General features: G+C 41.6%; 8 protein-coding genes, 3 long non-coding RNA genes and 1 other non-coding gene across 27 annotated transcripts; 5 read left to right on the forward strand and 7 right to left on the reverse strand.

The window, feature by feature from the left end:
• The first annotated feature begins 15,423 nt into the window (after positions 1 to 15,423).
• RDH12 (retinol dehydrogenase 12) lies at positions 15,424 to 26,818 on the forward strand. Of its 2 annotated transcripts, XM_012438005.2 has the most exons (8): positions 15,424 to 15,478; positions 17,071 to 17,350; positions 19,062 to 19,180; positions 19,680 to 19,835; positions 20,632 to 20,736; positions 21,544 to 21,753; positions 23,728 to 23,917; positions 26,115 to 26,818. In XM_012438005.2, the coding sequence occupies exons 2-8, from the start codon at positions 17,283 to 17,285 to the stop codon at positions 26,215 to 26,217; spliced, it is 951 nt and encodes a 316-aa protein (XP_012293428.1). In that variant the 5' UTR covers positions 15,424 to 15,478; positions 17,071 to 17,282; the 3' UTR covers positions 26,218 to 26,818. The 2 variants fall into 2 exon arrangements, with proteins under 2 accessions (XP_012293428.1, XP_012293429.1); XM_012438006.2 differs by lacking the exon at positions 15,424 to 15,478 and having other exon boundaries at positions 17,152 to 17,326.
• Positions 26,819 to 40,263: 13,445 nt separating this feature from the next.
• On the reverse strand, positions 40,264 to 107,576 carry ZFYVE26 (zinc finger FYVE-type containing 26). Of its 3 annotated transcripts, XM_064374977.1 has the most exons (42): positions 107,507 to 107,576; positions 106,744 to 107,020; positions 105,009 to 105,087; positions 100,536 to 100,625; positions 98,738 to 99,263; positions 97,920 to 98,050; positions 96,544 to 96,708; positions 96,308 to 96,396; positions 95,231 to 95,394; positions 93,237 to 93,440; positions 91,291 to 91,899; positions 90,950 to 91,033; positions 87,185 to 87,253; positions 86,623 to 86,774; positions 83,670 to 83,871; positions 82,431 to 82,694; positions 80,106 to 80,225; positions 79,853 to 80,017; positions 79,060 to 79,278; positions 78,035 to 78,137; positions 76,472 to 77,217; positions 74,941 to 75,137; positions 73,860 to 73,964; positions 71,532 to 71,654; positions 70,969 to 71,145; positions 69,326 to 69,572; positions 68,183 to 68,278; positions 65,149 to 65,312; positions 62,689 to 62,825; positions 61,648 to 61,679; positions 60,835 to 60,971; positions 59,356 to 59,576; positions 55,222 to 55,369; positions 54,759 to 54,968; positions 54,050 to 54,268; positions 49,677 to 49,874; positions 48,763 to 48,962; positions 47,773 to 47,914; positions 47,410 to 47,469; positions 46,023 to 46,205; positions 45,097 to 45,141; positions 40,264 to 42,698 (listed from the first exon to the last, which is right to left on the reverse strand). In XM_064374977.1, exons 2-42 carry the CDS (start codon positions 106,935 to 106,937, stop codon positions 42,495 to 42,497), a joined length of 7,620 nt encoding a protein of 2,539 aa, XP_064231047.1. In that variant the 5' UTR covers positions 106,938 to 107,020; positions 107,507 to 107,576; the 3' UTR covers positions 40,264 to 42,494. The 3 variants fall into 3 exon arrangements, with proteins under 3 accessions (XP_064231047.1, XP_064231049.1, XP_064231048.1); XM_064374979.1 differs by lacking the exons at positions 98,738 to 99,263; positions 100,536 to 100,625; positions 107,507 to 107,576 and having other exon boundaries at positions 106,744 to 106,837; XM_064374978.1 differs by lacking the exons at positions 98,738 to 99,263; positions 105,009 to 105,087; positions 106,744 to 107,020; positions 107,507 to 107,576 and having other exon boundaries at positions 100,536 to 100,623.
• A 2,637-nt stretch (positions 107,577 to 110,213) lies between these two features.
• Positions 110,214 to 879,374, forward strand: RAD51B (RAD51 paralog B). Of its 11 annotated transcripts, none has more exons than XR_001105026.2 (12): positions 110,214 to 110,288; positions 114,274 to 114,359; positions 115,862 to 115,975; positions 120,787 to 120,903; positions 149,064 to 149,200; positions 166,032 to 166,151; positions 167,818 to 168,001; positions 555,782 to 555,878; positions 675,204 to 675,307; positions 727,617 to 727,695; positions 756,754 to 757,107; positions 777,512 to 777,592. XR_001105026.2 is itself a non-coding variant. In XM_021675056.2 (12 exons), the coding sequence occupies exons 2-12, from the start codon at positions 114,276 to 114,278 to the stop codon at positions 879,304 to 879,306; spliced, it is 1,116 nt and encodes a 371-aa protein (XP_021530731.1). In that variant the 5' UTR covers positions 110,214 to 110,288; positions 114,274 to 114,275; the 3' UTR covers positions 879,307 to 879,374. The 11 variants fall into 11 exon arrangements, 9 of the variants coding, with proteins under 9 accessions (XP_021530731.1, XP_012293575.1, XP_064231050.1 ...); XR_010342068.1 differs by lacking the exon at positions 777,512 to 777,592 and adding an exon at positions 775,459 to 775,542; XM_021675056.2 differs by lacking the exons at positions 756,754 to 757,107; positions 777,512 to 777,592 and adding exons at positions 871,141 to 871,181; positions 879,268 to 879,374.
• On the reverse strand, positions 129,303 to 129,662 carry LOC105707250 (ATP synthase subunit f, mitochondrial-like). The gene has a single exon (XM_064374483.1). The coding sequence runs from the start codon at positions 129,648 to 129,650 to the stop codon at positions 129,384 to 129,386; it is 267 nt and encodes an 88-aa protein (XP_064230553.1). The 5' UTR covers positions 129,651 to 129,662; the 3' UTR covers positions 129,303 to 129,383.
• LOC135274175 (protein FAM136A-like) lies at positions 212,970 to 213,756 on the reverse strand. The gene has a single exon (XM_064374484.1). It carries the CDS (start codon positions 213,751 to 213,753, stop codon positions 213,337 to 213,339), a length of 417 nt encoding a protein of 138 aa, XP_064230554.1. The 5' UTR covers positions 213,754 to 213,756; the 3' UTR covers positions 212,970 to 213,336.
• Positions 252,839 to 253,706, forward strand: LOC105707249 (small ribosomal subunit protein uS4-like). The gene has a single exon (XM_012438158.2). It carries the CDS (start codon positions 252,839 to 252,841, stop codon positions 253,409 to 253,411), a length of 573 nt encoding a protein of 190 aa, XP_012293581.2. The 3' UTR covers positions 253,412 to 253,706.
• On the forward strand, positions 604,721 to 605,473 carry LOC135274176 (ubiquitin-conjugating enzyme E2 variant 1-like). The gene has a single exon (XM_064374485.1). The coding sequence runs from the start codon at positions 604,733 to 604,735 to the stop codon at positions 605,174 to 605,176; it is 444 nt and encodes a 147-aa protein (XP_064230555.1). The 5' UTR covers positions 604,721 to 604,732; the 3' UTR covers positions 605,177 to 605,473.
• A 15,766-nt stretch (positions 879,375 to 895,140) lies between the features above and the next one.
• Positions 895,141 to 896,365, reverse strand: LOC105707207 (uncharacterized). Its single transcript, XR_001105010.2, has 2 exons — positions 896,316 to 896,365; positions 895,141 to 895,325 (listed from the first exon to the last, which is right to left on the reverse strand). It is a non-coding gene; the product is annotated as an uncharacterized LOC105707207 (long non-coding RNA).
• A 31,166-nt stretch (positions 896,366 to 927,531) lies between these two features.
• Positions 927,532 to 929,813, reverse strand: LOC105707320 (uncharacterized). The gene is made up of 3 exons (XR_001105042.2): positions 929,491 to 929,813; positions 929,227 to 929,364; positions 927,532 to 928,136 (listed from the first exon to the last, which is right to left on the reverse strand). It is a non-coding gene; the product is annotated as an uncharacterized LOC105707320 (long non-coding RNA).
• A 21,308-nt stretch (positions 929,814 to 951,121) lies between these two features.
• On the forward strand, positions 951,122 to 998,271 carry LOC105707319 (uncharacterized). 2 transcript variants are annotated; one of them, XR_001105040.2, is made up of 4 exons: positions 951,122 to 952,527; positions 955,284 to 955,526; positions 995,576 to 995,644; positions 997,582 to 998,271. It is a non-coding gene; the product is annotated as an uncharacterized LOC105707319 (long non-coding RNA). The 2 variants fall into 2 exon arrangements; XR_001105041.2 differs by lacking the exon at positions 995,576 to 995,644.
• Positions 998,272 to 1,001,683: 3,412 nt separating this feature from the next.
• LOC135274359 (U6 spliceosomal RNA) lies at positions 1,001,684 to 1,001,788 on the reverse strand. Its single transcript, XR_010342202.1, has one exon. It is a non-coding gene; the product is annotated as a U6 spliceosomal RNA (small nuclear RNA).
• Positions 1,001,789 to 1,049,909: 48,121 nt separating this feature from the next.
• On the reverse strand, positions 1,049,910 to 1,055,576 carry ZFP36L1 (ZFP36 ring finger protein like 1). Of its 2 annotated transcripts, none has more exons than XM_012438235.3 (2): positions 1,055,048 to 1,055,576; positions 1,049,910 to 1,052,708 (listed from the first exon to the last, which is right to left on the reverse strand). In XM_012438235.3, exons 1-2 carry the CDS (start codon positions 1,055,102 to 1,055,104, stop codon positions 1,051,749 to 1,051,751), a joined length of 1,017 nt encoding a protein of 338 aa, XP_012293658.1. In that variant the 5' UTR covers positions 1,055,105 to 1,055,576; the 3' UTR covers positions 1,049,910 to 1,051,748. The 2 variants fall into 2 exon arrangements, with proteins under 2 accessions (XP_012293658.1, XP_012293659.1); XM_012438236.2 differs by lacking the exon at positions 1,055,048 to 1,055,576 and adding an exon at positions 1,052,867 to 1,055,041.
• Between the last annotated feature and the right edge of the window lie 26,205 nt (positions 1,055,577 to 1,081,781).

The following is a 1,081,781-nucleotide window of genomic DNA, read 5'->3' on the forward strand; positions in this document are numbered from 1 at the left end:
AACACCAAACTGGGAAGGAAGGGGTGATTTATTCAGCTGGGAGCAGTGGTGGCATAGTTGCCTAATAGTCGAGCTCACCTAACAAAGAAAGTCCCTGCCCTTTTATAGGCTTACAGCTCTAGAAATTACATGTGAAAGGGTCTTGGACCTACAACTCTAGAAATTACATGTGAAAGGGTCTTGATACATGAAGTAGGCATGGGGTATGTGACTTAGGTGGGGGTTTGATCCTGTTCAAGTAAAAACAATGCCTTTGGAAAGATTCCTCCATATCATATCCATGATCTATAGATGGGATTGTGGTTGGTTAGCAGTTGGGGTCTTATTCTTAACCAGGCTGGCGGCACCAATCAGTCCCTCCTCTGGCTAACTTCTAACTTCTCCTTTTGAGATGCAATGTAGAAGGCTGAAGGTGTTAAGGGTCTCCTTCCTCAAAACAAGTTAAAGGCAAGATTCTTGCTGAAGAGAATTAATGTGTATATTGAGCATATGAAGCAGTCTAAGAGCCAAGATAGCTTCCTGAAACATGTAAAGGAAAAGGATCAGAAAAAGAAGAAAGCAAAAGAGAAAAGTACCTGCAGTGTCAACCTTCTCTACCCAGAGAAGCACAATTTGTGAGACCCCATGGAAGGAAGCCTAAGTTGCTGGAACCTATTCCCTATGAGTTCATAGTGTAACTGGGGGAGCATCCCCGGCTCCCAATTGCAAAGACGGTCTTGGCCTCTCTTACCCTGAAGAATGAGGAAAGGGGACCCTGAGGCATGGTGAGTTAGAGTGAGAGTGAGAGTGAGAGAGAGAGTGAGAGCAAGAGAGAGAGAGAGAGAGCACGCATGCACATGCACACTCCCATGCTGTTGTGGGAGGGCAATACGTTCAGGTAAGGAGCAGCTGAATTTTAACCCTTGAATTATTCCCTCCCCATTCATGTTCTCGTCCAATGAGAGGAGTTCTTTCAAATTTCCTCTGGAGTGATTGATCTCTGACTCTGATTGACTACTTGGTCCACAGCCCTGAGTTACAGAGCCCCCTCCTACCAGAGCTTTCTGCGGGATTTTTGGAACAAAGGAGCCCCATCCGGCTTTCCCTACCTAGCCCACATGGGAAACCCAGACAAAGAACTTTACATTTGAAACCCCTCTGGTTCCTGGATAGAGGCATGGAACCAGGAAACTCCTGACTTTGAAACCATGCCCCTTGCAGACCCAGGAAGAGAAGTCCCTCAGTCCCCACTCTGAACAGGAAAGTCCAACTGCTGTTGGGACATGGGTGTCCATCGCTCTTTAATTACTTACTGCTGAATTGAGGCATAGAAAAGACCCTGCAGTTGAGGTTTCCTCTAGAGGGGAGTCTTCCAGGGATGCAGGTTGATCCAGAAGTCCATGATAGAACTCATGAGCCAAGGACATCCAGAGTTCCATTTGCAGGACCATTTGTAGCCTCGTGGCCTCAATTCTAGAAGAAACGAATTTGACAAGAAGGTTAAAGATGAGAGGCCCAAAGGCCAGCAATAATAGAATGGTTATAAATGGGCCTAGAAGAGGATAGAGCAAGGATGCCCAGTTGTTAAACAAAATCCACAATCCTGTTTCTTGAAGGTCTTTAGCCCTGCATTCAATTGGTCCCCGAGTTCCTTAACTTTGTTTAAGACAATACCTGACTGGTTTACAAAGTAGCAGCATTCTTCTCCCAAAAAGAGACAGGTTCCTCCTCTCTCTGCTGTTAGCAGATCCGGGACCCTTTTATTTTGAAAAGTCATAGCAGCTAAAGAGTGAAACTGCTTCTGTAGAGTTATGAGAGAATTAGCAACCTTTTCCATGTCATCATTTAACTCCTGAGATAGCTTATAGTAAAACTGAGTAGAGGTTGTAATTCCTCCAATGCCAGTACCAAATCCTCCTATTATTTTGGCCCCCACCATGAAAGGAATAATTGGAGTTTGCTTACAGCATGGCCTTGGCAAGAGAATTCTCTACACCTGAGAGTTGGTGTAAATCATCGTGGGGGGGCACTAGGAAGGAGAGGAGGCATGTTTCCTCAGGAGTATTGTTCATGGAGCAGTAAGCTGAGTGCCACAAACAAAGAATAAGCCTGGTGCTAGGCAGTTGAGGCCTGGGGGTAAGTCAACCCAGTTTTGGCATAGGGAAGCATTGGAGTTCTTAGTAGAATTCACACAAGTGAATTTTGAGGTAGATGGAATTTGTAGATTGGTGACCAAGGGATCTATAAGCCCCGTATGATTTGAGGGAGAGTTTATAAGACGTAGGCCAATCCGCAGGGATAACTGAATAGAGTCTGGTCGCAAATAGTAAAGACAAAATTGATGGTCCTGTTAATGCCAGGATGTAAGTTAGACTCATGAGTAGTTACTTTCCTGGGGATTTCACTGGAAAAGCAAACGTAGATCCTCTAATGGCTCACAGGTGTACAAAGGGTCTCCTGGAACTTCAGGCTGTGGAGTAGAGGGTCTATGATTTTCTTCAGGAGGTGTCCAAGGATTCAGCTGAGTGTGATGAATCTACGAGTCAATTCCCACCACCTTAACTGCCGTTGGTGTAGACAGAATAACTGAAAATGGTCCTTCCCATGATGGGCCTAGAGAAGGAGAGTCTGAGGGGAGAGACTTAACAAGCACTAAGTCTCCAGGGCAGAACAACTCTTTCTCTTTTTCCCTAGGGTGTCCTTCAGGTAAGTCCTAAGAGCCTGTTGGTACTTAGCCAAGGAGGTTATATCTTTTATTAGATCTGCTGTTTCCTTGTCTAATACGAGATCATTAGTAAGAAAGGGTTATCCATAAAGCATCTCATAGGGGCTGAGTCCTATTTTCTGAGGAGAGTTTTGAGCCCTTAAAAGTGCTATTGGAAATAGAGAAGGCCACAGAGGCGGGTTTCCTGTGCCAGTTTCTTTAAGTGTCTCTTAAGAATTCATTCATTTTTTTCCATTTTCCCTGAGGACTGAGGCCTCCAAGCACAGAGGAGATGATATTGTATTTCTAATGCTTTGGAAATTCCTTGGGTCACTGCAGCTTTGAAGGCAAGGCCATTGTCACTTTGAAGACAGTGAGGGAGTCTGAATCTAGGGATTATTTCATTAATCAGGACTTTTATCACCTCTTGGGCTTTTTCTGTCATACAGGGGAAGGCCTCAACCCAGTCTGCATAGGTATCTACACAAACTAACAGATATTGATATCGCTGAGACTTAGGCATATGGGTGAAGTCCATTTGCCAGTCCTCATGTGGGTAATGACCAGTTCGCTGTTTCCCAGGAGGAGCTTTGCATTAAAGATTATTTTTCTGGCATATTTCACATCCATTGACTATTTGTTGGACAGCCTTGAAGAGGCCTTTTTCTGTAAACATAGATTTGGCCATTCTATATGTATTCTCTATACCCATATGGAAGGTTTGATGTAGGGTTTTAAGTGTTTTCCACCAGCTGGCAGCAGGTAGGAGTACTTTGCCCTCCTCAGTAGCTAGCCATCCTTAAGGAAGAAGATTATGTCCCTGGGAGATTGCCCACTCTACCTCTTCTGATGAGTATTGAGGTCTAGCTCCCTGGAGAGGGTTTTCCCATATTAAAGGTCCTTCTATAAATTCTTGTCTGGCTGCCCTTTTCGCCTCTAGGTCAGCTCGGCAATTGCCCTCTGCTTCCTTCTCATCTCCTTTCTGGTGACCTTGGCAGTGTAAGACTGCTACTTCTTTGGGTTCTTGGACAGCTTGTAATAAGTTTAAATTTTCCTTATGATATTTAATGGGAGTTCCTGCCAACGTTAGGAACTCTCTTTCCTTACGTATGGCAGCATGAGCATGCAGAACCAGGTAAGCATATTCGGAATCTGTGTACATGTTTATTCTCTTTCCTGTTCCCAATTTTAGAGCTTGAGTGAGGGCTGCTAGTTCTGCCAGTTGGGCACTAGTTCCAGGAGGAAGGGAATAACTTTCAAGCACTGTTTGATCACTGACTTCTGTATATCCTTCCTTCCAAACTCCATTTTCCATAAATGAACTTCCATCAGTGTATAGGTTAAGGTCAGGATTGGCTAGAGGAGTTTCTAAGAGATCCGCTCAAGCTGCATAGTTCTGGCTATAACCTGCTGACAATCATGTTCTTTGTCTGCCCCTTCCTCAGGAAGAAAGTAGCCAGATTGAGGGCTGCACATGTGTGCGGCTGAAGTACAGGCTCTTCAAGCATTAAGGCCTGATATTTGAGTAAGCAGTTGCCAGACAGCCATAAGCCTCATTTAGAGGCCAGAATTCCAGTTATATCATGTGAAGTCCATACAGTTAGATCTTTCCCTTGACCTATTTTAACAGCTTCTGAGACCAATATAGCCACCGTGGCTATGACCCACAAGCAGTGTGGCCAGCCTTTTGCTACTGCATCAATTTCCTTACTTAGCTATGCCACTGGTTGTGGTGTGGTCCCCTGAGTCTGGGTGAGAACCCCCAGTGCCACTCCTGACTTTTCCGTAACATATAGGGAGAAGTTGTTCCCTGTAGGAAGGCTTAGAGCTGGAGCCTGCAGTAGTGCCTGCCTCAGCCATAGGGTCCCATTGAATTAGGTGGGTGTTAGCCTTTTGGGTTTCCTTAATCAGAGTGTATAGGGGTTTGGCTATTTCACCATATCTGAGAATCTACAATCAGCAGAAGTCAGTTATTCCTAAGATCTCCTGTAAGTATTTTAAGGTTTTTGGATGGGGGAAGGCCAGTATGGATGAAGACACTCTCCATCAAGAGCCCAAGTGACCTTAGACAAGACAAGTCCCAGGTATTTTACCTGCTGCCTACAAAGTTGGGCTTTTGATTTGGAAACTTTATATCCACAGGAGGCTAGAAAGTTTAGAAGGTCCTGAGTGGCCTGCTGACACTGGGTTTCTGAGTTAGCAGTTAAAAGTAAGAAGAACTAAAAGTAAGAAGAACTTCATCCATATATTGAAGAACCAGGGTACCTGGACATGAAAAATGACTAAGGTCCTGGGCTAGAGCCTGGCCAAACAGGTGGGGGCTATCTTGAAAGTCCTAGGATAACACTGTCCAGGTGAGCTGGGAATTCTGGTCTAAAGGGTCTTCAAAGGCGAACAGAAACTGGGAGTCAGGATGTAAGGGAACACAGAAAAAGGCATCCTTAAGATCCAGGACTGTAAACCTGGACCTTAAGGATGTACCTCTCCCGGTATTTGAGAGAACAAGGTGTATGGCTTGGATTCAGCTGGGTATAAAGGGATCACAGCTTCATTAATAAGCCTCAGATCTTACACTAGCCTCATTTGTCCATTAGGTTTTTGTACTCCTAAAATTGGAGTATTACAAGGGCTGTTACAGGACCTCACTAGACCCTGAGATTTTAAGTTCCTTACAATATCCTGTAGCCCCTTTTTGGCTTCCGGTCTTAGGGGGGTACTGTCTTTGGTAAGGAAAAGAGGTGGGATCCTTTAGCCTTATTTGAATTGGGCAGGCATTCTTTGCCCACCCAAATTGTCCCTCCATTGCCCACATATTGGTATTAATTCCTTCTTTAAATAATGGGCAGCACAGAGGGATTTCCTCCTTGACAATGTTCATATAGATAATGGTTCCTGCTCTGGCTAACAGGTCCCGCCCTAGTAAGGAAGTGGGACTTTCTGGCATGATGAGGAAGGCATGAGAGAAGAGCATATCTCCCCAGCTATAGCTTAGGGGCTGGGAGAAATATTGGGAGGCTGCTTGTCCTAGGACTCCTCGGACAGTTTCAGACTTGGAGGACAACTGTCCAGGACAGGAAAGCAAAACTAAGATGGCTGTGCCAGTGTCCAGAAGATCAACCTCCTGGCCCTTTATGGTTAGCTTTATCTGGGGTTCGGTGAGGGTTATGGCTTATGCTGGCACTTGCCCCGGGCACCCTCAGTCCTGCTGTTGGGTCATCTGGTTAGCCACCTCAGACCCTGGGAACCTTCATCCCCTGGGACAGTGTGCCTTCCAGTGATGCCCTTGGCACAGTGGGCAAGGAGGAGGAGGTAATCCGTTCCTCTGAGGACAATCTTTCTTAAAGTGTCCCAGTAGGCTGCAGTGGTAGCAAGCTCTGCCAGACTGGTGGCTAACCTAAGCATTTCCCTCTTTCGATCCCCTTGGGTCTGCTTGCCTGAAGGCCATGACTAGGGCTGTGGCCTTTCTCTTGTCCCTCCTGTCCCTTTCAGCCTGTTCCTCCTGGTCTCTATTATAGAACACCAAGGTTGCCAGATTTAGTAATGATTCTAGACTCTGTTCTGGCCCCAGGGCTAGCTTCTGGAGCTTCCTCCTAATGTCTGCTGCTGATTACATAATACATTTGTCTTTTAGTATTAGCTGACCCTTGATGGAATCTGGTGACAGGGAAGTATACTTTCTTTAAGCCTCCTGTAACCCCTCAAGGAAGGCTGTTGGGTTTTCTTCCTTTCCCTGAGTTATAGTGGATAACATTGCCTAATTCATGGGCTTTTTCCTAGTTTGCCTTAATCCCTCAAGTATGCAGGTTATTAGGTGCCTATGGCTCCAGTCCCCATGTCCTGAGTCAGGATCCTAGACAGGGTCCGTGCTAGGGACTGCCTGTCTACCTGCAGGGAATCTAGCCTTCTCCTTTGACATAATTTGGTCATGTTCTTGACTACAGTACCAGGTGTCACCAAACTCTTGAGTCACTGCTAGAGCAGCCTCTCTCTCATTGCTGGTTAAGGTCTGACTAAGCAATAACATGATATCTTTCCAATCCAATTCAAAGGACTGACCCAGGCCCTGCAAAACATCTGTGTACTTGTCCCAGTCATCTGAAAATTTTCCTAAGTCCACCTTGATTTGCTTTAAGTCAGAAAGTGAAAAGGGAGTATGTACTTTGGTTGGGCCAAATTCTCCTACTGCCTGTAGGGGACAGAGTTGGGGCATCCTAGTAGCCTGAGGTGCCTTGGCCATTTTGGTCTTTCCTGACTCCTCTTGGGTTATAGGAGCTGAGGAGACCTGGTCAGCATCAATGGAGAGAGGAGCCACAGGGAGTCCTAAATGCAGGGGTAGTCCTGAGGAGGGGCCAGTAGGGCATAGGTTACAAGCCTTACATAGCTGAGGATTATCCCTTAGAGAGAAAAGTAAACTTGCACATAGGAGACCTCAATCCATTTAGCTTCTCTCTTACAGAACAGGTCTAATTGTAGAAGGGTGTTATGATTTATACTTCCCTCAGGAGGCCAGGTTTCTCCACTCAGCAGAGGGTATTGCAGCCACACTGTTTGGCAGAAAAAAATGAGCTGCTTCTTCTTTAAAGATTGTGGGTCAATTGGTCCCAGTTATCCAGGATACACTTTAAGGGTTATTTTGCCTTGGGAAGAGTAGCACCCTTCTGAAATGGAACACAAGGATGCCCGCATCCCTGGTTATTCCTTGCAACTGCTAGCCCTGGGGCATCTCCCAGTTATAGCACCTTGCTGTTTCCTTGTACCCTAGATGTGTGATCATCTTCTGGGACTCCCATATGCTGGGTTTAACCACACTTACTGGCATCATGGGCACACCCTCACTGTCTAATGTCCTCTTTGGCCACCATAAGGACATGGAGACTGCTGGGCTTAAGTGGCCTTGTACTCCCACAGGGGGTACTTGAAGAACTAAGCCAGTGAGGCTTGGGCAATGGGTGCCAATATTCCCTAGCAAGAGTTCAATTAACATAGGCCTGACCACAAAACTGCCCTAGGAGGATAAACTTCTCAAGAAAGGCCTCTAAGCACAACAATCTTAAAGAAGGTAATGGCTGGCTGCATGGCTGAGGCCAGAACAATGCCCTCGAGACCCGGCCTTCTCCCTCACCCCACTTTTCATTATAGGAATATACCCTAGGATTGTGGGGCCTGTAATTAGCTACTTGAGCCTCAGACCAGGTCTGACTATGGTATTCTAGATGGAGAAGTTCTGCCATATGGACAGCCAATCCTAGGCAAGATAAATTGTACATTATCAGATTTTGGCACCACTCAGTTGAATTGGGAAATTGTGGGTGACAAAAAAAAGCCCAATGTCCTAAAGCTTCCGGTACCCTCTGATAGACTCTGGCTCCATTAGGACATAAACTAGCATTGTGGACTAAGGGAACTGGCCCTGTGTATTTATCCTGTAGGAGGTCCCCATAGGCATAAGCCTGAGGGCACCACAGGCAAGGGGCCCTGGACTGCCACCCCAGGAGCCTTAAAGTCCTAGCAAGAAGGGTAATAGCCTCATGTGTAGGAAATATCTTAGAGGAAAGAGCCGGGAAGAAGTTTGCCTCACGGAAATCTGGACCCAGGAGGTTGGGGCCTGAAAGGCTGGCCATGGTTTGCCACTCCTGTCAGCTGGGCCCAGCTCCTGCCGCTCTTAGATGGCCAGCAGGCTCCCGGTTTTTACCTCCTTAACAAATTTAAAAGAAGGTAAAGGACGGATTAGCAAGCGAAAGGGGTCTAATATCACTCACCGCTCTGTAAGTCCGATGTTTCCTGGCTGGCTTGCCCAAAGATGTAACTGGCGGAGTGCCCCCAGTGCCCAGTTCCAAAGAGGTTCTTGGCCTCTCTTACCCAGAAGAATGGAGAAAGGGGCCCTGGAGGCGTGGTGAGCTTTTCGTTCAAATAAATATCATGGACCCAAAGAGTTTTGTGCGAGAGTGATTTATTAGAGAGAAAGAGAGAACGAGCTTCTACATTTTTGTGGGAGGGGAACCTGAAAAGGGCAATCTGTTCAGGTAAGAAGCAGCTGAATTAACCTTTGAATTATTCCCGCCCCATTCATTTCTCATCCAATGAGAGGAGTTCTTTCAAACTTCCTCTGGAGTGATTGATCTTTGACTCTGATACTGGATTGGCTACTTGGTCCACAGCCCTGAGTAACAGAGCCCCCTCCTCCCAGAGCTTTCAGTGGGATTTTTGGAAGAAAGGAGCCCCACCTGGCTTTTGTACCTCTCCCACCTGTGGGAAACCCAGACAAAGAACTTTACATTTGAAACCCCTCTGATTACTGGATAGAGGTGGGGAGCCAGAAAACTCCTGCCTTTGAAACCACATCCCTCACAGACCCAGGAAGATAAGTCCCTCAATAGCATAATGTAATAGCTGTATAAAAAAACAAAAAAGCCCCCACAATTGAATAGACTTCAGGCCCTACAACATCCAGATCTACTTTAGATGATGTTTTATTTCATCAGCTGGACAGTAAGTCATGGTGAGTGTTCTTTAAATAATTCTCTATATTAGTTTACTCCAAACAGATAATAGTAAAACATTTTGTCTAAGAGGCATTTGTTTTCTTTATCTGTCCTTGTCTTGATGTTGGTTGCCTACAACTTCACCGATTGCTATAAGCCCTTGAGCTGGCAGAAATTTTGCACAGTTTTGCCCCTTCCATCCTGAGCACCTCACCACAGTGCAGGAGTAAGGACTGGGTTTATTGGCCCTCTTTTATTTAAAAAAAAATCCCCAACATTTAATTGCAAAAATCCCTTAGCTTCTTTTCTTCTTTACATCCCATTTCAGTCCCCAATGCCAAGTTTGTTCTAAGTATCTTCTAAAGGAGTGACTCACAATTCACTTCTATTGGAATCCAAATCTTACAATACTCACAAAGTTGCAAATAAATTAGGATATCATAGAATCTCATAACCAGGGAGAGATTACTGTAAACTCAACCATATTCACCACTATTTATTGCATGTCTGCTTCATGCAAACCTTGGTTCTATGTGCTGGGGGAACACAAATGCAGACCTTGTTTCTGCCCCTGAGCTGGAGAAATAAGTTGCCTAACTAAGCTATAAGTCAAGCAACTGTGACTGCTTTACAGAAAAGGCAAATAATAGTGTATGGGAGGAAAAGAAGTGGATGATTTATTAGGATAGGTGAAAGCTGCTGAGAGGAGACATATTTAAGTTGGACATTAAACACAATAATAGATTTCTTTGGCTGGGTGTGGTGGCTCATGCCTGTAATCCCAGCACTTTGGGAGGATGAGGAGGGTGGATCACCTGAGGTCGAGAGTTCGAGACCAGCCTGACCAACATGGTGAAACCCCATCTCTACTAAGAAAAAAAAAAGATTTCTTCAGCTGAAAAAAATTCCATTGATGTTAGAAAGTTTTTTAACAATGAATATGGCAATTTATGACAAATATTCGTTTTGAAATGATATGTGCCGAGGCAGACCCCAGCTGCATGACAGATGAATAAATTCACTCAGACACAGAATACAGTGAATGAGCAGTCTAGGGGTATCTGTGGCCACTCACCCAAAGGAGTTAATGGCCACCAGCCCCAACACCCTGGCCTTCCCCGTCTTTATTCAGCACACATTAAATGACAAAGGCTTTGAGTCTATACCACTAGAGGGTAAAGATTAAAGGCTAAGTTCTGAGGCCTAAGACAAATGCCATTTCCAGGTGATAAATCTGGTCCCCCCCACCAGAAAGCCATCTGGTTCATGAAACATTAAAGGTTAGTAATGAGTAAACAAGTAAGCAAGTTATTCAGATAAACTCCTTTGCATTCCCCTGCTAACTGCCCTATGCTTCAAGCCTCAGGATAGAAGAACTAGCTGCCTTTGGCCCACTCTTGCATCTGAAGCTGTGTAAACTGCCTGGCCTTCCCAGAGGGTTTTGGGACTACTTCCTATAACTATCCCTAATATTTTTCCTTTAATATTTTTGCCACCACCCTGACTGAAATACCACAGATATGCTTCTCGATTTTCCATGACAGAAAGTGTGTTCACACACATGTTTGTGTGTGTGTCTGCATGTGTACTTCCATTACATTTTAATCTGAACATTGTTCAAACATTTGTAATAGTTTAAAGAATTTCACAGCCTGAGCACAGCGGCTCACACTTGTAATCCCAGCATTTTGGGAGGCCAAGGCCAGTGTGTCACGTGAGGCCAGGAATTCAAGACCAGCCTGGTTAACATGGTGAAACCCCATGTCTACTGAAAATACAAAAATTAGCCTGGTGTGATGGTGCATGCCTGTGGACCCAGCTGGTCAGAAGGCTGAGGCAGGAGAATTGCTTAAGCCTGGGAGGTGGAGGTTGCAGTGAGCTGAGATCATGCCACTGCACTCAGCCTGGGTGACAGAGTGAGACTCTGTCTCAAAAAATAAAAACAAAAATTTACAGTAAACATCCATATATCCATCACCTAGATTATACATTAATATTTTACTATACTGGTTTTATCATATATATAAAACAAATATAGTAAAATGCTTGTTTTATTTCCTTCTATTAATCCATTTTATTTTATTAATGTACTTCAAGGTAAATTACAGACATCAGTACCCTTCCCCTCTAAAAATTTCAGCATATATATATATATATAATTCATTAACTAGAGTTCAATATTCATTTACAATTTTTTTTTCTTTTGGGTGTAAAATTTATATGCAGTTAAATCACAAGTCTTTTTTTTTTTTTTTTTTTTTTGAGATGGAGTCTCACTCTGTCACCCAGGCTGGCATGCAGTGGCGGAATCTTGGCTCACTGCAACCTCAGCCTCCTGGGTTCAAGTGATTCTCCCACCTCAGCCTCCTGAGTAGCTGGGATTACAGGTGCCCACCACCATGCTCACTAATTTTTTGTATTTTTAGTAGAGATGGGGTTTCACCATGTTGGTCACACCAGTCTTGAATTCCTGACCTTTTGATCTGCCCACCTTGGCCTCCCAAAGTGCTGGGATTACAGGCATAAGCCACCATGCCCAGCCCCACAAGTCTCCAGGCATTGCCAACTGTCTGCTATATATATATGTATATATAAGTATATATTTGCTGTTTTGACACAGGCTAGACTCATGTAACCCAAACTCCTGTTGGGAGAGAGAACATTTCTATCACCTCAGAAAGCCACTCAATAGAGGTGTGTTTTCGAAGTATGTGTGTACATAGATCCCAACCATTGTAGACTAATGGATTGATTAGAGGTGAACAGAATTAAGCTGGGAGAAGGTAATGTTTTGAAGGACAAAGGGATTAGTAGATGGCCAGCATCCCAGGCCCTGAGAGGCTATTAATAACTTGCTGTGGACATTAAGCAGGTTACCTTGGCTATAGCTGAACCAAAGGCATCGGATACTGAGTAAAACCTTACTGTGCTCCAATCCTTTTCAATACGACACACACCAGGGTTATCCTGTAGGCCTACATTCTGGAGTGCAGTGGTTCCCAAATGGGAGTGATTTTGCCCCATAGTGGACAGTTGGCAATGCCTGGAGACATTTTTGGTTGTCACAAGGGGACAGTAGTGCTCCCAGCATCTTAGTGGGTAGCGGCCAGGGATGCTGCTAAACATCCTCCTTTGCACAGAACAGTCCCTCACAGGAAAGAATTATCAGGCTCAAAATGTCAGTAGGCTGGTGTGGTGGCTCATGCTTGTAATCCCAGCATTTTGGTAGACCAAGGTGGAAGGGTCACCTTGAGCCCAGGAGTTCAAGACCAGCCTGGGAAACATAGTGAGACCCTGTCTCTGGTTTTTTTTTTTTTAATGTCAATAGTGCCTGCTGTGAGTTAAGGATAAGGGCTGTTGATCCATAAAGGGGAAAAAATCAATGGAAGTTACATAGTAGCAGCAAAATTTTTTTTTCTTTGAGAAAGTATGTTTATTTTAGCTTTTAAAATCAAGAAAAAGGAACAATAAGTCATTATTATTGGTTAAAACAAATACAAAAACATGTACTTCTGTTTTGGTTTGTTGTTTAGGGTACGGGCATGGGAAGAGGCAGCAAGTTCCTCGTGGCTGGAAATGGAAATAACGCTGTGGTGCTGTATAGGCTCCTTAGGGAAGTAGAGCAGGGATTGCAGTAGAAAGATGGAATCCATGATCTTCTTCCACTTGTCTCATCTGGCTTCCAAAACTTGTCTCATCTGGTGATTTGAAGAATAGCAGAGGGGAGTAAGAGGAAGGGAAGAAGAGAAAGAGAGTTTACAGTTCGCCCTCTGGCTCTAGTTTGTAAGAGGCTCCATTCTTAGTAGGGTATCCAGGACAGGGATAACCAGGAGACCAGTACAGTATGAGCTGCTAGACTAATTATGATCAAAGGTCAAATCAGCAAGCAGCTTTCCAGCTCTGCTTCATAGCATGTGATCTCCACACATCCCTGCCTCAGTGTCAGCTCTGGGAGGATGGCTGACCTGGGAACCTGACCTGTGATTCACTCAAGTAAGGCTAGAAGAGAATCTTTCTCAAAGGTGTTGCAAGTGATGAGTGCTTTGTCATTGCTGAATTTCGGGCCCATTTCTGCGCTGGTTCCTCTAGTGTTTTCATCTCTTTCTCTCTGTGACTTATATCTATGTCTGTCTCAGATTTAAAATCCCTAAAAAGCAGGTATCAGATCGGTTCCTGGGTTTTTTGATGTTGATTACAATGGGGGTGAAGTGTGTGATGATTATGGCTTTGCTTATGTGACAAAGCATGTTTAAGAATGTCTCAATACTAGTTTGAGAAATAGCTTTATTGGTGATACTGCAATGAATAAACATGTGAGTTGTTGCAAAGTGATAGGGTTTTTGACAGAAATTAAGGCCATTGGGGCAGAGACAAATTGATAAAGGTTTATTGGAAGCCAAATATGAGAATTTATCCAGTAAGACACACCAACAAAGTTGGGCATGTTCCAACGTCTGTTACAAGTTGGAATGCTTTTATAAGACAGTTTAGGAGAAGGAAGGGGGACTCCTCACACCAGAGTTATCCTTTTCCATTGGAGGGTACAACACAGAGGTTGCAATCATTGCCTATGGATGACAGCATGTAGGCTAAAATGTTTTCTGCACAAGACAGTTAGTAAAAACAAATCAGCAGAACTTTGCGATTTAGAAACAAAAGTGTCCTTTTCAATGTCAGTTTTAATCAGTAAAGTGATAATTAATCAATACATAGTTTGAGGAACTCAAGATAAATATTGAGTGGCTCATGATAAGATTCTTTACTCAGAGACAGGATTAAGCCATCAATCTTAAGACCTTCTCCAGGCAGTTCATTTGGAAGCCTGTGAATTGTGACCTGTAGATTATCGGGATCTTTTTGCTGAAAACTTTATTTATTTTTTCTTTTCTTTTTTTTTTAGAGACAGGGTCTTGCCCTGTTGCCCAGGCTGGAGTGTAGTAGCATGATCATGGCCCACTGCAGCCTCACCCTCCTGGGCTCAAGTGATCCTCCTGTCTCAGCCTCCCAAGTAGCTGGGACCACAGGTGTGTGCCACCAGGTCAGCTAATTTTTAGTTTTCTTTTTTGTAGAGATGGGGGTCTCACTATGTTGCTTGGGCTGGTCTTGAACTTCTGGTCTCAGGTGATCCTCCTACGTCCGTCTCCCAAAGTGCAGGGATTACAGATGTAAGCCACAGTGCCCAACCAAATTTAATGTTTATTTGCTTAATTATTTATTTATTCTCTTTCTTATTTATTCTTTTTATACAGCTGTATACTATCTATTACGTGGCTTTACTATTGATGGACATTTAGAAGGTTTCCAAACTTTTGTTATTATATACAAAACTACAATGGTAACCTTATAAATGCACAGAAGTGGAATGTTTGGGTGAATGAGTGCATGTAAACATCTTTATTAGATATTACCATACTTCTCTCTACAGAGGCCGGAACAATGGACTCTCCCACTAGAAATGCGTCAGCGTTATTTCTTCACATCCTTGCCAGTGGATCATACTATAATCTTTTTGACCTTTGGCAATCTGTTAAGTGAAAAGTGGCTCCCAGTGTCACTTTAATTTGCATCTCTCCATAAGTGATGGTGAAGAGCCACTCGTATTTACTTTTTTGTAAACCACTATTTCAATTGGGTTGTTATTCTTTTTCTTATTGATTTGTAAGAGTTCTTTATCTACTAAATCAATTAGTTTCTTGTCTTCAAATCCTGTTGTGAATATTTCCCCCAGTTTCTCATTTATCTTGCTTTGTATACGATGGTTTTTGTCATGCTCATTTTTTAACTTTTAGTTTTCAGCTTCCTGTCTTACTAGAAAGGTCTTACCACTCTAAAATGATTTTAAAATTTGTCCAGTGGTTCTTCTGAATACTTTAGTGGTTTCATTTTTCATGTTTATATCTTTGAGCTATTAGAATTTTAGAAGGATCAAGTTTGCTTTTTCCCAACTGGATACCTAGGTGCTACAATACTTTGTTAATTAATTCATCTGTTCTTCCACTGATTTGAAATGGCATTTTTATCATATGTAAATCCCCATGTGTATTTGGGTCTATTTCTTGCCTTTCCATTCTGTTCTATTGATTTGTCTCTCTATTCACCTACCTGTATTTAGTAGTATGGTTTAACATTTCGGAACAACTTATCAATGACATGATAGTAGTCTTTGGATTATAATATTTAACATTTGATTTTAGCAAAGTGTTTGTGTATTTTCATAATTCTAGATGCCTTATAGTCCTTCTAATATCTTCTCTCCAGAGGACTACATGCTGTTCTTAAGGACTCTTTGCTTCCTGGACAAGCTTAAGATAAGGTGAGTACCATCTTCATAAATGCAAAGATGTTAGATTTGAGTCAAGAACTGTCGGCTGGGAAGAATCTGATCACTCCTTGTTCTGTTGGTCAGGTTCATGGGTTTCCCCAAGTACTAGTCTTCCTAGTACTTGGCACAATTCCTAGTGCAGAGAAACACTCAATGTGTGTTGAGAGGATGGATAAATTGGCGAATAAGGACATGAACACCTGCCTGCCACAGGAGTCTTCTTTCATGCATGGGTATTCCTGAAGGCTCCTCTGTCTTCACGGGAAGGAACAGAACTGGGAAATTATTCCTGGGGTCCTGCCCAGCTCCTTGCCTGTTCTCCTGTCCAAGAGAGGAACACAGAACAAGGAAGGGCAATAGACCCCACTTACGCTCCTCCCAAATCACACACATCCAGGCACGATCCTAGCTCACTTCAACCTTGATCTCTGAGCTCAAGTAATGCCCCTACTCAGACTCCCAAGTAGCTAGGATTACAGGCGCATACCACCACACTCAGCTAATTTTTTGTAGAGACAGGGTCTTACTATGTTGCCTAGGCTGGGTCTTGAACTCCTGGCCTCAAGTGATACCCCACCTTGGGCTCTCTACCAGCATTTTCTTGTATTTCCCCTCATTTTCAATAGCATTCAATGGAAAAATCAAAACAGCTAATCATAACAGCTAGGAATCAAAACAGCTAATCATAATAGCTGATTCTTATACACTGTTTAGCATATGCTAGTTTCTGTTTTCCACCAATGTAATAATTAAATACTTAAAACAAGTGGGGAGAGAGAGATATATAATCATATATATTATATAGATGTAAAATATATGATTATATATATTTGTATATACACAAATATATATGATTATATATATGATTTTATTTTATATATGATTATGTTATATATTATACATAATATCATAGTATATCATATATAATATATGATTATATTTATATATGATTTTATATATATATAATCATGCCCATTGTACAAGTGAGAAAACTGAGTTAACAGAGCAGTTTAGGAACTTGCCCAGGGCCATGAAGCTTTTAAATAGATTCGGCGCTAGAGTCCATGCACTTAAACACTATACCCTTTACTTGTAATATACATGTGTGTGTGTTAACTTCATTAAAGTATAAAATAAAATGCAGAAAAGTGAACAAATAGAAAGCATATGACTCAGCAGATTTTCACAAAGTGAACACACCTGTGTACGGGCCCCTGGATGAAAGAGCAGAACACTCTCAACCCTCCAGGGGCTTTAGTCATCTCCCTCCCAGTCACCGCCCCCTCCTCCCTAAGGCTAACCAGTCTTCTGACTTCTGTCTCCATTCTTCTGGGAGTTTACTTCCCATCCTATTTTAATCCACTCGTATTTTAAGCATTATGGGTTTTGTGGCTAAAGTTAGAAATATTCTATATATTCCATCTTGCAGTAGAGATGGCAGTGATTGGGAGAACACATTTCCTAGAGAGGAGGAATAATTGAGAATGGGGGATTTAGGGAGCACTTGCTTTAGTTTCCCCACATTCTCTTTGCCAGTAAGCCTAAGCAAGCTTCTAACCTTGCCTCTGTCCCCTCCCCGCCAGGACTACATCTCCCAGCAGGCCGTGCTCTGACAGCTCTCGGATTTAAATAGGGCTCTGCTCAGAGTCAGGCTGTTGCTGAGCACCCAGGACGGAGAGGAGCAGAGAAGCAGCAGAAGCAGCCAAGAGCTGGAGCCAGACCAGGATCCTGAGCCAGAGCTGGGGTTGAAGCTGGAGCAGCAGCAAAAGCAACAGCAGCTACAGAAGTTGGAAAGATGCTGGTCGCCTTGGGACTCCTCACCTCTTTCTTCTCGTTCCTGTACGTGGTAGCTCCATCCATCAGGTTTGTTTTATTTCAGCAACTCAAACAATCGTTTACAAGGATCTGCACTGGAAGCCGGTTGTCTGTTGCTGAAATAAGGGAAAGGGAAGGAGGCTGACGGAGAGAAAGTCCGGGCAGGAAAAGCAGGAAGGAAGGGGGTGTTGTGAATACCATGGTGGAAAACCAGAAGGGAGCATCTGCGGCCGAGTAGAGGGGGCTGAGTTCTGGCCCCACCTGAGCTCTGGGGAGAGGTCTGTTGCTTGAAGAAGGTTGCATAGATGACTCTGTCAAGTAGTTCAACAGACACCTTAGGTGGGAGTCCTTTCTTTTTCATGTTATTCCTTTGAGTGTCTCTGAAGAACTCAGAGACTCTGTCCCTATTCAAGGTGGCCCTGCTGGCTTGTCATGCTGTTAAGTATCAGGTAGTTTGGGAAAGAAACAAAGTCTCTTCCCTCTGAGACTACCCTCAATTAATGTCTTGGAATGGCTCTTTCACTGTGAGATTTCTAGGGTGTCAAATAAATGTGTGTTCTGAGTGGAGACTTTTAAAATTTCTTCTTTTTTTATTTTTGCTCTGTCACCCTAGGCTGGAGTGCATTAGTGTGGTCATAGCTCAGTGCAGCCTTGAACTCTTGGGCTCAAGCAACCCTCCTGCCTCAACCTCCTGAGTAGCTGGGAATATAGGTGTGTGCCACCACACCCAGCTAATTTTTAAATTTTTTTGTGGAGATGGGGGTCTCACTGTGTTGCCCAGGCTGGCTCAAACTCCTGGGCTTAAGCGATCCTCCCACGTTGGCCTCCCAAGATGTTGGGATTACAGGTATGAGCCAGTGGGCTCAGCCTAAAAAATTCCTGATAATAAAGGAGGTTAAATGGACCTACCAAGGACAGTGTTATTCTAGGTTCTCCATAGAGACCTGGGTTAAGAGACCCACTTCTGCCACTACTATGTGACTTGAACCTCCTTGAGCCTCAGTTATCTCTACTGTAATGTGGAAACAATACCGGGGAAGTTGAGAGGATTAAAATAAATTACATATGGAAAGTGCCTAGCCTAGTAACTAGCAGTCAGATGATGTGCATGAAGTATTAGCTCTGACCCTCTGTGTTCTGTTTTGGTCGCTGTGAAGTCAACTTCATGTAAAAGAGTGCTTCTGCATAGAGGACTGGAAAAGGGAGGTTTTCTCTCTGTCTGGCCAGAATGAAATCTCTAATACGATGGCAGAAAGTCTCTGAAATGCCCCACGCCCTAAAACTGGAGAGGCAGCCTAAGATCAGTACCTGTGTATGCCAACCCCCAGAGTGCTGTTCATCTGTTACTCATGATGATGGTTACGGAATATTGACTCCAGCAATGTTTATCATGCCTATGTTTTGAATGTAGGTTAGAAGGGAAAGCTTTTCTTTGAAACCTCTAAAGATAAGAGCTAGATGTATTTATTATCTAACAAGGAAAGTCTCCATTGGCCCTGACTCAAGACCATTTACTCTGTTTGCCAATATGATTATTTGTGGCTTCTGGGCATGTGACCTTCCCAGCTGCACAGGTGAGCAGGTGACTACCTTGCCCCATGGAAAAATGTTGTCCCATGAAGATTAGCTTTTACGAGTCTCCTGACTGCAACTTAAAGATATCCCTCTTTGAGGCTGGATATCTTTTTTTTTTTAAAATATATCTTAGTGTGAGCTTGTGAAGGATGGTGGGTGATGCTCTTGTTTCCCTTGCCGATAGGAAGTTCTTTGCTGGTGGAGTGTGTAGAACAAATGTGCAGCTTCCTGGGAAGGTAGTGGTGATCACTGGTGCCAACACGGGCATTGGCAAGGAGACGGCCAGAGAGCTCGCTCGCAGAGGTAAGTGCTTCCCCTTTAGTCTCCAAAGGGCCATGCCTCCCACCCTTCTTTCCACTGCGCCTCTGTCCTTATTGCTTTGTGTTTCCTCCTCTGCTTGGGGGCTCTGACTAGAAATTCAAGGAACCTGGGATTCAAGTCCAACTGTGACACCAGCTTACACTGTGGCCTTCAATAAACTGCTTCTTCCCTACTCTCTCTCTATTGAATAAAATGAGGAAAACAATGATGTCTGTGTGTAGCCAACTCAATTATTCTAAAGGGAGATACTAAGCGACATTAGATATCGGAATGTAAAACCAGGGTTCCAGCCTGGAGTTAAACTGACAGCAAGAAGACCGCAGAGTACTACTGTGAAAAGCCCAAAGTGGCAACAGGCCACTCCACCGCTTAGGGATGGCTGAGAGAATGAATGCTTTGTCCACCAGTCCCAAGCTCACTTACTGTACCTCTTTTGTACCTAGGATCTGAACATACTGCTCTCTTTTTGTCTTGGACCCAGGAGCCCGAGTCTATATTGCCTGCAGAGATGTACTGAAGGGGGAGTCTGCTGCCAGTGAAATCCGAGCAGATACAAAGAACTCCCAGGTGCTGGTGCGGAAATTGGATCTATCCGACACCAAATCTATCCGAGCCTTTGCTGAGGGCTTTCTGGCAGGTGAGGTCCTGATGGGTAGTTAGAAAAGCAGGAAACCAGGTATGGGAGTGGCTGCTCCGCCCTGGACCATCTACGGCCCTTACATCAGAACCATCATTTATCCCACTAGACAGGTTCTGCCACAGGAACCAGCAGAACAGGGAATTGGCAAGAGGATGGTGAGTAGACAGACTGGGCAGGATCCTTATCTTCTTTTTGCATCAGCAGTGAGAATGTTGGAGGTGTCAGCTCCCTGTCTGGGCTTGCACCTTGGCATCAAGATGTGGCCACAATGCCACTCTCTTCTTTCATCCTGAGAATCCACCTTCTGTGGCCATAGGCATGAGATGAAGTTGTACTGCTGGCATGTTCTTCTGGATCTTGGAAAATGACCAGCTTCTTCCAAGAACTGTAAAATCCATGAGGGACATCCTGGAACCATGTCTGGCTTGTGTTACCGCTGGTTTCCTAGTGCCCAGCAGAGTGCACCTGGCCCAGAGTCGGTAGTTAGTACACATTTGCTGAATTAATGAAGGAACAATGGCCAGGAAGATATGAGTAACTAAAATTACTCATTAGAAACCCAATGGCAATGCTTATTGGATGTCACTGAGATAGGTCCAAATGGAGGATAGTTATTGGCTGCTGAGGCAACACCTTGTCTTAGAAGGAAGGGGCAGAGCAAGTGACTCCTATGAAAATTTTACCCCAATAAAGACAACTAATGAACCAAGTCAAGGGGCAATTATGCAGGAGTGTGCCAGGCAGCCCAGGGACTCCTCACTAACCACAGGATCTCATTGGTTGTGCCCTATAGAGGAAAAGCAGCTCCATGTTCTGATCAACAATGCAGGAGTGATGATGTGTCCATATTCCAAGACAGCTGATGGCTTTGAAACCCACCTGGGAGTCAACCACCTGGGTAAGTATCTTTGGGTGACTAAACAATGAGGCACATCTGCTTTCTTTTCTTTAGGAAGATGACCCTGTGCAAATGTGAAGAATGTCCCAGTGCCCTCATAGAGCCTAGGAGTTCCAATAGACTAGACACATTGACATGTTGTTCACTGTCCTTTTCCTGATCAGTCTATAAAAGTGAGATCTTCCTACCCATACCATTAAAAGACCCCAAATTTCAGGAAATACCAGGTAGAGGAATGTCATTCTTGGATGGGAAGTGGCAGTACAAGGCTTGCCAGGCCTGGGGATATGCAGGGATCTGGGCTTGACTGAAGGGGTCACATCTACCTGAGGGCCATTGGCTGTTCCATGGAGGTAGGCCGTCCTTGAGAACTTGAGGTATGAGGCAGGCTGGGGTGCAGAGTTCAAGGTGAAGACTTTAGGGAGGAGAGCATGAAACATGTTTTCTGATCCTAAGCTAATGTTATTTTCCCTGACTGTTCCATCCTTCTGTCTATACACAAGTGTACCTGGGTCCCTAGTTATGCTATCATGGCCAGAGGGGGAGTTAAAAGCCAGCAGGTGGGTCAAGGGCAGAGGTACAAAGTAATATTGATTAAGTATGATTGCCTTACTTGTAGTCTAGCTCTGGCTCTTGCTTTGAGGAATCCACAAACTCAGACCAAACTGACCATTAGAGTTACTCATGGCATCAAAATTGGTTCACACCCAGAAGAAAGTGAGCTGACACCAAAGTCTTCTCGACTCCCACATGCTGAGCCTGGGCTGCCATTCCACCTTCAATCTCCCCTGCTCACTCTCCTCACAGGCCACTTCCTCCTCACCTACCTGCTCCTGGAGCGGCTAAAGGTGTCTGCCCCTGCACGGGTGGTGAACGTGTCCTCGGTGGTTCATCACGTTGGCAAGATTCGCTTCCATGACCTCCAGAGTGAGAAGCGCTACAGCAGGGGTTTTGCCTATTGCCACAGCAAGCTGGCCAATGTGCTTTTTACTCGTGAGCTGGCCAAGAGACTCCAAGGTAAGTCTGGGGAAAGGGTCAGGATTAAAATAGCGAAAACGGTCCTCAGACCAGATTAGAGGTCCACAGAAACTTGTGAAGTCAGGCTGTCAAACATACATGTGTCAATAATAGCTCTGTGCATTAAGGAGAATTATAAATGGAATAAAAACAGAGTCCTTGCCCACAGAAAGCTTAAAATCAAATAGGGGTTAAGAACCTCATGAAGTTACCTTATGTTTATGTCACGTCTTATCTCTTATCTCATTTGATTTTCACAATAGCTTTTTGCAACAGGCAGAGGCTTTTTGTTTGTTTGTTTTGTTTTGTTTTGTTTTGTTTGAGACTGAGTTTCACTCTTGTCACCCAGGCTGGAATGCAGTAGTGCAATCTTGGCTCACTGCAACCTCTGCCTCTTGGGTTCAAGCGATTCTCCTGCCTCAGCCTCCTGAGTAGCTGGGATTACAGGCACATGACACCACACCTGGCGAATTTTAGTAGAGATGGGCTTTCATTGTGTTGTCCAGGTTGGTCTCAAACTCCTGACCTCAGGTGATCTGGTGGCAAAGGCCTTTTGTAACAGGTATTATTACTACTAATTTATAGAGAAGAACTGAGGTCCAAGGAAATGGCCTGCTGAAGAGAATATGGCAGGTGAGGGCGTCAGAACTGGAATGTGGGTGCTTGGCTTTAAAGCCTAGGGTGCTTCCATCTGGGTGTCATTTGCTGAGGTCCACACTGTGATCTGAGCTACAGAGCTGCCACTGCCTGGACTCAGGGAGTTAGAGCTGGATTTCAGACCCCTGGGTCCAAGTTCTTGCTCTACCACATGCTAGCCCCATGTGGATGTGGACGAGTCCCTTTAACCTCCCCTGACTTAATCTTCTCAGCTGTAAAGTCAGGTCAGGCCAGTGCTTATTCCTTAATGATTCTGTGCTCCCTTGGAGCACTGGGTGGGCTGGTGGCTCTGACATCTGTGGATCGAGAGGACCGTTTGTTACAGTGGATAAATCAGAGTTTGGGAACATTGCCAAGGTAGTAGAAGACGGTAATCATAAAAAAAAAAAAAATTATGACAATAATTGAGAGGTTTATGTGTGCCACGCACTACACATCTTAACTCATTTAATACTTGCAACATTCCTGTGAGGTGGGTGCTATCATTTTCCCCCACTCTACAGATGAAAAGACAGGCACTGGTAGATTAAGAAATTTGCCCAGGGAAGGTTCTTGCTGAGCCAGGATTTAAATGCAGACAGTCCAGGTCTAGATTCCATGTTCTTAACTTTACATTAGAGTTCAGACCTTGGGCCTGCAGCTTGCCAGGTATAACCTTAGGCAATTTACTTAACCTTCTGTGACTTAGTTTCCTTAGCTGTTAATGGGCATCATAATATTCTACTTCACAAGCTTCTTTAAGAATTAAATGAGATAATACATTTAAAACATGTTACACAGCCCTTGCACATAGTAGGTACTGAAAAATGGTGATGGCACCAGGGATGTCTTAGGGGGTGTGTTAATCCCCCATAATCTGCATCACTATCCCTCAATCTATACCTCATAAAATGTGCTTGCCAGGCAAATGCAGCTCAAAATAAGGTCCTACCCACCACCTTCCAATCAGATTGCTATCCTTAAACTCCTCCTGTAGAAATGGTAAAGATACCACTGTCAATAATTGATACTACTCACTACATGTTGCCATTTTGATTAGCAGTACTAAAGCCACAGTATAACAATGACATTGAAATATAAGGACCTTGAACCAGGCATTCCTTTTGGAACATAGAAGGCTGAGAAGGCTATAGATCTTTCTGAAATAGATCAATTCATTCCTGTTCAAATTCTGCCTGGCCAGGAGTGGTACCTGCTGAATCCTGGGGTTACGTTTCCTGAGTCCCTCCTTCTCACTTGTGTATCTTGCTGCAAGAGATAAGCATTTTCCTGGGCTCAGAGTATGTCCCTGGTCTCACTGTGCCCTCTTTGTCCTAGGCACAGGGGTCACCACCTATGCAGTGCACCCAGGCATCGTCCGCTCCGAGCTGGTCCGGCACTCCTCTCTGCTTTGCCTGCTCTGGCGGCTCTTCTCCCCCTTTGTTAAGACGGCGCGAGAAGGGGCACAGACCAGCCTGCACTGCGCCCTGGCTGAGGGCCTGGAGCCCCTGAGTGGCAAGTACTTCAGGTGTGTGAAGGCAGAGCGGGTTCTCTCCACCACCTGGTCGTGTGTGCATGGGAGGAGCAGGACTCGCTGGGCTGTGCATCTGAGCAGCTGAGTTTGTGCCTGATGATGCAGTCCAGGTTTGGGGTGGGCCTGCCAACAGCATGCTGTCGCCTTGTTAAGGAAGCTTATGGCACAAACTTATGTGTTGGAAAGAGTTGCTTTTCTTGCTCTATTTTATACCCATGTGCCACTTTTCCATGTAAATTTTGCAGCTTTCTGAAAGCTTTTAAAGAAGACTGTTGCTGTTGGTTATGCCATGAAGAGAATGTTAATAGGCCCTCTGGATCCTTTTTCTCCTTCTTTAAGCTTTTGGCTCACTTGATTCATGAATTCTTTAATACTAATTAGCACAAAATGCACTCTTGTCACACTGCACTCCAGCCTGGGCCTGGGCAACAGAGCAAGACTCTATCTCAAAAAAAAAAAAAAATTAAGGCTGGGTGTGGTGACTCATGCCTGTTGTCTCAGCACTTTGGGAGGCCAAGGCAGGAGGATGACTTGAGCTCAGGAATTCTAGACCAGCCTGGGCAACAAAGTGAAACCTCCATCTCTACAACCATCTCTACTAAAACAAAAAAATTAGCCCAGCATTGTGGTGCATGCCTGTAGTCCCAGCTACTCGGCAGGCTGAGGTGGGAGGATGGCTTAAACCTGGGAGGTCAAGGCTCCAGTATGCCTTGATAATGCCACTGCACTCCAGCCTGGGTGACAAAGTGAGATCCTATCTAAAAAAAAAAAATCATATTCTCCTCAAACTAGATACAGTATGATCCCAGTTTTATATAAGAGAAAGAGATTATATCTCTATTTATATAGAAACAAAGCAAAAAAGACTGTACAGAAAGCAACTGAATGATAGGCTTTTCTTTTCTTTTTTTGAAATGGAATTTTGCTCTTGTTGCCCAGGCTGGAGTACAGTGGCACAATCTCCGTTCACTGCAACCTCTGCCTCCTGGGTTCAAGCCATATGTCCTGCCTCAGCCTCCCAAGTAGCTGGGATTACAGCCGCCTGCCACCATGCCTGGCTATTTGTTTGTTTGTTTGTTTGTTTGTTTGTTTTTTGAGACGGAGTTTCACTCTTGTTACCCAGGCTGGAGTGCAATGGCGCGATCTCGGCTCACTGCAACCTCCACCTCCTGGGTTCAGGCAATTCTCCTGCCTCAGCCTCCTGAGTAGCTGGGATTACAGGCACGCGCCACCACGCCCAGCTAATTTTTTGTATTTTTAGTAGAGACGGGGTTTCACCATGTTGACCAGGATGGTCTCAATCTCTTGACCTCGTGATCCACCCGCCTCGGCCTCCCAAAGTGCTAGGATTACAGGTGTGAGCCACCGCGCCCGGCGCTGTTTGTATTTTTAGTAGAGATGGGTTTTTGCCATGTTGGCCAGTCTGGTTTTGAACTCCTGACCTCAGGTGATTCCCCCTGCCTCAGCCTCCCAAAGTGCTGGGATCACAGGCATGAGCCACTGTGCCCAGCCACGATAAGGTTTTCTTCTTTTATCAGTATTGCATTTTCCAAATGTCATACAGGACTTTTTTAATTAGAAAAAAGGAACATTAAGAAGAAAACCATGATGAGAACTGTGTTCTGCTCCCACTCCCTATCCCTCTAGTCCTAAGGCTTCCTGCTCATTCCAAAGCAAATATGGAGGGTGTGGTCTGGGGTTCATGGTATGCAAGTGGGTCTACCAATAGAAATCAAGGGGTCTGTGAACTTGGATGGGAAAAATAACTTCATCTTTAATTTAATCTCCAACTTAGATTTGGCATTTTATGAATGTAGGCACTGAACTGCAGTAGAAGTAGTGAAACCTGTGACTTTGTCACCAATAGGATTATAAATATTTTCATATCACAGTGCAGTTGTTGCAGATATCCTAGAATGTCAGTACACTCACCACTAACTTCAAATTCCTTTGATTATTAGACCTTGTACTAGATCTTGTTATAGAATACATTAATAAACAAGCCTGTATATTACTATATCACAAATTTGTTTTAAAAATATTTTTAGAATGCATTTTATATAATTAGCTTCTTTGAGTCTGGCATATATTGGATTTTATACATTTAGAAACATTCTGAGAAAGGGACCATAAAGATTTCCAGACTGCTAATTCTCATTCCTGGAATTTACCCCCTTTCTCTGCCCTCCAGTGACTGCAAGAGGACCTGGATGTCTCCAAGGGCCCGAAATAACAAGACAGCTGAGCGCCTATGGAATGTCAGCTGTGAGCTTCTAGGAATCCAGTGGGAGTAGCTGGTGGAAGAGCTGCAGCTTTATCAGGCCCAATCCACTCCATAATGAACAGGGATCAAGGAGAAGGTCAACCCTAAAGGATTGTCCTCTTGGCTGGCTGGTGTTGCGACTCCTGCCTGCTCTGATCCTCTTCACCTTTCTGGGAATGTTTGCCCACCCCACACTCTTGTGAGGTTGGCTCATGGCATGAGATGTGCACACCTACAGAGCATTCTTCTTTAAGAGCGGGAGAGTTAGCTACCCTCTGTGGGCAGCAGGACTGGGCAGATCCCAGGCTAGGCATGGGGGTGGCAGAGGAGCTTGAGAAATGGTGTCAATTGCCTCATCAGCACCAGCTGCTCAGCTGAGGCAAGAAGACCATCATCACTGCATATTTCCAGGGGCTGTACACTCCAACTCTTGACTGACCTCTTTCCTTTTAAAAATATTTGCTACCACCCTGGAGTCTGGACCAACACACAAAGATCCTGGCTAATCCTGGCCAAGTTAATTTCTTTTCTCTCACCTGAACCTTCCTATTTCAATCACGCAGATGGTTTGTTTTTGTAGAGTTCATTTTACCTTTCAATTTTTAGAGAAAATAAAGACTGTATTCATCTTATTGTCTTATTTATTTTCTCAGGGCATCAAGGGAAAGAAATGGAGCCAAGCAGGGAAACCAGCCTGCTAGTTTAGAGAGTAGCATTTCACCCTACCCAGCCAGCCATACCTTCTTAGAATATCGCATCTAGGGGCGAAATAAGGTGGTCCAGTTGAGTAGTTTGCCAATTTTCTTTCAGCGCTAACATTTTATTATCTAAAATAGAAGAGTAGCTTCAATTACAGAGATGCTGAGCTCCACCACAGATTAGGCCAGATGTAGGACTTCATCTGGAAAACCAAGCCATGATAATCCCTTGTCCTAAATTCATAGCTTCTCCCCCTTCCAGCCTCTCTGCTCTCCTTTGCTGTGGCCCAGGTGACCTGCTTCTTGCCTCAAGGGCTGACGGTCACCATGAAGAGGTGGAGAGATGTGCCTAATCTTTCAAATGATTGACCAAAGAAGTCATGCTTATTGGCTCCATTTTTAAGGCATCCAAAGGGCATCTGGTGACAAAAATGTTCTTTTCTTCAATAGCAAGTGGACTTTTAAAAGGCCTTTATTATGGAAATTCTCAAATAGACAAATGTAGAGCAAATAGTATAAGGAATCCTCATGTACTCATCATCCAGCGTCAACATTAACATTTTATCAATCTTGTTTCTCCATGACTTTTTTTGGGGGGGAGTGGGCATGGGATATTTTAAAGCACATTGCAGGCATCATATTATTCACTCTTAAATACTTTAGTATGTGTTTCTAATAAGAACCTTTGCTTTTTACAAAACTACAATACCATTATCACTCCTAACAACATTAATAATTCCTGAATATCATTTAATACTTGGAGTTCATGTTTCCCCATTTGTCTAACAAATCAGGGAAAGAGAATGGTCCTTCTGAAAGGAGAGGAAGCTTTTCCTTTCATAAGCCATAGCAAATCTCCTCATGGCTCATTAGCATGAACTGAATCCTGGGCTCCCTCCTGAACCAATTACTGAGGCTGGGGATGGGCTATGGTAATTGGCTTAAGTACCTCACTACCCCTACCTAGAGCTGGGATCCATCCCTCTCATCTCATCCAGTGGGGAAGAATATAGCTAATCTAAAGCACTTTTAGTAATTAGGATTAGAATTCCTGACAAGAATCCTCTGGGATAGGTTTTGTTAACTCTATTTTACAGATGGGGACAATGAGGCACAGAGAAATTAAATAGCTTCCCAAAGTTCACACACCTGCTAAGTCGGCTCACTAGGTAGCCTGACTCCAGAACCTGCACTCTTAACAGCCATTCCCTACTGCTACCCATGGTGGAGGAAGTGGCAAGTCCCCACAAGGAAAAATCCAAGACCATGAATAGGCCAAGGAAGGGAATAATACTAGGGAAGCAACCGTATATGTTCACTACTGGGACCTATGACCTGTGCCTTATACATCGTTGGGTCCACTGGAAAGCTTGGCAAAGAATAAAGGTAAGATGGAGGTGGGGAAAGCAAGGAAAAGGTGATGCAAGGGTGGGAGACAGAGCACGCAGGATATTGATGACACTGATCCTGGATATCTTCTTTGGGCTGAACAAACAGAAAACTAGAAGCACGGAATATGAAAGGCAAGTGTGCCAGGCTGCTCTCTGTATAGCAAACAAACCTTGGGTGTGAGAGCAAGGATTCACACCTGTGGGCCAGACACTTAAGCCAGATGTAAGAGATTATGGTTGTAAGCAGTGATGCAAGGGGGCAGGCCTGGGGTGGGGGCCTTTATGCATATCAGAGGGTGTTGGCTGTAGGCAGAAGAAACCAAGCCATGTATGGGCTGCAAGGAGTTGGCTCTAGCTGCCACATGTGGGGCATCACGCTGGTATTGGTATCGGTGGCATAGGGATCTTGAGCAAACCTGCTAACAAGGCTAAGTTCCTCCACTTCCATACATTCAAATATAGCCATTTTTATTTCACTGGAATCTTCTTTCTATAAGACATCTTTTTTTCTTAGATAACAGAATAACACATTCAAAAGAGTGTTCCTTAATATAGATGGAATCCTCATATTATTTGTGTTTGGAATCTTTTGAGCTATTCTATTTTGTAAACTTTTCAAGTTTGCCACACTGTGATTGGCTTAATGAAGGCCATCCTATTCCTGATTGATTGTGTCAAATATTTGAAACCTGAACATTTGAAAAACCTCTTTGGGCCAGGTGTGGTGGCTCACGCCTGTAATTCCAGCACTTTGGGAGGCTGAGGTGGGTGGATCACAAGGTCAGGAGTTTGAGACCAGTCTGGCCAACATAGTGAAACCCCATCTCTACTAAAAATACAAAAAATTAGCTGGGCATGGTGGCATGCACCTGTAATCCCAGCTACTCGGGAAGCTGAGGCAGGAGAATTGCTTGAACCCAGGAGGCAGAGGTTGCAGTGAGCCAAGATCGCACCACTGCACTCCAGCCCGGGCAACAGTGCAAGACATCGTCCTAAAAAAAAAAAATAAAATAAAAACCTCTTTGGGTATTTTCTAAGATATTCAGTGACCTCGGGGCCAATTGCTGAGGGTGGGTACTGGTAGCCTAAATCTGGGCTACAGGAACTAGGGAATAGCAAGGGAACAGGCCTAGGCCTAGAACTCAGGGCAAAGACAGCAGCTGGAATGTAGGATCCTCAGGGTGTGTAGCTGCTGGGAGGAATCCACCTGAGTTAGGCAGACAGACAAAAGCAGTTTCAGTGAGAATCTGGCACCCAAGAGGAAAGGATTTTGCTCCCCCGTGACCTAATGGCCTTAGAAAATTTGAGTGCTGACAGAGAAACTCTTCCCCTGAGTTTTAGGAAAGGGGTGCTATTCTCTGTGTTATCCCCATCTTCTTCCTTCCTGAAGGAGGGAGGAAGCTCTACTTGCAGCACGCATCATGTCCTGCCATCCTCAGCAAGGGTCACATCTCGGCCAGCTCACAGTGATCCAGGGCTGGGGTGGATACTTCCAACCACAATGCTGTACTGCGTCTCATTTAAAGACATATTGTTAAATATTTGGCTAGAGAAAATACTTTAAATCTGAAAGTTTCCATCATATCCCAAATCAGTAGATGCACTTACACCCAATAGCAAGTGACACCAAATATCGGGAAGCTGAGCAGCAAAGAATGCAAAAGAAAACAACCGTAGGTATGGGTATTGATTAGACATGTTGTTGACATTTTCAGAATGTTAAACCATAGTTGTTCCCCTTGTTCAGATTCCAGACTCCATCATTTCTCGTGGTGTTCAGGTGCTCCCACGAGACACAGCCTCCCTCAGCACTACTCCTTCAGAATCGCCTCGTGCTCAGGCGACATCTCACCTCTCTGTAGTGTCTCACCTAACACTAAAAGGACTGTCTAGTCTGCTCAGCCTGGGCAAGGAACATGTGCCAGCCTTAGCCTCTCGTCATGTTTCCAGAAAAGACTTGCCCCAGACTTTGCTTAACATATGAGCAAGTGAAAGGCCTTGGCTCTGCACAAACAATACTGGGGGATTGGTGGCTGAGACACGGTTCGACCTTCCCCCTGCAACCATCGGGGCTGTTTTTCTGCTTTTGACTTGTGCTTGCATATGGATATGGCTTCCTGCCTTGGCAGAGTGCCCATTAAGATATAGGAAACAAGATCCTGAATGAGAAGAGCTCAGGGATTTCAGTTGTCCCAGACTTCCCTCCTCAGTGCTTCTCTAACTGCCCCAGTTCCACTCTGCCTTCACTTAACCTCTGACACCCTTAGCTAATCTAGCCCGGGGTGGAAAATCTTTTTCCTTTGGCTTGATTGAGACTGTTCTGAATTTCCTAAAAATAACACTTCAATGGGAAACTATAGGAAAAGGAAATCAAAGAGACATATGAAACTCAAGAAGCAAACAGTTTCAGAGCACAAATTTCTTAGGTGGTGACTAGCTGTCACAAATTACCTTGGTTGGCACTTGGCCCTTATCCAACTCAACTCTGTATACAATGTCGCCATGCAGTCCAAGCCCAGCAGGATATACTTTGTGTATTTGGCCTCTTTTAGTTATAAAATGGATGCTCACATTGAGCAAGCTTACATCCCAAACCATGGAATATTTTTGCTCATAAACTCAAGGAAGGATAGAAACTGTAAAGTGGGAATGGGCAGAGATGTATCTCAGAAATAACTAGAATTCAAGCACCAAGCAACACTAGACTTCTCTCCCTCTACCATTGAAGAGTTCCTGCGGCTATTTCCTATTTGTAGAATTTTAAAAATTCCAGGTTTGGCTTGAGTCAAATGTTCACCGTGAAGCATTCAACTGTAGTTGGGTATTGGGTATTGAAATGCCTCTTCTACAACTATCATTTCTATTAATTACATATATGAAAATATGATATTTAATGATATTAATGACTGTATAATATTTTATAATATATTTAAGGCAGCAATGTTAAACACTCAGACTCTGTCCAATAGAAATACAATGGGAAGGCTGGGTGTGGTGGCTCATGCTTGTAATCCTGGCACTTTGGGAGGCCAAGGTGGGTGGATCACCTAAGGTCAGGTAGAAGAGGCATTTCAAATCAGTCAGAAAAACATGGACATTATAAGTGGTGCTGGACAAATAGCTATCCAAATGAAACATAAAGTTAAATTCTTTGCCTCACACCATTCTTACAAATGAGTACCATGTGGATTAAAAGGCAAAAAAAAAAAAAATTGTGAAAGTATTAGAAAAAAATATAGAAGAATATCTTTATGCCTTTGGAAGAGGAATAGCATTTTTAAGACATGAAAAGCAAAAAGCATATGGGAAAAGAGGAATACATTTAAAAAACATACCACAAATAAAGTTCAAAGTCCAGTGATATTGGTGAACATATTTGAAATGGTTTTAGGTTAGGTATCCTAGAAAATGGACTTTGAGATACAGACATTTGCACACAGCAAATTTATTAGGAGGACTTTTAGGATTGTTATCTATAGGGGAGTGAGAGAAGTGGAACAGGGCAGAGGGTGAAGTTGAACTGCAATGCAGTCACAACAAATGATTAGGTGATCCTGTCCCTCAGGGAGCTCTGGAGCTGAGCTGTCTTGAATTGAGCAAAGGATGTTGGTCTTTAAACACCTACAGTGACCAGTCACTGGGTGTGGGCAGCTTCCAGGGAGGGGGCATGACCTGGGTGAGGGAAAAATCTAGAGAAAAACTCAGCTGAGAGTTGGCAGCTGTGTACCTTTCCAGCATCTGAGAGAAAGAGTGCTTTATTTTATTTCTTTTTCTTTTTCTTCTTTCTTTCTTACCTTCTTTTTTTTTTTTTTTTTTTGGTAGAGACAGGGTCTCTCTTGCCCAGACTGGCCTTGAATTCCCGGGCTCAAGCAATCTTGTTTTGGCCTCTCAAAGTGCTGGGATTATAAGCATGAGCCACTATGCCTGGCTGTGTGCTTCATTTATAGCAGTGTGAGAATGGACTAATACACTCCCTTTAAAAATGGAAGTAGGTCAGGAAGACATCTGCTTTGGACTAGCAGTGATGGTAAATTTAAAAAAGTTAAAAAAATTTAAAAGTAGGTTAAAAATGATCGTATATCAGCAACTTTATATGGTTCAACATAATATGATTGTATCAATAGGAAATGGACTTAATGAGGACAATTTATTATGTCGTGTCTTCCTGACCTACTTTCATCACCCTCAATTTCCTCATCTGCCAAGTGAATATTTGACATGTTTCATTACATTTTGCTCCCCCAAGATCTGTCATCTTCCACTGATTTCTGAATATGACAGATATCCATGGGGATAACTGACCTAATATCCTAGCACAGAGAATCCTAATAGTCCTGGTACACCCTCACAGATGTTTATCCAAGTTTTTATCTGTATGTACAGTCTATTGTTTCTACATATGGATATATAATCTATATTAGCCAAAACAATCAGCTGAGAGAATCACAGGACATGAGGTACAACTTGCTCTGCTAGAAGGAGATTAATTGCTGTAACAAACAATGCTGATATACAGTGGCACAATATAACAAAAGTTTATTGCTTGCTCATGTCACATTTCAATTCAGGGATGGGGGTAGGAGGGTGGTTTTCTTCCCCATAACCAAGAAAAATAATCGATGGTTCCACCATCCCCCAGGGCCTCAGTGTTCTCTATTGGAGTCCCTGTATCCAGCTGTCAGATGATGCAAAAGAGAGCACCCAGCTATATCCAGCTATTCCATTTCTGGGCCAAAGATATTCAGATGAGAAATACCCATAAAATTTGTTTTTCCTGTTTTCATTGTGATAAAATCTCTATGTTATTATATCATCTAATAATTTATGTTCCAATGACAGCAGTTACTTAAAGGATTAAATTAATATAATTGTATTGAAAGTATATACAATTTAATATATTCTCATAAAAATGGAAATCAAATAAATGCAAAAATAAAAATTATTTTTAAAATGTTTTAGGCTATTTTTCTTTTAAAATATTTAAATTATCTATTAAAATTAAAAGACATTATAATTTTGAGTCTCAACATTTTAAATCCAAATTATTTAAATAAAGCTAAATATTTTTATTTTTAAAAATTTAATTAATTCTATGGCTTGTAAAATAAAACAACTCACAATTCTGAAGTTAATTGTCCATTTAGTTGCTAATGTAAACAATGAATATCATACTTCACGCCTGTTTCCTTTATACCTACGTGCTTACCAATTTAAAAGTAATATGGGCTGGGTGTGACTCATGCCTGTAATCCCAGCACTTTAGGAGGCCAAGGTGGTGGATCACAAGGTTACAAGGCGAAGATGTTAAAATCCTGTCTCTACTAAAAATACAAAAATTGGCCAGGTGTGGTGGCAGGTGCCTGTAATTCCAGCTACTCGGGAGGCTGAAACAGGAGTATCTCTTGAACCCGGAGGGGTAGAGGTTGCAGTTAACCAAGATCCCACCACTGCCCTCCAGCCTGGACGACAGAGTGAGACTCCGTATCCAAAAGAAAAAAAAAGCAATATGAATTGTTTCATATTGCAAATTTTTTTAGACTCCATAGACAAGTGTTGCAAACACACATTGGAATATGAAGGGCAAGAATATAGACCCGCCGGGCGCGGTGGCTCACGCCTGTAATCCCAGCACTTTGGGAGGCCGAGGCGGGTGGATCACGAGGTCAAGAGATCGAGACCATCCTGGTCAACATGGTGAAACCCTGTCTCTACTAAAAATACAAAAAATTAGCTGAGCATGGTGGCGCATGCCTGTAATCCCAGCTACTCAGGAGGCTGAGGCAGGAGAATTGCCTGAATCCAGGAGGCGGAGGTTGCGGTGAGCCGAGATCGCGCCATTGCACTCCAGCCTGGGTAACAAGAGCGAAACTTCCGTCTCAAAAAAAAAAAAAAAAAAAAAGAATATAAACCCTCCGACTACTGAAAATGATACCCCTTTTAATGCAAGTATTTATTATACTAATGCTGGGGAAGAATTTGACAAATTAATGAATTTGTCTTTTCTCTTCCCTAACTGCTTCCTTTATTCAAATCCTCCCTAAACTCAGAAACAGAAGCACAATCTGCACACCTTCAAAGCCTTTGGATGCAGTTAATAAGGGCTTCACTCGGGCCTAAACAGTGTTAATCATGACAGCAAATGTCTAGGGTATCAGGTTGTGTTATATCAGCATTGAATACCAGAGCCTCATGTATTTGTAAATACATTTATTATTTTCTTGTGCATTCTGGCGAAATACAAGGCTTTTAAAGTGGCTGGCCAAGGGAAGGAGCCCTTCTTACCTGGGTCTAAGGGCAATACTATTCATGTAGTTCATATTCATGTAGTCTGATATATCCACTGGGGGCCCAAACCTGGGAATTCCCAGAGACGTGGGCCCTCTGATGTGCCAGATAGAAATATGGTAGATACCAGACCCTAACTAGCATCTACCATAGAGTTTCAATGTCAATCTGGCATAAAAGATTGAGTATTTATTGAGCATAAGAGAATTCTGCCATATAAAGTATCTAAGAAAGTATGATTAAACAGTAAATAACTCACATCAAATAACAAGGTACTGAAGGAAGACCAAGTGAACAGTGTGATAACTGTGATATGCATGGGTTGCCCAGAGCACTACTATTTGAAAATGTGATGCATATTCACTCAGACTCAGTTCTCTGCCCTTCTCCTCATCACTGACCTTCTCTTCTACACTTCTTCAGTCCTCAATTCCCATAATAAAGACTACACCTGGACATCTTGTCGTCACATGAACTTCCTGCTCTCCAGATAACTTTTCACATCCCACTCTAGCCACAACCTCCTACTCCTCCAACTTTCTTCCTTGCTGATTCTCTTGCCCCATTATCACCTCTGTCTAGTGAAGGCCAAGCACACATAGAGCAGTTCATCTCTCTGATTTCTACATGCCAAGAGTACCGCTGGAGAAAATCACTCAGTCTCACAGATTGGAGCTACCATGAATCACTGATCACTAACATCAACTGAAGTTTCCATTAGGCTAAATGAAATAAGCCAGACACAAAAGGACAAATATGGTACAATTCCACTTGCTGGTGGTACCTAGAGTAGTCAAATTCACAGACAAGTATAGTAGAGGTTACCAGGGGCTGTGAGGAAGGGTACATGGGGGAATTATTGTTCAGTGTGTGCAGTTTCAGCTGGAGGATGAAAAAGTTCTGGAGATGGATGGTGGTGATGGTTGCACAACAATGCAAATGTACTTAATGCCACAGAAGTGTACACTAAACAATGGTTAAAATGGTACATTTTATATTATGTATATTTTAGCACAATAAAAAATATCAAGTCTTTCAAGGATCCTAGGCTCTGTATGTGCTTAGACTCTCCATACCTCAGTATTATAGAGAAGTCTTTTGATTCATCTAGAATTATTATTTGTTCATAGGGAGTTGGTGGAAGGTGCAACTCAAGGATGAATGTTTGAGATGAAAAGGCTTCTATGACCGTCAGAGGAGGAGGTGACAAGGACCTGAACTACAGTGATAAAGTAGAAGGGGCAGGTTCTTCTGGCTGGGAAGGTAGGATGATAGGATTTGACTTTCTACTGGACATAGCTTGAGGCATGGCAGGTACTTGAATGTTTTCCAATGAGGAGGTGGGGGAAGAAACAGTCCAGCATGGAGGTCCCTTTCTTTCTTCCTTTCTTTTCTCTTTCTTTCTTCCTCTATCATTTTCTTTTCTCTTTGTCTTTCTCTTTCTCTTTTTCTCTCTTTCCTTCCTTCCTTTTTTCTTTCCCTCTCTCCCTCCCTTTCTTTCCTTTTTTCCTTCTCTTTCCCTCCCTCCCTTCCTTCCTCTTGCCTTTTTCTTTCTTTCTGTATTTCTTTTTTCTTTCTCTCTCTCTTTTCCTTCCTTTCTCTTTTTTCTTTCTTTTCCTTCCTTTCTTTCTCTTTCTTTTTCTTTCTTCCTCTTTTCTTTTCTTTCTGACAGGGACTCACTCTGTCTCCCAAGCTGGAATGCAGTGCCACAATATTGGATCACAGCAGCCTCCAACTCTGGGGATCAAGTGATCCTCCCACCTCAGCCTCCTGAGTAGCTGGTAGTACAGGTGCCCACCACTATGCCTGGCTAATTTTCTTATTTTTTTGTAGTGAGGGTCTCGTTATGTTGCCCAGGCTGGTCTCAAACTCCTGGGGTCAAGTGATCCTTCCACTTCAGCCTTCCAAAGTGTTGGGTTACAGGGATGAGCCACCATGCCTGGCCAGCACAGAGGTTTCTAGCCAGGCAGCATGCATGACAGTAATAATAACATTCTTTAATTCTACATATTCACTGCTGGGTGCGGTGGCTCACACCTATAATCCTAGCACTTTGGGAGGCCAAGGTGGGCTGACTGCTTGAGCTCAGGAGTTTGAGACCAGCCTGAGCAACATGACAAACAAACCCCATCTCTACAAAAAATACAAAAATTAGCCAGGTGTGGTGGCGCACACTGTAGCCTCAGCTACTCAGGAGGCTGGGGTGGGAGGATGCCTTGAACCCAGGAGACAGAGGATGCAGTGAGCTGTGATCACACCACTGCACTCCAGCCTGAGTGTCAGAGCCAGACCCTGTCTCAGTAAAATAAAATAAAACTATATATTCACTGAAGAAGAAAGTTCAGGTTTGTGAGTAGAATCGAATGCATTCCATTTTGGATATGCTAATATTTTTAAGTGCAGGTCAGTTTTGTGGTGAGTTCCAGGAGGTAGTCAAAAGGCAGATCTGACGTGGGAAAGAGTTAATGGGGCAAAGTTAAGTGTCAGGGGGGCAGTCAAGATGACTGCTGAAGCTATGGGATTGTATGGGATAGTATGAGTGTCAAGAGGGAATGGCTAGAGCCTTGAGGAATTTGTCTTGAAGTGAGATGAAGAGAAAGCGTAGGCAGAGAAGTGAGTAATCTGTACAGGAGATGGCACTCAGTGCGGGACTGAAGGAAAAGGTTTGACAATGGTAGACTGGAGGGTAGGGTACAGGAGGTGCTGAGGAAAGGGCTCCAAGCAGAAATAACAACATGCAGAATTAGCGAGCAGGAAAGCATTTCACCAAAGAAGCCATTCAGTAACCAGATATTGAATAAACATGTTGTGGAAGAACTGGAAATTTCAGGGATAGGTCAGTCAACAGTGTCACTGTGGAAGAAGAGATGAAGACCAGGAAAAGGCCATTTCCTCTGGCGGTTAGCGTGACTATTGATATTTGGTTGCTTGGGTATTAAAAGAATCTAATAGCCTTTGATCTACTTTGCTTAAGCTCCAACCAAAGATATCTGGTAACCTTGGAGTGTCTCAGGTTTCTAAACATAGAGGTCATCTATCCTAGGTTTAGATTAGGTGTTCCAGTTTCCTCTGTTGTGACATATTTTTGTGCTATGTCCACTACCAGGTGGTTTTCAGGTCTACTTTAATCATTACTGTTGTTTGTTTTTAGAGCTGTTTTTTAAAGTTTATTTATTTTACGTTAAGTTCTGGGATACACGTGCAGAACGTGCAGGTTTGTTACATAGGTATACATGTGCCATGGTGGTTTACTGCATCTATCAACCTGTCATCTAGGTTTGAAGCCCTGCATGCATTAGGTATTTGTCCTAATGCTCTCTCTTCCCTTTCCCACCATCCCACAACAGGCGCCAGTGTGTGGTATTTCCCTCCCTGTCTGCATGTGTTCTCATTATTCAATTCCCTCTTATGAGTGAGAACATGCGGTGTTTGGTTTCCTGTTCCTGTGTTAGTTTGCTGAGAATGATGGCTTCTAGCTTCATCCATGTCCTTGCAAAGGAAATGAACTCATTCTTTTTTATGGCTGCTTGGTATTCCATGGTGTATATATGTGCCACATTCTCTTTATACAGTCTATCATTGATGGGCATTTGGGTTGGTTCCAAGTCTTTGCTATTATTGTAAATAGTGCTGCAATAAATATACGTGTGCATGTGTCTTTACAGTAGAATGATTTATAATCTTTTGGGTATATACCCAGTAATGAGATTGCTGGGTCAAATGGTAGTTCTGGTTCTAGGTCCCTGAGGAATTGCCACACTGTCATCCACAATGGTTGAACTAATTTACACTCCCACCAACAGTGTAAAAGCATTCCTAATTATCTACAGCCTCACCAGCATCTGTTGTTTCCCAACTTTTTAATAATTGCCATTCTAACTGGCATGAGAGGACATCTCATTGTGGTTTTGATTTACATTTCTCTAATGACCAGTGATGATGAGCTTTTTGTCATGTTTGTTGGTTGCATAAATGTCTTTTTTTTTGAGACGGAGTTTCGCTCTTGTTACCCAGGCTGGAGTGCAATGGCGCGATCTCGGCTCACCGCAACCTCCGCCTCCTGGGTTCAGGCAATTCTCCTGCCTCAGCCTCCTGAGTAGCTGGGATTACAGGCGCACGCCACCATGCCCAGCTAATTTTTTGTATTTTTAGTAGAGACGGGGTTTCACCATGTTGACCGGGATGGTCTCGATCTCTTGACCTCGTGATCCACCCGCCTCGGCCTCCCAAAGTGCTGGGATTACAGGCGTGAGCCACCGCGCCCGGCCCATAAATGTCTTCTTTTGAGAAGTGTCTGTTCATATCCTTTGCCCACTTTCTGATGGGGTTTTTTCTTGTAAATTTGTTTAAGCTCCTTGTAGATTTTGGATATTAGATCTTTGTCAGATGGATAGATTGAAAAAATTTTCTCCCATTGTGTAGGTTGCCTGTTCACCCTGATAGTTTCTTTCACTGTGCAAAAGCTCTTTAGTTGGTACTCTACATGTTCAGAGAAACTTCTCTTCTTCTCTAGTAATGAACTATAGAAATGATCCCTGAACATATATATGTATATAAAACATGAGAAATTGGATGAGATCATGTTTCTGGGAAAAGGAGATTATAAGCAGTGATGCCTCTGTCCATGGCTCAAGTATTGTACTGCAAACGTAGGCCTGGAGTGGGTGGCAAGAAAACAGTTTAAGCTAAGTTTGAGTTCTGCTTTCCCCAAAGATCTTACACCTAGTTTCAAAGATTGACAATTTGGTTGACATTGAAAACATACATAGGGTTTTTAAAATGACAAACAGCTTTTCAAAGAGTTTTAGAGGGCTGGGGCAGTGGCCCTGTAATTCTAGCACTTTAGGAGGATGAAGCAGAAGGATTGCTTAAGCCCAGAAGTTCAAGACCAACCTGGGCAACATAGTGAGACACTGTCTCTACAAAAAAATAAAAATGTTAGCTGGGCCACAGCACTCCAGCCTGGGTGACAGAGCTCGACCCTGTCTCAGGAAAAAAAAAAATTCACTAAAGAAGAAATCTTTCACCCATTAGACTGGCAGAGATCTAGAAAGTTTGGTAACTGTTGGGGCAAGGGTATGAGAGAGCAAGTACTCTCTACAGTGCTGGTAGGAGAGTTAATTGCTACAACCTCTTTGTAGAGTAACTGGCAATATTTGTTAAATGCATTTATTCTCTGACCCACCAATTCTGGACAAGATAATTCAATGCAGCATAATCTGTAGTGACGAAAGATGGCAACAACATAAAAGGTCCATCATTAGAAACGGGTTAAATAATTATAGTACATATTCATGATGGAACACTTTAGTAATTAATACCTGTTTATGCATAGTAGCTCTGGAACTATACGCCAGACACTGATAACAATGGTGGACTCTGAGAGGGGACTGGGCTGGGGGCACAGGGTGGAAGGGAGTTTTCACCTTATAAATGTATTACCTATCTCTACCCATCCCCCAAATGAAGCAAAAAAAAAAAAAAAAGTTTTCTGGTGGTAGAGGGTGCACTAATGGTTTTAAACACGTAGGAAACTTGAGATAAATCCTAAGCAGAATCATTAGTCAGTCATTATGGGGAATGTTTAGAGTAAGTCTGAATTGAAAGCCATCTGATCTTCCCCACCTACCTTTTCTCTCCACAAGGAAAAAGGATGAGAAGGGTAGGAGCAAGACAGCACAAAGCAGTTATGAAGCTGAGAAACTCGTTGGATAGACACTTTATTGTGGCTTGTTTGTAGTAAAACGTTCAACCCCTCAACATGGATATCTGTTTTGGTGGCATTTCTCTGATGGAGACTACAGCATGGTGTTCAAAGCTTTTAGCTTCATTTTATGTCAGTTTAGTCAGTGGTTGCCTATAATTTGATAGTTTGATGAGTTATAGGAAAAAGGAAATTTTGGTCTTATCCCAAATTAAGGGCTGCAAGATTCGTGACTCATTAGTATAAAGTGCTTATGTTCAGTGCAAAAAGGCAGACTCAGAAGGGCAAGCAGATGCCAGACAAGGATATTTCCTGGGAGATGGATATGTTCTGTGACTCAAGAAAGGAAAAGCCAAACTTTAGCCCAAATGGATCTAGTAATTTCCTTATAGTCTTTCTCCTCTGTTTTTTTTTGTTTTTTTTTTTGAGATGGAGTTTCACTCTGGTTGCCCAGGCTGGAGTGCAATGGCGTGATCTCGGCTCACTGCATCCCAGGTTCAAGCAATTCTCTTGTCTCAGCTTCCCAAGTAGGTAGGATTATAGGTGCCTGCCACCATGCCCAGCTAATTTGTGTAGTTTTAGTAGAGACGGGGTTTCATCATATTGGTCAGGCTAGTCTCAAACTCCTGACCTTAGGTGATCTGCCTGCCTCAGCCTCCCAAAGTACCAGGATTACAGGTGTTAGCACCACACCTGGCCATTCTTTCTCCTCTTTAACAGGACCAAAACTTCTCATCTGACAGATGTCCATGAGTTGTTTACTACTAAAAATCTTGGTTCAGAGGGAAATCCACAGGGTTTCTAAGCACCAGAGACACTGACTTCAGCTTCCAGTTTCTGTTTGTCTCAGCATCATGAGTGGGACCAATAGGCTGAGCTCTGTCCAGTGGGAGGTTCAGAGCTGCAGAGCTTTCTTTAGGCCCCTCATTTGCAAACTGAAGTCACTGAGTATGATACACCTTTTCTCAAAGTGTCACATCTTAGGTGGGAAGACAAGCCAGTGCATATTAAAGAAGCACTTCACCTAGTTTTCCACCAACCGGATGTGACCTATTCATTATCCCCTTGTTCTGCTGTCCAGGGGCCCAATTCCAAAGCCAACCCTTGATTCCCCTTCTAAGACAAAGCTAACCCTTGAGTCCCTCTTTTAAGATAGAGAAAAGAAGCACACTCCCTTCTCAATGACCCCACATGTCTGCATATCCATCCTGTGGTCCTGAAGAGATTGAATGGAAGCAGGAGGAAAGAGGAAGCAGCTTCCTAACCAATCCAAGGAGCATGAACAGGATTGCAGATCAAATAGGTAAAATCGAGCCACTCAGTCCTAGGATCCTGGCCACCATTTCTCTCCCCAGACTCTCAAAGAGGAAGTTACATTTTCTCACCTGCCAACTTTGCAGCAAGGGATTCATAAGAGGCAGCTCTGTGCTTGTGAGCAGCACCCTGTATCCCTGTTTGGATGGTTTGCTTTTCTTTCCCCACTGGATGAATGTGATGGAAACCCTCTTGCCCGTGTTAGCCTCGCAGACCTGATCATTTATACACGCACCCACAGCTTTCAAATGCCTGGACCTGAAAACCCTTCTATTCAGACTGCCATCCACAGACTCCAGGACTTCTAGTGCTTGGGAGAAGAGACACCTGGAAAACAGGTTTATTCTGCAGGTAGCACTTGCCCCAAAGCCATCTCTGAATTCTGGAAAGTGAAGGAAGGAAAAGAGGGAATCCTTTGGGTGTTGCTCTAATTCTCTGTAAAAGCCCTCTAGGTAAGAGGAGCTACTAAAGCAGGTCCACAGGGAGGGGACTGTACAAACAGGACAACCCGGGTCAAGAACCAAAACGCAGGGAAGGTTTTCAGAGTGGCAAGTCTAAAGTAAAGTGCCTCTTTTCAATGGAGAAGAGTTTCATTTGTTCAGAAATGCTTGGGCGTAAACATGAGTGCACAGGAACATGCACATGTGTGTGCACACACACTCACTCACTCTGAGGTAGAAAGAACTGGCCCTCTCCAGACAAACACACATAGATTCCACAAATTTAGAGAAACATGGCACTTGCGTGAAAGGTCCTATCCTTGCCTGGGAAGGCAAGTAGGGTCCAATCCAGCTCTTTCCAACCTAGGGCAGAGCCATAGAAGTCCCACTCCACAGGAGGAAAGAGGTGGAGGGCATCGCCGTCACTGCTGTTGCCCAGCTCTCAGGCCACGCGTTCCTAGCCCCGCTGCCCAAGGTCATTTCCTGGAGCCTGAGCCATGGGCACCCCGGGGGTGGCTTGTCAGAAGCCACTGGGCACAGATGTCTTGTACGACTGCGTCCCCGCTGCTCTTGGCAGCCTGCTGAACCTGCTGGACGAGGGCTGTGGCCCGTGAGTGTTCTTGCTTCACAGCAATCAAGTAGGCAGAACGTAGTTTGCAACACAGCAGGTAGGCCCGAACCTGGCAGTCAGTTATAAAAGAGACAGCAGAAAGGCATCCATCACTGACAAATCAAGTACACAGAGCTGCAGCAGAAAGCTCGGGCAGACAGATATCACATGTCACCGGCCACATTCGTGATGGGATTCGTGCATTTTATGGTACTATAATAACTTTTAAAATATTCCGGAAATAAGCTATAACACTATGTTATTTTATAGTGTAAAAAGTTATTACACATAAGCTAGAATTTAAAAAAGAAGGCAGGTCAGCAGGCAGTCTGGTCTCTGTCCACCCCCTCTGACACCCTCCTCCTCCTCACTCTCCCAGGCTCTCTGGCTTCTTCTGAGCTTCAGGGCCATTGCTCTCGCCCAGAGTTGTGATTTTACAGTTACTTGGGTGATTATGTGATTGATGCCTGTCTCCTTGATCAGACTTTAAGCTTCATGAGGGCAAGAGTAGTGTCTGTTTTTTCTATTCCTTGTCTTCCTGGTGTCTAGCACAGGGCCTGGCATATAGTAGGTGTTCAGTGAGTATGTATTATAGGAATGACTAAAACATCCATCCTAGAATGGACGCAGAGATCCTCCTCTACTTTTCTGCTTTCAGTCTGCTGAATCTAAAGTTATTTTTTATAATTACTGGAAATTTGGGGAGGAAGACACATACACACAATTGGAAAAAGTTGACTCAAGGTCTAACCCCACTTAGACCTGATTTGACTCTGCCTGTTTGGACAGAGGCAGCCATTTCAGGATGTGCATATGTGTGTATGTATCTCCCAGCATCGCTATCTCAAGAATCCCCAGCTCGGTGGAGACAAGAGTCCCTTCCTTCCTGGCCCTGGTCTCCCCAGCACCCCCTGGATAGCCAGTGCTCTAGGCTAGTGAGCAGAGAGGCCTTCATGAGCTGCCACAGAGCTTCTGCCAGCAGCTGCCTTTCTGCTGCAATAATCCCTGTTGGTTAGTGGAAGGGACTCTCCTTGCTTCCTGTGTCAATGCTCCATTATTTGTTTTGGTCACTAAAGTCTTTCTTTCCTCTCTAAGCTGAATCACAGATAATCTCCTACAGCTAGATGATGTCTGGCACGTTCTGAGGTCACTAAAGTGATCCAGTCCTGTGCTTCTTGGGATCCACTTGCTGCCCTAGGATGTCAGCTCTCCCCAGGCCTTCAGCTCCCCTTAGCACCTACATATGCTAAGCTAAATACATATCACAAGTTGGCAGGCAAAATACCAAGAGAAGAAGGACATTTTGCCAGAGACTCTGGAATGGAGCTGAATGAAGCTGTTTTTTGGCAAGACCCCGTGGCCTAAGATCATTTAACTGCATGAGACAGCTGCTGAGAGAAAAATACCTGAAAAAGTAATAAGGACTGTCTCTATTTCAGTGTATGTCTTTCCCAGGAATAAGGTCTCTGTCCTGTTGAATGGGAGGCTCAATGAAGGCTTAAGAAAGAACCGCAGTCTGGGAATCAGAGGACCTGGGCATCTATCCTGGCTGTGGGGGTCTCAATCTGACTCTAGAAAAGTAATTCTCTACATTTCAGGATGTCAGAATTTCATCCTTTCCAAGGAGCTCATTATGTTACAGAAATAAATGAAGAAAGGTTTAGAACTTGTTCTCCTTAACTCTGGAGACTGAAAAATGCCCAGTAAATTCAGTCCAGGGATTAGCAATACTGCCATGGGAAGCATGTAAGAAGTTCTTTGCCTCACATTAGTTTTCATCACAGGGGACTCAGCTGTCAGATAACTTTTCTGCCACTGGCCAGGGCAGCTCAGACTGGCTTGACTTTCTCGTGGCCCTCCTGGCCCGGGGCCCTTCCTGCAGATGGCCAGAGGATCAGTCCAGTGGTCAGCCACAAATGGGGGCATCTGGGAAGATTTTTATTCTGCCTGGCACTCTTCCCAAAGGCAACAGGAAACAAAGGTTCATCAATTTCCCAAACAGGGACAAGCTCTTTGGCCCCTGAGGAGAGGTTCATTCTGGAGATCGAGACACTGGTGGACATTGTTGGTCAAAGCGTGGGGTGGGGTTTTTTCTTACTGTACCTTTTTCCCTCTAGGATAAAGAGATACCTGCTTACTCTGGGAACCTCATTCCATCAGTCCACCCAAAGATGGAGGTGAGGTGAGGGATTTCCTGGGGCTCTCTGAGAGCATGAGTATAAAACAGAGATTCAAGAGCAGTCTGGGACATGTTTGTCCTGGGGACTCATGCGGTCTGTGTTCACCTGCTTCCCATCTATTCCCTCCATTCTATACCCCTATCCAAGCCCCAGCTCCACTTCTGATAATAAAGAAGCTGAGATATGGGTTGTATGTAGCTATTGTGGGGAGCAAGGGATAAAGGTGACAAGGCAAGCCTGAGACACTATTCATTAGCATCACTGGGGTTTGGAGACAATTTCGCTCACCTTGTTGTCATCATTGTGTATTGCCTGGATCAGGCCCTCCAGCTCCTATACAGAACAGAAACAGCAGTTGTGAGAGGGAGAAGAGTCCCACAATCTGGGAGCCAGGGCCCAACCCAGCCTGAGCCCAGCCATTCTGACTCCAGAATGAAAATGCCTGCCTGGCTTTTTTTTTTTTTTTTTTGAAGAGATGGGATCTCACTATGTTGCCAAGGCTAGAGTGCAGTGGCTTTTCACAGGCAGGATCCCACTATTGATAGCACAGGAATTTTAACCTGCTTCATTGCCAACCTGGGCCGGTTCACCCCTCCTTAGGCAACCTGGTGGTATGTATCGGCATAATACACCACAGTCCAGAACTCCTGAGCTCAAGTGATCCTCCGCACTCAGCCTCCAGAACAGCTGGGATTATAGACATCACACCGAGCTGACTCTTCTTTTTAAACTCAAGTCCTGCTTTAAGAGCAAGAAAGAAAATCTAATTATAACACTAAGCTTCAGAATTTGGGGAGAAGGAACAGTTTCCAAGAGGCCTGTCCTCAGCCTTCCCAAATGGATATGGCTCTGTTCACTCCAAAAAGCCACCATGGGAGGACAATTCTGCAGGTAACAGGCTTCAGAGGTCATCTGCTGGCCCACCCTGATCTCCTCTAGAATTGCAGGAAGAAGCTCAACTCCATAGACACTTCCAGGTGCAAACAAAATTACACAATGGGATGTTGAGGGCCACATTCTGGGTATAGACATCATCTCCATTAATTTTCTTTACAGGGAAGGGTCAGTTAGGGTGAGGCCATTATTGCAGAGTGGTTCAGAATGATAAAAGGATCTTGTAGAATTTCAGGCACATTCTGGGAAACAGAATAAAGACGGGGATGTGAAGACACTGAAACTGATGGAGGAGCTGAGAGGTACAGGAGGGAGCACACCTGGGGTGGAATTCTCTTGAACGCTTCCAGGCAGTTGAGGAGGATGGTGTCCCCGTCACTTTTGGCTGCCATGCCTGACTCACTGACACACTTGAGCAGTTGCCGGATCTCACTGTACTTCTCCTTCTCCACCAACTGGCGGGCAGCTCTGCAGTAGGTCATGGCAGCATCCAGCTGGAAGTCCTAGAACAGAACATGGGGTGATGAGCTTAGATGCAGGGGACATTAACAGTGGGGAGGGAGGCAGCATTTAACAGCTCTCACTATGCTTGGTGTAGATAAGCCATACTGATTCACAGTAGAAAACATAAATATAACAAACAAAAAGCAAGCTTAAATTCCTCTTTGGAATTAGGTAGATATTTAGGAAGCATTCACAAAAACTGCAGCCATAGTATCTAAAATGGTACATTTCACTTGCTGCGGTGGCACTTACTGAAAATATTCTTATCCAGATCCTAAGACTAGTTCATTTTCTCTCTAATAAGTCTGCTTTTTCTTGAGAAATGAGCTTTGGGGGCTGGTATTTGCTGCCCTGGACACCTGGTGCTCTGTTAAGAGGTAGGTGACTTAGTGTTCAGAAACAGACCCATTAACAGGCCCATTCACTGAAAGACTCATTTGCTGAAATTGCCAGATAAACACCTTAAACCTGGTCTAGGAGAACCCTTATGCCACAGGGCCTGGACAGAGCTGCCCCTCTGCCTGCCTACCAGGGTATCTGTGTGTGGTTAGCTCTGTCCAACACTGAAAATAGTTGGTAAGAAAAACACCTGACTAATCATGCATGAAGCCATTGATCGCTGATACATGCACAATGTATAAATGCCCTGCCTGTCCTAAGCTGCCTGCTGTCAGCTCCTGGGGTTTCTGTATGGAGCTGTGGTGGTGGGCGGGTCTGCAGAGACTCTACCCCTCATGGTTTCAGTGCCCTGCTTCCAGCCCCTGTTCCAGTGCCACAAACGCACCTGTGTCCTTTTATGACAAGCAACAGAAAACATTTCTCCAGCCAGCTCCTGTACAGACCAAGGATGGGGAACAGCCCTTGTGGCCAGTGGAAAGCCCTGACCACCCCTCCAGCCATGCTCCCTGTGAGAATGAACAGTGTTTCTCAGGGAAACAGCTGTGGGGAACTGTCTGAGACCTGGCTCCTGGTGTTTATTTGGTAGCTTTTGATGAATTTGTCATGGGTTACTTGTCTTCTGGCAAAGTGGCCTAGAGTCTTGAATTTGACCCAGTTCTGTAATAGTCACCTCCTTGATTTCATCCCTAATGTGCATGTAAATCTGCTTTTCTTGGGATAAGAATTTCCTAAAGAATAATCTCTCACGGAACTGTGGTCAAGTGCTGATTGTCCTCAGTGTGATTTCAGTAATCCAAGTCATACCTGCAGAACACGGAATGCAATGCCAAAACCATCTTCTACATTTTTCCCTCCCAGCATGACCTGAAAAGGAAAGGGAATCATGCTTAAAAAAGTAATAATTACTAGTGTATCCTCTTAACCAAGAATGAAGGCCCCTATTTATTCCATTATTCAACAAATTATTTGTTGAGACCCTGCTAAGTGCCAGGCACTAGTGATACAAGAACGATCAAAATGGACTTGATCGCCAGTCTTCTGTGGCTCATATTCTAGTGGGGAGGCAGACATCACACAAACAATGAAATAATCACTAAACAACGGCAATTATGATAGGAGTTCTAGAAGATGACAGTAGTCTTCCAGAGGTCCAAACGCTGCACATACCTTGCAGGCAACATCCATTTTCATGTGGTTATTTCCAAACAGGGTTGGCAGAGGCAAAGTGGTGATCTCAGAGGTCCCAGCACTTTCGCACCGATGCAAGAACCTGGTCACTTCCATCTGCAGCTGAAGTGTGTTCATGTGCCTATAATGACAGGAAATGCATAGTCCAGCCTCACGAGGTGCCCCAGGAGTGAGAGGACTGAGGCCAGGAGACTGAGAAGCCAAATAACATGGTGATGGAAAAGGCAAAAGAAATGATGAAGAGGGAAAAGAGACCCCAAATGCCTTGTGAGCAGTTATGAAAAGAAAAAAAAATGGTGGTCTTGTGTCCTGCATAGACTCACAATATTACGGTGCACTGTGGAACCAGATAAGGTCCAGTCATTGAATCAATAAGTATTTATTGAGCACCTATGTGCCAGGTACAATAATAGAGGTCAAGAGAGACATGAGCTCTGCCCTCAGAGTTTATAGGCTAGAAGAGAAATGAATAGTAAACAAACACATAAAATGGTTAGCAATTAAGCCTATGGAGGTAATAAATGGTAGTGGTAGAGCGTTTACTCCAGATGCTGTGTTCTATGTAGAGGGCCTGGCAAGTATAAAAGCTGAGAGGAATTCAGGACTTTGTGTGCCGAGGAGCCCTGAGGAGGCCAGGGATCGACGCTTAGAAAGAAAAGAGTAGCAGGAGATAAAGATGGTGACATCGGCAGGGGCCAGAATGTGCAGGACCCTTTTTGCCTACTGTAAGGAGTTTGGAGTGTAGTCTGATTGTAGCTTGTGATGCTAATCCTCCCTCCACTCCCCACTCCCCCTACCAGCTCCTCTGTACGCTTTCCCAGCCTTGTACTAGACACGGTCATCCAGGGATGATTCCTTTTAGATTTTTTTTAATGGTTTGGGGAATAGACAATAGTAGCTTCATCACCAACAGAAACCTGGTCCCAGCCTTTCTGCCTCACACCAATGGTCCCCTGAACCTCCAGCTACCTTGACACGTCAGCTGCAGTCATCTTCTTTCTGAAGAAGGCGGTTTTCTTCCTTCCAGAGCTGCGGGATGTTTCTTGGAGGTAGATCTTCAGGTGGTCCTTGGCCTTAAGTAGCCATGAGAGCTTCTCTCCCAGTTCTGTATATGACTTTGCTTTGTGACTGAAGAACCGAATACAGGTCATGGCGGCCCGAACTTGGTCCTAGAAGAGAAAAATGAATGTTCAGGTCAAAGTAGATCAGGGGTTTGGAGGGTGGGGTGTAATGAGAATTCTCATCTGATTTCCACCTATGAGACCTCATTTCCAGCACCCACTCCCACCACCAGCTGAACTGGTATTTTGAGCTCGTCACCCCAAGGTCCAAGAGATCCTGAAGTGCACTGACTGGTGGAGTCATTGGGTAGGACATTATTCTACCACTGAAGAGATGCCACAAGAAGATATTTCTGATTCTCCACTCAAATTGGCTTTACTTGTACTTTGGCATTAAATAATTCAATTTCTCTGTCATTTAGTACTGACAATCCTCAGACAGATTGGGAGGAACGTGCTCCTTCTCCCTTCATGCATTTTCTCTAAAAACACTAACTTTTCCATCATTCCTTGTGAATTCTACATTCATGCCTCATGTTTATCTTGAAACTACCATATATTTCTTTTTTTTTTTTTTAATTTATCTATTCCTTGCATTCCGAAGAATGCCATGACTGACAGGATTAAAGTCTGCCTCCAAACTTAGGATGGAAATCCTAATATTATTTAACAATACTGGAGAGCAGCATGGATTTGCTCTAGGGTCAGCCAAATAGCAAGGCCAGGGACCAATGACAGTCTCGTTTCCTCATTGGGTACTGCCTCCGCTGCAGGGTGGGACATCAGTGACAGAGGGAGAAGGCCCGGAGGGGCTGCCATTACCTTCATAAACTGCTGCAGCTCGTACAGAATGTGGTAGTAGTTCTTCTTCTGTAAATGTTGGCAGGCAGCAATCAGGTACTTTCCCCAGCTCTCCAAGGTTGGATCAATGGATTCTAGCAAGTTTTCCAAAGTGTGTAGCTTCCCACTTTTATAGCTTGGCTGGAAAATGCCTTCTATAAAAACTTCTGGAGGACTCTCCTGGAGCAGGGCAGGGCGAGAAGTCAGAAGTCTTGAGCCCGGTTCTGGCACTGTCTGGGATCCAGACAGTGATGGACCTTCTTTCTATTGATGGACCTTCAGCATCCTCCCATAGCAGTGCTTCTTAATCTTTTATGTGTCACAGACACCTTTGAGAATCTCACTCTAGCGACTGCTTCATTTCTCTCCTTCCTTTTACAGAGAAGCCCCTTGACAGAGTTATCTATCCTCACTGTCTCCAATTCCCTCCTGTGATTTTTCTCTTGAACCCACTCTAATCTAGCTTCTGCACCCGTAACTTCTGTTGAAACTGCCCCTTACGTCACCAGTGACCACTAAAGTGCAAATATAACAGTTAATTCTTGATCCTCATTTTCAACCTGATTGTTCAGCAGATTTTGACACAGATGGCTTCTTCCGCCTTAAAAAGCCTTTTTAAAAAATAAATTTGTATTTTAATTGAGAAAAACTTTCCTCACTTGGCCTCCAGCACACTGTCCTCTCCAGATTTTCTGTCTAAGTCTCTGGCTGCTCCTTCTCAATTTCCTTAGCTGATCCCTCCCAATCTCCCCAGGGCTTAGGAGGAACCTACACTCTTTTCTATTTATACTCACTTTTTTGGTGATTTCATCCAAGCTCATTACTTAAAATACTGTTGATTTGCTGATGATGTCTAAATCCCCATCTCCAGTTTGTTCATCCCCCAAACTCCAGAACTTTACATCCAACTTATGTTCAACTGTCTACTCAACATGTCCACTTGGAGATCTAAGTGGACATGTTGAGTACAGACAATTGGATATAGTCATCTTAGTCATCTTTTCCCTCATACTCCTTCATCAAATTCATCAGCAAATCCTGTTGGCTCCACCATCATGATTACAGCACATGGAATTTGGCCACTTCCCACCACCTCCCTTGGACCACAGTGGATCCCACCATCAGTTTGCCTGGATTATTAAAACAGACTCCTCCCTGGTCTATCAGCTTCCACTCTTACCTCTTGTCGGTCTAATGCCCACAAAGCCCAAGTGACTCTTTTGAAACCTAAGCCAGATCACGTTACTCCTCTTGCTCACAGTCTTCCAGGGGTTTCCCTTCTCATCCCTCACAATGTCCACAAGGTCATGCGTGATTTGGCCTGTGATCTTTCTGACCTTATCTGATAGTATCCTGTCCCAGCAGACTCTGCTCTAGCCACCCTGGCCTCTGCCCTCGTCACTGCCTCTGCCTGGACTGTGCCTTCCCCATAGATCTATGTGATTCGCTCCTTATGTCCTTTGGCACTTTATTCAGATGTCACCTTCCCTGGGCACCCAGTCTAAAATTGTACAAGCCACGCCTTCCTCCTCCCCATTTTATTTTTCTTCTTATTCATCATCTACCACTATCTATTTTATTTCTCATGTTTACTATCTCTCTTCCTACTATGGGGGGTAGATGTTTTTGTCTTTTTTTTTTTTAAAGACAGAATCTCCCTCCGTCACTCAGGTTGGAGTGCAGTGGTTCAATCTCAGCTCACTGCAACCTCCACCTCCTGGGTTCAAGTGATTCTCCTGCCTCAGCCTCCTGAGTAGCTGGGACTACAGGTGTGCACCACCATGCCCGGCTAGTTTTTGTATTTTTAGTAGAGACGGGGTGTCACAATATTGGCCAGGCTGGTCTCAAACTCCTGACCTCAAGCAATCCATCTGCCTCAGCCTCCCAAAGTGTTGGGATTACAGGCATGAGCCACCATGCCTGGCCTTTTGTCTGTTTTTTTTTTTTTTTTTTTTTTTTTTTTACTGCTGTATCCTTAGTGCCCAGAATAATAGTCCTCGGCTATTTAATAATCATCTTGGCATTTAGACTTGAGGTTAGGAGTAATTAGTGGAGAGTCAAGGATGGTCACAGTGGTATACCATGCCAGCACAGTGGCACTGGGCACAAGCTGTTTGGAAGCAAAGCAGATCTGAGCTTTGAGAACATTCATAGTGGGTGAGGGTTAGGGGTGTCTTTCCTGATTCAGGTTGTTCCTAACAGAGAAAAACAGACCTAATCTAAAAGTTGTAGGCCACATTTTAAGAAGCAGGGGCATTAGCTCTGCAGGAAAGATGGAATACCTCAGAAGAGCAACACCTCAAGAACTTCCATGCCATCTATTCATCCACTCACTTATTCATAATTGGTACTACGTCAGGTACCTGAATACACAGATAAGTAAAATATAGGCCTTCTTGGTCCAGATAGAAAGACTCAATTGTAAACAAACAGTTGCAATCCAGTAGGATAATCTCACGCAGTACCAGGGGCAATGGTGGTTAATGCTGCTTGAGTGTTCTGTGAATGCTCAACAGAGAGGGCCTGAAAGGATACTAAAAGGATAAACAGGAATTTTTAAAAGAAAACAAGGAGGGGCAGGGCATTCTAGGTAGCGGAAATAGCACAAAAAGACTGGTGGAACTAAGACAGTGCATGGTAAATCAGGAAAATTTAAGTAATTTGATGAGTCTGGAATTTAAGGTATAGATAGGATTAGTGGTGAAAATAAATTAGAGAAATAAGGAGGCCTGATCCTGGTGAGTTCTGTAGAATGCTAACGAATTTGGAGTTCATCCTGTGGCCATGGAGATCCTCTGAAGGCCTTTTAGGGAGGGGAATAAGATGAGTCTATTTATGTTTTAGCAAGCTCATTCTGGGGGCAGCATGGGCAAAGGGACGAAACACACAGGGAAAAGGCTAGAAACAGAATGCCTTCCATGCTCCAGGCATTCAGGTGCAATTTTCACAGTGTCTTTTCCTGTTCTCCCTACCTGCTTGAAAATAAAGGTAAGATATATCAGTTCAAGGGTAACTATGATTACAGGAGATAAAAAGAAGGCTTCTTTCCTAGCTCTGACACATATAAAGCAAGGGCACTGCTGTCGTCAGCTTATACGAAGCTAATGAAGTAAGCAGCTTAGCTCTGGATTACAGCTGTCAGAGGGAACGGAACTAGGTGATTTCCATTCTCAATTTGTGCCTGGGAGAAGCATCTTTACTGCTAAACTAATTTGGAAACTGAAGAAAAGGAAAAAAGTTAGCAATTCAACTCCACGTAACATGACTTCCACATTATTCTTGAGACCTGGTTAGTAGCTAAGAACAGTCAGTAGTAAAGCACTGGTGAAAACATCCTCCCCTTCACTGTCCTGTGGGGTATAGTCACAATAATTTTGTGAACTGCTGATTTCACTTGGATCAATAGAAAACATGTCTATCTGAACATCTGCATTGGCTGCTGTTTTGAATTAGGGTGGCAGAATGAAATTAAAGTCTGCCTTGAGCTCCTTAAATTTTCTATAAAATTTGGTACATCTCATCCAATTTCTCCAAAAGTTATTATGGAACATTCAGATAAAACAAGGAATGCAGCTGGGTGCAGTGGCATGCACCTGTAGCTCCAGCTACTCAGGAGGATGAAGTTGGAGGATTTCTTGAGCCTAGGAGGTCAAGGGTGCAGTGAGCTGTGATCATGCCACTGCATTCTAGCCTGGGCAACATAGTGAGTCCTCATCTCAAAAAAAACAAAAACAAAAAAATGGGTCATGGTAAAATGAGGTCCTGATTGCTTATCAGGGGGCTCCAAAGACATAATGTGCTTCAGTGGTGGCTTTACTTCCAGTGGGAGGTGGGCAGAGGATGGGAGAGGAAAAAAAGTAGAGCATATTCTCCTTTAATCATCTATTCGGGGCTCAACTATAGAATTGGTGCCATGGGTGCTTCCTGGTCCTTGTGATAACAACAATGAATGGACCAGCATCTGGGTCAGAAGCTGGACGCCATCCCAGGCCAGGTAGAGAGGCATGTGAAAGTCTAAGCAATATGCCCCAGGCCACGCAAGACTCACACTAAGCATCTCATTCCGGAGACCACGCTCTTAACCACTATCCGATTCTGCTGCAAGTTTTGGAAGATGGACTGAAACGTGCCATTGCTGGTGAGGACAGTGATCTGGGATCCAGGCTAAGACTTCTGCACACTCACTGGATAACGATTGTGAAGAGTCCTCCATTTTGACCTGACTCTGCTAGAGATGGCCCCACAGCTCAACACAGGGTTAAGTGTCAGGGGTTTATTGTTCCCCTTAAGGCTGAGTGGTCGGAGCCGGAGGAGCAAGGCAGGCACTGCCTTGTTGAGCTGTGTCCGTGTCCCACCTTGTTGAGGAGGTGCAGAAGGGCTTCCCGCAGGCAGCTGTGCCTCACGTAGAAGCTGATGATGGCCAGGTTGGTGCTATAGTTGTGCAGGTAGAAGAGGCATTCTTGGTAGTAGGTGTTGTTCATGATCTTCCCTTCAGGAATCACTGCCAGAGAAAGGCTCTGCGTCCGAAGGGTAGCTTCCAGTTCCCTCAGGGTGGCAAAGTAATCGTCATCTTGCTGACAGCACAGGAGAATGACAGAGAAACGTCAAACTCAAAAAGTTCTCAGCCGGCACTGAAAATATTGCTTGCAAAGAATATTTAACAATGTGGAAAAATGTTCATAATGCAGTGTCAATGGTAGAAAAACGGACAGGATATACAATTCTATATATTATGACATGGGTCAACTCCAATTTCATTAAAAAACATAGAAAATTCACCAGAATCTTAACACTAATGAGTCTGTGTATGGGATTATATGTCATTTTTATCTTTTAAAAATCATTTTTCTACAGTTTATTTAAAAAAAAATTGCATCTAACTATATATAGTTACTTATCTAGCTATATGTAATAGACAAAAACAAACAAACAAAAAATACATAAACCTGGCTGCTGAGCCAGGACTGACACTGTCAGCTGAATTTCCGCTGATTCTTTTCCGAGGTCATTGTTATTCCTGGGCCTCCCTCTCTGAGCCAGGCACTCTTCCTGCTTTTCTCTTACCAAGGATACGAGGGGCCTCACTGTGGACTCCAGGTACTCAACCACATCCTGCACCAGCCTTGAGCCGTGACTCAGCTGATTGAGGTCAAACGGGGGCTTCAGACAGCGACTGAACTTCTCCCGTGCAGCAGTGAGGTTCCCAGCTTTGAGGCAGGCCATGCCCCAAGCATGCCATGCCCCAGTGGTATCAAGTCCAGTCTTTGTGGACACCTGGGAGAAAAATTGCTCCTTTTAGTGAATGGTAGCTACATCCAGGCCTAAAAGTCCCAAAGATCTACTCTATTCCCAAGTTGCCAACCACCTCATCCCCACTATCTGCCATTACTCCTCAGCTGACAAACTAGTCATGCCCCTGATTCTTCCCCATGGCCAGGGCAACTGAGAGAAGGCAATACCTGTCTGCAAGGCTAAGCAAAGGCAACTCATTACAGTAGGGTGGAAGTAAGCTTTGTCTTCGTCTCACCTCAACGCCCAGTTGGTAGTACTCGGCTTCCAAAAGCTGGTTCCTTAGCCTAGTTACGGCAGCTGGCTGCAAGATCTGATCCAAAGACGGCACGTGGCGATAGGCAGCAGCAACTAAAATATTCAGCACGTCTACCTTGCTGATGTAGCTATAAGGAGGAAAAAGGCAAGGCGATGAGGCTCCCCACAGTCTTACTAAGAGTAGCTGCTTAAAGGTTTCCTACTCCATTTTCTTTCTTTTTTTTTTTTTTTTTGAGGTGGAGTCTCGCTCTATTACCAGGCTGGAATGCAGTGGTCCGATCTTGGCTCACTGCAACCACCACCTCCTGGGTTCAAATGATTCTTCTGTCTCAGCCTCTCAAGTAGCTGGGATTATAGGCGCCTGCTACCTCGCCCAGCTAATTTTTGTATTTTTAAAATAGAGACGGGGTTTCACCATCTTGGTCAGGCTGGTCTTGAACTTTTGACCTCAGGTGATCCGCCTACCTTGGCCTCCCAAAGTACTGGGATTACAGGCCTACGTCATTTTCATTGTGAAAATGATCATGAGAATTGAGAGGTGCATAGCATAGACGCCATGAGTGAAAGCTCTGGAGTCACACCGAATCCTGGCTCCATCACTTAGTAGCTCTACGACCTGGAGCTAGTTAGTTAACCTCTCACTGCCTTAATTTACTCATCTGTAAAATGGATATATAGTCATGTGCCATATAATGATGTTTCAGTTAGCAATAAACTGCACATACAATGGTGGTCACATAGGATTATAATACCATATCTTTTTTTTTTTTTTTGAGACGGAGTTTCGCTGGTTACTCAGGCTGGAGTGCAATGGCACAATCTTGGCTCACCACAACCTCCGCCTCCTGGGTTCAGGCAATTCTCTTGCCTCAGCCTCCTGAGTAGCTGGGATTACAGGCACGCACCACCATGCCCAGCTAATTTTTTTGTATTTTTAGTAGAGACGGGGTTTCACCATGCTGACCAGGATGGTCTCGATCTCTTGACCTTGTGATCCACCTGCCTCGGCCTCCCAAAGTGCTGGGATTACAGGAGTGAGCCACCGTGCCCGGCCATAATACCATATCTTTACTGTACCTTTTCTATATTAGATACACAAATATCATAGTGTTACAATTGCCTACAGTATTCAGTACAGTAACAAGTTGTACAGGTTTGTAGCCTAGAACAATAGGTCATAACCTAGGTGTGTAGAAGGCTATTCTCTCTGGGTTTGTGCAAGTGCACTCTATGGTGTTTGTACAATGACGAAATCACCTATAATGCATTTTTCTCAGAACATATTCCTGTCATTAAGCCATGCATGACTGTAACAGTGGAGTTTTAAGGATAAAATAAAATAACCCAAGTAAATGGGCTTAGCATAGTGTCTGGAACTTTTCTGGCACTCAATGTTAGATATTCATGTTTGGAGTAGGGATGCTCAGGGTTATTTGAGGCAAAGCCTTTACATTGAATGTTGGGGGCTTACAAGTAACCCATTTGCTTTTTGGTCCTTCTGAACCTCCTTTGTGTGTGAGAGAGGCATAGATTCAGTATTAATGGCCTATACTCCTGGTTAGTGCACAGGTCATATCACTACCATTCCCTAGAGGTGCTTCTGGGTGGGGGCATCCTGGCCCTTCACTCATATTCTACACTTGACATCCTCACCCTGGGCTAAGGATGGGCTCTCATTATAGCCTACTAGGGCTGCCTTCTGTGATCTCACCCGATGCTTGTAAAAACCTTATAAAGACAGAAAGCCTGGAGGACTAGACTATACTCTCTAGTGCTACTCAGATAAGTTTACACTCAAGGTTCCTGAATCTTGTCTTATAACTGCAGCAAAAAAACTCTGTGGATCCTGACTTATCCACCAATTTCCTAGAAAGGGATTATGTACCCCAGTCATTCTTAACAATGTAGGGACGGGGAGAGGAAAGTATATAAAAGCATCAGTACCCATAATATATTTGTATATTTGGAAAATGAAAACATTTGAAGTAGGTGATGACTTAATTTCTATTTTGATGTCTTTAGAGACTGGGTCTCACTACATTGCCCACGCTGGTCTCGAACTCCTGGTCTGGCCTCGGGATCCTCTTCCCTCAGCCTCCTGAGTAGCTGGAATTAAACACAAGAGTCACTGCACCCAGCTGAGGTTTTTTTTTTTTTTTGAGACAGAGTTTCACTCTTGTTGCCCAGGCTGGAGTGCAATGGCGCGATCTAGGCTCACCACAACCTCTGCCTCCCAGGTTCAAGTGATTCTCCTGCCTCAGCCTCTGGAGTAGCTGGGATTACAGGCATGTGCCACCACACCTGGCTAATTTTGTATTTTTAGTAGAGACAGGGTTTCTCCATGTTGGTCAGGCTGGTCTCTAACTCTCACCTCAGGTGATCCGCCTGCCTCAGTCTCCCAAAGTGCTGGGATTACAGGTGTGAACCACCACGCCTGACCTGAGTTTTGTTTTTAAACCTATATTTATTTTTTGGTTTGTTTAGCAGAAGTGGGTATGAGTTAAAAACATTAGAAAAATACTCTGAAAACCAAGAGTTTGTAATTGATTTGCACGGCAACACATGTAAGCAATGAATCCACTCCCATCAGCAAACTGGTGCAAAGGCAAGGATTCTTAGAGTGCGCATATCTGAATGCAGGGTCGGAGTAAAGGCTGTGTAAATGTAAACCAGTGCAGTAAACAGTCAAAGAAGCGCATGGCACCTTGGCGTGGGTGAGAATCCTACTCAAGTGAGGACTTCCTTATTTTCTGCTGCCCTCAGCCTAAAAATGGATATTTCTTCCATCTATATTACATTTTAAAGGAAATACAGGTCTTGATGGGAAGTTTGTTTCCCCCCTAATCTAAGTATCTTTTTCTTTTCTCATCTACATTAGTGATATTTGAGATATATTTGAATGTATTTTTATTTTTGCCTTAAGTCTTTTTTTCATGTTTCCTTTGTTTTCCACCTTCTGGTACGTGGAAAGGTTTCTGTTTTTTTCCTCCTCCTATCCTTTTCTCATAATTTGATAGATTATTGATTCTTTTCATGGTTATTTAGAAAATTTAACACAATCTATTACCTCTTGATATAAAGCAATCAAATTAGTTCCTTTTCTCTTCCTTCTACTTTCTGTTTACCTCCTCTTGCTTTTCTCAACCTTCTAGTTTTTGTTACTAAAAATAATAACAATTACTAACTTTTTGGCATACACAGTATATACCAGGCTTAGTTCTTCACACTTACATGGATGAACTCATTTTATCCTTGTAAGAGCCCCATGAGATCGGTATTACCACCTCATTTTATGGAGGGGGAAACTGAGGCCTAAAGGGGTTAACAGAACTAGGAAGTCGTGAATCTGGGATTTGCTGGGCTCCATGCTAGCTGCTGAGTTCTTAGGCAAGTATTCTGAGCATATGTCTGAGGGAGGCAATGATACTGCAAAGAAAATTATGCTCCCTGCTCCCAAATGTGGTTAGGACTGAGTGCTGGGAATACACAATATGAGTCACACATCTGGGTGGATAAGCAGGGAATTAGGAGTTTTCATTGTGAGGTTGATGGATGGAGTCAAAGCAGGTTGTACAGGAACCTGAAGGAGGTCTAATCATGCCTTTTCCATACACACTTCTACTTTATGACTCAGGTTCCTACTTGTGACACAGGAATAGACCATTTCCCAGCGTGCTTTTTAAAATCTATTATCCAGAACTCACTGAAGTCACAGTTTGAATTTGGTCAGGATTGGTGTAGAGTTTTGTTCAAGGAGGATACATTTTCTTTAAGAGCCAGAAGGTCCCACAGAGACTAACGGTGCTTCCCTACATTAATTTTAATGACAAATTAACCAGTGAAAGTCTTTACTTTCTTTCTGACTGGGTATAGCTAGAGTAAACTCTACTTTGAGGAGCTGCTCCGAAAAAGAAAAGGACACAGCGTGTCAGGTAGGATGAGGAAGAACACTTGTGATCCAGCAACACCATTTTATCAACATCAAAGAGATGAAAAATCTTTCAGCATGTTTTGTCAGAGAGGATGGTGAGATAAAAAATCATAGTGGGGTCAGAAAAAGAAGCTGGCTAGAAATTGCTCCCGTGTGAAAGAATAGAGACACACTGCCCTCTACCTGTCACAAAGAGCCAAGTCTTGGTTCTGGCCGGCTTTGACGAACATCATCTTGGCGCTGAAGAGCAGCTGCTTCATGATGTCTGTGAGCAGCCCGGCATCCACCTCCGGGTTGGTGAGGCCCTTGGAGAGCCGGCAGCAGTGCTCAATCAGTTGGTGACCACAGGCAATGCTGTCCCGGTGCAGATTCAGGATGGCAATGCACAAGGAGGCGCTGGGGGCCTGCCCGGGGTGGAAAAAGGAGAACACATGGTGAGTCCAGGGGCCAGAGCATTCTCCAAAGGCAGCTGGGTGGCAGAAATTATCTTTCCCCTTTCAAAAGGCTGAAAGACACTGGAGGAAGGAACCAGATTCCACAAGAAAGCAGAAGTGGAACTAAACAAATTTTCAGATGCTCTAAGTAGCACTGCCAAAGCTCTGGCTGTTAGGTTTTGTCATTTCACTGAAGAAGGGCACTGTGTCCACCTGTTACTTACTTCCTTATTTTTTTGAAACAAGATCTTACTCTGTTGCCCAGGCTGGAGTGCAGTGGTGCAATCTCAGCTCACTGCAACCTCCGCCTCCCAGGCTCAAGCAATCCTCCCACCTCAGCCTCCCAAGTAGTGGGGACCACAGGCGTGCACCACCACGTCTGGCCAATCTTTGTATTTTTTGTAGAGACAAGGATTTCACCATGTTGCCCAGGCTGGTCTCAAACTCCTGGCCTCAAGAGATCCACCCACCTCAGACTCTCAAAGTGCTGGGATTACAGGTGGGCCCCACTGCGCCTGGCCTTGTCACTTACTTCTAGACAATGTCCATAGGTCCCCTCCTTTTTCTGGTTTACTAGTGCAAGTTCTTATTGCTGGCTTGGACAACAATAGTCAGCTTGCTTGTCTGACCGCCTAGAGGAGTTTCTACTCTAAGCCATGGACACGCTGCTGCTAAATTAATATTCCTGAAGTACACTTGGGAACCTTTCATAGGTCTCTGATATCTATCAAGTAGATAGTCCTTACTGCAGAATGCAAGGCCCTTTACATAAATAATCCTTTTTTAATCCTACCTTTATGAGCTCTCTATTAACTCTATTGACTCTATGTTCCCTTCAAATTAAACAACTTCCACTTCTCCAGTCATGCCCTGCAATTTTGGACATGGTGTCTTTGCTAAGATGTTTTAATTTTGTATTCTTTGTCCTTCCCCATCCCCAGTCTCCTCACGACTCCCAACTTTCTGCTTGTCACACTCCTATCATTCTTCCAAAGCTCATCTTAAATCTTAAGTGCTACCTCTTCGACGAAGCCTTTCCTGGTCTCCCTTTGTGCAATTCCCAAGAGGCTCATTATTTTCTACCTTAATGGATTTACTGGTTTAGCTCCCACATTGTTGCACTATAAACAAGTAAAGGCCAGGTGTGTTCACCTTCCTCTGTATTTCTCGTCATACTACTACACATCATAAAGAAACTTAGGTGACCATTGCATTTTATTGCTGTTACCTGCTCATAGTAAAATTCACTCCGCACCAGCTCATTTTCCTCCTCTTTGAGATCCAAAATCCATTCCACCTCATCTGCTTTGGGAATTCTCACCACAAACGAGTATGGAGGGTTTTCACTCTTGGAGCTGTCTAGCGCTGAGAAGAGAATTGCCATTCATGTGTCATTCACTGGCTGGCAGTTCAGTCTAACCCAGTCCAGTGAGCTGGCATGAGTTGCAGGTAGACACTTGCCTGCTATCTCAGGGCTCCTTTCTCTCTCCTTGGTTCCTTTTGTTTGCTTTAGGACACCCCACTAAGCAACTCAAACCTTCTTCCCCAGGCATAGACCTGCGGTGAGTGCTACAGCATTCATCACACACCCTTCTCGCTTTACACAAGAAACCTTAAAAGGAGCATGTTTCTCAAATAGATAGCTGAGCCATTGGATACTCTAAAAACTAACCTGCTGTGAACAGATACAGGCCAGACTGTTAACAGGGATTACTTAGGGGTAAGGAGGGAGCACGGGGAGGTAGGATGGTAAAGGGAAACCTAGGAAAAACTAAAATAAAATCACCTACTAAAAGTTAAGAACCAAATTCTTTGGTTGCTGGCCTTCTCAACGCTGGAAGCTAATGGGTCAGTGTAATAGGTTAACATGATGAACTTCAGAGGAAACAGGCTCATTGAAATGCCAAGAATTTGCTTTGGCAAACAAGTTAAATGGAGTGCATAAGTTGGACAAGTATATCAGTTGCAAGTGATATGCTGAAGACACGAGTCAACTTAAGTACACAAATGAAGAGTCACAGAGAATGGGATTTGGCCTTACCTTCTGGTTTTCCTGAAGTTTCCTCTGGTACACTGAAAACAGAGAAGGAAAATTGTTAAACAAATGCCTGAGTCACTTCTTTGTTTTGAGCTTAGTAGACAGCATCAGCTTATAGAGTCTCCCTGTTACAGTGGAGGGCTCTTTGAGGGTAGAAATGTTGAACGAAAGAGCCCCCCGTCAATATTAATGGTCCATTTCAAATCTCAGCAGTATGGTGTGTGGGTAATTCCTTCCCAAAGGAGGGAGGCAGTGGTATGCTAGGGTTACAGAAACTGTAGAATAAGCATGGTATGTCTTCCTTCCTATGAGAGCAGTAATCATTATGGTAAATAATGACCAAAAATGTTCTTATCAGGACAAACATAATAATGCTATGGAGGAGAATATAAACTCTACTTAAGTTTGTAAATAAAGCATGCAGAATTCAAAGTAACTGGTTTTGGATGGTTGCTTTGGCCCATATTTCCAGATGCTCTAGGAGTCTTAGGTTCATGTTCCTTTGCTACCAGAAGCAGTGGAAACAATTGAACAACACTGAACAAACCAAGTCTTAATCTGTCTTGCCAGCGGTATTAGCAGTGTCTGAAATTTGTTAGCAGGTGAACTCTGTGTAGGCAAGTATGGAGTTGACTTAAGCAATGCCCAAGCACTCAGCAGGTGTGAATATGTCCGTCTGAGCCCAGTGGAGACCAGCTGAAGCAAGAGAGGCTGGAAAATAGGTGAGTTGGTGAACTAAGCTCAGTGGCCTTGGTCTGGGGAAGGGCTAAGGAACTAATGTCCTGATTTCAGAGAGAACATCATGTAAGAGCCTTGAACACCTCTTCCTCTCAACCCTACTTTCTCTCTTAGTAGTTTCTCTGAGCAAGGTCAGTGTACAAACACTTCACTGTAGAGTTAATGGCATTTCAATGTGAATGTTATATATTTTTATAAGTGTTCTGGATTTGAAATGCTCTCTATAATGAGACTCCTAGGAGTGTAGGGCCCTGGGGGAGGGTGGGGCAGTCAATAATAGCAACAGCCCTGCTGGAGGACACTCACTCTTTGTTGCAGTAACTATAGCACTGATCACACACACGAGCAGGGTTCTCTCTGCAGCCTTCCACCGCCATTTTCTTAGTGGAGCAGGAACTGCACACTAGCCGGCCACAGCGGCGACAATGATGACGCCTGTTAAACTGAGGAATGCCATCAGGAAGAGAAAGAAGAGGGAGGAGAGAAAGGGAGATTGCCATCAGTCCATTTATACATGGTATTAGCTACCAGTGGCTTACTTATTAAGAACACCAAGTGCTTGGGTATCTATTGAAAAAGGACACAACAGTTCTTGCCCTAAAATATCAAACATTTAAAAATATTTGTCAGCTGATGGGCAAAGATGCCAAATCATAGAGCTTTGCAGTAGCTCCTGACAAGTTCTACTTGGGTATGGTGGCAATATATGGAGAAACAGTAAAAAGTACTGGGGAAGAAGTCACTTTCTGAGCCAGTGAGTATCACATTTCTACACAGTATTGATGACAATGACTAAGAAGTATCTCTTTTCAGAATGCCTTTCTTTCTTTATTTTCCCCAAGGCTATTTTACCAGATACCATTTGTAACACATGATAAACATCAAGTAAGACTTTTAGGCCAGATGTAGTGGCTCATGCCTATAATCCCAGCACTTTGGGAGGCCAAGATGGGCAGATCACCTGAGGTTAGGAGTTTGAAAGCAGCCTGGCCAACAGGTGAAACCCCATCTCCACTAAAAATACAAAAATTAGTCGGGTATGGTGGCGGGAGCCTGTACTCCCAGTTACTCGGGAGGCTGAGGCAGAAGAATCGCTTGAACCCGGGAGATGAAGGTTGCAATAAGCTGAGACAGCGCCACTGTACTCCAGCCTGGGCGACAGAGCAAGACTCTGTCTCAAAAAAAATAAAAAAAGAAAAGACTTTTAAAAATATAAACACTTAGGTATAATTTAATTTTACATACAAATTCTTAATTTGTATCAGTCAATTCAGAATTTCTCATCAGTCTTCTCCAAATTATATACCTTCTCTATACATCCAGATTCTGATATGTATAACACAATAATATTATTATCAAGTTCATCAGGTTATTGTAAAATTTAAGAGACATAACTTAAGCCAAGCACTTTTAGTATCATGCCTGGAACATATATAGTAGGCAGTCAATAAAGGCCAACCGTTGTCATTATTAGAACTTAAAGATTAGAAACTCTTTCTATAATCTACCCTATATGTAAGTAAACCTTCTATATGGTGGCTCCAAAGCTAGAGAGCAGCTTGTCACGTATAACTCCTTTTGGTGGCTTGTCATATGTTTCAACAAGCCACAACCAATTGTCCTCCTTGAAGATTTTTAAGTTTAAATGAGGAAATCTGACTTTGGTTTCCTAATACCTTTTTTAAAAAATCTTAATTTTTATTTTAGCTTCAGGGGTACATATGCAGGTTTATTGTATAGGTAAACTCATGACTCAGGGGTTTAGTGTACAGATTATTTTGTCACCTGGGTACTAAGCATAGTACTTAGCTGTTTTTTTCCCTTGAACCTCTCCCTCCTTCAACCCTCCTCTCAAGTAGTCCCAGTATCTGTTGTTCCCCTTTTTCTGTCCATGTGTTGTCATTATTTAGCTCCCGCTTATAATTGAGAACATGTGGTATTTGGTTTTCTCTTCCTGTGTTAGTTTGCTAAGGATAATGACCTCTAGTTCCATCCATGTTCCTGCAAAGGACATGATCTTGTTCTTTTTTATGGCTGTATAGTATTCCATGGTGTATATGTACCACTTTTCTTTATCCAGTCTACCGTGGATGGGCATCGAAGTACCTTTAAAGTACTGCTTCATTTCATTCTAATAGGGATATAGAAATATTACACCTCTTTTATAGATGAGGAGGAAATAGACACAAAGCAATTATATCACCATCACTTTCATCAGCATTGAGCTGATGTGGCATACTGGATAGGTACTACATTAAGTATGGTGACATGTATTACCATATTTAATCCTAATAGCTCCATGAGCCTAAGAATATATCATCCTTAATTTACAAGTGGGTACATGAGACCAAAATAGTGTATAGTCACACTGTCATAAAGAGGCAGAGCCAGGATTAGAACCAAGGTCCTCTGTCTCCTGAGTCAGTGCATAAAACCACTGCTAGGTCACCAGTCTTACTGTTAAAGACATGGGAGCTGGAAACAAGATTCACTGACATCTGGTGACTCGTCCTACCTCTTTTTTATTATCTCATGACAATGGCAAAGATTTTAGAATTTAAGGATATTTGAGGATGTCTACTACCTGTCTGGATCCAGAAAATACATTCTGATAAGGTCAACTATAAACCCAACATCTTAGATTTGGCAGTTCTGAAAATATCAATATTCTCTTGGGTACAGGTGGTAACTATAAACTCAGGTTCAGGAACTAAAATTCTCCTTTACCTTGTCCTGAGGGTGTTAGTGGAGACCGATGCTGCTTACCATGGTGAAGTGCTCCCTGCAGCAGACCATGCAGATACTCTCAGTCTCATCTGGTACCCACTGATGCCTGGCAGGGGGTGTTGCTGGGGGCACAAATTCCAGTGGGGTCTGGGTTGGTGGGAAACTCCTTTCCTTTAGACTGGGGGAATGTACAATGGAGATACCTGGGAGGCAGAGCCAGAGGTCAGAGTAAAAGGTAATCAATATACCAGCTTATAGATGAAGAGGGAATGATAGAATTTCACCATTTTACAAAGCCTTATTGAAAGAATAGATCCAGTTAATGATCATCAGTGGCTGGCTATGTCATAAAAGAGAGACAACTGAACATTGTATGTGCCTCCTGATGGACATGTACACCACCTGCTATCAAGTAAACTTACTAAAAAATGTTATGCCTGAATCAAGTCCAATTTCTAGATCTAACTACCAGTGTCCTGGAAATTCCGAGGACAAAGATGCAGATTGCCACAGGAAGGCAGTCAACAAAATCCAGCATGTGGGAAGTTCCAGGGGAAAAATGGCTAGTCTCCACAAATTAAAGAGAGGTAGGGTGGATAAACAAGAAAAGAGGCAGGGAACCTATTGATTAAAGGTGTTAAGAGGCCAGCCAGTACAATGGCTCATGCTAGTAATCGCAGCACTTTGGGAGGCTGAGGCAGGAGAATCACTGGAGGCCAAGAGTTCAAAACCAGCCTGGGCAACATAGCAAGACTCCATCTATACAAAAGAAAAAAATTCAATGGTTAGCCAGGCATGCTGGTGTGTGCTTGTAGTCCCAGCTACCAGTGAGGTTGAGGTGGGAGGATTGTTCTAGCTCAGGAGTTCATGATCATACTACTATACTCTGGCCTGGGTGACAGAGGGAGACTATCTCTAAAAAGAAAAAAAAAGAGATTTAAGAGAAATTTCACCAAATGCCAAGCCAGGTATGGATATTATTTAGATCTTGAGTCTAGAACAACCAACTATAAAAAAATCTTTATGAGACAGCTGGAGTAATCTGAATACTGACTTGATATTTGAGAATAAGGAATTATTATTGTTTCTAGATGTGATAATGATATTATGGCTTTGTTTTATGAAAATCCTTACCTTTCAGAGATTTATCCTGAAATATTTATAAATGAAATGATACGATATCTGGGATTTGTTTCAAAATACTCTTGTAGAATGATGTGGGGGTATAGAAGAGACAAGAATGGTCATGATGAGATGATAATTATTTTAACTGGCTAACAAGAATTGAGGCATTCTTTGTACTAATCTCTCTTTTGTGATTGCAAATTTTCCATAATAAGAAAGCTCATATAGGCTCGGTGCAGATTATGCCTGTAATCCCAACACTTTGGCAGGCCAAGGTCGGAGGATCACTTGAGTTCGGGAGCTCGACCAACCTAGGTAACAAAGCAAAATCCTGTCTCTACAAAAAATAAAATAATTAACCAGACAACGGTGGTGTGTGCCTATAGTCATAGCTACTTGAGAAGCTGAGGCTGGAGGAACTGACCTGCAGTCAGCTCTGATGGCACCACTGCACTCTAGCCTGGGCAACAGAGTGAGATCCTGTCTCCAAACAAAACAAAACAAAACAAAACAAAACAAAACAAAAAGCTCTCTCACACACACACCAAAGTTGCTCAGGCTGCCTTATGCAGATGCATGTAGCTGCTCATATACTTGCAAGGCTGAGCCCTCCCCTCAGCTCAGCTGGTTATCATGAAGCATGGCTAATTCTCAAAGTATGTCCAAAAAATGCCACAGTCTGCTTTATGATATGTAAAGAGACTTCTTATCACTTAGCAGAGCAATGTTGGCTGGTCACAGAAAAAGAGAGCTGTTAAACATAGTGACTCTTAGTAGCATTCAGAAGAGATCTTAGAATCCTGCTCCTTCGACCATTTGGCAAAACAAAACACTTGGCTGAGCTTCTTTTGAGAGTAGGCCACTGTGTAGGGGCTGGAGACCAGGGGACTGGAGTGGTGATGAAAAAGGTGACCAAGACATGGCTGAGGCCTTCAAGGAGCTTGTGCTTTGTGTGTGACAGTATGAACTTAAGGGCTAAGTACAGTCAATCCTCATTAATAGCAGGTTGCATATTTGTGAACTTGCTTATTCGTTAATATTTGTAACCTCAAAAACAATATTCATCTTCCTTTCGTGGTCATTTGGAAACACATGCAGTAGTGAAAATTTTGTCACCCAACACTCAACTCTCAGATTCCCGGCTGAGGTTGTTTCGACCTTTATACAACAGTGACCTGGCCGGGCATGGTGGCTCATGCCTATAATCCCAGCACTTTGGGAAGCCAAGGCAGGTGGATCACCTAAGGCCAGAAGTTTGAGACCAGTCCGGCTAACATAGTGAAACCCCATCTCTACTGAAAACACAAAAATTAGCTGGGTGTGGTAGTACACGCCTTTAATCCCAGCTACTCAGAGGCTGAGGCAGGAGAATTGCTTGAACCCAGGAGGTGGAGGTTGCAGTGAGCTGAGATTGCGCCACTGCACTCCACCCTGAGTGACAGGCGAGACTCCATCACAAAAACAAAAACAAAAACAGAAAACAACAGTTACCAGAAGATAGAGATGGTAGGGACAGTGCGGGGTAGTGCAAGAAGCTCAGTGCTGGGGCTAGTTGGATGAATCCCAATTCTGGGACCTGTTAGTGGGGGTGGCCTCAGGCAAGTCACTTACCACTTCTGAACCTCTTTTGTAGAAAAAGAGAAATAGAATTGCCTAGGATGAGTTATTTTTAGGATTTAAGATTACCATTTATGTGAGATATGTGTATACACGTACATATTTCCCCTAGGAGCAAGAGTTCTGGATTTGTTACTTCAGTGTGGAGACTTTTATAGATATACTGCCATAAATAACAAGAATTTACTGTATGTTGAATTTTTTTGGGATATATAAAGCTGAAATGAACTAAGATAAAAAATTAATAATGTTGTAACTGAACTTTCTGAAAGACAGAATAAGGCAAGACTGAGCTGAAAAATGTTAGTGAATAATCAGAGCCAGTTCTTACCAGGAGAAGCAGGAGGGAACTCTGCTGATGGTGATCTAGGGAGGGTCTCGGGATCTGAAGCCTGGTGGACAATTTCCTGGAGATGAATCACAGAATCTGTAGAGAGAGAAAATGCTGACAAAATATGGTTCCACCATAAGCACTTGATTCACCACCCTAGGCATTTAGAACAAAGGTCTGTTGGCTTTTCTGCTTGTCATTTCATGACTCTACTAGGTATTAAGAGAATGGAGGAGGGCTGGGCGCGGTGGCTCACGCCTGTAATCCCAGCACTTTGGGAGGCCGAGGCGGGTGGATCATGAGGTCAAGAGATCAAGACCATCCTGGTCAACATGGTGAAACCCCGTCTCTACTAAAAATACAAAAATTAGCTGGGCATGGTGGCGCGTGCCTGTAATCCCAGCTACTCAGGAGGCTGAGGCAGGAGAATTGCCTGAACCCAGGAGGCGGAGGTTGCGGTGAACCGAGATTGCGCCATTGCACCCCAGCCTGGGTAACAAGAGCGAAACTCCGTCTCAAAAAAAAAAAAAAAAAAGAGAGAATGGAAGAAGTACCTCTAAGCCCATAGCATGCATGTTTCTTAAACTCCTCAAAATACACACCATGTTTAGGCATATAATGAAATGGACACTAGGATTTTACAAAATAAATATAAAAATGCCCAGGAGGAAGTGGAAGACGTTGAAATGATGCCCCTGGAGAGTAGGGAGTAAGAAAAAAGAGCTGGCTGCCAACATCAGTCCGTACTTCAGTTTCTTCATTGTAGAAGAGGCTGAGTCAGCTCACATATAAGTGATATCTGATGTGATCCTGGGAATAAGGCATACTCTCAATACCAAATGATGGCACTGAAGAGCCCACTACATCAAGGCCAGACAGAGACCATTTCCAGCCTATTTTGTTTTTCAAACCTTTATGTTATTATGCATGCAGTGGTCATCTACAACTTTTTAATTCTGGCCATTATTCTACTTCCTCCAAGACCAAGATCTCTTCTGTATAATAAAGAGCTCTCTGTCCTGAAATGTATTCGTTCACTCTAGATTAACCCAAAATATTAAAAAGGGATAAAATTAAAACTAAGAATGTAGCATGGCATTTCTTTCTCCATGCAGAATCTCCTTCCAGGATGCTAGCAGTTACCTGATCGTTTCTCCCTCTGAGGGTATGGGAAGTCCAGAGCTTTCTCTGCATATCTGGAAAGCAGCGAGTCAACCTCATCCATTGTGAAGCCAATCTCCTGCCCAACCAGCAGCTGCTGCAGAGTCTGCACAGCCACAGTGGCCCAATCCACCTTCATGTTCATAAGCAGCTGCTCCAGCATGAGCAGGGGGTTAGAGGACAAGTGGGAGTAGCTAGCCCGGTGCTGCTCAGGCAGGGTCAGCAGAATCTGTTTGTGGGATAGATCCACAGAGTAAAAAACAGTACACAAATTTCAAACTCAAGATTCTCAGTGGAAAGGGGAAGGGTGCATGAGAACAAAGGCGCATAGCCAGCTACTGAAATGGACTTGTGGTCTTTTAGGAAGCAAGGCTGAGCTCCCCACTAAATTTTGCAGATGGTGATTGAGAAGTACTCCAAGTACCTTCACCAGATGAGGGGTTAGTAAACTTTTTCTATAAAGGATCAGAGAGTACTCAACCATCCAGCTCTGCATGTACCTTGAAAGCAGCCACAGGTAAACATGTAAATGATAGTTGCACCTGTGTTCCAATAACACGTGCTTTACACAAACAGGCTGGGAACTAGATTTGGCCCATAGGTGGTAGCCTGCTGATCCTTGGCCTAGACTCCTCCAGGTATGGTTGAACTCTCCCTGACCCTTAATGCCACCATTCTGTTTATCTGAGGCTTTACTCAGAATGAGAAATACAAGGTGGTGTTAGTGTCTGACGAAACCTGGCACCTCCTATGTCCTACAGGTAAATGATGACTCTAAATTCACCTTAGAGGTCGCAGTCACTAGGTTTGAAATACATTCACTGACTCTGCTCACTGCCAATTTTCAAGGGTTCCCCTACTTAACTACAGCACATTGAGTGCATCTTGTTAAGGAACATGTTATGTAGCTTAACTCTTAGTAAGTGGGTAAGTGGTTATATTTATGGCTCTCCTAGTACTCATTTTATTTGTTGGGGAGTATATAGGACTGCCAGACAGAATAATTAGATGAATGCCAGAGGGTCCTAGCTCTCCTCAAACTCTGCTTCACTGGATTACCTTTTTCTAGCTGGCAGTTTCTTCTACTAAAGTCTCCAAGGTTATACATCAATGGTAAGAACTTATTATGTCATCTAATTACACACACAACTAACCCTCTTCCACTAGCACAGACAAATTTATCAAGCAGTTGTTTTAAATCCTCACATCAGAAGCCCTTTGGAAGATATCCAGTCCCTATCCCAAGACCAGTCTTAATTGATCTGGGGTAGAGGTGAATAACCTGTTTTTTTTTTTTTTTTTTTTTTTTAAAGTCCAGGTAATTCTAATATATTGTTAGAATTGAGAAGCACTGGTATAGCAGATGCCACGGAAACCATAAAGGCAACTTAAGAGGACCAGGTAGAATTCACAATGGAGGCAGGACAGGAAGACAATGACAAGTCCTGAGAGACTCAACTAAGAGAGAATACAGCGGGCTGCTAGGGTAAAGATTTCATACAGCACCAGCTGGGGATGGCAGGTGCCTGGCCAAAGAGCCATTGAAAAGGCAAGTTCTAAAGAGGAGCTATGCTTGCAGTCTCTCCCTCAGGCATGCCTTCCCAACACCCCCTTTTCCTCCTTACCTTGGATCCCACATACAGCGCCTGGATTTCACGGTGTCGGACAATAGTCAATTGTCCATAGAAGTGGGTGGTGAGGTAGTTGGCCAAGAAGTGAGAAGTGGCCAAGCTAGTGTGCTGGTCGAGGGATTGCTCTGTGACTTCAAGGCACATGGTGGGGTCAGGGATTCTTTGCAGGAGCTATTGTTGAAGGGTAGAGGAGGAAGGTGAGGCCTGCAGAAGAGCTCTTAGACCAGCCTTGTTTTGTTTGAGAAAGGAATATTTAGGTTTACTCATTTTGGACTAACCCTTTCTCTACGTTCATTTTTTTTTTAACCACCTCTGTAGTTTCCCAAATGCCATGGCTTTGACAGGACCAGAATTCAGCAGAATTCTGGACCTAGCTGCCCCATCTGGCACTTAGTGCAAGGCTAGGCCCCTTCTGCTCAAGATGACTATAAGCAGCTCCTGAAAAACCCAAAGGAGCAGATCTGAGATTGCAAGGGATTCAACATGAAAATAAAGCCACCTGATTTGACTAACCTTGTCCCACCCTAGAAGAAAAATGGAAAGAACTGGGGGCTTACTTGCAGAGCCTTTTCATGATCTCTTCTTTCTAGAAGGTGGAGAAGATGCTTTTGATGTAGGCTGATTAAATGTTCTCTTGGAATAGGGTACAGGCAGCCCCACTCCTCACACAGCTCATACTCCTGGAAGGAAACACACATGCTTCCAATCTCTTTAAATGACTGCCTGATTCTTCTCAGCAGTCTTGAGTCTACAAAACCCCAGGAATGTTTATAAGTGCTGATGGGAACCTCACTATGATGAGAATCATTGAAGCAGGCTTATTGTTCATATCACTTTCCTCTTAGCTCTACTTTAAAAAAAAAAGCAGATAACATGTGGCAACAGACACTTGGTGTCATCCCTGGGGAGATTCTAAGGAAGTGGGAAAGACTGAAAAGACTGTTCAAAGGACATAGCACCTGCTCGGCTCTGACTGTTGCTAATAAGAATGGGCAGACCCAATATTGTCAGACTTTTAAGTTACAAAAATTTTTTTAAATCATAAAATTTCTGCATTTTAAAATTTTGGCAATAAAGTCAGTATAAAAAAAATAAAAATTCTGCAGACCAATACTATAAAGACCAAATAAACATGTTGGTGGTTGGATTCCGCCCATGTTCCTCTTCACACCACCTCCCAACCCCAATTTGTGAACTGTAGATGAAGCTTCAGAGAATAGAATTCCTGGGGCTTTGTTCAAATATTCCCACATGGTGGTGCCTGGAATGTACTCCCCACAACCCTGCCTAGGACTGCCTTCTTCAGGATGCTTCCTTGTTTCTCAGGCTATGTTAGGTGCCCTGTGTGTGCTCCCAGAATCTGGGCTTACTTCTGTCATTTGTATATTATGTTGCAGTCACCAAGGCATGCATCATATATCACCCCCTCCCCAAAATGTGAGCCACTCCAGAGCAAGGACAGCTTAACTATTTTTGTTTCAACACCATCTAGCACAGTGATTGGCAAATAATAGGCATGCAATAAGTATTTCCTCAATGAACATTTGAATAAGCATCCACAGTCAGCTTCTCAAAAGGCAGACAAAAATCCTACTTAGCACTTGAAAGTCCAATAAACACATGAACAGATATTCAAATTTATTAGTAATCAGTAAATTAAAACAACAATGAGATGCCATCTTATTACAAACAGTGAAAAAAGTTGGACAATATAAAAAGGTAACAAGGGTCCAGGCACAGTGGCTCATGCCTGTAATCCTAGCACTTTGGGAGGCCAAGGTGGGTGGATCACTTGAGGTCAGGAGGTTGAAACCAGCCTGACCAACATGGTGAAACCCTGTCGCTATTAAAAATACAAAAAAATTGTCTCTCGGCCTTAGCGCCATTTTTTTTGGAAACCTCTGTGCCATGAGAGCCAAGTGGAGGAAGAAACAAATGTGTAGCTGAAGCGCAAAAGAAGAAAGATGAGGCAGAGGTCCAAGTAAACCACTAGCTTGTTGCACCATGGAGGCCACAGGAGCAGAAACATGGGATGCCAGACGCTGGGGATGCTGGTACAAGTTGTGGGACTGCATGCTACTGTCTAGAGCTTGTCTCAATGGATCTAGAACTTCATTGCCATCTGATCGCCGATCACCTGTAAGACCCAGCTTGCTCATAACCAAAACTGCCCATGTTGGTCCTTTGCCCTGGACCTGTGACATTCTGGACTATTTCTGTGTTTACTCGTGGCCGAGTGTAACAACCATAAAATAAATCACCTCTTCTGCTGTCTTAGCTGAAGAATTAAAAAAAAAAAAAAAAAAAAAAAAAAATTAGCCAGGCGTGGTGGTGGGTGCCTGTAATCCCAGCTAGTTGGGTGGCTAAGTCAGGAGAATCACTTGAACCTGGGAGGCGGAGGTTGCAGTGAGCCAAGATCGCACCACTGTATTCCAGCCTGGGTGACAGAGCAAGACTCTGTCAAAAAAAAAAAAAAAATAATAATAATAATAGTAATAAAAATAATAAAAACGTGACAAGGTTATGGAATGACAGGAACTGCAAGTGGAAGTGTAACTGGAGTGAGTGTTTTGAAGAGCAAGTTGGTAATATCCTAGCAAATGAATGATGACCCAGCAATTCCACTTTGAGGAGTACATTCTATACCTAATGCATACAGTGTAGAAAATCTCAGGTATGAACATAGGGTGATAATACAAAAGAGTCAATTGTATTATTTTCTATACTTATCTAGATTTTGGCAAATTTCACAATAAAAAACAATGTAGTACAGTTATTTTTTTAAAAAGTGAACACTGACATGCAGAAAGGGGTCTATACCGCCAGCTAAGGGGTTGTAACTCTGAAAGGAGCATGAACAGGAACACCTCCCAGGAAAATGGTACCTGTGCTTCTAGAATCATGTTCATGACAGTTGATGGGTCCTCAATACAACAGCTCCTCAAAGTCTGCCAGTCACACCATGCTGGAGGAGACTGCAAACCCAGAATCTAAGGAAAGACAGGAATATCCGTCAAACCACACTACAGCTTCTCCTTCCATGAACAAGTCACTGGCATGCCCACAGATGGGCCATCCCTAGATCTCTGCCCCAAAGGCAGGCTGTCAGAACTTGCCAGAAAAGAGAGCAAATTGAGCAAAGTTTAGACAGCAGAATGAACCTATCCAGGAAGAACAAGCAGGGAGTGAAGGCTGAATATGGAGGTCAGGACTGGGCCTTTCACTAGTGAAGACAGTGCTCCCATGCTTCACAAATTGTTCTGGGGTCACCTGTCCCATGCTCCTCCATCTCAAAACTCCACTCAGCATATTCTTCTGGCTTGAATACTCTGTGAGATCACCTTTCATACAGCATTTTAGTTCTGCATAAAAACTGCCAAGGAAGAATGAAAAGAAACCTTTTTTCACCTGCCATTTTCACGAGGTAGGGCTCGTGGATTCTGTCTGCTCCAAGTATATGAGGGAAAATTAGCATCTATTTTATACTTTTTATATAGCTGTGCTTCCTAAATTTGTCCCTATAAGCTTCTTGAGCTTGAACATAACAAATATCCCAGAAGAATCTTTCACTTTTGAAATTGTCACCTTCATGCATCTTTTCAAAATAGCTCTTGGAATTCTGCTGAAATTTAAAACAACCTTTATAGAAGATATAATATACAAAAACGTACATGAAGCTCAAATAGATGTGAAAAAGCTTTTCTGGACTGTAATACACAATTCCAATGTGAATTTTGTTATTCTTACCCTCACTTGATGCAAATATATTTAAAATCATGGGAATAAGTAACATAGGAACCAGCTTGGAGGCCTCCCTGCTGTTTACCTAAGAACTGAAGCCAGATGCAAAGCAAAACTCAGGCCTATATTTTTTGTTTCTTAAAGTCTCCCATCACATGAGAATAGGTTGGGGTTGATCACAGAGTGAGAAGCCCGTTTCCTTTCTCTTGATGCTAGGGCCCATACCTTCTGATACACCTGCAGCTCCGCCAGCTTCCTCTGCAGCTCACACTTTAGTCCTTCTTGGACAGCTGTGTCTGATATGCAATAGGCCAGAATCTCCAGACATGACTCCAGAGGCCACCTGTCCACAAACTGTAGGGCCAGCTGACTTCTCAGAGATGCATCCTTCACAGGAAACAGGTATTGCCAACCTTCTTTGTCTATAAGACAAAAAAGAAACTCAGAGGCAGTAAGCATGGCACCTGAAGAGCTCAAGAGTCCAGGTTACTTCTTGAGAAAGGGCTTTCTTCAATTTCATAAAACAGGAGCTTGGATGATCCTTAAGATGCATGTGATCTAACTAGTTTTTATACTTGGAACCATTATATGACAAGGAAAATGCTGTATCTCTACCCTTTATTTCTCTTTCTGTAAACCTGATAATAGTCACAAGACTTTCAGAGGGAAGAGAAGGAAATAGGAAGGAAGGAAGGAAGGAAGAAAGGAAGGAAGGACGGACGGACGGACGGACAGACGGATAGACGAGATGAAGCTCTCCATGTTTTGTCATGCTGAACATATTGGACTGTTTCAGACTCACCTTGTCAGGGAAAATTTCCTTTTCCCTATACTTTCCAACCTGTGCCATACATAACCACTTGAAAGTTATTCCAGGTAGACTAGTTTCACTCCCTGGATATTCTCTGTCATCATGACTTAGATCTCTCTCTTCCACACCCATCTCACAGATCTGATCTTGGAGATACAAAGAACAGACTCCAAGCAATTAAGACCACATGGCCAGTCAGTGGATTTCTCCACTTTTTCAGGGATAGATTTTCTCCTTTCCAAAGGAGCCAAGCCTCCTACCCAAAAGTCATTCCCTACATTACACCCAACTCTTGGGACAACACTACTAGAAATCCTAGTAGTAGAAATCCTAGAAGAAATCCTAGTAGAAATCCTAGTAGTGTTGTAGCTCATTGGCTTTCCACTCTGGTCACACGTCAAAATCTTCTGGGGAGCTTTCAAAGCAGTGGTCATCAAACAGACCCACAATCTGCTTTTATAATAAAGTTTTATTAGAATACAGCCATGCTCATTTCTTTATATATTGACTCTGGCTGCTTTCATACTATACTGGAGGAGCTGGGTAGTTATAAGCAAGACTGTGGCTTACAAAGTCCTTTATAGAAAAAATTTGCTGATCCCTATTTCAAAGTAAACACTTGCCTGAGCTCCATCCTGGGCCTCCAGGGGTGGGGCCCAAACATTTGTAGTCTATAGAATTTCACTAGACTTGTGATATACAGTATTGAGGAAATTGATTATGAGGGCGGTAAAGTCAGATAGACTTGGGTTCTAAGCTCTACTCCACCACTTACCAGCCTGGATAAGTTTCCTAACACCTCTGAACCTTGGTCTCCTCTTAATAACATGAGATTATGGTAGGACTTTTCTCTGGAGTTACCGTGAGGATTAAATGTGATGATTACACCCAGTGAATGCCAAATATTACCACTAGGGGAAAAGGGAGGCATAGCATTTTGCTCACCACATGCCACAGCACAGCTCAGGATTGCATCCTTTATGCTGCTCAAATCGTCCACATCTCGCCCATACACTTCAGTGAGCTGAAGGGCCCGGGACCAGTCTCTGGCCACCAAGGATTCCTCGAAAGCATCAGTCAGTACATCTAGGGCAATGGGAGAATGTAGACCCAGGAGAACGGTAGAAAGACCAGCCCAACCACAGAGATTCATAGCCAGACTCTGATCCTGCTGAGAGGACCCTTGCAGGGGCCCCCAGGTGGCCAGGAGAAAGGCCTCAAGCAGAGGGAATTGTTCAAGAAGGCGCTCACACTCCTGGGCTACCTGCTCTGCAGCTAGAGGCACCTCCCTGCGGCCACGAAGTTCCTTCCAGGATAAGCTGGGCTTGCTGACCTTTAACCTCGGGGAAGCCCCCAGGCAAGCCACCAATGCCAGGAGCTTTGAGCGAGACTTAAGAAAGGCCAAGGTGGAGGAGGTGAGCGCTGGGAATGATGAGTCCCTTGGGGAAGAGTAGGGCTTTCTTTCTGATGTGGGGTTCTCGGTTGGCCTCGGGGAGCTCTGCGTAGAAAGTGGGAGGTCATCCAGGCAGTGGGAGGCGTGCAGCTGGGCCAGAGTACCGAGGCAAGTCAGGAGGGAGGAGGTCTGCTGGCTTTGCCGGTATGAGCAAAGAGCAAGGGGCTCACAGCAGCAGCCAACGATGACCTGCGGCACACTTAGGCTGAGATTCTCTTGGGCCAGAAGGGCTGCCAGTCTGGAAGGGGAGAAGCAGAAGGCATACGACGCCTGAATACATAGGCATTATTATACAATCTTACAATTTCTTTATGCTTACATGAGCAAATGTAAATAAAAGTTTCTAATTATTATACTCTTTTTTAAAAACACAAAAAGTAGCCTATTAGACATACTCCTTTGCCCTTTGTGTTTTCACTGAACACATCTGGAAGATCTATCCACATCCCTCTACAGAGAGGACCCTCTTTAGTTTTTTAGTTGCATAGTATTCCATTATATAGATGAACCACAATTTAACTATGCTTCTATTAGTGGACAATGAGTTTTCTGATCTGTTGTTACTATATGCAAGGCTGCAATGAAATGATTTTGCACAAAAATCACTTATCATATGTATAATAAAGCTGTAGGATAAATTCCCCAATGTGGATTGCTAAATCAAAGGGCATATGAATTTGCAATTTTAATAAATATTGACAAACTGCCTTCCTGCAGAGGCTGTACAAATTTATGTCCCACTGGCAATCTCTGAGAATGCTGTTTTCCTACAGTCTAACCAAGTATCATGTTATCGAAGTTTTGCATTTTTGCCTATTCATAAAGTACAGATTCACCCATTTCATACTTAACAATATAACTGCTAGAAGTATCAATAGAAAAAGAAGAAAACAAGACACATTACATTTTCACAGAGTTGTTAAGATAAAAGATTAAGTCTGGAAGAAATCCTCACTCTCTGTACTAACCCCAAGCACAACTGCACTGAGCCCCTGGCTATCTTGATGAAATAATCAGGAAGGCCCATGGCTGACTTGCATGGAGGTGGCTCCTACCTCTCTGGGGGAACTTGTCTCTCAAACAGGAGATGTGACACCAGCTGGGAAGAGCTCTGTTGCAGCAGAACAAAGGGATTTCCTACCTTGACCTCCACATGATCTGCAAAGGTAAAGAATATGATCATTGTTTGCACCACTGATTGCAAGAGTTCAGAGCCCTGTTTCCCAGAATCAAGAAAAAAGTACAGTGTCAAAATGAAGACAATATTGACAGCCTTCTGTTAATTCATTCTAGGTAAAAGGTATTCTCAGCATGAACCTGACCATAAGTTTATCTATATCTTACCACTGTTCTAAAGACTTCCAACCCCAGATGAACTTCAGTGGGCAGGTCTAACCATGGACAGATAACTCCTGCTCTCTTCAACCTGACTGAAGTGCATGCAGTACTCACTCTGCGGGCTTAGGAAAGAATCTGGTACTCAGAGACTTGATTCCTCTGCTGGGCCCTCAAATCCAGAGTGGACCACAGGTCTGACAGAGATCTATTTTTGAGTCACTAATTCCATGAAAATTGAGTACTCCTATGTGCTATACAATTAAACTAGCACAAGATGAATAAAATAGACAGAGATGGGGCCAGGCACAGTGGCTCACGCCTGTAATCTTAGCACTTTGGAGGCTGAGGTGGGCGGATCACGACGTCAGGAGTTTGAGACCAGCCTGGCTAATATGGTGAAACCTTGTTTCTACTAAAAATACAAAAATTAGCCGGGCGTGGTGGCGCACACCTGTAGTCCTAGCTACTCAGGAGGCTGAGGCAGAAGAATCACTTGAACCTGGGAGGCGGAGGTTGCAGTGAGCTGAGATCATGCCACTGCACTCCAGCCTGGGCAACAGAGTGAGACTCTGTGGCAAAAAAAAAAAAAAGTCAGAGATGAATAAGAGAGGAGGACCTTACAAATCTAGTGTTCTTGGCTGCTGCTGTTATCTAGAGCCTTTTAATCGTGCATCTTTTCTCTTCCTTGCCCTGAACACTAGAAAGCCTGCCATGAATCTATTGCCTCTTTCTTGCTACCTACCAGGCTCAGAGCTCAAACTTCGAAGGAGAACTGCAGCAAGCGTGCTACAGTAACTGAAGAAGGTGCCCAAGTAGTCCGTCTGCCTGCTGCCTGCTGGGGTCTGTTTGCCCAGGTTCTTCTGGAGAAGCTGAGTCTGGATCTGCACAGGGTGGGCCTCTGCTTCTGAAGGTTTCTGAGCTGCCTGTTCCACCAGGGAAGAGAGTGGAGGAGTCCTGGGCTCTGAGAGGAGGATGGCAGGAGAAAGGACACAGGCTTCAGTCTGTGCGTCCAGCTCTGGGTCAATTTCTAACTGGATATGTGAACTGGGCCTACTATACACTGCCTGGGGCATCTGACAGCCGCCTGGACACTATACTTACAAGGCAAATATAAATTTGTAAGTCAGTCACTTAGGTGATTCTCAGCCAGGAAGAGCTTTGAGTCTGGAGTATATAAAATTACTCTGGGGTGTATAGTTCTATTTTTACCCTTGTTTCTAGGGTGGAACAGCTTTATGAAGAACACAGCCATCTTTTGGGGAAGGGTTCATCAATATTTACTGAGCACCTGCTGGCTGTATTTCTCATTCATTGTGAGAAAAATGTATCAGCTAATGGAGTGTTCACCATACACGAGAGGTGGGAAAACAGGTGAAGTGAAGTTATGAGACACTGAGACATGACCTGGCTAACTAAAGGGCTGATAGAGCCCAGGTCTGGGGTCCCAAGCTTCTGTGCCAAAGTGCTTTGTCACTCTCAGCTGTTTCCTCTCCCCAGTTCAGCTCTTATCTGTTCCTGAGCAGAGAGCCTTGTACCTGGCAGCTCTAGTGCCTCTCTCAGTGACCGAAGGACCTGATCTAGCTGCTGGGAGAGGGCAGTGTGGCTGGCAACACAGTCCTCGGTTAGGCTAGGCCAGCACATCTGAAGTAGTTCAGTGATGCTGCACCGTAGAGGGCCTCCTCCCTTTTCTTCCACACTCTCTATGGAAAGCAAATAAGAAAGAAAAAGTGAAGTCTGCTGCTGACTTAATGTTCCAAATCCAGAAGAAAAGAGAAAAAAGAAACTCACCTGATTTAGTTTGACCGGCTGACATAAGCAAGTAATTGAGAATCTTACTGATTTGCTGAAGAACAACTGGAAAACCTCGAATGCCATCGGCAATTAGGAGTACGTGGTCTATCCGTCGACCTGGAAATAGATGAAAAAAGAGGGAATGCAAAAAAAAAAAAAAAAGACATTGAGGTATTTTCGGAGATTGACACTCAGTCCTGTATGTACCTGTGGAATTTTATCCTCTTCAATATTAAGGAGGAAATATATGCTGTGCCATTTGGGGTGACAACCAATATACTTCCCTAGTTTCATGTCTGAGATTCTAGGACTGCCTCTGGCAAGATGCCTCAGCTGTCAATAACATCAGCAGATTCAGAATCTCTAGCACTCCTATGGAATTGTTGTCCCAAGCCAAATGGATTTGCCATGGTACTGCCCTAAGCTGTGACCTTGGTGGGGATCATATCTGTCTTCTTTAATTGCTTTAAGTGGTATCTTGACATTCCAACTAGACTATAAACAACTTATGAACACAGATTATGCTTTATATCTCTCCTATACTCCCATATACTTGGGATAATCTGGAAATATAGTGGTCACTAAATTCCTAAATCAGTATATTGAAGAGATATTTGCATTCCCATGTTTGTTGTAGTACTATTCATAATAGCCAAGATTTTGAAGCAACCTAAGCGTTCATCAACAGACGAATGGATAAAGAAAATGTGGTACCTATACACAATGGAGTACTATTCAGCCATAAAAAAGAATGAGATACAACCATTAGCAACAACATGGATAGAACTGAATATCATTGTGCTAAGCGAAATAAGCCAGGCACAGAAGGACAAACATCACATGTTCTCACTTATGTGTGGGATCCAAAACTCAAAACAACTGAATTCATGGGGATAGAGAATAGAAGGATGGTTACCAGAGGTTAGGAAGGTAGTAAAGGGTGGGGGAAGATGGAGATGGTTAATGGGTATAAAAAATAGTTAGAGGCCAGGTGTGGTGGCTCACACCTGTAATCCCAGCACTTTGGGAGGCCATGGTGGGTGGGTGGTGAAACCCATCTCTACTAAAAATATAAAAATTAGCTGGGAGTGGTGGCACGTGCCTGTCGTTCTAGCTACTAGGGAGGCTGAAACAGGAGAATTGCTTGAACCCAGGAGGCAGAGGCTGCAGTGAGCTGAGATTGTGCCACTGCACTCCAGCCTGGGTGACAGAGCGAGACTCTGTCTCAAAAAAAAAAAAAAAGTTAGAAACAATGAATAACACCTAGTATTTAATATGACAACATGGGGACTATAGTGAATAATTCAATTGCACATTTAAAAATAGCTGAAAGAGTATAACTAGCTTTTTTGTAACACAAAGGATAAATGCTTGAGTGAATGGATACCCAATTTTCCATGAAGTGACTGTTACTCATCGCATGTATGTACCAAAAAAATCTCAAATACCACACAAATATATACACCAAATACGTACTCACACAAATTAAAAATAATTCCTTATGAATTGACACGAAATTGTTTCAGTGATTGAGATCTCGAAAAATATTTTATTTTAGGATATAAGTATTAGATGAGGGGAAGGGCAGATCATTGGACAAAAACAGCATTGTATAAGCCACTGTATACTTTCTTTGAAGGACTATGTAAACATTAAAGGACATTTTAACTGACAGCTCAGAGGTGATTTGGAAGGGTGCACAGAAGAGTTAAATAGCGGGCTTGATGCTGCTATCCTTAGAACATCTGCTTTCAAGGTTGGCCCTTGGCTGGCACTGTGGACTTGACTGGTTTCCTATGCTGATATAAAACTTTCCCTAAGTGACAGTAGCTCAATGGGCCTAAAAACTTTGTACAATGTGGTTTATGCTGAGCACCTGCTTTCCTTTTGGGAATCTGGAATTTGCTATATGCTAAGCAGAGGGTGTTTTTGTCACCAGTCCTCAAAAAAAAAATACCTCGGGCCTTGGGTCTCTAATGAGCTTCCCTATAGACAACACCTTGCAACTGCTGGCACAACTCATTGCTGGAGGAATAAGCATGTCCTGTGTGACTCCACAGGGAGAGGACTCTCGGAAGCTTGGACCTGGTTTCCTTCAGATTTTATCCTATGAGCCTTTTACTTTGCTGACTTCTCTTTGTATCCATTTGCTGAGATAAATCTTAGCTCTATGACTATATCTGATTGAATGTGACGAAATTTCATAATCCATTGCCATGTGCTTCCTCCAATAACTGCTTTCTTCTTGGACAATTTATCAAGACTCTCAGAAACCCATCTCATTTGAGAATGAAGGGATACAGTTAAACACAGCACACTCACCCTGCCTTTCAAGGCTACTATTCAAACGCCGTTCGGCCGTCTCCAAAAGCTGCTTGCAGGTTTTCGAGAGCTGGCACTGACAGCAAGCTAGGTCAAATGCAGCCATGGCAGGGGGACTGAGGTCTTCCAGAACGTCTCTCAGGGGAGCAGTGGGCTCCATCAGAGCTGTGTTTATCCAAAAGTCCTCCTGGAGTGTGGGGATGGGCTCTCCAGAGGTGCTGAGCAGCTTGTCGGTCACATCAGAGATAGAGTAAAACACCATTCCTGGCCATCCAGCAGTGAAATAAAAAGCAAGGGGTTATAAGGATTCTCACTACAACTTTTATTAGGCAAAGTAGTTATTTAAAAAATGTCTGAGGTTCATCTGCACAGGGTACCTTCTATATATATTAGTACTATTATTACGGCCCACGCTTGTAGCTTCAAAACAGTAGCATGAAAGGAAGACCAAGAGAAACTCAGAGTGGTCCAGATGAGGGAGGGCTTCTTCCAAATGAGGTCTCAAAGTAGGTTCAGAAAGAATGAGGTAGATCTGTGTGTGCTAATCAGAACAGATCTCTAGAACACATCACTAAAAAGCAAGGTAGACTATAGTATTGTCCTAAGAGCCTATTTATATTAAAAACAGAAAGGATGTGTATATGTTCTTGTGAATAGGCAAAGAAAATTTCTGGGATAATATATAGGGAGCAATATGTGATGGTACCTTGGTATGTAGAGCCTAGGTCAGTAAGAGTTGTGAAAATGTGAAAGATGATTCCAGTTTCAAGAAATAATGAAAGGATGGGCTCTTTTGCAGTGCATCCAAGGTTGGGAGATTGAGACCTGTGAATTCTAGGGCTTACATTTTAATATCCAACTTCACTTTATAGAACAGTAAAATAATATGCTTTATCCCTGAATAATTACGTGGGAAGGAAATAAACTCGTAACCATTTTCTGAAGCCAGAGACAGTGGCCATCAAAACACAGGTTAAAAATAGCATTCATAGGCTTCAGTTTATGTCACATAGGATAAGCTTCATGCAGTAGGTTGACTGGTGGTGTGTGAACAGCCTGGCAGGGAAGTTGGGTGCAGCTGGAAAACTGGATGTATCGAGTTTGCTGTTTTTCAAGGCAGGTGTCCTGTATTGAATTTCTGCTCATGTTCATGAGCAGCTTAGGATTCTGGTGGTTTCTCCCCTTTTCCCCCCTTTCCCAGCCACCTCATCATTTATGGTGTTAGCAGGGAAGCCTGACCTGCTGCTGCAGCGCTGCCAATGGCCTGTAGAGTTGAGCGGCCACTGCCAGTTCTCCGAATGGTGTTGCTACCTCCATCTGAGTTCTGATTTTCAATCTTGTGCTCTACTTGGGCCAGCTCTTGGATCACTTCCTGGTAGCGCTCCATGAACATCAGCTCCCCTGAACTGGGTGAGGACTTCAGGTTGAATGTGAACAGCACCTGTCATGGGAGAGGGAGAGTGTGTGCCTTGGTGCTCCTACTGATTTAGGGAATGTCCACAGATAGGAGATCTTGCCAACCATTAGACTGTGGCCCTAAGATGTCTTTGTGCTTTGTAGGGTCAGAAGAGCACTGAATGTTAGAAGAGCAGGTCAACTATAAAAAATAATTCATAAAAGAAAACCACCAAAGCCTCAGTAGAAAATAGGCAAAAGCTGTGGACAATTTCAGAGAAAATATATATGGCTAACATATAAATGAGAAAATATTTTTCCCTTTATCAGCAATCTAGGAATTTAAGTAACAATACCATTTGGCATGTATCACAATAACAAAGTGCAAAAATAAATCCTTAGGAGCTGGTGTAACATTAAGTGTCATAACTTTTTTGAAAAGCAGTTTAGCAATCGATAAAGCTTTCAAAGTGTTTCTATCTTTTGACTCAGTAATTTTTATGAGGAACTTTCTTAAGAAAATAATTCAAAAGGCTTAATGCCTAAACGTAATCACCTTGGCACTATATATTACAACTATTAGGTTAAAAACTATCTAAATCTTGAGCAACAGGGAAATGATTAAATGCATCTACTTGATTAGACTATTGTAAGGTCACTAAAATCAAGGTTAAAAGACAAATGCTCATATCATAATATAAAAATGCATGATATAAAGTTTTAGATTTGAAATAATCTCAGCTATCTAAAAGTCATATATATTTTGGAGAAATATTGGCCAAAAAAATTAAATTTTTAATATAGGGTTAAAAATAATTTTATTTTCTTGTTAATACTTTCTGTTATTTTCTTATATGTACAACTTATTCTGTCTGTATTCAGGTCAAAAAATAAAGTTTTCATTAAAAAAAAAAAAGACCATGGCCCAAGGAAGAAAGAAGTAGAGGACATTTAGGGGTAAAATATCATGGGACTCCTAGTTAAATTCCTCCGGATTTGAGCATTAGAAAGGCTGGGGAGGGGGCGGCCATGGTGGCTCATGCCTGTATTCCTAGCACTTTGGGAGGCCGAGGTGGGCAGATTACTTGAGGCCAGGAAGTCAAAACCAGCCTGGCCAACATGGTGAAAACTCGTCTCTACTAAAAGTATAAAATTTAGCCAGGCATGGTGGTGTGCATCTATAATCCCAGCTACTCAGGAGGCTGAGACAGGAGAATTGCTTGATCTCAGGAGGCCAAGGTTGCAGTGAGCTGAGATAGAGCCACTGCACCCCAGCCTGGGTGACGAGTAAGACTCTGCTTCAAAAAAAAAAAAAAAAGAAAGGCTGGGGCTGGGGAGGGTCCTGTCCTCCTTCAAGGATCATAATTATCATTATCATTAAAGTATAAGATCTAAAATGATCACAGAAGGTTAAGTAAAAATTGTCCTATCACCTAGAGTTCCCTAGATTTATTCCTCAACAACTGAACTCAGGAGAAAGAACTATTCTGACCTACATATTAAGTAGCTAAATTACCAATTACTTTACTAACAGTAAAAGTATCAATATACCAAGAGAGTTTTAAAAATTAGAAGAGTAGTGTTTTATGCTATTAAGTTTAATCAACAGTAGAGGATTTTTTATATTCCTCACAGTTAGAACATAATTCTCTTAACATCCCTATGAGGTAGAACAAGTAGTTAGTACATTTAACGCCAATTTTCAAATGAGGATATCAAAGCTTAGAGAGGTTCAGAGTCTTTCTGACTACCACTCCTGTGCTATTTTCTCTCTACAATACAAATATTCTAGTCTGTTAATTGAACTGGCATTTTATTTATTATTGAGGCTGGGCGCAGTGGTTCATGCCTGTAATCCCAGCACTTTGGGAGTCTGAGGTGGGTGGATTACCTGAGGTCAGGAGTTTGAGACCAGCCTGACCAAAATAGCGAAACCTCATCCCTACTAAAAATACAAAAATTAGCTGGACATGGTAGCGAATGCCTGTAATCCCAGCTACTAGGGAGACTGAGGCAGGAGAATCAGTTGAACCTGGGAGAGGGAGGTTGCAGTGAGCTGAGATCACGCTATTGCACTCCAGCAGCCTCGGTGACAAGAGCAAAACTCAGTCCCACCTCCACCGCCAAAAAAGAAAAGGAAATTGTCTGTATTATAATTTTTAACTAGATAAAAACATGGGCTGGGCGTGGTGGCTCATGCCTGTAATCCTAGCACTTTGGGAAGCTGAGGCAGGTGGATCACTTGAGGTCAGGAGTTCAAGACCAGCCTGGCCAACATGGTAAAACCCCGTCTCTACTAAAAATATAAAAATTAGCCTAGTGCTGTGGTGGGTGCCTGTAATCACAGCTACTCGGAGGGCTTAAGGAGGAGAATCATTTGAACCTGGGAGGTGGAGTTTGCAGTGAGTAGAAATCATGTCACTGCACTTCAGCCTGGGCAACAGAGCAAGACTCCATCTCAAACAACTCCAAAAAAAAAAAAAACCCCTGTATATGTTCAAAAAAGGAGTCAAGCAGATAAACAAAAGTTTCTATGTTTTTAAGTATTGGGAGTGTGGCTAAACATTTTCTTTTACCTTTTAAAAACACTGCTTATCTTAAGAACAACAAACAATTCAGTATCTTTCAATCCGCCCTGCTGAAGCCTGGGCCTGGGCATATGGAAACCCCCTCCTGCTTCTTCTGCTCGATGTGGACCCCTGAGTGCCCCCAGGTGGCCCTGGTTGCACATGCTCCAAGCCTTACCTGATACTAAGTCAGTTAAGGTTTGGCAAGGTATGACCTAGGCTCCCCTTACCTGACGGGCTTCTGTGAAGTTCCCTCGAAGGATGCAGGATGCCAGCAGTGACTCAGGTGGGGAGAACATCATGGGGATGAGTGAACTCTGAGGATGGGGGTGCAATCTGCTGTCCAGCTCATTCTGCCCAAACACGGCGCTCAGACTTCCCTCTGTAGGGACACATGAATGTGTGGGGCCAGAGAAGCAAGAGGAATTAAGGAAATGCTATATTGCTGCCACCTCCCACCAAACTTTTATCTCCTCAATGTCCTTCTGTAAAAGGTCTGTAAATAGGTCTTAATTTTTCCTCAAATGAAGGGCAAACGTATGCTATTATCTTTGAATATAAGATGTAAATGCCAATTACCTTCCTTGGGTATTTACCTCTATTTATCTCCGCTGCTGGATAACTAAATTGAGAATGAAACAATCCTTTCCCTTCTCCCAGCTAAAATCTGGCCATCTGCCAACCTTGAACAATAAGTTTGACTGCTTAATCCTGGCTTTACCCCACAGTATATGGTAACTCACTATCAGGGCAAAGCTGCTCGAAATTGGCAGCTGGTGGAAATCTGCATACCTGATGTACTTGTGCTCAGCTCACTACTTGTGCTTTCCAGAGATGGGCTGGAACCTTTGTCTCGGCCATCTACAGGTATTGGGAAGAAAAGAGAAAGTCAATCATCAGCTCCTTATAGAGTGGGAAGTGTGAAGTTGGCTTGAAAGCCAAGATCTGGGTAGTTAGAAGCAGATGACAATGATTACTATGAACCTGCTGCTTTTTCTACAGCAAAACACCAACTCCTACAGACCAAAGGCAAAGGGTAGGCTTAACATGGCAACAGGGTTCACTTGGGTAGTAGCCTATACCAGTGGTTCCCAACTTGTGGGTCTCAAAGCCACAGGAACTTTCAAGTTATTTTTACGAGTCAGTGATCGGCACCTGCTCAGTAAGCACTGGCAGTATTCTGAAAAAATAAAAGCGCAACTGTTATAACCAGGAAGTAGTAGGGACACAATATTTCCTGACATAGAAAAAGGTGTCCTCATACTTGAAAAAGTAGACAATTAGCTGGGTGCGGTGGCTTACACCCACCTGTAATCCCAGCACTTTGGGAGGCCATTGCAGCAAGATAGCTTAAGCCCAGGGGTTTGAGACCAACCTGGGCAACATAGCAAGACCTTGTCTACACAAAAAATTAAAAACAAACCAGTTGGGCAAGGTGGCATGCACCTGTAGCGCCAGCTGCTCAGGAGGTTGCGGCAGGAAGGATTGTTTGAGCCCAGAGTTCAAGGTTACAGTGAGCTATGATCATGCCATTGCACCTCAGCCTGAGCGACAGAGCAAGACCCTATCTCTATTTAAAAAAATATAGGAAACCAAAGTCTAAGACCTGGCTGGCTGAAGGCCATAATATTCAAAGTCTCAGAGAAAAAGCTTTTTCTCTTCTCAACACCATGTTTTCTAACGTGCTAGAGCTTTCTAACAGAGGCTCACTATTCCTTAGCATGGTCATTTGAGGGGTTGTCTCAGCCTAACACAAGGGATTCCCCTCAGTTCACTGTTGGGGCTGCCCTTTAGAAGGAACAGCTGTAGGAAAGAGATGGTGGGTTGTGCATTCTTGGGCTGAAGGGGTCGAGTGGATGCAAATTCTGCCTTCTGACCCAAACCGATTAATGTAGCAGCTTAAGGGACTTAGCAACTCAATCTTGAAGGTTTCTCTCATGGCATCCTCCACCCTACCCAGTATGCTCACCTTTCACGTTGCCACTTAGCTAGAGCCCACTCATTCCATGGAGCTTGGTTCAAGAGTCAACTCCTTCATGAAACCTGTTGCCCTGACATCTGCAGGTCATGTTGATGTCCCCTTTTAAGACATGTCTTCTGTTTTCAGGCAGAGCCTCAGGTCACTTTAAACTTTTCATGTTTATTGTCTAAGCAGGTACATTACAAATTGTTTGAAGTTAAAGGCCCAGTTTTTGCCTCATTTACCTCCCTCAAGATACCTAGTATTGTTTAGCCCACAGGAAATCCTCATGAATTTCTTTTAATTTTTAAAAGATCAACACTAAAAACCATAACAAAACTTGATTCTCTAAAAATTTAGTACTCCTGCATAATGTGCCTATATTAAACTTCTCAAAGAAAAGCCCATAAGCAGAATAAAAAGACAAAATAGAGAAAAATATCATAGCACATGATGACAAAGTATTTTCCTTAATGTATAAAGAGCTTTCTACAATTCAACAAGAAAGAAATTCCTAAAAGAAAAATGGACCTTAGACACTAGCCAGTTTACAGAAAAATACAAATAACCAATAAATATATGAAAAGACATTCAATCTCAAACTAAAAAAAAAAATACTACTAAAGCAAGGAAACATCATTATTTTATCACCCATATTGGTGAAGGTTTTAAAAAATCTAATACAACTGACTGATGAGAGTATGTGCAAATAGGTAATCACATATAGCTTGCAGAACTGTAAATCATAGGAGGGAGAGGATGGAGAGAGGGTGGTTAATGAATACAAAATCAGAGCTAGATAGGGATCAGTTCTGCTGTTCTGTAGCACTGTAGGATGAATATGGTTAACTATAATCTATTATATATTCTCAAAAAGCTGGAAAAAGGATTTTTTTTTGAGATGGAGTCTCACTCTGTTACCCAGACTGGAGTACAGTGGCACGATCTCAGCTCACTGCAACCTCTGCCTCATAGGTTCAAGAGATTCTCCTGCCTCAGCCTCCTGAGCTCGGCATCCGCCACCACACCCAGCTAACGTTTGTATTTTTAGTTGAGACAGGGATTCACTATGTTGGCCAGGATGGTCTTGAACTCCTTACCCAAGTGATCCATCTGTCTTGGCCTCCCAGAATGCTGGGATTACAGGTATGAGCCACAGTGCCCAGCCAAAGAAAGGATTTTGAATGTTCACAACACAAGGAAATGACAAATGTTTGAGGCGATGGATATGATATTACTCCAATTTGGTCATTACACATTTTATAAACATATTGAAATATCACTGTGTATCCCATAAATATGTACAATTATTATACACCAACTAAAAATAAAAGGGCAGCAGCACACAGTGGCCCATGCCTGTAATTCTAACACTTTGGGAAGCCGAGACGAGTGGATCACTTGAAGTCAGGAGTTCAAGATCAGCTTGGCCAACATGGCAAAACCCCATCTCTACTAAAAATACAAACATAAGCTGGGCATGGTGGTGCGCACCTGTAATCTCAGCTACTCAGGAGGCTGAGGCATGAGAATTGCTTGAACCCAGGAGGCAGAGGTTGTAGTAAGCTGAGATCATGCCACTGTACTCCAGCCTGGGCAACAGAGCGAGACGCCATCTTTTAAAAAAGAAAAGAAAAAGAAAAAGTAAAAGGGAAAAAATAGTAAGACCTACTTGACAGTATTGTGAGGATTAAATAAGTTAGCAATTATAAGGAATGTAGAGCAGCATCTAGCATATGACTACTTAATATTAACTCTTTTTTTTTTTTGAGACGGAGTTTCACTCTTGTTACCCAGGCTGGAGTGCAATGGCGCGATCTCAGCTCACCGCAACCTCCGCCTCCTGGGTTCAGGCAATTCTCCTGCCTCAGCCTCCTGAGTAGCTGGGATTACAGGCACGCACCACCATGCCCAGCTAATTTTTTGTATTTTTAGTAGAGACGAGTTTCACCATGTTGACCAGGATGGTCTCGATCTCTTGACCTCGTGATCCACCCACCTCGGCCTCCCAAAGTGCTGGGATTACAGGCGTGAGCCACCGCGCCCGGCAATATTAACTTTTATAGAAAAAAAGAAATATATATTGGTCTACCTTATTTTTAAGGCAACTGGGTAATATCTATCTGTATTTTATATCCATATACCTCTGACCTAGTAATTTTGCTGCTAGGAGCTTATGCACAGACATGTACAAGGTTGTTTACTACAGCACTGTTTATAATAGTAAAACACTTAAATGTCCATGAACAGGGTGTTTTTGACAATGGAACACTAAGGAGTATTTAAAATGGTAAGTGAAAAAATTTCTCAATTTACAGTATATTGGTATATATAGAAAGATATAATTGAAAAAATCAAGCTGCAGTTCTCAATATATAATGCATGTGTATATATAAAAGAATATACATGTTTGTATTGCATGGAAAATTTCTGGAAGGATACATAGGAAACTATTAATAAGGGTTACCTTGGGGGAGTGGGAATAGGATAATTTTACAACACTTGTTGTCTTTGACCATGTGCTGTTTCTTAAAGAGTATTATACAAGTAACATTACACCACTTGCCTAGTGAATGGGAATGAGCTCTTGAGATTACCTGCCTGGCTCCTTCTTGTCCGACGACCCCGGTGCAGACTGGGGTGCCGTGGGGCAGGCCGGTATCTTCGGGAAGGTTGCTCCTCTGAAAGAGCAAACCCAATGGGACATACAGGAGAATGATCAACTTTGATTTGGACCCCTCTTGGCATAACAGGTAGGGGAAGGTTTACACTGGGCTCTGAGACATGGTGCATACGCCAGTGTTCTGATGCTGGTTGCCATGGTGATGATGTGCCCTGAGTTATGGGGTGACTCCCATGTACTCCTAGCTCTCTCCCACATTCCTGGGATCTTTCTCCCTCCCCACCTTCTGGTCCCACCAGTTCATCTTTCTCTCACCTGAACGATGGTTGCTTGTCACCACCTTGTATCTCCATTGGGCCTCAGAGAGAACCTTGGAAAGTCGATGCAGGCGGCTCTGCAGTCCATCTCTGCTTCCTGAGCAGCTCTGACCTTCTTGCTTTGGCTTCTCAGGGAGGTTGTGGCTGCTGATCTCATCCAGTTGTTCTTGGAGAAGCCTGAGGAAGGCCCCTATTGCAAATTCATCAGCCAGAAATCCACTGATACCACTAGTAAAGTGCTTTAAGTCCAAAAAGCTGTGCCTATGAGGCCCTGGGTGACTGTCTTTTGGCTGTGCCTTCAAACGGCTTGGCATTGTATAAGCAAGGCTCTTTGGGACTCCCAGGGAACCCCATTCTGACTTCCTTTCGGGATATGCTATGTGCTGAGGGCTCTCTAATGGGGACCTCAAACCTGCGGGGCTCGTCCCCTCAATGTCATCATCCTCAGCATAGTCCTCAGGCAAGTGAGGCTCTGGGTGAAGATCAGCAGAGGTGATGAAAAGCAATGAGAAGATGTTTTCTAGAAGCTCCAGGCACAAAGAGTCAGGAATACTGCACAGATACTGTTGACACTTGGCCAGGTAAGTTGAGAAGAGATTTGCAGCACCTACAAAAACATGTACAAGGGAAGAGGCCAGAGAAAGAGAAGACAGAGAATGCAAACATTAGAAACATTACCTCCCAGAGTCAAAGATTCTCACAACTTTAGCTCATTTATTTATTTAATTCTAAAGGAACTGAGGTAACAGTGAGAAGAATAAGAGAGACTTCTTAGGCTGTCTCTTCATGATTTGCAGAAAGATTTTGCTATTCTAAAAGTACAGCTGTCCAGGCATGGTAGCTAATGCCTATAATCCCAGCAAGTAGGGAGGGCGAGGCAGGCGGATCACTTGAGCTCAGGAGTTTGAGACCAGGCCTGGCCAACATGGTGAAACCATGTCTCTACTAAAATACAAAAATTAACCGGGCATGGTGGCAGGTGCCTGTAATCCCAGCTACTTGGGAGGCCGAGGCAGAAGAATCGCTTGAACCCAGGAGGCAGAGGTTGCAGTGAGCTGAGATCACGTCACTGTACTCTAGCCTGGGCGACAGAGTGAGACTCTGTCTCAAAGTAAAAAAAAGAAAGTACAGTTTACGGAAAACTCATTATTTTGTATCTGCTTTGTAAATATTACATTGTTTCTCATCCCTGATAAGGACTCCATATTTCACTTCCAGGAATGAAGGTAGCAGGCAGACCCTTTACTCTTCAATTCTATTTCCACTTATTTTTACACTAAAGATGATCATGGCTACGTAGCTCTCTTAAGAAATCCTCAGTAGGCAAAAATGACGATGCTAAGAGGTAAAGGTCTATTCCAAAGCTAGAAGAGAGGGAAAACTGATCACTAGTCACAGAAGGCAAGTTAAGGAATTGTCAATTATTAAGAAAAATGAGAGAAGATAAGATGATTAGGTTGGTACTTTTCACATTGTAGGCTGTGACCTCTGAAATCACCTTAGAAGGCTACATTTAAAAAGATCAAATAGGAAAGAAAAATAATCCGGAGTGTGCTCTATGAAGTAAGCATTGTTTTTAAAACTTTGTTTCAGTTTATAGATCATATATACACACATACATATGCAAACACACAAAGTTTTTACCTTGGTGCAAACTGGAGGAGGATGTAAAATGCCATTTCTACCATGAAATTAGTTTTTTAAAAAAGCAATTGAAAACACCCCACTAGGTGATCAGATTCTGTTAAAACTTAGGCAATCACTTGCTTTTCCCATGTCCCTTTGATTTACAGAGGCAGATAGATGGATGAGACTATTCCTGGGTGAAATAAAATTAAGACCATCACCCCACTCCCAATATTGGTGGAAGAGAGTAAACACACAAAGCCCCTACTGGCATAGATTGTTACCAGCTTATGTCAGGGATGGAGGGAAGTGCTGTACCTGGGGAGGAAAGAGAGTCATTCACTGGCTCTGCAGCTGAAGCCAGGTCCTCGCAGAGGCTGTCTTTGCAGTCCTGGCACTGAGAGTGCTGATGTGAGTTCACGCAGAGGGCATAGATGGCATACTTCATGGCACAGAAGCCCTGGTAGAGTGTCAGGTTCTGAGACTGGCTCAGGTGCTCAGGGACTGCAGCATCAACTGCATCTGAATTACAGAGAGAAACAGGCTGAACTTGAGAGTTAATCCCTTCACGCTACAAGTATGGGTGAAGCAAAGAGACACTGTGCTGCACTTAGAGGTCCACCTGTAGGTTCTTACCCTCTCTCCTTTATGTTGGTCTGACTAGAGCTTTCCCTCTAGTCAGTATCAACTTTCAGTTCCTTGCACTTCCTTTCCCCCATCACCTCCCTTCTACATATCTCATGACTTCTACATGGCATTATTGCCCAGGGCCAGGACTTGCACCTAAGAGTCAGTGCCTCCTTAAATTTTGTACCTTAAATATCTCTCCTGCCTCACCTTAGTTACAGCCTTACTATTGCCTCATTCTGCCTTTTCCAAGTTCAAGTTCCAAGTATGCCCCAGTGGGTCCAGGGAACAGATTTAAAATACTGTATTCCTTTGGAGGGCCTGTATATTTGCATGTAGGAGCTCTGCTAAACAAGCTGCCTCTCTTTCCAGAAAAAACATGGAATCTAATAACACTGGCTATCCAATTAGTAGCAGGTCCTTTTGAAAAGTAAAGCAACATCCAGGCTGGGAAACCTCGACTGCCATATAAGAAAGTTTGTGTCTCCCAAAGGTAAGTGTCTCTGACCTGTGTGGCAGGTTGTGACTATACAATGATACGTTTCTCAAGAACAAAAAGAAACGTATACATTCCACAATGTATACATGCATCAACACATCACGTTGTATTCCCAAAATAGATACAATTATTATTAGTCAATTAAAAATAAGGTAACACTATGTGGGGTGTAGTGATAAGTGCCTGTAGTCCTACCTATTAGGAAGGTCGAGACAAGAGGATCATTTGACCCCAGGAGATCGAGACTAGCTTGGGCAACATAGCAAGACTCCTTCTCAAAAACAAACAAACGAACAAAAAAACCATGGTGAGAATTCATTTGAGAGAGAGAAGTAAGACAAAACTTAAAAAGAAAGAGCTTTTTAATGGGGTCTTGAATGTAAGCAAAGATCTTAGGTTAAAAAAAAAGGCTTTGTTCCTGTTTCAGACAAGTCTTTCTTCTTTTTTTTTTTTTTTTTTAAGACAGAGTCTCATTCTGTCCCCCAGGCTGGAGTGCAGTGGCGCGATCTCAACTCACTGCAACCTCCACCTCCTGGGTTCAAGTGATTCTCCTGCCTCAGCCTCCCGAGTAGCTGGGATTACAGGCGCACATCACCACACTGGCTTATTTTTTATATTTTTAGTAGAGATGGGATTTCATCATGTTGGCCAGGCTGGTCTTGAACTCCTGACCTCAAGTGGTCCACCCACCTCAGCCTCCCAAGTGCTGGGATTATAGGTGTGAGTCACCACGCTGGGCCCAGGCAAGTCTTTCTTCTAAACTTCCTATCTGTCACATGTATATGAATCGGACATGAGAGAAAAGGCACAAAACATGCTATCAGAAAGCTTATAAAACATGAAGTCACTCCCTGAGAATTTGTGTAAACACTGACTGACAATGCTGTGTCCTCAGAGGGCAGTTCCTCATTCTATTTCACTGGAATGAGGCTGTAGTAGTGGTTCCTGTGATGGTTCCACAAGGACAAAGAATGCGGGACCATGCTCATGGGATTCTCTACACCTCACCAAGAAAGAGGGATGCCCTATACCCCATAGTCTGATTAGGACAAACATTTAGAGGAGATCTGCTCACCACCTTCTTGTAAGATCTCAGCAATCACATGTAAATAAATCTCATGCTGGAAGAAACATGCAAAACTGTCCTAAGAGGAAATCCTGGCCAGGTCATTCCATCCCAACTCACCAGGTTCTTGCTGGGGGTCCTTGGCTGGCACCTTCTGTAAGAGCTTGAGAACATCTTCCTCCCTGAGGGCTGGAAGGTTTGTAAGGTGATGGAGAGTGTAGAGCACTGAGTGGCTGTCTCCACCATGTAAATGACACAAGAGATCTCTCTTTGGTATGGGGTTGCTGAAGGGAAAAGTCGGGAGGATGGAAGAGAAGCAGTTTATATTATTGCCTGAAGAAAGATCAATCTCCATTCCCTCTTGTTCTTCCTCTCTGGACCATAACGCCACAAGTTTCACTTCCCCACAAACCAAATTTTAGTTGGTTTGGGTCCAAGCATAGCATTTATTTATCCTCAGGGAATACATCTATCGAACCAGCTCTAGTTGTCTAGAAAGGACCTTTCTGGTTAGTAGGGTTTAGAAAGGGCCTATGGATTGAATTCTCTAATTTCTACAGCCTTTCTAGCTTCAAACAAACACAATTTTCTCTGGCTTTACCTTGAGTAAGGGTCCCTTGCTACTTCCCCCTCTGCCCACTGTACTTCACCAAGTGCTGGTGAAATGGCTGAAGAACAAGAAAGAAACCTAGGTCTAGGTTACGTTGCCAGAGAAACGCAGGGCCTCACACACAGTTCAGTAAGCATTTGTTGAGTATGGGTGATCCAAGGTAACAGAAGGCTAAGAATGTGGGTGATATTATGAGCTGTGTGACTTTGGACAAGTTATTTTCTACCTCTGGGCTTCGGTTGCCCAATTTTTACAATGAGGGTAATTTTGGTATCTACTCATAGGATTTTTGTGAGGCGTAATTAAAATCATCCACGTAGAGGGCTTAGAGCAATGCCTGGCTTGTGGTAAGTGCACTGGAAATGTGCTTTTTGTTACTGTCATCTTAAAATTATCCTCTAGTTATGACCTGACAGCTACAGTGAAGGTAATAATTACTTGTGTTTCTTGGTTTAATAGCTGGAACAATTATTAGTGGCTGGTCAACATTGCCAGCTCAAAACATTTATGTGGAAGATGCCTTGAAATGGTCACACAGGTGGAACACAGGGTCAGCTGTGCCCCATGGTGGGCAGGTGGGGCCATACCTGCTCTGCTGTATACACCACTCCAGGACCTCCAGGTGAGCCCACAACCCATCACAGGCATCCCTGAGGAGCTCATCACAGCCTGCATCCTATGTCAATATGGGAAAAGAAAGAGATGCTGACTCAGGCACCTGGGGTTACAGATTATGACTGACTTTAGGGCTCTGCATTCTGCCTAAGCCCAAAGCCCCACAGCTCTCACTTGCAGAGCAGCCTGAGTGCTGAGTGAGAGTTACCTGGGTCCTGTGCAGGGTCTGGAGCAGCATCTTGGCTGACTCTAGGCTCTGGCAGTGTGTCCAGCCCAGGAGCACAAGCAGGCAACTCAGGGGCCTGAATTCTCTATCAAGTAGGCAGTCAAGATTTGGGAAGTCTTCTTCTTTCAACAATGTTAGTGCTGTTACCTGTAAGTCAAAGAAAGCTGTTAAAGGCAGCTCTGTAGATGAGACAGAATGGGTTCTAGCTTACTGCTCATTAGAGAAAGAAGTGTTTTAGTACAGCACGGAGGTTTCTGACAACAGGAGTGGTTGGCCTGGTGTGGTGGCTCACACTTGTAATCCCACCACCGAGGCAGATGGATCACCTGAGGGCAGGCGTTCAAGACCAGCCTGGCCAACATAGTGACACCCCATCTCTACTGAAAATACAAAATTAGCCTGTAATCCCAGCACTTTGGGAGGCCGAGGCGGGTGGATCACTAGGTCACGAGATCAAGACCATCCCGGTCAACATGGTGAAACCCCGTCTCTACTAAAAATACAAAAAATTAGCTGAGCATGGTGGCGTGTACCTATAATCCCAGCTACTCAGGAGGCTGAGGCAGGAGAATTGCCTGAACCCAGGAGGCGGAGGTTGCGGTGTGCCAAGATCGTGCCATTGCACTCCAGCCTGGGAAACAAGAGCGAAACTCTGTCTCAAAAAAAAAGAAAAAAAAAAAAAAGAAAAAAAAAAATTAGCTGGCATGGTGGCACACATCTGTAATCCCACCTAAGCGGGAGGCTGAGGCAGGAGAATCGCTTGAATCCAAGAGGCGGAGGCTGCAATGAGCCAAGATTTTGCCACTCCAGCCTGGGTGACAAGAGCGAAACTCTGTCTCAAAAACAAAAAAACAGAAGTGGTGAACTGAGTAAGATAAATGTTTATGAAAACACTAGAATGTGAGCTCCTTGAAGGCAGGGACTGACTTCTGTCGTAACTTCAGCTCCTATTACAGTATATGGCACATGGGAAGAGATTAATAAATATCTGCTGAATTAAATTGGAGTTCAGTTGCAATCTGGAAGGAAAAGGTTAAAGTAATTAAATTCTGCTGTCAGCTAGGCAACATATTGTTGCCACTGTCTTTTTTTTCTTGCATTCTCCAGAAAGCACACACATATTCAGCATTTTAGTTTCTGCCAAAGGACTGATGTAAAATGACTGCAACTGTAAATATGAATGATACTGATTCTCAGAGCCTCCTTTCCCATGGGACTGTGGGAGGGACAAAACCAAATGACTCAACACTAATTAGACTGTTTTATGTTGGCTAAATGAGTGGGAGAGAAATAATGAATGAAAAAGTCTGGGGAGAAGCCCTAGGTACTTCTATAATGAACAATTAAACTTGACTTACCAGGACCTGCTCGAGGAAGTGTTTGCTGTTGTTCAGGCAGTAGAAATAAGCCACTTTCCAAGCCTGGGCTGGGTCGGGATTGGAGAACAGGGCTAGCATTGCCCGTTCAGGGTCTAGATGATCCGATGAGACTGAACATCAAACAAGACGGTTATCAGGAAACCAAGACCTCTTCTTTTCTAATCTAGAGCCCATTTGAACAACCAAGTGATGTGAGAGTTTGTTCTTTTAAAACCTTAGACTGGGTTTTCCATACTTTATCTTAAAGAGTCTTTACTTCTCTTAGGAGCTTCTGAAAAGCTTTTTCCTGCTATTGCTATTACTTTTTTTCTTCCCATCACCTCCATCTTACATTAGAGAACCTGTACTTTTTTTTTTTTTTTGAGATAGGGTCTCACTCTGTCACGCAGGCTGGAATACAGTGGTGCAAACATGGCTCACTGCCTTGACCTCCTGAACTCAGTGATCTTCCTGCCTCAGCCTTCTGAGTAATTTGTGTGTGTGTGTGTGTGCCACCAAGACTGGCTAATTTAAAATTTTTTTTTGTAGACATGAGAACTCACTACGTTGCAGAGGCTGGTCTCCAACTCCTGGCTTCACATAATCCTCCTTGCCTTGGCCTCCCAAAGTGCTAGGATTATAGGCCTGAGCCACTATGCCAGGCCTGTACTTTTACAAAAGAGCATCATACCCATTTTTGCTTAGTCTCCCCTATTAGATGTCTTAAGCAACCTGGAAGGCACCAGTCTAGAGACTCCAGTGAGGCTGGGCATACTGGGATTACTGAAACTAAAGGAGCAGCAGCAAAGGGAACACACCTCTTCCAGAGGTTGTAGCCCTCGGTAACTTTTCTGTGACCTTCTCTGCATAGGTATGGCCGTACAGGGACACCAGGCCAAGGCTGGTCTTGCGCAGCAGGCAGCTGAGCACCCGCTCCTCCCGCAGGGGACTCCCCTCAGTCCTGCAGGCCTCTAGTAGTTCCTCACACAGAAGACGCAACTCAGCCCCAAATGGTTCTGCAGGGCAACGCAGAGTCTGCAGGGCTGCATAGATGGCATCAACTACCCCAGGGGGTGCTGCTGAATCAGGGCCCTGCAAAGCCCGCAATGCCTTTCGAATGAGGTCCACCAGTGCATTCTGCAGAGGCCAGTGACAGAGACTAGTGCCGTCATTCTCCCCAAGCAGGAGCTCCAGCAGGGCCTGTGCTGGCTGGGGAGACTGCCTCAGAAGATCCCAGAGCACAGAGACAGCTTCGGAGCTGAGACGAGGAGTCCAGCTCTCCCTCCTTGGATTTCCGTCAGGCACGGGGCCTATTGCACCTTGTGTTAAGGTCTCATACAGCTCCTAAATAAAGGAGGAAGAGAGGGATGGGTGGTGGGGATGTTATCACTTGTGTGCCTTCATGCTTTCCTCTTTTTTGGCTTATTTATGTAATAGTAGCAGTAGCAAATATTTCTGTAGTAGTTACTGTGTGTCAGACACTGTTCTAAGGCCCTTTACACAGAAAAATCAAATTAATCCTTACAATAGTCTTCAGAGGAAGATACTACTATTACTCCTATTTTATAGATGAGGACATGGAGGCTGGGAGAGATGGACTCAATTGCCCAGGGCCTCCATGCTCAAGCTAGTCCCACCTCAGTGCCTCCAAAATGTGTACTGTGATGTGAATCAAGGTCTGCCAACTCACAGAACAGGTAAGACATTATGCCCATCTAAAGGCATTTACATTCAATTTTTAAAAGAACATTGGTTTTTAATCCTTGAACTAAATCCTAGCCATGTTTTCAGTCCATTCGTTAACCTTCCATAAAACCTTCTTCAATACCTCTAACCCATACAACTTCAATGTCCTTAAAATTAGTATCATATGATTTAACACATAATTGTGCATGTTTTAGTCCTTCTTCCTCAGTCACCGAAAAGCAAGAACCTCTAGAGCCTGTCCTCTGTTTGCAGGGTGAGGGTACAGGGAGAGAAGGGGGTGAGAACTAGGTTATGTCCCACACTTGAGCACCATGCCTGTAGATGGTATTCAATGATGCCTCTTCATTAACTGCCTCAGAGAAGGACTGCAAGACCATGAGTGCTTTACCTAATACAAGTGAAAGTTCCTCTCTTAAATCCTACTGTAAATATATATTTAACTAACTGGTGGCAGGGTCATTAAGAATATAAGTACTGGGCCTCAGAATATACATATCAGGCACTAAAGTAGCAACTGATACATGCTATAAAGATATAATTAAGACTTAGTTTGAATCTGCCCCTAGAAGGTTGTTATGAGAATTAACTCTAACACATTCAGTGAACCTGTTATAGAAAAGATAGTCCACAAATATTAGTTCCTTGTTCCCTTCATATTCCCTATTATCTACTAATAAATCTTTAATTCCCAGATATACTTAGCATTTCTGGACAACCACCTCAAGAATTCTAAAATTACGTCCAAGTTTACCCTAACTCTAAACTCTCCTCAAAGGAGCTTCTGTGTTGCCTTGCCTGAGAACAAAGTATAGCCAACATCTTGGACACCTCTCTCTGCTGGGTCCCTGGAAGCTGAGCTGCTTGAGTGACTATCAACCCTGGGCAAATAGCACCAGAGCCCTCTCTCACCTTGAGGATATTCTCTGGAATGTCAACTTGGAGGTCTTCTGACAATAAAAGAAACTCAAGCTTTCTCCGGAAAACAACTGGGAGTAACTTCTAGAAGAATCATAAGAAGGAAGCATAGAAATTAGATATATATGTTTTAGTTAACAAATTATAATTAAATATTTCTGTATAGTTATCCAGTTAGTCTTATTTCTGCTATTTCTCTAAGATAAAGTACTCTTTTTTTTTTTTTTGAGACAGAGTCTTACTCTGTTGCCCAGGCTGGAGAGCAGTGGCATGATTTTAGCTCACTGCAACTTCCACTTCCTAGGTTCAAGTGATTCTCGTGCCTCAGCCTCCTGAGTAGCTGGGATTACAGGTGTGCACCACCACGCCCAGCTAATTTTTGTATTTTTAGTAGAGACAGGGTTATTACCATGTTGGCCAGGCTGGTCTGGAACTCCTGACCTCAAGTGATCCACTCACCTCGGCCTCCCAAAGTGCTAGGATTACAGATGTGAGCCACCATGCCTGGCCTCTCTAAGATAAAGTACTTTTAAACATGACATTCCTGGATATGTTTTCAGATACTATTCTTTATAAATAAAAATAGCTAAAATTGGACATACACCTCTCTTAAAAACTAATACTTAAAGCCCACAGTGATAAGCCTTAAGTACCAAGATTTGTTCATTTCATTGACTTTGTCACTTGAGGTCTTTCTCCAAGAATCTCCCTTGCTGTATTCAAAATACCCAGCTGTGGGTAAGCCTGGGAGGGTATGGCCCACATGATTCTCTTTTGGTCCAAACCCGTTTTTGTGATTCACTATATTTTGAGTTTCAGTGAAAGAAGAGCAACAGTAAAGGGGGAGAAATCCAATGTTTATTAAACACTTACTATATGCTGGTACCTTGCAGGTACTGTGTGCCATATTTTATTATTATCACATTTAATTTCCAAATCAAAACTGTGGCACATAGTTATATATTTTTTACAAACAATCTTTACTAGAGGCAAAATGGTTAGGAAGTATTTTTCCAATTTTTACAAGGTGATCCCAGTGTTTGTTAATGAGGTATGCCATCAGAGAGGTCTAACGCATAGAGAAAAAGACTCTGACTCCTCCTGCTCCTGCTTGTTTGGCAGTAACTTATCTTCACCTGGTCCCTAACACTCAAATTGCAGTCTCCCTTTCTCCAGACACAAATAAAAATAAGAAGAGCCTGAGACTAATCCTGACAAACACTACATTATATATGAGACATCTGTCAATCCTGCTTCTGTTTAAAGCTTCCCAAATATGAGTTTTATTGGAAGGCAAGGAACACCTGCAGTTCTATGTGTGTGGGTGCACGTGTGTGAGGAGAGTTTGGAGCACAGACCTATCTCCATTCATGTACTGTTCATCACATTGGAGGCTAACATGACCTCATATGTTCTTGGTCTTATTTCTTCTAACCATGTGCTTCTCTAATATGTGCACCAAGGCCATGTGAATGTTTGTATAATGCCTATGATTGGAAGTTGGTGGATAAAATTCACGCTGGGAAGCTGAGGAATAGTGCTTCCATTGAGGACTAACAGAAAAGAACAGATAAGATGTCTAGGACAGCAGGTCCTTAATAGTCTGGCTAAGACTTTATCCAGAATCCAAAAGACTGAGTAGATTATACTTATTTTACTGCTGAAACTACTTTAAACATATTCAGGATCATGAATGACTAACATTTATCTTCCTAAAATGGGCAATAATTTGCTCAGCGTTTCTAAGTATGGATTTTCTTACTATAAGAGCAAGGCATGTTCAATGCAGAAAAATTAAATATACACATAAGTAAACTAAAATATGTTATATATATATAAAATAGATATATGTCCAGTTAGTCTTATTTCTGCTATTTCTCTAAGATAAAGTGCTTTAAAGAGATATATATAGCATATATATTTTTCAGAGTGCAATATAATATATATAACATACATTAGTTTGCTTATTTATATAGTTTTATAATTTTACAAATTTAATGTATATAGTTATATATGAAATACATGATATATATCACATGAAATTTATTATATATAACATGAAATATATGATACATAACATGTATTATATATGAAATATATAATATATAGCACATATAGGAAATATATGATATATAACACATATATATGAAATATATATTTTATATATATTCTTACTGAAGAACAGTTATTAAAATTGTAGTTTAAGGCCATTCAGACCATTTTCTATGCACATCTCTATGCATGTATACCAAATGTACTTTTTTCTAAACTGCCTTTTTTCCTATACAGCAGACCATGAGCACTCTATGTTACTGAAAACTCATTTGCCAAATACTTTTGAATACTGGCATAGCATTTTACGTATAGATATACTTCCATTTAGTAACCTGTCCTATATTGTGGACATGGAATTTGTTTCCAGTTTTCCTCTAATAGAATTGGCATAGAAGTGAACATTTTTGCAGTGAAATCTTTGTATACATGCTTAAACATGTAGAGATAAATCCCTGCAAGATTAAAAGGCAGAAGGCAAAAACGAATGGAGGAAAGGGAAAATAGAATGACTATTTCATCTAACAATTAAAAGGGAAGCTTTTGGCAAAAGGTGGGAGCCTGGAAAAGGACAGGCAGCCAGTAAATTCCTAGATGATGAAGGCACCTTCAGGATAACGACTGGACTTGGAAAACTACCCCAAGAATTCAATGGATGCCATGGTCCCTATATAGTTTTAAAATTCTATGAGGAACTAAAATAGTCCTGCAGCTGTTTAAATAAGCAAGTCATTGAAGCTTTAAAGACCAAACTATCTGTGAAGTTGGAAAAAAACAAGAACAGGAAGTGGAATCCATCTCCTGACATAGTTGAGCAACTGTCTAGAAAATAAGCAACCAAGCAGACATAAAGTAAACAGTCTCTACTGAGGGGAAAGTTAATTTGATTTGACAAATTCCATGTTTGTACTAGAGAGATCCTTAATCAGTAACAATCGTTCTTTTTCTCTTTGAAGATACTATTGTAACTCTAGTGTTACTATTTTAGCTCAAGTTTTCTCTTTTAAATCTGAAACTATAGCCAACTCTTAATTATCCTGGGTTTCCTTATTTTTCAATCTTGCTTTTCTTTCTTCCCCCTCCTACTAGTCTTTCTGTCTCTTTTCTTTCATAGACAGCTGGATGAAGCCTGGATAAGAGATATATTCAGATTAGCAATTTCTGTTACTTTTGGACATCTATGTAAAGGATAAATATCATGCAAAAATGAAATTAAAGACAAAATTCATTCTGGCGACTGAGAGGAACAAAATTTTAAAAAATAGGCTAAATTATAGACATTTTAAAAGTAGAATTTGTGAGGCTGGGTGCAGTAGCTCACGTCTGCAATCCTACCACTTTGGGAGGCCAAGGCAGGCGGATCACCTAAGGTCGGGAGTTCAAGACCAACCTCATCAACATGGAGAAACCCCATCTCAACTAAAAATACAACATTAGCCAGGCTTGGTGGTGCATGCCTGTAATCCCAGTTACTCGGGAGGCCGAGGCAGGAAAATCACTTGAACCAGGGAGGAAGAGGTAGCAGTGGGCCGAGCTTGTGCCACTGCACTCCAGCCTGGGCAACAAAAGCAAAAATCTGACTCAAAAAAAAAAAAAAGAAAAAAAAAAGTAGAATTTGTGGTTTCTTAGTTTTAAGTCCATCTGGGCTAAAGAAAAAAAAAAAAGTAATGTTAAAGTGGAAAAAGTAGAGGATTGAGGTCAGATTTGGTTTCAGCACCAGTTCTGCCAACTAACTTTATGGTGTGTCCTTGGGCTAGCATTTCTAAGTTAGAGGTTCTCACTTAAATCTCAAAGTCTGAGGTTCAATATGAAATTATCTCTGATAAATTCTTTTATAGATATCAATTTCTGAGAATTAACACACACTTCTAACAGGGGTTTTAATAGAAACTTATCTTTAAAAACAAGTAATTCCTTACCAGTTTTTTTCACTATTAATTTGCTTACTTGTTTTTATATTTGATAATTTTCAGTTCAATTCATGTGAATTATTACACTACAAATTAATGGAACTTAAATCTATGAGACTTCATGGAATTCAACTAGTTAAAATAAGATGTTTGGGAAAAAAAAAAACAAGTTTCAGCTCAGCCCATTCTCTATTACTTAAATGTTGAATAGATCCAAATGTTACATGTTCATATTTCATTTGCTATTTTGTGTCTTTCACTGAGTTCCCAAGAGTTCTCTTGAGGCACAAGACTCATGGTGGTATTTAACAAATGGTATTATATGCCAGTGTATATTAGCACATTAATGAATGAATTTAGGTAAGGAGACAGCAAGAAAAATTTAAGCCATTCTGAGAATAAGTATGATGAATTTAACAATAGAGAACGTAACCGACAGAAGGGAAATCTCACAACTACTTTGAAGTCCTGGCCTCAGGGGAAAATTTAATATAAACCTACTTACCTTTTCCTGGGCCAACCATTTCTCCAGCACAAGAAGCCAGACCCAGGCTAATCTTTGAGGGTTGATGTCCTGCCCACATCTGAAAAAGGTGAAAAGAAAGAATTGTAAAAAAGAGTTTCTACTGATCTTTCATCTTTTGTTATCCAAGACAGATTTCATAGCTCATTCTGTTTTAAACCTGAACAGGCAAGACACTGCCCTAATGAGATATTTTTAAATGTATATGACAGTTCCATAAAACACTGGAACCAGGTCAGGTGTGGTGGCTCACACCAGTAATCCCAGCACTTTGGGAGGCCAAGGTGGGCATGTCACCTGTGGTCCAGAGTTCGAGACCAGCCTGGCCAACATGATAAAACCCCATCTCTATGAAAAATATACAAATTAGCCAGGTGTGGTGACAGGCACCTGTAGTCCCAGCTACTCCGGAGGCTGAACCCAGGAGGCAGAGGTTGCAGTGAGCCTAGATCACCCCACTGTACTCCAGCCTGGGAAACAGAGCAAGACTCTGTCTTCAAAACAAAAAAATGTTAGAACCAGAACAGAGCTAGCAGCTTTCATAAAAAGCCTCAATCTCACCTCTACCTCCCTATCTTAGTTTAAGACGAAATAATATTATAGAGAAAACCATAATAGCTAATAGTATCTAAGGCATATTCTTGAATACAGAAACTGAATCAGATGCTCTTAAAAAAGGAACTTCATACAGATTTATTTTTAACTATATGCTTAAAACAGGACTTCAGGAATTCATAAGCCTTTCTTTGAAGTTAGGAATTTAGATGATAACTGGCTAGCTCTCAAATTAAAGGAGAAAAAGAAAAGGAAGAGATCACTTACTTTTCTCCATTGTATATGTGCTAATAAAATATGTAAAGAGTACAGCATAACAGTTAAAGGAAGGAAAAGCCAAGGAAAGAGTTAAAACAGTACATTTGACTCCTATATCACTAGTGGTTACTGGCATCACCAGGAGGAACTTCACTGAAAATCTAGGATAGAGAACTGTAGTTGCCAGGGAATAAGGAGGGGTTTTTGTATAAATACAAAGAGGTAGCTAGCACCAAGGAGTGAGGGAGTTCTGTGGTGATCGAACAGTTCTGATCCTTATTACAGTGGTATTACATGAATCTACATATGGATAAAACTGCATAAAACAACAAATGAGAAAATGAAGGCAGATTAAGAAAATGCTGAAAACCAAACAAAGTCTGTAGTGTCATTAACAGTAATGTACCAATGTCAGTGTCTTGGTTTTGATATTGTACTACAGCTGTATGAGACGTCACCATTGGGGGAAACTGGGAAAAGAATACACTGGACTTTATATTTTTGTAACTTCTTGTGAGACTATAATTATTTCAAAATAAAAAGTTTTAAGTAAAGCTACAACAATATCTTCAATCTCATAAGCAAGAAGAGAGCAGGGTTTGCTTTTTTGGAGGTAAAGAAAATAGTTTTCAATGCAATTCCACCATCTATATTAACGAGGATAAACAAGAAATGGCAGTTTCAGGCACATGTTGGTGGCCAGGCAGTTGCAGATGATAATCTAAAGTCAGTATTTACTAAGTAATGGGTGTATACTATAGAGGTAAAATTTCAGAGCATGTGCAATACACTCTGCCTCTGCTTATTCTTCAGAGGGTAGTTGAGTGGTGGCAGAGCGACCAATGCCCAAATATTGAACCACGTGTCTCTCACCCTGTGACTGGTAGGCAAAGAGATCCCTTACCTCAGCAGATTTGGACACACCACCAATGCCTGAAGTATGTCTTCCACCCTCTTTGGGATGTCCCCTTGTCCCTCGTGTAGCTGAGGTACACATGCCTGTGCCAGCTCCCATTCTCCCCTCCGCAGGCATTCACAGAAAAATCCAAAAAGCTGCTTCTGGGAAGCAGCTTCCTCTTTTCCAAATGGATGATTCATTTTCCCAGCACAGAGTGCAGGGAGATACAAAGAGATGAGTTACGCCGAACACATTCTCAATGTTCTCATTTGTGGAATACTTCCTAGAAACAACACACACACCAGTGAGAAGAAACAGAAGGCACTGCATTAAGACAGAGCAGCAACTACTGGCCCGTCTGGGAAAGGCGGGACTTACTTGCCTAAGTATCGTTTTAAGTTTAATTTGCCACGTTACTTTTTGAAAACACTTTCTCTAAGGGGCGGATCCCATCTCTTTACGCGATTCCTGTATTTCACAGTATTAAAAGTCATATTTGCCCCGGACGCAGACCCATAACTCTACGTCCTTATTCCCTGCTGAACTTTACGCCCAGTCCTGACTCCAAATCCCCAGGTGGTCGCCTCCTCAAGGATGAGAAATTCAGCAGGAACCTCTCTATTTTGAGCCCTCTGTTAAGGCAGAGATTGGCGATCAGGAGACGAATCTGTGTCATAAGTCGAAAGCAGTGCAGGGGTGGGACGCAAGGACGCTTCTTGCAGGGGTCGTGGAGAGGGGCCCCTCCCTCTCAGGGGTGTCTCACACTCACCTGCTCCCGGCGCCCAAAGCAATAGAGCTCTCAGCGCAGCCATGTTTGAGCCGAGTCAGGTGACAGATCCCACTCCGAAAGGCGGTGGTGAGAACTACTGAAAGCCCCACTCCTATTGGCTCAAGGCAGGGAAGATGGAAATTTAGTGCCATATTGGTTTGAGTCACGTGACGCCACCCCTCCGGGAGGAGGGAAAGCTAGAAAGCTCGGAAAGAGGAAATCAGCTACCTGGCTGCGGACCATCTCTCTCAATTGTAACAGTTCCTGTACTCAATACTTTCAGTTCTCCATTCCGCCAAGCAGGTGGCGGGAAGAGCTGTGCCCCTGGATTTTTTTTTTTCTTCCACTCTCTTTTCTCCTTAATATTTCAGGTCAACATTTAGTGAACGCCAACCAGTGATGATGTTTTGCCAGGACCAGGGGATACCCGGAGCCAGGAGAACTGGGTTCTCCTTCATTGTTATTCTTTCTACTGGGCTCTTTTGTTCCGGAACTCTTAGGTCTGAATTTCCATATTCTTCTGCTTCACTGCATTCATTTATTTGCACATTTACCTGACAACTGTTAATTGAACGGTGTGCAAGGCTTTGTTTTATTTTTTTAGAGACAGGGTCTCTGTCGCTGGAGTGCGGTGGAGTGATCTCGGCTCACTGCAACCTCGAATTTCCTGGATCAAGTAATCCTCAGCCTCGGCCTTTCTGTAAGGCGTGCGCCACTACACTGGGCTTAGTCCTTATTTTCTAAGTTGAGTAAATTGAGGTTCCTCTCCTTAAGGGAGGTGTAGGCCAAAAACTAGGATACAGTGGGCTAAATTATAAGATGGAAGTAGCATAAGAGATCAGAGAGCAAAGAATGAGCAAAGGTTTTTCGCAAACATAATAATCTGAAACCAAGTCTTTTTTTTTTTTTTTTTTTTTTTTTTTTTGAGACGGAGGCTCGCTCTGTCGCCCAGGTTGGAGTGCGATGGCGTGATCTCGGCTCATTACAACCTCTGCCTCCTAGGTTCAGGCCTCAGCCTCCTGAGAGCTGGGACTACAGGCGTGCGCCACCATGCCCGGCAAATTTTTGTATTTTCAGTAGAGACGGGGGTTTCACTGTGTTGGTCAGGCTGGTCTCGAATTGCTGACTTCGTGGTCCACCTGCCTCAGTCTCCTGCTGGGATTACAGGTGTGAGCAACCGTGCCCGGCCTGAAACCAAGTCTTAAAGTATCAGTTTATTAGGTTTCCTTACCACAGCTGCTTTACACCAATACTTCTGTTTGGTTTCTCTGGCATTTTTAAATCACAGACTCTCAGGTTTCCTCAATATGTATTTCAGGTTTACTAATTTCATTCAGCATTTCCCAAACTATTTCACCATCAAAGGGTGGTGAAAAGAGCAAATTAAAACAAACAGAGAGTTCTCGTCCAAAAACTCTTCTGGGATTGGTGGATTGTCCTCGATTCTTAAGAAAACTAATATGCCTCTCTAGCTCATTAATTTATTTTTTATTTTTTTATTTTAATTTTTTTGAGGCAAAGTCTGACTCCTCACCTCAGCCTCTCAAGTACCTGGTATCACAGGTGCCCGCCACCACGCCAGGTTAATTTTGTGTTTTCAGTAGAGACGAGGTTTCGCCATGTTGGCCAGGCTGGTTTCAAACTCCTGAGCTCAAGTGATCCGCCCGCCTCGGCATCCCAAAGTGAAACTGCCTTTGCAAAATTATAACTGAGGAAATTATGACAGTGAAGGAAATCAAACCTAACCGATTCTATCTTGCTTCTAACCGTTAAGCTGTCCTTGTTCAATCCTGGGCGTGGGCTGAACTAATTTTGGGAAGGAATTCAGTTCATGGTTTGATTGTGAAACAAAATTGATATCAGCTCTTTCCGAAAAGACCCCTTTCTTGCCTGGGCACCAGTCTGCCTTTGCAGGACTACCAGATTAACTGTAAGATTAGAAATTACAGTTTAGGGGTCATGCAGTGTCTGGTTCCAAGGGTCTGAATCTCTCCAAATTGCTCCTGGGGGTAATATCACTATTGTAAGCACTAAGATCAATGCTTGAGATATTTTGTAGACCCTGCACTCAGTTAATCAGCTGACACCACCCAGACCAGTAATCTGGCCCCACCAGTTCTTCCATCACACCCAGGAACAGAAGACATTAAGAAAACCTCACTTCGACCTCTTATGATTCCATCTCCAACCTGACCAATCAACACTCCTTACCTCCCAGGCCCCTACCAGCCAAATTATCGGTAAAAACTCTGATCCCCAAATGCTCATGGCAACTGATTTGAGTAATAATAAAACTCTGGTCTTCCGCACAGCTGGCTCTGCGTGAATTACTCTTTCTCCATTGCAATTCCCGTGTCCTGATAAATTGGTTTTGTCTAGGCAGCTGGCAAGGTGAACCCATTGGTTACAAAAGCGCTGGGATTCCAGGCGTGAGCCACCGCGCCCGGCCCCATTAAGCCAATTTTAAAAGTGGTGATACAAAAAAGTATTTCTAAACAGGGTGTTCCCTTGCTTCATAGTCTCTTTGGTGATGGTCCTCCAACAGATTTTGATAATCATTATATTGAGAAACTGCTTCAGATTCGACCTCTTAGACTGATTACAGTGTTAACTACAATTCCCAGCAAGCCGCGGGGCTAACCTGAGCCTCTGCCGGCCTCTTATTGGATACAATAGCCAGGATGACGACCCAATCAGTGCTTCGGTTGTTGCCTTGCGGCGCTTTCCGCGGGGAAACTGTGTATTGAGTGGGGAAACTTAAAAGTTGGAAGCTGCAGACCTGGTATTGGAAAGTTTCATGTGGGGTGCCATTGTGGGGAAGTGGGGTTCGCTCATTATTTCCTGCTCCTACCCTAGGCCCGTGGGTGTCGATATTAGTGATATTCTTCTTTGGGTGCTGGGCATGCTCCCTTAAGACGGTCGGTATCTTCACTAAGAACACCGCCGCGAATCGGGGGAACTTCGGGCAGTCTTTTGGTGGGGAATGCTTGGAAGCTGCTCATTGTTGGGAAAACCTCTTTTTAGGGGATTCTGGGTTATTTTTCCGCCTGTCGATGCCCGTCTTCCTCCCTAGCCCCCTTCCCGCTTCAGGTAGTTTGGGGTCTAAGCAAGGGAGCCTGTCATTAGGGGAAGTTGAGGGACTGTCGCACTTCGGGTGGTGTTGGAGAGCGTGGAATCTGGAGTCCGGTCCCAGGATTCGAATGCGAGCTTCACACCAATTATTTAGCTATTTGACTTTGCACAAGTTTCTCAACTTGGTGCCTCAGTATCCTTATCTGTAAAGTGAAGTAAAACACCCGAAGCCTTTGGAACAGTGTGGCACGTATTAAGGGCTTAATAAATATTAGCTATTATTGTTCCTAAACAGTTATAGTTGAACATCTAACATGAAGAATTTTCTTTTCTTGGTGGTGAGGAGGAGAGGGTCCATTCTCCAGGGTTGACTGTGTCCCCTCATGTGCAATACACATAGGTGCATTCTTGCACACATACACAGCAGGAATTTACGTGCTCCGGTGGAGAAAATAAACTTGCAAGCTATAATAATACTTTGATAAGATTATCGAACAGATATGTACAAAATTGATGAGAACACTGGAGAGGAAAATACTCTGGGGAAGGCTTTGTGGAGGGAAGTCAGGGAGACAGGATGACAGTTGCGTAACCTGCCAATACACATATCATGTGGCTGGAGGGCAGGTCATGTGAGAGTCAGTAAATGATTGTTGCTGAATGAATTGATAATCATGATTGCTGACCTTAAGTGCCAGGCACTACCTGACTCCTTTAACCTCCACTACAGTTATATGAAGTAGTAAATTCATATGACTGTAATTTACTACTTTGTATGACTGTAAAACAAGGGTTTTAAGGAAATTAAGACATTGACAGTTGAGGTAACTGCCAGGAAGCCCAGGATCTGAACCTTGCAATGTGATGTATGAGTGAGAAGGAAGCGAGGGACCAATTTTTGATGTTTTTTTATGTGACCCTAAGAAGTTAGGAATTTATCCTGTGGTCTACTAGTCCCATAGGAAGTGTTAAAGGATAAGCATGACTTTTTAGGAAGTTACTCAGGGCAGGATTGTGACACTGATCTGACTTTTGCAGGTGAATTCGGGGCTTCTTCCTGTCTGCTCCTATAGCACTTTTAAATAGCAGCTGCAATACTTACTGCATGGCTGTAGTTATTTGTGTGTACATCTCTTTTCATCTCTTAACTATGGGTATTCAAAGGGAAGGGGAAATGCTTAAGTAATTCTTGTACCCCAGAGTTCAGCAGGGTGTGTACTTAAATGTCTATGGAAGGAGCAAATTAAGGAACAAATGAATGGAGTGACCAGAAACAATATACAATTGTCCAGGCAAGTGATGGGAGTGGCCCTAATAAGGCAGAGGTAGCAGAATTGGTTGTTTTAAAAGTCCCTATAGTTTAGAATTTATAGTTTTGTTTTTTTGTTTTTGACAGGGTCTCTGTCTCTTCCTTAGGCTAGAGTCCAGTGGCATGATCATAGCTCACTGCAGCCTCGACCTCCTGGGCTCAGGCGATTCTCTCATCTGGGCCTCCTGAGTAGCTAGGGCTACTACAGGTGTGCATCACAATGCCCAGCTAATTTTTGTATTTTTTTTGTAGAGACAGGTTCTCTCTATGTTGCCCAGGCTGGTCTTGAACTCCTGGGCTAAAGCAGTTTGCCTGCCTTGGCCTCCCAAAGTGCTAAAATTACAGGCATGTGCCATCTCTTGTGGCCTATAGTTCTTTTCTTTTTTTTTTTTAATTGGATTGAATTTTTCAGTCTAAATGGTGTCATTACCTGAAACTACCTGATCTGAAAAGACACTAGGCAGTGTTATAGCAGATATCACTTGGTTTTCTATTGGGGGAAACAAATCTCTAACAAATTATCATAGAGAGAAATGAAGAGGATGTATGTTGTGTTTTTGAAAGGTGTGTATGTATATATTGTGTGTGTGTAAGAGAGAGAGATTGATTCAATCTGATTCAGAGAATTTAGGTGTTAGATAGAAATGTGGGCCATGGTATTGGAAATAAACAAATATGTATATCCTCAGTGTACATATATTTTCATTTCAAAATGTTAATTCTTTTCTGATAACTATATTGCTTTATTCCTTGGATCTACGAAGAGTTCTTGTTTCAGTTCTTTCCAGAAGGTATTTCTTTACCATCTCAATGACATATATGACTTCTTCTTTGTGTGCATTAAGAGACACACAGTAATTATTATTATTACTATTATTATTTTTGAGTCAGAGTCTTGCTCTGTCACCCAGGCTAGAGTGCAGTGACACAATCTCGGCTCACTGCAACCTCCGCTTCCCAGGTTCAAGTGATCCTCTTGCCTGAGCCTCCCGAGTAGCTGGGACTACAGACAAGTGCTACCACACCTGGGTAATTTTTTATATTTTTAGTAGAGACAGGGTTTCACTGTGTTAGCCAGGATGGTCTCTATCTCCTGATCTCGTGATCTGCCTGCCTCTTCCCAAAGTGCTGGGATTACAGATGTGAGCCATCATGCCTGGCCACAGTAACTCTTTTGTAGCTCTCTAAAGATAAATATTTCATGAGCCTCATTTACTTCTAGCAAGGTACAAGAGTGAAATTTAACTGCATGTGAGAATATAAGCAGCTCATGCCTGTAATCTCAGCACTTTAGGAGGTCAAGGTGAGAGAATCACTTGAGCCCAGGAGTTTGAGACAGGCTTGGGTAACCTGGCAAAACCTTGTCTCTACAAAGAATACAAAAATTGGGTGAGCATGGTCACCACCGTGTCTCTACAGAAAATATAAAAATTAGCCAGGTTTGGTGGTGCACGCTGTGGTCCCAGCTACTTGGGAGGCTGATGTAGGAGGATTGCTTGAGCCCAGGAGGTGGAGGTTGAGGTGAGCTGAGATCACACCACTGCACTCTAGCTGGGGTGACAGAGCCAGACCCTGTCTCAAAAAAAAAAAAGTGTATATATATATATATGAACATTTTAATACTGTAATGATAAAATTTCATTTGATTCAGAAGGTGTGTTCTGACTCCTAGAAAAGAAAAAAGTTAAATATGATTATGGACTTGCAGTAGAGTGTAATGATTAAGAAGATAGGTTTCAGAGTCAGACTGCCTGGGTTCAAATTCTGAATCAGTCGTTTATGTTTTCTGGTGACAATGGACTAGCTAACTTTTCCAGGCTTTAGTTTTCTCATATGTAAAAAAAGGGGCCAATAATCTACTTTCCTTCTAGGGTTGTTGAGAAGATTAAATGTAATAATTTAGATAAGTTTTGGAACAGTGCCTGGTATGTGGTAGGTACTCAATAAATACAGCTATTACTGTTACAGTGGAGTGTAAATTGTTACAGTGCAACAGACTTTCTAGTGGTTCTGTTTGTAAATATGCCTTGAAAGTTAATTACATATCCAAATAAAATTTATACATACATTGAACATTTTGAGATGCTCTACAAATGTGAAGTGGTAATTCATGTAGTAAGTATCAAATAATTGTGTGAAATTATATTTGAGGTTGCCTTGTTTCTCTGTGTGCCTGTTTGACAAACAATTGTCTTTCCTAGTTAAAACATTTAAAAAGATTCTATAGCATTCCTTTATCAGTAATATTTTTAACACAGTATGTTTCATTTTGCATATGGAAAAACTTGAGGAATTTTAAATTTTGTTTTGGATAGCCTATTCACTATCACTTATGTTATATTCTGATGTTTTTTCATGGTTCTTCTTTTCTTTGCTGGATCTGGAGGCATGGGCAGCAAGAAACTAAAACGAGTGGGTTTATCACAAGAGCTGTGTGACCGTCTGAGTAGACATCAGATTCTTACCTGTCAGGTAAATTCTATTTAAAATTTCCATTGAGAAGTTTTATGCACAAATTAACTTTATACCTTAATACCTCTTAAACTTGAAATGTGAGAATGTAGGCTTACGAAAACAACATAAATGATGGTGCTTTTCCATAGGCTAATTGTAAATATCAAGTCTCCTTGGGTACATTTCCAATTGTGACTTCATTTACCCAAATTTAGTATTTTTGCATTTTGAGGGGAGAGTGGTCATGGCATAAGGTGAAGTACACCTTTGCTGTTTATTTGTAGTTATATGAGAAATAGAACTCAAATGAGGAGATACTATTTAAAATGTATCCTTTCTTTTATAAAAGCAATATAAATTAATAGTTAGATCATTTTCTTATTGATGAAGCATGAGAAATGTATAGAGAAGACCTTGCAAGGTAGTGAAGCAAATCCTCCTTAGCAGGGTAAATAAGATTTAAGGGTTTTGGTTGTTTGTATTTTTTTGAGACTAGGTTCTCATGTTGCCCAGGCTGATCTCAAACTCCTGGACTTAAGCAATCCTCTGGCCTCAACTCCCAAGTAGCTAGGATTATAGGCATACACCACTGTACCTGGCTAGATTTAAGGTTTTATCTTAGGATCTTATCCTTTTGTTTGTTGGTTGGTTGGTTTTTGAGTCAGTGTCTTGCTCTGTTGTCCAGGCTAGAGTCCAGTGGTGCCGTCTTGGCTCACTGCAACCTCTGCCTCCCAGATTCAAGTGATTCTCCTGCTTCAACCTCCTGAGTAGCTGGGATTATAGGCGTGTGCCACCACATCCAGCTAATTTTCATATTTTTAGTAGAAATAGGGTTTCACCATATTGGCCAGGCTGATCTCAAATTCCTGATCTCAAGTGATCTGCCTGCCTTAGTCTCCCAAAGTGCTAGGGTTACGGACATGAGCCACTGTACCCAGCCTGATTTTATCCTTAATAAGACATTTTCACAGAGCATTCTGCAACTTTTTTTTTTGAATTACTTTCTGTGTTAAAGATATCTTTGGTTCCTTTGTTACACATTTAATTATTTGCATGTTTATATTCAGAAATATTCTTAAAAAGTATGAAATTTGATATTTCATCCTATAGTCAGTTTCATTCTTTTTCACTTACGAAACATTATCTCTGAGTGAACTTCTAGCTTAGAAAGAAACTCTTTCAACCTGACACTTTCTGGGCGTATATTTGTACCCAAATTCTTTTTGGCATAGTGTAGTGCTCATATACACCTGGATTGGATACTACTGCTATGTGATGTTATTTGGTGTATCCTCTGGTGTATACCAACTAAACAGGATAATTAGAAAATAAGTCTGTGTCATTATAACTTTTAGTTAAGGCATATTTTTGGGGAAAATACTATAATGAATGCATAAATCTTTGATCTGCAATAAATTACACTTTTGTCTACATGAGCAGTATCAATTGAAGTTTTCCTTTTAACTCTAATATCTTTGTTACACATATATGTTTAAAATATTCTCTTTATGTTTCTTTAGGACTTTTTATGTCTTTCCCCACTGGAGCTTATGAAGGTGACTGGTCTGAGTTATAGAGGTGTCCATGAACTTCTGTGTATGGTCAGCAGGGCCTGTGCCCCAAAGATGCAAACGGTATAGTATATTTTATTATGATTTTATTATGAATGATTTCTCATCTCATTAAACTTTTTTTTTAGGAATGAGGCACATGCAGAAATAGAGATGAGTACCTAAAAAATATTTCCTACCTTAGAAGTTAGTTCTCTAAGGAAAATACATGTGAAAATTTTTTTCTTTTTTGATATGGGGTCTCACTCTGTTGCCCAGGCTGGAGTGCAGTTGCATGATCTTGGCTCATTGCAGCCTTTGCCTCCCGGGTTCACGCGATTCTCCTGCCTCAGGCTCCCAAGTAGCTGGGATTACAGGCATGGTGCTACCACACCCAGCAAATTTTTTCATTTTTAGTAGAGATGAGGTTTCTACCTTGTTGGCTAGGTTGGTCTCAAACTTCTGACCTCAAGTAATCTGCTTGCCTTGCCCTCCCAAAGTGCTGGGATTACAGGTTGAACCACCACACCTAGCCTATATGTGGAAAAATTTATGTAATTTATAAGCTCGTGGAAGACAATTCCTAAATTTTGGAATTAGGGAGCAACAGAAAGTTTTTATTTTTTTTGCAGCCAATAGCAGTAGTTCAAAAGGACACTTTTATCTAATTGATTAGGTAGTATTTGAGGGCCTCATAGTTAAATTGTAATATATTCTTTTTTTTTTTTTTTTTTTTTGAGACAGAGTTTTGCTCTTGTTACCCAGGCTGGAGTGCAATGGCATGATCTCGGCTCACCACAACCTCCGCCTCCTGGGTTCAGGCAATTCTCCTGCCTCAGCCTCCTGTGTAATATATTCTTAATTTTAGAATGCCCCTTTCTTTGATATAGTGACCTTTACCATCATCACTTGCTGTAGATTATAAAGTACACATAATTGTACTTATACTTGCTAGTTGATTGAATAAAAGATAATTAAATATTTACTCTTTATTCTTAAGAAATTTGAAGTCTTTTACAAAAGCCCTCATCGAATCATACATTTTTTCAGACTTTCTGTGTCATGACTGTAGCTTTTCAAAATGTAGACTTGGAGCATGATAGAAAATACCTTGTTTTCCCACAGTAAGATATTCCTAAAATTATGTTCAGTGCTTTGCAAATGTATTTATTTATGTGGACTGTAAATTACTTACCTTACTACCTTATATTGAAATTTACTGAACACCAAACAATGAAGTACAATTCTCTGAAGAAGGGGAGAAGGAAGTAATGTTAGTGTCATTTGAAACTTCTGAAAACGATAAACATATATTTGAACAACAAATAGTTTCTTTTTTTTTTTTTCGAGATGAGGTCTGGCTCTATTGCTCTGACTGAAGTGTAGTGGTGTGATCTTGGCTTACTGTAACCTCCACCTCCTGGGCTGAAGCCATCCTCCCACGTCAGCCTCCCGAGTAGTGGGGTCTACAGGTGCACACCACCGTGCCCAACTAAGTTTTGGGTTTTTTTGTAGAGATGGGGTTTCACCATGTATCCTAGACTGTTCTTGAACTGATGAGCTCAAGTGATCCTCCTGCCTCGGCCTCCCCAACTGCTGGGATTACAGGCATGAGCCACTGTGCCAAGCTGATCAACAGATATTTTCTTTTGTTCAGATTTAACTTGTAATCTGAGGAAACTATCTGAAAGACAGGGTAGTCAGAAGGAGAATCAGAATTGGAGATAGAAATTGGCACTAGTCTTAGCTTTATCATTGATTTCATTGCTTTGAATAGTTTTCTTTGTTTTATGGGAGAAAACAGAAGTTAAAATACTATGCAACAATTCTGTGACTAGATTCAAATTAACTTGTTACTATTTTGAAGGTTGTAAAGCACCAGAAAAACCTTTAATTTGTCATCTGTCATTGTAATTGGTCAATATGCGTGGCATATTTCCAGTTAAGTAATTAAATAAGAGATCATGGTCCCAAAATTCAACTTTAATTTCTACTTCCATCACTACCTTCAGCTGCCATCTTAATACAATTTCAAATACAATTCAAGAAGCCATCTTTCTCATATGGTTTACGTTCATTCTTGTAGCATTCCTTATATTTCATCCCTGCCTTAAACATTGGCTTCGGTGTTTTTTTTTTTCTTAAACATGTATTGTAAGTTCCAGGGTATATGTGCAGGATGTGCGGGTTTGTTACATAGGTAAATGTGTGCCATGGTGGTTTGCTGTGCAGATCATCCTATTACCTAGGTATTAAGCCCAGTATCCGTTAGCTATTCTTCCTAATGCTCTCCTTACCCCCTGCAACCTTTGACAGGCCCCAGTGTGTGTTCCCTTCCATGTGTCCATGTGTTTTCATTGTTCAGCTCCTACTTATAAGTGAGAACACACAGTGTTTTGTTTTCTGCTCCTGTATTAGTATGCTGAGGATAATGGCTTCCAGCTCCATCTATGTCCCTGCAAAGGACATAATCTCATTCCTTTTTATGGCCTCATAGTAGTCCATTGTGTATATGTATCACATTTTATTTTATTTATTCAGTCTATCATTGATGGGCATTTGGGTTGATTTCATGTCTTTGCTCTTGTGAATAATGCTGCAATGAATATATGTGTGCATGTATCTTTATAATAGAATGATTCATATTCCTTTGGGTATATATAAATATATATATATATATATATCCCAGAAGATTAACAAAATAATTTAAAAAACAACTTTCCTTATAGAGTATTAAATTTTGTAGTTCTAAATACATCAGAACAATCAAATAATTTAAAAAACAACTTTCCTTATAGAGTATTAAATTTTGTAGTTCTAAATACATCAGAACAATCAAAACCAACAAATAAAATCACCAAAGTCCTTTGTATCATGTCTTATGTACAAACAGAAAGGATAAGAAAGGAGAATTTCAGGCCAGGTGCAGTGGCTCACACCTGTAGTCCCAGCACTTTGGGAGGCCAAGGTGGGCAGATCACTTGAGGCCAGGAGTTTGAGATAAGCCTGGCCAATGTGGCGAAACCTCGTCTCTACTACAAATACAAAAATTAGCAGGGCGTGGTGGCAGGTGCCTCTAATCCCAGCTACTTGAGAGGCTGAAGCAGGAGAATTGCTTGAACCTGGGAAGTGGAGGTTGAAGTGAGCTGAGATCACACCACTGCACTCTAGCCTGGGTGACAGAGTAAGACTCTGTCCTGAACAAACAAAAGGAGAATTTCAGAATTTTATTATATTGGAAAAACTTCAGATATGTAGTGTTTCTCCCCTTGTTTGCAGGGAATATGTTTCAAGACCCTCAGTGGATGTCTGAAATTTTGGATAGTACCAAACTATATATATACCATGTTTTTTGGATCTGATAACTGAGATGGCTACTAACTAAGGGACAGGGAGTGTCTGCAGTGTGTATATACTTGGCAAAGGGATGATTCACATCCAGGTGGGATAATGTGAGATTTCACCGTGCTACTCAGAACAGTGTGCAATTTAAAACTTATGAATTGTTTATTTCTGGAATTATCCATTTAATATTTTCAGATCATGGTTGACCATGGGTAACTGAAACATGGGAAGTGAAACCGTGGCTAAGCGGGGACTGTTGTACTGTGTACCTGGCTTTAGATATAGTCGCTAGTACCAAAAGTTTTTATCCCCACTACTATTACCTTCTTCTGGCTACTATTATTTTTCTTTGGAATGATTGTAATGTCTTCCTGACAGATCTCCCAGCTTTAAGCTGTTCTTCACAAATGAATCTGAGTATCTCTTTGAAATTATAATTTCAAAATTATAGTTTCCTGTGGCAGTTCTAACATAAACCATCATACACTAGTTGGCTTCAGACAACACAAATTTATTCTCTTACAGTTTTGGAGTTCAGAGGTTCAAAATTAAGGTGTAGGCAGAGCTGCATTCTCTCCAGAGGTTCTAGGGGATTATCAGTTCCTTACCTCTTCCAGCTTTTAGTGGCCATTAGCATTCCTTGGCTTGTAGCTGTTTCTCTCTCTATTCCATCTTCACGTAACCTTTTCCTGTGTGTATTGAATTCCCTCTGCGTCTCTCTTATAAGTAAGGGTATTTAGGGTCCACCTGGATAATCCAGGATTATTCCTTCATCTTAAAGTGTTTAACTTAATCACATCTGCAAACACCCATTTTGCAAATAAGGTAATATTCACAGGCAGGGTCTAGAGATTTGATTTGGATATTCTGGGGTGGGGGTGGGGTGTCATTTTCCAACCTACCACACCTTCCTTCACACTATTCTTCATAAACAAACCCGAGTTTGAATGATAATTTGATCATGTCACTCCTTTTTGCATCTTCAGCAGAGCTGTTCATGGTTAGGCCCGTGCTTCTCTAGCCTCATTGCTTGCTGTGCTACACCCACACTCCATCTTTCAATCATTCTAAATGAACTGTATGTTTTGTAGTTTTTGTTAGTCTCTGTATCCTTTCTTGCTTCTTGACCTTTCTTTGTATATTCTGTCCTCTTTGGCAGGAATAGTCACATTTCCTTTGCTTACCGAACAGCTGTTTCAGATTTTAGCACAGGCACCCAGAAATTCCATTAAGTTTCCAAAATCCATATCAGTTATACTTTCCCTATTACAATATCTCTTTTTAATGCTGGTGTAATTGCCTGGTTTCTAATCCTAATTTCATAGTCCCCACAGACTTCATAAGACTGTGAGGGCAAGGTCGCTTTCTGTTATGTCATATCCCCATAATCTAGCACAGTCCTTGGCACAGAGTAAATATTTGTTGAACAAATAATAGAAGGGAAAAGGATGAATTAGGGTTAAAGTTGCTAAAATTTAGAGAATTAGAGTTGGTTTATGTTTTTGAATGTGTATAGAAGTTGAATAAAACTTAATCATTTTCTTGTTCAGGCTTATGGGTTAAAAGCACAAAGGTCTGCTGATTTCTCACCAGCATTCTTATCTACCACGCTTTCTGCTTTGGATGAAGCCCTGCATGGTGGTGTGGCTTGTGGATCCCTCACAGAGGTAAAGGAAAAATTTTTCATACCTTCTTTCATTGACCTATGATCTTCAGAGCCAGGGAAAAAGTTTAGTTAAAAAACATAAATTATTTCTTGAACAGTAATCTGAATTAAATTATAAGCACTTCAAGGATATGGTTCTTCACTCAGTACTTAGTGTGGTTGCTCTGCAAACAGAGATGTTAAAAAAAAAATCCTTCCTGACTGATTAAAATCTACTTAGGTTGCTGTTTCTTTGAATTAACTTAGAAAGTGATAAATATTGCTGTGTGTGTTTATATATATGTTTATATATAATTCGTATATATGTTATATATACATATATACATGCATGCATATATTTATGTTGTATGTACACATATTCACATGCCACATATATGTAATACATATACATGTCATATATGTAATATGCACACATAAATAACATTATATATTATATGATTATATCATGCCTATAATCCCAGCACTTTGAGCAACAAGGCAAGATCCTGCGTTTACCAAAAAAAAAACCAAAAAACAAACAAAACCCATTTAGTCACATGTGGTGGTACATGCTTATGGTCCTAGCTATTCAGGAGGCTGAACTTGAGCCAGGGAGGTCGAGGCTGGAGTGAGCCATGGTCACACCACTGCACTCCAGCCTGGGTGACAGAGGAAGACCCTGTCACAAAAAAAAGGAAGTGGTAAATATTATGAAATAATATTATGAAACAATTGGGGGAATTAAAAAAGGATAACTCCTTATAAATTAGGAAGGACAATTTGAAATTTTAGTAACATATAGAAAAATTACAGTATTAAACTAAAGTGAGCTAGTTTTACTTTCTGTTATAGATTAAATTTCTTTTAGGAAGTGATAGGTTATTGGATTGGTTGATACTGTTGCATAACAAATTATGCCAAAACTAAGTGGCTTAAAATAATAAATATTGTGCCAAGGACTAACTCTGTGCCAAGGACTGTGCTTGATTATTTCTTAGTGTCTTTGGGAGTGGCTTAGCTCAAGCAGTGTTGGTGAGGGATGCAGTCATCTGAAGCTTGGCTGGGGCTGTAGGATCTGTTTCTGAGGGGGCTCACTTATGTGACTGGCAGATGGGTACTGGTGGTTGGCAGGAGGGCTCAGTGCCTCCCCAGGTAGGCTCTGCACAGGCTGCTTGAGCGTTATGACATGATGGCTGACTTCCCCCAGGGGAGTGGTCTCAAAGAAGGCAAGATGGAAGTGGTGATATCTTCGGCAACCTAGCTTTGGAAGTTACACACCACTGCTTCTGCCACTTTGCATCATTAGAAGTGAGTCATCAAGTCAAGCCTACATTTAGGGAAAGGGAAATTAGCCTCTACTTTTTTTGTTGTTGAGAGAAAGTCTCCCTCTGTTACCCAGATTGGAGTGCAGTGGCACAACCCTGGCTCACTGCAACCTCTGCCTCCTGGGTTCAAGTGAGTAGCTGGTATTGCAGGCATGCATCACCACACCTGGCTAATTTTTGTATTTTTACTAGAGATGGGGTTTCACCCTATTGTCCAGGCTGGGCTTAAACTCCTGACCTCAGGTAATCCACCCATCTGGGCCTCCCAAAGTGCTGGGATTACAGGCATGAGCCACTACGCCTGGCCAACCTTTTGAAGAAGTGTCAAGAATTTGAGGACATTTTAAAACCACTGCAGTTATTTTCCTTGAAAACTGCTTACAATGTGGTGACTTGATAGAATATGTTTATCAGTACACTCTTGAGGACTTCTTGCTTGAAAGTTCTAGGGGCATAAATACTTTCAGGAAACTTCAAAATAAGAACAGATTCTTTTCTTGCATTCTGATAGTCATACTTTAACTGTAGATTTTTTTTCCTTGGAGATAGGGACCCTACTATACCTTATAGTATCTAAAACAGGGTATTTTAAAATAAGGTATTTTATCTAAAAATAAAATACCTTATTTTATTTCCTGTCTTCCAAGAGAGATTTAAAGGTTTATATGAGCTATGCCTAGTGGATGCCTATTAAATAGTTGGTAAATAAATGAGTGAATTTGTTATTAATAAAAATACACACACACACACACACACACACACACACACTCTCTCTCTCTCTCTCTCTCTCTCTCTCTCTCTCTCTCTCTCTCTGCTTTTGGAATATACTGCCACCAGGTGGTGCCAGAATCATACTATTTTACACAAACTTTTTGGGCCGAAGTTCCACTTGCTTAAATAAAGTTTATTACAATAGTGATCTACAGTTATAAACTTACTTATTTAAATAGCAAAACCATTGAACTTAGGGAAGATTAACTCTGAAATTCTTTTTAAGCATTTTTTTTAAGTTTTAGAATAGTTTCAATACTTTTTCACTTAGCTTTTATTAATTATTTTTAAAAATCCAAACAAGTTACAAGCCTTTTAGGTGTTTCGTTGTTATCTAATTGGCTGATTTGGAATAGGAATATAAATACTCTGACTCCTTAGTAGGGGCAAGTTCTCTCCTTTCTGTTCTAGCTACAAGTAGCCTCTTCAGTCTTTTTTGTTTTTGTTTTTCAACTGAGTATAGGGAGTATATCAGTTTATCTTCAAACAAAGGTTTTTTTTTTTTTTTTTTTGCTTTTATTACAATTTTTAATTGACATGATAATTGTATAGATTTATGGGGTACAGTGTGATATTTTGATACATGTATACAATGTATAATGATCGAGTCAGGGTAATTGGCATATCCATCACCTCAGATACTTACCTTTTTTATTTTGAGACAGAGTCTTGCTCTGTTGCCAGGTGCCAGACTGGAGTGCAGTGGCGCGATCTCGGCTCACGGCAACCTCTGCCTCCCAGGTTCAAGCAATTCTGCCTCAGCCTCCCGAGTATCTGGGACAATAGGTACACACCACCATGCCCAGCTAATTTTTGTATTTTAGTAGAGATGGGGTTTCATCATGTTGGCCAGGATGATGTTGATCTCTTGACCTTGTTATCTGCCCACCTCAGCCTCCCAAAGTGCTAGGATTACAGGCGTGAGCCACCCTGCCCGGCCAATACTTACTATTTTTTTTGTGTGTGTGTATTGGGAACATTCAAAAGCCCTTCTTCTAGCTATTTAAAAATATGCAATAAATTGTTGTAAATTATAGTTCCCCTATAGTGCTATAGAAAACTAAGACTTACTCCTCCTATCTTGCTATAATTTTGTATCTGCTAACCAACCTTTGGCTATCTTCCTCTAACATCTACCATCTCAGCTTCCAGTAACCACTATTCTACTCTCCACTTCTATGAGATCAACTTTTTTAGCTTCTGCATATGAGTGAGAACATACAGTGTTTGTCTTTCTGTGTCTGACATTTTACTCAAAATAATGACTTTCTGTTCTATCCATGTTGTCGCAGATGACAGAATCTCATTCTTTTTTATGGCTGAATAGTACTCCATTGTGTGTATATACTACATATTCTTTGTCCATTTGTCTGTTGATGGACCCTTAGGTTAATTCCATGTCTTGGCTACTGTGAATAGTGCTTCAATAAAAATTGAAGTGTAGATTGACATGCTGATTTCATACTGCGTTTCATACATGCACATGCACATACACACATGTAGAAGTAAGAGAAAGCAAGCAAATGATAAAGCAAATGGGGCAAAGTATTAACAGTGGGTGAATGTGGGAAAAGAAAACATATATTCTGTATTCTGTTTTTATTTTTATTTTTGAATTTAAAAAGATACACGGTTTAGCTGTGTCACCTAGGCTGGAGTGCAGTGGCACAACCATAGCTTACTGCAGCTTCAAACTCCTGGGCTCAAGTGATCCTCCTTCCTCAACCTCCAAAGTAGCTAAGACTACAGGTGTGCACTACGATGCCTGGCTAATTTTTAAAATCTTTTGTAGAGATGAGGGCTTGCTATGTTGCCGAGACTGGTCTTGAACTCCTGGCCCTAAATGATCCCCTCTGCCCTGGCCTCCCAAAATGTTGGGATTACAGGTGTGAGCAACTGTGCCTGGCCTTCTGTTTTTATTAATACCATTTTCCTGTAAGTTAAAAATTATTTCTAGATAAAAACAAAACAAAACCAAAAAAACCTATGATGTTTGCTGTAAGTATTTGGTAGATATCCTTGATCAGAAATAAAGAACTTTCCTTCATTTCCTAGCCAAAATACTAATTTGGTGTTAAATTTTATCAAAAGCTTTTTTTCTGCATTGATTGAAATGATTATGTTATTTTTCTTCTTTGGTCTAATAATGTGGTGAGTAACATTTAATAGATTTTTCTGATGTTGAACTACTATTGCATTTTTGGGACAAATTCAACTTGGTCATGATATATTATCTTTTTTTAAATAAACTGTTTTGGATTCAGTTTGCTAATATTTAAGATTTTTCAATATTTAGGATGGATATTGAGCTGTAATTTTCCTTTTAGTAGTGTCTTTGTCTGAATTAGAATCTGTCTTATACTAGTTCGGTAGAGTGGATTATGGAATATCTCTTTTTTTTTAATATTCTGCAACAGTTTGCATATGATGGGAATTATTTGTTCCTTGAAGATTTGGTAGACCTTGACTGAAAAATTGTCTGATCTTGGTATTTTTCCTTCTGAGAAGAGTTTAAAAAATTCAATTCCTTTAATGATTATAGGGCCACTCAGGTTTTCTATTTCTTCTTGGGTAGTTTCAGTGAATGAGACTTTTAAGAATTTATCTATTTTCTTTATGTTTTTAAATTTATTATAATAAAATTATTCATTATATTCTCACAGCTCTTAAATCTGGTTTTACATGTGGTTTTTGTTTTATTTCTTCCTCTCTTTTAAAAAAATCTTGTCAGAGATTTGACATCTTTTTAAACAACTCTGCATTTTGCTGTTGTTCTTTGTTGGTCCTCTCAATTACTTCTTTGTCTTCTTCCTTTATTTCTGCTATTCTTTTATTAATCTCCTTTTATTTAACTTTTCGTGGGATTATTATTTTTTCTAACTTCTTAAATTGGACATTTAATCTATTAATTTTCAGTTTTTCTACTTTTTGCTCTGACCTTTTAAGATTGTGAATTTTTCTTGAAGCATTCTTTTTTGATATCTAGTATTTCCATTTTCATTCTGTACCCAAAAGTATTTAAACATTTCCATCACAACTGCTTCTTTGACCCATGAGTTATTTGGAATTTTAAAATATCTAAATTATTTAATTTTAAAAAATTTCTTTTAATTTTAATTACATCATAACCTAATTGCATTTTTGTCAGATAACTTTGCATGGTATTGATTCTTTGAAGTTTCCTGAGACATCTTTTAAGGTTGAATATGTGATCAACTTTGATAAATGTTGCACGTGTGCTTGAAAAGAATGATTATTCTCTAATAATTGGGTGCTCTATTTTAGGTTCAGAGGGTATATGTACAGGTTTGTTACATTGGTGTATTGCGTGATGCTGAGGTTTTGGGTACGATTTATGCCATCCCTCAGGTACTGAACATAGTCCCCAATAGGTAGTTTTTTTAGCCTTTTCCCCCTTCTTCCTCCTTCTAATACCCCACTGTTGATTGTTCCCATCTTTGTGTTCATATATACCCAGTGTTTAGCTCCCACTTAAAAGTGAGAACATGCAGTCTTTGGTTTTCTGTTCCTGTGTTAATTCACTTAGGATAATGACCAAGAGCTGCATTCATGTTGCTGCAAAGGACATGATTTTGTTTTTATGGCTGTATAGTATTCCATGGTATATATTTACCACATTTCCTTTATTCACTCTACCATGAGTGGGCACTTAGGGTGATTCCATGTCTTTGCTATCGTGAATAGCGTGGCAGTGAACATAGAAGTGCGTATGTCGGGGCCGGGCGAGGTGGCTCACGCCTGTAATCCCAGCACTTTGGGAGGCCGAGGCGGGTGGATCATGAGGTCAAGAGATTGAGACCATCCTGGTCAACATGGTGAAACCCCATCTCTACTAAAAATACAAAAATTAGCTGGGCATGGTGGCGCGTGCCTGTAATCCCAGCTACTCAGGAGGCTGAGGCAGGAGAATTGCCTGAACCCAGGAGGCGGAGGTTGAGGTGAGCCAAGATCGCACCATTGCACTCCAGCCTGGGTAACAGGAGCGAAATTCCATCTCAAAAAAAAAAGAAAAAAGTGCGTATGTCTTTTTGGTAGAGTGATTTATTTTCCTCTGGATATATACCCAGCAATCAGATTGCTGGGTCAAATGGTAGATCTGTTTTAAGTTCTTTGAGAGATCTCCAAACTCCTTTGCACAGTGGTTGAAGTAATTTACATTCACACCTACAGTGTATACACATTCCCTTTTCTCTGCAGCCTTGTCAACATCTTTTTTTTTTTTTTACTTTTTTTTTTGAGACAGTCTCACTCTGTTGCCCAGGCTGGAGGGCAGTGGCACTCTTAACTCACTGCAGCCTCCACCTCCTAGGTTCAAGTGATTCTTTTGCTTCAGCTTCCTGAGTAGCTGGGATTACAGGTGTGCACCACTATGCCTGGCTAATTGTTTTGTATTTTTTAGTAGAGATGGGGTTTCACCATGTTGACCAGGCTGATCTTGAACTCCTCGCCTCAGGTGATCTACCTGCCTCAGCCTCCAAAATTGCTGAGATTATAGGTATGAATCACTGTTCCTGGATATTTTGACTTTTTATTTTTTTATTTTATTTTATTTATTAAAAAAAATTTTTTTTTTTGAGACAGAATTTCACTCTTGTTACCCAGGCTGGAGTGCAATGGCGTGATCTCGGCTCACCACAACCTCTGCCTCCTGGGTTCAAGCAATTCTCCTGCCTCAGCCTCCTGAGTAGCTGGGACTACAGGTGTGTGCCACCATGCCCAGCTAATTTTTGTATTTTTTAGTAGAGATGGGGTTTCACCTTGTTGACCAGGATGGTCTCGATCTCTTGACCTCGTGATCCACCTGTCTCGGCCTCCCAAAGTGCTGGGATTATAGGCGTGAGCCACCACACCCGGCCCTGACTTTTTAATAATAGCCATTCTGGCTCGTGTGAGATGGTATCTCATTGTGGTTTTGATTTGCATTTCTCTAATGATTAGGGATGTTGAACATTTTTTCATATATTCGATGGCCACATGTCTATCTTTTTTTGAGAAGTATCTGTTCATGTCCTTTTCTTTTTTTCTTATTTCTTGTCTGTTCATGTCCTTTGCCCACTTTTAATGGGGTTGTTTTTGCTTGTTGATTTGTTTAAGTTCCGTATAGATTCTGGATATTAGACCTTTGTCACATTCTTAATTTGTGAATGTTAAGCGCTCATCTGATTGAAGAGGCCACCCAAACAGGCTTTGTGTGAGTAACAAGGCTGTTTATTCACCCTGGCTGAGTCTGAAAAGGGAGTTAGTGTGGAGGTGGGGGGCAGAGCAGGCTTTATAGGCCGGGGCAATGAGTGGAAAGTTACAGCTCAAGGTTGGTTGGTGTTTACTCAGTGGGTTGATCAGTCAGCTGGAACTGGAACCCGTTGTCCTTCTTTGTGGTATTATTGTTTCAGACTTTCAGGTGCCAGGAAGCCATCTGGAGGCGTATGTGTGGGTTACAGAGTTCATAATGGCTTGACAACAGTGCTGCCATCTTTGGGGGACCTAACAGTGAATATTTTCTACTATTCTGTAGGGTATCTGTTTACTCTGTTGATATTTTCTTTTGCTGTGCAGAAGCTCTTTAATTAGGTCCCACTTGTTAATTTTTGTTTTTTTTACAGTTGTTTTGGAGGTCTTAGCCATTAATTATTTGCCAAGGCTGATATCTAGAATCGATTTTCCTTGTTTTCTTCTAGAATTTTTATAGTTTGGGCCTTACGTTTAAATTGTTGATCCATCTTGAGTTAATTTTTGTGTATGGTGAAAGGTAGGGGTCCAGTTTAATTCTTCTGCATATGGCTAGCTGGTAATCCCAGCAGCATTTATTGAATAGGGAGTCCTTTCCCCATTTCTTATTTTTGTTGACTTTGTCAAAGATCAGATGGTTGTTAAGTGTGTGGTTTCATTTCTGAGTTCTCTATTCTGTTCCATTAAGCAATGTGTCTGTTTTTATACCAGTACCATGCTGTTTTGGTTACTGTAGTTTGAAGTCAGGTAATGTGATGCCTCTGGCTTTGTTCTCTTTGCTGAGGATTGCTTTTACTTTTCATTCTCTAACTTTCCATGTGAATGTTAGAATAGTTTTTTCTAATTCTGTGAAAAATGACATTGGTAGTTTGAATCTGTAGATTGCTTTGGGCAGTATGGCCATTTTAATGGTGTTGATTCGTCAAATCCATGAGTATGGAATGGTTTTTCATTTGTTTGTATCATCTATGATTTCTTTTTTTTTTAATTTTTAATTTTTATTATTTTATTTTATTTTATTTTTTACACCTACCAGTCATCTTTTATTTGGAGGTTAATTCCATTAGGATATGAAAGGATTCAGCAATAATCAAGACTGTTCCTTATGGAGGGGCTCAAGCCAAGAAGGTCATGGAGGGGAGTGCAGAGCTTGTCTTCTTCAGTGGTACTTGCATCGCTGTTCGTGCTTGAGCTCCTTGTAGGAAAAGGTGTAGTTGAAGACTATGTAGCATGCCAGCACCATGGTAATCCCTGCGATGCTCCCCTTCTTCACGTTAATATATTTGTTATAGTACCAGTAGTAACCTCTTTGAAATGCTCCGACAATGCCACTAGGGCTGAAGTCCCGCATCAAGATCCAGCTTGGCAGCTCTCCTAGTCTGACCTCCAGAAGTTTCTTGTCCTTCAATGGTACGACTGACGCCATCTTGGAGCACTGGTGTCCGCTGTCCATCTATGATTTCTTGCAGCAGTGTTTTGTAGTCCAGAGATCTTTCACCTCCTTGGTTAGATGTATTCCTAGATATTTTATTTTTGTGTGTGGCTATTGTAAATGAGATATATTCTTGACTTGGCTCTCAGCTTGAATGTTATTGGTGTAGGAAAGCTATTGATTTTTGTGGATTGATTTTATAGCCTGAAACTTTACTAAAGTCATTTTATCAGTTCTGGGAGCCTTTTGGAGCAGTCTTTAGGGTTTTCTAGGTATAGAATCATATTATCAGTGAAGAGAGATGATTTTACTTTTTCTATTTTGATGCTGGTTCACTGCAACCTTCACCTCTTGGGTTCAAGTGATTCCCTTGCCTCAGCCTCCCAAGTAGCTGGGACTATAAGCGTGCACCACCACTCCCAGCTAATTTTTATATTTTTAATAGAGATGGCATGTCACTATTTTGGCCAAGCTGGTCTTGAACTTCTAACCTCAAGTGATCTGCCTGTCTAGGCCATCCAAAATTCCAGGATTATAGGCACGTGCTACCACGCTCAGCCTTATTTCTTTCTCTTGCCTGATTGCTCTGGCTAGGACTTTCCATTCTATGTTGAATAGGAGTGGTGAGACTGGGCATCCTTGTCTTGTTCTAGTTCTTCCAACTTTTGTCTGTTTAGAATGATGTTGGCTGTGCGTTTGTCATACATGAGTCTTATTATTTGGAGGTATGTTCATTTTGATGTCTAGTCTGTTGAGGGTTTTTATCAGGAAGGGATGTTGGATTATGTTGAAAGCTTTTTCTGTGTCTGTGGAGGTGATCGTATGGTTTTTGCTTTAAATCTGTTTATGGTGTGAGTAACATTTATTGATTTGCATGTGTTGAACTTGCCCTGTATCCCAAGAATAAAGCTTACTTAATCAAAATGTATGAACTTTTTGATGTGTTGCCGGATTCAGTTTGCTAACATTTTCTTACAAATTTTTGCATCCATGTTCATCAGAGATATTGGCCTGATGCTTTCTTTTACATTGTATCTCTGCCAGGTTTTGGTGTCAGGCTGATACTGGTCTTATAGAATGAGTTATGGAGGAGACCCTCTTCCTCAGTTTTTTGGAACATTGTCAGTAGGAATGGTATAAGCTCTTCGTTATACATCTGGTAGAATTAGGCTGTGAATGTGTCTGGTCCTGGGATTTTTCTGGTTGGTAGACTTTTTGTTACTCATTCAGTTTTGGACCACATTATTGGTCTGTTCATTAGTTTAATTTCTTTCTTGTTAAATCTTGGGAGGTTGTATGTTTCCGGGACTTTATCCATTTCTTCCAGGTTTTCTAGTTTGTGTACATAGTGCTGTTTGTAGTAGTTTTTTGAGGGTTTTTTGTATTTCTGTGGGGTCGGTAGAATGTCACCTTTGTCATTTCTGATTGTGTTTATTTGGATCTTTTCTCTCTCTCTTTTTTTCTTATTAATCTAGCTAGCAGTCTGATTTATTCTTTCAAGGGAAAACTCCTTGGTTCTTTGATCTTTTTAATTTTTTTTTTTTTTTTTTGCATCTCAGTTTTGTTTAGTTCAGCTTTGATTTTGGTTATTTCTTGTCTTCTGCTACCTTTGGGGTTGGTTTGCTCTTGCTTCTCTTTTTCTCTAGGCAAGATGTTAGGTTATTCACTTGAGAACTTTCGAACTTTTTGATCTGGGCATTTAACACTATAAACTTCCCTTTTAACACTGTTGCTGTGTCCCAGAGATTCTGGTATGTTGTATCTTTGTTCTCATTAGTTTCAAAGAATTTCTTGATTTCTGCCTTAATTCCATTGTTTACCCAAAAGTCATTCAGGAGCAGGTTGTTTATTTTCCATGTAATCGTATGGTTTTAAGTGTTGATTTCTATTGATTTCTTAGTATTGTTTTCTATTTTTACTGTGCTGTGGTCCAAGACTGTGATTGGTGTGATTGCAGTTTTTTTTTTTTAATTGCTGAGGATTGTTTTATGGTTGATCAGTTTTAGAGCATGTGCCCTGTACAGATGAGAAAAATGTATATTCCGTTGTTTTTGGGTGGAGAGTTCTGTAGATGTCTATTAGGTCCTTTGGTCAGTTGTTGAGTTCAGGTCTTTAATTTCTTTATTAGTTTTATGTCTTAATGATCTGTCTTAAAATGTCAGTGGGGTGTTGAAGTCACACACTATTATTATGCGGTTATTTAAGTCCCTTCATAAGTCTCAAAGAACTTGCTTTATGAACCTGGGTGCTTCTATGTTGGCTGCATATATAGGATAATTAGGTCTTTTTGTTGAATTGAACGCTTTACCATTATGTAATTCCCTTCTTCGTCTTATTTAATCTTTATTGATTTAAAGTCTCCTTTGTCTGTTATAACAGCAATCCCTACTTTTTTTCTGTTTTCTGTTTGCTTGGTAGATTTTTCTCTATCCCTTTATTTTGAGCCTGTGGGTGTCACTGCAAACACAAGATGGGTCTCTTGAAGATAGCACACCACTGGGTTTTGCCTTTTTGTCCAGCTTGCCACTCTGTGCCTTTTCTTTTTTTTGAGATGGAGTTTCGCTCTTGTTACCCAGGCTGGAGTGCAATGGCGTGATCTTGGCTCACCGCAACCTCTGCCTCCTCGGTTCAGGCAATTCTCCTGCCTCAGCCTCCTGAGTAGCTGGGATTACAGGCACGCGCCACCATGCCCAACTAATTTTTTGTATTTTTAGTTGAGATGGGGTTTCACCATGTTGACCAGGATGGTCTCGATCTCTTGACCTCGTGATCCACCCGCCTCAGCTTCCCAAAGTGCTGGGATTGCAGACGTGAGCCACCGCGCCCGGCCCCACTCTGTGCCTTTTAATTGGGCATTTAGTCCATTTACATTCAATGTTAATATTGACGTGTGTGGATTTGATTATTGTCATGTTGTTAGCTGGTTATTATGCAGAGTTGTTTGTGTCGTTGCTTTATAGTGTCAATGGTCTATGTACTTAAGTGTGCTTTTGTAGTGTGTGGTGATGACCTTTCCTTTTTATATTTAACACTCCCTTCAGGACCTCTTGTAAGGCACGTCTAATGGTAATAAATTCCCTTAGCATTTGTTTGTCTGAAAAGGATCTTATTTCTTCTTTGCTTAGTTTGGCTGCATACGAAATTCTTGATTGGGGCTGGGTATGGTGGCTCACACCTGTAATCCTAGCACTTCGGGAGGCTGAGGCAGGTGGATTGCTTGTACCCAGGAGTTTGAGGCCAGCCTGGGCAACATGGTAAAACCTTGTGTCTACAAAAAATACAAAAATTAGCTAGGCATGGTGCCATGTGCCTGTAGTCCCAGCTACTTGGGAGGCTGAGGTGGGAGGACTACTTGGGCCCAGGAGGTCATTGCAAGCCATGATCATATCACTGCACTTCAGCCTGGATGATAGTGAAACCCTGACACACACACACACACACACACACACACACACACACACACACTCTTCTTGATTGGAATTTCTTTTCCTTAGTAATGCTGAATATAGTCCTCCAATCTCTTCTGGCTTATAGAGTTTCTGCTGAAAGGTTCACTGTTAGCCTGATGGAGTTCCCTTTGTAGGTGACTTTCCTCTTTTCTCTAGCTGCTTTTAACATTTTTTTCCTTCATTTTGACTTTGATGAATCTGATGACTGTGTCTCAGGGATGACATCTTGGGTAGTATCTCACAGAGATTCTCTGCATTTCTTGAATTTGATTTCAGGCCCCCAGCTTTGTTCTCTGGCACCTTGAGGTTAGGAACCTTTTGTACTGGAGGGGCCCAGGTGTTCTTGAATCGCTGGCTACAACACTCTGATGGCTAGTGCCAGCCAAAATGCTTTGTTGGGGCGTGGCAGTGGGATCTGTGCTTAGCAGCTGCATTGTGGTGGGATGCCTGCTTCTTGGCTTGGACAGCGTGCTGGTGGATGTGGGGCTGCCAGCCTCTGTGTACGTATTCCCACTGGTGGTGGTGTTGACACAGGGGTGGGGGATTGCAGTGCTGGCAGGTACAGGGCTGCCAGTCTCCGTGTGTTCGTGTACATGCTGGTGGTGGTGTAGGGTGGTGTATGGGTCGCTGGCCTCTGTATGTGCGTTCGCACTGGCAATGGCCATGCAGCAGTGGGGTTACACTCACGCTGCAGCTGTGGCACAGTGGGATGCATGTGCACATTGGTGCCAGCGGTGGAGGAGAGGTGTGCACCAGCAAAATGGTAGGGCGGGGGTGGCTGTGTGTGAGTTCCTGCCAGCAAAGCAGCACAGAGGAGGCTGCAGTTGGTGGAGGGTGTGGGTGGTCTGGTGCACCTCATCGGAGTCTGCTCTGCTGGAGCTCTCGACAGTCAGGCACCATCTGCCAGTAAAGGAGCTATGATGGGCGCCCTGGAGGCACCTCGGTTGGGCATCCGAGGGTGCACTGCAAGTGTACTCCACCAGTTTGGGGCCCTGGGAGAGGCCAGCAGACAAGGGGTGCTTAGATTGGGCTAGCCCCATTTCACATGCAAGACCACCATGATCTGTTCAGATTTGACACTCCCCCTAAGGCTAAAGTCTCCTAGGAGAGCATGGTAAACCTTGGGGGATGGACAACTGTGGTCGTATTCCACTGTAGACATTACTGCACCAAACCCTCTGGGTTCTGCACAGGCTGCAGTCCTACCCCTACCACCTCTCTAAGCACCTCTCCCAGCCAGCTCAACTTTCCATGCCCTGGAGTCATGGTGTCTCCTGTTGGTAGGATTCTAGAGGTCTGTGTTGAGAGGGGTTTGCTTTTCACCTCTTCAACTCACCCCTTCCTCAGGAGTCCTTGGGGGCCAGAAATAAGTCTTGGTGTGTGGTAGCCCCATACAGGGTTCCCAGTTTTCTCTTTCTTCAGCCCAGCATCTGTATCGACCCTCCATCCATTCTCATTGCCTTCCCTCTGAAGATCTCAGAATGTGCCAGTCTTCTCAAAGTCCCAGTCACTTGGTGGCATGTGTTCCTCCTGGCTGTATCTAGTTGGTCATCTTGCCTCAGAGTCTTCTCTCTAATTTTAGGCATTTGTTTTCATCTGGTAGTTTTGGGTTGGTTTATTCTTCTATTTTTTTCTTTCTAATTACATTAGGTGCAAAGTTAAATTGTTAATTTGGAATATTTCTAACTTCTTGGTGAAAAAATTTAGTGTTAAAAACTTTCCTCTTAATACTGCTTTGGCTGCCTCCCAGAGATTTTGGGAACTTATGTTCCTATTTTCATTAATATCAAAGAATTTTTTGATTTCTGCCTTAATTTCATGTTCACCCAGGAGTTATTCAGGAGCAAGTTGTGTCCTTTCCATATTTGTATAGTTTTGAGAGATCTTCTTGATGTTCATTTTTATTTTTATGGCACTGTAGTCTGATAGTATGCTTGGTATGATTTCAATTAAAAAAAATTATTGACACTTATTTTATGACCAAACATGTAGTTGCTCTTAGAATATGTTCCTTGTACAGATGAGAAGAATGTGTACTCTTTGGTTAGTATGTTGATTGTTCTATAGATATCGTTAGGTTTAATTGTCCAGAGTTTCTTTGTTATTTTTCTGCCTTGATGATCTTTCTGTTGCTGTCAGTGGGGTGTTGAAGTCTCCCCCTATTTTTGTGTGGCTGTCTGAGTCTATTTATCAGTCAAGAAGAACTTATTTTATGAATCTGGGTGATCTAATGTTGGATAGGTATATATTTAGGATAGTTAAGTCTTCTTGTTGGATTGTACACTTTATGATTATGTAATGCCCTTCTGTGTCTTAGTTGTTATGATTTAAAGTCTGTTTTATCTGGTATAAAAATAGTGACTTCTGCTTGTTTCTCCATTTGCCTGCTAGGTCTTTCTTCATCCCTTTTTGCCTTGAGCCTATGGGATCACATGTTAGGTGGGTCTCTTGAAGACAGCAGATGATTGAGTCTTGTCTTTTTTTCAAGCTTGCCCTTTTGTGTCTTTGAAGTGGGGTGTTTGGCCCATTTACATTCAAGTTTAGTAATGATATGTGAGACTTTGATCCTGTCACTGTGTTGTTGGCTGGTTGTTAGGTAGACTTGACTGCGTAGTTACTTTATAGTGTCTGTGGGCTATGTGCTTAAGTGTGTTTTTGTGGTAACAGGTGGTGTTCTTACCATTCCATGTTTAACACTTCCTTAAGTACCTCTTATAAGGCTGTTCTAGTTGAAACAAATTTCCTCAGCATTTTCTTGTCTGAGAAGGGATTTATTTATTTTTCATTTATGAAGCTTAATTTGTGGGATATGAAATTCTTTGTTGGTATTTCTTTTCTTTAAAGACACTGAAAATAGGTCCCCACTCTCTTCTGGCTTGTAAGGTTTCTGCTGAGATGTCTGGTGCTAGCCTGATGGGATTCCTTCTATACGTGACGTTACCATTCTCTTTTGCTGCCTTTAAGACTTTTTTCTTTGCATTGACCTTGGTGAATGTCTATGTGCCTTTGGGATGGTCTTCATGTTGACCTGGATATCTACATCTCTAGCAAGATTAGGGAAATTTTCTTGAATTATTCCATCAAGTATGTTTTCCAGGTTGTCAACTTTTTATCCTTCTCTCTCAGGAATGCCAATAATTCATAGATTTGGTTGTTTTACATAATCCCACACTTCTCAAAAACTTTGTTCATTTTATGAAGTTCTTCTTTCTTTCTTTTTTTTTTTTTTTTTGAGACAGAGTTTCACTTTTGTTGTCCCATCTGGAGTGCAATGGCACAAACTTGGCTCACTGCAACCTCCGCCTCCCGGGTTCAAGTGATTCTCCTGCCTCAGCCTCCTAAGTAGCTGGGATAACAGGCATGCGCCACCACACCTAGATAATTTTGTATTTTTTTTTAGTGGAGATGGGTTTTCACCATGCTGATCAGGCTGATCTCAAACTCCTGACCTCAGGTGATCTGCCCTCCTCTGCCTCCCAAAGTATTGGGATTACAGGTGTGAGCCACTGCACCTGGCCTAAAATTCTTTTTTCTTTACTTTTGTCTGTATGGGTTAGTTTAAAATACCAGTTGTAATTCTTTTTTCTGCTTGGTCTGGTCTATTGATAAAGCAAGCTTTCAATAGCTTGACAATCCTAAAGTGAACTTTTCAGTTCCAGAAGCTCTAATTGATTCCTTTTTAAAATGTTTATCTCTTTTTTTCATTTCCTGGATTGTTTTAGTAGTTTCTTTGTGTTGATTTTCAGTCTTTTCTTTTATGTCTTTGAGTTTCTTGCAATCATGCTTTGAATTACTTCTCTGACATTTTTGAGTTTCCATTTTGATTGGAGACCATTGCTAGAGAGCTACTGTGGCTAGGAAAAGCTCCTAGTGAATTGTGCTATAGTCTCTGTGGGTTTGGGGTGCTACATGAGCCCCGTCTAGATAGGCTGGAACGTAGATTGTTGCCCAATCACACCCTTGTTCCAGAGCTCTTGACTCCTAGATCAGACACATACTGCAGCCTATCTCCAGACCACCATATGATTGAGAGCTTCAGGAAATGTCTAATTTTTGACTCTCCAGGGGAGTGGTTTTTGGGGCAGAACTTTATCACTTAGCTTAATATAGGTAGCTATGTGGCTCCTCTGCTCTCCAGTGTGATGGCTCTTCTTCATTTAAGAGTGGGACTTGGGTACTCCTTCTTTGGGCCTCTGCAGGAGCATGTTGGTTGCGGTGGTGTTGGCTTGTTGTATTGGTCCAACCTCAGGCAATGGGAGATGTGGTCAAGTACTAGCAAAATTAGAGTGGGGTAGGGAGATCTGTAACTTCCTAGCCCCTAGATGGCCAGCTGGACTTCCTGTATGAGTCTTGATGGGGCTGGATTGTTGGCGAGCTTCAGGTCCTGGCTGTGATGGGAAGAAGTGAGGGCTGATATCTGGGTGAGGAGCTAAACTCTCAGGCAGGGACAGGCAGGGCACTTAGGTGGTGGGAGCCCCAAGGAAGATCACAGGCATGTGGAGGTAAGGCTTTTGATAGGGCTGTGGGCCACGACTAAAATGCTCATGTCGGGGTGGGCTAGGTGCAGTGGAAGTCAGAAGATAGATGCTATCATGAATAGGTAAAATTAAAGTTGCATTTAAAGATATAGGCCATGCGCAGTGACTCACGCCTGTAATCCTAGCACTTTGGGAGGCGAGATGGGCAGATCACTTGAATCCAGGAGTTTGAGACCAGCCTGTCCAACATGGTGAAACCACATCTTTACCAAAAATACAAAAATTAGCTGGGCATGGTGGCATATGCCTGTAGTCCCAGCTACTTGAGAGACAAAGGCAGGAGAATCACTTGAACCCAGGAGGCGGAGGTTGCAGTGAGCTGAGATTGTGCCACTGCTCTCCAACCTGGGCAACAGAGCAAGGCTCCATCTCCAAAAAAAATGTATTCAAAGATATCATCAAAAAAGATATTTTCAGCCAGGTGTGGTGGCTCATGCCTGTAATCCCAGCACTTTGGGAGGCTGAAGGAGGAGGTTCGCTTGAGGCCAGGAGTTTGAGAGCAGCCTGAGTAACGTAGTAAGATCCTAGCTCTACAAAAAGTAAAAAAAAAAAAAGGCCGGGCGCGGTGGCTCAAGCCTGTAATCCCAGCACTTTGGGAGGCCGAGGCGGGTGGATCACGAGGTCAAGAGATCGAGACCATCCTGGTCAACATGGTGAAACCCCGTCTCTACTAAAAATACAAAAAATTAGCTGGGCATGGTGGTGCGTGCCTGTAATCCCAGCTACTCAGGAGGCTGAGGCAGGAGAATTGCCTGAACCCAGGAGGCGGAGGTTGCGGTGAGCCGAGATCGCGCCATTGCACTCCAGCCTGGGTAACAAGAGCGAAACTCCGTCTCAAAAGAAAAAAAAAAAAAGTAAAAAAAAAAATTAACTAGGTGTGGTCATGTATGTCTGTAGTCCTCGCTACTTGGGAGACTGAGGCAGGAGGATCACTTGAGCCCAGGAGTTAAAACCTGCAGTGTACTCTTACTGCACCACTGCACTTCAGCCTGAGGTAAGATCCTGTATCTTAAACAAATGGTGTTTTCATATTGTAGTGTAATCTAGAGTATAGGACTAGAGAACTCAGTTCAACACAGAAAGATGTAATATCTGCATAGTATATCTCATGAGCACCTCTAGGATAGTAAAACTCAGGCACTGCCAAATCTGTGCAACACTGAGAGTGATGATTCTATCTGAATCCTTGCTCTAAGTAATGAGAAGTAACATAGCACATTTCTACATTATTTGTGTTTCTGGAGTCATTTCTATGCTTTGTTCATGATTTTTGGGAGGTGAGGTATCTGCTTTGAGTGGAGCATTTTGGCTTTGGAAGTGACTCCCCTACTATTCCCAAATGTTAGAAGCAGGATGCCAGAATTCTATTTTAGCATCCTTGTTTTTCCTTGGAACAATTAGCATTATAGTTCTTTTTATAATTGGCAGGATTAGCTGTGGCCTACATGACCACAGGAAATAATAAGGCAGGGGTTGTAAACTCTAATGCCTTTAAGCACTCGGCATGTAATAGAAGTACAAGAAACTGTTAAGTGTAAGACATAGGTACTTTATTAGTTGATTTTGGCTGCTGACAACAGCAGCAGACATTTATTTTTTTGTTCATGGATCTCTAGGTCTGCAAAGGTGGATCTGGTTTTCTTCAGGCTGTAGTCAGGTTCAGATGTGCCCCACAAGCTGTAACAGCAGCAGGAAAACTACAGAGAGATTTCAAATGGATGTTCCTTGAGTATAGTCTGCTGACATTTGTTTATCCTGACCAATGGTTTTGAAAGGCAGATAAGTAGGCCTCTTTTCTAATACAGGCATTTAGCATATGTGGTTGATTGGGCCATTGTTCCCAATTCTTCACTTATTCTCTAATTTAATAAACATTCTGCTCTGTAATAGTTTACTAGGCTCTTTTATGTGGCACGTGTTCAATGACTGCTGTTAAATGAATGATTATATCCCTTGATACGGTTGATTTTTGTTAATGGTGCAACTTGGGGTACTTGTCATTTCCATTCCCTCCTGCTTTTTCTGCTCTTTTCTCATCCCTACTCTTCCTCCCTCCCTTCCCATTTACTTCCAAAACAGCAGCTATCAATATGAAAAAGGAGGGAGTGGTAGAGAGAATCCAAGACATAAACTCTTCCATATGTTGGTGTAAAGTAATTTAAGACCAAAGTTTCTTTCACAAGGCAAAATGCAACCTGGCCTTTCTGAGATTCTTTTCTTTTTCTTTTTCTGGTTTTGGCTTTAGGATTTAGATTATTAGTTATTTTAAAAATGAATTCAGTAGGTCCAAAGACCTACTCATATTTCTACATAATTGTTGAGCACATGGAGACAAGTCGTTAGATGCTGGAGGTCATTAAAAAAAATTTTTTTTTTTTTTTTTGAGACGGAGTTTCACTCTTGTTACCCAGGCTGGAGTGCAATGGCGCGATCTCAGCTCACTGCAACCTCCGCCTCCTGGGTTCAGGCAATTCTCCTGCCTCAGCCTCCTGAGTAGCTGGGATTACAGGCACGCACCACCAAGCCCAGCTAATTTTTTGTATTTTTAGTAGAGACGGGGTTTCACCATGTTGACCAGGATGGTCTCGATCTCTTGACCTCGTGATCCACCTGCCTCGGCCTCCCAAAGTGCTGGGATTACAAGCGTGAGCCACCGTGCCCGGCCAAAAAATATTTTTTTAAATGAAGCTTTTTAAAAATGAAGTTTCCCCATGCTTACTGGTTTTAGATCAGAGCCAGGTGTCCTTAAATTGTCTTCTGCCAGATATTGGCTTGGTAGATTACCCTGTCCTGTTGCCCTCATCCTGAATGTGGGGAGAGTTAACTTGATAAGATTTTAGGTCCTAACTGGTCCAGGTTTTACATTCCTCTCAGTCATGTAATAACTTTAAGATGGGGAGGCTTCATTTTCACTTTGGTGCAATTAGAACTTTTCTTGGGAATAATTCTCTTTGCTCTTGAAACCAATTATATTGACTTAATTGCTGATACTTGAATGATGTTCATTACTAACTTTTTTTCGGTTCCTTTACATTTCTCAAGCAGATTATTGAAACTTTGCCTCTAACTATATGAAGCGAATTGTTTTTTCACTGGTGTTTTTGGTGTGTAAATGTTGTATTTAGTCTGAGTTTCCAAGAAGCAAATAACTTAGCCTATTCTGGTTTGGCATGTCTTCTCTTTCTAACCACCACTGGGGCTGAAGCTAGGAACTGAACACAACTTGAAGTTTTGTGGTTTGGGTGCTAGAATTCAGAGCTAAACTATCTGAAGCTAAAAATTATTAATGTTGAAATGTTTTCACCCACTAAATAAACGTGAAAAAACAATGAAATTCAACTCCAGGCAGCCCGTAAAATTGAGTCTAGGAGAAAGGAAAAAAATTATGAAGAGGATCTGAGATTGCTAAAAAAAATTAGAAATTGTTTATTATAGTTTAAAGTAAATGCTACTATCCAAACTCTAATCCAAACTCAACAAACCAACCAACCCAGAAATCACTTACTGTTATTCACATGATATTCTGTTTTCTCCAAGACTATACTGAATCAGTACATAAAAATAATGAAGTAGGGAAAATGCCAGTTGCACTTGTTTCAGATTTTTTTTTTTTTTTTTTTTTTTTTTTTTTTTTTTTTGAGACAGAGTTTCGCTCTTGTTACCCAGGCTGGAGTGCAATGGCGCGATCTCGGCTCACCACAACCTCCGCCTCCTGGGTTCAGGCAATTCTCCTGCCTCAGCCTCCTGAGTAGCTGGGATTACAGGCAAGCGCCACCATGCCCAGCTAATTTTTTGTATTTTTAGTAGAGACGGGGTTTCACCATGTTGACCAGGATGGTCTCGATCTCTTGACCTCGTGATCCACCCGCCTCGGCCTCCCAAAGTGCTGGGATTACAGGCGTGAGCCACCGCGCCCGGCCCTGTTTCAGATATTTTTTACATGCTTTTTAAAGATAGAATAGTAATTACATTTTCAAGGGACTTGATACTTTACTGAATGTTTCCATATATATATTCTTAAAATAATGACTTGTTTCACCCTTTTAAAAATCACAAAGCATTTAACAGTTTTAAGCTCATAAAATCTGAGAACATATCTAAAACCTGGCATATGGATAGTACATATAGAAAGGCTTGTCCTTTGTTCCTCTGCTAGTTAGCACTCTAATGATATTAATGATGCAAGATTTTTCTCAGCCTCTTTGCTGGACTTATGACAGGGGCACCCCATTTAGTCAGCCCATCATGCTGAACCCCTTGCGAGAGAGAGCACATGAGTGAGCGACTGCGGAATCTGACTGGCTGTTCCAGGCGCCGGCAGGAGCAAGCTTCATGCCTATGTGTGAGTGAGTGAGTGCAGGATCTGGTCGGCATGGCTCCAAATGCCAGCAGGAGCAAGCTCTGTGTGGGGCCTGTGGCCAGACCAGGCATGACTAGCGAGTGTAGCATTCGGCCAGCCCCTCTGGGAGCCAGCAGGAGCAAGCTCCATGCAGGGCCCGTGGAGGCACCCAGGTGGGGGTGCCCATGACCCTGAATCCCTAGAGTGGGTGTTAGAGTACTCTCTTAGTTCTGCGCTCTGCAGATGGTGGTGTGTTAGCAGCTCAGTTGGCCCCTTACCTCGTTATCTGGGGCAGCTGCCTTCTGCTGGTGAGGGCAAAGGACCAGTGTGACAGCCTTCTGGGTACCCACACTTGGTGGGTCCCAAGCTCTTGCTGGTGTCTAACAAGAATGAGGGCACTTGGGCAATTGAAGGATAGTGAAGGCAGATAATTTTATTGAGTGATTAAAATGGCTCTCAGTGGAGAGGGTAACTGTAGAGGGGATGGGAAGAGCAGATTATTTTTTCCCCTAGTTGGGGCATCTCTTCCCTGAAGTCTGGCCACCTTCCCCAAGGTCTGTCCATCTCCCTTAAAGTCCAGCTGTCTCTTCCTCTAATTACTGAGTTTGGGGTCTTTATAGTCACAGAATGGGGAGTCCATGCTGATTGGTTTGTAATTATGCGAAAAAGTTTAAGCAAAGACAGCAGTGTAGAAAACCAATTAGTAAAGGGTAGGTATATGTAAAATAGGTGAAGGGTGAGGATCAATCCAGAGGAAAGCACGCCAAACAGGAAGACAAGTTCTCACTCTGGTTCAGGGATTTAACTTGTAGCTTGGCTTTCAGGCTTTGAACTGTATCCAGCTTGGAGGTGGGGTTTCACCCAGTACCTGGCTGCCTCCTGTCGCTATCATTAATAAGCATAAGCATTTTTTTATTTCAAGATACACTTTAAACTTTTAGTGACAGAAGTTTTCCTTGCTCTGATATCTGGTGATTAATTTGATGCTTTTTTTAGAGATGGAGTCTTGCTCTGTTGCTCAGGATGGCGTGCAGTGGCATGATCTTGGCTCACTGCAACCTCTGCCTCCCGGGTTCTAGCAATTCTCTTGCCTCAGCCTCTCGAGTAGCTGGGACTACAGGCACATACCACCATGCCTGGCTAATTTTTTTGTATTTTAGTAGAGATAGGGTTTCACCATGTTGTCCAGACTGGTCTCAAACTCCTGAGTTCAGGCAATCCACTCACCTTGGCATCCCAAAGTGCTAGGATTACAGATGTGAGCCACCATACCTGGCCCATGTTGTTTTTGATAATGAAGAAAGCTCCATAAAAAATGTTTAGAGCTCTGAATTTACACTAGCATTTCCAAAGCAGGATATGTATGATGTTTCATTAGGTTGTGGAAAGAAAATATTAGAACTTTCATTGTTTTAATCTAATAAATGAAATTTACCTTAATTAACATTTAATAAATGGATCAACAGTGGCATCCTCACTTGGTCTGTGTGTCAGACTGTTAGGTATCAGTTATAGTGCATGAGGAAAGTATGCAGGAATTGACAGAGGCCCCTTGCTTTTACCTTTATCTTCAACATACTGGGATGAATTACAAGTTTGCATGTGTCTAGTTCAGTGGATTTATGAATTTAATGAAATCAAAGTTCACAAAACAGATAGATGGCAAGAAAGATACCTGCAGAGAAACTGTAAATTGTATGCAATACTAATAATGGGAGTAGAAGTGAGCCCCACACACGTATAGGTCAGAGCGGATGCTTCTCTTATGAGACTAATGAAGTAAAAATCAACAACAATCTAATCTCAGCTGAGAAGATGTCCAGAAGTAGTGAAATTATAAGCAAGACAAATTGATAGATGGAATTATATCCATTATTGTTAACAAAGAAACACTTTTTGTTATTTTATTTCCTTGAAACATTGGCTAACGATAGTAGGAAGCCATCATAATTAACAAACATGTGGGACAGGAAGATAAAAAAAAAGTTTTCCATGACATTTAAAGTTATGTGATACATTATTCAGTATCTAGAAAAATGTCACTAAAATTAATGATAGATATTTAAAAGCCTCTTTTGTGTTTTCTTAACAGCAAAAGACCAAATATAGTACATTATTAGTAACATTAGGGACACACTTGTTCATAAAATGGATGAAATAAAACATAGGAAACAATATGGCAACAACAGATGAATTCTTTTGTGAACAAATACTTCCAGAAGTGTGTAGAAATCTTTGAAGATGATTTGAAACATCAAGAACTTAAATTATTTAATGTCAGAGGATGCTATATATTTGAAGTACAGCTGTTTCTAACAAGGCCCAGATTATCATAGTAGCTATATTTTGTTTCAATAATAAAATACATGAATAACTAATTTCTTTTTGTGCCATTAAAATAAAGATGTATCAGGGAAAATAAATTCTTGAAAATAAGTGACTTCGTGTATGCAAAACAATGTATATGAGATAATTTCCTGTGATAATGACGATAGTGTTCTGACTTTATGAGAGTTTAGGTTGCATACATATATGCACTTGCTAGAATTTATGAAATGGTAGACTTATAATTTGCACATTTCATTGCATGTAAAATTTACTGCAAAAGGAAAAAAGGAATAATACATATAAAATTCTAGTTAATGATATGCATGCTGGACTGTTGGGGGAAACTATATTAATATGTTTGACTTACTTTGAAATACATTAAACTCTTAGATGGATTGGTAAATGGATTAATCATACAGAAAGCATATGGTGTAGTCATAGTATAGTATAACAAATACAGTTAAAATTATAAATGCAGAGTCTAAGTAGTGGGTACATGGATGGTCCCTGTAAAAGTCTTTCAGCTTTTCTGTTGCATCATACTTAGGTAATCCATAGCAACACATAGGTTGATGTCAGATGAGCAAAGAGTATTTCAGTATGATATCAATGTTGTTAATTTTTCTTAAAATCTGACTGTTAGTCTGGGCATGTTGGCTCAAGACTGTAATCCTAGTACTTTGGGAGGCCAAGATGAGATTACTTGAGCTCAGGAGTTCAAGATCATACTGGGAAACACAGTGAGACCTTACCACTACAAAAACTTTAAAAATTAGCTGGGTATGATAGTGTGTGCCTGTAGTTCCAGCTACTTGAGTAGTAGAGGTGAAAGGATTGCTTGAGCCCTGAAGGCAGAGGCTGCAGTTAGACGTGATTGTGTTACTACACTCCAGCCTGGGTGACAGAATGAGACCCTATCTCAAAACAAAACAAAACAAAACAAAACAAACAACCAAAAAAATCCCAACTGTTGTATAGAATCCCTGTTGTACTCTGTAATGAGATGAGTAGTGACCATGAGAATCATTTGAATCACAAGAGCATCTCTGATTATCTTAAAGCAAAGATTATAAAAGAATTATTGAATTTAAAAGATGAGTTGGCCAAGCATGGTGCCTCATACCTGTAAACTCAGCACTTTGGGAGGCTGAGGTGGGTGGATGGCTTTAGTCATGGAGTTTGAGACCAGTCTGGGCAACATGGCAAAACCCAGTCTCTACAAAAAAATTTTAAAAATTGAAAAAAGCTAGGCATGTGTGAAGTTGAGGCTGCAGTGAGTTATGTTCATGTTACTATATTCCAGCCTGGGCAGCAGAGTGAGACCCTGTCTTAAAAAAAAAAAAAAAAAGATGGGTGAAGCTTGTGTTTTTTAAATGACAAGACAAGAGATGTCAAATTTGTTGACCCTTTTTGTGTGACAAGTGACTATGTAATCTGCATTGTAGATTAAATACCAAGCAACCAACCAATCAATGGACACTCTTACTTCATTCCTTCAAGGTAAAGGTAATGTTTTAACAAGGAGTGAAAATATAACTGCCTTTTGTAAAGGCTGTGATGAAAACACAGAGAGAATGTTTTTAAAATCACTGGAAATATTTCTTTTATCATATGATTTTTGTTGTCAAAGATGTGTGTCTTATGGAAACTTATCTGCACTCTTAAAAAATACTTGGAAAAATATTTTGTATACTCTTCAAAAAATGTTCCAAATGAAGAGTTTAGTCAGTAGGGGGAAGGGAGAATAGAGGAAGGAGAGTTGTTGATAAAAGGATCTCAAGTTCGTTAGACAATAGGAATAAATTTTGGTGATTTATTGTACAGCATGGTAACTATAGTTAGTAATAATGTATATTTTAGATAGCTAAAAGAATAGATTTTAAATGTTCTTACCAAAAAAAAGATAAGTATATGAAGTGATAGATATGTTAGCTTGATTAAACCATTCTACAATGTACTGTAAACATATTTCAAAATATATTGAACTCCATAAATATATATTGTTATTTATCAATTAAAAATATTAAAACAAGCAAAACCCATGATACAGGTCTGGTAGCAAATGAGTATTGTGGTAGAAATTCATCAGACTGGTCATATGTAATTTGTGTATTTTTCTAGCTGATTGTCATACTTCCATAAAAATAAATAAATGTAAGCAAAAAAAAAAAGTTTCAGTGGGTTTTTAAGCCAGTTACTGAAAACGTTAAAATGTGACATGTTTTGATTAGTCTGCAAAAATGATCAATTGACATAAGAGAAGATGGAAATATCTTAAAGATCAACAAAAACTTTTGCATGATTGATAGAAGGTATTGAAAAGTGCAAATAGTAATTTATTTAAGTCCAACAAATGATGTATTTTGTTAACTTTAATTCTTATATCTTTGTAATTATCCCCTTCTCAGCTATGGGAAGGAAATTACAATTAAGTACTGAAATAAATGGAACTTAGGACCTCACATTTCGATCACCGAATCACAAAATATTTATATTATTATTTTTAAAAAATACAATTTGGTTTCTTATTTTCATTATTATCATTGCTCTATTAAAAATGTTAAGCTTTTATGAGAGCAAAAAGATCTTTTATATAAGTAATAAATATTATCAAATGATTGTTAATGTTTGCAATTTTTAATTCATTTTTTGGGGTTTTATACTTTATAAGACTTATTAGTAAAATAGTAGGTATGTAATAAATATGCATATATTGGAGGGCTGTACTAAATTTCATTTTGATTGCTTTTTTTTGGCTGTTTTGTTGGAGTATGTGGTCAATGAAGTTTGGAGAACTCTCTTTACTGATCACTCATAATCTGGCAAGCTATTATTTACAGGATTAATTATTTGTTCGTAAAGTCTAAATGATCATTGTAAAAGATTATAAACCAGCACATAGTTTGTAATGTGGGAATTTTCTTTTCTTTTTTTTTTTGGAGACATGGTCTTGCTATGTTGCTCTGGCTGGTCTTGAACTCCTGGGCTCAAGTGATCCTCCTGCTTCAGCCTCCAGAGTAGCTGGGATTACAGGCGTGTGCTGAACATTTGTGTTTAAAGATTGAACTTTGATAAATGAAGTTCACCTTTAGACTAAATTCTGAAACAGTGGTTCTTAAAGTGTATAAATAGCATCAGCATTACCTGGGAACTTACTAGCAATGTAAATTCTCAGGCCATAATCCAGACCTACTGAACCAGAAATGCTGATTAACAAGCTTTCCAGGTGATTCTAATGCTCACTCAAATCTGAGAACTACAAATTTAGTTGATTCAGACTCATGGATCATTTGTATTTGTTTCTTTCTACTTCATAATATATCTGAGACAGTTTCCTTATTGTATGTCTCAGTTTTAGCCCAGAGTTTTTTCATTTCTATCTTAGATTTTTTTTTCTTTTCCCCTCCTCTTCTCTCCCCTTCTTATTGTGAAAAAAATGTTATTTAGTGTTATTTTCACAAATAAATAATGCATTGGTTCTAAAAACTTGGGTGCACCAGCTAATGGGAAAAATAGCTTATGTTTAAAGGATATATTTTTAAACATTTTCAAACTAATTTTGTTAACTACTGTATTAGTTCGTCCTCACATTGCTATAAAGAACTACCTGAGACTGGGTAGTTTATAAAAAAGAGAAGTGTCATTGACTCACAGTTCTGCAGGCTTAACAGGAAGCATGTTTGGGAGGCCTCAGGAAACTTACAATTATAGCAGAAGGTGGACAGGAAGCAAGCACATCTTACCATGGCAGAACAGGAGGGAGGGAGGGAGGGAGGGAGGGAGAGAGAGATAGAGAGATAGAGAGAAAAGGGAAGTGCCACTTCCCTTTTAAACCATCAGATCTTGTGAGAACTCACTCACTATCACAAGAACAGCAAGAGGGAAACTACCACCATGATCTAATCACCTCCCACCAGGCCCCTCCTTCAATACTGGGGATTATAATTCAACATGAGATTTGGGTGGGGACACAGAGCCAAACTACTTCTAGTTACACTTGAATATGCATATAATTAATTTCCTGTCTATACTCTTTTGATTTCAACTTTCATAATCTCAAAATAGTTTTCTGCCAATGAAGATTTCAAAACAGACATTTCAAAGTATGCATCACCTAAACTCAACAATTGTTTACAAAGCAATAAATTTGCTTTATTTCTCTTTCTACACACATATGTGTGCACATGCACACATTTTTATTTGTTGAACTCTTTGAAAGTAAACTGTATACATCAGACCCTTCACCTCTAAATACTCTTAAAAATATGGATTAAAGTAGCCCTTAATGGGACTAATACAGTATTGTTTTGAAATGACAATTTGTAACAAATGTTCAACCATTGATTAAAGACTCTTAAATATTTTCAAAGTTCTATTATAAATATCTTCGTGAGGAAAAGTTATAGAACACCAAGTTACGATGGTATAAACGTGTGAATGTTTCAGCCTTTCTTAAACTAAAAGTTTCTCATCTGAACTACAAAATATAGTGGATGATTTGAGTGACTATTTTCTCAATTTTTCTAGGAATAGTACGTAACTAGTGCCAATTCAGACGAGAGAAGTTAATTCATTATATACAATGGAAGTCTTGGGGTGTTAGGGCTTAATTCTCTCTGGGGAGCCCAGAGAGATATATGCATATATCTTTTAAGACCTTGCATATATAGCAATGTCTTAAAAGGATTTTCCTTTGACTGGCTTGTGATGTTTATCCAAACAACATTTTTTTTTTCTTTTTTTTTTTTTTTAGATTACAGGTCCACCAGGTTGTGGAAAAACTCAGTTTTGTATAATGATGAGCATTTTAGCTACATTACCCACCAACATGGGAGGATTAGAAGGAGCTGTGGTGTACATTGACACAGAGTCAGCATTTAGTGCTGAAAGGTATGAGATTTTATTTTCCATTATAATGTTTTACTTTTATATACAGCATGAAACATTTACACATAGGTTAACATTTCCCCCCACTTTTTTAAGAACAGAGAATGCTGTTTTAAATAAAATTTTCTTTTAAAATTGACACAGGAAAGTTTCTTTTTGTCTTTTGTATTCCTTTCTTATTAATATAAGTTGGGATCTTGGATAAATTGTGTTTTGCAGAAAGTTGGTAAGAAATAAGTTGAAAAAATAGGGAGGAATTTAAGTAGAAAATGAGAGAAAGGGTACACTGAAAAGAAAAACAGTGGGTTAGCTGCTTTGTAAGGACGGATGTTTCTCAATTTACGATGGGACGCCAATCATGAAATCCAGATACCATTTCTTAATAAAAGGAGTGGCCTGTAATCCCAGCACTTTGGGAGGCCGAGGCGGGTGGATCACGAGGTCAAGAGATCGAGACCATCCTGGTCAACATGGTGAAACCCCGTCTCTACTAATACAAAAAATTAGCTGGGCACGGTGGCGCGTGCCTGTAATCCCAGCTACTCAGGAGGCTGAGGCAGGAGAATTGCCTGAACACAGGAGGCGGAGATTGCGGTGAGCCGAGATCGCGCCATTGCGCTCCAGCCTGGGTATCAAGAGCGAAACTCCGTCTCAAAAAAAAAAAAAATAAATAAGGGTTCTTCCTTGGGAGAAATGGCTAACTCAATTCTGGAGTAGGGAATTTTAAAGTTGAGTGTGAAACATAATAGTAGATAGCAAGGAAGCTACAAAGACTATTCGGGAGGTGTCCAACAGACTCAGAAGAGGCTCCCACTGGCCAAAGATGGAACAAGTTGTGCATCAATATGAATAATAATATCAGTGGATTAAAGCATGAAATAATTAAATAAGTCCATAATGACATTAAGAGATGAAAAGGAACCAAATACCACAAAGATATTTATAATAGGACTTTGATTATCATTGGAGGGTCCTGAAGAAGTACCTCATTATTGTGAAAATGGGCAAAAAAAGAAGTCAAGTATCTATTTTTCTGTTTCTATATGAAATATATTACTGAGTAATAACTTTTTTTTTTTTTGAGATGGAGTTTTGCTTTTGTTGCCCAGGTTGGAGTGCAGTGGTGTGATCTTGGCTCACTGCAACCTCTGATTCCTGGATTCAAGTGATTCTCGTGCCTCAGCCTCCGAGTGACTTCCAAGCATGTGCCACCATGCCTGGCGAATTTTTGTAGTTTTAGTAGAGGCAGGGTTTCACCATGTTGGCCAGGCTGTCTCGAACTCCTGACCTCAGATGATCCACCTGCCTTGACCTCCCAAAGTGCTGTGTTTACAGGTGGGAGCCACTGCGCCTGGCCTAAATTGGTCTTTTTATAAATGTACCTCAGTAGTAAATGAAGAAGGAATGATAGAATATCACCAAATTACAAACTCTAACAATCTAATGGATCTAGGCATTGAACATCACAAAAAGACGATGAGTCATTGGGGTACCTTCTGATGGAAGAATAATCAAATTTGAACATGATCAAGACTTCAGATCCAGCCACCATTTTACAACATAGTTAGAGAAGAGAGGAACACATCAAACTACTCTAGAAAATGAAATTAGCAGCCGGGCACAGTGGCTCACGCCTGTAATCCCAGCACTTTGGGAGGCCGAGGCAGGTGGATCACGAGGTCAAGAGATTGAGACCATCCTGGTCAACATGGTGAAACCCCATCTCTACTAAAAATACAAAAAATTAGCTGGGCATGGTGGTGCGTGCCTGTAATCCCAGCTACTCAGGAGGCTGAGGCAGGAGAATTGCTTGAACCCAGGAGGAGGAGGTTGCGGTGAGCCGAGATTGCGCCATTACACTCCAGCCTGGATAACTTAAAGAGCGAAACTCTGTCTCAAAAAAAAAAAGAAAATGAAATTAGCAAAATCCAAACTGGGAAATAAGAGAACAAACAACTTGGTTTCTCTAACAAATAAACTGTAAGATTAAAAAAGATTGAAAGGGGAACCTTTGGATTAAAACAGATTTAAAAACCTTATTGATCAATTGCAAAGTGATGAACTTATTTGGATCTTGACTTAAATAAATGGTTAAAAAAAAAAACAGAAGGATAAACATTGAGACCACTGGAAATTTGAACATGAAAATATATTTGAGATTAAAGCCGGTAAAGACAGTGGTTCACTCAAGTTGTACAAGTACTCTTTAAAAAGCCAATGATTAGCCTTCAAATAATAAGCCAAGTAGGTATTAAATAGCCAGTTATGTCATAAATAGTGTAAATAGCTCTTACAAAAGTCCTGGGGAATTTGGGTAAAGAATTCAAAGATTAAGATTATTTTTATAACAGCAGTCAGTGCACTGTAATGGATTTCTGCTTTCTTTGCACCACATAGAAAACTAAGTTTAGGATGTCTTCTTAAGGAGTAAACCACTGCATGATTTTTTGTTATCAGCATTACAATTCAGAGCAGCGTAAAAACCATATCAATGATTTGGGTAATATCAGTATACATACAGTAGCAGAAGACTAGCAGGTGACTTGTCTGCATTTTTCAAATGAATTTGTGGAGAATCTTGTGTTTTTTTTGTCTTTTTATAGGGCCTTAATTATTTACTTTTTGAATTCTCCGTATTTATTTATTTCTCCTTCATAACTTTTTCTGCCTATGTGCATGTTGGTATTTACATCAGAGGCAGGTTGGAAAATTAAGAGGTAAGATTTTAGCTCCTTTGTTGGAATTATGTTGCATAATTCACAAGGAGCTCTTATGAAGGTCATTTAAGAATAGGGATTGAACTTTATATTGTATTTGGTTTTTTATTCCATTCTCCACAAGGCTTAAAATGAGTGATCATCTGGCTCCCACATGGAATAGATTTTGAGGTCTGGTGATAGGGCCAGGTAGAATAAAAAGTATGAGTGCTCTTTGGTATATATTGCCAGACTCGGCATTCTTACACTACCTTCTAGTTTGTCATGGTGGGTCATGAATGGAGTGGCCCTGTAGTGTCTGATCACATTTCATCCATTCTGTTACAGGGCAGCTAATCCCTATTTGGAATTGTCAGAGAAGATTGGTCAATTGGTTAGGAAAGCTTACTGCTGCAGATAACTGACTATCCAAAGAACAATAACTTAAACAAAAAGAAGTTTATTTCTCTCATATAACATGACCTGAGTAGGTGGTTGCTGGCACTGGTTCACCTGCTTAGTGATGACAGAGAGACCTAGGGCTGGTACATTTTCAGACATTGGATCCGTTCTGTGCTCAAGTCAGTGGGAAGGAGAAGGGTTAACTATATCTTTTATTAGGAAAGTGTACTTTTATTCAGACTATCTTCCCCCTCTCATCTGTGGATTTCCTTTTTCTTGCCTGTAATCCTCCTGCAGATTTCTCACTGAGCCACCCCTACATGTAAAAAGAGGCTGGGAAACTGAGGGGAGAAGATCATCATAGCAATCATTATGAGTTGTTTGGGCCTGGTTAATATTGCTGCCTGAATAAAACTGGGGCTCTCATAGCAAGGAAGAAGTGGAAATAGATATTGGATTGGTAATTAACAGTTTCTGTTTCAGCCCCAGCTGTTTCTGGACTTAGTGAAGAAGTAAGGCAGGGTAATATGAGACTCAAAAAGGACTATGTTGTAGGTCTGCATGTTTTAGCAAGGTCTCCACTTTGTGCTTACAAAGCCAGCCGTCTAGTCAGCACAAAGAGAGAGCATTTAAAGGATTAATATGAGGAAGGATTAAAGGACTCACATATAGAGAATTTAGGGTAAGTGAGAAAAAGTAGAAAATAATTTCTTCCTGTAAATATGTAGGTATCTTTTTACTAAGAAGGAGAGAGAAAACAAGGAAGGAATAAATAGAAACTACTTAAGTTTAAAATGTATTAAAGAAAACAAGAAAATCCTGCAGATGATATACTTAAAAGCACTTTGGAAAGGTTAGTTCTGTTTTTAGAAGCAATGCACTAACTAGTTTCATGTCTTTTAGACAATAGTAATCTAAAATAGTTGTTAATCATGCTTGGTCATCATAGACTGCAGTGTATCTCCAGACTGTTTAACAATTAGAATGGGTTTGTCCAACCCACAACCCATGGGCCTCATGCAGCCCAGGATGGCTTTGAATGTGGCCCAACAAATTCGTAAACTTTCTTAAAACATTATGAGATTTTTGCAATTTTTTAAAAGATCATCAGCTATCGTTAGTTTTAGTGTATTTTATATGTGGCCCTAGAAAATTCTTCTGCTGCTGCTGTGGCCCAAGGAAGTCAAAAGTCTCCTGAATTAGGTGATTGTATAGTCTGGCACTAACCAGACTGAGTTAGAGGGACTGCTCTGGGGAGAGGGGAATGCTATTCAGGCAGGGATCTGGATCCTCTTCTGATTGATCCAGAAAAGGTCTGCTGTTTTGTTTGTTTGTTTTGTTTTACCTTCTTAAGATCTGATATAACCTTAGGCACCATATGCTTGTATATACTTTGAGAATATAGATGAATAGATTAAGTCAGTGACCCACTCCCATATTCTAGTCTACGAAAATTTTGGCAATCATGAGAATTCCAGTATACATGAACTGAATTAATTTATTGTCCATATTAGAGACAGTTACCAAAAGATGGAACTGTGCATTAAAAATAAAAAATGAAGGTAATATGGATGGCAAATAGTAATAGAGATATTAAAATAAGGTGTTTTTTTAGACATAAAATGGATAAAGGAAAATAAATTTGAGTCTTAGAACTGCAAATTGAAGGGGATCAATAAGTATGTGAGAAAGACTGAGGGATCTAGGGAAGTAAGAGAGAGAGCCAGGACTCTGGAAGGTGGAGACCTGAGTAGATAGGATATAGGACTGGAATTTTAGGAGAGAGAAGTGGGTATTCCTGAGTTGTAATGAAATCAGAAAAGCTTTGAAAATTGGGAAGACAATTAGTCCAGCAAGGGAGGAAGACATTGATCAAATAATCACTGAAATGTGAAATTGTAAATATTATAGCAAAGTATACAAAGGAGAAGTACCTGTATTGGTACTGTGTGGGAGCAGTGGCTAAGCTTAGATCTGAAGGAGCTGCTGTATTTGGTATGCATATCACCTCTCAGGGTGCCAGGTTCCCCACAGATAGTTCTGTTTAATACCTAACAAACTACAGTCATGCGCCACATAACAACATTTCAGTCAAGGATGGACTGCATATAAGATGGTGGTTGCATAAGATGATACCATAATTTTTCTGTATCTTTTTAAAGTTTAGATATAAAGATATTTATCACTGTGTTACAATTGGTATACCATAGAGGCTAATTTGTAGGCAATTGTTAACACTTAGGCTATATGGTATAGCCTATTGCTCCTAGGCTACAAATCTGTACAGAGTGTTAATATACAGATTTGTAGCCTATGTGTGTAGTAGGCTATACTATCTAGGTTTGTAGAAGTAAACTTTATGATGTTCACACAACAGTGAAATTGCCTAATGACACATTTCTCAGTACATATCCCTGTTATTATGCACCATACAGCTGTGTTTAGAGTGTCATTCTTTCTGCATTTGTATATAAAACTGGAGGCATTGCAGGCGGTGGTAGTGGCCAGCCATGACTCAGGCTGATTCTGAAGGTAATACCAGTGTGGTCTTAAGGCCATTGACATAATTGCTTGTTGGTATAAATTTGGAATCTTTGACCCAGAAAGAAACAGTAGGGGAGATAAATTCCTTCTAAATCATTTTTTTGAGATGGTTTCGTGGCACTGGGTAGGTTTTCCTCAGTTCAGTTCCAGCAGCCTTACCATTTGTGAATCTAGGTGAATTAGTGGGGAGGGAAATCCTGAAAAGTTTCTAGGATAGAAAGTAGAATTAGTCATAAGTACTTATTACTATAACAAAGCTTTGGAATATTCTGGAATCTGTAAGGGGAATTAATAGATTCATATCATTATATTTAGTAATACATATTGAATGAATAAACAGGGAAAGAGTACATATGTACAAGAAGCTTTGAGAAGCCATAAGCCTACATTTTAGCACATTTATGAGGCTATATTTTAACTAGGATTTTGGAAAACTTTTTACATTAAGCACATGTTTTATTTCAAGTTGACATGTGGTCACTAATGAAATGCTTTTATTTTTCCTTTTATATAAGAGCTGTGAAGTCACAGAGGGAACTAATGATTTTGAACAGGGTTTTTGCTTCTTAATTGACATATGCCTTTTGATTCTGGAACTGATCAGGAAAGAAGTCCATCTGTATTCATAAGCAGTTAACTCTTTCCAGAATTGGAATCTTTAAAGTGCATTGTAGCTATCAAGTCCAAATTAAGGCATAGATAGTCACTTGCAAGGTGAGACTTGATGGCAAAACTAAAGTGTGCTCTGGAACTTCTTTTTCTTTTAAAAAAGGAGCACTTCTTACCATTTTCTAAGGGGTTCTACCACAGTAAATCCTTTGATTGTAGGATTGATTGCATTATTTGTCTATCAGAAATGAGTGGTTCTGGGTAGTGGGACACTGAGAGTGGATGTACAGTTATTGATTATAGTAGGCTAAGTTAGATAATATAGAAGGGGAAATTGGGAAGTCATGGTGTTTGACCTCAGACATCTACACTAGCAATTGATATGCAAATGATTTATCCAGGGAGGAAGGACATTTTAGAAATAAAGCTCTTAATAGGCTTTCAGGTATATTGTTTTGGGGTTTGATGGACTAAGAGTATAAAGGTAGCTTTTTTTTGACAGCATAGCCCTTTACAATGGTACTACCTCCATTTTATAAATTAATAGTTCTCAGTTGTGGGAGGATGGCAGGCAGTTTCCCCTTTAGTAGGTACTTTGGGAATTTGTAGGGGGGGGTGCAAGAATAAATTTTTTTTTAACAGTAATAAATAGATATGGTCTAGGGATGCTAGCCATTCTGTAATGTAAGGGTCATTAAGACTGACAGTGCTATAAATAATATTTTATTAATTAGAACATATTGCAGCATGATATAATTGACATTCATCTCAGTTGATACATGCAGCAGCATTGCCAGGTGAGAGATGGGGTATTATGATCTTCATTTTAGAAATAAGGAAAATGGGACTCAGAAACCATGTGATTTGCCCACAATCATATGGCTAGTAAGATAGCTGAGAGATAAACTCACATCCTCTTCCCACTGAACTGTGGTTGAAAAAAATGATTTGACTCCAAGAAAAGATCCAAGTTGTGTTTTCAATAATACCTGTTTGACGTTAGGGCTTTCTATCTATGAGTCTGTCTTTACCCCATTTCCCATTGGGCTTCTAGTCTTTTTGTTCTCGATTTGCAGATGTTTTTTATGTGTCTTCTAGATATTAATTGTTTATCAGTTTTATGCATTGAAAATACCTCCTCCCGCTCTGTTATCTGTCATCTTTATAGTGTCCTTTGTTGAACAGAAATTTGTAATTGTAATTAAAACAATTTTTATTAGTGACGGTGTCTCACTCAGGCTGGAGTGAAGTGGCACAATCATAGCTCACTGCTACCTTAACTTACTGGGCTCAAGGGATCCTCTTGCCTCAGCCTCCCAAATAGCTGGGTCTATAGGCATGTGCCACCACACCTGGCTAATTTTTAAGCTTTTTTTTGTAGAGCCAGGGTCTTACCGTCTTGCCCAAGCTAGTCTCGAACTCCTGGGCTCAAGCAGCACTCCTACTTCCACCTCCCAAAGTGCTTGGATTCCAAGCATAAGCCACCGTGCCTGGTCAGAAATTTGTAAATTTGAACTTGTTGCCTTATGGTATTGGTTTTCAGATCTTAATTAACTAGTTTTCCCCTCACATTTGTTATCAAAGATATTGTCTTACAGTTTTTTCCTAATATAGTTACAGTTTTATCTTTTATATCAGTATCTTTATCAGAAACCCATTAAAGATATGTTTTAAATTTTTGTATAAACTGTCACATTCACCTCTAGAAATATTGTACGTAATTGTATCCCAACTAACAGTACTTTGAGAGCGTTCATCAACACTGTTTTTAGTTTCTTTAATTTTTGTCACACTTATGGGAAAAAGTGACATCTCATTGTTTTAACTGTTGTAGGCCAACATCTTTTCATGTATTCATTGTCCATTGATATTTCTTTGGCAAATTACCTAGACATACACTTTGCCCACTTTTTCATATTGATATGTATACTCTGTGCATTATGGACATTAATGCTTATATGATTTTTTTCCTAGGCTATAATTTATCTTTTAACTTTGGTTATGCTATCTTTTGTTATCTATGATTTTTTTGGTAGCTGACCTTTTGGATTTTCCTTTATGGCTATAGTTCTTAGAGTTTTAATTTTTAGGGCCCTTAAACTCTAGTTTAGGTGGATTATATCAATTGATATTTATCATATTAGAAATTTAAACTGGAAAATTTAAAGAATATTTAGCTATTATCTATTATACAGTAAATTCATTATATGGTGTGTGGTTTTTTTTTTTTTTTTACTTTTTAAAAAATTATTCTTTAAGTTCTGGGGTACATGTGCAGAATGTGCAGGTTTGTTACATAGGTATATACTTGCTATGGTGGTTTGCTGCATCCATCACCCCATTATCTACATTAGGTATTTCTCCTAATGCTATCTCTCCCTTTGCTTCCCACCCCTCAGCAGGTCCTGGAGTGTGATGTTCCCTTCCCTGTGTCCATGTGTTCTCATTGTTCAACACCCACTTATGAGTGAGAACATGTGGTGTTTGGTTTTCTGTTCTTGTGTCAGCTTGCTGAGAATGATGGTTTCCAGATTCATCCATGTCCCTGAAAAGAACATGAACTCATTCTTTTTTATGGCTGCATAGTATTCCATAGTGTATATATGCCACATTTCTTTATCCAATCTATCATTGATGGGCATTTGGGTTGGTTCCAAGTCTTTGCTATTGTGAACAGTGCCACGATAAACATACCTGTGCATGTGTCTTTATAATAGAATGATTTATAATCCTTTGGGTATATACACAATAATGAGATTGCTGGGTCAAATGGTATTTCTATTTCTAGATCCTTGAGGAATTGCCACACTGTCTTCCACAATGGTTGAACTAATTTACACTTCCACCAACAATGTAAAAGCATTCCTATTTATCCACATCCTCCGTACCCATCTGTTGTCTCCTGATTTTTTAATGATCGCCATTCTAACTGGCCTGAAGTGGTATCACAACGTGGTTTTGAATTGCATTTCTCGAATGACCAGTGATAATGAGCATTTTTTCATATGTTTGTTGGTTGCATAAATGTCTTCTTTTGAGAAGTGTCTGTTCATATCCTTTGCCTCATTTTTGGTGGGTTTTTTTTTTTTTTCATGTAAATTTAAGTTCTTTGTAGATTCTGGATATTAACCCTTTGTCAGATGAGTAGATTACAAAAATTTTTTCCCATTCTGTTGGTTGCCAGTTCACTCTAATGATAGTTTCTTTTCCTGTGCAGAAGCTCTTCAGTTTAATTAGATCCCATTTGTGAATTTTGGCTTTCATTGCCATTGCTTTTGGTGTTTTAGTCATGAAGTCCTTGCCCATGCCTATGTCCTAAATGGTATTGCCTAGGTTTTCTTCTAGGGTTTTATGGTGTTAGGTCTTACATTTAAATCTTTAATCCATCTGGAGTTAATTTTTGTGTAAAGTGTAAGGAAAGGATCCAGTTTCAGCTTTCTGCATATGGCTAGCTGGTTTTACCAACACCATTTATTAAATAGGGAATCCTTTCCCCATTGCTTGTTTTTGTCAGGTTTGTCAAAGACCAGATGGTTGTAGATGTGCGGGGTTATTTCTGAGGCCTCTGTTCTGTTCCATGGTCTGTATCTCTGTTTTGGTACCAGTACCATGCTCTTTTGATTACTATAGCCTTGTAGTATAGTTTGAAGTCAGGTAACATGATGCTTCCAGCCTTGTTTTTTTTGCTTAGGATTGTCTTGGCTGCGTGGGCTCTTTTTTGGTTCCATATGAAGTTTAAAGTGGTTTTTTCCAATTCTGTGAAGAAAGTCAATGGTAGCTTGATGGGGATAGCATTGTATCTATAAATTACTTTGGGCAGTATGGCCATTTTCACAATATTGATTGATTGTACTGAATAGGCAATTACAACACAATAATATTTGTGTATCTAAACAAAGGAAAGGTATAGTAAAAATATACTATATAAGTTTTTGAGACCAACGTTGTGTAAGTGATGCATCATTGACTGAAATTTGTTATGCAGTGCATGACTGTGCTCTTTATTCTGAAACTTATTTAGCTCCACTACTAAAGTAAAATCCTTCTGAGAATTCTTTCCAATGCCCAGTGTAGTATGAGTTTTCTTTATTCTTCACTCTTGTGTAAACCCGAACTATTCCCACCCTTGTGTGAACACTAGGAATTGTTTAGTCTAATACTTTCTGGTGGTTCTTTCCTCAACCTCAGATAGTTTCCCTTCACACATTTTTGTGTGTTCAGATTAGTTCTCAAGCAGACCTCTCTGCAGATCTCTGCAGTCCTCACTCTGCACACCTGCTTCCTCTCTGGTTCTCTGCCCTGTAAGTTCTAGCCACCTTAGCTTTCCCAAACTCTGATCCTCATCTCCTCAACTCAGGTTGTCTACCAGCCTCTATTTGCTTTCCCTTTCTCGTGCTGCAGCCTGGAAACTGCCTCTTGAGTAAGCTGAGGTGATTGTAGGTTCACTGTGTTTGTTTCCTTTCTCTCAAGGATCACAATCTCGAGCTTTCTATCATTCAGTATCTGAAAACTGTTATTTCTTGTATTCTATCTGATTTTCTATTTATTGTTTCAGTGCAATTCCTGTACCAGTTAATCCTTTGTGGGCAGAATTGGAAATCCCTTCTTTCATTCTTTCTTGAGTTCACTTTATCCAGGCTTTAATTCCCAGCTCTATAATGCAACTGATTTAAAAAATTTTATCCAACCCAATAGTAGCATTTGAAAGAGTTGATCACTCCCTTTTTCTTGAAAAGCTTTCTTCACTTGACTTCTTTTTTTTGTTTTTTAGACGGAGTCTCTCCTAACTCTGTCACCCAGGCTAGAGTACAGTGGTGCTATCATGGCTTACTAAAGATTTGACCTTGCAGGCTCAAGCAATCCTCCCACCTCAGCCTCTCGAGTAGCCGGGACCACAGGCACATGCCACCATGCCCAGCTAATTTTTTAATTTTTACTACAGACAAGGTCTTGGTATGTTGCTCTGGTTGGTCTCAAACTTCTGGGCTCAAGCAGTCCTCCTGCCTTGGCCTCCCAAAGTGTTGGGGTTACAGGTATGAGCCACCATGCCTAGTCCACTTGGCTTCTTGGAACCATTCTCTCTTGATTTTACACCTACTTCTTGGTCACCTCCTCCTCTCAGTCCCGTTTGCTGGATCCTCCTCATCAATTTAACTTCTAGGCTTTGGGGAATCCCAGAACTCAGTCCTAGGCCCTTTTTTCTTACATATCTGTACTCAATCCCTGATATCTTCTAGTCTTATGATCTTTAAAATCTTCTGTAGGCTGTAACTCTTGGATTGATATCTGAATTCTGAGCTTTCCCATGAACTTCAGATTCATATTCATTTGTGTAAAGATGTGGAACTTGGATAGGCTTACATACATGAATTTCCTGATACATCCAAAACTGCATTCTTGATTCCCCTATGAAGGAAATAAAACATGCAAATAGCACCAATAACCAAAACTTTTATCTGAATCTTGTCTTTTCGGCTTCAATAAAATTGTCATTCCATTCTTCTAGATGCTCATCCAATTAGTCAAGAAATTCTTTTTTTTTATTTGAGATGGAGCCTTACTCTGTTACTCAGGCGGGAATGCAGTGGCATGATCTTGGCTCACTGCAACCTTTGTCTCCCAGATTCAAATGATTCTCTTGCCTCAGACTCCTGAGTAGCTGGGATTACAGTCACATGCCACCACACCCTGCTAATTTTTGTATTTTTAGTGGAGACAGGGTTTCGCCATGTTGGCCAGACTGGTCTCCAACTCCTCACCTCAGGTGATCCACCCACTTTGGCCTCTCAGAGTGCTGGGATTATGGGAGTGAGCCATCCTGCCTGGCCAAGAAATTATTTTAGCTTCTCTTTTGAACTATATCTTGAGTCCAGTTACTTCTTATCACTTGAGCTGTTACTTCCCTGGGTCACGTCACTGCCAGCTCTTATCTGGTCTATTGTGCTAGCTGATCTCCTTGCTTTCACTCTTGCCCATCTATAGCCTCTTCTCCATTTGACAGTTAGAGCAGTCCTTTAAAAAAAGAAGTCAGATCATGTTGTTCCTGCTTCTACGCTTCTTGTTTTACTAAATAAAAGCTAAACAAAATACCATAGACCTAAAGGTCTTAATGTGATCTTGGCCTTGGCTAGTTCTTTGTTTTCTATTATTCTCCCTCTTGCTCCCTGTGTTCCAGATACATTAGTCTGTTTGTTATTCTTCAAACACACTAGGCATCTTTCCACATATAAACTTTTGCACTTGCTGTAATTCTCTATTCTTGTGTGCTGTTTCACTGGATATCCACATGGTTCATTTTCTCATCTCTTTTAAGCTTTTGCTCAAATGTCACCTTATTAATGAGACTTTGTCAGTTCACTTTACATAAAACATAAAATAGCACTTGCCCCACCTGTCATATTCTATTCCCTCATCCTGCTTCATTTTCCTCTAGAGCCTTATTACCTGATATACAATATATATTTATTTGTTTGTCTTCCTCAGTAGACTGTAAACCCCATGAGGGAAGGGTTTTTTTTTTCTTTTGGTGGTAGTGGTTGTTCATTGCCATTTTATCAGCACCTAGAACAGTACCTGTCATATAGTAGGTCCTTAATAAATATTCATCAAATGAATGAATCTTAAGTGCTCATTTTGAAAAAAATACTTCTTATAAAAAGGTTTCCACAAGATGGCATTATTTTCAAACTTTATGTAACTAATGTTGGGAGCAAATGATAGGTTCTTTTCTGTTTTTTGCCTTAAACAAAAAAGATCTTTGTGATGAAGATTGTCACGAGAAGTTAGTAGGGTGAATATGGGGCATGTCAAATACTGCATTTATATTTGTTTTTTGATTTATATTTTTTCAGATATTTATTATAAAATAAAAAACATCTGGAGAAACTTATAGAAAATTATAGCATATTGGCTGGGCACGGTGGCTCACACTTGTAATCTCAGCACTTAGGGAGGCCGAGGCGGGAGAATCACGAGGTCTGGAGATTGAGACGATCCTGACCAACGTGGTGAAACCCCGACTCTACTAAAATACAAAAATTAGCTGGGCATGGTGGCGTGCACTTATAGTCCCAGCTACTTGGGAGACTGAGGTAGGAGAATCACTTGAACCCGGGAGGTGGAGGTTGCAGTGAGCCAAGATTACGCCACTGCACTCCAGCCTGGTGACAGAGAGAGACTCTGTTTCAAAAAAATAAAAATAAAAATAAAACCAAACCACAAGGTCAGGAGTTCAAGACCAGCCTGGCCAGGATGGTGAAACCCCATCTCTACTAAAAATACAAAAAAATTGGCCGGGCATGGTAGTGGGCGCCTGTAATCCCAGCTACTCAGGACGCTGGGGCAGAGAATTGCTTAAACCTGGGAGGCGGAGATTGCAGTGAGCCGAGATCATGCCACTGCACTCCAGCCTCGGCGACAGAGCGAGACTCAGTCTTAAAAAAAATTACAGCATATTGGGGTGTAAATAACCATTTAGTACAGTTATTTGCATGGTAACTGTGAATAAAGGTTGTTCATGTGTATCCATTGACCACCATTCCTTCTGAGAGGCCTTCAGCAATGAGAAAGCAGCAATAAGTTCCAGAGCCTTTCACTACTCAAGCCACTAGTGGAAATCCAGCCTAGTGCTAGAGGGCAGAAAATTGTCAGCTGTTCAATGCTTGTTACTCATAAGTTAGGTACTCTCAGTCTGGTTCCTCATCAACTGGGCATTCAAAGTTTGAAAAACTTCCATGTTTCTAGAAGATGTTGCCAGACCTATCTTGTTAAAAACTGGTAGGTTCTAAATGCCAGCGATTTTTTAGCTACTTCTCTGACCAGCACTAAACTCAGCAAATAGTTTCCCTAATCAGAAAATTTACGCTTGTCCCCAAAACCCTCAGGATTTGGCTCCTCTGTCTGTGTCAATGCCATCTAATTTCTTGATTTCCTCACTTACCTCATTTCCTTCTTCCATTTTAATCCCTGTGCCTCTCTTAAGCTCTTTTCCTGGATGGTTATTTGATCCATTTTATTCTCACTCTTCACACCTCTTTTGGTACTATTCCTTACTCATGAAGTATTTTTTCCTCTTCCTGTTCAACTTAACTATGTTTATTTTTCTTTTCAAATTGTTCAAAAATATACTTTTAAAAAGTTGTTGAAGTTCTCTCTTTTCCTGTTTTAGGGTTTTCTCTTTTATTTCTGATCATAGCAAATGTAAGGACTTACTTTGTTTATCTTTTTAAAGTTCTCAGCAGAGACCCAGAACTCTAACTATTTAGAAATGAAAACACTGTTCTTTTGTATTTTTGAGTCTCTAAATGGAACATAAAATATAGGATGGTTTTCAGGTTTACAACCTCTCCTCCCAGTTCCCCTGGGATGGCTAAGTAAGTACTAGGGCTGATAAAATGACATTTTATTTAAAATCAAATGCGATGTTTAAACTCAAAACATTTAAAATGGGCCAGGCGTGGTGGCTCACACCTGTAATCCCAGCACCTTGGGAGGCTGAGATGGGCGAATCAGGAGGTCAAGAGATCAAGACCATTCTGGCCAACATAGTGAAACCCCGTCTCTACTAAAAATACAAAAAATTAGCTGGGTGTGGTGGTGTGTGCCTGTAGTCCCAGCTACTCGGGAGGCTGAGGTAGGAGAGTCACTTGAACCCGGGAGGCAGAAATTGCAGTGAGCCGAGATTGTGCCACTGCACTCCAGTCTGGCGACAGAGTGAGACTCTGTCTGAAAACAAAACAAAACAAAACAAACACATTTAAAATGAAATGAGATGGTTAAACTCAAAGACTTGTAGTTTTAACATTTTTAACCATATATGAGAAATTTCTAGTAATGCTTTCCATATCTTATAATATGAATGATGGTGTTTTAACTTGTCACTCTCTTGTGTTTGGCATACTGCATATATTAAACTGGCTTTGACAAAACAGACAAATGGGATCTAATTAAGAGCTTCTGCACAGCAAAAGAAACTATCATTAGAGTGAACTGGCAACCAACAGAATGGGAAAAATTTTTTGCAATCTACCCATCTGACAAAGGGCTAATATCCAGAATCTACAGAGAATTTAAACAAATTTACAAGAAAAAAAACAAACGACCCCATCAAAAAGGGGGCAAAGGATATGAACAGACACTTCTCAAAAGAAGACATTTATGCAGCCAACAAACATACGAAAAAAAGCTCATCAACACTGGTCATTAGAGAAATGCAATTCAAAACCACGTTGTGATACCACCTCAGGCCAGTTAGAATGGCAATCATTAAAAAATCAGGAGACACCAGATGGGTAGTGAGGATGCGGAGAAACAGGAACACTTTTACATTGTTGGTGGGAGTGTAAATTAGTTCAGCCACTGTGGAAGACAGTGTGGTGATTCCTCAAGGATCTAGAAATAGAAATACCATTTGACCCAGCAATCCCATTACTGGGTATATACCCAAAGGATTATAAATCATTCTATTATAAAGACATATGCACATGTATGTTTATTGCAGCACTGTTCACAATAGCAAAGACTTGGAACCAACCCAAATGCCCATCAATAGTAGACTGGATAAAGGAAATGTGGCACATAAACACCATGGAATACTATGCAGCCATAAAAAAGAATGAGTTCATGTTCTTTTCAGGGCCATGGATGAAGCTAGAAACCATCATTCTCAGCAAACTGACACAAGAACAGAAAACCAAACACCACATGTTCTCACTCGTAAGTGGGTGTTGAACAATGAGAACACATGGACATAGAGAGGGGAACATCACACACCAGGGCCTGGAGGTTGGGGGACTAGGGGAGGAATAGCAGGTGGTGGGGGATTGGGGAGGGATAGAATTAGGAGAAATACCTAATGTAGATGATGGGGCAATGGATGCAGCAGACCACCACCATGGCACGTGTATACCTATGTAACAAACTGGCACGATCTGCACGTGTACCCCAGAACTTAAAGTAAAAACAAACAAACAAACAAAAAACTGGCTTTGAGGCTAAAATTCAGTGTTTAGAAAATCATTTTTTGTTTGACTAAGAAATTATTGGATAACATTAATTTGTTTGGGCCATAATTTTCTGTTTACCAAGGAATTATTGCATGGCATTAATTTGCATGAATTCGTTCATTTGAGAAAGTGTATTTTTCTGGACTGAGACATGAAGACTTACTAATACCTGGTTATTAGAATATAATATACCATATTTGTTCAAATATACTTATTTTATTCAAGAAAATGAAAGCATTCTTATTTAGTATACATATCTTATAGCTGCTTCTTTAAATATCATTTACAAAAACCGTATTTAATCCCAGAAAGATAAATCTCAGAGACATTGTTGTTTGCTCAAGGTTAGATGAGATCCAAAAGCCCTTGCTGGTTTCATGCTCTGACTGCTAACCTCTGTTAGTGCTTACAAAAGTGAGCTTACATTCTAAACCTGTATATTAAGCCATTTTGCTTATACCTGCTCTATTGATAAGGCTTATAAGTTTCTCAAATAAAATTAATTAGAGATTCAGCAATGTGGCTTTAAATAGAATTGGTTATTTTTGTTTGTGCCTTTTTTTTTTTTTTCACCCACAGACTGGTTGAGATGGCAGAATCCCGTTTTCCCAGATATTTTAACACTGAAGAAAAATTACTTTTGACAAGCAGTAAAGTTCATCTTTATCAGGAGCTCACCTGTGATGAAGTTCTACAAAGGTATGCAGCTTTAGATTTTGATTTTTTAGTAATGCCTTGAAGGTTTATGTTTTCTCTTTTATGTTTTCAGCTTCTGAGTGAGAAAAGTCTTTACAGGTTAGAATTATTAGAATAACTTTTTCAGTGTTTTTCTTTGTTATAGCCTTTTGGTTGAAGTCTTTCTTTAAAAATGAAAAAATTAAGGCCGGGCGCGGTGGCACAAGCCTGTAATCCCAGCACTTTGGGAGGCCGAGGCGGGTGGATCACGAGGTCAAGAGATCGAGACCATCCTGGTCAACATGGTGAAACCCCGTCTCTACTAATACAAAAAAATAGCTGGGCATGGTGGCGCGTGCCTGTAATCCCAGCTACTCAGGAGGCTGAGGCAGGAGAATTGCCTGAACCCAGGAGGCGGAGGTTGTGGTGAGCCGAGATCGCGCCATTGCACTCCAGCCTGGGTAACGAGCGAAACTCCGTCTCAAAAAAAAAAAAGAAAAGAAAAAATTAAATGAATAAAATATTTTAGATTTAATTATTTAAGTGGTATGTTACTTATCTATTGTATGATTAACAAATTGTCTCACAGTTTAGTAGCTTAAAACAGCAAATATATATTATTTCACATAGTTTCTGAGGGTTAAATGTCTGGGAGTGGCTTAGCTGGGTGTTTCTCGCTCAGTGTTGCTCAAGAGGTTATACACAAGCTGTTAGCCAGGGCTGCAGTTATCTCAAGGCTTGACTGGAGCTGGAGTATCTGCTTCCAAGCTCCCTAATGTAGTCGTTGGAAGATCTCTGTTCCTTGCTGGCAGTGGGCAAGAGGCCTTTGTTCCTTACCATCTGGGCCTCTCCACAAATCACAACATGGCAACTTGCTTCCCCCAGAATAAGTGACCTGAGAGACTGGGCAAGTGAAGCAGTACCCAAGATGGAAGCTGTAGTCTTTTATAACCTACACTCAGAAATAAAGTACCATCATTTTGTCATATGCTTGTGGTCATACAGATCAAGTCTGGTATACTGTGGGAGGGGCCTACACAAGGATGTGAAATACCAAGACAAGGGAGTAAGCATGGGCCATTTTGCAGACTGGCTGCCACAAGTAGTTTTACCCCAGAATTGGAGCATTAGCATTATCTTAGGAGAACCAAGGAATTCTGAAACTGCACAGAAACAGTTTCCTCTGTTCCCAGAAAAGTATGATATGTCTAGAAGAGCTGCAAATAAGTTAGGTTTACTGAATTCTTGCAAATCATTACTGTAACTTAGGGAAGAATAGGTTGTTATTGTTTTTTTTTTTTTTTTTTTTTTTGAGACGGAGTTTCGCTCTTGATACCCAGTCTGGAGTGCAATGGCGCGATCTCGGCTCACCGCAACCTCCGCCTCCTGGGTTCAGGCAATTCTCCTGCCTCAGCCTCCTGAGTAGCTGGGATTACAGGCACGCGCCACCATGCCCAGCTAATTTTTTGTATTAGTAGAGACGGGGTTTCACTATGTTGACCAGGATGGTCTCGATCTCTTGACCTCGTGATCCACCCACCTCGGCCTCCCAAAGTGCTGGGATTACAGGCTTGAGCCACCGCGCCCGGCCAGGTTGTTATTGTTTTTAAGTTACTTAGCCATTGCAACACCCTTATTTATTTATTATACCTTAAATTTATTGACCATTTTATAAATTCTTCTTTTATAGGATTGAATCTTTGGAAGAAGAAATTATCTCAAAAGGAATTAAACTTGTGATTATTGACTCTGTTGCTTCTGTGGTCAGAAAGGAGTTTGATACACAACTTCCAGGCAATCTCAAAGAAAGAAACAAGTTCTTGGCCAGAGAAGCATCTTCCTTGAAGTATTTGGCTGAGGAGTTTTCAATCCCAGTAAGTTTTTCCCCTGCCTTTTTTCTTTTCCTTTCTTTTATATTACATTCACTGACTTATAGTATCAAGTAATAAAATTAGAGGAAAATGTAAAACAGATGACTTTTTAAAGGTGGTACAGTCTAATTGCTATAGCAAACATCACCATCATCTTAAATTAGTTCATCTGCTGAGATTATTTTATTCTTTTAATAATTTGAGCCTGGAGAAGATTTGAATGATGTTTTTAAAAGTTCATGTAGTTCCTCCTTTTCTTACTTCTCATTGTTTACTCTTTGTGTATGCTTTATATCACATTTGTCATATTGCAGTAAATATAAAGTAGTAAAACTTCATGAAATTGCCTAGGTCCATTTCTTTGTTGCAGTCATTAGTTTTGTTGTAAGTATTTTAGGTTTAGATACTATATTATTGTGTTCTGTGCTATTTTGTGTGAGGTAGGATTTGGTTTGCTTCAAATGGTCAAAGGTCACTATTTAGGGGTGTTGGAATGATAGTAATGAAAGTGCCAGTAAGAAAATCTTGAAAGATTACTGGTGGCTTGGTTTTTAGTAGTAGGCATTGTGATCAGAAATCTGAAGATGACGGGATATTGTAAGGGGTTGTGATGTGTAAGCTGCAACATTCCCATCTGTCAGAGGTTTCAGTTGTTCCACAGCCTCATCATCATTCAGGCTTCTCAATTTTAGTCATGCTTCATCTGAAGAAAAGACAGTTCCTTAAACTGTGATAAAATTTGGTTACGATTTTGTTATTTTTAGATTTGTTTTTGGAAAATTAAAGCTTTGGATCTTTGCAACATGAAGAATATCTATAAGTGATATAAACTATCACACAGCCTTTGAGATTTATAAAACCAAGGAAGAAGTCAAGGGAGAAAATGTAACATTCAAAAAATTGTACATACTTTAATGGCTTTTTAGTTTATTTTGAATTAAAGTCAAGTGATATTGTTTATCTTGGGTGATGATCATCTTTTATAGTTTATTGTAGTTGGTTAAAATGATAAATTGAAATTTATATTTTTTCTGGTCAAGGAGAATAAGGGAACTTTGAAATAGTTTATAAAGATACTTGATTGAATAGGAATTTATGTATATAGTTGGCCCTCTGTATCTGTGGGTTCTGCATCCATGTATTCAACCAACTAAGGAGAGGAGATATTTGAAAAAACACTGAGTGTGGTTGTATGCTCCTGCATTCTCAGCTACTCAAGAGGCTGAGGCAGGAGGATCACTTGGATCCAGGAGTTAAGGTTGCAGTGAGCCATGATCATGCCACTGTACTCCAGCTTGGGAGACAGAGCGAGACTCTGTCTCTAAAAATATGTATATATTTGGAAAAAAAGAAAAGGATTGTTGTCTTTGTACTGAACATGTACAGACTTTCTTTCCCTCTTTCCCTAAACAATACAGTTTAGCAGTGATTTACATAGCATGTAAATCGTATTGGGTATTATAGGTAATCTAAAGTTGATTTAAAGTATACAAGAGAATGTACATAGGTTATATACAAACACTGTACCATTTTATATGAGGGACTTGAGCACCCATGGATTATGGTATCTGCAGAGGAATCATGGAACCATTCCCCCATGGATACAGCAGGATGACTATATATTCTTATTTTATTATTAATTCATACTGTTGCTTGACTTAATCCTGTGCAAAATAAAATTCACTTTTTTTTTTTTTTTTTTTTTTTTTTTTTGAGGCGGAGTTTCGCTCTTGTTACCCAGGCTGGAGTGCAATGGCGCGATCTCGGCTCACCGCAACCTCCGCCTCCTGGGTTCAGGCAATTCTCCTGCCTCAGCCTCCTGAGTAGCTGGGATTACAGGCACGTGCCACCATGCCCAGCTAATTTTTTGTATTAGTAGAGACGGGGTTTCACCATGTTGACCAGGATGGTCTCGATCTCTTGACCTTGTGATCCACCTGCCTCGGCCTCCCAAAGTGCTGGGATTACAGGCTTGAGCCACCGTGCCCGGCCCTTAAAATTCACTTTTTAAAAGTTGTATTTGTTTGCTTTTAAGTAGTAACTGTAGGCTAATGCTTTTTGGTTTTTTCTAAGGCGATTTATTTTCCCAAGTGAGAAAGGGGCTCTACTTTTCTTTGTTTCTAATAGAACCCTCTGAAAAAAAATAGGTACTAAATATCCCATTTCTCTGTCTTTGTCTTTGTTTCTATATTTAGAGATAAATGCAGATTATACTGTGTACTTACCTGTGATAACTGTTTTTTGTGACAAATAAGATTGTAAGATTGATTTTAAAAGAATTTTGAAAAATACTTCCTTTAGAAAATGTCAGAATTTTCCTAGCTAACTTGATGCATTTAAATGAAAACTCTCTCACATAGGTCTGAGATTTAATTAAAAAAAAAAAAAAAGAAATCATGAACTTTTTTTTTTTAATTGCATTTTAGGTTTTGGGGTACATGTGAAGAACATGCAAGATTGTTGCATAGGTACACACATGGCAGTGTGATTTGCTGCCTTCCTCCCCATCACCTATATCTGGCATTTCTCCCCATGCTATCTCTCCCCAACTCCCCACTCCCCGCTGTCCCTCCCCTATTTCCCCCCCACAGACCCCAGTGTGTGATGCTCCCCTCCCTGTGTCCATGTGTTCTCATTGTTCAACACCCACCTATAAGTGAGAACATGCGATGTCTGATTTTCTGTTCTTGTGTCAGTTTGCTGAGAATGATGGTTTTCAGGTTCATCCATGTCCCTACAAAGGACACAAACTCATTGTTTTTTATGGCTGCGTAGTATTCCGTGGTGTATATGTGCCACATTTTCCCTGTCCAGTCTATCATCGATGGGCATTTGGGTTGGTTCCAGGTCTTTGCTATTGTAAACAGTGTTGCAGTGAACATACATGTGCATGTGTCCTTATAGTAGAACGGAAATTATGAACTTTTATACATTTTTACTATACTTTGAATAGGTGGTTTTATTAAGTTGGTGCAAAAGTAATTGCAGTTTTTGCCATTAAAAGTAATTGCAAAAACCACAATATATATGGAACTAAATGTCTTAAGATAGTATTTTGTTGTCTGGTTCATTTGCTTTGCAAATTAGTAAACCTGTGCCTCTTTGTAATTCCTTTCACATGCCCATAGATACTCCCGTTAGAGGAGTATTTCATGTTCTTCAACCTGGAACCTTCCTTCTCTAAATATCCACATGGCTTATTCTATCCTGTCACCTTATCAGTGAGGACTTTCCAAACCATATAAGTATTAACCATATCCCGGCTGCCCTCTTACTGTGCTTTGTTTCTTCTCCATCACAGCTTTCACCCCGTAGCATGTTATATATCTAATGTTTGTGTGTTCCTTCTACTGTCTCATCCTCTGTCTCTCTCTCTCTCTCTCTCTCTCTCTATTTATTTATTGAGACAGGGTCTCACTCTGTCACCTAGGCTGGAGTGCAGGCACAGTCATGGCTCACTGTAGCATCAACCTCCCAGGCTCAAGTGATCCTCCCACCTCATCCTCCAAAGTAGCTGGGACTACAGGCAGGAACCACCACCACACCTGGCTCATTTTTTATTTTTTGTAGAGATACGATCTCACTATGTTGAACAGTTTGGTCTCAGACTCCTGTGCTCAAACAGTTCTCCCATCTTGACCTCCCAAAGTGCTGGAATTACAGGCATGAGCCACTGCACCTGGACTGCCTTATTCTCAGTACCAACAATAGTGCCTAACATACAGTAGACACTCAACAAATATTTTTGAATGTATGAACTGTAGATATTACTTCTCATCTTGGTCTTTAATTAATCTTATCTCTGTTGGTACTGGACTTAAGTTTTAATATTTGCTTTTAACCTTATTTTTAATATATCTTTGGTTTTAACTGTAATACAATTTTCAGTGGCAGAATGTCTTATATTGGAGATATACTCAAATTACACTGGCATCTTATAGGAAGAAAAATTCTTAAGATCCTTAAATTTGAAAAAGGCTTTAGAGATTTAGATAGTATCAGAGAGCCAGGCAGTAGGAGAAGAGATGTTTATCTCAGTCTAATAGAACTATGACAGGTGAATGTCTGATGGCCTCTGAGCATTGGGTGGTAAGCCATGCATTCTAGATATATAGATGGCAGATAAACGAATGAAAAGATAGTCAGAATCCTGTCATTAGGGACATGCAAATTAAAATCACGATGAAATACCCTACCCATCTATTAGGATGGCTCAGAAAACCCTGATCTGAACCATTCTCACTCCTCCCTAGGCTCAGGACCCAGGGCTGGTACCACCACAAACCCAGTAGCTTAAGGAATTAGGAAGAAGGGTAAGAGAGCAATCTGCTTATAAGAGCAGTGTTTTCTCAAACTAGGTTAAGGCACTGACCCCTTTTAAATGCAGATAATATTCTCACAAAACCCCATTGCTGACTTCATTTGTATTATAATATCACAGAAATTACAGAATTATAAGACTAGTTAATAATTCTTAACATTAAATTGTGCTTATAAAACCATAAAGGTGGATTGCATCTACAGGCACCATGGTACTGTTCTAATTATGCCAATTTAATATGTTATAGATGATAATTTGCTAAATTAAATTATTGCTTGTAATATATATATATATAAACTTATCTTACAGATTGTTTTGAAATATGTATATATATATATATAAATATGTATATAAAACGTGATGACTCAGCTCTTCCACCTCTTTCTCTATTTGAACCAGCATTAAAAAACCTTCATCTGTTTGGAAAGGGTGACATCATTTGGCCCTCATGTGGGCTTGAATGCATTTAAGTTTTAAGTTTGCTGTTGCTCTTTTCTACATTAGTCCCTGAGAATTAAAGAGGAACTAATCGATATCACTTGATTGAAAATAGATGTATTAATATCTTTTGGAAGTTTTCAATTATAAGATGGTTTTACTAATATTTTGAAGCTGTCACTGAAATGAAAACAAAATTTTTAAATTCTCACAGAGAATTTCATAGACGTTTGAATATGTTCAGACTGCGATTTTGAGAAACAGCTGTAGAAGTCTGGTAGAATCTTTTTTCCTGAAGTTTATGGAGGAGATGTAAGTGATACTCTGCTATGGGGTTGGAAGATGCAGAATCTTTGTCTTTTTGAAGTGTGTTCACATTAGTATTGAAAAAACAGTAGGCTCTGAGACTTTAGAGATACTTGATAAAAATAACAGAAAATAATTTAAATATTGCCTTATAAAATAAATTGTGGTTATGGCTATTTATGTTGACAGCTTATCATTGACTTCTAATTACCACATACAGAATAGTTATTATACATCTTATAAATTGTGTATCAGATTAAAATAATAGGATTTTTTTGCCAGAAAGGACCTTGAAGAAAATTTAGATTAGCCCTTTCATTTTACAGTGAGGCCAAAAAGTGACCTGACTTGCTCCAGTACATTCAGCATAGGAAAGGACAAGCAGCAGGTAGAATGAGAGATCTTTTAGATGCCAGTTTGGGGATTTTTTTTTTCCATGGCAGAATTTTCTTTTTTTCTGAGACATACAGAATTATGGTAGACTTCTTAATGGCATGATTGTATCTTCTATTTCTCTGATTTCCAGGACCTAGCACTATGGATAACTAATATTTAGGAGGTAACAGCTAATGAAAGTATAATTCAGGTTTAAAAATAGTCTTATCATAATATGTATGTCATATTTACATTCATTATAATATTTTTCTTTATCTTTTAATACATAATTTGAATTCTTTTACTCTTGCTGTTGAAATTCTAAGTTTTTTTTTTTTTTTTTTGAGACAGTCTCGCTCTGTTGCCCAGGGTGAAGTGCAATGGCACCATCTCAGCTCACTGCAATCTCTGCTCTTGGGTTCAAGTGATTCTCCTGCCTCAGCCTCCAGAGTAGCTGGGATTACAGGCACGTGCCGCCACACCTGGCTAATTTTTGTGTTTTTAGTAGAAACGGGGGTTTCACCATGTTGGTCAGGCTGATCTCAAACCCCTGATTTTGTGATCCACCAGCCTCGCCTCCCAAAGTGATGGGATTACATGCGTGAGCCACCACACCTGGCCAAGTTTTTAAGTTGACTTTTGTAGCATGCCATGTTAGTTGTAATCTCTTTATTTTCCATTCCAGAGTTTTATAAGTTGTTGGAATAAAAGAGAATGGAAATACGTTACTTAGATAACAGGACTTTCACCTTTTGAAAAGTCTTTGGAAATGCTTTTTACTCCTATTTCCAAGATCTACATTTTTACTTTTTCAGAGAATTCAACGAATCAATTTCAGTTATTATATGAATAATATTAAACTTTTTTTGGTCTCCTCTGATTCTTCTACTTCCTTCATTTCTTGATATTGTACAAATGCTTTCTGGTGTAAGGGGACTAGTACCAGTTAACACTATTTACAAAAGAGGTATATGGAAAAAAATTTGGATATATTATTAAATATTCTAAGAGGGAAATGCCTTATTTCCATTGAAAGTTGTTGTTAAAATCCAAATTATTTTGCTAAGATGTGCTTATAATTAGTTTTTCTGTTGCCATCTGTGTTCTTGATTACATGCCTTTTGAGAATATCCATTGCTCTAACTTATTGCTTATCAAGGTTTCTGGAATATTACTGATTATTTTTATGTTTAAAGCTGCTTGGAAAAATGAATCAAAATACGTACATTTTTTATTTTGCTATTTTAAAGACAGAGTTTTGAATCATTAACAAATGGAAAGAATTTTTTTCTTGTTTTAAGGTGGACATGTTACAAGGTTTGACTTTTTATTATTTCACAAAAGTATAAATTTTTGTTTTCTTTATAGTGATAAACTTCATGTATGCCAAGATTTATTTATTATTATTGTTTTTTACACCATGAGCTGTCCCATTATGCCAACTGGGTTTAATTTTTGTAGGATTATACCTTGTCTTAGATACTAATAAATATTGAAAATTAAAAATAAGAAACTAGGCCACTTCACATAAAATAATTAAGGTTTTATTAATTATAAATTGGGAATATTGTGTTTATAACCTGTGAGATAAGAGGAAAAAGAATGTATGTACACAAATTTGACATTTACTTTTATCTTAAACATAAATATTCAAAACTGTCACTTTTGTGAAGGCCTGATGAAGTTACTCTGATCGTAAAGTAGGAATCCTAGACCCTAGATGTAGACATAGATATGCCATTAAAACTCTGCAGTCCTATTTTGCTGTGTGCAGTGTTGTATGACTTTTCTAGAAATCATGTAATTTTTGGCTTACTCTTATTACTTTCATATTTATTACTGAAAACAAGCACCATAGGACTTCTGAAGTAAGAAAAGTCCTTTACAGTGTTTTTCCTTTCCATAAATGCCTACTGTTGGCTCACTCTCATTTGAAATCAGATTGTTCTTAAAACTATCTTATGTTCATTCAGATCCCTGAAACTCACAGTCTAGACTAAACCTTTATCGGTTAGTGAAAATAATTCTAGAAAAAGTACATTTTTCTTTTGTGTAGCTCTTTATGCTTTCTGAAACTGTTTTTATTGTTTCTAGCAAAAAGCTAGAAACAAGTTAAAGGTTAATGAGTAGGTGATTGGCTAAATTAGTGTTGATATATCCATACAGTATTATATTGTGCCATTGTTAAAATGAATGAGTTAGCTCAGAAATGGTTTTGCAGGCAAGGGTTAATTCAGCTGGCATGGGTTACTCACACCTAGCCATTTCCAAAAGGCCTCTTTTCAGGACTGCCCTTGACTGGCTCCTGGGAGATGAGAGCTGAGCCCTGGCAATATTCTGCTTAGTAAGAGTGTCATGTGCCTGAGGACTTGAGCCACAGGTACTGGTTTGATCAGATAGTTTATACAAACAGTGTGATTTATGGTGAAGCCTATTTTTCTCTGGGGATCTGGGGACTACAATCTAAATAGCTGAGGTCATTCACATGCAGGCATTACATGCCTAGTGACTGAACCCTCAATAAAAATGCTGGACATGTAGGCTTGGGTGAACTTTCTTGGTTGATGTTACTTTGCACGTGTGGTCACACATTGTTGCTAGGACAACTAAGCACATGCATGCAACTCCACTGGGAGAGGACACCTGGAATCTTGCACCTGGTTTCTCCTGGACTTTGCTCGTGCTCCTTTTCTCTTTGCTCATTTTGATCTGTATCCTTTTGCTGTAATAAACCATAACTGTGAATATAACAGCTTTTCTGAGTCCTGTGAGTCATTCTAGTAAATCATCAAGCCAGAAGGAAATCATGGGGACCCTTGACATCCAGGGGCACTAATACATGTGTACAAGAGTATCTATGACAACTTAATTTGTAATTGCTCAAAACTGGCAACATGTAGTTAATAGTATTGCATCAATCTTAATACATTGGTTTTGATAATTGTACTGTGGTATGTAAGATGGTGATATTAGGAGAAGCTGGGTAAAGGGCATTTGGGAACTCTGTACCCTTTCTACAACTTTCTGGTAAATCTAAAATTGTTTCAAAATAAAAAATTAAAAAAACAAAAGGAGGTCAGGTGTGGTGGATCACACCTGAAATCCTATCATTTGGGAAGCTAAGGTGGGAGGATCACTTGGCCAGGAGCTGGAGACCAGCCTGTGCAACATAGCAAGAACTTGTCTTCACACACCGTCCCCCCTCCAACACACAATTAGCTGGGTGTGGTGGTGCACACCTGTAGTCATAGCTACTTGGGAGACTGGGGCAGGAGGATAGCTTGAGTTCAGGAGTTCAAGGCTGCAGTGAGCTATGAACATGCCACTGCATTCCAGCCTGGGTAACAGAGCAAGACTCTGTCTCAAAAATAAATAAATAGGAGAGTAGGGCAGGTTTTATGATTAGAAGTTGGCTCTGGGTACTCATAAGGAAACAGCACTGGTTGTATTTGGAGAAGGGGACTTGATTTTGATGCATTGGCTCTCTTCCATTTAGTTATCTGGTCCCATAGATATTATCTAATACCTCTTCAATTTAAACCCTGCTCTTCATCTTTCAGGAAATCCTCTTGGCTCCACTTTCTAAATACATTCAGTACCTGATTACATTCTACCACCTTCGTTATTATCATCTGGTTCCTGGAGGTTAAAAGTACTGGTTTTGGAGTTAGACATTGGTTTGAATCTTAGCTCCATTATTTGCTAATTTTATGACCTTGAATAAGTATTTATGCCAGCTTTAACTTTTAGTTTCCACGTTTGAAAAATGAGGATAATCATATCTGACTCATAGGGCTGTGAGTATTAAATGAGATCATGTCTGTAATGTTCTTCACAATGTTTGGCACATTCAGTAAAAAGTAGCTTTTAATTATTAATTTTGCTAGTTACCTCATTCTAAATGCCTGGTGTATGCTATCTCTCTCCTCCTAATATATATTTTTTAACAAGGCTGCAAGTGCCTCAGAAGGAAAAATCATGTCTTATTTACTGTTAGTATCCCCTCTGTCTGTCTTATTGATGGAGGCTGTTACTGCCTGAACCCTCCTTTATCTAGTTAACTCATATTTATTTTTGGATCTTAGACTCTTTTTGTCTTTCCTTTTTAATTCCACCTTTAGCACTTGCATCCAAAGCTCTATGCTAGGTACAATGGGATAATAAAGATGAATAAAACATAGTCTTTGCCCTAAAGGCTTCTACAAATAAGGTAATTGTAGAGACAAATCACTCTCTGTGGTATAATGGAGAATAAAATAAGTATCTTGTCTACTGTTCCTTTTCTGTTTCTTACAAATTTGTAAGTAACTTGGTACTTCCCCGTCTGTCCTTTATTTGGGACTATAGATTACACAGAGGGAATTAAAGGGAGGTAGCACAGACCTTCATAGTCTCTTGGTAAACCCTTTATCATGTCTAGCTTTGACCCTTAAATGTCCCATTCTTTTTTTATTTTTATTTTTTGAGACAAGGTCTCTCTCTGTTGCCCAGGCAGGAGTGCAGTGGCATGATCATAGCTTACTGCAGCCTTCATCTGCCGAGCTCAAGTGATCCTCCTGCCTCAACCTCCCAAGGAACTGGGACTACAGGCATGTACCACTACACCTAGCTACTTTTTTTGATTTTTAGTAGAGACAGGGTCTTGCTATGTTGCCCAGGCTGGTCTTGAACTCCTGGGCTGAAGCAGTCTGCCCACCATGGCCTCCCAAAGTGCTGGGATTACAGGCATGAGCCACCATGCCTGGCCAGTGTCCCATTCTTATTTAGAAAGTGATTGCTCTTTTGGAGACTGATAGGTAGTGGTTAAATTGATAAAGCACATGCATAATTCTAAAGTTGTATTGCTAAGAAAAGGTTGGAAATGAAGGCCAGCTGTAGCTCCTAGTCTTTAGTGTTACTTTACGTATGTTACACAGTGCCTTGATTTGTTGTAAAATTTTCTAATTGAAGATCTTAAGGTTGTAGCTGAGTGACAATCTTGTTTTCCATTGAGTAGAGATGCAGAGAATGAGGTGATAGCTAAGATTACTTAAGGAGCCATTTGGATAATTGAATAATATCACTTGCCACTTCTATCCTGGGTTGTTATTGTAGTATCTTAATGGGTCTGCTCCTCTCTTTTCTGTATCAGTATGAGGGAATGTGTTCTCTTTCCGGATCTATAAGGGGGCATAGATATAAGGGCAAGACTTCCCAGCGCCATGCCCCTCTCCCATCTCGCTCCATCTGGGAGATTTGTTTACGTTTGAATTTCGAGGGCAAGAGAAAGGGTCAAAAGTCAATCACTCCAGCAGAAGTTCTAAGGAACTCCTTTCATTGGCCCAGGGTCTTAGAGAAGGTGGGGGTTCCTCCCAGGTTAAAAGTCCCCTTCTTCCACACCCCTTTGGACTCCATGTTTGGGTTCCACGAACACTCTCTCATGGAAGCCTGTCTTCCCCGCCTAAACTCCATCTGTCTCTATTCCCTTCCACTCAGTGTGGAAGCTGCTTTCCTCTCTTGTAATCCATCTTTCTGGATTCTCTCACTCAGTATGAGAGGAGTTTTCCTTCTCTGGTTTTCTCCCTCTGGAAACCCTTCCCACCCAGTGTGAGAGTGGCTTTTCTTTCTCTCTCAGTGTGAGAGTTAGCTGTTTCTCTCTCCTTCTCCTTTTTCTCTCTCTAAATAAATCACTTTCTACAAACACTTTTGAGTTCGGCATTTACTGTGCACTGCACCATGGTCCCCTCTCTCATTCTTGAGAGGGCAGGAGACCAAGAACCTGGAGAAACGTCCTCTCAGGGGAGCTGAGGGTACCCTGAACCCCTGAACCCCAATATTACAAGTAATAGTTCATATGGGTACATACCATTGCTACATCATTTTCCCAAAGTGTATCTCTGATCACATCCCTCCTATGTTCAGAAGCATTGTATGGTACCATGATGCTTATAGAATTAAAACTACTAGACTGTAAGCCCTATGGGAGCAGATAAACTATTTGTTTTGTCCACAGTTGAATCCTTTGCAGCTAGAACAGTGTATGGCACATAATATATGCTCTAATTAATATTTATTGAATGATTAAGTCTCAGTTTAATATATGATATGATATTTAAAGTTTTCTTCCTTTTGGCTCCAACCTACTCCTCCCATGTTTTCATTTCTCTTCTGTGCAGACTGCTGGTCTACCCCTGGACCTTTCTATGTCTTTTTAGCTGTGGATGTCCTCCTCTTTCATCTCTTCTTTTCTAATTTTTTTTCTTTCCTGTCTGAGCTCTCAAGTTCTGTCTCTCCCTGAGATTTTTGTATCACTGTTTTAGCCCCAGTTAATTCTACCTTCTTTTATAGTACACATGGTCTAACTTCTAATTGGAACTTTAATCATGTATTTGCCTTGCAATGTCATTTAAATATTTGCATGTGTATATCTGAGCTCCTCAGTTATACTATAAAGCTCCCTGAAAACAGAATTATGTTCTTATACATCTCCATAGCTGCCTATATTGAATAGTGTTGTATATTGAGTAGGTGTCCAGTACGTATTTGTAGAATGATGTATCACACTTTTTTTATTTAGGCAATGTTTGAAATGTGTATCTAATTAGATGCCTTCTTCAATTCTTACACTACTTAAAGGGAAAGCATTCTAACATTCATCTAAAAATTGAAAAGATACTTGGAAACTAAAACTTAAGTGTCTCCCCTACCCCTTTAAAACTGAATGTAGAAGATTCATTGATAATTTGACAGCTCTGTACCTTTAATTTAGTATGATGCAGGAACTTCTGTGAGACATCAACCAAGATTTTATACAAAGAGTGATGATTATCAAGGTGGGAATGTAACATCAGTGCTCTGTACATAGTATTATTATAATACCTTCTTTAGAAGTTTAACTATGTCAGATGATATTCTATGTTATGAATTTTAACTTATGAAAGGAAAACACTGTAGAGAAGTTAGATAATCTGTTGAATAGAATCTAATAACAGCTCACTGTTTAATTGAGTTCAAATACACAGTTTGAAATAGAAAACTGGCTGTATGAGAGTTTGGTCGAAAGATACTTTCTTGTGTTTTTCAAAGATGAAATTTGTTTTTTTGGTTGATACTGTTATATATCCTTTGCATTTATTGAATGTGTCCACTCAGTTAATATACTACAGTTAAGACAATTACCTTCCAAGTAAAGCTGGAGGCAAAATACTTTCTGATATCAAAATATATTTCAAAATAATAAAACAGTATGATACTAGCATAAAAACAGGTATACAGACCAATGGAACAGAATAGAGAGCAGTAGAAGGTACCCAGAATCACAATACAGTTCACAATATTAAAGATATGGAATCAACCTAAGTGGATGATTGGATGAAGAAAATGTAGTATGTATACACAATAAAATACTCTTCAGCTATAACAAAGGATGAAATGATGTCTTTTGCAGCAACATGGATCAAATCGGAGGCCATTATCTTATATGAAATAAGCCAGACACAAAAAGACAAATACCACATATAAATGGGAGTGAAATAGTGTGTACTCATGGATGTAGAGTGTGGAATGATAAACAGTGGAGCCTGGGAAGGGTGGGAGGGGATTGGATGATGAGAAATTACTTAATTAGTACAATGTATGTTACTCCGGTGATGGATACACGGAAAGTCCTGACTTAATCACTATTCAATGTATGATGTAACAAAATTACACTGTATCTCATATATTTATATAAATGAAATGAAAAATGAAAGAAAATAGAAGTTTAAGTACCAGATGTATTACAACTAGCTATGCAGTCCTGGACCAGTCAGTTCTCATTTCTGAGCCTCAGTGTCATTATCTGTAGAAAGTGGCTAAAAGTTGCTATCTCATAAGGCTTAATATTATTGTTACTAATAATATTGATAAATGAATAGTAATAGTATATTTCTGATTACTAGACTTTATAGAGGTTTTTATAATTTACAAGCACTTTCATATGTAATAATCTTATAGGGATAATATATGTTTATATTTCTGAAAGGACTTTGTAAATTCTGAAGTACCATGTGACTATTAGTTGATAGTTTCATAACCAGCTAAATCTGATTTACTGACTGTTTTTACCTTTACTTTAACAATGAATCAGAGTTTTCTAAACTCAAATAATGCACTTAATTTGTTTAGCTAAAATAAAAGTTTCTGAATGTTTTTTGACTAGTGTTAAGTTTGTTTTAAAATTAGATTGTAAAGACATCTGGCTTTTATATTATTCTTTTTATTTAAAGATGTAGAGATGGTGATGCAGTAAAATTCATGAGTGGTTAGTAGTTGGGGGCTAGTGTCATTTTTTGGAGTTATAGTGATGTACTCTGTCCACTAACAGTAAGATTATCATTTAGTGATAAATCAGTGTAGTTATTTTAAAATAAATACTTAGTATTTTATGTTTACAGAGGACCCTTCAATTATTAGTTAGCTTATACCAATATTTATGCTATATAAAGGGCTGGGCAAGTGCCTGTAATGGCTAGCTTTGGGGAGGATTTATAGGCACCTTTGAGGAAACTTCTTTTTTTCAAGATTGAGTCTTGCTGTGTCACCCAGGCTGGAGTGCAGTTGTGCAAACTCCGCCTCCGAGGTTCAGGCGATTCTCCTGCCTAAGCTTCCTGAATAGCTGGGATTACAAGTGCCCACCAACACGCCTAGCTAATTTTTGTATTTTTAGTAGAGACGGGGTTTCACCATGTTGGCTAGGCCGGTTTCAAACTCCTGACCTCAAATTATGTACCTGCCTCGGCCTCCCAAAGTGCTGGGATTACAGGCATGAGCCACTGAGCCCGGCCTGAGAAAACTTCTAACTCTGGATTTAGTTGGTTTGTCTGTATGCTGTCAGGATTCTGCAAAGCTTATTTGATTGTTTATTTGTACCAGCATTTACCCAGAGAAGTTATTCTGAAAAATGCTCTCAAAATGATAAAAACCTTTTCTGTGCATTTGTTTCAGAATCTCACCGCTTCTAGGATCTAGAATTTCTTTCTAAAGTGTAACCTAAGTATTTCCCTTCAGAAGTTAAATAACTAATATTTTTAGTGTAACAACCATTTAAGGCATTTTTAAAAAATGAAATAGTCTGCTTTAAAGACTCGTGTTTCTATTATGAATGTAAAACATATTTTTAAAAAGATTAACATTATATAGTAGTAGATAATAAGTACTAATTAGATATTTGTGGGAGATACTGTTAGTTGCCTACCCAAAACTTACTTCCATCTTCACCTTGTTAATAGAACCCTAATCAAGTTTTGGTAGTCGTGTGCCCAGCCTTGGTTCATGACAGTCGTTGTGTTTCCTGATTTCTCAACTTCTTTTACAACTGAAGATAGCCATGTGACCGAGTTCTGGACACTAATGTCCATTTTAGCTCTCCTTTTTTTTTTCCTTTCCATCTTTTATTTTAGTTCAGGGCGTACCTGGAACAGGTTTGTTATTTGGGTAAATTGCATGTTGTGAGGGTTTGGTGTTCAGATTATTTCATTACCCAGGTAATAAGCATAGTACCCAGTAGGTAGTTTTTCAGTGCACACCCTCCTCCCACCCGCCACCCTCAAATAGGCCCCAGTGTCTATTGTTTCCATCTTTGTGTTCATGAGGACTCAGTGTGGACATGTGGTATTTGGTTTTCTGTTCCTGCATTAGTTAGTCTAGGATAATGGCCTCCAGCTCTATCCATATTGCTGCAAAGGACATGATTTAGTATTTTTAATGGCTGCATATTTTTCTACAGTATATATGTACCACAGTTTCTTTATCCAGTCAACTGGTAATGGGCCTTTAGATTGATTCCATGTCTTTGCTATTGTGAATAGTGCTGTGATGGACGTACGCATGCTATGTGTTTTTATGGTAGAATTATTTATATTCCTTTGGGTGTATACCTAATAATGGGATTGCTAGGTTGAATGACAGTTCTAAGTTCTTTGAAAAATTGCCAGACTGCTTTCCACAATAGCTAAACTTACTAACATTCCTACCAACAGTGTATAGGTGTTCCCTTTTCTCTGCAACCTCACCAGCATCTGTTATTCTTTGAGTTTTCAATAATAGCTATTCTGACTGGTGTGAGATGGTATCTCATTGTGGTTTTAGTATATATTACTCTAATGATTAGGGATTTTGACCATTTTTTCATTTGCTTTTTGGCTGTGTGTTTGTCTTTTTTTGAGAAGTGTCTTTTCATGTCCTTTGCCCCTTTTTAATGGATCTCTTTGTTTTTACTTGTTCTCAAATTCCTTATAGATTCTGGATATTAGACCTCTGTCAGATACATAGTTTGCAAATATTTTCTCCCTTTCTGTAGGTTATTTGTTTATTCTGTTCATAGTTTTTGTTGTTTGTTGTTGTTGTTGTACAGATCTCTTTTGTTTAACTAGATCCCATTTGTCAGTTTTTTTTTTTTTTTTTCCAGTTGCTTTTGGAGTCTTTGTCATGAAATCTTTGTCATGGCCTGTGTCCAGAATAGTATTTTCTAGGTTTTCTTCTAGGGTTTTTATAGTCTTAAGTTTTATACATTTAAGTCTTTAATCCTTCTTGAGTTGGTTTCTGTACATGGTGAAGGGAAGCAGTCCAACTGGAACATTCACATGTGGTTTTAATATTGTCACTGGGTTTTGTTTTTTTTTTATGACTCTGCCTCAGGAGTTATTTAGCATCATCTCTGCTATACTCTATTAGACAAGACTTTTAGAAATCTCCTCCTAGACTTATGGGGAGAGAGTATGTTCCCTTCTGTCAGTTGGAGGAGCATCTGTCATGTTATAAAAAGAACATATTAAACAGAATAAATATATTGAGGTGGCCATCTTTAGAAAATACAGCTTACTACAGCATTTAAGGGAAGGTTTATTGTTGGGGTGTTGTGGGTCAGTGATGTTTTAGGTATGATCCTTTGTTGCTTATTCCTTCTTCATGCCTCAAAGGAGCAGCAACCATCTTGTGCCCACAAGGTGATAAACCAACCTGCTAAGGATTTTGACATCATTGGAAGTCAGTCCTGGATGATCCATTTCCAGGCTTCTTTTTTTCCTATGTGGAAATACCTATTTGTTTAAATTACTGTATTAAGGGGTTTTTTTTTTTTTTTTTTTTGAGATGTCACCCAGGCTGGAGTGCAGTGGTGCGATCTCGGCTCACTGCAACCTTTGCTTCCTGGATTCCTGAGATTCTCCTGCCTCAGCCTCATGAGTAGCTGAGACTATGGTCATGTGCCACCACACCTGACTAATTTTTTTTTTCCATATTTTTAGTAGAGACAGGGTTTTGCCATGTTAGCCGAGATGGTCTCTATCTCTTCACTTTGTGATCTGCCCGCCTTGGCCTCCCAAAGTGCTGGGATTATAGGCATGAGCCACCGCACCTAGCTGGTTTTTGTTTTTTATAACCAATTATAATCCCCAAATCTCATGGTTGTCAACTTTGAGCATACATAGGAATCATTGTAGAGCTTGTTAAAATATCAACTGGTTGGCCCCATCTTAGAGTTGCTGATTTCATTAAGTCTGGCATATGGGTCAAGAAGTTGGATTTGTAACAAGCTCTCTGGTATTTTTGATGCTATGGTCTTGGGACTGAGGTATGGGCTTTGGGACTTCAAAGAAGAGTGGGTGGTTAGGGCTGACCTAAAGGGAAAGATGGAATTTGGGATAAATAGGTGAGATTTAGAGAGGATTGGGAAGCAATTGGTATCAACAAATAATATGAAAGCAGAAAAAGTGTAATTTTTTTTTTTTTTTTTTTTTTTTTAAGATTTCTGTGAGTAAATTAGGTTACTTGGAGCAGGAGGTTTTTTGTTTTGTTTTTTTTTAAAACTGAGGATGGGAGATTAGGTTAAAAGGGAAATAAGGACTGGATTAAGGAGGTCCTTGGAGGCCAGAGAGACATTTGTTTTTTATTTTGTAGGTACTTAGGAACTGTTAGAAGTTGTCATAGAGAGTAACATGGCCAGAGCAGTATGTCAGGAGGATAATTTGGTGGTGGTAGTGGAGTACATTTAGTTATTAAACAAATGGTTCTTGAGCACTTGTGATGTCTTGGACTCAGTTCTATGTACTGGGAATACAAAGGTGAATAAGACATGGAGCCTGCCATCGAAGAGCACGGTCTAGTGCAGAAAATCTCAGAGTGTGGGTAGAGGACCCTGGAGGTCCCTGAGACCTTTTTAAGGAGAAAAGGTTAAAAATATTTTCATAATAATACTTTTAATAATTCTAAGAATTCCAAGATGCTGTTTACTTTTTTGACATTCTCTTAGTGTACAAGTTTTTCAGAGGCTTTGTAACATGGGTTGTCATCCTTGCTCATATAGCTAATGGAATACATGCTTGTGTCTTAAAAATTTTGTTTTAATTTCTTAGTTACAACTTGGCATAACTCCCTAAACAAAAGCTCTTCGGAATCCTCAGTAATTTTTTTAGGAGGTAGAGTGCTGAAGCCAAAAAGTTTGAAAACTGCCCTTCCAGAAGATAGATTGGAGAAGAAAACACATGAAAAATAAAAGAGTAGCAAGGCAAGGTAATAAGAACTTAAACTAGAGTTATAACAAATGAAAAGGGGAGGAAGAGATGTTTGGTAGACACTGAAGAGTGGAAAAATTGGTAATACCTAGTGTGAATTATGGTGTGGGCAAATGGATACTGCTAGTGAACATGTAAATTAGTACCAGCCTTTTGGAGGAACAATTTGACAAAACTTATTACAGACTCTAAAAATGAATCTTTCCCATGACTTATTCCATACTTATCATAAGGAAATAAGAATATATCTTTGAAGTTTTATTTGTAGTGTCAGTAAAAATTCATAAGAAGCCTAAGTATTACAGGAGTTTGATTAAATAAATTATTACATTCATTCAATAAAGATAATGATGTGGGTGAATATTTAATTTAAAAAATTATATACTTTTGGCTGGGGATGATGGCTCATGCCCATAATCCCAACACTTTGGGAGGCTGAGGTGGGTGGATCACGAAGTCAGGAGTTTCAGACCAGCCTAACCAACATGGTGAAACCCTGTCTCTACTAAAAATACAAAAATTAGCCGGGCATGCCTGTAATCCCAGCTACTCAGGAGGCTGAGGCAGGAGAATCACTTGAACCCAGGAGGCAGAGGTGGCATCGAGCCGACATCACGCCACTGCACTCCAGCCTGGATGACAGAGCAAGACTCCGTCTCAAAAAAGAAAATTATATACTTTTTTGTTGTTGTTTTGTTTTGGATTTTTTGAGAGAAGGTCTCACTCTGTTGCCCAGGCTGGAGTAGCATAGCACGAACATGGTTTACTAACCTCTTGAGCTTAAGCCAGGGACTATATGCACATGCTACCACACCTGGATAACTTAAAAAAAATTTTTTTTGTGGAGATAAGGTCTCACCATGTTGCCCAGGCTGGTCTCAAACTCCTGGGCTCAAATGATCCTCCCATCTTGGCCTTCCAAAGTGTTGAGATTACAGGCATGAGCCACTGTGCCTGGCCAAAAAAGACTTTTTATAAAAACCTCAGTTGCATAATGTTTTCTCCATTATCAACTTGACAGGCATTGGTTTAAGGTTTATGGTTATAAGTACTTTTTTCTTATTGCTTATTTAAGATCAATCAGTATGTTTAATTTTTCAGAATTTTTTATTTAAACATTTTAGTCTTTGACCCATTTTCAAATTGTATGTAGGCCTAGGCATACACTGTGCACATTGTGCAGCTGTGTATACAAATATAGCTAACATTAAGAGGTACCTGGCAATAATGGTGTTCAGAAAGGATATTTACTATTCTTATGGACATAGTTTTTTTTTTTTGTTTCTGTTTTAATTTATAAATATTTAAATAAAAATAATGTTTCACTGAAGGAATTGTAAAAGTGAACTATATGTTAAATATAATCCAGGAAACTAAATTACTGCCATTCTGCTTTGCAGTTTGATATTGCTTGTTTTTCAACTCCTAAAGTCAGTGTTGATACCTTTTAACATTTTACTGGATTTGTATTGTGCCATATTTGTGCAAAGACTTTGATTAGGTAGCAATTGAATTCAGGTTGAAAAGCATAAACCTATATCTGAAAGATAGCCTAGTTTAATTTATATTGTACATCTTTCTGATTTTGAACAATTCTTCCTTTACAACATTAGTGCTGAATAAAAGATAGAATCCTTATGAAATAGTGAACCCAGTATCTTTTTTTTTTTTTTTGAGTCAGAGTCTCTGTTGCCCAGGCTATAGTGCAGTGGAACAATCTTGGCTCACTTCAACCTCTACCTCCCAAGTTCAAGCATTTCTCTTGCCTCAGCCTCCTGAGTTGCTGGGACTACAGGCATGCTCCACCATACCTGGCTAATTTATATATATATATATATATATATATATATATATATATATATATATATATATATACACACACACACACACACATTTTTAGTAGAGACAGATTGTCACCATTTTGGTCAGGCTGGTCTCGAACTCCTGGCCTCAAGTGATCCACCCTCCTGGGACTCCCAAAGTCCTGGGATTACAGACATGAGCCACTGCGCCCGGCCCCAGTCTCATTTGGACATAAAGCAGAGACAGATGGAAAACTTTTGGCACTGGGTGACATTATTGAGCATTGTTATCTGTGGGTTTCCAGATGTGTTAATCTATGTATTTTCTTAGTAAGTCCTTTGCATTGAAATGGTGGTGCATGCACTGGCAGCATTAGTATTACTTGTGAGTTTGTTGGAAATGAGGAATTTTAGACTGTATTCAATTGAATCAGAATCCATTTTAATAGGATCCCCAGATAAGTCATATGCACACAAAAGCTGGAGAAGTGTTATTTTAAGCCACTTTGAATTGGATTTTTATTTACTTGCAACTGGATGCATTCTGACATGACATTCTATAGAGTTTTTTTTTTTCTTGTTTGTTTGTTTTTCCTGAAGAGGTACAACGTTCTCCAGGCATGCTGTTGTGAATAGTGGAGGGGCACCATTTCTGATTATGATAGAAACAGCATTTGTTTAGTCATGATACAGTTTAAATAGTTCTCGTTATACTTTGATTTTTTTTTCATTTTTTTAAATAGTTATTTTTAGATGAAACCTAAAACTACACTCTTTACTACTTGTGGTAAAAAAAAGACCCTACTGTTATTTTTGGCAAGTCAGGAACTGTAACCTTAGCTGTGCTGGTTAAAAGCCAGCTTTGAGAGTTGCATTTTACCTCCCTTAGGATTACTCCTTCCCATTCTTTCCTCAGCTCTGTTCCTATTTCAGCTAGACAGAGTTTTGTTCTGCACCTCTATTCCAGAACCATTACTCTCTGGGGAGTGACTCATAAACTGCTGCCTTTTAGACCAGATGTGTGTTTCAGTTACATGAATAAAGAAAAGAATGTCATCCCCCTGCCGTATCTGTGTGTATGAGAGCATGAATAAATTAAATCCACCAGGAATCTAGGAATTTTGGGAAATTTTTTTTCTTCTACTCTTTGCACAAAGCCAAATGCCACATTCCATAAAAGAAAAACATATTTTAAATTGTACTTCTTGTATGTCCATTTCCTTAGAGGGCTTGATGAGTCTGCAGCTAGATATTTTGAATGGTTCAATTCACAAGTTAGATTATCATTCTGTAATTAATCGAGAATGATCTCTCTGTGGTATGCTTTATAGTGAGAATTACCAAAGATCTGTATTCACTCAGAAAGGTCTTAGCTTTAAAAGCAGTCCTTTTAAAGGAAATGTAACTATGCTGATTGATTTTTTTTTATTGTTATCCTTTGAGTTTTTACTGTGCACTAGGCATTATGCTAGATACTGTGAAAATATATCTCTAATCCTTATTTTAGACGTGATAACATTGAAGCTGGAGAGATTATGTAACATGCAGAAAATTTTATAATTATAGGAACCCATGGTTGGTGTTCACAAAGCTTATTCATCCCCTTGAGGACTTCAGATTCTACTGATTAGGAGAGAAACAGCTCACTGTAATAGAGTGCAAAATGTATTAAAAATTTTAAATGAATTAAAATGTAAAAGTAGAGATGCAAACAATTTAGTGTGAACACAGAGGAAGAAGGGATTAATTCTGACTAGGAGGATCAGGAAAAAATAATTTATCTTTTCTCCTACTTCTTTAGGTTTTTCAGCTCTTACTGACTTCTTAACCTTTTAATGGTGTCATAAGTTTTTCAGTAATCAAGATTCACATTTTTGACTATTTAATTTTCTTCATATTCTTACATTTTATCAATCTGCAATGCCTTTTAGTTCTTACTGAAAACAGTTTCTTGGTAATTATCCCCTGCTGTCAGCCTAGTTTTACCTATCACTGTATCATCTAGGCCAGTGATTATCAACCTTTGGTGGACCTATGATTCATCTAATGGTGCTTTGTCAAAGTATAAAGAGATTTTGACTTACTAGTTTAAGGTCATGGGTGATTCATCAAAACTGAGAAATCTAGGGCAGTGATCTTCAAAATGTGATCTTGGGACTGCTGGGTATCTCTGGGACTCTATCAGGGATCTGCAAAGTCAAAACTATTTTCATAGTTAGATTAAGATGTAATTTACCTTTTTCATTGTGTTGACATTTATACTGAATGTGAAGAAAATAGTGATGGATAAAACTTGTAGTGCCTTAGCTCAAATTAAGAGTGGTACCATACCAAATTAGTAATCAATGCATTCTTCACTGCCACATACCAGTTTTGCTTAATAATGTCTTCAATTAATCAGTTAAAATTAGTATTTAAATTTTATTTTTAATTTTTGTAGATACATAGTAGATGTGTATATTTATGAGGTATATGGGATATTTTGGTACAGGCATACAGTATGTAATAATCACATTCAGTTATACTCTTTTAGTTATTTTTAAAGTACTTAAAATTTTTGTAGATACATAGTAGATGTGTATATTTATGAGGTATATGGGATATTTTGGTACAGGCATACAGTATGTAATAATCACATTCAGTTATACTCTTTTAGTTATTTTTAAAGTACTTAAAATTATTTTTAAAGTATTTTAAAATTATTATTGACTATGGTCACCTGTTGTGCTGTAAAATTCATGAATTCTTTCTATTTTTTTACACCCATTAACTATCCCCACTTCTCTGTCCTACTCTCCACTACTCTTCTGAGCCTCTGGTAACCATCATTCTACTCTCTCTCTCCATGGGTTCAATTTTTTTTTCTTTCTTTTTGAGATGGGGTCTCGCTCTTTTGCTCAGGCGGGAGTGCAGTGGCACAATCTTGGCTCACAGCAACCTCCACCTCCCAGGTTCAAGTGACTCTCTTACCTCAGCCTCCAAAGTAGCTGGGATTATAGGTGTGTACCACCATGCTCAGCTAATTTTTGTATTTTTAGTAAAGATGGGCTTTCACCATGTTGGCCAGGCTGGTCTCAAACTCCTCACCTCAAGTGATCCACCCACCTCGCCCTCCCAAAGTGTTAAGATTACAGGCATGAGCCACTGTGCCCAGCCAAGTGTTTTTATTTTTAGCTCCCATAAATAAGTGAGAACATGTGAAGTTTGTCTTTCTGTGTCTGACTTATTTTACACAACACAGTGACCTTCAGTTCCATCCATGTTGTTGCAAATGACAAGTTCTCATTTTTTTTTATGGATGAATATATTCCATTGAGTATACGTACCACATTTCTTTATCCATTTTCTGTTGATGGATACTTAGGTTGCTTCCAAATCTTGGCTATTGTGAATAGTGCTGCAGTAAACATGAGAGTGCAAATATCTCTTCAATATACAGATTTTCTTTCTTTTGGGTATATACCTAGCAGTGGAATTGCTAAGTCATATGGTAGCTCTATTTTTAGTGTTTTGAGGAAACTCCAAACTATTCTTCATAGTCATGCTGATTTAAATATGGATATTTGGTTTCCCCAGCACTGTTTATTGGAGAGACTGCCATTTCAACAATGTATGTTCTTGTCACCTTTATCAAAAATGAGCTCACTGTAGAAGTATGAATTTGTCTCTGAGTTATCTATTTTATTCCATTGGTCTTTGTGTCTGTTTATATGCCAGTACCCTGTCACTTTGGTTATGATAGCTCTGTAGTAGAATTTGAAGTCCGATAATGTGATTCTTCCAGTTTTGTTCTTTTTGCTCAGGATAGCTTTGGCTATTCTGGGTCTTTTATGGTTCTGTGTAACTTTTAGGATTGTTTTTTCTATTGCTGTGAAGAATGTTATTGGTATTTTAATAGAGATTGCATTGACTCTGTAGATTGCTTTGAGTAGTATGGACATTTTAACAGTATTGATTCTTTGAATTCATGAACATGGAATATCTTTCTATTTTTGTGTGTGTCCTCTTCAGTTTCTTTCACCAATGTCTTATAGTTTTCATTGTAGAGATCTTTCAATTCTCTGATTAAATTAATTTCTAGGTATTTAATTTTATTTGTAACTTTCGTAAATGGAATTACCTTCTTGATTTCTTTTTCACATTGTTTGCTGTTGATGTATAGAAATATTACTGATTTTGTATGTTGATTTTGTATCCTGCAACTTTACTAAATTTGTTTATCAGTTCTAATAAGTTTTTGGTGGAGTCTTTAGGATTTTGCAAATATAAGATCATATCATTTGCAAACAAGGATAATTTGACTTAATCCTTTCCCATTTGGATGCCTTTTATTTCTTTCTCCTTTCTAATTGCACTAGCTTGTACTTCCAGTACTATTTGAATAACAATGATGAAAGTGGGCATCCTTGCTGTATTTCTGGCCTTGGAGGAAAGGCCTTCAGTTTTTCCTCATTCAGTATGGTACTAGCTATGGTTCTGTCATACAGGACTTCTATTATGTTGAGGTATGTTCCTTCTACACCCGGTTTTTTGAGAGGTTTTATCAGGAAGGGATGTTGGATTTTGTCAAACGTTTTTTCAGCATCATTTGAATTGATCATATGGTTTTTGTCCTTCTGTTGATATGATGTATCACATTCAGTGACTTGTATATATTGATCCATGCTTGCATCCCAGGTATAAGTCCCACTTTGTCCTGATGAATGATCTTTTTAAAATATTGTTTAATTCTGTCTATTTCTTCTAGGTTTTATTTATTGCCAGGTAGTTGCTTATAGTGGCCTCTAATGAGTCTTTGCATTTCTGTGTTATTAGTTGTAATTCTTCTTTTTCATTTCTGATTTTACTTCTTTGGGTTCTCTGTCTTTTTTTCTTGGTCTGGCTTAAAGTTTGTCAATTTTTTTATCTTTTCAGAAAGTCAACTTTTCATTTCATTGATCTTTTTTATTTTTATTTCAATTTTATTTATTTCTGCTCTGATAGTTCCTATTTCTGTTCTACTAACTTTAGGTTTGGTTTGCTCTAGCTTTTCTAGTTTTTAAGGTGCAATACTAGGTTGTTTATGTGAATTTTTTCTTTTGATGTAAGCACTTAATTGCTTTAAACTTCCCTCTTAGTACTACATTCTCTGTATCTGATAGACTTTGGTATGTTGTGTGTCCATTATCATTTGTTTCAAGAAAATTTTCTATTTCTTTTGTAATCACTTCATTGACCTACTGATCGTTCATGAGCATGTTGTTTAATTTCTGTGTGTTTGTATAGTTTCCAAAATTTCTCTTGTTTTTCATTTCTAGTTTTATCCCATTGTGGTCAGAGAAGATACTTGATATTATTTTAATTTTTTGGTATGTTTTAAGACTTGTTTGTGGTCTATGATATGGTCTGTCCTTGAGAATGATCCATGTGCTGAGGAAAAGAATATGTATTCTTCAGCTGTTGGATGAAATGTTATGTAAATATTAGGTTCATTTGGTCTGTTGTACAAATTAAATCTGATATTTCTTTGTTGATTTTCTGTCTGGATGATCTGTGTAATGTTGAAAGTGGAGTGTTGAAGTCTCCAGCCATTATTGTATTGTGGTCTATTTCTTTTGCTCTAATGATATTTGCTTTATATATCTGAATGCTCCAGTGTTGAGTACATATATATTTATAATTGTTATAGCCTCCTACTGAATTGACACTTTTATATGATGACCTTCTTTGTCTCTTCTTATAGTTTTTCTCTTAAAATCGTTTTTTTTTTTTTTTACTGACACAAGTATAATGACTCCTGCTCTGTTTTGCTTTTCATTTGCATGAAATATCTTTTCCATCCTTTTATTTTTAGTCTATATATGTTTTTATTGGTGAAGTATATTTCTTGTAGGCAACAGGTGATTGGGTTTCCTTTTTTTAAAATCTATTCAGCCAATTTATGTCGAATAGATTCATTGGGGAGTTTAGTTCACTTGCATTCAATATTATTGACAAGTAAGGACTTAGTTTTGCCATTTTGTTATTTGTCTTCTGGTGTTCTCCTTTCTTTCTTTTAGTGAAGGTGAGGTATGTTATAATTTCATGCTTTTTACTTTTTGTCTATGTTTTAAGATTTGAGATTACCATAAGACTTGCAAATAGTATTTATAACTCATTATTTTAAATGGATAACTTAATACTGAGTGTATAAACAAATAAGCAAAAATAAAACTAATACAGCTCTATACTTTTTCATCTCCCTGCTTTTTAAACTCTTTGTTGTGTTTATCTTATTATACTAAACTCTATGTTGAAAATTTGTTGTAGTTATTATTTCTGATCAGTTCATGTTTTCATCTTTCTGCATAAGATATGAGTAGTTTATATACCACAATTACAGTGATACAATATTCTGTGTACTTACTATTACAAGTGAATTTTGTACTTTCAGATTATTTTCTATTGCTCACTACTGTACTTTTCTTTCAGGTTAAATAATTCCCTTTAGCATTTTATATAGGACAGGTCTGGTATCGATGAAATATCTCAGCTTTTATTTGTCTGAGAAAGTGTTTATTTCTCCTTCATATTTGAAGGATATTTTCACCAGATAGTCTTTCTATGGTAAAAGTGTTTTTTCCATGAGCACTTTAAATATGTGATGACAATCTTTCCTGGCCTTTAAGATTTCCACTGAGAAGTCTACCGCCAGAGATATTGGAGCTTTATTTTTTATGTTATTTGTTTCTTTTTTCTTGTTGCTTTTAAGATCTTTTCTTTATCCTTGACCTTTGGGAATTTGATTATTAAATCCCTTAAGGTATTTTTTGGGTTAAATCTGCTTGGTGTTCTATAAATTTCTTATTTGAATATTGACGTCTTTCTTTAGGTTTGTTCTCTGTTATTTCTTTTTTCTTTCTTTTTCTTTGTTTTTTTGAGATGCAGTTTCACTCTTGTTGCCTGGGCTGGAGTGCAGTGGCACAATCTTGACTCACTGCAGTCTCCACCTCCCAGGTTTAAGTGATTCTTCTGCCTCAGCCTCCCTAATAGCTAGGATTACAGGCACCTACCACCACGCCTAGCTAATTTTTGTATTATTTAGTAGAGATGGGGGTTTCACTATGTTGACCAGGCTGGTCTCAAACTCCTGACCTCAGGTGATCTGCCTACCTTGGCCTTCCAAACTACTGGGATTACAGGTGTGAGCCACTGCACCCGGCATGTTATTATCCCTTTGAATAAACTTTCTATCCCTCTTTCTATACCTCCTCTTTAAGGCCAATAACTCTTAGATTTACCCTTTTGAGGCTTTTTTTTTTTTTTTTTTAGAACTTGTAGGTATGCTTCATTCTTTTTTTTTTAGTTTTTAGACATAGTCTTGCTCTGTCGCCAGGCTAGAGTGCAGTGGCCCGATCCTGGCTCACTGCAACCTCCGCCTCCCAGGTTCAAGCAATTCTCCTGCCTCAGCCTCCCAAGTAGCTGGGACTACAGGCGTGTGCCACCACACCCAGCTAATTTTTGTATTTTTAGTAGAGACGGGATTTCACCATGTTGGCCAGGATGGTCGCAATCTCTTGATCTCGTGGTCCGCCGGCCTCGGCCTGCCAAAGTGCTGGGATTATAGGCATGAGCCACCATGCCTGGCTGATATGCTTCATTCTTTTCCATTCTTTTTTCTTTTGTCTCCTCTCACAATAGAAAGAGTTTTATTGGATTTACACTTTCATGTGACTGGGGAGACCTCACAATCATGGCAGAAGGTGAAAGGCATGGTTCACGTGGTGGCAGACAAGAGAAGAGAGCTTTTTTGTGGAAACTCCTGTTTTTAAAACCAACAGATATCTTGAGACTCATTCACTATCACAGGAACAGTGCAGTAAAGACCCACTCCCATAATTCAATCACCTCCCACTGGGTTTCTCCCATGACACTTGGGAATTGTGAAAGTTATAATTCAAGATGAGATTTAGATGGGGACACAGCCAAACCGTATCAGTAGGGAAGCTGACAGCCTTCAGTCTGTGGCTGAAGGCCTGAGAACCCCTGGAAAATAACTGGTGTGAGTCCAAGAATCCAAAAGCTGAACTTGGAGTCTGATATTCGAGGGCAGGAAGCATCCAGCATGGGAGAAAGATGAAGACTGGAAGACTCAGCAAGTCTGTACATTCTACTTGCTTCTGCCTGCTTTACAGCTGATTAAATAGTACCCACCCAGATTGAGGGTGGGTCTTTCTCTTCCAGTCCACTGACTCCAATTTTTTTTTTTTTTGAGATGGAGTCTGGCTCTGTTGCCCAGGCTGGAGTGCAGTGGTGCAATCTCGGCTCACTGCAACCTCTGCCTCCCAGGTTCAAGCGATTCTCCTGCCTCAGCCTCCCAAGTAGCTGGGATTACAGGCGCCCACCACCATGCTTAGCTAATTTTTGTATTTTTAGTAGAGATGGGGTTTCACTATGTTGGCCAGGCTGGTCTTGAATGCCTGACCTCAGGTGATCTGCCCTCCTCGGCCTCCCAAAGTGTTGGGATTACAGGCATGAGCCACCATGCCTGGCTAACTCAAATATTAATCTCCTTTGGCAACACCCTCAAAGACACACCCAGGAAGAATACTTTGCATCCTTCAATCCAATCAAGTTGACATTATTAACCATCACAGCCCTAATTCCAATGACTTGTGTCTTAATAAGAGAGAGAAGGAGATTTGGATATAGAGACCCAGAAGAGACACATAGGGAAGAACACCTCACTGGAAACCATTGAAGAAACTATGGCACTAATTTCTTAGTCTGAAATTGGCAATTTAAAGGAAAGAAGCATTTATCCCATCTTCTGTGTTAACTGTATTTCAGGAAAGTCAAGTGTAACTCTTTACAGAAAAATTCTAACTAATAAATTTGGAAGCAATGATAGAAGACCATCATTTTGCAACTTCTAAAAATATTTATTTAGGTAATAATCATCAAGGAATGTTTTAACATTTTATTAGTGATATTGACCCTTTACCTGTAATATATTTTGCAAATATTTTCTTTTAGTTTTCTTTTGACTTTTTGGACTTTTTTGCTATGCGTAAATTTTCGTGTAGTAAAATATATTTATATTTTCTTTTATTATGTCTAGATTTTGAGTCATAGTTGAAAAGCCTTTCACTGCACTGAGGTTAGAGAGGAAGACTCTCATGTATTCTGCAGTTATGCATGTACAGTTGATCCTCATTTCTTGTAGACTTGGTGTTTGTATATTTGCCTCCTTGTCAGGGTTTATTTGTAACACCCAAATTAATGATCTTGGTGCTTTCATGGTTGTTTGCAGACATGTGCAGAGCAGGAAAAAATTGAGTCACCAATGTGCATGTTCCCATCTGAGGCTGAATAAGGTGATATCCTACCTTCTTGCTTCAGCTGTCAGATTGTAAACAAGTGTTCTTTTTGTCAGGAATGCCACCCCTCCCAAAACACATGGTCTGAGAGTGTGCAAGAATAGTTCTCCAAAAGAAATAGGATATATCAAATACTACATCAAATTCTCACTTCCAAGTGAGAGCTAAACATTCGGTATTCATGGACATAAAGATGGTAACAGTAGACACTGGGGACCACTAAAGAGGGAAGTTAGAGAGTGGGCAAGGGTTGCAAAACTGACTACTGGGTGCCATGCTCACTATCTGCATGAGGGGATCCTTCATATTCTAAACCTCATCATCATGCAATGTACCCTTGTGACAAACCTGTGTGTATGCACCCCCAAATCTAGAACAAAAGTTGAAATTATGTTTTAAAAAAGAAATTGGGTATGTTTATCAGAAGAAGGGGGAGGGAATTAGGTGTCAGTCAGTCAGAAACAACTCTTTACTGTAATACCTGAGTAAGCTTTTTTGGATAGATTTGAATTAGTGAATGAATAAATTGGATCTTCAAGAAAGGAAAGGGCTTGAATGAGTTCTTTCAGAATAGTCCTTTTCTTTTCTCAAAAGTACCAGCAATAGCTGACCATTTTTTCAGAATGGATTCCTCTAGCCTTATTGGCTTTTATCATCTTTGCTGGAGGGAAATGACGTTGGGTTAAGTGTTGAGTGTGAAGGAAGATAGCAAGAGGATCTTGTTTGCCTGCAGCTTTAGTCCTGCCTTTTAGACCTACTGCCCTTTAAAGACACTTAAAAGGCCTTACCCCAGCTTTCCTCTTGACTTTGGGGGCAAAAATATGTCATTCGTATATAAGAGTTGGATTTATAAGACTGTATATCAAATTGCATACACAAGAGTTGGATTTTCTTGGTTAGTATTGTCTAAAGTTACAACATGTAAATAGTCTCTGTCCTTACTTTCTAAGCCTGCCAGTACAAAAAAACTAATATTTCTTTTTAGAGCTTAAAGCGTTTTTCCTCCCTAGCTCTTATTTAGGGAGAATATGTAATCTAAATGTTTAAATAGGAGTAGAGGAAGTAGCCAAAAACTTTTCAATAGTTCAGTTAAAATATACAAATAGCATGTGTTTAAAGTAAATCTTCAGAAGAAAGATTGGAAGATCCTGAATAAGATAATATATCATGTACCACAAAGGCATGTCTTGCTAAGTAAAAGTGGGAGGAAGCAGTACATACTCTATTAGGGGGTCAGAGATCTTTAAATAGAAGTTTTTCTGGCCATCTGGTTCCCATATGGGTAGTTGAAGGCTTAAAGAAATTTCCAAGCTTGCTAGAAATTTCCATCTGCTGACTTTTGTGTTGAGTTAAATGCCATCATATTTTACTGCCTCATACATTTACATTAACACTTTCCCTTTAAATTTACACAATTGATTTTTTTTTGTTGAGACTGGTCTCACTTTGTCGCCCAGGTTGGAGTGCAGTGGTGCTCATGGTTCACTGTAGCCTCAGTCTCCTGGGCTTAAGTGATCCTCCCACTTCAACCTCCTGAGTAGCTGGGACTACAGGTGCATGCTACTGCGCCTGGCTAACTTTTGTATTTTTTATAGAGATAGGGTTTCACCATCTTGCCCAGGCTGGTCTTGAACTCGTGGACTCAAGTGATCCTCCTTGCCTTGGCCTTCGAAAGTGCTGGGATTGCAGATGTGAGCCACAGTGCCTGGCAGGAATGCATTTTTTATTAGAAACTTAAGAACCCACCTCAAAGCTTGGACTTGGAAGTCTATGGAGGCTTTATTCATTTTAGCCACAGACATGGATAAGAGGCACACTAAGTTAAATGTGTGCATTTTGGTACCAGGCCAACCTGGGTTCTACCCAAAATTGTCATGTTTTAGATGTGTGACCTTAGACAAGTTAATCTCTTTAGGCCTTACTTGCCTCAAATCTGAAGTAGTTATTAATTCATTCAACGAATATTATTAGCCACTCTTCTATGTGTTGGGGTATTCCAGTGAATAAAATAATGACAACTTCTTTCTTTGTGCAGTTTCCATTCTAATGGTAGGGAAGGGAGGAGGCAATAAAAAGTAATTGCATGTTAAAAATAATAAGTGCTATAAGCAGAGAAAAAGTAGAGCAGGGTAAGGGAGATACTGAATAGGGAAGAAAGCAGGTGCAGAATTAGGGTACTCAGGGTTGGCATCATTGAGCCAGTGACATTTGAGCAAAGACTTGAATCAGGTTTAAAAAGGCTTGCTCTGGTATTGCTGAATTGAGAATAGACTGTAGGGGCGTTAAGTATAAGAGAAGGGAGAATCATTAGGAGGTTTTCCTAGTAACCTAGGTAACAGATTTTATTAGGCTGTTCTTGCTTTGCTGTAAAGGAATACCTGAAACTGGGTAATTTATAAAGAAAAGAGATTTAATTGGCTCATGATTCTGCAGGCTATATAGGAAACATGGCACCAGCATCTGCTCAACATCTGCAGAGGCCTCAGGGGAGCTTTTACTTACGGTGGACAGGGAAGCAGGAGCAGGCCCATCACATGACAAGAGCAAGAGAGAGTAGAAGGTGAAGTCCCCAACACATTTGAACCACCAGATCTCTTGAGAATTCACTCAGTAGCATGAACACAGCACCAAGCCATGAGGGATCTGCCCCTGTGACCCAAATACCTTGCACTAGGCCCCATTTCCCACATTGGGGATTAATATTCAACAGGAGATTTGGGTGGGAGAATATTCAAACCATATCAAAGGTGATGATAATGAGTAGTATCAATGAAAATGGTGAGGAATGATTGAATTTTGTATATATTTTTGAGATTGAGACAACAGGGTTTCCTGATGATTTGAATGTGTTATGTGAAACAAAAAGGAGCCTATGTTTTTGGCTCAGGAACTGAATGGATGGGACTGTTATCAACTGATAAGATGAACACTGTGGACAGAGCAGATTTTAGGGGGAAGATCAGGAGTTCAGTCCTATGTATATTGAGTTTGAGATGTCCGTTAGGCATTCTTGCAGGGATAATGACATCTACCCACAGGTTGGTTGTGATGATTAAATATGGTGAATGCAAATCACTGAACACAGTATCTGACATAATTATCTCTGTGAGATCAGAGAATATATTGCCATATGAAACAAGAATAAGAGCTTGCAAAAGGGAGATATTTAGGGGAAAAGAGCTCACAGAATATGATAGAAGAAAATTTTAAAATGATGGATGGGAAGATAAGGTTGAAGAAATCTCCCAGAATATAAAAGCCAAAGAGATGTAAAAATATTACAGAAATATTAAAAACAATAGAAAATCTAGTCAGGAGGCCCACCTCCTTTCTACAAAGACTTTCAGAGAGACAGACCAAAGAAAATGGAAGGGAAATAATTATCAGTGAAACAATGTAAGAAAGATTTCGAGAACCGAAGGACATTTGTTTCTAAATTGAAATGCTCAGCACCATTAATGAGGGAGAAAAAAGACCTATTATGAGGACATTTCAGAGTGCCAGAGAGTAAAAACAAGTCGCAAGGAAAGGAATAGGGATTAGTGGAGTATCAGTCTTAACTTAAAAGTAACACTGGAAGCCAGTAGACAAGGAAGCAATACCTTCAAATTTCTAAGGGAAAATTATGACAAACATAGATTTCTAATTCCAACCAAATAGTCAATCAATTATGAGGATAGCCTAAAAATATTTTTTTAACATGTCAGTTACCAAAAAATGTATCTCCTACATACCTCCCCACAGAAAGCTATTGAAGTATGTGAAAGAAGGCATGAAATCTAGGAAAATGGGGAATGTAACACTGGAGAGAAAGGGGAAATTTGCAAGATGGTGGTGAACAAAAGTCCAGGATGACAGCTGAGTAGCAGGCCTAGAGATTACTCGTACAGAATGGAGCAGGAAAGTGGAAACTCCAGGGAAGATGTCTCTCTAAACCAAATTAAACTGATGCATGTGTTTGATTATTCTCAAAGCGTTTGATAGTTCGTTCAGAGTTAGGGAATAAACTATTCCTAACTTAAGGGAGCTTACACTGTAATAAGGAACATGCAAGTAGGCAGGCAATTATATAGTATTCTGTGAAGGTTTATAAAGTTTATTACTGTAGGAAACCAGAATATGCCTCCCCAAAATAGGAAGGATTCTTGAGCTGAAGACAGTTAAGATGCAGTAGATCTCTCTGCCTAAAAGCAGGACACAGATTTACAGAGAAAAAAGATCTTGCTGTCCTCCCTCCTCCCTTTTTCCCCTATAGACAGGATGTAAATTCTCCTTTACTGGAAAAAGCCTTTATCATCTCAGAGATGGCGCCAGAGGAATCTTCAAGCTGACTTTACTCCATTAGAGCCTTCTATATATTTACCTTTCCACAGTTTCCCACCTCTGGAAGTCTGGGTGCTTTCCTTTGCCTTGTCACTTCTCAAAATTTATTATTCTTTGTTGGTATACTGTATAAGCCAGACTCATAAACCACTGCCTTGAGTTACTTTTCACTGAGAGCTTTTCCTGTGTGATATACACTGCACACATTAATAAACCTATCTGTTTTTCTCTTGTTAATCTGCCTTCTCTTATAGAAGTCTGTGTTAAGTACATACTTATGAGGGTTGAGGAAAAAATGTTTTTTCTCTCCTTCAGTTCTCTGCTGTTAGATCAGAAACCTAGTATTTAGCTCCTTCAAGCATCTGTAATTGAACTGGCAAACCAAGAGCTTGGGGCTGACTGTTGGGTTAGCTGAAGAATAGTTTCTGCCACATTCTAGAAAACAAAGGTTTTTTTTTTTTTTCCTTTTTCTTTTTCTCCAGGGGATGAGTTGGGGGAAACCATTTATTTTAGTTTAAAGAATTTAAAGTTCATCTATGTATTTATAAGCATTTATCAGTTTTCATTTTGGTATATATGGTGGTATCATGTTTATAAGAAAATTTTGTTTTTAAAATGACTAGAGTAGTGCAAAGGAAAAAACTTCAGTTGTTAATTTTAGATACGAAAAGCAACTGAATTTCTTATGTAATATTTTTCCCTCACAAGATATGTTTTCTATACTCCATTGACTTATGCCAATAAAGTAATGTTCTTCCAATTTAATAATGGATTTTTTTTGTGGAATATTTTTCAACTTTAAAGTTATTTTGTTGTTGGAGATTGATTAAAAAATACAAAGTTTACTGTTTAAAGAATGTTGCCTAGTTACAAATCTATTTCATCTTTGCATTTTTTTCTTTTATATACTCATATAAAATGTAACAGTTTGTATCACATCAGTATTTCTCTCATGTAAATATGGTTTATGTTTATGTCTAATCTCATTTCTTATTTGTCCAGTTAATATATATGCACAGATAAATGGTCCATAAAGGAAAACTTCAAGAGGAGAAAAAGGTAATCTAATTGCATATTATTATTTTAAAGTTCTAATACTCTGTAAGATTTTATGGCAGTTAAGTTTCTATAATACGTGGTCATCCAGGGGTCTGAGAACATTAGTTAATCCAGTCAACAAACATTAGTAGGGTATGTGCTATATGACAGGCTCTGTGCTTGGTCTTAGGAATATGTGTGATAATATGAATCCCTGAGAAAGTCTGTAAACAAACAAAAACAGAGAAACCCAACAGATTCCTGAATTTCATCCCAGACCTAGAAAATCAGAATCCATAGAGGAGGGCTAGGAATCTGTATTTTGTTATGTCATGTCATGTCATGTCAGACAGGGTCTCTCTGTTGTCCAGGCTGGAGTTCAGTGGTACAGTCATAGCTCACTGCAGCCCCGAACTCCTGGGCTCAAGCAATCCTCATGCCTCAGCCTCCAGAGTAGCTGATTTTAGTAGCTGAGATTACAGGCATGAGCCACTGTGCCTAGTGGAATCTATATTTTTAACAAGGGCTCTGGTAATAATTATTGTAACCAATTCATTGAACAAGCCCAACCTATTAGGGTATAAAGCGAGTATTTTTTCCACAAACGTTCTAGTTGATGTGAGACTTTCCTTTCACATCTATTAATGACAGCAAGGATATAACCCACAACTTTCCAATGTGAATGTGCATATATGTGTGTGTGCACATGCACATACACACACATATATTTTGTTATTAAACAGTCTAGGCCAGGATAAAATTTAGGGAATTACAACAGGTCCTCGAATAATGTTGTTTTATTATAACATTGATGACCAAAAAAAAAAACCCAAAAACCCCAGTTCCCAACTGGTGCCACTATCTCTGTGGAATTTGCACATTCTCCCCATGTCTGCATGAGTTTTCTCCTGGTACTTCAGTTTCTTCCCCTATCCCAAAGATGTGTACACTGGGTGAATTAGTGTGTCAACATGGTCCCCGTCTTGAGTGTTTATGGGTGTGTGTGTATGTTTTAGTGTGCTCTGCAATGGGATGACATCCTATCCATGGTCAGTTCCTGCCGTGTGCTCTGACTTCTAGGATAGGCTTTGCTTTCAGAAATCTCCAGATAATTAGCTTTGTGTATTTCTGTGTTCAGGTGCTTTCAGTTTCTGCAGCTCAGCAAGCAGCCAACTTTGGACCAAGTTGCCAGTGTGGCCTTCTTGCAAATATCTTCACCTCTCAATCTGTATGACCAAGTCTCTTGAAGTGCCAGCTTAATGAATGACCCTTCATAGTACCAGACTCCCAAGCTCTCCCTTGCTTCTCTTAGTTCTCTCTTTGGGAGAGTTGGTTGAATGCACCAGTGAGTTTGTTACTTCTCAGCAAACCTTGGGGGAGGTTATCTGAATATCTGAACCTAATTGTTGGTGTTCTCCCTCAGATTTAGGCTTTTTGCCTCTTGCTGTCAGCTGTGGGCCCTAGTTACTGATTCTGGAAAAAGTGCAAAAATGCCCCTAAACATCTTGTTAGATTATGAATAGATATGTTTAGAAAATATTATTGCAGGTAGAAGAAAACCTAACAGGTTTTCATCTTCTAACTTTTACATTTAAGTAAAAGATCTCAATGGAATTATGCCTTTTTTTTTCAGATAGTATGTACTTAAAATTTTTTTAAAATTTTAATAGGTTTTTCAGGAAGAGGTGGTGTTTGGTTACATGGATGAATGAGTTCCTTAGCTGTGATTTCTGAGATTTTGGTGCACCCATCATCCAACCAATATACACTGTACACAATATGTAGTCTTTTACCTTTCACCTGCCTTCTGCCCTTCCCCTTAAGTCGCCACAATCCATTGTATCATTCTTATGCCTCTGAGTCCTCATACCTTAGCTCCTGCTTATAAGTAAGAACATACAGTGTTTGGTTTTCCATTCCTGAGTTACTTTGCTTAGAGTAATGGTCTCCAATTCCATCTAGGTTGCTGTGAATGCCATTATTTCATTGGTTTTTATGGCTGATGAAATAATGGTGGTGTGTGTGTGTGTGTGTGTGTGTGTGTGTGTTTGTGTATCACATTTTCTTTATCCACTTATTATTGTTGGGCATTTGGGCTGGTTCCATATTTTTGCAATTGCAAATTGTGCTGCTGTAATCGTGTGTGCAAGTGTGTTTTTCATGTAATGACTTCTTTTCCTCTGGGTAGATAGCCAGTAGTGGGATTGCTGGATCAAATGGTAGATCTACTTTTAGTTATTTAAGGAATCTCCACATTGTTTTCCACAGTGGGTTGTACTAGCTTACGTTCCCACCAGCAGTGTAAAAGTGTTCCCTTTTCACCACATCCATGCTAATATCTATTATTTTTTGATTTTTAAATTATGACCATTCTCACAGGAGTAAGGTGGTATCACATTGTGGTTTTGATTTGCATTTCCCTGATAATTAGTGATGTTGAGCATTTTTTCATATGCTTGTTGGCCATTTATATATCTTCTTTTGACAATTACTTATTCATGTCCTTAGCCCATTTTTTGATGGAATTATTTTTTTATTGCTGATTTGATTTCCTTGTAGATTCTGGATATTAGTCCTTTGTCAGATGTATAGTGTGCTAATATTTTCTCCCATTTTGTGGGTTGTCTGTTTACTCTGCTGATTATTTCTTTTGCTTGCAGAAGGTTTTTAGTTTAATTAAGTCCCATCTGTTTATCTTTGTTTTTGTTGCATTTAATTTTGGGTTCTTGGTCATGAAGACTTTGCTTAAGCCAATGTCTAGAAGGGGTTTTCCAATGTTATCTTATAGAATTTTTATGTTCAGGTCTTAGATTTAAGTCTTTGATCTATCTTGATCTGATTTTTGTATAAAGTGCATATTAATCCATTTTTATGCTCCTGATAAAGGCATACCTGAGACTGGGCAATTTATAAAAGAAAGAGGTTTAATTGGACTTACAGTTCCACATGGCAGGGGAAGATCTCATAATCATGGCGGAAGGCAAGGAGGAGCAAGTCATGTCTTACATGGATGGCAGCAAGCAAAGAGAGTTTGTGCAGGGAATCTTTCATTCTTACAGCCATCAGATCTTGTGAGACTCATTCACTATCACAAGAACAGCACAGGACAGATCCACCCCCATAATTCAGTCACCTCCCACTGGGTAACTCTCACAACATGTGGAAATTCAAGATGAGATTTGGGTGGGGACACAGTGAAACCATATTATTCCACCCCTGGCCCCTCCCAAATCTCATGTCCTCACATTTCAAAACCAATCATGCCTTCCCAACAGTCCCCCAAAGTCTCAGCTCATTTCAGCATTAATTCAAAAGTTCACAGCCCAACATCTCATCCAAGACAAGGCAAGTCTCTTCCATCTGTGAGCTTGTAAAATCAAAAGCAAGTTGGTTACTTCCTAGATACAATGGGGGTACACACATTGGGTAAATAGAGCCATTCCAAATGGGAGAAATTGGCCAGAACAAAAGGGCTACAGGCCACATGCAAGTCCAAAATTCAGGGGGGCAGTCAAATCTTAAAGCTCTGACTCCATGTCTCATTTCCAAGTCATGCTGATGCAAGAGGTAGGTTCCCATGGTCTTGGGCAGCTCCACTCCTGTGGTTTTGTAGGGTACAGCACCCCTTCTGGCTGCCGTCATGGGCTAGCATCGAGTGTCTGCAGCTTTTCTAGGTGAACAGTGCAAACTGTCAGTGGACCTACCATTCTGGGGCCTGGAGGATGGTGTCCATTTTTTCACAACTACACTAGGCTGTGCCCCTTAGTAGGTACTCTGTGTGGGGGCTCCAAACCCACATTTCCCTTCTGCAGAGGTTCTCCATGAGAGTTCCACCCCTGCAGCAAACTTCTGCCTGGGCGTCCAGGTGTTTCCAAACATCTTCTGAAATCTAGGCAGAGGTTCCCAAACCCCAGTTCTTGACTTCTGTGCACTGGCAGGCTTAACACCACATGGAAGCTACCAAGTCTTGCAGCTCTCTGGAGCCATGGCCCAAACTCTACATTGGCCCCTTTCAGCCATGGCTGGAGTGGCTGGAATGTAGGACACTAAGTCCCTAGGCTGCACATAGCACAGGGACCCCAGGCCTGGCCCCTGGAACCACTTTTTCCTCCTAGGCTTTCAGGCCTGTGGTAGGAGGGGCTGCTGTGAAGACAGCTGACATTCCTTAGAGACATTTTTTCCATTGTCTTGGAGATTAACATTTGGCCCCTTGTTACTTATGCAAATTTCTGCAGCCGGCTTGGATTTCTCCTCAGAAAATGGAATTTTCTTTTTTATCACATTGTCAGGCTGCACATTTTCTGAAATTTTATGTTTGCTTCCCTTACGAAACTGAATGCCTTTAACAGCACCCAAGTCACCTCTTGAATGCATTGGTGCTTAGAAATTTCTTCCACCAGATACCCTAAATCATCTCTCTCAAGTTCAAAGTTCCACAAATCTCTAGGGCAGGGGCAACATGCTGCCAGTCTGTTTGCTAAAACAGCAACAGACACCTTTACTCCAGTTCCCAACAAGTTCCTCATCTCTATCTGAGACCACCTCACCGTGGACCTTATTGTTCATGTCATTTTCAGCACTTTTGTCAAAGCCATTCAAGAAGTCCTTTCTTCTCTTTTAAAATAGACAGATCATACCATTGTTGAAGGGATATGTTTTCTTTCTTTCTTTCTTTTTGAGATGGAGTCTTGCTCTTTCGCCAGGCTGAAGTGCAGTGGAATGATCTCGGCTCACTGCAACCTCCGCCTCCTGGGTTCAAGCGATTCTCCTGCTTCAGCTTCCCGAGTAGCTGGGACTACAGACATGTGCCACCACACCCAGCTAATTTTTGTATTTTTATTAGAGACGGGATTTCACCATGTTGGCCAGGATGGTCTCGATCTCTTGACCTCATGATCTGTCTGCCTTGGCCTCCCAGAGTGCTAGGATTACAGGCATGAGCCACCATGCCTGACCGGGATATGTTTTCTTAACACTGAGCAAAGAATCTCAGTTCATATAGCTCACTGGACAATTTACAGATCCTGAGATCAGGGATAATAGTAAGTACCGATTGTGAAAAACTTCAGTAACTCATGGATTTTAGCCAATGACATGTTACAAAGTATTTTGTACTGTAATACTTTCCTATGAGACATCCTATTCTTGTTATTTAAACTGTGCTGAAGATCAGTATTTATTGTTCATACCCATGACTGTATTTCAGGGTAGAATAATTCTTGAATTTTATTTATAAGATATATTATTGACTTTAAATGAAAGCTACTCATTTAAATAGGACACTTTATATACCTTGGACATGGATATTTGTTTTTTTCTCTTTAACTGTTACATTTTGTATATTCATCTGAGACTGCTGTATGCATAGCATGTGTAATGACTGAGTCTCTATCATCTTGAGTGCTTACTTTTATGTGGTATCATTTCAAGTCCTTTCTTCTAGTTCTTCTAGTTACTCTGAAATATACATAATATTGTTACTAAGCATAGTCACTCTGGTCTGCTATCAAATATTAGACCTTGTTTATTCTATCTAATTACATGTTTGTACACATAACCAACCTCTCCTGTCCTTTCCCCTTGAACCACCCTTCTGAGTCTCTTGTTGTCTGTTGATCTATTCTCTATGTCCATGAGATCAAATTTGTTTGTTTGTTTGTTTCTGAGACAGAGTCTCACTGTCACCCAGGCTGGAGTGCAGTGGGTAGATCTTAGCTCACTGCAACCTCTGCTGCCCTGGTTCAAGCAATTCTTCTGCCTCAGTCCCCTGAGTAGCTGGGATTACAGGCTCCTGCCACTGTGCCCGGCTAATTTATATATTTTTAGTAGAGACAGGGTTTCACCATTTTGGACAGGCTGGTCTTGAACTCCTCACCTGGTGATCCACCTGCGTCGGCCTCCCAAAGTGCTAGGATTACAGGCATGAGCCACTGTGCCCAGCTCAGATCAAGTTTTTTAGCTCCCACATGTGAATGAGAACATGTGGTATTTGTCTTTCTGTGCTGGGCTTATTTTGCTTCACATAATGACCTCCAGTTCCATCCATGTTACTTCAAATGACATGATTTCATTCTTTTTTATGGCTGAATATTATTGTGTGTATATATTATATATATATATATATATATATATCACATTTTCTTTATCCACTCATCCGTTAGTGAGCACTTAGGTTGATTCCGTATCTTGGCTGTTATGAACAGTGTTGTGATAAACATGTGAATTCAGGTATCCCTTTGATATACTGATTTCTTTTCTTTTGGATAGATTCCCAGTATTCATATGGTTGGGTTGTATGCTAGTTTTAGTTTACTGAGAAATCTTCGTACTATTTTTCCATAGCAGTTACTAATTTGGATTTCCACCAACAGTGTATAAGAGTTCCCTTTTCTTTGAATCCTCACCAGCATCTGTTGTTTTTTATGTTTTCAATAATACCCATTCTAACTGGGGTACTTTGATATCTCATTGTGGTTTGATTGACATTTCCCTGATGGTTAGTGATGTTGAGTATTTTTTCATATCCCTGTTGGCCATTTGTATGTATTCATACATTTTTGAGAAGTGTATATTCATATCCTCCCCCTGCCCCTTTTTAAGACAAGGTCCTGCTCTGTCAACCAGGCTGGAGTGCTGTGGCATGTTTATAGCTCATTACAACCTCGAACTTCTGGACTCAAGTGATCCCTCCTACTTAAGCCTCCTGAGCAGCTGGGACTACAGGTGCATGCCACCATGCCCACCTAATTTTTTTATTTTTCTTTTTGTACAGACAGATTCTTTCTGTGTTGCGTAGCTGGTCTCAAACTCCTGACCTCAAATGATCCTCCTTGGCTTCCCAAAGCACTGGAATTATAGGCGTAAGCCACTGAGCCCAGTCCCTTTGCTCATTTTTAAGTGGCATTATTGTATTTTTAGTGTTGAGTTGTTTGAGTTCCTTACATATTCTGGGTATTAGTCCCCTGACAGATGAGTAATTTGCAAATATATTCACCCACTCATGAGTTTGTCTCTTTGTTCTGTCTATTCTTTTGTTATGCAGAAGCTTCTTAGTTTGATATAGTATCATTTGTCTATTTTTGTTTTGTTGGCTGTGCTTTTGAGATCTTAGTTATAAAATCTTTGCTTAGACTTCTATGCTTTCTTCTAGTAGCTTTGTATTTTTGGATCTTATGTTTAAGTCTTTAATTAATCTTGAGTTAGCTTTTGTGTACGGTGATTGATAGGGGTCTAGTTTCATTCTTCTGCATAAATATATATAATACATGCAGTTTTCCTAGCATCATTTATTGAAGAGGGTGTCCTTTCCCCAGTGTATGTTCTTGGGGGCTTTGTCAGAGATCAATTGACTGTGTATATGTGGATTTATTTCTGGGTTCTCTATTCTGTTTCATTGATCTATGTGTCTGTTTTTACACTAATTCTATGGTATTTTGGTTGCTATAGCCTTGTAATATGTTTTGAAGTCAGGCGTTGTGATACCTCTGGCTTTGTTCTTTTGGCTCAGGATTGCTTTGGCTATTCAGGGTTTTGTGGTTCCATACAGATTTTAGGATTTTTTTCTGTTTCTGTGAAAAATGACATTAGCATTTTGATAGAGGTTGCATTGGCTCTTTAAATTGCTTTGGGCAGTATGGTCATTTTAACGATATTCTTCTGATCCATGAGCGTGGGTTGTCTTTCCATTTGTTTGTGTCCTCTTCAGTTTCTTTTTTTTTTTTTTTGAGACGGTCTTGCACTATCGCCTGGGCTGGAGTGCAGTAGCGTGATCTCGGGTCACTGCAACCTCCGCCTCCTGGGTTCAAGTGTTTCTCCTGCCTCAGCCTCCCAAGTAGCTGGGATTACAGGTGACTGCCACTATGCCCAGCTAATTTTTTGTATTTTTAGTAGAGACGGGGTTTCACTGTGTTGGCCAGGCTGGTCTCAAACTTCTGATCTCATGATCTGCCCACCTTGGCCTCCCAAAGTGCTGGGATTACAGGCATGAGCCACCTTGCCCAGCTGTCTTCAGTTTCTTTCATCAGTGTTTAGTAGTTTGACTATTTTTGAAATCTTTCACCTCTATGGTTAAATTTATTTGTAGGTATTATATGTATTTTTGTACTTTTCGTAAATGGGATTGGCTTCTGGCTTTCTTTTTTGACCATTTCATCATTGGTGTCTAGAAATGCTACTGATTTTTGTATGTTTATTGTGTATCCTGTAACTTTATGGAATTTATCCATTCTAAGAGTTTTTGGTGGAGTCTTCTAGTTTTCCTAATATATAAGATCATGTTATCTGCAAAAAGGGACAGTTTGATTTCCTCTTTTCCAATTTGGATGTCTTTTATTTTTTTTACTTGCCTGATTCCTCTGCCTAGGACTTTCAGTACTATGCTGAAAATAGGAGTGGTTAAAGTGGGTATCCTTATGTTGTTCTGTTTCATAAAGGAAAAACTTCCAACTTTTCCCCATTCAGTATGATGTTAACTGTGGAGTTGTCATATATATAGCCTTCACTATTTTGAGGTATGGTTCTTTTATGCTTAGTTTGTTGAGAGCTTTTATCATGAAGAGGTATTGAATATTGTCAAATGCTTTTTCTGCATTTATTGAGATTATTATATGATTTTTGTCCTTTATTCTGTTGATGTGATGTATCTTGTTTATTGATTTGCATATATATAGCCTTTTTTTTTTTTTTGAAGTAGCTGGTACCACAGGTGTGTTGCCACCATGCCCAGCTAATTTTAAAATTTTTCTGTAAAGACAGAGTGTCCCTGTGTTACTCAGGCTGGTCTTGAACTCCTGGGCCTAAGCAGTCCTCTGGCCTTGACCTCCTAAAATGCTGGGATTATAGGTGTGAGCCACTGTGGTTGGCATATTTGCGTATATTGAACCACCTTTCATCCTTTGGATGAATCCTGCTTGATCATGGTGTGTTATCTTTTTGATATGCTGTTGCATCTAGTTTGGTAGTATTTTGTTGAATATTTTTCCATTTATCTTCATCAGGGATACTGTTCTGTAATTTTTTTAGTTATAGCTTTGTCTGGTTTTGGTATCAGGGTAATGCTGGCCTCATAGAATGAGTTAGGGAGAATTCCCTTCCTTTAACTTTCTGGAATAGCTTCAGGAGGATTGGTATGAGTTCTTCTTCTTTTTTTTTTTTTGAGAAAATTAAACCTTATTTATTTTAAAAATCAAACCACTAGGAAAATATATCACAGCCTGGAAACAGCAAGTGGACAGGCTATGTTATCATTTCAAGTAATAAGTTGGTGAAAATACAGTGAGGTTGCTATCAAAACAATAAGGTGTCATGCCGGGGCAGGAACACTGCAAGTTGAAAAAGCTGGAGGCAAAAGTGGTATTTGGTAATGGGGGCTGCCTCTCTTTTGCTCTAAGGGAGTCAGCTCATCCTAGCCCAAGGTGGTTACTTTTTCTCCCTCGAATTTCCTGTTGCCAGGGGTTTGTCTCAATTGGGCTCTGTTAACTCAGGGGGCTAAGTAGGCAATGCTAGGTTCCATCTGTTCTGTAAAAACCAGGCTTTTCCAAATCCAGTACTTTATAATTCTGTTTTAATCAAGTAGTCAACTGGTCTTCTTTTATTCCTCTAGTATTCCTAGATACTAGTATATATCAAAATCAAAATCCCTTTCTCTTCAAGGGGAAAGTGTTACTGCAAGACTGTCCTGTCATGCTGGGGGCAGTGGCTCACGCCTGTAATCCCAGCACTTTGGGAGGCCAAGGTGGGTGGATCACCTGGGGTTGGGAGTTTGAGACCAGCTTGACCAACATGGAGAAACACCGTCTCTACTAAAAATACAAAATTAGCCAGGCGTGGTGGCGCACGCCTGTAATCCCAGCTACTCGGGAGGCTGAGGCAGGAGATTCGCTTGACCAACATTGAGAAACACCGTCTCTACTAAAAATACAAAATTAGCCAGGCGTGGTGGCGCACGCCTGTAATCCCAGCTACTCGGGAGGCTGAGGCAGGAGATTCGCTTGAATCCGGGAGACAGAGTTTGCAGTGAGCCGAGATCATGCCATTGCACTCCAGCCTGGGCAATAAGAGCGAAACTCCGTCTCAAAAAAAAAAAAAATTTTTCCTGTCATTGTAATTTTGCTACAGTCTCAGGACCCATCAGCTAGTAATTATGCTTTTCATAATTAGTGTGTCATCACCTCTCATGTTTTTGCATGGTCCCCAGGCTGAAAGATGCAGCATGTAATAATTTTAAGAAATGTACATCCATATCTTGATGACCAGAAATGGGGATCCACAAGGAGCCTTTCAAAGTTTTCTCCAAACTAGTCTCCCTCCCAGTTCCACATCTTAAAATCAACTTGAATGCCTTTGTATAAATTACACAAAGTCAAGAACACAAAGACTCAGAAAACTTTTTGCCTTCTAAGTTAGTGACCTCATGGACTTTGTTTCACAGCTTATGGAAAATGGTGTGATGACACTTGCAGTAAACAGGATGTTGGCAACAAAGAGAAAATATCTCTCCTCAAACTCCACCAACTCTAACCTGCCAGGCTGTTGGTACCTGTGTAGTAAGAAGAGTCTGGTACCTTGGAGGGCTCTGGCTTGTTACAGGGGAGATCTTTACTGCCAGGACAGGCACTGGCCACAGGAAATACAAGCTCCAAAATTCTCCTGTAATGTCCCTGACCCAATTTAGCACCACTTTTTTTCATTTCATTTTTTAGGACTGAAACATAAAAGAACCAGTGTCCAGAGGCAAGTGACATATGCCTTACACTTGCGGCCGTCCTTAATTTCTTCATTCATAAACTTTGCTTAAAAGACTAAAATTCCCAATTCCTTATAAAAATATATCCTTGCCCTCAGCCCTGATGGGCATTGGCAAAGACTTTTATTTCCCCATGGATAAGAGAGCCTCCTGCATCTTCTTGGTCATAGTTGGGATAAGGTGCATGTGGTCATCCACACACTTGGTCACACAACTGTTCAGCTGCTGCTTCACCTGAAGTTCCTTACTCCCAGCATCTATTGAATCTTTGGCTTTGTCATTGCAATGCATGGTGCACCGAGCCAGGCAGTCCTGGAACTTCTCCAATTCACTGGTGACTAAAGCCTGGGCTTGAGCCAGAGGCGCATGGCAGCGCTTGATGCACTGGTGCACCTGCTGCATGGAGGCCTGGCTGTCCTCACAACAGCTGGCGCTGCACTGGAACATGAGACCCTGCATCTTCCGGATGTTCTCTTTCTCCAGACTCTTCACCATGGAGTCCACCGCCTCCTGCACCCGCAGCTGCTGCAGCTCCGCCATGGCGACCCCGCGCTGCCCCGCGCCGCGCCATGCTGGCGCCCACGTATGAGTTCTTCTTTATAAATTTGGTAGAATTCAGCAGTTACTTTATTCAGTACTGGGCTTTTTTTCTTGGAGACTTTTTGTTCCTAGTTCAATCTTGGTACTCATTATGTTCAGGTTTTTTTTTGTTTTTCCTCATTCAATCTTATTGGGTTGTATTGATGTAGCTCTGAAATGGAGGAACACCAAGATCCTTGGTCTCATGCTGATTTAGATAAAATGACATGGACACATGTGGAGTGGTGTTAAGGAGCAGAGAGTTTTAATAGGCAAGAAAGAAGGAAGAAGCTCCCCCATACAGAGACAGAGGGAGGCGGGCTATGATAGAGAAACCATGTGTGCAGCAGCTAAGTAGTTGGTTGTATATTGGGAGGCTGGAGAAGGCTGTGTCTTTTTTGCACATGGCCCAGGGATTGGTTTCAGCAGGTGTGTCATTCTTGTAGCCTGTGAAAAACCTGGCCCTCCCACCTTAGCCCTTTAATGTGCAAATGTGGGTCACCTTGATGTCCTGAACACTTGTGAGTTATCTAGAGGTGGCCAGTGACCGGAATCACCATGTTGGCCATGTTGGGTGGACCTAGTTTCTAATCACCTGAATTTGCATATCAAAACTTGCCTGGCTGGCTCTTTAAGCTGCCTTTTCTGTTAGAAAAGAAATGTTTTGGCCTGGCGTGGTGGCTCAGGCCTGTAATCCAAGCACTTTGGAGGCCAAGGTGGGCGAATCACCTGAGGTCGGGAGTTCAAGACCAGCCTGACCAACATGGTGAAACCCCGTCTTTAAAAAAAAAAAAGAAATGTTTCGGAGACTGCTTCTTCTTATAGGAAAATTTCCACTGAGAACCTTTACCCTTTCTTCCTGCCTAAAAATTATTTTCTTACTAACTATGTTTCCAGGAATTACTCCATTTTCCCTAAGATTTTCACTTTACTAGCATTTAGTTCATAATAGTCTCTGATAATACTTTGTACTTCTCTGGTATCAGTTGCAGTGTCTCCTTTTTCATTTTTGATATTGTTTATCTGGGATGTCTCTCTTCTTTTTTTGGTTAGTCAAGTTAGTGGTTTATCAATTTTGTTTATCTTTTTCAATGACCGACGTTTTGTATTGTATTTTTAGTCTCTATTTCTTTTAGTTTTGCTCTGACATTTATTATTTCTTTTCTTCCGCTAATTTTGGGTTTGCTTTGTTCTTGCTTTCTAGTTTTTTAAGGTACGTGGTTAGATTGCTCATTTGAAATCTTTCTGTTTTTCTGATTTAGATGTTTATTGCTATAAACTGCCCTCTTGGCATGCATTTGCTGTGTCTGACAGGTTTTGGTGTGTTGCGTTTCCATTGTCTTTGTTTCAAGAAATTTTAAAATTTTTTATCTTTATTCTTTCATTGACCCAGTGGTCACTCAGGAGCATGTTGTTTAATTACTGTCAGGCCTCCATGTGCAAGCTTGGAACCAGAAAGTTTGACGTCCTGCCTGCCTCGGCTGATTGGGTGATAAAATGCATATTAAGCGTTTTACAGGGGTGAGAGTAGAAGTAAGGATGACATTTAAGTCACTCCAGGTGAGATTACAGGACTGGGTTAAGTATTGGAGGATCTGATGAAAAGGAGCCTAACTGTTGGCCAATTTGGGAAAGGTTGGATAAAGAGAAAGGAACGTGCACTCTAACTGTGCCTTAGGCTCCAGCCACCTCTTGAAGGGGGAATTGTTGGGCAGGGGCAGAGGAGGTAGCTGCGGGACTACACTGTAAGCTGGGCCGTGTATGAGGTGGGGAGGTGAAATGGTGGGGGACGGCATAAGGAGGTGGGTTGTGGGCAGAGGAAGAGGAGGAAGTCTCTGGGGCATGGGATTAGGTACTGGATTAGGGTCTGGTTCGGACAGGTTGGGAGGAGAAAGTTCAGAAGGGTCGATAGACAAGGAGGATTCTGGGTCACTGGCAGAGGAAGGAGGGGCAGACGGAAGGAAAGAGAAGAAGTAGAGATTAGGGAGGGATTGGTGTGTTAAAAAATGCCTGGACATGGGGAATTTCAGACCATTTGCCCATTTTATGACAAAAGTCTAGATCCTGCAGGATAGAAAAATCGAAGGTACCGTTTTCTGGCCATGTAGAGCCATTGTCCAATTTATATTGTAGCTTAGTGATACTGCAAAAGAAAATAAGACGCTTAGATTTTAGGTTAGGTGATAGCTGGAGAGATTTGAGATTTTTCAGAACGCAGGCTAAAGGAGAGGAGGGAGGAATGGAGGACAGACAATTGCCCGTGAGACAAGGAAAATGGGCACACAACCCAGCCACTCAATAGGCGTCCCTAGTTCAGCCTGGGTTGAACCTCCTCATTGGTGAGCAGCCAGAGATCGTCCTCTACGTTGACCTGTCACTAATATTGGCCATGAGCCTGGTGGGCGAGTGACTAGGGTGAACATCTCCACGATAATCAAACCCCTGGGGAAAACTGGGTCCCTGGATCCGTGACCCACATAGGATTTTTTCCGGTCCTGAACCACACAGAAAAACCTTGTATACCTGATTTTCCTTGTCTTTGTGGTGGAAAAAGGATGAAACTGAAAAGGGTAGGAAGTGGAAAGGAAAAGACAAAAGAATGGGAAAGCAAAAAGAGAGACTGCTTACCAAAAGAGCTGGTGGTGTGCATCTGTGGGCTGGTCTGATAACCCCAGGTCGGTAAGTAGATCTCTATGAAAGTTGGAACAGGGGACTAATCTCCCATGGGAGTTCCCCTGTCCTGGGTTTCGGCACCAAATGTTATTCGTGTCCAGTAGTCTGAATATTAAACGCATTTAATAAAGAAATCTTCCAAACAGGCTTTGTGTAGGCAACAAGGCCGTTTTATTTTGCTCTTGGGTGCAAGCAAAAGCAGAGGAAATTCATCATCACTAGACTAGCCCTTCAAGAAATTCTCAAGGGAGTGGAAAAAAAAAGTACACATATAAAATATACACGCAAAATTATGAAACTCACTGATAAAGCAATACACAAATGAAAAAGACAAAAAACTCAAATGGCACCACCATAGAAAACCAGAAAACAATTAACAATATGAAGGAACAAAACCTCAATAATAACCTTGAATACAAATGGATTAAATGCTCCACTTAAAAGATATGGACTCTCTGAATTGATTTTTGTAAAAAATGACCTAACTATGTGCTGCCTACAGTCAATGCACTTTACCTGTAAAGACACAGATAGACTGAAAATAAATAAATGAAAAAAGATATTCCACACAAACAGAAACCAAAAGTAAACAGAAATACCTATACTATGATAAAACAGACATTAAGTCAAAAACAATAATAAAAGACAAAGAAGCTGAGCATGATGGCTTCTGCCTATAACCCCAGCTACTCAGGAGGCAGAAATGGGAGGATCACTTGAGGCCAGGAGCTCGAGACTAGCTTAGAAGACACACTGAGACCCTATCTTTAAAAAAAAAAAGACACAGAAAGAAAAACAAGGTCATTATATAATGATAAAGGGATCAATCCAGCAAGAAGATATGCATAAAGCAAATATTACTAGATCTAAAGAAAAAGATAGGCTCTAATACAACAATAGTGGGGGACTTCAATATCCCAACCTTAGTGTTAAAGAGATCATCTAGACAGAAAATAAGCATTGGACTTAAACAGTACTGTAGACCAAATGGACCTACCAGACATGTACAGAAAATGTTATCCAACGTATTCCTACCTCCCTCCTACCTCATGTATTTTCCAGTGTCTGTTGTTCCCATTTTTATGTCCATGTGTACCCAATGTTTAGCTCCCACTTTTGGATTTCTTTTGCAGGAGATGCATCAGTGGTGCTACTTGGGTAGGGCTCTTTGGCTTTGATTCTGGATGCATTCAGTTGTGTAGTCTCTGTATGATTTCTTTAGATATAAACCATATCTGTAGTATCTGTGATTTCCTCCATGGTTTATGGTGTGGTTATTAGTGGAGCTTATAGTGAAGTTTGGTGGGACAGGGATGCTAGGTAGGCCACTTTTTGGGCCCCATTGGTGGCCGCAGTAGGCTGAGCATACCTGTTCTTAGGCCCCAGGAGTGTGCAGTGTCACTAGTTTTAGTGGGACCAAGAGGTTCAATTCTTGGGTCTCCAGGTGGCTTGCTCAGATGCTGAGGTGGTGGTGGCAGAGGTAGGCTGGGCAGGTGAGCAAGTTCTCGGGTACCTGGGAATTTGGTATGGTGTGGGCAGTGGCAGCAGCAGTGATGAGAAGACCTTCTGGGTCTTGAGCAATATTTGCTAATGTTGATGGTGGCTGTGATGCAGGATCACCATCCACAGTCCCAGACACACAGCTCTTAGACTTGTCGACTCTTGGTGGCAACAGTAGTGTACTGCTATGCTGAGGAGGGTAGGGACCCCATGTTCACATATGAGTCTAAGCATGGAAGCCACACCATCAGTGGGGACACAGTTACTACTTACAGCTACAGACAGTCAGCCCTCTGGCTTGTCTACCCCAGCCCCTGGCAACAGCAGCAGTGGCTGAGGCTATAGGAGTATGCAGAGGAGGAGAGAGGCTCCTGCTGTATATGTGCAAACCTGAGCACAGAGGCCAGTCCACTGGTGCAGGCAGGGTCACTGCTTCCAGCTCCAGACAGCTATCATGCTTATCCACCTGGGTTCCTATTGACAGCTAGTGTGATGGCAGTGTGCAGAGAGCGGGAGGAGATCTCTCCACTTGTGAGCTTGAGCACAGAATTTGTGCTGCCTTTCTGGTACAATGCACCTTTGGTACACTGTAACTTTTTGGTACACTGCACCATTCCCTGAGGTGTAGTGTTCCCTATGGACTAGAATACTGGGGACCCTACAACACCTTTGAACCCAGCCGATGCTGTGCTGCTGTAGCCATTTGGGTCAACACTGGGGTTGTTAGTGGGAGATCCCAGAATGTGGAGATATGGGAGCTTGGATTTCCAGGTCAGGATGTAGTCCTATGACAGCTGTGCTCTCACAGTGGTGCTCTGCAGTAGCAGCTTAGACCTTGGGGGTGTGACTGACCCAGCACGAGTTCTTTGTCTAGTGCAATGCCCTTGCAGGTCTCCAGATCACCACCCTTGCTAGTGTCAGTGTTTGTGTGGGTAGAGGAACTCTCCCATGGTTTGGATTGCAGCAGTCCACAGTGGGGACATAGATTGTTAAGGTTCTCTCACTTACGCTTTCTCTGTGATAGTGGGTCTGTTGGGGCTCATAGCTGATCTTGGCTGAGTTGGTCACTTGCTTTTTTCTCCTTCTTTGCCTCAGGTGTTTCCTGTGGCTAGAGCTTGTTGGACTCTAGTGTTCTCTTCTAGATGTTCTATTCAAGGTGTGATTATTTTGATTATCTATTAGTAATTTTGGTTCTTCTTTCTGGAGAGGGTGAATGTCCAATCTCTCTAGTCAGCCACCTTGAATACACCTCTGCTGAGGAGTTCAGGAAGAGCAGAAGCTGCCTCTGCACTCCTGCCGAGTCAGGCAATGCCTATACCTTTAATTCTACCAGAATTGAAGTAACATAATTTGTCAACTTTAGGGTATAATGAAGTCAATATACACCTGACTACAAAGCTTTGTAGGCTGTCAACATCAGTTACTTCTGACAGCTTGGTTGTAGATGTGAAAGGAAAAGGGTTCACTACATCTGATGCTGCCATAAAACCAAGCTGGCACCATGGAAAACCTGGAATTTGTTAATACTGCTTAACTTTCAGGTTTCCTGGTACCATCGGGATGAAGGGAACTGTAACCACTAGGTGGCGCTTTTTAATTAGGAAACTATGAGCACTCCGTTGCTCACTAGGATCCTTGTGGCCTGCTTAGCAAAGCAGTTGCCGGTGAGAACAGTTGGTGGCAGTCTTTAAGATGCAGATTTCAAATAGGAGAGAAAGGAAGAAGTAAAGATAAAAAGAGAGGAAAGAAGTGGGAGGGCAAGAAAAGAGAAAAGGAGAAAGTAAACAGGCGTGAAGGAAGTAGTAAAATGCCATGAATAATTACCCCAGGGAAGTGATATTTATGGCATTTGTTGCTTACCATTGTTTCATTTATTTGTTTATTCATTTGACATATATTTAATGGGAATTAGGAATTCTGGCTGAGGATACAAGATGCTGTTTCTACCATGAGAGAGTTGGTAGGTAAAGGGAGTTTAAAATATCTGAACTAAAATCTTGACCCCCTTCCTGTAGAGTATGTTAAATAATATGTGGAAGAATGCCTTTTATTTTTAGTTTTATTTGTTTCATATTCTCTATTTCACCCCCTCATCAGAGAAAGGAGTTTCTGGAGTGGAAAAAAAACAAAAAAAAAGCTCTAGTTGACATACTTTGAAAATAGCCACTTGAGGGCAGGGAGTGTATATTATTGAGGAATCTGGAGCATGTTGTTCAATCCCTGGCTCTTATTGATGGGGGGAATGTCCATATGTTGAATGAATGGTAGGATCAGACGGGAAACCTCAGTAAGGCATCTCCTGGTTATAGTCCACATACTTCCTGGTTCGTTGTAGAATTTAGACTTCTGACTTTGAATGCTTTCCTGACGGCACCATGCTCTCTCCTCTGCTATATAGCGCACCATCATATTGCCTGTTTACAAGGCATTTGTGTTTCTCCACAGTGATGAATTTTTTTTATGATAGAGTCTGTTTCTAATTTAATTTATTTAGTTTCAGTGTTTAGCAGGTGAGTGCTCAGTAAATTTTGGTTAAATTAATGAATAAATCTGACTAAAGTGTACTTGGTATAAGATAGATTTGTATAGGAATCCTTTCAGAGACAGTTAATTTTTAGATATACCAGAAAGACCATCTTTAACTTTTTTTTTTTTTTACAAATATAGGGATGATTAGGCAATTACTCTGAGTGTAAGATATGGTGCACTTTCAAAGATAACAAGAAGGTATACCAGTTGTATGCTAGAAATGGATTTGTACTGCCGATTCTGCAAGTATAGCTCTTAAAATTTTTTGTTTTTTCAGAGACAGAGTCTTGCTCTCTTGCCCAAATGGGAATGCAATAGCTTGATTATAGCTCACTGCAGCCTTAAACCCCTGGGCTGGGTGATCTTTCTGCCTCAGTGTCCCATGTAGCTAGGACATACCACCATGCCATGCTAATTTTAACAATTTTTTTGTAGAGATGGGAGTCTTGCTATGTTGCCCAGGCTGGTCATAAATCCTTGGCCTCAAGGTATCCTTCTGCTTTGGTCTCCCAAAGTGTTGGGTGGGATTATAAGTGTGAGCCACTGCCCTTGGCCAACTCTTTTAAATTTTGAAGTAGATTCTCTTGCATTGTCTTAGATAAATAGCCCAGCTGAAGTCTTCTTATTTCTTATTTCTAAAATAATAACTGACCACATCCATTATTTGCTCCTTTAGGATCTAGGGTATGCCGAGGACTTCATCTTATAAAAATGAATATGAGAACTAAACAAGGTCAAGTAGAGTAGTAAAAGATGGGCAGAGAGGGATTTCACTATGGCAGAATTCTACTACACCAGAGGATAATGTCAGTAGGCCAACGTCTATTTGTTGAATGCCAGAACTTTCATATTCAAGAATACATATTAGAAAATAGATCTTATTTTATTAATAGACCTTTTTTTACAAATGTTTATTTTATAAAGGACACATTACAAAAAGCCTTCAAAAAAACAGAAAAATTTTAACAGCTTTTTGAGACATAATTTATATACCATATAATTCACCCTTTCAAAGTATACAATTTAGGGCTCTTTTTTTAGCATATTCACAGATTGTGCAACTATCACCACAGTCTAATTCCAAAACATTCCACCACCCCAAGAAGAAACCCTGAACCTGGCAGCAGCCACTCTCTCACTCTGCATTTCCGCCTTCCCCCAGCCCTTTGAAATCACTGTTTTTCTATCTCTATAGATTTGCCTATTCTGGAAATTTTATAAAAGTGAAGTCATATAATATGTGTTCTTTTGTGACTGGCTTCTTTCATATAGCGTAATGTTTTCAAAATTTGTGTTGTAGCATGTTATCCAGTATTCTTCATTCCTTTTCATTGCCAATAATATACTGTTGTATAAATATAACTCATTTTGTTTATCCATTTATTAGTTGATAGACATTTGGTTTATTTTTGCATTATGGGTATTATGAATAATGCAGTAATGAGCATCCACGTACAAGCTTTTGTTTGGACATACGTTTTTATTTCCCTTGGTTACATCCTCAGGAGTAGAATTACTGGATCATATGGGAACTCTGTGTTTAATATTTTGAGGAACTGTGAAGCCACTTTTCCAAAGTCCTGCCAGAAATGAGTTAGGGTTCCAGTTTCTGCACATCCTCACTAATACTTGTCATCATTTTCTTAAAAATTACAATCATCTTAGTGATTGTAGGGTGTGAAGTGGTTATATCATTGTGGTTTTTATTTGCATTTTCTAATGGCTAATGATGTTGAGAATTTTCAAGTGCTTACTGACCATTTATATATCTCTTTTGGAAAAATGTCTATTTAAGTCTCTTGCCCAATTTTAATGAATTGTTCATCTTATTATTATTATTTGTTTGTTTGTTTTTGAGATGGAATCTTGCTCTGTCACCCAGGCTGGAGTGCAGTGGCGTGATATCGGCTCACTGCAAACTCCGCCTCCCGGGTTGAAGCGATTCTCCTGCCTCAACCTCCTGAGTAGCTGGGACTACAGGCGCACACCACCATACTCGGCTAATTTTTGTATTTTTAGTAGAGATGGGGTTTCACCATGTTGGCTAGGATGGTCTCGATCTCCTGCCCTTGTGATCCACTTGCCTCAGCCTCTCAAAGTGCTGGGATTACAGGTGTGAGCCACCGTCCCTGGCCTATTACTATGTTTTAAAGAGCTCATTTTATATGTTGGATTCAAGACCCTTAATAGATATTTGATTTTCACATTTTTTTCCCATTCTGTTCTGTTACTTTCTTGATGGTCTTCTTTGAAGCAGAATTATGTTATCTTCTTCTGAGAAATATTCCACCTTCTCAAGATTTTTTTGTAGAATGACTTATCAATATGGATTCTTGACCAATGCTTTTCAGCTGGATTATGTAAAAAGGTGTGAGTTTTGTAACGAAGTCTGGCATGTGCTCCAGTGAGTTTCAATTTTTAAAATTTTCATTGATTACAATGTGAGAATGAATTCCAGACTAATAACATTTATGTAAATAGTTCTCTAAGCTTTGCTTCCTAAAGTGTAACTGTTAAGCCTTCTGGAATAACAATGCAGTTGTCCCTTAAGAAAGATTCTTTATATTGATGTCTTGCAACTGGCTTTAAATTCTTCAGGCACTTTCTTTCCTGGTTCCTCTCCACACCCAGAGAGAGATTTTAGATAATCTTGTGCATTGAGTAGAATCAAGAGATGAGTCAGGAAAATTTTCTAACAAATAATACTTTTGATGGAGTCCACACAACTTAATTTCGATTCTGAAGTGACAGTAGCTGTCAGTTTTGCTCCTTCAAGTTGATGGACAAATTTGTAATCATGAGCATATTGCATAATGGTGACTTAACTGAGGGCGTAGGCCTATCCTTTAGAACATAGCACCCAAGAGAATTGTGTTCAGTACATAACGTAAAGATAATGTTAAGGTGGTTGTGAAACTCCTTGCTGTCAAATAGCAGGAACTTCTCAGTCATTTTGTGTATAGTTTGCTTTGTAGATGATGCTGTTCTTCAGTAGAAAACAGTTGATGTCTCCATGTCATATTGGCATCTGTGGTTGAGAATAGCTCAAATACTATTAAATTAAACTTGTGTGTGTGATAGTGTGCTTGCCCAGATGGACTCCTTAGCACTGTATGACTCTTGAGAAAATCGTCTCACTTGACAATTTCATTGCCACCTAAGATTTTTATTTGGTGGGTGAGGAAGTGATTTTAGTGACTTATACGATTTGCCATCTAGGGAGATAATTGGTAAACTTGGACCTGAGAAATGAAGAGATCTGTTATGTAAGAAAAACACTGATCAAAAGAACAGTATTTGTTGTTGTTGTTGACCAGCTCTGACTGTGTGCATCTGGGCTCTAATTTGAGAGATTAATTGAAAAATAATTATTTGACATTTAGCACTCTGCTAGGTACTAGGAAATTAGAGCAAGTAAGAGATAATTTCATATCTTGAGATACTTAAAATGGGAGGAAGACAGACAGACAGGTAGATACTTTTTTCTGATATATTAGATAAAGGCTTTACTGTTTTCCCCCCTCTAATGTGGAAACACACACAAACAGGAGAAAAAAAGGGAATACAATACATACATGTATGTACCCAATATGTAATATATGTCATCTTACTCTATGATATTAGCCTTAAAAAGGCGGAAGCCAAATTGTGCATGCTTTTGTATAGAATCTTGCAAAGCTAGATAGTGTATATAAAATTGACAGTAGTAAGTGAAATACTTAATTCCGTTAAAGAAAGAAAACTCCAACAGTTATGGTAAGAACTTTATTAAAAAAAAAAAAAGACAAGAATGAAAAAAATGCACAATTCAGAATAGTGATGATCATTGCAGGGAGGCAGGAAGATGGTTTTTGGTAGAGGCCCATGTTTAGCTTCACTGGGATTGTGTTTTAGTTAGCTTGGGCTGCTGTAGCAAATTACCATATAGATTAGGTAGCTCAAATAACCATTTATATCTCACAGTTCTGAAGGCTGGAAGTCTGAGATCAGGGTGGAAGCATGGTTGGGTGGCCTCTTCCTGATTATGTCCTCCCAGGGCTGTACCCATCATAGGGACTCCAACTTCAAGACTTAATCTAACCTCCCTAAAGGCCCTATGTCTAAATACCATTACACTGGGGATTAGGGTTTTAATACATTAATTTTGGGAGGACACAAACATTTAGTCCATAGCAGATTGGAAATATTCTAATTCATAAATTCAGTGCTGGGTTCATTAGGTGTATATTCTTTAATTATGCTTCATAACCTACATTATATATATATGAAACAAAAGTTGTATACCTAAAACTATGTAACTATATATATAAAACAAAAGTTATATATATAAAACTATGTAACATTTGACAAAGCTTTTCTCTCTTTAAATGTAGTAAAATATATATGTGTAAAATATATATATGCATCTGTCAAGTTACATCTGTCAAATGTTACATATATTTTACATATATGTGCATCTGTCAAATGTTACGTATTTTTTTTTTTTTTTTTTTTAAGATATTTCAGTAACTAAACATTTCCCAGTCTGAATTTCTTGAAAGCTTTTGCTTAGGTTAAGTTGTGGGAGAAAAACTGAACTCACCCAGTTAGCCATACTATCTCTCTGCCGTCTTTCTACTTTATCCATCTATTTTTTCCTTTTTTTGAAACACAGTAACAATAGTGGGAGAGGTCTTTTCACATTGCCTGACTCTCCTGGTCTGTCCCATAAGGTTCCATGTACTCTGTCCAGAACTCAGCTTCTATGTCAGAAGATTCTGTCTGGTCTGCTCAGTCAGAGATATAAGTTTTCATTACCTCAGTGTGTGTGTGTTTGTATCTGTATTTAATGATGTTTGTGCTTGGCTTTGGCTGGGAATTTTGAAATCTTTGCAGAGTTTCCCAATTTGGTGGGCAGTTTTAGAAATGAGGGTGTCAGTAGGGAAAAAAAAGCACAGAAAAATACAGTTTCCTCTTTCATCTGTGTCCCATTTTATACAAATGTTCACTGAAAACACCACCAATTTTCTGGGAAAGGTTTTGACTAAGACTTTTTTCACCCTTTACCCCTACTCTTCAATTCATGGTTCCTTCTTACAACGTGGTCATGTGCTTGCCCGAGCCTGGCTTATGAACCGTGCAGAATATTTGTGGGGTTTTGTTTTTCAAGCCCTAAACTGTGCACATGATGCAGTATTTAATTTGGAATGAGCTCTAAGTTTAGTCACATGTGCTTCTTGTGGTGTTTATCTTGGAATCTACAAGTAGGAGGGAAGTAGTTTTGCATTTTATACATCTGGACATTGTTCATGGTCCTTCTGTAACTTGGGAATTCTGTGTGGAGCAAATCCAAAGAACAGTATTAAAAATAACATGGAGTTATAATGACATCTGATTCAAAACCCTTGAGAATACCCTTCTGATGCCAGCAGAGTTTGTTTTTGAGGTGGTGAACTTTTTCAGTTGTGTATGGTTCACTGCTGGCCTGAGGAGAATGCTGGGATTATAAGGTTACCTGACACCCTTGCATGTAGGCTAATGGGTTTCTAGACATTCTGAAAGTCTATTGCAGATTTGGCATGGGGGAAGATTTTGCCTTTTGGCTTAGGGGGAGGATTTTGCTTTAATTTTGCATGGGGTAAGATAGGTAGTGAATTCTGCTCCCTGCTGCTATGCCTCTGTCACAAGCATTGTAAGAGACCTGTGAGACTCTCCCTATTGCTCTCTTAAACTTGCCTAATTCCAGCCAGCTTAGAGCTAAAAGATGACCCTAAGAATGCCTCAGGCTCTCTGTCAGGACTGGGGGTTTAGTAACCGTATCCTTCCCCTGATTTCTTATAAGAAGTTGTTTTAAACAGGATTAGACATATAGATATAGCACAGTACCTCCTCCTTTTGGCTAGGGGTCTGCTAAAATGGAAGCAGTGGGAAGGGAAGTACAGAAACTCCTGCTCTTTGAGTGAGTTTGCATATGGACAGTATTGCTTTTTGGCCCTAGCCTAGTTTTCTTTTATTCCCATGTCTCATCTTTTATGCAGCTGCAGAGAGCAGGCTGGGAAAGCAGAATGAAAGCTTCAAACAGATTTGCACTTCAATAAAAGAAAGAGTGATTTCTCTTGTTCAGAGTACAGACCAGTTTGGGTAGAAAACTGTTTGCTTTTTTACTTTCTGGGTAAGGACTGTTTGCTTTTCTCTCTTTAAATGTAGTAAAGAGAAGAAAAGCTAATAAAGTAGTTGGACCTGCTGGTTGTAATTCACAGAGAATTTTCAAATGTGTTTAATACAGTCCCTCATATAATTATAACAGAAATAAGTAATTGGAGGGGAAAGGTTAAAATCCTGTTGAGGTTTAAGAATCAGTTAAATATGAGGCAGTATGCTTGGATGAGACAACTCAACTAGGAGCTGCTTCTCTTTGCTGACTTCTCTGGCCTTTGGGATTTTTTCCCCTTTTACTTTCATAATGCATTTTGCAACTTTCATTTAAAAAATCCATCAGTGCATACACTTCTAGCAAATAAACACATCCTGGTCCTATTTTGGAAATCACAATGTAGCAGAGAATAGCTTGACTTCAGCTGGAGAGAAGTTAATGATAGGAAACCCAAGGATTGATACCAAGATCATGCTTGTTTAGTGTTTTAATGACTCCAGAAGGAAATGGTGAAATCTGCTGATGACACCAAATTGTTTTTGCTGATCCAAACAAGGATTTCTGGGAAGCTGCTTCAGAGCATTTGGAATAGTAGAAGAATTGAGCAATATGGTGGCAGACACACTGAACTTAAAGTGAGGGTTTACGTAAAGTAGCAGGAGTAACGTCAATGCGTTGAAGTTTCAAAGCCTGCCAAGTCTTCCAAGAAGACTACAGAGTCTTTACAGTTTTATGAAAGGAAGACTTAAGACAGAGAACATTTATATGTATAACAAATGAACGCTATTATGGGAATAGTTGCAGTTATAAAATTCAGTGACTTAAAAATATGATGCCTGAGTTTCTTTCTTTTTAAATGTCAGCAGTAGTGTATCCAAATGGATGTTGTTTCTCTCAAAATGGTCATAGAAGATATATACCCATTTTATGCATACTCCTTTCTTGGTAAGTTCTTTTGTCAGTTTTCAGTGGTGGCAGGTCTTTCTTTTGTAGGCTGTTTTGAAGTTTGAAACAGTCAACTGTCATTTAGAGCCGAGCATGATGAATAAGATGGGTGGTCAAACTAAGTAATAGATTAAAGCATATTAAATATAATAAATAAAATATAAAGTAAAACATATTTTCTTTTATTGCTTTCAAAACAGATTCTAAAGGAAATTACCAATGAGAAATTGCAAAAAATGTTTGTGTACTAGTAGTATTAGATTAAGTTCTTGGTTGATACATTTCACAAACATCACTTACTTAGATACGTAAGTTATGAGGCTTGTACTAATACACATTTTCTTATACTGGAGACAAACCATGTTTATAAATGACCTTTTAAAAATTTTTTTCTTTGTGCTCGCTAAATATACACTTAGGGAGGAAGAAGGAGGTTTTGAATTAACTGGAGATTTCCTTAATGTGTTGAATTTTCTGGCTAAAGGCTACATCTTTGTAATGAAAAAGACCCTGTGGGTTAAAAAATATGATAGGCACTGTCACAGGAGCTGTGGGCTGGCCATCTATATCCATCCGTCTGTCTATTATTCTACCCATCCCTCCATCCATCCATCAATCAATTAAATCATTTTTTACTATTGGTTGTGGAGTTGACATCCATTTATTTTAAAAGAACAGTGAATCACAGCTCTTTTCCTCAAGATGCTTGGTTTTATTTGCATGGTGGTATATTCATGTAAAACAAATAAACAGCAGTCATTTTCACTGATGTGAGTGGAGTAAATGGTTTTCAAGCTTTATCTATGGAATCTTTATTTTGCTTAAGCGCTTAGAATACTATTTGACATACAGTAAGCCCTCAACAAAGGTTTTTTAGTATTACTGTACCTCTTTCCTCTAATGTATAGAGGTAAACATTTTGGTTCCTATTATGATACTTGGGTTATAATGAATTCGGGCCGACTTAAGAAGAAAGTGGAAAGACAGCAGGTAAATTGTTGCTCAGATACTAACATATGGGTGGAGATACAGATACAGGTATAGTTATAGATAGTGTGTGTAGGTTGGTATTTACATCTAAGTATATCGTATAAAGTGACAGATTCTAAATTTGCTACATTTCTCGTTTCTTTTGCTGGATAAAACCAGCAAAAGTGATGTGATCTGAGCAGACACAGTAGATGGCACTATAGGACTTAGTTTTTAAAGAAAACAGTGCAGGCAGGGGGAGTAGGGGGTGTGGAGAGGGAGGAAAACTAAAGCACATTTTAATAGGCGCTTTTGTACAACCAAGACAATTTCGTTTTAGAGTACGTGCCTTTAAGAAGTAAAGATTTTTTTTTTTTTTTGACAGAGCTGGAGAATAATTTTAGGGAAACTAAATCTCCCAATTGCTATGTTTGTGCCAGCTTTGTCACTTGGAAAATATTAGTTGTGTTTTAAGCCACAAATATATAAGGAAGTTATTTTCTTTCAAAACATTGCCTTATTTATGAGGTTTTTTTGGTTTCTGTTTTTTTAGCTGTCTTTGTCTCTGTATTTTAATATTTTTGCTCCTAGCTTTTTTGGCCCTTTATTGTTTTTGTTTTTGTTTTTTTGTAAGAATGTGGTTGTAAAGTTAATTTGAACCATGTCAATATGACTATAGTGTCATATTTTAAAATTCAGCTATATTTTAACAGGCCTTAAAAATAGAGGTTTACATTAAAGAATAATATAGTGTTTTTGATACTACAGTAGTGTGCTTTATGTACTTGATCTTATTTAATCTTAGTACTAATTGTATGAATATCATTATTCACTTTTTTAGGTAAATAAACGATCTCAGAGATACTTAGTAACTTGCCAAGCTCATATACCTAGTGGTTGAACTGGTAGTTGCTGCAAGAGTTTGATCAGCATATTAAAGTTGTATTTTTTGAGCACTTACTGTGTGCCAGGCAGTTAATCACTGGGCATACCATAGTGATCAAAGGTGACTTGGACCTTGCCCTTAGGAACTTTATAGTTATTAGATACCCAATAGAAATTTTTTGAAATCTGCTGGATTAAGAGTGAGTCAAGAAGATGCAAAGATGGCCGGGCGCGGTGGCTCACGCCTATAATCCCAGCACTTTGGGAGGCCGAGGCGGGTGGATCACGAGGTCAAGAGATCGAGACTATCCTGGTCAACATGGTGAAACCCTGTCTCTACTAAAAATACAAAAAATTAGCTGGGCATGGTGGCGCGTGCCTGTAATCCCAGCTACTCAGGAGGCTGAGGCAGGAGAATTGCCTGAACCCAAGAGGCGGAGGTTGCGGTGAGCTGAGATCGCGCCATTGCACTCCAGCCTGGGTAACAAGTGTGAAACTCCGTCTCAAAAAAAAAAAAAAAGAAGATGCAAAGATGAATTTGAGGCATTGTGATTGTTGGATAAGCCAGGGAGCCCTTTCACCAAAAAGAAAGAAAAAATCATACCTACCTTGAATGTATTAAAATATTTTTTTAGTTGTACTCTTTGTAGCCAAGGAAAAAGCAAGACCTCCCTTGGCTACAATGAGTGGCTAAACTGTCTTCTAGATAAGAATCAGTAATAGTAAGGAAAATCTGGCTATACTATTATGTCAAAATTTTCCACTGATTAAATGTTATTAAAATATCTCAAGCAAGAAGGTGTTAGTCAGCAGTGGAAGTCTGAGATATTAATGTGGTTTGTGCACAGTCTAAGACCATATTAACTTCTAGATGGCTTTTCTAGTGTTGTCTGGTGAGACCTTTTAGAGTACAGCCAGCTTAGTGATACCCCAAATTGCCAACTACCCCTTTCATCTTGGGACATTAAACATTTTCCTTTCAATTGGTTTTTCTTCAAAAAGCTTCACTTTATTATTTTCACACATGATACCAAGCTCCTGAGATATTGAAGGGTATGTGATTGGTGAATAAACAGACCAAGAGTTGTTTTTTGTTTGTTTAGTTTTTGCAACAGAGTCTCGCTTTGTCACCCAGGCTGGAGTGCAGTGGCACGATCTCAGCTTCTGGGTTCAAGCAATGCTCGCGCCTCAGCCTCTTGAGTAGTTGGGATTATAGGCATGTGCCACCATGCCCAGCCAATTTTTGTATTTTTAGTAGAGATGGCGTTTCACCATGTTCGCCAGGCTGCTCTCGAACTCCCGACCTCAGGTGATCCACCCGCCTCAGCCTCCCAAAGTGCTGGGATTATAGGCGTGAGCCACCACCTCCAGCCCAGACCAAGAGTTTTAAATTGAGGTCCATGATTGGGCTTCAGTAAGTGTATGGAACGCCTAAAATTATATAAAATTTTATGTGTATGTACTTATAATTATTCTGGGAAGAAAGTCCATAGCCTTCACAAGTTTCTCAGTGAGTTTCATAACCCTTAAATGGTTAAAAATTGTTATAATTAAGACTTTATCAAAAGGGGTGTTCAACATTCACTCCAGTTCAGGATTGTGGAATGATAAATCTCTTCTCAAACAGGCATCTTAGAGGAAGGGCTGTTTCAGTTCCTTTTAATAACTGTAATCTTGAGATTTGGAGTGAATTTGGGATTTGAAAATCCCAAAATAGAGTTTCGGAACTCTCAGCAATTAGTGCTATATCCTGTTTTGAATTGAGGGATAACTTTTGGGGAATTTGAAAATACTTTTCTCTAATTCAACCTTTAATCAGATAAATTATTATTTTTGAAAAATGAAATAGAAAGGAGTAGGAAAGGGGGGAAAGTTGTTACATTTCTCTCTCTTGCTTTTTTTTTTTTTTTTTTTGAGATAGAGTTTCGCTCTTGTTGCCCAGGCTGGAGTGCAATGGCATGATCTTGACTCACTGCAACCTCTGCCTCCTGGGTTCAAGTGATTCTTGTGCTTCAGCCTCCCGAGTAGCTGGGGTTACAGGCGTGTGCCACGATGCCCGGCTAATTTTGTATCTTTAGTAGAGACGGTGTTTCACCATGCTGGTCAGACTGGTCTCGAACTTCTGACTTTGGGTGATCCGCCCGCCTCTGCCTCCTAAAGTTCTGAGATTACAGGTGTGAGCCACCACGCCCAGCCTAGAAATTAATTTATAAATTTTATTTCATCCCTGGTTAAAAGACTTTTAGATAAAACAAAAGTCTTTGGTGTAAGCAATATGATCCTACAAATGGATATTGTGCTTTTTAAAAAAACAAAATAAAACACATGTTTAAGGAGAGAAGGGATGGATATACTACTTCTGTCTTTCCTATCTTCTGCCATATTCTAAGCTTTGTGTATATTCCCCTGAGGAGCAGGATAGTGATAACTTAAACTTGCAGTTATATATTTCTGATTAAGTTGTTACTTATGGTTCTAGATAGAAGAATAAAGAAGTAAAATTAGATTTCTTAATTTGATATATTTAAGTTCCTTATTTTGATCTATTATATTTGATAAAACAGTAATCTTTCAGTACTAGCCCTGTTACACATAATAATAATATCTATCAAATAGGGTTGTGGTGAGGATCAGACCAAATAATAAATGTAAAGTGTTTAGTGCCATGCCCTGAACTTAACACATGCTTATTAAATATTAACTATTGCTGTTACCATTATCACCATCATTAATAAACATCTATATTATATATCCCCATGACCGAATGTACAGTATAAAGCATAAATAGTAAAATTATCCAAAGACAAAGAGGAATGGGAAGGTCCAGTTGATTAGCCTCTTGTTTAGAGGAGCAGATTATTCCAGGGGTTAGGAAATACTTTCCTGTAAGGCATGTTTAGCTTTCATTTATGGATTGATGGCAATATAAATACCTCTTTTGACATGAGAAAAATATAATAATGGCATTACATCAATTATAAATTTCATGAGGGCAGGGACTGTGTTTGATTTACCTTGTGTCCTTAGCTCCCATTTTAATGTCTGGCACATGGAAGGCGTTCCATTAAGTATTTGTTGTCATCTGTCTATGTTTTCTTCTTTGTCTTTCTTTAGCTTCCAAAAAGAGTTACTGTTTTTATATTCATAATTTCTTATTTCATCAGTAATGTGACTCCCCTAGAATTATTAGTTAAAATACAGATCTTTCTTGGAAAGAGACTGTTTTGTTTGAAGCAAATGACTTGGGAGAAAACTTAACATTCAGGCTTAAGGTGTTTCTGTACAAAGACTCATATTTGATCCTAAAAAAACAAAATAACTATCTTCATTTGTATATATGTTAGAAAATTCCTAATGTTTAACACTTAAGTTGCTTTGTGTTCTGGTGTATATATTATAATGGAAAAATCGGTAGCCTAAAAGGCACTGTTTTCAATTAGATATTTAAGAAACACTTTTTACTCTCCTATTTTAAAGGAAAACTTTACATAGCCCATTTATCTTCATGTCTTTTTGAGCCAGCAAAACATTTACAACTATTGAAAATAAGGTGTTTTTCAGAAATCAATACTGATCAAAAAGAAGTATAGCTACTGTGACAAACTTAGGTAAATAGTTTTCTTTGTTAAGGAAACAAGTCTGTCTTATGGAGTTGTATATGAAGTACTAAATTGAATATATAGTTATGTGTTCGTGTTCCTATTGCATACTAGAGTCTGGATGTACATAGACTCAGCATAATTTGTTATGGTCCAGAGGAATATATATTTTAAGATGGACTCTCCTAAGAGTGAGAGGTGATCCTACAACCAGTGGCTTGCTTGGTTGTAGGATCAGATGCGATTAAGTTCAGATAGGAGACATTTTGAACTTCTCTGGTTGTAGAGATGCTGCCTCCCTATTTCCTACAAATATACAGTGTACTCTGGATGTCTTCTGAGACAGAGTAGAAATAGAGCGACCTCTTGCAACAGGAATTGGGGTCTGGAGATATATCCTACCCAGCAGCACTATTATAAACATTTTGGTTTTGGTAGCAAATTTCCTTACAGTACACCTTGAAGATATCATGGGTTTGGTATCAGATCACCACAATGAAGTAACTATTGCAATAATGTGAGTCATACATTTTTTAAATTTCCCAGTGCATATAAAGGTTATGTTTATACTATACAGTAGTCTATTAAGCGTGCAATAATATTATGCCTAAAAAAGCAATGTACATACCTTAATTTAAATTTTTTTATTGCTAAAAATGCTAATGATCATCTGAGCCTTCAGTGAGTCATAAGCTTTTTGTTGGTGGAGGGTCCTCTCTCAGTGTTAATAGCTGCTGACTGCTCAGGGTGGTGGTTGCTAAAAGTTGGAGTGGCTGTATCAATGTCTTAAAATAAGACAACAATAAAGTTCATTGATTGATGCTTGAATCAATTTACTCTTCCTTTCATGAAAGATTTCTCTGTAGCATATCATGCTACTTAATAGCATTTTACTCACAGTAGAACTTCTTTTAAAATTGGGATCAGTCCTCTGAAACCCTGCTACTGCTTTATCAACTAAGTTTATGACATATTCTAAATCCTTTATTGTCACTTCAACAATGTTCTTAGCATCATCAACAGGAGTAGTTTCCATCTCAAGAAAATAACTCCTTTGCTCATTCATCATTACTTTGCTCATACCTTATCCCTCATCTGTTCAAGTTTGGTCATGAGATTGTAACAATTCAGTCACATCTTTAGAAAATAACTCCTTTGCTCATTCATCATTACTTTGTTCATACCTTATCCCTCATCTGTTCAAGTTTGGTCATGAGATTGTAACAATTCAGTCACATCTTTAGGTTCCACTTCTAACTCTAGTTTTCTTGCTATTTGTATCATATCTACAGTTACTTCCTCCACTGAAGTCTTAAAACCTTCAAAGTAATCTATGAGGGTTAGAATCTTCTTCACTCCTGTCAGTGTTGATGTTTGGACCTCCTACCATGAATCAGAAATATTCTCAATGGCATCTAGAATGGTAAATTATTTCCAGAAGGATTTCAGTTTTCTTTATCCAGATCCATCTATGGCAGAAATAGCCTTACGAAATGTATTTCTTAAATAGTGAGACTTGAAAGTTGAAATTATTCCTTGATCCGTGGGCTGCAGACTGGATGCTGTATTAATAGGCATGAAAACAACATTGATCTCGTTGTACATCTTCACCGGAGCTCTTGGGCGGCCAGGGGCTTTGTCAATGAACAGTAATATTTTGAAAGGAATCTTTTCTTCTGAGCAGTAGTTCTTAACAGAGAATTTAAAATATTCAGTAAACCATGCTATAAACAGATGTGCTATCATCCAGACCTGTTGTTCCATTTCTAGAGCACAGGCAGAGTAGATTAAGCATAACTTTTGAGGGTCCTAGGATTTTCAGAATGGCCAGTGAGCACTGGCTTCAACTTAGAAAGTTGCCAACTGCATTAGCCCCTACCAAGAGACTCAGCCTGTCCTTTGAAGCTTTGAAACCAAGCACTGACTTCTGCTCTTTAGCTATGAAAGTCTAATGTGCCATTTCCCCCACACCCAGTATGAAGCTGTTTTGTCTACATGGAAAATCTGTTGTTCAGAGTAGCCACCTTCATCAGTGATCTTAGGTAGATCTTCTGAATAACTTGCTGTAGCATCTTGCTGTACTTGCTGCTTCGCTTGCACTTTTATGGAATAGCTTCTTTCCTTATACCTCATGAAGCCACCTTTGTGAGCTTCCAACTTTTCTTATACAGCTTTCTCTCCTCTCTCTGCCTTCACAGAATTGAAGAGAGTTGGGGCCTTGCTCTGGATTAGGGTGTGACTTTAAGGTAATGTTGTGGCTGGTTTGGTCTTCTGTCCAGACATTTGGTCTCCTTATCAGCAATAAGGCTGTTCTGCTTTGTTAGCATTCGTGTGTTCACTGGGGTGGCACATTTAATTTCCTTCAAGAATTTTTCTTTGTATTCACAGCTTGGCTGTTTGGTGCAAGAGGCCTAGTTTTCGGCCTGATTCAGCTTTTGATATGCCTTCCACATTAAGCTTAATAATTTGTAGCTTTTGATTTAAAGTGAAAGATGTGTGACTGTTCTTCTTTCTTGAATATTTAGAAGCCATTGTAGGGTTATTTCTTTTTTTTCCATTTTTTTCTCTAACCTGATTCAGGAAATCTGGAGTTATTAAATGGCCTAACTTTCATATTTTTATGTATCAGGGAATAAGGAGTCCAAAGACAGGCAGAAAGACAGGGGAATGGCTGTCATGGTGGTACAGTCAGAATACATAGATTTATCTATTAGGTTTGACATCTTATAGGACTGCAGTTTGTGGGTGCCTTCATAGTAATGTCAAAGATTGCTGATCATAGATCACCATAGCAGGTATGATAATAATGAAAAAGTTTGAAATATTGTGAGAATGACCAAAATGTGACACAGACACAAAATGAGCACATGCTGTTGGAAAAATGGCACTGATAGTCTTGCTCAATGCATGGTTGCCACAAACCCTCAATGTGTAAAAGACCACAATATATGTGAAGTACAAGCAGGTATGCCTATACGTAGTTGGTGCCTGTGGTTTTGTATCCATTGAAATATACTGTCACTCATTGGGTCTGCAACTGGGTGTAATAATAGTATCATCTGATTGTCAGTGGACTTTGAGTCATCTTCTTTCTTCTGTGATAGTTTGCTATTGTCTAGTTAAATTTTTATGAGCTTTTTTCAGAGCAGAAATTGAACATTAAATGGTTTATTAACCAAAATAAGGCAACTGCCTTTAGACTTAATGCAGTCCCTTTTTTTTTTTCCTGTAGCTTATTATCTTCCTGGTTTAAAATGCTTAAACAGAGAAGAGTAACAGTATGGTTAAAAGTTTTGAAGTTAGAAAGTTGGAACTTGCCTTTTTTTTGATTATACGATCCTAAGAGTCACAAGAGAGTAGGCAGAAAAATTACTATTTTATCAATAGGTGAAAGCTCAGGTTTATCTGAATTTAGAATATTAAATTGTATTTTAACCATGCTGCATGTTTTTATAACATATAAATCATAATTTACTTTATACTATTCTGTTGTTTTATGAGGTGATCTGATGTGGCTGCAAAGTTGTTAAAGTTAACCTTGAAGGAACCTCCTGTAGCTTGGTGTTCATTTGTAAAATCAATCACAGTTTTTCTTCTGCCCTGTTAAACTGATGGAATCATTTTCTAGCATATGGAAACATTTCTGGACCTCATGCTCTTTTGTGTAAATAACCCCATGTGACTCACAAATGTTGAAAAAGCAATAGATATTTCCAAATGCTATTAGAACCATCAAACTAATATATCCTACAGGTATTGAACAAAAAGTTCTTCATTGGGATAAATGAAATCCAGAATGAAGTCTAAGTCACCGTTGCCAGTGAAGATTAGTCACTCTTTCCACTCTAATTCCAGAATTTCTTTAATTTTTGTTGCTTACGTTAGCAATAGTATTGTCACAAAAGATTCAAGAGTCATCTCCTCAGGTAACCTATTGTTACATAAACCATTTGTGGAAAATGCTCCCTGGCTTCATTTATAGAAAAAATGATAGCTGGAAAGTTAAAAACGGTTGTCCAAAGTTTTGAACTATAATAAGCTTATAATAAGCTATTTTGAAGTATCATTGTCAATACAAAGTACATACCAGTGTGAGATTTTAAGCAGTAATAAAAATCTATGCATGGAAGAGTAAATGAAGTGTTTCTGCAATGTTTATGAATGGATAGATATATGGGAAGAAGTGATATTAAACCTTGTCATACATTCTGACAATGTACATGGACAGAGCTAGAGTGCTTATAAAGATTATTAACATATCATTGCAATAAATTGTGCATCCCGTGGTCTAAACTTATTCCTAAATGACATCTTGAAGTTTAGCTTGTCCAAAAACATCTTTTGAGGAAGGACAGATGCTGTAGCTACTTTAAGGAGAAAAAAAAAAAAAAAAAAAAAGTGACATCACCTTGTATTAAACTTAATGAGGTAAAGTAAGGATGTCTTCTGAAAAATTGGCCAGAAATAGGAGTAGTAGGAGGGGGAAGAAAAGGAGAAGAAAGAGGGAAAGAAGCTCTTTAAGAAATAGAAATAGTTGAAAATATTCATATCTAATATTGTTAGGAACACAACATGTAAAAGATTATTGGCAGAGTTGACTTCAGGACTACCAGAGGATTCTAAAGGCAAAGGGAAAAAAAGTGTTTTTTTGTTTGTTTGTTTTTGTTTTTTTCTTTTAAAATGCTTACTACTTCTGAATCAGATGTTCTTTGGCATCTTAAACCAAATGCCTGTAATTACATCAGCTATTTTGTGAGGCTTACATATATTCTAGTCCTGTTTAGTATAGAACACTATGCTAAGCATTGCAGAAAGAGTAAGATGGATAAGACATTACTTCTGTCCTCAGAGAATTTATCTAGGAAGAGGTAGAATATAAAGTCCCTCTTAAGGTGTGTGACCCTGTTTTACTGCTGCGGTTTTCATTGTCCTGCGGACTCTTCTGTACTCTATGGTTAGAGTAGCGCTCTAACTCAAGTTAATTCTATTGTTCTTTCTGTTGAATCATCACAGAAGCTGTTAGGACTGATAATCCACAGAATGATATGAGGGATCAGAGGCTTACATTTTCAATGTTAAGATTAGATATACTATTCCTGACCTTACCTGATAGGTAAGTTTCTTTTTCTTCTTCTTTTTTTTATTTTTTTGAGATGGAGTCTTGCTCTGTTGCCCAGGCTGGAGTGCAGTGGTACAATCTCAGCTCACTGCAGCCTCTACTTCCCAGTTTCATGCAATTCTCCTGCCTCAGCCTCCAGAGTAGCTGAGATTACCGGCATGTGCTACCATGCCCAGCTAATTTTTTGTATTTTTAGTAGATACGGGGTTTCTCCATGTTGGCTAGGCTGAGATCTGCTTGCCTCTGCTTCCCAAAGAGCTGGGGTTACAGGCATGAGCCACCGACCTGGCCTGTAAGATTATTTGTGCTTAATTCCCCACTCAGGACAGACTCAGTGAGTCTGTTGCTTATTTTCCTGTATCTTATGAGTGAGGGAAATAATATTAGCCATTTTGTAGGTTTAGATGCTAGCTCTCATGTTTGCTTTCTAAATCAGCACGTGACATGGAAACCAAGAGATGAAAGAATTTTTGTGAGAGGCTAGTCAGTGGTATCATATGCTCAACTCTCCAGAGGAGAAGATAGATGGGGATGAAGAAGACTCCACTAGGTTTGGTGGCTTTGAGGTCACTGATGGCCTTTAAGAAGATAGTTTTAATACTATGATGTGGGTGAATCAATCTCGGAAGTTAAAGAATAGGTGCATGTTAAAGAATAACCTTTCCAATGTAGACTACTCTTTCACGGATTTTGGAGATGAATGGGAGGATAGAGATGAAATGTTAGCTATAGGATCACTAGGGTCAAGGGAAGACTTCTTTAAATTGAAAAAAATAAGTGTATTTGTAGGCAGAGGTAAAGGAGTATTTGAAGAAGAAGAGAAAGAAGGTACTGGGGAGTAGGCGGTTAATTGTTGGCTGATAGATCATGGAAGAATCTGGAAAGAATGATATGAAGTTTTTAGGTTGAGTTATTGACCTTGGGAAGGAATATTTAGAGATCAGAGGAGTAAGAGGATAGGAGATGGGTGGACGTATAGAGGGAGGACAGATCCTGAGGGAGGATATACCAGACCTCAGGCATCTCATTAAAGAAGATAAGTCCATTGGCCAAGAATGAGGAAAAATGAGATAGGAGAAAAGGTGTAGAATAGTTGCAGTGGGAAATAGTTAAAATGAGATAAGCTGCTGAGTGTCAATGAGGACTCAGTTGCGGATAGATGATTTAATTTCTTGCCTTTCTCTAGTAAAATTCAGTTTTACTAGAATTTGTTTTTGCTTAAAAATACAGCAGATAGTTCCGTGGAAGGCTGTGTTCAGAAATATGAAGAATTTTGTTGTCAGCTAATTCATGCTGATACACATATCCTAGATCCAGAAATATAAATGATGATAGTGCTATTACTCCTTATGGCTGGATCACAGAAAGCCAATATGCACTTAGGATTTGAAGGTACTTTCAAATGTTATAAGGAACCAATTTCATCAGGGAGTAGTTCCAGGAATGTAGTTTGGGATTTTGTCAAGCATATCTTTTCTGTCAGTCAAAGACATCATTTTGTATGACACAGTGTCTGACTCTTGCTTCTGATTTATTCTGTTTATATGAAAGATATTTCTCTAGGTTTGGAAATATACTGAATTATATGCCTAATTTGTAAAAGATGTTTGACTTAATTCAAGAAGATCTTAATTTTCAGAATTGGTGATGATAAAAATGAAATACTATATATATCAATTGCTGATAGTTCAGAAAATTAAAAGATATTAGATTCTATGTAGCTAAAATTAATTATATTTAATGAACTTGACAAACACTATAGAACAAAACAGAATTAACCAACTTAGAGGACTGTGTAGACAAGACGGATCCAATACTTTTGTTAACATGAATGCTTCATTAAGAAGCAACATGTGGCCGGGCGCGGTGGCTCACGCCTATAATCCCAGCATTTTGGGAGGCTGAGGCGGGTGGATCACGAGGTCAAGAGATCGAGACCATCCTGGCCAACAAGGTGAAACCCCGTCTCTACTAAAAAATACAAAAATTAGCTGGGCATGGTGGCGCACACCTGTAGTCCCAGCTACTCAGGAGGCTGAGGCAGGAGAATTGCTTGAACCCAGGAGACGGAGGTTGCGGTGAGCCGAGATCGCGCCATTGCACTCCAGCCTGGGTAACAAGAGCGAAACTTCGTCTCAAAAAAAAAAAAAAGAGTCAGTATTCCCATTCAGTTTAACTGAATGTTAAATGTTTTAAAATGTTGAGTGTCTGGCCGGGCATGGTGGCTCACGCCTGTAATCCCAGCACTTTTGGAGGCTGAGGTGAGTGGATGGATCACTTGAGGTCAGGAGTTTGAGACCAGCCTGACCAACATGGTGAAACCCGTCTCTACTAAAAATTTAAAAATTAGCTGGGCGTGGTGGGGGGCGCCTATAATCCCAGCTGCTTCAGAGGCTGAGGCAGGAGAATCACTTAAACCTGGGAGGTGGAGGTTATAGTGAGCCAAAATTGTGCCACTGCACTCCAGCCTGGGTGACAGAGCAAAACTCTGTCTCAAAATAAAATAAAATAAAAATAAATAAAATGTCAAGTATCTACTATATATAAGATGATGATGAGCAAGATAAAATTCCTGTCCTCAAATAGTATGTAATCTGTTAAGAGACATTTCATGTAGGAAATCTGAATTATTTCAGTAAACCTTATTTTAAAATGTGATCTATATATTAAACAATACAATCAAACCAAATCATGCATAATATATTTCTATTGTAACTCTAGAGCTGCAGTGTCCAGTATGCTAACCACTAACTGTATGTGGCTATTAAAATGAATGAAAATTAAATAAAAGTGAAAATTTGTTTATTCAACTAGTTTCACTAGTTACATTTCAAGCATTCAGTAGCCACATGTGACTAGTATAGTGGACAGCATAGATATTGAGCATTTCTGTTATTGTAGAAACCTATGTTGGGTAGTGCAGCTCCAGAGCTATAGAACGTATTTTAATTGTTTTGATCAGGCTTGTTCTTCATCTCTTCAACAAACCATCGTTAAATGCCAGGTGTTGTGATAGAGTGAGATGATAAAGTCTTAGTTCCTCCTCACACAAAGCTTTCAATCTTCTGGGGCATCAAGTCAATGAATGGGTAAACAAGCTATGAAAATACATAAGGAAAAGTACAGAAGCAAAACTTAAGGTTTCCTTTTGTAGAAAGGTGAGTAGGTGTTGGGGTGGTTAAATTGGAGATAAAGCATAATCCAACTATAGGAAATACTTGGATATAAAAGAATATGGCACATTTGAGGGACTGAAAGATGTTCACTGTGTTTGGAGCCCAGATAATCTTTAAGGTCTCTTAATTCACAATCATTATTATGATATGTCTAAACTATCTAAAAAACAGACTTCTTCCTTTTTCTAAACCAAAGGGAGAAGGGTCCCCATGTTCCTTCCATCTATTTGGGGAGCTTTTTATTTTTATATTTGTGGATCCTACAGTCAGAGGAGGGCAAAAGAAAGTGAAAAGAAGAAATTTGAAAAAGAAGGACCAAAGAGATGAAGATGGCCAGAAGAAGTTTTAGAGAAATAAAACAGGTAATATTTGATGGAGAATGATAGTGCCATCTATAACACTCAGAATCCCTGTCTCTGATCAAAAGTTAACACCAACCATTCCACAAGTTAGTGCCCCCAAATAGTTTACTTGGTGTGTGGAGTATGTTATGTGAGAATATTTTTTGATAAGACATTTAAAAATTGAATTTCTGCCCTGGTTCATTTCATCAGAAATCATAGTAGAATTTGCTATATTGTATTTTCATGAGTCTATACCTTGGTAGTGTATACAATATGGAATAAATTTAAATGCTATTATTTTGTTTTTGTAGAATACAAAATAGTCACTGTCAGGTTAAAACTTACATGAGAAGTCAAAGAGAGAGTAGGATTAGGGAACAAAAGAATTGTACCTTCATTCAGTCCTCACCAATTACAGAGACTATTATCTGGATTATACAAAATACATTGCACATAATAAATCTCTCACATTTTGTAAATATTTAGCTGTTGTTGATTTATTTCTGCACTAGTGGCAGCCATCATGTCTCTGGTCTGTGTTCAGAATGTCTGTTTATATGTCTGTGTCACATCATCTGCTCTAGCATGGAGGCTTCATGGAAAACAGGAATCATGTCTGTTTATTTTATGTGATAGTAACATAGAGCTCTATATATGAAGCTTTATTTTTATTTGATGATGATGATGCTGGTGATGATTTTCTTTATGAATTTCTTTCCTGGCTTCAGATTGATTGAGTCTTCTGATCACTATTAATCCAGTTGAACTCAGAAGTGGAATTTACTTTTGAGTGTTTAGCCTGGCTGGACAGCAGTATTTCTCACACAGCAATATGAGATCTTATGCCACCACAAAGAGGCACCCTCTTGAAAAAAGATGAAAAATACAGAGAGCCACCCACATTGGTTTTCATCAAGGAAAAGTTTAGTGTCTAGTCTTACCACCAAGTGCTTGTCAAATAAACTTGGTTTGAAGTCAAGACTGAATACAGTAAACAAAAAACTCACATAAAAGTTATAGTAAAAAAAAATATATTTCTCTTTATTTTCATTCCTATTCTTACTTGGGATAACCTTTTGAATAGTGTTGGATGGTTGAATGTAAATTTGATGAGGTGAAACTGTAGCCAAAGTGAATAAGGTCTCAGTGCTTTTTAAAGATGCTCTAGCTCTAAACAAATTTTACTATTGTATCCTCCCTTTAAGACATTTGTCTTTGTAAACTTGCAACACTAAATTATAAAACTGGGCATCCAAAGTCATTCATGTGGTCACAACTATTAAGTTTTGTTTTATTTGTTAGGATGTTCCAGATACAAGACTGATAAGGGGCCAGGCACGGTGGCTCATGCCTGTAATCCCAGCACTTTGGGAGGCCGAAGTGGGTGGATCACGAGGTCAAGAGATCAAGACCATCCTGGTCAACATGGTGAAACCCTGTCTCTGCTAAAATACAAAAATTAACTGGGCATGATGGCGCACGCTTATAACCCCAGCTACTCGGGAGGCTGAGGCAGGAGAATTGCTTGAACCCAGGAGGCAGAGGTTGCAGTGAGCTGAGATCGCACCACTGCACTCTAGCCTGACACCTGGCAACAGAGCAAGACACTGTCTCCAAAAAAAAAAAAAAAAAAAAAAAAAAAAAGCCTGATAAGGAAGCTTTTAAATATTTCCTTGAAAATCTTTCCCCTTTCCCCTTTCCCCTTACCTCTATTGCCCTTTCTCTAGATTGATCATGAATTTTTCTATTATATTTCAATGAATCTTTAGTTTACTTGCCACATCTTTTATTGTAGTCAGTTTTTCATATCACATTTTTTTGTATTAACCCATCTTAAGTGATACAACTTTTTGTATTACTTGATTTTCTATATTCTTCATTTTTATGTTTTATTCTGTAACCTATTAAGGTTTATACATGTAAAATAATAATCACCTGCTAGTGTTACCAATCCTGAAATTTAGATCATGACTTTTGAATTTTTAGAATGTTTGTGTTTGGTTCTCCTGAATTCCTTTGGTCAATATTTTCTTTTGAAATTTATGTTAGCCTTGAAAAATAATGATAAGCCAGGTATAAACATGCTGATGTATCTCTAAGTGTTATTAGGTGACATAATTAAAGTTGAAAAAACAGTCAAAATTTACCATGCTGTCTTATTTCTAGCATATCTATATTTTGACAATTTTTTATTTTTGTAGAGGCAGAGTCTTGCTATGTTGCCCAGGCTGGTCTCAAACTTCTGGGCTCAAGCAATACTACTACCTTTGCTTCCCAGTGTTGAGATTACAGACATAAGCTACCATGCCCAGTTGGAATTTCCTTCTTTAGATACAGTTTTGATAAAGAAATTTTCTGAGGCCTCTACTTGCTCAATCTCAAAACAGAAGAACAAAATTGGTCACTAAGAAAGCAGGAGAGGTTTTCATTCACATCCACTGTGTATCTGTTTCTCAGACACAGATTATATGCTGGCTATCAGAATGCAAATACAGCTTACTTTCCTATTTTTCAAAAACAATAATGTGCACATAGCTTGAGGAAGGATATTATTCTTGGAAAGTTATCCATTTTACATGACTGACATAAAGATGTTTAGTCCTTGGCTGGATATTTCAGTTCTCCGAAAATGTGTAGCTATCCTGTGAGAAGGAAACATCTTGGAAATAGCATAGTTAGTTGAAGGAAACAATCCTACCAACTGACTTGCTTAGACAAATCATTTCACAATATTTTCTGTGAAAATATTTTTTTTTGTTCTCAATTTTTTTTTTCTGGAAATCCACTCTTTTTCTAGAAATATATATACAACATTTACATTTGCATATGTGTGTCTATAAACATTAGTGTGTAAGCATATTTTATTCATTATGAAAAAATTTAGGAAATTCAGATAGGCGAAAAGGAAAAGAAATCATTGACTATAGCATAAAACTATTAACATTTTGGTAAAGTAGATAAAAGCCTTTTGGACTTTTATAGTACATGTATATGTACACATACACATAGACACACACATGTACATACAAATAACATCTTAAAATGGATTCATATTGTTGAAAAGTGAGTTTTTAGAGCTAAGGAAGCACATTTAAGGACAAGAACACCTCTAGTGCAAAACTAATAAATGATATAGAACAAGTATGGAATAGAATAGAGGTTACTAAAAATTTAATGGTTTGGAGTGAAAGCTTAAAATACAGTAAACACAGGAATAAGACACAAAAATGAAAACAATTTGGTTAACAATGATCTGATATGAAGTTGAAAGGATTACTGGTGTCTATGAGGAAGAGGACCCAACAAATCAAACTAAAAAAGTATTTGGAGAAGTGATATAGCAAAACTTCACTGAAAGAAGAACTAAACCTGCAGATCAAAAGATAAATTGAATCCTGAAAATTGGTAGAGAAGGTTCAACATCAAGTCATATCCTGATTGTTGTCAAACAAAAGAAAGATTTCTTCAGTCATGTAAGGAAAAGCAAAAGTTATCCATAAGAAAGAAGTTCAGACTGGTCTCAGACTTCATAACAATATAGAATACTACAGGAGTTATGTCAACACAGTTCTGGTAAAAGAAATGATGGCCCAAGAACAGTGTACCCAGCCAAGACGTTGTTGAGGTATAAAGTCCACAGGCATATGTTCTCAAATGTGAAAGAACCCAGAGAATATAGCATCTGTGAGACCTTTCTAAAAAAGAACTACTTGTTAAAATTTAGCCAACCAAGAGAAGAATCAAACCAAAAACTGGTTGTGATATTAAATACCTTCATATATAAATGTAAGATTTAGACACTGTAGGAACTGTGGCAGTAGAACAGACTGTAAACACTCTACATCATGGCAAAGTAAAACAAATAGATACAACAACAATTGGAAAGTAGGTAGAAAGGAAATGGGAATAAGAGATTATTAATCTTATCATTCGTGGCAACAGTTCAATCAGAACTGTCGAAAATTTAAAGTAGCTTAAAAGTAAGTTAATCTATTCTTTGTGGTTTTTATCATTTTTCTTAGAGGGATTTTTTTCACAATGTTTCTTGAGTAAAGAAACATTTGTCTAAGATTTAAAATTTCTTCAGTTTCATTTTGGCTTCTGTTAATTGCAGGTAACATTAGAATTGTTATTTTTTATTTTTAATAGTGACTATAATCTCATCCCAGATAGAATACATTTATTTCTGTCATTTATTTCCATTTTCTATCTGTATATGTGAAGAGTTGTCTGGAATAATGGTCACTAAATGCTAATACAGACTACTTCTCAATGGTGAGATTTTGGATGATTTATTGCATTTTTTCTTTGCATTTTTTGTATTATTTGAATTTATATAATGAGAATGTTTTAAAGAAAGTGATACAATGAGTTTATTACTCTGAAAAATGAATATATACTTAAACAGTTTTATATCCTCATTTCTTTTTTATCTTATCTTGACCCCTTTTCTCTTACCATCATTTTAAATAGTTGTACAGCATTTTATGGATGTGTTATATTTCTTCTTTCATTCCTGATCTCAGTTTCTTCATCTGTAATGACAGAGCTGAACTAGATTAGCCGGTTGCAATCTTTCTCTTTAAACTATGGAATCCTTCCAAGAAATAAATAGTTTATAACTCTCAGCTTAGGCATTTCCCATAGAATGTAGTTTCAGAGCTCTACAGATTAGATAATTTCTTAGGCTTATTCCATTTTACCACCAAAATTTAGGAGTTTTTTAAGGAATTTTTTTGAGTGACTTTTTTATGTGTTTTTAAAAAATTGGTAATAGACATCTTATGAATCAGAATTTAAAAGTGAAAGGGACTTTGAAAACCATCTAGTATATTTACCTAACTTTTATGCATAGGGAAACCAAATTTAAGTTTTTAAACCAATGTCATACAGCCAACTGAAATGAATGAGACTCGGGCTCAGATCTTCTGATTTTCTATGCTGTTCTTTTCCCTACAGTACACACACACACACACACACACACACACACACACACACATTTTAAATGATGGGCAGAGAAGATGACACTTTTATTGTACCCATTTCACACTTAAACTAACATGTAAATGTCAAGAAATATGCCTAATTTATAATGTATTTATTTTCTTGTTTATGAAAAGAGATCAGTAGTGCAGCCATTATTGAACTCCTAAGCTCTAGGAGTTAGAAAGGAAAGTGAGTGGGATTTTGGCGAGGAAGAAAGCATTTACTTGTCAAAGATTTGGAATTTACTGTGGTTACTAAGATTAAAATAAAACTAAAACTTGACTTGGCAGAGGATTAAAAACAAAGCAGCTCCAAAGTGTGTGCACCTCATGGAGAAGATCCCATTATTCCTTCAGGCAGCCAAAGGGGAAGGGAATCTTGTTTCTTTGTGTTGCCGGAGCTGATTTATTTAGTTATGATTTCAACATGCCTACAAGGCAAACCCCAGAAAACATTGCACAACAACATTAACCAGAACAAATGGTGCTTTTTTTTTTCCTGTACCTCCCTAAAGTGTTTTTTAACAGCAGCACGATTTGTTTCTTTTTTTCCCATAGTGTTACAATGGCTCTGATTATGTTTGACTGTTGGGTGCGGCAGGTTTTAGAATGTTAAGTGGTAGTACAGGTTCCTGAACAAGAAGGAGAATTAGAGGTGATGTGACTTGATTATTGGAATGTGTAGAATGTAAAGTTGTGAGACCTACGATGGTCTACCGCAGGTTGCTCTTAGTAATGGACCTTCTTGTTAAAAGCCCTGTTATTATTGGGAATTTATTTTGGAAATGACTAAAGAAGAAATTTGACAGAAAAGTAAAACAAATCACCTTGTCTCATATTTCCTTTCTACACAGGCATTTTGCAGAGATATCTTAAATATTGTCAAGTCCTAATTATCCTGGCATACGTTAGCATTATCACCATTTTCATAAACTTGAATTAAATGCACATGGCATTGTAATAGGTGCAACACAGAGAAAATTAGCAAACAAAGATCCTTATCCTTTGGAAGCGCAGTAAGAGTTGCTATCCTAGTAAGTAGTTCAGTCAATCCCAAACCCATTTTTCCGGACACACTCCAAACACCCTACCTCCTTTCCTATACTCTCTATCGTCATTAATGGCCTCTCCATCCTCTCAGCTGGAAACGTCACATTCATCTTGAGTATTTATGTTCCCTCTGTCTTCACAACCAATCTATCAACAAGTCCTGTCTCTTCTATCACTCAAATTGCTTTTTGACTTTGTTCGTACTCTTCTTTCCATTCTCCTAGCCATTGCCCTGTTTAGACCCTTTTCATCTTCCATTTTTGGAGAACTACTTATCTACTTTTAACCTTTACATTTTCTAATCCATCCACCATACTCCTCTCAAATATCTTTCGTTAAAGACAGCTCTAATCATATCACTCTCTGGTTTAAAAACCTTTGATGGGTCCCCATTAACACGCAAGGGATAAAGTCTAAATTCCTTAGCTTGTCATACCAGGGTTTCAGAGTCTGGCTCTGATCTACTTATTCTCATCTCATTATCTGCCATAATTTCCCTTTCCCCCACTCCCCGTTGCCAGACATACATATACATTTATTCTAGTCCCACCAGCTTCCTCATAATTCCCTGAGCTTGCTATATACTTGTGCTTTTGATCATGCCTTTCCTTGCCCCATACATGCAGAACACTCTTCTCTGACAAACTCCTGTTTGTATGGAGGAACTGAGGAAGCCAAGATTTTACAAAGAGTTCTCTTGACAAAAGAAATAAACCATATGCATAGACCAAGCAGTAGGACCACCATTAGGGCAGATTTCAGATTAGTGGCTGCAGACTAATTTCTCTTGGGCAAACCAGGAAGAAGGACTTGATTCCGAAAGTTACTGGTGTTATAGCAGTGATAAAACGGGTTTGTAACAGTGTTAAATGAATACCTCCCTCCTACTTATACAGCCAAAAGCTAGCACTTACTTTTATAGCTAAAGAATAGAGAAAAGTAACCACAGCAGATTTCTGGTATAGTAGTTAATTTCAAGAATTAAAAGAAAACTCATTACCCTCATCTGCCTACTACCACCTTATCTCATGTTTCAAAGAAGTAAAGAATGGTTAGAAACTCATAGGACCATGAGCCTTCACATTCACATTGGTGCTTTTTAAAAATCACCAGGATAGAGCCAGAGATGATGGGTTTAAGGAGTAAATTGAATGAAGGAAAATAGCAGCTCTTTACCTTAAGTTACTGATGAAGAAGAGGCTTCTCATGCTGTGCCTAGTCATGCTTCTCCCTAACCATTGCATATTCCTGCTTAACCTTTCTCCTTTTTTATCCACATCTGATTCTTTTTAAAAATTAGTTCTTATTAAATAAGTAATATATTAACATATTATTTTCAAAACATTTGGAATGTTTGGAAAGGCTACTCTGACATTCCCTCACCACCGTCATCCCCAATGCCAGCTGCCTACCTACCAATGCCAGAAAATGACAAGTATTTTCAGTTTTCTGTTCCTTCAGACCTTTTTCTATGCACTGAGTTAGAGATACATGTTATGGATAGGTAAATGGGCTTATGACATGTAGTATTACTCTGTGTGTGTGTGTGTGTGTGTGTGTGTGTGTGTGTGTGTGTGTATGTGTCTGTTTGCTTTCCTCACAGAATCAGTATCATACTTACTCTGCCTCTCAGTCTACAAACTTGCTTTTTTGACTCTGCAGTAGATCTTGGATATCTTTACCTATTAGTATGTAGACATAATTTATCACAGTTTTTTCAGCTTCTCACATATAGTATTATCTTTAGGGCTAGCTTAACCCTTTCCTCTTCTCATAGCAATCTGATATGGACAATTAGAAGAGAAAAAAATTTTAGTAACTGTATTAGTCTGTTTTCATGCAGCTGATGGAGACATACCTGAGACTGGGAAGAAAAAGAGGTTTAATTGGACTTACAGTTCCATGGGGCTGAGGAGGCCTCAGAATCATGGTGGAAGGCAAAAGATACTTCTTACATGGTGGCAGCAAGAGGAAAAAGGAGGAGAATGCAAAAGTGGAAACTCCTGATAAAACCATCAGATCTTGTGAGACTTATTCACTACCACGAAAACAGCATTGGGGATACTGCCCCCATGATTCAAACTGTCTTCCTCCGGGTCCCTCCAACAACATGTAAGAATTATGGGAGTACAATTCAAGATGAGATTTGGGTGGGGACACAGACCCAAACCTTATCATTCTGCCCCAGCCCCTCCCAAAGCTCATGTCCTCACATTTCAAAACCAATCATGCCTTCCCAACAGTCCCCCAAAGTCTTAAGTCATTTTAGCATTAACTCAGAAGTCCACAGTCCAAAGTCTCATATGAGACAAGGCAAGTCCCTTTCATCTGTGAGACTGTAAAATCAAAAGCAAGCTAGTTACTTCCTAGATGCAATGAGGGTACAGGCATTGGGTAAATACAGCCATTCCAGATGGGAGAAATTGGCCAAAACAAAGGGGTTACAGGACACATGCAAGTCTGAAATCCAGTGGGGCAGTTTAAAGCTCCAAAATGATCTCCTTTGACTCCATTTCTTATATCCAGGTCACGCAGATAAAGAGATAGGTTCCCATAGGCTTGGGCAGCTCCACCCCTGTGGCTTTGCAGGGTATAGCTTCTTCCTGGCTGCTTTCACAGGCTGGTGTTGAGTGTCTGAGGCTTTTCCAGGTGCACAGTGAAAGCTGTCAGTGGATCTACCATTCTGGGGTCTGGAGGATGGTGACTCTCTTCTCACAGCTCCACTAGACAGTGTCCCAGTAGGGACTCTGTGTGGGGACTCCAACCCCACATTTCCTTTCCACACTGCCCTAGCAGAGATTCTCCATGAGGGCCTTGTCCCTGCAGCAAACTTCTGCCTGGACATCCAGGCGTTTCCATACTTCTTCTGAAATCTAGGTGGAGGTTCCTAAACCTCAGTTCTTAACTTCTGTGCACCTGCAGGCTCAATACCATGTGGAAGCTGGCGAGGTTTGGGGCTTGCACCCTCTGAAACCATGGGCCAAGCTATACCTTGACCCCTTTTAGCAATTGCTGGAGCAGTGGGGATGCAGGGCACCAAGTCCCTAGGCTGCACATAGCATGGGGACCCTTGGCCCAGCCCACGAAACCATTTTCTCCTCTTAGGCTTCTGGGTCTTTGATGGGAGGGGCTGCCATGAAGACCTATGACCTGCCCTGGGGACATTTTCCTCATTGTCTTGAGGATTAGCATTCAGCTCCTTCTTGTGCAAATTTCTGCAGCCAGCTTGAATTTCTCCCCCAAAAATGGGTTTTTCTTTTCTACTGCATCATCAGGCTGCAAATTTTCTGAACTTTTATGCTCTGTTTCCTTTTTAAAATGGAATCTTTTTAACAGTGCCCAAGTCACCTTTTGAATGCTTTGCTGCTTAGAAATTTCTTCCACCAAATACCCTAAATCATCTCTCTCAAGTTCAAAGTTCCACAGATCTCTAGGGCAGGGACAAAATGCTGCCGTCTTTTTGCTAAAACGTAACAAGAGTTACTTTTGCTCCATTTCCAACAATCTTCTTCATCTTCATCTGAGACCACCTCAGCCTGTACCTTATTGTTTATATCACTATCAGCAGTTTGTCAAAGCCATTCAACAAGTCTCTAGGAAGTTCCAAACCTCCTCATATTTTCTTGTCTTCCTGTCTTCTTCTGAGCCCCTCAAACTATTCTAACCTCTGTCTGTTACCAAGATCCAAAGTCACTTCCACATTTTCAGCTACACTGTACTCTACTGGTACCAATTTACTGTATTAGTTCATTTTCACACAGCTGATAAAGACATACCTGACACTGGGAAGAAAAAGAGGGTTAATTGAACTTACAGTTCCATGTGGCTGGGGAGCCTCAGAATCCTGGTGGGAGGTGAAAGGCACTTCTTACATGGCAGTGCCAAGAGAAAAAATGAGGAGGATGCAAAAGCCAAAACCCCTGATAAAGCCATAAGCGCTCGTGAGATTTATTCACTATCACAAGAACAGTGTGGGGAAAACCGCCGCTGTGATTGAAACTATCTCCCACTGGGACCCTCCCACAACACGTGGGAATTATGGGAGTACAATTCAAGATGAGATTTGGGTGGGAGACACAGAGCCAAACCATATCAGTAATTATTGGTTCTGATCAAATGTAAAGAAAGTTGCAATTGTTGGTTTCGGGAGGAGTGTTATCCTTAAAAATTAGACTGTCTTAGAAATACTTGTTGGACTCAGTTCAGAGGACTTCACTAGCATTAACACTGTCTCCCCTTTCTTTCTCCTTAACTCACTTCCACCCAATTACTACACTGATGGGAATTAAATGGAACCAGGACTCTTTGCTGTATATATATATGATTTTCTCTGTTCCATATGCCTAAGTCCTCCCTCCATTGCTTCTGTTTAACACTTAATTTAAATTTCCAAATTAAAGAAGCAAATTTGAAATACATAAAATGAAGGCATTAGGTGACTTTGAGGGCTTTTACAGCTCTAGGATTCTATTAGGTAATTAATTTATTTTCAGAAGATACATTCTGATAAACTAAGAACCTTTCTGGGCTTGATTTAGGTTATACTTAATTAGGACTGTAAATAAATAATATTTAAATAGATAAAACTTATGCTGCTACTTATCACTTTTCCTTGAAGGATATTTATAATGATCATTTAATGTTCAAAGTAAACCTCCAAAAGTATTTGATAACTGCCAAATATTATAACCACAAAACTATAGACAATCAATTTAGACCACTAGTATTTGAAATTTTTTTTTACTGTATAAAACTAAGAAACGTAGGACTGAGTCAAAGTGAATGAGAGCTTTGGATAAAATACTTGTAAGATGTTTGCACTTTATGTTTTTGAATTTTCAGATATTTACGAGGTACCGTCGTATACCAGGAACAAAAGGTTGGCAGTCAGGAATTGGGGAATTAGTCCCAGCTCATAACCGTCTCACTTTGTGATTGCAGGTCATGCTTTGCTCTTAAATTTTCCCATCTTTAACATGTGGTAGATTATTTCTGACTCTTTACCCAGGGATGTTTTGTGAAATAATAAAGATAACCACTGCCAGTTATTTTGTGCTGCTCAATAAAGATTCTACACAAATTGCTGTTTCTCAATGACCGGATCCTGTACTTAGGTACAGACAAGTAAGCGGAGCCAGAATGCCAGTGGCCCAGAGCTGGGTTTGTTGCAAAACTTATGTGACCCCGTGGAGACTCTTCGAGAAATCTCATTTGGACCAAGAGCTGAAGCTGATCAGCGAGTATGGGCTCTGGAACAAACGTGAGGTCTGGAGGGTCAGATTTACCCTGGCCAAGATCCGCAAGGCCGCGCAGGAGCTGCTGACGCTTGACGAGAAGGACCCACGGCGTCTGTTGGAAGGCAACGCCCTGCTGCGGCGGCTGGTCCTCATTGGGGTGCTGGATGAGGGCAAGATGAAGCTGCATTACATCCTGGACCTGAAGATTGAGGATTTCTTAGAGAGACGCCTGCAGACCCAGGTCTTCAAGCTGGGCTTGGCTAAGTCCATCCACCACACTCGCCTGCTGCTCCGCCAGTGCCATATCAGGGTCCGCAAGGAGGTGGTGAACATCCCGTCCTTCATTGTCCGCCTGGATTCCCAGAAGCACATGGACTTCTCCCTCTGCGGGGGTGGCCTCCCGGGCCACGTGAAGAAGAATGCCAAGAAGGGTCAGGGCCGGGCTGGAGCTAGAGATGATGAGGAGGAGGATTAAGCCCACCTGTCCCTCCTGGGCTGGTGGAGTTTTCCTGCCGAATAAACAGGATCAGCAATTTAAAAAAAGAAAAAAAAGGATGTTATACAAATTAATGGTAGCAGTAGGGTGGTTATTTCATATTTAAGGAAGTTCTTCAAAGTGAGAGAAGTACCCAGAGTAGGTCATTTAGAATTTGTTTATTATTTCTTTTAGACCAGCAAAAAGTGTTCCATGTTAGGTAGAACAGTGCTAAAAACTTACATAAAAGCAAAGGTTTGTAATTTGTAGGAGCCCCTCCATGGTGAATCTAACTCTGATTCTAATGTTTTTAGTCATATGCCTTTATAGAAGTGAGTGGCCTACCTTTTAGTTTTTTTTCCCTAAGGTATATTTTTATTTTTATGTTTATTCAAATATTCTCTATGAGTTCTGTCATCTTCATAAACCTTGGAATGGAAAGTCATATGTAAAATTTGCCACTTTACTTGAATTCTAACACTTTTTGTGATGTTATCCTGTTAGATTCTCATTCTAAATTCCACTCTCACCTTCTTGTGATTGGTTGCTGTTTGTTAGGAAAACATGTAACAGATTTTAGCCTCTGTGAAAAGTCACTGTTGTTCTTTTTGTTGATGCAGAACAGCAGTAATTTTTTCTCTTTAAAGGAAAAACAATTTAGACAAAGGAGATACTTGAGAGAAGAGTTTAAAGAAATTTACTGTTTTCTCAGCATACTTTTCAAAATGATGTCACCCCAAGTATGATAATTCTTTCAAAGCTTAGTATCCAACTGGTGAACAAAACTAACACTTGATTGCCGCAAGTTCAGCAGTGTTTGCTGTATATTTTCTGCATCTGTGGACTACTCTGTTATGATGTTAAAACTATTAAAGATTATAATTTTAAAACTATATATTCCATAAAGTATTTATAAACACATATGAAACTTGTTCTAAGTATAACCTGTACTGAAATGAACTGTTCATGTTTTATAGCTCAGTAGGTAAATTGCTCTGGAGGGCTTCAGATGAGGCTCAGCTGAGGCAAAGCATTTTGAATTGCTATTGTAAGGAAAGGTCTGTTTCCTTATTCAGCAGTTTCATATGAATTTAAAAAGATTACTTGTGTTTGGCTAGTTCTAAATTTAAATTTGTTACACTTCTTGTACTAGTAGACTATGTTTTCTATCTGCAGATTTGAGAGTTGGTCTTGGAATATGGCTTTGCGGATTAAAAAAAGTTTACTTTTAAAATTTCTCTTTAACTTTATAATTCAAATCAGTCAAGTAACCAAGAAGAGAAATTAGAGAGGATACCACTGACTTGCTTTGTATCTGTTATTTTTCATTTCCTTGTCTGCAAAAGTAAACTGAATTGCAGCTTTGTACTTAGAAGTAAATTACTATTAAAATAAAGACAGTTTAATAGTATTTTAGAAAATCTGGAAAATGAAAAGATGGGAATGAACTATGAAAGATAGCATTTGAGCTCAGTCTTGAAGAATACATAGTTCTTGATGTATTCCAGACTTCCTCTTGGACATTTTTTATTCTTTGTGACAGTTGTGTGTTATATGACTGCTTAGTTCATCCTCCCTCGGGCAATAGTTGGACGTTTATTCTGCAACTAGTATGTAAGCACAATCTTAATATTTGCCCTTTGATGAGTCACACCACTCTGCTATGCCTTAATTTTCCCATCTGTAAAATGATGATGGCTATATAATTTTAGATTTATTGAGGCAAACCTTTAAAGTATAGATAACGGCTTTCACTGTGAATGAATTTAAGATAGAAGCTAGCATTGCCACTATAGTACATTTTTCTACCTGTAACACAAATGTTACCACATTTTTGGGGAGAAACAAAAACGAGAATTTGGCATCCAAGATCATTTGAGTGCCTTGTGCGTGTTCTGACTGGCAATAATCTTAACCATCTTGTACTCAGCATCTGGTTTATTCAGGAGACTCCTGTAATTAATCAGTAGTACTTCTCTGTCTTGTCTCTTTGGAAGATTTATGGCATACCTCAGGTCGTGTCAGATAACAGGGAGAAGACAGATGAGTAGCTAGTTCTCTTAGTTTAGAAAAAAAATTCTGTCTCCTTGACATCAATATTGTTAAATAAGATATGATTTCTAAAAAGCCATTTCCCGCTTTGACATGATTGACAGCTATACTATGTGAACAACCTAAGAAGCTTAAGTTTCTTGGGTGTGGTTTTAAAGTCTTAGGAAAGTTGGGAAGGGCCTAGACTTTAGAGGGGATAGGCTTATGGTATGTCCTGGAATGTTATACAAGGAAGAATTATTAGGCCAGGTGCCATTCATGTCGGTATCTGCCAAAGTAAAAAATGCAGAGGCAAGAGTTTGCCTCAATAATAGTTTCATACGTTATCTACACAGAGAAAAGTGACTTTTACATACTGGCAAGAATTCAAATACTTTCTACATAATCAATATTAAAAGAGAGTAAGTTTGATTTTTGATTGGTTATCAGGTTGTTACACAGTCCTATTGCTGTGGTCTACTTAACCTGTAATTATCAGAGAAATCTTGTCAAAAAGATTTTCTGAAATGAAGCCTGTTAATTACATCAGATCCTTTGGGTTTATGTGGAACTATTATCGTGTCATGCATTGAGAAATGCTTGAATAAAATACTCATTTGGAAAACTCGTTATCTCAAATTTTGCTTCAAACCCATGACTTGTAATGGAAAGGGCATGGTGAGAAGCAACGCTAAATTTCTAAGCTGAACTCTTTTCCTAAACGTCCTTCAGTGATCATTCTCTTATATGAGTAGATCCCAACAAGGGTAGGGATTGGTTAGTTTCAGGACATCTTATCTAAACATTCTTCTAGGGGCAGGTCTATGCTGGTTAGACATATAGAAATCAAAATTAACACAGTGATGACAATGTAATCAGCCATATCTATCAGCAACTTATAATCAACCATATCTAAGGCTGCTGAAAGGTACATTCTAGTCAAAATTCTGGCTCTACCCTTGACTTTCATTAATCAAAGGATTTTGGACTAAAGTCTATTAAATGAACTTGAATTCAAGCTGGATTCTGCTTTGTACTTCTAGGTAAATAGTGTGCAAAGTTAGGAAATTAGATCAAAATAAAATTTACTTTACAGCTAGGATAAATTGTGATAAAATGAGAAATTGGCAGCAAAAAGTTTTAGTGAATAGGACCCTCAAAGGAAATTCAAACAAGTGTTTGCTGCCATCACACTTACACACAGACATACAAACTTGGTCTAAACTGTTAAAGTGGATTTTATGTAAATTGTTCATGATAAACATTTGCATTATATATTCCTATTCCTTTGTTCTTCCTATTTGATGAAGTTTTCAAACTGTGGTTTGCTGGAGGGGAAAAAGAAAACCCAAATCCAAACCACATAGGACAAATTGAATTACAAACCTGGTGTGGTCCTTTAACTCAATTACATCTAATTTGTGTTATTTTAGTCATCCTGGGTGGCAGCTGTTCTGAGTAAATGCCCACAAACATTTTCAATATAAGAATTTGTCCTGATTACAGCTCTTTAAGATCAGTAGTAGCCTATTTATATTTTAAGTGGCAAAGTTTTAGATTAATTTGGTGTATCAGGACCATTTTAAAAATTGAATATTTAGTTGTTTCACAAATGGACATTTAAAAAGTAAGCATCCAATGTTTATTTTAAATGTTAAGTTTTATAACTTCACCTCATTTTCTTATTTCTTATGTTTCTACTTAAGTTTCTTCTAAGTATAGCCACTTAATGACTTCATTCAGGAATTATCAACTTGTGTACACAAGGGAATATGGAATTTTAGATTCAAATAAATATTTTGACATTCCAAGTCAAAATTTGAAATGATCTGGGAAGAAAAACATGAAAGAATATGGATTCAGGACTGTTCAGTTCAATATAATTGAAATGAAGGTTTGTATTATAACTAAGTTAGGATTGAATATTAAATACAGCAAAAGTGAAGACCTTGAAACTCATGAAAGTCTTGCAGAAGGACCTTGACTAGTGTTCTAAGGTAGACAAATGGGACAAGGCTAAATTTTAGGGAATTACAATGAAGAGATACTATTCAGCAGAGACAGAAATTGTAGAAAACTCCTAATACCTAAAAAATGATAGCTGGTATGTGAATATGTTTAGAAATCCCTTGTTTTTCTACTAAATACAGTAACTTTCAATTAGCAACTGAGTATCTTTTATGGGCTAGATATTGGTCTATGTACTCAGATTTCAAATATGAATAAACTAAAGGTTCCTACTTTGGAGGAACTTATAATGTAGTTAGGATAGGGAATATGTAAATCATTTATAGCACCATATGGCAGGTGATATGATAAAGGTTTGAATAAATTCAAAGCTGCTTCTTTTGTTGTAAGGAGCGTATAGGCCTAAAGTTAGGGAATTAGATCAAAACAGAAGTGAAGTTTTTGTTTAAACTCACTACCATACATGAGACTTATACTTCACTAGATATTTCATCAGTTAATGGTTGACCCATAGACATAGGAATATGAATTGTTTACGTTTGAGGTGCTTATCAGCTGTGTATACTTTTTCCCTACTCGTTCTCTTTTTAAGGAAAAAAACAATTTGATCATCAGTTGTGGTAAGTACTTGTATATCTCTTGTTAATTTTTAGTTGTGAACTGTATCAACTTTAATAACATTTTCAAAAATGTTCATCCTATATACATCTTTTTTTTCTTTTTTTTTAATTGTACTTTAAGTTCTGGGATACATGTGCAGAACGTGCACGTTTGTTACATAGGTATACACGTGCCATGGTGGTTTTCCTCTTTTATATCTGATACTGACTACCAGTCTACTATACGTTGAAACTTTTAATTTTTGGTCTTCAATGGTAGTATGCTTTTTTGGTTTCTCTCCTGCTTTTCTGGCCTTATGTGGTATTTCCTTTACTGTTTTCACATCTGTATTAGTTATCTATTGCCATAACAAATTACCTTAAAACTTAGCAACTTAAAACAATGAACATTTGTTACCTAATCGTTTCTGTGGGCTAGTAATATCATATCTGTCTTGTTCACATGTGAATGATGAACATTCAGACGTTCAATAAATATTATTGAATGGTGCACAAATGAATGCTGTTATTCAAGTTTAGGTTCTTATCACTTTGTACTTAACAGACTCCATCATCTTTTTTGCTGGCTTCCAATCCTTACCTGCATGCTGTTTGTAAAACCACCCTTTCAAAAGAAATTTCTGCTTCTGCTTCCCTTATTAATAACGAATTGTGATTCTCATTGGCCTAATCAAGTTTCTATTGGTCTCTTTGGCATTCAAAGCCTTACATAAACCAGCCTCACCATATTTATTCAACCATAAACCTTAACAAACATACCTATTTTACTTAAACTGGTTGTTTACACCTTAGATCTGTTAAAAGAAAATCCTTAACCAAATTAAATTTAACAGAGTTTAATTGAACAAATTGGGCAGCTTCTTGAACCAGAGTAGGCTCAGAGAGGCTCCAGTGCAGCCAGGTACTGAAAGATTGATGGACAGATAAAGGAAAGTGACATACAGAAGTACAGAAGTGAGGTACAAGAAACAGCTGGATTTGTTACAGCTGCACATTTGCCTTATCTGAACATGATTTGAACAGTTGGCACCCTTTGGCCCAAACTCAGTGATTGTTACAAGAGCAGGTTACATTCTGTTTATACATCCTTTTAGATTATAGTTCACATTGTATAGAGAAACCTTTAGGCTGAACTGAAAATATGTAAGAAGGCAGCTTTAGGGTAAACTTAATTTAATAGACCAAACCTTATCCCTATCCCTAATACCATGTTCAATTTTACTTTCTTACCTTTATTAATGCTTTATTCCCTCACCTGTAATGCTTATATTACTTGCTTTTTCAAATCTTATTAATTCTTGTTCTTTACTGAAATGTCTTTATGTTCCCTCCACTTCTTTCATAAACACAATTTGGACTTCTGTGGCCCACTCCAGTTGTTATTTTTGTTGTTGTTGTTTGTTTTTTGAGACAAGCTCTCACTCTGTTGCCCAGGCTGGAGTGCAGTGGCATGATTATAGCTCACTGCAGCCTGGACCTCCTAGGCTCAAGCAGTCCTCCTGCCTCAGCTTCCCGAGTAGCTGGGACCACAGGTGCATGTCACCTTGCCCAGATGATTTTTAAAAATTTTTTGTAGTAGTGGGGTCTCCCTGTGTTGCCCAGGCTGATCTTGAACTCCTGGGCTCAAGTGATCCTCCCATGTTGGCCTCCCAACGTGCTGGGATTATAGGTGTGAGCCACTCCACTTGGCTCAACTCTAGTTTTTAATCTTTGAATTCTCATTGTATTAACACTCAGTACCAAACAGTACCTTTCTTTATTTTTAATTAGTTTAAGTGGGCGAATATGTCTTTCCAACTAGAATTCCAATTTTCTGAGAGCAAAATCCTTTTACTTCTCGTATCTTTATTGTAATGTACTATGAATGTATGTTGGTTGATTGAAAACTAGAAATCTTGACTCAGCTGTAAAAAATCCTTTTTGAATGTTCTTTAACTGCCAGAGACATTCATGAGGATGAACTGGGACTGCAGGACAGTTGGGAACTACATTTTGTTATTTTCCTGAAGAAACATTGCTGTATGAAGAGATTAATTTTAAAAAGTTCCCTCTGGCCAACCATCAGAATTGGCTTTTAGCCTTGAACTATCAAAGCAAAACTTTCAGAGTTGCCTAGAGCAGAACAGGTATTAAGTAGCAAGCAATTCAAGGTCTCTGATCCTTAGCCTGCTTCAGCTATGGGCCTGGCCAAGCCCTTTGGCAAAGATAAGTTGAATAAGGAATTTACTTTTATCTTCTCCCTCTTGAAAGTTTTATGGATTTGATTCACAAAGAAAGGGCAATAATTGAAATTTTGTGTTAGCTTCTTCTTGTTATTCACCAAGAAAAGTTAAAATCAGGTGATGATATCAATCAAAATATAAGTACACATAGTGCCTAAAAATAACGTTATGGTTAATTGTGTTCCATAATATTCTTGGCATACTTTGTACAAGCCCTAGAGAACAAAGCCTGAGAGCCCATGGGAATTAAAGCTCCAATTCTTTCGATCAGTTTAAATTTAGTTCTGTGATCTTGATAAGATAGAATTATATTTACATTATTAGTTTCTATCAATATTCCCTTGTATTTTCTTTTACGGCTTTTTCTATTTCTGTGCCTTTTTGTACCTCTTCCTTATTTTCCCCCTAAAGTCATAAGTAGAATGTTTGGTCATAGAGTTTAATAAGAAGAGCATTTGACTTTTCCTTATAGCCATCTCAAATTCCATTAAGTTTGTGTTTTAGGATGATTTATAATATCAGTCTATGATTTGGGCTATAATTTTCACATGTTTTGTTTTCTTGTGCTAATGTACAGGTGTTATACAAAAAAGAGTTTTTCTTTTTATTTGTGTATGTAGGGGTTTCAGCCAAGATTCCTGTCTTTAGTACTGAAATATTTGAATTAGAGAAATTAAGAAAGTGAAAAAGGCTAAAGCTCTTGATTCTTAAACTTTTATCTTTATAGGTAATGACATATAAATATATTTCTTTGGGAAAATTAAGAATGTCAATTGAATAACACCTCAGTTAATCCCTCAGCCTGTGTGTTTCTTCCTCTAGATGACTTGTAAGAGCCTGCTCATAAAGCCAATGTGGTGATGTTAGCTCTGTTGTGTCTTTTAGTTTTCTTCTTTACTCATCCCATATTTCCCATACATATCCTACTTTTCTTCCCTGGTGAGTTTAAAGGTAAAAGAAGTAAAGAAGTGGGAGGAGAGACAGTGCAAAGGAGGTGCAGAGGCAGACATGAAAAAGTGTCAGGAAGAAATCTGAGTGTAGCCCTCAAAAGGCTTGCTTTCTCTAGCCACTGCCCTATTCTACTTTGTTCCTGTTGCCATTACTTTAATATTTTTAAAAGGAGTTTAAAATAAAAATTAAATCTATTGGAATTTCAGTCCTGAACACTCAAATAAAAGTGCTTTTCTGAAAATCTACAGTGTTTTTAAGGCACCTTCCTTGATCACCCTGCTGTATTTTATGCAAATCTGAGCATTTCCTTCTTGAAAAAAGGAAGAGACTTATTGAATACAACTTTTGCCACATGAAACTGTCTAATCAGCCTCATTTGAAAGTGCACATTTCATTTGATGGCATTTGCAAATTGTTCCTTTCCCCCACCATCAGAACTTGCAATGTGAAAATGCTTCCATATGCTAAAAGCTAGTCTACTAATTTTGCTGAAGGAGAAAAAAAGAAAGTATGGCTAGCCATTTTATAAACATGAAGCTATAATGTGGGCAGATTTGGCAATGGGAGTCCTTCAGAGTTCACTGTAAACAACTCTGCAACCCCCAGGCCTCACTACTGTTCAAGATGAGTATAGAAAGTTGTTTTTGCCCTACAAAAGTAAATTTTTAAAAATGCAATTGTAATTTGTATATGGTTTAAAAATACCCAAATGCAGTTAAAATGTAGTATTAAACTAGATTTCTAATAGATCTGAACATTTAAGTGAAGGAATACTTTTGCTTTCAGATTCTTTGTGTATCACAAGACATTTTAATAGCCACTACTCTGGGTGGTGGGCCCCCAACCCCTAATGCGTGGATTATAGCAATAGTTTTCTCCCTAATTTCTCTAAATTAGTCATTCTCCCTTTTAAGACTGTGCTACTGCTGCTACTAATACAATATTTCTTAAATAACATTATGCCTTTTCCTACCAACTGATCTCATTTACCCTAATCTCACCAATATTTCTCCCAAATCTGATTTATAATTTTCTTTAAGGAGTCTTTGTGGTAATCCCATCCCATCAGGCCCCATTTTTCCACAGTACTTTTGAACCAAGCTTCTACTATTATTATTTTCATGTTGATTTATTAAAGTTTTTAAAAAATTGTATTATGTCTGTCCTCTTTTTCCCGAGTAGATATCAGTGTGATAGAAACATTATCTTCTATTTCTTTTTACTGGAGTCTGTTATACTTCTGAGTACATCATAGATGTTAAATATATACTCTGTAAATACATATTATCAAGTTTAAAATGGTGGCTGTTTGTTTAAACCACAAATTATTAAACAAAAGAGCTGAGTGATGGTACCTGCACAATGCTTAATATATAGTAGAGATGATAAATTCTACTGAAGTCTGCACTTTGTCTTTTTAGGATTTATTGCTTAGCTTTTAAAATTAATGGTTTTATCTTTGAAATAGAGAAATAGGTCTAGGGTTCATGCAGTTATAAATAAAAAATTCCTTAATTTTATTTCTATTACTGTAGCATCTTATGTCAAAAGAAAATATTGTAAAGAGGAAGAAGTGGTGGGCGCCGTGGCTCGTGCCTGTAATCCTAGCACTTTGGGAGGCCAAGGTGGGTGGATCACCTGAGGTCATGAGTTTGAGACCAGCCTGGCCAACATAGTGAAACCCTGTCTCTACTAAAAGTACAAAAATTAGCCAGGCATGGTGATGGGCGCCTGTAATCCCAGCTACTGGGGAGGCTGAGGCAGGAGAATTGCTTGAACTCGGGAGGCAGAGGTTGCAGTGAGCCAAGATCGCACCATTGCCCTCCAGCCTTGGCAACAAGAGCCAAACTTGGCCTCAAAAAAAAAAAAAAAAAAGGAAAAAGAGGACTAACATTACCTGATTTTAAGACTTAAAAAGCTAGAGCAATCAAGGCAGGGTATTGGCATAAAGGTAGAGAAACAGATCAGTGGGAAAGAACAGAGTCCAGAAACAGTTTCATACGTACGTGGGCAACTGAGTTTTCACAAAGATATAAAGGCAATTCACGGGTGAAAGGCCAACAGATGGTGCTAAAACAATTGGATATTCATGTGAAAAATTTTATTTATATCACATATCTTATAAAAACTAACTCAAAACAGATCATAGACTAAAATGTAAAACCTAAAACTATAAAACTCCTTAAAGAATACATAGGGAGAAAATCTTTGTTATCTTGACATGGAAAAGATTTCTTATATATGCCTCCGAAAGCACAACCCATAAAAGAACAAATTGATAAGTTGAACATCATCAAAATTTAAAATTTCTGCTCTTGAAAAGAGAATGAGAAGGCAAGCCACAGATTTGTGGAGATGATATTTGCAAAATATATCATGATAAAGGACTTATATTCAAAATATAAGGAACTCTCAGAATTCAGTAAGGATTCAAACAACCCAACAACAACAGAAAATAGAAATTGGGCAGAGCATGGTGGATTACACCTGTAGTCCCAGCACTTTGGGAAGCTGAGGTGAGAGGATTGCCTAAGCTCAGAAGTTGGAGACCATACGCACATGAAAAGCTCAGTGTTATTGTTAGGGAAATGAAAAGTGCACTGCGATACCACACCAAATATTACTTCTTATTCTATAAATATGTACAATTATTAGGTGTCAACTAAAAATAAAAGGAAAAAATTAAGAAGACTGACCATATGAAATGTTGGTGACTATGTGGAGGAACTAACTCTTAAACTCTGCAGGTGGGAATGTAAAATGGTACAACTGCTTTAAGAAATAGCTTGGCAGTTTCTTGGCCAGATGCAGTGGCTCATGCCTGTTATCCCACCACTCTGGGAGGCTGAGGCGGGCGGATCACAAGGTCAGGAGATCAAGACCATCCTGGCCAACATGATGAAACCCGTCTCTACTAAAAATACAAAACTTAGCCGAGTGTGGTGGCGCGTGCCTGTAATCCTGGCTACTCAGGAGGCTGAGGCAGGAGAATCGCTTGAACCAGGGAGTCGGAGGTTGCAGGGAGCCAAGATGGTGCCACTGCACTCCAGCCTGGTGACAGAGTGAGACTCTGTCTCAAAAAAAAAAGAAAAGAAGAAATAGTTTGGGTGTTTCTTAAAATGTTAACCATATACTCATCATATTCTTCAGCCATTTCATTTAGCTTTTTTACCCAAAATAATTGAAAGCATATGTCCATGCAGGGGCTTGTACATAAATATCATAGCAGCTTTATTTATAATAGCCAAAAGTGAAGTCACCCACATGTCCATGAACAATTGAATGGATAAAGAAACTATAGTATATTGGTATAGTGGAATACTATTCACAATAAAATGAATTAATTATTAGTACATGTATCAACATGGATGGCACTTAAAATAATCATGCCGAGAGAAATAAGTTAGTCAAAAAAGAATACACACTGTGTGATTTCACTTATATAACATTCTGGAAAATGAAAAAACAATTCATAATGATAGCATATGAGTGGTTACCTAGAGATGAGGAGTAGAGGAGGAGAAAGGAATTACAAAGAGACACAAGGAAACTTTAGGAGGTTAAGGATGTTTTTACTATCTGTGATGATAGTTTTGCAGGTATATACATAATCCAAAGGTTATCCAATTGTACATTTTATTGTATTTATTTATTTTGAGATGGAGTCTCACTCTGTCACCCAAGCTGGAGTGCAGTGGCACAATCTTGGCTCACTGCAGCCTCTGCCTCCCGGGTTCAAGCAGTTCTCCTGCCTCAGCCTCCCAAGTAGCTGAGATTACAGATACACACCACCATGCCTAGCTAATTTTTGTATTTTTAGTAGAGATGGGGTTTCACCATGTTGACTAGACTCGTCTTGAACTCCTGACCATAGGTGATCCACCCGCCTTGGCCTCTCAAAGTGCTGGGATTGCAGACATGAACCACCACGCCTGGCCCCAATTGTACACTTTAAATATTTGCAGCTTTTTATAGCTCAAGAAAATTATACCTCAATTTAAAAAAAGAAAAAATTGTAAAGAGGTGTTAAACACCCAGTTCACCATCAAAAGCAATATTATTTAACATGCACTAGCATATTATAATAAATGTAAATATAATTTATATATTTACAAACATAAATATAACAATGAACATACACATTATTGAAGAGCCCCATATGTCACCTTTTATCTTGGGTTTTATAGAGTTACTAGGATGTTATCAAAGGAGAAGACCATTTCATAAAGGAAATTATTACACCTTGACCATCCAGTACTTCAGTTTTTCATAGAGGTTCTGTATCTGCTACAATAGTCATTTTAAAAGAAGAACAGCAATCTTGGTTTATATTAAAATTATCGTAGACCATCTCAATCTTTATCAATATTTCCTTCTTTCACTTTCTTGATAAAGCCCCATATTTTGCTTCTGCTTCTGTGTTTTTTTAAAACCAAATGATTACTAAACAGGGAGTGGAGGGCCAGGTGTGGTGGCTTATGCCGTTAATCCCAGCTCTTTGGGAGGCTGAGGCAGGAGGATCACTTGAACCCAGGAATTTGAAACCAGTCCGGGCAACATAGTGAGACCCCATATCTACAAAAATTTTAAAAATTAGCCAGGTGTGGTGGCACGAGCCTATAGTCTCAGCTCCTATAAAGTGGTTAAAATAAGGGTCTCAGCCAACTCAAGGGTTAGAATTTTCTTGGTATTTAATGTATTGTGCTTAATTTATCCATTATGTAAGTAAGCTCAAATCTCATTGGTCTCTTTATATAAAAAGGAAAAAGAGAAAAAAAGATAAAGCCCCATATTTTACTGTTTCTGTTTTGCTGATAGAGACATCTTATGTCAATGTTAATGTAGTCCTATGTAGGCCTTCTTATGTCAGTATCAGTCTGAGTAAGAGCAAATAATGAATTTATGCTGAGGTACAAAGATACCATTTGGACAGCTTTATATTAACATGTTACAATGTACAAAAGTTATACAAATTTGTTAGCGTTTTTTCACTGCAAAATATTATCAAATTAGGAAATAGCAGACACTAGGGATTGGTTTTTACTACATATAATGATGTTTAAGAGATACTTAAACTTGATTTAAAAGCTCAGCAATGATTTGTCTAAGATGAACCTACAGAGCTAATAGTCTTTAGTTTTTGTTTGTTTTTTTTAATTCTCATTTATAGCAACAAGCACATCAACCATTTGATTTTCTTATATTTTGGGAGAAAGTTGTGACCAGCTGGCAGTTTGGATTTGAAATAACAATGGCAAATAAGTGACCTGTGCTGAAAATTGTTAGGTATATCTCTTTATGGAAAACTACCTTGGTGATGTAAAACCACCCAGGTCTGTAGTTATATAATACAGGCAAGTAGAAAAATCAGGTAGGGCTGGGTTTTTATTAAATATTTAGTTTGGTTCTTAGAAGTTATGGCAGTTTCTGATGAGTAATCTAGTAATATTTATCTTTCTGAATTAATTCTGCAAAACACTGCCACATATTGATTATTGTAAACATTGTTGGTTTCAAGACACGTTCTTATTTTAACCCTCCTAACCCTTCAAATATTCCTCGTTACCTATGGTTTAAGCAATTCCGCAGTTCATCACTGAGCTATCCTTTAATCCTCTGTGTCACTGCTTTTCAGTATGAATTGTCAAAGTTTCTATGATTTTTCTGTTTCTTTGCCTTTTGTCAATCTTTGTTTAGTCTGGATTCTCTGCCTTTCTCTCATCTCTATCTACTCTTCTAAGCCCTAGAATGCTTCAGGTACCACATAAATCACATCAGCATAAAATCTTCCATTATATTCTATTCATACATGTTATAAATGCCTCTTTTGTGCTGAGCTATCAGTGATCACCAAGGTAAGGGCAGGAGGAAAGGATGCTCCATGGTACTCCACTCTGATGCAAGAAGAAAAATTAGAAATTTACAAATATTTTTGTCTCATCCTGTATACATTTTACTTTTTGTGTATGTCTTATAACATACACAATAAATTGGTACCCAAATATAAAACATAAATAATTAAAATACATATGTTGAGGGAGTGCATGCCCAAAATGTTTTACTGATGGGGTAAAGAACAAAAAGCTAAGAAAGCACTGATCTAATTGTCAAATCTGTTTCCGCAATTGTAAAGTTAGGTCGAGAATTGGACTAGATAGATTTCCAAGGTGTTTTTTTAAGCTTAAATGTTCATGGAGTTAAAAAATTTATTGAAAAATTTTAAGCATACAGAAAAGTTGCCAGTATAGTACAGCCAGCTCCCATCAGCCATTCATATGGTTTTATCCACTGTTAACATTTTACCATATTTCCTCCTTGTCTTCTAATACACATGTATACATATTACTATACTTTTGTTCTGAACTGTTTGTTAGTAAATTGCAGATGTTGCAACCCTTTAAGCTCAATACTATAGTATGTGTCTCTTACGAACAAAGACATTCTCTTATGTAAATAAGAGGCATATATAACGTGTATGAAGAGAATAACAGTAACTGATGAAGTTCAGTATATCATAGTTTAACGTAGAATCCACATTCAAATTTGCCTATTATCCCTGTAGGACCTTTATAGTTGTTTTTTCATAATCTAAGGATTGGGGGAATAGCAATTTTCTTGCCATGTCTATTTAGTTTCCTTGAATGTAGCAGCTTTTTAACTTTTCCTTGGCTTTTGTGACACAGACAGCTTTGAAAAGTAAAGCCCCAACCAGAAACAGGGGCCCATGCCTGTCATCCTAACACATTAGGAAACCAAGGTTGGCTGGATTGTTTGAGTTCCAGACCAGCCTGGGCTACCTGGTGAAACCCTGTCTCTACAAAAAAAAAAAAAAAAAAAATTAGCTGGGTGTGGTGGTGTGTCCCTATAGTCCCAGCTATTCGGGAGGCTGAGGCAGGAGGATGGCTTGAGCCCAGGAGGCAGAGGTTGCAGTGAGCTGAGGTCATGCCGCTGCACTCCAGCCTGGGCAATAGAGCCAGACCTTGTCTCAAAAAAAGAAAAGAAAAGAAAAAGCCCTTAATTTTGGATAATGGCTCTATTGGGTTTGCATAACTGTTTCTTCCATACCTTGATTTTTTTTTGTAGTTTAATTCTGTGTGTGTATGTGCATTTGGGTGAAGACAGTGTGCACCTACGTGCTATGGTGCTGTGTGCGAATGTTGAGTCCTCTTTTCCAAACTAGATTGTAAATTCCTTATAGACAGAGATGATTTATCTTGGTAATTTTTATTCCCCACACTCCTAAGCACATAATACTTAGCCTGTGATACAAATTAAAAATATTCATAAGTAAAAGTTCTTACATATCCCATGGGTTAAGGAGACGATTTAAAACAGAGAAGGACATATCAGATTAATTAACTCTCAGTAATTAAGGATGTCAAAAAATACCATAGTAACAATAGAAGCATTATGTTTTATTTTATTGAATCTTGAAGGAAATTGGATACTCCAAAGCATAATATAATATGGAGCATACACTGTGAATCCTGTACTAATTGACATGTGTAATTTCATCATTTCTCTGAGGAAACCCTTTGCAATAATGTTCGATCTCTTTTCCATGTACAGAGTCCCAAATAGTTTTTTCATCTGACATGGTATTTTAGTGGGCAGTTAGCATAAAAGATCTTTGTCTTTTAAAAACATGTTTCTCAAGATTGGAAATATCTTAGGTTGTCAAGAAAAGGTCTCTTATTATCCTTTTATTATCAAATAAGCATAGTTGTTAGAAAGTGACTAATCCAGAGATTTGCTATGGCTCCTTCTATTATTATTATTATTTTTTGAGATGGAGTTTCGCTCTATTGCCCAGGCTGGAATGCCGTGGCAAGATCTTGGCTCACTGCCTGCGACCTTTGCCTCCTGGGTTCAAGTGATTCTCCTGCCTCAGCCTCCCAAGTAGCTGTGACTGCAGGCACATACCACCATGCCTGGCTAATGTTTGTAGCCACCACGCCCAGCCCCCTTCTATCTATTTTTTATTTTTGTGGGTACATAGTCAGTGTATATACTTATGAGGTACATGATATGTTTTGATACAGACATACAATGTGTAATAATCACATCTTGGAGAATGGGATATCTATCCACTCAAGCATTTATCCTTTGTATTACAAACAATGCAATTACACTCTTAGTTATTTTGAAGTGTACAATTAAGTTATTATTGACTGTAGTTACCCTGTTTTGCTATCAAGTAGTAGGTCTTACTCATTTCTAACTATTTTGTTTTTTGTATCCATTAACCATTTCCATCTCCTGCTAAGTCCCCAGTACCCTTCCCAGCCTCTAGTAACCATCCTTCTACTCTCTATGTCCCTAAGTTCAATTGTTTTGTTTTTAATAGTTAATACAAGTAAGAAGCTTTTCCTTTTAAAGTCAGCATGTGAAAAGATACATTATAGCCTTTTAGAGGCTCTGATTTCCTTGAAGTCTGCTATTTATTTGTAAAGGTTCATGGTAAGATTGAACTTATTATTTAGAATTTTAAATTGGTAGCTTCAAGAATGCTTAGAAGATTGTTTGTTTCCTATTTTAATGAAGAACATTTAATATACAGGTTTTCTTAGTATTGACTTTCATAAGTATTATCTGGGAGCAATTCCTGTCTCAGTTGATTATTTATCTCTAAAGGCCTATTTTAACTCTACATGTATCTGAACTTAACTGAGTAACTCCTCATTAGTCAGCACATATTTTAGTGAAGAGGTTCTTAGGAGTAATGGCTGACATTCACCATATTGTGGTTTGTCTGTGTGTATGTGCCTGTGGATAACTTGGCAATCGCTTCCTCAGCGAAATAACAGCCAGTGTGGTTCAGCCAAAGTTTAGAGGAATAAAATAACTGAAGTGGGAGGTTTTTATGTAATGCCAAGTGATATTATTCTTGGTTATTTCTTATTGAATCGCTCAGTTAGCGTTTGTCATGGTGGATGTTAAAATCAAACCAAGCAAACAAACAGTAAAAACCCAATAATAACCAACAAACAGGAAATACCAGGTAAGTCAGATTATCTAGTTACTTGCCGTATTTGAAGCCAAGAACTCTTCCTGTAACTCAAAAATAAATGTATGCTTAGGTCAGAATCTGATTTAGAAATGAAAAAAAGGCCGAGCACAGTGGCTCACCCTTGTAATTCCAGCACTTTGGGAGGCCCAGACGGGTGGATCACGAGGTCAGGAGTTTAAGACCAGCCTGGCCAACATAGTGGAAGCCCATTTCTACTAAAAATATAAAACTTAGCTGGGCGTGGTGGCGGGCACCTATAGTCCCAGCTATTCGGGAGGCTGGCGCAGGAGAATCGCTTGAACCCGGGAAGCCGGAGTTGCAGTGAGCCGAGATTGCACCACTGCACTCCAGCCTAGGTGACAGAGCGAGACTCTGTCTCAAAAAAAGAAAAAGAAAAAAGAAAGAAATGAAAACAACATCTTGTCTATTTTTTCCAGGATCAGATTTAATAGAAAACTGGTGATGCATTAAGTTTTTCACAGACTTGGCTTGAGAATATTTTATATTTTATATGCTTGCTATTTTTTAAAAAATAGGATTCATTGGGAGCTTATTTCCACTGCAGCAGGAAGAGGCACTGTGATTCACTGAATTGTGTGAATTAAAGGCATGATCAAGGAACAGGCCCATTGAAAATGATGGCCCTGCTGTATTAAAAGTGCTTTGATCTTCTGTTTTGACACATTGAATTTATCTTTAATTATATGTGATGACATTTGATTACTCTACACTTAGACTATTATAATGTGGTTTGTAAAATATAGTTTGTAGTGTATAACAACTTCAGCACCGATTTTTCTGTAGATATGAATTTACAGAGTGATGTTTTAGTTTTGTTTAAGAGGAAACTATTAGACTTCTAAATTAACAGACATTTAAAATGTAAATATTTAATAGTCAGACAAAGTATAATTTTTATACAATAAGTATTAGGACTGTACCCTGTGGGACTCAGTGCCTTATTTTAATAGATGTAATATAATTGTATGTGGTGGTTTCCTGATCTATCTACTACTGGCTGCTTTACTACAGGTAAATCACTTAAGTTCTCTGGAACTGTGAAAATGAAAGCCTTAGAATACTTAATATTTAGGATTTCAATTATGAAATTCTTTGAATCTACTATTCTATGATGTCTTTGATGGACCTATGCAGAATTCCATATTAACTCTTGACACATTTTCTAAAAGAAAGATATTTTTAAAATATTGTGTGAATTAATGGTTTTTGACCTTGCATTTAAATATGAAAATGAAGTACTTTAAAAATGCACTATGACTTTTTCATCTTGTGGGAGGGGCAGAGTGAGTTGGGGGGCAACCCCCCTATAGGCCACAATTGTAGAGAGAACTTTCATTTGGAATTTCCTGTATTATGCCAGCACCTTAGCCTTGAGGATATGAGTGTTTCTTTGAAATTATCTGCTTTGCTTGCATTTACATGCTCAACCTTGGATTTTTCCCAATTTAGGCAGTTATAAGAGGTCCTTAAGAGTTTGAACCTGATACTAATTCCCTAGGGGAAATTACTAATTATTCTTTCTTTTAAAATGGTAGCCATATACAGTGATTTTACTTTTAACATCATTTAATCAATTTTGTCAATGTCCCTAATGGAATAGCCAGGCACAAACAAAAGCAAAAACAAACTAACAATATTCTACAAGAAAAGTGGCTAATTATAGATTATCATTGGGAAGCATAATATTCCATGTGTTTTTATCCTGAATTTTGCTTCTTTTTGCCATACAACCAGTTCCTTACTTTTTAGGGAGGGCTTTTATTGTAAAAAAGATCTGCCCCATGCAATTATTGGTTATGACCATTTATTGCCTAAGAACTAAACAGTGGAGCTTTCATTTGAGTTTGTTTATTGGAGAGGCAGAGTATGTTTTATCTGTAAGTACTTTGGGATTTTTTTTTTTGAACTAAAAACATACAAATACAATTATTGGTTATGACTATTTATTGCCTAAGAACTAAACAGTGGTGCTTGATTTGAGTTTGTTTACTAGAGAGGCATAGTATGTTTTATCTGTAAGTACTTTGGGATTTTTTTTTAATTAAAAATATACAAATATGTATAGTTTGTGTTAAGTAGGTGACAGCATGAAAAGCAAAACTGGAAAGGTATGATCCTACAGCTGCATATCAAGCTACTGTTTTTTTCTCACAGACTATTAGTGTGTTAAGATTTTATCATAGCATTTGTTTCTTTTGAGAGAGAGTAGAAGGGTGAAGCCTTACTAGAAACCATTTCAGAGTAGTTACCTCTAGACTATATATGAATGGAAAAGAAGAGTAATACAGATAAGTTAAACATTAGATAATGATTGTTTTTTATTGCATTAAAAAACATGGGGAAAGCAGTTGGAAATAGGAGCCAGGCACTTAAATCTGGGAAACTCATTTTTGGTCTTTTTTTTTTTCCCACTGCTTCAGCAGCTTGGGAGGGATCTCTAGAGACAGAGCCTTCAGGCAGAAAGATGGAGGAGAGAAAGCAGATCATAGACCCTAAGCATCTGTAGGTTATCTCTCTTTCTTGTTCCAGATGGCTGGTGAATCTGAATTGAATTCTTAGTAAAGTTTCATATTAGGTGATTTAGTAGATAGTAGTTAAGGAAAAATGATGATCTCCAAGAATTAGCCTGATTTTATAAAAATCTTTCACGGAGATTAACCTAATTTCTTTCTTCTTTGGAAGGCTTATTAGACTGTTGATCACAGCAGACAGGGGTCTGAATTTCAGGAAGCTTTTTCACATGGTCCATCATGATATCACTGTGGGCAGGATGGATAAGAGTGATATGATATAATAATATGGTTATGTTGTTATGCAGTTGGGTGAACAGCCATCTGAAAGAGTGATATTTAATGATCTGTGTTAACCTGGAAGGAGAACTCTGGGATACCATAGGAATCTGTCTTCAGCTTCATTATGTATATCAACAAAGAGTTAAAAGAAAATATAGCTGGCATACTGATTAAATTTGTAGATAATACACAGTTGAGGAAGAATGGCTAAATTATTAGGTGATATAGAGAGGAGTCAAAAAAGCTCTAAAAATACCAGGATGATGGGCTTAACCAGCGAGATAAAATTTACTGAGGACACATTTATTATATAATATATAATACTATGTATTACAGAATAAAGGAGAAATGACTTAGATGTAGGGGTAGAAAAAAAAAGCTTAACATTCCTAAGTTAACTGAACACTTAATATGATCAGCTTTGTCATGTTCCTTTCAAAAAATCCATTGTGATATTAGGAATGTCTAGATCATTAATAGGATGTCTAGAATAAGATTAGTAGTAGTCCTGCTTTATTCTTTGCATCCAACTATTTTGTTCTGATTATCATACCCTAAGAGTGATAAACTTCAAGCACATCCAGGAGAAAATGGCTAAAATTTTTCACATAACAAAGCTAAAAAAAGAAGCCTATAAGGAGTCATAATAGCTATCTCCTAGTATTTGATGGGCAACCCTTTGGAAGGAAGGTTAGAAGAATGAGACTGTGAAGCTCCAAAAGGCAAAGTGACCACCAATTGTGACATGAAGATGAATTTTGACTCTATGTAAAGAATAGTTGTCTGGTGCTTAAAGTTGTCCAAAAAATGAAATCGGCTATGCTGGGAGTTAAATAGTGAATTTTCCAGGGTGTTGCCAGACTACCTTCCGGGCATGTGGTAATAGAAGAAATTTATTCATCAGAAAGCGGGTAAAACTAGTTGATGTTTAGATTAAGTCTGACTCTTTTTGGTGGTGTGTTTCCTACTTGTTTATACCAATTTACTCTCTGTCATTTGGCTAAGAGGCAGAGAATGTCTTTGACCATAACTTGATAAACAGGATTCATATGTGTATGTTATTATCAAAACATGTCTGTGACTTTTGCAAGAAGCTTTATTCTTATCTACTCCTAAAATATCTTTCTGAAGTTAAAAGGACTTAAGTGTTTAGAAGAAAAATTTTTTTTTTCTAGGAAGCATTATTTATATTTGACACTTTTTAAATTGACTTCAAAAACAAGGTGATCACACTGCAGCTATCAGAAGATAGTGCTATGAAATGAATATGTGCAGATACATCAGAGTAACCAAGTTAATTGATTTGTTCACACATTTGTTCTTTTACTCATTCATTAATTTATAAATATTTTTTCAGATACCCGGTAAGTACTGGTTGCTCTGCTAGGTACTAGGAAATTGATATATACTACAATTTATCTGGCCATTTATTTACCTAAAAATCTGTTAATAGGCATCTAATCCTCCAAGAAACATATTTTAAAAAATTTTAATTTTCGTGGGTACATAGTAGGTATATATTTTGTGGGTACATAGTAGGCGTATTATTATACATTGTGTATCTGTATCAAAATATCTCGTGTACTCCGTAAATATATATTCCTACTATATAGCAGCTATAAGAAGAAATATATACACCCAGGTGTATATATGTTTATTGGAGTACATGAGATATTTTGATACAGATACACAGTATATAATAATCACATCAGGGCAATCATGCTTCAGGGGATGGATGCCCCATCTTTTAGTTATTTTAAAATGTACAAAAAATTATTGTGAACTGTAGTCATCCTGTTATGCTATTCAACACTAGATTTTATTAGTTCTATCTAATTATATTTTTGTAGCCACTAACTATCCCACCTTCCCTCCAGCCTGCTACCCTTTCCAGTCTGTGGTCCCCATCATTCTACTCTCTATTTCCATGAGTTCAATTGTTTTAATTTTTAGCTCCCTCAAACAAGCGATAACATGCAAAGTTTGTCTTTCGGTGTCTGGCTTATTTCACTTGACCTAATGACCACCAGTTCCATTTATGTTCTCACAAATGACAGGATCTCATTCTTTTTTATGGCTGAATAGTACTCCATTTTGTATATGTACCACATTTTCTTTATCCATTCATCTGTTGATGGATACTTAGGTTGCTTCCAAATCTTGGCTATTGTGACTAGGGCTCCAATAAAAGTGGGAGTGCAGATATCTCTTGATATACTGATTTCCTTTTTGTGGATGTATACCTAGCAGTGGGATTGCTAGATCATACTGTAACTCTATTTTTGGTATTTTGAAGACCCTCCAATCTGTTCTCCATAGTGGTGGTAATCATTTACATTCCTGTCAATAGTGTATGAGGATTCTCTAGTGAACAATTATTACTTTATTTTTTATGATGTAACCTCTAAAGACAAATATAAAAGAAACCCTGGAAAATTCTGATTTTTAACACTGTATTCTAACAGTGTTAAATATTAAACAGTGCTAACTATTCTAACAACTATATGTTAATAACTATTGGTATACATAGTAACAAGTATATTATAACTATTAGGTATCCATAAAAAAATCACACCTTTATGTACTTCAATATTAACATTGCTTTGAAACTGAATACTGAGGTAGATTTTTTTTCAGGTTTTTGTTCTTTCTTTTCCTTTTTTGGACTGTCAATTTCCATATTGCTTTTTTGAAAGGAGAAATATGATATCGTGTAAGGGGTTCAAAAGTACACACTAACCAATTTTTTTTTCAAGAAGAAAAGCCATTTTTGTTCTCCTGGATAAATATATTTTTAACTGATTTTAAATTTGATGTGCATCATTGCTACGTAGGCAAGACTGATCTTGAAAAAGAAAGCTTTTGTAATATTAAGCCAACAAAGACATTGCCTACAGGACAAGTGAATAGTTGAACATATTCACTGGTTACATGGTCAGGTTTTATATTTAACTTATTTTAATATAAGATGGTTAATGTGTTTCATATTAAGAGTATACCCTTTTAACAGTACCTTATAAATAATTATTAAGCCCAGGTACGGTAAGTTAGAATTATCTAGTTTTATAGTTGGAAATATGAAATGAGAAGTCAGTGCTCCTTTGTATGACTAAGCTAAAGCAGGATTTAAGGCAGGGAGGGGTCCCCACTGGTTGATCTTCAGATCTTAATCATGTCTAAGACTGTTGCTACTGCCATTTGTCTTTCTCTGGTTTTCTAGGATTCTTTGGCAAAATGTTAGCTCCTTTTCATCAGTCTTCCCATCTGCAACTCATGATTTTCTCTAACATTTCCCATAGTCATCTCAAGATTGCAGAGAAATAGAAGAGATATTTGTATACTCATGTTTATAGCAGTGTTATACACAATAACCAAAAGGTGGAATCAACCCAAATGTCATCAATGGGTGAATGGATAAACAAAATGTGGTATGTAAATATAATTGAATATTCAGCTTGTAAAAGGAAAAACATTCTGACATATATACAACATGATGACCTTGAGGACATTATGCTAAGTGAAATAAGCCAGTCACAAAAAGACAAATAATGTATGATTCCATTTATATGTGATACCTAGGCTGCTTAGCAGATTAAGGGATCTTCAGGATTTGTAGCTCACAATAGGATGTAACTAATTCATCTACTCCACATGTCCCAAACTGTGAACTTAGTATCTTTTTCTCACAAATTTATCTTTGCTCCTTCCATCCCAAGTTAGAAATATGGATGTCAACCCATACTTCTTTTTTCTCCCTCTGAATACTATTGGAGACCAAGTCCTGCTGATTTTATATTCTTCATTTAAAAAAAAATCTGCCTTCTCTACATTGCCTGTAAAATTTATTCATTCAAGGAGTACTTAATTATATAGTATTCCAGATGGTGTCAGTGCTGTGAAAAAAGAAAAAGTAGGGTGGGATGGGGGTTTGAGAGTGTGGGAGGTGGGGAGAGGGTTGCAATTTTTAAAATGGTGGTAATGATGGTCCAGGCCTGGTGCTGTGGTTCATGCCTGTAATCCCAGCACTTTGGGAGGCCGAGGTGGGAGAATCACTTGAGTCCAGGAGCTCAAGACCAGCCTGGGCAACAAAGTGAGACCCGGCCTCTACACAAAATTTAAAAATTAGCTGCGTGTGGTGGTGTGTGCCTGTGGTCCCAGCTACATGGGATGCTGAGGTAGGAACATTGTTTGAGACCAGGAGGTCGAGGCTGCAGTGAGCCAAGATTGTGACATTGCACTCCAGCCTGTGTTGACAGAGTGAGATTCTGTCTCCAAAAAAAAAAAAAAAAAAAAAAAAAGATGGTCCATATCGATGAAATCTCAGCAAAAACCTGAAGGAAGTAAGCCATGAGAATATTTGGAAAAAAGACTTTCCAAATAGGGAGAACAGTCAGTGCAAAGACTTTAAGATGAGAGCATGCTTGGTGAGTTCAAGGAACTCCAAGGAAGTCAGTAGATCTGAAGTGGAGAAAGGTCTTAGAGGTAACAGTGGTCCACTCCTGTAGGGCTTTTGTGAGGTACTGAATGGATAGGTACATTGAGCAGAGGAGAGACACCTAATTTATGTTTTTAAAAGACCACTGGCTACTGGTTGAGACTAGATTATATGAGCAAGGCATAAATTAGACAAGCTGGGAGGTTGTTGGAATATTTCAATCAGGAGGTGAAGGCAGCTTAGACAGAGTGGTCAGTGACAGTGGAGGCAGTGAGCTGTGGATTCTAGAATTTGGAAGATAGAGCCAACATGAGTTTCCAATAGATTAGATGCAGGATATAAGAGAAAGAGTTGAGATAAATCTATGTGTTTTTTTCCTCCCTCTACCCCCTAAGTAAGTACATTTTCCATCAACTTAGATGGGAGGAAAGGCTGTGGGTAGAGCAGGTTTAGAAGGGAAGAACAGGACTTGTTAACTTTGATACGTCTATTAGGTATCTAAGTGGAGGTATTGAGTAGGCAGTCAGATATATGAGTTCAGAATTTCATTGGAAGTAAATTTGGGAGTCATATAAAAATATATAGTATTTGAAACAAAAACCTGAATAAATCCCCCAAGAGAATGAATAGATGGAGAAAAGGAACAAGAACTTATCCCAGGGCATTTCAATATTAAGAATCTGGATTCGGGCAGAGTAGAGGAAGAGAGGGAATCAACAGAGGAGACTGAGAAGAAGCAACCAATGAGATAAGGGAGAAATCAAGAGTATAGTGTTCTGCAAGCCAAGTGAATGAAGAGTATCGAGGAGGAGAGAGTGATTCATTACTGCCTTAGTTTAGGTCCTAGTCACAGTCACTTCCTAAACTGTGACAGTTAACTTTGGTCTTTGTGCCTCTAGCTCTATCTCCAACCCCTTCTCTGTACCTCATCTTTTTCCTATTGTCTGTTATCAACACGTTCTTTAAAACAAAAAAAAAAACACACTGTGTAATTCTGCAGTTAAAAATTTGTCAGGTACTTCCAGTTGTCTGTGAAATCCATATTCTTTTTTATGATGTGGATCTTCATGATTTACCATGTCTGTTTTTCCACTCTCTTTCTATCATCTGCTTCTACCTTATTGAATTATTTATTGACTTTCATACTATCTCATGTCTCTTCTCTCCTTCTGGAATTGTGTTTGCTATTATTTACTTGTCTGTATCCCTCGTAAGTTTTTTGAAGACAAGTATTATTTCTAGTTCATTTCTATATCTCTGCACAATATGTGAAACATAGGTGTACAAGTTGTACATCCTTAATCTGGAAATCTAAAATCTAAAATATTCCAAAATTGAAAACTTTTGAGCATTGGCATGAGGCCACTAGTGGAAAATTCCACACCTAACCTTATGTGACAGGTTATCATCAAAACACAGGTGTACAGCACTTTTTTTTTTTTTTGAGATGGAGTCTCACTCTGTCATCTAGGCTGAAGTACAGAGGCTCACTACAACTTCTGCCTCCTAGGTTCAAGCAATTCTTCTGGCTTAGCCTCCCGAGTAGCTGGGACTACAGGCACCCGCCACCAAGCTCAGCTGATTTTTGTATTTTAAGTAGAGACAGGGTTTCACCATGTTGGCCAGGCTTGTCTCGAACTCCTGACCTCGTGATCTGCCTGCCTCAGCCTCGCAAAGTGCTGGGTTTACAGGCGTGAGCCAACGTACCTGGCCCTTATTCAGCGTTTTTAAGGGAAAAAAGACCTTTTTAGCCTACCTTGAGCTGTGGTATATCTTCCCTGTGCACATCCCTGTGCACAACCCTGTGCACACTCAGATTCCCCTTCAACAAGCATGCCCACAAAGGGTAATAAAACGGCACATGTGCAGGTTGGAACAATGGCAGGTTCCTCACGATGCCTCACATGAGGCTAAGGTCTGTGAGCATTACTTACTGTGTTTTTTTGCTTGTTTATTGCTCTGTGGTGTAAAGATACTGTTGCAAATGTTAAAAAAAAAATGCCTACAGATACCCCCATGGTAACAGTGATAAGAAAAAGAGGAAGCATTTGTTTATCTATAGACAGAAAGCCGAGCTGTTAGAGAAAATGGACAGCAGTATGAGCGTGAAATGCCTTACAGAAGACTATGGTACTGGAATGACCTAAAGAAACAGAAGGATAAACTGTTGACATTCTATGCTGAAAGTGATGAAGTTAGTGCAAAATAGATAAACAGTGCATGAATTTAAAAATGAAGATCTTGATCACATACTGAAAAGAATGGACCCATCAGTATTGCAGTGAACACACATCACTTAATTTTATGCTGATCATGAAATAAAGATTAATTACAGTGAATTGAAAATTGAAGAGAACTGTGAATATTCAACAGGCAAGTTGCAGAAATTTAAAAAAAGACAAAGCATTACATTTTTGAAGATTTGTACAAATTATCCACTGATCATGAAACAGCAGAGAAATGTATTGATAAATTTGCCAGGGTCATTGCTGATGAAAATATTATGCCAGAACAAATCTTTAATGCTGATGAAACATCACTGTTTTGTGCCCCAGAAAGATACTGACTACAATTCATGAGACAGCCCTTATGGAATTAAGGATGCAAAGGACAAAATAACACTGTTGATACGTGTTAATGTAGTAGGCACACATAAGTATAAACTTGCTGTGATAGGCAAAAGCTTGGCTATTTTCAAGGAATGAATTTTTAACCAGTCCACTATTATGCTAACAAAAAGGCATGGATCACCAGGGACATCTTTTCTGATTGGTTTTGTAAACAGCACTTACCAGTGGCTTGTGCTCACTGCTGGAATGCTGGATCAGATGACAACTGCCAGATTTTATTGTTCCATTAAAACTGTTCTGCTCATCCTCCAGCTGAAATTCTCATAAAAAATCATGTTTATGTCATGTACTTTTCCCTAAATATGACTTCATTAATTCAGCCATGTGAACAGGGTTTCCTTTAGATCAATGAAGAGTAAATATGAAAACACTTTCTTGAATAGCATGCTGACAGCTGTAAACAGAGGTGTGTGTGAAATGTTTTCAAAAGGTGTTTAGCATGAAGGATGGTGCATATGCTGTTGCCAATGCTTGGAATACAGTGACTAAAGACACAGTGCATGTCTGGCACAGCCTCTGGCCTGCCTCTGTTGGCAATGATGATGAACAAGGTGATGACTTTGAAGGTTTCTGTATGTCAAGTGAGAAAAAACAATGTCTGACCCCACATATGCAAAAAATATGCCTTCAGAGTCCATCAGTAAGCTAGAAGAAGTAGATGTCAAAGGGGCTTTTAATATTGATAATGATGCTTTGGTTGTTCTTTCATTGACCAATGGTGAAATAGCCGAAATAGTTCTGAATCAAGGCGATAGTGACAATGAAGATGATGGTCTTAACATTGCAGAAAAAGAGCCCATAGACATAGTGAAAATGTGTGATTGGGCACATTAAAGGACTAGAGCAGTGTACGTTCATCAGAGAACAAGAAATTATGTCAGTTTATAAAATCAAAGAGAAACTTTTAAGACAAAAACCATTGTTAATGAGGCAGATGACTTTGGAGGAAATATTTTAAAAAGCCATCCTCCCTGTGAGGAACACTCCCTGGTCCCTTGACTGCTTCTGATGTTTATTCTCACTGAAAAAAATAAAATAGCATGTACAGTAGTAACCTTTTAATCAGAACACAATATTCTAGGTGGAGACCAAAATCCTACCATTGTTTGTTGTTGCTGTTGCTCAGTAGCTGACATAAGTATTCTGGTGATGCTACTGTGCTGCTTAGTTGCTCTGAACACATTATTTTCAATTTATATAATATTTTTACTCTTAAGTATTTATGTGTGGATGAGTGTAAGAAGATGATTCCTTATTGGTTGCATATAGATTCAATCAGGAGTGAGGACGATGGCAAATAACCACAGATTGTCCACATGGTGGCTGAGATTGAATGTACACACACCTTGTTTTATGCACAAAATTATTTAAACTGTTGTATATAACTACCTTTATGCTGTGTATATAAAGTATATATGAAACATAAATGAATTTTGTGTTTAGACTTGGATCTCATCCCAGAGAGATCTCATTGTGTATATGAAAATTTTTCACAATCAAAAGTTCAAAAGCCAAAATACTGCTAATTCCAAGCATTTCAGATAAGGACTACCCACGTTTTATCAAACAAATGCTTGTTAAAATATTATTTTTTGTTGCTCAGGCTGAACTCAGCTTCCTGGGCTCAAGCTATCTTCTTCCTGAGGATCTGAGTTGCTGGGACTACACACATGTTCAACCACACTCAGCTAAACTTTGTTATCTTTAAAGGAATTAAGTAAATGAGGAAAAAAGTTTTTTATATTTAATTTAATACCAAGTATTAATATTTCAATTTAAATTAAATTTATTAAATTAAAATTCATTTCAAAATATTTACTATAATATTAAATATAAATGAAATAATTTATAAATAATATCCATAGGTAAATATTAAAACTAAATATCAATGTTAAATGCCACATATTTACCGTTCTGGTATTCTTCATTACTTTATGTAGATGCAGGCTTTCATCTGGGATCATTTAACTTCATCCTGAAGAATGTTCTTTATATTTCTTATATTGCAGATGTGCTTCCAATGAATTCTTTCAGCCTTTGGTTTTCTGAAAGTTTTTATTTGTCCTTTAATTTTGAAGGACATATTTGCTAGAAATAGAATTCTAGGTTGACAATGTTTTGTGTTTTTTCCTTTTTGTACTTTAAGATTCTCATTCCATTGTATTCTGGCTTGTGTTATTTCTGATGAGAAGTCATGCTGTTCTTAGCTATGTTCTGTTCCATATAATGCCTTTTTTTTTTTTTACTGCTTTTAAACTTTTTTTTTTTCTTTATAACTGTTTGTTTTTAGCATTTTGATTATGATGTGTCTTTGTGTGGTTTTCTTTGTATTTATCCTGTTTGTCATTTGTTGAGATGCTTTTATCTGTTTTTTCATATTTTGTCAAATATCGTAAATTTTGGCCATTCATTTATCAGATACTGTCCTGCCCCTCTCATCCCACCCATGGTACTCTATTTGCATGTAAGTTAAACCAGTGAAACCAGTAAGTTAATACCGTTCCACAGATCAGTGAATCTTTGCTAATTTTGTCTTTTTTCTTTCTGTGCCTCAGTGTGGATATTATTGTTGTGCTTCAAGTTTATTCTCTTCCTCATGCCAAATCTGCTATTAATCCCATTTTTAATATTAGTATGGAAATTGTGAATGTGATGTTGATGAATGCAGAACTCTATTATCTTTCTATAAAGAATGTTGGACTTTGTTCTAGGATGTAGTTTGAATGAATTGTGGATCAGTACAACCCTTTTTTTTTTTTTTACTTTAAATTCTGGGGTGCATATGTAGATCATGCAGGATTGTTATGTAGGTATACACATGCCGTGGTGGTTTGCTGCATCCATACCCCTGTCACCTATGTTAGGTATTTTTGCTGTTATCCCTCCCCAATCCCCCTACCCCCTGCTATCTCTCACCTAGCCCTCCCATCTCCCAACAGGCCCCAGTGTGGCATGTTCCCCTCGCTGTGTCCATGTGTTCTTATTCTTCAAAACCCACTTATGAGTGAGAACATGTGGTGTTTGGTTTTCTGTTCTTGTGTCAGTTTGCTGAGAATGATGGTTTCCAGCTTCATCCATGTTCCTGCAAAGGACATGAACTCATCCTTTCTTATGGCTGAATAGTATTCCATGGTGTATATGTGCCACATTTTCTTTATCCAATCTATCATTGATGGGCATTTGGGTTGGTTCCAACTCTTTTCTATTGTAAACAGTGCTGCAATGAACGTATGTGTTAATGTATCTTTATAATAGAATGATTTATAATCCTTTGGGTATATACCCAGTTATGGGATTACTGGATCAAATGAAATTTCTATTTCTAGATCCTTGAGGAATCGTCACACTGTCTTCCACAATGGCTGAACTAATTTACACTCCTGCCAACAGTGTAAAAGTGTTCCTATTTCTCCACATCCTCTCTAACGTCTGTTGTCTCCAGATTTTTTAATGATCGCCATTCTAACTGGCATGAGATGGTATCTCAGTGTGGTTTTGATTTGCATTTCTCTAATGACCAGTGGTAATGAGCATTTTTTCATATGTTTGTTGGCTGCATAAATGTCTTCTTTTGAAATTGTCTGTTTATATCTTTTGCCCACTTTTTGATGGGGTTGTTTTCTTCGTGTAAATTTGTTCAAGTTCTTTGTAGATTCTATATATTAGCTTTTGTCAGATGGGTAGATTGCAAAAATGTTTTCCCATTGTGTTGGTTGGCCATTCACTCTAATTATAGTTTCTTTTGCTGTACAGAAACTCTTAGTTTAATTAGATCCCTAATTTGGCTTTTGTTGCCATCGCTTTTGGTGTTTTAGTCATGAAATCCTTGCCTATGCTTTTGTCCTGAATGTTATTGCCTAGGTTTTCTTCTAGGGTTTTTATAGTGTTAGATCTTATGTTTAAATCTTTAATCCATCTGGAGTTAATTTTTGTATAGGTGTAAGGAAGGGGTCCAGTTTCAGCTTTCTGCACATGGCTAGCCAGTTTTCCCAACACCATTTATTAAACAGGGAATCCTTTCCCCCATTGCTTGTTTTTGTCAGGTTTGTCAAAGTTCAGATGGTTATAGATGTGTGGTATTGCCTCCGAGGCCTCTGTTCTGTTCCATTGGTCTATATTTCTGTTTTGGTACCAGTACCATGCTGTTTTGATTACTGTAGCCTTGTAGTATAATTTGAAATCAGGTAGTGTGATACCTCCAGACATTTTTTTTTTTTTTGCTTAGGATTATCTTGGCTATGCAAGCTCTTTTTTGGTTCCGTATGAAGTTTAAGGTGTTTTTTCCAGTTCTGTGAAGAAGGTCAATGGTAGCTTAATGGGGATAGCATTGACTCTATAAATTACTTTGTGCAGTATGGCCATTTTCATGATATTGATTCTACCTAACCAGGAGCATGGAATGTTTTTCCATTTGTTTGTGTCCTCTTTTATTTCCTTGAGCAGTGGTTTGTACTCCTTGAAGAGGTCCTTCACATCCCTTGTTAGCTGTATTCCTAGGTATTTTATTCTCTTTGTAGCAATTGTGAATGGGAGTTTGATCATGATTTGGCTGTCTGTTATCGATGTATAGGAATGCTTGTGATTTTTGCACATTGAAGGTGATTATCAGCTTAAGATTTTGGGCTGAGACAATGGGATCTTCTAAATATACAATCATGTCGTCTGCAAATAGAGACAATTTGAATTCCTCTTTTCCTAATTGAATACCTTTATTTCTTTTTCTTGCCTGATTTCTCTGGCAAGAACTTCCAATACTATGTTGAATGGAGTGGTGAGAGAGGGCACCCTTGTCTAGTGCCAGTTTTCAAAGGGAATGCTTCCAGTTTTTGCCCATTGAGCAGGATATTGGCTGTGGGTTTGTTATAAATAGCTTTTATTATTTTGAGGTACATTCCATCGATACCTAGTTTATTGAGAATTTTTAGCATAAAGTGCTGTTGAATTTTGTCGAAAGCCTTCTCTGCATCTATTTTGATAATCATGTGGTTTTGGTCTTTGGTTCTGTTTATGTGATGGATTACGTTTATAGCTTTGCGTATGTTAAACCAGCCTTGCATCCCTGGGATGAAGCTGATTTGATCGTGATGGATAAACTTTTTGATGTGCTGTTGGATTTGGTTTGCCAGTATTTTATTGAAGATTTTCGCATCAATGTTCATCATGGATATTAGCCTGAAATTTTCTTTTTTCATTGTGTCTCTTCCAGGTTTTGGTATCAGAATGATGTTGGTCTCATAAAATGAGTTAGGGAGAATTCCCTCTTTTTGTATTGTTTGGAATAGTTTCAGAAGGAATGGTACCAGCTCCTCTTTGTACGTTTGGTAGAATTTGGCTGTGAACCTGTCCGGTCCTGGACTTTTTTTGGTTGGTAGGCTATTAATTGCTGTCTCAACTTCAGACCTTGTTATTGGTCTATTCAGGGATTCTACTTCTTCCTGGTTTAGTCTTGGGAGGGTGTAAGTGTCCATTTCTTCTAGATTTATCGGTTTATGTGCATAGAGATGTTTGTAGTAATCTCTGATGATAGTTTGTATTTCTGTGGAATCGGTGGTGATATCTCCTTCAACATTTTTTTAATTGCATCTATTCGATTCTTCTCTCTTTTCTTTTTTATTAGTCTGGCTAGTGGTCTATCTATTTTGTTGATCTTTTCAAAAAACCAGCTCTTGGATTTATTGATTTTTTGAAGGGTTTTTTTGTTTCTCTATCTCCTTCAGTTCTGCTCTGATCTTAGTTATTTCTTGGCTTCTGCTAGCTTTTGAATTTGTTTGATGTTGCTCCTCTAGTTCTTTTAATTTTGATGATAGGGTGTCAATTTTAGATCTTTCCTTGCTTCTCATGTGGGCATTTATGGCTATAAATTTTCCTTTAGATACTGCTTTAAATATATTCCAGAGATTCTGGTACGTTGTGTCTTCATTCTCATTGGTTTTGAAGAACATCTTTATTTCTGCCTTCATTTCATTATTTATACAGTAGTCATTCAGGAGCAGATTGTTCAGTTTCCATGTAGTTGTACGGTTTTGGGTGAGTTTCTTAATCCTGAGTTCTAATTTGATTGCACTGTGGTCTGAGAGACTGTTATGATTTCTGTTCTTTTGCATTTGCTGAGGAGTGATTTACTTCCAATTATGTGGTCAATTTTAGAGTAAGTGTGATGTGGTGCTGAGAAGAATGTATATTCTGTGGATTTGTGGTGGAGAGTTCTGTAGATGTTTATTAGGTCTGCTTGGTCCAGATCTGAGTTCAAGTCCTGGATATCCTTGTTTATTTTCTGTCTCATTGATATGTCTAATATTGACAGTGGAGTGTTAACATCTCCCACTAATATTGTGTGGGAGTCTAAGTCTCTGTAGGTCATTAAGAACTTACTCTATGTATCTAGGTGTTCCTGTATTGGGTGCATATATATTTAGGAAAGTTAGCTCTTCTTGTTGCATTGATCCCTTTACCATTATGTAATGTCCTTCTTTGTCTCTTTATCTTTGTTGGTTTAAAGTCTGTTTTATAAGAGACTAGAATCACAATCCCTGCTTTTTTTTTTTTTTTTTTTTTTTTTTTTCTCTCTACATTTGCTTGGTAAATCTTCCTCCATCTCTTTATTTTGAGCCTATGTGTGTCTTTGCATGTGAGATGGATTTCCTGAATATAGCACACCAATGGATCTTGACTCTTAATCCAATTTGCCAGTCTGTGTCTTTTGATTGGGGCATTTAGCCCATTTACATTTAAGGTTAATATTGTTGTGTGTGAATTTGATCCTGCCATTTTGTTACTGGCTGGTTGTTTTGCCCGTTGACGCAGTTTCTTCAGTGTGTCAATGGTTCTTACCATTTGGTATGTTTTTGGAGTGACTGGTACTGGTTGTACCTTTCCATGTTTACTGCTTCCTTCACGAGCTCTTGTAAGGCAGGTCTGGTGGTGACAAAATCTCTCAGCAATTGCTTGTCTATAAAGGATTTTATTTCTCCTTCACTTATGAAACTTAGTTTGGCTGGATATGAAATTTTGGGTTGAAAGTTGTTTTCTTTAAGGATGTTGAATATCGGCCCCCACTCTCTTCTGGTTTGTAGGGTTTCTGCCAAGAGATCTGCTGTGAGTCTGATGGGCTTCCCTTTGTGGGTAACCTGACCTTTCTCTCTGGCTGCCCTTAGCATTTTTTCCTTCATTTCAACCCTGGTGAATCTGACAATTATGTACCTTGGGGTTGCTCTTCTTGAGTAATATCTTTGTGGTGTTCTCTGTATTTCCTGGATTTGAATGTTGGCCTGCCTTGCTAGATTGCAAAAGTTCTCCTGGATAATATCCTGAAGAGTGTTTTCTAGTTTGGATTCATTCTCCCCATCACTTTCAGGTACACTGATCAAATGTAGATTAGGTCTTTTCACATAATCCCATATTTCTTGGAGGATTTGTTCACTTCTTTTCACTCTTTTTTTCTCTAATATTGCCTTCTCATTTTATTTCATTGAGTTGATCTTCAATCTCTGATATCCTTTCTTCTGCTTGATTGATTCGGCTATTGAACTGTGTATGCTTTGTGAAGTTCTGGTGCTGTGTTTTTCAGCTCCATCAAGTCATTTATGTTCTTCTCTAAGCTCGTTATTCTAGTTAGCATTTTGTCTAATCTTTTTTCAAGGTTCTTATTTTCTTTGCATTGGGTTAGAACATGCTCCTTTAGTTCAGAGAAGTTTGTTGTTACCCACCTTCTGAAGCCTGCTTCTGTCAATTTGTTGAAACAATTCTCCATCCAGTTTTTTTCCCTTACTAGTGAGGAGTTGTGACCCCTTGGGGGAGAAGAGGCATTCTGGTTTTTGGTGTTATCATCTTTTTTGTGCTGGTTTCTTCCCATCTTCGTGGATTTATCTACCTTTGGTCTTTGAAGTTGGTGACTTTCGAATGGGTCTCTGAGTGGACGTTCTTTCTGTTGATGTTGAAGCTATTTCTTTCTGTTTTTTAGTTTTCCTTCTAACAGTCAGGCCCCTCTGCTGCAGGACTGCTGGAGGTCCACTCCAGGCCCTGCTTGCCTGGGAATCACCCATGGGAGCTGCAGAACAGCAATGATTACTGCCTGGTAGCTTCATCCCAGATGGATACCTCCCAGATGTCAGCCAGAGCTCTCCTGTATGAGGTATCTCTCAGGATACATGGGGCTCAGGGAGCCACTTGAGGAGGCAGTCTGACCCTTATCAGAGCTCAAGTGCTGTTCTGGGAGCTCCGTTGCTCCCTTCAGAACTGCTGGGCAGGGACGTTTAAGTCTACTGAAGTAGAACTCACAACCGCCCCTTTTCCCAAGTGCTCTGACCCAGGAAAGTAGGGCTTTATTTATAAGTCCCTGATGGGCTGCTGCCTTTTTTCAGACATGCCCCACCCAGCAAGAAAGGAGTCTAGTCACAATCTCCCTGCAGAGGCCTTGCTGAGCTGCCATGGGCTCTGCCCAGCTACTATGTAAACTTCCTTGCAATTTTGTTCACACAAGTAAGGTTAGAACTGCATCAGTAATGGTGGATGCCCATCTTCACACCGAGTTCGACCCTCCAGGTGGAGCTCAAACTGCTCTGCTGGCTGCAAAAATCACAAGCCAGTGGGTCTCAGTTTGCTGGTCTTTGTGGGGGTGGGACCTGCCCAGCCAGATCACTTGGCTCCATGCCTTCAGTCCCCTTTTTTTCAGGTGAATGGGCGTTCTGTCTCATAGGTGTTCCAGGTGCCAGCTTAAACAGCCACCCAGTTTTGTACTGGAAACCCGCAGTGTCAGCTAAAACAGCCATCCAGTTTTGTGCTGGAAACCTGCGACTCTGGTGTTGTTGGCACAGGCAGGAATCTCTTGGTGACTGGACTGTAAAGACCGTGGGAAAAGCGCAGTATGTGAGCGAGAGTGCTGGAGCGTCCATAAAAGTCCCTGATGGCCTCCCTTGGGTAGGAGAGGGTGTTCTTTGGTCCCTTGCACTTCCCGGGTGAGGCAACACCCCACCCTGCTTCAGTTTGCCCTCCTTGCACTACACCCACTATCCAACCAGTCCCATTGAGATGAACCTGGTACCTCGATTGGAGATGTGGAGATCACTTGCCTTCTGCATCTCTCTCACTGGGAATTGCACACTCCGGAGCTGTTCCTATTCAACCATCTTGGCAGAAGTCCCAGTATAACCCTTTTGATGCTTGTTAGAGTTTGTCTAGAATTGTTTTTACTCTAGGGCAGTGGCTTTCAAAGTGTACTACCTGGACCAACAGTATCAGTGTCACCTTGGAGTGATGCTTAGCAATCTGTGTTTTAATACATCTCTAAGTTATTGTGGTGTACTCTTAACTTTTAACCTTTTTCCTTGTTAGAAAAAAAAAGTGCAGCTTACTGCCATGCTTATTTAACTTTACATAAACATGGTCTTTGAGGCTGAAGCAGATCTGACTGATTTTCAATGTGAAAACAAAATTTAAAAACTGTTCTTGGAGTTATTTTTAAACTGAACTAACATCATAATTATCTGAATCATCAGAATCGTCTACTTTGGAAAAATTAGATTCATCAAATCTTCAGCCAACAACTGCTTGAGAACAGTGTTAACATCAAGTGTAGGAATGCTGTGTTTTCTAGGATTTGACATTTTTTAGCGATTGAGAATTACTATATTTTGTAAATGGATATATCACTACTAAAAACAGAATGGTATAAATAGAATGATGTCTTTTGTTTCCAAAGTTGATATATTAGAGCAATGTGAAAATAATAATTAAAATGAGATATTACATGGGAAAGTTATCTTCAGGTAGATGCTGCAGTTGCAAGTGCCACTGGTGAGTGGCAAATTGGGAAAGGATCAAGAACCACTCCTCTAGAGCTAGTTCATCTTTACTACTAGGATGTGACCCTTCTGGAGTCTCTGTTCAGTTCTCTAGATATTCAATGAGTTCTCTCTCCTTTACCTTGTCAGAATGTCTCACAGTCTTATATGAGTTCTGCAAATTATTTAGATTAACATTGATGGTACTTTGCTTGCTTACTCTATGTATGTGCAGCTTAATTTTCAGTCATAGTCTCAAGGGGAACCCTGTGTAGATTTCTTGAGCTTTTCTCTTATAGCTCCTTCTCTTTAGCACTCTGTCCTGAAGATTCCATCTCTTTCCTCCTCTTTAAACTCTGAATCTGTCACCCTAACTTAGTAAGACTGCTGTACTTTTTCTTGGGGTTATCATTCTGTGTGGTGCATTTCAGAGAGTGCTTCCAGACAGACATCAGGACGACCTTGTTCATTTTCCTTTTCTTAGGGATCACAGTCCTACACTAATTTTTGTCTGGTGTGTGACAATAACTTTTTTGTATATTTTTCCAGTTTTTTCAGTGTTTACATTAGGATAGATCTGGTACCAGTTACTCTGTTGTAGCTGGAAGTCCAGGTACTTATTTTTTTTATGGTCATGAGGCTACATAGAAGCTAGTTATGAGAAAAATGAATGCTGTACTAATTTCTTCACATGATTTCAGGCAGCATTAGAGTGCTATATGATACATATTAGGCATTGTGCTGGGATAGGAGGATTAAAACCTAAATGGGATAATGCCTTTGTCTTTAAAGATCTCATAACTTATAAGAGTAGACTGGTATATAAACAACACATTCCAAGTCAGTTTGTGATAAAGGCAGCATGAAATTATGTAAAGGCCATGGACTTTGAAATCAGATAGGCTTTTGTTAAATCCCAACTCCATGACTTATTATTGTATTATGCAACCTCTCACATCTTTAGTTTTCCATCTGCAGAATGAAGATAATAGTATGTTATAGGACTTTTGAGAAGATTATATTAAAATTCTTTTATAAAGCCCTTGGCATATCATAGAGGTTCATTAAGTATTGAGTTTATTTTCCCTTAGAATAAACATAGGATGATGGAGCAGTTAATTTTTATTACTACTATAGAATTCTTCAGGGAGGAAATGATACTTAAATTGTGCCTTAAAAGTTGAGTAGGGTTTTGATATGTGTTAGATGGGTTCCAAGGACATTCTACTTTAAAGAAACTAAATGCACAAGGGCTCAAAGGTGTAAAACATGGGGAATCCGTAAATGCACTTATGAATGTCAGCATAGTCCAGAACCTTAGGAAAAGCAGTTTATATCTTAAAAACAACAACAAAAAAACCTAGTAGTAGGAATGTAAAAATGAAGAAAAAAACAACAAACAGAAAGTCTAACCTCATAGTAAAAGTATACTTCCTTAGGCCATTCCTATTTATTGCCATGACTAATAAATTTGGGAAAGCCTGTGGAAAATTCCTGTGGGCTGATCTTTTCTTAACCACTATTCAAGACTGCTTTACGTTGATAGTCTAAGCTGATCATTTCATTAATATTAAACTCCAGAGCTCATTCCCAAGTTTCCAAGAATTTGCTGAATTGCTTTTCTCTGTTATCTGTTTCTTTGGGTAACTCCTATCTTTTTTTTTTTCTTGCCCTGTAAAAATTGATTTCCTAGGTTTTCCAAATGATTGATAATGTGACAGTACTATAAAGACTTTTCTTAGACTCTGGTATGTTCACATTTAGTACAAATACTGTCAAGGGCTTTGTAAAGTGTATAACTAATATAGTTTCTACATATATTTTAGTAGGGAATTCTAAACTTAAATATTTTATTTCATTTAGGTTAAAATATGTACTGTTTTTTATTAAATATGTATTTTATTGCACTTTAGGTTCTGGGGTGCATGTGCAGATCATGCAGGATTGTTGCATAGGTACATACATGGCAATGTGGTTTGCTGCCTCCATCCCTCCATCACCTATATCTGTCATTTTTCCCCCATGTTATCCCTCCCCAACCTCCCTACCCTCCCCTGTCCCTCCCCTATTCCCCCGCAACAGACCCCAGTGTGTGATGCTCCCCTCCCTGTGTTCATGTGTTCTCATTGTTCAACACCCGCCTACAAGTGAGAACATGCGGTGTTTGATTTTCTGTTCTTGCGTCAGTTTGCTGAGAATGATAGTTTCCAGATTCATCCATGTCCCTACAAAGGACACATACTCATCATTTTTTATGGCTGCATAGCATTCCATGGTGTATATGTGCCACATTTTACTTGTCCAGTCTATCATCAGTGGGCATTTGGGTTGGTTCAGGTCTTTGCTATTGTAAGCAGTGCCGCAATGAACATACGTGTGCATGTGTCTTTATAATAGAACGATTTATAATCCTTTGGGTATATACCCAGTAATGGGATTGCTGGGTCAAATGGAATTTCTATTTCTAGGTCCTTGAGGAATTGCCACACTGTCTTCCACAATGGTTGAACTAATTTACACTCCCACCAACAGTGTAAAAGTGTTCCTGTTTCTCCACATCCTCTCCAGTGTCTGTTGTCTCCAGATTTTTTAATGATCGCCATTCTAACTGGCATGAGATGGTATCTCAATGTGGTTTTGATTTGCATTTCTCTAATGACCAGTGATGATGAGCATTTTTTTATATGTTTGTTGGCCTCATGTATGTCTTCTTTTGAAAAGATATGGACTGTTAAGATATTTTCTCTTTTAAATTTTTGCGTCATTCAAAATCAGTTGTTTTGCATCATTAAAAATCAGTTGGCTTTTTGGATTGAGTTTACTTCACTTTTCTGGTGGGTAACTTTTATCTGACTTTTAGGTCTAATATTTTTTGGTTTGTTTTCTGAAGCTATGGAATGTTTGGGAAAAAATAAGCCTCATGAAGAAGGGCTATTATCCCTGAAAATGATGAGACCAGAAATGAGAAAAACAAAAATCAAGTATCACCCTTGAATTGTGGATTTCAGTTTTTAAAAGTTCTTTATCCTCTGTTCTGAGACCCATAATTTAGAAGTCTGTTCCTCTGCTTCTCTGTGATAAGTTCTCACAAAAAATCCTTTTGTGTTTTCATTAGAATCGTATCGAATTCATAAATTGGTGAGAATTTACATATTTATAATATTGAGTCTTTTCATTTATGAAAATGGTTTATTTCTCTACTTAGGTATTCTTCTATAATGTTAGAGTTTTGTCCTCAAAGATCTTGCAAATTTTACTTTGGTTAGATTTATTCATGGGTTTTTTTAAGTTTTTAAAAAATGGAATCTATTTTTTTTATATAATCAAATCAGTTGTTGGATTAGAAAATTGATTTTTATATTCCAAGTCCAGCAAACCTACTTTGCGTGCTTATTAAAATGGATTGCAAAGTATCTTATATTTTCTATGGAATCATATATGTGGTAGCAGTTTTTCTTCTATTCCACACCTCAAACTTCTTGATTTTTGAATAGAAGTGTTCTTATAAGTAAGAACGTATGTGTTTGGTTTTCTGTTCCTACATTAGTTTGCTGAGGATAATGGCCTTCAACTCCATCCATGTCCCTGCAAAGGACATAGTCTCAATTATGGCAGCATAGTATTCCATGGTGTATATATACCATATTTTCTTTTTCCAGCCTATCATTGATGGACATTTAGGTTGATTACACGTCTTTGCTATTGTGAATAGTGCTGCAGTGAACATATGTGTGTATGTATCTTTATAATAGAATGATTTTTATTCCTTTGGGCATATACCCAGTAATGGGATTGCTGGATCAAATGGTATTTCTGCCTCTATGTCTTTGAGGAATTGCCACACTGTCTTCCACTATGGCTGAACTAATTTACACTCTCACCAACAGTGTGAAGCGTTCCTTTTTCTCTGCAACCTTTCCAGCATCTGTTGTTTTTTGACTTTTTAATAATAGCCATTCTGACTCATGTGAGCCATTGTGGTTTTGATTTGCATTTCTCTAATGGTCAATGATGTGGAGCTTTTTTTCATGTATTTGTTGGCTGCATGTATGTCTTCTTTTGAGAAGTGTCTGTTCATGTCCCTTGCCTGTTTTTTTTTTTCTTGTAAATTTAATTTCCTTGCAGATGCTGACTGTTACACATTTGTCAGATGGATATATTGCAAAAATTTTCTGTCATTCGTGCAGAAGCTCTGTAGTTTAATTAGATCCCATTTGTCAAGTTTTGCTTTTGTTGCAATTGCTTTTGACGTGTTCATCATGAAATCTTTGTCTGTGCCTACCTCCTGAATGGTATTGCCAAGATTTTCTTCTTGGATTTTTATAGTTTGAGGCTTTACTTTTAAGTATTTAATTAATCTTGAGTTGATTTTTGTATATGGTGTAAGGAAGGAGTCCAGTTTCAGTTTTTTGCATGTGGCTAGCTATTTCTCCTAGCACCACTTACTAAGTAGGGACTCTTTTTCCCATTGCTTGTTTTTGTCAGGTTTCTTGAAGATCAGATGGTTATAGGTGTGCAGTCTTATTTCTGGGTTCTCTATTCTTTTCCATTGGTCCATGTGACTGTTCTTGTACCAGTACCATGCTGTTTTGGTTACTGTTGCCTTGTAATATAGTCTGAAGTTAGGTAGTGTGATGTTTCCAGCTTTGTTCTTTTTGCTTAGGATTGTCTTGGCTATTTGGGCTCTTTTTTGGTTCTGTATGAATTTTTAAATAGCATTTCTAATTGTGTGAAGAATGTCAAAGGTAGTTTAATGGGAACAGCATTGAATCTATAAATTGCTTTGGGCAGTATGTTCATTTTCATGATACTGATTCTTCCTATCCATGAGCATGGGATGTGTTTCCATTTGTTTGTGTCATCTGTGATTTCTTTGACCAGTGGTTTATAGTTCTCCTTGAAGAAGTCTTTCACTTCCCTTGTTAGCCTAAGTATTTTATTCTCTTTGTAGCAATTGTGAATGGGAGTTTATTCATGATTTGGCTCTTGGTTTGCCTGTTGTTGGTGTATAGGAATGCTAGCGATTTTTGCACATTGATTTTGTATCCTGAGACTTTGCTGAAGTTGCTTATCAGCTTAAGAAGCTTTTCGGTTGAGAGGATGGGGTTTTCTAGATATAGGATCATGTTATCTGCACACAAAGATAATTTGACTTTCTCTCTTCCTATTTGAATATCCTTTATTTCTTTCTCTTCCCTGATTGCCCTGGCCAGAATTTCTTGTACTGTGTTGAATAGGAAAGGTGCGAGAGGACATCCTTGTCTTGTGCCAGTTTTCCAGGGGAATGTTTCCAGCTTTTGCCCATTCAGTATGATATTGGCTGTGAGTTTGTCATATATGGCTTTTATTATTTTGAGGTATGTTTCCTCAATACCTAGTTTGTTGAGAGTTTTAACATGAAAAAGTGTTGAATTTTATTGAAGGCCTTTTTTGCATCTGTCTATGAAATGATCATTTGGTTTTTGTCTAGTTCTATTTATTATGATGAATTACATTTATTGATTTGCATATGTTGAAACAACTTTGCATCCCAGGGATGAAGGCTACTTGACTGTGGAGGATACGCTTTTTGATGTGCTGCTGGATTCAGTTTGCCAGCAAAATTTTATAATTTTTTATATTTACTGAGATAAATCTTACGGCTTTTTTCTTTTATCCCATTAATGTGGTAAATTATGTTAATGGCTTTTATAGTGTTAAGTAATCCTTGCATTGCCAAATAAACTATACTTAGTTATTTAAAAATAATATATTGGTGGATTTTTTGTTAATATTTTGTTTAAGAATTCTCTGTAATTTTTGTTTGTGGTATCAATTTTTCTTTCTAGATTATAGAATAAGCTCAGTAGCTTTTCTTCATTTTCAATTCTCTGGAAAAATTCGTATAATATAGGATTTTCTCTTCATGAAGATATGGTAAAGCTTATTTCCACATCCTCTGTACTTGGTGGAGTTTCTAGGTAGAAGGGCTTTTAAAAATAATTTATAAATTTAAATATAACATATATATGGGAAAATTACACAAGTCATAAATGTACAGCTCAATGAATTTTCACAAATTGAACAATCTCATGTTACCAGAATCTAGATCAAGAAACTAAAAATTACCATTGTCCCAGAAGTCCCACTGTGTGCCCTTTCATCTACTGCCTTCTCTGAGGCTGACCACTACTCCAGTTTTTAAGCCATATATTAGGGGGTTTTTGTTTGTTTTTGAACTGTATACAGATGAAATCATACAGAATGATTTTTTTTTTTATATGGCCTTTTTCACTCAGTTGTATATTTGTAAGATTCATCATGTTGTATTATGTAGTTGTGGTTCATTCCGTTTGCTGTGTAGTATTCTATTTTGTTATTATTTCTACAATGGAATATATTACATATTTATGTATCCATTCTACTGTTAATGAAGTTTTGGGTGCTTTCTAGTTTTGGCCTAGTATAAATAGGGCTGCTATGGAAATTTCGGTGGACTTATTTACACATTTTTTCAACCTTGGAGTTGAATTATTGGATTCTAGATTATGCGTGTATTTAGCTTTAGTGATGTTGCTAAACAGTTAAGTTGTTGAACTAATTTATATTTTTACCAACAGTGTTCGAGTACTGGTTGCTCCACATTCTTGTTGGGCTTGGTATTTAACTACTTCATTTTAGCTATTCTAGTGGGTATGTTGAATAACATAACATAGTATGCTGTTAACTTGCCTTTCTTTGATGATTACGAACGTTAAACACCTTTTTCATATACTTACTGGTCATTTGTATAATTTTTTTGGTGAATTTTCTTGATATGCTATAAAGAAATTTTCTTGATATGCTATAAAGAAATACCTAATACTATGTAATTTATAAAGAAAAGAAGTTTAATTGGCTCATGGTTCCATTAGCTGTACAAGAAGCGTAACGGCTTCTGGGGAGGCCTCAGAAAACTGAATCATGGCAAAAGGCAAAGGGGAAGCAGGCGCATCTTACATGGCAGGAAGAAAAGAGATGGGGGCATGTGCTATACATTTTTAGAAAGAGGAAGAAAGAGAGGAAGGAGGTACTCCACACTTTTAAACAACCAGATCTTATGAGAACTCTATGAGGAGAAGAGCACCAAAGTGATGGTGCTAAACTGTTTATGAAGGATCCACCTCCATGATCTGATCATCTCCCACTAGTCCCATCTCCAACACTGGGGATTACACCTGAACATGAGATTTGGGTGAGGACACAGATCCAAACCATACCAAGTGCCTATTCAAGTTTTTATTCATTTGGGTTGTCTGCCTTTTTCTTAATAATATGCAGAAGTTCTTTATATATTATAAATACCAGTTCTTTGTTGATTTTATGTACTATAAATAGCTTCTCTATGGGTTTATTTTTTAATAGTTATTCAGTTTTTAAATAGTTATTCAAACTTTTATATTTTCTTGAGACGTTTTACATAAGATTTTTCTAGAAAGTTGTTGATTTATCTAAATTTTTAAACCTACTGATAAAAAGTTGTTTAATCTATTTTTGGTATCCTTTCAATTATTCTAGAAAATTGTTAGTCACTATCTCTTTCAGTATTGTATATAGAAGTACATACAAGTGTGTATGTGTATTTTTACTATAACTGGTAGCATGCTTTACATGATGTTTTGTACCTTATTTTCTTAATATTTCTTGGAAATCCTTGCATTTCATTATATGAGGAGCTCATCCTTTAAAAATACTTTCATAATATTTAATAATATTATGTGATAATATATTTACCCAATCTTGTGTTGATGGGAATTTAAATTACTTCTAGTCTTTTGCTGTACCAAGCAAAGCTGCATATTAGGATAAATATATAAAATGGAATTTCTGGTCTCATAAACTCTTGGGCTGATGATAGAGCATGAACTTTTATGTTTATATTCCATTTTTAGTGCTTTAAATCTTTTATAAATTGAGATATAAATGACATGCTATAAAATTCACCATTTTAAAATGTACAATTCAGTGGTTTTTACTTTATTCATGGAGTTCTGCAACCACTACCAGTATGTAACTCCAGAACATTTTTATCATCCCAGAAAAGAATTCTTAGCAGTCACTCCATATTCCTGCCTTCCCCCAGCTCCTGGCAACCATGAATCTATTCCTTTTCCGTCACTATGTATTCATCTATTCTGGACATTTCATATAAATGTAGTCATACAAATGTGATCTTTTGTGTCTGGTTTCTTTTACTTAGTATAATGTTTTCAAGGCTCGTGTATATTACAACATGTATTTGTACTTAATTTCTTTTATGAATGGTCAAATAATATTCCATTGTATGGATATGCCACATTTTATTTGATGTATATTTGACTCATTTTTATTTTTGTCTATTATAAGTAATGCTGCTATGAATACTTCTACCAACGTTTTGTTTGGACATGTGCTTTTCATTCTCTTGACTCTGTATCTGGGATTAGAATTGCTGGGTTCTATAGTAACTCTATGTTTAACTATTTGAGGAACTGCCAAACTGTTTTTCTCAGTAGCTACACCATTAGCGCTGTGTGAGGTTCCAATTTCTTTATATTTTTATCAACTCTCTTTATTTTCCTTACAAATTTTTTTACATTACACCTGCTATTCTAATAAGTATGAAGTGGTATCTCATGATTTTGATTTTGATTTTCCTAATGTCTAATGATTTTGAGCAGATTTTCGTGTGCTAATTGGATATTTACATCTCTTCTCTAGCAAACTTGTCTTTTCAGATCCTTTGCCCCTTGTTTAATTGGGTAATTTGTCTTTTTATTGTTGAGTTGTAAGAGTTCTTTATAGAGATACTTGTTAATGTTAATGAGAGAAAAAAATGCTAACTTCCGAATAGAAAAATGGCCAAATAATATAAAAAAGAATTCACAGAAGAAGAAAAACAATAGAGGATGGTTAATTACATATAGTAGAATATTTTACCATTATTAAAATTTATATTTTAAAAATAGACAAATTGATCTTTATATAATGTTAATGTTAAGTGAAAAGTAGCAAGATACAAAGCTGTGTAAAATGTATGAATTCATAAAAAGCAACATTCACTCACACAATTCATAATTCATCAAAAGCAATATTCACTCACACAAAAACCACAGACACATACACACACACATTCATCAAAAGCAACATTCATTCACACAAAAACCACCATACACACACGCGCACGCGCGCGCACACACACACACAAATTAGAGTGGAAAGAAGCGTTTCATCGTATTGACAGTGATTATTCTTGGGTGGTGTAATTAAGGTTGATGTTTATTTTTTCCTTTATATAGTTCTGAATTTTCCAGATTTTCAAGATTAAATTAGAGACCAAGTATTGATCTCTAGGAAAAAAGCAAAATAATTATGAATAAGATAGATTAAATGGATTATTATGGCATGGTGAGACCTTTTCCCATTGGCCCTGGGATTTTCTTCCTTTGATTTATGAGTTTAAAGTGTTGACAGTTGTGAACTAGTTTGTTAAGTGATAGGAAGCAGCATTGAAATGAAGTACTTTAAATCCTGATGATTTATGATGAAGAAAATACTTGGGCAAATAGTATTAATGAGTCCTGATACGTATTGCTAACTTGTCACTGTTCACTTTACATCTGTGTAGTGATAACTTTGTTTTTTCCTCCCTCATTGATTATATATCCCACCATTTGCCAAGCCCATGTAAATAGTTTGCTGTTGTAGAGATAAGCACCCCCAGGCCCATTTGAGTAGTTCTCTCTCACTCTGATCTCATTAGAAACCTGTCACTTTTACCTTTAAATGATACCTTTTTAAAAACGATTGTTGTCATTGAATGAGATTTCCCTAAATAAGAAGAGCCATCTCCCTAGTTTCAGGATCATGGCTTTTTAAATTGTAATGGAGTTTTAATATTATATCTAGGGTGGAAATCAGAGTCAATTCAATCTTATTTTGCATCCACTGTATGCTATCATACTGATTAGGGATATAACAAAGAATAGACTGTGATCTTTGCCATTTTGTGGTTCTTAGTGGAGATTTTATAGTACAGAAGGAGAAAATGGCATAGTAAAAAAAGAATGAGCTTGGAAGTGAGACTTTATGGGTTTAAATACCTGCTCTCTGATTTATCAGTTTGCATTTAACTTCTCAATCCTTATCTGTAAAGTAGAAATAGCAGCACTATCATCCATTACTTTCTATTTCCTTATCTTTTTGCCTTTTCTTCATTGAAGTTTTCACTTCCAAGACATTATGTTTTTGTTTATTTATTTGCAATAATGTAAAATCCTGGGAGACATGTACCTTTTTGGTTACTCATGTATTTTTAGCATCTAGTGTAGGGTTTGCTACATAGTAGCTACTAATAGTTTCTTCCTTCTTCCGGAAACTTCTTCCAACATAAATATCCGTGTAGCTTATACCAGTTCCCTGCTCAAGCATCACCTCATAGAGAGATCTTGTTAGACAGCTTGTTCTGTAGAATAGCATCCTTTCAGTTTTCTCTAAATTTTTTTTATCTTTTTTTCTTCATAATACTTAACACTACTGACTGTTAAGTAGTAATATTGATTTATTTTTATTTTTTTGAGTGCCTTGCAAAAATTAGGGTCTTCATAAGTGTTTAACTGAAATTAATTATTTTAGACTATTTTACTTTATTCTCATATGTAATAAATTACCAGCTTGTGACTGTTTATGTCTAGGCTCCTTCAATATATTCATGTGTTTCTGTGCTTATTTCCACTTTTTTCACTACCCTAATTCAGTTAACTACCACCTGTTTTGTGAACAATTGAGTAGTTTCTTAATTTTGTTTTGTTTTCCCCTAGTTCCTCAACCCTCTAATCCAACCTGCATAAAACATCTAGCTTACTGCTCTTCAAATATGCTATTATCATTTCATTCTTTTTCAGTGGCTTGCCATGGTCCACTGAATTAAATGATATTCAAATCTCTTTATATAATTGGAACCTACCTTTCCTTAGTACTAAGGAGAGTTGTAAGGAGGTTTGTACTTGCTGTAAAAATTGCTTATAGATGTAGTGAGCTTGCTATGAGATTAAAAAGTTTTTTTAAACATAAAGAAAAATAAGAAATGACTTGTAAATAATGTAAATCAATACATAATCAACTGATTATATGTGATTTAGTCTGCAGATTCTATAGAAATTCAGATCAAAAAATCATTGAAACCTTGGCTTATCAGGGAGAGCTTCATTAGAAAAACTGATAGCTGTTTGGGGTCCTGTATCATTTATTCATTTTATTTATTCAGATCCAATCTCTCCTGTTTTTCTAATACAAATATATAAGATTTTAGAGTAATGGGTTCTGTTTTGTTAATATAAAAATATTTCTTGTGTCAGAAAAATTCAGACACTTATAAATAGATGTTCTTGTGAACATACTATTTTTAATGTTATTGGACCTTATTCCAGTACTTTCAAAATGGATACACCTGAACTGTTTCTTCTGATCAGCCTATACTATGGGCACTTAGTTTGAAGTCATATTGGAATAATTTGGAGAAAGGTAGAATTTAGCAGATATTATAGAATTTCAGTATCTGTTGTAAAATTTAGGTTTTATACAGGGCATGGCATTTTTAAAGCCAATTTATAATAAATAGAGCTTGTCAATTATATAGTAATGTAGGTTCCAAAGTGCTATTTTGTGGGCTTTCTATGTGTTCAGTGGTTTTGTCTGTAATTATATTTGTATTTGTACAAAGAATATAAGTTTCTTTGTAGTTTGGATAATCTTTTGGATGAAACAAAGGTAGTGAGTCACACAAATAGTGAAAAAATCAGATATTTTGAAATAATACTTCTAATTTTCCAAGGATTTACCGAAATGGAGGATGTAAATTTTTCGTATGAGTTTTTAATGATTGGATTGGTTCTCTGATAACTGTTTTAACTAATTAATTCTGGAGGGCAACCCATTTCTATCAACAAGGTGTGTCCAACACCTTACTTACCAGTAATCAACTCGTATCTATCCTCAGTCTGTAGAGAGGGGTGTATATGAACCTTTACTTATTATTTTGTACTTACTTAAATTTATTTACTTTTACATTCCTGACCAAGGTGAATAAACAGTTTTTATACACATGAGTTCATTTCCTCACTCCCATATCCATTCCAGTTTCTAAGAGCCTTCTGATTTATACGCTCCCAAAAATCTTTTCCCTTCCAATTTGAATTTAAGTAATTAGCTTCTTCCTAATTTGGAACCTCTGTTTGAAAACACATGTGTTTGATTTGGCATTAGTTTGGGCATCTTACTTCAAATGAGGTCATGTAGTTTTGATTTTAGATGATCACAGAAGTGTTCACTGAGCAGCATCTTTGTAGCTTTGAGGAAACAGAAAAACAACTTTTTTCTACTTTGATTATGATTCTTTTTGACAGTCCCTTTAACTACAGTTAGGTACTGGCTATACCAATTCTAGTTTAAATAGGACTCTGAACCTGTTTTTGTTCTGATTAAGAAGTTTATTTATATGTTCAGGAATACAGAGGCACAACCTGTTAACAGCTGTAAATTTGCTTGATTAAGCTGTATGTAGACAAATTTACTAGACGGAACTGTTCCCTAAAAATTCCAGTTCACTTACATATGAAGTTAGTCTGGCTGTTTCTCACCAGTTTCCATCATTTCCTGCCAAGAATAATAAACATTTTCTTGCAAAGCATCGACGCTAAAGGTTAGAAGTGTTCAGTGTTTTATCAATCACACTAGGCTGTCGTGAATCGCAGTAAACAAACATAGACATATCTGTGGATGCCTGGAGAAGCAGTTAGACTCTAGAAAAATCATTTCTTTCTGACAGTATTCTAGACCTTTTCAAAGTAGATAAATGTCAATTATGCAGAGACACTTATTGTAATGGAAATTATTGATGCTTGGATCTATGTTTTCATTCACTGACACAGTTCAAGGAAGCTCACACTTTTAGTGGATAATAATAAGCTGGAGCAAGAAAGTATGTCTTCTTAATTTTGTATAACTGTAGATGCTATTATGAGTATTATAATAAAGATGGGTTTATTAATTTAAACTTACAGTATTAACATTTCCCTACCATGGTCTGTCAGGCAAATTATGACTCATGACTGGTCCACAGCATGTTACTGGAGCACTCACAAGTTAAGAATGGTTTTACAGTTTTAAGTGATCGTAACAAACATAAAACAAAGATTTATATGTATCATATATAGTATATATATATTACGTATATAATATATACATCTAGAGAGAGAAAGAGCGAGAGGAGAGAGAGTCTTCAAAGACTAAAATATTTATCTAGCCCTTTAAGATAAAGTTTTCCAAACCTTGGTCTATATGAGTAATAATAGTTTACTACAAGGATACAAAATGTGCCAGCAACAAAACAGGATGAAATTATAGTCTTAGTGTTAGGGTATTTTATTTCTTATTTAGTGTCAGGATATTTTATTTCTTATTTAGTGTTAGGATGTAACAGTATCCTTATAGGGTTATTGGGAGCATTAAATCATGACTTTTGGTGGTGCTTCCTACGCATGTGGGATACTAATTGTTTTGCTGCTGTTGCTGTTGTTACAATTATATGTTGGATGCCTGACAGTTGTTTCAAATTTGTTTTATGTGTGTATTTTCTGTTTATTCTCTGCCCTATTTGTATTAAATTTTGTAAATCTTTAAAAAATATTCTTTATTTTAGTTGCAATGCAAATTTTAAAAGTATAGCAGTTTCATTGTTCCCATTCCTGTGACTGTGTAGCAAATTACACCAGAACCCAGTGGCAGAAAACAATCAGTTATTATGCTCACAGATTCTGTGGGTCAGGAATTCGGACAGGGCACAGCAGGGATGGCTTCTCTTAGTTCTCTGGAAAACTCAAAGGCTCGGAGCTATAATCATTCATTCGTTTATATGTCTGGCAGATGTCACTGGCTATTGGCCTCAGTTCCTCTCCACATGGGTCTTTCTGTGTGATCTCTCCAATGAACTAGTTTGGGCTTCCTTAAGTAGAGCATCTGGGTTCCTCAGAGCAAACATTTCAAAAAGAGAAAGATAGGCAGAAGCTATATCCTTTTTACGACATGGCCTTGGAAGTCACAGAATGTTATTTCTATTTTGCTCTATTGGTCAGAATAATTAGGAATCCCCCTAGGTTCAAGAGGAGAAAAACAGACTCTACCATATGATGGGTGGGGCTGGCAAGATTTTGGAAGAGCATGCCGGACCAGAAATATGGCTGAAGCCATTTTTGGAAAAATGATCTACCACAATATTATTTTATTTAATTATTATTTATGTAGCATTTAATCTATATGCTAGGGACTACTGTGAATACTAAACAAATATTAATTCATTTAATCCGTAAGTCTTATTTTACAGATGAGGAAACTAAATCAGAATATTGTATTAATTAGAATACAACTTTATCTGATCTTGATGGACAACAAATAACTTACTACAATTTTAAAAACTTGTCTAGTATTATTTAAACATTAAAAAATATTTCAGATGCAAATTTTTATTTCCTGTATGCATCATATTAGAATAGATTTGAGAGGTGCAGTTTTTATTAAGTAATGTCTTGAATGAGTGCAAAGGTCAGGAATTCAAGATTTCATCCTTCCATATTCTTAGAAATGGGATGTGGTAAATAAATCAGAATTTTTTAATGAAGCAGTGCCCAGATGAGTACATAAGTTATCAAATATTTTATTTGATGGTAGCCTAGGACTGACTGATAAAACTTGATTGATAGATTAATTTCATGTCCTTTTGTAAGAATAAATAGAGTATCTTGGTCTTGGTGTGATAATATTACCTAATGGCTATGCCTTCCTTCATTGGTATGGAAATCAGAACTTATTTTTGGTAAGGTTAGTAATTTGGATTATTTTAAAATCTCCATTATTATTAAGATATTTTATCAGGGATAAAGATTGCTTTTTCTCTCCCCCTCTCCTTTTCCTCTCCTTTTCTTTCTTTTTTTTCCCATTAACAGTTGATAGAGAAATGTAACTTTGTATAAGTGATTGTTGGACATATTTCTAGCCCTGTTTTTTTACATTTGTTGATTCTGCTTTGGAGATTTATCAGTCTCAAGTTGCTTTGAGGCATTTCAGTGTTCTTTGTCTCTCAGAACCCAGTAGTGCTATCTTTAGGATGTGCCAGAGTGACTGTTACCTTGGTACATTTGTGACACAGTTACACCATATTTCCTAGTCTCTACACATCATGGTATAGCAAGTACAAGTTACCAGATAAAAGCATAGTCTTGTTGGATTATCAAAACTCAGGTGGAGTGTTTCACATCCTTTTTGAATATTTAAATAGTGTTTTTCTTTCTAATTGGCAAATTTGGGGTATTTAAAAACAATATTTGATTAGGAGAACATGGAGAAATTTGTATGGTCAAAACTTGCCAAATTTGAGACTCACTTACTTTATTTCTTTAAATTTAGGGATCAGTAAAAAAAAATAAATAAATATAGGAATCTAAGAGAGAGACCTGTACTATTCTGAATGTGAATCAACTGAGTACACTGATTGGAATACAAAATCTAGAAGCATTCATTATTTCTTTTTGACTTGGAAACGATATAAGAATGAATGCAAAAAAAAAAAAAAGGAGCATGTGGATTCACTGCTATCTTGTCTCCTGCTCAATCATTTATTTGAGAGCACCAAACCCTACTCACTAAGACCACCTGGGATGCTTCGTTTATTTGAGAGGGGATGTGGAAGCATGGTGAAGAGCAAGAGCTGCAGAGTTAGACTGACTGGGTTTTAAATCCAGCCCTCCTGCCATCTGTGTAATCTTGGTCCAGTTACTTAAACACTCTGTGACTCAGTCTGCTTTTCTGTGAAATGGCTGAGTTTTCGCATTGGTAGAAATGGCATCTATCTCATGGTGTAAACATTAAATGATTAAATATATGTAAAGTGCTTAGGACAGTGCTTAGCACATTATAAGCTCATAAATGTGAGCTTCTATTCATTGAATCATTCTTTTATGCACTTATTAAAAGCACAACGTTTATGATGAGGCTACAAAGGTAAATACTCAGGAGATATGAATAGTATAATGGGGAACGCAGAGGTATATTATAGTCATTGCAACATAAGATGGTGTAGTAGTCTGTTCTCATGCTGCTAATAAAGACATACCCAAAACTGGGTAATTTATAAAGGAAAGAGGTTTAATGGACTCACAGTTCCACATGGTTGGAAGTCCTCATAATCATGATGTAAGGCAAAGGAGGAGCAAAGGCACATCCTACATGGCTGCAGAGAAGAGGGTGTGTACAGGAGAACTGCCCTTTATAAAACCATCAGATCTCATGAGACTTATTCACTATAATGAGAACAGTATAAGAAAAAAACCTGCCCCCATGATTCAGTTACCTCCCACTGGGTCCTTCCCATGGCACATGGGGATTATGGGAGCTAAAATTCAAGATGAGATTTGGGTGGGGACACAGCCAAACTGTATCAGATGGGGAGTGATATATATTATAAAACAAATATGTCACAGTGCCATGGAAAGAAGAGAACAAAATTTTTGGTAATCTTAAATAATCATTTCACTTTTCTCTGACACCATTTATTCATTTATGAATACTTTATCTTTTATGGAACTTTTACAGTTCTTCAGCAGGAAATGATCTTTCCTTTCTTGGCATCTCTATATCATCTTACCTTATGGCAATTATTATTTTGTATCTTTCTTTTGGCAGCTGTTGATAGTAATCCTTTTCTAGCTTGTTAAATCATTATTTGGTCCTATCTTTTCCATTTTACTTGAAGACATTTCACAGTCACTCAACACAGGACTTATCAAAAATGCTTCAAAAATATTTAGTGAGTGAGTCAGGTAACAAAACTGATTAAAATGCTTAGCCATCAGCCTGTGCCTCTGTCTTTTTAAGTACTTTTCATAAGCAAATATGGGAAGAAAAACATTAGCAGTTTGATGGTAAAATAAACAACATACATGTATAACTCACCAACTGACTGATCAGGATAATTCTCCGGTAGCCTTTAGAGGGGGTAAAAAGCCCCAATTTGTTCCATTTTATAACTCCCACCATGGCCTCAGTCAGGCCACTAACATAATACTACTAAGTGTGGAGTTAGGAAGAGGTGTGCACTGGAATACCATCATACAGTAATCCTGCCAACTGGATGACAATAGATATAAGCAACTCTAGAGCACAGATGATAGTAAAATGTCCAATATATTTAACAAAGGAAGTGTTTTGAGTACTTACTGTCTTTGTTTTAATAAAATTTTTATTTATTTGTACATTAAATGATGGCTGTGTTTAACAACTGGCTTAGAAAATTCTTGAAAATTTAACAGTCACCTCTCATGAAACAGTACAAGCCAACTCACATATGCTTTTTACCCAGGCCCTATTGACTGTGTAACTTTTGCTAGTAATTTCACTCCTAGAATCTATGCTAAGGAAATTATCTGTAAATTTGAAAAAGCACAAAAATATTTATCATAGCATTAATAAGAGTAGCAAAAAGTTGGTAGCAACCTAATTGTTTAAAGTGAACTGTGGTTGAGTAAATTCATTGGAATGTTTTCTGGAATCAAGTGACTGCTTTGAAGACTTTATAGAAACAAGGGGAAATGCCATAAAGTTCAATGAAAAGAAAAAAAGAAAGAATGCTAAATATCTAATTTATATAAAGTGATCAAAATAAAAAAATATGAATGTACTAATGGAAGAAGGAAGTGTCAGTGTTTGGAGCTGAAAAGAACATGGCTTTTTTCTTTAACCTTTTCTTCATTTTCCAAATTTTTAATAATAAGTGTATTTTATAATTATAATGAAGACATAATATTTTTGTCACAAAACCAAATTCTAATTTATAGCTCCAGTTTTTTGTTGAATTATAAGGCATTATTAAAATGTCTTTTTTATTTTATTTTTATTTTTAATTTTTTTTCTTTTGAGACGGAGTCTCTCGCTCTGTTACCCAGGCTGGAATACAGTAGGGTGATCTCAGCTCACTGCAGCCTCCCCTCCTGGGTTCAAGCAATTCTCCTGCCTCAGCCTCCTGACTAGCTGGGACTACAGGTGAGTGCCACCACACCCAGCTAAATTTTTGTGTTTTAGTAGAGACAGGATTTCACCATGTTGCAGGGTGGTCTTGAACTCCTGAGCTCAGGCAATCTGCCCACCTCTACCTCCCAAATGCATGAGCCACCACACCCGGCCTATGTTTTTTTATTTTAGAAATTAAATAGTTCCTCTAAAAACCAATAGAACATATACTAATTGAATTTGTTTTTTAGAGATCAATGCTGAATTCATTTTGCCCCTAGATATTAGATACAGTCTATCATAGAAAATTTCATGGAGGATTTTGAATTTTTAAAAAGTATCCTACATTAAAAAATAAATTTTAACTCCAGAATTATCTATTTAAAACACTGCTTAGTAGTTAAGTAGCTAATTGTCCCTTTAAAAAAAATTGCTAGTTACATTGTTCTAAAATTGAGTCTGGATCTGTGTGGCCCACATTCCTGTCTAACCTATGCATTGTTAAAATTTTATTTGACCATTTATAGCTCATCTCACTTAGTGAAGGAATTTTTCAAACCTTTTCAAAATATATTCAAATATTAACAGATAATCTAATTTTATACACTTTCAGAAAAATAGTTAAAACTGTTTTTCCTGTCTCTTTTTAATCAGCAATTGGTTAACTTTAATAGACAATTTAGAGAAGCTAAGCTTCTGTGTAATTTTTCTCCCTAAAAATTAAAATGTGATGAAACAAGTAATCTGTAGCATACCTTGTAGAAGGAAAATGCTTTGCTAATCACTTTTTAAAGGTACTAATTTAAATGTCAAAGCAAGTTCTGTTAAGATTTTACCTTTATTCTAAGATTGTAATATCTGTTACCACTCTATCTAATTGGTATGGATGAGTTTCAACAAGGATTAGGTTTTTAAAATTAATTCTCTGTGTTTTTATAGGGGATAAATTGAAGTATTACATTATCTTTTGAACTCAGTGATCTTTCCATTGTAGGAATTCCCAGAATTTCTTAGTATTCCTTTTCTACCTTGTTAAATCATTAATTTGTTCCTATCTTATTCATTTTACTTGCAGACTTACACATTTCTGTATCACTGACAGCCACTCAACACAGTACTCATAAAAAATGCATCATAAATATGTACTGAGTCAAGTAGCAAAACCTTTTAAATTATTCAGCTTTTTATGGGTCTGGATTTTGAGTCATAGACTTGTGTGTCCCATGGGATATTAATGAATGGGTAATGGACTTTGGAGTAAATAAGCCTGAGTTCAAAGTCTGATTCTTCTGTTTGCTAGCTATGAAAACTTAGGTAATTATTCTTTGGGCCTCAGACCCATCTCTGAAATGAATATAATAATCCCTAGCTTGTGGAATTGCTGAGAGGATTAGAAATAAAATATGTAATGTTCCTTGCATATAGTAAGCATTCAATAAATGGTTAGTTATTAGGCATTCAGTAATAATTGAGTGTATGACTGCTTCAGGGAGAATTTGAGCGGCTGATTTACTCAAACTTCCATTAAACACGTATTAAAAAAAACACACCAAAACTAACTTTTGGTCAGAACAGTTTAGAGAAACTGACAGTTTATAAAGAAGCCTTGAAAGGAGACTGAAAAGGTTAAATAAAGAGATGGGATCAAAACCTACAGAGTACTGCTTCAGTGAAGAAAAGTTTCAGAATGCTGGAATGATGGCAGTGGCAAATTCTATAGAGAATTTAAATAAGAAGGTCGAGAATTGGTCAGCTTTGGATTTGGTCACCTTTGTTATTTACCAATTTCTGTAGTGTTCTTTTTATGCTCATAGTTGACAAAAGTATAGCATTGCACATAAGGCATGCTAGGAAGGAAAATGATTTAGAAGGTACAGTTGACTCTTGAAAATCATGGGTTTAACTGCATGGGTCCAATTATACGTGGATTTTTTTTTCAAGCAAATTTCCATTGAAAACACAGTATTTATGAGATGCAAAATCTGCATGTATGGAGGGCTGACTTTTCATATATGTGGATCCCAGAGAGTGGACTGTGGAACTTCAGTATGTGTGGATTTTGGTATACGTGGTGCAGGAGCGGCCCTGGATCCAATTCCCACTGTATGTCAAGGGATGACTGTAATTTTATCAGTTAATATTAGGATGACTGCATGTAACAAAAAAAGATACATCTATCTTGTTTCTTCTTCAGTCTTTTTTTTTTTTTTAGACGGAGTCTCACTCTTTTGCTAGGCTAGAGTGCAGTGGCGTGATCTTGGCTCACTGCAACTTCTGCCTCCTGGGTTCAGGCGATTCTCCTGCCTCAGCATCCCAAATAGCTGGGACTACTGGCGTGCACCACGATGCCCAGCTAATTTTTGTATATTTAGTAGAGACGGAGTTTCACCATATTGGTCAGGATGGTCTTGATCTCTTGACCTAGTGATCCGACCACCTCGGCCTCCCAAAGTGCTGGGATTACAGGCGTCAGCCACCATGCCCAGCCGTCTTCTTCAGTCTTAACCATATTGGCACATTGTCCAATATGGCTGCTCAAGATTCAGCCATTGTATCAGTATTACAGCTAGCAGGAGGAGAAAAAAAACAAGAAGAATGTGCCCCTTCCCTTTAAGGACACTTCTGGGAAGTTACACATAGTTCTCTTTAGCTAAAATTTAGTTACATGGCCATGACTAACTGCAAGAATGACAGCCAGCAGCAATGTACCCAGCTAAGCTTCGGTGTTCTTATTTTTAGGAAGCAGGGGAAAGTTATCAGATCATACAAGGTGATGAGCATGGCCTCTAATCCTGCTTTTCTTTTCTTTCTTTTTCTTGAAATGGGGTATCACTATCTCATCTAGACTGGAGTACAGTGGAGCAATCTCAGCTCACTGCAACCTCTGTCTCCTGGGCACAAGCAATCCTCCCAGCTTAGCCTCTTGAGTAGCTGGGAACACAGGCACGTGCCACCATGTCCGGCTAATTTTTTATATTTTTTTGTAGAGATGGGGTTTCACTATTTGCCCAGGCTGGTCTCAAACTCCTGAGCTCAAGCAGTCTGCCCACCTCAGCCTCACAAAATGCTAAGATTACAGGTGTGAGCCATTGCACCAGCCTCTTTGCTTTTTTAATGTTTTAACTATCAGTGTCTTTTTAAAAACATCACTTAAAGTTACTTTAAAATTACACTAGAAATACACTTCCTTTTAGAAAAAAATGGGAAATAGAGAAGACTAAAAAGTAGGAAAAAACTACCTAAAACTGTCTGCTATTAACATTTTTGGTATACATCTGTTCAGACTTTTTCTGTTAATATGTGCAAATTTATATTACATATGAGTACAGAGTTTCAGTTTGGGACGATGAAAAGGTTCTGGAGAATGTTGATGGTTGCACAAGACTGTGAATATAGGTAATGCTACTGAACTGTATAGTTGAAAATGGTTTAAATGGTAAATTTTATGTATACTTAACTGCAATTTAAAAAACATTGATTGTTTGCAAAAAGGAGATTATACTCACCATATTATTTTCTGATCTGCTTTTTAGAGGTAAGAGAATACCTTTCCATGTAAATATATATTTTTTTGCAGCATGATTTTTGTGGCTGAATATTTATTTTATCTTTTGGATGTACCACCTTTTATTGATGGGAGTTGAAGCAAATAAACAGGAATGTTAGCTCTTTCCTTGTTAAGTGGATTTACAGAGGGCTTTGTGATGCATGGCAGAGGTCTTGGGGAAATAACCAGATGATGGAAACTGAAAACCCCCGGGGACCTTACACTGTGTCTGCCTTGTTCAAGTGACTCTCTGAATAAACAGCTTTACTGCTTTGAGGTCAGTATAGTAGCTTTCCTTTTTTTTCATGTTTAATTATTTTTTAATTTGTCTAAAAGAATGTCCCAACTAAGCTAATGTTCTATTAGAGGAGTCAGGGCAAAAGAGAGGCATAGAGGGAGGACATTGCCCCCTGAGAAGTGGTGGCTTCACACGAGGATCAGATGCCAGTGATGGCAGCAGTGTCTGAAATTTCAGTATTGCTAAGCCACTGTCAGGAAGGTTTTTCCTGATTGAAAGTCTGGTTCTCTCCTGAGGTGCTGTTTCTCTTACAGCCAGGATATTTGTCATTTTCCCATATCTTCACTCTCATAGGGTCATTGTTCTTTTAAGTCTTCCCTGCCACTTTTAGACCATCATTTTTTCACCTGCTATAAAATAATCTGCCTCTTTGTTAACATGGGTAAACAAATTGCTAACTAGCTAAACTAAGCGTTATTTCTTTTCTGTACTGTTATTGACATTTGTCCCTCAACTCTCCTCTGCTTCACTCTTCATCTTCTTTACAGGCATACCTTGGAGATGTTGTGGGTTCAGTTCCAGATTGCTGCAATAAAGCAGTTATACCAATAAAGCGGGCAGCACACATTTTTTTGTTTCCTAATGCCTATAAAGCTTATGTTTGCACTGTACTGTAGTCTACTAAGTGTGTCATAGCAATATGTCTAAAAAATGTACAAGCCTTATTTTAAAAATATGGTTTAAAGGCCAGGTGCTGTGGCTCATACCTGTAATCCCAGCACTTTGGGAGGCCGAGGCAGCTGGATCATGAGTTCAGGAGATCCAGACCATCCTGGCCATCATGGTGAAACCCCGTCTCTAGTAAAATACAAAAAATTAGCTGGGCGTGGTGGCATGTGCTTGTAGTCCCAGCTACTCAGGAGGCTGAGGCAGGGGAATCGCTTGAACCAGGAGGCAAAGGTTGCGGTGAGCCAAGATTGCACCACTGCACTCCAGCCTGGAGACAGAGCAAGACTCTGTGTCAAAAAAAAAAAAAAAAGTTAAAAACTGCTAACGATATCTCAGCCTGCAATGAGTTGTAATCTTTTTGCTGGTGGAGGGGGTTGCCTTGATGTTGATAGGTTCTGACTAAACAGGCTGGTGGTTGCTAAGGGTTGGGTAGCTGTAGCAATTTCTTAAAACAAGACAAGAATGAAGTTTGTTGATTGACTCTTGAATCAATGTACTGGCTTGGTAGTAAGCATAGTACCTAATAGGTAGTTTTTCAACCTATACTCCTCTTCATTCATCCTGCCTCTAGTAGTCCACAGTGTCTATTGTTCCCATGTTTATGGGAACCTAAAATAAGAAGTGGAAGGGGAAAAAAAGAAGACAAACAAGCAGCCAACAAACATGAAAAAATGCTCATCACTAAAAATCAGACAAATGTAAATCAAAACCACAATGAGATACCATCTCATACCAGTCAGAATGGCTGTTATTAAAAGTCAAAAAACAACAGATGGATATTTCTTAAGGATCTTAAAATAGAACTGTCATTTGATCCACCAATCCCATTACTGGGGATATACCCAAAAGAACTTAAGTCATTCCACCAAAAAGACACAGGCACTCATATGTTCATTACCATGCTATTCACAATAGCAAAGACATATAGTATCAACCTAGGTGCCCATCAATAATGGATCAGATAAAGAAAATGTAGTACATATATATCATGGAATACTACACAGCCATGAAAAAGAACAAAATCATATCCTTTGCAGGAACATGGAGACAGCTGGAGGCCATAATCCTAAGCAAATTAGTGCAGAAACCAGAAAACCAAATAATACGTATTCTTACTTATAAATGGGAGCTTTATATAAACATTTCCTTTTCTCCACAGTCTCACCAATATCTATTATTTTTTGATATGTCTTCTTCTTCTTCTTGTAATTTTTTTTTTTTTTTTTTTTTGAGACGAAGTCTCTCTCTGTTGCCCAGGCTGAAGTGCAGTCTTGGCTTACTGCAACCTCCCCCTTCCAGGTTCAAGTGATTCTCCTGCCTCAGCCTTCTGAGTAGCTGGGATTACAGGCATGCACCATCATTCCTGGCTAATTTTTGTATTTTTAGTAGAGATGAGATTTCACCATGTTGGCCAGGCTGGTCCCAAACTCCTAACCTCAAGTGATTCACCTACCTCTGCCTCCCAATGTGCTGGGATTACTGGTGTGAGCCACCGTGCCCGGCCTATTTTTTGGTATGTCTTCTTTTTAGAAGTGTTTGTTCATGTCCTTTGCCCATTTTTAAATGGGGTTGTTTTTTGCTTGTTGAATTGTTTAAGTTCCTTATAGATTATACCTTTGTTGTATGCATAGTTTGTGAATACTTGCTCCCATTCTTTGGGTTGTCTTTTTACCCTGTTGATAGTTTTTTTGCTGTGCAGAAGTTGTTTAATTAGTTCCCACTTGTGAATTTTTGTTGTTGTTGGAGTTCCTTTTGGTGACTTAGCTAAAACTTCTTTGCCAAGGCTGATATCAAGAAAGTTATTTTCTGGGTTTTCCTCCAAGACCTGAGTGTGGGATCTTCCACTGCTCCAGGGCTAGCCACATAACTCGACTTGGCACTCCCAAGCTGTCCACCACAGCCCTGGGGTGTTGGGACTAACTTGTGGCTCATCTATCGGACCCTCAGGGTTTGGTTTTGGGTATTTTGGGGGATCTGAAGTGCTCCCAGGCTGCTGGAAATGTATTTAAGATGAGCAAAGCATCCAGGCTAGATAGGAGAGGCTGCACTGCACACATGCTCTTGCAGTATGGGTCCAGGGAGGGGCCCTGGAAGGAGATGGCAGGCAGGTGGTCCTGTATCACAGATATGCCCCCATGTTGTAGGAAATATGTGTTAGTTGAAGATAATAATACCTAGGTCATAGAGTTGTTATGAAGATCAAAATGATATCTTTAAATTGCTAAGCATAGCAGGTACACAGTAAGCATGCAAAATAAAGGTCCTTGTATTATTTTTACCTGCCTTTCTACTGGTTCCTAAACTTATTAAGAGTGACTTAAGAAATTGTTCTACTACTTCAATATTTAGCACTCTCTTTCTCTCTCTTCACCATTACAGCTATTCCCCACTTTTAATCTTCTATTTATTTTGGAACTCACATCAGCCTGGCTTCCCAAGCATTTCAAATTTTATTTTTCATCTCATTTCTTTCCCACTCATTTCTCTTCAAATTTGGTCTGATTCCAGTGAATTCGTCTCCCATGGTTCAAATCGAAAACTGGGAGATACCTGGTTCTTTTGCCCGCCCTACATTCCATTGTCAAACAGAGTTCTGATAATTCTGCGTAAATAGTTCCTAAATTTTTCTACATCTCTTCTTTGGGTGCTACCATTCCAATCCAAGGCACCATCATCTTTCACACTATTGTGACAATAGCGTTCTACTATTCACCGCTTTGCCACACTATTCCATACTCCACAGTGTAGATAGAGTAATAACAAGATAATGTTATTTCCCTTTATAAACATTCTAGTGAGTTTTTCATGCTCTTAGGGCAGAGCCCTTCTTGATATGGTCTTATTTATCTCTTCTTTCAACTCTGTCTTACACCAGTATTACCCTGTGCATGCCTTAGCTCTAGTGAGTCTCTTTCAGTTTCATTCACGTCTCTCTTATTTCAGCTTTTCGACACAGTGTTCCTCTGCTGCCTTCCTGATCCTTCTTGAGGATCATTACTACTTGGCCTCTGGTTTCAACCTAAACTTTACTTCCTCAAGTGACCTTCGCTTAGACTAGATACTTCTGTGGTCTGTTCTTTATTACTCTATCATCATGATGCTTGTTATACTTTACAGTTCCTTATCTCCTCCCGAGATTCCAGAAGGCAGGAGCCATGTCTTTTACATTCTCTACCGCAATGCCTGGCCTATAGTAGACACCCATTAAAATTTTGTTAAATGTTAAATAGTTAAAGCAAGAGAAAAATCATCCTATATAACATGTTAGGGTTTAGAGCTACATATGGAATTTCTGTATTTAACTTTGAATATTTCTTTAAAGGTGGAAAATAATAATGCTGTTTTTAAACACATGCTCTTATTTTTCTATCTTCACACATTCCCTAATTTTAAAACCTCTTAATGTTTGTTTTTATTCCAGACTACAAACAACAAATCTTTTTTTTTTCTATTTGGATGCTTTTAAGTATAAAGTGACACTTACTATCAGCACTTCTGCCAACTGTCATTCATTTTACCAGCTATATTTGGATGACACTTACATGGATAATTTTGTGAAATTTTCAACTAGAAGTTGAGATAAATCATGCAGTTTCAATTCAGTGCATCCTAAAAGATAACGAAACTCACTGAGCTGCCTGGTTCTCCAACAAGCTACACAGAAAGCACTAGGACGGCAGAAGGCTATGGCTTCCACAGTTTTGACCACTTCACAGCTCTTCCCACAGATGGATTGGAGACTGCTCAAGTGGAACTTGTTGAGAAATTAATGATCCTCTTTTTCCCAGTCACCATTGAGCTGGAGTAGGCAATGGGCCTGAATCATCCCCGATGGGGATGAATGAATGTTCTGAAAAGACCTCGATGAGCATAAACTGTCAGTTAAGATGCATTTTCTTCAAGTTTATTTGTGAAAGATGATGGAAGGTAGCTGATATTGACTGAGTTTGATTGTTTCTTAGGAACAATCATAGTCGTTTGATTGTTGTTCCTAAGAAAGAAGTCTTTTTAAAAATCAAAATCTGAGATAGAAACAGATCACTGTATGTTAGTTTTTCTTGCTCTTGTTAGGTGACCGCTGACTCTACTTTACTATTTGTTAATGTGGCTTTGCAGGGGGGATTTTGTTCACTTTTTGGGGCTCCTTGGTTAAAAAATAATTGGAAATATTTCTCATTTTGCAGTTACTGAATTTTCATACCACTAAAATATAGCATTTGTCAGAGTTCTTATCTGACCCAGAATAGATTAGGCATGTTTTAAGATTTATGTTTTTTGAGACATGATCTTGCTTTGTTATCCAGGCTGGAGTGTGGTGGTACAGTCACAGCTCACTGCAGCCTCTACCTCCCGGGCTCAAACAATCCTACTACTTCAGCCTCCTGAATAGCTGAGACTACAGATACTTGCCACCATGAGCAGTTAATTTTGTATTTTTTGTAGAGTCAGAGTCTCACTATGTTTTCAAGGTTGGTCTCAAACTCTTGGGCTCAAACAATCCTCCTGCGTTGGCCTCCCAAAGTGCAAGGATTGCAAGTGTGAGCCATTGCGCCCAGCCTATTTGCCTTCATAAGCCTACGATAAGATTTATGTTGAAAAGATAGTTTATTTATATAACCCCATTTGATAAAATATTCACATCAAATAGAGTTAATTAAATAATGGATGTCCTTTGTTAATTTCAGGCAGATACAGATACCACTTTTAGGAAAAAAAGATAAATCTCTTGTTTTAAGTTCCCCAGACAAAGGTTATATAGACAATTAGGATAATGATGTTCCCAAAGCAAAAGTTCTCTAGGGAGAAATAGTAAGCCATTCCAGTTTCTCAATTTCTGGAGGGCTCATCTGAAGGGATTGGGATGTCTAACATTGCAAATGAGGACATTGTGCACATTTATCACCATGCGCCTTGGATTTCAAGCATAAGTAAGAGGAGGATATGACTGAAGGGAATTAACCTTGGTCTTCCAAACTTAAATATATACCAGATATATACTGTGGAAAGATCTTCTTCCTGGTTACAATATAATCTCTGGTTCTTTTGGACTCTGTCTTACTTAATTTACCCCATTCTTTTCCCTGACAGAATTAAACTGTGAAGATCTATACTCATGGATTTTATTGTTTTATCTTATTCGCAGAGTCTGACTTTTTTCTTTTCTTTCTCTTTTTAAAAATAAGATGTACCTTTGGAAGATTGGCAGGATGTTTATTTTTCAGCATTCAGGAATGAGTTGTGTTTTATGTATATGCCCAAATACTCTGTGAAAACATCAACTGATAAAAGGAAAATTAATTCCAATCTTTATAAAGTGAAGAATTTTTTTTACAAATTAACATATCCTGCATTACATGCTTCAGTGAGATATGAAAATTTAAAAATATAGCATTAATCCCCCCAGTTTTGAGTACTAATATGCAAGGAAAGGCTTTCCTCATTACTATTTTACTACTTCAGTGTTCCAGAAGGTTGATTCTCACTGCTAGTTCTCTTTCAGAAGGAAGAATCATAGGAAACACTGTGTACTAGTCCTCAGTAACTTAAATGCAAATACTGGTGTATATCCAGAAACTAAGGTTCAATTACATGTAGTTGTTTCATCTTACAAAATTATTTTCCCACCAAGAAATCTTGGCAGTTGTTTCAATGACCTCTTAGGAAAGAGGCAAATGGGAGTATAAAGAGGCCTGAAGTCTGTTTTTTAATACTAGTTTTCTAATTCCTTATTTTTTTTTAATGTCAGAAGTTAGGCCTTAGAAATCAAGCACCTGATTTTTCTTTTGATTTTCTAATCATTACTGTGGTTATTCTAGTTGTCTCTTACCTGTTCAGAAGTTACAATGTGTAGTGATGGCATAAGTGAATGTTATAGAAGTGGAAATTGGATATAATCTAGATGGCAGTTTATTGGTTTAGTTTCAAAGGCAATTTTTACTGAGAGAATAAATAAGAAAGGTTATCAGGCCTTTCCCTGTGATCTGTGGCTTCTCTTGACAGATCCTCGTGTTTCATCTTGACCACCATTGGTCTTTCAGAAATCGCTAAAATCTTTCCTGTATATGTCAATTTTTTTTTCTTTACAAGATCAGAGCTTTTATGGGCATTATTTATTGTAGCCTTACAAGACTCTAGAGAGCTAAGAAAAGGTTATGTGCCTCCATCTTTATTTTTAAAGCCAAGTGAAGAACAGATAAATCTCTTTGCTAATGTTACAAAATGAAGCAGTGGTAGAGGCAGAAATAAACTCCTTAGTCAGAAACATCTCCTAATTCTGGCCCTTACGTCTAAGATGCAGTAGACTGTTTGGCCTTTCTCTAAACAGGCCTTTGACATTTAGGGTGTGTGGAAAGTATGTGCTCCCGTCAGAGTTTCGCTGTTTAGTTATTCTTTGCCTGTTAAAGTAATGACTAGAAGACTGGAGAAAGTAAAAAGAACATCCAAGTCTTATTTCAGCCTCTGCATTTAGTACATGTGAGTTTTGGACAGAGAGTGCTTTTATTTCCTGGGAATTATTTTTCTGTCTTTATACTTAGAAGGAATTTTTCTTTGGGGTACTGCTGATATTGAGAATTTAGGGGAAATTATTATTTTTTCATTCAAGTTTTATGTGTGAAAACATATATTTCAATACTAGACCACATTGAGAGGATTTGGGGAGATGACTGCAAAATTTTACATTTTAAAATGTAGGTTTAGTGCCTTTTTTAAAACCTGAAAGCCATTGTAAAAATCGATTAAATTTTAAAATTGACTTAATTCATCAATCTATATCGCTATGCAGTTTAAAAAAAAAACTAACAACTTATTTGCCCTATGACAAATAATTTTAAAAATAATTTTCAACCATATTTTTATTTCAATATTTATCACCCAGTGGTTATTTCATTTTATCATTTTAGCTGTTTCACTTGTTTTTCTTTAGTATCCATAATCCTTATTTAGAATTTTTAACAGAAGACAGGAATTGTTTTTCTTCTTTCTTTGTTTTTCTTTTCTTTTTGAGACAGAGTCTCCGTCTGTTGCCAGGTTGGAGTGTAGTAGTGTGATCTCAGCTCACTGCAACCTCCGCCTCAGGGGTTCAAGCGATTCTCTTGCCTCAGCCTCCCAAGTAGCTGGATTACAGGCACATGCCACCATACCCAGCTAATTTTTGTATTTTTCGTAGAGGTTGAGTTTCACCATGTTGGCCAGGATGGTCTTGATCTCCTGACCTCGTCATCTGCCCGCCTCGGCCTCCCAAAGTGCTGGGATTACAGGCATAAGCCACCGTGCCTGGCTGCCTCTTTCTTTTTTTAAAGGACTGCTTTTCATATTGACTTACATGCCTAAACCTGTGTTATAATTCAGAAGGAACAGCTGAACTATTGTGTGCAATCTTGTCATAAAGTGCAGGTTAGCACAACTGTCCTGCCAATGTCTTAAACGTTGCAATTTTTGTAAAATCTTCCATGTGCCTCCAGCATCTCCAGTTGGTGAACAAATCTTACCGTATTTATTCCTGTTGTGTTCTTCCACGTTTGTTTTGCAGCATAATAACACTTGACAGTTGTAAATTTTTCCATATGTTCCATTTTGTAGAGGTAAACAGTGTATGTGCTGTGTATTTCCCTGAGCTTTGAAGACTTAACTTTTAAAATAAACAATTCCATAGGATTTTATAGGAGGCTTTGGAATGTTACTCACACAAGCTCTTCTCCATGAAGGGGAAGGTAGTTGAATGTTCATCCTTTTAATATAAACTGGTTAATTGAACTTTTCCAAGGGATCAAGCACAACTTAACTGCTTTTAGCTTTTTAGTGCAATGCAGACCAGTGTTTAAAAGTCTTTAAAAGTACTAGTTGACATCATAAATGACCATTTTGTGGAATAAGCTCTCTAATTCTCTGAGTGGTTTATATCAGTTAGAGGGATTAGTGAAATAGCTTTGGATTTGCTTGTAATTTCCTCTTTTATCTTTTACAAATTAAAAAGTTGGTATTGGCATATAATGATAGCATCTAAAATATTTCTGTTGTGATGGTTGTCTCATAGAAAACAATCTTTAGAATTCAATTATAAGCAGCCTGGTTCCTTTAGCAAATCAAGTTTTTCTGACCAGTTTTATTTGTGAAAATCAGTACAGATATTTTTATTCATAGCTTGATGTCCTTTTTTTCCTCTTACCCAAACGAATATCTGTTGCCTACTTTTCTCCCCCAAGATGCAATGGTGCTTTTATTATTTGATTTTGTAAAGCTGAAGATTTTATGAAATATTTCTTAATTTTTCCTTGTTGACTATAAACCTGGCTATATAAAATATACAAATCATAATATCTGTATGGTTATTTTTATTGTCATTTCTTTAACACACAAAATTTGCCACATTTATCCAAGAAATTTTTAACTTAGAACACTCAAAATTGATTTGTAAATCGGGTGGTAGCGACAATGAGTGGGATGTGGTATGTGGCCAGTGATGTGTTGGAGGCAGCCCTCATCAGCTCCCAAGATATAATGATTACATTTTCAGAAATTTTGTGAGCCAGTTATCAGTAAAAATTAAACTATAAACTTACAATTAAACAAATTATTTTAAAACAAAGATAATACTCAAAACTCAATCCTTAATTATGTTTTACTACATGTTATTATCTATGCTATTGAGGTTATTTGTGTCTATTGTATCTGTATTGGAAATACTATATAATAGTGTATACTATTGTACATCTTTTCACAACTTCGTGTTCACTGACATCATGTGGATAGCTTCAAATCACCATGTAGAAGTATTAACACCATGAAAATCAACAAAAACAACCAGTCAGGGCCTGATTTATTGTTTTGCTGATTATCTAGACTTAAGAAAGTAATGGAAAAATTGTTTATAACACATATTAAACTTAAAAGTGTGTTATATCTGGCCAGGCTCTGTGGCTCACACCTGTAATCCCTGCAATTCGGGAGACTGAGGAGGCAGATCATGAGGTCAGGAGATCGAGACCATACTGGCCAACATGGTGAAACCTCATCTCCACTAAAAATATAAACATTAGCCGGGTGTGGTGTACCTACCTGTTGTCCCAGCTACTTGGAAGGCTGAGGCAGGAGAATCACTTGAACCCAGGAGGTGGAGATTGCAGTGAGCTAAGATCACACCATTGCTCTCCAGCCTGGCAACAGAGTGAGACTCCATTTCAAAAAAAAAGTCTACATTTATAACTATTATACTATGAATAATACCAAAAACTCAAGGAAATATTCTTTCAGGACAGTATTTGAAAACTATTATCTAATTAATTGGAGAAGTGGTTCACATCATGGACAAATGAATGACTGAAGTTTGGACATATGTCTGTGTTTACCTTGTATTTATTAACTAAACAAAACCATCAGCCTTCTACAGCAAAATTATAACAATGAGATGCTGCTTCAAATACATCAGACATTAGATGCTACATACATCAGAAAGCCTTATATAGTTCTCTTTTGAAAACTGCACTACTCACAATATGCTGTTTTCTACTCATCTGTGACCCCAGACTTCCTCTTTGCTTTAATGGTTGCTGTTAAAGGTATGACAGATTTGGTTGTAAAGTGTTCAGTTATGCACATCCATCTCTTTTACCACAAATTACCTTATAATGGTGTTATACAACTTTTGTGGGAAAGGAGAAACATCATAATACTGGGTACATGAAATCATAGCTTTTCCTTTCCTTGGGGAATAATTTTGTTATTTACCCATTGTTGGGAGGTAGTTTAGATTGGTTACTTTAAGTATCAAAGGGAAAAATGACTGTATTCAACAGAATTTATTTTCCTTAATCTTTTGGATAGCTTCATGATTTATGATAGCATAATTTTGCAATATATATGAATAATTATGAAGATAAATATCATTTGATTAAAGTACAGTTTCTAAGACTTAAATGACCAGAAAGAATTGAAGTGCATTTAAAACTCTACCACACACCTGCTCCTTATAATAGGATAATCTGGTCAAGCCCCTGCCTTCAAGGAGCTTGCTAACCTTGTGTTAATTGAAGTTTCTCAAATTTAGTCTACTGAGTATCATCCTCATCATATTTGTTCTTTCTCTGTATCTCTTGTACTTTTGTTTACTTTGTAATTTTTACAATTAACTTTTTCTTTTAAACTTAGCTTTATCCTAAGTGATAATACTCAAGAAATCTTGGGTTTAAGGTAATAGTTATTTTTTTTCTAATATCTATTAAAATATTGCCTAACAATTTTAAAAAATTTTTCCTTCTACCATCAGTGGTATGTCTATTATGCTTTGGGAAATATTGTGCTAGCGATGGTAATAGCTAAGCATTATTGTTTTGTCTGTTCCTCGCATCAATGTGATGAGTTAAGCATTTCTATCTGTATTCAATGAATGAAGACACCAAAAAATCAGAGAAATTCAACAACTTGTCCAGGGTCATGAGGCAAGCCAGAACTTACCTGGGTAAGGTCCATATGAACCCTTGGTCCTAACAGCAGCATAAGAGCATCACCTGGGAGCTTTTTGAAAATGCAGAATCTCTGGCCTCACTCCTGACCTTCTGAATCAGAATCTGCATTTGAACAAGATACTCTAGGTGTTTCTCATGCACATTAAAGTTTGAGAAGCACTCAGCTGGACACTGGGCATTCTGCCTACCATAGGAGAAGATGGGTGACTGAGTCATTAGTTTGGTTGTTCTGTGATCTGGTTTGGCTCTATGTGCCCACCCAAATCTCTTGTTGAATTATAATTCCCAATGTTGGGGGAGGGACCTGATGGGAAGTGATTGGATCATGGGGGTGAATTTCCCTTTTGCTGTTCTTGTTTTAGTGAGTGAGTTCTCATGAGATCTGGTTGTTTAAAAGTGTGTAGCCCTTTCCCACTTCGCTTTCTCTCCTGCTTTGCCATGTGAAGATGTGCCGGCTTCCCCTTTGCTTCCTGCCATCATTGTAAATTTCCTGAGATCTCCTCAGCCATGCTTCCTTAACAGCCTGTGGAACTGCGAGCCAATTAAATCTCTCTCTCTCTTTTTTTTTTTTTTTAATAAATTACCCAGTCTCAGGTAGTTCTTTATAGCAGTGTGAGAATGCACTAATACAGTCTCTTTTTCTCTCTGTAGTGTTATTTTCTTCATGCCAGGCTATTCTGAGCTGCAACTGTTTTTGAGCAATGTGGTGTTGATGCTAAGGTAGGAGATAATATTCTCAATTCTTTTGATTATTTCTTTCTCCTAAAGTCATAATTTGTCTACTTTCCTTCTTTCCTTAATTGGGGTACCAGGACCAGCCCAAGGGTCAACATTTATACTCTTTTTTTTAATCCTTGTTTTCTTTCCCTGCAGCCACAGATCACATTCTTGCCCTTTGTAATGGTCTGGTCATTATTTTCCTGTCTGCCTGAAACCAGCAGGCCCTGAGAACTGTCTGCAGGCCTATAGCTAATTCTCAGTTTTTCCTGGATAGGTTTAATAGTATGGATATCATCCTGACTCTTAGCTTCTTTTTCTTCTCCCACCAGTTCTCTGCAACTCAGCTATATTACTACTGCTTTTCTTTTTACTAAGATGTGCCTATCTCTGCATCCATGAGGCCTCTGTTTCCATTCCACCTTGCAGCCAGCCATCTGCTTCTCACTTTTGCTATTGTTGCTCGTAATTGTAAGTTTAATATAAGCAGCAGCCTCAGGAGACCCCATGAAAGCGATCTTCTGGAAACAGTCAAAGTGTTGCGAATGTGATGGTTGGCTCTGGGAATATCAATAATGTCTATGACTGATGAATGTAGCTGGCTATATATTCTGAAGTACTCCAGTGCGTCATCAGCATTTCACGAATATACTGTCATTGTGTTTTTTTCAGTTTCCCTTTGAATTTTATGTCTGCAGAGTTTCTAAACACTGCACCTGGCTCATACAGTTATGAGCCTTCTTTCTTGGTATTTATATAGTTGTTTATTCACTCTCCAAGATGATTAGTTATTTGAGATGAGTAGAAGTTGGATCTATTCATGTAATCAGAGCTTGTTTTCTTACTCACTGGTGGCCAGATACAGGTCATAATAGTATTTCATTTTCTTAACGTTGAATAGCATTAAAGGGGAGTGGACTCATTTGAATTACAGGAGGTACTGAAAGAAAACTGTATTATTCATTACATTTTGTAAAGCAAGAAACAAAGAGGAATAGTTGTTTCCTACCATGGTAATTTCAGACTCTGAAAGATTTGTTTATAAGCCAAATGTAGGCACACCTATCCCCAACCCAGAGTTTTTTATGGTCTTCAATTTTGTAATTATTTAGAATTGAAGGGTTTTTTTTTTTCCTTTCTGTCGCATATTTTTGTACATACCCTTTCTTCCTCCCCTTTGCCATGCTTTTGTTTCCTTGAGAAAAGGAGAGTCCCTCTTACAGCATAGAATAAACATTCTTTGTAAAGTGTGACTTATTTATGCTTCAGGGGTTGTCAGTGTATACACAATAGAGAAGGTGATGGAGGCCCCGAGGCATGCCAAGTCAGCACTTTGTGCATGTTGAGGCCAAAGAGCATGTTAAGCAGACTTAAAAAATTTTAACAAGTCAGGACATTTTACAATTTCCATATTTATCAAACATGTCAGGGGATGGGATCACAAAGCCTTCCAGGGATTAACTGCCTCTCTGACTTGAACTGTTTTGTTAAGATGGAGGAAGCCAAGTTCTCAACACCCCATGATTTGCTCTAATAACCGCAAGAATCAGAATGTAGGTGATCCTTGCTGAATGAAAGGCAATCCTAAGGCTAAATGCTCTTTGAATGGAAAAAAATCTTCTCTCAACAGATGAACTGTGTGTGAAACTTTATAACAGAGCTTAGGAGTTCGAAGTTTATTTACCTAGAGCTTCAGTTTTATTAATTCTCTGGTTGGTGGTTCTTGACCTTTGACACCAAAGGACTTAGACTGTGAAGCCTAAATAGAAGGCATTCAGAAACATGAAGACATTCTCAAAGAGGGGTGGCCATTGGCTTTTTTGGACTTGGCAGAACATCCTAGAGTTATTATTTGTTTTCAAATGTTTGGGGCTTGGCAGATCCTAAGATACATTTTGCCAAGCACTTTGCTTTGAATTCTAGTACAGGAATATCTTGGGTGGAATTTAATTGGTGATTCATTTGCATTATACCGATCAGAATGCTGTTTTGGAAAAGATATCTGATGACTCAGAAATATTAGGAGCTTTACAATTTTTAAGAACCAGCTTTTTTGTAGATGGGAAGAAAAATGGAATTCAAGTCCCAATTATTTTCAGTGAGATTTGGAACTTGGAATCTTGAACTAAGTAGTAGTTTCCAAATGTGTCTGTATCACTTTCTGTACAAAAGCAAACAAGACTACTTCTCTGGCTTGATCTGCAAATCTTTAGAAAAGTTGCAAAGCTAATATGCAACGTTGGGCTGGTATTTAATTTGAAAACTAATGTTAAAAAGGGTTTCCAGTAAGTAAGTAGGGAAAGTAACCCTCTTTGAAGAAATAAGTTAAAACAAACCAAGAGACTAAGCATAAGTTAGATCTTTGCTTTGAAATCCAAATTGCCAAAGATGATAAAACTCCTAGGGGGCCGGGCACGGTGGCTCACACCTGTAATCCCAGCACTTTGGGAGGCTGAGGCGGGTGGATCATGAGGTCAAGAGATCGAGCCATCCTGGTCAACATGGTGAAACCCCGTCTCTACTAAAAATACAAAAAATTGGCTGGGCATGGTGGCGCGTGCTTGTAATCCCAGCTACTCAGGAGGCTGAGGCAGGAGAATTGCCTGAACCCAGGAGGCGGAGGTTGCGGTGAGCGGAGATCAAGCCATTGCACTCCAGCCTGGGTAACAAGAGCGAAACTCCGTCTAAAAAAAAAAAAAAAAAAAATCCTAGAAGGCTAAAGTTATATGAAATACCATGAGGTAGCTTTTCTATTACTGTTTGCAGAAAAGGTTATAAAAGAAGGAAGTGTGCTAAAACTTTACACATGAGTACTAAACCATAACCTTTTTTTTTTTCTTTTTTGAGATGGGGTCTTGCTCTGTCACCCAGGCTAGAGTGCAGTGGCACAATCTCAGCTCACTACAACCTCTGCCTCCTGGGTTCAAGTGATTCTTCTGCCTCAGCCTCCCAAGTAGCTGGGATTATAGACACGTGCCACCACCACACCTGGCTAATTTTTTTTTTTTTTTTTTTTAGTACAGTCGGGGTTTCACCATGTTGTCCAGGCTGGTCTTTGAACTCCTGACTTCAGGTGATCCTCCTGCCTCAGCCTCCCAGAGTGCTGAAATTACAGGTGTGAGCCACCGCACCCAATCAAACAATAAACTTTTTAAAGAACAGGGAAAGCACATGGCTAAATATGGTGCCCAACATTATTTATTGCCCATCAGGTTGCAACAAAGCATGATGACAAAAACAGATTTCTTCTTGTCTACTTGTCAGCTTCCTATCGTTTATAACTAGCCCAGGAGAAACAGTGCCGGCAAGTCCAATGACTGCTCTCACTGTCGTCTTGAGAAAACAGCAGTGCAAGCCAGCATCCATCAGGAAAAGAATGAACCATTTTAAACAAATTTACATGGATATCTTCAGGTTCAAATTATTTTGAAACCAAAGGATATGAAGTGTTGGAAATTCTAGTTCTGACTTCTATAAACCAGTGTAAGGAGGACAGTGTGATAGAGACTTTTATTTGCTTCCAGTGGTGAGGTGAAGAAGTTAGAAGGATATCATTGGGCCAGTGTTGATGATTTTCTTTTCTCTCTTGTTCCCTGTGTTCTTCAAACTGCTTAAAATGCCAAAACACAAGATCTACTTTGAGTTCTTGACCTTATCCTGGCCCTGACTTAGCTGGTCAGAATATTAGGTAGTCTACAGAGATCCACACTGGTTTCTGTCTAAATTTTTTAAAGATTTTGTTCAACTTTCTTTATATAACTATTAAGTATTCCTTTCAGTATACTAAAAATATGTTTTTCTTCTTAAACTTTGGTCCTTGTTACTTTAAAACAGACAACTTAGTAAAGATAACCTTTTCTTTTTTTCTCATTTTTCTCTTTCTCTCTCTGCACCCCTCTTATATTGCCCCTACCCCAATCTTGTCCCTTTCTTACTGGCTATAATCTAATTAGTATATGCTTATCAATGACCAATGGGAACATTGTCACATTTTACATTTTGCTTTTCACCTAACTGTAATCTCTATTGCAGAACGGAGGATTTTTGTGAGGTTGAAAGGAAAGTGTGGCATCCCATGAGTCTGATGCTGTTACGTTTTAGAAAATTGAAATGACTCACTCCATTATTGAGAGCATATCTTAACTTTGGATAATAAAGAATATAGGTAAACATTTTAAGGACAACTCTTGTTTTGTACTTCTTATCTCACACACAGTGCCTTTTACACAATAAGGGCTGAATAAAATTGTTATCAATTTTAGTTCAGTTAATTTTTGAATGTGATGGCAGATCATTTAATTCTGTATCTTAATATATAATCCAGTACTGATGAATAATACTTTCTGCCAAAAATCCATTAACCTTATAGGAAACAAAACCCAGTGAGGATCATAGAAACAAAAATAATTTAATTTAGATTTCATAAGTTGTTATTTTTTTAGAGAAAAGCATAAAATGTTCTGTACCTCTGCATTTGAAAATAAAATCAAGAAGCAAAACATTTTCATGAGTAAAAAAATGAAACAATAATTTGAAAATACCAAAACGCTGTATTTATAACTGTTCTACAATAGAACAGTAGATATTAGTGACTTGAGAAAGGACAGGGTGGCTATGGGGTAGGAGAAAAGGGAGCAAGATATGCAAGCCTTTGGGGATGATGGTTAACTGCTTAATGGCACTTAAAAAAGAAAAACTTTATAGTTTTTCTTAGAGTTTAAAATTATTACATTCAAAAATATATAAATATTTGGGGTTTTTTCTCAAGTCTGGAAGCAGAAGTGTTTCTCATTCTTTCTTTCCTTAGACATGGCAGCAACAGTAACAACAGCAGCAGTCCTGGCTCCACCTATGGAAATTGGGGAAGGATCCTATCTTATTCTAGAGAGGAAGGTTCTGTGAAGTAGATAGTTCATCTTGTAGCCCGTTTAGACCATTGCTCTAAAAAACCTTTTTTTTTTTTTGAGACAAGTTCTCACTCTGTCACCCAGGCTGGAGTGCAGTGGCACAATCATGGCTTAGTGCAGCTTCGGTCTTCTGGGACAAACAATCCTCCCCACCTCAGCTTCCTGAGTAGCTGGGACTAAAGGCACATGCCACTATGCCAGCTAATTCTTTTTCTAGAGACAAGGGCTCACTTTGTTGCTCAAGCTGACCCTGAGCTCCGGTGCTTAAGTGATCCTCCTGCCTTGGTCTTCGAAAGTTCTAGGGTTATAGATGTGAGCCACTCTGCCTGGCCCTAAAACTTTTAGAGCTATCGTCAAATGTTGTGATTGTCTAGCTGGACATGGTAGATCATGCCTCTAATCCCAGCACTTTGGGAGGCTAGTGCATTGCTTGAGCCCAGGAGTTCAAGGCCAGCCTGGGTAACATGGTGAAACCCTGTCTCTGCAAAAATTTAAAAATTAGCTGGACACAGTGGTGCAGCCTGTAGTCCCAGCTACTCTGGAGGCTGAGGTGGGAGGATCGCTTGAGCCCAGGAGGCTGAGGCTGCAATGAGCCATGATCATACCACTGCACCCCAACCTGGGTGACAGAGCAAGACCCTGTCTCAAAACCACCCTGCCTCCCAAAAAATGCTGTGGTTTTCTGTATAAGATGGGACTAACAATTGACACTTCTTTATAAATCAGATAAAATTATACTGAAGTCTAGTTTAAGCTCATTGGTTGAAGGGTATTCCATTTCAGTATAGTGTTTATAAGAAGTCTACTTTTAAAAAGATTTTTTAAAAAGGATTATAGAATCCTGTGTTTTTTTATTCGAACATTTCCTATGTTCCCACAATATTAAGAGACCATTTCACATCACAGTCTAACTGCTGGAGACTTTTACTATAATATATATTTATCTAAATAAGGTTTTATTTATTTGTATCCAGATAAATAAGGTTTCTACTTGGAAGGAAGCCTCTTAAGGGACTGTTTTTGTTTTTTTTTTGTACATTTTAAACTTCTATTCTTCAAGACCATAAAGCAAAAGAAATTATAGCAGGTGGACAACTGTAAAGAAATAGAGGTAACAAGTAGAAGGAAAATAGAGTTTATGAGAAGAAATGTGGTCTTGTTATTGAGGGAGCCAAGCTGCTAAACAGAATGGGAAGAGAACATTGATTCAGTCTCTACTTGCTGGGGCAATAAAGCCTTCTTATCTGCCCCTCTTCTGTGTAAAAATCCTGTTAATGTTAGATATTTTAAAATTAAGATTATACAAGAAATGTACACCTTTTGTGGGAAATTCGAAAAGAATGAGGATAAATAAAGAAGGGCAACCACCTCTAACACCACCACCCAGAAATAATGACAGCTTTCTAGTGCATTTCTTTCTAATCTTTTCTGTGTAATTTAACATAATTGAAATCATACGGAATAAACAGTTTCTTGGCCTGCTATTGTTTTCATGGACTACAATTTTGTACTCTCATTTAGAGTAATTATAATGTGCCAGGCACTGTGTTAAACATTTTACAAATATTAATATTATCTCCTCTCAGCACTGTGAGGGTGGGTATAGTTATGCCTTGAGCTTTTATTTCAGGGAATATCTACAAATGAGTCTACTGCTTTAAGTAGGCTTCACTGTATGAAGAAAATGCAGGCAGAAAAGAAAACTAGACTTTTTCATGGATGCTTCTTTCTTTCTTTTTTTTAGGTTTTATTTTGGAAGGAAGGAAGAGGAACCTGTCCTCTTTTAAAAATGAAATATTTTTAACTGAAATCTTATCTGTAGTGTTTAGTGTGTCAACAAGTTCTACACTGTGGAAAAGTCTTATCAGAAGAAAGACTGCTTTGAAAATGATATGGAAATATTTGTTGGGTGTTCACTCCTCCAACGTCTAAATGAAATACACCGGGGAGTAACTGAATTTTATAGTATTTAGATAGCTACATAGTGAGAAATGAAAACATTCTTTAGATATTTAATAAGAGGTTAAGATTGCTACCTAAAGCTTATATAATAGAAATGAGTCCAGGAATCAGTAACTTGGATACTTTGTTAGCTGTTGGAGACCCTGGGCCAGACCAGCACTTCCTAAAGGTGCCAGAGCACATCAAAGAGCACAGAAATTGCACTGATGCAAATCTAGCCAAGGGCCCCAGCTCCTCTGCTAACACACAAGGCCTCGCCACCTGTTTTTCTCAGAGTTGTTCATTGCCCTGTCCTTTACCTTCTAGATTCCCCAGGGCCCCTGGTCTCCTTGGAATTACTAGTAAGACTTGGAGATTGTATAGTAAGAGTTTCCAAACAATTCTTTACGATATCTCTTGGGTTTGTCCTTGTTTATCCAGGCCTTCGTTACTCCCACAGCCTCCTCACCAGCCTTTTTGATGTTTCCTTTGCTGCTCATCCCCTTACATACCCATGTCATCTCCAGGTCTGTATTTCTAAAACATTTCTCTGTGTCATTCCTCTGCTCAACAAGGCCTTGAACGTCAAGCCTGTTCTTCAGCTTGTCCTTTGAGGTCTTCGTAATCTGGCTGTACGGAACCTTACACTTTTATTTCCTGCTCTAACATAAATCTTTCTTTGCGGTCTAGTGGTATGCATTTCAACTTGTATACTTTGATTGTGTATTTCACAGGTCTAGAAAATCCTTACTTTTAAATGTATTTAAATCTTTCTAATCTTAAGTCCTATGTTTTCTGTGAAGGATTCCCTGATTCAGTCTACCTAGGTCTTTTCTTTCTCTGTACTTCTCTTACAGGCAGTATCATAAAGATGAAGTCATGTTTTTGTGGAAGCCATTTTTCCTCAATGAGATTATAACTGTGATATTAAAGCTGGTACTTTTCAAAAGCTTATTTCTTTTTCTTTTCTTTTCTACCTCTGTTCTCTTCCCCATCACCCCGTTGAGAATTAACACTATTGCAGTATATCTCCTTTTCCTCCTATCATCTTTCATTTTCTTCTGACTCATCAGTATACCAGCATACTACAGTGTGTATCATTTTTTAGTCTACAACAAAGATTTTATTTTTTTATAGTATTGCATAATTTCATGTAATACAGTTTTGAATCCTACAGAAAAATATGAAGAAATAAAAATACCTGAAGAGCCATCACTGTGAGTAGTCCACCATCAAAATTTGGTAACTGTCTTTTTAGGCCTCTCTATTCACACACATGTGTGTGCACACACATCGACATGAGTATCATACTGCATTTTCATGAATATCTTTTTTTAAATGCAGATATTTTTTGGCAAAGGAAGTTTACCTGCCCTCTTCTCCTCCCCTTCTCCCTGCCATCTCTTAAGACATTTATGTTAACAAGCTTTGTATTTAAGCATTCATCAAGGCCATTTTATTTTATACAAATACATTATATATAATGGTATAAATGAAGAAGGGGAGTGTGTTTTGCTAAATGGGCTCACCTTATATACAGTTATTTGGATCTTGCTTTTTTTAAAATTTATAACTATATGTTAAGAAAATCCTTCCAAGAAAACTTTTTATTTTATTTTATTTTTTATTTTTTGAGATGGAGTCTCACTCTGTCATCCAGGCTGGAGTGCAGTGGCATGATCTTGGCTCACTGCAACCTCTGCATCCCGGGTTCAAGCAGTTCTCCTGACAGCCTCCCAAGTAGCTGGGATTACAGATGGCCACCACTGTGCCCAGCTAATTTTTTATTTTTAGTAGAGACAGGGTTTCACCATCTTAGCCAGGCTGGTCTGAACTCCTTACATTGTGATCCACCCATCTTGGCCTCCCAAACTGCTGGGATTACAGGTGTGATCCATCGTGTCTGGCCCCAAGAAAACATTTTATATCCAACTCCAGAAGAAATATTAAAAAGGGAAAAATTTGATTGGATGAGTAGATACTAAATATACATATAGCAATAAGATTTTCTCTGTATCATTAAATAACCAACTGAAAAAATAAAGAGTAATTGTTCCATTCGTAGCAGTGTCAAAAATCTTTAAAATGCTTAAGAGTAAACTAAAAGGGAAAGTTACCAGATTTCTAGAATCCTGATTTTCTTAAAAACTATATAAAATATTCTTAAAATTTATATCAAAAAATTAATCTTTGAAAAGAACCAACAAATTTATGAAAAAGATTTTCTACTTCTTAAATTTAAATAAAAACATATATTGCATGTTTTCTTGGCACTACTAAATTATTCTACAACATGACTTTTAATGACTGCAGAGTATTTTAACATAGGAATGCACTCTCATTTATTTTATTAGTCTGCTTTTGAAGTTTAGATTGTTTCTTGGTTTTCAATATATGTATTTTTGCTACTGTAAATATGCTGTAAGGAATAACCTTATGGAAAAATTCTTGTACAACCCTGGTTGTTTTTAAATAAAAACCTAGAAGTGAAATTGCTAGGTGAATTTTCACATTTTTAAAGCTTTTGCCACAAGAGTCCTCATTATTGCACTTTGCTAATAACAGACTTTGTTAATCTAATTCCTTTTTTTTTTTTTTTAAGATTCAGGGTCTTGCTTTGTTGCCCAGGCTGGAGTATAGTATAGGTATAATCGTAGCTCACTGTAACCTTAAACTCCTATGCTCAAGCAATCCTTCCCCTTCAGCCTCCCAAGTAGCTAGGACTACAGGTGCACATGGCCATGCCTGGCTAATTTTTTTCATATAATTTTTGTAGTGGTGGGGTCTCACTGTATTGTCCAGGCTTGTCTTGAACTCCTGGCCTCAAGCAATCCTCCCACCTCTGCTTACTAAAGTGCTGGGATTATAGGTGTAGTCACTGTGCCTGTCTTGTTAATCTAATTCCCATCAAAATCTCTGTTTATTAGACAGACCAAACATGTTTTTTATATATATATATATATGTATGTGTGTGTGTATTTATATACATATCACTGCATTACATATATGTAACATTACACATATATACACACATATGTATACATTACATATATTACTGCATTACATATATATAACACATATATGTAACATATATATTTATATATACATGTGTATATACATATGTAATGCAGTGTTTTTAAAAAATATATAAAGGGGTCAATTTACTAGCTTTCAAAACTAAAAAGAACACTCCCTTGAGGTTTAAGGCATTTTGATGTGTAAATGGTATACAAATAGATAGGTAAATTACATGTAATAACCAGACTACAGACTCCAATTTTGTTGAACATGACAGAAAGCTCTGGTTTCTCTTTATCTTAGCCTGCTTCAGCCACTAGGGCAATGAGGACATTAACTGTCACATCTTGAAATAACTTACAAACAACACTTTGACATTTGGAGCCTTCTGTACCAGAAATCTCTTAAATTACAATTTCTTCATAGGTCTAGCATGAGTAACATCTTCAAAGTATATTTCTTTAGCTTCTGCTATAATCAACAATAATAGTAATAATAACTAACATTTAATATATCCAGCAAATGCTGTGTCAGGCACTGTGCATTGTATCTGAGATGGAATATTTAATTTTTTTCTTTTTTTTAACTGATGGGAAAACTTACCTTTCAGAGCATTTCACTAATTTGCCAAGTCATCAAGTAAGAGGATAGAGCCCCAGAGCTGGCCCCCTTCCCAGTAACTATAATCACTTCCTCTATACATTCTTTCCTTACTCCAAAGTTTTACTTCATCATCTCTAGTCATTTCTAGATATCTTTATTCTTTATTTCTCTTGATGTCTTTTTTTTTTTTTTTTGAGACGGAGTTTCGCTGTTGTTACCCAGACTGGAGTGCAATGGCACGATCTTGGCTCACCACAACCTCCGCCTCCTGGGTTCAAGCAATTCTCCTCCATCAGCCTCCCGAGTAGCTGGGACTACAGGCACACACCACCATGCCCAGCTAATTTTTGTATTTTTAGTAGAAACGGGATTTCACCTTCTTGACCAGGATGGTCTCAATCTTTTGACCTCATGATCCACCTGCCTCGGCCTCCCAAAGTGCTGGGATTATAGGCATGAGCCACTGCGCCTGGCCTCTCTTGATGTCTTTTTATCTGTCTCATTTCCATGACATATTCTATTTTTTCTTTTTTTTTTTGAAATGGGGTCTCGCTCTTTTGACCAGGCTAGAGTGCAGTGGTGCCATCATAGCTCACTGCAACCTGGGCTCCAGTGATCCTCCCACCTCAGCCTCCAGAGCAGCTGGGACTATGGGCATGCACCACCATACCTGGCTATTTTTTTGTGTATTTTTGTAGAGACAGGTTTCACCACATTGGCCAAGTTGGTCTTAAACTCCTGAGCTCAAGTGATCTTCCTGCCTTAGCCTCCCAGAGTGCTGGGATTATAGAGGTGAGCCACCATCCATGTCCAGCTGTTTTCTTGTATGGATGCCAAACTGTGCCTTATTCTGCCTCTTTTTGTTCTATGTCTCATCCATTAGTTTTACAGGTAGCCATATTTATAGTTAACCTACACAAACTTGATCTTCATCTGCAGAACAAGGGAATCAAATCTACTGCTCATTTCATTGGAAAGAATATGTATTTACCTTGATGTTTAACTGAGCTGTAGATTCTGCCTTTTAAATACTGATTAGTTCTCCAGTAGAACAGTTATTTTAACTAGGAAGCTGGAGGACTGCTTTTATTTTAGACTTTTAGAGTGTAATTTTGAATTAAAGGCTATTTTTCTATAAGCGGTTCTGAAAGGTTAAATTTTGTATGAAAGAATGGGCTTTAGAAATTTATTTTAAAACCTTAGATCACTTATTGGGAATGCCTAGGTGAATCTTTGACATAAGTTGTCCAGGTGTCTTTGCTTCAGTCTTTGGAATGAAAAACTGTATGGATCAAACAGAACCCATCTGTTTGGAATATCTTTTGTATCCAGACACTGACCTCCATGTTTTTGGGTTGTGAGGATGTCAGCATAGGACCTGGCTTCTAGAAAATGCTCAATAAATATAAATTGCATGGGTGAATAACTCAATTAATGAGTGATTTAATGGTAGAGACTGGGAATGAGAAGATAGGATGATTGTTCTGGAAGTGATTGCTTCTCTCTAGCTAAGCCTTTAACTCTGGGCTGTACCATCAGTAGTCCTTGAGTACTGAAGTCAGACTTTTCTGGCCAAGAAGAACCTTTTAGATTTTTTTTATAAAGTACCTTTTATTTTTAATTTTCCTGTAAGTACCTGAATGTATTATCTTGAATAATTCAGGTCCTTGGATTCCTCAGATTATTTTAAATTCTTTGTCTCCTCTAAGAGTTCACTGCATCTCACAAATACCCTGATATAATTCTGTTGGTAAATATTGATCTCACTCTTCTCTGAGATCAGGCTGATATATGTGTGTGGTTGGTAATAATCAGTATTTAGGCTGATAGATTGTTCACTTATGCACATATAATAATATACACAAACATACAGAAATGCAGACTGTTTCCCTCTGAATTTTTGGAATCAAAGACATGATACTCATTTATCCTTAAATGTTTCCATGCATGTTTCCTGAAAACAAGGACAATCTCTTATACAACCATGATGTAATTATTAAAATCAGGAAAGTAACATTGATATAATACTATTAACTAGTCTACAGACCTTATTCAGGTTTTTCCAGTTCCAGTAATGGACTTTATAACAAGTTAAAATCCCTGATCATGTGTTGCATTCACTTGTTATGCCTCTTAATCTTTAGTTTGGAACAATTTATTCTTTGTCCTCTATAACTTGACATTTTTGATGAGTATAGGCCTTTTATTTTATTAAAAAAAACTCTTCATTTGATTTTCTAATGATTTCTTATGATTAGATTCAGGTTATGAATTTGGGAAAGTAATACCACAGAATTGATATTTTGTTTTTATCTTTTCTTATGAAAAACCATGAATTCATATTGATAACTACAATTTCCATTCAGCACCACAGTGTCCATTCTGTCATTCCTCCCTTCCATGTTTTTAGTTTCCTTCTTCAACAGCAAGAAGCCTGGTTCCATTATCCTCAATAAATTTACTTATTTACTCAATTCTAGATATGAAGAAGCAATTTCATAATTGCTAACCCATATATCTTTAAAAAGGAATCCTGTTAACTAATTTTCAGTATTTGTTTAGGGCGCTTTTTGGTTTTAGTCTGAGGACATACAGTGTAAATAGTATCTTTAAAAAAAGTTACTTGGGTTAGTTTTTCATTCTCTGTTCTACCCCTAACTCTATAAGTTCGAAGCATAGGCAAAACAACTTGGGAAAAGTGATTAATCATCAGAAGTTTGCGGGGGCAGTTGGTCTTGGGGACTGAGCCCTCAATCTATGGGATCTGACACAATCTCCAGGGAGTGTCAGAATTGAACTGAAGTAGTGGACACTCAGTTGGTGTCTACTAAAGAATTGATTGTTTGCTTGGTGTTTGGGGGAAAGAATCCCCACACATTTGGTCACAGAAGTCTTTTGGTTGATTATGGTGTGAAAACAGAAGAAAAACAGTTTGTGTTTTTCCACTTAGTATATTATAATAATCCCCCTTAACAATTTAGGAATAAACTGACATTCCTGACAAGCAAATATAACTTATCTAAACATACAATCATTTGGGCTTTAGTTTTCACATTCATAAAAATGAAGGCATTGGCCAAGGTTACCTATAATGTCCTTTCCATCCTTAATATTTAAAAAAAAAATCTATGACAAATTTAGTATAGCTAATTTTGACTAAGCATATTTTAAACCTATTTTCAGAATCACTTTTGGGGAGAATTTTTGCCTATTCTAATAGAGAATTTTTCCTTAATGTAGGTAGTAAATGTTATAAAATTGTATCATTTACATATCAGCAAGTATAATCGAGGTTCTGAATTCTCATAACATACATAAATCAATAACAACAGTCCTTTGCATTTCTTCTGTATTAGTTGTGATGTCTCCTTCATTTTTTATTTTATTTTGGAGGATTTTCTTTCTCTCTCTTTTGGATAGCTAAATGGTTTGTTTATTTTGTTTATCTTTTCAAAAATGCAACTTTCCATCTTCTTGGTCTTTTGGTTTCTTAAGTCTCTATTTTGTTTATTTTTGCTCTAATCTTTATTATTTCTTTTTCATATGGTTTAAATATTTGTTCTTGGCCAAATCTCATGTTGAATTGTATTCCCCACTGTTGGAGGTGGAGCCCACTGGGAAGTGATTGGATAATGGGGGTGAATTTCTCATGAATGGTTTGGTATCATCCCTTTGTTAGTGTTCTCTTGACAGTGAATGAATTTTTGGGAGATCTGGTCATTTAAAAGTATTTGGTGGCTGGGCACGGTGGCTCACACCTCTAATACTAGCACTTTGGGAGACTGAGGTGGGTAGATCATGAGGTCAAGCGATTGAGACCATCCTGGCCAACTTGGTGAAACCCTGTCTCTACTAAAAATACAAAAATTAGCAGAATGTGGTGTTGCACACCTGTAGTCCCACCTACTTGGGAGGCTGAAGCAGAAGAATCACTTGAACCCAGGAGGCGGAGATTGCAGTGAGCTAAAATCATGCCGCTGCACTCAGCCTGGCTACAGAGCAAGACTCCATCTCAAAAAAAAAAAAAAAGAAAAAGTGTGTGGCACCTCCTCTTGTAGGAAGCATAGAGTTGGGTCTTGTTTTATTATCCATTCCACCAGCTTATATCTTTTAGCTGGGGAATTTAATTCTTTTACATTCAGGGTTATTTACAGGTGAGACCTTACTCTTGTCATTTTGTTATTTGTTTTCTGTTGTTTTGTATGTCCTTTGTGGATTTTTCCTTTTAATTAATTGTTTATCTTACATTTTGGTGGTTTTTGAAGTGATATGATTTGATTCCTTTTCCTTTCTCATTTTTGTATTCACTATCAGTGTTTTATACTTCCTCATGTTTTCATAATGGTAATTACCATTTTTTTGCTTACAGGTGTAGGACTCCCATAAGCATTTCTTATAATGCCAGCCTAATGGTAGTGAATTCTCTCAGTATTTACTTTCCTAGGAAAGACTTTATTTCTTCCTTATTTCTAAAGAATAGCTTTGATGGGTATAGTATTTATTCATGGCTAGCAATTTTTTTCTTTCAGTGCTGTGAATATATGATTTTATTCTCTCCTGGCCTGTACGGTTTCTGCTGAGAAATCTGTTCTTAGTCAAATGGAAATTCCCTTATCTGTGACTTGATGGTTTTCCTATGCTGCTATTACAATTCTTTCTTTGTCTTTGACTTTTGACAGTTTGACTATAATGTGCCTCAGAGAAGACCTTATTGGGTTGAAACATTTTCTGGATTTGTGAGCTTCCTGGGTTTAGGTGTCCATATCTCTTTGAAGACTTGGATAGTTCTCAGCTATTGTTTTATTATATAGGTTTTTCTAGGCCCTTCTCCATGTTTTCTTTTTCTGGGATTCTCATAATTGAATATTTGTTCACTTAATGGTGCCCCAAAGTCTTGTAGGCTTTGTTATTTTTAATTCTCTTTTTATTTTTCTCCTTTTTTTTCTCTTTTATTTTTTGTCTGAGTTATTTCAAAACCTTGTTTTGAAAGTCAGGGATTCTTTCTTCTGCTTTAATATGTTATTGAGGTTTTCTGTCCTATTTTTATTTCATCCACTGAATTCTTCAGCTTTAAGTTTTCTATTTGGTTCTTTTTTATGATATCTATCCCTTCATTGAATTTCTCATTGAGATAATGATTTTTTTCCATTTTATCAAATTGTCTATTTGTATTATTTTGTATCTTGGTGAGTTTATTTAAGATTTTTGCTTTGATTTCCTTTTTTGGCAATTTGTAAATTTTCATTTTGGTGGGTAAGTTACTGGGGAATTGTGTTTCATTGGTGGTAGAGCACCCTGAGCAGCTTGTTTTCAGGGGTTTGGAAGCTGTATCATCTCAGCTTTGTGCACACTTAAAATTTAGGGTTTTTTTTGTTTTGGTTTTGTTTAAACATAATGCCTAATACTATATTTGATAGGGGAATTCTCATACCTCTGGTTGGGAATATAAAATAATACAACTTTACTGGAATGCAGTGCATTCAGTGGTGCTAAAAGGAAACAAGATAGGAAAAAATGGAAAGAGCATTAGACTATTGCACAACGGTGTTTTATTTTGTATACTCATATGGAAGAGCAAACTCATTCACCAAACTTAATACCTTGTAGGTGTGGGGGAAAGTATTGCTCACTTATGGAATGAAGTGGGGAAAAAAGTAAAAACATTTTTACCTTTCTATGTTTCCGGAAGGAAATACTTCATGTTTTGGCCAGGCGCTGTGGCTCACACCTGTAATTCCAGCACTTTGGGAGGCCAAGGCAAGCAGATCACCTGAGGTCAGGAATTCAAGACAAGTTTGGTCAACATGGTGAAACCCCGTTTCTACTAAAAAATATAAAAATTACCCAGGCATGGTGGCGGGCTCCTGTAATCCCAGCTACTTGGGAGGCTGAGACAGGAGAATCACTTGAAGCCAAGAGTTGGAGGTTGCTGTGAGCCGAGATTGCGTCACTGCATTTCAGCCTGGGCGATAGAGCCAGAGTCCATCTTAAAAAAAAAAAAAAGAAAAATGAAAGAAGAAAAGAAAAGGAAATAAATCATGTTTTAATAAGCAGACTGATACTAGAGAATTTTGAAGTAACATTTGATTATGCACGAAGAAGGCATGAATGATCCTTGTTCTCAAGATTCTTACTATTCAGTATGGAAGATAAAAGATATTCATGAAGAACTAATAAAGTTAATATATTTAAAATGATGTATTTGGGAGGCCAAGGATTGCTTGAGCCACCGTGGGCAACACAACAAGACCCCATCTTTACAAAAAATACAAAAAAAAAAATTAGCCAGGTTTGGTGAAATGCACCTATAGTCCTAGCTACTAGGGAGGCTGAGGCAGAAGAATTGTTTGAACCTGGGAGGCAGAGGTTGCAGTGAGCCGAGATTGTGCCACTGCACTCCAGTCTGGGCAACAGAGCAAGACTCTGTCTCAAAAAAAAAAAAGACACTATGGAAAGAGTGGTATTTGAATAGGCTTTTATGGAATGGGTCTGATTTCAGCAGTTTTTCATGAAAAGGATGTGCATTTCAGATAGAGGAAAGACACAATCTTTCCTCCATCCAAAATAGAGGAAAGAGGGAGAAAGTATGGGAGCACATTTAGATCAATGAAAACTTTTTTTTAAACCAGCTTTTAAATAATACTTTCAATATACATTTTAGTGACTTTTTTAGTATATTTAAAGAGTTGTGCAACCATCACCAATACCTAATTGTAGAATATTTTCATCACTCTAAAAAGAACTCCACATTTTTCCTTCTCTCTCACCCCTGGCAACCACAAATCCATTTTTTTCCCCTGTGGATTTGCCTATTCTTGACATTTCATATAACTGTATCATATAAAATGTGACCTTTTATGACTAGCCTATTTTCTCTTTGTAGAGTGTTCACTCATGTTTTAGTATTTATCAGCTCTTTATTCTTATGACTTCACTGCCAAATAGTATTTCATATTATGGATATACCACATCCATTTGTTTCCTTTTTCATCAATTGATAGAAATTTGGGGTGTTTCAACTTTTTGGCTGTTATGATAATGCTGCTCTGGATATTTGTGTAAAAGTTTTATATGGACATGTTTTCGATTCCCTTGGGTGTATAGCTGGGTGTGTACTTCCTAGGTCATATGTTAATTTCTTGTTTTAATTTTTGAGGGACTGTCAAATTGCTTTCCAAAGTGGTTGTGCCATTTTACATCCTCACCAGCAATGCAGGAAGATTCTAATTCCTCTACTTTCACACCAATACTTCTTATTGTATATCTGCCATGGTTACATGACTGTTGGTTTTCTAGTGTACCTTGAAGTTGGAGAATGGAAGATGGGAATAGAGAAAATTAAAATGACACAGAGCTCACTATTCTTAGCAAGATTCACTAATTTTTCTTCAGTAAACATTTTTCGATTATTGCAAGTTTTTGGTTAATTTCCAGAGCTCTGGAAGAACTAATTCTGACAATTTTGCTGGTTTTCTTATTGCTTTTAGGAAACAGCAGATTTTCTAAGATCCTTACCCCTCCATTCTAAAGTTGCCTCTCTTGAATACTCTTTTTTGTTTGTTTTTATGCCAAAGGTAGGCTGATGCCAGACATTGATGAGAATTTCTTTTTCTTTTTAGGCTACTGAGCAAGGGTACAACCTGCTATGCCTTGATCAGAGCTATGGCTTATAAATTGGGACAAGGAATAAAGGCCTCTCTATATTTAGAGATACTTTTGTTTTTGTTGTTGTTGGTTTTTTTTCCTTTCCAACTTTTATTTTAGGTTTCAGGTATACATGTGCAAATTTGTTACATGGGTAAATCGTGTGTGTGTCTCAGGGGTTTTGTGTACAGATAATTGTGTCACCTGAGTAATCAGCATAATACCCAATTAGGTAGTCTTTAAAATCTTCACCATCCTCCCATCCTCCACCCTCAACTAGGCCCTGATGTCTGTGTTTCCCGTCTTTGAGTTCACGTGTACTGAATATTTAGCTCCCACTTATAAATGAGAACATGTAGAACCAAATAGTGTTTTTCTGCATTAATTAGCTTAGGATTATGACCTCCAGTTCCATCCATGTTCCTGCAAAAGGACATGATTTCACTTTTTTAATAACTGCGAAGTATTCCATGTTATATATGTACCACATTTTCCTTATCTAATCTACCATTGCTGGGCACCTAGGTTGATTCCATGTCTTTGCTATTGTGAATAGTGCTATGATGAACATATGCATGCATGTGTCTTTATGATGGAACAATTTATTAATACATTTCTTTGGGTATATATCAGTAATGGGATTGCTGGGTCAAAGGCAATTCTATGTTAAATTCTTTGAGAAGTCTTCAAGCTTTCCACAGTGACTGAACTAATTTACATTCTCACCAGCAGTGTACCAGCATTCCCTTTTCTCTGCAACCTCACTAGGATGTTATTTTTTGAGTTTTTAATAATGGCTATTCTGAATGGTGTGAAATGGTATTTCATTGTGGTTGTTATTTGCATTTCCCTAAAGATTAGCGTTATTGAGCATTTTTTTTCACGTGCTTGTTGGCCATATGTATGTCTTTTGAGAAGTGTCTGTTCATGTACTTTGCCCATTTTTAAATGGGGTTTCTTGTTTTTTGCTTGTTGATTTGTTTGAGTTTCTTATAGAATCTGGATATTAGACCTTGATTGGATGCATAGTATGCAAATATTTTCTCCCATTCTGTAGGGTGTCTGTTTACTCTGTTTATAGTTTCTTGTCATTCAGAAGCTCTTTAGTTTAATTAGGTCTCACTTGTCAATTTTTATTTTTGTTGCATCTGCTTTTGGGGTCTTTGTCTTGAAGTCTTTGCATGAGCTGATATCTAGAATGGTATTTCCTAGATTTTCCTCTAAGGTCTTTATACTTTTAGGTTTTACATTTAAGTCTTTAATCCATCTTGAGCTGATTTTGGTACATAGTGAAAGGTAAGGATCCAGTTTCAATCTTTTGCATATAGCTAGCCAGTTATCCCAAAAACATTTATTGAATAGGAAGTCCTTTCCCATTGCTTGCTTTTATTGACTTTGTTCAAGATCAGATGGTTGTAAGTGTGCTTTATTTCTGGGTTCTCTAACATGTTCTATTTGTCTATGTGTCTGTTTTTGTAACAGTACCATGCTGTTTTAGTTACTGTAGCCTTGTAGTATACTTTGAAGTCAGGTAATATGATGACTCCAGCTTTGTTCTTTTTGCTTATGATTGCTCTGGCTATTCAGGCTCTTTTCTTGGTTCCAGTTGAATTTTAGTGTTTAATGTTGTTGGTAGTTTGATAGGAACAGCATTGAATCTGTATATTGCTTTGGGCAATATGGCCATTTTAACAATATTGATTCTTCTTATCCATGAGCGTGAAATGTTATTTCATTTGATTGTGTCATCTCTGATTTCTTTTAGCAGTGTTATGTAATTCTTGTTTAGAGGTCTTTCACCTCCATGATTAGCTGTATTCCTGGGTATTTTGGATTTTTTATGGCTGTTGTGAATGGGATTGCATTCTTGATTTGGCTTTCAGCTTTGATGTTCTTGATGTATGGAGATGACATTGATTTTGTATCCTGAAACTTTGCCAAAGTTATTTATCAGATCTAGAAGCCTTTGGGCAGAGACTGTGGAATTTCCCAGGTATAGTATATATTGCCTATGAACAGAGATAGTTGCTCTTACTTTCTTCCTATGTGGATGCCTTTTATTTCTTTATCTTACCTGATTGCTCTAACTAGGACTTCCTATATTATACTGAATAGGAGCAGTGAGAGTGAGTATCTTTGTCTTGTTCTGGTTCTCAAGGGGAATGCTTCTAGTTTTTACCCCTTCAGATGATGTTGGATGTGGATTTCTTGTAGATGGCACTTCTTATTTTGAAGTATATACCTTTGATGCCTAGGGTTTTTTAACGCAAAAGGATGTTGAATTTTATCCAAAGCCTTTTCTGTGGCTATTGAGATGATCATGTGGTTGTTGCTTTTAGTTGTTTATATGAAGAATCACATTTATTGATTTGTATGTGTTAAACCAACCTTGTATCCCAGGAATAAAGCCTGCTTGATTGTGGTGGATTAGCTTTTTGATGGATGTGCTGCTGGATTCTGTTAACTAGTATTTTGTTGGGGATTTTTTACATCTATGTTCATCAGGAATATAGGCCTGAAGCTTTATTTTTTCATTGCATCTCTTCCAGGTATTGGTATTAGGATGATGCTGTTCTCATAGAATGGGTTAGGAAGGAGTCTCTCCTCCCCAGTTTTCTGGAATAGGCTTAATAGGACAGGTAGAACTCTTCTTTATCTGGTAGGATTCTGCTGTGAATCTGTCTGGTCCAGGGCTTTTTCTGGTTGGTAGTTTTTGTATTACTGATCCAATTTTGGAACTCATTATTGATGTGCTCAGGGATTCAATTTCCTTCTACTTCAATCTTGGGAGGGTCAATGTTTCCAGGAATTTACCCATTTCTTTTAGGTTTTCTAGTTTGTGTATACAGAGATGTTCATAGTAGTCTCTTAGGTTTTTTGTTTTTCTGTGGTGTTGATGTTCATTTTTCTGTGGTGTTTGTGTGTGTGTGTGTGTGTGTGTGTGTGTGTGTGTATATATATACATATGTGTGTGTGTATATATATATATGTGTGTATATATATACACACACACACACACAAACACCACAGAAAAATGAACATCAACACCACAGAAAAACAAAAAACCTAAGAGACTACTATGAACATCTCTGTACACACATATATATATATATGAGTTTATTCAGTATTAACTTACATGATCACAAGTTTCCACAATAGGCTGTCTGCAAGCTGAGGAGCAAGGAAAGTGAATCCAAGTCCCAAAACTGAAGAACTTGGAGTCTGATGTTTGAGGGCAGGAAGCATCCAGCATGAGAGAAAGATGTAGGCTGGGAGGCTAGGCCCATCTCATCACTTCACGTTTTTCTGCCTGCTTTACATTCACTGGTGGCTGATTAGATGGTACACCCACAATTAAGGGTGGGTCTGCCTTCCCCAGCCCACTGACTCAAATGTTAATCTCCTTTGGTGACACCCTCACAGATACATCCAGGATCAATATTGCATCCTTCAATTCAATCAAGCTGACACTCAGTATTAACCATCCCAGTGCTATAAACTTTTCCGTTAATACTGCTTTAGCTCTGTCCCAGAGATTCCGCTCTGTTGTATCTTTGTTTTCATTCTTTTCAAAGAATTTCTTGATTTCTGCCTTAATTTCATTGTTTACCCAAAAGTCATTCAGGAGCAGATTGTTTGATTTTCATTTAATTGTATGCTTTTGAGAGATCTTCTTGGTATTGGTTTCTATTTTTATTATGCTGTAGTCTGAGAGTGTGGTTGGTATAATTTTGGTTTTTAAAAATTTGTTGAGAATTGCTTTTGCTTTGTATCCTAATGTATGATCAGTTTTACAGTATGTACCATGTGCAGATCAGAAGGATATATATTCTGTTTTTGTTGAGTGCAGTGTTCTGTAGATGTCTGTTTAGTGTATTTGGTCAACTGTCAAGTTTAGGTCCAAAATATTCTGCCTTAATGGTTTGTCCAATACTGTCAGTGGGGTATTGAAGTTTCCCACTATTATCATGTGGTTATGTATGTCTTTTCATAAGTCTCTAGGAATTCATTTTATGACCCTAGGTGCTCCAGTGTTGGGTGCATATCTATTTAGGATTGTTAAGTCTTCTTGTTGATTTAAACCCTTTATCATTATGTAATGCCCTTCTTTGTCCTTTCTGATCATTGTTGGTTTAAAGTCAGTTTTGTCTGAAATAAAAATAGCAACTCCTGCTCTTTTTTGTTTTATGTTTGCTTGCTAGATCTCTCTCCATCCCTTTACTTTTCCATTGTATGTGAGATGGGTCTCTTGAAGACATTATAGCATTAGGTCTTGCTTATTTATTCAGCTTACCTCTTTGTGCCCTTTTTTTTTTTTTGAGACAGAGTTTTGCTCTTGTTACCCAGGCTGGAGTGCAATGGCGCAATCTCGGCTCACCGCAACCTCCACCTCCTGGGTTCAGGCAATTCTCCTGCCTCAGCCTCCTGAGTAGCTGGGATTACAGGCATGCACCACCATGCCCAGCTAATTTTTTGTATTTTTAGTAGAGACGGGGTTTCACCATGTTGTCCAGGATGGTCTCGATCTCTTGACCTCGTGATCCACCCGCCTCAGCCTCCCAAAGTGCAGGGATTACAGGCATGAGCCACCGCGCCCGACTCTTTGTGCCTTTTAAGTGGGGTGCTTAACCTGTTTTTGTTCATGGTTAATACTGATGTGTACAGTTTGGTCCTGTCATCATCTTGTTGGCTGGTTGTTATGTAGACTTGATTGTGTATTTGCTTTACACTGTCGATGGTCTATGTATTTGAGTATATTTTTGTAGTGGTCAGTAACTGTCCATCATTTCCATGTTTAGTATTCCCTTAAGGACCTCTTGTAAGGCACATCACTAGATAATAGGTAAAAAATTCTCTTAGCATTTGCTTTTCTGAAAAGGCTCTTATTTCTCTTGAAGCTTAGTTTGGCTGGATATGAAATTCTTGGTTTGAATTTATTTTCCTTAAGGCTGCTGAATGTAGGCTCCCAATGTCTTCTGACTTGTAGGATTTCTGCTGAAATGTTCACTGTTAGCTTGGTGCAGTGCCCTTTGTAAGTGTCCTGACCCTTCTCTCCAGGTGCCTTTAGTATTTTTCCTCTCACATTGATGTTGGAGGATCTGACGACTGAGTGCTTTGGGGATGGTCGTCTTATATAGGATCTCACAGCGGTTCCTTGAATTTTCTGAATTTGCATGTCAACCTCTCTAGTGAGTTTGGGGAAATTTTTGTTGACAATATTCTCAAATAGGTTTTTCAAGTTGTTTGTTCTCTCTTTCTTTCAGGGATGCCAATAAGTTGTCAATTTGGTCCTTTACATAATTTTATATTTCACAGAGACTGTGTTCAGTTTTAAAAAATTACTTTATCTTTGTTTTTGCCTGACTGAGTTAATTTGAAGAACTAGTCTTTGAGCTCTGTGATTCTTTTCTCAGCTTTGTTTGTTCTGCTGTTAATACTCTCCTTTGTATTATGAAAATTCAGCTTTATCAGCTGAGTTTGGTTCTTTCTTAAATTGACTGTTTCATCTTTCATTCTCTTGAATCATTTTATTGGATTCTTCAGATTCGTCGGCATAGGTTTTAATTTTCTGCTGAATCTTGATGATCTTCATTGCCATCCAGATTCTGAATTCTCTGTCTGTCATTTCAGCCATTTCCTTCTGGTTAAGAACCATTGCTGAGGAGCTGTTGTGGTCATTTGGAGGTAAGGAGACACTGGCTTTTAGAGTTGCCAGAGTTCTTGTGCTGATTCTTTCTCATCTGCGTGGGTGATGTTTCTTTAACTGTGGTGTAATTTGAGTATAGTCAGTTAACTTTGTTTCTGGATGTTTTTAGAGGGTTGAGACTTTGTGCAGGGTCTATATTTGTGCCTGAATTCTTGTCCTTGGTTCCGCAGAGGTATATTAGCAAAGCATTTTTGATGTTGATGTTTGGGCTATGATCCAGTAGATGGTGCTTAAGCTTAATTGCCTGTAGGTAGGTTCTTGCTCAGCCATGTGGTTCCTCTGCATTTCTTTGCATGTGCAGCTGTGCTCCCTTTCAGTTGTCTGAGAGTGTCAGCTCCTCTCCCATTGAGTGCTGGCTGCAGATCTGTTTGGCACTGTTGTGCTGTATACTGTAGCCCTAGATCGAATTCAGGCTTTGCGTTCCCTCCCAAGTTTGGAACCTTGGCAGTGGCAATAGCAGAGAGCTTTTCACTTGTTTCTTGAGGCTCCACCCCTGAGAAACACAGAGCTGCCTGACAATCAGAACAATCAGCCTGGGTTCGGGTAGCTACCTTGTAGGCCCAAGCCAAGAGGCCCTGCTGGGCGACAAACAGAAGGGTGTGGGAGATTCACAGGGAAGACAGAGTGGCCTCTTCTTTGTAGGTGGCTGTTTCAGAGACACAGAGCTGTTGTCAGTGGGAATGTTCAGCTGGGGGGTGGGACACCTGTGTTGTGGGACCAAGCCAACGGCCCTGCCTGGTGAAGAGTAGGGAGGTGGAGGCTCACAGCGAAGAGAGACTGGGCTCCCCTCCATAAGGTGGCTGCAGTACTGGAGGCACAAGTCAAGCACTCATGTCTTTGTTCCTTCCTCAGTCTGAGAGCAGTAAGGGCAGTACCACTACAGTGGCAGTGGCAGAGGGGCTGCTAACTGCCTTTGGGAGATGCACACCTGGGAAATACAGAGCCATTCCCAGTGGGAATTTTCAGCCAGGTACTGGACAGCTGCTTTGTGCATCTGAGCCAGGGCGCTGCCTGGTAGAGAGGAGGGGGTAAGGGCTCACAGGGAAGAAAATTTGGGCACCTCTCTGTATGGAGGCTGTGGTCTGCCGGCAAAGCAAACAGCCGAGGCCCTTTGTTCCCTCCCCAGCCCAAGAGCAGTAAGGGCAGTCCTGCTGCAGCTGCAATGGCAGAGGGGCTATGGATTGCCTCTGGGATGTCCTCTCCATAGAAATGCAGAGCTGCCAGTAACGGAATTGTTCAGGCCCAGGCTATTACTCCTCAGTAATATGAGCAGGGATTAGGGGGATTTTCTACAGATAAATGAAGATCATTTCATGGGGAAATGTCATGGTTCCATGACGTACTGGATGGACCTGGGAATATGGAAGGAAATACTGAGGATAGTATCAAGCTTTACTATTGCTTGTTTGGAATTGGGCTTCTATGCATCAGTTTCCTAACTTGAATGATTTTATCTCTCTATCTAGAAATGTTCTGTGGGCCTAGAGAAACTTTTTCAATGCCTTTTCTTCACAGATGGAGAAGCTAAAAGTAGAGTTTTCTTTAATAATCACATCTCAGTAACCATGTGCAGAAATCAAATATCTTAATATATACCTTATCAAGTTAATTTTTCAAGTACAAGTAAGAATGAATGAGCTTAGAAAGTTTAATTGGGAAAAGAGTGAATATAAGAAGGTGATAGGACACTTCCTTCAAAAGGCTAAAAGATTAGCACATGGAAAGTAAAAGAAACTTATTTCAATTTCTTTAGAAGATAGAAGTAGGACTAGTGAATCAAAGTTACAAGAAGACACAAGAAGGCAGATTTTTAGATCTATCTAAAAAAAAAAGACTAAGAAATTAGAACTGGCTTCTTCTGTTCAAATAGTAATTAACATGAGTCACTTAAGGAGGTTGTCAAAGAAATTTCTGATTGGAAGTTGTTTGAACTAACAAACCCAAGGAATTTTTTTAAGTGAAGAATATGCATGATATTTTACATGTGTTGAAACAGCTATAAAGAGAAGTGACTCACTACAATTTCTTGCTTGAAGCTTTAGTTCGTTTCTGCTATTTACTACCCAAAAGTGAAATTTTCATTTAAGAATATAAGAAATGATACATCTCAGAATTCAAAAAAATATCGTACAGATAGGCCTTAAAAAAGAAGGGACCAATTTGGTTCTGAGAAACTCAGCCAAACCTTTGTTTTAATTCTCTGCCATTGAGATGTTTAGCTTCCAGTTGCCAGTCTTTAAGTTCAAATTCTCAAATGAGATACTCTAATTTATTTAGTTTAATTATAAGTCTACCCTTGATTCAGTCATCTGTTGCCAGAGGGGAGTAAGGGTCATATAACAGCAACAGGGTTAAAATGGTAGTAGGAATGGGCTTTCTTTTCTGGATGGTGATCAGTTGCTCTAAGTGGAAAGATGAAGTAAGTCATGGGCCAGATTATCTCATATTTATTAGATTTCAAAAAATGTTCATAGTAGAAGTAAGACTAGGATTTAGATGTTTGTCATCTATTTCAGACAACTAGCATTTATCATATGGCTACTATGTGTAAGGCACCATGCTAGATGATTGCCAGAATGTAGAATACAAGATATTATCCCTGCCTCCAGGGTATTTACAAGCACTCTGTCCAGTAGACTGGTCATTATTTAATAAATTATCTGCTTAGGTTTTACTTTGGAAGGGCTAGGCTACTGATTATGTAGAAAGGTGCCTTACTAACTTTTGAAAAAGTTTCAAGTTGAATATTAAAGATGTTCACCTTTTCTAAGCATATATACATTTAATGTTTGTGTAGACCAAGCCTAAAAGACCATCACAAGCTCAAACTCCAAGAAACAAAACCCCAATCCATTCTCCCCAAACAAACAAAAATATGAGTTGAATATCTTATTTGCTAGCAATATGTTACATTAAAACGTGTGCTTGGCTGGACACGGTGGCTCACGCCTGTAATCCCAACACTTTGGGAGGCCAAGGTGGGCGGATCACCTGAGGTCAGGAGTTTGAGATCAGCCTGGCCAACATGGCGAAACCCTGTCTCTACTGAGAATACACAAATTAGCAAGATGTCATGGCATACTCCTGTAATCCCAGCTGCTGGGGTGGCTGAGACAGGAGAATTGCTTGAACCTGGGAGGCAGAGGTTGCAGTGAGCCAAGATTTTACCACTGCACTCCAGCCTGTGTGACAGAGTCAGACTCCATCTCAAAAAAAGAAAGTGTGCTTGTTCTTATATGAACATAAGGTGGAAGATAATTATTTTAAGCATCTGTGAGCTACCCAGTATCCTAGGCCTGTCACATATGTAACATGCATATGATATGCAGATATTGTGAGCAGTCTTATAAAAATATAATTCAATTGTTGTCTTTATTTTCATTATCTCTAGGATATTTATTTAGTTCAATTGAGTCACTGGGAAATTAAAAAAAAAACTTTTAGGGGTGGGACCTTATTGTCCTGGCTAGTCTTGAATTCTTGGCCTCAAGTGATACTTTTGCCTTAGCCTCCCAAGTAGCTGGGACTACAGGTATGCATTACTGTGCCTGGCCAAGAATATTTCTTTATTTCCTGATTCTGTCTTTAAGCTGCATTTAGGTTTGCAGTGTTTGAAAGGTATCATTTCTGGTTTACATTCAGCTCTTGTTCTTCCTACCAGTTGAGTGACTTATGAACAGAAAATTATATAGAGTAAAAATAATATAACTTATATGTTAGACTCTGAGCCCTTCACCTGTTAATTTCCAAATAAAGATGAAGAAACTTGTCTAGGTGCAATGCCATGTTAATATCCTGTGAAGATAATTAGTAGCTGACTTAGCAAATTGCTTGGAGGTTTTCTAAGAGACCAACTTTAGCTATGATGCAAGAGATATTTGATTTCCATTAATACTTGAATAAGTCATTGGTTTTATCAACTTGAATAAGTCATTGGTTTTATCAAGATACTATATTTAACTGTTACTTGGGGCTGGACATGGTGGCTCATGCTTGTAGTCCACACTTTGGGAGGCCAAGGTAGAAGGATTGCTTGAGCCCAAGGGTTCCAGACCAGCCTGGGAAAAAGAGGGGGACCCTGTCTCTACAAAAAATTTAAAAATTAGTTGGATGTGATAGCTCTTACCTATAGTCCCAGCTCTTCAGGAGGCTGTGGTGGGGTAATTGCTGGAGCCTGGGAGGTCGAGCCTGCAGTTAGCCATGATGGTGCAACTGCACTCCCGCCTGGCAACGGAGCAAAGACCCTATCTCTAAATAAATAAATAAATAAAACCTGGTCTATTTAAAACCCCGGATTTGTTTTAAATAGCCATCTAATTTTTATGCTACAAAAGAGTTAATATATCTTCTTGTTTTTGGAATCTCTCTGACCTTAGAACCACACTAACTGCCATGGACATTTCTTGGAGCCTATTTTTCCAAAATAACTGTTTTCTTTTTTAGACTCTACTGTGCATTTTAATTAAATTGTTTCCCATTTTCACATATTATTAACTTTCCACTATGCTGGCATAATTTCAGGAAAGGAACATTTAAGTCATATGTTCAATCAGAACTTCTACAGGTAAATTATTGCCTACTTTTCTTTTTTATTTCATGCGGTCTTGGCAAATCATCTTTTAATTGTGGTCAAAATCTGCTTAGAAACACATTGTTTCATTGATTTGCATAATATTTTTGGGCATTTAAAATATACACATCATCCCACAAAGATCTTAAGCTCTATTTGACAGTATTTAGCATTCACTTCTGTTTAAACTGATACATTTGAGAAAGCAAAGGGTACCACAGTATAATAGTATTTTTCCTTTTGTTATTAGTTGTAGTATATAATATCACTAGCGGTATCAGTAAATATTTTAGAATTTGAATGAGCCTGCCTCTCTCAATGAAATCTAAATCTGTTGATTTTTATTACTACTACATCCAATGTTATCTGAATATGTAAAATATATTAAAAACATTAAAGACAAAAAGACAAAAGTTTTTAAAGGTGTGCATTTTTTTTCACTGTATAGGAGATTCACTACATATGTGCTGTCTATTTTAAACTAATTTCATTCATCACCATCTGTTTTCAAGAAAGATTCAAGGTGGCGTATGTGTGCTCTTATACTCGGTCTCACAAGCTGTCTCTCTAACACACAAATCTCCTGGAAGTCAAAGATCATTTTTCTTCTTTCTCCTCCATCTTTTACATCTGGCTAAAATTACATTCTGTATGCATGAAAGTGGTAATTATATATTACTGTTAGTTATCAGGTAGTTCCCCAATTTCCTGGAGAAGACATAGGAACAACAAATGGGGCCTTCTGTGATGAAGAAAGATGAGAACGGTAGGGTATGACATCAGGAGACTTAGCCTTAGTGTTCTTACTCAATCATTACTTTTGTAAACCTATAACATTTTTTTCCCATGCTGTTTCTTTTCTGCTTCATGTCTTGATTTTCCCATTTGCAAAATAAGGATGGATACAGTTGTTTCCTGTTTATTTGACGGAGAATTTAAGGATGAATGGGCTAGTGTTTCCTTCCCCAGATGTATCAACTTAATCTTATTTGTTTATTTTCTGTCCATACTTCTGATTCTATAATGTTGAATTGTATATGTGTTTTCCATTCTGTTATATACATTATTTTCCTTTTCTGGGATTTTTCAAAATCAAAGCATGTTAACCACATTTCATAATGTGCTTGAGTACCCAAGATACTCTTCAGATATGGGCTAATGTTTGAATAGCTCTATTTGCTTTCGAGTGTCTATCAAAACCCAGGCCCCAGACCATCAAAGCATATAACATGAGGGGTGTCCTCAGTCTGAAATGCAGATCAGTTTCCAAGGTGTTAAAACTTTTTCTGAAAGCCTCACTGTAGTCTGCTAGATGCCTTCTTTTCTTTTAACCTAGATGAGCAGTTATGAACCAATGCCATGATGGACAGTTGAATTTGATCAGTGCAGGGGTCTCTTCAGGAGCATTAACTGAAAAGTCTACTTTCATATCTGAAAAACAGATGTTTTACCATGATCTTCAACATGTATTTGCCTGGCCTCTCTGATACTGATTGAGAAAAAGAAAAACAGTTTAGTAGTCAATATCTGGTGTCTTCATCAGCGCTAGATAAACTACTAACAGTTAAATTTCAACATAAGAAAAAATAGAGGGCATTGAAACTTAGAAACAAACCACCATTGATAGAATTTCACTGAAGATGAGAGCCAAAGTAATGCCTAACCATTTAAGGCTGTACAGGGGAAGGAAACTGATCCTGATCTGATGCAGAGAGTCCAATGAGAACAAGCACTTAGTTGGAGACTCAAAATTCTGTAGCATGGCCTGGAAAAAATTAGCTTGTCCTAGAAGATTTTGAAGTTAGGAATTAACAATTATAAGCATCTGTCACTTTGATATGGCTCTCAAAAAAAATAAAGAAATTTTGTTCTATAATGAGATGCCTAAAGTATATAATTGTTTACTAATGTTTGACTACTATAGTGTCTTCTAGAGATCATAGGTTTGGGGTTGCCATAACTGATACTGAGTTGTTTTTTGTTTTTCTATTTGAAGTGGCCAAAGATTCAAATGCCTCTTGGGCTTCCTCCTAGCATGTGCAAGCAGGACTGTGGTCCCAGCCCACAGGAGCCTCTTCAGCTTTCCTCCAGCTGTGGCATAGGACATGTGTTCAGTTTACCCGATCACATCATTAAGTAACGTAGGTATTATTTAAAAGGAGAAGAGTGGCCGGGCGCGGTGGCTCAAGCCTGTAATCCCAGCACTTTGGGAGGCTGAGGCGGGTGGATCACGAGGTCAAGAGATCAGACCATCCTGGTCAACATGGTGAAACCTCGTCTCTACTAATACAAAAAATTAGCTGGGCATGGTGGCGCATGCCTGTAATCCCAGCTACTCAGGAGGCTGAGGCAGGAGAATTGCCTGAACCCAGGAGGCGGAGGTTGCAGTGAGCCGTGATCACGCCATTGCACTCCAGCCTGGGTAACGAGCGAAACTCCGTCTCAAAAAAAAAAAAAAAAAAAAAGGAGAAGAGTGAGGGTGGAGTCCTATTTTATGGCATTTAAGTTTAGAACCACTTGTGTCAAAACTTATTTCTGTGTTTATATGTGCCTCCTAGTTTATTTATAATAAACACATTGAATTATGAAGGAGAATGTTATTTCAAGAGTCTACTGCAGGTAACTCAGAGGCTATGGTGATATTGAAGGAGAGCTCTGAAGGAAGTCATAGTGAAACAGGGAAAAGTTCCCTTGTCTCCCTTGCAGGGCGTGCGACTCCCTTCTTCAGTACCCCACTGCTCAAACCTCTAGGGGAGCATACAGACGGGTAGGCTGTGGGGCTCTGAGCCTGTGGCAGTGTCTAGAGGAGACTGTTTACGGCTGAAGACCCAGTGAATGTTGAGGCATACGCTTTCACCTACATATTGACACAATTTACTGAGTTATAGAGTGATAAATAATTATTTTTTCCTAACAATTACATGATGTTTTAACCATTAATATTTCTTAAAATTTCAGTTGCATTTATTTTTAAGTAGGAAATATATTCACCTGGTTCAGAATTTTAGAGGTTACAGAGCTGTATGTAGGAAGAAATTTTGTTTTCTCTCAATTCCCCAAGCCATCTGACTAGCTCCCTTGAAGGCAGCTCAAGTTACTAGTTGCTTTTATTTCCTTCCATAAATATTTGATATGCACAGGAAAAAGATATGTGTGTGTGTGTGTGTGTGTGTGTGTGTATGCATATGTATGTGAGAATGAATGGAAAAGTAAACTTTCTTCTTTCATACAATTACTTGCTTACCATAACTACTGTTCTATACCTTGCTTAATTTCACTTAACACTATATCTTGGAGTTCATTCCATGTTAGTACATAAAATGCTTCCTTTTTCTTTCTTGTGGTTTTGTGGTATCTATTGTATAGCTACATTATAATTTTTTTAACTACTGATGGACATATATGTTGTTGCCAGTCTTCTCATTGCAATGACTAATGTTTTCTGCTCAGTTTTCACTTTTCAGTTCATTTCCTAGTTTTTTCTGAGTCTATATATTAGTGCCAAGAACTGAGGTATTTATTGTGTTCTGACACATCGAAGGTACTTGTATATAGATATCTGGGTACATATGCACACTGCTGAACTGTCTAATATTAGTCTCTTTCCCCACGACACTCTTCTAATGTAAAACCTGTTTATTCAAATTCTTATGCTGTGCATGTCCTGGATCACAACTCTTATTGGCAGCCTAGAGAGTTTCAACTATTAACCTGTGATTTCAGTTATTGTGACATATCCTATGTTTCAATTAGAAGAGACAACCTTTATTGGGTGAGATTCAAATAGTGTTAATGAAAACTTTATCTTTAAAAAAGTGAGGTTAAAAAAATGGGAGCCACCTGAGATCTTAGACTGAGAGGAGTAGAGATTATGAAAGCAGTTTTACATTTTGATTTTAAGACCTCTCTATATTATTTCAGCATATATCAGATAATTCCATTTAGGACACAGCTGATACAGTTAATGATCAAAAACTCTGAAGGCAGTAACTGGATGCAATAGTCAGGCAACAAAGTCATTGAGTAGGTTTGTTGACTTACGTCAAGTTACTCTAAATCTTGATGATATTGCATGAAGCACAAAAAAGGAATATTGTCACAGCAAGCAATGGAGGTTTTGATACTCGATCACTGGAGTATTCTTTTCCCCTAAATTTTGCACTCATTGTATCATAATTGCTGGTTTCTTAGCCTACTCTAATGCTGTACAGAAAATTGTACAATACTTAAAAATGTATCTAGGAAAGAAAGTTAGTAGAAAAAAAAAGCCATTAGAATTAATATATATTAGCATTGGTTTGATGGTTACTCGTTAAAGACAAAAATGGAGAATATTCCATGTTTCTTGATTGTCGGAAAAAAAAGTTGCCTTTCATGCAAGAAAGCATATTAATTTAAGTTTTTGTCATTTGTTTTTGTTTTCTGAGAGCAACATGAAGAATTCTGCTTATTTTTTATCTTGAGAATGGAGAGCACATTAACAATTGAGAATGGAGAGCACATTAACAAGTACAACAGACGATAAAACTTACTTCATAACTACATTATGGACTATATTAACTCACTCTTCAACTCTATACCCAACATTATGGTTTGGTAAATAAAGAGAGTGAAGAAGATAGAGAAGAAGCCTGAGAAAGAAATAATCTTTTTGTTTCCCAAAGCTATAAGAAGCAATGATAAGACATTGTGTATGCATGTTGGGGTATTTTATTATTGTGTTTATTTTTGTTGGGAGTAAGAAAAAGAATGAAGACTTCAGTAAAGAAATTAATAAATCGTGTTAGAACTTGTTATAAATACTTCTTAATTCCTAAAGTTGGAATGGTAAGGCATTATTTCAACTTTGTCTCTATTTTTTAAAATCGGAGAAACCCATTCACTTTTATCCTAGAAAATGGAATACGTTATATCTCATTTTACAGAGGAAGTTAACAGGTTTATTGTCTTGTTGTAACACCCTAATCCTGTGACAGTTTGAAATAGTGCTTTTGGTAGTGCCTTATTTTTGAAACTATAGACCTGGGCACTATTGAAATTTTGTACTAGATAATTCCTTGTCATCAGGAGTGGTTCTGTACATTGCAGGATATTTAGCAGCATCTCTGACTTCTACCCACTAGATGCCAGTAGTAACACTCCCTTGGGGGACAAAATTGTCCCCAGTTCAGAACAATTGATGTAGACGTACGTGGTGGTCCTACACAACTGGAGTTTAAATATGGATCATGAACAGCATTCATCAGTTTGATACACCTCTCTAGTATTTGTAATCATGAGGAGCAGAGCAAAACAAAGGCATAAACATTGGGGTGATATTTTGTTTTCTGAAGACCACTGCTCAATTTTGGGGAGATTTTGAAGAAACAGCAAAGGTAGCCCTTGGGGTCTGGATTGGTTGGTTGGTTGGCTGAGTCATTCATTCAACAAAAATATATTGAACCCCTGCTATATATATCCCTGCCTCAATGCTGATGACTTGTATGCTGCTATGTGTTTCTTATGGCAGTATGTTAAATCAGGGGATAATAAGCCTGACAGTAGACCAGTTAAGAAACTGCTAACTCTAACATTGGTGAGAAATGATGGTTGTCTGGGTTTTGGTAGTGACAGTGGAATTATAAGAAATTGTATACAGAGATATTTAGAAGGTAAAACATTAGGATTTGGTGACTAACTGGAGAAAGGAAGGAGTCACGAATAATTTCCCAGTGAATATTGGTGGCTTTCATTAAGATGGGGACTAGAGTAGGAAAAACAGTCCTTTCTTTTGGAATATGAGCAGATAATTGGCTTCAGCTTTTGACATTTCCAATTGGAGGTGCCTTTGAGACATTTACAAGGAAGGGTTAGACAGTGAACTTGGAAAATAAAGGGATTATGTCTGTTTTCTTCCTTATTATATCCCCTGTTCTTTAGACAGTATCTGCATTTCTAGAGTCACAGAGAGATTTAGGCTGGATGTGTAGTTTAGATATTCTTCAGGTATTAGCTGGTTTAATTGAAATTAAGGAAGTAGATAACATTATCCAAGGAGAATGCCTGGAGGGTACAGCCTAGTATAGCAACATTATGAGCAGTTTATTCAAGGAACTGAAGAGAGGAAAGACTGGAGAAGTATGAGGAAAATCAGCAGTGTGTAGTTAAGAAAGCCAAGGGAAGAGAGAGTTTCAAAAAGAAGGGAGTGTTTTATGGTTTTGAATTCAGCTAAGAGTTTCAGGTAAAATGAAGACTTTGGGAAACAAAAAGATTGTTTCAAGAAAAAGCCATTGGATTTTGCAACTAAAAAGCATCAGTGGCTTTTTAAAAGGCTTTTTGGTAGTCTGATAGTTTCCGTAGTTCATTAAATTTGGTTAAAGAGTAAGTGGGAGGTGACAGAATCATGGGAGGTGGGAGGCCATGCTTTCATGAATTCTGGCTATAAAGAGGAGACTGAAGATGATATATGAAGGTGGTATTGAAATGGGAAAAGTTCCCTTGTCCCCCTTGCAGGGCGTGCCACAGTGGAGAGTGGCTTGCTTCTTCAGTGTCCCGCTGATCAGACCTCTAGGGGAGTGTACAGATGGGCAGGCTGTGAGACTCTGACCCCATGGCAGTGTCTAGGGGTGAATGTTTACAACTGAAGCCCCAGTGGGTATGTGTCACAGGGTGCTCTTTTAGTTTTGCCATCCATAGGCGGCTTGTGTTAGCTCAGTTAGACTCCTTTCCTTATCTTAAGGACAGAGGGCTTTCTGTATCCTGGGGTTCTTGCCTTGGTGTAATGGAAGAATTTGATCACTCGTGGTCTTGGAGAATCAGTGCAAGGTTTTATTGAGTGGGGGTAGCTCTCAGCAGGTGGGGGAAGACACAAGGGGGATGGAATGGGACAGTTTTCCCCTGGAGTCGGCTGCCCAGTGGCCCAGGCTCTCCTCCAGTTGTCCCAGCCAAACTCCACGACTTTGGCTTGCCGGTGTGCCGGAGCCTGTTGGTGCGTTCCTCTTGATGTCCAGCTGCTTATGTGTTCCTTAGCTCATGTGCTCCACTGAACGTCCAGTCACCTGTGTGTTTGCCTGTGAGGGTCTCTGGGTTTTTATAGGCATCGGATGGGGACATGGTGGGCCAGGGTGGTATTGGGAAATGCAACATTTGGGCACCAAGGCAGGAGTGCCTGTCCTCACCTAGGTCCGTGGGCACAGGCCTGGGGGTAGAGCCCTCACCAGAGATCACACCCTCCCCTCCTCAGCACTTCCCTGCTCCCTTTCTGTATGGGGTTGGGGAAGGGCATGTGGGCTTGAGCATATTTAAATGTTGATAAGGAGTCAAGGAGACATAGAGGTTGACATGAGAGTGGAGAAAATGGGGCAACTTGAGATGGGATGAATCACCTCTAGCCAGTCTACTGCTTAGCAAAGATATCATTTCCATTATGATTCATCATGATTGACTGGTCTATATGATGGATTACTGATTGTAGAAAACTCTGGATTATTATAGTATTATGCTTAGAAAAATATTCTGTTTAAATATTAAAAAGGGTTGACTACACCTCACTTTCTTCTGTGGTTTATCAGAAAGAAAGTAGGCTATGGAACCAGAAAAAAATTCTGGCTCCATCATTGACTGAGCTATGGGGCCTCGAACATCCTGTGAGGATGTTACAGAGCCATTTACTGTCTGTAAGATTACCTGGTAATGTCTATTGTGCATCACAGTTAGAATTAAAGGTCATGTATATGTACCAATATGTTGTTGATATTAAATAAATAAGAACTGATAGTATTTTTATTGACTTAAAATAATTAAACTATTATTTACTACTATAGGGCCCTAAGTGAGCACTTATTGTTAGAATTTATTGTTGGAATTCCAGATCAAAATTAAACATCTCATTTTTCCATGAGTCTAAGAGCAATTATTGGTGATGTCTTTGCAATAAGTTTTTGTAAGGACAAAAGTTTTGTGATAATCCTGGGCCTACTAAAACATCTTTTATTGACCTGCATGCCATCATAGTAAATAGAGAGAAAAGAGGTAAAATTCTAGACTTTTAAGGTATATGGAAATAAATCAAATTTACTTTGATTTACTTTAATTTACTTTAAATCAAATTTACTTTTTTATCATGACCAATTTGGATCACTGTCATTTTCCATGAATGTGTCTCAGTTAGAAGGTGTTTTTTTGTTTGTTTATTTGCTTTTTAGAGAGAGTTAGCTTTTTCAACCTCTTTTTGTCTAATAACTCTTCATTTTTTCCTCCTTTTTTTTCCTCCTTCTTCCTTTCAGATTATTGGAAACTTTCTCATGTTGCAGCATTTGCTGCTATCGATTATGCCAAGAAAGCTTTCTGTGTACTAGCAGTGTTATGGAATCGTGTGTGTGTGTGTGTGTGTGTGTGTGTGTGTGTGTGAGACAGAGAGAGAAAGATGGGGGGAGACTGAGATGGAGAGAGAGGGGGAGGGATGAAGGAAGTGGGGGAGAGAAATAAATGATGTCTGGGGTAATTGTGCTAGTGTTTTTCCTGCATGAGAGAAGCTTCAGATGTCTGTCTGGCTCTGGCTCAGTTGCTGTATGGGCGTAACTGAAGAAGGAGGTTGAGATGGAGGAGAAGGCAATTAAAACTTTGAACACCTTAAATGCCTTCCTAATTAAGTGTTGAGGATAGAAAATAAAATACCTTCTTATACTTCATTTCTGTTCTCCCTTTAAATGTCTGAGGAGGGATCAGAGTTTGTGTCCTTAGAAAGGACAGAACTTTCAAAATAACAACTCTGAAAAACAAGTTTAAAAAAAAATTCTCATCATTTTCTGCTTTTCATGAACTTTTCATATAAAGCCATCATTATTTAATTTTCCTGGGCCCCCTTACCTATAGGCCCACTCTCACTGGTCACTGCAACTTTGAAGCACCCAATTCTCTGGGGTATTAATGGAGACAGTTCAAGTATCTAACTGCTGTTTCCTTTGTTCAAATTGCTTTTGGTCCTTGCTGGGAAATGCTCTGAAAACTGAACCAGCTACTGAACACAAAGGCTGACGGTGTTGTCCCTCCTGGTAATGTACTGTGTGATTTGTTCCCCTCTCCTGTTCACGACTCATTAGTCCCTAAGTACAGAAAAGGTTGCTCCTCTGGAATAAAAGGAATGGACCCAGCTCAGAGTCCTTTTTCACCTTTTCCTGTGTTTTATTTGGGTGCACTCACAGTTCTCTGTCTTTATTAGTGACCCAGTAGGGGGCTGGCACAGGGCTGAGACTAGCTTTTGCTGGTTCCCTGGGGTGTATCAGAGACCTCAGAACTCAATACCTTACTATAAAAATAAAATACTGTGCTTCAAACGACCTTTTGATGGAACAAAGCCATACATCCCAATCTGCCTGGGCCTCTCAAATTGAGACCATGCCAAATGCCATTTTTGCATTTTGTACATGCCCTCCCATCCCCTTTTCCCCCTTCTCTGAATGTGGTTCTTTGGGTAGCCTCTTTGTCAGGTAAATGTTTATGTGTGTGTGAAAATGCAGCCTTTGGCAAAGACATTTTGTATTTAAATTACACTTCAAGATAGTAGTTTCTTGTAAGAGATGTAAGCAGCAGATATCTGTGGGCTTTTATGCCCTAAGTGATATCATTTTAGATTTATATATAAAATTTGGGAAAGTAAGTGGAAACTAGAGGTGCTATAAAAAACTGAGTAACATATTTAAAATTTGAGTTATTTATTCTGGTTTTCCAGAGTGGCTAAATTATTATTTTTTTAAATCAGGTACTCTAGAGCCATGTGTGTGCATGTGAACACTACTAAAGTAAGACACTAACATGAACACGGGGTCCATCAGACCTTTATATCAAGAGCTTGGAGTACTCAGAGCATCGTATCACATTAATCTTCCAGCATTGATGTACTTTAGCTCTTGGGAACAGATTACTATACTTACTTTAAGGCAACATGGGCAAATAAAAATAGGGATCAGGCTGAGGTGGAAGAATCGCTTTAATCCAGGAAGCGGAGGTTGCAGTGAGCCGAGATTGTGCCACTGCACTCCAGCCTGGCGTTAGAGCAAGACTCCGTCTCAAAAAAAAAAAAAAAATAGGGATCTTTTGTTGTTGAATGACGAGCATAACTTTAGAAATAGAAAATCCAACTCTCCTATCCTTCATTTTTACATCATAGTTACAGTAACAGGGTGAGATTAGCTTTTAATAGATTATTCTAAATTTCTCTAAGTTTCAAAAACATATTGCTATGACATTTAAATTATACTTTTAAGACTGTATGAAACTTAAGGCCTTAGTTTGTAGAGAATATTTAGTTATTAAACAAAAGTTCCCTTAAATTCTATAGTAAAATAATATGTGTGCAAATGTGTGATACTATTTTTGGTTTCTACTTCAGGTTTGCAAACATGCCCTAATTTTCTACAGAAAGTGTATGGTAAACTCTTTATTTTAAAAATGTTTATGGAGATAAGAGATTTATATTTTCATAATCTGGGCCAACGTGATTTTATATTGCATTTACAAAAAGGAGATTGTCTCTTCCTCCTTGCTACCGCAAGCAATGATGTGAGAAACATCCTGGTACTCTCCAGGGTATGTGCTAAGGGGTAGGATTGTAGGGTCATCAAGCATATACATTTTAAAGGTCATTAATCCTGCCAGATTGCTTCCTGGAATGGCTGCACCAGTCTACAGCCCACCAGTTGTGTATGAACACTCTTGCTACCCCACTTCTTTGCCAACATTTTATATGTTCAGACTTTCTCATTTTTCCAAACTAATGGGTGTAAAGTGGTATTTAATTTTAAGTTGCATTTCTCTGATTATTAACAACATTGAGTACCTCTTTATATACTAGTTAGCGATTTGACTTTTTATTATTGTGACTTGATTTAAGATTTCATATTGATGTAGATCTTAATTTTGATATGGTCAAACATATCACTTTTAAAAATCTTACAGTTTACGATTTTATAGTCCAGGGCCACAGAGTTATTTTCTCACATTTTTTTTCTGTCAGTCACATTTATATTCAGGCTTTAATTCATCTTGAGGTCACCTTTGGATATAGTGGCATTGTTTGAGGTAGCACATTCAGACTTCCAAATACAATGTGATAGTTTGATATGAACTAGAGGGCCATACTGTATCATGGATACATTTTGAAAGAGTATTTAATGAAAAATATAAAAGAAGGCTATGCATAGCATATTGCCATTTATAAAAATTTAAAACACACACGTATGTGTAAAACAACACAATATTTTTCAAAGAAACACTCTATATCCAAAGACAGATGCCAGACAAGTTTTTGCTTATGTAGGCTTAGGAAAAAATGGGGGAGTAGTGATAAAGGGGGTAAAAACAATAAAAATAAGCCAACGGAGAGGCCTTGCACAGACTGATAATAATGATATACCCTGGATTGAGGAGTGTAATTACCCCCACAGTCAGGGTGAACATAATTTAGGAGAGATGACCAGAAAATAGGTTAGTGATGAGCTGGAAAAGGTTAGCTGAAAAAAAGTAGAAATAAAATATTTCAATTGTTCTGATTCAGGAATAAGATGCCTATAAGGAAGAAAAATGCTACTAAATGACTACATCTGGTCATGCTTTCCTAGCTTTTAAAGTGTTTTATGATAAATAGGAATTTATGTTTTTTTCCTGAGGTGAAGCTATCTACAAAAAGGATAGCAGATGTTTCTTTTCAAGTGCTTGTGTACACCTGCCACAAGGCAGATTGAGTAATTCCTATTGAGAGCAGGCTCTGGTTATTTTTTATGTTGCTTGTTAAATTAAAATTCTTTTCCTGGCAAGTATAGGTTTATAATTAAGTAATTTATCATTAGAGTTCTTTTAGCTATATCTTATATTTGATGATATACAGAAGCAATGTGTGGGTGGTTCCTTAGAAATTAGATGAATGAGTTATTTCATTGGTATTTATCATTTGATGTGTAGATTTTTCCTATTCATAACAAATGTTGAACACTGACTAATTACCTGCAACTGAAAGAAGGTAAAAAAAATATGTCTTGGTTGAGAACTGTGTTCTCAACTTATTTTCAACCCACCAGTGCTCTTGAAGAGTATGATACACTCCCATTAATAGAAGTTGTGCTTTCTTGGGACCGTACTTAATTGTGTTACAATATTAAGAAGTCTCCTCCCTGGTATTTATGGGTATGAAAAAAAAAGTCTTACTTTGCTAGATATGGATTCTGTATTTCCCTCCCTTCAATTTCAGGTATACTGTTTTTTGTTGTGATTTTTCTGATTAGTTCTCTTGGTATCTGCCTTGCCTCTTCCCCATTTATTTTTGTATTCACATACTCAACTATAGTAGCACTTTATATTTACTTTGTTTACTCCTATTACAACCTGCGTATTAGAGATAAAAGAAACAGACTCAGAAAGGTTAAGTGATTTTTCCAGGGTATAGAACAATAAATAACAGAACCAAAATGTAAAGCCAAGCCTAACTCTAAAGCCCATCTTCTTCCTACTTGACCATACTATATTTTTCATGGATATTCTACAAAATCCATATTTTTGTAGAGTATGATGTCTTCATTAGGCTCCTGAATCTTTGAAGAGGACTTTAACCTTGCCTTTTGCTTCAGCTATTGCTGAAGGATATGGATAACTTTAAGTTGCACCATAGAAAATTTGTATTCAGGCTTCTTTTAGATAAGTACTTTGAAATCTCTGCTATTCAATTGTTCAAAAGCCTGTTTCCAAGAAGTATTTATAGAAGATTGTGTGAATGACTTATTCTCCATCCATTTATCTGGATTGTCTGCATTTTAGTTTCAAGCCAACTCATACCATCCAAGAGCTATGTACTTAGCTGCTTTTACCTCTTGCAAAAGTCTTTCCCTCCCTCCCTCCCTCCCTCCGCCTCTTCCTCCCTTCCTCCTTCTTTCCTTCTGTTTCATCCATCCAAGAGCTATGTACTTAACTCACCTGCTTTTGCCTCTTACAGAAGTCCCTCCCTCCCTTCCTTCCTTCCTTGCTTTCTTCCTTCCTTCCCTCCTTCCCTCCCTTATTCCTTCTTTCCTTCCTTGTCATACCATCCAAGAGCTATGTACTTAACTCAGCTGCTTTTGCCTCTTGCAGAAGTCCCTTCCTCCCTCCCTCCTTCCTTCTTTCCTTTCTTCCTTCTTTCCTTTCCTTTGTGATATTAAATCACTGGCATTCAATGATGGATGTTATGGTGAACAGCTGAATAAAATTCAGTATTCTCTCTGTGATTGAGTTTTCTTGGAGGAGCCCACCTAGTACACCACATCCATCAGTTTTGAGAGGACTTACAGATGAAATTCTTCTCAGGTCTCAAGGTCAGGAAACAATGATTCATGTTTTAAAAAATCATGTGTTTATTATGAATCTTATACTTGATTGTCTTTTCCTCTTTACTTTGGTTGCTAGGAAGGTTAGATCCAAATTTGCAAGATCATCTCTAATAGCTGCAGAGGAATAAATGATATGTGTTTGTGTGCCAGTCTTACTCCTGGAATTACTTTCTTATCTATGGTCCTCTTTGATTTCATGTTTCTTAATTATTTATTTTATTTGTTAATGAATGGTCATACACTGCCACAAATCATTATCTTGGTGATGGAAGCAAATATACAAATAACATATGTAAGGACAATTAAGGTTTCCTGACTTGATAGTTAAATCACATTCTTCCTAGGAATGTCACGTGTATACATCCATCTTCTTCATTTGTTTTCCTCCTTTCTTTTACCTCCTACACATTTTCTATTGTTTATTATGGATTCCTTTCTTGACGAATGCATTCATACAATTTTAGAATTGTTGAGTATCAATATAAAGAGCTATTTTTTTAAAATTATACTTTAAGTTCTGGGGCACATGTGCAGATTGTGCAGGTTTGTCACATAGGTATACACGTGCCATGGTGGTGGTTTGCTGCATCCATCGCCCCGTCATTTATATTAGGTATTTCTTCTAATGCTATCCCTCCCCAATTCCCCCACCCCCTGCTATTCCTCACCTAGACCCCAACCCCCAGGCCCCAGTGTGTGATGAATGCAGAACTCTGTTATCTTTCTATAAAGAATATTGGACTTTGTTCCAGGACGTAGTTTGAGTGAATTGTGGATCAGTACAGCTTTTAGTTTTTAATATGTTAAGTTCTGGGGTACATGTGCAGATCATGCAGGATTGTTACATGCCATGGTGGTTTGCTACATCCATACCCCTGTCACCTATGTTAGGTATTTTTCCTGTTATCCCTCCCCAATCCCCTAACCCCCTGCTATTCCTCCCCTGGCCCTCCCACCCGCCAACAGGCCCCAGTGTGGGATGTTCCCCTCCCTGTGTCCATGTGTTCTCATTGTTCAAAACCCACTTATGAGTGAGAACATGCAGTGTTTGGTTTTCTGTTCTTGTATCAGTTTGCTGAGAAAGATGGGTTCCAGCTTCATCCATGTCCCTGCAAAGGACATGAACTCATCCTTTTTATGACTGAATAGTATTCCATGGTGTATATGTGCCACATTTTCTTTATCCAGTCTATCACTGATGGGCATTTGGGTTGGTTCCAAGTCTTTTCTATTAACAATGCTGCAATGAACATACTTGTGCATGTATCTTTATTATAGAACGATTTCTAATTCTTTGGGTATATACCCACTTGTGGGATTGCTGGGTCAAATGAAATTTCTATTTCTAGATCCTTGAGGAATCACCACACTGTGTTCCACAATGGTTGAACTAATTTACACTCCTACCAACAGTGTAAAAGTGTTCCTATTTCATCCTCTCCAGCATCTGTTGTCTCCAGATTTTTTAATGATTGCCATTCTAACTGGCATGAGATGGTATCTCAATGTGGTTTTGATTTGCATTTCTCTAATGACTAGTGATGATGAGCATTTTTTCATATGTTTGTTGGCTGCATAAATGTATTCTTTTGAAAAGTGTCTGTTCATATCCTTTGCCCACTTTTTGAGGGGGTTGTTTTTTTCTTGTAAATTTGTTTTTCTCCATAGATTCTGGATATTAGCCCTTTGTCAGATGGTTAGATTGGAAAAATTTTTTCCCATTCTGTTGGTTTCTGGTTTACTCTATTAACAGTTTCTTTTGCTGTGCAGAAGCTCTTAAGTTTAATTAGATTCCATTTGTTTATTTTGGCTTTTGTTGCAATTGCTTTTAGTGTTTTAGTCATGAAGCCCTTGCCCATGCCTGTGTCCTTAATGGTATTGCCTAGGTTTTCTTCTAGAGTTCTTATGGTATTAGGCCTCATGTTTAAATCTTTAATCAATCTAGAATTAATTTTTCTATAAGGTATAAGGAAGGGATTCAGTTTCAGCTTTCTGCATATGGCTAGCCAGTTTTCCCATCACTCTTTTTTAAATAGAGAATCCTTTCCTTATTGCTTCTTTTTGACAGATATGTCAAAGATTAGATGCTTATAGTTGTGTGGTGTTCTTTCTGAGGCCTCTATTCTGTTCCATGGTCTATATCTCTGTTTTGGTACCAGTACCATGCTGTTTTGATTACAGTAGCCTTGTAATATAGTTTGAAGTCAGGTGGCATTATGCCTTCAGCTTTGTTTTTTGTTTTGTTTTGTTTTTTTGCTTAGGATTGTCTTTGCTATGTGGGCTCTTTTTTGGTTCCATATGAAGTTTAAGGTGGTTTTTTCCAATTCTGTGAAGAAAGTCATTGGTAGCTTGATGGGGATAGCATTGAATCTATAAATTACTTTGCTCAGTATGGCCATTTTCACGATATTGCTTCTTCCTAACCATGAGCATGGAATGTTTTTCCATCTGTTTGTTTCCTCTCTTATTTCCTTGAGCAGTGGTTTGTAGTTCTCTTTGAAGAGGTCCTTCACATCCCTCGTTAATTGTATTCCTAGGTATTTTATTCTCTTTGTAGTGATTGTGAATGTGAGTTCACTCATGATTTGGCTCTCTTTTTGTCTATTATTGATGTATAGGAATGCTTGCAATTTTTGCACATTGATTTTGTATACTGAGACTTTGCTGAAGTTGCTTATCAGCATAAGGAGATTTTGGGCTGAGACAATGGGGTTTTCTAAATATGCAATGATGTCATCTTCGAACAGGGACAATTTGACGCCCTCTCTTACTATTCAAATACGCTTTATTTCTTTCTCTTGCCTGATGGCCCTAGCCAGAACTTCCGATACTATGTTGAATAGGAGTGGTGAGAGAGGGCCTCCTTGTCTTGTGCCAGATTTCAAAGAGCTATTTTTTTCTCAAAATTAGTCTCCTTGTAATTTGTATTTTTCTTAAGTTCACATTTTTAGTAAAAGTGTAAATTTTATATTTTTTATGAAAACATTTGCCTCCCTAAAGAAATTTAACTAATTTAGATATATTTTTATCTGAGAATAGGAGTAGGGAAATTTGGAGTCTCTAAGGAGTGCCATGTAGAAGTCTTTGAGCGTTTATATAGAATGGAATGACTTTTTCTGCTTGTTCTTATGAGGATAATGAATTCTCCATCTTTTGCTTAGTAGATGTCTCTAACTGGGTATTCAAATGGTACTTCAGACCATCTGAAACTTCTCATATCATTTTCCTCCCAAGTAAACTAGTCACCGAAACCATATATACAACAGTCAAATTAGACTCCTCTCATCAGTCACCCAGTCCTTTATCTTTCATCTGTTCACAGCCTTAAAGCAGGTTCTTTCCCATTTCCACTCCTATTACCTGTTCCAAGTGCCTTGCACAACTTTGCCTAAGCAGGCACTAAGAATTCTTCATTGAAAAAATGAAAAAATAAATGAATGACTATGGGGATGGCTTTTCTTCATTTCATTGCTCCTGTCTAGACCAGTGGAAAAATGTATCTTCCTTTATTCTGACCTCTTCTAATCCATGTTCTACAAAGTTATCAGAATGGTATTCTTAAAATGCAAATTATTCTTAAAATGATATACAAACATATATCATTCCAGGATTCATTTAGTTTAGCACCAAGGCCTTTCATGCTAAGTTCCCTGCATCTTTATCTCGCACATTGTCTCTCTGCTGTCCTTGTTGCTTCATCACGTGGCTGCATGCTCCATTTTCTCCCACATGCTGTTCATTCTGCTGAGCATCTCACCAAAGTTTTACCTAGAGAAATCTACTCACTTTGCCAGCTGGATTCAGATGCCTTTCCTCCTTGTTCTTATAGCCATTTATGCACAGTCTCATAAGTCTTTTCATATTAAACTGTTATCATGACTGACTGACTTACTTATCTAGGGGCTTTCTCTTAATCAATATAGGTTCTTTACTCCTACACAGTATCCAAAATTCCATGAATAACTAGTGATTGTTTATTGGCTGTTTGACTCAATACAGAATAGAGTGGGTCTGTAGTTTATTATAGTTCATTTTGTAACTTTTATTGAGTACTTAATATGTGCCAGATTTTGTTTAAGAGATTGGCAATACTGTAGTGAACAAAACAGTACCTACCCAGGCAACTGAAAAGTAAGCAAATAGATATACAATGTTGGGTAGCATTACATATGTATGAGTCCAGTTTCACTCTGCTGATAAAGACATACCCAAGACTGGGTAGAAAAAGAGGTTTAATTGACTTACAATTCCACATGGCTGGGGAGGCCTCACAATCATGGTGAGAGATGAAAGGCACTTTTTACATGACAGTGGCAAGAGGAAAAATGAGGACAACGCAACAGTGGAAACCCCTGATAAACCCATCAGATCTCCTGAGTCTTATTCACTACCATGAGAGCACTGTAGGGGAAACAGCCTCCATGGATTTAAATTATCTTGCGCCAGGTCCCTCCCACAACACATGGGAATTATGGGAGTACAATTCAAGGTGAGATTTGGGTGGGGACACAGAGCCAAACCATATCATGGTGTTAGGAAGAAAATGAAGAGGAAATTCTAGAGCGTATGCTCAAGCAAGGCATATCTAAAGAGGGAGCCTTTGAGCAGAGACCTGAATGCAATGAGACAGGTGTTGTGTCCATGGCGGTGTTGCTGGGGAGGTGGTTCTGGGCAGAGAGAACAGCATTTCTGTGCTCCTATTATGTACCAGGCTCTGTTCTAGGGGTTCTGGAGACAGCAATGGACAAGGTTGTTAAACATCAGCATTGTTTATTGTTTAACCATGCAATCTGTTCTTTTTCAATATTATGTCATAATTCAAAACTCCTCCTTTCTTTAATTGCTAGATTTAATGAAGTTGAAAAACCCTGACTTGGGAAAATCGCTTTGATCTCCCAAGCTGCTAATCACTTCCTACTCTTTTTGTAGAAGAGAACCCATGAAGTCTTATTTAGAGGCTCGTAACACAACAGGATCCTGGTCCTGGGGACAGATCCCCACCTATCCGAATTTAATCATGATGCTCAGGGATGTATGCAAATATCTTAGGTTTTCATGTCTTTGAGGTTTGACCTAGGTTGTAGATGTCTGTGAAATTCTCTTACCATAATTAGATATAGATACTAATGATTTCCTTTTCCCAGCCTCCCAACCCAGCCTATGACCCTGAGTAAAACTTTCTTAAATTCTTTTAGTTCAGTAGCACACACGCACAAAATTATAATTTTGGATTCTGTTCCTTTCTCTGTCACCTGCTTGCTGCAGTTAAGTCTGCTCTGTGTCAGTTTTCCATTTGCAAGCAGGGCACTCTTCCAATTATGTTGTAAAAATTTATGTTTAAATAAGCCCCCATGCCCTTGAAGAATAGAGGCTACAGGACTGTAGAGTCCAAAGAGAAAAAAAAAAAAGAAAGAACATTCCTAAGAAAACTGTGTGAATTTGCAAATTCATTTTCCTCTGGTGGCAGCTGACAGGTGGAGTGACAACCCAACCAAGTAACACTGGGCCCTTGTGATGGGAGGGAACTTAATGCCGCGGTTGTTCTGCTTAGATGGAATTGTGTGGGGCTGTGCCAACGCCTGTATTCAGAAAGCCCAGTCGAGCAGAAGAGTTTTTGGTTTCTGCTTTTAGAACTGCCAAACAACTGAGGAAAACTGATTAAATCTGGAAGGTGGCTGCTAACTTGACAGGCTTCTCCAGGCACCTTTGAGGAGAATCAAAGATAAATAAACACATTTTATGAGAGAAGTATGGGGTGAGAGGGAGTGCTCGGACAAGAGTTAAAATTTCAAAGAGAGGGGAAAGTTCTTTTTGACTTTCTCCTGATCAGACTCTTGTCTCATGACTTTGTTCATGTAAGATTAGAGTTTGCCCATGTCAATATGGGAGAGCTTGATGGGAAAGGAAGAAGATAGAAGTGTATTTTCAAAGACCTCAACTATAGAAGGAAACTGATCAAATATGAATTCTTTATTAGAAAATAAGTAGCTTTAAAAACTATTTTATAAGTCTTATTGCATACTCATGTGCCTTTGAATATGCAAAAACTCTGACCTGTTGCACAGAGGTTTAATTTTGAGTGTCTAATTTTATTTATTTAAATTTTTTTAGAGACAGGGTCTCACTATGTTGCCCAGGCTGTTGAACTCCTGGCGTCATGCAGTCTTTCTGTTTCAGCCTCCCAAAGTACTGAGATTACAGAAATGAGCCACTGCACCTGGCCCAAAGTGTGTACTTTTTTTCAGTAAAGATTGATGGCCTTTCAGTATGACCCTGTGTAGTGTGCAGTGAGTTGCCTTGAGGTCAGGTGGCGCTTGACTGATCTTATTTACTGGGTATGGACCCTGGTCTCTCATCCTTTCATTGTGCTTTACTCTTTTGCTCTCCATGAATAATTTTTACTTGAGCTTGACTTACCTGAAAGAGTCTATGAATATTGAATTGGCTAAAAATAATTCATGACTTTCTAGATATATGGAGCCTTAGAGATCATTTCCTTCCCCATTTTGCAAAGAGTAAATAAAGTAAAGCCCAAAAGGGTTAAATCGCTGCTGGCTTAGGGGCATTCAGCTAGCAAATATATATGCAGGAACTCCTTCCAGATCCTGATCACTCTATTAGTCTGTTCTCACCTGCTAATATAGACATACCTGAGACTGAGTAATTTATAAAAGAAAACAGGATTTAATCGATTCACAGTTCTGCAGGGTTGTAAGCCTCAGGAAACTTACAATCATGGCGGAAAGGGAAACAAATACATCCTTCTTCACATGGTAGCAGGAGAGATAAGAATGAGCTAAAGGGGGAAAAGCCCCTTATAAAACCATCAGATCTTGTGACAACTCACTGAGTATCACAAGAACAGCAGCATGGGGGTAACCACTTCCAAGATTCAATTACCTTCCACCAGGTCCCTCTCATGACACATGGGGATTATGAGAACTATAATTCAAGATAAGATTTTGGTGGCACACAGCCAAAACTATATCTTTCCACCCTTGGCCCCTCCCAGATCTCATGTCCTCACATTTCAAAACACAATCATGGCCTTCCAGCAGTCCTGCAAAGTTTTAACTAATTCCAGCATTAATTCAAAAGTCCAAGTCCAAAGTCCCATCTGAGACAAAGTAAGTCCCTTCTGCCTGAGCCTGTAAAATCAAAAACGAGTTAGTTACTTCCTAGATACAATGGGGGTACAGGCATTGGGTAAATATACCCATTTCAGATGGGAGAAATTGGGCAAAGTAAAGGGGCCATGGGCCCCATGCAAGTCCGAAATCCAGTGAGACAGTCAAATCTTATAGTTCTGAAATGATCTTCTTTGACTCCATGTCTCACATCTAGGTCACACTGATGCAAGAGGTAGGCTCCCATAGCTGTGGGCAGATCTGCCCCTGTGGCTTTACAGAGTACAGCCACTCTCCCAGCTTTCATGGGCTGGTGTTGAGTGTCTGTGGCTTTTCCAAGTGCACTGTGTAAGCTACCATTCTGGGGTCTGGAGAACAATGGCCTCCTTCTCACAGCTCCACCAGGCAGTGCCCCAGTAGGGACACTATTCTTTATCATCTGTCATATAATAGATAATAGAGATGTGGGGTTTGTTTCAACACCGACCCCACATTTCCCTTCTGCACTGCCTTAGCAGAGGTTCTTTATGAGGGCTCCACCCTTGCAGTATACTTCTGTCTGGACATCCAAGTGTTTCCATACATCCTCTGAAATCTAGGTGGAGGTTCCCAAACCCAATTCTTGTCTTCTATGCATCTTTAGGACCAACACCACATGGATGCTCCCAAGGCTTGGGACTTGCACTCTCCAAAGCAATGACCTGAGCTGTACCTTGCCCCTTTTTAACCACAGCTGGAGTTGAAGCAGCTGGGATGCAGGGCACCATGTCCCAAGGCTGCATAGAGGGCCTGGCCCCAAAACCATTTTTCCCTCCTAGGCCTCTGGGCCTGAGATGGGAAAGGCTTCCATGAAGACCTCTGATATGCCCTAGAGACATATTCTCATTGTCTTGGTGAGTAATACTTGACTCCTTGTTACTTATGCAAATTTCTGCAGTCCACTTGAATTTCTCCTCAGAAAATAGGTTTTTGTTTTCTATCACATAGTCAGGCTGCAATTTTTAAAAACTTTTATGCTCTGCTTTCCTTTTAATCATAAATTCCCATTCCAAACTCTCTCTCTCAACTTCAGTGTTCCTCAGATCTCTAGAGCATGGGCAAAATGCTGCCAGTCTCTTTTCTAAAGTATAAATAGTCATCTTTGCTCCAGCTCCCAATAAGTTTCTCATCTTTGTCTGAGACCATCTCAACTTTGACTTCATTGTCCATATCACTATCAGCATTTTGTTCAAAGCCATTCATTCAACAAGTTTCTAGGAAATTTCAAACTTTCCCACATCTTCCTGTCTTCTGACCCCTGCAAGTCTCTAAAAAGTTCCAAAGTTTCCCACATTTTTCTGGCTTCTTCTGAGCCCTCCAAACTCTTCCAACCCTGCCTGTTACCACTTCCAAAGTTGCTTCCACATTTTTGGGTATCCTTACAGCAGCACCCCACTCTACTGGTACTAGTTTACCATATTAGTCTGTTTTTATGCTGCTAATAAAGACATACCCAAGAGTGGGTAATTTATAAAGGAAAGAGGTTTGACTCACAGTTCCACAGAGTTGGGGAGGCCTTGGGAAATTGTGATAGAAGGGGAAGCAAACAAGTCCTTCTTCACATGGTGGCAGCAGAGAGAAGAATGAACAAAAGACGGGAAAGCCCCTTATAAAACCATCAGATCATGTGAGAACTCACTATCACAGGAACAGCGTGGTGGTAACCAATCTCATGATTCGGTTACCTCCTACTGGATCCCTCCCATGACACATGGGGATTATGGGAACTACAAGAAAAGATTTGGGTGTGCACACAGCCAAACCATATCAACCCCCATACTAATGCATGTCTTTTGAGCTGCTTAGAACTCAATACTGCATAAGTGGACTATAGCAATTTACTTTATTGATTTATAAAACATAATTAATAAAATAATTAAATGTATTCCCTGTATAATTCAAAACCTCAAGAGTCACCATAATAGTTTCAATCTCTTTTTCTATCACACCTTTTATGAGAAACTAGGAAATAAATTCTCACATTGAGTTTCAGTTTGTGTTTCTCTTCTTGCCATGAAGAGTATAATGATAAAAAACATAAAATGAAGTGACCCAAAGGCGTGCAACCAGAAGGTGAGGAACAAAACCAAAAGTATTAGATTATTAGACACCAATAATTAAGATTCTAAATTATTACTCTTATGAATATAGTGTAGGTTGCTGTGACTATTTTATTGTAATGTTTATGTCTGCACCCGTTTCTCATTTCTTTTTCCTAGTGTGCAAAGTTAATTTAAAGTGTTAGTACAAATTGAGGAAGGGAAGTCTCTCCAGATTTCATTAGAGGATAGACTGAACAAGAACATGTCCTACCCTCAAGGACAAAGGAGAAGAAAACATATACTTGACTGTTTCAGACCTCTTCAGATTAGGAGGAGACAGTTTAAAAAATTAATTTTTATAAAACATTAGAATCAAATACCTGCTCCAAAGACAGGTGGTTTATGGATGAGAAATGTAATTAATCCCGTAAAAATGTAGAGAATTTTGCATGTTTTTTTTTTTCCTATTAGAAGCACTAGTTGGCATTTTTCAGTATTACGGTTGTGACTTGCCAGGCCCACCCTCTTGCAGTGTTTGTGTTAGAGAATAGAACTTACCCAGTCGCAGACTTTAGAAGGGCTGAGGTAACCTCTTTCAATGTGACACAAGTACTGTTTATGTTGGAGACAAATCCCAGAAACTCAAGGTAACAATGTACACAGAGTGAGAGTGTATGCGGGAGATTTTTATTTGGCATTTTTACTGCTAACAATCTACAGAAGTTTTAGTATTTAGTGCCAGGTCAAGCTTAAGGGTCAGTTTCTATTTCTGTGTGATTTTGAAAGGTTTAAAGAATCAGTAAATGATTATATAATAGATAATAGAGAATAAAGATTCCGGCTTCTATGGAAACTTGCAAAGATGTGAGGGAGGGCAAACAACTGCTTCTACATGTTTTGTTTTGTTTAAGAACTCAAAAAAGCATGGTAGGTTCTTGAGCAAGGCCATTGTTGTCAGAAGTTTCTGAAGCCCCCAAACGAATAAATAATATTATTACCTTTAATTAAAAGATAAGGTAAACTGAGAAACAGCGCCTTTAGACCTAGGGTGACATTGTGAGACCAAAACTGAATTCTGTGTCTTAAAATTCAGTTATCTAATCTCCCCACTTCATTGCATATTCTACTAGCAGTCATTCAGTAAAGTACCTTTCATCACTCCAGGAGTCTCACTGAACACAGTGGCTTTGGTACAGGGTTATCTCCAGACACTGTTGACATCATGTCTCTGCTCACATACCAACTGGGTGAATATTGGCCCACATGATTCTTGTAAGTGGATTACAAGAAATCCACGATAGATTTCATTCACTTTTGATGAAACCAAGAACTTTACCTCTTGAGCTACTTAATGAGATATTGTTATTTGTTTATTATGCAGGGTACAGGTTGGGGCTTGTTTCTCTGAATTCTTAGGCACTCAACTGAGAAAATCAAATCTATGATTTTACTATGCCTACACAGGAGTTGGAGAAATTAATAAAGTTTACACTTTATTTTTACTAGTTTTCTTAAGAATACAGATGTGAATAGGCTGTTGAGTCTGCTCAGTCAGAACTGTTGTTTCAGATGAAACTTGATGACCACACCCTCCTACCCCAGTGGAAATTGAAATAGTTGGAGAAACTTTAGTTTGAAGCATATTTACTTTAAACTGAACTTTAGGAATCTTTTTTTTTTTTTTTTTTTTCTGTGTGTGAAAGATGTTCTAAGGTCTGTTAGGAAATAGCAATATTCTTTTTTTTTTGTTTCATTTATTATTATTATTATACTTTAAGTTCTGAGATACATGTGCCGGTTTGTTACATAGGTATACACATACCATGGTGGTTTGCTGCACCCATCAACTTGTCATCTATAGTAGGTATTTCTGAGATAGCAGTATCTTTAAAATCATGAAAGAACAAAATTTCAGAGCTTCTAAGTGGTTAAGAGTAGTTTCTCAGTGGTTAGGAATAGCTTTGGACAATTTACCTAATTGGGCTTCAGTTTCCTCTTGTCTAAAACAAGAGGATTGGTAAATGCTCTCCAACATTGCTTCAAGCTCCTAGGCTCTCTAGTTACTCTTTTATAGTCATAAAATGATAGTTTAAAAATTGAGACATGTGCATGATTTTATGTATGTATGTATTATGTTTGTATGATTGATTATACTTGACTACATATGGAAAATTTCAGGTTGTTAATAAGAAACTCATTTATTTTGGGGAGGAGGACTATGGGCCTAGAGTTCAGGATGGGATAATTTTACATTATTTTATACTTTTTGTTTGTTTTATACTAAGTGTGCATTGTTTAAAGATTTAAAAAGTAAATTTTTTTTTATTATTTTTAAAAGGACAAAAGGAAGACTTTCAAATTATTGCAAAATGCATACCAGGATAACAATAATTGGAATTTCATTTCAGACTCCCAAGTTTAAAGTATTTGTAATTATAAGTAGACTTTTGCTTTTATTATACTAAGAAAGGTCTTTTAAAATTGTCTTCTTCAATGAAAGCAACCACTTTTGTTTGGTGAAACAAAGAGCATTTACAAGCACAGAAGCAGGTTTTGGCAATATTAGTGACAGGATTATATACCTTCTATTTATTGGGTTCTCTAAAAGATCATCTTCCTTTGATTTGCAACTATGGGAATGAAATAGAAGTGGGAAAAATTAGCTTTTAAACCAATTAGTTAGTAATGACTAGTGCCAAGTTTAAAGTGTTTTAGAGTCATACTGCCATGTTTTAAATGCAAAACAGTAGCTCCCTCTTAATCTTTTTAGAAGATAAAACTACAGGAAATGAAAAAGCCGTCAGTTTGAACAGCAGAAGGCATTTTAGAGACTGCATATAGTGGACTTGAATTTTGGTTTGAGCATTCATTTTTGTTCTATTTTCCTATTTTTACAAATATTTCTATTAAGTTTTGAGAAATTATAAGAACCTAAAAACTGAATGTTTCTAGCTTGGCACATTTGTGGGGTTTTTTTATTTTTATCATTTCTACTTTTGTTTCTTACTTTAAAAAAGTGAACTTAAGGAAATATACAGAAAAAATAACTCAAGGATCATTTCACTTAAAAAAAATTAGAGCACTTTCTAGCATGGTTAATATATTATTATAATCAATATAAAGTAGACGTGGTAGTTTTTTTTTATTTCCAGTTGTTCTGTCAAACCTTGAATATTTTGCCCTATGTGGCACAATGTTTTCTAGCCTTTTCCATATTCAACAATATTGAGTAAGTAGAAGTTAATTTGAAGATGAACTGCAGTGTTTGTGTCACATTGGAGTTGTTAAAGTTCTCCTTTGCTCTTACCAAGTTGGCATTGCCTCTGGCTAAATTTATTTATATTTACAATCCATTCAGGGTATGGTAGTACTATTATTCAGCTTACTTAGCACTTCATTGGGCCATTGGGTTATTTATGCTAAAGTCAGTAATCTCATGGTGATGATTTATGATGATGATAACTATTGCTGTCATTTATTGAGCCCTTACTTTTGGTAGATACTACATTATACTTTTTAAAAACTCATTTAACGGGTATTCACTGAGCACCTTTTGTGCCCCAGGCATTCATTTAGGAGCCAAAGAAATAATAGTTAACAAGACAAAGTCCTGACCTATAAATATATTGTTTCTAATCCACATAAAACCTTGCAAGGCAAATACTGTCTTAATTTTTTAAATGAGAAAACTGAGGCTACAGAAGGAGAACAAATTTTTCAGCATTTTATAGCCTGTGAGTGACCAGTCTATTTGATTCCAGTCTGAACTTTGCTGTGTTCTACTGCCTCAAGATAGATCAATATTATTTCCCTCTTCATTAAGATTTTTATAAACATTCAGGATTGGTATAAACATGCTTAGACATGACATAGTTAAGCGGACAGGCCTATAGCATAGGATGTGAAGTTTATGAACAGTTATTCCTTTTTTACCTTAGTGCTTCATGAGAGCTAGAAGAGATGCTAAACCCTAGTCCTTTGAACATCAAAAAACATAAAATACTAAGGAATAAATTGAACCTCCAAAATTATAAGACTGTACACTGAAAATTATAAAACATTATTGAAAGAAATTTAAAAAGCCTAAATAAATGGAATGATGTCCCATATTCATGAATAAGGAGACTTAATATTGTTAACATGGAAATACTCTCTACATGGATCTACATATTCAATACAATTCCTATCAAAACCTTAACCAATGCTAAAATTCACTGGGATCCAGAATAGCCAAAACTATCTTAAAACAATTTTTTAAAGAAGAAGAAAGTTGGAGGACTCATATTTTCCAGTTTTAATACTCACTATACAACCACAGTAATCTGAACAGTATGATCCTAGTATAGGATAAATAATACAGATCCATGAATTATAATTGAGAGTTGAAAAGTAAACTCAAAATTTCATTTATGATTAATTGAATTTTTATAAAGGTGCCAAGATAATTCACTGGGAAGTAATCTCTTCAGCAAATAATACTGGGACAATTTGACAGCTATATACAAAAGAATGAAGTTGAATTGGTACTTTACACAACACATCAAATGGATCAGATACCTAAATATATGATCTAAAACTATAAAACTCTTAGAAAGAGGCATAGAGCACAATCTTTGTGACCTTGAAAGACAGTCCACAAAAAAGAAGAAAGTAATTGTAAATCTAATATATGATAAGGGTCTAGTATCCAGAAAATATGGAGAACTCTTATCAAACACGAATACAAAGACAAATAATTAAAAGTAGATAAATAATTTTATTAGACATTTTCCCAAAGATGACATGCAGATGGGCGATAAGCACATGAAAAGATGCCCAACAACATTAGTCATTGGTGGAATACAAATCAAAACATATTAAGATACCACTTTGTACCACTAGGGTGGCTATAATAATAAAGATAGACAATAACAAGTGTGGTGAGGATGTAAAATTTTGGAACTTGCCTTCCTGAAAAAGTCAAACATAGAGTTACCGTAGGACCCAGCAATTCCACACCTAACTGTATACCCAAGAGAACTTGAAATATGTCCACACAAAAATTTGTACATGAATATCCATAGCAGCATTATTCATAATAGCCAAAAAGTGGAAACAACCTAAATATCTCTCAACTGATGAATGGATAAACAAAATGTGGTATATGTGTACAGTGAAATATTATTTAGTAGTGAAAGGAATACAGTAGTGATACATGCATCAACATGGATGAACATTCTGTTAAGTGACACAGGCTAGTCACAAATAGCTAGATGTTGTATAATTCCTTTTATACAAAATGTTGAGAATAGACAAATTCATAGAGACAGAAGAGAGATAAGTGGTTGCCAGGATCTAGAGAGAGGGAGGAATGGAGGAGATAGTGACTACCAATGGGTATGGGGTTTCTTTTCAGAGTAATGAAAATGTTCTAGGATTAGATATTAGTGACAGTTATAAAACTCTGTCAGTACACTAAAAACACTGAATTAGATACTTTAAACGGATGAATTTTATGATATGTGAGTAATATCTCAAAAAATTTTTGCACATATATTTTTTAAACCTACTAATTTGGCTTTGGTGGTTTGGATTCAGTCCACCACTTCAATTATTTGTTTGTGTTTAGATTATTGCAATTCAAGTACAATATAGTCTCAACCTTTATTGCCCATGAGGACCTTCAATTTTTGTTATTTCATCAATCTGATTGTCTATTGCCTTAATTTATATTAGCTAGCCTTATTATATACAGGCAAAAACTGATACAGAGCAATATGATATCATATTTTCTTCTTGATTCCTTTTTTAAAAAACTTAATGTTATATTAACTTTTAAACCAAGAGTGGCATATTGTTGTAATTATGTCATTCAAAAACGTGTTTATTTTCAAGAGTATGGATTTGATTTAGAAACTGCTTTTCCTGGTTTCTCTGCTATTCATGGCACTTGATGGCCACACACTTTAAATGCTCCTTGGCCAGAGCATGAGAGTCTTGCGGGTGGGGTCAGTGTAGAAATGATTCATGGTTTGATAAAATGCAGGCAGGTTGAATATGACTTTTATAATGTAGCTGTGAGCCCAGCTTATGGCACGAATTCATACATGTCTCTCTCTTTTGTAAACATTGTATCGAAGTAGGTTTTGTTTCTTGAATGCTCTGGCCTGGTGCTAATGAGATGTGTGAGTGTCCTACCCAAAGCATTATATAACAGCAAGCAAAGTTTCCTGAAGGAAATAAGAAGCTTGCTAGAAAGAGAAGATAAAATCTTTGCTGGGGTATGGTTTTTTTCCATTAGCATTCCCAGTGCATTTCTCTAGAAGTGTGCCTAGGAATCCTCTGCTGTAGTTGGTAAATAATATTCCCTCTTTTTCAGGGTAATTGGAGAAAGAAACCAGTTATTTGGGGCCTGAAGTATAGACAGCAAAGAGCCATGGTTCTGAATGTGGTGTTTGGCCCAGACATTCTTGCTAGTGATGGAAATATAGGGTTGCATGGGAAAGAGTGGGCAACAATACCGGATAACATGAGGCATTGGTAATACCAACTTCATGTCTGGTTTTACTATTTAAAATGGATATTTTAGCCTCTTGTCAGATTGAATGCTGAGTATCCCTACAGTCGATGCCTGCCAAATCTTTGGCATACTTGGTTCAACCAAAACTTAAACTCAAAGAAGAATATAGCATAAACTTTGGTTGAACTGAACATAGAAAGATGACACAGAGAACCCTGCTTTTATTACTTGGAAAGATGCTGCTGAGATGTAAGTACTGTCCAATAGATTGGAGACTCTAGGCCCAAATTTCACTGAATTCATAAATGTCTGCAAATTTCAAGGATCATTATACTCAGAAGCTATTATACTAAGAAATTGGAAAGTAAGCTCCATGTCTTTTGTGAAAGGTGGAAATTTAAGATAGGGACAAAGTTGTCTGTAAGGGACAGTAGGCTTGTTCTTTGAGGCACTCTGTGGCATTCAAGATCCTAGGGGATTTGAAACTCAGAGAATGTATAGTGAACATAAGAAGGGTAGAAAAAAATAGAGGATGAAGTGGTTATTTGCATCGAAAGAAACTGAAAGGTGTTCATACTGATCCACAGTCTCCTCTTCTTACCATTATTACTTAGGTAAAGAGACAAAACAGAATTGTCTCCTTTACTCTGTCTGTCTCAAGATTGTTTCCTGCCTTGGATGAAAGGAAAAGAGGGAGGGAGTAAAGTGATATTACTTATTTTGGTCTCTCTTTTTAGATCTCTGGGTCCCAAAAATCTCATGAAACCAGATTGGTGAGCATATATGGTTTCATGAGAAGAAGTGGGAAGAATAATTATTACTATTTATTGAACATAAGAACTGTGCTAACCACCATAATAACATTATTTATTCCATACAACTTTATTGTATAAGCATTTATCTGTAAGTTAATATATGTAAGGCTCTTAAAACTTAGAGTAGTGCCTAAAATACAATGAGAGCCCATTAATTGTTGTTGTTAACACCCATTTTGGAAATAAGAGAACTATACCATAAAGTGGCATTGGTAGAATTTTAATCCATGATTATTAAACTCTGAAGCCCAGGATCTATTATGTGATATTGTGTCTTTCTTCTTTAAGAACTCAGCTTCCTTTACAAAAATCTTCCCTGGTACTCTCCTGTCTATGCATTTACAGTCAGACCTGTTTTTCAATTCTGTATTCTGACTAATTTCAGTTTGTGAGTCCTAAATCCTTTTACTCCCCCTGCATTTATCTCTGAGGAAGTTCATTCTTCAGATTATCAAGGTCTGGCCGAAATTTATTTAGTGAGAATGTGGAATTTTTCTTGCAAGATTTTAAAAAGACAAGTAAGATAATTACATGAAAGGATCTGTCTAGGCTCTTTTTGCATTGTAGGGGGTGGACCAAGTAACCTTTGGATCACTTCCACTTGTATAATTCACTATTTCATCAGGATAGCAACATTTCAGGCCAAAGTTCACCTTTTTTTATTATTAAATTCTTTTATTGTCGCCAGGAAACTAGAGAAAATGAATTCTTCACAGTATGCCTGTGCATGCAACTTGAAACGGTTTGCACACTAAATGAAATTAAATGAAAGACAGCTGTTTGGGAGAGAGCTGTCAGAAACTGATTGGGTTCTTTTAGAGGAGAATAGAGGCTAGGAATAAGTTTTCAGAAACAGGATATCAGTGGTTTAAAACACAAGCAAATTTATACACACAAAAGCTCTCATGTGGTTGTGCTGTTACATGTCTTTTCAATTCATCCATCTTAAATTATTTGCTTTTGGTGAGTAGGTGTCTGCTTTCAAGGCTTTCTTTCACATATTGAATGTGTGGCAGTTCTTTCTTTTCTGAGAAGTAAATACAACACAACCCCACTACAATACCATCCTACGTACTTTGGTTTTGGGTAAACTGAAAATCCAGTAATGTTCACCAAAACATTTCCTTTATCCAATAATTCTCTGTTCCTGCCAAAATACAAAGGGAAAGGACCATCTTGGGCAGGTTGCCAGAAGTGCCCCCTGGGTCCCTGAAATGGCTGTCAGCAAGAAAGGAGCAATTACATCCCATAACAGACTCAAAGCAGATGGTCACCTGCGGTGATAAGTATTACATTATTAAGCCTTTGATTTGTGATTGTACTTTGTATTTTCCAGGCACTGAAGTTATGTTACCTGTGCGATGTTCCTCTCTGCTCCCCTAGACCTCATTGCTCGTTGTTTGGCCATGTGTTCCCATGGCTTACCCTTCAAAAAGCTTTACTCTGCAATCTTCTAACTCTCTTGCAAGAGGCTAGCTCATAGTAGGATCTCTGCTACGCCCTTCAGCAGTAGGTATGGTGTTATTACATGGAACTGCCTTTAAAGGAATTTTTTAAAGCCCTTGGGGCTTTACTATGGAAGCATAACTTATTCATGGTATAACATCATATAGGAAATTCAGTTAGCATTCAGAGTTAGGAGTCCTAGTATAACATTGCACTCATTGAGATTTAGTCTCTGAAGTCTCTTTCCATTGAATTTTTATGGTTTCAACCCTAATTAACAATCGTCTTCCATAATTTATTGAGGCTCAATCTCAACTGTTCTCCTTTGTGATCTCTCTTGCCAGCTCCTCCACACCTTCTTTATTTTCTTATGATTTAGAATACAAATTTACAGTTTCTCCTATGGCTGAGGTTAAGAGTCACTTGATTCATAGGGTGCCTATCTGCCTAGACTAAGACAGATGACAAAACTTGCATAGAAATACATGATGACCTAGTCACAAATCTAATTCTTTATGCAGATAGTCTTTTGGAATTCTTAGCAAATTTTAATTTTTAATATTGTGAGCCTCAGCTGTAGTAATTCAGATTTCGTTATCATGTGATCACTCTGGGGTGATTATTTGTAGTGCAGCCATAGGAAATCAAAGCTGGCAGCTGGGCTGCAGCTGTGCCCCAGCTGGTTTAATCTGAGCTGAATTCAGAGGGAAAAGTGGCAGCAGGCTCACCAGCTCCAGAAGATAATCTTATGTGGTCATAAAAGGCAATACCTGCTAGATGCTTTTTGAGCTAGTGCAATTAACACCCAGTTAGTGAGACTTCACTATAAAGGTATTAAGAACATAGTTCATATGTAGTGGACATGTTATCATTTGTTTCTTTACAAATTAAATACCTTTGCTATGTAGAAAATTTACTTTATATAGTTAGACAGTGTTTTCCCTAAATTACAAAAACATGCTCTTAAATTCAGCTGTCTTAAAGTTCTCTGAACTTAGAAGATTTTGACCTATGATGTCTAATTTTTGCCTGCAAATATTTTATAGATGCTGAGTACAATACCATATTTATGTTTAAAAATATTAAGTTGGTTTATTGATTTTTTAAAAAAATTAATTCTTACTAGAATTTGCATCAGCTACTTTTGGCTTTCCTGCAGGAAGACAATTCTTGTAACTTAGATTAATCAATACTGTCCCAGTAGTAAAAGATACTATAATGAAAGCTGTAATACAATTTTCAACATGCATAATAACAAAGATTGGCTAATATCCATAATTATTAAGAATTTTACCAAAGAAAACAGCTCATAAGAAAAATAGCTAAGTGTTTGGAACAAGTAGTTCATAGATGAAGAATTCTAATTTGCAAATCATAAAGTCACTAATATTTAAAGAAATGCACATTTTAGCATGTTCTACAAGAAGTCTCTTCCTCATGCATTAAACTCTCAACATAAATGTGATACTTAATGAGGTTGGTGCAAATAAGGGAAAGTTCCCTCATACCAGGCATTCTTAGAGGTTCTCTTGGGAATGAGTTCTCACAGTACGACCCTTGAAGGCTTTCTCATATACAAAATATTCATATGATCTCTGCAACATGAATTCTTTGCTTTATGATTAGATCCGATTACTGTGAGAAGGCTTTATGACTTTCAAGAAACAAATAAGTTTTTTTTTTTCCATATATGAATGCTCTGATGCATACTGAGAACTGATTATCTGGATACCAGCGTAACTGAATGGAGCCCTTATCACGGTCACTGCATTGATAGGCTTTATCTTAAGTATGAGCATTCTGTGTTTATTCATGTTTGACATTTGAAGGCTTCCTCACAGTTAGTTCATATAAAGGTTTCTCTCCAGTACGAATTTAATGATGTGGCTGACGATGTGATTTCTTAGCAAAAAGACTTCTCACAGATGCTTGCATTCATGAGGTTTCTCTGCAGTATGAGTCTTCTAATGAGTAGGCAACTTTGACTTCGTTTGAAGGCCCACCAACATTCAGTACAAAGAGTTTCTCTCTAGTATGAATATTTTCTGGGATGAAAGAAGACTTAATGTTTTGGTGAGAGTTTTTCTATACTGAATCCATATATATGGTTTCTCTTCTGTGTGAACTCAACAGTGCCCAAGGAGTTGTGGTATCCTGCTTGTTTTATTTTTTTATTCTAAACACTTGTGATCATTGCTAGTGATAGCCACCCAGTCCTGATCCACAGCCAACTCTTCAGCCTCACTGAACAATGTGATTTGTACCAGATTATATTTTGTGAAGTTGGATTATTTTCTATCACATAATTGATATGGTTCCACATTACATTATTGGAAAATCATTTGTTTTATACTAACCCATTATCTGATATCGTACCATTGAATGGCATTTGTATTATCTTTTTGTGATAGTCTTTCAGTTGAAGTTTTTGAGGGATATATGCAGCATTTTGTCATTAAATTTGTGCAGATACATATGATGGTTTCTGTGTTATAATTTATAATATATAAAATATGCTAAAATTGTTACAGCAAGAATATTTGTTTTCTTAATCTTGTTACTCTCATTGTGATAAGTTTCTTATTATCAAAAATGGCCTAAATAGTTATCAACTTGTGTTTCATTGTCATGGGTTTAATATACAAATAGAGATATTATTAATAGTATTTCCCAAGTCTTTAATAATTTCATTTTTATTGGACATGAGATGATCTGCCAGAGTTAATTATTAATTTCATATTATTTGTGTATTATTTCTTGAGTGTTTATATATAACAGGTACTGTGAATAATATTTTATGTACAATTTCATTTAATCATCTTAGTAATTTTTAGTATGAAACTAGATTTTCAAATGTGTAATAGTTTCAGACTGGCTATGTAGAGCATGAGTAGCATGATTTGAAGTGATTCATTACAAAAATGTAGGCCGGGCCTGATGGCTCACACCTGTAATCCCAGCACTTTGGGAGGCCGAGGCAGGGGGATCACCTGAGGTCAGGAGTTCTAGACTTGCCTGCCCAACATGGCAAAACCCCATCTCTACTAAACATACAAAAAATTAGCCGGGCATGGTAGTGGGTACCTGTAATCCCAGCTACTTTGGAGGCTGAGGCAGGAGGATCGCTTGAACCTGGAAGACAGAGCTTGTAGTGAGCCAAGATCTTGCCACTGCACTCCAGCCTGGGTGACAAAAGCAAAACTCAATCTCAAAAATAAAAAAAATTATGAAATCAGAGCAATAGAAGCTAAATTTCTCAAATCTTGCTCAGATATAAAATTTTCTTTGAGCTTTCATAGCATTCTGCCCTTTGGTAAGTAAGAATTTGATAGTCATGACATTATATTGTGAACTTTTAAATTTTACTGTTTAACTTTCTATAAATTACTACATTTCTGTTGTAATTCTGCAGTGTAAGTGCTGAATGAATGTGATTAACTATATTTGCAGGCTTAGAGCATCTGTGAATACTGCTTGGTTTTTGGTTAGTTGTGTTTATTCCTGGTTCTGTGTCCTATTGAATTGGACTTTGCTTATATAAAGAAAAGTCTATAAAGCTACAGGCAAGAAAAGTTGGAATTTCTTCCTTGGGGAAATCTCAAATGTAGAGTTTTAAGTAAATATTAAGGTTGAAAATGGGCAATATAATGAGCACATTCAAGGAATTCGTAAGTATTTATGTAACACTTCATGTTTACAAAATGTTTTACAGCCATATTCATTAATTTACATAAGTCCCTTGGAAGGTAACAATGTTATTACATGTGTTTTATAAGCAAGACAGGCAAAATATAGGCAAATTAAGTGGTAGAAAGGAAGAGACATTGGACATTTATTCTCTGACTTGGGCCTATATTCTAGAGCATGCTGCTGCATTATTAAAATAAATAAAATGTTTCTGTTTTGTTATAGACTTGATTGTGGTGCCTAGTTGAGTAATTATTTATATATATTTATATAGTTTTATAAATTATTCTATATGAAACACAAAGGCCTTCCAACACAAATTTTAATGTATGAATATCTGAACTTACTAACTGAAGGATAAGATCCTGGGTTATAAATTCTCCATTAAATGTTGCAGTTATCATGATCAATAGATTGGTAAATATGTCTGGTGGATGCTCAGTATTGGTATTGATAGAATATGCTATGGGACCAAAAAAGATATGAGCCTGGAGACCTCACTTTGGTGACCATACACTGCATATGGGCTGCTCATTCTCTGCCACTCTGTTTTTTGTGGGAACTTTCCTTTCCATCTCATAGAATAGCACATTTCTGCTAAAGAGTAATAAATTTGCTCAAAATATCAAAAAGGTACAATTAGAATATCTTCCATAGTTGAAGAGATTAAAAATAACCTAGACTCTTACATTAGAAAGCATATGATAAATTATTGCATTCAATTAACTTTTCTTTTACTTACTGAGTGCCCAGAAATTGCTTTAACACCCTGAGGTGTGACCATAAGGTAATGAGGAGTGATTTTTAAAAATAAATATACCATAAGGTACACTGTTTAAATGAGTGCGATTCTTCAATATAGCCACTCTTTACACTAATCCAACGATGCTGTCATTGCAAGAAATATTTTTAGAACTCGTCCTTTTGAATTGCCGTTAGGAGCCATTTATGGACTGTAAAAGAAAACAGTCTCACACTGACTTAAAGTCACACCATATTTTTTAAATCAACCCCTCCTCTGCAAAGAAATTTATTACCCAAATAGATTACTGACCTTTTGACTAGCCCTTGTTCTGCATTAATTTTTTTCTTTTCCAAATCATTTCTATAATTTAAAAATAACAATTTGCCATCAACAAGGATATTTATTTTCTTTTATTTTGAAAAAAATGGATTTATAAAAATATCTACATTACAAAACTGTAGACAAAATAGCAGTTTCCATATATCCTTCACCCAGCTTCTTCTAATGTTAACATCTAACATAAGTATAGTACAGTTACCAAAATCAGGAAATTAATACCAACAAAATACTATTTGCTAATCTGTAGACATCATTTAAATTTCTTCAATTTTCCCAATTAATATACCTTTTCTGCTTCAGGATCTAATCCAGCATCCCACATTGCATTTAATTGTCATCACTCCTTGTGCTCTTCCATCCTGTGACAGTTCCTAATGAGGATATTTAAAGAAAGTGTGCTCCCTCCCCAACAAAAAGGAGTAAAGAGCCGTAGGCTCTGAATGTAATTCCAAAAATATCTTTGTCTCTGTCTCTGTCTTGTCCCTTCTTTCTTTTATTTATTTGATTTTTTGTAACCCATATGCCAGATTTGTGCAGGTGACAGCAATTGAGAAGGGTAAGATACACTTGGGCACAAAGGAATTGTGAGGACAACACATCTGTCCATAGCCATGATGTAGGTGTATATTGAGCTCTGTGGATTTTTTCATAATGCTTTCTCGTTTGGTTCAAAATATTTCAAAATGTTCATTATGAGTTCTCATTTGACTTGATCCTCATTATAATAGCTAATGTGTGTGTTGCACGCATGTGTGTGTATGTGTTCGTTCATTTCAGGAACACCGTCTTTTAAAATTCTTTGAGGCCATTGTTTATAAAGTATGTTCTTCAAGGGAAGATTTCTATTTGTTCCCATCAGATGCTTGTGAACACTTCAAATCCAGGGGCACCACCAAATCAGTTCTTTTTTTTTTTTTTCAAGACAGGATCTCACTCTGTCACCCAGGCTGGAGTGCAAAGTTGTGCAATTATGACTCACTGCAGCCTCAACCTCCCTGGGCTCAGGTAGTCTCCCACCGCAGCCTCCTAAGTAGCTGAGACTACAGACCTGTGCCACCCCGTACTCAACTAATTTTTCTAACTTTATTGTAGAGACAGGGTATCACCATGTTGTCCAGGCTGCAATTCTTGATGTTAAATTCTAAGATGCAGGTTTTAGGCCATAAAAGTTTCTACCCCTAAATCACATTAGCTAAGTTTTAGATAGAAATTCTCATTAGGGCAGAGATCTTTGTTACCCCATGCCTGGAAAGGTGCCTGGCAAAAAGAGGTCCTCAATACATATTCATTGAATGTAAAAATGAATGAATGGGGAAGGACCTCGCTCCCTTTGATATATCCAGAGCCATATCTGAGAAGGGCCGGTCTCCTGCTTCAAGGTGGGCCTTTTCCTAGTTTGCCTACTGAGGGTGTCACCCTTTGGGAGTCTCAGCTTTAAGTAAGGGTCCTCATTTAATCTCTTATCCTACTTTGACCCTGACTCTGTCTGCTATCCTTCCACCTCTCTGCCATGTGCTCATTTAGAACCCAGGCTCTAGTTCATTAAGAATTGGCAACTGCTCTCAGGAAATAATTCTCCCAAGTTTTTTTCCTTCTGAGAAATGTTATTTTTTCAGTTGTTTCTGGCTTACATTTATTTCTGTTAATCTTCAACCGAATCATGCTTAACAAGACATATTTTATATTTTATGTGTGATGTACTAGTCTTCTATCATATTGCTAGGAGTATGATTCTCTGTAACAATTTCTTTAGAGAAGGTATAATGTAAAGTAAAAATTAATATGGACGAATGGGTTATAGGGAAGTTAATGTCCCTGAGTTCATGACATTATCTCTTTACACCATGGAAGTTATTTTTTTCTCTTGTGTTTCAAATTAGAACTTTTTTTTTTTTTGAGACGGAGTTTCACTCCTGTTACCCAGGCTGGAGTGCAATGGCGCGATCTCGGCTCACCGCAACCTCCTCCTCCTGGGTTCAGGCAATTCTCCTGCCTCAGCCTCCTGAGTAGCTGGGATTACAGGCACGCACCACCATGCTCAGCTAATTTTTTGTATTTTTAGTAGAGACAGGGTTTCACCGTGTTGACCAGGATGGTCTTGATCTCTTGACCTCGTGATCCACCCGCCTCGGCCTCCCAAAGTGCTGGGATTACAGGCATGAGCCACCACGCGTGGCCTCAAATTAGAACTTTTTATTATCTCATAGATTAATCATACTGCTATCACTTATTGAGTGATTCTTGTGCATTAGGTATTTTACATATATTATTTCTAATTATTATAAAAGCTTGGCAACCATGCTTTATCAGCTTTATTGTAAAAGTGAAGAACCTAAAAGCAAGTATTCATGAAACTTTTCCAATGATTCCAGGCAGTGAAAAATTGTAGTAGACATGTTTTATGGCATCTGCTTACCATGCTTCTAAGGGGTGTTATTCCTCCTTGTCGATGAGTAACAGCCATGGTTTATATGATATGACCCCATCCTTACCTCCTAGTCAAGTGATCTCAGGATCCACAATCCTTGGATTGGTAAGTGCCCTCTTACTAACCTAAAAATTGAAAAGTCAACATCTTGCTTTATAGGGAATGCTGGAAGCATTTCCATAAGCTTCTTAAGCCATTGATCACCTTTATTCCTACTGTCATTTAATATTGTTATAGTAGCACTAGACAATGGAGTCTTACAAGAAAAAAGAAATTAGAAATAAAAAAACTAGAAAAGAGGCATATTAACCATACCTTCTAAGTAATATGATTGTATATTTGGAAAAATCAAGCAACTCAACTAAAAAATTTACAAAAATAAAAGAATCCATAATGACAGATTTTGAAAAAGAAGAGCATTGAGGTGGGACTAGATCAGTTTTTCTAAAAAGTATTAAGCTACAATAACTTAAAGACTGTGGTGCTGATATAGATAGTTAAATGGAAAAGAACGGGATATCAAAAATAAATGTGGAAGGAGTATAAGATATAGATAGATAGATATAGATATATGAAAATTTCACATAAGATAATGTTGGCATTGCATATTACAAGAAACATTGGCATATTCATTCAATAAATATTACCATTAGTCAAAGAAATTGAGTTGATTTATATCTTAAGCCTTATCCAAAAAATAAATCCTTGGGTAGAACAATGATTTAAATTTAAAACATCAAATCAGAAAAGTATTGGAAGAAAACATCTAAGATTATTTAAGATAATTTCTACATTAGAAAGTCTTTTCAAATATAAAACCCAGAAGTCATAAAATAAATAACTTTAAATACTAAAAAACAAAATTTATGCATAACAAGAAAGTCCATTATAAGCAAAGTCAAATGACAAATGAAAATCTGGAGAAAATATTTCACATTTATCACAGACCAAGACCATTTTCCTTACTGACTAGAGAACATCTACAAATAAACAAGAAAACGATGACCAGCAATGGGTAAAGGATAAGGACAGATCACAGAAAAGTAAGCATAAGTGGCTTTTAAAATTTAAGAAAAAGATGCCAAACTTCACTCATGATGATAATTAAATGAAAAATATTATTTATCATGTTATTGAAGATAAAGAAGCTTGATCAAAGCTGATTATAAAAGGCTTGAGAAAGTAGTTTTATACTTTTTGGTGGAATGATAAATTGGTAGATACAACTTCTGTGAAGGACGATCTGTAAAAAAATTTTAAATGCATATATTCTTTGACTAAGCAATTTCACTTAAGTAATTTTTCTACATTTGTATTTTCATTTGAGCAAAATGTCTGACATAAGTATAGTTATTGCATCAATACTTCTAATAGCAGAGGACTAGAAACAACTTAATTGTCATCAATAGGGGACTGAATAAGCATATTATTGTACTCCATGGAATGTACTATGCAACTTGTTAAAAGAATAAGGAAGTTCTGCAGTGGTAATAGAACAAAATCCAAGATGCATTATTAAATAAAGTGAGAACAGTATGTCTAATATGCTCTACTTTGTATAAATTACACACACACACACACACACACACACACACGCACACACACACACACACAAATGCATAGCTTATCTTTGTTAGAAGGTTGTTTCCAGGGAGGGGATTTGCTGTATGAGAAACAGGAAAAAGAGACTTTCTTTTCAGTGCAAACCCTTTTATAGTTTATATCATGTTCAGGCTTTGCCTGTTCCATAAAAATAAAATTAACCATATAAATGACAGGAACTAATTTTTAAATTATTATTATTATTATTTTTTAAACAGAGTCTTGCTCTTTCCCCTAGGCTGGAGTGCAGTGGCACTATCAGGGCTCACTGTAGCCTCAACCTCTCAGACTCACGTGATTTTCCCACCTCAGCCTCCTAAGTAGCTGGGATCACAGGCCTGCACCACCACATCTGGCTAGTTTTCTTCTTAATTTTTAGTAGAGTCAAGATCTCACTATGTTGCCCAGGCTGGTCTTGAATTCCTGGGCTCAAGCAATCTTCCTGCCTTGGCATCCCAACGTGTTGGGATTGCAGGCATGAGCTACCACACCTAGTCAGGAACTGAGTCTTTTGAAAAGTTAGATGATATCAACTCTTGGTTGCATTTCAAAAATCTAATTGAAAATACTTTGTGCACAAGCAACTGCATGGAATTTCACTTATCCATCTTGGATAAAAAGGCTAGTTGGCCCCGCTATGATTTGACTCTGTGTTTCTTCAGGCTTTAAGTATTCCAAAATGATATATTAGCTCCCTGGACTCTGTGCGTCAGAGACCTATGATGTGCTATTTAAATCATCTGGCAAATGGATGTTTGGGAGAATGGAACTTTCCCTCATTTTTTAAAGTTTAAATTTTGTAATGGTGGCACACTGTATAATAAGTACATATGAAGATTGGAGCTGTCATTTTGGAAATGTCCTTAAATGGAAGGAGGAAATGGTAGACTCATAGTACCATCCAACAGTGTGGGTTCTTTTCCATTCCTACCACAAAGCTGTTGGGTGACTCTGAGTAAGCAGTTTCATCCAGTTTTACTGCAAGCCTTTGCATTCCCAATAGAGGTACCATAGTATTGGTACCTGTCTTATTCAGAGAATGGCAGATTAAGGAGACTTCCAGTGACTTCTAGGTTCTAGCAGCCATACGCACAAAAATCTGTGAACATGGTGTGATTTTGTATTTAGCTATTTCATGTGATGGCTCTATATTTTGAAACCATAGAATAATTCTTCCTTAAATACTTAAGTAAAACAGTGAATGAGCTCTTTGATGTCACTGAATTTGTGAATTGTTTTCATTCATTTTGATTAATAAATAGGCCTTACAAGTTATTAAGGAGAAAAAAAGAAGACAGGTTTTCTTATTCTTATTTTAATGATAAGATATATACAGCTGAAAGGGATTATGTAAGGCTAGGCTTGGTGGCTCATGCCTGTAATCTCAGCACTTTGGGAGGCCAAGGTGGGCAAATCACAATGTCAGGAGTTCAAGACCAGCCTGGCCAACATGGTGGGTGAAACCCCATCTCTACTAAAAATATAACAATTAGCTGGGCGTGGTGGCGGGCGCCTGTTATCCCAGCTACTCAGCAGGCTGAGCAGGAGAATCACTTGAACCTGAGAGGCAGAAGTTGCAGTGAGCCGAGATCGCGCCATTGCACTCCAGCCAGGGTAACAGAGTGAGACTCTGACTCAAAAAAAAGGGATTATGTAGCTTTCTCAAGCTCTCATGACAAATGGGTGACAAAGCAAAATTTTCCTATATAATGTCATATTGGATGAGAAATGTATCCTTATTTAAAATGTTACATCACGGAGTCATATGCTTATGGTGCACTCATGCCAGCAGTAACATTATTGAGCTCCATATGAGACTCACAGGAAAATGGTTTAAAAATTGCATAGGGCTGTAGCATTCATTTATACAACATTCAAAACAAAATAAGTACTGAATCAAGCAAGTGGAAATGCAGAATCTAAGGGGGTGAAAAAGAAAAAAGAATTGTCTTGTGTTTGCTTCTTTTGTAATCCTATCATTGTCTTTAGTTGATGTTCATCTCAGATGCCAGATACCCGTCATTATTGCCAAATGACTGGGCTCTGCTGGCTCATCAAGGGGCTGTGGCAGTGCTTGTTTCCATGAGAGCTGGAAGAAAAGCTGCAATGGAAAAGCACACACAGTCGTTCGTAAGTAATTGACTGTGTAATTCTCAGTGCCCTGCGTTCATCTGAATGTGAACTGAGTCTGATAGCGCTTAGAACCGGGCCTTCATCAAAGCAAATGACTATGTTTGCAAGCTGAACTTTAATATTTGTGAGCAGTAGCAGAGCACTTTGGTTAAGGCACACATATCCAGGTTTGTAGGAAAAAAAATCTTTGCAGTTTGACTGTGGTCAGTTTAGTCGCCAGTAGAATTGGATAATCCTGGGAAAAGAAAAAAGTGTCTCACTTCTGGAGCCATTGTAACCATTTAGGTATTTAAGAGATTTTTTTTTTAAAGATAAATCCCTTTTGGATGATTAGTCAGTTGATCGTAAATATCATGTAATCTGCCGTGAAAATTTATGGAAGGCTCTGTTCTTAGAACTGTAGTTCCATTGAAAATCATTCTCAGGGTTTCATTTAGAAAGCACCAAGGTCCCATAGGATCACATGAAAACAGAGTCTATAAAGGAGTTATCAAAATGATACCTAAGAAGTTTAAGCAAGACATCCCATACCTGATCTTCATAATGACTATCAGCATTTATGTTGATGGGCACGCTAATTAATCCTGGTGTTTTCCCATGATTTCTCTGGTGTTAGATCTGATATGAATAATTTGGTTGCAATAATTATAATATAATGGAGATTGAATTATATACATATTTGTTTATAGCCATACAGTTTTTTGTGCTAATAATTTTTTACCATAGTAACAACAAAAATCCTTCTTTTATCAGCTTTTAAATAATCATATTCATACTTAGCACTTTCCTTAGTACGTAGCCTTGTTTACTGAGCGTGTTTGCTGCCTTGGTTCTGTGGCTATGCATGTTCTTGTTCTAGGGTAGCCACTTAGATTTTGTGTATGCCAAAAAAATAGTCTCATACTCAGCAGTTACAAATTTACTTTCCTTCGTTATGGATTATTTTATATTCAAGTCTTCTAGTCCTAAGTCATTGTCAGCAAAGATTAGAAGCAGCAGTCAGAAGTGTTCTGCTCCTTTGAATAACTGTATAAAACTATAGCCCCTCACCAAAGAAAATGGCTTTTAATGTGTGACACGTTGATCAGCATGAGATTGCTGCTGAGCTGAAGAGACTGTGCAGTGACTTTCTTGACAGCAGAGGTGCTTTTTACTTTCTTAGTGCTTGAACTGTGGCATCTGTTCCATACCAGAAGTGAGCAGCTTGTTTTCCAATCAAAATGGATTCTTTTGCAATTCGACCTTTTTTAGAAATTAGGTGCACTTTCCAACATATATGTTTTGAGGCCCTTGAGTATTTGAAACATTTCCTAGTCTACTTTCCCAGACATAAAAGATATCATGTGTGAAATATGTGGAATGAGAATGTCAAGGTGTTTGGGTGGATTCTTTCTACAGAGAATATATTTGCTTATTGCAATTTCTCTATAAAGACTTTAAAGCAGCTAAGGGAAAATCTAAAAGCACCTCTTCAGAGCTGAAACAACTTATGTCTGTTAGTTTAAATAGAACCTTCCAGAGTATAAGCTAATGAGCCACCTCAGATACCCCCGCCTTTGCGAAGCCTTCTCCAGTGCCCTTGTTAAAAGAAAGTAGTCATCCTCTGCTCTGCTTTTCCTAAGCAATTTGACCCTCTGTAAAAGCGCTTATCTCATATATCTTTCTCAAATTATATTTTTTCATCTGTCTCCCTATTTATCATAGAAATCAAGATGGAGATTTTGTCTTATTTATTTTTGTATTTCCAAAACTCCTCCACCCAGACCATTGAATGTAGCTATAGATCGGGCAATGACCCAGCCCACCTGGTTTCCTCCTCTGAGTGGTCTGTTCACTCCCTATGCTCTGCTAGGATTATATACTCTTAAAAGCACCATTCACATACTGTTTCAATTATTTGTTTATATAGCTGTCTCTTCTATTAGACTGCAAATTCCACAGGGATAGGACTAAGTCCTCCATCTGTATTAGCCCAGGGCCGAGCATAGTGCTGAAACACAGAGTATTCATTAATTTGTATTGAATGAATGCTGAATTTATTCAGTGAATGGTGGCCTTGAGTATGTGAATGGGAAATATAAGGGCTCATTTTCCAAAATTAGCTATACTGCATAGTAATAATAAGATATAAATAACAACAATTGTACATTGTAACACACATATATATTATATTTATATGTATATGTATATATGCTATAATGCTTTTTGTCCCTAGAGAACCACAAGTAACAATGAAATATTCTGTTTGATTATATTGATACCATCATGACCGGAAGGATATGTTGCTTATTCACTCTTACTTTAAAACCCAGAGATGGTATTCCGTCATTTCTTAGAAGGTTAAGTAGAATTGATCTGTTATCAGATAGACTTAAATTTTGGAGTTTTCATTGTATGTCATGATGGAATTGCCTATTAGTTTGTGTCCCCCAGAAGTGTAAGTTCCCTGTGAGTAGGTGCTATACTTTTTATGCCCAGGTTCTTAGCATTGTTCCTGGAGAGCATGGTAGACGATCAACGAATATCTGTTGAATGAAATATAATAATGAATGTGTGATACAATTAGAAAAACCCATAAAAATTATTTAACTTTAAATTGAAAATTCTTTTTACTGCTTGGGAAGAATCACGGGGACCAAATGGCTTTTAAGAGAAATGTAGAAACCTTCTGAACATGGTGGTATTTAGAAGCTAGAATATGGGTTTGGTTTTGATTGTTCCAAGTTCTTCCTTTTCAAGATCAAACTTCATTCCTTTAGAAGCTTAATTCTTTTTGTGTCCCTATCTTTAGCTTAGATTCTCACCCAGAGAAATAGACCTTCAGAAAAGGTACTGTGAAGAGAAGTCAATTAGATCACAAGAGTAAAGTTTCTCAGCAATCAAATTATCTGTAATTTTCAGGTCAAATTTGACAGAGTATACATTTCATTACAAAGGGGCTGTTAGGTTAGGCACAGTGGCTCACTCCTGTAATCCTAGCACTTTGGGAGGCCAAAGTTAATGGATCACTTGAGGTCAGGAGTTTGAGACTAGCGTGGCCAACATGGTGAAACCTTATCTCTACCAAAAAATACAAAAATTAGCTGGGTATGGTGGTGCAGGCCTGTAGCCCCAGCTACTAGGGAGGCTGAGGTGGGAAAACCACTGAACCTAGGAGGCAGAGGTTGCAGTGAGCCAAAATCATGCTGCTATACTTCAGCCTGAGTGACAGAGTGAGACCCTGTCTCAAAAAAAAAAAAAAAAAAAAAAAATGATGAGTGGGGCTTATAGATCCTGCTCTGTATCTCTGTTCTCAAATGAAATGAACTTGGTAACAAATACACAGCTCTCACTAAATTAACACTAATAATTTTAATTTAAACTCTCAAGCTAGTTTTGGTAACTCTATTTTAAAAGAGTAAATATGTAGTTTTTCATTGATATTAATTTTTCTTTACTCTGAAAGGTAATTTCCTAGAGATGACAAGGTATCTAGGCTTTTCCTCTTCTTATGAGACACAAACTAAGCCAGTTGTAGTATCATTTACTGCTTTGTATCTTGCTCTTTTTTGTCATCAAGGGCACTGGTCTTGCTTCTGGAAGAAATGCACTGTTGATGAGAAAGCCACAGAAGAGTTTAACTGTAGGAGATCCTTTACTCAGAGGCTCAGGAAACTGGCTCTGAGATGTCAGCTTACTTAAGGTTATACAGCAAGTCCATAGTAGAGCCTAAACTGGAACCTAGGTCTCTTGGCTGCTTGTTCAACCTCTTTCTACTATACCTTAGGAGTTTTCTTTATACACTGAGGTAGAATGCTCACTTCCAGGCAAACACTGATTGCTGAAACTGACTGAGAACTCTGAGTTCAGAGTTTAGGGTGACAACACATGGCTAAAACTTAAAGACTTACATATGTCACATTATTCTTTAACTAGAGAATAATGTAGTTTAACTTCAATATAGTGGTTTAGCTACAACTGCTACATTGTACCTAGTGTCTAGTTCAATGTAGATACTGCAGGGGGACAGAAGTGAGGTGCCTCTCACTTAAAAGGGGAAATAAGATTTTTCCCTAGAGTTAAACTAGAAATCAGTAAGCACGGGATCACACTGGAAATTTACATAATTTTCTTAAATTCTATGATCTTGAAACAATAAAAGACCTGACTGCAAAACTAAATAGCAGATATTAGTCAGAATAAATGTTGGTCATTTATAGAAGCATGAAGAAGACCAGATCGCATAGGTAACATATTTGTTACCTATGCCTGCTTAAGCAGTGTGTACTTCAGTGGTTCTCAGACTTTAGTATGTGCTTTAGAATTAACTGGAGGCCTTGTTAAAATACAGATTGCTAGGCCCTATTCCGATTGTTATAGCCCAAGAATTTGCATTTCTAACAAGTTCCTAGGTGATACTTATGCTGGTTGGGGAACAACATTTTGAGAATCCTTGGTCTATAGGTGTGTTAGTTTTCTATTGCAGTGTAACCATAAACTTAGCATCTTAAAACAACAGATATTTATTAGCTTGCATTTCTGTGGATCAGAAATCTAGAACAGTATGGCTGAGTTTTCTATTCAGGCTGAAATGAAATCAGGGTGTTTGTTGGCAGCGTTCTTATCTGGAGCTCATGGTTCTCCTCCAAGCTCATTCCTGTTATTGGCAGGTTTCATTCCTTTGCAGCTATGAAAATGAAGTCTTGTTTTCTTGCTATCAGCCAGGGACTGCTCTCAACTCCCGAAGTTGTTCTCTGGTCCATAGAGGGTACTTTTAGAGGAGAAAATATGGTAGAGTGGGCTGACTCAAGTGTTCCTGGTCTTTGTAGCAATTGATTTTCTCTGAGGAGATTAATAAATCAGCATTCTGATTATATACATCAGCCTCCGAATCTGTTTAATATGGGTCTTCTCTTGCTGTGTTTATAAGATTGGGTTTTGAAACTGATTAGCTGAGATTAGATCCTGGAATGAAGATAAATTCAACAAGATGAAAACCAGTGTTGAGGAACACACTGGGCAGCCAGCCTTCCCTTTTAGGAATCATCTTTCTATTGCTTTACAACTGTATTTGTTCTCCAAACTTCTCATTGTATAGCATATCTTGGATTGAAGCCATGGTTAAAATTAAAATGGAAAAGATCTCAGAAATTCAAACAAAATATCCAATAATTTTTCTTTAGCCTATCTCGTTTAACTCTTTTTTTTAAAAAGTTAAGTCTTTTACTGAAGCCTTGAGATCTCTGAGCATTATAAACTTTCTGAACTAAAGTAAGAATCCTGAAAATAAAATTTTAACGGTGAAACAGTGGCAACTTCATTTCCCGTGGGAATTTCTGTAACCATCAGAGAAAAGTGCTTGCCAGTCACAAATTGTTGAGAGTTATCAAGTAAGCCTCCATAATCTACTGGTTCTTAATGCCTGGTTTATATGGCTTATTATATATATATATTTATATATATGTGTGTGTGTGTGTGTGTGTTTGTGTTGTGTTTTCTTGAGAAAAGTCTGGCTCTATTTGTTTATCAGTGGCTCTGAGGACCTTTTATACAAACATATTTAGCAAATTACTTTATGTGACTCAAATATCTAACTTTAGAATTACTGAATTTCTTTAGAGAAGATTGATAAACAGGATTATTGTTATTTTATTCCCTCGTCACATTCTTAGAGAATAAAACTCAATCTGTATTCCTAAAGTCAGTGACAACTATATCATTACATTGGTAAACCTTTGTAGACTTAACTGAAACTATATCAAGCCTAACAGGCTGCAATGTCATGTAGAATTTTAAAAGTAAACTGTATACTATATGTCTGAAAATATTTAATTTATAGAAGTTAACATAAAAATGACAAGATTTTAGCTGGCTGTAAACTCAAAATCTGCCTCAGTATCATGTGCTTGTGACGTGGGCTTTGCAGCTGCATTAACATAAATACATGTCAAAATCAAAAATGGACATATTCACCAGGCGTGGTGGCTCTCGCTTGTAATCCTAGCACTTTGGGAGGCTGAGATGGGTGGATCACTTGAGTTCAGGAGTTCAAAACCAGCCTGGCCAACATGGCAAAACCCTGCCTCCACTAAAAATACAAACATTGGCCAGGCATGGTGGTGGGTGCCTATAATCCCAGCCACTTGGGAGGCCGAGGCAGGAGACTCACTTGAACCCAGGGGGTGGAGGTTGAAGTGAGCCTAGATCGTGCCACTTGCTCCTGCCTGGATGACAGAGCGAAACTCCATCTCAAAAAAAAAAAAAAGTTTGACATGTTCTTCCTATCTCTGTTCTGGTCAGATTACCTTTTGTTTGACTGCCGTGTGTTCACAAAGATTTTTTGATAAATGTTTATTTAGGAGAGAACCAATCAGATTATAGATTGGAAATTAAGTCACCTGAAGTACAGTTCAACAAGCTGAGATTACTTAGCCTAAAAAAGAGAAAACTTTGGGGATATATTTAAGATAGACTTGTTTAATTATATAAACTAACTAGTTAATAGCATTTCTTATTGAAAAGATATTAAAGAGTTTACAGGTCAAAGAGAAGCAGGAAGAATCAGGCGCAGAAAGGACAGGGAAAGAACAGCTTAAGAGGGCTGGCGGTCACATTCTTCAGGGCTTCACTGCCAAAGTGATGACACTCCAGCAACTTTCAGTGTTTTTATTAAGATTCAAAACTAGGGGATCTGGCTTGGGTCGTACATTCACTCTTTGGCTAAAGAATGGCAGGGAATCTTGACTCCTGACCCCACTAGGCTGTGTTCGGTGGGGTAGAGGTAATTTCCCTCAAAGAATTGGGGTGCTATTATCAAAATAGTAAGGTAATATATACTGTACAGACAAAAAGTAACAAATGTGCACAAAGATTATGTGATCATAATCTTTGAATATTGGAAAGGGGAGGATGAGACGTGGTAAGGACGTAGGGCAATGGTTGGAATCTCCATGGAGGCTCACTTTGTTTCAACATGAGGAAGAACATTCTAACAATTAGAGCTCTTAACAGGCTGAGCTGTGAGTTATGGACTTTTCATTCATAACAAGATATTCTTTTCATTGCATGTGGTGGAAACGTGACTTGAACTAGCTTGGTAAAGATAGGAAATTAGTGGAAAGATATTAGGAATGTCTCATGTGAACAAAGAAAGGATTGAACAGCCAAACTGTGGGGAGGGCAGACATCCCACTGGGCCCCAGAAACAACTAGAACCAGAGACTCAAACGCAGCTTTCCTTGTTTCTCTTTCTTTCATCTCTGCTTCTCTCAGAGTATTAGCTCATTTTTCCTCTGCAGTCTCTCTCTCTCTCTCTCTCTCTCTTTCTCTCATGCACATTATATGAAACATGATTGCAAAGCATGTCTGGGTTATACATCTCCCAACAATGAAGAGAAACTCTCTCTAGCACATTTAGTGAGAAAAACCTTGGAAAAGTTCTCTGGTCCAGGTTGGGCCAAGTGCCCAATTCTGAGCAAATCAACTAAGGCCAAGGGGTAGGACCCATAATTTGGTTCCAGTGCCTTCTCTGGGCTGATCTGGTGATGGAAAAAATTGGCCCTTAGGGGAACTCTAATTGAGAAAAACAGTTCACAGAAAAAAGAGGGATGCTTTTTACAGAAAAGAATGTAATGGGCAGGCAAAATAGTAACTATGTATTCAAATGTTAGATCAATCAGAAATATTGGAGAAATGAATTTTATGCTGGTGGGAATTTGAACTGGAAGACCTTGAAGTTCTTTCCAACTCAGAGATGCTGTGATTCTAGCTGTTTTCCAGGTAAGGCAGGCACATATTGGTTTATATTTGGAATTTTCTTTTTCTGTGTATTTCAACTCAAGGATTACTCTGTTTGGAAACTGAAGAGTACTTATTCAGTTATTTTTGAATTTGAAGATAGAGGAAAATGTTTTATTTTCTAAAAGTGAATGTCTGGTAGAAGAGAAGTCTTATGTGTTTTTTTAAAAAATGGAACCTGTGGATTTAAACTCACATTACCTTCAAAGACAATACTCTTAAATCTGAATGACTTTTTAAAGATGATTTTGGCTTGTTAAAACCTTTTTATTTTTATTTTTGAAATAATTATATATTCATAGCAAGGTACAAAGAAATATACAGCGAGGTCATGTACATCCTTCACCCTGCCTTCTCCAGTGTTGACATATTTCATGACTCAAGTACAATATCAAAAAGAAAAAACCAACATGGGTATAACCCATCAAACTTATTTCACCAGTATGCATGCATTCGTCTGTGTGTGTTCATCATTTATAGCTTTGTATAACCACTATCATCCATCAAAATGCCTCACTGTATTAACAGAGCCTCTCGTGCCACATCCTGCTAGCCACACCCACCCCATCTCATATTCCCTAACTTCTGGTAACTGTGAATCTGTTCTCCATCTCTATAATCATGTTATTTCACAAATATTATACAAATGAAATTATACCGTATATATCATTTTGTGATTGGCTTTTTCCAGTTTTTTTATGGTTCATCCATGTTGTTACATGTATATAGAATTCTTTTTTATTACTGAGTAGTATTTTGTTGTATAGATGTACCATAGTCTGTTTAACTCTTCACCCTTTTAAGGATATTTGGATAGTTTTCAGTTTGGGACTATTATGAATAAAGCTGCTATGAACCTTCATGTACAAATTTCTATGAGAAAAGAAGTGTTCATTTCTCTGGGACATGTATCAAAGAGTACAATCCTGGGTTGTGTAGTAAATCTATTTTTAGTTTTAAAAGGAACTATCAGACTTTTTCAGAGTGGCTATTCCATTTTACATTTCCACCAGCAGTGTATGAGTGATCCAGAATCATTTTGTGTTAGCACTAATTTATATTTTAGCCATTTTTGGTAGGTGATAGTGATTGGAATTTTCATTTTTCTAATGGCTAGTTGGTGTTGAACATTTTCATGGCTTACTTGCCATCTATATATCCCACTTGAGTGAAAGGATGTTTGTGTATATTTTTTGCTAATTTTCTAATTGGATTATTTGATTTTTTTAATGTTGAATTTTGAGAATTCTCTTCATATTCTAGATACAAGTTCTTTGTTTGACATACGGTTTACAAATATTTTCTCCCATTCTGTAAAATACCTTTTCATCCTCTGAACAGGGTTTTTGCAGAGCAACAGTTTTACATTTTGATGAAGATGATTTTATTTTATTTTTATGATTAATATTTTAAGGAATGAAGCATCATTTTGCATATTTTTTATTGCTCTTAAGAATTTTAAATTGCCAAATTACCTGTTATACCTTCTTTTTCAGCTCAGATGTGTTACCAGTGCAGATGCAGTTAAACTTAAGATGAGTAAAACCATTCAGTACATAGTGTTTAAGTGTAGTTCAATGTCTGTGTGTTTTACTCTATTCTGATACCTGTTTTTCTCTTTAGTGGTGTTTTAATTAATGTAGCAAAGGAAAATCTCACTCTGTTCAGCAGGTAGTTTCATTTTGAGTGTCAGCAAGAGTTAATAACAGACTGGAAAGAGGACATGTGATTCTACTTGTACAATGGATTATTATAAGTAAACACCTCACATTACTAATATTTTCCTTTTTACACAATCCCTACCATATTAGACAGTGCAGCAACATCCCATGTTGCTTTGTTTATATAAATTTAGCCTTTAGCTTTTCCTTTTGGCAGTCCATTTGTTCATTCCAGAAATACTGCACACCTACCAGCGTGTCAAAACTGTGCTGGGTTCAGGGTTATAATGGGGAATAGTACAGATATAGGTTCTGCCCTCATGGAGCTTACAATTTGGTTCTCATTTCTTCTTATTATAAGAATAATAATAAGAAATGTTGTGTTGTGTTGCCTATCAGTATTTCATTGATTTAATTGAATATGTTTACTTCCCATCTTCTGTCACAGAATATTCCTCATTCATCCAAAATGCAACATGTTCAAATCTTAGTGAATGCTTTCAGTGCTTTGGGAGTGGCTACATTCCATTAAGATTAAAACCAAGCCAAGCAAGTAATACAAGCATGCACAGGAGAATATGAGAGAAGAGAGAAATCTTCATACTTAGTTACTTTCTTGCCAAGTAGGGAAATTTTCAGTAGAGCCTTAAGTTACCTCAGGGATGGCTGAAGATTCTAAATATGAAATCCCAAAGCCCACCATTCACCATATTCTATAAAAAAGAAGCTCCGCCATTTGAACAAGCTAGTTAATCAAATGCCCTCTGCATAGTCCATATTTTAAAAAATCTTGGTGGTCTTGTATTATTTTTAAGAAATATGACTCTATGTTAGTTTTAAGGTATAAATGAGACACTTCCTATCTGTAAACTGGCTGACCTATTTGTAGTCTGGCTTAAATGTGACTTGCCCAAACATAGAAAAACTTCCAAAATAGGATCTAGACTGTGTAATTTGAATATCAAAATTAGTTAAGAAACAACCATCTGAAGTGAAAATTTAAGTTAAATTATTTGCTATCCAGTGGCCTTCAGTATTTTGTTTTGCTGTGAGCAGGGTCACATATGACAGATTAAAGGTAGACCAGCCATACTTTTAAAAGCTTATTGTAACAAACACATACTACTTATTCCATGCTGGTGTGTTGTTTTATGTTCTTGCCAAATGTTAACTAATTACATCCTGACAATAAACCTATATAAGCTAGATATTATTAACCTCATTTTACAGATGATGAAACTGAGACAGAGAGAGACTAGATAACATGCCCAAGTCATACAGTTAGTAAGTGGCAGAACCAGGATTCAAAACCAGTCCAGAGGTGCTTTTAACCACTATACAGTGGTCCCGTATTGTGGCTAATCAGGTACTTTTCCATAGAACACAATAAAAACATTGAACTGAGATTTTCCTATATTTGAGAAAACAGTATGGAAAGAACAGATGGAGGTATATAAATTTCTGATAGGCCGGGCATGGTGGCTCACACCTGTAATCCCAGCACTTTAGGAGGCTGAGGCAGGAGGATCACTTGAGGTCAGGAGTTCGAGACCAGCCTGGCCAACATGGTACAACTCCATCTCTACTAAAAATACAAAAATTGGCCTGGCATGGTGGCACATGCCTGTAACCCCAGCTACTCCGGAGGCTGTAGCAGGAGACTCACTTCAACCCAGGAGGCAGAGGTTGCAGTGAGCCGAAATCATGCCACTGCACTCCTGCCTGGACGACAGAGGGAGACTCTCTCTCAAAAAACAATAACAACAAAAAAAGAAGTTTCTCATAGAAGGAAAACTAGACTTTTAGAGTATTTGAGTTTTGATATTACTAGTACAAGCTGTGTGTAACTTTGGGAAAGGCAAAACATTAGTTTCAGTTTCCAGTTGTTACTGTTAGAAATTACCACAGATTTAAGTTATATAAAACAACCCAAATTTATTATTTTACAATTATCAAGATGAGAATCTTGAAGTTAAAGCATTCAGAGGGCTGTGTTCCTTTTGGAAACTTCAGGGGAGAATCCATTTTCTTGCCTTTCCAGCTTCCAGAGGCCACCTGCATTCCTTGGCTCACGGCTTCCTGTTCCGTCTTCAGAGTACATCACTCCAATATCTGATTCCATTACTACATTTCTTTTTTGTTTTTGACACTTTTGCCTCCTTTTTATAAGGTCCCTTTTAATTACATTGAGTCTATCTGGAGAGTCTAAGATAATCTCCTTATCTTGAAATGTCTAATAGGTTAGAGATCAGGGCATGAGCATCTCTGGAAGACTTCTTTTACCACAGTTACTTTATCTCTTTGGATCGCAGTTTCCTTGATTGTAAAATGAAGGGCTAGGTAGCTGATCTTTGAGGATCCTTCCCATTTTAAGAATGCTGAAACTTCCAGTCCTACCTTGGAGTTCTTCTCACTTTTATCAAAAGGAAAAAAGCTTTTGCTATTGAAATCCTATTTGCAAAATATTTTCGTATTGTATTTTAAACATAAATTTCTTAGATGAAAAGTGGTAGGATAAATAGAAATTAATAACAGGGGAAAAAATCTAAGATGCTCACATCTGTGAGAGACAGTACGCTTTAGCTGAGGATTAAATGAAAGAGGTTTTGTTGTAGCCAAACTTAGGGACCTGCATTAAAGTGGAGAGTCATTTTAGATTTTTAGCAGTACATTGACTGATTTAGAACTCTTTTGTTAGAGAGAAATAGAGAAGTATAAATAAAGCTCTGTTATTAGTTTGTAGCTGGCTATGAATTATAAAAACTTCAGCTCCAGTGGCTTAAACAATAGGGAAATTTCTCACCTTGTTATCTCACATAATAAGGATACAGGGCTGGTAACAGTTGAGTAGCTCAGTGATTTCTTTAAGAGCTCATTTCCCTTTCATTACTCTGCTCTGCCATTTTTAATGGGTAGGCTTTGCTGTTAGACTGGGTCTCCTCATGTTTGCAAGATGGCTGCAACATTTCCATCACATCCTGAACTAACATTATCCAAAGGCAGAAGAGAGACCATTTGTTATGTGACACTTTTAGGCATAGGGAAACCTTGCCCAGAAGCCATTTAACAGACTTCCCCATGTTCTGTTGACCCGAGTTCTGCTACATGCCCATTTTAAAATCAGTTTCAGTTAAGAGAATGGGATTACCGTTGTTTGAGTGGACCTTGCACTGTAACTTTTAGCAGTGATGAAAATGTTCTATATCCATGCTGTCCAATACAGTAGCCATGTGGCAATTACTGAACAATTGAAGTATAGCTAGTGCAATTGAGGAACTGCTTTTTTCAATTAATATAAATTTATGTAACCATATATGGCCAGTGGCTACCATATTTGACCACATAGGACTAGATAAATCATCTGAGACAGAATGGATGTTGGGTGGTCAATTACCATGTTCACTACATCTTTAAATAAAACAGTGAATAGGTGATGCATTTGTCTTTAGAACTTCATTCTAATTACTGACTTACCTGGGAGGGTGTTTTGGGGACCAACCAACCAACCAACCACATGAGTAAAACCAATGTGCATGCTTACAAGGGCTAACAGTTGGCAGCATCTCTTAAGTGAAGGGATAAGGTGAGAGATGATGACATGTCAACATGTGCCAGCATGTGGCGTGGCTAAACTAATAGTGGAGGTTTGATTGGGGTTTTATTAGCTAGGGACCCTGCTGGTAAGAGAGCGTCTGCTCTTTTCCACTAGGAAGCTAGTTTGTTTTGCAGTATTATAGATAGGGAGAACAACTCCAAAGCCTGCCTGACTTGAAGGTCATAGAGCTAGGGAAATACACAGATGGCATCTGGTAGGATTTATTCATCCAGTTAATATTTACAGATCACTTGCTATGAGCCAGGTACTGTTCTAGGAACTGAAAAGATAGTAAACAAGACAAAGTCCCTGTCCTCATGGAACTTAGAATTGTTACAAGCAAATAAATAATAAAATTTCAAATTGAGATAAGTATTGAGAAGAAAATAAAGCAAGGTAACAGAATAGAGTGAATGAAGTAAACCTTAACAGATGCCTAGATCTGTGACTTTCTTGTCAAAAGCTCAGGTGATTTTTTCCTCTGGGAAGAAGACATTTGGTTGATATGTTTATTTAGTTTCACAGCAAAAAATAAAAATAAAAATAAAAGGGCTCTGTTTAGATTTGCTGTTTGCCAAAAGAAAGAAAAGTCAAATTAGTCCTTAAGTTAGCAATATATTTTTCTGCCACTTGAAAATTACATTTTGCCTGTGATACTATGGCAGGCCTTGGTGAAATTTATTTCTAGTTTGATTGTGTTTGTCTATGTTCTTTGCCTTATCTGGAGAACTTTGGCTATCTAAAGTAAACTTCTAGACTCCAGCTTTCTCAACCGTAAAATGGAATTATTAATAACAATCACAACTCAATTGGGTTCCCCAAAAATTTACCATTAATTAAAATTATTATAAAATGATCTACAAAGTTGTGGGCCAAAGGGAACACTAAACATTTTTTGTTAAAATTGGGCGAGTCATTTAACCTTTCTGGGCCTGAAATTTTTCAATGTTACAGTAATTGTACTATTGTCAAGAAGGTTAGGAAACATCTTCTCTTTTAGTGATGGTAGAAATAGAAATTGGTATAACCTTTCTGGAGAGCCAGTTGCCTGAACAACTCTGAGTTCTTTAGAATGTGGATACCTTTTTACCCCAATGAATACAATTGAACAAGTATTCAAAGGTACATATTTAGGGATGTTCATCATAATATTGTTTATAATGTCAAAAGACAGTAAACAAATGTTCAACATAAGATTTTGATTCATTTATGGTGCATTCCACATGGAATTCTGTGCAACTATTACAGATAATGATGGGATTAATAGAATTGCAAAGAAGTTAACAGTGTATTAGCTTTTGTAGTGATCTGTGTCTCTTTAGTTTGGACTACTATAGCCAGGTATGGTAATTATAACCTTTTTTTTTTTAACCTAGCATGAATAGTCTATTGAGCACTGTGGTGTCCTAGGTACTATGCCTAAGCTTTGTTAATATATTATCTTATTGAAATTTCATATTAACTCTGCTGAGTAGGAACAATCTGGAACCTTGTTTTGCAGATGAAGAAACCAAGGCTCAAAGGAATAAAGTAACTTGTCCAAGAACTTAAATCCAGAGATGGCAGAGTTAGAATTTATACTCAGCCATTTGACTGAGCCTACATTTTGAAACCATAGGCTAGACCACCTCTCTGTAACTCTCTTTAGGTTCTAGATGGGACAGTCATCACAGATATATTGTAGAAACTCTTTCACATCCTTTCCTGTTATTGCATTCTTATTTAAGAGTACTTTGCCCCAGGTATATAACAGGGGAAGAGATCAGCAAACAATGGTTCATGGGCCAAAGCCAGCTCAGATATCATGTGACACACAAAGCCTAAAATTCTTATTATCTAGTCTTTTGCAGAAAAAGTTTGCTGATCCCTGCCTTAATGCATTAGAAATGTGACAGGTTGTGTGTCTTATTACAATGACCACTTTTATTTCCTTAAAGAGAATAATGAAAAACAAACTAGCAAACCAGTTTAAGGGCTACTATCCTGCAGTACTACAATCCACAGGTGTCCATGCAGTTGCTGAGAGTTTTATGAGAAGGTGAACAAGAGTAGTTTATTTCAAAATTACTGAAGGCCTTTGTGCATGGCTGACTGGCATTCCCTAACTGGGCCTTCTTCGTTGCCCTGACACTGCCAGTTGCAGCTCCTCTGAGAAGGCATGTGTATTCACAAATGAGGCGCTCCATTAGTCATGGTGCATTTCCTGGGCCCTGGAGACATGGGCATGACATCACCAAGGGCCAATGAGAAAGGATTCTCTGTAGCAAGCTCTCAAAACTCTTCAGAGGATTTTAGACTCTGTGTTCTGTTCCTAGCCCTCAGGGTGTGATTTGAGCTTGCCTTGCTCAGATTCTGGGCATAAAAGTCTAGCTTACACTTACAGATCCAAGAAGCCAGGACAAGCTTGAAAATCTGCAGAGCTGCAGGCAGATTCCCATTTAGTTTTTTTTTTTTCCCCCAGGGCTCAGGTTTTTATTCCCAGAGTTTTCCATTCCTAATGACGTTGTTGCTTCATGTGGTAAAGGGTGGGTGGTGAAAGATGAAGTCTGCATTAGATAAAAGACATTTGGCAGTTAAAATTTCTGGGTAAGTGTAGGTTGGTAGCATAACAAAATCAGAAGCATATTTTACCATTTTGTTACATTGCTTTTGTGTGTAGTTTCATATAATAAAATAACATCTTTTAACAGCAAAGGCTCCCAGCAAAATTAGTGTGGCTTAAAATAGGGCAATTACCAAAGAACTTTACCAAGGGGATTAGTAACTCATTAAATCTTTTCTCTTCAAGGAGAAAAGAAATGTTTTTTTAAAAAATTCTCTTTTCTTAGGATTTAAGCATTTTGGATAAAAACTTTCTGTCTTTCTCTGTATCTGTTTCTCTCTCCGCTTCCTAACTTATGTATTTATTTATGAAAATGATTTGTGGAATTTAGTCAAGGATAGCCTTGTTAATTCTGCATACCAGGAAGTCTGCTGAAAGCCTTGTTTTCTAAGTGGCTCAATCTTTTGCTAACAAGGTATAATTGTAAAATTTTCTTTTTAAAGAATATTCAAGGAAATTAAGGCTCAAAACTCAATGTGAGCTTACACTGAACAGACTTTTATAGCTTATCTCAGTACTTGAACCTAAGAGCTGTGATTTTCTATCTTCATGCAATCTATGGTTGAATGAGAATGGTTCCTTTAACATTTTTTCATGTTTGATTCCTTTTTGATGAAGTCAAAGAGAAATTGGGAAAAGTAGCCATCTTTATTCATATGTTATCTGTGGCTTCCACATACCATGGAAGACCCTGCCTCTACCACTTTAAAAAAAATTTTGTTTCTGCAAGATAAAGACGATTATTATTTTTTGTAATTATAGAGGCTTTATTTTTAAAAATCACTTGAAACCACATGAATTTATCTTTATTTCCTAACATATATACCAGTAATTAAAGGAGTTTTTTCTAGAACTGTAATATACTGTAAGAGAGGGCACTTTTTGACATTTCAGAGTTCCTTCTTCAAAGATCTCTATGCAATTCAAAACATTTATTACTATAATCTCAAAACATCTGGCCAGGTGTGATGGCTTATGCCTGTAATCCCAGCACTTTGGGAGGCCAAGGTGAGTGGATCACCTGAGGTCCGGAGTTGGAGACCAGCTTGACCAATATGGAGAAACCCTGTCTCCACTAGAAATACAAAAAATTACCTGGGCGTGGTGGCACATGCGTGTATTCCCAGCTACTCAGGAGGCTGAGGCAGGAGAATTACTTGAACCTGGGAGGCGGAGGTTGTGGTAAGCCAAGATTGTGCCATTGTACTCCAGCCTGGGCAACAAGAGTGAAACTCTGTCTCAAAAAAAAAAAAAAAATCTCTGGAGATATTCTAAGTGCTATTTTTTTTTTTTTTTTTTTTTTTTTGCTTGTATAGATTAGGAAGCTGAGGTACAGAAAGATTGAACCTTTACTTTGTATCAGTCATAGAAGCAGAGACGGAATGCATAAATCTTTTTTTTTTTTTATCAAAACTCTTAAGAAGACAGTTTGTATAAAATTGATCTTGTTTTCCTTGGACAGCTTCAGGCTTCGCCTTATTAACAGCAGTGCTTATTTTTTCAAAACCCTTTGATTGATTAAAAAAAAAAATCAGGTTCATCTATACTAGGCAGAACTGGAGCAAGCCCTGAAAGGGATGAATTACTTAAGGGGTGGCAGTGTGGGGCATGGGACTCTGTGAGCTCTCCCACTGCCTCCCTCTTAGTAGAGCACTCAATTCTTCTCAATCCCATCCCGCAATTTCTCCCGCCTGAACTAATATTTGCTAGTTTTCTACTCAGGGGGTTGTCATGACTACTGATGAGTTAATATTAGTAAAACGCTTTAAGCCTTTTGAAAGAAAGGTCTTATAAAAGTGTACAATTGGCACTGGCCCTGATAGCAGTCTAAGGCTTCTTGAGTGGGCACTAGACACCCTCAGATAAGGTTAACCAGATCCCAGTTTTTGGCGAGGACAGGCTCTGAATCAGGTCTGCTGCTGCCACCTTGAGAGAATACATCTGGTTTGAAATGTTGAAAGCCAGGTGACCACTGAGGCAGCCACACAGTAATGTCTCCTCACTGCTTCTGCTTCCTGCTAATTTGGGGAGCAGCAGATGCCTCTCAGAAACCCTGCCAGAGGGGTTGGCATGCCACACTGATTGTCTCATTAAGCCCTAAACTTTTCCTAAAGAAGAAAACTCTGAAAAAGGCGATTCCAGAATATGACAGTGAGAGGTCATGACAGATAATCAGATCGATTTATAAAAAGTTAAGGATAGTCATGTCACTCCTAAAGGAGTTGGCATCAATTTGTTACACAAGACCAAACACTGAAGGAAGAAAAGCCTTTAGTCTCATTAAGGAGCCCAGACAAAAATCCCACTTAATCCATCTTGCTTTTCCTTTTCCTCCAACTCAGCTGGTGTGCAGGTGTAGGGGAGCTTTGGCAGAAGCTTTGAACATTTGGAAAAGGGAGTCATTACTGAAAGTCACTGACACACACTTCCCTTGGAATGCTGCTGATGTCATGGAAAACCAGGACCTTAGCAATAACCCCTAACAACCAGAGCTACGGTAAACAGTAAATGTTACCTCCACCAAGGCATTGGTTTTTAAAGAGTTTTAACAGGCCAGGGCTTGCCAGCCACAACTCATAAAAATGTTCTTATAATTTCACCCTACTCTCTAAAAGTGCTGGATAACTGCTGAGATTTCTCTGCTACTTGGGATACAAAGCCAAATTCATGTCACTTTCAAGGTTCACTAATCAGAATTTACAGCATTTCTTTTCCAGTCCTCTTCATACCTCCTGCTATGCTCACAGAGTTAGGTCTGGGAGATTTCATACTTTTTCAAAGAAGTCTCTTGTCTTACTGAGTTGTCTCAATTTCTGGTGGTGGTGTGAATTGATGTGCTAGGTTTTGACTAGTGGTTTGTTAGTCTAGAGGTTAACCAAATCTGGTTAATTGATAGCACTCAATCTATAGATTATATTTCAGTCAATTTGAAACAACCAAGCAGTGGCATTCTATAGTTCAAACTCTGAACTAGGTATATAGCAAGAAAACAAGCAGCATATACTGTCACATAGAACTATCAAAAATGGGTTTTGTCAATAGTTTAAGGTGGTGTCTAGTCCATTTTGTGCTGCTATAAGAAGGTACCTGAGACTGAGTAATTTATCATGAACAGGAATTTATTTGGCCTACAGTAATGGATGCTGGGCAACCCAAGATTGAGAGCCTTCTTACTTTTCATTCCATGGCAGAAGGTAGAAGGGCAAGAGAGGCTGAGAGAGAGAGAGAGAGATTGAGAGAGAGAGAAGGAGGCTGCACTCCTCTTTTTATAAGGAACCCACTCCTGAGATAATGGCACTAATCCATTAAGGAGGGCTCTGCCTAGTCACCTCTTCAAGATCCCAACTCCCAACACCACCACACTGGGAATCAAATTTTCAACACATGAACTTTGGGGAACATATTCAGACCATAGCAGAAGGCAAAACAAATAAATGAACAAACAGAGAAATCAAGAGTTTGAGAGGAATTTTCACCTAGGGCTGGCTGTTTTTTAGAAGATGTTGGTAGAATATTATTATGTAAGCCAAACCCAGTATGGCTTTATTTAGAACTGTTCACATGGTGGGAAGAAGTGAAATGCTAGCATTGTTTTTAAAGGGCATTGTCAAGGTGACCATATAATTTGAGGATAAATTATTATCCTCAAAACTAGGATATTTTTTAGAGTAAAGGGGCTCTATTAATAATTGCTCTGAGATAACAGCAATAAACCAGGACCGTCGAAGCAAGTTGAGCATAGAATCACCCTCGTTATTGTGCCAAGAGTCACCCTCCAGCTGTCATTCATTAAGTCAGATATTGAAGAATCTTGCAAGAATGCAGAACAGTGCCACGCTTCTCATGAAACCTTTTTGTTTTAGAAAAGTTAGTTATTCTCATAAAAATATATTATTTATTATCAGATGTTATGAGTTTATTAGTGTTAGTTTTAAATGAATTAAATAAATGCTTTAATAATTCATCTATTTTAATTTCTAATATGGTAAATCTAACCCTCCTAAGTAAAAGCTGTATAGGTCTTCAATAATTTTTATATCTTTAAAGGGACCCCAAGACTAAAAGTTTTGAGAATTGCTGCTTTTTCTCTGTGTGGGAAAGAATATGCTGGTAAAGCAAAATGTTAAATTTTCTGGCAAGAGAGACCAGCTTAATCATTATTGCATCTGCTACAGCACTAGCAAAATGTCTTGCATGTAGTTAGTATTCTATAATACATAAATATGAGTAGACAAAGCTCATGTGACAACTCTGAAAAAATTACTATGTTTTCTGATGTTTGGGTATTACATTAACATTATTATTTGGTTTCAGTCTTTTTTTTTTTGATATTCAATATGTTTGGGTACTCTTTGTTAATCTTATTTTGACACAACAATAATGATGTCATTTTTCCTTCAAAAGTTTATGGGATGGATCAAATTTCCTATGAAATGAGTATGTTAGATAAGAAAACATAAAGCATAATAGAAGTAGGACTCCTTTCTTTTAACCTGCCTAACTCATGTGTCACTTTATCTCAGGTGTCACTTTCTTCATTTGGCCTTCCTAGACCCTCCTGTGCTGGCCTGTGGCCCCTCCCATGTGCTTTCAAAGCATCTTTTATCACAAGACTTACAACTCAGGGTCGTTCTATTCATATGTTGGTTTCCCCAGGTAATTTTGAGTACTTTTATGTCAGAAGCATCCTTTAATCTCCTTATTCCCAGAATTATATGATGCTTGGTAAAACTATTAAAGACTATCTATTAAATTGAAATGAATATAAATAAGGAAACATTAGTTAATTTAACTTTTAACTAGTTAATGAAGTGCTTTAAAAAAAAATGTCCTGTAGCATGATTTCTATAGTACTAAAAGAAAAAATTTTTTTAGAGTACAAGAAACCACAGTTTGAGGAAAGAAGATAGATTGCTTTGTTATGACCTTACATGCAGATTGATTTATATCTACCCACCCCTCCACTCTCAAACTCCTTTTCAGAGTTAGACTCTTTTAAGCCTTTTAAGGATTATATATTTCTGAGTATGTGATTTCTGTCAACATCAGAAATTATTTCCATTGGCAAAAAAATTGTGAAATGATTTCTATAATATAGGTTTAATTTGGTTAAAAGTAACTTTTCATTCTGCATGTTTGTCTTTCTTTCAAATGAAAATATTTTCTATATTTAAATTTGTTCCTTGAGTTAGAAATACAATATTTTAAATACATGCTTAGTTTAATTTAAAAGACATCTCCAAGGCCTAAAATTGACTTGCTGTTTTGTAAATCAACATGACAGGATAAACGGAGGCCATAGTTTATTTGGGTAGCTGCATTATCATCATGATTTAATAATAGTGATAATTATGTTTAATACGTAAAAGTAGGAATCTAAGTTTTATGAAGCTAGTTTTTAATGCCATGTGTTTTGCTTGGTTTTAGTTTGGATCTTTTCTCTGAGTGCTGTTAGTTCTATGCTTCCATGTTTGTTTCTCCTTTTGGAGACCACAAATTTCGGATTATTATTTACCAAACTTATATGCAAATTTATTGATCAGAGAGTCAGAACGCATCACAGTTTTTATCAAGTCTCCACTAAAAAAGGGGTTGGGGGAAAATGATGATGCTGTCTGAGATGGAGTCCTAAAGGAACACTGTGATTTTTGTGGACAGGTCACTGGCTGGACGAGGATGGGAGAGCTACGCACTTTCCCCAACTTTGCCACTCTCTAAGTTTTAGTGTGATTTTAGCATGTCACCTTACTTCTCTTAGCTGCTATTAGTGTCCCCATCTGTAAAATGAGGCTGAGTAAGATATCTCAAGGGTCTTTTTACAGATAATCTAATATTATAGTTTGTTTAGTCCTCTGTCAGGATTTCTTGTTCTTGAAGTCCCTAGTTGACAGATAATGATGTGGAAGGAAATGGTACATGGCAGAGTCCTGAATGACCAAAATGGACTTTGTCCACACTTATGTGCTAATCCCCAAAGAAGAAGAAAATACAAACAGGCCAGCGGCCAAACATGAAAATGGTGACAGTGAGCAAAACATTGAAGCAGACAGCTGAAAGCTTCATTTCCTGGCCCGCCTGCCATGAGAAAGGCTGCGCTTGCCAAACCCTTCAGGCCGTCAAGGCCAGAGCTTTGGCTAGCTCTTATTTTGAGTTCCCCCCACACCACACACACAAACCACACAGGAAAATTGTCTCTCTCCCTTTATATTTGTGCCTTTTGGCTACACTTCTATTTAAGCCAAGTCCTTGCCTAATCTCCTTCCTTCCAGCTGTCACTGTATTCTGCTGTTGCTTTCTGGGGGCTTTGAAAAGCAGCTGCAACCTTCAGAGGAAGCACAGTGTGGTTGGCTTTGGTAGAAGGGTATTGTAAGTGTGTGTGGACTCTATCAGAACCAACAGTCACTTATACCTGCTTTATGGACTGTCTGAACAGTGTTCTCACTCTTCTTCCTTGGCAAATGTTAGAAGTGATGGCTTTAATTTTTCCTCTGTCCCTTCATCTTTGGGGATTTTTTTTTCTCCTCTACATTCCTCAGCCTTTCTGTCTGTGAAAATCCTGTGGAAGATTTGGTTGTCTCAGGTTCTTTTGCCAGGCTGCTCATCATCCTTTTTTTCCCCCACATAAAACATATTTATCTAATGAGGAAACTTAAGATGTATAACCAGAGCCTCTGTACTCTTTCACAAGCCTAGAAACTTGACCCTTTCTCAGTTTTGACAGTTCATCCCAAACCACTGGCCTCCTAAGGCTCAGAGAGCTCTTGGCCGTTTGCTGTCTGTCTAGCCCCAGCTGTTGGAGAAACTAGTTTTGGTGTACTTTCACCTCTGGCCTGTGTTGTTTCCCCCCAGAGCTTGTCTGCATGTTGGCTCTTAGTGATGGTGGCTGAGCAAAGAGGCACTTGGTTCTCATCATTTTAGAAAACCAAGGAAGAATCTCAGGAAGCCCGATTGAAGAATCTTGGCTGAATATAAGAAAACACCATGTACTATGAAGGTTTTAAATGATTGCACTGTGCACAGACTGACTTTGTAGCCTGCATACTGAAAGCAACACAAGATGAAAATCTCCCACAGTCATTGTCTTTTGTAGTGGAGCATTGTCTTTTTTGAGATACAATGAGTTGTTCTCTGCTTCTCTTTCTGGAAACTTCATCAACTGTCTTGCCCTATACCTGACAATGCCAACCCACATTTCTGTTTATCTAAAAGGAACTCCATATCATCTTCAGAAGCTAGTACAAAAAGAAAAGAAAAACCTCAAAGCATATTTGTGTTGGGGTTTGTCTATGTTTTCTCATGTCTGTATTTTGTGTTTTATTTAAAATAATTAAAATATTAATTGATTATAAATTCAAACAGGTGAATTTGATAAAAATCTTTTTTGATAGGATCTTATTTAACTTTATACTATATAAAGTCTTTTTTATTCATTTTTGGACTATAACACTACAAAGCCATTTTTTTTTTTTCCATTTCTGCCTGTATAATGTCCTCAGTCTTTGACCTGTTTGGCTATATTGTTTCAGATACGCAGTTAAACTTTTTGTTACTCATTTTCTTATTACATGATTTTGCATGGTCTACAATTCATAGAATCATTATGGTAAAACATTAGAGCTGGAAGAGCCATTCAATATTAACTATTCAAACTCTCTATTTTGTATTAATAAATAATAAAAAGCCTACAGAAGGAACATGATTTTTTTTTTTTTTTTTTTTGAGATGGAGTCTCGCTCTGTAGCCCATGCTGGAGTGAAGTGGCGTGATCTCAGCTCACTGCAACCTCTGCCTCCCGGGTCCCGGTTCCAGCAATTCTCCTATCTCAGCCTCCCAAGTAGCTGGGATTACAGGCATGAGCCAACAGGCCCAGCTAATTTTTGTATCTTTTAGTAGAGACAGGGTTTCACCATGTTGGCCAGTCTGATCTTGAACTCCTGACCTCATGATCAGCCCGCCTTGGCCTCCCAAAGTGCTGAGATTACAGGCCTGAGCCACCACGCCTGGCCAGGAACATGATTAGACCAAGGTTACACACATGCCGCAGTGAGGCTCACAAGCCTTCTGATCTATTGTTTAGTGGTTTTCTATTATAACACTGTGCTCCATAGGAATTTTCCAAATCACTAGTGAGAACTCCATCAGAGAGTGTATCCTCTTGGAAAGGGTACAGTCTTTGGAGCTGGACAGTTCTGGGTTTGAATGTCTTCTTCTGCCACCTACTGGCAGGGTAAATTAGGCAAGGAACCAAAGCTTTTGGGGACTTGTTTTTTCCTCTGTAATATGGCACAAGTAACAAGAATACTTTAGGGTTATTGTGGGTATTAAATTATATAACCTATATAAAGTACCTGTTACATATATTATGCTTAACAAGTTATTACAAAAATCTGCCGTTCACAGAAAAATGTGATATGTGTAAATAATCATTTAAAATAGATATTTTATAATTGGGTATTCTGAGCATCTCTTATTCAGTAGTATTTTCTTGAAGTCAGTATTAATGTGTGAATTAAGTGAATTGTCTGGAAGTGAATTACTGAAAGTTGTTTATATCATGACTATGATTCATACATTTCCTTTTTTTTGACTATCTTTAATATTTTATAGAAGCTTAAAACACCCAAATATTTATCCTTTATATGAATAAACAAAAGTCCCATGAATTACAATGTGCAGAACACTATATAAAAGAATTTCCATAAAAATTACATTGGGATATTTTTCATCAGTGGAGATTTTTCATCAGTGGAGACATTTCCCTTTTCTTTATGGCTTTCCTCTCTACTTAGCTGCAGTGCATCTGCATCTTATCCAAGAACTTTTGTACAAGTTGAACTCACCCAAAGAAGACATTTGGGGAGTCCTTGGGTTTGGCCCCTGCTTTTCATCTGGCTAAATACTATTAGATAAATCTAGAATATATAATCTGTGTAGAATATTATTTCACAATTTTAGAAACTTGGGATGTTTAGTGTTTTTCTGAAACTTACTGAACTATGTGATGAACAGCTTCAATGTGAAATTATATGTACTTGGTTTGAGTATAGGCAGAAGTTATGTTCAACATAAAGGGACCCAGACTGTTCTGTTAAAAGGAATCAGGACTATGTTGTTTAACTAGTTGTGTGGGGAGAAGGAATGAGGAAACAAAAGCTAAGATGGATTTAGCAGAGGCCAGAGCAAGAAAAGAAAGTTTAGGCTGGGTGTGGTGGCACATGCCTATAATCCTAGCACTTTGGGAGGCCTTGGTGGGTGGAATGCCTGAGCTCAGGAGTTTGAGACCAGCCTGGGCAACATGGTGAAACCCCATCTCTACCAAAATACAAAAAACATAGCTGGGTATGATGACACGCACCTGTAGTCCCAGCTACTCTGGAGGCTGAGGCAAGAGAATTGCTTAAGCTGAGATGGTGCCACTGCACTCCAGCCTGGGCGACAGAGCGAGACTCTGTCTCCCAAAAAAAGTTTAGAATTTTCACAGGAGGTGATTCAGGGGAATATCAGTTGAGGACCTCTCAGATTGCTTGGGTGTTGTTGGCTTACTGGAATGTCTTAAGCTTGAGTTAGAGGGAAGAACCTTAAGGAACTAGACAGAAGGAATTTTGCTTCTCTAACAGAGGGCCCTGGCTTAGATTTTAAACAGAAGTTAAGTGTAACTAGAAAGAGGCGCTATGTGCCTAACACATAGTGGATCCTTCCTATGAAACCATTAATTGTAGGAGACTTTCAGGCTCATATAATTTGGCCCATAACTATGGCTAGATAAGTAAAAGCTATGAACACTCTTAGCATTTTTAAAAATTGCTTCTTCAATAAGGTAAAAGTGTAGCAATAATGGGAGGGGGTGTTCCTTGTGCCTATTTGTATACCATATCTTATATTAGATTAAGAGCCTTAGGCCAATGTTTGCTTAAAGATAAAAAGCAGGCATGATTTTGGAGGGATATTGGATAATCAAATATGACCAGGAAATAGAAGGTCCTATTTTGCTGTATTTTCGGTTCATCCAGATGGGATCAGACCAGAGGAATTTGGCAAGCATTGAGACTCGCCACTTAGAACCACACTGAAATAGTTGTGGTGGCAAAAGAATTTCTCCAGGAGTCTTTTTTCACTTGAGGCATAACAGGCAGAGATTCCTGGCCCTTGAGGGGAGAGTGCCAAAGTTGCTATATTTTAAAACATCAACTGAGATCTATAAACCTAGGAGGAATAGTTGAATTGGATGACACTGGACTGTGTGTTTCTGTAATTTTCCTACAGAAGACATACCATGAGTAAATGTGTCCTGGAATCTACTTTTTAAAATTAGCCCTATGCTCATCTCATGTTCTCACATTGAGATTTAATGTATTGCAGTTTAATAAATGAGAACATAATAAAATATTGTAACTTTTAGAATCTGTGTGTTGCAGCGTCTATGTTATGCTTGAAATTCTGACACATTAGCCTGGCCATTTCTTAAAACTTTCTGGCAAGAGTTCTTCATGGACCTAATATTTGGTTTACTGTTCAATCATTCCTGGAGCCTTTTTACTCTGGTAAACTACATCTGTCACTACATTTCATCATCATCTGTATTATTTATCCCTTGTTATCTGATATCTATCTCTATAATGCCCAATTGTATCCCCTTCAAGTGCCCACTTCATTGACTCATATACATCAGGTTTTCAGTAAATATTTTTGATATGAGGATGAATGAAGAAGTTGTTCTTTATACTTTAAACAACTCTTATGGAAGGAAATTACAACACAGCAGGAAGGAACTATTGTGAGAGTGAAACATGGAACCAAAAAAGGTAAAACAAGGGAAATTTAAATAAAAATTAAGAGCTTTACTGAACCATAACTGTCGTCCAGTAAACAGCACATATTTAGTCCAATTTGATGTTTTAACATATTTATATACCCCTTAGATCATCACCACACTCAAGATAATAAACATGTCCTTCATCCTTAAATGTTTCTACATGACCTTTGCAATCCATATCTCTTACCCTTCCCTACCTTACCATCATCGAGCAAAACACTCATCTGTTTTTGTCATAATAGATTATATTGCATTTTCTATAGTTCCTTATTAATGGATCATACAGTATAAACTCTTTTTGGTCTTGCTTTTTTACTCTGATTTATTTTGAGATTCATTCATGTTGTTGCATGTATCAGTACTTCATTAATTTTTATTGCAAAGTAGTTTTCCACTGTATATAAAAACCACATTTGCTTATCCATTCATCTGTTGATGGACATTTGGGTTCTTTCTAGTTTATGACTATTACAAATAAATCTACTAGGAATATTTGACTACAAGTTGTTGAACAGAGGTATGCTCTGCTTTCTTTTCTCTTGGGCAAATACCTAGGAGTGGAATAGCTAAATTATAGGATTGGTGTATGTTCAGCTTTGTAAAAAACTGCCAAACTATACCATTTTGTTTTCTCACTAGCAGTGAATGAGAGTTCCTGTTGCTCCATATCTTTGTCAGCATTTGATGATGTCATTGCTTTGGATTTTAGTCATTCTAATACAGATGTTCCCCAACTTAAAAATTGTTTGACTTACACCTTTTTGACTTTTCAATGGTGTGAAAGTAATATGCATGCAGTAGAAACTATACTTTAAATTTTGAATATTGATCTTTTCCTAGGCTAGTGATATGTGTTACAGTACACTCTCATGATATTGTGCAGCAACAGTGAGCCACAAGTCTCAGTCAGCCATGTGGTCATAAGGATAAACCATCAGTACTGTGCAGTATACTGTTGAATAAATTATATGAGACATTCAGCACTTTATTATAAAATGGGTTTGGTGTTAGATGATTTTGTCCAACTGTAGGCTAATGGAAGTATTCTGAGCATGTTTAAGATAGGCTAAGCTATATAAGTTATAATGTTCAGTAGGTTAGGTATATTAAATGCATTTTGACTTATGAATTTTCAATTTACAATGAATTTATTGAGTCATAACCCCACTGTAAGTTGAGGAAGATCTGTAGGTATGTAGTGGCATCTGCGTATCTTCTTTGAAGAAGTATCTGTTTAGATCTTTTACCCATTTTTAAAATCAGATTGTTTTCTTATTGTTTTAAGAATCCTGTGGATACAAGTCCTTTATCAGATAGGTGTTTTGTAAAGATTTTCTCCCAATTTTTGGTTTCTCTATTCATTATCTTAACAGTGTCTTTGCAGAGCAGAAGCTTTTAATTTTAATGTGGCCTAACTTACCAATTTTTTTTCATGGACTGTGCTTTAGGTGTTATATTCAAACTCATTGCCAAGCCCAAGATCACCTCGATTTTTTTCTATGTTATCATCTGGAATTTTTATAGTTTGCATTGTATATTTAGTTTTATGATTTATTTTGAGTTCATCTTTGTGAAAGATACAAGGTCAATGTTTAGATTGATGTGGATGACTAGTTGGTCCAGCACCATTTGTTGAAAAGACTATCCTTCTCCACTGAATTGACTTTGCTTCTTTGTCAGGGTTCAGTTAACTATATTTATGTGAGTCTGTTTCTGGGCTCTATTTTGTTCTATTGATCTAGTTATCTATATTTTCACTAATAGCACATTGTCTTGATAACTATAGCTTTACAAATGTATGTATGTATTCATTTAAGACATGAGGTCTCATATGTGGCTCAGGATGGAGTACAGTGGCTATTCATGGATGTGATCCCACTTCTGATCAGCATGAGAATTTTGGAGTGCTCCATTTCCAACCTAGGCCAGTTTATTCCTTCTTAGGCAAACTGGTTGGTTCCCTGCTTTTAGCATATCGATACTGAACTGAATGTGGACACCCAATTGGCGTAGCACACAACAGCCCAGAACTCCTGGACTCCAGCAATCTTTCTGCTTTAACCTCCCAAGTAGCTGGGACTACAGATGCATGTGACTATACCTGACAGATTACTATGTATTTATAATAAGTCTTGAAGTCGAAGCCTTTTCTTTTTTTTTTTTTTTGAGACAGAGTTTCACTCTTGTTGTCCAGGCTGGAGTACAATGGTGCAATCTAAACTCACTGCAACCTCTGCCTCCTGGGTTTAAGCAGTTCTCCTCCGGGTTTAAGCAAATCTCAGCATCCCAATCTCGGCTCACTGCGACCTCTACCTCCCAGGTTTAAGCAGTTCTCCTCTGGGTTTAAGCAAATCTCAGCATCCCAAGTATCTGGGATTACAGGCACGTGTCACCACGCCCGGCTAATTCTGTGTTTTTAGTAGAGACAGGGTTTCACCATGTTGGTCAGGCTGGTCTCAAACTCCTAACTCAGGTGATCCACCTGCCTTGGCCTCCCAAAGTGTTGGGATTATACATATGAGCCACTGCACCTGGCCTGAAGACTTATTTCTCCACCTTTGTTTTCTTTGTCAGTATTATGTTGGCTATTAGTCTTTTTCCTTTCTACATAAACTTTAGAATCAATTTGTTCATATCCATAAAGTAACTTGTTGGGATTTTGACTGAGATTGCACCAAATTTATGGATTAAGTTGGGAAGAACTGACTTCTTAACAATATTGAGTATTCTTATCCGTGAACATAGACTATCTCTCCACTTACTTAGATCTTTGATTTCTTTCATGAAAGTTTTATAATTTCCTTATGTAGATCTTGTACATATTTTGTTTTGTTTATACTTAAGTATTTCCCTTTTGTTGATGCTAGTCTAAATAATACTGTGTTTTTAATTTCAAATTCCAATTGCTCATTGCTCGTATATAAACAAGCAGTTGACTTATGTACATTAACCTTTTATCTGTTTTTGGATTACTGTTTTTATGATTCCATTTTACCTCCACTATTGTCCTATTAGCTGCAACTCTTTGTGTAGTTATTTTAGTGATGGCTGTAGGATTGACAATATATGTCTTTAACTTATCACATACAATATAAGAATCTTACAATAGTCTTAAAGTAGTTGTCATATATTTTACTTAAACATAAATATACTTCAGTTATAAATCCCATACTGAGTTTTGTTTTAGTCAATTATCTGTAAAATATATTTTCATAAGAAAATAAATATTTATTACCTAGTGGTTCCCATTTCCTGTGATCTTTCCTTTGTATAAACTGATTTACTGAGTGAGATTTACCTGAAAGATTTGCTCTATCAGTTCTTGTAGTGTAGGTATCCTTGTGATGAATTATTTTAACTTTTGTTTATCTGAGAGGTCTTTATTTTACCTTTGTTTTTGAAAGATATCTTTGTTGAGTATGGAATTCTAGGTTGATAGATTTTCTTGTAGCTTTCTGTAGTTATTGCTTCATTGTATTTTGGCTTTTATTCCTTCTGACTAGAAACTATGCTGATCCTTATCTTTGTTCCTCTGTATATGTATATAATTCGTTTTTCTTCTCTTGTTTTTGAGATTTTCTTTTTTCTTTGTTTTTGAGCAGTTGATTGTGATGTGTCTTTGTGTAATTTTCTTTGCCTTTTATACTTTTTATGTTTTGTTGAGTTTTCTTGATATGTAGGCTTAGCATTTTCATCAAATTTGGAAAAATGTTGGCAACTATTTTTTCAAATATTTTTCTTCTCTCTCTACCTTCTTGTCTTTGGGGTCTCTTACCACACACATTAAACTAATTGAAATGGTCCCATAGCTCACTGATATCCCACAGCTCCTTTCATTTCTGTTGGTTTTTGTATATGTGTGTATGTGTTTCGGTTTGCATAGTTTCTATTGTTATGTCTTCAAGCTCTTTAACATTTCTTTTGCAATGTTTAATCTACTTTTAATTCTATCCAGTATATTTGTCACCTCAAATATTGTAGTTTTTACCTCTAGAAATTTGATTTGGGTATTTTTAGTATTTCTATTGACTTTTCAAATATGGAACTATAGTTATAAAGACTATTTTATTGTTCTTGTGTTATGTAGCTTTGAAATGATTCCAAACACATAATTTGCTACATGAATGATAAATGTTTTGCTGCAATAAGAACATGGAGTGTAATCTTCCTTCCCATGGAAATATTATATCACACCTTATCAGACCACATATGTGAGTTATTGTCCTCAACTACTGGACTCTAAAACACATATAAACCCAAGATTTTGACAGACGCATTGAGAGTGTAGGCTGTGGCAGGGCTACTCTCTGTTAGCCTTTGAGCTATTCTCTTAAGCCTTGCCTGCCAACACCAGCACCATTTGCTAGTGTTGAGGGACTTTTCATGTTGTTGTGGATCTCCATTGTGTTGGCCAAACCATCTCTCCCTAGAACCTTTTGTAAAAAGATATGCCTCAAATGTTGTTTTTGGTTTTTTTGTTTGTTTGTTTGTTTTTAACTTAGCAAATTGGTAATTGTTTTAACTTTTCTTTTAGGTTCAGAAGTACATGTGCAGGTTTGTTATATAGGTAAATTTGTGTCACAGGGTTGGCTCTACAGATTATTTAATCACTAGATACTAAACCTAATATCCAATAGTTTTTTTTTAACCCTCTCCCTCCTCCCACCCTCTTCCTTCAAGTAGGCCTCAGTGTCTGTTGTTCCCCTCTTTGTGTCCATCAATTCCTATCATTTAGCTCCTAATGATAATGAGAATGTGTGATTTGATTTTCTGTTTCTGCATTAGTTTGCTAAGGATAATGGCCTCCAGCTCCATCCATGGTCCCACAAAAGACATGATTTCTTCCTTTTTATGGCTGCGTAGTATTCCATAGTGTGTGTGTGTGTGTGTGTGTGTGTGTGTGTGTGTGTATAATCACATTTTCTTTAATAGGTCTGTCATTTATGGGCATTTAGGTTGATTCGATGTCTTTGCTATAATGAATAGTGCTGCAATGAACATTCATGTGCTATGTCTTTATGGTAGAATGATTTATATTTCTTTGGGTATATACCCAATAGTGGTATTGCTGGGTCAATATCTTTAAGTGATACTATGCCACTTTACATATAGTATAAGAACCTTACAATAATCTTACAGTACTTGTCATATATTTTATTTACACTTAAATATACATTAGTTATAAATCCCATACTCAATTTTGTTTAGTCAATTATCTGTAAAATATATTTTGATAAGAAAATAAATATAATAAATAAATTTATATTATCAAGTGGTTATCCTTTCCAGTGATCATTCCTTTGTACCCATTGATTTACTGGATGGTAGTTCTGTTTTTAGCTCTTTCAGGAATTTTCACACTGCCTTCCACAATGGTTGAACTAATTTACATTCCTACCAGCAGCATGTAAGTGTTCCCTTTTCTCCTCAACCTGGCCAGCATCTGTTATTTTTTTACTTTATAATAATAGCCATTCTGACTGGTGTGAGATATTATCTCATTGAGGTTTTGATTTGCATTTCTCTAATGATCAGTGATATAGAGCTTTTTTCTTATGCTTGTTGGCCATATATGTGTCTTTTTTTTGAAAAGTGTCTGTTCGTGTCCTTTTTAATGGGGTTATTTTTTTCTTGTAAATTCATTTAAGTTTCTTATATATGCTGGATAGTAGACATTTGTCAGATGCATAGTTTTATGCCTCAAACTTTGACTAGACTTTGCATTCATGGAGGCCTACCTCCACCCTAATTGAGCAACTAGACCTTAATAATTAGACTCTAAATGAAATGGAAACTCACTCACTATGAGGTTAGTGTGTCTTATCTATTGAGTGTATTTCCTAAGAAATTTGTTCTCATTATTCTCCACCTCTTTAAGCATTGTGGGGGGAGAAAAGAATCACTTTGTCAATAAGCCATGTAATTCATGAAGTCATATTTCAATCATCTTATTTTAGCTATACAAAGCACCCTGTCTGCTAATTCTAGTATCTGTGTCAGTTCTGAGTTAATTTTAATTGTTTCGTTTTTCTCCTTATTATGAGTCATTTTCTTGCTTCTTTTGCATGCCTTGTTATCTTTGATTAGATACTAGACATTGTGAATTTTACCTTTTTGGGTGCTGGATATTTGTATTCCTGTAAATTTTAAACTTTGTTTTGGGATGCAGTTAAATTACTTGGAAACACATCCTTTTGGATCTTGCTTTCAGGATTTGTTTAGGCAGAACCATTTAATTTAAAGCTAATCATTCCCCACCATCAAGGCAAGACCCTTCTGAGTATTCTACCCAGTGCTTCATGAATTACAAAGTTTTCCATTCTGATTGGTAAAAATAGGCATTATTCTTGGTCCTGTATGAGTGCCAAGAACTCTATCCTGTACTTCTGTCAGGTCATTCTTTCTCTAGCCTCAGGTAGTTTCCTTACATGCATGCACTAATCAGTGCTCTGATGAATATTTGAGGGGGACCCTCTAAGTTATCTTTAGTGAACTTTAGCTGTCTTCTTTTCTCTGGATTTTCAGCTCCTCCTGCTCACTTCAGGAAGCTTGTTGAATTCCACCTATGTTCCCTCTTTGTGCAACACAACTTAGAAATTCTCTTAAGGTAGTGACCTGAGGAAGTTGTAGAACCTTCATTTTTTTTTTACCCCCATCTCTCGTCAGATGTCCAGTGTCTTGAAAATGGATTGTTCCATATATTATGCTTCTTGAAAAGTATTCTTGGTTGTTTTAGGTGGTAAGATAAATCTAGTCCCTGTTACTTCATCTTTGTTAGAGGCAAAAGTGCTCAGAGACCTTCCTTTAAGTTTTCAATGGTGGTTATAGAAATGACCAGTTACAAAACAGGGAGTCTCTAAATGAAAGATCCATGATATTTCATTATAGAGAGTTAAGAAAGATAATTAATCTCAGAATTAACATTATCTAGTCTTTATCCCACTTATGTTCTTCAAAAACATTTGCATAACACATTTTTTGTACCACTGTTGACCATATCAATGGGTAGATTATTGAATTTTAGGGGGAAGGAAACATATGCACAAGCTACTAGAATGATCAGTTTCATTGAGCATGTTGTATAAAAGGAAATTATGCAATGGGAGCTGGGTTGATATCATAATATAGTATTATATTAATTTCTTTATAATAGTAAAATAGCTGTGAGATTTTTGGTTTTGCTTGTTTTGCTTTGTTATTTGGGCTTCACTAGGGAACCAAGTGATTTTTGGCAAGAGAATAAGCACAAAAAATACAGAAAAGCCTCTTCTTATGGCTCCTTTAGTGTCAGCCAACTCAGTAAATTGTTGCAAAATTCAACTAGATTGCGATAGGGTAGTTACTGCAACTGCTTTATCCTTTTATAAATAGTTTGAAAAACAGAAAAGTTCATGGGTAAAGAGCAGTAACTAGAATGCAAATGTGAATCCAGGATGCAATATACAAAGGTTTTTGCAGTTTTCAGCAAGTATGAATTTCTGATTGACTAGTCCCTCAGAGCACAAAGACATCCTCCTCTTCCTATGTGTGAGATTAGTAACACACAGAGACTTGATGTTCATCTGCACGGTTTATGTGACTAATTAGCACTTAGAGTTTCTTCAGTAGAAGCTAGTGAAGTAAGAACTAGATAAAATCTTGGAATATCTTTTTGTTTCTTCTGTCTTGCACTTTGAAGAGGGGCTCAGACTGTTGAACTGCAATAGAACAATTAAACAGACTGTAAAATGAAGTCCTGACATGGTGGTTGCCCTGCACGCTGTGTCAGAGCAGCACTGGTTCCAGGGAGAGAGAATACTAGTTTTATTTGTTTATTTCCGGACAATTTCCTACGTCATCCCTCTTTTTGTGTGTGTGAGCCAAGTGTTTGAGGTTGATGATGTTGACAGAGCCCTTGCAGAATGGAAGTACATCTTCACAGGGAAAGGCTTTGTATTTTAAGTTTTAAAATTTTCAGAATATTTTGCTATAACATTGTTATTCCTAGTTTTTTATGCCTCTTTGTGTGGAAGGTTGGTTTTTCCTTTATCTAGTTACTAACTTTTAGGGGAAATCCTTTTTAAGTCAAGAAAACACTTCAGAAAATTTCTCTCTCTGCCTTTATGAAACTGACAGTAGCGTATCTTGCTATTCTTGGGTCATAGTTTGGAATTAAGTTGTGAATGCAGTATGCTCAGAAGGCTCCGTTTTTTAAAAAATTTCTATGTTTATTCATATTTAACTTCATTCTAACAGGGTCATGCACACTGAGTGATATTTATTCATGAAGTATTTAGGAAAATATAAAATGTTTGAATTATAATGAATTCAAACAGCCAGGACTTACAGCCAGGCATGGTGCCTCATGCCTGTAATCCCAGCACTTTGGGAGACCAAGGTAAGCAGATTGCTTGAGCTCAAGTTTGAGACCAGCCTGGGCAACATGACAAAACCATGTCTTTACAAAAAATACAAAAATTAGCCAGGTATGGTGGTATTCACCTGTGGTCCGAGCTACCTGGGAGACTAAAGTGGGAAGATTGCTTAAGCCTGGGTGGTTGAGTCTGCAGTGAACCATGATTACACCACTGCACTCATGACAGAGCAAGACCCTATCTCAAAAACAAACAATAAACAAACAAACCAAAAAGGTGCTTACTTTTGGGATTTGGAGAAGTAGAAAATATTATTATTAATTTTAACCTATACCCATAAAAGAGTGCTATTAAAAGTTCACTTAAGGCCGGACACAGTGGCTCACACCTGAAATCCCAGCACTTTGGGAGGCTGAGGCCGGCAGATCACCTGAGGTTGGGAGTTGGAGACCAGCCTGATCAACATGGAGAAACCCTGTCTCTACTAGAAAAAATACAAAATTAGCTGGGCATGGTGGTGCATGCCTGTAATCCCACTACCTGGGAGGGCGAGTCAGGAGAATCACTTGAACCTGGAAGGCTGAGGTTGTGGTGAGCCAAGATCATGCCATTGCTCTCCAGACTGGGCAATAGGAGTGAAACTACATCTTAAAAAAAAAAAAAAAAAAAAAAAAAAAAAGTTCTCTTAATATAAGGGCTTCCTTTTCTCTGCTTTGGATTTAAACATTTTTTTCTATAAACTAATCAATAGAGGGATGATTAACATATTTATGCATGTTATATGAAAGGGATGGCATTGTGAAAGATGGGGATACTATATAGAAGTAATAAAATAAAAGGTATGGAATTAGGTAGTGTAATAATTTCAGAACTAAAATAGTCTTAGAAATCATTTGGAAGATGGTTTTCTTTTAATAGATAGAAAACTTCTGTCCTGCAGTGTATCAGCCTTGCCCAGCAGAGCTAGTTAGTGCAGGCAGATGAACCTAGGTTGCTTAACTACCACTTCACTGTCCTTTCTATTATATTGTAATTCTGTTTTCTGTCTTATTTTATAAGCAGCAATCCATATGAGCTCTATATCCTGAATAAAAACAATAATAACGGCAGTAACAAACTTTAAAAAAAATGTGACTTAAACCTGTTTGTTTTTATTTATTTGGTTGGTTTGTCAGAAAGGCATAGGAGTCACGCGTTGGGTAGCTTGTGACCTTTAATATTATTTTCAAAGTTAGAGAGAAATCATTGGAGAAGAATCTCCTAATGTAAACTTGTAAATTATTCATTTGAGTGTTTAGGAAGCTGTGATCTCTGCTTGATTATCCTAGAAGACATTGCTGAAGCCACAGCTGGCTATTATTGAGACTATGGAAAGAGAAAGAGCTTTCGCCCTGATTTATCCCATCAAATGGATAATAGGCCACATTCAGGGAGATCTAGCTCATGGCAGACTATTCTCACCACACCCTTCACACAGCCTTTTTTTTTTCTTCTCCCATCCCAAGACACCATCCCAACCTGCCTTGACTAAACTAAATGAACAGGAACCATTGTATGAATCGGAAGGAAAATGTCTTAAATATATGAAGTTATAATGAGTTGGTAAGTGCTGTAAAAATACTCTGTAACTCTGTTGGAAGTTGCATCATCCATGCCTGTGGCATTATGGACTGGACCCAAGTGTAACACCGAAGTAATTTTTGCATTTGCCAAGTAAATGGTTTAGATTTCAAACCTATGAAATGCCAAACTGTAATTGTTCAATGCTAGTGAACCACGGGTGTGTTTAATTTCCTTCCTTTACTTTTTGCTGTCTTCTTTAGGTAACTGAACCAACTAGAGTGGCCTTATATGAATCCACAAAGTGAACTTTAACGTCAGTCAGTTAATATACTTTAATATCTACATGTTATATAACACTGCTCTATATAGCACTTTTAAATGTATAAAACTTTTTGATAGAGTATATGTCCATTTCATTTAGAGAAAACAATTGTTTTCATCCACATATATTGTACTAGGAGTAGAAGTGGCATATCATAATGAAAGAACATGGGGATCCAGAAAACCTGAATTTATTTTTGCCTTTCCTGTTGATTCTTCATTTGATCTGGCCTGAATAATTTCCTTTTTCTTTAATTTCCATATCTGCTAAAGGTGAATAATAATACTTTCATTGGCCACACAGAGGTGCTGGGAGAATGAAAGATAAATTCTCTCAAAGCACTTTGAATTGCCTAAAAGAAAGACTTATTTAAACAAAAGTTGATTCTATTTTCTATCTTGTTATTTCTTACATGCAGACACCACAGTAAGTGTTAGAAGAGCCTCAACAGATTTGGTTATTTTTTTTTTCGGCAACTTTTTTTGTAGGTGAGAAGATTTATTGCCTTCATTTTGTAACAGGGAAACTAATGTCCCCAAAAGCTTTGTTTTGGGACTTAAAATGAGTAGCCCTTTATGAGAATGGGGGAAATTGGTGGGCGTATAGATGTAATAACATTTGCCATGAGTTTACAATTATTAAAGCTGGTAATGGGTGTGCTTGTATAGGGGGGATAATCATTAATACTATCATGTTGACTTTTGTTTGAAATTTTGTATAAAAAAAGTTAAAGTTAAAAAAAATTGATTAAAAAAAAATAGCTCACTTTTATTTCCAAGGTTCTTTTAAAAATGCTGTTGAGGCCAGGCATGGTGGCTCACACCTGTAATCCCAGCACTTTGGGAAGCTGAGGCAGGCAGATCACGAGGTCAGGAGTTTGAGACCAGCCTGACCAACATGGTAAAACCCTGTCTCTACTAAAAATACAAAAATTAGCTGGGAGTGGTGACACACACCTGTAATCCAGCTACTCAGGAGACTGAGGCAAGAGAAACGCTTGAACTTGGGAGGCAGAGGTTGCAGTGAGCTGAGACTCCATCTCAAAAAAACAAAAAACAAAAAATGCTATTGAGTCTACCTCCCAGGCATGGAGAATTCTTTACTTCTTGGGGTTCACAAAAAAAAATTTTTAAAAGAGAGATAAAGTATATGCTTAGACCCTGAACACAGACATTTTAATTTTGCATACTCAGTTTTCATTCTATTTCCAGTGCTTTCTAAACCATTTGCTACTTTTAACATATTATGCTATTCAGAGTTAAATAGATTACATTTTTTTCTTATTCCTGTTCCAGATGTTTGTCCCGTTCTTTGTCGTTGTCAATTTTAGATTTTCATTTTCCCATTTTTGGGGATTATAAGCAGTCACTTATTAACCCAATTCCTTTATGCTTCAGTGGGCTTGTCAGTGGGTAGCCATGTGAATTATTTCAGCTTTTAGAGACACAGATCAACCTGCTACCCTATACCCACAACAGAAAGCTGCCAACTTCCCTATTGTAGGAACTTAACAATCAAATGGCATTTGAAACATGTGAGAACACTCCTATTATTAAAAAAAAATCACCCTCAACCTGGGTTATTTTCATTGATAGACTTGCATGGTTAAAGCTTGTTATTTCATAAGCTCCCAGATGACAAAAATGCTGAACTGGAAATGCAACATACTGTGATTTGTCTTTAGACATCAGAAGAAATCAATGTTATAATGGAATCATATAACTTTAGAGCTAACAAAGATCTTAATAATCATCTGGTATAGACCTTTCCATTTATTTATGCCCAAACCTAAAATTAGAAAGGCCGAGTAATTTGCTTAGTGTTACATACCTTAGAACTGGCAGAGCTGGAACTTGAACCTGAGTTCCTTAGCTTTCAATTCAGAGTTCTTAACTAGGTTGCCACTCAAATGCATTCAGGTCTTGGATGCTATTTGTGAACACTAAATATGTCTCTGCTTCTTACAACTTAGAATTTTACTCTATTTTGCAATGCAATGCCCTGCCGAGTCTTATTGGAGCCAAGGCAAAATGAAAGATCAGTGACACTGATCCTGTCTTTATTTAAAATTCTGATATTTTCTTCACCATGGATTTGTGGAATTGATTTTGATTTTTAAAAATATTGCATTAAAATATTGTATCTTGACTACTGAGTTTTTTAGTAGCTTCTAAAATTTTGCATTTGAAGTGGGTGCCTCGATTGATTCTCCCTGGCTCCAACCCTGTTATTTTTGCCTTAAACTACTTACTCTATAAATCCCTTTTCCAGCCTTCTGGCAATAAAATAAAATCAACCTATGGAACCTTTATAAGCAAACCCTTACTGTTGGCCACTTATAAACAATGGTGGCAAACAAAACAAACCAGAATTTGCAAGTGCTTTTCATTGGCTTGATCGTTGGTAACATTGCATAGTAATTACATAGTCATTTTTGGCTCTATGAATTTAAACTCTTTTGAAATGTCTAGCGGTTTGTTGAAAAGAGCTCAAAGCCAAGACATGAGTTCTTTTGTTTGATCCTTCACAGTATTGTGTTTTAGGCTCTTATATCATTGTGTTTGTTTTGATTTCTATAAATTGGGACTCAGGGGAAGGAAGCTCTTTATAGGCCTATTATTTTCATTTTACTTGGTCCTCTCAACACCTGTTTGAGATAGGTACTTTATAAGCTAGAATTCTATTGGTTCCAAGTGATGAAACACAACTCACATTGACCTAAGTTGAAATAAAAGAGAAGTCACTAGCTAACATAATTGAGAAATCTAAGGAGTAGATCCGACTTCAGGTATTACACATCATTTTGTCAAGGCTTTCTCTCTTATTTTCTACTGGTTGGCTTTATTATTCAGGCTTTTCCCACTCAGTAGCTCCAGGCATATACTCTACTAGCTTAGCAAACTTAGTAGAAAGGGAATGAATCTTTCTTGATTCCTTGAGCCAGAGTCTCAGAATTGAGTGTAATTGGCCCAGCATAGGTCACATGTACATCCCTGCACCAGGTATTAAGGCCTGGGGAATGCAATCAAATCACTGGCTGAACCTGGTTCAAGAGACAACTTTTTAACTCTTCCTCCCCCGCCCCCCCCCGCCCACCCCCCCCCCCCCCCCCGCAAAGAGATTTTGGGCAGAAAAAGACAAATGTCTAGAACTAAAGTGTTACCATTTTCACTTCATTTATGAAGAAGTTGAGGCTTTATTAAGTTAATTTTCACAAGGCTGCATAGCTAATGAGTGATAGGGTGTTAACTTTGACTCAAATCTGCCTAAATCTAAAGCCCACTGTCTTTTCTCCACACCTTGTATCCCTACAACACTGTGCTCCTTCCTCTCCCTTAATGTGAAACTGTGATGGTTGCCCTCATTTTACAGCAGTATTCTTCAAAAATGAGTGATTTTGCCCTCAGAGGAAATTTGGTAAGGTCTGGAGACATTTTTTAAAATTGTTACAACTGTGCAGGGAGGTGAGTGTGGTGCTACTGCATAGAGGCTAGGATGCCTATACGTCCTGTAGTGCACAGGACAATCCCTCACAACAAAGAATTACCCAACTTAAAACGTCAGTAGTGCTAAGGTTAAGAAACCCTGCTTTTTATGTTCAATTTCTAGGGCATTACTATTAACATAACTTTTGAAAGAAATAAGTAATAGAGAACAGGATTGAAATAATTCAAACATGTAGGTATAATTAAGTTGTCTCTTAATTCAGGGAAACTTCCTTTAATTTTCATAGCAGCTAACTGTAGAATATTGAATTCTCTTGGTTAGTGAGTAAATTGCAATAGAACATAAATTCCTTTTTAAAATACTGTTTTATGCAAGTTTAAGCTAGCTTCCCAGGCATAATTTTTCATTCTAAAATAAGTCATAATTTTTTTCTTAAAATATAAATCTAGGGATATTTTAAACTGAACACTGAATACTTTTAAAGGAAATATATAAGTTTACCTCAAAAGCCTTTTAATATTTCATATAGAAGATTCTATACCAGGGGAAATAATTATTTTTTAAAATCTGAGCCAAAGCATTTCTAAAAATTTGGATGATAATAAGAGATTTAATGTACTAAAAAACATAGAAATTTTCTTCCTGTAAGCAAGTGCTTTGTGAAAGAATAATGAAAGCAGAAGAATGCATTAAATGTATTATAACTGCCAGTTATTGGGTTTGAAACTTCAGAGAAAACAGCCTTTTTGTTAAATGACATGAAAATAGTTTGTACTGTCTGACTCCTTGAGACTTGCAAGTGGTTTCTGAATTGTGCATATCTGAATGAATCCAAGGAAAGCTGTGGTTCTGTAGTCAAACCACAGATAATATTCTAGTAGAAGAGCTGAATGATTAGAGTGATACTACAGATGGCATTCATATAAGAAATCTTTTACAATCCAGCAAGTCAAATTTATTGTTGGAGTTAGAAGATTTGGGGCTTAGCATTTTCTAATTTTGCCAGTTTTATACAAATAATTTTTCTTGTTTTCCAAATTCTCATGACTGCGTGCAGCATAATTCCCTTCCCTTCTCTGGTTCTTTTTAACCGTATCGGACCCAACCCAGATCAATGAACATTCCTCTGATTTCAACTGAATAATTCCAACTTGCTTTGATATTTTCCATGGATGACTTTCTTCCTATCTCTCCTGTCTACCTGATGGTCCTCCATCTCATGCCTGTAGTGCCCCCTTTTTTTTTTTTTGGCCCCACTTCTTTACCTACTCTCAGGGATACTCATTGCTTTTTCTGTTTCTTCTGTTTTTCTTTGGCTTCTCTTTCCTCTCCTGTATTAAATTTCTTCCTTGCCTCTAACACCTACCTTCTTCTGTTTCCCAAGCCCTATTTACTGGTTCCATATTCTTAGACTTATTTGTTTCTTGATTCATATCCTTATCTACTAAGGTGTCTAATGTCCACCCACCTAGCATATTTTAGTAAGATATGTGTGTACAGACAGGTCACCTATTCATTGTTAATTTAATATAATTCAGCTTGCAGTTTCCTTGGAAATAAGGCAGTTGCTGATCTTCAAATCACCCAAGTTCTTACTCGTTAGGATGCAGGTTCCTTTGTCACATTAGGAAGGACAGTAATATTTATTTATGAAAAAGTTGGAAAAATAATAAATGGTGCTCAATTAATATATTATTAATATAATCCTACTGTTTTTCTTGAGAAGAAATATTCTTGAAGATTTGGACTTTCTTATCTGTTTACAAACATTTTCCTGGTGCCATCAGCAGTTTATTCCTCTTTGCTGCTTTGTGATAGGTTTCGGTATTCCCAATTTTACAGAGCAGAGATGAGAGGTCATTTGACTAAACAAATGACTTATTTAGAATTTCATAGCAAAATAATTACAGAAACCTTGAATTTCCTGTCTCTTCTGTGATATAAATATAAAACAATTTACTTTGGATTGCTTATTTATATGAATGCCTTAGAGCATTTCCTTTCCTTTAATAAAATTATGAAGACTATCACCTGGTAATGAAATTGTTAGAAGAGAAATGAACTAGGCACAGTGTACCTGAATTTGATTATTGCCTTTTCAACTGTCTAATAATGGAGGCTGTGGGCTCCTAGGCTCTCCTTTTGAATTGCGAAAACTATACTTGTTTTATTCTACATTGGTGAAGTTCCCTGAAGTACTTTAAAAAGCAAACAAGATTTAAAGTGCAAAATGTTATTGTTAAGTTAAGATGACCCTTATGTATTTGCAAAGCTCTGAGGGCTTTCTGGGGCTAGTGATCCCCTTGGTGAGCATTGTAGAGTGCGGTGGGAACAAGCCATGTCTTGGCGATTTCTTTTAGATTTCTAAAACTGTTTTTCTGTTGGGTTGAAGTGGGGAAACAGCTTGTGGAACTGCTTTTGGTGTTGCTATGAGTGTGTTTGGGAGTGCATTCCAGTAGTTTGTGGGGGGATGTTAGCTGTTCAGGAAAAATAACCCTTACCAAAGGTAATGGTTCCCACTAGCATTTTCAGTAACATGTACCAGATGTGGGTAGTTAATTATTCTCAGATCTGATAAATACCTGCCAGCCAAGCCTAATTTTATTTTCAGTAAACAGTGGCCAAAGGTCCTAGCTGTTCATTTGATAGGATAGGGCCTGTTTGCACTTATCTATTAATAAAAGCACAACACTCCTTTAGTTTTCCTTTCCCAGGGCCAGATAAAACATTTTAGACACTCAATGTATTTGTCTTAGTAAATCAGACAAAGTAAACAAATCTAGTAGATTAACTTGGTAAACAGAGTGTGGTTAAGTGTTACCTTTGGAGTTTAACTCAATGCCATATAAATAGCATTAATCGCGTGGTATTTTCAATAATCTTTATGGAATAAAACAGAGGGTTTTTTTTTCTTTCAACCAACAGGGACATAAGTATATTTCTTAAGTACTTTCAGATGTCTTTCTGTATGGAGATTTTAAAGTCACTTTAAAATGAAATTTATTCTTTTGTCCCATTAGTAACTTGTTGGGAACTTGGTACCAGTTAACATTATGTTTAAAAACCTGGAAACTTCTATGGTTCATCTCAGAAGGAAAATAGGACTACACAGTGGCATGCGAGCTTTGCCAGACAGAGATGATGGCCATCTAGAGGTTACTGATTTGGGTGGAACAGTGAAAAAGGGGTCATCTTTTATGGGGAAGACAGGGGCTAGTAGGCAATAATTCACTTTATTCATATGCATTTTTTTGTGGGGGTGGTAAAGGGTTCTATTAGGGTCAGAAGTACTATTTATTTTGTGAGGTAGATTCTTGTCTTGTGAGAGCTGGCATGAAACACACTCATTATTTTACACAAGCCAACAAAACAGTGTTATATCAAGGTAACTTCTAGCCAGTTCAAGCCTGGACTGGATTTGTACTGGTGACCTGGTGTTGCAGGGCTCTACATTTCATGCCAGCTCTTGTCTCCCTCATTAAACTTCCTTTTTTAGTAATGATTAAAAACAACTCTCTTTACTACAATATGTTTTCTCATTGGCTTTGTATTGGAAGTTGCGAGTACTTTATAAAATTATTTTTAGTTTTTCATGCTGTATAATAATCTAACTAATTTGGTAAGCATAGTGCATAAAAGAAATAGCTGAAAGGCTTTAGAGAAATTTCCCTACTCACACCTCCCCCTTACATAATCTTTGCATTAATATCTTATGCCATAAGAGGGTGGCCTGGCGCAGTACCATGAATATAGTGCCCGATACCCAGCGGTAACATGCTATTGATTGTTATGGAAATGACGGTGATAATAGTACTGGGAGACCCGGTACATTATTTCTACTCTTTATGTTTTAGTTTCTCCAGCAATACATGAACAAAAAAGTCCTAGTCCACTAGCCAACCTGACAGGCATGTTGTAAAAACTAATGAAAATATAATGTTCTTATAGTCTGAAGGATAAAAGGTGCTATAACCAATAGGTACAAAATACTAATTATTATTTTTATGGTTCAGAATAGTAAACCTTTGGAGTAAATTGTTTTCTATTATATTTACTAGTCTTTCATTTAACAATTATTTGCCAGATTTAATTCTTTTTCTCTTTTAATTAGACCCAGAGTATAGTAAAAAATTGATGGTTTGGCTTTCAGAAAGAGTTACTTTGTTATCTATACCAACTTTTCGATTAAATATTTTTAGCTGTGAATCAAGTTTCATCTTCAAAGTGTCTTTAATTTTAAATAATCTGAGAAGACTTATCTGGTGGTATAGGCTACGTAGTAGGGAAGAGAGTGTTAGAAAAGTGCTGTTGAATTCATCATTCCCATTAGCACCAATCTGCTGATTCCCAAATCTATATTTCTAGGCTCAGATATTTTTCCTGAGCTCCAGACTCGTTAATCCAGTAACTGGTCAACTTCTTTACTTGGATGTCCTGTAATGATTTGTAGCACAACATGTATAAAACTTAAGTTAATATTCTATTCCTAAATTTCCTCTCTCTGTGAATGGGATACCTATCCACCCCATCACTCAAGCTGAAAAACCCTCACCCTATTTCCTCAACATCTGTAGATTTGACTGCCTTGATACTTGATGCCCCTTATCTCCATCCCCCGATTATTACCTTAATTTGGCTCTTGCTCTTCTGTTACTGGGCAGCTGTAATTGTCTTCCTGCCACCAGTCTGGTCTCACTACAGTCTACTCTCGATACTATTTCCAGATTAACCTTTCCATAATGCAAATCGTAAAATATTACTGTCTCATTTTGAAAATATTTAGTGGTTTCTTGAGTGCTGTAAGACAAGGCTTATACTCTTTATATTGGTATTGAGGTCTTAATGATCTTTACCCTGTTTCTATTCTTGAATCCTCTTATGACCTCTGTTCTAGCCACACTGAAAGTTTATAGGTTCCAAAACATGCCATGTTGTTGGACATTCTACATTCTTTCCACCCACTTCTTTAATTGGCAAACACCTGTTTTACGTTTTAAAACCTAATTCCAGTGTGAAGTCATTTGTAACTTCCTCCTTGTATTCCATCTTACCCTGTATATACTTTTTACATAGTTCCTATGAAACCTATAGATGTATTTTGTATACGTCTTACTCTTCTTGCTTAATTATATGAGATTATGTCTTGTTTATTTTTGCCTTTCAACGTCCAGCTCAGTGGTTGGTACAGAGGTAGTATTTGGTAGATCAATTAGATAGATGGGTGGAGTAAAATTCTATGACCATATTTTCCTCCTCAAATTCTGCCCCCTTTTCAGTGTTGCATGGAAATGTCTTTTTAAGGTACTTAGATTAAGATTTGATGGGTAGACAAGGTCTTTACTTAATTGGTATGATTGATGGAACAACAGGAATACGCCTGTAACCACTGTATCTACCGAAAGATTTCATAGTCTGACATTTCACCATGAAAAGTCATTTATTAGAGTTCTGATATTCTACTTATTATACTCCCTGCCCTCTTTAGCACTTTATAGGTACAAAGTCCTCCCATAAACATTATCTTATTTAATTTTTAAAACAACATTATGAGATGAATTTTATTGTATATAATTTAGAGATAAACTATATGCAATATATTGTATATACTTGTATATGCTTTATCTCTAAAGTATATACAATATATTTTGCAACCTTGGGCAGATCTGTGAATTGCTTTGAAGAATAGCTTGCTATTCTTTTTTGTGATTTGTACTACTCTAATGGTAATACTGTTTTGTTAGACTGTGAGAGTTTGGAAGTGTCTCCCATAATTTTTGCACTAGATTTTATTCGGTACAGCACACATATCACTCCTTGGGGTGGGCCACATAGTCGTGGACCCACAGACAGTCAGATAGGAAGAGGCTCTAAAGGACATTATCTCTTTGTATATGGAATTGTATGAAATTTAATAGAAACGGATCTCTAGAATTTTACTCCTTTTAATTAGGACAAAAGTACAAAACCAAAGTTTTATACACTGCCTAGCATGGTGCTTAGTTCGGCAAAGGCCTTTTATGTCTTTGATGGTGATGGTGGTGATAATTTAGAAGCAGTTTTTGCCCATATCCATATACCATGGTAAAGCAGTTTTCTCTACGAGGAACATTATTTTTATAGATCTTAGATATAAATTCTCTCCTTCAGACTGTTTGCCTGAACCTTAAAATGTAGCATGATTACACAAGCACTCTGGAATTTAGATTAAACAGCATTCAATTTGAAAATCTAATCATATCATCTAAATATCATTAAGTAATAATAGGCTGATTGATAGGGACCAAAGCTGTTTTGGCCTGGTATTGCATGCCTTTCACTCAGCCAGCCTTTTCAAACCAAGATGTTGATAAAGGGGTCTATAAATCTTAATAGTTGGAGACAGTTTAAAAGCATAGTTCAGTGGATAAGGTCACACCCACTTAAGTGACCTATTTTGTATACTTTTCAAAAATAGGTTAATTAACTTAATAGAAATAATAGGACTCTCATATTGATGTGCAATTACTACTAAAACCGTTTTTTTTTTCTTTCCAAGTGAACATGATGTTCATGAAATTGAGGGCATAATAGCCATGACAAGAACCAGGCTTAGCAAGGCAAGTCATGTTCAGTGAGTACATTTCAGACTTGCCCTTTAAAATCCTCTTTTATTCCAGGTCCTAGGACATAAGCATACATCCCCATCAGAGCAGTTTGTTCCTGGCCCTCTCCTATTTCAGTTTTTAGGAGGGATTATTCTAGCTGTTGTTGTTTTCCTAATCACTATAACAGCACTTTATATACCTTCTGATCCTTGAAGACTCCAGCTTGCATAGTAAGCTCAATGAATTTTGGTCTCTTTTCCTTTTAATCTGGGGCTTTCTTCATTTTTCTAACAGGTGATTCATCTACTGTCCTGGAAGAAGCTTGGTTTCAGAGGAGGATACATTGTGAAAGGGCAATGGAGTACCCAGACCAGAGTCATATTCTGGTTATATCCTCCTCAAGTAGCCTGCTTTCATTTCTTGTTGCTGTTGTTTAGTGCCCGATTCAAATTTTCTGCTCCCAAAGCATTTTATCTACTCTTAGGCTTCTCATTGATGATGATAACCTTCTTATTCTATTATTGGTCACTAATTTTACATAACTACATTTTTCCATTTATCTGTTCCTTAAAATATAACCCCTTAATATTTTACATCTTAAGTTGAGTACTTGGGCATTTACTATTCTTTGGAACTTTAAATATATTTTAAATAACAAATACATTTAGAAAAGTTAACCCCCTCCCCCAGTCTGATATCTCATATCACAAATAACTTTGTACATAGATGTTGCGGAGTCCTGCTGGCTGGAATTTTCCTGTGACCAGATGGTCTGAGAGGCAGTTAGTGATGCACATTCATGGAAGGGCGGGTTCTTGCAAGGTAGCCATGATGGGTATATTTGAATTGATGGATATATGTTGAACTGATGGGCACATTTTGAATTAGAGGTTCTAGATGACCTCCTAGTTCAACTTACAGTAGTGTCATTTCTCTGCTTGTTTGCACTGCCCTTACAACACTGCCTTTTCTAAATTAAACAAGTCTTGTTTGTATGTTTTGTTTGCATGCTCACAAAAAATAGCAAAGAATACTGTTCTGTGCACTCTTAGCTGTGGTGGAAACAACCATTTAAATTCTCTGGCTTTAGATTCTTCATTAGGAAGATGCCTTTCTTACTGAGGATTGTAATGATTGTGAAGTTCAGTTTTCTGACTTCTTCATTAGGTTATAAGAGAACTCTTTGGTTTTAATTGAATGATGGAGTGATTCACTCTCCATTGTAGGAGGGAACTTACTCTACTTGAATTTGCTCTATTTCTTTATTTCTTAGGTTAATGTTGGTGGTTTTCCCTCCCAAGCATTCTCTGTAGAGTTTCGCAGCATCCTTTCCTTGAAAGCAAAGACCTCATTTCCTATTGCTTTCCTATCCTTTAATTTGCCTAGTACAGGATCCATTTCAGAGTAACCCTTCATTAAAAACATTTTAGGTAATTAACTACAAAATGTCTGGCTCAGGTTTAGGAGAGAATGAAAGATTGAGCAGGGGAAATACTGGCACACAGGAGAGTTAAAATCAGAGGATATTCTCTTTATTACTAATTTTTTCTGATAATAAAAGTACTATATGTTCCTTATTTAATAAAGCTATTATTTAAAAAATTGATCTTCTAAAACCACACCCTGAAATGACTACTGTTAACATTTTGTCATATTTTTTACTAGTCTTATTTTATATACATTTAAAGTTTTTATTTTATATACATTTATAGTTTAGCTTATATTTTACAGTTTTTATATAGTATTTCTTATCATTTTATTTCATCTTATTAAAAACTTTTTGTCAAAAGAATTTTAATGTCAGCAGAATGATTTATCTCAAGACTGTAACATAAATTTTATAAACATTCTTCTAGATGTTGGACATTTAAGCTGGATCTATTTTTTCGTGATTATAAATAGCAAGTTGCCTTTCGGAAAGGCTATACAACTTTTTATTCTCATTTCTGAGCATAAAATGTTGATGAAAAAAATGTATTGAGAGTGATGACTTCACTGAATCTTAGACCAGGGTTTCCAGAAGTAAAAGCTTCATGTCTTGGTTTTGGCCTTTGGGTAAAACAAAGTAAGTTTTTACCAGGAGTCCCTGAAAGGGAAGGCCCTGCTGCCCAGGGGTTTCAGGCTCCTCCTCCATAAACCGGCAAGCGGCCAAAGTCTCTTACTTTTCTGTGTAAACAGGTGGACAGGTTCTCAGTCTGATAGAGTTCATGTATTTATAGAAGAGGTTCTCTTTTTCTTGGAGAATTTCTAACTTACGTGATTCTTCATCATTTTCTCTTATTTTTATTTAGAGTCTGACAGAACAAGAAATAAATAAGGCATTTCTGCAGCAGAATCTTTTTTTTTTTTTTTTTTTTTGAGATGGAGTTTCACTTTTGTTGCCCAGGCTAGAGTGCACTGGGAGCAATCTCGGCTCACTGCAACCTCCACCTCCTGGGTTCAAGCAATTCTCCTGCCTCAGCCTCCCAAGTAGCTGGGATTACAGGCATGCACCACCACTCCCTGCTAATTTTTTGTATTTTTAGTAGAAACGGGGTTTCACCATGTTGTCCAGGCTAGTCTCAAACTCCTGACCTCAGGTGATCCACCCACCTTGGCCTCCCAAAGTGCTGGGATTATAGGTGTGAGCAACTGCACCTGACCTACAGTATCTTTTACTAGAAATTTTTATTTTATTATTTTCTAAAGAAAATATTAAATGAAGTATTTTATAGGCAGTGACTACCTTTCATCTTGTCATATTTCTAATTTTTTTTTTTTTTTTTTGGATATAGAAGCTCACTCTGTTGCCCAGGTTGGAGTGCAATGGTGCGATCTTGGCTCACTGTAACCTCCACTTCCCAAGTTCAAGCAATTCTCCTGCCTCAGCCTCCCAAGTAACCAGGATTACAGGTGCCTGCCACCACCACGCCCTGCTACTTTTTTGTATTTTTAGTAGAGAAGAGGTTTCATCATGTTGGCCAGGCTGGTTTTGAACTCCTGACCTCAAGTGATCCACCCGCCTTGGCTGGCCTCCCAAAGTGCTAGGATTACAGGCATGAGCCACCGTGCCCGGCCATATGTCTCATTCTTACTTAAGGCTGATGAAAATACTTAATATTTCAACACCTCTTTATCAAAGTCATGTTTAAATTTGCATATCTACCAGTCAATTTTAATACATTTCTTTCCATTACATTCTGTTAGGTCTTCAGTTCAACTGTACCTCCCGCAATTTCACTTTGTACCTTCCCTCCTCCCTTAAATCACCTAATTCCATTTTGAAGAGGTAAGGAAATCCTTTGTCAGTCATTTAGAGGAGGATGTGGATCCTGTATGTTTTTCTGTCATTACATTCTTAATCTATTACATGTGTATTTGTCTTGTCCTTACTGACTTAACCTCTGACCACATTGCAAAATGCAAATAGAGGCAGATACTGATGGATTTGTCCCTTCATTAGCCAGGGCCCAATTCATAATTTCTATTTTCTATTTTTGGAGAACAAGAAGCTTAGCTAGATTAAGAGGCTTTCCTAAGTCACATAACAATTTGCAGAAAGCTAAGAACAGGGTTGTGAAATTTTGCCAAACTCCTCCATAAAAATCCATAAGCTTGTAGGAGCTCATTTATACAATATATAAGAGGTTATATAGGCAAGGAGAATAATTGAATTTCTATATATTCAGAGTGACTGATGTCTCCCAAACTTCAAGTGAAAAATAGCCCTTTAAAGAAAGAACTTAAGAGAATTAAAATGATGTGACCTGAACCATGGTTCCTTTCTCATTCAATTATTTTCTTTTAACCACTGATGGCTTTTTGTGCTTGGCTGGGTAAGTTTCTAGCTAGTCAAGCCTATGTTATGAAAGAGAAATAAGACACTTAATCCTGTGAATGATTAACCAGCATTGGCCTCCCTTCCCAGTAGTTTGCCCTTCCTGTATTGTAGTCTGTTTACTCATTTCTGAGCCAAATCTCCAAGGTCTCTTATTATTGAGTGGAGGGGACACCTGGATTACAGGGAGTTGGGCCTTTGTTTTAGTCTGAAGACAATGTGACTGATTATACAGCTCCAGGCATTTGCATTTTTCAAAGGCATTTTAAAGTTTATTGCTTGTGAAAACCTAGTTAGTAAAGTATCATTTTTAAATTTTACAGGTGAAGAAGTAGAACTCAGAGAAGTTTTACTTGCCAAAAGTTCCACAGCAAGTCAGTGGCAAATTCAAATGAGTGTACACTCATGTATACTTAGCTCAGTGTTTAACTCATGGAGGCATTGTTTTGTTTCTTATTTATAGTATAAAGCCAAGTATGGCTGGCTAGAGCCATTTGTAGTTAATACATTTTGGTCTTTGATCTTTTTCCACTCAAGGTCAGACTTCAAGATAGAATTACATTCTCTATATTCTTTGCAAAGAACTGATTGCCCTCTTGCTATACAGTCTGTGGGAACACTCTGGTCTTAGAATCCAAGATTTTATTGTCCCAGACAGCAGCCGGCAAGTACAATGAGACCTAAGTGGGGAATTAACTTTTGGGCTGTAGATTTTAAATGGGAAGCCCTACTCAGTATCTGAGAGGTGGTAAGAACTAGTGATTACTCACTGATTTGAATTCCTGGGTCTAGGCACCTTCTATGGGATAAGAATCACATGCAATATGAGTAATTTTGTGGAAAGGTCTCTAGGTTTTATTCCAGGTGCATAGACTGTCTCAGTTCCTCAGTAGAGAGAACTTAGAGAAGAAACAACTCCCTCATTGTCACATTGAAGCAGCAGCAGAATATTAGGTAGTACCCATGTTCCTGGCTTCTTTCCTTGGGCTTGAACCATTCAACTGCATGGATAAATATTTACTCAAGGAAGAATGCATAGCTTTGAAACAGTCTTAAGATGAGTAAAAGTCTTAAGATCAGTAAAATATACAAACTACTCCTATGTAGGTCATTATATTGACATCTGTGGCCACATATTGGTCCATGAAAGGCATACTTCTAGCCACTGAAACCTTAACCACTAGAATCTTATCCTGCAGGACATCTTTGTAATTATGTTACAGACTAGCCCAAGTCTTAGATTATTTCATTGTGATGTTTCCAGTGTAGCATCAACTGTATTTGTGATTCGCATCTGCCTATTCCTTCTTCCTCCCTTATCTTCTTAATGACTCTTATACATTTTGTTATCTTTTCTTACTTTGCAAGTACTGGTTCTTACGCTGCATGTTCAGACTCTAGTGGAGGTGCCAGTAAGTTCCACTTTCTGGTAGATTATTTAGAGTACGGGATAGTCAAGGAAATAAGGATGGTGCTAAGGCGGGATGTGGCGGTTTAAGCCTGTAGTCCCAGCTACTCAGGTGGTAGGATTCCTGGAGCCCAGGAGTTCCAGGCTGTAATGGAGCTATGATTGCATCACTGCACTCTAGCTTGGGCAAAAAAGTAAGACCCTGTCTTCTTAAAAAAAAAAAAAAAATGTGGTTATATAAGAACCGCAGGAAAGAGAACAACATCATTTTGACCAAGACAAAGATATAAACTTGATAGATCTCAGTGTCTCCAGGCTAAGATAAGAGCAGCTTAGCTATAGTACCTTGAGCCTTTTAGTGCTATTTAAAACGTATAGGATACATTGGAAATACTGAACAATGCTGGAGTAAAGCCAACAGCATGTTGATAAGACCATCCAATGGGGCCAAGATGAGAGGGCACTGGATTGGTTCAAGGTTAATGACTAAAATGCTTTACTTCTAATGTACACATGACTAACTCCCTTACACACTTCAAGCCTTTGCTAAAATGTTATCTTCTCAATGAGTCTGCAAACCTATTCTGACCTACTTACTTAAACTTGGAATTAATTGAATGAATTAATGGAAGCCTGATGTTGATTAATCCTCTTTTCAAAGACTGAACTGCATTACACAAGAAAATTTAATTCTATTAATGGTGAGCTCAGTGGCACAATCCACATCTAAGTTTTTTGCTTTATTCTCCTTGCAAATAATGGTATTAAATTAGTGTAAATATTAATAATATTTGCCCATGAGAAAGGAACAGAATGTTCTCTCCCTTTCTCCAGCCATACTTTGAATACTGGGGAATCAGCATTTCCCAGAAAGATCAAACTATCAATGACATAAAGCAACAGATTGATTCCATTGATGACCTTTTTATAATACTGATGTACGACATTCTTCTTCATGGCTTTTGCATTTCTGTTTTTTCATCTGAGACTTACAACTCCAAACTCCATTTTCCATCCTTTTGCTGGCCTTAAAGAAAGTTGGTATGTTTATAATAGAAATGAAGCATACTAAAGAGGAACAGTATTTGACTTTCATCATTTAAGCACAGCAATTTAAGTACTGAATGCTTCATACTGACTATTTTCATTTTATTCATTTTTGGCAGGTTTATAAAGACAGCTAGGTGCACTTGTTTATGGTTCTCCCACCAGTATTTCGGATGTGCTTATCACACCTCACAAGCAGAGCTGACTGGGGATAGTCTTCAGGTGGAAAATAGCTAAGAAACACCGATTTTTGGTTGTATTAAATGAGCCATTACTGATGTATTCTATGATGCATTTCTTTCTAAATGAGTACTGGGGTATGATACTAAGTGTGCCGCTGTTTCACTGGTCTTGGTTTCTTTTATGGTTCCCCAGCCAAATTCAAGTTGAATTATGGTATCTGTTAAACTTCCAGTTATCTGAGATAAGTTATCAGTTAACATATGTACACGAGATCATCATCTCCTAGTGAGTATGGACTACTGGTAGAAAATGTGTGACTCAGTCTGACTTGGGTTCAAATCACTCTGCTACCTCTTACTATATGAATTCCATCAAGTGAACCTCTCTGGGCCTCCATTTCTCATCTGTAAAGTCTGACAGTTCCAAACCAATGGCTTAATAATTTCTCAACTACATATGCACTTCCTAGAATAGTTGCATTCAAATTTGCAGTATCTGTCATCAAGATGTTGCCTTTCTCTTTCTCTTCCATCACAGTAGGTGATATAGAAGCCTGCTTGTTGCTGTCATAAGTAAATTTCCAGACATGTGCTATAATAGGCAGGATCCTCCTGCTGGGCCTGGACTCCATTTGGATGCTGTGTGTGTTAGCTGGAGTCTCAGTGTATGTGCCAACGCACCAATCTAGCTCATCCTTAAATATCCCTAGGAGATGACAAGGAGGCAGATTTTATCTCTTAGGCATACATCTTAGAAAACATACCAAGTAACATGTACCTATTTTTCTGGGGCTTCTTATGGATAAGTGAAGAGTGAGGCACAGAGAGGTTAAGAAACTTATCCAAGATTCATAATAGTAAATAGTAGAACTGGGATTCAAACCCAGGTCCAACTAATTCCAAAGCCTGTACTCTTAATCAGTATGCTGTTCTCGCAGACTTAGCTCTTAAATCCTTAGTCATTTATCAAAATACGATAACACAGTCTAGTGCTGAAAAAGCAGATCAGGAAATTTAGAGTTTACTTCTCAGCTTTACCTAAGAAATTTAGAGTTTACTTCTCAGTGACTTTACCTCAGGTAACTCAATCATCATTAGATGATTTCTTTACAAGGATATGAGGATAGAATGAACATTAAAAACTAAAACAATGGCATCTGTAAAAGCCCTTTGGTCTCCAGAGTTGATGAACATTGCATGAACTTACATTATTAATATTTTATATTGAAGACTTCTGAGCAGGTCCATTTTAAACACAAAAAAAGGTAAACTTTGGATAATGCATTCCCTAATTCTAGAAATTAAAGATAACCAACCTTGAAATAAATAGCTATAGCAATACCAAAAGAGGATAAGATTATGTAACAGTATCACCCAGGTATCTTAGAAGGCTTCTGGATTGTTTCAGTTAGCAGCAAGAGTATGTATTTCATGGGCCTAGGGCATATTAATCAACTGCACTATGCCAAGATAGAGTTCTGTTTTTTACTGGAGATCTGTTCTAAATCACTCTGTTCATAATATTGTCATCAAGTTTGCCATCCACGATTGAGGCATGTCACAAAATGAGCAAAGGAGCCTTTTTCTCCAGAGTATAACTACCGGAATGGGCCAAGAAATTTAATATTGAACTAAGACTTGTTTCTGAGAAAAGTTTTTCTTCCAGATTTGAGACTGACACTGAATGTACAACGCCACATTGACTTCCAATGGCAAACAGTACGTAATTCTGTACACAAACACTTGGTGATGTTTTCCTTTAAAACTTTTAAATGCGCCATCTTTTTCTGGGTGCCAGAAAGGCACTCAGCCCAACAGTATATGCCTATGACTGCTCAAGCACACGTGTGTGCATGCAATTCTGTGTGTGTTTGTGTGTGTATGTGTGCTTACACAGGTAGGCACCTAGGTGTTTTGTTCTTGATTTTTAGAATGATCTTTGTTGCTGGCCAGTACCAGAGTGATCTAATTATACATACTTTACTGATTTCCATCCACCAAATTCATGTTTCAAGTTTAACTAGATGTCCTCCATGGATATTTCCTTAAAAACATGCAATCACATGTGCTTATCTTTTCTCTCACTAGGCTGGAGCTTAAGTCCACTAGAGTTTAAGGAGAAAATATATAAAAGCAACTCTAAATTGATGAGGGCGGATCGAGGGGGGCAGTGGGGAGAAAGAGAAAGGGGAAAAAATGGAAACAAGAAGCAATTAAGTTTAAAAAAAATAGCTTAAGCTCCTGGAAACACATATAAATAAATTTAAGAAAGCCTTCCAAAAGTCAAAAGAATTTAACTCTCCAGCCGAGATGTTCAAGCTTTCTGGCATTTGACTAACCTTTTATGCTGTCTTGTCTATTGATCATTGAGCCACTGTTGAGATGTCCAGATGACCAGGTACTTTAAAGAAAGTTACCTTGCCTGAAAACATTTTCCTACTCAGATATCTTTAACAGCTCAATGCACATGACCTTGGCATGGCTTCAAAGGTGGCAGCTCATCCAAGTAGGCAGAATACCTGGTCTCAGCACTGCTTTTATAATGCCCATTTTCTAACGTTGAGCTGGCCTCTTCATTTTGCAGTAATCAGGGTTGTCTTCTTTTCTCATATTCCTGTCCTGCCTGAGGCTGCTTCAATAAACAGCAAGTATAAACTGAAACCCATTTCTCTTTGTGGATCAAACACACAGCTTTTATTGATAAGTAACTTTTAAAATTATTTAGCCCATGGATCTATTTATCAAAATTCTATATAAAATTATTGTTTTTCAGTGACCCAATTAGTTAAAAATATTCTTTCTGAGGCTATGGGAAAAAGACTATTATTATTGTTTCATATGATTTATCATTTGTTTAGTTAGGTATCACTTTCCACTTTATAGTGTTTTATGCATACTTGCTTTTTTTCTCTCATCCTTTTCCCATGTCTTTACTCTCCAGTCTCATGAATAAAGAAACAGGGTTCCCTACTTGACAGTAATCACATGAGGAGTTCACATTGGAGTTTGGATTAAGACTTCGATCATCAGTCATCTAAGTAATTGGGCTATGAGTATCCTGTTGAATCACATTCCTTCTCAAATCCCTCTTTGTAAAAGTTTGAAGCCTGGGCTTTTTAGTTTTCTCTTATCCCTTTAAGTCCACAAAGGAATTTTTAGGCTGTTTCTGGAGGATGGTAACTTCTCTCTAGTGCTGTCCAATAGCTGACATATTGGAAATTGGCAGAATGTGGAGTAAAGAGAGAAGGGAGTTCTCAGTAAAATGGCATTAAAATTCTCCCACACTTTAACACATTCATTTCATTGCCCCATTTTCTGTGACTAGCAGTTGATGTTGTTTGGCTATGACATGAGTAAACAGATGTTGTAAAAAACCTGAAAAACAAAAAACTCATGTTTCCCTACTTTTTCAGGCAGAATGACCACAGAATCCTTTCTTGGTTATGTTGAAGAGGCTGCAATAGGAAACACTTAGAAGTGTAGATAAAATTTCTGCTCTGGTCTGAATCACAATGGATGCCAACTGTTATAAAATGATTGTGGGAGTGTGTTTCTATATTGGCATTTTGATATAGAGGTGGGTAAGATCGGTGCCACCTTCCCACAAAGTACTCTAAAGCCCTTCTTCCTTCATTAATATTTTTCCTTTGAAGATAAACGAACTGCTTTCATTATGTGTTCCTTTTACAGTTAAATTACTGTTTATTGGTATGTGGTTTCCTTGCTATATTAGTATGTGGTAGATATTTCTCATATATCCCTAGTTTTCAGGCTTTCTTTTCAGGATGAGGCTCTGTTGTCTTGGGGATAATCTGATTGGGGATAAAGCACATTTTATGCAGCAAATTAAAAATAAATATTTAAATTTACCTATTTTTTTATCTATAAAGTTCACAAAGTACTTGTAGCTATTACTGCCCTGAGGTCATTCCTTTGATACAAATTTATGTATTATTTTATTTCTGAGCTACAGATAGAAAATCTAAGTACAGATTATTAAAAGCATGTAGCATAACATGACTTATACTTAGCAGGTACTCAGTAAATGTTTGGAACTTATGAATTGCAGGTTTATTTCCGATCTTAGTCTAGAGCAGTGCTTCACAGCCTTTCTTATGTCATAGCACACATAGAAACGGATATTTATATGGCATATGGAATTTTTTTTCAAAGAACACTTCTGTAATAATAATGTGATATAGAGAGGTATACAAGTTGAAAAATACTCTTCTATATTATTATTGTAACTGCTAGTAGTAAGACTACCATAGAAAGCATGCATTAGAATGCTAGGCTGTGACATGTGTAAACATATGTTACATCTTTCAGGGCACTACACCATAGGAGTGGTATGACTTACATCACATGGGAGATATGAATGGCTTATAAGGAGCCCCAAACACTAGGACCCCAGCCAGTTCGGGTCTGACTTGAAGACAGTTGGGTCTTGCACAGATGGTAGAAACAGATGGTAGAATGTATATTTGTGTGTTGGGGGAGGCATGCCCTGTATTCCACCCTTTATTCCCACCTTGTGTTCTGATATTAGAGCTTGGCCTGTAGCACTGACAATTCCTCAGTCCCAAATAACATGTATAAGCTAGAGCATTGCCTAATTCCATAAGTCACCCTAATGGTTAAAGTTTTGCCACTTGTCACCTTAGAATACCCCAACTTTGAATGGATTCTGAACCATAGCCTACGTGTTTAGAGTGTCTAGTTTGATGGAGCACAGATGGTTTTGGGAGCGCTATCATTCATCTTTACTTTGCCCTCATGTATTATTTTGCCCAAACCTGTTCATCCTACAGCTTGCTTACTAACGGCTCAGTTTGCTCTAGCTAGTTGTGGTTTGGGAGTAGTAGGAGGCCATTTTGCCCACTGTTAGATGAGGAAGTTGTAAATGTTAGAGGGGCCAGGGTAGAGGAGTATTCTTTTTAAGAAAAGTACTTGACTTGGATAATGAGAGCATATCATCATGATTGTCATTATGCTATTGAGTGCTTTACTACATTTCAGGTTCCAGTCTAAGATTATATATTTAATGCTTACAACCTTATGTGGCAGCTGCCATCATTATGGCCATTTTACAAATATGGAAACCCAGGCAAAGAGAGGCTAAGTAACTTTGTCAAGGTCTCACAGGTAGCAAATTGGAGAGCCAGAATGCAAAAGCTATGCCCTATGCTCTGCTTCTCTGAGTAGCTGGGGGTGGAGGGAGACAGCAAGCAGATGTATTGAATGCACTGATGAGGGTGGCTGGGTGAGCTCTGTGCTGAGTTATACTTCAAGATGTGCAGGACAGAGTTAGGGAAATGAGAAAACAAAGGGCTTTTCTGTGAAGGAAAAGCCATACCTGCTGCTGTGGCAAGGTTGGAGCCTGCCAGGTAACTACATGAGACTTCCTTTTCGTACAGATTGGGGGAACCGGCAGGACAAGCGATCATCACCTCCATAAGGCAGGTGAGCGAAGGGAAGCAAACAGTAGGGGCATTGGTGTTTTGTATTCAGATGAGCACATAGCCTAATGCTAAAACTCATACATTAGTTACATCAGCATTTGGATGCTCTTTGAAAGACTTCTCAGGAGAGGTATGACAATGATTTGAAGGTGAGTTTTAGTCTTGATTGTGTGCCACAGCAAACAAAATGAAACTCCCTTTGAGCTAAAGGTAATCAAGATGAAGGTGTGTTTACATAGATGAGCAGTGGGATTCATCCAGTGACTCTGGAAGGTAATCCTCAGGTTCAGTGCTCCATGAATACCATGCCATGTTCCTAAGCTGGTAAATTACTGTGAACTTTTATGAGAATGGATTGTGGGAAGCATCTAGATGAAATTCAGCCTGTTTTACTTTGAGTCCAGGGCCCAGTAATGCACCCCAGGTGTGCAGACTGCCCAGGCTTTCTGCCTTGGAAGCCTCAAGGAACTTCCATCCCAAAGGGAAGCTTTGAAGAATACCAAGGGCCTTTCTGTCTCTCCTTGGTTTTTGTAATTTTTCTGCCCACATTTGGTAATTGGAGATATTTGTGGTGTTAAAGCCAGACTTGTTCCTTCTCAGCCTGCCCCCTCCAACAGTGAAATTTTAAGCCTGTGGCTTTGATTGTGCAGAGCAGTGATTTCTCTGCAGTGTCCCTCAGATGTAAAAGGAGAATGGCTGAAATACTAGAAAGAAGGTTATAGGAAATCACCAAACAACAATTTTCCGCGTCTATAGATCCTTTCATGTGAAGGCAAAAGAAGCTGGAGAGGGTGCCTCCAAAGGTGGGGGTTGAGAGGGGCACAGTTAAAATTCTCTGGGTTGTAGGCAAAGGATCAAAGGGTAATGTCCTCAGAATTACACAGTGAGTCACTGGAAAAACTCTGAGTAAAAGTCAGGCATCCTGTTTTCCAATCTTATATGGCTAATAATTGCAACTGGCTTTAAAACAGTACATTTATGTATATTTTTCATGTAGATCTGTTGCCATCCTAAAGAATATAATGATGTATGCATTACATATATTATGGTTTCCATGCCCTAGAGCATTCTGAGGTGTTTTGCCATGAGAATACAGTGGGTTAGGTGAAAATGTGCTTGAGAAGCCTTGGTGTCTAATGCGATCTCAGTACTCCTGTGGGATCTCCTCCTCTCTTACAAACCACTGCCTCTATTCAAGCCATCTTGCGCTTCAATTTAGAAGTTCTCCTTTAGGAGAGATTTTTCCAAAACTAAATTAAAAGCCATGAAGTGTCCTGAGTAACTCTGTGATTTACTTTTTCCAATTTTGACTGCTGTAAGCATTTCAGCTCGTTTCCCACTAGTTTGGATCAACATGTTGGTTTTAACTTTATCTCCAAATGTAATGATTTTACATATTACAGACAAATGTGTTTGCACAGTTAAGGGCAGCAGAATTTGCTTGAACAGAGAATATGTGAGTTCTGTAACTGTTTTAATATTCAATTCAAATTGGTTTCTTTTTCATACATCCTTTTTATATATTCCAGTTTCTGATTACGGGTGACCTGACTTGAAGGTCAGATCATCTGAAATGAAGATGGTTAAGTTGTGTATGTTTGCACATGCATGCACATGTGTGTGCACTCATGCATCCACATATTCATGGGTGTTCATACGGTAAAGGAGAGCCAGAGAGATGTTTAATTTTCTCACACATTCCAGAAACTGAAAGAGACATTTATTGCAGAAACAAATTCTGAGATACCTTTGCTAACCACATTTTTAGGTTTCACCTTCCAGGGAAAATGTTAAGGCATTTGCAAACATGCCTTGTTTCTTAGAGATTTAAGGGGCATAGACGCCCTGTGACTGCACCGAGAGACATGGACAGTCATCTTTGGAGCTATCCAGGAAGTATATTAGGATCAAGGGAAGTTTTGCAGCTCTCTTAGAAATGTATGAAAATATCAAGGTAGCAAGGGTATAGAGAAAAGAACATAAGCTTTGAGCCACCTAAATTAGGGCTTAATGCTGGCCTTACCACTTTCTAGATGTATAACTTTAGGTTGATTACTGGACCTGTACTCCTTTCCTTTCCTTGATTGATCCTTGTTCCAACTTATGATGTTGGTTTATGATTTTGATTTTAGTTTGGTTAACTTCTTATTTGGGGGATTTTGACTGACTGAATTTGTTCTCATCTTGTATTAGTCAGTGTTCTCCAGAGGTACAGAACTAATAGGATAGATGTATGTATGAAGGGAAGTTTATTAAGGAGTATTGACTCACACAATCTTAAGGTTAGGTCCCACAATAGGCCATCTGCAAGCTGAAGAACAAAAAAGCCAGTCTGAGTCTCAAAACCTCAAAAGTAAGGAAACCAACAGTATAGCCTTCAGTCTGTGGCCAAAGGCCCAGGAGTCCCTGGCAAATCACTGGTATAAGTCCAAGAGTCTAAATGCTGAGGAAGTTGGAGTCTGATGTTCAAGGGCAGGAAGCATCCAGCATGGGAGAAAGATGAAGGCCCGAAGACTCAGTAAGTCAAGTCCTTTCAACTTCTGTCTGCTTCTTTCTAGATACACTGGCAGCTGATTAGATGGTACCCACCCAGATTGAGAGTGTGTCTGCCTCTCCCAGTCCACTGACTCAAATGTTAAACTTTTTTGGCAACACCCTCACAGATACACCCAAGAATAATACTTTGCATTCTTCAGTCCAATCAAGTTGACACTCAGTATTACAACCATCATACATCTGTTATCCTATTGATCCTGATTCTTGACTTTAGCCACAATTCCATTCAGAGAAGATTAGAATTGTTTCAGAATTGGGCTATGCACAGTGGTTCACACCTGTAATCCCAGCACATTGAAAGCCCAAGGCAGGAGGATTGCTTGAGCTCAGGAGTTTGACACCAGCCTGGGCAGTATAGTGAGACTCCATCGCTACAAAAACTTTTAAAAATTAGCCAAGTGTGGTGGCATGCACCTGTAGTCCCAGCTACTTGGGAGGCTGAGGTGGGAGGATCACTAGAACCCAAGAGTGCAAGGTTATAGTGAGCTTTTTTTAAAAAAATGTATTATTATTTTTTTGAGACAGGATCTCACTGTGTCACCCAGGGTGGAATGCAGTGGCATAATCACAGCTTACTACCACCTCTGTCTCCCAGGCTCAAGCAATCCTTCCATTTCACCCTCCTGAGTAGCTGGGACTATAGGTGCATACCACCATGCCCGGCTAATTTTTTGTATTCATTTTTCTTTTGTTGAGATGGGGTTTCGCCATGTTACTCAGGCTGGTCTTGAACTCTTGGACTGAAGCGATCTGCCTGCCTCATCCTCCCAAAGTGCTGGAATTACAGGTGTGAGCCACTGTGGCTGGCTGATTATAGTGAGCTTGCCACTGCATCACTCTAGCCAGGGTGATAGAGCAAGACCCTGTTTAAAAAAAAAAAAAAAAGAATTGTTTCAGAGCTAAAAAGAATCTTAAAAATCATTACGTTTGACGATTTTTGTGCTGCAGGTGCTTCTCTCCAAAGACCATTGGTAAGTTTACCTGTAAATGGAAACAAATATGAACAATCTCCAAATCTGTGTTTCTGGAGCTTTATTCTTTTTAATGCTTGAGCATTTTGGAAGAGAGACAGGTTAATAATAAGGAAGAGGCTTCCTAGTATGATGAAAAGTGTTGATGAGTTTTGGCCCTAGCTTCGACTCCTATTATACATGTGAAAATTTTCTCATCTTTAAACAGGCTTAAATACAAAGAATAACTCAAAATATTGGAAACCTAAGTGCTAATAATGTTGTATCTAGTAGTGGGACTAGGAATGATTGTTTGATTTGGTTCTGGTTTTGTTTGTTTCTAAATTGTCTGCACTGAGAATGCACTCCTTTTGTATTTACTACTTTACCCCCATCAGCCAAAATCTTAAAATGTAAAAATCATGAAAAATAAAAGGAGAGGGTTGATTTTCAGTCCCACTACCTCATAGGTTTTCTGTGAAAATCAGACCAGACATGGTGGCTCACACCTGTAATCCCAGAACTTTGGGAGGCTAAGGTGGGTGGATCACCTGAGGTCAGGAGTTCAAGACCAGCCTGGCCAACATGAGGAAACCTCATCTCTACTAAAAATACAAAAAATTAACTGGGCATGGTGGCAGGTGCCTGTAATCCCATCTACTCGGAAGAGTGAAGCAGGAGAATCGCTTGAACTCAGGAGGTGGAAGTTGCAGTGAGCCGACATCCCACCATTGCACTCCAACCTGGGCAACAAGAGCAAAATTCTGTCTCAGGAAAAAAAAAAAAAAAAAAGAAAATCAGATGAAACAATGTATAACAATGCACATTGAAAAATAAATAATAGCTACATAATGAAGTATTACGAACATGTTAGCCTTAAAGAAATTCAGTTTCTAAAAAAAAAGAAAAAGAAATTCAGTTTCTATATAGGGCAAGTGGAATGGCATGCAAATTCTTGAATCTCTTGAATTCATCATTTCAGTTTGCTGTTCCTGCAAGAGAAAGGAATTCCACAGATCCAAAATGCATATCTATTTGTCACAAAGACAATAACTAAAGGTTATTTGCTGCTACTACAGACCGACAGCAAATTTATCATCATTAAAATCATTATTTTAAAGGATACAGGAAAAACATGATCATAGCAAGGAATTGTATCATGTTATTTTAGTCATTCTTATATCACCAGAGGTACTCAATAAGTACTTGAGTGAATATGAGTGGCTACTACATAATTTCCTTAGTTCATCCAGTGTATATTTCTTCACGGAAAGGGGACATTAACAGGTGTTTTTTTTGTAGAAGTGTCAAACCAAGTAATATTTATTCACTTTCTTGCCACTAATCTGAAAAGCTGAGAGATCCAACGAAATACTGATTTCCTTGTGGCAATTATAGATCAGTGACTAAAAACAAATTTCAACAATTCTTCCACTCACTTGATAATGTTTTATTAGAAACTATAAATCTTAAGACTTGAGGTATTAAATAGCAGAGAGATATGGTTAGGATCAAACTCCCTTTTTCTTGCTATTTATTCCTTATAGAAAAAAGCAACTGCCCCTTCCCTTTAATTAATTAATTAATTTAGAGATGGAGTTTTGCTCTGTCGCCCAGTCTGGAGTGTAGTGGCATGATCTTGGCTCACTGCAACTTCTGCCTCTGGGTTCAAGCAATTCTCCTGCCTCAGTCACCCAAGTAACTGGGATTACAGGCACCTGCCACCATGTCCAACTAATTTTTGTATTTTTAGTAGAGACGAGATTTCCCCATGTTGATCAGGCTGGTCTCGAACTCCTGACCTCAGGTAATTCAACTGCCTTGATCTCCCAAAGTTCTGGGATTACAGGTGTAAGCCGCTGCACCCAGCCTCCCTTAAGTTTAAATTCCCTTAAATATTCCTTTTGAAGGATGCTTTTTACTATTGCAAAGGAAGTGGAATGATGTTTAATTTCAAAATTACTTCTCCTACTAAAAGTTGCTGACATATTAAAGGAAATGATATTTATGCATGTTTTCTAAAAGCTACATATCAGAAAACTTGCTCGAGTAATTTGATTCAACAAGAGAGTTTAGTAGTCTTCCTTGAAAGATAATCTTGAAATCAATTCCTTTAATTTACATTTGGCACTCAAAGAAAATAAACACATTTCCCTATTTAAAAAGCTGGTCCAGTTACTTTTTTTGTGCTAGAAAATCCAGGCCGAAATATCTGTATTTTGCACCGATTCAGATTTTAAACTGTTCTTTGAAAAGTATATATGGAAACAGATTTTTAAAACATGTATAAACAGATAAAACATGTATAAACAGATTTTCAAATGTATTAAAAAAGATTTAAAAACCATGTCCACCAAATGGACATTTTTTTCCTACTATATTCAGTAACCTAAATGGCCCTATCCCTTCTCAGCTTATCATAATTTTAGTATACAACTGCCCTTCTTCCATTAATTAATCACCTCATTCATTCACATAAACAGTCATTGTTGATGCCTGTTATATCCGAGGCACTCTATATTCTATATGCTTTATATTCTATATACTCTATATTCTGGAGACATCAAGATGAAAAGTTCAGATTAAAACTTTTTTTGACTCTATTGTTAAAAAGTTAGTTTTTACTTTTTATGGTTAATTGGCTCAATTTAACAGGTGTCCATATAGGATCTAATCTATGCTCAGTACTGCTCAATATTATAATCCATAATCTCTCTAGAAGATAACACTTTATCCCATTGATTTAAATAATATCTAATGAATTTTAAGTTCTTCATGTGGTTAGTGTTATACATTTTATGAGTAACAATGAAAGGGAAGATTCAAGCAAACTCCTTTTTCCTGAGAAATATGTATCTCCTTATTTCCCAACATTAATTCTCTAAATACTATTAGTTAATGCTATATTACTACAGGCTTTTTTTTTTTTTTTTTTAAAGACAATATTCTTTCTTAAAAGAATGTTATAAATATAATAAGTTTGTGTTAAATGTTATTGTTCATTTTTAGAGAAATTGCATGGTTTCTTGGCAGAGTTGGGAGTAGAAATGTAATTGTTTAAATAAGTATTCATGCTTGGAAACTCATCTTCTGTTGTAGTGTTAACATATGAACTGGTGATAAACAGACAAAAATTAAGCATATGTGCTTGGATCATGGTTTCTGTGGAGGCCGTAGATCTGCTTTATGGAAACTTGAGCTTCTCTGTAACAGAGTTTGAAACCATTATATGATCAGGTCATTTAATAGGACAACCCAATTAAAGGTGACTTTAGGCCTCATGATTAGAAAGTACTTAAGAACTAAGTGATATAGTTACTTATCAGTTAAAATGAGAAAAGTCATCCTCTTCTTTTAGTTTTCATCTGTTGTGGGCATGGGGAAAATAGTTCTTAGAATTCCGTCCTGAACCCATCTGATACTTGAGGGACATTAACAACTTCTCAGTGCAAGTTACCCTTGTTAAAATATTGGCACATCCAGAAGTTTGAATAGGATCATTTTATGAATGGATTTTGAAATAGATTAATTATGTAAGTGGATTAATTATGTAAGTAAATAATTTAGTGATAGGTTATATTTTCAAATTTGTTGATTGTCAGCTTCATCCTAAATTGGATATGTAACACTAAAGCTAAAGCCCTTTTCTTTGAGACACTCAAAATGTTTCCAAACTTTAAATTCATATTTACTTTTTACTGACAACACTTTTGTGGATTTCACTCAGGTAAACTTTCTAGGGAGGGAGATAATGGAAGACCCTTCCTGTATTCTGTGGTCTCTCTTGGGAGCCCAGGTCTTACTCAGAGTAGGTTCTCATACTCAGAGGAAACTCAGATTTCTTTGGTCTTAGCCTGTAAATAAAAGGGTGAAGCCCTTTTCTGTTTTCCTTAAGAGAGTTCTGCCCTCAGTAGAGGGCAGAGAAAGAATATGTGTCATAATCACTTGAGAACTGTTTACAACTATAATCTAGAGAGCACTTGCCCACGGCAGGCAATAAAGTTACCTTGGTTGTGTAAGAATAACCTGAGTGGTTTACTCAGACTGTTTACAAATGTTTGGATATCATTCAAGGGCTGTCCCAGGCTGACCAATTAGCTTTATGATACACTCAGATTCACCTTTATACCATCCAATCACATTGAAAGGAGGGGCGTTCCTGAAATTGCAACATTACCAACTTCCCAGCCATGTGACATAGCTTTTCAGACACTGAGTTAAATTTTAACCCAGACATCTCTCTTCAATTCAGGTCACCTACAGGCCAGACAAAGCCAAGGTCATGTGTTGAACGAATATAAGGCATTTTGTTGGTTCTAATAACGATAATGTTATTCACTGGTTGAAATACTATACCATGGTTAATCATAAGTTGCAGCTGTTGTGTCCTTTTATTTATGAGCCCTTAATCCAGAGGACACAGCAAGGGCCACTGTTTGAAAGGAGCCTTTCATGAGGTCTTCTCTTTGGGCACTCCTTCCTCTTTCACTGTGAAAAGAAGAGAAATTCGTATGACTTGCAAAAGTTATTAAAAATATATATTGGCCTCTCTGAAAACAGATTTTTCAACTTCAAATTTGAAAGATCAAATTATAACCTTTATATTTCAGCTGATGACAATAGAAACACTAAGCCTGTGCTTTCCAAACAATTTCTTTTAATTGGCCCCAAGCTTGATTAAATCTCAAATGTCAGCCATCAAAAGTTATATATTGGCTCTCTGAAAACAGACTTTCCTATCCAGAATTCACGCTATTTGTAACTATATGTCTCTGCTGATGTTAAGGTAAACAGACCAGAGCTATTTGGGCAGCTCTTTTTACTGGCTCTGAACCTGATGGATGAGATCTTAAATGTAAGTCAATCTGTCTCTCCTTTTTTAACTTTTTGGTTTTATATCCTACCTTATTTTATGAGAATTCATCTTGTGAGTTACCCTTGTTAAAATATTGGCATATCTAGGAGTTTGAATAGGATCATTTTATGAATGAATTTTGGGAAAGATTAATTATGTAAATGGATTTTTCTGATCAAATAATTTAGCGATAGGTTATATTTTCAAATTTGTTGATTGTCAGCTTCATCCTAAACTGGATATATAACAGTAAAGTTGGTACAGCCTTTTTCTTTGAGACACTCAAAATGTTTCCAAACTTTAAATTCATATTTACTTTTTACTGCCAACATTTTTGTGGATTTCATTCAGGTAAATTTTATTCTTTACCTGTTGATCCCATGTGACCCCTCTGCCCTAGCCACACAGGTTTCACATGGTTCCCTGAATGTAGCATGCACTTACTATATTGGATATAGTATATATCCTTTCTAACTTGGATAGTGCTGTTACCCCAGACTAGAATTCTTTCCTCATCTCCATGACAGTACTTGACATCCTTCCAGACAAGACTGAAATGCTACTTCTGTCATTAAATTTCCTCCCTCATTTCTACTTAGACTTAAATGTTGCTCCTTGTACCACTTTATCTGACCTGTTGCTGAAGCACATAGTTCACTGTACCTTGTGTTTTAATTGATTTTGTACATGTTTTTTCCCTCAACAAGAAGCAAACTTACTGAGGTCTGGGACCGTATCTTCAAGCAGCCTCAGATAATTGGCTTGGCACAAAGTTGCATACATCTCTTGTTTTCTCATAAATAGATGGAAACAATGATATTTAGATTTATCAGAACTGCTACAAGGAAGCGCTAAAGGGATAGAAAAACACTTGGCAAAATTCAAAATACTCTCTAAGGTAGTCAGTATTGTTCTCAAAACAATTACGTCAAATTTTTAGTGACCGATGTGTTATAACAATTCGTGATTTTCAAAGATATTCAAAACTTAAGATGAACAGTGAGCCAGAATAAAAGATGGTACACCTAATCTCATTTGCCAGTCTGTTTTGACCAAGTCAAGTTGAGGCAAGAATGCTGGGAACAAGCTTTTCCGATTCAACATGTTTGTTTAGGCCTCCTTCAAGCTTCTTAACCTCTGACTTCCCTTCTACCACCTTTCAATGCTTTTTGTGTGTGGAGGATGGCACGTTATCTGTTAGAAATAATAGGGATCACACTCGTTATACCAGCAGTAGTCTCTCTTGTGATCACACTCATCAGACTGTTTACTACCACGAACTCTGGGGGAAATACCTTGGGACTTTAAGAGAAACAAACAAGCCAAGAGGGTCGTCTAGGACCAATGACAGTTATTGGATTTGTTTTAAGAATTAAGCTTATGAGTTATACTTTTTCCTTTCCAGCATAGATAAAAATCGTCACTCAAGGAACATTTCAACATCATAGCTGCAAGTGTAACTTACAATGGAAAATGGTTTTCATTTTGAAAAGAGGCAATTGCTATTGTGTAATGGAAGGCAAGGACCGCTGGAGATAAAACTTGCATGCAAGACCAACACAGCTTGATGAAGGGAGCAGAGTCTAGTTTAACCTCTAAATTAGGAGATGTTTGTTTTAATTTTACTGCTAGTCGAGGCAAGAAATATTAAGTATCTGCTTTGTTCAGGACTGCTAATCTTTATGGACAATACAGTAAGAGTAGAAGACATGGTGTCTGCCCTTGAGGGAGTGAAAATTGAATAGACAACTCTTAACTATCAGGATCAACAAAAGAATGGTGTTAGTTAGGGAGTAATAAAAGTGCCACACAGCTAACTACAAACCAGAAGGCCAGGGACAGATTACTGTGAACTCTGCTGCTATGTAGCTTTGGGTTTCTTGACTATTATCCATGACCCATTTATTTTCTTTTAAAGAGAGAATTATATCTGCCATCTACCAAATACACAGGAATAATCTAAGTAATGTTTATAACCATGAACTTAGAACTTTTTGCAAATCTGTAAACACAGAGTGAGAATGAGATATGACAGTGTGGTAAAAGAGGACTTTTGAGATGTATTAATATTCAGAAGTAATTATTCTTCCTTTAGTTTTATAAAATGTGACTTTTGATCATTAAGTGGTAACTTCCAAGAAAAGTCTATTCTAAGTGGATTTGCTCTTGCTCGACTTTAAGAACTGTACAACACTTTATTTTCTCCTAAGACTGACTACTTTTTCATTTTTATTTTACTCCATTCATTAATTCACTCAGCTAACTTTGTACTTGGTGGCAAGCCTGGCAAGCCCTATGATAGGACCTGGGATATGAAGTTGAAGAAGACCTGGGCCATATCTCTAAAAACCTTGTGAGGGGAAACCAAAGGGGAAAAATAGTTTCTACTATTTAAAATAATTAGAATAGATTTTATTTTATAGTTAAATTTGAAGAAAACTACAAGTTTAGTTAGATTTACTATGGCATCTTTACTCATTTGTTCACTCCCATTCGCTCATTTTTCAAGTTAATGGGTGCTAGAAACCGAGTCATCCTTGACATGTCCCTTTCATTTGCCCTCCAAAAGCAAACAACCATTTTGTTGCTTCAACCCTTTCAAATGTCTGTCTCCAGAATGAGCACTGAATCTGTCAACATATTTACCATCTTGACTTCTCCAGTCACTTCCTAACTGGTCTCCCAGTTTCCACTCTTGCTTCCCTCTAATTAACAGCTTTCAGACTTTTTTGAGTATGACCCACAATAAAAAATACATTCGTGATACTCTCAGTACATATACTTGTGTTGCTATGTATCTATAAGTAAATCCGAAATCAAAGATTCGCAAAATAATATGTGTATTTTTCTCTGTATGATGCATTTTAAAATTATATTCCTTTGTCTTTTTCTTGCTGGGCATGATTAATTAAATTCATTTTATGATCCATTAATGATTGAAATGTGCCGTTCTAATCCTTTTAAACACAGTAGCCAGGGTGATAGGTTTATATTATTTCCCTGCTTAAAATCTTTCATTGGCTTCTGGTTGTACCCCTAGAATGCAACATAGAAATAATCACATGGCCTGCAAAGTCCTGCATGGTCCCACTCTGTCTCCTCTTCACTCTTTCCCACTTCTCAGCATCTTCACACAGGTTCTTTTCTCTCCATGGAATAATAGTCCTCCTTCCCCAATCTTCACCTGGCCAATTGCTATTATCCTTTGGATCTCTGTGTAAAAATCACTCCTTTAAGAAAATTAGATCTCCCCTTATAATTCTTCTTCTTCCTCTTTTTATTCAGTGTATTTATTATGATTTTATAATTATGTATTTATTTGTGTGACTTTTTGTTGAATATTAGTGGCTCCCACTAGATTACAGGTTCCCTGGTATCTAAGACCAGCTGTTTTGCTGATTGCTATATCTACAGTACCTAGTAGTCCTAGCATAGTCAGCAGATATTTTTGATATGAACTTTGGGTCACACGCTATGCTTGCCCTTTGGGGTACAAAGGTGAATAAGACATAGACCTTACTCTCAAGGAGTTCTACTCTTTCGCTATGTAGTATACCTTGTTGGAAGACAGGTATCTAAAAGATAAAACAGGTTAATAAACATCTTAGAAAGGGTATTAGAATGCTAGAATTACTATAAACAATGGTTTCTTTAGTTTAAGACTCTCACTGGAGGTAAGTTTTCCTTATTTACTCAGAATACTAACTCAAGGAACTGCAGTGATTTTGGAAGCAGAGATATTATTTTTTATTGACGTAAAATGTCTAGAGAGTGAAATGCGCAAATCTTAAGTGGATAATTCAATGAACTTTGAAAAAACTATTGTATTCCCTTCCAGTCAATATCCAACCTCCTCAGACAATCACTTTTCTGATTTCTAACGGTATAGATTCGTTTTTCCTGTTCTTGAAACTCACATAAGTAGAAATCAAGCACTGATACCTGGCTTCTTTCAGACAGCATTGCTTTTTGGATTTATCCAGGTTTTGCATGTATCTTTCGTTCATTCCTTTTTTCAGTGCTGAGTAGTACGCCACTGTAAAAAGACAATTACTTGTTAGCCATTCTCTTAGGGGTAGATATGTGAGTCATTCCCACTTTAGGGTTGTTATAAATACTGCCATTATGAATACGCTTGTACAAGTTCTTTTGTTTTTGAAGTTGTGGGTCATAGGGTGGACGAATGTTTAACTCTAGAAGAAAGTGCCAAGCTGTTTCCAAAGTAGGTTTTACAAATTTTACATTACCAACAGAAATATAAAATAATTATGTTTGCTCTACAATTTTGCTTAGAGCTTTTTTCTTTAATTTTAGACATTCCAGTAAGCTTGAAATAGTCTTGCACTGTGATTTTAATTTTTATTTCACTGATGACTAATGATATTGAGAACCTTTTTATGTGCCTATTAAGGACTCATATTCTTTTGTGAAGTGTTTCTTCAAACTTTTGATCAGTTTCATTGGCTGTTTGTCTTTTTATTGTTGGTTTTAGACGGTTTTTTAAAAATATATATATATGTATATATATATTTTCTAGGTGTAAGTCCTTTTTTAGATATATGTACTATAAATAGGTCCTCTCAGTCTGTGGCTTGTCTTTTGACATTCTTGCTGGTGTCTTTTCTGTTGAGGAAGTTTTAATTAAAATGGTTAGGTCTTTTTATATCCTTTTTTAGAAATTTTTGTCAACCCCATAGTTGCAGAAATCTTCTTCTGTACTTTTTTCTAGAAGCTTTATTGTTTCATCTCTTATGTTTATGATCAATCTTGGATTAATCTCTGAGTGTGTCATGAGGTAGCTATCAAGGTTCATTTTTTTCCTATGTATTTTTCCAGGTGTTCTCTAGCTATCTTTGAATGGTTTTCTCTTTTTATTAAATTATCTTGGAGCCTTTGTAAAAACTTATTAATTTGCCGCATATGCTTCAATCTAACTGGACTCTCCGTTTAGTTCCACAGCAGGATTTGCTATCTTTACACCACTCCTATGTTGTCTAGGCTTTGAGGTTTTATACTAAGTCTCAATATCAGGTAGTGAGAGTTTTCTGACTTTGTGAGTTTTTTAAAAAAATCAGTTTTTTCGCATAAATCCTTTGCATTTCATATAAATTTTAGAATCAGCCTAAAAATTTTGAGAAAAGACTGTTGAGGTTTTCCCTGAGATTGTAATGAATCTGGATTGAACTCAGGGAGAATTGACATCTTTAACAATATTGAGTTTTCCATGACCATGATAATGTTTTCTCTCCCAATTTATTAGGTCTTTTTAAATTTCACTCAGAAATAGCTTGTGGTTCTCAATGCAGAGGATTGCAGTGCTATTTTGAATGACCATGAATAAATTTCTTGCTGCTATATTAAGCCAATAATAGATGCCTTTGATTTTTATTGTTATTTCTATATTATTATGCAGTTCTCAGGTTTGAAGTTTGAACGAATTTGATAAGACATTGATACCAGTCTCCCACTTAATGCTGGAATGCTCAATTATAACATCCCTGGCAGATGTTCATTAGCCTTTGAACTCTTCCAGTATTGGAGAAATAACCATTATACAAAACAGCCTATTCCATTTGGGGACGGTTTGAATTGTTGGAAAAATTCTTTTTATATTGAGCTAGTTTTCTGCCTGTTTATCTGCCCTTTGGAGTCATGGAGATAAGTTTGCCCTCTCTCCTACAGAATACCCTCTAGCTATTTGTAGATAGCTAATCTGCTCAATGAATTCTTTTTTCTTGTTGAAACAATTCTAGTTTCTCTACTTATTCCTCGTATGACATGATTTTTGTATCTTCTCTCTTTCTGTGACTCTTTTGACATGCTCCAGTTTTCTGTATTTTCTTTAACACTTGGCATCCAGAATAGAGACAGCACTCCAGCTGTGGCCAGACCAGTGCAGAGCACAGAAAGACTATTTTTTCCTTACTCTGAACACTATACTTCTGCTAATCTGGCCTTAAATATCATCAGGGTTTTCAGCAGCCAAGTCACACTGTTGGCTCATGTAATGTTCACTGTCAGCTAAAACCCCTAGATCTTTTTCACATGAACTGTTATTCAGCCTGGTCATTCTTTCATCCTGAACTTAGGCATGTAATAATTTTCCTTCTTGTATTCATGTAATAGAGTTTACATTTATTTCCATTCAGTCTCATGAACTTCAGACCAATCTTCTAGTCAGTCTTTTGTCAAGTCTCTATAGGCTTGACAAAAGAAAAAACTCAAACTCCAGTGAATACCACAAACAGTTATTTGCTTTAGGTTCAGGAAATGAAAACGTTGTGCTGGTTTTAAGTTTCTGAAGTTGCCTCCCTCCTTCATCCCATGCCGTCCTCCCCCTTCGGTGCTTTGGTCTGAGGCCCAGTGGAGGATGTCTGCAGCCAGTCTCCCTTTAGGGAGGGCCTGGCTCTCATCTTCCACCCACCGCCATTCAATAATAGCTGGAGTCTGTCTTGGCTAAGCCAAGGGAATATCCAGCTTCACTGAGAAAACCTTTGCTGCCTAGTGATATGCCACCTACTTGCACTGTGGCATTGTCTGGCAGGTTTGGCCCATTGTCTCCCAGAGGAAACAGAAAACAACTCCCCGGCAACCCCCAATCTCTTTTGTCCCCACAGTCGAGCTCTGGAAAATATCTGAAGGCTACAGAAGTGGGAGTACCCTTTGATGTTTATATTGGCTGGCTCCTTTTCCTTACTCCTTTTTTTTTTTTTTTTTTTAATAATCAGGGTAGTAGAAAATGCAGAGAATTAACCGCATGACAGCAGCAGAGGAATTCATTAGAGAAACGGAGATGAATTCTGCTCAGATTTCAGGCTCTCAGGCAGGAGACACAAAGGAGTAATCGTCTTCTAGTTGTTTTTAATCATTTCTTTTGTGGCCCCTTCCTTGTCCATGAAGGCAATCTCAGCGTCTGGCATGGGGAAGCCCAAGAACATAGGCAGTACAAATGGTGGCTTTGATTTGGGGATTATTACAACAATATTAACCACTTCCTTCTTACCTCTCTTTGATGAGATGGAGCTTGTGATTCTTGGAGAAGGTAGTGGACAGTGCTATGTTATTGCTTTTATTTAAAGTATTACCCATTAAAACTTCATTTTAAAAAATTGAGGAAAAGGTGCGTGACATTTTACTATGGAAAATTCTTGAATAGACCAAAAAAAAAGAAAGCTGAGGAATAAAATTTTGCAAGTGTGTTCTCATCTAACTTAATATCCTCAGAGACCCTTCCTTTCATAAGCCTCAAAGACAGCTTTAGTGATGGCTTATGCAAAACTAAGTTAATTTATACATACAATTTTACTTGTAAAATTGATTTATTTTATTGAAAATAAATCAGCCTCCCAAGTAACTGAGATCACAGGCATGTGCCACCACACCTGGCTAATTTTTTTTATTTTTAGTAGAGACAAGGTCTCGCTATGTTGCCCAGGCTGGTTTCTAACTCCTGGGCTCAACCAATCTTCCTGCCTTGGCCCCCCAAAATGGGATTACAGGTGTTAGATACCATGCCCAGCTAAATGATTTTCTCTACAATTGTACAAAGGTAGCAGCTGGATCCCCAGAAGCTACTGGTGATACTAAGATTTCTCTCCCAAAGTCCAAAGTAGTCCTGGCTACTTTGCTTAAGTAGTAGAGTTTCATTGCTATTTTAATCCTTCATGAATCTTTTTAAAAACACAAATCAAATTAGGAGTTTCATATTGAAATTATTTAAGAGAAGATTTTTTTCTCATGTACTGTTATACACTTTAAAAGTATGTATGTAATTTATTGATTTATAAACGTAAATGATTTGCATCTTATAAGAGCAAGTTCTATAAATCTCTTTCTCTTAGCAGTTTTATTTTTAAGTAAACGTATCTACCTGAAAGAATGAAAAGGACAGTTTTGAATCTTAGTGATATTTCTGGAAAGAGAACTCATTAACCTGAAGAACTCAAGCATATAATTAATTTAAAAACCATTTGTTTTTCACCTTAAGCTAATCTAATCAATTTTCACTTTCATCAGACATTTAAGGCCTAACAGGGACAGGTCTGGTATCACAAAAACTTTCCCAGGGATTACTCTTCTCATGGCTCATCTTAGGACATAGGCTCTCGAACTATGTCCTAGAACTGGACCATTGACAAGTAAGTCACCTTTTCATGCCATGTTTCTCTTACCTGTCAAGTGGAGATGCAGGCACTTATCACCTGTCAACAGGAAGAAATACTGTATATCAGTCTTTTTTATATCAGTGATAAGGAGGAAGGGGAGTGATGACTATGGCTTGTGGAGGATATAGGAAAGGCTCTATGGTAGAGGAGAGACTTGAATAAGGCTTAAAAGAATATATAGGATGTTAGTCAATGATTGTTTTTTGAGACTATTGATAAAAAGACATTTAAGATATGTTGCCTGCTTCTAATTTGGATTGGCATAGAGAAGGCATGAAGGCAACATCAGAAAGGGAGTAAAAGCATAGGGGTGTCAAAGCACATGCAGGCATATCTTGGAGATATTGAGGGATCGGTTCCAGACCACCACAATAAAGTGCATATGGAGAAAAAGTGAATATTTTAATAAAGCTACTCACACAATTTTTTTCAGTTTCCTAGTGCATATCAAAGTTATGTTAATGCTATACTGTAGACTCTTGTGTGCAGTACCATTATGTCTAAAAAAAAATGTATATACTTTAATTAAAACTAATTAATTGCTAAAAAATGCTAATAATTATCTGAGCCTTCAGCGAGTCATAATCTTTTGCTGGTGGAGTGTCTTGCCTGGATATTAATGGCTGTTGACTGATCACAGTGGTGGTTACTGAAGGTTGGAGTGGGTGTGACAGTTTCTCAAAACAAGTCAACAGTGAAGTTCACCTGCATCGATGGACTCTTCCTTTCATGAAAGATTGCTCTGTAGCATGTCATGCTGTTTGCTAGCATTTAACCCATAGTAGAAGTTTCAAAATTTGAGTCAGTCCTCTCAAACCCTGCTGTTGCTTTATCAACCACATTTATGTAGTATTCAAATCTTTTGTTGTGATTTCAACAATGTTCATAGCACCTTCACCAGGTTTAGATCCCATCTCAAGAACCTACTTTCTTTGTTCATCCATATGAAGCAACTTTTTGTAAGATTTTTTCAGGAGATTACAGCAATTCCGCCACAGCCTTAGGCTCTACTTCTAATTCTGGTTCTTTTACTATTTCCATCACATCTGCAGTGACTTCATCCAGTCTTCAACCCCTCAGAGTCATCCTCCAGGATGAGTTGGAATCAGCTTCCAAACTCCTGTTTATGCTGATATTTTGACCTCCTCTCATGAATCATGAATGTTCTTAATGGCACCTAGAATTGTGAATCATTTTCAGAAGGTTTTCAATCTATATATTTTGTGAAGATCCATCAGAGGAATCTGTGGCAGCTATACCCTTACAATAATTTATTTCTTAAATTATAAGACTTGAATGTTGAAATTTTTCCCTGATCCATGGGATATAGAATCAGGCATGAAAACAACAATTAATCTTACGTATCTCCATCAGAGCTCTTGGGTAAGCAGGTACATTGTCAATGAGCAGTACTATTTTGAAAGAAATCTTTTTTTCTGAGCAGTAGGTCTCAACAGTGGGCTTAAAATATTCAGTAAGACATATTGTAAACAGATGTGCTGTCATCCAGGCTTTGTTATTCCATTTCTAGAGCACAGACAGAGTAGTTTTTGCATAATTCTTAGGGACCCTAGATTTTCAGAATGATAAATGAGCTTTGGCTTCAAGTTAAGGTTATCAGCTGCATTAGCCCTTCCAAGACAGTCTGTCTTTTGAAACTCTGAAGCTAGGCATTGACTTCTGCTTTTGAGCTTTGACAATCTGAGATGGCACCTTCTTCCAATATGAGGCTATTTTTGTCTACATGAAAAATCTGTTTTTCAGTGAAGCCACCTTCATCAATGATCTTAGCTAGATCTTCTGGATAAATTTCTGCAGCTTCTACATCAGCACTTGCTGCTTCACTTTGTATTTTTATGTTATGGAGGTGGCTTCTTTCCTTAAACATCATGAAGCAACCCCTGTGAACTTCCAACTTTTCTTCTACAGCTTTCTGACCTCTTTCAGTCTTCATAGAATTGAAGAGAGTTAAGCCTTTGCTCTGGATTAGGCTTTGGCTTAAGGGAATGTTGCAGCTGGTTTAGTCAAATAGCTAAACCACTAAAACTCTCCCTATTAGCAATGAAGTTGTTTTGCCTTCTTATCATTCATGTGTTCATTGGAGTAGCACTTTTAATTTCCTTCATGAACTTCTGCTTTACGTTCATAATCTGGCCAACTGTTTGGCACAAGAGGCCTAGCTTCCTGCCTGATTTGTCTTTTGACATTCCTCCCTCACTAAGCTTAATTATTTCTAACATTTGATTTAAAATGAGTGAAGTGTGATTCTCTCTTTCACTTGAATGCTTAGAGGCTAAAGTAGGTTATTAACTGAACTAATTTCAATATGGTATTGTCTCAGGGAATAGAGAAGCCCAAGGAAAGGGAAAAAGATGGGAAATGGCTGGTCAGTGGAGCAGTCAGAATACACATATTTATCAATTAAATTTGCTATCATATATGGGTGTAGTTCATGGCACCCATAAACAATTACAAGAGTAACATAAAAGATCACTAATCACAGGTCACCATAGTAACATAATCATACATTAAAAAGTTAGAAATATTGTAAGAATTACTAAATATCACACAGAGACATGCATGAGCACATGCTATTGGAAAAATGGCACCAATAGACTTGTTTGATGCAGGGTTGCCACAACCTTCAATTCGTAAAGGTTGCAGTATCTGTGAAGCATGATAAAGTGGAGTATGAAAAAACAAGGTATGTCTCTAGCGTGTTTGCATACATTAAGTGGAGGAAAATGTGATTTAATTTTTTTAAAAATAACCATTCGGGACCAGCCTGGCCACCATGGTGAAACCCCCATCTCTACTAAAAATACAAAATGTAGCTGAGTGTGGTGGCGTGTGCCTGTAATCCCAGCTACCCAGGAGGCTGAGTCAGGAGAATCACTGCAACCCTGGGGGCAGAGGCTGCAGTGAGCTGAGCTTGTACCACTGCACTCCAGTCTGGGCAATGGAACAAAAAAAAAAAAAAAAAAAAAAATGGCATTTATGGCTGGGTGTAGTGACTCATGCCTGTAATCTCAGCACTTTGGGGGGCCAAGGCAGGCGGATCACTAGGTCAAGAGATCGAGACCATCCTGGTGAACATGGTGAAACCCCGTCTCTACTAAAAATACAAAAAATTAGCTGGGCATGGTGGCACGTGCCTGTAATCCCAGCTACTCAGGAGGCTGAGGCAGGAGAATTGCCTGAACCCAGGAGGCGGAGGTTGCGGTGAGCTGAGATTGCGCCATTGCACTCCAGCCTGGGTAACAAGAGCGAAACTCAGTCTCAAAAAAAAAAAAAAAAAAAAAAAATTAGCTGGATGTGGTGGTGCACGCCTGTAGTGTCAGCTATTTGGAAGGCTGAGGCAGGAGAATCGCTTGAACCCAGGAGATGGAGGTTGCAGTGAGCCAAGATTGTGCCATTGCACTCCAGCCTGGCAACAGAGAGAGACTCTGTCTCAAACAAACAAACAACAACAAAATAACCATTTACCCGAGATAAATTATTAAGACATGAGTACAAATATGTATCTACAGATTATTTTTGTTTGTGCTCTTTCAAAAGAATTAAAAATTGAAAAACTTCCAAATTATTTATGAAATAAATTATACTACAAGTATACACTGTATTGCTCTATAGATATTAAAAATCATATTGTATAAAAATATTTATTCAAATGGGGAAATATGATACAGGAAGAAGTGAAAAAAGGTAGGTTATAAAACAGAATGTATAGTATGGTCCCCATGTTGTAAAATATATTTACACTTATGATACTGAAAAAAATCAAGGAGGATACATAACAAGTCATTAGCAGTGGTTATATATACTCTGCGACCATGAGCTATTTTGATTTTTGAGAGGCAAGTGTGCTCTTTGGTGTTTTCAACTTTTTCCTACCAAAAACTGTATTATTTCACTATTAATTTTAAGTTCTAAGAGGTAGGCACTTATTTATTTTAGGTGTTACACAGTCCATATTGAAAATCTGAGATGAATGACAGAATGAAAATAATATGGTTGCAGACAAATCTGATCAATATGAGTAAGACATTTTTGAATAGACATAGCCTATTTTGGGAGTGATAAATTGTAGCAACAATTTTTTGCAAGATGATAGATGTTTGAAATAGGGTGGTAGTGGCAAGAATTCAAAGGAAGGGATAGATGTGAAACATTATGAAGGATGAAAAGGCAGTATATGATGAAATGGCTCTGAGAGGTGAGAGAGAGAGAAGACTCGTAAGGACAAGGGCAGTATTTCAACCTACTTAGGAGAATAAAGCCAAGAAAAGATACAGACAGCTTGTTTGGGCGCTGGGATAAAAGGTTTCAATCCAGGCTTTTTGGGTTGGTTTTTGTGTTTTTTTCATTTTAATTTTTTAACTTTTTATCTGGAAGTAAGAAAAGTTACAAGAATAAAAACAGTACACATAACAGTCAAATACTTTACCCATATTCACCTATTGCTAATATTTTAACACATTTGCTTTATAATTTATACTATCTATGTATGCATATATATGTATAATATTTTTCTGAGACATTTGAGGCTAAATTACATTCATCATGATTCTTTACCCCTAAACACTTCGATGTGATATTTCCAAGAAAGGGGATATTCTGTTATATAACCTTACTTAGTAGAGTTATCGACTTTAGTAAATTTGGTTAAATACTTCTGTCTAATCTACCATTTATATCCTAGTTTCATCAGTTGGCTCAAAGATACAATAGTGTTGTTTATAGCACTTTTCCCTGCAGCGCAGGATCCAGCCTAGGCTTAGGTATTGCCATTAGTTGTCATATTTAGTTGTCATGTCCCTTTAGTCTCCTTTAATCTGGAACGTGTCTACAGCCTTTCTTTATCTTTTATGACATTGACATTTTTGAAGAATTTAAGCTCCCCCACTTTGCTTTTTAAAAATTTGTCTGTTGTTTCCTAATGATTAGAATCAGTTTATGCCTTGTCATCCAGGGGATGTTTTGTCCTCAAGTTATCATATCTGCAGGCACATAGTGTCTATCTCCCACTCATTGGTGATGTAAATTTTGATCACCAGGTCAAGGCAGTGTCTAATTTTTCCTTTGCATAGTTACTGTTTTTCCTTTGCAAGCACTGAGTAATCAGTGGGAAACAAATATCTTGCTCTTAATCACTACCCCTAGATTTATTATCTATTGATGATTCTTGTGCAGCCCAAAGGTTATAAGATGACTGAAAAATCATGATTTTCCAACTCTGACATTCCTTCCACATTTGCCTATCAACAGTAGACATTTTCTAATAAGCATGAACTTTTTCTTTTCTCCATCTATACATGCATCTCTTACCGGTTTGTACTGATGATGGAATCTACTGTTCTTTTCAATGGTTGATACTGTACTAAATCATTTTGGTACTTAAACTGTCTTAGATTTAGCCAGTATGATCTTGTGTCATATCTCCATCATCTTTGATTGATCCACTTCCTTGATTTTTGGCACAAGTTATCCTAGGCATATCTTGTACCTATCCTGCCTAAGCTCTCAAATTACCCATTTTCCCAAGAAACCCCAGTTCTTTTTTAGTGGAAATAGTATTAAAGACCACGTTCTAGGCATAGGTGTCCTCATTACTATTGAGGTATCTTGGCTCTTGGCTCTTTCATTCAACTGAACTGGGAGAAAATACACACACACACACACACACACACACAAACATACGCATACATATAGACATATACATATTTTAGAAATCATGAATGCATTCATCCAATTTTAATTCATTCCCACAGGTTTCTTACTTGCTCAATTCAGTTTTATATGGCTTCTGATTTTGAAATAATACGGCAAAATGGTAGAGATGTTCAGCATGCAGTGGGGGAAGACAGAAAATTGAAATTCACATGACAAGGTGAAGTGTAGTGATTAAGATTAGGAAATCATCCACACAGAGTTAGGAGTAAATACATCTAGAGTTTGCCAAATCCAAAGGCAAGACTGTAAGAAAAAGATACAAAAAGAGAAAAGAGCAAATGATGGCTCTGCATTTTCTGATACATTAAAAAGTTATGGTAGGAGAAGAAGGCGATAAATTAAGAATAGCCTGGGGAAAGAGATGTAGAGCATGAAGTCAAAGAAGTAGGGGAGCCAATACTAGGTAGAGTCGTGGTGGTCAGGATTAGAAAAAATTCCAGCAGTCCACTACTGCAGAGTGGTCAAGGAAGATTGAAGACTGAGACTGGGCCTTTGGATTTGATATTTGGTTACCAAACGTTTTTAAATCTGGATTTAAGAACTCATTTGGTTTTTTTTTTTTTTTTTTAAAGAATATAACTTTTAACAACTCAGCTCACATTAATTAATGTTTAATGTTTTTGGACATTTACATTTAGCTTTTCTTAGCCTTTTAAATGTGTTCACTAAATATTATTTTATTTCTAATCACATGCTAAGCAAGTTATACTATATATATAAAGTGCCCAAGTCTAAGAGGAATTGTAGGCAGGCTATTTTTAGGAGAACTTTTATTTTTCTTTAAAAGTTCAGTTAGCATTTGGAATCGATATACAGTATAATATTTAAAAGAAAAACAACGTATTTCCTCATCCCCCAAGAGTTTTCTTAAAATAGCATGTAATCTTACCTACAGTGGGAAAAGCCTCAAATTTTATAAATTGGATTGGATCTAATCCAGATTACCTGACCAAGAGAGTCCCCAAGAACAACAAGGTGTGGTGAAGGTTATGGTTAATGGTAATTAAGAAATTTGTGTTGTGCCTGCTGGGCCTCACTAAAAGCAATGACCTAGTCTGCGGCTGCTGGCATCACGACTGCTGAGACATGCTGTCTTTTGGAGAGAAGTCCAAACCAAATCTTTGCCCACTTTGAAAGCCAAGATATGCTCATTCCTTTCAGCCACAGAAAGGGCTGAGCTTTTCTAATAGGATCATGTCTGTGTGACCTTTTGATGTATCAACCTGTTTTCTATGCAATATATAAACAATAAAGGGTTTAATTTTAGTTACCGTTCTTTACAGAGTCATGGAGTATTACAAATGTTAGAGGATCTTTGAGGTTATCTGCTTTAAGTTCCTTATTTTCCGCAGGAAAACAGCAAGGCTCAGAGAAATAAAATAATGCGTCCATGGCCCTACAGCTGGAAAATGGTAGAGCTTGAACTCAGGTTAACTGACCCTCCGCACAGGTCTGTAGCTGCACCATTCATTATGGCATTTCTATTGAACAGTAAAACTCGTTGGGGTTATATATTATACCCTACTGGATGTCATGTCTGTGGGATGACAAGCTGCATTATAATAGAGTTGCACTGTGCTCAGCAGCAGTTTAGTAGGCAGCACCCACAGGCAACTCTATGGACAATCTGAAAGTAAAGTCCTTACTGAACTGAATGGAATCTATGGGGATCTTTGATAGGCTTCCCTTGAGGTAAAATCTTGTTTGGTTGAGTAGTTTAAGATGTAGCACTTTGCAGAAATGCTTTCTTCTTTCATGATAGATGACCCAATTTGGGAATCAGGAAGATTTTGTCATCCTTCACATTGCAAGACTTGAAGACATGCAATTCAAAATAGTATATATATATATTTTTCCTTTTCTTGCAATAGAGAACAATTCTACTGTAGCACTCAAGTATCTAATACTTTGGGACATGTTGAACCTCTTTCCATTTCATCTGATTTCATTCAGCAATTATTTATAGAACTCTCTGTGAGGTAGGCACCATGCTAGGTACCATGAGGCTGACAAAGTTTCTAAGTTGAGGCAGTGACAGAGGGCACAGCAGCCATTGCTGATGGTCCCTGCTACAGCCTTGTTGAGTGACACCTCTGGCTTCCAGGGCCTCGTATTTTCACAGCTTCACTAATAACTCTCTAAGAGGAGTTGTTCTTCCCACCAAGATTCCCTTCTAGAAGATGAGTTTTTCCATGCTCGGCCTCACTAAAAGCATTTAAAAATTATCTTTGTTGCTTTGTTCACTTTATTATTTTTTTTCTCCAGCATTTGAAAGAGCTGAAGTGAGGGTGAGGAGAAAGGAGAATATTTAGATCTGAAAAATGCACTGGTCCACTTTAAATCTACTTTTGGGAAGGTGATTTTAAGATACTCTGTACCCACTGAGGGATCTCCTGCCCTTTGGATATACATGCCTTAACTACCATCTTGCTAGAATAGAAGGTAATGTGTTTAGGCATCAAAGAAAGGAATTACACCGAGAAATTTTAGTAATAATTACTTTATTGTAACCTTGATTTTCTTCCTCCTGCTAATCTTTTTAAGTGGTATTAAAGGAAGCTTCTTGCTGGGCAGAAATATTCCTCCACAAGCACACAATCTTTTTCATTATTTGGCACTGGAATTTCATCAGACTGTGTCAATCCAAGTGAAACACAGTTTAGAAATATCTTCTTCTTCTTCTTCTTTTTTTTTTTTTGAAATGGGTTCTCACTCTGTCGCCCAGGCTGGAGTGCAGTGGGGTGATCTCGGCTCACTGCAACCTCTGCCTCCCAGGTTCAAGTGATTCTCCTGCCTCAGCCTCCTTAGTAGCTGGGACCACAGGCATGTGCTACCATGCCTGGCTAAATTTTGTATTTTTAGTAGAGATGGGGCTTCACCATGTTGGCCAGGCTGGTCTCAAACTCCTGATCTGAGGTGATCCACCTGCCTTGGCCTTGCAGAGTGCTGGGATTACAGGCGTGAGCCATGGTGCCTAGCCAGGAATATCTTCAGAATAGTGCTATAGTCAGGAATGTTGAGACCAGGTAACAAGGGATTTATTCAATGGGACCACAATTTTTATATACCATGCTTGAAGCAAAAAAGGTGATTAGTATTTATGTTGCAGTACTCAAATACTCTGGACCCAAATAGATAGAACTACCTTAAACATGTTCTTGTACATGTGGATTTGATCTTAAAGATGTTAAGGAAGATAACATACCTTTCTATGTATATACATGACAAAGGCCGGGAGGGCAGGCATGGTGGCTCACACCTGTAATCCCAGCACTTTGGGAGGCCAAGGAGGGCAGATCACCTTAGGTCGGGAGTTTGAGACCAGCCTGACCAACATGGAGAAAGTCTGTCTCTACGAAAAATACAAAATTAGCCAGGTGTGCGCATGCCCATAATCCCAGCTACATGGGAGGCTGAGGCAGGAGAATCACTTGAATCCGAGAGGCAGAGCTTCCCGTGAGCTGAGACTGCATCATTGCACTCCAGCCTGGGCAACAAGAGTGAAATTCAGTCTTAAAATAAATAAATAAATAAATACATGACCAGGCCTTGGGCTACTTAAGGGTAATGGAATGACCATTGTGTGTGTCTTGGTGGCCTTCGGTGAAGTCTGGGTGAGCTGTAGTAGTAACTGCTTCTGCTGTAGTATCATGGAAAAAACACTGAACTTAAAACAATTTCCTTACCCATAACAAAATGGACAACAATCTCGCCGAGTTTGTGTGAGAATTAAAGGAGAAAATACTTGGGAAAGTGCTTTGAAGTCTCCATAGCACTCTGCAAAAGCAAGGAAATGCACTTGTGATCAATATCATGATGGCATGGAGTGAGTTACTCCCTAGTTGTTCATGATAAGGTTGCCCACAAAGAGCAAGTAGGTCACTTCACCAAACAGAATTCTGTATATATTACAGAAACTCCCAGGTTGAGTCATCAAGTAGAATGAAAAGCAGTGTGTTCAATTTAAAATGTTCATTTCATTTTCACATTCCATTCTTTACTAACAGCATGGTTTCACTTCATTTCCAGTCACTTTCATTTTCAAGTTCTCAACCTTCACTTAGTGTCAGTTGTGTTCCCATACTTAAACATGTGCTTTGTCTTCCTTGATCCTCTCTCTGAGGATGTTTCTCTGACTAATGTGCTGTGGTCAGAACGAGAGCATTGCCACATGGTGCATTTCCTAGGTAGGCATGTCTAAAATCAGGAAGTGGCCTAGCTCAGAACATTCCTTGTAACCCTTTACCCTTCCCACCCAATGCCTAGTGACTGATTTATTTGAATATAAGGCTACTTCCACTTTTAGTTCAAGGGCCTTGCTCCCTGTGTGTAAGAATCTCGCTAATCACATTGCCCTCCCTCCACCCGCTTTCCCCATTGAAACCAATGTTTGGAAAAGATAGAAGAATGAAAAGAACATCTCAGGTCCTGTTTTTATACCACCTTTGCTAGTAGTACCTCTTTTGTATTGCCAACTGAATTTGGTACACGTGATTTTAAGGGGGAAAAAAGAAATAACATAAAGTAGGAGAGCTCCTAGCTGTCTTAAATGAATTAAAAGCCTTAGGCCAGAGTTAATTATATTGTAGATTGTAGACTGGATATGGGGAGGGGGGAGGTTACTCAACAACTTGGTTGGGAAATAAATTAATATATAAAACCATCAGAGAATATATCAGAGCAGAGTTGTGGAAAGTCACCTAAGGAAAGTCATTGTCTTTAGGCCAAAGACTGGCCTGGACATAAGTAATACACCAATGTGTCAGAAAGGGGGTTGGTCAACATCAGAAGCACTCAGAGGTAAACACTGGTTGTGCCCTCTGCCCGCAGTAACTGTCCATAGAAATGCAAATGCTGATAGTCTTCAAAGTTTCAGTGTCACTGGCAACAGTCCTTTGTTGGAAATTAAATTTAACATTCAAGTTCTGTAGCAAATTCCTCCTATTCTGATGTCTTGTGTTTACAGTTTGCCTCTGTAAGTAGAACCCTCCAAAGGGAAAAATGCTCTGGTCAGACTGTTATGAGTATCTGGTTTGTGTGACAGATACATAACTTTTGTAAATCAACACATTGGCATTCTCGTTGGCTCCACCAGTTTATTGTGAACTTTGTCAGGGGGAGGCATCATGCCTAAGTCTATTCGGCTCTGGGATACTGATGAGGTCAAGTTTCTGTGCCTACAAGGCTGGTTCTGGACCCAAGCTGTACAGTTCATATAGCCAAATAGTGCCATTTAGTAAAAAAGGGAGATAACATGGCATTTGGTTGGACGTTTGGGATCTAGAAACTGATTGAACTGGATTTGAATACTAGATCAGCCACTTACATGCTGTATGACACCAAGCCTACTTTCCTCTCTAAAAAGCATATTATCATAACACTGACCTCAAAGGGTTGTTTTGGTAATTAAATTAAATAATCCATGTAAAATACTTGGCTCAGAGCCTTACATAGAGCTGTTAGCAGCAGCAGCAGCAGCAGCACCAGTGGCAAGGTAAATACCACCCTGTGTGTCCTTTGGGTGGTCGGCAAATTTGGACTGGTTTAGAACTCTGACCAGTCTGACCAATTTGGACTGGTTTAGAACTCTCCTAACTCACTACTGGGGCCTTTCCATTGGACCCACAGCATTGGGTAGTGACAGAATTTGCCAGTGTAGTCACATCATTTATGAGAAATGATAGCAATGGTTTGGTGCCATAGTAATGGAAAATGGCACTAGTCACTGTCCTAATTTTGAAAAAAATTGAGTGAAGAAGATATGTTCTAGAATGTGCAGGATGTTGATCTTCAGCAGAATTTTAGAGTGGATTATTAAATGATTGCTTGTGAGAAAAACACGATTATCAGGAGTCAATATGAGCTCATTGAAAACAAAACTTTCCTATTTCTAGCATCCTTAAGGTCTTTCACATTTCATCTTATTGGTTATGGGAATGTCAAGGGATAGATTTTTATTTCTGGGAGGCGTTTGGCTAAGATTTTTATGATACTCTTCTTGTCTTGTTGAAACCAAGTAGATTCATAGCTGGTTGCACAAATGTCCACTGGCAGTTTTGAGCTGATGGATGTAGTCCTTCTGAAGAGGGGTCCTCAGGGTAAGCCTCAGGAACCTGTCTACTGATGATATTCTCTCCAAGTTTCTCATTAAAAATTTCTGACGAAAGCACAAATAATGTGCTTTTGCAGTAAGCGAGATACGATTTTTTAAAGATCTGTGTAGGTTGATGGGTGAATTTGCTAATAACAACCATATGTAGCATTTATTGAGTACTTACTGTGTGCTAGGCAAAATGTTAAATGTGTGTTATATGAATTGTTTCCTTTAATCCTCACAGTGACCCTTTGAGGTGTATATTAATAATATTCCATTCTATAGGTAGAAGTAGAGGCACAGAAATGTTAAGTCATTTACTCGAGTCCCACAGCCAATAAGAGGCACAGATGGCACAGGAACCATTTGTCTATCACCAAAGCCCATACTCTTAACCACTGTATTATGCTACTAGAACCAGTGAGTCAGAATTTTACATGGATTAATGTAAAGTCCTAAGCTAAGGTTAGCAAAGTAGTATGTTAAGTCTTGAAGGAGGGAGCTTGGGTTGATAGCAAGTAGCAAGGAAAAGATTTAGGGATATTAGTTGATGGGAAACTCAATGTGATTCAATACTAACATACCTACTTTTAAAAAAGAACAACTATATGAGGATGCATTATTAGAATATAGCATCATGGATCATGGGTAGCAATAGTTCTTCTCTAATAGAGTTCATGTCCAGAGTACTAGGTCAGATCAGTCATTAAGGAGGTCTTGACCATTATAATCAGGAGAATAAGAGGTCTAGATTGACATCCTAAGAGGAAAAATGGTGAACTAATGTCAGCCTGGAAAAGAGAAAAACCAAAGAGGAATATGAAGACAACCTCAAAATATTAACAACCTAGTTATATGATGAGAGAGAGTAGATGCCATTGGTGTCTAAGAGAGACAAAAATCACTTCTCATTCCCTGTTGAGAAAGGGACTCTGGCATCAGATTGATGGAGAACAAAATGTCAGCTTTATTCCAGTAAAACCATATTAGAAAACATGGCCTGATCTGTAGTTACAATCAGGCTTTTTATACCCTTCCCCAGTTAAACACACTCTGAGTCAGGCAAGGCCCTGGGCAACTGTTCTTTGCAGAGGCAGGGCAGTTCCTCTGTGAAGGAGAAGGAGAAGGTGTGCATCCTGAAGACAGGGGTGCACCTGACTTCTCGACTCTGAATGAGACAGGATGGAACCTAGCTCATATCTGCACAAAAATTCTTCTTGGAATCCTTGAAGAAGGCTGCAAAAAAAAAAAAAGGTCAAAATGTTACTCTAGCAGGAGGCCACTCATGAAAACTTTAGGCAGGGGAATTGTGTTACCCCTGGTTCTTATCAACCTTAACTTTAGTAGGGCAACGAAGCCAACGAGCCACTTTTATTCCTGAAATGTTTGGCCTCTGTACAGAATGGTGTGAAAAAGGTCTTCTAAAACTGGGAGGTTGGGGGAGGGATGTCTAGATTACTTCTTCAGCGCCCGCCCCCCCAAGATTCTTTTGAAATCAATTAAGACATGCATTAGAAAATAACAGAAACTCCAAGTAACGCAGGGGAAAGGCTTAATTTGTTGGAGCAGTGAGAGACTATCAGTGTTCTAAGTGCTATGGCTCATCATTTTCTGGAGATGACTTTGTTCCAACTGTTTGTTCACCAGTGTTTTGAGTTAAAGGGAATTACAATCTACAAATTTATGCACATGGCACTTCACAGAATAGAAGAGCCCAACTTCTGGCCTCTTACATCCACATGCAACAAATATAGCTGTGTCCTTCCCCCAGGACTCAATTTGTAAGCCTCTTTATTGCATTGTGCTGTAGTAAAAAATTCCCAGTTTTGTGGGCAGTCTGTGAAACCAGCCCTCCTTTATTTCAACTTTGTTGTTTTGCCTTTATACTGCGAATTAAATGAATCCTTGGGGGTTCTAATTATATTATGGAGAAAAAGAACTTGATGTTCTGAGAAACTGAAGAACAATTTGTTTTCCTCAGCTAGGTATTTAGGACTTATAGGATTTCATTATCATTTTCAAAAACTTGAAGAAGATTAATTATCCCCATTGTCTCAAATAGCAAAAATAGTATATTCAGTTCTCTCCTGAGCTATCATCACAATAACCCTATATTCTTAATATGGCCTTTTATATTTTTTGAAGTTTCTCAATAGGGAATGAGAAGAAAGTAATTTTTGACCCTCTTAGACACCAGTAGTGTCTACTCTCTCTCATCATATAACTCTGTTAATATTTGAAGGTTGTCTTTATCTTCCTTGTTGGTTTTTCTCTTTTGTTTTTTACACACAATAATCATCACAAATAATCCTGTTTGGAAGGTAGGGAGGAGGAGGCAAGACAAATATTATTGTACCCATTTCAGAAACAAGGAGAATGGAACTCAGAGTGATGGTGGGAACAATTAACAGATCTTCTCTGAGCACCAATCTGTTCCAACTACCTGCAATAGTACATTTAATCCTTATAATAGTTCCAGGAGTTAGGTGTTATTATCCCCATTTTGAGATGGGGAAGCTGTGTCTCAAAGTGTTATTTGCCCAAGGTCACACAGTAATAACTAGAAGAACCGAAATTAGACCTGGGCTTTCTGTTTCTGAGGTCCATACTCTTAATCACTAGGTTATTACCACTGGAGAGGTTATGAACCTGCCCAAAGCTACTGGCTGCCTAGTAGCTGAGGCAGGGCCAGAACCTATGTCTTTAGACTGCTTAAGCACATCTTCTAGATCCTGTAGCTGCTTCACTCGTTTTCATTAACTTTGGGGTTTTTCAATACAAAAAGAGGAAACAAATGAAAGCTAAGCCAAATTTTGCCTTTATAACATAGAGGAACTTACTCAGTACCAAGGATAATCTGAGCTCTTATGGAATTTTGTTAAGTTCCCAATGTTCTTTCATATTCTATTTATTCTTTACCATCAGTAAATGCAGGTGGTTCTTGTCTGATAGTGATTCACATGTGGGCTTATGCCAGGTACACTTATTTTACTACTTTTGGCATTTATAAGGGAAATATGTTTCTCAAATAATTTGGAGAAAATAAGTTCTCCTATTAACTGTAGCAGAAAAACAAATCGGAAAGTCAGTGAGGTTCAATGGAAGGAGCTCAGACCAATCTTCGGCATCAGCCCAAGCAGAGTTAGAAACCCCAGCTCTGTCTCTTCCTAAAAGAGGGACTTTAAATGAGTTACTGAATCTCTCTGAAAACCTATTTCTGCATTTTAAACTAGAGATAACACTTGACTCATGGGTTTATTAGAGGGAACAAATGAAAAAGATTGTTAAGTGTTTACTGGCAATGAACTATATGGTAGATGCTGTGCTTGTGTTTGCTTCACTTAATCCTCACGACAGCCCTAGGAGATAGGTATTATTATCAACTCCTGACAAGTAAGGAAATTGAATCTTAAGGACATGTGATAACTTTCCTAAAGTGAACTCTACCTTGATGTGTTGGAAAAGTTTAAGAGGATAACAAACCAAATATGTCATTTCAGTTTCTCCATAGCCATGAAATATCCTTAAGTTTCCCTGAAAGATTTCTCAAATAAGGCTGTCAAGGTCTTCTTAAAGAATCCCATTTAAGTTCTATTATCCCAGTGGTTCCTTTATCTTTTTATTTCATGCTATAAAATTTAAGTCTAGAATTACAAAGAAGTATTTCAAAGTGTATATAATATTCCTCTGTTTTGTGGATTTACATACCATCTCTTCCATCAGCAGAGATTAAGAGGGGTGTAAACACTTGGATAAGGCACCATTTCCTTGGACTTCCTCACCTCCATCAACAGGGGTCAAGAGGAGCCTGGACAATAATCCCTCTCTGACCCATTTCTCAGCGTAGTCACCACTATTTGCCTCAAACAATCTCATCTCATGAGGCCGTTGATCAGTTTTTAGATTAGTCACTCTAAGAAGCCTGACTTGTAGGAAAGCTTTTACCTCCCAAACTCTAATTCTTCTATTCCGTTTCTCCCCAAGTCCTGTGTCCCCTGAGATTCAGAGTCTGCCATTGGCAAAACCTCCTATGTCTCAACCCCTTCTCAGAACAGTCCTTTCACCTTCCCACTCTAGACTAAACTGTGGCTGTCACCTAAGCACGCAGCCTCCCCTGCCGACTTCCTAAGTGGTGGCAATGTTATCTTCCCCAGTCTCCTATGACAAGGCCTTGGTGGGCTACACGTCCTCTTTGTTGTTCCCCACTGCTGTTTTCAGACCATTCTTCATCTCCCCGTCTCTAAATCCAACTGCCCTCCCACTTTAAATCTCATGTTATCAGTTATGTATAGACTTCTATTAGCTTAATCCCACACAGTGTAAAGGTATATCTTTCTGGCCAATCAATACAGAGTTTATGGTTCTTTTACAAAGAAAGTGGATAATGGCCTCTTGATCAAGAACATAATTACTGTGTTCATTAGTCAGTACTATATGATGATGGTGTGCGGTCCTTGGGAAGTGGGATCAGCCCCATCAGGCTGCCTGAGAGTTGAGGTCTTCACCTACTCAGGGTCAAGAACTTTGGCACAGGGGGAAGCACTGTGTGAAGCATTCTACAGGGGTCTGTTCTGAACAGTGAAAACGTACAGTCTCTGCCCTAACGTGGCATTCTCAAGATTGTTTTCTTGATGGAACTTGTGTGGCTATGGGCCAAATTAAATTTAATATAACCCTGACTTTCATAGTCTTTGTGGAGGAATGAAACCAGAAGAAATTGGAGCAGAGAGTTGGGTACTCATATAGAATATTTTCCTAAAACAGAGAAAGTCATGGAAGACTCAGGGTCTAGAGTATGAAGTGTTTATTACTTAACTTTGAAAGGACAACTTAGTATACTTTAGCAAAGCCTTCTTGTTTAAGATTAGTCTCTAATAAGTAAGAGGGCCTCGTTGGATTTCTTCATAATTCTCAGTAGTTAACAGAGGTCAGAATTATTCCTTATCTTTAAGTAACAGGTCTTTAGATTATAGACCTAGTGGGGATATAACTTTAATGTTATACAGTTAAATCAACTTCACACTATTTACAAGACATGTCATACAACACCGAAAACAAGAAATTAGAGTATGTGGAAACTATGCTACTAAAATTAAGCAGCATAAGGAAAATTAATGTAAGCCTGTAAGTCACAGCTTGACTTCTGTTTCAGCAGCTGACCCAGAGGCAATGAAGCCAAAAACAATTTTAAGACCTGTTATGTTCTGACTTGTAAAGATTATTTGATGTTAACCTCCTACTCCTATCCCGCTTCCAAGTGAGTACCAGGGGTTAGGAAAAAGAGGTAATATTGCCTGGCTCATTTCTGATCTAACTTTGATTCTGGCTTCAGCAATGTGAGATGCCTACTTTTTGTTAAGTATCCTTGGCAGTTGGCATTACATTTCATTAACAGTTTATGTGGCTGTCAGTAACATTTTTGATACTCTGAGGATGGGCACCAGAGAAATGTGTGCTTGTTGAGAAAAGCCTGCTAATGTCTATGTGATGACTTAATTTTGCTATTACCTGAATGTGAGTGCTATTGATGTGCCATTAACATTGATTTTATATTTATTTAATCAAAAGACAGAAACTTCAAATGCATAATTATGATAGCAATATCTGAGTCTTTCTTTAGAGATGAAAAACATCTAGTTAAAAACTGTGAAGAACTGCCCCGATTATATAAGAAAACTTACACATTTCTGCTGAAAAAATAGGCAATTAAGATAATTTTACAACATAATCTAAAAGGTTGAATTTGTGAAATTTTCAGTATGAATGGAAAGTATGATGTGTTAGACAGTGGGAAGTGTATATCTGTATTATCAAGGCACAATATTGCAACCTGACACTATTAGATATAATAGGTTATGCAGCCAAAAATGTTGTCATGGACAGTGATAGGGGAGCAGGAATGGTTTGGTAAAGTACCAAGTCTGGTGACAACAGGGCAATGGGAAAATTTCTGCAACCTGATGGACTGGGTAGGTGGATGTAAGTCTGACAGCAGAGATACGTTCAGATTTAGGGAAAACCTGAAAAATACTGAAAAGATTAATAAAGAGAAAGGGAACTTCTAACTAACTAAAACTCCCAGCAGAGGAGTGTTGCCGACAGAGCGCCATGATCTTGTGTATCAAAGCTTCTCAGTTCCTTTGGAGCAGGAAAATTTGATAATTTTTTTCTCCCATGAGGACCCTGTATGAAGGAAACCACTAGGAAACTGGAATTCTTTTAAAGAGGTTTACTTTAATATTAACCTGATAGATTTCATCTATTCCATAGTATTTCTTTTCTTTTATCCCATTCAATTGCATCTTCTCTATAGGAATAATGCACTCTTCAAAGTGCCACCTCCTGGCCAGTGACCAACCAATACAAAACCAGTGCATTAAACAAAAGCATAACCAAGGATCCTGAGAGTCCATTTAACTCCCCTGCTACCTCCACCAGACCAAGTGCTGGTATCCTTGGCTGCAAGGTAGATAGAAGATAGATCACATCGCAGGACCCTGCAGACACTCCCCAGTACCAGCTCAGAACCGGGGAGCTCTGCTAGATGGCTAGGCCCAGAAGAACCAAAACAATCACTAGAGTTCGGCTCTCAGGAAGCCCCATTCGTAGGGGAACACCACATCAAGGGAGCACTCCGTGTGACCAAAGAATCTGAACAGCAGCCCTTGAATCCCAGATCTTACCTCTGACACAGTCTACCCAAATAAGAAGGAATTAGAAAAACAATTCTGGTACACATGACAAATATGACAAAACAAGGTTCTTTAGTACCCCCAAAAGATCATACCAGCTCACCAGCAATTGATCCAAACCAAGATGAAATCTTTGAGTTGCCATAATAATAACAATAATAATAATTCAGAAAGTGAATTACTAAGTTAATCAAGGAGGCACCAGAGAAAGGTGAAGTCCAACTTAAAGAAATCAAAAGCAGCCAGGTGCGGTGGCTCACGCCTGTAATCCCAGCACTTTGGGAGGCTGAGATGGGTGGATCATGAGGTCAAGAGATTGAGCCCATCCTGGCCAACATGGTGAAACCCCGTCTCTACTAAAAATACAAAAATTAGCTGGGCGTTTGGTACGCGCCTGTAGTCCCAGCTACTTGGGAGGCTGAGGCAGAAGAATTGCTTGAACCCGGGAGGTGGAGGTTGCAGTGAGCCAAGACTGCACCACTGTGCTCCAGTCTGGCAACAGAGCAAGACTCCGTCTCAAAAAAAAAAAAAAAAGAAGAAATCAAAAGCATGATACAGGATATGAAAGTAGAATTCTTCAGTGAAATAGCATAAATTTAAAAAAAAAACACAACATCTGGAAATCAAGGACACACTTAGAGAAATGCAAAATGTACTGGAAAGTCTCAGCAGTAGAATCAAAGAAGCAGAAAAAAGATTCTAGAAGATAACATTGGAAAAACCCTTCTAGACATTGACTTAGGCAAAGACTTCAAGACCAAGAACCCAAAAGGAAATGCAACAAAAACAAAGATAAATAGATGGCTTCTGCACAGCAAAAGAAATAATCAGCAGAGTAACAACCCACAGAGTGGGAGAAAATCTTTACAATCTATATATCTGACAGTGGAGTAATATCTGGAATCTAAAAGAACTCAAACAAATCATCAAGGAAAAACAAACAATCCCATCAAAAAGTGAACTAAGGTCATGAATAGACAATTCTGAAAGGAAGATCTACAAATGGCCAACAAGCATATGGGAAAATGCTCCACATCACTGATTATCAGGGAAATTTAAATCAAAACCACAATGCAATGCCACCTGACTTCTGCAAGAATGACCATCATCAAAAAATCAAAAAATAATAGCTGTTGGCATGGATGTGGTGAAAAGGGAACACTTTTACACTGCTGGTGGGAATGTAAAATAGTATAACCACTATGGAAAACAATGTGGATATTCCTTAAAGAACTAAAAGTAGATCTACCACTTGATCCAGCAATCCCACTACTAGGTATCTAATATGTGGTACGTATGTAGATATACACCATGGAGTACTACTCAGCCATAAAAAGGAATGAAATAATGGCATTCACAGCAACCTTGATCAAATTGGAGATTATTATTTTAAGTGAAATAACTCAGGAATGGAAAGCCAAACAGTGATGTTCTCACTCATATATAGGAGCTAAGATATGAGGACACAAAGCCATAAGAATGATACTTGGGACTTTGGGGACTCGTAGGAAAGGGCTGGGGGTGGCAAGGGGTGGAAGAGTTCACATTAGGCCGGGTGCAGTGGCTCAAGCCTGTAATCCCAGCACTTTGGGAGGCCGAGGTGGGCGGATCACGAGATAAGAGATTGAGACCATCCTGGCCAACGTGGTGAAACCCTGTCTCTAATAAAAATACAAAAATTAGCTGGATGTGGTGGTGCACGCCTGTAGTCCCAGCTACTCAGGAGGCTGAGGCAGGAAAATTGCTTAAAAAAGCGGGAGGCAGAGGTTGCAGTGAGCCAAGATCACACCACTGTACTCCAGCTTGGCAACAGAACGAGACTTTGTCTCAATAAAAAAGTTCACATTAGGTACAGTGTACACTGCTTTGGTGATGGCCACACCAAAATTTCAGAATCACCACGAAAGAACTTACTCATGTAACCAAATACCACTGTTCCACAAAAACTTATTGAAATAAAAAATTTAAAAGATAAATAAATGCTTATTTTTTATTTATTATTAAATAAATAATAAATACTCATAGGAGAAGTAATCTTCTTGAGATTGGAACTCCATTTTCTTCACCTCTCTATGCCTGGAAATACTTCACAAAATGACTTAACAGAGTGGTTACCCAAGATGTATTTGTTGAATCTTGATCTCTTACAGAATTTTAGATAGCATCTATACTTCTTTTCTTACTGTACATTTTCCCTGGGTGAGCTCTCATTCCTTCCTGTGGAATGCACAATACGCTGACCAGTTGCAGACCTCTGCCTCCAAACCGAGGCTCTTCTCCTGAGCTGCAGCCCCACATGTCCGAAGTGTCTGCTGGGAATCTCCTACTAGATGTTGTGTGCTAACTCCAACTCAGAATGCCCAAGCCTAAACTGTTAGTATTTCTTTCCAAAATGGCCATCTCTTGCACTTCCCCCGACCTTGGCTAATAGGAAAATCATTATCTACACAGTTGCCTAAATGACAGTTTTGAGGCATAAAAACTTTCCCTCTTTTTTTCCTCCCATTTTTAATCAAACATGCTTACATTCCTCTTTCTCCTTCTGGTTTAAGAACTCCTCCAAGACGGTTTCTGTCTCATTACTTATTAGCTTTGCCTAGGCCAAGGCTTGATTTAGGATATATATGTTTTTAATAAATGTCTAATGAGTAGGAATTTTTGTAGCTTTAAATTTTCTGTTGAGAAACACACACATAGACATACTCACAAACACATGTGTGTGCCTGGAAGCACATATATGTAGTATTCGTCCAACTTGTCCAAGGCCACGGAGTCCTGTCCAGACCTTTCACTCTCTCAGTTTATTTGTGAGATTGTTGTATGGCACAAGCCTACAGTCATATGTAGTTGTTAAGGGGATGTGGATTGAGAATTCTGCCATGAAAACTCATTGCTCCTTCTGGCTAGTTAAGCCACATATCTCATTCTGCCAAACCCTTCTCAGACATTTCTCAACTATTTTCTTTCTCCTTTCTTAACAAATTTTTAAAAATGTTTTTTAAAAGGAAAAAAATAAAATCCTACCTTATGAAATTATCTTGGCCTTGACGAGAATCTTGGCCTTGATGAGTTTATATTCACAGTTGACCATTTTCCATTCTGTCACTAAGATGTATTTGGAAAACAACAATAAATAACCCCTGAGACCTGCTATTGTTTCTTTATGGTTTATGTTTCATGCTCTACTGCTTAGCCAGCAGGGAGGGAGGCTTAACTGACAAACCCAATTTCTGTAGCTGTGCTGATATCACCCACAATTCAAAGCCACAGTGAAAAATTACAAATCCACCTCAGCCACATTTTTGTTGTTGTTCTTCTTACTGAGAAACACACATGCACAAAGAAGTTCCACGTTTGCAGAGTAGGACCAAACAATCTTGGTGTAGAATGAAGAAAAAATGGTGAAACTGTGGAGGGTGAAATTATTTAAACTATAAAAAGTAAATGACAGCCAGACACGGTGGCTCACGCCTGTAATCCCAGCACTTTGGGAGGCCGAGGTGGGCTGATCACAAAGTCAAGAGGTTGAGACTAGCCTGGCCAATATGGTGGAACCCCATCTTTACTAAAAATACAAAAATTAGCCAGGTGTGGTGGCAGGCGCCTGTAATCCCAGCTAATCGGGAGGCTGAGGCAGGAGAATCGCCTGAACCTGGGAAGTGAAGGTTCCAGTGAGCCGAAATCATGCCATTGCACTCCAGCCTGGGCAACCGAGCAAGACTCCATCTGAAAAAAAAAGCAAATGACTTTGTTTCCTGGATCTTTATACCACCTCCTTTGATGTAGTCTCCATCCTGCATGAAGCCTGTTTTATTATTTGTTTTCTCGTCCTGAGATTGCACTGAAATTGCATGACTCTTACAATTTTTGGATAACTTTTCAAGAACCACTTTGGAAAAGTTATTGTACAACAGTATCTCTCTGGAATCCACTTTTATTCTCTCCCAGTCACTTAGTTTGCCAATGGTCCACTAGCTGTGTAAGTGATGTAGCTCTGCCTTCTTTTCACTCATGCATTACTTCTGGTTGGCATATCTTCTTTACCTTAAGCAGCAGTCAAAATTTTACTTAGTTTTCAATATTCACCTTAAATATTACCTTCTATGAAAGGCCTTTCAGGTTCATATTATTAATGATCTGTTCATATTTATTAAGTTTTCTAGTATGTATTGTATCCATAGTAGGTGTCTGATAAATATTTAATCAAATTGATATTAATACATGGCTCAAGAAATTGCTAATTTTATAATACAATGATTTTTAAATGCAAACAACAAAAGACATCTTAAAAAGCTAGTTTCTTTTTATGCCTCAACAGCACATATTAGAAAATACAAGAGAAAAAATATTTCTTAAGAAAAAAATTTAGACATACCAGACATAAACATTTAGACATAAAGTTCAATTTAGAGAACTTTTTTCCTAAAATATTGTAAATTTGGAAAAATTTTGCAAAGAAACAAAACACTGTGGGGACAATATTTGATAAGTAAATTGTACTTCAGCAACTCATTGCTTCTTAGATACCACTGAATTATTTGCACTAATAGAGGAAAACTGTTACACAAATCTATTTATATTTATATTTGATACACATTTTAGGATTCCTGTTCAGTGTATTTACTTTCTTTCTTATGTCTTATCTGGATTCTTATTAAAGTTAGTTCTTTGCTATGCTTGGAGGAGAGGTCATTAGAAACATGCTGAGAACTGGGAGGTGTAGGCACTTCAAGTTTAAATTTGCTATGAAGAAGCTACAAATAATCTACTTTCAGTCTAAATTAAGGTGGCCTATAGTTTTACAAACCAAAGCATGATCGTGGGATGCTAATTTAGGGAACTATTCTGCAGAAACCATGACACAATCAGCTTGCTAGTCAACATTTAGAACCATATTTGGAAATTGTGCTCAGGTCTGCAATTTGTAATTAACGGGTAGGGGTTGAATCCAGAGGTGGCTGAGAGTTCAGCCACAAAGGTGATAAAAAGAGTGGGAAAGAACTATGAGGGAATTTAAAGAAACTGGGATTAGTCAGCTTGGAAAGAAAGGAAGATAAAGAGCAATTTAATAGCAGTATTTATGTACATAGAGAAGCTTAGCGGAACATAGTGACCAGTGTTTTCCATCTCACCCGAGGACAACACAAGAGGCTTAAACTGCAATATGAAGGATTTGGGATAGGCATAAGGAAGTATCTACTAACAGGCAAAATTGGAGTGGACTACTGAGAAATATGGTAGAATTTCCATCTCTGAGGATTGAAAATGTATATTTTCTATTCCCTTTGAGTATTTTAACATGAATCTTGCTCAAAGACATTGGCCTGGACTTGATGGCTTGCTGGAAATCCATTCATTGTGTGATATCACTATTTTTAGAAGCTTCTTCATAGATAGCAGTGAGGAACAAGTACACCAGTCAAGTCATGGGCAGTGTGATGTGGAGAAAAGGGCTCTAGGCTGAGAGGCAAAGGAACTTGATTGCTGTCTCTGGTGTACTGCAGTTAGTTGAGTGTTCTTGTCACTTAACTCCTCTCTGCTTCAGTTTTCTAATCTATAAAATGAGGGAGCCAACCTAAATGGCTCAAAATGGAGTTTAAAAATAAGAAAGTGTAATATTCAGTAAACATAAGCTAAAAGCCTTTCCTGGGACAGACACTGAGGAAGACTTCTTCACATACTATCTTATAGAGCATCTCATTTGATATGGTTTGATTCTGTCCCCACCCAAATCTCATATTGAATTGTAGCTCTCATAATTCCCATGTGTTGTGGGAGGGATCTGGTGGGAGGTAATTGAATCATGGGGGTGGGTCTTTCCCATACTGTTCTCTTGATAGTGAATAAGTCTCACGAGTTCTGATGGTTTTTTTTGTTGTTGTTTTTTGAGACGGAGTCTCGCTCTGTCACTCAGGCTGGAGTGCAGTGGTGTGATCTTGGCTCACTGCAACCTCTGCCTGCCATGTTCAAATGATTCTCCTACCTCAGCCTCCTGAGTAGCTGGGATTATAGGCACATACCACCATGCCTGACTAATTTTTGTATTTTTAGTAGAGACTGAGTTTCACCATGTTAGTCAGGATGGTCTTACCACTGGGTTGGGGGCCAGAGATCATAATGGTTTCCTGGCCTTACTAGTATGATTAGCTTAGTGAAAATATGATTCACTTAGTGAAAATATTTATTAGCTTAATGAAATTTTCTTAGCTTAATGAAACTTTCATTTGCTTAATGAAAATATTTTCTCTTGCTGGCAAAATAATTCACATTCTGCTTAATAAATATTGAATCATTATTCTTACTAGATTTCTACAATCTATTTCATTGTCTTGCCTTTAACACAGTATGAAAATTGCTGAAAAACTGAGAGATGCCATTTTTAGAAACCAACTTCTTTGATTTTTTTTAAAAAAAGAACTTAGTGCTATTCATCATTTTGTGTGCATACCTAAATCAGCTCTTGGTATGTAAGACATGCTTTATAAATTTGTGTTGAACGACATGAATGAATGAGAATTCATTACTGGTTAAAAACAGCTTGGCTTAAAGCACTTGATATAGTGAAATGAGCCGGGGACACAAGTCAAATTATCTGTACTCTAGATTTAGCCTGGCACTGACCAACTATGTGACTTACGTCAAGTCAAGTCTCTACTTCTTGACTGGCCCTCACATGCAATTTATCCTTTGCAAAATGATGGGGTTTAATCTAAATGATTGCTAAGGTTCCTTTCAGGTCTCAGCTTTTGCAGCTTCCTGTAGACTGTGAACATGGGAATAAAGTCTGATTTTCTCAGTAACTCATCTGGGACCCAGAAATTGGCAGATTTGGAAAGAAAACCTAATATTCTCTAAAAATGAAGTTCTTAACTTATAGATTCTAAAAGAAGGTCCAAAAGGCAGTATTCATGGAACAGCTAATATTATCTTTTGCTGATGGGTGAAGTTAACATTTTGCCCACCAGCAAAAGACCTAGCTTTATATTTATGAAAATTCATAAATTGAAAGTTCATTTGTAAACAAGCTTCTCTCGACAGCTGAGAAGTGATTGTTCGATCTTGAGTTAAGTTGTATATATTTTAATCTTTTGTGTTGACCTGTAGTCGTCTTGCTGGTCAAGCTAACATGTTTTGATAGCCAGGAGTTGGAAAACCTGGTCACTATTGGCCTAATTGTATTCTTGGACCACTTATGGAACTCTTGGCAATTAGATTTTCTCATAAAACTCTTTTCTGGAGGGCCCTCTGTGGATAAGATGAGCAGCACATTGCATTTTAGAATAGTATGTGCTAGGAACCAGTGCAGGTGAAAGTGTGACATTATAGAAGATGCCACTGGTTTACTCATCTTCATTATGACAGGAATTTGCCATTGTCAATGTCTTATATGTTGTAGAATGAGAAAGAAATGACTCTTTAAAATATACATCTGCAATAAAATCTCGATTGATCTGCTCACAGTTTCGGAGCAGGCAGTCTCCAGGGCGCCAGGAGCAACTAGACCCTGGTCTCTAGGCCTAGGCTCAGCTACATTCCCTACAAGGCCCTTGGCGTGTACTGAACAGCGCTACCTGTTCAGTTGGTCAGTCACCCTGTTTCCAGACGAAGCGCATGGCCCTGAAAACTGTCGACAACAGGGCAAAATCCTGGCTCTAGTTTGGGATTTGTCATGTCCTTTTAGTTAGGCAAGCCTTCAATTTAGGGGACAGGATCGGAGCTGTGTCAAGCTGTGTCATAGATCTATTATATTTTTGTACCCTATGCAGCCCTCAAGACTGCCTCATCTCTTTGATTATTTACTGATGCCATCATGGGCTAGGCCACCTTCTTGATCTCATACTAAAATTTTCACTTTAACTAGATTGAAGCAATTCATATCATTTCTAGCATGTCACTGAATTCTACTCCTGCTCTTCAGAATCAGTTACACTTTTTCAGCTAGGTATCCAGCACTGAGAAGGCACAGAGGAGACCAGGCCTGTAGCCAGCTGAGAGGTTACGAAAAGCATCAAATTGTAGGACAATCATATACAGGTGACTTTCTCATTCAGTGTAATGTGGATTATATTAGTTGATGCTTTTTGATTGCAAGCAATATAAATTAATTTGACTAACTGAAAGGAAAAAAGAGTAATTTTTGGATATATATAGAGTATGTTATGGAATTGAAGGAAAAGTAGAACAAACATTTCCAGAATAGGACAGCTTTGGGAGTACAGGAAACAGAAACTAATAGTCACATCAAGGCACCACCACGGATGAGTTCACTGCAGACATTTTCTGTTAAACATCTTTATTGTTTGACTAATCATTCAAATTCCCAGCAGAGAATTCAACTGACTGGTTTGGATTATAAGCCTGCCTCTTAGCCAGGGAAGGCCCTGCGCCTTAGATGACAGTCCTACCAGCACTGTCCATAATGAAGGCCGGGGTGGTTACCCAAAGCCACGCACTTTTGGTGTTACTACCAAAAAAATATATTCAAAGGCAACAGATGTCTACTACAAAATCTGTTCTATGGAATCTACAGTGAGGGAATAGATTCAGCCTTACAGCTAAAGAAACAGATTGCTATGCAGAGATTTCTGATTCTTAGCAGTTGCCAAAAAGACCCTTATCCGACTTAGGAGTTCTTAGCTGTGATTTTAGTGTTCTTTCGTTTCCCAATTACTTTTAAAATGTAAATCAGTAACTAGCAAGAAGTATCTTTGGTCATTGTAGTTGCCTGGAGTAGAATACATTTTAAAAATTATTTGATGTGAGAAAAATTACTATCATCATTATCACACATGGAAGGTCAACATTAGGGCCAGTCAGTGGAGGTAAACTGTCAGAAGGACATCCCAGTTACTTTCTCACTTTCGAGTTGTGTAGATTGACGGGATTTGAGTCTTTGAGGGCTTTGACTAGAGTAACTGACTTCAGACGAATTAGCAAGAGGGATATTTCTGCTTCTATCCACTGAGGGATTTGTAGCAAGAAGCCATATTGTTGATAGTATATTATAATAACAAAGGGGATTTTAAAAGGAGGATGACACATTGATTTGGAATGTTTTCTCATCTGTATTTACTTATTCTTAAATATTTTCCTTCATGCTTTCTTTTTCAAGTGGATGACCAGCTGGTTGCCACCTTTTTCTTCTCTCTTTGCCTCTGTTTCTAATTTCTTTCTTATCCTTAACCACTCCACTCCACTTTCCTTCCTCCAATCTTGTTTTCTCTCTAAATCTTTCCTCCAACCTTATTGAATCTCTCCCCTTCTTTTTGCTATCCAGTCTTTGATCTATAATTTCTATTCCTTTTCCTGAAATTCCCTCCTTTTTCCTTTTCTCCTGAACCATCATTCTAGTCCTCCCAACCCCCAAGCTTCTTATCTGTTCACTGTTAATCTCCAATGTGTTTACTGACTTGTGTGCCAAAAGGCAAAATCCCCAGCACCCTCCCAACCATGCCAGTGCATTGAAAAGCAGCAGCTGTCATTGCTCAACAAGTCCCTTGTGATCTACGAATCAATGGATAAGAATTCTCACAGTGAAAGTTTACATGTATATGTTTGTATGTATATATGAGACATATGACCATGTTTACTGAATGGAGGACTTGGATCTTTTCTAGTAGAGAAGAAAAGCAGAAAGCTTTGCCTAAACCTATTTCTTTATTAAGTCAGTGGAAAAGTCATATAGGGAAAATGAATGATGTTAAAGAGAGAAACAGGGACAGGAGACCAATAAACAGGCATTAGAATATCTTGCTGAACTTATTATTGATGGTAGACACAGGAATGTATTATAAATGCAGTGATGGAACAGAAAGAAGACCCAGGAAAGAAAGAGATGGTAATAAATGGTAATATAATCCAAGTGATTCGTATGCTCAAATGAAAGAAAGAAGAAAGAGGACAGTGTACACAAAGTAAAAGGGCAAGAAAATGGACGTAGAGGCATAACTGATAGAGATAAATAGTTGGGAAATATGAGAAGCCTTCCTGGCATCAGCAAAATGTTACATGTTAAACAGCAAACAAAGGACAACAACAGTGACTGTAGTACTTTTGGAATATACAAGTTAGATAATACAAGAGTAGTTTCTTTAAAATAAGCAACTTTGGAAATCAGGTCTCCAGTAAAGGGAATTGGAAGAATTTGAACAGATGAAATAAGGAGCAGTGGCAAGCGATACAAACCTTAAGCAGGAAAAGTGAGTTTAAATGGTACTGGCAGGTTAACAACTGGCAAAAAAAACAAAACAAAAGGAAGATGGTGCTATATCCCCTGGGTGCTGGGAAACCAACTGGCCTAAAAAGGAGCAGACCCACCTAACTCTTTGCCAAGCACTGTGCTAGGTGCATTACATACACTTTTAATTTAAGCCTCACTATACATGAAAGTGAAGCCAAGGTCTGAGAATTATATCCATTGGGAGGGAAAAACAGGAAAATTTTCTGAGCCAGTTCCAAAGTCATAAGGCTCAGGGGGAATGACTTTGATTTTGTCGAGTCAGAGTGAACAGCCAAAGGCAGCAGACATAGGATATTGTCAGAGGTAAATCACCAGCTCGGTCTGGTCTGTCTTATTGCAAGGTCAGAGGACCACAGCAAGCCAGCCAAATGTTTTCAACCATGGAAATCCCCTAACTTTCCAACTGCTAAAGTCCCACAGCTCTGAGCTTGTACTCACAGGATGGCTCCCTTCCAGCTTTCAAATCTCTCCAAGTTGATTAATCATTTTCTTGTTCTGACTCATTCAGGCCTCTAGAAAAATAGCTGTAGGTACTGGAAGGGCTATGCAGATCAAGGAGGTCAGATAAATTGGCTTGATATTGGTCTATAGAAAAATCTAGAAGATATTACCAAAAGCTTTTAAGCATACCGTCTTCAGATACTGGGATGTGGGCTAGAGCCACAGGCCATTGGCTCATTCATGTGTTTGAAGCAGAATATTTTTGTGTGCATTAGGAGACTTGGGTATGTTCATTTCTTAGTGTAATGTTAGATATTGTAGGCTGGTTGTTTAGGTGGTAGAATTTTATTTTGATCACTTATTGTTGCATCTATTCAGATGGAGTATGGGTCAGGTTATAACCTCCTAACAAAACAATAAACACACAGATAGTGCTTATTACTAGTTAAGCATGAAGAGGTCACATTGACAGAACTGAAATGTCAGTTCTGGTTGTCTGAGCCAAAGCCATATATGCTGATTACATTATTTTGTTTGGCTAATATACCTTATCATGAAGCTTATTTTAGAGAAAATGTTCATTTTTAGATTTTATTATACTTTTAAGTCATACTAGAAGGTCCATTCTCTTGCTTTTATAATAATTTAGTCTCCTGGTTTATTGATTTGGTTCATGGACATTCATTAAGTACCTGAGTATGCTAGTCACTGGAGATGCAGTTTAACTAAGGTGTTACCCCAGACCTGAAGTTATATATTGCATTTTGTGCTTAGTGTTTGGTATAAGTAAAATACTTGAGGAAACACAGAAGTAGCAGCAAATATTTCTGCAAAGGAGAAGAGAAAATATTTGAGTTGAAACCTCAAGAATATATCCACATTTTCCAGATTCAACAAGGGTGGGAGGAGCCCTATCAATACAGGGAACAGCATGTGGAAATACAAAGAGGTGTGAAAGAGCATAGTATATTCAGGACAAAAAAAGACATTTTTTATGAGTTGTAGCAGAAAATGAGCCTAAATAGGTTAAATTGAGTTAAGATTGTGATGGGTCTCATAGCATACAAGGCATTATTGTGTAAGTAATAGGGCTTACGGAGGTTTTAAGGAAAGAGAGTAACTTCAATTTATTTCTTTTTTCAGGAAGAAAATTCTTATGATAGTGTAGGGTGGAAAAAGGGGTAACAAAGGAACCAGTGGGGAAGCTGCTGTATAGTCTGGAAGTGGTAGCAGTAGGAGAAGAGGTGAAGGGACAAATTTGAGATGCATATCAGAAGTCAGTTGAGCAGACTACAGTGACTGGTTGGATACAGGGGTGGGTGTTTGAGTGGGACCTCCAGTTAGGAACTCAGATGTCTGGATGTGTCATGCTGCCTTCAACAAGAAATGAGGAGGAAAAGCAGCCTTGGGGGAACGACAAAGTCATTTTGTAACATGTTAAGTTTAAATTAAGGCACTAATGAGCAGCAGAGACATTCAGGTGGAGAAGTCCAATGAATGACAATAGTATGGGTCAAGAAAGAAAGCTGAGAAGTACGTGAATTACAGTTATGCATCACTTGATGGGGATGTGTTCTGAGAAATGAGTTATTAGGTGATTTCAATATTGTGCAGATGTCATAGAGTGCACTTACACAAACCTACATGGTATAGCCTGTATATACCTTGGTTGTATGGTACAGCCTATTGTTCCTAGGGAGCAAACCTGTAGAGCATGTTACTGTACTGAATACTATAGCCAATCAGAACACAATGGCAAGTGTTTGTATATCTGAACATAGAAGTTAAACAGTAAAAACATGGTATAAGAGATAAAAAATGGCACACCTATAAAGGGTACTTACCATGAACAGAGCTTGCAAGACTGAAAGTTGCTCTGAAGTCAGTGAGTGTGTGGCCTAGGATATTTAAAGGCCTAGGATATTACTGTATACTACTGTAGACTTTATAAATACTACACTTAGGCTATACTAAGTTTATTTTATAAATTTTCAATAATAAACTTAATTACTGTAACTATTTTACTTTATAAACTTTTAATTATTTTTAACTTTTTGACTTTTTTGTAATAAAACTTAAATCAAGCACAAGAGAAAATTATATACAATCAAGAGGTAAACAGGAGATGTTTGAGGCTGTGCTGGCATTGCACAGAATACTGTTTTACAGTAAAATATTTTTAATATGTAAAAAGAGTATGCTGTAAAATAATGATAAAAGTATAGCATAGTAAAAACAAGCAACATAGTCATTTATTATTATTATCAAGTATTATGTGCTGTACATTATTGTATATACTGTGCTTTTATATGACTAACAATACAGTAGGTTTGTTTACACTAGAATGAGTAATACACAATACAGTAAATGAGTTTACACAACCACATAAGTAATATCTTGCACTATGTCGTCAGGACAGCTACAGTGTCACTACATGATAGGAATTTTTCAGCTCCATTATATTGTTGACCATGCAGCACATAACTATACTTGAAGCTAAGACAGCCGATTAGATCAATCAAGCAGAAGAGGATGGGACAAAGGACAGTATAGAGAGTGTATTCTGTTTTGGTGTTTTTCCTTTAAGAGGTGAGGTCTTACATGCATGTGTGTGTTCATTGTAGCACTATTCACAATAGCAATGACAATCAATCAGCCTAAATGCTCATCAATGGTGGACTGGATAAAGAAAATGTGATACATATACACCGTAGAATACTACACAGCCATATAAAAAGAATGACATCGTGTCCTTTGCACCAACATAGATGAAGCTGGAGGCCATTATCCTAGGTGAACTAACACATGAATAGAAAACCAAACCATGTGTTTTTACTTATAAGTGAGAGCTAAACATTGAGTACATATGGACACAAAGAAGGGAATAACAGACACCAGGGCCTACTTGAGGGCGGAGGGAGGGAGGAGGGTGAATGATAGAAAAACTACTATTAGATACTGTGCTTTTTACCTGGGTGGCAAAATAATCTGTGCACCAAACCCCCATGACAGGCAATTTACCTATATAACAAACTGGGATATGTACCCCTGAACCTAAAATAAAAGTTTAAAAATTAATTAATTAAATAAGAGATAGGGTTTTGATGTGTTGCCCAGGCTGGAGTGTAGTGGATATTCACAGGTGCGGTTCCACTACTGATCAGCATGGGAGTTTGACCTGCTCTGTTTCCAACTTGGGCCAGTTCAACCCTTCTTAGGCAACCTAGTGGTCCCCTGCTACCGTAAGGTCACCATATTGATGTCAAATTTAGTGAGGATACCTGATCAGCATTGTGCTCTACAGCCCAGACTCCTGGGCTCAAGCAATCCTCCTGCCTCAGCCTCTCTGGGAGCTGGACCTATAGGCGCTAGCACCATGCCTGATGAGTGTGTATTCTGTCCTGATTGTGTATCAAGTAATCTATTCGTGCTATATAGAGAGTTTTAGGAGTTCACTAACAGGGTTTTACAACATGTTTGTTGTTTTTATGACAGAACACACTTTGGATTCTGTTCTTCTTCTACATATGACTAAACAGACTTTTTAATGAGGTTTGATACCTCAGTCAAAGGCTAGTAAGACACTGACCCCTTCTAGGCCATTATCTTTGTGTGTACTTTGAGGAGGAGTTGGGGAGTTGTTCTCTGAAACACAAACATGTGCTCCTGCTCAGCTTTCCCTGGCTGACCTGGATTCTAAATGACTGCTGGCTCCTCTATATAGATTTGCAGACATCCACACAAAGGAGTGTCATTTGTATGCAGCCCCTTAACTAATAGTAACAGTCTGTTCCTTAAGTCTCTGAGAAAGTATACAAATTGATTCCCCAGCACTTGCCTATTTTCAAGGACACCTGTATGACCCTTCATCAAACCAGCTGACACACTCTGCCTGCCTTTATGCACCTGCTATTTCAATTATGTAAGCAGTAATGTATCTGCCTCAAAAATCTCTGTCCTGGGAAATTTCTTCAGAAGAGAATTATTGGCAAAAAATTTTTTTGCTGTGGAGCCAACTCAGGGATTTAAATCTTTTCCAGCCTACAGAGCACCTGGATTCAAGTGTCTATTCCCTCCTGACTCTGGAAGAATGAGTTGCATCTTGAATTGAGGATCATAAGCACATTGAGAAACCATGAGTTTATTTCTTCCTGCTGTTAACTGAAGCAATGAAAAATAAACAAATCCAGATAGTCCAGAGCCAGTTTTAAGTATCACAAGATGGGGCCTAGCGATGTACTAGAACTTAGGAGACTTGGTTTCAAAATAGTTTTAAAAACTTTATTGAAACATAATTTACAGACCATCAAATTCACCTATTTAAAATGTCCAATTTAGTAATTTTTGTTTATTCCCTGAGTTGTGTAACTATTGTCATTATCAAGTTTGAGAACATTTTTACCCCCAAAAGAAATCTTGTACCCATTAGCAGTCACTCTGCATTTCTTCTCCTTACTCCCCATCCCAACCCTAGGCAAACACTGCTTTCTATCTCTATGGATTTGAGTTTTTTCCTTCTGTTTTTTAGCTGTTATAAATAATTCTGCTATGAACATTTACATACAAGGTTTTGCATGGACATGTGTTTTCATTTCTCTTATGAATATATCTATGAGTAGAATTGCTGGGTCATATGTTAACTCTGTTTTTTTTAGCATTTAGGGGAGCTGCCAAATCATTTTCCGAAGTGACCACACTATTTTACATCCCAGCATCAATATGTTGAGGGTTCTAGTTTCTCCACTTCCTTGCCAACACTTTTTATTGTCAGTCTTATAGCCATCCTAGTAGTTGTGAAGTGGTATTTCATGGTGGTTTTGATCAGAAACATTTTTCACAAAATAGAATTCCTTAGTTGTTTTTTTTTTTCTTTTAAGATGAGGTCTTGCTCTGTCACCCCAGCTGGAATACAGTGGCACAATCATAGCTCACCGCAGCCTTGAACTTCTGGACTCAAGCAGTTCTCTCACCTCAGTCTCCCAAGTAGCTGGGACTACAGGTATGTACCACTGTGCCCAGCTAATTAAAAAAAAAATGTTTTTTGTAGAGACAAAGATCTCACTGTGTTTCCCAGGCTGGTCTCAAATTCCTAGCCTCAAGCAGTTCCCCCTGTGTTGGCCCCCCAAAATGCTGGGATTACAGACGTGATCCACTGTGTCCAACCACATTCCTTGTTTTTTTTTTACAAGGAAAAGTTGTTATGGCTGGGCATGTTGGCTCACGCCTGTAATCCCAGCACTTTGGGAGGCCAAGGTGGGTGGATCGCAAGATCAGGAGTTGAAGACCAGCCTGGCCAGCATAGTGAAATCCCATCGCTACTAAAAATGCAAATATTAGCCGGGCGTGGTGATGTGCACCCTGTAATCTCAGCTACTGAGGAGGCTGAGGCAGGAGCATTACTTGAACCTGGGAGGTGGAGGTTGCAGTGAGCCAAGATTGTGCCATTGCACTCCAGCCTGGGCAACAGAGTGAAACTCATCTCAAAAAAAAAAAAAAAAAGAAAAAGAAAAGTCGTTGATAGATTATGCTAACCCTTACTTGTCACTGTGACACTCAGCTTGGTCTCAACTCTTAAAACCAGACCATATAATGTAATAAAATGTATCCCTGGGTTGTGGTCTGCAGAACACCTGCACTTAATTCTGTCAATTTGGGGTTGACGTGATACGTGTTAACAGATTCCTGCATTCTACCAGGGATCAGACTATCTGGGGATACAGTGTGACCTTGGGCAAGATGTGTTACTTCTCTTAGCCTGTTTCTGGATCTACATCAGAGAACTCGACATGGTGATATTTGTGTCCTTTTCGGCTGTGATGTTCTATAGCATTCTGTGAACCACTGTCAGAAGACAGTAATTCTGCAGAAACCTTGGCACCTTAACAACAACAACATCAACAACAAAATGACAAATATTTATCAAATAATCACAGCATATAAGGCACTATGCTGGTTACTAAGGTCACATAGATAACTAAGCTGTGGTCCTTGTCCTTGTAGAAATAACAGCCTCCTGGGGCAGACTTGTCGAAGATAAGACACATCTGTTATCTGAGGAAAATGTCTCTGCTCTCCCTTCACTTTCCTCGTGGGCACCTGGGGGGTGTGGGTGGGCACATGGCCTTCCTATGGCTTTTCCCATACTAGTTTGCCCCTTCTCTGACTCCCTTTCTCAAAATGTCACCAACAGCACCACAGCCACTCTTGGAGGTACTGAGTTTACCCAACACTGAGAAATCCTCAGTGTGTCAAGTCAGCCCAAGAACACTTATTACCCTACTTTCTGCCTGACATGGAGGTCACAACGGTGTTCTCATCACACGCTGATCCTCCAGAGAGGGAAGCAGTCATCCTGCTCCAGCCTCAGCCTCTACTTCCCAAGAAGCTGTCCTTCTGTACAGTCTTTTTTTCCTTTTCTTTTTTTAACTGGGCACCAGGACTCCACTCTAGTGCCTGACTTTGATATGTTTTCTTCAACTCACAGCCCTCTTCTTTTGTTCATTGTTCTCTGTCGTCTTTCACTCACCCATCTCATCAGCCCAGCCCTGTGGTACTGCCTCAGTTCTGAGACCCTGGAGCTTCCTTTATCATCTCTACCAGCCAAAAGAACCGTATGTGGCCTCTTTATCTAGCATGCTCTGATAGAACTATCACATGTTCCAACAATCTCATTTCAGGTACTTTCTATTGTCCCTTTAAATATACATTGCTGACAAGGGCCCTGGTTTTTAGTTGAGAAAATTTGGCCAGTATAACTATAATTTAATATCTGAATTAAAAAGTAAAAGGTCTTAGGTTGGATGTGAAAAAGCTACATTAGTCACATTGTTTTGGCCCACAATATTCTTTATTTTTACACAGTCTATCCGCCTAGAAGGCCACAGTCTGTCCATGAGAACATCCATGAAGCATCAGAGCCAAGAGACCTTCTCACTAAGTGTGACACTGACACTGTCCAGGAGCCACAGCCCCGCTCTATCAGCAGCTGAGGTTTTTATAGGGCGCCCCTATTACCCTGGGTGTTATATCTACAATAATAGAGACTGCCTTGGATCTGCCTCAGATCATCTCAGAACAGACCTCATTGTGACCATTTGGAGCCACAGCCCATGCCTGTTGTGTATGTAATGAGTGCAATGACTTAGAACAGTGCCTTTCACCCCAGGAGCTGGAAACCTTTAACAGACTTAACTCTACTTCCTTATACAGCCACTTAGGGAAAAACAGACAATAAACAGGAACTTCTGGGGATTGTCTGTTCAGGAAAAGCAGAGAGAAAACGAAGATGGTGTCCACAAGTAGCGTGGGCCTTCTTTTCCTCATGCCAATATAACCTGAAGCTCATCTGAATGGCCACAGTGCTTTTTCTACTATATAGATATATTTTTTTCTCTCTCTACTCAACCTATACTTTTATATATGCCTAATTGATTCCATCTCAGTAACAATATTTCCCACATCTAATAGTATTAAAGTGACAATTCAAAAACACAAAACCCATACTACTCCTCCCTCTACTTGTTATTTTTTCCACCCTCCTCTTACCCATATCTCCATTAATACTCACTCATAGGTAATGCCAGACTCAAGGACATTAAGCCAAGGAAATCTGCCTTGATGTTTGTCTTCTTGCAGAAATACTGGACTATTTTATATTCCTCCAAGTTATGCTATCAAAGAAAGAAAAATTATCTTACCCTTCTGTTGGGTAGATAGGGAAGAAGCTGAGAAAGAAAAGGAAAGGAGATAGTATATTCTTTGCCTCAGGTGGTGGGGAAGGCACTTTACATATATTATCTTATTAAGCTAAAATAAAACCAAATTCACATGTGAGAAGTCTACAAAGAAAAGCAATTCCAGTGAGCTTGCCATCTGTACTTGTTTATCATTTGTTAGCCAGCAGCTGTTTGGATGTTATCAGAGCTTTCACCCCAGTCTACCTGGGCCTAGTCAATTACTTGTTCTTGTCTTTCCCTTTAAAATGTGGCTCTGGTATGCTGAAAAACCCAAAGTGCATATTCTTTCCTCTTGGAAGAAGTGTTTGGAGCCTAGAATCAAAAAACTTCTCTTTCCTTATTTTTCTTCTTTCTTCCTTTGTTGCGAGAAAAACCTATTCTCTTTTAAATTGTCAATCATGGTGTCATGATAAAATATTTGGCTTCATCATTTTGGCTTAGTCTAATTAATATAGGTTCCATCTAAATTGAAAATTTTTTAGTTCTCAGATTTTATTTTTTTTTAATACTTAAAAAGTAGTTTCTGTTCATCTCCCCACTCTCCCTACAAGCAGTCCAGCTCATGTATGTTTTTTCTACCACTCCCAAGACCATTCAAATGACTCCCCTGCCCAGTCATGTTTCCCTTCATGAATTCTAGTGCCACACTGAGTTTCTGTCCAACTCCAGTCTCTTCTGAGCTGTGTGACCTTGGGACTACACTGTCTCGGTTTCCCCATCTGAGGATACTTACTGGGTTGTTAGGAGGATTAAATGACTCTGGCAGTGTCTGCCTGGTCTCCAGACTTCCCCTGCTCATGTTGACCCTGTACACAGCTGCCAGATCAGTTTGTCTCAGCCTGGCTATACCTCAGCTCTGAAGCGTCTCTGGTTTCTGCCACCTGTGCCTTGCTATCTGAGCCCCTTCCAGGCTACTCCACACTACCCTTTCCAGACCAGTCTCTCACTAATCTTCAGCATAAACCCTTGTCCTCCAGCCAGCCTGGACTAGTAGGATTTCCATAAAGATGCATTTGCTTTCTTCACTTTAGACCTGGCTCAGTCCATCCTGTTGGCCCAGAATGAATTCTTTTCTCATCACACTTCAAGGTACCCTTCTCCCTAGCTGTCCTACCGAGGGAGTGCTTGGAGGTGACTGCCAACCTCTGAACCCCTAGGTAGTCTATACTTGGACAGCACTTATAACAGACTGCCTGGAAATGGAAGATATTAGCACATCTTGTTTCCTGCTACAGGTTGTAGGCCCCTTGAAGGTAGAAAGTCTAGTTTTTCTTACATGTCATTGCATAATAAATATTTGTTGAACAAATGAATAATAAAGCTCCTTTTTATCTCCTCATTTTGAATTCAGTAGTTCCTCTAAGTTCAAACAGAAGAAAGTAGAGTATATAGCAGGACTTTGCCTTACTTCATCAACATATAGTTTTCAAGTACCTGCTTGCTAATTGCTGGGGTTAAGAATAATACTATAGCTACAATTTACTGAGCCCTTCCTAGGTACTAAACACCATGCTAAATAAGTACTTTTCATACGTTATCTCATTTAATGTTCATGACAACCACATGAGGAAGATATTATTAATTATCAGTATATTATTATGTAAGCTCTAGGTCAGAGAAGTCAGTAACTTACTTGAGATCACCTATCTAGTAAGTGGTGGAGCCTCTTAGTTGTGGGATATGATCTGCTCCTGGAAGGACATGACCTCAGGCATGGAGGCCCTTAGAAAGCTTAAAGCTCACCCTAAAGGAGCTGATGCTAGAGGCTCTCTGCTGATCATACTCCCATAGCTGGACAGCAAGTCCTTCCTTGAAAGAGGCTCTTGGCAGAACATTTTAATGTATACTCTACTAATAATACCGAAAGCATCATGTATTGTTTATTACTGTTATTAAGATATGCTCTCCAGCGTTAATTTACATCTAAAACCTGGGACTATTTATAACAGAAATTTTAAGGGAAATAAGTACTTGTTGCCTTCAGATCACTCACTGCTTTGATTCACATATGATAATCAATGATATTTCTCTCCTTTTTTTAGCTAGGGAAATATTTTCAAGATGATTAAAATTTTTAAACTTGCAAAGGTTAAAAAATAAAGCATTCATATTTTTTCCTTTTGTAAACTTTTTTATATTTGTGCGTACTTTTAGGCAGAAACAACTTTCTGCATGTTAATGCTTCTGATAGTTTATCTTTTTGGTTAAGTCATCTAGCATGTAAGAATTATTGAGTAACATCACTATTAAATTGTCATGGTTGATGTTATTTTGTATTTTCTGAGGTCTAGACCTTGCTGATTTTTTTGATCAGGCTTTGCCTTCCTTGGGGAATTCAGTTTCCCTTTGTTCATTTATTTATAGCTCTGCTGTGGGTATGGTTTGGAGCCTTGGTTTTTATTGCTTTAATTGCTTGGTAGTAACTGACACACTGTACACATTCCAGGCCCCATGTTCCCTTTACATATGAACTCACACTACTTGATGACTCAAATAGACTATAGTGAATCCCCTTTATTCTGGGATATCTTTGAGATTCTGGGTTACTGTGTTGTTCTGTTTCCTTTAAACACTGTTCTGCCAGCATCGCCCTACTAGAAACAACTGATCTTTCATTTCTGCTGGTATTTCATCATCTTGGGTGCATCCCAATCTAATTATATGTTGATTTGTAATGAACAGAGGTTTCCTCTCATTTAATTTTCTGTTGACTTTATATTCCCTCTGTTTGGAAGCCTCCAAGACTACTGTATCGATTTCAATTTTGTTAAACTCTTCTCTTTTCATGATGACCTACTTCCAATGTATTACTTTTCTATTCAGTGACTCTGTCAACCAATGTTATGTGTTAAAAAACAAACAGACACAACCACTGATAAGTTGGTGGGCTCTATGCTACCATCTAAAATGTTACAGAAAGATCATTTGTGTTGTTACTGTTGCTGTGAATTAGTCCAGCGGCCTACCTACTATATAAGATGTTTTGACCATAGGAGTTAAAAAAAAAAGAATCTTAAAGTCTGATTTGGGTACAATAAGAATTCATCAAAAACATAGAAGCTGCATTTCCTAGGAAATCGATGCTTTTTCCTGTATTTGGGAGTGGTGAAGGATACGCCCAAGAACTTGGAACAGATACAGCATTGGCAGACAAACAAAAGATCTGTAGGACAGGACTTCCTTTTTATTCTCCTGAGCTCTCTCTCCCATTGTTTCAGAGAAGATGGAGCAAACACTCAGACAGAAGCTGCTTCAGTATTGTCTTCTATTGATAGGCTGCTTGTGTTCAGTGATTCCTCTGGCCCATAGTGTCTGCTGGACAGTTGGAGGCTTTTTGAAGCCACTGTATTGTTAGAGAATAATTAGAGTGAATGAAGCAGTGGGTAGGGGTTAACAACAATTCTTTGTTGCAAGCAATTGGTAGTCTTGGCCTCAGTGTTGGTAACAAGGCCAATCTACTGGAAGGAATCGAAACAAAAGATGGAAAAGTTGTGGTTGGTTTGTCTGATCCATCCAGCAAATCCACCCATGCATGGCCATTGTGTCCTGTGAGCTCTCTGGAAATGCCTTTGGTCACACTGCATTCCAAGCCACTGGGTGGGTAATATCTGGGTAGTCTCGTACATGGATTTCCTAGACTATTTCCCATAACAAAAATGGCAAGGCACAGGTGTTGTCTTGGCAATTAATCATACACTTCATAAAGAAAACAGTCTTAACATTTGAGTAGATGAATGGCATGGTGGGAAAGGCCCATGATGTTTCCCTTAGAAGGAGTGTTAAAGAATGCCCTAACACTAAATAGCTCAGATGTGTCATTGATACCAAGGTGAAAATGTCTACGCAAAACCATGACCTCGGTCCTCATTGTCTCCCCCATCTGCTTCAGACCAGTTAGGCCCTGTCCTGGTCCTAGGAGTCTTAATCCCATTTGTATTGTGATCTAGAAGAGGCCCAGCCAGGGTGGGGTCCAACAAATTGGGGTGGCTATAAATTTAGTACTTCAAAGATAGTGATTCTTATTGGAAAGTTTTATAAGCTGAATGCCTGCCTCTTCCTCGCTAATTTGGGGAACTGGAGCTGCTGCTAAATTCTGAATCAAATAGACTTGCAACTATGGTTGATCAGATTTGTGATGTATTAGTAATACATGTAAGTGGTGCCTTATGTAGGGGCCCTGAGTTCCTACTGGAAGCCCCTCGCTTAGATTTTTATGATATTGGTGTGATCTGCCAGTGTGTGATGCTTTGCTCTCCTTTAAGTCAGCTTTCCACCAGAGCTTCCCAAGCACAGAGAGGCCTGCCTCAAATATTTGGTTCAAATCATGCACCATAAGTTACCTTATATCTCTTTTCCTGTTACTTATCTAAAAGGACAGAGACTCGGAGGCTGTTTAGAAGTGGAGGTGGGCATGTCTCCAAGGCGATTTATGACTTTAGACACATATCCCTAAAAGGCGAATTCCTGCTCTCACAAGTTGAATAGGGCTCTAATCCCACAATCTGATTTAGGCCAAGAATGACTTACATTTGAAATCCCAAACCAAGACTGTTCAAGATGGGTATTAAAGTCTGAGCAATGAGGTGGAAGTAGTGTTCATCTTCACATTATTCCGAGAACAGGGCTGACCTTCTTGGGTCTGTGTGTCTGAGGAGAGGTGGTTGTCAGGGGCAGGGGAAGGTAGGGTGGGTAGTGAAGGAGAGACAGCAGTGTGCTTATTTTCAGTTTGTCAGCTGCTCTGGAAAATGGCCAGAATGAATGAGATACAGCAAGCCTTCAGGGCTGCTGTAAGCCAAGGAGAGACAAGGCCCCTCCTTTTAAAAAGCTCTCTGGAATTTAGACTTTAAGTTTTATATGTTATTTCGTTTAGGGTAAATGTGAAATCCCTGAACATTCCCCAGCAAATGTTAGCTCCCAGGAACACACAGTGGGCCCTAACTCCCTGGACAGAAGTATGTCTAGAGGGAGAAAAAAGAATTCAGCACCGTTCCTGGCTCTGTTTGGCCAGTGGAGAAAGATTAATGAGAACCATGATTAGATCTGTCTCTGTGGCCTCCAGCAGATTATTGGAAAGACTTGAAAAAAAATCTTTTTGACAAAAGAGGGTAGAAGTTCCAGTAGGCAGGGGAAAGAAAAGGGCTGAGTCTTCTAGGCCAAAATACGCCAGGGTTGGTACAAACAGGGGAGATAGAGCAAAGCTGAGCACTTTTATGAGAAGAGGTACTGGCATCAACGTAAAGGAGAGAGATTCTGGGACGTTTAAGAAAAGGGGGCTTCCATATGGGAAGAAAGGCTTGTGAACCCCGTGTGGTTGTGAATTCTGTAACAGAAGTCACCAGCTGGACTTTTTCTAGGCATGAGTTATAGTCTTTACTGGCAGTCATGTTCCAAGTTTAATCTCTCCACAGAGTGACTTTGGTCTGACGTTCACATTATGAAAACTCCAGGCTGTTTTTTGCTGTACTCCCGAGTAATGTTGACATTTCTAAGGAGAGAGGAAATCTGGATAAATAAAATTCTTTTCTTGGCATTGTTAAAAATATTACTAAAAAGAGCAAAGGGTGTTTTCAGAGCTAAGTGGAAGTAAAGTCTTTCTTTGCAATTTGGAAAGGCCAGGTAGGTGGCTGGGTAAGCACTTTCCTGCAGACTGTTTGTTTTAGCCCACAGTGGTTTCTGAGCAGCTCTAAGTTCTGATAAAGGACACAAACACACCCGTGCCTCAGTGGCCATCTCACCTAATGCTGTCTTTTCTATCCTGTGACTAAAAATTTGTATCACTTGTAGGACCCTTCTGAAAATTACATTATAGCTAGTCTATCATGGATTTTGAATTTTCTTTAAAGTTTACTATCAAAAGCAGAACAACAACTTGTCATCATAGAACTGGAAGGCATGATTATTTTGTTTACTTCTTAACTTTTTGCCCATTTGGAAACTGAAATTGAGAACAGTTAAGTGACTTGCTTAAAGTTATATAGCTAGTTAGTGCAGGAACAGAAATGAAAAACTATTTCATGATGCCTGGTTTATCACAATGGAAGACTCTGCCCACAAGAAGGAAAGTTCAGTTGAGATGCCCTGTAATTTTAAGAACTTTCGTGAATGTACTAATTTTAGTAGAAACAAGTAATCAAGATTGCTTATCATTCTCAACGGAACATAATTTTAAGGAGAAACACTTGGAACAATCTAATTTTAAACTGTAATGCTAATTCTTTATTAATCTTCTGGGGGATGTTTTTTCACATGTTGCATGACATACTTGCACATTTTCTTATTTAATACTTCTTTTAACCCTGAAAGCATTTATTTGAGAATGAACACTAGCACTCTAGGACAAGTTCAATACAGAAAGCCACATCCATATAAATGGCAACCATAACCCAAAAAAGAGAATAATATAGTGAGGGAAATGGTCTTCAGGGTGCTGCAGAGTGCTTTATAGTTACAAAATGCCTTCATGTATGTTCCTAATTGATCCTCGGGGCAATACTGTAAAAGGAAGAAGAATGGGTGTAGGTACAGCTGTTTTCCAGAACACCAAATCGAACCTCAGAGATACTGCACAGCTCACCAGCATAGCGAGGAAGCTACTGCATTGGGACTCACATTCAGACTTTCACTCCAAGCCCATAGCTCATTTTCTTACCTCATGATGCGTAAGTTGCAGAAGTAATAATGCTTTAAAAAGCAATCTTCGTTTTTTTCTGTTTACTTTTTCCTCTCCAGGGCAGAAACTGTAGCTTTCCTTGTCCAGTTCCAGTTTGTATTATTGAATTCATGGTATTTACCTTACCTGGAGGGAACAGACCTTTTAAATATCATTCAGATGAGTTTTTGAGGTTATGTTATTTTCTCCTTCACATCCTAAACGTCAGACCTTATGTTCTTTGGCCTTCCATTCAAATGAGAAGGGCTGTTGTGATTGCTGACAATGCCTCCCCAGGCCACCAGTGTAAGTGAAGAATCTTCATGTTTGGAAAGAAAAAAAAATGCAATTTAGTGAAGTTCATGATTCTACTTTTACTCTTTAACACAGCCTGTATTTTTAAAAAACGTTATTTGTTTGTTTTTACACATAACACTAGGTGGCAGAATAACTACACCACAAAGCACCACATCCTTTGTTTCTCACTACTCTGGGGAGTGGGGACCTGAATAGTGAGGCATAAACCATCTGTGGCCACATGAGATTGGACCAACCAACATGGCCAATATTTTCTTGACAGGGAACTGGCTGCTGTGATTCTAAAACATATGCTTCCAAGATACTGTCTAAGATTTCCATCTTTCTTTTTTCCCCAGCTCCCCTGGATTTTAATTGGTCTGCCCCATTGCACTCTGCTAGCAGAGGGTGGACACGGCCTGCAGGCAGCTGCTTTGAAATGGCAGATTGGGATGCATGTGTCCATTGGTGCTGGCATTCTTGCCTTTGTATGCCAGTGGGTCATGAAGGGTCTGGGGGATAAGGCACCTGAGCCCTTGCCCAAATGGCAGCAGCCCCTCTGGCAGAGGGGCAGCAGTGGCTGGTCTGAGTCAGCTGGAAGATGCTGCCCTCACCAACTCAGGTTTACAGAACAGGTGTTTTTAAAGAGCAGTCTGATCCTGGTTCAGCTCTTTGCCACACAGTCAGTGGGACATTGCCTCTCAGTTTCTTCCTAACAATTTACTGGTGTCTACTACCCTGGATGCCTCACATGCCACAGGACACACTAAGCTAAATAAAGCAGAGGAAATTCTGTCTTTCATGTTGTGAAGAGTATCAACTTGGGTTATGGAAATACTTCTTTGGATTTTTGCTGAAAAAGAAAAGAACAGTGTTAAAACAAAAGATACCAACTAGTAATAATACTCTAAGTATACCCTACAACCCAGTAAAACCAAGTCTGAATGTATAAAGTTGATCAAACAAAAAGATTCAGATTTCATTAAATAGTGAGTTTCTGATGTGAATTGTAAATGATTTCATCTATTAAAAAAAAGTATTTAAATCTTGACTTTTCAGGAACCCACTTGTTATATAAAACAAAAACCAACTGTCCTATAGTTTTACACATACACTTAACATCACACCCTATACCACTTTCCGACTGGGAATCCTAGGGGATCTTTTTGTTTTTAGCTGGAGGTCCAGGTAGTATCCTAATTTTGAACACACAGCCCTGGTGACATGAAAGGGCATTGTTGAAATGACCAAGGTGAGTCACGGTAATCAGGGCAATCCTGTAGGTTAGGGATATGGGGATCTTGTTTGTTTGTTTGCCTGCTAGAGCTGCAATTCTTTTATAAAGTACATGACTTTTGAAAATACCTCAAACCACATATATAAATCAGACTAAGGATATTAATCGCAGGCTACCACCATAGTGAGGCTTTGAAGCCAGGAGAAGGTGGTGAGACCTTCTTGTTTGTTAAGGAAGAAATGTCATAAAAATTCCAAAGCAGGACTCAAATTTCCAGGGGAGAGGGCCTCTTTATTGTTTCCTCTAATAGCTGCTTTGGCGCTTTAGTGAATAAATGTGTTGCGCAAAGTAACCCTAGATGCATCTGAACTTTACCCCGGCTTGGCTCCCACTTTTGTATTTAGCATTCATTCTGAATTATTTATTTATGATATTTTTGCTGTTGTTTGTCACTTCTTCTTCCTCTCTCCCTACCAGCCCCTCTCATTTGTCCTGTCTTGATTTTCACACTTCTCTAATTAATTGGTATCTTCTGCTCTTAGCAGTGCAGCAAATGTGTCTGCATTTTTATGTGGATCTTCACTATGCAGGCTATGCTTTTAAGTTTCTGGAGTAGAATGATGGTAAAAATGAGTCATGGCTTGTTTCTATATTTGTTTCTGAGTCAAGAAGCTTAACTTTCTTACTATAATGTCTGAGATATCAAGCTGTATAGTACTTTTAAGGGAAACAATTGCAATTTAGTCAATTCCTTTAAGTAGACATTTTCAAGTATTATAGAATTCTTTGGATTTGTATTTCCAAAATAAACAACATGGTGGGAGTGGTATTATTATTGTTTTTATCTGTAAGGAGAAACAGCATATCCAAAATAGGTAAAGTCTTCCCCTAAATTCCCTGGGAACAGGCCTATGGGTGTTGCCCCGGCCTGCTCACAGCCCCAGGACAACCAGAATTAATTCAGTGAGGGCTTCATACGTACATCTCAATGACTACTCAAACCAGAGACCTGAGGGTCTGGAGTCTTAACAGAAATAAATAGGAAAGAAGAGCTGAGGGTTATGGAGCATTCCCAGGAAGGGAGAGAATATCAGAAACACAATGACTGCCCCAGAGCAGCAGCAGTGATGTAGCCAGGGGTTACCAGAAGTTCCAGCACCTCTACCCTCATGGACACAAGCTGTATGTATCAACTTACCATGGTTTTTAGTATAAAAAAGCCAACTAATGTCTCTGAGTGTCAGTTTATTGAGCTCTTCAGTACAGCCTCATAACTTATATTAATTGCAAGGAAAATATTTCCAAAGAAAGGAGAGATGCTGGACAAAACAACTTTGTCTTTGACTAGTTGTCAAGGCCCTGCTGTTTGGAGTCATTGACAAGTCCTTGATTCTTGTATGACAGATCCAGGGGAAAAAAGAAGTGATTCATCTTCTTCTGTTACACCTTTCAAAGAGGAATTAAAAAAAAATAGATTTTGTTTATGGACTTAACATCACTGGCAGCAAGGAGTGGGCTCTGACTCTTTGCAAGGTATAATTTACCATTGTGCTCCTCCCTCCTGAGTTTATGCACCTCGATGAGCCCTGGCCCATTAAAATTCCTTCTTAAAAGCATGAGGTGAAAAGAGCCAAGCATGTGTTTTTTTTTTAAAGGGGAGTGTGTAGCTGTACAAGGAAAGAGGTTCCAGTCCTTTTTCTATTTTAAATGCTGGTAAACAACTTGAAACCTGTTAAAGCTTTTGAAAGAATGTGGAGTTGTCCTTTGACTCTTAATGTTGAAGAAAACAAAATAAAGGAAATAATTTTAAGAAAAGAGACTTTCCCATGACAAGCTTTAGTCTGAAGCATCCTGCAGGTGTCACAGCTCTTCCTCTAGGTGAACAGACTGATTTCAGTTGCCTCCATGTCTGCTTGGGTCCAACATCTTTGCTCATTGCTCTACTGAACTTTTTCCAACTTTAGTGCTGTACTTTTCCAGCTCAGCCCTTGGCAAAGTGTGAAATACCATTAGTTTGATGGTGAGAGAGAATAGTGTTGTTTAGAAATGACAAGCTAATACAGTTATGTAAAAATGCTCCATTTTTTAATATTATAGGAAAAACACCAGTATCTGGTATGACTGAACACAGTTATCACTCAACCATGTTATCTCAGTCATGCACATCAAGATTGACCTGTCTGCCATCTGGGGAAGCCTTGATAACCTGTAAGGTGCAGGAAGGAACTGGCCTTAATTGAGATTTAAGAGGAATGTCTTTCAGAGCCAGTAGCCTTTCTTTTTGAGTCCCTTATTTCTAAAGGGTCTTTTGCAACTTCTACAAAAGAGAACAATCCCACATGCCTCTTTTAATCCTACAGCCTTCAGGAGTTGAGTATACGTGTATAGCCAGGCAGCTAAACTTGGAAAACAGCAAGGTGGTGAATTTTTAAATTACACTTTAGCTGTGGAAATTTGAGCTTTAAAGAATGATTAGGCTCTGATTTTCCTGGAAATATTCTCTGTATAGAGAGTCAAATGTGGGTCTTCCCTGTTACTTATCCCAACTGCTTCAGAAATTATATGAATGGAAGAGGGAGAAATAAGAGCCATCTAAAATTATGTAAACCTGGCTGGGATGTGTATTTTTGAACTTACATTTAAATATAGTCCTAGCTTATATTCTAGAAATTCAGTACACTCCTCCAAGCCTCCCTACTTCTTCACCACCCTTCCTTCCATCACTCATGCACACATGGATGTGCACATGTGTCTTTTGCCAAATAATGGAGAAATGTACATGGTATTTTAATAGGGTCACACTTATATAAACTGTTTTGCAACTTGTTTCTTTTTATGTAACAACATTGCAGGAAAAAGTATACTTTATTCTTTTTTAACAGTAGCCTATTAAGTCATACTGAATATATATACAAACCCATTTATTACTGATGGATATTTAGGTGGCTTCTAATTTTTCGCTGTTTCAAGCAATGTTATAGTGTTATGTTCTTTTTTTCTATTGAAAAGGAATGTTCCTCATTGTAAATTTGGTCAAGTTCTCCATTCCAAAAGGCAGAAAAATATAAAGAAGAAAATAAAAATCACTTAGTCATATTGTCTATCCAGAGATACCTTTAATATTGTAGTATATTTATTTCCAGATTTTTTTCAGTATATTTCAGTGCATTAACAAAATTGATATCATGCTATCTGTAGCATTTTTTTCATTTAATATTATACTTTAGGTATTTTCTCACATCCTTAAAACTGTCATTCGGAAAAATTTTTCTGCATGTTGTATTTTGTCTTTTGTGAATGTTTCTCTAGTTTTTTGTTCGCTTTCCTATTGGAATGTTAATGTGTGTTTTTATATTGACTTACATAGTAAGACTGTTAACCTTTCGTCTCATATTTGTTTCAGTTATTTTTCCCAGTTTCTCATTTGCCTTTTAATTTTGTTTATGCAGTCATTTATATGCAAAATTCTTACTTTTTTTATAATCAAATGTCAGTATTTTTCTTTATAATTTAAGCAAAATACATTTCTTTAAAACACATAAAATGGTAGCTAATAAGTGATTTTTAAAGTTTCCATTATTACTACTACAGCTTATAAATCTATATTTATGCTTTACAATAATCCCCCTGTGGGGAAGGTTATGTCACAGATAGAAGTGACATAAATGAGATTCAAAGTCGTGATTGTGGACAATACTCTTACTCACTAAATATATTGCTCTATATTTTACTGTTATAATTGTTTGGCCTCAAGTATTATCCTACTCTGTCTTAGCAATCACTAAAAACAAGAAAAATATGTATGTTTCTTCTAGTTTTTTTCAAATAGCTTTATATTTAACTCTATTTTGTCTGGATCTTATCTTGATATGTGGTGTGAGGTGTGAAGCTCATATTTAATTTTTCAATTTGTCAATGTTCCCAATATATTAGCACTTCTTTAGGAACTTGGAAAGGACTTGCCTTCTCGAAGAAGCCTTTGTAATTAGTGCCACTTCATGTTACTTGTTTCTGCAATTATTTCTTCAGAGTTGTTGGTTTCTTTGATCTGAATGATTTTATGGAATCTCATGTTGCTCCTAGATTAAAAGATTAATTTAAAAAAGATGTACTATCTCTTCAAGTTGTTTTATTCTTTACATAAGAATAGGGTAGGAGGTTCTGATCCTAGCATCAGCATCTCTCCCCCTACCCTCCAAATTCAGGAGATCCATGAACTTGGATGAGAAGAAAGCTATATCTCCATTTTCACTAACCTTTAACTGAAATGGATTATTTCCTTCGATTTTGATTGTGGGCAAAAAACCACAGTAGTGGTTTAGCTAGCTGTACCTGGGACTTTAAACCACAGATTCTTAGTATTACAGATAGTTAATCTTGCATTTCAGTTGTTCCAGGTACCTGGAAATATTTTTTTATACTCATCACTAGTTTGACAATTATAGTAGTTGATCCACCACTAGATTTTGCTATTCATGCATTAAGAAGCACATTCATTAATATTTCAAATATTCAAAGTTATTTTGGAAACTATATTTCTATAAAATTGGTTTTCTTTGTAATCCTGTGTTTTATTTACTTAAAAGTGTATATATTTTATACACTTAGAAACATTTTTCTGAGAAGGGTTCACAGGTTTCACCAAATCACCAAAGGGATCCGTGATCAGCATTGTGAAGAGTCTTTGTCTATTTGAATGCAAGGTGTACCACTGGGCCTTGTAAGTTACTCACTGGGTACTGAGTAATCAAGAGGCAATTTAGGAGGAGCTGGAAAATAGTCCAGTATATTCCTCTCTAATGGTTTGATTCTTTCACTTCTGGAATAATTCTCTTTATAGTCCTAAAGAGAACTACGTATTCTCTTTTTCTCCATCTCTTTCGCCTTTCATCCTCCCCTCTTCCCCTGAATTTTCACTTAGTATTTTCTTTCTTTCACACTCTCCCTTTTTTATTTGTCTCATTCTCTTCTTCCTTCACTCTGCTCTTTTTCCCTTTTCTTCCTCTTCCTTTTCCCCTCTCCAACTATAAAACATTATTAACTTAAGTAGTTTGTGTTTCAACTATTTTCAAAAAAACTTTTCTCTTTCTGGTCTAAGAAAATTCAAAGACAGAGATAAACAAAAAGTTGACAGAAAGAGTTAATAATATCAACAAGAAGTTGAAAGCAAGATTTGTCAAAGATAAACATAAAGTAATTACCTGGAAATAGTTGCTAATTGACCTTAGAGGTCACCTGCCTGGTTTGCTGATCTGGCCCCTGGGAAAGCTCTTGTACCCTGGTTCTGGTCCCATAATTCCAAGTCCTACCTTCATAACTTAGTTATCGAATTCCTTTTGTAAGACAATCATTGATGCTAATTTTCAAAGTCCTAGAGGGAGGGACTTGTTTTGAGACAATTAGACTGTATTGTTGAGTTACAGTCATTTCTTTGGAATTAGTTCAAAAAAATACATATTTATGGACAAAAGTTACAACGTAATTATCTCACCTAAAGTGGAACTTTTGATACCTGTAATAAATTAGTAGTTTCTCAACTGCCTGTACCATAGTCTCACCTATCTGCCACAGTGTAATAGTCATTGTTCTTGGATGCCTATTTATACAATCTGTATTGCTACATAGCTGTTCCTTCTTAAAGTAATTTCTATGTCTGGGATGATGCCATTTTTCTACACTAAAAACATTAGCTCGTCTTACAGCTAATATAAGCTGAAAATTAGAGGTGCCTGGGGGAGGGAAATGAGGCAGATGGATTGTTTACATGAGTGCTATAGTTTCACTTTTTATGCACCAGTCACCTTGGAAGAATTAATGCCCTGTACATTTGCCAATCAGATTGCTCTAGTCATCTCTAAACATTCCATTTGGTTTATTAGAATAATAAATACTGCATAAAAAAAATCCATCTGAATCCGGGATATTATACTGTGGTCAGCAGAAAAAATATGTGTTGCACCTTAACTCTGACTAGATTTGCTCAGGTGACACAGTGAACTTGACAAGGGGATACAGATTTACCCTATTTGGGTGTTGAATCTGAAGACTAGTCACCAGAGTTATAGCCCTTAGAAATCATTGTCACCTCTCCAGGGCTGGTGCTGGGTGGCCCCTTCACTGGCCATTTCTGTTATGCAGCTGACCATCTGATGTCTGCTGAGTGGTCTATTAAGAAAGGATTGGCCGGGTGTGGTGGCTCACGCCTGTAGTCCCAGCACTTTGGGAGGCCAAGGCGGGTGGATCACGAGGTCAAGAGATCGAGACTATCGTGGTCAACAAGGTGAAACCCCGTCTCTAGTAAAAATACAAAAATTAGCTGGGCATGGTGGTGCGCGCCTGTAGTCCCAACTGCTCGGGAGGCTGAGGCAGGAGAATTGCTTGAACCCAGGAGGCGGAGGTTGCGGTGAGCCGAGATCGTGCCATTGCACTCCAGTCTGGTTAACAGTGAAACTCTGTCTCAAAAAAAAAAAAAGAAAGGATTAAAGGATCTGTCTTCATCCCTCCAGGTAGACTTGGGTGTTTGTAGTCACCCAGGAAAGACTTATTAGAAAGTTCATTAAAGGTGTCATCTAATTTAATGACTATGACTCTGAATTAATTGCAGTTGGGGAAGCTTCCATTTTTAAGTCTGGCTTTCAGGTCCTTCCATGATATGTTCCTTCGTGTCTCATCAGGCTCATTCTAGTGGTTCCCCAGGAACAGCTCTACTGCTCTCAGTGAAAGAGGCCTGAAGTCACACTGCTTGGTCAGTCGTGACTCCCTAGTATTTTTTCTCAAACTGTTTTCCTTCTGTATAAAGTTTGCTTTCTTTCTGAGGCCTAACCTACTGTATTTCCAAGGCCCCAGGTTAAATACCACCTCTTTCCTGAGCCTTTCCTATTGTTGTACTCACTTCACCAATCTCTCTTGCCCCTAAACTTCTGCAGATCTGACACCAGATACAAAAGGAAAAACTTTTGGCACAGGAAGCAGTTGAATAGAATCAGATAAATACTAAAGTCATAAACATAAAATCTGGATTTATTCATATAAGGGGTAATAAAGTTAAAGAGATCATATATAAGTATATTTCAAAAGCAAAGTTCATATTTTAACATTTTATTGCTGGAGTATAGGTTCCAGGAAAAAGGAATAAAATTTAAATTTTAAAAAAGGCAATTACAAAATGACCACTGCACTAATCAAATTAATTGCAACATTAAAACATGGATGGACTTTGAAAACATGCTGAGTGAAATAAATCAGATATAGAAGGATAAATGTTGTATGATTCTACTTATGTGGGTATCTAGAATAGGCAAATTCATAGATACCGAAAGTAGAATAGAGGTTTCCAGGAGCTTGGGGAAGGATGAATGGGGAGCTGTTTTTTAATGAGTACAGAATTTATGTTAGGAATAATAAAATATTTTGAGCAGATAATTGTAATAGTTATATCACGTTATGAATTAATTTAATGTCACTGAATTATAAACTCAAAAATGGTTAAAATTATAAACATTTTGCTATATATTTTACCACAATTTAAAAAATTAATGGAACCAAAAAATAAAAATAAAAATAAAATTAATTGCAGCATTATTTGTAAAGGGAAAAACTCCTTCAATATCTAATAATGGAAGAATTGAACTGTGACATATATAGTATACTGGTTATGCTTATATTAATTGATAATTTAAAAATAAATGATGATTTTATATATTAAGAATTTTTACATAATGTTAAGCAATAAAAACAAAACATAAAATTATAAAAATGTGTATATGTGGAGCAAGGTGAGAAGGGAACATGAATAAGTGAAAAGAGTTGATTTGCTAAGGTAGCAGGATTGAGAAATTCTTTAATGGAAAGATTTCTACCTTAATAGTATTGTAAAACTCTGTAGTTTATTATATAAATATATTAGGTTTTATAGTGTTGTTCTCTGTAATTGTTTTTGACATCTTAACTCAATTGTAAGCTTTATAGAAGTGGAGTCCATATCATTTATTTCTTCAATAACCCATGCTTTTAAAATGGTAGAGAACCATAAGCAGATAATTCATGTTTTTAATTAATGGATAGATTTATTAGTTGTGGAGAAGGTAAATCAATCCAGAGCATGGGAACTGACATTTTTGAACACTTACTAAGAGGTAGACATTATGCTAGATGTTTAGTTTGTTTCATTTGAATATTTATAAAACCCCAAGAGAAACTTCTTACTACTCACCTTCTAATGATGAGATATCTGAGATTCAGAAACATAAGTAAGCTGTGTGAGGTGATATGATTAGTCAGATTTGAGGCCAGGTGAGTAATCCCAGCACTTTGGGAGGATGACTTGAGGCCAGGAGTTCAAGACCAGCCTGGGAAACATAGTGAGACCCTCTCTCTATGAACAGTAAAACATTAGCTGGGCATGGTAATGTGCACCTGTAGTCCCAGCTACTCAAGAGGCTGAGGCCAGAGCATCTCTTGAGCCTGCAAGGTTGAGGTTATAGTGAACCGTGATCATTTGTGCCAGTGCACTCCAGCCTGGGAGACCCTGTCTCTACACACACACACACGATTTGAAACCAAGTTTTTATTGCTTTTGGTTGATTTTTCTAATTCCAGAAACATATATCTTTAACCATTAATATGTTAGTATAACCCTAGAACGTTGTGATGGGCTTTGTGTCTTAATAAAATTTAAAGTTGCTGGGTTCATGACTAATAAAATGGGCTCTGTGTATGTGTGTGTGTGTGTGTGTTTGTGTGTTTGTGTGTAGTATCAAACAATGAACACTGCACCTTTTCCAACATATTGCCACTCAAGGATTTCCCAGAGACTGCTTGTTGTTTGGGGGCAGGTCATGACCATCCCCATGATATAGGTTACTAGAGAGCATTATTCTTCCTCTGTCACACACTTGTATTGTTTAACTTAGACTTCTGAGGTCTTAAGGAATAAACACCCATTCAAGCCAACTCAGATGACAAGAAAGTTTACTGCAAAGAAAGAAGAATCTTCTGGAAAATCAAGAGCAGGAGAGACTTCCTATGTAAAAATTCTGGAGCCTCCACTGCCAGTGACCTAAGTAGTCATTTTTCAGACCAGAGTGACCTGTCCCCAGTCAAGGTTAACTAGATTAGAATTAAACAACTGAGTCAAGGGCAGACAGTAAGGGGAGAATTTGCCAGTGGCAGGTGGGCTTGAGAGAAGCTGCTCAGACATATTCGTGAGACATGTCAGTGAATGAGGCTCTGCAAATTCCTGCTGCTGAAGTCCAGCCTCCAGTGCCAGCTTCCACAGAGCTCTGCCCCGTCATGGCTCCTGTTCTTGAACCAAATGCGAAGCAAAGGAGGATGATTTAAAAGCTCTCAGTGCACAAATAGAGCACTCAGAAACTTTTGCCTAGGTTATCATGTGTGATTTAACAAGATGGCATTTATCTTTTTTAGGGGCTGAAGAAGAATTAGACAAAGTTAACTGTGTAAAGCCAGTTGTAATCTGCAACATGTGGTTATAAACAGCCATAATTTCATAGGATCCCAAAGCAAGATAGATAGCAGATCAAGGGTCAGCACAGATCTGCAGGTTGAGCTTGTAATGCTTTATTTCCCTTACTAGCCCCTTTTCTAGTGCTTAGGTAGCAGGCACCAGGTAAGCATGGTGTCTTGACCATGATGCTGTGGACCAAGCAGGAGGCTTACAGCCACGTGGCTATGGCTGTATCACTATTTTGCCTGAGAGTCATTTATTCCCTCATATGTTTATTGAGCATCTACTCTGGGCCAGGAATGTGTTGGGCATTGAGAAAGTGATGAAAAAGACAGAGGTCCTGTCCTCAAGGAGCTTTCATTTCAGTGGAAGAATTCAGAAAATAAACAAAATAACAAATGCGTAAGGTATTTTTGGGTAGCAATATATTTGACCAGGGAAGTAAAGCTAGAGAAAGTGATAATGGAAGGTGTGGAGATTGGCTGCTGTCAAATGGGTGGTCAGAGGAGGCCTCTATGAGGAGAACTTGCGTTAGCTGAGGCCTGAGTCAGGAGAAGCATCCCATGGGTCATGGGAAAACTGAGGAAAATATATTCAAACAGAAATAAATTGCTGGTGCGAAGGCTCTGGGATAGGAGAAAGCTTAGAGTATTCCAGAACAAAAAGAAGGCCAGTGTGGCTGAGAGACCATGTGTGTACCTATGTGGGGAGGGGGGATGATAGTGGGGTAGAGATCTTAGGGGAGTGATGTCTTCACTTCACAGGTTTCATGGCTGACACCTCTATAACAAAGGAGATTAACAAGAGAAAAGCATAACACATTGATTTAACCAAAGTTTTGCACAATGCAGGAGCCTTCCGAAATCAAGATTCAGACCCAAGGAAAGCTGTATTTCTATGGTTAGGTTTGATGATGGATAGTCATGTAGAAGTATAGTTGGATAAAAAGCACGTATGACCTAATGATAGTAAACTGGGGGGATCTCAGCAAAGCCTGTTGGTTCAGATTCTTCTTGGCCTCTCTGTTTAACATTCCTTCCCTCCGGGTAGAGTATAAGACACCTGTCTCACGAGGGTCTTCAAGAGACAAGGTCAGAGAGACCTGTTCGCTTCTGCAGCTTTCTTAACTTCCTTCAGCTTAATACTCAGTATGCCAAGCTTCCATGTTCAGGGGTAGCATTTTCTGTACTCCATCATGCTATACACTGATTTTCTCACATTTAGAGGAACATTCAAAAACTAACGTAAACAATTACCTGATACTATATTTAAAGACATACTTAGATAATAAGTTCTTAAAAAATAGTAAGTACATTCAGAACAATTGTTAATCTTCCATTAATTCTGAAATGCTTAATCTAACCTTTGTTTTACCTCAGATTTCAGCTAGAATGCACCTTTTAATTCATTTTGCATGATTTCATAGACTCAGTTTTTTTCTTAAGGCCTCATATCCTTCAAAGATTTTAGGTCAATTGGTCACGAAGACCCTTGCACCTCCTCAAGGCTGTGTGCTGTGGATGTTGCAGCTTAAGGAAGCATTTTGAAACAGGGCATCTTTCACAGCCTAGTGTAGAAGTTATTGGCCTGCAGTTTTTACCGGCTTTCTCTTTCAGAAATCTTTTGTTCCTGCCACAAGGCAAAAACAGGAAAAGAGATCTGTGTGAAAGAATGCTCTCCCTTTTCCTTTTGTGGTGATTGTGTATCTTAAGAGAAGGCCTCAAAGGTTCCCGGAGCTGTCTGTCTTTTCATGTAAATGGAGCCCTTAAGCCTATTTAGAAGTGTGCGAAAAGACTGTGGGAGTTGAGGTGAAAGATACAGAAGAGTAGCATCAGCGCCCCATTTAATGTATTCAAGTTCAACTATGCACTCTCGCTTTCTTGTATATAATTAAAAATACTGCAGAGTTGTATTTTGCACTTGTACTTTTAATTATATGCTATGCATATTACTATATACCCATATACTGTGCAGCGTTGCAACTACAAAACCATGTATTTTGTATTGGGAGGTTTAAGGGATTTTCCAGGGTAATTTTGACTATGTAAAATTTGCCTTACATGCCAACTCTAGAACACGATCCCCATGTAAAATGTAACCCTCTATATTAGGTATTTTTAAATCCCTGCTATCCCAAAGTGAGCAGAACTGGCCCTCATATTCACTCCTTGCTCCCAAACCAGTAACAGGTATAAGGTTGTTATTGGATTTTGTGAGAAGAAAAGAGGTGAGGCAGAAGGAACTTACGAGGTTTGACAGAGGAGCAAGGAGATCTGCAGCAGGACGCAGTAGGCCAGAGACTCCAGGTCAGGCAGGGAAGGGCGCTGAGAGAGAGTTCTTGGGTGAGACTGTTTGGGTTAGTAAATGCAGGACTCAGGGCATGCTAGCTGTGGAGCTGGTCGAGTTTGTAAATAGGAGTAACCCCTGCTGGATGGATAGTAGCCCTGTTTCTCTTCACCTTGTAGGAATGTTTACTGTGTGTTGTTCCATGTGAATGTTGCGGCATGTGTATGTATATGTGTGTGCACACACGTGTATTTGTGATGTTGTAGACAGAATAGTAGGAAAGAGTAGCAGTGTGGAAAGAGGAGAAGGCATGAAGATTTAGCATCCAAGGTTTTAAGAGCAAGGTCTCTCTTTTGTTGTTTTGTGACTGGGGCAGTATCATTAAATGGACGAGGGGACCTGAGATATTGGCGTGAGAGAAGGAAGGTCACCCTTGTAGCCCCTGTCACCTGCTACCTTGGGGAGGCACTCCCTTCTGCTCTTCTCACCCACCCTATCACCCCAAGGCAGAGTTTGTTTAATCAGATGCAGAAAATGTTCTGATTTGGTAGTAAAGAAAGGTAAACAACACATCCCCATGCCACACTTAAGGTTTTTACCAGGTGCAATTGAAATTTATATTCATGGATGTGGGATTTTCACCTGCCCCCTGACCCAGTTTATTTAGGAGGCTAATAGAATTCTAAGTCACATCTGCCTGGGTTGGAATTCTCTCCACAACTCTTGGTAGTGATGGGGTTCAGCACAAGCTACCCCACAATATGAAACCTTGGCATTTGTAAAAACTGCAGAAGCAGGAAGGTCATTCTCTTACTTTCCCCCTGCCCTGCTCTCTTGAAGCTAAGGAGTGGCTTTATCTCTGAAGACACAGGAACTCAGAGAGGAGTTTGAACAAACAGACCTTGCTAAATTCCCTCTTGTTAATTGCCATTAGATTATACCCCCTTTTCCTAATCATACTTCTCTACGACTATCCATATCTTCATCAAACCTAAGCACAAAAATACTTAAGTTTACTTGTTTCTTTGGATCTTCATTTCTGAAGCCTCCCGTGTCACATAAAATTTATAAATAAATTTGTTATACTCTTCTCTTGGTAATCTGGCTTTTGTTATGGAGGCTCAGCCACGGAAAAATAAATCTTTTCCTCTCCCACAGTAGCTGTTTGTTTTTTGAGCAAGTCTGTTAGCCTCAGTTTCCTCCTTTGTATCAGAAATAATACCTACCACACTGATGCATTGGGAAGGCTGAAAGGAACAGGATTCCTGCAAGCATGTTCCCACAACTTTTGCAAATTACCTGTCAACAAACTGCAAACGAACAAGAGAGTTTGAATACAAAAAAATTCTAATGCTTAGTACAACATTTTACTCAAGACTCTGTTACAAATGACAAAAACTCAATTCTAAGAAGCTGATGTAAAAAGCAGAATTTCTTGTTTTATAGAAGCCAAGGAAGACCTAAGGAGTGAAAAGGGAAATCACCACATAGAAGGGACCAGGCAGGTGAGGGCTCACAGGACAGACAGTCCCAGTGATGTTAGCAACATATTTTCAAGAAAAAATTGAACAAGGTCTTAGAATTTAAATCTTATTTCATAATTATATTCATTATCAATACTTAATTGTAATTTCACATTTTTAGATTTATGTAATTAACATTAGTTACATATGCAGTAAAGATAAGTATATTTCACAATGCTTTTTTTCTGACACTAGTCTTGTTTGAACACACAAAGCTACACTTTTCTATGAGTAAAAATGAATATGTCAGACTTTCAATTCGGAAACTTGAGTCAAATCAGCAGTCTCTGGGAAGAGGAAAATTGTAAGGCCTATGTTCTTTCATAATGGTCTAGCCCTTCCCCTTCATCTGACATTTTCTTGTGGAAAACATCTGGTTTAAATAAACACTAATGACAGCCTTGATCATCAGAAACTAGAATGCAAAAATCACAAACAATGTATAGTAGGTTAAAGGGATGCCAAACAGCAATATACAAAGAGGAGTCAACAGCAAATTTATGTCATATGTAAATTTCACCAATTTTGGTGCTTGTCTTCTAACTGCCTTACACTTTTCTCTTCTGGGAACAGCCAAGGCCCCCAAAACACAGAAGTGAGCTATCATCCCACTTTGCCAGACTCTTGAGCTGGCTCTGTAAACATACCCTCTAGTCCATGGTCCAAGGAAGTGGTCCTTCCTTGCCACTTCCTCGAATTCACTGAGAACAGTGGAGCTCTAGCAACTCCTATTGCTTCAGACAGGGGCGAGGATCGTGTTTTTGCAGGACTGTGGCTCTTAAATTAGTAGGACTGTTTTGTTTTTTTTTTTTTGAGACGGAGTTTCGCTCTTGTTACCCAGGCTGGAGTGCAATGGCGCGATCTCGGCTCACCGCAACCTCCGCCTCCTGGGTTCAGGCAATTCTCCTGCCTCAGCCTCCTGAGTAGCTGGGATTACAGGCACGCGCCACCATGCCCAGCTAATTTTTTGTATTAGTAGAGACGGGGTTTCACCATGTTGACCAGGATGGTCTCGATCTCTTGACCTTGTGATCCACCCGCCTCGGCCTCCCAAAGTGCTGGGATTACAGGCTTGAGCCACCGCGCCCGGCCTAGTAGGACTGTTTTAATTAGCTGGTAGTCAGGGGTAGGGCTGTCATGTTGGTCAACATGCCTATCCCATTTGGGACTATCCTAAAGGAAATAGGAATGCTTAAGAAGTTTCTAGATTTCTAAGAATTCTATGGCTGGGGTTAAGGATGACTTACAGGCAGGAATGGAGCCAGACTCCTGGCAGTATCCAACGTTTATAGGCTTGGTGATAGAATTTACCAGAGTAGAAGAGACAGTTTTCTGAGTAGGTGGTGTTTTGGATGGCCGGGGGTTTGTGACAAGATTTGGGGTAAGCCAATGAGAGATGCTTTGGTATATCTGGGACCTCATTTATTTTGGGGGAATGCTTGAAGTACAGGAGGCATCTCCTAGGGTATGTAGTTTTCTGGAGGCTAGGAACGGTAATAAAGGTAAAGTAGATACAAATTTGTTACTGCGACTTTTATGGAGACTTGAAATAGTTATAAGGAGTAGGAGGTTGAGCAAGGATTATTTTAATTGGAGAAGAGATTAGTAGAAACTCATTTAGGGGGATTAGAGGGTGCTGAATGAGATGTCAGAAGCTTTTAGGATCCAAGAAAAGTGGATGGCAGAGAGAGAGAGTGGGGTAAGCATTGTGTTCTGATTTCCTTCTTTACCATATCTCATCTGCCTTGCCCGGATATTACCTATTCCAAACTAAAGGAATATGCATGGAGGTTGCATTGGGTTGTAGAAAAACATGGAATAGGGAGTCTTTATCTCCATATTCTGGGAACTGTCTCTTTATCTCTTAGAACTGTACCTCTAAAATAGCTTATAATACTTCCCACAGGGTTTAATGTGAAATAAATGTGATAATCTATGTCAAGTGACTTAGGTAGAATACTGGCCAAGTGACCAGACGTCTTGGAATGAGTAGGATAATCTTAGACTTCACCTTCCTATCCCATATCCAATTCACTTTACCATGAGAGCTTCCTATTACCTTGATGTCTGAAGTGAATAGACCCTTATAAACCTATGATAAATATTTACCAGTAGTACAAACAGAATTTTTTTTTTTTTTTTTTGAAACGGAGTTTCGCTCGTTACCCAGGCTGGAGTGCAATGGCGCGATCTCGGTTCACCGCAACCTCCGACTCCTGGGTTCAGGCAATTCTCCTGCCTCAGCCTCCTGAGTAGCTGGGATTACAGGCACGCGCCACCATGCCCAGCTAATTTTTTGTATTAGTAGAGACGGGGTTTCACCATGTTGACCAGGATGGTCTTGATCTCTTAACCTCGTGATCCACCCGCCTCGGCCTCCCAAAGTGCTGGGATTACAGGCTTGAGCCACCGCGCCCGGCCCAAACAGAATTCTTAAACCGAATTCAGAGCTAGAATTATAATAGCAGAGTTACTGTATGTTTCAGATGGTGGTCTGGTCTTAGTAAGATTTGATCTCTTAAGATTTATCACTCATTTATGACTGAGTATATTACAAATAAATGTGTGAGTCCCCTACTCACTAGGTCCCCTAGTGAATATTCAGCAATCATTTCCTCAGGATCTAAGGTATACCAGGTGCTATGCTGGCAATGAACGGGACATAGTTCTTGTTTTTAAGATGCTCCCAGACCAGTAGGGCAGACTGGTGTAAAAATAACTAACTGCCAGCTGGGTGTTGGCTCACACCTGTAATCTCAGCACATTGGGAGGCTGAGGCAGGTGGATCACTTGAGGTTAAGAGTTCAAGACCAGACTAGCCAATATGGTAAAACCCCATCTCTACTAAAAATACAAAAACTAGCTGGGCATGGTGGCATGCACCTGTAATCCCAGCTACTCGAGGGCTGAGGCAGGAGAATCACTTGAACCCAGAAGGTGGAGGTTGCAGTGAGACAAGATCACGCACCACTGCACTCCCGCCTGGGTGACAGAGTGAGACTCTGTGTCAAAAAAATAAAAATAAAATAACTGTATAATATAATAATATGATAAATGCTATTGACTGGTATGAATCAAGTAGCACAGAGGAAAAAAAAATTCACTCTAGTAGATGGCTGGCATTTTGAGAGATGAATATAATTGTGCTCATTTGTAATGTGAATTATAAATGTAGCAGTGTAGGAAATGCACATTTAATAAGATGTGACACTACTAAATTGGATTAAGTGTCTGCACTGGGTTTATAGATGGATATTCCCATCACATTTGTTCTTTATTTGTATCCCTCCCCTGAGCAGTCTTTGCCTGGCAAAGTGATTGGTCTTTGCACAATTGGGGCTAGGCTTTAGGTTCCTGTCTGGGCACCAGAAACTGTATGGTTAGAAGTAATGTCTTTTTCTCACCCTTTGCAAGCTTCATTACCGAACCCTATAGCAAAGGTAGATTAACAAGCAAAAAGCATAACAAATTTATTTAACAGAATTGTATGTGACACTGGGGCGCTTAGAAATGACCCAAAGACCCAAGAAAAACTGTGTGTTTCTATGGATAGTCATACAGAAGTATGATTATGATTATGTATGATAATCATACAGAAGTGTGACTGATGGACCACAGAGTATGATCTAATGGTAAGAAACTAGGGAGAACTTTGCAAGGCCTGTTTGTTCAGATTCTTGTTGGCTTCCAGGTATAGGGTAGGACTGCCTGGAATGAAGGTCTTAAGGCCTACTTTTAGGGAAGGTAGGTCAGAAAATTATTTTATGGCCTGCTTCAGAAGGAAAGGCAGGAGAAGGTCAGAGAGTGACCTTCCTGCTTCTGTGGTTTTCTAATGTCCTTTAGCTTAAAATACTTGATATGCCAGGGTGCCATATTTTGGGGTATCCTGTTCTGAGCCCCAACATTTCCATGGTATCCTGTTCTCAGCCCCAACATTTCCCTGGAAGGGCTATGGCTTTTTGATCTAAGCAAAGTTATCAGAGGGAATGAGGTACAAATGAATAGAAGACAGACTATGAGACCGAATTCTGACTCTACTACTTAAGAGCTGAGTGTCTTTTGACAAATTACATATATTCCTGGTGACTCTTGATATCTCTATAAAACAGGAATGATAGTAGTACCAACCTTACAAGGCTGTGCCTCAAATGCGTAATAAATATGAAAACATTTTGTAAAGTGCCGTAAAAATATATGTTATTGTTTTATCAAAAACATCAGCACACCATTTATTTTTGTAGTTCTATACATTATGCAAAAAGTTACAGAGACGTTGGGCTCATCTTCTAGGAAAACAGAATCAGGATTCTGAATCAGGTCTAAGTTCGGAGGTCAAACCTTGAGCTCTCTCTAGGTGCTGTTTCTCCTGAAAAGTTGACTTGTAAGTCTAACCCAGTGCACTGCTCTGATGGCCTGTTGTTCTTTAGATAGGTAAAAAGCAATTTGAAAAGAGGAATAGTATTGTGCTTTCCATAAAGACGTTACTTCTTTTGCTCTTTGGAAATTCTTGCTCTTTTGGTTGTGAGCTCTGAAGGTGAACAATCCAGCTGATTCAGATCCTCAGAGTAGCCCTAATAATAGGAAAACTGTTACAACCACAGATAATAAAAACATACCTCAATTTGTACAACTGGGGTGAGACAAATACATATGGTATTATATGAAAAAAATTCCTTTATGCAAATCTAGAAACATAGTTTGATGTCATTGCATTTAATATCAAAGAGATAATGTCAAAGAGGACGTGTTTACCACTGGGAGAGTCAAATGAAAGAAGTAGTCTTCTAGAATCCTTTCAAATGAAAGAATTTGTGTGTAGGGTTTGATTGATTATTCGGCAAACATAACATTAGTGAAAAGAACAGTACTTCTACATATGGACCATTTTGTAGAGGGATTATGTCAGAACTCCTGTGGTATGTATAAGACCCCTGAAGGAGAGTCTTCAAACATGTAAGGGAACTTATTTTAAGAATATTTTGCTTATGGGCCCATAATTCAGTTTGATGTCTGTCTAGCTCATAATAGAGGATTACAATCTATTGGACTGATATATCTGAATTAACATCAGATCAGTCGTATCACTTTCTGTATGAATATCATATAAAAATGTTAGTGGCTGCTATTTTCACCATGCTTTGTCATAATTAAGCAATTTATTTCACGCTGAAGCTCCCCTGTTCTGATTCTGGGATTGTCAGTTTTATGGTTCTTATTTTACACAGATAAAACTGAACTTTTCAGATGTCAAGTAATGTGCTGCAGACTTCCATGCAGTTCCCAGCTGCAGTTATAAATCACTGTTGTTTTAAGTAAGTGACCTAAATGCCATTTTTATTAGAAATTGAGTGGATAGGAGAGACTAACATAAAGCCTCTGGAGTTCTAACATTTCTCCTTGAGCAGCAAGAAGAGAATTGCATTTCCTGCTGACTAGAGAAGCCATGTCAATTTTGTCCTACCGTTCTGGGAAATATCACTTTGGACACGCTGTAGACACACCTAACATATCCAGGTCCTGCTTATTTTTCTTGGATTAGCTATTAAAATGCATGTATGTGTGCACATATACACATACATATATATCACACAGTCATTTACCTCTGTGTATACATATATATCATTGTGTAGATTGCACTTTTACAGAAAAGACAACTGATCACCAGCACGTCACTCTCACTTCCTCCCATGTACATTTTGTATCTTTCCCACAGGGAAGTGAAACTCATGGTGGGTTGGAAGAGATTGAATTTGCTGAAGTGGATTCTGCCAAGTGGCTGTTTGTGGATGACCTTTGTCTTATTGGGGGTAATAGTGGGAGTTACAGATTCCTGGCAGAATGTATGTTCACATCTCATCACAATTAGAATCATAAATTATGGGCTTTGTGGATTTGTTCACCTGAGATAATGATGAACTAGGAATCAAAAGATCTGGGTTTTAGCTCTATGTCTAAATATCTACATATATGTAAAGATAGTTCTGTGTACCACTGGATATTTTCCCTCTTTTGTCTTATCTTCTCCATGAGACTTTCAAATCCTCAAAGTCACAGAACATCTTTAATTTACACAGCATTCACTTTTTCATCTTTGTTTGCGCCTATACTGAATTTAGTAGAGATGTAAGAAGTACTTACCAACTGATAGAATGAGACCACATCCTGCCCTGGATGAACTGGAATTCTATTTGAAAGTGTTTCCAACTAGAAACATTCTGCTTTGGTGCCACTGCTACTGTTAAGATTCAACTATAACTGCCACAGTGTGATCAGACACCTTCTACCCTCAGGCATCACCCTTGGCCATCCTGAGAAGGGGGTGGGGTGGCCCACCAGCGTGTCTTTGGGGCCCAGTGTTTCTGTCTCTCTACTTCTCCCAACACTCAGTGGCCTGGAGAAGAAGAGTTTTGGTAGATAATTTCTTTTTTTTTTTCCCCAGCCAAGAGGGATTGAGCACTCATGAATATTTTAAGCATGTTACAAAGAACACAAAATCTGTGCCTTCGTGGAAGGATTAAATGTTGGCGCTTGACTCCTCACAATCAGCACATTTTAAAACATAAACCGGATCATGTCAGTCTCCTGCTCCAGTCCATCAGTGGCCTCCCACCACTCTTGTAACCAAGCCCAAAGCTGGGTGCCAGCCTCCAAGGCACTGCCTGGCTCAGCCCTGCCCACTGCTCTGACCGCCTCTTGTAGTAACTCCAGCCATGCTGGTCTTGCTGGATTCCCAGGGCATCCTAAGCATCTTTAGGACCTTTCTACTCATCTCTCCTGCCTGGGACTCTACCCTGAACTCTGTGCTACCCTAGGATCATCACTCAGATCTCAGCCTAAATGTCCTGTCTCAGACAGGCCTCCCCTGACTGTCCTGTCAGTATCTACACCCAATATTTTATTTCCTCACATTACTCATTATATCTGAAATTGCCTGGTTTTCTTGTTTACTGTTGGACCCTAACTAGGGAGTCTCACTCCACAAGGGCAGACAGAAGTTGTCTTAGTCTTGTTCTGTGTTGTTACCCAGAAGCTGGAAAAATGCCTGTCCTCCAATGGTTGCTCAGTAAACATATGTGGACTCAATGAGGGATTGAACTGGAAGTTATTTACCTCTCTCCTGGCTTTTCCTTCCCTCTCTTCCTTTGTCTCTCTTTTGTGGAACCCATACTATGAGAAGGGCTGTGGTCCAGTAGTGAAACACAGGCCTTGGATCAAGGTCCTGGTTGACACTTGATCTGAAGCTTCTGGTCATGCACAACTGCCAGTTGGAAACATCTACTATAGAACCACCCTCTTTCCAAAGGGTCAACAAGGAAATCAAAAATAGAAATAAATTTCATAGTCATGTAATACTTTACTAATATTAACCCTAGGAATAACTTTGCAACCTTAACTTCCATTACTCACTAGACAGTTTTCCTTCTTTAGTTCCTTTACTTTGTTACATGCCTTGCAATCCAGCCCAATACAGGAGAAGCCCTATAGAATATATGTTGTTGTATCCTCAGATATGGCCAAGAAAACTTGTTTGTGACCTGTAAGGAGAAGATGGTTCACTGAAGGCCATTCACAGAGGAGGCAAAGCACCAAAATTCAGTGTCTAGCCTTAATTTTTCCTTATTAGAAAGTCTGGAATAGAAGGATGTGTTCTCAGGATCTTTCCTAATAAAGGAATTCTTTTTTTATTTGGATGAAGAGATTATTTCTGTAATTTCCCACAGTCTTAGGCTGAACTCTCCATGTAATGAACTTTTACTGAGAATAGTCTAGGCTTTGTGTACTCGTGGAAAGTGTAATATAGCTTGCCTTGTTGGTTTTTCTGGAGATATCACGTTTGGGTCACAGGGGTTCAGCCAGTCTTTGGCTGTTATGCAGTGCAATTTTATGGGAATAGTTTTATAATGTTAACATCTGTAGACTGAGAGCTTGATGAAGACATCACCCAGATTGCCTGGGAAAGGCCACTGACTTTGGGAGCTAATTCTTGATAGGTAAAATATTTAGCTCTCTCTTCTTTTTTTCTTTGTCTAGACACACCTACCAACCTTACCATTTCCATCTTTTATAGCAGATGAGCTGTGTGCGTATTTTCTTATCTCCTTGCAGTATGTATGCACTTTTGCAAGTTAGGGGACAAAGCCCAGGCCCTTGGCTTTTTAACTTTCCTGCTTCCTTGGTATTTATACATGAGATAAGATGTTAAAGGATTTCTCTTTACAGATTTCTGTTGAAAGGATTTAAAACTGACTGGATATTCATATGTGTGCTTTCCTCTGCTCTGTTAACTCTATGTTCATATTTCTTTTTTCCCATGAAGCCTCTGTCACCCACTTTGTTTAAAATTGAAACCTATTCCCACACCTTAAACTAAATCTCCCTTAGCCTAGTTCGTTTCCCATAGCAATGATCACTTTCTAACATACTGTATCATTTGTCATTTATTATGTTTATTATTATAAACCCTAGAGGGAAGAATTTCTATCTGTTTTATTCACATTGTATCCCAAGTACCTACAGCAGTGCTTGGTGCAGAGTAAGCCTTTGATAAATGTTTATTAAATGAACACACTGACATCCCAATGGAAAGACAGACACTGTAGTGTAGTGATGAAGAGCTTAGGGTTTGGAGTGAAACAAGCCTGGGTTTGAATCCCAGCTTTGCTGCTTACCAGCTGTGTGTCTTTAGAAAGTGATTTAACTTCTTTGAGACTCATTTTTCTCATCATCTGTAAAATGGACATTAAAGCACCTTGAAAATGTGTTGTGAATATTAAAAAAAAAATGGTAAATAGGTAATACAGCATGGTAGGTAAAAAGCAAGGCTTTATATTCCAATGGATATGGGTTCTGGGCTTTAGCTTCAAGTTATGGCTTTCCCATTACCTTATACAATTTTTATAAACCCTCTACGCTCATATTCTTTACCTGTCAAATGGATATAAAATATTATGGCCTGCCTCACAGGAGAGTGGCCAGGATTAAAGGAGGTAACTTTGCATAGTGCTTAGCAGACTGATCAACTCATAGCAAGGGACTAACTAATTGAAGACAACGATGATGATAGTGTTTGAAAGGTGCTTAGCTTTATTGTTCACACATCATAGTAATTGCTCAATAAATGGTAGCCTTGATTAAAAATGAAGGACAACTTTGTTAGAACTCCGGGAACCTCCTAAATTTGCCATTTTCTTTGTGTTCTCCTTTCTCCAGGGGGAAGTAAGGCAAATGCTTGAAGTTATCTTTGTGAGATACTTGTTTCAACTCGAAAATGAAACAGCAAGCAATTTTTATGTGCCATACCTTTTTCTTTGCCCTGTCACCAACAGTTCTGTTATGATTTCAGAACTTAATTTCTAATTTTTGGATTCAGTTGCACAGAGGCACTTCTTCACCAGGCGATCACTGTGGGGGCTTAATATAACTCAAGTATTTACTCAGCTGGTTTGGAGCTAATGGAATTGGCTGTAGTGGCTATAGTTATGGGAGATTATAATGTCTCAAGGGTTTCATTGGCTTCCACTTCCTTGTGCTGGCTTGTAGTAAAAGACAAGAGCTGTTTCTTCCTGGCTCTACTTCTCACTTGCTACGTGAGTCTCAGTAAGACACCTCACTGCTGCTGAGAACCACACCCACTAAGTGGACAACCCAGGTGTGAATCCTTGCTCCATCTTGCCATGTGACCCTGGCTAAATTATTCAGTGTTGCCGTATCTTATTTTCCTCCTTTGTAAATAAATAAATATATATGACAAATAGAATGATCCTATACTATAGGGTTTTGTGAAGGTTAAATGAAATACTACATGTAAAGAGCACGTTGGAAGTACTCAATTATTATTATTATGTTTTCTTTATTAAAAAAACTTAAACATTCTATTACCATGATATTTTAAATGTTTGAACTCTTTATTTTAAGAGTTCTAGAACCTTAACTTCTGCCTGTGATGTCCTGTGGGGTCCTGAAAGCACCTGTTGAAGAATATCTTTGCTTGAAGAAAGCCACAAGTGACCACTGTGTCTTCCTAAAAGTGCTCAGATACAATTGTCTCTCAGTTATTTAGTGTGATGTAGGGAAATAACCGAGATTAACTGGTGGTTTTGATTTCGCTTAAGGCAACATGGTGAGGACACTTAAGGTTAGGGCAGCTCCTGAGCAGGAGGAGGCTGCTATCCAGAGTCAGGAGGTCTCCCAAGGTGGTTTTTGCCTGGTGATCAGCTTTTGGCCAAAAGCCTATCATTCTCAGGTGAATCTGGCCCTGTTCTTGGTCCCAAAGCTCCAGACCAGGCTGAGCTATAAAAATAGAATGCCAAATTTTTAATTCTACAGTGCAAAATTAAGCTTTTCTGAGCACTGGATAAGCTTGCCTAAGTTCCCCTTTAAAGTAAATTAAGTGACAAATCAAATTATTGGACAGTTGTCACATTATTGACAGTTACCAAGGTAAATACAGAATCGATGAGAGGGGAGTTAAGTGATTCAAATGCTTATGTTATCAGGCGCTGTTAGCCTGTTGTTCCCCTCCACATGCAGATATGTCTGTCAGGTGACCACTTGAGTGGGCACACTGGGCTTCCTGACAACTCTAGTCAGGTTTGGAACAAGCACGGACATCATTTTTCTTTTTTTTTCTTAGAGATGGGCTCTCACTCTGTCATTTATAGCTCGAGTACAGTAGTGCAATAATAGCTCACTGCAGCCTCGAACTCCTGGGCTCAAGTGATCCTCCCCCGTCAGCATCCTGAGTAGTTGGGATTACAGGTGTTAGCTTCCATGCTAGGCTATCCTTTATGTATAATTTTTTACTCCCCATATCCTGTTATACATATTATTTTATTATTTTTAATTTAAATTTTATTTTTCATCAGAGTAAAACGTGTATTGTTTTACAAACCTAATAGTAGTATAGATTTTTATTGAAAAACAATGGTTTCTTGCCCCGATTTCCCCACTCTCCTTTGCTTCTTTTTTTTGTTTTGTTTTTTGAGACGGAGTTTCGCTGTTGTTACCCGGGCTGGAGTGCAATGGTGCGATCTCGGCTCACCGCAACCTCCGCCTCCTGAGTTCAGGCAGTTCTCCTGCCTCAGCCTCCTGAGTAGCTGGGATTACAGGCATGTGCCACCATGCCTAGCTAATTTTCTGTATTTTTAGTAGAGACGGGGTTTCACCATGTTGACCAGGATGGTCTCGATCTCTTGACCTCATGATTCACCCGCCTCGGTCCTTTGCTTCTTATGCTTTGGAAGCAGCCACTTCAAATCTCTTATTGTTGATTCTACTAGTTACTGCCACATTTCTAACTGATATGTTTGAATTGCTATTTCTTAATTTTTCAATTTTACACATTATCTCCTGTTTTCTATGGACGATGACCATAGAGTACTTACACCATTCTCTCCTCCAGTTTCACTCTTCCCCTTCTTTCTTCCAGTATGATTCTATCATAATATTCAGTTAATAATTGCATTACTGTGACAATGTCAGCATTCATGGCAGAGCTACAGAATGTACCATGATTACATTTCCTTCCTTCCTTCCTTCTTTCCTTCCTTTTTCCCTCTCTTCCTCCCTCCCTCCCTTTTCTCCTTCCCTCCTTCCCTCCTTCTCTCCTTCCTTCCTTCCTTCCTTCTTTCCTTCTTTCCTTCCTTCCTTCCCTCCCTCCTTGTATTTTTAAGTTTCTCTCTGGAACACACATTTCTCCACCTACATCCCCTATCTTTAAATCACTAAGGCCATATGAAACCATAATCTCTTGCCTTCACCACACCTAACAAAATTAACAATATCATCTAATACCCAGCCCATAATCAAATTTCCCTGATAGTCTCAAAGATATCCTTTTACAGCTGGTTAGTTTAAATAAGGACCTAAATAAGGTCCATAAATTGCATTTGGTTGTTATATCCTTTTACTTTCTTTTATTCTGGAGTACTTCCCAGAATAAAATAATGTCACAAATAATTAATGATTAATGTCACAAATAATTACTTCCTTACCCTCCCTTTATTTGTGACATTAATTATTTGGAGAAATTGGATGTTGAATGCCCCACATTCTAGATTTGGCTGATAGCTTCTTCACCATGTCCTTTAACTTGTTATTCTAGATTTTATATTTCCTGTAAACTGGGGGTTACTGCTGAGGTTTTATTAGATTAGGATTTAGAGTTTTTTTTGTTCATTTTTCTTTTTAGGCAAAAGTACTCTATAGGTGATGCTAGTACTTCCTGTCTTATGTCACAAGGCAATAATGTCTGACTATACCACCTTTAATGGTGATTAAGTTGATCAGTGGTTCAGGATGGTGGCAACTTGATCTTCTCATCGCCAAGATTTTTGTCAACTTGTCACCTACTTGTTTTAGCACCCATTGATGATCATTGCCTTGATCCATTGCTTAATGAGGCGCATATTCTGTCCTTTCATTCTGCAGTTCTGTCCTGAGCCAGTGAGTGCTGATTATGCAGTTTACCTCCATAAGGCCATCTTATTTTCATTTCCAAGTCTGTGTTAGAGTCAGGGGGCTTCTCTGTGACCCTCATGTACTGCCTAATAACTGACTAAATTTATACGAAAGTCACATTCTTATAGTTCTATTGATTAACATTTTTATCTGAACTTCTGGTTGAGCTTTGCTGTTGGTTTTGAAAACATAATGGAAAAGTGGAAAGCATTCTTGTCAGTCATGTTGAAAAGTAACTGGCAGAAAATGTGGACTTTAAAAAAAAGTAGCGGAACAAATAAAGGGACTCTGCTTTGGTTTATAATGTCTCCTTTCTCTAGGGTAGGAAAATTTTGAAGCCCAGTGGGGTCTCTCCCGCCTGCAAGGGAATTGGCGAGAAGCTATCAGGATACGCGTGGATGACACCCAGTCACACAGTCATTTGAGGACTTTTTAGTTGCTGTTTTGTTTTAGTTTTTACCCCCTTAGAGAAGTCTTTCATAAAATTTTTCCTAAACCCTGTTGCATGCGAATTAGGGCTTTTCCTTTCCTCTGTAATGGGGCCTAATACTCTTTGATGTGTTTTAGCAGAATTTAGCTTCTAAATACAGTGTGAAACTCAGCTCTCTCTCTCTCTCTCCACACAGACACACACACACACACACACACACACACACAGAGACACACACACACACACACCCCCTTGAACTCTCAGCTGACATGTTATTTCTATTTTTTTTTCTCCTTACTGCAAGAACCTGTCCTGTAGGAACCAAGTTCAGTGGTAGGAGGGGGTTATGCAGACATCTTGCCTCTACTTCCTGGAAAGTTGGGTCATGTGACATAATTGCAGGTGAACAGGAGAAGGAAGTCTTCTTCAGTGTCTCCCAGCTGGGTGCCTGTTTTCATGCTTTTCAAAGAGCTCCTTTTCTGAGACAGATGAATCCCTGGTATAAATACCTGTGCTATTTTTTAGAAAGAGAAAGATTGATCACCTTGTTAATCACTTCCAGTATTCCAGAGTTCCTCCTCTGAAATACTCTGCAGATCCAAATTCTTATAGGGCCTCCCCTGCCATTTAGACTGACCTTCCCTATAGCTCTCAATGTCCAAATTGGACCCTTCTTTCAAGGCCCAGATCAAATGACTCCTTCCCTGAGTCCTCCAGTGAGAAGTCATACCTTCCCATCTCTTAACTTCCCATGCATCCCTCTTTTCATGAGTTACTTGCTACTCATTATAGCTCATTTGCATACTCATTTTACTTCTTTTTTTGGTAACAGAAAAGTATCAGTCTTTTTATAACCATGATTAAAAAAGACATATTGTGTTCTACTGGCTCTTTTGCCTACCAGTGCCAGAAATTTCCTACACTTCTTGGCATCTTGCTTTTCTCGCCTGTGAAATAGACAATACTAGTTTCCTAGAGAAGAAACTTATCTAGAGAGAGAAATGTGCAAGGTAGACACAGCTGGTGAGTAACCCTTATGCTCTTTCCAGTACTGCCAATTTCCTTTCTTCCAGAGGGATTTAGAATGCCACATAGCAGTTTTCCTGGTGCCATGCTTGAAATGGTGACTCTATTTGAAAGAAGTGATTTTGTAGTCACATTAATGTTGCTGCCTGCTGCTAGCCAGGCAAATCACTCAATATCTTTATCCTTAAAAGAGGAATCATGTCACATACTTTATAGGGCTATGATGAGGATGAAAGGAGGTAAGTAAGGCACTGAGCATGGTGTTTGATACTCACTGGGTACCCAGTAGATGTCAGTTTTCTTTGTCTAGGCTATATAGTGCTCTTCAGTTCTCACCCTGATCAAATTGCATTTGTTAAAAATTCTAAGTGAGACATGGCACTGGGTACTTTAAATAAAGGGGAGCTAAGGGAAGGTCAGCAGGAGATAGAGGGCTGAAAGAGCCAGTTATATTTGTTTGTCTGTTTTGTTTTGTAATAAACAACAGTGGCTTCTCATCTCCCTTTTCTGGTCCTGAGCCTGCTGAGTCACTGTTCCAGCCCTTGAGCCACATGATCTCTGACTGTGTCTATGGAATACAGCAAAACCCACAAAAAACCAGCACTAATAAATGGCAGGTCATTTTGAGGGATTTTTGTTTGCGTTCCTGTGCTTGCTCTCCTGGTGAGATAGGAAACCTTTAATAAGACTTTTCCTAAATGATGTTGCATGTGAAATGCAGATTTTTTCTCTGTTCTCCTAACAAATGACCATTTCATGAGGTTTCTTTTCATTTTTTCTTCTTTCCTGCTTCTTGGTACATTCCACAAAGAGCTTATTCCTCTGCTGGTTACTGATTGATGGTTCTACTCTGTGTGCCCTTTAATTTTGCAATAAACCAACAAGGAGTTGAAACCACAAACTTAAAGAGAATTGACTTATTTGACTGGATTCACTGGAGCCAACAGGCAGATTTAGTAATTTCAGTGTGGTCCTGGGGAGGGCAGGAGGAGTCCATGAGAAGGAACACCGTGTTGTCAATAACCAGACAGAAAAAGCTTGCTTGTCCTCTCATTCCTAAGCATCTGGGCATCTGTTCTCGGCAGTGACCCCTTTCCAGGCCATGATGGAAGCGGGATGGCTTCCATGAGGCTTGCTCGGAATCCAGGATTCTGAATTCAGTGGGACTTTAGGTATATAGGATTGGTAGTCAGTGTTTTCAGGTTCTGTGTCCCTTTTTTCAAAGGGATCATGGTATATCTTGAAGGACTGCAGGAACAGCCAGAAACCCTCCTCAGTTACCAGTTGTTAAACAGCCTGGCCTCTTGGCTAGATGACTTCAAAGACCAAAGACAAATCCCTCGCCCTACAACCTCCATCCTAGCTCTGTCTTTACCATAAGGCCAGGGCTTCCATCAGGTTACAGAGGCACTAATACACTTCATGGACTGGTTCCCAAATATATTAAGAATGAATTATTTTTTCTTATTTAGCACTACCATTGTACAGAGTAACCAATCTGAAAAATAAATACAAATATCATTTCAAATAGGAAAAACAAGAAAATATTTATTAAACTGAAGACTTTTAGTTTTAGAGACATGCATTTGAAAACACAGAGACTATTATCATTTATATTTAAGGTTTGTTCCAGACCCAGTGGTGCTGCTCTCTGTGCGTTGAAGTGAAAATGAGAAGACAAATGCCCAAATGGATTTTTTCCTACCTGTGAACCCCTAATACAGATCCCAGTGTTGTTTGTGTCTCTACCACATTTAAGCAGCTAACTGCTTGTTCTTATTCTGTTCTTATGTGACAAACTCTCTTCTGAAACTCTCGTCATCACATTTCAGCAGAAGTGAAAACATTAGCACAGTGGTTGGTGGCCAAGACAGAAATAGAACCCAGGAGTCTCTGTCCTTTCCCTTGCCGTACCTACTGGAGCATGGTTCCTCCCGCCTGAAAACTCAGTGTTTCCAATTCTAACAAACAGAATTCTAACAGTTGACTGGTTTCTTCTTGCTGCTGAAAATTTGTTTTATACTTAAACATTTTGTACAGTTTTTTTCTTTATGAATGATTTTGCATTAAACACATGGGACTTGGTTAATCCAATATCAGTAAATGCCTTATGCTGAGGAAATTAATCCACAAATATCCATGGAACCATGAGTTTTCATGTTGAGAACCTTTTTATGTGATGGAACCTGTGGAGACTAGAGAGCCAGGCAACCTGGTGTGAGTCTGGCTCTCCCATGTGCCAGCTATTGGATCTCAGAAAACGCCTCAACTTCTCTGAACCTCGGTTTCCTCATCTTCAAAACCGGGATGATAACGTTTACCTCCTAAGTTATGAGGATGAAATAAGCCAACGTATCTTAAGCAGTTGATGAGGGTCTGACACATAGGAAATGCTTAGTGAACGTGAGTTTCCTTTCTTCCCCCTATCCTTTAGAACGGGGTCAGAGATGTAGAAATACATAAAAATCTCATGAAATGTATACTGCAAATGACATAAAAAGTCTTGTACTAAATTACTTGGTATTGATTCTAAAGTCAGAGTATTAGCTAGGGCAAGGTGGCTCACGCCTGTAATCCCAGCACTTTTGGAGGCCAAGGCAGGCGGATCACTTGACCCTTGGAGTTTGAGACCAGACTGGGTAACATGGGGAAACTCTGTCTCTACAGAAAAATAAAACATTAGCCGGGTATGGTGGTACATATGTGCCTCTGGGGGCTGAGGCGGGAGGAATGCTTGAGCTTAGGAGTTTAAGGCTGTGGTGAGCCCCGATTGCACCACTGGACTTTAGCCTGGGTGGCAGAGCAAGAGCCTGTCTCAAAAATATTTGAAAAAAATAAAAATCAATAAAGTATGAATATTAAGAAGTGAGAGAAAAATTAGAGCTAGAATAGTTAGCAAAGATTTCATGGAAGAGGTGAGATTTGAACTGGCCCCTCAAAGATGGAAACTTACAGAGTAAAAGAGGCTATTTCCGACTGGGACATTTGGGATGGGTAAACTGTGAGAAGTAGAGAAATTAGAATGAGAATGTTACAACTCTTGGTTTTCCTACTGGAAGAATTGAACTCAATAGAATAGTAAGTAAAAGGATAATATTAATATTTGCTAGGCACCTATTCGGTGTTAGGCACTGTCTTAAGTGCTTCATATGCTAACTCATTTATCCTTAAATAGGTACGATTGCTATGCCAATTATACAGTTGAAGAAAGTGAGGCACAGAGAGATTAAATAACATACCCGAGTAGGTGTGGAGTAAATAATCTACAACTAGTAGTCAGTGGAGCTGAGCTGGAAACCCAGGGGATCTGACTCTGGAGCCCACCTCCTAACCCAGGACAGCTGCTTTGCTCACTTCCTGGCTTCCCTCATTCTGCATTGAGGGTCAGCTAAGACCATTCTGTGAACATACCCCAGGAAGTAAAAAGTATGTGTAAAATGACATGGTTATTCTTATTAAAGATGTCATATGAGAGACGACAAATAGCTACCTGGAAATGAGGGAGAAAAATTACAATGTGGCACCCACAGTACTGTACTGGGCAGGTTTAGGCCATGCGCAGCATATGTGCCTCACCATTATCTTTAGCGACTCTGAGTCCTGAAAGCCTCACATTTCCCATTTGGAGAGTGTTCAAGGAGGCCATTTCCAAGCCACCAGAGTGAGTATCTGAGACTAAAAACTTGTTTGGCTTCTGGCAGTAGGGCTTGTGCCTCAAGTGTGATCTGCCTTCAACCAGGACATGCTTTTTTTTTTGAGACAGAGTTTTGCTCTTGTTGCCCAGGCTGGAGTGCAATGGCATGATCTTGGCTAACGATAACCTTCACCTCCCGGGTTCAAGCAAATCTTCTGCCTCAGCCTCCTGAGTAGATGGGATTACAGGCACCCGCCACCATGCCCAGCTAATTTTTTGTATTTTTAATAGAGACAGGGTTTCACTATATTGGCCAGGCTGATCTCGAACTCCTGACCTCAGGTGATCCACCCACCTCGGCCTCCCAAAGTGCTGGTATTACAGGCATGAGCCACTGCACCTGGCCTCAGGATATCCTTTTTAATGGGTTTGTACCACATGATTGGGAGTTTGAATGTTAGTAACCATAATGGAAGATCTCCACTTCAAGGGCATCACCGTGGGAAGAAGCCTGCCCCGACTCACCATGTAAATATTTAGCCATTTCAATGTATTTGTTCTGGACCTAGTCTTCTTTTGTCTCTCCTGTGTTGACTCTGCTTAATTGTAGGTTATTATTGTGTGTCCATATTGATGTCATTTATTTAAGTACAGACACAGATAGCATTGCTTCAGCTGCCCCCACCCCTCCTTTTAAAAATAACACCTTACACAATATCCCTTCCTTGAGGAAATCAAATAATTAACTTTTATTCAAGAGTATATCTGATGAGGTGACTAATTTGGAAATTTGTTCCTAGGCAGACCTGTTAACCTCTGTTTGAACACATAGTGAGTGGCCTTTGCTCCCATTTTATGCTATAGAATAACTCTGGAAGTAGAATTGGTTGCACCTCTCCAGGCACTGAGTATGGAGAGCCCTTGGTGGTTAGGATGCCATTTGTGCTGGTGGCATAGAGATACAAGGAGTCAGCCCAGAGGTGCTCACCCTCCACTGGAGATTTGTCAGAGACTGGGTGGGACCCGAAGCTCCTCTGCTTCAACTCTGCTCTACTATAAGCCACTGGAAGTGTAGCTGAGGCTGAAGGTTATCAATGTTGGTATTTATCAGGTTGGACTCCCCCAAGTGCCATATTTTCATACCTGCAAGGAGCAAGTGACTCAACAGAATGGTTTTCTTGGTGTCAAATGAGTCTAAGGAGGGGAAATCACTTAATACCAGTCGTCTGTGATGGACCAATCACAAAGCTGTGTCTTTCTATTCCTCCTTGCAAATCAAAGGGAGGGGAATCCCCAGAGCCCAGGAGCACACATGAATAGAAAGCACCATCAAGTAATAAAAACACCTAAAAAGGTCAGCAGAAATTTGTGGGGGGGTGCTGGAAATTCACCTCCTCTGCCTTTCTATGGGACTCAGTGGGCAGTGATCAGGTAGCAGAAAGGGATACCCACTACGTGCCAAGGCAAATTGGTCACAGGACGTGTACAATGTGGCGGAAGGCTGATAGGATAGTTTCTTTTTTTTTTCTTTTTTTCTTTTTTTTTGTGAGACGGAGTTTCACTCTCGTTCCCAGGCTGGAGTGCAATGGCGCGATCTCGGCTCACCGCAACCTCCGCCTCCTGGGTTCAAGCAATTCTCCTGCCTCAGCCTCCCAAGTAGCTGGGACTACAGACGTGCACCACCACGCCCAGCTAATTTTTTTGTATTTTTAGTAGAGACGGGGTTTCACCGTGTTGGCCAGTATGGTCTCGATCTCTTAACCTCGTGATCCACCTGCCTCGGCCTCCCAAAGTGCTGGGATTATAGGCGTGAGCCACCGTGCCCGGCCAGGATAGTTTCTTTCACATCCATGTGAACCTCAGAGTCAGTTGACTGTTGGCCTCGTTGTCTTCCAGGTTCTGGCTGGTCAGAGACTTTTTTGGCCTCATACTAACTGCAAAATCGCACACAGTTGGCGAATGCACCATTGGAAGCCACTGTGGCTGCATTGTCACAGTTCCCCAATTGTGCATGTTACTTCCTGCAGTGGGCCCAAGATCACTGACAGGATGCCGCCAGGGTTGGGGTGAAGGTGGAAACAGCACACTAGCTTGCTGTTTGTGGCCTGTTTACAACTGCCGGGCCCATCTGAGATCCGGAACCAACACGTGCTAACCTCAGCCCACTGGAGCCAGTGGAGCAGCCGGCAGTGGAACCAGCTCTCCACACCTATGTCTATGGCATGGTAGCTGCCGGCTCACAGTTTCCACTGCATCCCCTTGTGTGTGCACCCCAGGAGAAGTAGGCCAAAGAGAAAGCTGCCCTAGGGAGCCACATGCTTATTTTGTGTGTTTACTTTTGCCAAATGGCAGACGCAATTCTGCTTCAACGCATTTTTTTCTGAACTCAGTGGTCAGAAGTAGGACGGAAGCACTATTTGCGTCAGCTCCCTCTGTGATTGAGTGTGTGCTTGTGCAAAGCTGAGGAGATTTTTTTCACCTCCTACATCTGCGTTTCCTCTGATTGAGCCGCTCTCTTCTTTAGGGACTCCCCTACTAGGCAGAGTGTTTCTCTGGCTTTGCCTATGGATTTCACAGTGAAATCTACAGAAGAGCGTTTTCCTCAGGGCTGATAATAAGAGGTGTGAATTTATTAAGATTGAAAGTATTCTCACCATAAACAAATAATTTCAAGTTGTTCCTTCATCCATTTTTCTACCCCCTTTTCCTTGGCTACTGCCAATTGGTTCTGTGTAGGACGAGTTTCTTAAGGTTGAAGATAAGAAGCAATGCAAAGATGGAATTTTTAGTACAGCACTCATCCTAATGTGAGTGAAATATATGAAACATTTATTCTAAGCAGACACATTAACAGTTGTAATACATTCATTCTCTGCATATCTTTTGTGGACTCAACACTTTTAGGTACAGAGAGGTTAGAAGAATTTCCCAGAATTGCACAGGTTAGTGACAGAGCCAGAAATAAAAGGCTGCCTGACTCCCACACCCATGTTTTCTTCAAGCAAAATTGAAGTTTGGCTTCTTCTCTACAAATATTTCACAAGAAAAATTCCCCACAGCCTTTCAGATTTTCCCAGAAAACAATTATCATGCAGTCCTTCAAGATAGAAATGGCAGGCTGGAATATTGAAACCTTATCAGATTTTTATTCTAGAACTAAGTTGATATTTTCTGAGCTGAAGCTAAGATAAAAGTTGTTTTTTTTAAATTGCGGAATGATTTTTTATTTTCTAGAGTTTGACAAAACTAAGCCAGCAAATAGTAAAACCAGATTTGTTTTTGTGATGCTCAAATTCCAAAATATTTTATGTGAGTTTTCTTCTTAATAAATATTGGGTATCTCTTTCCAAAGCTGAAAATGGACGGGAAGGGCTTGGGGTGGGGAAAGGTGTGTGTCTGGGAGCGTGGGTTTTCTAGACTTACCCTGTTCCCACTCTTTTTCTTCTGGCTCTTGCCCTCATTGCTTTCCTTATTCTCTTTCTTCCTCCTGTCTCCTTCTCACCTCCAGCTCCTACCACAGCAGACAGGTTGGGGCAGACACCGTCATGGTTGGGGAGCAGGAGGACGGCATGGGGAAAACCACTCCAGGCCTTTCTCTCAAACCTTGGTGATGAAAGGACTCAATGGACCTGAACAATTTCTCACAGGAAAGTTCCAGTTTCTGTCTCCTTAAAAGCAAGGCATTCAGCAACCCTTCACAGAGCCAGGATTAAAATTTGAATTTCTGACTTATCCCAGGCATCTGGATAGAAAGGCTAGGTCACTGTCATATATGGCAATTAGGATCACTTCAGATACAAAAGTAACATTTTTAAAACTGTGCCTTAAGCAGAGAGACCATTTTTAGTACAAAAAGGAAAAAAAGATTAACTATGCCTTCAGAGCTGACAAAAGGCAGAGGCTTGTCACTTTGAAAGCATTGGATTTAGCGCCAGGCGGGTTGGTGAGTAGAGTCAGCACCCACATTCTCTTTTTGCCTCTCTCTCTCTCTCTCTGGCCGCCCAGATTATCCAGGGGCTGCTGTTTACTTGAGAGCTGGAAGTACCAGGATGGACTATCACTGCACCTCACTATCCTGGCCCAGTTAAAGTGATTTTGAAACTTCCTGATGTGTGTTAGATTGTGGCAGGTTTCTGCCAGTGAGTGGACGGGAGGAGGAGGCAGGTGTTTTATGGGCTAGAAATGCCCCTGAGATGCCTGAGGTTGCTTCATGAATCCCCTAACCCAGCCTACCCCTTCAACTCTGTTGCACAGAGACATGAGTTCCATGAAAAGCTTTAGTTTCAAAACTTCCCATGGGCCTCGGAAATGATAACCACATGTTATCAAGGGCCACTGAAAACCACCAAAAATTTGTCAGAATTCATATAAGATTGCCTCACATGCTTGACTTTCATAGAAACGGAAGCTAATGACCTACTTGATTTATGGTATTTATTAGCAAAGTCTGAAAAGAATCTTATCACAAGATTGGTCTTGTTACAGTGTAGCATCTTGGCCATCTTTCAGTGTATTTCTGGACATTAGATTATTTATTACTTTTATAGATGGAATTCTCTAGAGCAGGACATTAAGGCTTGAAGAAGTCACCTGTCAGTAGGTCTGAGCTGAGAGTTTCTCTCTTCTCCTGTGTCCCATGTTGCCTTTAAGAAGGAGAGCAGGCAGGGAAGCCTGCATGCCCTCATCTCATCTTTACTATTGGTATTAGACAGGTGACACCAGTTCACTTGGTGGAAAATGGGTATTATAAAATTTGCTTCTCAGCTGCCCCCACAGAAAGCTCAATGATGGCATTTGGCAGATTCTTAGGTACTTTAAAAATCTGACTTTAATCAGTAATTATATTGCTGATCATGAATATCTCTTCTGCTGACCAAACAGGGCCAGATATCACATTCCAACCCATTCTATCCCTGGCTGACCACAGACTTCCTCTTTGTCACCCACCAAGAGTCAGGTAAAATGAGCTGCTTCCATCAAAGGCTGTGACTTCAGGCCTGGCAGTTTCCCACTCAGGCCTCCAGGGCTATCCCATTTTCTCTCCACCAATGCATTCTAGTACTCATGGAAGGCTCCAATATACAGAACGGCTATTCATGGAGGCCCCCCGCAAAGATATTTCTAACCTTCAATGTAGAGTAGGTCAATATAGACATGTACGGTGGCCCCTTAAGACCAGGAACAGTAAGCCTGAGCAGAGGGTAGATGTAGTCTGGGTATAGTCTAGTCATAGCATAGCTAAAGAAAGATGGGTCAGCTAAAGGCTGTGGGTCTGCATTGGGTAGACAGACTAGCAGAGAGTTAGGCTCAATCGGCCCAGTCCCCTGACTGATGACCAGCTTATTCTGCTTATTCTCTCTTAACTCGAGGTTTTACTGCCTTAAACTACCTTTTTAAATACTTAGTAGAAATAAATCATGTATTTTTGTTTGTGTGTGTGTTGGCTGGTTTTCCATGGCCAGGAACCTCTGTCTTCTGACCAAAATGACATTGATTTCCTAGCCTTCTGCCTTACCAATTCATCTCATTGTTAACTGGTCCTCTCTCTCTATCTCTTTTCTCTAGCTTATACATCCTGCTGTCTGTGAAAGAAGGACCTGCTGGGTTGTTTATGAATCTATACCCTGTATTTCTTTTTTAAAGATCTCAAATTTTTCTCTTAAACTAAGTGTAGATATTTGACTGAAATACACAGAAGGGTTGAGTAAGATGTATTTAGAGAAGCTACATAATGCAGAGTAAAACTGGAAACCTGGGGGCATGGCTTTTGAAGGGAGAAATCTCTCCCCTTGTGGGAAAGTATTAAAAATGGGACTCAAGGTCTATGTGACACTATATGAAAGGCCGTTTCATATATACGTACACCTCTGTAAGCAACCGACGTTGAAGAGGGCAATACAAAGAAGCTTAGGAGTAAGCGGTCTCTCATACATAATGTTGAGTTGAGACAGAAGTTACTTTATATAACTTTTAGGGTTTCTTGTTCCTTCTAGTAGGTGGATGGTATTCTTCCTCAAGAGAAGCTGATTAAGTTGGATTCTGTCTATTCCTGGCTTCAGACCTAATCATGACCATTAAAAATATATATCTTTTCCTTTGTGCAAAAATCCCACTCTAGTCTTGCATTGTAGTTGCTGGTGTGTAGTTGGGGGTGTGTTGTATGTTTTCAATAAGCCGTATTTTAGGGAAATAGCAAAAATGGCATATGTACTTTCAATTAAATTTGTACTGTTTTTGAACATATTGACAGCAAATGTTTATTATTTGTCAGCAGTGAGCTATATGCTATATAAAATGGAATCAGGTATGGGTTTCACATCTAAACAAACAAGCAAGGTATAAATCAGCAAAGGATAACTAATGACAATGATGGGGTAACATTTGCCATAGGCCAGGTACTGTGCTAAGGACTTTCTATGCATTATCCTGCTGAATCCTCAGAACCATGTGAGCTAAGTATTATCATACCCAGAGAGATTATGAAGCTTGCCCCATATCACACAGCTAGTAAATGGTAGAACCCAGGATCTAAGTTCAGGTCTGATTCCAAAGCCCTTGTCCTAAACACTGTGCAAATTGCTCTTACACAAATTTAGTACTGAGCATCAGAAGCCTCAGTCTTTCCCATGGAGCAAAGCAGCAGGAAAACCCCCTGAAGTGTCTGTTAGAATTCACTTTTAGAAACCAGATCGTGGTAAGACTCTGTTTATAATTTGTAATAGTATTTCATATGTTATTTTAAGAGTAGAGTTTTCAAGTCTCCTGATTGCCTCAGAGGAAAATATACCTATAGTCTTCTGCCCAAGTTATGATGATTGTAATCATTGTTTTGGGAAATGTTTTCATTCTCTCCTTTTTGCTGAAAATATTTAGAAAGCCACAACAATTCAGTAAGATGGCATGATTAGCAAAGCCCTGAGTTTGGTTGCTATGTATCCCTTTGGCGATTTGGCTTTAAGACTCATAATTAAATGGGGGAGGATTATTAGCAAAATCAGTTAGGAGCTTGTTCTTTTGCCATTGGGGAGTGAAAATATTTTCTTCCCCATCTACTGTTTCACCAGAAGCGGAAATTATGCTGGGTATCTTTTGAAGTACATCTGTAGTTCAATTTTATGTTCTGTAGGGTATCATTTCATTAGTTCTGTACAATAAAACCATCATCTCAGTACAAGTTTCCATTACAGAACTAGTGAATTGAGAAAAAGTGGTCTAAATATTTTAGTCAGTGCCTCATCATTGAATCTGTAAGTTTCTAGAGACATACAGTACCTTTATATCTTGATTTCCCCCATGTATATGGTGACATGCTTTGCATGGTAGGTATTAAGTAAGAAATTTTTTCTCATCACTATTAATCATGACATTGGAGTCCCAGTCATTTTCACCAAGCCATCATTTAAGAAGAATCACAAAAATATTAGAGCTGACATATTTAGATCTCTCAGAAGTTCCACACTTATTTTTTACCAAGATAGACAAATATATTATTCAGTTCATTGGTAGGTAAAGCACATAGTATTTTTCAGAGCAATGTCAGTATCTTATTGGCCTTGATTTAAATAATGACTATATTTTTCTTACTAAGATTTTTACACAAATTCTTTGCAGTTAAATCAAACTTAGGGCTGAGCGTGGTGGCTCACGCCTGTAATCCAAGCACTTTGGAGGCCAAGGTGGGCGGATCACCTGAGGTCGGTAGTTCAAGACCAGCCTGACCAACTTGGTGAAACCCCGTCTTTTAAAAAAAAGAAAAAGATACAAAATTTAAAAATTAAAAAATCAAACTTAGGAAAGACTAAAATAGGTACAAATGATCAGGTACCAAAGTGTATCCTGATATAGAAAATTGTGATTTAGTATTCTATTGTTAGAACCAACTGTCTGGAGCCTATGACATATACTAATTTATTAACCTGTATATCCTCATTCTGAAGGAAATAATAACAATAGCAGTTGCTTCTATTTATTGAATATTTACTATGTGCCAGATACTTTAAGTACCTTACATTGATTATCTCATTTAATTCTCATAAAAATTCCATAAGATAGATATTATTTGACCTATAAACAAATGAAGCTCAAAGGTACACAGGGTCAGAATCAAAATTTGAACCCAGTTTTACTGAACTCCAAAGCTCTTACCCTATATTATAAAAGAGAAATGGCAGGGCATGGTGGCTCATGCCTGTAAGCTCAGCACTCTGGGAGGCCAAGGTGGGTGGATCACTTGAGGTCAGGAGTTTAAGACCAGCCTGGCCAACATGATGAAACCCCATGTCTACTAAAAATACAAAATTAGCCAGGTATGGTGGCATAGGCCTGTAGTCCCAGCTACTTGGGAGGCTGAGGCAGGAGAATCACTTGAACCCAGGAGGTGGAGGTTGCAGTGAGCCAAGATTGTGCCATTACACTCAGCCTGGGCAACAGAGCAAGACCCTGTCTCAAAAAGAGAGAGAGAGAGAAAGAAATGAACACAAGTCCTTATTTATACTCATATAGTTGAATAGTTGTTTCAAGGAGGCTACTTGACCATTTCCAGCCATTTTAATTGAAGACCTAGGTGATTCTCACCGGTCGATGGAAAGTAGCAATAAAAAAGAATATGAGGCCGGGCGCGGTGGCTCAAGCCTGTAATCCCAGCACTTTGGGAGGCCGAGGCGGGTGGATCACGAGGTCGAGAGATCGAGACCATCCTGGTCAACATTGTGAAACCCCGTCTCTATTAATACAAAAAAATTAGCTGGGCACGGTGGCGCGTGCCTGTAATCCCAGCTACTCAGGAGGCTGAGGCAGGAGAATTGCCTGAACCCAGGAGGCGGAGGTTGCGGTGAGCCGAGAACGCGCCATTGCACTCCAGCCTGGGTAACAAGAGCGAGACTCCGTCTCAAAAAAAAAAAAGAATATGAGAGAGAAGATTAGCAGATACTGAGTGGAATCCTGCAATATCCGATTATTACTGTAGAGTGACTGGAGGCTCACAAGCCCAGTGGGCACACAGACCTTAAAAGGTTGTCTTTGCTATTCGAGTACTTCATTTCTTTACCTGACCTTGCTGTCCTGCTCCCTCTTAGCCCTCAATTAAGCTGCCACTGATACAGGATTTATAATGTGTCACTGGTCCATTCAGGATACAGTGACAGAGGTGTGACTGAAAAGCTGGATAATAAAGAATGGAGGTGATTTCCATTTCTGTTCAAATCAGGGTGGCAACAACCATAGCTGACCTTTGGTTCAGACCAGCACAGTCCAGCTAGACAAATATTCCAAGCACTGAATTGTGTACTAAATGCCCAGTGCCCTTTTCAGAAGGGACGTTGCCTCTGAGTGACCAAGATGCTCATAGTTTCTTCCCATGATGAGAACATCTAAACCTTGGAAAATGATTGTGGTATTCATTATGTTACAATTTTCCAGAAAAGAATCTGTATTTATTTTTCCTCTAGGCTTCTAAACAATAAGGTAGATTTTACAAATGAGGATTTTTTAGGAATAGTTTCTTGACTATACCAAATTTGAAAATATTGTGTGGCATTGGATCACATTAATTAGGTAATTTTAAAGTCCTTTCCAGGAATTTTAAATGTTATGAACTTTTTTTTTGTATAGGTAGGATTATGTTAATTTGTGTCTTAAATACATAGTGAGACTTTGAACTTCTTTTGTTAGAATTCAGCTATTTAAAAGAGGAGTGTTATTTCTTTAGAGTCAAACTCATTCCTATTTCACAAATTTGGAAATAAAACCCTGACTTTCTTTTTCTTTTTTTTTTTTTTTTGAGACAGAGTTTCGCTCTTGTTGCCCAGGCTGGAATGCAATGGTGCGATCCTGTCTCACCACAACCTCCACCTCCTGGGTTCAAGCGATTCTCCTGCCTCAGCCTTTCAAGTAGCTGGGATTATAGGCATGCACCACCACACTTAGGTAATTTTGTATTTTTAGTAGAGACGAGGTTTCTCCATGTTGATCAGGCTGGTCTCGAACTCCCAACCTCAGGTGATCCGCTCACCTCAGCCTCCCTAAGTGCTAGGATTACAGGCATGAGCCACCATGCCTGGCAGATATAATTTTAAAAATTAAAGTCTGATAAAATGTGTACATGTGAATTTAATTGTGGTTAGCTGTCTATTATTTAACTGATATGATAACATGCCTCAGTCCTAACTTACACAGCATTTAGAATGAATTGATAGAGGCTTTACTCTGAAAAAAGTCATTCTGTTTCCTCAGTTTTCTGGGTTTTGAATAACTGCTAGGCCTTGCTAGATATTCTGGCCTAAAGATAAAGCTGGCGAAAGTCAGGGCTGGGGTTTTCCTACCTCTGTATTTATCAGTCTTCTCCTAAACCACAGTCTACCTTTTGATAGTTCTAATAATTAATTTGGTCTTTTCTGTCTTTATTCTCCCTTGCCCCTCCCTTCTCCCTGTCTGTTCACAGGTTATCTTGACGAATCAGATTACAACCCATCTGAGTGGAGCCCTGGCTTCTCAGGCAGACCTGGTGTCTCCAGCTGATGATTTGTCCCTGTCTGAAGGTAAGGAATCCGTCCTAGAGAGGCTGAAACTTGACACTGACATACAGCCCCACTGCTTCTCCACCTCCTGTTGAGAGCTGGGAGATATGGCTAATAGGCCCTGGCCAGTGAACCCAGCCAGAGCCTGTTGATTTAGGTTTGGCCACCTTTCCTGGCATCTGATCTTATACTTGGGGAGTCTCTTACCCTGCCTCTATGAGTGAGGTCGATTTGGAGGCTAGTCACTCCTCTGTGGGCTATTTCAGGTCCTTAGAATAAGGGCTGATGAATTGTTAAATGATTTTGTTTTTGAGACTGATGCTCAAAGGTTGGCTTTACCAGTGATCCCATAGCAATTTAGCCTTTTCTTTGTGCTGAGCTCCTTTGGACTAAAAAGTGTACATCAGTTTCATGTGCCAGAGATACGACATTCCTGATCAGCTTTACAGAAGATTAAGAAAAAAATCTCCACGATGGTAAATCTGCAAAATTTTCTCCACCCTCTGCTAGCAAAGGTCAGGCTGGCTATGGTTTCGATGGCAATAAGCTTTACGTAGCTGGGGAAATAACATCAGTAAACCAGAGGGTGGTTTCTAGTTTTATTGAAAGTGCTTACTTGACATTTCTGAGTTGTTCTCCCTATACTCTGGTATCTTTCATGCAGAATTCTACAGGCCTGGGTAGATGTACATAGCTCTTCCAGACCCCTCCTCCCTTTCCACTTTCTGAGAATTGTTCGTGATGGAATACAGGAGACTTTTAGGCCTAGCAAGGCTCCTGACTGACTGTCCAGGTGGTCTTCTGCCCATCAACTTTGCTTGATGGTCTTAGAAATTGCAAGAACCACACCTCTGCTTCTTAGTGGTGGTTTTAGGAGTGAAAACTAATGGCTTATTTATGAAAACTATATGATGTGTTGTGTACCCTGCTTCTAAATTCAGGGGTACATCATCATAACCCCCATCAATGGGGCTGAAAACCTGAATCATCAAATATTTCTCCCTCCGGAAACTTCTGTCATCAAATCTGCTTAGTACTTCTTTCCACGTATATCTTTCCTTGGTCCCCTCTTTTTTGTAATGTGTGTTGTGATCAGCTGGTTACTAACCTCCCAATTGGATTATTTTAATAACATCCAGATTGACCTTCCCAGTGTAGCCTCTACCATTTCCATTCTGCCACTACCAAATTGAACTTCCCCATCTGGCGTCGTTCTACTATACTGCTCTCCTACTCAGAAATCTTAGAATTTTTTTTTTCTCTGAGAATGAGCTAAAATCAGTAAGCTGTTTTAAAAATATTTAGGGATTTGGGGTTTGTTAGCTTGAAATCAGCCATGGTAAAAGTATTTATACCGTGGAAATCAACAAATGCTAAAAATCAGGTGTTTTTGTTTTGTTTTGTTTTTTTCTCCTTTGGGTAGACTGGTTTCCAAAACACCACTAGATAAAGTTAATGCTTTTAACCCTTTATAATCTGTCATTTCCTTTTTATTCAAATTTAGTTCCTGCCAGTATCTTAGCTGAAGCTCCTATGCCAAGCCTGCTGCTCTTTGCCTGCCCCTCCCCACTCCCAGGTCCATGCCTGTGCATAGACAGCTCTACCTCTCCAGAACAGCACTTCCCTTTTTCACTTCCACTGCCTCTTCTCATCCCACATCCACTGCTTTGTGGCTTATTTAAAGACTGCCTCTTTCACAGAACCTCCTTGTCTGTGGTCTCACTCTCTGTTTTTCCTCTGTGGCCGCTTTATCTGCTCAACTATATAAAGAAAAGAAAATTAATTTAACTTTTCATGTTTTTCTGCCTAATTGGCAGATTTTAAAGATACAGCCCTGTCATATTCTTTTGTATCCATTTTGTTATCCAGTAACTAGCAAAATTCTAAGCATATACTAGGCAGTAAATAAATGCCAGATGAGTATCACAGTAAATACTTCGGAAGAACAGTGATCATGAGAATCATATAAAGCACCTATGAACATTGTTAAAAATTGTTATAATTATTACACACACACACACACACACACACACTTATTCAGCTCTGAGGAGGAGACCAGAATAAACTTCTTCCTTATTTGAAAACCAGTAAGTACTTTTCTTTGTGTTGCCTTCCTGGTTTATCTTAAGCAAAGAAGAGCAAATCACATAGAAAAGAAATTACTTTGAGGCTGCAGTGTAACTGCCACAAGAAACTCCTGACATTGTGTTCACAGCAAAGGAAGAGTTAACAGCTTATCCTAGAAATCTAAGGAGGAATGGAAACAATTGGTTTTTCTAGATTTTTTTTTTTTTTGTATAGGTGAGCAGATAAAGAGGCTATGGAAATATATTCCTAAAGTCTATAATGAAGGTTTTTATTAGTGGATTAAAAGGGACAATGTGTTAGAACATTTATACCCATTCAAATACATTACAATGGTTAAGTTCCTATAATTTACACACACACACACACACACACACACACACACACACATATAAATTGCTCTGTTTTGTTTCAAGCATTCATTGTATCAGCTTTGCCACTGAGTTATTAACTGTGGTGTTGGGCAGGCCTTTTGATCACTTGGGTCTCAGTTTCTTCTTCTGTTACATGACAGGTTGGATGAATAGAAGACTACTAAAGTTTTTTCCAGCTCTAACATATAAGATATGAGGTAGGTCCGAAGGTCAGGAGCATTCACCCACTGATGAGGTTTTAATTCTGATTTACAGAGTAGGAAGATTGGCTGTGTTGCTGATGTTGCCCTAGATTAACACAATCAACAGGATCTTTCCGAAATCTTAGCGCGGATACTTTGGCATACCTTACAGCAGCCTTCCCTCCATGTATGTTTTCTTTCTCACTCTGTGTACACTTCTGGTCTTACCTGTCTATCTCTTGTTCTGTCTGCCTCTCTTCACACAAAAGCATACAAAATCAGAAGTGTGTGCAAACCAGTGAGAATCAGAAACACACTGGGATGGGGTGACTTTGTAACTCTGGTCAATTTGCGTAAGTCCCGAAAGTTCCATTCTCCCAGTAATTTGTGAATGGAATAGTTTGTGAAAGGCAGGCTGCAGACTGACAAGCACACTGCACATATGAGGAAATATTTTAAGTAAATAGAGAAAATTCAGTGTGTCCTCTCATTCCTTCTCAAGGCACAAAGCTCAGGGCAGGAGCAGTGCCAGCAAAGTCCTTGGCTTTTGGGGTGTACTTCTCCCTTCTTCGACTCTCCCACCTGGGAGCTGGATAACTCAACAGTGGAATGAAACCTCAATGAAGGGAATTATACCATGATGTCAAGCAGTGAACATGAGTCTACTTAATCCAAGCCAACAACTCAGCCACACATTTAATAAGGGTGGGGGCGGGGAGACCCAGCAACACAAAAACAAAGAACTCTCAACTTTACAAACACTGGGAGGGCAACAGCTGGTCAGCCGAGATTAAAGGAGCGTGAGAGAGCACCTCCCATCTCCTGACTTCTCCTCCCCCATAGACGTCCCTGCAGCCAGCCAGGACTCGCTTTTTACAGCCCTGTGCGGATGACCTTGTTCCAGCTAAGATAGGAGCTCTTTTGATCTCAGCAGGGGGATGCTCTGGGCCTGCAGCTGGCAGATATTAATAGTACAGGATCTGCTGGGGTGGAAGAGATCTCTCAGTTGGGCCAGGTCACTTGTATTCCCTCCTCTGCATCAGAGCAGAAGGGACTTCATTTCCCTGGATCAACCCCTGCTGGGTACTACTCCTCTTAGGTCAACTCAGATCATTTTATCACTGGCGCTCTTGGCTGCTTGTTCTCACCCCACAACTGTTTTCAAGGGAGCACTGTTTAAGCAGTGCACTGTGCACTGCAGCTGAAATCTATTACAGGACAAGATAGACCTTGGGCCCACCCCATCTCAGTGTGTTTCTCGTGCTCACTGGTTTGCACACACTTCTGATTTTGTATACCTTTGTGTGGAGAGAGGCAGAGAGAGCAAGAGGCAAGACGTGAAGTGTATACAGAGTGAGAAAGAGATAGCAATACAGGAAGGGGAGACTGTTGCAGGTATGCCAAAGTACCAATGCCAAGATTTCTGAAGGTCCTTTTTATTGTGTTTAATCTAGGGTAACATCAGCAACACACTCATTCTTCCCACTCTGTAAATCAGAATTAAACCCTATCATTGGGTGAATGTTCCTGATCTTCAGACCCACCTTATGATCCTACTTGTTAGAGCTGGAAAAGACTGTAGCAATCTTTTGGTCATCCAATCTGTCATTTAACAGAAGAGATCGGGGTAGAAATAAGGATTTTTTGGTTGTATATTCTATATTGTTCTAGACTAGGCACTTTGAGTCACAGTATTTTCTTCTTCACATTTCATTTTGTTGACAGAAATTCAGACATACAGTTTATTGTAGAGTTCTGTGCTTAGTTATTGACACTGTTCTGTGGCCAAGGACATGTTTCTTAGTCCTTGCCAATTCTTCCTTATGGTCATTGGAGATACTAAGGATTATTGGACCTCAGTCATAGGGAATATCTCTTTTCCCCATAGTGATTAATAGAGAAGGGATCTAACAGTCCAAATGGCCTAAGATGCCATATCCTATTCTGAAGTCACCTGGGATTTGAGCAGAACTGGCTGAGTGCCCATCTACTGTGACACAGTTGGTAGGTGAGATTTGACAGATGGTAACAGTGAGCCCTGTGCAAGACTGAAGCTGTAGACCATTGGCTTGCTTTCTTCTGATGATTTAACAGAGTAGCAGTTACTTCACTGTGGTGACGTGGCCCACTTCGGGAGTTCCACATGGCTTTATGGAAAAGAAGACCTTATTAGGCTGCCATCTTGGTATTCCCAGCATCTGGCATGTTGTATCCTTTAACTGCCATTACTTGTTTTCGATAGATCATAGCACATGAAAACTAAAAATGTAAAATATGTGGATAAGTCAAGGAAAGAACACAAGAGAAATAGCAGTGCTTCCTAGAACCAAGAGTGGTTTCTAGTTTTATTGTTGGGAGGCTTTCTATTCTGGTTGGAGTCGGGGAACTGATGGCTGATTTCATGTGCAAGAGAAAGTATTTGGGGATCCATATTCCCTACCAACCCATCCCTGCAAAAAGCTGGAGTCCATTTGAAAGATTATATGCAAGTTTGTGGCTTGTGTTCTTTTTTAAAGTAAGTTCAACAAGCAAGAGCAGCTCAGAATGGTTGGGAGAAATCAGAGACTCATAGTTGTGAAAGAAGCAAACTTCAAAGCGTGGTATGAATTTTTAAGTCTTATTTCTTGCTTTCCAGCTGGATCTGCTCTGGATTTACTGCAGGATGTTTGAAAATGTGACTCCCTGCTAATCTCAGACAGTTGCTATGATCAATGGTTTCTTTCATTTCCGATAAAAAACACTGGTGTTTCTATTTAAATTGTGTGTACTTTCAGCTTTATTATTATAGTTGTGATTTATTGTCCTTCGTTACCCAAATTTGTAATCCATTAACCACAGACTTTGGGGTGGGTTGGTCAAGTTAGCAGAAATCTCTACATGCTTTAGCTCCAAGGCCCTCCACAGCCCAATCTCAAACTTAATGTTCATTGGTTTGTGTAGGGCCATGTACCAATGTGTATGAGTGGAGCAGTTTTAAAAATCCGTTCCTTGGAGGTATGGTACAAGCTGACTATAAATAGTACGTTGAAAGCCTAAGGTGTCACCATGTGACAGCAAAGTTAATATTAACAACTATGATCAACATTATTAACATTAGCATTTCCATAGTATTTTTAATTGTCTTAAAATGATGAATTTCTTAATCTACCTCAAGCAACTGAAGCATGAAGGAGAGAAGGGAATTGCTGAATGGCCACACAGTGAAAGGTTGTGTGCTGGGAACAGAAGTCAGAGCCCCTTCTGTGAGGTTTTAGATTTGGTTTACTGCTGCCTCTTAGGAGTGGATTTTGGATAAAAATGTTTAAGTGTCCTGGTGACCTTTCGGTTTTTGTTTCCAAAACCACAGACTATATCAACACACATGATTTTATATGGTTCTATTCACAAGGGCACACGCTGACCAGTGCTCTACTTCCCTGGTATTCAGGAGACCATGGCACTTGACTGGGCATATGTCTTCCAGCAGCTGTTCAGATGCCATGAAAGGCCTGATTTATAGAAAAAGATTAAAAGCACCAAAAAAATGTGTGGTATTTGGCTAAAGAAAGCCTAAATATTATGCGAGGGAGGGAAGGCTAGAGTTGAGAGGAGATGGGCACAGCCTACAAATGTCAGAAAAGTTGTAAATCTCAAAAGGGAGAGGAATGTGTTGAGGATTTTCAGCCCGGAGGCCAGGGGGCAATATAGCCTCAACTGGGAGATCAAAAGGAGAAAGGGAGCATTAAAGTCAACCACCAGGAAGTGCTTCTTGTCAGGAGCTTTGTTTTGCTGGTGGTAGTTTGCCAAAAGGAGGCACATTTGAAGCACAAGATGCATTACAGTCAAGTTAGATGAGAGCCAGAGAGGTTTCTTTGGGTAGCAGTCCTTGAGGTAGTTTGTGTGAGAGTTGGGCTAGCTTTGAAAGTACTTTCCCCTCACCCTCAAATCTTTTACTGTCTAGGATTTACTGTCTAATTTCTCAAATCTGTACTGTTTGTGTTAAGCTCTCAATGTCAAGAAGGCTGGAGGGACAAAAACACCAAGGCATCTTTGTCAGTTTCCTCAGCTAGAGAGGTGACGACAGGGCCAAGAGCCAAGAGAATGGGATGCCAAGAGGTGGTGTGATCCCAGAGGCCGTCAAGTTAGGACCCTCTGAGAAGAGATCCTTGTTTTCCATCGCTGCAGAGAATGCTATACGAAGGGCAAGAGGCCTCTTGAGTCACAGATTATAAAGAAGAAAAGAATGGCTGGTTTTTAGGGGTGGTGCCCAATGATGTTCAGTTTGTGTTGTAACGTGGCATGAAGTCTCTTCAGATTTGTGATGTTTACTAGGATTTGGAGAAGGATTGTAACAAGGTCTAGCAAGGCAGTCTAGCCCAAGGCGGGCCCAGCTGAGGTCCGACCTGGTTTCTGATATCTATCCCTTCCAAAGCTGCATGTTTGATCAAAGAAGATGGATGATCTTCCCCAGAAAGAGGAGGACTGTTCTTCAGTCAAAGACAGGGAGTGGTTGCGTTTCTCCACCAAAACCTTTATTCCATTTTCTCAAACTTTAGCACGCATCAGAATCACCTGGAGGGCATATTAATACACACATGATGGACCATATATTGCATGCCTGGCATTGTATGCTTATTATCACATTTAGTCCTCACAACCACCCTCTGAGGATAGTACAGTTGGCCCTCCTTATCCGTGAGTTCTGCATCCAGAGATTCAACCAACAGTGAATCAAAAAATAGTAAGTATGGAAAAAATGGATGGTTGTGTCTGTGCTGAACACATACAGACTTTTTTCCTTGTCATTATTCCCAAATAATACAGTGTAACAACTATCTACATAGCATTTACACTGTATTAGGTATTGTAAATAATCAAGAGATGAATTAAAGTATCCAGGAGGATGTGTATAGGTTATGTGCAAATACAATGCTGTTTTACATTAAGGACTTGAACATCCATGGATTTTGATGTCTGCAGGGGGTCCTGGAATTAATCCTCTACAGATAGTGAAGGATAACTATATTAATTATCCCAATTTTGTAGATGAAGGAACTGGGGCTTAGAAGGCAACACAATTAGTTGGAGTCAGGATTTCAACCCAGGGAGACTGGCTCCAGAGGTACATTTTTATCCACTAAGCTCTTTTGTAAGGATATAATTGAGATTATCATGACTATGTATAAATAGGAACTAAAATACTGCCAGATCACATGGGAATTGGGAAGGTTGAAACTTAGGTTATTCTCTTCATTTATCTCATCTCTGTCATGCCTCTCCATGACACTGACACTTGACTTTATGATCTGATTGACCCATTTTATCTTTCATACCTGGTAAATTCTGTTCATGGGTTGTCCTTTCATCCATTCCACCATAACAGTAGTATCCTTCCAGCAGGGTCCACTTAAGGGGGACATTTTCCCCTTATAAGGGGCTATATATGAAGGACAGATTCTTTTTGAAGGGAGGTAAGTACCCAAACATAACATCTAATAGAAGGACTTTGTTCAGCTGAGCAGACATTGTAAGTTTATTAAGCAGGACTGTGTAGCTCTGTTGATCCCTTTAGTCATTTTCATTCTAAGCATCTTCTCCTTCTTCCATTTGTCTGTCTGTTTGTTTGTTTATTTGTTTAGAGACAGGGTTTCACTCTGTTACCTTCACTGTAGCCTTGGCCTCCCAGGCTCAGGCTCAAGTGATCCTCCCACCTCAGCCTCCCAAGTAGCTGGGACTACAGGCAAGCACCACCATGCCTGGCTAATTTTTTTAGTTTTATTTTGTAGAGACAGGGTCTCACTATCTTGCCCAGGCTAGTCTCAAACTCCTAACTTCAAGTGGTCCTCCCACCTCTGCCTCCCAAAGTGCTGGGATTACAGGTATGAACCACCATGCCCAGCCCTCTCCTAATTTTGGTAGAAGTTACCTATCACTAGTCCATGCCATCAAAGCAATATACTGTTTTAAAAATGAAATTCAAAAATATTTTCTTTTTAGCCCCAGATAACCTGGCTCCTCCTTGATCTAATTTTCTTTATACCAATAATCAGCCCTTGAATTTGTCTTTAGAAGACAAATACATAGAGATGTCTATTCCATTTATCCCAAATCCACTGTCTACTCTAAACTATTATTATTGGGTGAGATATGAGGCCTAAATTTAACCATGTGTAAATTACCTCATCTTCAGGGACATATAATAGAGGGGCATTAGCACAGGCTGTAGCCCATGGTCAGCCATCATCTATCCACTGCTTGAGCAAGGGAAGCTAGAGAAGCTAAGAGGGCAGCTGGGTAACTAAAATATGTGCAGTGGAGAACTCTGTGTCTGTTAGATACATCCTTTCCGTGATTTACAGTATGCTAGAGCAGAATTACTCTCTACCCTCAGGGGAGTGTCTGAGTTTTATGGGTTAAATGCAGATGTGTCTGTGTATATATGCAGTGTTCGTGTGTGTGTTGAGGGTGGAGGTTCCTGTGTTTAATAGAAGGTCTTTTTAGGTTATGATGTTGATTTTTTTTTTTTAGCCATACATCCATCTAATAGGCCTATCTGAGCAGCTAAGATAATCACATTTCCTGGCACTGTCATCTCCAGCTATAGAGGATGAATGAAATCCCAGTGGACAGGGTTAAGGAGACAAACTTTGTTTTGCTTTAAAATATGATATTTAGGTAAATGAAGTTAGAAAAGTATCAAAATAAATTCCTTCTGAGTAGAAATCTAGACCAGAGATAGAATAAGCAATTGAAAACTTTAAATGTAGATCCCAGAAAACGAACAACAGTGAATAAGTGGCTGCCAGAGACCAAGGGTTGGGTCCAAGGCCAGCCAGGAAGAAGGTTCTTGCTCCTTCAGGGACCAAACTAGAACTGCAGGAAATAGTTTGCCCTTTGACTGGATAATACAAAACTAAGGAAAATCAGCAGAAAGTCCTGTCTTAGGGTCATTAGAATGTAAGTTCTTTTCTTCTTTTTCTCCACTCACTACAACCTCTGCCTCCCTCATTCAAGCAATTCTCATGCCTCAGCCTCCCAAGTAGCTGGGATTACAGGCACGCACCACTATGCCTGGCTAATTTTTTTGTATTTTTAGTAGAGACAGGGTTTCACCATGCCAGCCAGGGTAGTCTCAAACTCCTGACCTCAAGTGATCCACCTGCCCCGGCCTCCCAAAGTGCTGGGATTGCAGGAGTGAGCCACCGTGCCCAGCCAGAATGTAAATTCTTACAGGCAGGAATTTTTGTCACTTTTGTTCAGTGCTGGGTCCCCACATCTTAGACAAGTGCTTGACAATAATAGTTAATAAATACGTGATGATAATAAATACTGTATGATGAATGGCAATAGGCAATGCAGGGAACCATGTCAGAAATGAAAGAACAGAAGCGGAACAGCTCAGCTTTTGAAGGAGTAATCTCCCACATTCACACAAGGGTGGTGACTGAGTAGCTTAGTGTGATATACTATAATGATATTTATTAGGCACCTACTGTCTACTAGGTCATGTGTTAGGCAGGTGCTGTGGACACAGAGACAAAAGCTACAGTTCCTGCTCTTTGGGAAGCTCACAGTCAGGGAAGGGGAAGGGGCATGGCATATGATGGGCGAGTAAGCAGATGACACTTGGTGTCATGATGGCACTAGGTTTGGAATATTTCTGGAAGAACAGATAGGAGTCCTGGCTTGGGGATGGCGGCTGTCTCGGAACTTTAGAAGAAGGAGAAATTTGAGCTGGATCTTGAAGAATTAACAGTAGTTCCTAAGAGGACAGAGAGAAGGGGAAAGCGCACCTGGCAGAGGGAAAAGCCCATGTCATGGAATTGAGGCAGGGTGTAGAGCCAGGTAGGGGCCCGATTGTGAAAGGTCTTATTCCTCATGCTAATCAGTTTGAATTTTTTCCTGAGGGTGATAGGAAACCATTGAAATAGGGAAGTGACAGAATCATTTTGTAACTGGAAGCACATAAAAATGCAACAACTTTGTGGGGTTCAATTATTACCCTCGATTTAGAAACAAAGAAACTGAAGTGCAAAGTATTTCAATAACTTGCTGATGATCACATAACTAGTAATTAGTTGGCATTCAAACCTAGAGTCTGGCTGTAGCTTATGATCACATATTTCTGTTGAGAGGTTTCCATGCATCAGTATAATTGTAGCTGTTTTTTTTATATGTGCCCTGAAATCTCTATACTGATAGTCAGTAGAAAAGCAATGTGTTTTAACAGAAGCTAAAGCACTGCATTTGGAATCGGGAGACCTGTGTTCAAGGGCCAGCTTTGCCACAAACCATCTGTACTATTGTGAGCAAGGCACTTAACTTCTCTGGACCTCAGTTCCCTCAGCTATCCTGCAAGCATTAGGGGAAGGTTGCAGGCCTTTCAGTTTGCTTCTTCTGTCACCTTCTGTCTTCAGTGAGCAAATAGGTATGTTCCTTTTCAAGCCTCAGACAGGCTTCTCTGTTCACTTCTTAAAGAAGGCTAGAGCAACCCATCTGTGAGCATTTTGGCACATTCCTTTTGACACTGTTATGCTATTGGGGATCTAGAGCAGCAATCTTTGACTATAATCCATTATTTTTTACCATATTACCCCAAAATATGGCAAGTTGCTGCTGTTATATAAAACACACCAGAAATAGAATTTTTAAAATATGAGATAGATTCTAATATTTTTTCCCCACATCCCACTGAGTCATTGTGATGTATTCCCACCACTTGGTATAGTTCAAATTTCTTCCTTCCTTGTTTTTACTGCAGAGCTCTTTACTGTCTCAAGTAGAGTGAGACTGAAAACAAAATTTGAGCACTGGGCCCATTCATTCAATTGTTCATTCATTTACATATTAAGTATGAGTCACCTATAATGTGAAATGCTTGCTGAATTTTCAGGAGGCCATGAGAACAATACCAGGCTTGACCCCTGCCCTCTCAAACATAAAGGCTAATTCTAGTGTTTGTCAGCTTCATCTGGTTGGAACCCTAGAATTCTTGCATACTGTAATGAAACTAAACTTTATATATAAACTGACTATATGTATTGCAATACAGTGGATAAGACAAAAAAAGTCATGAAAATAAGGAAAATCCAGAGCATGAGACCCACAGACATGAAACACTGAAAGTTACATTGTATTACAGCATCTAATGAATTGCCAGGATGAGAGAAGCAGATTTTTAATATCAGAGGCATTCACAGAAAGGAGAGATCATTGTGATCTTTGTGATGGAGGCTTGGACCATTCCTTAGGATGTCAGGACAGAACTAAGATGGACCCCCTGGTTGGTCTGTCCTGACTCACTGTGTCTGCAGTGCCTGGGTATCAGCCAGCAGACCACCTCTATCACTGAGCTAGACCCACTTACAAAGTGGCAGGCTATTAACCAGCCCCTGTTCCGCTGAGAACTCACCAGGCTGGCCATGGTAGCATGGTATAGGTTGGAGTGGCTTAGTACCTGTGGTAGGTGACTGTTTTTCTTGGCTAGCTGTTTAATGAGCAGCCAATCAGGTAAATTGCTGCTTGGTTTCTCTTCAGACACAAACAATTCAGCACATCCTAGTGGAATGGTCGTGTTAGGGAACTGGCTTTCTTGTGATGATCATCTTGGTTCCCACGTTCTTCCCTCCCCACTAGGCTAGAGTTTGGAGGAGCTATTGAAGAACCTTGAGAAAACTGTTAACCTTGAAAGTTTAGCTATTCATCATCAAATATATTAAAAAATGTTTGTAGCCAAAGGTTTACTGTCTATGGCAGTTTTAAATATCAAAGTCATGATTTCATTAATTTTCCCCTCCATTTAGGGTTGACTTAGAGAAGTAGGAGACTGCAATTCACAAGTCCTTTCTGGTCTTGTAACCAACTTGCACTTTCAAGTTCAGGTAATCACCTTGTTCTTTTCTGTTTATTTACCCATGACTTAGGCTAAAGTTGCCCATGCCTCTGGTGAAATTCACAAATGAAACTTCACCTACCTGGGTTTCATATTTGTGAGAAATCATTTTTTTCTCCATGAGAATGTGCAGTTCAGCTGAGATAAGCATGATTAATTCTACACATGAATTAAAACAAACCCAAGCTGAACAGCTCTCAGAGGAAGTCATCTGAAATTGTTCTATGTGACCCAATATATCTTTTGACCAGTTTGCACTGGAAACCAAAATGAGCATGGAAGAAATATAAACTTGATCCTTTGGCCTGATAAACATTCTTGCAATTCTAAATGTATCTAGAGTTTGTGACAAGTGTGTGTTGGAAAAATCATTGAAAACACATGAATTAGTAATGTTCTCTTTTAGAAGATGAACTTGCATGGCCGAAGCGAGATTCCAGTGGGAAGGACCTGGTAGAGAAAGAGTGGGAGAATGTGTGTTGACCTCTGGAGGGCAGATTATGGCATGCCAGGCAACATGTTGTGCCATCAGGGAAGTAATCTAGAAAGACAAGGAGACTCATGAGAAAGGAGATGACTTCTGTTGACAGGTCATCGTTGTTCAGACTCAGTGCAGATGAAAAAGGAAATCCAGAAACCTACATGACAGCGCTTCTTGGATTGGATGAAAATATTGATTTTTTTTCCTAGTTGGAATTTGACAGGGTCAGTTCATGTCTGGGTTTTCAGCACTTAATACAGGGCCCTTTTGTCTTGGGAGGCGGCTGGACTGGTTTTTCCTCCAGGCAGGTGCACAGAGGGCGTTTATTGTAGCCTGAAACACAAACACCAAGCCCCTAGGCCCCTATCCACACACTCTCCAGTGTGGCTCAAGGAAATAAAGTGAACAATGTCTCTTGCAATAGGCGAGCACTGTAAATGCCACTCCTGAATGAAATATTTCTTAAAACTTTGTATCCGTAACCTGATCGTCTCTTAAAACTTAATTATATGTCAGAGAAAAGGAAGCTATTGGCTCCTCCAGCTGTCCAGGTTGAACGAGAGCGCACAATGGAGCATATCCGATTCGCAGCCTTACTTAGGTAATCAGATTAATATCTCCTGAATTGAATTTACCCTTTTGATATGGAGTCTTTCAGCTGCCTTGTTTCACATCTCAAATTCTGACAAAGCTGTGCGGCCTTTGAGTAATTTTTCTGAAATCTATATGCGGGAAGCCTGTGCTCTTTCGAGCAGTTTTTGGGACTTGTACCAATTAAATCTGTCTCTGGCACACTTTTAATGACATGCTTTCCCCTGAGTCAACAACTGCTCCAAAATCTGAAGTCATTTGTTTAATTTAAAAGCAAAGGTTATGGAACAACCATTTCAAGCTTCACCAGCCAAGCTCCTGTGGCTTTGAAGAGGGAGATGAGGCAGAGGAAAGGCTAATAAACTGAATTTCTTATACACAAAATAAATTAATTACTGTGTTCCTGTAAGTTAGTGTCAAATCAAGTTTGTCTACACCCTCCCTGCCAACCTAGCTCTCCCTTTCTCTTCAAATTCACCCTCTCTGGGCTTTCATACTCATGATTGAGGCTCACCCTCTTACTGTTGTTCTTGCAACATAAACATCTGGACTGGATTTTTGTCAGCTGGAGTCAAGAGAGAACTGTAAATGATGCAGTGATTTTTTTTTTCATCCTTATTAAATTTATTTATAGCCAGTCTGAAGCCAGGAAATGTGCTAGAGCCTTTGATTGGAGGTTCTCGAGGAATGTACAGTGGATGGTGTTTTCCCCTGTTGTTTTCTAAATAATATCAAGGATAGAATTACATAACTTCCAACTTGAGTATTTTTTACCCTGAAGGACACTTTATTAGGACATTTTGTGCGTCAGAATTCTTCCATTGTATTTACTTATCCAATATGCTTTCCTTTCTGTCAGTGAGAGAAAAGGAAATGTACATGACAGGTTATTTCTGAAAAATTATAAAGATGGGGAGTGAGTTCTGGTTGTTTGAGACATGAACCAGTGGCATGAGTATTTTCTTTTGCCAAGGGAACACAGCATGGATCCTATTTCTACCTCTTAACAACCTCTACAACCTTAAAGCTGCCAAATCTCAAGAATTTCATTCATTTAGTCATTATTTAAGATAATAAAAGGTCCTACAAGCATCTTACTAAAATAATTTATAAAATATTTTTCTCTGCCCTTATACCTTGTTAAATCACAATGTCTCGATGTTTATAAAATTATTTAAGAAACAAAACTTTCTAGAGGAGGCTGAATCAAATGATAATTTCTTAAGGTCCCTTCCCAGTTCTATGATTTGAGATGATTCTTTAATTTTCCTTAACTGTCTTTTATATCTGTGACTTTTTTAAAAAAAAAAAAAAGGAGGCTGTTTGAGAATGAGATTTGCTATACCCATAGGCATTTTCTTCTTCAGGAAAGAGACTGTTTAGCTTTCTGCCACCCAAGTCATTCGTCCTTAGCCTGAACAATGGAGCTTAATGTTCTCCATCTTCCTAAGGGTTTGTGTCTGTTGTTATGAAAGTGAATTGAAACCAAATGTACTTTCTATTGGAAAGGCTGCCCTTGCTCTCAGCTCATGGACAATACAGAGAGAGAAGGCTCTTATAACAGAGGGAAAAATCCTTGCTGTCATGTTGTAACGCCAGTTATTTCACTATTAGACCTATGAACGTATCTTTGATGCAACACCACACTATTTGATGATGTTTCTGTGTCACTTAAAGATGGGTGTTTCATATTTAGCTCTTAGAAATGTTAGCAGATTTTTTCATGAGTTATCTTGCTTATGGACTGGAAAAGCTATTCTTACAGTAAGACCCTTCATTAACTAAGAAGGCATAAAAGATAGCTCATGTTCTCCACCAAGAAAGGAGGCTCTGTTTCTATCTGTCTGATGGGAAGCATTTGAGACAGAGCAGCCTCATGAAGTGTGGGTATCTGTTTCCCACTTCCCAGTTTTTAAAGTAAAAACCAAGTCAATGGCACTGGTATTGGCAGTGAAATGAGCCACAGAGGGTCACAACTCAAGGATCAGCAAATGAGAGGCCTGAAGGTAATGAATGTTTATTTTCAAGTAGAGAAGAAAGAAAAATCACAGAGAGGTAGAGAAAGGTGAAGGGCCAAGGATGAATCCAGCGGACATTAAGCAACACTGTATCTTCTGAGATGCTAAAGCCAAACAGTTCCTGCTAGATTTAACTTTTATTATTTTGGGAGATGAAAATCACTGGGGCATGGAGTTCTCATTCTGTACTTGGAAACTTCCAAAATACTTTAATAATAACAATAATGACGATAATGCTAATCACTTTAAATCTCCCTAATAAGCATCTTTAAATGCAGTGTTGCTTGCTGTAAAATGTCCCAACTAATGGCAGAGGCTGGATGTCTGCCAAAGACATGATGAAGGAACCACCACAGAGCCGCTGGTGTTGGACCCTGGGAGAGCTGGTTCCTCTAGACAAAGGAAGTGAATAATCATGGAGAAGTGGTTATTCCAGCTGTGACACTTAGGGAATTTCGCGATGGCCATATACATGAAATATTCTTAAACATATTCGGATGATACATGTAAATTGTCATGTGAAGCGTAATTTGAGGAATACAGAAGATTATAAGGTGTTATTTGATTCTGCTTTTTTATGTTTGTTTGGAGCCATTGTCAGGCATGGGAATACTTTCATTGATATTCCTATCAATCAGTTGTGTGATAGACGGCTCCTGGGAAGACTGGAGAGCATTACGAGGGTGCCCACCTCTCTCCTGTGTAAAAGGCCCTTTACTCTGGCAGCTTCACTCTCAGATGGTGTTGGGTAGAAATAAGATCAGATACCCTGCTCACTGTAGGATGGAAGGGATCACATCAAAGCTCCGTGGGCTGTTTTCCCCTCAGGCACCCAAACCCGATTTCCTCTTATCACCTGATGAATTTTCAACTGTTCTACCTTTTCAGTCTCTGTGCTTGTGTTTTTTACAAAACCATGAAGCCTGTAAACCACACCGCAGATATGATTACAACAATATTATTGGAGAACCTTATGTTGTTGTCAGGATCACCATCATAGATATGAGTGCTTGATGCAGGATATGAGGGGTAAGATGGCAGTCTCTTTAAAAAGCAGGTCATGGCGGGACGTGGTGGCTCACCCCTGTAATCCCAGCACTTTGGGAGGCCAAGGTAGGCAGATCACTTGAGGTCAGGAGTTCGAGACCAGCCTGGCCAACATGGTGAAATACCGTCTCTACTAAAAATACAAAAATTAGCCGGGTGTGGTGGTGCACACCTGTAATCCCAGGTACTCAGGAGGCTGAGTCAGGAGAATTGCTTGAACCTGGGAGGTGGAGGTTGCAGTAAACAGAGATCACCCTACTGCACTCCAGACTGGGCCACAGAACAAGACTCCATCTCAAAAAATAAATAAACAAATAAAATAAAAATAAAAAATGAAAAGCAGATCACCTTTGAACCTGTTTAGATAGTGGTCCTTCATCCATTGCCTCTTACCTCCTCAGGTTCCATTTTCCAAACCCTACACACCTTAACTTTGCGAGGATGAAGTGCAGTCTCTCCAGAACGTTTCTGTGAATGGAGGGATGCAGAGTAGATTGTGGGTACCATGTCTATGTTGTTAACTGCAGTCCAACATGTAATCTAGTTAGAAAGAAGAGAAAAGCCAATAAAATAAATTTAATAAACTACCCCTAGGCAACTTTGTCTGAAGAGGAAATCATTGCAAGAAAATGAGACTTACTAAATAGGCCATTTGGGAAGCAGGCAATGGCTATTTTAAAGGCTTGATGTTTTAATATATGTATATGCCTTTTCCCCCTCATCTCTTGCAAATAAATAATGCTTTACATGGGGAGAAAATTCAGGAAAAAAGCCTTTTAAAAAATTTCCAGGAAATCTGGCCACCATGTTTCTGCAGCCGGTGATAAATGACAATGCCACCAGCAGTGACCTAGGACATCTGAATTCTTGTTCTTCTGAAGATCTTGCATTCTCTTTTCAAAGGGAATCCTGTTCCTATTGCAATCTTTAAGCTATCTCAGCTCAAGGTCATCTCTTTTCCTTCTATTATCATACTTGAAACAGCACTAGTGCTGTTAAGAAGACTCTACCCATAGATCCTGATGTCATTTGTAAGGACGACAAGATTTAAATAAAAGGTAACTGGATATTGAAACTGAGCACTGTTATTTCAATTCATGTTGTACAAATCAACTAAATAAAATTTTACCCATTTTCGAGGATAACTGAGTGTTCTTCATCTACAAAGGCCCAAGTCCATATTGGGTAGTAGCACAATGGAGGAGAAATGTGTTTTTGTTTCATTTTGTTTTTTAGGGCTGATGAAAGGTATTGTATCCAAGGTTAAGTTATAAACAGAGAAGCTGTTCCTGATTATGAAGTTTGACTCAGTTAGCCTGCACTGACACTTCCGAAAAGGTGGAAAGAGCAAAAATGCAGTTCCCTGGAGTCTCTCAGTTGCGTGATATCCACGCATGTTCAGAGCAGAATGTAGAACGATCCACTCTTCTGCTGCCCTGCTGTCTTCTAGTTTAAAACACGTTGCAGACTGAAATGCAGAGGGAGAAGATGCTATTGCTTTACATATCCAGCTATTAAGGCAAGAGTGAGATGAAGGCTCAATCTTCACAGACCTGAAGATTCCCTCCAGTATTAACCCTGTTGTCATCTGAGGGCAGCTGGGTCAACAGGTATAACCTCCCTTTTTTTCACTGAACAAAGGCTGCTAGGCTTTCAAAGGGAACAAAAACAGACCAGCCCTGGTAATCATACAAATAGTTCTGAAAGCCCAATTAAACTAAAATGTCCCAACTCATTTTTTTTCCACAGTTTATGGATTTGGCCAGCATAATTATCAAACTTTAAATGTTTCTCTTTTCCACTGTCTTATTCTTTTTGGTTCACCTGGTGATGTTATAGCCTTTCTATCTGAAGAACTAGTGGAAGATAAAATGTTGCTAAGAGCAATTTGGTCAGTGTTGAAAATATTAGGAAAGAAATAGAGGGAGCAGCCATTATTAGCAAAATAACCTGGTTTTATGTAGTAAGCTTGGAAAAGAAGAATTAAGGCCATTTGGGCTATTGATGCAAAATACCTTCGTTTTACTAACCACAGAAAAAGCCCTTGGTTGGATTGTCTCGAGTAGTTAGAACTGGGGGTGGCCAAGATGACTGGTTGCTGATTTCCAGCACTGTGCGTCAACCACCAAATGATTCTAACTTTCAGAGTTTATGGGGAAAGGGTATGATATGAATTTTGAGGTTTTTGCTGCTTCTTATGCAAAACGTTATTTCGGTTTCAAGCAGCTGATCACAATTGCAACTGCTTATACCTGGTGAATTATAATATTCTGTATGGGAACTGCACTGCATGTCTGCGGGGGCCGTCCCATCTGCCTCCTTTGTGAATCTCTTCTCCTTTCAGTGCCTCCAAACTTGGGCCCCAAAGAGGGGTACAGCAGCTGAATGTCATTCTCTTGGGCTGTGGCCCAGGCATGCATCTTTCTGGAAGGATGACTGAATCCCATTCTTAAGTCTAAAGTTCCTCTTGATTAGCAGCTCCTTTTGTTTGTTGTTTTTAACGGCATCTCTGTCTTTCATGGGTAGCTTACAGGGATGTGTTTGAGAGCCCCTTCCAGCTGGGAAGCCGCCCAACTCCCACCAGCTGAGTCGGGGGATGGCTTCCTTTAGTTCCGCTGCTGTCTGTGGACTACAAGAACTCCACTTCCAGCCCCAGCCACAGTGGTCCTTGTCTGCTGTGCAAACTTGGCTCTCTTCTCTTTTCATTCTCCAGCCATCTGGGCATTTTGGGCACCCCTCTTATCTTAGTACCTTGGCACTCAGGACCACATGTCATCCTATCACAGACATGCAAACAAAGGAATCCTTCACCTCTGGCTTGCAGTTCCCCTGGAACTGTCATAGGTTGAGCAGCAGTCAGGGAGATTGGGGGTTGGGCATTGGTCTCGAGTGATATAAATGGTTTTTCTGATAGAACACATTTGGAATGGGGTAACAATAGCTACGATTGTTCAGTACTAGGCTTCCTAGTGCCTAGCTTCCTCCTTTTTCTCTGACTATTTTGAAATCTAGGAGGAAGGAGCATAAAGACCCCTGTGGCTTCTGATTGCTATAGCCGCTATAGGCCTGGAAGCTTCAGCTTAGGGGCTAGAAAACTGCTGTGTGCCAGAGCAGTTCATCTAGCTTCCTATTAAGAATTCTATGTGCATGACCCACTTTTAAAATTCCTCCTCCTACTTCCTCAACTTCTGGCTTGGGGAGGGTTTGATCAGAGTCATTCTCTCTTCAGAGAAGTATCTGGAAAAATTGGTCCAAGAGTACCAATAGCAAGTTCACTATAATTGCCCTACCTCAAGGAAAATAAGCATTTGATCAAAGGGCACTTCCACTGCCTAGTTCACTCGTACTCCACTGTGTCCTCTCCTGTCCCTCCCTGCACCCCTCTGACCCCTGCACTCATTCTGATCCCTCATTCTGCCCAAACGTCTCTCAGTGGTCAACAAGGCATGAGCCAGCCAAAGAAAATGCAGCCAAACAGTGTTAACCACTTCCATTTAGAACTCGGTAGGCAGGTGGGACTGCAGGTCTTTGAAAGGCAGACTTAAAATGCTTGCCTCTTTTCAACAAATCTGATTTCACATTCGGCCGCTGATCATTCAGCCCCTGCCATTTGTTCGTATATTGGAAGCCCAAAGCTTCCACACAGTTGAGTCTATGGAGCAGAGTCATATTAACAAGACATATCTTGGTTATGATGCCAAAACGGTGATGCCACTTCATTCACACCAAAGTGGATGGGTCTTATTTATTTATTTTTAAGAGTTGAGGCAGCACAAAGAAGCTCAGACATTCATTCAGGATCATCCACTGAGTCCAAGTTTTGATCTTCTGGCCCCTATGACCATCAGTGATGGTTCAGAATATAGACTGGGCTTCTGTATAGAGCGTGAGACCAATTTAACTGGAACCATAGGTTCTTAATTATGACTTCCCCTCCCACCCACTGCTACCACCATCCAGTTGCCAGAACCCAGCTGGTTTTCTGTGAAAAGGCAGCTAGTGACACTTTGCGTGGGTTCACCAGAAGGCCTTTCAGTCTTTGTCTCATTTTAATTGTAGATCTCAACCAAGAAGATCAGCTCTCCACATGTAAAATTAACTCCCTTCAGTTTTCAAAGTTGCTTTCCGAGAACTACCTATTGTCAGTCTCTCATCCTGTGTCTGGCAAACTTAGAAGAAACAATGAAGTTCAGAGTACAGACTGAGCTCCCAAAGCACTGATCTTTTACGTATCCAAATGAGGGAAGAAGGAGTGCATATTCTCTGGCATAAGCTGGCTCTACCACATGATTTGAAGTAAATGGCCATTTTATTTCACCTTAGGAGGAGAGACTTGGAGCAGTTTGGCAGCAGATCTGTAGCTGGGTAATTAATCTAAGAATTATAGTTTTCTTCCACATAGGAGATTAAATACCCATTTTGGTCAGATCAAAGAGGGCCTCTTGGACTATCTAATCTTTGCAGAAGGCCCCATGATGGGCCAGCACAACAGTCTTTGCATGTATTGCTCCCTATGTTAAAAACAACAACAACATTATCATTTTAGTGTGTGTAAATAATAAGGTCTGCCAGCATTTGCAGCTCTTTAGCCCCAAAATAAAACTTTAGTTTCACTTGAACTGACTTTATATCAATTTTCTACTACTAAAACAAGTTACTGTCTCCCAGAGTTTGAAGAAATGTGACTATTAACTAGGGCTTGTCTGAATGAGAACAACAGCATTGCTCTTTTGGTAGTGTTGTAATAAATATCATCTTAGACTTATATGGCATTTTCTTTAGGGCATTAATAGAGTTTATATATCCTGTCATTCATTTACCTGATAGCTCACTGAGACAGTATGGGTATTGCTGCTATATTCTCCATCTGTAAAATGGAAAGAATCAAAATATTAAGTTCAATTTAAGTGGGTTACAAGAAAGAATACAGACATTTGTACGATATGTATTGCCAAGATGCTGCCTGGAGCTTTTAAACTTTGTAAGCTCTGCATTTCACCTACCCAAGGGAGTCTGGGAGTGTGTAATTTGGGCCAGGGTACAACAGGCCCTTGGCCAGGTTGAAGTGGACAAACAAATGGAATTGGTTCCAGTTTACCAACCTGGCACAAATTATGTGCCGGTCAAGGAAGTGTTTTTCAAATCATGGGGAGCCACTAGTGAAAATCTACTGGTGCTTTGATGGTGGCCTTTGGAGATACTTTTTAAATTTGAAACCATTCCCATGGCAGGCCCAGGGAGAGGTCTTACTTTAGCCAACATGCAACATTAGGTAGAAGGAATGGGCCTTTCTGGCTGATTTGACCTGTGGGTGGGCCCTCTTCCACATGTTTCTAATTAGGATGCAAGAAAGAGTAGATATTCTGTGGCGACTCTCCTTTCCTTCTCGGCTGTGAGACAGAACAACAGCGCCTTTGTGATGACCTTTACAGAGCTGTTTACATTTGGTGACCCGCCTGAACACTCCTGCCAGAGTGGACGCACCTCTTGGTTAATGAGGAACAGCCATGCTATCTTTTACTATGGTAGACCTTGGAGGTTAAAATGAAAAATAAGAGGATTCTCTGTTGATGACTAGTCGAAGTTAATTTTCTTTACAGATTTATTGAGGTATAATTTACATACCATAAAATTCACCCATTGTAAATATACAATTCCATGATTTTTAGTATAATAAATTTATAAAGTCATGTTATCGTATAATCCAGTTTTAGAACTTCAGTTGGAGTTATTTTGAAAATACTAAATAATGATCATAATTGGAATGTAGGTCATGCTGAAGTGAAAAAGAAATTTGTGAGGCTATCTTGGGTTAAGGAAGAGGCCCATCCAGGAACTATTTGAGACAATGAAGTCTCAAGCTTCTCCAAATACATGAAACCTTGAAATTAGCACTTACATTTCAGAACATTTTCCATATTTTTGCTCACCAAATGGTATAACCTACTTGAAGAAATGAGAAGCTGCTGCAGAACCTACCTCATGTGTCAGCATCAGTTAATGTTTCTTGGTTATAAAGAGAAGGAGAAGAACGGAATCCAAACTCCCCTCAAAGAGCTTATAGTTCACTTTGAAGATCTCATCACATACTTATTTAAGTGCCCTCTCATTTTCAAGTACTGTGTTAAGTACTGCAGACACATGAACAGTGAGACAATGTCTCTACCGTTAAGAACTAATAGTCCAGTGGTTTATAAGAAATTTCAATATGATGTCATAAATTCTGTGGTAAAGTGCTGTGTGATATCAGGAAGGTCATCAGTAAAGACTTTCTAGAGGTGATGTTACTAAGAAATCAATGACATGGTTAATAAGCTCACGAGTCCTGCTGACATTGACTGAGTACCTACCCTCTGCTCTGTTTTGATGAGGCTCTGTGATATCTAGTCCTTGCCTCAGGGGGCTTTATCATTCATGAGAGAAACAAGTCCATCACACCTTCCAGTTAAATATCTGTGAAAAGATGGAAAAAGCAAAGAACACTTGCAATTTGGAAGAGAAAGAGAGAACATTTCAGGGAAGAATTGCATTTGAGCTGAATTTTGAAAAACTCAGATAGGCTTTTGCCTGGCATGGGTAAGAGTGGGAAGCAGTCTAGAAGAAAGATGTGAGCAAGCCGGGCGCGGTGGCTCACGCCTGTAATCCCAGCACTTTGGGAGGCCGAGGCGGGTGGATCACGAGGTCAAGAGATCGAGACCATCCTGGTCAACATGGTGAAACCCCGTCTCTACTAAAAATAAAAAAAATTAGCTGGGCACGGTGGCGCGTGCCTGTAATCCCAGCTACTCAGGAGGCTGAGGCAGGAGAATTGCCTGAACCCAGGAGGCGGAGGTTGCGGTGAGCCGAGATAGCGCCCTTGCAATCCAGCCTGGGTAACAAAAGCGAAACTCTGTCTCAAAAAAAAAAAAAAAAAAAAAAGATGTGAGCAAAGGCTCAGGGACAGGAGAACTTGGGATGTGTTCTGAGAACAGTGAGTAATCCAAAATTGATTGATACATATATCACAGTTTAGCTATTTTTATATAGTTAAGTCAGAAACACGGGAATTAAGGGAATCACAAGCTCTGCTTTACCTTTATCAATGAAGGCTTCCTAGAGACACAGTTAATTTCACCCTGTTTATTATGCATGCTTTACACCAAGGTGATGTGATTAGTTTTATTCTTCAGTTTCTTCTTTCTGAGTCATGTGGTCACACCTACTGGGCCACATAAAGCACCAATGGATTGTCACTAGTGATTCCTGTGATTAAAAAGCGTTTTTGACCAGCACATAATTTATGCCAGATTGGTAAACTGGAGTGAATTCTATTTTTGTCCAGTTCAACCTGGCCATAGGCTGCTGTAACCTGGCCCAAAAGCTTAATATAATACTTTGAGGAAGATTGAAAATCCAGCAACTCCTTGAAACATTGGTTGCTAACCTTTGAAAGAGTAGTCACTGCACCTGAGTAGCCTTAGGAAATGAATACGAGGTCTGAGAATAAAGAAAAAAAAAGAGGAAGAAGAGTGGTACTATTTGCTTAAAATCCCTAGGGCCTTATCAGTTAAACCTGTTTCTAAATATAAGTTGCTAAAGACCCTGAACCTCGGGTTGTTTGGAGATATTTTGGAAAGTAAGGAATATTACTGACTGTCCATCAGGAAGGAAAGAACTCAGTTGGTTTTGATATTACCAAGAAACAGGGAGTTTTGCATTTATTTGTTTGCATGGACAGTTTACCTACCATGTGGCCTTGTTCACGACATGGTGGACCTCCCTCTCTGGAGTCAGTGTGAATAGCTGGGCTGCAGCTGTAGCTAGACACAATGGCCAGCACTGTTGGGCCTTGCCCCTTAAGCCCCGAAGGTTAATTTCATAGTATTTAGTGGCATTGAACCTGCCAAAGAAAATGCTGTTTCATTTGGGGGAACATAATTTCTGTATGTGTATTTTTTTCATGAAGAATAAAGAAGAGACATTTTTGGAAGAACATAACTTAACCTATTGGCCTTGGCTAGAAAAGCTAAAAAAGCAAGGGCTCAGTACTCTCACAAGTACCATGCCTTAATCGTCAGCCAACCAGTAATTATTTAGATGCCATCAGAGGGGTTGTCCCATCCCATGGTTATTTTTTTCTCTAGACTGAGATGCTTAAAAAAAAAAACCTCTCTGTAGGGAAATGATCTTTAAAAAGCAAACAAACAAAAAGTCTGAGAATCTAGTGCTGCGTTTGTTGAGAAGTAACGGCCCTGGAAACGGTGGAGTTTTTGTTGTTGTTTTGGTGACTGCTTTGCCACCCTGCATGTTAGAAAGGGCAAGTTCTTGGTCACTGTTTAGAGTTCCCAGAAACATCCAGGATGTCCAGTTAAATTAGAATTTCAGATAAATAACAATTTTTGTCTAAGTACATCTGAAATATTGTACTGGGATACTTAAAAATGTAAAGTACTGGATACTTTAAAATTATTCATTGTTTGCCTGAAATTTAAATTTAACTGAGCCTTGTATTTCTTTTTGCTAAAGCTGGCAATGCTTTGTTACTTCAATTTTAAAAAAACTGTCCAAAGGGACTGGGGTCTTTTATGATGACTGAAAATCACTATCCATTTTAAACCTAAAAAAAAAAAAAATCTATGAGATAAAGCTTTGAAAATAGAATCAAGTTCAGTCATACCAAGGTGAAGGGAATCCTTTCTCATTCCTTTATCTTCTTGTAGCCAGCTCTGAGGACCCAATTCTATTGGGAATGGCCCACCTAGGTCTACTGTAGTTTAGAGGTATACCTTGTAGATCACCTGGACTCTTCTGTATTCCAGCTTTAACTCAGAGGATCAGGTCAGAACTGAGGTTCCCTTTGAAAGCTAAAGTGCTTAGCTTCTTTAGGGTCACTCTGCACCCTCTTGAATTCTTCTATAAGACATCTTCCTAGCCTAGAGAAGTGGAATCTCACTAGACATGGCTCTGAGAATAATAGCTAGCATTTACTGAGTGCCTAATATGTGCAATGCCTTTCCTGCATTACCTACATGAGTTCATATTGCATTCTAACAACCCTATGAGACAGATACTGTTATCTCCATTTTACAGATGAGGAAATAAAGACCCAGAGAGGTTTAGTAACTTTCTGCAGGTCACAGAACCATTGAAAGGTAGAGGTGGGATAAGCATTCAAATCACTCTGACTCCAAAACCCCTTCAGTAACCACTTTACTACTGCATGTAGTGCCCTTAGATTCTCCACTTTTCCTCTCCCTCCCCAAGCCCCTAGTTTGGCTTGATATTGGAATCATCCCTTTCTCTCCTTGTTATTTACTGGCTGGAATTTATAGAGTACTTTTGGTCTGAAACTGGCCTTAAAGAATCGTTGTTCATGATGTGTATCACACAGCAATGCAATAGACGCATAAATCTGGGCACTAGAAGATGTTAACTTTGGATGCCTCCTGTTTTATATGCACGTGATTAAACCAATGGGGAAAGAAAGCCTTGAAACTTTATTACAACATTTTTGTAATATTAAATTTGACATATTAAAATGTGTCATCATTTTAATATCTTTAAAGAGCCTGAGGAGACTCTCAAGCCTTAGACTGTAAATAGCTAACAGCTTTGAGATGAGCTAACAGCTTTGAGATGAGCTTACATAGCTCATGTTCCAAGATGGCTGTTCTAATTCTGCAGAGCTGCTGTAGTGCTCAGACCACTGCCTGCCAAAGGCAAGGGGCCTTGCTCCTCTCTTCCTCCTCCCTGCTTTCCTCTTGGTTAGTGACGAAAATATACTGCCTAACACCATTTTCTTTTAGAACCAACACATATTCTTCCTGGTTCACTCCCTCTATAAAATGATTTGTCAGTGTTTCAATCTCATTAAATAAAAAGTTTTACTTGGTCCAACTGGGAAAGTTCATGAAATTAGCCCTTCCATCCCATCATCTGCTGTCGCCAAAGTTGCTGAGTGTGAAATATCTCTATGGGTGTGATCTACCAAGTATCCCAATAGCATTTCTTAAACTGTGGGTTATAGACGCAAAGGTCTGGAAGAGTTGCTTTCATAGGGTCACACTAGAACACTGCCTCCTTCTGGTTAAAAGCTTTCCCAGCCTTTCTCTTCCAACTCTCAACACACTTCTCCTGTTTCTTTCCTCCCTGCAGAAGTACAGAAAACCTCCTCTTTTCTTTTTCTCAGCACTCTCCTCATCTGTCTCCAAGTCACCATTGGGCCACATTTCTCCTTACTTCCTGTTTCCTTTAACCACTCACTTCTCACAGTTTTTAAAATCAAGTCTATCCAATTCGTAAAGGAAATTTAACTGCCCCCCCCCACAAAAAAAAGTAAAACTAGGGGGAAAAAGCTGCAGTAGGAGGTATAATGTTATAATTTTCTCTCTTAGCTCTATACGTCTGAAAAAAGTAATCTTGCTCCGTTCTCCAAGACTAGAGCGCCCACTCCCCTTTTATTCTCCCTCTGCACATTCCCCTGTTCTTTTCCAACCCATCTCCCCACTTCAGGTCTAATTTAGCCAATTTATATACTTGGCAAGTTTGCAAAGGTTTTGTTTCCCTCCCTTTGGGTATGGAATGCTGGTGCCACAGGGGCTTTCAGAAACAATTTAGTAAGTGATAGACTTGAAAGATTTCAAAAGAAGCTCTGGGAAGACATCATTGATGAGTGTCTGCTCTTAGCATTTTGTGGCCTCTTAGAGGCTTAGCAAATAGCAGCATTTGATCCGTAATCTGCTCTTTCTTGGTACCCAGAGAGGCAGCACAAGGGTAGACCTTGAGCAAGCTACTTAAACTCTGTGCTTCTGTTGCCCTTTCCGTAAAAAAGGCAAAATAATAATTCTGACTTCACATTGTTGCGGTGAGGATTCAATGAGTTAATTTTGTAATTAAAAAAATAAATTTATTAGGCCAGACGTGGTGGCACACGCCTGTAATCCCAGCACTTTGGGAGGCTGAGGCAGGCGGATTATGAGGTCAGGAGATCGAGACCATCCTGCCAGCATGGTGAAACCCTGTCTCTACTAAAAAAATATAAAAATTAGCTGGGCATGGTAGCGCACGTCTGTAATCCCAGCTATTTGGGAGGCTGAGGCAGGAGAACTGCTTGAACCTGGGAGGCGGAGCTTGCAATAAGCCGAGATTGTGCCACTGCACTCCAGCCTGGCAACAGAGTGAGACTCCGTCTCAAAAAAAAATTATTTATTTGAGACAAGGTCTCGCTCTGTCATCCGGGCTAGAGTGCAGTGGTGCGATCACAGCTCACTGCAGCCTCAATTGCCCAGGCTCCAGTGATCCTCCCACTTCAGCTTCCTGAGAAGCTGGGACCGCAGGCGTGCACCAGCATACCCAGCTAATATTTGTGTTTTTGGTAGAGGCGGGGTTTCATCACATTGCTCAGGCTGGTCTCAAACTCCTGAGCTCAAGCAATCCACCCGCCTTGGCCTCCAAAAGTGCTAAGATTACAGGCATAGCCACCGCGCCCAACACAGTGACTTACATTTATAATGCACTTAGAGCAGTGCTTAGCATATAGTAAGCACTAGATTAAATTAATGTATAAAATGAAGAAATAATAATAGTGTCTTTCTTTTAATTCATGCATGAAGAACTGTTTGATTTCTATATGATATCTTGAAGGGGTCCAAAATAAATCCAACTGGCAGTTGAAGGACTATAAGATAGCATATTCCATAATTTTATTCAAGGATTTTGATAATTAGTCGAGCTTGATGGATCTCTTCTCACCTGTATTTTGGCCAGACTGACCAATTATTTCCCCTTCCAACAGCCATCCAAATTTCCTTCCCCATCCCCTCCACATGTATCAATTGCTTTTGCCACCTCTACTTCATGTTGGCTGTCAGCATGTATGGCCTGTAATGCTGGGTTTTTAAGTAAACCTTTCTCTCATTCATAAGCTTCTTTTGAGGAACGAGGCCTACGTTTCTGATGGTTGTGTATCATTCCCATGTCTCGTACATACGTGATACTCTACCCATGTGTTTCGATTGGCTGATTTGAGGCTTTGCAGATTAGGACATAGTTGGCCTAGAGCTAAGTGGCACCTGGTAGAATCTTGCCTTCCAGGCCTCATAGATGCACTGCGCGGAAAGGCCATTGTCTCTTTGCTTTATGTCGGACTATTAGGAGCCTAAAAGCTAGGACGACCTGAGTAGGGATAGCCACCTTTAAGTTAGAGGAATGTGGGGGAGTCTACTGGGATTTGACTGTGACGTGAAAAGAGGGCTGCCTACAAGCAGAAAGCTTAAGGCATTGACTTCACAAAATTACCAGGAATGCTTTTAGCTAGCACCTTAAACGGTTGTTTAAAAAGGGACAGTTAGATGTTAGTTAGATGTGTGGTGTTAATAACCTTGACTAGTAGATTTGTGACTATGAGAATTTCAAAAGGGGATGCAAGAGCACACACAGAGGAAAACGTCTCTTGTTTCTAGGGGCAGCCTTCCCAGCAGCACACAGCCCAGAGCTGTTTTTCCCCCAAGAAGAACACAGGGTCAAATTAAATATGCCTTCCTCACCCAAAGACAGGAGCACCCAGGGAGGCCTTGGGATCTGGGAGTGAGAGCAGTTTGTAAGGATGAAGTATCCAGGATGAGACTGGTTTTAGCTACAGGCTGGACAGTCAGTCAGTCTGTGGCAGCTGGGCACTGTTTCTAGTGGCCGAGGGCAGGGTTTCTTAGAGACCTGAAGATGTGAGCATTCATTTATTTGTTCCTTCATCATTCAGCAAAACTTTTACTGAGTGCTTATTATGTACCGGATACTGGGCTGAGCCTCCACTTATGACCTCACTGGGCATTGAGTCTGAGGCCTTGGCAGCTAAGGGTGGTGTTCCTTAGGGAACTGGGAGGGCACCAGACAGGAGGTACAGTACAAACAAGAAAGAACTGGGGGCCGGGTGCAGTGGCTTAGGCCTGTAATCCTAGCACTTTGGGAGGCCGAGGCAGGCAGATCATTTGAGGTCAGAAGTTCAAAACCAGCCTGACCAACATGGTGAAACCCATCTCTAATAAAAATACAAAAAAATTAGCCAGGTATGGTAGCAGGCACCTGTAATCCCAGCTACTCATGAAGCTGAGGCAGGAGAATTGCATGAACCTAGTAGGCGGAGGTTGCAGTGAGCTGAGATCATGCCACTGTACTCCAGCCTGGATGATAGAGAAACTCCTGGGGAGACCCAGCCCTGCATCAGAGAAAGTGACGCACAGATGCTTGACACACAGAGAATGGAAGTGGGAATGGAGGCATTTTTCTGGGTTTCAAGCTTCACCTTCAAACGTGATATTCAGGTTCCAAGAGAGTGTGTAGAAAGAGCCCAGAGGACCTGTTAAACAGGGCATACCATCGTGAGTCCTTAGAAGCCGCAAAATGTCCAAGAAAGCAGGAAAAGAGGCTGAGAATAAAAGCTAGGGCAGGTACCTCCAGTTACTAGTGGCTAGAAGTTAAACCTCTTAGAGGATCATAAATAAAGCCACACTCACAGGTGTACATGCTATAATTTATAAGTGGCTGGCATATCAGTAAATGGCATGTAGTTTACTTACAGTACTGGTTGGGTGGTTATCTAGTAATCTCTTGTTTTACATTCTAAAGCCCATTCAATAATGGACCATTTGAGCCCAAGTAGATTCAACAAACCATCTACACCCAACCTGCACATCTGGGCAGGGATGACACTTGCTAATCCATTCAGGCCTCCTCTCATAGAATCTATTCATCTCCTGTTGTCATGGGCACCACAACATTTTATAGTAAATTGCATAGCAGTTTGTCTGTCCCAATAAACTGTATGCTTCTTGAGGGTAGGTACCCTATCCTGTTCATCTCTTTATCTCTGACTCCTGGCATACAGGATCAAGAACAAGGACTGTCCTGGGGCTCAGTCCACACGTGCTCTGGCTTTCAATTGGCACTTTCTAGTGATATGAAAGACCTCTCTAGAATGTTTTGCCTTTTATGTTATGTAAATAATATACTTAAGATATAAACTTTTGTGTTTCATGTTGTATATTTAATGTTTAATGTAAAGTTTTTTTCTAGGGTGTGACGATTTTTCCCCTAGTTTTTTCAAATTTTCATTGGTACCATTAGTTTTGCAAAGTCTCTGGATTCCTGTTCAAGTTTCCTTTTCTCTGGAGGTTGATAGCACCTCCCAGGCTGCTTTTGACCTATCTACTCATGCTTTAGTTCAGTAGTCCTGATGCTCTGCCCCAGTTGTTCCTCACCTGTACCATGTGGCATTATTAATGCAAATGAAGTTTTACCTGCCTATCCCCTCCCCTAGCATTTGTGCCTTCTTCAGGGAAAACTCTGTTGTATATGTCTCTGGGTCTCCCGCAGCAACTAACACAGTGCCTTACGCTCCATTAGCTACTCAACAAATATGTTCTAATAAATTCCGTTAGTGGAGTGAAGTAGTTAGGAGCAGGTATGAGCTCAAGTCTTTGAATGAGACAACCTGGGTTTAATGCTGGCTCCTTCACTAACGACTTTTATGATCTTGAGCCGTCTGCTAATTCTCCTTGCGTCCAACCTCTTCATATTTAAAATGAAGATGATAGTAGTACCTACCTAATAAGGATTAAATGAGTGAACATATGTTTCTGAGGGTTAAATGAGTTAAAATATATAAAACACTCGGCACAATGCCTGGCCTGTAGTGAGAGCTCTCATCAACAACCACCGTCATAGGTACCCATTACTAGAAGTTGGGGGTTTTGATACAGAAAGTAGGTTTCTCTAGGTTATACTCTTGTGAAGTCCAAACTGGAATGAACTTCTTCAGATTCCTCATAGAGTACTGCGTGCCCTGCCCTTTTTCTACAAAGGGACTCTGTCTCCTTCAGTATTATGTTGAACATCTTGATTAAGAGTGTTTTTTTAATCTTTAGTTCTTGACCTATATTTATCTTTTGGTGTGTAGGTATATTGTTTCATCAGATTCTCATTGGGGAAGTCCATGACCCAAAATAGGTTAAAAACCGTGCCAAGGGAGACATCAGTGATGTTCTATTAAGATGAGTGAAAGGGAACCCAGGCACACGGTATAAATGTACACTCAGTATACACAACTGTGGCCACCCATAGTACTTACCATCCTACTGTACCTTAGAATTTAACACTGTAATTTATCTGAGTGTTTTTTAATGGCTCCCTACTAAGTGTCAAGCACTGTGCTACGTCTGGGGAATGGAAAAATGATTGAGACACAGTCTTGTTGTTGAGGTGCTGAGTTGTAACAATTTATTTTCATCTTGTATTAAATACTAATTGAATAATGTTATTATTTTTTAAGTAAAACATGTCTTCCCCAAGTGAACTTATGGTGTGTTTAGCACCATCCTGGACACTCTTACTCACAGTGCTATTTGCCCCACTGCTACCCAGTGAAAAGAAAAGGTGACAGGTTGTCAGGACATGTAGGGGTTTGAGGAAAGTGGAGAGGAGACACAGGCTTGTGTCAATGTGATAAAAGCCAAGTAGTTCTTGTTCCAGCCCAGTCTGTATCTATAACTAGATCATGAATAGAGGACTAATGGCTTTTTAATTGTAAGCCTTTTTATGCCTATGCTTGGCCCGCACTCAACTCTAATAAAAAATAGTAGTAAATGTTAGGAGTAGACATAAAATGAGCACAGGTTGCCACTAGAACTTTCTCTATAGCCTAACGACATTTTTTTCAACCTAAAACATTACGTATTGTATCAGCCAGGATGCCATCAGGAAAGAGATGGCACACTTTAGTGTTCTGAGGCTAATTGCAGTGGGGTTCCATTAGTGCCCCTAGACTGAGAAGGTGAGGGAACAGGCTGGTTTCTGGAAGCAGGAGACAGAGGGGGCTGTGTGGACAAGACTGCCTAGCAGTATCCAAGACCTTCCATCAAGAGGCACAGCCAGGCCATAGCCAAACGTCACTCTGCTCCTTCCAGTCTCCTGCTGGTACACCACAGTGGCCCAACCCAGGAGAGTCCTGTTGATGTGACACACACAGGCCAGGTCCCAGGGCAGAGAGCAGGTGAAGAATGATTGCAGGTAAATCTAGAGGGACACACAGGAAGAAAACCAGCAAACATGTTTCACACTTGATTTTAGAGGTAAGGGTGTGTATTTTAATTTTATCTGTTTTAGAAAGCTAAAATTTTAATAGATTTAAAATATTTCTGCCATAGTTCTTAAACCATCAATTTGATGATGTCAGATATTTTCTCAGTGTCTTTAGTTTGACCTCCTGACACTTTTTTTTTTGGTGGGGAGGGGTGAGAAATTGTGTATAAATTTCCTCCAGGGCATACAGAGAATAAAAATGCTATTCTTCAGAGATTATTTTTCTTTTTTTTTTTTTTTGTTTACAAAGGGTTGTTCCATTTCCCCGTTTTCTGTCTACTGCTTTCTCCTTCTATGCTTAGGCCAAGAGTATATTACGCTTGGAGGCATCTCGCTAGCGTGGTGCTTCCCAAACCTTTCTCAGCCAAAAACTCCTCTGGGAATCCAACTAAATTTCCTGGTTCTCTTTTGCTTTTAATACCAATGCCCATATTACCCAATGAGGTTATTTTTATTACTTACAAATATTTTTATAATTAACTTAAGATTCAACAAGGAACCAAAGATAAACAGACTGTAATTATTTCAAGTTCTAACCACTATGAATAGGTATTAATCTTTGAGAACGTATTATTAAAACACAGTATAAAATATTCATAAATTAAAGTTGACTTATAAGTACAAAGGAATATCTGCAACTATAAAAGGAAAAATAAACTAGAACTTAAAATTTAATCACTGTGCCTTAGTAAACATGGTCCTGGCACATTTCAGCACAGTATTTGTGTTTCAGAATAGGATTTTGTCTTCTAATTATTCACTAATATGTATTTATTTTACTATCATTCAGCAAGAAACACTTTAAATCATTGTCAAAAGGTGGGTAATTTACACCAGCTAACCTACCTCTGCCGGGAGCCCCACGGGCACTCACTCCCCTGTTAATCCCTCTGTCCCGTCTTCTTTTCCTATATACCTCATGTACCTTTATGCAGCCTTACTCTGGGGCCACTCTGCCTGTCTGAGTAAGCTGCCTTAAAGTCACTACAAAATTTCAATCAGAACATTACTGAACCAGGGGACAAAGAAATGCTTATTACAGGTTTTAAATATATACTTTTTCTTAGATCTGTGGGAACAATTTCTCTAATTCTTAGGTTTTGCTCCCTGAAATTACACCGAGAGTACTGTATCTTCTTAACCCTTTCTCCACCCCTCCTTCCATCTCTACCCAACTTTTCTCCTGTGCATTGCTAGGCGGTGCTTCTGTCGTCCTTAAGTGTTTGAGGTCTTGTGCTGGTAATGAGCCAGTGGTCACAAAGCTAGCCAGTGAATCTGTTCTTCAAGCCTTTACGGATTCCATACTCCGTATCACGGACTATACCATTTGTAGATTCCATGGCAGCCATGAGGAGACATTGACAGAGCTGTGAATAGAGGAGCTCTGTGTTCTCCCCTGTTCAGCTCCCATGGCTTTTGGAAACAGAACTTCAATTTTTCTTCTCCATCTCTGTGGTTCACATGGAGCTGACACCATCTTCCAGCTCTAGAGGTTGGCTCTGAACCTGGATCAGACCAAACAAGTTTCAGTGCTTGGTTTAGAAATGAATATGCAACCCAAGCTGAGCATGTAAGAATCCAACCATACGAATTTGGCTGAGACTGCTGGGGAAGCAGAGCCTCTGTAAGCTAGGGTCACTAAGTTGGTACAGTATAAGCCTGTAGCCACCACTTTGGAGAAGCCTGCCTAAGACTGCAGGCAATGAACACACTGCAATGAAGAGCTGAAAGATGGAAAGAGACTGATTCTCATCATCGTTTGACCACTCAGGGTCAGCTACCTTGATCATATGACCCATTAAATCTACCCCCAGCCCTTCCAATTATTTTGTTTATTATGTCACTTTTTATTTTTATTTATGTATGTATTTTTTGAGACAGGGTGTTTTGCTGTTGCCCAGGTTGGAGCGCACTGACATGATCATAGCACATTATAACTTTACACTTCTATGCTCAAGTGATCCTCCCTCCTTAGCTTCCCAAGAACCTAGGAAAAGAGGTATGTGCTACCACACACAGCTAATTTTTTAATTTTTTTGTGGTGATGGGGTCTCGCTATGTTGCCCAGTCTGGTCTTGAACTCCTGGCCTCAAGCCATCTGCCTGCCCAGCCTCCCAAAGTGCTGGGATTACAGGCATGAGCTACCACACCCAGGCTTATTATGTCAACTTGAATGTGCACTCTGTCACTTATAACCCCAACTCCTGAGTAAAACACTAACACATCTGAGAATTCAACAACTTCTGGAATCCACAGCCCCATGGAGGCTACAAGCTACTAAAATGATACTAATGTCAGCTTTAGCTGAGAATTCCAGAAATCTGCAGAAGGTACCTTTCCTTTTCTTTGGTTCCAGAGAGTATGATGTATACATAAAGAATTCCAGAATTATGTATGTGTAAAGGAAGAAACATCGTACTGATAACAGGGTGTATTATCAACTATGTGTGGCATCTGTGATTAAATATTGCTAAAACCCCGTGGAGGCTGGTTTTTACCTTTAAAAAGATCATTCTAGGCTGTGTGTGGTGGCTCACGCCTGTAATCCCAGCATTTTGGGAGGCCGAGGCCAGCACATCATGAAGTCAGGAGTTCGAGACCAGTCTGACAAACATAGTGAAACCCCATCTCTACTGAAAATACAAAAAATTAGCTGGGTGTGGATGTGTGCGCCTGTAATCCTAGCTACTTGGGAGGATGTGGCAGGAGAATCTCATGAACCCAGAAGGTAGAGGTTGCAGTGAGCCGAGATTGCACCATTGCATTCCAGCCTGGACAACAGTGCAAGACTCCATCTGAAGAAAAAAAAAATCCCATTACTGGGTATATACCCAAAGGATTATAAATTGTTCTATTATAAAGACACATACACAGGTATGTTCATAGCAGAACTGTTTACAATAGCAAAGACCTGGAACCAACCCAAATGCCCATCAACGATAGATTGGACAAGGAAAATGTGGCACATATACACCATGGAATACTATGCAGCCATAAAAAATGATGAGTTTGTGTCCTGTGTAGAGACATGGATGAATCTGGAAACCGTCATTCTCAGTAAACTGACACAAGAACAGAAAATCAAACACCGCATGTTCTCACTCATAGGTGGGTGTTAAACAGTGAGAGCACATGGGCACAGGGAGGGAAGCATCACACACTGGGGTCTGTTGGGGGGTGCAAGGGAGGGACGGCGGGGTAGCGTGGGGAGATCAGGGAGGGATAACATGGGGAGAAATGCCAGATGTAGGTAACATGGGGATGGAGACAGCAAACCACATTGCCATGTGTTTACCTATGCAACAATCCTGCACGATCTGCACGTGTACCCAAGAACCTAAAGTACAAACAAAAAAAAAATCATTCTAAGTAATCTAAGGATTTTTCTTTTAAACAAGTTAATGTTAAAAATATTTTTGTTAACAGAAAAGTTTGAAGAATCAACTAAATTGCCGGGCGCGGTGGTGCATGCCTATAGTCCCAGCTACTCAGGAGGCTGAGATGGGAAGATCGCTTGAGCCCAGGAGTTCTGGGCTGTAGTGCGCTATGCTGATCGGGTGTCTGCACTAAGTTTGGCATCAATATGGTGACCTCCTGGGAGCAGGGGACCACAGGTTGCCTAAGGAGGGGTGCACCGGCCCAGGTCAGAAACGGAGCAGGTCAAAACTCCCATGCTGATCAGTGGTGGGATCATGCCTGTGAATAGCCACTGCACTCCAGCCTGGGCAACATAGCAAGACCTTGTCTCTTAAAAAAAGAAAAAGAATCAACTACATTAAAGAAAAAAAAAAAACAACTTTAAAATCTAACATGATGCTAGGCTGTTAACAAGAGCCTGGCATTAAAAACTGAGTCACCATAGTCAGCATTAATAAGACATTAGCAAAGCTCTTATTCAGCTGCCATGCCCAGGTTGAGCTTCTGCATGTTCAGAGGATGTGGAAAGCAACAGAAATGTTTAAAAGCATGGAAAATTAGATCTCTAAAGAACGATGAATGTAGGCTATTTAACTAAAAGAAAAGAAGATTGAAGGGAGAAAATAAATGGTGTTTCAGTATGGGAAGAGTTCTTATAAAGAAAAAGGTGGCCAGATGTTTCCTTCTTCCACTGAGTATATTAAGAGAAAATTGCCTTAGACATTTCATTTATACAAAGGAAGAATTTTTTCAAGCAGATAGGATTCTTGTACTTGGTGTGATGTTGGACTAGATGGACGTTTAAAACTTTTCTTCACTAAGATTCTGTGGTTACCAGATAGAGGATGTACTTATCAAAAGAACTGTTGAACCACTTGGTATGCATCGTAAAAGGTAAGATGAGAAACACTGGCTGGTTTGATTTAAGTGTAATTCTGCCCAGGAGTTACTTCCAATGTTCATAACATGCCTTTGAAGAAGTAACTATTGTATATAGACAAACAGCATATCAGAAAAAAAATCAAAACGAAACAAAGGCATACTACTGTTAAAGTAATGATAAAATATAGGATTTCTATTTTCTACTCTTTCACTTTAGCTGTTAGCAATTTATAATTAGTTTCTTCATTAACTAGATATGATAAGTGAGCCAAATCATGAGACAGCTTAGTACTGGTGGCAGTGTGTTTGGACGGGTAGGATTAAGTGTTCCATAATGAGTCAGGAGCATTTAATGTCAACTCTAGTATATATCTGGCATATTTCCCACTGCAACTTGATTAGTATAATTTTGGATCCAGAGACTACAAACCAAGACTCAGAGAACTATATTTTGCTTTTAAAATATAGTTTTAAAAACAATTCTGGTTTTATACATGGAAAAGCTATTCTAAAGAACAATAGCTTTGGCATGATTGTGGTTTCAATGGATCTATACTTATTTAAAACTTAAAGTTTAAAAAACAACCTAAAGTCCTTATGTTGCTCCACGTCTTTCTGTACTAGTTGGGCCATTTCATTGAGTTCTGCTATAAGTTAGGATGTTTTGTGTAAGTACAAGCTCCTGTGACTATAGTGTTCATGCATCCACATATCTACTAATTAGCTCCACAACTGGGTTCTGCAATTTCCTGGGCCACATCGCTGAGATAGATTCCGCATGTTCTGCTCCAGCAGTCATTTCCCCTTCATGGAGCCCACATGGTCACTTAAAAGTAATTTATCCAGGAGGCTTTCCAGCTTTTAAGTGAGTCTGCTAATAACAGAGGTTGTCTGACTTCACAATCAGTTATCCTGCATAGATTCAAGTGATAATTTCTATATTTGTAGTTTTCAAGTTACAGGGAAAAACTGGGACAAGAGAAGAATATCAATTCTGCAAACTGGTTATTGAAAGTATTGGGGGAGTTTGCTGAAGATGGTGATTTTGACAGAAAGGAATCTTAACAATGCCCCATTCATATGCATTTTCCAATTGAATCATGCAAGAAAAATTAACTTAGAAACAAAACCAAGCAAGCAGGCAAACAAAAACCCCTAAACAACAGCAGCAAAACCCTGACTTCCAAAAAGAGTTCACATTATAGGCTTACTTTTAAAAACTGATCTGGAAACAAGAAGCTGGTTTCTAAGTTTATTTCCACACTTGCCCTCTGAACCCTGTCTTGTTGAAAGATTCAGGATATCAGATTCTCTCCCATAATTTCCTTTCAACAGAACTTACTGTATTACCCACCCATCCCCCAAATATAAATGGCTAAAACAGCTGGCTCTTTCACTCTTGGTATATACACATAAACACAAATGAGATATACACACACACACACATATATTATACATCTCTGCATATATAAACACATACTTTGGTCATTTATTTTTTTAACAGAATAAAGGTAATTAATCAAAATACAATTCATTTTAACAGTTGAGGCTTGACAGAGATCATTATTTCAAGAAAAGCCAAGGAGAATAAGCTCCCATTCATAGTATTGTTTTCTTTCTAAACCTCTATAGGGTGCATGGCTCTTAACTACTGAGAAAGTTTGGGGCAGCACCATGGAGCAGACTCCTGGCCTACATGTTAAAAGATCTAAGTTCTCTTGGGGAAGGAGCTTATAACTATATATTCACTTACCCCATACAAGAGAAGATTTTGAATCTGTTGTATTTCTAATTCTAGGCTGTCTCTAGTTAGCCATGGGGCAAAAAAACAAAACTATTTCCCTCTCTTTCCCAGAAGAAAAAACTGAAGTGCAGAGAGAGAAATAAAGATAGATACCTTTCTTATTCCAGTTCAGTTTAGTTTCATCTGTTCTTTTCTTTAATATTTTGTGAGCTAAGAAGAAACATCTTTAATTCAGCTCATCTATGTGAAACCTTGTTTTAGCGAGTCTACACTTTCTCTTCTTCATTCTGTGATTCCATCAGTGATGCTGAAATGGCTGATTCATATTTCTCCTTCCTACTGACTAGAAAATAGAGTTGTAGAGTAGCAGAGGGGCCAGGACAATGGATAGGTAGAGGAAAGAGACTAAGAGAACCCTGTCCACAACCCACCCACCCAGCTGAGGACTCAGTTAGCTGGTCCCTGTATAGAATGCTCTCACCGTTTCTGCGTCTGCATTTAGTCTCTGCTACAGAGCCACTCAGCAGATCGGTGTCCCCTTGACGCAACTGGGACCATCCCAGGACTCCTATAATCTAGGACCTTCTAACCTTAAGAAGTTAGGAACCTTCATATCATCATCATATGTAAAGAATGCCTACAAATCAATAAGGAAAAAAAATAGAAAGATAGACAGGCCGGGCGCGGTGGCTCAAGCCTGTAATCCCAGCACGTTGGGAGGCCGAGGCGGGTGGATCACGAGGTCAAGAGATCGAGACCATCCTGGTCAACATGGTGAAACCCCGTCTCTACTAATACAAAAAATTAGCTGGGCATGGTGGCGCGTGCCTGTAATCCCAGCTACTCAGGAGGCTGAGGCAGGAGAATTGCCTGAACCCGGGAGGCGGAGGTTGCGGTGAGCCGAGATCGCGCCATTGCACTCCAGCCTGGGTAACGAGAGCGAAACTCCGTCTCAAAAAAAAAAAAAAAAGAAAGAAAGATAGACAAAGGATATAAACTGGTGATTTTTAGAAGAAACCTGGGCATTCAACTTCACAAGTCATTAAGGAAATAAAAATTAATACAAAAATGAGATACCACTCTTAACCATCAGTTTGGCAAAAGAAAGCAAAAACCCTAAATGTTGGTTAGCATATAAGAAAACAGGAACTCAAACTGCTAATGGGAGAGGAAATTGGTACAGTCACTTTGAAGAACTATCTGGCAGCTCTAGTCTGACGTGAACAGGCCCAAACACTGCAGCCTGATACCTACACTTCTAGCTGTGAGCCTTAGAGATGCCTGTTGCTTCACAGATAAAATGATGTACAACAAAGGCTATATTTATTTTTATTTTTAAAAAGGCCAGGAGGATGAACACCAATTTTTTTCTTATTAAAATTATTAGATAACATTGTATGATATAATCATATACAACTTTTTTTTTTTGAAATGGGGTCTCGCTCTGTTGCCCAGGCTGGAGTGCAGTGGTATGCCTCCCAGATTCAAATGATTCTCCTACCTCAGCCTCCTGAGTAGCTGGGACCATAGGTGCATGCTACCACACCTGGCTAATTTTTGTATTTTTAGTAGAGATGGGGTTTCACCTTGTTGACCAGGCTGGTCTCAAACTCCTGACCTCATGATCCACCTGCCTCAGCCTCCCAAAGTGCTGGGATTACAGGCATGAGCCACCATGCCCAACCTACAACATGATGTTTTAAAGTATACATACATTGCAGAATGGTTAAATCCAGCTAATTAAACAAATGTATTATCTCACATAGTTACCATTTTGTACTAAGAGCATATCCACTCTCCACATTTTTCAAAAATGCAATATATCCTTAACTGTAGTCACCTTGCTGTACAATAGGTCTCTTGAAATGTATTCCTCCTGTCTCATTGCAATTGTGTATCCTTTGACCAACATCTTCTCATCCCCCTCTCCACCACACCCCAGCCTCTGGTAACCACGATTCTATTCTCTACTTCTATGTAATCAACTTTTTTAGATTCCACATAGAAGTGAAATCATGTGGTATTTTGTTTTCTGCATCTGGCTTATTTCATTTAATATAATGTCTTCCAGGTTCATCCATATTGTCACAAATGGTAGAATTTCATTCTTTTTTTATGGTTGAATAAATAATAAAGTTGACCCTGGAAAAATGCAGGGATGAAGGGTGCTAACCCTACACAGTCAAAAATCCACCAATACCTTTTGACTTCTCCAAAACTTTACTAACAACCTACTGTTGACTGAAAGCCTTACTGATAACATTACCAGTCAATACATACTTTGTACATTATACATATTATATACTGTATTCTTACAGTAAGTAAGCTAAAGAAAATAAAACATTATTAGGGAAATCATAAGGAAGAGAAAACATATTTACCATTTATTAAATGAAAGTGGATCATCGTAAAAGTCTTCACCCACATTGTCTACACGTTGAGTAGGCTGAGGAACAGGAGGGGCTGGTCTTGCTGTCTCAGAGGTGGCAGAAGTAAAGGAGGTGGAATGGGAGGTAGGAGAGGCAGGTTGGAGTAACTTTATTGAAAAAATCCGCATGTAAATGGACCTTGCAGTTCAAACCTGTGTTGTTCAAGCATCAGCTGTATTTCATTATGAACATAGGTCACAATTTCTTTATCCATTCATCTGTTGATAGACCTTTAAGTTTATTCCATATCTTGGCTATTGTGAATAGTGCTTCCATAACATGGTAACATGGTAGTACATATAATCTCTCCAAATTCTTGATAGTATATATATATATGTATATGTATATGACAAGAACTGAAGAAAATACAGAAAATATGTTGGCCAGACACGGTTGTTCACGCCTGTAATCCCAGCTCTTTGAGAGGCTGAGGCAGGAGGATCACGAGATCAGGAGTTTGAGACCAGCCTGGCCAATATAGTAAAACCTTATCTCTACTAAAAACACAAAAATTAACCAGGCATAGTGGTGCGTGCCTATAGTCACAGCTACTTGGGAGGTCAAGGCAGGAGAATCCCATGAACCTGGGAGGCAGAGGTTGTAGTTAGCCAAGATCGCGCCACTGCACTGCAGCCTGGGTGACAGAGTGAGACCCTGTCTCAAAAAAAAAAAAAAAAACCCAGAAAGTGTTATCTTTTTCTCTGTACTTTTCTGCATTTACATTTTTCTCAAAATTAAAAAAGAAGATAGCCACTCTTTCAGTTCATTAGTACGATCAGCATACTTTAGTCTCTCAGTAATTTTCTTATTTGCATCTTTGCAGTCCCTAAACAGGCTTTCCTCTATGATACTAATAGGTTTCATTGCAACCAATTCACCTTCCTGGATCTAAGCTCGGTGAAGGCAGTGCTGATAAGGTCTGACAATGTGGGGAATGGTAGAAGAGGCTTGAAATCTTTTACTTTTTTAAATAGCATTTTACAGTTGGAAAATAGCTTCAGGGATCACCTAATGTAATTTCTTTATTTAAATGAAGAAACTGGGGCCTTGAGACGCTTGTTCAGATGCACTGAGCTAAATAAAGGTAGAGTTAGAATCTGTAGCTACTGATTTTTTTAGTAATAAGAGCAGAAAGTTCTACAGAGCCTTCCCCATGGACAATCAGGCACCCACCATGGGTTTGGTATTATGGAAATAGCCATTAGGTTAGCAATACTTTAAGAAACTAGAAGGAAAGGTTAAAAGTCTGTGTGGAGCCAGGTGCAGTGGCTCACACCTGTAATCTCAGCTCTTTGGGAGGCTGAGGCTAGCGGATCACGAGGTCAGCTGTTCGAGACCAACCTGACCAACATGGTGAAACCCTGTCTCTACTTAAAAATACAAAAATTAGACAGGCATGGTGGCACGTACCTGTGATCCCAGCTATTTGGGAGGCTGAGGCAGGAGAATCACTTGAACCCAGGAGGTGGAGGTTGCGGTGAGCCAAGAGTGTGCCATTGCACTCCAGCCTGAGTGACAGAGCGAGAATCTATCTCAAAAAAAAAAAAAAAATCTGTGTGGTCACTACATTCAAGAAGTGGTAAAGCATAAAGGCTGAGAGGTTTGTCAGAAGCCACACTTGCATTGGTGTATATCTTGGCTCTGCCACTTCCGACTGTTTTATCTTAAATAAGTTACTTAACCTCTCTGTGCCACAGTTTCTTTAATTGTAAAACTGAGAATAATAATAGTACCTATTCAGGGGTTATTCTGAGAGTTAAAAGAGTTAATAATATGTGAGAATGTCTGATATATAATGTGTTGAGCAAATGTTAGCTGTTATTATATCATTTGGAGAAGAAACTATTAAGAAAACTGAATGTTTAATTATGGTTCTGCCATCTTTTGCTTTAAACTACTTAGCTGTCAAAATTGTCCTATCTTCCTTTGTATTTAACGTGGATGAATCTTGGTTTTACAGTAAAGAAAGCAGAATTCAAAACGGTAAGATCATTTACTTGCCTAGAATGATGTCATAAATGTGTAATAATGATTATATTTCCTTTTCATTATGTTTCACTCAACACTTATTCATTCCTTTTGGTATACATGGGGGCTACCCGTGCGAGATATGAAGCAATCTAGTTGACCAAAGAAGTCACTCAGTCCCTGGGGGTCTTACTGTCCAGTACATAGATTGTTATTATGATGTACTCCAATCAATTATCAGCAAATTCTTCAAGTTTTTAAACAAATTACACTCCAAATTCCTACATTTTGACAAAAGTGCTTTGAACCTTAATATAAAACGATGACAGAATTCTACTTGCCATCAATGCATCTATTAAATAGTGGAGGTTTCTAAGGCCCAAATCATATTTTCTTTCTCTGTATCAGTTTCTTGAAACTAATGCTATTGTATGTTAAACCTGATGTGGCTTTTAGACACCAACCCGTTCAGTGGTGGAGAATTCATTCCCAGGGTTTGCAGAGGAGCTAACCATTTTTTTTTATTTGTTCCCAATACTTTTAACCAAATAATGTAGTTCTTAAAAGATGCATTTATATAGAGTAGAATACTATACATTTCCTTTTCATGGTTGTTTACAAAATTTTTAACAAATATTACAGTAATTTTTGTCATCTACCTCAGAAAAGTTCCATGTTCTAACTGTGGTGAATTCCTTTGTCAAACTAGTAAGAGAGTGATTTCATTTATAGTTTACTTACTAATTTATTCTATAATTTGAGTGTTAATCTTGCTGTCAGATGAATACAATCAGCTTTTGGACTCAATTTCTTCCTGTGCAGGGGAGAATTTCTGTGTACGAAATTCCCACATAATTGCCTCTTTTGCACACACCCACGTCTTATTTTCATTGGTGCCTATCCTAGCCCATTGCAACCTATAATTGTCCAGCTAAATAATTTTTTAAAAAAGATTTGATGCTTCCAGTTACCAAAATGATTCAGATTTAAAGCTGCAGTGGATAGTTTATCGATACATGAATTAAACCTGAAATACCCCTCAGAACCTTACATCTCTTTTCAAGACAGATGTCTAAAGTTGACCACAATTTTGCAGTGTGAAAGTAGATGCTAAAATTAGCCACTGTAGCATGCAGCTTTGTGGAAGTGGCTGTGCTCTTGAATCCTGTGGTTCTTCCTTCCCTATTGGCACTGTTATCTTGATCTGAAATGTCCTTTTTCCTTTGCTGTCTAGCTTTCTGCTATCTATTTATTGCCATTCCATGGGCCATAATTCTTAGGTAGAGGTTTTAAATTTTTCCCTTGCCTAGGCTATATCCCAGACCTACTGAATTAGAATCCCTGGGGACAGAGCAGGGTTATTTGTGTTTTTAAACCCTCTTCAGGGCATTCTGATACTCAACCCGAATTAAGAACCACTTGCTTATTTCCTACATTAGAAATTTTTATTTGTTTTGTTTTGAGACAGGATCTCACTCTGTCCCCTAGACTGGAGTGTAGTGGCGTGATCACACCTCACTGCAGCCTCGACCTCCTTGGCTCAGGCAATCCTCTCACCTCAGCCTCCTTAGTAGCTGGGACTACAGGCATGTATCACCACACTCAGCTAATTTTTTGGTTTTTGTGTTTCGTTTTGTGTGTTTTTTTAGCGATGAGGTCTCACTATATTGCCCAGGCTGGTCTTGAACTCCTGGGTTAAAGCAATCCTCTTGCCTCATTCTCCTAAAGTGCTGGGATTATGGGCATGAGCCACCATGCCAGGCCCGGAAATCTTTTATTCGAAAATAACTGAAACCCACTCAAACTGTCTTAACAGCAACAAAAAAATTTACCATAAGGAATCAGGACACTCACAGAACCCAACAGCATGAAATATACGTGGGATTCATAAGAGACCAGAGCCTGAAACTGGAGCATTTGCGAGGACCGAGGCAACTGGTCTTTGTGGCCCAGTTGTATCTCTGTGTCTGCCTGGCTCCCTTCAGGGGCTCGTGAATTCAGATCTCTGCTTCTCTCTGTATATCTACTTTCTTTCTTTTCTCTTTCTTAGCTAGCCACTGTTACTGCTTGGTGAGCACATGGCCAAACGTGGTACATCCTCAGTACCTACGTTTGTATGTCCTTAGTTAGATTTCCCAGCCCAGGTAGACCCGCATCAATGAGTCTAAATTCCTATTAGAGGATCTGACCAGTCTGGCACAGGTGATATGTCTGCCCTTAATCCAGCCAGACAACATGGCTTAAACATGACTGCCAAGGGCCCACCCATGTGTGGGTTAAGATCGGAGGCTATTTAGCTATCTCAAAGTGTGTCTTTGTGCTTGTCATATTTTTCTTTTTTCTTTTTTGAAGGAAAATTTGTATTGTTAATTATTTTTATGTATAGAAAACCCAACAGTGTACATTTAACCCAGTTTAGTGGCAAGTTCTTTAGCCTTTGCCTTTTTGAGTTCGGCAGTGTGGGCTACAGACTTGAGACCCAGGACATTGACTCTCCAGTGACGGCAGATCTCGTCGTATCTGTCTTTGTAATTGGTCCTGATAGCTTCCACCAGCTCAGCCAAAGCTCCTTTGTCTTCTGAGTTAACCTGTATGAAGGCAACAGTGGTGCAGGTCTTCCTGTGGACTAGCTGTCCCAGTCTTACTTTAAGGGACCCCCATTTTATAACACAGGGAAGGCAGGAAGACAACCAGCTCCATGGGATCCACATTGTGTGCGCTCACCACCAGCTGAGCTTTCTTTTTCTCCACCAAGGTGATGACGGTGTTAACTCCTGCTCGAAGGTCAGGTTGGTCTCTTAGTGGGAACATCCCTTTGCTGGCAGGTTTCTTCTTGGCCGGGGCCAACAGCCTGGCTTCTTCTCTTGCTTTGTCTCTGGTCTGTACTTGTGGGCCAGCAGAAGCAGCTGAGTAGCTGTTTGGCGGTCCAGGGCCTGGGTGAACTGGTTAATGGCAGATGGCAGGAGGCACTTTCAGCCACTTATAGAGGATGGCTCTCTGCTGCTGCCACCTCACAAAGCGGATGAGGTCTCTTTGGGGCTGGATATCTGTCTAGTGCCAGAATTCTTAGGCCTTTTATCAGTCAAGGGATTCACCACTTTCTCAGCCTCCTGCTTCTTCACGACAGCAGAAGCCGGAGCCACCTTCTTTCCCTTGGCCTTCTTCTCTTTTGGCATCTTGGGCAGCGGGAGGAGAGAGCTATGCTTGCCATATTTTTCATCTAGCATTATACCAAATAACTTTGTTTCTGGTTTCAGTTTTATTGATGATTTTTTTTGCTGCTAAAGAAGGTGAAAAGCAACAATTTTCATATGTCAGGAGTGATTTAACCTTATGGATTCCACTAAGATCAACATTGAATGTACTGTTCTCTCTCTATGCCTAGTTCTTCCTCTTATAAATATGAGTCAGTCTAAATGTTGAGAAAATTAGAGGCTAGGGAAAACCGCCTCTCCTAAGTAGTAAAAGTTGAAAAGTAGTACAGTAAGATAGCATTCTAATGGCACAGTCGTTTTCTACAATGTATATAATTTAATCAGCACAATAAAGAATGTTTAAAGAAATTGTGGTAATTTAATCATAGATAGTGCTGAGATGGGACCGTATAATAGTCTTTTAGAGAGAAGGCTGCTACTTTGTCTACACAAGAGTTAAAAGAAAGAAGAAATGTTTTTAGGAGGAATGTAACATAGTGCCTGGCACATGGTTAATATTCAATAATATTTTACTTGTAGTGTTTACTTAGAAATATTTATCAGAAATAACTTTCAGGTGGCTTTGGACCAATAGAATGAGTTACCAAGGAAGGTAAATAAATTTTTCCTCCTTCCTTTTTTTTACCATTAAAGGAAACCAAAATATTTCACACTCAAATCTACTTCTTTGACATATTTGAGATGGCTATTCTGAGGACCTGCAAACAGGAATAGCCCTGTAAATCTGCCTTTTGTGGAGGAGATTTGCATCTGGAGAGAAAATCTACATTGCTGAAATAAACAGCCAGCCTTTCTGTGCTGTGACTTGTCTGGATCTAGGACAGATGGGCTCCTGGGAGAGAGAAACTGAGAGTTTGACACCTCTAGGGATATAACAGAAAACTTACTCTTTGGAGGGCTGCTACCTGTGAGGTTTCATCTGCATTACAAGACTGCCTTTGCTAGCCATGCTTTTCTTCTCTCCCACCCATAACTGGTCTTGCCAGGCCCTGAGCTCCTATTCCTTCTGTAACCTGGGGATGAAAACTTCAACTATCTGACCCTTTCTTTGAATTTTTCTTATTTTTTATGACTCCTATGCACATGCATGCAAGTTAGTTATGTTTGTATGCCTCTTCTCCTATTAATCTGCCTTTTGTCAGTTGATTTTCAGTAAACATTCAGAGGGTGAAAGGGAGATTTTCCCTAGGCTCCCATACCATCTTGCATATTTGAGATATCCCAAGACATCATGACACTTCGCTCTCTAACAGATTGAAATCTGGTTAGGGGAGTAAAATATGAAAGCAATGGGGAACAGTATGCCTTTGGCACTTAGAGATCTCATATTTTCACTTGTCCTGTTTCATCCTTACAGGTTAAGAAGCAGGGAAGTAGAGTTCTTTACAATTCAAACAATTTAAAATTATAATTTTTTTTGATATTTTCCCCTTCAGGGAAGGTGAGAAGCAAGAATTTTCACATATCAAAGTTGATTTTACCTTGAAGATGCCACTAAGATGAGCTTGGCAGAGAGAATATTAAGGCAAAGCACTATGTTAATGACTAAGTTAGAACTGAAAATGAATTTAATCTCTTTAAAGGACAAGAATCAAGGTAGCTGTATTTCAGTTACGTATAATGCAAAAAAAATGCATAATGAATAAAATAAATCATAGAAATATGAAGGGTTAAGTTATATGCAAGTGTATTATAGGAAAATTTAACACTAAAATGATGGTTGATCTGATGCTGTATCAAAGTAGCTTCATCATTAAATAACACTGTGTCATTTACGGAATCATTGGCAATTCCTAGGATTAAAGTGGTCAGGGTTTTCGTAAAGTTTTGTGGAAGTCTGAACCTTAATTTCTTATGTCAAAGGTATGGTAAAAGCAACTTATAAGTAATATTTTATTAATAAAGTGATTTCTAAGTTTATGATAAATACAAGTGACAGATCCAGTGGAATTTATTGGCCAATGTAATTGCAAAGTCTAAGGAGTAGATCTAACTGGGTTTCCAACATCATCATCGTTTCTGCTGTAATTCCATCTCTCTGCTCTGCTTTCCTCCTGTTGGGTTTTATTCGCAGCAGGTTTTGCCATATGGTAGGTAGCAAAGCAGCAGTCTCTGGTCCTTATCACTAGGATCTCATAAGGCATAAGGGCCTTTTTCTTTCCAACTTTGTCAGCACCCTCAAAAGGAGCCCTGTTGGCCCACTAGATCGTTTGTCTACCCCAGTGGCAGGAAGACAGGCCTTGGAGATGGGGCTGGAACAATTCTCCAAAGGAAAGGAAGGCTTCAGTTATTAGAAAAAGGGTGGAAATAATATATGTCCGCCAATATATCACACAACTGCATCTAATCCACTTTCACATCCTGTGACAAACAAAAATCCTTCACCAATGGAAAGGATATGATGGCTTGAAATATTGTATACAATGTAAGAAAAAAAACCCAGAAGCGATAGCGACGCAAGATGGCAGCCACCACGGGCTCGGGAGTAAAAGTCCCTCGCAATTTCCGACTGTTGGAAGAACTCGAAGAAGGCCAGAAAGGAGTAGGAGATGGCACAGTTAGCTGGGGTCTAGAAGATGACGAAGACATGACACTTACAAGATGGACGGGGATGATAATTGGGCCTCCAGGAACAATTTATGAAAACCGAATATACAGCCTTAAAATAGAATGTGGACCTAAATACCCAGAAGCACCCCCCTTTGTAAGATTTGTAACAAAAATTAATATGAATGGAGTTAATAGTTCTAATGGAGTGGTGGACCCAAGAGCCGTATCAGTGCTAGCAAAATGGCAAAATTCATATAGCATCAAAGTTGTCCTGCAAGAGCTTCGGCGCCTAATGATGTCTAAAGAAAATATGAAACTCCCTCAGCCGCCTGAAGGACAGTGTTACAGCACTTAATCAAAAAGAAAAACCACAGGCCCTTCCCTTCCCCCCTCATTCGATTTAAGCAGTCTTCATTTTCCACAGTAGTAAATTTTCTAGATACGTCTCATAGACCTCAAAGTACTGGAAAGGAAGCTCCCATTCAAAGGAAATTTATCTTAAGATACTGTAAATGATACTAACTTTTTGTCCATTTGAAATATATGTTGTGCTATAACAAAAAAAAAAAGAAAAAAAAAAAACCCAAATGCTTTCTAATATTCACTCTAATTCCCTAGGTTACAACTAATTAGTACTTCCTGTTTGCTCCCCATATAATTTGCTTACCCCTTGACACTATCATGTGTTTATCTTCCTTCTAGAGGCCTATCTTCCAGAAATAGGATGAAAACACTTGAAGATAGAACTTTGTCTTTTATCTTTTTATTTCCAGTGCCTAGTCCAGTCCCTGGAAGACAGCAGCCACTTGATGCTTACTGATTGACTTCTATCCTATCTACTGCTTAAGTTAGGAAAGAAAAAATCCCCTACTCATCAAGGGCTTTAGGGGGAAAATCTTTGTTCTCTAGGAGGAAGGGTTTCCCCTAAGCCACTCTTGGCCTTTGTACTTCTTCATTGCTCTTTAGGGAAAGTGGAATGGCTTATCTAACTGGTGAGTCTGAGATAAGGAAGAACTTCTCACATTCAGATATTGTCCTCCACTAGACATAGAGGGACAGGATAGGGACAGTGCCTAACCCAGTTTTGGGCAAGCTCACTGTTGCTATGCACCCAAGCCTTCTCTCATTCTCTCATTCTCTCTTTCTCTCTCTCTCTCTCTCTCTCTCTCTCTGTGTGTGTGTGTGTGTGTGTGTGTGTGTGTGTGTGTGTTTCTTTCTAATGAAGAGTTTAGCTTTGGAGTTAATGAGCAAAAGATTTCCTTACCATAAAGTGAAGCCCATCAAGTGAAAGCAAGTAGAAAGGCATAGAAAGGTTTATCCTTGTCACCATGTGGAAAGACACTTAGGGGAGCAGATCACTTGGTAACTGTTGGTACTTGTGGTTTCTACATCTTGTAAATTCACATATATCCATGGTTGACCTAATTATATTTGTAGACCTTTTTGAAATTTTCAGTTTCAGGTGAATAGCAATGAGTACCCAGGTTTTCTGTTTTTGTTGTCCTCTGGATATTGGCCCCAAATCCACTCAGGCAACAAATCCTGGAGAGTTACCTGCTCCTTATCTTTAAAGTATATGTAGCCCTTGGTCTCCATTTCTGTTGCCTTTTTATTTACTTATTTTTTAATTTTAAATTGACAAATATACTTGTCATGTATTTATGGGCATAATGTAATGTTATAATTAATGAATGCAATGTAGAATAATTAAATCAAACTAATGAAGATATCCATCACCTCAAACACATAACTAGTTTTGTGGTAAGCACATTTGAAATGTACTCACTTAGCAATTTTGAAATGCACAGTACATAATTATTCACTATACTCACCACATGATATATCTCAAAGAAAAACAAAACCAACTTTCATCCTATTGAAGCTTTATACTCTTTGACCATCATCTCCTCTTATTTTTTTTTTTTGAGACAGAGTCTCACTCTGTCACCAGACACCAGGCTGAAGTGCAGTGACGCGATCTCGGCTCACTGCAACCTCCGCCTCCTGTGTTCAAGCAATTCTCCTGCCTCAGCCTCTCGAGTAGCTGGGACTATAGGTGTGTGCCACCACGCCCAGCTAATTTTTCTATTTTTTAGTAGAGATGGGGTTTCACCATGTTGGCCAGGATGGTCTCGATCTCTTGACCTCATGATCTGCCCGCCTCGGCCTCCCAAAGTGCTGGGATTACAGGCGTGAGTCACCGCACCTGACCATCATCTCCTCTTTCTTCCTACTCTCCAGCTTCTCTTTATCACCATTCTATTCTCTGCTTCTTTGAGATCAATTGTTTTATAGAATTCTACATTTAAATGAGAATATGCTCTATTTGTCTCACTGTACCTGACTTATTTTACTTAGCATAACGTTCTCCAATTCCATCCATGTTGTTGAAAATGGCAAAATTTCTTTTTTCAGGGCTGTATAGTATTACATTGTGTGTACACACCACATTTTTTAAATCCATTCATTTGTTGATGGATACTTAGGTTGATTCTATAACAGGGCTATTATGAATATTGCTACAATGAGCCTGGGAGTACAGACATCTCCTCAACATACTGATTTTACATCTCTTGGGGTAAATACCCAGAAATGGGATTGCTGGATCAGATGGTAATTTTATTTTTAGTTTTTTGAGGAAACTCCATGCAGTTTTCCGTAATGACTGTACTAATTTATGTTTCCACTGCCAATATACAGAGTTTTTTCTTCCCCACATCCATTGCCAACCCTTTTCTTTCATCTTTTTATCAATAGCCATTCTAACAGGTGTTAGGTGATATCTCATTGTGGTTTTAATTTGTACTTCCCTAATGATTAGTGATATTGAGCATTTTTTCATATATCTTTCATATAATAAGACCCATTTATGTGTCTTGTTTTGAGAAATGTCTGTTCAGGTCGCATTTTTAATTCAGATTACATATTACCCTTCTATAGAGTTGTTTGAGCTCCTTATAAATTTTGGATATTAAACCTTAATTGCATGTATGGCTTGAAAATATTTTCTCCCTATCCAAAGGTTGTTGCTTTATGCTGCTGTTGTTTTCCTTGTGGTACAGGGGCTTTTTATTTTGATATAATCCCATTTTTCTATTTTTGCTTTTGTTGCGTGAACTTTTAGGGTCAGGTGTAAAAAATAATTGCCCAGAATAATGTTGTGTAATTTCCCTCTATCTCTTTTGACAGCCTACAATCAGATATAGGAGCCAAGAAATGATTTAAAATTGGAACTTATATTTAAAAGGGAAGCAGAGTGTAAAATTTTGGAAAATTTTTAGCCTGGCCATGTGACAGAGAAAGAAAGAAAAAAGCATTTTTAAGAGAGGAATACAAGCAGGTTGTGGAACAAGAACTTACTAGAGAGAATAGCATGACTAAAAGGGAGCCAAGTACTCATTTCCAAGACAATGGGGAAAAGGCCTTGGAAGCACACCAGAGATCTTGGAGACAGACTCTGCTATCACAGACCCAGAACCCTATAAGGAAAGAATGGTTTCAGGTACCAGGCCTGGGCCATTGCCCTGCTCAGACTTGAGACGCTGCTCCAGCTGCAGCTCAAAGGGCCCCAGGGACAGTTTGGGCTGCTGCTCTGAAGGGTACAAGCTGTAACCTTTAGTGGCTTCCATGGGATACTATGCCTGCAGATGCACAGAGTGCAAAAGTGAAGGAAACTTTGCAGTTACCCTCTAGATTTCAGAAGATGTATTGGAAATCCTGGGTGCTCAGGCAGTAGCCTGCTGCAGAGGTGGAGCCCTTACAGAGAACATCTACTAGAGTAGCGTGGAGAGGAAATGTGGAGTTAGAACCCCCTACATAGAGTCCTTACCAGGGCACTGCCTGTGGAGTTGTGGGAAGGTGGCTGCTACCCCCCACATCCCAGAATGGTAGAGCCATGGGCAACTTGTATCCTGAGCTTGGAAAAGCTGCAGGCACTCAGCTCCAACCCATGAGAGCAGTCATGGGGGCTGCATCCTGCAAAGCCGCAGGGCTGCCCGTGCACGAGTGTGCCCTGGATGAGGGATATGGAGTCAAAGATGATTATTTTGGAGCTTTAAGATTTAATGACTGCCCTGCTGGGTTTCAGACCTGCATGGGACCTGTAGCCCCTTTCTTTTGGTCAGTTTTCACTTTGAAATGGGAATGTTTACCCAATGCCCATATTACCATTGTATCTCAGAAGTAAATAACTTCTTTTTGATCTCACAGGCTAATAGGTGGAAGGAACTCATCTCCAGTTGGAACTTTGGACTTTAGACCTAGGACTTGGGACTTTGGATTGAGTTGGTATTGGAACAAATTAAGACTTTGGAGAACTATTAAGAAAGGATGATTGTATTTTGCAATGTGAGAGGGACATGAGATTTGGGAAGCTAGAGCAATAATGATACAGTTTAGATGTTTGTCCCCTCCACATCTCATGTTAAAATTCCCAATGTTGGAGATGGGGCCTGGTGAGAGGTGTTCTGATTATGGGGGTAGATCCCTCATGAATGGCTTAGTGCCATCCCATTGGTGATGAGTGAGTTCTTGCTCTGATAGTTCACATGAAATGTGGTTATTTAAAGAGTGTGGCACCTCTCCCTCCTCTTGTTCCCACTCAACTTGTGACATGCTAGCTTCCCTTTGCCCCCCATTATGACTGTAAGCTTCCTGAGGCCTTATCAGTAACTGAGCAGATGCCAACACCATGCTTTCTCTAGACCCTGCAGAACTGTGAGCCAGTTAAACCTCTTTTCCTTATAAATTACTCAGCCTCAGGTATTTTTCTTTTCTTTTCTTTTCTTTTCTTTTCTTTTTTTTTTTTTTTTGGAGACACAGTATTGCTCTGTTGCCCAGACTGGAGTGCAGTGGCATGATCTCGGCTCACTGCAATCTCCACCTGCCGGGTTCAAGTGATTCTCATGTTTCAGCCACCCGAGTAGCTGGGATTACAGGCATGTGTCACCACACCAAGCTAATTTTTGTATTTTAGTGGAGATGGGGTTTCACCATGTTGGCCAGGCTGGTGATCCACCCACCTTGGCCTCCCAAAGTGCATGAGGTGTGAGCCACTGCATCTGGGCAGTTATTTCTTTACAGCAAGGCAAGAACAGACTAACAAAAATGGGTTCAGAATTCAGTTGTGGAAAAGGTATATAATTTAATAGTCCCCTCAAATCTCAGAGAAGAATTTGAGAAAGATCCTATATTTGTCTTTGGATACGTGCAGAGAATAGATTAAAATATAAATATCTTGATGTTTTCTATATTACATATTTATATCCCTTCTTTTTCCAAAACAGATTTAAAGTGGCTTCATCTTTGACATGGTAATCTAACCCATGACATTCAAAAGCCACAAGGACAGAAAAAGAATTTTCTGAGACTGCCTGAAGCGCAACCTCATTTGATATGATTTCCTAGCCTAGAATATAATCAGGAAGGCCCTGATTTCTTTCTGTTACTGTTGTTTTTAAGCAAAAAAGATGCTATTCCTCTTCTACTTCTTTGCACATGGTGAATAGCTCCACTAGTCACCCAGCCACCAAACAACAACCTGGAAATCAACTTTCCCTCTGTTCCGTTGTGCCTCCAAACAACCACTCAATCATCAAGATTTCTTCCTTGATAACTTTCATATCCACCCCTGCATCTGGGATCTCAGTTCACACCTTGGATTGCTGCTGCCTGGACTAGCCCAGCAGTCCCTCTCTGTAGTCCTTTCGTCCCTCTTCTATACCATGTCCAAAGTGTTCTTTCTAGCAGAACAATGTGATTGTGTTACTCTTGTACTTGAAATCCCTCAGTGTCTTTTTCACTGTCTCTGGGATTTATTCCAGACTCCTTAGCATACACGCAGGGACCTCAAGGGTCTGGCAGCTGCTCAGTTCTCCAGCCGTATCTCTCTGAATGGTTTCTCTCTTGGCTTCATTTCTCCATCACCCCTACTCCCCCAAAACACATACACTAGAACCATTGTTTATTACTAGAATACGTCTTATGGTCTAGGATAGTTCATATTTTTTGGTCCCTTTTGCTGCTCCTCTGCGTATAATTTATCCTTTCCCCACTTGCTTTCCTTCTACCCCGCAAAGCTGGCCCAGCTTTTAAGACTCAATCAAAGTGCCACCTCTGAAGCCTTTTTCGCAGTTTACCCTTAGGAAGAATGAAACATTCTCTTCCTTGTCTTCCCTTCCATGTCTGTAATCCTCAACACATTTTTTTTTTTTATGAATTGTTTGCAACACTGTTTGCCTTCACTAGACTGAAAAATTGTAGGGATAAAGTCCGAGTCATGCTCCTTCTGTTGTCTCTAATTAATCTATTACCGTTGCTGACACTTTAGCAGTATTTCATAAATGTTTATTGACTAAATGCATATTTATCTGTGCATGAAAGAGTAACAGTTTCAGAGTTTTTGTTAGCTGCATTCTTTTACTTCCTATCAGCTTGGGGAAATAGATTTAGCGCCCACAAAATGATTGGGGTCCCCTGTACTGCAAAGATTTGACTTTAAGAAGTAGGCGGCTGGGCACGATAGTTCATGTCTATAATCCCAACATATTGGGAGGCCAAGGCAGAAGGACCACTTAAGCCCAGGAATTTGAGACTAGCCTGAGCGATGTGGTAGGACCCAGTCTGTATGAAAAACCATATATATTAGCTAGGTATGGTGGCATGAGCCTCCTGAGTTGGATGAGGCAGGAGGATTACTTGAGCCTGGGAGGTCAAGGCTGTAGTGAGCCATGATTGTGCCTCTGCACTCCAGCCTGGATGACAGAGTGAGACCCTGTTTCAAAAAATAAACAAACAAGTATATAATAATAAATAAAGAAGCAGGCTCATGAACAGCATCAGCAGTTTCAGCTACTAATATTAGCCATCTTTGTTCCTCATAGAGGGCAGAGGGCTGCTGGTCACTTTTGATCTTTATTAAAACACCCCCACACAGTAAGATTGCTTGGGAAAACAAGGCAGAAGATATCTGTGTGGTTTGAGAGGACTTTAAAGTGATAGAGAAGGCTGGGCGCGGTGGCTCATGTCGGTAATCCCAGCACTTTGGGAGGCTGAGGCAGGCAGATCTCAAGACCAGCCTGACCGACATGGAGAAACCCTGTCTCTACTGAAAATACAAAAAATTAGCCGGACGTAGTGGCACATGCCTGTAATCTCAGCTACTTGGGAGGCTAAGACAGCAGAATTGCTTGAACCTGAGGCGGAGGTTGCGGTAGCCGAGATCACGCCATTGCACTCCAGCCTGGCCAACAAGAGTGAAACTCCATCTCTAAATAAATAAATAAATAAATAGTGATAGTCTCATTTTTTTAAAGTAGTTTAAATATACACTACCCCAGGGCAGGGATGAAATAATGAATTTGCTGAATATTCCTTGTGGGCCCTGAACATCAATGGGGCAAGAGAGAAGTCAAGAAATGAAAGATGCTAGTAAGGTCAGCACATACCTATCTTGGTACCAGTGGTACCAAGTGACCATTGCATGGACCATGCTCTGGGAGGGCATGAGAAAAATTAAATGCAAAGGACATTCCCTCAAAGAGTTTACAGTTCACAGCTTTAACGTCACTGAAAGTAATACATCTTCTGTGACAAGCTTTGATGATAAATGTAGACTAATTTTTTAAAAATTATATAAACATTTTAAATACTTTGCAAAGCACCAATAAATTCCTTAGGTGTGCCGTAGTAGCAAGAACAGTTTGTAATGCCTGAAAAGTGAAGAATCTATGGTATATTCATGGTCTAAATTACATATTGTAAGCTGGTGCCCTCTGGGGTGGAGTCATACAGTATTTTCAAATTCAGGAAATTTTAAATAAAAAATTAAGATTTCTTATTTGTGCTTTCCTTGTGCTCTCAGGTCAAAATGGTTCATGCAAGACTTGATGGTTTGAAAGAAAATTGTACAAAGGCATTCAACTTTGGCTAAATGGATTCTGGTATAAGTGCAAAGGATATTTAACTCACTTGGGAGCTCTTAGGCATAATGCATATGTTTGTTTAAACACAAAAAAAGCAATTGAAGATTAATATTGACTTTGTCTCATAGCTTAGATCTGGGATAAACAAACCTTTTCTGTAAAGAGCCAGAATATTTTAGGCCTTTATTTATTTTAGGTTTTGCAGGTTATGTAATCTGTGTTGCAGCTAAACAGCTCTGCCACTCTAGTGCAAAAGTAGCCATAGACAACACATGGGCAAATGAGCATGGCTGTGTTTTAATAAAACTTTGTTTATGAATACTGAAATTTGAAATTTATATAATTTCTACATGTCACAAAATATTATTTTTCAACTATTTAAAACCGTAAAATCTATTCTGAATTCATGGGCCATATAAAAATAAGAGACAGACCTCATTTGACATATAGGTCAAGTGGACATTGGCTGATTGTCATTGTCTTAGGCCTTTTAGACTTGATTCGCCTAAAAGGAATAAACTAGGATGTTCTGTTCTTTTTATAGGGCAAAGGAATTCTCCTTTCCCTACTTTTTAATTTTGTTTTTTATTTTTATGTGTTTATTTTTTTTTTGATAGAGTCTCACTCTGTCGCCCAGGCTGGAGTGCAGTGGCACCATCTCGGCTCACTGCAACCTCTGCCTTCCGAGTTCAAGCAATTCTCCTGCCTCAGCCTCCCTAGAAACTGGGATTACAGACGTGTGCCCCGTGCCTGGCTAATTTCCGTATTTTTAGTAGAGATGGGTTTTCACCATGTTGGCCAGCCTGGTCTTGAACTGTAGAATATAGGTGATCCACCCACCTCAGCCCCCCAAAGTTCTGGTATTACAGGTGTCAGCCACTGTGCCTGGCTTCCCTACTTTTTTATATTCATGGGGAGCTTGGTTGATATCCTGCTTGTACATGGAAGAGCCAAGCTGCTCACCCTGTGTTTTCTAAAACCTTAAAGGCTAGTCTGTGTTTCAGACAGCCCAGGTGATGAGGGAGCCTTGTGTTTTCTATGAGGAACCTTATGCCTTAAGCATCTGTATCCAGTCATACTTATGCATGGAAAGGCTAAGTAAAATCTATTAATATCCTAGCTAGAAAGAAAACTATAAAATTACACATAGATGCAAGCTTGTGTGTATTCTGCAGTTCAAAGTGTAGTCAGCAAAAAAAGCATACATGCTATCGCACTGGGAGGAAATCGGTGTCTTTGAAATCAAATACCCTGCCATTGGCATATCCAGGCTTGAAACTCGGCTGCAGCTTTTAGCTTCCACCACATGTTTACATTGGAAATCTCTCTGTGCGCATATAGAGTTTGTTCTCTTATGAAATCATGTCTCTAGGGAAGGATAATTTAAAGCCATTTCCGTTTGTTATGTCTGAGCCGAACTAGACTATTAGGGCTTGTTAACGCTGGATAAACTTGAGCCCTATAACTGCCTTCATCTGCAGATTATAGAATCTGTCCAACAAATTGCATTCTGATGTTTTCAGAATGATGGCTGAGCAAGCAAGGGCCTTTTAATTTATATTCTATCACCATGGTTGTCAGGAATCACAGTTTTGACTTTCACGCTTCCTTGGTATAGCAGAGATGATATGACTCTGGAATGGACCAAATCCAGAAGTAATTGAGACACTAAACTGCATCTGCATGTAACGATAGCAGAGCAAGCAAAGGCTGACAGTCAGAAAATTGCTGTTGAAGCATCTTTCTTCAGAGTGCCTCCTTTCCCCCAGTCTTAGCATAAATCAGTGTTAGGTCCACTGAAATACCGTGTGTGGTCTGCATTTAGAAATTTCATTTGAAAATGAGACAGATGGATAAATGAAAACAAGTTTTCTTTAGGGTAGTGTTAAGTAAATAGAATTAAGTGAAGATAGACAGTTTCCCTGATTTCGTGAAGGGGAGATGGTGGTCACCCCAGGATATCTAACTCCCTCTACCTCTATTCATCAAACCCACTGAACACATTTGCCTTCACTTTGCCTTAATATCATTCTTCATTTTAGATAGTGGGATACTGGAAGGTAGAAATTGCATCAGTTTGACTTCTTTTGTGGACCAGTCTAGCAGAACTACCAGTACAACTCCAGTAAAGTCAACAAATAGGATGGTACCAGGCAATAGTGTGACTATTCAACATGGTATCCCCTAACTGGGAAAGGAATCCTTCCCTCGTGGCTTTAGCCTTATTGTCAGTGGCTCCACTGAATTCACTTCTTTTCAGTAAACTTGTAGAAGGTACTGCCCGGACAGTGGTGGTGGTGGTAGGATACAGAGACAAATAAGACATGGACCCTGCCCAAAAGGTGACTGTGTACATAAAGCACCCTAATCCAGACCAGACTCAAAGAATGCCAGAAATGAAGGGCAGATATAGGACAGTGGCATTTTGAGTAAGAAATGGGGTTTTAACTGGTGGGAGAGAGAAGAATCTACTAGACTAAGGGAACAGCATGAACTAAAGACCAGAAGTAGAAAAGTATTGCTTTTTCTACTAAAAGTAGAAAAGACCAAAAGTGTTGAGAGAACAGGAATCATTCCTCTCTCTCCTTCCTTTTTTCCCTTTATTCTTTATTCAATAATTATTTGATGAATGCTTATGGTAAACCAAACAGACACGGCTCCTGCCCACGCAAAGCCTGCAGTCTAGAGGACCACAGTAAATAACAAATTACAGGCCTGATCCTTACCTCAAAGGAGAGGGATACATTGACTAAGAGAGTACATTACCGCAGAGTGGAACATACTTCACAAGCCTTTACTGAAGAGATGTCCTGCAACCTGAAGAGGGAGGAGGCATTGATTAGTGGAGAGCGCTCCATGGAGAGGAGTCAGCGTGGACATAGCACGTGCAAGAGGCTGCAAGAGTGAGGGAACGTGCAGGATTAGACCAAAGCCAGGGAGCAGAACACAGTGGGGTTTTTGGTCTTTATTCTAAGGGCAAAGAAAAGCCATTGACCTGTTTCTAGCAAAAGACGGGGTAAGGTAATGAGGTTTGCTAGTTGGAAACATCCCACTGGCCGCTGTGTAGAGAATGAATTAGATGAGTGAAGAGGGACCCCTGCCAGAAAGTGGACACAATTGACCAGGGGAAATACTCTGGTTTCTTTGCACTGGAGTAATGAGGATGGGGATGAAAAGAAGGGAATATGTTTAAGAGCTGATAATGAGCTTGGCCTTGGAGACACTGAGTTTGATGAACTAAGAAGATATACCAGGAAGATAGAGGTGTCCTGGACCTCAGTGAAGAGGTCTGGGTTGGAGATAAACAATTGAGTCATCTCCTTATAGGTGATAATTGAATCATAAATGTGGATAAATAAGTATTAGTTGAATGAATGATAGAGTTAATGAATGGATGATATTGGGCGAGGAAAGAGCAGAGAGTAACAAGAGGGCTTAAACAACTTTGTGGTACTGTATTTCTGTAACTGTTACTTATCAGTTGTGAGAATGGACAAAGTGATTTTCCTCTGGCCAGCTCTGATGCCTCCTATGGACACATTCAGAAAACCAGCAGAAACCTAGGAAGTGACCAGGCCACCCCCTTGCCCACATAGAAACATGTCTCCTGACTCTTCCACCTTACCAGTGGGTGGGCTCTAAGAGTCCACGTAGAAGGTAGTTGTTTGGATTGCAGAACTCTCTTCCCAAAAGAAGCTCCTACTTTCCTAGGGAGATGCCACCATAGACCCGAATTGACCAAGGTCCTTTCTGTGAGCCATTATGTTCAATACGACCTTGAGATGTTAGAACCTATTTGCCCACTGATGCCTAGGACATAGGCCTGGACTCTTCCCTAGACTCCTTCCATCCCACTTGCCAGGCACTGGAAGGCAGGAATTTTCACTTTGTTGTCATTGGCAAGGGCTTCATGACTTCAGAGAGGGAGTCTAGGGATTTCTGGGACATTTACCAGTATAAATTCCCTGAGGTTCTTCTAGGTCTGTGTTTGAATTCATTTATTCCCTTCTTATCTTTTCTGAGAACCCCAAGAATTGGCCTGCCTGTGTCCCTTGCTTTTACTTTCAGCAGGTAGGGGTCTGGCATGGTGGTGGGAGGTAGTTTGATGGGGAAAGCAATGCTGGTACTGTTTTTCCTCCTATAGTTAGCCTAGAGAGTATAGTCATAAAATGTTTCCTCAGCGTTCTGAGTCCTGAACCAAGCACACGGCCCATTGTAAGTTTCTAAGGATTTTTATTATTAGCAATGTCAAAAAGCAAGTTAAAAGCAAAACAGCCCCCTCTGGGCCTGTTCCCTAGCCTTTTCTTATGTCGTGTTGTTTTCCTCACGCCCAGGATGAACACATATCCCAATTTCCGAGGACAATCCTGGTTTGCAACTGTCATCTTGTCACAACTGCCAATAGTACCACCTTTAAAAAGTTTAGACATTGAGTTATGCTCATGCTACTCAATCCCATAAAGAAAAACAAAGTAATGGACTGATGGTAATACTGGATTTACAAAAGACTGCAGTAATCTCAGTCTGCCTTTTAACAAGAAGATATGAGCCAGCAAGGGACTTCTTTGGTGTTCTGTCCCAACAACTGGACTGGGCCTCTATGTGTGTAGGTGTTAGGGATGGGGTAGCAGAGGGGAGGACTTATGGGAAGTGCTGGAATATTGGGGCTAGAATATTGCCACAGAGCTATGTCTGTCTATCTTTCTCAGTAACCATATCTACCATGGAAGACTCAGACTGGCACTTTGGCAAGATGAGATGAAGGATCAGGGCTAAGGAAGGTGCATTTGCAGGCACTGTGGAGTCCACAGCAGAGTATAAAAACGTGGAGGCGGAGGTGCATTCGAGTCATAACAGCACAGAGCGGGGTGTTGGGGTTGGGGCCTGAGCCATTGTTGTCTGGCTGTCGCAGTAGGGGGAAGGGGGCACAGAAGTATCAACACTTCATTTAGAATTTTTCTAAAAAGTTGCCACTTTGAGCAAAGGGCTCAGTAAGACCTTCCCCTCCACGTAACTCTGCTTCTATTAGAGGTTTCTGAGCAGTTCAGGCTAAGCAAGTGGTGGAACCATGTGGGGTACCCTCAAGCCCATGGGTCTCTAAGGGTTGTGCCTAAATCACGTGTACGTGTTCGACCTGTGATGTTAGGCAAACAAACATGATCCTTTCTCATCACCACTTCCATGAAACAAAGACATTTTAGAACTGTTTCTGATAGCAGCAATGTTTTCTTGACAAAGAGATTACTTATAAAGTAATAAAGAACATTAGAAAAAGGAGCTGTAGTCACTGCTCTTTGTGGTGCTACATAGGTAGTGTGCCTATTATAAGAACTTTTGTGTCTTCCAATAATGTTTTAGACTAGTAAAATGAAGTTTGTCGCTTCTGTGTATTTACAAGCTTAAACATCCTAAGAGTTGGCCAGGTGGGGTGGCTCACATCAGTAATCCCAGCACTTTAGGAGACCAAGTTAGGAGGATCACTTGAGCCTGGGAGTTCGAGACCAGCCTGGGCAGCAAAGCAAGACCCTGTCTCTACAATATATATATATTTTTAAAATTTTAAGAATCCAAAGAGTTTATACTTTTAGGTAGGGAAGGTAACCCTTGGGAAACTATGGCTTGCTCATGATTTAAGTAGCAAAAAGGAAAATAGTGGACTCAGGACAGAATTTTGACATAGGAGCCCCATTTCAAGCTCTGAGGTCTGAAATGCCAAGTTTAAGCCTCTTGTCTACATTGTGACTCAATTTCCCTTTCTGTGAAATGAGAAGGTAATTCTAGTATTAGAGTACTATCTGAGTACCTTCAGGCTTTTTAGGAAGAATTCTAGTGAGTAAGCTTTCTGGCTGTAGAGGGCACCGTGAAGCACAGTAAAGAGGATCCCATCTTGTCACTGGAGGTATGTAGGCAGCCACCCAATGGGAGCTTCCAAACTGTAGAGATGGCACTCTTGTTTTGGTGGGACTAGTACAGATGTATTTTTCATGTCCCATTCCTTATGTTGCCTATTTTTGGAGACATATTTTTTGTTAATTCTTTGAGTTTCAAAAAGAAAACATCAATACAAATTTTACTGAGTGGTAGGTTAGCTCCAATATTCTCAAAATAGATTGAGCATTTTAAAATTCACCTTAATGTTACCTGGAACCCAAAATGATTTGCCTAGAAAGTTTAGCTCATCATTTTGTTACTGGCTTCATTCCGATTTTGGAAACAAAAGAAAGTAAAGTGGAACGGGGGCTTATGGGTCTATTAGATTCTCCAATTTAATCTCTCCCATCTATTCCTGATATTAATAAACTCTTTCTAATATCAAGTGGCCATGGTTGTCATTCTGGCAAATACCTCTCTAGAACCAGACTGAATAAAATTCATGAGACTTGCTGGTCACAGTTGCAGATGGGTTCAGTGGTTTGGGTTTTTTTCCCCCCAACAAAATGAAAATAGAATTATTGTTATTGTTGTTTTCTAATTTTAAAATGATTAAAAGTACAAAGGAAAAATGGAAAAGTTAATTTAAATCATACTTCTGAGAGAAATAACATTTTAGTGAGCCACTGTCCAGATCACTCTCAGAATGTGCATATTATACTGACCTGTGCCATTGTTAGAAAACAAGATCATCCTGTACTTTCTCGTTGTGGACAGCTCTATGTCCATAAATAATGATACCATTAATTATACTGATGACATATAATATTCCATTAAACAGCTGTGCTGTTTATCCATTTATACATTTCCCAATTATTATTCATTTTGATGTTTTCTATTGCTTACTATCATTTAAAAATTGCAATAAACATCCTTTTATATCCAGATTTCCAAATTTGTCTAATTATCTCCTTAGGCTATATAGCCATATCTTGAGGATATTGGAGGCATGGTTCCAGACCATTGCAATAAGGCAAGACACACATATTCATTGGTTTCCCAGTGTGTATGAAAGTTATGTTTACACTATACTGTACTGTATTAAAAGTGTGCAATAATATTATATATTTTAAAAACAATATTGATTCCCTAAATTTAAAATAATTGCTAAAAAAAAATACTAGTGACCATCAGAGCCTTCAGTAACTTATAATCTTGCTGGTGAAGGGTCTTGCCTCAGTGTTGAAGGCTGCTGACTGATCGGGGGTGATTGCTGATGGTTGGGGTGGCTGTAGCAATTTCTTAAAAAATGACAATAATGAAGTTTGCCATATGGATTGACTCATGAAAGATTGCTTTGTAGCATGCCATGCTGTTTGATAGTGTTTTATCCACAGTAGAACTTCTTTCAAAATTGGAGTCAGTCCTTTCAAACCTTGCCACTGCTTTGTCAACTAAGTTTGTGTGATATTCTAAATCTTTTGTTGTCATTTCAACATTGTTCATAGCATCCTGATCAGTAGATTCCATCTCAAGAGAGGTCATTTTCTTTGCTCATCCATAAGAAGCAACTCCTCATCAAGTTTCGTGATGAGATTGCAGCAATTCAGTCACATCTTCAGGCTCCATTTCTAATTCTAATTCTGTTGCTATTTCTGCCACAGCTCCAGTAACTGCTTCCACTGAAGTCTTGAACACCTCAAAGTCATCCACGAGGGTTAGAATCTTATTCCAAACTCCTATTAAGGATGATGTTTTGACCTCTTCCTATGAATCACTAATCTTCTGAATGGCATCTAGAATGCTGAATCCTTTCCAGAAGCTTTTCAGCTTACTTTGCCCACATCCATCAGAGGAATCACTATCTATGGCAGCTATAGCCTTACAAATTGTATTTCTTAAATAAGAAGACTTCAAAGTTGAAATTACTCCTTGATCCATGGGCTGCAGCAGGCATGAAGACAACATTAACTTTGTATATCTTCATCAGAGTTCTTCGGTGACCAGCTACGTTGTCAATGAGTAGTATGATTTTGAAAGAATTTTTTTTTTCTGAGCACTAGGTCTCAATGGTGGGATTAAAATATTCAGTAAACCATACTACAAACAGATGTGCCGCCATCCATACTTTGTTGTTCCATTTCTAGAGCACAGACAGGCATCTTTCAACATCTTAGTGAGCCTTCCTTACTAAGCTTAATCATTTGTAGCTTTAAAGTGAGAGTTACGTGACTCTTCCTTTCACTTGAACACTCAGAGGCCATTGTAGGGTTATTAATTGGCCTAATTTCAATGTTGTTGTGTCTCAGGAAATAGAGAGGCCTGAGGAGAGGAAAAGATGGGGAAGGGCTGGCTGGTGGAATGTCAGAATACACACACGAAGTTAGCTGTCTTACAGAGGTGTGGTTGATGGTGCCCAAAACAATTACAAGAGTAACATAAAAGATCACGGATCATAGATCACCGTAACGATAAAATTATAATGGAAAAGTTTGAAATAGTGCGAGAATTACCAAAATGTGACACAGACATGAAGTGAGCACGTGCTGTTGGAAAAATGGTACCGAAAGACTTGTCAACGCGTTTGCCACAAACGTTCAATTTGTAAAAAACTAGGATCTGCGAAGCGCAATATATGTGACACACAATAAAACTGGGCGTGCCTGTACTCCTGAAGTGATGTTAATGATCGACGGGTCCTAGGCATTTTTCAGTTTTCGTATGTATTGCCAAACTGCCTGTCAGGAATGCATCCATTTGCATGCCCATCAGTAGTGTTTGGGGATTCTTGGTCCCCCACACTATTGCCTACACTGCAGTTAATGTTTTTCCTCAGTCTTCATGAATCTCTTGGGTGAAACGATGTCTCATTGTCATTTATGTTTGCTTTACTTTGATTACTAGAGAGATGAAGCATCTTTTTGTATTTTTATTGCCCACTTGTATAATATTTCTCCTATTGTGAAATACAATAGGTCCTGTCTGAAAACTCTTGGAAGGTTATGGTCTGGTTGGTCCATGGAATGCAGGATCTGGACTGTAAATTATTCTTCAGTCAGATTGTATGATATAAAAGCCTATGGTAAAGAAATTATTAAAAATTATTTGAAAAATGTTTTTAAAATATCCTATTTTATGATTAACTATACCATGGAGTTTGAGTATCCTTAACAAAAGAAGAAATTCACCATGCTAATTGAAGACATGTCAGTCCTAGAGAAGGTAGGACTGAGCCATGCCCCTCTGCTTCAGTCCCAGCACAGAATGACAGAATTGTTGGAAACCTCTCCTAATTCATACCACCCTACGGAGGAGTAGCTGCCACAGTGGAGCACACCCCACCTGCTTGGAGCTGCCGTAGGCCAGCCTCTCTGAATTTTATGATGCATCTGAAATGGAGTTTTACTGCATCCTCCCACCACCTTACGAAAAACCATGAGGGAGGAAAGAAAAACAGAACCCACCAAGAGGAACAAGCAGACCTGTCTGACGGTGGGGAATTGGCTACTCCATAAGGCAGCAGGAGAGTAAACTACAAAAGACATAAAGCACACCTTGCTTTAATCCCTTCCATCCGCCCAGAACCCCAGAAAGCTCATAAAGTCTCCCTTTCTGGGTGATTGGATTCCTTTAGCTCAGGGGCAAGTAGGGCGTTTTTTTGGTTTTGTTTTGGGAGAGGTCTGGGAAAAGGAGTATGGTAATCACAGGGGTAGGGAGAGGGAGAGTGAAAAGGGGGCAACCACTGGGGTTGAGGGAGTCCCTTCTCTTCTTGCTTCAAGGTAGTGAGTGGTAAACGCAAACAGCTGCTGCCTGAAATCATAGTACCAGGATGCTGGGCAGCCACACCACATCAGCGACCACTAAGCAGGGCCCACAGGTCTTATGGCCGTTACCTCTCTCAGAAGCCAGGCAGAGCTGTGAGTTCTTTCACCTTTTGAGGGCTCCTCTTGGCTACCTCAAAGGAATCATTTGGAATGCTCCTGGCAAAAACGTTGCTGAAAGTTGTGTGTTGTGGGGGGTGTGTTTTTTCTCTCTCCAAAAAGAGTGGTGGCAGTTCTTTGCCAGGATTTAGAAGCTGGAACTGTCTGTTCTTTTTGTTTGAAATAGAGACTTTAGAGACTAGTCTTTTCAAATACTGAATGGAGGAGAAAGAAAGGAAAAAATTTTTGTCTACTTTGCTTTTGGTCTGGGTACTTTTCACTTGTTTGCTTTTAACCTTTCTCAGTGTTTGCAGGGAAACGGCCTAGTCAGCATGGGCTGGGCTCCTTGGGTCTTGAACAACAAACACTTAAATAATCAAAATGATATATTTGGCAGTTAAAAGAAGAATCTCCTAAAACTGTGTCTAGTCTTATTCATTTCTGAACTCCTGGTGAAGGCGTGGAGACCATGTTCTCCATTCTGTGGCCCAGCCACTCTTCCAGCCTTCTCTTGTTCCTCTTCACTTCCTCTTCCCCAGATGTACTAGACTGCGCTGCTTCCCAGCTCAGAGCCCACCACATGCCTTTGCAGCTTCTGTGCCTTTGCAGATGCCGCTCCCTCTCCTGGAATGCCTTCTCCCCACCCTTCCCTGGCTGAAGTCCTCCTCGCCATAAAAGGCTGCCCTAAATGCACTGAACTTCCTCACTAGGCACATCTTACCATCATTATTTCTGTAATTCTTCCTTTCACTGGCTGACATCCATGACAGCAGGGTCCAACCTTAAGTGGCTAGCACAATGCCTGTGGCAGCAGTGGCAGCAGTAGTGTTAGTATTACCAGCAGCAGTAATAATAACTCTTACTGGGCATGTGCCGTGTACTAGGTCTTCTTCATACTTGTCTCTAATCCTCCCAACAACTCTACATCATATATGATACTGTCTTTTTTTTTTTTATAGAATAGGAAATTGGGACTTACGTGGGGTGGAAAGATGTGATACCTTTCCTCGCTCATCGTGAGGGTCACAACTGACAGTCCTTTAACAAAAGATAGGTTGATGAGAAAAGCGTAACAAATGTATTTGATCAAAATTTTACATGACAGGGGAATCTTCAGAAAGGTACACCCAAAGGCCCAGGGAAGATGGTCTGTTTCTATGCTTTGGTTTGATGAAGAATGGGCAGCTGTGTAGAAATGTGACTGGACAACAAAGGGTATGGTCTAATGGTGGTAGACTGAAGGAGTAGATACGGCACAGCAAAGCCTGTCTGTTCAGATTCTTCTTGGCCTCTCTGTAAGCATTCCTTCCTCCAGGTAGAGGGCAGGACCCTCCTGGAATGAGGGTTTTTAGGGAGAAAGGAGAGAATGACCTTTCTATGTTTTATGGATTGCTTTGGGAGAGAGGGGTTCTAGTTTCTATAACCTGTCTTGAAGAAGAGGAATTCTGGTTTCTGTGACTCCCTTCAAGGGAAATGGGAGACAAGGAGGGCAGGAGAAGGTCAGAGAGAGACTTTGCTTCTGAGGCGGCTCTGAGGCTACCTAATTTCCTTTAGTTCAGAATAGTCACCTTGCCAAAGCACCATAGTTTGGGATATTGTCTTCTGAGCCCTGGCACTTACAAGTTAAGAAACTCACCCAGGGTCATATAGCTAACAAATGGCTGGACCAAAGTTAGAATCCAGGTCTTACTCATTTCCACCCTGTTTCAAGGACTCTGATTAGATGCTCAATAAGTACCTACTGAGTGAAAGGCACTGAAATTGTTTTCTAAGGCTGAGTAACTGTTGCCAGGAATTTCAAGAGCCAGTGCTTTTACACTTCCCCCCTTGCTCCCTAGAGCTTTAGTTTCTCTTCTTCTACACTCAGTATCATTATGTCGACTGCTTTCTTCCTGAATCATGTCCTCTCATCATGTTTTAGCTATGTGGGGTAAGGATGGAGAAAGAGGAGAATCTCTTAATGCTTGTTTCATGTATCTTCTTCCCTTGACCTGGTCCTTGTTTCCTTGAAGTCTTTTGTTCATCTGTTTGTTTTTGAGACAGAGTCTCACTCTATCACCCAGGCTGGAGTGCAGTGGCATGATCTCGACTCACTGCAGCCTCCACCTTCCAGATTCAAGTGATTCTCCTGCCTCAGCCTCCTGAGTAGCTGGGATTACAGGTGCTCGCCACCATGTTCAGCTAGTTTTTGTATTTTCAGTAGAGATGGGGTTCACCACATCAGCCAGGCTGTCTCAAACTCCTGATCTCAAGTGATTCGCCTGCCTTGACCTCTCAAAGTGCTGGGATTACAGGCATGAGCTATCATGCCTGGCCCCTTGAAGTCTTTATAATTGTCCCAAAGAAATTAGGCTAAACTAAAGAAGTCACTGCTTCTATAGATCTAAGGTGGCTAAATATCAGCCATAGCATATGGTTCAAACTAATGCAGTGCCTCTATTAAAGGTTATACGAAGATACCTACAGACTTCCCTCATAGGATTGTTGTGAGAATTAAATATGTACGATACATATAAAGGACCTCTAGTGCCTAATACACAGCTCTCAAAAAAATAAAAATATTAGCTTTCGTCATTATTGTTATTAATTTTTTTTGACTGGGGTACTAAAATTCCTAAATGAGAATGAGCCAAGAAAAATATGTTAATATTAATTATTACAGCAACCAATATTTATTACTACGGCTAAGCCATTGTTTTAAGGATTTTTCATATATTAATTCATTATTAACTGATTTTCCTAGCAATCTGATGATATGAGTCTTAGCCCCATTTTATAGATAAGGAGGCAAGAACAAAGAGGTGAAGTTGGGGAGCTTGGCATCAAATTTCTGGTTCTAGAGCCTACATTCTTTCATAATCATCACTACTCTGAAAAGTGTAAGCACCAGGCCTAAAAGAAACATAACCAAATGCTGTGTATTTAGTTCCTTCTCACTCTTATCTCTAGTTTGAATGAGTGTGTTTGTGAAATGCAAATGCCTCTGGGGTTCTTGCACAGTCCTGGGCACCACTGGGAAGAGAGGGGGCAGCCTAGAGACATTGGTGTTCCTGGTAAACAACTGAAAATAATAGGCAGAGCCTTTGTGCCCTGAACCCAACTGCTTTCAGACTGCAGTACTTCCCAGTTGCAAACTTGGTGCAAAAACCTACATTGCCACAGCTGAGACTTTCATGAAGAAAAGTTTTGGGTACGAGATAGTTTTTTATATGCAGCAAACTTTCTCCTTGCTTTATAGAAGCCAAAACAAATTCTATGGATCAACAGAATCTTTGAAACTCTGATAGTTTCAGAAGTTTGTCCTGTGCATAAAGTAATTGATGAATTAACATAAGTGATTAAACAATAAAAAGAGATGCATACCTGTTTCCATAAAAAGTATATGCATATATAAAAGGAAGTTTACAGATAAACTGTAAATATGCATATATAAAAGGAAGAATATATGCATATATAAAAGGAAGTTTACAGATAGACTGTCATATGCATATATAAAAGGAAGAATATATGCATATATAAAAGGAAGTTTACAGATAGACTGTCATATGCATATATAAAAGGAAGAATATATGCATATATAAAAGGAAGTTTACAGATAAACTGTCATATGCATATATGAAAGGAAGAATATATGCATATATAAAAGGAAGTTTACAGATAAACTAAATATATAAAAGGAAGTTTACAGATAAACTGATATATATGTATATATTTGTGAATATGTCATGTTTTATTTTCAGTGTTTTTGTGTGTTCTCAATGTCTCCCAATATGGAGACAGGCTCATCTCCAGGTGTGCAGCCTCATCGAGTGTGCTGTGCTCTCCCGCGGCGCCCACTTTGTCCTCCTTCCCCGTTTTGGTTTGCCACCTTGTGGTTAACATAGCTCTGTGGCTCAAGGAGGAGGGCGGGGCCGGTATCATCTTTGAATGCAAAATGCACACATGCGATGCTGTAACAGTCTTTCTCCCGGCTTGGAGTGGGAGTCTGTGCGCACGCGTGTGCGGGTGCAGTGAAGGTGGTGTTGCCCACTTAGTGAGACTCAGAGTCCCTCCCCAACCACTGTGCTTCCGTGTGCCCCTGTGTAGGCCGGAAGTCACATCAGCCACTCCATTTCACAGATATCGTGGAGAAGGGACCACATCGGTCCGTGTTGGCGTCCACAGGAGGAAGTTGTGTGGTGGGAAGGCCGCTTCTGGCTGGACTGCAGGCTTGTTTTCTCACACGCACCCCAGCGAGAGCGAGGCCACACGGGCTTCCTTCCCCAGTGCGGGCAGTGGGTGGCGACGGAAGGGTCTGCTGCTGAGTATTTCTCTCGGCTTTGCCTCGCCATCTTCCCTCCTGGTCCGCTCATCCCAACCCTCTCTCCTCCCGCCTCCATCCTCCCTGCTCTCCGATTGCGCCTGTTTGTGTCCCCTCCCCCAGCCACCCCTGTCATCCCCGGCTGCCCTCTTCTCCCTCCCTCCCTCTGCGCCCACTCTTCGCGGGCCTCGGAGGAGCCCTCTCTCCACTCAAGACACCCATGAAACAGAAGGAGACACTAGCAGTCAGCGGGCACTTTGTGGGGAGGGCCAATTAGAGGACACATTGACCAGGGCGAGCAGCAGGACATCTAGAAAGACGCTTTGCTTCTAGGGAGCGGGAGCCTAATCCCGTTACAGGCTGGAGGGAGACTCCTGGGGCCGGCAAGCCTCCTTCCCGCTGTGCCTGGAGGGATATCATTGGAGGACGGCCGCGCGGTGGAGGGCTCCGCTCGCCAGCAGCCCCCTCCCCCAGCCCCTTCCACTCTCTTTTCTTTTGCAGTGACACATACTGCAGTGCCTCTGAGGTCATTTGTTTCCCACAGCCTCACAGGGCGCTGTGGCAACAAGGGGGACAATGATCTCTCACAGGAATGATGGGAGGCCTTGTTTTGCCTTAAATAAGCCCCTTCAAGGGAGCAGTAAGGTCTGTTGTGTGTGTGGTTTGTTTTTTCAGAAAATCCTCTTGCACGTAGTTCCAGTGTGAAGTACTCTGGCAACTTCAATTGAAGACATAAAGAATCTTATGTGTGTGTGTGAGGGTTTAATTTTATTTTTATTGCTGCTTTGAGGCCAGGATTGTGTTTTCCCTTCTGCGAGTTACCCTTTTCCCGCTCAAGCTCCCTGGACCCCAGCATTCTTTCAATAGTTTTCAGGCAGGAATTGGCAGGTGTTAGGGACAGAGAGATGCCCATGTCTGGGTGCTGGCCTCTGACTGCCCTCAGCTTTGGTGAGGGAGCTAAGGTTAGCGTGGCAGGAATTTAGTCCTCCTGCACACTTCCCATCCTGTCCCGGGTCTGAGGAGAGCACAGGGCACTGGTGGCTAGGGCTGGGATTCACAGCAAAGTGACAGTGGAGGCTGAGGGGGAAGTACTTTGTGGGCCACCTCGAAATAGACCATCAGCTTTAATGCCAGAGCTTCATGAGCATGAGCAGAAAGAAAAAGGCCTATAAGTAGAATAAAGAGAAGTCAGGTTCTGTGTCTGATTCAACTGCCCAGTGAGGAAAAATGTGAAGTGACCTCTACTTACCCCCGATAACACTGCTGGAAGCAAAGAACTGTCCTATTTGTCTTATTGCTCTGTCCTGTTTTTAAAGTCTTCAAGCTGCTGAAGGCAGTCCAACCTTAGAGCTTACATGCGTAAACATTATTATCTGTAAGGGCTTCCTATTTGATGAATCATGCTGTATCATACAATCTAGATATTTCATCTGGAGAAACTGAGATGAGGCAGATTAAAGTCTTTTCCAAAACCAGATGATGAATTAATTTCAAAACTTGAGATTAAAACCCAGATCTTCTAGTTTCAGATTATTAACTAATCAGTGTGATCTACAAGTTCTTTCTCCATGTTCTGAAAAACAAAATTATAAGGCAATCAAGACATTTTCATTCTTTCATCTGAGCAGTATGTGTCAGAAAAATTCATCTGTATAAAATGTATGACTGTCTAAATTATATTTTTAACCTGCCTTTTCTTTTTTTACTTTTTATAAATCACATCTTTCACTGTTTACAAATTTTGTTATCTCTTTCATGTATCAGACTCAAAAACTGTTGGCTTTATGATTGGGCCACTAGAAGAAATATAACATTTTTTCACTTACCTTTTCATTTCCTGACTTTTTTTCAGTGATAATCTGAATATATTTGTGAAATATTTAGGCAGGAAGGTGAGTTTTCCAGATGTTTCTGTTGATTATTGCAAACATAGAACAATTCAAAGACTAGTGTCACTTTTTGATAAAGATACTTTTTTTGATAACTAGTTATTCTTGACTTTAATAAACATTCCTAAGACTAACTCTTCTCTTAACAATCTTAGTTTAATTTTAAATTGTTCACAAATTCTGAAGTGGGAGTACTGGAATTTTGGAGAAATGAATTAACATTTTGCCTTATTTCTCTGGACCATCTGTTAATGCTTATTCTCAGCTAAAGTACTGTTCATCAGCTTCAAGTAATAAACTTACCATAGTCAATTTTAACAGATAGCCTATGTCTGACAGTGATAAAACACTGGCCAAACCATCCTTTCTCTGACCATGATAAAAGTGTACCAGTCTTAGCTAGAGCAAGACTAACTCATTTAGTATTCATTGTAAAGGAAACAACAACATAATAACTAATAAAAGTCTGAGACAGATGATGGATGGCAAAAGAAACTCCCTATGGCCATCAATAAGCTAACTTTGGAAATGTTTGACTTTAAGGAACTATAGACTATGCCTAGTCTGCCTCGTGTCCCTGGAATAAGTAGCCTTCGAAGGCTTATCTCAACATTTCCCTAGAGATTTCTTGCCTATTGACAAATCCCACCACATATTCCAGATGCACAGAAGAGAATTCCGTTAAATCCAAAATGGTAACCAAAAAGTTGAATGGCAAGAAACTGGCAGGGGTGGCTTTGGGAACTGGTAAATAAATAACAGGCTTGTTGTCCCACACCCTAGTTTAATGCTCTCAAGAGGTTCTTATGTTGCTCGCATTAGTGGGCATGTAAATGAAACCCCTGTTGGCCTTGGCAGATATTGGCCTCTTCTGTGACCTTGTTTGACTGAAACAAAAAGTCATTGGTGGAACAAAAATTCAGAGCTCTGAACTTGGTTGAAAGAAAAGGGCAATTCTCTGAATTGGGTAATTGGATCACCCTCCCAAGTGCCCTAGGGCTTATATCAAACATATAAGAAGGGGATTAATAACTTCAGTGTATAAATGAGCTTCAGGCGGCTTCCAACTGTAACGTTTTACTCTCAGGAGCTTCAGGACATAACAGATTTTTTCAGAGCATTTTGAAGTGCTCTTTATAAAATGCAGGAAGGGACGGCAGACTACTGTGGAATCCTTGTAATTGTGCATGGTCCAGTCTGACACGCAGGCAACCTGAAAGCCTCTGCAAAATGGCCACTTAATAAAACTGTTCATGAAATATACCATTTGGGGACTGAAAGATGATGACAATGATATGTTTTCAAATTGTACTTGATATTCACCTCCTTAGTCATAATTTTATGATCTAGGCGAAATTAGATGTACCTATAAACTTGAAAGTTCACCATCTTCCTGTTTCTTACAGTTGAGTATGAGGATTCCAAGACTTGAGACAGAGTAACATATTTATGTGTGAGTGGTAAGGGGCCGTTGGAAAAGCTGAGAATTTTAAAATTCATTTATATTAATTTGCTCACTCAGTATTTATTCAATGCCTACTATATATCAGACTTGAGGATATAAAAATGTATAAAGTAGAGCAAGGCTGACAGACATTTGAAATGCAGGTTCATGAGGACTGAAAGAACACATAGGAAGGGAACCATTACTTCTTAGGAGTGGGGAAAATCCAGAGGAGACTAGAAGAGGTAATGAGAAATGAGCTGACAGCACAGAAAAATAGAGAAGAGTATTCTCTATAGAGAAGGAGGATAAATACTTGAAAAAGTTACCCAGAAAAGCTAGCCTGGTGATTAATCAGCCCAGATAAAAGAGGTAGGTTAACATTGTTTTTCTTCTTTTAAAGAAGAAGGATCAAGAAGCGGTTCTGTTGGGTCCTGAGGAAGTGGGATTATTAGTGATGGACATAAAGTGCTGGTGTCACAGCTGTGGTAGAAAAAGGGAAACAAGAGAAAGCTTCTGAAAAAAATGTTTTGACAAGTATTTTTATGGCTATGGACATTCTGAGACCTCTGACAATCACATAGACAAGGGAGCCCGTGGGGAACATTTTAGAATTGATTCTTATCTTAATAGCTATAGGCCTGTCTGGATGCCAAAAAGAATTTGTAGAATTCTGCTGTTTTTTATTGTTGAATCAGCTTACAGGTGATATTTTATTACTAGGGAAATATTACTAAAGCTAGGTAGAGGTGCATCTAAGAACTAAAACACCAGAAAGCTAAATGGGAAAGGAATTAACTTTAGTCATGTACATATTTTTATTTTTCTCCTTTAATTTTTATATTAATATAAACCCTGTGAGGCACGTGTTTTTCCTATATTTTCACAAACGAGCCCACAGCCTCAAAGAAGTTAATTGCTCAGAATCCCATAGCCAGTGCACGGTAAGGCCCAAGTCCCTTTCATCCTCCTTTCTCCCACCCATCATAGCTAAGTCTTCAAGCTAATGTTCACCTGCCATAGTAAAGGCAGAATGTTTGAATTGTGTTGTCTTTGTTTTCGTTTAGTTACTGACTGTGTTTTTCTTCCTATAAAGTAGATGTGCTTCATTCTTTTTGTGGTGGTTTTCCTATAATGCCTGGATACTTCTAGCCAGAAAGGGCAAATAGATTTCATCTTCCATTCAACTCCAGATGGTCTGTAGTGGCTGCTAGGACTGCTGTCATGTAATTGCTCAGCAGCCACTCCCATATGCTCTATGATGGGGCAGTGGTGGTACAAGTGCTGCATCCCTGCTACCAAGGCTGCCGCTTTGGTATCTTACTTCACTTTTAAAGTGGTGAATGAGGGAAATTATCTAAAGTCCTAACACCAGAAAGCCATGCCTACTTCCCAAAGTAGTAAGCACTCTGCTGCTGTATATAGAAAGAAATAGAGCAGTGAAATTATAAGAGAGATTTGCAGTCTAATAATTAGGAGGGAAAATGAAGTAGAAGACTAAATGAAGTAGACTGCAAACACCTGAGGCATGACTACAAAATCAAGTTGACATTTTGTGGCTCATTGTCAGGGTAGCTGCCGGAACCTGGTCATGGTGGTTGTTCTTATTGTTTAGGGTTTTCCCCCATCTGTGCAGTGAGATAGCAATCACAAAAAACGAACAGCCTTCCTGAGTCTCTTGGCTGTAGAGTACCCAGCTCTTTTCCCTGAAGCTTGTCCTGAAGAGGCCTGGTGATACATCCCTCTTGGGAGATGTGACATGGTTCCATATTGACATTACCCACTGGGCTCATTGCTTGAGTCTCCAGGTTGTTTGTGTTTGATGTTTCATTTAAAAATAAAAATTACTTAAGGCAAATAGCCTAGTGGCAGTAAGTTTGGCTATTTGTAAAACCTAGAAAACCATTTCTGAAACCATCAGCAGGACCTTGTTAGTGCTATATTCACTTGGGCATATTGCCCTTCAGCACACCAGCTGTTGCACAGATTGTGTCCACTGAGTTGAGTTTGGAAACCTTCCATAAGAAAATGAGAGCACTCCGGAAGTAGTATTGGTGATCCACAAAGCATTGCTATGTCCTCTAAGGTTCTTTCCTGGTCTTATACCATGGTTTCTTCTTGGGTAAAATGTGAAACTGGGGTTTTAACCTTTCTCAAGGGACAAAGTGTTTGCTGCTTGGTTTTGGAATTTTGGTGCAACTCAGTCAATGACATTTCTCTTTCACAAACTCCTCCTATTCTTTATAGTAGGTGCCACATCTTTCATTTTCCCTATCAATACATCATACATTATGTCTGGCTGCTAGGTTTCATTCCAGAGCCTCTTGTGTTTAAGCGATGAATGGAATAATCATAATGACTAGCTCAGTACAGTTGCTGAGTTGGAGACCATGGCCTAGTCAGTTTTCAAATCACACAGAAGTCATTTCTGGACAAAAAGTGCTATATACTATATGTCTATATCTGTATATATATATATTTTTCTTTGATCTTTCTTCTATTTTGTGCTGCAAAAAAAAAAAACTTCGAGGGGATGATTCTCTCACAGGATATGGAACTGGCCTTGGACAATGTCCAGGGTTAGTAGCACAGCTGCTGTTTCCTGCAAGGGACATCTCACATCCAGAAGTGAAAAAATACAAAATTAATATATGGTAGGAGGATAATGACTGAACCTATTAACCCATTTATACCTAGTGTTCCATTATTGGAACACTAAGCTTGTGGGAGTTATTTATATCTTACTGCTCAAGGTCATCACCAAGTTCTGATTTTTCATACACAAAAATTGCAACCTCTGGCATAAATGGGTTAACAAGAAAGGAAAGGATTTTCCTGTTACAAGATCTGTCTGTAGTGACATATAACCATTGGCAGAAATTACAGTTTACATTTAGAAGACAAGTTGAAAACTCTTTACCAAGAGGCAACTGATCCAATAATAATGATAGCAACAACAATAACATCTGCTTATGGCACCTAATAATTTTAAATTTCCTTCGTGTATTTAGTTTCGTATTGACAACAACCTTGTAAGGCCTGTAAGTTGACTGGAGAGGGCAAGGGTATGTCAAACTAGGTAAAGAGCTTGGATTTTATCTTAAGCATAGTGCAGAGTTTTCAGCCAGGGACGGACATGTCTTGATTAACATTTTAGAAAGATTATTTGGCCTGCTCTATAGGAGCATAGGCTCTCAGGGGGCCACATGAAAGCCTGGAGACAAGTCAGGAAACATAACACTAATCCAGGAGAGAGATTATGGTGGCTCAGACTGGGGGGTGTGGCATAGGGGATGGCAAGTGGTCAGATTCAAGGTAAATCTGAAGACATTCCTTACAAGATCTGCAAATAGATTGAATATGCAGTGCATTAAAAAAAAATGAAGAATTGGCCGGGTGCGGTGGCTCAAGCCTGTAATCCCAGCACTTTGTGAGGCTGAGGTGGGCAGATCACGAGGTCAGGAGTTTGAGACCAGCCTGCCCGGTATGGTGAAACCCCATCTCTACTAAAAATACAAAATAACTTAGCCGGACATGGTGGCGCATGCCTGTAGTCCCAGCTACTCGGGAGGCTGAGGCAGAAGAATCACTTGAATCCAGGAGACAGTGAGCCAAGATTGTGCCAGTGCACTCCAGCCTGGGCAACAGAGTGAGATTCTGTCTCAAAAAAAAAGAAAAGAAAATTTAAAACAAAAATGAAGAATTACGTGTTTTTTATCTTAAATAACTGAGAATGGCATCATTTTTTCCATTCCTAGAGTTATTTGCCAAAAAAATATAGGAATGTTGAGGAAAACAGATTGGGGTGGGAGGAGCAGGGTAAGGATTAAGAGTTCTGTCTTAGAAAAGTTGCATTTGAGATAAGCAAGTGACTGGGCGTAGTGGCTCCCAGCACTTTAGGAGGCCGAGGCAGGAAGACTGCTTGAGCCTAGGCATTTAAGACTAGTTACCTGGGCAACACAGTGAGACCCTGTCTCTATAAAAAAAATAAACATAATTAACCAGGCCTGATGGTGTGCACCCATAGTCCCAGCTACTTTGGGGGCTTGAGGTGGGAGGATGGCTTGGGCCTGGAAAGTCAAGGCTGCAGTGAGCCCTGATGGTGCCACTGTACTCCAACCTGGGCAACAGAGTGAGACCCTGTCTCAAAAATACATAATTGAAAAGAGAAAGATAAGCAAGTGGACAGTAACAAAGCAGCTGAATAAATGAGTCTTCGTCTAGCGCTCAGAAGAATGGGCTGAGCTGTAGGTGAGAATATAGCAGAGGATTGATCCTAGGTCTACATCAACATTTAGAATAGGAGAAACCTGCAAAGGAGACCAGCAGAGAGGAGAGGATAAGGTGGGAAGAAATCCATGAGTGTGTGATTTTCTGGAAGCCAAGTGAAGCAAACATTTCAAAACCCTGAAACAGGGTATTCAGCTCTTTAAGGTTTTTCACTACATATGGAAACAGTGAAATGGAGTGGTGGCTGGGGAAGTCAAAGGAGGTTTTATTTTTTTAAGGTGAGTGTTTTTTTATTTCATATTTTGATATTGATGTACATAATGCAGTAAAAACAGAACATGTAGTAATGCTGGAGAGGAAGAGGATAGGTAACCATTGGTAAAAGACCTCAAAGGTATAGGAAGGGACTGAGATGCTGCTCCAAGTGTAAGGGCTGGCCTTAGGCTGAAGGAAGACTGCATCAAGAGATACAAAAGCAAATTCATTACCCTAAGAATGGAGAACATCACAGCAGGATTCCTGGAGAGAAACAGAAAAGAGGTTGTTAAAAACTTACGTCACCACCTTAAAGAGGGAAGAAAGTTCTATTTGGTTCTCTCAGGGACTCCAGAAGAAAAGTTAAGGTACACTCATAAACCCAACTTTTTTTTTTTTTTTTTTTTTTTGAGACGGAGTTTCGCTCTTGATACCCAGGCTGGAGTGCAATGGCGCGATCTCGGCTCACCGCAACCTCCGCCTCCTGGGTTCAGGCAATTCTCCTGCCTCAGCCTCCTGAGTAGCTGGGATTACAGGCACGCGCCACCGTGCCCAGCTAATTTTTTGTATTAGTAGAGACGGGGTTTCACCATGTTGACCAGGATGGTCTCGATCTCTTGACCTCGTGATCCACCCGCCTCGGCCTCCCAAAGTGCTGGGATTACAGGCTTGAGCCACCGCGCCCGGCCTAAACCCAACTTTTTAACTTTCTAGTTACCAGAATACCAAACAAGGATCTTAGAATATCAGATTTTCAATTAACCCTAGAAAACTAACAGCATTTCAGTAGAATCCAAATACATGTGAGGGAACATAATACATAAATACCATCTGGGAAGATGTCTAATCAACATTCTTCTTCCCTAGCACTCACTGTTGGGTCTGTAGTACCTGCATATGTGAGTCAAGAGCTCTTTCACAAATATGAAGAAGCATAGTATGGATGTAGGGTGATGATTTACTTAGTGTGGTAAGTGTCTCTAAGCACCACAATAAGGGACAGAAAAAGTTGGGTCAGCCTGCCCCTGCCCCTGGGAGAGCTAGGAGACATGCTTAGCTTTTATATATCTGTGAATCTCACAAGTAAATGAAAATAAGTACAAGTAGTACTATAGTAATTAAACAACTAGCTCCTTTGAGAGTGGCTCTGTGTGTGTGTCCCCATTATTGGCTAATCACCCAGCTATTTCCCACTGCTTACTGATTACCCTAGGTATGTTGCATTGATTGTCTTATTTAATCCTCAAAACTGCTCAATCATTGACATTTTACAGATGAGAACGTAGAGGCCAGAGAGGTTTAAATGGCTTGTTCAAGGCCACATATCTAGTACGTGGGAGAGTCAAGATTCCAAGTTCAATGCCCATCAATGATAGACTGGATAAAGAAAATGTGGCACATATACTCCATGGAATACTATGCAGCCATAAAAAGAATGAGTTCATGTCCTTTGCAGGGACATGGATGAAGCTGGAAACCATTATTCTCAGCAAACTAACACAGGAACAGAAAACCAAATACCGCATGTTCTCACTCATAAGCGGGATTTGAACAGTGAGAACACATGGACACAGGGAGGGGAACATCACATAAGCCTGTCAGGGGTGGGAAACAAGGGCAGGGAGAGCATTAGGACAAATAGCTAATACAAAAACCTAGATGATGGCTTGATGGGTTCAGCAAACCACAGTGGCGCAAGTATACCTATGTAACAAAGCCGCATGTTCTGCACATGTGTCCCAGAACTTAAAGCAAAATAAGATAATTAAAAAAAAAAAAAGATTCTAAGTTCAGTCTTTGTTTCCAAAGCCAGAGATCTTTCCACTATACCACACTGCCTCTTATGTAGTCAGTGATAATAATGGCTTGGTCTTTTGCATTTGTGAAGCACCGTTTATTTGAAGAGCTGAAACTCTGGAAGACTTACCTTTGTAATCTGGAGAGAGGAAGAAAACCAACATTTGTTGGTTTCTTTATATGTGTGTGTGATGTAATTTTAGGCACTTTCATACCAGACAGGTTTTATTATCTTCATTTTACAGATGAGGAAATGAAACTCAACAAAGAAATTAAGTAAATTGCCCAATACCACACAGCTCACAAATGAGTTAATAGTCAATCCTGGCACTTTCCCTCAGCAAATTCTAAGCACCGTTGGGGCAGAGTGCAAGTCTGTTTTTAATTCTAATATTCCTAGTACAGGGTCTCACACAGGCACATAATAGATACTCAGAAAAAAATTATTGAATGAATAATGAGCAAATGTGCTGTATGCTGAACTTGAATGCATTGAGCCTTGTGTTGTACTTTCTGATGTCTTCCAGTGGATGTCAACATGATATAATGAGAAGATTCTGAGAACGAATCAGTGAATGCATGCATGTTCCTTACTGTAAAACTTTTGCCCCTCTCACAGCTATGCAACTTAGGTGATAGACTTCCTTTTCTTTCATTGGGCAAACTGAGGCAAAGTTTCCTTGGCAAAGGTTTTGCAAGTCAGTGGACAATTTGTGGCACAACTGAAATCTTGAGATTCTCACCTTTATAGAACTAACCACTTAACAACCCTGTGGTCCTGGTGGGGTTATAGCTTTCCATAAATCTGGTACTTAATCATTTAAAGAGATGGCAATTTATCTTAAATACACGCCTCATTATAGATGTGACACACTTAGCACAGATGGTCTCAGAAGTTTTTCCTGGCTTCCCATACCCTAACAGTATCTAGTATGTTAATGTCAATATTAGCTTTACTGTTTTAGGTAACTTTGGTATGCTTCTCATTAGCTGAAACCATAAAGAGCTCAATTTTACCTGCACTGAGGGATCGCTAAATTCCTATTGGCATCTGAATGCACAGTCCCATGTCGAAAGTGAGGTCATGTTTCTCCTGGATTGTGCCTGTATCTGATGAGCCTGGGCTGGCGTGAATCCGAGACAATGAAATAATCACACCCATTAGCTCACCAGGGCCCTATTAAGATGTGGCCTGGCTTTCCATCCATTTCTCCTGCTTGGAAAAACTGACACAGTCATGGTTCGTAAAGGTTAGTGCGGATGGAACTGCTTCAACAACCAAAACTTAGCAGTACCCTATTTAAACTTGGGAAGGGTCTGCCGCTTGATCTCAAGAAACAGAGCTTCAGGAGCCAGGGTGCAAGGATGTCCTTTAATCTCTTTCTATGTAATGGTAAAGTTGAATTTTCCTAACACCCTCCTTCCCCACTCTCAGCTTCAGTGGCTGGGGTGAGTGAGGCGGGGGTCGCTCTGGAGCTGTGGCTTCCATACGTTTCACTTTTCATTCTGTTTCTCTTTAGAGATCTCGCGTTTTGAAGGCTTGAGCCTGCTAAACAAACTGTGATGGTTAAATCACGATTTTATTATTTTCTCATTGATACCTAGGGTGTGTCATTATGCTGCAGCCTCTGCCTCATGTCTTCCTCTAGTGGTGCTTTCTCAGGGCTGCTTTCCCCCCGTGCCTGCTCCTGGGTTGTGGCTGACAGTTACACTTCCAGAGTATGCTGCACCTCACCCACAGAGCTCTTTTCACAACTATAACTAACTGATTATTTGTGTAACCGTTTGCATGTTTACGCTGTGAGGATGGAGACCATGTCTGTCTTGTTCATGGCTGTTTCTCTAGTGCCTTTGCTTGATACACAGTGGGCACTTGATACACATTTGTTGAATGAATTAATAAATTCATTTTTTAATGAAATTTTCACTGATTTAATTCTAGTGAAAATTAGATTTAGCTGATTAATTCTAGTGAAAAATATAAAGAAATATGGCCCTTATATTGGCTTGGGGAGCCTTATTCTGGGTACATTTGATAGGATTTTTGAAATGTTGACAACAGCTTGAATGAAAATCACCAAGTTTAAAATAAAGGTTCACGCTGGGTAGGAGAGACTATGATGCTGTTGGAGAAGGATTACACAAGAGGCTTCCAGAATATTGATAATATTCTATTTATTAAGCTGGAGGACTCCTAGGGACCCAGGGGCCTCAGACTTACTCCTGAACTGGAGGGACATGCCAACCCAGCCACCTGCTATTTATTTCATGTACACCCAAGGCAAAGCTGTTGGGGCCACTTAAGGATTTTGTAAAATGTGAGGGTATTATTAAAGTAGGCTTAATACTTTACAGCTTTTATGATTGTTCACCTAACTACCTTGAACAATACTGTATTTTTCTTTGCTCACCTATTTGGAGACATGCAGAGCCACTTCAAACAAACCATCCTGCTTTCCCATTTGTATCTATGACCTCTCGAACCCATTTCACCCCCTAAACCACACATTGAAACTATGCCAAATTAGAAACAGAAAACAACCCTCCACCCAGCAGTGCTTAATTGAGCATCTACTGTTTGCTTATATTATAAACTGTAATTAGAACACCTTGAGTCTTGTCCTTAGCTTCCTGAGATCTCCCAGTGGATGTCATCATGTAAGAATGAAAAAGATCTCGAAGAATGAATGGCCTGATGTCAAGGAAGCTTTTCAGTCTTTCCTAATGGTCTCATGCCCTCTGTGTGGGTTACAATCTTTGGAAGTATAAGATTTCTTGTAAAAGTCACAGCACCTGCCAACACAGTTGGGCAAGGACCCAAGTGGGGTGATTTGTGCCACATTCCTCCCTGGTATTCAGAGACCACATAGTACCTGAAGCTTGCTGGGCCCAGCTCCTGGGGAGTGTCAAAGGAACAGGCCCAGGCAGTTCTCTCCTCAGATTGCAATCAAAAGTTGCTTGATAAATCAGTAAGACTGAAAATATTCTTGGCAGCTTACACAGGCAATGGTAAGAACATGTTTTTTGTAGTTACAATGAATCCATTATACAAGGGCCGGAAGTGACCAAAATCATTGATTGGCTAATTATACATAACTCAAGGGTCATAATGCTTCAGTCATTATGTGGGAATATTCATAAAGCACTTGAGTTCAGCTCCAATAAAGAGGGCAAATGTACCCAGGGAAATTGCAGGGTCAAAGTCCTGGAATGTAGATAGTATAGGATGTTACAGGTCTGAAATGGAAGGGTTTAATATATTATTGAGTTTTGCAAACAGATTCTTGGAAAACAGATTCTTCAAGTCTTTCCCAGCTTTCAGATGGGATGTGAAACTAGAGGTTTTAGCCTTTACTTGTGGTTGTCTAAAAATCTACCCTATTTTTCTTAGGAAGGGAAGCAGTTGCCTTAACACCCTGGCTAGATTCCCAACATGTACAGGGTGGCCCATTTAAAACAGGCCTGTGGATGCTTCAGAGTGAGGGAAGGGTTTGTTGTAAAGCACCATGTGTATGTGGGTGTTTAATGAATATGAGCTGATTAAATTGGCCACCCTGAATTATAACCTCATACCTTCTCTAGTTCCTCTCCAGTTTTTAGCTCAGGACCATATTCTTCCTACTTTCTGCCCAAACTTGTTAGGGAGAAATGTGCCCGCTATTAAAACTGCCAATGTTTTCCACCCAATGTTTCTTTGTTTCAATGATGAGCAGAAGAATCCAGCCTTGGAAATACCTTTCTTTCAAATAGCTCATCCAGCTGCATGACGTTCTGCATCAGCCACACCCACATCACTTCCCCTTCAAACCTTCTCGCCTCCATCTGCTTCCCTGTCTCTGGCATAGGACAATACCAGTGTCTGTCTGGAGCAGATAGTGAGCTCTGCCACAAACAGAGGAGGCCTTGTCTGAAGAAGGAAAAAGCTCTGCTAACGAAATCAAGCAGCCTGGGCTTGTGCGTCCTTTTTGCTAATAGCCATCTGTGTGGCTTAGGGAGTCACTGTCTTCACAGGCCCGAGTTCCTTCATCTATAAAGGGAGGGAGTGAGACAAAATCAGTACTTCTCAAATTGGGAGCTGTAGATTCTTGAGGTCTGCAAGTTCAATGAGATTTTAAACTTTTTATGAAGATTGTTTTAAATCATAAAGACAATACTTTGCAATTAAAAGTCATTTTCAAAAAATAAGTCCTAAGTTTCTTAAGCTGGTGATTCCGAAACTTAATCTAAGGTCTCCTAGAGATTTCTTAACAGTTTTGCAAGTCTCAATTTGTCCCTTTAAAAAGATTCCACATATCTTCCGGTTTGAGTGGTATGTGGAGTCTTTATAAAGACTCCAGTAGATGAAAACAGTTCAGTTTTCGTCTACTCAGAAATTGAATATAGAGGTAGGATAAAACATTAGCTTTAACTTTCTTATCCTTACCCTACTCAACCTAATTACTGTTGGACCACTTCAATATGTTTAAGTCTTTTAGCACATGAGCTTCTTTTGTTTTCACTAAAATATAGTGATTCCTGCTTTCAATCACTATATATTAAATTATAAAAGGCATGTTTGTCCCAATAACTCTTTCCCTTTCCCTTTAAGACTCAAATCATTTCATGTATTAGTGGCCAACCTGGTTAATTGAGACCACCTTCCTCTATTAAGGTTTCTTTGTTGATTGAAGTGAGGAGATATATGGTCCATTCCTAAGTATCCATGAGGGATTGGTTCAAGGACTCAGCCCCATACTAAAATCCTCAGATGCCCAAGTCCCTTATATAAAATCACATAGTATTTGCATGTAACCTGTGCACATCCTTCCATATACTTTAAATAATCTCTGGATTACTTATAATACTTCATACAATGTAAATGCTATGTAAATAGTTATACTGTATTTTAAAATTTGTATTATTTTTATTGTTATATTGTTATTTTTTCTTTTTTTTTTTTTGACGGAGTTTCGCTCTTGTTGCCCAGTCTGGACGTGCAATGGCGCGATCTTGGCTCACCATAACCTCCGACTCCTGGGTTCAAGTGATTCTCCTGCCTCAGCCTTCCAAGTAGCTGGGATTACAGGCATGCACCATCACACCCAGCTAATTTTGTATTTTTATTAGAGATGAAGTTTCTCTGTGTTGGTCAGACCAGTCTCGAACTCCCAACCTCAGGTGATCTAACCGCCTTGGCCTCCCAAAGTGCTGGGATTACAGGTGTGAACCACCGCGTTTGGTTTATATTGTTATTTTTCATTGCTTTTTTTTTCCCAAATATTTTCAACCCATGTTGGTTGAATCGGCAGATGGGGAACCCCTAGATATGGAGGGCTGACTATACTACTTTTATCTGTAATCTCGAGATTGAAGAATCACAGTAGTTTATGCATGCATTCTACTTTCATAATTTACAGAGTGCTTTCATATGCATTATCTCATTTGATTTTCACTACAGTCTTGTCTCATAAATGATGTAGGTAGCATGATTCCCATTTTACAGATGAGATACTCAGGCCCAGAAATTATCTTCTGATTTGGCCTACTTGTTCTTCCCAACAATGCTTCTTCATCCAATTACAGCAACAAATGTATACTAGGTACCTGTTATTTGCCATATGTGCTGCTTCATTGTTATTTGTTCTGGGAAATAGCAAGTAGAGCTTCTCATTCAAGGATAAACTGATATTGCCAGGCCTTGCTCAGCCTGACATAAGTCTCATGGCATTATTTACTAAAATACTTACCCAGTCTAATTCCTGGTACATAAAAGAACTCAATAAATATTTATTGGATGATTGAGTGAATAAATAAATCTAAAATAAATTATCTCTCTAATTAAAATTTATGTATCTGAGATAATTTTTGCTAATAGATTTTTACCAGAAATTTTTCAGCTTCCAAGTCAGCAGGATTTGCTCAGCGACTGTCAAGTGCTTTGAGGGAAAAATAGAGAAACTGCTGGGAGAGGGGGGTGACTGGCAGACCAGTAGAAGAAATCCCCTTTCTGGCTTCATCCATCTTCCTATCTATGATCGGTGTCCTAGGCCTCAGAGTGGACATGGGGAATGGTAACACTTTGTCTGCCTACAGTTAACCAAAATACCTACTCCCACTGTAGGGAGAAGAGAGGAATGACAGAGGTGTATGAAGATTAAGTAGAAAGGCAGACAAATGTAATCACATTGGAAGGTAGGATGGAGATCAGAAAAGTTGGTGGGAAGACAATTTCTGTGGTCAGGATATGTCTGAATGGAAAGGGGAGAGAGATTTTGTCTGCTCCTCCCATAGTATGGTTTGGCTAGTTTCCCTTTATTTCCCAAGAGACCTATTAGTGACCAGGGACGTCACATTTTAATCAAGGCAACTCTTGCTGGGCTGGTAAGCAAGGCTCCCATGGGTGTGGTGAAGTTAGCAGGGTAAAGAGTGAAGCTGCTAGTCACAAAGGGATCCACTCACCCTTTTCCGTTGTTGGCGGCTGCTGTGGTATCTATAAACATAGAGCGTGTACTCACATACTCATAAATGCTAGTTATTGTCATAGAATTGCATTGTGTATAAAAGTAGATTGCCTGGAAAAAGTGATTTTACTTCATTTTTATATACACATTGTTCCTTTAACCACTTCCCAAAATTCCAGGCTTTTATTTTGCTGTCATTCTCTTAAATTGCCTCTTTCTCAAAGCATCTGGGTTCTAGACATGTTCTTTTGCTTAAAGTGTGTTTCTAAGTACCTTCTGGGAACCATGTAAAATTATCTGGCTCCATTTGACCAACGAGGAGCTTACTTTTCCTCCAAATTATTCCTCTCTGACAGAGGTCGTTGGTCATCTTGAATAGCTAAGAATGTTTGATGAACCAAAGTAAAATTGCAGAGCCTATTCACCCAGCCAAACTGAAACAGCCCTGATTAACTGACCACACACATGGTCTCAGAATGACATCTCACTTGGGGAGTAAAAGCCAATGGCTGTGGTTAGTGCCCCAGCAGGCCCCAGATGGTTAGAGTTAATATACACCTATGTTTCTGCCAGGTAGTTTTCATCAGTTTCCTCGAGATGTCAGAGTGTGTGTATAATTAAGAGTATTTAATCATATTATAATTCCCCACAGAGAGATGGAGTAGGGGATGAAGGATCGCTGGCTTTTACAGTCTCAGCAAGAGTCATCAGTTGAAAAAAATAGAAACAAAAATGCCAAGTCTCTGGGCTGTGTCGGTGTCATAACTCACTCAGAAGTTTGGCTGGCACCATCACCTCAGTGTCATTTCAGTGAAAATGTAATCCCAATCTTTTGTTGCAGTCTCAGGGTTCTCACTATTTTGGTATTAGCTTAGAACATGTGGATTGCAAAGGAAAACTGTTGAATACAATTCCCTGTTCATCCAGGCTGTGATTTGTGTACAGCCACATAAGGCAACCTTCAGTTTAAAAGAGTGATGATTTCAGTCCTGTAAAAATAGATGAGGTGAGCACTTCAAATATTTTAAGTTAGATCAATCAGTAGGGTGAGCACAGTTTAATTGGCATCTATTGATAGGTTTCTAAATTAAAAGAGCAGAATATAGAGCCATCAGTCTTAGCCATGAAATCATGTTCACATTTATTCCAAATCCATCATTCTTTCCCATTTCCCCATATATCCTGTTTTCTTTATCCCGTCAATTGTCAAATTTAGCTTCTGGAAATGATCTCTTATTTTGGATTAGGAAACCAAGTCCTAATGACCGTAAGTGACTTTACAGAGTTACACAGCTAGTTAGATAGTTAGAATCTGACTCACCAGATTTCCAGTCGTTCTACTTTGCCAGAGAGTCTTTCCTGGGAAATATATTTTTACCTATTTCTTAGAAGAATTTACTTACGTGAGCTTCACTTAAAGCAGTATTGGTCTATTTCCTAATTCCCTTAAATTGATCATGGTGCATTTCTGTTAAAAAGCCGTAGAGTTTCTTTATGTTCTAACACTACTTCTTCCTTTTTGTCAGTATCAGTGCCACAATAAGTGGATTGGCTTAAAATAAAAATCATCGGTTGCGTTTCCACCCCAGACCCCTTCCAGTTGCTCTTATTTAGGAGGAAACACCTTTTGCTCTGTTTCTGTCCACTCCAGACCTCTCCTGCATGGAACTCTGTCCACTGTTTGTATCACTCCATCTTTGCTTACTTCAGATTATCTCTGAAACAATTAGGTGTAATGGCCAGTGGATGCAAAATACATATAAACTAAGATTTGGGATTAGGAGGCTCAAGGGGGATGGATATATAGAGAAAGGACTTAGGAAGCACAAGAACAGGGACTGGCAGAAAACACATTCTGAGACAAAGTCTATTTAGCTCTGGCCAGTTGGTTTATCTAGCCTGACATTTCTCAACCTGGGCACCATTGGCATTTTGTATCATTCTTGATTGTAGAGAGCTATCCTGTGCATTATAGTACGCTTAGTAGCGTTCCTACCTCTTCCCAAAGGCATCCCTCCATTTGTGACAACCAAAAATGTCTCCAGACATTAACAAATACCCTGGGGCCGGGGGAGGGGAGAGAAAGGAAGAATTGTCTCTGGATGAGAATCACTGATCTCACTCAATCACTGATCTTTGACATCAGCACCATAAGATCTTCTGTGAGAGGACAGAGTGGACTTTCTAATTCTTAACCTAAAAAGTTAGAGCCCTACTCCAGATATTCCTTATCTAACTGCAAATGCAAATTATTTATTTGTTCATTCATTCAAATAACAGTTATTACAGATGACACTATGTCAGGCACTCAGCTAAGTCTAGATGAAAAGACAGAACCTTTCCACAAAGACTTAGAACTTAATACTCTTAAAAATTCTACTCAATATAGTTGACTTGCTCACCAATGCTAACGAAGTTAAGACTTGGAGATGGTATTCCCTTACATGGTTTTAACTCAGACCAACCATTTCACTGATTGGACCAGCACAAATATATCCTGGCTACTCTAAAAATCACTTTGAAAACATATCCTACTGATGGTATGTTGATAGTTTCCTGGGATATGAAAGTGGGCATCGTTAAAGCTGAAAGGACTCTTAGAGACAAGTGAAAAAAAAACCTCTTTGGTAAATCACTAGCATAGTATTACATGGCGTTTTCTTTGGCCCAGCTGCATGCAGCCCCCTTTAAACTCAAACCACTGTACTTCCTGATAACACATGGCCTTGTTTATGTTCATTGTATTTATTTAGCTTATCTTGATTCTTCTTTCTACATAAAAAACCACAACTGGAAAAATCAATTAATTCTTAATTTGCTCATAGATTCCCCCCATTAGAAGGTACCAATGCCTCTTGTAATTTGGTGCAAATTTCCTTTCAGTATTTTTAATCTCTTTGGATATGTGTCAGTTGGATTCTCATTAAACAACATAAAAATATGTAAGCTAATTATATAACTTTAAAAAGTATCAAACAGAAGATTGTAACATCCCTCACTGAAGCTTTTTCAGAATTTACTGTGTGTACCAGTGTACCAGTTGTTCTCAACCCAGGGCAGTATTGCCCCCAGAGGACTTTTGACAATTTCTGAAGTCATTTTGGTTGTCACAGATGTAGGGGGATGCTACTGGTGTCTACCTAGGGCAATGCAAGCATCCTACAATGGACAGGACAGTCCCTCTAACCAAGACTTATCCAGCCCAAAGTGGCAGGGTGCTGAAGTTGAGAAACCACGTGGTGTATAACACAGATGTACGTGCTGGCGGAAGCGTAACTGAAGTAGATGCTGATCACTTACCAGTTTCACGTCTTCAGGATATCCTCTTCTTTTTACAAGGAGGTTGTGACTAGTTACTTCCCACGAAAGTCAGATAACCCTTAGAGTTGGAAAGTGTGTTCATTCCCAATAGCAGCAAGTAAAAAAAAAAAAAAAAAAAACCATAATGAATTTCTACTTCCAAGAATGTCATATGTGGTTTTCTTCAAGTGTTGCTCTCAGCACTCAGTATTCAGGGCCTTTTTCACCTGTGCATTCTGCTGTCCTGCACTATCAGAGTTAGAATCAGGGTGGAATATCAGTATTTCCCCAGGCATCACTGAGTCCAAAGCTGATGCTGCCAGCTAGTAAGCTGTGGAGTCGGATCACGTTTTACTATGTGTCAATTCCAAGGACCTATTCAAGGAAGATAGAAGTGAGCAGGTAGCCCCTGAGAGGGTCACTGGGTAGGGGAGCTTGGGAGTGTGGGTACAAGTGGGGAGTACACTTTCCACTTACATGCTTCTTTGTCAAGGTACATGTTCTATTTGTTCTATTGAGTGATTCAGTAACCACTGAAGTTTCTTCTCAAATCAGCTTTTCATTTTGTGAAAGTGAAATCCATTTGCATCAATGAAGTTTATTTTAATTTTTTTCTTATGACCTCAGAATGAAATAATAAGAAAGAATGAGGGGAAAAGTAAACCTTTTAACAAAATGCATAAATCAGGGATTTTTTTAACCTTCTTTTCTTCTGGAAAATCTTGTTGTTTACGTGGTTGGAACTTTATTATTACAGAGATTGTTATAAAAATGAACCAACATTCAAAAGTACAAGGCAGGATTTCCCCAAATGCCTATGTGCCTGGCTGGCCTCGTTGCTAGCTGGCACAATAATGCCACCTGGAAGCAATGACCATTGGAAAAGAAGCCAGGAAAAAACCTTACGAGAGGCACAGGGCAGTAGATAATTTGTGAAGCAGCCATTTGCCTCCCAAAGTGGCAAGGCTGGCGTGTCTGGCCTAAGTGTCCACTCACGTCATTTATCACACCCTCTGGTAGCAGCACCTCCCGTACTGCCTGTGAAGGAAACTGTTGCACAATCCTGAAGATCTGACTGAAGGAAACTTGTCTTGGGATCAGAATCAAGGTTCCTTTTTCTTGTTTTCATTTCCAGGTTGCAAGTTATATCCCTTTTTAGCATTCCCATACACAGCTGTCTACATTTTAAGCAATCGTCCTATGAATTATATCTTAAATATAAAATAACAACAATTCCTTTAAAATAACTGCTTTTTCTCCAGAACCAGAGGTATCTCACCAACGGTATCTGAAAGACCTCCTCCCCACCAGCATACCCCCATTTTGGGTGACAGTTGTGTTTAGAAAGTAGTGTTATAGCTTCTTTTATGTAGGATGATTACTCTGTGGTCATGATCTTCTGGGATGAACAGAAAGAGCTGGGCAGAGTTACACTGCACGAGGACAGAGGAGAAGCTTATGGAAGTGCATTGCAAACAGAGATGGGCGAGTTAAGTTACTCAATTGCCATCTGTCTCTGTTTTGCTAACTCATTAGTTCGGACACCACATTGTGTTAATCCCCACTTCCCCTGGCTCTGAGCTTGGTCCACGTCCCGGGGGAACAGTGAGACTGCTCAGCTCAACCCTCCCGTCAGCTGGGCCGCAGCTTCTCTGCATCAACAGCATGGCAGGCCTGCCACCTTTGCTGCCACATCACATCAAGGTGAAGTCTTCTTCTCAGCCCCTGGCAACAGAAATTGAAGCCTTTGGACTTAGCTCATTCTTCCAAAAGACTTTTCTAGGCAGTGGGATAGATTTTTGCCTTTCACCCCCTAGCACTCCCTTCCCTTCCAGTACCCCTTCAAGGCAACTGGCAATTTCAGGCTGACCTTCATGGAAGTTTGATGGCACTGAGTACCACCAGCCAAATGCTGTCACATTTTCTGTGTCTCTCAGAAGAAGAGCCCATCTGGCAGCTAAGAACCGATGAGTGAAGCCTAATTTGTCCCCCAAGACTAGACCAGAAGGGCAGTCTTACTTCTGGACCTAATCTAGCATTAAGAGCATCCAGTGATGACCCTCACAGCGCTTTCTGAGAATAGTTGTTCATAAACATCATTGTCTGTGCTGGTGAGCTGACTGGGATATGCAAATTGTTTCTATCAATTTATTTTGATCTCTCTGGTCTTCAGCTTTCTCATTTGTGAAAGGGTATTTTCTGAGAATGATTAGATATTTTGTGATGTCTTTTTCAGCTTTAAGCATGAACATGATTTGCTAATTTTATATGTTGCCAGATACTGCTTTAGGCATTTAACATATACAAAACCATTTAATGGTACCTAGGAAGTAGATACTATTACTATCTCTGATTTGCAGATGACAAACTCAGGCACTAAGAGGTTGTTTGTTCAAAGGCAAAGGCAATAAGTGGCAGCCCAGAGATTGGCTCCAGAGTCTGTGCTGTTAGCCACTTGTTGCTTAAGATGATCCCTTAATCACTTCATTGCTCTATTTCTCATCTCTTTTCCAAAGTCTGTAGGTTCTTAAATGTGATCTCATCAACATTTAGGGCAGTATCCTTTGGAGGTTATTGTTGCCCCCATTTTTTTTTTAACAAATGGGCACTTTAAGATAAAAGCAGGGACTTAGAAAGGCCACATACAAGCTACTGGCAGAACCCAGGAGTCCAGCTTTTGTGCTGGGGGTTCCATCTGCTGTGTGTCATAATTAGGATGAGTAGAAAATTCAGATATGACCTGCTTACCCCTTTCAACCAGGGCAAATCCGAAACAGCTCCATAGACAATTGGGTTAAGTTTCCAACTCAAATGTTAAATGATCTATGCAGACTATAAAGGCATTACAAGCCAATGATTCATACAAATGTAGCAATAACATGACCTTTCCCCAGTCCTCTCTATGCTGTAAGGCACCTGCTGAGTATCTTACACCTCTCTCGATAGCAGGAGTTACAGCAAATTCTGCAAATGCCCTCCCACATTTAGCACATGGAGGGCTCACCCAAGAATTTTAGCAGCAGGAGATGATAGAGAGTTTGTTCTCTGGTTCTGTCTGTCTCTGCCCTGATACTGCCTAGTACCCAAGTGGCCCTTCCTCTCTCCTCTAATCTCACTGGATTGCATGTGCCTTTTGCATTGGAGGTTCTGAAAGCCAAGCAAGAACTCCTCCTAATGGCATTGAGTATCTCTTTCTTCCCAGTCCCAGGAAGGGTTTTCCATCAAGCAGAAGGAACTTATTGATGGCACACCACTGCAAAGCTATTGCAGAAACAGGGGTAGCAGATGAAATTCAGGATGCCCAAATACTGGTTTGTGACATAGAAAAATTGGAATTGAGATGAAACTGTACATTCATTGATAGCACCTCTCCTGTACAAGTCTGGTCCTAATAGAGTAGAATGAACAACGATACTGAAATACCAAACTTATTTATTTTTTTTAAGTCACCAAGTGATTTGGGTTTTTGGATCAGGTATGGCTGTTGCTTTCCCCTCAGCAAAGTCAAACCACTGACCCATTTCCTCTCAAATTCCAGTTCCATGTTTAACTGAAGACACACAGAAATAAATGTGTGTTGGCAGAAAGACAAACCCTGAGATGAAGCAGGAGGTATGTTGGCTGATAGAAAGGCTGTTATTTTAATTTCTTTTACATTGCAGCAGTCTCAGATGGATAGTATCCAGGTAACTTGTAGCGCCTGCATCTTATTAAACTCCTGTTTGATTCAGAATTTACAGCTAAAATGCACCTGGAATACTTAAAGTAAGAACTAGACTTTGGTTCATTTGTTCTCAAAAGGGATGTACAAATCCACTGCGCAACCTACAGCAAGTGGCATAAAACCTTCAGTAATAAGATGGTGGCACATTTTTGTTAATAACTGTATTTCTTGATTGACAAATTCAACAATGCTAATTCAGTGTTTACTGTTTGACAGGCATTGTGCCTCTAAAGCAGGATGCACCCACAGGCATGTTTTCTGTACATCTGTCTCTTTATTGCATGTGACAGAAACCATACTCAAAGTAGCTGAAGCAGAAAGTAAAATTATCACAAGGATACTGGCATATCTATAAAAACTGAGGACTGGGATGCAGCTGACTCCAGGAACAGATGGAACCAGTGTTAAATACCATCAACTCTTTTACACACACACACACACACACACACACACACACTCTCTACAACCACCAGGTAGCTGTCCTAGACCTGCACTGTCACTACATAGCCACCAGCCACATGCAGCTACTGAGCACATAAAAGGTGCCATAAGTATAAGATACGCACTGGATTTCAAGGACAGTATGAGGGACAATAACATAAAATATCTTAATTTTCGTATTGATTACACATTGAAATGATAATGTTTTGGATCTATTGTGTTAACTAAAATATATTTGACATTTGTTTTACCAATTTCTATTTTTTTATGTGCCTACTAGAAAATGTTAACTTACATATGTGACTTGTATTTCTTCTAGACAGTGTTCTTTTTTTTTTTTTTCAACTGAGGCAAAGTCTTTCTCTGTCATCCAGGCTGGAGAGCAGTGGCACAATCTCAGCTCACTGCAACCTCTGCCTCCGCAGTTCAGGTGATTCTCCCACGTCAGCCTCCCGAGTAGCTGAAATTGCAGGCGCACACCACCATGCCCAGCTAATCTTTGTATTTTTACTAAAGGGAGTTTCACCATGTTGGCCAGGTTGGTCTCAAACTCCTGACCTCAAGTGATTTGCCTACCTTGGCCTCCCAAAGTGCTGGGATTACAGGCGTGAGCTACCATACCCAGTCTGGACACTGTTGTTTTTCTAGCTTGTTTTACTAAACATCTATAGCAACGTAAATCTCCCCATGCCATAGTTAGCCTGACTTAGTTGAGGAACACTGAAGGGACAATCAGAGACATATATCACGAATCAAATATATACCATTCTACTTCATCTTCTTCTCTCTTCTGTAGTGTCCATCATAATTTTTACATGAGCTGAACACACACACTTCTTCTTTTTGAAAGTGAAAAATATTATATTTGCTCACTTCAAAAATACTTATTGAGCCCCAATTCTATGCTAGATCTTACATCAGGCAGTGGGAATACAAAGTCCCTGCCCTCACAGAGCTTCCATTCTAGCAGATTCAGCCACTTTCAGCTTGTTTTCATTAATGGAGCCCTGATGTGGGAAGTGCACCCCTCAGTGTGGCTGCATGTGGTCCAGGCTGAATGACTGACCTTTATCATGAGTCTGAGTTGAATGAAAACTTGGATTTTCAGAGTCACCATGTTGTCTGAGACCAATACCATGTTGTCAAGGAAGATGGCAAAGGATGCTTATATTCACAACTCAGGAGCCTTCAGTGATGTAAATTTGTATTCCTCTTCCCATTTCTATAGAGCCATATTCCAGAATTCAGAAGTGGAGCTATGGAAATATGGCTCTCCCACCCCCCAAAAAGAGTCCTTCCTCTAGACTTCCTGACAATGTGTGTGAGGAAGCCTCTGGATTCAGTTGTTGTTTTGTTTTTTAAGTAACTTTTTAAATGAAGTATAATATGTAAACAAAAAAGTGTGTACATCATAGTGTATAGCTCCATGAACATTCTCACTGAGCACATGTGTAACCACCACCCAGATTAAGAAACAGAACATTAATAGCATCCCCATGATGCTCCCCCTTCCTGTCATGACCCCTACCCCACCTCTCCACCCTCATCCCAAAGGTAACTACTATCTGGACTTCTACAACCATGGATTAGTTTTGCCTGATTTTGAACTTTATATAAATGGAGTTATATAGCAGGTTCTCTTTGGTATGTTTTTGTTTAGTTTTGTTTTATTTTACTCACTATTATGTTTATGAAGTTTATTCATGTTGTTTTATTAACCAATAGAAAATATAGATGGCTCCTAAAAAGGAAAATAAAAATTATAATCATACTACATTAAGATAATATGTCAGCCAGGCGTGGCGGCTCACGCCTGTAATTCCCAACACTTTGAGAGGCTGAGGCGGGCGGATCACCTGAGGTCAGGAGTTCAAGACCAGCCCGACCAACATTGTGAAACTCCATCTCTACTAAAAATACAAAATTAGCCAGGCGTGGTGGCACATGCCTGTAATCCTAGCTACTTGGGAGGCTGAAGCAGGAGAATTACTTGACCCTAGGAGACGGAGGTTGCAGTCAGCTGAGCTTATGCACTCCAGCCTGGGCAACAAAAGCAACAACAACAACAACAAAAAAAAACACTCCACCTCAAAAAATATGTGTGTGTGTGTGTGTGTGTGTGTGTGTGTCAGTGTTTGTCATTCTAGCCACTTTTCTATGTGTATACCTATTTTAATTCTTTTTTTCAAAAATTAGACCATAGTGCACATACTACTTTGTGATTTGCTTTGTTGTTTAATATATCGGATCTACCAGTGTGTTGTAAATGTTGGTCTGTCGTAACAAGGCTATATTCTGAATTGACCAATAGGTAATATAGAAAAGTAGAAAATTATTTTTTAAACACACATTACTATTTATATTAATCATTTTGTCGGGTGTAGATTTGGTCTATCTCAGTCAGACTTCCAAAAGACTTCCAAATAAAGGTAGCAAACAAATGGATCACTGATTGCTAGGGAAATCTGGTAATCAGGACCAAGCTGGGCCTCTTGTTTCTCAATGAATCTTCTGAATTACTCTACTATTTTAAACCTGGGTATTCTGCTAATATGTAACAGATTAGGAACTGAATAGTTCTGAGAATGGCTTGTTAGAGTCTCTGTTCAACTCCTAGCTTACTCTATAATCTGAGACAAGTCTGTAAAATGTTCCTTATTTCTCAGATGAAGAGCCTCATCTGCACCTCTGTTTGGGATCGTAAGAAATAATACTTACATAACATTTTAGAGTCCTTGAATGAAAAGTTTTTTGGAGTTGCTGACTGTTCCTAAAATTTTATCAATTAACATTGTAGAAATCCATTGTTGTGGATATAGTTGCTGAGCTAGGTCATAACTAGATTGCAAATCTTGAGTAGTGGAAAAACCTACGCCTTGAAATTCTGGTCATTTATATTAAAAGCTATTCATTTATTCCTAGGTGTTCATACTGTGAGCTTAGCCTGTTATCATTTTGCATTTTGGTTTACTTGCTAAATCTTCACATTTGGCGTCTTCATCCTTACCCATTTTGGAGTGTATCTATTGGCATATGCCATTGGGTTTTCCTGAGTGAGGTCACCTGGAACACTAGTATTCTCACATTGAGTTTATAATGCAGAGGTGAGAGAAGTAGATATTCCTATTAGCCAGTAAAGCTTGAATTTATAGTCTGAGACTCTAGACACTTACTGTCTGGGACCCTTGGAGACAGACCAGCACTGAATGAAACTAAAAGGTAGAGAATATACTGTGGCTAGGAAAAGTGCTGGAGCCAAGCCATGCAGAGATACAACAGTAGGATATTTAAGAGTTGGAAGGGATATTAGAAACCCAGTGGTCATACTTTATTTTTCAGCTGGGGAAACCAAGGCTTAAGGAGGTCACAGAATGAGTTAGTCACAGAGCTGGGTTAGAAGCTTACTTTAGTGTTTCACCAAGTACTCAGATGTCTGCACTACTAAGAAATATAGAGAAAGAGCATCAGAGGAAGGATTAGGGTGTCCTCTAGACCCCATTACACTAATACAGTCCCTCATAGGATCTAAAGACTTACTTGTCTCCAAAATACCTGACAAGCTGAGCGTATTGATTCATTCTTCCCCTATTTGGGATTGCAATGGTGAGAGGAATTTGGCATTTTATCTAATTAGCACTGGAAACTTGGCCTTCTTTTGGAGAATTCAAAAGTTCAGTTCAGGATATGTTCACAAGATATCTTCCTCTAGAATTAGGTGGGAGACAAATTGTTATTAAATGTATGAGGCTTGTCATTCTTTCTTTTTCTTTCTTTCTTTTCTTTTCTTTCTCTCTTTTTCTTTTCTCCTTTCTTTTCTCTCTCTCTCTCTTTCCTTTCTTCTTTCTTTTCATGTAGTATTTCTTTTTAAACTTGTTTCTGATGACCTCTTAACCCCTGCTTTTTAAGTTCCGTTTCATGTGTTGTCACAGATATATCAGTTGTTGAGTCTTTAGTATGCAGAGATGCTGAGCCTGCCCTTCCAAGATGTTAGAAGGTCAACTCACATTATGATCTAGGTCCAGGAAATGAGAATATTTCCAACTCACTGGGGACCATCTTGGCCTTGAGCAGAAATGGGATCTGAATTATTACCTAAGAGACCTTTGTAGATTGTCACAGTTGGCAGCCTCAGGACTTGAGCTAATCCTGGAAATTCTTTAACTTCCCAGAAAGAAGGTTCCACAAGGGCAGGCTGAGGTGCTCAGAGAGAGCAGATGGAATAGAGCTTACGACCAGTTGCCTTTACAGCTGGACTTGGAGAAAAATAACATTATACCCATTTTTTTTTTATCATGAAGCCTTTGACTTTCAGGGGATATCTATTCTTTATTCCTTTTACCCTGTATGTGGGAAAGAAAATGCTCTGTATGAAAGAAAAGCAAGCAAACTTGTTGACTCAGTTCCCATGGTGAAGGCAAGGCAGATCAGGCCAACAGAAACAACTCAGATATTACAAAAATGTGTTTCTTTCTGGCGGCTGCACAGTCAGTCCTTTATATCCAGTCACTGCAATCGCCCCATCACACAAAACTGTTTCCAAGGCCATTATTCTGGTTGCGGGGGCTGCTTCCCCTACAAATAAATGTTGATTTTGCTAAATGTCCTCTCTCTTCAACTGTTTTGAGGTAAATGAGGGTATTAAAGCATCATTTGGGTAAAGAAAGTGTAGAAAATCAGAGAGATGAAATACTGCACGTTTTCTAAAGACTCCGGTTTATCTGGCTCAAGCAATACACATTATAAACTATGGAACCACCTGTATAATCTGATTTTAATTAACTTGAGGAAGGTACATCAATGTTATTTCATTAAAATCAAATTCTGTTTAAATGGAAAACCACCACTACAGGGTACATTGGGGCATTGTTCACGTGGGTTTTGGGGTTGGCAAGTAAATCCTGTATTTAGAAAAACCCAAGCAAACCCTGTTTCTTTGGGACCTTCTTATGCTTTGGAAGGCTTGTCATAGGTTCCTTGGAATGTAGGGAGCGCCCTGGTGAGGATCAAGGCACAGCTCAAGATGCTGTTTGCCAATTCTTCCTTTTATGACCCTTCCAGTCTTCTGTCTTCCTGCTCCCTGCCTGTCTCCATATCTCTTTAGTGCTTGGCCTTGATGCCCTACAGGACTGTCTCTATCATTTGCCACTTTGAACTGAATGATTTGATCTCCACTGGTGGACACTGGATGACATAGAGCCCTCTATAAACAAAGATGCTATTTCAGGCTTACAAGAGGAATGAGGCCCAGATGGTCACAAGGGGCTGGTGAAAAATAGAACCCTCTTTTGAAACTCTCACTTCACCAATTACCTAAGAGCTGGGAGGAACCTGAAAGATCCTGTAATCTACACACCTTCTTTTCCGAGGAGGAGGCTGGGATTCAGAGGTGAAGAAACTGGTCCACACTAGTGAAGGCCATTGACTGGGGCCTCCCATTTCAACTCATGCCCTTTCCCCTCCAGCCTGGTGCCCCAGTTCTATGGACCTGTTGATTACAACACAGCCCACGCAGAGAAAATCCTGCCCTGTCAGCAGAACAGCTTTACATGCTGACATAGGACATGTGCGCATTTGGAGTCAGGAGAATGACTGAGTTTTAGTTCCAGTTCTGCCTCTGCTTTGTTGGCTTTAGCGAGTCACTTCTCCTTCCTTTGTCTATTTCCCCTATTGGGAAAGGAGAAGATAATGAACCTTTCCACCTATCAGGCTCACTTGAGTGTTATAAAGAATAATGAGGTGATATTTGTAAAGTGCTTTGAGCCGCTGGGAAAGAGGAGGGGGTGAGCTCAGTAGAAAGCATTATTAGCTGGAAGCACTTATCAATTGAGCTGTTTTAACAATAGTGGAGAGCAAGGATACTCAGAAATGAATTCCAGGGACTAGCCCTGCTTTGAATTTAGGAGGAGGATTAGTGGGGACCTAATAGGTATTCCGCTTCTCCAATTTCTTCAGTGCACCGTCAAACTAGGAAAGGTAATTACATTCTTCTATGTCGGATTCAGCCCAGAGTTTCAATTGGGATGTCAAAGTGTGCTTGTCTTCTATTCTTATACTGAGGCTGTGTTGTGTTGTGATTGTTAAAGCCTTGGGCATCTTCTATCCCCTGGGGTAATTTTGCTTAGGAGCTATACAAAGTAATTTCTATGCAGTGGCTGGGCTGCTGTTTATAAGGTTGATTAGTAGAGCTTCTAAATCTAAAGTGCCTGGGAAGCAATTTGGATGGAGCAGGGAAATAAAAGGCAAGGTCTTTATCATGGTTGATCTTTTTTTATTGAGCCGCTCCATGGGAATTTTCTCAGTGACTCCGATGCATGTACAGTGCAGAACGTGGGGCTTGGTGGCTCTTTGACATGGCAATGGAGGCCTAGCCCCAGGTAAAGGTGAACTTGCCAGGTCCCTAAATATATTTAGGGCTCCTTTTTAACTTCCTTTACTCTCATAGAGGGTTAAATGAGAGATGTTTATGAGGGCCTGAAATGTGTGGAAGTGTTTCCAAAAGATTGTTCTGATGAGGGATCTGTCTCCGCAAACTGCTGCCCCACTGTTAGAAAGACTATCTGCCTCAAATTCAGGTGTCTCTCATTTTTAGGGCCAGGGGAAAAGAGAGAGGAAGATAAGAACCAGAGGAATTTTGTTTTGAACTTGTGCAGTCTCTGTAGGCTGACTGAACAGTGAGCCAGGCAGAATGTGGCTCCCTCTGTAGTGGACAGGAGCAGGGCTGAATTTTATCGACATCTTCTGCAGGTGTAGGGAGAGGTCAAGATGTCATTTGGAACGATAATTTTTGTGATCAAAGTTAAGTTAAGGAAATTACACTGATTGTATCTTTGTTCCCTAAAGTTTATGGGCCTCTTTGTAATCACTGCTTCTGCAAACCTTTCCCTGCCTTCCCCAGTTCTCAGGCCTGAATCTGCAGGGGGCTGCTGGGCTTTTCCCTCCTGTAAGAATGGGCTCACCAGCTGGCCAGAGGTTCCTGTATTAGTGCTGCTCTGTACTGACTTGTGAGTCTCCAATAACAATCCTCCAGTATGGCACAGCTACGAGCAATGACCGGGCAGGCCCACCTTGAACCCTATACCTCTTTGGGGGCTGACTCAGTCCTCTGAAACTGACTCTTGGATTCCTTCCTGGGTCTGCCACCTACTCATTTTTGTTTTTCTCAGCAAATCACTTCTCTGCCTTGAGACTCCATGAAATCATGTAAGATTTACTTGGCAGGATTCTCTGACCTTTTTCAGAGACCCAGATTTCTTGTTTATTGTAATTTGAATGTCTCAATCCTCTGAAAGCATTTGGAATATTTTCTTTATTTCCCTCTCCCAAGGTATCTGCTTTATCCTAGACAGGCCTCCCCCAGTGGGTTTTGAGGGGGAGGATGCCGAGGCTTTGGGCTCTGGCTCCTGTCCTTTCCTTCACCTCTGCCAGGGCAGAGACCAGCACTGGGCTGACCTCCTGGGCTGGGCCAGAAGAGAAGGCTGTGGAAGCCGCACGTCCCTGCTGCTGCCCACTGCCCTTTCCCTCTGCGGCCACAGCTGCTTCCCACCCCCCTCACCCCCGCCTGCTCTTTTTCTCAGTGAGCCTCAGCGCCAGTGCCCCAGTGAGCTGCTGGGAACAGAGGTCCGTCCCCTGCACTGGCCTCGGCTCCCCACACCAGAACATTCAGGCATCAATGGGAAACAGCAAGATCTGTCGGCATCGCCCCTTTCTTCAGGCTTTGAGGGCCACATTCTCCACGGCCATCTGTTCCCTTTCACCTCTCTGGACAATGTTGCTTTTTAAAGCCAGCGATTCTTCCTCCTTTATCCCCTCCTCTCCCGCCTCCCCTTCTTCTGTGCTCCCACCCTTTCTACCTCTCCTCTCTTTGCCCAGGCCTATGAAATTAGCCTCTCTTAAGATAAAATTTGCCCTTCCTCCATACAAAACTGTTTTGCAAACACTATGGGTTTTTGAATTTTTATTTTTACATTTTGTTTGAAGTGAGGGCCGGCTACTTTTAAAGTTTGTGATTGTCTTGGGGGGTATTCTTTTGATAGGGATAGGAAGGGGAGGACAGAAAAACTTTTTAAGTCATGAAAAAAGAAAATACAGCATAATAATGAGTTTTAGGTTTCTGCTGGCAGGCACTTGCCTCTTTAAAGAAGGAGCCCTCCCTGTCCTGTCCTTGATGATCGGTTTAAGGAAATTTTTATGCTCTTGAGGGCTTTTCACCTTTTATTTTATTCCGTTGTTGCTGCTACAGTGTCGTTGTTGCGCTGTTTTTAATTTAGAGCCAGGGCTGCTGTGGAGCTGGTACAGCGGCTTCCTTTGTCTTGGACAGAGCCATATACAACTCCAGAGGTTCCTGGTTTCAGGCAGAGTGCCCACGGTGCCTTCTAGGTGAAGCAATAGTCTTGACTTAAGGGCTGGACATCAAGGGGTGTTTGTCCCAGGACTGACCCAGTGACTAAGTGTGTGACCTTGGGCACATCACTTTCTTTAAGGACAACGATGACAGAATCTTGGACTTCAAAAAAATTTTAACACATGATACTTATGTTTGTACTACTACTCGGTTTCACAAGCAAGATGAGTCCATGGTAATGTCATGAAAACTTACGGGCCATCCTTGGGTAAGGGTGTACTACACATCCACTGTTAGGGTCTAGTTCAGCGGCAGACATGGGAAATATCTAAAACAAGGACTCCTGGCAGTGGTTGCCTGTCAGGATCACAGGTCAGGGACATCCCAGAGCCCAGCTGACACTTTGAATCTTGTCTGTCCTACTTACTAGCTATAGATATCGGTAGGATTTTGTCATCTATAAAATGGAGGCAACACTAGTATCTACTTCATGTGGTTGTTGAGACAATTAAGAGATTTTTATCACTTAAAGCACTTGGAACAGTTTCTGGTACCAGGTTGGTACTATGTGGTTTTCCCTCTTCCCATCCCACAACCACATTACAGATGAAAACAATGGGCTAATGGGCGTTCTGCAGGGCTCTTCTTATTCTTTCACATCCACCTTCTGCTGCTTTATATTTTCATTGTAGAGTGAACGCTGATAAAAGAAATAATGTAATTATCAGATTATAATGATGATTAACACAGCAATTCCACCCATAAATGTCATAAGGTAGAGAAACATCCTAAGATAGCAGAAGATATATGATCATGCACTTCTGGCAAAGAAGGTGAACCAGATGTGGAGATTGTAGTCATAGAAGGAAAGCTAGTTATGATTTTGGCAACTAGGATCACGTTACACATTTTCAGTTGGAGAAAACCTGGAGAGTTATTTTCTTTTGGTATCAATTTCTAGAAACCTTTCATATGACTAAGAGTTTCCCAACAATAGGGAGAAAACATTATTAAAATATGCTTTTCTAGAAAGGCCCAGATGACTCTGAATAAGAAACTGAACATTATAATTTAATGAGGAAAAGAAAATGAATGAGATGTCCAGAAAATTGGCGGGAGGGTGGTTTCCATGCGTTTTCCCTCCTAGAAAGGGAGATTAACGGTCATTCTTATAATACTTCCTAAATGGCCAAAAGAAACAATGAGAAGAAAAATAATGAGTCAGACTCTAGGGTTTAAATCCCGACTCTGCCACTTGCCAGGTGGCCTTGGGCAAATCACTTTCTTTGTAGCGCAGCTTCCTTCACTAGAAAATTGGTATGATAATGGTACCTCCCTCATAGAGATAATGCATGTTAGGTGTTTAGCCTGGAACACAATAATTTTCCCAAAATGTTACTTCATAATTCTTTACTGTAATGTCTTATATCAACTGACATCTGAGATGTGGGACACATTACCCAAAGTTGATGGTCTTGATCACTTCCCTGATGCTGGTCATTTGCAGTAAACCCATAGTTCTGTCCCGTTTCTGGATAAGCACTGGCCTTCGAAGAAGAAGGAAATTGCTTTGCTTAAGAATTCATATTTTGCAGATGTGAACTGACTGTCTACTGCCACCAAAACCAGTTCCCCCAATTAAAATAACCCTGAAAGCCTCAGCACATTTTGTTCATGAGTTCCCTGTCCCACCATGAGGCGGCTGCCTGAAAGTACTTGACTCCCCTACCCCACCCCTCCTCAGGGATTGGGACATGCTGGTGCTAGAGATCCTTGAGGAAGTTAAAGCAAGGTCATATCCATTGCCTAAGCCCCACACCCTGGTAATCTGCACGTTGTTTGGACCTTGAAACTTGTGAGCCGAGAATTCCCGTCACAAATGGAGTTTTCCTCCCTCCTGTGGCCCCAGTTTGTGGTCAGCCTTGTGTTGGCAGGGTGGCGTGGGGACACCCCTCGTGTGTGTGTGTGTGCAGGCCCCCAAAAAGAGAAGTGTGACAGCTTCTCTCCACCTTGCCTCAGAAAGCCCTGTTCCAGATGCAAGGAAGCACAAGCTGCATTGAAGGAACTCGGCAGCCAAAGTGAATTCACCAGGGTGGGAAACGAAAACCCTCTGGGTTCTTGTCTAAAACTCTGGGAGCAAAGGACACTGGGATTGCCTTCACCAAACATCAACATTTTCCTTCTTCCCCCACCCCCTTCTGAGAGCCTGGGGGGCAGCAAACATATGTGAGGCCAGCATTCCATTCCCTCCCACGCAGGAACATGTGTTGATTCCTATCGGGATCCTCTGCTTCCCAAAGAGGCTGATGGAGATGGGGAGGGAGGAAAGCATAACCATAAGTCCTCACACTCTGGGTAAGGTGATAATTGAAAGCATTCTCCACCATGATGTGCTCCCTAGTGCTAGGGCAGCAGGCAGCTGGGACAGCTAAAGCTGGAGAAGGCCTGGGCCTGGGTCCAGCTTTCCGCTGACCAGGTGGATTTTGGTGGTCAAGTCACTTCTCTGCCTATGAAATGGTAATAGGGATTGTATCCATGTTGCGGGATCAAAGGAAGCACTTTAAGTGGAGTTCATCAGGTGCGCCTAGGCACTCTGGAGCTTTCAAAGCACCTCAGCACTTCTGTCTCCTGTCCCACTTGATTCTTTCCCCCGCCACTTGCATTCTGTTCCTGCTGTCACTGAGGAAACAAAGGAGAGTGTGAACTCTGAAAGCTGAGCCATGCTTGGTGTCTTGAAGCAATGCAGGTCAGGGAGCATGACTGAGGAGGGGCCTTAATGAGGGTCTCTGAGTGAGGACCTGGGCCTGGTCACCAGCCCTGGCCTGTTTCATGCCCAGGCTGTCAGCTGCCCCTCCTACCAAGCCTCTCCAAATTAGTTTTGGGTGTCTCCTCGGACAACAACTCCAAGCAGATGAATTATGGCAGTTCTAAAGGGTATTTACACCTCTTCTCTTGGTTCCTCTTGGGAAGTAGGGTGGGGGATTAAGTCAGTCTTAAAAACTGGGCCAAAGGGCATTCTCCAAAATGATGTCTTCCAGATTAAAAGGACACAGAGCCACACCACAAGATACTAGGTGGAGATTTTCTAATACAAATGCATGCATGATGGTACACGGACTATCTGCAGGATCTGAGGAGTCTGTAATTGCAAGTGAAACAGCAGATAACTATTAGGATCATCTGAGGGCAGGGGTTGAAAATAGGGACTCCTGGGCATCACCTCTAGAGAAGGGAGTCTGATTCATTAGGTTCAGGATGGGGCCTAGGATTCTGCATTTTTAAAAGCTAACAGATGAGTATGTTGCATAGAAACATATGAATGCCCTAGTAATTTCTCCAGGGATCCAATTCCATGTCTTGATTTTACATCAGTGACCAAGTAATCTCTCAGGGAAGGCCAGTCCACATTTTCACACTAATTTTTTTTGGTGGGGGAAGGAGAGTTCAAACCTATAGAAAAGTTCCAAGAAAAATACATTGAACTCCCCATATACCCTTTACCTGATTTTTCACATTTTGCCTCATTTGTTTTTATCTCTTGTATATTAGTTACCAATTTATTTTATAATATTAACCTATTGTAATTATCTTTGCTGAACCATTTGAGGGCAAATTACAGATAGCATATCCCTTCATCCCCAAATACTTCAGCATTTATCTCTTAAGAACAAGAACTTCTCTTACATAACCACAGTATGGTGATCTCACCCAGGGAATTAGTATTGATACAATACTATTATCTAATATATTGGCAATATACAAACTTTGCCAGGTGTCCCAATAATGTACTCTACGGCAATTTTTTCTAGGATGCAATCCAGGATTAGACATGGCATTTAGTTGAAATGTCTTTTTGCATTAATGGTTTTTAAAGCCATTGCTGTTCTCCCATAAATATTTTTCTTCAAGAACATATTTCCTAATAAACAAACCACATTTCTTTTTCTCTTCGGTCCTCACTGCTTGCAAAGAGCTAGTGATCCTATGTGGGCCTGAAGCAAGAGCAGGCTTACCCAGGCACAATTCTTCACCAGCTGAGGCCTGGGCAAAGGACCCTCTCCCTGTCCTGGGTTTGCCCTGTGAGCTCTTTTCCTGAAGGCAAACCACATGACTGCTAGTGTGTCCCCTTGCTTTTCAGTCAAGTGGGTGGTCACCTGGATTTCTCTTTGTCCCAAAGTACTCCGTTGGATATGTAAAGCTATCAAATGTTGCTTCACTATAGTTTGAATCTTCACCAGAAAGAGTGACTGGTAAAGGACATGCCACTTTGCACCCTCCCCAGCTCTCTCCAAAGGCAGCTGGTTGAATGCACACTTCCGAGGGTGTTGTTTTTTCCCGCACTCAGAGCTATACCCAATGTGAGATCAGAATAAGCAGCTGTATTCCTTCCACCTTAGCCAGTGCCACATGAAACAAATATCAAGTGGTCAAAAAATAAGATGGTGACCATTTATAATACACAAGTCTTACGAGAATCCAAATGTGGTATCTTCCTTCTGCCTCTGATTCTACCAGGAAAGCAAAGCTCATACCAGGACTGCTGAAAGATGTGGTTTGCAGATAGGACACATTCTGGGGGAAAAAAATCTCATATTTTATGCAAGCATCTTTCTGGCTTGTCTTGAACGAAGCCTAAATTTCAAGAGAAAGTGACACAGATTTCTTTAAATGGTCGGGGTTTTGTTTTCTTTATTATGCTAGTATTTACTTAAGGGTAATATGTATTTTCTGTGATGAGTGAATTTATTTTTAATTAAAAACTTATTTGCAAAGGGTCAGGAGATTTAACTACAGGTCACCATTCAGGATTTTTTTTTTTTTTTTTTTTTTTTTTTTTGCCTTAAGTGAAAGGTAGCAAGAGGAAAGCTGTATTCTTGGAGAAGAAAAGGCTCAGGGGCGTGGCCTCCTAGAGAATGTTGGAAGTTGAGCTGATGGGAGGAGATTGCTTCTTTTTATTCAGACAATCTAGTTCTGTTCTTCTTATGCCTACTATTGTTTTCGTAGTCATCTTGAGACCTTGATGATCAACACTGCAGATACAGCAGAGAAGCCTAGTACAGCGTCCCCTGCTTCCAGACTGAAACTTTTCTTAGAAAGTGAGCATTCTCACTTGATTCTGTACAGTTCTACATGGTATCTCTGTAGGATAACATATGTCTTGGTTTTCTCAGAGCAATCTCAGTTTATCTCTGTTATCCCAGTATAACTATTAAAATGTCCCCATTTCATTTTCAAAAATGTCCTGGTTGGATGAGAACTCGAAGTATTTTGTTACGACTCTGGGAAACTGAAGGTATTTTCTCCCTATCCATGCACCAGTGGAGCTGTTGAGTGATTTGTGCTGGTGCATACCAGTCGCTAGCCTAGTGGATGGCTCACCCCTGCTTCGGCCCTACCTTTTACTATGAAGGATCCATCCCTAACTTTTCCATTCCAGAGGCTCTGACTGCCCCACTTCTTCCTGTTTTCTGCTTCACATTTCTTACCTTTCTCAGTAACGAGTTTTACTGAGACTTGGATCAGCCTAGGTATGTTGTGCAAGTAAAGCCTCTGGACTACATTCACTCCTTTCACCTCCAGCCAAGAGACATCAGGAATGAAATTTTCTGCTTTACTGAAGTGAAGCGGCCCATTCTTTACCAGCCAAATGCCTTCCTCGGTGGGTAGATGGTATTGGTTGAAGCAGTTATTTCATAGTTTTATGCCACAGATCCTTTATTTTATAAATCTGAATAGCAACTAATAATTTTGAGAATCTCAAAGCTCTGGAGATTATAAATAACAAAAGATATTTTTTTCTTATCTAAAATGGCAGCACAAATACTGTGGTTACTTACTTAATAGATAGAGTGTGATCCCTGAGCCATTGCAGCTGATGGGTTTTTTCCAGTGCTCTATTTATAGAGCTAGGTCAGAAATATCACTTCCGTTGGAACTTGACCTATAGACCATTGTCAGTTTTAGAGACCAAAGGAAGTAGAATGCACCCTAAATACAGCTGGTTTACAGGTTCAGTTAGTGAACCACAAGCCCCCAAGGAAATTAATTTTGCTGGAGGATAAATGTCTGATCCTATCCCAGTCTCTTTTCTTTGACACCTTTGTCTTGTGGTCTCACAGAGCTTGTAGGTCATCTTGAATCTTTATTCTAAAAATAGCCTATTATAGGCAGTTTCCCTACTTTAAAAACTCATTCACCCTCTTCACCTTCTGTTGCTGAAACTCTGCATTGTATGGGACAAGAACTGATGACCTGACAAGAGCGGTAACCAAGGTTCTCAGTCACTTCCCCATTTCAAATGGACGATCCAATAAAGAACCATGCTGAAGCTCAGCAAGTGCCAGGGCCTAGTTTTAAACAGGAGAAGCTGAATTGAATGGATGATAACCCCCTTCTGATCCCTAGTCTTTCACTCAGACTCCTGTCTTTAAGCTTTGTAACTGTGAAGTTGTGTTTGCTGGGACTTGGCCACTGGTTGGCACATGTTTACCCATCATAAAGTTTTACTAAGTAGGGTAGACTAAGAATATCTCTAGTCTGGAGAGAAATCTGCTATCAGTAAACGAACCCATGTGTGTGCTCTCTTCAAGCATAAACGGGTGCCGGGTAGGGCACAGCAATTCAAAGACAGCTTATGAAGGGGAGCATTCTCAGACTTCCTGAAACAAGTGAGGTTCTCAATGAGGAACTCATTCATGTCATCAAAATACCATAGAACTCAAAGTTTTTTAATAAGGCAGGAACTTTTGAAGTCATTTACCCCTTCTTGTCACAGATGAGGAAACTGAGGCTTAACGAGGTTATGTAACTACTCATTACCGAGGCCTACTCTGAGGTTCTTTGTGACACTACTCTCCTTCTCCCACCTGGTCTCATCAAAAGCCCACAATGGAGTCAGAAGTAGAACTTCAGGGTCCTGCCTCCTGGCCAGCAGCTGGCCACAGGCTGTCATACATTACATAGAATGTGCTTCAGAATGTGAGGACAAGAGATAAGAAGGAGAATGCGGTTCCAGTGGTAACATACCATCTTCTTCCCTGGATTTATTTTAGTCCTGGAAACATTTGTAAGTATTGTTATTCCTTTGTTTTTTTAAATTTCCTCTTTCTAGTCTAAATAAGTGGGCTTTCATCTGCAGGGACTAGAGGGACCAAATATCCAGAATATCCAGTCCTCTAAGGCCATGAACTTTTCCTTCCCCCCGTTCCTATTCTGGGAGTCATTGCTTTGTTTTTTGACTTTTTTTTAAACACAGAAAAGTATTCTTTTAAACTTGACCCTTTTGCTACAGGGCAGACACTTTTCTGTTATGCACTAGAGATTCAGTTTGATCTCCCAGAATTGCTTAGCATAGGAGTCATAAATTGAAATGTTTTCAGAGAAGGAGCTTTCTCATTAAGAGCTTTCCAACAGGCCTCTTCTAAATACTGACACCGATTGGTACCAGAAGCCCATCACCTTTTTGGAAATCAAAGCTACATAGCAACCTGGTTATCCTCCTCCAGTCTGATTGCACAAGGGCTACACCCCATGTATACAGAGCAGAGAGCTCCTTGCCTTGCGAGAAATTTGTCTTCATAACCAACTCCCACAACAAATGAGTAAGGAATTGGACCCAAAAGATAGTTATGAAAGATATTCCAGAATCCAAATAATGTTGTTTTAACCACTTCGCAACCAAGATTTACTATCTTGCCTCATTGTTAACAGGATGAAAAATGTAGGAGATAATGATTAAACTTCTTTCCTCCCTAGAATTTCATCTTCAGTGTTTGATCATCGTTGGTCCTGTCACTTATACATATCAAGTATCTTCATCTAAGGGTCACCAAGAACCTCTGGTTGCCTGGAGGCAAGAATTATTATTCACATTTTACAGATGGGTTAGCAATCACAGAAAGAGAACATGCTTTGACTTACCTAAAAGAGTCTCTGAGAGAGTGGAGAATGAATGTTCCCACAGTCTTTTATAGAGAGCCCTGACTTCAGTGTGAATAGATTAGATTTGCTCTATGTAGCTTACCCAGAGACTTCTACAGGCTCGATCCCATAACAATGAAAATCCTCAAAAATGAAAATATTTCCAAAGCTCAGTTCATGTATTTAATTTTTGTATTTGTATTGGAATGAACCAAATTCCAGACAATGAAGTCATACTGCTTTGGCAGGTCTCAATATCACAATCATCAAAAAGGAGAGAGGGAGCAAGCACCTCGATTTTTAGAACTGCCTCTTAAAGTGAACACAGAGAAGGTTCACTTATCTGTTTTTGACCCAATTAGGTCATCAAGCAGGAAATCACCTTTTCTTAAAAGCCAGTAGCAGATTCCTCCTACTTTAAATTTCCCATCAACAGCATTGACGATCATTTATGCCAGCCCTCTCACAGGAATGCTAGAAAGTTCAAAGACGTAAGAGACCACTCAGTTTTCCAGTTTAAAATAAGGTTACAAATTTATAGTCACTAACAGTTTTCCTACTGCCCTCTCTCAAGTGATCCTATTACTGCAGTCACCCTTCAATTGCTTTCCTATACTCAAGGCCCTATTAAGTGAACTCTCTTTCCAATCCTGACCAGATTTCTACAACCAGAGAGGGTCAGTACCAGGCCATCCAGCTTGCGTGAATCCAGCTGCTGGGCCAGTTGAGTGAGGTGAAGTAACTTGCTGAGCCAGAGCGTGTGCTGTGTTTCTGGAAACCCCTTGCCCTGGGTTATCACTGTACATCAGAACAGAGGAAGCCGAGTATGGAGCCTGAGTGACATGCAGAGCTCAGATGAGTGATAAGATCCTCATGACACACCTCCATCAGTGTCCTCCCATAGATGGGCCTTTGAGCTCTCAAGGCCCTTGTGGGCTAGTAGAATAACACATTATTTGACACGAGAGACGTGATAAACCCAGAGAAAGCTAATTGGAGTAGTGGTTAAGACTCACTTGGCCTGGTTTCGAACAGTGGCTGTGTCAGTAACTAACCATGTGACCTGGAGTGACTTAGTTTCTCATAGCCTCATTCTGTCAATACGGATGTTAATATTACTTACTTCATAGATTGTTGAAAGGATCAAAAAAGATATAACTAAGATATGAAGCTCAACCAGATTTAAGTTTACATAATGCCTATCATATAGTACCTTAAAAAAAATACTGCCTTTCCACCTTGGGCAACATAATGAGACTGCGTCTCTACAAAAATAAAAATAAAAAAATTAGCCAATTGTGATGGCATGTGCCTGTGGTCCCAGCTAGTCAGTAGGCTGAGGTGGGAGGATTGCTTGAGCGTGGGAATTCAAGGTTACAGTGAGCTATGATCATGCTATTGCATTCCAGCCTGGGCAACAGAGGGAGAATCTGTCTAAAAAAAAAAAAACCTTTAATTGCCTTTCATTATCATTAACTTTCAAGGCCTTGCTGTTATTACTTTTATAGTGGATTAATGTTTATAAGCACTCCTAAAAATGCAAATGGATATTTTTAAAGTCTATAGTAGACTACAGTCAAGCTTACTCACTCAGGGTTTCCTCTGGGAACTTCTCTGTGGTCATTTGTACTCATGGCCCTTACTTAAGACTTAGGTTTACCTGTCCAGAAAACAACCAAATACATGGGGACTTCTTACACTGTTCTTATTGGTTTAGCAACATGGAGTCCTTTAAATAGTTGCTACTGGTCCGAATGTGGCTCTGACCTCTGAAGACACCCCGTGTCTTCCTTTAGACCTGAGAAACTCCTGCAGTTTATCACCAAAAAAAAATCTTTGAGTGATTAACTAGCAACTCCTAATTATTCACATGTACCTTTTTCTTGACAAACTTTAGAACTCAGCCTCACTTCATCCCATCACTTAGCAGGCATGAGCAACTAACTTCGAGAGTTTACTTGAAAATGTAAACCTATTAATTTTAGCTAAGCAAGATAGAATTAAGGATGTAAATTTGCTGCCAAAACAAGGATATAATATGATTCAAAGTTTAGTGGAAATAACTTTTTAATTAGTCATGTGGTCAGTATTTATAAGCATCCTCTGTGTCTCAGACCTTGTGTTAAGTGACTCAGGAATGTTGACATACATCAGATGTGGGTTTGGCCTCTTTATAATATACAGTCATGTGTCACTTAATAATAGAGATAGGTTCTGAGAAATGCATCATTAGGCAATTTTGACATTGTCTGTACATCATAGAATGTATTTACACAAACTTAGATGGTATAGCCTACTACAAACCTAGGCTATATGGTATAGCACACTGCTCCTAGTCTACAAACCCATTCAGCATGTTGCTGTTCTGAATACTACAGGCAATTGGAACACAATGGTAGGTATTTAACATTCTAAACACATCTAAACAGAAAAGATATAGTAAAAAGGTTAAAAATGGTGCACCTGTGTAGGGCACTTACTGTGATTGGAGCTTACAGGACAGGAGTGGCTCTGGGTCTGTCGGTGAGTGCACCTAATGATGAGTGAACATGAAGGCCTAGGACATTGCTGTATGCTACTGTAGACTTCATAAACCCTGTATCCTTAGGCTACACTAATTGATACAGATATTTTTCTTTCTTCAATCATAAATTAACCTTTGATTACTATAACATTTTTACTTTATAATTGTTTTAACTTTTTGCTCTTGCAGTAACATAAAACACAAACACTGTATAGCTGTTCAAAAACATTTTCTTTATATCCTTATTCTCTAAGCTTGTTTCTATTTTTAAGAATATTCCTATTCTCAAAATAGAAATGTTTTTATTTTCTTTTTTTAACTTTTTTTTTTTCTGAGATGAAGTTTTGCTCCTGTTGCCCAGGCTGGAGTGCAATGGTGCTATCTTGGCTCACTGCAGCCTCTGCCTCCCAGGTTCAAGTGATTCTTCTGCCTCAGCTTCCTGAGTAGCTGGGATTACAGGCATGCACCACCATGCCCAGCTAACTTTGTATTTTTAGTAGAGATGGGGTTTCTCCATGTTGGTCAGGCTGGTCTCAAACTCCCGACCTCAGGTGATCCGCTCGCCTCAGCCTCCCAAAGTGCTGGGATTACAGGTGTGAGTCACTGTGCCTACCTTTTCTTTTTTTCAAACTTTTTAAACTTTTTTGTTAGAAGTTAAGACACAGACACACACATTAGCCTAGGACTACACAGGATCAATATCATCAATGTCATCAATATCATTGTCTTCCACCTCCACATCTTGTCCCACTGAAAAGTCTTCAGCAGCAATATCAGACATGGAGCTATCATCCCCTGTGATAACAATGCTGCCTTCTGCAATACCTCCTGAAGGATCTGCCTGAGGATGTTTTACAGTTAACTTTTTAAAATAAGTAGAATATACTCTAAAATAATGATTAAAAGTATAGTAAATACGTAGTACATAAAAGTATAGTAAATACATAAACTGGTTTTTGTATTTACTAAACTGGTTATTATAAGTAGACTATACTCTAAAATAATGATAAAAAGTATAGTAAGTACATACACTATAATAAGATCAAGTATTAGGTACTATACATAATTGTATGTGCTATAATTTAAAAAAAAATTTTATTATACTTTAAGTTCTGGGGTACATGTACAGAACGTGCAGTTTTGTTACATAGGTATACACGTGTCATGGTGATTCGCTACAGCTGCGAACTCATCTTTTACATTAGGTATTTCTCCTAATGCTATTCCGCTATCCGTCCCCTTGCTCCCCACCCTCCGACAGGCCCTGATGTGTGATGCTCCCCTCCCTGTTTCCATGTGTTTTCATTGTTCAACTTCCACTTATGAGTGAGAACCTGCAGTGTTTGGTTTTCTGTTCTTATGTTAGTTTGCTGAGAATGGTGGTTTCCGGCTTCATCCATGTCCCTTCAAAGGACTTGAACTCATGTTTTTTATGGCCGCATAGTATTCCATGGTATATATGTGCCATTTCTCTATCCAGTCTATCCTTGATGGGCATTTGGGTTGGTTTCAAGTCTTAGCTATTGTGAATAGTGCTGCAATAAACATATGTGTGCATGTGTCTTTATAGTAGAATGATTTATAATCCTTCGAGTATATACCCTGTAATGGGATTGCTGAGTCAAATGGTATTTCTGGTTCTAGATCCTTGAGGAATCACCACACTGTGTTCCATAATGGTTGAACTAATTTACACTCCCACCAACAGCATCTGTTGTTTCCTGACTGTTTTTGTTTTTTTGTTTTTTTGAGACGGAGTTTCACTCTTACTACCCAGGCTGGAGTGCAATGGTGCGATCTCGGCTCACCGCAACCTCCGCCTCCCGGGTTCAGGCAATTCTCCTGCCTCAGCCTCCTGAGTAGCTGGGATTACAGGCATGCACCACCGTGCCCAGCTAATTTTCTGTATTTTTAGTAGAGACGGGGTTTCACCATGTTAACCAGGATGATCTCGATCTCTTGACCTTGTGATCCGCCTGCCTCGGCCTCCCAAAGTGTTTCCTGACTTTTTAATGATCGCCATTCTAACTGGCATGAGATGGTATCTCATTGTGGTTTTGATTTGCATTTCTCTGTACTTTTATACAACTGACAGCACAGTAGGTTTATTTACCCTGCATCACCACAAGCATGTGAGTATGCATTGCGCTGTGATGTTACCACTGCTATGACATCACTTGGTGATAGGAATTTATCATCTGCATAATAATGTTATGGGGCCGCTGTCGTATATGCAGTCTGCCATTTGCTGAAACATCATTATGCAGAGCATGACTCTGTATTAAACGTGATAAGAAAAGCACACAAATAATATACCACAGTAGAAAATGATTGTTATATGAGACAGTCCAATAAGGTATTCTAGAAGTTTACAGGAGGAAGACATTATTTCTGTGAAGATTAGAGAAACTGGCACATAGGGAGTAGCATTAAAGGCAGGGTAGATTTGAAACATGTGGACATAGGGGAATTCCAGATGAGGGAGGGACAAGGGGAATAAGTGATTAAGTAGGAACACAGATGTGGGAAATGGAGTAGGGGAAAGAAGTCTGGAAGGGCAGGTGGGCACAGGGTAGAAAGTCCTTGAATGCCAGTGTTAGGAATTTAGAATTCTCTGAAGGCAATTGGGAGCCATTGAAAGTTTTTGAGCATGCTGGTTGTAAATGGGAGGGAGGTGTGCTTAGGTGTGTGCTTGGAGGAGGTTAATCAGGTAGTAAAATAGAGGATGGCTTTAACAGGGAGAAAGTGACAGTAGGACAACGGGCTACACTCTGAAAAGTTGCGGGGACAACAGGCAACTAAAGCAGTCACACCAGCTGAAAGCTAACGTGGGTCTAAGGTTGAGTTAGGAAGAATGGGGGGTTGGGAATGGGTCTAAAGATGAAGTAGGAGAGGTGAATGGATGGATACAGGTAGGATTTTACAGTTAAATCCATAAGACCTTTCAATTTATTTCAAGTGAGAAGCATGAGAGAAGGAGACATTTTAAAATGGAGCTGAGGTTTTAAACCAGATTAACTGGAGGGTCAAAGGAAGGAACAGAGATGGAGAAGTAGATTTATATGGGAAAATAGGAGCTTGCTTTGATGATACTGAATCTGCAGTGCTAAAATTTATGATGTAGGCTTGCAGTTCTTGTGGTTGAAAGTGGAAGACAGGTGTTGAGACAAGCCAGAGGTTGAGACAAAGGCTTAGAAACCATCCACCTTGTCAAAGGAGCTCTCATCCTTTTCAGAGTGTAGCTGTGCTGTGTAGAGCAGACACTGCAAGCTTGATAGGAATGAGGCATATCTGGCTCAAAAGCATGTTTATTTGTGTGTTTTTAAAAGTGTAAATATTAAACCAACATTTTAAAATCAGGAAATTATACTTAAAGCATTGATTTCTGGCTTCCCTTTTAAAAATCAAAATTGTACTTTGATGTTAGCGCAATTAAAAATCATAACATTGAAATATGCGATTATGAAAGTTTTTAAAATTTTTAAAATAAATAAATAAATAAGATGTGACTAACTGTGAACTCACATTGCCACATGACAACAACAGCTGGAGCTGAACAGAGACTGCCCCCTTGAGATCCTGGATGAATTCTTGAACTCACCACAGTACTCACCACTTCCCCTCATCTCATAAGGCTTTAATTGAAAGTCAGTTACTAAATATATAGAGAAAAAAATAGGTTAATGGTTGCCAAGAGCTGGAGGTGGGCAGGGAATGGGATCTTGGGGACTAATGGGCAGTGGGTGTGGGATTTCTTTTTGGGGTGATGAAATGTTCTAAAGTTAATTGTGGTGATGGTTGAACATCTCTGTGAATACAGCAAAAGCCACCGAACTGGACACTTGAAATGGGAGGATGTATGATAGGTAAATTATCTCAATAGAGCTGCTTTTCTAAAATGCAAATGTAGTTGCTATTGCCCTTGCAGTGTTGGTTTTCTTATAGTAGAAAATATTTTTCTATAAGTCTATTTCTATAAAAGGGGAAAATGTTAGACTGAGAGGGTTGTGAATTTCAAGAAAAATGGTAAAGACTATTTCTCTTAGTGGGGGTAAATAATTTCTGCATTTTAATATGCAAGCACCTGGCCTCTTTACTAATGTACATTATTTTCCTGGACACTGAAAGCATCTGGTATTACACAAGAAAAAAATGTGGTCATGCCCCACTCCCTAAGGTCCACCCACAACTAAGAAGAAAGAGAAAACAAAGGCAGAGAAAGGAAAGGGAAGGAGTAATCAACATGGTAAAAGGAGAAGCAGAAGAGGCCAGTAGATTGGATGCCAAAGAAGGGAGAAGCTTTATCAACTGCTGACAAGAGGTCAAGGAGGATGGGGCCAGGGCAGTCAGGAGGTCATGGGAGACCATCCAGTGAGAGAGCTGAGAGAGGTGAAGGCAGAGAGAGATGCAGAGGCAGCTGACAGAGTGCTCGGAGAGTGTTGTTCAGGAGATAGTATTTAATCTCAGTCATGAAGGACGACTGAAGGCGTTTAAGTAAGGGAATGATGTGATCAGATCAGAACAATCTAGATTATTTGTTTTTCACATTAATTTGTGTATATTTTGAATTGTGTGCATGATGAACTGACGTTACCCCAAATTTTATTCTTTCTTACACAAAATTTCCTTCAATCTGAAATCTCTGGGCTTGTTGAGACCTTGGTTATTGATTTCCATCTCATTCATTCCTGTTCCTGCTTGAACCAAGAAATATATATATATGGTTGGTGTTATCTGACTCAGGGGTTTTCAGCTTCAGCACTGTTATATTTTGGGCTGGATAATTTTTTTGTTGTAGGATGCTGTCCTGTGCGTTATAAAATGATTAGCAGCATCACCAGCCTCTACCCTCTAGATGCCAGTAACACTGTGAATTAGACATTACCAATAAGATCACCCTCCAGCCAAGAACCACTGAACTACATTTGTCTGTTACAGCATTTGGACCCCAGTGCTTTAGGCCATGTGCAGTTAGTAGATCACCCTGAAAGGTGTCTGCCCTGGAAAACAAGACCCATTCCTACTCCACACTGAGGCATACAAATCAGATAATGTCATAAGGGGGTGACAGATGAGACACTCAAGGCCTCATTGTGTTTTAGCTAATTCAGTGGACTCCAACCTGTATGTAGTCTCCTCGTTGAAAAATGATCATATCTGGAGGCTACAAGGCACAGTAAATGTCCAACTGTGCCCTCCTAAGGTTAGGATTTCCGTCATGGCCCACGGCCAAAGTGGGTTCAGAGGTGGCCTCAGGCACAGGGCATAGGGTTCAGAGGAGGCCTCGGGATGTGCTAGACATGATTGTGGGAGCTGGCTTCTATGCGGCAGGATTTGTTCGCTCGCCTTCAACCGGGAAGAAGGGGGTAGGGAGCAGAAAGGTTTTCTCCTGGTGATGTCAAGAAGGGTCAGTAAAGCTTTGGAGATGTAAGATGCAACTTGGAGGAGGCTAGGAACTCAGATAAAGTTTACTTCAGACCCTCCTCCGTAGGAAAGTCTTAGAAGGTAAAGGAATGTTTCTCTTGGAATAGGGATGTCTAAAACAGATTACATATGAAATGTTGAGATCTCCAGATTCCTTTTTTTGGGTGTGTGTATATGGGGGGTGGGAGGACAAGGGAATTTTATACGTATACGCCACTGTTTCTATACTGACAAGGAAAATTGAATTGAGACTCTTGTCAAGCTAAAAATGTCTAACAATTCTGTTAAACTAAGACTATTTCATAACTGGTCCTGTGGAGTAGCATTATGCCTTGGATATTGAATGGCTAGATATATTATTAGCAATGACTCTGAGCTGTCTTGCAATGCAACCTCTTTTTGAGATATAACTCTGTTATTGTTTGGCCCAGTGGTAGTCACTTTCACTGAGGCTGAAGGAAACCCCTGCTGGTTTTTATTCTCATATTCATCTCATATTCATTCTCCTACTTCATCAACTTCTGTGGTAAGGAACTGAGCCTCCAAGTACTCTCTGAGCAATGAGTAGTGACTGGACTTCATGTGAAATGTGATCTCAAGAAAGGGCATCTGAAAGCATGCTTTGACCATTTCATTTCAGACACTTCTGGATCCAGCTGTGTGACAGCTGCACTAGGAAATACCTGGAGTCACTGTGTGAATACCCGGCTGATCCTCCAGTACCTTGATTCAGAGAGAAGACAGGTGAGTTCTTTGACAGTATTCTCTGACTATGAAGGTCAGGGAACGAGATGTACCTAGCAACCTGAGCATCTTCTGAAAATGCTGGCCGCATTGTCTTTCCTGGGCCAGCCAAACTAGTAGGGCATAAAGATACCAGCATTTCTGCTTGTCTCAACAGAAGTTATAATAAAATGGGGAGACAAATCACACACAGGAAAAATATAAGAATTGATCCCACAGAGTAAGCATTTCTCTGATATTTGTAAGCCACCAAGGACCACACTTCTAAGGATATCCAATTCTCTGTCTCTAAATGATCATTTCACTTAGATTGTATTTGTTGAGGACTAGATAATTTGCATATGAATTAAATCATGATGGTGCTTTTTCTTGGAGTATGTGTACTTTGAAAATCTTAGGCCAGACAGATGCTGCCAAGTGAATAAACAATTCCACAGATACTAGATACTTTTACATTAACGCGTACACCTGTAGTGTAAAGTACTGAATGATACTAGAGAGACCTCCAAATGGTTGATCACTTTCTCAGAGTTCCCTATTTATGGTTTCTATACTGGTTCCAGTGAGAATCCTTCTCTTACATCCAGAAAGGTTACCTTCTACCCCCTTTTAAGTCTTCTCTCTTGATTCCAAAGAAAAGGACACCACTGTCTGACCTCTTTGGTAAAATGTTTCATAATGCAAAATTTCTTAGTGTCGAACCTCAGCTTCATCCTACTGTACAACCAGATTCAATCATAGTTTCTCCTAAAAGCAGAAAGAAGAAGAAGACGGGTGATTATTTTGATTTTTTGGAGAGGACAGAATTCAGCAGCCAGATTTGCCCACCTTGCTAAATATAAATCACATCCAGGCTATTTAGATACAGAGGCATGAAATATCACACTGGATAATCCTTTCTGGAGGATATGGCAGAAAAGGTGTTATTGCCTTTACCTGCATGAGGTAAACTGGCTCTTTTTCAAGGAATCAGGAATCATCAAACACAAGCATGAGCTATCACCTGTTCTAGATATAATTTTTCAAATGCCCTTGGTTACAGACCAGAGAGTTCTTCTTGGTTTGCTTTGGACTGTGTAAATAGCATTCCAGCTTGGTGGTCAAGTCAGCCATGTCCTGAGAAGATGGAGCTGCTTGTTTCTGCTCAGGGAAACATTCTTGAGTTTTCAGGCCCTGGACTACTCACTGCCTCAATGGTACCTTTTCCCTGATGAGTCAGGTATCCTAGGTTCTGAAGCTATTATTTCTCTTTTTAGTGGAATACATTCCAGAATATTCCTGGAGAACCTAATGACCTTTGGTAGTAAATCATGTTAAATAGCTGTGTTGCAGCTTTCAGGAATATCATTAAGGATTGTCGAACACACCTACTTAAACTTTATCAGAGGAAGCAAAATTCCTTGTGAATCAGTGTTGAGACATTCATTTTCATGGATCCTTGATCCCACTCCTTGGAAACTTGTAGTTTATCTCTGTTTTAGGTTTTAGATTTTAGAAGCCATTCTTACTGTTACACATGGAATTTATGATTTCATCTCTTATATGTGGTATCATGGATTCAAGGCTCCCAAATCCTAGTTTTACTAATTCCAGTTAGAATTTATAAGTGAATAAAGAAGTCAGAACCATATTTTTATTTTCCTTTTGTTTTAATAAATTAACCAGTCAGTGTCAACAGGAAGTAGCTGGTGAGACAAATCTATTTTTTTTTTATGTCTCTTTGGTAACTGGAGGATGTTCGTGGCTCTTGGCTTTTGGCTAATATGGTCAAATGCAGCCCAGTGGTCATAAGGAGAATCAGGAGCAGAGTGTGGGTGGACCAGTGACAGTTCATCAACTCACATCCCATTAGATGGGTCAGTCATGTTATCTTAATTTACAAAAGACAACTTGTTACTGTCATTACTAATCAATAAGGAGTAGACTTAAATGCCTTGGAATCATGTTAATCAAACAATAATGAAAAATGAATGTAAAATATGGCCAATGTTAAAATGGCCAACGCAGGCAAAGAACATACATTCAATTAATCTATAGAAATATGCATAAAACCCTTTGGGACCAGTTGTTAAATTTATGACTTAATAACTAGAACAAAGTTTGATATAGAAAACATGTCTCTGTCTGGTGACCTTATCTTGCCTTAGCAGAGGGTGTGCTTTAGTGATTCCCTGAGTCTTTCCCGTGGTCCTTATTTTGTGACAAACTATAGAAACCATATGAAGCTAAGTCTTTCTGGGATATGTGCACAAAACAGTACTTTAAAGCTAATCTTTAAGGTAACTGCACCAAATAGTACTTTCTTATAACACCACTTAGTAGCAGAACATGCCTGGATCATTCTAGGGTAGTGAGACCTCTGGGACACCAGCCACTTGGAGAAGATAACAGGTATAGTTTTTTGTTTTTTAGGGTTTTCCAATGCCCAAGCAGAGGCCACTACACCCAGGGATCCAGGCTATGGGATGAAGATTATGTTTCATCCTGTTTCTATGACATTGAGCTCTACACCAGGGCTCTTGAATGTGAGGCTTAGATTGAGATCACAGGCCTGGAAGGGGGTCAGGTCAAGCTGAGCAGACCTTAAAGCCGATTAACCCAAGAGCTGAATTGTGTTGTCCGAGGGAAGGAGTCCTCCCTGGCTGATGATTTTCTTTACACCCTGGAAACTTTGCATAATTTTATAACCAAGAAAGAAATCTCCTTATCAGGGCACAAGCCAAGTTAATTCTCTTGCTTATTCTGCTTCAATGTTTGAAAAACCCTCTTAAGAAGCTGGAAAACATTTTCTTTTGGACTAATTTAGCTTTTTTTCCATTTGACTTTTATTTATTCTTTTCCTACTCTGCTTCAATCCTGCCCCACCCTTTTTGCAACATTTTTGTTCTTACCAAACGCATGTTCTTAGAGTAGAATTAAAATGGCCTCGCCTACTTTTTGTTGTTGTTGTTGTTTAAAACCATCAAAAATATGTTTTGGTCTACCCTGTGCAAGGCATGGGGATATAAATAAGTAGAAGTGTAGTTCCTGCCCTCAAGGTCCTAACAAACTAATACTGAGGTACTGTCACAAGGCAGTGTTTGATTTGTTGTCTAATGAGTGGTAGAACAGTAACTGCTTTGAATCCAAAGGAAGGTAACATCATCAGAGGCATATTGAGTCTTTTCACGAAAAGGTGAGACTTGAGTATTATGTTAAAATCAGTGGTTCTCAGCTGGGCACGGTGGCTCATGCCTATAATCCCAGCACTTTTGGGAGGCCGAGGAGGGTGGATTGTTTGAGGTCAGGAGTTCAAGACCAGCCTGACCAACGTGGTAAAACCTCATCTCCACTAAAAATACGAAAAAAAAAAAAAATAGCCAAGTGTGGTGGTGCACACCTGTAGTCCCAGCTACTCGGGAGGCTGAGGCAGGAGAATTGCTTGAACCCAGGAGGCAAAGATTACAGTGAGTCTAGATTGCACTGCTACACTCAAGGCTGGGCAGCAGAGTAAGACTCTGTCTCCAAAAAAAAAGTGGTTCTCAAACCTGGCTGCACTTAAGGCTCATTACAGGAGCATTTATACCAATGCCAGTGCCCCACCCTGGCCAGTAAACTCAAAATCTCCACCAGTAGAGCTGAGCATCAGTGTTGATTTGTAAAGCTCCCCCATGTGATTCTAATGTTCAGCCAAGCATGGGAACCTCTGCCTTAAATAAGAGATAAAATTCAGGTAGTCAGAAAGGGGAGGTGCGGGGATGGAGTGAGCAGGAGCTGAAGAACAGGAGGATAGGCTGCATTGTCAGGGGGCGCGGGCTGGGTTTTGCCTTGTAACAAGAGCAGAGGTTTTGAGCTCTTATTCATTTGACAAACTTTATTTAATCACCTCTTCTCTGCTCGTCACTGTGTAACTAGTTGCTGGAGATTCAGAAAAACAGGTAAGAGATGGTTGATACCCTGTGGTTGTTCACAGTCTACTTGAGGAAACATAAGCATGCAAACAGGACTTGCAGTAAGAGCACAGTGAATGAAGTAAGTGTAGAGGAGATGGGGGCCTGGCACCAAGGAAGGTTCTGTAGCAATTAATGAGGCAGAGCACGCAGAGGAGTGGCCGAGGCCTTAACTTGGGAAACTCTTGCCATAACCAAGTGCTGTCTAGCGAGGGCTGGTTATACTTGAAAGAAGGATGGAAAGCTCGATAAAAACATTGACATTTATACAGTTTCTCCTCAAATCCTCATGAAGTCTGGTCTTACAAACCACAAATGGGATTATATAAATTTTCAAGTGCCCTGGAAGGAGTAATGAAGTAAATGAATCCTGACTTAAGCCTCACGCCCCCTTGATGAAATAAATATTATGACTCTCTTATTTCAACAAATTGGAAAGAGGTCATTTTTTTTCATATAGGAGGTTTATTTAAATGAACTCTCTAATAATATTTTCGTTTCTATTTAGGAGGCACTTTGAAATTATGGGACACTTGAGGGACCAGCCTAAAATACCTAGTAAATTGTTGACAGAACCAATATCACTCAAGCTGCTGATCCACACTTGAATCCGCAGGCTTTTCTCAAAGCCCCAGGTTGTTTTGCATCTTGGTAGTATTCAGTGTTTCCTTACTGGTGATGGGATTCTCAGTGTCCATTTTATATTTTCAAAGACTCAAATATCATCACTGTGAAGACTTCCCTGACACCAGCTGCGATCCGTCCCTCTTCCCTCTGGCCCACACTTGCACCTGGCCCTTGTCTCTATTCTTATACTTCTGAGCCCTGAATTATGAGCCCCTTGAGGTCTGTGACTGAATTTATCCATGTACCCTCAAATGTAAGGGCAGTGCTTGACACTTACACAGTAGATACATTTATTTTGAAAGAGAGGGAGAAAGCAAGAAAAAGAAACACACTCCTGTAGCTATTCATGAACCCAGTCTTAAGGATGAAGGACTGCTTATTTAGAGTCATTCTTTCCCATAGAAATTGAGTTTTACAGTTTAACCATTCCTTTAAAATGTTAGTAATTGTCGGTTTAAAGGGTTAGCATCAAACCTTGAGAATTATAAGCAGATACCTAAATAGAAATACTGTAAGAATACTGAATATAGGAATACTTTTTGCAGACCAGCCTGCTGGAGTCTATGGGAGGATGGGAGTCAGGCTTCCCTTGGAATCTTATGGGATAGCCTTTGTGTAAGTAAGCCAGAGCCCTAAACACAGACCCAGGCTCAGGGAGCAAAGGGTTCTGCAGCTGCTTTCAGGGACCAGATAGCATGAGGACTTCAGTCGGAGGGTGGGAAATCTTTGTTGCTGTCTTCTACAAGTCTTAACTTTTCTCTCTGGTTAGACAGGCTTAATGAAAGACTGAATAACTAAAGAAACGTTGATACATTTTTTTCCTCAGATAAGCTGAAGGGTAGATTTGGGGCAGCATGTCAGGCTTACATTCATATTCACCCAAAGAAAGATATTGAGGATGATGTTTTACCTGACGTAGGTCATAGTTGTATATCTCCCTACTCTTAGATTCCTCCAAAGAAGGATTCAGGCTTAGTTGCCCTCACTCAAAAGGAACTCCTCTGTTGAGAAATGTTAAGCTTGTGAATATTGAGAAATGCTGAGTGTATTATAAAATATATTGTTTGCTAGGAAGAACGATGGCAAGGAAAACCTAGCTGCACTCCCCCGCCTCCAAGTAGAAAACTACTTGGGGCATTCCAAAGTGGCTGGACAATGTATAAATATCATACACCGGATAAAACAATTCTTTAAGATATCTGACCCTGCCCCCGTGGCTCCCTCGTGGAGAGTACTTTTTAGTTTTTCTGTGCTCAGTGGTAAGCAGGCATCAGCTACCTACTTGGCATATTTGTGTTATGAGAAAATACTGAACATCTGTTTGTTAATAATGATCACCTGTTCAGAGATAATAAATGTGTGGATCAGTGTCTGCTCGAGGCCTTCAGCCTTGAATGCTGTCAGCCCCCTGAGGCTCTCAGCTCGGAAGGCTGCTGGCCCCTCAGACAGACCCACTTTGTTGTTCTGAGTGTCTGCCTCTCAGTTCCTTCAGCGCCACCTGGGTGGGGGTCTCTGCAGCCGAGCTGGCTCTCAGTACCCCTCTCCTTGGTGGCATGGTTCCAGGTCATTGTACTTGTTCTCTTGTTTTCTACTCCAGCTCATCGGCTGTTTTTAGGCAAGGAGAATTACGTGAGAGTGTGTGTGTGACTAGATCCCGCCAGAGAAGTTTGACTGTGCTTTAGGGGTAGGTGAAAACCCTTTTTAAGCATAAATATCTGCAGAAATAGCAAAGGGAACATAAAATCTAGTCAAGTACATTGCCTTGGGTATAAACGTCCCCTCCCTTTCCAGAGCTGCTCAAGTGTGAAATCCAAGCCCCTGCCCACATTCTTCCAATAGACATGCTCTAGCAGGTATTGAGTGGACTGGGGAAATGAATAAAAGGGGAACCCAGAATGGTGACTTTAAAATGATCCATCCCCTTTTTCAGGACACTAGGCAAATGTGTTAAAATCTGAGGAGATCCTACTGAAAGTGTGCAGTCCCAGTGAATGATTAGGGAGCTGGTACTCACAGTGCAGGGACTGAGAAAGGACAACACAGATACCCAAGTGGACATCTCCTACTTCCATCTCCACATTCGAAATAAGAATACCTGTACCTTTCCTACCACCTGCAAACAAACAAACAAGCAAACCCATGGGCCTTCCTTTGAAAATAGTCAGTGTATCCAAGAAATCACTATTTCTGAATGAGCTCAAGTAGAGAGAACTTTCTCTTAAGAGGGTTCCATTGGGAATTGCCGGTTGAAAATAGGTACAATGACTCCCACAGTGCCGATGGAGGGCCCTCCATCTTTGACCGTGGTAGACCATGCACCTTTGCTGAGGGGGAGAGTCAGTCTTTCCTAGGAGATTTTGAGCCAAATAAAATAAAAACAAAATAAGGGTGAGAGAACCACCATGATGTTTTAAACATCATTTTTAATCGAACAGAGTTATAAAATTAACTGTTACCACCATTTCAAAAAGCTAAAGGTACTTTAACACCAAAAGTAGAAAGGACCTATCTATGAATAAAGAATACATGTATTAATGTATTTAAACTGAAAACATTTATTTTTATGGCAGACTTAGCACATGTCCTTCCTTCTCTCTTTGAGGTGCATGAGCTCTGAGCATCCTGGGACAAATGACTGGTCCTCCTACAGAGCACTTAGGTGGTTTACCTTTTACTGAGCCACTCATTTCAGCAGCATTTTATCATCTCTGTTGGTCTCCTCCAGCTCTGACTTGTTTTATTTTTATAGACTGTTTGTCTGGTATCAAATCCCTTTGTGCCGTGACCCTCCCTGCTCTAACTTGCTAAGTAAACTAGGCCAAATACCTGGGCAAGAGATTTCTAGAGAAATCTGAGCAGTTGCAGGAAGCAGAAGAGACACAGGGCTTTGGAACCAAATTGAAGACTCTGTTGTCTGGCTTGGGAAGGAAAATATTTTCAGTTGGGAAACAATATCGGAAACAGCTATGAGATCTCTTGGACAAGGCGCTGGCCTGAGAGTCAAGGACCTTGAAATTTATTTGGCTCATTTGAGACTGAAGATTGGACAGGATGTTGTATTTTAGCCTTAGTTGGTTAGCTGTGAGTGAGAAGAAAATGGGCAACGTCATTGGCTAGGAAAACTAAAAAGGAAAGAAGGGTTCAATACCTGCCTAAACTATGAACTGATTTACAAATGAATCAGCACTTTCACTAGAACAAAAAGCATTTAGAATATGACAATGCCCATCTGAGATACAGTCTAGAGATCATCTTCTCCAGTGAGTCCCAAGTACAGTGAATATAAAAATCCCAGGTATTTGTGAACAATGAATATCCCAGGCCCCATCCCCAGTGCTGGATTCAGTGAGGGCGGGGCCAAGCCTAGGATCTGCAATGTTTAGCAAGCTCTTCAGATGATTCTTACATGGGTGGTCTTCAGTCTCCTACTCCATTCTAACCCCTTCATTTGACAGATGGGGGTAAGCAATTGAGATTCAGTGATTTATTCAGGGTTACACAACTAGTAAATAGCAGAAATGGAGCAGAAATCCAATTCTTTCTATTCTGAATTTGTTGCTATTTTCACTTTACTCTGGTAATTGTTAGTAGAAAGACTGTAGGCAAAAAAGTCCCCAAACCCAATCAAATTATTGGGTTTGCAGGTGATATATTTATGTCTCCCATGACTTACAGTGGTTCATAAAAAGATCCTAAAGAACTCTGCAGGAAAAAAAAAAGGTAAGCACCATCTCACCCGCATGCATTGAATTACAAGATAAAAATCATCTTTTCAATTCTTGAACTCAAATGTGAATATATGACTTTTTCCAAGTTGAACTTCACCGTGAGCATGAACTCCCCAGTCAAGTGACTTTCCTTATAGACAACATCTTGCCACAGGGCTAGCTGTGCTACTGTTCTCTTACAGATGGCCCTTAAATCCTACAGCCCCCTTAAATCCTGGCTTCCTCGTGCCCATCTTCATAGGCTAAAGGTGTACAATAGGAGAACCAACTATGTCTGATATTGTGAGCATGGGAGAAGCTTTTTGGTTATCACATTTTTGAGTCGATGAATTTTTATTTTGGAAAAGCAGGGCAGGACAGAGGGAGGAAGAGAGGCTGAGGGCAGGCAGCAGCCTGTGTAGGAACCCATTTCCTGCCATCCCAGGGTCCCATAGTTGATAACGGACAGCATCCTTTCTTGGTTCCTGTGCACCAGGTGATACTAATTTAAAGTCCTCTTTATTTTCTAGTGATGGAAGGGAGTTAGCCTTTACTGAGTACCTATGAGTTTGCAGGCATCATTTTTTACCTTTGTTACTTTATTTCCATCCATTCCTCCCATAACCCTTCAGCGTAGATCTGAGCATCTCTATTTTTACAAATAGAGGAACTTAGCTAATAACAAATAACTTGTATTCAGTGATAGCATCAGTATTTGAAAACAAGTTTGTATGGTTCCAGACCCTCAGTTCTGTTTCCTGTACCATGTTCTCTGAGATCTAAGGTGGTGGTTGTGTTACTGAAAAGGGATCCCAATCCAGACCCCAAGAGAGGGTCCTTAGACCTCAAGCAAGAAAGAATTCAGGGTGAGTCCATAGAATAAAGTAAAAGCAAGTTTATTAAGAAAGTAAAGGAATAAAGTATGGCTACTCCATGGCAGAGCAACCCCAAGGGGCTGGTTCGCCATTTTTGTGATTATTTTTTGATTATATGCTAAACAAGAGGTGTATTATTTAATTAGTTTTCATGTAAAGAGGTGGGCAATTCCCAGAACTGAGGGCTCTTCCCCTTTTTAGACCATATACGGTGACTTCCTGATGTAGCCATGGCATTTGTAAACTGCCATGGCATTGGTGGGAGTGTCTTTTAACATGCTAATGCATTATAATTAGTGTATAATGAGCGGCGAGGACACCAGAGATCACATTCATCTTGGATTTGGTGGGCCTTGGCCGACTTCTTTACTGCAACCTGCTTTATCAGCAAGGTCTTTGTGACCTGTATCTTGTTCTGAGCTATCTCAGTGACTTAGAATGCCTAACCTCCTGGGAATACAGCCCTGACTTAGTGATGATTCTGCTGGGTTGCAATAAATGGTCCTTATTATCTTCCTCTCTTTTTCCCAACATGATTAGACCTAGAATGTCATTCGGTTTACCTGTAAAACTTACTGAGTTACATATTAGAATAGCTCCTCCCACTCTGGGGCAGGAACATGAAAGCAAGGAGATGATGGGCTTCTTCTTGCTTTTTTCTCTTGCTGTAGGCATTATTTGGCTTAGAAATACTCCTGGCATAAGCCTGTGATTCTGAAATGCCCTTTCCTCTTCCTGTGTGTGTGTGATTTGAAAGCTTGTCACACATGTGGCCAACGCAGGTCCAGCTTGGAGCACTAGTCGTCTGGCTGCTGTTGCTGGGGGAGTATCCCTGCTGTGAGGTGCTGCACCCCCTGGGCCTGTGGCCTTTGCTTCTCTCCTGGGGTAGTTGTGGCTGTGAGGTACACAGCATGGTACAATGCTAGTTTGTATTTCAAGTCCTTTCTTGATGTCACTGATGGGTGCAGTGAGTAGAGTAGGGAGCCTCAGGCCCTTCCATATTCTTAATAGCTTATAAAATTAGGGGTGGAGGAATGGGAAGCAGACAAAAGGCTTACATTATAGAGGTTTCAGGAGAAATGAATCAAATAAGTCTCTAGCATTCTGCTTGAATTTATGTTAGTCTGATTGTGTTACCGTAACATTTTATGATATGCTACACATTATCTGATGGACGATTAATTTTCAAATATAATATAAATCATTGAGTTTTACTGATTTCTGCTACTCTAAATAATTTGGAATTTTTAGTTACTGCAAAGTTGACATAGTCACTCCTTCCTTCCCTTAACCTTCACCTTGTTGTCCCCTCCCCGCCCCCAAGCTTCCCTGGATTTTTAAATCAGCCAGTGACTCCTGGCAACTATCTTAGAATGCTTGAAGCAGAGGGTTTTTTTTTTAACTGAGGAGCTCTTTCTGGAAGGTTCTCTTCTTACCTTGGCAGAGCTTAAGAGTTCTTGCATCTCAGACAAAAACTGTGTGTGCTTGACTGTTGGACTCTCATTTTACTGTTACCGAAGGGACCGTGATTTTGAGAACACCTTTGGAGAGCCAAGCTGCCATGGTTGTATCACACTGCCCATTTTCTGAATCTTCAATTCAGATTTGGCAATGAAAGATTGAGCTGGGATTATGATCTGCGATTCTCTAACAGAATTCTCTGAGAGTCAAACTCCAGAAAGAGGCACATCTTTACAAACCTTAGAGAATCAGAGCTGAGGCACCTGGCATGTCTGGGAGGGACTGAAAACAATCCACCCAAAGCCCCCGCGGCCCTGGCTCTCTGGTTGCTTTGCTGAGTCTATTCATCCATTTATTGAGAGTCTACTTTGTTCCAGTTCTTCTGCCAAGTGCTTTGTGGGCATTTTCTTTTTCAAGCCTCACGGCAACTCTGTGAGGTTGGTATGACTAGATACACTTTATAGTTAGAGTACATTGAAGTTTATGGAGTTTTAAAATTTTGCTCTCAATCACATGGCTTCTAAGGGACAAAGCCAGAACTTTCCTTTTCCTTTGCCTCTCCCTCCCCATCACATACATACACTCTCTCTTTTACATCCCTAGGTTCTTAACCTTGACTCTACACCGAATACCATGTTCATCTAAGATTATTCATGCACTTTACTTGGAATTAATGGCAGAAAACACTTTTTTCAACCCCTGTGGTGTGGTCACCTTCAATGCTTATACTGAGTGGAATATTTCCTTCCTTCAAAGAGTGGAATGATCCATTGCCTTGAGAGAACTTTTTTCATCTCAATTATTAAGTAATGATTAGTTATTTATTCTAACTGTGTAGCTCTGTGTGGCAACAGAACACATTTGAGGAAGAATGAGCTCTACAGGACATGATCTTCTGAATCTCACCATTCAATCAGGGGAAGTTCTGGCTCTTGCTGTCTGTTTCAAGTACTGGCCTTTCCAGCAAGCACCTTTTCTGTGTTCTGCATTTGACTTCAGTGTTCTGGCATTTATTGTCAAAGAAGAAAGAGAGGTCTCTGTGGCATCTTGCCCACAGTGGGGACAGACCTGTGTTCATCTCTCTCCTCCAGTGAGAACTTAAGGGCCCAGGAGGCATAGTGGTGCATCCTGTAGATACATCCCTTCCCTCATTCATGATACAGAATGACATTTAAATGATACCTATTTCTTCATTTTTTCCTTGCAAAGCCACTTTTCCATACAATAATCCACTTCACAGTTTATCTTTAAATCCTTTCTCAGTTGTCTGTTCTTCTGTGAAAGTATTATCCCAGCATCCTAATGAAGATTCAATGTCTAATAAAATGGGAAAACTCTCTAGCAGTGCTATGGTTTTTTTTTTTTTTGGTTGTTGTTGTTATTTTGTTTTGTTTTTACTGGTACCTCTTTATAATAAAAAGATTTTATTATAAAGCTCCAGCATGGCTTCTGACCCTTCAACAGCTGTGCCTGTGCCAAGCTGTTCTCTCTTATTTGTAAATATTTATACAGTTTTCTCTCCAGATGTACTGTTCCATCCTGACCTGCTTTGGAATGTTAGGCTCTTCTTTGTGACTGATCTCTATTTCCTACTTATGACTCCATTCTGACACTACCTTTCCTTTTTATACCATGCTTTTTATTCCCTGCTTTTCTTATGTAGATTTGCTCAAAGAACCCCTTGACTCCAAGATCCTTGTAACTGGCTCTGCTGACTGTGTCAGCATTTGATCCCATTGACTTGAGGAGGCCAGTCCTCAGGAACCACTGTAATCTCTTTTTTTCCTTAGAGACAGGGTCTTGCTGTGCTGCCCAGGCTGCAGTGCAATGGCATGGTCATAGCTCACTGAAGCCTTGAACTCCTGAGCTCAAGCAATTCTTCCACCTTAGCCTCCCAAGTAGCTGAGATGACAGGCACATATCACTACGCCTGGCTAATTCTCAAATTTTATGTAGAGACAGGGTCTTGCTGTGTTGCCCAGGCTGGGCTTGAACTCCTGGCTTCAAGCAGTTCTCCTACCTTGGTCACCCAAAGGGCTGAGATTACAGGCATGAGCCATAGCACCTGGCTGTACCTATAATCTCAGTTTGAATTAAACAATAGTCTCTAAGACCCCTCTGTGTAGGGGATCTTGTTACATGTTGTGGTTGTTCAAAGGCCAAGTATTTTCAAAGAAAACCCACTGAGATCAGTTGGATGAGTAACTACCATAGCAGTCACTATGACACCTTGGTCACTCTTTTTCATATCCTAATAATCTAATATTTTTCCTAATGAAAAGGTATATGCTGTGGTTTGAATGTGTCCCCCAAAAAACATATGTTAAGTAGTAGTTTACTTAATGGCCACTATAAACTATTAAAAGGTAGGACCTTTGAGAGGTGATCAGCCTATGAGGGCTCTGCCATCATGAATGAATTAATGTCATCATCAAGAAGTGGATTTGTTATTTCAGGAGCAGGTTCTTTATAAGAAGACAAGTTCAGCCCCCTTTTGTCTCTTTGTCACCCTCTTTTTGCCCTTCTACCATGCAATGATGCAGCAAGAAGGCGCTCATTAGATGCTGGCCCCTTGATTTTGGACTTCTCAGCCTCCAGAAATGTGAAAAATAAATTTATGTTTATTATAAATTATCTAGTCTGTGGTATTCCGTTATAGCAGCACCGAATGGATTAAGACAGAAAATTGGTACAAGGAGTGGGGTGGTTGTTATAATAAATACCTGAAAATGTGGAAGTGGGCCAGGCATAGGGGCTTACACCTGTAATCCCAACACTTTGGGAGGCCAAGGAGGGTGGATCGTGAGATCAGGAGTCCAAGACTAGCTTGGTCAAGATGGTGAAACCCCGTCTCTACTAAAAATACAAAAATTAGCCAGGCATGGTGGCAGGCACCTGTAATCCCAGCTACTCAGGAGACTAAGGCAGAGAACTGCTTGAACTTGGGAGGTGGAGTGAGCTGAGACCATGCCACTGCACTCTAGCCTGGGCGACAGAGCAAGACTCCATCTCAAAAAAAAAAAAAAATGTGGAAGTGGCTTTGGTATTGGGTGATGGGTAAAGGCTGGAAGAATTTGGAGTAGCATGCTAACAAAAGCCTAGGTTGCTATAAATGTAGGAGCATTAACTAATTCTGATGAGGACTCAGAAGAAGAGAAACTGAAACTTCTTTTTATTTTTTATTTTTTATTATTTTTTTTTTGAAAGAAAGAAAGAAAAAGAATAAAGAAGAGGAGGAAAAAGGAAGAGAAAGAGAGAGAGAGAATGGGAGTATTGCTTTCTTGCCCAGGCTAGAATGCAGTTTAATAATGGGTATTGAAAACCTCTTTTATACCAATAATTATACTTGATGTAAACAGGAAGGAATAAGGGAAGAAAATAACAAACGAGCAGCCAACCAATATTTCACTTAAACCTATGAAATGCTATGCAATTACTGAGGAGTGATTTACTTCCAATTATGTAGTCACTTATGGAATAGGTGTGAGGCGGCAATGTATGTTTTATGTATTTGAAGTGGAGAGTTCTATAAATGTTTATTAAGTTTACTTGTTCCGGGTCTGAGTTCAAGTCCTGGATGTCCTTGTTAATTTTCTGTCTCGTTGATCTATAAAATCATTAGCTCTTCTTGTTACATTGATCCTTTTGCCATTATGTAATGTCCTTCTTTGCCTCTTTTGCTCTTTGTTACTTTAAGGTCTACTTTATCAGAGGCGAGAATTGCATCTCCTGCTTTTTATTTGTTTATTTTTACTCTCTGATTGGTTGATAAATCTTCCTCCTTCTCTTTGTTTTGAGTCTTTATGTATCATTGCATGTGAGATGGGTCTGGATGCAGCATAGCAATGGGTTTTGGCTTTTTATCCAATTAGAATATATATAACTTTAATACTAGCATTTGATGCTAACTGGCTGTTTTGCCCATTAGTTAGTGTAAATTTTTCGTTGTGTTAATGTTCTTTTCTTTTTGATATATTTTTGGAAAGGCTGATATTGGTTGTTCCTTTATATGTATAGTGCTTCTTTCAGAAGCTCTTGTAAAGCAGGCCTGGTGGTGGTGAACTCTCTAAGTACTTGTTTGTTCGCAAAGGATTTAATTTTTCCGTCGATTATAAAGCTTAGTTTAGCTGGATAGGAAATTCTGGGTTGAAAGTTCTTTTCTTTAAGGATGTTAAATATTGGTCCCCACTGTTTTCTGGCTTGTAGGGTTTCTGCTGAGAGATCTGCTGTAAGTCTGATAGGTTTCCCTTTATGGGTAACCTGACCTTTCTCTCTGGCTGCCCTTAGTATTTTCTCCTTCATTTCAACCCCAATAAATCTGGCAATTATGTGCCTTGGGGTTGGTCTTCTTGAAGAATATCTTTGTGGTGTTCTCTGTATTACCTGGAGTTGAATATTACCCTGCCTTGCCAGGTTGGGAAAATTTTCCTGAATGATATCCTGAAGAGTATTTTCCAACTTGGATTCATTCTCTTCATCACATTCAGGTACACCTATCAAACGTAAATTAGGTCTTTTCACATAGTCCCATATTTCCTGGAGACTTTGCTCATTCCTTTTCATCCTTTTTTCTCCAATCTTGTCTTCTCGTTTCATTTCACTGAGCTGGTTCTCGACTTCTGATGTCCTTTCTTCTACTTGATCAATTCGACTGTTTAAACTTGGGCATGCTTCGCAAAGTTCTCGTGTTGTGTTTTTCAGCTCCATCAATTCACTTATATTCTTCTCTAAATTGTCCATTCTCGTTAACATTTCGTCAAACCTTTTTTCAAGGTTCTTAGTTTCTTTGCATTGAGTTAGAACAAGTTCTTTTAATTCACAGAAGTTTCTTATCACCCACGTTTTGAAGCCTGCTTCTGTTATTGGAACACACTCGTAATCTATTAAGCCTTGTTCCGTTACTGATGAGGAATTGCAATCCCCTGTAGAGGGAGAGGCATTCTGATTTTGAGTATTCTCTGCCTTTTTACGCTGATTTCTTCCCTTCATTATATATTTATCCGTCTGTTGTCTTTGTAATTACTGACTTTCTAACTAGGTCCCTGAGCAGACATCCAACTTGTTGATTCCCAGCGCCGAAATCTGAGCAGTCCACTGCGCCGGCCAAAACAGCGGTGTTAAGATTGATGGTGCTTTTCTGCCCGGGAATATCCGGACTCTGCACCAAAATCTGGCGCGCTAAGGCACCAGCAAAACCGCCGTGCCGGCCACAAGAGTCGCCCTGGTGACACGTGGGGCTCCTCTGCTGGGAATCTCCTGGTCCGTGAGCAACAAATATTCGTCTGAAAGTGTGGCGTCCTCTCGTTCTCTGCGCTTTCACTGGGAGCTAGGAGCCCGAGCTGCTAGTGATCAGCCATCTTGGATCTCTCCGAAACTGACACTTCTTAGAGATTACATAAGTGATTGTGATCAGAATGTTGGTAGAAATATAGACAGTAAAGGCCATTCTGATGAGGTCTCAGAAAAGACGACTATCCCTTATTCGAAACTGGAGTGAAGGCCATGATTATTATGAAGTGGCAAACAACTTGGCTGAATTGCATCCATGCCTTGAGGCCTTACGAAAATCAGAATTTAAAAGCAATGAAGTAGGATATCTGGGAGAAGAAATTTTTAAGCAAAACATTGAAGAACCTGTGTGGCTTCTTTTAACTGCATGCAGTAAAATGAGAGAAGAGAAAAATAATTTAAAGATGGGATTTATAATTAAAAGGGATCTGAAGGATTCAGAGCCTGGTTGTGTGGTACAGAAAGAAACAGCATTTTCTGGAGAGGAAATGTATGGCCAAGCAACCATTTGATAAGGAGATTAGTATGAATAGAGGAAAGCCAGATGCTATTCATCCAGACAATGGGAGAATGACCCTGAAGGGATTTTGGAGATTTTTGAGGCTGTCCCTCCCATCACAAACCCAGAGCTCTAAGAGGGCAGATGGTTTCCAGGGACAGACCCAGGGTACCATCCACAGACTGACTTTCCCGTGCCACCTCAGGACTCTGCCTTCTGCATCCCCGGAGGAGCATTTTTCTGCCACTCAGTCATAGCTCAAGCAGGCCCACATGTGACTCATGCTGCCACTCTGGAGGATATAAGTGGTAAGCCTTGGTGGTTCCCACATGGTGCTAATTCTGCAGGCATGCAGAATGTATGAGCACTTAGGCCATGGTGGCCTCCACCGAGATTTCAAAGAATATGTTGGATAGCCTGGGCACCCAGGCAGAAACTTATCACAGAGGCAGAGCCATGGCAGAGAGCCCCAACTATGGCAATGCTCACTGGAGCTGTGGGGTTGGAGCCACCACAGAGAGTCTCCTCTACACCTAGTATAGCTGTCATGGCAGAGCCACCTGAGACTCCAGAACTGTAGAGCGACCAATGTGCAGCCCCAGCCTGGGACAGCTGCAGGAGCAAGACTAATCCATAAGAGCTGCTGTGAGGTCTGAGACTAGCAAAGCCATGGGGTTGGAGCTGCCCAAAGTCTTCTGGGTACAACCCTTTCCCTAGTGTATACAGAAGGTGGAAACAGAGTAAAAGGAGGTTATTTTGGAGCCTTAAGATTTGAGATTGTTTTCCCTGTTGGGTTTTGGACTAACTTGGGATCAGCTACTCCTTTCTTCTTTTTTTATTTCTCCCCTTTGGAATGGGAATATCTATCCTATGCCTGTCCTATCATTGTATTTTGGAGGAACTTAACTTGTTTAATTTTATAGGCTCACAACTAAAGGGGAATTTGCTTCAGGATGAATCATGCCTTGAGTCTCACTCATATATGATTTAGATAAGACTCTCTGGAGTTTGGACTTTTAAGTTGGTGCTAGAATGAGTTAACACTTTGGGGCTATTGGGATGGAATAAATGTATTTATATGTGAGAAGGACATGAATTTTGGGGACCAGGGCCAGAATGCTATGGTTTGAATGTGTCCCAAAAAATACATGTGTTGGAAACTTAATGGCTATTGTGACAGTATTAAGAGGTAGGAACTTTAAGAATTGATTTAGGCCATAAGAGCTCATCCATCATGAATGGATTAATGCCATTATTGTGAAAGTGAGTTTATTATCATGGGAGTGAGTTCCTTATGAAAAGTTGAGTTTGGCCCCCTTTTGTCTCTTTCACCCTCCTTTTGCCCTTCCATCATGGGATGATGCAGCAAAAAGGCCCTGGCAATGTGATGGCCTCTCAGTCTTGGACTTTCCCGCATATAGGACTATGAGAAATAAATTTCTGTTTATTATAAATTACCCAGTCTATGGTATTCAGTTATAGCAACACAAAATGAACTAAGATAGTATGTGTTACAGCTTTAAATCTTTAGTAACAAATCTTCTAGAGACTGTATTTGTAATAGCAATCTTTTGCATGTACTCTAACCACAGACACAATCCTCTTCTAACTCTTCCAATTTTTTTGCATTTTTAAATTTTTTTAATTTTTATTTTTTGTGGTAAGACCATTTAACATGAGATCTATCCTCTTGACAAATAGTTTAAGAACACAATGCCATATTAACTGTATGTATACACGCTGTCATACAGCAGATGTCTGGAACTTAGTCACATTGCAACAGTTATGGTGTATCCTTTGAAACAGAACTCCACATTTTCCACTTCTCACAATCACTGGAAATCATCATTCTATTCTGTTTCTATCTTTTAGACTATTTTAGATACTTCATAAGTGGACTCATACAATATTTGTTTTTCTATGACTGACTTATGTCACTTAGCATAATGTCCCCCAGGTTCATCCATGTTGCATATGGCAGGATTTTCTTGTTTTTTAAGATTGAAAAATACTCCATTGTATGTATATACCACATTTTCTTTATCCATTTCTTTGTCGATACACCTTTAGATTGTTCTGATATTTTGGCTATTGTATATAATGCTACAATGAACATGGGAGTGCAGCTATCTCTTTGAGATAAGTTTGCAATTTTTAAAATATAATTTCAACTTTTATTTTAGATTCAGGAACATATGTTCAGGTTTGATACGTGGGTATGTTATGAGATGCTGAAGTTTGAATTATGAATAATCCCATCACCCAGGTAGTAAGCGTAATACTCCATAGGTGTTGTTTTAAACCCTTTCACCCATTCTTCTCTTCCCTATCTAATTCCCAGTGTCTGTTATTCTTATCTTTATGTCATGGGTACCCTGTGCTTGTAAGTAAGAACATGCGGCATTTGGTTTCCTGTTCCTATGTTAATTCACTTAGGATAATAGCCTCCAGCTGCATCCATGTTACTGCAAACAATATGATTTCATTCTTTTTTATGGCTGTATATGTACCACATTTTCTTTATCCAGTCCACCATTGATGGGCACCTAGGTTGATTCCATATCTTTACTATTGTGAATAGTGCTGCAGTGAACATACAAGTATGTGTGTGTGGTTTTATTGTGTGTGTGTGTGTGTGTGTGTGTGTGTGTGTTTTGGTAGAACAATTTCTTTTCTCTACAGCCTCAACAGCATCTGTTTTTAACTTTTTAATAAAGCCATTCTGACTGGTGTAAGATGGTATCTCATTATGGTTTTGATTTGCGTTTCTCTGATGATGAGTAATGTTGAGCATTTTTTTTATATGTTTGTTGGCTACTTGTTTGTCTTCTTTGGGAATGGTCTGTTCATGTATTTTGCCCATTTTTTTTTTTTTTTTTTGAGATGGAATTTTGCTCGTTACCCAGGCTGGAGTGCAATGGCACGATCTCGGCTCACTGCAACCTTTGCCTCCTGGGTTCAGGCAATTCTTCTGCCTCAGCCTCCTGAGTAGCTGGGATTACAAGCACGTGCCATCACGCCCAGCTAATTTTTTGTATTTTTAGTAGAGACGGGGTTTCACCATGTTGACCAGGATGGTCTTGATCTCTTGACTTCGTGATCCACCCGCCTCGGCCTCCCAAAGTGCTGGGATCATAGGCGTGAGCCACCGCACCTGGCTTTTGTCCATTTTTTAATAGGGTTATTTATTTTTTGCTTGTTGAATTGTTTAAGTTCCTTGTAGATTCTGGATATTAGACCTTTGTCAGATGCATGGTTTGTAAATATTTTCTCCAGTTTTGTATGTTGTGTGTTTACTCTGCTGATAGTTTCTTTTGCTGTGCAGAAGCTCTTTAATTAGGTTTTGTTTGTCAATTTTTGTTTTTGTTCCAATTGCTTTTGAGGACTTAGTCATAAATTCTTTCTCAAGGCCAATATCAGAATGGTATTTCCTAGATTTTTCTCTAGGATTCTTATAGTTTGAGAGCCCACATTTAAGTATTTAATTCACCTTGAGTTAATTTTTGTATGTGGTAAAATATAGGGGTCTAGTTTTATTCATCTGCATATGGCGAGCCAGCTATCTATCCTGGCACCATGTATTGACTAGGGAGTCTTTTTCCCATTGCTTATTTTTCTCAACTCTTTTGAAGATCAGATGACTGTAGGTGTGCAACTTTATTTCTGGGTTTTCTATTCTGTTCCATTGGTTTGTGTGTCTATTTTTGTGGCAGTACCATGGCATTTGGGTTACTGTAGCATTATAGTATAGTTTGAAGTCAGGTAATGTGATGCTTCTGGCTTTGTTATTTCTGCTTAGGATTGCTTTGGCTATTCAGGCTATTTTTTGTTTCCAGGTGAATTTTAGAACTTTTTTTATAATTCTGTGAAGAATGATCTTGGTAGTTTGATAGGAATACTGTTGAATTTGCAGGTTTCTTTGCACAGTATGGCCACTTTAACAATATTGATCATTCTAATCCATGAACATGGAATGTTTTTGGAGGGGCGTCTCTCTGATTTCTTTCAGTAGTTACTTGTAAAGTCTCCTGGTTGAGATATTTCACTTTCTTAGTTTGATGTATTCCTAGGTATTTTTTGTTGTTGTGACTATTGTACATGGGATTGTGTTCTTGATTTGGCTCTGAGCTTGAACATTATTGGTGTACAGCAATGCTACTAATTTTCTATACATTGATTTTATATCCTGAAACTTACTGAAGTCATCTATCAGTTCTAGGAGGCTTTTAGTGGAGTCTTTAGGGTTTTCTCAGTATATAATATTGTCAGTAAAGAGAGATAATTTGAGTTATTGTTTTCTTATTTGGATGCTTTTTATTTCTTTCTCTTGCCTGACTGCTCGGGCTAGGCCTTCCAGTACTACGTTGAACAGGACTGGTGAGTGAGCATCCTTGTCTTATTCCTGTTCTTAAGGAGAATGCTTCTAGCTTTTGCCCATTCAGTATGATGTTGGCTGTGGGTTTGTCATAGATGACTCTGATTATTTTGAGGTATGTTACTTTTATGCCTAATTTATTGAGGATTTTTTTCATGTGGGAATATGGATTTTATTAGAAGCTTCTTCTGTGTCTGTTGAGATGATCATATGGTTCTTCTTTTTAATTCTGTTTATGTGTTGAATCATATTTATTGATTTGCATATGTTAAACCAAACTTGCACCTCAGGAATGAAGCTTACTGGATCGTGGTGAATTAACTGTTTTATGTACTACTGGATTTGGTTTGCTAATATTTTGTTGAGAATTTTTGCATATATTTCCATCAGGGCCTGAAGTTTTCTTTTTCCATTGTATCTTTGCCAGGTTTTGGTTTCAGACTGATGCTGGCTTTGTAGAGCGTAACTCTTCTATTTTTATCTAGACAAGACAGCTAAGTGTTATTTATGTTGAACACCTCCCCTTTCCCTTCTTTCCTGCCTCATTTTCTTATCCTTCATATCTTTTCTGGGTACATATGTGTCACAAATGCTGGGAAAATTGAGTTAAATGAAGCTCAGTTTCCTGCTCTGAAGAGCCATAGTAGTAGAGGAGAATACCTAGTGTTAATAGAGGGAAGCAGACAGGTAAATAAATGCAAGAAGGAATTGAGGGAATTGTGGAAAAGGACAGTGTAGCCATCACTATTGGGATGGTCAGAACACTCACAGGGAAGTGATGGCCAGAGAAAGATTCAGAAGAGGGTGTGATACGAGAAACAAAACTTGAAAAGTGCACTGGTATTCGTAGGTAAATGAGGTAGGAGACTGAGGAAGATGTTTGAACAGAGGCTCTGAGGTGGGAACTGTAAATGGTCCTTCTTTAGTGCTACAGGGGAGAGTATGTGTCTGTACAATGGGTGGGGATGGCGGAGGATGGGGTCTGTATGTAGTTAAAGATAAAGCAAGGCAAGGAGGGACAAACCAGACGTAGTCCTGCTGGCTTTCAGAAGCCCCGCTAAAGAACTCTCAGCAAGGCTGTGACGTCAGATTTGTACCTTACAGGTCTCCCTTTGGCAAGAGTTTTCCATGTAGATTTGGAGGGATTTCAAATAAGATGCAAATAAATGAGGGCCTGAACCAAGACAGTGGATATGGAGAGGGAAAAGAGGGAAGAGTTTTGAGATGGTAAGGAGGCAGGATCCACAGCATTTAAACACAGAGGAGATCTGTAAGGCTGTGGGAAGGGGGTTGTTACTGAGGCAAACGAGTGAGTGGATGAGGTTTTACTCACTGAAACAGGCTGATACAGGAGAAAAAGGAGGCCTGGGAGGGAGGCAGGAGCTGGCCCTGCTTGGAACATGCGATTTCCTGCTTATGTGGACATTGTATGGCTTCTTCCATTCTTCTATCCAGGCCTCATGACTGCCATCAGGAGTTAGGTTGGGGATCAGAAAGGATTTCTTATAATTGCACAGAATCTTGAGTCAAACTTTTCTCTTCCCTTGCCTCCCACCACTGCTTACAGCCCATCACCCCATCTCCACTCTCAATGCCATTTCCTTATTTTGGATCCCTGGCTTCTATATAGAGACAATGGTTATCAGAATGTGGGAAAAATGAAAAGTTAAGAGACTCCTTCTGCAAAAAGGGAAGGTGCAAACTATTTTCAGTAAAGCCCCTGAGCTCAAGGAGGAGAGGGCCCTATGAAGAGCTGTGTCTCCCTCTTGACTGAATTCTAGCAAACGTAAAGTCCTGGGGTGTGGCATCAGTAGCTAATTTGCAGAAATACCAGTTCAGGCTTCAGAGTTTTCTGAAAGACCCACATCTACAAACTGGGAATCAGGAATCCTTGCCTTAGTGGGTCATGTCAGCCAGTAGATTGTCTGCCTTCCACTCCCTGCCCTTCCCCTGCTCTACTTGATACCACAGGGAACTGACCCTATAATTTGCATTTTCTAGTCTCCCTTTCCATTGAGTCTAGTTGGTTTGGAGAGGCAGAAATGTGAGAGAAGCCGTGTATTTTTGTGTACACACACACACACACACACACACACTCACACACTCTCTCTCATTCCTCTGCCCTGCTTCCAGTGGCATCCCAGGCAGTGACATTAGTTCCTCTCCAAGATCCCTTTGCTCTCCCAACTCTAGTTGAGCAGCTCCAGCCCCTGGGCTCTAGTAACAGCACCTCTTCCTTGATTCCTCCAGCCCTGGGGATGGTGGTAGCTTCTTGTTGCTAATCTCTGGGTTGACTCATTGTCCCCTATTTTCATTTCAACTCTTCCAACACATTTGCAACTAATTCCCCAAATTAAATGCTCTCTCTTGAACTACTGAGCTAAGTCCAGTTTTACTGTTGGACCTTGACAGATATAGGTCTACCTAAGCTCCCTGGTTGGTACATGGTTAATATAAGACCCCCGCAATCTGTTCTCCATTGGCCCTGTTCCCTGAAAGGACTCTTCTGTCTACTCTGGTTCTCCATCCCTGAGAGTTGGGCTCCTGGCCTGGACTGTCTTGAAGGGCAAACATTTGTGCTGTGCTTCCTGGTGGCATGAGAAAAGGAGCTCTTTTGGCCTAGCCTCCTTCCTGTAGGATTTTCCAAAACTTTGCAGATGTATCTAAGCTCAGGAAACATTTTAATGGCTGGAAACAATGTCTCATGGGAGTTGGGGGTTTGAAACCAACAGAACCTTCTCTAAAAGAGGTGTGTTGAAATGTTCCAGGGTCTGTATGCACACATGCAAACCTGCCCCTCCCTTATTGAAAGCATGGCAGGCTCCCACCCTTTAATTGGTTCTTGTCGTAGAAGAGGAGTTGGCATTCTCTGAATGCCCTAATGACGTGGAGCAGAAGAACAGCTCCAAAGGCCAGAACTCTCTCCAGGAGGGAAAGGATTATTAAGTGGTTAGTGATGTATTTGGATTCTAATTCAGATTCCACCTCAGATTCTGTAAAGAGACTTCTATAACACCCTTCTTTTGGCCTTATTTGGCTGATAATAATGGTTGTAAGATTGATCTAAATCATAATAAATCTTGTCTAAGGTTACTGTTACTGACTTCATGAATTGGAGCATTCTGAGGTTTTTGTGAGGATAGGCATTATCAAACTGCAGAATACACTATTGATTCTTTTTCAAACAGGCCATAGCTTTTACTTTGCGATGTTGCCCACATTTCATGACAACTTTGAGAACGAACTGTATTGAGGGATGGAGATTATTGCTATCTGAAAGCATTCATCAGAGAAAAGTAGAAGTAGAAGAACTATACTTGTGCCTTCTCAGATTCTTCAGCATTGGGCCCAGAGTAGAAAGTAACCATCATTTCGGCCAGGTGCAGTGGCTCACGCCTGTAATCCCAGCACTTTGGGAGGCTGAAGCAGGTGGATCACTTGAGGTCAGCCTTTCGAGACCAGCCTAGCCAACATGATGAAACCCCATCTCTACTAAAAATATAAAAATTAGCCAGACGTGGTGGCAGGCACCTGTAATCCCAGCTACTTGGAAGTCTGAGGTGAAAGAATCGCTTGAACCTGGGAGGTGGAGATTGCAGTGAGTCAAGATCGCACCATTTTACTCCAGCCTAGGCAACAAAAGCGAAACTACATATGAAAAAAGAAAGAAAGAGTGCCGGGCACGGTGGCTCAAGCCTGTAATCCCAGCACTTTGGGAGGCCGAGGCGGGTGGATCACGAGGTCAAGAGATCGAGACCATCCTGGTCAACACGGTGAAACCCCGTCTCTACTAATACAAAAAAAAAATTAGCTGGGCATGGTGGCGCGTGCCTGTAATCCCAGCTACTCAGGAGGCTGAGGCAGGAGAATTGCCTGAACCCAGGAGGCGGAGGTTGCGGTGAGCTGAGATCGCGCCATTGCACTCCAGCCTGGGTAACAAGAGCGAAACTGCATCTCAAAAAAAAAAAAAAGAAAAAGAAAAAAGAAAGAAAGAGAGAAAGGAAGAAAGGAAAGTAACCATAATTTCTAGTCTGTGGGGAATCAAACTCCAGAAATTGCTAAGAAATTATTTCATGTTCTAATACTATAGGGAACAGCTGAAACCTCATCCTTTTGAGAACTGGACTTGACTCTAAGCCAGTATTGATTTATTTGGGGTGTGTCTTGGAAGTCCGCAAATGCTTTAACACAGTAATCACTAACCAGGATACTTACATGATTGTTTGATGACTCACGGAACTTTATAGACCTTGGGATCAGATATATGTTTTATATAAAAAGAGCAGGATTTTAATGAAAAGCAAGTAGGTTATGTGCAACAATGTAACTACAGTTTCTGTGTCTCTGAAGTGTTCAGCTTTGTATGACATTGTCAGTTCTTTCTTCTGACCAAGTTTCCTTCATTAGCCTGTAAGGGAGCCTATGAAGTGAATCACAGCACCAGAAATAACATGAGAAGATTTTGCATTTGAGTGCATCAAAAAGCTGGCATGATTTTTTAATTCTTTCAGAGATTAAGATTAATTTCAGGATTCTAGTATATAACATACATACATAAACTACTGTCTTCATATCTGGGTACCTGAAAAAAAATTTCTGTTGCAAAAAGGCTAATGTTATTCTAGAATAAAGTTCTAGCTCTGTCTCTAATTAGGTATGTGATCTTGGACAAATGACTTTGAGTCATAGATTCCTCTTCTATAAGAGAATTACATGATCTAGAAGATGATTTCACTTTCTGGTTCTATGAAGAAGAAACAATGCCATGCTGTATCTCACTTGCTATTTTGTACAATGGGAAAAGTCTCATTATCAGTGGAGGTTGGCCACATTGTTTGTGCTAAACCATAGGATACAAACCTAGCATTCTGCTGAGTTATTTATTTGGCTGATGACTTCCTCTTGTAATACTTTTGGACAGGTGGTCAGAGACTACGTCTTGGAAACCACTTACAGAGCTTGTTAAAAATTTAGATTCCTGGACTTCCCAGACTAAATCAGCAGCTCTGTGGGGCGGGACTAGAAATCTGCATTTCTACATTGCCAGGCGGTTATTGGAGACACAAAGTCTGATATCCATGGCCAGTCAACAGCACATAGCATTAAAATATTCTATGATATGAATTACCTTAACTCTCTTTACTCTTTGCGTCTAGTCTGCAGGGCCCTAGCCCAGGGCCTATACTGACTACATGATTTGGTCACAACCTTTCTCTCTCTAGGACTGTTTTCTTATTTATGAAATACGGGGTCTGGAGTGTTAATCTCTAAGGAATCTTTGTTTTCTAACAGGTCATGAAAATAGGTCTCTAGCAACCTGTGAAAACTACCTTAACAAATTAAGGTAGTTTACTGAAACTATCTTAACAAATCCTACTTCTTGAGAGCCTACTATGTAGTAGGCATTGCACAGCTTTTTTCTTTTCTTTTTTTTTTTTTTTTTTTTTTTTTTTTTTTTTGAGACGGAGTCTCACTCTATCACCAGGCTGGAGTGCAGTGGTACAATCTCAGCTCACTGCAACCTCCGCCTCCTGGGTTCAAGTGATTCTCCTGCCTCAGCCTCCTGAGTCTGGGACTACAGGCTCACACCACCATGCCCATCTCATTTTTGTATTTTTAGTAGAGACGGAGTTTCACTATGTTGGCCAGGATGGTCTTGATCTCTTGACCTCATGATCTGCCCATCTTGGGCTCCCAAAGTGTTGGGATTACAGGCGTGAGCCACCACACCCAGCCTGTGCAGCTTTTACATATGTTTCACTTATTCTTTTTTTTTTTTTTTTGATGGAGTCTCCTTTGTCGCCCAGGCTGGAGTGTATGGCGCGATCTCGGCTCACTGCAACCTCTGCCTCTCTGGTTCAAGTGATTCGCCTGCCTCAGCCTCCCAAGTAGCTGGGACTACAGGCACCCACCATCATGCCTGGCTAATTTTTTGTATTTTTAGTAGAGATGGAGGTTCACCTTGTTAGCCAGGATGGTCTCGATCTCCTGACCTTGTGATCTGCCCTCCTCAGCCTCCCAAAGTGCTGGGATTACAGGCGTGAGCCACCGCGCCCAGCCGTTTCATTTATGCTTTATGCTAACCTGTGATATTATTGTTATTATTATTTACACTTAACACTTAAGGAAATGGGAGGCTCAGAAAACTTAATAAGTTGCCCAGGCCCACTTAGTCAATAAGTGGAGCTGCAGTGAAATAGGATGAAACTGGGGCCATGAACACATAAAGAATTGCCTGGGTCATTGCTCCCCTAAAGCTTCACAAGGCCGGGGCCTCATCCAGCACACTGCTCATTCACCCTGTGTTCCACTCTTTCAGCAAAGGAGCCCTGGTTTTGGTTTCTTTCGATGTTTACTTGGCCTCTTGCTTAAGCATTCGCCTTTCCTCCTCAATAACAGTGAAAGGACTGAAAAAATAAATAAAGAAAGAAAGAAACGAAAATCCCAGGGCTGGAAACATTTTGTTTCCTACAAAAAGAATATTTTGCGGCCAGCTCTGTGGTCGAAAGTATTTTTCCTGTGGTCTAGGGATGGGTTGGATCCCATATCTTCTTGGCCAGTGTCTGAGAACTTAGCCTGTGGCTTCCCATCAAGTCAGCACATAGCATGCTGTCTTTTGAACGAGTGTCTGATGATGTTGAATGTGTTCACAAGTGGACAAATAGGTCTGTTTGGGTGTATAAGAAATGTGTGCATGTGTCTCTGGCTATTCCAGGACAGAGAGAACCTGGGAGTGGTTTTCCACATGCTGTACATATCACTGTAGCTTTTAAGTTTTCATCACTCACATGATGACCAAAAAATTCAGATGCTGACAAAATGAGAGGAGGGTGATATGTGAGCCTTATGTGGATTTGCAAGTAATCAGAAAGCCAGGGAATCTAAGATTCCCTGTCAGATTTCTTTCCATTTTCAAATGGAAAATGTCACATTTCTCTCCATTTTTCAAATGCTCAAAACCAAGACGTGGGCTTGGTTTTATTATGGCAGGGTGGTCTGATGGTAATGCGGAAGATGGGAATTGTGAGAGCTGCCCCAGCTTGGCCACCTTCAGCCTTCGGGACACTGAGCTTTGCCTAGTCTTGGATAAGTGGCTTTTTCTCAAGGACTGCATTTTCCTATATAAAAACAGAAATTTGTCTTAAAGAAAAAAAAAACTTTGTGCTTTCAAGAATAAAAACTCTACTAGAGGGACGAATTTTGAGTATTCAAACAGAATTCATGGATAAGAAATATTAGTGCTAGGTACCTTTTTTTTTAATCTTAAAGCATTATGTACTCATATTTGTATGCTTCCAGTATGACTTTGCAGTGTGTATTAGTGCCTAGAACTTTTCAGCCTGTTCTCCATGGCATGGCCTTGATGATTCCCTCTCTTACATTCTTGTCAACCACCGTGAAGAACTGGCATTTTCTGGACTCTCGTTGCACATGGTTTTAAGTTCAGTTACCTGCTGACTGCCTCCCTTTCATGCCAGCTGCAAGTTTCAGCACAGTGCCTGGCACAGAGCAGATGCCCAGCTTGCATTTGTTGACTTAAATGAAATAAACTCCAAAGATGACAAGCTACTATTTGTAACTTTAGGATTCTCTTGTGCAAAGTCCTCTATATAGCTCTCCATTCAGGGACATTTCTAGAACTCAAATCATCATGACTTCAGGGAGAAAATCATCATCATCAGGGAGAAAAGTTGTAGCCACTGGATTCGGGGGCATTTTTTGAGGAAATAAGCAAATCCCACAGGTGGAAAGAATTGTGAGTTGTGCATGTGTGTGTGTATCTGTGTGTGTTGAGGTGAAAGATGTTTAGGGAAAATCTGAAAAGCTATTGCAGTGGAAATTAAACCATGAAGAGTGTTTTAAAGGGAGAGGGATTAAGGTAGACGCAGCAGTGGTGGCACTGGCCATAGGCCTGCACCTACCCTGGGGTGCAGAAACTGGCCCATCCAAGTCAGCTCCATGGGAAAGAATGACCACAAAGTGATCAGGGGTCACCAGTGGGAAAAACTGGCATTTGCTACATTTCGTCACACAAGACAGTAGAGCTGTTCTCACAGTAGGGGCTGGGATGGGGTGGAGGTAGTGGTGGTGATTTTAGTAAACCAGTTTTCTGGTGGGGGGGCATGTTTCTGTTTTTACCCCTTAACAATGAGACAGCAACCCAAATAACAGATCCCTCAGTACACTGAAATGCCAAGGCTAAATGAACTGGTGGAACTTTGTGGCTTTGGCTTTTGGCTCACAGGCATATCCGTGCATTAGGGCCATGGCTTGGCAGTAGACAAAGCAGCTGTGTGGGTCCTCAGGGAGCTCTCTGGCTCTGTGGCTTTCTTTGATATACAACTGAACTTTGGCAAATTTTTCCTCCCACGGCGCTGTTTATGAGGTCCAGAGGTAGGCAGAGACCTTCATTATGGAACCCAAAGCCAACAGCAAACTAGAACTACAGGATGTCTTCCCACATTCACACTCTGCTTGCAGGCTGAAGAGCTAACCCACAAGGCTTTCAACAAAGGGACAATTTAGGGGAAGAGACTGCAGAATTCTCTTCTCAACTTCACATGGCTATAAATCTGTAGGATTGGCCAGACCTCTTAAACTTTATTTCCTTCAGAAGGAAAAGATCTCTTACTTAAAAAGGATTCTGTGTAAGATTACTAATGTACTGGTTTCCAATTCAATAGTATTTAAAAACAACAGCAGTAATAACAACAGATAGCATTTATCAAGTACTTAACCATTTGCCAAGTACTGAAGTGCTCTGCATATATTATTAATAATGCACTTATTATCACATCTTTGTAAGGTAAGTTCTATTATCCCCATTTTATACGTGAAGGAACTCAGTCCCAAAGAGGTTAATTGTTAGTTGTTGTTGATCTTAATAATTATTCACCAATTTAAGGTATAATTTTACAGATATATCTTATAATTGACTGGCTTTCCTGAACCCCACCTTCCTCAGTCTATGACACTGGGCCACAGATAATAAAATAATTAAGATCAGCACATTCTTAATTGTTAACCCACCTCAAACTATAACTGGGTCTTGGCCAGTTTCAAGTAATATCATCCTTTTATCAAGAAATCTAAAATTAAGACTTTTCTAAAGTCATGAGCGGGTATACAGAAAGTAATTGACTTGGCTGGGCGCAGTGACTCAGGCCTGTAATCCCAACACTTTGGGAGGCTAAGGCGGACAGATCACGAGGTCAAGAAATTGAGACCATCCTGGCCAACATGGTGAAACCCTATCTCTACTAAAAATACAAAAAATTAGCTGGATGTGGTGGTGTGCACCTGTAGTCCCAGCTACTTGGGAGGTTAATGCAGGAGAACCTATTGAACCTGGGAGGCAGAGGTTGCAGTGAGCCAAGATCATGCCACTGCACTCCAGCCTGGTGACAGAGTGAGACTCTGTTTCAAAAAAAGAAAGAAAGAAAGTGATTGACTTGGTGAATGAATGGGATCAACCATCCCACAGTGCTTGTACAGTAGAGTGGAAACAAACATGGTATCCGACTGAGAACGGTTTAAGGTATTGGAGGCAATGATTCTGTTCAAGTGCCAAGAATAAACCAATAGACTCTAGAGGGGCTCAGAAGTGAAGCTGCATGTCATGGTTTGACATCTAGGTTATAGCGATGCAACTTTCTTTTTTACCAGTTTCTATATCCTCTGTGCTTTCTATAATAGCCGCTCCAGGGAATGCTGATAATAACATTATCAGTTGCCATTTTTGTGCCAGGCACATGGTAAGAGCTATACAAACATTATCTTTACAATATGCTGTGAGGTCGGTTTTTACAATAACACTATGAAGTGGGTATTTTTACCCTGAATTTACAGATGGAAGAAATGGGTTATGGAGATTATGAAGTGCTCTGAAGTTAAAACAACTAGTAAATGGTAGAAAAGAGACTCTAAAGTGAGGTATAGCTACTAGTCTTTCCTCATAAATAGCGTGATAGATATCTGGTATTTCTGCTCACGCTTTCTCTCATACCTACACCATGATTTTCCTGTAAGGAAACATGCCTCTTCAATTTTTTTCAGCCTATGTTGTCTAGTTAGGGCTGATTATACCCACTGGCTTCATGTCTGACCAATGGAAGGATCACTTTTCCTGTCTACAGAGACTGGTTTGCAATAGTTGGTTAACCCAAGCTAAGCTGAATGGAGTAAACCCAGAATTTTGGGGAACAATAAGAGTTGCTAAATTGGTAGGATGTAAGACTAGAGCTCCCTGTGGCTGTCTTTGCCACCATATGAAGGAACCCGCTTGGGAATGACAATAAATCAACCTAGAATAAAACAAAAGAGATTGAGAGAATGTTCCAGGTGAAACGGGGGGAAGATTATGAGGTCCTCATCTGAGGCCCTAGATCCAACTATGCCTAAGGTCAGTTGCTCCTGAACATTCCAGTTAAGTGAGCTAATCAATTCCCTTTTTGTTTGGTCTCAATCCCATCTCTGTTACTTGTAACAGAAAGAATACTAAATAACACACATACTAGATACTCATAGTTACATACAAATGTGGGCCAGATAATTCTAATAATGAGAATCTGTATTGTTAAGTTAAAGAGTTTATTCTCCCATTAAGTAGAGATAATTCCTGATTATTCAGGGTCTATTTCCTGGTTCCTATATGATTCCATCCTTTTCTTTTCCTCTTCCTTCTTATGCATTAGCCCTTTGTCTCACTGGTTTCCTTTTGGCCTTTTCATTATTCACCTCCATCACAGTAGAGAGAGAAAAAAAAGCATGAAACTTACATTAAACAGCTTTTCTGGCTTATAAGGCTCTTGAAAAAGTTTCAGATGAAGAGTAAGTTAAAAATATTGACTTAAAAGCAATTACAAAATCATTTTGGGGTTTTATTTAGCCATTCTATCCATGGCTTTTTTTTTAAAAAAAAAAGAAAACCACATATTAAGCTTTGATGTCATTGCTTCCACGATAAAAATGCGACCTTTTCTGGGTTAGTTGCACTTAATCATTAATGATGAGCTGTAAAATATTCTTTCCAGTTCAAAAGTGGCATCAGACAAGTAACTAACATGAAATTAGTAATAATTTTGGAAATGTGGTCATTTAGCAAGCTGATATTTACTGAACATCTACTGTGTACTAGGTTAGGCTCTGGAAAAAGCAAAGATGAATAAAACATAATTTTCAAAATCTAGCTGGATCAGCAAGTCCGAATTGTGAGTGAGCAGGAGGGGCAGAGGTGAGGGTGGAGACTGGAGCAGCCAGTGGCCCATATTGAGAAGGACCTACTGAAGGCTTTGGAAAGTAGACACTATAGGAAGCTGAGGATGGTCTTCAGGAAGTGAAAAATGTGCTAATCCACTGGTGTGGGCTTGTGGATCATATACAAGGGTTTTAGTTGTCTGACGGAGAAAACTCATTTTAAGATTACATGAATATATGATCCATACAGTCTACAGGACATCCCTTTTATACATTGGCCATATTAATCTGAGAAAGCTGGAAGTACAGGCATGTCAGTCACTGAAGCTGTGGACTACAGTTCACCCTAAACAAGGAAGCGAGTGTTTTTTAACATGTCATCTCCTGGATTCCTGAGTCTTTTTGGGTTACCTCAAACCTGGACCATTTAGCTTCTTATGGGCAGGAACCTCATTGTGTTCATCTTTGTTTTACCTAATGTCTAACTCGGTACTTGGAATATAGGAGGTACTCAGTAAATATTTGTTGAATTAATATAACATTAAATAAATCATTCAGTTCTGAGTAGTCATTGTTTATACTTGTTATAAATATGGTTTATATAATTTCCAAGTGTGTCTGCCCTTTTTAGGTCTTGTGTTTTCATTTTGGTGTAGTCTGCTTTCAGTGGCACCCAGCTAGAATTTGCCTGCTCAACAGAAAATCTCTGGCAATACTGAATTGCATATCCTGGCTTGATTGCTGACAGAGAATGGCAGAGCACACACTCCGTCTTTAACTGGAATTTCCATGTATAAGAGAGGGGATGTTTTTGTTTGTTTATTCTCAAATGGAAAACAAAAAAGTAATGCATGCTAGTTGTGAAAAAAATATCAAGCAATATAGTAGGAGGGAATGTATTATCTTCCAGGCTTAGTATATAATCTTCTTGGCTTTTTCTATGCGTATATCAAAATATTTATGTACTCACCATATATAATGTCATATAACCTACTTTAAAAATAATCTACACATTATGGATAATTTTTCATGTAAATGTACATATTACTGATCATTTTTCATAGCAGCATAGTATTCATGGTACGGCTATACAGGAATGTAGTTAAGAGCATAACACAAAAATGAATGAAATTTTGTGTTCCTTAAAAACTTTCATTTTTAATTACTTAAAAAACAGCCAGGCATGGTGGCTCGTGCCTATAATCTCAGCACTTTGGGAGGCCAAAGTGGGCGGATCACAAGGTCAGGAGATCGAGACCATCCTGGCCAACATGGCTGGTGAAATCCCATCTCTACGAAAATACAAAAATTAGCCAGGCGTGGTGGTGCGTGCCTGTAGTCCCAGCTACTTGGGAGCTGAGGCAGGAGAATCGCTTGAACCCAGGAGGCAGAGGTTGCAGTGAGCCGAGATTGCACCACTGTACTCCAGCCTGGCGACGGAGTGAGACTCTGTCTAAAATTTAAAAAAAAAAAAATTAGCCTGCAAGACTATATCTCAGAAAAAAAAAACCAAAAAAACAAACAAACAAAAAAAACGGTGGCTCACTCCTGTAATCCAAACACTTTGGAGGCCAAGGCGGGTGGATCACCTGAGGTCGGGAGTTCAAGACCAGCCTGACCAACATGGTGAAACCCCGTCTTTAAAAAAAAAAAAAGAACCCACAAAAAAAATCTTTGATTTAAACCGAAGAACCAAAGAGGTAGCAATATAGCTTCATTTTAGAAATAGCTAAGTTAGTGCATGAATATTGTAGCCATGCTTTGCTTTATCGTTAACTTTGTCTAATCCTTCTACCTAGGGACACCAAAGAGCATGGTGAACATTTTACAAAGACTCCTTACAGTGTATTCTATACTGGTCTGGACTGAATGGATCTTTAAATCTAGTTGTTTTTAAATGTCTTTTAGTAAGGCCTACCTTAATTGAGCCTTTCTCTTAAGATCCTGATTTGAAAGGGGTAGATGGCTCAGAAAACTGCTCCAGATCACCAAATAAAATATCAAGCTCTGAACAATGAGATGCCTTAAGGCCATCCCCCCAGCTGTGCCCAAGATCATCCTCCCTCATCATGTGCGTCCTGAGAGCTGGAGATCCTGCCGCCGTGCCTGAGGAGGAATGAGGGCTCCAGGCTCTTGTATTGCTAACCCTAGTTTTTGTTTTTGTTTTGTTTCATTCTCTTTTCTCTTGCCTCTTCAGTGTCTCATTTCTCCTAGAGTTCTGGCTGACTCCCCTGGGGATGAATCTGCCACCTGTGCATACTGGAATCCACAGTGTCATTAGGGTAGTTATCTCTAATTTATTCTTCCTCCTTGTGATTAGAAGAACTAGGGCTGAGTATTGAAGAAAACTCATGTGGACTCTTGTCTTTGTGATAAAAGCTTCTGTCCCATAGTAATTAGGCAGAGCTCTAGTTTACTTCTAAAACATGATTAACTCCTTGGAAAGGAGGGGAGAAAACGGAAAGTTATTTAAGATGGGTACCCTAGGGGAACAAAGAAGAGGCTTTCCCCATTGTTATGCCTCCTAATTAGGCTAAACCCAAGGTTGCTGTGTGTCATTCCAGGAGGCAGTTGCCTGCCTGGTAGGAGGATAGGAGCAGAGGGGTGACAGAATGAAGCTGACATCAGAAAGGCCCCAAAAGAGCTTAGGACTTTTTTTTTTTTTTTTTTTTTTTTGGGAGACGAAGTTTCACTCTTGTTGCCCAGGCTGGAACACAATGGCACGATCTCAGCTCACTGCAACCTCCACCTCCCGGATTCAAATGATTCTCCTGCCTCAGGCTCCCGAGTAGCTGGGATTACAGGCACATGCCACCATGCCCGGCTAGTTTTTATGTTTTTTAGTAGAGACGGGGTTTCGCCATTTTGACCAGGCTGGTCTCAAACTCCTGACCTCAGGTGACCTGCCTGCCTCGGCCTCCCAAAATGCTGGGGTTACAGGCGTGAGCCACCGCACCCAGCCAGGACTTTTTAAAAGACTATGTCTTCTGGACTTACCTCCTGTTCCACCTCTGAAGGGCCCTCAGGGAGAGAGGGAGCTTAGACCCCACACTCTGTTCTGTAGTTCCTCACATAGTTTTTCTCACTCAGAACCACTGAAGGAGGTTGGGTTGCTTTATTCCTCATGACTCTCTGTTTTGCTTGACTTGTTTATGGTGAACATGTAGTATTTATATAATCAGAAAAACATAAAGCCATATTCATAGTGTACCAACGGGGAAAGAGAGAGAGAAAAATCAATTGTTTGTTGGGACTGGCAAATAGTCTCACAGTGTAGTCAAATCAGCATTAACAGTAAGAAGGGAATATGGGATTATGATACCATAAAAGGCCCGGGAGGATCCTGAGCAAACTTCATTTTTAGCATGACTGTTGGGGTCTCAGTGCCAGGCCATGCTGCACCCCACAAAGGCCCTATCCAGACTTCTCAGCCCAGGGAACGCCTTATACTGGACAGTTTTTGACTCCTTTGATGGTCAGTATTCATCTGCATTCTCAGCTTCAGGGTCCTGTGTTTCAGGCAAGATAACCTATTCACTCCTTCTGTAGAATGCTCAGCCGGGTGGTATGTGTGTTAAGTAGGTAGACTGCCTGAAGACACAGATTGAGCACAAACAAGTGATTCTAATGAGAATTTGCGAATTTTAAACTCTTTACATATCCAGTCTGGTTGCTGTCAAGTTCTTTCTGAGATCCTTCTGGTGCATATACCTGTTTCCTGAATTATTTCAGTCTGTGAGCCTATTTCTATCAGTTAAAGATACCTTAATTCCCCTATAATAGTTGATAAGTGAGTCATTCTATGGTTATATATAGTGTAAGATTTAGACACAGTCACATTGAAAATACAAAAGACAAAGCTGGCAGGTTCCTGGTTATACCCTGACAACACTGGAGAGAGTTACTGTATAAAGTTCCAGCTCTCCTCCATCTTTCTGAAACTAGATTTAGTTTGTGCTTAAAGGAAAAGCTGGGAAGGGTGCCCTGCTGTCTCTCTGTTACACCCTTCAACTCATCTGAAATCCTGTCTTGTGTTTTCTTCTTGTCCTTTGCCCTTGCATTTGCTGGAGGAGGACTTTAGGGAAATAGTAAGAATGCTGCAGTGACAGAGAGAATTAATTTGGCCATGCTCTGAAGAAAGAGCATGTTGATTTCTCACTAGCATTGGTTCCTCCACCCATCAGAGCAGTGCCAGGGATGTGGTACATTAAACAAACCAGTCCCATTTGACCAGCTGTTTTTGAATGTGTCAAGCCCAGATTTTAGCCTCTTTACACAGAAACATGTTGCCTTCCTTGAATCGGTTCCTGTGAGACTAAAGAAAGTCCCGTGTGGCCCAAGCATGATGTAACAGGGATGTGTGCTTCAGAATTCAAGACACACCCTCTGTGTTCCTGGCATCTTTTTGCTGTAATAATCGCATAGCCACAGTCTTCCTTCTGTGACCCAGAGTTGCCTCGCTTCGGCTGCATTTTCTAGCGGGCCTGAACAGGAGGACCCAAGTCTGTTTCTTAAGGGTCTGTGGATAGTGCTGGGAAGTCAGGCTTGCCTAACCGGATGTCTAGAGAGCTTAGGATTTATGGCTGGACAGAGCTCTTGTGCATCTTGGTTTTTTGGTTATTTATATACTCCTGATTTAGGGTAGAGAAAGGGAATGGATTCCTGTTGCTTGAAATTGCCTGTGACAGTATTTGTTTGCTTTAATTGGCATTAGATTTAAGTTTCCAAATTCAGATCATGATGAAACCAGTTTATGCTTACTTGAAAGTTGAAGTTGGTGATACTTATGTTAACATTTTATTTTTAAAAAACCAGTAAAAATAAAATTTAAATGTAGTATTCGATGGCAAAGAACTTACTAGCAATAAAGTCAGTTCTTACTTCCTTCAGAGTACCCAATGGTAATATTAACAAATGGTAATATTAACAATTGTAGTAATGGTTAGTAATATCATTTTAAACTTAAATGTACAATTCTATAGCCTGTGTATGAAGTTGTACTTTAGCCTTACACACATAGGCACTCTCACATGGACAGCAAGGAAAGGCAATTAGACCATTCAACTAACTCTTTAGCCTTAAAATGGAGCAAGTTACTAACTTTTCTGCATTTTTTTTTTATCCCCATAAGATTCTCTCATCATAGTGCAAAGAAAGTAATATTTCTCAGGTTCCTATGATGTGCCATATTTTTCACTAATTTCATCTCTTTAATCCTCACATTAAGCCTATGAGATGAGTGCTATTGTATTCATTTTAGAGATGAGGAAAGTAAGGCTTAAAGAGTTTAGAGTACCCAAAATTATATAGCCAAGATTTGAAGACATGTTTGGCCAAATCTAAGATGTGTTACATTTTGTAATAATGTTGATTGTACTTGGCCCCAAGCCACCTTTTTTAGTGCCCTATAAGCATGATTTGATAATAGCTAAAAAAAAAATAGTATTGAACAGGCTTAAGAGGAGCTATTTGGTACATATGTACAGTGGGATGTGTGTTGTGTGCACACTTGTGTGCACGTGAGTAACTCTCAAACTGATATTATGACAATACTACTAAATCACTACCTAATTGAAGATAGAAAAACTAAAGTTCACAAAGAGTGCCTCCGCTTTAATGTGGAGGTTTGACCACATGTTCATTCTTTCTCATGATTCATTTGAAATTATTTCCATGTGATAAAATAGTAAAGTTAATCCAAAAAGACAAAGAGAGTGTAAATCTTTTTAAGACATCAACAGATTTCAGCAAATAATGGAACACAGGAAATGATACAAGATTGGCAAGAAAGAACAGAGTGCCTTCAAAATAGTGTAGGAGTAGAACACTTGAGAGATTTCTTCAGGACTTAGAAGTACCAGATATCAAAGAAGACAGAAAAGACAAAAACAGCAGATTGGTTTAAAATTTTATATGAAATATATAAAGTAGGTGAACCTCCTTTTTCATGCTAGAAAGGCAAGTGACAAATCTCCAACCCAGGATAAAAGCCAAAATTTATCTTTGGAGACAGACTTGGGACTCTAGACAAAGCAAAGGAGAAAAATGGGCATTTTGTTAAAACAGAGGATTATGCCTGCCAAATGGTGAATCTATAGCCTCTTTCTCTGCCCTGCTTCTAGAATGTAGCAACCAAACAAGAGAGTGAAGGACTCATTTTTTAAATATCAGTCCACCTCTGAGAAGGTATCTCCATTTATTGACTCTACAGTGGATCCCACCAGTTTACAAATGCTGTATGTATACACAGTGCTTTTAACTGTATTTTTAGTATAAAAATATTTTATGCTTTAAATATGATTGAAAACCAAGTATCACCAGACTTTGGAAAATGCCTGTCATATCAAGGAGAGAAGAAAACAGAATAAAAGAACCATGAGGACTTAGAGATAATGTAAGATTCAGAAGAAAACTTAAAGTATAATTAATTTCCTCAGAGTTAAAATGTCATAAGAACAAAAATAGGAAGCAGTGAATTAGAAATGGTAAGAAGACAAGGAAGAGTGCCTGGAAATTAATAATATGATAGGTGACAGATTCAACTAAAGAGCATAAAGATAAAAAAGTGGCATTATTTGCTATTTTAAATTATGTGTAAACATTAAGTTGATTAAAAAAATCAGTTGTCTAGTGCTGTGAAAACTTTTAAAACAGAAAAAGGAGGAGTCAGAATTGAAAGGGGAGATAACCAAGATAGATGCTGAATGGCTTAGGAGATTCAGTTTTCAGCATGGTGGACCAACACACTCCCAAAATCTACACCTCCATAAAAGTAACAAGAACATTGACAAAAACTGTCAAAATAAACTTCTTCAGAATTCTGGAAATTAAATAAAGGCTCACAACAGTCTAAGGAGTGTTTATTTGAGGGAAAAACAAAACAAAACAAAACAAGTGACTCTCAGGAAGAACAGCAAGACTTGTGGAATTTTAACTGCCCTAATTCTGTTCTCTTTTCATCAGTGCTATAGTAACCTTGAACATCAACAGTCTTTATTTGTGGCGTCTTTGAAAGCTAGCATGGTAGCAGCCACTGGAGAGGATAAAACAGGTTTGGAGCACCTCAAAAACCCCATCCCAGAGAATTGCTATTATTTGACCTAACAGCTTGCTAAGAAGCTCCATTCTCAGGGCTTGTCTTTATTTGATCTAGACTCAGAACTTGGTCAATGTGAACAGCACTACCCACAGAGCATTTGTCGAAAATAGTCAGTGGTAATTGCTTACCATCATGGCTGCCCAAGGCTCCATTACCAGGTAGGGCCAATAAGAGGCTGACCAAAAAAATGTAAAATTAATCTGGGAGAATAAGATGGCTACAGGGGGTTTTGTAAAGCTCTTACATATACCAAAGAATCTAGAGGGCCACATACATACCCAGCGCTTTGTAATAGCTGAGAAAACCTGAAGCTCTCACTTCTGGCTGCCCTTGAGGCTGTGTGCAAGAAGGAATTAAACAATAAAACAGAGTTATATGGCTTGATGGAGTATTGAATGCATGACCCAATTCACACATACACACACACACACACACAGAGAGAGAGAGAGAGAGACAGACAGACTGAAAGATTTACTGATTCACAGCATTTAAGGAAATCTGTCGTGTCATTAGTGGACCACTAAGTCACTTCATGTATAAGGGATCTTCAGTAAAATTATGAAGTCAGTGCCTGACTTCTCATCAGAAACCAGAGAAGCAAAGGTAATAGAATAACATATTCAAACTGTTGAAAGAAAAAGATTGTCAATCCAGAATTCTATATCAAACAATACTATCCAAAAATTAAGACATTCCCAGAAAAACAAAATCTGAAAGAATTTGTCACTAGTACACCTGCCATAGAGAAAATACTAAAAAGAATTCTTTAGGCTGAAATGAAAGGACACTAGAGAGTAACTCGAATCCATATGAAAAACTAAAGTGTGTTAGTAAAGATAAATATATAAGTAAATATAAGGCAATATAATGTATTTTTGTTTGTAGGTCTTTTCCTCTACGATCTTATTTGAAAGATAACTGCAAAAAGCAATTATAAAACTGTGTAGATGGGCTTATAATGTATAACAGTGTAATCTGTATGACAATGGTACAAGGGAGGGAAAGAGAATAGGGCTATATTGATGCAAAATTTTTGGAAACAATTGAAATTAAGGTGGTAACAATCTGAACTAGTTTTAAGTTAAGTATGAATGACAATATTCAGGGCAGCCTCTAAGAAAATAACTAAAAAATGCATAGTGAAAAAAATAACAAGAGAGTTATAATTGTATACTAGAAAAATATCTAACACAATGCAGTAATAGCAGAAAACCGTAATGGCAAAACAAAGGAACAAAAAGAAGATACACACAGAAAACAAATACTGAAATGGCAGGCATATAGTCTACTTCATCAATAATTACATTAAACGTGAGTTGATTAAATGCTCTAACCAAAAGGCAGAGATTGGCAAAATAAATTTTTTTAAAAAAACAACATGATTCAACTATACGCTGTCTACAGGAGACACACTTTGAGTCAGACACTGATAGGTTGAAAGTAAAAAGATGGAAAAATATATGTCATGCAAACAGTAAAGAAAGCTGGAATGGCTATGCTAATATCAGACAGAATAGACTGTAAGACAAAAATCATTACTGGAAACAAAGAGACATTTTATAATTATAAAAGGATCGCTCCATCAAGAAGACCATAACTTTAAACAGATGTGTACCTAACAAGTGAGCCCCAAAAAACATGAAGCAAAAACTAATAGAATTTAAGGGAAAAATAGAAATTCAGTGATAATAGCTGGAGGCTTCAATACCCCACTTTCAATAATGGATAGAACAACTAGATAGAAATTCAACGAAGAAATAGAAGACTCAAACAGCACTCTACACTAAGCAGACCTCACAGGCCTAGTTAAAATTATATTTTTTAGGGATTCAGATGAGCTTACTTTATGCTCCCTAATTTCTGTAGAAAAAGTTGTGAAGTAGACCGTGTATAGACAAATTAATAAATATTTTCCACCCTGCCATTTCCAGCAGAACAATCTACCCAACAACAACAGATATATGTTCTTCTCAAGTATAAATTAGGCCACAAATTGAGCCTCAATAAATTTAAAAGATTGAAATCATACAAACTTCTCCAATCACAACGAAATGAATTTTTTTTTTCTTTTTTTTGAGACAGAGTCTCACTCTGTCACCCAGACTGGATTGCAGTGATACCATCTCGGCTCACTGCAACCTCCACCTTCCAGGTGATTTGTGTGTCTCAGCCAACTGAATAGCTGGGCTTACAGGCATGCACCACCACATCCAACTAATTTTTGTATGCTTAGTAGAGGCAGGGTTTTGCCATGTTGGCCAGGCTGGTCTTGAACTCCTGGTCTCAAGTGATCTGCCCACCTCAGCCTCCCAAAGTGCTGGTATTATAGGTGGGAGCCAACATACCCAGCCCTGGAGTTAAATTAATAATAAGTAACAAAAGAAAAATTTGGAGGCCGGGTGTGGTGGCTCACGCCTGTAATCCCAGCACTTTCTGAGGCCAAGGCGGGCAGATCATGAGGTCGAGAGATTGAGACCATTCTGGCCAACATGGGGAAACCCCATCTCTACTAAAAATACAAAAAATTAGCTGGGTGTGGTCATGCATGCCTGTAGTCCCAGCTACTCGGGAGGCTGAGGCAGGAGAATTGCTTGATACCGGAAAACAGAAGTTACAGTGAGCGGGGATTGAGCCACTGCACTCCAGCCTGGCAATAGAGAAAGACCCTGTCTCAAAAAAAAAGAAAGAAAAATTTGGAAATTCTTAAATGTGTACAGATTTAAAAACACACTCACACAGACACACCCTAAATAAGCAATAGATCAAAGATTAAATCACAAGAGAAATTAGAAGTGAATGAAAATGAAAACAGAAATACAACATACCAAAACTTACGTGGTGTAGTTAAAGCAGTGGTTATAGGGAAATATATAGTTTAAATGCTTATGTTAAAAAATAACTTTATTGCATGTAAATTATACCTAAATAAAGCTGATATAAATGTAGATTTGGTGGCCCATATTTTTGACTGTATAAATTTGCATACTACCATGTATTTATAGTCGATAAATTTTCTCTGATTGTGGCATAATTCAGGAGGAATTACTAACACTTTCAAACCACATGTAAAGTTCACTGGAAAAAAAACCCAACCTGGTTTTTAAATTGTATTAATAAATATTAAGCTTGTAGTTAATTACATGCATGCTAAAGTAGTTAGAGAAAAGTGTACTAATGTTTGCAATTTACTTTGACATGTAGTAACACCAGAACAAAAAATAAGATGGGTTGACGGATAAATATATATGTGATAAAAACAAGTGTATTAAAATGATTTTGGTTTTTGTTTCTGTTTTTTGAGACAAGGCCTTGCTCTGTCATCCAGACTGGAGAACTAATCATAGTTCATTAAACCTCAAATTCCTGAGTTTAAGCAATAAAATGTTAATGGTAGAACCAATTGATATGTTTGTGAATAGTCACTATAAAATTCTTATACTTTTGTTGTATGTTTGAAAAGTTTCATAATAAAATGTTGGGGAAAAAACAGTAAACTCAAAATGTCATTCTGACTCTCAACTATTTGCTATTCCATCATTTACTAAGTTAGTATCCTACTGATCAGAAGAAATTAATGTTTTCTTTAAGGAGCTTGCTCTTTTCTAGGCAATACTTTCTTATACTTTGGGAACCTGATGTATATTTATATTAAAGGTAAACATTTTGAGAACAGTCACCAGAGAGATGTTATACAAGAGCATAATGATATTCTGTGAGGTCATAAGATCCTATAATCCCAGGGGCAAACTTCCTAAGAGACTCTTCCCAGAGACTAGAATTATATTTTTAGGGATTCAGATGAGCTTACTTTATGCCCCCTAATTTCTGTAGAAAAAGTTGTGAAGTAGGCCATGTGTAGATAAATTAATAAATTCATTTTCCACCCTGCCATTTTCCAGCACTATATTACTTCTACAGATCTTGCTCTTCTATTTTGAGAAGGCAGTTTAGATGCCGCTAAACTCATTCTCTGCTCTCGCCTTATAATCCTGCAAAGCTGCTGGTGTTGAGGCTTCAGTGTTCCATGCAGAGTGATTTTCCAAGTGATGAAGCAGATTCTAATCAGTCTAAGATCCAAATACAGACTGAGAGTTGGACCTCTGCCACCTTTCCCTCCAGCTCTCGCAACACAATGGGGAATTCCTGTGAGGATCACTGGGTACACTTCAAGCTCCCCTGATCCTGTGGCCTCGTTCCAGTCCCAGATCTTCCTGTCTGGAGCATTTCCGGCCCTTCTGTCCTTTGGCTTGGAGAGTTCAGCTCAACCTGGGAAAGGACAGAAGACGGGGTTATCAAGAGCCTGTTGAATTATCTGATGCAAGACTAACTGGTTTGTTTGCCTCCCTGGCTCTCTTCCTGAGCTTCAAAGCAGCTGAGAAAACAACTTTTTTCTAAGTCTTGGACAAGGAGGAAAACCCTGGCATGAAGGATTTCTGTCGCAGACACTTGGCATAGCTAGAGGAAAGGTTTGTTTAACTTAGCAATGGGTTTTATTAGCCTAGGTCTCCAGTTGAAGTGAGAGAATAGGGTCCCTGTAGAAGGACATTTCAGTGAGTGGGCTTCCTCCCTAATTTCTCGGCAGGACCCTTGCATGAAGATGAAAGTATCAGACACATTCAACAAGGAAATCCCCACCCAGTTTATCAACAACCACATAATCTTACTGATCATGAGGGAGACTGAGACAGGATTAAAAAACTAGCAGGACAGGAAATTGTGGATGGATGCAAAGTCATGTTTCTGAGCTGTCTATTTCAGTTGCTTCTTGCTGTACTTTACTTTGCTGAGCTTATTACACTGTCTCTGGGCCCCACATTTTATAGCAGATAGTAGGGACAGTAAGAAAGCCAGTCCTACCGCCTGCCCTTACAGGAAGAAACTCTTCTGCTTAGACTTTTCCTCTGCCAGCTCATTTCACTCTTCCTTTTACCTCCAACTGATGTGAGATTTGGGGTTGTGGGTGGGAAGGGGAAGGAAATAGAAGAGAGGAAGGATTCCTTACTAGTGTCAAAGGAAGCCTTCCTGGCACAGGAATTAGAGAAGAGAAAGTAGAAGAATCAGTGCCAGCTTACCCTCAGCTTATGGCTGCCTATTCATGTCTGCTTTCCTGGGCCACAAAGGCAAAACTCACTTTTTCCTAAGGTTGGGGCTATATCGCAGGAAGTCATGTAAACTGCCAGGACCAGAACTCTATAAAAGCAGCCTCCAGGCCGGGCACAGTGGCTCGCGCCTGTAATCCCAGCACTTTGGGAGGCCAAAGCGGGTAGATCACCTGAGGTCAGGAGTTTGAGACCAGCCTGGCCAACATGGTGAAACCCCGTTTCTACTAAAAATACAAAAAATCAGCTGGGCGTGGTGGCAGGTGCCTATAATCCCAGCAACTCAGGAGGCTGAGACAGGAGAATCAGCTGAACCCAGGAGGCAGAGGTTGCAGTGAGCTGAGATTGTACCATTGCACTCCAGCCTGGGTAACAAGAGCAAGACGCTGTCCCAAAAAAAACCAGCAGCCTCCAGGATAGCCTGTGCCCAAGGCTTCTGCATCTCTGTGCTGTCTGCTCCACACTGGCCTTCCTAGCCACCCATGGAGAAGGGCTGGGCTCGGTTGCCTCAGATGAGGGCCACACCTATACTTTGAAAGGAGGACCCAGACACTATCCCTAGAAGGTGTCACCATCCTGGAGAAGGCCTGAGGTTCCTATGCCCAGCACTTTCTGTTCTGTGGCTCCTTTTCCACTTACTGAGCCTCTTGGAAGTGGGATCAAGCCAGGAAAAACATGTGATGCTATAGCAAGCTGAAACCAAAGACTTGACTTTGGGCCTGGCCAAGCTGAGAATATTGGCAGTGATTGACTGGGAAGCCTGCCGTTTTCTATGGCATTTTCTGAGTTCCCTAACTTTGGGAAGAGGGAGCCAGATAAGTCCTAAAAATGGATGTGAATCAGTAGAGCTTCTGTGGGTCATCAACTTGTGCATTTATTCCCTCATTCTTTCTTGCATTTCATAATGAAGCTTCCATTACGTATATAGCACCACACTAGAGGTTTGTGGGACCAGCAGCGGCAGCAACGAGAATGGTCAAATAGATTATAGTTAATTCAGGTAACATTAACTGTCAAGCAGTCAAGAAAACTATTAAATCCATATTAGAGAATACGGATAAAATGTGAGGGGATTAGAGAGAGATGGCTGGAGAAATCGGCAGAAGCTTCTGGAAGAGGTGACATTTGTATTTGGATTTTCAGAGATGAAGGGTAGAAGGCAGACTGCCCGTGTGGAAGCTCGTGAACAGCTGAGGCTACCGGCATGGATACCCTGTCCAGCCCCCTTCTTTGTCTTGAATCATGCAATATCCATGCAGAAAAGAAAGTGTCCTTATTTGCTGTTCTGTATCCTGCCTCATTTGACGTATAATCCCAGAAAAGTGGATGGAGTTGTATGTGACAGATTGGGAGCTGCCATCGTGATGGTTACAAGTACAGACCAGGTAGTCTTGGTTGGAACCCAGCTTCGGCACCTACCTTCGAGGATTATTGTGAAGATGAATGTCTGCTGGTTGTTGTTCTCATGAGCAGTGTAAGTGTAGGAACTCTGGAAGTCCCCCCTACCCACCGCAGTTCTACTGCACTTTCTATCATTACAGACCCATTTCTCTTTTTGAGAGTCTTATATTACAATGTAGACACACCTGAGAAGGGTAACATGGGAAGGTTTACCAGCCCTCACTTTAGGGGTAGAGAGAATTAGCTGAGAGCTTATTTACAGAGAGCAAAACAGAAACCTGTGGGGAGGGACATAAAAGGAGGAGAGAGTTTGCAGGGAGAAGCCCATGGGCCCCAAAGGCCAATTTTCCTTCCACACTTTACTTAAGAGTACCACCTAGGCCTCTGCTTCCACTTGTAAATGGAGAGAAACCTCCACACACCAGCATAGGGATGAAATGAAGAACAGTGAGGAAGGTGCCTGCCCATCATTCTAGGAGCCTGCAGCTGAAAAGCACCACATTGGGCCCTGCAGAAGGGAACGGAGTGAGATTACAGAAAATGCCCAGATCTTCTGAGTTCCACTGAGAATTCAGAGCTTGCCTCTAAGAAATAAACTGAGGTAGAAACAGGTGGTAGTATTTTAGTAAGTGCAAATTTACAGAGTATAAATTCAATCTGCCTGGTCCAGAGTGTGGTACTCAATAAATGTTTGTTGATGGAGGGATTGAATGCCCTAGAGTGAGGAGCACATTGTAGAATGTCACAGTGGAAAAAGCCCAAAGGCTTCCCTGTATTGTCTGTCTTCTGCCACCAGAATGTCAGCTCTATAAGATCAGGGACCTCTCTGTCTCATTCCCTGCTCTATCTCCTGCACCTAGATCAGTGCTGAACACAGAGGAGAAAGCCCAATACATATTTGTGTATTGAAAAAGTGCATGAATGGATGGGTGGATGGTACAAATAACAAGAATTATTTCCAGATGGTAGTGGGATTGGGGATTCAGCATCAAATATATTTGGTATACTTTAAATGTTCCCCCAGAGAATTGATGGCTGTTTGGATCAATGGATTGATTAATCAAAACAGGGTCTCGCTATATTGACCAGGCTCATCTCAAACTCCTGGCCTCAAGCAATCCTCCTGCCTGAAACTCCCAAATTGCTGAGATTACGGGGCCAACCCCTCCAAAGAATTTTAAAATGTGAGTGACCACTTTCCTTGCAAGGATAGGTAAAAAGAGGAGAAAGTGTATTCATTAGAATGCAGTTAAAGCTGCGCTGGTCTGATATGAAGGAAATATTCAAGAAGAAATAGTCTGGCTATTTGTGGGAGATGGGATTAACCACCCACAATACCACATACCTACCACATGAAGCCCAGGCTTTTTGAGCCACATATGTCTACACTCATTCTTGCTCAGTTACATATTTCTGTGAACCCTCAGAGTTCCAAAGCCAATTTTCACACACTGCACACAGGTTTGAGTGTGATCAGAATTTTTCACTAGGGCCCTGGTGTTTTATTAGGCAGCTAGGCCTCCCTGCAGGGCATCATGTGTTGGAAAAGACTGAATGATACTTGAAAACTGCCTAAGTCAGACAATGATTTGAACACCCCAGATTTATAGGATGGCTGAACATCTGAACTAGCACAGCCTAAATTATCTGCTGGGAGGTTGTCTGCTTTAGAAGAGGATAGTTTATAGTTTGAATGGCAGAAAGGTCATGGGGCATTAATTCGGATCTAAAAAAGGGAGGAATCTATATGTATCCATAAAGATACATGGAATGCATCACTTATTTTCCTGAAATATATTGAAATATAATTTACACTTCCCCTCACTAGTGTATAATACTACAGAATCTTCAGGTTACAAAACTCAAAAGCAATATGCATCTTCATATAGTATATAATAGTATATAATACCAGTGTATAATATTACAGAATCTTCAGATTAGAAAACTCAAAGTAAAAGCAATATACATCGGGCTGGGCGCGGTGGCTCACACCTGTAATCCCAGCACTTTGGGAGGCCGAGGTGGGTGGATCACTAGGTCAAGAAATCGAGACCATCCTGGTCAGCATGGTGAAACCCCGTCTCTACTAAAAATACAAAAAATTAGCTGGGCATGGTGGCGCGTGCCTGTAATCCCAGCTACTCAGGAGGCTGAGGCAGGAGAATTGCCTGAACCCAGGAGGCGGAGGTTGCGGTGAGCCAAGATCACGCCATTGCACTCCAGCCTGGGTAACGAGAGCGAAACTCTGTCTCAAAAAAAAAAGCAATATACATCTTCACTCCAGTCCTCTTACCATGATGTTTGCATTGAAGTGTTTGTGGTCATGGATTGCTTTGGGCATCCAACTACCTTCTTTTTTGTCATTGTTTTCTTTTGGAATTTGGGCCCCAGTCCAAACACATTGCATCCGGCATGGTTTGCTGGATGAGGAGGAAAGCAAACTATCCCCTCCCTTGTTCCACATACTGTATCTCCATTGATATAACCTGAGAACATGCTAGATTCTTGAGAATTACATCTCACAGCTGACTAATATTGAACTATAGTTAACCAACATTCCATTTTCTGAATACTAAATCTTATTTCTCCTGTTCCATAATGAATCATTGGTGCTCTGTTCTCAAGGACAAGGCCTTTCATTTTTTTCAATAAAATTGCATCCCAAACAATGAGTAGGGTTTGTTCCAACATTCCAACCAAATTGAGATTTGTTTTGATATCATGATTATCTAATCTAATATATGAACTCTTTCTCTAAACTCCTTGTCTTCTGTTACCTTCCCATCAATTCAGCATTTCATCAGTGGGTTTAGTTACATGATTCACAAGTCCAAATGTCACCTCTTCAGTGAGATCTCATGATACTCTTCAAAATTGACACCCCCACCTTCAATCCAATACACTTCCTATATTCTTTATCTTGTCATATAATTGTATTTATTTTATACTTCTTATCTTTCTTTAGAATATAAGCTCTATTAGAGCAGCAGTTTTTGTCAGTTCCATTTCCTGCTGGATTTCATATTTGTTGTATGGATGTATTTGAATACATCAGCAATCTTATTCAAGTCAGGAAGACCAAGGCTAGAATTCAGTACATTCTGCTAGAGATTGCCGTCCCTCACCAGGTTACTACTGGCCTTTTGGTCACTCACAAGTCCACTTAGTGGTATTAGTATCCAACTCAACTTATCTTCACTTTATCCAGAAGACTATCAAGAGAGTTTGTCCCATTTTTTGCTGAAATCAGATATTTTGTATTGGTGATAGCCCTCTGATCTATCAATCTGGAAGTTCTTTTCCAAAGAAAGGAAATGGAATTCATCTGACATAACTTACCACTTCCTTTTTCTAACTGCACACGCATCATCCTTTTGATGACTCATTTTAAACTCTGCTCCAGGACAGTGCATTAATCAGTGACCTGTCCAAACTCTCTGATTTCCTGCAGGGAGGTCCCTCCAGGTGTGAGATCCTCTTGGCTGGGGTTCAGGGCTTGTTCACAGAGTGGCTATTAGAAGGTGGAGTTAGCACCACAGAGTCAGAAGGCTTCGGCTCAGATGGCATTCTTTTTTTCTGGGTCTCTGCTTCTGCAGTCCATGAAATAAAAATGGTAATATTTTTAAAAATATGGCACGATACTTTATTTATTGCTAGTTATTTACGCCCTTTTGGTTTCGTATCTAGTTGCTACATACAGACAACAAAGATCTGAGATTTTGGATATGTTTAGTTTATTTTTACTGCTATTTGATCTAGAGGATTTACATTTCTCTTATCTATTTCCTTTTCCCCCTCTTTCTGACACAGCTGTAGTTTATGCCCTTATCATCTCATCACTGATTTATTGGAGTCACCCCCAACTGGCCCCACAGCTCCCATCTCTTGCCTCTCCGTCTTAGACTCTTCAGTCAGGCTAATTGCCTAGAATCTGGCTACTCAAAATGTGGTCTGTGAACCACAGCATCAGTGTCTCTTGGGAGCCTGTTAGAAAAATGCAGACTCTCCCAGGCTCCACTCAAAACCTACAGAATCAGAATGTGTAGGTCAGCAGACCCACCAGTGATGCAAACTCACATTAAAACCAAGAACCACTGTCTTTTCTTCTACCATGCCATTCCCCTTCTAAGGGGTATTCAGAAATTTCACATTGAACTGTCTCTAAACTGTCTCAGGCAGAAAGGGATCCAGGATCCACCTTAATTTTCAAATGAGATATTTTTGACATGAAAGTGTAAGTGCCCACCTATACTTCCTTCTCATTGGTTCTGAGAATGATGAACTAGTTTATCTAGATAACTTTAGAACACTTGTAAAAATAACTGAAATTCAACTGGAGACTTCCTTCTGGTAGAAACCAAGTATATTGTTGTTTGGTGAGAGAGGGTGAAGGGGTACTTGGGAAGCATATGTGATGGGTTAGTTGAAAATGTTCCTATTATTTATTATGAACTTATTTTGTGTTTGATACAGTGACAGGTGTTTTGTATACTTAATTTAATCCTTATAATAATCCCACTTAGGAAGATATTTTTATTACCATTTTACATGTGGGGAAACTGAGACTTAAAATGTTTAGGTTGTCCAGAGTCACAGTTTTGGTTAGAGTTCAGGCTGCACTGTAGTAACAAAGATATCAAAATACAGTGGTTGAGACAAGTGGCTCTGTTCTGAGAGGACTGTGACCCCGGGTAGGAGACACTGATGTTCTCTGAAGACACCCAGCTTCCCTCTCTCATGCTGCTTTGTCATCCCCAGGGTGTTGTCCACACCCATGTGCTTGGAGCTGGTTCCTGTCTTGGGAAGGATGAAAGGGAAAGTGAAGGGCACTCCACCTTAAGTAAATGCTCTCCACCTTAAGTAAGAGAAAATGTAGTCACATAGTAAAGGATTTGGTGAAGGACCAAGGCCAACGAAGAAATCTTCGATTGCTTTGCCTTTAGCAAGTTATTTATTTAGCAGTTTTCTCATGAAAACATAATCCAGAAGTTCTACCTGTGATTTGTACTCACATTCTGCTAGTCAAAGCTTGGTCACATAGCCACACCTAGTTGCAAAAGAAGCAGAGAAATGTAGAAACCTGGCCGGGTGCAGTGGCTCACACCTATAATCCCAGCACTTTGGGAGGCTGAGGCGGGTGGATCACGAGGTCAAGAGATCGAGACCATCCTGGTCAACATGGTGAAACCCCGTCTCTACTAAAAATACAAAAAAAAAATTAGCTGGGCATGGTGGCGTGTGCCTGTAGTCCCAGCTACTCTGGAGGCTGAGGCAGGAGAATTGCTTGAACCCAGGAGGCAGAGGTTGCGGTGAGCCGAGATCGCGCCATTGCACTCCAGCTTGGGTAACAAGAGCAAAACTCCGACTCAAAAAAAAAAAGAAACTTGGGGAGCTCTTTACTAAAGGGAAGAAGGGGAATGGCTACTAGAGGAAAATTGTGGGCTTTGCCGTAGGCTCCTAGCTGATGAGTGGAAGAGCTGGATGCCAAGCCTATCACTAAAACCTGTGATCTTTTCATCACATTTCCCTACCACTTCTCATAGTTGACAGTACATATTTGTTGAATTGAGATAGTCAAGATATTATATGTAAGCCCTTTGATTATTTGAAATTGTTTCTTCCTTCTCTCTTGCCTCCCTGATTACCTACATGGTTCAGAGTTCAAACTGTCCCTGTTTCTGATAATGTTTTACTGTGTAAAACAGGAAACTGATATTGATCTTTCTTCAGTAGAAATACTATAATATAACAATCCACCGATTATTAGAGGCTCTGTAGAGCCATATGAGATATGATAATGGCCTAATGATACTGATTTTTTAAACGACCAAATAACCATCTCCTTTAAAATAGGTGTCCTCTTAGGAGAATTTCATTGCTGAAAACATTTTTGAAATTTTGGCTGGCATATCAGTTAACTCTTGCTGCAATAATGCCTCATGACACCACCACCAAAATCTCAGAGGCATACAGCAATATTTAACTTGTGTATATGTGGGTCTCCGGGTAGTCAACTCCTTAGCCTGAGCCTTTCTGGCCACCTCTGTTTCAGGTATCTGTTGCCCTCCTTCTGAGACAGCAGACTAGCATGGACATATTTTTCTCTGACGATGGCACAAACATTAAAAGAACAACTAGAAATACTTGAGGCTTTTTGAGGCCTTGGCTGGGAACTGGCATAACCTGTGTCATGCCACCTGGCAAGTCACGTGCCCAAATCCACAGTCAAGGGCCGTGGAAAATGCTCTACACCTTAAGTAAGAGAAAATGTAGTCACATAGTAAAGGATTTGGTGAAGGACCATGGCCAAAAAAGAAACCTTTTATTGCTTTGTCTTTAGCAAGTCATTTTGAATATTTGCAGTGATAGTAAATCTTTTAAAGGTAGCTTTGAATTTTTTAAGTAAAACAGCTAAATTTATAAATAAAATTAGAGAGTCAAGTTAGGTTTATTTTAGGGCAGAAAGGTGGCAATTTAAGCATGTGTTATAAAATAATGAGACTTATTTCTAAAAGAATTGATTCAAGAATATGGTATTTGATGGCAGAAAAGTTGGAATAAATGTATAGCCTTTTAAGATGACCTCTTTGAAAGGGTAACACTCATTTAAACATTGGGTTATAAAATTTTTTTAAATAAGCCTGATGACTTACAGTCATATGTTACCATTTGTCTCAAAGTGGGACAGGGAGTGAATAGATGCCCATCCCTGATCCTTTGACTAACCCTAGAAAAATGTGCTTTATGTGCAGATTCTCATTGCCAAGTCCCCACTCGCTCCCTTCACCTCATTTGTCTACACCATCAAGGAGGAAGGCCTGGTTCTTCAAGGTAAGATCATTGTATTAAGCTATTTGTTTAAGCTGATTATGCGCAGTGCCACCCATTGCTAGTGGTAATTAGTACTATGGTTCTGATAGAAGCTAGCTCTGGATAGAATCAAAAGCCAACATGCATTGGCCAGTGATATTTACCCTAAAGAGAGCAAGAGATCAGCAGTTGTGGCAACAATTTAACAGAGAAGATTGAGGTACGGCTGATGGAGACCTACAGAATTTCCTAACAGAATGAGACGATCAAAACATGAGGATCAAACCGAGAAGGCTCAGAATTGCTACCACCCCATTCCTCTTTGCAGATCCTACGGCGTGTTAGGCAGTGAATATGACACCAGTGTGGAGGTGAGGAGCCAGTGCTGCCCGAGTCCTCTTGCTTAACAAACTGAAGAGCCACCTGGGCTGGCAGCCTCTGAGGTGCAGTGTCATGGCTCCTTGAGCCCTGTCTCCCTCACTCCTTCTGGTTATCTTGTTTCCTTTTCTTGTGCTTAAGTCCCGACATGGTCTTCCCGTGGAGGACCTGACTTTTAGAACCTGCACCTTGTGACCTGAACCCAGGACTTAGAGCACCCTGAGGCCTTGACCTAGAACTCACTGATCTACAATGGTAGTTCATTCCCAGATGCCAGATCCCAGATACACCGGTGGTTAGGAAAGGCACCCAATTAACAGGTCTTTCCAGAAAACAATTCACATGAAGGGGTAAATTCAAGTGCTGTTAGAAGAGTCAGCTCACAAGATCAGAAGTCCAAAACTGCTTTGTGGATGAGGAAGGATCCCCACAGAAGTGCTCGGGATACATATCTGTCCCCTACTGTCAGGCAGGAGACGCCACCCACAGAGATGCTTAGGTGAACATCTGGCCTGAGCCCTAGAGGAGCATATTGTCACTGCTGTCCATGGGAGAAGTCCTACCCTGAAGGATTTTATAAGTTAAGCATTTTTCCCAGGTTTGTGAAACAGGGAAGTCCCTGTGATTTCCCCGTAGAGACACATTGCATTGCAAAGATCTAGCAGGGATTATGTGGGGCAGGCTGGGGAGTCCATGCTTCTAACTGAGGAACAGGCTGCAGACTTCCCTTTCCTTCCCCTTCTAAAATGTCTGCTTCTTAATGGACTCACAAAGCTGCATGTTTGTTTGGTGTAGCTGAGCTCCACAGCAGGAACTCTCAGGTCCACGAAATTTGGGGTGAGAACTACTGACCTTTGGCTCTTAGCCTTTGACTTATGCTATCCAAGTTCCTTGGTAAATATTTTTTTTTACAATTGCAAATAGTGTTTTCTGACAAAGGAACAGAGATTTTAAGACCAGATTAAGCAAAGCAAACAGCAGGCCTCTTTGTTACATACTCTCTAAGGGTGTATAGCTAATAAGCAATCAAAAAGCTGGACTTTTATTTACCCAGTGCACAGTGTGGCATTCAGCTCTTCATTTTTGGAGGCTTTCCTAAAAGATTAGAAGTATAGTAAGTAGCAAATTTCAATGAAGATTTCAAGAAATTCTATGGAAGATTACAAGATAATTTCAGGAGGAAAAGTTTGTTTTGCTCAGATGACCTGTATCAAGAGTCTTGATGTGATACACATACCCTGATCACTGGGCATTTTGTTAAATAGCATTTGTAAGCCTGGTCAAATTTGGATAACTTTTGGGATAACATCTGTGGGAACAAGATTCACTGAGTTGTCTCTCTGATGATCATTGCTAGGATCATGATTTTAACAGGGAAGAGAAAGTTATTTAGAGAAAGTAGAGACTGAAAATACAATGAATTGGTAGAGGTTAAAAAACTGCAAGGAATGACTTTTCAAAAAGGTTGGATAACGGGGGAGAAAGTGGATCACTAAAGGAGGCTGACCTGGAGCTGTGTCTAGGAAAGAGAGAAATTCAGGAAAATGTCTTATGCTTCAAAAACAACAACCAGTAAGTAAAATGCTTGGTTGAGAGACCTCAGAACCTCACCTGGTTGCTTTCTAAGTTGTTTTCTCTATTCCACTCCCCAAGCTACACAGCCCCCTCAGAGGTTTCCCAGAAGCAGTGGAACACCTCTGCTTTTACCAGCAATGCCCCTGAAAACAAACCTCTTGGTATGCCCTGCTTTCTTGCTGTGTGCTCCCAAAGACTTTGGGAGAACAAAAAATGCAGGTCCCCAGAAAACGCAGGTCCCTCCTTTATTAGAAAGAACCTTTGGATTTTACTTCCAGCTTTGGTATCATCTTGAGAAAATCTCTGGGCCTTGATTTTGTCAGCTGGAAAATGAAAATATTAACCTTGATTCAAGGCTTTGAATACTGTCGCAACCCATTTGTGGGTCATGAAATGAAATTGATAAGTCACAACCAGCATTTGAAGACAGAGAGAGAGAGAGAAGACAGAAGAAATAGAGAGTAAAAAATATCAGGTTGTATCACACATATTATCATTTCATAAAGTATTTGTTGTGTGATTGTGTGTGAATGTGCAAGCACATTATGAGTTTGTGTGGGGACCGCAGTGTAAAACGTTTTTCTGACGTGGATCGTTGTAACCAGCCTGCAGGATCTGTAACAGCCTTGTCACGTCACTTTGTCCGATCCTCCTAGGAGAGGATGTACTCATCATTCCCTTAGCTCAGCCCAGTTGTACCCTTGAGATCTCCACATACTGCAACATCAAAGCTAATTCCCCCCGCTCCACTCTTGCCAGATGACTGAGCTAAAAGACACCTGCACAATTCCCCAGGTTTAAAGCAAATAAACCCTTGGTCCCTGAGTGGAAATCTTGGAAAGGTACCACCAGTCAAGGCCAAGTAGCTTTCTTTACTTGAGGAGTTGCACTGACAGGTTAGTCCCAAGTTGGTGTGGAAGTTGGAGCTCTGGGTGGGATGTACAGCCCATGTCCAGGGACTTGGAACAGACAGGGCAGCTCCTGTGCTGCCAACTAGAAGGAGGCCGCCAGCCACTGTGGTTGACATTCGGTCTTCAATAGAGCCGCCTGGATGGTGGGAACAAGCCAACCACACAGGCTACCCGTGGGGCTAGGGAATGATCCCTCAGGGCCTTTTATCCCTTAGCGAGCCCCCAGATGCCTACTGGACTGCTAGCCAGGAGACTTTATAATACCTGAAGAACTCCGGAGTGCACAGGCAGAGGGAGGGAATAAAAGGTGAGGGCAGAATTCGATTTACCAGCTCCACAGGCCATTTCCCTCACCGGTTCTCAAGGATTAGGATGCTGAGAACAGTCAACAACTGGGGGCCTTCTACCCTTCCCTCCCCTTTGTTCACTGGGATGGGAAGGACAATAAAGCGGCAGGCTGGAGAGACGGAGGGGCTGGTTAGAGATTTCTCAGGCTGCTTTTTAAACACTTGAAGGAGCCGGTCCATGCTATTGTTGTAGTAAAATAGAAAGCAGAACTATTCTCCTTTTGCGAAAAAAAGAAGAAGAAAAAGAAAGAAAGAAAAAGTAAATGAAAGAACCCCCCTCCTCCCAGCATCTTCAGGAGGCCTCAACTTGGGCCATTAACATGGTAATACCATCCTGTTTGCATCTTCTTTGTCTGTCCAGCATTTGTCTGGGATCCTGGCCTCTGGATGCTGGGCCCTGGATGCTGGAAATACTTAGGCCTCAAAGGAGAGGGAGCTCACAGACACCAGTTTCCTGAGGGTTTGGACTCTGAGAGGGGGCTAGATCCCAGGCAGTGAGAGAGCTGAGCCTCTTTGTGCAATGAAGTGGGAAAGGTGGGGGTAGGAGGGGATCTCATGCATCTATTTTTTTCTTTGGTCCCCAGAGTTCACCATGCAAGTCTCAGTGCCTGCCAAGTGAAAAAGCTCAGAGGATTGATTAGCCAGCCTCTTAGAGTGATGCTCAGGTGCGCTGGGGCCCAGTGGAGAGGGCAAAGTAGGAGTTGATTCTGGGAACCAGCTTTAATGGGGTGTGCCCACAGAAGCAGCTGGCAGCAGAAAGGAAAGGGAGAGTTTACAGTGAGCTCCAGCTTGACCCATGGCTTTTCTGGTCCTGTCCTTTGTTCCCTTAGCAAGCTGCAAATGTGTCACCCAGAACACAGCTGGGACTGAAGGCCAGGAATAAAGATTCTGTCATTGAAAGCAGCCGGGCTGTATTGCTGGCGCTGCAGGAGGCCTAGAGGAAAACCCAGGTCCGAGTCTGGGAGCCCTCCTAGTTTTCAGGGGCTCATAGGCACAAACAGCTGTGGATTTGGTGAAGTAGAACCTAAGCAAGGGGAGGTCGGGGTGCTGAAGGGTTGATCCAGCACAGCCTCCCCTTTACTCCCTTCCTCAGGAATCTGGGGAGGATTTGAAAAAGAAAAGCCAGGTTGTTTTGAACAGGACAGAAGATAGTGGCTTAGTTCCTCAGGAAGACGGAAGTGTGTTTTTTATATCATATTTGCAAAATCAAGGTCAGGTATGACGGGTTGAATTTGGATCCTGGTGCTGTCATCTATTAATGTAGGTTCGAGTGAGCAGCATAAAATGTGGAGTGGGAGCTGGGGAGTCCAGGGCACCCTGAGACAGGTCCAGAGAAGGTGCTGGAGATGAAATTAGTTTCCCATATCTCCAACCACTTGGTATAGGGTGTCACAAGAAAACAGAAAAAGCAACAGTGATCTTTTCTGGAGCTGCAAAGCTATGTGCCTCATCTTTACTGCTTTGCTTTTGCAATCAAGAATGGTTTGATCACCTTTTGAAGCGTATCGGGAAAGGCATTAATCTCTTCTGTTTGTTCCCTTGTCACAAACTTGCGTTAAGTTCTCCCACCCCATTTTCTTAGTCACTGAGCCAACTGGATGATTTATTGAAAAAAATTTTCCCCCAAATACCACCATCTGAGTTCATCAGATTTCAATTTAAATCAGTAACCTATCAAAATGTTTTATGCAGCTGGACTCAAAGTGACCCAGAAGATTCTCAATTTATTTCCATCCAGGTACAGAGGTGTCTCTGGCAAATACCACCTCTGCACCTGGCATGGCCTGGCATTCTTGTGGGAGCCTGGGCAAAGAGCCCTGGAACTCAATGGAGCAAAGAGTAAACTCCTCTCCCAGAGGTCATGGAGAAGAAGAAGGCAGAGCAGGTCTGTCGCATTGTCACCAGCCTGCCAGGTGCCACTGCAGCCTCAGAAAGTTTGTCTAGACCAAGGCACTGTCCTTTGCTGCTTCTGCCTGCCTCTTAGTGTGGGACCTCCCGGGGAGATGAGGAAGGAGAGGAAGGGCTCCCATCTGCCCAGTGCTGTTCTCCTCTGTCCACATTCACTTTACATCCCCTCCTTCTGTGACATCTTCTCATATAGGCGCTCTGCTTTGTTTCCTTTTTTTCTTCTGGCAACTAGCCTTGAAGAGAGATTTTACAAAATTTGGAAGTATTTTATGATATATGAAAGACATTTTAAATAAAGAACAGTACAGAAAATCATAAAAGAAAACATGTGAATCTAACACCCCAAATAAACAATTACTAAAATTTTGTTCCATTTTTTTAAGTTACAGGAACAAAACTTGGCAAACTTTAGAACTCCTTTGCACCTATCCCTGGTCCATTCCCTCCTTACCACGTTCCTCCACAAAAGTGAAAACTCTCAGAGATTGGTCTATATCTTTCCTCTCCATTCTTAAAAACTTTTCTACATATATGTGAATCCACACATAGTATGATGATTGATTTTGAGTGCATTCTGAAATTTGCATAAATGGCTTATTGTACACAATTTCACAACTTGCTTTTGTTGCTTAACATTGTTTTTGTAATGTAGCCATGTGAAACACAGGTCACGTGGTACACAGGTCATGTTCTTTCACTTTAGGTATCCACATCCATTCAGTGTATGAATATGCCACACGCTACCCACTCTCCTACGTATGGAAATTTTGATTGTTTGTACAATTTTATTACATGTGTTTCTTGATATTTAGGTATGAGGGTTTCTCTAGGTATGTATAAAAAAATGAATGGCTGGTCAGAGTGTCTGCATGTTTTCATTTTTACTATATCTTCCCAAATTGCTCTCCAAAGCCTTTTACCAGTTTATCCTTGTTCTGGAGATAGTGGACCAGTTTCTCTGCAGCCTCACGTAATTGTAAGTTTGTTGTCATCTTTCCACAGGCAGTCTTCTCATGCGTTCTTAGGAATGCACTGCAGTCTGAGTGACAGAGCAAAACCCCATCTCTCTCTCTCAAAAAAATTTCTTCATTTCCCTAAAGTTAACTACATAATACTTCCCAGAAAGTGAAATTTTAGTCTCATCCATCACCCTGATTCTCACTTGAGGGAACTGAGTTCCAGAAAGGTGAAGTGATGTTCACCTCAAAATTCAGTTTGTAGCCCTTTCTAAGCCCTCAGCCTGGGCTCCTAAGAGTTTAGAAAATCGGAAATGGGTTTGGGTCCTCTCATCTTCCATCATGGCAGCCCCTATGGCAACTTAACTCTCAGGCTTCATGAGCTTCCGTTGAGATATTGAATCTGGAAATCCTAAGCCAAAATGGATTGGTCACACTGATGCAACAATCCTTCAAGGAACTCCTTGACTGCACGTTGATTAGAAGTTTGGCCAGGTGTAACTACAACCTAAACTAACAGTGGTGTACATGATAGAGATGTACTGCTTCCTCATGTAGCACCGAGGAGGAATGCAGTCCAGAGCTGGTATAGCAGCTCAGCTCTACATGTCTTTCCAAGAACCCAGGCCATTGGCTTTTTGCTCCATCACACCTAGGATGTTGCTATTACCATGTTCCAGAATGGTTCAGCATCATGCTCTCCATCCCAGTAGCAGGATGTGCATGAGATAGAGAATGGTGGTGGGAGGGAAAGCATCCCCCTTCCCTTAAGGACATTAACCAGAAGTTGTACACATTATTTCTGCTTATATGATGTTGGCCAGTCTGTAAATATATGACAAGACAGCCTAAAAATGTAGTCCTTAATCTGGGTGGCCTTATACCCAGCTAAATTTTGGGTGTTCTGTTATCATGAGAAAAGAAAAGATGATGAATATTTGGAGACACAGCCTTTTCAGAGGAGCCCAGTTGCAGACATAAGATGCAATAGTACCGAGACCTAAGGGCTGGGCTTGTTGCATAATAGAGTTATACTCTTAAAATGCAGCATAGGCCGGGCGCGGTGGCTCACGCCTGTAATCCCAGCACTTTGGGAGGCCGAGGCGGGTGGATCACGAGGTCAAGAGATCGAGACCATCCTGATCAACATGGTGAAACCCCGTCTCTACTAAAAATACAAAAATTAGCTGGGCATGGTGGCGCACGCCTGTAGTCCCAGCTACTCGGGAGGTTGAGGCAGGAGAATTGCCTGAACCCAGGAGGCGGAGGTTGCGGTGAGCCGAGATCGCGCCATTGCACTCCAGCCTGGGTAACAAGAGCGAAACTCCGTCTCAAAAAAAAAAAAAAAAAAGCAGCATAAATATCTTATGTATTAAAAAGTGCCATCAGGACCCTTTTTGGTTCCAGACTCTAAAATAGAAGAGAAAGACTATCACTTCACCAAGGATCAGCACCCAAAAATCTTGTTCTGCTCACCCAAAACAGAATCTCCTTCAGGCAGGAACTTCAGTATGTTTTGCTAGTAGGCAGTATGCAAGAAAGAAACTTCAATGAGAGAGGTACTAGTGCTTATAGCACAAAGCAGGGCATGAACTTGAGTCCAAAGTCATAAACCAAACACTTTTTTTTCCAAAATGTTTTTTCCTGTCTCTACTTTAAAAAAAAAAAATATATATATATATATATATATATACATATGGAACAAAATGTCAGTTGGAATAACATTATAGAGAAAAACTTTGTTCCAAGGCCTGGACTATAGTTAGGCTGGATTTACATTCCTCTTTTAGAACCTGGAAGCCGCTTGGCCATCTTTGCCTAGTTAATTTGCATTTGCAAAAATGGCCAGGTTAACAGTACCAAAATATATTCAATCAATTCAGGTTGTTGATTTTCTTTGAAAGTGTCTTCCAAAGAACTTCATGTTCTTTCTGGAATATGATTTAAGCTGCATTTCAGTGAGTTCAGTTCAGCAAATATTTGTTGAGCATCTGTTGCTTACAAAGCATGGTGCTCAGGGGCCAAGGGATATAAGGCTGAAAAAAAAAAGTCCCTTCCTTTTAGTAGCTCAGAATCTAGTTAGGAGAGATGTAGTTAAATAAGTTTAATCAAAAGCAAACTGTGATACCTATTGCCAGGTTCAAACAGTGGAATATGGAAGGATAAAGGGGGTGGGCTCATTTCAACTAGGATGACTGAGGAAGGAAGGGTCCTGAGAGTATGTGGGACTTGGACTGGACGTCAGCTTGTGAATACTGACAAAAACCGAATTCCATTGTCTCTTGACAGAAGCCAATTTCTTTTGCTATTTGAGGATGGATTCGGGGACACTGGGGAATGCTGATTAGTTCCATCACTAATGCTGATTAGTGGTGAATGTTGAATCATGCTGACTAATGTGTTCTAAATGGATTGAGTCACCAATAAAGGGAACATTGAGAGTCAAGAGTTCAGATCCTGAATTTCACCGATGAAGTGTAAATCACTTCACCACTTAGTGCTTAATTTTTTTGTCAATTAAAATGTGCTCATGGATGAGAATCCAATAAGTCATCTTGACTCGTGAGGGCTTTACAAACTTGAAGGATAGCAGACACACTTAACAGCAACCTACCAGGACGGGCTTATACAACCTTGGGTTATTCGTAGTGCACACAGAGTCAGAACATCCATCACATGCTGCTCGCCAGCCATGCGAAACTTCTGTTTCCTCACATATGCCCTGAGAACTGACAAACAGTGCACTGAACTCACAAAACCCAACAAATAGAGGAGCTTTTGAAAAATCTTCCCATCTACCTACTGGGGTGTCTGTGTCTTTCTACAACAAATGTCGCCACAGAACTAAGGGCTTGCATTGCAGACACAGCTCTTTCTCTCTATTGACATCTCCCCAGCTAGACTGCTTGAGAACCTGGCCTTCCATGTCCAGATGTTTACTGAATTCTGAAGGCCCCCCAAAGAGCCCAAGTTCTTTTGTTGCTCTCCAAATCATTTCCCACAGAGACTGACTGATGTCCTGAAGGAGCCCTTCAATAGGGAGGATAAATGAAGGCAGATGAAGACATGACCCCCTGAGGCTTGCCCACATCCACTCTAACAAAGGGTCTGAGGCACAACCTTGTAAGGAGTGTTTTGGTCAGCAGCGTCCCTATGCGAGGCCAAGTCTCCCCCACAGGACTGCTTTCAGTGGCTACCATCATAGTGGAAGTATTGGGCATTTGTTAAGGGCTGTGGTGTGCTAGGTGTAGCACAAAACATCTAAATCATGGTCCCCTGCCTTTGTGAGGGCTTCCTAGCTACAGATGGCAGCTGGCTTTCTCAGGGGAAACTTGGGGGTCACAGACAAAGCTGAAGAGGGGTGCTTGCTTCTGTGGATGACCTCTTCCCACCCAGCGCAGCAACACCTTTTGTCTATAGCTATCCTTAGTCAAGCCAGGGCTGTGGGACCCTAACCTGCACTTTCGCTGTGTTTTTGGGTCTCTGGTTTTCGAGGCCGATGGCCCTGTGGGCAGTAGGTGTGGAACAGGACCAGTGTTGGAGGAAAGTTCCATTTAGGTTGCTGGTGGGAAGTTAGTGCATTTCATAACAATTTTTCTTTTCAAACTTACTTTCTCTCCTATTTTTTTTTCTTTGAGGCCAGCAGAGGCCATAGGGATACTGCGACCTTTGTCTAGAGTTGATGGGGGCATGATTTGTGAAATAAAACAGGACCGTACTGCTTGGAAGAAGGAAACGGAAGCTGACATAATGGGGATTAATTAGTTGATTGCTGTTGAGATGGTAACAGATTTGCCCCTAAACCATTGAGCTAGCGATTTCAGACCTAGCAGGGAAGGTGAAGATGAAGAAGCCTTTGTTCAGGTCTCTAGATGTGTAGGGCTGAGAGCTTTGCCGCCATGGGATGTCAACAGCCATAATAATAATAATTTGCACTTATATAGCACCTTTCAACCAGGCACCTCAAAGGGGTTTAACCACATTAATTAATTAAAGCCCACAATCCCCCTGGGGAGAGGAGGAGGATGACTAACAAGATTTGTAATTACAGGAGGGAACATTTCCGAATAAAGTATTGTCTACCAAATAAAAAGAGTAGGTGTAAAGGAATTGGAGTCTCCAAATAGTAACCAATTCAGAAATGCAATTGTGGAATGATGGGGGAGGCTGGGGGCGGGCATGGGCATGGGGGTCGGCTCTGTGTCAGAGGGAGGTCGATGGGCTCAGAATTCACTGACAGGTTCAGATCCAGCCGAGAAGTGGAGCATGTATGGTATTAGTGGCATTTGTAGGTCATTAGTGGCATAACTATTGTAGTGTAAATTCAAGTTTCCTTGGTATATTGTGTATAGCCCTGCTGAACAAAGACTGAGACTCATGCAGTATTTAATAAAGGATGAAATGATTTCTTTAGATTTAAAGCCCAAAGCTGCGCCAGTCAATTAGCAAATAAATCAATTGGTGACCCGTAGGATAATTTAGTCGTTTCCAGTAGAACACCCAGCCTACTCGCTCTTACTGCCATGAGGCTCTGATTGAAGTATCAGTCTGGGTTCAGGGCAAGGTCTGGGGGCTTCAGCCCCTTCAAAGCCAGGCATTAAATCTTTCCAGCCTTTGGCCTTGCGACCCGCCTTACCCCGGTTGTTAGTGACCTCAAGCTGTGCTGTGTAGAATCACTTTGTACCTGCTCCTCCATCAGAGATTTTTAGTGCATTGAGGGCTAGAATCAAGTCTCATCCTATTTCGTGTCTCCTGTGAGAGCCCAACAGAGTGCAGTGTACCAAGTAGGTGCAGACTGATGAAGAATGGTTGAACAACTGAGTCCTTTAACAATTCAGTGTTTGTTAAGCACATACCGAGTGCTCAGGTAAAGCTTGAAAACAAAGTTCAATGTGTGCCTGCCCTCCAAAAATGTACTCCAAGGAATGGGAAAAGACTCACAAACGATTAACTATAATATAAAGCAGAGTCACATCCAAGCCCCGGGCAGCAACGGCAAAAGGAAGAGCATCTTATTCAGCTGGAGTGAATCAGGGAAGGTGTTGGTGTGCTGCGCATCAGAAGGCAAGAAGGATTTGGGTAGACCCGGAAGAGGCGGAGCGGGCAGATATCCCAGGCTGTGACCATGTGTCTCTCTCTGAGTGAGGTACATTTTGAGAACTTGGGATACTCAATAGAATGTTGGTGAAAACCAAGGTAATTCGCAATCAGTTTAATCAGGAAATGTACATTTCCTATGGATTCTTATGACATGAATTGGCTAATTTCAAACATCAAGGGACTATTTGAGAAGTTGGTGGTGGGGTTCAGGATACACTACTCCAAAATCTGGCACCTTGGTACCTGAAAAAACAGCAGAGGCAGGAAGGCCACTGTCACCTTCCCCTCGCTCTCCTCTCCTGAGGCAGGTTGTAAAATGTTCATTCCTAAAGTGTTCACTCTCTACCCAGAGGAAAGGAATGTCCTTATCTCTGAAGACACGGGGACAGAGAAGAATCTGACCAAACAGGCCTCGCTAAATTTCCCCCAGTTTATTTCCCCTAGATCATACTTATTAGTCTTCCAACCATACTTCTGCATGACTATCTACTCTTCATCAAACTTAAGCATAAAAATACTGATTTCCCTGGTTTGCAGGGGTCTTTCTTCCTTCTCCTTCTCCTCTTCTTCTACTTCTCCTTCTCCTTCTTCTCATTCTTCTCCTTCTTTTTTTTTTTTTTTTTGCCAGGGTCTCACTCTGTCTCCCAGTCTGGAGCGCAGCAGTACAATCACAGCTAACTGCAGCCTCAACCTCCCAGGCTCAAGTGATCCTCCCACCTCAGCCTCCCAAGTAGCTGGGACCACAGACTGGCACTACCACACTCAGCTAATTTCTTTTTTGTAGAGACGGTCTCACTGTGTTGCCCAGGCAGGTCTTGAACTCCTGGGCTCAAGTGATCCTCCAGGCTCAAGCCACCTTCCCAGCTCAGCCTCCCAAAGTGCTGGGATTACAGGCATGACCCACCATGCCCAGCCAGGTCTTCATTTCTAAAGGTTCTCATGTCACATAAAATTTACATTAAATAAAGTTTATGCTTTTCTCTTGTAAATGTTTTTGTTGTTGTTGTTTTTTGAGATGGAGTCTTACTCTGTCGCCTAAGCTGGAGTACAGTGGTATGATCTCGGCTCACTGCAACCTCTGCATCACAGGTTCAAGTGATTCTCCTGCCTCAGCCTCCCATGTAGCCAAGATTACAGGCATGCACCACCACACCTGGCTAATTTTTCTATTTTTTTTAGTAGAGACAGGGTTTCACCATGTTGAAGAAGCTGGGCTTGAACTCCTGTCTGTAGGAGATCCGCCTGCCTCAGCCTCCCAAAGTGCTGGGATTACAAGTGTGAGCTTGGCCTTCTCTTGTAAATCTGTCTTTTGTTATAGGGGTCTTGGCCATGAACCTTGCAATAGGTAAGGAAAAGATACTATTTTTCTCCCCTACAGTTTCTGGTGCCCAATATGGGGTGGCTGAGACACCCCACTCATTCTGGATCTTGCAGATGGGATCCTGGGGCAACTAACAAAAGAGCTGGAAAAATAAGAATTCTTATCAAGGTCAGCTCTCCCCGATCTCTGTAGAGCTTGGTTGAGAGAGAAGGTAAAAATTTCTCCTTGAACCTTCCTTCCCAAATTCAGATTAGCAGGAAAACACACACACACACACACACACACACTCACACACACACACACCTGTATTGTGACTCTCTGGCTAAATCTGGTTTTCAGTTACCCATTTGTTATTGATCCCTTCCCTCTCAGGGACTGCTGTCTCTTTCTTTCTTTGTCTCAATTTCTTTCCTGATAACTTGGTTTGATTTTCTCCCTGTTGGGGCATACAAGCAGTCTTGAGTTCCCCAACCAACTTCAGGGGAGGGGAACTCAAGAATATGGCTGGAGAGAAATGTGGGTTGCACCCCATTTGCGGCTATCGTACCAACTATCACCAGCTCTTGGGAGGTTTATTTGTATCTTTGACTATCTTTGGGGGTGGTTCTGGATTTGGGAGGGCTGCTTCTTTTTGCACTGTCTTTTGAGAACCCTTCTTAGTTCCATGGTGAAGTCATGGTTTTGATTTTGGTTCTGAATCACTTAGCGGGTACTTTCCATTTCAAAGAAGAAAAAGGTAAATGTATATGTTTTTCTCTTGTTAATCTGTATTTTGTTATAGAGATCTCAGCCATGAACCTTGACATAGATGAGGAAAATATATTACCTTTTCTCCCTAACATTGAGAAAGATGTGGTCTGTTCTCTGCAACTCTTAATTTGTTCTCTCTTCGCTTTCACTGTCTGCTGAGAAAAAAAGCCAAATTGTTCACACTTAGAAAGGATGACTCAAATGCGTCTGAAAAAAGTAAGAGGAAGACATATCCCAATCCCAAATGTCAAAAATTAAGTGGCTCCTCCTTGACACTACCTTTTTGACCCGAAGAAACACTAAGAGAGTGCCCTATACGCAGTGATTGACAAACCAGTACCGTACTCTCCTGCCTAAGGCCCTCCAGGCCTTCACCACAAACCATGCTGCAGGGACAGGACCTAAGCACTGCCTCTGATATGGAGCGCTTGCTGCATGTCTGACACACACTTTACATACACAGACTTCTCTAATGCCTCTAGTAATCTTACAAGGTGGAACTTTGTATTGTTCCTTCTTTACAGATGAGGCACTGAAGCAAGAGAGGTTCAGTCTGTCACTGGGAAGGATGAAATGTGGATGTGAACGCAGGCAGTTCTACTCTCTTTTGTCTCTCATCCCTTGCCCATGTAAGATTTCTGATCACAACTCTTAGCCTCAATTCACTCAAGTACTCAGCACAATACTACAGTCACAACAGTGAAGAACTCAGCGAGTAGTTTGTAAATAAAAGAATCACCAGGAACAATGCTAGTGGTTTGATCTTGGACTCTGGGCAGTGATGCTCAGAATATAGTAGAGGCTCCATCACTGCCTTCTCTTGTCATCATTACTAACGATTAGGAGACATGCACAGGAAAGTTGACCCAGGAAATGTTCACGACAAAGAAGGACACAGGTAGCATTCTTCCCCGTGAGCTGAAAATCTGCCAAGCTGGTACCCATGAGATGCTAGTGAGGCATCTTGTATCATTAATTACTTTTATTGAAAGTAATTAATGATGCAATTCAGAGACTTTTTAGGGTGTGTGTATGTGTGTGTGTGTGTGTGTGTGTGTGTGTCTCCCAGTTGGGAGTGCAGCAGTGCAGTCACAGCTGACTGCAGCTCACTGTGTCAAAGTTCAACTTTGTCTCCCTAATTATGTTAGGCTTCCAGCTATTCTATGAAGGTACTGCAGTCCTGGTGAAGATTCAGAAATGTGTGGTCCCTGTCAGCTCACAGGGGGAACGTTTTGGATTAACCCAGAGAACCTTGAACTCTGTGCATAATGTCTTTTTAGGTTGTGTGTTGTGAACAAAGCAAAATTACTGCTCAGAGACAGGGCTGTGAAAGTTTGTCCAGCAAAACCAGGATTGCCAAAGGAGAATTCTGGAAAGCGAGGACAAGGATTAGGTAATGGGAGGAAAGTAAGTGAAGGCAAGGAGAAGTGCAAAATATCTGATTCTAGCCTAAAAACTGTGGTCTTGGAACCATTTGGAAGGGTCATTTTTTCCAAGTTTTGGTTTCAATATCATCACCATCACTTTTCTCCTGTGGCTGTGAAAGGACTTTCTTTATTCCACTCCAAAATTCAAAGAGGCTTCTTTTGCACAAATGGAGGGAAGGCACTCATCACACTTCTCAGCCAAACATCCTAAGTGTGAGAGAAAACACACTGCCTACTTCTGAATTTCAGTGAGGGCAAGGTTCAGATGGAACACAAATTTTCCAAAACTCCAAATAGATCTGGGAGGAGAGAAAACCAATAAATCACTAGACGTAAGTCAGGACACATTTGGTTTTGTTGCCTATCAAACAGTCCCCCCAGATCTCAGTGACTTGCAAACTCCATGTATGTCTGAGCCTCTCCAGATAAGCCCTCCTCCATGTAGGACTCAGTATTGCACTTCAGTGTTAACATGCACTGCCACAGTGCCACAGTAGGGGAAGGGAGAGGTGGGTAGGAGGAGAGAGAACTTGAGCACTGGTAATTAAGTTCTTCCCTCAAAAAATGGTATACATTACTTCTACTCTCATGGCCATGCAGCCATGCAGCCATGCAGCCATGCAGCTACTCCTAACTTCCAGGAGGCAAGAAGGTACCACCTGCTCCGTATTCTGAAGGGAAGGGGAACTGAATATTGATAAACACCTGTAATGTTTGTCATGCACAGCTATACCCACTGGGCTTGCAAATGTTTCCTTCTTCCATATTCACGCTTATATACTTTTCCCTCAGATTATGTGGCATACATCAAAGATTTATGGGGTAGTGTTAAGGAAAACCAAACAGTTTTGCAGCCTGTTTTAGTCCACAGGTGACCTTTTGAAATAGAGGGGTAGGCAGGAAAGACCAGTTAACTCTAATTAACTCTGGGTAATTTTCCTCTAGAGCTTTCAGACACAAATAACTCTGGGAAGGGATAGTGGGTTAAAGGGAGTCATGGCCTGATTTCAATAACACATTTAAGATAGAACAACTAGTTTTGAATGACCCCAGACCATCATGCCCTGTGTGAAAAGGCTTTTGGAAATGTGCCCTTCCATTTCCATTCTGCCCCTTGTTACCAGACATGATGCACATTCCTTCAAAGCCCTGTGACTTTTCCAGAAAGCAACTCTCCTTGCAAGAGAGAGAGAAACTTTTCCTTATTATTCTTTCAATAATGAATTCCTGATCTGAATGGGCTGCCTGCATGTGTTTTCGGTCAAGTGCTGATGGCAGCCTTGCCTGGGGACATTTCCAAGGCCGTGGACATGAGAGACGAGGGAGGTCTCATACTGACAAGAGCTGCTTTTGGTTGTCCTTCTGGTTTAGCCCTCCTGAGCCTTGAAATGGGAGGTAACAAATGATTCATCAGCTCTTCTTGGTGAACCAACATGACCACCACACCTCTTTGCTCCTTTCAACCAGTGAAAAAATCATGGGTTTAAAGCTTTTCTCAGAGAGATTTGTGGACCTGGATTTTGGTGACTTAACAGGGATTTAACTTTCTCAGACCAAACTAATATTTTGTAGATTCCAAGACTTCCTTTCTTCAGGTCTCAAACATAGACTTGGCATAACCTGGCATGATAAGAACAAAGGAGAAATTAGGTCACACTATTTCCTGCCTAAAACCTAATCTCAAGTACACAAGCTGCTTCCAAGTAAGCTACAGTGGTAGGCCATGCTTGCTGAGAGCCAGCCTACTCTAGTTAACTCTAGATGGGGAGATCCTCTTGCTTCTGCTGATGTTTTCAGATAATCATTCAGTTTTCAACCTACCTACATGGAACGTGTACAAACTTCTATTACAGTTGGGCTGTTTTCACTGGGAAGAAAAGTCTCAATTGTCTCCGGTAAAAGGGGACACATACCGGTAAGGATACAGGTGGTGTGGAATTGGAAAGCCTTCCGGAGGGGAGGCAGCCCTGGAAATTCATGATCCTGGGGTCCCTGCCTTTCTCTGTGTCTGCCCAGGGCTATTCTCGCTCTTGCCCCAGGTTTGTCCTGCATGCTGTATAGTTCTGTTTACTCAAAACTTCAGTTTGCACATGGTTTATCCTTGTGTTTCTCCCTACCCCTTAGCCTTTCAACTTCAGTTCCCATTGGCTTTTTCCCTTGGTTACAATTCTGAAGAGAGAATCTCATTATCTAGGGCTTATCTTAGTGTTTTGTCTCAGACAACATCATTGGTCACTGGCTAACCAATCCCTTGTTGGCTAAGGAAGTCCCTGAAACCATGGCCGCCCAAGCAGCTGGAAGTGTGGGCCGGCATTTTCTCGTAGAGGGGCTGTGAGAGGGCAAGACAGTGATGAACTCCAGGGCAGGCTGTATACCCTCTAACTGGACTGCCGCAAGCATACCTATTCTCTCTTGCTTCTTGCTCATAACTGTAGACGTGGCCCCCTTATGCTCTCACAGCCTAGGCATCTCCTATCATTGCTCACCTCCAGCCCCTGACTCCAAAATTTTACTTCTCACCCTGTTGAAGTGCCCAATCACAGAGGTGTAGGACTAGTGAGTGGGAAGGAAGAGCTGTTGAGATTTATTTAAGAATATAAAGAAGATCGGAGAAGGTATGTAATGAAAAAAGGAATGGAAATAAAATCCTCTCTTAGCTAAGGAAAGTTGTGTTCCCACCATGGGACCCAGCTACCTTTTCTCCTTTCACCAGTTTTTGGAGTTACTTCCTTTTCCCAAAAAACAGGCATCAGCAGAAGTAAGAGGAACTTCCATTGAGGAACCCAGACCAAGCAAGTGGGAAGATATTCCTTCTTCATTAACTCCCAAGGTCTTCTCTGGCCCCTGCAAGGATCCCTTGCCCCATCCCTGATCCTTGCCTTTCTTCAGCCCCCAACCCTCAGGTCTTGTAAAGCCCAGATTCTTGACTAACAAGTCCCAAATAACTTTCCAACTAAGATTTTAGAACACAAGTGAAGGATTTGGTTTGGATAAAGTTTATGCCAGTTGTGTTCTCAGTGCTCAGAGCTCTTTATTGGAAGTTATTCACAAATCTTCATGATGGTTTTTGGAAGACTAGTCATGTGTGGTTTTTCCCTATTTTAACTGAGTCAGAGAAATTGTGCTTTATATGAAATTCATGCATCAACCAGAGGCTTAGGGGAAAAACTGAATTGTGATAGTATGTTTTACCATTTATTCATTAGATACCATTACCTTTGTAACCCATCAGATGGCTAAAAGCCAAACCCAAACCATCTGCATTCAAATTTCAGTCTGCCCACATTATTTTTAGTGGACATGAGTCTAGGAGTGAAGGAGAGGCTAGTCTAAATGTCTGTGTTTCCTTGCCCTTTCCTGACCTCCGAGTATGTCAATGGTGATTAAATCATCAGTCAAACTTTGTCTTGTGACTGACATTTTTATCTAGTGACTAAAATTGCAGCATTTCCCTAGGAGTCCATGATAGCAAAGAAGGTAACTCTGACAGTGTTTCCAGAGCTGCTACTGTGGGGTTCCAGTCAGTTCCTCCGGAACACCTCCAGATCCCTGCCCATTCTATTTAGAATGGGAGGTTGAAGTCTATTGCCATTGGCTGACCAGGAACCCACATGGGGTTTGTCCAGCCTGTCATGCCAACACCATTGTCCAAACCCCACAGTCATTACCAATCTAACAGCTTGAAAGTTGATGCAGAGAGCGGTGAAAGCAGAAGCCAGTTTGGCTTTCTCCCAGTTTTCTGTGCCCCTCTGGAGTTAATCAACAACCACCTATCTTTGTGTCAATACCATGAGCCTCTTTAACTAGAACACCTGGTGGACAGCTGGAGGAAGGCTTGAAATGAAGCAAATTTTGCAGTGATTATTCTGACCATCACTGTTTAAGCTGGACTCAGGATCTCCAGACAAAAACTGCTTGCTAAACCCAACCAACTAGCTGGATGAACCTATACCTCTTAGTGTTCCTTAAGCCACCTTGGGTGTTGCTAATATTTTTCATGCCCATACCCCAACTCCAAAGTCTGTACACGTTAAGCAACAACTCTCCATTTCAAGCACACAGGGTTTAGTGAAATGGCTTGAGTTCATCTCACTGGTAGAATTCTTCAGTGGCATCTCCCCAGCCCTTTTCCACCCTCAAAGCCCATCCTGATGGTGCAGTCACACCCCTGGAGAAACCATAGACCTTTTTAACTGGGATTACCAACACCTTCTCTTCGTAGCTATTCACATGGCCTTGGATGTTAGGTGACTACTTGTTCAGGGAAACTGGAGAGGGTGAGAGGGATTGAAAAGGAAGATGGTACCTGGACAGTAGTTCCTTGCCATATGCATCTGCTCAGGCTGCATAAGAGAATACCACAGACTGCATGGCTTAAAGATCAGAAATTTATTTTCTCACAGTTCTGGAGGCCTGAAGTTCAAGATCAAGGTTCCAGCAGGTTTGGTTTCTCCGAAGGCCTCTCTCCTTGGCTTGCAGATGGACATCATCTCTCTCTGTCCTTACATGGCTTGTTCTGTGTGTGTGAGCTCCTAGCGTCTTGTCCACTTCTTATAAAGACACTAGTTCCATTGGATAGAACCTCATCTTCTTGGTTTTTATTTTCTGTGTGTCCATTCTATGTTTATTGGTTTGAGATCACCATGAGGCTAGGACTTCTTATTTATGACCTTGTTTACATCCTTTTATTTTCTGTTGCTGACCATGATGTACAATTCATTACCTTTTCTTTCTTTTCTTTTCTTTTATTTTCTTTTCTGAGATGGAGTCTCGTTCTGTTGCCCAGGCTGGGGTGCAGTGGCACGATCTTGACTCACTGCAATCTCCATCTCCCTGGTTCAAGCAATTCTCCTGCCTCAGCCTCCTAAGTAGCTGGGACTACAGGCACACAACACCACACCCGGCTAATTTTTGTATTTTTAATAGAGATGAGACTTCGCCATGTTAGCCAGGCTGGTCTTGAACTCCTGACCCCAGATAATATGCCCCTCTGGGCTTCCCAAAGTGCTGGGATTACAGGTGTGAGCCACTGTGCCTGGCCACTGATTACCTTCTTTTAAAGGCTGTATCTCCAAACACAGTCTCATTGGAGGTTAGCACTTCACATATGAATTTTGAAGGGACATAGCTCAGTTCATAACACCTACCGTAACTGTTTTCCTGACAAGACATTCCTTACCCTCTGATCTTGCCCTTCTTATCTGATTTGGAGAAAAGTAGATACTGGCCAAGAAATTCAGGTATGACTGTTCAGTTTGACAATTGCTAAGCTAGGGTGCATGAGACAAGAAGAATGAAAAGGTGGATGGATGGATACATGAATGGATGGTTATTACATGGAAAGACAAATGAACGAATAAATGACTTAGGCAGTGTGTTGATGGTACCAGGACAGAAATTACATTCTCCTTTATTAGGGTTTTTCTTTTTTTTAATAGTACAGGGGTTACAAACTCAAATGCTCATGCTAGACAGGTAAAAAGAGTTGCAGAAAGAGGCCAGGTGCAATAATAGGGAGTTGTAGGGACTGACAGATTAGAGAGAACATACCCTATATAAAGGGATATCAGTTACTGACAAAGACTCTTCCTTGATCAAACTTGAGTCAGGCTCCTTTGAGTCCTCTTTCTGACTAAACCTCGACCTTGGGCTCTGTCCTTGGCTTGCTTAGTCCAATTTTAGCAAGAATCCTGCTAAGTCACTTGAGTGAAAATTCTCCACCCTTGGTACTTGATCGCTCTCAATATCTTATCAAATTCCTCAGCCCCCTCCCTTTATGTCCTATCACCCTTGTCTGCCTTCAGTAAGAATCCTGCCGTGTCAGTTTAGCCAGAATCCCCCTAGCCTTGGTGTTTCTTAGTCATCCACTGACATCCACCCTGCTCCCTTGGCTATAAATTCCCACTTTTCCTCGATGTATTCTGAGTTGAGCCCATCTCTCCACTACTGCAAAACCCCATTGCAGTATACTTTCTTGAATAAAGTCTTCCTCAAAGTCTTTAACAAGTGTCATGAAAATTTTTCTTTCACAATCTCAGCTCCAATCACTTGTTATCTTGTGGGATGCTGGCCTCACGTTGCCAGAACGTCTGATTTTACAAGGGAAGCCAGAGATCTGGATTTTCAAATAAAATCTCTCTTTAAATACATCTTGAAATTCAAAAATTATAAAATACTGCATAAGCCAAATAAATGCTTTTTTAGTCTGAATGCACCCTGAAGGCTGCCAGATTTCCACTCTTGGGATGCTAGAAAGACATCTGTAATGTTATCACATGAGGATATAGGTGCTTGTGAGTTTAGACTCATGAGTAGACTGCCTGGGTTCATACTGCAATCCACCACTTACTAGCTTTGTGATCTCAGACAATTATGCACATAATTCTTAAAATTATTGTTAAGGTTAAAATTATTCGGTGCACATAAGTAGCTAGAACAATGCCTGCGGCCTAGTAAGAAAGCAGTAACTATGAGCTGGTATTATTAGCTAGTATAATGAAACCTCTTGGTTTCCAATAATATCATTTCCGTAACATGGGGGAAAGCCACTTGCCTTTTTTACCCCCAAAGGCTTGTTGTGCAAGTAAAAGAAGAACAAGTATGAAAGAGCTTGAAAAAGCAGCCATATTACTAAGAAATACACTAGGCATTTCTGTGTTCCTATTCCCACAGGTGATGCAGAGCCTTTCCTAGTGCAGGGCTGGGACTCTCTAGGAAGAGGGAAATAGCCGTAACTAGAACCGGTCCTTTCTTCTTCCCGGTGTCATTTGCTTTTTGTTGTTAGAATTTTGTGAGTTTTTCTTTTTCTTTCTTTTTTCATTATGAAAATTTTCAACATTCAGAAAAGTAGAGAAAATAATATAATGAACACCCAAGTGCCCTCATCTAGATTTCCTAATTATTAACATTTGCCAGATGTGCTTCACTTGGTGAGATTTCCTGGCAGATACATGCGTATGGAGCACACAGAGATGTGGTAAGGAAGTGGGGAGAGTTGAGGAATAAAGATACAGACTGGGAAGCTGAGAGCTGTAACTCCCTCAGCCACTAACTTTTTAAATGTGTAGGATCCAATCAAGTGTGGCTAGTTGCCTTTTGGGTGGGACCCTGGAGAAGGGATTTTTGTGCAGAATGGTTTGTTATAGAGAATACATTGTTACCACCTTAAAGAAAGTAATATAAATGGGATAACAGAAAATTATTTTATTTATGTGATTTTAATTTGTTCCTTTTAAGGTATTAATTTTCTGCAAGAATATATTCATGTATTGCTCATGTCATTGAAAATTTAAAATTTCTAGAGAGACTTTCAGTGTGGAAATGTCTCTGCCACGAAGAACTCAGGAGTTGAAACTTGTGGATCTGAGAGAAGTCTGGTAAAATCAGTGATTTTAAAGATGTTGGTCACTAAAAATGAAAGGTTTTCAACGCAGAAACACTCTGATTCAAAGAAAGTATATGCTAATTATAAGTGATTCATTTCTGGTAAATTACTGAAAAGATTCTCTAAGACATATTGTCCCATTTCTCAACATCAACTATTACTGCATTTAAATGCTAACTCTTCTCTCTGGAAAGGATGTCTTAACGTGAAAGCAACTAAACTTTGCTTTAAAATTCTATTATTCAGACTCCTCATTAATTTCAGCTGACATTCCTTCTCAATTGGGGCAAATCATCAAAGCTTTATTGTATTGAGAACCTTGAATCCAGCAACAAAGAGCGTGGGGTATGGAGGGTTGGGAGGGGAAGGGTGGAGAGCTCCCAAGGCCAAAAGAAGGGAGGGGCGGGGAGGAATGCTGCAGGAAGGACAGCAGAGAGAAAGATGGACCATGGAGAGGCCAAGCGGAGAGCGGGGAGTTAGGAAAAGCCTGAGGTAAGCAATGGGAGGCCTCCTCAGAGGGGCCTTACACTGTCAAACTGCCCCTTGAGCCTCTGCTCATCAACATGGTAGAAGCAAAACCAGCCTACAACTTTGTAGTAACAAATTTTTCTCCAGAGTTAAGGATAAAAAGGGAGGTAGGAGATAAGGAAAGGGAAAACATTCCCTTTCTCCCTTCATTCGGGTGCCTCTCCAATCACCTTCCTACGCACCCTGCCCTGTGGCCAGTGACTGCCAGTAAGCCCACCCCACAGGCCCTGAGGCCGGGAGCCCCAGCCCTGGTCGTGGATTAGTGCCTGGCCAAGTTGCATCGCGACCCTGGGCCCCCAGCAGTGCCCCCCTCCTCCTTCCTGGTGTGATTGACTCTGAGATGTATGACATGGGATGTACTAGGTGCCACGCATCGTGTTTGTTATTGAGGCATAAGGTAAGGAAGGATCTTTTGAAATGTGGGGATATCATCCACAAACTCTCATTGACCGTCTGTGATTTATAACTAGAATGTAATAAGATTTATAAGATGAACTTTAAAGCCTAAAAGAAAACTGAGTTGTTTCAATGTGTAACTTTTCAAAAACCAAAGTAGCCCCAGATGGTCTTTTCTCTCCACCAAAGCAATCCTCAAGGATGCATAAAACCCCCGTGGAAGCTGTGGAGCAGACAGCTCCCAGTGTCCAGAAACCCATCTTAGTCCAAGTCGGGGGGCACTGCAAGAATTCAGTCCCCAGCCTATCACCATCCAGCCCTGGATCCTCGGAGAATGTGCATAGCCTTCCCACTTCCCCAGTTTGTAAAATGGGACTAGAAATAATCTGCCTAGTCTTCATGCCAGGGGGCCTGTGAAGATGACGGGGTAGATAAATGGATGGTTTTCCAACCTTCATGGAAGGCCTGAGCCTAAGTTTATGATCTCTTCTCCAGTTTTAAGACATAAATCAAATCAGTCCATTCCTCTGCTCGAAACTCTCAAGTGACCTTTCGCACTCATACTGAAAGCAAAGTCCTTCCATAAGCCTAGAAAGCTCCCCCATCCCCCGACCGCCGGTTCCAGCGGCACCTGCTTCCCAGCCTCTCACTGCTCCTCACTTGCTCACCTGTTGCAGCCACACTGTCTCCTAGCTGACCCCTGTCACAGGCATGCTTTCACCTTAGGGCCTTTGCACTTCTGAACGCTTTGCTGGAACCCTTTTCCCCAGAGTACCATAGCTGACTCCCTCCCCTCCTTCCCTCACACAGTGGGTGACTCCCTCACATTTAAGTTTTTGCTGAAATATCACCTTCTCTGTGAGACTTACCCCACTTAATTAAACTTGCAGCCTGCTCTGCTTACCCCCATCCTGCTCTACTTATATTTTCCCAAAGCACTTATCTCCATACAAGGTAATAAATAATCAACAGCTCACAATGTTTACCCTTCGTTCTGTGTCTTCTCTGCTACCATATAAGCTCTGCAGGGCAGGCATTTTTGATTTATTCATTGAGTTTTTTCTTAAGCACCTAGAGCAGTGTCAGGTGTATTAATGACCATCGATAAATAGGTTGGATCTTTCTAAGAAGTCCAGGATATAACATCAATTAAAGGAGGGCTGCTACAGCTAAAGGGATTTGTGAGCTCAAAACCCCTCCTGCTATCTCTCCATGAGCAAGTGCAAAAACTGCTGACATTTGTTCTCATGTGTGAAACCAGTTTTGAAGCTACAAATTGCTACTTGATGCCAGGTCCAAGGGCCTACACAATAGCTTACACATAGCAGGTGCCCAGTGGTACAGGTTATAAGGAGAAGGGAAGTAGCATTTGTTGAGTAGCTACAAATGATAGGCAGTGTCTGTGCCTAGTGCACTATAGAAGTGCTTTCATGAAACTGTCAGCTCTTCTACCACCGTCTCCCCAGTACCTCATACCAAGCCTGGCGTGTATTAGGTACTCAGTAAATGCTTGCTTATTTTCCTAACAACCCTCTGAGGCAGGTACTATTATCCCCATCTTGGAAGGGCCCAAGGTTCAGATTTAGATACCTTGCTTAATGCCATACAGCTTGTGAGTATTGGAGCCAGGATGTAAATTCTTCTCAGACAAGCTGTAGCCTCTCTGATGCTTTGCGAGAATGTACATTAGACCATCACTCTGAGCTTCCCTGAAGCAGAGCTGTCTCCAGGCCACACCAGCGATGAGGGGAGGGGTCTCTTTTTTCCACCTGGACTCACTTCCTCCCTTTGTGTGTTTGGCTCACCTGGAGGGGTCTCCTGCTACCTTTTGATTAATGGGGCTGCCCTTCCCATCCCCACTGGCTGAATGACCCCAGAGTTAACAGCAGTTCATCTTGCATCATAAATCAAGTTCTCAAAGACATTGCAGCTTTGTGCTCAAAATCTCCCTAGAATTCAAATTCTTTGTGAAAGGCATTGGCTTATGAGTACAATCATGGATTCATCAAGTCTCTCCTTTTAAGAAAAATCTGGATGGTATCTGCTGGTTTCCCCCTGTCCACTCCAAGAAAAAAAAAACAGCCCTAGTTAGTCAATTTCATGTAGTTAGAATTCCCCCAAGGACCTCATACTCAGCTTCCACCCTGGTCATGCTACAGAAGAGCCGCAATCATGTTGTCATTTTACATAGATAGAAATCATTTGCAACTTGCACATGTTGTGCTTTCCATAAACCCACGAGTAGCTGGGACTTTATTTTTTAGCAATTGCTGAAGTGTCACGTGCCAGCTATTTACACTGTATAGGGACAAAACAACCTAATGTATGTGCCAGACCTATTTTATAGAAGCCAAGAGGCAGCCTCCGAGTCTCCAGTTCCCAGAAGTCTATCCCTGGAAGAAAGCATCTCCATAAATCTCTCAAGGCTTTATGCCAGGTTAGAATTTCTCTTGGGAACTTTTGAGTTTGTGTAAGAGTTTCCTTTAAAGGTAATTGATGAACTATAGATGTCAGGCAGGTTTTCGTTTTCTGTGTGCTTTTTATTTCATCTAGAAACAACAGTGGCCTTTAGAATTGGATTCTTTTCAGTGACTCTCGCTATAGGTTTCATGTTCAAAGGCTCCAGGCTGGAGGAGCTCAGGGTTCATCTGAGTGTCAGAAATGACCAATTCCGGCCGGGCGCAATGGCTCACACCTGTAATCCCAGCCCTATGGGAGGCCGAGGCGGGCAGATCACTTGAAGTCAGGAGTTCGAGACCAGCCTGGCCAACATGGTGAAACCCCCGTCTCTACTAAAAATACAAAAAAAAAAAATTATCTGGACATGGTGGCACGTGCCCATAATCCCAGCTACTTGGGAGACTGAGGCAGGAAAATCCCTTGAGCCTGGGAGGTGGAGGTTGTAGTGAGCCAAGGTCACGCCATTGGATTCCAACCTGGGCAACAGAGTGAGACTTCATCTAAAAAAAAAAAAAAAAGAAAAAGAAATGACCAATTTCATCAGTACTGCTCTATTAGAAAAAGATCGGGGTAGTTCTTCGGTTGTGTGAGACTGTCCTGTGTACTGGAGGACATTTGTACTTCTAGCCTAATCCAGAAAATGCCAGAAGCATTCCCCCCAGGCACTGTAACAGCCAGAGGTGCCTGTGGCCAATACTCCAAGCACTCCTGGTTAAGAGCACCAGCAAGGCTATCTCTGAAAGATGGTGAACTGGGGCGAACACCACTGAATTTCACAATCAGTGAGGGGTCAGTCTAGATGGGCACCCCCTTCCCACTGTAAGCTGCTTCCTAGTCTTGTTGCCTTTGGTGATCTTTGTTCGCCTTCAAGTTGGGTGTGATACAACATTTGTTTTTATCTCTGATTCCTGCCGTATAAAAATGGGGGCAATAGGAAGTAGAAAGGAAATACTGAAATTTTCCCTCGGCTTATAGCCTTCCAATAAGGGTACTGTTCTCTGGAATGACTTTCAACTTTTTATCCAGTTAATGATCAGGAAAGTTTACTAGATGTAAGTTCCCAAGCCCAGCAAGCAGAGTATGGGATAAGAGATGGAAACAGGGAGAGAAATAAATGGATCTACCAGGACCCAGACATTGGGATGCAACTAGTGGGTCTTCTCCACCTTCACAATGCATCAGTTCTGACTTGCTTGCAGATTCCTTAGTACTACTCATCTGCCCTACAAGGCATAGTGGGTTTTCTCTGATTTCTAGAAATGTCAGCATTCTCTGCAAGGTGAACAGCCAGAGTTGGGTTCTTCTAGTCGGGTGGGGATTATATAACTCTCTGGCCCTGGAAGAGCATGACTGTCTATCAGGAACCCTCCAGATAGGCTGTCAGATGAATCAGCATCTGTTCATGCCCTGCCTTGCTTCTCTTGGGCACGATTGCATTGCATGCCAACGCCCAGGCTTACAGGCCAACTATTCCCACCCTGCATCCCGCCCGCCCCACTTGCTGGGGAGTGCTCTCCACAGCTCTCAGTGCATCCTGTTTGTTCAGACCCCTTTGTCTTCCACTGGCGCAACTGAGAGAGAGGATTCCTCCGAGTCCCTTTGCTTTTGGCTTTGAAATCAGATCCTGGCACACCTGATTACACTCAATAGCTGGAAGTGGTAAGGATGTCTGATGGCAGAGAGCTCTTGTTTTAAGCTCTGCATGCCAGGAAGGCAGGGGGCTGGGTCTCCTTCTCAGGGCTACACTGGAGGGGGCAGGATGCTCTGGCAGAGGAAGCAAACAGTGTTAACTAGAGGGAAGTGTACTTGAAAAGGAACTCGGAGCACAGGCAGTCAAGCCCCGTAGAAGCGGTAACTGAGGATACACTGGGGAGCTGAGACCCCTTCCTCTCTGCTCATAAGCCCCTAGATGGGAAACTTTCAGTTCCTGCCCAAGGGAACCAGGAGGGTCAAACCTGTCTGTCCTGCCTTTTCTGTAGAAGTGTCAGCTCTGAGGCCTCAACTAGGTGGAATAAATAGTGACTTACCTCTTACCACAGTGAAAAACCCATAAAGCATTGGGACACTAAGGGCAGCCCCTGTGTTCTCAAGGAACCCTCAGCCTCAGACACTGCCTCCTTTCAAGCAAAGATGCTACCCTAATGCACAAGTCCAGTGGCTTGAAGAATCATTATGAAAATTTCACACAAAAAGGCACAAAGAGCATCCATGTACCCATACCCAGCTTAAGAAATGAAATGTTACTGATGCAGTTAAAGCTGCCTTTGTCCTTCTGGTCCCATCCTTCCATCCTGGCTTCCCCAGCAGCAACCGCTCAGTCATTGACAAGCAGTGTTCCAGTGATGGGTGCATCCCTCTTTGGAATTACTTTAGCTTCTGGAACTTCAGTGTATTCATTGGTAAAGGGGGCTATTGAGGAAATGAAGGAAAATGATGTATGACAAATATTTGGCTATTGTTCCTATGAAAAGAAAAAAGTCAGCAGAAAAAATTGGGTCAGGCCGGGCACGGTGGATCAAGCCTGTAATCCCAGCACTTTGGGAGGCCGAGGCGGGTGGATCATGAGGTCAAGAGATCGAGACCATCCTGGTCAACATGGTGAAACCCCGTCTCTACTAATAGAAAAAATTAGCTGGGCATGGTGGCGCGTGCCTGTAATCCCAGCTACTCAGGAGGCTGAGGCAGGAGAATTGCCTGAACCCAGGAGGCAGAGGTTGTGGTGAGCCGAGGTCGCGCCATTGCACTCCAGCCTGGGTAACAAGAGCGAAACTCTGTCTCAAAAAAAAAAAAAAAAAAAAAAAATTGGGTCAAATGGAAGGCCTTTCCCAGCCTGGCCCCAACTTGCCCGGACAGCCTCCCGTCTCCCCTCTGCAGCGATGTTCACCAAATATGCCACCTGTGTCCATGCCTCTGGGCTGCTGTGGATGCTGTGCTTACTTGCCCGCAATGCTGATCTCCTGTCACCATCTTCCTTTAACGCTGGGGTCCACTGTCCCCAACTCTGACAGGGCCCAGAGGCAGTGACTCCTTGGTGCTCTCATGGCCTGATACCTCTGTCTGAGCACCTGCCATGTGGTTGTGATGTTCCTGGTGTGTCTGCCTCGCTTTTTCACTGAGGTGCTTATGCAGCAAGGTAGGGATAGGGTCTTCTCCAGCCGGTGGCCTGGCCCATTGCCTGCTGGCACATGGCAGGACCATATGCAGTGAATGAATGAATTCCATTAAGAACATTCATGATCCATGGAAGGAGATCAAAATATCAACATAAACAGGAGTTCGGAAGAAGTTGATTTCAACCATCGTGAATGACTTCAAGGGTTCAAGTGCATGAGTGAATGACAGTTCCATCAACAGACTGTAACTTTCCACCCTAGTTAACGTAGGGTGTCTCCATGTCCTCAGTTCTCCCTATGGGCATTTTTCTCTTTGAAGTTCCAAATCTTCTCTGTTCTGGAAACACAAAACTACAAGTTCTGTCTCAACTGTTCAAATGAGGTTGGAACAAATAGAATGGGGTCATGAACATTTTTTCCCCGATAACTTCGATAAACAGCAATTTTAGCCTCAGTGGGTTTTATGCAAGCCTTGAACATCTTTTTCTAGGTATCATGACACTTGTGTTCTTTTTCCTCTTGCAGCCTGTGGAAATTCCTAGAGACAGAGAAATGTGCAAACCTGTTCATCTTGCTGAGAAAAATCCGCTTTACCGCCACAGAACAAAATGTTGGGAAACAGTCTGGTGGTGAAGCTGTTCTCACCCACACCCATTGTTCTCTGCTAAAACGTTTGGTTGCTACTGTGGAGACTCAGCTTTAGTCATGGAATTTTAGAGGATGTGTCTCAGAAGTGGGATCAAGAACAAGCCCAACAGTAATCTGCACCATGCGCTGATCTGATACCATGGCACCGACAATGGGCACACAGGTCTAACCAGGAAGGGAACAGAAATGGGAACGAGAGCAGGGGTTGGGTTGTGTGCGTGGAACACACAGGTATGTTTTTTTTAAACTCTCTCTTTTTAAAACATTTCATTTTTGTGGAGGTGAAATTTATATACGACGAAATTAACCACTTTAAAGGAAACAATTCCATGGCAAGTAGATTTCATCATGATGTGCAACCAGCAGCTCTGTCTAGTCCCAAATGTTTCATCACCCCAAAAGCAAGACCACCCATAACCATTACTCAAATGTTCCCCATTTCCCCCTCCTCCCAGCTCCTGGAAACCCACCAATCTGCCTTGTCACTGGATTTACCTATTCTGGATATTTCATATAAATGGATTCATTTAGTATGTGACCTTTTGTGTCTGGCTTCTTTCACTAGTATGTTTTCAAGGCTCCTCCATGTTGTAGCATGCATTCCTTTTTATGACTGAATAATATTCCATCATCAGGATATACTCATTTTATTCATTCATCTATCAGTGGTCATTTGGGCTGGTTCCACCCTTCAACTATTGTGAATATTGTGCTGCTATGAACTTGTGTACACACGTATTTATTTGAATACCTGTTTTCAGTGTTTTTAGGTATGTACCTAGGAGCAGATTTACTAGTCATTTGGTGATTCTATGTTTAACTTTTTGAAGAACTGCAACGCTATTCTCCACAAGGCTGAACCATTTTGTCTTTCGATCAGCAATGTATGAGCACAGGTCAGATTTTTGGGGAGTCACGTTTTAAAGTGGCACAAGACCCTTCTAGAGGGCTGTGTTCTATGCACACAAATAGTCTCCATGTGAAGACACAAATTTTGTACAAACCTGCAGGCAGAGAAAGGGGAGAAAATGGAGCCCTCAGCATATAAGTTGAAGGATGGTTCAGAGAGCAGTGGACGTCACCCATCGCCTTACTGCGCTCTCCGTAGCTAAGCAAGAGGCAGACCGGAATTCCACTGGCTACTTTGTCTTATTTTCACTTCTTTCTAGTTAGTCTCCACTGCTCTACCCTTTCCACAGGACTGTAGGGTTATGATGACTTTCCCACCCCTAGCCAGGTTCCAGTGGTGAGGGACTCTGTGAATATGTGATCTAGTGTTCCGAATCCCAGATTTGTGTTCAGAATCCCAGACTGAACTCTACACATGCTACTCGTCAACATCTGTGAGCCAGAAATAGGAGGAACACCTTTAAAAAGAAACCTACAAACACAAAGTTATTCATAGACGCTGTTGAGGGGTAAAGCAGGGCCACCACCTGAGCCCCATGCAATTAGACTCATCACAGGGAAAGGGCATAACACTGGCTTTTTTCTTAAAACCACCTGGAAGGAGCTGAGCCCTATACTAAATTTATATATAAGTATGATTTGATTGGAAGGACAAAAAACACACTGTATTAGGATCTGTCTTCCCTTGCAGTCTGGTAGTGTAACTGTCAGCAATTTTGGAGGAAAGGCCTTCCTGACAGGGGACTGGGAAGCCCTGGGAAATGTCTTTCCTATTAGACGTGGATCTTTATGGTTGAATAAGGGGCTGAAGGAGGAAACAGACAACAGGGGTCGGAGAGCAAGGCCAGGGGAGGCCTTTGAGACAAGATAGGAGTTGTGCCACCTTTTCAGTGAGTCTGGGGCCTCTGGAGGTTGACAAGAAGAGGAGAAGGTGAAGGGTTTGAGCACTGGGAGAATGAATGCTTCATGTGGGACTTTGCCAGAAGGGAGCTCATCACACGTGAGTTTTTGCACTCATAAGCCTAAGGGGCACAATGGGCTTTGAAATCCCAACATTTCCAGCTAAGAACAGGAAACCCAGGGACTCGGCTTGAATTTGAGTCCCCCATTGGATGTAGTGGGTGCCTGTTTTTCACTAAGCGGAAAGAACTTGTTTTCACTCGCTGCCGATGAGTAAAAACCGAAGAGCTAGGTTTTCCTTTTCTTTGAAGGTGTTAGTTCATAACCCCTCCTTGAGACTAAGCAGAGAACCAGTGATATTACCATGGAGAGGAGTGAGCCCCTCACCAGCCCCAGGTCATAATCCAACGAGCTATTTTGCAGGGTTAGTGGATGCAGTAGGTTGAATAGTGGCTCCCAAAAATCTATGTCTATGTCCCAACCCCCAGAATGTGTAAATGTGGCCTTATTTGTATAAAGGGTCTTTGCAGAGGTAATTAAGGATGTTGAGATAAGATCATCCTGTACTACCCAGGTGGGCCCTAAATCTAATGACAAGGGTCCTGGAGAGACACGGAGGGGGAAAGACCCAAAGAGGAGGAGGCAGTGTGACCATGGAGAGGCAGAGACTGGAGGTAAGCAGCCCCAAGCCCAGGAACACCTGGAGCCACCGGAAGCTGGAAGAGGCGAGGAAGAAGTCTCCCCGAGAGCCTTCATAGGGAGCATGGCCCTGCAGACGTCTTGATGTGGGGCTTCTGGCCACTAGGACTGTAGAGAATAAATGTCTGTGGTTTTAGGCCACTCCGTTTGTGACAGATTGTTGCTGCAGCCGTAGAACACTAATGCAGTGAGGTTGCCCAGCGAGATGAAGTGACTGGAGAGAGAGAATCTGGTCGTCTAGAAAACAGAATTCATCCCCTGGATTTGCTGCCAGGGTCTGAGGTGAACTAAACGTTGTACTGCAGAGCCTCTTTCCTCTTGCATTCCTCATGCATTAACTGCTCATGACAGAGATCGGGGCTCACAGTTCACCTAAGGACACTACTCAGGACCAAGGAAGTTCAATCAGATCCTCACATCTATTTGAAATGGTGGCAATAATAATGAGCACACTCTATAGAATGTTTAACATGTGCTAGGTATGTCATATACATTATCTCATTTAATCCTCTAAACAATCCTATGTGGTTGCTGTACTCATCCCCCTCTTACAGATGAGGAGGAAACTGAAGCTCTAGGAGGTCATGTAATCTGCTCAGGGTCATTTGGCAAATGCTAGTGGAACCAGACCTTGACCCCAGGTTTGCCTGTGCTTGATCCACACTATTACAAAAGGCTCTAGCCCCACAGAGATGGTCAGGCCAGCATCCTGTAGCACTCAGCTGTTGGATGAGAAAGGATGTATTTATTTATGTATACATTTTACTAGCAGCACTGGCATTAGAGTTTCTCTTTGTCAGTGAGGGTTGGAGTTATGGGGTCAATTGAGGTGAAGGTTGCTGAGATGACCTGGTGGATCCTGCTAACAGCAGATGGATGTCAAAACATTTGCATTCAGGGGGAGATAAAGTCAAAACTGGGGCCAATCAACTTTCTCTCAGCACCAGGGCTCTGAGGTCCTTTCTTGGCTCTCATCCCTGTTGGGAAAAGAGAACCCCCTACCACATGATCTCTCTGGTGTGAGAAGCTGACGGTCCACTGCTGAGCTTTCCCCGCTTTGCCACAAACAGAGGGCACCTCCCAACACAACTCCCTCTCCTGCTGGAATGGGAAGAGAGGATACCAGCTGTTAAGAAAACTCTCATGAGCGCCTGTCCTGGGGCAAACTCACAGTTTCTGGAGTCTCCTCTTATAGGGTTAAACCCAGGTGGGCTCTGACTGTTTAGGGTCCCTGTGCCTCTCACAGTCATGTTTTCAGATTTTTGGGTGATCTGGGCTGGTCTCCCTTTTGCCATGGTTCACCCTGGGGTGTGGCCAACATGGCAGCGTCTCCTCTGCCCTCCCAGATTCCAGGTTGGAGGGAGTTCAGCTTCGGGGAGACAATCCACAGGCCTGCAGATTTCCTCCCATGCAGACCTCAGTGCAAGATAAAGTCAGGCAAGGCTCTGCCACAGCACAACAGCATAATAAATCCCCCTCTGGCTCCTCCCAGGCTTATTGTTCTATTGAAGTTGTTTTGAGTATGATCAAAAGGAAGGAAGAGACTGTGCTATCAGACCGAGGAAGAAGGATGCTCTCCTGACCGCTCCTGTTGCCCTTGGCCACCCTTATTTTAAATATGAGGAAACCAAAGGGCAACATGCAGCCTAACCCCATCCACATCATGGGGAGTGACGCGCTGAGGCCGAGGCCCCGTGAACCTTCAGTGAGGCAGCAGCCCCTGCACAAGCTCGCCGACGGCTACTTTGGATGTGCAGCCCTGTCCTTTTACACACATCGTGGAGGCTGGAAGGCCCAAGCACAGAGTCAGCAGCACTTTGGGGCCAGAGCCGGAAGTAGGCCCTGGAGCAACTGAGGTTGCTGTTGTTAACCCCTTGGCCTGAGAACTAAGGCTGTCAGGCCACAACTGTTGGAAATAATGGGCCAGACCAGGAACTCCCCAAGCTCAGCTGGCCGGGTGCCCACTTCTGAAGACAGTGAATGGCTCAAGTTCTTGGGAAATGTTGTCAACATCAGGGCTTTTGGCCTTGCCTATGTCCAGTCCAGGTTTGGGCACAGGCATAGGGTGATGTGTGACATCGGCCACCACGGCTGGATTCCTGCAAGGAACTAGAGCAGAAAGCACTGGGCTGCCTCAGGCTTCAAAGGTAGAAAGGGCGGAGCCGAATGTTCCTCTTCACAGACTTGCAGGCTCACGCAGCCCTCTGCCCTCACGGAGAGACATCTGCCCTGCTCAACGCCTACTCTCTGATTCGCCAGGTGCCTGGCTGCTGCAGCCTGGTCACCTTTGTTTGGGCTGGAAGGCCATGTCTGAGCCATCAAAGGAGCCTCAATGGGAGAGGACGTCAATGTGCTTCCTCAACCAGAAAGGTGGTTTGAGTTTGGCCAAAGCAGCCCAACCAAGTAAGCAAAAGCCTGTCAATGGGAAGCTGTGGGCTGCTGGGAGATCAGACAACAAAATGAGAGCCATTATCAGTCTCATCCCAGCCTGAAGGAGGGAGGGCCTTTGAAGCCACAGACAGGCTGAACAGAACTTTCCACCTGAGAGACGCTGGAGATGGGAGGTCAGGCTGCACGCAGCCCCCACAAAAACTGATCAAAGCCTACTGCAGAAGGGAGGGAGCGCACAGCTGCAGCTCCAACTACCACCTCCCGGGCTGCCCGGGACTTTTTGAAGGCAACAGGGCTGCCTTTGCAGGGGCCTGTGGGAAAACCCAGCACAGATGCACATTGCAGCCAAACCCCTGAGCACTGCTGGGAGAGGGAAAAATAAACCCCTCAATAGTCCTGAAAAGAAAAGGGAGGGAATCAAAGCACACAAAAAATGCAAAGACCACCCACCTGATGAGCGCCTACCTTTCGGAAACAAATAACTCCTGGCTTCCAAGGCGCACTTCTAAAAGAACAAACGGACTGAACGCTCTGCCTCAAAGCTCCGTGCACCAGGGGATTTGTGGGAAGCCGTGGCCCCTTCTAAGCATCGGAAGCTTAATTTAAAGTGTGTTGGCCTCTGCGGTGCCTATTCAAGGGCCCCTTTGCATCCGCTCTCCTCCCTGGGAACCCAGGAGACAAGAATCCTCATTTAGAAAAGGAGAGGATCCTGTATGGACTCCTTTATCATGGCTCTCTCCGACAGGACAGCCATATCTGCCAGAGAACATTCTAGGGGGCGTCTTTCAGGCTAGATTCAGGGTGAGGTGGGCCCCTGCGAGGGCACCTTGGAAGGCAGTGTTGGTTCTGCCTGGACGGGTCCCTCTGGGACAGCCTCAGCCCACCCTGCCTGGGCTCACCCCTCCTCCCTGTGGCCTGAAGCCTCCTTTGGAGGACTGACACTTCATGGACCCTGCGGTTTTATCTTTTCTGAAGTGGAGACAGACAGCAAAGCCACTTCCACTGCACTGCTCGCTGTCTCAAAAGAACAGGAAAGCTCTTCTCTCCTCCTTGGGAATGGGTTTGGAGGGAGGGTGGAGGACGTAATGATGGGGAGGCCTTGCAGGTACTTTGGTGGCGGAGGGTGTGTATGAAGGAAATGGGTCGCCCAGAGCACAGGGGAAATTGACAGGAGAACGTTTCCAAACCACTGGTTTAACCGGCTAACATTCTTCCCAAAATGATGGACAAGTCTTTAGGAATAGACAGAGGGCCTCGGGGAGGAGAAACGTTGCTGAGGAAGAGGCATCTCCCTTCCGCCTCCTCCAGAGGCTGATGCTAGAGAGAAGGCGGCAGGGCCTCACTGAGCGCCTACCCACCACTCAGTAGATTTCTATCTCTTTATTACTTTACCCTGGGAGATGAATGGGGTTATCTCCATCTTACAGCTGACAAACAGAGATTCAGAGAGGTGACTGAGCCTCTTCATATGGAAGTGGACCCATATGGAAGTGTCGAGCTGGAATTCAACCCTCAGGCAGCCTGGCTCCAAAGTTCACAACCTTTCCTACTCATTTCAGCCCTTCCCTGCCTCTCAGGGCTAAGAAGATGTTAGTAGATATTCCATAAACATTTATTAAATTGAACTGAACTCAGCAGCTGAACACACGCAGGCCTCTTCCACCCTGACCAAGAGGAATCCTTTGCGGGTCTGGGGTATGGAAAGAAATTCTCTGAGGTGCTAAATAAAATCATGTTCTGAGGTACAAGGAGACCTTTTTTTTTTGAAATTAATAGCTAATAAAATTTATGCAGACCCCAAAAGGAAAAACAGAAAGGAATTGGAACCATTTTAAAAACAGAGTCGGTAGTTAATAAAACTTCATGGTGGTGGTGTTATCTTTCATCAGGAAGCACAAAGTCTCCACAGGCTTTAATTATATCTTCATCCCTACGGTCCCTTCTGAAGTTGGTAGATGAACGTTAATAGCACCTTTCGCTTTAGATATGGACACATTCCAGTACCAAAAGCTTCAAGAGTTCTCCCCAAGGCAAGCAGATTACAGAGCTGGATCGGGAGCAATGACTCTTTCTCCAAGCCAGAATTCCATGCTGCCTCCAGTTGTATTTCTTGACTCCGCAGCTGAAACCAAGGACTTCATTGAGATATTTAGGGGTAGGGGGATCTGAAGGTCCAGGAAAGAAGGTAGCTAAAACCAAGGAATTAGGTCTCCATTTTGGCCTGCACACCATATAAATCCCCGCTTTGTTCACCCATATGCACATTCTTTAATTTAGGCATGTGTTCCTTTGTGTACATCAATGAGTTTGCTCACAGTCACAAGGGTGCCGAAGCCTGAGCTTGGCCACTCACTTTAGGTGTAAAGTTTGAATGAAGCAACTGAGGTTTAAATGAGCCAACTGAGGCCAGTTATTGGAATAAAGAAATTTAATCAGCTCCTGGGCGAGGAGGGGCCGGAGAAGTCGCGCTTCTCTTCTTGGGGCGTGGGGTTTTATAAGGAGTGGAGGTATTCGATCGGCTGTGGGGAAACAAAGAGAAGGTAGTTTCATTGGTTATGAAGGGACTGGGCACGGACGAGGTGAACAAAGCAGAGGTAGTTTCATTGGTTTTGAAAGGACTGGGCACTGGCAAGGGGCTGGTCGAGGACATACGGGGCAAGCTGCCATAGGGCAGGTTTTTGGTGGGGTTTTTCAAAATTTTGGCAGGTGCAGGACTGAGATTGGAATGCGGAAATGGGTACAGGGAGCCCACGTGGAGAGGGCAAATGCTGAGTAATGCGCTCAGAATGGTGACGTAGTTTTTGGGCACGGAGAGAGGTGTGTCCATTCGGCTCCCAGCGAGGCAACCGGCCTTACATTAGGTAAGGCCACACCAGACAATCAGTGCCTCCGATGATGAAGACTGGAGAAAGGTATCTGGGCTGGGCCCATTGTGACTCTCAGGAGGGAAACTCTCCCAGTAGACTCTGGGGCCGGGTATGGAGGCTCAGAAGCTAGAGATGGGAAAGGGAACTTAAATTGCAAAGGAGTAATCTTTTGTTTTGCTAGTTCATTTTAAATCATTTCCCGGCCTAAAAGAGAATTAATAGTAATAATAGCATATGGCTTTTTAATGGCTCTCCATCGCCAAATACTATTTAAGCACAAATTTCTTCACTAGACACTGGAGCTCAGTCTCCACACGTGGAGGTGTGGCTCCATCTGGGACTCTGGTCTCATTTCTTATTCTTAATTTCTGTACAGTTATTCCCAATTTTTGAACTGCGGACCTGCGAGAGAACCGGGAGTTTCAGCAAGGGGTCCATAACTCTGAATGCCATGCCAAACATGGGCAGCAGCTGAAATCAATAGTATATAAAACTCAGGCTAATTTGAAGGGCTGTCAAATTTCTAGCAGCTCCTTGTCATTATGTGTTTTCCTGGGTACAAAGTTGGACAACTGTTAAAAGAAAAGGCCTGCATTGTGATCACGGTTTTCAACCTGGGATCCAAGGACCCCCTCAGAGATTCCCTGAAGTATAGATGGGGGAGCATGAGGATGGAGCAGGAGCAGATGGTGACACCCCATCCCCGCACACACATAACTAACTTATCCCTGTAACCAGAGAGACTGTTTTGATCAACTCTGTACACTGGGCTTTCTAGTAAGATTTTATTTGAAGAAAGGACCAGGGAGGTGAGTGGGATGGAGTTTGCAAGTGACGGCTGCAGACAAACTACATGTATTTCTAGCCAGCCGTGGGGCACAATGAGAAATCTGTCACACACCACATTTCCCTCATAGTGTACACCGCTCCGGGATGTACACTATGAGGGAACTGTGGTGTGTAAGTGATGCAACAGAGACATTCTCTCTGTCCAGATCCACATGGTGAGAACCCTGGGTTTGTTAGTGTCTTAGATGCATTAAGTCCCATCTGGCTCTTAGAAATAGCAAATGAGCTTGCAGATTAGCCAATCTTATTGTCAATGCAAAGACAGTGTCCACTTTGCATATGTACTGCTGAGGGAATCATTAGAACATTCACTGCTGTTGAGGGTCGGTGGGGAATTCTTTATATACCAGCTTTTCTTGCGGGCCAAAATTCCTAGAGGAATAGTGGCCACTTGGGGTCCATTTTTATCTCCTTCAGTTTCTACCCAAATTTGTCTTTGCTTATGTGGCTGGGGCTTCCCACTCAGGCTCTCAGGACACAGTTTGTCCCCAAGCAGGCTGGGCCTAGAACAACGGTAGTAATAAGAGGTGTCAAAGCAGAACCTTGAGACAGAACTTGCAGAGATTCTTTAGCTGAGCCTCTGTTCTCCCAGCCAGGTTTCAGGCAGGGTGACACAGAAAGCAAGCTCCGAACAATCCCGAACAGTGCACATTAGTGAGTGAAGCTCAGGCAGAAGATGGGAAGGAATGCCTTTATCTCTGCTTTCCACCCTGCCGCCCATACCTCATTCTCAAAAGCCACCTCCCCAGCACTAAGGCTCGAGGTAAATGCTACAGAATCGGGTGGAAACCTCTCATGACCTCCTCTCTGTTGCATGAATGCCTGTTAGAAGCAAAGGAAAACAATGGCAAACAGACCCAGGCCTGTCACAGCTGTGCTGGGCCCAGCTGGACTGTGGCTGTGTGTGCGCGTGCATGTGTGCGTGCACGCTGGTGCACACATGGGAATATAAACATCCTTGGCTCCCCAGCTCCTGTGTGCTGGACTGTGCTGAGCAGGCACAAGGCGGGGAGGGACAGCCCCAGCACACCTAGGCGCTCTTGTTTATATATCGAAATGTGGGTGGGGAGACAAAAGAGAAGGTCTGGGAATGGCTGCGTGCCCGTGTATGTATGGGCAAATCTCACTGCTGATGTGTCTTGGGGGAAATTGAGGGAAATTTTGTGCTTGGGTATGTGTGCATGCGTGGCTGGTGCCCACACTCCAGTGTCCAGAGGGGAAGCTGAAAGAAAGTTTCGAGATTCTGTGAACAATCTCAGTTAGAAAAAAGTCTGGCAGCTCCGCATACCACAGGTGGGTACACATTCAGTGCTTGTGAAGTTCATTTCCTGTGCTAGTTACCAGGCCTTGTTTATACAGGACACAAAATGTGATTGGTAGCAAAAGCTCCAGGTCTCCGGGGTGAGTTGAGGGCGAGTGCATTTGCAGAGGGGCTGGGGAAGGAGTGTGGGCATCACGCCCAGGTGCCCTTGAAGTACAAATGAAATCGATTTTCAACATTAATCCATAATTCCGCCCATATATGTTCAGAGGGGAGACAAAGCAGAGCTCTAACTTTAGAATGACGTCCTCCTTCATTGCTGCAGTGCCGTTTCAGCACCCACTCTGCACGGGCCAGTGGCAGCTCGGGTGTCCTTGTGTGTGTTCATGGGTTTGAAACGCATCTAGCTGGCTCTGCTTTGAGCTTTAGTTTGTGAGCCCAGCCCCAGGAAGTGTTTATGAACTTTTTCACTTTGCTTTATTCTGACTCGGCTTTGTTTGGTAGCGCAGAAGGGTAGAGTTTGACATAAATCCTCTGTTCTTTGTGTGAGGGCTTCAGATTGCAGAGGGTTCTAGGAGTGGCATTCCGTAGGAAAGTTGAGGAGTTTGACCCAAGCTCGTGATCACACACCTGTAAGTGAAAATTCTGCACACCTCGATATGGGAAGAAACTGCACTCTCTAAACAAACTCCCGGGCACGTGACCGCCTCAGAGTCTCCCTGCCAGTTTGTTCGTCCAAATGGTGAGCAGCTCACAATAGACACTCAGTGACCGCTAATTCACCGTGGTATGTTTCATTCCACTGCATTACAAAATGCCAGCGTCACTCCTCAGCATAGCTCGGGACCTTGTCCAATCAGCTGTCCTGAACACCCACTTTGGTCCACGGTTCATATTTGTGGGATAGTCATGAGCCTCTGCTCTTCTTCCAGTCTTGACTCAAGGAAGCAATGGCAGAAATCTCCTGGCTGTTGGGTTCCATGGTATAGAGAGCCTGAATCCACCTGGAAACCAAATCTAGACAAAATAGAGCTTTGAGGTTGACACCCACAACCCTGTGCTGTCAGAAGCAGAGGGTACCAGGGGAGGCACTGGAGGCTCCCTGGGAGGCAGAAGCCAGAGGGGTCGTGCCATGTTCTCCATCTGGCCAAGGGCTTAACCCTGCTGAAGACTATTTCTGAGCAGAGTTCCCATGATGAGGGGACCCAAAGATGCTGATGGGGTCATTTCCCAGGCTTTGCCTTGGTCCAGCACAGGGCTTCAGTTGCTGAGGGTGATGGAAGTTTGCTTTATACTTGGTCCCTGCTCAGTTGGAGTCTTCTGCTACCCTCTGGCAATTCACAACCTCTAGTCATTTGGAGACCTCTGAACAAAGCAAAACTCTAAAAACTGGGACCCATGGCTCCTCGATGAATTCTGAAACTGTTTTGAGGTGCTGCCTAAAATTCGAGGAGAAGCTTACCGAGGAAAGGGGATTTTAGGGCAGCAATGGAAATAGAGACAGTGAGGTACAGGCCACTCGCTATCCTTTATAGGAACTTTCAGCTCCTGTTAGCTAGAGACCTTTTCAGAGTCAACATTCTATGTAAGCCAGCACGGCACACTGCTGGTCTGCGATTCTGTTCAAGGCCCAGACATAACCAGCCTTCAGGGAGGTTCCAGACCACTGAGATTGCAGCCTGGGGTGACATCCTACCTTGGCTGGAAAGGTCTCCACCCCAGGCCTGGTCCTCCAGGAAATGGTTCCTGTGGGGAGAGCTCCTACTGCTTCAAGACAGCAGCTTCCTTGGTGTCCTCGGTTTACCTGCCAGTCTCGTCCCTCGGAGGGTACCAGTTTCTCTGGCTTCCCTGCCTGTCCCCAGAATGACCCCAACGTTTAGCCCCTGAAAGCCTTGGCAGGGAAGGTGCCTGCTTACATTTCTAGTGAATAGCATTTGCATTGGAGGTTCTTCACCCAGGGTTCCCTACAAAGGGTTGGCTTTTAGGGAAGGGCAAGGTGACCCTGCTTTGTCTTCCTGAAGCACCACATGTGCCCCTATATCACTATGCCTGTCACGCAGTCATCATCCTCCCCTTCCTTGTCTCTGCCCCACTAGCCTAGAAGCGCCTGAAAGGCAAGAGCTGTCTTAGAGGCACACTGGGAGAAGAGGGGGCCCCGGGTCCTGATTGCGTGGGGGCCTGCCTAGGGCCAGAGGGCTGGGCTCACCAGCCATTGGGCCTGGATAAAGGGGGTTTTCAAGGGCTGAGTGTAGTCTGGCCTATCTGATTCTTATCCCTACTCCCTAATAGTACTATGTTTTTCACCTTGAAAATGAAGACACAGTGCCCTGAGTCCCTCACTGGGTTGTCAAGTGGCCGTGTGGCACACGTAAGGGAGCCTTGCTATGTTAAAGCTCCCCAGCTCCCTTCATTACATCCCATGGACAGAGGCCCATGCCATGACTCAGAGGCCCAGCTCTTCCTAACTGTGCTGTTCCCTGAGAGATCTTCAGTGAGTTGTTTTATCTCAGTGACTCTGTTTCTTCATCTGTGAAATCGGAGTGTAGGGCTGTCAGGGCCAGTACTTGGAAGCTTAGCTGAGTGGCATGGTGTGGGCATTCCGTTTTATTGTCATTGCTCAAATAAGCATGAAGATACTTCCCTGAAGAGTGGTGTTTGGAAGGAAGGAACCTAGACTTTGGTATGGGGTGGGCATGGAGTAAATCCTAAATCCATCCCTTGTTAACAGGCTTGTAAGTCGAATTCCTGCCTAGTAAGATTTCGGATAGTTCTCTAGCCCAGGAGTCAGCAAACATTTACTGAAAAGGGGCAGATCGTGACTATTTTTGGCTTTACAGGCCACAGGGTCTCTACCACAACTGCAAGGCAGCCACAGACAATACGTAAACAAATGGACGTGGCCTTGTTCCAGGAAGACTTTATTTACATCAGGCTGCAGGCTGGATTTGACCAGTTCAGCCATGGTTTGCTGCCCCCTGCTTTAGCTTGTGCGGGGTGCCCAACAAGTACTTGGGAAATTAATTTGTTGAAGATAGGCGAGTAGAGGCCTCTGCCAGTCCAGATCCTCGATTTTAACTCTGTTTATACAGGACCAGATTCTGTGTTCTTGCCACTGAGTCACAGCTGCAAGACCCTCACCTCCCCTTAGCCCCCCTCCCCCAGCTTTGAGTGATCCCAGGCTCCTTCAAGCCCGCTGCTGAGTGGGGAGCAGTTTCTGTGCCTTCCAGGATCTTCCCCCTCCCCCACCCTGCACTCCCCACCCAGGTCCTTTCCCTCCATCCTGAGTTTGTGGGACACACAATTTGTAATCTCCTTAAAACTAAAGAAGCGAAGTCTCTGATTCATGTAGATTAAAATCAGCTGCAACCTATTAATGGCCCAGGGCCCAAGACAGATTTTAGGAAACAAAAACACTGGACCAAATTAGACTGAGCGGCCTCTGTCTCCAGGGAAGGGAGGTAGCGTAGGAGGCTGGGGGCGGGGGAGTGGCCATGTGGTTTTCATTACTTTGGATTCTCTTCCTGAAGCAAAGTCACCCAACACAAAGCGTGTGTAGCGCCAAGGCAGCGGCCAGCCTCTGGAGCCCGGCTCTCCCTGGTAGAAGCCCTGGGTCCTGTTGGGGGGCTAGGGCTGGTTGTGTGTCTGTAATTAACAGGTTTCAAAGTGGTTATTTAGGAAAAGAGAATTTCAGTGGCGCGTTAAAATCCTTTCATCAGCCATCAGCTGGCGTCCGGAGGCCTTCAGCAAGGCCTGAGCCACTTAAAGCTTCTGAGAGCTTTAAATTCCCAGGGTCTTGTTTGAGAATGTGGAGGCTTTTGCCATGGTTTTATTGGGCTGATGGTTGCCATGATTTTCATTATGTTGTTTGGTTCCTGGGATCATAAAAATGTTTGTCTCTTCCTAGAGTACCTAGGATCATTAAAAAGAAAAGGAAAAAAAATGCCCCTGCATTTGTAGCCGCTATGTAACATACAAACCATGGCCTCCTTGTTGGAGAGGGGCCAAGCTCCGGCTCTGGGCTGGGGAAAATCATAAAGCTGGAAGGGACAGGACAAGCAGCCACACCCAGTCCCCACCTCTCACCCATCTGAGGACACTGAGGCCCAGACAGATGCTCATCTAAAGCCGGTCTGGAATCCTGGTCCCACTCTCGGTCAGATGCTCTTTCTCTTCCTGGTGAGTCGAGGCTGTGAGTAGAGTTGGGAAAGGGAAAGGAGTCTGAATTCTGCTGGACTAGTGCTTTGGGACGCCTCTAGGAGTGGAAGAAATGGTCAGATTTACAGACAGCATAAAGTGAAATGTGAAGTAGATAAGAATGATCCGGGCCTGCATGGGCATTCCCACGGCCTACAGGACGGAACGCTCCTCTGAGGCTGGAAGGGCTGCCCTGAGACCCCAGGAGGAGGAGACGGGTTACTGGAGCCTTCACTTGGCACCCACAGCCCTGAGCCCTGGAAAGAAGGGAAACAGGTATCAAATCCCACAAGCCACAGAGATGATTTCTCACCACTTTGAATAGGAAACCTCTGAAATCTGGTCAAGCTCCCAGAATCACCGTAGGGGGTGACAGGAATTTTGGTTAAGCCCGTATTATCTGATAAATGGCACACCAACCTGGCGTTACTTCCTATTCTGATGATGGCTGCCTTCCAGAACCTTCTTTCATGGAAGACATGAAAAATATTCTGGGAGAATTGCTATTAAATAACCTCTGGTTCTTAAAAACAAGGCCAGACCCGCAGGCCTTGCTCTCAGCAGGACACATGTAAGAACTAGTCTACAATAAAGCAGCTCTGAAGGCGTGTTCAGAGAATTAGTGTCAGAGCTGGGAGGGAAATTGGAGTTCAGCTAGGCCAGCCTTTCATTTTATGGATAGGGAAACTGAGGCCTCAGGGCATATCCAAAGTGATCTAGCAGGCATAGGGAGTCCAGGATTTGCTTGACTATCCCATTCTTCACAAGACCACTGTTCCCCTTTTGGGTTGATACTGTCATTCATTCATTCATTCAGTTTTTACTACCTCCTATGTGTCAGATGCTTCTAGGCACTGCGAATTTTGTTTCTTTGAAGTTTTTAGTGGTGGAATAAAAAAGACACATTTCTGTCATTAAAGAAGGAAAGGACTTCCCCTCTAAAATCTAGGTTTGGGGAAAGTCTGGTGACTTTTGTGGGCCTGGGGCATCTTTGGGAAACGCCTGCCCTCTTGGGTGTGCCTTTAAGATGAGTGCAAAATATCATTGTCAGGTAGAGAGGTGCCTTGCAGTGACCCCTGTGCCCGACAGCCACCTGGCAGTGTGGCCCAGAGGAATCTGGAAGTGAACATCAGCAGAGATTCTCTGGATCGAAATTTGAGTGAGAGCTGGCGGGAACCCAGGCTAGCTGAAGGCTGCAGATTGCATGGGTCTCTCCGTCTGTTTCTCATCATTCTCCTCCTACAGTTTGCTTGTCAGTCCTTTGCTCTTGTTTACCTCTGTGTGGATAATTCCTCGATTATAAATCAGAGAACTTGGCACTGAGTTCTGGATTATCTGTGATCTTTAACTTTCCCAGGGCAAAAGAAATTAAACTGGCAAATCTCTTTGTTTCTCATGGTTTGGCATCCAAATCATGGAAGTGCGGGTCTGTGTAGAGGGAGACAGCCTGAGCCTGCCTCTGCCCCCGGCCCCCACACTCTGTGTAAGCAGTCATGCATGCATGCATTCATTTATTCACTCAACAGATACTCAGTGAGCACGCATGTGGCAGACTGTATTCTGGAAACTGGAGATACAGGGTGAAAAAAGGACACTGTTCCTTCTTACCCTGTTTGCATCTTAGTAAGGGTGATAGATAGTAAGCAGACAAACCAACAAACATACATACTAGTGATAAATGCCTTGAAAAAAGTAAGCAGGGTAAGAGATGTCAGTGAGGGGTGCAGTATTTTACACACAGTGGGGTCAAGAAGACCTCTCTAAAGAGGTGACATTTGAGCAGAATTGGATGAAGAGAGAGTAAGCAATGTTCAACCCAGAAAGATTTCAGGCAGAAGGAATAGCAAGTGCAAAGCCCTGCGACAGGGACAAGTGTGATGTGTTTGGGGAACAGTAAGGAAGCCAGGGATGGGAGTAGAGTGAACAAAGGGGACAACTATGGTACATGAGGTCAGAGCAGGGGGCAGGGGCCAGCCATGGAAGTGGTGACTTTGGATTTTGTTCTGAGCTTCACAGGATGTCCTTGGAGGCTTTGGAGGAGAGTGATCAGCAAAGATGAACATCAGAGGCTGTAGAGAGGCTCATGGAACAACAGTGGGTCATCTTGGGTTAAGCATTGGCATTCAGACGCATGGCAATGGCAGCTGTACCTCATGGGTGGTACCTCCAGTAGGAACCTTTGAGAGCTACATGTTTTGACAGGGTGAGGCTGGGCCTGGGAGCACACCACCTCTCTACCAATTAGTGTTAAGCCCAGAAGAAGGAAATGCTACTGTTTAAATTGTAGGGTTGGAACCTGTGAGTCACAGAACCCTCAGCCAAACGGGCCATGGAGGGCTCTGGGAAGTTACTGGTGCAGGGTCTCAAGCCCCCATCTGGGTTGTTTGGCCACCCATGGGGGCTTCCATACACATTCAGAAGAAGCAGCCTCAAATACGGACTCCACCTTTAGGGGATCTGGCTTAATTTTTGGCTGATTGTTTACTGTTTGGTCAGTTTCCTTCCAGGGTCTTTCACTTTGGAAAAGGCAGGCCACCTCACAGGGGAGCAGAGAGAAAAGGGGAAATGCATGGATTTTGGGCTCAATCAGCCCCACAACATTACCCTCACCCCATCACTTAGCTGGCTTTCGGAAAAGCTACTGAACCTCCTACAGCTGTGCTGGTCAGTGCAGTAGCTGCCAGCCACATGTGGCTGTTTACATTTAAATCAACTTAAGTGAAATAAAATTTAAAAATCTGGTCCCTCAGTTTCACTTACCACATTTCAAGGGCTCAGTAGCAACATGGGGCTGGTGGGGACCTATTGGACAGTGAGATGAAGAAGATTTCCCTTGTGGCAGGAAGCTCTGTTGAACAGTTTCACTTCTTTAAAATAGGAAGCAATCCATGAGAACTGAACAAGTTAACACACACAAAGCACAAGGTGCTTTGCCTGTCTCATGACAGGTGCTCAGCAAAGGGTAGTCACTGTGATTGATCGTGTGAATCTCCATCCTTGCTCTGCTGCTGACTAGCTATGTGGCAAGTTATTCAAGCTCTCTGAGCCTCCATTTTCTGATATGTCAAATGGGAATAAAAAGTACCACGGAGCACATTCCCACAACATAACATGATCCTTGTTTTTCTCAGTTCTCTCTGGACACGTTAGAACTTCCTTACCAACCCTCAGCTGACTCACCTAGACCAGGGTTCAGAAACTCTAGTCTTGCGGCACTTAGCGGGAAGCAGGACATACTGTGGCTCAATCATGCAACCCGGAGATTTTGGCCATTTTAAAGGGTTTGACCAGGGTTAGCGGTATGAAGTTCTAATGAAACAAGTGGACAAATCTGATCAAGAAAAATAATCATTTGATTCAAGTCAGATATTTACCCTGCTCTGATGCTCTGAAAGACACCATGCCTTGGGTCCCTCAGCTCCAGGCCCCAGCTTCCCTAGCTAAACTTTCCTCCTGTGGGCGTGGCTCTCAGAGAGGGGCTCTCAAGCAGCCCTTCTAGTATCTCCGCCTCCAATCAGTCTTCCTTTTTCCACTTGGGGTTTTTGTTGTTGTTTAAACCTTTATTAACTGCAGGCTTTTGGCGGGTGGAAGTTGGGATTTGCCTGGGGCTGGAAGGAAGCTATTTGCCAGGCCAGGATAAGGTGTGGTTTAAGAGTTGAAACTGGAATCCCCTTCACCTGCTTAATGCATTTCAGGGGAGATTTGTTTTCAACTCCCAAATTACCTGCTAGGAATTCTAGACCTGAGATCCTATCTCCACTGGCTGTTTTCTTTCATTTCCGATAAGAAATACAAAGAAAAAAGAGTGAAAGGCTCCAATACGACATTCTTGCACTCTCTTAAATAAAATTACAGACAGTGAGTGATTTTCTTCCCTGTCTTCTATAAAGCAGGTAGTGGGGGGGCCTGAGCTAGCCCGGAAAACCTCTGCTCCTGGGGAGGTGTGGCTGGAATCTGCAGAGAGCAGGTTTAACTAAAGATAGTTCTTATGTGTTTGCTGGTTAGTTGTGTATCTTATTGAAATACAATTTATTTTCAAATATTTTATGTCTAGTAATCTTACTGACCTTTAGTTTAATCATTTATTTGTAATTTTGGGACTATTTTTCTATGTACAAATCAGACAAAGGTTATGGGGAGTGTTAAAACCCATAAAGGAGTCTCCAGCAAACTCAAGTTCAGAAGAAACAGAGCTAGAAGGACCTGTGTCCAAGCTTGTGGAGGGTGAGTGGGCAAGAAGTTGTCTAAATGATGGTATAACTGTGAGCAATAGGACAAAGATAGACAGCAAAGATATTTTAGAGATATGGGCCAGTAATTTTTTTTTTTTTAGAGAGAGACACGGTCTCCCTCTATCATCCCGGCCGGAGTGCAGTGGTGCAATCACAACTCACTTGTAGCCTCAACCTCCTGGGATTAAGCAATCCTTCAGCCTCGGCCTCTCAAGTAGCTGGGACTACGGGTGTGCACCATCATGCCTGACTAATTTTTTTTTCTTTTTTTTTTTTTTAGAGATGGGGTCTCACTCATCTCTAAAACAAAGCTCATCTCAAACTCCTGGCCTCAAGTGATCGTCCCATCTCAGCCTCCCAAAGTGATGGGATTACAGGTATGAGCTACCACACCCAGCTGGACCAATTTCTTTAGGCTGGCAACTTTAAATTATTTTGGCTTTAAGGACTTCTGTATATGCTTAACAGTTATTGACGATCCTGAAGAGCCTTGGTTTATGTGGGTTGTATCTATTGATAGATCCCGTGGTAGCCAGCTTCTAGAATAGCCTCCAAAGATCTTATCCCTAGTGTTCATGCCCTTGTGTAGTCTCTTCCCACACTGACTCAGGGCTGGTCTGTGCGGCAATTAGAAAATGGCAGAAGTAATGGTAAATGATTTTAGGGGCTAGGTTATAAAAGAGACTACTTGTTCCTACTTGGCCTCTCTTGTTCACTCTGGAGAAAAGCAGTTCCTGTGTTTTGAGTACACCGGGGAAAGACCTACATTGAGAAGGACCAAGACCTCCTGTTCACAGCCAGCAACACTGGCCTGACTTGCAAATGAACTATCTTGAAGGCAGAGCCTCCAGCCTCAGTTAAGCCTTCAGATGACTGCAACCTCATGAGAGACTACCTCCCCCGAACTGCCTAGCCAAGCCACTCCTGAATTGCCTAACCACAGCAACCATAGAGATAGCAAATGATTACTGTTGGCTGAAGCCACTGTTGTTTTAGGGCGCTTTGCTATACAGCAATAGATAATTAAATAATTTACCATATTAAAAACTAAAACCGAAAAATATTTGTTCATTTAATATTTATTCATGATCAATGAATAAATTAATATTTAGTAATTTATTAAAATGCCTATATTAATTCATTTAAACATTAAAAATAACATTTTGTTATATAATAACTGTGTTTTTAAAAAAAACCCAAGTGAGAAGAGTGACAGTGTTTTACATTTTTGCAAATCTCTTGAATGTCTGGCTTAATAGAAGACAGCTGGTTTCTCATATCGGCTTCTGCATTCAATCAGCTGTGATAATGTTGTTTTGGTTGAAGTATGTGAAGGAAACCCAGCCTCACATAGATATGTTGTTGGAAAAGGGAGGAATATTTTAATAGTCTTTTCAGATAATTGTGAATATTCTTCTTTGACATTATACCAAAACTCAACCAATAGTAGATTACTAAGGTTAGTTGCAATGTGGAATCTGAAACTATATCAATGAACTTTTTATGCTGTTATGTTAAAATTCATTTGTCTGGCTTGTACTCTGAATAGATCCTTGCCTATGCCTGATTTTGTAATACTATGCATGGGTCATTTGGAAAATATTGCTTCACTAAGTCATGCAAATTTTTCTAATTTGATATATTTCATGATGAAAACTAAAAGTTCTTATTTGTTAATATCACCACTGATCTCATCAAAAACCTCTATAAGTGTTGGGAAGGTGTTACATTCACTATGGCAGAGACAGGTTTTTAAAACTTCGAATTTCTGCTTTATATTTCTATTTTGGCAGAAAATACTGTCAATTGTTGTATTTCTTGAAGTCATGAGCTCAGTTTGTTCATTTTTAAGAAAATGCCTGTCAAGTAACCAAATCTGAATAACCATGGGTTACTTGGTCCTTTTGGGTAAACACGGTGTTCCATGCAGGTGGCTGGGGCCGCTCACAGCTCAGGACACTGACCAAGTGCTTTTCCTCCAGATGACCATCATACTTCAGGATGCACCAGAAGTACTTGATACTTTCTTTCCAAGTCATCTTGGAAAGATGAAAGAGAAGAAAGAGAAAGAGAAAGAGGGAGAGAGGGAGGGTGGAGGAAGAAGAAAGAAAAAGAGAAAGAGAAAGAGAGAAAGAGAAGAAACAGAAGAAAGAGAAAGAGAAGGAGAGAGGGAGGGGGAGGAAGAAAAAAGGGAGGAAGGAGTACACTTTTGGGCAAGGTTTTATAAAAGTAATAATTTTTACTGTCTAATTTACACAATCAGGCATGATTTTGTAAAGCAGAAACGTTTCATTTTATTCTTCAGTGACACTGGCTTTTTTTCCCCCTGTAAGTTTGTAGCAGTGAAGAATACCGTGACTGCCAGTATAGTCCAGCGCCAGCAATTTTAACCAGACGTCAACACAGAGAAGAAGGCAAGTAACATCTTGGTATTACTATGAAAATAGTTTTGAGCTTGCAGACACATGTGATGGGGTCTTGGGGATCTCTGGGGATTGCAGACCTCACTTGGAGAATCAGTGCTTTAGAAGATGGCTGACATTCTACTACTTGTAGCATTTACAGGTAAATGTGCTCTATACTAAGATGTATATGTACCGGGTCTTCATGCAAAATTGTAATCACCACTGTTTATTGCATAAACTAGAAAACGTATCATTAGGTATCAGCTTATTCTTGTAGATGGACTAGATATGAGACAAGTATTTCATTTAACGATATATTTTTATGCTTTTATTTGTCCCACTTGTCAAAGGTATATGGATGGTGAGGAAGCTAGGTTCTAAGCCATTTCTGAAACTATCAGTGTTGAATAAATAAGGTACATAGGGAAGCCAACACTTACACCCCTTCCTTTGTAACTCTTCTACCGCCTTGATCCAGTGAGCCCCGAAAGTTCAGCAGGCTGAGGAAAACATCTTTTTTAGAGGAGCAGTGTTCCCTCAACTCCAGTCTAGAAGTGAGCAAAGTTCTCATATTGGCAGTACCTGCAGTATGGGACAAGAGAAGCAGCTGGCCCAGAAGGCTGCGTTTGTTCAAATGGTCATGGCACCTGTGAGCATTGTATTGCCATGGAAGAGCTCAAGTCATTGCCTCTGCTAAAGTGCCTCCAAATTCCTACACAGTGGACTTAGAGCAAGACAGGGCGGGGGCATGATTGTTTTCCATTCTTGTTCAGTTAGGCTTACACATCCTCTCACTCCCGACAGGCAGAGTAGGCTTGCGCCCACACCTGCCTGGGCTCAGCTCTTTAGCGAGTGATTGCATAGCTGCTCCGCCTGTGACTGCTGGCCGCGGTCTGCAGACGGGAAACAACAGGCAGTTGTGTCCTGAGCCCTGGGAACTGGAGATCTTTCCACATCTGTTCGCCTAGTCGGGGGCGGGAGGAAATCACCAGAACCTTCAAACATGGGGCCAGAGCAGGGAGACAAAGGGGAAGCCTTAAGCCGATGGCGACCCCGGGTCATATGAGCACCCCCCTCAGGCTTCCCCCATCCCCTTTCATCCCCTCAGGTCCCCGACACTCAGCCTTTTCATCCTTCTCCAGGTCAGCAGGATCAGGTTAATGTGAGTTGACCAGAAAGCTTATCAAATGAAGGCAAAGGCAGGTGTTTGAAACCCCTTCCCCGCTGAAAGCTGGGTTGAACAAGGTTAGCAGTGTAACTCAGGCCAACATCCTACACTAATTGCATTTTCTTTCCTGGAGCTCCTCTTCCCCCTTCCGCGGTCTCTGGGAGCCAGCAACCAAAACAAACCATTCAAAAAAATGAAGGATTTAGGGGAAAAGCTTTGGAGATGTGACATTCTGGACTGAACAGTGGCCCTTCTATGCCAGAGCCTAGGAACTAGCATTTGAAGGCATCTGGCCACTTCCACTCAGTGGGTGTGCTGAAATCAGTTACTATGGGCTTATCAGAACTGATTGCACAAACCTTTTCCCAACTTCACAGTCATGATGTCATATTTGTAGCTTGAGTTGACCAAGGTGGGAATATTTATACCACAGAAACCAGCAAGCTATAAACCAGACTTTTCCACCTCCAGAGCCGGTTGTTAAACGTTTACTGGCACACCAATGTCTCCACTGTAGCTGTTGTCACTCAAAGTATGATTCTCAGACCAATTACCTAGGAATTTCCTAGACATCAGAAATAAGGTGGGGCAGGAAGGTTGTTATTTAACATGCAGATTTCCTGGCCAACCTGAATTAACTGAATCATTCTCTGGAGGTAGAGCCTGGGGAAATGCTTTTTAGCAAGTCCCTAAGGTTATTAATAAATTCAATAAAGTTTGAGACTTCGGCCTTAGGGAGTAGGAGAAAAGAGTGGGTGTGCATCTGACTCTTGGCATCTGGAAGGAACAGCTGGCTTCAGTCCCAGTTGGCCTGAGAATGGACAGCTGTTTTCCCTCGAGATATAAACTTCATGACAGGAAAAAGAGGTGGGAATTCTGGGGTCTCAGCTACCCACTGACAACACGACTGGTTCTGCCTTGGAACTCAGGATGAATCCATTTTCCAACTTGAGACTTTGACCCAAGACAGGATGAGCAAATGTCCAGATGTATGTACAACGTGGAGAAAGTCACCATCGTTTGTACCATTGGTGGGGCCAGTGGAGCCCAGGGAAAGACCAGAGTCCGTTTTCCATATTAGATTGTCCAGGACAGTGTTTTTCTTTCAGATTTGTCTAGACATTATCAGCTTTCACAACCAGGCGTGATTCTGTAAAACAAACACCTTGTTGACTTCATCCCTCTGAACTGGAAGAGAAGGTATTTTAAGGCAGAAAGAAAAAGAGAAGAAAAGGAGAAGAGAGAAAGTTTCTTTGCCTAGATGTAAAACAGAAAGCTCATAAGGAGCTTAACTCTGCTTTTGACTTGTTTTGCACCTGCCTGAGGGAGTGGTTTAGACTGGGACAGGTAGTGTGAAAACAGAGCTAGTAAGTGCAAGAGCTGGGGTTTGGACCCCAATTTTTATGGCAAAAAAAAAAAAAAACCAATGAGGCTGGGTGTGGTGGCTCACACCTGTAATCCCCACGCTTTGGGAGGCCGAGGCGAGCAGATCACAAGGTCAGGAGTTCAATACCATCGTGGCCAACGTGGAACCCCCATCTCTACAAAAATATGAAAAAATTAGCCAGGTATGGTGGTGTGCACCTGTAATCCCAGCTACTCAGGAGGCTGAGGCGGAATAATCACTTGAGGGACTCAAAGGTTGCAGTGAGCCAGGATCGTGCCATTACATTCCAGCCTGGGCGACAGAGTGAGATTCCGTCTCCAAAACAAAATAAAAAAACAAAAACCAACGTACTTTCCTCCCAAGCACAATACAGTATTTTTTCTACATGCAGTTGGAACACAGAGGAATCCTTAATGGGCAACTAGGGTAGTGACATTGGGCATATATATGCTCCAAGTACTGTGAATTCCTAAACCATCAGAGCCCCCTATATTCTGATGCAAATTCAGAAACATAATCCAAAGCCACATGTAAAACTTATGGGGTTATAGGCAAGTAAATGATAAATGATTAGATTATTGGCTATTAGATTATCCACTGGAATGGATAATTGAGAGTCAACCATATTGATACATATAATTTAGGCACTCCTCATATTAGACACTTAAGCTTGTAGAAGTTTGCTAAGTTCATGATCATGTGATCATTTCCTATACATTTGTTCTAACTGTTCAGGATTTTAGTTAAACATAAAACTTCATCAGATGGGAGGAGGAAGAAACCAAACGACCCTTCAGGAAAACAAGATATGAGCTCACATAGTTTTTGCCAGGTTTCATGGCCTTTCTTCGTGCCCAGAAACTCTTCCTCACCCTGGGACCCATTTCCACTTGAATACTGTTCATTCAGCAAATACATAGTGAGGACGTACTATGTACTACTTAGGGTGAGGGGAAGAACAGGAGACAAACCACCTGGTCTCATTCTCATGAATTTTATAGTCTATTGGGAAACAGGTATTACACAAGTCAGTATAAAAATAAGTAAGTGATTATGCATTGTCTTAAGGGCTGTGAAAGAAAAGCACAAGGTACAGAGAGAAATGTCAATAGCCCTGAAAGGTTGACCGCATCAAGAACATGTCCATGGAGACCGTGCTGATGGGGTTTTTGTTTGGATTGTTTTGGGTGGCATGGGGTAGGGGTAAGGGGGTGTGGAAAGTTCTGTGTGAGGTACTTGAAAGGAAGCTGTCAAGTAGGCCACTGAATATCCAAATCAAGAGAGTCTGTAGTGGAGAGGTGACTCAAACCCTGCACCTGGATGAGGTCATAGGGATGGAATGTCTGAGGAGAGGCAGCAGCTGGGGCCTGCTCCCTGGGCCACCCATCTGCAGAGCTTAGGAAGGAGGCACTCCCAAAAAAGAGGGAGTCCCGGAAACCATTTGCAAAGGATATTTTACAAGTGGGCAACGTGAAAGTACCAACATCAGAAAATCAACTCAGGCCCTCCAGGACATACCTGATCTCCGCCCTCCTCTCTCCTCATGAGCCAGGCAGGCTGTCTGCAGGCCAACCATGATTTGAACTGGGGCTCTAGAATCTGAACAGCTGGCCACGTCTTGGACAGTGCTTCGTGACTCTACATTATTACTCTCTGTTCTTTCCTAGTCCCTAACTCAGACCCAAGCTCTTTGCTCTCTGGAGCTTCTAAGTGTGTAGGTATTGGGAAGAGAGCAAATAAACCAGTTCACACAGACGTATGAATAATGTTTAACCAGCCGGTTCTCTTTGAGATATATTATTGTGAAGAAGCAAAACTAAATCTCTAATCTGTGGAATTTCAGGCAACCTAATACGTTTCAGGTGTGCCCTTGAGAGGGCCGCCCTTTTGAGCTGGGGCTGCCACCCTGTTCCCTTCCAGCTTCCCTGCTCTGTTCCTGCAGCAGCTTCTTTTTTTCCTCCCTTTCTGAATCCCCAGAGTCTTGAAAACGTCCAGAATTTTCAGAGTGGTTCCTTTGGCACCAGTGGCCATGCCTCTGACAATTACAGTAGCTAACATTTATATGTAATTGTTGCATGTAATTGTTGGCCCCTCATATTAAACCTGTGCTAACCCTATGTTAAACGAAGTTAACCTTCACATACTTTAACATAGGGTTGCTGTGAAGTCAACCCTTCTTCTCTGGGTGAGGCTGTGGCAGGATGAGAGATGGGTGTTAGCTACCTGTGGACACACAGCTGGCAGGCTGAAATTTGAAGCAGGGTCTTGCTCCCAGTCCACACTCAGGGCCGCGTGAGTGGGATGTCAGCCTGAGTCTGCCCCCACTTGGGCTTGCTGTCCTGAGAGAACAAAAGCAAATCCGTGTTCTGGTTCTCTGAGGCAGCTCTTACTAGACCCGGCTCAGTTTGACCCCTTTCTGAGGCTGGAAAGGAGGACAGCCCAGGTCAAAGCCCTGGTTGCTGATTACAGACAAGATGGGAGTCATGTGGGGTGTCAGCTTCCATCTCCTGAGAGAGAAAACCAAAAAAATGCTTCCTGAATTTCCAGGATGAGGTTGAAGGCACAGTCTTTTCAGGCCAAATCTCTTGGGCAGACTTGAAGAGACTGCAAAAGAATATGGAAGTTTCCCTCACTGTTTCTGGGATGTCTGAATTCCTCCCTCTCTGGAATGGAGCTGTTGGAAGGCTCCATAATCCTCCCTCTCCTGGCTCAGAGGCCCAGCTACACTTTCTAAAACAACCCAGAGCCATCTGATTTGAAGCATGTAGCGGCTCGTGTGTGGAAGATGGTAATTACCTCCATTCCAGTTAGGAAAGCCGAAACCTGCCTTTTTCATGCCTCAAACAATTATCGAAGTGCCTTTTGAAGCTCTGGATAGAAGAGAAAAGCAAAACAAACCAGAGCCAATTAGAGCCTGGGATTTGAGGGTGGCTTAGTTTTGTGCAGTGGGACTTGGGAGGAACTGTGGGAGAGGGTCAGAGGTCACCCCAAACCTCCAGCTGCCAACCACCTTTGCCTGCCAAAAGACCATTATTTTACGTTTAAAACCAAGGCCCCTCTCCCTGACTCAGGAACAATTTGCAGGAACAACCTCTGCGTCAGCTGTGAAGAGGGCTCCCTGATTAGATAAGGCCTGGAATGCATCTGCTGTTGAACAAAACAGTTTTCTGACAGCTTTTCTTACTCACCATTAGAATGTTTCCCCCTCGACTGAAACTTGGTAAGATAAAGTGAATCCCCGGGGACCCTTTTGTTTTTGGGGTACATATTTGAGGAATTTTTGTGGCCTGTGTTCCATTTGGAGTTAAGGTTCTTGGTCCCTGAAGTTCTTCCAGCCTGGGTGGGAGAATCTGGCCATTCAGAGGCAGGCTGTGATGAGAGTGGAAAGCAGATTCCAGGCTTGAGGGCAGAGGACAGCAAGCGGTCCTGCCGTGGGATGGGAAGCCTGAAGGCTTCTTAACAGACCCCCAAGGACGGTTCCTTAACATTCAACACTGCCGCAAAGCACAGAGCGGAAAGTGGAGTTGGGGCACGGGAGGTTGAAGCTGGATTAGAATGGACTTGGCCAAGATCTGTTCATGATGTCTCAGGCGGCCTTTTGGATGAACAGAATTTGATTGACTGTCAGGGCAACATAACACTGTCTGGGAGGTTCCCTTTTGGGTTTGGGTTAGGGTCGGGAAGACAGCAAGCACCAAAGAGCCCTGGGAGAACCCACTCTGCCTTATTTATGTCCCTAACCCAAGCTGGATAGAGGAGCTTTCTCTTGGCCCTGGCATAAGTGCCCAGCTTTCCATCTGCCTATCATTTACCCACTCAACAGTGGGCCTTGATGTCTACAAGAAACAGCCTTTGTGGGAATGCCCCTTGACATATGTGGGGGACTGTTCCTTTGTATAGGAAAAGTTGCCCTCCATACACACAGGTTTGGATCCGGCAAGTGCTGTATTTTTAATCCGTGTTTGGTTGGAAAAAAAAAACCCTACATATAAGTAGACCCAGACAGTTTAAACCCATGATGTTCAAGGGTCAACTATATTCCTATAAAGCAAAAAGAAGAAGCATATTGCTTAGGAATGTGTCTGCCATGCTCAAAATGGAGTGAATATGAATGTTCTGGTGGCATCAAAATGGCCAGTTCTGTGACAGTAAGAGAAGAGGTTCATGTCTTATTTAATCTTTTTATAATAATAACAGCTATGGGGTATTACAGCTTTACCAAGTACCAGACACTGTTCAAAGGGCTTTGCATGGTTCACTCACTCCTTACTTCAGCCCTAGGTGGTAGGTACTGTAATTATCCTCACATTGTAGACAAGGACATTGAGACAGAGAGAGGTCAAGCAACCTTCCCAAGGGTGCACATGGCGTCTGCACTGCTCCTGACTGACCGACAGGGAGAGCTGCTGTTGCGATCCCCATGTGATCTACACGTGTCGAAAGTTTAAAAAATATAAAAAGATGCATAAAATTTAAAAATCAAACCGTTTCAGGCTGGACAGACTAAAACTGAGAGATGGCCAGAGCAGAGTATGACAGATAAATCTATGGACAGAGTAAACCCTGACAGGCTTGAAATCACCAGCCTTACTCCTCCACACTCCTGACAGGTTGCTTCAAGACCAAGAAATAGAAACACGTTGTGAGTCCTACGTGTGCTGCCCTCGTACACACAGGCTAAACACACCCACAGGCTTGAAATGGCTTTAAAGCTGTGCCTAACAGATCCAAGATGCACAATGAAGAATATTCTGGAAGCGTTCTTCTGAGATTTTAGAACTGAGTTAACTCACGTTCTCCTACAAACTCTCCCTTGTGGTCACTGTTCAGAATGATTCCAGGCTGCCTCTGTCAATGATTTGACCCCACAGGATGGTTCTTTTTTAGGTTCTGACAGGGAGTAGAAATGAGTTTTTTGACTTTGGGTTTTCTCAAGAAGATGGACATATCTGTGGTTCTTTAAAAGGCATTTGTGTGATTTCCCAGCTTTTCTCTGAGCCAGGTCCCCAGGGATTTTTCTCCAGCATGTGGCAGAGACCACCAGCTGCTTATCAGGCCCTCAACTGGGCCAAGAATGTTCATTATAGGGGTTTCTACCCTTTCCGTCTGTGGCTTGTGATAAGCAGAGTAATGGCCTCCCAAAGACATCCAAGTCTTGATCCTTGGAACCTGTGCATATGTTACATGGTGAGGGAGAATTAAGGAAGCAAAAAAGGTTGCTAATCAGTTGACTTTAGGAAAGACAGCTTGTCCTTGGCCCAGTGTAATCACAAGGGTCCCAAAATGTGGAAGAGAGAGGCAGAAAAGTCAATGTCAGTAAAGCAATGTAAGAAAGACTCAGTGGGCCAATATCAGCTTTGGAGATGGAAGGGGCCATGAACCAAGTACTGAGGGCCACCTCTAGAAGCTGGAAAAGGCAAGCAAATGGATATTCCACTAGAGCCTCTAGAAAGAACATTGCCCTGCAGATGTCTTAATTTTAGCCCAGTGAGACCCATATGAGATGTTTGTTCTCCAGAATTATAAGAGAAATTTTCATTGCTTTAAGCCACTCCATTAGTGGTTACTTGGTACAACAGCAACAAGAAAGTCATTCAAAGTTACCATGGTTATCAATCCCCAGGTCGTGGGATCTGGAGGACATTGGACCATGAGCTGAAAAGTGAAAAACGTGGTGGCCACCTTAGCATATTCCCACTGATCATGTGGAAATTCTCATGGTTCTCCAGGCTAAGCCACATCTTTAGTGGGGTCTCTTCTTGACAAATGATGTTCCGTTTCTTAGCAGTGTTGCCAAATCCCCTCCTCAGAGTGGTCCAGACATCCTATAGCATTACAACAAGCTGCTTTTCACACCCTCACTCTCCCAAAATGCCAAACATTTCCAGCTAGCATAGGATCTGAGGTATTATTCTCCCCTCCCAGATAGCCAGCCACAACTTCTATGAGCTCTGGCACATGGAATTTGCATGATAGAACCATGACATGCCGAGTGCCAAGAGCCAACCTGAGCCATCCTCAGGTTTGAGAGGTTATCAACTGGGAAATAGTTGTGATTTACAATTTTCTTCCATCCTCTACCATTCCATAACATGAACATCCAAGTCAAACTTCTGAGCTGGGTTAAGAAACTGGAATTCCTGGGGCTCTGGTTCAGGCTCTTACTAGCTCTGTGACATTGGGAAAGTTGGTTAAGACCATTGTGCCTCAGTTTTCTTATCTGTAAAATGGGGAAAATATACGAGTTAATATAAATCAAGTTCTTAGTGAGCTGTCTGCCACATGGCCAGTGCTATACAAGTACTTGTTGTTGCTGTTGTTCCTGTTGTTATTATTAAATGGGTCCCACATCTTGAGGCAAGTCATTTGGAAAACCACCTTGTTCATGGTTTGCCACATACAGTCATGTGCCACGTAACAATATTTTGGTCAACAACTGACCACATATAGGACAGTACAGCCTAGGTGTGTAGTGGGCTATACCATCTGAGTTGTGTCAGTATACTCTAAGATATACAGTGACAAACCCACCTATTGATGTATTTCTCGGAACGTGTCCTGGTTGTTAAGTGACATGTGATTGTATTATACTTCCAGCAATTGAGATGAATTACCGTTGCACACAGTGCTGAAGCTCAGGTGTGGACACCCTCTTTTAAAATATTTTTCCCATGAACATGTCCTTCAGGAAGCAGCCTCTGGTGTGCCACAGCCAGATGAGTGATTGTTAGGGAAGACAAAGCCTATGTTTAGAGTTATGCAAGTGTAGTGGGGAGAGGGCATCTTACTGCTGACTCACGCCCGCTGGCTACCCAGCCTGATTCATCCAGACCGCTGCAGAGCTCTCTGCATGGGAGACCTCTGCTCGAAGGATCTTAGCCCACTGCATGGCCCACCAACAGCCTCTGAGATTCAGGCCTCTTCTTGGTTCTTCTGGACTCAGTTCTTAGGTCCCCAAAAGTGGTAAAGGAGAGGGGAGAAGACTAGCTCATTTTTAGCCAGGAGTGGCCCCTGGCACATGGGACACTGCTTGCGTTGGACAAAGGCCACTCACAACAGGCTGCCCCTTCTGGGTATGGCAGCCAGCCTGCCCTGACAACAGTGTGGCCTGGATCTGTGACTCTTAGTGGCTGCTTGGGACTGCTGCAAGACTGTGGTCTGTGACTTGCCCAAGAGAGAAGTTTCTGGGCAGAACAGGGAGCTCAGGAGAGAAGAAAGTTACATCTGCACTAAGTTTCAGTTATAAACCACAGTAATAATGATGACCAAAACATAACAAAAACAAAAACAAAATAAAACAACAACAAAAAGCCTACATGCCCTTTGGTAATATTGGTACTGAAAACAATGAACTGGGTTTCTTGACTTTTTCTTAACCTTATCCCCGTGAAAGAGGTTTGAGTTGCAATATTTTATCAAAGCAAAAACCATCTGAACAGCTGCCTGAGCTAACCTGGGAACCTAGACAGTTTAGCTTCTTGACCTCTGGCATGTGGGGGAAGGGGACAAAAGGAGAGAGTGAGTAGGGGAGGAGTGAGCTCCTTCTGTTTTCTGGACTGGCCATTTGAGGCCCGTGAACCAACTGAGCTGATGTCAGACTCCAGCACTCCCACTTCCAGGAGTCACAAAAAAGTGGCAGGGATCAGGGGCACGCCTGCATCTCAGAGAAGTCACACATTGTAGGAGAAAGAGAATACACTGCACAGACACACCCAGATTTGGGTTTTGCTGTTCCTTTCACTCCATGTGATTTAGACAAATTACATAACCTCTCTGCAAATAGGGAAAACTTCCTTGGAAGGACTGGAACGACATAATGCACCAATAGAGTGTCTGAGCACATGAGATGTATGATATATGAACAGTAGCTATTTGTATTATTAAATAAAACAACTACTTGGGCCAAAGGCCACCTAACTTGTAGAATCATCGAGCCAGAAAGAACTGCAACGAGTCAGCTAATAAAGTATGCATAGAAAGAAGCCTGGAAGGAAGTTTACTAAATATTAAAAATGATTATTTCTGAGCACTGGAATTGTAAGGATATTTGCGTTTTCTTCTTTATAGTCTTTCGAAGTTTCCAAATCTTTAGTAAATGTATTTTTTATACCCCAAATTTTTTAAACTTTATTATTTTTTTAAGTCTTCAATCTCAGTTTGCAGGCACCAGTCATATTGCACTAAGCCATCTAAAACCACAGTTGTCCAACCTGTTGCTAAAGCCATGAGAAAGAACTGACACCAACCAGTAAAGAATCCCTTCTGCTCTTTTGCATCATACATCCTGAATGGAGCATAACCCTGCATGGTTTCTAGCCCATCATAACCTTGCTACACTATTTCATAGAAAAACTTCAGCCATTGAGAATGATGTCACTCATCACATTTCCTCTTCCTTTCCCTTTAGCTGCCAGGAAACCTTAAACAAATGTAATGCTCAATTACGGTAACAATTAACTCAGATTTTGGGCATAATTATTTTCCCTCCTTCCTCTATGGTTTAAATTTCTCTTTCTTATTCAACTAATTTATTGCATATGTGACTTTCATTGTAAACTACCTCAAGTACACTTTAAAAGTCGGACATAAATCATAAAGTACAAATAAATGAAGCTTTAATCTGATCTGTGTAAAAACCCATGATCAGCCTGTTAAAATTCATATACTAAACATCTTGACCAGTAAATGTCAGGAGGGAGGCATGAAATGCAAGAAGGAGAAGGCTTCTGAGTCAAACTCCATATTTAGGGGGAAAAAAAATCCTGGCAAATATGGATTTGTTCAGAACTGATTATTTACCTTTTAAAATGATTACTATTAAGACTTACTCTAATTGTGTCCTGTGAGCATCTATTGGGTGTCAGGCACAGTTTTAAATTTTATCCCCTTAATTTTGTGAGGTAGGCATTATCATTTCTAGTTGAAGAATAAGAACACTAAGACTCAAACAAGTTAGATAGCTTGCTCTCAATCTCCCACCTAGTAAGTGATAAGTCTGCAAAAGAAACCCTGGTCCATCCAACTCCAAGGAATTCACAACCCTATTCTGTTTCATCAAATACAGGTTTTCCTTTTCTAGGTAGATTATATTGAAATGGTGAACCAGGCTGAAGCTACAGGTTGGCTGAGTTCTAAATCCAGAAGCACAGCTAGAAGCTCCTGTGGAGTGACAGGGACTAAAATTGCTTCAAGTGCAGTGGATTACTGGGGTTAGGCTCACTTCTTAAAACGAAACGCTGGGCCAGGCACAGTGGCTCAGACCTGTAATCCTAGCACCTTGGGAGGCTGAGGTGGGCAGATCACCTGAGGTCAAGAGTTCCAGACCAGGCTGACCAACATGGAGAAGCCCTGTCTCTACTAAAAATACAAAATTAGCCAGACATGGTGGCTCATGCTTGTAATCCCAGCTACTAGGGAGGCTGAGGCAAGAGAATCACTTGAACCTAGGAAGCAGAGGTTGCAGTGAGCCGAGATTGCGCCATTGCACTCCAGCCTGGGCAACGAGAGCAAAACTCCGTCTCAAAAAAAAAAAAATAGAAACATTGAAGTGGGGCTTCCTCCCTCCTTCCCTACCTCCCTTCCTTCCCCCTTCCTACCTCCCTCCCCTCCCTCCCTGCTTCTTTCCCTCTCCTTCCCTCCCTCTCTCCTTCTCTCTTTTTCTCTCTCTCTCTCTCTTTCTTTCTTTCTTTCTTTCTTGGCTCACTGCAACCTCCTCCTCCTGGGTTCAAAAGATTCTTTTACATCAGCCTCCCCAGTAGCTGGGACTACAGGCGCGTGCCACCACACCAGGGTAATTTTTATATTTTTTGGTAGAGATGGGGTTTTACCATGTTAGCCAGGCTGGTCTCGAACACTTGACCTCAGGTGATCTGTAAGGTGGAGCTTCATTACTAGGAAAGAACGTTGAAAAACAGCTGCTGATGATCATATCTGAGATTATTGCTTATAGGAAACTGTAGGCCTATGGAGGCAGGAGAAATAATCACAGCCCAGCAAACAGAAACTAGGATGCTCTTTCACTGTTGAGGGAGAGATCGCTAACACCGTGGCTGGGAAAGATCTCAAATCATCACTTGATTCTGAACTAGAGACCTCTACAAAACCTCTAGGATGGAAGAAAATGAAGAGAAGATACTCATTCTCAAAATTAGTATCCAAGCAAAAATATCCAATAGTAAGAAAACCAGTCAACAAAATCAACATTAATTAGATTAATTTTGTCCAAAGAAATTAACAGAACAATCTGACTAAAACTTTAAACTAAATTTGTCTAAATACACAAAGAGAAATAACATCTACTTTAAAAAGGATATTGTGAAATAAAGCAGACAGAAATAAGAACTGGCAAATATAAAAAAGAACAAATTAAAAAGGTAAAATACATAGATAAGATAAATTCTAGGCATGAAATAGATGGAGAGGATTAGTGAATAGGAAGATAGTATTTAAGACACCACCAAAATATAGCCCAAGTCGGAGTTAAGGGCATGAAGATATATTGAGAAGCTCTAATTTCTATACATATGTATGAAATAGAAAACCTATAGAACCTCAAGGATAAAAAAGATAGTATTAAAAGTTACGACTAGGTGCAGTGGCTCACATTTGTAATCTCAGCACTTTGGGAGACAGAGGCAGAAGGATCTCTTGAGCCCAGGAGTTCAAGACTAGCCTGGGCAACATGACAAGACCCCCATCTCTACAAAAAAATAAAAAAAATAGCCAGGCATAGTGGTATGCACTTATAGTCCCAGCTACTTTGGAGCCTGATGTGGGAGAATTGCTGGTGCCCAGGAGGTCAAAGCTGAAATGAGCCATGAATACTCCAGCCTGGGCAATAGAGAAAGATCCTGTCAAAAGAAAGAAAGGGAAGAAAGAGAGAAAGTAAGGAAAAGAAAGAAAGAGAAAAAGAAAGAGGGAAGAGGGAGGGAGGGAGGGAAGGAAGGAAGGAAGGAAGGAAAGAAAGAAGGGAGGGAAGGGGGGAGGGAAAGTTACTAAAGAGAAAAGGAAGAGAAAGTTACCAGAGAGAAAAGAGAGTTATTTGTAAAGGAATGATAGCTACCTTGATAATAGACATCTTATTAACAACAGTAGATTCCAGCAGATAGTGCAGTTGTATCTTCAAATATCTGAAGGGTGGAGGGAAACACCTGTAAAGTAGAGTTTTATACCTAGCTAAACTAACTTTTAAGAACAGATTTAAAATAAAGGCATTTTTAGGAATTTTTTAAAAATAAAGTTTATATCAGTCTTGAGTCTTCACTAAAAGAACCATTATAAGATCAAGGAAAAAAACTCAGTTTCAACATAGGACATAGAAATCAAGAAACTATAGTGGTCACAGAAATAAATAAAATAGACTTACTTCAACTGACTGTAAAATAACTAAATCTGGAGTTTAAAAGTTAAAAGGTAATATGTTAAGATAATTTGTTAGTATAAAGAGTATTTACAGGGTAAAGTGTGCTAAGAATCTTGCCTTGTTCAGGAGGAGGAGAAGATATTGAAAATTTTAGACTTTGAAACATATATAATTAAATGTGTATGGTAAAGCTTTAAGGCATTTATGAATAGAAAAGAACTTCAATCTATAGGTTCTAAACTAACAAAGGAGAAAACATAGAATATAGAAAATCTCACCAACCTAAGAGAAGACAGGAAAGACCAAAAAAAAAGAAAGAAGACAGGAAAGAAGAAAAAGAACCTAAGACAAGAAAGAAGGAAAATAAATAGAAACCTAAATGAAATGGAAGAATTAAGTCAAATATGATGGTAACCACAATAAATGTAAATTGATTAAATATATCTATTAAAAATTAGAGAATATCTGATTAGAATTTTTAAAGTATTCAACTATAGGCTATTTTCAAAAGACATACTTAGAGCCAGGCGTGGTGGCTCATGCCTGTAATCCCAGCACTTTGGGAGGCCGAGGCGGGCAGATCATGAGTTGAGGAGATTGAGACCATCCTGGCTAACGTGGTGAGACCCCGTCTCTACTAAAAATACAAAAAATTACCCAGGTGTGGTGGCACACACTTTTAGTCCCAGCTACTGAGGAGGCTGAGGCAGGAGAATCACTTGAACTTGGGAGGCAGAGGTTTCAGTGAGCCGAGATCACCCCATTGCACTCCAGCCTGGATGACAGAACAAGACTCTGTCTCAAAAAAAAAAAAAATGTAAAAGAAATACTTAGGCCACACCACACAGAAACTTAGAAATAAAGAGATGGCAAAAGATATACCTACAAAATACTAACCAACATAAAGGCGATATCACAGTAAGGCAAATAGAATCTAGGGAAATATATATTAATAAGCATAGAGAGATATATAATGATATAAGAAAAGATAATATTTATGAACCTGTATGTCCCTAAAAACATAACCTTGAAACTTAAAACATGTAAAGCAAAAACTGAGAAAATGTAAAAATGTAAAATTGTGGTAGATTTAAATTTATTTTTACAGATATTTATTAAAAACATAAAAGATATAACCACAAACTGGTATCTCCTTTACTCAAAATCCAACAATAGGCCAGGCATGGTGGCTCACACTTGTAATCCCAGCGCTTTGGGAGGCCGGAGCAGGAGAATCACTTGAGTTCAGGAGTTTGAGACCAGCCTATCCAATATAGGAAGACCTTGTCTCTACAAAAAAAATTTTTAAATAGCCAGATGGGCTGGTGACTCTGGAGGCTGAGGAGGGAGAATTTCTTGAGCCTGGGAGGTTAAAGTTGCAGTGAGACATGATCACATGCCTCTGCCCTCCAACCTGGGTGACAGAGTAAGACCCTGTCTCAAAAACAAAAGCCAAAATCCAACAATAGAGAACATATGTTCTTTTTCAAGAATATGTTGACAACAATTTACATAAATTGACATCATAGGCCACACAAAGGAAGGTCTCAATAAATCTATAAGAATTGATACCTTATAGACATGTTTTCTGATCACAGTGGAATTAAATTTTTAAAACTCATTAAAAGATGTGTTTAAATCTAGAAGCAAGGAAAACAATAGATTAAACCTGAAGAAAGCAGAACAAAATAAAAATATCAGAAATTAATGGAAAAGAAACAACAAAAGAATAAACAAATTCAGAAGTTGATTATTCAAAATTACTAGTAAAATAGATAAAACTCTAGCAGGGCTGCTCCAGAATAAAAAGAAATAAAATGCAATAAATAATATTGAGAATTAAAAAGAGAACATAACTTATAACTATAGATACAATTGGAATGAAAAAAGTCATAAAAAACAGAATGAGCAAATCTACGAAAAACTTAATACCAGTAGATGGAGTTAATAATTTTTTTAGAAAAGTAAATTTTGAAAGTTGAATCAAGAATAAATAACTAGAAAATCCAAATCAACCAATAACCTATGAAGGAAATGAATTGCTACCCAAAATCAAAGTCTTCTATCCAAAAGACATTGGGCCTAGGTGGATTTCTGGGATGTATTGACCAACCTATGAATGAACAGCTAACCCCCTCTATGTTATATAAACTGTTTTAGAGTATAGAAGAAGAAGGAAAGTGACTCATTTTTTGAGGCACTTGATACCAAACCTAAGAAAAAAAGTATAGACTAATCCATTATAAACATAGATGAAAATTTTCTAACTAGAATATTACCAGAGATGACATGTCTGTGTGTGCATGTGTTTTTAAAACCTTGTGGAATCTATCTAAAAAATGCAAGGATGGTCCGGCATCAGGAACTACTAATGTAATATGCCATGGTGACAGATTAAAGTAGAAAGTGTTTATGATCTATCTTAATATAGATGCAGAAAAAAAATCATTGTATAGAATTCAAAGTTCCTTTATTATATAAATTCTTAGCAAAGTAAGAATAGGCAGGAACTTTCTTAACTTGATAAAGAATATATAACCAATACCTTTATAGACAACACACTTAATGGCAAAACTTTATATGTATTCTCATTAAAATCAGGAAAAAGATGATACCTACAATCACCCCATTATTTGATAGTCCTACCAGTGCAATGAAAAAAGAAAGAGAAATGAGGTGTAAGAATTGAAAACAGACAAAGCTATCTTTCTTTAAAAATAATAAGATTATTTACATAGAAAATCCATTGTATAGGAAGATTATTATAAACAATAAGAGATTTCATTGAATTTGCTGAATACAACATCAATATACAAAAGTTAACAGCATTCTGTAGGCACTAGGTAAAAGTAATTGGAAGGGAGACAGAGACTGAGATTGTAGCTGGAGGGGAATATATCAAAGTAGGATTTTAAAAGATGGGAGGTTCCTGAGCACTTTGTTTGCTGTTGAGAATAATTCAGTAGAGTGAAAGAAGTTGATTGTGCAGAAAAGAGAGGTGGATGACCTTAGGAATAAGTCCTGGAGACATCGAGAGAGGATGGGATCCAAAGCACAAGTAGAGGTGTTTGCCTTTAGGAGGAACAGAGCTACTTCTTCCATTGCAATGGGAAGGAAGACAATTCCTATGCCAATAGTTTTACAGATGTTGCAGTGGAGGGATGAGGGAGTTTCTGTCGGATTATTTCTGTTTTTCTCAGTAAGACATGAATTGAGGTCATCAGATGAGAAGGTATGACCATTGGAAGTCTGAGGGGAGAAGAGATAAACAGTGACCTTAGAAAAGTTAAAATAAACTTACAAGGGAAAAAAATGTAGCATTTCTGAGCAATGTTGAGTACTCATTTGAGGACTGCAGTCATGGATTTAAAGTGTAATCAGTCAACTCAGTGGAATTACTTTCACCATTAATCTTAAATTGCCTCAGGACTATTTCAGCCTAAGCCAACAGTTGGGTTTAACCAGATTTGAAGATTTTTCTTGGAGAGTTTGGCATGAGGACAGAGGGGCAAAGGGGTATAAATGGCAGTGATAATAGTGGACCATGGAATTGATCATGGGAAAGGGAAAACAAGGACATGAGAGGAGGTGATAAATAGAACAAAACAAAGCAAAGTAAAACAAACAATAAAAACAGACAAGCAAGTGAGCTTAATTGATGGTTGAGGTCAAAAAAATTATTAGAGTAGGAATACTACAGAAGGTTGGCTGGAAGGGTGAAAATGGTGGTCAGCATATGACAGTTGAAATCTCAACTTGAAAGGTGGTGATGACAAGGCTAGTCTATGGCCATTTTAACATAGCTGAAGAAAGTGGAAGAATAGATCATTGGAAGTGAGAAGGTCAAGGAACTCAGAGACCAAGGATATTTAAGTCCCCAAGAACGATGGCAAAAATAGGATTGAAACAGAAGAGTTATGTGCTCAAGTGTTTAATAAATGAATAATAGGTTGTTGATGACAGCAATTCAGTGGGAGAAGAGGTAGATAATGTGAAGGAATGAGCATCCAAATGGCTGTGTTTTTTAGAGGTGAAAGGGTTTGGAAGTAGCAGTGGAAAGAAAGGAAGCCCATTTTCCTATCTACAGGCTCTGGGATATGGGACAGTGAGATAAAAAAGCAACCAGACTTTTGGGTGCTATGGGGAAAACCACATCTTCAGGGCCACTCAGGTTTCAGTGAAGGCACAAAGATGAACAGAATGTTCAAAGAGGAAGGTAAAGATTTAGAGGATTTCCAGAAAGCTGAGTGGAGTGGGTGGAGATTGCGTCAGATATTACTAACACTACCAAGTTACTTTATCATCTGTCCTCCCACTGCCACCCCCACCAGATTGTAAATTCCACAGGGGTAGAGGTCTTTGCCTATTTTGTTCGTTGATATATCCCAAGGACTAAAACAGTGCCTGGAACATTGTGGATGTTCAATACATATTTTTCAATGGATTAATAGTAGCTAATATTTATAGAGCACTAATGTGCCAAGGTTACTACTAAGTGCTTTATATGTATTATTATTATTACTGTCCCCATTTTATAGATGAGAACATTGAGGCACAGAAAGGTTAAATAGCTTGCCTAAGTCCATAGGACTAACAAGTTGTAGAGCTAAAGTTCAAACATATTCCAGCTGTGGTTTGGTTCTACAGCCTCTGTATTCTTCAATTCCAAATTACCCCACCTTCCTGTGGTTAGTGGATGTACAGAACAATCTCAAGGTGGAAGCCCAGTTAATGGCAAAAGACCAAAGAGGTTTGACCTCTAGTGCTGAGTGAAAGTTAAACAATAAATATAATTGTTTATAATATTTCTGATTTCAAAAGTTAGTCTAAAAGCTAGCTTAGAGCGTTTGCTGCCTCTAATGTCCTATACCCTTGTTTATCTCTTACTGTGATTGTGACCCAGGCACTTTCTACTATCAGTTCCCAGATCTTTTTATCCCCCCCTCCACCCTGCATATTGCTCTTCTTTGTTATTTTTAGTTCCTGCATATCCCCATCCTGACACCTGGCAAATCCGCCAGTCTTTTCCACTGACTTCTCTTAAAGGCAGTCAGGTGCATTGGGACCTAATTTCGAAACATGTGATATTGACACATCGATCTTACAGGAGACCTTAGGAGCACCAAGCTGACTCACTGTCATACGCGTTCCAACTACAAAGTCATTCTGGGAGTGCCCTTCAAAGTGCTAGGATTCTGCTGGCTGTTTTATGAACAGCTCATACTATCAAGTGGAAAAGTAAAGGAACATTCCAACATTTCAGGAAAACCAAGGAAAAAAATGAACATGTATAACTGGATGGAGGAAGCCTGGGATAGTACCACTATTTCTGTGTGAAGCCTCTCATTTCCCTCAGTGAGACACATGCTTGCTAGGGTCAGGCACACAAAAGGCCTCCAGGAGCATTTGGTGATTTGGACAGAGATCAGGACCACAGTGCACTGGTGCTATTGTCTGTGCTAAGGTTCTTAGGGTGCATGCAACAGAAATCCCTCTGGCTGACATAAGCCAGAGATTAAAAGAAGGATAAAGGGGGTCCCACAGAATTAAGGGAAGGCTGAAGAACCAGTCTTAGAAATGGGTAAGAAGCAGGCAAATTCCAGAAACTAAGAAGCAGGAACCACAAGGGTCACAAGAGTCCCACAGGTCTGGTCAGAATGCTCCACTTGGATGGGATGAAACTTCTGACATCTCCATTCTCTTTGTCCCTCTGTTCAAAATTCACTTTCCATTGAAGGGAACATCTGATTGGCCCAACTTGGGTCAAAAACCTCCTGATTGCCAGCAATATCCACAGACTGTATTCTACTGGGAAAAGAAAATCCCCCAACAGGAAATTAGATTGTTATTAGGAAAGAGAGATGAGTGCTAGGCATTCTGACAGCCGCCATTCCCAGCCCTTCCCTGGGTGTTTAAGAATATAGAAAACATTTCAACCTGAGAAAGCTGATTGCATTTTTTTTAAACAAAGAATATATAGAACTGTATTTCTTCTCCAGCTGTACTTTCAGAGCCCTAGATTGGTCTAAATGGAAGGATATCTTTCAGTACGAGGCCAGTCATGCTTTTGCATGATATCTATGTCAAACTGTATTTCTTTGGAAAGAACTCTTAAATTTATCGTCACATACATGTTTCCTGGTAGCTCAAGTTATCCTTTGTAAAATTTTGTCTACTCTATGGCTTAAAGTTAATTTTCCTTAAGTCTTTAAAAATAAAATTCGGTCTTGTTACTGATTTAGATCCTTGTGGAATTTCTATAGTATTTCATTACTCTTTTAAATAGTCTTTTTTCCCTTTTGCTCTTTTTCATATTGATTTTATTTCATTAAAAATTGAGACCCAGCCAGTTGCAAGGTCAACTGCAACTGGCTTATGCCTATAATTCCAGCACTTTGGGAGGCCAAGGTGGAAGGATCACTTGAGCACAGGAATTTAGGACCAGCCTGAAAACAGAGATACTGTCTCTACAAAAAAATTGAAAAAATTAGCTGAGTGTGGTGGTGAGCTTCTGTGTCCCTGCTACTCAGGAGGCTGAGGTAGGAGGATCACTTGAACCTGGGGAGTAGAAGCTGCAGTGAGCTGTGACTGCACCACTGCACTCCAGCCTGGGTGACGGACCGAAATGCTTTCTCAAAAAAAAAAAAATGGCTCCCAACATTTATAGAATGACTGTCACAATAATAGCATGTCCCTAAACAGAGATACTACCTTAATGATGGTTAAAGGGGATTGCTCTTAAAAAGGAGCCATGAATTACTGAAACAGGTTTTACTTTTGTTTTTATTTACTTCTGCAATATCCTTTTAACATTAGTGTGATAGGAGACCCATCCTAAGGGACTGTTAATAAAGAGAAAAAATCCTTAATGAAAAGTACTATCATTTTAGTTCTTCTAGGCTTAGCCCATATCTTGAGATTAAAAAGACTCTTAATAGGATATTTTGAGTGAGACCTTCACATATATGCTTCCTTTGATAAAATTTGTGTCTGTGGCAGTCTTTTTCTTAATCGGCCTTTTAATTTCTTTATTTAATTATTACTTCAAAATATTTTCATGTGTAATCTCATTTTAGTTTTCGAATGAATTGGTTAGAAGAGATATTTTATCCCCATTTGTATAGGAACTGGTTCATGAAAAGATTATGATTTACCCAAGGTCATGTAGCTAATTGGTCAACAAACCAGGCTAAGCATCAAGACGTCTTCATTTCTGGGTGTTTGATTATTTAAGTCAGTGATCTCAAACTGGGGCCAGTAACACACTTAGGTCTTGCTAGGAGGGGACCCTAACTTGGACCCCACACTTTAAAGAGCCTAACTCTGGCTCTTTCCAGTCCCATGGGCCAAAATGCCAAGACACGTCACATTCTGGGTCCCAGATCCCCAGAGTCCTGTCAAATGTCCCCATATCCATTTGAGTCTGGCCTCCTACGGGCAGTCTGTACCTTTGATGTGAGTAGCATTAAGTCAGGGAGGCAGCAAAGGGGAGGCTGTTTGAGGTGTCGGGGGTTAGACAGAGCTTGGCTCCCACAGGTGTGTAGGCTGGAACTGGGGTGGGAAGGGGAGGGCTGGGGGCCAGGAGCCAGCTCTTCTCTGCTGCCTTGTGTCTGTGTGCAACTCCAAGGTGTCCCAGAACTCTGAATTCTCACACCTGGCTCCCAAGTCTTTAGGAAGGCATATTTTGTCATTGTAGGCAGACAGAATATATTTGGTTTAACAGTTAGCAGGCTTGATTTATACCTTTTAAATATTTAGACATATGATATGGGGGCCACCATTTGTCCTCCTGCCCCAGGCCCTGAAAACGTTAGGGGTAGGTTTGCAGTACGCCAACACATGGTTTGTTTGGCTAGCACACTGCTTTTCTTTTTTACATCTCAAATTAGTTTCTAACATCGACAATTGGGAGATTTCGTATAAGAATAGAGATTTCTGATTTCTCTTCTTTAAAATTACAGAAAATCATGGGCCTGCCTACTTGTATGGCAAAAAAGAGCTGGGGCTGAGCAGAATCAGCCTGCCCTGAGTGGGGCTGGGCCAGCATTTTCTAATTGGCCACAGTTCCCACCTGTCTCCCTTCTCTCATTTCGGTGACCTCTGATCTCTCTGGCCCCTGAGGGCATTTGAGTTTGTCACCCCTGATTTAAGTCCTTCTTTAGCTATGTCCCTTCTATATAAAGCCACCATGCCATCACATTTAACACATTGTTTTTGCCTCTTTTCTACGACTTCCCTCAAAGAAAGGTTTTTTTTCCCATTAGCTAAGTGAAAATCCTTACATTTTAGTATGGGTAAATGCCTATAATTTTGCCATCTTATTCCCTAACTTCTGAATCTTGGGAAATCATTAAAACACCAGCTAGGAACTTCAAGAGAGCAGTCTCTCTCCACAGGGATCCCCTCTTTCTCCATGCCATGCGAACTGGAAACCCAGTGCAATGGATTTTCTCACTTTGACCCCAGTGAGGGAGGGAGATTTTTGATAACTGACAAAGAGCTTTTGTTCAGGTTTGCGACAGGATGGCTCAGTCAGCCTCACCTCATGGCCCCATGCTTCTTCCAGGTTCATCTTCCCCTTCTGCCCCAGAAAAGCCCCCAGCCACAGCCTCCTTGCCTCCAAGTCGCCAGCCCTCCACCCCTCCTCCGCCCGCCTCTCAGTCTGGAAAACAGCTTTGCACGTTAACCTCCAGGGGCATTCACTGGGTTTCCAGAGGGGTTTCCTGCCCCACAGGCTGCCAAAATAGGCTCTTTACACTCCATAGATGGGAGAGAAAAATCTGCTTGTTCGGTTGCAACTGTCAAGCAAAGGACGTGCTGAGCTCAGATAGAAATAGCAGCAGGGTCAGGGCAGGGCAAGGCCCCAGCATTTCATTAGCTCAGCCCAGCTAAGGGTGATTAAATGCACACAGTGGCCCATGAATGAGGCCATGGAGGGCAGCCACACAGTGCTGCACAGAAAAATCATTCTTTGGCCGCTGTCAGCTGGCTGAATGGGACTTAATTATCGGGATAATGAGAACTGATTTTCATTGTTTTAATTTTGGGGAAGGGGTGAGAAAGGAGGGACTTTTCTTCCTCCTCTGGGTGAAAGGATGCTAAACTATGGCCTCTCATGGGCAGCATCCTCCAGGCTGCTGTTGGCTCCTGTATTTGCTGTTCTTTATTGATGCTGTAAGAGTGTTAGGATTCTCTTCTCTGTCAGTGTCTCCTTTAGGGCCAGTCATCCTGGCAGGATGTGTCTTCAGAAGAGCATGTCTGTGCTGGCATCCACTGTGAGCAGCTGTACCAAAGCAACAGAGGGACAGAGAGAAGCCACTAGACAGAGCTGCCCATGCTCAGCTCCTTTCCAGATGCCTCCAGGACATGAGGGAATCCTACCCTGCTCCTTAAAAAAAATACAGGATCTAGAGAATTCAAATGATCTGCTTGAGGCAAACATAGGCTCATCTGCGTTCCTTGTACCCTGTCCAAGGCTCAAGAGCCTAGGACTCTACTGCAGACCACGCTACAACACTGTTGGACCATTAGACCTCTTCTAGCTAGAAATCCTTGACAATTGAGATAAGCTCCACTTACATGAACCATGAAAGTCATTACATATGACTCATTCAGCCCTCCCTTATTCAATTTGATTTACCTGCCACCCTCCCAAGGTCTGATTCTTCATGTGGAAATGACTTATTTATTGCTACTGGAGGGATTGTCAAACAATAAGTATTTGCAAAACTGGGCTTAGCATGTTCTAGGTGCTATGCAAATATTTAATGACACCCCCAACCCAAAGAAAGTCAGCTGGGAAGATTGGAAACAATTAGAGAAACACACAAGGGGACCCTAATTGGATGTGAATCTCTCTAGCCAACCAGATGAGAGAGAGGGTGGGTTTAGGGGTAGTGAGAAGGGGTTGTGAAGAAATGACAGCTTGTGAGGGCCCCAACGTTGAGTATAATTTCAACAAAGATCAAAGAATGGACTTGGATGGTGTGTTCGAGAGAAGGAAACAGACTTGATTGTAATGAAGACTCCACGTGGGGAAGAAGGTTGAGCTGAAGAGTAGGGCCAGATGATGTGACGTTTGCAAAAACAGGCAGGACATGATTTTTTCACCCACAACTGTACTACATCTTGGACCATAAAAAGTGGTGGTTGTTGCTGTCATTTGTCTTTGTTTTCACTTTTCCCCTTCAAGTTCTTGAAGAAGACAGGCAGAAAAGAAGAGGGTATGCCCTTGTTCATGGAGCACGGAGAAAGAAGCGGTCTGTGATGTTTCCTAAACCTACACAGACAGTTCCCAAAGAAGCTGTCTGTGTAGGTTTCAGCTCTAGACCAGTGCTGGCACCTTCCTGGGACTGCCCAAGCTGCATCCCCAGGGAGAGGCTGCAAATCCTTTCTCTGCTTCGCTCAGGTCAGGCTCCTCTTTTCTTGAAGATTTGACAGGATATTGGTTAAGTTCTTCAAATCTGACAACTGGGTTCTTTGTGGCAAAGAATAGGTGACTAAGGAGAACTGGCTATAACAGGCTAATGGCCTACCTGGCCCCTTTCCAGACGAGAAATGTCGTAGTCCTTCCCAGAAGCCACGTATTTTATGCACAGTCCTCACAGAGTGTGTCTCTGTGTCAGAATCAATTAATCATGCCTGTCAGGAGGAGGAATGGCACCTCTGGCTGAAACAGTGGCTATAGCCCTCGTGATTGAAGACCCCTTTGCCTTGGAAACTCATGCAGGTCAGAGGGGAAAGTTGAGTCTAGATGGCATGCCGTATTCCTTGGGTATGTTTCCTCATCCCTGAAATTTGCCCATGCCACCCAACTAACTGCTTGTAGCAAAGCTGTATTGTCCGTGCCGTCCTTTGGGGCCTTGTGTGAGCCTGAAGAAGCCATTCATTTCTTAAAGAAGAAAGAGCTGGCAAAGTGGAATTTGCAATAACAGTTCTTAGTATTTACAACTTTTTTTTCAAGATCTTCGGGCACTTAAAAATGGCTTTAAGTGGCCACCCTGCAAGAGTCTTATCTTTTACGTGGCAGCCGGTGAGATAAACGAACCTCATCTCACCTTTTATTGAGATCCCCATTGGTCCTCTATTTTGTGTAGAAGTGGTTCCCAACCTTTTTTGATTTAACACCTTATCAGTAAAAAATTTTGAATCGGTACTCCCAATATACATACATTTCTTTTTAAATTATACAAATGTATTACTTTACTAATATATTATGTATGTTATAAAACAGACACAAAATTAATTTTTTAAAGGCTGAGATAAAGATGAAGTAAGCAGTAGCTTAAAATGTCTTGTCAATTTTGATGGCTTCATATTGTCATTAGCTAATATCTCAAAGCACAATAAATATGTCAGGGGAGAGCCATCACAAATGATGTAAATCCTTATATCTAATAGTTTTTATGAAAATTTCTAATTGTTTTGGCTTGACTTCTTGTCACATGCGAATATTTGGTCATCGTCTTCACCTTGTAATATGGCTAAAGAAAACTTGTTCTAAGGGCAGTGTCAATGCTATCATTCTTATTATTTGCTTGTGCTTATGCTACTAATATCATCTTTGATCCATTGTTTCCATGTGGGAATATTTTAACCCACTTGTCCATTTTGTGGATGTTAGGTTAAATTTGATAATATCCATAATCCAATGAGTCAGGAACGTGCAAGCTGTGGTGATTCCTATGTCACTGAAAACCCCAGGGGAGTTAGGACTGAGGACACCATCTGCCCACTCTGCAATGTGCAGGTCCTCATCTTGCCACAGGATATCTCATGAACAATTCATGACACATGGCAATGGATGTTCATTGTCAATATTTATGTCAAATATTAGAAGACCATGTTTTTTATTTCCTAGAAAAAAAAAGTTAAAATTCTAGTACCTCCTGGCTACTAAATTCTAGTGGATCATCTTATGGAACTCTGGGGCATGCATCCCATTTGGAGACCAAAGGTCTACAGGATGAATTTCAAACCCATTAGCCTTGACTTACAGGGTCTTTCTCCACCCAAACTCAGCCCATCTTTCCAGCCTCATCTCACATTGCTCCCTGTCTTATACTGATGAGACTTCCATTGCTTTTTAATCATGAAATATTTTTTTTTTTTTTTTTTTTTTTTTATGAATTCAGGCTCACTTTCAAATAACACTATGCTGCTTTGCAAGCCGTATGAGTACTTGTAATAACAAAATATTTATTTCTCCCTCCTGTTTTTTGTATCATTGCTATCATTTATTTCTCTTTGACATGAGTATTATAAGTGTATGTAAACACACACACAGACATAAGCATAAAATGATCAAATACATTATTTTATTTTATTTTTTTTTTTATTTTTATTTTTTTTTTTTTTAAGCTGGAAGGGTAATTGTTTTTTGAGAAAGAGAGAGAGAGAATAGGAAGGAGAAAAAAGGAAGAGAAAGAGAGAGAGAGAATGGGGAGGAGGGAGAAGGAAAAGAAAGAGGGAGAGAGAATGGGAGTATTGCTTTCTTGCCCAGGCTAGAATGCAATTTAGTAATGGGTATTGAAAACCTCTTTTATACTGATAATTATACTTAATGATGTAATCAGGAAGGAGTAAGGGAAGAAGATAACAAACAAACAGCCAACCAATATTTAATTTAAACCTATGAAATGCTATGCGATTACTGAGGAGTGATTTACTTCCAATTGTATAGTCACCTTTGGAATAGGTGTGAGGTGGTAATGTATGTTTTGTGTATTTGAAGTGGAGAGTACTATAAATATTTATTAAGTTTACTTGTTCCAGGTCTGAGTTCAAGTTCTGAATATCCTTGTTAATTTTCTGTCTCGTTGATCTATAGAATCGTTAACTCTTCTTGTTGCATTGATCCTTTTGCCATTATGTAATGTCATTCCTCGCCTCTTTTGATCTTTGTTGCTTTAAAGTCTACTTTATCAGAGGTGAGAATTGCATCTGCTGCTTTTTGTTTATTAGTTTATTTTTACTCTCTGTTCAATTGGTAAATCTTCCTCCTTCTCTCTGAGTCTTTGTGTATTGTTTCATGTAAGATGGGCCCGGATGCAGCATACCGATGGGTTTTGGCTTTTTATCCAATTAAAATATATGTAAGTTTAATACCAGCATTTGATGCTAGCTGGCTGTTTTGCCCATTAGTTGATGTGAATTTTTTATTGTGTTAAAGTTCTTTGCTTTTTGATATATTTTTGGAAAGGCTGATATTGGTTGTTCCTTTATATGTATAGTGCTTCTTTCAGAAGCTCTTGTAAAGCAGGCCTGGTGGTGGTGAACTCTCTAAGTACTTGTTTGTTCGCAAAAGATTTAATTTTTCCTTCGCACATAAAGCTTAGTTTGGCTGGATAGGAAATTCTGGGTTGAAAGTTCTTTTCTTTAAGGATGTTAAATATTGGTCCCCACTCTTTTCTGGCTTGTAGGGTTTCTGCTGAGAGATCTGCTGTAAGTCTGATAGGTTTCCCTTTATGGGTAACCTGAACTTTCTCTCTAGCTGCCCTTAGTATTTTCTCCTTCATTTCAACCCTAATAAATCTGGCAATTATGTGCCTTGGGGTTGGTCTTCTTGAAGAATATCTTTGTGGTGTTCTCTGTATTACCTGGAGTTGAATATTACCCTGCCTTGCCAGGTTGGGAAAATTTTCCTGAATGATATCCTGAAGAGTATTTTCCAACTTGGATTCATTCTCTTCATCACATTCAGGTACACCTATCAAACGTAAATTAGGTCTTTTCACATAGTCCCATATTTCCTGGAGACTTTGCTCATTCCTTTTCATCCTTTTTTCTGCATTCTTGTCTTCTCGTTTCATTTCACTGAGCTGGTCCTCGACTTCTGATATCCTTCCTTCCGCTTGATCAATTCGACTGTTTAAACTTGTGCATGCTTCGCGAAGTTCTCGTGTTGTGTTTTTCAGCTCCATCAATTCACTTATATTCTTCTCTAAATTGTCCATTCTCATTAACATTTCGTTAAACCTTTTTTCAAGGTTCTTAGTTTCTTTGCATTGGGTTAGAATAAGTTCTTTTAATTCACAGAAGTTTCTTATCACCCACGTTTGGAAACCTGCTTCTGTTATTGGAATACCGGTGTAATCTATTAAGCCTTGTTCCGTTACTGATGAGGAATTGCAATCCCCTGTAGAGGGAGAGGCATTCTGATTTTGAGTATTCTCTACCTTTTTACGCTGGTTTCTTCCCTTCATTATATATTTGTCCGTCTGTCGTCTTTATAATTACCGACTTTCTAACTGGGTCTCTGACGTCCAACTTGTTGATTCCCTGCGCCGAAAACTGAGCAATCCACTGAGCCGGCCAAAAGAGCGGTGTTAAGATTGATGGTGCTTTTCTGCCCGGGAATATCCGGACTCTGCACCAAGAACTGGCGTGCTAAGGCACCAGCAAAACCGCCACGCCGGCCACAAGAGTCGCCCTGGCGACCCGTGGAGCTCCTCCACTGGGAATCTCGTGGTCCGTGAGCAACTAATATTCGTCTGAAAGTGTGGCGTCCTCTCGTTCTTTGCGCTTTCACTGGGAGGTACGTGCCCGAGCTGCTAATCATCAGCCATCTTGGATCTCTCTCTCATGAAATATTTTTTAATAACTCCATTCCTTTGTGTTTACTATTCCAGCCAACTGGAATGCCTTTCTCCCATTCTCTAACCCAGGTTAAATCTTTGTAAGATTCCTGATTCCTTTAGAGCAGAGGTCGGCAAACTTTCTGTAAAAGGCTAGATAGTAAATATTTCAAGCTTTGGAAGCCGTATTATCTCTGCCAACTACTCAATTTTATCAGCCATAGGTGATATGTAAACAAATAAGCATGGTTGTGTTCTAAAAAAATTTCTTTACAAAAATAGGTAGTGGACTGGATTTGGCCTTTGGGTTGTAGTTTACCAACCCCTGCCTTAGAGAACCTGTCACTCTCTTACTACTGCCATCCTGGCTTTTCTTCACGATTGTCTATTTACAAGCACATCTTGCCAAAAGACTAAATTCTTTGAGGTCAAACATTTTTATTCCTATTCCCTAGAAGCTAGAAATCTGGGACTAGAAGTGATTCAATAAAGGAATATTATTGAATATCAAGAATTATCATTATGTTCCTGGTGAAAAAATGATGAAAAATTCTTCTGTTGGGTACTTCTAAAATTTATCTAAAACAAAAGATTATATAAGAATACAAATTAATGAGATGGAAGGATTTGTCTTGAGTTGGAACTAGGTCCTCTAAAAGGGCAGTCAGTGTCCTGCTCACCTGACCACCCATGTTCATATTCCTGCCACACTGATTTGGCCCACAGCTTCAGTGGGACCAGGAGAATCACTTCGTTTTCAACCACACAACCACCACTGGGGCCAACTGTTCCCTACATTTGTATGATGCTTTATGGTTTTCAAAGCAAGTAGCACAATTCCTATTTTGTAGATGAGGCAACTGAGGTACATTAAATGGCTTGCCCTATGAATGATATAACTAGGAGTTCTGATTCCTAATCTAGGACTCTTTTTGTTACACCAGGCAGCCTCTCAGGTAATTAGAACAAAAAGACACATTGAAAAATTAAGTTAAAGAATAAATTAACCCCATTGGAAAGTCCAAGAAGACCTTCAGACAAATGTGTATCAGAATTTCAATGGTATTTGGTGGAGTTGGCCCAATGGAAGTGTGGACGCTCTGCCAACTTTGCATGAGATACATGTCTCAAAATCAATTTAACTAACCTTCATTTATCTTGGAAACACAAAAATTTAGACTAGAACTTGGCAAGAATAAAGAGATTTACACTAAGCCTGCATCCCCACTACTCTTGTAAACTGTTTCATGAACCCCAGTGTTGAAGACCTCACTGTTTTGTTTGACTGCGAAGGCTGCCTACGCATCCTTGCTGCTGGAGGAAGGTTAATACTGACTCAGGAGCAAGAAGACCACTGACTGAATCACCACCACTTACTACAGTCCTGTGCTCTGTATTCCTTGGAAATCTCTTGCCTCAGCTTGGGCTTAACCCAACCCACTTAGAAGGAGAGAACAATTTTACAGCCCCGCATGGAGTGACTCCAAGCCAATCGTGTCTGTTTCCAAGTGATCTGACGCAGCAAGCAGATCGTATTTCCTTTGGAGGCTTGGCTGAGAATTATTGGGTTGGCGACACTGAACCAGAGTGAATAAAATAAGACTGTCAAGAAATCTTAAATGGCCCCTAAAGAGAGGGGACGAATGAAATGCTCAGGTCAGCGGTGGGGTGCTTTCTGGTGAGACTGGAAAAAGAAAGGAGGACTAGGTGACCATGTGTGAAACTCAAGAGTCAACAATGACCTAGGGGAGCCAGGAAGATTGGCACATGCCCAGTACTTTTCTGAGAGCAGGCACCAAGCCTAAAAAAATTCACAAAATCTGCCTCTTATTTTTATTCTTACCTTTAATCAGATTTTTTAATTGAAGTTTTTTCATGGCTGGGTACCTGTCTACCTTCCTCCCATCCTGCCAAAGAAGGCAGGGACTCCGAATGCATTTGCCAAAAACCAACAGACCCCTGTGTTCAATTATTCTGGACTTAGAGAATAATGATTAAGGAGTTCCAGGGACGGGATGTGGGAGCAGCAAAGGAGTTAGGTTTCACTTAAGGTCCTTGGGAATAAATAAATCTTCTGTCGCTAGGATGAATGGGGTTGGTTCTTCACAGATCATGTGAAGAAATAAGGTTAGCCCTAGAACCAACTCCTAATCCAGATGAGTTTCTGTTCAGATGGATAAGGGCATACCTTTGAGCACCAGATTCCATGGGCACATACCCGGTTCATTATTCTCCTCTTTTGCTTGTGCAAAACTATGTTCGAAGGCAAAGACACAAAGTTGGGCTCTTTGAGGCTGTTCAGGTGCATGCCTCTGTCTGCCTACTTGGCAGTGGATATCTTCATACTTCTTTTTTCCACCCAAATATGATGGCCACTGTAGTATTTGTAGGAAACAGTAAAAAAAAATAATAATAAAAATAAAAGACAACACTCACTTCCCCTTGCTTCGGACTCTTCACAGTCAACTCCACTGGCATGTTTCAGGCACCTGCTGTGTGCCAGGCATTTTTTTCAGAATGGAACAATATTGCCCTCGTCCTTAATGCCTCAACTGTCTAGCAGGAAAGACATTATTATGAGTACCTGGGACAGAAACAGTGTGAGAAACATTTTGGAGACCCAAAGGAAGGGTCACCAGAGTAGATGTTTCACCAGAGTAGATGTAAGAAGGGGGAGAAGGCGTGCCTATAGACACCTATCCATCATCCACTTGTCCATACACTGATTTCCCTAAATATTCATTATCTGCTTGTTATTTGCCAAGAGTGAAGGGCTTGGGATTCAAAGATGAATAGAACATGGAACACAGAGTAGAGGGTTGCGGGGAAGAAGGTAGGGGTGGGAGAGGGAGTTGAAGAATAGATTGGGCTATATATACTAAGACTTTTGCTTCCCAAGTTGAGTCTGAACTTTGTTCTGTAGGTAATGAGGAGCCTCTGAAGGTCTTTCTGCAAGGGGTGGCACAGATAGCCACTCCACCCCATTATTTCCTACCCTGCAACTTAGAAGTGTTTTATTCATGTATCTGTTTTTGAACTTTTTTCTTCTTTGGTTTCTAACGGGGATGTGAGTTCCATGAGGACGGAGACCTTCCTAGTCATATCCACCGCTGTATTCCCAGTTCTCGCCACAAAGTCTGGCACACAGTGGGTCACCAGCAAATATTTTACTTACTGAATAATCAGATCTGTGTTTAGACAGTTGTCTCCAGTTTGTAGAATGGAGGGAGATCCAAGGCTGGGAGATCCTGGAGGAAGGACTGGTGGCAGCAGAGAGGTACTGAGAGCCTAACTGGGGGCTACAGTGGAATAGACGGAAAAGGGAGAGATTTAGAGGACTCATCAGAGTTAACATTGTCAGGCCTTGGTGAGGGAGAGGGAGGGCCTAGAGGCTTCCATTTGGATGTCTGAGTAGCTGGTGATATCAGTGACTGACAGAGAGGAGATAGGGTAGGAACCTTCAGGTGAAGAGGGGCTTGTCATGGGAAGCAAGGGAGCATAGAAAATGAGATCAGTCTTGGACATGTGTGACTTGAGATAACCATAGAATGTTCAACTAGAGATGTCCAGTAGACAGTTGGAAATATATGTGGGCAGTTCTGGAAGATGGCCGGGGCCAAGGTCACAGGTTTTTGGTGATAAACGAAGCCAACCAAGAGTAAAGTCACTCAAGGAGAGCAGCTAGAGTTGGAATTAAAAATAGAAGCCCAAAACTGGAGGAATACCATTTGAGGATGGAAATGCAGATTTGGGGGAGGAGGCAGAGGTGTGCTCTGAAAGGCGGGAGGGGAAGAGAGGAGGACTTCCGGCTACTGTGGAATAGCATGGGCGCTACCCAGGATAGGACAGAGGTCAGTGGGAGTGGGAGCTGCTATCTCGGGTGACCAACTCCACTCAGTTTTTACCATATTAATGTTAATGGCAAACTCTTGGCAGATTTCTGGGAAAGTAAGAAGAGCAGAAACACCTCTGTGTAGTTTATCGGGACTATCTCCTTCTAGGACACCCTGAGGGTGAGGCCAGAATTAGTCATGGGCTGAATGGTCAGCCTATTTCAGGATGTCCTCAGCTTGGAAACATTTTTTTTATGCAGCTCCAAGCATCAGCAAATCTCGCCTCTCCTCACCTCCTACCACAAATGACTGTCATGGATTAGATCAGTGCTTAACAAACAGCCCACACTTTGGGGTCTGGGTTCAGGTCCCAGCAGGATTAGTGCAGGTGGCTTCTGGCTCTCAATCTCTCAGCGGAGACGTTTTCTTCTGGGGGCTGGTTCACACATGAGTGCTGTGTCGCGATTAACCTCCTTTCTCGGCATCCCTGCTACATTCCAGCTGTTTCTAAAGATACCTCATTCTGCCTTCCTTCCAGCCACCCACTGTTACCTTCCACTTCCTGTCGGCTCGTACAGGCCAGTGACTTTACTCCAGTCACTGAACATTTTGGGGAAATGAAATGAAAACATAAAGAGAAGCCCAGTCCACAAAACAGCTCAAAGTGGAGAGGCTATGGCTGAAGGAAGGAGCGTTGGGGTCCAGGAGCCCTGCTCACTCCTCAGCACCCAGGAGCATCACAGAATCTATGGTGAACCGCCAGGGCAAGAGTCACGGCACTGGCCTTAGACTCTGCAAGCCCCGTTCCTTGGCCCTGTCTCTTTCCCTCTCTCTGTTGTCTGTAACTCCCTCCTAGCTCTGAAACTCCAAGTGCAAGTGAGCAGGTCATGAGTCACCAGCCTCTTTTCCTGGGCGTTTTTCCTCCCGGGGAGAGAACAGCCAGGGTGGGACAAAAAGTGTTGGGACACCCCGAAGCAGAGCATTCCCTGTCATTCCTGGCCTCAGTCTCCTCCAGAATGAAAGCACCCAGGCCTGCAGGCCCTTTTTAGGAATGAAGTCACTGGTCTGTGTAGGTTGACAGAGCGTCCTTGGAAAAGGCTGCTTGGGAAGAGAACTCACAAGGCATGCATGGGTGTCCCCACTGAAAGAATTCAGAGCAAAACCCTGCTGGAAGTCCCCCACCCCATACACATACAAGGAAACTCCATGGAAGGCATCCTGTCTTGGAGGCCTCAGTGGGTTCCTCCTGGAGAGTTTAAATAGAGGGAGGCAGAGGAGGAAGTCAGCAGCATATTCTCATGTTCTCCCTCTGTTATGCCTCCTCTCTTCTTTTTCCAGAAGGCTGAGATACCAAGGCTTCCTCACCCACCACCCCGCTCTACCTCCCCTTAGTGCTGGGTGAGTTCACCCATCAGGACCCCTGCCCAGGACTGTCCTCACTCTCCCTCTGTGGCTCACTCGCCCCAAGGGCCCAGCCCAGCCCAGCCCTGCCCTGCCCAGCCGGCTACATGCTTCTACCCAGGCTCCCACTCAGGCCCGTGCGTCACCGCTATTCATCTTGTTTAGTGCTTGGCTTGGCTGCAGATGCTGTAAATATGGTAATTTTAGACTCCCTGATTGGAAAGGATTGCAGAGCGGGTTGTTGGGGAGGAGGGCAGTTTGATTTACTCTGCAGGAGCTGGTTCCAAGATGGCTCTCCACCCTCTGTGCATGCCTCTTCCCCAAGCTATGCCCCATCAGGCCTCACTCTTGGCATTGAGTCCTGACTTCTTGGGGTCTTGGAGAGATGAGAGGGACAGAGTGGATGTCTCTGGGTCCCGGGCCTGGAGAATTGCTGTTTAGCACAGAGCATCACAGGCGAGGAGGCCGGAAGTGTAGTCAGTGATGCACAGGGTGGGAGTCCTGACCCTGCTGAGACAATGCCCAGGGCCGATGACCCAGGATTAGCTCCCCACCCAGGGCCCACTGGGGATGAAGTAGGGGACTGCCCAAGGCCTCTGACCCCTTCAGAGATCTCTCCCTTTTCTGTTCTCCTTTCTTTCCTGACCTCCCTCCATGGGGGGCCATCAGTCCCCAGGGCCTTCTGCCAGGCACTCCCAGGGTTGTCAGCTAATCCCTCCTCCCACCCTTTTGTTGCATAAAGACCTAATTTACATTTGATTACAGGACCCCTGAGTGGGTAGGGGTGTATTCAGATCCCCAGGGAGTGACTGTGAGGCTGGCATTTCAGGCCCTGGGAGTCAGAGTGGGAGCTGAGGGTTTTGAGCACCAGGAGTAGGTCAGGTTCTTCAAAAGCCACCAGATAGGCTCCCCGCTGTCTGTCCCATCTCCTCAGGACAACCCTGATTCCAAGGCTGGTGACTGAGTCAGATTTGGAACATCTCCATTTTTGAGCCACTGTCTGTAGTCACAGAATGTTCCAGGGGGAGGGGTGGGGAAAGAAAAGGGATGGGGGCCACAACTCACATTTCTTTGAGCCTCAGACTTCATTTGACCAATGTGGAGTGGCTTGCACCAAATCATGGGTCCGGCTAACCACAAGAATGTTAGCTCTTATCTGGTGCTTCATCTATGCCCTGGACCCAGTTTTATAGAAAGATCCAGAAGAAGGGAAAAAACGTCCGTTAGGTATTTCTTTCTACTAAGTCCTGCAGGAAGCTACAGCAAAATCCTGCCACTCTCCCTGCTGACTGATGGTGAACTTACATTTGGTTGCCTTTGGTGACAGGAAACTTGCCATCTACAAGGCAGCCTTTTAAAGCTTCAGTCAGCTCTGACCGTTGTCTGGTAAATCTTCATTGCTACAGGTTTCCCAGCTGTCCCCCAACATCTGTTTTAGCAGTGGAGGAGGACTGGGGGACTCAGAAGGAGGGCGTAGGTTGTCCTGCTACAGAACAAGAACTAGCAGGACTCTTCTGAAGGAGCAGCATGAAGAGACTTTCTCACCCCCCTGCAGACAGGCTCTGCCCGCTTTCCCTCACTGGAGTGCTCACTTCCTGTGCACACGCTGCGCCGTGCTCCCTCCTGGCCCGTGAGGTGCCAGTCACTGCACACTTGTATTTGTTTACTTTTCCTTCCGGAAATGTGGACATGAGGGTATTATACTGACTTTCAAAGCAAAGGCTTCTTTCCTGGAGGAGTTCACAGTCCTTCGGTGTAAGTACCCTCCAGTGGTTGTATAGCAGTTGTCTGCTAGGAGAGCTTAAGTGATTGTTCATGGGATCTTTCATGCTAAAGATGCATCGCAGAGAAACTTCACTGGTTTGGACCAATTCCGGTTATGGTCTGAAGAATCTCAGGTATGGGACATCCCCAGCAAAACAGTCTTAGTACTCTTTATCCTGCAGAATCCATCAGAGTCACAGCTTACAGAATCTTCCCTAGGAGAGGTGTGCCTGGTCTACTTTTAAAAATAGATGCGCCTCTTGTGTAAACAGCATTTTGCCTGTTGGAATGTAAATGAATGTTGTTGGAGTGCTTGGAGACAGTTTGTTCTTTTAGTGGATTAGCAATTTCCCCTGCAAATGTTGTTTCACAGTATTTGCTAAGCACATTGTTCCTTCAGATGCAATATGGGATTCCTTATCAGCCAGCCTAGATGGGCGAAAACTCTGGAAGTTCTGCTATACCCAGTCCATCAATAACCCTAGCTGTGTTCTGTGTTCTAGAGAGGCAGGGGTGGGGGATGAGTCCAGATTTTCTAGAGATTGGGAAATAGCAGCAAATTTTCCAGAGAAGGAGTTCCTTCCAAAAATTTAAAAAATAGTTTAAGAGAGGCATTTATAACCATGAGGAGTAGTCGACAGAGCAAACAAACATGCCGCTGAATGAACATGCTGGCAGAGGGTGGAGAAAGCAAGCCAGAATAGCGTGGAGGGGTACAAGAGATTAAAATCGTTTTCCCTGTATAAAATCCCCATGACCCTCCAGGCAGTCAGTCTTAACAGCATACCCCACCACCCCCAAATGCCCTTCTTCCGGAGGCCTGGGGAAGCACCTCCTCAGCACTCCCTACCCAGTCCCAGGCCTCATGCCTGCTCTTCCTGTAAGGCCACTGTCCCCATCTCTACTTCCACGTTATTCTTGGACCCTAGATCACTGTCCCTACAGCTCACTTCCTCGTTTCCACTCCCTGTCCACAAGTAAATATCCATGCTCTAGCCTGGCCGTCAGCAGCCCCTTGACCTGGCTCCAGGGCCCCTTCCAGCCCCATGTTGCGTCCCTTGCAGGTTTGATGCCCAAGCAGCAGATGTATCCCCCACGTAGGACTCAGAGAGTGCATGGCTGTGATAAACACGTAGTTACTATGATTTTGTCATCTGTCTCCTTGCTTTTGCTTAGGCTATTTCCCTGCCTCCCTCTCTGCTTGGCCGGATTCCCCCTTCCCAAGAAGTGCCTGCCTCTGGTCGCCAGTAAGTGTCTGACGTCAGTCATATTCTTATATCTGACCAGCTCACGATATTTACACCCAGGGTTTCTCTTTTTCTAGAATGGAAACACCTCCAGGTCAAGGGCTTTCTCTCACACTTATTTACAACCCCTCAGCACCTAACACAGAATGCTGTACATAGCAGATGCTTATTTTAGACTGTGATGTCCTGAATAATAAGAATATCTCTGCTTTATTAATCATTTTCCATGCGCAGGCTCTGGGGTTCTCTCAACAGATTGGTCTTCAGCACAAACCGAAGAGTGTTACCACCAGTTCCATTCTATGGAGTAGGAAAGTAGGGTTCAGTGGATTTCCCTTGCCAAGATCATACGTAGTAAATGACAGAGCTGCCATTTGAACCCAACTTTGTCCCCTCTAGGACTTGAATTTGAACGCATAAGGGTTCTGTTCTGTTCCTCTCATGAAGACAGGGACTATGCCTTTCCCTAAGGCAGGGTTGCAAGTGGACACCTGAAGGTCAAATCTGGCCCATAGATATGTTTCGTTTGGCCTGTTCTGTGTTTAATCAGGAAAATTTACATCTACATCTAGATTTCTGACTTTGCTGGGAAGGCTGGGAGATACAGTAACGCTGGATTTGAGCGTAGCGATGCTGGCCACTGCTCGAAACAGCTGTCCCCACTGCACCACAGTCTCTGCTTGCCTGGCCTGGGGGAAGGGGAGCATTCGAGTTTGCATCTTCCGCAGTCTACTGTCCAGTTCTGTGTTTCACCTCCCAGGCACTGGCGTTTGGGGTGAGTCTGTTCTTGGTTATATAGGACTGCCCCATATATTGCAGAGTGTGTAGCAACCCTGGCCCCCACCCACTAAATCAACAGCACCTTTCCTTCAGTCATGTTGACAATCAGAAACTCCCCCAAACATCTGCAAACCCCTAGTGAGGGGTGCTGCACCATTCCCTTTCAAGACCTGGCAGATAACCCCTTGTCTCACCAGTGCTGGCACACAGTAGGGCCTCCCTTAAATAGATGTAAAAGACCTAAAATGCAACATCCATTACCAAATAGTTCCCATGTTGAAAGTTCCCATGAAAGGAGAAGCAGAACAATGCAATAATCATAGTATTCTTAAAAAATAAATTATCTGAAGCAAATTTGGTGCATTCCCTTTAACACCTGTCCCATGATGGAAAAAAAAAAGTTAGTAATAACATGTTCCTGTGGAGGCATTTCCATTCTCCACGCCTCAGTTCCCGCTGTAATGTTAATTGGTTATGGTTTTCTTTGCTTCCAGTCCTTACATGTGCAGCTGTCAGCCAGGCACCACCCCAGGAAACACTACATTTAAAAGGATAAGTAAGAGGAACTGAGTCACATGCAGCTTTTCTAAGGAGAAATAGTGTTGTTAATATATTTGCTTTTTGTTCTAAGTATAAAAATACTATGTGCTTAAAGGAGAAATTTCAGAGTACGGTAAAGTACTAAGAATAAGTAAAAATCCCTCATACTCTTATCATCTGAAGATAATCACTATTTCTATTTTTGTATATTTCCTTCCAGTCTTTTTCCCCAGTCACACATATTTGTGTTTATTGTCGCTGATTTCATTTTGCTTCTAAGAACATTGGGATTGTACTATGGATAAAGCCCTCCTTGCCATTGCGTGGCTGTACCATGATCAGTTTAACCAGTCCCCTTTTGCTGAACACATGGTGGCTTCCCAGTTGATGCTATGACCAACAGGACAGCAATCACTTTCTTTATTCATAAATCTTTTGGCATCACTCAGATGATTTCTATAGAAAGAATAATATGGTAGCCAGTGTAGGGAGAAACCATCCTCTCCATAGGGGAGATGTTATTAGTCCTGGCCCTAGGAGAGATGGGCAGAGTCAAGGGTAGACTGAGGTCTGGTTAAGGAATTTCCAGGCAGGAAGAGGTTCACGCTGTTGAGCTGGCTCCTCTAGTGCTGCTGAATACAAGCCATCTGCTGCAAGCAGAAGGAGGGGAAGTAGGGCTGGGGATTTGGGGAGGGTGGAGTCGGTTTGGAGCTCCCAGCACGGGAAGCAAACAAGGGCTTAACCAAAGGATGAAAATTGTTTGGCAGCACTGAGCGCCTAGGTCACACTGTATGATTTAGTAATAGAGGCCATTAGCACAGACGTGCAGCTCTCTTAAGTGAGGCTGAGAGTCAAAAGCAGAGGTGGAGAGGGGATGGCGGGGGAGGCTGGGGATAGTAGGATCATCGCAGGTTTGGGAAATGGCCTGACAGATCCAGGCAAAGGTCAGAGGGGCTGGTGAGAGCCTCATGAAATCTTTTCCCACCCAAAATAATAAGATTTACTATAACACATAAGTAAAAATCATCTCTGCAACCTAGCAAACAGAGCTAAGACATGAGCTTTGTCTACTAAAATGGCTTTACAGATGCAACATGAGCCAGACCTAGACCCTGAGTTACTTCTATGGTGTAATAATAACAACAATGAACACTTTCTACAGCAGATCACAGTTACAGGGTGCTTTCTACAATACATGAGTCCAATCTCATAGGGTTTTGCAAAGGAGAAAACTGAGGTTCAGAAAAGGTGATGATATGTGTAAGTATAAATAGGTAGTTGGCTGTGGAGTCAGGCTCCAGACCAGCTCCAAGGACAGATTTGTGATAATTAATCTATTAATGTGACCATCTCTTCTGTCCTTGCAAGATGACTTTTGTTGGAAAACAAAAGTCACAAAACAAAGGTCACACCTGTGACCTCGACCTCCTAAGAAAGAGAATTAACCAAGCTAGCTAACAGGAAAAGCCAGTTCTTCCTAGATGTAAAGAGTGGTCTCAAGCTGTGTGCGGTGGCTCAGGCCTGTAATCCCAGCACTTTGGGAGGCCTAGGCAGGTGGATCATGAGATCAGGAAATTGAGATCAGCCTGGCCAATATGGTGAAACCCCGTTTCTACTAAAAATACAAAAATTAGCCCACATAGTGGCACGCGCCTGAAGTCCCAGCTATTCGGGAGACTGAGGCAGAAGAATCACTTGAACCCAGAAGGCGGAGATTGCAATGAGCCGAGATCACACCATTGCACTCCAGCCTGGGTGACAGAGCGAGACTTCATCTCAAAAAAAAAGAAAAGAAAAGAAAAGAGTGATCTCAGTGTCCTACTGGTCTCCTTGCTGTTCTCTGAAATCCTCACAGTCCTCCTGCTGGAGCTTTCCCTTGGTAAGTGGTTTCTACACCTGGACTCTTTTCTCCCATGTGCCAACACAGCTTATTCTCTAACCTCTTCAAGTCTTTGCTTCAAGGTCACATTCCCAGTGGTGCTTTCCCTGGCCCCCTTACCTTAATGGCATCCCCCCTACACCCTGCAACAGCCAACTCCCTCCTCCAGCACTTCCTGTCTTCCTTTCCTGCTCTTTATTTTCTTCCATAGCATTTATCACCTTCTAATATACTAGTATTTCATTCATTATCTTGTTTCCGTTTTCTCCACCGTAATGTCAGTGTGACAGTACAGAATTTTTGTCTGTTTGTTCCCTGCTGTTTCCTCATGCCTAGAAGATGTCCAGAATATAACAGGTACTTAAAAAGCAATTGTCGAATGAATAGCAGCCGAGGTATTAGAAGAAACTAAGAAGTTTTTTTTGTTTGTTTTTGTATTGTTTTGTTTTGAGACGAAGTCTCACTCTGTCACCCAGGCTAGAGTGCAGTGGCGCAATCTTGGCTCATTGCAACCTCAACCTCCCGGGCTCAAGCAATTCTCCTGCCTCAGCCTCCTGAGCAGCTGGGACTGTAGGCACCTGCCACCACGCCCAGCTGTTTTTATATTTTTGTATTTTTAGTAGAGACGAGGGTCCACTATGTTGGCCAGGCTGGTCTCAAACTCCTGACCTTGTGATCTCCCTGCCTCTGCCTACCAAAGTGCTGGGATTACAGGTGTGAGCCACCATGCTTGGCCAAAAATTCTTCTTAAGAAGAGCACTAGCACAATAACTGACTCATAATAGGACATTTGCATGTGCTGGTTCCTTTTCTCTTGCCCCTTCTTCTGTGTTAAATGTTATGTGCTCAGCACAGCCATCTTTGGAATTAAAGTATTTTTGGGAAAGATAACACATTAAGCCTTAACATTCAGTCCATGAAGCAGGTATCACAGGGGAAAAACCCACACTGGCTCTCAAGGAGGTGGGTGAGTTGTACATGAAACAAGCCAGGGTGTCCCTGTCTGTCTAACGGAGTGGGACACGTGATCTTGGAGGGTATTGCCAGCTGTGAATCAGGGTAGGCAGAAACTGGAAACAGGCATGAGGGACCCAGGTAGATCGCAGTCTCCCTTCTTCCACCTGCTGGTGTTCCTGCCTTTGGGGACAGCAGGGGAGGTGAACCCTGGGCTGTCTGCTCATTGACAGCAATGGGGTTGCAAAGGATCCCTTCTCTTCAGCCAGGACACTGCTGAGTTATTCACTCATCCATCTCAGCATTCATTTCTTCAGTAGAAACGTATTAGATGTCCCCGGTGTGCTCAGTGCTGAGCTGAATAAAACAGATACAACCCTGATTGACAGCTGGGTGAAATCAAAGACAGCACTGGAAATACCCTCCAAGACCATGCATCCCATTCCCCCGTTAGACACACAGGGAGACTCTGGCTTGTTCTGTGTACAACTCACCCACTTCCTTGGGAGCCAGTGTGGGTTTTTTCCGCTGTAATACCTGCTTCATGGACTAGATGTTAGGGCTTAGAGTGCTATCTTTTCTGAAAACAATTCTAAAGATGGATGTGCTGAGCACAAAACATTTAACACAGAGGAAGGGAAGAGAGAAAGGGAATTGGCACATTGGTTTCCTATTATGAGCCAAGTCACCGTACTAGTGTTCTTCTTAAAAATGCTTTTTTATTTCTTCTAATACCTCAGCTGCTATTTACTCAGCAGTTACTTTTTAAGTACCTGCTATATTCTAGACATCTTCTAGGCATGGGGAAACAGCAGGGAACAACACATGGCCCCACAGTCAGGCAAGGGGGACAGACCTCAAACGTGAAAGCCCACCCAGACCAGAGCCATCCTTGGGCACCCTGACTTGCCTGTCCTACTTTGGGGCTCTCTTCCTTCCCAGGGCCTTGCTCAGGCCTCTCCATAGAACCAACAGCCTCCAGCTCCTCTCCTTGTCTGCAGCCTCCTCAGCATGCCCTTCCTCCCTGCCGATCCCTCCCAGATGGCTCCTAAAGCCATCAGGTGGAGTACAGCTTAGGCTACCCAGAGGACAAGTGAGGAGACCCCTGGGGGATGGGGAGAGGATGGCCTGAGAAGAGGAGGTGGCTAGAAAGAGAAAGGGAGGAAGAACAAGACAGAGGGGTCTTTTTAGTGGTGTGAAACCTGAGGAGCAAATGTCCCAGAAGGTTTGAGGAAAGGTTCACTGGGAAATGCACTGCAGGAAACCCCTGTGTGGCCTCTCAAGAAACCCTACCATGGAGATCACATTAGGCCTGAAAGTGTTTGCCGTTGCATATGTTCCTGTGAATGGAAGACCAAGTGGAGGCCATCTTCCAGGGAGGGCTGGCCCCATTCACCCGACCGCAAGCACAGTTTTAATCTGTCATCCACAAAACATCCCAGAGGATGGCTCCTGCGTGTCCTTCCCGCCTCGTTTCCTACCACCCTACCCCACCTTCTCCACACACCCTGAGTTTCTCAGTGTTCCCTGAATAAGCCTCCTCACACCCCATTCCGTGGTGTCCTCAGGAGTCCCCGGCATTGGAGCACTACCTAGACTTCAAGCCTCGGCCCAGAGCCTTTGCCTCTTCCGAGAAGCTTTGGCTGGCCACCCAGAAGCACTTTTGCTCTTTTCTACATTTTGAGGAGAACACTTTTTATAAACTTCCTTGTCTCGGGTCATTATTTGATGTACATGAATTAGCTGTCGCACCAACTAAAGATGCATCTCCACTCACGACGAGGTTAAGTTCCAATAAACCCATCGAACGTTGAAAATATTGTGAGTTGAAAATGCATTTAATGCACCCAACCTACCAAACCTCATAGCTTAGCCTCCCTACCAGACACGTGATCAGAGCACTTACATTAGCCTACAATGGGCAAAATCATCTAACACAAAGCCTACTTTATAATAAAGTAGTGAATAGCTCATGTTTATTGAATACTGTCCATTGTGTCAAAATTGCAAGTTTCACACCATCATAAAGTCAAGAAATCATTTAGTTGAATCATTGTAAGTCCAGGACTGTCTGTAGATGTACATTCCTTAAAAATTAGGATTCAAGAGTAGAATTCCTTTAATCCTGCATAGACTTCCAATGGTGCTGTGCACATGGAGCTCCTAAATCATTGCTGACTGAGTAATTTCCCAGGGCAAGCCCAAGAAGTTACTCTTAGAAGTGGCTGGAGGGGGAAACAGCCAGCATCCCACATGCCTGCCCACTTTGGGTCTGGTCCCTAGAAACAAACTCCAGTGGCCTTGAAAACTTAATATTGCTGTCAGAAGGGCCTCCCCTTCAAAGGAACAGGTCCTGATAGCTCTTGTTATATGCAAAGTGGAAAGGTAACATGACTGTTCTCTGCATTTCCTGCCTTTCAATTGAGTGAGGACAGACAGATGATTTATTGGGCATTTCCTAGCCTCTCCTTCACCATAGGAAACCAGACTGAAAAAAAGGTGCAAATTTTAAAAAGATGTGTGAGTGTTTTGAGGGGGCTGGGGGAGAATTCCTGTGTACCATTAAAATAAAAAAAGAAAACTCTCTAACAGCAGGACCTCTGATCCAGAGGCATACTGATCGTAAATTTACGCCACCCCATGAGAGCTCAAAGGCTGTGCGTTCTTGCCCTCTCTCAGTCCCCATTTCCAGGTGATCAAGCCTGGGCTTAGGGTAGTGGCAGGGTGACTTTAGCTGTCAGCCATCACCATGGAAGAGCAGGAGGTTTAGGGGCCTTCATAACCTTCCAAGTGTTGGTTTCAGTTGGAAATAGTTGAATATCTCCACCCCACCCCTGCCCTGAGAGAGAGCTAGGAAGAGGGGCCACCATCTAGGGGGCTCAGCAGCTGCAAACCCAACGCTGACGTGAAGGCTGTGTTTCATTGCATTTGGCTACGAGAACTGTAGTCACTTCCTAAAGGCTGCCCTAGCCGAGTGGGTAGTTTACTGAGTGGCTGAAAACAACAGAAATTGATTACATCATCGTTCTAGAGGCTAGAGGTGTGAAATCAGGGTTTTAGCAGGACCACGTTCCTCCTAAAGACTGGGGGGAAAGGTCCTTCCTTGCCTCTTCCCAGCTTCTGGTGGTGGCTGGCACTCCTCTGCATTCGTTGGCTTGTGGCTGCCCTGGTCCCGTCACTGCTGTCGTCTTCACGTGGCCCTTCCCTGTGCGTCTGTGTCTTCACGTGGCCCTTCCCTGTGCATCTTGTGTCTTCACGTGGCCCTTCCCTGTGCGTCTGTGTCTTCACGTGGCCCTTCCCTGTGCATCTTGTGTCTTCACGTGGCCCTTCCCTGTGCATCTTGTGTCTTCACGTGGCCCTTCCCTGTGTGTCTGTGTCTTCACGTGGCCCTTCCCTGTGTGTGTCTGTGTCTTCACGTGGCCCTTCCCTGTGCGTGTCTGTGTCTTCACGTGGCCCTTCCCTGTGCGTGTCGGTGTCTTCACGTGGCCCTTCCCTGTGTGTGTCGGTGTCTTCACGTGGCCCTTCCCTGTGCGTCTGTGTCTTCACGTGGCCCTTCCCTGTGCGTCTGTGTCTTCACGTGGCCCTTCCCTGTGCGTCTGTGTCTCCATGTGGCCCTTCCCTGTGCGTCTGTGTCTTCACGTGGCCCTTCCCTGTGCGTCTGTGTCTCCACGTGGCCCTTTCCTGTGCATCTGTGTCTTCACGTGGCCCTTCCCTGTGCGTCTGTGTCTTCACGTGGCCCTTCCCTGTGCGTCTGTGTCTTCACGTGGACCTTCCCTGTGTGTCTGTGTCTTCACGTGGTGGTGTCCTTGTGGATGACAGTCTCTGTCTCTGTTCCTCTCGCTTCTTCTTATAAGGACATGAGTCATATTAGATTGAGGGCCCACCCTACTCCAGAATAACCTCATCTCCACCTATGTTGTAATTACCACCTGCAAATATATTTTTATTTCAAAAATAAGGTCATATTCACAGGTACTAGGGTTAGGACTTCAGTCTGTCTTTTGGGGGTGACACAATTCAGTTCACTATAGGAGTCAAATGCTTATTGTCCATGGCCTTGTAGGGAAGCCTTGGGTTACTCTGTATCTGCCATAAATATATGCCTGTGGTTTGTATTTATATAGTGTCATATACACACAAATACCTATATATTTACATGTGTATATAATATAAATACCTATAATATGATACTTACTAATACATATCTCTAATAGGTATTTGTAATATGTCTACAAATACCTGTGATTTGTACTGATATAGTTATACATATGTGTGCATATATATACACACACAAAAAAACCTGTACATATATGTATCTATAGAAACAAATGCCTATAAAATAGTAGGTAATTAGCTATGTATACTTATCATATTTCTAATAAATACACAAATATCTATACAAACACCTGTAATTTGTATTCACATAGTGTCATATGTGTGACATAAATATATCTAAATATAAGCTATCATACATATGACACTATATGAATGTGTCAGTCAGTAACCTGTGATTAATACACATCCCAGGACCTTTTTTTTTTTTTTTTTTGAGAAGGAGGCTTGCTCTGTCGTCCAGGCTAGAGTGCAGTGGCATGATCTCGGCTAACTACAATCTCCGCCTCCCAGGTTCAAGTGATTCTCCTGCCTCAGCCTCCCAAGTAGCTGGGATTCCAGGTCCCCACCATCACACCTGGCTAATTTTTGCATTTTTAGTAGAGATAAGGCATCACCATGCTGGCCAGGCTGGTCTCAAACTCGTGACCCCATGTGATCCGCCTGCCTTGGCCTCCCAAAGGACTGGGATTACATGTGTGAGCCAGTATGCCTGGCTCCAGTAGCAATTCTGAGTATTGCCTTGATTTCATTCATCAAAGGGGAAGACTGCAGAGCTGCTTGTAGCCCTTTTTCTGCTATTTTTCCACTAACGCGATGGCAGGATGTCTTTACCACAGACACCCGCGCTTGCCAGGGCTGCACCCCAAGGAGGACTCCAGTGTGGAATGGGCAGAAGGCAGAAGCCCCGTGTCTGCCCCGGGGTCTCCAGTGCTGAAGGCAGCGGCTCTGCTGACTGTGCGGCTCTTCCCTACCTCGTTTTGGATGAGAAGACCCAGACCCAGAGTCCTGAAGTGGCCTGTCCAAGTCCGCATGGGCACAGACAGTTCTAGAAGTCACACTGCCACACACCCAGCAGAGCCACTTCCTTCTCTATCCCCTTCTTGCTCCATTTTTCCAACTAATAATCAGATTTTTCCTTGGAGTGACTTCTGCTGAACATACCCAGATGTTATAGGTAGTCACAAAAATAGCACTCTTTTCCCATCAAATGGGCTGAGAAACGATTTTTTGTGGAGGTCTTGTCAACGCCAAGGTTAAAGTACTTTGTGTTCAGTTGTTTTGGAGTTGTTGGTGAGGCGGGGAAAAAATGTTTCTTTTTCAGTTGTATAAAGAATTTTTGTTTTCATTTTCTGAGACTCCAAACTGACTCACCAAAAGGTTCATCTCATATTCGGCACACAGTGTCCCACCTGGGAGGTCTTTTATTAATGAGTCTGGGGGTTGGGGGCTGCTGCTCCCCTAAATCTACTTGAAAGTAACCTTTAGAAGCAATGAACTGGCCTCATCCCCCATTCCCCCCAACTCTTCTGCCCTCCACTCTCAGTATCCATCCTGATCTCTCCACACTACAAGGCTACTTGACTTCACTTCTAGAAGCCCTAGGGCCTGATTCTCTCTCCCTCCTGCTCACTGGGATCATCTAGCAGGGAACACAGGGATACTGCTTGCCAGCAGGAAATGGGCCAGATTCAGGAATGCCTGAAACAGGGCTCTAGAAACCTTCTGCTTGGAACTTTCTTGGAGAATATTTTTGCCAGGGCCTTCACCCATCCGGGAGTTCCAAACAGTTTGGCAGAAATATTGCCCAGCCTCCTACACCTTCCTCTGCTGCTCCCGTCTTCCTTTCACCCCCAGCTTCCCCACTTGAGAACTCCCATGCTGATACCAAATACACAATGAGCTCTTTGCACAGTGCCTGCTTCCACAGCATCTGGTGGTCAACATATCCTAATTCATTGGAAAGCCTTAATTGTGGACCTCAAACTTAAGGATCGTTGAGGGGGCTTATGAAAAATAGTGATTTCTATCCCCACCACTGAAAGTCTTATTGAGGTCTGTGGCAGAGTCTGGGAATCTGCATTCTTGGAGCACCCCCAGGGGATTCTGATGCTAGGCATCTAGAGGGCCCCCTTGGAGAAATACAGCTTAATTCTTCTTCAGGCATGCTCAGCTGGGGCTTCTGCTCTGCAAAGCACTGCTGGGGACCCTTAGGGGAGGTGACTAGGAAGAAGAAAAGACTAGCAATGTGAGGATTCACGCCGAGGTATAAATATAAACCAGGTACGCCTGGGAGCAGGGCAGAGGAAGGCAAGTTCCCAGTGTGGCTTCTCAGGGACCAGCAGTGGGAGGGTTCCATGTGGCAACGCTGCTGGAGAGACGTTTATATCTGGGCACTGGCAGAGCCTTCTGGACAGGTCATCAGGCTAGAAGGAGCAGGCCCTCGAGCTAAATGGCATCATTCTGAGACGGGAGCTCCTTCAGCTTTGTCCTCAAAGGCACTGCAGCTTGGTGAATGAACATGCAGGCTTTGGAGTCACACTGGTGGGTCTGGGGCCCAACTTCTCTGGTCTCTGTACTTTCCTCCCCTGGAAAAGGAGAACAGTCTTCCATGCAGAGGGGGAGTGAGAGGATGAAATGAGGTGATGTGTGCAAAGTTCTCAGCCTGGTTCTCGTGGCAGCAATGTACATGAGCTGTTGTCTCTGTCCTCAGAGCTGCTCCTGTCTGCCACACAGCGCATCTCTGGGGCTGTCTTTGCAGAATTAGACCACATGAATAATTCGAAGTGTCTATAATTATCCTAGAAAGCTTTTGGTGTGTCCTTTTTCGCCCTAAGAAAGCCCTTGTCACCCTGGAAGTGCCAGTTCTGAACAGGCAACAGTTACAACAGCATCAGTTTTTCTCTCCAAGTGACCTGGCCTCACGGGACATTTGTGGCCCTTCCAGCAATACTGAAAGAACCACTCAACAGATGGGGACCAGATCTTTGCAACTGCAAATGCTGCTTTTGAACTCCAAACCTCTGCCTGATGAAGGCTGTGTGATCTACAGGGTGAGACAGGGAGTCCAAGGTGGGACCCAAAGGCTCTTGAGCAAATCTAGAAAGGAAATGGACATACGCAGAGGCCCAGACAGCACCCAGTCAGTCCTGCCTTTGCCAAGTCAGCTGTGGGGGCTTTTGTGCTAGTCTCAGCCTCTGAGTGCTCTCTGCCTCAGTTTCCCCCTGCAGGGTGGAACCAGCACGCACAGCCATGTTTTGGCATGTGGCAAACTCCTTTTGTGTGCTGTGCAGTCTTAGGAGCAATGAGGCAGCAATATTATTGTTGATCCTCCATTCTAGTGATCAGCCGTGAGAACCTGAGCAAAGGAGAGTTGTTATAGTGTTAGGGAGAAAGACACTGACTTGTTAGAGTGAACATTTGTTTCCCCACAACTATTCCCCCACCTGGTGTCCTCATTACTAGGGCATATCTAAAAGATGCCCTGCTAGATACCCATCCAGTGTGTGGTACAGACATCACAAGGCAAGAATTCTAAGGCCAGGGAAGCGAAGAAGTTCTCTATAGCAGCTCTGGAAGAGAGGAACTTAGAAACCTCTGGGCATCTTCTGGATGGAGCCCATTGCCTCCCCATCCAAACACAGACCGTGTATTGCTACAAAGGAAGATCCTACTCCTGTGCTCCACGGCAGTTCCGCGCCGCTGCCAGTCCCTCCAGAGTTCACGGCTGGGCGTGATGAGGCCGACCTCTCTCACCCTGGCCGCTACCCTAGCCAGTGGGAGGGCAGAGTCTGGCAGAAAAGCCTCAGTCTGCCTTGTTGACTCTGCCGGGTTCAGAGAGGGCTTCACATTTGACTTGGCGAAGGAGAGAAGTTCTTTATTTCCCCCAGCCTCAGGTCTGCCAAGCCCAGTTTTTGGGCTGAGGCGAGCAGTTTTCTCCTCCGTCTCTGATTCCCACATCATTACCTGCAGAGTTCAATGAAAAGCCCCATCCAGCGTGGGCCAAGCTGAGCCCGCAATGGGCCCGTTCTCTCCTCCAGGCGTGCTCCTTCTTCCCCTCCAGCTCAGCCAGCCCGGCCTTCCCAGTGATTGTCCGAGCTGGGTTTTTCTTTCTTTCCCCCCCGCAAGTCCAGAGCCCGGTTATTTACCCAAAGAAAACAGGGAAGTGACAAGGTAACAGAGTACACATGTTGTGAAAATATGCAGGCTGGGGCTGAAGAAAAGAAAACATTCTTCCATAAGTAGCTGCCTTGTTAATTCATTTTTTTCTCCAGATTAGAACCAGCCATTTCTTGTGTGCCTTCAAGCACCTTCTGTGGTTTCCTGACAGCTGCCTGCAAGGGGTGAGATTTGGCTTGAAAAATGGGCCATCGGTCATGCTTCGGGGGAAGGGCGAAACCAAAATTCCCAGATTGCTCAAATTCACTGCTCCTTTTCTAAATGGGAGCAAGAGCGAGAGGTGGTGGGGAGAGGACTGTGTCAACTCGGAGGCGTAACCTGATTTTCCATAAGAAACGACAGCTCGGTAATGAGCAGTGCTTGGAATGCGCTTTTTCACCTCCTCTTGAAGTTGGTTTCTGATCCCTGGCAAGCCTGAGCTCTGTAGCCTTGAGTAACGGCCACAGGCTGATTCTCGGCAATTAAACATAATATTGGCCCTGATAGAGAACTCTTGGGTGCTCCCCCACACATACACACCCTTTTCATTATGTGCCAAAGATCACTTTCCCAAACCTGTTTCGGAACAGCTGGCCGCACTAGAGGGCCTGCATGGGCCAGGGAGAGGCTGGGATTATTAATAGCATTTGCTCTGCCTGGTGTTTGGGGCAGGAAAGGGGTGATTTGTGTCTTTTTGGAAGGCTAGGCCCTAATCAGTTTGAGGCCTGATTTTTCTGCACTGGATCCTGTAAACCTCAGGGCCTACAAAGAATGGCTGAGAAAGCCCGAAGAGAGGCTCTCTGCGGCCAATATGCCTTCAGCACAAATCTTCCTGCTTCTCATTTTTTCCCTTGTCAACAGTCCCCGTCTCCTTTTCAGCCTGTGGGTGTTGGCCCGCAGCTTGGCTGGGCTCCTTTCGGGAGAGGTCATGCCGCAGAGGCCTGGCCGGCCCCTGTTAGCACTGCTGTGGTGCTTTCTGGTAATGAGAGGCCCCTGAAGCTGGGCGATGCATCCCAGCAGGGGACAGGCCTGTGACAAGGAGCTGCTTGTGTTCCTCTTCCCCAGAGAGGAGGCCGGGTGCAGTCCTGAGCGGGCAGCTCGGGCTGGAGGAGCTTCCCTGTCCCTTACTTATGGCCACAGAGTTCGTCAGCTTCCTGTGACCAGCACCCGCAGCCTGAGTCTCGGCATGAGTGGAAATGCTGCTGTCACCTCACGGGGCTTCCCACCAGCCCAAGGCCACCTTCCCAAGAGCCCAGGGGAGGGCTGGGATTCAGGCCTGGCATGGTGTTGATGATCAGGTTGGGTTGAAGCTGAAATGGAAAAACCTGGAGAGTGAGGCAGATGATGGGCCTGAGGATGAGGTCTGGCCTCCAGGCTGGCGTCTCCCACTGAGAGAGCCAGGGCACAGAGACACACTCAAGTGCCAGTGGCCTGGCTGGCTCAGGGGACCTCAGAGGACCAGTGTTTGGGCGGGGGCTGGGAAGGCCCTGCCATCCACCCTAGTGACATTCTTCACGTGGGCCACCAGGTTCCCACTGGGTGAACACGGCCTCTCCCATCACTGGGCCAGATTCCAGCCTCTGGCCATAGGTGAAAGACAATTTCCGATCATTGTTTTCAAACATTCTCCATTCAGTGCATAAAAACACAATAGTGACAGGAAAAATACACACACATACACACACACACACATCCCACATGCACACAACACAAAGGTTTAAGCACTCACTATAAGAAGGTCAGAGGACCCTTTTCTCATTCCAATCCTTGATGTAGATCCAAGGGAAGTGGTGCTTTGAAGTCAGCAGCAACCGCAGCAGGCCCAGCTGTGAGGGTGTGGACAGGGAGGCAGACAGGATGCGCTGCCTTATCAGGGCCCAATCTAAGGCCCTCCTGCGAGGACCAAGCTTCCTCCAGCAAAAGGTGACTTAGAGGCGTTTGTTCAGTAATGCAAGGAGACTCATTCTAACCCTGGGGCACTTGGGATCTGGCTCACTCACAGCCAAGCCTTTCTGTTTGGAGTTTTGCACAGCCCTTTGAGAGGAGACCTCAATGTGTCTAATTCCCACGCAAGTCTCTCCTTTAGACCAGGCCCTTCACTGTCTCACATCTCAATTGCAGTCATCTTTGAAATGTCTCCATATGGCGAATAATGGTGCAGGGAATGGTCCTAGTTGAAGATGCAGCAGGGAATTAATTCTGTTGACGTTCAGTTTTAAGAATTGGATTTGGGGCTCCTATGACTGTCACTGAAAGATGTTTCTCTGGGCTCTGGTTAAGGCTGGCCCTCGGATTCCTCCTGTTTCTCTTCAAACCTCTGCCTTCTATTACCAGAGGGCTCTGGTTGCTCATGGAGTCTAATATCTCTGCCAGTACAGGATGTTCAAACAGATTACCATCCTGGGTTTCGCATTCTTCCAGGATGTGTGCTCACTGCCTTATAAGATATCTGAGCCACTCCTTGAAAATTTTCATCCTCAAAAAGTTCTTTCTTGGTTGGGCATGGTGGCTCACCCCTGTAATCCCAGCACTTTGAGAAGCCAAGGCGATTGGATCACCTGAGGTCAGGAGTTCAAGACCAGTCTGACCAACATGGTGAAACCCTGTCTCTACTTAAAATACAAAAAATTAGCTGGGCGTGGTGGTGTACGTCTGTAATCCCAGCTACTCAGGAGGGTGAGGCAGGAGAATCGCTTGAACCTGGGAGGTGGAGGTTGCAGTGAGCCAAGATGGCGCCGTTGCACTCCAGGCTGGATAACAGTGAGACTGTCTCAAAAAAGAAAAGTTCTAACATTGAGGTGGAATCTGCTACTCAATGACTTGAATTCATTGACGCAGTTTGTAATAATTCTCCAGAGCTGGGCAGAAGTATAGCCAGGTTCCAATACCAGGGAGAGCAGGCACAGAAAGGGAGTTAACCTCCTTTACCCCACCCTTGCTGCTGTCTCTGTCCCATGCCTGATCAGTAATACATTGATTACATGTGGAACAGACCGACTCTTGCTTTCTCCCTAATGTATTTTCATGAAAGACTTAACATCTTCATGTCGATATTATCTTATAAAACACTGCCGAAAAGATGCATTTTGGAGAATGGTGTCTCACTCCATCAGGTTCTTTCAGTGCAATTGGGGAGGGTATCTGGATCTTTTCCCTGGAGGTGTCTGGCCACTCTCATTTCTCCCTGGCTCCAGTGTGGCCACAAGCCACATTGAAGGAAGCGTGTCTGCTTATATGCCTTAGGGATGTTGGGGTAGAAAGTCTGAGGACCATTCTTCTAGAATAAGGTAAACTTGCTCCCTCTTGTTGGTGCCAAGCCACCTCACTTCCCTGGGCCTTGTCACCCTTCACCCTCACTCCTGATTTCTTCAGGTTAAGTGGTTCTGGGACTCATCCTTCTCTATACCTGATAAGAAACCAACTTTACATGGTTTTTTACTAAAATGTTAGCTCTGTGAGGGCAGGGAGTGTGTCTGTTTTCTTTGCTGCTCTGTCCTCAGAGTCCGTATTTGCTGAATGACTGCTGACTGGTTTCCCAGATGTAGCTGATAAAACCCTATCTTCAGCTCTCACACTCTGTGATGAAAATCTGGAGAATTAATAAGGTGAACCTGGCCTATTTCCCATAGAACTGTCTGATTCATCACCTTTGTTAGTAATTAGAAGAACATCAAGGTCAAATTCCTAACAGCAAGTCAGCAGCAAATCCAGGCAAACCCCTCAAGCCTGAACACTGCTTGTCTTGTATGCCCTGTTATGCCAGCTTCACTCAAATTGTGACCTTGATCCAGCTGATGAAGCTGTACCCAGGAAGCACTATAGGAGCTCATCACTGCTGCCAGACTGACCATTGTCTTCCACAGCTCTGTTCATACATAGTCCAGGGCTCACAGCATGCACCTACCTAGTTGGGAGAAACTCGCCGGTGCCTCAATGACTGGGGGCATGTTTGGATCGCTTTTGTTTCTGAAGCCTCATCAAATCTCACTTTCATTATGTCACTTCTCAGCCTAGAAGCTACAAGACCTCCTTGTGTTCTCCAATACCAAATCCCAACTTCTCTGCTTGGCTTTCAAGATTCTTCATTATCTGGCACCAACTTGCCTATCAAACCTTCTTTCTTGCTACTCTTCAGTGTATTCTCCCTTCAGCCAGCAATGGCCAGGCCATGGTTTATTGCCTCCCCTATATATTTTGCTTGCTTCTTTTTTAATATACTTATTTTTGTTAATATCCCAAATAGGCTTATACCTTCTTTTTTAAAAATTTGACTTTATTTATTTATTTTGAGACAGAGTTTCACTCTTGTTGCCCAGGTTGGAGTGCAATAGTGCGATCTCAGCTCACTGCAACTGCCACCTCCCAGGTTCAAGCAATTCTCCTGCCTCAGCCCCCTGAGTAGCTGGGATTACAGGCATGCACCACCACACCCAGCTAATTTTTTGCATTTACAGTAGAGATGGGGTTTCACCATGTTGGCCAGGCTGGTTTCAAACTCCTAACCTCAGGTGATTCATGCACCTCGACCTCCCAAAGTGCTGGGATTACAAGCGTGTGCCACCGTGCCGGGCCCGACTTAATTTTTTAGAATAGTTTTAGGTTCATAGCAAAATAGAGCAGAAAGCACAGAGAGTTCTCATATACCCCTGTCCCCCAACATGCACAGCCTTTCCCACTGTCAACATCCCACACCACAGTGGTACATTTGTTACAACTGATGAACCTCCGTTGACATCATTATTATCCAATGTCCGTGGTTTGTGTTAGGGTTCACACTTGGTGTTGTACATTCTGTGGGTTTGGAGAAACATGGTAATGCCACGTATCCACCACTGTAATATCATACAGGGTAGTTTTTCACTGCCCCCAAAATCCTCTGTGCTCTGTGTATACCCGCTTTTTATCATCTGTTTTCTACCCCAGTCATCATGGACAATGCAAGTTCTACCTCCCTCATGAAGTCTTTCCCAATGACTGTAGTCTGCATAGACCTCCTCCTTCCCCGGATCCCTGCTGTACCCACAAGAAGAACACCCTTGGCGGTGCCGTTATTGTCTCCTCCTTTCATATTAGCCCGGCCTCTGTAACAAGATTTCAAGCTCCTGGTACTTGGATTGTACCATGCTGCCTGGCCTATGGCAAGAGTTCATGTGCAGAGCTGCCATATTGCATAGTTCCAGAGATCCTGTTCACATGATATGAACGGGGCCCCTGGAGTTACAGAAGTTATAACCCTGTTCACAAGTCCTTGGTGATTAATTAAAACTCATTCCAGGACCTGAAAAAGAAACAATTATTGTGATCATGATTCAGTTCAATTCTTCAGGTGATTATTGAACAGCTGCTATGTACTAACCACCAATGATAACAAAAATGAATGAAATGGTTATTCTTACCCTCCAAGAAACTAGTCTTATGACACAGAAAAGTAAGCAAACAGTCCACCATAACACAATGTGAAAAGTGCCAAGATAGAAACATGGGTAAAGGAGATGGCACTGGATACACAGCCTGAAGGATCCACAGGAATTTGCCAGGTAGATGAGTGGGTGGAGGGTATTCCAGCAAGAAGGGACATCATTGGCAAAATGAAAGTACATGGTACCTTCAAGAGATGCAAGTGGTACAGCTTATTTTCTGATGATAAAACCAGAAGCCCAATGGTTAAATTGCCTGTGATCCCCAAGCGAACCTGAACCCGATCATTGGCACAACAGGATTGTATGTATCACCTGCACTTACTGCTTCTGGAATCAAAAGGAGAGAATAGAGCCTGATCTTTCCTGGCCATCCCTTGCTCTCCCAAGGGCTGGGTGGAGTTAAGACACAGATCTTCCTTGCATTTTTTTCATGTACACTACCCTGTGTTGCTCTGTGCACAATAGGGTGTACCATTCAAGCAGTGGCACTGGATCCCTTAGAACCCTCACTGGGCAACCTCAGGAATGGGCAGCCATTTTCTACAGGCTTTCCTTCAAAGCTTGCACTGTTTTTGGCCTACCTCATCAATTCTTCTTCTTCCTAGTCCTCTCTTTCTTCTTCCTCTGCCTTCTCTTTGTCTTCTTTCTCATCTTCTTTTGATATTTTGGATGTAAGAAGTCTAGTTAATTAGATCAAATCCAGTGTGGGCAAAAATAGAGTTGTTTCTTTCCCCTCCATGGCTTCCTCTCCCCAACCCAGTTGCTAAGTGGTCCTTGGCCACCATGTTGGAATGTAGATGTGGCTGGGCTTCCACAACGCATGGCCCAGTCTCCGAGTGTGTGAAGGGCTTTGAGGTCTGGTTGAATAAACCAGCTGAGGCCCAATGTTGTGGTTCTGGGCACCTCTCATTTCCCCTTTCTGTATTTTCCTTCTGCGTCATCAGCAGGATTTTGTTTAAGGCTTCTGGGGCTTGTCTTTGTTTCACCTGGGAAAGTCCCTGCAGGGAGAGCTAAGATCTCCCCAGAGGAATGGGCCAGAGCCCTGACCTCTGTCACCCGAATTGTTTAGGAGAAGCAGCCCCCATAGAGGTTAGGAGGTGATCAGTTGGCAACTTAAGGAGTAAAGGCCTCTCTCTCCCTCTCCTCCCTCTGCTTATTGTGCTCAGAAGGGCAACAGGGTCAGCAGCAGCAAACTGAAGGGCCGACGCACCCCGCCTTGAAAGAGGCTCGTTTTGTGTTTCAGTAATGAGCACTCTTTCTCCCCTTGGATGCACTCAAATTTCACAAGTTACAGGGAACCTGTCAACTGCTGTTTTCATTGTATGGGGCTCACAGGGAACTTGGATATAGGGCAAGCTTGTTTCAAAGAAAGCAGGGGAAAGAAAAGTCCTGAATAGCTGCAATGTGCTGTCATATGCAGATCACAGCCCCAGTTGCTATGGGACACCTCTGCCCGCAGAGAGGGCAAGATGCCGAACGTCCCTTATTGATGTGATTGCCTCCTTGGAGATGGGAATGCCTCTCTAAAAGGGCCCGGCTAGTAGCCGACAGCACCGTGGGCTCTTGGGTTTGCCATGGAGCCAGGCCTGACAGCAGCCTGCATCCCAGCAGCCTCTGCCTTCCCACTGGCTGTTCAGTAGGGAGCCCCCCAGAACCCAGGGGCTGAGGAAGTAAGCCAAGCTAGCCCTGCAAAAGTGAGGAGAGGCAGGTAGGAAGGGTCCCTCTCTGTGGGGCACAGGCCTTTGCTCATAGAAAGGCTGCTGGAGGGCATGGCTGTGAGCCGGGCCTGATGTTAAAGACAGGTTTCACCTTCTTTGTTTGTCTTGCCCTCTGAGAACACTTGGCAATAACATTCCTTTCCTGACGGGCTCATTTTGTAGCTGACACACATTGTTTTCTTTCCCCTGTTTACCTAATGCGGCCCAGAGTAACAGGACAGGCTGTGCCAGCGAGAGGGAAGAATGAGCCTCCCCGGTGGCCCCTGGGTCCCCATACCCCGGGTCCCTCTGTCCTGAGCTCCTTGTCTTGCATCTGCCCACCTGTGGGAACAGGAGTACCCAGAGGGCTGTCCTGCCTGGACCCAAGCACTGGCTGGCCCTGGCGGTGGGGGGAGCCTGCGATTAGGAGAGGGCCCAGAATTATGACTCTCTCCCAGGGGTCCTTTGACTGCAAGGTTGGAAGGTCTGAAATCAGACAAGGCTATGAGAAATCAGCCTTGTCACTTTGCATAGGATAGGCCAGCCAAGATTGGAGGCATCTGAAGGTCACTGTAGGACCTTAAAAAAACCAGGGGAGGGTACTGTGAGAAACATACTCCCATCAACTGTTTACTAAATACTCTATGCTATTTAAAGGGACAGAAGCATGGCCAGGTCCTATCATCAGGGAGTCTAAGTCTGGGAGCTGCAGCTGAGCCAGGACCGTGGCCCCGTGCCCTCGGCAGCCTGCTGTAACCTTCTGACCCTCTTGTTTTCAGCCCCTATCCTCATTTTTACCTCTAGCTAAGCTTCTCCCTATGGGGGCTACCAGGGTAAACACTGAAGTCCAGAGCCCTGCCCTCAGAGAAGCTGCAAATCTAGAGAATAACATGTGCATATGTGAAACTATAATTCAAGACACTGTGATCAGTAACCTAAAGGAAAAGGCTCTGAGGACATTCAGGGGCCTTGGACTCAAAGGCTGGAGAGCCACACACATATACATCAAATCAAATCACATACTAGCGCACATCTTCGTGAGCTTTCCAGTTTGCAGACCGCTCCCATGCACAGCATTTCCTTTCAACTTCAACCAGTGAAGGGGCTTTGCAAGCCTGAAATTTAAGTTCTAACAACCCTCCCAGAAAGAGAGCATTGGCAGAGGGGAGAGGCAGGAACTGTCAGGCAACGGTAAGTTTTCTGATTGGCTGGAACACAGGGCAGGAGACCCTGTGAGCTAAGACGACACAACCAGGCTGAAGGCCTTGCCTGCTGCAGCACCAGACTCAACCATGTCAGCTCAAACCAGATCCAGTGTGGTGGGTTAATGTGTCCATTTCCTATTGCTGCTGCACAAACTTAGTAGCTTTGATAGTGCAAATCAATTAGCTTTTATAATCCTTGAGATCAGAAGTCCAACATGGGTCTCACCGAGCTAAAATCAGTGTCGTCGGGGCAGCGTTCCCTCTGGAGGCTGCAAGAGAGAATCTGTTGTCTTGCTTTGTCCAGCTTCTAGGGGCCATCCACATTCCTTGACTCATGGCCACCTTTCTCCATCTTCAAAGCCAGCAAAATCTCAGCTCTCCGGCCAGTCATTCTTCCATTGCCACTCCTCCCTCTGACTCGGATTCCTCTTCGTCCTCCCTCTTCTTCTGTTAGAACCCTTGTGATTACGTTGGCCGGGACAATGTGCCTGCTTTAAGGTTAGTTAATTAACAGCCTTAATTCCCTTTTCCCTGTCAGGGAACATATTTATAGGCTTCAGGAATTAGGCCGTGGACACCTTTGAGGGGCTGTTATTCTCCCTACCATGTATAGTTAATTGGTTGATTGTTAGTTGTTCAGTTATTGGTTGTTTGGTGTTGGCGGGTTGTTTTTTTTTTGAGAATCTCTTTGGCTCAGGTTCTTACCTGAGAGCCAGATGATCAAGTTTGTTAAAAGAAGAGAAAAATGAGAGTGAGCAGCCTCTCAGGGGAAGAAGGAGCTGCAAGAGGCGGCACAGAAAGTAGGCATCGATTTTATTTCACTGTCCAACATTACCAGTCTATAAAGCACAATCCCCAGAACCAGAGCATATGCCATTCTGGGAAAAGTGTTAGCTCATGGACCCCCACAGACCCCAGTGCATGGCTGTTTCATACTCCATGCAAGAAAGTCCTTGTTCTCTGTCTCATGTCCTCTGGCTTAGAAGTAAGGATGTTGGTAATCTACAAACAAAAAGTTGTCTGGCCGACCTTTTGAGATATAATCTCTAATCTAGATACACTATTGGGTTCTGCTAAGTGTCCATTGGTCCCCTAGTGTCTCTCAAACCCACGATGGCCTTCAGTCTCTCTCCCAGGCATCAGCCCCAACCCTGTGTCATGGGTCCTTCCCAGCTGCCTCCCAGACTTCACATCTTGCAGGCTGGACTGTTCAGCAACTGCCTGGCTTTCTATCTTGCTGGAAACCTAAACTTGCTTTTTAAGGAGCCCATGAAAACCCTTGAAATAAGATGTTCGCATTGCTTACTTGCCCTGAGCCGCTCCTGCAGCTGGGGGCTCCTTGGTTTGCTTTCTTGGCAAAGCCCCTTGTTTTTACTCTGTCTGAGGCCCAACTCCTTCTTTCTTTGTTTTTTTGTTTTGTTTTGTTTTGTTTTGTTTTTTTGCCTGGGGCTTCTGATTCCAGTCAGCCACCGCAATAACTCCTGGGGTGCCCCACAGATCACCTGCGAAGGCCACTCCCACCTGATCCCAAACTGTCCACGTATCCCTGGCCCCTGGCTTGTCCTGGCCTCCCAGTGTATCCTGGCTTCTATCACTGACCTTCCAGGTGGTGACTTCAATCTTGATATCCTCTGCCCCTGCCGACCTTGACTTTCCATCTCCAAATTGCCAGTGTTGTATCAACAGCATCACAGCATAATGGCTAATGTTTCTTGAGCTCTTACTACACCTCAGGCACTGTACACGTATTCGCTCATTTAATCCTCATCACAATCCTAGAAAGAACCCTATGAAGAATGGGTAAGAGCCCATCTTACGCGTGAGGAGACAGAAGCACAGAGAGATGAAACAGCCTACCCATGGTGCCACAGGTCGTGTGTGATGGAGTCAGGATTCAAACCCAGGCCGGGGAGTGTCATCATCCCTCACACCTGGATTTCTGCCACGGTCACCTCATACTACTCTATCCTATTTCCAGTCAACTCCCAGCAGCCAGGGTGAACTGCATACAATGGATCAGTCTTCCACTGCTCAGAGCCTTCCAGCAGCTCTCACCTCATTCAGTAAAAGCCAGAGACTGATGTGGCCCGCAGGCCCACATGGTCGAGTCCTGCTCCTTCTGTGCCCCAACTCCTGCTGTGCCCCCTCGTGCTCTCCTCCGCTCGGCCACACTGGACTCCTTACTGATTCTCAGGGAAGCCCGGCTGGCCCCTGCCTCCGTGTCCCTGTACTTCCTATGCCTTCCACCTGGATGGCTCCCTGCCTCCTCACTGCCCATACTTGACCCATTCCTTTCTTAGTGGGATCTTTGCTGATGCTCTGCATTTGAGAAAATGAAGACCTACCTTTGCTGACATCCCTACCCAAAGTCTCCCTATCCCCCTTCCCTGGCTTTACTTTTCTCCATATGTTTGTCACCAAATAACACACAAGAGCTGCCTGTGTTGTTTATTACCTGTCTCTCCCATGGGGAATAAAGCTTCGGGAGGGCAGCACCCTTGCCCCCTGCTCTGTATCCACTACTTTGTAGGTTGCCTAGCAGGTCTTTGTTCAATGAGTGGATGAAGCCCCAGGACTCCCCTCAGGAGCCTATGGTTCGGGGAGGCTCCAGGCCACCGTCCAACCTGTATCTGTTCCTGGGCCTCCAAGGAGGCAGACCTTCCATTCAGCCCGCAGATTAAAACTTGAGCGTCACCTTGGTGCTCAGTTCCCTCTACAGAGCCTAGCAAACGAGAACATGCAGCACGTGTGTTTGGTCTCCGCTTGAGTTTTTGTTCTCATTGACTGCTGTGTGGGGGTGTGTGGGGGTATGTGTGTGGGGGGGGTGTGCACGCTCACTCACGTGTTGAAGGAACTCCAGTGCTCTACCCTCCACCCCCACCCCAACTCCAGCAAGCTGAGGGTGAGAAATAGCCACTTCTTTTTGTTTGTTTTGTTTTGAGACAAGGTCTCACTCCGTCACCCAGGCTGGAGTGCAGTGGCACAACCTTGGCTCCCTGCAACCTCAAACTCCCCGCCTCAAACAACACTGCTGCCTCAGGCTCCTGAGTAGCTGGAACTACAGGCATGCGCCAGCGTTTCACTGTGTTCCCCAGGCTGGTCTTAAACTCCTGAGCTCAAGCAGTCCTCCTGCCTTGGCCTCCCAAAGTGCTGGGATTATAGGCGTGAGCCACTGCACCCGGCCACAGCCATTTCATCACTAACAGCATTATGGAACACATAGGTCTTAATTCTCAGCACTTAAAACCCTGTCCAGCCCATGAGGCATTATGTAAACATAATCCAACTGAGACATCCTTGTGGATCTCTCCCAAAAAGATAGCTCTGTCCTCTCACCCAGTGCTCTAGCAGCCTGTGTAGGGGCACCCAGAGGGCCAGCCCACCACATCTGGAGCCCCCATGCCTCCACTTTGAATCTACCAGGCCCACTCTAATGGCACAGGGACCTTGGGCCAGCGAAGCAGAAATGTATTACTGCAACAGCCCTGTGGTTTGAGATCCTTGCAGTAGCAGTTCTGGGCATGTGTCCCCCATCACACTTCTCCAACAGAGAATAGTTTACTTTTATTTTTTCATGGCTGGCAGCAAGGCAGCACCTGTGGTAACCTCGTTAGTCAATTCCAAGAGCTCCTCAGAGAAGGGGGAAAGCCTGCCAACTTAGCAAGGATTTTTTTTGTCTCAAGTAACTATGGAGGGTGTAGGGGGATTGGGGAAATAGGCCCAGGAGCAAGAGAGGTTGGGGGTGAGCAGTCTTCTCATCCAAGTCCACTCTGAGGTTAGAGAAAAGGAAGGCACGTCATTGACTGGTTTTCTGATTGCCTTCATACATCCAAGGAGCTTCTCCACAATGACTGTTTCTCTAGCAGGAAGCCATGGAGATGGACTTAGATAATACCAAGTCCCATTTCCTGCACGTCTTTGGCAGGCCAGGCACTGTGCCAAGCCCTTCAGATGGCGCTCCTCAATGAGGGGTGCTCAGTCAGGGTTTTCTGTCAAAAATACTGAGTTGGCAATACTAGAGGATTTGGAGTTTCTTTATTCCCAATTGGAAAATGAGGGGCTTGAGTCTCTGAGTGGTTAGGTGACTTTTCCCAAGTTCTCATAGCTTCTAAAGGGTAGGGCCAGAATTCAAACTCTTTCTGATGCCGGGGCTTACATGACAAGCTCCCTTGCTGCTCCCTGCTCCCCCTGCCCCTCATTTCTCTGGCTGTCACCAGATTTTATTTTCCCCAGGATGAGAATCTATAACGGTTTGGGGTCTGGCTGATTTGGACTGAAATGGGCTCTGTGGCCACTTCCCTGAGTCTTAGGCCCCATTTGGAAAATTGAAATGGACCATTGAATCCCAGAGCCTTGCCTGGTAGATTGTAAAACAATTCCATCTCCTTCTCTCTCCCTCCCCAAAAGCCACACACCCATGGTGAATGGGGATTCTTCCAATGAGGAGGGCTCGACAACTGCCAGGGCCCCCACCTGTCATTCTAGAAGCTGCAGCAGCAGTAGTCCCTGCACCCAGGCTCATTCCCCAGTTGGCAGTCAAGTTCATCTTTGGACACCAACACAGCTTCAAAAGAGTTAGCGTCAGAATGCCTCATACTTAACCATTTAGGGTAGTTTTTATTTTGAAATACATATAGAAAGATACATTAATCAGGGTCCTAGCAGGAAACAGAATTATTTTCAAAAGGATTTGACTGAGAAGAATGCTTCAGGATAGCAACAGGAATGGTGAAGCACCCAGGAACTAGCAGTAGCGGGAAGATGGTACCAGCCTTCAGCCAAAGGAGCAAAGAAAGGCAATAGTGTGACTGGGAACTGGTAAGCGTTGGAAGCATAGAGGTGGCCACCTGATGGGAGCAGTGGTCCCAAGGGCCACAGCCCCTGCCACAGCCAAGCGCCAGAGCATGAGGGAGCCGGGGAAGAGACACTCTCCTGACCACCAGCCTCCTGCCTGTACCTCACATTGGTGGACACAAAAGTAAGCCAGAGGGCAAAGGAAGCTGGTGATTCAGCTCCTAGCACTCAGTCCCAGGGGGCACTGGGACTTGCTCAGTCCCAAAGCAAGGCAGCAAAGGGAAGAGAATGAACCTGAAGGGAGAAGGCAAATGGAGAAAAATAAGCCCAGGGGACACCTTCCTCCTTTTAGTGATTGGGATTGTTACCATTTCAGACCTGCCTGCCACCCCCACCCCAGAGGACCTTGAAGCTTTGGGGAATGAGAAATAAAGCCCCTCAGTAGAAGGTTGAGGATGCATAAAGCTGAAAACCCTTGTTCTAGGGAAAGTCTCTTGGCAGCCTTTCCATGGCACTTAGTGAGGAATGAGTCTTGTTTCCAGATAGAGATGCTAAAGCACCCAGGCATGACTAGCCCTGGGGGATGCAGGGAAAGATTCTTAGGGACGGATCCAGGCCTTGGTACTTCACAGCTTCTAGGGTAGGAGCTATCTTTGCCTCTTAACAATCAGATTGGTGGTACCCCTCTGACCTCTGTCACTGAATTGGCTGTGCTGGAGGCAAGAACTGGTTTGGACTTTGATTTGGGGCAGGGGTGTGACATAAGTAAGTAAGGGGTCAGATGTGAACCTGGCTTGGGTTCCATGCTCTTGACTCAGATTCTATGCTCTTTGCTGAACTTTACCTTGAGATCTTCTACAGCAGTTCCCAGTGTGCAAGTATTTCAAGATCAAGAGAAAATATTTTATTGTGTTTTATTTAGAAAAAAATGTTAGATAAAGGAAAAACCAACAGGGCCATTCTGTTTGTGTTTCGCTAAGATTCCCTGGAAAGCAAGCTTGGGAGGCCAGGGTCTGTGTGAGAATACGAGACCAATGCCTTCTCCAAAACTTGGGTGAACAGAAGGTGCTTACAAGCTGACAGGGAGGTATGGAGAAGGAAGCAAAACTTCCAGTTCGGTTCTGTCTTTTCTGGCCTTGACTTTGAGCCTAAAAGCAGAGCACCCAGTTGATCTCCATTATTACCGTAACTCAAGAGGAGATGCATGGGTGTGGGAGGGAGCTGGGAGGCAATGCTAGGTTTGCATGTTCTGAGTTCATGGAAACCCAAGGAACTGGCTGCCCCCCCCAGGATACTAGAGCCGTGCCACTGGACGCTTCTTGTCCTGTCGCCTTGTCTACAATTTTCATCATTTTGAAAATGAAGGTTTTGAAGATGAAGGCCCAGCCTCAAAAAGGAATAACCAAGAATGACCCTCTGTCCCTCCTTCAGTCTAGATGCTTCCATAGTCAAATGTAAAATTACTGTTCACGTGCTTTTACTCATTATTCATCTGATTTTTACCTAAAAAGAAAAAAGCAATGGAATCCTAGGCTGGTCATTGAATGGTATTCTCAATCACTAGCCGTGAGCCAGGGTTCAACATTCACCCTTCACTTCAGACGTTCCTCACAATTGAGCCTGGATCCCACTCGGCAGCTTCCAGCTGCCTGGGACCTGGTCCCGTATGGCCTGTCATGATCATTTCCCTGCCCTAGGTCCCTGCTTCCTCTCAACAAAATGAAAAGGTGAGGCCAGCTGGTCCCAGATTGCACTTCTGGTTTCCCCTCCGGGCAGCACCTCCTTCGTCCTCTGCAGCTGAGGTCAGCCCCTCTGCTCGATGGTGACCCACTCAGTCCATCTCCCCACCCTCTTGCTCTGTGCTTCGGACTTTTCCCACCCTGCCTTTGTTCCTTCCTTGTTGCACTTGGAGGCAAGTGTGTTCTTTCTGAAATTCAGGTTCTTCTGAGGTGTGCTTCTCTCAGGGAGCTGCTCCCCACTTTATAAAAGCAAAATCTCATCCTTATTTTCTCTTAAATTAGCCATTTTTAGAAATAATCATTTCCCCCTTAGAGGGACATTGTATTGTCATTGCTTTTTCTGAAATTTGTCTTCCAATCTTGGTCTGAATAGGCCTGGATAGATAGAGGCAGATTATCCTGAAATCATGAAAAATAATTATGATTTTAGAAACTTTTGTTTATTGATAATTTGTCATTTGCCAGGCATAGTGCTAAGCTCCTTATTTGTATGTATGTATGTATGTATACGTATGTATGTGTGTGTATGTATATGCATGTATGTATACGTATGTATGTGTGTGTATGTATATGTATGTGTGTGTATGTGTGTATATGTGTGTGTGCATATGTATGTATATGTGTGCATGTATCTGTATATATGTGTATGTATGTATGTATGTGTGTATGTATGTATATGTATATAGGTATGTATGTGTGTCTGTGTATGTATTTATGTATATGTATGTTTGTGTATGTATGTATGTATTTCTGGTACAGACAGGGTTTCACCATGTTGCTCAGGCTGGTCTTAAACTCCTGAGCTCAAGAGATCCACCTCCCTTGGCCTCCCAAAGTGCTGAGATGACCGGCGTGAGACATCAGGCCTGGCCCAAACTCCTTATTTATGATGTGATTTAGTAACTTGCTGAAGGAGTGAGGCCAAGTCTGTCTGATTAAAAAGCCCACTGTTAACCACCACATCGAAAGGGTCCTCTCTGCCTCCTCTTATTTCATCTGCCTATACCCTTCCCTACCTCACTGAAGCATTCAGCCTCTTGGGACCCACTTCATTAGACATTGCTTGGCCCACCCCTCACCTCGGGTTCACAAGGCCCCAGGGTCAGTCACCAGCACACAATCAGCTCCTCACGTAGCGATGCCCACAGACTCCCGCCCATGCAGCCTGGCTTTCTGGTATGCAGAGGGAGTCTCACCACCTGCTTCTCTGGGTGAAACCTTGGCTATAGGCTCTGAATTGTTTTTACTCACAACACTTCTAACATCAAATATGTGAGTTTTCTTCTTCTACCAACCAATTCTCCAACTCTCTGGACACTAACTGGGTGTCCTACAGTTCCATTCAATTCTGACGCTCACTGCCCAGAGTTAGGGACAGATCCCATAGGTTTAGGGGCGCAGTCCCACGAATTGCCACCACTTCACATACTAGCCACAGTCCCATGTTGCCACCTTCACTGACCAGCCAGCTATAAATTTGGCGGTTTCTACAACCACCTCGTTACGTTCGATAATTTGCTACAAAGACTCACAGAACTCAGGGCACTACTATTTCTGGTTTCTTGTAAATAATACAATTCAGGAACAGCCAAATGGAAGAGATTCCTACAGAAATGTGTAGGAGAAGGGGCTCAGAACTTCTATGGCCTCTCCAGCACTTTTATATTTTCACCAACCAGGGATCTCTCAGAGCCCTATTGTTGTTTAGGGTTTATATGGAAATGTTGTGTCAACATTATTGATTAAAACATGAACCATCGGTGATTAACTCAATCTTTAGCCCCTCTCCTCTCCCTGGAGCTCAGGGGTGGGGCTGAAAGTCCCAACCCTCTAATCACGCCTTGGTCTTTCTGGCAACCAGTTCCCATCCTAAAGCTATTCAGGGGCCACCAGTCATCTCATTCACATACAAAAGACAGTCTTATAACTCTGGAGATTCTAAGGTTTTTAGGAGCTGTGTGCCAGTAACCAGATAAAGACTAAATATATTTTTTTTATTGTTTCGCATAAAGACACCAAGATCTGCCCATCTCCCTTACTGCCTCGTTCAGGGACGTGAACAGATGTACACTTCATCTTAGAGATTATTTTGGAGCCTATTCTTGATTTTAAAAGTCCGCACCCAGAAGGTGCTATAGGTGGCCTGCACCGAAAAGGCAGTAGCCATTGCTGTGGGTGAGCTGGCTCGCCACTGAACCCTGAGCATGACTCTTCAGTATTGCTGGTGAGTGGCAGAGAAGGAGCTCATGGCTCCATCCTCAGACCTCGTCTCTTCTCTATCTTCATTCACTTCCTACAGGGTTTCATGCCATCATGTAGCTTTATATGACATCTATCTGCTGGCTCCCAAATTGGGTCTCTGGCCCGGACCTCTCCCTTAAGTTCCAAAATCGTATGCCTAACTGCCTGCTTGACATCTCCACTGGAATATCTACAGGGCATGTCCACATGAACATATCCAGAATCAAACTCCTGATTCCCATCCTCCCCACAACACATTCCTCCCTCAGTCTCCCCATATCTGTAAATGGCAACTCCATCCTTCCAAATTTTAGGCCAAAATCTTGGAGTCATCCTTACTTCCTCTAGGAATTTCATATTCTATACCCAAGCCATCAGCAAATCCTGTTGGCAATTCCTTCAAAATAAATCCAGAATCCAGCAACCTCTCACTACCACTATCATGACCTCACAGGCCAAAGCCAGCCACATTCCTTGCTTAGATTATTGCAAGACCTTCCAGCTGGCCTCTGCTTCCAGCCTTCCCATGCCCACCTTTCAGTCTATTCTCAACACTGCAGCCAGAGCAATTGTTTAAAAACAGAAGCCAGTCGTATCACACTTCTGCTCAAAGCTCTCCAAGGGCTTCCAGCCATACTTGGAGTCAAGGCCAATGTCTTTACAACAGCAACAAGGCCCTGCATAATGTTACCCTACTCCTCCTCCACCTCTTTCTCCCTTTGCATGTGCTAGGCACACTGTTCCCCCAATGAGATGGGCATGGTCCCGCCGCAGGGCCCTTGTCTTTGCTGAGCCCTCTGCCTATCTGCAATAGAATGCTCTGCCCGCTAAACCCTCATGTCTAGCTTCCTCACTTAGGATCTCCAAAAATATCACCTTATCAGAAAAGCCTTGTCTCACCTCTATATAAGACAGATCTTTTGCCTTATATAGGGCAACCCAAGTACTTTCTATCTCCTCTTCCCTGCTTTATTTTTCTATATAGCACTTATTGTTACCAGATACACTTATGTTGATCACCTCATTCATCACACACACACACACACACACACACACACACACACACACACACACGGTTAAAGGCAGGGACTTGGTCTGTTTTCCCAAAGCTGTATCCCCAGCACTTAGAATCCTACCTGCCATGGTGTGGGTGTTCAATAAGTACCTATTAAATGAATGAATGAAATCAGACATGTCCCCAAGGGTAGGTTCAAATCAAGGAGAATGGTGGGTGTGCATAGTACTGCTTTGTAGGACTTCAAGCTGGCCCCAGAATCGAGTCATTTCCATCAGGCAAACTCCTGAAAGACTTACTGGTCTTCCTGATTCTGTGGTGTGTGCTTGTCAATGGCACATTGTCAAACAGATTGCTGCCTACACAACGCTATGTGGCAATGGCTGTTGGAACTCGTTGCTAACAGAAGTGAAAGCAAAGAAAAGCAAAGATAAAGTAACTTTCCCTCCATGGGTGATATGACGTGGCATCTTGCGTGGAGGTTTCCAAATCTGCCAGCCCACCTTATACATGACCTGCTATGCAATTAGCGTAAAAGAAACAAACAACAGACCACACTTCACAGCTGAGGCCCGGGTCCTGGGTGTCTCTGGATAACCTCTCTCCTTGAAGCATGTATTGATTCACAGGCAAAGGGCCCTTATAATGATATAAAGGAGGCCAAGTTGGAAGGAATAGATCACAGGAGGGTGGAGCCCAAAATCCAGAATGGAATTTCAGGGAAGGTGGTCTGGACTGAGGCACCCTGCCCAGATCGTGGCAGACAGAGAGGTGATGAGACAAAGGAGGAGAGCGTGCTCAAGGGTAGCTAATGGGTGTGCCATTCAACCTTCCCAAGACCTAGCTCTCTGGAAGTATTCAAGGGTTCAAGGGGCTGGGTCATAGGCTTGCTTTCCCTCTAGCCTACTGTGTGGGCCTGGATAAGTTGCTTGGCCTTACCCATCCACTCTGAGTAGCCTCTTTTCTGACCCCTTCCATGGGTCTGTGCAGAGTAGAGAGGTAGGGCACACCTTAGGGTCCAGAAGGGTCTCCTGGCAGTCACTGATGCTGAATTCAGCCCTCTTGACTCTCCATGATGGTGAAGTCACCACCAATTTCCCCTTGCACACATGGCCTCACTCACCTTGAAAATTCCAGGGTCTAAAGGCAAGTCACTTCTGCTTCTAGAGATCTCCCAGAAGCACCTAGTATTCTGTTTCAAGTCCTCTGTCCAGCTGCTTCCAAATCACCAAACTCCTCTCTCCCTCCCCTCTATTACTACTCATGGAGATTTAGAGGAGGGACTTAACATCTCAGTGAACTGAGGGAGCTCAGAGATTTCTTTTATTCCTGGAGCACAAGGATGTAAGGTAGGTTCACCAGATCAAAGGCACAGCACCAGCCTGAGCTTCTCTTTGAGCAAGTCCCGGGAGCCAGGCTGGGTGTTTGTGTTTGAGGATAGAGTGCCAGATGTTGCAAATAAATATAGAGAACACTCATTTAAATTTGAATTTCAGATGAACAATGAACTTTTTTTTTAGTATAAGTGTGTTTTATAAAATATTTGAGCCATACGTATATTGAAAATGCTTCCTTGCTTGTCTGACATCTAGATTGTGTTGGGTGGTCTGTATTTTATCTGACGGCCTATTTGCATGTTTCCTAAACACACCGACAGCTCCCAAATCAGCCTGGAGAGAGCTGGGCCTGGTGCGTGGGGCACACCTTACAATCCCAGTTTCTGTTCCCCACCCGTGTTCCTTCCAAGGAGGCTGGCTGCCCCACTGTCAGAGTGCCCAGAAAGAAAATGAAAGAGAGAAAATGGTCACGGGGTTCACAGGCATTGTGCCCCCGTTGTTGCTGCACCGAGGCTGAGGCGGGGACTCACTGCGGCGGATGCCTCCATGTCCCCAGCCCAGGCCCAATCAAGCAAGGGCCCCAGATCTGCCAGGGTCCTTGTCACAACAATCTGCTCAGAAGGAGAAGGCGTGGGAGGGGGCGGTGCCCAAAAGTGGAGCTGGGGGACAGTAAAGGGAAGGGCCTGCAGGGACAGCATGGAGCTTCGAAGGGGGCTTTGAAAGGTGCTGCCTGTAAAGTACTGATTTCCTCCAGAGCAGCCATCCTCCCTGCCTGCCCTGAGACCCCCCCACTGGCTCCCACTATCCCAGGACAAAACAGGGTCTGGGCTCCCCCTCATTTCCTCTTTCATTGTATTTCACCTCTTCCATGTTCTGGAAGTTTCTCTCAGTGTAAGCCTTGTCAAGGAGGCCCACCACTCTGCCCCACCTCCTCGTCTCCTGCTCGCCCCGTGGCCAACTGTGGTTTGGCTGGAGCACAGACCTTAGCACATGGCGGGCCCCCCGGGGTTGGAGGCCCATCCTGCCTTTGAGTAGCTGTGTGACCTTGGAGGAGGCCCGTCCTGCCTTTGAGTAGCTGTGTGACCTTGGAGGAGGCCCGTCCTGCCTTTGAGTAGCTGTGTGACCTTGGAGGAGGCCCGTCCTGCCTTTGAGTAGCTGTGTGACCTTGGAGGAGGCCCGTCCTGCCTTTGAGTAGCTGTGTGACCTTGGAGGAGGCCCATCCTGCCTTTGAGTAGCTGTGTGACCTTGGAGGAGGCCCGTCCTGCCTTTGAGTAGCTGTGTGACCTTGGAGGAGGCCCGTCCTGCCTTTGAGTAGCTGTGTGACCTTGGACTACTTAGTGCTTGGCACCTCTGCTTCCTTATCTGCAAATGGGCACTCTGGGCAAGATGAAGTGAGTCACTGAGGGGGAAGTGTTTGGGACAGTGACTTACATGGAAGAGACACTGTTATACATGTGGGCTTTATTCTGCCCCTGCTGTTCCGCTCAGGTGTTCCTCAGTCACCTCCATTGATTTTGTTCTTAGCTGTAGCCCTTCTTGACCCCCACACCCCCCACTGTTATGGGTGCATACACCTGCCCCACACCTCCCACTGTCCCCTCCCTGGGTGCCCATAACTCTCTGCATTCCTTTCAGTTATTTTCCTCTCAGAACCATCCAACCAGCCCCATTTCCCCAAGGTTCTGTTCTCACCTCTCTTTAATCCTTTTTCCCCTGCAAATCTCAAGGAACAGATGGGAGCCTCAATACAGTATAGCCTTGGATGTGCACAGGCCATTTCCACACGGGGACATGGCAGCTGTGCTTTGGTGGTCGACTCTGGAGAAGGGCAGCTGGGGCTCAGGAGGCTGAGGGAGCTCCTGCCTTTCACTTTCTTCCCTCCTGTGTGATTCAGTGTTTTTCACGAGCATTAATTACTTTTATTAATATAATTGAAACTGTAATGTAGAATTTTTTTAGGAGAAGGGATAGACTACCTTTGACCAGGCTCTCAGGCTTTCTTTATTAAGTAATCTGCCTTTAAGACGAAATAGGGGGAGGGCATTCAAAGTAAAGATGGTCCCCTAGCTGTGATTTTCAACTTTATGATGGTGCAAAAGTGATAAGCACTCAGTAGAAAGCGGCACAACACTCTCCCGCGATGCTGGGTGGTGGTGTGAGCCATGGCTCCCGGTCACCCAGCCGGTCGTGAGGGTAAAGGGCCAGTGCACCCCAGTGTGCTGTGCTGCTCGGTGATGTTGCCCAGCTCTAGGCTGTGGAAGTGTTCTGAGTATACTGAAGGTGGGCTAGGTTCAGCTGTGATCCTCAGGAGGTTAGGTGGCTTCAGTGCATTTTCACTTGTGGTATTTCCAGCTCACCCTGCATTTATCTGGATGTAATCTCATTGTAAGTCAAGGAGCATCTGTACAATAAGCAGTCTGAGGGAAGGCACAGAGGAGAGGCTTTGGCACCTGGAAAGAAATATCAGACTTCATACTGCCCAAAGTAATTTATAGATTCAATGCTATCCTCATCAAGCTACCACTGACTTCTTCACAGAATTAGAAAAAACTACTTTAAATTTCATATGGAACCAAAAAAGAGCCTGTATAGCCAAGAAAATCCTAAGCAAAAAGAAGAAAGCTGGGGGCATCACACTACCTGACTTCAAAGTATACTACAAGGCTACAGTAACCAAAACAGCATGGTACTGGTACTAAAACAGAGATATAGATAAATGGAACAGAACAGAGGCCTCAGAAATAACACCACATGTCTACAACCTTCTAATCTTTGACAAACCTGACAAAAACAAGCAATGGAGAAAGGATTCTCTATTTAATAAATGGTGTTGGGAAAACTGGCTAGCCAGATGCTGAAAACTGAAACTACCCCTTCCTTACACCTTACACAAAAATTAACTCAAGATGGATTAAAGACTTAAACATAAGACCTAAAACCATAAAAATCCTAAACATAAGACCTAAAACCATAAAAATCCTAGAAGAAAACCTAGGCAATACCATTCAGGACATAGGCATAGGCAAAGACTTCATGACTAAAACACCAAAAGCAATGGCAATAAAAGCCAAAATAGACAAATGGGATCTAATTAAACTTAAGAGCTTCTGTACAGCAAAAGAAACTATCATCAGCATAAACAGGCAACCTACAGAATGGGAGAAAATTTTTGCAATCTACCCATCTGACAAAGGGCTAATATCCAGAATCTACAAAAAACTTAAATTTACAAGAAAAAACAACCCCATCGGGAAGTGGGCGAAGGATATGAACAGACACTTCTCAAAAGAAGACATTTATGTGGCCAACAAACAAATGAAAAAAAGCTCATCATCACTGGTCATTAGAGAAATGCAAATCAAAACCACAATGAGATACCATCTCATGCCAGTTAGAATGGTGATCCCCAAAAATTCAGGAAAAAACAGATGCTGGAGAGGATGTGGAGAAATAGGAATGTTTTTACACTGTTGGGATTGTAAATTAGTTCAACCATTGTGGAAGACAGTTTGGCAATTCCTCAAGGATCTAGAACCAGAAATACCATTTGCCCCCAGCAATCCTATTACTGAGTATATACCCAAAGGATTATAAATCATTCTACTATAAAGATACATACACATGTATGTTTACTGCGGCACTGTTTACAATAGCAAAGACTTGGAACCCACTAAAATGCTCATCAATGATAGACTGGATAAAGAAAATGTGGCACATATACACCATGGAATACTATGCAGCCATAAAAAAGGATGTTCATGTCTTTTGCAGGGACATGGATGAAGCTAGAAACCATCATTCTCAGCAAACTAACGTAAGAACAGAAAACCAAATACCACATGTTCTCACTCATAAGCAGGAGTTGAACAATGAAAACGCATGGACACAGAGAGAGGAACATCACACACCCAGGCCTGTCGGGGGGTGAGGGGCTAGGGGAGTGATAGCATTAGGAAAAATACCTAATGCAGATGACGGGTTGCTGGGTGCAGCAAACCACCATGGCACATATATACCTATGCAACAAACCTACACATTCTGCATATGTATCCCAGAACTTAAAAGTATAATAAAAAAGAAAAAAATGTCCGACCTCAGCTGGTGGTGGCAGGTGCTATGGCTCGCTAAGGCCTCAGGTTCATTGGCTTTACCTGATAGGTTTGTCTACAGCACCTGCAGACCTGCCAGGAGTAGGTGACACTCTTCGGAGGCAGGGTGATCCCTTAATAGTGATGTACATGGGAGGAGAAGCTGTAAAATGAGTTTAGGATATAGAGACTCCCCATAAACTTTTGGGGGTCCAGTTAAGAGTATAATGTAGACCAGCTTTCATATGTCCAAATATTTGAAAGTTACAAATCAAGCTAACAAACTATTACTATGTAACAAACTATTACATAGAATGTTCTCTCCTTTTGCCTTGACAAATGCACCTTCCTGATATGGTGAAGGCCAAGCTTGAATTTAGAACCCATGGACCCCTCAGAGTTCCGCACTGGAATTTGGTGGGCTAGGAGGAGCCCACCTGGGCTGGCTTCAGACCCTGGCTTTATTTAGCACTAGGAAGGGCCATGAGCACACATGTGTGAGCACTCAGCTTGCATGTCCAAGCTCCGCAGTGCCCCCAAGTCACCCCCGGTCACCTCCTGAGACCTATGGGTGTGCATACCAGTGACATGGTCCATGTGCACCATGGCTTTGGGCTTAGGCTCAGGGAACTGACCAGGGAACTCCAGGATCAGAATGCACAAAGCATGGTCCAACGTCCAGCAGCAGGGCATGTGTGGGGCTCAGGGGCCATGTTCTTTTAACCTGTGGACACGTCATCATGGCTGGAGGTAAGCCAGAGCAGACTCCCTAATGTGTGGGCCACAGCACTGGCCACTCCAGACACCAGTTGAGGGACCTGGTGGGGTGAGCTTAGCCAGTGAAAACTGGAGGGAGTCACTTTGGTGGTTTCCTAGAAGAGCCCTCCAGATGCCCAGGCGCCTCCCCCACGCCAGAGCTGGGTGTCTGTCCAACACCTCGTGCCTCAGGGTCATTCAGGTGTCACCGTCTCACGCTCCAGACACAGTGGAGAGCTTGTTTTCCTCCTCTTACATTCCCTGACTCTAATCCCTACCAGCCTGTGCCACTTGGCTGGCCTCCTTGGCAGAAAGGTGTCAAAAGGACATGTCTCTGGAGAGTCAGATCCCTCAGCCGCAGGAACCCAGGCCACGTGAGCCAGCAGCTGAGGGTCCTTATCTTGTTATTGATATGGTTTCCTTCCACCTCTTACAGCCAGGGTATTGGTGGGAGTCACTCAAAGCAGACTCATTAATCTTAATACTCATTAAGCAGGAGCTATTACAGTCGAACAAGCCTCTTTGCTTCTCTCTAACACTCATGCTCCTGTAGCACTGCCCCCCCATCAGCCTTCCCTAGAGAACCTTACCTCCCAATGCTTCCTCACCTCCAGCCAGCTCACCTTCTCCACTGCGCTCCTTGCCTGCTCCCAACATCTGCTCATCTGCACCTACCCAACTGTTTTTTTTTTTTTTTTTTTTTTTGGTGGCAGTCTTGCTCTATTCCCCCAGGCTGGAGGGTAGTGGCACGATCTCAGCTCACTGCAACTTCCACCTCCCAGGTTCAACTGATTCTTCCTGCCTCAGCCTCCTGAATAGCTTAGATTACAGATGGCTGCCATCACACCTGGCTAATTTTTGTATTTTTAGCAGAGAGGAGGTTTTGTCATGTTGGCCAGGCTGGCCTCGAACTCTTGACCTTGGGTGATCCGCCTACCTTGGCCTCCAAAAGTGCTGGGATTACAGGCTGAGCCACCATACCCAGCCAACCGTTCTTATTTCTGTCCAAATCCCTTTCGTCCTTCAAGGTGACTTGAGGTTTCACTTCCACAAAAGGTTCCCAATACTTCCATCAGTTCTTCTCCTGCTTTATCACCTGTATTATTTACCAAACTGGACCTCACATTTGGCCCATGATTTCTGTCCATGTTAGTGCTTCATACCACATGGCACTTTGATTCTTCCATTGTTACATAGAAATCATAGAACTAGAAGAGATCCTAAAGACTACCTACTCCCATCCTCGTTTTCTGAAGATGAGAAACAGAGAGAGGAACGTTTTGTAACTTGCCAGGCTGAGCCCTTGGGGTTTGGCAGAGCTGGGCATTACACTCAAATTACACTCAACCCTCTTAGCCCAATCCAGGACTTACCCACAAGCCCCGGCTGCCTTTCTACATAGAAGTCTGTGTCACCCATAGGATGCGGCGGTCAGGAAAGGGCAGTCTCGGGACATACTCAGCTGGGCAAATGGAGTCTTCCCATTTTCTGGCAGGACAAAGCCCAGAGAGGTGCATCTCATCTCTGTATGCTCTGTTTTTCAGGTTCTTTGCATTTCAGTAACCAGCAGGCAAAAAAAGGCGATGGTCACCTAGATTTTCTCAGACCAGCCTCGATTCCCTGTTGTCTCCCCATGGTGAATTTCAGAAACTCCCTTTTCTTCAGAGGGAATAAGCCCAATTCCTGGTTCACCATGGCAGGGAGGCTGGCTTCTTTTGCTGCCAATCCCCATCATCCCTGGCATTTCCATTGTGGAAGTGCAGAGAGCTTCTTAGTGAGTTTCTCCTTGGACTTTCCCAGGGGCTGATGAGGAACCCCAGGCAGGAGGCTGATGAGGAACCCCAGGCAGGAGGCTGATGGGCTAAACAAGCAACCAAGGAATAGTCAAACAGGCTGTAAGTCGGAGGCCATCTTTAACAAAGGTGGGATAAAGTGAAAAACAAACTCGAGGGCAGAAGGGTAGGGAGGGGCTGGGGATGACCTGTCCCAGGTAAGGCCCCTAAACGCTGATTAAATTCCCCAAGTCAAAATCAGCTGGAACAGGGCAGAGCAAACATTTTTTTTTCTCCACCCCTCCCCTCCCCACCCCGGTTGTCCTGCTCACTGCAAGGATGAAAAACAGAATAATGAGCCACGTTGGAGAGTGTCACCCGAGCAGCTCCGGAAAGACGTGGGCAGACGCCTGGCTGGGCGGCTGACTTTCTCTGTTTCTGGTAGAGATTTTATAAATATTCGGGGAGTTTGATCTGAGGCTGTTGGTGGGGAGGCAAGGAGAGCTGCAAAGAGGGGAGACAACTCAGCCCACGGGGCTTCTTGGACCTCTCTGAGGCCTGCTTTTCATTAGCGTCGCCAAGGCAACGGCTCATCTGCTGCAGATCTCATCAAGGCCCTGCAAAACATCCACGGCACGTTACGCTTTTCGTTTCACAGTGAATCGGCTGCAATCAGTCTTCCTCCAGCTTCTCTTACCCCCATTACCTCCCAGCCTATGGAAGAGAAGATAATTAAAGATGGGGGGTGTGAAAAACTGCAATCAGAACTCTCCGAGGCTGGCGTGGAGAGGCAGAGCTGTGATAGTCCTGTTCCGGAGGCAGTGATTCGCCCTGAGGACTGTTCAAAGCTGGGCAGTCCTGAGCCCCGAGTAACCAGATGGACCTGTAGCAACTCCCCAGCTCGGTCTTCTTCCATGGTGCACACCCAGCCTTGATTCTTGTCTCTTCCCTGCCTGACCTGACCTTTCCCCTCCACACACCTTTATTTTTGACCAAGGCAAACATTTGCACAGCTCCCAAGGAACAACCTCACCAGTCCTTGTGCCGATCGGTTCCAGATGCCCGTGGAAGTACAAGCCCATGTGTTTCTCTGGTTTTAACCAAGGTGTCCAGTGGGTTCTAAAGGGTGATGTCAGGGGAGGTGGGGGCAGGCCAGGGAGTAAAGGGAGACCCATGTTGGGCCCAAACAGCAGGGCCAGGTGTCATGATCAACGCAGCCAGGTAGGGAATGTGCACAGAACACATAACTCGGCTTCAAAGACACTCCCATTCTCAGCATGTACCTCATGGAAATCCAGTTACCCCTTTAAAAGTTGGCTTTTTCCATGGCCAGGGCGCGGTGGTGGTGGTTCATGCCTGTAATCCCAGCACTTTGGGAGGCCGAGGCAGGTGGATCACCTGAGGTCAGGAGTTTGAGGCCAGCCTGGCCAACGTGGTGAAACCTCATCTCCACTAAAATGACAAAAATTAGCCGGGCATGGTGGTGGGCGCCTGTAATCCCAGCTACTTGGGAGGCTGAGGCAGGAGAATCACTTGAACTGGGGAGGCGGAGGTTGCAGTGAGCCAAGATCACGCCATTGCGCTCCTGCCTAGGCGACAAGAGCAAAACTCCATCTCAAAAAAAAAAAGGTTGGCTCCTTCCAGCTTTCGAGCTCTGGGGGCCAGAAGCCAGGGATCCTGCTCTCTGCTACATGTCGGTATCCAGCACAGCGCCTGCACATAAGGAGCCCTCAGTAGTGTCTTGAAAGAAGGAACCCCTCTGTCAACGCGAAGGACAGGGAGAGTGGTCAGGGCACTGCAGAGGTTGGGGTTGGGTTTTCTGGTTGTCTTTCTAGCTTGTCTTGTGCTGGAAAGCAAACCTGAGCCCCAGCCTTTCCCAGCCCCTCCTTTCTGTGGAATGCAGATCACCCCAGCCCTCCTGAAAGATTTGTACTCAGAACCTTTGAGCAAGCCCTGGGAAAATGCAGAATCTCAGCTTGTAACTATGAGCTGGAGAAGATCCCTCCTCCAGCTATAAATGGAGCAGAACCAGGAACCCAAGACAGCTGGGCTCACACAAAGCCAGCCCCTTGCTTTCTTGCTTGTTCCTACTTTTCCCACTGAGCTTGGCCCTGGAGGAGCAAACCCCTAATTTCTCTGGTCTGAGCAGGAAATTCCTGTCAGTTTGGGGGAGAGGCCATATGAGATAGATTTCATCACATCCATCCCCGTCAAGATCCAGAACCGTATTGAGTCCTACCCCAGCCCCATAGAGCAGCTTCCTCCTCCATAGCTTCTAAGCAGCACTGAGGCAGGCCTCCGCCAGCCTTTGTTACCTAAGGCTGATGTTGGGTTTTTAACACTCAGCCAAGTCATAGGGAAGAGTAAGAGTTACAATAATTGGGTACATAGCATAGCTGACTGGGCTGCACAGTGTGGTTTTTGGTCAGTTCTGGCATTCTGGTGGGAAAGCTGCATTGAAGGGGCAGAGAAATGCCAGCCCAAATGGCAGACAGGGTGCATTTAAAAAGGCAGTGTGGTATAGATCCTCGCCCCTCAAGGTGCAGGCCTGGAACCTGCAGCAGGAGTATCACCTGGGAGCTTGTTACAGAAGCAGAATCTCGGGCCCGACTGAATCAGAGATTGGGTTTTAACAAGATGGCCAGCAGACACAGGCACATTAGAGTTTGAGGCAGAATGGAGCACAGGAAAGAACATGTGGGTGCTTTCATCTCCAGCCTTGTGGATTCTTTTTTTTTTTTTTTTTGAGACGGAGTCTTGCTCTGTCACCCAGGCTGGAGTGCAGTGGCTTGATCTTGGCTCACTGCAACCTCTGCCTCCCTGGTTCAAGCAATTCTCCTGCCTCACCCTCCTGAGTAGCTAGGATTACAGGTGCCCGCCACCACATGCTCAGCTAATTTTTCTATTTTTAGTAGAGATGGGGTTTCACCATGTTGGCCAGGCTGGTCTCAAACTCCTGACCTCAGGTGATCCACCCACCTCAGCCTCCCAAAGTGTAGGGATTACAGGCGTAAGCCACTACACCCAGCCCAGCCTTGTGGATTCTAATGCCAGCTTTGTCACTCAGTAATACGTGACTTTAGGTAAGTTAAGCTCCCTCTCTGAGCTTCAGCTTCCTCCCCTTTACAGCAGAGATAATGTAACTTATTATAAAGGGCTGATGTGAGGCTTGGCCTGGTATCAGCAGGCTCCTACCCTAGTCAATGTTAGAGGCACAGAGATGATTGCTCAGGGAACATCAAAATCCTTTATTTCCCAGGAGATGCAGCTTCAGTCCGTTCTCTTGCCATTTCACTTTTTTATTTTCTGGGGGACTTATAATCCCCTGACCATGAACCCCAGAGCCAACAGTGGTAGCTTTTCATTCCAGCTATCCCCATGTGAAATAAAGATCCAGAGTGCCCCTAGAGGGACCAGGCTGTCTCGTGTAGAACAGATCACTGTGGGTGAAGGAACTGAATGAATGTGGTCTGGCAGGGTCAGGTCTGGGGACAGGGGCGTTCCAGGAAGAGGAGATACAACATGTAACTTTCATAATGGATAAATAGCCCCTTGGCGGTTCCCCACAAGCAAGTAGTATCGAGTCTGGATTTCATTTCTTTCACTGTCTGTGAGTTTCCTTGAGAGACAGTAGGATTCTCTCGTTCTCCTGGGGGTTGGAGTTTTAACCAGCTTTCCTTTGTTTGGGGTTGGTGTGTTCTGTCGCTACAGTCCCTCCTGCTTTCCAAGCTAATGTAAGGGAACACAGATGGACAAACCATGAGGGCCTGCAGGGACCTTGAGGTCTCCATAAATGCTGCGCTGATTTTGCAAAGTGGCTTTCCAACAAGTCTTGGCTAAAGCTGCTTTTCAAGATTTGTAGAGGAAAGGAGGGAGGGTCAGCTCCCGGGTACTGACTAGGCGACCTGGGGTGAGTCCCTTAACCTCTCTAAACCTCAGTTTCCTCCTAGGATGATAATGCTAAGGTGAGAATCTCCTTGAAGACAGCCATGCATGTCTCCACCCATTCTGGGGATGACAGAATTACTGGCAGATTAAGTTAAGTGATACTTACAAGGAACATGGTACAGAGAGTAGAATATGGTGGCTGCCATTTTTGTAGTCTTTAGAAGAGGTGAGCCTTGAACAGCTGGCCTCTGCTGAAAATTACAAATGAGAGAGTGGCCTACATTTGGAAACAGCAAGCACAGCCACCCATTCCTGTGCAGGTCAGCAACTGACCCTCCCCTCCCCCGCCTTCGCTTTTTCTTTCTTTAGCTGCAGGAGTTGAGACATGTGGCTCACCAGGCTGCCTCAGTGAGTTAAAGCTTTAAATAAATACACACTGAAAACTGCTATCACATCCCTGCCCCCTTGACTGCCACAGGCCCCTTCTGACCTGGGCATGTCTCTTCTTCCCTCTCCCTTTCTCTGCTGCTGGAAGCCAGGCCTTGGCTGAGCCCTGGAGAAGGTATCTCCTCTGCACGTATGCTGGTCCCAGGGGCCCTGCACAGGGCAGATGAGGGTACTCCTGATCCTGTACAGACTCTCCTCTTCCTGGGTTTGTTAGAAGCCTGACCAGGCCCCTAGTCTTATGACTTCAACAGATGTTTCTGCTTAAGGAGCCCTGGCATCTTTATAGTCTGTTTTTTCCATTCTTGCCTCTCTCTTCCTCTGTCCCAGCAGCCCTGAATGCAATTTGGACTTTATTTTCTTTCTAATGGTTACAGGGATAGAAAGGGCTTTTTTCCGCCCCCTTTTTCAGTTTTTGACTTTTTTGTTAGCTCATCAAGCTGGGTATGTCTGTGTTAGCTCACACAGACATATATACACACACCACACACACATTCCATATGCATTCAGGTCTGTACCTGTGGTGTGTATTTCTTAATGTTGCACTGACATTTATTGCCACTTCAGACCCAGCCCATTTCAAAGCCTTCCTCCCTGCCTTCACCCCACACCTCACATTCATCCTCTGCCTAGCCTCACACAGGTCACCCTGAGCAGCCAATTGGGGTGTCACCCAGATGCTGATTCTAAAAATTAGTACTGGTCTCGGTCTTCAGCAAGATGTGAAGAGACTCACTAACTCACCAGTCCAGCTCTGTGCTTCCAAGGAGGTTTGGGCTGACTGATGGAGTGAGCGCTGAGACTGCAACTGCCATGCATCTCCTCGAGCTCTGCCTGGCCAGCCTGTCTACCCAGGCTCAGGGGGCCAAGTTGACAGTTGTTAAAAAAATAGAACCAGTTTTTCATGAGCAGGCTTGAAACCAGTCTGGCTACCTCTTGGATCTACATCTGTAACTCCCCCCAGCTTGCCAGCATGGCAGGGTGTTCCAGTCACCTCCCCAGCGGCGTTGGGGGTTGCCTGTCCCATCAGTCTGGTTCTCAGAGCAAAGAAAACCTGGCGATGTCAGGTTTTCAGCTTTTAGTCTATCTATAGCAAAGGTGCCTGGGGCTGGGGCCTCTTTATTATCTCCTAAGCCTGAGGACTGGAACTGATCTTCTCACTGAGGGTATAAATAGATCTGGAATCTTAAATGTTGACACCACCTGGCTGTCTTACCTGGGGTTAGACCCATTACCCACAAGGGGCCATCCAACCTCAAATTCTCTGTGTCTCTGCAGCCCTTCTTACTAGGAGGGTGATGATGCTGACTCACCTCTTAAGGCACTTTCATAATTCAGCTAACTGTCCACTACTCTATCTGCCCGTGATCCTCTCAGTGCTGACCATGGGTGGCGGGGCAGAGTGGCATCTCTAGAATGTCCCTCTTAACACCCTCACCATGGAGAGGCCTTTCTAGATGGCCCCATGAAGTTCTCACTAGGTGACTGCCCCTACCTGAGATGGGTCAGGCAGCCATGGTCCCCTGCCCTCCCCTCCCCACCCAGCCCAATCTCATTCTGATGGTTCGGCCTTGTGAATTTCACCAGTGACTTGTCTCTTCCTTCTTCCTATTTAAACAAAACTCCAGTTCTTTTTAGTTCATGTTGTGGGTGGCTGAGGTGGAGCATCTTTCCCATAGTGGGCTAATGGAGGCTGGTTGGATAAGACAGCAACAATAGAGTGAGTTAGGTCCCCAGTGGCATAGTGACACACACAGAGGGACAGTGGGAAATGGAAGCTGGAAGAAGTCCCAGAAGTAGGAGCAAAAAGAGTGATGTCCTCCATGCTGAGTTCTGCCAGGGATGCTGGACACGCTGAACAACAGCCATGCTAGCGACTTGAGGACACCTCTTGTTTGCTATACTTGTCACATTTTCGTTAATAAAGACAAAGAGGGGAGCCACCTCATTGGCTCTTCCATCTGTAAATAAATCCCTCTGAATACACACCCCCAACATGGATGCTCTGGATGCTTCTCAAGAAACAAACATATGATGATATCATAATCGATATCCTTCCAATGATTAAGATGAAATCAACTTGAGGAGCCCTGTGTGCCTGATGTCTTCTTCTCTGGGCATTTGCACCTTGCCAGAGCCAGGGCCCCTGTGTGTGTGTGGTGGGTGGGGTGGGGGAATTGCTTCTTTTCATTTAAGTGAATGAAAATGAAAGGTTCCCCACAACCAGCTGCAACAAGGATCTCTCACCCTGTTGCTAAGGAGTGGTGGGGTCCTGCTACCATGTGGTGCTCTGGCAGGCCTGGAGAGATCTCTAGAGATCTGGAGCAGCTGCTGGACTTGCAGTCCTGAGCCCCTGGGATGTGGAAGTGATTGGCCGGCCACCTGGATGGGCCACACAGTCCTGCTGTCACTCCTCTTCTCTCCTTTCACTTCTGGATCCTGCTGGAGGAATGGAGAGCTGGGAAACTGCCTCACCACCTAGGACTGTGTGGAGCTGGGCACACACTTAGGAGGCAGGTGGCTTCCAGGTGGTCAAAGAGCAGCTCACACTACCTGTCCTCTGATGGCCCTAGTCCCTGAAGGATCTGGTCAAGCCACTCCTTCCAGATGGCTGTGATATTGTGTCCCCTCAGTATCAGAAGGGAGGGAATGGATGCTTTCCATGGATACAAGCTCCTAAACCCCCTCCCCTGCAGCAGGAGGCCTGCTTTCATGGGCTGATGGGGAATGGCTAAACCCCAGATGTCTTAACTGCACCATAAATGTGAGCAGGGAGGTGCAAAGGTGTATGCAATGATGTGTGTGTGTGTGTGTGTGTGTGTGTGTGTGTGTGTATCAAAGAGAGGAGTCTGTCACAGGAATACTGAGTGGCCCCAAATGTTGTAAGCATATGCACCCTGGTTTTAAAATAACAATCATAATACTGGTAACTTTTGCTATCATTTGTTGAGATCTTTTTCTGTGCCAGGCATCCTACTTCACACATACTATCTCATAATTCTCAAAATCTCTGTGAGGTACAAGTATCACTGTGCACCTTTTCAAATGGGAAAACGTGCATGGGAAAAAAGCTGGTTTAATTGCCAAAGATCATAGATCTGAGAAGTGGCAGGGCCAGGATTAGAATCCTAGAGCTCAAAGTTCTTCTGCCCATATATAATGCAAGTGACCGCTGCATCAATAATGGTAACTGCCAACCCCCACTGTTCACTGGCCACATGCTAGACACATAGACTCACTTAATTCATTCTCACAAAACTCTGGATATATTCTTATTGCCTCATTGCATAGATAGGGAAACTGAGGCCCAGAGCATTTTGGCATCGATTCCCTTCAGCAAATGTGATTTGAACAGCTCCTGTGGGTGTGCAGGTTACCATACTCTCGGCTCTGCGTGGGATACAGGACTGAGTGAGATGTCATTCTTATTGTCTAGGCTCTATCAGCAAGCTCCATAGCCATGGCCATCAGAATGGACTCAAGGTGGGATTCCAGACCTTGAAATGAGGGATGGTAGGAATCCTGCATCCTAGGGTATCCTAGAAAGAGGAACACACCAGGTCTCTAGAGAAGGAATCTAGGCACAGAAGCAAGACAGAGTCCTGTTGTCAGACTGAGGCCCCAAGTCAGAACTGGGCCAGCAGCAAGGGCTGGCAGAACTGGAACCGTTTTATTCCCATCCACAGCATGGCCTTGAGGGCAGGACCCCAGAGCTATGCTGCTAAGTTCAGATTTTCTATTCTTTAGCTGTGGGACCTTGGGCAAGTTAATGAACCTCTCTGGGTTTCAGAAGTCTCATCTAGAAAACTGGGAATAGTAACTGCCCACTTCATGGAATTGTTCTAAGGACTAAATGAGTTAATACGTGAGAGCTCCTTGGAACAGGACCGGGCCCACAGAGGGCTCTCTAGCTCTCACCGGCCAATGATCACTGGGCCCTTTGATGCTGAGGGGGCAGAAGCTGCAGGTAGGGGCCAAGTTTTTCTAGTGGCAAAGAGAAGAAAATAGTAGGAGGAACCGATTAGGGCCTGTCTCTATAGGTCTGATGGGGAGGGAGAGATGAAATCCAATGGGACAAGAGGGAATTCACATCATTAGTATAAAAGGTTGGCAAATGGGCACGGGCCCTTCCTTCTTAGTCTCCAGATGCCAAGGTGCAGGTGCCTGGCACCTGGGCTAGCTGGAAGTGGAGAATGTATCACAGCTGGCATTTATAGTGATGCCACTATTGTCTCATTATGGGCGTGAAGAGAGGCTCTCACTGTCTGTGCAGCTCCTCAACCACCCAAGGAAGAAATATTGATCTCTTCCCAGCATTCCGTCTGTCAACTTCCCCAGCCTCAGTCTCTGACTTGGAAGAAAGATGACTGGGGAGGGGGATGGAAGGCAGCCATGCTCTGTTGCAGTAAATCTTTCCTAGAAGAGGAGACAGCTGAGCTCATCAGCCAGCACCGGATCAGCTCAGAAAGAATCCTTTCCAACTCCCAGAAGACCCCTCAGCGGCTTGGGAAAGGAATGGCTCACGGGGGCACTTTGTTTGTGTATGTGGGCTTGTCAGGCTGGGCAGGGGTGTCTGATGACACATTAGGGCAGCTGAAAATGTTTGCCTAAGGGCAATCTTGTGATTCCTCCTGCTTCCCACCCCCATGGGCTTTTGAGAGCGTGTTCCAGGACTTTTCATACACATTTGAGACCACAGTTTCCTCTCCCAGAAACCCCATTAAACTATGAGTGAGTGAGGCGGTGGGGGAGAGAGAGAGAAAGGAAAAGAGAGAGCAAGAGAGTCTGTGTGTGCTCACATGAGTATTTCTTCCCCACCCATATTTTTTTGCACATGTCTACCATTATGTGCATTCCTACGCCATGCCCCTTTCTTTCGTTTTCTCCTGTAGAGACATCTTGCTCTATCACCCAAGCCGAACTGGACTCCTGGGCTCCAGCAATCCCCCCACCTCAGCCTTCGGAGCAGCTAGGACTCCAGGTGTGCCACCATGCCCAGCTAATTTTTTAATTTTTTGTAGAGGTGGGGTGTCATTACGTTGCCCAGGCTGATCTCAAACTCCTGGCCTCAAGCAATCCACCCACCTCAGCCTCCCAAAGCACTAGGATTACAGGCATGAGATTTTGGCAGTCCAATGAGAATTTTGTCCTTAGCAGTCTCATCCCGTGACTGCTGGAGATGTGTATACGGCTACAAGAAAGAGAAAGGGAGCAATGAAGTGACAGGTGACCTGCTCAGGTGCCCCTCCCCAGACCAGATGTCCCAGGCGCAGGGCCCGTGCCCCTCCACTGTGGAGTACGTTTTCTCCCTGGCTTGCTGCTGGGCTAAAGGACCAGGGATGTAGAAACAGGAGGTGAACTAAGGCACCCCACACACACACCCTCTGTAGCAGCTTGAGTTTCTTGAGACTGAGACAAACTAGGATCCAGCAGCCTAGACTTTGCCCCAGTTTCTCCGCTGAGTACTTGCTCAGTGCGTCTGAGCCGATGCCTTCCCCTTTGCCTAGACAAACCACAGCGTAAACACCTCAGCACACTAGGAGCGCTGGAACTTCTATTCTCTTCCCCTCCCAATTATCTACTCTAATGGAGCAGAACATTTACATGGAAAATCCTAAACACGGAAGATGATTTTAAAATGATTCACCCTAGAAGACATGTTTCCAGTTGCTTCTACAGGTTTACCTTGCTAAAGACGTTTCGCTTCCTTTGCTGTTACAATGAGCTTGCCTATCTTGTAGAAAAGATGTCCAGGGCCAAAGGGAAATCGGTCAAGGGAGCCTGTTTTGTCTGAAATGAGGCATCTATGAATAAATGAATTGAATATGACTGTCTTTTTACATCAGTGTTTCTGCGGAATTAAAAGAACATCCAAGGCCACTCCTAGCTCGAATAGATTAAATTTGTCCTTGTGTTCAGAGCAAGGCTTGTGAAGTTTATCTGGCCCATCAAATGGCCAATGACTATTAAGGAGGGACTAAGTGACTTCTGACCAGAACAAGGGCGCAGGCTGAGTCAGTCTCCCCAGTGTCTGCATCGTGTTATTTATAGTAGCAAAAATGGACACAACCTAAATGTTCAACTGTATGGTATTAGTTAAATTAACATCTATATGATGGAATACTAGGTAGTTGTTAAAATTATGTGTCAGAAGAAGGCTTAGTCTCATGGGAAAATGATCGCACCACATCATTAAAGAGAAAAAACAGATCATAAAGCACTATGCATACAACGTAGCAGTTCTGTAAGAAAAAAAGTATTATGTACATTTTAACTGGAAAATATGTATCAAAAATGTCAACAGTGCTATCTCTGGGCAGTCAGATTATACTGGACTTTTATTTCTTTTGTGGAATCATCTTTTTTTTTTCAAGTTTCCTCCCATTAACATGTATTTTCCAAAATCAGGGGAAAAAAGATGATTTGAGAGACCAGCAGCTGTGTTTCCTGTTTCTTATCCCATGTCTGTTCTCCATTTTATTTTGGAAATTCAAATTCTTCAGCCTTTTCCACAACAGGTGCTTATAGGGCAAGAGGCACAGAGTATCTGATATCCTAAACATCACCACCAGGGTGAACTTCTCACCGACAGTAACAGCTTTGGAAAGGTTTCGTTTCTACCTGGCACTGAGAATTCATCATACCAAAACTTTTTTTTTCCAATCAGTAAGGAGCATCTCCAAGGGGTCCTAGAAGGTTTCCAGGGGTTCATGGAGGACAATTATAAACTTTGACAGCTGTTCAGTGGGTTTTCAACCATGGAGGTGATTCATCCCTTCTCCTAGGCCTTTTCACAGTATCCTAAGCTCAGAATTTTGAAAATGGGATCAGAAAGAAAGGGGCTAGGGAGAACAATGGCCCCACGAAGGGAATTGGGAAGAACAAAACTAAGAGACTAAGACAATTCAGCTTTGTCTGGTTCATAGGACCGTGTTCCCGGTAGAGTAGTGCCCAATGAGTGGACCAAGAGAGTAATAAATGAATTCGTAGAAGGAAACAGCTGGGCTGCTGTAAAAGCTCCTACACAACAGATAGGCCTGGCGTGCGCCACTTCTGTCACAGGTTTTAAAGAACCCATCTAGCTTTCAGCTACTCCTCATTACCACCTCCTACAGAAGTAGAATCAAGATATGTCTCTTCCCACCATTAGGAAATGGCACTGCGAATGTTCCGGCTGTCCTGCAGTCACTAATCCCGTCAGTGGCAGACCTTGGCAACACACCCAGAAGGTGGTGGGGAGTGCAGCTGTCCTCCTGGCTGACTGTTCCAGCCGGTCACCTCTGCTGCTCCAAGGGTGCCACGTTACCCAATTCTGGTTCACGGTCAGATGGCGGCTTTTCTCGGCCAGGCTGTCCTTAGAAAATTCATTCCCTTGTTGTATTGGAAAATTCCTCTTGTGCCTGTCATTGCACACATCAGGAGACCAAGGTTTCCATTTTCTCAGAAGAAATTAACCAACTACTGTCATTGAGATGAAGCTTGTTCCTGGAATTTTTTACTCCTCTTAAAGCTGTAATCTGGAAGAGGCAATCTGAGGATGGGCCTGTGCTCTTCCACAGCAGAAAAATGAGCTGAGGCTAGACCAGGAGCTGTGCATTGTCTGGGGAACCATACCCAGTGGGGCATGGCCAACTCAGTCCCAACACTGAAATTGTTTACTGTCATCCACTCCTGGTTGTTAGGGGACATTGAGGATGATAGAATAGAGAGTTGGGAAGGAAGGACCAGCCAAGGAACATTTTCCCTATGAAATGAGACTCCCACTGCCCCTGTCTTTGATAAGACTTCATACACTGTGGAATACTATGCAGCCATAAAAAAGAATAAGATCATGTCTCTTGCAGGAACATGGATGGAGCCAAAGGCCATTATCCTTACAAAACTAATTCAAGAACAGAATACCAAATACCACATGTTCTCACTTATAAGTGGGAGTTAAATGATAGGAACTTATAAACACGAATAAGGAAGCATCAAACACTGGGATCTACTCATGGGTGGAGGGTGGGAGGAGAGAGAGGAAGAGGGAGAAGAGCAGAAAAGATAACTATTTGGTACTGGGCTTAATACCTGGGTGATGAAATAATCTGTTCAGCAAACTCCTGTAACACAAGTTTACTTATATAACAGACCTTCACATGTACCCTCCAAACCTAAAAGTTAAAAAAAAAAGGACACAGATGTAAATTGACCCTGATGGAGAGAAGTCTACCCAATTTTTGCCAGGTCACAAGAAGGCGAGGTGTTTACTTTTCAAATGATTGATGTTGAAATGGAAAGGACTGTATCTCGGGGACACAAACCCAGCAGAGTAAATGAAGATCCTTCTGCTTTCACTCCTGAGATTTGCTAACGTGGGGACCAGCTTAGAAAAATTGTCCTAGAGACCCATGGCGGTCTCGGTCTGACTTTAAATCTAAATTCTCAAGTACAAGTAGCTTCCAAGAAGAGAAATCTACTTCTACATAAAGAGGTGGTATCAGCAGGAATTCCTTAAGCTAAGCCTTACCATTTTATTATTGATGATGAAGCAAAGCCTCCTGTTGATACCATGGTCAAACCAAGCACAGCACACCGACTCAAACCTCATTCATTCATTCATGTGTCCACTTAACAGATGTCTACTGGACACCTTGTATGTCCATGAACCAAATACTATGCTTCAGACCAAGGATTTAGAAATGTGTTAGGTGTCATTCCCTATCCAGGAACTCAGCTAGGAGGAGGCGTACTCGGGGAAAAGGAGAAATCACAGGTTACGTGACAGTTAGAGCCTGAGTCAAGGTTAGAAGAACGAGCCACAGGAGCACAAGGGGGAGTGCTGCTAACTCTGCCCACAGCTTCTGGGGATACTTCACAGTCAAGAAGTCTTGCAAATGGGGGTTGGAGGTGAGTAGGCATTTTCCAGGCAACTGAACTGGTTTTTCATTGCAGGCATGAATATGTTGCACTGTGCATTTGAGCTCCAATGAGTCAGGAACACAGTAGGTGACAACTTATTGGAGAACACGAGCAATGACACCCATTCGGAGCCATGGCTATGCTCTTTGGCATGAGTCCAGAGGGTAGTGGCCCAAAGCAGATCTTAATGTCTGATGTCATTAACATCTGGGACCAGAGTCCTGAAGCCAGTGGCATGTTCATCAGGGTCTGCTCCTCCTAAGGAAATTGAAGGTCCAGCTCTTACCCAAGCATGGAGGCAAAAATGCCTGGACAGTGATTAGAGAGGGCTTGCACAATGGCAGGTCCCAGCTTACCACGGCCTTCATCCCTCAGTTATACCCCCTCTCCCTCAATCTGCCCTAGACGCGAACATCTACTCATAGTTCAAGACTCAGCTCAAACTCAGTCTCCTCTAAGGGAACATTCCCAGCGCTCCCCAGACAGATGGCCATCCTCTTCTTGCTGTGCCCACACCCTTAGCACATGTCCTTGTTACTTATATGGGAAGTCGCCATGCTCAGTTATGTACAGGTCTGTCTCCCCGAAGGCAGGAAAAGGGCCTTTCTCATCTCTGTAACCCCAATGCCTAACTAAGTGCCTGGTGAAACTTTCATTAAGTGGATTTCTGCACTAGTATGCTTAGTTTGCCCTGTCATCCTTTACAGAGCAGGAAGCTATTATCATCGTAAAGTCCTTTCTGATAAAATTGCAGTGTCTAATACCCTGATCCACATACATATAAAGTAACTAAAGGGTGGAGAGGGGACACAAGTCTCAAATTTAGAGTGTGCAGATCCAGGAGTACAACAAGCATTCCTCGGTCTGGGGTAAAGCCCACCAGGACTATGCTGAGACCCAAATTCCTCAGAGTCCATGGGCCCCTCCAAGTCAGATGAAATTCTCAACAAGCCAGAGCCTAGCTGAACAGTTCACGGTGCTGGGCTTCAGTGTGTTCTGGAAGGTTCTCGTGGGCTGTGCCTCCAGAAGGCGGAGGCGGGGAGGAGCCCCACAGGCCCAGGGCAGTGTCAGGTTCCCCTTTTCTGTCAGCAGGCATGGAAGAGCCTTTAAGAAAATGGAGTATTATTATTATTTGTTTGTTTTTACAGTGACTCAGTCTGTAGTAACTGGGTTAAAGTCCACTTTGAGAAAAGGAGAACAAAAGACCTCCTGTTAGTGCTGGAACTTTGCCTCTTAAGATATCACTGAGAGGAACTGGGAAGAAAAAAAAAAAAACCCAGCAGGGCAGAGGAAGCTGCAGGCCTTCAGGAACACGGCAGCACTTTGGAAAGGAAAACACGGCTGGCTTTCATCTCCTGCGCCCTATCTGAGCTGGCTGCTCCCTTTGCTGCTGCTTTATGGCCCACTGCGGTGCTGACCATCGGACATCGGTCAGTACCCTATTCCCACACTCTTTGAACACAGGGGCCGCCAGGAGTTGTGGCAGTGTGGGCAAATCTCCATAGCCAACCAACCCCCCGCTGAAGAGGGGGAAAGGATGCTGCCATACAAAACATACTATGTGCTGGACGTTATTCTAACATATCAGAACTCATTTCATGAACACCAAGGAGGCTCAAATGCTCCTTCTCCAGCTACAGCAGAAGTTGCACAAGGTAGGAATCTGGCCATGCCGTTTAGGAAACTCATTGCTAGTAGAGGAAGGATGGGGTGAGCAAGTAGGTGCCCAAACGGGTACAACCAGATGGCCAGGTGATCTCCTCCAGGCTGCAGACCCCAGCCATGTGACTCCAAGACCTGAGAACTTAATCCTGCTCTCTTCGAATGAAAACAAAGTCAGAGAAAGACAAGAAAGGTTTTCTTCTCACAACCTTCCTTCAGATCAGCCCCACCTACATTAAACTTGTACCCATGTCCTTCATCAATCAGTTCTGTGGAAATGTTATTCTCACCCATGCCCACCCAGATCATGAAATGGGTCTGGGCCTTGAGTGACATGTTGGTGTTGGCCCTCTTCACCATAATTGTAAGAAGCTGGAATGCTCCCCTCCAGGGCTCTGAAAGAAGGATGGAGACAGGAAGGAAAAGACAGAGGTTCTTTGAAATTCTCAGGTCCTTCCTCCTTTCAGAACCACTTCACATAACCCTTTTCCTCCCCAGGGCCTCCCAAAAAGATTAGGCTTCACTTGCAGGTCCCAGGCCCTGGCCCTGCAGAGTGATTGGGCCTCTGGGGTCTCCCAAAGAGCCTAATCATTCTGTTTTCTGAGCAAGTCATAGTTTTGCTGACTTCTGACCAAACACCCACGGAAACCCAAGAATGGAAGTGTGATTGTGCTCGTCTATACCCTGTCCCCTGCAGGACTCCTGGTTCCATGGGATGCAGGAGGCAGGTGTGGGAAACAGCCTACCTGAGGAGACGGCTGAGATCGTTAGGCAGTGGCCCTCTGATTTTCTGTACAGCTACTCAGTGACTCGGAAGGGATTCTTTGCACTAACAAGCAACGTCTCAGCAAACAATGAGTTGAGGGGAGAGACTCAAAGGAGGCCGATGCAATGCTGTTCGGGATGCTTCTCCCTTTGGCTGGCCTCAGGGGATTGGGCCCCTAGTGTAATCACTGGAGATTTAGGGCCTAATTAAACTTTGGCATTGGGCCAGCATGCTGGTGGCCCTTGAGTTTCCCATGTCCACCCATGTCTAGGGTATTAAACTCTAGACTGGGAATATGTACTGCTTAACTGATCCCACAGGAGCCAGTCCTCATTATCCAACAGCCTGGGTATCGGCAGCCCACAGGGCTCGGCAGGCATTGGCAGGTACAGTCTCAGGGAGGACTGCATGCCTTTAGGTTAATAGTCCCTACATCTGCACCCTCCGGGGCCACAGTAGAGGGCTTTGCAGATCACCTCCGCCATTGGGACCCCTGGCATTCCCTTCCTTTCTTGGCCTGATAAAACCCAAGCTCTGAGAGTTAGCAAACTGATACCCTTTAATCATGCCTTATGTTTATAAAGGCCTTTGTCCAGAGAACTCCAAGTGCTCAAAAATATCAATTAATTCACTCTCTCAGCCTTCTTTAGGGAAAAGTTGGTGGCAGGTGTCATCATGGGTCACCACCAGAGGTGACCAAAGTATCTTCTTAGTGGGCTGTCCTGGATATTCTTGGCATTTAGAGAGCATTTTGCTTCTGAGCACATGGTTTGGGTTTGCACAGCCTGAAGCATAAGGATTGGGGTATTTCCTTTACAGTGCTAGAGAATTCTTATGTGCGGGTACCTGTGAAACACAAACTGAGTGACTGCATGCTTTCTTGAATTTGGAAATGTTGTTATTGTTTGATTTCAGCATTTGCTGGTAGTAAATAAGTAAGCATAAGTAAGCTGCTTAGGTTCCCATGTAGTCCAAGATGGAGCAGACAAAAGACCTGGTCCCCAAGCCCCACATCTGGCCCCAGGATCCCTCTGGGATTATCCTGAGGCCACTCTCTGAAGCTTCAGACCCTGTAGTTGGTCTCATAGCCAAGTCTCACCAGTAATTTGTGGGGGGTGGAGGGGGAGGGTCCTGGCAAGATGTGGGTGATGTAGGATGGCCTAGCTGCAGAAGGAGAGCCAGGTAGGACATCTCCCTGAACTTCTTCCTTCCTGGCCACAGACTAGCTTTGTGGCCTTGGTTGGCAGCATCATTCTCATGTCTGCCAGTTTCCATGCCTACAAACATAGTGATGATACCTGCCACCAACTTTTCCCTAAAGCAGGCTGGGAGAGTGCATTAATTAACATCTCTGAGCACTTGGAGTTCTTTGGAGAAAGGCCTTTATAAATATAAGGCATGATTAAAGGATATCAGTTTGCCAACTCTCAGAGGAAGTTCTTAATGGGATCAGGCCTGAATGTGTTGACGACCGAGTTTCATTCTTCATTCAGATCTGCACAGGGCTCCCGTCACTCAGCTCTGCCGCCATTCATGTGGTATTCTCCTGTTCTTTCGTTTCTATATATTCATAGTAGGGGGCCCACAAATGCTGCCCTCCACATGGAGGCCCACTGCCTCCCCTCCCTCTTGTCAAAGCCAATAGCTTCTTCTCACTCTGCATTTTCCTTGTTCTTTCTGGAACATGACACTGGTCACTACCCCTCCTCACCCTTGAAAGAAGTCTTATTCTGTGGTTGCAACAAGCCCAACAGGTCTAAAACTGAAGTCATCATTGACTCCAAACCAATTCCCACCCTGACTGCCCTATTTCTCTTCACCATTCTCATGGGCCTCGACTCCAGCTCTTCCTCTCCACTGCAAGCCTTATTGTCCCAACCTGCTTGGTCCTTTGAAAAACCCATCCCTGGGCATGAATGGCATGGGTATGTCCCTAAACTGCCCCCAAAGACCTCTCTGTACTACATGTGACCTCTGGCCCTCCTGTTCCCTAAGCTGCCTGGGTCTTCTGCTTCCTTCCATGGACTGCTCCAGCTCTGCCCACCATGTGACCTGCCTTCCTGCTTGTCCACCTTCCTGTCTGGTCCCCAGACCCAGCTTGTACTCTCCCTCCCAGTAAGCTGACTCAACTGCCTGCAGCCCCCACTGGACACAGACACTCATGTAGATAAACACACACACTGACACAGACTCATGTAGACATGCACCAATACACAGACACTCAGACACAGACATACTCGTGGATATACAGACAGGCACACACATACAGATATAACACAAAGACATACAGACAGGTACAGATATACACACAGGCACAGACACACATATGCTGGCATAAGCATACACACACAGTTATGATGTTCACACAAACATAGACATTCGCATACCCCTCCCAGCATCTTGACTGGCCCAGCTGACCTCCCTCTTCCTGACTTTGTCCATTCCCATCTCTATGACTCAGGGTTCTCCAGAGAAACAGAACCAACAGGGTATGGATGTAGATAGATTGGTGGATGGGTTGCGGGGGAGGTGGATGGATGGATGGGTGGATAGATAGATGATACATAATAGACTGATATCAGATAATAGGCAAATAGATTTTAAGAAATTGGTTTATGCAGTTGTGGAAGCTGGCAAATCTGAAATCTGACCACGGTCTTTTCTCTTCAGGACTTCGACTGATTGGACAAGGCTTGCCCACATTATGGAAGGTAATCTGGTTACTCAAAGTCTACTGATGGAAATGTTAATGTCATCTAAAAAATACCTTCACAGCAACACCTAGCCTAGTATTTGACCAAATATCTGGGTACTATGACCTAGGCAAGTCAACACATAGTATTACCCATCATGCCTTTCCATCTGGTCAGCAGTGCTCGTATAAATCTCCTGAAATGCTGCTCTCACCACAGCCCTTCCCTGTTCTAAAACCTAAACACCCACACCTGACATGCAGTAGGCACAGGTACATATTTGTTGAATGAATAAATAACGAGGAGCCTTCGGGATGGGCTGCACTCTGCTTAATGCAGCAAACCATTTTGAGGGCCCAATGTCTGGAGCTGAGGATGTGACTATCAGTGCTGTTCTTACCATTCCTCTCCCGTCCCTCTAGGGTGTCAAGGCCAGGGTCTGAACGTCAGACATCTCTAATCCGGCATACTACCTAATGGAGTGCCTTATGGATTAGGCCCTGAATGGCTTGTAGGTTAATTTTATTCTCTTTATTGATCCCTATATCAAATTTACCTGAAATATTACAGGTTTTTAGACCCTCACGTGTGAAATCAAGAACTGTAGTGCCAAATCTGCTTCCATTTTTGTTTTTAAGGCACACATGCAAAGACGTATTTTCACAATCAGCAAGGGTAGACATAGCCCAGAACACTGACGGTTGTCTGTAGGGATGGGTGGCTTCTACTTTATTTTTTAAACTTTCATGTGTCTTCCAAATTGTCCCGTGACCACGTGTTGCTTTTACAAACATAAAACAGGTTACTGCTTTTTTCATTTACCTTTTTGATTTGGGGTCTGCTCTCAGCTCTTTCTTGGGGTCCCCATCATACCTGCTGGCTTCCCTTTGAAAATAAGGTGACCCAAGACTTCCTCATAAAAGTCCATGAGGTCGTAAAAGGCCAAGTTAACTGCAAACAGTTGTTGCATTTTAATTCTGTTTAAGTGTCAGTCAACATGGACTTATAGTGAAAACAGTTGCGGAGCTAATGATTACTGCTGTTGTCAGGCTGTCTCGAAGACTGAGAGGGAGCCCATGGCACACGCGTCTCACCTCCAGCCGCTCCTTCAGTGTGTCCAGCCCTGCAGCCGCCCTGGGCCGCCTGTCCCCATGCTGTCAGGCTGCATCCATGCCAGACAAAGACTACCCTGCCACGGAGGAAGAAACTGTTTCTTCAACTTTCTTCAGTGCCTGCCTGCTGGGGTCTCTGGAGGGAAGCGTTCACCTCTAGCCCAAATGAAATGGAGCTCCAGAAAAACCACAGTGGAGGCCGTAGTGGCCTCAGGCCCTGAACTTTGTATTTCTTAGTCCGCCAGGATCGCTGGCTGCTGGGTGTCATGTAACTCCCAAAAATGTGAAGGGAAAACCGAAGAGCCTGAGAAGCAGAGACGTCTCCTGGCTGGGGAGTCCGTCTAGAAAGTCGCCTTTTGTGGTGAGTCCAGGTGCACGCGAGAGTGGCTGGAGGTGGGGTGAGCCCAGAACAGGAAGCCCGGCCCACTCCCAGGCTGAAACTCCAAGAAACTCCCCCTGCACAAGGCCACAGGGGTGAAGTTTCCTTCCTTCTGGAAAGAGTCCTGCACAACTTGCCAGTGTTTCCAGTGTGATGTTTGATAAGTGCAAAGGACTGGAAATATTCTAGAGATTTTCAGTTTTGTACAATTATCGATGGTTACTGAGCCCATCTCACCTCCCGCGGTGTCCTGCCAGTGGCTGCACCAGCCAGGCGGGCTGCTTTTTGTCACTGATCCCCCCAGCTCTCCAGTAAAGTGTGCTTCACCAGATGCCCCAGGAGAGCAGGGGGCCGGCTTCACATCCTCAAGGGTGTACAGCCCCTCAGCCCTTCCTCAGCCCTGCCTCTTTAACAGCTGTGACCACGGAAAATGCCCCAGTGGCAGTGCCATGGTCCCTGGGGCCGCCCTTCTGCCTCCCTCTAAGTCACCGAATGTCCAGGTTGGAGAAATCTTAGCGCCCATGGGCCTGCTTCCTCATTGATGAGCAGAGCATCAGCTCAGGCTCCCTGAGGACAGGGCCAGGCTGCTCTGGTCTAGTGTACTTGTGTGTTCTGGGAATCCATGGTAGCGCTCCATGAGGGGGTGGTCAGCAAGTGAGTGAGTGAATGAATGAATGGGTACATGAACTGGCTCCTGTGTTCTTGTCTTTTCTTCAGAGAGTGATGCTTTCGACAGGTCATGTTTACTCTGTCCCTCAGCTTTTCAGCAAAATGAGCCCACCGATGTTCATTTCCTTCACAGAACCACTGGCATCAAGCCAGCAACATTGTGGTTCCCCAGATGCCCATCGGTGCAGCCAGGAAGGTGCTGAGCCCCTGCCCCTCCAGCCCCACAAGGGAGGACTCACTGACATTAGCCTCTGCGTTCGTTTCCCATAGGGCTGACTTGGTCAAGTTTTACTTAAAATAACAGAAATTCATTATTTCCCATTTCTGGAGCCGAGAAGTCCAAAATCAAGGTGTTGTGGCAGGGCGGTTCTTTCTGGGTGCGCTGAGGGAGAGAGAGCCTGTCCCAGGCCGCCTCCAGCTCCTGCTCTGCCTGGGCCTGCACCTCTGTCTGCACGTGTGCTCTCTCCCTCTTCTCATAAGGACAGCAGTCAGATTGGAGGAAGGGCCCACCCCACTCTTGTGTCTCAACTAATTATACCTACAGCGACCCTATTTCCAAATAAGGCCACGTTCTGAGTCTCTGGGAAGGACGTGAATTTGGGGGGATGCTATCCAACACAGTATAGCCTTCCTGCCCCCTACAAAGTTTCGTATTGTTCTCCACCCGCCCCCTAATCTCCGCACCCTTTTTAAGCTAGGGTCTCATTTGCCCACTAGTCTAAGTGTGGTTGGTAGGTAGGGGGTAGAAAGCAGGCCGTCTGTGCCACTGTTTCCCGGCAGAGACAGAGACACTGTTGGGATCCCTGAACTCTGAGGTCTAAACTGTCAGTGTCGGCAGCAGAAGCTGCACTTTAGAATCACCTGGGAGGTTTTAAAACACAGGGTGCTCTAGCCACTCCCAGGAACTCTGGTGCACCTGGGCCGGTGCGGGGGGACTCGGGCATGAGTCTTGTTTGAAAGCTCATCAGGTGATTCTAATGCACAGCCTAAGACCAGAACCCTTGTGTAAGATGCTATGAAAACAGCTCCATCTCACCTTCACCAGGAATATGGGCAGCTCACTGCCTAGTGAGGCTCGAATACCCATTAGAAAGAGCCAAGCCAGGCTTCTCAGGGTGGGTCCCCTGGCAGTACTTCCCAAACTCTCCCACCAAGCTCCCAGGAGGCAGGAGAGAGCAAATACATCCTCTGCAGAACCGACACAGACTGCAGCAAGCACTGTGTGTCCTTGACATTTTCTGTTTTGCTTTTAAAATTGGAATTTTTGCATCTTCTTCTACAATATAACCATCTTGTTTTACAATCTAAAAGAAGATTTCATTATGTTGGCTATTTTCCCTCCCAAAATATCTGAGTGTAGAAATGAGGCTCCGGAAAGATGTACCATGTTTAAACTGGTTTCATCTGGTCCTCCACACACGATTGGGTTCCCTGGGGTTCCTGACTTTGAAAAACCCAGCCACAAAGAGTCAAAGAGGGTGGCAGCCAGTCTGTTTAACCTTTGAAAGGAATCACCTCAGACCAAAGCCTAGGCTCAGAGAGGTTAAGCAGCTCATTCAAGATGACACCATTTGTTATTAACTGAGTCGGAACTGTACCTCAGGACCCACCTTGCCCACTGCACTCATCTGGAACAACTGCTAATTGGCTGTGTGACCTTGGCTAGGTCTCTACCTCTCTGTGTCAGTTTTCCTGCCCATGAGATGATGATATTATCTGTTCCACCCAACTCCTCGAGTAGTTGAGGAGGGTCAGGTATGTGGAGGCACATTGAAATTAGGGAGTGTCACATGTAAACCATGGAGTGTCATATATAAAGTGTCACATGTAAAGACAAGGTGCCATAATTTAAGTCCAGCCTCACGCTTCTAGGTGAGGCACAGTGATTGCAGCAAGAGTGATCTTTCCAGGGTCATGCCGGGCAGGCCACTGAGGGAAGCCCATTGTGGTGCACCCAGCCCCTCTGAGCCGGTGGAAAGGCTTCAGTGAGCTCCGGTGTTCCAGTTCAGGGAGGGATGAGGCCGGGAGCTCAGGGCAGCACTTCCGTTTGCTCTCCATTAGACCCAGCTTTATCTGCCCAGCACCAGTCTGAAAACAACCTTCTTGTCCCGATCCTGAGAGTATCCTTTCGAAAGGGTAAGTCATGGAAAAATGCCTGGCAAACAACAGCAATGCCAGCACCTTCTTTCTCCTTTCACAAGGCCACCGAGACCCTCCCCCACAGCCCATCTCTTCCAGAGGAAGTCTGCGGCCAGCCCTGCTCCAGACCCCTCCCTTGCCAGCCCAGGCCCAAGAGGCTCCTCAGCCCACGTCCGCCCTTTTCTGTTTACACTGGGAGATGAGCTTCTGCTGAGCTTAAGTGCAGTTCTGGCCCTTTTGTTTGTTTTTAAGTCAAGTTACAACTTTGCTCCTGGATTTATTGCAAATTCCATTTATCTTCTGCCCGGGGTCTCTGCACAAAGCCTTGGCGCCTCCCTCCTCTGCTGAGGACAAATACCAGGGGGCACCAGGAAAGGGCAGGGAGCACATGGCCACCTCCTTAGACGTGCACTCTAAGGAGGGCCAGGGCCATCCTGTGGGGTGCTGGGGAGGAAGAGGGGGGCTGGCAATGCAGGAGGATGGGGTGTCGATCGCCCAGGAGGACAGGCCCAGCCTACCTCCTGCCCCTTCTCACACAGGCCTCTAGAGGAAAGAAGAGCCAGGCCGAAAGGCAAAGAAAGCTCAGACCTCAGGGGAAAGAATCAAGAAAGGAAGGTTCTGGTTTGGGTGGAAGAAGCCCTTGGCAATTTCTAGCCAAGGGTGGTGTGAGGCCAAAGGTCCTGAGAGGCCTAAGGATGGACACCTGGGTCTGATGAGGTGGCAGGCCTGAGGGTCAGGAATGGCACATGCCCGTAGGAGATCACTCTGGGCGTGGCTGGGCACCGGCACAGCCTCTCAGGGTTCCCTTCCCTTTTCTTAGGCCTCCCCAACCCTCTCCAAACACCACATTTCCAGAAACTGCTGATGAAGAGCAAACAACTCCAAACTGAAGCTCACCAGGGAGAGAAAGAGAATCCAACTGAGCCGAACAAATTGAGAGTGGGGCGTCCAGCTGTGCTGTTGGCCTGTCTTTAAGAGGGGAAGTGCCGAGGGCCTGTCCGCCCAACCCGGAGTCCTTCCCTAGGCCAGTTCCCTGGCTCCTGGTGTGGAAGCATGCAGGAGATGCTCTTCGCTTCAGAGGGGCCCTGCTTGCGCCCGATGAGGGAGTCCCAGGGCTGTGAAAAAGGAACGGCTGGACTCTCCATGTCTAAGGGCCTGACCTAGAATGGGGCTTTAACCTCCCTGGAAAAGGAGAGCAGCTGCAGGTAGCCAGCGGCCGCGCGGAGTGCTCCTGGGCAGGGCCGTGGGTCAGTAGCTGAAGGAGTCGCCTTTGATGCCCTCCCCTCGGCATCTCAGTCCCTAGGCATGAAACTCAGGCCTCAGCACCTCAGCCCAGGCCCTCAAGGAGTTGGGTTCAGTGAGCATGAACAGGGCAGGCCCCTCTTTGCCTCTGGGAGCCGACCTGGCTTCCCAACAGGTGCAGTTGCTTAATGAAGAGAAGGGCTGCGCACAGCAAATTCCCCCGCCAAGGCTCTGGGCCCCGGCCCTGCTGCTGCCTCTTTCTCAGTCGCTCCTCAGCTCTGCAGCCAGCCCAGCCGCTCCTTCTCCATGCTGCAGCCCCTCCTCTGGGGCCCCTACTTCTCAGCCCCTGCACTGTCTTTCACTACCTGCCTGGCTCCCTCAGAACCTCCAGCCACTCACCCTGAGACCTCAGCTACTGATGTCCACTGTCTGGCTGCAGCTTCCTCCCCTCACCTGTCCTTTCTCCTGCTCTCACCTTGGCTCTTGTCCCCCCACCTTTCCCCTAGGAGCTTCCCTGGGCTCCCTCGCCCACCTGATCTCAGGCATTCAGCGCCCTCACTCCTGACTCTCCCCAGGCCTGCCCTGAGGGCCCCGCATGGCCATCCACTCCATTCATTCCACATCTGAGGCTGTGGGCCCCAGAGAAGGTGCAGCTGCAGGCCCAGCACTGGCTGAGTCCCCGGCTCTCCCCTCAGGCCACAGTCAGCTGGCCACTGTCACTCTCCTCAGATGCTCCAGACCCCTACCTCTACCTTCTACCTGCAGAATCTCTCAGTGAGGTCCAGGCCTTCCCACAGGTCCCCTGGAGTCTCCTTTCAACCCCCTCAGACTTTGCTCACTCATACCACTACCCTCCCCTCCCTCGAGAACAGAGGATGTCCTCACCTCCTTTGCAAAACTAACTTCCATACCTGGGTCCAAATGCAACAGCTCCTGTGTCTTCCACATCAGGTGGCCGCTGTCCTCAGCCTGGACCGTAAGTTGTGTGGCAGCATCTCCAGCGCTTCCGGTGCACAGCCACAAGCATGGCGTCCTCTTCCTCATCCCACAAGGGCTTCCCTTAGACGGCTTTCTCTCAGCATACCAGCTCTACTCTTGTCCCCTTTATCACACACTTCTCATAGGGTCCTTTCCTCTTCCTCTTCTCCAGCCCTGGCCGTCGGCTACTGCTGGGGCCTATTCTCAGTGGTTCTCCTCACAACAGTGACTTAGGAGCCATGCCCTAGCTGCCTCCTCAGAGTTGCTGGCTTCCCACCCACCCTTTGCATCCCCTCCATGGGTTCTCCTGGTGGCTTCCTGCCAGGCTTTCATTTCTCTCTGTCCCAGTGCTCTTTACCTGCTCCTCTGCCTGCCCGGTCTCCTCTCCCAGCAGTCCCTTCTATCTCCTCTGCATCCACATCTTCAGCCAGTGCTTCCATGAGGCCCCGATTTCCAGCTCCCGAAATCCCTGCATTTCTACCTGCCTGCTCTGCCGGCTGTCTCTGCTTAGACACCCTGTAGAACTTCTGCACAAAATTGAACTGATACCTCCTCCCCAAACCTCTTCTGAGGCGGCTTGTCTCTGTTTCTGTATTTCTACCCTCCCCACTGCCCAGGCTCAAAGCCCCCAACATTCTCTCCATCTTCTTCTCTGACTCCCTCCATGTCTGATCCGCTTCTGGACACCTGAAGGAGCTTCTGCACTATTTTTCCAATCCCTCCCACCCCGCTGTTGCTGTCTGAATTGAAGCCCTTTCCATCTCCTCCCTGGACCTTACCTCTCGGCCTTTGGGCCTCTCCTCCTGTGGTCTCCCTGTCCTTGGACACAGAGCCCATCAGAGTGGCCTGTCTCCCTTTTAGAAACCCACATGAACTCCACACGCATGTGGCTTCCCTGCCAGGAAGAGGGCTTCCCCTGTCTTCCAGTACAACCTCACTGCCGCCACTGTCACTCAGCAGATGTTGCCTGGGTCCCTGCTCTGTGGTATGTTCCTGTGCTCACACATAGCCACCTGCTGCTCTCTCCCAGAGCTGCCCCTCTGCACCTGCCCAGTCTTCTGCTCCCTCTTTGTGTTCGCCTGTTTTATCTTCCAGAGACACCTCCTCCTCTTTACTTCCATAGCCACCCAGCAGCACCTTACTCAACCGTACTCGAGCCCTACCTCCTCCAAAGGTGAAACCAGTTGCTCTCCTGCCTCATTCTCCCTTAGAATACTGTCCGTTCCCTATTACAACCATATCTGAATGTGTGTGTGTGTGCGCGCACGCGCACGCATGTGTGTGTTTGTCTCATGTCATCTCCCTAGTCCTGTACCCCTGCAGGCCACGAACAGTTACACATCTTTATTAAAACTTTGTTGCATTTGAATCAGATCTTATTCTCTCATCTCACAGGTGTTAGAACTGTGGCCAGGGTGAGCCCCAGGTCAGAATGCTGGTCAGCAGCAGACTCACATCCCATCTCCACCTTCCTGATACCTGATGTGGTGCTCAGAAAAACAAGGAATCCCGGGTTGTTATCCAGTGTCTTTGCATGCCCTCCACAGATGCACTCAACTGTCCTCTCTTCTGCTCTTCCTCTTAGAAACTGGGCCACCGGAATCAGAACGGAGACTTTGGGTGAGCATCCAGCGTTACCCAGCCTAGTTTTCCACCATGACTTCCAGATCTACAGTTAACATCCAAAAGCAAGTATAATTCTACTTTCTGAACCTCCAGGGGAATTGCTTCCTTGTCTCTTTCAGCAAAGGGTGTCATTGTTTTACAATGTTTCCAGTGAAAAACCTCTCCTCTAAATCTTCCTCCCACTCCTACAACCCTTGATGCCCACACGAGATGTCATTTCCTCCAGCTGGGTCTTCTGCAGAGTGATTAGAGCGTCTGCCCTCCTTGCAGCCTACCTGTTGTAAAAGGAGTGCTAAAGCTTGTTAAGCCTCGCAGCTCCTAGGAGGAAAGGTACCATATAGAAATAAAACGGATCAATAAATTAGTGTGTTTTGTAGACGTTGAACAGGACTCTACCTATTTGCATGACTGTGCACACTGTGTAGTCACACAGGCAGTCTCAAATGGGAATTTGGAGAAAACAAAGCTTTCTCACTTGCGAAAGGTTTACCTATTCTTTGCACCTGGGCACACACAGCAAGGACTCCCACCAGATTACGCCTGGGACATCACAGAGCCTGTTAGGTCCACATTTGTTTTCTTTTTTCTTTTTTTTTGAGATGGAGTTTCACTTTTGTTGCCCCGGCCGGAGCGCAATGGCGTAATCTCAGCTCACTGCAACCTCTGCCTCCCAGGTTCAAGTGATTCCCCTGCCTCAGCCTCCCAAGCAGCTGGGATTGTAGGCATGCGCCACCATGCCCAGCTAATTTTGTATTTTGAGGAGAGACAGGGTTTCTCCATGTTGGTCAGGGTTGTCTCAAACTCCCAGCCTCAGGTGATCCACCCACCTTGGCCTCCCAAACTGCTGGGATTACAGGCGTGAGCCACCGCGCCCAGCCCACATTTGTTTTCTAGTCTCCTCACTTCCAGTCTAGCTGTGGCCTGAGTCCAAGTCCAGTGAAAGAATTTTTTTTTTCAGCAATAAGGAATTGGTTCATTCACCTTCACAAAAGCCAGTGGGAGGATCAAGCACGAGGCTTATATCCTTGCTGTGAATTTCAAAGGACTGGCTAAGTAAATACAATTATCATGCCAACCATAGATTGCATTGATTGCTGCTAATAGCAGAAATGGGCATTTTTGAAGTGCTCCACACTGCATTCTACACAACTTGGGACAGAAAAATAGCTGTTACTCTTAAGGAGCTGATGGTCTCCTTCAAGGGAAAGCTGGAACAGGCTGACCCGGGAAAAGGCACTCCCAGCTGAATGCTTTCGCTTGCGTGGGAAGTCCAGCTGTCTCAATGGGGCCCAGGAGACAGACTGAAGAGGGATGAATTCCTGTGTTTGGGATTGGGCTTGAAAAGTCTCCTGTTTGTAACACTCAACTTGTAGAAGAGCAGAAAGAATTTCCAGCTGTTGACAGGGTGAGGGGAGCCCTCCTGGTTCTGTCTGGGGATGTGCTTGCACTCCAGACTCTGCTGTCCTTCCTCTTGCTATCCTTCCTGGCTACCACATCAAACACCTGGTCCCATGGGCCAGCGCTGGAACAAGATGACTCTTTGCCCTCAAGGAATACAGGTGGCCAAAGGACAGATATGGTGTGATTCCACTTACATGAGATACCTAGAGGAGTTCAGTTCATAGAGACAGAAGGTAGAGTGGTGATTACCAGAGGCTGGGGTGGAGAAAGGGGAAGGGGGAGTTAATGTTTTATGGGTACAAAGTTTCTGTTTTTCAAGAGGAAGAAGTTCTGGAGATGGATAATAGTGATGGCTGATCAGTGAGAATCCACTTAACACCACTAAACAGTACAGTTAAAGATGGTTACAGTGATAAATGTTATGTATATTTGACCATAATTTAAAAAAAAAAAAAGGAAAAAAAGGAAGGAACGTAGGGAGGGAGGAGGGGGAGGAAGAGAGGGAGGAAGCGGAAAGGAGGGAGGTAGAGAAAGGAAGAAAAGAAAGAAAGGAGGGAGGGAAGAAGGAAGGGAGAGAGAAAGGGAAGAAGGAAGGGAAGGAGGGAAAGAGGGAGGAAGGAAATGCAAGTGGAAACTCAGCCCTGGTCATGGCACTGCTGGGAAAAGATAGACAGGTGACCCAATATCCTGCTGTAAAGAGAGGCAGGGGCGTGTGTGTGTCCCTGAAGGAGTGAAAATGGACCCACAAACAGCATAGTTAACAAAGTGAGTATACTGGACCAAGCCATTTAATATCTGGGCCCGCCCCATGACTAATAGTCGAGGTCATTCTGCATAATGCAGACCAATATAAGATTGTCAGTGGAGGCCGGGCGCCGTGGCTCACACCTATAACCCCAACACTTTGGGAGGCTGAGGCAGGCGGATTACCTGAGGTCAGGAGTTCAAGACCAGCCTGGCCAACATGGTGAAACCCCCATGTCTACTACTAATAAAAAAAATTAGCCAAGTGTGGTGGCACACGTCTGTAACCCCAACTACTTGGGAGGCTGAGGCGGGAGAATTGCTTGAACCTGGGAGGCAGAGGTTGCAGTGAGCTGAGATTTCACCATTGCACTGTAGCCCAGGCAACAAGAGCAAAACTCTATCTCAAAAAAAAAAAAAATGATTGTCAGTGGAAGTTGTTCTTTAAATGGCCAAGAGCTTTCATAATATTCTTGGGAGGGCAAGTGGGAGGCCATTTCCCCATAACTTGCTCAGAAGCACATTTTAGTTGTTCTCACTTGATTTTTGGAGTCAGAGAAGTAGGGGCTAGAGTTTAGGGGCTGCTGTTGTGTGGCCATTCAGAATGCCCAATTTCAATCTAAATGCTAAAATCAGAAGGGTGGTGAATGTGAACAAGCTTTTTTATAAACTGTAAAGTGCTTCACTATGGTCTTTTATTCTTTCAATTCAGCCTATGAGTGCAAGTTAGCAATAGACTTTAAAGAACTCATACTGCAGGAAAGTAAGCCTAGATAGTAAAATAAAAAATTCAACCTCTACTGCCTGTTACAGTATTTTTCAGGCTTCAGAGGCAACCTGGTAGCAACCACAGCTAAGAATAAAGGTCCCAAGAGCTGGACTTTTCATTTGAAAAAATAGATTCTGTAGCCTTTGTGGGGAGGAGTTGATCTGAGTTGAACCATATTGCTGAGAAGAGCCTCTCATTAAGCCTTTATCAGTTATCAGCACTGGGGCATAAACTCATTTGTACCAAATACTTATTTTTAAAAATTGAGATATAATTGACACACCATAAAATTCACCCTCTTAAAGTGTACAATTTGATATTTCTAGTATATTCATAAAATTGTGCAACTATCACCATTATCTCGTTCAGGATATTCATCATCCCCAAAAGAGACTCCATATGCATTGGCAGTTACTCCCCACTCCTCCTTCCCCTTTCCTCTGGCAACCACTATTCTACTGTCCGTCTCTATGGATTTGCTTATTCTGGACATTTCATATAAATGGAATTATACCATATGTGACCTTTTCTGTTTGGCTTCTTTCAACAAGCATAGTGTTTCAAAGGTTCATCCATGTTGTAATATGTATTGGAATTTCATTTGTTTTTATAGCTGAGTAATATTCTATGGTACGGATAGACCACATTTTGTGTATCTGTTCGTCAGCTGATGCACATTTGAGTTGTTTCCACTTTCTGGCTAATATGCATAATGCTGCTATGAACATTCATAAACAGTGTGTGTGGACATGTATTTTCAATACTCTTGGGTACGTATCTAGGAGTAGAATTGCTAATCACACGAGTGATTGACCTAGCTCATATGTTTAACTTTTTGAGAAAACAACAGTTTTCTAAAGCAGCTGCACCACTTTATATTCTAACCAGTAACATATGAGGCTTCCAATCTCTCTACATTCTTGAAATAGTTATTATTGTCTCTTTTTTTTTTTAATTACTAGCATCTTAGTGAGTGTGAAATAGTCTATGTATCTCTTCAGGTTCTTATTGGCCATTTGTGTGTCTTCTTTGGAGAAATGTCTATTCAAATCTTCTGTCTATTTTTAAAAAATGGTTATCTTTTTATTGTTGCAGTGTAAGAGTTCTTTATATATTCTTGATATGTCACTTATCATACATGTGATTTGCAAATATTTTCCCATGCCACAGGTTTTATTTTCACTTCATTTTTAATTTCAATGAGTTTCAATTTATCTTCTTGAATATTTCTTTTTTTTTTTTTTTAATGTCATAGCCAAGACACCATGACCTAATTCAAGGTCACAAAGACTTACACCTATACTACTTCTAAAAGTTTTACAGTTTTAGCTCTTACATTTAAGTCTTTGATCCATTTTGAATTAATTTTTGTATATGGTGTGAGGTAAGATTCCAACTTCATTCTTTTACTTATGACCATCCATGTTTTCCAGCACATGGATGTTCGTTGAGAGGACTATTCTATCCCTATTGAATTATGTTGGTAATCAAGTTGAAAATGGGCCTTTCTTCTTTTCTAATGTAAGCATTTAAAACTTTAAAATTCCTTCTGCCACTCATGAACTATACAAAATGGGCAAATATGTAAAAACAGAAAATAGATTCATAATTTACAGGTGATACAGGGAGGAGAGAGTTGAGATTGGCTGCTAATAGGTATAGGATATCTTTTTGAGTGATGAAAATTTTCTGGAATTAGATAGTGGTGATTATTGTATAACATGGTGACTACAGTAAAAACCACGGAATTGTACACTTTAAATTGGTGATGTCTTCATTTTCATTCAGTTGAAAATAATTTTAAATTATCTTCACATTTTCTTCTTTGACCCATAGAATATGTAAAATATAATGTTTAACTTCCAAATATTTGTGTATGTTTCTGAACATTTTTCTGTGTTATATCTTAATCTAATAATTTTGTGGTGAGATTTCAAATTTTAAAAATTTGCTTAGTTGTTTTTTATGGCCCAAATTATGGTCTATTTTGGTGACTGTTCCATGGAACTTGAAAAAAATAAATAAGTGTTCTGCTGTTGTTGGGTGGAGTCTTCTGTAGGTGTCAGGTCAAATGGATTGATACTTGTGTTCATATCTTCTATATCCTTACCAATTTACTGATTTTTCTGCCTATTATTTGTTTTATTAATTCCTGAGAGAGGAATGATGAAATGTATATATTCAAACTATGACTATGGATTTGTCTATTTCTCTTTACATTTTGTCAGTTTTTGTTTCATATATTATGAAGCTCTGCCAGCAGGTGCACAAACATTTAGAATTGGTTAAATCTTCTTCAATTTTTCATTTTGTCACTATGAAATTGTCTCTCTTTACCTCTGGTGCTATTCCTTGTCTTAAAGTTTTCTTTTTCTATTATTAATATAACTACTCCAGCTCTCTTATGATAAGCATTGTACAATATATATTTTTTCATTCTTTCACTTTTAAACTATTTGTGTTTTTATATTTACAATTTCCTCCTTCTTCGTGAAGAAGGAAAATAATACTTGGATCTACACAAAAGAATGAAGAGCACCAGAAATGGTAAACCTGAGGATAAATATATGTTATGTTAACCTTTCTTTAATGTATATCTGCTGGTGGTGAATTCTCTAAGCTTTCATTTAACTCAAAAAGTCTTCATTATGCTTTCATTTTTAAGAGGTATTTTCACTGGATACAGAATTTGAGTTTGTTGGTTATTCAGAACATCAAATATAGCATTCCATTGTCTTCTGGCTTGCATAGCTTAGATAAGAAGTCTGCAGTATATCCTGTCTCTATAATACTATAAAATCTATCATTTTCCAGACTACTTTTACAATTTTATCACTAATTTTAGTAATTTTATTATGATATACCTTGGTATGATGGTATGATTTTCTTTGTTTATTCTGATTGGGGTTTATTGTGATTCCTGGATCTGCAGTATTTATAGTTTTTATCAAATTTGGTAAATTTTCTGCTTTGATTTTGTCAAAAATTTGTTCTCCCATTTTTCTCTTTTTAAATTACACATATGTTAGACCACTTGATATTGCCCAAGGGTTAATGGGACTTTGTTCATTTCTTTCTGTTTATTTTTTTAAGGCTTCTTCCTCTTGGTGCTTCATTTTGGATAGTTCCTGTTACTGTTTTCAGTTTTACTTTTGTCCTCATAGCATCCAATTTGGTTTGAATTTCACCCACCGACCTCTCATTTCAGATATTGTCTTTTTCACCACTAGAGGTGCATTCCTTCCTCATTTTATGTGTGTTTTTCTTAAAATCCTGGAGTATATTTTGCATACTTAAACAGTTTTAATGTGCCTGTCTTTTTATTTCTGTCTGTTCAACTCTGTCATTTTCAGGCATGTTTCTATTAATTGACTCTTTTCTTGATATTATTCATATTCTTCTGCTACCTGGTGAGTCTAGTAATTTTTGCTTAGATGTTGGATATTTTAAAGGTTACACTGTTGAATGTCTGTATATTTTTAAATCTTCCTTTAAAGAGTATTGAGTTTTTATCTGGCAGGTAGTTACTTATGAATAAGATTATTCCTTTAGAGGCTTGTTTTCAGCTTTGTTAGAATGAGCCTAAAGTTTCTTTTATTCTAGAGATAGTTCAGTCCTACTATTTGCATATGATCCTTATTGGATCTCTACTGAATGCCTCAGGTGATCAAGCTGGTTGATATTTGTATATCTCAGAATCCCATGTGAACTCTCTGAATTTTTCAGCTTATAGCTCTGGGTCATTCTTTGCCCAGACTTACAAAGCTTCACTCTGGGTATGAACATCTTAGTATTAATCACTCAATAGGGCACTTGTGCAGATTTCTGGAGCTTTTTTTTTTAACATAGTCCCCTTTTTTCTGGAACTCCGTCCCACAACTTTAATCTACAGTCTCCTTGAGCTTCATTTCTGTATTTTAACTCAGCAAGACTACTATATTCTACTTGGGACATTTTTTCCCCTGCTGTAAAGTCCAGAATGTGCCTCCAATCAGAAACTGTGGTGATCACTTACCACATGTATTTTCTTTATCTCATGGTTCATAGTTCTGCACTGTGTGCTGTACGGTCTCTGAAGCCATCAGTACATTTATTTTGTTGTTTTCTAGTTGTATACAGGGGGAGGGTAAATCTGGATCCTGTTGCTTTGTCATGGCCAGAAGCAAAAATCTTAAGAACAGGTTTTGATAAAGAAATGGAATGATAGCAGGCAGGTCCAGAAACTAGACACTGATAACCTGGCTGGGGGTTCCAGGATATAAGGAAGCAGCAGATAAACTCTAGCATATGCAAGCCAGGCAGGAACGGGTATGGCAATGGAGAAGGAAGCAAACAGTTTTGAACGTTACTACAAACAAATCTCATCTGTGTTCCCGGGAGGTTGGCTGTCTTACATTTGCTCTCCAGATTCAATGGCCACCCTTTGTGCTGTCGACCTGTCTAGACTCATCAGTGGGTGCCTTTGACCTCTAGTTTCTAGTTGTGCCCAGGGAAAGAGAGATACAAACAGGAAACTACATGACAGAAGAGATGTTTATTCCCCTAGTTCCTCTTTTGTCAAATCACTGTGGATTAGTTTTGTCCCTCTGCCGAAAGTTGCACTGTCACCGTCTTATGAGGAAGCCCCCTCCTTATAGGTACTCTCTGGATTCTCCTAACTATTCCTTCCTCTTGATTCTTTGGATTTAGGGATGGTAATGCCTCCTCAATGTTATTAAGCTTAAAGTATTGCACCTTCCTTTGTTAGTTCCCCTAAACCCTGCTCATAGCTTGATAAACAGTCCCTTCATTAAATTCTCCTTTTTTCCACCAGAATTCTGACTGATACTACAGGGTTGTTGATGCTGCCTCTAAATGTAAAACATCTAGTGCCCAGTAATTGTAAGGCATTAGGCAGATCACTTTACTAACCGTAGCCTCAGTTTGCCCTTAGCCTAGCCCTGACTACTTGAGAAACTCAAATTCAGCAGGCTGTACCGTAGCAGCAGACCTGGGGAAAGAAGTGCCCCCTCCACTTTCCCTACCTGTTTTTTCTTTTGTCTTAGAATTCCTAGCTTAGCTGCTCTGCTTCATAGGCTAACCCAAATCTCTTCCTCTAGGTCTTAGCAACAGATATAGCCTGGTCAGGGCTAAGAGAACAGGAGACCAGATAAAAACCACTCACATGGAAACAACTGTCATTTGGGGATCATGCTCAAGGTCAAGTTCACCAAGCAACTCAGCTTTTAGCCCTAGCCAGTAGGGACTCTTTTCCCTTCTGAAACATGCTCCCTGGAGAAGATTTATTTTTGTTTTTTAACTAGAAAGATAGATCAATAAAATGAGTTAATTAAAATGTTAAAAGATAGAGATTTTAAATAAAGAAGGAAAAGTCATGAGTTTTAAAAAGGTTAGTCCTGAGGTCAAGGAAGCAAGTTAGACAGTCAGGTACTGCAGTTCCCTCCAATCCCTCACCCTCAGGCTGAAGCACATTTACAAATGGAAGCCAAAGGTCTGGTGGAAGGAATCCATGAGCAGGAGGAGTCAGAGTTAGTGACAGTCTACTCTGAAAGACATTAGGCCACAGTGAACATATAACCTCTCAGGCAAGCATCCCCAGATGCCTGTCCTAAGAAAGGGAAAATGAAATGGTCTCCCACCCTTCTGTGAAAACCCATTAAACCTACTTGTCTTCCTGTGGAGGTTATTTTCTGCGTGGGGCACCTTTTTTGTCTACTCCTTGATCAAAGGGACACTTAAGACCCTTTTTGAGCCTTCTAATGTGGTAAGCCTATTCAGTCTCCAAGGTTGATGTTTTTCCTAGACTTTCATTTGATCCTGGCCCCAAATATAATGTACCTTTTTTCTACCCCTGTTGGGACTCAGTACCAAAGCTTCCAGGGCCACTACTCTAAGGTCAGCCCCTCTCTTTCCTTTTCCCTCCAGGAGTCCTTCTAAGATCTGGGGTAAGATTGATGCTTCTCGGAATCAGACTTCCTCACCTTACCTCTTGCATTGGCTTAAAAATGATATTGCATCGTTCTTTTAGAGAAAAACTCCATATTGTCTTATTATTTATTAGCATTAAAGGCAATCCAGGCTTACCCAAGAACTAGGCAAGTTGTTGGACTGGATCTACCCAGGAGTCCAGAGATTCCCAAGTGAGTCAGCAGATCCCTGAGGTAGTAGAGGCCTAAGAATAGCAACCTTACCTACAGCCTCTATGTGACCCTTCTGACCCATCCCCGCCATGAGTAGCTGTTGTAATCTGACTCACAGTGGCCCTCTAGACAGCTCTGGTTTCTGATAAGAACCTTCCATGAAAGAAGAGCCTTGCTCACTTCTGTACTAGCTGCTCACACCTGTACTAGCTGCTCACACTATTGGTTCAAGGCTTAGAGAGTATAGTCCTTTGACCCCTAACCCTTGACCCTGGCCCCAGTGAACTATTCCTACTGGTCCTTCCCTGGGGAAAGGCCTGTACTTAACATTTTTTACTGAAGGGAGAGCAGAGACAATCTACCCAATGATTTGTTATTGTTAATTAATACCCCAAATCCTTAAGTAGGAGTGACTGAAAGGCTTAAGGTTCCTTAACTCTTCCTATTCTCAAGTGAATCTAAAGTTTATTTTCCCAGTGTTCTCTAATCATGTTTCAGGCCCTCACCTGTCTGTCCACAGCCCGAATACAATTGGTCTGGGACGGGATTTGGAGAAAGCAGACACAATGCCTTGCAGTTGATGAGTGGCAGCTCAGGAGTTTCTGTAAAGGAGAAACTATGGATGGAATGTTGGGCAATGCAGGAGCTAGGGGGCCTTCATCAGGCTGTTTTGTATAGTAAACACTCTATTTTTCACTTAGATCGCATGTTTATTTATTTAGAATGACTTTAGGGGAAGCCAGTGAAGACTAGAGGGGAGGGGGGCAAGGCCCTTCCAAACCACTCCTTGACAATCCCTGCCTAAGATAGTTTAACCGCCTCATTGCATTTCCTCACTTTTTACTTATTTTTCCTTCCTGTGTCACTCATTCAATCCCTGGAAAATCCCATCCCATGCTCATTGTTTCATTCATTCATCCACCCACCCACCTGTCCATGATGGCAGCTCCTTCTCAATGGAAAGCAAAAGCCCCTTGCCAGAGAGAACCCATATATTTTTCATCCAGGCCTGAGGGGTAATCCTCTTTTTCTTCACATCCCAAGTGATGCCCAAGGGTGCTGATGGTGTCACTGCACTTCTCCATAGCCAACTTTCTTCTCTTGCCATTCAGCCACCATGGATATTTTGTAACCATTCAAAACTAAAGAGGGCAGCTGAGCCCAGTTCCAGAAGAGCTGATAGCTCCTGGCTCCTGGCTCCTCCATGACCCTAGCCACCCGCTGTTTGCCTGGGGCAGAGCTAAACTGGCCTTCTCCTTAATGGGCCACCAGGGCATCAAGTCTTCAGGCTGGGGCCCTGGGCTGTTTACAGCCCATCCTACAAGAGGAAAAATAAGCTCTCAAAGTAGAAGTTGCCTTTCCTCCTGTTGCTACTGGAAACATAACAACAGAGCCAAGATGTAGTGGCTTAGCAAGAATAAAACAATGCTGTCAGCAATCAGAACCCAGCTGACCTCCCCAGTGTGACGCAGGTTCTGTGCACCGTGACAGTGAGTATAATCAAACCCAGAGCTTTGGGGTGCAGGAGGCAGGCCAAGCAGCCCCCACACCACTCCCCTTTCCCATGTCACTCATGCCTCTGGCAGACCCGGGGGTTGAGATGGCAGATAGATCAGCACAGGCCCACAGAAGGTTACTCTTCATGTCTTTACTTCTTTCCTAAAAGAGGGGTCAGCCTGGAACCTGGGTACCTGGAATAGATGGGAGAGCATGCCTCTAACCTGACCTGCATCCCTGAGCTCCAGTTACCCATTTACCATCCAGGCCTCCAGAGTCCCATCTGTCCTAGAGTCACTGCCTTAAGGCACTGCCTTTAGTCACTGTCCCATCTGTCCTAGAGTCACTGCCTTTAGAAGAGACCTTGTCTGGTCCTGGCCCTCTCAGGAGCAGAATCCTCACTTGGGATTAGACCCTCCACAGGGGCCAGATGGCCTAAGCCCAGGGGCATCACAGGGGAAGAGCCATTCTGACTTCCAGGACACTCGATGGGGAACAACTGATTCAGTCAACCCATATCATCCTGGGCCAGGATTGGTGCTGATTCATTTTGATTCCTGCAGACATGGTCTCTCTCCTCCTGAGATTGAGTCTAGTGGGGAAGACAAAAATGGATCAAGTAATTAAAGCGGGAGGCTGTTTACCAAAAAGGAGTGTTCACAGGAGGTCCCAAGTCTGGGAAGAGGGTGGTCATGGAAGGCCTTTCTGAGAAGATGGCATTTAAATGAAAGGCAAAAGTGCATTTCTCTTACTCACCTCCTCACCCCCAGGGCCTAACACTGGGCTGGCACATAGTAGACAGTAGTTTGATGAATGAATGAATGAATAGGAAATGAACAAATATCTCTGCATTTCCTGATAGCCCTTGGTTACTTACAGGATTATTTTGGGTCTATTAATGTATCCATTTACCAAAAAAAAAAAAAAAAAAACAAAAAAAAAAACTAGATGTCATGATTCCTCCCGAGGTCTATTCATGTTAGGGACATGCTATGTGCTGTTCATTCAATTTTAGAGGTGTTTATGCTGGGTTACAGCTGGGGAAGATGATACCCCTGAGATTCCACAGGGAGTCTTCTAGACTTGCCCCCTCCTGACACCCCCAGACCACACCATGGAGAACTCTGTAAATTAATTCATCAAAGTGAGGAAGGCAAGCCCCTTGACAGGTGATTGGATTTAGATCTGAAAGCGGAGACGGGTTACTACTTCCTGTGCCCAGATGTCCTAACCACAGACCAAATCTCCATGGGAGGCAAGGGGAGAATAGCGCCATGGGCCTACCTTCTCTTTCTCAGAAGAGGGTGAAGGGTTCTTGGAAATTCCCTTTAAGCATTCAAATGAGCAAATACAGGGCTGTTTGCTGTCAGGTTTCTGGGCAGGATTAGGGGCAGACTGACCAGCTGTTCCCTCCCCCAGGATTGCCTTAATTTCTAAGCCCTACTTCTCAGTCCCAGGGAAAGTGGGCCCAGCTGTAAAATGCCCTGAAACTCTCCCAGACCTCAAAACATGCCCACAGTATAGTGTCACTCTTGGGGAATCTGTCCGTAATATACAGCAACAAACATCTTCTTTCCCTTCCCTCTCCAACACCCACCTTTCCCACAAGAGATATGAGACCTAGTAACATTGAGTATAGGCAAGGCCACCACATACAGTTATGCAGGCTGTTCACTGCAAAAGGCCAACCTGCACAGAGGGCAGATGGGGGCTGAAATTCAGCATGCACTCGGCCTGCCAAGCTGTGCCCTGGCATGGCTGTATCCACAAAGAGGAAGGGGTGCCTTTTTCTAATTCAGACATAGGTGCCATATGGGCTAGTAGTGACCCTGGGTGGAGAGCCCAAAGAATTACATCTGAGGAGGAAAATCAGCCAATCATTCCCTTGCTACCATCTAAACATTCCAGCCAGGTGTTCCTCAAGTGATCAGATGTGCTAATGAGGCAGACTTCTTAGAAGGTAATGGAATATGATGGATAAACCAGAAGGACCAGTAGGGCTTTGTGCTTTGTTTTCTATGTCTTGAATTCAGATGACAGTGAAAATGATATATCTGACTATTGAGATATACTAAGGAAAGATCAAATGTCTTCTTTCTGTTAAACTACTTTTAAGGAGTGTAAAGATTTGCAGTGAGTATAAACCCTCTGGGTTGGAAACACCAGGAGTCTGGAATGTAGTCCAAAGACTGGGCTCTAGATTTGCCTACCTTTAGCTTTTTGGTCAGGAAGGGGGTCCCTGAAGGATGAGGGGAAGTGGGCATTTTCGCAAGAGAATGACCTTCCCTGTGGAGGTCCAGGCATCTCACCAGAGAACACATCTCATACTCAGGATGATTAGCTCTTGGTGTTGTCTGAATGGTGGCTTGTTGGATGTGTTGCTTGGAAAAGAATCTGATTTCAGCACGTTTGATGGGTGTAGAACAAAGGACCGTGGTCCCCTTTGTTGATCACTTTACATTGCAGGGATATTTAGCAAAGGCAACTCATACTTATGGGCAAAGGCAGCCGCCCCCTCTCAGAAATGCATCCCCAGCATGATATCCTGTGTTATCTGCCCATATGCCCAGTCTAAAGGGGGCTATGGTTCTGGGGAAGCTAAGAGGGAAGATGGGAAGGGAGCAAGGCCTGCCAATCACAGCTCTCCTAGCACTTCTGGATGGAACCAAAATGCTTCCTGAGACTCTGGGATCCCCCTAACTGCAGTTCCCTACCCTCATAATTCCAAGTCCTCTATGGCTCTTGTATCTACCAGGCAATTACCTGGGAGCCACCTCTGGTCTTGCAGGAGGGAAGTCCAAGCTTCTCCTGAGTTTCAGGAAGAGCAGCGTAGAATCTCAGTGCTACTGAAACTCAGCGCATGCATGGGTAGTTCCTGGTGGTGGGACACAGGCAAGCACCCTGACCAGGAAAGTCAGACCAATGTCATATGACTCCTGTGTGATCTTCTCAGGAAACAGGGCCCTGGGCAATTTCATTCCTAAGTGAGACTTCCTCTTCTTCCCTCATCATCCCTTTTGTTTTTTCTAAGCAAAAGTTACTTGGACTTTGCAGATAATTTCACATCCAGAGCCCTCCCATGCCTTGAGGGAAGTACATAGTGGCTCCGGAGCACCTGCAGGTGCTACATGTGAAGCTAAGGGGTCACTTTGCCAGGATGATTGTATGAAATCCTCAGACCACCTTGAGATGAAACACTGTTACTGTTATTATTTTTACTGATGAGACACTAAAGGAGTTTAAGTAGCTTGCCTGAGGTGACACAGCCAATAAGTGATGCAGTCGGGACCTGGACTAGATCATGTGGCTCTAGTGCCCACATTCATCACCACCTCATAGCACAGGAGTTCCAGGTCTTTCACAAAGCCGAAAGACTGGGATACAATGAGGAGGGAAGACCACAGCTCCCCCATACCCATGGTCAGCTAAGCTCTGCCTATGTCATGAGATGTGTATCGGAGCTACAACTCCTCTAGGTATTTTACCTGAGACAGGGACTTTGTCTACCTTGCTCTTTCCTGCCTACCCTGTGCCTCAAGCCAGACCTGATTTACAAAAGAATGTTTATTGGCAGAATGAAGGACCGCCTCCCGAGCCACCTTTGTCCTGCCTTTCTCCTCTCTCTCTCTCTCCCAAGCTCTGAATACGCACTGGGCTCGCCAGACTTTTTATTTTTATGAGACAGGGCCTTACTCCATTGCCTAGGCTATAGTGCAGTGGTGCAAACATGGCTCACTGCAGCCTCGACCTCCCAGACTCAAGCCATCCTCCCTCCTTGGCCTCCCAAGTAGCCCACAGAAGGCGGGATTCCTGCACAGGCACCAGGTTCTACTCAAGCTAACCTATGTTCCCACTTCTGACCCTAGCATGGCTTAAATATCCATATCCCTAGATGGGCAGCTACAATAGGTTCTCAGCTTCTCCTGGGTTCTCCCATCCACACAGTTTTAGCTCTTCTTTAGGTTTCCAGGGCTGCCCCCAAAGAGGCAAATCTAAGCAGGAGGTTAGCAACTGCATACTTGGCCATGGTCTCCTTCCCCTGAGCAGCCACAGTGTGGGTGAGGTTCAGACTCCCCCATGGTGTGGCTGGCTCCCGGGTGGGCCCAAATAGCATGTTCATCAGCTATCAAATGTCAAAGATCAGAAGCCATGCCACATAAGCACCTCAAGATGCTGTTCCAGCAGCCATCCTCTGTATTTATCCACTGGAACAGCTTGACGAATCTGTCAGTGCTAAGGAGGGTGGGAATCAAACCAAATAGGTCCCTACTTTCAAGGTGTCCACCATCGACCTGAGGAGACCAATGTACATGGCACAGTTAGTGAGCAGTGCAAGGTTTATGTGGTGCCATGTGCCAGACACAGCTCAGAAAGCGGGAATAGTGTTGGGGGAATGCAGGGATAAAAATTCCTGAGAAATAAAGCCTTTCAAAGTGGCTATCAGGAGGTCCTCTCCTATCTTCCCCAAACTACCTAGCATGTCATTCCTCTTTAATTACTGATTGGTACGTGACAGATACCCTAAAACTTAGTGTCTCAGAACAGTGCATTATTATCTCTCACATCTCTGTTGACTGGGCTCAGCTAACTGGTTCTCACTCAGGATATCTTGTAGTTGGAATGGCTAGGACTGAAGTCATCTGAAGGTTCTACTGAGCTGGACGTCCAAGGTCAGCATCACTCACATGGCTGGCAGTGATGCTGAATGTTGGCTGAGAGCTCAACTAGGGCTCTTGAATGCAGCAACTATTTCTGGCCTCTCTCTGTGGCTTGAACTTCTCACAGGATAGTGGCCGATTTCTAGAGCAAGTGTTCCAGTATTGAAGGTTCTAAGAGATCCAGGCATATATTGCAAGGCTTCTTACAACCAAGCCTTAGAAGTTCCAGAATGTCGCTCCTACCATATTCTGTTGGTCAGGTGGACCAGATTTAAGGAGTGAGAAGCAGCCCATGAATCTGAGGAAGGAAAGAACTAAAGTCTGCCATCTTGGAGACAGTCTAGTATAGCTTCTTTTAAATAAAGATAACATACCTTTGTTGAACCAAGACAGAAAATGAACTCTCACCTGGGAAAGGAAAGATAATTTGTCCTTGTATCTAGAAGGTACTTCTTCGAGTCCCACCCCAGCCTGTTTTCTTACCTCATACCCCAAGGTACATTCTTTGACTATGTCCTAGGCCTAGAGTTCTGGAGCCAGAATGTGGAAGAGAGTGGAAAAAAACCACTTACATCATCCTAACTAACCAGCCCACATTTAAGAATGAGTTTGCTATGTGACTGTTGCCACGAAATTGTTTATCTGCCCTTGCTGCAGCGTGGCCTTTAAGGGACATGATCTGGTGCCAATGATCTCCCAGCAGCATTTGCCATGGAGACCTGGAGGTCAAGGTTGGTAAGGGAGCTTCTTGCCAAGATGATGTCACATAAAAATCCCTTTGCTTTCTTGTGACCACCAGGTAATTGATCTATGAAGGAAAAAGAAAGCCATAAATTCCTCAGATGTGTGTCCACAGTTGGAGCAGGGTGGGCTACTACAGAGACCTAGCCTATAAGTCACGAGACCCTGTTTGAGTCCTTGCACACCCCCTGACTTGTTTGATAGGGGAGGTCCATCTAACCTCACTGCACATGCTCCAGGAGCTGCGTTTGGAAGGAAGAAATCATCTCGTTGGGACTGCCTTTCTCACCCATCTGAATAATTCAACCACAATAACTCACTTCTGAGCCGGCCACTGGCTTCCCCCAACCTCTGTCTGCCAGTGCCCATTACCTATGGGGTGCAAACACTGTCAATATAAAGCAGAATGGGGGTACTTTGCATATGCCACCTCCCACCAACTCACTCCTAGTCTATCCTACTTGAGAAAACTTTCAGTCTCCTTCCCCAACAACATGTATTTAATAGCTACTCTTTTCCCCTTTCTTCTGCATAAAATTTCATTAATTATACATTTCTTGGTTCATGACACAATCTCATCTTTGTACCATGCATACTTGTATTTAGCTATTTAGTTATTTATTTAAAAAAATAAATAAACACCGTCCAGTCAGCCCACAACCTAAAACAAAAGCCGGGCCCTTGACAACGACCAACAAGTCTTCCAAATTCCAAGTGACAGTGAACAGAAAAATGAAAGAGCCAGTCTTCCAGCAAAAACAACCCGGAAGAAGCCTGTGCCTATCAAAAGGTTCCACTTCTAGCATCCGAAAATGGCCTATTTTCCAAATATCTTGATTTTTACATGACCCAAGTGTCCTATTATTTCCAGTCATTTAAAATCTGGCTTCTCAAGTGGTGTATCATTTCATCTTGATCTGTGCATCCTATAGAAACATGGAAGATGACTATTTCTTTTTTCAGTTAAACATGCAGCCGCCTGCGGACTACAGCCAGCTTCTGCTTCCGGTTGCTGGGGGCGCAGGGCGGGAAGGGGCTAACGCAGCGCCCCGCTTACCTGGGGTAGAAGCTGGCCCGGAACCCAAGCTCGCTGGTCACTGCGCGCATGCGCATTCGCCTGGCCCAGCACTGCGCGCGGAGGAGGGAGGAGGGAGGGAGGAGGGAGGTGGGAGGGGGGCCCGGCTCCCAGCTCCCGGGCCGCTTCGCTGCACAAAGCCCTGCTTTGTTCTCTCGGCTCTGTTTTAAATATCTGACGAATATTCCCCCCATCCCTGGGCCAAATCCCCGGCCTGACTGCAGGCGCGGCACAAGGGCGCATTGTGGGGCCAAACGAGGGGCGAAGGGGGCTGGGGGCGGCCGGCGCGATGGGGACGCTCCGGTTGCACCAAGTTGACTCAGCCGTTTGGGTCACCTGGGCTGAGTCGCGGGCAGGATGCAGGAGATGGGGGTGGGGAGGTGTCTCTTGTCGTGTTCTTCCAGTGCCAGAAGTAAAAATTGGAAAATGGGAACCCCAGCAGTGAACCGGACCGTTTCCAAGCCGGGCCTGTAAGGAGGAACTGAGGTTGGAGCTGAGGTTTCAGCTCAGCCCCCAACCCTCCCCCGGCCGCACGGCCTCGGGGCATGAACCCACGAAGCCAGACGCTTCGTTGCTTATCAGACCATCGCTGTACATATTTAGAAAGTGCGTATCACTCAGACACTTTGAAAAGCGTGGCATTCCAGCGCAAACCAACCCGAACGGGCTGGAAGGGGGGAGTACTTTCTTCCCGCAGGTTCGGGGCTAGAGAGAGGCTGGGGGAAGGGCATCAGCCCTGGCTTCCTTCAGCCACAGCTTCTAGCCCCACACGATGCCCGACTTCATTTTAGCAATGGCCCCTCTGGAAAATCACACCCTTCTTGGTTTGGTCCCTCCCTCCCTCCCGAGGGGAGGCAGGGGGTGGTTGGGACAGGGTTCAAACAAAAGTAAGCTTTCAGCTGGTAGGGGAGCTGCCCCGCCTCTTCCCTGCCCTTGTCTTGCTGGTATTCATTGGGACTACCAGGTAGCTTTCCTTCCCAGCTCAGGTGTTTACCTGCTGCTGCAGAGGAGGAGTTTTTGCATTGTCTCCAGGGAGGTTTGCAAAATAAGAATCCCCAAACCCACCTCTCTTTCCCATTTTCTTCTTTAAAGGTAGAGAAAACACTGCCTTTCAGACTCGGTCTTGGGAGCTAAACACAAAATTTGGGCCTTAGCAGCTCTGAAAAGTGTGTTTGGTCTCATGTTTAATCTTAAAAAGGAGGTGTTCATACCCCAGCTTGTAAACAAAGCTTTCATACCCTCAGCATTTTGAAGGGCAATTGCCGCCCTTCCATCCAGGGCAGATGAAGGAAGAACCAGCTTGGGAGGGTTGGATTCAGGAGCAACTAACTTTATCCTTTTGTGATGCCTGTTTGAGGCCTGACTGGGAGCCCAAAAGTCCTCCTGTGGTAGTTGTTTGTTATAAATCCCAAGGTTGGACTCACATTTCCCAACTGCAAAAAGCATACGTACCTCCTAAGATCTTTATTTTTAATCATAGTTTATGGTTTTCACATTTCACATACTGTCATATTTCACCAATACTCTAATAACTTGAGTATTAAAGCTAATCCATCATAGACCAACAGTCTTATTTTGCAAATGAAGGAATTGTCCAGAGCCGTTCAGAAAGACAGCGCGGAGGCGAGCCTGGAGGCCAAGTCTCCTGCCCCCATGACCGGGTTCAGTCCCTTCTAACATGCTAGTCATGAACTAAAAGACCAGGTTTCCACCTACCACTTCTTGCAAAATTCTTACCACTTCAGGGAGGATTCTGACTCCAGAGTAAGAAGCTTTGAGGAAAGGTTTTTGGTATTCAGGTAACTTTGAGGAGAGGGACTCTCTTCTCAGTATAGCCCCTAGAAAGGCTGAGCTTGGCCGGGACCACACTCACTGCAAGCTTAGAGACATAAGTCACGTTCCACTGCCTGGGTTGCTAAGTGGCAGAGAAATCCCGGGTGTTTGTTTCCAGGCACTCTTGAGCCTCCTGAGGAATTTCTTCAAGCAACACTAAGTGTCCTTTCACCACTCTGTTGGCCAGTAAGCCCCCTATCTCTGCAGATGATAGCAGCTTGTTCTTTCTCCCCCACTGTTCCCCCCTGCAACAGGCCAGCCTGGAGCCACGTCTGGGAAGGTGTGACCTAGAACTTGACCTCCCTTCCTGATGAGTGTGCAGAATCTCCCCAGCTATAAAATAGCATGGCAGTCTCTACCCCACCCCCGACGCACCTCCAGACTTGGAGATGTTGGAAGCTTTACTCGAGCACATTTGGGATGCAACACAAGCTGCTTGGAGAGAAGCCTTCACCAGCAGCCTCAACCTATAGCAGTGCCTGGCCATCTGGGCAGTAGGTGCCAGGATTTATAACCCCCTGAGCTTCAGATGGTGTGATCGTTCTAGACAACATTCAGCCTATAACTTTTACTGGCACATCCTTTTTTTCATACATTCTACATTGACCCATACCAACACCACCACCACTACCCCAACCCCTTGAACCAGCCCCTGGTTTCAAGAACTCCCAGGCTGGCAGATGAAGGAACATTTCAAAGCCATCACATGGTAGTGCTGCCTGCTGGCCAACAGCTCCATTTCAGCAGCGTCACCTTTGGACTGTTCAGCAGTGTTTGTGCAAGTATTTGAATATTTTCTTGTATTTTAGCCCTATTGTATAAGAATAAGTGGAAATGGAAAAATGAAGTGCTGATGCTGGTGATAAGAAGGGCAGGTCTCACAGATTTCATATAATTGAGACCAAGATGGGAATCATTAGGCACGCTGAAAATGGGGTTATTCAGCCTCAATCAAATGCTCACTGGAGTTAAGCCAGTCAACTGTGTGTCCAGTTGTGAAGAAAAAGAATACAATTAGGGAACATATATGAAATTCTGGATGTATATGGTCAAAGATTGTGTCTAAAAGGTGGGTGTAGTTGGGATTTACCGGATTCTCTCAATTCTAAAGCTGCATTGATTTAATAGCAGTTTTTCAGGACTGGGCTGGGGAGACGCTGTGAGACCGGAAATCAGGAAAATACAGGGATAATATTGTTTTGCTTCCTGGGAACAGACCCTTCCCTCATAACATGCAAGTGTACTGCTTGCCTCTGTCATGGTGGACCAGAGGGTTTTCAGGAAAGCATTAGGTATGGGAGGAGGGAGTAGCCTGGAGACTGATCCCTGTGGGAGTAACTACAGCACAGAAGCCAGGGACAGGCCTTTAGTTAATGTGCCAGAAGGGATGGAACTTGACTCGAGAGAGGTCCTCCTGCCACAAGGTTTTGAAGCTCCCATGTGCCAGGTGTATAGAAAATCAAGGGAGTTGGCCGAGTGTGGTGGCTCGTGCCTGTAATCCCAACACTTTGGGAAGCCAAGGCGGGCAGACCACCTGAGGTCAAGAGTTCAAGATCAGCCTGGCAAACATGGCAAACATGGTGAAAACCCATCTCTACTAAAAATACAAAAATTAGCCGAGCCTGGTGGTGCACGCCTGTAATCCCAGCTACTTGGGAGGCTAGGGCAGGAGAATCGCTGGAACCTGGGAGGCGGAGGTTGCAGTGAGCCAAGATCATGCCATTGTACTCCAGCCTGGGCGACAGAGTGGGACTCTGTCTCAAAAAAAAAAACAAAAAAGAAAATCAAGGGAGTTAAAAGCAGAGCATATAAGGTATACCTTTTCCTCTTTGGGCACCTGTCACTTTATCACTGTCCAAGCTCTGCCTGGGGGCCATGCTGTCACTGGCAGGCTTTGCACAGTCTGTTCCCTCTGCTGAGAATATCTATCCTACCTCCTTGGCTGCCTGGCCAGCCTTGGCTTGCCCTTGAAGACGCCGCTCAGGCTCCTCCCTCCCCAGGCTGCAGTGTCTGTGTGCACTGTGTGCTGACTGCCCACCTCCTATTCTTGCCCTGTCCACACTGTGTAACCGTCAGCGTGGACAGAGGGCTGGCCTGGGAGAGTTTGAAGGTGAGCTTTCTTGTTCGTCTTTCAGTCCTGTGCATCCCAGGAGTCCTCAGTCAGGGTTTGCTAAGTGAAGTAGGGCAGGAAGGACTGCTGAGCTCTCAGGAAGACCTCTTCAGCAAAACACGCCTGACCTTTGCCTTTGGATCATGCTCCAGGCATGGCCTAGCACAGCCATTTTAAACCTCTTAGACACTAAGAAACCCTTTCCTCCTTCTCCAGAAGCCAGACCATTTGTTTCTCAATTCCTCTCACTTTGCCCCAAAGGCCCCTCATCTGGGGCCTTCTTACCCACCTAGTGTGTGGTGCTTCACATCCCCTCGGGGGGTTCTTTACTAATATTTTCAGCAAGTAAAGCCACTGACTTTTATTTCAACTGTGGGGTGCTCGCTGAATTCTTACTGCTTTCTTCAGGCAAAAACAACCTAGCGGTACTCTCTGATCCAAAGCGTTTCTCAGGGAGAGCGGCCAAGTGAGCACAGGAGCCACTCGGCCGTCTGGGACTGTGATGTGATGTCTGAACAGCCTCTTTAGAAACACTGCGGCCTTTTCCAGGGATGCCATCGAGACAGGGACGTCCCTCACAAGTTGTCTGGGGTCTGGGGGATGGAGGCCGGGAGCACGGGATGGAGGGATTTAGCCTGACAGGGCCTGGCCGGCACCACCCAGCCAGCTGTGAATGAGGAGGGGGTCTGAGCTCTGTGTTGCACCCCTCCACTCACCAACTTGTTCTTGACCTAACACACCCTGCCCCTGCTGCCCTTGTCTGTGATGATGGGCAGCAACTGTCCAAAAATCCTGAGGGGAGCCAGCTCCAAGAAGCCCACCATTGGCCCACCATGCCCACCCTCCTCAGCGCAATAACCAGTGGGCCTCTTTTTTCTTTTTTTAAGAGACAGGGTCTTGCTCTGTTATCCAAGCTGGAGTGCAGTGGTACGATCTCGGCTCACTGCAGCCTTGACCTCCCAGGCTGAAGTGATCCTCCCACCTCAGCCTCCTGAGTAGCTGATACTATAGGTATGCACCACCATGCCCAGCTAACTTTTACTTTTCTTTTCTTCTTCTTCTTTTTTTTTTTTTTTGGAGAGAGAGGTTCTCACCGTCTTGCCCAGGCTGGTCTTAAACACATGAGCTCAAGTGATCCTCCTGTCTCGGCCTCCCAAAGTGCTGAGATTACAGGCATGAGCCACCACACCCAGCCCTGGGCCTCTTTTTGAGGACACCAATGCCATTGCCTCCTTGCCAGATTGCTCTCCACACAAGTTAGTTCCACATACTCTCCAGGTCCTTGGGACCCCATCAGACTCTCTGGGGCTGTGCCCAGAGTCCACTTGACAGAAACCTGATTCTTTTCCTGTGAGGCAAACAGCTGTGATCAGGACATGTCTGTCAGAGGATGATTTGGCAGAGCTGCAACGCCAAGGCTCGAATGCATATTTTTTGTGTGATTTCCTAAAATTCAAGCAGGAGACTACGCCTTCCCCCTGAACAGCTGGCTCCCCCACGGCATTTGCATTCCCCCCACGATGTATAACAGGAGCCCACAGCCTGCCCCCGGAGAGGACAAGGCTGTAATTCAGCAAGGCTCCGGTGACATCCTGACCGTGAGAGTGCAGCTGGGGCAGTTTATGAACAGTGCTCTAGTCCCTGGGGGAAGTTAGCCCTGTTCTCCAGCCCACAAGCGTCTATTGTTCGCTTTCTTGTTTTTCTCCAAATGTTTAGATGTGCTCAGAGCACAGAAAATCCTGAAACCCAGGCCACCAGCCAGGGCGATCCTGAAGCAGGGAAGCCTGTAGGCTGGAGCTCTGTGAGGCTACCCCCACCCACATACACCCTTTGTTGTTCCCACCTCGCCCTACAATGTGACCATGCTGGAGGTCAGGGGTAAAGGAGTGGCCTCTTCTTGGCCAGGGCTGTTTGGACAACAGTGGGCTTGGATTGTTCCAGCAAGTGAGGTATGAGACCACAGCTCAGGCTCACTTGGTTGGTAGCCAGGGGCAACTGCCCAAGTTACCTTGGGCCCATCCAAAATGTGCACAGAGAGTCTGGCAACTGTCTTCCAGTTGCTTGTCACTGACCAAGACTGCTGAGGTTTGACAGGAATAAGCACATCCTGGCCTCTTTGTCTGCATCAATAACCGGGCTCCAAGGTCCCACCTCTTGAGTTGGACTCCTGCCTTCAGCGCTTCCTAACTGTGCAATCTTGGGCAAATTACTTAGCCTCTCTGAGCCTCAGTTTACTCCTGGGTAAAATAGAACCTACCTCATAAGCTATTTTATCATAGACCTTGATTATCAACAAGATCATCAAGTTAAGCACTGGCACAGAGTAAGCCCTCAATACATACTGGCTATTCTTTGTATTATTACTGTTATCAACAATTACTAGTACATCATCCCGAAGCCACTCACTGTGCTTAAGGCATCCACTTTTGTACCTAAACCAATTGCCTTCAACAATCGCCAGTTGTGGGTCAGAGAACAGCTGTGCAAGAACAGCAATGCCAGAGGAATGAAGGATGAAGTGCCTTGTGACGTGGGGAGGAGAGAACGTGCTCAAAAGCCCGTCGCCTTTGCCTCCCACTCCCCTTAGCCCCAGATCCCTTTCTCCAGGGCTCATATTACTTGCCCTGCCCCCATGGCTGGGATTCTCAGCCTGCCACTGGCTCCATAGTCCCTACAGACCCACCTAAACCTTCCCACCCCTCCCTGGAAAATGCCTCTCCCCCGTATACCACCTTGGCGGCCACCACTGGTCAGCCAGGAATGAGATGGGGGTGAGACAGAGGTGGAGCCTCTGGCAATGATGCTAGATCAAGGAGGAGGGAGATCCAGGACCCCAACTTTGCAGGCCTGGGATGCTGAGTACAGTTTAGAGATTGGGGATCCATTTACACCAGCTTGGGGGGCTTTGGTGTGAAGGGAGATGAACAGAGTATGAGGGAGGAGGAAAAGGTAAGCGTTGAGGAATGCATCCTGAGTCCCAGTCCTTTCTGCCTGGGACAGTTCATATCCCTAAATGAGGTGCTAGGGCCTCTGCCTCAAGAAACGGAACTATGATGATCCCCCTTTGGATGCATTAATCCTTTCAAAAATTAGACTCTGGGAGCCTCCGGTGACAAGGCCATATGGTTTCCTTATCTCCCTTATCTTCCAGCACTCACCTTCCATTTGGAATGTTTATTCCAAGATAATGATCAGATTCCACTTAGGGTGATTGAATGGGGGCCTCTGAGTATCCCCGCCCCCCAATTTCAAATGAATGGGCGATCCGATCCAGTAATAGATGACCCTAACAGTCTTCTGCTAATGGATGGGGCTCCTCAGGTCCTTGCCATGCACCTCCAACTTTCTTTTCCTGCAAATATCCACCCTCTTCAACCTGGGCAGCTCCACTTTTACCTGCTTTATATAGTGGAGGGTGCTCTGTGTAAAATGTCTAGTGAGCAAAATGGAACTGCTTTAAACTATTTTTTAAAAACCAGAGATCTGATGCTAACTCAGGGATTTTTCATTGAAATGTAATGCAAGCCACAAATGCAAAACTACATGTGTAATTTTAAATTTTCTGATAGCCACTCTAAAGGGGTAAAAATCAACAAATGAAATTAATTTGAAGGATACATTTCATTTGAAATCTAATTTATATCATAGTGATTTAATATAATTAAGATATACTATATTTTCTTAGACCCCAAAATATCGTTTAAATTGTTACCAATATAAAAATTATTTGTGAGATAGTTCACCTTCACTTCTTTGTACTTAGTCGTCAATATCCAGAGTGTATTATATACTTACAGCATATGCTGATGCCGACTAGCCACGTTTCAGATGCTCAATTGCCCCTGTGCTAGTGGCTATTGTATTAGGGAGGGCAGATCGAAACAGACCACACCAAGAACCTAGGGCAAGGACAAACTGGGATGGGCACAATGGCTGCCACTCTTGAACTGGCTGCCAGAGAGAGACCCTTTGAGAAGAAGAGCAATTTACAACTTTGCTCCGAGTCTAAGTGGAGATCTAGTCTTCATCTTGATAACTCTCCTTGCCTTTCCCCTCCCAGAAAGGAAAACCCACATGACACAGCATTCTTTTTAAGTGATAGCAATTTTTGTTGCTACTAATTTAATGGTAGTCATTGCGCCTGCTAATAAAACTGTCCATTGAGGCCTCCAGCCATGGGAGCTTTTTTCACATGGGCTGTTTAAAAGTGAAGCTAACGCACATTGTCACCAAGCATCTATTCCATGGATCCACTGTACTTTGTCTGAAGAAGGGAAGGCCTGGCTGGGGAAGACAGCGTCAGCTTTGGGTGACCACTGCCAGTAGACACCCCCTGATTCCAGGGAAGTGGAGACACAATTCAGACTTTGACAGGACACTCAGATAAATGTTCAGTAGTCAATCAAATACCATATTTAAGGCCTGGAGTGACAGCTCACACCTGTAATCTCAGTACATTGGGAGGCTGAGGTGGATGGATCATTTGAGGTCAGGAGTTCGAGACCAGCCTGGCCACCATGCTGAAACTCCGTCTCCACTAAGAATACAAAAATTAGCCAGGTGTGGTGGCAGGCACCTGTAATCCCAGCTACTCAGGAGGCTGAGGCAGGGGTTGCACTCCAGCCTGGGCAACAGAGTGATTCTCAGTTTCAAAAAAAAAAAAAAAATCCATATTTAAATGGCCCTTTGTGTTCTGGACCAGGATTGGAAAAGAACAGTTTGTGTTTGGGGATTTGTATATGTGCTTGATGTCTCCAGTCCTAGTGAGTCTTGAATGAGTTAATAATTTAACAGTTGTCCTGCTGAATCAGACATGCCCAGCGCCTCCCAGATCTTCAAATCAAGATAAACACGTACAAGAGCAGGCTGGGAGGGGAGTCCTCTGACAAAGCAGGAGGATGGTGGCCCCAGGCCCCACATGGGGGAAGGTGGGGAGCAGGTTCCAGGCCTCCTGGGAGAGGCCTTCCTTGACCACCTTGTGGAATAGTTGCTCTCTATCCCCTTTCTCTGCTTTGATTTCTTCAGAGCACTTATAATGCTTGATATTCTATTTTGCTTTTATATTATTGACTGCTGTTCTCAGTTTTGTTTCTTGCTATCTCCCCAGTGCCTAGAAAGAGTGCCTGTCACTCTTAATAAACATATTTTTTTTCAGACAGGGTCTTGCTGCATTGCCCAGGCTAGAGTGCAGTGGTGTAATCATAGTTTACTGTCATCTCAAACTCTTGGCCTCAAGTGATCCTCCCACCTCAGCCTCCAGAGTAGCTGGGACCATAACCATGGCCATCATGCCTGGCTAATTTTAAAATTTTGTGTAGAGATGGGGTCTTGCTATGTTGTCCAGGCTGGTCTTGAACTCCTGGCCTCAAGTGATCCTTTCACTTTAGCTTTCCCAAGTTCTGGGATTACAGACCTGAGCCAACTCACTTGACCTTCATCAACATTTGCTGACTGAATAAATAGTACGAGGAGTTTGTTCCAGGCATCCTGGGCAGGCCTGGAAGATCTGTGAGCTTAGGAACAGCCAGAGGATGAGAACAAGCTGGTAGGAGAGGCAGAGTGAGATGGTGGTCTGTGTGTGATTCCCCTAGTAATGGGGAGACAGAGAAGAATTTGCAGAAGTGGAAGAATGTGATTGCAGCACAAAGACAGTGAGATTATTTTGTCAGCAACATTTGGATCCCATTGGTGATGAGAGACATGTGGGCCCGGCGAGGAGACAATTGTGGTAGTCAAGACAGGATGTGAATAAGACATAAAGAAGCATTTCATCAGTGGGGATGGAAAAGAACCAGGGTTGTGGTGGCCGAGTTCAGGAGTTGGAAGGGACGGCCCGGCATTCACGAGGACCTCTTCACACACACAAACACAAACACACGCACACACGCACGCGCGCACGCACGCATGCGCAGGCAGCCTGCTGGGAGCATTCATTTAGAGGCCCCCACAGCACATTTTAGCACAATTGCAAACCTCTCTTTCTGCATCAGGCTTTGGTCTTTGTCTTCTCTTTGCTTCTTACCATAGCCAGGAATGTTGCCCTGTGGAGAATGAGAAGGGTAGGGCCCAGATACTTTGTAGGAGACAGTGTCTTCAGTCACAGGTTTTCCCCTGGCTAGTTTGCAGAGGGAAGAGGCCTCAAAGTCACAAGGTCCCTCGGGACAGAAAGGAGAGAAGGCCAGTGAAGGCAGGCCTGGAAGAGGAGAGAAATCCTTTTTTGAACTGGGTCAAAGAGGGCAACTGTGAGCTGACATCCTAACTCACACGTTCACACATGTGTAGGCCACGTGAAGGGTCTGTAATTGAGACTGGGGGCCTGGAGGAGGCGAATGAGCTTCTTATTGGGAGTGGGTAGGACATTCTTGGGGATCCAGCTGAAACAGAACTTTAAAGAGCTTTCGATTGATGTCTCTGCTAGTTTAAATAAAACTGAGCAGCCAACTTCTTCCCAACCAGGCCAGGCTCCTGAGCAAGCTCCAAGACCCTGTTTTTAAGAGAGGAAAAAAAGAGAGAGAGGAAGAGGAATCCACAGATGGAAAAGGTCACACAATTAGCCCTCTGAATGTGCTGGGAGGAGGGAGATGGATGAGCTGGTTGTGTACACTCTGCAGTCCCCTGGCCTCACCATCAAGGAAGAAAGATCAAGGATTGCTGGGTGATGGGGGAGGGGAGCTGACATCTACTTTGTACCTGGGATCTGCCTGGCCCAGTCGGGGACAAGTAAGACCCAGGCTTGTGCTCAGAGAGTTGACAGTCCAGTGGGAGGAAAAGGGTGCCAAGCAAACCTGTGTAGCACTGTAGGAAAAAGTGCAACTGATCGATCCCATGTCACATATAAGCAGAGGGCTGTGAGCTTTCAGAGGGGCCATTCCATGTAGCTGGGGCAGTTGAACAGCCCACCTCAGAGAAGGAAGGGTTTTTTGTGGAGATGGAGAGAAAACAACAGGAAGCAGAGATAGGAGTGGACAGGATGCATGTGGGGTACTCAAGCTTGTCAGATTTGACAGTAGTGCAAGAATGTGAGAGCGAGAGGGTTGCTGCTTGGAGCCTGAGGTCTTGCCCTTGAGTCTGTAGGTAAAGGGAAGCCATTGAAGAGTTGAGGGGGAAGGCGGCAACCCCAGGTAGACTGGAGGAAAGCAAGGAAGCTAACTTGGCAATGAGATGTAGGGTGGAGCTTCCTTGGGGGAGGGGAGCACCCAAGAACACAAGGTTCAGCAAGGGGTCTGAGTTAGGTAAGGCGATGCTAGCTGCTGTAACAGACTCCAAAATCTTAGCCATGAGCAAGAAACAATAGAGGTTGTTTCTTGCTCACTTAAAGCTAATTTGGCACAGGGCTGAGGAGTAGGGCTTTGCTTCTGAAGTAATTCAAGAATCCTGAGTGAGGGAGGCTCTACTGTCTTCAACATGTGGCTCCAGGTCAGCCTGGAATTGACATTCGTGACATTCATGTGGCCCAGGAGAATATGGAAGACCTGGCAGGAGGCTTTGATGAGCCAGGCCTTCCACCGGCCAGAACTCAGTCACCTGGCCCCACCTACATGCAAGGGTGACTGATGGGTAGTCCCTAGTGGGCTACACATATCTGGTGGTCATCTCTGCCACAGGACAGGGACAGGAACTGCAGAAGGAATATGTCAGCAATAGGAAGAAAAAGTGGGAAAGCAGGGAGAGCACCTATATTTAGGAATTAGGAAGAAAAAAGCCAGAGATCCAAAGCAAAAGAAGACAGCTTGAGGGGACGGAGAAAAAAGGACAGCGCCCTTTGGTTTGGTCTCCATAAGGCCTGTGGGAGAGGTGGGCGAGCCAGGTTGTTTTTTTTTCTGAGACAAAGTCTCGCTTTGCCACCCAGGCTGGAGTGCAGTGGTGCGATCTCAGCTCACTGCTGCCTCTGCCTCCTGGGTTTATGCGATTCTCCTTCCTGAGCCTCCTGAGTAGCTGGAATTACAGGTGCACACCACCACACCTGGCTAATTTTTGTATTTTTAGTAGAAATGGGGTTTCACTAAGTTGGCCAGGCTGGTCTCGAACTCCCGACCTCAAGTGATCCACCTGCCTCGGCCTCCCACAGTTCTGGGATTATAAGAGTGATCCCCCATGCCTGGCCTAGGTTTTAAGGCTTTGGGAAGCAGCCAGCAATGAGTACCTAGTATTTTCTGTAAGCACATCCATGTATTAGACATGTGTGATGATATTACCTTTACCTTCAAACACCCAAGTTGTCCCCAAAAGGGACCCCTTTCCAGGGACTCTCTGTGGTACAGCAACGTGAATATGGGCTTTGGAGTCAGATCTGGAATTCAGGAGCAACTACTTCGACCTCCAGCAAACACCTTAATCTCTGGGAGCCTTGGTTTCCTCATCTATTAAATGGGCAGATTGGTAGCTACTTTTCCATCTCATTGAAAGGGTTAGAAGTGATCCGCTTTGTCAAGTGCTTACCTCAGTGCCTGTATATAGTAATTCATGTAAGAAACATTTATTGTACACCTACTGAGGGCCAGCTGCCTTACTAGGTGTTGGGGATTCAAAGGAATCAAAATTTCTGCTCTCAAGAATCTTATGCTCTGGTAGGGCTGAAGACACAGAAGAAGCACACCCTTAAAATATAGCATGATAAATGCAATGATAGTGGTATTTTTAGAAGAGGGAGACTCAGCCCTAGTTTGTTGGAGGAGGTGACTTACAATGGAGAAGAAGAGTTGACCAAGAGATGGGCTGAAGTATTCCACAACTAAGGAACTACCAGAGCAAAGAAGCAGCGATGTGTAGCAATGAATAGCAACTGGACTTCTTCTTGTGAGTTTTGCCAGATTGCATCCTTTAAGGAATTGGTCCATTTCATCTAGGTGTATGTTGGGGCGGGTACTGGGAAATGATTGAGCTGGGAATCTCACAGTTTAATGTCTCTGACCATAAAGTTAAAACAGAAGTGGCAGGAGATGCAATGGAAAAGGTAGCCAGGATCCTGAACTTTGAGACCTTATTCATTGTGTTAATGGTCTTTACCCTGTAGGCAATGAGTAGCCCATATTTGAACTCATATTTTTAATGAGTTCACCATGGTTGCTATTTGGATAATTATTTAAGGAAAGAATAGAGGAAAGGAGGCCCAAGACACAGTTCAGATAAAAGATGATGAAGGTCCACAGAGACTGTACTCGTGTCTACCATGTATTGCATGTGTGTCATATGCCAGCCCTGTGCTAAGGGATTTAATTTTAAATTCCACTTGTTCACTGTTGGTATATAGGAAAGCAGTTGACATTTTGTACTAACCTTGTATCCTGCAACCCTACTATAATTGTTTGAAATTCCAGGAGCTTAAGAAGTTAATTCTTTTGGATTTTCTACATGGATGTCCATGTCATTTACAACAAAGTTTTCTTCCTTCCCAATCTGAACACTCTTTATTTCCTTTTCTTGTCTTATTGCATTATTTAGGACTTCTAGTATGATGCTAAAAAACTATAACAGGGGAAATCCTTGCTTTCTTCCTGATCTTAGTGGAAAAGTTTTGCATTTCTCATCATTAAGATGTTAGCTGTAGATTTTTTGTAGATATTCTTTATCATGTTGAGGAAATTCCCCTCTACTAGTTTACTGAGACTTTATATCATGAATGAATGTTGGATTTTGTCAAATGTTTTTTCTTGATCCACTCAATAGATCATATCTATTAATATGATTATGTAATTTAAAAAAAATATGGAGACAGGGTTTCACTATGTTGCCCAAGCTGGTCTCCAGCTCCTGGGTTCAAGTGATCCTTCTGCATTGGCTTCCCAAAGTGCTGGGATGAGAGATGTGAGCCACCATGGCTGGCTGTGATTTTTTTTTTTTTTTAAGCCTGTTACTGTGATAGATTACATTACTTGATTTTGGAATGTTGCACCAGCATTGCATACCTAAGGTAAATCCCACTTCATCATAGTGTATACTTCTTTTTATACATTGTTGGATTCAATTTGCTAATATTTTGTTGAGGATTTTTATGTCTATATTTGTAAGAGATAATTGGTATATAATTTTCTTTTCTTGTAATTTCATTGTCCAGTTTTGTTATTAGGGTAATGCTGGCTTCCTAGAATGAATTAGGAGATATACCCTCTGCTTCTATCTTCTGAAAGAGATTATAGCAAATTAGTATAATTTCTTCCTTAAATATTTGATAGAATTCACCAGTGAGCCCATCTGGACCTGGTGCTTTTTATTTTGGGGGGCTATTAATTACTGATTCAATTTCTTTAATATATATAGACCTATTTAGATTGTCTATTTCTTCTTGTGTGAATTTTGCCAGATTGTATCCTTTAAGGAATTAGTCCATTTCATCTAGGTTTAAAAAATTTATGGGCATAGAGTTGTTCATAGTATTATTTCATTATCTTTTTAATGTCCATGGGATCTGTAGTGATGTTCCCTCTTTCATTTCTGTTATTAGTAACTTAGATATTAGTCCTCTCTCTTTTCTTAGCCTGATAAAAGGTTTGTTGATCTTATTGATTTTTTCAAAGAACCAGCTTTTGGTTTTAGTCATTTCTTTATTGATTTCCTGTTTGCAATTTCATTTATTTTTCCTTTGATTTTTATTATTTTGTTTCTTCTGCTTACTTGGGATTTAATTTGCTCTTCTTTTTTCTAGTTTCCCAAATGGAAGCTTAGGTGATTGATTTTTAGATCTTTCTTCTAATGTATGCACTCAGTGCTATAAGTTTCCCTTAAGCTCTGCTTTTACTGCATCCCACAAATTTATTTAAGTTATGTTTTCATTTTCACTTAAATCCAAGTATTTTTAAATTTCTCCTAAGATTTCTTCTTTGACTTATGTGTTATTTGTAAGTGTGTGGTTTAATCTCCACATTTTTTGGGAATTTTCCAGCTATCAGACTATTTCTAGTTTAATTCCACTGTAGTTTGAGAGAAGACGTTGTATGATTTCTATTCTTTTAAATGCGTTTAGGTATGTTTCATGGCCCAGAATATGGTCTATCTTGGTGAATGTTCCATGTGACCTTGAGAAGAATGTGTATTCTGTTATTGGATAAAGTCGTCTTTAGATTTCTATTATATTTAGTTGATGGATGGTATTGTTGAGTTCAATTATATCGCTACTAATTTTCTGCCTGCTGGATCTGTCCATTTCTGACAGAGGGGTATTGAAGTCTTTAACTGTAACAATGGATTCATCTGTTTCTCCTTGAAGTTCTACCAGTTTTTGCCTCACACATTTGGACACTGTTGTTAGGTGCATACAAGTTAAGAACTGTTTCATGTTCTTGGAGGACTGGCCCTTAAGTCATTATGGGATGCCCCTCTTTATCCTGATGACTCCTTGGTCTGAAGCCTGCTCTTTCTAAGTTTAATATAGCTACTCCTGTTTTCTTTTGATTAGTGTTAGCATGGTATGTCTTTATCCATTCATTTACTTTTAATCTATGTGTGTTTTTATATTTAAAGTAGATTTCCACTCAGTCATTTAAGGGGAGACCAAAGGAGGATGGGAGTGGTTGGGGGATAAAGATCCAGATACCTCTAAAATAAGCAAGTGTTTTAGCCAAACCATTCTGCTCCTTATTTCAGAGAGGAGAAAAGAGCAGTCACAGATCCAAGATAAAATTCCTCTTCCCTGCTTTTTATTACTTCGTTTTATCCTACTCCTCTGATAGATGGATAGATGTGTTCAGAACATATAACTCACTTAAAATAATATTAATGCTAAACATGTGCCAGGAAATCAGAGCATTTTCTTGTATTTTCTCCTTTTTAGGAGGTCTGGGAGGATCATCCACCCCTCCTGGAAGGCCCTGACTCAAAATGCTACAACATCAGATCCCAGCTTCCCCTTTGACAGAGTTTTGCAGGTTCCCAGGAGAGGAGCAGTCATGAAAAGGGGGTGGGGCCTCTCTCTGGAAGAGAGAAGGCCCTGGAGCCAGTAGGCCATCATCTCTCAAATTCCACTTTGGGCTTCGCCTTCCCTGGTGGCTGTCACCTGTGTTTCCCTTCATTGTAGGGGTACTCTGCTACACTCTGCCTCATGCTCCCCACTTACTGCCTCCATCATTTCCCTCCCACTCTGTGGAGTAATTCCCTCTCTTCCCTTCTTCCTCCAGGGGCCTTGTTTTTGGCTTGACCTAGGCATTTCTGGCATCCTAATTCCTGCAATAAGCATTTACTTGTTCATCTAATTCATGCAATGAGCACCTACTGAGTGTTCAGACATGAAACTGCTCCTATGACCTCAGGGATCAAGGAGGGCTGTGTAGGGCCATGGTGTCTGCCCCCTTTCTGGTACCCAGGCAGTGGCCCCTGACTCTTGCCATAAGTCCTGTTCCTAGTCACATGGCCACAGGATCTACCTCCTTCTGCCACTCCTCTGTCCCTCTGAGGGACTCTGGAATCCATCAGCGGCTTTCAAGCCCCCACAAGGCACACAGGACTCTGTGAGACCATCTAAGGACCATCTGCAGCAGCCTTTCTCAAAGGCCTGAATGCCTTCCTGGGGCCTGCCTAGGAACAGGGCCCAGATTCCCATTGCTGCTTTTTAAAGCCCCAAAACCACACTGATCATTATTCTCCTTCCTGAATCCCTGCCTAAAGATCAGGAATATGTGAGAAGAAGTGGCATCTCTGCTCCATTTTCAGTCTCACCTCCCAGATTAGTCTGCACTCTCCTATGTATGTCATCAAATGTCAATAGTGTAGTTTTGATCAGGCACTGGTTTGTCATTTGCTTTTTATTTTTAATTAACTTCATCCCCACAAAAGTCTTATACACTCATCTCAGGGAATTTAGATAATACAGAACTATGTAGAGGAGAGAATAAAAATAACCTATCATATCAGTACTCAAGGAGAACCACTGTTAGCATTTTATAGGTTACTCTCCTGCATGTATTGTTTTATATACTTGAGATTGTAGCTTTGAGCCTGCTCAGTTTGTTGGTTTGTTTGTTTCGTTTTTTATTATAGTAAAATACTCATAACATAAAATTTACCATCTAAACTATTTTTAAGTGTAGTCTTCAGTGGTACTAAGTATATTCATATTACTCTGCAACCATCACCACCATCCATCACTAGATTATTTTTATCTTTCCAACCAAAAATTCTGTACCCATTAAATACTAACTCCCCATTCTCACCTTCCCCAAGCCCCTGGCAACCACCATTCTATTTTCTGTCTCTGTAATTTTGACTACTCTAAGTATTTCGTGAGTGGAATCGTATAGCATTTGTCTTTTAGTGCTTAGCTTATTTTACTTAGAGTAATGTCCTTAAAGTTGAACCATGTTGTAGTGTATACCAGGATTTCCTTCATTTTTAAGGGTGAATAATATTCTATTTTATGTATATACCACATCACGTCTATTCATTCATTGATGGACAATGGGTTGCTTCCACATTTTAGCTATTATGAATAATGTTGCTGTGAACATGGGTATACAAATATCTCAAGACCTTGCTTTCAGTTATTTTGGGTATGTACCCGGAAGTGGGATTGCTGGATTATAATACAGTAACTCTACTTTGAGTGTTTTGGAAAACTGCCATACTGTTTTCCACAATGGCTGTATCATTTTACATTCCCACCAACAGTGTACAATAGTTCCAGTTACTCTACATTCTTACCAACACTTGTTATTTTCTCCTTTTTTTTAATGATAGTCATCCTAATGGGTGTAAGATGCTTGCTTGTGTTTTTAAGTTTACATTTTATTGTAAACTCTGTCATTAAAAACTCTCCAGACACACATCCTTCCTCCAATTCCTCTATTGTTGGAAATTTAGGAATTTTCTTTCAGAATTTTTGCTATTATAAGTAAAATTGCAACAAAGATTTGTGCATAAATTTCTGCTACATTTTAGGTTATTTACATAGGCAAGGATTGCTAGATAAAACACAGGATGTCCAGTTAAATTTAAATTTCAAATAAACAATGAATACTTTTTTAGTGTAAGCATGCTCAAAATATTCCCTGGGACAAATTTATTCTAAAAAAGTACTCATCATATACCTGAAACTTGAAGTTTGCTAGGCATCTTATTATTTTTTTTTTAATTTGCTAAATCTAGCAGTCCAAACATAGGTACTGTTCCCAGGAGTGAAATTAATGGGTTAAAGTTGATGAACATTTTCAAGGTTCTGGTTGCCTACGGCCAAAGGGATTTTCAGTAAACTAGTGCCAGTTTCTCTCTACTAACAGTGAGTGAGAATGCCTGCTTTCCCACAAAAGTGGCAGCTTTGAGTTATTTCATTTAAGAATAAACAAAAGTTTGCTTCTTTGATAGGTGGGAAGTGACCATTTGTAAAGTTTTGACTATGAATGAAACTGACCTTGCCTTACGAAGTTTGGTTTTTTGCACTTCCTTTTATGTAAACTATGTATCCCTGTCCTTGGCTCATTTATCTTTTTGTGTTTCTTGTCAAGCCATACAAACTCTTAAAGGATATTAGCTTTGTGTCTCTCACATTTTGTTTCAAGTATTTCTCTCAGCTTGTTGTCTGCCTTTTAATTTGGCTTATATTATTTGCCAGAGTAAAGGGATTTGATCATCTCATGTATTATAATCTCTAGGCCTTTCATGATTCTTCCATTGCTTTTAGTCTACAGCCCCTTCTTATTTAGAGATTAGATATATCTATTTACCTGTATTTGCTTTAAGAAATCTGTGTGGATTTTTTTTAGTGTTTTCTACATTTAACTCTCTAAACTATATGGAGTGTCTTTGGAAATACTGTTCAATGAGTTTCTAAATTATTTCTTTTCCTCAAATCTCTAATTTGTTTCAGTCCTATTTGATGAATAAAATCTCTTCCTTCACAATGACTTGTGATACCACTTTAGCCTTATACATAAAGAAAAATCCATTTTCCTTTAAAGTTACCTTGTTTGTCATTTAATCTCTCTGGGCCTTGCTATATTAACTATACAATGAGGCTATTTTATAATTCATTCATAATTCAACAAATATTTATTGAACATCTTCTGTAGGTCAGATATATAAGATTTCTTAGCAGACTTAGCTGAGATTAAAGAAAAAATAAAAATAAAAATAAAGATTTCTTCCAGCATTAAAATTCTAAATGTAAAAGAACTTCATTTATCCTTACATCATTGGAGGAAAACTGACATAATTTGCTTCACCTGTTGATTTTTTTGGTCTTATATTAATCAATTCTACTGAAGCTTAATTTTATTCATATCCTTTCCAGAACTTTTACCTCTTATTGCTATAGCATGTCTTAGTGCATTCGCAAAAACTTCAAACTAATGGTTACATCATAAAACGATATAATAAAAGTGGTAGCTGATACCCTTGTTTTATCTCTAAAGAGAATGTCTCCCATTTTGTGCCATTAAGAATTCCTTGGCGGGCCGGGCGCGGTGGCTCAAGCCTGTAATCCCAGCACTTTGGGAGGCCGAGGCAGGTGGATCACGAGGTCAAGAGATCGAGACCATCCTGGTCAACATGGTGAAACCCCGTCTCTACTAATACAAAAAAAAAATTAGCTGGGCATGGTGGCGCGTGCCTGTAATCCCAGCTACTCAGGAGGCTGAGGCAGGAGAATTGCCTGAACCCAGGAGACGGAGGTTGCGGTGGGCCAAGATCGCGCCATTGCACTCCAGCCTGGGTAACAAGAGCGAAACTCCGTCTCAAAAAAAAAAAAAAAAAAAAAAAAAAGAATTCCTTGGCTTTTGATTTAAGGGAGAGGTATTTTGTGTTTAAAAAGTAATTGTCTCTTCTTATTTTTCTAAGAGGTTTTTTTAAAAAAAAAAAAAGTCAGGAACACTTCATTAATTTTATTAAATATAGTTTGTAGAGCCTATTGACATTATTGTATCATTTTTTTCTGTATGAGTTTTGCATTTTGAAGTAAAGTACTACTAACACACAGTCCTTACCACATTATATTATATGGTGCTTTTGTGAACAGCAATTCTAAACTTGAAGTACATGTTAAAACCTTGATTCACACACTCTGATTAATGTTTTGTTTTTTTTTTTTTGAGACAGAGTTTCACTCTTGTTGCCTAGGCTGAAGTGCAATGGTACGATCTTAGCTGATTGTAACCTCCACCTCCTGGGTTCAAGCAATTCTCCTGCCTCAGTCTCCCGAGTAGCTGGGATTATAAGTATGCGCTACCATGCCCGGCTAATTTTGTATCTTGGGTAGAGACAGGGTTTCTCCATGTTTGTCAAGCTGGTCTTGAACTCCCGACCTCAGGCAATCTGCCTGCCTCAGCCTCCCAAAGTACTGGGATTACAGGCCTGAGGCACTGAGCCCAGCCACTCTGATTAATTTTTTAAAATTGAGCACATCTATATACATATATAGATGTGAGAATGAGAAATTTGAGCACATGTGTGTTTGAGAAATGAGTGTGCAGATGTTGCACAAAACTCTGTATGTGCTCTAAGTAGAATGAACCCACAAGTATCCCACTAATACTCAGCTTTTATATGATTGGTGTCCAAAGTAGGGTGTGTGCAAGTTGATTTATTAGGGTAAGAGGAAGAGATTAGAATGTCTATTTTTTTCTCAGCCTTTAAACTTTTCATTTGTTATGATAAAAAAGACATTCTAATCTTTTCCCTTTACCCCAATAAATCAACTTGCACATACCCTATTTTGGAGACCACTCATATAAAAGATAAGTATTAGTGGGATATTTTCGGGTTCATTCTACCTTGAGCATATACAGAATTCTGTGCAACATCTGCACACTCATTTGAATTTAAATATACAGAATTCAAAATGCCCTCTGAAGCTTAAAGAAGAATTTTAAAACTAGTAGGACAAAACCCAATAATGGTAAAAGCACACAAACCTAGCGCGCGCGCGCGCACACACACACACACACACACACACACACACACACACGGTGGGGGGGAACAAGTTATTCAACTCTGCCTGACTTGGGGTAAGTTGTGTTACCTCCTTGGGACTCAGTTTCCTCATTACTAAAATGACACGGTTGGGCCAGATGCTCACCAAGCCCCTTCCTGTACTGACATTTTGTGATGGCGATGACCCTGTGGGGAGTATCAGGTTATGGGAGAAGCAGATCTACGTGTCAGTCAGCAGAGCAGCTCTGTTATTAGAAATCAAGCAGAGTGCAGTCCTAGGATTGATGACCAGGAGTCCAGTGTGCACTCAAATCAATCCTGGCTGTCTCCAGAGGCAACCCTGGCATGTCATAGCAATAGAACATGAAGAGGTGGAGGTCTTCTGGAGTGATCAGAGAAAGACAACGTAAGAACTAAAACCTTTTAAAATGGGCCCTCTGAGGAAAAGTTACAGAATTGGGATTCCTTAGACACATTAGGACACATTAAGATGGATTGAGCTCTGAGCTCCAAGCTCCGAGCTCCTCACGGTTGAGCAGCTGGCTTTATAGTGATTGTGACAGTCTTGGGCAAAGTTCTTTTTGTTGCAGGGAACAGAGACCTACCCAAGCTATCTCACAGAAATTCACAGCTAGGAACACAGGGGTAACTGGGACTTGCAGGAGTCGACACGCTATCAGGAACTTGGGCGTCTCCTGGGAGCTTTATGTTCTAAGCATTATCTCTCTGAGCCTCTGCTCCGTTCTCTGCTCTCCACTTGGTACTCTCAGTTTCCACTTCTCTGTAATATCAGCTCACAGATGGACATCATGGCCCCACTCCATACTTTGCCTGACTCTTCAGACGAAGTGTCCATTGGCCATTAGCGCTTTCTCTCCATTTTCAAGTCTAGATTCCCCTGAAATGATGTATTTATCTTAACCTTATCTTTTTGTGCCAAGTCACCTCCATCATTAGTTATCACTGGTTAGCCAATGGATGGGTCACCCTTGGGTAAAGTGCCCACCCCTGGTCCAGTCATGTGTGAAGTGGGGAGGTGGGTCACATGCTCTCAGACAGGGCTGCGTGGGGCAGATTTCCTCCAGTCATTGGGAGAGCAGATTGGCCATGATGAACACCTTCAGCAAAGAGACCGACTGTCTTTTAACCTGATAGTGATGAGAACAAAATCAATCCGATCCTGAGCCTTTATACAGGAGTAAGATGTAATAACCCTTCTCAAGACTTACCCTTTGAAATAAGGTGAGACTCCTTCTGCCTTAAGACAGGCTGACCAAGGGCTGCCTCGCTGTGGCGGTGGCCTGGGCTTCAGGGCTTCTGAGAGCCACCTCTTGGCCCATGGGTCTCGGAGACTAAAGTCACTCCCCCCACAGAGTCTAATTTCTCCATCAGAAATGTCTGATCTTTGCTGATGGGTGGTTAGCTATTTGCGGGCTTTACAAAGTACTAACTCTGACTAAGCACAGAAAGATTTTCCCAGCTTAAAAAGATGGTACTAAAATCTGCCTAAGGACCTCTGTATCCTCCTGGACTGGCTTGACCTATTTTCATCCATTTTGAATATCCAACTTCTACCTGCTTCTCTGAACCAACTCACAGCCCAGTGCCTCTGAGTGACTGACTTTTCATTTCTTGATCCTACATGTGACTCTTCTGCTCAGCATCCTGCCTGCAATCCCCAGCATCTTACAGGATACAGAAAATGAGACATTAATGAACAAGTGGGCGGGGTGATTGTCTATGGTCTTTTACCTGTGCTGGGTTTAATCACAGTTCCAGCTTCACACATAGGTAGGCAAAAAACTCAATTGCCTCAAATGCAAGGGCTTTGAGAACTTAGACTTCAAATTAGAGTGAGGCTCTATCTACCCCAAACAAAGCTACTCAGACACCTCACTATCTAAAATCAGACCAGAACCTGGAGATGAGCCAAGAGGTGTCTAAGCAGCCAACATTGTCTACAGAGCCCCATGTTGTTGTGTTGAAAGTAGCATATAATTTAAAACAACTGGGTTCTCAGAGGGCAGGATGGCCCATCACCCTTTAAGAAAGCTTGGATGAATCCTCTGGAAATAGGAAAAGCTAGGTTTGTTAGAACCTATTTACTTTTTGTTTACACAGAATTTTAGCACATTTGCATATCTGGTTTCTCAACCCAGAACAGAATAAAAGATGAGTCCTGAGGTTGCTACAGGCATGAATAAAATAGCAGTGGCTCACACCTATAATCCTAGCACTTTGGGAGGCCGAGGTGGGCAGATTGCCTGAGCTCAGGAGTTCAAGACCAGCCTGGGCAACATGGTAAAACCCATATATATGAAAATACAAAAAATTAGGAGTGTGCCTGTAGACCCAGCTACTCAGGAGGCTGAGGCAGGAGAATTGCTTGAACCTGGGAGGCAGAGGTTGCAGTGAGCCAAGATCGTACCACTGCAGTTCAGAGACTCTGTCTCTAAAAAATAAAAATAAATAAAATAATAAAGTAGCATTCTCCCTCACAACATGGAAAAGTGACCACTGCCCCAGGAAGAGATCAGAAAATGATACAAAGTAAACCCAAGAGCCCCAAATGCATAGCAATATGAAGAGAAACAAGTGGCCACACAAATCTCAAAGGTTTGGGCACTACTGGGTTAACAGTATAGTAACCGATGTTTCTAAAAATGACGCTAAGCAAAACAGAAATGTGAAATTAAGATCAGTATATTCTATTTTAAAACCTGGTGAGCATATGACTATTTTTAAGAAAAACTTCCATCCAAAATGATGAAATGTTTACATGTGATGTTTATTTTATTTTTTTTTGAAATAAGGTCTCACTCTGTTGCCCATGCTGGAGTGCAGTGGAGCAATCACGGTGCGCTGCAGCCTCCGCCTCCCCGGGCTCAGGTGGTTCCCCCACCTCAGCCTCCCAAGTAGTTGGTACTACAGGCATGTGCCACCATGCCTACTAATTTTTGTATTTTTATATAAAGACAGGGTTTCTCCATGTTGCTCAGGCTGGTCTCAAACTCAAGTAACCTGCCTGCCTTGGCCTCCCAAAGTGCTGGGATTACAGGCATGAGCCCCCACACCCAGTGACATGTGATGTTTAAAAGAACAACCCTTAAGCTGGCTGGAAAGCTCCACTATCCAGAATGATGTGTTTGTTCTGGATAACTGAGGTTTTGCTATATAGCTGAAGTTGAACCTTCTAGACCACTTCTTAAAGGACATCATGGTGCCTGGTCTGCCAGGGAAATGCCGTTGCTGTGACTTATATGCTATTTGGATGAAGGCAACAGAGGCTGAAGAAGGTTTGACTGTATTTGGTTGCAGGCTTTGCTTGGCACCGTCTCTTTAAAAGGCTGCCTGCCTTTGAACTAATCCTCTATTTATAATCCAGCTGGAGAGAGGCCTCGGCAATGTATACAAATTCCTAGAATTTACAGAGTGCTGCTCACGTAAGCCCTGAGCCCCCCTCCAGAGCTTCTGCCTGGGCCCTCACTTCTCCAGCAAGGACCCTGAATCATCCCAGAACCGTCTTGGTGCTGCAGTAGACAGGCCGCCTGGCACACCCAGCACCCCACATTCTTGGTGGGGAGCACCAGGCGCATCTGGGAATGGTGGCATGAGTTGGATTAGGCTCAGTAAACACCATCACTCACTCCTGACGGCCCGCACTGCTCAGAGGCTCTTTCCTAGAGGCCAAGGGTGGGGGCCTCAGGCACAGCTTGCCTCTATCGGCTGTTCCTTTCTTATAATTCATTCCCTCCCCAACACGACGCCAACTTCACATTTTCCTTTCTTCCCCCCTTGCACAAATTATTGCAAGTCATGGCAGTCTAAATATAGCCCGCAGTCTGCGCTCCAGATGCCGAGGCCGTGCAGCCCTGACATTCCCCTGGTGTCTTTCCAGCCGCCTCTTGCTCTTGCTGTCCTTTCTCCTTTCTCACCCTTGCTTTCTCCCTGATTCTCCTACTCCCTGCCTCCCAGGCTCCCGTGGTCTTTCCTGTCTTTCCAGTTCAAAGGAAAGTTCCAAAAGCAAGGCCTGAAGCCTGGACAGCCCTCTCCCCAGCCCTTCAACAGCACTAGCAGTGGGAAAGGGGTCTCCTCTAGAGAAGAGGCAGAGGTGCGGCGTCCTCTAGGATTCCTCTGTCATGCGCGCTGTGGGTTCTTGCCCAAACTTAACTTACTCAACTTTGTCCAGAAGCCGTTTATCCTCCTTCCTCCTCATCTGTTTCTTCTTCTTGGGTCCTGGATGCCAAATAATGACTGGCCACTCCTTCCATTTAATAACCTCCTGTGTTACTGGAAAATGTCTATTAGGACACCCTCCAAGCCATCTCTTTCTTGAAGTTAGAGTATCAATTCCTTTGCCTTCCTTCCATGGGCCTAGGTGTGGAGAGCTTTAATCATCTGCATGGATTTTCTCTGTACCAAGTTGGCCATATCCCCTGTAGGAAGTAGGGCTGTGCCTTGAGTCCTCATCCTGCTAAGGGTTCGGCATCTGCTTTGCAAGCATATTGAAGGAATTTACTGATACTTCTTAATCACAGGCCCCTAATTTAAAAAGAAGTGCTACAGTGATTATATGTGTTCTTGCCTAACTTGAGGTCCACTCTGATAACAGGCTGGTCCTTTTCTTCACTGAAAGTGAAGCATTTGATTCACGTGCATATTTTACTGTATCCTTGTCAATATGCTTGCTCACTTATTATTAATCACGTTTTTTAAGCTCTAACTTGGTGGGCTCATGGTGACCCACATCCCACAGGTGGGGAGTATATAACTATTAAGTCAGTCTGTTCATTTATCTATTAAAAAAACAGTTATTGAAAGCTGGGTGCCCTGGTGCATGCCTTTTGTTTCAGCTACTCAGGAGGCTGAGACTGGAGGATGCCTTGAGGCCAGGAATTGGAGGCTGCGGTGTACTATGAGCATGCCTGGGAATAGCGCACTATGAGCATGGCACCCCAGCCTGGGCAACATAGCAAGACCCTGTCTTTTGAAAAAACAAAACAAAAAACAGTGATAGGATACGTCTTTAGGCCTAGCACTGGATATACAAATAAGAATTGCCTCAAGAGACACACAGACTAGTCCAGGGCTTTTCAACCTCAGTACAACTCACATCTGGGGCCACATAATTGTTGTGTGGACTGCCCTGTACTGTAGGTTGTCTAGCAGCATCCCTGGCCTCCACCCGCAAAGTGCCAGTAGCACCGCCCCACACACACATTGTGACAACCAAAAGTGTCTCCAGCCATGGCCAAATGTCTCCTGGAGCCAAAATCACCCCAGTTTGAGAACCACTGGTCTGATGGAACAGATAGATATGCAGATGATCATTACAGATCAAAGAAGCTCTACCACGGAGACACAGACACAGGCCCACGCATGGAGCACCCTGGAGTTGAATTCTGAAGGATGGGTGCAACTTTTCGACATAGAGACTATGCTGCAGAGAGGATATTCTAGGCAGAGAAACAGCACGTGCAAAGGCACAGGGGCATCACAGAGTAATTCAGTTGCCTGATGTGGCAACTACTGGGTAGGAACAAAAGGTTGAGAATGAATCGGGGCTGGCCCCAGTGTCTAGAGGGCCTTGTGTGACTCTGATGTTTGCACTTGATCCTGAGGGTTAGGGAAAGCAGGAAGGTTTGTAAGCTGGGAGCATGATGGTTGGCATGATGGCATGATGAAAGCGGGAGCTTTGATAACACTCCAGGAAGAGATGATGTGGGCTTGAATGAAGGCAGTGGTGCTTGGGAAGGGAACAGAAGGAGCAGGATTTGAGAGCTCCTTCTGAAGCAGAACGTGCAGGATGTTTGAGTGGGGATGAAGACAGTGGATAAGCCCAGCACTACAGAGCTGGTGGAATCCTGGTGGGTCAGTCTTGGCTTTAAGGCTTTTTTCTATCCTGGAAGCATTCTGGAGTTTGGGCTGTGCCTGCCTCGTCTGGGAAGATGAGGCTGTGGGGACAGTTTTAAGTCAGGGAGTGTTTCTGCTCATCATTCCTCATTTGCTTTTAGATCAGGCTCATGGGAGGTGTCTGGTAGACAGAATCCCCCCACTCCTTTTAGGAATTGCTAAAGAAATGGGCTTCTAATTTTTGTCGCTGTCAGTGCCTGGCAGGCAGGCGGCCCTGAGCCTCAGTTTCTCCATTTGTGGGAAGAGAACTCCCTGCCCCATCTCCCAGATGTGGAGTGTGTGAACAGGGCTGTTTCTGTGGGTGGTTTAGACCCCCATGGGTGCTTGGCACTTCCTGCCTGCAGTTGGTGAGGATCGTGAGTGGTTGTAATCAGGCCTAATGGGAAGGCCCCCGACTCTACCGCGGCCTTGAGCGGCTGCCAGCTCCATGAGCAGGCCTGCTTCGAAACTTGCCTGCAAGTTATTTTTTTCAGTGTGTCTGGTTCCTGTAAACAGACTTCTCCAAACCCTCTCAGGCTCTGGCTGTGCATCCCACTGCCCTTCACGCCCCCCAGCCCCGTGGAAAACCTCAAGACAATCCCACACCATTTAGGTTCATGCAAGCCCTCCCCTCCAGCTCCCTCCATAACTTGCCTTCCCAGGTAAGTTAGAGTGAAAAGAGAGAGTAGGAGGCTGGGATGGAGGCACCTTAGAGAGAGGCTGGCCCCGCTGGGCAGTCATGATGGTCTCAGGCCTGCTATGTAACACCTTTCCCCAGCACTTACTCTGGGTGGGCTGGGTGAGTGGGTTGTTCCAGGAGGCAAATGGTGAGTGTGTGTGTGTGTGTGCTTGCATGTGTGTGTGAGCTTACTACCTCCACTCCCAGGAGCCCAGTGCTGATGGCGATCTCTCTCTCAATGCAGGAACAAGGGGCTGCATTGTTAGCTGCCTATCTCTTGGTTTCTGATTCACCCTGGGCCACGGCAGCCTGAGCAGGTTCACAGCTGCTCAGGGATATACTTTCCAGCACATTTAGGACTTGGAACAGCCCCAGGTTTCAGGAACACATGGTGATGGGGGAGGGGAGGGGCTCAAATAGACTGGGGTGTGGGAGAAGCGAGCTACTTCTTTCTTTCTTCAAGAAGAATCTCCATTTTCATCATCTGATAGCAGGAACAGCATCTGAGGATGGCGGATGAATTGCAAACCTGCGCAGGTCGAGGGAGAGGGCAGGCGCGTTGGGGAGATGGGCAGATTTGCTTCATCCTGGCTGAGGTCTTCTTGTGCAGCTGTGTCCCCTCTGACACACAGCTCTTGCTCCCATTATAGCCTCCGCCCAGCCAGGGCCTGCCAGGGACACCCACCCGGGGGGCACTCTGGCACACATCTTAGAAGTCAGCCCCCAGAGTGGGCCTCTAGCTTCCAGAAGCCACGGTCAAGAGGGCAGGGAGGAGCTGGCGACCGGCCCTAAGAGGTGGGACCTCAGGAGCACCAGGTTCCATCTTACAGATCAGTGGGGTCCTTTGGCTCTGTTGCTAGTGGCTGGTTAAGGAGGAAATCGAGACTGTAATTTCCCAACCTTTGCCATCTCCCCATTTTCTCTGAGACAGGTAACTGCCTCACAGCAGACAGAAGCCAGATGACACTGCTGTCCCAATCATTCTGCCCACATTCAACCATGGCCATTCATCCATCCATCTGATATCTGCTGAGGGTCTTCTAAGAGCCAGGCATGGTCGAGGTGCTGGCTTTTAGCAAGAAGCAGAACACAGTCCCTGTCCTCCAGGAGCTGGAGAACCCACAGGAATGGCAGGCATTGACAGCACCATGTGCAAGGGGCTCAGGCTGGGCAAAACCAGATCCGAGCACTGTCGGTGACTGAGAAGCCTGGCCCGTACTCACCTGGCAGCAGGCAGCCTCCTCCTCTGCCACCGTCTAGCTGGGCCATCTGGGGCAGGGTTCTCTTTGAGCCTGGTCATCTGAGCGCACCCACAGACATGACTACAGGTACCCCACCCACCTCCCAGGACAGCTGAGAAACTCAAGTAAGATTCGTGCACGGAACCCTAAAGTATAGAACCTCTGTCCAGCTCTCAGAGTCTTCTCCCCCTTTCTCAGTGGGGTAACCGAGGGTCAAGGCCCATCATCCAGAAGCTGGTATCTGAACAGGGAGGCTGCCAGAGCTTGCCGCCCTCCCGACCTCTCTGGACAATGCTGCATAGAGCTGGCCTCTGTCTGTGCAGGGTGCAGAGCTGCTCTGGGACTCCCACACAGAGCCCCTTTCTCCTGCGCTCTGGCCCAGAGCTTGCTCTCAGGGTCCAATTTAGAGGGTCAGGTGATTGAAAAGGCAACCGCAGGCTGGCAATGTGACCTTTGGGCCTGCCTGGGCGGGTGACTGAGTTAGGCCCCAAGGCCCCCTTCCCCTGAGGGGACATGCCAAGCTCCGATTCTGCACAGACACAGCAAGGAAAGTGCAGCATGGCAGGGAGGACTGGGCTGACCTCCTGGCTCCCAGCCCCCATGGGTCACTTGTCCCCTCTGCTCCCCACTATTCCCATTTACTATGCAGGGTCAAGAACTACCACCCTGTCTTTGAGGATAGACAGGGGGAGGGGACAGGGTGTGTGTCAGAAACTAGATGAGTTTGTAGCTGAATAAAAGGGTCTAAACAGCCTAGTTAAAATAGGGAAGAACCTCAGTACAACCTAGTCACAGTGCTACCTGCTGGAACTTTCTACAAAGATGGAATGTTCTGGAGCTGCACTGTCCAATAGGATAGCTACTAGCCACATATGGCTACTGAGCACTGAAATGTAGCTGGCGTGACTGAGAAACAGAACTATTTAAACTTTACCTAAGTTTAAATACCCACATGTGGCTAGCAATATCCATATCGGTCATTGCAGGTCTAGGGATTGCGGGGGCAGAATGCTGAGGCTTTGGAGCCACACAGATCCAGGTTCAAATCCTGACACTGCAGCCAAAACTTAGCACTGCATGGCTGGGGCATGCTGCTTGACTTCTTGGGACTCAGTTTCCCCATCATTAAATTTTTTTTTTTGTAGAGACAGAATCTCACTATATTGCCCAAGATTGGTCTCAACCTCCTGGCTTCAAGCAATCCTCCCGCCTTGGCTTCCTAAAGTGCTGGGATTATAGGTGTGAGCCACCGCACCGGCCTCCCCATCATTAAATGTAGAGTTGAATAATACACTAAGTGAGCCTGGTAAGGGGCCAAGCCCCAGGGTCCAGCTCATAGGAGTCAATAGTTCATCTATTAGGACCGCTGCCTCGGCCCCTGCAGAGATCAGTCTGGGGGCTTCAGGCATCTGTGTCTAGGAGGAGATTGATCCAGGCTTTTTCTTCCTATGTGTGCCCTGAAGGAAGCCTGCAGGCAGGAAAAGGTTGTTTCTCCTTAGCGTGTGGAGGGTTTCACAGAGCAGGTCCAGAAGTACGGGACTGGGACAGGTTGTGGCTCTTCTGCTCGGAGCTCACCAGCTTCATGCTTCATAAACAGACGTCCCTGGATTCATTTAGTGAGCGGGTGGATCCCGGCTGGACAATGATGGGCTAAGAGGATGTCTCCTGCCCTGGAGCTCAGCCACCAGCCACTTTCCTTCTAAGCTGCTGCCCCTGAGCTGACTTTCTTCCTCCTACACCCAAATCAGAACTTACCTGTTCCACCTGGTAAGAATCTGCTCATTATTTTCCTAAGTGACAGCTACCTTGCCTTGGTCTGGGCACTGAGGGTCTTTCTAAGATCTGGCCCTGCCCTTGTCAAGAAGCGCATGGCCACTGTGTGACTCTAACAGGAGCACCAGGGACCATGAAAAAGGGAGGCTCTGGGCTGGGCTGGCAGGTGAGATGGGGTGGGAAGAGCTCCCCAGCTGCTCTCTGAGGACAGCCACATCCCTAACCTGGCTCTGTGGGAGCCTCTGAGCCAGCCACCCTGGAAACCTTTGTGCCACCAGTGCCATGTCAGTACAGGCTGCCTGGACTGAGAATCTGGGGCCCAGGACAATCAGCCTTGGCCAGCACTAACAGACCTATCCTCATGGTGCATGGTGCCAGGGGCTCATCTAGATGAGGGCCACTGGCCCCTGCCCCCTGGTGACAATGGCCAGGCAGGAGAGCTGGCAAGTGCCAGGGCAGCCGAGAGTCGCAGAGGAAAACGGCCCTCACAGTGCCGAGGAGAGTGAAGCTTGGTTTCCACATCACCCCCTCATCATCTGCGCCAAGTGTAATCACTCAGCCCTACTTCACAATCCCTCTACAATGAAGAGGAGGGAATAAACTCCATTCCATCCACAGAGGGAAAGATGGAGGTTCAGTCACCTAGAGAGAGACTCTGCTAGGGTTCTCCCTGCCTCCCACCCCACACCCCACCGGATCATCATCATCTTCATCCTCCTCCTCGTCACCACCACCATTATCATCACCATTTCTTAAGTGCCTGGTTTTGTGGGAAGCACACGTTGTTACATCATTTCATCCTCACTGCAACTCTGTGAAGCAGGTATCTTTATTCCCGTTTTACAGAGGGAGAAACTGACGACCAGAGACGTGATTAACTTGTCTAAAGCCACACAGCTCCCTGGAGTTAGAGAGAGGCTGTGCAGCCCAGGATGTCACTCACTCCCTGCACAGCGCAACCACTCAGGAGAGAGGAGCAGGAGGGAAGAAAGGCTGGTGGGGTGGTCTCTCCTCCATAACATGCCACCAAGCCCAAGACAAAGGTCTGCTGCTGGCGTGGGTGGCTGTGTGCCCTGGAGGGAGGGCAGAGAGTGGGCAGCGCTGGGGGAAAGCCCTGCAGAAGCATGCGATCTGTGCTTCCTCCTCTCCACCCGGTGAACCTTTTCCTCCAGGCCAGCCCGTTCCACTGGAAAAACAATCTCCCCTGCCTGGGGACTTGAGGCGTTGGGGCCGGCTGGACCACCTTCTGGTCTGTCTTCATTCAGATCCCATTTCTCTCCTCTCTGGAAGCTGGGGGAGGGAGTCACGCTGGGGAAGGCGAGGATGAGGCTAAAGTCTTCATCTGTCCCCCTTTAAGCCAAGCAAAGAAAAATAGCCCTTTGCCAAGATCTTTCATCTCAGTCATTTACTCTCGCAGATGTTTTCTGCAATATAAACAAGAAGCAAAGAATGTTGGGGAGGAGAAGAGGGCGGGAGGGAAAGGAGGAGTGAATTGACAGCTTTGAAATCTGGGCCTGCAGAGGGCAGGAAGCGGCACCTCAGGAGGGTCCTGCCTGCTCTGAGAGCCTGGGCAACCTCAGGACACTGCACCAGGGCAAGCCGAGGGGCACTTCCCGGGGTGTCTTTGAAAGGAGATTCTGGAGAGGCAGCCCAGCCCTTGAATGGGTGGTCTCTCCAGACACCCTCCCTCTGCCTGGGAAGTGACACATGGACAGCAGCTGCTGGGGCCCTCTGGGCCCAACCTGGAGCCATGCCCTGCCAGGGAACACACCTGCCCACCTTAGCAATCCCTGAAAGTTCTGGGGCAAGGATGCTCAGCCTGCTGCCAGTGGAGCTGTCAGCAGGACTGACAGGAGATGCAGACGCCTGCAATGGGCATTAGGATTTGGTTGCCCCCAGGGTGGGTAGGGGGAGGGGAGAAAGAATCTTGAGCTGGAGGGGATTGGAGGAGCATATCCTACAGTGGGTCAAGAAATAAACCCAGGAAATCAGGTGTCTCTGAGCTCACCATTCTGTGAGATTCCTTTTGATGTCAGTAGTTTTTGAATGAATAAGCCGTCGATTACGAACTCAAATGCTGATGGGGGCTGGCAGTAACCCACCGAGCGAAGCTGGGTGAGCACTGCCCAGACTTGAAGAAGACCGGCCTGTCTAAAGGGGGCAGCAGCACCCAGTTTTGGCTGGGTATTTAAGACAGCCTAGAAATCCAGAGTTCTGTATAAAGTATCCTGTTTTTTTAAATATTTGCACTGATTAAAAACAAAAACAGAAAAATACTGGTCTGGCCACGTGAGACGTGCTGCTGAGTGACTTTTAGTTTGTGAATCATGGATTTGAGATTTTTGCAAAATATGCTGGTTGAATGAATAAATGCTTACTCTTCCTGCTCTTGACTTTAAAAAGGGATTTGTGAGAAGCTTGGAAAAGAATCCAATAGCAAGCTTTTACTGGGCATCTGCCATCTCCCCAGAATGGAGCTAAACATTCGGATGGATTCAGAGGACTTGGTCTCACCCTTGAGGATTTACACTGTAGCTGGGAGGCAGAATGAGCTCCTGGTGCACAGCCTGGGCAGGCACAGGGTTCCAGAGCACATGGCAACAGACACTGCTCCTGCCCTCAGAGAGCTACTGTTCTGATCTGTCTCCTGTTCTGTAAAATGGGAACACACAGGAAATGAGACTGATCTTTGACGATCCTTGGTTTTGTGGCACAGAATGTTTAGGGGAAGGGGAAAAACTAGGCAATGCTCCCAGAGTAGGTGGTGTTTGGGCTAACCTTGAAAGATGAGTAGGAAGAGCCACTTGTTTCTGGCTGATAAGTGCATTCTGAAACTGGACGACTTCTCACCCCGCCAAGACATTGAAAACACTACAGGATCCAGACCCAGGAGCACAGAAATGAGGGAATCCTGCTTGCTAAGAAAGAGTGGCCATCGCACATCTGCCGTCAACATTTCACCAAATTGTGTACAGCGTCTCCAGTGGAAAGCCCCTTAGAGTCTTCAGGGGAAAGTCAGTGAAGGGTGGCCTCAGCAGAGTTGCAGCCACAGAGGAAGCCATTCAGGAAGCAGCAAGGGGCAGGCCTGATGTACAGCAACCTTCTGAAAGGGAAGAGGGGTACAGATTTCACACAAAAGCCCATCAGGTTTCTGAGTGTCTGTGATTTCCTGTGAATGGCTATAGCTTTGAGCTCCTTGCAAGGAAGAGAATGGAAAGGGAACCACCTTTGGGATTACCACATATTCCTCAAACACACTGCAGGATGGTGGAATTATTTCTGCTTTACAAAACATGAGACAGTAAGCCCCCTGAGGGCAGGAACCGTGTCTGTTGCTGCGCGCTCTACAATCCCTGGTGCCTTCCCAGGGTCTGCACCAGGAGCTGATGATGCTGAATGTGACTTGTCTGAGATCTTACAGCCAGAAGTGGCCAAGGGGAAATTCAAACCCAGATCTGCTATACCCCAAAGCTCCTGCTCCTTCCGTGATGCTGGGGAAATCTGCGTCTCCATAGAGTCCCAAATGTTACTTAAAGGAGAATGGCGGATGCTCCAAAGTTTGAAAATATTTGTGGGTGCACTCCATCATGGGTCGCCACGCCTGAGGAAGTGTGAGCATGCTGGGGATGTGGCGTGCAAACATACTCATGTGCCCAGGCATTCAAACTCAACAGAGATCCTTTGAGACAACAGCCCTCCTTTTCATGCCAGGTGGAGGTCTCTTCTCCAACAGCCCTGGGTGCCAACATCTCTAGGGGAAGCTGACTTACCACCTCATGCCCCACTGTGACTGCCAGCAGCCTGAGCTCCAGGCTGGCCCTGTTAGCCATCACCCAGTGGTCTTTGCATTCTCTTTCTGTTCTCCACCAACAAGGCTCTTCAACATGACCACCTTCCCGGCAATTGAGGACCTCTCTTTTATTTGCCAGCTCTCTTATTTATCTCTTCTGCTTTTCCTTCACATATTCTCGTGTGACACACTCTCAGGCCCCCTCCCCCATCCCCATGGCTGTCAGCAAATGCAATCTGTTTCATTTGGCTTCTCCTTTAAAAGCAGTGCAGTGGCATTCCAGGTGGGACAGACCAGTAAAGAGGCCAGCAGGAGAAATACCTCCCTCATCCTCAACAGTCTTGTTCAGTTAATGTCACCTAAGATGACACCAATTTTCTTGGTAATTGTTCAGGTTGACTCACATCAACTTTACTGTCAACACACGCCCCTGAGTCTTTCATACCTACCTCATCCCAGGCATGTATAAAAATCCGTTTGTTTAGCCCCAAGCTTCCAGATATATATTAATGCTATTATAGTTCATCTTGTTACATTCATCCACCATGAATCCAAACTGTTGGGATCTTAGGAGATTCTAATTCTGTTATCCAAGGCGTGAGCTACCTGTGAGAGTTCTTCCTAGTCTCTGATAGAATTGTTGAAATGGAAGGGCCATGGGAGATTCTGGGACATGGATGGTACCTCCTGTCCAGGCTGACACCCCTCTGTTTGTCTGCAGCTTTAGGGCCGGTCACTCAGCACAACCCCTCGGCTGTCCCAGTGACAGTCTCCAGCCTCCTTGTTCTCAAGAGAGCCAAGACGTGTGTGCTCTGCTGCACACAATGCCATGAGCTACCAACTTAGGAATCCCATCTCCTCCCCCCAAAAAGGTGCCATGAGTAGCTCATCTTTTTTCTTGGTGAATCCATGCTGATTCCTAATGACCATCACTTTCTTCCCTAAACCTTCATAAGCCATCCCTTTCCTTATAGATGAAAGAAATTAACCCTGAGTCCAAAGCAGAAACCTTCAGACAGCTGGACATGTTAACTGATTATGCTGGGCATCTCAATTTGCTCCTCTACAGACACTGCATCCTCTTCCCCACTGCTCTGTGCCCCAGGAAGCTGACCTTGTGGACCACATTGCTGGGCACCCTTGCCCTCTGGCTTCAGTTGGGTTCTGCCAGTGGGAGGCACCAGCAAAAGATAGGAGGGTGGGGCCGGGCACAGTGGCTCACACCTGTAATCCCAGCACTTTGGGAGGCCGAGGTGGGCGGATCACCTGTGGTCAGGACTTTGATACTAGCCTGGCCAACATGGTGAAACCCTATCTCTACTAAAGATACAAAACATTAGCTAGGTATAGTGGTGTGCACTTGTAATCCCAGCTACTCAGGAGGGTGAGGCAGGAGAATCACTTGAACCCAGTGGGGTGGAGGTTGCAGTGAGTCGAGATCGAGCCACTGTGCTCCAGCCTGGGCAACAGAGTGAGACTTCATCTCAAAAACAAAAACAAACAAAAAACAGAGAGAGAGAGATAGGAGGGTGGGACAAGGTCAGGATATTTATTTATCCTCCTGGCTCTACTGTAATGGGCGCTTGCTTGGCTGTGTCTCTCCACTGCCCCTCTGTCTAAGGTCATAGCCCCTGATAGGTGGCTCTCTCCAGATCTCCAGATACTTTCTCTTATGCCTCTTTCCCTTTACCCTTCAGGCTCCCCACCCCTGCTAACCCTGGAGGGCTTCACTTTGCCTTGTTAGCTTCCTTTAGTCTTATGTATAACTTATAAGTAGTTGCATTTCTAAATTCTCCTCACTTACCCCATTTGAGTGTGCCATCTCTCTCCTACCAGAACGCTGACTGATACACTCATATTCTGAGTCATTGCCTTAAGACTTTAGGCCTAACAGTGCTAGATGTGGGAGGGAGTATAGGTGTTGGTGAGAACAGCATAAGAGTTAAAGGCACACAATTCGTGGTCTAACTGATCAGGACTGAATTTGATTTTCACTGCTTTTCAGCTATGGTTATTGAACTTCTCTGAGCTGCTTTCTCTTCTGTAAAATGGGAACAGTGATCCCTTCTCACAAATTCATTGTCAGGATTTGATGAGAGTATATTTCTGAAACATTAAATTTAGCATCAGGTGTGTTATAAGCACTTGACAAACGTGTTATTCTAGATCATCATGAAGACAGACTAACCATTGAGGGTACTGCTTTGGTGCTAGAATACACGAGCGATAAGCTTCAAGGTTTTTGTATTTATGGCCTCTAGGGAATCTGGACCTCAGGTAATCTGCCCACACCCTACAGGAGTAAGAAAAAAGAAGCATTGTTGTTGCTGTTATTTTATTAGCTAGAGAGGCAGTCAATTCTATTACTTAATTTCAAGATAATTTTTTAGCCAAGAACACTCTAGGAGGCTGTAGTTACATTCTTTCTGACACCTTTCCCCTATCTCTCTTCTAAATAATCTTAAAGTCCCCCAACCACCAAGGACGATGCCTCTTATTTAAACTAAGAAAATGTGGCACCTTTTAGCCTGCCCTTACAGAGCTTTTCCCCACCCCATCCGCCCCCACCACAATGACGTTCTTACCAAAATAAGGCTCAGAAGACAGTCTCTTAACTTTGTCCAAAAGCTAAATCTGAAAGAGGTTAAAGGTTCTCTGGTTAGTCGCATTTCAACCGACTTTTTTTAGCTGATACAGTGCAAAACAAGGTTCCCCAAAGATCTGGGCCCTGTCAAAGTTGGATGTTCTGCCAAGATGGAGGAATACAGCCCTCCCTGTTGGAGAGGAGAGAACAATTCCCTCCTTCTTCACCCCGGGGTGTCTGCCTGCTGCCAGTGAATCTCCCACCTGTTCTGTCATGCTAGCATTTGCTCACATTGGGTTCGTATGTGCTTATTTGCTGCTCCAACCCTGATCCTTACTCCTGAGCCTTTATCACTGAACAATCAATGTGTCAACTCATCCTCTGGGCCATCTTGTGCCTCTTATCCTCTACCTCCTGGATCAGAAGCTTGGCGGTTTTCTGGATGTGACTCCTAATGGAAATGCGTGACAAAAATGCCCTGGATTCTCAACCAGCGAGACAAACTCCTCAGCCTCTTCTGCCAATGTCCCTCACTCCTATTTCTCTCTCCTGAGAGCCCTAAGCCCTGCCATGCTCCTTCTGTCCTTTCAGCCCCTTTCTTCCCCTACTCACATGATGCACCAAGGATAAGCATCTTCCTGCCCTGATACATCTGCCCTTCCACATACTCCCATGTGACTCTTTGACCTCTGTTGCTGGAATCTCTTGAGTTAGAAAACCAGAGATGTTTCCAAGACTTTTAAGGCTTTTCTTGGCAAGGTAGCAAGGGGAATGGAGTGAGGGGCCAAGCTCAGGCTTTCTGCCTGGCCCCGGAGAGCAATGCCATGGGAAGGTGACCTCCTCACAGGCCTGGGGGCTATCCCAATGGGATGATACTGTTGGATACTTGATGTCAGGCTTCTCTGTTGCTCTGTCCTTCAGGCAGGATATTGAGTTTTTAGTTAAAAGACAGGGATCGAGCTTTAATCCATAATTTATGGTCTAGGCCAGGGTTTCCAAAACTGTATAAAGAGTTATTCCTGGCCAAGTTCCCTATTAGTCATATGTGTGAAATGGAAACATCGCTTTGTCAGAAATATACTTCCCCCAACCCATCCCAAACTGTGTCTATAATCAGGCTCTGGAGGGAAGACACTGGGATTAGAGCGGGTGTCGGGAGAGGAACTCAAGGGAAGAACGCTTTACTAGCAGGACTGTATGGCCCTGGCAGTGGCCATTATACAAAACACATATGGAAAGGGATCCTGGGGCAGTCAAAAGAAGGATGAGCCAACTTCACATTGGTACTGCCCCCAGAGGTGCTTTTCCACAGATGAACAGATTATGAATCTTTAAGCTTTCTTCTTTGTCATTTTAATGAATCAGCATTCATCCACTCTCTTCTGGTACCCATGTCCCTGTTTGTTCTTGGGGGATCACACACCATGCCCTGGTCTTCTCAGTCCACAAGATTTCAGGGCAGCCAACTTTACCCCCAACTCAAGGTGAAGCATAGGACCCAGGTGTAAGCCAATCAGAGCATTGCATTCTCTTGGGCATAGTGATTGGTTTAGGAATGAACATCTGATCAATCAGAGCCAATGAGATACCTTGAGGTCTTCCCTAGGACTTCTGGGAAGGGGATCACTCTTTCCCCTTGAACCTGAAATCTGAGAGTTATAGAGCCTGGAATTGCTATCATTTTTCTGTCACATGAAACCTGACTCTGAAGCCAGCATAGCAAAGTTGAGAGATGAAGAGTAACCAAGTCCTGGTAACACATTATTTTAGACCTGAATCCATGTGTCTGATGCTGGCCCTAATTCTGGATCTTTCTGTTGCATGGACCATTGGATTTCCCCTTTGCTAAAACAATTTGAGACAGACTTTCTGTCTCTGGCAACCAAAGAGCCCTAGTTTACAGCTGTTGTTTAAAAATACATGCGTAAGTGTAAATAGAACTAAGAGAAAGGAGACAGGGCCAGCAATAGATCTGTACTGTGCAAACACAATCTATTGCTCAGGGGCACCGCCAGAGGCATATCACACACTTAAATGTGAGGAAAGCAGTACCAGGAGGTCCTCAGGAAGAGGGTGAACCCCAGACAGGAAGTTCCACAAGCAAACATCATCTTTTTGGAAATGAAATTACTAAACAGCCGGACCATTTCTATTGAGTTTAGTTTTCGTTACACCCCACTTTGTATGCTTAACATAATGGTATTACTGCTATAGTGAAACTCCCTTATTTATACCACCACAATTTCTATTTCCTTATTATTTACCCCCTTTTCCTATGAACTAATAAAAATATCTATTCATCATGGAATTACTTTCTCTAATTTAATCTGCTTTCCCCCCAGTGTATTATCAAGGTTCCCCAGAGAAACAGAACCAATAGGATCTCTCTATATAGAGACAGATTGATTAGATATGGATATACATAGGTGGATGTGGACAGAAGTGATATCTGAAGTGATATCTGCCTTTTTCAGGGTTGGCCTTTTGAAGGAACTCAGCAACCGTCCAGCTCTCTCCTCCCTGATGACAGCAGTCTTGAGGTCACATGTTTCAGATGGTATAACCACTGAGATGCAGGGATTTATTTGTCACAGCAGCATAAGCTTTCCCATTCTGACTAATGTAGATGTATCTAGAGAGATGTAGCTATAGACGAGATAGCGACAGATGGATTTAAGGGGATTGACGCATGTGACAGGAGTGGAGAGAGGTGGCAAATCTGAAACTCTGCAGGACATCAGGTAGACTGGCGAGCAGGTAAGAGTTGATGCTTCAGCCTTGAGTCCAAAGGCTGGAAACTCAGGCAGAATTCCTGTTGCAGTCTAGAGGCAGAATTCCTTCTTCTTCAGGAAACCTCAGCCTTTGCTCTTAAGGCCTTCAACTGATTAATGAAGTCCACACCTATTTTGGCAGTTACTCTGCTTCACTTAAGATTGTAAATGTTGACTTTATTGTAAATCATATCTAAAAAAATACCTTCACAGAAACATCTAGACTAGTATTTGGCCAAATAGCTGGGCACCATAGCCTAGCCAAGTTGACATATAAAATTTAACCATTGCACCCAGTTTGAGCCAGTATTCCCCTGTGCTCCTCCATCTATTACTGAGGGTTCAGCTTTGAATTCCCAAGCCAATACAAAAGTAGACACTGCAAATAAGAACCCTTTGCAAAGCTCTGTTAGTTCCCAGATGGAAGAAAATTAATGATGATTGCTCAATTCAGTCTGGACAGAATGCTTTACTATTTCTGTTGAGGTGAAAATATGTAAATCAGCTCTTGATTATATCTCCTTTGGTTTACTTATCACTGTTTGCAGAATTCTCCTCCCAGCTACCATCCCAAAAAAGCACTTATGCCCTGCCCCATGGACCCCCAAAAGCTAAGGATGCATCCATAGCCTTAACTGAAGGCAGAGGAGCCTTCAATAAGGTAACTCCAGCAGGAGAAGGCATTTCCCCACTGTGAGGCCTGTGGGAGATCCTCATCTGAGGCAGATGTAAAGATGCATTTCCCTGGCCTGGGTCTGCTGGGGAACAAGTGATTGCCAGTCCCTGTGCTGTCCATGAAAGGGCCTCACCCCTGCCTGCTGAGGGTCTGGGACAGATCTGCTTCCATTAATAACCCAGGTGCTCATTTTTATTCTCCCTAGTCACCTGCTAAAGGCTCCATCTTGACATCAAGCCTGGGGTCACCCTCCAGGATACTTCCTCAAAGCAGCCACATTCCTGTGGGCATCTGTGCCAGGAGGAGATGGTGGGTTGGCAAGTCAGCAAGTCCTGTCAGTCCTCAGCACCTCTGTCCACAGCCTCATGAGAGTTTTGTCTGAACACCTTCTTTAGGCTTCAGGGCCTGTAGCTGATGACTCCAGGTCTAAGCCTGATGATACCTGCTCATCAAAAACCACGTGTTCCACTCTACTTCCCGGCCTCCTCTGCAGTTAGGTGGAGGCCATATGACTAGATACTGGCCAAAGGGATATGGACAGAGTACACTTTCAAGGTTGGCCCTTAAAAGCATCGCAGCAGCCCTCCAGCTCTGGCTTCCCTGATGACAGCAATCCTGAAGTCCCATTTCAGGTGGCATAACCACTGAGACGTGGGCATCTATTTGTCACTACAGTGGTAGCTGTTCCCATTCTGACTAAGGCAGAGTCTAAAGGGACGATGATCCACAGCTCCCTTCTGTCCCCTGAGTCATCTCACGGATCGGGGGCTGTTCCTCCTGCACCCTCAGGCACGCTGATCAGTGACATCTCTCCCAACCTCTGGTGAAATGACCTCAGACACCTGCTGTGCTGAGGGTGACAGGTCAGGAGCAGCATCTGCATGTCTGAGGTGGCTCGGGATCTTCTCTGTGCCCAAATCCCCAAGAAAAGGCTAAAACTCGCAAAGTAATTGAACCAAGATGGGTTTTCCCAAAAGACTATTTACAGCTTTGAGCTCTTTAAGTAAAGAAAGAGAATTTCAAGACCTAAACAGGGCTGGATCCCTTCTATTTTAGTTGAAGCCAAAACGAAGATATCTTTGCTAGAGTTCAGAAAGAGTCTTATCTGTCGAAAACTCATGCAACTTAAAGTTCCTTCATCACAGAGAGCCTACCAGGGCTGCCACGTGGCATGACCCATGAATGTGGGTGGGACTGCTTGGTATTTTCAGACTGTTGGAAACAGTGGCCTGTTGATCTCAGAGAGAGCCAAATTAAGCTGATTTCACTATTTATAATCTCTCCGGAAATAAGCAAAGAAGAGAAGTCTAATTGCAAACAGACTGAACTTTACATAGGAAATATGTAGGTCCCCTGAGGCACCTAGAAAGTGTCTAAATCCCTAACTGCCTCCCTGCCTCCCCTGTGTCCCTCTCCAGAGCACGTAGGCCACATCTAGAGAGGCCTGAGGCTGCGGGATGGCCTTGGACTGGCCAAACCGGCCCAGCCAGCCCCTTGGGCCTAGAGGCAGGGACTTTTGGATGAGAAACAGGAAGACATTTGCCCACAGCTTGAAACATGGCTTTGGGAAGACTCTTTGTTCTCTCGCCCACATTATTTTCGGTTTTCTAGTCTTTCTCTATTCTGTGCTTGTCAAATTCCAGGCATGGAAGGCTTTCAAACACACTATCAAACCTGCTTACACACACACACACACACACACACACTCCCCACCCCCACTGCATTCCCGCCACAATCCCATTTGTAGCAGAGTCCTGGGATTTGTAGCCAAGTGGGGCCCAGTAAGAGCTTTGTAACATTTCACATGGCCCCTGGCCTTCTGTAACAACTCCAGAGCTGAAGTCCCAGCCAGAACCCTGGGCCTTGCTGGCAGCTGTGCTGCCGGGTCACTGTGGGAGATGAGACAAGGCCCTGCGACCTGCTGTGCCTCAGTTTCCCTGCCTGTCAGTTTGGACAACCATGACTGCAGCTAATTCTGAATTGTCTGCCTGCTGGTGGGACCAGGCCCTGGTGGTGGTGGTGCAGGGGGGTGGAGGCTCAGATTTATGGCACAGAAGTCCCAGAATGAGTCAAAGAAGAGAGAGACCAAAATAGATCAGGAGCCAAGCGCCCAGAATGGCAGCCAGAGAAGATTAGACACGCTGCTGAGAGAACCGTCCCAATGACTTTATGGAGGGATCTTGCTCATAAACAGCCACTGTGTTATCGTAACTTCCACAGACCAGGCCGACCCTTCCTTGTGATGGGAAGTTTGAGATTGGAACCGTCCATAGGCTCTGCTGTTGCTGAGGGCACCCTGGGAGCTGGGGCTCTTCCAAAGGAAATCAGCATGGGTCTCCAGGGCTTGGCGGAACAGTGGACAGATGGACAGTTTTTGAGTGAGAAAGTCATGGTTAGGAGGCAGGGAAGAGTGGCAAGTGCCCCCCACTGCAGCTCAGCTGGTGGCACTAAGTCTTTCTTTGTGGGCATCTCTGCTGAAAAGCCCTTCCTCCCTTACATTTGCTTCTTGGTCTCATGAATCCAAGGAGAGGGCACTAGGCCAGGACGACAGATGTGGAAAGAGCCCAGAACTGCTGCCATAGTTCCCATCCCTGGGAGCTCCCAGGCCCCAGCCGTGCCCAGCAATGGCTTTTTCCTCTCACATGCTGACCCCTTACATCTTCTGTCTCATTACAGAGTCCACCCTTGCCCTCCTGGCCACTTGCTACTTTTAGTCCTCCTCTCACGGAGAGCAGCCCTGGTGGGTCCATGCACCCTCGTCTTCCATTGGAATGCTTCAGGCAACAATGGAAAAATTGTCTTCCAGCAACTTGGTTGAAGACCAGAACTTGTCCATTTGAAGACAGAGACACAAATATCTCATTTCAGTACTGAAGCCCCTTTCTTTCTTATCACTGCCAGCTCTCAACCACCCATCCATCTTCTGCTCATCTCTGCTGGAAATGCTACTAGCCAAGGTGAGCCGAGCCAAGCAGCTGTTTGTGGGCTCACAGACCCTCCAAGGATAAGGGTCTCTTCTGTGGCTACCAGATTATACCCTGATGCCAGCCAGCTCCTGGCGTCTGCTGCTGGCCCTCCCAAGATGGTAGCCTGGGGAGACACAGCCCAAATGCTTGATCTAATCTCTTCCCGGTTTAGCTCTGATGGCAAAATGAAACTCCCTGCCAAGGGAAAGCCAGTATGGACTGTCCAAAGGGGCACCCATGGTAACTGGGCAAACCATCCATCCTGAGTTGGTCCATGTGCTTTGAGACTTATGCTAGGTGGGCCAGTTGAGGAAGGAGACAGGAGGAAGAAGTCCAAGGCAAGTGTCAGATTTTTGGACAAGCCATTGCTGGCAACATGTCTTTATTTGGAAAATATTGCACAGGAACTTACAGTGAAAAGGCAGCTTTCAAAGCCCTCCATAATGTAACCCTATCCTACCACCTCTCCAGACTGCTCTACCATGCCCTCCCCCATGTGAATTCACCTTGGCCAGACCTACAAACCCACCCCATATCCTCCTCCATCCCTGCTCTTTGTCCTTGCTCATTCCATTTCCTTCGCTCGAAATATCTTCTGAGTGGTCCAGCATCAACTCTGTTCTTTCCCCCAACACCCCCACCCCAAAAAACCTCTGGGGAGCCTGGAGTTGACGTTTTCTCTACTTCTGTGCTCACTGCACTTTTTGCCTATCCTGCACAGTTCAATTATTGAAAACCAGCTTATATGTTCTATTTCAGATGTGTTGGCTTTAATGAATCTGTATATCCCCCAGCCTTGTCCCGGCATTCTTTATATCTCCCAAGGATGCCTCCACAGTGCTCTGAACACTGTAGGGCCTTAGGAAATACTGATGGCTTTGATTGGTTATAAAAAAAAAAATGTAAGTGACCAAAAAGATGCATAACCAGGAAGACCTGTAGAAATGTTCAGCAAAAACTGTGAGAGTGGTTCCAGGTGGTCCCTTCTTGGGGGCAGTGGTATAATGGGTTTTCCTTTCCAGACAGTCCCCTGATAGTCCTAGAATCCCACGGGGGCCCATGGAAGGTGGCGTTGGGTGGACAGTGTCCAGCAGGCAAACAAGACCATAAATGCAAAGCCAGAGAAGCCAAACAATGTTCACTTTACAACTCCAGGTGATGAGAATGGTATTTATAGACTCAGTGACATGTTTGAAGCTGTGAATCCCAGAGGCTAATATTTTAAACTGGATATCCTGAGACCCAGACGTTCTGTTTTTGTTCTCCTCCCCATCCTTCCCTCCTGTGACCCCTGGAACTTTCCATGCAATCTGGACAAAAGCATGAAACCTCTATTGTTTCTCAATCCTTACTAGTGCTGGGGAAGGATTTAAGCACTGCTTCGTGGAAGGGTGACTTGTAATGAGTGGAAAACACTCTGAGGCCTCAAGATGACATTTGCCATGACATCAAAACTTCCATCAGAGAATTTCAAAATTTTAGGCAGAAACAAGGGCCTTTCTACCATCAGAGAAATCCAAGGGCAAAGGGGCTGGGAGTTGGAAGAGTCAGGCCTTATTTATAGATGAACCCATCTCGGCCCAGAGGTCCTGGAGAGTCTAGGTCCACCTATTTAAGAACTTTCTTTCTCTTAGGTCCATTTTTATATTGGGTAATAATTGCTGAGGCAAATCTATAAACAAAGGGTGGGAACCTAAAACTTTGCTATTTATATAGCCCTGAATAAAATGGGGAAATCAGTGTTTTCCTTCAAAGCAATCTAGAAAGTACTAGCCAAAGAACAAATTGCAAACAGCTACACAAGCATCAGGGAAATCCCATCGATCATAAGAGATGGAAAATAACCATGAGATCATGATGCTCATCTCCCCCCGGGGCCTGGACATCCAGGATGCAGCTTCACAGTGCCCCTTCGGAGGGTGTGGCGGGCATTACCTCTCTCTTGCTTTGAACTGTGAATGTGCTTCCCATTAGTCGCCCATACATCCCCTGAAGACAGGCAGCAACCACAGAACACAGTACCTCATGCATGGAAATTAAGTCCGGAACATTCTCTACCTGGTGGGGTTTTGCTGTTTGTAAACAACTCTAGATGTTCACAGTTCACTCAACTGTGCTGGCTGGTTTCATGCACTAGCCAGACCTGGTGAAGCTGAAACATGCACTAAATCCTGTAGTCACTTTAGGCCCAATTCCAACATTTCGAAGCTATCAACACAGGAAAAAAGTTGTACCTGTTTTCATGCTGAGAAAAGCAGATAGCTAATCTGTACCAGGAAAACAAACAAGAATAATGATCTGAAAATAACTTGGAAGTTTTTGTTTTCACCAAAGGAAGCATAGTGAAACACATACACATGAGACATGCATGTATGCACATACGTATACATGCACGTATACACACATGCATGCACACATGTACATGCAAACACATATACACTGTATGCACACATGTGTATATATACATATGTACATATATGCACATACACATACTGTATGCACATATATATGCACGTACATATACACATACTATATGCACACATGTATACATGCACACGCTGGTACACATGTACATGTACACACACGTACACATATTGTACACATGTATACATGCACATACACATTCTGTACACACATGTGTATGTATGCACACACACTGCACACATGCACGCATATATACACATATATACATGTATACACATACATACACATACTGTATGCACACTTATATACATACACACCCATACACATACACATATGGTATGCACATATATACACATACACTGTACACACACACATCTATACATGCACATGCGTATGCACACATACACATGCGTACATATACATCTGCACACATGCACACATGCACACATATATGCACACACATACTACACACTCATACATGCATACACACATACCATACACATACACGTAACGTGCACACATATACATGCACATATACACATACATGTACACATACACATGCACACATTTACATGTATACATATATACATACACGTTTTTTCCTCCTAATTACTAAAATAAATGCTCAATGCAAAAACCAAAAAATACAGAGAAACACAACTAGAAAACTTGATATTTTGTCATGTTCCTTCCAGAAATTTTCTATGAATAGTCACCTGTATTCTAATGTATCATACATATTATAGGTTACATTATGTACTGTATAATATATAAATGAGGTAAATAGAGGTCTTTTTAGATATGCTTAATGTATATTTGTATATTTTAATTAAAATCACATAAAATGTATTAATTTTATTTATTTTTATCCTAAGGTAACATATTAGTTGTAGAAAGTTAGAAAATGTGTATGATCAAAAAAAAGATGAAAATCATGTATAGTCTCATCATTCAGAAAAGAGTACTTTCATTTGCTGTATGCCCCCCTCACTTATTTAAATATGCACCCATAGTATAAAATGGTAAGTCCCATTACACAGGAGTATATGTGTAATGGAGTCTATGTTCCACAGGTAGGCTAGGAGTATCACCGATGAGCGTCTTAAACCACTGTTTCCTCTTTCCCTTGTGGCTTCCCAGCCACAGACCCACTTCTCACTGTGGAAGGGGACACCACCTGGACGATGGGCCACTGCTCAACCTTGGGGGTCCATGCTGACTCTCTTGAGTTGCTAGAGGCTTTGTGGAAAGATTTCTAAATTTTAAAATTGTTCTTTAAAGTGCCAAGTCAAATGGTCTGATAATGGGACTTTACCATAAGCTGTAGTTCAGAAAAGACAATCGATAGCCTAAGAAAATTTCCCCTCAGATAGGAAGGGAAAGTGGACAGCTCTGCCCGGCCAGGAGGAGAAGCAGAGGAGAGAGGGGACAAAGTAGCAGTTAGACAAGCAAGGCTTGCCTGCCTTCCTTCCTTGGGATAATATCTCAGGGACTAGAGTCAGCAAAAAACAGAGGGAGCTGGGGAGGGGTCTAAAACGATCTGGGTTAGGGCCCTGCTTTTCTGAGACGTAGTTTGAGGAGCGTCCAAGTCTCGAACTTAGCGGGCACAGATCCAGCATGGTGCCACGGGATGGGTTAGGAATGCAGGAGGGATTCAGTGTCTAGGCAAATGGGCATGAGACGGCCCTCCTATTCTCACAACTTGCTTAGGCGTCTAGTATATGCCTGATTCCTTAATGGCCCCAGCACAGTAACACAAAGTGCTAAGAAAAGGCTTGGGGTTGAAGAAGCCACAGTTTTTCTCAACCTTCCATTCTAAGTCAAAGGAGAAGAAATATGACTAATACACCCACTTTCTAATACTGTTCAATTCCATTCAATGGAGTTCCCACCCAGCTTGAGGAATAAGCTCTCTTTCAAGTTTAATTCATTCTATTCTATTGTGGTACACACATTATACATGTCAGATTAAGGAACATACTGGGGGACCCCAGCACAGATACTGTGCCACTGCCTTGGGCCTTCAGAGCTCTGAGAGGGTTAGCCCAGCCATTGTTCTGTCATCCTATTTCTGATGAAATTATCTTCTCTCTGCTCCTCCAGCCCCAGCACATCCTCTCCTCAATCCTCCATCTCCACCTGCTTCTCACAACCTCTCTTCCATCCCCTGCTTCTGTGAGTCTTGGAGTGCTCATGGTAGTAGCCAGCCTATGCCAAATAGAGCCAGGCCTTAAGGCTATGGTGAGAAAGTCAGAAAAGTAGAACAGGAATGATCATCGGGGTGGAAAATGAATAATAATACCTACTATCATTGTTACTATTATTTCATTTACAATGATTCTTACTATGTGCCAGGCACTGGTTTAAGCATTTTACATGTATAGTATGAGCTCATACACTTGTGCTAACTCATATAATTAACTCAAATGCATGAGTTCATACTGCACGTGTTACAGCCTATGGGGTAAGTGCATCTAGATCTCACTTTAGAGATGAGGAAACCTAGGCACAGAGAGGTTAAATGACTTGTCCTGAGTGACTCAGCTAGTATGTGGAAGCTAGAACCCCACCACAGCAGGCTGGCTGTGGACCCTCATCATAAGCCACACTTAGGGGACACCAAATGAGCTAGACCAAGGCAAGTGGCTGCATTTGGTTTGGGAATGCAAGCTGACCCATAGTGGTCCCACAGAATCAAAAACAATCCATAATAACTTTTGGGAGATTTGCTAGAAGGCAGGGAGTTTGGAGTGCCTATGGCTCCTGCTTTGTGGCTCTGGGAACTGAAGCTGGGGAATTAGGGCTACGTGACATGCCTGCAGCTGCAAGAGGCAGTTGCAAGAGAGTGGAATTTGCATCTGCATTGCACACTAGGTGGGGCAGAGCTAGCGTTCAGGAAGGTGTACATGTCTACACCTGCACAGGCACTTCTGGAGGAGGCAGGCGTGGCGAGCCCCCTGCTGAGGAATCCAGCCAGGGAAGTCATCCTTTGTCTCGCTCTGGTGGCTTTCAAGCAAAGAGCCCAGTGTGTTTTGCAGGCATCCATTTATGCGCTTAGCGCCTGAGCTGCGCTGACTGAATGACAGGCGTCCCCGCCCAGCGTCCAGGGACTGTGTCTCCACATGCAGGCAGGCCCAGGGTGAGGTCAGGATTAACCAGAGAAGCTGTGCTCTTCTTGCAGGGCCACACTAGGCCGGGGAGGTTGTGGGGGGGGTCCTGCTGAAGCGAGTGGTCCTTGGAAGCACAAAGCATGGAACCCCCACAGCCAAAGGCCCCAGAGGTTCATCACCAGGGGCCTGTGAGGGGACTATGGGCCTCCCTGTCACAGATGAGGAAAGTGAGCCTCAAAATTAAACCTGGAAAATGATTTCTGGAACTCAAATCAAGTCTACTGGCCCCTATTCCAGGTCTATCTTCCAATACACCATGCTGTTTTGAGTACCTGTGCCATTTAAAATATCAAGCAGAATGGGCACTTGTTGAGTCTAAATCAGGCTCACCCTGGGAACAAGTTCAGAGGAGCCCCTTGGTATCCAGGTCAGACCATTCATTTGCCCAGTGATGGATGCATTCGAGCCCTGCCTGGAGGCAGGAGAGAATCCCTGGGCACCCTGCAATTGCCCTGCTGCTCCCGCCCCGGCTCTTCACATCAGACATGACATTTTCATACATGAGCCTCCCAGTGTGTAGTATCTCTTTTCCTCCAACCCCCTCTCCTTTCGATGCCCCCTGAAAGCCCATCTCCTGTAATGAAACCACAGCTATCTTCCTGGAAGGAAAATTACACCACCTCACCCATTTGCCCTTTTGCTCCTCCTTGGTTCTAAACCCTGTAGTTCTCAACTCAGGGTATCTTGTAAGTCCTTGTGTCCTTTATTCTTGGGCATGGCTTCAGCATGGGCGTCCTCCCCCGTATATACCGTCTTATGTGTCGAGGCGTGTTTGTGGTTATTTTGCCCAAAGGAAGACACCATCCATAGAGCAAGGCATTGGCATCATTCCAGTGGCTTTCTGGATCTAGCTAGGGCCGTGACCATGCCAGTCCCCACGACACAGCCAGGTCCTCCTGGGTAGGTGTTACCGCTGTAGGCCTCTTTGCAGGGCCCCATTGCAGGCTGATAAGATGCCATCTGGGTACACAGAGGTCTTTTGCAGGTAGGCCCTTTCCCAGGTCTTCTAGCTGTGTTCTTCCCCCTCCCAAATGCTCCACCTCCACCTCCACCTTCACAGGGCCATGAATACTGGCTCCCTTTCCCGTGCCAGGCTCTGTGCTAAGCACTCACCATGCTTTATCTCGTTAACCCGCACTACAACTTTAAGAGGTGGATATTTTTATCCACATTTAACAGATAAGAAAAATGAGACTCAGAGAGATAAAATAACTTGCCCAAGGTTACATAACTAATAAATGGCAGGGCCTGGATTTGAACCACCACATTCTTAACCACTGAGCTCCACTGCCTTGCCTTGTTCAGTCCATGTCGGCTGGTCGATGGCCTATCCTCAGAGATGCTGTTTCTGCAGTGAGCACCCCTCTCAAGCCTTTGACAACACCCTCACCTCCTCAGTTTACACCCGTGAGCCCTGAGCCAAATCTGAACCTGTTGAGCTTGATCAAAGAATGGATTGTTATTTGAAAGAGAAAACATAAGATGAGGATGATTCATTTTACTCTCTTCTTTGAGCCACTATGTATTGAGAGCCTTCGGTGTCTCTAGCACTGTTCTAGGTCCCACATGAAATAAACAAAAACCCCTGCCCTCACAGAGCTTACCGTCTAGTGAATTAATGACAAGCTCTAAGAAGAAAGACACATCCAGAAGGAGGAGTGAGAACCCTGGGAAGTAGGGGGGCAGTTGCCTTCCTGCCCTGGCAATTGAGGGATGGCTTGAGGCCTCAGCCTTTCATGGGGATGGGTCATGTTCCAAGGCCGAGAGTGCTGGAGAGGCTGTGAGGGTTTCGGGGGCCCAGAGGTCTCTGAGCCTTCTCATTTGTGCTGGTGGTGACGTGGAGGCCTAGGTGTAGGCAGAGGCAGTACATCTGGAACTCCAGCTTCTGTTGCGCGGAATGGCCTTGTTGAACATGATAGTATATACAGATTCTCTCCCATTATCAGTGAGTGAAGGATCCCTTTACAAAATTTCAATTCTTCCCCCTGCCCAAATGCTCCACCTCCATCTCCACCTTCACAGGAATCATAACCAGATTTCCTCTTCTGACCCACCTCTTCCCTTCTCCTTCCTCCCTGCCCCTGCCCCCACCCCCTCAAATTGGTTTGGCCTAAGGCCATGCAGAGTAATCTACCTAAACCCAACAAATAGAAAAGTAAATATGTGAGCCAAAAGAGCCTTATACTATATTTTAAAATCAAATGTAAATAATTTATAACACCATGGGGGGAGGTGCAAAGGCTTTCCAAGCACCATGTCCTTTGTGCCTATCATCGCCTTAAATTAACCCTCACTGCAAACTTGTGATCTAGGCTTTATCATCCCCATTTTGTAAGTTAAAAAACAAACAAACAAAAAACCCAAGACTCAAAAAGATAAAGTAACATTACCAAAGTTACATAAATGTCAAGGTTGAGTTTTTAACCAAGGTGTGTCTGACCCCCAAGTCTGTGATAGTTCTGCCCGCCTCTAGTCCCAGGGTAGCCATTTACGCAGAAAGAGTTAACTGTGGGCAAACTACTTTACCTTCCACTGCCTTGGTTTTCCATCTGTAAAATGGGGCCAATGCTGATAGCTAACTTTCCCCTGAACCTCAGTTCTGTTCTGGTGATCACATAAACTGGCGTATAAGAAAGGCCACAGAAACTTCAGATACTGCAAAAACACAGTATTAATCCTACTCTTGAATTTAGAAATGATTATGGCTTTTCTACCATTTAACCTTGTTGGTATCCAGTGGTAGATTTCAGTTTAGAATATCTGGTTGATTTTTTCACATTCCTGTTCTGAGAGTAGTCTCTGGCTGCTGACTGTAAAATCTGTGTTCCCCTCTTCCCAGCAATTAGCATCTCCTCTTCCACAGCTGTACTTCAGCTGTACCTCAGGCCCCTGATTGCCAAGTTGTATAGATGTTCTACAGCGTTCTTTCTTCTGCAATCCCAAGGGAGCAGTCCACATACACTCCTTTCCAGTAGTGTGCTGGTAAATGTTTAACAGCTGGCCTTCCGATTGTGAATCTGATGTGAATGTTGGTTAATAATTATGTCGACAATAATAAGTAAGATAAAAGTGAAACAACAAAGACGCTTTTCAGAACTTCACTGGTTTTTTTCCATATGAGCCACTTTTTTGCTGAATCAGGTAATAGTTTTCAAAAACTAGAAAAATATTACCTCAATATTTTCTATTATTCACAATGTCACTGCTGCAGACAGAGCATGCTTTTACATCTAATCCTACCGTATTAACATTTTCTCTATCACTGCCTTAAGTCTAGATAATCAACACAACAATAAATCAAGGCCTGAGTGTAGAGTGTGCCAATTTCTGTGGTGTAAATATTCCCACCACAGCCAATTTCAAGCTACCAATGTGACGTTACTGACTGTGGAATTGGGAAGAGAGTCACAGTTGTATACCACTCTATAGTATTCCCACCATATGTATAATAGACATAACCCAAGCACATAGATGATAGTAAACTGTAGTTTAAAAAAATTCGGATCTGATCTGATCTGATCTGTTGTATTATCTTTTTAAAATATAATTAATTAATTATATGTTTTTATCATTTAATTTTTAACAATGGCTCTGTTCAACAACCAGCTTGCAAAATTCCTGAAAATTTACCAGTCAGCTTTCACAAGCCAGTGCAAGCTTCAGCACACCACTGTCCCCATTCCTCTTCCCGTTAGCCCTGATGGGCCCTGTGCCATCTGATGGCCACACCCTTTGTTAAATAGCTCCAGTTAGTCCTGATCCACGCGAATCAACAGAACATGAGTCAGTGCTCAGCTTCTCCAAATAAACAACGTCAACAGCTTCAGTCCAGTGGAGTGACTTAATGATCTGTTTCCTTCAATAAACTGTGATTTCTGAACTCAATTCAGATACCTGAGCATCGCAGTAAGCCGAGAGTGAGGCCTGGAGGCGTTCATAATGTAATATACTAAGTTTAAACTTGGCAAGCGGATGACATTGTGAGAAATGGATTTTCTTAGGCTGATTTTGGGAGTTTGGGGTATTTTTTTAAGAGTTAAGCCAAGGCAAAAAAAAAAAATAACCCTTGCAATACATCACTTCACAGCTGGTTAGCCCGGGAGAGGCTATTCTGGGATAGTCAAGCTAAAGAACCTCTTTTTAAACTCCAGGCAAACTGGAATCAGGATGTGGGGTTTTTATTTCTGTCTGTCATGGACCTACTGTGTAATATCTGTCCAGTTAGTTCCCTGGATGGGCCTCAGTTTATCTTCTGGAGAAGTCAAGTCAATTGCCTTTACCTAGGGCATTATTAGATTTTTGAATTGTGGAGGTTGAAAAAAGATAGTTGGTAGGGTTTATCAGAGGGTTTGAAGTGTCCACTTGAGGTGTTCTAATCAGTGGAGAGTCAGGGAGGGGCGAAACTGAAGTGGGATCCTATAAGAAATGACAAATGAGCAAGATGTAGCAGAGAGGAGGAGGAAGAGGTATAGGAAGGTGAAGGCGGGGTGAGGGCCTCCAAGCAACGTCCCATGAAAATGTCAGGCAAGTGGCTAAACTGCATCCAGTGTTCACTTTGCCAACACGGAGAGTGTGGGCAGAAGATGACTTAGTTACAGAGGAAAAGGCAGGCAAGATGGAGTGGGCAGGTGCCTTTTGTCTGGGTTTGACAAGACAGTTTCCTGGGTAGGGAAGGAATGTGATCAAAGTTAGGATTCTGAGGCCTGCCTGGAAGATGACCAGGGAGTAAGCAAACTTGGACGCAAAACCAGCCTCCCAAACACCCGTGTAATATTGTGTCCTGAGCCACTGTATAAATAATCTCCGTTCTGTTCATCAGTAGTCTTTGTAGTTCTCAGGGTCACAAGTCTCTCTCCTCTGTTGAAAGTGTGAGTCCGCCCTTTGCATAAAGAAGCCTTAGAAGGGATCACTGCATACTTCTTCAATTGTCAAGAATGCACACGTGTCATGGATACGAATAATATAGTGGACTTTGGGGACTGGGGGGAGGGGAAGGTTGGGAGGGGATGAGGGATAAAAGACTACACATTGGGCACCGTGTGCACTACTCGGGTGACGGGAGTACCGAAATCTCAGAAATCACCACTGAAGAACTTATCCATGTAACTGAAAACCACGTGATCTCCAAACACAATTGACATTTAAAAAAATTCCCACCATGCCTTAAATTTATGTCATCTTACTTTTTTTTGTTAGCAACCTAGAGGGAAGGGGGCAGAACCCCAATTTTAGCCTCAGAGCAACTGAGACCTACAGAGATTAAATGACTTGCTCTAGATTACAACTGAGACTCAAACCCATCGCCTGGCCACAAATCTTGTGCCCTATCTACACCAGTCTGTCTCTGGTAAACCTAACTAGTTAGTCAACTTTTCCCATCCATAGCCAGGTACCTTTTGAAATAACAAACCATCTCATCTCTAGAAGAACTGAAAGGCCAGTTCCAGTTGTCAGACATGCCAAGCTCCAGAGAGTCTTTCCCAAACGTTCTCTGGAAAGCCCAGGGATTCCAAATTCCAAAGCCAGCCAAATTTGAATTTCCTCTATAAAGAGATAGTCCCTCCTGGTTTAGAACATAACCTTCCTCATTAGGCTAGTTCTATGTTTTGTAATAACTTTTGCTTACACCACAAAATTGTCATAGATTATGAAAACACAAAGGCCTTGGAAAAAAGGCCCAGAGCCCCCTGGAAGTCATTATTTCTTCCTTTAGCAATTGCTGAGTTAAGCACCATAAATATGGTTCCCATCCTGCTCCCCTTCCCCCGCCCTCCCCGCCCCCCACGATCTGCTGGACACATGTTCAGAAGAAAGCAGGGATGTGGGGGTGGAAGAAGATTCACATGTCGTGAATCTTGAGCACTGAAAAGAAAAAGTGGGGAGAGGGCGGGGAGTTTGCAGCCCTGGAAATGGAATCTCTGAAGGATTTATTGCCTTTGAGTATCTCACAAGGCTTTTTTTTTTTTTTTTTTAATAAAAATCTGTAGCTTATGGCTTTTTTTTTTTTTTTTTTTTTGTATAGGGCAGTAAACAAGAGCTCTGAAAGGGGAAGGAAGCCAGGAGAAAGCCAGCTCCATTAGTCACGCAGCAGCATATCCTGTCACAAAGGACCCCAGTTGAGTAATCGCCCAAAATATGCCTGTTATTTTTTTTCTGTCAGAAAAAAAAAAAAAAAAAAAAGAGGCCTGCCAAAATGTACTGTAAAAAAGAAAAAAAAAAAAATCTGGTCTCTCCGGCCCAGAGAGGGAAAGGAAAATAAAGAAGAAACAGGCATAACGGAACCGTCTCCCCAACTTACCTGGAAAAGAAAAAGCCTTCAGACTTTTCACCGTAGCAGAGCCCGGCAGCCTCGAAGAAAGCTACAGCCTTGGGATGGTCTGGGTCTCAGAGTCTTCATAGCTACTTGGTGCCAAGAGCTTAGAAAGAGGAGGGGTGGTCGGGGAGGGCAGAAGGAGGACAGTACCGGGGGAGAGGAAAAATGAACAGAAAGTGGCCCAGGATATTGAACCAGTCCTTTGATGAGCTTCAAATGGGTGAGGCCATTGCTCATAGGAACTTGCAGGAGCCCACACTGGTTCCATGAATATTGCATGAGCCCAGTAGGGGCCAGTGATTTCCGGCCAATGGCCAAGCCTGCTCCGTAAGCTTTTTTGATGGCCTCAGCAAAACCTGCACTGTCTCAGGCCTCCACCATGCCCTGTGGGTGCTTGGGCCACAGACTGGACAACAAGGACTTGTGCGGAAGGACACCGGACTCTGGAGAGGTCTGAAACAAGGGGTGGAGAGAGACAGCTGGTCACAGCTGCCTGCAGCCTCCCGTGTTCTCCTGGACTGGCTTTCTAAAACCCAGGCGGACAGGCTTCTGGTGGGAAAACTGAGGCCCAGCAAACAAAGGTGTTCTCAAGCCCAGTTCATTCACTGCCTCTGTCCCATGCTCTCGGTCTCATGGCTCTCAGGACCAGGACACAAGAGAAGGTACATCCCAGCACAGAGCACTCTTGGAAAGCCATCATTTCCCTCCTGCTGACATTCTGAGCCACTCAAGGGTTGTCCATGGGGAACAGGCTTTCTGTACCCAATTGACCAAGAAATAGCAGAAACCTTCTCCTTAAGAAAGAGAGTAGGTCAGACACAGAGGCTGATGCCTATAAACCCAGCACTTTGGGAGGCTGAGGCGGGAGGATTGCTTAAGCACAGGAATTCAAGACCAGCCTGGGCAACACAATGAGACCTCATCTCCTCAAAAAATTTAAAAATTAGCTAGGCATGGTCTCAGTTACTCAGGAAGCTGAGGTGGAAGGATTGCTTGAGCCCAGGAGGTTGAGGCTGCAGTGAACCATGATCACGCCACTGCACTGCGGCCTAGGCAATAGAGCAGAAGATCCTGTCTCAAAAAAGAAGAAAGAGAACAGAGCCCTACAGAGGAGAGAGAAGGTAGGCACATTGTCACTTTTGCTCCCAAGCTCCCTGAATCTCTCCTAGAGGAAACACCCCAAACCTGCCTCCACTCTGCAGGAGCAGGCTGGGGAAGACCCTTTCCAGGGACACCTCCAGGGACCTGGGCTCTAACATTTGGCTGCTTGGCCATTCTGGACCAAGAAGACTCCTTCCCTAGCCCAGGACCATGCGTCTCCCTGATGATTGCTGCAGAAAGGCCCAATTTTCAGGGGCCTACCCAGTCCTTCAATAACTTTGAGCCACCCATGTTGTCTGAGTCACAGTCCAAAGGCAGTCCTGAGCTTCGAGGCCCGTGCTTGCCTGGCCACTGCTTCCCCTGGGAGAGCTGACTGGCTTCCTGCAGAGCTGGCCTGCAAGTTGGAAGGGCACATTCTCCTCCCAGCCTCCTAGCTAAATTGCTGTGGAATTTCAGGCCACTCAAGTGAACTTTCTGTGACTATCTTTTCCTCCCTTCAAGATTTATCAAATATTAATTGGAGCTTCTATATGCCTGTAATCTGGAGGTCCCGAGAATTAAATAGGGAATAATACAGATACAGTTCTTCTTCACGTGAAGCCTGGACAACCTTTTTCCTTCCTTCCTTCCTTCTTTCTTGAGTTTCCTGATGCAAGCCCCTTGGATGGTGAGCCAGGGGTGGGAAGGTAGTGGTGAGGGTGTTATAAATACAATAAAAAATAAACCCACACAGTGCAAAAACCCTATGTTAATACTATTAATAGTATTCCCAAATTGCTTACAGGTAGAAGACAGTTCCTTAGCAACATGATTGTAATGAGAATTCCACAAGGGCATCTGGAATTTACTCTGTCAGACATTCCAGCTTATCAGGAAATGAAAAGGACCAAGACCACCGTATAATGCACAAACTATGCTAATGCCTATCACTAGTGTATATCAGACCCCAGTTATAGGACTGACCCGTGGGGACTCCCCTTGTCTCAGCGTTAATCGTATCAAGTACCTGAGGCCTGTTGTCCTCCTCAGGGCTCAACGCCTTCTGGCAGCCAGGTCCTTCATATAATCCAAGAGTTGAAATCACTGTCAACACAGCCCATTGACTAATGTTCCAGGGTGACAGGCCTGGCACGTGAACACACGAGTGATGCTATTATCCCTTGAATCACAGGTGAGTGAGGTCTCTGGAGGTGCTCACCCCCACACGAATTTCCCTTTGTGATAGCAGTGACATCCGAGCATGGGGCCAGAATTTAGGCTCACCCCTCCCCTTCCTGTACCCTAGAAGGGGGCTGAAGGCAGATCCTCACAGCAGAAAAAGCTCCACTTCCTCTGAGCTCCAGACAGCGCATCTCAGCTGTGTTGGGCCTTACAAGGCTGCGGTGAACAGGCACCCAGGTGATGAGGTCTTTCTCAGCCTGTTGTTCTCGTTAGCCTTTTGATGTTTCAGAGCTGACGAGGTCAGCATCTTCCAGGCTGCAGGAAACATGCCTGCCAGGTACATCTTTCAAGCAGCTGATTAATATGTGGTCTCTGGTCAGAGGAGAGTGTAAGGACTGCTGAAATGACTCACCAGCTCAACTCCCGTGTCTTTGGGAAATGCTTCCCTCTCAGCAAGAGGCTTCCAGCTGAAGAGTAAAGACGTTGACCTGAAAGGGTAAAGTTCTAGCATCCGACAAACTATTCTACATCCTGAATGAAGTGAGAAATGGTAGGCTCTTCACCTGCCAGGGCCTGGGGGCCTGTGTCCCAGGCTGCTTAGAGATCCAAGCCCAGCACTGTTCATCTGTGATGCTGATGAGAAGCCTGTGAGACAGGGAGCCTCACTGGGCCTCCAAAGTCCACTCTCTGGCCTGTTACTTGGCACCATCAGATCTACACTAGGGATGGTGTAACTAGAGCCTTTGAGTGCATGAAGAGTTTGTGGCCTGACAAAGCACTTACTGACCAAGGAAAATCAACTTCAGGTGCAGCAGGAAAGGTCTGGTACCAAGAATGTCTGGGGTTTTGAGACATTGGAAAAGATTATCTAATAATGTCATGGGCTCCCTTCCCTGGAAATATCTGAAAATAGGATAAGTTCCCTTCAATCTTGGATGGGTCAACCTCGTCTTGAGGTAAAGAGATGGTTACATCAACCCATGTAGAGGGCTCATCAGCAACTTTGAGTCTATAGGAGGGTATATTTTCATACAAAGAAAACTTTTTATTATGGTACAATATACATAACGTAGAAGATACCATTTTAACCATGTTTAAGTGTACATTTCAACGGCATTAAGTACATTCACATCGTTGTATAACCTTCGCCATCATGTCTCTACAGAACTTTTTCGTCTGCCCAAACTGAAACTCTGTGCCCATGAAACACTAACTTCTCTTTCCCCTCCTCCCAGCCCCTGGCAGCTACCATTCTACTTTTCATCCTTATGATTTTCCTACTCTAGGTACCTCACATAAGTGCAGTCATGCAGTGTTCTTGTGTGACTGGCTTATTTCACTTAGTATAATGTCCCCAGGTTTCATCCATGTTGTAGCATGTGTCAAAATTTCATTCCTCTTGAAGGCTGAGTATTATTCTATCGTGTGTGTGTGTGCATGTGCCTGTGTGTGTGTGCGTGTGCCTGTGTGTGTGTGCGTGTACCTGTGTGTGTGTGTGTGCATGTAGCATTTTTTCATTCATCTGTGTTGGACACTTGGGTTGTTTTCACCTTTTGGCTATTGTGAATAATGCTGCCATGTACTTGGGGGTAAAAATGTCTGTTTCTCCTTTCAGTTCTATACCCAGAAGTGGAATTGCACAAAGAAAAATTTAAAGACAAAAGTGTTGTGCCCCCGGAAGAAAACATGTCAATGTCCTCACATCATGATCCCATATGGAGAGGAAACACCTAAAAAAATTGGGCCACAGTAAGACAAGGTAAGAGGGACTGAGGAAGCATGGAAGAAGGAGCTGACTGGTTCCTGGAGCAACCAGAGAAGCCTTCACAGAGATGAAACTGGAGCTGGATTCTGATGGGTAAGTAGGAGTTTGCCTGGTGGAAAAAAAATAGAGAAGGGCAGGAAAAGAAACAACCCTTTCCAAAAAAGAGGAGACAAAACATTACATGTGCATGTCCTTTGACTCGGCAATTGCACTGGCAGGAATTCTGCTGTTATCCTCACACACTTATGCTCAAGGCATATGTCTGAGGATTGTCATAGCAGCAGTATCTGCAAGACTTAGACACTGGGAGCAGCCTGTGGCCCCTCATTAGGACACTGGTGAAATACACCATGGTACAGTCACACTGTGAATTCCCACACAGCCATTAAAAAGAATGAAGGAGGGCCAGGCGCAGTGGCTCATGCCTATAATCCCAGCACTTTGGAAGGCCAAGGTGGGTGAATCACCTGGTCAGGAGTTTGAGACCAGCCTGGCCAACATGGTGAAACCCTGTCTCTACTGAAAATACAAAAAATTAGCCGGGTGTGGTGGCGTGTGCCTGTAGTCCCAGCTACTGGGGAGACTGAGGCAGGAGAATTGCTTGAACCCTGGTGATGGAGGTTGCAGTGAGCCGAGATCGCGCCATTGTGCCCCAGCCTGGGTGACAAGAGTGAGACTCCATCTCAAAAAGGAAAGAATGAAGGAGATCTCCAAGTGCTGATAGGACAAGAATTCCAGACTTGTTTTTAATTAGGAAAAGAAGATGTCACTATATGCCCAAGTTCTTTTCCTGGAAGGACACACAAGAAACTCTTAGTAGTCATTACCTTTGAGAGGAGCAACTGTAAATTGAGGGGAGAGAAATTAAATGTCCATGTTATGCTTTCTAATGTGTATGTATTGCATTTAAAAACAAAGTGAACAAAGCTTCGGGGGTGATGAGATTACAGGCCACTTTTATATTCTTTGTGCTTTTTTAAATTTAAAATATTTCTTAAAGAAAAGCAGCTATTTTTCTGGAATTGTTTAGTCCCAATGGCTCCTAAAGGCAGAGAGATGGAGGAGCTGTTTAAAGGGCCATCCTTTAGGAGTTTCTCTTAGAGCTTTGCAAGGATTCCTTTCAAAACAGAATGGTATCCTCATCTCCTCAACAGAAAAACTTCAGGGCCAAACAAGAATTAGGCCAAAAGCTCGGGGCCAGGCATGTGTGGTGCCAGGGTGGGGGGGTCCCACAATGCCTGGCCAGCCATCCCGGGGACAGGACCCCTGTACCTCTTTTGCACTTCTCTGTACCCCTCATGGTGACCAATCTCTGGGACAAAAACCCAGCTACACAGGGTTAACCCCTGCGCTTTGCTTCACTGAGCATGGCTGAGGAGGAGGGGGTGTGGTGAGAGCAGGGGGGCTCCATCCAGCCCCAGCTCCAGGCAGCATTAATAAAATGCAGGTGTTTTGTGTATGTATAGCTGCTTGAGGGAGGAGGGAAAAAGAGCCTTGACTGCGGCGAGCGCTTAGAAACAAGAGCCGAGTGCGGTCGAGGAAAATGTGCCTGCAAATAATGAGAACGCATTTTGCAGAGAGCCTTGGCTTTAGGGTTAAGAAGAATGCAGCAGTTTCTGGCACAGGCCTACCCTGTAGCTCCCCCTGGGTGTGTGTGTGCGTGTCTGTGTGTGCATGTGTGTGGACACAGGCTCCTATGCATGCATGTTCACACACACACACACACACACACACCCACCCCACCACCACCACCACAGATCTTTTCCCAGCCAACACCTCAGACAACCTAAGTTTGGCCTTCACTCACTTTGACCAGGAATTGGTTCTGATATTCCCTTCCCTCCCTGCTGGTCGCCCTCCATCTTTTCTCTCCTGTCTTCCTCTCTCTGGACCCCATGCCCTGCAACTCCTCCTTTCTACCATCACTTCCTTCTCTCTGGGGCCTTGGGGGAGATGATGGTATCTCCCCTCGGCCAGCCCCCTTTTCTTAATGCCCCGTGGCTCTGCTTTCAGGCAGGCACCTTGTAAGCCTGACTCCCACCCTCCTTTATCAAGTCCACCTCCCTTGTAGTTGGAAATGGAGCTCAGGGGGTTGGCCAGCCCCTGCTGCTTTAGCTGAAGGACATGCCCCGGCACCATGGAGGTTCAAGGTGAGAGGGGAGTAAAGCACAAGGAAAGCCCCCTCCTCTGGCCACCCCAAGGGCAGGAAAGCAAGGAGGAGGCATTAGAGATGACCCGCAAAGTGGGCAGCAGCTCTGAGGGATGCTGAGCCCTGCTGAGCTCCTCTCCGCACATCCCCCAGGGAGGTGGGAGGTGACAGTCCCTACCTTCTAGAGGGTTTCCCTCCATTAGCCCAAGTTAAAGGATCCTAAAAGTAAGTGATTTCTGTGACATTTAGTTTGCCTCCTTGCCTGAGACCTACTGAGGAGTGCAATTGTAGGTGAGTTGTCCTGACACAGGAAAGGCTTCAGGAGACTACGGGGGACCATTGAGGCCCTGCTCGGCCCCAGGCAGGTTGGGGTATGAGTGGGAGTCGCAAGTGGAGGTGAAGCTTCTCCAGAGGGACATGGGCTCCTGATTCTAGGGGGAGGGTTGGGGAGAGGTGCTGGCAGGCTCAGGAAGGGCCCCTGTCACTGGCCACCAGGTTGATCCTGGTGTATGAAACCACCGAGCGAGAACCCATGCCAAGCAAAGGCCACCCAACAGCATAGTAAATATGTTCCCCAGAATTTAACACTCCTGGGTCAGACGAGAGCAGGGGCTGGCAAGAGCCCTCTCCTCCAGCCTGTCTGAAATAGGAGGACCAAGCTCTAGAGGATCAAGTTTTTCCTCTCAACTCCCATCCTCTACCCTCTACCTGCCTCCTCATCCTCCTTAAAAAAAAACAGACCGAGCAGGGGTGGACAGGCAGCAGCCCCACCGTCCCCCCGACTCATCCACTCATCCCTGCCCACAGCCCACAGGCTGGCTGGCAGCAGCTGTGTCAGGAAGCAGGACTGGCCCTCAGTGCTGGACCCACATTCTAGAACTGAGGAATCTCCCTGGAGAGTTGTTAATGTGGCTGCTTGTCCCAGACCCTGAATTGGAACACCCTGTCTGACAACTCCAAGACTGGGACTTGTCACTTGTGGGAGTAATAGTGGGAACCACCCTGGAAAATCCAGGGTGCAGGGTCCCCTTACCAGCACGAAGCAGCCTTGGAGTCCCCGTGTCCCCACACCCAGTTCTTCCTCCCTTCTGGAAGTGGAACGGGGGAGAAAGCCTTGCATCCTCAGTGGCCCCCACTCTCTGAAAGGTACCTGGTGCCCTCAAGGCCTTAATCCCCCCTCCACTCTGTTATGCGGAGGCTATGAGGAGCAGATGTTTCTGATGAAGGGCCCAGGCCAGGCTCTGGATGTAACAGGCATGCTGTAGAGCGCTGGCTCCCATGGAGGGGCCACAGCCCCCAGACTTCTGAAAGCACAAGCCGCCCAGTGAATGGGACACACACTCTCTTGAATTCTCAGCTCCTTTCAGGAAATTGCCAAGTTAGCCCTTGGCTTTCTCCTTCCCAGTGCCCGCCCCGTTTCCATAGCAACCGCCTCCCCATCCTCCAGAGCCTCTCTCCGGTCCTGCCCGCCCCCTCCTCTCCACCACCTTCAGCGTCTCATCTGTCTGGGTGGGAACCGGGATTAGAGTTCATCGGGCCAGCCGGGATGCTTTTCCCAGGGCCGCTTTGCCTTCGTGATCCCTTTGCTGCGGCCCGGCCCCTGCCCCAGGCTTTTCAAGTCCCCCAGACTTAATGACCAGCCCTGGGTTTCCTCTTCGTCTCTTTCTCTGCCTCCAATAAAGCCGGAGAATTAACCCAGGTTTTAAGTGCCCCGGTTCCAAGCTGAATATCAAAGGGGGCTTCCCCAAGCTGCTTCTGCATTTCAAAGGGGCTGATTTATCACTTTCACTTAAACCGGCACATTTTGGGGAAAGAGTTTTACCCAGAGGTCAAACTCTGGAAAAACAAATGGATCCCCATTCACCCCTCCCTGGGGTGCTGTGGGCTATTAGTGTATAAAATGCTGGTGGGTAGGTGGGAAACAGGCTGCCAGCACTCCTCAGCAGCCTGGGTCCAAACCCCCAAGAGTGAGGACGGTGGTGAGGAAGGAGAAATGCATGGAACTATGGCCGAGAAGTTCCCACGCTGCTCCTCCTGGTCTCTGTGCCTGATACGGGCCGAATCCTCAGGTCTGTTTCTGCTTCCTGGGCCTCTGGTGGAGGCCCTAACCTGAGCCTGCATTAGTACTTCCAAGCTAAGGGTGCTCCCTGCCCCAGGGACTCTGCCCCTCCAATACAGCCTGGGTCTGTGCCTCTGATTCTGCCTTTTCTTCCATTCTGCCTGCGAAGACTTTGCAGGCACTTACTATTCAGGGGCTGCAGCACTGGGCCCTGACTGACTCAGAGCTGGGCCTCACCCTCACTCCCCAGCTCTCTCCTGCCCTCACAGTCAGGCCTCATCCACACCCTTCCTTCCCACATTCCCTCCCCACAAAACATGCACATACACATTCACTTCTGTCTCCCAGACCCCTGCCACCGTCTCCAGGCCACCTCTCATCCAACCTCAACCCAATAAATTATTATTGCCCCTTCCTCAAGGACCTCCTCATACCCCTACAAAGAACACAGGAACCCTGAGCCCTGGAAACTTTTCTATCTAGCTGCCCCCAAGCAGACTCCAGTCCCACGGCAGGGCTTGAGGTCCTTCCTCTGACTTAGCGCAGATCTGATTGATTCCCAGGCTTTCTTAGGCATTAAGCCCCAACCACGTGTACACATCCCAACTTGAACTGATCAGAAAAGCAAGGGCCAGCAACCAATGAAGGAATCCTTGGAAGAGGCCAGGCAGATGGCACAGAGTCATCGAGGAACCTCTTACTTAGCACCAAGAGGAAAGTGGGAGAAGCAGCACCCCAAAGCCAACTTCCGGAGAGGGCATCCTGAATGAGGTCTTGAGAGGCACCAATCCCAAGGCAGGTTTTCCTTTAATGGACACATCTGTTCCCTTTTCCTACCCTACCAGCAGCTCATTCATTCATTCACTTATAGGACCATGTGTTGAGTGCCAATCTCATGTCAGAGACATTAGAGAGTAGGGCCACTGTTGATTACAGTGCAATGAGATAAACCCTCTTTCCCATAAAGTGGCCGGCAATGTGCATGTTCTTTGCCTAAACCTCCCCTTGGGGATCTGGGAAATACTCCATACAGGAGGATTTGATTTCAGCTTGAAAAGATGGGCAGGAGTTGAGCAGACACAAACATATTCCAGGCAGAGGGAGCAGCCGGTCCAGAGGCACCCAAACCCATCATAGGTGGTGATGATAGGCAGATCAGATGTCCAGCACATGAGAATGTGGAGGGAGGTGCTAGGAGATGAGCCTGGAAGGGCATGTGAATAAGGTTGTGAATGGCAGGTCAAGAAACCCACTGCCTCTGCCGTGCTACCCAAATTCAACCACAACGAGATCAAAGTTGTATACCTGAGGTGCACGAGTGGGGAAGTCAGGACTACATCTGCTCTGGCTCCCAAGATCAGCCCCCTGGGTCTGTCTCCAAAAAAGGTCAATGAGGACATCACCAAGACAATTGACTGGAAGGGCCAGAGGATCCCAGTGAAACTGACAGTGCAGAACACACAGGCCAGATTCAAGTGGCATCTTCTGCCTCTGTGGTGATCGTCAAAGCCCTCAAGAAATCACCAAGAGATAGAAACAAGCAGAAAAGCGCAGTGGAAATATCATTTGTGGTGAGATCATCAACACTGCCAAACACATGCAGCACTGATCTTTAGCCAGAGAACTCTCTGGAACCATTACAGAGATGGTGAGGACTGCTCAGCCTCACGGGCTGTAGTGTTGATGGCGCCACCCTCACGACATCATAGATGGTTTTGACAGTGGTGCAGTGGAGTGACCAGCTAGTTAAGGGCTACATATGGGAATACTTCAACAGAGGATCATTTGACAACGAAGAAAAACTTAAAGAGCAAACTGAACTGAAGAAGGTAGGAAATGACAGAGGGAGCCAGTCAGGGCTGTATTCTAGCACAGGTCTCCCTGCTGACCTTCACCACGAGCTTCTTTGCTGCATGTGTTCAGATTCTGCCTCTGTTTTCCCTTTCCACCTGGGGAAGCACAGAGCGAACTGACTCTTCTGCAGGAGCCCTTGCTGAAGAAATCATCTGTCATTCCATCTATTCTCTTTGATTAGCTGGGAGGGTCAGTAGAACCTGCAATTAGAAGCTTCTCTCTCCCTGGAGGGAGGCAAGGGACCCAGGGGAACTGTGGGACAACTACGCAGGGCCTGGCAATGTTTGCAGACGAGGGGACGTGAGGGAGCAGAGGTGGCAAGAGTGACAGCGATGCTCCCCAGGCTCCACACCAGCCGCAATGCAGCCTTTGGAATTTTGGAGAAGGAGCTCCCATGGGAGAGTTGGATTAGAGTTTCAGAGTCTCTTTCAGTGCCCACATTTTGTGATGCCAGTGCTGATGTCCCAAAGCAGAGATGTCCATCCCGTTGCATTTTTAGGCTGCTGCAACGCAGTGAACTTCCCTGGTTGAGCCTTGGCAAACCATCTGTAGCAGGACGCCCATTTCTTCCCTGCTGTCCACAGAGCAGATTGTCCTGGGCATGGGATTTTCAAAGCCACAGAAGGAAGGGAGGACAAAATAAAGAGCAGGGCAGGGAGCCAGGGGTCCCCCAAATCTTCATGTTTAGGATGCTCCTTCAGACTGAGGAGTTCAATAACCTGCCATCCACACACTTCACTCAATACAATTGACTCCGTGCAATAGATGTGTTCCCAGAAGCTGTCTGGGAACAGCTAAAATTTGAGTAATAACTTTAGATGTCTCAAGGAGGGTCAATCTTTGTGTGGTGTTTTCATACAATTTGGATAATCTGGATAATTGTTCCATATTGTGGTTTGGCTTAGAGTCAGGGTTACCCCTAACAATAACAAGAGTGCTGACTGACCGGGGCCGAGTACCTCCCACTTGGACCTGCGGATTGTGAAGGGCTCCTCCTAGGTCTTGATCCCCTGCTTGTCTTTCCTGGAGTCTTCCGTCCTGGTCATCCTCACAGCATCTTTCTCCACACCCTCTTTTGAACACCCAAAGTTCAGGATGTGCGGCAGGAAGCAGGGAGAGAAGACTCCACCCTGCCTTCAAGGAGCTTCTGTGGGAGCTGGGTCTGCATTTTTGTGGATGTCTGTTGAGCCCATAGCTGGGCAGCCCTGATCACCCCACACAGGAGGCGTGAGCTCACCAGCTAAGGGTGGGAGCTCCGCCTGGTCAGATCTTGCTCCTGGTCACTTTTAAGGTTGCGGTGCAGGCGCTGGGCACTGGCCTGCCCAAGGCCTGCCTCATTTAGGGACTCATTTTCTGGCTTTGCTTCTCCTTCACCCAGCTTATGAGAGGAGCACTAGGAGAGGGAGCGAAAACAGAAATCTAACCTTGCTCAGGGATCCTATTTTGTATCTTCCCTCTGAGCTTCTTTGGCTTCCACCAAAGCATATCCCCCCTCTTTTCTGTGGACTAAGAACCCATGCTCCTCACTTGGACCAGGTATTCCTCTTCCCGCTTTGTCCACCAGCCTCAAGTCCCGCAATAGAATCTCCTGGATAGTGTTTCTCCAACTGGGCTTGGGCCCCGCAGTAAAGTCTCGGTCCTCCGCCGGCCAGAGCCCACACTGATTCAGCAACAGGGGCAGGTGTTCAGGGCAATCTGGGTTAGGTCCACTGACAACCAAAGGAAATAACATTGGTCTGATTCAAGGCCTTCAGAAATGAGTCAGCCCCCCAGCCCGGCCCATCAACCATCACTGTTACCCAACATCACACCCACATTATTCATGAAGTATTGTCTTCGGCTTACTAGACAACGGAGCCCCGCCAGACTCTGGGAGCCTGAGGATGACTTATTGGTCTTCTGTGGCTCAACATCAAGCACATGCCTTTCCTCTGTCCAAAAACTGGAGTGGAAGAGGGCTGAGTCAGGAAGGCTTGTGCCCCGAGGCATCTTCCCACAAGCCTCTGGTCACCCTGAACAGTCTGTTCTGGATTTCACACCTTGGAAAAATGTCCCCTATGAGTACAATGAGTGGAAAGAGTCTTAGAGGAAGAGTCAGGGCCAGGTGGCCAGGTATGTGCAGCACGTCTGCCCAGCCCTCCTTTGCCCACAGTCTTGGCTGGCCCCTCTGGCCATAGCCTGCATCCTATGCAATAGCCAGTGTTTTTCTTGTTTTTCATTCCTTCTAAATGATCCAACTGAGGACCTGCCAAGTTGAAGTTGGATATGACTTTCCTTCCTATGGGGCAGAGGGGGACTTTTCTGGGTGTAGTGGGAAAATGCTGCAGCCAAACACATGACTCTGGAGTCCCAGAGGCTTGGACTCAAGTTCCAGCCCTGCCATGTACCAGCTCAGCAAGTGACTTACCCTCTCTCGGCCTGTTTCCTCTTTGCTAAAATGGGAATCGTAACACTGTCCATCTGGAGGACTGTTGTGAGTTTTGAATGTCGTAGTGCACGTAAATGCCGGGCGCCTCGCAAGTGCTCCCTCAATGGCCCTGGCAGTGTTGTTGCCGCTGTTATTATAGTTAGTACCACTCTCACCACCATTCTCCATAGGCCTGAGTCTTCTTTCACATGAGAACCTTTGTCTTACTGATTCCGGCATCCTCAGCAAACAGGCACAGTCAGGCACAGTGAGTGGTAGTCCAGCAGAACTTCAGAAGGGGAGGAGCCCCAGAGGGAGGGAGTGGCATGTTCAAAAGGCCTACAGTGGGAAGGTGCATGGAAAAATTGAAGAAAATGGTATAGAAAAAAGCACAATAATTAGCTGTAGGCTCCCAGCAGCTGCTCCAGCCAATCCTCCAACCTCCTCATTGGCATGGCAAGAACGTGGAAGCCTGCAGCCCTGATGCCTACTCAGGCCCTTCTGCCCCTCTCACTCACCAGGAAACTTCCCTTAGGACAGAAGCCCGAAGGTCGTCTGAACCCCAGAAGACCCAGGGAAGCAGAAATATACCAAATGAAGATCGTGAGGCCTTTGTGTTTAGTTACCATAAAGAAATAATTCCTCAAACCTGGCTGGCTATTTGTACTTGGCATTGGATAATTCAAAGGTGGTTGAGGAAGGTACTGGGGAAGGAAGCCCAGGCAGGGGCTGTGGTTGCCAGGTGGGGAGGGAAGACTTTGTAAACTAAGCCAAAAGCAAGCATGGGGTGTGTGCCTGTCTTCCATGTAGCTCCTCACCCCCTGCCCGCAACATGCCCATGATGCATGGGAGCAGCCCAGTGCCAACAACCACACTGAAGGCTTATCCTCCACCCCATCCCACTCTTCTCCAACCTCCTGCAAAACTGTGTCCGTTCCCATCCTTCCTCTCTCTCTTACTCTGCCAGAGACTCCCTCAACTTAAGCTATTAGTCCTCCAAGGAGCACTTGTATTTAATAAAAACAAGGACCTTAACACTCCACAGAAGGGGCTCATTAATGGTTCCCTTTCTGGCTCTTGGAAACTGCAGGAAGCAAGGTTTCTGTAGGAGTTGGCTGAGGCTCCAGGGATTGGAAGACAGGGCCTGAGGAGGCAGAATGCCAATTAGGAGCCAGGCCAAGGTGGGCCTCCTCAACTCCGTTTTATGCCCTGTAACCTAGCTACCCTCTGTTGATGGTGGTGGTGGTCAGATTTGTTGAAATCAAATTTACATACAATGAAATTCATCCATTTTAAAATACAGTTCTTTGACTTTTCACAAATGCATGCAGTTGTGTAACCATCACCATAATCAAGATACAGAAGAGTTCCATCACCCCAAAGTTCTCCAGGGTTTCTTTATAGTCAACCCCTTCCTCCAGCCCCAGCCATTAAAAACTACTCATGAGGTCTTTTGTCCCTTTAGTTTTGCCTTTTCCAAGAGGCCATATAAATGGAATCATAAGGTGCATAGCATGGAATCTGCCTTCTTTCATTTAGCCAAAGGCACTTGAGATTTGTCCATGCTAGACGTATTAGAAGTTTGTTTTTATCAACCCTGTTAAACAGTGGACAGAGGACATGAACAGACACTTCTCAGAAGAAGACATACATGCAGCCAACAAGCATATGAGAAAACGCTCAACATCACTGATCATTAGAGAAATGCAAATCAAAACCACAATGAGATATCATCTCATGCCCATCAGAACAGCGATTAAAAAGTCAAAAACAACAGCTTCTGACAAGGTTGTAGAGGAAAAGGAACACTTTTACACTGTTGGTGGGAGTGTAAATTCATTCAACCATTGTGAAAGACAGTGTGGCAATTCCTCAAAGACCTAGAGGCAGAAATACCGTTTGACCCAGCAGTCCCATTACTAGGTATATACCAAAAGGAATATAAATTATTCTATGGTAAAGACACACACATGCATATGTTCATTGCAGCATTATTCACAATAGCAAAGACGTGGAATTAACCTAAATGCCCATCAGTGATAGATTGGATAAGGAAAATGTAGTACATATACACCGTGGAATACTATGCAGCCATAAAAAGGAATGAGATAGCATCCTCTGCAGGGACATGGATGAAGTTGGAAGCTATTATCCTCAGCAAACTAATGCAGGAACAGAAATCCTAACACCACATGTTCTCACTTATAAGTGGGAGCTAACAATGAGAACACACACTGGCGTCAGAGGTGGAGTTAGGGGAGGGAGAACATCAGGAAGAATAGCTAATAGATGCTGGGCTTAATAGCTAGGTGACGGGATAATCTGTGCAGCAACCACCATGGCACACGTTTACCTATGCAACAAACCTGCACATCCTGCACATGTACGCCTGAACTTAAAAGCTGAAGAAAAAAAAGCTCATTTTTGGCTAGGTGCAGTAGCTCATGCCTGTAATCCCCACACTTTGGGAGGCTGCGGTGGGCCGATTGCCTGAGGTTGGGAGTTCTAGACCAGTCTGGCCAACATGGTGAAACTCTGTCTCTACTAAAAATACAAAAAAAATTAGCCAGAGATGGTGGTGTGTGCCTGTAATTCTAGCTAGTCAGGAGGCTGAGTCAGGGGAATTGCTTGAACCAGGGAGGTGGAGATTGTAGTGAGCCGAGATAGCACCACTGCCCTCCAGCCTGGGCGACAGAGTGAGACTCTGTCTCAAAAAAAAAAAAAGGATGTTCATTTTCATTGATAAATAGTGTTACAATACATAGATGTGTAACAGTTTATTCATTCAGTAATTGAAGGACATTTGAGTTGTTCCCAGTTCTGAGCCATCATGAATAAAGCCACTATAAATATTTGTGTACAGGTTTTTGTGTGGACAGACATTTTTATTTCTCCAGGTAGATATCTACAAGTGATATTGCTGACTTACATAATAAGTATATGCTTAACTTTATATCAGACTGCCAAATTGTTTTCCAGCGTGGCCTTTTTGCATTCTCACCAGCATTGTCTGAGAGTTCCAGCTGCTCCACATCCCCGGCCCCAGTACTTAATATAGTCAGGTTTCTGTTTTGAGTGTTTTTTTATTTTAGCCATTCCAAAATAACAACAGTGGTTTCTCATTATGATTTAAATTTAGTGATTAGTTATGTTAAACACCTTTCATTTGTTTATTTGCTATTCATATTTCTTTCTGGTGAAGTGTATGTTCAAATATTTTGAACATTTTTAAAAACTGGATTGTTTTCTTCTTCTTGAGTTTTGAGAATTTTCAACATATTCTAGATACAAGTCCTATGTCAGATACAGGTTTTGCAATATTTCTCCCAGCCTGCATAGAAGATTTGCCTTCTTATTTTGTTATCAGTGCCTTTCTAAAAACAGAAGGTTTTAATTTTGATGAAATCTAATTTATAAATTTTTCTGTTCTGGATTGTGTTTTTAATGTCCTATCCGAGCAATCTTTGCCTAACCCAAATCAAAAAGATTTTCTCCTATTTTCTTCTTTAATGCTTTTACCCTTTTTCTTTTGTACTTTCACTTATGTTTCTGTATTTTACATTTTAACATTTCACATTTAGGTCTATGATCCTTTTGAGTTATAGGTCAACATTCTTTCTTTTTTCCTCTCTCCTCTCTCTCTTTTTTCTTTTCTTTTTTTGCATAGATGTCTACATGCTCTAGCGTTACTTTTTAGAGAGACTATCTGCTATTCTCTGACTGTATCCCCACAAAATTCATTATGTTGAAACTTTCTTTGGTCTTTTTTTTTAATTGCATTTTAGGTTTTGGGGTACATGTGAAGAACATGCAAGATTGTTGCATAGGTACATACATGGCAGTGTGATTTGCTGCCTTCCTCCCCTTCACCTATATCTGGCATTTCTCCCCATGCTATCTCTCCCCAACTCCCCACCCCCCGCTGTCCCTCTCCTATTTCCCCCCAACAGACCCCAGTGTGTGATGCTCCCCTCCCTGTGTCCATGTGTTCTCATTGTTCAACACCCACCTATGAGTGAGAACATGTGGTGTTTGATTTTCTGCTCTTGTGTCAGTTCACTGAGAATGATGGTTTCCAGGTTCATCCATGTCCCTACAAAGGACACAAACTCATCGGTTTTGATGGCTGCATAGTATTCCATGGTGTATATGTGCCACATTTTCCCTGTCCAGTCTATCATCAATGGGCATTTGGGTTGTTTCCAGGTCTTTGCTATTGTAAACAGTGCTGCAATGAACATTCGTGTGCATGTGTCCTTATAGTAGAATGGTTTATAATCCTTTGGATATATACCCATTAATGGGATTGCTGGGTCAAATGGAATTTCTATTTCTAGGTCCTTGAGGAATCGCCACACTGTCTTCCACAGTGGTTGAACTAATTTACACTCCCACCAACAGTGTAAAAGTGTTCCTATTTCTCCACATCCTCTCCAGTGTCTGTTGTCTCCAGATTTTTTAATGATCGCCATTCTAACTGGCGTGAGATGGTATCTCAATGTAGTTTTGATTTGCATTTCTCTAATGACCAGTGATGATGAGCATTTTTTCATGTTTGTTGGCTTCATGTATGTCTTCTTTTGTAAAGTGTCTGTTCATATCCTTTGCCCACTTTTGAATGGGCTTGTTTGTTTTTTTCTTTTAAATCTGTTTTAGTTCTTTGAAGATTCTGGATATCAGCCCTTTGTCAGATGGGTAGACTGCAAAAATTTTTTCCCATTCTGTTGGTTGCCGATTCACTCTAATAACTGTTTCTTTTGCTGTGCAGAAGCTGTGGAGTTTGATTAGGTCCCATTCGTCTATTTTGGCTTTTGTTGCCAATGCTTTTGGTGTTTTGGTCATGAAGTCCTTGCCTATGCCTATGTCCTGAATGGTTTTGCCTAGATTTTCTTCTAGGGTTTTTATGGTGTTAGATCTTATGTTTAAGTCTTTAATCCATCTGGAGTTAATTTTAGTGTAAGGTGTCAGGAAGGGGTCCAGTTTCTGCTTTCTGCACATGGCTAGCCAGTTTTCCCAACACAATTTATTAAACAAGGAATCCTTTCCCCATTGCTTGTTTTTGTCAGGTTTGTCAAAGATCGGATGGTTGTAGATATGTTGTGTTGCCTCCAAGGCCTCTGTTCTGTTCCATTGGTCTATATCTCTGTTTTGGTACCAGTACCATGCTGTTTTGATTACTGTAGCCTTGTAGTATAGTTTGAAGTCCAGTAGTGTGATGCCTCCTGCTTTGTTCCTTTTGCTTAGAATTGACTCACTATGGTCTTTTAGGCCAGGAGGCAGAGGCTGGACAAAGCTCAGGGCCCTAGCATGGCCTTGCAGGCCCTTATGAGGCAAACCTCACCAGCTCATCTTCTGTCATACCTGCCCCCTAGGAATACTGATGTGCTGATAGTTCTCTGCTTTTGTCTAGCATCATCAGGCCTTTAGGCCTTTGCCTACACTGTTACCTCTGCCTGGAAGGCCCTGTCTTTGGCCCCACACTACCCCTTGTTAGCTTGGATCATTCTTCAAGCCTCTAAAGAACAGAGGCCTCATGAAGGACATCGAGGGGAACCCGTATGACCTTCCCAAAAGTGTTCTTACCCAGGCAATATAGTGTAGTGACCAGAGAGTAGACCTGGAAACCAGCTGCCCAGGCTTGAGTTCAGAGTGCAGAACCCACTACTGCTAGGGCAACTTATTTACCTTCTCTGAGCCTCAGTTTTGCATCTATAAGACAGGCATCATCAAAGTACCTCTTCTTTGGGGTGTGGTAGGGATTAAATGTGTCAATATATGTGTAAATAAATACATGTACTTAAACATAAACTTACTATAAATGAAGGGAATAAAGACCCAATAAACTTGGGTTGTTATCATTATTTAAGGATCGAGATCCCTTTTGATGTTTGCTGCTGTCAAGAAAATGTGTGAACACAGCTTCTTCCCCACATTTGTCACCACCATCCCCCCCACTCAGGCAGGGGTCAAGGCCACCTGAGCAGCTAGATGCAGCCACTGAGGCCCTAGTCCCCACTGTAGTGCTGCCACTTCTAGGAGCCACATGCTAGGGAGCAAGTGGCAGCCAGCACTGGAACAGGCTATCCCAGCCTCAGTCTCTGTGGGTACCACTCAGGTGCCCAGTGCTTTGGGAATCCCTGCCTGAGTCAGCCTGGGTTGGGAGTTCATACTTTGATGCCCCAGGGTCCTTGGATAGTGATGTGTCAGTAACACTTCAAGCAACTAGATGATCTCCTCTGCAGGGAAGAAGCCCGCTTGCAAGGGAGCTCGGTGTCCCTGCAGCCCTGGGAAACAGTTCTGCTTGCTGTTAAGCTTAGGTCCCCATGAGAAGGGGGGCAAGAGAGGACCAAGAGCATCACAGGTTTTTTCTGGAGCAGAGGAGAGCCCTTCAAGCAAAGAGAACTATCTGCAAGTGAGAGCCACTGAAGTGCAGAAGGAAGACCAGGGCAGGGGCATGGAGGCAGAGACTGGAGTTCAAGCCCCAGCTCCCCTTCATTGTGAGTTATTTAACTTTCCTGAATTTCAGACTCCTCCTGTCTCCTAAGAGGATAATGTCACCTCCCTTAAGGGTTACCTGCTGCTGAACAGAGCAATGGGAGAGCCAAGAAGGGACCCCAGTGCATCCAGCCTTCCTTCCGAGACGGAAGCCACAAGCCCAGCCAGGTACTCTACCCAGGGTGGGCCAGCACATTCCTGGGAGTCCAAGTCAGTTCGAACAAAGGGCTCTCTAGGGAACAAAGAACCAGAGAGGAAAACCACCTCTGGTTATTGGTTTGCCCACCCACCTCCTGCAGCCCCTCATAGCCCAGGGCCCCGGAGGTAGGCCTGACTCACAGCCCTGGCACTGGAGAAACTCACTCCTCCTTGCCCCATTGGTCCCCATTTCCTGTTTCCTTGGGCCCCTCTTCTAGCCCGGCAGAGCTGAGGAGGGCAGTTGGGGTTCTGGCTGCTGCCAGGCTGGGGAGCTCCCTGCAGGGCTGGGAGAATAGGGTAGACAGTGTTTTGCAAGAGCCTCAGGGAGCTTCCTTTCAGGCAGCTGAACCCATTTCAGGGATAGGGAGCACTGATGAGGCTTTCCCCAGGGTTGGGTCATTGTCCTGGGAAGAGGATGAGGACGTTTCCCGGCCTTGGCTGACTCATGGTAGTGAGTATTAGTCACCCTTCACAAGAATCAGCCCACGTACTCTAGTAGCCTCTTATCTCCCAGAGGCCCCTGCCCCGTGTTTACCTGCCTGAAGCTCCTCTCCCGGCCACTCCAACCCACACCCACACAGTTCAGGCAGACACGGGAGCCCTGCATCACTTTTCACTCTAGGCTCTTCTGTGAGCAGGGAGACCCGGGACAGTCTGGGAATCTGTGGCTCCATGGAGGAGCCCAGAAGGAGCAGAGAGGCTGCAGAGGTGCACTGAGGATAGCCATCCACTCAAATCAGGGAAGCCCACTTGAGCCCACCTCTCAAACATAAGGCCCCCATCCCGGCCGGCCCCACCTCTTCTCACTGAAGCAAGGTTCCTCCGCCTCAGTACTGCTGACACTTTGGATCAGGTATTTTTTGTTGAGGGGCTGTCTGGCCATTGTAGGCTGACAAGCAGCGTCCTCAGCCTCTAGATACCTGGAGACTCCTTCCCCTGCCAGTTGTGACAACCAGAGATGTCTCTGGACCTTGCCAAATGTCTCACCCTACACCCCCATCATTAAGAATCACTGCCATGGATAGCAGGCTGGTCCCTTGGTCCCCCCAGCTTCATCCCCCACCACTCCTGGGCCTTCTCCCTACCTCACCCCAGTCCCAGGCCTGGCTGAGATGTCTCTCCCAACACACACTGGAGGAGGCAGCGCCAACCAGCCCCCTGCATCTCAGGAAGGCGGCCTGGCCCAGTTGCTGGCAATCAGAACGTAGAGGTTGGCTCTGCAAGCCAGGCCAGTGCTGAGCCAGGGAGCGGTCAGTGGAGGAGTCTGGCGGGTGAAGGAGGAATGAGTGCCTCAGAGAGGAGCCAGGAAAGGCGGAGTAAGTCTGGGACAAGACCACAGGTGATGTGTGGGTCCCGACCTGGGGAGGCCACCTGGAGCTGAAAGGGAACTCGGAGCCCTAGTGACATGGCGCTGCCTCCCAGCAGTCCTGAAAAGTTCAGGCCCAGGCTCAGCCGCAAACATTCAGGAGGCCCAGGCTGGATCAGGAAGGTGGCAGGAACTGAGTTCAGAGCCTCACATGGAGCTGTGGCCTCGGGGCATGAAGCTCTCAGTGCAGTGGGTTACGTAAGTGCTCTCTCTCCAGCAAAGAAACGGAAGAGAGCCCTGAGAAGAACGCATCGAAGGAGGAAACTGGCAGGCTTCACAGGGGAAGGAGGCTTTGGAGCCAGTTTTGTCAGATGACAGGAGTTCATCAGACAGAGAGGTAGGTGGAGGAAGGGCATTCCTGGGATGCAAAAGGTGCCCCCAAACAAGGAAAGGCCAGCAGGTCCGCGTGGCTGCTTCAGGAACCCTGGTTCAGCCCTTGCGTGATGGGGAGTAAGGGTGAAGTGGGTCTGTTTTCCATAGGAAAGCAGTTGGCAGGGAGTGTGAGAACAAGCAGCCAGTTCATGCAATGTCTGCCGTCCCTGTTCTCCTCATCAGTGAAGTTCAGGTCACCTTGATGCAAGGTCAACGTATGCTGCTGTGAGCTAGCTCGCCATAGTTCCTGCAGGAGACCTCAGTCCAAGTATACCGTGGCCTTGGTCAGTTTCTCAGGGAAGACACTGAAGCTCCCCTGCCTGCACAGTGACACTTAGTAGCAGTCACTTGGCCCAAGACCTGTAGTCAAGAGGCCCGCAGTCGTGTGTTTGAAATAGAGTGTGACTGCACTTGCTGGCACTGAGTAACCATCACCCTGCTGGGGTTAATGTCTTCCCTTCTCACAATGCACTGCCCACTGGGCCCACACCTTTCCTCTGGGTCACCCTGGAAAGCCACATTGCTGTAAGCCCAGCCCTCAATCACCTTAGGGCAGGGAGAAGATCAGATCAAGCCAGAGTACCCAGGGCCAGCCCTGGCTGGAGGAGACTCCGCCCCCTGCCCTGCCCCTGTGGGTCTGTCCCGTCCCACCCAGTCCCAGGAAAAGGCTGGGACTCTTTCCATTTCCAACCTGTCTGGGCCGCTCCTTTCTTGCCCAGGTGGCTCTGCTGGGAAAACCTACAACAGCTGAGCAGGCTTTTCAGGATTGGCTCGATGCCAGGGCCAGGGCGAGGGCGAGGGATGAGCTGGCCACATAGCAGTAATTGCCTGTGTTGCCCAAGTACTTTTCTTTAGAGGATCTCAAAATGTTTTACCAGAAATAGGAGTTGTCCCAGCTGTGAAAGGACCCAGGGAAGAAGGGTCACTCGCTAAGCTGGTAACAGCTTTGGCAGTAGAATGAAAGCTTCAAAAGACTGGCTCCAAGGGAAGTAAACAACAGAATCTAAGGCTAAAATTGTATCCTTCATAAATACTATCTGAAGTTAAAACAGGAGGTCGCTTTTTATGGAAATCTACATAAACCTAATAAGCATAGAGCGGTGAGTGTGAGAGTGTGTGTGTGTGTGTGTGTGTGTGTGTGTGTGTGTGTGTGTGTTCAGGGAGGGAGTGGAATTGAATAGGATGTGGCACTCTCTGCCTCCCTGTGCCTTCCTGTGGCCCAGACTTCCCAGGGAGCTCCTCACGTGAGAGTCTTCCCTCTGAGATTCTGTACCCATGGTTGCCTGCTCCTCCTCTAGGCCAGCAGGGCCCAGGTCTCCCACTTGAGAGGAGACAGGCACTGTAGGCCACCTGTCCTCCCACAAGATGAGACCATGCCTTTTTAGAATGTCCTCTTGGTCACCTTCCTCTCCCACTGCCACCGACCCTCACCACCTCACCCTAAGGTCCCCACACCTACTCACTCATGCACTCTTCCTGACAGTCTTACGTGCCATCGCCAGATTCACCTTCCTAAAATCCTGCCAAAATTAGCCCCTCATCCTTGTCCAAAGGACATTGTCCAGATTCCGTAGCAAAACATTCAAGACTCTCCCCAGACTTATCTTCCCCCTCTGGTCCTCCTTAGCATGAAGTCTCCTCAAGATATTTCATCGTCTGCTTGCTGGTCCCACATGTGCCTTGAGCCTTCCGCCCTCTCTACCCTTCCAGATCCTTCCCACCATCCTTAGGAAGCAGCCCTGACAAGAAGCCTTCCTATCACAAGACCCCTTCCAGAATCTGTTACTCAGGAGATCGTGTTACTTCCTTGGATTCAAATCCAGAGCTTCTCCTTCTCTAAAGGCCTCATTATCTTACTTCTTACTCTGCCCTTATGAACACGCTGCCTGGGTTATGAGCTGTCTTCCCAAAGAAATTGGGTTGCCAGATTTAGCAAATAGAAATCCAGTTAAACTTGAATTTCAAATAGATAACAAAAATTGGTGTTAGTCTATGCCATGTAATATTTGGAATCTATTTATATTAAGAATTGTTTATCTGAAACTCGAATTTAACTGGGGATCCTATATATTCCCTGGCAACCTTACAAAGAAAGCATAAGCATGAAGCTTTCCATCTCCCTCAGGGTCCGACACTCAGAGGAGTTCTCAGGACCTGTATCGTTGAATTGATTATTTTTTTTAATTCAGCAGAGAATCCTTGGCTTTCATCTGCTCTTGGTCCCAAGACCCAGAGCCCACTTAAATCCCTTTGGTCCAGTTGAGTCATCTGCAACAAACTCCTAACAGCCATCTAGGAGAATATCTCTTCCTTTAGTACTTCATGTTCTCCTTAAACATTCATCCTCGAGACTGCACTAGCAGCAGATGGGTTTCAGACAATAAAACTTCAAATGTTTCTTGTGAACCAAAGGAGGAAGGAGCTCTAGGGCCAGGATGCTTGGTTTCAAATCCCAAGTCAACCGCATGTGATCCTGAGGCCTCAAGCAAGAAATTTACATCTCTAGGTCTCAATTTTCCCATCTATAAACTGGCAATCATAGCGGGACTTACCTGACAGATTGTTGTGTTAATTAAATGAGATTGTACAAGGAAATTGAAGAATACACTGACTCTTACATGGAAAGCACTCAATAAATGGTACCTGACACTGGCAGTAATTGCCTGAGACTGTCAGTGGCTGCTGGTATGGGCACAATCTCTTTTTGGGGTCTCTTTTGCTAGCTGCTCACCAAAGTAGTGGTCATGTATGAATCTCCATAAGCAACAGAGTTACGGCAGAGTCACAGAGGAGGGCTCCCCAGTGAAGGTTCTTCGTGGGGAACTCCCACCTCTAGGTGAGGCAAAGCAAGATATACAGGGACTTCCTCTAAAAATGTGATTTGTCCCTACTTCTCCAATTAAACTATAAATCATTGCCCTCCCTTTTCAAGCTCACATCTTTGAAAGACTGGTGAGAGCTACTCTCCTTGATGAAATGGGTGGCCAGTTTCAGACCCAATTGGATGTGGACATATGTTCTTTTGAATATATTTTTAATGTGTCATTTCATTAAAATATTTTCTTTTTCTTATTAATATATGTGTAAGAAATATATTCATGAAGAATATAGTGAATCAAATAAGACTATATTCCTAATGCATAGTTACTGACACATTCAGGCAGAACACAATCAGATGTTCATGGAGAACATAGTCATTGAATGTGTTTCAGAAAATCATTGTTTCAAAACAAGATTTTGGCATATTGGCAAATTCAAAGAACTGGTGAAATGACTCCCAAGTAAGTTGATTTGCAGAGAATTGGCTGCTTCCCATGAGAGAAGATCAATTTCTGCCTCTTGTTGTCATCTGTTTACAATTTGATTCTGAGAACTTCTAGAATAGTGGTTCTCAAACATGAACGTGTTAGAATCACTGAAAAACTTGACTGAACTGCTGATTCTTGGATGGTGTCCCAAAGGATTCTGGTTCTAGGTAGGGTGAAGCCCAGGAATCAGTGCATTGAGTAGAATTCCAAGGTCACTCAGACACCTGTGGATCCCACACCTCACTTGGAGAACAAGTTGAGTGTAATGAGGAAAATGAGATGTTACTATAATATTCATATATATTCATCAATGTAATAATGAATATAATATATTCATTATTCTGCCTATAATATTCTAAGGCAGGATTTTTTTTCCTTCTCTTAGTGTGCTTGAAAATTACATCCAGCTTTAACACTAATATTGTAAGATAATAAAATTACCTACATCCCACCATTCTTTTCCTTTGGTTTGAGACAGGACCTCTCTCTACCATCCAGTCTGGAGTTCAGTAGCACAATCGTAGCTCACTGCAGGCTCAAACTCCTGGGCTCAAGCAATCCTCCCGCCTCAGTCTCCTGAGTAGCTAGGACTACATGCATGCACCACCAATCCCACCTACTTTTTGTAGAGACAGATCTTCTTGCTATATGGCCCAGGCTGGTCTCTAGCTTTTGGCCTCAAGTGATCCTCTTGCCTTGGCTTCCCAGTGTGCTGGATTATAGGTGTGAGCCACCTTGCCTGGCACCTATGTCCCATTATTCTAACATAATTATCTTTTTTGCAAACAACCTTCAATATGCATGCCAACTGATTGCCAAAGGTACACACTGATTTATATTCCGCCTTTTCTGTTTACTATGATATAAGAAGTATCTTCCACTACATGGCAAAGGCATTCTCATTATCATTTCTAATGGTTATATAATATGCCACACACATTTCCTGTAACTTGTTTAATTAGCCCTCTAATATTTTGTATCTTCTATGTGCTCTATCATTTCAAATTTGTAAGCACCATGAACATCTTCAAACATGCAGTTTTTTGCTTCTGTTGAATAATTTTCATAGAATTCATTTCCAGAACTGGCATTCGTGGTGTGGTAGGAATCTACAGTGGTTCCCTACAGAGAGAACACAGTAGAATAAGGAGCAAAGACCATTCCTGGGATGACATGAAACATGAATATTGTAATCCCCTATTAAGCCACTTTCTTGAAGCTCTAGGATAAGGGTCTACAGATCAATTTAAGGTCAGGTCATTGAAGAAGTTAGACAAGCAGGGGTTATGAGCTTCTTATAGAATCATTATCTTAACGTAGCATGTAGGGAAGGCCTGAGACACTGTAGGTCTAATGCCTTTCAGTATTTGATGCATAATAAAGATACTGCACTTAGTCCATTAACACCCTGGCATAATTGAATTGCATCATTAAATCATGAACACTCCTTGCCACACCACCCAACACGTCTGGGCACTATCCAGAGGCGTCCCATTGAGTCCCAAGACCTTGGGAAGAGTAGAACCAACTCCCCCAATTCCCATCCTGCCCTTGCCCAGCTGCTCCACCAGTAGAAGAGGGAAGCAGAAGTCTGGATGTGAGGAAGACCATTAGCCAGTTCTCACTGCCTACCTAGGGCTGAAGTTGTGACTGTGCTGACGAACCACGGAAAACCGGGAGGAAGAAAACTGGTTGCTCTCCAGGTGTTTACACACCTGTGAGAAGTTATTCCGATCTCGCTTCCTCGAAGATGTGATCTTTGTCTTACTGACACCCCAGTAGGTGCTCCACAAATGGTTGTCCAGGGAGTGAATGAATGGATGGCCTTTGCCTAGGCTCATGCTGATACCCCAGGCTGCCTCTCCCTGATGTACTCTGTAGGGGGCACTCTCACTACTGCCTTCACTGCAGCCACCACCTGGGATGAAGGCACCTGTGTCTCCATCCTGGGCAGCGCTGATCTTGGCTTTACTTATCTTCTGGATCTGGTTTTTTTGAACCTGACAAAAGGCAGGCATGTGGGTACATTAAAGCACAAACAATGTGCGGTATGTTTATTTGTTTATTTGCTGGATGACCATTCCAGCAGTTGCAAAGTCCCACTTGAGTGGGGCATTACAGGAACATCCTCTGTCTGGAAATCTGAGCCCTGGTTCTTCCTCCTCAGCTGTCTTCTCCATCTCATTCCAACCTGCTTGAGTTCCCCCTCCTGGCTGTGCAAGCAGCCTCTCCCTTCAGACCTCCACCTCCTCTTCTGAGATCCAGCTACCCCAGCTAGGAAGCCCGTTGTAAACCCAGAACTAAGGATGTTTTCCCTTTCCCTGTTTCCTGCTTCCCAACATGCATAAAACCTCTTTGAGCCTCAGATGGGATTGCCAAGACCCACCTCCTACAGCAGCTACATCTTCAGCTCTTTTTCTCCAGCAATAAGAAATCAGTTCAATATACGTGAAGAGCTTTGGTCCCATCAACCTCAGACGCTATGTTCAGGTGGGGACAGCAGGTGGGAAGCCACCTGCCTTCCCCCTTCCACTTGCCCTGCCTGGGATACTGAATCGCAGGTAAGAAGTGGAGAGGCGTCTTCCTGTCCCAGCCCAGCTGCTGAGAGATGAGCTAGAGAGGGCGGCCTCAATCCAGTCGGCCCAGATTGAGGCCTAGACTCAGACACCTCCTGGTTCCCACGCTCAGGCAGCAGGCCTGAAGCAGGACTGGTTTCATAATCTCACCTCTGCCCAGTGCTTTTTGCAAAATGATCTGCCATTTGGTTCCCACATCACAATCATAGTATTTATCTATGCAAAACAGCACCTCATTAAAAAAAGAAGAAACACATCACCATTGGCCCAACCCCTCATTAAAGTATAATGCACAGGCCCTGGGCACACCCAGGGTGGAACCAGCACCCAGACTGGCCTGGGTGTTAGGCCCATGTCACTAGCTCTGTCCCCACCCTCACCCCATTCCTCTTAAGTGAGCTGTGCTTCTCCTCAAATCTGTGTGGTTGGAGATGACAGAGAAGGAGTCCTTTGGAACTGAGATGGGTTCACTGGGGGAGCCCCTCCTCCAACGGGCCTTCTCCCCTCAACTATTATCTCTACTTAAACCTCTTCCTCTTGCCTTCAGCCCAGCTTCTACCATGATATTTGCTGACTACAGACATATTTGTACCTTTGTTTCTCTCTAGAATGGAAGGCCCTGCGTGAACCGTATTATGTTTTTCCGAGCCTAAGCCAGTGTTTGGCACATAGTAGATGTTCAGTAAATATTTGCAAAAAGCCCAATTTAATTTTTGACTTCATGATAAGGAATTCCATGGTTGTTTTTCGGCCAGATGGTTCCCCTCCTGTTCTCCCTGGAAAGACACCACCCCTTTGGTTGTCTTAAGCAATGCTTTCTATCCTTGACAGCCAGGGTCTCAGGAATAAAAGTTGAAATGCTTTCATTTTGAATAATAATCTTATGCTTTTTTGTATTATCTGAATGACTTTAATTTACTGTGCAACATTTAAGACATACAGAAAAAAAATAAGAAAAGTATCACAGCCGTGTGCTCACCACCCAACTTGAAAACACCCAAAGCATGATCACTACAATGGGAGCCCCCAGGCAATTCTGACGCCAGGCACCTATCCCCCTTCCTCTCCTTCGGAGGAACTTACATCCCAAATGTGATGACCATCTGAAGTTTTTACAGTTAATTTTTTCATGTGATAGGTATGAGGTTTCCCATCCGTGTGTCCTGCGGCTGAGGTCAGGCTGTGTTCTCGCTGGCCCCGCCCGCACACCACGCCTGCTCTGTGCCCCAGTTTCTCTATCTGTAAAGTGGTGATAATAATACCCGTCTCTTCCCCACTTCTCTGAGTGTGCAGATGAGTGAGATAAATGTAAAGTGTTTGGAGCATCAAGAGAGAGAGGCTCTAGATAACCCCAAGCGGGTAGACAGTGCAGGAAGCGGCAGGCCTCCACCACGGGTTTCTGCTGGTGGAGAAAGGTGTGCTGAGCTGGTCACCTTCCTGCGCCCTGACCCCTGAAGCCAGCTCATTCACACAAGCTAGCCAGCTCCGCTTCCTCTCTATGGGTAGCCCTCCTTCTGTGCTTGTGAGATCCTGGAGCTGAGACAGCTAGCAGCCCTCTCTGACCACAAAGGACCCATTTCAGCCACAGACTCAGCAGCCTCTCCCTGTACTGTAGCAGGGTCCCTCCTCTCTCCTTTCCAGCCTTTCTGTGTGCCGAAGTTGTGCTGTCTACACAGCAAGCGCCTAAGCAATGGTGGTGATCGGGCTATCCATACTCCTGAAGAAATGGGGGAGAAGTCTGTGTGCTGAAGTCCTCAGCAGCACCACCCGGCTCAGCAGCCCTGTGTGAGGCTGGTGTGAATGCACCGAGTAAATAGGCCAGCAAGGTGTACGAAATTTAAGACTTCCTGCTCCCAGGACCCAAAGAGACAAACAAAGTTGAAAAGCACAAACTCAACATTTTTAAAAACCATAAAAACTAGATAATTCCCACCTAAGGCCATCTCCCCTATAGTCACACCAGAGGGCTTCAAGTGTGGGAACCGTGTCGTGAGGAGCGGAGCAAGAGCTGGCTAGCTGGTCCACCAGCCTCAAGACAGGGGATGACGGGGGTAGCATAGTCAATGGACTATCCAAGGGTCATCCGAGGCGTCTTGGCGGCTGAGGGTCATCCAAGACACCGTCACTTGACTCAGCCAGCAGAGACTTCTGAAGCAGTACAACGGCGGGGTCAAAGAAAGTGGCAAGCTTGGTAGGTAAAAGAGTTTGCTGACACAGATGTTATCCACAGTGGAGAAGTCACTGTCATTAGAAAATATTCCCCCATTTGCTAAGTGCTTTCGGCACTCCAGCCTGAGAGGCGATTGAGAACGCTGATACTGCAGATAAGGGCAAGGATGGAAAGAGCCGCGGCTCTCGTCCTTCAGTCTCGAGAATTCTGCTAATTCCAGGCGCCCGTGCTGTGTCTACACTTCAGGACAGCCCTTGAGGAAGATGGTGCTCCAAGAAAAATCCCGAAAAGGTGGTCTAGAAAGCTGGCCACCAACAAGAGGAGCTGACGGGAGAATGGAGGCTTGGATCTCTGACCTAGGATGGCACAGATAGGAACTGAGAGAGTCAGGGCTGGAAAGCAGGGTCATTACTGGGAACCTTCCAGTAGAAGAGAAAGAATCTTGGGCTAGTGGCTGAGAGAATTGAGTTCTAGACCTAGATCTTTGTGACCTTGAGTGAGTCATTTCATCTCTCTGGGCCTCAGTTTCCTCATTTGTAACATGAGGGGGTTGGGTTGGATTATGTCTAAGATTCTATCACATTAACATCCTATGGATGGCATCAAAGAAGAGGGAAGGGACCAACACTGGAGTGTCCCTAAATGTAATGCATTGGGCCACTAAAGCTGAATGGAGTGTAGAGTTAAAACTCATATTTGGGTGCAGTGGCTCACATCTGTAATCCTTGTCCTTTGGGAGGTCAAGGCAGGAGCATCACTTGAGGTCAGGAGTTCAAGACCAGCCTGGGCAACATAGTGAGACCTTATCTCTACAAAATTTTTTTAAAAATTATCCAGGTTTGGTGGTGCACACCTGTAATCCTAGCTACTCAGGGAGCCAAAGAGGGAGGATCACTTGAGCCCAGGAGTTTGAGGCTGCAGTAAGCTATGATTTCATCACTGCACTTCTGTCTGGGCAACAGTGCAAGACCTCACCTCAAAAATATATTTTAAAAATAATAATAATTTAAAAATAAAAGAACTTGTATTTGGGAAGCATCAGAACAAGCCGTAAGGCTTTCCTAACTCTGCTTCCCACAGTCACACACAGCATCCTGACCTCCTTGCCCCATGGTCAGAGTATGAGCCAATGGGCTCCAAACTGGGCAACCCAGTTCTGGGTCCAGTGCTTGTGCCGGCCATGTGACTTCAGGCAAGGCAGTTTTCTTTTCGCCTTGACTGTTTCCTCATCTCTAAGGGTCTTCACCTCCTCCCTGCCCCATGAGGAGGCTGAGAGAATTCACCGAGTAATGTCCACTTAGCACTTGCAAAGGGGGAAGAATCCCACATAAATAGATGATGAGGGTTGTTGCGACAGCTGCTTGATTCCCTGAGCTCTTCCCCAGCCCTTCCGTTGCTGCTGTTGGAAACTAACCTGTTGTGAGTCATTATTGTCTTGTTCTCAAAGTTCAGTTTAGAGAATTCCCCTCGAGCATCATGTTCCTATCTAGCCTCACAGCCAAATGCGGAGACATCAGAGAACAAGGCTAAGAAAATATGATGCCACCACTTCCCTAACACCTGAGTCCACTTTGCTTTTTACGCACTAGACTGTACGTTTCATAAGGGCGGGACATCTGGGCAACCATGTTGCACAACTGCAGGGGGCACCATCTGCCAGCATTTAGTTGACACCCAATAAGCATTTGTTGAATGAATGACACAAACTGCCCAGCTAATATTTGGGTGGAAGGAAGAAAAGTAATATTTTTGGAAGCCCAGCAATGCCAAAAACACTTTATATTTTATTTATTCCTCTTAGCAGTCTTATGGAATCAAAATTAGTCTCCCATTTTATGGTTGGGTAAACTGAGACTCAAGAATTAAGTAATCACCAAGGTCTCACATGATGTAAGCAGTAGACATAGAATTTGAACCCATGCCTGTTTGACTGGATTCCAGCCACAGTGCCATGAATGCAGGTAGGGGAAGGAGCCAAATACCTTAAACCAAGATAAGCTGAAACACTGTCTTCAACAAAGGTTCTGGCTGGACCAACGAGGTAATAGTGCCAGAAGGGTATGGCCTGCGAGCTAAAGAACTGCCCCCTTAAACCAGACCTTTGAATAGCAAGTGCTGGCTGAGAAAAAGCCCAAGTTTGAATAGGTTCTCAAAACTTTCAGGAGAGCCAAGGGAATCTGGACCATCCCTTCTCCCTTCCTTTCTGCCTGTTTTTACCTCCACTACCTCACCCTCATCACACTCATGCACACACAATCCCTGCTACAAGCTCTTCCAACAAATATAAACTCAGAGACACACAGTGTCTATTCCCCTTTCCCTGCAAAACCCGAGTTCCTAGAAGACTGGTGAGAGGTGACAAGCAGGAATGTGGACAACATGAATTACAGAAAGAACAAGAAAACACCGGGCACAGTGACTCACGCCTGAATCCCAGCACTTTGGGAGGCCGTGGCGGGTGAATCACTTGAGGTCAGGAGTTCGAGAACAGCCTGGCCAACATGGTGAAACCACGTCTCTACTAAAAATACAAAAATTAGCCAGGTGTGGTGGCGCATGCCTGTAATCCCAGCTACTCGGGAGGCTGAGGCAGGAGAATCCCTTGAACCTGGGAGGCAGAGGTTGAAGTGAGCTGATATCACACCACTGTACTCCAGCCTGGGCAACAGAGTGAGACTCCATCTCAAAACAAACAAACAAAAAGCACAGAAGGAGAGGATTTCTTTGCCTCGACACTGCTAAAATTCAAGAGTAGAGGAAGTAGCCTTTGTCCTCCAGTCCCTGCCTGGGGCATTTTCCTAGCATGAACAGTGTAGGCATGGCTCCCCCAGCACCACGGAAGAACCCAGGCTCAACCCCTCCATTCCTGAGCTTTGTTGACCTTCATTAATTCTTTGATACGGGAACAATCATCTCTGGCCTAATATCAGAAGGAACTGTGCTTTCAAACACCACAATGGGCCTTGTTTAAGAAGCAGTCGCTAGGAGAGCCCACAGGGAGAAGTACATATTTACTCAGGCCTATGGCACTTGCAAAGGAATTATTGACAGTTGAGAGACACTTCGAGCTGAATATATCCCAAGGCATGGGGGCTCCCCTCACCTGGGGCCTGATAAATGCTGGTGCCCTGTCAACTGGCTGACAACTCATGGCTTCCCCAGCTGCTGCCCAGGTAAAGCAATGGGATTGAGCGAGCTCGTGGAATCCCTCTTATTCTTTCCAGAGATCCACCTTGCTCAGCAATTTTTTATTTTTATTTTTTAATAAAATAGAGACAAGGATCTTGCTATGTTCCCCAGGCTGGTCTTGAACTCCTGGCCTCAAGGGATCCTCCTGCCTTGGCCTCCCAAAGTGCTGGAATTACAGGTGTGATCCACCGTGCCCAGCCCTTACTCAGCTCTTTCAACCCCCGCAAGGTGAGAGTGTCTAACAGGAAAGTGACCACAGCTTCACTCGCAAGAAGATGATAGCACTAAACAGGGAACCAGGATGAAAGACTGGTTGTTGCACCCGTGAGCCTAAATCCCAGCTCTGCCAATACCTGTGTATTTGTGTACTAGGGCTACCATAACAAAATCCCAACATCGGTGGCTTAAACAAGATATCTTTTTCAGAAACGTATTATCTACCTCAGAAACATATTTTCTCACAGTTCTGGAGGCCAGAGGTCCAAGACCCATGTATCATGAATGTCAAGGATAGAGTAGCAACTAGTGAAGAGGCATCACAGGCCGTCCTTGGACAGCTGGCTGCATTGACAGGACACACTTGGACAGTGCACAGCTAGAGACCTTCCTCTCTTTGCAGTTCTCTCTGCTTACTTCCAAAAAAGTTGTATCTAGATTTTGATTTAGACACTTTCTGTCAGTTAGATAAAGAAAACAGGGCAGGGTGCGGTGGCTCACACCTGTAATCCCAGCACTTTGGGAGACCAAGGTGGGTGAATCATCTGAGGCCAGGAGTTCAAGACCAGGCTGACCATGTGTCAGTACTTTATTTTTATTGTCAAATAATATGCCACTGTATAGACACAGCACATTTTGTGTATTCATTCATCAATGGATGAACACTTGGACTGTTACCCCTTTTTGGCTATGATGAATAAAGCTTCCATGAATATTCATGTACAGATTTTTGTGTGGTCGTGTTTTCAATTATCTAGGGTATATACCTCGGAATGGAATTCCCGGCCGTATGGCATCTTTATGCTTAACGTTTAAGGAAGTACCAAATGTTTTCTGAAAAACCACTTTTCAGTCCCACAGCCACATATGAGGGCTCCAATTTCTCTACATCCTCATCAGCTCTTAGTATCGTCTTGTCTCTTTTGTTTTAGCCACCCTAGTGGGTGTGAAATGGCATCACTTTGTGGTTTTGAAGTGCACTAATCTTACATTAGCAGCTTGGTTTTTGCAAATGTGTACACCTAAGATACACATACACAGATTTAAATACAGAACATTGCCCTTCTCTTGCCTCCAGGTCACTATCCTCCACCCAAGGTAACTGCTGTTCTGTGGCAACATTGACTAGTTTTCCTTTAACTTTATGTAAATGAAATCATAGTATATATACTCTTATGTTTGGCTTTTTTCACTCAAAAAAAATGTTGTGGTATCAGTGGTTTCAGGTGCTTGTTCTTTTTACTCCTATGTAGTATTTCATTGTATGAGTTTACTGCAATCTATGTATTCATTCTTTTATGAGTGGACATTTGTGTTGGTTCCAGCTTGGGGTTATTATGAATGAAACTGCAAAACCACTCTTGTACCTTTCTTTTGGAAGAAATATGAACTCATTCTCTTAGGTCTGTACCTAGGAATGGCATAGCTGTATCATGGAGTTGCTTTGACTTTAGTAGAGGCTGCCAAATAGTTTTCCAAAGTGGTTGTACTAATTTGCGTGCCCATCGGTAGTGTATGAGCATTCTAAGTTGCTCTGTATCTTCTTCAGCACTTGAATAAATCAGTCTTTCTGTTTTTGTTTTTTAATTGAGACACGATCTCACTCTTACCCAGACTGGAGTGCAGTGGCACAAACATGGCTCGCTACAGCCTCAACCTTCTGGGCTCAAGTGATCCTACCATCTCAGCCTCCTGAGTAGCTGGGATTACAGGCATGCACCACCATGCCTGGCTAATTTTTAAATTTTTTAGAAATGGGGTCTCACTATCTTGCTCAGGCTAGTCTTGAACTCCTATTCTCAAACGATCCTCCCACCTTGGCCTCCCAAAGTGCTGGGATTACAGGTATGAGCTACCATGCTCAGCCTAAGTTTTAAAAGTTTTTAAGGTTAAGTTTTAGTTTTGGCGTATAGTGGTATCTCACGGTGGTTTTAATTTGTGTTTCTCTGGCAACAAATCATGTTGAGCACCTTTGTTCATTGCCTTCAGTCTGAAACTTAGCTGACAAATAATAGTCAACTCTCCTTGGTGGTTACAGGATTAGCTAAGGATTGGGGTGCTCCAGGGGGCCGTATCAAGGGTGAGGTCTTTTATCCAAGCTCCTTGATCACACTCTACGCATTGAACACTAATAAGAAATCCATTGCTATGAGCATATTTATTCATTTTTGAATTAACAGTATTTTACTTTCAACTCCTAGAACTCTTCTTGCAACATATCCTTAACCCAATAAAGAAAGGAGTATTAGTAAAGTAAGTGTAAAAAAAAAATTAACCAGTCAATCTTCAAGGCCAAGAATTGACTATATTAAACACAAGAACTTTTCATTTGAAAGTTAAAGTCAGGTGAAGTTATATTCTAGTATTTAAGGGATGTTTAAGTTCACATTTCTCTTTTTGTTTTTTGAGACAGAGTCTCTCTCTGTCACCCAGGCTGGAGTGCATCGGCACGATCTCGGCTCACTGCAACCTCCACCTCCCAGGTTCAAGAGATTCTCCTGTCTCAGCCTCCCAAGTAGCTGGGACTAGAGGTGCATGCCACTAAGACTGGCTAATTTTTGTATTTTTTGTAGCGACAAGGTTTCACCATGTTGGCCAGGCTGGTCTCAAACTTCTGGCCTCAAGTGATCTGCCTGCTGTGACCTCCCAAAGTGCTGGGATTACAGATGTGAGCCACCACACCTGACCTTTCTCTTTGCTTTTTTAATAGAAAGTTTATATTCTTTATGATAGCTTAATGGAAGGAGCATTTGAAAGTGGGTCAGTTCTTTTCAAAGAAAGTATACCCTGTCCTCGAGTTGGGAGAGATGACGTGAGAGGTAGGAGTTTCAGAAGGTTCCTTAGGGTAATCACATTATGCAGGGCTCTGTGCAGTGGCCATGGAACTGTAGGGGATTGGGAGGATGCTATGAGAACTACCAAGCGATTGATGAAAGGTCAGCCAGGCTCCAGACACCTCTGCTGCACCCACTAGGCAGGAATGGGGTAAAATGCCCAGGTTCTTTGGGTAGAGGAATTTCAGAGACAGTGTGAGGCAAGATTTAGAGTTTCCAACCCCTCCATGACAGTCTCAATGTAAGCAGGACTTTCCCACCCAACAACAAACTCCTCTCTCCCCTGCCCAATAAATGTCACTGATGTGTTTATGTCTTGTTAACCTATTGGGGCAAAGGAGTAAGCCCCCTGTTAAAGTCAACAAAGCAAATATCATCCCACAGCTTTCATCAAATACTAAAACAATTTTCAATGTGGAAAATTTCTTCTTAATAGGGAAGTGGAAAATTACAGATATAGAATCATCCAATCTTAGAGCTGGAAGGAACCTTGGAGGTCATCAGTTGAACCTCGAGCCCACTGCTGGAATTCTTATTACAACATCCCTGCTGTCCTCTGCTTGAACGGTCCTAAGGCCAGGCCCTTTCTCAGCACCTCTAAGGAAGTTTTCCACCCATTGTTGGGTGGTTGTTAGACAGTTGCTCTTATGTTGAACCAAAATAGTCCTGGAAACTTCACCCTTCAGGCACAGTTTGAACAAGTCTATTTCCTCTCCTCTGTGAGAGCCCTTTGAGTATTTTAAGACTTTGTAAGCCTGATCCCCTCTGAGTCTTTTGTCCCCAGACTAAGCATCCCAGTTCCTCCAAATATGTAATAATCCATTCTAAAACCTGGCTATGGACAGGCTCAAGTCACTGGTGTGTGGTCTTCCTAATGCTTCTTTCCCTCGTCCTGAAAACCAGATCCACAGCAGGGATTGGGGCAGCATACCCACTCTCAGGGATTTCCCAAAGGTACAAATGATGCTTCCATGACACCTTTGCAAGTTCAGTGCATGAGGGATGCAAGCCGTACACTAGCAGATAAGAGGATTTATAAAAAGTTTTTAACAAGAGTGGGTATTTTTAGGAAATAAAAGTGACAATGTTGACACCAATTTGGAATGAGCCCAAGCAGTTTTCCCAGGAGAGAGGTGGGTTCTTGCTAATCTAGTTGCATACTCTAAGAATTTTCTAGGCACCCATAAGTATAGTATAGTATTATGTTCAGAAAACTGCTAGAGCTTCCTTAGTCCTGGTCTAATCCACCTGGGCGAAGCGGCCCGACCAGGGCAGTGAGGATGAGTGCATGGATACTCGTTCACGTACAATTCATGTTCAAGCCTTACCTGCTATGCTGGTGAACTAGCTGCTTCACCATCCCACCCTCCACAGCCCAGGCCCCAGTGGGAAGTAGTCAACTTGTGAGTAGGTGCACACGTGTGTACAGACGCACACACAACCCTCCCAAGCACAGGCACATCCTTGAGGCCTTTTCTATCAATACCCCACTTGTATTCAGCGATCCATCAGGGACGAAAAGAAATAAACCAGGTCTTCACTAGAAGAATCCTGGTCTCTCCCTGGAGGCGCAATGATTTTATGGTAGAGGTGCTTCTGAGCTGCCAGCAAAACAAGACAAAGGTCTTATTTGGTTTATCAAGCCCAGGTTACACCCATTGTTCATTAGGCCAGGCAGTGTTAATCAGTACCCAGACCTTTGAATAAAATCTTTGCCAAAGAGATCTGTATAGATATTCTTGCTACACAATAATGAAAGCACTACCTCTGGTAGGGAGGCAAAATCACTAAGATTTTAGGCAATAATCTTTCCTTGCTTACAAAACAGGGAGTGATGCCTACCCCAGAGATATAAACAGTTTTTAATCTTTGAAAGGGAATCTGTAACTTATGCTAAAAACCAATTGCTAAAATAATGCTAAATGGGGCTTTCTGGAAAGAAGGCATTGTGAGTAAAAGTCCCAGAAGAAACCCTTCTCTCCAATTTCTTCATACATTCCTATGCAAACCCACAAAGGAGGGAATTGCATGATTTTAAGACCAAAGTCTCCTGTTTTTAAAAATCATGTATTGCCCGGGAGCAGTGGCTCATGCCTATAATCCCAGCACTTTGGAGGCCAAGGTGGGTGGATCATGAGGTCAGGAGTTCGAGACCAGCCTGACCAACATGGTGAAACCCCGTCTCTACTAAAAAATACAAAAAATTAGCTGGGCATGGTGGCACGCACCTGTAGTCCCAGCTGCTTGGGAGGCTGAGGCAGGAGAATTGCTTGAACCTGGGAGGTGGAGGTTGCAATGAGCCAAGATTACTTCACTGCACTCCAGCCTGGGCAACAGAGCAAGACTGTGTCTCAAAAAAAAAAAAAAAATCATATATCAAAACTTGAGAATGCAAAAGAGTTCTAATTACAACACCCAGGGGAATGGTTATGAAATACCAATAATGGTTGATAAATGCTCAATCTAGTCAATGAAACACGTACACAAACCTTTGACCAGAAGCACAAACTTAGAAGTAACAATCAGCATGATGAAAGCCTGGGAACACACCTCTGACAAGCAAGAAGGGCATTAGAGACCCAGGTGTTTCCCCTTTGATTAACGCTCTCTCTGAGAAGCCCAGATTGAGAGGGAACTAGAAATGATCAATCTTTGCTTTGGAAAGGGCTTTCCTTGATCTACTTGGGTTATTGTGCAGCCCATTCTACAAGCCTCCTCCCATCCTCCCTCCTGGTTGTCAAAAAACAGGTCTGTGGGAGAGGCATTCTCAGGAATGTATGATGCTCTGTTTAATATGGAAAATGATCCTTCCAAGGCAGGGGAAGAAATGGAGAAGCAGATTTCCTCAGCAGCCTTCACAATACAAGCCCTCAGGGACACTGAGAGATGGGTAGTTTCACAAGTACATGAGGAAGATTTGGAAGTTGTGGCTCTTTCAGAAAGTTGCTTCCCAGTTTAATTGCAGGCATCTAAAGGGTTAGGTCAACCCTAAGGATGATTCAGTTCAACTATTCCCTCTCATTTTCTTCACTTTTTTTTTTTTTTTAGACGGAATTTCACTCTTGTGGCCCAGGCTGGAATGCAATGGCGCAATCTTGGCTCACCGCAATCTCTGCCTTCTGGGTTCAAGCATTCTCCTGTTTCAGCCTCCCGAGTAGCTGGGATTACAGGCACACACCACCATGCCCAGCTAATTTTGTATTTTTAGTAGAGACGGGGAGAAACCCAGGCTGGTCTCAAAATCCCAACCTCATGTGATCTGCCTGCCTCAGCCTCTCAAAGTGCTGTGATTACAGGCATGAGCCACCACGTCTGGCCTCATTTTCTTTTTTTAAGGTTCTTAGAAAGAAAGTGAGAGGCCAGGCATGGTGGCTCACACCTGCAATAACAGCACTTTGGGAGGCCAAGGCGGGTAGATTGCTTGAGGCCAGGAGTTCAAGACCAAGCTGGACAAGATGGTGAAACCCTGTCTCTAAAAAAATAAATAAATAACATAATAATAGCCAGCCACAGGTGGTGTGTACCTATGGTCCCAGCTACTCAGGAGGCTGAGGTGAGAGGAACACTTGAACCCAGGAGGGGGAGACTGCAGTGGGCCATGAGGGCGCCACTGCACTCCAGCCTGGGCACAGAGCTTGTGACCATGACCCTGTCTCAAAACAAACACACACAAAAAGGTGAGAACTGTTTACCCCCTATTTAGAGAAGGACGGTTACTACTATCAACAGGGATGGTTGAATTTTTCAAAGATTAGCATATGATAAAACAAGTTGTACCTAATTAGGATTTTCTGAATCTCAGCCTGTAAACTTACTAACTAGGTAATCTTAATATCTCTGAATCTCTATTTCCTCATCTATAAAATGGGACTGAACTCTTCCTCAGAATTGTTGCAAGGATTAACTTAGGTAAATGAAATTCAGATTTAATTATGGTACCTGGCCCGTGGCATCCAGGAAACAGTAGCTATTATTATGTAATTGACTGTTCATTGCTGATTCATTCACAGACTGCAGGGATTTTGTGCATAAGAATCAATATTATGAAAATAATTATTGTGTAGATAGGCAATGCTAGACAACCAAGCACAAACAATTTAGTAATAAAGTGCTGAAATCCATGTGACTCTGTTGAACAGATAACACTTTCACGAGCTCCAACTGGTACGTATCTGCTGTGATATAATGAGAAGGGCCTGGGTTTTAAGCCTGGCATAACTGACTTCTGCTCCAGCAATGCTACCATGCAGCATGGAACCATAGGAAAGTTACTCGGAAAACAGCATATAAAATTTATCATGCATCTACATGCTTTGATTATTTTGCAGTGCCATATTTTCTTTTTATAGTCAGTTTTGTCAGGTCTTGTATTTTTTTAAATGAAAATTTAAGCACTCTCTCAAATTCTTTGTTTTAAGTTAGAGAACTATATTATACAAAGTTTGGAAAACAGAAAAGAGAGAATAAAAGTCATAATTCCACCCTCCTAACACAACCAAGGCACCCACCATCTTCCTTGTATATTCTCTTGTGCTGAAAGCATCTGAGACCACACTGTGATCCTTCTCACCTGCTGTATTAGTCCGTTTTCATGCACCTGATAAAGATACACCCAAAACTGGGAAGAAAAAGAGGTTTAATTGGATTTATAGTTCCACATGGCTGGGGAGGCCTCAGAATTCATGGCAGGAGGTGAAAGGCAGTTCTTACATGGCAGTGGCAAGAGAAAAATGAGGAAGATGCAAAAGCAGAAACCCCTGATAAAACCAAAAAACATAACACACAGATCTCGTGAGACTTATTCACTACCATGAGAACAGTATGGGGGGAACCACCCCCATGATTCAAATTATCTCCCACTGGGTCCCTCCCACAACATATGGGAATTATTGGAGTACAATTCAAGATGAGATCTGGGTGGGAGACACAGAATCAAATCGTACCACCTGCCTTCCCTCCACCATCCTCTCAATTGTTTTACTGGATTGTTATCAGGCTAACAAAAGCAAACAGGCAAAAAACAAAAAATACAACACACACACACACACACACACATCCATCACATCACATGAAACAGAAAAAGGCAAAATTTAGACTCCATATAGCAAATGGATTTATGCTACAGTGTGGCTTTTATCCATTATGAATGTGCTTACTAAACACTTGGTTCTTGACTAATGTGAGTGTTATCAGGACAGGACCTAGAAAACCCTCAGTGAGTTTTCCTGTGCCGGTACTGAATCCTCTTGGGCCGTCACATCTGGATTGGTGGTCTGTTGGATGTTACTCACTCAGGAGTTCCTAACAAGAGACCTGAAAAAAGGCAACCGTAAAGAAGGGAGAGAGGGATGAGTTAGCCAAGGAAAAATTGTCTGATGTGTTGTTGGGAATAGATGCTCGGGCCAATTTGTTGGGAATAGATGCTCAGTGCTGCAAAGAAAAATTAGCACCGAGACAAAGGATCTTTCAGCAACGCAATTTTTACTTCCTGGACTGCAGGAAGGGTACCCTCGCTAGCCATCATGTCACGAGAGTACAATGAACAAAGGAAAACACACAAATGTATCCCTTACACATCTGGAGTTGTCCTTACTGCTGTGTCTGATCTCCGCTGGCTGGAGCCAGACCTCACAATCTAAACTAAAACACGACTGGCTAACAACTTAAAACTTTTCTAAACAGGTAAAAGCAATGGAGAGCTGGGACATGCCTGTGAGCACATCCAGCACAGATATCTTGGTTAAAGTACAAGGACATAGAATTGTGCCTGTAAGCATGGCATGTTTAACAGCTATGTAGGATAGGGCTTAACAAAGAGTTATTAGCACAATTATGATTTAACAAGAAAGGAAAATTTAAAAAAGAACTTTGCTACTTCCCACGTGTCCAGCATATTTCTTTTGGGAAGCCCAATGCTGAGCATGGACCTCCTAGAATTAAGGAGAAAAGAAGTCCAGCAGAAATGCACCAGTTTCTGAAATACATGGGAAGGGGACACTTAGGAGAAGTGAAGACAAAGCATGACACTGCTACACAAAGAGAATAATAAACCTTGAAGCTCTTTGCCCCAAGAGGTATTTCATGTGGACAGAAAATAAAAACAAATTCAAAGAGCTTTGGGTGTGGAGGGCTGGGGAGGTAGGGGTGCCAGATAAAATACAGGAGATCCAGTTAAATTTTAATTTCAGATAAATAATAAGTAATTTCTTTTTAGTTTAAGTGTGTCCCATCTATTCTTTGTGTACCATATCCTGTATTTTTTACATGTGTGAGGTTTGGGGTATCTATTTTTAAAAATATCTTCATTGAGTTATAATTCACAAATTTAAAAACATACTCATTTAAAGTGTGATCGTGCCACTGCACTTCAGCCTGAGTTGATCTATTCCCTTCAAAAGTCTGTCTGCGACATTCCTTTGTCATCTTCATTTTCCTTATAATGAAAACTCCATAGCTATCTGGGTGTGGTAGCTCACACTTGTAGTCTCAGCTATTTGGGAGGCTGAAGTGGGAGGATCACTTGAGCTCAGGAGTTTGAGGCCAGCCCGGGCAACATAGTGAGGCCCCATCTCAAAAAACAAAACAAAACAAAACAAAACTTCTTAGCTTCCGTTTTCTCTTCTCTCCACCCTCTTCCCCTTCCCCAACACCTTGACCTGCATGACTTACTGATGAATGATGAATGGAGAGGGATGGAAATTTTGTTCATCAGCTTTCCCAACACTGCACGCTCTTCCAGGGCAAATTATCTTGCTCCCTTGTTTTTAAGTGCTTTTTGCCTCCTTGTACATATTCTGGCAACTTCTGTCTCTTTGGGGGTGAGGTTTTCCCCATGGAAGTTCTGTGAGAGAAATCATCGTTAATGTGTGATCCTGTACAGTTGGTTGTGTAGGAAATATGACCAGCATACGCACTGACGTTGACCCATACAAGTCTAGGCATCTGATAAGTGTTTGGCTCTGTCCAGGAAGTAGCTGGGCCATGAAATCAGATATGGGGAGGAAGCTTGACCATGGGAGGGGCCCCTTCACAATAGAGTCTGCAGGGACGGTGGGGGGAAGACAGGAATGCTAGATAGGCTGAGCGGCTGAGCAAATGTGGACAGCTGAAGGGGAGCCTTGACCAAAACTGTTTTTCCTCCGTCTCCGGGAATTGGAGGTGTCCCACTGAGGTGTCACTGTGAGGCCATCCAAACCTTCCTGAATTACCACCTCCATTTTAAGGTTTAAGGTGTTTAGAGAATGTTTGTGATTCAATAGTTCTTAACATTTTAGTTCCTCGGTCCATCAAAACCTTACTGAATTACTACCTCCATTTTAAGGTGTAAGGTGTTCAGAGAATGTTTGTGATTCAGTTGTTCTTAATATTTTAATTCCTCAGTTGTAAGTGTATCGGCTTATGAAATAAAACACATCAATTAGCACACTGATTTTGGAAAATTTCCACTGATAGCTGTGAAGGCAGACACAAGACAGTGAGATTATAAGACTCCCTTTATTCACAGGGTCTTCTTAAAATCTAGCGTGTTTTCTGTTCCCCTTGATGCCTTGCTCATGACAGGTTCTTGGCAAATAGTAGTTGAATGGCCAAATATATGTATGAGTGAATGGAAGACATCAAAATCTTCCTAGAGCCAGGCGTGGTGGCTCATGTCTGTAATCCCAGCCCTTTGGGAGGCTGAGGTGGGCAAATCACAAAGTCAGGAGTTCAAGACTAGCCTGGCCAACATGGTGAAACCCCGTCTCTACTAAAAATACAAAAATTACCTGGGGGTGGTAGTGGGTACCTATAATCCCAGCTACTCGGGAGACTGAGGCAGAAGTGCTTGAACCTGGGAGGCGGAGGTTGCAGTGAGCCTAGATCATACCACTACACTCCAGCCTGAGTGATAGAGCGAGACTCCGACTCAAAAAACAAACAAATAAATAAAAATCTTCCTAGATGAGATTAAGACCAGCCTGGGTGATGTAGCAAGACCCTGTCTCTATGAAAAATTTTAAAAGTCATACCTGTGGTCCTAGCTAGCCTGTGGAGGCTGAGGCTGGAGATTGCTGAAGGCTGGGAGGTTGAGAGGCTGCAGTGAGCTGCGATTGCACCAACGGATTCCAGCCTGGGCATCAGAGTGAGACCCTATCTCAACAAACAAACAAACCAGAAAAATGTTCCCAAACATCTGAGAATGGAATCTGAGATGAAGAAACAGGCCATTGTGGGAAAAGTCCCAGAGCAGTCATGGCTTTGCCCATAGAGTCTTGCGATTGGAACATGTCACTTAAACTCCATGAACTTCAGCTTCTATGGCTCTAAATGGGAATCACCTCCTGCCATAAGTGGTTTTGAGAATCAAGCAAGATTTCAGATCTGAAAATGCTTTTCTGACTATAGGCTGCTGTATAGATAGAGGATAATCTGATAGCATTCAAAACCCAGTGATCACCACCTCCAACTCTGTGATCTTACTCAAGTTAGTTAACCTACCCAAATCTCAGTTTTTTCATCTACAGAATGAGAATAATAATAACACCAACCTCAGTGAATTGTCTTGAAACTTACATGAAATTATATGCACTTGGAGGTGAGCGCACATGAGTTTCTCTTCCCCGGGTTGCCATTCTCTGCGTATGCGCACATGAGTTTCTCTTCCTTGGGTTGCCATTCTCTGCGTATTTTCTAAATGGCTTCTTATTCTGCATTGCCCAGACTTGTTTCTCCGCCAACCCACCAGTCAGAAAGTAAATTAATCAGGTGATAAGTGATTCCTTGATCTTTTTATTATTACTATTTCGTTGTGATGATTAAAGCAGATGGTCGTTTGATTGGCCATAGGTCATGCATGCAAAGCAGCTGCAGTGGTATCTCAGGATTGTTTCTTTATCAGAGACCTGCCATCCAGGTGTTTCCTCATTTTAGGAGGAAACCCTCTAGGTTTCCTCAAATTGTGTCTTTCAGATGAGACCCACCCATTGGAGCCAGGCTTTGAAGGAACTGACCCCAGTGTGCATGAGGAAGTACTTCAAGGTGATGGCCTTGCCACCGGCTCAGGAAAACACTGACCTCTCCCCCAACATCCCCTTCCCACTCCCAGGTCCTCTGGCAAAAGCAGAAGAACCAAGGAAGCCCTTCCACCAAAGCAGCCATGAACCCCATTTTCACCATCTCCAAGAACTCCCTGCTATACCAGATAGGGATTTGGGGTTCTGTTTTTCATTTTTTAAAAAAATAATTTTAAGACTCTTGAACAATGTGTCGGATTATACTAGTCTCTCTTCTTAAGCCACCGTATCAACATATTCACTCTGTTTCTGTTCTTTTCATTTGGTAGATGCCACACTTTTCATGGCAGCATAAAAGGTGCTTCTATCAATGCCAGACAGGCAGCCCTGACCATCTAAAGCCTCAGAGAGGGTTATAGCAAGTCTCCCGTACACCTCCGTGCTAATGACGACATGTGGGGACCTCTCATCCCAAAGTTTTGGGACAAAGTCTCCAGTCCCTTATCACTTGTTTTCACTGAAGCTAAATGTATCTGTTCAGTACCTGGATAGATTTTTAAGCTCCTCTCACAAAGTCTCGTTGTGCTTGAGACAAAATCAGCCCAGGTTCTGCACTTTGTCTGTATTTCAGCAACTCTCCCACTTGATATTAAAAATAGCCTTATCTAGTCCATCGAGATCAGACCCAGGAGACAGGCGCCTGCTATTCTAATCTCTACTTCACAAATAGCTCTCTATGGGCTCAAGCATCTATCAACACTTCCAGGGGTCTCCAGTTATAAAACAGGGCCAGGCCTAGTCACCTATAAAGGTAGGCTCTGCTAACGCTCCTGAGCTGTCCATGAGGTTAGCATGAGGCCTACAACAATCACATTTCCACCATGGACCAGAGGCCTCCAATGGTGACTCAAAACTGAGAAGCAGTTAAGAGCATCGCCCACACTCAGGGTATCCTGCATTTCCCAGGCCAGAACCTACAAAAGCTTCCCTTAAGACTCAAACTCAAACAGCACTGGTAAACAGGCTGCCCCTCCCCGCTCCTTCCCTCCTCCCCAAAACCACCCCCCATCCCTCACTTTCACCTCCCTTCCTCCCCAAGCCCATCTTGTACTCTGAAAAACTGTAGATCCTTCAGTTGCCAAGGGAACCAAGCCTTTTATTCCATCCCAGTGACTGGCTGGCTGGGCTGAGGAGTGGGGCAACAACTGGTACCTAGGCCTTTGAAAGCCCAAGCCCTCCCTTTTTCCCAAAGGAGGAGGGGTGGGCTGCACCCCCGTTGCCTTTTCACCCAAACCCAGCTGGGTGGGACCGAGCCCTTGGGCTCTCAGGAGCTCCCTGGCTGTGGGCTCGGGAGATCAGTGCTCCCCAGGCCCTCCTCTGGCCCTGGCCCTTTCCAGAGGACAATAGCCTTCATGCAAGGGAAAATTCCATCGCCCAGGGTTCAAGTCTCCAAGGAGTTGCTGGGGCCTCTGTTTAGCCTGGAGTGGGCTCTAAGGAGCCGCTGCAGCTGCCTGTCTTGTTTTCCCCCTCGCTGTGTTTTATTTTTAACCCCTGAGCTGCCAAGGATTGTTTTTCCCCAGCCAGTGCCTGGGAACTAAGGGAGGGAAGAAATGAGGCTTTGTTCCCTTTGGGGAACTAATTGGGAAAGACAGGCAACGTGGCTGGCTTGGCTCTATTAGGATGTGAGGCTCCCACCCCTCACCGCACAACGTCTTCACCCCAACCCATGCCCAGGAGTCTGGGAGTGCGGAGACACTCCCCAGGCTGCAACCAGAGGCCCAGGGGGCTGGTGGGAACGCAAGTGCTGCTTCAAGACTGCAAAGGCAGCTCAGAGCCATTTTCTCGGGCTCTTAAGATATTCAGGAAATAAGATGTTGGGAGCTGGAAATGTCTACTTTTTCCCGTTTCAAACCCCCAAACTAACCCCTGCTCTTCTCCTGCTGTTCTGTTGTTGTTTTCCAGATCTGGGTAATGAACTCTGGAAGAAAAGTGAGGGAACTCAAAAAAAGTAAGAAACCAGAAAATCAAGGCATTATGCTTTTGAACACTAAGCTAATCAACGGGCAACACCTGGCAACCCCACCTCTAAGTTTACTCCCCAAAACATGTTCTTTATACTCAAACATTTAATTTCATTGCAAATCAGCTAGAAATCAATGAAAAATATGTTCCACTGCCATTTTATTTTAAGATCAAATGGATTCCAGGTAGGGACCCATTAAGAATCTAAAGATTATTTTGATCCCGTCTAGGAACAGAGCAAATTTCTAAGAAATCATCCTCTTGCAGCAAGCCGGTACATTCAAGTTAGGGCTGTGGCATATGATACCCAGTGCGTTCAAGTAAGGACTGCTCATCTATTTACCAAGAAGAGTTGAGAAAAGAAAGTGTTCCTGCCTGGCGGACAATAGCACAAAGTATTTCGCTGTACCTGGGCACATCTGCTTCACTCGATAAAAGAGGACCCTGACCCAGGTGCAGAGGCAGCTGGAGAAGAGGACAACTGTGAACTGATACAAAGGCAAAAGGTTCCTGGTAGCCTTGGAAGAACACGGATCGGTGCATAATGCGTGGCATGTGCAATAAAAATAAGTTGTATTAAAACTTCAACCTTGTTAATGACTACAAAAAAAGTTAGAAAGAATGAATAAGATCTTGGCCGGGTGTGGTAGTTCACGCCTGTAATCCCAGCACTTTGGGAGGCTGAGGCAGGCAGATGACCTGAGGTCAGGAATTCGAGACCAGCCTGGCCAACATGGTGAAACCCCGTCTCTACTAAAAATACAAAAAATTAGCCAGGCGTGATGGCATGCACCTGTAATAGCTATTCGGGAGGCTGAGGCAGGAGAATTGCTTGAACCTGGGAGGCAGAGGTTGCAGTGAGCCGAGATCAAGCCACTGCACTCCAGCCTGGGCGGCAAGAGCAAAACTCTGTCTCAAAAACAAAAGAATGAATAAGATCTGGTATTTGATAGCACAACAAGGTGACTATAGTCATTAATAATTAAATTGTACATTTAAAAATAACTAAGAGAGTATAATTGGATTGTTTGTAACACAAAGGAAAAAAGCTTTAAGTGATGGATACCCCATTTACCCTTATGCAATTACTACACATTGTATGCATGTATCAAAATATCTCCTGTGCCCCATAAATATACACGCCTACTATGTACCCACACAAATTTTTTAATATTTTTTAATTTTTAAAAATTTTTTGAAAACCATCAGCCCCGCAAAGTTGCTCACATGTGCTGCTGCAGCCCCAGCTTACCCCACAGTAAATCCTGCTGACACAGGGTCCCCCACAGCTATGGGTCTATCCTTCCTCTAGTGTGGCAAGACTACATTTTCAGGAAGCTGCTGGGCAGAATGAAGCAACTCAAAGCTCAGGAGAAGTGTCTACGTGCCTTTTCGGATTGGGGTTTAACCCGGCACCCAGGGATTTCCCAGCATGCAGACAAAGGCACTGAGAGCAGAAGCTGGAAGGTTGAGTCAGGCCAGGACTCAGCACCCTTGAACCCGGCCACAGCTCCCACTCACATCATCCCACACTCCCGCTCCGCATTTACTCCAAGCATCTGAAGCCCCAGCCTCCTGCGCCTCAACCCATGCCCTCAGTAACAGAATCCGTTGCCAAGCCAGAACTGACCCTGGGCCCACCACGCCACTCACTCAGAGTCTATGACGAGTGGGCACCCCATGCAACCCGGGAACAGGCCAACTCAGAGGTGGGCTCCCCACTGCACGTCCTGTACGAAAAGATGCCCCGCAGCCCCATCAGTGCTGACTTTGCATCGCACCATTCGATTATTTCTTTCAGCGCTTCTTAAGACAAATGGCTGGCTGTTGGGAGACTGGCCAGGGTTAAGGTGGAGACTCAATGTGGCCATTTTCACAGCCCTGGCAAAGCCCGTGGTTGATGCCAACCTCTCATTGAACTGAATAGAATGGAGGAAAGCTAACCAACCCACCAGAATAATAATCACTGATGCTTATGGAGTGATCACACACGGAGACTGCTCTAAGTGTTTCATGTGTATTCATTTATTTTTACCTCATGAGAAGTACTATTAGTTTTCTATGTTACAGATGAGAAAACTGAGACAAGGTCGCAAACCAGATGATCTAAAGGGTAAGCCACTACTGCCTTCTAAAAAACCCCAATCAGGAATCCCAGATTAATTTGCCCGGCATCCTGTCTTGGAAACCACATGTCCACCCTGCAACTGAACCTGGCTTGTGTCCCAGAAGGAGAAAGATGCGGGGGCCTCCGGAAGCTGAGGAGGAAGACATGGAGTTTACTTGGGTTAATGTGGCGGGGGACTCAGGAGACCTCCATTCCTGTTCTGGCTCTGCCCCTATCCACATGAGCATGGCCAGCTGTTCCACCCATGGGTTCCACTCTATTCATTGTTCAGCCACCAGGTTTCCAGGTCTCTCAGGCCCCTGCACTTCCTCTGAAGAACAGTGATTGCTGTAATGACAGAGCCCCTTGACAGAGCAATTCTGACCAAGAACTACTCACCGTACACATGAGCCTTAGAACGCACGTGCCAGTGTTTTGGGAAATACGTGCTGTTTTGAAATGTGCCTCTTTGGGCCATGAGTAAGTCTGGGGGTAGAGGGAATGGGAGCTTTTCTTCCAGTTAATGAAGTGAGGCTTCACGGAGGAAGAAGATTTTCTTAGTCACATTTCCGGTTTCACACTGACCTTTTAAAAGGAAACCCACAAGTGAACCTGTGCTAGGGCCTGCTTACAAAATCTACCCACAGGTGTAATAAAGATGATCTAATAAAGCCCACAGTAGGCCAAGCTTAACCTGAATCAGTGGAAATAATAAGATCACTAAGAAGGGCTGATGGCCTGAGATAAGGGACATGGTGGTGCTCCGTAAACTGCAAATAGAAGTGACACGTGAGAGATTTAATGATTTTTAAAAGGAATCTAAGCAGAGAGGCAGAGCTAAACCATGCTGCAATCTTTTCATCAGTCTCTATGTACTCAGGGCTTAGCCACTTGTTATAAAATGGAGGCTTTAAAAAATTAAGGGTGAGGGGTGCAGCGATTTCAAAAGTTGTGATGATTGGGTTAAAAAGTTACTTCTGGGAATTAAGATTACTTGGCCTGCAGAGGAAAAGACCAAGAGGTAACTGAAGAACTTAAAGTTGGTAAGGGGCCACGCTCAGTGGTTCATGCCTATAATTCCAACACCTTGGGCGCCTGAGACAAGAGAACCGCTTGAGCCCAGTAGTTCAAGGCTGGCCTGGGCAGCATAGCAAGACCCTACATCTACAAAAAAATTTTTTTGTCCCCAGATGTGGTGGTATGTGCTTGTAGTCCCAGCTACTCGGGTGACTAAGACAGGAGGATCCCTTGAGCCTGGGAGGTTGAGGCTGCTGTGTGCCGTGATCATACCACTTCACTCCAGCCTGGGTGGTGTGGCAAAAGACCATCTCAGAAAAAAACCAAAAAGCTGGTAAGGGATCAATTATTGGATGACACATTGCCACATCTACTGAGCACAGAATGACAGGCCCAAACAGCAGCAGACAGATGTGGGATGCTCAAGGATGTCCCAGAGATGGCCAGGCATGGTGGCTCATGCCTGTAATCCCAACAGTTTGAGAGGCCAAGGCAGGCAGATCACTTGAGGTCAGGAGTTCAAGACCAGCCTGGCCAACAAGGTGAAATCCTGTCTCTACAAAAAATACAAAAATTTGCTGGGCATCGTGGCACACTCCTGTAGTCCTAGCTACTCTGGAGGCTGAGAGAGGAGAATCACTTGAACCCGGGAGGCAGAGGTTGCAGTGAGCTGAGATGGCGCCACTGCACTCCAGCCTGGGTAATAGAGCAGTACAGGGGTGCCTCTGCCATCTAAAAAAAAAAGAAAAAGAAAAAGATGTCCCAAAGACACCTGCAGAACAGTCACCATGTCCAGGAGAGCTTCACTGTCAGACAGCACCCATCACCATGGTTGTTTACATTGATTCAGGGAAGATGCCACAGAAATGCTAAGTAAGTTTTGAAACCTTTGTTTTGTTTTATTACTTTTTGTATTTTAAAAATATGGAATGCTTCACAAATTTTCACGTCACCCTTGCTCAGGGGCCATGCTAATCTTCTCAGTATTGTTCCAGTTTTAGTATCTGCGCTGCCAAAGCAAGCCCTGTTTTGTTTTGTTTTAAACAAGGAGGCCTGGAATTGGGCTGAAGTTAAAAAAAAAAAATCATACAAAGGAAACAATAATTATGTTAGCAGAAATAGAGTGGGAAATAGGATTAGGCCATGACAGGCAATGACCCTAGGAGCCAGAGATCTCTCCCACCCCAAACAGACACACACACACACACACACACACACACACACACACACACAGAGAGAGAGAGAGAGAGAGAGAGAGAGAGAGAGAGAGAGAACCCTGAGGTATTAATATTCCTGACTGGTATACCAGCCAGACTCTTCCCAGCCAGCTTCTACTTTGCTCTCTCATCCGTCTCTACAACTAATTCTTCTACCAAACCCTTCCCTTCTGTCCACCCCAGAAGATTTTGAACTCAGGCACTGAATCCAACAAGCTTCCCGAGGAACTTACAACAGTCTGTTTTACAGAGAAGTAAATGCTGCTGAGAGAGAAAATTATCAGGCCTCGGTGTTCCAGAGCAAGAGACATTCCTTCATTCCCAGAGAGACCCTGGGGCTCAGCAACCAAGCCAGACGAGCCCTCTGCTGCCAGAATCCAAGCTCTAGGCTGCGCCTCCCTCACTACTGGACCCTGGACAGCGAGGCTGCTGCTCAGAACCCCTCTCCTCAGGGGACAATCCTCAGGGCTGACCCACCTCACCTGCTCCCTCAGTCACTCAAGCCCTCCGTCCTCTGTCACAGCCTGGCTCTGTCCCCTCCCATGCCCCAAGCCCCAACCTCCCAGGACCGAGCGTCTCAGGGTTCCTGCCCTCCTCCAGCCCTGACTAGCCTGGAAGGCAAGTGGCAAGGATGTGGTCAGCAGGGTTAGCCCTGAGAGCTGGCAAAACAGTGTCCACAATGCAGGGATCCAGAGTAGAGGAGTAGGGAAGGCGAGGGGTACAGGCGTGCTTCTTCCAGGCCACTGCTACGCAGCTCATTCTCCTCTGAGGTTATTCCCTGACCCATACACCTCTGGACCCCACCCCAGCTGCTTCCTCTTCCCAAGGGTCTCCACCTGCTGTTCTGTGACCCCCCTGCAAATCATCTTTTGAAAGGCAGCCTGTGTGGTGATTGTGAGCATGGGTTTAGGGTCAGGAAGCAACCCCGTAGCCAGACTCAATTCCCCTCCAGGCCTCCATCCAGGGCTGCAGAAACAGCTAGCAATGGGCTGGCTAAGCAGGCCCCTCTGCAGCTGCCACCTGTGCTTGTGGGTTTGTTTTTCCAGCGTTAGGAGGGGAAGGTGATCTGGGACACACCAAGCAAAGAGCAGGAGGACCTTTTCTGTCCCCGGAAGTTGAGCAGGGAGATGACCGCACAGAGGCTGGGCCTTCCAGCTCCACCTGATGCCCTCCCTCACCCGTGACTGCCACCCTGGGAGGCTCTTTAAGGCTCTGTGCATAGTCCCCCTCGCAGAGGAGAGGACGCCTGCCTGTCATGAATGCCAGGTGCTGGACTCCACAGGACAGGTGGAACAGAGGCGACTGTGGCCACTCAGCAACCGCCTGTCCACTTGTGCCAGACACCCTTTTCATAGAATCACCTTCATCCAGTCCCCACAGCCATCTCTTGAAATAGGTACTATTCTCATTCTGTAGACAAGGAAACTGAGACTCCAAGAGTGAAGGTGTGTATGCAGATCATACAACTTATTAGGGACAGAGGCAGGACACAGCCCCACAAACACAGGGGGCAGCTGCAAGGGGCCTCTCTTTCCATATAAGCCACTGCCTGCTTACCCACCCAATTTCTAGCAATTTCTACAGCCCTGGGATTGAGGCCCAAAAAAGGATTGAGTCTACTATGGTGCTACTTTCTGACAAACTCTGAGAGGGAGTGAGAAGGCCAGGTGGGGGGCCTGCACCAGGTACCCCCAGCACCCAGGGTGCCCCTCCTCCCACTCAGCCACCCAGAGGCCGGGTGCTGGTAGGGTCCTCTCACTTCACAGACCCTGCACCCCAGGCCAGACCCTGCATAAAAAGAGGCATCCACAGTGCTCATATCCCACCAGGCTCAGACATGGTAGCCCCAGGAAGTCACATCCATCTGGAATCTTCCCACCTCAGCCTTTTCTGGAACATCTTGTTATGCACACCCACAAAAATATCAGCCATGAGCACTGCCAGGGTCACTGTTCATAAGAAGGCAGGAGGACCCCCAGGGCAAGGCCTTTCTGTGGGCTCACCTGGCATGCTGCATGCCCGGCACTGTCGGTGGACTGGATGGTTGGGGAGGCCCCAGTGGAAGCCGAACAGGATGAAGTTTCAGGAAACTCCACCACTCTGGTCCTGGTGTCCCTGGGTTTCATGTTTCAAAGCTGTCTTGGCCTAAACTAGTTCTGTCTCATTTCAGGACCTTCCAAAAGAATTCGTGAAGCAAGGTGCTGAACAACCAGATCCATTCAGCTCCTGCGCTCTGGAGGGCTAGGATGCAGGGTAAATGGACCTGAGGTCCCAGCACCTTTTACCAGCTTCCCTAGCCTGGCCCTCGAGACCCTGCTTGACAGAATCCTGTCCACTGACCAGCCCATCTTGAGTTACCCTGCTTCTCCCTCTGCGCCCTACCTTCAGTGCCTCCAAGCTCTTCCTTCCCCCAGCTAACCCCTACGTCATGTAGCACTTTTCCATGTGAATTTCAAAAGCTAAGTGCAAGGATTAGGTTCCTCTGAATTGGTTGAGATCTTTCAGGATTCCTGTCCATCCCCCAGCGTCCTGCCTCTTTATCTCAATTTATGATGCCCACACTTTTTCCCAATAATCCTGTTATCTTTCTTGGTGAGGTTGTTGCTCCCTGTAAATTGTCATTAAAGAGGTTGGATAGGAATGAGCCTGCAGACCACTACTAGAGACTTCTCTCCTAGAGGCTGACATTGATCTACCCAACGCTAATGGCAGAAGGATTAGGTGGTTTTCTAGTTATTGATTACTATGGAACAAATTACTTCCAACATGGTGATGAAAAATGCCAACCATTTTCTTCTGCTCACAGATTCCTGAGTCCGGATTCTGGACAGAGCACAGCTGAAATGGCTCTTCTCTAGTCCATGTTTAGAGCTTCTGCTGGGAAAAGTAGACAACAGGGATGGGAGAAGGAACTGAAGAGTTAGGGGCTGGAATTATCTAGAGGCTTCTTCCTTCCATATCTGGTCCTACGAAGGACTTAAAGACTGAGCTGAGTGGGAACTGTCACGTGCAGAATGACATGTGGCCTCTCCATAAGGCTTGGGTTTCTCATAGCAGGGCAGCTGGGTCCCAAGAGTGAGAATTCCAGGAGAACCAGATAGAAGCTGTGGGGTCTTTTATGGCCGAGCCTCAGAAGTCACAAAACATTACTTTCTCCATACTCTATTGATCAAAGCAGTCACGAGACTGTCCTGATTCAAGAGGAGGAGCATAGGCCCCACCTCTGGATGGAAGGAATGTCTGACAATTCTACAACAGCCACAGCAGCAGTGGACGCCTACACCCAGATGCAGAACCACTTAGGAGTCCCCTTGAGTCAGGGCATGGGCCCTACCCGGCAGGCTACTCAATGGCGATAAGTAATCAAGAATAAGCAGTGCTGAGAGGCCTCTGACATTCCTGCAGAGAGGCTGGGGTGTAGGCCAGGCTACCATGATAAGGACTGTCTAACAGAATGAAGGCTCAAAGTGGATACTAGGCCTTCTGAAAAAGGCAGAAGCCCTATTATCACAGCTGGAGCATGCAGGATGTCAGACCAGCAGTGTGTGACAAGATGCCATCACACAGGTTAGCTGAGCACCTTCAGTCCCTCCTCCTGAGATCACAGGAGAGCTTGTCAAATGCCCATGCTGATGCATATTCCTGATCCCACAACTTAGACATTGCCTTTCAAATGCCTTTTTTTTTTTTTTTTTTTTTTTGAGATGGAGTTTTGCTCTTGTTGCCCAGGCTGTACTGCAATCACGCAACCGCTGCCTCCCCGGTTCATGCGATCCTTCTCAGGCTCCTGAGTAGCTGGGATTACAGACATGCACCACCATGCCTGGCTAATTTTGTATTTTTGTAGAGACGGGATTTCTCTATGTTGGTCAGGCTGGTCTCAAACTCCCAACCTCAGGTGATCCGCCCACCTTGGCCTCCCAAAGTGCTGGGATTACAGGCATGAGCCACCTCGCCTGGCCTCAAATGTGCATCTTTAATCATCTCAGCAGAAATGTTTGCAGTGATCAACGTGGATCTCACCAAACTGGGAAAGGGGTAGGAAATACACAAATCAAGAGGGAAACAGGAGAAAGCAAATGGAGGCAGTCGTTAGAATTACTCCCAAGTTCCTCTAGAGCTGCTGCTAGAAGGGAGGTGGGGTTCCAGGGCCAAGTGGTTCCAGGTGGTCCCAGCCTACCAGCTTTCAGCTCTTCATTAGTGTCCCCTTCAAGGCAAGCCCCACCTCTTTCAGAAGGCAAACACTTACGCTGGTCTAGGGTCGCTGGAGGCCATTTTACCTTGGAAGTCTCCGGGAGTGGGGAGCTGATATAGGGGCAGTACAGGGCAAAAAGCTCAGAGATGGTCTGGGAAAGAGTAAAAAAAGTAAAATTGATATTTGGGTGAGGAGTGCAGCTTTTCCTGTGGAAGTGGTGTGCAGTAACCCAGGGCACTATCACTGCCGTGAGTCATCAACTTCTGGGTCTCTGGCTCAGACAATCCTAGAAGGCCAGGGCTGGGGGATGCCTGTTCTGAGGTCATCCAGTCCAGCCGCATTTGAGCCCAATCACATGTGAGAGATGTGGAAATCATTGCAGAGTCCATTTGTGCCCACTGAACATCCATGTGCTTCCCTGAATTTCCCAGCCTTCCTTGAAGTTAGGTAATTAATTCTAGCCAATGACACATATCACTTCCAGGCCCAAAACAGTGAAGACAGGGTGTGCCTCCTCCACCCCTCTCATGCCCTGCCACTGTGACCAGACTGTCCATGTACCCCAGACAGCATAGCTACAAGGTGGAAGAGGATCTGCCCATCCTCATCAGAGCAGGAAACACAAAGCTTCATTGTGTGAAGCCACTGAAAACTGGGGGCTTATTTGTCATTGCAGCATGGCCTGGCTTAGCCTGACTGCTGTGGAAATTGAGGCCTAGAGAGGGGAGGTATGGATATGAGTAGCCCTGATGATGTATATCAAATCCCTGCTCCATCAGGAAAGCAGAACAAAGCAAGTAACACGGTAGGATTTTCTGCTGTAGGGTGATGATCGTGCAGCATTGACCCTCTTGCTGTCATACTTTATAACTTACAAAATCTACTCATGCCCAAAGTCACCCAGTGAGCAGATAAGGGAGTCAAAACTAAAATCCAGGGCTTTTCCCACACACTGCCCAATTGTCTATGCTTTTAGAATACTGATATCTTTTTAAAAGGTTATAACTCTCTTTTATCCTCCCCTCTCCCAAACAAAACAAAACAAAACAAAAACGGCTGATTGGCATAGGCTTATTTTTTCCCACAGATTTATTTTCATAGAATATTTATTTAAATATTTAAATTTTGTCTTGAGAAGGTTTCAGTGGGCTGTAGATCATTGGAGGTACCTGAGGAGTAAAGAAACCAGCTGGGAAACTCTGCCCCTGGGGGGATCTCTGGCTGAGAGAATCCCCCTGGTCGGTCCCCACAGAGGTACAGCGCCCACAGTCCCACTCAGGCCAGCAAATGAAGAAGTTGGATTAGACCACATCAAAGCAAGATTTCTTCAAAAAATCCAAATCAGATCCAGGTTCCTCTTCTTCAGACCACAGAGAGTGGGTGAAGGGGGCCTTCTGGGACTGCTTCCCCTTTCAACAAAAAGGGGAATGGCTGTAGGCTTGAGGGTGGCCATTTATGTCTGGGAGAAGGTGACAAGTTAAAGGCCAGCGTTGGGGACTCAGGCTCTCTGGGGCTCTGTGATGTACAAATTGCAGCCTCTACCACAGGGAGCCCCAGCTCCCCTGAGAGGCCCAACCCCTCTGTAGCCCCAACCCTAGCTGCCCAGCCAGGCCCACCTGATCTGGGATGTCACCTCTGATCCTCACCTGCCCTTCCCTCCCGTTTACACTCAGATGGGGAACCCGTCCCTCAGGTTCCATTCCCCGTCTGGCTCCTTCCTTCTTGGTCCTCCATGGTCTGACTTCCATCTTTACCTTGATTCTAAAACTATTCCAACCAAGGATGTCACTGAGATGCTATTGCCCAAACAGACCTTAAGTACCCATCCCTTATAAGTTTGTAGCCTTCGACAAGTTTTTTTCCTTTTTGGGTCTCAGTTTCCTCACCTGAGAGGAATGAGAATGATAATAATAGGATCTGCCTCATGGGCTAGTTTAAGGACTAAACGAGGTAATGAGAGTAAAGAGCTTGACAAAAGCCTGCTTCACATAGTCTATGATGCGATGAATATAAGTTAACAATCCTTCATCTAAAATCCCTGGGGCCAGAAGCCAGCATATATATTTTTTTAGTTTTAGGCGGTAATATGGTGCATAGACCGTCTTTAGTATATGTGCCCAGCGGGTGCCAAGGCAGGGCCTCACAGACACATTCATGACAGAGCAGTGACCATGTCAACTTTTACTTGGAGGGACTTCAGACTGCAAATAGCCTCTCCAGTTCAGGTCATATTTCACTGCCAAATGAGATCTGGCACCAAATTGACAAAAATAAGAAACAAACAACAGCAAAAAACTCTTTGTTCCTGAGATCTTTAGGTTTCAGGCTTGCAGATAGGGAACTGTGAGTTTGTGTTAGTGTTATTCCCTGTTTACCTGACTAGATTTTTCTGTCGCCTAGAACATAGAATGGACTCAATGACTCCTTCCTAGGAAGCCCTGATTCCAGAAGTCATCCAGACTCTCTTCCACCCAAACTCTCTCCCTTTGGATCCTACAGCCCTGGAGCCAATGTGATGCAATCAGAGATAGTTTGCTGCCCTGGATTCCCTGCCAGACCCAGCCTTCCTTCCAAGTGCAACAAAAGCTGGATTTTTTTTATCCAAACATATGAAACCCCAAATCACTTTGTTTTGTAAAGTCTTTCACGATGAATCCCCTGGAGCTTCAGGTACTCCCTGTTTCACAAAATCAATTTGGTTTTAACAGATTTCTGTTTGTGAATCCTTACCTGATGTGAATCCTACCTCTGATTACCATGATAAATTGGAAGAACGGTTTGAAAGAAAATGAGCTCCTGGAAGGCCTCCCAGCGTTCTGCTGGGGTAGCTGCTCCACAGTGTTCCATGAAGCACCGTGGCCTTTTGCCCTGGCCCTGTGCAGCCCTCTTTCTGCAGGGGTTTGCAGTAGGGGTCTGCTCAGCCTCCCTGAGGTGAGGAGCCAAGCCCCTGCCAGCAAAGCCCTTTCCTGTCTTCTACTCTGTGGTGGAGAAACGTTCCTGATGCTCGCTGCTTTCAGCCCTTGTTAAGCCTACCTGCCTCTGGTGTCCCCTGAAGGCCTCCTGCTCACAGTCAGACCCCATGGTCTCCTAAATCCTAGTCTTCCCCAACCACAACAATGGGGAACTTTTGTCTTCCCTTCTCACCCCCACCTCCACCCCACCCCCCAGCCCCCCCACCCCCACCCCCACCCCACCCCCGTTCTCACAATCTCACAGCTTTCTCAAAGCCCCTCAACCCATAACTGGTTGGGAATTCAGGCTTGGCCAACCGGAAACATTAGCATACCTAAAACCTGCATTTACATTTTATTACTTTGTAGGAAAACAATTTACAATACAGCCTACAATATATTGGGGGAAAAGAGAAATTGACAGAAGTTCTCTTTGGTGGGATGAGTAGCGGATGCATACCGATGTACTATTTTTTACACTTTCTTTTCATGAGAAAGTGGCTGATGAAGTAAACCAGGCCTGTGGGATGCTAGCTGTCTTATACCTCCGGTGCGTCTGCCTCATTTACCCAAATCCTTTTTTTCAAGCAGAGGGATTTTTCCCCAATGGGAAATCCCCTGATTTTGCATTCAGGGCTCTCTCAGTTTTGTTCTTCCCCTCTTTTTGTTTCTGTGTTTATCTGTCAAAGACAGCCAGGCTGAAAAGGTGCACTTGGGAGAGCCAGGGTGGAACAGGTGCCTACTTTGGGCTGTGTATTTCTTAGGTTCAAACCTTGAAAAAGTATAAATCACCCCAAGGCCCTAATTGGCCAACTTTGTGCATCAGAAATTCTGAGGAGTCTGGGCAACACCGCAAGATCCCCATCTCTACAAAAAAAAAGTAAAATCAGCTGGATGTAGTGGTGGTCCTAGCTATGCAGGAGGCTGAGGCAAGAGGTTTGCTTGAGCCCAGTAGTTCGAGGCTGCAGTGAGATATGATCATGCCACTGCACTCCAGCCTGGGCCATAGGACAAGAACCTGTCTCTAAAAAAGAAAAAGAAATTCTGTGAGGTAAGTTTGCATAAACTTGCTAGAATTGGGTTAATAGGCATTTTGTGTATCAAGTGGGTGGATACTATGTCTGTCACATGACAGCAGGATCCTTTGGCCCGTGTCCTCAAATCCCCAGGGCTCCTGAAGAGCAAGTCCCAGGCAAGCCTTTGGGAAAACGACCATCAGTGGATGTAGCTAACTCTTCCTCGTGCTCAGCTCACAGCTTTGCCAGGAATGCAGCTGAGGCTCAACCCCACTGCCAGCACCCCTCCTCTCAGCCGGCACTGTCAGCAAAGGCTGGTGACACCTGGGGAACAGAATGCCCAGGGATGCCCTCCAGCCCTTGCAGCATCCAGAGAAGAAGGTTGCCTCCCTCTCTTTGTGGCTCTGCTAAGATCAGAGAGAACGAGGGGAAAATCAAACCAGCAGGCTCTGGAGGAGATCCTGTTCAGGAACCTGCCACTGAAAGCCTGCATACAAGCAGGCCCGTGCCCAGGTGGCTGCGTACAACCAGGCCCGTGCCCAGGCGGCTGCGTACAGCCAGGCCTGTGCCCAGGCAGCTGTGTACAACCAGGCCCATCTGCTGTCAGCCCACCTGCCATGCCCCTGCAGTCGTGCACCTGTCTAAGGCCACCTTCTCTCAACCTTGGATCCAGCCCCTGGTGTAGCCCAAGGCCCGCCCTCTGTGCTGGGTGCTATCTCTGCCTGATTGGACTCTCCTCTGCTGAGGCATTCCTCCCGGTGCACAAACATGCTTTACTACCTCCATCTCAAAAGAGAAATCCCTTGAACTAGATCACCCTTCGGCTATCACCCTATTTAGTATCTTTCTTTCAGAGTCAAATTCCTCAAGAGAAGTATTATCACAGTCACTACCTCCTCTCATCCTATCTCTTCTTGAACCGTTGATAACTGGGCTTTGCACCCCACGATCCCCACTAAAATGGCTCTTTTCAAGCATCACAATGATACCAGCAGTCAGTCCTCATCCTCCCCCATCAGTCTGCCGCATTTGGCCAGCTGCTTGCTCCCTCCTGGAAATAGTATCTTCTGTCGATTCTCTACCTCTCTAATTCCTGTTTTCAATCTACTGGACTCGGTCCCCTTAGCACAGGAGCTCGCCAAGGCTGTACCTAGGGCCTCTTCTTTTCCCTGCCTGCACTCACGCAGAGGCGATCCCTTCCCCTCCCTGCTTTAAATACAGTCCATAGGCTGATGCGTTTGGATCATGGCTAAGACTGTGCCTAGCAGGTGATTTTGGATGGGTCATTTCACCCCTCCAATGTCAAATGAGGTTTCTAATAGTACATCGTCATAGAGTTGTTAGGAGGATTAAACACGTTTGTATTTGTAAAGCATTAAAACAGTGGCTGCTGGGTTTATTAAATAAATGCTCTTTCCCACATTTCCCCTAGCCAACTTCAGCTCCCCTGTAGACCTTGGTGTGCCTGTTTCTTCTAGACGTCTGCAGCACCTTCTCCTCGGTTACACTGAGAAGACTGTGGTCAATGTGTTATTACCTCTGTGGCTGCCGACTTTCTCTCTCCACCATGCATACGCTCCTGGAGAGCAAGGATGAGGTCTCCCTTCATTCCTGCTCTGTCCCCCGCACCCAGCCTGATGGGGGTAGGGTAGCACCTCCACGAGTATTCACTGGATGAATGAATGACCAAACACCTGGTGGACAGGCTCTGCAGTGACTGCTGCATGCTGGGGACTTCACGAAGGGCATGGGCCTCTCCCAAGGAAGAAGCCAAAGAAGGGTCTTGGTAAGGACAGGCAGCAGAGCCTGGGCCATGGAGGACGCTGAGAAACATGTCACTCATGACCACAGCAGAGGCCGCTTTGTCCCTCTGTCCCTCCGTGCCGGCTCCTGTGCCCTGGATGATGTGACTTTATCCCACAGGAATGCCTGGCGTGCCTGAGACACCTGACACTTGGTGGCTGAACAGAGCCCCAAGCTAGACTGCAAGGGACAGGACCAGGGGTTACTGTTTATACTCAGATCTGGAACGCAATAATGAGCTGGTGTTCCTTTCTGAAATGACCAACTCCAGGAAGCTTATGCCATGGAGGCAGCGAGTGGGACCAGAGCAAGGTGCGTCATCAGACCAGCCTGGGTTTGAATCCTGACCCCACCCCTTGTCACCTGTGACCTCAGGAAGACATGATTATAACTCTGATTCTTAGGCTGTAAAATAATAATATTCCTAGCGCAGTTTGGAAGGTAAAATGAGGCACTGTGCTTAGTACATAGTAGAAATGCAAATTTTTACTTCCCTACCTCTAACATGGACTGGAATTTTTCCATAGGTAATGAAAATGGCAGAAATTAAGAAGCTCAAGGAAGGAGTAAAGCTTTTACCTTTTGTCCTATAGTGAATTACATGTTTGACCTTGGATAGGGTGAATACAAGCATGATTCAATTCACTTCAACTCACCTCAAGGAAAAACGATTCATAGTTACATATATGTATATATAGTTACACATATTTACATTTACTGCAGGCACAGATATGTGCTACAATGCAAGAAGATGATGAAATTCCAATTTCATACCTCTCTCTCTTTTTATTTCTCTAGAACTTTGTGTATAAAGCAACAAAGCACTTCTTGAAGTCTTTAGAGTCCTTCTCTGCTAATCCTATGATTCAGATGGAACCAGCTTGTAGTGGGGAGGAAATTAATCTTGCTTGAGTACCAACACTGCTGGTGCCTTCACGTGCTTTCTGATGAAATCTCCACCACCACCCTGTAATCCCGGTCTTCTGACCATGGAAACGAAGCCCCATCTCTGGAATCCCAGCAGACAGTGCCTCCATGAAGGACTGGAAAATTCCAGGGCCTCAGAGAACACTTAACCTGTCATGATTGCAGATGGAGGGGTGGGAGGGGATACTGGCAGACCTGTAGAAGTTCTCAGCTCTAAAGATACGGCACTGCCTGCAACGCGATTCAAGAGAAAGACAAAACAGACTCATCAAATGCAAAACTTACATGTAGGCCAAAATTAAAATGGCTGCTTCTGGACATTTCTGAACACAAAATTCTGCATAATTTTATCAAAGGTTCATTTTCTCATAGCTCTGGAACCTCTGCTTTGCTGCTCCCTAATGAGGCCCTTGGTCTTCCCACTGGACTAGGCAGCAGCTAGCGTCTGCTGTGTTCGTGAGACTTCGGGGTAAGTGAGCTTAGGCAAGGCCGGCTACTTCCACGGTCTCTCCGCTCCCCGCCACCAGATAAGGAGTTGTTTTTTTTTTAAGCATTTCATACGGGCACCCCATATAAGCACTATTTACAGGACATTCAAAGAATCAGAAAAACTGATGAGGCCCAGGAAATAACTAGATAGACAGATAATGAGAGAACTGTTTCAAGGATGCCGGCTGTGATTGCATGTTCAAACCTGTCTTTGTTTGTTTTACCCCCTCTCGCATGAAAAGAAAGACAGATGTGTAGCTTCTCTCTGAGTTGGTGCAATGTCTGGGTTCACGTAGAAAATCCTAGGCCCCCTTGAATACGCTCCCAGAGCTCAGTGAGTTCCTTGGAAAATCTGTTGACAATTTCCTGTGATCTTGGACCCAACTGCTATTTTCCAAAAGGCCTTGTGATCATGATTTAAAGCATCTCTGGAAAGATATCGAAAGAACACACTCTCAGAATAATATTCAGCCTCGACATCTTAACAAATTCAGGGCACAATGGCATAGTGCTCATTCTTGGCGGGATGTGAGGAAATAGGAATTCTCATAAACTGTTGGAGGGAGTATAGATTGATAGCCTTCTTTTTTAGAGCAACTTATAAAATCTATTAAAATTTTAAATATATGCCACTAGGACGCTGGTGGAAAAAACTATGGTACAGCCATACTGTGAATTCCCACACAACCATTAAAAAGAAGGAAGGAGGGCCAGGCGCAGTGGCTCACCTCTACAATCCCAGCACTTCGGGAGGCCAAGGTGGGTGAATCACCTGAGGTCTGGAGTTCAAGACCAGCCTGGCCAATTTGTTGAAACCCCATCTCTACTAAAAATACAAAAAATTAGCCAGCGTGGTGGCACGCGCCTATAATCTCAGCTACTCAGGAGGCTGAGGGAGGGGAATTGCTTAAACCTGGAAGGCGGAGGTTGCATTGAGCCAAGATCACACCATTGCACTCCAGCCTGGGCAACAGAGTGAGACTCTATCTCAAAAACAAATTTTTTAAAAAATATATAAATATCACCTTAGGTTATTGCATGCCTAGAAATGTATCCTACAGAGATCCATTCACACAAGGGCTCAAAGATACATAAGCAACGATATTCATTTGTAATCATGTTTATCACATTTTTTAGAACTGGAAATAACCAAAATGTCCACTAATGAGTTGAATAGTATATGGTTTATCTATTCTGTGGTATGCTATTCAACAGTTTAAAAAAGTAACATGAAAACCCGTGTACATGAACTGATGAGAAAAGAAGCCCGCAGTCATTCATTAAGTTAGAAACACAAGTTTCCAAACAGTATGAACTAAATCATGAGTGTGTTGGTTTTTTAAGTATTTACATATAAGTTTGTCTAAGCACAGGAGACATCCGGAAGAGATCATTCACTGAGGCAGGGGCTTTTGGTGATGGAACAGAGGGAGAGGGTTGGAGAACGGGAACTTTTACTTTTTATTCTTCTATATCAAATTTATAAATTTTCATGTATGAAGCATATGTCAATTTCAAAATAGAGGTGTTTTTTGTTTGTTTGTTCATTTGAGTCGGAGTCTTGCTCTGTCACCCAGGCTGGAGTGAGTCTCAGCTCACTGCAACCTCTGCCTAACGGATTCAAGCAATTCTCCTGCCTCAGCCTCCTGAGTAGCTGGGACCACAGGCGTGCACGACCATACCTGTCTAATTTTTGTATTTTTAATGGAAATGGAGTTTCACCATGTTGCCCAGGCTGGTCTTGAGCTCCTGATCTCAGGTGATCTGCCCACCTCAGCCTCCCAAAGTGCTGGGATTATGGGCGTGAGCCATTGTGCCCGGCTGTTTTATTTTTTTAAGAATGTATGGAGGCCCTTGGTGATGAACCTTCTGAAGGTCTTTTATCACCACCACATATGCCACAACTATTAGGACGGTGCAAAAGTAATTGCGGATTTTACCATCAATGTCAAAACTGCAATTACCTTTGCACCAACCTAATAGTCACTACCACCACTCCTCCCTGAATACTGTTTCAAGTTCCAGACTCCTCCAAGTATAACTGAACCTGCAGCCTTCAGAGACACCATCATGATTGCCTGCCACAGGTGTGTGAGGATGCTCAGAGCTCTCTCGGCTTGCTGGGGACAGAAAAAGCTTGGCAGTTTACCAAGCGTCTTCACAATCTGGCCAGTCCTGCCTTCAGGACTGGCACAACAGTCTCACGGGGAATTCTTACTCCCATTTCTCCAGGGAAGGCTTGCACAGATTACTGTCCTTGGCCCCAGTCATGGCTGGAAAGTCAGAGAGCCACAGGTGGATGTAGTTAGAAACAAGTTAAGCTGATAAGTTTGTCTCTACCACAGGGGCACCTGCCTTTCCCCAGGACCAGCCAGGTGGCAGTTCTCAGCCCAAGCTCTCCTTCCTTGATCAGATCCCAATGGAAACAGCCTACGTTGCCTCTCACTTTTACTTTTCAAGCTATCTGATGGCTAAGTGAGACGTGTCAGGGACCCATTCCAGCTCTCTAAGCGTCTGCACAGCTGTGTCCTACTGTCGGTCGCTTAGCAATGCATCGTTATAGCGTAACTGGCATCACCCAAAAAAGTCGTATGTTGAAGTCCTAAGCCCTAGTATCTCAGAATATGACCTTATTTGGAGATAGGGTCTTTAAAGAGGTAATTAAGTTGAAATGAAGTCACTGGGGTGACTAGGGCAGTGTGACTGGTGTCTTTATAAGAGGAAACTTGGACACAAACAGATACAGAAGGAAGCCCAGGTGAAGACACAGGGAGAAGACAACCCTCTACGAGCTAGGAAGCCCAGGTGAAGACACAGGGAGAAGACTGTCCTCTATGAGCTAGGAAGCCCAGGTGAAGACACAGGGAGAAGGCAGCCCTCTACGAGCTAAGGAGGGGGCCTGGAGCAGCTCCTACCCCACAGCCCTCAGAAGGAACCAACCCTGCCCACACCATCATCTCGGGCTTCTACCCTCCAGAACTGCAAGATGATGAATTTCTGTGTTTTAAGCCACCCAGGCTCAAGACTTTGTTTTGATGGACCTAGCAAACTAATACACGCAGCTCTCAGCAGACAACTTTTTTTTCCTTCTTTCCAACTTCTTGACACAAGGTCTCACTCTCCTGTACAAACTGTAGTATCTAAAAAAAAAAAAAAATCTTCAAGAGAATGGCATTAAGATCGTTGAGTTCTACAAAATAAAGTGCTTTTCCAGGCTAAGTATTCTTTTTATCTTAACGATCACTAACAGGACTGAATACACCTTCAGTAACTCCAGAAGCTTATCAAAGGTCTGCAGGTAAAGCCGAGTGTGAAAGCACTTCCAAAGGGGGTTTGTCCCATCTGAAGGTGAAGAGACTAGCATCACTCTGCTTCAGGGTCCTTGAGTCTCTTCAGAGAGAAAATGTAACCTTTCAGCACAGAAATCCCAGGAAAGAGGGTGAACAAGAGAAAGCCTTTTCATTTGTTCCAAAGAGGATACTGTCTGTTTCAAAATTATGAGTCTATGGGTATTTTGTTTGTTTTTGTTTTTGAGACAGAGTCTCACTCTCTCACCCAGGCTGGAGTACAGTGGCACAATCTCGCCTCACTGCAGCCTCTGCTTTCTGGGCACAAGCAGTCCTTCCACCTCAGCCTCCCTAGTAGCTGGGACTACAGGCATGAGCCACCATACCCAGCTAATTTTTGCATTTTTTGTAGAGACGAGGTTTCACCATGTTGCCCAGGCTGGTCTCTAACTCCTGGGGTCAAGTGATCCACCCACCTCAGCCTCCCAAAGTGTTAGGATTATAGGCATATGAGTTTTTATGATAAAAATAATGCTTGCTTTTAGAAATTTTAGAGCATACAGAACATCAAAAAAAGAAGAAAATCGTCATAACTCTACCATGCTGAGACCACCTGTGTTTATATTTTTGTATATTTTTGCTTTGCTCTACATAGTTGTATTTCATAATTGGATGCAGTTATATACACAATTTTCATACTTTCTTAGTTATAAAGAATTCCTCCATGTTATTATAATCTCTCTGCAAACATCATTTTAAATGACTGCAAAATATCCCATCAAGTTGATCAGTTTTCTCAAATATGAACTGCAGAACATCTGCATCAGAATTATATGTGGTATGTTAAAAATGCAGATTTCTGGATCTCACCCCAGATCCGTTAAATCAAAATCTCTAGGGCTGGGGGCTAGGGATCTTTATCTTACTAAGTTTCTCAAGCATAAACTTACAAAAGGTTGAAAACCACTAAAATTAGTATCCTCCGTGGTTGTACACAACCTTATGTGAAATGCTGGACATTTCAGTCGTTTCCAGTGTTTTCTTTTGTAAATAATTGTGTGTAGAACATCTCTGTGCATAAAGCATCTTGCAAATTTTATAGCATTCCTTTAGGATGGTTTCCTAGAAGTTACTTTTTTTTTTTTTTTTTTTTGAGATGGAGTCTCACTTTGTCACCCAGGCTGGAATGCAGTGGTGCGATCTCAGCTCACTACAACCTCCGCCTCCCGGGTAAAAATGATTCTCTGCCTCAGCCTCTCGAGTAGCTGGGATTACAGGCGCCTGTCTCCACACCTGGCTAATTTTTTTGCATTTTTAGTAGAGACAGGGTTTCACCATCTCAGCCAGGCTGGTCTTGAACTCCTGACCTCCACCTGCCTCAGCCTCCCGAAGTGCTGGGATTACAGGTGTGAGCCACTGCCCCTGGCCTCTGAAGTGATATTATGATGTCAAAGGTGTGAAGCTGTTAAAGATGCTTGATAAACACACAACACACCTGCATACACATTTAAACACAGGGTCTGCTCAGGTTCCAGGGAGAAGTGTGTTGCCAATTACTTATCTGTATAGCTCTTATTTTCCAGCTCTCTTCAATAGTGTTCTATCTTTATTGCTGAAAATAATGAGTCTGGTCATAATAAAGTAGGTAAGGAATGAGCAGACAGTCAATAAAATGTCCTTTATTGATGCAAGAAGACTCTGGCCTAACCCATGCAAAACCAGAGCAGCAGATAGCCCCAGGGACTCCAACGATGCCAGACATCTAACAGAACTCCAGGGACACAGTGACACCCCATCACACTATGTGCCACTAGGACAGTCCTCTCCTCAGTTTAAGGTCATAACCAATATTTGGATCCAGCTGCACAGCAAGGATTCACGTGTAGGTAGGGGCTGGGCTCACCCTGCCCAACGTAAAGGAATCTTTTTTTTTTTTTTTTTAAGATGGAGTCTCACTCTGTCGCCCTAGTTGGAGTGCAGTGGTGTGCTCTCTACTTACTGCAACCTCTGCCTCCTGGGTTCAAGCAATTCTCCTGTCTCAGCCTCCCAAGTAGCTAGGATTACAGGTGCCCACTACCACGCCTGGCTAATTTTTGTATTTTTAGTAGATGTGGGTTTTACCATGTTGGCCTCAAATAACAAAGATCACAGAAGCAGACAGAATTTGAGGGCCCCAGTGAGGAAAATGGGCTCACAGAACCCTAATGTGTTTAGGGGAGGGCAGCTTCTAGGTATGGGGAGAGCTACAAAATGGAATGTGAAGTGCATCGCAAGCACACTGTTCCTACTGTGTGTTGAAATGGCTTAAGGGAGAGAAAATGATATAGAGACATGGGCAACCAGTCTGCTTAGGGCAACCAGAGCTCATCTGTTCAACCAGCATTTCTACAGAATATATTATGCACTAGGCAGTGGTCTAAAAGCTTTATAAATGTTAACTTATTTCATCCCCACAACTAACCTATAAAGTATCATTATTCCCATTCTACAGACAAGGAAACTGAGACAGAGAGGTTAAGTAACTTGCCCAAAGTTGCACAGCCAGGCTGGGTGCTGTGGCTCATGCCTCTAGTTTTAGCACCTTGTGAGGCCAAGGCAGGTGGATCACTTGAGGTCAGGGGTTCCAGACCAGCCTGGACAATATGAAAAAAAAAAACCCATCTCCACAAAAAAATGCAAAAATTAGCTGGATGTGGCAGCACATGCCTGTAATCCGAGCTACTCTGGAGGCTGAGGCACAAGAATTGCCTGAACCCAGTAGGCAGAGGTTGCAGCAAGCTGAGATCGCACCACTGCACTCCAGCCTGGGTGACAGAGTGAGACTGTCTCAAAACAAAACAAAAAAAAAACAACCAAAGCTGCACAGCTAAGTGGTGGAGCCGACATTCAAATCCAAGTCGCCTAGCTCCAGAGTCCATGACTTTAGCCTTGGAAGGAAGGACTGAGAAGCATGAGAAACCAATATATACATAGCAAGAAAGGTCAGCGGGTGACCCCTGGATGGACATCATCAGCCATGTCATCGAGTCTATCCTTGGGGGACCTTCACCTTATGCTATTTTTACGTCATGCATCCCAAGATTAGGACAGCTGATGAAACCAAAGTGGGTAAAGCTGAAGCCACAGAGTCAATTAAAGTGTCATTCTCACACACCAGCACATATTTAAAAAATGAAGTTGTTCATTCCAAGCCATCCTCTCAACACCGGTCTCCACCCACCCGCACCCCAGCTGAGTGGGTACTACATTAGTGTAACTGGTGCATGCAGCGGGTCGGCTGAGCATCTGGTATCTTCTGGAGCAGCATGGTAGATCTGCCTGTGAGAAAGCCCTGGGCTCCAGGAATACATGTATACATGCGTGGCCTATGTGCCACACTCCCCACGTCTCCCTAACCATCTGGGACAGCAGGGAAGACCCCCTTGGTCACCCTGCCTGCTGGCTTCAGACTGCAGTGCCTAAGGCCCTGGGGTGCCCTCTCCCTAGTATAAAAACTTAGAGAACACCTCTGCATTTTATGTGAAGGACTGCAAAATCCATCATCAGAATCCATCATTCCTCGCCTCCAAGGCCTTCCACCACTGTAACTAATTATTTGTGTTGTAAACTCCCATGTGGAAACAATCTACAGGATTTCTCATCAGACCTGGCCGGCAGGCTGGCAGCTCACACGCCCGCCACGCCCATAGACTGGAGCAAGCCAGCCTCCCCCTTTTAAACAAACACATTAAGTTAATAATAACACCGACCAAGTTTGACAGCCACGTTTACTAATTAATTCTCATTTGTTCCTTCTGTTAGGAAGGGGGGTAGGACTTGCCTGATTTACTGACAGACTAAGGCTCTAAATAGGTTTCTCTTAAGGTGGCACCAAAAAGTTTAGCCTGGAGCCTAGTAAGCCTTCTCCATTCCCCTACCCCTAGGGTGGTTCACTTTACCTAAGCTCCCCAGGGCAGTGTCTGGGATAGAGAAGATCCTAGAATCTCCTCCTGCCCACTCCAGGTGGTGACCCGTCCCTGCCCCTTGACAGAGGTGTAGGTGGCTCCTCACAGCACCCCCTTTATTCACCTGGCCCTGCGGATACAGGTGGGGACCTCAAGCCTTTGAATCATTCCATTCTCACAACCCTCCTCCGGGAGAGTTAATCCCCATCTCCCAGAGGGGTGGTAACTACAGCTGAGAGGTCAAATGGCACATCAAGATCAGAGGGCTCAGAAGCAGAAGGCCACAAGCCCATTGTCTGCGGCCTTCCCCTTCTTTACCTGGGGAGACTGGTTAGGAAATTTTTTCCAGGTGACGTAATAGCCAGCTTCAGGAAAATAGAAGTCTCCATGCCCAGCCTTGGGCTCCCACCACAGAACCCGCTCTCTCCTCACACCTACCTAGCAAGGCCTTTGAGCTGTGGGCGTTAAGGAGCTGACCTATTTGTGGGCTTCAGTGGAAGGAGGGTGGATCCTTCTGGGAACCTGCTTCTACTCTGCAACTTCGATTCCCTTAATCCAAATAAGTTCATCCAAAGAATGCTGTTGCCTAGGCTGGACAGCTCTGGAATGATGTCATCAGCCATGCCATTGAGTCTGTGCTTGGGGGACTTGCATCCCACGCTATTTTCAGTTCACGTATTCCAAGATTAGGACAGCTCATTGGGATGTTCTCTGTCCACATATCTTAAGCTCGCATCCTCGCTTCTTTCCCTTCTATTTCACTTATTGCACATTTTCTACGCACCAAATGTTCTACTAGGACCATCCATTAACATTGTAGATTATGTTTTGCTCACGCAACAACCCTACAAAGCATGTATTGTTCTTTTAGTGCTGGTTTTACAGATGGGGAAACAAAGGCACAGAGCTTTCATTCCTCCTGAGGATTATGTGGCTGGTGCGCAGCAGAAACGCAATCTGCCTTCAGACTCTGAGTTTCAGGTTCGTCTCCAGCTGATAGGAGGCACCTTTCGTAAGCTCTCTAGCTCTTAACCGCCCACTGCAGAGGGTGCTGAACTCTCGGGGCTAATGGCCCCACAGTCACATTTTTTTCAACGAGTAATGGCCTGTACAGCTGGTGACAGCATGCGTCATTTCCCGAGAATACTCAGGGGCCCACATGCAGAAACTGACACCCCCACCTCTACCCTGGCTCCTGGGCAAGGGGCATCAGCTGACTCTGAGAGCTGAGAGCACCAGGTTTCTGAGATTGTACTAAAAAAAGAAGAAGAAAAGGAAGTTCACTTGGCTTCCTGCTCAGTCTGGGCCTGGCTGACCACGTCCCGCCTGGGATCAGCATGGTGGCCAGGACTTCACGAGTAATAAATAACACCATGGGGCTCTTCTTGAACCTTAGACCCCCATAACCAACAAGAGCAGCTGGTGTTTTCTGAGGGCCTTCCTAAAGACCCACAGCTCTGTGATAGACAAGACCTCATGCATCCCCATAAGTCCTCATGAGCCAGGGGGAGAGGGTGGCCAAAGGGACCCTCTTCCTTATTTTAAAGATGGAGACACTGAATCACAGGGGAGACAGGGCTTGCCAGAAGTGAGTAGCAAGGACTGAAACCGGCTACATTATCTGCCAGGATACCGCAAGACCTCTCCACTCCTCACTCCTCCATGAAAGAAAGAATACATTTCTAGGTCTCCCAAAGCAGCTGGACTGGAGCTGGCTCCACAGCAATTGTTTGAAAAAAAAGCAGTGGCCCTCATGGGAAGGAGCCCGATGGCCAGAGTGAGCACAGTTTGGGCATTATCTGCAGGCCCGGCTGCATCCCCTCCCTGTGACTGCCCCGCACTGAGATAACACAGCAGGCTGCACTGCACTGGACTGGACGCAACTGGTGGCCTGTGGACTCCGCCTTTCCCCCATGCTGAGTTCCAAACATGAGATAGCAAAGACACTGTTTGCCCAGAGAGCCTAGTGTTAACCCCATGCTAGCTACGGCAAGGCCCTGTTGGGGGATTTCCCTACCCGAGGCAGGGAAGCTCCACCGAGCAGAGAGCTTGCCAGGTGAGCCTGCCAGGTGAGAAGGCTCATCTCTCTGAGTAGGGGTATAACTGACTCCAGCCTCCTCTGAGGGTCTCCCCAGGTAGGACCTCTCCCCAGGTAGGCCCTAGGAACCTCTTTGGAGACGGCCCAGATAGATGGGCAAGGTCCTGACAGGTTAGCCAGGCATCTTGATTCCCTCTTCCCTAGCCCCAGCTCCTCACTTCCAAGCCCTCTCCCTGACCCTTCCCCTCCCCTGGCTTCTGTCACCCGCAGCTCACCCACAGGGTCTCCTCATTCAGACCCATGCAGGCGGGCCCATAAGCCTCACTCCCCCACAGTCTCTCCCAGCCCAGTCCTGGTGACTGGCTTCCGCAAAGAATGTTAGAGCTCAAAGGACCCTAAAGAGCCACCCCTCTGCATTTTACAGATGAAGAAACCATGACCCAGCGAGACCAAGTGACAGATCCAGGGCTACCATTTGGTAATGGCAGAGACAGACTGGTTTGCAGGTATTCCTGAAATGTTTGCTCCACCAGCCTGCACACTGAAAACAAATCAAGGTAATTGCAATGGCAGATGGGGGTGGGTGGAAAACAAGTTTTATCCACTTTCAGATGAGCAAACGAATGCCCAGAGAGGTAAGAGGGCCTTCCCAAGGCCCCACGTTCGCACTGTTAGTGTGATCTCTTAGATACAGACTTAATGGAGAGGCCCCTAATCCTATTGGTGACAGCTGATGCGCAGCGTGATTTTGCAACCTCACTTAGTCGCCCATTAACAAGCAGCTCTGAAAATCCTTCCTCAGGGGCTGCCTTAAGTTCCTCCCATCTGCAGGATGTTGTTACTCCTTGGAGGGGCACTGCCCCCAGGAGAGCTTCTCTGCATGGAGACTCAGTGCCCAAGTCAGAAAAGAAGCTGATGCATCTGAGAAAGAAAGAGGGCCAGGTAGTCTATTTTAACATTTTTTTAAATGCAGGAGATTCTAAATTATTCTAGTACTCACATCACTAGTTGCCTGGAAAATGCCTACTGGTCCTTCAGTTGCAGATTCCTTGGTACTAGAAGGCCAGGTTTGTGTTCCAGCTCAGTAGCTGTGTGCCTGTGGTCAAGTTTCTTAGTCCCTTTGAACCTGCGTTTTCTCATTTGTCAAATAGGAATATTACCTCCCTTTCTCTGCCTCTTGGTGCGGTTGAAATTAGAAAATGTATGTAAAAGAATGCTCTGATTTGAAAATGTTCTGAAGACATAAGTGATGACTTGTTATGAATACAATATTCTCCTTTCTCTATTTGAGAAAGGGCTTTTGTTGGCTGGGGGTAGCGGGGGTTAGGTAACTCAGCCAGGTTGCTCCCACCAGCCTGATTTAATGAACTCCTGTCTTAATCACCACAGCTTCTCTCTTCTTGTGCCTGGCTCTTTCTGAGCTTTCTGATCTTTGCAGTCCCGGGCTCACCCCACCCACATGCCCCGTGGTCCTTCTCCCCAACAGTTACCAGCACACCCCGGCCATAAACAGGTAGAAGCCACAAGGGCTCCCAGGAGACGGCTTCATCCTTGCCTTCTACCACTCCCAGATCCCCTCCAACCCTGGGGAAGTTCACAGGGCCCCTCCGTTCCCTGTAGTGGTATCAGCAAGTAAACTGGAAGCTGGTTGACCCCCAGTCTTTAAAGTAGGCCAGAGCCCCAGTGGTCTCAGGTGAATTCCAGGGCTTGCCATGGGAAGGGGGGAGTGGGGCTGGGGCCAGTCTGGTGGTACCAACCATCCTCTGAACCCCACACTGAATCAGAGGGAGAGGCTGCGAGCTGGCAGTTATGAATCCTCTATTCTACATTGGGCACTTTGCCCATATTAGAACTACTTTTCATAGCCCATGGAGAGGGCTAGTATCCTTAACAGGTGAGGAGAAACAGGTTCCAAGATGCTGAGAAATGCACCCACAGTCACACAAGACTTAAGGATGGAACAGGAATACAATCCAGGGTTCTCACCTCCAGGCCTGGGCATGGGCGTGGATCCTACACCAACAGTCATTTCCTGAGTCTATATATATAGCAGCTTTACTGGAGTAGATCAAAAGAAAAGAAAGCATACAATTCCCTAGACTTCTGGATTTTTTTATTATCTCAAAATAAGTACCGGAAGTGAATATTAAGAATAGTTGCTGTTAAGGTAGATATCTTGAATATTATCGCGTTACTTTCTCAAAAAAGATTCTGAACCATTTCCTTTTTTCAAAGTGAACAGCTGATGTATATAAACAGTAGCCACTGATATTAATTGACCACTCATGATGCACAAAGCTTTCTACGGGAATGCTCTCATTTAATCTGCCAACAGCCTATAGGTACTACTATTATCTGTTTTACAGATGAGGAAAGGGAGGTGTAAAGATACGGAGAGATTTGCCCCAGGTCTCTGAGTTAGAGACTTTCAGCCCCAGCAGTCTGCTGTTAGAGCCTGTGCCCTGACCCATTAAACTTAATATTCCCAGCTCTGGGATTTCCTGGACCAAGGTACAGAGCCCAACCCAATGAAGGTACCTACTGTGTGCTAGTGCCAGAGACTCAATACGCCTCAGTAACTATTGAGTGGAACGGAGTGAAGGAAGGAATGAGTAGGGGGAAACGGATGATTTGCTGGGGGTCTTGGAAGTGACTCACACACTTGGAAGTGGGGCCAAGGGAGGGAGTTGGCCTTAAGCAAGGAGCTCTGAATCCTCCTCACTGCCACCTGTGAGGGTACAATGGGGACGGGGGCAGATGCAGACAGCTTCAAGGGAGTCAGGCCCTCCCTGGACAAGCTCTAGCACAGCCTCAACCCTCATCCCACCATCCCACCTCGGAGATGCTGACCTCCCAGGACAACAGCTCCGGGCTGGTGTCATCTCCAACCAACCAACGGGGGCTGGGAAACCAGATACGCCTGACACAGGTGGGGCTGGGACCAAGAGGACATCCATGGGAGTTTCAACACAGAAGGCAGCCAGGTGAGGCTGACAAGCTTCTGCTCCAGGAGTTACCATCTAAGAATACCTCAAGAAGGACTTTGGCTCCCACTTTCCTGCAGAGGAAAGTCTCTTGGAGTCCTCCCATCTCCCATCTCCACCAGTCTGCCCATTCTTCTCCTCCCTCCAAGTCCCCTTTCTGCCTTCCACCCCTACCCCCAACCATGACCTAGCCTCTGCCCACCTCTGCTCCCTTCCTCCTCAGGGTCCCACTAAACACTGCCACTTTCTTTTTCCCCCAAACACCCCGTCTCTTTTGCTTCCAAAATGCTTTGCTTTCACCTGCAGTGTTTTCTCTGTGTGGGATGCTCTTTCTCCATCTCTGCATGGGATGCTCTTTATCTACGTGTCTCTTGAGACTGTACTCAATCCTGCTTGTCTGTCGATCCTCTGGGGTTTTTTTTGCAAGGGGAGCAGAGTTTCACTCTTGTTGCCCAGGCTGGAGTGCAGTGGTGTGATCCCAGCTCACTGCAGCCTCTGCCTCCCGGGTTCAAGCAGAATTCTTCTGCCTCAGCCTCCCAGGTAGCTGGGATTATAGGCACCCACCACCATGCCTGGCTAATATTTGTATTTTTAGTAGAGGTGAAACCTCCATAAGGTTTCTCCATGTTGGCCAGGTTGGTCTCGAACTCCTGACCTCAAGTGATCCACCCGCCTCAGGATTCCAAAGTGCTGGGATGACAGGCATGAGCCACTGCAGCTGGCCCAATCCTCTATTTAGATGTCATCCCTCCAAAAAGTCTTTCCCAACCACCTGAGAGATTGAATCCCTTGCCACATTTCCAGAGCGTATGCTCCCTTGGCCATGATTTTTAGACTCACTTACCTGCTTTTACTGTCCGCCGGGGCATAGACTGTGTCTCTTTGGTTCATAAGTCAATCCCTATTCCCTAGCACAGGACCTGGCACATGGCACTGGCTCTTCCACAGCTTCCAGGCCCTCAGACACAGCACAAGTCTGACCCAATTTGTTGCAGGGAGGCTGAGGAATAGAGTGCAGGGGATTCTTGAATTCTCTTGAGTATATGACTATAAGGCTCTGTCAGAACTAGAAATCCTTTGTCAGATGCCCAGAGCCCCAGAGGCTAAGTGAGAGACAGAGTTGCCACATCCACTGCTTTTCAGGTAAAAGGCCCCCCGACTCCAAGTATGGAAAGCCTTGCGTTTCAGCTCAAGCCTTCACTCAGCCAGCTTCTTGGAGGAAATCTGGGGGTGGGGATGGGGTGGGAGGTAGGGGAAAGATCTCTAAGCCAAGCAGGCCTTGGCCAGCTGAAAGCAAGTTTTGGTCCAGAAATCCACACTGCCCTCCGCCCACATAGCTCCTCCACCCCCACCCCACCCCCAGGGACCAACTGGCAAGAACCTAAGCTTGTATAAACAAGGCCACAGGAAAGCAAGCCCCTTATCTGTTATCAGTTCTTTCTCCAGCTCAGCCCCTTGGCTGGAACAGCAGCCGGGAGGTGGGAGCTGGCCAGACTCCTCCCCCTTCTCCTTTATCTTTCCTCCCTAGCCAGCTTCTCCTCCCCGGGAGGTGGATCGGGCTCCCTGGGTCACTGCTTCCCGCCAGCTGGAGAAGGGAGGCAGCAGCTATCTTAACAACCCAAGTCAAGGCCGAGTCTCTGATTGTCTGCACTGGGGAGGCTCTCTCCTCCATCCTTCCCTCCCTCCCTCCCTGGCTCCCCTGGGATGGGGTCACAGATGCGTTTATCTTGTTGGAGGAGGTGGGGAGGGACAGTGAGCTGCAGTTGGTAAGTCAGTTGAAGGGTGCATAGTGCCCACCGGGGTCCTACGCTTTAGCTTGGACATCTAGGACAGGAGGGCTGCATTTTGGTCCTTGATGTTCAGCTCTTTAGTTGGAACAAGATGTGTGAGAGTTCATTAGGTGCGAGGTCTCTTCCTGCTCAAAAATTCTGTGATGACCAGATAGAAGGCTATGGGGGAAAGTTATTGGCTGGGTGAGTCTGACTGTCTAACTCGTCTCCACTTAGGACTTCTGATTACGTAAGCCTGGTACGACCCAGAAAGACGGGGCAGCCGCCTATACTCCCCAGAATGTCACGTTGGACCAGAGGCGTTCCAGCCTGAAGGAGACCTGTGAGTCAAAGATATCAGTTTTTTAAAAATGAAAATATTTGAGCCACATCCCTAAGAAAGTAGATTTCTGTACTTCTCAGATCAACTGAACTGTGACGATGGTGGGGAGAGGCGAGTCTTCCTCCTCACCCAGCCACGTGCGCTTCCCTTCTCCCACCATATTCTAGGAGGTCCTTGGAGAAGGTCAAACAGGCAGAGTGGACTCCACTGTCATTGTCCCAAAGCAACACAAATGAGGGTACCGAGGGGGCGGAGTACCTGGGATTTACAACAATACAGCAAGATTCAAAACCTGGCCCAGGCCTGGCGCGGTGGCTCATGTCCATAATCCCAGCAGTTTGGGAGGCCAAAGCCAGTGAATTGCCTGAAGTCAGGAATTCAAGACCAGCCTGGCCAACATGGTGAAACCCCGTCTCTACTAAAAATACAAAAATTAGCAAGGCGTGCTGGTGGGCGCCCTTTATCCCAGCTATTCTTTTCAAGACTTTTCCCTTGTGAAGCTTATATTGTATTTTGGGTTTTTTGTTTTTTTTGTTGTTGTTTTTTTTGAGAGACAGGGTCCTGCTCTGTCGCCCAGGTTGGAGTGTAGTGCTTCGATCAGATCGTAGTTCACTGTAGCCTCCACTTCCTGGGCTCAAGTGATCCTCCCACCTCAGCCTCCTGAGTAACTGAGACTATAGTCATGCACCACCATGCCTAGCTAATTTCTCATTATGTTTTCCAGGCTAGTCTCTAATTCCTGGCTTAAGCAATCTTCCCAACTCAGCTTCCCAAAGTGTTAGGTTTATAGGCGTGAGCCACCATGCCCAGCCATTATATTTTATTCTTATATTTGTTTATAACTCCATCTCAAGACAATTGTTCACCAACTGAATTTTGAGGTCCCTGTATCTCCCAAGAATTTAGGACCCCCTAGCCTAAAGCAGGGCGGACTTAAGGACCCTTTGTGTGGTATACCTTACTACTGGGTGAAGGTGAACATTATACTTCCCTGCCCCAGGAGAGTTTAGGTTTGGCCATATGTCTTGCTTTGGCCAATGAAATGTGAGCAGCAATGACAGGCGTCACTTCTAGACAGAAGTTTTAAGAATTAGTGAGTAATTCCGTATGTCAATCTTTTTTCCCTCTGCTGTGAAACCATGAGTGTCCCAGATCCAGGAGTCCCAGTGTCACTCCATCAGCCCAGGAGTGAAATCAACAGAGCAGTCCGTGGCCAACTCGCAGTGGACATGTATTAGAAATGAAAAATAACCTTTCTTGCTGGATGCAATGGCTCACGCCTGTAATCCCAGCACTTTGGGAGGCTGAGGCAGGCGGATCACCTGAAATCAGGTGTTCGAGACCAGCCTGTGAAACCCTGTCTCTATTAAAAATACATAATTAGCCAGGTGTGGTGGCACATGCCTATAATCCCAGCTAACTTGGTAGGCTAAGCCAGAGAATCGCTTGAACCCTGGAGGTGGAGGTTGTGGTGAGCTGAGATCGTGCCATTGCACTCCAGCCTGGGCAACAAGAGTGAAACTGTACATCAAAAAAAAAGGAAAAAGAAAAATAACCTTTCTTATTGTGAGCTACAAGATTTTGCGATTGTTATCACAGTAAAACCACACGCACCTTGATGTTTTTGTACACTAGATGTGTCCAATAAAGTTGATTAGACAGGTTGTTCCCTACTGACTTTTTTTTTTTTTTTTTTAGATAGGGCCTTGCTCCATGGCCCAGGCTGGAGAGCAATGGCACAGTCCCAGCTCGCTCTCAACCTCTTGGGCGTAAGCCATCTGCCCACCTCAGCCTTTCAAGTAGCTGGGACCACAGGTGCACACCACCAAGCCCAGCTAATTTTTTATATTTTTTTGGAGAGATGAGGTTTCACCATGTTGCCCAGGCTGGTCTCGAACTCCTGAGCTCAGGCGATCTGCCTGCCTCAGCCTTACAAAGTACTGAGATTACAGGCGTGAGCCACTGCACCTGGCCTCCCTATTGACTTTTTGCTGGGAAATGATCAACTGATTCCAGTAAATGACACTAAACCGTCCGTAGACTACATGTAGCTTCATTTGTTATATTCACAGCTCCCCGACATTGTTCTTCCTGAGACTCCTAAAGGACAAGTCTTTCTCAGTCTGGGTTGTAATGTTCCATTTTTTTAATTGGTGGGACCATCTAATTCACACTTAAGTATCCTAGCCTGAACATTCGAGGTGAGTCGACCGGTTGTATCGAGGATAGACGCATCCTCATCCTCTTCCCCCACTTTGAATTCAAAGCGTTCTGCATTGGCCCTCTTTGTCCCGTGGCCCCATGGCAGCACCCTCCTCTGCTGCCAACTGTCCTGCTCTTTACTGCTTCTCCCTGCTTTCTTGCCAAAAGTATTTGCCTTTGGGGCTGCTGCGCGCCTTTCCTCTTTCTGTTACTTCCTGGCCAGCCTGGGGCAGGCTGCCGATGTTGGTCGAAGTTTCTGGTTTGGAGAGATGGTATGCTTATAGAGAAATATTGAGTGTTGGCTGGGCACAGTGACTCGCACCTGTAATCCCAGCACTTTGGGAGGCCAAGGCAGGTGGATCGCCTGAGGTCAAGAGTTTGAGACCAGCCTGGCCAACATGGTGAAACCCCGTCTCTACTAAAAATAAAAAAAAACTTAGCCAGGCATGGTGGCGGTTGCCTGTAATCCCAGCTACTCAGGAGGCTGACGTAGGAGAATTGCTAGAAACCTGGGTACAGAGGTTACAGTGAGCCGAGATTGTGCCACTGCACTGTAGGCTGGGCAACAAAGCGAGACTCCATCTCAAAAAAAAAAAAAAAAAAAAGAAATATTGAGTGTTTATCCAGGCAGCGATTGAGACTGCCATCTGTGCCATTTGGCAGGAAGGAGGCTGAGACCTGAGTCAATGTGGGAGATGTTTACTGACCTTTGCCTCACATGGCAGACGGACCCGCAAAGCAAGACAGAAAGCCAGGGTGGAGGCAGCAGGTAGGACACAGGAGGAAAGAAACGGGTTATTGTGATGCCAACAAAGTGCCAGGAGCTCTGGTCCATCCCACTCCTAGCCCAGAGCTCCTCCCTTCTAGGAGACACAGGAAGGGAAGTTCTATTTTCCTTGCCTTCTCGGAAACCCAAGTAAGCCAGGTATGGGTACACGTGTCTGAGAAGGAGAGGGGCACAGGACCAAGGAGAGGAAGGGGGCTGCAGGGAGGAGCGCCCTTCCGGAGCCTTAGCCTCTCCTCTCACCCTGCTCCAAGGCTGCACACAGCAGCAGATCCCGGTACAAGTTCTCAGTCCTGGAAAGGGGGAGGAGAGACACAAAGGGTCAAGGTTAAGACCTTGGGACTGTATGTGGGTGGAGGCAACTGAAATTCCTCAGCCCTCTCCCTTTTCACAAGCTGACAAATGTGAAAGCCCTTTGTAAAGTGTGAAACATCACTGAAATGTAACATAGTGCTGTGGTGGTTGTGATGGTGATGATGATGGTGATGATGATGATGATGATGATGGTGATGATGGTGATGATGGTGATGATGATGGTGATGATGGTGATGATGGTGATGATGATTTACTCTCCCTTTTGCGCCGGGATTCTGCCCAGGTTCTCACCTGATGTAATTCCATGAGAGTCTCAGAGTGACCCTGGCACCTAGCATGAGTCAACCCCGGAGCTCGATTTCTTTTAAGGGTACAGGGCCTGGTCACATCTCCCAGCTTGCAGGGAGCTCTGTGTTCTGTGACCTTTTGGGTGCCTTGTCTCCCCCTGCCCTCCTGGCCAGGGACTCATCCTCTGGTTCCACCCACCCAAGCCCCCATCTCTCCCGAAGCCACATCCCATTCACCCCCTCCCATCCAGCTGGAGTTAGCAGAGGCCTGCCTGGTCTGAACCCCTGATACAAAGGCCGGGTCATCTGGAGTGCTCTAGGGCTGGCTCTCAGCTCTGGAGAAAGCCAACAGTCTCCCTTGCCCAATACCTTTATGCCCCAGCCCTTTCTCCCCAGGCTACTACAGTCCCCTGGCTGCCCCAGCACAGAGCCCCACTGCCCTGTCCCCACTGTGGAGCCTGCCTTAGGCAGCACCCCAAATTCCAGGCTTTCATGGCTGCTTCAGCACCTCCCAGTCCGGTGACCCATCCTCCCAAGCTCTGCTTTCCCCTTAGAAGTCGTCACCCAGTTACTGTAAGGCCTCAGTAGATGCTTAGGAAGCACCCGGCACTGTGGTAAGTGATAGGGGGACAGGCTTCTCACCTTCAGGGGAGTTAGAGAAATAAAATGAGTACTGGAAGAAGAAGCACATTCAAGGAGCCAAGGCCCTGAGCAGTGCTCTATGTTCAGTGGAGTTCAAGGAGTTTGGAGTTCTATGGAGTCCAGAAGTGGGACCCACTGCTTCATGGAAGACGAGCTTTGTGCAGAGAGGACAGGCTTGTCCTTGCTGCCCTGAGACATTCCAGAGAGATGAAGCTCTATCCTGTTTGGAGAAGACCTCCAGGGCTGGCGGCTTTGCTGCAGCCGGAACAATCCAGGCAGGTGGCTTTCCCCTTTGGCCTCTGTCAGACACAGTGTGTGCACTGTGGCCTGAGCACCTGCTTGTCCCTGGAAGATGGAGAACAGCTGGTCACCAGCCTCACTGCAACCACCCTGAGTAGACCAGAAAGAATTGCTGCTTCTGAGAGACAAGAAAACCAGCCAAAAGGGACCTTTTGAGAAAGGGCTGAGCAGACAACAGGCACGAGGCACCCACTACCAGCCACTGGTCTCTCTGACTTCCAGACGCATAGTTAGCTACCAATACAACAAGGGAACAGGCGGGAGATGTCTGGGGCTCTGCGAGAGACAAGAAAATACCAACTTTTCTGTGTAGTGGGGATGGCCCAGGTTGAGAGAGGAGGTGGCCTCACAATCCCAGCGCCAGGGAGCATGACCAAGGCCAGTTCCTCTCCCACCCTGTCCTCTCTCCCGAAAAGGATCTCACTGAGCATCTACGCTCCCTCTCTGCATGTCCACAGCACACCTCATCAATGTGACTAGTGATGCTGTGGCAAGTCAGGGCTCTGGCTTGGCTTCAGGGTCCCATGGAGACAGGTCCAGCCGTGCTTCAGCCCTGGGCTCAAGCCGTGGCAGGGAGAGACGCGGTCCAGGGGCAGGGACGGGAAGAGCTGCTGGACACTCAGAATGTCATCACCACAGCAGAAGGCAAACTCCAGCCCTGCCCCCCACCTCCACTTTGCTAAAACAAGCCGGAGAAGAGCTGCAGGGCTTCCCGGAGGACCCTCACCTGCCAGCCTCTCTAGCAGGTCTGAACGGAGGCCCCTCCCTGTCTACCTACCGCTCTCCTCGCTCCGTAATTTCTTCTACCTCGGTTTTTAAGCATTTTCTTGCCTGTGTAATCATTTCACCTTTCATGCCTGTTAGTGCTGTTTCTGAGAGAAAAGGGACTGGGTCATAGTCATAGCTGCACCCCTGGTAATATCCACAGACACATAATAAGTCTCAGGAAATGCTTGTTCCGAGAGTGCCTGGGCTGGGCGAGTTAGAACACACCCCTGTGCTCCCTGCTCTTTCCCCACGCTGCTACCAAAGCACCAGATCCTTCCACCATCACCTTTTCTCTCTGTTTCCCTGCCTCTCTGCACTGAGAGTCCTGGAGACAGGACCCCTGTTCACCCACATTGGAATCCTCCTTGCCTAGTACTGTGGCTGGCACATAGCTGCTATTGATATTCATTCATTTAATGTGTATTCCATGCCTTCCATCATGTATGTCTTAGAATGCTTTCTACACACTGTCTTTGATTTTTCAACCACAATTCCGTAAGAGTCCATAAGGTGATTATTTTCCTGTTTTACAGCTGGGAAACTGAGGCAAGGAGAAGTTAAATGCCTTGACAGAGGCTACCCAGTGTATAAGAGGCAGAGGCAAGATTCAAACTCAGGCTTCTCAGGTACCCAAAGCCAAGCTCTCTCTTATAGATCGGCTGCTTCTCCAGCCTCAGGGTAAAAGCGCCTCTCATCCAGACATTCAGCCTTGGGCTACAGTGTGTGTCACCTCAGGGGAAAGTCCATTTCTCCTGGAAGCCAGGGAGAGGTCTCAGGGCGATGCAGCCTGGAGCTTTCTATCGCCCATGTTGGGAGCATAGGAAGCGGGTGTTTTTCTTCCTTGCAGGCTTGGTGGCAGTTTCCTACAGTATATCCGCACTGGAGAATGACAGGAAGAGGGCGCTTCCGGTTGGCGCAGGGAGGAGCCTGCCTCTGCCTGCCCTACAGAGAAGGGATTTTTATTTTTTTTCGTTTTGCTCCAAAGTAGCAACCACTCTGCCTTGCCCTTGGACAGGGAACACGGGAGAATTAGGATATGATGAGTTTGGAGTAGTTATTACATTTGTTTTTAATACAATTGATTAAGTTGATATAATTTTGTATTTAACAATAGCTGTGTTTAACCGCTGATTCCCAAAATGCCTGAAAATTGAACAATCAGTGCTCATGAACCAATATTATGTAGGACCAATTACTTCTCAGGGCTGTTGTAAATCCAAATACGATAATGTCAGTGTTCACCAGCAGGTTGGTGGAAGCAGCTGTGTGACCTTGGGCAAGCTTCTTAACCAGTATAAATGGTCTTGCACGTCTGTAAAATGAGACTATTGTGAAGATAATAGAATGTATATAGGTAAAGAACCCAGCCAGGGTAGGCCGGGTGGGGTGGCTCATGACTGTAATCCCAGCACTTTGGGAGAACAAGATGGGTGGATCACTTGGGCCCAGGAGTTTGAGACCAGCCCTGGCACCTGGCAACATAGGGAGACCCTGTCTCTAAAAAATAATAATAAAATGAAAAAGAACCTAGTTAGGGTGGGACGAGGGTGACAACGGAACTCACAACGGACCAGGCACTCGGTCTCAGGGTCAGCAGCTCAATGCCTCCTTAAATTTTATACACTATAGGCCCCTCACTTGCCTGACACTTGTCTGAGCTCTACTCTTGGCACATAGTAGGTGCATGCTATTATTTACTACAAGAGCTTCAAGGAGGGTGTAACCTAACAGTGACAGAAAGATGAGGAAAGTTATCTATCAACACATGAGAAAAACACCAGTGCAGTACATTACCCTGGGGCATATGGTAGATACCCAGTGAGCCTTTCAGGTAATCAGGGTTGTATTTCAGCAATAACCCCCACAGCCTGCCGAGGAGACATCTCTAGAAGATGCAGGGCTGTCTCTGGAACACCTGCGGCAAGCAATAATATCTTTGCATTATTTTGAAAGATAAAAAATACTAATCTTCAAAATGTACTTTCTGCTGCATAGGAGGTAGATATCCACTGTAAGATTGTTCTCCCCTAACAACGCTTCTAGTGAAATTGACAGTGGGGAAACCTGGGCCTGTTGACTCTGTGGCTTCCCTAGTTTCCTGACACAACACTGGGCACCTACCGCCCAGAGTCAGTGGTTGAGGGAGAGGAAGATGCTAAGACGCTGGCCCTATGCGGGGAGGGGATGGTCGTATAGGCTGGAGGAGGTGAGATTTTACTCATTGAGGATGTACAGAAGGGGAATTGGGGTTGACACCGGGAAAAGGATGGCTGGAAAATTCTGAAAGTATACAGTTCAAAGGAGACAACTCTCAAATCTCTTCCCTAAATCACTTGCTTTTAATGTGATATTTGGGCAGATTCAGGATTAATTGTGAGGTATTGTGATAAGAGCTTTGGATTTGGAATTAAAAGGCTTGGTTTCCACCCCTTACTACTTCCATAACCTTGGGCAAATCATCTGACCTTCAGAAGCTTTACTTCTCCATTTGTAAAGCAGGGACCATTGTGAGGAACAGATGAAATGAAGGGTTTTCATGTAAATGTTCCCAATGGCTGTGAACTGGTTGACCATTTGAAGATCCCAGTCAATGGTGCCAAGAGCCAGGAAGAAAGTTCCTTTGACCTCCAAGATGCATCAGGAGCACCACAGGTGAGGGTCATTCATGCAGATCAGCCTTGCCCAGGAATATTTCGACTCTGCACACTTAATTCACATTCAGCTTCCCATGTACTGCTACTGCAAGAACATTTCTGCTTCCTGGACTGGAAGGAGGGACTTCCATTACAATCACTGCAGACTTGAGGTCTGACTGTCAACGATGATCCAAGCCTTTCAGCAAGTCCACACCACCAGGGAGCAAGAGTAAGGCCAGAGGCTTGAAGCCTTTCTTCACCTAGAAGTCTAGCTCCCAAGTCCAGGAGGATCTCCTCCCTCTGAAGGGGAGCTGGCCTTGGATCTCATTCCTCCCTACCCTATCTGGTTTTTTAGATCCAGCCTTGGGAGAACCCTTGGACTTGCTCTCTTCCAAGCCTGATGCTGCCGCAGGAACACAATGGGGTTTTACACAGCAGCAGGTTAACTAAGAGAGGTGAAGTGAAGGAGAAAAGACCAGAGACCTTTGGGAGGCTGGCAGATCCAACTGAACATGAGCTGTGGGGCAGTGGGGAGGTGAGTGACCCAAAGTTGGAAGTATCCCTCGGGCAGCCCAAGGGACAGACCATGGCTGGACATCTCTCCCTCCCCACGTCTCCACCGGAGCTATCACTCCACCCAAGGTAAACAGCAGAGCCATATCGTCCACTGTTTCAAAGCCCTTTTACTTGGCTTTTTATAAGTGTATTTCTTCCATGTTTTATGTGGGGAGGGAAATTAATACCTCCTGGTGATGCCACCTGCATTTGAAATAGCTGTCATTTTCTTATGCTCGAAAGTAAACTTCCTTTAAGGAGTTATAAACCAAGGAAAGTGGTAATATCCTATGTTATATGCACCTGGTTCTTTCCACAAAAAAATATCTTTTTTTAAGGAAAAAATTCTTATTAAATAAGCAAGTACAAATCTTTTGGAAAAGAATAAACTTCTAAATTCCAATTACATGTCTTTGACTCAATCTAACTCTCAGATTGGCTCTTTTCAGCTCTCCCACCCACACAGAAGCCTCAGTAAGTAGAGGCATAATGTGTTACCTCCCAGAGGTCACTGCTTTCTTAAAGATGGCCAAGGCGTGGTAGCGCACACCTGTAATCCCAGCACTTTGAGAGGCCAAGGCGGGTGGATCACTTGAGGTCATGAGTTCAAGACAACCCTGGCCAACATGGAGAAACCCTGATTCTACTAAAAATACAAAAATTAGCCAGGCATGGTGGCAGATGCGTGTAATCCCAGCTACTCAGGAGGCTGAGGCAGGAAAATCACTTGAACCTGGGAGGCGGAGGTTGCAGTGAGCCGAGATGGCGCCACTGTACTCCAGCTTGGGCAACAGAGCAAGATTCCATCTCCAAAAAAAAAAAAAAAAAAGGACCAAAGGGAAGGATAACGTTTAACAGAAAGCATCAGTGGAGAAGGTGCTGTAGGACAGAGAGTTTCCCACACTCCAGCCAACAGCTTCTGATTCCTCCTGTGCCTAAAATAGTAGAATAAACACTGGTTTTGATTGTCCACCAGATCACAAGATGCCTAAGGGCATGCGCATGTGGTAGACTGTTTGCAAAAAATGACTACAAGTGTTCCTCTTCCTGTATCTATCCTCCTAAATATGACTTTGTAGTTTCTCCCACTGAGAGGTGGAGTCTATTCTTGAATCTGAACTGGCCTTGTGATTTGCTTTGGCCAATGGAAAGTAATGGAAGTAATGTGCCAGTTCCAAGTCTAGCTCTCTGGAGCCTTGCCTGCCCACATTCACTCTCTTGGAGTGCTGCTGCCGCCATGAGAACAAGCCCCACCTAGGGCTGGAGGATGAGAGACCACGTGGAGCACCGATAAGCTGTCCCCGCCAAGGCCATCTTAGACCACCAGCCCCAAGCCCACCTGCCAGGTGACTGCAGATATACAAGTAAGCCCAGATGAGGCCAGAAGAACCACCTACCTAAGCCCAGCTCAAATTTCCCACCCACCAAAGTGCGAGCTAAATAAGTGGTTGTCACTTTAAGCATTAATTTTTGGGGGGTGGTCTATTATGTAGCAAAAGCTAATGGACACAGGGCAGATACAGTGCCTCTGTCAAGCATCTTGGGCTCCAGGTGTGATGCTCAGCCCATATGAAGAGCAGATGCTGTTGGTGGCCCACCACTTCCCTTCACCCTCAGCATTTCAGCGCATGTCCGTCCAATTCCAACTGCCAGTCCCTGTACCTATGCCCGCGGGCTCTCTCTAGCCACCCTCACAGAAGGTCAGAAGTGTCAAGTAGCCCTCAACCCAGGACTGAGACAGTGTATAAATACCCCAGCTCCCTCACCCCTTGGATGTGCTGTCTCCGAAGCATGTGTCCTTCACTGGCTCCCCAATCTTCCCAGCAGCATCAAGGCCAGATACCCAGGGCGATAACTAACTAGGTACAAACCCTTTACTAGCTGCCTTCTCTTTCTGACTCACTTTCCCTGTCACCTAGTGGTGCTTCTTGAAATCACCTCTCAAACTACTTCTACTCAAATGCTTATCTTGGGATTTGCTTCTCAGCAACTAAAACAGATGAGCATCAGAGATGGGGCCACCACTCGAAGCCATTGCTGTCATCAAGCCCCTTACCACTGGGTTTTGCTACTTCTTCCACCTCAGTCAGGAAGCAGCTGCCCACTAACACATTCCCACTGCCTCTGGGCACAAGCACCCCGGGACAGCCCAGCAAGCGGTCTGCAGGACTACTTCCTCCACCATCTGTCATTGTAAACAGTTAATGCTTTGTCCTTCACTTTCCAACCCCCAGCTGTCTCATTTCATGCTCTGGAGGATGGAGAAGGAAAAACTTAGAAAAGAGGAAGAGCCAGACTTGGAACGAAAAGGTGTGGAGCAATCTGGGCTATCCCCACCTGTCCCTTTCAGCCTGCCCAGATCTGGCAAAAGGCCCAACCTAAGCTCCCATCATGATGTGGTACTCAGAGGAGAGAGTTCAGCAAATACAGCCCCAGCCTCTTAGGGATCAGGGGTTGTCTGCCCAGCACATACATTCAAAGATACTTACTGAGTGCCTGTTACCTGCCAAGCACTGCTCTGGGTGCTGGGGGACAGCAAGGAATGAAACAGACCAAAGCCATTGTTTTCATATAACTTATGTTCTACTGCAGAGACACAATACACACATACACTACATGTATGTATCAGCCCAGGCCAGGGGCATCTGTCTTATAGACTCGTAGCACAGAGGGAACAAAAGTGAGCATGAATTCTCAGGTCAGGCAGGCCTGCACTCAAAACCTGTCTCTGTCCTCAAGTAGCTGTGTGACCTTGGGCATGTTGGTCAACCTCTCTGCACCTGTTTCCTCCTCTGTGAGGCCGGGAATAATAGCAGTACCTACCTCACAGTGACGCTGGAAAGATTAATGAAGTAACACTTGGCACATATGAACCCTTACTGCATCTCAACTATTAGGGCAATTTTTGAGATGGTGCCTCTGTTATGTAACCTGCCATGTTTCCCTCAGACTCAGCTGGCACAGGAGCCCAGCGGGGAAGGACAGGAGTGAGGCTGGTGGGCTCCATTCCTTCAACATGGCCACTCTTTGCTTGCAATGCATGAAAAAATAGGCTTTCCTATTGTCCGTTTTTTGTTTTTTTTAAATAAACACAGCCCTCTTAAGCTTTCATTTTTTTCATATTTTTGACTGAGATATGAGTACAGAGAAAAATATCTCTAACATTGGAGCGGGGAAAGTTCAGGAGGTCCTGGGGACACGTAGGGAGTAGCGGGGACTGGGGCAAACTGGAGAGCAGAAGCCCACCTTATTAAAAAAAAAAACAAAAAACAGATACTATTTACATCCATGTGGCTGATGCCAAATGGGAATATGAGCCCCTTATGGAAAATACCCCGGTTTTCCCAGAGACACCAGAAATCTGAATCATTATTTTTAAATCTTTTGATTTTTAAATGTTGGCTCAAAGTATTTAGAAGTATTGTGTAGAGCACAGTACATTTTAATGGGTCTGTAGGCTGGTTCCACCCTGGGCAGTGACCTTGAGACCACTCTCCTTTGTCCTGTCTGCTAGGAGCAGTCTGAGTTCTTCTGATGCAGGAACACCAAGATACACAGCTCCAGGGAGTGACATTTACATTTAACTCCTTGAGTCTTTGTGACTCAGGGAAGTAAGGAGGGTTCCTCCGACACTCCCAGAGCCAGGCCAATGTGGTGCTGTAAGAGAACTTCTCTCCAGACCAGACGCTGCCCCCGGTCTCCTCTGGCTCCCTGGCATTCAGCGTGTCCCCCAGTTAGCAGAATATGGCAAGTTGTACTATCCTCTAATTATTTGCTCTCAACTCAGTCTTTTATTGTATCCCTATTTGTACAGATTGTACAAATTTGTATGGATTGCATTGTATTGTACCCGTTATTTGTATCCACAGGACAAAATCTGATACACCATCTTCATTGCATTAGTACCCAATACCCATCTACATATTGACCGACTCATCACAGAGGTCATTCTGAATTGGTTGCTATTGGGTGTGGCGTTTGGGTAATGCTTCAGGACTCAGAAGAGAAGAGCTCTTCCAGGAGCATGCAGAAAGAGGAAAATATATTTCAAAACAAAATTTACTTCACAACAAAAACATTAGCCATCTCTGTGCCTTCCGCTTCAACACATCCACCATTTGGCGCCATCCTTTCCAAGGGTTGTTTTAATGCTGTCATTAAGAATAGCTTATGGCCGGGCACGGTGGCTCACGTCTGTAATCCCAGCACTTTGGGAGGCTGAGGCAGGCGGATCACGAGGTCAGGAGTTCAAGACCAGCCTGACCAACGTGATGAAACCCGTCTCCATTAAAAAAAAAAAAAATTGAAAGAATAGCTTATTTTGCATTTTCTCACCAGTAAAATGGAATCATCCAGGCTTACTAGCTGTCTCCTAGAGAGACCACAGAGAGAAGAAACAAAGTATTAACTGATCCCATTTATAAAGTATATTTAAAATCAGAAAAAAGTAGGTATGTTGTGGCTGAGTTCACTATTAGGTGGCTAAAACCTATCAGGAAAGAAATCCTCAATTGCTAATTTGTGCCGGGGTTGAATCATCTATATTTAACCTGATGATTATTTAATTAAATAGTCAGTTCCCTTGGAGTCTCTCTGTACTCCTTATAATTTGTTATACAGAATACAATAGTAATTCATTTGCACTTGCATAATATTTACTCTTTGCTTCCCAGGGCTACTCTTTTTTTTTTTTTTTAAGTTTCAACAGGCCTAGAACCCCCTAATAAAAGAGAGTTGAACAAACAGTTTGAGAACAAAGGAGTGAGTATAAACACAGAGTACTTGAATCACAAGATAGTTCAGCTGGAAGGAGCCTTGAAGATAACTTAATCCAACTCTCTCCTTTTACAAATGAAGCAACTAAGCAACTGAGACCCAAAAAGGTCAGGTGACTCACCCCAGGACAAACAGCCAGTGAGGGCCACATGTCCAATTCCTAATACTCACTCCACTACTCACTAACCTCAGGACACCACGGCTCCCTCAAATACCCACAGTCAGCTTTTGAAGGGCTAATCCCTTAGAATGGTGGGCTCTTAGAAGCTATGATGTCTGCACCAATAGCAAAATCATCCATTCAATAGGTAAGTGCCTGCTGAGCACCAGGCATCAGTGTCGACGAGAAATAGAACAGTGAACAGGAAGCCAGGCGCAGTGGCTCACACCTGTAATCCCAGCACTTGGGGAAGTTGAGACAGGCAGATCACTTGAGGTCAGGAGTTCAAGACCAGCCTGGCCAACATAGAGTGAGACTCCGCTTCAGAAAAAAAAAAAAAGAAGAAGAATTAACAAGAGCCCAGGTGCCTGCCACACCAGATTTACCTTCAAGCTGGGTAAGATAATGACAACAAGTCAAGAATTAAATGAACTTGGCACTTTCTGAGAGTAATAAATACTGAAATATGAAACTAGAATGGTAGATAGAGAGTGAGGAGGAGGTGGCTGCTTTGGATAGGATGTCAGAGAATCACTCTGCAATGTCCCCAACTCAGGAGAGGGAGAGTCGGGCGGGGGGACACCTAGCTTTTGTTTGAACAGGAAGTCCACCACCTCCAAAGACCAGCTCAGTTTCTTAAAAACGTCTTCCCGGGAATGAGCCAAAATCTGCCTCCTGTGACCTCAAACTTCAGTAAGTCATTCTCGAGCGTCACAGAAAGCAGTCAGCTAACAGACGTTAAGCAGCAAATGCAAAGCGCATCCTAAATGAACACAGTTGTTGTAGTGTTTCAGTTTGAAATAATGTGTTTGGGAAAATACAACATACCAAGAGAATGACTTACATGTTCTCATTCAGCCTACAGTTCATAAAAGTGTTTAACACCACCACTTCAAAGGATGTTCAGACAGCCAGCTTCTAGAGTCCCAAACCCGTCTGTGTGAGTCACCTGACATCAGTGGCAGGACACACCAACTCCCCTTCCGTCTGTAACTCAGGTTGGGGTTTTATGGCATCAACACTACCGGTTCCGTTGCCCTGTCATTCGGCATGACAAAGGAAATTTGGCTCTGTGCATTTTGCTTTCTAAGATATTCATGGAATCATGGAACAAACTACTCTTTGGCCCCACCCTCTATTCCACAGAGAAGAAAATGGAAGCCTGGAAATAGGAAGTGACTATCAGGGTTCATCAGCAAGTGATGGCCAGGGTGGAACTTGTTCCCTTCAGCCTCCAAACTGAAGGTAGCAGCAGCATTGTGTAACCCCCAGGTTTGCTTGTATGTGGGGATGAACTTCCAAGCCTCCAGGGATATTTAGTGCATACTTAGGAAGAGAAAGCTCAGCTCCCTAATCCCCTTTCATGTGACCCTGCACTCCAGAAATCTTCCCAGAATGTCCAACCACGCGCCGCCAAAGGGGTTTCCCTTCGAGTGTGGGCACATTGGGTTGCGGGTGTCATCCTTTGTGTGGGAAGATGCAGCTCCTGCTCTAAACCAACCCAAAAGCTACAGGATGCACAGAGAGAAGCAGGGGTCAGGGACGACGCCAAAGCCGACACTACTGCAGCTTTTACCCAAGTCTAATAGTCTGACTGAACCAACTGCCTGGCTGCCCCTAATGCCTCAGAGTCCTCTAGGCCGCCTCAGTAAAATGGTTAGTAACAAAGGAAGAAAAACTCCTTAGGAGACAGGCCTTCCTGAGCCAGTGAAGGAAGCCTCAGAGCCCTGCCTCCTTGCAGGGGGTGGGGCAGGGAAGGATCTGAGCACTGGCTGTGCTGATCTGGCCATGCCTCCTTTCTCCTCCCTTGCTGGCTTCTGCTGCTGGCTGGAGCTCTGAGAATCCACCATTTTACCCCTCTTACCATTAATACTTCCTTGAATGGAGAGGAACTGCTAGAATGCAGTTTAATCATAATGGACAGTATCTCCCAGAAAACAAGGCACTAAAAGAGGGAACACCAATGCCAGCCACCATCCTGGTGCCTTCTACAGCCGGCCCCAAAGTCACAAGTTTCAAGTGGACTATAAAGCTGGTAACTGATTAGAAAGTAATCAGCTTAGCCCTTAGAAGGCTCCCTCTTGATCACACATCACACCCCTCAGAGTGATAAAATATGGTTTCCTCCAACCCTAACCATGCAGCAGCACCGTTGAGACCAGGGGTGGTTTCAAAGCCATACTGCACCCTAAGGTGAGCCCAGAGCCCAGCACAGTTTCCAACTCCATGTTGCACCTGAGCTGAGCTCTTCTGTTTGTAAAGGAGGCAGAAAGTGAGCCCAACCTCTGCTCACTACCCCAGGCCCCTGGGCTGCAGAGAGGGTGACCAGATGGGATGGAGACATCTCAGGAAAGGATGAACTAAGAGGAGAAATTCTCCATGACTATCAGTCCCCAGGGGAGGGTGAATATCAGAACCCGGACCTGTTAAATGACCCATGCCATTTGACATCTGCCTCCTTTACAAGTGGAGGCTGAGAGCGTGGGTGTTGCAGTCCAACAGACCTGGGTCCTGGCTCAGTGGTATACAGCTATGTCATTGGGAATAGTGACTTGTCCCTGAGCCTAACTTTTCCCATCTGTAAAATGGGGCTAATGATGGCACAGACTCACAGGTACTATCAAATATAACCATGTGACAGAGGCCCAGTGCCCAGTGTGCATGATAAGTCTTCACAAATGCTGGTTCATATTATAATTTTTACTATGGAAATTTGAGACAACCACCTATAACACTCATACCACATGTGAGTTTGAGGCAGAAAATCGAGAGGGTGAGCCGAGGTGGCAAAGCACCACGTTTTGATACTCAAACATCTCCAGAGAAGCGCTCTGTCATTCTGAGGATGGCAAGCTGCTCCCACACTCTCAATATGACCTTTGTCTACGGTCTTATCATTTCCAGAGCTCCTTCCTCTCCATCTCATCTGATCCTCGCCACAGCCCTATAATGTGGGCAGGGTGAGTGTGCTTCCTGTACCCCACGCGTAGAGGAGAAAAACAAGTCTCAGAGAAGTTAAGCAACTTGCCCAAAGTCAAAGAGCTTGAAAGTGGCTGAGCAGGATCACAAATCCAGGGCTGTCTGACAGGGCTGGAATGAGGGTAAAGCAAGTCAGATGCCTAGTGTGCAAAACTTCAGGAGACACTCACTTGTAAGACTCTGAGAATTTGAGTGACTACCTCCTCAAATTCTGCCCTGCTGTGTGACCCCAAGCCCTGGGCCCTTCCCAGAGCACTGAGGCTGAGCCAACTGTGCAGATGCTGCACTAAGGAGGTCAGCCCAGCAAGAACTCACTCCCAGCTCCTTGGGGTGGCTGGAACTACTGGCTGAGCTGAGCATCTCCCTGTGGAGTGCCAAGAAGAACCACTTCCCAAAAGAGTGAAATGGAACAAAGGGTAGACGTGGTACTGTGACAGCCATATAAGGCTTCCATGCACCCTTGAGCTTCAAGGCCAGGGAAGAGGGGCTGGGCCAGGCAGTCCTTCCCCAAGGCTCCTCTAAGCCAGTAAGGCCCCTCAGAGGCCTCACAGCCCTCATCAGCCCAGGGGAGGGATAGGCCAGGACAGGCAGGCAAGCAGCCCACAGGGGTGACTCCCAGGACAGTGGCCTTTGGATGCTGGCCCACCAGACAGTCAAGGCTTTCCTCTCTCCAGCTGCTCAGAGCCCAGCTAGCCCCCAGCTCGGAGTGTGGGAGGTACCAACTAGAAAGGAAGCTTATTTTAAATTTGCAAAAAGAAAAACTTCCTTTCTTTCTTTTTCTTTTCTTTTTTTGAGACAGCGTTTCACTTTTGTTGCCCAGGCTGGAGTGCAATGGCCCAATCTCGGCTCACTGCAACCTCCGCCTCCCAGGTTCAAGTGATTCTCCTGTTTCAGCCTCCCGAGTAGCTGGGACCACAGGCACATGCCACCACACCCAGCTAATTTTGTATTTTTAGTAGAGATGGGGTTTCTCCATGTTGGTCATGCTGGCCTCAAACTCCTGACCTCAGGTGATCCACCTGCCTCGGCCTCCCAAAGTACTGGGACCACAGGCGTGAACCACCAAGGTCAGCCAGAAGAAAAACTTTTCTAATGTAGATGATTACATTTACTAATTAGTCAACTTGCTTGTGCCTGGATTACTGAATTTAGCTTTCCTGCAGAAACAGCACCTGTTCACTGAGGGTCAGTACAAGGTAGTAGGGAGCTGTGCACACTTGAGAGCCATTAGGGTGGGATTCAAATCCCACATCCCCTGGGCAAGTGACTCACCTGCTCTGAGACCATTGCCTCCTTCTATAAAAGGGGACTAGAATAGTGCCTGCATTCTCCAGTAGTTGCTATTACAAAAACCAGCCACAATGTATTAAGTGCCTATAATGGGCCAGGTACTGAGTTTCTTTTTCTTTTCCTTAGATGTGTTATTTAACACCCATGACAACTGTATAGGTTTGTGTTTTTGAAGTATAACTTACAGTGAAGTGCTCGAATCTTCAGTGCACAGCTCAATGAACTTTCACGTGTATACTCTATCTTCTAATCAAATCTCAATCATCATAGATCAGTTTTGCCTGTTTATGAACTTCATACACATGGGCTTATATGATATGTGCTCTTTTGTGGCTGGTTTCTTTCACTCAACTTTGTTTTTGCAATCATCCACATTGTTGTGTATCAGTTATTTGTCCTTTTATGTAGCTGCATAGTATTCCACGGTGTGACAATGCCACAGTTTGTTTATCCATTGAACTAGTTGCCATCATCTTCATCATCACCATCATCCTATTTTGCAAATGATGAAATTGGGATCTGAACTTCTTACTAAGTGTTTAGCTTAAAGTCACAGAGTGACCTTGAAGCCAAACAGGGACTTGAACACAGGTCCCTGTAACTCCAAAACCAGCGCCTTACCCTGGACAATAGAGACTCGCATAGCCCTGGAATACTGGAATTGGCAGAAATGAAAGCTGACCTGTGTGATCACGAGCTCCTTCTCCCTGAGGTATATTTGGAGTCGGGGGCAGCTACCCGTCTGGCTCCAGGTGCTGAGAAAATTGCCTTAGTTTTGGCCATTGCCCATATTTATTTTCATTGCAACCCAAGCTGATAGCTCAGGTGAAGTCATCACTCACAGCCCTGTACTTTGAAACCAGGGCTTTGCCAGCATTTCAAAACAACTGCAAACAGCCTCAATGTGGAGGAGGCATCCTTGTCCACTGACCAGCTGCTGGCCCTCATGGGCAGCCCTGCCCAGGCTCCTCGGAGTCTAGTTTCCCATGACAGTAACTCAGCTGTGTGGGAGTCCCATCTGCGACTCCCACAGAAAGCACCGTGGGCCACGTTTCTCAACACAAGCCTTACCTATCACGAGGTGAGACCCTCAGTGCTGACCTAACCTCAAGAAAAGGCTCAGGTTTTGCCTTGCTTTCCAGCCTTCAGTACATCTGCCTGCTGCCCAGCAGGCCAGCAGCAGGCCTTAGAAGGGCCACCTGCAAGGAAGCAAGAGGGTGACCAGGGGCCTGGCTAACCTCCCCACCTCCTCCCCCTCTGAACTCAGGTAGCCTCCAGTCAGTCCAGCCAGACATGATTAAATGGTTGGCTACACACAGGGATGGAAGACCCCGGGGGAAGAAGGGCATGGAGCCAACTCCCCAAGGCAGCCCCAGGGCACCCTTTGGTCTGTTGATCATTAACAGAAGCCACCTCATGGCAGGCAGAGAAGGGGAAAGTCCAAGGGGATGGCCTACCTCCTCCCAGACTCCATCTCCAAATGTGCCAATGCAGGGCCTCATGGGAGGTGAGGTCATGGCACTCAACAGAGGGGGTGTGTGTAGAGGCATCTAATCCAACTGGTTGCCTCCTGTGTTCATGCAGAATCTCCACAAAAGGCCAAGGGAGAGGGCAACTAACACTGATCGATTCGTAGTTACTGTGTGCCAGGAGCTGTGCCAGTGTCTCAGCCTACAACACTCTAGCATAGTGGTGAAACGCAGTGATGGAGAGTGATGGAGCTTGCCTGCGTGAGTTCAAATCCTGACATTGTCTCCCTGTGTGACAAATTAGTGAACTTCTCTGCACCCCAATTTCTCCATCTGTATAAAGGGAATAGTATAGAGCTTCCTCCATGGGGTCATTATGATCATTCAATGAGTTAATACACAGGAAGTTCTTCGAGGACTACCTGGCACTTACTAAAAGCTGTCATGACTAATGGCTCACTTGATCTCACAGTAACCCCTTGAGATACAGCTGAAAAATCCAAGGTTGAGTCATTTACCCAAAGCACAAGCTGGTAGATGGGGAGCTGGGATTTGAACCCTGGTCCAAAGGCTCCATTCAACACTTCTTCTTCCTTCATGCCCTGGATCCTTCCCCTGCCATGACCCACTCAGCCTCTTCAGTCACCAGAGTTTTGTGATCCATTTGACTGTAAAACCCATCTTTGAACTGACCCACAATCTCAGTTGGCCCTCAATGCCCTCCTTTCATGAGTGTCACTGAACTCTAGCAGGCCCCTAGCCTTCCTCCTGACAATGAGGCCTCCAGGCCAGGAAAGGCATTGTTCAGTGGCCAACATAGCTCATTTATTTGAGTTGCTCCAAGGGAAGACCTTCATCCAACAGCCAGAGAGTGTGTTGCAGGACCAGCAGCCAGAGATCCCGCCCATCCATGGCAGACCTGGTGCAGGCCCCTAAACCCAGCCTTCAAGATGCCCTATCCTCCAGGGTAAGGGGTGGAGAAGAAGGCCTTGTGCCCAGGATTGGCCTGGCCTTTCCTGACCCACTTCCCTCATGAAGACCTTCCCTTTAGCTCCCTAGGCATGGTTCCTATTCTTCCCAGATGCAGAGGAGTTCAGAGATAGGGGTTTCTTGCCAGCTCTGGGTTCACACCTCCCTGGCCTCCCTGCCAGACTAGACTACGGGGCTGCTGCTGAGGCCCCTTCTTCTAACATCCTGGAGAAATAATGGGCCTGAAAGAGTCTGCTGTTCCCTTGCCCAAGGGTCATCTCCTCTAACTCTAAGGACTCGATGGTACACAATCAGACTCTTGTGGCCACCACACATGGGCCTGGGTGACCTAAATCCCAGCCTGAGTGAGTTCCCCAGGGAGACACTTAGGTGGGCTAAAGGGTTAAGGCCCAGGGACATGGAGCTTCCCCACAAGATAAGTTTTCCCTGAGCTTCATAGTCAACCCCCACCCTCCAGGGCCTCCAGTAATCAATGTCTCTATCTTGGTTATCTAAATCAAAGGACTGAATCCTATGGAGGAAATTGAGGGGTGGACAGGAGGTATGCCTGGGCCTCTAGGAACCTAACCAGGATCACCGTGAGAGGGGAAGTTAGAAAGGTGTCTGCCACATGCTCAGGTATGCCTGCAGGGCATGAGCTCAAGGCAAGTGATTTTTTGCTTTTACTCCAAGAGGAAGATCACAACCACCACCACCATCTCCACCCACACACAAAGTCATTTCCTCCTTAAGGGACAAGAGGCCTCGGTTTACTCCAGTCCCAGGAAGAGCTGCTTTTCCCCTCCCTATACCACCAGCCCCTGCCCTGGAACAGGTAATAGTCTCTACTTTTCTACTTCACCCCACTGACCCCCAGTAGCTATCTGCTGACCAGGGAAATGAGTTGTGAGTAGAGGTGGGTCTTCGAGTCTCAGGGACATCCCTGGCCTGCCCAATGTTCTGCTGCAGACCTTCAGAAGAGGCCTGGTGGAATCATGGTGGAAATTCAGCTGAACCCCCAAAACTTACTGGGTGTAAGGAACCAAAGGCAAGTGAGCCTCAAATAGCAATCTCTGCCTCTCCCCAAAGAAGTCCTCCCCAGGCTCAGACTCAAGATTTTTAGAAAGTTCCAACTCCTCTGGCAGGTGAAATGCTACCTCTAAGTGGTCATCTGGCCTTGGTGGGGGTGCTTCTAGCCAAGGAGACCCCACCCTTCCCAAGATGACAACACACCTAACTTTGCACAGCATCTGAGATTGTAACTCGGGTGGCGGGAACCCTTGGTGACTTGCTGTGTTGTTGGCCAGCGTTAACACTCACTTCCCCTTAACCGCCCTCCAAACACAGAAGCATGTCAAATCCAGTCCCAGTCCTCAGTTCTTGTGACTGAGTCCCTCACCCCGCTGGCTGTTCCTCTCCAAGAAGGCAGTGCTTCCTTACACCCACCCCAGGTGGTAGGTGCTGAGAGGCTAGGGCCGAGGTAAATTTCCTGTAGGAAAAATGAGCCCAAGGCACCCCAAAAAAGAACTCACTCAAATCCAAGCCTGCGTGTGTGCCATGTGGTGCTAGGTCCTCCTTAATCATTTCGGCAACCGAAACACCAGCCAAAGGAATGAAGAGTACAGGCTGGGTGGGGCAGGCATTCAAAAGATTTTGAATGTCATGACAGGTTTCCCCAAAAACCCTAAGCCTTGGCTCCCCAGAACCGCTGAGGCCACACAGGTGTTGGCAAGGCTGGGCTGGGCCCGTTGTTACTCAGCCAACAACTAACACACTGGGCAGTCTTTTCAGAAGTAATACAGCAGGAAGTACAGGCTCCTTTGCAGAAATTCCACATACACACAACCCCCCATCCCCCCCACCCCACCCCCAACCCCAGCTCAGCAAACTGCCAGCGTCAAGGAAGGGAGCTAAGGCTTAGCTGTAGGTATGAGATGCGGACAACCACAGCCTTCTCTCCCCCTCCCCTGCCCCTCCCCAGGACCTGCAAAGGGAGAACCTTACTGGCAAAGTCAAACCAAAACCAAGTAAAACCAGCTCCACCATCAATGTTTCTTGAAAAAACGGGGTTTATTGATTTTTAAACTGCAAATAGTCGTTACAAAAAGTTTTTTTTTCTTTTAAATAAATTCACACAAAGAAAGAGAAATAGAAAGCGACGGTAGTGACCAGCAAGAGGAATAATAATTACATTCATCTTAATGTGTGTGTGCCAGTTCTGTTTACATTAACATTGGAAAACTCCAGACCTGGAATCCAGAACCTCAAATCTGTGAGTGGAATGTCTTGAGATGGGCACGTGGAAGTCAAAGGGTTTCTCTCTTTTTTTTTTCCCTTTTAGAAGCTATACATAAAAAGTTGTTTTCCTTCTGTACTGTCACAGAACTTTTACATACATTCTCAGTCCTAGTCGTGAAAGGCCTAAAGAGAAAGAAACTCAATTTGCAGTCCAACACAAAGGGGGGAATTTCTAAAATAAATAATCCAACAGTTTTTTGCATTTTTTTAAATTAATTTTTCATTTTTTTAAAATAAAATAACCAAAAAAGTGTAAAGTTACAAAAAAATGTCGTTGAAGAATAATATATTAAAACTGTGGAAAAAAAGGAAAAAGACACGTCACAAAATTTTAAGATTAATATGAAGATCATAATTTAACATAAAAGAATATATTCTATGGATTTGTCATCCCGATAAATATGAACAAAATTAACAAAAAAAGCATAGTTTGGCAATAAATACGTTTTGATAAGTTAAATAAGCTTTTTTATATTGATGTGCAGTGACAAGCAAAATTTTTGCTCTCCAATTTCTGAAAGTTATATGAAGTTTAAAACCCAGGGAAGAAAGCATGGCGTGAGTGCTCTAAGGATAGACCTACGGTATTCTAGAGCAAAAACCATTAAAGCTACTTCTACAGGAAATCGTTTTACACAGATATTGTATGTGGAATGAATACCATTAACTGCTCACCCCTTACTTTTTTTTTTTTTAGCTTTTCTCTCTTTTTTTTTGTTGTTTTTTTTTTAAAGATGTCACATATGAACTGGGGAACTTTAGCACCAAAATCAAGTCTCTCATAGTCCATCTAGCTTCCCCTTCCTCCCCACTTAAAAAAAGAAAAAAATTAAATCACAAAGTCCCACTTAAGTCAAAATCTTCATCCGCTTTTTCAGCCTTCCTTCCTGCAGACCTACACAAACCCAGGCAAGATTAGTCAACAGGGGTTCAGATCGGGAAGAAAAAGGTTTTGAATGTCAAGATAGGTTTCCCCAAAAACCCTAGTCTGGCAACAACTCTCCCAAGGGGCTAGGGGGGTCAGGTGGAGAGGTGACACCGGGAAGAGGGGAAGAGTAAGTGAAATCAGGGAAGGTGCAGTTGTGTCGCCAGTGGAGGGGGCTGCTGGTTCCGGGTCTCCACCTCCCCCATGGGCAGAGGCTCCGGGAGGCCCACGGGTGCCCTCTGGCGCTGAAGAGGTAATGTAGTCACAGTGACAAAGTTAGATTACAAGGCACTAAGTTGCTTCTGTAAACTGTTACTGCTTTTTCTTTTGTGATTTGGCACTTAAGGCTTAAGCCAGAAAAAAAAAAAAAAGGCATCTACTGACAAAATATGGGACTTGTCTGTTATGCGTGGTAAGTGGGCTATAAAATCCAGGGAGGGGGTTTCAAGCCAGAAGAAGCTACTGACAAATTGACTTGTCCTTATGTTAGGTGGGGTAATGAGGGGGAGAGGGAGGGGACATTCTGAGGTGCTGGGGGAAAGGGGTTGAGCTTAACTTTGTTAATGTAGGGCTTGTGGGGAATCAGATGGGTAGGGAGAAGAGGGTATGGGGTGTGGGTGCAGGGTAGGGGCTGGAGTAGGCAGGAGGTCCCTCCCTACCCTGGCTTAGTCATCTGAGATGGAAAGTCTGCTGAAGATGGGCAGGCGTCTTGAGTTGTCCAAGGTCGGGGAGTCTGAGCCACTGTGGCTGCTGCTGGAGCTGCTCAGGTAGCCCTCCTGGTCCGAGAGAGAATCCTGAGGGCTGGGGGGAGAGTCAAACATGTGAGGGGACTCGGACATGGGCCGGAAGAGAAAGGTGGTCGGGGAGCCACCCCCGGGGAGCCCCATGCTAGGGGCAAAGAGGCTTGCCAGCTCCTGGCTGGAGAAGGCAAAAGGATTATTGGTGCCATCGGGTAGGGTAGGTGAGCCCAGGAGGTCATCGGCGCTCAGGATGGGGGGTGGGGTGATGGACGTGGGGCTGTCCAGCAGCCCGGTGGCAGCGGCGGTGGCAGCGGCACTGGGAAACCCAGCAAAGCTAAAGCTATGCTGGAGGCGGGGACGGTCAGCGGAGAGGTCCCGGGCCCCGGCCAGGGCACGGCGCTCTTCTGCGTTGTGGATGAAGTGGCAGCGGGGCCCATAGGGGCAAAAGCCGATGGTGTGGAAGGTGCGGCACAGCTCCGTCTTGTACTTGGGGTGGCGGGTCAGGCTGCGGAGCTCATGGATGCCGTGTGCGAACTGGCACTTGTCCCCGTACTTACAGGCACCGTTTTCCTCGAAGGGGCGGCACAGCTCCGTCTTGTAGCGGCTGGAGTTGACCTGGCCGCTCCCGGGCTGCTTCTGGGCAGGGAGCAGCCGCTCGCCCCCTTCGGAGAAGGAGCGGTCTCGGAAGCGGCTGTCCCGAGAGCTCAGAGCGGGGGCTGGCTCACCCTTGAGGCTGCTGAGGAGCTGGTTCTGGTGGAACTTGGAGCTGGGCAGGGTGACTGAGTGCCTCCGAGGGAAGCCCCCACCAGCAGGGGTGCCCACTGCCTTTCTGTCCAGCAGGCAGCCCCCTGCACTGGGTGCACTGTAGTTGAGCATCTTGTTACCCTGGAGAGAGAAGAGAAAGGATGGTAAGGACGGAAGACATCTACCAGGATGTCCACAGTCCTCTCCACAATCACAAACACCCGTTTGTCTCAAAGAACTCATCTCCACCTCTGCTCTAGCAAGCCCCCTTCCCTCTCTCCCTCCCATAGACCATTCACCTGGGTTTATTTTGGCCCCATGCATAAGAAACCATAAAATCCAGACTGGGTGACAAGCACCCTGCTCCATGTCGACTCCTGCGATGCAAACCCCATATCCTCTGTCCCCAAAGCTACCACTTTAATCTGTGAAGTTCAGCTTCCTTACTGCCCAAATAGTTTCTTCAACTCAAAACATCTCCAACAACCCAGACCTCTCCAGATTACCTTCCCCTAACATAACAGGTAAATCTCAGAGAGGAGACTATTATAGGCTAGGTTAGGTCCCCTTCTAATCAGTCCCTGCTTAATTGATACCCCCCCGCCAAGACCCAGCCTAAGAAGACTCTCAACTTCCTCCTTCCTTTGGCAACAGGTTTTCAGACAGCCTTTGCTTTTTCTTGTGGGGAGGAGCTTGGGAGCCTGATCTGAGGTTGGGGGAAACAGGGAAGTGATTCCTGAAAATAAAACTCATTGCCCTAAGTTCCCGGAAGAGGTATTTTCCACAATGATCTCTCTCACCATTCCCACTCATGCCCAGCCCATCCTGTCCCCCTTCACTGTGAAGATGCCTTTGCAATTAGTCTTCTGGCTGCAAGAGCAGGCTTGGATAAGAGCGCCAGTGTTTAATCTTCAAGCAAAGCTGCAGATGGAAAGGAAAAGGAAAGCACCAAACCCCCTACCCATCTCCCAGTCAATAGCAGATTGGGGACGGTGGGGATGGGGACAGAGCCACCAATGGCAGGTTTCTGGTCCAATGGGATCCTGGTCACCTGCCCAAATTGTACCCAAGATTTGGAAAGGGTGCAGGTCGGGGACCTAGGAGTTAGTTCCCAGCCCATGTGGGTGTCATTTTGCAAATTCTAATGTTGGTCCCTTAGGCTCAGCAGGGGGAGATCGCGAATCTGTAACTGCAACCACCCCACCGAGAGGATTACAGGAACCCAGTCGAGAGCTGGTTCCCAACAATGAGGTTCATTTAAAACCCTCATTCATTTAAAAACCTCCCCTGAGGGGGGAGGGGGCCAAAGAAAGAAATAGATCAAAGAGCGGGAGAGTCGGGAAAAGAAGGAAGAAGTGTTCGGTAGCTCTGGCAGCCAGGCCGGCAAGTGGAGTTTGGGAATATGCAGGGAGAAAAGGAAGCTGAAAAATTCAAACTTTTAAAATGTTACTCTTCAGCTCCTCGGCGTCCCTGCACCCCAACCCTGCAGCCCTGGGGCTTGGCAGCTGCACCAACAGGAGCAGCAGGCTGGGAAAACAGAGCAACATGACCCGACGTGTTAAGAGAAGGCAAAACACTTCAGCAATTAAAAGCAGCCCAGCAGCTTCGCCCTTTCAAATTGGGAGGAGGAGGTTGGAAAGAAATTTAACAACATCCATTGGCTTTTGCTATGTACGTTTAAACCGCAGTCCTGGAACACTCCGACTTTAGAACTTGCTTTTTCAACACTGGCTGGCAAGCAACATGTTTTAAGGAGGCCCCCATTAAATCCTTACTCGCGGGACTCTAGAGTTCAAGCCAGCATTTTGCCGCCCTCCCCCCTGCCACCCGCCACCAAAAATCGACCAGCCGCAACGACTCGGCAACACAGGTAAGCGGGTCAACTCCAATGCCTCTTTCACCCCAAAGTTTGCTGCACGATCGGCTATCGCGGGAAGAAGCCCAACGGACCTAGGGCGGACCCAGCACCACTGCAAACTTGTTCTGCAACATCTTTTTGAATCACAACTTGGCCTCCTTCTTCCTCGCATATCCCCAGCTCCCCCAAAAGGGGAGGAAAACATTGTCCAGAGACTCACTTCCCCGAGGGATCTCCCACTCCCAATCCCACGGGTCAGCAATGCTGCTGGACAGATCTAGGGCGCACACTGGGAACCCATCAGACCAGCAGCAAGTTACGTAAAAAAGAATCGCCCAAAACTTGTCCCAATCCCAGCCTCCTCCCAAGGCCCCCGGGCTGCCCCGCCAGGCAAACTTCGCCCCTCAAAACTCTAGCCTCCAGATTCCCACGTAATCCCCGCCAGGAACTGTTGAAACTCAAAGGGTGGGAAGGACGGGGCCAAATTCCTTCAAACTTGGGAGAAAAGAATCATCTCGCTGCACCACTTTCCCCACTGCCTTCCAAGACCCAAACTTTTGGGGGTTCTTTTTTGAGGCAAAAGAAAAAGTTTTTGAAAAGCAAATGCTCCGCCCCACTTTACCTTGCATAAAACTTCGCTCAAGTCGAAGATGGTGGCAGACACTAGGGTGGTGGTCATCCTGTGCGCTCGCGCGGGCCAGCGGCGAGAATCTGGTGTGTCTCGAAGGTCCCGGTGAGGGGAAGGCGCAGCCTCTCGGGTCTGGAGTCCCACACGCCAGTTCCCAGCGCCCCTCGCCTTTCTGACTCCGGGGCTGCGGCGCGCAAAGCCCGATTTATAAAGTTTCAGATTTGGTGGGCCGGGAAAGGAGGAGCTTTAAACTTATTTAAATGAGGAAGAGGAGGAAAAAGAAGTTGATTGACACTGGAGTTGAATCAGCCATGCGGTCAGGCGGGGCGGGGGAGGGGAGGAGAAGAAACTTTCAAAAGGAAGAAGGGGGAGGGGAGACGAGAAAAGAAGGCGGAAAAAAAAAAAACCCACTCCGAGCCGCGCACAACTTTTTTTTTTCTTAAAGAGGAAAAGTTTCGAGTCGGCTGACTTCGCTACCCAGCGCTTCAGGCGCCCCTCTCCGGGGCCGCGCGGGCGCAGAGCGGGAGGGGCGCGCCCCCTCCTTTGTCAGCCTCCGAGTGCGGCTGTGACGTCACTCATTCCACTCCCTCCGGGGTTCTTGTTGTGGTGGTGTTGTTTTTTGTTGGGCAGGAAGGCGGGCTCGACTTTCTCTTTTTGCCAGAAGGAGCTGAAGCCCGTCCTTAGGGCCTGGGCTGCGGTTTCCATGTTAAGCTGGTGGTCCTCTTGAAACTTCCCCAAGTGTCTGCACAACTTACCTTTTCCTGACTTCTCTTACGCACTCGGCTTCCCTCCGCAAACCCGGCAGGCCGAGGACAGTAGAAATTTGGGACGCACAGAACGTTCAAGTCTAGAGTTTTATGTTGTTTTTTTTCTAGCGGAGGGGTGGGGTGGGGCGCGGTGCGAGGGGGGGGAACTAGGGAAACTTTTTCCCCTGGAGGACACGGCCTGGCGGGCGCGAGCGCGGCAGTTTAGCGCGCCGCACGCGTCCACACTCGCGCTCGCTTTGCAGCCGGCGCTCTCCGGGTGTGGGCGGGTGGGGGGCGTCGCAAAAAAAGATTACGGCCCGGGCCGATTGTTTGCTTTACCAGGCCTAGGCGTGGCGTTTCTTTTCACGCATCCAATCTTTAAACTTTTAGTAAAGAAAACCCTAATCCTTCCTGAATGCCCCTTCCTCCCAGAAAAAGCCCACCAAGCAACTCACTACTTTCCACGCGCGCCCTGAATTCTGGGCGGCGCCACAACCCTCCCTCCTCCTCCATCCTCCCCACACACACCTCCAGACTCTAGAACAATGAAAAAAGTTTACTTTGATAAGAAGGAAGGTAAAAAGATGGACGGAGGCAGCACTTTTAACTTATTGTTGATTCTCTCGCCCCCACGGGAAAGTGGAACATATGGCTTGTCACGCTGCGCCGTTTTGGCGGGAGGTGGGGAGGGGGGCATGGGAGTCAGGAAAGCGAAGGGCCCGCAATGGAGCACGACTCCCTTGAAAATGATAAAATATATATTTACTGTTATGTTTGGATGCCACCCACCCAAATATAAAGTTAACATGTCCCCCCACCCGCCCCCTGCGCCTTTGCCTGGGTGCTGGCGTGATGACCCAGGCGGAAGTCGCAGGGCCGCGCTTCTTTCCGATTTCCACGCAGGCCTCGCCGCCCCCTCGGCCCTCGCACGTTTCTTCGCAGCACTTTAGGCCGCCGAGTCTGTTATGAAATCCGGTGCTGCCGAGTGGCTAAGATTGAGTTCCATTGCGATGTAATTAGGTCACCCCATTATGAGCACGTTTCTTCGGAAAGGACGGGGCGGGCCGAAGAGAGCGCTCGAGTCAAACTCACCACCCCCCAACACACACATTTTTTTTTTAAACTGCATTTTTTATTTATTCGTCAACCTCTGGGCAAACTCAGCAAAACCTTCCAAATCACAACTGTTTGAGAAACCGGTTGTTTTCAACTTTGCGAAAACACAACTGTTGCTGCAGCCACGAACCTACGTGATCCCAGCGGGATCGGCTTTGATTTGTCTCCTCTGCCTGAAATGGATGGCCCCCACTTTAACCCGGCTGCTGCCCCTCGCCTGTTCTGCTGCTGCTCTCCAGCCGCCTGTTGCTTCTCTCCCCCTGCTCCCATTTTTCAGCTTTTCTTTTCTGGCAAGCTCCAGAAAGGGAAACAACTTCCATCCACCTTAATTTCAATCATTCAAGTGTAGGTTTCTTTCTTAGAGGTATGTTTGCTCGTTCCTTTCCCAGCCCCAAGTGGGTGTTGGGGCGGGGGGGACGATTTCGTGCAGTTTCTTGGTGATGAGGTAATGAGTTCCAGATTTCGGGACAGAACAGGGTGCACGCTGAAACCACAAGGTTAGTCTGAGTTCTGATGTGAAACTATTTCGGTTTTTTTATTCCCCCGACCTCCACCCATTCCCGCTCCCCCAAACCCCCCCCCCAAAAAAAGGGGGCCGGCTGGTCTTTAACTCCCGAGGGTTGGCGAAGCTCGGCTGAGGGGACCAGAGGAGGGGCTGGAAAGAGGCAAAGGGGAAGGGGCCCCCTTCCCGGCCCAGGGCCTGTCCCCGCGGGGCAGCGGCTGTCCCCCTGCTCCGGGCAGCGCCGCTTTCCCTCCAAGGCTGCGGGACCGGCCAGGAGCACCATCAGGCGTCCCAGAATGGCCACAAAGTGGGTTTTTCCAAAGAAAGCTGATTCCTCGAATTTCTTAGGCTTTTCCAACTCCCGGCGGCCCTCCCCTCCCCCTCTCCCCTGGGGCGCGGGGTCCTCAAGGCTGCGGCTGGCCTGGACCGCTCGCTCCCGAGTTGTTTACCGGCCCCGCCGGCCGAGGGTTTGTTCCAGCTCCCAGAGCCTGTCTCTATAATTAAACTCTTTTTTTAATTGTCGGGTTGAAACGTCATTTCGGGGACTTTCCAAGGGTGAGGGAACCGAGGGGAGGGAGCGAGTTCCTTAACCCTTCGCTGACCCGGTGTCCCCGCCGCGGCTGGCCGGGGTGGGGTGAGGGTCCGAGGGCGGGAGCTGGCCCGCCCCCGCCCAGACGTGCTCCGCCGGTGTCCCGGGCGGCGAGCCCGACGGGGCAGGAAGGCCGCGGCGAAGCGAGGCGGCGCGGCCGACCCCCACCAACTTCCCAGGGCAGTCTGCCCTCGGCTCCTTACCCCGCCGTGCCGACGGTGGCCGCCACCTCACCTGCACTGCCGCCTCCGACCAGGAGGCGGTGGGCCGGCTCCTCAGTCCGGGGCCCGACTTCCGGGCCCTCCCAGTTCGCCGGGAGCGCGTCCCTTCCTGGGGAGGGGCGGCCCAGGTATTTTAGCTTGGGGGTGGGGTGGGATGTTCGGTTTTTGCCAGGGGGAAAGTGAAAGTCCTCGGAGTAAAGGAGGCCCTGCCAATGTACATATTCATCGGCCTATCTGGACCCCGAGCGCACCTCCAGGCAGGTGAGAGTTTGGAGCACTGGGCCGCGGAACCCCCCAGAGTTAGGCCTAGTCACAGGCGTCAGCAGGGGACCTCCCCCTCCTGAGACCCCTACAGTGTTGCACTTCCTCTCAGGCTTCAGGTCTTACCCCGGGAGTCCCCTGGTTTAAAGTTTGGAATGCCGATTCTTCGGCCCATATGGGGCCGGGAAACTGCATTTTTGGTAAATTTCCATCTGACGACCCCATACACTAATGTTTGAGAATCAGTGAGCCAGGACATTGAAGTTAAACAGTCCTGGATCCAAATCTTGGCCATTTTCTAGTTATGTGACTTTTCGAGTCACTGACCAAGGCCTCAGTTTCTTCATCTCTGAAATAGGAATTATGATAACTGCCTAAATTTGGCTCATAAAGTGCCTAGAGTCATGCCTCACTGAAACCCTCTATACACCATGTTGTTGTATGTAAACTAAGCCATTTGGCAACAGTTATTACAGCACAAAACAAATTCTGGGGCTATTCACTTGGCGAAGGATTATTCAGTGAAGACTTACATTATATTAAATGGTCAACTGACAACTTTTAAGTTTGATCTGTGTCACTCTCTAGCCTCCACCCCCAGCCCTGGACAAGGCAGGCCCTGATGCCTGGAAATGGGGAGAGGGGCCTAGGCTTGGAGCCTGGAGAGAATAAGGTGGGTCAGGGTAGGGTGATGGAGATCTGTTGCCCATCTGAAAAATACCTGATTATTGACACAAGTATTTCTGACAACAACTACATCACTGGAGCCCTGTGGATAGTCCGGAAAAGCCACACTGTCCTCTCTCTCAAAGTCCTCAAGCCCATGGAAGAGCTTAGTGGGTATTACTAAGCTGTCAGTATTGTCCTGAACAAGGCAGAGGTCTCAGGAGAGGGCACTTTAGCGGCACTGCAGGGCATCTGGAATTTTTGGGTTTGGGAGCAGGCTGCCTCCTGCTAGGACTACTGAGAATTCAAAGGACTAGCAGTGCCCTGGGGAGTCTAATTGCCTAGGTCCCTGCAAGATGTTCCAACTGTCAGTTATCAGGCTAGCCCACAGCAACACCTCTCCACATGCCTTAACGTGGGCCCCACCTAGAACAGTCCGGCAGAATCTGACTCTCTTACTCCAGCTTAGATTTTTTTCACTCCCCATCACCACTTCTCCCACCCTCCAGGGTACTCCCCATGCACTAGTCCCTTTTAGATGAAAATGAGCCATCTTTCTCCTGCTCCAGGGCCTTTGCACATGCAAATCCCTCTGTCTGAATCATCCTTCCTTTAGCCCAAGTAAATTCTAAATCGTTCTTTAGGACTCAGCTCAAGCCTCACTTCCTCTGGGAAAACGTTCTTGATGCTTTCCTTCCTCACAAAACAGCGTCCCTCCTCTCTCTTAGGCTCTCATGGAATGTTCATTTCCTTCAAAGTACTTATTTCAGTTTGTCAGTATACATTCATTCCTGTAATTTTTTTTTTTTTACTTTTCAATTTAACGTACAGTAAAATCGATCTTTATTTGGTGTACAGTTCTATGAATTTTAACGTATGAATTGATTCATGTAACCACCACAATCAGGAAACAGAACAGTTCCATCACCCCTCAAAAACTTCCTTCTACTATCCCTTTGCTAATTCAGACTTTCCTCCATCTCTAATCCCTGGCAACCACTGATCTGTTTTCTGTCATTGTACTTTTGTCTTTCCCAGAATGCCATATAAATGGAATCATATTGTATGTTTGATTTCACACAGCATATACCATGTTGTTGCATGTATCAATAGTTTATTTCTTTTTATTGATAAATAGTATTTCACTGTGTGCTTATACAGTTGTTTATCCATTCTCCTGTGTGCTTATTACAATAGTTTATCCATTTTCCTGTTGAAGGACATTGGATTATTTCCAGTTTTCGGTCATTATTAATAGAGTTTCAATAAACACTCATGTACAGGTTTTTGTGTGAACACAAGTTCTTATTTCTCTAGGGTAAATAGGAGTGAGATTGCTGGGTCATATGGTAACTGTATGCTGAAATTTATACATAACTGCCAAATCATTTTCCAGAGTGGCTATACTGTTTTGCATTTCCAACAGCAATGTATGAGAGTTTCCAGTTGCTCCAAATCCTCACCAGCACTTAACAGTATTACTGTTTTTTGTTTTAGTCATTCTAATAGGTATGTGGTGGTATCTCATTGTGGTTTTAGTTTGCATTCCTCTAATGATATTGAACATCTTTATGTATGCTTATTTGCCATCTGCATATACCTTTTGGTGAAGCATCTGTTCAGACTTTTTGCCTATTTTTTAGTTGGGTCATTTAGTTGGTTTTCTTTTCTCTCTCTTTTTTTTTTTTTTAAGAGACAGGATTTCGTCATGTTGGCCAGGATGGCCTCCAACTTCTGACTTCGTGATCCACCAGCATCAGCCTCCGCCTCCCAAAGTGCTGGGATTGCAGGCGTGAGGCACCGCACCCGGCCAGTTGGTCGTTTTCTTACTGTTGAGTTTTGAGAGTTCTTTATATATTCTAGATATATAAAGTTCCTTTGTTGCTTATATGACATGCAAATATCTTCTCATGTCTTTACCTTATCTTTTCATTCTCCAAACAAAGGCTCTTTCACAGAACAAAAGTTTTTCATTTTAATGAAGTCTTAATTTATCAGTTTTACCTTTTGTGGCTCATGCTTTTGATGTCAGAGCTAAGAAATCTTTGCCTTAACCCCAGGTCATTAAGATTTTGTGTTTTTTTCTGAAAGAAAAACAAATATGTTATATATTTTAATGGTCTGTTAGGTGCCTAACTGTATGTAATTGTTCTGTCTTCTTGCTATATTGAACATTTTATTAATATATAATGTCCTTGTCTCTTGTAACCTTCTTTGACTTAAAGTCTATTTTGTCTGATATTAGTATAGCTATTCCTGCTCTCTTTTGGTTACTATTTGCTTGAAATATCTTTTTCTGTCCTTTTACTTTCAATCTATTTGTATCTTTAGATCTAAAGTGAGTCTTTTGTAGATGGCATTTAGTTGGATCAGGTTTTCTGTTTTTTTTTTGTTTTTTTTTTTTTCAAGATGGGGTTTCACCATGATGGCCAGGCTGGTCTTGAACTTCTGACCTCAGGTGATCCACCCACCTTGGCCTCCCAAAGTGCTAGGATTACAGGCTTGAGCCACCGAGCCCAGCCAGGTTTTCTGTTTATCCATTCTGCCAATCTCTATCTTTTGAATGGAGCACTTAATTAACATTTAAAGTAATTACTGATGAGAAGGGACTTAATTCTGTCATTTTGTTATTTGTTTTCTAGATGCCTTAGAGTTGTATTGTTCATCATTTTTTTTGCATTACTATTTTCTTTTGCGTTAGTTGATTTTCCATAGTGAAACATTTAAATTCCTTTCCCATTTTGTTTGGTGTATAGACTACAATTACAGTAGTCCTTCCTTTATCCGCACAGGATATGTTCCAAGACCCCCAGTAGATGCTGGAAACCAGGGATAGTACTGAACACTACATATACTATGACAATTTTTTTCCTTCAGAATTTCATGGACAGAAGATTCATTCTTACTATAGATGTTAGCAATATAAGCATATGATTCTTCTTCCTTGTTGAGAATTTTCACCTTTTCACTTAAAGGAAGCGCTTTACTGCTTTTCTTTGGCCTCTCCAAATTGCCAGCATCACTACTCTTACATTTTGGGGCCATTATTAAGTAAAATAAAGATTACTTGAACACAGGCACTGTGATAACACAGCAGTCAATTAGATAACTGAGATGGCCACCAAGTGACTGACGGGCAGGTAGTGGATACGGTGTGGATACACTGGACGAAGAGATGATTCATGTCCCAGGCAGGATGGGGCAGGACAGCACGAGATTTCATCATATTACTCAGAATGGCATGCAATTTAAAACTTATGAATTGTTTATTTCTGGAATTTTCCATTTAATATTTTCAGACTGTGGTCGACTGTGGGTAACTGAAAGTACAGAAAGTGAAACCACAGATAAGGGGGGACTACTGTATTTTCTTTGTGGTTACCATGGGAATTACATTTAACATCCTAAAGTTAAAACACTCTAATTTATAGCAGCTTAACTTCAAAAACATACAAAAATTCTGCTCCTTTACAGCTGCATCTGCATCCCTTTTGTCAGTGTCACATAATTACGTCTTTATACATTGTGTGCCCAAAAATATAAACTAATAATTATTTTAAATGTGTTAGTCTTTTAAATTATGTAGAAAACAAATGTGGAGTTACAATCCAAAGTTATATTAATTTTAGCTTTTTGACTAATAATTGTTTTTTAAAGTAGTCCCTTAAGTTACGTCACAAAGTGGAGTTACAAACCATTGTTTCAATAATACTGACTCTTACAATTGCCTTTATTGAGATCTTCATTTCTTCATATGGTTTCAAGTCACTGTCTAGTGTTCTTTATTTTACTTTGCAGGATCCCTTGGAGCATTTCTTACAGTCTAGTGGTAGTGAATTCCCTCAGTTTTTGTTTATTTGGCAATGTCTTCCTTTCTCCATCACTTTTGAAGGACAGTTTTCCCAGATATAGAATTCTTGTTTGATTTTTTTTTTCCTTTTAACATTTTGAATATATTGGCCCACTGCTTCTGGTCTTTAAAATTTCTGATGAGAAATCTGCTGATAATCTCATTAAGGATTCCTCTAGCTGGATGCAGTGGCTCACACCTGAAATCTGTCTACCATTGATGGGCATTTGGGTTGGTTCCACGTCTTTGCTGTTGTAAACAGTGCTACAATGAACATACGTATGCATGTGTCTTTATAATAGAAGGATTTATAATACGTTGGATATACACCCAGTAATGGGATTGCTGGGTCAAATGGAATTTCTATTTCTAGGTCCTTGAGGAATTGCCACACTGTCTTCCACAATGGTTGAACTAATTTACACTCCCACCAACAGTGTAAAAGTGTTCCTGTTTCTCCACATCCTCTCCAGCATCTCTTGTCTCCAGATTTTTTAATGATCGCCATTCTAACTGGCATGAGATGATATCTCAATGTGGTTTTGAGTTGCATTTCTCTAATGACTAGTGATGATGAGCATTTTTTCTTATGTTTGTTGGCCTCATATATGTCTTCTTTTGAAAAGTGTCTGTTCACGTCCTTCACCCACTTTCGAATGGGTTTGTTTGTTTTTTTCTTGTAAATCTGTTTTAGTTCTTTGTAGATTCTGGATATTAGCCCTTTGTCGGATGGGTAGATTGCAAAAATTTTTTCCCATTCTGTTGGTTGCCAGTTCACTCTAATGATTGTTTCTTTTGCTGTGCAGAAGCTCCGGAGTTTAATTAGATCCCATTTGTCTATTTTGGCTTTTGTTGCCAATGCTTTTGGTGTTTTAGTCATGAAGTCCTTGCCTGTGCCTATGTCCTGAATGGTTTTGCCTAGGTTTTCTTCTAGGGTTTTTATGGTGTTAGGTCTTATGTTTAAGTCTTTAATCCATCTGGAGTTAATTTTAGTGTAAGGTGTCAGAAAGGGGTCCAGTTTCTGCTTTCTGCACATGGCTAGCCAGTTTTCCCAATACCAATTATTTAACAGGGAATCCTTTCCCCATTGCTTGTTTTTGTCAGGTTCATCAAAAATCAGATGGTTGTAGATGTGTGGCGTTGCCTCCGAGGCCTCTGTTCTGTTCCATTGGTCTGTATCTCTGTTTTGGTACCAGTACCATGCTGTTTTGATTACTGTAGCCTTGTAGTATAGTTTCAAGTCAAGTAGCATGTTGCCTCCAGCTTTGTTCTTTTTGCTTAGAATTGACTTGGCTATGTGGGCTCTCTTTTGGTTCCATATGAAATTTAAGGTGGTTTTTTCCCAGTTCTGTGAAGAGGGCCATAGGTAGCTTGATGGGGATGGTGTTTAATCTATAAATTACTTTGGGCAGTATGGCCATTTTTGCGATACTGATTCTTCCTAACCATGAGCATGGAATGTTTTTCCATGTGTTTGTGTTCTCTGTTATTTCCTTGAGCAGTGGTTTGTAGTTCTCCTTGAAGAGGTCCTTTACATACTTCATTAGTTGTATTCCTAGGTATTTTATTCTCTTTGTAGCAATTGTGAATGGCAGTTCATTCTTGATTTGGCTCTCTTTAAGTCTGTTATTGGTGTATAGGAATGCCTGTGATTTCTGCACATTGATTTTGTATCATGAGACTTTGCTGAAGTTGCTTATCAGTTTAAGGAGATTTTGGGCTGAGATGATAGGATCTTCTAAATATACAATCATGTCGTCTGCAAATAGAGACAATTTGACTTCCTCCTTTCCTAATCGAATACCCTTTATTTTTTTTTCTTGCCTGATTGCTCTAGCTAGAACTTCCAATACTATATTGAATAGGAGTGGTGAGAGAGGGCATCCTTGTCTAGTGCCAGATTTCAAAGGGAATGCTTCCAGTTTTTGCCCATTCAGTATGATACTGGCTGTGGATTTGTCGTAAATAGCTTTTATTATTTTGAGATACGTTCCGTCGATACCTAGTTTATTGAGAGTTTTTAGCATAAAGTGCTGTTGAATTTTGTTGAAGGCCTTCTCTGCATCTATTGAGATAATCATGTGGTTTTTGTCTTTGGTTCTGTTTATGTGGTGAATTACATTTGTAGACTTGCATATGTTGAATGAGCTTTGCATCCCCGGGATGAAACCTACTTGATCGCGATGGATAAGGTTTTTGATGTGCCGTTGCAATCGGTTTGCCAGTATTTTATTGAAGATTTTTGCATCTATGTTCATCATGGATATTGGCCTGAAGTTTTCTTTTCTTGTTGAGTCTCTTCCAGGTTTTGGTATCAGGATGATGTTGGTCTCATAAAATGATTTCGGAAGGATTCCCTCTTTTTGGATTGTTGGAATCGTTTCAGAAGGAGTGGTACCAGTTCTTTTTGTATGTCTGGTAGAATTCGGCTGTGAACCCATCTGGACCTGGGCTTTTTTTTTTGGTTGGTAGGCTATTAATTTCTCCCTCAACTTCAGCCCTTGTTATTGGCGTATTTAGGGTTTCGACTTCTTCCTGGTTTAGGCTTGGGAGGGTGCAAGTGTCCAGGAATTTATCCATTTCTTCCAGGTTTTATTGGTTTATGTGCATAGAGTTGTTTGCAGTAATCTCTGATGGTAGTTTGTATTTCTGTGGAATCTTTGGTGATAGCCCCTTTATCGTTTTTTTATTGCATCTATTTGATTCTTTTATCTTTTCTTTTTTATTAATCTGGCTAGTGGTCTATTTCATTGATCTTTTCAAAACACCAGTTCCTGGATTTATTAATTTTTTGAAGGGTTTTTTGTGTCTCTATCTCCTTTAGTTCTGCTCTGATCTTAGTTATTTCTTGTCTTCTGCTAGCTTTTGGGTTTTTTTTTTATCTTGCTCCTCTAGCTCTTTCAATTTTGATGATAGGGTGTCAATTTTAGATCTTTCCTTGCTTCTCATGTGGGCATTTATTGCTGTAAGTTTTCCTCTAGACACTGCTTTAAATGTGTCCCAGAGATTCTGGTACTTTGTGTCTTTGTTCTCATTGGTTTCGAAGAATATCTTTATTTCTGCCTTCATTTCATTGATTATCCAGTCAACACTTAAGAGCCAGTTGTTCAGTTTCCATGAAATTGTATGGTTCTGAGTTAGTTTCTTAATCCTGAGCTCTAATTTGATTGCCCTATGGTCTGAGAGACTGACTGATATGATTTCCGTTCTTTTGCATTTGCTGAGGAGTGATTTACTTCCAATTATGTGATCAATTTTAGACTAGGTGTAATGTGGTGCTGAGAAGAATGTATATTCTGTGGATTTGGGGTGGAGAGTACTGTAAAGGTCTGTTAGGTTTGCTTGGTCCAGATCTGAGTTCAAGTCCTGGATATCATTGTTAATTTTCTGTCTTGTTGATCTGTCTAATATTGACAGTGGAGTGTTAAAGTCTCCCACTATTATTGTGTGGGAGTCTAAGTCTCTTTGTAGGTTGTGAAGAACTTGCTTTATGTATCTGGGTGCTCCTGTATTGGGTGCATATATATTTAGGATCATTAGCTCTTCTTGTTGCATTGATCCTTTTACCATTATATAATGCCCTTCTTTGTCTCTTTTGATCTTTGTTGGTTTAAAGTCTAGTTTATCAGAAATTAGGATTGCAACTCCTGCTTTTTTTTGCTGTCCATTTGCTGGGTAAATCTTCCTCCATTCCTTTATTTTGAGCCTATGTGTATCCTTGCACGTGAGATGGGTTTCCTGGATACAGCACACTGATGGGTTTTGACTTTTTATCCAGTTTGCCAGTCTGTGTCTTTTGATTGGGGCATTTAGCCCATTTACATTTAGGGTTAATATTATCATGTGTGAATTTGATCCTGCCATTTTGATGCTAGCTGGTTGTTTTGCCCATTAGTTGATGCAGTTTCCTCATTGTGTCAATGCTCTTTACCATTTGGTACATTTTTTGAGTGGCTGGTACTGGTCATTCCTTTCTATGTTTAGTGCTTCTTTCAGGAGCTCTTGTAAGGCAGGCCTGGTGGTGACGAAATCTCTGAGCAATTGCTTGTTCGTAAAGGATTTTATTTCCCCTTCACTTATGAAGCTTAATTTGGCTGGATATGAAATTCTAGGTTGAAAGTTCTTTTCTTTAAGGATGTTGAATATTGGCCCCCACTCTCTTCTGCTTGTAGGGTTTTTGCCGAGAGATCCACTGTGAGTCTGATGGGCTTCCCTTTGTGGGTAACCCAACCTTTCTCTCTGGCTGCCCTTAGCATTTTTTCCTTCATTTCAACCCTCGTGAATCTGATGGTTATTTGCCTTGGGGTTACTCTTCTTGAGGATTATCTTTGTGGTGTTCTCTGTATTTCCTGGACTTGACTATTGGCCTGCCTTGCTAGGTTGGGGAAGTTCTCCTGGATAATATCCTGAAGAGTGTTTTCCAGCTTGGATTCATTCTCTCCATCACATTCAGGTACACCTATCAAACGTAGGTTAGGTCTTTTCACATAATCCCATATTTCTTGGAGGCTTTGTTTGTTTGTTTGTTTTTCTCTTTTTTCTCTAATCTTGCCTTCTTGTTTTATTTCATTGAGTTGATCTTCAGTCTCTGATATCCTTTCTTCCACTTGGTCAATTCGGCTATTGAAATTTGTGTATGCTTCATGAAGTTCTTGTGTTGTGTTTTTCAGCTCCATCAATTCATTTACATTCTTCTCTAAGCTGTTTATTCTCATTAGCATTTTGTCAAACCTTTTTCAAGGTTCTTAGTTTCTTTGCATTGGGTTAGAACATGGTCTTTTAGCTCAAAGAAGTTTGTTATTACCCACCTTCTGAAGCCTGTTTCTGTCAATTTATCAGACTCTTCTCCATTCAGCCTTGTTCCCTTGCTGGTAAGGAGTTGTGATCCCTTGGAGGAGGAGAAGTGTTCTGGTTTTGGGTATTTTCATCCTTTTTGCGCTAGTTTCTTCCCCTCTTTGTGGATTTATCTACCTGTGGTCTTTGTAGTTGGTGACTTTCGGATGGGGTCTCTGAGTGGATGTCCTTTTTGTTGATGATGAAGTTATTTATTTCTGTTTTTTAGTTTTCCTTCTAACAGGCCCCTCTGCTATAGGACTGCTGGAGGTCCACTCCAGACCTTGCTTGCCTGGGGATCACCTGCAGTGGCTACAGAACAGTAAGGGTTGCTGCCAGTTTCTTCTTCTGTTATCTTTGTCCCAGAAGGATACCCAGCAGATGTCAGCCTGAGCTCTCCTTTATGAGGTGTCTCTTTGGATATACGGAGGTTGGGGAGCTACTTGAGGAGACAGTCTGTCCCTTATAGGAGCTCAAGTGTTGAGCTGTGAGCTCCATTGTTCGGTTCAGAGCTGCTGGGCAGGTATGTAAAGTCTGCTGCAATGGAACTCATAACCGCCTTTTGTCCCAGGTGCTCTGTCCTGGGAAGGTGGGGCTTTATTTATAAGTTCCTGACATGCTACTGCCTTTTTTCAGAGATACCCTGCCCAGCAAGGAGGTAGCCTAGTCACAGTCTGCCAGCAGAGGCATTGCTAAGCTGCTGTGGGCTCTGCTCAGCTGCTGTGTGAAGTTCCTTGCAGTTTTGTTTATAGAGGTGTAGTTAGAACTGCCTCGGTAATGGCGGTCTGCCTCAGTAATGGCGGACTGTCTCTGTAATGGCGGACTGCCTCAGTAATGGTGGACTGCCTCAGTAATGGTGGACTGCCTCAGTAATGGCGGACTGCCTCAGTAGTGGTGGACTGCCTCGGTAATGGCAGATGCCCTTCCCCCGCAGAGCTGGATGATCCTGTGAAACTCTCAATCCAGAGTGTTTCAGATTGCTGGTCTTTGTGGGGGCGGGACCCACTGGGCCAGATCACTTGGCTCCCTGTTTCAGCCCCTTTTTTCAGTTGAATGGGTGACTCTGTCTCCCAGGCATTCCAGGCGCCAGGTGAAATGGCTGCCCATATTTGTGTGAGTTTTTGTGTGGAGACCTGCTGTGCCAGCTGCAACAGCCCTGCTGGAGACTCATCGCGCTTTTCTGCCTGGGAGTCTCCTGGTATGTGGGCAGTAAAAACTGATTTGGAAACGTGGTGATCATTCACCCTCTGTGTTCTCGCTGGGAACTGCACTCCAGAGCTGTTCCTATTCAGCCATCTTGGATTGTCTCTAAGACCGTTGTGTTGAAGTCTTTGTCTAGTAGATCTGCCATCAGTTCTTTTTCAGGAACAGTTTCTGTGTATTTATTTTTTGGATGGGCCATGCTTTCCTGTTTCTTTGTATGCTTTGTGATTTTTGTTGTTGAAAACTGGACATTTCAGTCTAATGATGTGGTAATTCTGGAAATCAGATTCTCCCCCTTCATGAGGGTTTGCTAGGTTTGGTAATTTTTAAAAAAATAATCGTTGTAGGCTGTCTCTGTGCCAACAATCAGCCTGAGGTATAAAATTCAAGGTCTTCTGAGGTCTATTCTGCGCCTATGCCTTTCACTAAGCATGCATTTCAAATTTTCCCTGTGTATGCAATTGTTTTTAGATGTCCTAGTCTTTAATGTCTGGTTATGAAAAGGGGAAAAAGAGAGAAATGAAGAGTTGATTTTTTTTTAAAGGGGGCCTTCATCCCTTTAAATTCCCTATAAGTTAGTTCAGCAGATGGAGAGGCGCATGCAACAATGGGAGAAGGTTCAACAGCAATGGCCACCTGAATCATTGTCTACTCCTCTGTTGTCAGAAGCAGTAATCAGAGCACAAATCCCTGATATTTGGAGGACAGGGTCCTTTTGGCCCACCCTGGCTCCTGTAAGCTATGTATAAGCTACTCCAGGAACATATGCACACCTGTCAACCACAGGGTGGGAGGTGGGGGATAGATAGATTCTATGTTCTAAGAGCTGATATTAACCAAAATTAAACACAAATTACTGTTCAAGCCTCTCCCTGGAATTTGCAAGCCTTCAAAAGACTGCAGAGTTCCAAAATAGTTATATCAGATTCTGCCAGTGCAATTGTTTCTAAGAGGGGAAACATTCCTGGTGCTTCCTACTCTGCCATCTTCCTAGAATCCTCCCCTAAAAGTAGTTACTTCAGCTCTATAATCCATTTAGACTTAATTTTTATATATGATGTAAAATTTAGGTTGAGGTTTTTTTGTTTTGTTTTGTTTTGTTTGCTGTAGATTTTCACTCCCAACACTATTTGTTGAAAAGATTATCATTTTACCATTGAATTGCCTTTACGCCTTTCCAAAAATTTAATGGCCATATTTGTAAGGCCTCTTTATTTTGGTCCACTGATCTGTGTCCATCTCTTCACCAATACTACACCATCAATTATTGTAGCTTTGTACTAAGTCTTAAGATGGCGTAATTCCTCCAAATTTTCAATTTTTTGAAATTGCTTTAGCCATTCTGGCTCCTTTGCCTTTGCATATAAACTTCAGAATCAGCTTGTCTATATCTAGGAAAAAAAAAAAAGCCCTACTGAGAGTTTTACTGTAAATGCATTAAATCTATAGATCACTACAAGGAGAAGTACTATGTTGAGTCTTCTAATTCATGCACATAGTATGTCTATTTAGGACTTATTTGATTTCTTTAATCAGTGTTTTATAGTTTTAATCTTTTTTTGAAATGGGGTTTTGCTATGTTGTCCAGGCTAGCCTCAAACTCTTGGGCTCAAATGATGCTTCAGCCTCAGTCTCCCAAGTGACTGGGACCTCAGACATATGCCACCATGCCCAGCTGTTTTATAGTTTTTTTAACTCACTGATTCTATATATGTTTCATTAGATTTACACCTAATATTTCCTATTTTTTGGAACTATTGTAATTTTTTAAAATCTTGGTTTCCACTTGTTTATTAGTTTATAGAAATTTAGTTGATTTTTGTGTTTTGACCTTATCTCCTGTGATCTCACAAAGTCACTTTAGTTGTAAGAGGATTTTTTTGATAGATTACTTGGGGCATTTTTGTTTACTTATTTTCGTTTTGTTTTTGTTTTGAGATAGAGTCTCACTTTGTTGCCCAGGCTGGAGTGCAGTGGCACAATCATAGTTCACTGCAGCCTCAAACTTCTGAGCTCAAGCAATCCTCCTACCTCAGCCTCCCAAGTAGGTGGAACTATAAGTACATGCCACCATCTCAGCTAGTTTTTAAAATTTTTCGTAGAGATAGGATCTCACTATGTTTTTCAGGCTGGTCTCCAACTTCTGTCCTCAAGCAATCCTCCTGCCTAGGCATCCCAAAGTGATGAGATTACAGACATGAGCCCCTGTACCAGGCCTGTTTTTGTTTTTAAACATGTTGTCTATAAATAGGAATAACTTAATTTCTTCCTAACTTATGCATTATATTTCATTTTCTTGCCCGAGTTCTCGATCCAGGATTTGCAATATGATGTTGACTAGGTATGGTAAGGGTAGATGCCCTGACTTAGTTCCTGATTTTAGGGGGAAAGCATTCAGTCTTTCATTTTAACGTACAACATTAGTTACCAGTTTTTGGTGGCCATTTAACTTTTTAACATTCCCTTCCCACTAGGATGTACACTCTATCAAAGCAGGCTCTCTCTGCTCTCAACTCAACCCCTAATGCTTAGTGGCTAGTAGACGGTAGGCTCTCAATAAGTATTTGTGGGGGAAAAAAATGAAAATTTAGTGCTTCCCTACTTTGCTAACTTAGCCAGCCACAATCACTGTCCTGTATGACAGACCAAAGGGGGACTTGGCTGAATATGCACAGACATTAGAAGAATAATCTTACATTAAACACCCCAACAGATCCAACTAGGCATTTGCCCCATAGAATTGACAATCTTAAGCTGCAGAGCATTTGTAGATCAGCTTTTCGGCAAGGCATACTGTGTCAAAGCATTTATCTATGAGGAATAGGTGACTGTAGTATAATAGTTATTTTAGATTGAGAGCATTTAAACAAAAAGCTCTCAGATATGAAAAACAGGGGTTTTCAGGGTAGAGAATCCCACTGCTCTGAAATCTTAGGCCCTCAGACGGGTGGGGTTGTTTCGCTAAATTTATTTCAGCCGCTTATAGAAACAGAAGGGGGAAGAAGGGGGTGGCTGCACACCAGCCCTGGCTCTGTAGTATTAATATCTGCCAGGTCAGGCTTTTATTTTATTTTAGAGGGCTGGAGAGACAGCAAGAATATCTCACAAATGCACGGCTTTTGCATGGCAGTTTCCTACCTTTCTCCATGTATATCACCCACTAAGAGAGAGAGAGAGAGAGAGAGAGAGAGAGAGAGAGAGAGAAAGAGAGAGAGAGAGAGATGGGATCTGTTTGCTTTCTTTCCGGCACATGTGTGCATGCAGGGAAACTGGGGTCTTTGTCCCTGGCCCCCATCAGAACCCCTACCCAATCCCACACATACCTCCAATGGCTTTATTACTTGAATGTTAGGGGTTGTTGGATATAAAATCCAGGCCTTTTAAACCCTGTTTACCTCCTCCCCAGCTTCCCCAAAGCACTGAACACACATTCTCCTTAGTCCCTGATACCCAAACAATCTCTTCTGCCACGCCAACCCCCAAAACTAGAAAAAGGATTTGAAATGATGTTGCTTTTTCAAACTTGTTTTTTGCTAAATTTGAAATGCTTTACAAAGCACAGGTTAATGATCTCCCACAGACTGAAGGGAAACTGAGGCACAGGAGCAAGAGGTGGCAGCAGGTGACCTGCACCTACTGTGAGTGACTGAGATTGATGTCCAGTCCTTGACTGGCTCTCAGAGGTTCCCTGCTGAACTCAGGACTAGAGAAAGCCTGGGCTCGGTATCTGGGGGGTTGCTGCCACGTGGCTGCTGCTGTTTGCTGGCAGAAAGAGGAGACATGCATGAGGAAACTAAGAAATCTGCTGTGCCCAAGACTTGAGTAACTACATGAGAATATGGGGAAGTACTGTGCACGGTGCCCAGCCCATGGGAACCCAAGTGCCAGTTTGCTTCCTTGCCTGGGTCACCAAGGAAGGTGGGAGAAGGAGCGTCTGTCCTCTCCTCTCTCTACCCCTGGGGTGGAAAGATGGGCAGGGACCGGTGGGAGGGAGAGTGAACTGGGGCAGATGCTGGGCAGAGGCCCGATATGCAGATTCTCCATGGGGCTCTTGCTCTAAACTGTGGGGTCATTGTCAGGGCAGATCAAGGGACTCACACTTACTAGGTAAGCTGTAAAGTGTTCACAGGTAAACCAAGGTGCTATTTTGTCCTGGCATCAGCGAGTTTGCTTTGGAATTATCCTCCACTACTCCCTAGCAAGACCCCAGTATGGCCGACTCCACCCTGGGGAGCTGTTCTTTTGAGAAACAGGAACCTCCCCAGCCAGAGCAGGGATCAGGCAGCTCTTGGAGGGTCGCCATGTGGACAGCCGGCAGGGGAGAGAGAGAGGACGGATCTTTGCCACAGCCCTCTGACTTCTTTAGTGCTGAGTCTCTCCTGCCAACTGCACCCTCCACCCTGGGGTACTGTGGGCCCCCCAAACCAGGGCCTGCTCTTGTCTGACCAAAGGCAACCAGATCTGCTGCAGCTGCTGGGTGAGGAAACAAGCTCTCCCAGAGACCAGGGAAGCAGCTGGAGAAAGATTCCTGCCAGCCCGGGGGTGTAAATATTTATACAACGTGGTGCTGGTGCGTGGGAAGAGAAGGCAGAGGGAGGTGGCAGGAATGAGGAGGCACTGACATGGACAGATTTAAGAGGGCTGCACTTGGGGCCCAGCTAGGAGTGAGGCGGCCCGAGCAGGAAGGAGCAGGAGGCTGCTGGGATCCTAATCCCCACCTGAATTCCTATGTCAAAGAGGCTGGGTCTTTGCCCCCAGCTTTCATGCCAGAGTCAAGGGGAGCAACTTGGAAGGACACTCATCACCCATCCCCTAGTCATTCCTTCTGTTGATTACAGCCCTCTGTATAGAGCAGGAGGTGCTGCCTGGAATCAGAGATAAACCAAGTCCACAGGGCCTAGGAGTAAGGGACTTTGGCCTCCTGAAGTTTATGTTTTTTGGACCTTAAAGGATGCCGCGCCCTGAGAGTTGGACTCCAGAGTGGAAGGCTTAGAAAATATAAATAAAATATAAAATGTAAGCAAAGATTTCTCTCAAGCCTTTATATAACCAACAGCACTTCCCTCAAGTGACAGGGAACACTGTGCATTGGTGAAGATGATGATGAAGAACAGATGGGACCCAGAAAGAGAGCAGGGTGTGCCTACGGAAACGGTCCTCAACCGCACTCGCCAGAGAAGGAGGTGGCCACCATCACCACAGGGTCTAGAAAAGATAAGGCAGTCCGGCGGTTATCTACCTGGAGCTCTTGAGCCCCCTCACCCCAGGCTGCCACCCAGCTCTGGGTGTGCCCAAGCAGAGCATTGATCCAGCCGCCCCTCAGCCGGACCCACTGAGGACTGAGGCCCTAGGATGGGAAGCATGCCTGGACCAGGAGGGACAGCCAGATGGACTCCAGTCGATTTGCGTCTGACAGCTGGGGAGCAGGGCCCAGGATGCTCCCACCCCACCCCACCACTCCAGACAGGGAGGGGTGTGGTTGCAACTTCTAGGATTTTTCTGCTACCACGCCCATCAAGAAGTGCCACCTGCTTATCAGTACCAGGGCTGACCCTGAGAGCCTCCCACAGGTGGGTTTGTGTTGCTGCCCAGTGGCCAAGAGTCTTTAATACACCCTACAATTATCGGGTGTATTGCTCTTCTAGCATTCCCCCTGCACCCTCAAAATGCCCACTTGCTAAGGGCAGGGACAGTGGGAAGAAAGGACCTTCCACTGGAAAACTGCCTCTGTCTTCCCAGTAGACATCTCTGGATGCCCAGGTCAACTTCAGCCACTGAGTGAGAATCGAAGGAAACCCAGACTCTCCCAAGAGGCAGACCCTATGCTGCAAATTCTTCAAACACAGCACCGAATTTTGCAAGGAATACATTCCCAGTGGGTGCAACTCCGTGGAGCTCCAGCCTCTCCTGGTCTAACCTGGTTAATCCTCCAATCCACAGCCCGAGGATGGATTCCATTGCCTCCCGGAGCCATGGAGTCCCAGGCCCACACACTGTGGAGGAGACACCATCTGCCCCAACCCTCAGCCCAGGCCTGGCAGACAGCATCAGCCCTAACAGGGAGAGCAGCACTGTCCCCATCCCCCTCCCCAGAAGGACACCAGAGCTGGGAGGAGAATCTTCAGGCGCCCAAGACCTCTTCTGCCTCTGTGGCTCTGCCTGCCGGCTGTGGCCTCTTCCTTGCCAGCTCTGCTTAAACAGATGAACAAGAATAAAAGCTGTGTGGCCCAAGGAAAGCTTTATGGAAAAGAACTGAAGCTGAAAGGGGGACAAAACCCAAAAAACTCTAAGAAATGGGAGAGGATGAGAATTCAAGAAACAGACAAAATAAATCATCCAGGAATCCAGATGTAAAACAAGGCAGGCCAAAAGAAAAGAAAAATTATGCTAAGAAGGCAGAGCGAGGTAGGGAAGGAAGCTGAGAATGATAAAGAATAGGGGGCCAGTTATAAATATTCTGAAAAGAGAGAAGAATATCAAAGCAAACAACACCCGAAAAAAAAAATTTCAAAAGACCCAGGAGAGAAAAGGAGGCAGCAGTGAATTGAAAACAACTGCCCTGATCCCCAATCAAATCCATTCAGTAATGTTCTGGGTGGCAACAACTGAGTCTTAGGGCTTTTGTGTGGGTTTCAGACTCTTCCTAACATTGAACAAGGACAGTCCTAGAAGAGCAAGCTTTCCTTCTCGCCTTTGTGTTTCCTACAATTTTCCCACCTCACCCCCACTGTTAGTCTTTTGCAGAGAAAAGGCTAGCCTTCCTGGGACAAGGCCAAACACCAGTCCAACTCACCCCAGAGGAGGGTGGCTAACATCGTGGTGTCCCATGGCTGGCTCACTGGAGAATGTGAGCAGGAGCCCTGTGCCAGGAGAAGAATATTAGGTATGAGTAGAGCTGCGTGATCAGCTTTTCATCTTCTGGAGAGAGCTCTGGCCCAGCCACCTCTCTGTGGATAAGGGCTCATCTAACCCACAGCCACACCATTCCTGGAAAAACAGGTTCATGGCAGATTGGCATACCCACCTCTATGCAAAGCCAGAGAAATCCCAGCAAATGCAACTTTTGTTAACAACATAGATGTTTTAAATTAATTTCCGTGTCTTCTCAAGGGAGCCTAAAGATAGCCACAACCATTGTTCTGGTTGGCAAACAGCTTCTTGAAGTTCAGTGCCTCAATGCCTTGTGTTCATAAACCCCATGAAAACTTGTGGAAGATGCTGGTCCCTTGTCGGCTTGGCTTCTTTCAGCCTTCTAATTGTTCTCTGTCTTCTGCGATTCTGTCAGTGCCTCCCTTCTCTGTGACTGCTTTGGGTTTTCCAGTTTCCTTACTTAATCAAACCTCTACACTCTTCATTTCCCTAAGGGAGCAGGAGTTGGGAGAAAGCTGAAGCAAACCCAGGCAAAACTGAGAAGCAAAGAAAGTAGCAACGTGGGTGTTGGGTTCAGTGCCCAGCTATGCAGTGCCCAGGCTGTCCTCAGTGGGTGAGGCAGGCTCCCCGTAGACAGGCGGCTCACCAAGCATGTTCTACTGTACCTCCAATGTTCAGCCACGGTCTGAGCTCTGATCAGCGGGGACAAGGAAAATGGTACTCGTGCCAGCCCGTCTCCCTTCAAAAATTCTTACCTACTTGACCCTGATACTTCTGTACATTCCAAAAGTAACATTTCTTTTCTATCAAAAACTGAGAGGTGACAAAAAGTGCAGAAGGATGAATGCCTAGGTTGTGGCCTTACATATGCAGCTTCTTGCCATCCCTCCTAACCGTCAGCCTGTCACAGTCATATAATCTATGACTCACACTATTCTTTAACCATGAAAAAAGACAAACCAGGAAATTACGAGCTGAAATACCTAAAATGTAGTCCATTCAACTGAACTAATCTCCTAATAAGTGTGTGTATATCGAGAAGTCATGCTCTATCTGTTTTGAAAGGTGGAAATTTCAGGAAAAGTGCAAGGTGACAGCAGATCCCAGCTTGTTGAGATTTGTCCTCGAAAGGATAAGTGCCTGGTCTTGGGCCGAGCTGCGTGGCAGTTTGTTAAAGGAGTCTTAAGAGCTGGGAACCAATATGTTGGCGTGGAGCACACTAACTCGATGTTCAGGCTGACCATGTTCCAAGCCTGGCACTGCCCCCACCTAGGCAAGTGGAGAACTCACCTGTCTCCCTCAGTCTCCTCCTTTGTGAAACGGCAGTGACAACAATCCCCATCTCCTGGGGTTGATGAGCAAAGCACTTGGCACACTCTTGATGTGTATGAGCTCCCACTCCAAAAAAAGGAACCCAGTCAACTTTTGTTGTATGTTAAGCAGCAATTGGCAAGACCAAGAAGAGCCCTGGAGGCCCCACAAAGTGGGATTCCATAGAGCCACTGGACCATAGTCAAGTATCCCAAGCAAGAGCGAGGAGAGCATCCCAGAGGAGGCCCAAGCAGCTGGCGGGTGGAGCGCTGGCGGGGAAAACCAAGGACAGCACTTGCAGCCAGGGTGGCTGTGTGGGTGGGAGGACGCAGGGGGCTGCACTCCAGTCTCCCTGAATTAGCTCAAGCTGGCTGCATCCCCACCCTTGCATGTGTTCATCCTTCTGTGAAACGGAGCCCACATTGACCTAACACCCAGTATGTGCAAGGTGCTGGATGAACAGGGAGCTGCAGTGGGAGATTTCAGCATGATCATTGCCTCAGAGACTTAATAACCGGGTGTTTCTGCCCAGATTCAGAAATCTGGCCTTTTATGAGCTGGATTGAAAGGAGATGACCAAACGCTGAGAAATTCTTATTTGGGGGCTGATTTTTTTTTTCTTTCAGTAAGTGGAAAATCAAATTTTAAAATGTTTTTAGACATCTGAACACCAATTGAATCTTGGTAATGTTTAGGGGGTATTATTAATTTTTAGGTGGAATAATGATAATGTAGCTAAGTTTAACAAGAGTCTATTCTTTGGAGATACTGAATGAACTTTCTTTTTTTTTTTTTTTTTGAGACAGAGCAAGCTCTGTCCCCCAGACTGGGGTTCAGTGGCGTGATCTTGGCTCACTGCAACCTCCGTCCTAAAACAATTCACCTGTCTCCTGGTAGCTGGGACTACAGGCGCACTCCACCACAGCTAATTTTCATATTTTTAGTAGAGACAAGGTTTCACCATATTGGCCAGGCTGGTCTCAAACTCCTAACCTCAAGTGATCCACCCACCTCAGCCTCCCAAAGTGCTGGGATTACAGACGTGAGCCACCGCACCTGGCCCAGAATGAACTACTGACAGATGAAATAATATGATGTGATACATAGGATTGACTTCAGAATTGTACAGGCGGTAGGGAGGTGGACAGTGGCACTAATGAGCAGGTTTGGCCATGAGTTGGTGATGTTGAGACTCGGTGGGCACATGGGGTCCATCAAATTACTCTGTCTCCTTCTGCATATAAATTTTCCATAATAAAATGTTTAAGTTCATAAAAACTAAAAAACTTTTAACTCAGTGATTCTTGTATTACTAGCTTTTGCAATACAGTATTTACTTCCTATTGACACGTGTCCTTGGACAAGAAATGCAGCTATGGAAAAACCTGTTGGGAGCAGGGGAGGGCTGGAGAGCAGATGGACACCCCCACCCGAGGGCAGCCCTCCCCACACTTCTGTGGGGACCAAGAATGGGGTCCTGCCCCTCCAGACCTCTTGGGCTGGAAGAGTGCAGGCAGAGGGACTTACGTCCATTTTGACACTGCTTTTAAGCTCAGTAAAAATTACTTTAAATTTGCTTTCAGTATATTTTTAAAGCACAATGAACTTTTTTTTTCCTCAGCAGAAAGCCATCATAGCAGGGTGGGCAAGCTACTCAACCTTTCTAACCTCACTTTTCACAACAGGAAAATGGGGACACTTACACATACCCCAATTCCCAGGGTGTGAGGGTGAATAAGATCAGCGTGTCGAGTGCCTCACATGGTAAGAACTATAACAGGGTGGGTCTGATACGTGGTTTTTTGTGGCTGCTAAGCCTCTGAGAGGACCACAGTAGAGCCACCCCATTGTGAGCATCCCGTTTGAATCTGAATGGTTTTCTTAAACATTTAAGTTAAATAAAAATCGAGGCACGTATCCTCTGAAACCCCTTTGGGCCAAGTACCCTGCTGGGTGTCAACCCCTTCGGGTGTCACAGAAGCCATATGCTCAGCGCCCCCAGCCAGAGGAGCTGCCCAGGCTCTGGGAAGAACAGGGCAGTTGGGATGGAGCCACCACAGCTCTCTCTAGTTGAAGAATTAGTTGGAAAATGAAGAGTAGGGGACTGTCCACTTCTGTCCATGGCTTTGAATGTCAAAATGCACCCCCAGAAAGTAGACCGGCAGACCAATCCTTCCCAAAGATGGGGTTCAGGGTGCTCTAGACAGATAGGAGGCAACGTCTCCCAAAAAGGAGCTGAGTCTCAGACAAGCGGCCCATGGAAGCCTCCAGACACCAGGGGCAACACAACATCCCTTCACCAGTGCGAAGGCCCTGCCAAATGGCTGTGCAAAGGTGGCTGGGCAAGAGATACAGTTCCAAGAAGAAATCAAGGAGCCATGGCACGCAGGACTCCCAGGAGAGGCAAGTGGCCTGCACAGCCAGTTCATGCCCCTGGACTACTGGGTGGATGGCTTCCTGCAGACACGCTTCAGCCAGAAGAGGGTGTTTGTGACTTTGGGTGACAAGACTGGAGGAGACAAGGGAACCTAAGCAGGTGGTCATCCAGCCCACTGTCAGAGCAGCCACACCAAGTCTTGGGGTTCTTGCTCTAAGTCTCCTGCCAGCCAGATGAAGGGATGGAGGATTCACATCCAGCCACATCTTGACACCGCTGATCCTGGAGGAAGAAGGATGGAGCGTGGCACCTCCAACTGCTCCCTGTTCTTGCCTAGGAGGAAACAAGAAAGGAGGCCGGAGAGCCCAAAACAAAGTTCGAGAATGTTCTCAAAAGGTCCTTGGGCTTTGGAACCTTCATGATGCATTCGTGAGATTATCCTAAGCTTCTGAAAGCCCCTTGGCTCCAGAGAAGAGGGCAGTCTCTGGCTACTAAACGTTGAGTGCAGAGGCTAATGGCACACTAGAGCCAGAATGCCTGGGTTCAAATCCCAGCTCTGCTATGTATTAGCTCTGTAACATTGGGCAAGGTACTTAACCTGTTTCCTCCTTTGTAAAATGAGGATAACTGTGGCCCTACAGGGCAGAGTTGTTGCTTAGATCAGTAGAAAACCCTCAATTAATTTAGCAAGGGGCCCTCCTCTGCCCAGTGGGATGTGCTACTACTGACCCCATGGGGTTCTGGAAGAAATCAACATGCTACTACCACATGGGAAGGCATTTGAAGGAAGTGGAAAGTTTTCACGGAAAGTAGCCCAGAGACGTGCACAGAGTGCTGCTCTCAGCACAGACCAGAAACCCCAAAGATTTGTGCCTCTGTCAGAATGCAGCTTTCTGGAGTCTACCAGGCTACAGAGCTCCATGGAGTCTGGAATGGGAATGGGTTTACCTAGTCTTCCCCTGGAGGGGTGGAGAGGAAAGGTGATACTTTCAGGCTTTGTGCAGGATAAGCAGGGAGTATTGCTCAAATCCAAGCTGGCTGCCCTGTGGGGGACACAGGCCCACGCCGGCAGGCCTGGGGAGAGCCACTGCCTGCTGAGGTGAGGCCGGCACCAGTTGGTGTGAGGAGCCCATCTCTATCTCAGAGCTGGACTGGGCTTCCCGGGATGGGGAGGAAAGGGTTAAGCCGGCTCGGGCTCTGGAGGGAAAGCACTCGCAGCTATAAACAGAAAGCCCAGGGAGGGAGGGGGCTGACACAGGATGTGGCCAGGGCTCGAGCTGTCTGATTATTAACTTCACTTTTATTTGGAGGGGATTCGATTCTCTGTTTTACTTCCCATCAAGGAAGTGAAAGCCCAGGTCTCAGAGGGGCCTGGTTTCAAATTGTTTTGTCACAGCTCATTTATTTTTCCTTTTAAATAAATAAACAAAACCACCTCTTTGTTTTCCCCTTAATGAGCATTCAGCAAATCATCTGTGGGTGAAGCATGAACGGGGTTTTCTGGAGTCCTTCATGGGAGAAGTTTGGCTTATTATTTTTAAAGGAAAAAGCAAGGATCTTGCCTTTAGCTCCAGGCTTCTCGAAGGCTGTCAAGGCACTTTCTCTTTTGCCTCCTCTGAGATATCCACTTAGACCAGCCAGGAGTCTGAAATCACAGCCTCAAGCCAGGCCAAGGCCCCAGGAGCTTCCTTGGCTGGACCCTGGGGCTGGACCCACAGCCTGCCATCCCATCTGACAGGCCCTGACACCAGGCCACGCAGAGGAAGCACCCAGCACCGGCTCAGCTGTTCGTCTTCTTGCTTGGGCGCAGACCCATGGCTCTGTTCCTACGGCACCCTGACATGTCTACTAAAAATAACTTAAAGCACTTAAACACACAAAAGGATTCCATTACAGGTTTAAGAAAACACCATTACATGTTCCTTTTGCCCAAGGTTCAAAACGTTTGGGAACTTGATTTCAACATAAAATTTGTATCAAAACCCATTCAATCCCATGATCCCCTTGCAACAACCTTTTCCTGAAAGACCTGCACGTGGGACCCCAGGGCCAGTATCACAGGGTCCCGACCCTCAAGGGGTCTCACAATTCAACAATTCATTGAGGGAGGATGCAGCGACAAAGACTGTAAGGAAAAAAACAGGAGAGTTTACAGCAGCAGCTACTGCTACTCAAGGTGGGCA

Source organism: Aotus nancymaae, unplaced genomic scaffold, assembly GCF_030222135.1.
Source record: "Aotus nancymaae isolate 86718 unplaced genomic scaffold, 86718_ANA_hifiasm-v0.15.2.pri h1tg000011l, whole genome shotgun sequence".
In the NCBI taxonomy this organism is placed as follows: Eukaryota; Metazoa; Chordata; class Mammalia; order Primates; family Aotidae; genus Aotus; species Aotus nancymaae.

Coding starts and splice junctions, on each gene's coding strand:
- RDH12 (XM_012438005.2), top strand. CDS start 17,283: ATGCTGGTCGCCTTGGGACTCCTCACCTCTTTCTTCTCGTTCCTGTAC. Junction 19,836..20,631: donor TGCTGAGGGCTTTCTGGCAG/GTGAGGTCCTGA, acceptor TGTGCCCTATAG/AGGAAAAGCAGCTCCATGTT. Junction 21,754..23,727: donor GCTGGCCAAGAGACTCCAAG/GTAAGTCTGGGG, acceptor TCTTTGTCCTAG/GCACAGGGGTCACCACCTAT.
- ZFYVE26 (XM_064374977.1), bottom strand. CDS start 106,937: ATGAATCATCCATTTGGAAAAGAGGAAGCTGCTTCCCAGAAGCAGCTT. Junction 96,709..97,919: donor ACTTCCTCGAGCAGGTCCTG/GTAAGTCAAGTT, acceptor TTTGACTTACAG/GTAACAGCACTAACATTGTT. Junction 49,875..54,049: donor TTCTGCACCTCCTCAACAAG/GTGGGACACGGA, acceptor GCCCTGCTCCAG/GAGAGTCCTCCAGAAGTTTT.
- RAD51B (XM_012438152.2), top strand. CDS start 114,276: ATGGGCAGCAAGAAACTAAAACGAGTGGGTTTATCACAAGAGCTGTGT. Junction 115,976..120,786: donor GTGCCCCAAAGATGCAAACG/GTATAGTATATT, acceptor TTTCTTGTTCAG/GCTTATGGGTTAAAAGCACA. Junction 166,152..167,817: donor TGTGATGAAGTTCTACAAAG/GTATGCAGCTTT, acceptor CTTCTTTTATAG/GATTGAATCTTTGGAAGAAG.
- LOC105707250 (XM_064374483.1), bottom strand. CDS start 129,650: ATGGCGTCAGTCGTACCATTGAAGGACAAGAAACTTCTGGAGGTCAGA.
- LOC135274175 (XM_064374484.1), bottom strand. CDS start 213,753: ATGGCGGAGCTGCAGCAGCTGCGGGTGCAGGAGGCGGTGGACTCCATG.
- LOC105707249 (XM_012438158.2), top strand. CDS start 252,839: ATGCCAGTGGCCCAGAGCTGGGTTTGTTGCAAAACTTATGTGACCCCG.
- LOC135274176 (XM_064374485.1), top strand. CDS start 604,733: ATGGCAGCCACCACGGGCTCGGGAGTAAAAGTCCCTCGCAATTTCCGA.
- ZFP36L1 (XM_012438235.3), bottom strand. CDS start 1,055,104: ATGACCACCACCCTAGTGTCTGCCACCATCTTCGACTTGAGCGAAGTT. Junction 1,052,709..1,055,047: donor TGAGCGAAGTTTTATGCAAG/GTAAAGTGGGGC, acceptor TTCTCTCTCCAG/GGTAACAAGATGCTCAACTA.